This window comes from Neofelis nebulosa, chromosome 13 (assembly GCF_028018385.1).
Source record: "Neofelis nebulosa isolate mNeoNeb1 chromosome 13, mNeoNeb1.pri, whole genome shotgun sequence".
NCBI lineage: Eukaryota > Metazoa > Chordata > Mammalia > Carnivora > Felidae > Neofelis > Neofelis nebulosa.
In genome coordinates, this window is record NC_080794.1 from 61,888,624 (window position 1) to 63,042,056 (window position 1,153,433).

Sequence of the window (1,153,433 nt, forward strand, 5' to 3'; positions counted from 1 at the left end):
CTGAGCCAGGAACAACACAGAGGGATCGGAAAACGTGGGCTCCACCTGCTGCCAATCACCCGCCCAGGCCTGGCTGCCCAGAACTAAAAATACCCTGGAGGCCCCGCGGCTGGCGGGGGCTAGAGCCCAGGGAGTGAATGGATGTGTTGCCCGGAAGTCCAGTCCGTTGACCTACAAGACTCTGGGCAGAAGCTGAGGCTAAGGAGCAGTAAAAGGAGGAATCTCCCAGGGGGGGTCACTGTGAGACTCTCTTATTGACAAGTAACAGGCTTGGTCCCAGGCCCAGCCCTATGGCTTACTGGTGGTGGGATTTTCACAGCTGAGTGGCTATCTCCTCTCCCTTAAATTCGATTGCTGTGGGGGTCAAATGGGACAATTCAGTTCATCTCAATAAACTTTGACTTGATGGAGACTGCCTGCTTCCTCCTTCGTGCCTGACTGTACTCACAGCCTCAGCCAGAGCCAAGAACCTCTTGATATACAGGTCTGTGTCTGCCTCAACTCTGGGGGCCCTGGAATTTCTTATATATCTCTAAACCTAGATTCTGTCACATGGCTCAGTGCATAGCAAGCACTCACTATATGCTGGCAGATTGAGTAAGTGGGCCTGCCTCGTGCTGGTCCTTGAGCTAGACCGGGCAGTGTGTGTGTGGGCGGGGGCACAAACAAGCAGATATGATCCCTGTCCTCACGGAATTTGCAGGGTGGGGGGCGGGGAGACAATCAACCAACAGATGAGACATTGTCATCATCAGAGCAACTAACAGGTGCAGAGCAGTTACTCTGTCATCTCACTGAATCCTCTTAAAATCCCTATGGACAACACTTTCATCACCCTCCTTTACAGATGATGAAACTGGGCACAGAGAGGTTAAGTGATTTGGCCAGAACCACACAGTCCTTATCTGGAGAGGGTAGCAAGTGGTAAATTGTAGCAGACATACAGTTAGCTCTGTGCCCTGGGTACCAAGTGGGGAAGTTTGAGGATTGAAGGCTTCATGGAAGAAGTGCCTTGGCTGATTGTGGGTCTGTCTCTATCACTCTGCAAATTCACTAAGTAGAGAGGTAGGAAAGTGGGATAGTCATGAGTAAAGCTTTGGAAGCCATGGAGCACTGGATGTCAGAAGTTACCCCATCTGCCCTCCCCCAGGCCCCCAGGGCCCAGGGCATAAGCATCACCATCTGCCCACCCCTCCCAGGGTGAGGAGCTGAGAGGCTGAACAGTAGCTAAGAGGAGTCTCTTCCCCACGGGGTATTCCTCAAACCCACCCAAATAAGGGCCTGTGCTTTCCTGCCAAATGGGAAGGCCAAAATCTCCTGCAGAGAGCTGTGACCTGGGATGTTCCCAGCAGCCCGGGGGGAACCTGACGAGGGTACCCAGGGCCATGGCTGCTGGACAAGCTTTCCTCCTCGGTGGCCCTCGAGACTCGGTCTGGCCCCACCTCCTTTGACACTCAGTATGGCAGAAACTGTACAGTTTGGGAATTGCGGGACCTGAATTCTTGTTCTGACTGTCTGAACTGTGTGGCCTCAGGCAAGTCCTTTCGCCCAGTCCAGGGTACAGCCTTCTGCATCCATTTGTGCTGCCTTTGTACCCTGGCCCTCTGACATCCAAGGGCCAAACTGCTCTCCTCTCTTCCTGCATCTTGTCTGTCCCTGACTTCAGTGACTCCTGAGCAGACTGATCTTGTCGTGCCTTAGCTCAAGAATCCTCAGTGGCTCACTGTTGCCCACAGGATATGGAGAATCCACTTTTCTTCCTCCTTTTCCCTCTCCTCCTTTCCCCTTTTGACTTCATTTTTTATACTCTACCTGTCTTTAGGCCTCGCTGTATCCCAGCTCCTCTACTAATTTGCCTATGAAAGTTTACATGAACGCTTTCCAAGTAACAGGTGCTGGGAGAGTCTTAGAGCTGAAGCAGATACAGTCTGTGCCCTCGGTTGTGCACTAACCTGGTGGGAGCTGACTCACAGACATGGTGATGATGGACAGTAGACTGGGATGCAGAAGGCAGGACACATGGAAGGGCACTGACCATTTCGACACAGGACAGACTTTTCCTTTGCTGAGGGCTGTTTAACCAGGTGCAGGGCTTTTGTTCCAAGGGAAGAGGTGAGAGCTGAGATTTTGAGAAGCTTGGGGGTGGGGAAGTGAGGAGGTGGATCTAGCAGGGGTGGGCTGCCAAGAGAGAGGCTGGCCTGGGAGATGGTTCCTGGGGAGAGAGAGTGATGAGCTGGCTGCTATGGGGAGAGGAAATTTGGAGGAAGACAGAGCTGATTAAAGAGATATTTTATGAAGTTTTGCTTTGTGATATGCAATGTCACCTTCCCCCACACTGTTCCTCTGAAAGCTTCAGAAAAATTGTTACTACTTGATAACATTTGGAGTTGGGCAGGCCCACCTCAGCATTTGCAGGGCCTGGGCATGAGTCAAAGGGGGCCTCCTATCACATGTCTCAGAGTTAAAAATCAAACTAACTCCTCATTAAATAAAACATGATCTATCTTCCTGCTTTGACAAATAACACTTTTGGAAAGATCTTGAATCCAGATCTTTCTACCCCCTAGAGTTTGGTGTGGAACATATTATTATGGGAAGCATCTACCCCTGTCCCTGAGCCCCAATGTGGCCCACCCCCTTCCTCTCCCACCTCTGCTCCATCCCACACAGCAAGGGACCCTCTGCTGTGACGGGAACACGCACACACCAGGCTCTGTCCAGACCTCCACAGCCATTGCCCTTTGGCCGCCCTGAGCCACGGTGCACAGCCTAGAGGTTTGGTCTGCACTCTGGAGGAAGGGCTGCTGGAAGCAGCCTTGGCCTCTTGGACAGCGAATTTCTGGAGCATGAGTTTGGAAATGGGGTGGGGGCTCCAGTGGGCACATCCCCTTGGCCCTGGAAACTCTTCCCTGCATACCCTCACTTGGCCTGTTCCAGCAGCTAACACGGGCACAGCGCCTGGACGTGTTTCTGTTCAGGTAAATTAAAGTCATAAGTTCTGGGGGAAATGAGACGGAATGAAGACTCAGAGCTGCAGCCCTGAAGCCTCCCAGGCCCCTTCAGAATCTCACAGAAGCTGGGCTGCCCTTCTCACCCGCCTGTAATTGAACCCCTTTTTTTCCTCAGGCAACACCAGACGAGTTAAATTAAAAAACATTTCTTATTCCACGCTGTTTTCCTGGATCTTTAGAAACAATGAATACAGTCACTGCATTACTTCCCCCAGTGTCTTGTGGCAGATGAGGGCAACAGGGCCTCAGTGGGGTGGCCTGGAAACCTCGAGGCCTGCACAGCATCTCTGCTAGCCCAGGGTCTCGCCTCTCCTTAGCTTCTTTAGGAAGATCATTGACCATTTGGGGGCAGAGCCAAAACGAAGGCTAGGAGCCACTTCTAGCCCCGGATCAACCACTCGTGAATTACTTTGGAATTAACTGAGGCAGCCAGTGGGAAATATGAGTTCAGGAACAGAGCTATTGATTAAAGAGAGGTACACGTGACCTGAACAGTTTTGTATTCTCTTGCATCCGGTTTGTTGATTTAGAACTTTACAAATATTTTCAAGGTTTTTGTGAGGAATGGTCCTCTCCCTCTGGCTAGAATGTAAGATCCTTCAAGGCTGGGACTGACAGACTCCAAAGGGTTAATTTTCATGTAACCGATGTTCATCTTCCAGGAATGAGGGGAGGCAGCAAGGAGCTGTCTGGGTGGAGAATTCCCTTGACCTGGCCTGCCAGGGGAGGTGACGGTGGGAACCTGTCAGGATAGAGGTCAAGGGAAATCCCTGGATGAAGCAGGAGCTGAGCCGAGACCAGGGCCAGAGGCCTGGAGGTGAGATGGGGAGACATTGGCATCAAAGACCACACCAGAAGTGAGGATTGGGGCTGCAGGGGAGAAGGACAAGCCCCACTGGAAGACAGGGCTTATTGATGGGCCTATTCAGACAACAGTAGACAGAGCAAGAGGCTGGTCTGGCAATCTCACACTTTAGCCCAGCAGTTCTTTGTGGTCCTAGACCAGCAGCACCAGCATCTCCTGGGAACCTGTTAGAAATGCCAGTTTTCAGGCCCCACCTCAGACCGGAAACTCTGGGGATGAGGCCCCAGCATCTGTGTTTCAACCTGTCTTCCAGATAATTCTAATGCCTGTTAATATTCAAGAACCGCCTCTCTAGACTATATGCTTGGAAAATGTTTGCATTGACAGAGTCTAGAGCCCTGTGGTGAATGCCTTTTTCCTTAGAGTCACTGATGTGCCTGGTGGGCTCAGCCCTCTTGGGGTCCTCTCGTATTATGAGGACACTCCTCCACATATGATGGGCTGAGCCCTGGGGGGTCACAGTCTTCTACATCCTTTCACAGTAGGGTGGGAGGGCCATATCTTCTGTCCTATGCAGAGTTCTACAAGGACCTCTGCATCCCCAAGGAGAACATCACTGTGGTGGTGGTGGAGGGTTTCCTCATTATTGTCCTCAGGGGCCCTACCCATGTGGGCCAGGAATAGGTGGTCAGGCCAACATCTAGATTCTGGTAGGATCTTCCTGGATGACAGGAATTTCACTGTCATTTCCATACCACAAACATCTATGCCATTGTGACCATCAGCCTGAAATCTGAGATCTTCTGGGAGACCAGTTGGCCAACAGGTGTCATTGATGCCCATCAGCTCCGGGCAGGCAGAAGGGACCTAGAGCTTGTGCCAGAGGCCCCCTCCTTCCTCCTGGAGCTGGTCCTGGCTTTCATAATTCATAGTATATCTTGAGTTAGGAACAATTCTTCCTCTTAGACCAGTCTGGACACGCCAGTGGCTAAAAAAAGTTAAGAAGCTGCAAGGTTGTTAATTTGTTCACAAGGGAAACTGCCCAGAAAGGACAAGAAAAGCTTCATTTCCTAACCATTAACTGAAAATCACTTTTCTTAGGACAGCTTGACCTCTAAAGTGTGACTGAACTACCCAGGAAAAAATGTAGATAAGCTATGTCTCCTTTTAGCATTGAGTGCCAGTAAACAAAGTGGGAGAGCAGGAATATTCCACCAAGATATCAGCAGAAACTTAACTTCTTAGGGGAAATAATTTCCTCTCCTAATTACCAATTAATGAGCATAAGCTTCTGCCCACCAGCACTCTGAATTACTGTCGCTGTGGTGAGGTGGTGTGATGGGAACTTGGTGTAACGCCTCGTGCCTTTGGCAGGGATTAGTGAACCAGAGCTAATACGTGAATGCGTCTCATTCAAGTTGGGGTGTTATCTTGTACTAAATATCGGGCACGGGTCCATCATATTTGTACAGAGAACACTTTGCTAGGCTTGTTGAGGACGCAGAGAGTTAAAAACCCAGTTCCTACCCTCAATGTAAGTCACATAAGTTATGAATTATATTTATATCATTATATGAATTACATCAGCCAGTGGAATCTGTTTGTATAGACAAGATCATTCATTTATTTGTTTGCTCCACAAGTGTTTATTGAGCACCTATTATTTATGTAGCCACTTTGGGAAACCTAGAAAAGTAAACATAACCCAAATTTCCCAGGCTCTGCATGCTACTGGGGTCATACCAACAGTAAAAGTCACATTTTCTAGATTCTTGTCTCTATTATTTAGGTAGCACTTCCAGCATTTGTTCTTATTTACAGGCAGTTCTTGTCCCTGCCCCCAAACACATTCTCACCCAGTCTGCAACTAGAAATTTCCAGCAGGTGGTCAACATGTGCTCATAATAAACCAGGCTATAAACTAGGGTTAGACTGCAGCATCTTCCTTAATCTTCCACTCCAGCTTTGCACTCTCCCCACCCCGCCATTGATGTCCATTACCTGAGAACTTCTTTGAAAACTTTTCAGGTATTTGTGGCTAGTTCTCACTGGGAAAAATGCTGAGCTCCAAGCCAGAGGGGCTAGCCCTTGATGCTTCTACAGTTGACACCTTTCAAGGCCCAGAATGGTGCTACCTTCCCTCAAGAGTGAGGAGAATGCCTCCCCCCCCCACTCCCCACCACCCCTCTCCCATGTTTCTGTGCTGTGTCACCTGAACTCTGGTATGTTCCACTGGCCTATGGCCTACCTTTTCACCAGTAACACACTGTGCTGATTATTATAGCTTTATAGTAAGTCTTATATCAGAGAGTATGAGTCCTCCAACTTTGTTCTTTTTCAAAATTGCTTTGGTTTATTCTAGTTCCTCTGCCTTTCTATGTACATTTTAGAACCAGCTTGCCAATTTCTGCAAAAAAGCCTGCCAGAATTTTAATTGAAATTGCACTGAATTTATACATCAGTTTGAGAAGTGATATTTTAAGATTGCCTTCTAATACATGACCACAATATAGTTCTCTACTTTTCTTTGATTTCTTTAATTAACAATTTGTAGTTTTTGGCCTACAGATCTCGCATATGACATATGGTTGTTGGATTTATGCCTAAGTATTCCACATTTTGCTGATATTACAAATGGCACATAAATATTTTAAATTTTCAACTGATCATCACTACTATATAAAAATTAATATCATTTTAAAATTAAACCATTTTTAACACATTGACCTTGTATCCTGTGAAATTGCTAAACTCAATTCTAATACCTTATATATTCCTTGGCATTTTCTACATAGAAAAATACGTCATCTGTGAATAGAGACAGTTTTATTTCATCCTTTACAATCTGTATGCCTTTTCTTTCTTTTTCTGGTCCTATTGCATTTTGTTGGAACTCCAGTATAAAGATGAAGAGAAGGGTAAGTATGAATATTTTTGTCTTATTTCCAATCTTACGGGAAAAGCATTCAGTTTTTTACCCTTTCACCATTAAATATGATGTTACCTGTAGGTCCAATTCATCTGTGTTGTCAGAGTTACGTGTGTAGTGTTGTTCACAGTATTCTCTTATCCTTTTGATGTCTGCAGGGTGTTATAATCCTGCTTTATTCCTGCTATTGGTAATTTGTGTATTCTCTCTCTTTTTCTTTGTCTTTTTCTTGCTAGAAGATTGTCAATTTTATTGATCTTTTGAAAGAATCAACTTTTTGTTTCATTGATTTTCTTTATAGTTTTTCTGTTTTCTTTTTCTGCTCTTATCCATATTATTTCCTTCCTCTGATTTGTGTTTATTTTGTTCTTTTCCTAGGTTCTTGAGTTATATTATTGATGTGAGACTTTTCCTCTTTTCTAATGTAAGCATTAGTGCTATAAATTTTCCTCTTAGCACTGCTTTATTTCTGTCTCATGAGTTTTGTTATATTTTCATTTTTATTTAGTTCAAGGTATTTTTTTCACTTGAGAAAATGACCCATGAATCCATGAATTTTTTAGAAGTGTGTTGTTTAATTTCCAAGTATTTGGTGATTTTCCAGTTATATTTCTGTTATTGATTTCTATTTGTTTCTATTATGGTCAGATAACACTCTGTATGATTTAATTTTTTAAAAATTTGTTGAGGTCTGTTTTGTGGCCCAGGATATGGTATATCTTGGTATGTGTTCCAAGGACACTTGAAAAGAATGTGTATCCTGCTGTTATTAGGTAGAGTGTTCTATAAATGTCAATTAGATTCTGTTGGCTGATGGTGGTGTTGAATTCTATATCCTACTGATTTTCTGTCTGGTTGTTCTATCAATTGTCAAAAAAGGAATGTGGAAGTCACCAACTATAATTGTAGATTTATCTGTTTTTTTCTTTTAGGTTTTCCTTAACATATATGTAGCTCTGTTGTTTGTACATACATACTTAGGGTTGGTCTTTTTGGTGAATTGGCCCTTTTATTATTATATAATGTCCCTCTCTGTTTCTGGTCATTATCTTTGCTCTATACTGTACCTTATCTGTTATTAATATAGCTACCCCTGCTTTCTTTTGATTAATTCTTGAGTGATATCTTTTTTCCTACCCTTTCCTTCCAACTACCTATATCATTATATTTGAAATGAGTTTCTTGTAGAGAAAATAAGTTGAGTCATATTTTTAAAGCCATTCTGTCAATCTCTGCCTTTTAATTGATGTATTTATACCATTTACATTTAATGCAATTATTGATTTATCAGTGCATAAGTCTGTTGTTCTGTTCTGTTTTTTGGGGGTTTTGTTTTTGTTTTTGTTTTTGTTTTGTTTTATGTTTGATCTGGGGTTTTTTGTTTGTTTTTCCCTTTTCTGTTCCCTGCTTTCCTGTTACTACCTGAACATTTTTTTAGAACTTCATTTTGATTAATCTGTAGTGTTTTTGAAAGTATCTCTTTGTGTAGCATTTTTTAGTGTTGCTTGAGATATTACATTAAACATATCTAATTTTTAAGTCTACTGGTATTGCCATTTTCCCAGTTAGAGTGAACTGTAGAAACCTTATCTCCCTTTATGTCTCTTTGCCCTTTTCCACTTACAATACAGTTGTCTTAAATATTTCCTTTATATAAATTTACAACCATAGCAGACAGTGTTATAACTTTTGCTTCAACTGTCAAACATAATTTAGGAAACTCAAGAACAGAAGAAAATAGGTATTTACCCATCTTTTTATTTTTGTTTTTCCTTCTTCCCTCCTGATGTTTCAAATGCTTTTTTTATCATTTCCCTGTTTAGAAAATTGTTAGCTGTTCTTTTAGGATAGACCTCCTGACAACAGATTCTTAGTTTTTCTTCATCTGAGAAGGCCTTGACTAACCCCTTAATTCATGAAGAATTTTTCTTGCTGGATATAAAATTCTATCTTGACAGTTCTTTTCTTTCATTTCTTTTCTTTCTTGAAAATATGCCATTTATTTCTGGCCTCCTTAGTTTCTGATGATAAATCTACTGTCATTCAAACTATTTTTCCCTTATAAGTAAAGTCATTTTTCTTTCACTGCTTTCAAGATTTTTCTGTTTTACTTTTCAGAAGTTTGACTACGATGTGCCTCAGCATGAGTTTGTCTGGGTTTATCCCATTTGGAGTTTGTTCATTTTCTTGAATTTATAGGTTTACGCATTCTGCTAAGTTTGGAACATTACTTCTTCAAGTACTTTTTCAGTCCTGCCCTCATTTTCCTCCTCTTCTAAGATTCCAGTGACATGAATGATGTATATTAGATCTTATGTTATAGTCCTGCAGTTCCCTGAGGCTTTGTTCACTCCTCTTCTTTCTTTAATTCTATTTTCTTTATTGTTTTTCAGATTAGGTCATTTCTATTTTTCTATCCTTGAATACACTGATTCTTTCCTCTGTCCTCTCCATTTTGCTCTTGAGTTAACCCATTGAGATTTTAAATTTTGTTTATTGTATTTTTCTGTTCTAAAATTTTCTTTTGGCTTTCTTTATTTTTTCTTTCTTTCTTCTTTTCTTTTTTCTGAAACTTTTTAAACATACATATACTCAGTATAGATGCAAGTCCCAGGTCCCTATTCAACCTTCTATTATTCCACCCTACATGCGGGTGGGGATTAGATGTCTTTTTACAACCGGGTAAGGGTGGAAATCTAGACTCTCTACTTGGCTTTTGCTAGTGTGTGTGTGTTTCTCAGGTTGTGGGGGAATGATGCCACAGTTCTTTTTTTTTTTCTATGGTACTTGCTGCAGTAGAGCAGTCATTGTCTAAAAGTTTTCTGTCTAGATAGGCTTCCTGATCCTTCGGCTAGAGAGAGTAGGCTTTTGCTGGGGCCTTTGTGGTCTGTGTCTGTTGGTGCTGCCAGGTTGCTGGCTTCTTCAGTAACAAGTCTGGGATGTTTGAGACAAAACACAAAACAAAACAAAACAATAACAACAACAACAAAAAAAAAACCACAGGGAACTCACCATCATGTTGTTCCTTGGGTCCCAAGGTCCTTAGCTAGTTTGCCTTCTTCTCTCCACCTTTCACAGTCTTTTTATGTGTAGGGCATTTATTTACCACCTCTTTCTCTGATTTCTATATTGTGGAGGTTGCCTATGGGGATGTGGAATGGTGCAGAAAACGCATCTGCTATATTCTCTTGCAGTGAGTATGGAATCTTTGATCTATAGTATATTTTACTCTGTGACATACCCCTGACTATTGTGCCAAAGTTGCTCCTAATCTGATTCTAACTTTACTGGCCTCTTAGTCAACCAGACTTCTTCTAGTGTTGACTCTCCCATGACATATAACCTGCTTTTTGATGCAAGGTGGGGGTAGGCATGGACTGGATTCCATTCCCAGATACCAGCTGTGGCAGGTTGAATAGTGGCCCCAAATGCAATATGTCCAAGTCCTAACTCCCAGAATCTATGAGGGTGAAACTTATTTGGAAAAAGGGTCTTTGCAGATGCAATTAAGGACATAGAAATGAGAGCACCTTAGATTTAGGGTAGCCCCAAATCCAATGACTAATATCTTTATAAGAGAAAGGAGAGGGAGATTTGAGACACATGAACACAGGAAAGAAGTCCAGGTAAAAATGAAATTGGAGACTGAAATTATATGGCTACAAGTCAGGAAACTTCTGGAACTAAAAGAATCTGGAAGAAGCAAGGAAAGACTCTCCCCTGGAGCCTTCAGAGGGATCATGGCCTTACCAACACCTTGATGTCAGACCTCTTTTGAGAGAATGTATTTCTGTTGTTTTAAGTCACATAGTTTGTAGCAATTTGTTATGGCAACTTCAGGAAACCATAACACCAGCCACAGGTGGAAACTTTTGCTGTAAGAGGACCAAACACTGCAAAGATGGAGCAGCTGCCCCATTGCTGAGTCAATGGCTGAACTTGGCCATACCTACAGGATTTGTACCCACTCACTATGGCCTTGACCTGCATGGTGCCTACACTCAGGCTAGCTCTGGGGTGGCTTGCTTGCCCCCACCCTGCCCTGGTAGAAGACACAGGATACAGCCTTTTATCTCTCACCCCTTGGACCTTTCCTAGTAGGACCCTTTTGGGTCACATGGTTAGCTTGTGTCGCTTAGAAACAATAGACACAAACTTTGGCTAATTTAAAAAAATAACGGAATTTATTGCAAGGATACAGGAAAAGCTGAACAATCCAGGCTGGTAACAGGCTAATAGTGCAGGGGACCTGGTTATTAGCCAGAACTAAAGGGCAGTTGATTACAATTGCTGCCAGTGAAATGGTCTCAGCTCATGTCGCTCCAGTAGAAATTCAAACAGAGAAGGTCTGACTGGAGCAGATAATGCTAAGGGGCAAAAGGGTGGAGGTGGAAAGGGGGAAGTTTGGCAGTGCAACCAAGATATCAAGGAATGTGGGGGCCTAGGTCCTCTAAGGGAACATGAGGCATGAGTGATAATTAGACTGTGATTGTTCTTTTTAAGCACTTCATTTAATCAATTTACAATCGCCTATGCTGTCTCCAGGTATTGATTATGGAGTCCTGCGTCTTGGAAGTCTTAAAGTACCCTCCTGGGATGTTACCCCTGACATTGTGATTCTCATAGGCGTGTGAACAGCCTGTGCTCAAGTCGACCTTTCCATGTGGTTGCTTGAGACACTTTTTCATCTTAATTGTTTCTGAAGACAGGACAGAATAGCAGCTCCTTCTATCGCTGATCTGAATCTAAGTGGGAAGGAGATGCCCAGTTAATGGGGCATGCAGCTATTCCCAGGTGGGAAGGATGGGGTTGACTGCGCCAGATGCCCTCTCAGAGAAGACACAGCTACAGCCTAGAGATTGACCGTGAACCCTTGTGAGGATGATAATTGAAGAGAGATGACCCTGGACAGACACCAAGCCATCCCATCCACCCATATTCATCATGGCAAGCAATAGGGGCTAAGGACTGGCCTGGGGCCTCACTAAGCAGAAGGGCCTTGAGAAGGGTCTAGGCAGTGTGGAAAAGGGAAGAGGGGCTGGTCAAAAGGAAGGAGGCAGGTCGCAGTGGTTTCAACTTGGCCGCACATTAAAAAAGACTCAAGCCTCCATACTACCCCAGACCTATTGCATCAAAATCTCTGAGGTGGTGGTGGTTATGCGTATTTCTGGGCATCTGTATTTTTAGATTCCCAGGTGACCTTGCACGGTGAAGGTTGAGGATCACTGAGTTAGAGCAAGGCCCTCAATCTGAGATCCTTGGTGGGCTTTGGGGGCATCTGTGATGTTCCCCCAACTTGCATGCAAAATTGTCTATATATATGTTTTTCTAGGGACAGGAGCCCATTGCTTCCATCAGATTTGCAAAGTGGACAGTGACCCTCCAAAGGACACAAAGCACTGAAATAAAGGGGATAGGTAGCCTGTGCCAGGGACGAGAGGGGATTCAAGCTATGGTGACTCCGATACCGGTGGCCCCTTGAAGCAAATCCAGTCACAACTCTGCAAAGCTTCCCTCCCACCCTTAGCTCAGCAGCCAGGTGACCAGCCACCAGCCCTGCTGGGAACCTTCCCTGTCAGCTGCATAAAATCAGCTGCAAAAAGAAAGGAGTAAGACTTGGCAGTGGACGTGAAGTAACTAGGGACTTCCCTCAAGCTCATCTCACCCAAAACTAGGGCAGCAGGAACCAGTTCCAAACCCTGTAAGGCAGCGGTTCTCAAAGTGTGTTCCCCAGACCAGCAGCTTCAACATCACCTGGGAACTTACTAGAAATGTCGGTTATCAGGCTCCACCCCAGACCTTCTGAATCAGGAATTCTGGCTGGCCCACCATTCAGTCTCAACAAACGCCCTGCTGAATGACTCCCATGCACCCAAAGGCGAGAATACTGCCATCAGGGAGTGAGTGCCTGGTCATTTGATGATGGATGTGTTGTGGGTTAGCCCAGCGCCTGGGTGAGGCTGACCCGGCAGGGTGAAAGCCGTCAGAACCCACAGCTAAGCACCCTCAGCAGCTGCTGAAAGGTGGAAGGCTTCAGGGGCCTGTAGCTGGGTCAGAGGAAGGGCTAGCCTGTCATTTGCTGAATTAGAGAACACGGAGGCTGGGACCAGGACAGGTTTTATGTCCTGTTTCAGACATTCGGAGGCCTCTGCACAGCTAGTTCTAGCCATCAGCTACGAGGTGTCCTCTTGACTTGTGGAGAAGACACAGCAAGCTTTACATCACGCAGGGAACTTGTGAAGAAAAGAGGGGAGAAGGCACCCGAGTCCTTCAGAATCCCCTTGCTGGTCACAGTAGCGGTACCGAAGTGGCCCCAGATTAGGACATGTGCAGGCTGCTGGCTGTAGCACTACCTGGAGCAAGGGACCCGACAGGAGGGGGATGTACGAGTGTTTGGGGAGCATGAAGGCCGGAGGGGAGGCTTGCGGCAGGCGTCATCTGAGGGGGTGTCACGGAGGAGCAAGCTGTGGTGGGGTTTGAGGAGCAGGTAGTTATCCAGAGGGATACAAACTGGGTGGGAAGGCATCTCCAACAGCCTCCTGCGTGGCACTTAGCGGAGACTCCCAGCTGGTTCAAGCAGCTTGGCCACCAGCCTTGCAGGGTGACCGGGCAGGGCAGCTTCTCTTTCGGGGGGCGGGGTGAGGCTGCAGGCATATAGTGTGGGGTAGCCCTTTGGCTCTCCTGTGGGATTAACACCATTCTTTTACTTTATTTATTTATTTTTTATTTTAATTAATTAATTAACTTCTTTATTTATTTTGCAGGGGGGCAGGGAGGGACAGAGAGAGAGGGAGAGAGAATCCCAAGCAGGCTCAGAGCTATCAGCGCAGAGCCCTATGCAGGGCTTGATCTCGTGAACCATGAGATCATGACCTGAGCCGAAACCAAGAGTGGGACGCTTAACCAACTGAGCCCCCCAGGTGCCCCAACGCCCTTCTTAACAACCATCTCTCTGTCTCACGCACTCACTCACTCACACTTAATGCCGCTGCTTCCTCTAGGACCTTCACATGTCGAGGGACTCAGACTTCCCTGGGCAGTTTTCAAAAGTGATCTGAGCTGCCCAAATCATCCTTCTCAAATTCATTTGGAATTCAAAGCAAGTAGGGAAAACTGGCATTAGTTAAATATGTAATTGATGTCCATTAAGTCTGGAATATTGGTTTTAGTTCAAATTTATGACATGGTTGTATTTTTTATAGCTGCACATATATTGCATATAGGCCATTGGTTCCTTTCATGTAATAAAGTGTTCAGTACATTTATGCCCATTTTATAGGACTTGGAGCATAGCTGGAATATCATAAGTGATTATGGAGACATACAGTATTTGCTTTTATGACATTGTTGGGGGTATAAATTTGCTGTTAAGTCACCACTGATCAGACCAGTAGCCACCAATTACAACCCTGGGCCTCTGGGAAAATGTGGGCTGCTTTACAACAATACATTTTATTATGCAGTTTTCAGGTACCTGTGAGGCAAAATGGAGTCTGTTTGTACATTTACGAGTTGAGGGAGGGTTGAATGTCCCCTCCCTGCGTGTGGCCAAGCCCAGAAAAAAACCTCCATGACTTAAAACACGAGTTTGGAGATTGTGAGCCCAAGGGGGCGTGAGTGACAGATGTCTGCAGGTGAGATCGGGACCCCGGGCTTCCTCTGGCTCGTTGGTCAGCCTCCAAGAGCCCTTGACCTGACTCCTTCCACCAGCGATGAGGAGTTCGAGAATTTCTGGTCCACAATCAATAATACGGATGCTGAAGTCAGTCTGGATTCAGTGGTGAAAACTAGGCTAGACCTGGCCCTTCTTCCAGGATAGCCCTCACATCCTAGAAATCAGTTCTGCATAACTTTAGATTTCCAGAAAGATGAAGCTGGGCTCACTCTGTTTTAATCAACACCAGAGCTGGGAGAGAGTTTAGGGAACTGGGATCCAGCATCCTTCCTTGAAGTTTAAAAAAACTATAACAACAACCGAGCAACAAACAAACTGACTTTCCTGAAAACATGCCGTGTGCCAGGCCCTCACTAAGGGTTGTACAGGTGTCGCCTCATTGGACACTCAGGACAGTCCCACAACGGAGGCACTGTTATCACCCCCACTTACAGATGAGGAAAGTGAGGCCAGCAAAGTCGAGGGGCTTGTCCGTGGCCAGCCAGCCAAAAAGTGGCTCAGCCTTGAAGTACGCCTCCTGGTTCAAAGCCTAATCTCCCGACCATCTGCTCTGGAGATCTCCCTGCCATTGAGCTGGTGGGTAGAGGGTTAGATTCTGGAGGTCCAAATTTAGGGAAGTGAGGAAGAACAGAGGTACAGGGGCGGTCCAGAGAGAAAGTCCAAATTTACTCACCACTTTCGCCAGAGGGGAGTTCTCTCCTGTGGATCAGATCTGTTCCCTGGCCCTTATGTCCAAGAACTGTTCTCCCGCCATCACCCGCCACCAGACCCTGCTTAGCTGGGCAGCACAGATTTTGCACGGCTACAAAGTAACTTTTCTACCATGTTTCAAGAGAGGTTCTCTCTTCCAGCATGGCTGGGAGGTAGGCATACTCGGGGCCTAAGCCTTTATTTAGACCTGACCACCTCACAATTGAAACACCCTTGTCAAACCTGCAAGCATCAATCCCAGTAAATTGAGGTTCAGAGAAGTTAAGAAGCCTGCCGACAGGCACACAGCTAAGTCCAGGCTAAGACTCAGTTCTCCTGTGATGAAGGCCAGTCTTTCCTTGCTGATGCTCTTGTTCCCCTGCGTCCACCTGAAGCCCCCGCCTGAGGTGCTCTTGACCTTATGCACACCTGGTGTTTTGGGGAATGACCCACCATAGAATTCATCACAGGACTTCGTTTCTGTTTCGGCTCATTGGGTTTCCCTCTCTACCTTGGCAGGAGGTCAGTGGTTGCCGGGGGTTATGGTGGGGGGAGAGTAAATCTACAAAGGGGCAGCATGAGTTTTGGGGGCGATGGAACCGTCCTGCGTCCTGACTGTGGTGGATGTGAATCTATCCACGTGTTACTGTGCACCCAAAATAAAATCAAAATGGAAAAATCAAAGGATCCTTCTGTGCTGGAACACATCTAGCTCTGACTGTACCAGAAAGAGGGACTTCACAGGGAAGAAGGGGGTTCTGGGGTCCATTCTGCGGGACCCCACCTTTAGCTCTCCAAACCAGCAGGACAGCCCTGCTCCAGACCCCAGTCTGTCAGCGGGTCTGTCTATTGGTGGCACTTCCCTTGACTCTCTAAGGAGTGTCCACACCAACTGTCCACCTCCTTCCCCCATGGGGTTGGGCTGGTGGGACTGGCAGGCTCCAGGGCTCTCTCTGGGCTCCTTTGGGACTGGCCAAGAGGCTCCAAAGCCCTTTTCCCTCTGGATATTGGGAGTAGCGGATGGCTGTGGGGGACAGAGATGTGACCTCCATGTGGTTATTCCTTTGAGTTATGCTCCCTCCCTAGGGTCTCAGAGAAAGAAAGGCCACCCTCGGCTCCCATGCCCCAAATCACACACATACTCAGAACAACGTACAGTCACTCCACCTGCCACTGGGAAAAGTCCCCCCCAAATGGAATTAGCCTGAATTGGCCAACTGAGCCAGGAGCCCAGGGCACGTGGGCATGGATGCAGGGAAGAGACCCAGGGCGGTGGTGCAAATGTTGGCACTGCCCTCCGGCCCTGTCTGGGCCGGGTCGCGATTCTGAGCTGGAGTTCTGTGGATGGTCAGAGCACCAGAGGGTCATATCGGGAGGCACGGGGAGAAAGGGCCAGGGTGGTGACTTTAACCAGTTGTGGTTCCCAGAGGGGAGTTCTCTGAGCAGCAGCTCGTGGCATGAGCAGCTGGCAAGCCCTTGGCACTGAGCCGGGCCATCTCAGGCAGGACTGGGCTGCCAGCCTCAGCTGCCAGTACTTTTCCTCGCTTACTCATCAGACTCAAAAACAACTCCACCCGCTTGCGGTGAGCGCTGCCCTGCATTTTTCACCTTCGGGCTATCATTCTGAGGAAGGAATATCAGCCCGGGAGGAAAGTTTTGGCCAGGTTCAAAGCTAAGGGCTTGGGGAATGGAAAGTCCTTTGAAACCTTGCTCGGATGGTGACTGTCTGACCCAGATGTTCCCTTTTCAAAAGTATGCTTGGAGCTCAAAGCCCAGGGTGTCTTGTAGATATGGGTGTGACGGAGTCTCGGGGAAAACAGACCAACCGAAGCCCAGCCACAGCCTCACTCAGAGAAACCTCAAGCCTGAGTGTCAGGCCAGACTCCAAAGGGCAGCCTGGCTGTGGGCACTTCCTGCGGGGGCTTCTGGGGCCACCTGCAGAGGGCAAGGCCGGAGCCCATGCATCGCCCCTGGCTGGTCCTCTAGTGGGGCCAGCTCCTCTCTGAGCACGAGGCCGTCTCCTTTTCACCTTTTGCTGGGTGTCTTAGTCCCCCAGATGTGGATGATGAGGCCCAGGAGGCGACCCCAGGCAACACTGCTGTGGGGGTGGGACAGGGAGGCACGGGAGGCAGGAGGAGGGTCTAATTCTGCCGGACACAGTGGGGGCAGGCACCTCAGTGTCAGCGCACCTGGGAGCAAGGGAACTGGGAGCTCACACCCCAGCAGGCATTGCGAGGGCCGCCGATTCCTTCCCTGCTGGTACTTGGGGGGAGCAGGCTGTGGTGCTGGCGGTGGGAGGTCCGGCCACCACACCGGAGTGAGTGGTAAAGGCTGAGGGACACAGTGTGGCCGCTCCTCTGGGCTACATTTCTGCACCTGCTCTACACAGGCAGGTCTTCCCAGACTCGGCACTCCTACGGTCAAAAAGGGCCAACGCAAAGTTTTACCCGTGCCTCCCACACACTGCCACCTCTCTAGGACCTTGCCTTCCAGAGATGAGTGGGTTTGACTCGGCGAGGGCAGTATCTGGTGGAGGCGGAAGCCTTGCCCCCCCCCCTGCCCCCGCCCCCTGCCCCGGGGGCGTTTCCCAGGACAGGATTTTCCCTGGGGGTGAGGGATGCTCCTCTCTCACCCACATCTGCAGGGAGGAGTTAGTTCCTCCGGGTCTGTTCCCGCTTCCCCCAGAGGAACAAGTGTGGAGACTGAAGGGGATGAGGCCGCAAGCCAGCCTTTTCCGGTTCCTATCTCTAGGATGGGGTTGTCCAGCCCTGAGTTACTGAGGCACCACTGCCATCCGAGGCTTGGGTCTCGCCCCAAACCCAGCCACCAGGGCCCCAGCGGTTCCCTGGGCCCCTAAGCATCACATCAAAGCAAGCCTTAGCTGAGTTTTCACACTGCCCCCCTGGCCTCCTGAATTCTGCCCCTCGTGCCGTGGACCCACGGCTGACACAAAGACGGCCCCACGTGGTTGCTCAGCCCAGTGCCATTCTTGGACATTCAGCTTTGTGGTGCCCCAGCTGTGCCTCTGCAAACCACATGGTCCCTTTGCCAGCCGGTCACCGGTAGGTTCTGTGAGACAAGAAGGCAAGAGGAGGAGGGAACTGGGACTTGCTCCTTCCGGATTTGCTTCTGGTTCCTGTGAACCTCTCCCAAACGAAAGTTCTGCATCCTGGCAGCAGAAGTTAGTTCCAGTTTCTAGACTTTCTGGCACACTTCTAGAATGAACCTCCCTGTGCCTGCTCAGACACATCAGTCGGGCAACAGATATCTGGCCCCCAGCTCGTCCTGACCCAGCCCCCTTTCCACGCTCCCACATTCTGGTGACCCTGGCTGTCCCTTCGCTCCTGCCCTGGGGGCGATGGCTGCATCTGTAGTTAGTCACTCTCACTCTGTTTCCTCATCCAATACGGCTTTAACCAATTCTCTAGATTCAATCCTGTCTGCTAAAATAACTTCTGTGGTTTCTGTTTTCCCCACCAGGCACTGACTGATGCAGACCCCACAGCTGCCAAACAGACTGCATGAGGAACTTGTAATTCTATATCTGTTTTTTATCCACCAAAGGCGTGGGTGGTTGCCAATGTAGCCAGTTACCACACTGTGATGGGGCTGTTCCAGCCCAAAGCAAAAACCCTGATGCCTGGGTTGGCCTGCATAACCCGATCCTGAGCAGAGTTAGGGTTTCCCTTCTTCTTCTTCTTTTTTTAATGTTTATTTATTTCTGAGAGAGACAGAGAGAGAGAAAGCGGGGGAGGGGCAGAGAGAACGAGGAAGACACAGAATCTGAAGCAGGGTCCAGGCTCCAAGCTATCAGCACAGAACCCAATGCGGGGCTTGAACCCACAAACTGTGAGATCATGTCCTGAGCTGAAGTCAGGCACTCAACCGACTGAGCCACCCAGATGCCCCTACGGTTTCCCTTCTGTCATTAGAAGTAGTGAGCCCTCTTTGCAGGGTTCCTTGAGATCCTCGAGGTGGGGCTATGGGGAGAAGCCCATGATGGGAATGTTGGTCTGGCCTCAGGTCTCCTTATGCTTGAGACTCCTCTGCTCCCCAAATGTCTGTGACACCCCTTGGGGCTCCCGACGTCCATGGCTCCCTCACAGGATGCCACCCTCCCTTGGTGCCCACTGTTGGTCATTAAGGGCGGTACCCTCAGTGTGGTGGCATCCCCACAGGGCCCAGCCTGGGGTGAGGGGGACATGCCAGCTCACAGCACAGCTTGGGTTGAGTCTTCTCCCACTCAGTGACAACGTCACCCAGTCTCAGAGCTAGAACAGGACCTGGCGTTCCACTACTCCCACTCTGCCATTTTACTGATGGAAAAACCAAGACCTGGAGAGGCTCAGCAGCTTGTCCTAGGTCTCACAGCTTATTAGAGGCAAATTTTGGCTAAGGCCAAGTTCTCTGCCTCTGGAGAGCTACCAGCTCTTCTGAAATTTCCCCCCAAATAACTCAGTCTACAAGTCTCTGTAGGCAACTGTGGTCAGCTTGTTTCTGCCCAATACCCTTCTCTCTTAGACTTCCCGAGAAGTTAGTGTTTTCTGTCTAGTTCTCTGTTTCCTCTGATTTAGCCCTGAGTTTTCTCCAAGCTTCCCTGTCCCCTTAAGCTCTTCCATATTCTCTACTTGTGGTCTAGCTGCTCTGATTCTCTGCTGAACCTAACTGGCCTCTCTTATCCAATCTCAAAGCCTTTCTGTCCTTCTTAGCTGGGCTGGGGGCTCTCACTTTCCCATTACCAACTGACCCTTAGTTATTACTCCTGGCTGTTGGATTATGTAAGCAGTGGCTCAGTGTGGAGTATGTCCCTGTCATCATAGGCCAGTCCCTGCCCACAGGCATTCAAGTAGCTGTTTTTCACTAAAGCACTGTTCTCCAATTGCAAGGTTTTTGGGACTTTGAGGCATCACCTTTCACCATAGAGAAGCAATCGTTCTGTTGATCAACCTGGGGTGCTCCCCAAGGCATTGCACTCTGGCGAGCTTGCTAGTGTAGCACGAAGGAAAACCATCATTTCCCTTTGAGGATTGAAGCAAACGAAGTTCTTAGAAATCATATCTAAAGCCTTTACCCCCCGGGCATAGCATAATAGAGCCTCAACTTACGTTTGTGCTAGGAGACTGTTTATCCTAGTTCAGGGCTCTCAAGTCTGATTTAAATCCAAATCACGGTGGAAGCTGTTTAAAAATAAGTTCCTCCTCATCCCCCCGCCCCCCAACAACCCTAATCCCAGCTTTCAAAACAGTCCCTGGGAAGGGAGGGGGTGATCTAAGGATCTCCACATTTTAAACACTCTCTACATGATTCTAATCATCAGCTAAATTGAGAAGCACTGCCTAGATAGAGAGAACAGAGGCTGCTGCAAGGTTGTTGATAGATACTGGTAGGAAAAAAGGGTGCAGAGAAGGGTCTGAAGAGCATGGAGAATGAGGTTATGCAGTTCAGTGTTTTGAGGCTGAACATTTATCCTAGAACAGGCTGTATGGACACAGATTCTAGGTTCAGTTTTATGTATGGCAGTTCTTCTTGGCCAGGAGTATCTCTTTCGGGGTCATGTGGCCTCTGGTACACAGACAGAGAAATCAAGAGGCCTCTGGTACACAGACAGAGAAATCAAGAAATCACTCTCACATCTTCCCCTGCCAGGGACCAGGATGGCATGCCTTTGGGGGCTTCTAGGCAAAGCTTATATCTTCAATATTTCCCACCATGGCCCCACATAGTGAAAGTTATTGAATAGCATTGGTAAGTTTCCCTCTGGAAAAACCTTTAGGTTTTTATTCTTTTGTGAGTCTGATGAAAAGAAAAACACATTTTAAAAATATGAGACTGACATCCCTTTGCCTCTATCATTTCCAAAACCCTATCTATCTATATCTATACCTATACCTATATCTGTGTCTGTCTATATCTATATCTATATCATCTATATCATCTATCTGTATCTAATCTATCATCTGTCATAAAACAATTTAGCAGCTTTATAAACCAACCAATAACTGAAGGTGGTTTGCATTGGAAACCCAAGTGGCAACGTTGGATGTGCGTTCACTCTGTCTCTCCTGGGAAGGGCCCTCCCAGACCAGTAGCCATGCTCCTGCTGGGTGACCTCCCCTTAGTCTGACTTGTGATCAAGGGTCATTCCAAATAGGCCCAGTCTTATTTTCTATTCCAACAAACAGGAATCAGAACTGAGAAAATGGAACCAGTGTATGAAGTGAATACTCATGAACACTAGAGTGCATTTTCTGCCAAGTGGATGGGAGAACAGAGACAATTGCCTATAGAAGAAATAAGGAGATGCCAGAGGGGAGCAGAGATGGGAGATGGTGAGGGCCCCAGTGACCTCCCAGTTTACAACCCTATGGAGGTGTGGTGCACTCAGGCTCTTGGCTGCCATTAGATACTACCATGTTCTTGTAATGCACGCCCCCCCCCCTTTCTTTTTTTGTACATCAGCCCATGCCTATTTTCTGTTGCTTGCACCACTGGGTCCTAACTCATGAACAGGTAATAGGGTCACCAATCCAGGGATTGATAGGTTGCTAAAGCAGCATATGAACACCGTTGGAGGTAATATGCATAGTAATGGAATGCATTTGTTATTGAGACCTGCTTTATGTCAGACACAAGATAAGTATTTTCTACTCACCAACTTTAAAAAATTTTACAACCCTAGAAGGCAAGTGTTATTATCTAATTTTACAGAAAGGAGAGTTGAAGCTCAAGGAGAAGAGGTAACTTTTTCAACTCACATAATGAGTGGTAGAACTGAGATTCAAAACTATGTCTGACTAGAAAATTGAGCTTCTTTCAACTCACCATCCTGCTTTTTCATGTCATGTAAGACTGACGAGAATGCGGACACTGGCCAGCTGTTCATATTAGGTGTAGCTGGTATCTGGAGGGCAAAAGCCAGGAAGGCAGAGGCTACAGCCCAACTCATGGCATGAGGGTCCAGTGGGTCAGACAGTTTCAGGCAGAGGTTGTCCAGGACCCTGGAGAGCTCCTAAGGAGCAAGGAAAACTAAAGCCTCCTGCTTGGCAGCCCAACCCCTACCCTGAACCTCTGGATGCTGAAGGCTGTTCACTGGCATGCAGGGAGGGTTTCCTCCCTGGGATCCCAGGGATTATCTTCGATCATCCTCTGTACCCTCCTTCCCCACCATAAATTTTTCTCTGCATCAGCTTTTGGGCAAGAATGCTGACTTAGGGTGCCCAAGTCTCCATGTCCAAAGAGTTGAAAATAACTTAAAACATCTCTTTCAAGCCAGCCCACCTTTTCATAGATGAAGTGATTGACAAATGTGATCTGTTAATCATGCCAAGCTTCCTTTGGCAATGTAAGACCAAACTGGCTGCTTTGCATAATAAAAGGTTAAAATTATGAGCCATACAGAGAACAAATAAAGCTTGATCATTCAGGCTCGAAATTTGTGACTGAACATCCTTGCACTTGCCTTTCACATTCACTCCATCGTCACATGTCTGCCCTCAACTACGGCTGTTTATTTTTAATCCACGTTTCCCAAAAATAGATATTAATAATTTTCTTGCAGCTTCTCTGGCAGCACCCTTTGCATCGACCAAAGCAACAATATTTCTTCAACCATATGCATTTGGGGTTTTCTTTGACACTGTAAATGGATCTTTTGCTTGGTTTTTAAGTTGGTTTTTTGTGGGAAGCATTGGCTGGTTCCAACTTCCTTAATACGTTCTTCATGACTGCATTTGTGATGACGTTAATGAAATCGTTCTGAATATCAGTGGGCAGATAATGAGCCCAGAGGCAGTGACAAGGGTGAAGGCTCAGATGGAGGGTGGGGTGGGGTGAGTGAAGGGAAGTGGGAGCCAAGCCTTCTTTCTGGTTTTGAAAGGAAGGTAGAGATAAATTTAACACCCCTCCACACCCCCAGGGTCTGACTTATCTCTTCTCCTCCTGATTGGAGAAATTTTGGTGGGGAGTATTTCAGAGTATGATAGTTCTGCCCTCAGTGTGTGCAGGAGAATCATACCCAGGAATCTACTCTCCCCTCTCATGTTCTCCATCTGGAAAAATTAGGATATTCCTTTCCCTACTTAGAGAAAGGCCCTGGGGGTAGAGTCTCAATGCTGTTGGACGCATTTAGCTTTGGACCCCATTTATTGCTCTCCTTACATTCCCCTGTGTTGGCCTGGCACTCTATACCCTACCACCCCTTCAACACCAGAACAGCTCCCGGCCTCCTGACCCACTCTTCCTGTTCCAAGCAGATGTTGGCCTGAGCTCCTATCTCTGCCTTGGGGCCTCTGGCCATTTCCTTGTGTGGGGAGGGTGGAGGAGGCACTTAGGGTCTAGCATAGGACCCCCTCAATCTGTTCACTGAGTTTACGGGTCACCACAAGCTATCCATCCCAGGCTGAGCCAGCTGTTTAAGGAATGGAAAAAGAGAATCAAAGGCCTCAAAGGGGCCATTTTGGAAGGGTCCGAGGTAAGAGGCAGTGCTGAGCCATTGCCCCAGGCCACTGCACACCGCCATGCAGGTGATGCATCACGCAACTGTAGTGGCTCCCTTCATGACATGTACATTGCAGGTTTGTAAATGAATTATGACCTTTTCCTGGCAATCAGGTATCTTGTGCTAACAAAATCAATATATCACAACAGTTTTTTTTTTTTTTAACAACTGGAAGCAAAATGAGTTGTGCAAGAGAACTTTTGTCTGCTTTGCACAAAGATGCTGTGTAGACTGGAGTGGCCCTCTCTTTGGAAACCCCACAGATTTTGAGGTACTTTCTGCATCTCACATAGAGTAAATCTCATTCTGTCGGTTGTGCCTGGCCTGGAAACATGAGACTAAAGTGGTTTCCAAACCTTCCATTCAAGATGGGAAGAGTGAGAGCCAGAGACCAGGCTGCTCCGTTAACTGGTTGATTCTCAAACTGATCATTATAGACTGTGGTGGCTGTAAAGCCCATTGATCTTAACCTCTCAGGGGCATTGGGAGGGTGTGAAAATGATGCACACGTGCTTTGGAATCTTGGATGTGGTATTAAGAACTCTGACCTCATAATATACACAGGGCTGAAGCCAGGTCCAGTTCACTCCCCATCTTTGCAAATAGCAGTTAGTTCCATTTCATCCTTCTAGACATTCCAGAGCTGCTGGAATAACAGTCTGCTCTTCAGAAAGGCTGTTTAATAGCTGTGGCCCTGCCTGGGCCCTCTGGCTCTTCCCTCAAGAAAACAAACAGGAAGGCAATGCTGGCAGTAAACAGAGTGGACCAGGGGCCAACCAGATGGCTGGAGAGGGGCCCTGGTGCAGCCAGATGTGGCTGTTACTCTAGGCAACAGATGACCTGGCTGAGCAGCCTCGTCAGTGAGTCCCCCAGGGAGGTCACTGTGAGGCCAGGAGCCGTGGCTTCGCCTCACGGAGGGCTCAGAGAGCACCTTCCTTCTCCGGCCTTAGCTCCCCAGCTGTTCAATGGAGAGGCCACAAGAGAGGATTTCTGTGACCCTTGCCAACTCTAATAGGTGCGGTTCTGGGCAGCTCACTTCCTGACATGGCCCATAGGTGCCAGGAAAGGAGATGGTCCACATGTGGGTTTGTGTCCACCTTGGCCTGGTCCCTGGAGCCTGGAGCTCTCAGGCCACCCCAGACAGTTCTGTTGGAAGAAAACGCATTCCTGTCCCATCTGGGGGCTGCATGCCTCAGCCCAGCTCCTCAGCCCCAGCATCCAGACAGCTGGTCTCCCAGCTGGAGCACACAAAGGTGCCAGAACAGCAGAACCACTCTTGCAATTGATTTTAGAGAGAGGCTTAGAGGTTATGTGAGTTTTTTTTTTTTCCCCTGGAGAAGCTGTTCCCTGCAGCCAAATATGTCAGCTCAGGGGAGTACAAAGCTGATAAAAATAGATTTTAGCCAGGGCAGCAGAAATGGGAAGAGGGGACAAGGGCTCAAACCGTCTTCATCCCAAAAATTCAGCACAGGCCATGTGCTCCCCCCTGGGGGAAGGGACAACTGGTTCCTGGGAGGGAATCACTTCCTGCCATTTCCTATCTCCTGAAACACCGTGTGACAGCACCCGGGCCAGTGTCCTCACTCAGGGAGGGACAGCAGGGAGAAGAAGCTTATGTCAAGAGGGAGACTTCTATCATCATTTAAAAGAATGGTAACTTGGTTGTTAAGCAAATCACACCTAGCCAGGAATAATAATAGTAAGCATGGTAATAATAGCAACAGTAGCTAACATTTATTGAGTGCTGGCTATATCCTGGGGACTGCTAAATGTATTATTTCATTTACTTTTCATAGCAAAAGGATAAGATAGTCACTGTTAGCTTCATTTCCCAGTCGAGAGACTGAAACTGAAAGAGAGAAACTCGCCTAAAGCCACCCAGCTGGTCCTTAGCAATGCCAGGATTCAAACTCGGGCCTGTCCAACCATAAAACCCATGTGTTTCGCCATGAGCCAGTGTGGGAGGTAGATCTGCCTATGGGACTTGTGGATCCCAAGCAGCAAGGGATGAAAAGTTGACCGACCAGGGGCCCTGGGGAGGAGGACTCAGTGATAGGTGTTGGTGGTTCAGACAGATGTCCAGCATTCAGGACGACGTCCCTCAAGAAATAACTTGGGGTATGGGCCTGGCAGATGGGCCTTGGCTACCCAGAGTCTGGGAAGCTGGGGAAACCTTGGGCAGGTGGTCTATGTTTGGGTGCCCAGAAAGAAGACGAAGCAGGAGAACCAGCAAGCAGAGTCAGTCCTGGGGAGGCATGCCAGGAGAAAGAGACCCCACCACATACTAGGATATTCTTCTGAAGCCTTCAGAAGCTTCTACAAACCAGGTCTGCTCAATCAGCCTCTCTTGGGAGTTGGTTTTGCACAAGTTCCTTGGGAGATTCTGATTCAGATGCTCTAGGATGATACTTTGAGATACTCTAGCCCAGGAGAAGTGATGCGAACAGAGAGGCCCCAGTCTCAGAGAAAATGGTCTGCAGGGCAAGTAATCAAGTCTGGAGCTTACACACCAGGACAATGGGGGCCGGTCACCAGGATAGACACGGGGCTTCCAGGAGGAGCTTGGAGGAAATAGGTGAGTGAGGTCCTCAGATCCTTCCACGTGGGGCTGATGGGGCAAAAGTTAGGATTTGGGCTTGAAGTGATGGGGATGGGAGAGATCTTGTCATCCCTCAGCTTGAAACTTTGTAGGCATTTTCTACACCTATAAAATAAGCCCCAATTCCTTCCATGGCTCATGAGACTGAGTCCTTGGCTGTCTCACTGGCTTCATCCCCTCCAGCCTCCTTGTCCTTATCACACCATATCCACATTGCTCTTCCTCCAGTTCTCCTAACATTCTACTCCTTCCACCTCTGAGCCTCTGAACACACTGGTCCCTTTGCTGGATAAGCTTCCTTTCATTTGTGACTGTCTCCTTTTCTTTTTTCTTTTTTTTTTTTTAAGTGTTTTATTATTTATATTTGAAAGAGAGACACACACACAACATGAGTGGGGGGAAGGGCAGAGAGAGAGGGAGACACAGAATCCGAAGCAGGCTCCAGGCTCTGAGCTGTCAGCACAGAGCCCCACATGGGGCTCGAACTCACGGACTGTGAGATCATGACCCGAGCCGAAGTCGGACACTTAACCGACGGAGCCACTCAGGTGCCCCTACTGTCTCCTTTTCTGAAGGAAAATGATGGACTTTCCTTAGAAAGGCTTTGGATATCTTATGTAAGATGGATGCCGCACCCTCTACCCCCATTATTTCTCATCCCCCCTTGCTGAGCTGTCTCATGGCTCTCACCAACATTTGTGATGTCTTGCCTCTTGTCCCTCACCCTCTCCCAGTGGACTATCAGCTGTATGAGGTTGGGAGGTGTGTCAACCTTGTTTACCTGTATATCCTCAGTACCTGTTTCTTTGCTGATACCTGATTAGTATTCGGGGTAGTGGGAGATGTGGAGAAACTGTAGAGCTTAAGAAAAATCTCTCTGGAAACTTTCTACATGTTTTCCTTAACATTAATTTCATCTTTGATCACAGGAAAGTAGGGAGAAGTCACATCATCTTCTAGATTTATTGTCCAGGTATGAAAGAGATGAGGTGGGGGAGAGGATGTATGTTCTCGGTGTTTAAAAAGGTAAAATAAATAAATACAACACCCATTGACAGGTTACCCTTCTTGGAGGTTTTGCTTGAAATGCTACCTCCCTTAGGAAGCCCTTCCTGATCATCACATGCTTCAGCCAGTTAGACTCGACTGCTCTCTTCCCTGTGTTTTTGCTCACCTCTGGTATGTTTTCTGTGTTGCTTATTACATTCTGCTTGGATTGTGCTATGGTTGTGTGTGTACATCTTACGTGTTATGAGTGCATGTCTCAACTCATCAAGATGCTTTGGATTGCAAACAGCAGAAACTCAACACAAACTAGCTTAACCCATGAGGAATTTATTGACTCATATAACCAGGAATAAAGAGGTATTTGCTAGCATCAGACAAGGCTGATGGATCCAGGGCACAACTATGATGAGAACTCATCTCTCTCTGTCTCTCTCTCCACCCCCCCCCTTCTCCATCCTTCCCTCCTTTCCTATCTCTCTTTTTTTCTCCCTCCTCTCCCCTCCCCCCAATCACTGCTTCTCTTGGCTCTTCTCTCTACACAGGGACCTCACTCTCTTTCATTGAAGAATTTTATCCTTGCAGTAGGAAATAATATTGCTGTCAACTCCAGGCTTATGACATCATTGGTCACTCTCTATGGAGGATGAAACCTTTCTCTCACCGTCCTTATTGCAAATCCCATGGAAGAGTCCTGATTGGCCCTGCTTGGGTCACATGCCCAGGCAAATGGGTGGCCCTTTGACCCATCACTGTGAATGGAGAAGAAGATTGATGAGGACTTGGTTGCATGCTTGTCCTCTCAGCCAGGACACAAGCCACTGTGATTGGTGGTCTCATTGGAATCACATGATTAGAGAGGGAGAGAAGTAGTTTGCTACAGGAAAGGGGCACAGACAAGAGATGCTGGGAAGATAAAAGAAGTTTACTGACGTGTCTATAAAGGCTTCTATTTCTGAAGTGTCTATATATTAGACTTGGTGCAAGACCTTTTCTATATGTTATTTCTAATCTTTTTAATAGCCAGTTTGAGGTAGGTATTATGCAGAAATTTAAAGATGAGGAAACTAAGTTCAGAGAAGTAAAGTAACTTGCCCAAGCCACAGGATTCAGACACAGGTATGTTTTTCCCCAAGGCCCAAGCTTGACTCATGGTACTATTATTCCTAGTGATATTATCTAGGAATGAAGTGATAGATGATCTCGCATATTCCCACGTGTGAATTATATCAGTCAAGATAGGCTTGGGTAAGATACAATAACAAACAGGCTCCAAATCTCAGTGGTTTAAAACAGTTCTATTTCTTACTCAGTCAACGTGTCCATTATGGGACAATAAGAGTGCTGTGCTCATCATCGTGGCCTGGGGAGCCCAAATGATGGAATACCCACCATCTCAAATGTTGCCAGTCACTGTGCCAGAGGGAAAAGGAACTTTGGAGGGTCTAGGAACTTCTACTCCTAACTCATTGGCCAGAAGGAGGCATACAACCTTATCTAACTACAGGGGGCCTGCAAATGGAAATCTATCACGGAACCCAGAAAGAAAAAAGCTGGAAAGATTTAGAGGACAACATTAATGAATTTTTAAAAATAATTCTGGGGGCGCCTGGGTGGCTCAGTCAGTTAAGCGTCCGACTTCAGCTCAGGTCACGATCTCGCAGTCCGTGGGTTTGAGCCCCGTGTCAGGCTCTGGGCTAATGGCTCAGAGCCTGGAGCCTGCTTCTGATTCTGTGTCTCCCTCTCTCTCTGCCCCTCCCCCATTCATGCTCTGTCTCTCTCTGTCTCAAAAATAAATAAACGTTAAAAAAATTTTTTTTAAAATTCTGTAATTTTTCTGTGGTATGTAAAAGAGTGATTTTTTAAAAATGTAATAATATAATTTTATATCAGGGTATTATTAAAGGTTGTATTATAAAGTTTATTTTAATCACTCTTTAATTATATCCATAATGTTTAAAAATGAATTTGTGCATTTTCCCATTGAGTAAGTGATAAATAATGTTTAATTTGCTTTAAGTTAATTATGCAAAAAGGTGATTTGTTGACAAAACTGTAATTTCATGTTTCATTTAGAGACCAAATATATTTTAAAATGCAAGTTGTAATTATAAGTTGCAGCATAAAAAGCTGTAAGCTTTTGTTACTGAAATTTTTGTGTTTTGAAAAATCTACTTGCTGTTTTTAAATGTAAAGGGTTCACTTCCATTGCATATTGAGACTAAAGAGAAAGCTCGAAACTGCTGTCTGTAAGCGCTTTTCAAAAACACATTACAGGAGTGGATCATCATTATTCTTAATAAATAAAAAAAGCCAAATTGGCTATAATTGCCACGGTGTGTTTGCCCTTTTTAACAACGGTTTATGGAGTACTGGGAAATTTTTGAGAATTATTCTGTTTTTTATGTTCCTCATTAACTTGATATCATATTTCCATCTCAATGTTCCTTATGCTTCTTGTCTTAAACCAATGGTCCATACTGGGTGTAAATTAAGCTGATTATGACTAAACATAGAAAGAATTTAATACTGCATGATGGTGAAAACCACCAGGATGGTTCTCGGTGGTCAGCTATGTGATGAGCCAACGAGCTGGGGATTGAGTCATGGGCAAGCTTCCCTGATCTCAGCTGACTCAGGGGTGCACTCTCCTGGCATGCCTTCAGAGCACTCGTGCCATCCCATTTAAAAAAGCAAATATTTTATTTTTGACTTGGTCAAGAAATAGGAACATAATATCATTGCCTTTAAGCTCCTAGTTCCCTTACACTATCTTCATGAGTCCTTGGGCTTACAATCAACCCTTGGGAAATGCTTCGCTCCAGCTTCCACCAGACCATAGGGCTTGGGGGCCCATCCCGGAATTCAATCAGCTTTGCATGCAGCAGTCTTGAGGGGCCAGCCCGGTGTATTGCCCACAGCATAGACACTTGATATTTGTAGATCAGAAGGAGCAAAGAGAGAAAGGAGGAAAAGGTCAGTGTTCCCTTCTTAAGTATCTTCTGCATATCTCCTGCTTCCCATTTTACAAAGGGGTGGACAGCATTGCCCAGGTCTGCAGCACATCCACGTGGCCAGGGACCGAGAAGGGCTGCTGGGCAGAAGGACACAGCTGGGGCTGGAAAGAGAGGCAGACATCCCCCAGTAACCCATGTGTGAACTCCCGGGCCATGCCGTCCCCCCGCCATAAAGAGCCGAGATAATGAAGATAGAACAAGTTCAGAGAAGGGCGGCAGAAGCCATCCAGGAGACATGACTTACGGGAGGAGAGTTTAATTGGTTTAGCCTAAAAAGCCCATTACGCTCTCTGGTGGACACGGTGATGCTATAAATATCTGCAAGGTGACAACAGGAGACAGGATGGAGTCTGTCTCGCCGGCACTAATGTGAAGACCGAAGCTTGGAGGGAGTGCAGAGCCTGCTGACGGTTTGATCCCACTTTGGACTTGAAGGCTTTCTCTTGCTCAGAAAGAACCCTTTGTTCAAACGAAAGCATACATGGAATTCTGTAACATGAAACAGATTGACAGCTGGACCTCTCGAGTAGCAGTGGAGAAGGGGGCCCAGAGCCCCTCTCTGTCCCCCATCCTGGAGGCACCTCCCCAGGAACCCCACATCCCCACCCCCAGGGCTTGGCTGGGAAACCTCTATGCTGGGTATTCCGAAGACTTCTAGCTCAGGGAAAGGGCACAAGAAGAAGGGGGGATGGGATGCAACTCGAAACAGGGCTTGTTGCGGGGTGGCGGGGGGAGGTTTGAGATGAGATCCCAGCAGCTGAAACAGTCCCAGTCAAGTCCCTGGAGAACTGGGTTCATTCCATGGTGAGCCTTCCTTGCTGACAGCTGCAGCCTCAGGGGCAAGAGCTGGAGGGAACGGGGGCCTCGTGTGCCTGCCTGTGGGGTCTCGCAGGCTTGGTACAGGAGCTCAGCTATCAGGGAGAACCTCAGGGTATACAGGCAGTAGGGAGTTAGGGGTGAGGCAAAGGGTGGCATCCTCTGGGCTTAGGGATGCCCGGAGAAGGCAGAATGACAGGGATGAGGAGCTGGGCCCAGAGGGGAGGTCTGAGCTGCAATCCCAGATCCCTACGAATCTGCTGCGTGACCTAGGGGTGGTTGGGTAAGACCAGTCAGTGGAGGGGAGGGATAAGTCATGGGCTGTCAGGTCAGACAGCCAGGATGTGGGGGCCAGCTTGGAGGGCCTGGGAAAACCCCTGAACTTCTCCATGCCTTGGCATCCTAGTCTGTGAATTAGGACAGTAGTTCATATGCCTGCTGTTGAGGATTCCATCAAGTGTCCCCATGTAAAGAGCTTAGCAGAGTGCCTGGGGCATTCAAATGTTAGCTCTGCTTATTTTTATTTTGTCAATCACTTGGCTTCCAAGGTTTTTCGCAGCTCAGTGCTGAGATCAGGGTTTTCTATAGGAAAAGGAATGGGTCATGCAGAGGAGAGCAGAGAAGAGGGCAAAAACAGTGCAGTTTTGAGCATTCCAGGGTGGGCCATGGCTTCTATTACTGTATAAACCATCCATGTGCCCATTCAACACACTTTTCTGGAGCATCTATCTACCACAGGCCAGGTACTGCTAAGGGTTGGGGCTCCCATGGCTCTGGTTTGGTCCCTGTCCTTGTGGAGCTGGTGACTGAGTGGGGCAATGAGTGACTAAAACCCAAAGTGGCCTGTGCTTTGACAGGGGGACGGAGGAAGCAGAGGGGCACCGGGCAGGGGCTCCTGACCTGGCCCTGGCGAGAGGGGACAGGAAGGCTCAACAGAACATGTGAGGTTCAGGTGGAGAGGTAATGGGCACCTGGGAGCTGGAGAAGGGCAGGGAGGAGATGGGGAAGAGAAGGCAGGGCTGGGGGTGAGGATCTAGGAAGAGCAGTACACATCCAGGAGCCCCACACCCTTGGAGAGTATGAGAGGTAAGCAGAGGGGTGGGCTAAACCTTGTGGGTCATGTTAAGCTGTGCGGTTTTTATCCTGGAGGCCATGGGAGCCACGGAGGAGGTTAAGCAGGGGAACGACATGATCATTTTGGTGTTTTAGGAAGAACCTGATACTTTTTTGAGAAGGGATTGGAGGGGCAAGGCTGTGTACAGGGGGCTGTTGGAATCATCTAGATGAAAGAGTGAGCGAGAGCAGGACAGAATTGAATGATGTCTAAGGGATGATGGAGTAGCTGCAGGGGGGTGGGGAGAGGGAGAAGCCCAAGGTTCTAGCCTGGGGGGCCCATGGCATTCTTGGAGACAGAGCTTGAGGGATGAGAGAATTGGGGCGGAGGATACAGTCCTTCCTTTTATGCCCTAGATAAGATGTCTGGGCCTCTAGTATTAGCTCTGGAAGGGTCGAGGTTATGCACCCCCTCAGGGCCTAGAAGGGAGGCTGTCCCCAAAAGAATTAGCCACTGTGCTTCTGACCTGCACCCTAGCACATGTGGGCCTTAAACAACTTGATAAGGTGGGCAGAGCTATTATCATTGCCGTCATTTTACAGATTGGAAAACAGAGGCCCACAGAAGCAAGCTCATTTGCTTAAGTTCGCAGTCTGTTCCGGTCCTCAGAGTCCTTTCCAGTCCTGATCTGCTGATTCTCAGGGTGAGCAGCTCTCCCGGGAGCTGGGGCAGGAGGTCTTGCCCAGAAGGGCCCATGAGTGGCCCTTGGTTGGGGGATCCATAAGTTCTTTAAAAAACGTGTGCAGAAAAGAATGGGCAGATGGCTTTTTCTGGGGAAAAGGGTCTATGGCTTTTTTTTTTTTTTTTTTTAGTATTGTTCATGTTCAATGTTATGTTAGTTTCGGGTGAAGGGTCTTTTGCTTTTAACTGATTCTCAAAGGGGCCCATGACCCCCTAATTGCAAAGACCTAGAGATTACTGGGGAGGCAACCTGGGACCAGCTGCTTCTGTTTGCATGATCTGGGGTGAGGGCAAGGAAGTTAGCAGTCCCCAGTTGTCACCAGGTAGTAGGAACATAATCTGATGACCCGTGGTCTACAAATATGTATTAAGGTAAACTTGCAGGCCCCTGTTGGAGGCTGGGAACCCAAAGGAGAGTGATCTTTGCCTCCATTCCCCAATGTCGCTCTGTGTGCATCCCTCGGGGCAGTCGGTGACAGGGGACCTGGCACCCTCCTCCCTAGCCTTGCAGCTTGGGGAGCAAAATCCTAAAGGGACAAAAGTGGGGACATGTAGGAGACAGAAGAGGAATGAGATTAGAGCCCTGACTGATCCAGGCAGCTCCCCAAGAAGCCTTTTTCTGGGGTCTGTGCTCTGAGACTCTATGTGTGCATGTGTCTCATAGACTCTGGACTCAGTCTACTCTGGGGAAGTGGCACACGCAGGGTTCTTAGGTCACATGTGGGGCCCTAAAGCTGGAAGGAATTCCTGGAAGGGACCCTCACACTTGGAGGCACATTCTGGCAGGTCCCAGCAGTCAGGGGTTGGGGTGGGGGCAAGTTCGCTTGGGTTTCTTGGGAAAGTAACAGGGGTGAGGGAAGGGAAGAGGGTAAGGAGTGTGGTCCAGCAGCAGAGAGAGGCCCTTGTGGTGGTGGGGGGGGGGGGGGGTGGGGGCCTGCAGGCAAGTGACCCCAGTGGACTTTCTTCCAGTAAAGGTGAGAGAAGCCCCCGCCCCGGACCACATTCAAACCTCCGTCTATGCACCTGTATGTAAGACAGGCATTGGCCAGTGCCTTAGGATCAATGCAGGACTGTCTCCCCACCCCCGTGCTTCTTCTTTTTTTAAATGTTTATTTATTTTGAGGGAGACAGAGAGAGTGCAAGTGGGGGAGGGGCAGAGAGAGAGGGAGAGAGAGAATCCCAAGCAGGCTCCATGCTGTCAGAGCCTAAAGTGGGACTCGATCTCTCAAACCTTGAGATCATGACCTGAGCCAAGATCAGGAATTGGATAGTTAACCAACTGGGCCACCCTGATGCCGCCCTTTCCCCACACCTTCTTCCTCCCTGACTTCCCTATTAACGTTTCCTAATTTGCCAAAGAGGAAATGAGGCACAGAGAGGTCAATTAACACATCCAGGCTCATACGGCCAGGAAGTGGTTCAGCTGGGAATCCGACCGAAGTCTCTCTGATGTAGTCCAGTCTTCATCATGGCGTTTGCCTTCTGGAGCAGTGTTAGCCCTGCCCCCCTCCTTTCTCCCCTTCTTTCCCATTCCCCACCCCACTCCACCCCTGACTCTTTGCCAGCCTGCAGGGCTCCTAGGGCCTCCTACTGTAAGTCAGGCCTGCACGCCACAGAGGCTGCTGCACGGCACACGGCCCATTACCAGCACTCTCCTGCCCTCTTATGGCCGCCCCTGAACCAGCTTCTGCTACCAGGCTCCCTCAGACCTCGGAGTCCAGCATAGAAAAGCTGGGCCTTGGGTAGCTAACCTCCGCGGAGCTTGCCAGTGACCCTGATAAGGATATCCTGGGTCTTGACTCCTAGAGAGAGACAGAGGGCTCAAATCCACCCTCAGAGAGGGGAGCTGGCAGAGTTCTTTCTTCAAGAGACCCCCCCGGGGGTAACCCTTGGACCCTCTTTACACCGGGGAACAGAGACAGCTCCGTGTGTCATACTATGCTCAGAAACACGGCTCTCTGCTGCCTGGAAAGCAAAGCAAACACCCAGGGATGGGGAAGCACGTCTATGCTCCGGTGTCTCTGCTCAATCCTCCCAATTTCCTTCCTCGTGCTCTGTGCTCTATTTAACCCTCGGGACCCGGCCAACCCCAGATCTCTGCTCAGTCAGTCCCTTCACCTGGAAATGCTGGTTCCTGCCACCAGCACCTCCAGTCCCACCTGGGAAATCTTAACCTTCACTGTGCTCCCCAGACGTGGACACCTGTGCCCTCTGCTCCCTACTTACAAGACGCGATTAATTCGTGTTGAAATCAACCTAAAAGCCCACTACTCATACCTAGGAGTATAATTCCTCAGCTGGAGCCATGGTGTACCTGGGATTTTGCTCTTGTTTTTTTTGTTTTTTGTTTTTTTTTTTTTATCTTTACACAATCACTTTCTTTTGTCGCTACCTAATGCTTATAATAGTTATTTAGTGGCTGATGATTCATCATTTCCATTCATTGACCAGGTAGTAACTGACACCCGCCTTGAAAACAGATCATTTCTCTTTCTTTGCCTCTTTCCCTCTCCCCAGTGTGGTCTCCGAGTCTTTGTCTCCCTAATTGTGATGTGAAGATACTCTTTCACAAATCACTGGGCTGTGCGAAGACCCGATGATGTACAGCACCCGGTGCCACCTTCAGCTTGTAGTATGTGCTCAGTAAAGGTCACTTTTATTTAAAGAAGGAAGGGAACACATCCAGGTTGTAGGAGTGCTGGGCTGAAAGTCAGCAAAATCTCCAGGGATGAGGTCACCGGCGACCTGTCCCCGAAGGGTGGCACTGGCTTTGCTGCAGGATGCAGAGAGAAGAGCCTCCTCGCCTGGGGCAGCACCTGTGACACATGGGATGCCCTGGGCATGTCATGGGACTTTTCCCAAGAAATAGCATCAAAACAGCTTCTCTTTGAAAGGCAGGACACTACGCGGTTTATAAAGTCTTTTCATTTTGCTCTAGCTCATTTTATCTGTATAATAACATTCTTAGGAGATGGCATTCATGATTCCCACTTCATAGGTAAGGAAAATGAGGCTCAAAGACCTTAGCGTGCCCCAGATCACACAGCTACTAAGCGGCCAAGTGGGGACCCTGGGGCAGATGTGTCTGTCCCTCTTTGCCCGCCCCAAGCTGATGATTGCACAGCGTACGTTTAAGTGCTCTGAGCGGGAAGCCGGTTTGGTGATGAGGGTTATGAATTATTTGCTAAAACCTCAGGCCAAGTACCAGGCATTCTGCGGTTTTGAGTCAGTGTAAATGCCTTCCTTCCAGCAAAGGACCTCTGTGAGCCGGGCTACCTCAGCCGGGAACTCACGGCTGGGGCCCTGGGGTATGTCCACCTTCGTCATTTGTGGAGTCCACATTGTCAAGCCCTTTCTTGGCTTTCGTACTAATTGTCAGTTATAGGTCTGTGTTTCCCTCTGCAAGGATCTTGCCCAACCTCTTAGGCTGCCCCTGTCTCTGTAACTTACTCAGACTTTGGGAAGCCCTCATATAGAGACAGGAGGGCCCACCGTGTGCCGGGTACGTCCCTTCCATTCTCTCGGTAAATCCTCAAGGTGAGCCTAGGAAGTGATCACGTTTACATTTTCAGATGAGAAGCGGAATGTGTGCCCTGCTCGAGGCTACACGCGAGGAAAAGGAGGAGCTGGCTTGGGAACTCGTGTGGCCGATTGCTTTTCTCCGGGTATACCAGGGAAGAGTTCTCGGAAGCCAGTAACATTCTGGGCAGGAATTTAAGCTGCATTTAATTGGGGCTAAAGTAGACACTGCTCCGAGTGTTCGGGGACACTTGGGAGCATTAAAATCCGTTGCTAGAATTCCAAGGACAAAGACCTTGCAAAGCCGCTGACAAACAGCTTTAGAATTAAAGGGGCTTTAGGGGCGCCTGGGTGGCGCAGTCGGTTAAGCGTCCGACTTCAGCCAGGTCACGATCTCGCGGTCCGTGAGTTCGAGCCCCGCGTCAGGCTCTGGGCCGATGGCTCGGAGCCTGGAGCCTGTTTCCTGTTTCCGATTCTGTGTCTCCCTCTCTCTCTGCCCCTCCCCCGTTCATGCTCTGTCTCTCTCTGTCCCAAAAATAAATAAAAAATGTTGAAAAAAAAATTTTAAAAAAAAAATAAAAAAAAAAAGAATTAAAGGGGCTTTAGAATTCAATTAAATTCAACCAACTTTTATTGCTATCGCTGCAGGACAGGTGTGGTGCCAGGTGCTTTAGGGAAGCAACGATGAAGAAGGCGGGCCTTGCCTTTATGGAGTCTCGGGATGGGGCCCCGGGCATTTCTGGAAACACCGCATTGTGTGGCTCCATGCCACAGGGGTGGGAGATGGTGATGCTTGTCAAACATGTTTGGGAAGCATTGCGTTCTGGATCCTTCTCTTACAGCTCACCCCCATTAGCGTTTTCAAAGGCTTGAGAAGGAAGGACACCAGTTTAACTTTAGTCCACAGTGTCTCAAACTTATTTGACAATGCCACCCCCTCTTTCAATGCCTTATTGCCCCCGGTGGGTTGTTTATTCACATCCTTGGAATATTCCATGGAGCTCACGTTGGGACACGGTGGCCTGGGGCAACTCCATGGTGGGGCTGGGAGGCTAATGAACACATTCTCTTCTTTTAGAACAAACTAGAAGGATCTCTGTTTGGGGCTATTGGTATTTGTCACTCTTTGCTCTCCTCCAGAAGACGTGTCTGCAAATGCCTGGCTTTAGCTTTGGTTGCTTTCTTAAAGGGGTCTCTCTTGAAATTGAGGGATTACTCAGGCCTTTGAGACTTTAGCTAACGGGATCCTTTGGGTCAGCAGACGGGTGTTTGGGGAACATGAGAACGGTCACGGCTTTCATTATATATGCAAAAGCACAATTTCCAACAGGGGATTGACGCAGCCTGCATTTCAATAGGGAGAAGATACTGGAAAACAACAGAGGAGGGGCCGTTTGCCTCCAGCTTGGGGTGTGGGTTGTCAACAGGGTTCTGCTTTCATCGATACTGAGGTCACCCTGGCCCTGGCCAGACTCCAGGCATTTATTTGCAGGATGAAAATGGGTGGGCAGCTGTTTGCAGCATGTCAACATCCAAGCTTTGGCCTTATAACAGTGGCCTCTTCTCAGAGGCGACATGTAGCCGAGCTGTTTACCCAGCAGATCCAGGGCAAAGAGGTGACTTAGATCCCCAGGGCTGTAACAATATTAAATGGCCTCATGGGTGTGGTGACATTTTTTCCCTTGGTTGGGAAATAGCCTGGCACCACGATTAAGAAGATGCTCTCCGGTGTCATAAGGCTTGGCCCTGCCTTGGGCCTGTCATGTGTTCTCTCTGAGCCTTGAGTTCTTCGTCCAACAGGGATAATTCCTACTTTGGAACGTCTAGCACTTGAATTTGAAGGCTCCGAGGGTCTGCCATTACGATTAGATTGTCAAAAGGACAGACTGTATGTGAAAACATTTTATAACCAGCGTAAAGCACGGTACAAATAGAAAGGGTTAGAGCCAGACTCTACCGAAGGCTCGTGATTTGTCAGGGTCTGTTCTAAATGGGTTACGTGCATTATCTCATTTAAGCCTCAACCGTAGGAGGTTGGATACTATGATTCCCCACACTTTACAGATGAGGAAACTGAGACCCAGAGAGGTTAAGTAACTAGTTTATGGTTACATGTCATGGAACTGGGGTTCTTGCCCTGTTGTCTCTCTACAGAGCCTTGAACTTGAGTCTCTGAATCTCTGCGAGTGCAGAAGTGTTCTGTGGAGGGTGTTGGGGGCTCTGAATATTCTGAAGGAGGGCACAGGATTCTAGGGGCTCCAGAATCCTTCCTAGGGTCTTTGATGTCCGGTGCTCCAGAGTGAGGAGTAGAGAATGAGGAGGGCCCTTCTTACTCTAGTCCTTGCAGAAGACAGTGCACTATTTCTGGTGATGAGGTTGGGGTCATCCTGAAAATGCCACCCCTACCATTGTGACATTACTAGTCACAGGAACATTTATCCAGCCCTTTGCTTCATTTTACCCTCACAACTGTGAAGGAGGGAAAAGTGAACACCTCATTTTACAGCAGGAGAAACTGAGGCATAGAGAAAAATTGTGAAGTCATGCAGCCAGCAAGCTTCAGAGCAGAGGCCCTAAGGCATGACATCTGGCCCTAGGGCCTGTGCACAGAAGCACCATTCCATATAATGCTGTGTTTCAGACCCACCGGAGGCCAGAGGGGAAAGACTCAGGTCAGTCCCTAGGCCAGGCCTGGAGAGAACCAGCTAGGACCTTTACGTGTTCGTATTTTATCAATCCTCATAATTAAGGTCTTACTGTCCTGTGTTTACAGATGAAGAAATGCGAGCTTTGAATGCTGAGACTTCTCTGGGGCCACCCAGCTGGGAAGGAGCGTCAAGTCTGCCTGCTCCAAAGGCCCTCTTGTCCCTCTACATCTTGGTCATCCTTAGGAGCCCTCTGATCTCTGAGGCTCTGATTCCTGGAAAGATCCAGGTACACCAGGTCTCAGGGGGCACCCTGGGGACCAGACCTCTCACATCTACTTTATGCCTCTTTCCTCAGCAGCCAAGGCCAGGGGCAGGTGATCTACAAAGGGAAAGGTGGGGGGTGACCATGAAAGGGGAAATGTGTTGATGAGGTGACCCCAATCACCTGTCTTACACCTGTGATGGCTGCACCCACAATAGTCTCAGCAGAGAACCTTGGTTTCTCTCTCCTCTTGTCTTCTGGATTTTCACCATGCAGAGCTGTGACTAGCTCTTCCCCACCCCCTGGAATCACATGGCAGCAACACAGAAGGCACGGGGCCAGGTTCTTCAGCAGGAACCAGGCACAGATCTGAGGCCTGGCTGGAAAGGCCAGGCTGCAGGCTCTGTGCTGAGAAGAGCTGATGGGGTGGAGGTGCTGAGCCGGGGCAGAGCGGGGAAGCAGGGAGAAGGCATCCGTGTCTCCACTTGTTCCTTTCATCACTTATTCTTAAGTGCCTACTGTGTGACAGGCACTGCGGTTGGTGCTGGGAGTTAAAAACAGAGGTTTTGAGTCGGTCCGACTGGATTCCAACTCCAGCTCCATCCCTGGGCCACTTAACCTCCTTGCAAATCAGCATCCTCATGTCCAAAATGAAGACAGCAGCAGTACCCAGCTCACCGAGCTGTAATGAGGATTAGACGAGGTCATGTGCATTAAATGCTTAGAACAGTGCGTGGCACATAGTAAGAGCTGAATAAATGGTAGCTATTAGTGCTATTATTATCTCTGTCCTTGGGAGTTCACAGTCTGGTGAGACACAAGACATAAAAAAAAAAAAAAACCAAAAAACCACACACACACACACACACACACACACACACACACACACCAGATAATTTCCTAACGACTCGGCCAGGAAGTGATGCTGAGGTTCACCTAGGAGTGGTGTCAGAATTTCCTGCTCCCTGCTCTCTCTGAGATGCACTGAGTTCATGCTGTTTGCTTTGTGCCGGAGGTGGGTCCCTCCACAAGCGATCCCTCCGTCCTGAGCCCTGAGGGTGTGAGGGGTCCAGGACCGGGGCTCTCACCACCTTGCTTCAGTTTCACCTTTTGAAAGGAGAAGAAAAACTGTGTTGGGATTGGAAAGAGCTTCTGAGGCTTCTTCACAATTCCGCATTGCAGATAAGAGACAATGAGATGGAAAATCCAAATGGCCAAAATGGATATATAAGAGCAAGAAGTTTAACAGCCTGATGACAAGCAGCACATGAAATGATAATCCTCTGGCAGATGATAAGCATTTCAGAAGCAACAAAGCAGAACAGGATTGGAGGGGTGAAGTTGGGGACCGTCACTCGCCACCCTAGTGGAATTCCTCTGGGCGGGGTTCTGTCTAGACTTGGCAGAGGCTTCATCTTTCCATTGTGTTGCACCTGGAAGAATCACCCAGAGGTGGAACTCAGTTCGCAAGCATCACCTGCTTTATTATTTTCACAGTCTTAAGGACAATATTTCCCCAGGGGCAGAGGGGCTGAGACTTTCCAGTGGCCCTGGAAATCTCAGGAGCTAGCTTTAAGAAGATAAACTAAACAAATAATTTATTTTTCATTTTGGGGTAAATCGCAATCGGTATGGAAAATCTACTTCCTTCTAGAAGGTCAAGTATGCTGGTCTCAGAATGAGATGGGAGAGAAGCCAAATGCAATTCTTAGGTCTACCTGTTGGTGGGACTGTTCCTTCCCTGGGGTGGCTGCTATCGGCTCCAGGCACGATCTAGATCCTACAGTAATCTAAGCTAAGACCGAGGATAAGAGTGGGATGGGGAAGCAGAATGGGAGAAAGGGAATCCACAGAGGAGGGCTGTATGGGTGAGCTAGCATCATCCCTGCTGATAATCTTGGGTGATCTTGTCTTGGGTGTAGGGAGCTGAATTGAGGCCCTACTCTCAAAGACATGTTCATGTCTTAATTGCCAGAACTTACGAATGTGACATTATTTGGAAAAGGGTCTTTGTAGTTGTGATCAAATTAAGGATCTTGAGATGAGATCATCCTGGATTATCTGGGTGGACCCCAAACCCTGTAAGAGACAGAAGAGGAGAAGAAGAAGACAGAAGCAGGGATCGGAATCATGCAACCACAAGAACACGTGGAGCCAGCTGAAGCTGGAAGAGGCAAGGAGTCTCTCCTACAGCCTTTGGAGGGGGTCCAGCCCTGCTTGATTTTGGATGTCTGGCCTTCAGAACTACGGGAAAATAAATTTCTCTTTTAGGACCCCAAGTTTGTGTTCATTTGTTACAGAAGCCCTAGGAAACTGATGGGAGGGGTTCAGAACTAGGTGGTGAAGACATTGGAGGAAGACCGGAATCCATAAAGATTGGGGCTCTCAGAGCACAGGCTGGGGCTGTTGTGGGGAAGAAGGGAATAAAAATCAAGAGCCTCTCACCTTCCTCAGGTGGTATGTGCTCAGGCCAGGGGTGAGATCATCCTAGACTATCTGGGTGGAGCCTCTTCGGCACAACGTGGGTTGTCAGGTGGTGACTTCCTGCCTCTCCATCCTTCCAGTTACGTTTATCTGGCTTGTTCTGGTCACAAGGGAGGGATTTGCCCAGGCAACTTAAGGTTGTATAAGTACACGAGATAGCAAGGGTTCGGCCTCCGCCTCTGGCAACTCACCCTGGAACCTAGGGCTTCAGCCAGAGATCTCAGTAGCCTCAGGGCTAGGGGCTGTTGGAGTCTCTGGGGCACTGCGGACACCATAGCCCCCTGTCAAGGTGGCGGGAAGGGGCCTTCTGACCCTCATGGACTGGATTCCTGCTCACACCTGCTCAGTCTTCTCACCCCCATCCTCAAGTCCCTTCTTAAGGCTTTGGTACTTACTGCTCTTGGCCTGCTGGGCCAGCCTCCGAAGATAACAGCATGAATGAACAATACTGAGCAAATACTAAAGAGAAATTGTGCACACAGCCAATCTCAGCCTGGCAGCTTTTTTTTTTTTTTTTCCTTTGGGGACACGTGTGTTTGTGGTTGTGATATTATATTGCACACATTAATATAGTCATATTTTCTGCTAGTAAAATTGTTCCTGGCTCATATAATGGGATTAAATATATCAGTATTTCATGGTGTTCCGCAAAAAGCCCTTAACTTCCAGGTGCTCAGCCACATGGACAAGTTTGAGAACCACTGATCTATAATAAAGGGTAAAATCATCGAACACATAAGTAAGCAGGATGTTTGAAAGAAGCCATTTGTCACTAATTCATCAGTATTTGGGGAGGTGGAAACTATCACAGGTCCGGGCAAACTGATAAATGTAAGGTATTTAAAATTTTCAAAAAGTATCTCATTAGACTTCATGTCTAATAGGGTTAATATGAGACACTCCCGAAGACCTCTTTTGGCCTTCAGAGCAAAACCAGAAAATCAGCTTCATTCCATTAGCCAAACATAGCCCCATTACTCCCTGGCTGCACTTTGATTCATCTGTCTCCGCCTGTCCATGCAAAGGGACATATCACAGAGGTTGGCCTTAGGCTCCAGAGTCCATACACCCACTTCTTGGTCAGTTGCCTTGGGAAGTACCCTCTGGGGAAGGGACTATCCTGGGATCAGGACCATTGTCTCCCTGACCTAAATTACATCCTACTGAGCTATCAAATAACACCCAGAAAAGGGACCCGGGGTCCCTGCAGAGTCTCTGCAGTTATTTACAGGGAGACATTCTGCAAAGGCCTGGACGTTGCTTGGCCTCCTGCCAGAAAACATTGTTCTACCTGTGAACTCAGCAGTGAACTAGCCATAGTGGAGTGTGGCCTGCATCTTGGTCACTGGATATCCCCAAATCAGAGACAGCTGGAAGAGTTTCCAGAAGACTAAGAGGGTGAGGATTTGGGATGAGAAGACAGAGAAAGAAAAAGAATGATTAGACTGTACAAATAATAAAATTCTTTTGGGGTGCCTGGGTGGCTCAGTCGGTTAAGTATCTGACTCTTGATTTCAGCTCAGGTCACGATCTCACCGTCTGTGAGATTGAGCCCGGCCCTGCATTGGGCTCTGCACTGACAGTATGGAGGCTACTTGGGATTCTCTCTCTCCCTCTTTATCTGCCTCTCCCCTGCTCGTACTCTCTTGCTCTCTCTCTCTCTCTCAAAATAAATAAATGAACAAACATTTTTAAAAAATAATAAAATTCTTTTTCAACGTTTTTTTTTTTTTTTTTTTTTTTTTTTTTTTTGGGACAGAGAGAGACAGAGCATGAACGGGGGAGGGGCAGAGAGAGAGGGAGACACAGAATCGGAAACAGGCTCCAGGCTCCGAGCCATCAGCCCAGAGCCTGACGCGGGGCTCGAACTCACGGACCGCGAGATCGTGACCTGGCTGAAGTCGGACGCTTAACCGACTGCGCCACCCAGGCGCCCCTAAAATTCTTTTAATAATATTATCATAAGATGAGGACGAGAAAGAAGAAACTGGTTAAAAGGGAACCGGTAAGCAAGGGATATGCTTTGGACCTGGAAGAAATGACTTTAAATCAGACAAAAAAAAAAAAAACAAAAACAAAACTCCCTTGTAAAATGGAGTATCTTACAAGAAAACTTATGCAGAAAACATAGCTAGAGAAAAAAAGATTCAGCAAAATCCCTCTTTCATGGATCCACTATAGGCTCTTAAAGACAATTATGAGATTGGGGGCATGGTGTTCCTTTAAGTAATAATTAATTCAGCCCCTGCCATGTGTCAGGCTCTGTGCTAGACCCCAAGGAAACAGCATGCTGAAAATACACGCTGTCTGCTCTTTGAGGAACGAACCCTTAGGTGGGAATCCAGAAAGAAAGGTGGTAATTACGGGATTGGCTGTAATGGTGGGAAAGGTCACCATGGGATACCCAGAACCTGAGCAAGAGGCATTCCCCTAGACGGAGAAGGAGGGGACAGGGCGGACACCGCTGCAGTCACTGGTAGCTATGGAAGGAACCCTGGCTCACTGAGCCCTGGGCCTCGCACTGGGCCAAGCCCTGCCCCTTGGAGAGGAGCACTCGGGAGCACAAATGGTTTTGAAAGCGTTTTAATGACTGGTCCCATCCATAATGCAGTTGCTGCAGCCCCAGAAGCTCAGACGACGGGTAGCATGATGGAGTCTACCCTATTATAAATATTTGATCTTCTGAAACAGTATTACCGTAAATATTATTTGCTGTCCTGAAAAGCTTCAAGCTCATAGTTTTAATTTCCCACATTAGGAGTCTAATGAAGAGGATTTCAAAGTGCCCTCTCTGGGGACAGAGTTTACTGGCAGGTTCCATGCTAGGTCCCGGGGGGGGGAGGTTAAGTTGGGATCAGGTGGTGCCTGTTCTCAGAGCTGGAGATGCGTGAGCGGGAGTGAGAAGCGCAGCAGGCGTAGATGAGCAAGCCCCTGTTAGGGGCTGCCCCAGGAGACGCTCATTCTGAGGGTCCTGGGGAGAGCGGGGGGGGGCGGGGACGGCCTCCACCTGTGGTCCCCCCAGAGGCAGTCACGCATCACTGCCGGGGTCTGGAGCCAGCTCTGCTTCTGATTCGCTGGGTGGCCTCAGGCTGGATCACAGTTGCCTCACCTGCAAAGTGCAGATGAAGGCTCTACCTTTAGGGTGATTGCGCGGGAGGGGACGTGTGCTAGCGCAGTGCTCTGCGCGTAGTAAGCGCTCAGGACAGGCTGGCTCAGGACATGTGTGGGCACAGTTAGCGCCTCCAAGAGCCCCTGCTTCTGCTGCTGCTGCTGCTGCTGCTGCTGCCACTGCCGATGGACACCCCGTGACCTCAGGTTGGATCCAGCCCCCTGAGCCCGCCCCTTAAGGCCCTCTGTAAACTCACTTATCCGCTCCCCCAGGCCCCAACCAGTCAGCGTGCAGTTGCCCATCACGGTCACCTTCCACGTGGTAGCCTCATCCTTCCTGTCCTTCCCCTGCTGCTCTCCCTCAGCTTCTTTGGCCTGGCTTAACCCTTTGGGTGGTCATGCTTTAGCTGTTCTTGCCTCCTCCGGGAAAGCTCCCTGACACCCAGGCACACCGGCTACTGTCCCCCAGGCTCCCCCAGACCCTGTCCTGATGACAGGAGTTTGCCAACTGCCTGCTTGTTCACACAGCCCTGAGCACCTGGTGAGGAGGGAGGCTCGCTCTTCTTTCCATACCCAAAGCTTGGCAGAGAGCTTGGTTCATGGTGTTCAGTGACTCTTTGTTGAATGAATGAATGAATTACACAGAGATTTACAGTTTCTAAAGGACTTTCAGCCTGATGCACTATTTATTCTGCCAAAGTCCCTGGGAGCATTATAAGGCTCAGAGAGGTTAAGTGACTTGTCCAGAGTCACACAGCAAGTTTGGAACTTGAAGCAGCATGGCTATCTCTACCCTTGGCCCCAGGGCAACTCTGAGTGATTAGGGAGCATTCCAGGGCCAGGGCCATCCAAGGTTGAGTCAGGGCATCTCTTTCTGACTGGCTAAGAGTTGAGGGCTTCTACAGAAGCGTGAGTCCTGGGCCTCCTGAATTCCAGGTCACGGTGGAGTGAGGTGGGCAGAGAGGGGTTCTTCCCGGGGCTGGAAGCTACCAAAAGTCCCCAGGGTCACTGCATCACATAATAGCACCCTTGAACTTCCTAGGCATTCTCTTTCAAGTGCTTACAGCCCCACCTACAGAAGAGGAAACTGAGGCACAGAGATGTTCTGTCACCTGCTCAAGGTCATACAGCTGGTAAGTGGCAGAACTTGGCAAGGAGTCCAAGCCCTTAACTACCGCTCATTTCCCTGGGTCTTTGACACAGAGATCATGCCAGGGCCTAAAACAAATCTAGCCCCCAGGATGGCTGGTGCCGATGATTTAAAGAGCCCAACAGTGCTTAATCTTCCTGCCGGGCTCCCTCATTTTAGTAAATGTGGAGATTTAAGAGCTCATAAAACTGAGCTATAATAGTGCCCTGCCAAGAGCTCTGCACAGGGCTTTCTATCCTAGGCTGCGCCCGGCCTGGCGGTCCTCGCCTTGTCCCGAGTCACCCTGGGAGAGCTCTGCAGCTAACTTAGCAGCCAGGCTCCTCGAATCCTCAAGAGGCCCATCAGGTTGTTTATGTCCTTGCCAGGGCTAGATTGACATGCGGTGTGGCAACACTCACGGTGACTGACTGAATTCATAAATTGTTCAGGATGCTGGCAGCAGCTGCAGCAATGCTGACTGGGCATCAGGGTTCAGCCTGGTCACAAGAGCAAATGACTGTGAGTGGAGCGTCTGCACGGGGACCATCTTCCTGTGTCCATAGCAAGACAGAGGCTGCTCACGCCCGTGGAAGCAACCCTGTGGCTATCGGCAGCCCTCCTCCTAATCTGCCTCATTGGTGGCTTTCTTCAGATTGGAAGCCCTTTCTGAGATCTAGGGCTCATGACACTAACATGTACGTTCCCAGCCATGTCTCCAATGCTTAGCATGGTTCTGTCCTATAATCAATATCCTGGCAGTGTGTATAGATGGAAGGAAGGAAGGAAGGAAGGAAGGAAGGAAGGAAGGAAGGGAGGATGCAAGAGAGGATTGAAGGAAGGAAGCAAGGAAGGGGTAAATTGATTATTAAAGTGTCCCAAATTCTTCATACCTCCCTATATATGCACCTTTTGCAATGTAATTTCTCGGCTCCTCACATGCAGAGGTGGAGGTTCCCCCACCCTTACTCTGTAATTTGGGGTAGCCTTGTGACTTACTTTAGCCAGTGGAAGTGACAGTGGCCAGTTCTGCACCAAGGCCTCAAGACATCTTGGGCATTTCTGCCTTTTCTTTAGAACTCTATGGGGCGCTTGGGTGGCTCAGTTGATTAAGCGTCCGACTTCAGCTCAGGACACGATCTCACAGTCTGTGAGTTCCAACCCCATGTCAGGCTCTGTGCTGACAGCTCAGAGCCTGGAGCCGGCTTCAGATTCTGTGTCTCCCTCTCTCTCTGCCCCTCCCCTGCTCACACACACTCTCTCTCTCAAAAATAAATAAACATAAAAAAAAAAAAAAAGAACTCTGTTGAGGGGCCAAGTGAATAAGTGGGAGCTAGCTTGTTGGATGCTGAGACACACACAACCCAGTCACCCCATCACCCCAGCCTACAGTCAGCCAACCGCCAGACATGTGCATGAGGGGACTCCAGCTGACCCGCTAGCTGATTGCAGGTGCATGATGGAGCTCAGTCAAGGCCGGCCGAGCCTGGCTGTGACCTGCCCAGCTGACCCACGGTCTCATGAGCAATAATAAATGCTTGTTGCTTTGAAGCCATTTAGCCACGGACTGCTTGTGCAGTGATAGCTGACCCAATGCAGAAACCTGGGAAATGAGCCCCTTCAAGTTCAGTATGGTCCCCATTTCTCTTGTTTCTTCCCCTTTTAATCCTATACCCTCATCACTCCTGTCCCAACCTGGCTAGAACCTTCTGTTCCAGGTTTAGACTCTCTTCTTTTAAGTCTACATCTAAGAGGCTGGGCAAGCTGCTGCAGTTCAATTCAACTGACAAATTTTATGGAGGACCTGCTGTGTGAAAGACATCATTCCAACCACTATGGAGACAGAGAAAACAACCTTGGCTCTTGACTTCCATAGACATTCAATAAGAGCAACATTAACTATAGCTGATATCTTTACAGTACCTGGCAATGTTCCAAATCTTTTCACATATGTCACATATCTGAGCTTGCGATTTGGGGGTGACATGACAGGTTAGATGCAGAATTAGCTCTTACCGAGCACCTACTGCATACACAGCACCAGGATAGAGGATGGGGAAGGAGAAATAAGTGACGCAGGGTCACTGTTAAGATTCCTGCTTCACAGGGCACCTGGCTGGCTCAGTTCAGTGTCTGACTTTGGCTCAGGTCATGATCTCACGGTTTGTGGGTTTGAGCCCTGCATCAGGCTCTGTGCTGACAGCTCGGAGCCTGGAGCCAGCTTCAGATTCTATGTCTCCATCTCTCTCTGCCCCTCCCCTGCATGTGCGCTCTCTCTCTCTCTGTCAAAAATAAATAAACATTAAAAAAATTGAAAAAAAAAAGATTCCTGCTTCTCTAAGTGCTGGAGTGGTTGAGGCCATCCCCGTTATGCATGCATCCCTTCTTGGTTGAGGAAACGGAGACGCAAAGCCAAAGACTGCAAGGAACAAATGCATAAAGTTCCAATTCTATGTTAAAAAAATCAATTTTGCAAATGCAGGTTAGGGGAGCCATGACTGAGTATCAGTCTTGGTGAACAAAGACCGGACGAGGTTTAAGTTGTCAAAGCTACAGCTGAAAAGCCAATTCAAATCTTAACTTACAGAACGAATCTGAATTCCTTATGGTATCATAGTAAGGGACGTGAGAGCCACTGGGCTGGTCAGGCCACATCTAGATGGTGGCATTCCAGGCTGGGCTCTTCACTCTAAGGAGCAGATTAATGCTAGTGCACACACCCGGTGTGTGGTTGAGGGGAGTGACTAGGACGGAGAAGAGTCCAGAAGCTGGACCTGGAATACTTGAGAGAATTTAGTTTCTTTAGCCTGGAGAAGACAGGGCGAGGGAACGATGGGAGGGGAGACTCAAATATTTTAAAAACCTGTTGTGTTGAAAAGGTCTGTTCTTTTTCAATGTTGTCCAAGAGGGTGTGAGGTGAGGAGTTGTGAGAGGACAAATGTCAGTTCGACTTAAGAAATAACTGTCTAGGGGCACCTGGGTGTCTCAGTTGGTTGAACGTCCGACTTTGGCTCAGGTCATGATCTCATGGCTAGTGAGTCTGAGCTGCATGTCAGGCTCTGTGCTGACAGTCGGCTCGGAGCCTGGAGCCTGGAGCCTGGAGCCTGTTTTGGATTCTGTGTGTGTCTCTCTCTCTTTCTGCCTCTCCCTGACTCGCTCTCTGTCTCTCGCTCTCAAAAATAAATACACATTTAAAAAATTAAAAAAAAAAGCTGTCCAATATCTTGAGCTGCCCATCGACAAACAAGTTCTCTCTGTGGAGATCCACAGTATCCTTTGACTAGTGTTTGTTGGAAACGGGACTCCCGGACATGACGAGAGTTTGGGTCCAGTAACTCCTGAGGGTTCTTCCACCTCTGAGTTCCTGTGACAACTCCCCAAAAGTGGCTTCTAAGCCCCCAGCATTGGACTCTGGTGGCCGCTGAGAACACCTGAGAAATGGTCTGTGTCAAGAGAATGCACAGTAGCCTTTCTATAGGAACCTACATAAATATTTTATCTATATAAAGGCTCATATGTACATGTTGCAAAAACATTGCCTGTAATTTATATAGCTCTGTGGCATCTACAGAAATGTGACGTGTGATTTATAGTTCTTCTCCGAAGAGGTGGGGGCAAAAGCCCCTCTTTTCATTATGATGAGTGGCTGGCTTCTTCCAATTAAACGGTGCAAGAAAATATGAAGCCACCGTGTCAACCAGAGGAAGCTGGAAAGGAAGGCAGACAAGGGACAGAACTAACAAGGATAACGGTGTTGCAGCTTGGAACGAATCAGTTGGGTGAAGGGACGTGAAGGGTGCAATGTTCACTGGCTTCCAACGTGCTGCTTCGGGATGACGATGTTGTCGATGATATTAGCAATAATAGGTTAACACGTATTGAGCACTTACTACATGCCAGGGAGTAGGAGTTATAAATATTATCTCATTTAAACCTCACAACAATCCAATGTAGTAGGTGTTCTTGTTACTTCTATTTTACAGAAGAGCAATTAAAGTACAGAGAGCTTAAGTAACCTATTGAAGGTCACACAGCCAGGAAGTGAAAGAGCTTGCATCTGAACCTAGAATATCTAAGGAGAGCCTGTACTTTCAGCCTCTTCCCAGTCACATCTTGTCAGTCTCTGTAGTGCTAGTGGAGGGCCATCTGTCTGTCTTTCAGTCATCTGCAGTCCCTAGAGTGTGATGGGATGGCGTCGAGAAACATTTCAAGAGCAGTGAGCGATCCCACCACCTCAATATATTGATTCCTCCTCCGGAATGAGACAGGCAAGAAAGATGAGTTCTGCCTGGTGGCATAAATTAGCTCTGCGCCCTTGGGGTTTTGTCTCACCGCGCCGCCTCCTTGCCATTCAGGTGGCGGCCTGCCTGCAGCAGAGTTTCGACTTTAGAGCGATTCACAGCCAGCACAGGGCACATGCCGGGACAACAGCTTCCATGTGGAGCCTGGACAAATGGTAGAGCAGAGCAGAGGGCGATGCAATTTACAAGGAATCTTAGCAACCAGGCAACGGGCAATAAACCAGAAAATCGCCGAGGAAACTCGGCGGAGCATGGGCTAAACGAATTGCAGGATTTGTGAGCCAATTTACACCTGTCAGGGGAGGGGTGAGAGAGGCACTGGGCAGCTCCGAAAGCCGGAGGACCGCAAGCCCGTCACCTCTGGCAGACCTGTCGAAGGACAGTGGGGACACGTGTTCCCAGCTGAGAGACAGCTGAGTGGTGGCCTCTGGGGACGTTACTGAGTGGGTCTCAGGCCTCCCTCCCTGAGAGGAATTTCGGGTGCTTAAGATCACTGTGGAGGCACAGATGTCAGGTGCGAGGGTAAAGATATGAATGCAGTGACTGACCCTCTTTTCTCCCAGGGGTTGATAAAAGATAGATGAAGCACTCAACCACAAGTAGTGCCCTCCTTTGGTCTCCATCCCAAGGAGTTAGTCTCTTAGGAAGAAAACGTCATCTCTCAGGGGAGACACCTCATTGCAAGGTGGGAAGCGGACTTGTGGGAATTGGAAAACAAGCGAAAGGGACAGGAGCCCCTTCTCTTCAGGATGACATTGGCACATGTCTTCTCAGAAACACATTCCCATCCCAAGAGACTTCGTTGGGGAGGGGCAAATTCAACTGTCCCTGGGGCCTGTGCAGTGGGGGAGGGACAGGTTTTCATGATATAAATGTATACACCTAAACAAAAGATCTGTAAGCGTGTCTGAAGCAAGATGTGCACCTTGGGTCGTGTAGGGCCCAGAGAGGGTCTGGTTGGTGGAAGTCGGGCACATTCCTGTGTCAGCTGAATGAATTATCACACTAACAGTAATGCGCATGATGCAGAATTCGGATTAAGGGATGTGATCTCAAATTAAGTTAAAGACAAAGGCTTATCATAAGTCTTTTTTTTTTTTTTTTTAAACGTTTATTTATTTTTGAGACAGAGAGAGACAGAGCATGAACAGGGGAGGGTCAGAGAGAGGGAGACACAGAATCTGAAACAGGCTCCAGGCTCTGAGCTGTCAGCACAGAGCCCGACGCGGGGCTCGAACTCACGGACCGTGAGATCATGACCCGAGCCGAAGTCGGACGCTTAACCGACCGAGCCACCCAGGCGCCCCTCATAAGTCTTAATAAGGGGACCACCATGCTACCTTGGCAGTGTAATTCTTGCCAATGCTGCTGGGAAGTGAGGAGTGAGATCCTTCAGTGTAAAGAAATGGGCCTCAGTTTGCCCCTCTGTAACCAAAGTTCTTCAGGGCCCTATCCAGCTCTACCTCGCTGGGGTTCGATGCTTAGGGGTTGTAATGGGGGCTTAGGCACTGACTTGGAAGGGCAAGTGTGATCCTTCACACAACCACGTGGAACGCCTCCTTGAAGCTTCTGGATAGCCTCCCTGATGATCCATCTTTCCCTTGCCTCTGGCTTCTCTAGCCTCCACTCCCTAAGGCCTTGCTCCTGCTCAGCAGCACACAGCAAGAGGGTCCTGTGCAGGGCCTACACAGGTTCCTGTCACGATTCCCATGTAGGAGGCCACTTGCGGGGTGGGGGGCGGTTGGAGTTGGGGGAGGGAGCAATGGTGAGAATGGCAGCTACCCGTCCCAGGACACGGCCCCTCAGCCAGCCTTCAGGTCCCGAGCGTGGAGACGGGGAGAGCCCGGCAGGACCGAGATTGCCCTGTCTGCCGGCCTGGCTGGGATGGCACAGAGTGATTCACACAATTTAGGCAGCTGAAAGGGTGACGGCGTGATGTGGGCTCTGCAGCAGCACAGAGGTGGGTCTGAGCTCCCCCTCCATCTCCCAGGAGATTTGAGCAAGTGCATCTGCCTCCTCGTGTACCGCAGACAGGAAGCTAATGCCTGACACAGAAATCCGAGGAGTATCTGACCTAACACCTGAAGGCACTTAGTGCAGGGCCTCTGGTGTTGTTAGCACACACTCGGTAACAGTTAACGATCTTTAGTGTCGAGGACCCAAATTCCAGGGACAGAGATGCACACGTTCTACAGCTGCCTGTCCTAGAGATTCTAGCCATGGGATGAGCAGGGGGCTCGAGACTCGGGCCTCAGCTGGGGTGCTTGAGACAGGTTGGGACAGCACGTGAGAGTGAAGTCGAATTTCTGGGGCACCTGGGGATCAACCGAATGGTCTCCAGAATCAAGGCCAAAGGAGAAGGGCAAGAAAAGAACCAGATCTTCCCAGAAGGATCTGTCACAGAGTGCATCAGGCAGCTTCTGTGCATAACAAACAACGATAGCATCTCAGTGGCACACAGCAATAAGTACTTACTTTGCTCGTGGGTCTACAAGTCCCCTGGGGAAGCTCTGCTTCGGATGGACCCCAGGCTGAAGGGGCAGCAGTTTCCCAAAGATCTTCTCACAGCCACGGCAGAAGCACAGGGAGCAAGTGGAAGACTGCCAGGCCTCTTAAGGCCTTGGCTCGCGAGTGGTACCCTGTCACTCCTGCCCCTATTCTATTGGCCAAAGTGAGCCGCATGACGGGAAGGGACAAGCGTGACGTCAAACGATGGGGAAGGGCGTTCGCCCACGTGGAGGCCAGAGTAAGGGTGGATTTGCAGGGAAGGGGCAAAGCACTGTGGTCTCTAGTCTACCACCTAAAGGGTGGGCCCTGATGGGGGGGGAATTTAGGAGACAGAGAAAGCACCACGGTGACATACACCGAAGTGAGAGACACACACCAATAAGGCCCTTTGCATTTTACTTCAACAGTCGCCAAGTGGGAGGGCACGGCAGTGTCCAGGCTACCGTCCTTGCAAGGAAATAATGTACTGTCACAACAGTAAGAAGTGCACTTGACCAGAGAGGCTTCCCAGGACTTCGTACAGGAAAATGACTAAGTGACACCAATATATTATAATTTATTCCCGACATAATCCAATTCCTCTCATTCGAGCCTAATGTACCCAACTGTATCTTATAATATCTCTGAGTGCAGCTGCCTGGAAATACCAGGAAGGAACTTGGAGTTAATGAAGGGAATTATTAATTACTAAGGCAGATGTGACCTTAAAGAGATGACCTACAGGTCAAGATTCTTATTTGTTTATTTATGACCAGTGCTCCTACCAACTTCCAAAGAAATTTGAGATGACTGGAAATTAAAAATATAGGCCCTGGACAGGGGGATCAGACGTGAAATATCCAAAGTCATATGGATGAAGGGAGGAAATGATTAAACCAGAAACCTAGCAGAAGATAGTTACTGCAATTGCGCATTAAATTGAGCTAAAGTGAAAGGGGAGATATGATGAGTTATTGGATGGAAGGAAGTAGAGCCATTTGTCAGGAGAGGCAAACTTTTCCCTGACACTCAATGTGAGCACAAATTTATCACGAGAATCTCGATATAAGGACAGGGAGGCACATAATACACACTCTCTTCAAAGACCTCTGCAGGGGGCACCTGGGTGGCGCAGTCAGTTAAGCGTCCGACTTCAGCCAGGTCACGATCTCGCGGTCCGTGAGTTCGAGCCCCGCGTCAGGCTCTGGGCTGATGGCTCGGAGCCTGGAGCCTGTTTCCGATTCTGTGTCTCCCTCTCTCTCTGCCCCTCCCCCGTTCATGCTCTGTCTCTCTCTGTCCCAAAAATAAATAAAAAATGTTGAAAAAAAAAAAAAAAAAGACCTCTGCAGGAAATGCAGGAACACTCTTCAGATTTATTATACTGACCCTGGATAAAAGCTGAGGTCTTAGTGATGAGCCCTTCTAGATTTCATGTAGCCCCTGCTAGTGGCTTACAGATTGTTATAGAGGCAGGCCCAGAAGGCCAGGGTCAAGGCCAGAGGCCAAGGGCTTGAGGGAGATGTGTGGCTTCCCCCCTGGGGGTGGGCTAAGAAAGTGCTCCCCCATTGACGCTCTCTTGCCCTTGTACCCCTGAAAGCGTGAGAGACAAGCAAGGCCGTGTCCCGAGTGGGGGGAGGTGGGGAAAGCCCTGGGTAAAGGACAAAATATGACAACAGACCACAACACGGAATAAAAGCAGTATTATTTCATTTATGCGGGTAAAACATACACGCAAAGGCAAACGACTGAAAGGAAATCTGCTGGAATGTTCTTGGTGCTAACCTTTGGGCGGTGGAAACTTGGAGGATTCTTTTGTGAATAATTTGCTTTACTCCCCAAATCTTTAGGATTGAGCTTGTGTAACTTTTATAAACAGAAAAGGGAGAGGGGGGCTGGGGAGAAGGAGAAAGCTTGCTTTGTAAATCCTGATTCTGGAGGTCCTAGTGGTGGATGGGAACCACCAGCCACAGCCCACATTTGCTTCAACAGTACTCTTTCAAGCAGGTGGGCGTCTGCACTTTTAGGAAAAGCATGCTGTCCATTCCTGCTTCTACTTCTCTCACGAGCTACTAAACCTAACCCCGATTTTCCGAGTTGTGTAAACAAATCACATGCAGTAATTCTGCAATGAGGTAAAGAAAGTGATGGAAGACACTGGGAGTTTCAATCTTCTGCAAGTAAGAATGTGTTATTTCACTGGTACAACTTTTCGGGCAGGAAAACTGGCAGTACGTCGCAAAAGTTTTTAAAACGTGCATACTAGGGGCGCCCGGGTGGCTCAGTTGGTGAAGCATCTGACTCTGGATTTTGGTTCAGGTCATGATCTCATGGTTCATGAGATTGAGCCCTGTGTTGGGCTGTGGGTGCAGAGTCTGCTTGGGATTCTCTCTGCCCCTCCCCCACTTGCTCTCACTCTCTCTCTCTCTCTCTCTCTCTCAAAATAAATAGACATTTAAAAAATAAAATGTGCTTACTATTGCTATGCTAATTTCGTCTGTGGGAACTTATTCTAGTGAAATAATCATGGCTGCACGTGAAGACTGAGCTGTAAAAGTATTGCTCACAGCATTATCTATATAGTAAAATGTGGAAACAACCTAAATATTCACCATTAGAGATTTAGTTAAATACACTGCGTTCCTAAGGAACGTAGAACAACTACCACAAAGAATAGCTTGGAAAGGCTTTTAATGGCAGGGGATAATGCTTTGCAGGTTCTTGTTCAATGAAAAATGGAGGTTGTAAAAGATCAGGCACAGGACCATTCATTTTGGGGGGAAAAAAGAAAAATGTTGATATCAGTAAGATTATGGATTATTTTGCTTTCTTTTCCCTCCCCCTATTTTGGGTTTATCTATATTTACTAAAATTTCATGTATGTCTTTGGTAATGAGAAAAAAGGGGGAGAAGCACTTTAAAAAAAAAAAAATTTAATGTTTTTTTAAATTTATTTTTGAGACAGAGAGACAGAGCATGAACGGGGGAGGGTCAGAGAGAGGGAGACACAGAATCCGAAACAGGCTCCAGGCTCTGAGCTGTCAGCACAGAGCCCGACGCGGGGCTCGAACTCACGGGCCACGAGATCGTGACCTGAGCTGAAGTCGGCCGCTCAACCGACTGAGCCACCCAGGCGCCCTGAGAAGCACTTTTAAAGAGCAGTACTGTTTCATAGTTCTATATTCTGGAGGAAAACTAGAAGAATCTCCTTAGTGTCGGGATGCTCTTTAAGAAGCATATTTGGAAGAATTTCGCCACTTCAGGAGAGTAAGTGGGCTCTGAACAGAATCAGAGCATCTCTAGGCCATTTGTCTACATGGTCCTTTCCTTTCTGTCCCCCACTTGGTTTGAAGCAATTCGTGTGAGAGCCTGAAACCCCAGCGGGTCCATCCTTCTCTCCTCCCTCTCACCCCAACCGATGTGATGGTAAGGGATCAGCCACAAGATGGTTATGAGGCCCTGTCCCCACCCAGCAGCTTCTGAGCCATCCCCCTACGGTGCGTGAAAAACGATGAGAGGACAGACCAAGAGCAATTGCTGGGCCTGACATCAGGCTGGCTTTTAAAAGATGACACATTCTTTCCCAGATAAGCCAGCCTCTAAGAGACAAGGAGCCAAAGCACTGCCCTGGGTCTTGTGTATCCACTCCTTGAGATTTATCTGGCTTTTTGCTATTAAGTTCAGCCCTTTGAAGATTCATCTCAGTCCAATTTCTTATGGTGCTGCTCCTCTCCGCAGACAGGTTGCGATGGACAAACATTTTTCCTCTTGGTCTCCGTAGCTTATAAGCCATGAGGAGTGAAGGGAAATGTCTTCAAGGGAAAAGAATAAATTTGGGCATGTCAGAAGTGTTGCCTGGACTTTGTGCTGTGAGATGAAGGGATGTCTGGTTGAAATAAAGACAGGCAGAAAAAAATGTCATGCGGGTGAAGGCAAGAGATCACAGCCTACAGGAGTAGATGAAACTCCTGAGATGTAAATGAAGCTGACAGAATGCCTCCTCTCTGTGGACGTGGTTCTCGAAGCATGGCCGAGGGATGCAGGTGGGCCTTGAAGTTTTTCTGTGTTTCACAGAAAGTGAGGAGACAGGGATTTAGTGAGGGTCTTTCGAATGCAGAATGCTTGGAATATGATGTCTCCTCAAGCCTCACCGTGACCGGAGGAAGCTGCTATTCTTATCCACACGCTACAGTCAGTTGAAGAGACCAAGGTACAGAAGGGTTGAGCAACCTGCCTGAAGACATACAGCTGAGAAGTGGAGTCTGAATTCGAGCCCAGCCACGTCTGACTCCCAAGCGTGAGGTCCTTATGTCCCGCCACGCCGTCGCCTTCGGTGTCAATATTTGTAACAGGACGGAGGTAGATGAAAATATTAAGGACAATGACTTTGCTCGGCACTGATCAGCTCCAACTGTTGCAAGAGGCACTTTTTTTTTTTTTTAATTTTTACATTTTAATTTTTTTTAATATGAAATTTATTGTCAAATTGGTTTCCATACAACACCCAGTGCTCATCCCAAAAGGGGGGCACTTTTGTTTTTAATGTTGATCTATATTTGAGAGAGAGAGAAAGAGACAGAGCACAAGCAGCAGAGGGACAGAGAGAGAAAGGGAGACACAGAATCCGAAGCAGGCTCCAGAGCCCGACACGGGGCTCGAACTCACGAACCTGGGAGATCATGACCTGAGCCAAAGTCGGACACTTAACCAACTGAGTCACCTAGGCACACCACAAGAGGCACTTGTAAAATTTTAAATGCTTTCTATTTTTGGCATGAATCGGTTGTTTGCTTTTGAGTATGTAAATAAAGGGTTACTTCATACTGTCTTACCAAAGCAGGACCAGTTTCTCACTTATTCTCAGGAGAGATTTAAAAATTTATTTTAGTTTGCCTTTTGTTGTTGTTATTGTTGTCATTTTTTGCAGTGGTCAGCAGAAGAGGGGGATGTAGTCGCTTCACTGACGTGGATAATGGCTAGCACTTTTTAAGAGACTCTGCTCAGCTCAGTGAAGAACATTCCCTTCCTTTTGTGAAGAGTCTGGGGGCATGGATAGAAATTTTAGGCCGCGGTTGCTTTTTAAACACATTTTTATAATTTGCAGTACTTTCGAACTTCTAGGAACATTGCAAGAAGAGTACCAGGAATTTCCTTTAGATACCTTCTCCGTATACTTTTTATACCTGGAAGTGCATACTTCCTTTATTACGCCTTTACCCAGATTCCCCCTCTGTTAACATGTTACCCCATTACTCCACTACCTTCTCTGTCTCCATGTATCTACTCATTATCATCATTCTTTTCCTGAACTATTTGTGGACAAGTTGCAGACATGATCCCTCATCCCCCTGAGTACTTCAGCGTGTACTTCCCTAAATCAAGGACACTCTCCTCAGTAACAGCCACAAATCCTCCAAATCAGGAGCTAACTGCTGCCACAGGACCATCGGACTCATAGATCTCATCCCGAATTTGCCACTGTTCTAGCAATGGTTCCTCTTCTTGTCTGGCTTGAGACCAATCCAAGATCACACGCTGCTTCTGGTTATCACATTTATTTCCTTTCAATATGGAACAGTTCTTCAGTCTTTTCCTCTCGTTCTTGACCTTGACTGTTTATAAAGAGTTTGGATTTCTCATTGGGGTTTTCCAATGTTTCCTCGTGCCCAGACTCAAGCCATGTGTTTTAACAGGGAAAGCACAGAAATGAAGGTGGGGGCGCATCTCATCAGGGGGCTTGTGGTCAATTCTTCACATCACTGGGATGAATCCTCAGTCCTCTATCTGGTCAAGGTGGTGCCTGCCAGATTTCTCTACTGTCAACTCACCACTTCCCCCTCTGCGGTTGACAAGCAGTTTTCAATCACAAAATATGGTTGGGGAAATAGTCTAAGGTTATGCCAATATCTTATTCCTCAGGAAACCTCTACCCAGCCTTAGCATTTGTTCATGACTTTGCCAGCAACCCCTACAATCGCTGCCAAACAGTGATAATTGCCATTGTCCCCTCTACTTTTGTTTGACATCTTAAGGTAAAGAAGAGCCACCTCTTCTGATTTACTTGCTTGCTTACCTATCTCTGTCCCTCATCTCTTTCTCCCTGTCTCCGTCTCTCTCTTTCTCCCACCAAAAGTTTACACCGACACTTCCAACCACAGTCCAGGATTCTTTCTTTCTCTGTTCCCTATTTGTAAATCCCTTCTCCAACAGTGAAAATCTTAGCTCCAACCAGCCTCAATATATTTACTTTTCCACTCACTCCCCCTTATGTCTCCCATCTCCCAACGAGGCCAGCAGCCTCTGAGTTTCCAGCCTTGCCTCCACCATCTCAGCCCATAGCAGCCTCCTTGCCCTTCGGCCATGCTCCACCTGCCTGGTCCTGCTGCCTCGCAGCCCCTGCTATACTGCCACCTCCAAGGGAAGACAAAGGAAAGAAAGAGAAAGAAGAGGAAGAAGAGGAATTTGAAACTTTGATTATTTTCTTCAGGGTCTTTCGCTATAGGTTGCTTCCCACTGTGGTTAACACAATCTGGGGCTATCTTCTCTGGGAATCCGCCTCACTCAAAGGCTATGCTAAAAGAAACAGTTAGATTTTTATACCAGTGGAATCCCCTCCCCTACACTCTTCCAAGTGATTGGATGGGGGAGAGTCAAGGCATTGGTTGGCCAATAACTGGTGAGATCCTTTCCACCCAGGACTTGAGCTAAAGGTAGCAGTAACTCCAGAAGAGGTACCCAGGCCTTGTACCGAATGGCACACAGAGTCTGGCCCCAGGCAGCCACCTCAGACACCGCACACAGGTAGGTAGGCAGAGAACCAAAGCATGGAGCACAGGAACAGTCCGGCTTTTGTGGGGCCCGAAGTGTATGCAACTCTAAGAATATATTCTTTAAGAAAAAGAATATGGATATTAGTATATAACCCTGTGACCTTTAGATTCCCCTCACTCTTTCCATAACGATTTTATTTAAATTAGCCCAAGTGGCTTTCTGGTTGTTTTTTGTTTTTTGTTTTTTGTTTTTTTTTTTTTTTTTTTTTACCAGGAAGCCAACACTCTGAGTAGTAAGGCACTGACAATGAGCACACACTAGCTGTTTTTCCCTCTTTCAATTTTGAAGGCAAACTCAGTTCAACATTTTTGTCCCTGAGAAATGTTCCTCTTAACCAGACCACTGAACTGACAGATAAGGTTTGGGATTTTGCAGTAGTAAATAAAGAAGATTCAGAAGTTATAGCTTTGGCATTGCTATCCCAGATTTTTAGTCTGGTTCACAAAGATGCTTCTAAATCAAGTGTCTGAGTGTCCTTCAGGATTGCTGTTGATTCAAGATTACTGGGGATGCTTTACATCCGGTTCCAAATAGCTTCAGAGTTCAAATCAGAAGAAAGTTTTCAGACTCGCTCACTGAAGATACTTTTGCAAGTGGAAAATTAACCTCTTTTGCTGGAGGCGGTGGACTGCACGTGAGCAGAAGGAAAGTGTTAACTAGGGAAGCTCCTGAGGTTTAGCTGACTTGCCAACAGGGGCATTGGGGGTCCCTCCTGCCACTCTCACCTCCACTTCCTGGCCAACAGGAGGTGATGTCCTACAGTGGGGATCCTTTTGCCCACTCTCTTCACCCCCCATGACAATCCAAGAGTTGTAAGTGGGATTTGGGAGACCCTGTAGGAAGGATATCACAGAATTGACATTGCTGGTGTCATAAAGAAGAAGAATCACCTAATGCTAGAGTCGGGGGGGGGGGGGTGGCCAATTCCAGGCTCAAGCTCTAGTTTTCATTCACTAACTAAGCAAGGTACTTAACTTTCTTGGATACTGGGTCCCTCCTCTGTAAACATGGGTACAAAATTAACACCTAAAGCTCTTTGTAATTGGCAGAGTAATGAATGTCATTACTACAATTCAGTCACAGCTTAACAGGTGTGTATTATGTATCGGGTTCTGTTCTGAGCACTTTACTTACAGTATTTCTTTTTTTTTTTTTTTTTTTAATTTTTTTTTTTTCAACGTTTTTTATTTATTTTTGGGACAGAGAGAGACAGAGCATGAGCGGGGGAGGGTCAGAGAGAGAGGGAGACACAGAATCAGAAACAGGCTCCGAGCCATCAGCCCAGAGCCCGACGCGGGGCTCGAACTCACAGACCGCAAGATCGTGACCTGGCTGAAGTCGGACGCTTAACCGACTGCGCCACCCAGGCGCCCCTACAGTATTTCATTTAACGCTTATGTAAGTCAAATGACTCTATGACACGAGACAACTATGTGTAGTCCCATTTCACAGATGAGAAAAATGAGGCACAGAGAGGTTAGATGATTTGCCCAATGTCTTTGACTCATGAATTGTTATTTTTCTTGTAGCTGAAGGAACTGGTGCAGGGAAGAATGAAGTGACTTTCTCAAGGTCATGGCATTGTCTGATGAAGTGTTACTATTTTAGTTTTAGGGGGAAGTTAGCAGCGGGTTCTTTTCCTACTAACAGGGGAAAGCTGAGACTTGGATATTTGCAGGCTTATGAGGTGTGGGCACAACAAGCCCAAGACCCAGTGAAGAGAAGGAAAAGCTTCTTACCTCCTCCAGGCAGGATGGAGCACCGGGATATGGAGAAGAGCTGAGAGCTCTAAGATTCTGTACTTTCTCCTCTGGTATGGACAAGGAGCAGCTCTTTGCTGTGTTTAGCATCAGCAGCACTGACCATGTGGGTGGCCCGTTACCTCAGCTGCCCTGACAGGTGGCTGTGAGAGACTGTCGCTCAGGGGCCCCCAGTAACCCACCCATTTTTTTAAAAGTATGAAGTGGAATGTCAAATGCATTTTTACATTTCAAAATAGTGTCTCTTACATTCACATTGCCACTTATAGTTAAATGGCATCAGCTAGCTTTTTATTTAAGACTTACAGGCAGGCTTTAACTAATTTTGGAAACAATTTGGTGAATCCTCCCCCTCAAAGGGAAATATCTCTTATTATAAAGAGATTATAAAGAGATACGCTTAAGGGGTGTTCAGGCCCTCAAAAGGATATCTGCTTGGGGACCTTCCCAACTCAGTTATTTGGCTGTTTAGTGGCAAAGCCAGGACTAAATACTTCTTTGGACTTAAGAGATTAGGCTGTGGAGTCATTTTGACACGAGCCCAACTCCAGATCTATCGCTTATGCACTGAAGGAATTTGAGCAAACTACTCATTGTCTCTACATCTGTTTTTCCTCCTAAGGCTGTTATGAGGATTAAATGAGATAATGCATGTAAAGGCTTGGCACTGGCTATGCATGGTGCTGAAGATGACCTATTCCTGTAGTCTGATGTTCTTCCTAAGGCTCAAGAGTAAAGAACAGCATAGCCTATCTAATTCTTTTGGAGAAGTCTTACTTTTTTCCATCTTTTTTGAAGTATGACTAATGTACAATAAACTGCACATACTTCAAGGGTACAATCTGATGAACTCTGACATATGTATCTACTCATGAAATCATCACCACAATGAAGATAATGAAAATATCCATCACCCCAAGAAGTTTCCTTGTGCCCTTTTCTAATCCCTACCCTCCTCCCTCCTTGTCCCCCAACAAATGAAGATCTGCTTTCTGTAACAATAGATTAGTTTTCACTTTCTAGGATTTTTGTAAATGGAATCCTACTATACACATTTATCTATTTATTTATTTATTTATTGGTCTGCCTTCTCTTACTCAGCATAGTTATTTTGAGATTCATCCATCTTATCTGTTACTGATTTGTTTTGGGGGGATGTCCTTTTCTTCCACACATAGTGGACAAAGTATTTCCCAGTGAGAGACGCAGGTCCATGGAGTGCTTCTTTAAGGTCTCTGTTAGGGTTTCTAGGCACAGACTTGCAGTGGCCTGGGATTTCTACCACTTGCATTTGGATTACTCAGATGTTCCCGGTGTCCCAGTAGCACGCGAGTGCAGATGGTTCCGAAGCAGTAGGACTGAAAAGGCTCAAACCAGGCCACCTTTTCGCATTACACTTGCCCAGACCCCATCCCCAGGGATTCCTAGGTCTGAGGTGTGGTGTGGTTGAAAACTACTGTTCTGAAAGCAATGCCGCCAATTTCCAAAAGTCACTTGCACAGTGAACACGAAAGCGAAAGGAATTCAGGTAGCACCTAGTGGTAAGAATCACGTTTGTAAAAGAAAATGGGATGTTCTGTGGTGTCTGAAATACAGTGTGAGACATCCATGGGGCCATGATGAACGTGGCACCTACAGGTTTTCTGACCACGCGTGAAAATAAATCTGGTCCCTGGGTTTATTTCAACATCCTAAATGTAAGTGACCAGAGGGCCACCGTGTGTTGTGTGGACCAGGAAATAAACAAGGGTGGTGCCAGGACCTGCCTCCACCTCCGATTCCAGAAAACCACACTCGAGAGGGCACTGAAATCAATACCGAAAATGAGACACTCAAGTTTACCGCAAAGATCTATTTTTGCTCATTCCAAATTGCTCTGTTTCTCTAAGCAGTTATTTTTGTGGCAAAGCCAGCCTCTTCCCTGACTATGTATAGGGACAACTCAGCAACTTAAAAACAAGTGGGAAGAGAAAAGAAATCTGCAAATAGGCTCACACCCCACGGATAAATCTGGGGCAATTCAAAAGGTGGTAGGAGTTGGTGATTTTCCCAAATATCCGGCCTCTTCAAATTCTGGCCTTGGGTTGGAAACCATCAAGAACTAAATATACGTACACGCTGGAAGGTCACTTTCTAGTAAGAGCTCAGTGTTTAAAAATAGGGATTTGAAAGGAAAAGTTTCCTCTGCGATGAGCAGTGGCCATTCCCCGCGCTATCGTTTGCTCTGCTGTCCAGGGACAGTGTTTAGATGGCAGGTGAGGGGAAGCTTGGATGTATTTTTAATGCTCTCTGGTTTTCTGACCGTTGCCAGGGAGAAGGTGGACAAAAGTGGAGCACCGCAAAAGGAAGGTCACCTCAAACATTGGTTCAGTGAGTCACTGGACAATTATTTACTGGTTCTACCTCCCCAAAATACACTGCATCTGCCCACTTGGCTCTACCCCCCTTGCTGCCCTATTTGCCGAGACAGCCATTATTTTCCACCTCGTCTTAGTGGACTTCCTGTTTTTGCTCCTGGCTCCTCCAGGAGTCCATTCTCCACCCTGCAGCCAGAGAGAGCTTTTTAAAAGTGGAAAGCACACCCTTGATCAATGGAAATGCATAACAAGAGGTCTGGAAGCATACCTACCAAACTATTCATAGCAGCTATCCTAAGGGAAGGGGTGAAGGGAGAGTCTATGGTTCGAATTTTATAGAGGGAGCTGTCTTTCTTTCATAATCGTAAGAGGATCTCAAATGTTTAATTTGGTCCCTACAGTCTAGGAGCTCTTAATCTGACGTTAGATTCCCAGACCCTGAAAAATGGAGGCGCTATGCTTGTTCGTTATGGCCCCGAGGGCCAGACACTATGATCACAGAGTGGAAGTCAGTTTGGAAATGAGCATTGAGAGACAGTGTGCTAATGGGTGCAGTAGCCCAACCACCTGCTGGTCGGCCAGCATGGGGAACGATGACCAGTGCTGAGTTTTGAGCTCAGTGCCGTCTTCTGGAAATGGTGTCAGGGACTTCAGTGTCCCATGGCCCTGCAGTCCTATGACTTCGTGTGATGCCCTGAAGGCACATTTTTGTAGCCTGACTGCTAAGGGGGGTATTCTTCAGGGGCCTAGTCACCATCTGCTTTCTTTCATCTTTGTCTCCAATTTCGGTCAGTCAAGTACTACCCTAGGAGCTTTGAGTTAATCTCTGAGTTCTCGGTGCCAAGGTCTGGACAATGGTCCTTCCGTAAGGAAACAAACAAACACGTAAGATACACATGGAGCCAAATTGAGTACTAAAAGTGGAAAGGGGAAGGGACTCCTGGAAACTTGGCCAAGGAGAAGCAAACAGCGCAACTGTTCCCAACTAACCTTTGCCTTCAACCCTGGAAGCCACTTCACTGGGAGCTGCCCTCAGCCATGTGCCTGCCCGCGGCCACCTCCCTGGGCTGCCTTCTGATCACCTGGCTCGTTCCCTCAGGCACAGTGCCACTTTTTGATGTAGCTCGTTGTTTGGTTTCTGGAACAGAAGTCATACCGCTGTCCAGAGGGATGACATATCCTTCGAGATGTCATTATTCTTATTTTGGAATAAATAGAGATAGTCTGATTGGACAAGCACTTTACGGAGCCTACCTTGTTCCCTGTAGTCTCTCAGACATTTACAAATTGGTTGAACCATGTTTTTATTTTCTCCACCACCTCAAGGCTGTACCATTTTTCTTTTTAATATACAGACCATGCCTTGCACAGAGTAAGTGCTCAATAAATATTTGTTGAATTGATTTTCCTGTTCGGAGATGTGGCAGAAAGACCCTCTTGCTGTGTGTGCATAATTCTTTTGTGCGGTATCTTTGAATTCCTTTCTCATGGATACCAGTCACACCATTGCACACCAGGTCTGAGCTGAGTATTGCCCGGATCAACAAAAACAAACACAATCCGAGGCTAACTATGGATTGTGGTGACGAAGGGAGCCCAGAAGTGATAAAAAGAGAACAAGCCCAGTCCCATGTGGACAGAGGATGAATATGAGCCACAGGCTGGGGTCAAGGTCGAACGTTGAGAGCGTGCGAGATGAGGAACAGATAAAATGAATAAAGCAGGATGATGTGGCAGGTTCAAGCCCAGACAAGGAACAACAAGGGCGTCCAGGTCAGACAGCCTGGGTTTCCGTGCTGGTTCTGGGATGCACGTCACCTTGGTCAACTCAGTTAATTCCATGCACGGAGCCGTATCATCGTCGGTGGAGGGAGCCTGCGCACAGCCCCCATGAGGACTTAACGAGGGAGCTCATATAAGTGAAAACACTAGAAACTGGGAAGTGCGATTATGAGAGCAGGCAAAATTAGCAAGACTTGAAAACCTCGAACGTTTTTGAAGAATTCTTTGCGAGCATTCCTAGGCTTTCTCATTTCTCTTGCAGCTTCATCAGGGGAACCCGGTATGTCTGAGCTCGGGGAGATCTCAGGGATCATTTGACCCCCTCCCGTCATGTTGCAGAGGAGGAAGTGGCCTCACAGGGATTCAGTCACGCGTGTCTAATTAGAGAACACATCAAATGCCATGAAACCAAAGGTTGTCTGAATTGGACTCCTCGGATTTACATTTTTACTTTGTTCTTTACCCCCCTGGTTTACATTTTACTGTCATCCCACATGTCACTTTAAGGACAAATCAAGCTGCTCACGATAGAAAAAAGAGGTCTAACCGTGGAGAGTGTGGCTCAGGAGCTCACTCAGGGGCGAGCAGACGCTGTTGTCTTCCTAAGAGTGCTAATTACCTTTGAGTCTCTGCCGTGGGGCGGGCAGGGGTCGGGGGTGGGGGGCAAGCTGTTTCAGAAAGGATGACCTTCTACAGAGTCAGCAGCCCACTGCCAAGCCTGGGTGGGGGGGGGTGGGGAAGAAGATGAGGGGCTTCTGCTCCCTGGAGTCCAGCACCTGCATTCCCTCCTGCGCAAGTCAGGGTTTCCTTCGATTTTCTCTGGTTTCTTGTGCAGAGCCCCCTCCCCGCCACCCCTGTTTTATCCGATGTCTTTGAGGGAGCCGTGCACCATCTCTGTGGCAAGAGCTTCCCTGTCTGGGCCCTGGTCTAGCCGAGTCCACGCAAGCACAAGGGGTTGGTGATATATATCCATACTCGTGTGCATCTCAGAGAAGTTACACAGCAGAATGATTAAAGAAACAATCAGAGAATGAATAAAACATGTCCTGTGTAGGATTGTTGTTGTTGTTTGTTTGTTTGTTTTTAAGCCTAAAAGACTAACAATGAGAAATCTGAAGAAAGATGGGTGCACTGTGCTGGGAGTTGTCCGTGGTTAGTGGGTGCAAGGAGGAAGGAAGGGCTGAGAGTACCCGCTAAGGCGAAGGCGGAGACTCAGCCAAGGGAGCCAGAAGCACTTTTTGTCACCTCATTTAGCAGACTGCCAAATGCAGCCGCCTCCTCAATTGTTAGGAGACGTTTCATTCTGCTCCTCCCGCAGCCCCTGTGGCTCAGCCTGACCACTGCCCCCCCCCCCCCGGGGCTCCCGCTGGCCCCAAAGTCCTGGCTGTCCAACAGTGGCCGCATGACCTCCCCAGATGTCTCACCCTGCACTTCCTGACCCTGCTCTGTGATGATGCCCCCCGATCCAGGCAAGCCTCTTCCTGGCTCCCCACATCAGTGTCCTTCCTACAAAGGCTGATTATGATGGTGCGATGCAAGAGACATCTTCTAAACCACAAAAGGCATCAAATAAATATATGCATGCATGCATTTGTCAAAAACTGACATCCAGTGCTGCTAATGCCCTAAGAAGAGCTAGCTTGGGAAGCCCTTGCCAGCTGCCAGGTTGCTGCTAAAACATGCCTCAGTTTTCTCCTTTGCAAAATGGGCTTAATCCTCAAAATAGTGCACATCCTTGTTTACTTTACCAGGTTCTTGTGAGGTTCCAAAAGCATAAAGCTAGGGGAGCCTGGGTGGCTCAGTTGGTTAAGTGTCCCGCTTCAGCTCAGGTCATGATCTCACGGTTCAAGAGCTCGAGTCCTGCGAAGAGCTCTGTGCTGGGTCCTGCTTCAGATTCTGTGTCTCTATGTCTCCCCCTCTCTCTACCCCTCCCTGGCTCATGCTCTGTCTCTCTGTCTCTCTGTCTCTCTCTCAAAAATAAACAAACATTAAAAAATTTTAAAAGAAAAATCATAAAGCTGCATGAAACTTATACCAAAAAAAAAAAAAAAAAAAAAAGCCCTGTACTTGCACACAAGTTTATTTGTTCCATAATCAGCAAAGTGCCTTGCTCAAGATATGTGTTCACTAGACTGGAAAACTATAGTTTGACCATGAAGGAAAATGTTATTATTTTGTGGCATTTCCTACCTCACGTTCTTAGTTGTTGATCTGTCTCCTCTATTAGACACAAAGCTCTGGGAGAGCGGGAATTCTGACCATATCACTCAGCTGTAGTCCTGATGTCTTGGGAAGTCTGGGCACATAGATGATGCTCATGAGGTAGTTTTCGAGTGTACGAACAGCAGCTCCCTGGTCCAGAAGGAAGCGATGGAAGGAATAGCTAAAATGGGCTTAATTCCGGTGAACGTGTGCTTGTTTAATTAGAACTTGCTGCTGGTGTAGAAATAAAATATATTTTAGAAACTGGCCAGTTCATCTTAGGGGTGGAGATATGGGTAGAAACACTGGGCATGAAGAACACGTAGAGGAACCATGAATGTTGAGTAGAGAGATTTGTTCTGAATGTCGTCTAATGGGCTGACACCATTTGTGTTGCCCCAGCAGGTAGAACATGGGCCTGCAGGGAGATGGAGTTTGATTCAGTTACAAATATTTGAAAATGGGCTGGCTCAGGAGATGGTGAGTTTCTTGTCAGGGGAGGTATTCAAGAAGAGGTTGAATGAACTTATGGCATTAATGTTATAGGTGAATGAGCTGCTATGATATTAGACGAGGTAGAAGATGGTCCCCGTGGCCCCAATTAATCCCACCTGTCAGACTCTGGAGGCAAAGACCAAAATAAATAAATCATATAAAATAATAGGGAAAAGGGAAAGGGGGAAGGGGAAGGAGGGAAAGAAAGAGGGACCTCTGCCATTTTGCTTCTTTGAGAATCTCTTCCATGTCCAATCCCAAGTCCCCCCTGGGGAACCTCAGACCACCCACACCATCTCAGAGGGACCCACGGCTCACGTGCTCCTTCTCCAGCCAGACTTATGCATCTCACTGGGATGCGTGGCCTGAGTCTAGCCTTCTACTCCAGTAACCCCAGTTCTCAGCCACCCCTCTCAGCAGACCCTCCCAGGTACAGTTCTCTACCTGTTCTCCTTAGAACAGGTGTAAGCAAGACAGCTGGATATGGGGGCTTTTCATGCATGACCTCAACATACTCCCATCAAGCAGGGATTGATAGTCCTCTGTTATGAATTCATATGTTGAAGTCCTAACCCACAGTGTGGCTGTATTTGGAGATGGGGCCTATAAGGAAGTGACTGATGTTAAATGAGGTCATGGGGTGGGACCCTGATCCAACAGGATTAGTGTCCTTATAAGAAGAGACACCAGAACGTATGCACACTCTCTCTTTCTCTCTCTCTCTTCCCCTCTTGCTCCTTCTCTCTCCCTTTCTCTCTCTCTCTCTCCCTCTTTCTCTTTCTCTCTCTCTGTCTCTGTGGTGTGAGGACACAGCAGGGAGGACACAGCAGGAGCCCTCTTTGCCAGCAAGAGGGGCTCCACCAGTAAATGCATTGGCTAGAACCTCGATATTGCACTACCCATCTTCCAGAACTATGAGGAAATAAATCTCTGTTGTTTAAGCCATCTAGTCTATGATATTTTGTTATAGCAGACCAACTAGATTAATGCAGCCTTTTAGAGGTAAAGTAACTTTAAGAAGGATGGATGAATTGAAACTCTATTCTGCCACTTACCAGCTGAGGGGTCTTGGGCATAATCTTTTGTTTTCTATGAGCTTCACTGCAAAATATTGGTTATTTTTTTTTAACATTGTTATTCAATTTTTGAGACACCGAGAGAAACAGAGCATGAGCAGGGGACGGGCAGAGAGAGAGAGAGGGAGACACAGAATCCAAAGCAGGCTCCAGGCTCTGAGCTATCAGCACAGAGCCTGATGTGGGACTCAAACCCATGAACCACGAGATCATGACCTGAGCTAAAGTTGTCTGCTTAACCGACTGAGCCATCCAGACGCCCCTGTAGCCATTGGGAAACATGGATCACAACACCTGTGACAGAGGGCTATTATGAGGATTAAGTGAGAAGTCTTATGTAGGGTATCTGGGACACAGCAGAACTTTATCCTAGATGATGTTAGATTTAAAAGAAGACGCTCTTATCTTGAGACAAGAACATCTATGGTGTGATCACTCGGAAGCAAAAAACAACAGCCATAACAGAAACCACCTGTCCCCACCAGGGCTGCCTCCTCTGGACATTGAACTTGAGGTTCCCACTGTTTTATCAGTTGCCTTTTGGATTGGTGGAAGAGTGGTCCTCACCCATCAACACCAGCCTCTCCTAGGTCTCTTGACATTCACGTCCAAAAACTTCGCATGTTCTTCTCCATAGAATTTCTGGATCGCAGCTAAGTGAATCAACCCATCTGTTGGAACATTTAAGTTCTTCTGCCCTTCTGGGCCCCGCATAGGTAACAATTCCATGTGCAGAATTTCCAAGTAATGATCGTGGCCCCGGGGCCATAATTCATTCCCTGAGGCCACCCTCTTGAAGGACGGCTGGGGGTACCCCACGGAGGGGCCAACCTACCTGCTTGTCCCATGAGTGTGGGTAGTTTGCTAGATCCAATCAGAGGCAGGGAGAGATTTATAGCCTATCTCAAAACACCCTGACCAACAATATCAATTCCAGACAAACGGCAGGAGAGGGTGTGTGGTGCCGAATTACAGGCCTTGCTTCTGAACAGCAGCTGCCCTGAGTGTTCACCTTGAACACTGCTCAGCGTGCTGTCTCTTCAGAGTGTGCACATCTGGACTCGCAACTAAGCAAGAACTATACATTTTTCTTGCTGTTGAAGTATGGCTCCCCGGGGACCCAGCAGGTCTGGCCAACACAGATACTTCCCGCATCCTGACCTCAAACAAGCCCACATTCTCCAGGATAACAGAGGGAAAGCTTCCAAGTCTGCAAGCTGCTGTCAGCTAAGAATTCAGGCATCCTTGCTTCGTGCTGAGAGGAGGCTCTTAAACATATCGCTGCCTGGGCTGAGCTTAGTGGAGAAGGGAGTAGAAAATGCGATTACCATGTAACTATAAAATGTTGGAGCCATAAAAAAAGAAGGGAAAGAGGTTACGTGTAAGTAATGGCTGCGTGGATGGCCACAACAAGCCACTTCCAAAAGCACCATCTCACTAAACAGCAGTGATCTGGCTTGCCAAGTGGAAACCGCCTTAAGGCATTTCAAAATTAGTGACATTCTGCCAGCAGCCACACTAACTGACTACACAGAGAATCTGACCACACTCAACTTCCTAGAGTCTCAGACATCCTTGCATCTGACTTTAAAAAATGTGACGCATCCTGCAGGAAAAATGGTGGGGGTTGATTCATTCTCAACCACGTTGTCATGATCAGGCATGATATGTTACAACTCATTTCTTTCAGATGTAAAGAAACCACGCTGGGGGGAAGAAAGAAAAGAAACCGTATTTGAGATTTCTCTGTAATACACATCATCATCCCCCTTATATTCTGAAGTGATTGCCTGAGCAGGAGGGAAATACATTGTTAAAGGAGAAACAGAGGCCACAACAGTGACCAACTAAATGAGAGATAATCCGCTTGCTCTGTGAGGGAACTCACACAAGGGGAGAGATTCACAGAGTGGCTCCAGGGTGGAAAATGGTCCGGGGAGCTGATGTCCTAGAAAAGGAGTTTCATTGTAGATATGCTAATGGAAGAATAAAGCTTACAGCCTGGATAGGGTGGAGTAAATCTACCCCGTAAGTCCATATGTGATAAACCCATACTCTGAATCCATAAGTCCATACGTGATGAATCCATGAATCCATACTATCAAATATATGATGATGAATCCATTAGTCTGTGCAAGATGAGTCAAAAGGAATCACTTTTCACGGTTTAGGAGGGTCTTCCTTTGGGCACAGCACACTGGGATTGCTCACAGTTCACAGTCCTTTTTTGGTTTTGTCTGGTTGGAACCAGTGGGGGTGAAACACAGCATCCAGTTTCAATATCTCCATGGCAAATGAAGCTGCAGGTGGAAAGTTCTTTTACAGGATGGAGTAGGAATGAGGCAGGAACTGAGGCAAGTACCCTGGAGTCTGCTCTGAACAGCATCACAGCTGCGGTGGTGGGGAAAAGAGGGAGATTTGCAGGACTGTGTACCTGTAGCCCCTGCCTGAGCACACCTTCCAGATGCTTCAGCTCTCCTACCCCTCTCCCAAGGAGTTTTGGCCGTGACCTTCCAACCCGATGCTACATGGCTCACCCTTCTTCTGCTTCAGCCTCCGGCTCCCACCTCTGCTTGCCCTTCCTTGCTAACCCGGAGAAGACATTCTTCTTACTTAATCCTGTCCTCTTACAAATCCATTCTTTCATTTAGGGCAGACTTCTCCTTAAATTATGTTGTCTTTCTATTTTCTGCCACAAACCATCTTCCACACTAAATGTTTGCTGATGTGAACCAGAAGAGTATCAAGCTCTGGAGATGAGATCAGACAAGGCAGATGCAAGGATGATATTCTCCTCAGTCCCTATGTTCAAAGTGTCCAGACTAACCTGGTTCTCAACGGGTGTAGGCTAAAGGGGCTCCAGACCCATGCCCTGAGGTGGTACTGAAGGGTTAGCTGCGCGATGGAGACGTGAAGACCCCGACTTGAGTCCGTTCTCCCTGCTACTTACTAGCGGTGAGACCCTCAGTAAGAAACGTGTTCATGTTGTGCTTCAGCTTTCTTTATCATAATTAATAATTCAGGAGACAGTTATAGGCTCTCTCTGGGTGTATAGGGTGTTAGAGGAAGTAAAGGAGATTCTGCTTAGCATAGCACCTGCAACATGTTTAGAACCCCATTAGAAGGGAGGCTCTATTTTTCACACAGATGGGATAGCTCTGTATCTTGATTGTGATGGTGTTTACACAAACCCACACATGAGAAATGGCATCAAACCATAGACATACACTGGCCCCGTGTCAGTTTCCTGGTTTGGAGATTGTGCAATAATTACGTAAGAATTTGGGGAAACTAGGTAAAGTTTTGTGCTTTCTTTTGAAATAAAGATCTGCAAAATGAAGTTTTGTACATCCTTGTACTATTTTGCAACTTCCTTGGCAATCTATAGTTATTTCAAGATAAAAAAAAATGCCAAACCAGAAAGGTAAAGAAGAGGTGGGGTGGGAATAGCTATGAATAGAGTTTTATTAGTTATTTGTTTGTCTGTTTTATTTTTTTCCAGCTTTATTGAGGTAAAATTGGCAGATACAATTGTAAGATAACTGAAGTGTACGAAGTGATGATTTGATAGATGTATGCATTATGAAAAGATCCCCCCATGAAGTTAATTAACACATCCATCACCTCACACAGTTTCCTTTTTTTTTTTTTTCCTGGGGCGAATCAGTTTTGCAATTTAATTTCCTGAACTACCTTACTCTGTGATTCCATAGCTCTGTCTTCTGACCCTGCTTTCCTTTTCTCCTTTGGCGGTCATCACCATGACCCTTGGTTGAGGGCACGTGACTATCTCCCAGAGAGTTTTGCCCTCATCCTATCTCTGCAGGAGCTGTCTCCGAGCAATGCATCCACGGGCAGACCCCACCCCCGCCCCATGCCCACGAGACAGACACTCCATGTGTTCTGGCTTCTCAGGGAGGCCCCAGGACTGGGGGGAAAGTGATACAGAGAGAACCCTGTGCCAGGAAGGACTGTCTCGCTGTGTGAGCTGGGCACTCCTCAGTCCCACAGAGGGTGGCACAGAGGGCCCCAGAGGGTAGCAAGGGTAGATTGCAGGTATTGTCAAGACTCAATGTCTGTGTGTCCCCCACATTCATATGTTGAGACCTAATCCAGTGAAAAGATGGCCTCTTATGAACCAGGAAGTGGGCCCTCACCTGACACCAAATCTTGATCTCGAACTTCCCAGGCTCCAAGACCGTGAGAGATAAATGTTTGTGTAAGCCTCCCGCTCTATGGTAATTTCTTACAGCAGCCAGAGCCGACTAAGACAGGTGCTGTTGTTGGCTGCCACAGGCTCTGGATTGTGGGGATGGGCCAAGCTCATGACCTCAGCCCGGATGGAAATCCTGTCTCTGAAAGATGTGGTAGCTCAAGCCATGGAGTTCAGCTACAGCGAGGATGAGAAAATGTCCCGCGTCTGTTGCAGTCAAGAAGGAAAGCATCAGTTAAGAAGAAGCTAAAACCTGGGGCACCCGGGTGGCTCAGTTGGTTAAGCGTCCGACTTCAGCTCAGGACATGATCTCGCAGTTCGTGAGTTCAAGCCCCGTGTCGGGCTTTGTGCTGACAGCTCAGAGCCTGGAGCCTGCTTCGGATTCTATGTCTCCCTCTCTCTCTGCCCCTCCCCTGCTCTCTCTCTCTCTCTCTCAGCAATAAGTAAACATTAAAAAGAAAAAAAAGAAGAACTTAAAACTTTGGTAAGTTCTACAGGTGTTAAGAGCTAGGGCTAAAGTCCAGAAATTACAGGCAATCAGGAAAGATGTAGAGGCTCAGGAGGGGAGGGGAGGTAGACAGGCAGGGGCAAGGGTATCGAGGATGTTCAGGTGCAAGTCACACGTGGTATAAAGTGTTTTAAAATGTTCAGAAAGGAACACATAGACTCTATCTGTGGTAACCATAAAATGCAGGGGCTGATGCATTCTGCAGGGAAGACACCTCTAGATTTTGAGAAGGTGGGAAGGATGTGGGAGCGCTGCTTGACGAGGCCCCACTGGCAGTGGGGGGGAAGGTTGGTGGCAGACAAGCATACGGAGGGGCTCTCACCTCCATTTTTTCCTCTCATTTGTCTCCCACAAAGCAGAAGAGACCTGAAGCCTAGAGACTTAAGACAAAGAAGGGCAGATAGCACCCAGGCTTTGCAGGAGTAACAAACAGGTGACCCCAATTCTCCCCTTTCATGGTTGCTGAGCATATACAGAAACACTCACACGGTGCTTGGGTGGGCACGGAACAATGCTTTTGGACTTCAATCTGAGAAATCCACACATGTCCACAACTAGGTCTTTCCAGAGTAAGAATGTATCTTATATTCCTGGGCTCTTGCTGGTCACAACTGATGAGGCAAAAGGAGCAGGCACTTCCAAAATGCAGGCACCACAGTGGCTCACATGGGGGCCAAGCAACATCGGAGAGTCTCTGAACCTGTTTCCCCGGCTGTGAAATAGGCTTGGGGTTGCTGGGAGGGTCACCTGGGGCAGGGAGCGGGCTTTGAACTCTGGACACCTCCCACATTTTAGTTCAAATTGCTATCACAACAGATGGAGAAACAGAGGTCTGCAGCCTGGGGGCATTTTCCTGGGGGAGAAGAAAGGAGCGATGCTCCAGATGCCTGGAATTGCTGGAGAGGAGTTAAAATCGCAACAGAGGGAATAACTGAAACACACACAGGATGAGCTCTGGACAGAACAGCTTCAGGAGGCTCAGGAAGAGCCCAGGAAAGTCTTCAAAGAGCCAAGCGGAAACATGGCAAGTATGTGCATCAGGCCACGGAGGTCTGTGATTAAAGCAGAAAGGAGAGAACAAATAGTAAGAATTAACGACTTGCAGACAAGAAAGGAGGGGGAGGAAAGGCCTCTGCTCTCCCTGCAGCACTTCCTGCCTCAGGTCCCGGAGGGAGGAGGCGAATGAGGCGAGGAGCTTTGAAGGAAGAAACGGGGCAAGTCACAACCACATCCTAATGACATAATGAGAAGGTAATAAGAGCAATTTCCAGATCTGTCAGAGAATGTGGGCAGGACTGCGGCTGCAACACGATTTGGGGGTCCCCTCTAAGATGCTACTGACAGAAGGGGAAAGAAGGGATTTTCATATCAGAAAACTTGCCCAGGGACACAGGAGCCCCGGACACAGAGGAAGGACTCTGGAACTTTCTCCAGGCAACTGGTGTCTCAGCATCCAGAGGGGAGGGGAGCTGGAGAGAGAGCAAAGGCTGGCCAAGCCCACACTCACCTCCTGGGGTGAGCCTGCTAGTCACTTCCCTGCTCCATACCATGTCACATCTTCAAGAGTTTGTATTCGATGCCAGGACTGGTGTTCGAGCAGCACTACCATCAGTGGTGACAGCTGATAGAGGAAACTGAGGCGCAAGCATGTTCCCTGAAGCAGACCGGAGCCTCTAAGAGGATGGTCGTGACAGACCCTGGTCTTGTAAGCACATCAGACCTGGCTTCTGATCCCTGCTAACCACGTTTCCTCAGAAATAGACTTGACCCCTCCGTTGCCTTGCCGAGTCTCAGTTTTCCCAACTATCAAATGGGAATGACATTACCTCCCTCAGAGGGTGACGGGGAAAAGCGCCTGGGACAACAGGTGTCGTGCCCGGGATTATTCCCCAGTACTTCACTCAAGAAAGCCCTTCCTTTCCAGAGCAGGAAGGGCAACCAAGGTCCCTGGAAAGGCAGATAGAGTCTTAGTTCGCAGCTGCCCACAGACATCGATGCAGGCTCAGAAAAGTCACACGATTCCGCTTTGGCCCTCTCCTATCTTTCCAAGCCCGGGGGTGCCTTTTAGAAAGTGGGAGAGGCTAAACCTCTTAAAAGAAATACCAAGAGCCGGCAAATGGTGGGCAGTGGGGGCTTAGCCCCTGGGGTCTACCTTTTGGCTTTGTCGTTGGCCCTGTCTGCTCCTGACCGAGCCCCTGGTTTGCTCCTCTGGGGCCTGGTGGCTTCTTTCCTACTTTTAACTAGTGAAACTAGTTTCACTAGTTTCTTAGATTCTGCCTTAGACTTAACATTTGCCCACCTCTCCTGGTTGGGCCCTTCCCCTTCTGAGCTCTTTCTTCCGTAGCGTCTGGCTTTCGCAGTTCCCGAAGCCTCGGGTCTCAGACTGTCTCTCAAATGTGCAAAGTTCCCCATCTCACTTCAGCCGAGTAGACTGCACTTATTTACACGGAAGGGTGAATGAGGCTTAACTCGGGAATGTATTTGCAGCTGAGAAGTACAGGAGGGATGAGACCTGGAGGGTGGCAGGTGGTGTGAATGCACAGGCACCAGGCTTCTAGGCCAGCACACACCTTCCGTAGCAGCGTGATTGCCCCTTGTCCAGGAGGACCCCTTCCTTACCCCACAGACACATTCTTTCCAGGTTGTCCGGGGATAGAATGAAGTGCTAGCTATGGGACTCACATGGGCCCCCAGGCTTTGGCAGGCTTCACCTTTTAGCTGAGATCAAGAGTGGATTCCCTGTGGGCTGAGGCCTTGCTGGGTGTTGGACTGGGCCAAGTCCCCCTTCCACCCCTGCCACCCTGGGGCACAGACTTCTCACCTGACAAATGTGACCAAGACCTGCCAGCAATGAGCTCAGCGTTTTATTCATTCGCCTGCTTTGACATGTAGTATTGGAGCTACTGAGATCCCATTAGCTCTCCCCTGACCCTGGAGCTTTAAGTTTTCCATTGAATTCATTTTAACCAACATTTATTGGCTGTGTGCAAAGCTCTGGGCTTTCAGCATAGAAAAGAAAACGGTGAATTGGCCCCAGGGGAGCTCACGGTATAACAGGAACAAACCTGTAAGTCCAGACTTCTAGTACAGGGCTGGACATGGGGCTGGTGAGTGAGCCGCCCGCTGGAGAGGGCAGGGGCCAGGGCAGTGGGTGTGCTGCTGGTCCAGGAGAACTCCAGGGGAGGGGAGATTTGATGTGGGCCTTCTTAGGAAAGGGTCTTCTGCAGACAGAGGGGGACCTCAGGAGTAGAGGCCTGGAGGAGCGAGTGCGGGCAAAGCTTGGGGCAGGTGGTGGAGAGAAGCTGGAAAGGCAGTTGGGGCCAAGCTGGAGAGGTAGTTGGGGCCAGACCACAAAGGGCATTGGTTAATATACTTGATCCTGAAGTCCAGAAGTGTAAGCGGCATCACAGGGTTCTGTGGTCTCCCAAACTGGACATATCTGAGTGTGCATGCATTTTTTTTGAGTGGAAACTGTACATTTCATCAGAGTCTCAATGAGATGCATCACTGCTGATATAGACCCTGGGAACCCATCAGAACATTGCTTGTAATAAATATTATTTATTACAGGGGCACCTGGGTGGCTCAGTCGGTTAAGCATTCGACTTCGGCTCAGGTCATGATCTCACAGTTTGTGAGTTCGAGCCCTGCGTCGGGCTCTGTGCTGACAGCTCTGAGCCTGGAGCCTACTTTGGATTCTGTGTCTCCCTTTCTCTCTGCTCCTCCCCTGCTCACACTCTGTCTCTCTCTCCTTCAGAAATAAACATTAAATTTTTTTTAATTAAAAAATGAAAATATTATTTATTACAGAGGTTTTCCAAACATACCAAAAGTAGAGGGAACAATATAAAGGACTCAATATCCTACCTTCAACAAGGTCCAGCTCGTGGTCAGTCTAGTTTCCACTGTACCTCCCTTTTCCCCCTCCTGAATTAATTTGATGCTAATTTCAGACATCACATTGTTTTGATTATAAATATTTAGTATGTGTCTCTAAAAGATAAACACTCTCTTTTTTTAAGTTTATTTATTTTGAGAGAGAGAGAGAATCCCAAGCAGGCTCTGCACTGTGAGTATGGAGCTGATGTGGGACTTGAACCCCACAAACCATGAGATCATGACCCGAGCTGAAGTCAAGAGTCAGATCCTTAACTGACTGAGCCACCCAGACACCCCAAGACTCTTAAAAAAACCAAACACAACCACAATACTCTTAAGTCATCTAAAATGTTTAACAATATTTCTTTAATATCATCAAATATCCAGTCAGGTGTTCACATTTCTCCCCCCTTCCCTTTTTAAAATAGTTTACTTAATTCATATAAAATTTGTAGATAGCTTTTTAAAGTCCCTTTAATTCAAAGGTTCCCCTTTCACCTCTTTTTATTTCCCCTTGCAATTTTCTGTTGACGAAACCTGGTCATTTTGTCCTGTAGAGTCTTCCATAATCTGGATTTTGTGGGCTGCAGGCCAATGGTGTCATGAAACATGTGCCTTTACCCGCATGCTTCCTGTAAATTGGGAGTTAGAGCTAGAGATGTTATCAGATGTAAGTTTGATTCTTTGTTTTTTTTCCAAGACTACTTCAGGAGGTTCAGAAAGCCTGGTTGTCTCCCTTCCTGCCTTCAGTGAGATTTTAAACAGGGAAGAGAAGAGCTAGGCATTTCAGAAAGGTCTCTCTGTGGAGTGCAGCCTGGGCAGAGGTAGGAAGATTGGAGGCAGGAAGGCCAGTTAGGAGCCTCCTAAACCAGTCGCTGCCTTCCAGCCTCACAGATTATCTCCTGCAAACAAGGGGGCCTTTGTGTTTGCATTTATAAGGCCTGCTGGAGCTGCAGGCATCCCTCTAAAGCTACAGACTTGTTTTTGTGACCTGGAGGGACTTGAGAGCCACCTGAGGGCTACGAAGCAACTAAATACAGCAAAATAAATGAGCCACTTTTATGGCGATGTTTGCTTTCTCTATGTCTGCCTGAAGTTTGCTAGGTGAATTAGATTTCCAATGTGTTGCCTGTCTCAGAAACATAAAATCCCCAGGGGTTAGGAGGTGGGATGGAAATGACTGGAGCACAGGGAGAACCCCCTGCCTGTGAGGTTTGGTGTGTGTGTTTTAAAGGAGAAAAACAGCAGCTGTTTTTTAATGGCAAATGCTTAAACAGTGAAAAAGCCCAGATTGCAATATCTCATCTTCCCAAAAAGGTACAAGGAACTTAATGTTTGAGAGTGGTTTTAAATTTCTTCAGGGGCCAAAAATATTCTGTTGTCTCTATGTCCATCAGTTACTCTCAGACTCTCTTTGAAATGCAGGGGCAGGAGGTGGGGGTGGTGGGGGGGGAGGAAAGGAGGGAGGGAGGGAGAGAGGGAGAGAATCTTGTCCCACCTCCTTTTGGAACGGGAACACATAAAAGAATTCAGTAATGTAATTTTTGAATGTAACTAGGCTTATTTTCTGATAGTCTTGAGTCATAAAACCAGACATTAATTTTAGAAAACATTTGGATTCCAAGATGCAATAAAATCATATTGGATGCTGTGAAACATTTTAAAGTGTGTTTTTAAAGGAAAATACACTTTAGATAACTATTAAGGAGTTCAGCTATTCAGAATAAATTATAAAAGGCAAATAAAAATGTACTTTGATTATATTTTGAATTTTGGCACCACACCTTAGAGTTCTGCTGTTGCAACAAGAACTGTGGCTAAACAGAGCAGACCCCACAGGGCCCATCGCCCCCCATAGCCCCCACTCCCCAAATTCTGCAGCTCGATCTAGTACAAGCTAATGTTGATGGCTCCTCAGTGTTCATTTCTGAGTGTTTCAAGGAGACTGATTTTAAGAATGAACAGGTTATTGTGGAATGACCGTGTTGTGCATGGAGGGAGCAGAGAAATAGGAGAGGCCCGGCCCTGATGTGCATACCCAGGTGCTTTTTGGACAATGGTTGAGGAGGGGAAAGGAAGGACTCTGAAGTCTGATGAACCAAGGTTTTAGAACTCGACTACCACTTCCTGGGTGACCTGGGACATGTCACTTAACTTCTCTCTCCTTAGGTTTTTTTAAATCAATAAATATGTAAAATCAGCAAAAAAAAAAATCCTGTTTCTAATTCCCAGCAATAAGTGGGGACTAGAAATAATGGCTAGGAAAATTGGCTGTGTGCAAGGGACCAAGTAATTTGTTCAAGAAATGATAAATTTTATTATCAGGACATACAAGAAAGTAAATCAATAACAGAGGAATAAATAGCTATCAATTGTAGCTGAGGGAATATTTTGTAATCTTGTTCTGTTATTCAGTAAAGGTAATATAAGGGATTTCTCTGATTTATAAACATTAAAAGTCTGTAGTGTGGTAACTAGCTTCCAAGACGGTGCCCAATGATTCTCTTGGTCTTCATGACCAGAGGAGGAAATATAGCCTCTTTCTACATTGTAACCAGAACTGGCCTTTATGGCCAACAGAATATGGCGGGGGGGAAAAAAATGATAAGTCACTTCTGACATTGTCATAAAATACAATGTGTCCACATGCAAATGAATGAAGTTGGATCCTTACCTCACACCATATGCAAAAATTTACTCAAAATGAATCAAAGACCAAATGGAAGAGCTAGAACTATAAAACTCTTAAAACATACAGAAAATCTGTCCGATCTTGGATTAGGCAATGGTTTCTTAAATATGACACCAAAGCACAAAGAACAAAAGAAAAAATAGATAAATTGGATACCATCAAAATGAAAACTTTTTGTGCTTCAAGATCAAAGTCTGATCTGTTGAGATTAAGAAAATGAACACAAAACACACAGAATGGGAGAAGTTTTTATAAATTATATTTGAAAAGGATCTTGTAGGGGTGCCTGGGTGGCTCAATTGGTTAAGCGTCCAACTTCAGCTCAGGTCATAATCTCACAGTTCATGAGTTCGAGCACCACGTTGGGCTCTGTGCTGACAGCTCAGAGCCTGGAGCCTACTTCTGATTCTGTATCTCCACCTCTCTCTGCCCCTCCCCCACTCATGCTCTGTCTGTCTGTCTCTCTCTCTCTCAAAATAAATAAACTTAAAAAAAAGGATCTTGTACCTAGACTATATAAAGAGTTCTTAACAAATTCAATAATAAAAAGTCAAACAACCCAACTAAAAAAAACAAAGGATATGAATAGACATTTCTCCAAAGAAAATATACATGCAGTCAATAAACTCATGAAGAGATGCTCAACACTAGTCATGAGGAAAATGCAAACAGAGAGTTACCATATGACCAAGGAATTCCACTCTTAGACATATATCCAAGAGAAATGTAAATATATGTTGACATAAAAACCTGTACATGAATGTTCATAGCAGCATTATTCATTATAGTGAAAAAGTGGAAACAACCCAAATGTCTACCAATTGATAAATGGACACATAAAATGTGGTATATCCATACAATGAAATGTTATTCAGCAATAAAAAGGAACAAAGTACTGATGTGCTGCCACAAGGATGACCTCTGAAATGTTATGCTAAGTGACAGAAGCCAATCACAAAAGAACACATACTGCATGATTGCACTTACGTGAAATGTCCAGAATAGGCAAATCCACATGATAGAAAGTAGATTACTGGTTGTCTAGAGCTGGGGGGCTTAGGGAGAAATGGGCTTTCTTTCAGAGGTGATGAAAATGTCCTAAAATTGTTTGTGGTGATAGTTGCAAACTCAGTGAATATACAAAAAATATTCACATACCATTCACTCAAGTACTTACCAGCCAGCTTTAAAAATAAAATATTACGAAGAATATTACTCTTGTATGCATTCCCCAATGGAATTCCCCTCTCTCCTCTTGACAGTAATTCTGAATTTTATGTTAATCATTCCCTTACTTTTCTTTCCATCCATTTTTTTCTGAGATTTCTGGCTGTTTGTTTGTTTGTCTGTTTATAGTGACCAGCATGTTTGCAATGGGGAAGATTCTAGACTAGACTAACCAATTTCTCAGGTTTCTGGGTGAGAAATCTAGACAAGAAAAGTATAATCCCTGTCTCTGCCCTCCCATGACCACCCTAAGTATCAGGAATTCTCGGTGCCATGGCTGTATCTTAAAACACATGCCATTAGTCAGGGATCATCAAAGATCAAAGGGACTTTAAATATCATCTAGGTCAGAGATGGTAAATAGATCCCATTCCTGTGCTCGTGCAGACTTCACTCATCAATCATGGCATTCTTTCACACTGTCCTGTCTTGATGGGAAGCCAAAAAGTTTATTTGTTGTTAAATTATAGCCATTCCTTACAGTCTAAATTAAGCCTTTCTCCTTCAGAAATCAGTACAGAACAATTCAACTCCCACTTTTTCCTGCACTCACTGTTCTAAATATACTTTTCTGGATCTGGTTGGCATGGCTTCCAAGGGACCTTGTAAAGCCATTTGAGGGCAGGGGCCTTAGCCTGCTCTTACATTCCTCAGAGTGCCTAGCCCAACCATGAGATATGGTTGGTGCTTCATTAGTACCCACCCATTCACTAATCTGCTAAAATCATATTCAGCCAAGCCTTGAGGGGGCCTCTGATAATTCAAAAACCAAAAGTCAACTGCTCCAAGATGATGAAATTGGGGAAGCCTCCAAATCATTCACAGTAAACATGGTTCTTGTCCTAAAAACCATTTAATATGATCCTCTTGGCTCTTTACTTCCCAGGTATTTTGAATTTTCCCAGACTGTGACCTTATGGCCCAACTGTCTGCTTCTGGCCTCCTTGCCCCATCAGCACTAGCAGAACCACTGTGACTGGGATGTGTGCCCTGAACCTACCTCTGGCCAGGGCTGCCCTGTCTGCCCTGTCTGCCCTGGGCAATGACCTTGCTTGGCCCAGTCTAACTCTCCTGGGTTAGACCCTTACTGAGTTTGCCTGGCCAAATGGACATCAGGGCACTTTCCTCTCCATGGTCTATGGATTTGTCTGGATAGTGAATTTAGCTTAATTTTCAGAAAGTTTCTTTTCCAAAACTTTAATTTTTGCCATGATTTTTAGGCATCTGAGAAGCAAATCTACAAGATGCAAGACAGCTGAACAAAAATCCAAATATTAAGTCAATCATCTTGTCCAAAGAATTCCAACATGAGCTAAAGCTGTGGAACCAATAAGAGACTGACCCTAAAATACTGCACATTTGGAGGATCAATGGCAGTTTGAAGTAAATCATCTAAAGACTTCTGTCTGTGCAAGCTAAAGCTGATAGCAAGTGGTGGGGCCACCTCAATCCCCTCCCTGTGGTCTCTCCCCCTCCACTGGGCCAGCACAGAGTTGTGGCGGGGGGCTTCCAGAAGCAGCAAGAAGGCAAGCCCCCCTATGCAAGCACCCTTCAAGTTTCTGTGTTCCATCTGCTACTGTTGCACTGGCTAAAGACAGTCACGTGGCCAAGCCCAGACTGAGAAGGGGAGGGCACTTCCACGGGGACTGAAGTCAGGGAACAAACTAGCTATTTCTACCATCAACCAACCACAGGAAGGGGATTAACATTTATTAAGCACCTACTATATGTCATGGACTGTGCCAGATGCTTTACCTGTTGTCTTATTTAACCATCGTCGCTCTCTGAAGCACTGGCTCCCTCATTTAGGGAGAAGCAAGCTCACTCGGAGACACTGAATCAGTCGCCCATGCAGTTAGCAAATGTGGGAGCAGAGATGTAAACATGTGTCGCCGGGGAGCTAGGTGGAACCTACCCCTCAGAGAGAAACATAAGTTAATCACAGTGAGAACATGCTTGAGACAACACTGAGGTCCACCCAAATCAAACATCTCAATGGAGCTACCAAGTAGATCCTGCTCCTTACCTAAGAGGGCACAGTCTGTCTCTGGGCAGACATTAGTCACTAGCAATGACATCCACTGGTGCCCATGGTTCTCTATCCCTCACAACGGTAGATGAAGAGAAAAAGGAGGGATAAGGGAAGCAATGTGTTCTTTGGGACCAGTGTTCAGAGCTGATGGCCTCAGCAATGGGGGCATCAGAAGAATACCTCTTCTTTCTTGCCCTCTTCAACGTCAGGCTTTGCTCTCTGAGGACTCACTGGTCAGTCACCAAAACCTCCGCATTTTCACACACAGAATTTTAACAATTTTGAAAGTGCTAGGGTAAAGACGTGACTCGAGATGGGCCACACTCATGGCCAAATTCAGATAGTTCTCATCTGATCTAAAATCTCAGAAAGCCTATCGATGCAGGCCAATCTGTAGTGCTCACCTAGGCACACGCATCTAACCAGTAACAGATCAGAGGACAAAAGACCAGCAGGTCGGGACAAACCAGTGGAACTTCTGTCATTCCCACCTAAGAAGCTCCAGCCTTGAAGGCTGTCAGAAGCTGCGTGGGGCCAAGTCAATAGTTCATTACCATCTAAGACCAAAAAAAACTTTTAAATGCCGCTTTCAAGTTCAGTGGAAAGGAACTCAGATGGAAGAAGGCAGAGAAGAGCACAGAGCATGATGGTGGCCAGTAACCCAAACAGGCAGGGTCAAGTCCAGTATGTCCTGGGGCTTTGCCTGCACATTTCAAAAGGCTGAGTCAGGTCCTCCCTGATCTTTCAGCAGCTTGCTGACTCCCTGAAGGATAATTACCACCCAGGGACCAATGCATCCCTCTAGGTAACACAGGAGGCCTGCACACAGCCCCAGTGACCCCTCTTTCTACACACAGTGTGAGGCAGGAGACAAATGCACAACAGGAAAGGGTTGTTCGGTCCCAAACACAGCACCCGACTCGGAGCCAGCCCGACCTAGCTGGAGTTTCCGACTTCACCTGAACCCACCCTCAGTATGTTCACAAACTCAGTGCCCTCTATTATCCCCGGGAGGAAAGGGGTGGTTGTCTGGTTGGTGCCCAGGGTGCCAGCTTGTTTACTCTTCTTCATAGAGAATTATTTCTGGACCTGCCTTCTTTTTCTTGCAAAGTGTCTAGGACAAAGATCCTCTTACAGATCAAGGCAGGACTGTGGATCCTGCAATAGTTCCGTCTTCTTCCCTCAGGATAAACAGTTTACCCTCAGCTTTTATGAATTCCTTCCTTATTCTTCCTTATTTTATGAATTCCTTCCTTATTCTTTTATGAATTCTTCCTTATCTTAGGAGCTATTTTTAATGGACCCGATGTCTTACGATCTATTGACAAAAACACTATTGATAGTGTCCTGTAACTCCCTTTTAACTTACTGGTAAGTCAAAGTCTTGGCAGAGACTAGATTTGAATTCAGTTCTTGACTTTGATCCTAAGGTTCTTTCCTTTATATGATTCTACTTCCCCCAAGAGGGAGATAGAGGAGAAAGAGGGCATGGGGAGTAGAAGGAAGATGGAGGCCATCAATTCTTCTCTGGTTACAAGACACAGAGACTTAGGTGGGAAAGGTTTTCTTGGAGGGCCACCGGATGGCTCAGAATCCAGTAGGATGTAGGAGAGCAGGGCTTCAAAAAGGACAAGAACCAGAGTGATCTAGGGTCTGGGCAGGAGAAACTAATTAATAGCTTCTTTGGGGCCTTGCCCCTGGAATAAATTTGTTCTAATGATTTCCCTTTTGCTCTGCAATTGTCACAATCCCAGGAGAGAGCCTGACTGGTTGTCCTGGGACCTCATGTGTACCTGTAAGCCAGGAAGACAAGAGACCTGAGATGACACACGTGAGGGAGAGACATCTAACTCCAAATGCAATTAGCAAATGAAAAAGAAAGATGCTGAGTGCCCAAACAGCAGATGACCACTACACTAGAATGTTCCAGGTATGGGGAGCTAAGATTCTAGCCACCCCAAACCGAGTTGGGGCTGGGGCAGGCTCTGCAGTTTGACTCTAAGTCATGCCATTGGGATGGCTACCATCTCCTTCTCTCTAGCAGAGATGGGCTGGGCCCCACATACTCCACACCTGGGTGCTGGGAGGGAGCATATCTCCTTCTCTCCAAAAAGAAAAAAAAAAACTTACAAGATTCAACCACAAGGTTGAAGACCAATCAACAGCTTCTCATTGGTTGTGTAGATACACTGTCTCATAAAGACCACTTATACTGCAGGGGTCTTTATGGTCAAGCGACTTGGGCTGGAAGTCTTAGCACCATTCACCAGCTGTCAGGTGCCGAGAAAATACCCACCTATTCTTTGAGCCTCAATTTGTTCTGCTCTAAAATGGGGGAATAATATTGTGTACTCTGCGTTGTTCTCTCAAATGAGCCAAAAATTGTCAGAAGTTTGTAAGCTGTGAGCTATATCCAGATACAAGGAGGCATTGTTACAATTTTCATTGTTGTCAAGTGAGGCCAGGCTGCTTGGGATAAGCCCCCGGAAAAGCGGCTGCAAGCCATAGGACCTGAGTGGAGGTTTGAGGGTGGGGAATGGGAGTCTGGAGGATGCAATCTTTTGGACTTTCTGATCGCTCTCAACCTCAAGCGTTGGGAATAGCTGAGGCTCTGCTAGTCTCTGTCACACACCCCAAGGCCAAATGGCCTAAGGGCGGGGTTCTAGATTCCACCAGCAATTTTGCAGCTGATTAAGCTCCGTCTCCTTCACTGAGAACCCAACTGCTAAACCCTTTCTGGCAATTAGGATCCTGAGGCTGAGCATTAACAAAGGTGGGGTCCCTCCGGGCAGCCCGTCTTTGCCTTCGCAGGTTGGGATGGCACAAGGATGGGACCCGATGGAGCGCTCCCTGCCTGCCTGCGTCTTGTTGGCTGTCCTTCTTGCAGTTGCGCTCCGAGATGGGCACTTCAATCGTGGCTGCTAATAGCTCCACCTCCCCTGCCCGGGAGGATGCGAATTCCTGTCTTCACTCACATGCCCACTTCAAGCCATCTGCGTGCACTACAGGGGCTTGCCATCTGATGTCTTGATGTTCGAAACCATCCAAATCCTCCGGAACCTCACTGTTTATGCTATTTATGCTCCCGGACCATGAAAAAAAAGAAATCCCTCTCGTCTCTTTATTCTAAGTGTTAATACAGGTTCCCGGGATCTAGTCTGTCCCAGTATGGACCTGGTCTTACATCAGGCCTTCTACTAATTTCTCACTGTCTTCCTCATCCTTGTCCCTTAGTGATTATTCCAGACCTTCTCTTCCTAAAACCCTATTCCCTCTCATCTCTTTATTGCTTATTCACTTCCAGGAGGCTTGAGATTATGGACTCTTTTATTTTGTGCTGTATTGCCGGCACCTAGTACAGCGCGTGCCCCATTGCAAGAGTCAGTAACTGCTTGTGAAATGAAAGAACGCCTACACGCATGTGCCCTCCAAAGCTGCACCATGTAGCACCCCCAGCCAGAACTGAGCTTTATCAAAAGCAGCATTCAGGGGGGCACCTGGGTGGTTCAGTCAGTTGAGTGTCTGACTGTTGATTTTGGCTCAGGTCATGATCTCACAGCCATGAGATCGAGCCCCGCATCAGGCTCCATGCTGGGCACCAGCTTAAGATTCTGTCTCTCCCTCTCGCCCTGCCTCTCCCCTGCTTGTGAGCACCTGCATGCAAGCTCTCTCTCTCTCTCTCTCTCCTCTCTCAAATAAATAAATGAATCAATCAATCAAGCAAGCAAGCAAGCAATAAGTAAGAAGAGCAGCATTCTGGAAAGGGGTTTGCTAACACTTTGGGATTTGGAATCTTGTTTGCCAGAGTCACTTAGGCCATCTTCCAGTACAGATTTATAATTATAATGATATCCACTAAGGTTTTTATTGTAGAATTTCTAAAGACAAAAAGAATTGTTTGTGACTGTCTGAACCTACACTATGGAATGAGTATTATAGACAGCTTACTGTTAGGTAAACTTAAGTATAATTATATACTGTGAACTACGGATACACAGCGGGCTTCTGATATTAATTTCCAGTCACTCCTCACTAAGGATTGGTGAAAATCCTCAGCCAAGCGCGGTTAAGGAAGTGTTTCCATTTTCACCTGGTTTGGATTTATCATCTATGCACTGCTGATCCTCTTACTCAAGCTTCTAGGCTGTTCCTGCCCCACACTGGTCAGTCCTGGGAGACTCCCTTCCTTGTACCAAGATTCCTCACGTCAAGATCTGTACCTTCCGTTTGCAATTCTACACATTTCAGATTTTATTTTTTTATTTATTTATTTATTTTTTAACGCCTATTTATTTTTGGGACAGAGAGAGACAGAGCATGAACAGGGGAGGGGCAGAGAGAGAGGGAGACACAGAATCTGAAACAGGCTTCAGGCTCTGAGCCATCAGCCCAGAGCCCAACGCGGGGCTTGAACTCACGGACTGCGAGATTGTGACCTGAGCTGAAGTTGGACACTTAACCGACTGAGCCACCCAGGAGCCCCTCAGATTTTAAATTAAAAAGGTGAAAGTGGAGAGATTTGGGTCGGGTTCACAGAATATCAGCGCTAGAAGAGGCACTAAACATTATTGGGTCCTGGCATGACATAGTTTTGTATCTCAGGCACCAGGCCAATCAGTGTCATGGCCAGGCTTTGCTGGAAAGAATGTGGTGACCATTTGGTGATTTGGCCACAGGAGAGGAATGAGGAGTGATGTGACATGCCCTATATTTGCCTCCTTGCAGAAAGACAGGGATGCCACGTGAGTGAGGGGAGGGAAGGATTCAAGCTGAAAATATCACTGGTAGATTAGGAAAGTGGAGACCTGGTAGCAAAAATAATGTTTGTGACTCAATATCAACTGATATCAAAAATCGCTTTCAGTCCCACAAGGTTAGTAGCAAAGTGAAAAATAGCAGGAGTGTCTGGTCACAGGGCAAAACAGACCTAAATCCAAAAATTGGCCAAACCTCAACCCAGTTCGGCTGATCTCCAGCTCACGAGTGTTGGCAGGAGCACAGGAGGCAGGCAGTGGACAACAAGACCCCTCCTCCCTTGGGCCAGCGTTATGGGCCAGACATTTAGGAGAATCTTGGCTCTCAACCGATTTCTGCAAACTATCTCATCTTTAGCGGAAGGGAAGTTGCCATTCCATGATGGCAAATCAGACTGGATGAAGGTTCACACATACACAAGGAAACCCCAGGTAAATGAAGGTTTGTATATCTGATGCGACTATATGCACCTATTAGATATTATGATTATTGTGGATGGAAGGGTTTAGAACAACATGGGAAAATGGTTGTTATGACTTTAAGTGAAACCACAGTTTTGTAAACACAGGATGATCCCAACTAGGGAAAAAAGTGCTTCGCTGGAAAAAAAGCTCTCTTTATACCTTGCTGGAGGAAGAAAAGATTCGTGTTATATATCATATGCAGCTATGTTATTATAACTCTTGGAGTTTTCCTCTACCAGGCACCAGAATATTCATGGTATTTGTGCTCAAGAGCTGTAATCACGGATGAATTTTTCTTTGGCTAGTTTTCTTACATCATTCCTTGTTGTTTAATGTAGCAATATTAGAAAAGAAATAAAAGTCAAATAAAATAAAAACATTCATAATTCTATCCTGGATAGATAACATTTTGGTGTTTTCTTTCCAGATACTTTCATATGCAGATAGACATTTAAGTACATTTATTTTATAAAATTAGGATCATACTCTGCATCTGGTGACTATAGCTATCAGCCTCACTGGCTGGTGCCACCCCCACCCTGGGGAAGCTTACTCTCTTCTCTGGGTGGAAGTTTATGGGCACAGTAATTTGAAAACCAACCAAGTCTGCGTGTTGCATCTAAAAAAGATGTTAGGCAAAAAAGCGAGATAATGTGCAAACTTCTCAGTTTCCGAGGTGGCAGCCCTCCCCCCGTAATCTGATGAGCTCTTTGCTTTTGTCCTAGGAAAAACAGCAAAGGGCAGGATGGCTCATCAAATTTTTTGCCCTTGTCAAATGGCGTGTGAACAGGAAAATGTCAAGTGGTCACGCTGGAAGCACGTGGCCAGAACAGTGTCTTCATGGAGAAGGGAGGGGGTGCCCACCAGGGTTTCCTCACCCTCCTGGTGCCCAGATACAGGCACTGACATTATGCCACCCTCTCCGTGATTGAGATGTGTGCCCACTCAGTGGGTAGGGAGGCCCCAAGCTCTCTGATGCTGCTGTGGCAGGCAGGAAGGACACAGTAAAGAGGCTGATGAGGATGGCCTCTTCTCTTTTGTTCCCAACCAGCTGCCAGGAGAGGTGCGAGAAGGGAGATACCCAGTCCCTGGTTGCTGGGAGCCACTTCGGGGTCCTGTAATGGTTTCCTGGGCTGCTGTCACAAAATGTCACAAATTAGACAGCTTAAAACAACAGAAATGTATTCTCCCATGGAATGGAGGCTCAAAGTCTGAAATCAAGGTGCCAGCAGGGCCATGAGTGCTCAGAGGCCGCTAGGGGAGGATCCTTCCAGGCCTCTTCTGGGGTCTGGTAGCCCCAGGTGCTCCTCGGTTTGTGGCTGCCTGACTCAGAGCTCCACCTCCCTCTTGCGTCCGCAAGATGCATCTTCTCATAGCATCTTCTCATAGCACGGTCCCGTGTACGTGTGTGCGTGAGCGTGTGCATGTGTGTGTGAATTTCCCTCTTCTTATAAGGACGCCAGTCATATTGGATTAGGGCCCAACCTAGTGACCTCATCTTCACCTGATGTGTCTGCAAAGACCCTCTATCCCAGGGAGGTTGCATTTACTGATACTGGGAGTTAGAGCTTCAACACATCCTTGTGGAGGCCAACTGAATTTATCTTTTCACTATTTCAGATACATCTGGAGAGATGACCATATATGACAGACTAAGTATCTAAAAATCCTGCAATTCTGCCTTCCTTACACAGCTCAATAACATGCAGAAAATCTTTTTTGTGTGCCTTCATGACAATTATAGCTTTGGAAAAGTCATTTAACCTGTCTGGGCCTTGGTTTTCTCATTTATTAAGCAAGCTAAAGCAGTGACTTTCTTTTTCTTATTTATTTTTTTTTTATGTTTATTCATTTTTTTGAGAGAGAGCACAAGCAGGGGAGGGGCAGAGAGAGAGAGGGAGACACAGAATCCGAAGCAGGCTCCAGGCTCTGAGCTGTCAGCACAGAGCCCTATATGGCACCCAAACTCACAAACTGTGAGATCATGACCTGAGCCGAAGTCAGATGCTTAACCGGCTGAGCCACCCAGGCACCTGAAGCAGCGACTTCCAAGGTGTTGGCCAAAATATCCTGGTAGGAATTACGTGTCATTCTGATAACTTTGAACTGATCCAAGAATGCAAATCTGTTCTGTGGTTCCTACAGGTGACTCACAGACATGTTTCACGGACTTTCCTCCTCACATAGAACTAAAGGCTATTTGCCAGTAACCCACAAAAATTTGGTATTCATAAACTAAAATTAATGTTTGTACAGTTTACTAAGGACTCAAATTTGTTTTTCCTCCTCTACTTTGCATAGGAATTTCTCCAATTTTTGGAAGGATTCTTTTCGGTTGGTTTTTCAGCAGTTGTTATGAGCTGTTGTGGCTTTCAGTTGCTATTATTCATACTTTTTATTTATAAATTATTATTGATTTTGTGCCTTCATTATCCATTTTAGTCAGATGACAGGTTTTTGTTTGTCCCGAGTGGATATTTTTGGCCTATAAAATTGCCCACTATCTAGACATTGTATATAAATGAATTGCAACTCAGCAAGCCATGGCTCATATATCCGTATTGCTAAAGGAGATATGTACATAATCCCTTACAGTTGGCTGGTATGGTAGAGTGACCAGTCATCCCAATTTGCTCAGAACAGAGGGTTTTTCTGGGATGCAGAGCTTTCAGTGCTAAAACCAGGAAAATCTAGGCAGGCTGGTATGATTGTTCCCCTATTATTTAGGGACACTTCATTGGTGTCTAGCTTGTCTGTGGATTTATGCTATTCTAACAATTTTTATCTTACACTCCAGGTTAGTAGAGTAAAATTAGTAGGGTTATTTTTGAGGCCAGAGGGCATTCATTTATAATCAAGTAGAAAATGTCAGGTTCTTCTCACATAAGTAGGAAATGAGTAACGAATGTTGCATGTTCAACAAGTTCAGTACCACTGATTCATCTGGTTCCTCTGCAATTCTCATCTCCTTCCCCTGAACCCCATCCCCATAATTTACCAAATTCAGAAGAGACATGGAATAGGTCTCTATTTGTAACATCTTGTAAGGTGTTGGTGATCTTTGGCTCCGTCCAAGTGGCTATAGTCAAAAAAGTTTACGAAGCTGTGTAAAGGACTCATGATAATGCCCCTCCCTGCTGCAGCCAACACTGGGAGTCCACTTTGGCTTGGTTCAAGGTCCTAAACAAATGCAGAGAAAGAATCACAGCTTCATGAAACATTCCTAGAGGTCCTTACTGAGAATTACCTAAAGCATTGTTAATGCTCCCCTACCTTAGGAAGATTTCATCATTGATACAGTCTCCTTTGGATGGTGTCCAATACGGACTTTCTTATTTGGCTCTACTGTATCATGGGGAAAAAGAGGAAGGAGAGCTGCCATTTATTTACTGTTCCTCTTCAGCATGTCAGAACTAGGATTAGAGGCCTTTTGCTTTTGACTTAATGTAATTTAGACCTCACAACAGCTCCATGAAGTATGACTGACCCTACCTTGTATATCAGGAGGCTGTGTTGAAATTCCAGCCCACCTGCCTTCGTCTGAATGAGCTCAAACCCTGGTGTCCACACCACAGCCCACAGACTCTGCGGTCCCCCAAACCCTGGCACTCCACTCACCTGAACAGAGGTCACTGTCAAATTATGAGAGGGCCAAAGCTTTAAAAAGCCCAAGCAAGCAATCGGGAGGTTGACAACTTAAAAATAAAACCAACGGGGCGCCTGGGTGGCTCGGTCGGTTAAGCGTCCGACTTCGGCTCAGGTCATGATCTCACGGTCCGTGAGTTCGAGCCCCGCGTCGGGCTCTGTGCTGACAGCCCAGAGCCTGGAGCCTGTTTCAGATTCTGTGTCTCCCTCTCTCTGCCCCACCCCTGCTCATGCTCTGTCTCTCTCTGTCTCAAAAATAAATAAAGGTTAAAAAAAAATTTTTAAAATAAAAAAAAATAAAAAAAAAAATAAAACCAACAAGTTCTCAGCCTAGAACGGAAGCTCCTCATGGGTCCATCCGTAGACCTCATTGCCCCCAATTTACCCCAAATCCTGGGTGATCCCTCCCCCACTGCTCAGGTTGCATTTAGGTCTCTGATGAGTCATGGGGCACCGGGGCCACCATGAGCAGTGGCTGAACCATCAATGGAGGCAGGTCACATCTCATCTTTTTTTTAACTTGGAGTGCTGTTCTAACACAAACATTTTTCTGCCTTACATTCCTAGAGGAGTTGTCCTTAAAAGTGGGTAGCGACCATGTTGTGACCTAATTCCTACTCAGCCATTAGGTTTCTGCCCCCTGGCAGAGGACAGACGCTCAGCATTCCAGACGGGGTTAGTGGTGGGGCTGCTATTTATTTAACTGCTAGTCCCACTTATGTGAAATTAATTTACTCTACTATTATAACTCACCCTGCTTCCTGCCCTGGCGGGCTCCTATAATTTACACCTGACTGCGCCATTATGCTCCTGCTTCCTGGACGAAGAGTTGGGTCTTGGGGTGACTCACATTAGGGGGTCGTTTACACAGAAGGGAGGTTTTCTCATTATAGACTGAGAAGAGTTACTATAAAAGCAGTGGTGTTGGTTTTTTTTTTTTTTTTTTCCCTCTTAATAACTAGTTCCCCTTTAGGCCATCCCTTCAAGGAAGTTTGTTTACTATTATTAACCTTCTTCCCAACTCTGAATATGGGCTGCTCCAGTTCATGCAGGGTGCAGATGAGTCTCCTCCCCTGCTCCAGGGGAAAGCCAGCCGTTGGGATTTCACCTGCCCCGAACCTTGATGAAATGCAGGTCAGCTGGGGGTCATTACTTACAAGATGTTACAAACACCTTTAACAAAAAAATCAGGGGCTGCCAACTGAAGCTCCCCAAATCCGGGTCGCATAGACAGGATCTTACAGATTTCTTGTGGCAGGGGGTGAACAAGGAGGCTTTGGCACTGAGGCTGCTGGTGACAGGGCTTTCTACAGAGACCAGAAGAATCCCTGCTGGCTTCCTGCTGACACCCCCTATGCCAAGCTCCTGGCTGGGGCACACAGCCTGGTGTGATGGTCTGAAAAACTGGTTCTAGCCTCCTGGGATCAATGTTCCATTCCTGGTTCACTTCCATCTCTGAACAGGTCACGTGAGTGCTTCAGGAGAGAGCCAAGAGAAGGGGTCAGGGAAGCCCAAAACTTGCCTTGGATGGTCTCTGCCAACACTGTGAATGTGGCCACTTAAGTTAAGGGACTGGCCATTCTCCAACTTGTGTAAAATCCCCAACATCTTCTCAAACTCCATGTTGTCTGTAGAACAAAGTCTGCCCTCAGCCAGACGTGAAGGTTCCCAATATCTTGAGCCTTCAGCCCCGCCTACTTTCCATCACTGCTCTTCACAGATCCTCTTCCCAGCCAACTGTGTGTTCCCCAGCTTGTTTACATGCCTTCTCCAGTGGAAACACAGCCACTGTATCTGCCCATTCTCACCCCCCTGCCTTTGCCACACAGCACCCTGGAGGAAGCAGAATGCCCTCCTCATCCTTTTGGCTTAACAAGTCTCCTCGCCCACCAAGTGTAGGGCAATCTCGCTTCAGCTCAAGCCCCTCTGCTGGAGGAAACACTCCCTGAGCCTACCTGCTCACAGGCAGCTGTCTCTCTGTCACATTTCATTGGTGTGCTCTGTGCAGAATCACATCACTCTGGAGATGTTCATGATCCTTTATATGCGTGTTCTTTGTCTCCCCCAACTAGAGTGTAAATGCTTTGAGACTAGGGATCATTGCTTCACATTCATGTACAGTCCTATACATAAATCAGTCAACAATTAGTGGGACTTGATTACAATATAACCAGTTGTCTACTAGTTGGATCCAGAGTGTAGCTTCTTGCTTAGAACATGACTTTTGGTGTGAGAAAGACCTCAGTTCAAATCTTGACTGTGTCAACTCCCAGCTTTGTGACCTGAGGTAAGCATGTTAATGTCATTGGCTTGTGTCCTCAGTTATGAACGCAGACAGCTAGTGTAACTGACTCCTGGGTTTGTTGTGGCTTTAAGTGAAGTAATGCATGTGAAATGCATGGTTGGTGCAGTGCCTGACACATTCAGGACTCAATAAACAGCACCAGTTAGTATTTTCTGTTTTTGGGGGGACTGGTGCCCAGATGCTTCTGCTACAGCAAGATTCAACAAATTGCAAATTAATGGAGATGTTGGTTTTAGCAGAGGCATCCTAGAGAGAATGTTGAAGTGAGTTTAGAAATAAAACAAGGAGAGAAATCAGAGGCTAACTCAATTCTATTTCTACCAAGTTTTCAACAGCTCACAGATGGACTCATTTTTAGCTGATACTCCAGATAGAGCAGAGCTCTTCCCAGAGGCAGGTGAAGATTGACTGTGCCTGACTCTGAAAACCTGTACTTGTCACCTGACCTTGAACGTAACAAACAGCCCCTGAGGAAGGTAGTTCCAATTACAGTCATGGAGTCGGAGGAACTCTTTCAAGGCAGATTGATTTATTGGACCAGAAATACAGCTCAACAGCCCACACACCGATTCTGTCTTTGGCAATCTGCCCTGCCTGCTTCCTTCTCTCTTGCCCTGACATATTGATCTGTGTGTGTGAGTTGGTGTAGTTTATTGTAGAGGGGTGTGTGTGTGTGTGTGTGTGTGTGTGTGCTGTCTCAGAATGGAAGCTCTTAACTTGGGGGCCTTCTTTCTGAGGGATCTCCAAACCTGAAACTGAAGGAAATCTCGTTGCAATTCTCCATGTGGTAGCTTTAATTTCAGTCCTTTGCTTCAGGTGGGCCCAGAATGCTCCAGAATGCCTCTCATCCTGTCTGAACACTCTGCTTCTGAGTGAGGCAACATGTCATTTTGTAAGGAAGAAGGAAAACTAGTCATTGTTGTGTGCCTGTGCCATGCAAAATATCACAATCCGCATTCATCAAAAGAAACTGAGACTCAGAAGAGTAAAGAAACTTTCCCAAGTTCAAATGTCAGTAGAGTCAGGATCCAAACCCAGGTGTGTCTGACTGTTGACCTCAGTGATGGCTGAGTCCAGGCTTAGCCCCATGGGGAGACTTCCATATCACAGGATCATTTTAAATGGAAATATTTTGAAATCGAGGGCCACAACTTAAGTTTGTATCATCACTTACATTTTGTACCCAGATCTGGCTGTTTGACCTCTCTTATATTATATGCTGCTGTGTAATGAACTACCACAAACTTAAAACAACACCCATTTATTATCTCACAATTTTTATAGGTCAGAACTCCAGGCAGGTTTAGTTGGATCCTCTGCTTATGGTCTCACAGGACTGTCATCCAGGCATTGGCCAGGGCTGCACTGTCATCTGGAGACTCAACTGGGGAAGGATCCATTTCCCTGCTCACATGGCTGTTGGCAGCATTAAGTTCCTTCAGACTATAGGACTGAGAGCTTAAGGATTTTGTTGTTGTTGTCGTTAGCTGTTGGCTGGAGGCTGCTCTCAGATCCTAGAGACCACCTCAGTTACTTGCCATGTAGGGATTCCCAATGTGGTCCCTGCTTCCCCACAGCCACCAAGGGAGAGAGAGCTTCCTGCAAGATGGGCATCATTATCTTTTGTGACATAATTACATACATTCCACCACCTTTGTCATATTCTGTTGGTTAGAAGCAAGTCACAGGTCCTGCCCACACTTGGAGGGGTCGCACAAGGGCATGAACACCAGGAAGTAGGGCTCGTGGGTAGAGGCAACTTGAGGGCCTGTCCACCACATCCTTCTTGTTCTTTCCCCTCTTTTTTTCCTTTCTTACCTTCTCATCCTAGTCTAGACTCAGAGCTAGGGCTTTGCCAGTTAGTAAGAGCTTTACAGTAATGATGCCAATAAGTAATATCATTTTGTTCCAGGAAAAAAAAGCTAGTTTCCTTTTTAACTTTCTATTCAAGTATAACATACATACAGAAAACTGTAACATCCTAAGTGTAGAGCTCCATGAATTTTTTGGAGACAACATATGCATGTAACCATCACTCAAACCAAATAGCAGACTATTACCAGCACCCCAGAGCCCTCCTCAGTCTCCCTTCCAGTCCCTAACACCCCCAAAGGTGGATCTCTAACAGCACAGATTACTTTTTTCCTTGTTTTTATACATTTAATAAACGGTATCCCACAGCCTGTATCATTTTGTGTCTGTTTTTCTTGCCTCAACACAGTATTGGGGCATGTGGTTCTAGGTTGTTCATTTCTCATTGTTGAATAGGATCCCATTGTGTGGATATAGCACAGTTTACTTATTCAATCTACTGTTGATGGGCATGTAGGTAGTTTCCAGTTTGGAGGTGTTACAAATAGTGCCACTGTGAGTGGCTTAGTGTGGGTCTTTAATGAACACACATACGCAGCACTTCTGTTGGATATATACCAGGGACTGGATTGCTGGATTGGAGGGCACACATATTTTGGTGAGCTATGTTTATATATATAATCCTCCCCTCCCCTCTACGAAGAAGGCATCTCTAGCCCCTTTACGCACAGCAGCATGTGACCAGACCTACACTTCCTGCAGAGGTGCTGGAAGATCAAAGAGGAGGAAAGGCCAACTGGCACTGTGGAGAAAGTGGAGGTCTGGCTCCGGCGCTTTTTCACTATTGACAACGCTCTTTATTACTTTTTCTTAAGAGACCCATTGTTTTGGAAGATTTCTGCCTACCAAGCTACTAAGCAAATGTTGTTGGCTCAGTATCATTTAATTCATCTTCCAGTTCTCTTATTAGTCAAGGACATATCTAACCAGCTACTGAGCTGCTGATCTGACAACCTGCCTAACAGAGCTGATGTAATTTCAGATAAGGCCAAAGATAGTCCAGGTTTGGGTTCACCTCTAGTCTCCTTACAAGAACACAGGGTTTCTATTGGACTATTGAAACACTGACAACACGCTGCCCTTCATCTTTGTGATGTTAATGGCACTTTAGGGGAGGGAGATCCCCACCCTCCCACTAAGAAAATCTCAGACCCTGACCATGTCTGAAATCCTGATTTATGATCAATAAATATACATCAATGTACAAGTAATTCACAAGTCATTGAGATCCGGCCTGGTTCATCATTTTAAACAAAATGTCAAAGCCCCATCCATTTATTCTGGGCTTGTTCTTAAGCTGAGATAGGTTGGATGAAGCTAATAAGAAACATTTTCCAAACTGCCACCAAGTGGCCAGAAAGACTTCAGGCTATTGCTAACATTTGGGTGTACTTGGTTCTTTCTCATCCGTCTCTCTGTTTTCTGTTCTTCTCCATCTTTCTTTTTTTCTTTTTAATTATTTTAAAAATTTTTTAAATGTTTATTTTTGAGAGAGAGAGAGAGAGAGAGAGTCAGAGTGTGAGTGGGGGAGGGGCAGGGAGAGAGGGAGACACAGAATCTGAAGCAGGTTCCAGGCTCTGAGCTGTCAGCACAGAGCCCGACGTGGGGCCCCAACCCACGAACTGGGAGACCATGACCTGTGCTGAAGTCAGATGCTAAACCAACTGAGCCATTCAGGTGCCCCCCCACCCCCATCTCTGCCTTTCTATCTGCCAGTCTCTCTGTATCTCTGTCGGTATATGTATGATATATATGTTATACATACATCTCTTATACATATATGTAGATGTATACATACACATACATATGTATTAGGGATACCATCACATGCAATTATTATGACTCTTTTAACTAATTCTCTATTTTGGGACATATAAGCTGTTTCTGATATTTTGCCATGGCAAGTAACACTACGTGAATGTGCTTACGCCTAAACCCTTATGGGCATCTCTGATACCTTCCTTAAGGTAGGTGACAAGAGGTTGAATAACCCACCAAATGGGTTGGCTTCCAGATGCTCGTTTTTGAATCCAATTATCAAATACAAATTTATGCTGCTGCCAACAATTTATGAGAGTGTCTTCTCTGCCCACACTAGTAATTTTCTATTACAATAATTTTTCTCAATTTTATAGGTAAAACATGATAGTTTAGTTTTAATTGCATTTCATTGATTCCTGGTGAGGTTAAATATTTTTCAGATTTGCTGTCCATTTGCGTTTCTTCTCATTTGCATTTCATGTTCCTTTTTATTTCACATTACCCCACCGCCCACAGAATGCTGCCCTATGCTCCGACAAATCTCATCTCTGCTTTTACCATGGAGGTAAGTAATATCTGCGTTCCACAGAAAACCCAGCATTGTCCAATGCTTTGCAGACAGAACATGTGTGAGAAAAATGCACGTTCACTAGGCCCGCAGGTGGCTTGGCCAGCCACATCTGTCATCTCTCCGACGAGGACGCCTGAATTCCTCCCAGAGCTATAAACCTCACTTCTCACCCGGACTCCGGACACCATCACCCAGGGGCCATGAGAGCAGGAGGGGCTGGCATGTTACCTAATGACTTAACCAGGTGAGGTTCACATGCACTTCGGGTTTTTACACGATTGTGCCTCAGAGGAAGTGCTCCCTACTGCTCTGGGGAAACGGGCAACTGTAAATCAGGTAACGATACGGCACTGACTTATTTATCCTTGTAAGAGTTTTACATTCTGAAGTCAACAAGGGGCCCATCGCCAGATCCACGGCCAATTTGCAGTCATCACTTAGGGGAAGCTTGATCCCCCTTGCTCAGCCGGAGGGCATGCTGGGGGCTTGTAGGAGCCAAGGTTACCTGTAGTGCTGAGCCAGATCAATCGATCCTGTACCTCGGTCTGGGCCAAATGTTATCTTCCACAGACACAAGGCAGAGACGGGAAGTCACTAAATGGTGGGGAACTTTCCCTCTTTGTGCCAAGATGCTCTTTCTCTCCTTTCCATTTGTCCCCTGAGTTCCTTCTCCTTGAGGGAATGTTTGCCTGGACAGCAGCTGCACCCTGAGAGACGTGATGGTGACTCATTCAAGTAGAAGTAGACATGGTAAAAGAGTATGTGCTAAAAGACATGAATAGACACTCTCCAAAGAAGACATCCAGATGGCCAACTGACACATGAAAAGATGCTCAACGTCATCCATCATCAGGGAAATACAAATCAAAACCACCATGAGATACCCCCTTACACCTGTCAGAATGGCTAATATTAACAACTCAGGCAACAACAGATGTCGGCGAGGATGTGGAGAGAGAGGAACCCTTTTGCACTGCTGGTGGGAATGCAAGCTGGGGCAGCCACTCTGGAAAACAGTATGCAGGTTCCTCAGAAAACTACAAATAGACCGACCCTATGACCCAGCGATTGCATTACTAGGGACTTATCCAAGGGATACGGGTGTGCTGTTTCGAAGGGACACATGCACCCCCCTGTTTATAGCAGCACTATCAACAATAGCCAAATTATGGAAAGAGCCCAAGTGTCCATCGATGGATAAATGGATAAAGAAGATGTGGTATATGTATACAATGGAGTATCACTCGGCAATCAAAAAGAATGAAATCTTGCCATTTGCAACTACGTGGATGGAACTGGAGGGTATTAAGCTAAGTGAAATTAGTCAGAGAAAGACAAATATCATATGACTTCACTCATATGAGGACCTTAAGAGACAAAACAGATGAACATAGAGAAGGGAAGCAAAAAGAATATAAAAGCAGGGAGGGGGGTGAAACATAAGAGACTCTTAAATATGGAGAATAAACAGAGGCTTACTGGAGGGGTTGCGGGAGGGGGGATGGGCTAAATGGGTAAGGGGCACTAAGGAATCTACTCCTGAAATCATTGTTGCACTATATGCTAACTAATTTGGATGCAAATTAAAAAAAAAAAAAAAAAAAAAGAGTATGTGCTAGCTAGCAATCAAGGCCAAAGCTGAACCCAATGTTCCATAATAAATTATGGTATATCCTTAAATGAGAATATTAGGCAGCTATTAAAAATAATGTTTTCAGGGGCGCCTGGGTGGCGCAGTCGGTTAAGCGTCCAACTTCAGCCAGGTCACGATCTCGCGGTCCGTGAGTTCGAGCCCCGCGTCGGGCTCTGGGCTGATGGCTCGGAGCCTGGGGCCTGTTTCCGATTCTGTGTCTCCCTCTCTCTCTGCCCCTCCCCCGTTCATGCTCTGTCTCTCTCTGTCCCCCCCCAAAAAAAAAAAAAAATGTTTTCAGATAATTTTTATGGCTGAAAAGTGCTCATGATGTGAATTAAAAGGAAATAAAAGTGGGGCACCTGGGTGGCTCAGTCAGTTAAGCATCTAACTCTTGATTTCAGCTCAGGGCATGATCTCGTGGTTCGTGGGTTCGAGCCCCGCATCAGGCTCTGCACTGACAGCATGCAGCCTGCTTGGGATTCTGTTTCCCTCTCTGTGCCCCTCCCCTGCTTGCTCTCTATCTCTCTATCTCAAAAACAAATAAACATCAAAAAACATTTTAAGAAAATAAAGATGTAAAACCCACATATTGAATACAGAATATGATCCCTATTATCTACAAGACTATGTGGAAATACCGTAAATTTTTTTTTTTACATTTATTTACTTTTGAGAGACTGAGAGAGACAGAGCACAAGTGGGGGAGGGGCAGAGAGAGAATGAGACACAGAATCTGAAGCAGGTTCCAGACCCTGAGCTGTCAGTGCAGAGCCGCATGCGGGGCCCAAACTCACAAACCGTGAGATCATGACCTGAGCCCATGTCTGACACTTAACCGACTGAGCCACCCAGGCACCCCAAGAAAATACTGTAAATGGTAATGGCGATTTTCTCTGCAGGTAAGATTATTTTTGAGTTTTATGTTCTTACTGTATTTTTGAAATTTCCTACATTCCTACAAGCTTTTGTGACTTCTGTTCACCAAAAAATAAAAAACAAAACAATACCCCAATCATTGGTATTTTGAAACACCAAGCTGGATGTGATGTGCCCCAGGCCTCTGGGGATTTGGCAGGTTCCTATTTGTTATTCAGTTCTGCTCTCCTTATGCCCGCAGTTGGGAAGGGGCCAGTGTGCTGAGACCAGGTGAGAGGTAAACAAGGCAGCTGACTTTGCAGAAAATGAAGACGTGGTCTCACCAGAGATTTCAGCCAGCACTTGCCCTCAGCCCCACACGTTCCTTCTTCCTCACTTCCTTCCTTCTCTACCTCCCTCCCTTTCTTCCAAATGTTTTCCCCTGGGAAAAACATTTTTTGGGCCCTGGGATGAAGCACGTGGGGTTGAGGGCAAGTAAGAAACGGAAATCTCAGAACCCAGACCAGAATCAAATTTTCAACAAGCTCAGAAGTTCAGTTTGTCAACGCCGAACAGGGCGCCGTACTTAGTTTGGCGGCCGTTCTTGTGCAAAAAGCCCAGTGGACCCGAAGATCACTCTGCTCTGTCCTGGTCACACTGCTTCCAGCAGGCTGTTTTCAGTTCTAGGTGCTAAGTTAAACAAAGAACACTGAAGAGACGCCCTTCCTCAGAACACAAAGATGACAATAGGACCTTCATGGATAATATTAGCAGCTGGACCATCACCGTGCCCTGAATGTGTATGGTGTGTGCCAGATACTGGACTAAAGTATGACCTGTTGTCCTACCTGATCTTTAGAGCCAATCCTTTACAGATGAAAAATCTGAGTTGAGCGAGATTAAGTAATGAGGTGGTTATAGCTATATCTATCTATATTCGTGTCTATACCTCTGCGTCTACTAAAGCATACAAAATATATAGTAATGTATAGAAAAGACGCAAACCACTTACCTAAAACATTGTTTTTAATAACACAAAACTGGTTCACTCATGAAGACATGGGTACCAGGTTAACAAGTATCAAATGTAACCTGTACATTTCTCCTAAAATAGTGCCTTGAGCATGAGGGCTTGTCTGCCGTATCCTGGGAAACTGACCCAACGGGGACTTAACATCTCAAGGGTGGATTCTTTGTCCTGGGTCAGAGTCGGTTCAGGGTCACATGCTCTTGAGGTCTCTGAAGACGACATGGGCTGCATTGCGTCCCGCGGCTCCCATGACGCCTCCTCCTGGAAGGGAGTCTCCCGTGAACCTAAGCGGTGCTCACGACCGTCCCCAGGGAGCAGGTGGGGCCAGAGCTCGTGGGGAAGCCAGCAAGGAAGCAGAGCATGGGCACCTGCAGGGCGGTGCTGGGGATGTGAGCATCAGAACTGGGACGACTATTAAGACAGATTCTGGGCTCACCTCCAGGCTTCCTGCTCAGAGCTCTGGGCAGGGGGCCCAGTGCACAGTCCAAGCACCTGCCCCCTCAGTCTGGAAAGCCAACGCACTGGATGGAGACCCTCTGGGTGTGAAACTAAAGCGTCAGACTAAAGGTTCAAGGGGCAAGGGGTGGAAGCTCAGACCCCTCTGGGGCATGTGCACAGGGGATGGCAGCCCTGGCAAGGTCAGCGAGGCTTGGAATGGACGCAGGCAAGAATTTTTAAATTAAGAAACGTAATGTTACCAATTCTCACTGGTCTGACATCTGGAGGGGGAGTTCAGGGACACGGGTCTTTCACAACCAAAGTTGGCATTTGGAGAGCCGCCTCTGGGGCAAATTTTTAAACCTCGTTTGGAGGAGGTGGGAGCTACCCCGAGGGTGTGGCCAGCTGGCAGAGTCCCCTCCTCCCACCTGTTTCCTGTGCACTGAGAATCCCCAATATGGGGATGGCCTGTTCTCATGGGAGTTCCTTGCTCCCCTCCGTCTCTCCCTGCCCCCCTTCTCCCCCGTCAGCAAGCTTCTGCCGTCCAGCCAGCCCCCACAGCCCGCACAGGGAAGAGGGCCCACGTCACTCACCAGGGTGGGCACCGCTGCCACAGAGATACAGGCCCTGGAGAGGACAGCGGTAGCTGGAGTGCAGGGGCACGGGGCGGGCGAAGTAGAGCTGGTCCAGGGTCATGGCACAGTGGAATATGTTCTGCGGGAGGCAGGGCCACAGTCGTTGACATAGGAGTGTTAGGGTCTTTCGTGCCTTTGCAGGTTTCTTCCCCTCCCCTTCTCCAAGGAAGGTTCTCTTCCTTCCAGCATGTTTTCTTGGAAAGGGGAGGGGAGAGAGAGGACAGTTGCATGTCCTTGGGCTGGGGATGGAGTTTTCCAGAGGCATTTTTCAGGAGGAAAGAAAGGTGAGGAGCACCTTCAGAGTGTGAGAGGGAAAGAAGAGGGAGGTGTTAAGTGTTTGCCAAGGACTACAAATCCTCCTCAGTCTGTTTGAAAAATGGAGGATTTGACCTATTTTGGCAGCCGGCTCATGTTTCCTTGGCCAAGACACCCACCTGAGCCTGGGTCCCAGGGGTCCAAGCCCCAGCAGAGTCACAGGGGATGGCAGACAGGGACAGGGTACTCAGGCTTGGTCCTGCTCCCCTGGCTGGGGTCCGAGCAGCTGGGAAGGTGTGGGGGCAGGGGGAGCAAGGGGAAGGGGAAGGTCAAACTTGCAGGGCGGGTCTGGACAAGAAGATCACACCTGCTTGACGTCCCTCCTGCTAACCACGTCAGCATGTCCCAAGCTGGGCTCCTCCTCCCCTACCCCCCAAGTCTGCTCTCTTCCACCTTCCCCACCTCGGTGGGCGACATCACCTTCCCCGCCTGGGCCTCCAGGTGGACCCTTCACGTCACCTCCACCCTGACCACATTACACTGAGACTTCTCAGTTCAGCCTGCCCTATGCCTCCCATAACCATCCACTCTGTTCCCTTCCCACCGTCTGGCCTTCTGCACTCTAGATCTGGACCAGCGCTGTCCAATAAAAACATAACATGAGCCACATATGCAATTTTTATTTTCTAGGAGCCACATTAAAGTTTAAAAAGAAAATGGTGAAATGAATGTCAATAATATATTTTATTTGACCTAACAGAGCCAAAACATTATCACTTCAACATGTGACCAATACAAATATTATTAATGAGATGTGTTCCATTTTTTTTTGTCCTAAGCCTTTGCAGGCTGGTGGGTGTTTTATGTGTACAGCCCGCCTCAGTTTGGCCTCACCCACTGAAACCACCAAGAGCCACGTGAAGCTGGTGGCTGCAGTATGGACCTGGCCTCCTAACTGGTCCCTTTGCCTCCAGTCTCAACAAGGCTTTGATAAATCAGAGAGGAAAGTCCAAGGACCTGCTACCTTAAGAGGGGAGCTCCCTCTGAAGAAAGCCAGATGGGAGAGGTGGCCATGGATGTCCAGACAGGGGACATCCTGGTGACTTTCTCAGCAGGCACTGCCTCTCCTGTCTGATCTTACTCCTCCCCACTCCCTAGGTCTGACCACTTCTCTGTCCCCTCTCCACCGTGGTCTCTGCACTGTCCTCCCTTCTCGATACGGGCTGGGTGTGGAGAGACAAGATAAAACCAAGTGGGCAGGCCAGGGAGTGGGGGTGCAGGGAGAAGAATGTGATGAGGGATGCCTTATACTCACCCCTCCAGGAAGCCCAAAAATTCTCTCCAGATCAGGCGGTGTGAGGATGTCCCTGCCCACCACGGAGCCCTTAAAGCCAGGGGCGTAGGCCTCGATGCAGTCAAACACTGATTACAGAACAGCAGAGAAACGAGATGGTGTGAGCAGGAAGAAGAGGAGACGCCATGATTGTACAACTTGGCACATGTGTGAAAATTCATTAAACTACACACTTAAAATGGGTCTATTTTTATCATATGCAAATTATATCTCAATAAGCAAAAAATACACAAACAGTCCATGGGCAAGTAAATAATTCATTACAAAGGCCTCTGGGTCCACCCCACTTTCCCACCTGCTCATCCCAGCCCTAAACACAAAGTTACTTGTCTCCCGTGTATATGCAAAGCTTTCTTCACCTCCTTGCTCTGCTCAAGCTGTTTCTTCGCTTGGAATGCCCATTGCTGCCTGGCCAACTCCCATTCTTTAAAACCCAGCTCAAATGTCTCTTCCTTATCTCTCTGGCACATACCTTCCTTCTTCGACTCACAGAGTAAGTTGTATTGTAAGACTGGTTTCTCTATTCATCCCCCCAAATCCCGACTGGACTGTGAGTAACGTTAAGGACAGGAATCGTGTCTTTCAGGCTTTCTTAGCCCAGTGCCGGACCCTAGCAGGCACTCCTTGTGTTGACTTGGGTTCCCTTGGGTTCTTCTCTCCCTTTGGGGGCAGGACCTGGCATTGTTAATCCTGAATGAGCAGATAGGAGGAGAGGGGTCCAGTGGGGCTGCACGGCCACCGGTCACTCTGGAGACAGGACGGTCTGGCCCTCTTTACCTTTGTCTGCATAAGCGTTTCTCTCCTGCTCATCCCACACCTTGCCTCCAGCCAGCGTGTAGGGAGTGTACTGTGTGAAGAGCGAGACAACATGGCAGCCGGGGGGAGCCAGGGTAGGGTCCAGCGAGGAAGGGATGCAGAGCTCAATCATAGGCCTGCCACATGGGGGAGGAGAGAGGGTCAGGGGCAAAGAAGAGCAGTTGCCCTGAAGGAAGGGCTGGGAGCTTCTCTGAGGTGCCAGGGACATAACGAAGGAAGGCCCGGGGTAACCTGGTGCCAAGGTCGCTGTCTCTTCGAGGCTGTGGTGGTTGCTTGCCTGCACGGGCTCCGTGTCCCCCAGGACAGTCCAGAATGCTCCAGAGGATCTCCCAGTCCCTCACCAGCCTCCCCACCCCCCGCCCCAGGGCCTCTGGTCCCCTTTAGCCTCCTTCCCCAATGGGTGCCTGTCCCCACCTTCCTCCACTACAGCCTGGGCTCTGCCAGGCCTCTCAGGTCTCCGGGGCCCAGCGGGCAGCACAAACAAAGGAGGGAAGGGGCCAGGCCTAGGGCAGCAGGTGCTCAGGTAGCCGGACTTCATCCCCGGTCACCTTTCCCTGAGCAGGCTGGGGAAATCAGAGCTTCCGGGGCTGTGGCCAGCAGACAGAACCCTGAGCGGTTTCCCACCCCCTCCCCTGCTAACAATGCCCCGTGTCCTTGGGGCACGTTTTCCCTCTAATCTCCACATCTGACCACCTTCAGGCCACGTGAAATGGCCTTTTCCCTGCATCCCTCATTTACAACGTGTCTTCTGAACCTGGATGTCCAGTAGGCAGCTCCAGAGTAACCTGTCCAAACCCGAATGCCTAAAGCCTGCTCCTCCCCAGCCAGACACACCAGATCCCCCTTCTTCGTAAAGACAAACACCATCGTTTAGCGGCTCCTCTTTCTTGCTCACACCTGACTTTTGTCCAACAGCAGATGCTGCCAGCTTCACCTTCAAACACCCAGTATCTGGCTACTTCTTTTGCTGTTGTTGTTTTTAAAATTTTTTTAAATGTTTTATTAATTTTTGAGAGAGAGACAGAGCATGAGTGGGGGAGGGGCAGAGAAAGAGGGAGACACAGAATCCGAACCAGGCTCCAGGCTCTGAGCTGTCAGCACAGAGCCCGACGCGGGGCTCAAACCCACGAACCATGAGATCATGACCTGAGCCGAAGTTGGACACTTAACTGACTGAGCCACCCAGGTACCCCTATCTGGCTACTTCTTGTCACTTCCACCACCCCTACCCTGGTCTGGGCCACAGTCCTCTGTCTCTTGGATTCTGCAATAGTAACCAATTGCAACAGATGCCTTTTTTTCTCCAAACAGTGGCCAGAGGGGTCTTTCCAAAATGTAAGTCAGGCTGTGCACAAACTTTCCTGGAGTAAAAGCCAGGAGTAGCTTCCAGGGCCCAGCAGGATACAGCAGCCGTAGCTCTGGGACCACCCCCCCACTCCTCCCTTCACTCCCAGGTTCTCTTCCTCTGGCCTCTCTGGTCACATCCCTGTGCCTGCAACACACTACTCCATTCCTGCCCCAGGGCCTTTGCACCTGACTTGCCCTTTACCTGGGTGTTTTCCCTCAGATATTGATAAGACTTATATTCTCAATTTTTTGGGTCTCTGGTGCCACGCTACCAGAGATGCCTTTCTTTCCTGACCTTCTTATAAAGGCTAGCAAATCCTCCCTTCTTCTGACCTATTTTTCTCCATATTATCAGTGCATGTTTGTTGATTGTCTTGTCTTCCACAACAGAAGGTCAGTGACCTGAGGGCAGAGGCCATGTTGACTTTGCTTGCTACTCTGTGCCCAGGTTCCTGGACTAAGCCTGTTACAGAGTAGGGGCTCCAAAATATTTATGAATGAATAAATGGGCATTGCCTTTTACCCTTCTCTCAGGGCACTTGTCCTCTTTACCTCATGCTATAAATATTTATGTGCCTGCCTTACGATAAGCTCTGTGTCTGTTTCATGCCCCTGCCTGACCTCCAATTCCCCCAACCTGTACTCAATAGAGTCCCGCCCAGAAAAGGTTTTCAACAGGCTTTGGTGGAAGTTGACAGTATGGAGAGATACTTGCTCTTGTAAGGTCCCTGCCTGTTCCCAGAAGGATGGAGAGACAGCTGGGATGGGAGGTAGGAAATGCTTTTTAGAAGTTTTCTATGAAAGCATCTTATCAGAGACAAGAGAACATGGAGCAGGGGAATCAGGTGAGTGTGTGCCCATTGATGGGGCTGCCAAATCAGAGAAACCCCTTCTCTCCCAGAAAACATTTTCTGCAATTCTTCTCCAAGGCCAGTGCTGTTTTCTCTGCAGTCCTTTGCTCTCCTGCTAATACGTGACACTTAGCTGAACCATGTCCTACTCTTTACTCCTTACCTGCCCTGGCCCACAGGCTTCTTGTCTAGATGTACTTCCTATCCTTGGACTTAAGTATGGGTTTAGGCAGATTCTGAGACACTGTGAATGTTTAACACCAGGAGGAAGAGGCAATCCTTGCCATGTCTAGACAGACCCCTCACCCACCCCTCACCTGGCCCATGCGTGTAAGATTGTAACAGGGGACACCAAAGCCCAGCGGCCACCCACCTGTGGGAAGGCAGGCCATCCATGGCATCTTCAAAGGCCCGGTGGAGGAGGAGGGTGTCTTCACAGTTCAGGTGGATGGAGCACTGGTGATGGGGCAGTGGCTGGCCCCCGGGAGCATTGGGGGCCGCCAGGAAGTCAGGCAGCCTGTCGACAGCCACTGATGGACCAAAGAAGAGGATGAGGGCCCAAAGGCCCATGTCCTCAGACCCCAGGATCCTCCTTCTCTACCCATCACCCTGCTCACCCAAGTGATGGACTGGAAAGAAAAAGTATCAAAGAGTGTTTCACCTTCAAACTAGGGGGCAGGCTGGAGGGCAGAGAATAGAGGTGATGATGTAGGCCAGTTCTTCCCAGACTTGGAAATTTCTCACTCAGGTAATGTCAGAAGAGACAGCTCTGCAGTCTGGTGTGCCTCTTACCATTGATCTTGGTAACAGGTGACTGGGTGTCTAGTCGGGAGATCCTGTCCACGAACTCCTCAGGAAGCCATTCCTGGAAGAAGGTTCCATGAAAACGCCTGGGGATGGCTGAGGCCCCAAGGGGCTGCCTTCTTCCTTTGCTCAGGATGGTCCCTCAACCTCTACTGCCAGAAATCCTCTCCATCCTTCAGAGCTCAGCCAAAGCACCTCCTCTGTGAAGTCAGCCTGGATCCCCTCCAGCTTAACACTAATCACTTCTTCCTTTGAGCTCTGCCAGAGCAATGTATATGGCCCACACCAGCTCCTGCTTTGGATATGGCCAGTGGGCTACAGGCCCCTTTTCTCCTCTGGTCTCCAAGCTCTTGTAAATCTTGGTTATTTCAGAATTGTCTTGACAAGATGCTTTTGAACAGATGTTTGTTGAATTTTCTTAGTGGAATTACTCAGAAAAAGTGGTATCTTGTCCCCCCCCGCCTCCCCCCCAGGTAGTCCCAAGAATGGTTGGGACCTCCATACTCATATACATATTATCATATCTTCTGGTGACAGGGAAGGTGTGATCAATTGCAAAAATTTCCCCCAATCCTCACCCCTCCCTAGATACACACACCTCTGTAACATCCTCCTACTGTGATTCTGCGCTTGTGACAAGTTCATGTAAGAAAGTAGGATGCAAACAGAAGCCTGAAAAGCACCTGCATGAATGAGTTTGCTCACTTTTGTCCTCTGCCAGGCCCTGAGAACATGCCTGGACTCACATTGGAGGATGAAGGACACATGGAGCAGAGCTAATCAACCTGGTCATTCCAGCAGAAATCGTCCTGGATTAGCCCCAGCCAGCCAACCTGGGCACATAAGTGAAGCCAGCCAAGATGAACAGGACCCACTAGTTGACCCACAGCTGATGGAAGGTACATGAGCAAGCCCAGATCGGCTGAACTCAGCCAAGTTCAACTGAATTCTCTAGTTCTGTGTGCTAAATCAGTATTCTTAATATATGCCCACAAGCTGAGCATCCATATGGCCATAGATAATTGACACAGATGCTGGAATTAGCATTGGCTAGAGGGGGAATCAGGGTAGTAGGGTAACTCTGGATTAAAAGTCAGACCCGGGTTCTAGCTCCGGCTCTGCCAATCGCCAGCTGCATGGCCTAGGTCATCTCATTCCTTCGGACCTTCCTTCCCACCCGTGAGGCTTCTTCCCTGTTTGCTACCTGCCTGTTGGGTAAGGAAGAGATGGCTTCCCCCAGTGCAGATACCTGGCACTTACATCTCCCGTCCTCATGCAGTCCTGGCTCCCTTGACCAACACCCCCCATGTTGGCGGACAGCTTGCCTCCACCCTCAGGCCTTACCTGTGGTGTCAGCTTCAGGAAGGTGACCTGTGGAGATGCGTTGGACAGCACCACCTTACTCCTCACCTCCGAGCCGTCTTGCAGCACCACTCCTTGGACGCGCCCTTCGCTGCTCACCTGCACTTTGGCCACTGCCTAGAGCCCACCAGAGTGAGGCCCCAGAAACCCCCCAGGAAGAAAAATACAGTTGGATCTTGGAGGATTTCCATTGTCTGTGCTGCTCTGGGGCACTGCCAGCTTCCGCAGCCTGAAGCCACCCTGCTGGGCTCTGCAGCAAAGTGGTGAAGACTTAGCCCACTCACTCTAATGGAAAGGCTCAGCCCAAACGGGGTTAGGGGCCAGAGAATTCAAAAGGGGTGGTCCGAAGAACGGGGACCTGGTTGACAGCTGCCCAGCCATTAACAGGCTACATAAATTCAGCCCCTTGATTCCAAGCCCCACGTTGTGCCTCAGTTAAAGGAGGACCTTCTGAATATGACATTTGGTTCTATACTGAGATCCTTGCAAATAATCAGGGTAAGGGGTAGGGGGACATTCACCTTTTCAGTGAAGACACTTGCTCCATGTGCAGTGGCTGAGCTGGCGATGGCATCAGAGAGGGCACCCATGCCACCCTGGACATAGCCCCAGGCCCCTTGCATCCCCTCCAGGCCCCCCATCACGTGATGTAGCAGCACATACCTGAGGACAGACCACTGGGATTTAATCCCAGAGCTTAGGTGCAAAATAGACCTTTCTTTCTGGTGCCATTAGCCTCTCCCTCCCCCTGTGCTGCCTTTCCCAACAACCTTTGAATGGGCACTGCCTCCATGCTATCAGGTGCCGTCAACCCTGCCTCCCAAAGAACTTTCCAGTTCTTGCTCCCTGAGGCCTTTTCCCTGATCCAGGCCTCTCCTCTCATCCCTAAACTGCTGCACTGATGTTCTTCTGGTTGGACCACTTTCTCCCACCCTTTCTTTCCTGCAGGCTTGGAGCCCAATCTCAAAACCCAGCTGAGTCCTGTCACTTCTCTCCTTTGATGCCTTCACTGGCTTGGTGCTGCTCTCAGGGTCATTGCCAGTCTCTGAAAATGACCTCCGGGGCTCCAGCCTCCTCCCTCACCATGCTCCCTGTTGCGGTCCGCACTCCTGCCAAAGCAAACCCCCGCATCATCTGTGCTCAGCCCCCAGTGTCTGCACATGCTGTTCTGGCAGCTTCAAGGCCCCTTCCTCCCTCGTGTTTGTTTACCTAATTCCTCCTGTCCTGAGAGTCTCAGATTAAACATGCCTTCCTCCTGGAGACCTTCTCTGACCCTGGACAGCATTGTTTCCCTGCTTTACCCCCATCCTAACCCTCACAGAACTCCGGTATCATCATCTGCTCTGTGTCTACCCCTCCTATTAGGATTTCAGCTCCATTCACTACCTGGCCCCAGGTCCTGGCACAGGGAAGTGCTCCATCAATATTGACTGAAAGAATTAATGAAGAAACAAATTACTTAAAGGCACACTTCATAAACTGGGCAGTAGCTAGGCCTCCTGGAGACCTACAGAGAAAAGGACAGAAGGCACCAGCTGGAACATCCAAATTGGCTGGTGGATCACAGAGTTGGCCAAAGTATGGCAACCGCTGCCAACCCCCTTCTTCCATGGCCCTGGGGAATTCAGAGCTGGCTTAATGTGTGTTGAAAAACCACTTCCAAGGGTGGTTCTCATCTTTTGAGAGAAAAGCCACGTTGATGCAGCTTCTAGCTGCATCTTGTGATACACCAGAAATGGCCCAACACTTGGCAGTATCCTCTATCCCAAGACACATACACCACACACACGCACATGCACACATACAAACGTACACACACACACCCCACACACCCTCCGTTCCTGCTCCTACAAGTGGCCGTTAACTCATCCCATAGGTACAGACTTCACTGTGTCTGCCTGCCCCCTCTTGGATCAGGCTGTCAACACAGCCCCCACCTATAGTGTTCCACCCTCACCAAGGTGTGTGTGTGTGTGTGTGTGTGTGTGTGTGTGAGTGTCTTGGAACCCACGGAAAGGAACTTTGTGTGTGTGTGGGAGGGCTAATGGGACTTTGTGGGAGGAGAAGAGATAAAAAGAGAGACAGAGAAGGAGTGAAAGGGAGAGAGAGACAAAAGAAGGAGGAAGGGGGGAGGAGGAGGAGAGTGGGAAGTTGTTCATGTTAAGATATACCAGTGGGAGAGAGGTTTTTCTCGCTGAAACAGTAAGGAGTAGTGGCTAAGAAGGAGGATTTTGGAGGGTCAGACAACGTGGGCTGGAAATCAGTTCTGCAACCACTAGCTGTGTGACTTCAGGCAAGACCTGCCCCTTCTCTGAGCCACGGCTCTCAGATGTTGCTCTGAGGGTTAGATGGGAGCTTGGCTTCGTGCCCGGCTCACCCAGAGAGCTCGGTGAGCGGTAATAGCAGCTGTTAGCACTTGTGGGGGATTCACTCTGCTCTCGCTGCACCCCTCACCACCACGCCCCACACTCACCCACTCCCCGGAGTGTGGGGACTTGTCATGGCTCCAATCACAGCATCCGTTGCCAGAGTGGCTTTTAGAGGCTCGGACTCAAACCACTGATCCAGCACCTAGGACAGCAAAATGTCAGGGAGAAGGGCATAGGGACCTGGGGAGGACAGTCCCCCTCAATGTGGGGTCCAGCCTGAGGCTGGGGAGCCCCTCACCTTTGTAATTGGAGCTGTGAGGACCTGGTAATACTGGGGCAGCTGGGCTCCCAGCACACGACCTAAAAGAGAAGACCCATAACGCATAGGCTGAGATAGGCAAGAAAGAGTCAGTCCAATCCATGATATCTCTGCTCCTACCTCTTTATCTGTAAAATGGGAGTAATATTTCATATCCCAGGAGCTACTGTGAGGACTGAGTGACATATGTAAAGCATTTGCAAGTTCATAGGCACTTAATACATTTTAGCTGTTAGAATTATTTTTGGGAAAATGTTAAGTTGTACCTTATTCCCTTACTTCGAACTCTGTAAGGCCCATACCCTGGGAGGCAGCCAGCTTGGCCAGGCCATTGCTCTCAGGCTGATTCACACTACGCCGGAGGCTCACGGGGCAGAAGGGCTCTGAGGACACGGATCGTGATCTTTAGCTGTTGTAGCCCCAGTGCCTAGCTTAGTGTCTGGCACACAGCACTTGCTTAATACATTTCGTCGCATGAAGCTTCTTGGACTGGTCATCCGAGAGGCAGTGTCTACTTCTGGCATTTGTGATAGATTCTATTGGCTCTGATCGGTCCTTCACTCCTCCCCGAATCCACACACTTTGTCCATGCAACTCTGCAGCGTCTCCCGCTGGAAATCTTTCCAGTTGCACTCCTCCTTTCCTTGGGGTCACCCTTCAAAGTGAACTATTTGCATATAAGCCTTTTCTCAGGCTCTGTTTCTAGGGCGGGCTGGGCAAAAACCTTCTCCCCAGAGTACTCGGACAGCCCCTATTAATTGGTGGCAGGTGGCAGGCTGAAGAAGGTTCAGGCTTTGGTCCAATCATCGGGAAAATGGGCTCAAGTCCCCAAAGGTCACTCATCATACCCAGATGCCTGCACTTTGGACTTACCTGCCTGCAGCAGGGGTTTGAGGGTGGAGAGCGACTTGAGCCTTTGCAGCAGGGAACCCCTCTGGAAGGCCTCTGCGTCCACCGGCGCTGCATCCAGCAGAGGGTCTATGGCTAATGCCAACCGATTCATGAATGCCTCATATTTGGGGAAGGCCTGGAACAGAGAGCCCTGAGTCAAGGCCCCATTGCTTAGAATCCCACAAGGACATTGCCCCACTGCTCTGCCCTCCATGCCGCCCCCATGTGGCCTGCTGCTCCTAGCCAGGCCTCCGTGACTCCTCAGGCAAATTACTCCCAGTTCTGGGTCTGTGAGCTGATGTCAGCGCTAGGGGAGGTCGGAGAAATCCTGAGCAGTACATGAGCCAGTAGGGTGGTGGCAGGGACAAGGAGTTATGCTGGCCAAGACCAGTTGTCAGCCACAGAAAACTGGCAAGTATCCTAGGATGTGGTTTCTGTGATAAACCGTGAAACCACTTTAAAGTTTCTCTTCTCAGTCCTGTCTTCCCGTGTATTACTGGTAAAAGAAAGATCCCTTCCCCTGTATTCCAGCATGATGACTATTGTTTCCTGGCCTGCAAATCCCCTCCATCCTCTTGTCCTATCCAGAAACAGAAGCCTACTCCCCATCGCCCCACAAGCCCCCCCGAGCCGAGTCCATTTCTCTCTTTCTCTTTTTTTTCAGAATCCATTTCAACAGAGTGGTTAGGACACCCACCCTTCCTTCACTGGGTGGGTGACAGGAGCTGGGATGGAGGCCTCTGCCACCAGGGCCCTGTCTCAATCCTCAGCCCTCACCTTTTAATTTTTTGGTTCATCTATACTCATGAATATATCCATGGAATTTTAATAAGGTTACAGAAGGAAAAGTTCTGTGTGGAAGTACATTTGAGAAGTCTTGATAAAAATGACCTTAGCAGCCTTCTCTACAGTAGGCCTTTAATGTGACAACATGAAAAGATAAAACCGGAATTCGGTTTCCTTACTTTCCACCCCAGGATGTGGCCTCTGCCTCCTGTTCCTGTGGTCACTAGCACGCAAGGCCTCAGCCACTGTCCTATAGGCCTGGGGACGTGGCCTTGTCCTGAATCCTCTCTGGTGCATCTGACATGGTCAGGGTTTAGAGGAGAGGGTGGAGGCAGGCGTCCCCAGCCTACTGCACAAAAGAGAAGCACTTTGAAAAAGCAAGCTCCCCAGGTGATTCTGCTCATCGGCCAGGCTTAGAAACCATTGGCTGAAGAGAGATTCTGTGTGTCTGCAGTTCTCTTGGTTTTACTCAACCATAGAGTACAAAAAGCAACACACATGGATTGTATTAACCTAGGTTCTCCTTACTGTCCTCACTGAGACATGAGTTAATACTATGCCTCAGCTTGTGTCTAGGCTTGGTACAAAAATATGTCCATTTAAAGAATCTATATCTGCAACACCAGTCACACCAGGCCCATAAGATTATTCAATGACTCAAGGGGCACCTGGGTGGCTTAGTCAGTTAAGCATCTGACCTCAGCTCAGGTCACGATCTCACCGTTTGTGAGTTCGAGCCCTGCATTGGGATCTGTGTTCACAGCTCAGAGCCTGGAGCCTGCTTTGGATTCTGTCTCTCCCTCTCTCTCTGCCCCTCCCCTCCTCTCTCTCTCAACAATAAATAAACATTAAAAAAAAAAAAAGATTATGCAATGACTCATATACATGAAGGTACCCAACAAATTCCTTATAATGCAATCCCAAGGGAAAGCTATGCATTCTCCATCAGACCTATGTCCCTCCTTCCAGCAGACCGGCATGCCATCCTGGACAATTTCTTGCCTTGGGCTGCCTGGGGATTAATGCCAGATCGAATGAATATTACAAATCTCTTGTCCTAAATTCCTGATCCAATTCATTCTATCCATAATTGTCTCTGATCCTCCCTTCATTCCTCTTTTTTGGCTTTCATGGACTTTAATATTGATAACCACCTGGAGTTCTAGTTGTAAGCAGGAAAGATGGAAAGCACCGTAGTAGAAGTACATACCGGTGGATTCCCTTTTGAAATTCAGCCAGCAGAGACCACCTGAACAGTGGCCTCATAGGTTTGAGGGTCTCCAGTGTCCACCGGCCTTAATCACTGTCTTCCATTCCCTTCTCTCTGAAGTGCTCGGATCAGAGGCTACCACAGACTGGAGCCCTCCTAGGGCAGGTGGGGTGGCCTGTCCCAGCCCTCGTGGCCTTTGGACGACATGCTCTAGGATGACTCCGACCAGGCCCAATTCCTTTCAGGAGCCACCTCCAGGCTGGCAAGGGAGGAGGAGACCCGTTGCCAGTCCCTTTCCCTACCTGCGCATCTCTCCGCGAGAACTGGGCAATCTGCTTCTGGTTTTCCGCCATGTCTGTGCCCAGAAGAAGGGACCTGGGGACCTTGTTCCCTGTGCCCTCTTCCAGCATTGGGGTGAAAGAGTAGGGGTTCCGAAGATGAAGCCTCAGCCCGTGTTTCTACAGAACACACATAGCAAAGCAACATTTTAAGGGATCTGTGGCCTCTGCCCTTGACCCTTCTCTGATTGGGTTCGCAACAATTTAGGTCTCTGCAAACAGTTCCCCGAGGCACGTGGCACTGGTTCTTACATTTTCTAATGTAAGTGCATAAAAAGCGTGCTTGCCCAGGCACTCTTTGGCAGGCCACGCCATACCACAACATGTCATACCACACCATGCCACACTACATCACACAATCCCATACCACACTATACCACACCACACCAAGCTACCCTGTGCCAAGGACTGTACTAAGGTTTACAATGATCACCTTACAACAACTCTAAGTACATTGTCCTCACTTTACGAATACAACAACAGAGGCACAGGGCAGTGACATAACTTGTCCAAGGTCACCTTGGGAGGTGGATCTGGGTTTCAAAACCACATCTCTGTGACTCCAAAGCTCTGACTCTCAGCACTAGTCTATAACTGCCCCCACTTCAGAAATAAATAATTAAAATTTAGAAAGACACAATAAAGCAATGGTTATGTGAAAATCCATACTTACGAGGTAGATAAATTATTCACATCAAAAAATTTTATTTACTTTGCAGACTCATTTACTCCAGGGTCACTTTAAATGGAAGTTCCCTTGATGCATTTAAAATATGATTTGACTTAACAAATATTTGACTGGCAAACAGAACTTTCCAAGAGCACATCTACTTCTTCAATGGAGGTACAGATAAAACACAAGGGGCCTGAGCTGGCCCCACAAATAAGACTTACTATTCCAACTAAAGACTTCTTTTTTTCTGAAACCACTTTATTGAGGTAGGAGTGACATACCAAAAGCTGTACGTATTTAATGTGTTTAACCTGATGAATTCGGCACCTAGAGACTTCTTTCCCAGATCCTTGGCCAGCTCCCTCTCCTCTCTGACTGCTCTGTTCACATGTCACCTGAGCAGCAAGGTGTCCCTTACCAGCCCAGCACTTTCTGCCCCCTCGTCTTGCTTTATTTGTCTTTGAAGCACTTACTGCCCCCTGGCTAACTGCATACTTAGTTACCCAGTCTCCCCCAAGTGGAATGTCAGCTCTATGAGCTCAAGGGCATAGCTTCTTTTCTCAGTGCTATATCCTTAGCACCTAGATATAGTGCAATCAATACGTATTCTGTTGACTGAATAAATTGAATGCCATGTTGCAGACCAGGTACATGTCCAGAGACAGAAACAAGATCTGAGTAGAAGTTCTGGAAAACACAAGGAAACCAAAAAAGCCCTCTCCAACAATTACAGCTGACATTTCCCTAAGCCAGAGATATTCCAGATGGCGGGACTGCCATGGGGAGAGCATTCTGTGGAGGTGAGTCCAAAGGTTTGGTAGGGGTTTGGGCTGGAAGACCTCCAGAGTCCTTTCTAACACCAACATGGGGAAATGTATTTGATCCAAGCTGGAGAAAATTTCAGGTTGGTTTCTCTCAGGTTAGTCTTTCTCACCCAGGAAGCATCCTTAGTTTCTCCTTTTCCTTTCCCCTCATCCCAACAGTCACCAAGTCTCACTGGCCGAGTCTCCAGAAGTTGTCTACTTCTCTCCATCTCCACTGCCCCTCAGCCCAAGCCACCATCTTGTGAACTACCGCAGCCACCGCCTCACCCATCTCCTTGAGACCACAGCCGCTTCTACCACATTCCACACCACCCAGCAGGCGGACTGACCTTTCATGAAGTCATAGACTCCATCCCTCCACTTCTCCTGCCCATGGCACTCAGAGTAAAATGCAGTCCCTCCTTCACAGCCTACAAGGTCCTATGTCAACTGATCCGGACCCCCTCTCCCACACCCTCAGCTGCCCCTCTGCCATCACGGTCTACTTTCTTCTGCCTTGGGCCTGTCCACCTCTACTTCCCTCTGACTGGAACGTTCTCTGCTCAGGTGACCACAAGGCTGGTGACTTCTTAGCATCCACATGTCAGTTCAAATGTCACCTCCTCAGGGAAGTTTTCCTGGTTGCCAGTCCAGGCTGGACTTCTGGTCCTTCACTACCATATTGTCTTATTTTCCTTTCTTTAGGCAACACCTACCTCTACTTGAAGTTCCCTTCTTAAGGCAGAAGCCTTGCTGCCCCCATGCACCACAGTGTCCCCAAGGGCTTCTCCCAGTGCGGGACACAGGGAAGGGGCTCAGAAACGTTTACTGAATGAACGAATCAATAACCCACCCCAGATAAGGGACCCAAGAGTTATTTCAAGTAGAACTAATTGAATATGATTTTTTTTTTTTGTCTGACTCAGGACTTTCTCATCAATTGAACCTTTGCCATTCTTGATGGCTTTAATTATGTGGTGTCAGAATCAGAAGAGGGATGTTGAATCACCATTAGATTGGTTCAGATCGTGCAGTTCTCTTATAAAAACAAAGCCCTTCTTCTGATTTCCCCACAAGTGTTCTCAGCATGCATAGCACCCCGGGTGGAAATCGCTAGGAAGGGACAAGGTGTATATGAGGGACCAGAGGTAAGGGAGATCTAAAGGGTGTGGTTCCCGGGCCCCAGCATAGTCCTGCAGAATCAGCCCTCAAATCAAGGTCCCCCAGGGTCCCATCAGTTTCCCACATTGTTCTGACAGACCTGAAAGTTTAAGAGCCTTGCATCAGGTTTCCAGGGAGCAAAGTGGGAGCACACTGATCTGGTTGAGACCCGGAAGAACAGAGAGGGAGGGGAGGGAGGACAAGGGGTTGCCACTTGAATGAGGTCAAGGCTGGCCCAGGAAGAGCAGGATAAGGCAGCCCCTGGCTGATTCAGGAGAGAAGACCCCCAGGGCAGAACTCTGCCCTCCCAGCCTGGATTCCACTGCTTAATGTGGGGTGGCTATCAAAGCAAACCAGGATAGTGGATAGACCCGGGAGGCGATCCAATCTGATGTTCTTGTTGACAGCTGGGGAAACTAAGATCCAGAACGCAGGCCCCATTGAGGCCCCGAGTGGGTGGGGTAAACCATCCTCTGGCTCAAGGATGGAAGAGACGCAGTGGCACGAAAGGCTAGCCTCACACTTTAGGTGAGGGCTTAGTCTAACCGGGGACAGGCCTGTAGTGGCCAGGTCTGATAGGCAGTGGCCGGCCCGGGTCCCCGGGTCAGCTGCCTTTTCTGCGGCCTCAGTTTTCTCAGCTGCTACATGGGAGTTATAGTGCTAGCTGACAATTATTGAGTACTAACCATGCCCCAGGCACTGCACTAATGATGAGCGAACCTATTAAAACCACCACAATAGCCTCACCATGTAGGTACTATCACCATCCCCACCTTACAGATGAGAAAGACGGGGCGCTGGGAGGCAGCTGATAAAACCATCAAGCAGGGATTCAAAACTGTTAGGTCCCAGGGTGTGTGAGCTCAGCCCCGTCTTCTGCCCAGACCCCACCTGGAGAGCTCCTGCCTGTGACCTTGTCCATTGCAAACTGTAACGTGCAGGATCGCTATCAGGATGCCTGTGGCGGCACATTGGACCTCAAGAACAGGGAGAAGGAGGCAGGTAGACCTGATGCAAATTCTGTCATTTCCCAGTGTGTGAACTTAACCTCCCAGCACCTCGGTTCCCTCGTCATAAAACGGGAACACTAAAACAATTCTTGTCTCACAGGTGCAGCCCAATTGATAGAGCATTAGAGCTTGTAGCCCAGGTTGTGACGCTGGTAATTAAACTGTTCTTTATTGTTGTCTGGAAAGAGGACATTCCTAGAACGACTTCAGTTGCCCTGTTGTAGACGCCTTCCAGGTTGCCAGTGTCCTGGTCGATAAGGTGCTCCAGGCTCCGTCCGGGATTAATTCTGTGCATCACGAAGCAGGACTGTTCTGTCCCATGATTTGGGCACCACGCTCCTATTAATGCAGCCTAAGGTTAGGGGTCAAGTCATACACTCAATTCACTTGGGAGTTTCTAGTTAAAGGAACCCTATGACAGAAAACATTTTCAAATGAGTAACTTCTATAAAGAGAACACTCGTGGAAATTTCCATTCTGTCATCCTGAGTTTTCAGAAGTTACATTTTTCAAAAGGAGGGTCTACCCACAGCCCCCATCCGCAGCCACATCTGCCACTATGTATAATGCGTGCATTTGCAGGTTGCCTTCAGCACTAATCTGGTGTGGACTGCGGACCAGAGACCCTTTCCCAGGCCTTGGCTAGATTTCATCCGGTCCTGCCTGGTTGGCCGTGATTTCTCTCTCTAAGTAGGCAACAGTGGTTGAAGATCTTATTATAAATTTCAAACTTTCAATTTACAGCAAAGTTGATGCTAAAGTGCTCACAGCTTCTTGTATGGATGATACACAGGATCCTTTTCCCTGAGTAGTGGTGACCCAGGCACAAGCAGGGAGAAGCTAAGTGGGCTCCAGAAATGCGGGGACCGAGTTTACAAAAGAGGCAGTGATCTGCAAGGACAGGGGCAGAGCTGGGTCAGCCTGTGGCCCAAGGTTAAGCTGACTAAGAGGAGTCATCTAGGGGCCAGTCAGCGTTCTCAGGACCCCTCAAACAGCCCAGGAGCCAGAGGAGCTGAAAATCCCTGGGGTCCAACTTCCTGCTCAAGAGACTGAGAATAGTAACAGGATCTAAAGATTAATGAGGGAAGAAATCGGGCTCTTGTCAGAGGCCCAGGGGTTCAGGCAGGTACCCAGCGAGGGCCAGGTGACATGCCAGGAGGTGATGGGGCCGGGCAGAGCTGGAACCCCAGTCCCGTGCAAGGCACCAGCCAGTGTTGCATGCAGAAACATGGGCCTGGTGTTCACAAGGCTTGTTCTTCAAAAGATGTCCAAGTTTTATGTGAAATTTCCCATTTTTAAGGCACTGGGTAGGCTAGACAAAACCCATCTGCGGGAATGCACCAAGGAGAGCATGTGGGTAGACAAACCCTTGGATAGAAGAGAGACCCCAGGTGCAGGGAACCACGTGGGTGCAAAATAGGGAGGCTTCACCCCAGGTGGGGAAGCTGGAACCGCCCCTCCCCCACCATCAGGCCATGGGTAGAACTGGGGGGGGGTGCGGGGGGGGGGCAGTTCTACCTTCAGCTCCAGGTCGATGTAAATCTGTGGCCTCAGCAGGCTGAGGAGGTAGGATGCTCGGGAGAACTTAAACCCTGAAATGGAATCCGATAAAGACAGTCACCGGTGGTCACCACTGGTCGCCCTCTGCCACCCCCACACCACCTCTCAGGGCTCACCTGGGATGATCTCCTCAGTGACAGCTGCACCTCCAATCACTGGGCGTCTCTCAAAGACTGCCGTGTTCACCCCCAGTCTCTGCAGGTACGCCGCCTGGGGGGTACACAGGGTCTTCCCTTCATCGCTGGGGCCCACCTGCCAGCTCAGGGTCCTCGCTACAGGGCCAGCGTGCCACCCCTAGGCTCATGCTGTTCCCGCTTCTGGGGATGCCATTCCCCTTGCTTCCTCCGTAAATTCGCACTTTCCCAGATGTCTTGCAAGATGCAACACGACTGGTCCTGCCCCTCCATGTCCCAGCTGAAGGTGACCTTCCCTCCCGCATGGCCTGGGTGGCTCTGGGAAGTCACACTGCACCCTGCCCAGGCCCGCTCAGGGTGCCCATCTCCTCTAGGTGAGGGCAAGCCTCATGCCTCCTCAGAAGCACAGAGGCGGCGCGTGAGCTTGCCCAGTGAGCACCAAGCTAGAGCGCCAAACTCTACTTCCTCTTTTTGCTGGAGCGGCCTCAGCACCTAATCCATCTGGCCTGTTTCCTCCAGTGCAAACACGGGCCTGATGATGGTAACACCCCCTTGGCTTGCTTCACGCACTGATCCCTGACACACAGCATGTGCCCAAGAGAGGAAGCTACAGTTACAGCACAGCTTTATTTGGGGGGCGAGGGGACAAATATTGCAGGGATTTTATTAATTTTTCCTAGCACTTAGTGGGAAATCAATAAGTATCTGTTAAACTGAACTGGACCTGAGTCTACAGACCTGCATTGCTGGTCCTCCCACTACCATCCCTGCCAAGATAACGACAGAAACGGTGTAACTCAGAAAGCTTGTTTTTAAAAGTTTACTTGGCAATGACTCTGTGCCAGACCCTGTGAGTGCATCACCCCATTTAATCCACCTCACAACCCTAGGGGCGGGCGCTATGATTCTCCCCATTTCACAGATGAGGAAACTGAGCCCAAAGGAGGTAGCTTGCCTCAGGCTCACAGAGTAGAGGTGTTGGGAATTGAACCCAGATGGTCTGGACTCAGGATCTATACTCCTGACACATCTCAGTGTGGAAGAAAAAAAGCCACTCTGGCATTGGGAAGCCGCCTGGCCCTTGGCCGTAAACCATACTCTCCCATCACACTTGAGCAGCCTCACAGAATGACAACCTCAGACTGAGACCATGATAAATGGGACAGAACAAGCCCATCTCACAATTTTGTCTGAGTACAAACATAAAACAAGGGCTCTGGGTCACCCACAAGATACCCAACACCGCCCCCTCTCTTGGCCAAAATTAGTGGTTGCTGCTTCCTTACCAGTTATCCTCTCCTCCTACTGGTCCCTCTCCCCATAGATAAGATTTATCGAGATGCTAGTCGCAGGGGCATTCCTGCTCTGACAGTATCCAGTGTAGAGCAAACCCCTCTTTTGCCCCCCAGATCATCCAACCAGAGTTCATATCCTAGAATAGGCTCTTCTTAACCCCCTCCTCCTGAGCTGCCTCCCGCCCCCCCCCCCCACCCCAAGCCAGTCACCACCCAACTCCCTGAATGGCAGGGCTGCGTCTGGGTGGGTCTTCGGCTAGAGGGCACTGACACCAACCTCCCTTGGGCTAGGAACCTCCAATAACAAAGAGTCCCCATCTGTGAGGCTTTGTGTGGCTGGTCCTTAAGGCACGTCACTTGCTGGCTTTATGGCAACTCTGAGACTGGGCATTTTTATTCTTTTACCGTGGTTGAGATAGCCTAAATGACTTGCCTTGACCTTCACAGATAGAAAGTGGCAGAGCTGGGGGATGCGCCTGTGTTCATATTAACATGAAATCAATGTTTTAAATTACTGATCAGTTGAGTTACATAGCACTCCCTGTAAAACGTTCAAGTAAAACTAATATGTCAGGGAAAAGGATGAAGATTTCACGCAAGTCTCACGGCCCCCTCTCCCCAGCATTGTGAAGTCCTCCTGTATGGATATTCTAGAGCAGCCTCTGCTTCAGGAGGATGTACCGTGCTTGTCTTGTGAACACCTCTAGCACACACTTTAGCTTTCTAGGGTACAGGGACCAGAGTTTGAGAAGCACAGCCTCAGGATAGCCCTGACCTGGCTCAGCTTTGGACCTAGAAGCCAGTGGTGTTGGGGCAGGGCCCTGCCACCTCTGCTAGCCTGGCTTCCTCGCTGTCTCCAGGGTATACCTGGGGCTGTGTGGCTGCTGGGTACTTCAGGGTGACACATGGGAGAGACCCAGCTGTGCAGCACAGGGACTATATACACAAGGACCGCCCCCTCATCTGCAGTCAGAGGGCCCCACCCACCAGGCCTCAGCTCTCCAGGCTCTGACATGTCTCCCAGCCTATGTCAGTTACATATGCTCCCACCTCTTCATCATCTTGTTTCTGAAAGCTCCCTGACTCTCCCAAAGTCATGGGGGAAATGCACATATGTTATGGAGAGGATAGGAAAGAGAGCCTCTGATACTCTCCTTAACTACCAAAGAAATCCATTTGACAGCCACCGATCAGTGCCCTGGAGAGGAGGCTAGCCGGCCTCCCCATGTCTCCTGTGGCCCACACCCTGCCTGCTTCCTCACATTCCGGCGACAACCTCATGTCCAGGGGTCATGAAGTGGGGCAGAGGGGGAGGTACTCACAGCCACCAGCCCATTGTGTCCTGCAATGAGACAAGGGAAAGAGGAGGAGAGCAGCAGTGGTCAGCAAGCAGACAGACATATACCTGAGGAACGTGGTCACCCATCCCTGTCCCCATGCTCATGAAGATCCTGGGGACGTAGCAGAGAGTTGGATGTTGCAACAGCATCTAGCTTGATGCCATAAAACACCTGGTCTGTGGGGAGTCAGAAAACCCTGGTTCTTGACCTGGCTCGAAAAATGTCCCGTCACCCTGGCCTGGCCAGTGGCTCCACGCTGGAGTGAGGGGTGAGGAGAAATCCGCAGTCATCAGACAAAAGCTATCTCACGAAGCCTCGCATTGCTGGGCTTCCCAGCACCTGGGGATGAGCAAGGGACTGGTGAGGGAGAGTCACGGTTTCCGTGGCAGGGACAGAAGGGGAGCGTGGCTGGTATGCTGCTAGGCAGACAAGCCCTCCTTGTCTGGTGTGGAATCACCGGCCGTCCAGGTGCGTGCTGGGCATGTGGATGGCTGCTGTGCAACATGGCTTGTTCTCCCCAAGCATGGTTCACTGTAGTGCCCCGGAAGGCTTTAGTCACATGACTTTGTCTTTGTCAACCACCAACATTCCTGGGGTAAGATGGGAACAGTTCAAAATGAAGTAACTGAACACAGCTTACGGAGTGCCAGCTGATTGGGTGAACTTTGCTATTTTACATGTTTAAGTTTCTTTCCAAAGATCTTAGGAGGGCTGCCCCTGGGTTAGGAGCCCTAAACTTGACTTGGGATCCCATGTTGCACACCAGGCCCCCCTGGTAGCAAGTGCTTCTCCTGTTTCGAGAAGCTTCAGGACCACCTGAGAACCCCTCCCCAGAGTCAGCTCAGCAGGGCGAAGGCGGGGCCCTGGGACGGATTTCTCACAAGCCCCCAGGTCATTCTGATGTGGCCATCAGAGCCAAGCACAGCCGGTGGGGTGGGAGGGCCTCTTCTTCCCTCACTTTCAGGATATCGCGGAGCTGCTGATGAAGAATCCCTTGTCGGGCAGAGAACAGGCCCTGGTTGTTTTCAAGTAGTGGGGACAGGCCTTGTCTGGAACACTTGGCACACATTCCTCCTTGGTGACAGAAGGTCACTATGAGTCTTCAGGGATGTCAGTAGAAGACTATGTTCTCTGAGCACCAACCTGAACCCGGCGTTCACTCAAATAAAACGTTCAGCCATTAATTTGACAAACATCCATAAATAGGAGGCAGCAATGACCCACATGATGGATTTCTTCATGGCTGAGCTGATTTTGTTTTACATTTTCCACACAGAGACTCCCAGAATTTGAGAAGTCATTGAGCCAACTTCTCTTCCATTAAAGGAACCTCTAAAACAGAGCTTTTCAACTCCCTTTGACCATGAGCCACAGGAGGAAGTACGTTTTACACTGTGACTTGGTACATAACCCACCTAGAAATGTATTTAACAGACAAAAGCTTCATGAACAATATCAACTCATCCACGTGATAAGCATGTGAAGATCCATTTGATTATATTTCATTTGGAAAGACCAGTTAACATACTGTTTTTATATATTTTGAAAAGTTTCTTATTAAGGTTTAAAAAATATGCTGGATGGGATTCATGAATGGGTTGCAACCTGCAGTTTGAAAAGTCCTGCTCTCTAATATATACATCAAATTAAAGGCAGACTGTCCTGGGCTCAACCTGGTTTCTGCTATTTACAGAACATGGCCCTCGGAGAGTCACTCTGACCTGCCATGAGCTTTGGGCTTCTTGCAGTGTTGGAGGGAGAAAAACCAATAATATATGTAAAGCACCTGACCCTGGGCAGGCCCACAATAAATGGTAGCTATTTGTCTCTTGAGTAGTGCTGATCATAAATCTCAAAAACTGAATAAAAGCTTCCAGGCAACTCAGTCCAGTTCAGTCATCACACGTTAGCCCATAGGTGCACAAACAGACCTCAAATGACAAAGGTCAAGATCCCATCAGCCCAGGACCCTCTTTCCTCCACTAGTCCATCCCCAGTCCTGCCTGGGCCCTCCTGTGGCTTCTGGTGACCTCTCCTTCCCCTGTGAGGGGGTCTTAAGCTATAGGCTCTGATAACCTCCAGCCTGACTCCAGGGATCCATAGATAGTCAGGCACGTGGGGCTTGTGAGGGAAGCTGCTCTGGACTCGGACTTTCAAATGTGGCCTGCAGCCGCCCGCGTCAGGCCCACTCCAAATTCTGGTCAGATGTGCTGACTTCCACTGAATCCTAATCACCAGGGGCAAGGCCAGGAACTGCATTTTAACAAGCTCCTTGGGTCACTCTTAGGCATATTTAGTCAAGTGACTAATCAGGGTCATCTTCAAGGTGGCTCCCAGGTAGTGGTGTGACCTCAGGGAGCAGAGATAACCCTTCTCTCGGAAGATGGCCACTCTGTTCCTTACTTGGTCCCCAAAAGCCCTTAAATGGGGCTTCCCTTTATGCGTAGCAATTAAACAATGTCAAGCAAAAACTCACACCTGAGACTCACACACATGTGGGCAATTCACTCTGGCATCTGGTGACCTGGAGTCAACTGTCCCTGCCAGAAGGCAGGAGGGGTGTGCCGTCACCAAGGGCAGAAAGGGAGTTGGGGGGGGGGCGGTGCGCAGTGCCATTTACTGCACCCAGTTAGGTCTACAGCTGGCTTCCCCCAGCCAGGAGGTTTGTGACAGTTGTCAAACACAGCCATTGCTACAATTTAAATTATATAAACTTATGGTGAAATAAATTATAAACAAAGGTAATACATATGCAAAACTTGTCAACTTCCCTACATCATATTACTATGTGTCACAATTACCTATGCTCTTGTGGTTTTTTACCTCTGAGCAGCCGTCAGCAGGCTGCGCTGTGTCACAGTGTCACAGTGGGCTGCTGCGGCTCTTTTCCAAATTCACATGCAACTGCGTCACCGTGGTAACTTGAAGAAGGCCATGGTGGGAGTATTTGCACCATGAAAGTCAGTGAACATTACATGTCGTGGCTCCATGTATTGCTTTGTTGATGGTTAGAGTTATGAAAGCAATGGAGAAAACGCTAACAATGCAGATGAAACCCAACCATGTGCTGTGTCCCTGGCTGTCCATCGTGAAAAAGCACAAAGAATTAAGAAAGTATTCTCCCAGAACGGGAAAAACATGATCTATTTGAGCGAAGTCTCTCCCGTCATGGAACAAGTGAAGTTCAGATGTACCTTTGTTGCTTTGCTTCGCTTCTACTCTTTGAAGTCAATCAAAAGGTCAAACATTCCCTTGGGCACTAGCCTTATTTGTCAGTAGGAACCAGAAGGTTGCTAAGTGTAGCAAAAATCCCAGAAATTTGGGGAGAGCCAGTTGGCCACCTGGAATTTAGAGTATTGCAGATCTTATTTGTAAAATCGTGTGCTATGCTTCTTTCATTTCAGTATTTATACTAAACTTACGTATATGTGTTTGCACACATTTTTCCCTGGAGAGGCGACCGTTAAAAACATTAACTGGCCATGACTGCTCTTAGAACATACAAAAATGAAGAGATGTCAGGACTGGATGCAGCTTTAAAACTGTGTAACGAGGGGCGCCTGGGTGGCGCAGTCGGTTAAGCGTCCGACTTCAGCCAGGTCACGATCTCGCGGTCCTTGAGTTCGAGCCCCGCGTCAGGCTCTGGGCTGATGGCTCGGAGCCTGGAGCCTGTTTCCGATTCTGTGTCTCCCTCTCTCTCTGCCCCTCCCCCGTTCATGCTCTGTCTCTCTCTGTCCCAAAAATAAATTAAAAAAAACGTTTAGAAAAAAAAAAACAAAAACAAAAAAAACAAAAAAACTGTGTAACGAACGTCTTCTTTCAATCCTGCCATTTTCTGTCTAAGCCCAGTGGGAGAGAATGCCAGAAGAGGCCCCTAGGGAGTGTGAATGGAGGGATCTGAGCAAAGGTAACCTTCTCCCAGCCCCACGCCCTCACACAGTCACGTGTCAGAATCACTCTGTAGCCTGGGGGTCAGCGAAGTGCAGCAGATGTGCAAGAAAGACAGCAGGGGCTGTTAGCCTCTGCAGACATGCGACTCATTTCTATTTTTCCCTAACCCCCCTTTATAGAACCTTCCGGTTTCCTTGGGGGATACATGGTCTTACTGGTGAAGTGGTGGCGACCAGAAGTCAGGGCACTTGGTATGACTGGATTTCATGGGTCTGTTATCCCAAGGCTCTTTCTTTCCAATCCTTGTGTACCATACGCTTTCTAAGAATCTGGTGCCAAGGGGCTAATTTTGCAGGAGATACATGGAAACCACTGCGCTCACCTATTCTTCTCCGGTCATTCTAGAAGGGAACACCAAAGCCCAGAGAGGGCAAGAGTATGCCCCAGACCACACAGCAAGTTGATGGCAGAGCCAGCCCCACAACCTTGGTGCCTGCTCGAAGACTAAGTGGGCTTTCCACCCCCACCCCCCGACTCTGTTCTGGCCCAAACCCTGGTCATCCTGTGGACGGAGGAGAGGGAGGGGTGGGGCTTGGGAGTGCACCCCCCCCAACTCCATTCCCCCACTCCCCGGGCTCTGAGCAGGGCCGCCTTCCTGCCCCTCAGCTCCAGCACATCCTGGTTACCTGCTCCTATCACCACGGCATCGTACTCAGGCTTTAGGCGTCCTCTGACTTCCCAATGAGCTCCTCTCCAAGCAGGGCAAGAAGAGGCACCTATGACGCGGCTGAGTCCTCGGCCACTTGCAGCCATTTCTGCCCAGTACTAGGCCAGGAATTTGCTTACAATCAGCTTTCTGTGCTGCCTGGGCAGGGGGAGGGGCAGGGAGCGAACAGGAAGAGAGGAGGAGCTGCAGTCCAGCTGCCGTACTTGGCTCTGGGCCAGGACTACTTGGAGGACATGCAGCCTGCAGAGTCCACGCAGGGCAGTCTCGGGAGGTCACCCGTTCACTGGGCAGAAGTCGTGCCACCTCCAAAACGTAGAGCAGGCACTGTGCGGTTAACTCTAGGGCTCCCATGTGCGGGGGGCTGTGCCGACCACAGTCCCCAGCCTCTCACGGAAACCCTAGAACCCCCATTTTATGGACCAGGACCACTGAGGCTCAGAGAAGGGACCGGGGAGGTCATGCAGGCAGAGAGTGTGCTGGCAGGGCCCCCTCCCCAGCACTGTCCTGCTTCTCATTAAGGAGTTTAATGTCTGGGATTTGCTGGGGAACAAGTCCAGAGGACGTGCTGTGAAACTGCTCTAGGGCCACAGCCTTCCGCCTGCAGGATGGTGAGGGGCTCGACACCCACCGCAGGCCCAGGCAACCCCACAGGGTCTCCGTGACCAGAGCCTCAGTACAATGATGGCCACATCTGTCGCTGGGGTCCCCCCGAGAGCTGCGTGTTCTCTCCCAGACACTTGAGCACCCTGCACTCAACAGGCCGCCTCACAAGCTTGCAAGGGATGGGGTTTCACCTTTTTCTTTTGAAGGCCTGGTCATCTGTCTTCTGTCTTTTGGCACCTTTCCCATTTCCCCAAATCCTCAAGGATTAAAGATCACATCTGCAAAGATCTTCAGCTAACACCCTTCCTTGCTACCCTCTGGCCTGGCTTGTATCAGGTGCTCCTTTGTTCTCTGCCCATTGGCTAGCAGGCCACCGCTCTACGGTAGGAAAAAAGCACTGTAGGAATTGAGTGTCTGTACTGCTATGACATCTGTCAGTATTCTAGAAACCCACTATTAGAAATGCATCTTAAGGGGCGCCTGGGTGGCTCAGTCAGTTAAGCGTCCGACTTCGGCTCAGGTCAGGATCTCGCGGTCCGTGAGTTCAAGCCCCGCGTCGGGCTCTGGGCTGGTGGCTCAGAGCCTGGAGCCTGCTTCCGATTCTGTGTCTCCCTCTCTCTCTGCCCCTCCCCCATTCATGCTCTGTCTCTGTCTCAAAAATAAATAAAGGTTAAAAAAATTAAAAAAAAATGCATCTCAAAATTGGGAGAATTTGAGAAGGTGCATCTGAGTGGGAGAGCTTTCTGTGGAACCTTCTACTTGTGACTGAGACACCCTGACACTCCAGGTTTACACCATGTGTGAATCTCTGCTGAAATCTGATGCAGGATGTCCACCCCAGTGTTACAATATCGAAACATTCAGGGGACTGGTTAAACCAGATGGGTCACATCATGTAGCTGCTCAAAATTAAGGAAAACTATCAGGGGACAAAAGTGGATACCCTACACAGCAGTGGGCTTCTACACTTAGTTTTCCCCTTCGTGCTCTTCTGGGTCTTACACACTTGAGGTTTGAAATCTCCATTCATTAAGTCAAGATATCATGAAGGAATGCAGTCCCAGTCACCTCAGCTGACAATGTCCCTCACTGCCACCTTCTGAGGACGTTAGTGTGAGATGTCCTCCTAGCTCTTTCAGTACCTCTGTCCTCCCCCCCACACCTCCACCTCCACCAGCTATTCCCTTAACAGAAAAGAACAGTCTTCTCTGCATGAATTTCGGCTCAAGACTAGAGACCCGAAGGCCTGGCTGCTGTCAGCATGTCATACAGGGGTCCTGGGTGCCTACTTCTGCCATGGCGCTTCTCTCATCCCTGTGGCGGATGCTCCCCAGTCCCAGGGCTCTGGTGGTCTCTTGTTCTTGTGTGTCTCCTGGGGTGGGAGCTTCTAGGTTAGAGGAAAGGGACTGCACCCCCCGGGGCTGGGGTTCTCAACCCAGGGCACACAGGGGTCGGCTGGCATGTTTTCAAAAACCTATACCTGGGATCCACAGGCCCAAGTGACACAAACCTCTGAGCGGGGGCTGGGAAGGAGTCGAGACAGAGCAGGGTGCAAAGGGGCCAGACTGCTGGGCACCAAGGACAGCCCAGGAGCCCAGGCACGTTTGGCTTGAACCACCACCACCAGCATTTATTGAGCACCTGCCACGTGTCCGGCAGCCCTCACGGCCACCCTGAGAGGTAGGGGCTATCGGTGGAGGAAACCTGCCCAGGGTCATAGGGAGGAAGAGGCACAGCGTGAATCGCAGCCCAGCTAGGGCGGCACCTTTCATCTGGAGAAGGAAATGGCTTCCTGAGGGAGCTCTTTCTCCACTCCAACAGCATGAGGAGGCATCTTCAGACACCTGCAGGCACTGGGGACTTCCTGTCTCCTGAGGATAGATGGAGAGGCAGCTCTGAAAGCAGCCGTCCCAGTTCTAACCTCGCAGCCACTACTGTTTTAAGGAGACCAAGGGACCCTCTCTGGCCTCCCTCCTCCTCCAGAGACAAGGATTTGGGGGTTACTTGGAGGGGAGACTAGTGTAAGGGGTTTAAGAGACCCTGGGGACTGTGCTATCCCTAGGTGAGTGCTATATGAGGGGACCAGGATACACACAGACTGTGCCGGAGCACTGTGCCCTGGCCTAGAGCAAGGGGACGCGGGAGGTTTCCCACAGGCGCCGGGCCAGCTCGCCGGCCTGCTGCACCAGCACGTCTGTGGGGATGACCGACAGGTGGAGGGCCAGCAGCTCGTGGCACTTGACAGCCTCAGCGGGATGGCCCTTGCTATAGTAGCGCAGGAGCTTCCTGGAGGAAGACGGGGGACAGGATTCAGGTACGAGGCCGCGGCAGCCCTCCCAGAACCAGGGGCCTCTCCCAGCACGGCACAGGCACTGCCACCTCGCGAGGCCCCAGCACCTGGCTGGCAAGGCCTTCCCGCCCCTCGCTGACCTAACCACAGGAGGATCAGCCCCAGGCTGCACGGTCCACCCCATGGGGTTCCCCGTGTGGGTCTGGTGATGGCAGTGTCCAAGCTAAGGGATGCCGCAGAGCCAGCGGGGAAGCCCTAGGGCCCCAGCGCGGATGCCGGCAGATGCTGCCGAGAGTGTGGGAACCAGGAGACGGGCAGAAACCTGGGTGTGCTCTGCGCCCACCCCTCTCTCACTGAACACGGGGCTGGGCAGGAAGGAGCTTCTAGGGGGGCATTCCTGAAGGAGGAGCTGCTCCTCTATGGGGGAGTGGCACTTATCTGGGCACCCACTCTTCCCAACAGTCTTGTAAACTGGGGTCACCTGTAGTAGTCTCCTCCCAGCACGCCGATGGAGGCCGAGTCATCCGAGAGGACGGGCACTTCTATTATCTGGAGTTTGTACCCCTGAGGAGGAGAAACGTCTTGAATGGGAGGTGGAGGTACGGTGGAAAGAACATGGGCACAAGTCAGACACCATGTTCAAGGACTGGCTCAGCCCTGCTTGGTGAGTGCTTGCTGTTTGGACCTCTTTTTGCATCATTTTCTCATCTGTGCAGTAGGAATAACAGTAACCGCCCAGTGAACACTGGACGTGACGTATATAAAGTTCCGAGTGTCCTGCCTGGCCCACGTGTGGTAGCCCTCACTTCCATCAATGGGTGCACCTGCGTCAGTGGCCAGCATGGGTTCAGGAAGGCTGTCAGGAAAGCGACCCAAGGAGGTGTCATGCAGGGTCTTGAAGGGCAACACATTATCAAAAGGCCCAACTCCCTGTTTTGGAAGTGACAGAAATCTCCAGGGTAGGATGAGGAGGAGAAGGAAATTAAGACCTGCTGGGCAGCTTGTGTCCCGCTCCTGGTCATGGGGTTCCTTCCAATGCCCACGTGGGCACTGTGGGGGCCATCGTGTGGGTGAGGTGCCCTTGGCGTATTAAGTGGCTGCCCAAGACGGCACAGGTGCAGGCAGCCCCCACAGCCAGCTCTGTCCCCCACACTTCTGCTTCAGTCTGTCACTCTGTCATGCCAGCCACACACACGAAGCCCTGTCTCCCCCCAGAAACCCAGGTAAATGTTGTACACACATCCTGGGCACCGAGTGCAAAGAGGAGCCTGCAGGTCAGGAGAGCTGAGTCTGGGCTCTGGCTTCATCATTTATGATCCTGGTGGCTCTGGCCACGGAGTTTAATCTCCAGGCATCAGTGTCTCGATCTGTAAAATGGGGCCAGTGATACTCGCCCCCAACCATGGCCCATGGGAGGATGTGAGGTTGCCAGAAGAGTGGTGAGGGACCCAGTAAGCACCCTACATTCCGGAAAGCACTGGCCATCACTCTCAGGCCAGAAGGAATGGCCCCTACAGAGCTGGAACACAAAACAAAGAGAAACAGGAAAGAGAAGAGAGAGCAAGAGAGAGACACCAAGCTCCCATGACCTGTGCTTACACTGTTGAAACAGTGAGTCTAGAGAGAGAAATACGGGAATAGGAGGCCATACTGTCATCTTCACCTCGGGCAGGTTGCTTCACTGCTTTGAACCTCAGTTTATCCGCCTTTACCCTGGGAATGACAGTGTGCCATGCTTCGTTAAGAGCGGCTGTCAGCATGGAAGCACACCTGAGCAGCCCTTCTCAAGGGGCACACACCCATTTGTCCACGTGTTACCTGGACGCTGCCTTGCCTGACGGCCTGAGCTTTTCAGACGGCTGGTGGAGGGGTCACAAGGCGCACATGAGAGTGGGACCTCTGAGACCCGGGTCCCAAAGGCTGTGCTTACCTGTCAGTCTCACTAGGGACAAGAATTGATGAAGAGACAGAGGGACTGAACAGAGAGCAAAAGAAGAGTATCAGAGTCAGCAGAGAGAAGAGCCTTTCAGGATGGCCGCCCCAGGCCTGGCCACACCCACCATCTCGTTCTCAAACCACAGGAAGTAGGAGCAGCAGAAGTCCCCCTCTCGGAAGAGCAGCGTGGTGTAGCCCTTCTGCAGGTATCTGCGGGCCCGCCGGATCAGAGACCAGACCTGGGGAAACAGGGAAAGTGCTCGAAGCTGCCCTGCCCACCATAGCCTGCGGGGCCAGCCCCCTCCCCACAGTGGGGCTAGGGCTCACTCAGGCTCTTGCCTCTGGAAGAAAAGCACTCAGAGAAGGAGCTCTCGGTAGGCCAGCGGCTGCTCCTTCTCCCCCTTTTCCTTAGTGTCAGGGCGTGACCTGGGTCAGAGCAGGAGCTCAGAAATAAATTATTGGATGGATGGACTAGGACAGATTACCCCTCCAAACACTGTGACAATAAAATATACATAAAAACACGTGAGGTAACTTTACACCGAAGCCGTTAGTAAACTGATCACCAGACCCTGATCACCAGACCCCGAAAATCGCCCAAGGGCATTGTTAGCAGAACAGGAAATGAAGGCGTGGCCACCCATTCCACACCCCCCCTCCCATCCCCTCCAGGGCCCGAAACCCTGGCATAGGTTCTGTGCCAGGAAGGTGCTGGTGAACTGCTGGAACACACTGAGTACCCTGAGTCAGGCATGTCCTCTGCTTCAGGGGTGATGTCCCAACTAGGGTTCACCAAGGAGTTCAACAGAAACACAGTGACCCGGTGCTGACATGGGTTACATCCCCCGGGCGATATTCTCTTGCCTCATCCAAGGACTTCTAATGTTGCCTGTGAACTGCCCACGGGAGGGCAGCCTGGACAGCCTGGCTCCCCCATTTCCCAGGGCTGCAAAAGGCCTGATGAGCTCTCTCACCAAAAAGCTTAGCGGAAGGTGTACATGATTCACTGCAAGCCAGACCACAATGTCATGTCTAATTACATCTGCAAACGAATACATGGATTTGCTATATTTTTCAGGAAAGCAATTTGACAACAGGTATCAATAACCTTAAAAACATTCCTCCCATTTGCCTTAATAATTCCATTTCTGGGAATCCATATTGAGAAAAGAATCAGAGATGAGGACAAAGATGGACGCACAAAGGTGTGCACTGCAGAATTATTTACGACCACGAAAGCCTGGAAACAATCTAAATGCTCAACGTTGGGGAAATGGCTAAGGAAATTATGTTACGTTCACATGATGGACTACTGTGGACTTGTTAAAAATCATGTTTATAAAGAATTAATGACATGAGGAAATGCATCAGATGGAAAGTGAAGTGAAAATGTGGGTAAACACACCGCATACACAGAATATGCAATTAGAACCAAGGACAACGAGCTGCACAGAAAAACAGTGAAAAGAAATGCGGCGAGAGAACTCCAACAACTTCCAGAAAGATGGGTGAAGAGGATGGTACCAGTAAATGCTCAATGAATTGTATCATTTGTGCCATGTACTGTGCTAAACAGTCAACATGCAGCATCTCATGCATCTGGAATCTCTGCAACTCCAGGACGTCAATAGTATCACTAGCCTTTTACAGATGAGGACACAGAACCTCAGACTAAGTAATACCTCAGCCCCACAGCCAGGGAAAGGCAGAGCCGGCACAGGCCTTCTGTTGCCCTCTTTACCTTAACCATTGGCATATACTTTCTTTAGACAACTCTAATATCTGTTTATATACTATGCTACATGCTATATATATAGTATATAAACATACCTATACTAGTTTGCTATGAAACAGTCAGTTAAGGAGAATGAATACCGGACCCCCCAGGGAATGGTTCTTCAGTACAAACCACCTCCTGTTAAATCCTGTATCCAAACTGACTGACCTTGTGTCTCGTCCTCCCACGTGAGTTAATTCAGCAAATACTTACTGGGATTTATTTAAGCCAAGCACAATGTTAAGTCCTGGTCATTTCCCCCTTTGAACCCACTGCCCAGATGTGCTTATGCAGCATATTAGAAGACACCCAGGAAGGTGCCCACGTGGCCCTGAGTGCCAGGGCCCTAGAGTGACGAAGACCGGCTGCTAGCCTTAGGAAGCCACAGGCAGCTGGGGGCAGATGCTGACAGAAGAGTACGGTACGGGTTAAGGGGGGCGGGGTGCGCTTGGGGCCTCACGGGAGCCCCAAGAGTGGGGCTTCAGTCCTTCCTGAGCAGGGGGCAGGCCGCACATCTTGTCCGACAGGGGTGAAGAGTACCCGGGCCGGGCAATGCTTACCTTGGTTCTGATGAAGGCGGCCAGCGGTCCCCTGCCCAGTTCTGATGAAGTCCTTTTACTACTGCTGAGGGAAGGGGCCACCATCTGGCCGGTCGTGCGGTCCACATAGATGAAATGCACCAAGCCTGGGAAGTCTTCTAGGTAGGTGGAGGTCAGAGTTAAGGTGCTCATAAAGCCAGGGACCAGGGAAGGTGCTACTCTGTCCTCCACCTAGCATTCTAGCAAGGCTAAGCAGTGGAGTCAGGAGACCAGGCCCGCCAAGCCCTCCTCTCCCCACAGGTTGCCCTGTCAGTCAACCCCTGGTGTCCCTGTTTTCCTGGATCTCTTTACCTCTGAACTCCCCAGCGCTGAGAAATTCTATGATGCAAATAAAATGGATTCCTTGATACTAGCACACTTAACACAGGGAATTCTGGACCTAAGAGCAATAGGGTATTGTTTGTATTTTATCATTTTCATGAGGGATGAGCTTAAATCTTACATGTGGTGAGGCTGGTGTGAGAGCAGAGTTACCTAATGAATGAGCCTAGCTGACTACCCAACCCAAACACCTCGGTGTGGTTTTGTTCATCTCTCCACACATCACCTGTGAAGCTGGAAGGTTCCCACCGGAGAGGGGAACAGCCAACATGGCAGGGTGGTGGCTGGTGGCTAACGAGGGCCTCTGTCATCCCTTTCACCCGCATACCACAGGCAAGAGTCTTGGGAGATTGAAGGCCTGACACTTTAGAGACCTTAATACAGGAAAGACTCCTTATATAAAGTTCCAGGGAAAATTAGCATTTGATAAAACTAGTGTTCCAGAATAAAAGGGTCAAACAGGTCTTGCAGATGGTTTTTTAAACAGGGATGAACACATTTGGTGCAGGCCTCCTCAGAGCCTTCATGTCCCACTGTGTACTGTGACTTCTAAGGAAGACGTGGCCTCTCAAACCTCCCTGACCCCAGGACCCCTGCCCGCCTGCAACACCCGTTACCACTCCGCTGGCTGGACGTCAACATAAATGCTCTCTGAAGCTATGAAGCAACTGTGGGACAGCAGGGGTTTGTGAAGTTTCAGCCTTGGAGTGTTCCTACGGACAAGACACCCATGACAACATCTCCTATCATTTTTCTTTGAAGAAGCTGAGGCGGTGGAACGTATACACTCCTTCCAGAAAGCCAGCAGTCCTTCAGAGTGGCAGGTGGTGGGGACAGGCAGACGTGAGGGGCTTCTTGGGGCTCAGGCATCAGGATATGACACCATGGTGATGTTCCTCCTGCTCTTCACCAACAAAAAGTCCTTCCAGTCCATCAGCTTTTCTCTGCCGAGGAAGCAGGGGAGGCAGGGTGTGGTGCGGGGCCCCAGCTCCCACTCTGGTGACCCAGGCGCCACACCCACACTTACTGCATGAGTGTCTGCACCTGGTCCTGCAGCTGCTGGGGCAGATGCGGGCCTCCCCGGCCCGGGGCCGCGGTCAGGAAGCTGAGACGGTAGACGGCGCAAAGCTGCCGCTTCACCTTCCCACACGCCTGAAGCAGCCTGGACACGGAGAGAGGACAGCATGACAGCACGACGGGCCCTGGAGGGTGGGCCGTCCACAGGTATGCCGAGGACACACACCTAGGACCGCCCTTCATCCCAGGAGTCGCCCCTGCTCCTGACAGGCAACAGACTGCTGCTGAAGCACACCCTTGCCCTCAGAGGGACAGGGCAGCTCCCCAGTTTTCCGCCAATGTGGTGCCTGCGTACTTGGGTTGAAGCTTCTAGAATCTCCCCCCCGCCCCCCGCCTCTATGGTTTTTTTTTTGTTTTTTGTTTTTTTTTTTTATCGAGAAATGAGGGACGTGCGCCCTTCAGTGCTGGAGCTGGGCACGATGCTGAGCCTCTGTCCCACGTTAAGTTCTCCAGGCTCTCGCCTCCACCTGTAACTCCTCTGCTTCCCAGCCTCCCTCCAGCGTCTAGGACCGGACTCCACTGTCCTGAAGCCCCATCGGCCCTCATAAGCACCTTCCTGAGCATTCTCTGCCTCTTGGCCTGGAGGAAACCGTCCCTCTGTCCACACAACTCCCCCCATCCTCAGAGGCCCCCACTCACTCCCAGGACGATCCGGGTTCGCTCCTGGAGAAGGCCTTGCTCTTGAACTCCAGCCAGGTGCTCTGTAGGAGGACAGAAGACAGATCAGCTTCCTGATAATGTCCCCACAGTGCGGTCCAGGGGAGACTCTTGTGATGTCGAGCTCTGAGAGGGACCCACGCTCCCTGACTGCTCTGTATTTAGGCTCAGAGCACATCTGCCTTCACACAGTCAAAGCTGGCTCTCCAGCAGGTCCCCCCCAGCTCTCTGCACCCCCTAACACACCATTCTATTCACTCAGCAGGCACTTCTTTAAAGAGCAGTATCTGTGTGGCAGGCACTGGGCTCATTGCCTAGCTGGTACAGACATGTAAAGTAATACTCTCAGAGTGACAGGTGAGTGCACCAAAGAGGAGTGGACACAGGGCAGGCGCCGGGGTGCTGAGGTGGGTGAGCTCCTCAAAGGGGGACTCTGCATTCTAACCCAGTGCTGTGATGGCCCGCAGCATGGCGAGATGCTGGGCGGACTCCTCAGAGGTACCTGGGTCTGCCTGGGTCTCGGCTCTGCTCACTTGCTCGGCCTCCTCTGATCCTTCTTCTCATTTCAGACCCACGTGCACTGCAGCCACGGCGCATCTCAGGTCCTCAGACGGACCCAAGCACCACCAGCTGTGTCCCCTGGGTGGTCTATCCCTCCTGAACTTCCTCTAGGTTCCCGGCATAGCCTGTGCTGTTGCTACTGCTTACTTAGCATCGCTAGACCTCATCTCTGACCTGGGCTCTAAGCCTCCTCCCCCGCCCCGCCCAGGGTGGTAGGCTGTGTCCTGCATTTCTGTGTGACCTGATACAATGGGAGGGGTGTCACGGGCAGGTGGCCAGCCCTCACGGAGTCCTAAGGCCAGGCTCTGGTCCCACCAGCTGAGTAACCTCGGCCAAACCATCATCTAGGTGAGCTCCCGTCTCCTCTATACCATGGGAATTACAATTCGTGTTGTGCCAAACTCATGTGAAAATGCTCTGAAAATGCTGCTGTAAGTTTCTGTTATCATTTCGTACTGGGGGAAACAAGGGTTACACACCTACGGCGGGGCAGGGCCAAGGCCTAGAGGCTCCTGAAGGCCCTGCCTCCTCTCCTGGAGGCCGGCATGTCTGGGAATCAGGTCTCACCTGAATCTCTTGCCCCCCACGACTCTTGACAAACTTGTCCATCCTCTGGCGCAGGTCCCCCATGAGGGGGTGGGACCGCAGGGTGCTCCCGGCCTCCTGCCCCTCCTTCAGCTTCTTCTCCAGGAGGGAAAACCCGTCCAGCAGCTGGTACAGGACCAGGGCCAGGGGGGTGTTGGGGCACTAAGGGAAGGAGCACAGGGCAGGATGAATGGGGCAGCCTGTGGGGAAGGCGCCCAGGCTGGGGCATTGCCGAAGCAGGTGGGGGTTGCTCATGCCTTGGTCAGGAGCACCATGTTGATGCCGGGCCACAGGGGCAGGCAGTACATGGTGTGGGGCACCATAGGGCAATAGCTCTCTTTCACGCTGGCATCCAGGAAAATCCTTCTGGGGCTGGAAGGGACCGGGGAGTGAGGGACCAGGGTCTGGAGGGTGTCTTCAGCGATCTGTGGAGAAAAGAGCCATCGGTGGGGGAGCCGCCTGGCCTCTGCCTCACATACCAACCCATGGTTGCCCATTCGCTGTGCTCCCTGTGAACCATGGGGATAAATAGATCAGCTCCAAGAAATCCAGTTCTTAAAAGTCCCCGAGCTCTGTCACAGCGGCCCCAGCAGCTCCAGGGCTGCTACTGTTTGTCCCCCTGTTTCTTCTGAGCCTTGCTGCCCAGAGTCAGGTCTGGAGGGCAGGCAGGGGCCATGGGCAACAGGATCTGGGGAAGGTGGTAGAAGAGACACTGAAAAGGCAGGAAAAATGGGGGTGGGGGGAGCTCCCTCCTAAGCCTTCACTCGGACAAAAGCATTTCAATAACGCTGTTATCCTACCCACCCTCAGAGCATCTGTCGGCCAGTACCACGGAGGAAAATTGAGGCATAGATGGGCTAAATGAGCAGGACTCCAGCCTTACTAAATGAGTAAGAAAGCCTCTGGTGGGGAAAAAGCAGAAAATTGAGGAGATCAGCAGAGATGCCACAAGCCGTTGTCTATCAGGATGGCACAGCAGTCCTAGCTAGAACAGCAAAATAACTGGAGACAGCACACCAGCTGCACCGCCGCTCTAAATAAGGAGCACGGGCACGTGGCCAACTTCTTGTTTTTATTTATCTTGAGAGAGAGAGAGAGAGAGAGAGAGAATGGGGGAGGGGCAGAGAAAGAGAGGGGGGAGAAAGAGAATCCCAAGTAGGCTCCGCACTGTCAGCGCAGAGCCTGACACGGGGCTCGAACTCACAAACCATGAGATCACGACCTGAGCCGAAGTCGGATGCTTAACCGACTGAGCCACCCAGGCACCCTGGCATATGATGGACTCTTAAACAATCCTTAAAAACCAGTGCTAAGTAAATGGAAAAACTTTTAAGGAAAAAAGTGTAATGAAGTACATTAGGACTCAGATTTGGTAAATGAAAAAAAAATATATGCAGTAAGTACACATACATACATGATTGCACACATATAAAATCATAGGGAAGATTAGAAGGGAAACACCCCAAAATCATAATAGTACTTAACATCTGGGAGAGGATTCAGAGTGCTTTTTTACTCCTTTTGCATACTTTTGTATTTCCCAATTTTTCTACAGTAAGTATATTTACTATCTAATTTTAAAAAAGTATTAAAACTTAAGCTGGACTTTCACTCCCAACCAGTGTGAGGAAGGTGGAATTTCTCAGGAGCTGAGGTCACCCTTCGCCCAGCACCTGCCTGGCCCCTGCCTCTGGGATGAGCTCTGTCCACCCCACCCCCCCACCCCTGCCCCAGGAAAAACTCACCTGGATCTGGGGAGCATCGGTGGGTGGGGTGCCCCCATCCAGCCAGACAGTGCTGCCTACAGGACATAGGTAATAACATAACATGAGTAACATGAAAATGTGAATAATGGCCCAGCAGCATGTCAGGAGGGGAGGATGGGGTGGAGTACCTGGCAGGGACAAGAGCACTTAGTATGGGCCGGAGCAGCATGGCCCTGCTCAAGGGACCCCAAACCGGAAGTACAGGGTGAATTCTGCAGTCTCAGGGCTCAAGCAGCCTGGGGAAGAGAAAGCTCATCCCAGGGCCGGCTGCTGGGTCCAAGCTCCTAAGGATGGACTGGCAATGGCGCCAGGTGTGTTCCTCAGCAACCCCCCTCCCAACGTGGGCCCCTTAATCCCCTCCTCCACTCCACCCTCCAGACTCCTTCAGGTCTCTATCACAGCGCCTCTTCACCAGGAGGCGGCAGTCACATTTCCCCAGTTACTCAGTTGGCAAACTCGGAGCACCTACTATGTGTAGGGAAATGAGCTGGATTTCCTTTGCCAGCCTAGCTTACAGAAACTTACTGAACCCACTACCTATCTGAAATATTACATGTTTGTAATAACATCCTTCTCCCTTATACTTCATTGCAAATAACGGTCATCTATAATCATGTTTCTCTAGGGAAGCCTGTTTGCATGTTTTCAAACACCTGATTTACAAATGAATGAGTACAACTCAAGCCATTTGTAAGCGGTGAGTTCCAAGCACTTTGAAATGGCATTATTTACAGCTCTGAGGCATAAAAACTAACCACTGAGAAAGAGGCCAGGAGGAGGATTGTGATGAATGAGGGAAGGGAGCAGCAAGAAGAAAGGAGCTTCCATGATCACCCCAAAGCAGTGTTTCTCAATGTGCTCTGGGCTCATGGAGAGCTCAGAGAGCTGAGGGTAGCTAAGGACCCTCAGAAATGTGCAAGCCTATAGGAGGTGGTGCATGACCTCAGGGGTCCCAGGCTCCCTGGAGCCCATCCAAGGACTTAAAGTTAAGAACATCTAACCCACTGGTTTTCAACTGTGGCTGCACATGAGACCTTTTAAAAGTCTTGATGCCCAGGCCACATCCCAGACCAATTAAGTCAGAATCTCTGGCATAGGCAGGCCCAGCTTCAGCAGTTTTTAAAGATCCCTAGGTGAGCCCCCTGTGCAGCAGGGCTGAGAACCACTGTTCTAACTTAAATCTGTGCATAGTACTGGTTCCCACTCTGATGCTCACTGGCTTCTTGGGGGAAATTTCTAGAAGTATTCACACCTGGGGCCCAGTCTGTGGACTATATAGCTTAACTGGTCTGGCTGAAGCTGCCTGCATGATTCTAATGTGCAGCCAATGTTGAAAACTGGTGGCTTAAGGGTACCACACAGTAAATTCCGTTCAAAACTCAGTCCCTGAGAAGTTTCTTCTCCTGAAATCACGGCTTTTTTCTATCAGGTGAAATGAACCATATGATCCTTCCTTTTCCCCAAAGAAATTCACAGATAAATGTGAGCCCATTCAGAGGGACTGTAACAGTACAGATTTTGGCTTATCTGTTTTTTCTAAGCAATGTTGTCAATTTTTTTTTGTTAGCAACATTTTGAATATATATATATTTTTTTATTGTTTACCCACCCAAATACTCTGGAAAAAAAAGCAAAGTACAGAAATGTTTCTATTTATAATTTAAGTCATTATACTTGAAATCAAATGATTATTAATTTTAGTTACTTATTAATTGATTACAAGAAAATAAAGGCAGAGAATATACCTTATGGTAAATAAATTTTTAAATGAAATCAATTTATCACAAAAAGCTTTAGGACTCATTTGAAGGGCCATCCTTGAATCCATGCCAGAGCCAGGGGGGCAGGGGTTGGTGGACAGAGCAGGACGCACAGGAAGCATCAGGCTCTAGGAATCTCTGCACCTGCCCCTGTGCCCTCACAAGGTGATGCCAATGGGCCCCTCCCCCCTCCCCTCCTCCTCCTCCCTGGGCCTCACCTGAGCTCTGTTCTCCAGGGGAAGGAGCTGGTGTGAAGTACTCCTCAGGGAGGGAGAAGCTGTCTGTGTCCTGCGTGGGTGGGGGGGGGCGGGGAGGCAAGAGGGTGTCTTGGGCTGACAGCCAGGAGAGCCTCCCCCAGGCGGCTCAACCCCAGCCCCTCTCCCCTCCACAGGGTGGGTCCACCACACACGGTTGCTGCAGAACTCCTCCTGGTGGGGGCTGCAGAACCAGGGCTGCAGGCCTGCTGCATGGGGATGTTCTGGCTGCTCCGGGGCCTCCGTGGACAAGGCTGCCATAGTCAAGGAAGACCTAGTTAGAGCGTGTCTGACCAGCTCCTCCCCACGGAGCCCAACACCTCAGAGCACAGCCTCTAACCCTCTGCGCCCCCCCACAACAAGGCAGCCACGGGCGAGCTCACTTTCCACAGAGGTTTCAACTCTAGGTAGCCTGATCTGTCTCCAGACCGACAGAAATTACAGAAATTCCAACACACTGACAATCACACCACCACCACTGAGGATAATGGGGATGGCGGCAGGCGAAGGTGCTGGCTAGCACTTACCAGACGCCCCAGGCACTGCTGGGCTCTAGGTAAACTGTCCCCTTCACTCCTCCAAACCCTGTCCCACTGCACAGATGAGGGACACGAGGCTTAGAGTGGCAAGCACTCCAAAAATCTGCACTTTTCACCGACTAAACCGCATTCTAGAATTCCCGTTACATCTGAAAGCAGCAGAAGTCGAGCCCAACCCCAGGACCAGTACTGTGACCCTGAACTACAGCCTCCCTAGACTGCCTGCCCAGCGTGCTCCAGAGGGGGGGTTTTGGAGCTGCCCAGGGAGCTGGCCTAAGACCTGAGGGTCGTCATCCTCCACTGTGCTCTCACTGGGGTAGAGGTCCTGAACCAGGAGAATGAGGGCGAGGAGGTCGGCTGGCCGCAGGGAGCTGGCACTGTGGCTGCAGAGAGAACAGGCAGCTGTCAGCACGTGCCTGGGGCACGGGGCAGTGGCGCATGGGGCAGGGCGTCGTAGCGCGGTTCCTGACCTCAAGAAGTTTGGGAACATGTCAGCTGACCGCATCCTTCTTGGAGAAAGGCAAGGCACAAATAAAACTAACCAATTCATTAATTCTAAAAATAAAACTTGGTTGTGTTAAAGAAGAAAAACTACCAACGAGAAATCACCAGGGACCAGTAACAGCATGTCAGGAAGTTCTAAAATTCAGATTTGGAGACAGTGTTCCAGAAAGACATAATTCGGAGAAGGGAATGAGCTGAGAGGGGTCACAAACTGAAGAGTCTGGGGAGGCTTCATGGAAGAGATGGGTTTTGATGGTCTTCTTGGCTGGGGAGGTGGTGCTTTTCAGGTAGAGGAATAAGGGGCAAGGAGGAGGGGCTGGGGGGCCTCTGGGTCACTGCCTGCTGGGACCAGGGCTCACCTGGAGTAGAAAGCCAGCAGCTTGGAGTGCACGAGCAGGAAGGCATGCAGGGCCTCCTCGCTGGCCCTCTCGGGGCTGGAGTTGACAGCGTGGATGACGTGCCGCTCCAGGGCCTCTATGCACAGCTCACAGAGCTGAGGGTGAATCAGCCGCTCCACAGCCTGGCCATGGGTGAGCAGGGAAAGGAAACCACGTCACCGACCACTCTCTCCTGCTCCAGGTCCTGGCTGGTGGGTACATTCGCTCAGTCCATGCTGAGTGCATGCTCTGTGACAGACACTTGGGAACGGGGAGACTCAGACCAGCACGGTCCCTGCCTTCCTGCAGTTTATGGTCTGGTCACTAGACTCCAGTGGATGAGACAGATAATATGCAAGGAAACAGACAAGATTAAAGCCAATTCTAATAAGTGCTGTGTAGGAAACACATGGTAATGAACAGCAGAGACCTACTTGGGTAGGGTATTTAAGGAAAATGTCCCTGCAGAAGGGACCTTTAAATTGCTATCTAAGGAACAAGAAATCCTATCAGAGAGAGTGGAGGGGGAGAATGCTGCAAGCTGAGAACAGAGCATATGCAAAGGCCCTGAGGTGGAGAGAGAGTTTGGAACAGTGCCATCCAACCAATATATAAGGCAAGCCCTATGCACAATTTAATATTTCCTAGTAATCTACATTAAAAAAATAAAAAGAAACCGGTGAAATTAATATTAGTAATTTATCGTGCCATTTCAACATATAAAAGCATTATTAATGGGGCATTTGATGCTCTTTTTTTGTACTAAGTCATCAAAATCCAGTCTGTATTCTACATGTACGGCAGAACTCAATTTGGACTAGCTACCTTTCAAATGTTCAATAACCAAATGTAGCTAATGACTACTAGACAGAATTAAATGTCAAGCACTCTTGAAATGGAAAGAAGTCCCAGGGGGTCAGTCCCCAGTGAGCAAGGCCAGAGAGGCACAAGATGAGGCTGGCCTGAGATCCACGGAGGCAGATCACACAGGGCCTGGTAGGTTCAGGAAGGAGTTTGGATTTTATCTTAACTGCATTAGGCCAGCTCCTACAAGAAGTTCTTCTGGATGTCTCCGAAAGAGGTGACCATGTCATCCTTCGTGCCACCTTGGATTTTGACAGGAAACCCAATATGGCACAATCAGAATGCTTTGTTGGATGTTCAGGTATATATGTCTGGCTTATCTCCTCTCAAGGGCAGGGACTGTGTCTTTATTCATCTCTATTCCCAGGGCCTGGCACACCTCTTAGAATACAGTGGGTACTATACATTTATCAGAAGAGTGAGTAAGCGGGGCGTGAAAATGAATCCTTCAGATCTATTTTCCAGTTCACTAATTCTCTTCCTAGTTATGTCTCATCTACTATTTAACCCATCCCTTGAGATTTTTATTTTAATAATTATGTTTTCATTTCTAAAATATCTATATGGGTTCTCTTCCGGCTTTTATGTCTTTAAATATTTCACAGTTATTTTATATTCTGTACCTAATAATTCCAGGATATCAAGCTCCTTGGGATCTAAATCTACCGGTGATTGATTTTCCTCTCACTCGTGGTGGCTCATTTCCCTGTGCATCTGACTGTTAATTGTGAGCTCATATTCGTTTGCTCTTAACCTGTCCTCTAAAGCAGTGGCTTTCAAAGGGCAGTTCCTGGACCAGCATAATCGGCGTCACTGGTGAACTCGTCAGGAATGCAAATTCTAGAACCCCCACCCCCACCCCACTATGAGAAAAGGGAGGCCCAATAACCCTTATCTTGCAAGCCCTCTAGATGATTCGGATGAACACTGGAGTGTGAGAACCACCACTCTGGAGAGAGTTTGTGCTTGTCTCTACGGGGAGCCCGGGAGTCTACCGGCAGTGACCACTTGAGCTCCTCAGGTCCGGGCTTGACCAGGGAGTCTTGGGCTCAGTCCCCAGTGCTGCTGGCCTAAGTTAGTCTTCTGGTGGTGGTGTTACAACCATCTACACTCAGGCAATCTTGCCTTTAGTGCTGCTTATTTATCACTGCTTTCCACTCTAGTTTCAGCTCAGTATAACTTTTTTGGGGGGAGGGGATGGTCAGAGTTGAGGGGACCTTTAAAATTTCCACAATTTACTGTGAGCTCAGAATGACATGAAAAAGTCTGTTGTATCTAGGATCTGTTTTATTTCAGGAAACCCCATCAGGGTGTCCAACCCACCACGTGGCCACAACAAGGCACAACCTTCTAAATGCACGAGGTTGAGGGTCTGCCTATGACCTCACTCATGACGGGGATGTGTGTGTCAAAACGTGGCCTGAAAGCTACACAGCCCTCTGACCTGACACTCCTCTGGCCTGAGGACTCCCATGCCCAGTAGTCACCTCCACGGCGAAGCACTGTTCCTGCTCCCGCAGTCGGCCATAGGTCCGCAGCAGGCTCTGGAAATGCTCCCACACTTGCATGCGCCGCTCCAGGTCTGGGGGCCGCAGCCTGGGGGCAGAGCAGGAAAGACCCATGAGAAAGCTGCTTGTCCCAACCTTCAACCAAAGGGGCATAGTCCTAGAAGACAGTCAGGGCCAGGCGAGCTCACGCAACATGAACAAATGAGTGGGAGGGCCCTCTAGGTACAGAAGGGCCGAGTCCGGGCTGTGGCCGGGGCCATAGAGTGGGATGGGCACGGAATCAGGAATCCGGCACCCAAGCAAATCACTTCACTTCTCAGTTTCCTTCACACACGGACATATGACACGAAGCCAGCCTGAGAGATCCGGGAAGGTACCAGGAAGGAGCCAGGGGGAGTGTGTGACTAGCCAGTTTCACAGAGGCCAGACACACCCTGCACAGCCTCGAAAGGGTGCTTAGCAAAGGATCTACAGGGGACCACCATGAGGACTCACTCCTTCCGGATGAGCTGGCCATCCACCGTGACCAGACCAAAGTGCACTTCGAACAGGTACTTGAGCACACACAGCTTCTGCCGCAGGTCGCCCTCACCTTCCGTGTGGTCTCCGTTGATGGCAATGAACAGGCATTCTCCAAACTGCAGGCAGAGGGGACTGATGTCAGCCAGCCCCAGGGGACCCCTCCCTGTCTTGATCCCTGAGGACAGTGAGGGGAGGCTTAGGTCCCAGGGGACTTTGAGAGGGCGCAATTTCTGCCTTATGAAGGAGTCTAAAGTTCAAGATCAGGGAGAGGCATGTGGACAGCCCACAGAACTGAGGGAAGAGGAACATGGGCCCCAGGGCTACACGCTCACCAGGTGAAGGACATATAGGTAGTTGCCATTTTCTGTTGAGAAGCAGGTGTATGTATCTGAGAGCTTCTCCAGCATGGTCATGGAGGAGATGATCACTGGGGCTAGCAGGGTGCTGAGCTGGTCCTCCAGGGCGGGAAGCTGCATGAGGGGAAGGAAGTCACACTGCTCAGAGTGCCAGACCATGGGGACAAAGGCACGGAAAAGACCCAAGCCTTGTAGCAAGGCCTCTGCTGTTTAGGATCTGAATCTAGAAGGAAACACTAAGGAATTAGGCCACATCTCCACAGTGGAATGTCTGGGGCATTTAATGGGAGAACTGAATGACTCTAAGAAGTTCTCTACATAACCCAAAGTCCATGCTTTTTGTTGGCAGTAGGTCTACGTTTGGGAACATATCCTAAGGAAAGTGATCTGGGATGGGGCAAAGACACACGCATATAGACGTTCACTATGGAATCATTTACAGCAGCGAACAACTGTAAAAAGTGTAAATGCCCAGTGCCTGGGAAACAGAGAGATAACAGCCCATTTAATGGTGGAAGAATATACAGCTATGTAAACTACTGGAGTGTTTCAATGACATGGAAAATTCCTCTCCTATGATGTCATGTTAAAACAAAAAAGTGAATGGTCTGTATTTTAAAATGCATAGAAAAAACAAAGTATCGAGAAAATATTAAGAAAGGCAACGCTATCAAAGTTATTCCTCCTGGCAGAGAGAATATGAGTGATTTGCCCCCTTTTATGCTTCCATACTTTCCCTATTTCCATCACAAGCCAACCTTTACTTCTACAAGATCTTCCTTCAACCATTCTCTCTGCCTTGCAAAGAAGGAACAAAGTAAATAAACAAAACCAAAGAGAAACTGGACAAATTTGGTGACAATCTGCAACTACAACTGGCATAAAGCCAGTAGAACGGTCACCACTCAAAGCCTCCATACTGGAATGACAAGAAAGAAGAGGTGATCTTCCCTCCAGTGATCTCCGGAGACCTGAATCATGGAGAAAGCCAAGTCCCAACTCTGAGCCTGAGAAATCTGAAAGGAGAGGAGTAAGACCTGGTCTTGAAAAGAAAAATAGGCAACCGGCCAGGGGCAAAGTACAGCATTTACAACAGGGCCAAGACGCAGTACCGTGGTGGGTATTTTCTCCCAACTTCCTCAGCGCTCGGGAACTGAGCTGTGTCCAGCTGCTGCGGGAGTCTGTTAGTCAGGATTTCGCAGTGGTTTCTGCCCATCACTCAGGCCCCAGCTCAGATGGCTCCTGACCACCTCAGGCCACCCTGCCCCCACTGCTCCCCACCTCTCTGTTTAACTTCTTCAGCCCATTTATCATTACCTGCACTCATGAGTTTATTTGCCACTGGGTTCACTGTCTGCCCTCCCTCTTTGGCCCGAAGTTCCACGAGAGCAGGATCATGCTATGTTCATGGCTTCACCCCCAGAGGCTGGAGCATAGTAGGTTCTCAATGAATATTTGTTGAATGAATATCCCTCCACATAGGCAAATGGTTGTTAAATTATTCACATGCCACAATTTTCTTGGACTGTCATCAACAAATTACGTTAATAGAAAGTCACTTAAAAATCTAGATTGTGTGTACAGCAACTCATTTTTGGAGTAGCAGCTTTTTCTGCAGGTGTAGCAAAGCTAGAATTTTTTTTTTTTTGGTTGGGGAAGATGAAAATATTTGGCGTAGGCAGAGTGTAAAGGAATTACTATTACTTAGAATTATGAAGTGGTACATTATCTTTGAATGGCTTCTGAATCAACGTTTCTATTTATAGGAAATTATCCTAAGGAAATAATAAGATGTGGGATCAAATTCAAGCATAAATGTTCCCTACAGCAATAGTTTTAGCAAACTAGAAGCAATATACATGTCCAGGATGGGAAAAATGGTTAAATAAATGATACATTTATTTATACACTGAAATATAATGCTTCCATTAAGATTTATGCTTTTGAGACTATTTAACACAAAAGAATAATGCTTTTGATATAATGGCAAATGGAAAAAAACAGGAAATAAAACTGTAAATGTGGTATGATCCCAACTACATATAAAAGATAAAGACCCAAAGGAAATACATAGAAGAGCTAATAGGTCTGGTGCTAGAATTATGGGTCATTTAAAAACGATTTCTCTGTATTTCCAAATTTCCTACAATTAATTCATGTTATTCATAGAATCAGAAAAAAAATGTGTCGTATACATAGAAAATAAAACTTTAAAGACAATGTTTTCTTTACATTAGTCATTTAGGAACTGAAAAATCAGGATTTTGTTCCTTTCCAAGGTTTTTGATAAAGAGGAAGATAAACACCAGCAGATAATTTGCTTCTTTTATTTTATTTATTCATTCATCTCTATACTGTGTGCCTTTATGTCAATATTATGGCAGGTTCTAGAGATATAGAGGTCTACTGATGGTTTGCTTCGTACATTGACCTGACTGAAATAGTAAAGAACTAAAATATATAAAAATTCTTAAAAAAAACTATATGTATTGACTGCTAAAAATAAAAGAGCCTAACAAATAGACTTGCTTTTTAGCTTAAATGAAACCACTAAAATGTCATGATCTCTGATATCTTTATTCCTAAAGACTGTGACAAGAATATCGGTGATGTTGAAGTGGATTCACCCGCTGAGGTGGAACTGGCTCAACGGGTAGTTAAGCTCAGCAGAGCGAGGAGGGGGCTGGCAGGCCACCAGTCTGTGCGGCTGCAGAAATGCAAGAACGCTCTCTGCTGCTTCCCCTGCAAAGATTTTTAATACGAAATTCACCTGGAAAAAATGTCCAAGATAAATTACCCCTTTAAAACATAGAGTAGAAATTATTAGTGGAAAATGACAACTATCTCCAAGCTGTAATATTTCAGTGTTGCCCTGGATATTCATATGCAAAAAATAAACTTTAATCCATACTTGCCATCATATCCAAAAATTCAAAATGGATCATCAGACCTAACATAAAGCCTAAAATGATAAAACTTCCGGAAGAAAATACAGGGAAAACTCTGAGATCTTGGGTTGGGCAAAGATTTCTTATATATGACACCAAAAACATGATCCCTAAAAGCAAAAAAATGGATACGCTGGAGTTGTCAAATGAAAACTTGTGCTTTTTGCAAAATACTGGTTAGCGGATGCGAAGGCAACACAGAGTGGAAGAAAATATTTGCAAAACCTGTACCTAATACAGGACTTGTGTCCAAAATATGTAATACTCTCAAAACTCATTAAGAATAAGAAGAAATAACCTACCCAAGAAATAGATGGGCAAAATCTGGACCGATTTCAATTTAAGAAGATACAGATGGCAAATAAACACATGAAATGATGTCAAAATCATCAATCGTTAGGACATGAAAATTAACAGACAATGAGATTTCAATCGATACCTAGTAGAATGGTGAAAATGAAAAAGACTGACTATTGCCAAGGGTTAGCAAGGATACGGAGGAAGTGGAGCTCTCTCATACATGAGGAGTGGACTATGAAATGATACAACCCCTGTGGAAAAGTTTGCTAGTTTCTTAAAAAGTTAACATATACCTACACGATCTAGCCATTGTGCCCTAGGTATTTTACCCCTGAAAAGTGAAAGGCAATGTCCATACAAAGACCTGAACGTGAATGTTCACAGCTGCTTTATTTTTAAGAGTCAAAAACTGGACACAGTCACCATCACCAGGTACACGGATATACAAACTGTGGTGTGCTGATACAATAGACTACCTCCCGCTCAGCAACGACAAGGAATAAACTATTGATAGATACTGCAACATGGATGAATCTCAAAATTATGCTGAAAGAAGCCAGACCAAAACCAAACCAACCCTGAGAATATACTGCATGCCTATAAAATACATTTATATAAAAGCCTATAAAATACAAACTCATCTACTGTGACAGAAAGCACATTGGTGGTTGCCCAGGTTGGGGGAGGTGAGGGAGGGGACACACATTTTTGAGATGGTGAGTATGTTTATTTTATTGATTGTGATAGAATCACAAGTGTGTGTGTATCTCAAACTGTACACTTTGTATAGTAGGCCAATTATACCTTAGTATAGTTATTTAAGAAATTAATGTGTTAAACTTATGCGAAACTTTTTAAGTAGAGAAGGCAAGGGCACCAAATTTCTCCGTTGTGTGATTAAAATTCTACCTCCTCCTCCTGTTCTCATGTAGCCTAGGGGGCCCTGGTGGAGTAGGGGTGAGGTCACTAACTCGAGAGCATCAAGAGGCCAACCTCTGAGGATGAGCAGCTGGGTGTTTAGGATGCTGGGCCACACACACCACCCTGTTAGTTCCTCAGGCTGGGCCAGGAGTGGGTGGACAGGTTCACCCGCCTCCTGGTAGTTCTGTGCTGTTCTCTCCCATCCTCCCCCTGTCCTGCACTCACCTCTTCTCCCTCACTCTCCGGCTGCCCAAACTTCAGCCGCAGACTCTCTTCAAATTCCTCATCCGTCCAGTAGAAGAGGACCTCTGCACCTTCTGTGGCCACCAAAACACACTTCATCTGACAGGGAGAAGCAAGCTCAAGGTCACCTCCTGGCCCCTTCATCCACAAGCTCGGCCTGAGTAATGAAAACGATCACAATCCCAGCAGATACCTACTGAGCCGGCTCAACTACAGGGGCCTTCCTGGTGTTATTTCGTCAGACCCTCACCACAATCTGATGAGGTAGGAATCTTTAGTTATTCTCATTTTTTAGAGCAAGACCTAGCACAGCTTGGCGTGGCAGAGCCACTGGGATTTAAACCCACGCCTAAGGCTGGGGCTCTTGCTTCTGTGTTTTCCAGCCTCTCATCAAAGTGTCAGACTTACCATGGGCCTACCTGCACCAAGCGTAAGGAAGGACCCAGCTCTTGATCTGGACATAGAAGAGACAGGCAGTATCATGGCTCACGGCAGTATCTAGGCTCCCTGGCCTAGAATGCAGGGAGGCTAGTGCACCTCCCTTCAGGCAGTTCAGAGATATCCCCAAGGCAAACACATCTCCAGAAGACAAGCTTCAAAGCCCATGAGGAGTGGATTCAGGATTACATAATTTTATTAACAAGTTGCTTGTGCTCTGGGTAGAAACAGAGGCTGCCTAACCTTGTCCACTGTGCATTCTCACACATGCTTGGCTGCAGCTTTCTCAGCCTCCTCCCCCAGCGTCTCTGGCTCTTCCAAAGCACCTTCCCCACCCCCACCCCCCACACACCCTCTGTGGGGCACATTTTCATGCCTGATTATATAAAATGTGTTTCATTATTCATCAGTGGGGAGATTCTTAACCCAGAGCTTCCCACACTATGCCTTTCATTCCTGGGGCACAGCAAGACACTGACCTCTCAACCCTTGGGACAGCCTGACCACGCCTGGTGAGGCCAGAGCTCTCAGGCCAGCTGCCTACAACTGAGAAAACCCCAGGCAGGGGCTTCACATCTTCTGTGCCTCAGTGAACCACACGGGCATGATCACGCTATCTGTGTGCTAAGACGTGACAATGACTAGGGGACTCTGCTCTGACTGCCCCACGGGTGGATGTCCAATTTCCACAGGATCATAGCATCCTGAGGTCTGGGACTCCGTCACACTCTTCAGGATCCCCTATGTGCCCAGCTTAGCGGCACTTACTGAATTCCTCCCACATCTCCGGCTGCTTTATCAGCTCTGACTCAGAGCACCTGGCCTCAAGGTGGTTCCACCCCAGTGAAAGAGTGCAGCCTATTCCCATGGAACCACAAAACACAAGGCAGAGACACGGAGGGCAACTGAATATGAAGTAAAGGTTGCTGGCTAAGGGCAGGTGGGCCTGGAAGAGACTGTTCTGGGACACCCAGGTGAGGGGGACAAAGACAGGGGCTCAAGGGGCCAGCCTGATGGGAAGGGAGTGTGTGTGTTGGGCAATGGAGGGCTGCAGAATGTGTGGCCAGGAGCAGAGAGCCCCCTGTAGGCTGGGAAGGGTGTGGGGAGTCACACACTGGTCACGGATGGGTGAGGTTAAGGTGATGGAGGCCGGCTGTCCTAGTGTGGGAGGTAACGAGGGTCCACTCCTTGGCGGAGGCCAGGACAGGAAGGGGCTGACTCAAGAGGTATAGCTGGGAGTCACAGGCCTTGACGGCCCGGATGCAGGGGAGGAAGGAGAAGATAGGCTAAGGTGACATCAGGAGGAAGAGCTGGGACAGGGCTCTGCGGAGTCAGGGAAAGCTCAGTCTACTGCCCGCCTCATGCTGTGTACCTCCCATGGCCCCAAAGCAGCCCTGGGGTGGGTGCCACCTGCCAGGTCGGGCAGGATCATCTACCTTGGCAAGGAGCACAGCAGAGCCTCCAGACAGCCAGGGGTTCAGAAAGGGCTGCAGTAGGCACACTCGGTGACTAGCTTATGGAGAGCGGCAGCACAGCATCTCAGGTCCTGTAAATGCTTAAAACAGAGAGGTCATGAGGGCAAGCAGAGCCTTTCATCCGACTGCTGCCCATTTCTGGGAGGACAGGCTGGTGAAGGTCTCTCTTTGGCCCTTTGGCAGTCTGCTTAGGAGGTGCCCGGTGCCCTGTATCCCGCTCACCCCTGCCCTCCCACAATGGGGAACAGGAACCGGCCAGCACAGTCCTTTGGACATAGCAGATGCCCACAAACATTAATTCCCACCTACTGTTTCCTTCCAGGCACTCTCATTTCACGTGGGTCACTCAGAGCCATGGTGTGGTCTGCAAACCTGCCCTGAGCAGCCCCAAGGGGCTTGCTATGAGTCACTAGACACACAGCACAGCCATCCCAGGCCCACAGGGAAGCAGTCCCAGAAGGGGAGTGATATCCCAGGAGGATGAAATAAACCAATAAAAAAGGCGCCAGAGACAGGATTCTAGTTTTGGCCTGATCAAGGCACTTAACCCTCTCTGAGCCTCAAACTCCTGCTGTGAAACAGAAACCCTTGCTCTGCCTCCCTACACGGTTATAGTGAAAAGACAGAATAACCAGGCAGGAATCCCTTAGCAAACTCTTACATGGACGTGGGCTTATTTACTATTCTTATTTCCCGGCCTCCCTTTGTCAAATAACAGGGTGAACTAAACTGGTTCCAGAATCATTCACATTTTGATAAGAGGCAGGAACAATATAAAGGTATAACCGAATTAGGAAACCAAACGTTGTAAGCAAATAAGAAGCACAAAAGGGTTTTTAGGGGCTCAGCATCTTTTGCAACGGAAGTGAGACTTGCTACATCACCGGCATAATTGGCCTAAATGACATATTCCCAGAAAAAATGGAAATGCTTTTCAGTGGACATTAGGTTCTTTTTTATTCCAAAAAGCTGTTGAAAGAGAACCTTACTGGTGTCATTTTATGACTTCCCTGTTCTCTCTATCCTGCTCTAAAGAGGCAACACAGGACTCACTGAAGGCCCAGATGGCGTCGGGCCAACCTGGGGAAAACCCTCAGCCCCCATTTTCGCCACCTTCCCCAGCAAACCGCCCCTAAGGCCTCGGCGCCTGAACCCGCTCCGCTCCGTCTGGGCCCCCCTCCTTGCCCCTGCCTGGCTGGAGGGCCCAGGAGACGTGGCAGCCTTCCTGTCTGCCCCGCACTCCACACTTCATGCAGCACCTCCCAAAACCCCGCGAAGCTCACAGCTACCCTGGGAAGAAGGCCCGGCTTGGGATTCCCTCCCAACTCCGTGGCTGCAGAAACTTAGGAGAAGCAGAGGGCCCAAGGCCAGAGGGGCGGGGCCGGTGCGGCCAGGGTGGGGCCCGCCCCCACTTCCGGGAGGGCCGCGCGGGGGGCCTCGGAGGGAGCCCCGCAGCCCGCGGAGGGACCGGGAGGGCGGCGCTCGGACCACGTACCGGCTAGCCGCCCTTCACCGCCAGACCGCCGGGCTCGCCGGCGCGCTTCCGGGTGCGACCACGTGACCGCCCGCGTGACAGCCCCGCCCGGGGAGGGGCTGGACGCGAGGGCGGGCTCCCCGGACTTCGAGCCCGCCCCCGTCCGGCGTCGCCTGTGTCCGTGGGCCAGTTCGCTCCGCCTAGGGAGCGAGGGAGTTCTGGGCTCCCTCGGCCCGGGCGCCTGCTGTTCAGCGGCCACGTTCCTCTTGCGGTCGAGGAGCGCGCAGAGGCCTGCGGAATTGGGGGGGTGTCGCCCACAGCCGTCAGGGACCCTGGGCTTGCCCTTCCGCTGGCTTAAGCTCCAGGGATTCCCCACCGAGGCATTAGGGACAGGCGCATTTTAGCCCCGTTTCACACAGGACGAAAGCCTGGCCCAAGAAGAACTAACTTGCAGAGGGGCTGAGTTAGGATCAGAACCCAGTTCTCCTGGCTCCCGCAAGGTTCCTTCCCACCCTCTGGCTTTAGCTGCCTTCCGTGACTGTTTTCCGTGGCCTGAGGAGAAGACACGGCCTGCAGAAGGGCCTGGTTGTCCCCACAGTGCCAACCCTTGAATTTCTTTATAAAGGTTCTCAATCCGTTTGGGGGTGGGGTGTACAATAGGGGCTTTGTTTAGAACTAGTGTTTTCAAGATTTTCTTAAATTTGTGTAATTAGAAGGGCTGAAGTGTGGGGTTGCTGATGAAGATCATGGAAGGGAGTAAATTACTTCGGAAGTCACGCGTCAGTGCCCTGGTGCTGCCAGGGGGCTGTGGGTGCAGCCCAGCAGGGGATGAGTTGTTCGGACTGGCCGTCTGGCAGATTTGCATACACCTTGGGGAAAGGCAGGGACCAGGAAATAATGCTCCCACCACCTGCAGACAAAGGGAGCCTCGCTACTTCCGCCCCCCAACCCCCCACCTTAGGGCCCAAACCTTCCAACTGCCCGCCTGCAGCACCTACCCGCCACAGGAATGGCTCTCCGCAGTCCATGGTTGAGATCCCTCTGGCTGTGCGCTCTTCATCCTGCTACACTCCTCTTGATTCTCTCCTGTGGCAGGTTTTTCCTAAGCAGGAATTTCAGTGGTTGAATAAATTCCATCAAATGGATATGTTATTATTCACTCTAACCGCTAGTAGTTTCCATTTCCCACCAGCAATGTATGAGGGTACCAATTCTCCCCATCTGCCCCAACACTTATTGTCTGTTTTTATTTAGCCATCCTGGGGGAGGTGAAGTGACATCTCGTGATTTTGATTTGCGTTTTCCTAATGACTAACGATGTTCAGCGTCTGTTCATGTGCTCTTTGGCCATTTGTATATCTTCTTTCAAGAAAAGTCACTAATTCAATTTCTTCTCCCATTTTAAAATTAATTGTCTTTTTATTATCAAGTTGTAAGAGTTCTTTATATATTCTGGATACAAATCCTTTAGTAGATACGTGATTTGCAAAAAACTTTCCCCCATTATGTGGTTTGGTTTTTGTTTTCTTAATGGTATCACTTCTGGCACAGATGTTTTCAATTCCGATTTAATCCTGTATGCCCATTTGTAATTATGTCCGGGCTTTTGTGTCAACATAAGTTTTTATCTTACTTGGGTGAATATTTAGGAGTAGGGTGGCTGGGCTGTATGGTAAATATCTGTATGGTATGGACTGTATGGTAAAGTGCAGGCACCATTTTACATCCCCCTGGCAATGCTGAGAGTTTTCGCTGCTCTGTAGTCTCCTTAGCACTCGATATTGTCCTTTATAACTTTAGTTATTGTAGTAGGTGTGTTGTGATATCCTACTGGGGTTTGAATTTCCACTTTCCTAATAACAAGTGATGTTGAATTTCTTTTCATGTGTTTATATGCCATGTGTAAAGTGTTCAAATGATTTGCCCATTTTAAAATTGGATTGTGTTTCTTATTACTTATAAGATTTCTTTATATATTTGGATGTTAATTCTTTATCAGCTGTTTTGCTTTTTTTTTTTTTTTTTTTTTTTGCCAGTCTGTGACTTTGTCTTTCATTTTCTTTACAGTGACTTTTGAAGAACAGAAATCTTTGTGCTTTTTGTGCACTGGCTAAAACATCTTTGCCTAAACCAGAGTCACAAAGATTTCCTCCTGTTTTCTTCCAGAAGTTTCACAGCTTATTTTGCATTTAAGTCTATGACCCATTTCAAGTTGATTTTTGTAGAAAGTATGAGAGAAATGTTCAGGTTCATTTTTTTGCATATGGATATCCAATTTTTCTTGCACCATTTGTTGAAAAAAAATATCCTCTCTCCATTAAATTACTTTGACACGTTTGCCTCAAATAAATTGACTATAAATGTGTGGATCTATTTCTGGGCTCTCTATTCTGTTCAATAAATTTAGAAGGATTCAGGTCACACTAAGGATTTTATTGATTTTCTCGAAGAAACTGCTTTTGGTTTCAGCAATTTTCATTGGTTTTTCTGTTTTTTATTTCACCAATTTCCGTGCTATTTACTATATCCTTTCTTCTATTTACTTTGGATTTAATTAATTTTTTTTTTTTTTTTTTTTTTAGTTTCTTAGAACCTGACCCATTGATTTGAGACCTTTTGTCTTTTTTTCTAACAAAGGATTTGCTGCTATAAATTTCCCCCAAGGTACTGTTTTATCAGCTCCCACTTTTGATATGTTTTATTTTCATTTTCAATTAGTTCAAAATGCTGTCTAGTTTTTCATTTGATTATTTTTTTGGCCCATGGATTATTTAGAAGTGTGTTATTAATTTTCAACTATTTGATGGTTTTCTGGGTATCTTTCTGTTATTGGTTTCTATTTCAATTCCATTTGGTCAGAGAATATGCTTTGTATGACTTGACTCCTTTTCAATTTATTTATGGCCTAGGATATGGTAAATCTTGGTGAATGTTCCTGGTGTACTAGAAAAGAATATGTAGGTATTTTTCTTTTGTTGGGTTGAGTGATCTATAAATGTCAGGTCAAGTTGGTTGAGAGCAACATTTAAGTCTTCTGTCTTCTTAATGATTTTCTGCGTACTTTATCAAATATTGAGATAATGGTATTGAATTCTCTAAGTGTAATTATGGATTTGTCTCTTTCCCCTCCCAGTCTTGCCAGCTTTTGCCTCATATATGTTGAAGCTCTGTTATTTGATACATAAACATTTATGATTGTTATGTTCTCTTAACGAATTAGCCCCTGTATCATTAGGAAATTACCTTTTAATCTTTGACACTATCCACTGCACTAAATCTACTTTGTTTGAGAATGGTATGGTCACTTCAGCTTTATTCTGATTAGTGCTCACATGGCCTGTGGCAGAGTTCAGGACATGCTCCCCCAAAATACACCGCTTTGGTATATTGATGATTGTGAGCTAAAAGCACGCTGACTTTCCTTTTCTTTCTGCAAGCAAGAGATGAAACTCCCATGGGAAAGAGGCCCTCCCTATCCCAGGAGGAAAGGAGCTTTCTTCTCACCAAAGAGGGAAAGTCTAGGCAAAGAGAAATCTGTGCAAAGAGACCTGGTTAAACTAACTCTTACCTTTCTTTAGTCTCCCCATAGAGTTTAGTTACTTTCCCACAATTGCCAATCTTTCTTCAACGTAGTATATACACACTGAGGCCTAGCCAGTTCTTTGGGTCTTCATTTTTCTTGTGGGGGCTCCCACGTTCATGTTAAAAATCACTAAATAAAATCTCTGTGCTTGTCTCCTATTTCTCTGTTTTATGGCAGCCTCAGCCAGAAACCCTGAGAGGTAGAGCAGACATTCTACCTCCCCTGCATATGTGATCTTCTATCCTTTACTTTTAACCTACTCATGTTTTCATATGTAAAGCACAATTTTTTTTGCAGGCAGTATATAGTTGGGTCTTATTTTTTACCCAGAATGACAATCTGTGCCATGCTGAATTGTCAGCTTGTATGTTAAGAACAACTCACATATAATGTGATTATTACTATGGTTTAAAGTCTATCAATCATTATCTTGCTATTTGTTTTGTATTTGTCCTATCTTTTCTTTGTTCCTTTTTTCCTCCTTGTATGCCTTTAAGAACATTTATCAAGTACTTTTATGATTCCATTTTTTCTCCTTTATTGGCTTCAGGACCAGGACTGGGGTGAGGAGAACGACATGCTCACCTTGAGTGCAGAATTTAAAGGGATGGAAAAGGTTTGGTAATCAATTTAATACTGTTTCAATTAGTGGTTTTAAAAGTCAAAACTAAGGGCATCTGGGGGGCTCAGTCAGTTAAGCGTCCAACTCTTGGTTTTGGCTCAGGTCGTGATCCCGTGATTTGTGAGATGGAGCCCTGTGTCGGGCTCTGTGCTGACTTGGTGTGAAGCCTGCTTGGGATTCTCCCTCTCCCTCTTTCTCTGCCCCTCCCTGTGTGTGCTCTCTCTCTCTCAAATAGAATAGATTTGTGTTTAAATCTATCATCTTACTGTTTTCTATTTGTCCCCCCTGTTCTTTGTTTTCTTTTATTTCTTGCTTTCTTTTAAATCAACTATCTTTAAAATTTTTTTTACTGTTTGTTTTTGAGAGAGGGAGAGAGAAAGAGAACAAGAGAACATGAGCGGGGGAAGAGAAGAGAGGGAGGGGGTGACACAGGATCTGAAGCAGACTCCAGGCTCTCAGCTGTCAGCACAGAGCCCGACATGGGGCTCGAACTCACAAACCATGAGATCGTGACCTGAGCCAAAATCTGACATTCAACTGACTGAGCCACCCAGGTTCCCATAAATCAACTATTTTTTAATTTTGATTCCACTCTCCCTCCTTCCCTCATTCACTTAGAAATAATACACTCTTTTAATATTCTTTTAGTGGTTACCCTAGAGGTTAAAACATGCTTCCTTAACTTATGAAAGTTTAATATAAATTACCTCTTCCTTGAAAATGAAAGGATGCTAGAATACTTTCCCTTTGCCTGCTTTTAAAATGTATGCTATTGTAATGCATTTTTAATTTTCTATTTTAAATCTCATGAGACATTATTATTATTATTTTATATTTATTTAGATTTCCCCACATATTTGCCACTAATGTTGTTAGCAGAGGGCAGAGCATCCAGTACTAGATGCATCCTAACTGGATAGCGGTGGAACAACACAGATCGTTTTCTGCTAAAATTCAGCCAAGTACTAGGAGTAGCAAGACCTAAGGGAATGGAAAGAGGCAAAAGAAAGCTTCTTTAGGTCATTCTGAAGTATTAAAAAAAATCCTTCGAATTTAGGTATCCTCACACATGGTCTGTAACACTCACTTGATGACGCTCAATTAGAGGGACCCAACGTCATTGATAAATTTTCTGGTTTCCTACTGTCCATCAAAGTTTTGTGCTCCTTTTTCATGAATGTCTTAGTCTGTTGAGGCTGTTATAACAAAAATACCATAGACTGCTTGGCTTATAAACAACAGAAATTTATTCCTCACAGTTCTGGAGGTTGGGAAGTCCAAGATCAAGGTTCCAGCTGCTTCAGCGTCTGCTGAGAGCCCACTTTCGATGTGTCCCCAAGTCGTGGAAGAGGCGAAAGAGCCCTCTGGGGTTTCTCTTATAATCCCACTCATGAAGGCTCATCCCTCACAACCTGATCTCCTCCCAAAGGCCACACCTCCAAATACCATCACATTGGGAATCTATCACATAGGGTAAGGTTTCAACATACCAATCTTGGGGGGGATCAAAGACATTCCATTTATAGCAACAAAATATAATTGTTGTTGAGAAGTGACTGTCCAGTCAGGGACTTTATTTCTGAAACTCCAGCATCTAGATGGGATCGTGTAATTGACTTATGGCTAATGGAATTGAGTGGAAGGAATTTATGCTAACTCTAGGTTAGGTCCCCCAAACTACTCCCATGTGATTCTACACACTCTCCTTGTCTTCCCGCTGCATGTTGACGCCCATAGCAATGTTGGAGGCCAAGTGCTAAAATGGCACACAGCCTACCAGTCTGGATCCCTGACGGACTATGTGCATGGAACCACTACTTACCCCACTACCACCAATTGACCTTTACACGATCTGTTAGCAAGAAATAAACGTCGTTTATGTTAAACCACTGAGATTCTGGGGTTTATCTGTTATGGCAGTTAACAGTTACTTCAAACATCATCAATGACATCTAACTTGAAAAATAAAACTTAATTTCCACTTAGAGTACTTGAAGCAGGGCTTGTGGGGAAGAGGGAAGCGGGAGAGAGCAGCACATCATGAAATCAACGATACCCATCATGTGTTAGTTCATTGGGTCAAAATGTAGTGTGGACAACAGTGGGCCCCTCTCCCCACAGAACACCCTGAGAACAGAAAGTTAGAGTATTCACATTTTATTACTTACAGAGTGTTACCTCAAAATAGAAACTACCTCATGGACCCAAATTCTCTGCAATCGCCAAGCTCATATAAACCTTAATATAATCTGTTTTTTGGAAGCAAATATTAACACCTGTTAAAATCCCCTGCAGAGAAGAAATTTTTCCTGGGAGATGTTCCTGCACTTTCTTTGCCAACTTTTAGATGAATAAAACTTAGGTTTCTTTTTGCTTCTTCCAAAAATATAATTTATTACATAACATTTACAACTTGAAAAAAATCCTAAAATATTTTCATGAATAATAATTAGAAAAGTTCATGATGTGGGCTGTAAAGAAGGGCCTCCTTTTCTCTGCTGGGAGCATAGGACATGGGATTTATTCATGAGCCAGTCATTTGGAACTTGGTCAGCTCCTGGCAAATGCCCCAGGGCTCCCAGGCAGGGGTGGGGCTCTCTGGTGTTTGGAAGGAAGTGGGTATGAAAGCAGTTGGTTTCTTGTATTTTAGCTTTCTTGTTTTAGAGTGGTCTTTGCAAGTTCTACCCTTAAGGCAATAGTTAATGGGTTTATTATCTAGTCTGGGAAGAAAAGAAACTTCCAAATCTCTCAGTAGTTGGGGCAGGAGGAGCAATGATCTCAGAGGCAGTGCATGTGTGGGTGCTGACTGGCTCTGCCACTCACCTCCAGGACTTAGAAATATCAGGAATCATCACCTGTGGTGGGTGGTGGTGGTAAGACTGGTCCTTTATTCTACAGAAAAACACATTCCATTTACAGCACAGGCTGCTCACGGCCCTACTCACTACTCATCAGAACTGCGAGTTGGCTTTCCCATACTTGCCACCAGCTGTTCTGGGCGAAGGCACTGCTAGGGTTCTCTGTAGACACACACAGGCCGGTAGGAAAGCTAGCTGTGGGCAATTTGGAGGTGAGAAAAAGGTGGCCACCACCAGTCCAATTAGAGAGAGCACAATGCAGTGAGAGCAGGCTTTGGAGTTCAATAGATGTGGGTTCGATATCTGATTCTGACTCTGCTTATCTAGATGGCCTTGGACAAATCACTTCTCTGGTCTTCCCCAGTCACCACCCGGGACTGGGCCCGGGAAGGTAGTTACAGAAGCATCTGTCCCTGTTAGTGGAACTCAGAAGCAGTGATTATAGAACTCCAGTTGTTTGGGCTTTATAAAAACTGTTTATCTGTGAGTGCCCCTTACTGTCTTATTTGCAATTCTGGCACATCCCAAGAAAAGATTGCAAACAATTCTACAATCAAGATTTAATTCCCTCTCAGTACAGCAGATTTCCCTGCGCTCCGGGTTGGGTGTCCGTGGCAGAGGGAAGGCCGTGGAACTGGAGAGAAGTTAGGTGAAAAGCAATGAGCAGTGTCCAGGCTGGGGCAGGGGCACTGAGGTTGGAGAGAAGGGATAGTGGAGGAGCCTTGCTACATAAATGTTTATGTATTCTTCCCTTGCCTTCTCCAAGCCAGATGTCTATTATTTTTGGCTGCTCTCTTGATGCTTCACATTTTTAAAGTCCTCTTCTGTCCTGGTGTTTTTACTGCCAGCGGTATCCACCTGGTTCACCTTTGCTTCTGCTGGATTTAAACACTGCCCTCTTGTTTTCTGAAATAAAACCATTCTCAGTGGATTTCCAAGGGGAATCCAGCAGCCGCATCCCTCTCAGACACAGGGGCCTGGAGTGCAAGGGCAGGGCACACCTGCAGAGGCTGGGCATGGCCTGGAGCACTGGGCAGCTCAGCAGGTCACAACCCTGCGGGGTCCTTCCCACTCCCACCTCAGGAGGCCTCAGCAACTCCTAGTGCTAAAGGCCAGCGGAGGCCTTTCAGATGGAATCCACCAATGACCTCTGCCATTCTGGAGGGTACATGGCTTGGACCCATCTGCCCCGGGGACTGGACAACTACTGGGGAAGGGCTGGGGCTACGAAGGCGAGTGGACCATTAGGAATTGCGGTTCTGGGAGTCCTGGGCCTTACTTAGTCTCATTGTAGCTCAGTTCTGGGATTTTCAAGCGTTTCTCCGGCCAAAGATAAGCTAATATCCCACAGTTGCAGCTTTTTCAGGGTAGTAGAAGAATTGAGACTCTTTCTTCAAATAACAATGAGAATTTGTTCTGAGCCTTTGTGATAAGAAAGGAGAAAGAAAATCATTCCTAGAGGCAGGAAGAGCAGAAAATCGTTTCAACAAAAGGCACAGACTTCTCATTATACTTTTATTATGCTTTCAAATAAGCATTTATGCAAGGCCATTCTTCAGTTTAAAGTAAAGTGGTTCTAAAGTCTTAGATGATCTCGGCCATGTCTTGTTTTAGGAGGAAAAGTCTGATCTGGAAGGCTGGTGGCTGAACTCTCTTGTTCCAGGGCCCAGCCTGGCAAGCCTGCTCCCCTAATGTGCACTGTGATGCTGAGTTTTGCCACGGGCTGTTTTTTTTTTTTTTTTTTTTTTGGGGGGGGGGGGGAGTGTGATCGGGGAATCCCTTATAAGAAGTGATCCCTACTGATTTAGTAATTATCTTCCACTCCAAAATGAAAAAGCCAGGACAGATGCCCTGTACCGAAATCCGTGCAGAATGTGATGTTATTGTGAGTTTCTCAGTATCCTTTGAATAATGCAAATACTTCTTCCATGAGACAGTTGCAAAGTTAGAATTGCAGGACCCCAAAGATACATTTCAGTGATTCCCTTATCCCTTTATTAACTAAAAAAAAAAACAAAAACAAAAACAAAAAAACCCCAAAAAACCCAAAAAAACCCAACAAACAAAACTTAAACCTCTTGGGAGCATTTAATACACAGAGAAAGATAAAAGAAGCAGAAACTGCCTGTATTCTGCAAGCTTAGAAGCTTAGTGAAGAACCAGCACTATTTACACAGAGTGTGCTTGCACAGAGCTCTGGAGGTTTGCTGCAGTGAATTAGCAGGACCTGTGGAAAGGTAAGGGAGTGAGGCTGTGAGGCGGGCGACCCCTGGGCCTGCTGGTTAAATGAACAGGCTCTGGATTATTCTGAGCTCAGCAACCCACTCCCCTGGGTGGCCCCAGGTAGGCTGTGAACCTCTCTGTGCTCACAGGAAGGTGGGGGTGAAACTGGTGACTCCTTCAGGGGGCTACTATGTTCGTAAAGCAAACTAGCCAGGCCCGGGCCCAGGTCCGCAGAGACAGCCACTTACTCGTGTCATCAGCAAGGGCTTGCAGCTATGCCTGTACGGCACATAGAAGAGGTTTTGATATCTGCACACATTTTTTAAAGCTTGGAGAAACAACTTATTTGTCTCTTTTCCTCTCTCTTCCTCACTTGGGCTGTCCTCTGACTCTGCTTTCCCTGCTTTCTATCCCGGGTCTTGGCACTTCTCTCTCCTCCCCTTGCAGAGCTGAGCCTTCGGCAGAAGGTGCCTGCTTCCCGAGAAGAGGAGGCCCCCGTCGCTTCCAGGCAGAGCACACCCACTGACCGGGTCCAGCCCAGTCCTTGGCACCCCCTTGTGCTGGCGGTGGCACCAACCTCCTGTGTTGTCGTCCTTCCACACCTGCTGACAAACACCTCAAAACCGAGTCCACTCTCTGCCTCGTGCATAGAATGTGCCCGTGGGCTTCCCTCTCCCAAATGCCCGCTTCTCCCAGCTGAGTCTCCTGGACTTCCTCCCTTGTGTAATCTTCCTCCCAAGTCTCACCTCAGACCTGGCCCTGTCCTAGGACCTTTGGGCATCTTAGTCATCGCCTGGCCCCTGGCCTCAGCAACCCTGACCCTCCACTCCTCTCCTACCCTCTCTCAACAGCAGAAACCGGACTGCTCTCTTAATTGGAACCCTCTGACTTTGTCAAATATCTCCTCCTTTGAAAAAGCGCCATTCATGTCCTTTATCCTGAGAAAGAAAATCAAACCCGCAAAAAGACAGTCATTTCAGTGGCAGCTTATTTGAGTCTTACCCCTTGAATCATACAGAAGGTCTTTATCATGAACTTTAAATCAGTCTGCTTCCCCCTCCCCAACCCAGGGGCTTCCCACCCACCACCCCACAGTTCCCCACCAGACCTCCACCTCCAGATTCCCCCTTGCCCCAGGTGGTGAGCCGAAAACTTTGTTCTGTGCTCACACTGGCTGGTCCGGGATAGCACAGACCTGGTCATCTTTCATGACCAGATTAGATTTCTGCCCAGTAAATGCCATTGAGAGGCACACAGCTACTTAGGAAGAGGCAGAAAGGTTAGATCCAATGACTTTTGATTTATACAGTTTTTTATGGTTTTGGTCAAACAAACCATGAATGGCTTGCTCTACAAGCTCTTAAGATTCTCTCAGATTTGATGCAGGTCTAATTACTTGCTTGTTCAGTTGGGGTGTGCGTGCATGTGTGCATGCGTCTATGGTGGTTCAGCGTGCTTTCTCTTCGTACTAAAACTCTCTCCCTCCCAGACACATGACGGATGATGATTGCTTTTTGTGGTGCCTAATACATTGCTCTCCACTCCATGAATATTGTTACCTGACTCCCATTCCGACCCAAGGGGAATCTGGATTCACAGAGGAGTAGAACCCTTTTACAAAATCTGGAGCATGATTGCAATTTTACTTTGGAAGCACCCGTTTCCCAGAGGAATAGCGAGTGATGGATGCCACTGTCAGAAGCCCAGATGCGCACACTCATACATCAGCCAGGAAATGACATAAACAGCTCGCCCAGCAGGCCGGCGCTGACCCACCCACTTGTTCCCCTGTGGGAAGAGAGGTGGTAGGAAACCCAGGGCAACAGAAGGGAACAGCCAAGGAAAGGAGTTGGGAGAGGGCTGGGCTCTTTCAGGCCCACCTGGTTATTTCTTTCCTCATCTTCTGCGGAGGGCAGCCATCACAGGCTCAGAGCCATAGTTCTATTGCTATGTGACCAGGATCATGGAGAGTTGTTTCCTTGGTCCTGGGAGCGTGCCGTCAGCTTGTTTTCGTGGTACGTGTACGTGGATACATACAGGTCTACACACAAACCTTCCTCCTTACACAGGTACGGGTGATGTCTACATTTTCCTTCGGGGCGGATGTGGACTACCTAGGCTAAGCTCATGCTATGGCATTTGTCTCTTTGCAGAGCAAGTCTGTGCTGATTCCAGCAGGATTGGGCAGCAGAGACTGTTTTGTTGCTAAGAAGATGTCTGAAAAATAAGGACACTATTAGGGCAGGAGAGTGGAAAGCAGTTCAGCAGGCCTGCTGGTAGCTTGTGACTGTGAGGGTGGTTTATCGGTAGCGGCAGGCCAAAGCGTTGACATTCTTGACCACATAAAAGCCCATGGTGACTGGAGGGATGACCAATGTCCGGCCGGCCCGCAGGGGGCGGGGCTTCAGTTCTGGGAGGGTCCCATCATCCACCATCACTAAGGGCTGGCCGTTCAGCTGCACTGACCTGCAGTGAAGAAAAATAGCATGGGCTTGTCATTCATCATCCCAGCAGAGCCTGTCTGATACTTGCCCAGCCGTCACTTACTGACACTTGCTGTGCCCAAGTGCTCACCTGGGCGTTTTACTTCTAAAAACTCATTAAAAAATTCCAGCAATGCTCTGAGAAAGAAATTGCCATTATCCCATTTTACCTCGAGTGGCTAAATGACTTGTCCAAGGTCACACAGCATGTAGTGCTGGGAGCCAGGATTTGAACACAGGAAGTCTAGTTCCAGAGACGCAGCATTTAGACAAATGAGAAGTCCATGATGCAGAAGCTGAAAAGTGTCTTAGGCCTATTTTTAAAATCATAATAGCAAATCTGTTTGACTTTATACCTAAAGAATTTTTTCCTGTGGAATGATCCGAAGGCTTATGATGGTCTCAGAAATCTCCTATTTAACTGCTATCTTTAATTTATTTGAGAGATTAGAGAATTAACATCATGTCACTTGACTAGGGTTGTTCTGAAGGAGGACAGAGACATTTAGAGACTCCTTTTTCTAGTCTGAGTTTTCTTATCAAATATTTAACAGATGTTTCTGTTTTAGCAGCACAATGGAGTAGGTGATAAAGTATGCATTCTTTAAAATTTGAGTTCACCCATCCCGCTTGCTTTTATTCTTCCTGTGCACCAGCCACCTCCAATCCTGGAAAGAGGGCCACATACGGAGCACACTTAGGAGAAAGGGAAATAACTCATCACCCATCCTTGGCCTGTGGTACAGAATGCAGAGAACTTCCCAGCTGTTCCTGACCCAGAATGACTCGTACGGCTATGTACCCAGATGGAAGCTCAGTTTTCTGGGTCAGAAGAAAAGGCTAGAGCCAGGCCACCAGCTGGAAATAAGGCTGTGAGTCACCCTCAGAAAATCAACATTGCATAGTGATGGCTATTTTGGGGCCTTGCCCAATCTCCGACGTGATAACATTGCAGTGATATAATCTGAGCTGTAAAGAGAATGAAATGTTAGAAACTGATATAAAGGTCTTTGTTTCATGTTCCTTGTGTGCTATGAATGACAGGTTTAGAGAGAGATAAGCAGACCTCTCCCCAACAGAGCAGTGAACTCCCAGAGAGGACTGTGTTGTGAATTGCTCCCAGCGGAGAGCGAGGCAGGGAGGTTGGTCCTGATCTGTCCCGCATGGGTAAGTTTGGGCCTGGTCCAGATCTGACAGAGGAACAGCCACCCTCCTCTTGTCGGTATGACTGAGGAATGAAAGAGGGAGCAGGGGACTGGAGAGCCAGGCCTGCCTCTGGAAAAGTGTAGAAGTAGGAGAACCGAGATCTGGTAAGTGTTGACCTCATCAAATCTGCAAGGAGCTTTTGATCCAAATGTGAGTGACCCTCTCTGGTGAAGACAGCCTGTCTACTCATCTACTCATTGGAGTGGGATGCAGGATGAGGAGAAGGGGCCCAGTTACAAAAAAAAAAAAAAAAAAAAAAAAAAGCCAGAACAGGTCTTCACAGTATATTCTCATTATTTTATTTCAGGTGGTGTGAATATCCAACAACCAGACATATGCACCATCAAATAAAAGTTCAATAATGTAATTAATCTTTCCAATGAATACTCAATTGATATCCCTGCTCTACTTGAAAACCTTCAGTGGTCCCTCTTACATATGGAGTTGGGGGCCAGCCCCTCCTGCTAAGGAATTTAACTTTGTGTGATCCCAGAGCACTGGTATCTCTGGGTTCTGGAAAGTGCAACACAGTGTGATAAGCAAGCTAGCCTTTGAATTTCTATATTGCTATCCTGGAACAGGCCCCATTCTGATTCCTTACTGGTTATTTCAAAAGCTAACCCGAGTATGGGTGGAACCAGGGAGCATGGTTGAGATTCTGGATTGATCTCTAATTCCAGGATCCCCATCACTGACTTGCTAGACGGTCTGGCAAATCTCTTCACCTCCCTTCCTGACGTTTTCTCATTTCTGCAACTGCTATAGGCTGCAGGGCCAGAGACATGAAATACAAAGTATGAAGGTGCTTTGAGAGCATAACGAACCCGTAAGTGGGAGATGGTGTTTTGTTATTAATTCTTTTTGCTGTAGTTACGGGACACTTACTGGTCCTTGTACTTGACTGCTTTTGGGAGTGACAAGTTCATGGCTCCTCTTAAAGCCCTCTTTTCCCTTAGCTCCCATGGGACACCTCTCTCTCTCTCTCTCTCTCTCTCTCCCTCACGCACTCTCTTGATCCTTCATTTCTGCATGTGGTTGCCTTTTGAGGGGGGACTACTGGCTTCTACCTGTCTCTCGGATGCTGGTGCTTTGTCCTTGGATCTCTTATTCTCCCACACTGCACACTCCCACTGAGTGCGCTTACTTGCACCCAGGACTTTGATTGTTATCCACATCAATGCTTCCAAACCGGACCTAAAGCCTTCTAACTAGTGTATCTCCCCTTGGCTGTCCCACAGGAACTTCAAAGTCTCTACGTCCAAACTCAAAATCTTCTCCTCAAACCCTGTCCTTTTCTCTGCCTTTTTTGTATTGGTAACACCATCTATCCAATTACCTAAGCCAGAAAGCTGGGCATCTGGGACTTCGCCCCCAATTCTCTGTCAGGGGCACTGAGTCCAATCAATTCTACCTTTTAATATTTTTCATATCTGCTTTCTCTCCCTGCACTGCTACTATTCTAGTTCAGAACTTGCCACGTAACCCATCTCTTTGCCCCCGGCCTCGCCTTCCTCCTGCTGCCTGCCACAGTGCTGACAGAGCAATCAACTGCTGTCACTGCTTTAACCTCTCCGGCATCTCCCCATCCCTTCTGCTTTCACATGGACAACGAGGCCTAGCTCTGGCTAGCTCTTCAGTCTCAGATCCTGCCAGCACCCCCTACTCCCCTGTTAACTGTGGCTCACTGACCTCAGGGGGTGGGTATGGGCTGAGTTGGCAGTTATAATCATGAATAAAGATTGTTTCACAATGAAAAGATAGTTGAGTCTTGCACATAAACGAAATACATATTTCTCAAATGAAAATGCAAGTAGACACATTTGGGTGTGTAAGTTCCCACTTACAATTGGGAATAAAGTACACAACTTCATTTGAAAGTATAGTAAATATTTTGCAAATGTAAATATCAGTACATTTGGGATTAATAAGACACAAGTTCATTTAAAATTGTTATAAAATTCCTAACAGACTTTTTGTTGGGAGGAGGGGGACATGATGTGCTTTTTTCAAGCAAGAGATTTAAAAGGACACTAACTATAATGGGGCAGGGCCATGACATGTGCCGACATCACAGAGGAACCCTAGTCCTTTGCAAGGCCTACGTCCTCACCTGGAGTGACTGAATTCAACACCCTGCAGTCCCACGTATGCAGTGCCCCTTCCTCCTGGAGCACAGCCCACCCTCCTCCCCTGTTAGACTAACCACACTGGGTCCTTGCAGAACTCCTCACGTGCTGTCCCCCCTGGGGAACCTTCTCTGACCCCTGGGCTGGGCACAAGCCCCAACTCTGGACTTTTGTGTATCCCAAACTTCTCAATAACCATCTCACTGAACTGTAGTGTCTTACTCTCTCCTTCACTGGGCTGTGAGCTTGGTTAGGAAAGGGATCACGTCTTTCACCCCTAAATCCTTGGTGCCTAACAAGGTGGTTGGCATAGAGGGACGAAATATTTTGGGACAAGTGAATGAGCTCTGAGGCTCTTTTGCATTACTTCTGATCTTCTGGGGTGGAGTTTCTCCAGCTTGAGAGAGGCTCCCTGGAGGTTCGTGGAGTGTCTTCACAGATTTCATTAACCTACCAATTACTCTCACTCTCAGTGGTTCTGGAGATGTTAGATAAGACCTGAATTATCGCTGATTCTCAGTCATTCACCAGATAACTTATCCCAACCTGACATGAGGCCATTGATCATGGATAGTATTTTTTATCCTTAAAAAAGATCTATATGACCATCTCTTAGCTAAGCCAACATGAGTTAATTTCCTGAGACCCTGAGTCCCCATACATCCTCATCTATAAAGTCCCTCCATTATAAAGAGAGACCATGTGCTTTACCACCTCTATTCTATTTTTCCTGCTTACATTTTTCTTTTAATAATTATCCTGTTACCCAATGAAGTCACATTATGCTAAATATTACAATAATCTTTCATTTTTGTGAAAAATTTGTAAGTTTAAAAACAATCCCATTGATGATGAAAGTCACTGATTAGTACACAATGTCTATGTAAAAGGCATTTTGTTATGATTTCCTTTGACTATTGCATTTAGTCCTTCCAATGACTAACTAAGGCGGGGGTTAGTATCCCTATATTATCCATGAGGAAATCAACGCTTAGAGGTGCCTCAACTAAGTTACACAGCCAGTAAGTGGTAGGAGTGAGATTTGCAATGCTCCCTCGAGATTGCTAAAGAGCCCTGTGAAGTACATGGGGCAGTTATTATTATTATTATTATTGTAACTTTATTATTGAGGTGAGGTCAGAGAGGTTAAGTGGTCTGGGCAAGGTCACATAGCTAATAGGTGGCTAAGCTAGGTCTCAAATTCAGTCCTCTGACACCTCTCTCTACTATTTCGTGTGGTGCTCCAATTCCAGATGGCACTCACCAAGATCATGTTTCTTTATTTCAAAACCTTTCCTTATCATATTTCCATCATATTTTGGGACCTCCTTTACTGCTCATGACTTTTCAAACCAAATGCTAAATGATCCAGCCTATGTTGAATTATTTTTCTTAATTCCCTAGCTGCTGAAGGCATTTAAATTATCCAAATATTAGGACAACTGCATTTTATCACCATCTGTTTTTACAAAGTCTGAGTTACTTTTCAATTCCTAAATTTGTTTTCTTTATTTTGCATGTTATTTGAAATGGGATTCAATGTGTCAGTGTGGAGTCAAGCCCTCTGCTCTCCAGGTCTCTATGGGAGCCCCTTGCCCAGGTCACCCTCCTTCCCCCCACCACCTGTCTACAGTTTCTGGTCATCATGTCTTGCCCTGTTTCTTGCTGGCCCTGGATACAGAAGCAAGCTTTCAACTATTCTGAGGTCCCAGAGAAGCAGGTCTAGTGAGCATACCCCTTGCCAGTCTTGAAGATATATGAAGATTGCTAGACTCTGGCCTGGCCCTGGCTGACCTTTTGTGGGGGCAGAGGCTGGGGGAGCCTGTGTATTATTGGGAGCAGACTTGGGAGCTGTGTATGCTTCTGGCAGGTATACTTGGGACCTTGAGTGGGAGGTGAAGGGACTTAGAGATAATCGTTCTGCCTCAGCTACTTTGAGGGAGTGATTTGTCTTCTCTTCTCTCCATGTGTAAGACAGACTAGATGAAACCTAAGGTTCCTCCAGTCTTTTTTTTAGGTGGTTGTCCAGAGCCTAACATCTAGCTTGAGGCAGTGTTTAATGTCAAACTCAGAATGATCCTGCACAAATAGAACTATGATCATGACATTCACCTACCTAGGGTTCAGTAGCTCCCTGCTGATCTTAAAACACTGTCCAACGCCTTTACAAGACCCCGTAAGCAAAGCCTTTTACCCACTTCTCCAGCCCCTTAGAGAGGCTCGCCCTAGTCCCTGCCCTTTCCAGCTCCCCACTCCCACCACCTCCTCTCATTCCATGCTGCAACTTCTCCAAACAAATCTCTGATCTCAGAATTTGTGGACATGTTGTTCCTGCTGCCTGGAGCCTTCTACTCCCTCCCACTTCCATCTTCCTTTTCCTGGCTAACTCCTCCCATCTGTCCCTCAGGTCAGGTGCTGCTCCAAAGTGCTACCCCATACTTCTTGGGTCTCTGCCCTCATCACAGGGTACTGGCATTGCTGACTGCTTATCAGTCCACTAGACAGAAGACCATGTGTCTGTCCTGTTCATCCCTGCACTTTTCCTATACCAACTTACATAGCAGGTACTCAATAGAAGGATTGGATATAAATATGCCGGCAGACGAACCTAGAAAGAAAAGATACTGGACTGGAGGGCCAGAGACCGGAGTCTTGCAGACTTGCAGACTTGCGGAATGAAAGGCACAGGCCTGAACATGTGAACAGTCCCTTCTGGTCTCAGTTTCTGGATCGTTAAGCCATGAGAGAGGGGGAAGGCGGGAAAGAAGGAGTGGCGGCCAGGGGAGAAGGAGGAAGGAGGGAGAGGAAGGAGAATGTGTAAGAATCCGAGTGTGTGTTGGAGAGTGGGCACCAGCTCTGCTTGCTCCTTACTACCCTCCCACCTCCAAGCCGGACTCTCGTTACAGAGTACTCCCCTGGGCGCCACTAGAGGGCACTCTTGCTCCACACAACAGTGCCGGAGAGCCGACTCTGCAGTGGCTCCGGGGAAGCCAGAGCCTGAGCGTAGCCGCGACAGCCGGCACTCCGTCCCCGCAGGGCCCCGAGCGTTTGGCCTCCCGGAGGAAGAAACCACAGGCTCAATCACATCCCAACAAAAACTTCGTTGCGGTCCACTTGGCAAGGGGCCCACCCGAATGTGGCCAATATTAAGGAATCATGCGCATCCGGGCTTCGATTCCCGCCGGGGTGCGGGCTTCTCCGCCAGTGTGCAGGGAGGGGGTCCGCGCAGGTGCGGGGCTGGCGGCGCCCGCGCGACCCGGCGCCCCACTCTCCCGGCCGGGTTCCCGGCGCCCCGGCCTCCCCGCCCGCCGCGCACCTGTGTGCGCTTTACGGGCCCCCGAGGCCCAGCTGCCCCCGCCTCGCGGCCCCCTCGCTGAGTTAGGAAGCTGGTATGCGCAGCTGCCCTGCCCTTCTCCGGGTCAGGGGCAGGTTAGAGCCTGGAAGTTCGAGGACAGAGGGGCCTTGCTCCTCTCTCCCCTGCTCCAGGCGCGGCTGTGCATCTGGGGTAGCTTAGAAAGGAAGTTCCTTTGAAGTGGCCATGAGTGATCGCTACCCCGCTGATGAGGGCTGCTCAGGAGTGCCGCAGGCTGGTGTCACCCCATCTCACTTGCCCGCTGGAGCAAAGGCTGAAGGATGCTCATTACCCTCTCTGGGGGGTGCTCCTGCCTCAGGGGTTCTAGGGAGGATTACTTTCAAGTGTGCCCTGAAGCTTTCCTCCTGCTTGCTTTTTGCCTTGCCTGGAATGTGGTAGAATCTGTCAAAAAGTCCACTCTTCCCTCCAACCGCCATTGGATGTGGCCTCCTTCATGGCGCCTTATTTGATAGTCCCAGCTGGAAGAGAGGCCCGTTATCTGCGGCTCCCTCTTTAGCACGCGTCCTTCTCAGCTTTGTTTTATCTGTGTGCTGGAGTCATTTTGCATGCTAGACCCAACTGTTCTCATCCTACTGTTCAGTAGCATGTGGTTTGGTGCCTTCTTGCTTCTGAGAGTCATTCTAATTAATGTTTGTTGAGTTCCACCCAGTCAACCTAAGGAATTCTCCTGACTGGACACTCCAATCTCTTTCTCTAGTGTTAGTTACAGGAGACTGTAAGAGAGAGAGCAAATGGAGACGAAGACTTCCTGTTTCCCTCATGCCCCCAAAAGCCCACATCATATAATGAAGTTCCTGGCCACTGAGGCGTTTTGAGGTTGGTATGATCATTTGCCCTTCATTCTGTTCTTTGAGGGGTCTACTGAAACAGTGAGGAGTTTTGATCTGGCTTCTTTCTGTATCACTGAGCAAACACTGGGACTTCTTTACGCAAGCAGAGCTAGGGGATTTTATAGGTGAGTTGTTAGAGATATAGGCTTTTCCTGTTTGCAGTCAGGTTTGGGGGTCATGATTTGATCTGTGTTCTATCCAAGTCTGTGTAATAATGGTCCAGGCCATAATGGGATTCTACCACGTGCTTCTAATGGCTTAAAATAACTTAGCACATTTGGCAGACAAGATGAGAGACCAGCTAAGGAACCTGGATTTATACTGATATTGTTAATTCCCAACAGATGAGCAAATCATCTGGGGGCACTTTGGGAAGAAAATCTGACTCTGTGACCATCTCAAAGCTCCATGTCATAGGCATATCACACTCAAACCACAGGACACAATAGGAACCAGCTATAAAAACTATGGGGAGACTTTAATATGTGGTTAACTTGGTTCCCTTCCTGTTGTAAAGAATCAGTGCCATGATCTCTGACGTTCATGAGTGGTGTGTAAGGGGCATTATTCACATCCCTACTGTTCTCTGCAATGTACAAATTCAATTATAGCAGGCGTAGTCCTAACCTTACCCATGAAGACAGAAAGCCCAGAAACATGCAAATGCATGGTCAGACACACCATAATTAATACATTATACAAGGAGAGAGATGAGGAAAATCACACTTCTCGGACTGGATTTTGAGGTCTTCTGCGTTCTGGCTCTATTATATTTTTGTGGCCCTTCCCCTCACCCTACAAAGTATTCCAGTCATGTAAGATGATTTGCTATCACCCACCCCTTTCAAATAAAATGGGCCTTGAACTTTTATACTTCTGAATCTTTAGTAAGTTCATCCCACTGTCTGGAATCTCCTTCTGTCTAGCGTTTCCTAGATGTATGGCTCATCCTTCCAGCTCCTGCTTAATGGGCCTCAGCCTTGAGGACTTCCCAGATTGCCAGGTCAGAATTCATCTCTCCCTTCCTTACACTCCCCTCTGCTATATTTACCCTCTTGTAGTCTGCCTTATCTTCTTGTCTCAGTCTCCTCTGTGGCAAGAGACCAGGTTCCCCGAACCCTAGCTGTGTAGAGCTGGAAGAGGCAGTGTGGGGGTGAGAAGTGTACCCTTTACGGGCAGTCTGCAGGTGAGATGAAGAGAGTCAGGAGGGCAGGTGTGTGCATGTGTAGTTGTGTGTGCACGCACATGCACATGTGCACAGATGGGTTTTCCGTATGTAAAAGTATGAGATCAAGTCCATAAGCCACACCCTGAATTAGTTCCATCATTCTAAAGTCACAGCTCCCTGGATACCTATTCAAATATGTTAAATCAAGGGGATAAATATCTCAGTTTTATGGGATTTTGATAAAGTGTTCCCTGTAATATCAGGTGCACTGGTGCACCCTCAAAAGTGAAAAATAGGACATTCCAGGTGTCACAGGCTCTGTTCCAGGGCCCACAGATGTCAAAATGCAAAGTGTGTGGTGACTCTGAATCATTCTTGCAAAGATGAGCAGAGAAGAGGTAGTCTGCCAAGTGACCATTGGTGTTTCCGCAGCTGGTCCATAGTTCGGTGCTCCAAGTGCCTATTCTGGAATGAGCCACATGTTCCTGATGCTTGGCAGCCAAAGAAATCCTGATTCAGGGCCCAGGCCCTGCCACAGGGATGAGCTAGATTAAGACTTTTCAGTTTCCTATGTCTCGTCTGTCCCCCAAACCACAGCCTCTGGAGGGTGGGGAGAAGGGAGAAGACAAGGGCCATTTCTTCTCAGTCCAGCGGAACTGCCTTCATATTCTGCTTCCTTGCCCCTCAGTTTAGAATCGACTGCTTGGAAATGTGAGCTTTAGCCTAAGGTGCTCATTTACCAGTGTTTCATCTGGGTTATCTGGAACAGAATGGAAATCTCTGCCTGCAGCCAGAGTCCCCAAGTGAGCGAAGGTGGGGAGGGGAGACCACAGCCTTGATGGGCAGCTGTGCAGAGATCCCAGCTGCTGGGAGTGGGCTGCAAGAAAATGTATTCTGGAGCCGAGGGCAAATGAAAAACTCTCAGAAAATAACCCCGAGCGCAAAGTGAAAACCCTGAATTCCTAAACATCTTGGTTTAAGATGTCAAGTCACTGTAAAGTATAAAAGCATTTTATAATCCTCTAATCTGCACAGTGATCTGTACATTACTAATCTGGGAGTTAAAACAAAACAAACAATAAAACCTTTGGGGAACCGTACACATCCTTCTACTTAGTCATAGACAACTCCCGGGGGCTCATGGCATGTTCACACCTTTGGCAAAATGGCTTAGTGCCTAAATGAAGAATAGAATCTGGGTGAAATCAAAGATGCAAATCAGCTGGGATTTTGCTCCAGTATTTTTCTAGAGGGACAGTGGTTCTCGACCTTGGCCACATATTTGAATCACATGGAGAGCTTTAAAAACTACTAGTGCCTGGGTCCCAGGCCAGAGATTTTGGTTTAATTGGTCTGGGGTGTGGCTTGGGCATTGGGGTTTTTAAAGCTCTCAGGTGATTCTAAGTGCAGCCACAGCTGAGCACCAGGGGTAGAAGGAAGAGTGGGGATATGTTTGCAGCTGGGGGTGGAGGGGAATCACACAGCTTTCTAACCATTACGCTCTGAGTTTATTGTGAATAAAAAGAGCTTTTCTCACTGTTTTGGAGTACCGTGTCAACAGGCCCTGGTTTTTTATCCTAAAAGTCAGATGTGAACTTTTCAAAGGCAATTTCTTTTTAACAGTCTGAAGTGAGCATTTTTGCTATTTCAAAAGAACTGCTTCATTTCATGTTTCCCTCTAGTGTGTGCTACAGGGGAAACTAGTGTGCACACTAGTGAGATGAACATGTTCCTCAAAACACAGCACAGAAGTGTGCACGTCGCACTTTACGAGAGGAATTAAGAACCGAATCAGATGAAGCATTTGCACAGATAATGAACTCTGCGTTTAACACTGAAAAAGAAAAACATTGTGCTTTTCTTGAAGGGTAAGTTCTCAAAGGCATTTAGGTTTCTTTCAGGTCCTGGGCTGTGGCACAGAGAGTTCCCTACAGACAAAAGGTGGTTCAAGCTCTCTCCAGGCAAGAGGAAAGGGGGGATTAAGTATATTATTCAGTTCTTTCACCATATTTTCCAAATTATGTCTATAATTATTTACTTAGATAATGCTATATACCTTGGTTATGGGTACTATCTCTTTTTGAACCACAGGACACCCTGAAATGAGCACATGGGTTAAAAGAATCCAAATTCTCTAAGTTTCAATGAGTAGTAAGCTTACATTAACTAAATATTTGTAAGGCTCATTTCTCTATATAGTTACTTCTCTTTATTTTTTTCTACAGACTGACTCAGAGCCTTACATGTAATATTTTTATAAATATACATACTCATATATATATTTGTATTTCTACTTGTACAGTGTCCATTTCAGACTTTCTGAACTGAAACACTAACTTGAACATTGCTGGTTAGACTGGGTACCACCTTCCTGTTCGCTCAAGGCCAGCTCCTAAATCTCTCCAATCCCAGGCACCTTTCTTGCTCCAGCCTCTGCTGCTTATCTCTCCTCCTAAGGGGCTCTGAGTGCCCTTTTAAAAGGGCTAAAGATGATATGGTTGTGTCTGCAGAGCCGGGCCTTTTCCTCCAGGTAAAAGAGGGCTCCATTCTAATGCTTGCATTTAAAAAAGGGATCGTCTTTTTTTCTGACTCTTTAAAACCAGCACCTGTGTGGGTTGATAGCTTTCCTCACACACTTTCAGCTTGAACAGCACTATTGATGGTTCTTACCTCTTATAGAACATCAAAACAAATTCCAAAGGCATTAAAAAAGTACATATAAAAAATGAAACAAAAAAAGAAACTAGAAGAAAGATACATATTCATCTGATTCTAGGAACATAAATACATAGACATATAAATGGAAAGGAAGAAACCACAAAGCAAAAGATATATAGATTTAACTATATAAAAAGGGAATACTTCTGTATGTCAAGATAATATCCTAAAACTGAAATAGTTGGAAAGACAGCAAATAAAGTACTGGGGAAAATATTTAACATATGTGATAGTTAGCAAAGGGAAAACTGCCTTATGTTAGAAAAAACTTACAAATAATTAACAAACAGATAATAACCCAAATGAAAAATAAGCAAAAGACATAGAAAATTAATAAAAGAAAAACTAAGAGACATGAAAAACTTTCAAGCTTACTAATAATACTCAAAGATACAAATGAAGATGAGAATATATTTTTCATTATGAAGTTGGCAACAATTTAAAAATAATACTGTTCTGTGTTGGTGAGGTATATCCGAAATAACAAAATGCTCACATTTCCTACTCCTTCTCAGACCTCCACAACTAAGCTTGTCTGAGGTAAGAACATTGAAGAGCTAATTACAGGAGATAAGGTTCTATAGCTCAGTGGGTTCTAAGGTGAGCAGTGTGGAAACCAGGTCATTTGAGGAATTGTTGAAAGAGTTGAGTGTTTGCTTGGAGGCTAGAACTCTACAGGGAAACCTTGAAAAACCGTTATGAAGAAGGTATAGATTTACTCTGCTTAATTTTTCCAAAGCAAGGGTAGAAATGGGAAGAAAACACCCTCTGGCCACATACAAGGAGGATCTTTCCTACAATCAGAACTGTCTAGTCCCAGAGTGGGCTGACTCATGACATGAGCAGTCTCAATAAACAGAAGCTGACGGGTTTTCTGTCAGGGACGTTATAGAGGAAACTTCTTGATCTCAAAGAGTATTTCCAAATTTTTCCTCTATAAAGTCATCTTTTAATAACTGCAGAACTTTCATAGAGTGGTTTATTTTAAGAAGAAACTAATTTAAATGATCCCAGGCAAGTGGAGATAATGGAAACCTGCAGGGAGTACATCTGGTTGAACAGAGTTCAAAAACTCCAGGTACCAACTAACAGCAACAGTATAGAAATTCAACACTTAGATGTCTCAAGTCCGCTGAGGTAAGTGGAATGAATAATGGCCCTTTGGTCCCAGAAAGCAGGTCTTCAGGTTTTGTTTCTGAGTGTGTGGGTGAAGTCTTGGTATAGAATTCTTAGGGTTAAGACTTTTCCCAAAGCTCCTTTTACCAGATCTGTCCATATCCAAAAATAGATGTGGCACTTCTAGTCATCATTAGAGAGAGATTGTGATAGGTCAGGTGGTAGCTAGTTCAACCCTCACACTCGCCAAGCTCTGAATCTGGAGATGAAGTATCGTAATGTGGTCTGTTCCAACAGGGACATGAAGATATTTTTAAAAGTCTCAGCACCTGGGAGTCAACTTGAGTATTTTCAGAACTATTCTGTTTGGCTAACATCAAATGACACCCTTCTAAAGGCAAGCAGTTAGATGCCAATGTTTTTCTTTGATATAGGATTTAATGAGGGTGAAATCAAAGCAAAAGTCATATCCCGAAGAGATGGAAAAAATAAGCAGTATGTAGAAAAAGAAAAAAAAAAGATGTTAATTTCTTTACAGAATAGGCAATAAGATTCTGGGTTCATAGGAGCGTTAAGTTTCTTTCAGCTAAAATCACGGCAGCTGAAGGAGAGGCTCATGCAGATAGGAAATTTAAACATTTAATATGGAACCTACTAGCCCCAAAGCAGAAATACTCTACACCTCTCTCATGTGCCACCCATGCTTCCTGTTAGTTGTTTGTTTCTAGTAAGAGAGATGAACTCCTTTAGGACGGGGACCTCAAAATCTCCTTCCCCCTCCCCCAAACACCCCATATTAAATAGTTCTTGAAGGCTATCGATGATGTAGGCTGGCATTAGGAAGATCAGGAGATATTCTGAGAGAGAGAATTTGCATTGAACTTTATGTTCAGACTTTTCCCCCTGATTTGTCTACTTGGGATTCCTGAGGCAGGTTAGACTGCTGAAGGGGAACAAGTTATGTCTGGAACAAAGTAGGATCTCAATAAAAGGTGATGAATGGACGAAGATATATGTGAAGCCTCACATGTCAGCATCTTTCCCTCAGAGATGTACTTCTGGGCTTGTGTTCCATTAGGTGAAGTGGAGCTAGCTAGAGGTGCCTATGTGTATGGGGTCAGAATATAGTAAGTCAAGACTAATTTTTATAGGCCCCAAATTAAGGCAATTTATAGTTACTGCTGGCATTTAATAATCCTTTTGTTTGATAAGAGCATAGAAGAAGCAAGGGAATTCCCCAATTTGGCTGAGAAAAAAAAATAGCTTTATCAAAATTCTATGACTGGGGGAGGGGCACCTGGGTAGCTCAGTTGGTTAGGAGTTCAATTCCTGATTTCAGCTCAGGTCATGATCTCACAATTCATGGGTTTAAGCCCCAAATTGGGTTCTGTGTTGATGGCACAGAGCCTGCTTGGGATTCTATCCCTCTCTCTCTCTCCCTCTCTCTCTCTGCCCCTCCCCAGCCCTCTCTCCCTCTCTCTCTCAAGAAAATCCAATGAAATTTGAATTAAAAAATATTCTATGACTAGGAAAAAGTATCTTAGAAGCAGCTCAGAGAAAAATTTTCAAGAAGGCTCTGAAATTAGGACTTGTGAAGAAAAGTTGACAGAACTGGGATGAATTAGCCTAGGAGAGAGAATATTGTTGAGTAACCTGATACTCTTCGCATCCATTCTGTGAAGATCCTACGATGAAATGAAACCAAACAGTATTGTGACAGGGTTATCTGTACTGAGTATTTGTCAGTATGTCATTACAATTTTATATTGCTGGACTGTTGGGGTAGCACAGAATTGAGGAAGGTGCACTGGATTTGGGGCCAGGAAAATGGGGTGCTAGATACTTTCTAGCTCTATCACTTAATAGTTGTGTGACTCTCTCTCTCTCTCTCTCTCTTTTTTTAAATGTTTATTTAGTTTTGTGAGAGACTGCAAGCAGGCAGGACTCGAACTCAGTAGCCAAGCCATGAGATCATGACCCGAGCCCATGTTGGACACTTAACTAACTGAGCCACCCAGGTGCCCCAATAGTTGTGTGACTCTTGAATAAGTCACTTAATGCTCTAAGACTTGTTTTCTTCAACTCTAAAGTACGAGGGAGGCAGGAATTGTTCAATTTTCTTCATGGGGCTCTTCAGAATGTCAAATGACATAATGGCTATTAAAACCATTTATTTTTATCTATAAAGTCCAAGCTACAGTAGGCCACAGTATTCTTATAAAATTAAGTGTTCAGACAGGACTGAAATTGTGGGCACTCCTTCCCCAGAGGTCTTCAAACCTAGAGCATCCTCTAGTCTAGTTGGCTTTGCCACAGACTATCTATCTAAGGGTATGGAGAATGAACCAGATCACTTCAAAATGTCGTTCTTCCCAAGATTCTTTACATCTACTGATTCCCTTATGTTTCTGTGTTGGAATACAATACTCAATGTGATGAAAGTTGCTTCTTTCTTTTCTAATTTTTGGATAGTTTCCCCTTCAAATTGGAATTGAACAAGATACATAGGGCAGGGCACTGGGATGTGACCAAACACCTGTTCTTGGTTTGACTTTTCCCTAAAAACATCAGTCCTGCTTTTTGATATAAGTTGACTTCTTTGGCCCAACTTCATGTTGCTTCCCTGTTTGTTGAAAGACATTAGCGATATTTATGTCTTGGGTAGAAATAATTCTCTAGAGGACAATGTTTACTGCTTTGTGTGCACATGGGGCACTGGGCAGATTCTCTCCTTTGTGGGTGACAGAGATGCCCCAAAGGTGCTCTCTGACTTATCCAGAATGGGAACTAATATTGTTTTGGGTGTAAATGGTCAGTCTTTCTCTCAGAAAGGTGAGAAACCAGGGAACAGGACAGAGGATGGACTTGCAGCTGGAGATTTTCTGGAGAAAATATTACTGCCACTCCCTCTTATAGCACAGGCTCTTTGTGTGGCCTTTTAGTGGCCTGAGGAAGCTACTTGGCTGGTGACCATGGAGACAACAGGCTCCAAAAGTGAAGTGGGAGTGGGGGAAGGAGAATGGAAGAGAATAATTGAATTTTAGAGTTCAATGGGAAGCAGAACTCTTTTAGCTCAACCTCCCACTGAGTGAGAATCTTGGAGCACCTCTGAGATGGCCATGGCCGCTCACTCTCTGAGTAATAGGCTACCTCCTAAGAAACCCTGTCCTCAGTCAGACCAGGCAAGCCTTTGGAAAATGAGCTCTTTTTGTGGTGAAGTCTTTCTCTTTTAAATTGTACTCCTGGTTTGCTGTCATTTTAGAGGATTCTAGGCTAAATCTGTTTTCCTTCACTTAATCCCTGAAATATCTGAAGAAAGTCCTCATGACTTACCTTATTTTTCTTCTCTGAATTAAATCTCCCTATTTCCTTCAGCCATCTTTAAAGCATATGTATTCCAGACACAGAATACCCTTCTCTTGTACACACTTCAGTTTTCTAAGTTTCCCTTCTCCTATCCTATGGGGTAGAGGGCACCCACCTTTTGTCTGATTCTGAGAATGAGAACTATCTCTCACCTAAAGACTTCAGACTAACTATCTCTCACCTAAAGACTTTGAGTAGCAGGTCCTATGATTGGTTTACTCACTGAAATGAGAAACAGGAACCCTCATTTATGGACTTGGATGCCTAGACTATGCCTGATTGTGGCCCTAAGGGTGCTTCCAGTACCTGACAGTACTTGACCCCCAAGATCATGTGGAAATATCTTTTCAGAGATTTCAAATATACCCAGTCTGATGGCAGCTCCAAGAGAATGAGAATAACCCCATGTTTTCAACCAATCATAAAAGTTTGCTGGCATTTCTCTACTCCTGAAACCCCAGGCCAAAAAGTCTAACTGGCTTATATGGCACACTGACTTGCTCCATATCCTCTTTCTGGTTCCTCCAGACAAGAGCAATCACAGGTTCCTCTGCTCCCAGAGCCTTCCATCCTCTTCTGAGCTAATATGGCTCCAGGCTGCAACAAGGAATTAGCAGACACAGAACACAGAATCTGGCCCTAGAGGCTTATAAAACAGAGAAGGAGACACCAAAGGCTGAAATCACTTCCTTGCATTTCCTTTCATCCTCTCCTGCAGAGTATGCTTCACCAAAACCACACCCTTCCTGTGAGACCCCTATCTCAGAACCACTGAAGGCTCTTGCACTTATTTGTAGTTATGGAGCAGAGCACTGGGGGCACTGAGTGTGCACCTGGTAGCCCCTACTGGCAGCTAACAGTTCAGGATGGCACAGCACGGGGTCAGAGCCACTGAGGTCTAGAATGGGAGAGGTGCCAAATTAGCAGTAGTTTACAGGAGAGAAACAGGCTTAGAGCATTAAGTGAAGGGCTCAAATTTTCACAGGGAAGTAGTGGCAGGATTAGGTCTGGAATCCAGTTCTCTTAACTCCCAGTCCAAAACTCTCTTTAATATGATATATGTAAAATCGTATGTGCATGTATTTATGCCTATATACATACGCATGTGCATGGGTGTGTGAAATTTTCATTTGTAGAAGGTTTCATTTCACCCACATGCTCTAATTTGATTCTCACAATAACCCCCATCTGACAGGTAAGGGAGCCGAGGTTTGCCCAGTTAAATGGTAGCAACTGGATTCATATCCAGGCCTTCTGAGTCCAGTTCCCTCTTCTTTCAATTGCATGGATGGCATTGTTATTTGATCTCAGTGGGCATTACCAAATCCCTCTTCAGGACTCCTGTGGAATGAAATTCTCTTTTTCTCTATTCCTCTGACATTCTCAACAAAGCCGTAACACAACTCATCAAGGTGGTGACAAGGTGGGGCACAAGACGGCATAATTGGAATGTATGTGATATCAGTAGCCAGTGGGAGTTGCTTCAATCACTCTTAAGGATGGAAACAAGCAGAAGGGCCAAGGTGTGGCCAGGTTCATAATCCTGGAGGTAGGGACTTAGGGTGGGGTAAACAGGGTTGGAGGCTTGTGCCCTCGGTTGGTGGGGGAACAAGCTCATAAACTGATCCTACCCTCTGACTACCATCTCCTCCTGTTTCATGGATTTCCATTTGTACCATTCTTATCATAATCTTAACAAGTGTTTTAGCAACATATTATCTTAAAAACTGAGAAGACTCTGCTTTGGAAGAGCATCTTAGAGATGTCAGAAAGAGAGCAATTTTTTTCCCTCTTCCTCCCCAACGAACTAGAGTCCTGAGTTGAGGAAAAGGAACACAATGGGCATTTACTGCACACTTATTATGTGTCAGAAACTTTACATAGATTACCTTATTTACTCCTCTCCACATGAGATGAAGAAACTGAGACTTGCAGATTATGTAACTTGTGCAAGGACACACAGCCAGCAAATGGCCTGTTGGACTAAAGCATTTGGCCAGTTCCTTCCACGCAGTACACATGACTTTCCAACGCTGGGCAGGCTCAGTTCCTAGTCTCACTGGCTCCACTGGACCCTGAATATCACAATCACTGCTGAGGTGTCAGCCCTTCTGCCAGAAATAACTTTGCAGGTCATTAGTGAGTGGCAGTGGGAGACTTGAACATATTCATGGTCCTCAGAAAATCAGACCCAGGGTGAGAATTTGTGAGCTGGAAGGGACCCTACCAAATATACAGCAACACTTGAATTTTGCAGATTAGAACACTGAGGCCAAGGGATTAGGATTAGAGGATCTGCCCAGGTCAATAATTATTTAGTGAAGCTGGGACCAGAACTGGTTCTCCTGCCTGAGATGAAGGCCAGGAATTCAGCACACTGGTCATGAACTACTGGGAAATAGAAAGAGAGTGGATAAAATACTCAAGAGAATCTCCTAATACAGGTAGGATTGAGAGGAAAGAAAAGTAGATGCAATGTACGTGTAGCCAAAGAAAAGAGCCAGTATGTGAACCAAGACTGAAAATACAGATCTAGGGTGGCCTGAAGAGACTCAATAAGTGACTTCCCAGATTGTGTTTTGTTCCCATTGCACATACAGTTGGAAGCCAAATGCAAGCCACCAAGGTTGCAGTGAAACAGCGAACAATTATAGCGCAAATAGTTGTGGGCAGCTGTGGGAGTGCAAGCCACCTGCTCCAAGTTTACAGCTTTGTTAAACTTGGTAAACATTAAAAATGCAATAGGAATGCTCCCAGTCTGTACAGCATCCCATACCCTGCCTGGGAGGCCTTACTCGGGGAGCTGAAGTGGCCTTGCCTGTGACCAGGCTCTTCTCACTGTGGCCTAGAGCTGTTTTCTCTTGGCAGAGGTCAGTGTTGTCAATAGTCGCTGGCAGAGACGGAGGGAGGTAGGGAGTATCACAGAATCATATATTTATAGAGTTTGAAGGGACCGCAGAGCCCTCAAAATATAATTTCTCTTCAAACATTCAAATAAGGAAACTGAGATCCAAGAGGTGATGGATCTAAAGTTATACATTTAGGGGCAGAACAGACTCTTGAACTCTGAACTTTCAACCCTTTGTCCAGTGCTCCTCCTTCTAATGCCATGAGGTTTGTAGATGCTGACAAATAAGGAGTTATAGCATTACAGAATGTTACAGATGAAAGGGGCATGGTTTTCAACTATCAGAGTTTTTGGTTGTCACATGACTAGGGGATGCTATTGGCATTTAGTGGGTAGGGACCAAGGATGCTAATAAGTAGCTTGAAATGAGATTATCCTTCATAATGAATTGTCTTGCCCAGATACCAAAAATGCCCTTGTTAAGAAATATTGTGTTTACCATTTGACTCCACGGTTGAGGAATCTAAGCCTAGAGACAGGGAGGGGTTTGAGTCAGCAGTCCCCTGATTCCATTCCACTGAGCCCCCAAATGAATTAGCAACACCAAAGGGGCAATTCTAGCTCCTTCCCCTCCCAGCTCCTGCTGCACTTGTTCTGAAGCTATTTCCGGGTTTGCACTTACTTGGACTTCAGGCCCTCCTGTCCATAGGGCTGTAGTAGATACTGGTGCACGAGCTTGTCCCTGAGGGTCCCGGCCAGTTTGATTTTCTTTCTTGATCGGTGCAGGTTGATGATAAAAAGTGTAATGGACCCTCGAACATAGTTGTGGCTGAGAAGGAGAGAGAGGGGGAGAAAGGGAGAGAGAGAGAGAGAGAGAGAGAGAGAGAGAGAGGAAAGATGGAAATAAAGTTGTCAGTTAGTTACTGCTAAATAATTTATAGACTGCACCAAACAGGACTGCCTCAGGAAAGGCCACTTATTTTATAGTTCTTGGTCACCTACACCTTCAAAGACAGGAAGGCCTTGTTATTGTGGCTTCCTGCAAAGAAGATACCTGCTTCCCACCAAACTCTTTTTGTTTTCATTTAAATGTATTAAAATGATTTTAGAAAACAAAATATCTTTTTTCTGAATATGAAAATAAAACACGCCGATTGCAGAAAAAAAGGAAAAAATACAAAGACATACAAAGAAGAAAAAGAAAATTATCCTATAATCCAAATATCTTGAGATATGATAACATTTTGGTAAACATCCTTCCAGTATTTTTTGTTTTATTAATTCAATATTAATTCAAATATTTACAGAGTACTTTCACACATACATATACATTTCTCAGTTTTCATTTAATTGGGACCATATTGTTTCTTCACTTTGTGAACATCTTAAACATATTCCCATGTTATTATGTTATTGTATTTCCTTCTATACTTATAGAAGAATGCTAAATTCTTCAATCATAGTAATGTAACATAATTTGTTTAGTTAACCCCCTACATTTGGGGACTTACATTGTTTTCAAATTTTTGCCATTTCAAATTACATATTCCATTATATAAACTTTTGCATATCACCATTATTTCGGATACAATCCTGGAAGTTGGGCACGTTAGGTCAAGGGGAATGCACATTGTATGGTTCTTAACCAAATCTCTGCTTCATTTCCAGTGATGCCCCTCCCTGTGGGAAGATTTTTTGTCCCTGCTCTGTTGAACCCTAGAGATTACACAATTGGCTTTGGCCAATAAAATGTGCTGTTAAAATCTTTGGGCATAAGCTTTAAGAGGCAGCCTGTGTTTTGCCATGTGTTCTTGCTGTGTCACAAGACCATCGATGTTCATGACAGAGGTGACTCTATTGACCTGCATCCTGGAATGAGGAGGATGTGGAGCAGAGCTACAGCTGAGCCAAGGCAGACAAGTAGCATGAATGAGAAATACACTTCCTTATGGAAAGCCGTGGAGATTTGTGGGTCCTCCATTATCATAGCATCACCTCACTCATCCTGAGTGATACACACATTTTGCTAATATTGATGTTAATTCTCTAGAAAGCTTATACCAATTTGCTCTGTGCAGCTATCTATAAGTGCACCCATTTCCTCATACCCTTAAGAATAATGGATATTAACATTTTAAAATACCTTTCTCGGGCGCCTGGGTGGCTCAGTCGGTTAAGTGTCTGACTTCGGCTCAGGTCATGATCTCACAGTTTGAGTGAGTTTGAGCCCTACATTGGGCTCTGCTGACAGCTCAGAGCCTGGAGTCTGCTTTGGATTCTGTCTCCCTCTCTCTCTCTGCTCCCCCTACCCCCCAAAGTGAATGAACATTAAACATAAAATAAAATAAAATAAAATAAAATAAAATAAAATAAAATAAAATAAAATAAAACACATTTCTCAACCTGAGAGGTGATGGTGGGATTTCAATGTTGTATTAATTTGTATTTTTAAAACATTCGTGCAGAGGTGCAGTATTATTTTCATTTGCCTGCTTGCCATTTCATCTCTCGTGTGAACTGACTATTCATGTCCTTTGCTCATTTTCTATTGATTTATAAAAAACTATTTACTAAAGATGGTGATCCTTTGTCTGCATGTATGTTGCAAAATTTTCCCCAGGTTTCTTTGGCCAATTCAGTTTGTTTATATTTTATTTTGATGTATAGAAGTTAAAAACTTGGGGCACATGGGTGGCTCAGTCAGTTAAGTATCCTATTCTTGATTTCAGCTCAGGTCATGATCCCAGGGTTGTGGGATGGAGCCCTGCGTCAGGGTCCACACTGAGCATGGAGCCTGTTTAGGATCATCTCTCTCTCTCTCCCTCTCACCCTCCCGCACTTGTATGTGCTAGCTCTCAAAAAAAAAAAAAAAAAAAGTTAAAAACTGTTAGGTGGTCAAATTTATCGATCTTTTTGATTTCTGCTTTTGCTGTTTACCTAGACCAAGATTATAAAACTACTCACATTTTGGAATCCTTTTAAACCAGCACAGGATGTTCAGAAGCCTGGAAGAACTGTATGCCTACATGCAAGAGCCTTCCAGCATGTATCAACAAAACTATAATGATTTCCTTCTTTCTTGTAGGAAAAAAGACTTTGTTTCTAAGGGGTCCCCTAGGGCCCCATCTGGATGGGTTAATGAGAGGAAACAGAAGAAATGACCCAGTCCTGCCTTCAAAGGAGGATTTCAGAGAAACTCTAAGTCAACTTTGCCCAGAGGAAAATATCATTCCTTGCAGAAACAGCATCCCTTAGCCTCTGGGTCACTCACCTCTGCTTCTAAAGGTGCTAATGAAGAGTTGAGTGACTAAGGGCAGGTCAACATGATAACTTGGGTTGCTTTTGTTTTGTTTTGTTTTGTTTTTTAATAATACAGTTACCAGGGCTCATGCTGGAGATGTTGATTCCATCCATTTGTGATGGGGGCTAGGATATATACATATATATTTAGGATATTTGGCAGATGAGTTGGGTTTGGAAACCACATGCTCAGAGTAATCCATTAAGTTTATTTATGAGAATAATTCCCAAAGTATATTTCACTGACTGTGTGTCAGATGGTTCTTCTTGCGTCTGTAGGAGGGCACATTATGTGTTCAAGGCTTTCTGGACGCCTGCACTGATATTCTGATAGATTGTTAAATGACTTCTCTCTGGCTCCTCCTCCTCTGGTCCTTCTTCTCAATATTCTGAATCATGTGAAGTAACTTTTAGAGCCAACTGAGTAGGTCAGAAGAGAATGCCCATTTACTGAGCAAACTTGTGTCACTAGAGCTCAGAAGAGAGATGCTGCTAGCCTGCGTCAGCGTTACCATCGTTAAAAGAACACCAACTATATTCCATTGGTGGGTGGGCTTTAGGTTTAGCTTAGCTGAGGAAACTGAGGCAAACACCATTAATTACAGGTACTCTGGGCTTCAGAGTGTGAGCAAAAGTAGGCATGGATGGGTACCAATTTTGCCAGGCTGTGGTAAGCTCTTTTGCTAACTACCAGCAGATAACTTTCTCAAAGGCTAGCAGTGGAGGAGGGAAAGCTGTGTGCTTGCATTTACAAGTTTCTCCTCTGCAGAGCTGGGGCAGAATGAGCCCTGGGAGACTGCAGAGGAGAAGGGTGGGATGTGGGGAAGTGGTGGGTGGGAGGGAGACCTGAAATCACAGCATAGCTGCAGGGAAAGCTGTCTTTTCAAGCTGCTTGGCAATGGTCTGATTTCCATTTACATAGTTCCCCTGGGGGAGACAAACCTGTACTGAAAGCCAGCTCACAGACCAATGTGCAGAGGCTCTCACAGAATGCACAGAGCCTCCTCAGGTAGGAACTGGCATTGAAGACTACCTCAGCTGTCCCTTTTTCTGCCTGGCTGATGGGCAAAGGCATTAGGCAGAGGTCTTCTGGCTGCGAAGCCACATTCTTGGGTGGAGACTGCAGCACCAACCTGAGAGTACTGTGTCAAGAATACAGATTCCTGAAGAATATGTATTCTCTGCCCACAGAAAAGTAAGCTTGGAGGAGTATCTGTTCCCTAAGAAGATGGGGTCTGACAGAAAGCATGGCTGACAGGCAGTTGATCGCCTTCTGATGTCAAGTCCAGGTGACTTTTGGTTCTCTTAGCAAATGTCCCTCTCTTTCTGGTGGAACATCTATTTTACTCCAAGTCTCATTGTGGTGAGATGTTTTCACCAGCAGACAATCCATGCATCTGGAGTGCATCTTTTTGGCTGTTCTTTTGCTGCCTGACATCTCTGTGATGCCATGGGGGTAGGAGGAAGTGAGTCAGGGAAGGGAGGCTCAAATTGGAGTATCCTGGATATAAGAGGTAGGGGACATCATATGGAGAGGTGCATCTTGACGTCCAGATAAAAAACAGTCACCGTTCTAGAAATGCCTCCAGTGAAGCTGAGAGACAGAGGAAAGGGAAGAGAAGACGGTGCTTTGGAATCCATGGTCCATTTCCAGTGAAAGTCCATGTGTTTGAAAACTGGGTTGGTCCATTGTCTCCAAATCTAACTCAAAGTTTTTGGGTTCGGTAAAAGTCAGGCCATGTTTTGCCAAACATTTTTTCCCCTAATTTCAAAGCCCCTGTGTATTTTAAGGGAAATTTAATCCACATGTTTCTGATTCATTTACACTTAACTCATCAAAATATTGTTTTGTAAGAGCTATTTGATGTCCAAGAAGCCTCAGGAACCTTTTTTATGAGTCTTTAAAAAAATTCTTCTAAAAAACAGGAAGTCGTGTTTTGCCAATAATAAACAAACTTGAACCCCAAAAGGCTCAATTTTGCTTCAATATCCACCAGGTTCCAATTGGTTCTGAACTTGGCTAAGGACCTCAACTCCTCCCCAGAAACATACATTGTTTCAGCAGAATGGTTTATAAAAACAAGGTTTCCCAGTCAAAACTTATTTGTTCTCTGAACAAGAAGACCTAAGGCGAGAACTGCCACGCTGCCAGGCTCCTCATCTGTTAATTCTAGGAAAGAAGGCAGGAAAGCACCTGCTCGTGTTGGTATGCACACCTAACTTTTTATCCTAAATCGAGCCTAAAACACAACACTCTCCTAGGTCAAAACCAAACCACAATGCAAAAGTCTGCCAGGAAGGGCAAGGAGGTATTCAATTAGAGGTTGCATAACTGTCCATCAAGGAGGCTGTAAAAGGAATTTCTGTTGTATAAGACACCAGACCAAAAGATCTCTAAGGGTTCTTCCCAAATGTAAAATTGTTTGTATTATTAGTGTTGTTAGTTGTGTATAGTACAAATATCTGGCAAGATGCGTGGCATGTGGCAAGTGTTCAACATACACTGGAGTGTAGGAGTTGTTTGAATAGACACTCTCTTTGGGTCGTTCTGCTGATAAGTTTATACTTTCTCACCCAATCCCTGTTTTGGCCAAGGATATATATTTTCAGAGTACTGGTCAAGATTGAATAGTGGGAAGCCAACATGCCCACTCTGTGACCTTGACCTCATTGGCTATGAATAAACTAAGTGAATCAGTAGTGTTTCCTCATGACTGTTGTGGAAGATGAGAGGGCACATACAGGGCACATGGCTTCCCAGGGAGAAGGAGCAGAGACACTTGTCCTATCCCTGTGCTTACCTGTCTGGGGCATTGAACATTCACAGACATGGAAGAGACCTGCAACTTCAGTGAGCTCAGTGCGTCCATCGTGGGCTTACTTTTCTAATAGGAACAAAAAGGTCTTCACCCCTATTATTATTGTTAAGGCCATCTGTGCAATAGATTAGTCAAGTCTTGTCTTTCTTTGTTAATGGAGAAGAGGGATGATACTGACAGCAGCACAGCAGCACTGTTTCCCCAGCGAGGTTCGAAGTGAGTTCCCATAGAAAGTAGAGGTGCACTGGTGATGTAGGGACAGTATTAGATCCATATGATTAGAGTAACTTGTTTGAGGTCTCATGCTAGTGAATGGTAGAATAATTAACCACTCTACCACACCACCTCCTTCAGGATGCTGTGCTGATATCAAAGGGGAAGAGAGACTAGAACTGGAAATCCTCAGTGATGTCTTGATGCCCTATGTCTGCATTCATTCATTCATTCATTCATCAAACATTCACTGAGATTTTCTTCATGCCAGTCACCATATTAGCCACTAAGAATAAATAGAACAATGAATGAGACACTGGCCCTGAGTTCACGGTATATTTGGAATATTCGTGATAACTTCCCACAAGAATGTCAAAGAATGTCAGGATGAGCACTGAGATGGGACTACGTGAGGAGCCCTCTGTGAGGACACCCAAATTCTGCTAAGCCCATGACTACTGACATTTTCCCCCTGGTTCCTCAGACCCATTGTAAACAGGGCACAATTGATGCTCTTCCCAACAGAGACAAAAGGTGCCAAGGGTAATTTTTCTCTCTTGAAGCTGGGGCCCGCCTTTTGAGTGATTTCCTCAGGGCCAGGGTGGAGACACGGAATACAATGTTTCCTTGTGTGGTGATCAGATAACTCCAGCCAAAGCCATAAAGTAGTCACTCTCTGTCAGGTATTGGATTGAGCTTCCTGTTGAGCAAAAGGGACGTTGAAAGCCTCTGGCCTCTGCCCAAACCAGCCTCCTCTCATCCACAATAGGCACTTGTATCTATAGACAAGACAACTGGCCCCTGGCCCTGCTATGTTCAGAGTGATTCTTTGAAAAACCTTATCATGATAAATTAATTGGCTTGGCTCTTCTCTCATCAAGGAAGGGGAAGGAGCGTCTATTGTAATCTGACCACTGGAGCTCTTTGTGCTATCCACTGCCCATGATCAGCGCCTGATAGGCCCACTGGAATGAAGGTCTGGCTGGAGGTGCTTGCTTCCTCCTCCCCCTCCCCCACCCCCAGGGTTTCTCTGCATTAAGAGAAAGAGTTCTCTTTTTCCAAGCTGCCTACTCTGCTCCTTACATAGGATCCTAGTGATGTAAGAAAGCCATATTTGGTCAGATGGGTTTGGCCTTAGGCTCAGTGTTCAATTTTTACCTTATGATCTTCATGTTTTAAAATATTTTAGCTGCAAAAATTTATTTATCTAATGATAATTCTTTTTTTGTTTGTTTACGGACAACTGTAGTGACAACCAGTGCTTCAGATCAAAAAGAGAAGGATTACCACACTGATTGTTCTGAGTCTAGCCCTGTAAAAAAAAGGAAGACTAGATTTTATTAACCTCTTAACATTTAAAGTAGCTGGAAAGATTTCTGAAATTCTGAAAATGGTTCTAAAGCTGGCATGACTACCTTTGGGCACTTCCGGCTTGGGACACACTGGTCTAGGGCTAGCTTCCTAGTGGTATAGCTCTCCAGCATGCACCTTAGAAATGTAGACTTATTTCCTCAAGCTCTGCCGGTGGATCAGAGGAAAAAAATTTTATATCTCTAGCCTTGGTTCAGGCATAGGTACACAAAAAATGCCTCATGGGCATTACATCAACTGACACAGAGAAAATGCTCAATAAAAATTTGTTGGATGAAGAAGTAAATGAACAAATGGCATGTATTTTTATGAACTTTTTGTGCATAAATCCTCTGAGAGTGAGAAAACGGTTTTACTTGGAAAAAAGCTCTTTATCAGAGATCATATGAAACCCGCAAAAAGCAGGAATAACGATTCCAGAAGCAGTTTACAGTAAGTCTTACAGGGGTCCCCAAATGTTATGGAATTTTAAGAGGGGCCCAAAGCCTGAAGCCCCTTGTGAGTGGCTTTCTGTGACATCTTCCTGAAGACTTACTTGTGGTGGTTTGTGCAGTGAGCATAAATCCTTAGTTTGTCCCGGATCACTCGGCCTGGCCGTGGCTTCCGTTGGAGCCCAGCCACATGCACAGCCAAGACCTTGGGGCCAATCAGGCGCTTGTAAAGGAGAGAGAGCCAGTAGTCCTGAGAAGAACAGAGAGATGGAGAGTCAGAGAAAGATACAAGTTGAGTGTCCTGAGTAAACATACCAATACCAGAAACCACTTCTTACCAGGGGTACAGTGAACCACAACTAATGAGACCCTAATCCTGTAAGCATGTCAACCCAATGAAGTGCTCACCTTGGGTTGATAATGAAATGGGCATTGTCTCAAGTGGCCTTTTCAAATGACCAAATGGGGTAAGTGGGGTGGACTCGGACCAGCCTACAAAACAAATGAATCAAAGTTTTTCACATATGAAATAATAACCTGGTATGGCCTTCCATTTTTAACTTTCTTTTCCTATGACTTTACTTTCATAATGGCCTATGACCTGTATTTAACTGTAGAATAGAAGATTTCCAATCTTTAGAATTGTCATCAATATGAGAATCCAAAATGTCATCCTCCAAATATTGTCACTAAAGGCGATTAGTGTGGTGAGGGGAGATGAAGGTCCTCCAGGCAAAAGACCAGGGTTCTGGATTCCAGCGTCAGAAACACCAACAGAAGAATGTTTGCAAACCATGGTGCTAATCCTTGGTCATTCTCAATAGTTCTAAAATAAAAAGAATAATTCTAAGATAAAAGAATGTGATGCTTTTAACCATTCCAGCATCCATTTGTAACTGATTAATAAATACTCAATCTGTGGCCCACACGTATATTTGAACTTACAAATGCCTATTCACTGCTGCCTTAATTTCTATGGCACTTGCTATTATCATATTTTGTTTTTACTCTTGATACAAGATATATTTTGTATTTTGTACTTGTTTTGTATTTGCTCTTATATCCAATTATGGGGCAATGACTTCAGTGTTCATAACTCGTCATGCAAAAAAGGGGTTCCTAATTTGTTTAGGGGCTTCCTCGCCCCTCTCTCCCCCTACCAGTTCTGGAATTCCATAATCATGCCATTCAGTGCATTCACGCTACTCAAGGCCTTAAAGACATCACGCGTCTTTTCTCAGCCTTCATCTTTCCAGGCAGAAACCTTTTAATGATCTTCTCTTTTTTTCCCCCTCTAGTGTGGTCAACTATAATGTCAGCTGCCTAAAAATGTCTGTTGAAGTGCATAAATAAGGATAAAGTCTCAAAGCCCCTTTGCCACCAGAATAGCTCTAAATCTGCCCTGAGTAGTGAGCTCTAAGCCTTGTCCAACCATCTACCTTAATTCATACTAACTGTCCTCAGAATGGCTGTTAATTATGGCATCTTAATATTTAAAATGCCAAGTATTTTATCATTGTCAATCATATAAATGAAAAAAATCGCAGTTCAATTTGCTCCTATTTGACTATCATTTCTGTATTTTTGATTTGAAGTAAACTTCATGAAGTGATAGTCACCCAATTTCCAATGGGATATCCACTTTTTTCACATTGATTTATAATATATCTTTTAATATTATTAGTAAGAATCTTTGGAATGTATATGGAACGAATATTCCACCCAAATTTGTAGTTTACTTTTTATCACTTTTTATGATTTTTTTTGACATGGCCAATTTAAAAAAAAATTATAGGAAAATATATCAATCTTTTGATTTCTTTCACTTCTTTTAGAAAGCCCTTCCTCACACAAGGATCAGAATAATCTTCATTGATATTTCTTCTAGTTCTTTTTATAATTATTTAAAAATTTAACCTCTTTTTTTTTTTTTTTTTAATTTTTTTTTTTTTTTCAACGTTTTTTATTTATTTTTTTTTGGGACAGAGAGAGACAGAGCATGAACGGGGGAGGGGCAGAGAGAGAGGGAGACACAGAATCGGAAGCAGGCTCCAGGCTCTGAGCCATCGGCCCAGAGCCTGACGCGGGGCTCGAACTCACGGACCGCGAGATCGTGACCTGGCTGAAGTCGGACGCTTAACCGACTGCGCCACCCAGGCGCCCCTAAAAATTTAACCTCTTAATTCATTGAAAAATATTTTGCTGTATGGTACTAATTATTTTCTAAATTAGTCTACAACTAGTTGTAGCATCATAAAGTTGATAACCTATTCCTAAACCCATCTTTCTCACATACCAACTTTTACATATATGTAAAAATATATAGATATATAATATATGCATTATAATTTGTAATATAATATATTATCCATTTTACATCATTTTCATTATTATAGTTTACATTTCAGTATCTAGAGTTTCAAGTTCATTTCATTCATAATTTTTCTTTCTTCATTCAAACTTTTTTTAATTAGTCATATCCACTTATTTTTCCAAATAAACTTTGAAACCATTTTTTGTAGCATTTGTTGTTACAGAGAAATTTGAGGCTAGTGTGAATTTTATTCTATGTTTATCTAGCCAGTTTATTTTCTTTCTTTTATATTCTGCCAGGATGCTTACAGAAGTCATGTTTTATTCTTGATATCTGAACTTTTACCAGGACTATGTCAATATGGATTTCTGCCTTAATTTGCTGATATTTGGGGAGTACTTTTGTTCAGGAAGACTAAGGCCTTTTTTTAACCTGTAAGAATTTTCTTTAAGTATAGCTTCGAATTCTTTTTCCCTCTGTTTGCTCCAATCTTTGGTTTAGGAATCTGGTAGCCTTCCATCCTCAGTCCTGCACTTCTATCATCTGCTTTCTCACTGGTTTTCATTTTTGCTTTCACTCTGCAAGAGGACATCTCAGGTTTGTCTTCTACATTTTCCCCAGGATCATTTCTGTCATCTGCCAAGTGCAACCAGTATTTTAATTGTTATTACAATTTTACTTTCCTTGTAGTCTTGTCTCATTTAGCTTACCTGACTGGCACTCATTTAAACAATTTTTCCCATTTGATGTGTGCTATGTATGTGTTTTCCATCAATTCATCAAATCGTTTCCAACAATTTTTCACGTACATAAAACTTACATGAGAGTTCGGAAGCATATGAGAACCCACCACCCACCTGAAAAACTACCATAATACCCACATGATGGCATCTAGTTATGTGATTCTTCCCTTTTCCATTTTTGTGTTTTTCATTCTCTTGCTTCATATTTTAATTTTATCCATATAATTGCTCCAAAGCAATATATTATTTAATTTATTAGCTTTATAAAAGTGGCATCATGCTGTATATAATTTTGTGTGACATACTTTTTCACTTAACATTATGCTTCTAAGATTTATCCAGGTTGTTATATGTTCATTTTCAGTATTTGTTCATTTTCAATATTGTATGATACCTTACTGTGTGAACATACTACAGTTTATTTATCCATTCTTCTGCTGATGGATATTTGGGTTGTGTCCAGATTTTTGCTGTTATGAACATCGTGGCTTTGAATATTCTTATTCCTGTTTCCCAAGACATAAGAGAAGAAATCTGGAGCAGTATTGCTCCAATCGTGATTGGAAACCAGCAGCAGCCCCAGCACCCAGGTGCTTCTCAGAAATACACATTCACAGGCTCTATCCCAGACCTATTGAATCAGAGTCTCCAGGGGGTGGGGCCCCCAAACTGTGGGGCTCTGCAGGTGATTCTGACATTTATTAAAGTGAGAGAAGCATTGTTCTAGAGTACAGACCTAAGAATGGAATTGCTGTGTCATACACAAGTACACAAATATTCAACTTTACAGGTTAATTGCCAAACTGCTTTACAAAATGACTTCAATTATTCCAACTTACACTTCATCCAGCAGTGTCTGTAGGAGTTCCCCTTGACCCATATCCTTGCCAACACCTGTTATTTTCTGACTTAATTTTTGCATAAAAATCTAGTTCTTTTTGTGTGTTGTTTAAGAAGTCTTTCCTCATGTCTGGTTCATAGATATTTTATATTTTCTTTTATAACTTTTGAAGGTTTTTTTCTTAATCATTAAATATTTAATCAATCTGGAATTGATCTATGGGTATGGTGTGTTAGGTAGGTATCTAATTTCATATTTTTCCATGTGGGTAGTCAGTTATATCAGCATCATTTATTAAATTGTGTCTTCTTTCTTTCATGATGTGCAATGTCCTCTGTGTTATATATCAAACTTCCATATATTCATGGGTTTGTTTTGGGGCTTTCAATTCCATCCCTCTTTGCTGTCCTGTATCACTGCCACACTGTTTTAATTACCATTGTTTGATATATGTCTTGAAATCTGGTAGAGCAACCCCTCCTATCTTACTCTTCAGGAATGGTTTTGCTAATCTTGGGCCTTTGCTCAGCCACAGACATTTCAGAATCAGATTGTTAAATATCTAAACAAAATCTGCTGGGACTTTGGAATTTCATTGAATTTACAGCTCAAATGAGAAGAGTTTACATTTTTATAATATTAAATCTTCTTATCCATAAATACAAAAGGCAGCGAAACATAAACTCCTTCTAGTTATGGAATTTTTTTTCTTTCTTTGTTTCTTTTTTGTTTCGTTCTTTCTTTCAAAGTTCACAGTCATGTAATTTTTTTTTTCTATTAAGAAAGTGTCTTAGATCTTCCACAATGAAAACAAATCTTGAAAGGAGAAGAAAACATGGAAATGTTTTCAGTTCAGAGACTGAAATCAGGAAACATTTTATTTTTAGGAGTTTTCTGTTAACCATTTTGTAGTAAGCATAGCAATAAGGAGAATCTGGTGTTAAGCCCCAAACTTGCCCTGTTGGCAGATTCACTGATTTTCCATTTCTAGAGAAAGCACTTTCAAAGGGCTTCTATATTCCTTTTCTCCCTTTTTTCTCTGCTTTTGGTATTCTGTGAAAACTATTTGCGATCATCTCTTCATTTCCATTTCCAAAACTGTACATGGGTAGACAAAAGCCTTCATTTCCTCACCTCCCATCCCATCCCACCCAGCCCCCAGAATTCAAGGATAGTGTGCTCGGGTAAAGCATGTGATCTAGGCAATAGCTGTGTGTTTCTCAGATGCTGGAGGCAAATGTCTGCTTTTTTTTTTTTTTAAACCTCTTTACATTTAGCTCATACATATATTTTAAGCACACACACATTTGTAATAACATTGTGTATATAGGTGTATAAGCAATAGATTGATAAACACGAAACTTAGGATAATGGTCATGTCGGGTGGGGCAGGAGGAATCAGAGGAATGGCATAATGGGAGAATGCAGAGGCTGATAGTAGTGTCTTAGCATGAGACTGGGTGGTGGAATCAAGGTGCTGATTATATTGTTTTGCTTTAAAATTAACGTAGGACTGATCATCTTTTAAAAGTGCCAAGTAAGATATTAAAGAGATAATACAGGAACATTATGGATGCATTTGCTTACCAGAGCTCCCTTCTGAAGGTGACCTTGTTAATCCACCCATAGGCTGGCATCTCTTTGAATTGTCTTGCCCATAGAGAGATGGCTTCATGGTGATAGTGTTCCTAATCCACCACCTCTTCCCTCAGGGTAATGGAGGTTTGCGTTGGTGCCAGTTGATGGCAGGTTAAAAGCCAAGATGAATGTGAAAATTTCCCCTTTACTTAGTTCCATGTGCCATTTTCAGACTCCTCTCTCACTTTGATCTTCTCTCACTTCCCTGTGTATCCTACCTCTTTTTAAAACTCCACATTTCCTGTGTCTCTGTGTTTATGTCTCCCTCACGTACACCAGCTCTCAGCAGGATCAAACTATATTTCCTACCTGCCTCCCTTCAATAGTCCCTCCCTCCTTCTCTTTCTTTTATTTTACTATGAATATGTGCCATTTACATAATCACAAATAAAACTAACCAAATGAAATGATTCCTGAATATCTCTTAAGGAAATGACATGAAAAGGCAGAAAAAATTACCTTTATGCATAGCCAGGAAAAAATAAAGAATGCACATACATATCTAACAACAACAATAACAACAAAAAGACATTATATGAAAGAAAGGTGGAATATAAACATAACTTTTCGGACAATAAGTCATCAAGAAGAAAGACTAATATAATTTTTTATGTCAATAATAAAAAAACATCCAAAGCAAGGAGTGCATCGCAATTTTCATGAGACAAAGAGAGACACAGACAGACATTCTTTAAGTGTATCAGACATAAGAAGAGGTGGAAGAAAAATAGTGTCCATTTATTAGCTGGAGAGGGAAAACTAATAACAGGTGACACTAAAAAGACAGAGGTTTTAAATCTTTTCTTTTTCTTTACTATTTGTCAAAAAGTCAATTGTTGTCTGAAAGCCAGACAGTGCAGTATATGGAGTGAGTTGAACCAAAACAAATGGGAAAAGAGAAACAAACTGACAGTATTTTGCAGAATTTACTGGATTAATCACTGAACTGTGTGTTCTCTGAGGTCTAAGACTACTTACCCTTTCCTTGCAGGAGGTGCTAGAATTAAATTATGGAATGTGCACTATGTTTAAGACTCCATGCCAGGCATTAGTGGCATGGAGATATACAGTAGTGAATAAGACAAACACAGTTCTTGCTATTATGAAGCTTGTATCTAGCAAGAAGAAGTCCTTAAGCCAATGAGTTAGGCAATTAATTAATTTCAATAGTGCTAATGGTAGTGGAGGAATCTATGAGCCTAATATAATAGAACTTGTGATGCCCTGGTGGGGTGGTGAGGAAAGAAGTCTCTCATGGAGTGAGAGACTTCATCTAAGATTTGAGGGAAAGAGGGGAGGGGCTTGAGAGTGTTTTGGTCAAGAGAAAGAGGTTATGCAAAGTCTCTGAGATGGGGAGGGGTTTGGAATGTTTGAGAATCAGAAAGCAAACCAATTCAGCTTGGAGCTCAGCATTGACTACAAGATGAGGACAGCAGAGCCAGTTCTTGTAGATCTCAGGATTCTAGATTTTGTCTTAAAACAAATGGGAAACCATTGTAGAATTTTAACAGAAAAAGTGACATTATTCAATTTACATTTAGCAAGTTGACCCTCACAGCTGTGCAGAAAATGGATTGTAGAAAACCATTTAGGAGGTTAGTTTAGAAGAAAAATGATCGTTTGATTAAGGTGAGGAAGTTAGAAAGAAGAAGAGGGATTTGAGAAATATTTAAGAGATGAAATTGATTGTGTGTGGTGATTGATTGGATACAGAGAATGAGCATGAAACTGGATTTGGAGCTTTTTAAATGCTCAAATCCTTAATTCTAGAGGATGGGATGGCTATGGCAGGACAACAAGAGCAGTACATCCCTTCTACCCTCACCCCACCTCCTCCTAACCCAAACCCAGCACGCAAAAGCTTAGTGACATTGAGTTCTGCCAGGGATACACAAAGAATATACCTGAAAGAAAATCAACAGAGCGATAGTGATACCTAACAAATGTGCACTGGTTAAATATTTCCTAACGCATCCTTGAAATTTAGTTCTGAAGTTTCTTTTTATCACTTTTAATGCATACAAGTCCAATGCACATTTTTGAAATGTTCTGTCTTTATTCACTTACTTTACTCACTATTTCTCACATTTACTATTTCCACTAACCTAAAGCTGGGTAAGGGGACCTTTGCTTTAGAAAGCCAAGGTCTGGTCCTCCTTCAGCAGTACCCTTCTCCATGGGGCAAGAAGTCCACAGAGCCAAGGGCCCATGCCTCTTTCTAAACCACATTCTGAGTCCCTGTGACCCTAGAATTCTCTGTTCAGATAGTCCCTAGCTTGCAGTCAGGACTTGCATTGACCTCAGCCAGGAGACTGGCTTCCTAAGAGTGGACTGTAGTTGGGAAGTGTGCACCCTAGCCTGAAAAGGAGGTAAGGGGCAGCTGGTTATGGAGGTCTGATCGGGTCTTGGGCTTGTAGACTGGGTTATTTACACTGCATGACCATGACAACTTTGATGATACACTAGGGGTGGGAGGGGGTGCTGGTTTGTGGCCCTAGGTGCTGACCAATCAAGTGAGAGCTAAGAATACATTCTTTACTTCTACAAGCATTTTCTGAGCACATATTAGTGGCATGCAATGTATTCTGTTGAGTCTGGGTGATACAAAGATGAACAAGACATCTTCCCATCCTCAAGGAACTTAGTGGTCAAGATACATATAAACAATTCTTTGTAAAATGAGGCTGACTAAAGTAAACTTTACATGAGCAGAAACCACTGTAATACTTTGGTAGTTCAGAAGAGGAAATAATTATTTACAACCAGGAGATTCAAGGAAAGCTTCACAGAGAAACAAAAGTGGTGAAATAATTTGCTTAGAGTTGAAAGATACATATTCAAATCCTGGACAGTAATTTATTCTCTCTAAACCTCAATTTCCTTGTAGGGGTTTAATGAGATAATATATCTGGCAACATCTGTCATAGTGCCTGGTAAATGAAGTATTTAATACATGTCGCTTTTTCTTCTCTTCATTCCTTGAAAGATTGTTTTTCTAGCCTCATGAAAATAGTTATATTCCAGTAGGTACATAGTTATATTGCAACTTGCCCAGAAAACATAAACATAACTTGTATGTATGTGGGGGGAGGGGTTGGCTGTGTGTATTTGAGGGGTGTGAGCATGTGTGTGTATGCATGTGTGCGTGTGTTGGGAGATTAAAGAAGGTTGGAAGGAACCTCATTCAGATCAAGGCTTACCTTTGCATCCCCAGTGCCAGTGAACATAGATATTGGTACTCAATAAATGTTTGATTGAATGAATGATCAAATTAAAGTTCACTTCCTGAAGCTGATGTGGGGGACTTCCAAGGCAGAATGGGAATGAAATGATAACTTTGCAAGGTTCAAAAGGCCATGGATTTCCTGGGCACTGACAGGCCATGCTGCAGCTGCCTAAACTTGTTTAATCTCAGTATTTTCTTCTTGTGGGAGGTATATATGCCCTGAAGTGTGACAAAAAATGACAAATATTTTTCCTTCATGGAGCCTCTTGTCTGACTTCCAAAGTCACAAAAACCTAGTTAAGTCCTAGTGGGCACAAATGCTATACCAATAGCCACCTTAATCTAGATATCTGACCTTAGAGAGCCATGAAGAAATGAAGTGGAACATCACCGTGGATGTTTGCATTAGACATGGCGGCATGCCAGAGCTCGCATGTAAGGGAAAGAACCCTGCTGCTCCAACTTCCTCCACAGAGAGGGAGCTGTAGGGAAGATCCAGAAAGTTTCCATGTGACTAAAGCATCTTTGGAAATACTAAAAGCTACAATTTTCCCTGCTGCTCTCCCTAGAGGGAATGAAATCCCCTCCAATCAATTTTTTTACCACCTTACTCACAACTATCAAATGGCTAGAGACCAGTGGCTAAAACTGTGATTTTAACTTGAATTGGCCCCTTACCACCCTGCTTTTATCTACCTGGCCCTTTGTGCTCAAGGACATTGATGTTTTTCTACCTCCCACCTCAGACAGGGCCTTCCGGTTTCTCTAATTACCTCCCAACCCCATCCCACACACCCCTCCCCAGCATGGGCGATCACTAGCTCACACACATACACTTTGTTAACTCTTAACTCAGATGTTAGCTTTAGGGTCACTTTCCCAGGGAAGACTTCCTGGACCACCCCCATCCCCTGCCTAGGCTGAGCCACATTTCTGTGTTATATGTTCTCATAGAACCACAGAAATAGTTTCTCTTAGGACACTTGATTCAGTTTGTATTTACACATTTATGGACGGGATTTTCTGATTCATATGTCTCTTCTCTTCTAGACTATGACTTCCATGATGGTGGGACTGTGTTTTCTTACAGTTGTGTCCCCAAGCCTAACACAGCACCTAGAACATAAAAATGCTCAATGAAGAGGTAGAACTAGAAGAGCCTAGAAGTAACCCTCTTCCCCTGGGTCTGGCTCCTTGCCCCTTGCTCCTCTTACTCAGTCTTATCTACAGCCGGACTTTAATCTACTTTGAAACAAATTACAGAGTTTGTCTGTACTCAGCCCCATCAATCCTACACCTAAGCGAGGGTGGGAGGAAGCACTGGCTGAGCTGGGGCTCTGCGGTGCAGTCAGTGGCAGCAGGGAGGAACTTCTAGCCCATTACAATGGGTATGATGCCCAAACCAGAGAAATGGGTGGAATCGAGACCCAGGAAACCTTCAAACCAGAAATGCAGCCCAGATGGTCATCACTCAAGGGACACCAGAAGTACTGGGGTATGAAATCAGAATTCTGGGGCGCCTGGGTGGCGCAGTCGGTTGAGCATCCGACTTCAGCCAGGTCACGATCTCACGGTCCGTGAGTTCGAGCCCCGCGTCAGGCTCTGGGCTGATGGCTCGGAGCCTGAAGCCTGTTTCCGGTTCTGTGGCTCCCTCTCTCTGCCCCTCCCCCGTTCATGCTCTGTCTCTCTCTGTCCCAAAAATAAATAAAAAACGTTGAAAAAAAAAATGAAATCAGAATTCTAGGAATACTTCAGGTGCAAGCAATCATAAGCTTGCACAAAGAATTATAAAGGTCTGTATTGAATCTGCTCACTGAGATAACTAGGTGATGTTGTCTGGCTTCAAAAAGCCAGACATTTTGAAGTTTGCTGTAAAAAGAAGCCAAATTATATGCTTTCAGTGAGAGATATTTTTGGCAAAATATGCATTTAAACTGTTCTTATTTCAACAACTTTGATAGTCAGATCATGAAAGTCCAGCATGTTATTGAAACATTTCCTAGTGTTTAATATTAAACATGAATTGCCAAATGGTGTGGCCACTGTGGAAAGCAGTTGGGCAGTTCCTCAAAAGCTTAAAAGTTAAACATAGAATTACCTCAACACAGCAATTTTATTCCTAGGTATACACCCCCAAGGAACTGAAATCAAAGACTTGGATAGATACTTGTAAGTGAAAGTTCATTATAGCATTGTTCACAATAGCCAAAAGGTGAAAACAACCCAAGCGTCCATTCACAGATGAATTAGATGTGATATATCCACACAATGGAATCTTATTCAGTCATAAAAAGGAATGAAGGTCTGACACATGCCACAATGTGGATGTACCTTGGGAACATGGTGCTAAGTGAAACAAGCCAGACACAGAGGACAAATATTGTATGATCCCACTTACATGAAATATCTCGAGTAAATAAATTCAGAGATACAGAAAGTAGAATAGAGGTTACCAAAGGCTGGTGGAGGAGGTGAGAATGGGGAGTTAATGCTTAATGGGTACAGATTTCTATCCAGAGTGATGAAAATTTTGTGGAAATAGCAGAGATGGTGGCACAATATTGTGAATTGACAATGAACTACATACTTAAAAATGGTTAAATTAGCAAATTTTATGTTCTCTATATTTTACCAGAATGAAAAAAAAATTAATTGCCAGAAATAACCTTTCTTTTTTTTTTTTTTTAATTTTTTTTAACGTTTATTTATTTTTGAGACAGAGAGAGACAGAGCATGAACGGGGAGGGGCAGAGAGAGAGGGAGACACAGAACCGGAAGCAGGCTCCAGGCTCTGAGCCATCAGCCCAGAGCCCGATGTGGGGCTCGAACTCACAGACCGCAAGATCGTGACCTGAGCTGAAGTCGGCGCTTTACCGACTGAGCCACCCAGGCGCCCCCAGAAATAACCTTTCTTGAGAATATGAGGTAATGTGCATCCGAGTCTCAAATTGCTGCATACCCTTTGACCCAACAATTCCACTTTTCCCAAAGAAATAATCATAATATGTGCAAAGATTTGTCTGTAAGATGGTTGCAGTAGCCATTGTTGGTTTTGCGCCCTAAATTCCTCCCCTTCTTATTACAGCATCTGGATTTCTACTGGGAAATGATTCGGCCATAATTGTTTCTCCTTGAGGAAACTAAGTGATCTTATTACGCCAGTTGGACTTTCTCTCCAGGGAAGTCTGGCAACTGAATGGTATGGCCAAACATGCCACTTATTCTATGGAGTGTCATTTGTGCTGCCACCTGGGTTCCATGTTGTCCTGGATTCCATCCCTTCTAAGCTGTGTGCTTCAGCTTTTCATCTACCCCATTTCTTCTCTGCTTAAGTTCCCTAGATTTCTTCCTTCCCTCTTTTTCCTATGGCCAAAGACTCTTAACTGGTTCAATGATCATCACAGCATTATGTTTAATGGGGAAAAAAGCTGAAAACAATTAAAAGTTCAATAAATAAATTACTGAAAAAAATTATAATAGATCGAACTATGGATATTTTGCAGTCCCTAAAAATTATATTTTAGAAGAATAATTAATGATGTCAAAAGATGTTCATTATAGTGTATAGAAAAAGAGCAGTCTCAACACTTCCACACAACATCCCATGTTCATCACAAGTACCCTCCTTAATCCCCATCACCTTTTCAACCCATCCCCCTACCTCTGGTAACCATCAGTTTATTCTCTATGGTTGAGAGTCTGTTTCTTGGTTTTTCATCTCTTCCCTCCTCCATGTTTGTTTTGTTTCTTAAATTCCACATATGAGTGAAATTATATGGTATTTGTCTTTCTCTGATTGACTTATTTCACTTAGCATAATACTGTCTAGCTCCATCCATGCCATTGCAAAAGGCAAGATTTCATTCTTTTTTATGGCTGAATAATATTCGTGTGTGTGTGTGTGTGTGTGTGTGTGTGTGCGTGTGTGCATGTGCGCGTGTGTGTACACTCTACATTTTCTTTATCCATTCATCAGTTGATGGACATTTGGGCTCTTTCAATAATTTAGCTAATGTTGATAATACTGTTATAAACACCAGGGTGAATGTATCCCTTCAAACTGGTATTTTTCTATCCTTTGGGTAAATACCCAGTAGTGTAATTGCTGGATCATGGGTAGTTCTATTTTTAACTTTCTGAGGAACCTTCATACTGTTTTCCAGAGCGACTGCACCAGTTTGTATTCCCATCAACAGTGTAAGAAGGTTCCCCTTTCTCCACATCCCTGTCAACACCTGTTGTTTCCTATGTTGTTAATTTGAGCCATTCTGACTTGTGTGAGTGGTGATATATCTCACTGTAGTTTTTTTGTTTGTTTTGTTTTTGTTTTTGAGACAGAGAGAGCATGCAAGCGGGGGAGGAGGAGACAGGAGAGAGAGAATCCCAAGCAGGATCTATGCTGTCATCACAGAGCCCAATGCAGGGCTCAATCCCACAAACCATGACATCATGACCTGAGCCAAAATCAAGGGTCAGATGCTTAACCGCCTGAGATACCTAGGCACCCCTCTCACTGTAGTTTTGATGGTATTGGTATTCCCCTGATGATGAGTGATGTTGAACATCTTTTCATGTGTCTGTTGGCCATCTGGATGTATGTAAGTGGTGAATCACTAAACTCTACACCTGAAACTAATATTATACTGTATGTTAACCAACTGGAATTTAAATAAAAACTTGAAAAAAAAGAGCAGACACTAACATAGGGCAATCCCATTTTTGAGGGGAATTGTCTCTGTGGAGTTAAACTTGAAGGATACACACCTAAATGAAAACAAAACCTATCTCTGAGTAATGCTATCTTCTTTCATCCAATTCCTTGAAAGGCCCATTCTCCTACACCTCTGGGCCTTTAGAAACACTGTTCACTGGAGTACTCCTTCCTCTTAGGCCCTGCCTGGCTAACCCTTTCACATTCTTTGGGTTTTTGTCTAAATTTCCTCTTAGAAGCCTCTCTGAAGCCCCGAGTCCAGGTTAGGTTCTCTCTTGTATGTGATCCTGTGAACGCTGCAGTTCCTCTTTATAGCAGTTTTCCCAATGTATGCTAATTGCCTAATGACTTGTATGTATTGTCCACTGGACCCTTCGGTGAGATCAGGGTTCATGTTTTTCACCACAAGGTCCATGATTTCTTGAGTGCTTACTATGTGTCTCACATGTAGTATCTCACTGAATTTGCCAATGAATCCTCTGAGGAAGCACTATTATTTTTCCTTTTCACAGGTGAGGGTCTGAGGCTTAGAGATATACAGCAGTGCACCTAAGGGTTGGAGCGGTAGCTTCAGCACTAGCACGGTGTCTGGGTGTTTAGTAAGTGCTTCATAAATATTTGTTGAATGAATGAATGAATGTACTAAAATTATGTGGGTAGAACTCACTATTGCAGCTCTCTGAATATATAATTTAAAAATGTTATTATAATTAAAAGTGCCAGCCTGATCAAACGGGTAAGTTGTCAGTGTGCAGCCAAAGGGGGAAAGCATCTTATCTTACTGATTAGTGAATTCACAGTGAAGCGTCCTTAAAAATTCAGAGCCATTGCTGCATGGAGATAAAAATCAGTCCCATCTTTTCTCCTCCTCTGAAAGCTTCGATGAGAATTAGTGAACAGCAGCCACGCTTCACTGGCTAAGTTAGGTGCAGGGCAAGGCAAGAAGTAAACACGTTCCTCCTCACCTGAAGTGCCCACCAAGATGCCCTGTGCTCCTCTTGCTGCACTTAGAAGCTCAGAGCAGAGCTTGAACGCAGATGTGAAGGGCATTTTCCAGACCTTCTCACGGTGAGAAAAGGTCTGGAATATGAAGAACTAAGCTGGGACAAATTTTATAATCAATTGAGCACTGCATGAAGAGGAAAGGAGCAGGCTGTCAAAAATCTCAATTTAGGTTGGGATCCAGCAAACAGAAAACTGATAAGAACTCTCTCTGATTTTCAGTAGGATTTGTTAAATTTCACTGGGTTCTCCTTGATTTTCTGAGAGATTCTATGAAATATATATATATATATATATATATATATATATATATATATATATATTTGACTCTACCTTTGGTTCCTGCTAATATTTGGTCTTTGACCCCAGTTCCTGACACAGAGCTTCTAAATCCCTTGTAATTTCTTGGGTGATAGGAGCATCTTTTGTTCTAATGAAGCTACTTTTATTGGGGTCCTGGGTGGGGGCTGGTCACTGGAAATACAAAGCTTGATTAGAAACTTGACACTTTCCGCATCCCCTTTTCCATTCTCTAGAGAGGGGAGAGGGGCTGGAAATTGAATTAACAATTTATCATACCTATATGATGTAGCCTCCCTAAAAATCACCAAAGTACAGGGTTTGGAGAGCTTCTGGGTTGGTGAACACATCCATGTGCCAGGAGGGTGGTGTACCCCAGTTCTACAGGGACAGAGTTCCTATGCTCAGGACTCTTCTGAACCTCACCCTATGTATCTCTTCACCTGGTTGTTCATCTCTATCCTTTATCATATTCTTTATTACACAATAAACCGGTGAACCTAAGAGAGTGTTTCCATGAGTTCTGTGAGCTGTTTTAGCAAACTGAGGAGACAGTCACGGGAACCCTGACTTATAGCAGGTTGCTGGTCAGAAGTACAAGGGACAACCTGGGATTTAAAACTGGCATCTGAAGTGGCGAAGTCTTGTGAGACGGAGCCTTGGTGGGACCTGATGCTATTCCAAGTAGACAGTGTCGGAATGAAATTGAGCTGTAGGATACCTAGTTGGTATCAGATAATTGGTTGGTATGGGGGAACGCCCCTCTCCCACATCTGGAAGTGTGGTGAGTGTGGCAGAATATGAGAGTAAAGGAAAAAACAGTGAGTCTTTTAAGACAGATTCCTGGTCCTAGGAAGTTACTTTTTATCCATGATGCAGTGGAATATACTAGGAATAATCCCTTATCTAGGATCCCAGGGACCTGGAGAAATCATACCATTTCCCTGACCCTAAAACAGAGCAGGATTCCAGCCTGAGCACTACAGGTATTTTGGGCCCGATAATTCTCTTGGGACAGGCTGTCCTATGTAGTGTAGGATATTCAGCAGCATCCCTAGCCTGCAACTACCGGATGCCAGTAGCACACCCTTCAACCAGTTGTGGCAAACAAAAATGCCTCCAGATATTGCCCAGTCTCCTTTCAGGGTTCAAATCACCTTCCCTCATTTGGCAAACCACTGACCTAGACTACGGCCAGTGGAAAACACTGGTGCAGCCCCAGATTTCATAGGCTATCTCATAAATATATTGTGGACACATTCATGCTTCTTGTTTATGTATGTGGTGTGGAATCAAGAGGCATCCCATTAACCTTGCACTTTATCTATGATGGTGGTATGTAAGAATGTCTAATATCTTGTTAATGATCATTTAAGAACTTTCCTTCCATTCACCCCAGTCAAATGATGTTTCCAAGCATGGAAACCTGTGCTACAATCTTTGCCTTTGAAAAAGAGCTGGCTCCCTGAACCACTTTTGGATTCCTGGACCCTCGGATATGCTCTTATCAGAGGGAGAAAAGCCTAGGCTTTGGAGTCAGGCACCCTGGACTGGAACTCCAGGTAAAACTCATCTATCTGTGTTCACTGTAAGTCACTCAACTGCTCTAAGCTGCAGGTTCCTCAACCATGGAAACATTCCTTGCTTGATCACAGTGAAAATTCAGGAGGAGATGAGCCTGGGGCAGTGCCTGGCCCAGTCCTGGCAGGCAGAACCAGTTTCTTCTCATAAGTGTTTTCTTCTCTTGGTCTTGGATTACGACCCAGAAAATAGGAGTAAGAGAAAGCTTCTGTCTCAGTGTCTAGTGCCCCAGAATATTCCCTCAGCTCTTCTCAAAGCACAGTGAGGGCAGGTGGTGAAGTCATGCTGGGATAATCAGGGAAGGCTCTTGTCCTGGATTGGTCAGAAGCAAATTGTGAGGCAGTAAGTGAAGACTGGGCTTGAGTGGGTGGGCTTTATCAGGAAGAGTGTCCCCACAGGGTGAGAGGGCTGTGGGTACAGAAGTTTAATTTCACTCAGGATGCTTCTCTGGCTTCATTTTGCAAGATATACTGTGGGTGGCAGTAACTGAAGTCAGATTGGGGTTCTAATTCAACTTTACTACTTCCTAGGTGAGATTACTACCTTGGGCAAGTTACTTGTTCTTCAAACCTTAGGATCATCATCTATAAAATAGGATAATACTTGCACCTACCTCATAAGGATGTTGTAAGGATTAATAAGACTAATGCATGAAAAGAATTTTGGTCTTTTGGATCAGCCCAGTGCCTGGTGAGTGGTGGACAGTGAAAAATACTAGCTGATGTTACTATTAATAATCATCTTCTGTAAATACCTATTATATCTATTATATCAAATATATTCTAGAAAGGATGAATGATGGGGAAAACAAGGCCCAAGGTGGATAAGACAGAACTCAAATAAGCAACCGATCAAATGAGAACAAGTAGAGGATAAGGTATATATGGGAGAAAATGCAGGAACAAGATAGAAAGAAAAAGTGGGTAAAAAAGACAAAGGTTAAAAGGAGCAGCACTTTTATGTAAAAGCTATGGGTGCGTTACCTGTGTGCACCAGAGTCAGGCCAGAGACAAGGTCCTGCCTTCACTAGAAATGAATGAATAGGTAATAGAAGGACTTTTGTTTAGATATCATCATCATCACCATCAGTCAATATTTACCGAGCGCCTGTGATACACTGGACAAACAGGAACAATGAAGACACACTTTCACACCTTGAAGAGCTCATAGTTTACCTGGTCTCTAAATAAACTTTTTGAGCTAACTCTGAGGTCCCACTTCTCCTTCCTTAATTGCCTCATCCTTTGGGTGTTGGTAGGCAGAGGGATGCAAGCCCCTGTGGCCTGGGGCAGATCCTCTCTCTCCCCAAACTTGCCCTCTTTTACCACCAACACTTTTCTGTACCCAACATACTTGTACAGGTCAAGAAGTTAAGTGCATTTTAGTGCTTATAGAACAGCTTTATAAGAATACACTGCCTTCTAGGCAGGCTACAGAAGCTGAGCCAGTGGAGAGATTTCTGGAAGGGCATTTGGAGAAAAGTTGGTTTGTTTCTTTGTGCAGAGTGGCATAATGCTAGCACCTTTCTGACTACAAAGAGAAGAATCAAGTCTGTGAAGTCAGCCACAGACTTAACCACAGCTTTCACAGGCCAACGGCAGGGTCAACCAGCCCCAGAGGAGACATTTTTTTTGACAGCCACTCTGACAAGCTCAGGGGATTCAGAACACAAAAGTGAAGGTGGTCTCCACCCAGACAGCTCCAGGAAAGCCCGTGCAGGAACAGTGCATTGTCCACAAGCTATTTTGCAGCTGCTTCAATTAAAGACTTAAACTATATCTGAGTAGCAGCAACATCCATGAGAGCCAAATTGGATTTCTCCTTGGAAAACAAGCTACAGACCACATCTTTATTGTGCAGACACTCATTAACAAATATGTAAAAAAATACCAGTCAGAGAAAGATGTTTTCCTGCTTTGGAGACTTTTTAAAAAACATTTAATTCAATCTGGCACGCATGGCTGCAGCTGAAATGGCTACAATGTGTAACTGGTGGGAAAGCATGGCCGAAGCAGTTCTGTCTATCAATCCACTGTCTACAGGACAAATATGCCCAGAACTCCACTGGTGTGAGAAGGGGCTAGCTCTCCTTACTTTTTCTGAATGCTGGAGAAGGGTTTTCTATGCTTGAGGCACTTCTGAGTTCAGGGTCTTTCCTGAGAAAAGAAATGCTGGCTGCAGACAACTAGGTTGGTCCCTCCATGTCTCCCTTTGCTCCTGAGCAGCAGTTAAATTGCTGGGCAGACCACAGCTTTTAGACCCTCAGAACATCTATGGAGAAATTTAAGAACTGATTTTCAGGAAATTGTCCCAAATAACCTCACATTTTACTTTTTTAAGTGTAGAATATGAATATGTTGTCTGTGCTTTTATGGGGTCCATTAAGGTTGTCTGGACTCCAGATCCTGCTCTACAAGACCCACACTCAAGTGGATCCAAACATCCCAATAAAGTGAGATTCAAGGTTCAGGGTAAGATCCATCTTTTAAGAAGAAACTGTATATCTAATGGTTTTTAGGATATTTCCATTGATATCAGACTTCATGTGATTTTATTTATTTTTTATTTTTTTATTAAAAAAAATTTTTTTTAACGTTTATTTATTTTTGAGACAGGGAGAGACAGAGCATGAACGGGGGAGGGTCAGAGAGAGAGGGAGACACAGAATCTGAAACAGGCTCCAGGCTCTGAGCTGTCAGCACAGAGCCCGACGCGGGGCTCTAACTCACAGAGTGCGAGATCGTGACCTGAGCCGAAGTCGGCCGCTTAACCGACTGAGCCACCCAGGCGCCCCAAGACTTCATGTGATTTTAAAAGTATAGTTAACTTTACAGTCACCAAAGTGCATTTACTGCATCCCAAAGTCAGGGCATATGTGTAGAAATATGAATAGATAGAGTCAAGCTGGGGAGGGACAGAGAATCTTTCTGTACTCCATATCTTATAATGGAAGCTGGTAGGTACTTTGCTATTTGTGAAAAGCAGTGTTGTGAGGCAGTTCCAGGTTGTGAGAAAATAGATCTTATGGAATAAAACCCACCTCCACCGAGGAATCTAGAGAAGAGGAGACAGAGGCAGTAGAGAGAAAAGGTAGGAGACCTGCATCTATCCTGTACCTTGAGTATAGTTCTCATTATGGTGACCATTTTTGTTGACATCAAGTAAAGTGGAGGATTGATAATTAGCTGGCAAACCCATGTTGCCAAGTTGGATCATTCTCAACAGAAAATATACTAGAAATAAAATCAACTAAAGTGGTCATCCATACAGCAGTCTGGCTCAATTTTTCCTATCTGGATGTTTTTCTATGACCAGGGTCAAGAAGCAGTACTCTTGGTTGGACACAGTACAGAACCACTGGAAAAGATTTTTATCTCTATTACCTTATCCTTACTATTCAGGGAGTTACTGAGGGTTAGCGACAGGAACACTTTGGAACAGGTACTTTACCAATATATATTACTATTAATAAGTGCAAATGGGAAAGCACACTACCAACTCAGTAACTATTTGATATTTTCATATTTATATTTGATATTTGATACTTTCAAACACAACTCTCACATACTGGAAATCAATCATTATAAACCTGAAGACCTTCATTTATGGGGTTTTATAGACTTTGAATAAAGAAATATTAGTTGACGGAGAAGCTGGAAAGAATAGCAACCTTGGCACAGAAACCTAGTAAGAAATAGAATATGGACTTTCTGAAATGTGCAAAAATTTCAAAGTTCAAAGGCAAGTCCAATTCCAGAAAATTGCCAGCTGGAAAACAGCTTATTGAACCCTGAATGAAGACATTATTATAAATCTCATTACATAATTTGATAATTCTGACATTTGCAAAAGCACACTGACTTAAGTCTTGAATTGCACAAAGTCAAATTCTCCACACAAAACAAGCTGGATGGAAAATTTTATTCTGTTTTTCTCTGATTACTATACCTTAGTTTTAAGTGACAGCAGTTGTTTTAAAAGTATAAGTGGGACACATAAAATGCATTTAAAAGTTTCCCTTATGATTAGGAATTAAAATCTGTGTCATATAGGTTCACTATCTGGTCTCTCCCTTCTACCTCAGTGAAGTTTCTGTGTCAACTATAATGAAAAAATTGGCAGAACTCCCTCCTCTCTTCTCTACCCCCTTAGCCAAAGATATAAACAAAAATTCCGGGTGTTACTGATAGAGACTGAACCAGAAATCCAATAGGCTAGGGGCCTTTCATAACATAGTTAGGGATTTCTTCTGGCAGAGTCAAGGTCCTGTTCCTCCTGCCTTCTCCCAACTACCCAATCCTATTACCCCTTCTCAGTCCCAGGGTCAGCTTCATGGGCATGCAATCCATGCAACTGCACAAGACCCCATGTTCAGAAGGGCCTTGTGCTCAAAACAGCCCCGTGTTTGGCTTCATGCTCTACCATTGCCATCTTGAAATTCTTAGTTTTGTCTTTGAAATTTGTGTTTTGTGAGCAAAGCCTAATGAGGCAATGGAGCATGCACATGAGCAGAGGAGAAATGCACAATATTTGTGTCTGTAGTTCTTTGCTGCCCAAGTGACATAAAGTGTTTACAATGCCCAATGAGCACAGAATTTGGGTAGATCATGATATGTGGGAGCTCATTGAGTCTGGAAATGAGTGCAAGGTGAGTGTGTGTTTTATGCAATGTGTCCATTGTTCTGAAAGAACAAAATACATGTGCATGTACAAGTTATGAAATACAAATTGTACAATTTTGATAGTTTTCTTGCAATTTAAATGCTCTTACATTGGCACTTAAGTCTCACATACACAATAGAAAGATAAATGGCAAAACTCATGTTAATTATTTAAAATTTTAATTGTTCTTTACTTAGAAAAACTTAAATAGCAAATAAAAGATACTGTAATTCAGAAGAGAGACTGGCAGAAAGGAAAAAAGCTTTATATTTTAGTATGTTTAATGGCACTTTTTTGGTTGAGTTTCCATATTTTCTTTTTGCGTGGGTTCCTGCAAATTAGGCAGGTGGCATGATCAGTCCTCACTTTTCTTAACAACTCTGCAGCACTGCAATATCCCCTTCTTATGTATTTCAAATAACAGGGTAGGAATCCAAGAACCAGAGAGAGACTGGTGGGCTACCTGTGGGAAAACATGGAGGTGGGCTGGGCTGAGGAGCATTTAAACTCAGAAGGACAAGACTGGTAGAAAGATTCTTCAACATTTTACCTCCATAAAAGAATTTCTGAATTTGGCAGCACAAGGGAAGTGGTGTTTGGCATCTTTCAATACTGACCATAAATAATGTTTCAACATAAAATTTTTGATGTAACTCTTCTGTAGATTGGATGCTTTCGTGGGTGCAAGGCAAAATTACATGCAGAATTGTCTAAGAATGCGTTGTCTACGATGTAATTTCCAACATTACACATCCCTTAATCACCCCACAGAATAGGAATATGATGATTGTCATCATACCTCAGGCAAAAAGTCCATAGCCCCAGAAGCTAGAGTTTCTGCTCTTTCTAGCCTTCTAGTATGTTAGATGTGGAAACTTAAGGGCCTGGGTGTAGGTGTAGGTATAGCAGAGGACGGGGTATATCAAGGGAAATCTCAGCCCTGTGAGTACAATGATTAGAACTAAAGTCTAGATAGAATCTTTATCTTTCATGAGTTTGTATTCACATGGGTGACAAGGAAAATTCTTATAATAAAACTATATCTTTGGTGGGGCTGTGAAATAGTAATGTGTATAAGTCATTTATACAAATGTTCTTTCTCTCACAGCATAATAACAGTCACATTATTAGATGTATCAGATCAACTCTGCTGTAAATTTTATTTTGATTACAACACTAACTCCAATATTAAATTAAACTCTATAGCATAAAGTTTAGCACTAGTCATGGGGAACCAGTCTCATTCCAAAATCACATTTCCTTGGTTCAGATTTCAGTGCCTGTGTTCATGCAGAATGGCCATCTGCTCATGACTTCAAAAATAAATACAGAGAACATTGTTTCTAAAGGACCTGGGGGCTAAAATATAGAACATGGTCATCATTAAGTTTACAGATGACACTAATGGGAAGAAGGGTGGGTTGGGAATTCCAAATAGGAATAAATGCAGGGTAGAGGCCTGGAGAGAAAATCTTAACCATAAAATTGAATGATGGTGAAGGCCTGCCTTCATGTGGTCATGTCTAGATTAGGATCAGGGCTCATTGGGGTTGGGGGAGGTGAAGGTGGTACAAATTTCTGTGGCCTAGCATTCTGGAAGAGGGCCCAGTATGTGCTAATATTAATTCAAGGCCCTTGCAAAGATGTTCAGCCAGTCCACCCTTTCTTGGGGAGGGATGGAAACATGTTTTTAGGAGAGCTCAAACCCATTCTGGGGTTTGTACGGTGTTGATGTGATTGAGGATACTGCTATCTTGGAGTTTGTATAAAAGGAGGCAGAAGGTTAAAAAATATTGTTCCTCTGTTATCCTTCCTCCCTCCCATCTGATCCATTCACATGGCCTTTCATTTCTACCTCTTACTGTATTTCTCATCTCTCCCCATCTGTGCTCTTCACTGCCACTGCCAATGCCCTTGTCTGAGCCATCACAGTTTCTCATTGGTCCACAGTAGCATCTCTCTAGGCTCTCTGCCCCAGCTCTGGACTCCCTGCTATCTGTTCTCCACAGAACAGTTCAAGTCACCCTCCTAAAACTTACGTCGGGTCATAGCAGTTCCCTTCAGTGGCTGCTCATTGCTCTTAGACTAAAACCCGAGCTCCTCATGGTGGTCCTCATGCTTTGCATGATCTGGCTTCTGCTTAGCTCTCCAGCTGCCTTTACATCCCTCTTCTCCTACCTCACTACCCTACTTAGCTTTCTTCTCCGCTCCATGAATCCTCCAGACTGCTCCCTTCTAGGGCCCTTGCATGAAAGTGTTCCCCCCAACTCTTCTTGAGGCCACCTCATTCTCATCCTTCAGGTCTCTGCTTAAGTTCCTCTGCGGGGATCTATCTTTGTCACTTCATCTGAAATAGTCCCTTCACCAGATTTCTCCAAACCTTTATTGCATTTCTCACAATCTGTAGTAATTATTTTATTTATCTGGTTACTTGTTATTTGTCTCTCCCCAAGATAGACTCTGAGCTTCTTGAGAGCAAGAAGCCATATCTGTTTCCATGATAGCCATATTGCCAGAACCTAGCACAGTGTTAGCACAAAGCTGGCACTCAATAAGAATGTGTGAATAACTAACCCATCTCCTGCCACAAGGCCACTGCAGTGCCCAGCATATTTTAAAACTGGACCTCTGAATCCTATGGTCGTTCCTGGGGAAGGTATCTGCAGCTACACAGCTGATGAACGTACCTGGACAGTAAAATAAACCATATTTTCAACCTCCCGAGTTGCTTAGCAGAGGCCCTTCAGGGGTGGGACAGGTGGATATAGTGCCTGGTCAGGTGATCTCTGAACCCTCTATTGCAGCAATGGCAACTTTGGCAAAAACATTTTTTTCTTTTGTGGGCTTTCCACCTACATTTCTATGCCTTGGGGAATGCCTCTAAATTTAGCATCACCTACATTCTCATTAAGGTGGGTTCAACATCAGCCTTCTAGATGGCCCAATGATGATGAGAGGCAAGGGTAACAATAAAATGGTTCCTCCTCCCTGACAGCCTCACAGCAGGCATTCCTCTGTTCAGCCCAGAGCCACTCATCACTCTCCAGTGTTTGTCTTCCCCCAGCCAGCTTTTAGTTCATTTGACTGGCTTTGATTCAACACACTTAAGTTTTGAAAGCTGAGCTTTATGAGATAGAATTCTAGATGCATTCTCTGAGTCATGTCATTTTACCAAAAAAAGCATATGATGTGAATTTTAGAGGACATTTCCGGAGGCAGAGCTGGAATTCAAAAAAAAAAAAAAAAAGTCAGAGAGCAAGAGGATGGACGGTCCTCTGATCAACACTTGTTCTCCAGGCCACATGGTGATTCCATCAGTGGAGCTAAGTGTGTGCCGATCAACCTGTGAGAGTCAGTGGAGGACAGACACCCAATTAGTTATAATAACCTTTGACTGGTAAGTGAAAGGAGAGAACTATGGAAAATGTGGACACCCAGAAAGAATTTTGGGACCAAACCACTGGGAATTTCCCATCTGACGTGTCAGCCGGAAGTTTAGTCCCTCTGAGCAATGTGTTGTGCATTCTTTAGGATTTGGGGAGCCAAGTGATTGGGATGCAACAGCCCCAAATGAGCTTCACAGTTACTGTGAATGAAAAAGGAAGGCCATATAATTTTAGAAGAAAAAGCCATATAAATTTGACAGCTCCACCCCACTAATAGCAAATCCCAACCATCTCTAGCCAGACCACTCTGTTTCCCTGATAGAGACTTGCACAGCGGGAAGACATTATGAAAAACCAGTGGGAACAACCGCAAACCGCTTATGGTACACTCCGGGCTCAATCATGATGTTTTTAGGTCCACGCAGGACAGGGTAGGTCGCCTTCCATTTTCAAAGACACACACACACACACACACACACACACACACACACACACACACACCATTTACTCAACCAACACACATGTAATAACAACCTCATACATACAAGATAAATTATGCAAGTAAGTTTTTCGTTTTTCTCCTTAAATTGCACTATACTTTTCTGCCTGTTTTGAAACTTCTGAGTTATTATCCAGTTAGTGCTTTCGTTTTTGTGTTGTTGAGATAGACTAACAAGGCTAAAAAGAGTGGTTTTTAATATACTGATTGGTAGTGATATCTGTCAACATTTAAAATACATATACCCTTGGGGCACCTGGGTGGCTTCTTTGGTTAAACATCCAACTTCGGCTCAGGTCATTATCTCATGCTCATGGGTTCCAGCCCTCTGTGGGCCTTTGGGCTGACAGTTTGGAGCCTGGAGCCTGGAGCCTGGAGCCTGATTTGGATTCTGCGCCTACCTGTCTCTCTGCCCCTCCCCTGCCTGCGCTCTGTCTCTCTCAAAAATAAACATTAAAAAAAATTAAAAGTAAATAAAATGCACGTACCCTTTGACTTAGTAATTTTATTTCTAGGTATTTTTACTACAGACTTACACTACACAAAGACATCCTTATACACCCATCTTCTCCATTTTTGCACCCAAGCAGCTGAATGGCTGAATATAGCTGTAGGAAAGCACACACTCAGGCAGACGGTTTCTCTTTTAATATGATCCCTTGTCTCACTGTGCTCTCAGTGCTACCAGTAATCCTATGACGTTTCTCTAGTGTCTTTGTCAAGCTTGCTTTTCTATTCTCTGAGATGACTAATTTGTACATTTCTTTTCTGCTCAAATCCTCTTCTCCACTCACTTTCCTTCCTCTCAGATAATCATGTTGCCTTATGTTTCAAATAATACAAGGAAACATGATGTGCGAGCTCGTTTTCTTCCCATCGTCCAATCCATGCAGGGTTGCCTGTGTATCTTACTCCCTTCCTGAAAAAGTCGGAAGTGCTGTTTCTCCTAAAGAAGGTTAGCCTCTGTCTATCATCTCAAAACCACCTTCTCTTCTGGGTCATCAATCCTCATACTCTCACCTTTAAATATGATGACAAATTTGTATTTTCAGTCCAAACATCTTTTGAGCTCCAGTCTTATGATTCATCTGCATACTTGATACTCCACTTGGATGTCTCCGAAGCATCTCAAACTTAACATGTTCAAAGAGGACCCTTGATTCATCCTTCCCTGCAAACTTATTCTTCCCCTACTCTTCCTCACACAGTGAGGAAGCACCACTCATTAGTTGTCCAGGACTCTCTTCTTTGATTCCAACATCCACTCCTGTTGTTCATGGCAGTTCTATCATTTCACTTACCATTATATTTAAATATATGTTGAATCTGTCTATCTCAATAGCCACTACTTAGCCCAAACCGCCATCATCACCTTCCCTGTACTACTGAAATAGTTTCCTTCCTGGCCTGACCCCATCTCATTACAATCTATTCTCCAGAGTATCTGAGTGGGCTTATCTATCTCTATCTCTATCTCTATCTCTATCTCTATCTCTATCTCTATCATTTATATCTATATTGGTATCTATTTATCCATATCTATATCCATATCTAATCACATTGCTCCTCTGAATAAAGTTCTTCAGTGGTTTCCCATAACATTTCAGATAAAACCCAAACTTCTTACCATAGCTTACAAGATATTTTATGACTGGTCTCTGTCTACCTCTCCAATGTTGATTCATGCCACTCTCTCATCCATCACCTTTTAGCCACAGCCTCTTTTCAATTCCTTGAAAATGCCAAGTTCTTTTCTATCTAGGGCTTTCCAAATGCTGTTCCACATGCCTGAAATGCTCTACCATCTCCGGGTTCCAATTTAAATATCAATTTCTCAAAAAGTCCTTCAGGTAAGTGTTCCCAGTTAACTTTACATCAGCACACTTCATTTTCCTCATAGCACTTATCACAGTTTGTGATTATCTATTTACTTCTTCATTTATTCTATATATTTCAGCTACTAAGATTGTAAGTTTCACCAGGCAGGGAATATTTCAGATATGTATGCCTAGTCCTTCCGACAGTATGTCACACATAGAAATCAATAAATACTGATGAATATTTGAGTAAATGAATAAATGAATACAAGAATGTCAGTTACGGCATTGTTGTAATAGCAAAAAAACATAGACGTTAATGTTTATTAATAAGTGAAAGGTTATATAAATGATGGCATGTCCTTAAAATACTGAGAAGTAGAACTATTTGCACAGAGACAGAAAACTGTCCAAGATATATTAAGTAAAATTAAAAAAAGCAAACTGTAGAACACGGTATTTAAAAAGGCTTATGTTGGGGTGCCTGGGTGGCTTAGTCAGTTAAGCATCCAATTCTTGATTTCAGCTCAGGTCATGATCTCATGATTGTGAGATCGAGCCCCAAGTCAGGCTCCAGGCTGAACTTGGAGGCTGCTTAAGGTTCTCTCCCTCCCTCTCCCTCTGCCCCTCTTCCACTTGTGCATACACAAGCTTTCTCTCTCTCACTCTCCCTCTCAATGCAACAATAATAAGGCTTATGCCACACATAAATATTTTATTGCACATGCATGAAAAGTTCCTGAAATTAATATGAGAAACTGTGAACAGCTGATACTTCTGTTTAGAGAGAATCCTTTCTGTCCCCACATACAGCTTGAACTTCTTACCATAATTATGTGTTACTTTTATAATTCAAAAAACTTCTTAAAATTAAAATACAAACATATATTAATTAACAACAAAATCTTAACTTTGTATTGTGTTTCTGCTCCAAGAGGTACTAGGTCCTGTTTGCTAGAAGCTACTGGGGTAAAGGACACATGTGTAAGTAGCCCTTTTCATTGATTAAAAAGGCAGAGGCCTGCTCTGCCTTTTTCCAAAAAAATGAACTTGAGGTGGCTACAAATAACTGCATTGAATGTGACAGTTTAAAAAGGTAGATTTGTAACTAGATCAGGAAGGACCTTGTATGGAGAGAAAGTAGTCTGCATTTAACTGGAAGAGAACTAGAGGGTCACAGAAGAATTCGTGCTTTAAAAAGTTCAATCTGGCCAGCTAGAAAGATTAATCTTCCAGAGTAAATTTAATCCCTTTGTAACATTTTATAACTTAAAAACCACAAATCAAACAACACTCCTATTGTTCCTCTGCTAACAGTGAGGAACAGAGAGTTGCCTTTAGTTATGAAGTGCTTAGAGGGTTAGAATCATCCCTGATGCCTCTGACACAGAGCTCCTTGATCCTCACCAATTGCCAGGGCTTTGTCTAATGCAAAGAACCTGCAGACCACATTGGTGCCCACTGGCTCCTTTTGGCTTCTTCTGGCTGCCTCATTTGTATTTATAGACAGACATAATGGAGGGTGTGTGCAGATGGGATAGGGTGAGGGTAGGGTAGGTGGTCTTTCCCACCCAAAGGTGGTAAGCCCTGTCAGACTTACTTCTGTTCCCTCCAACTGAGGGAAGTGAGGGTGTATAAAGTACATAAAGAACCACCTGAAGGAATCACCCAGATTCCTGTGCCTCACCCCCCAGAGATTCTGATTCAGCAAGATTGGGGTGGGCCTGAGAATTTGCATTTTCTTTTTTTTTCCCCTGAGAGAGAGAAGAGAGAGAGAGAGAGAGAGAGAGAGAGCATGCACAAGTTGGGGAGAGGGGCAGAGGGAGAGAGAGAAAGAATCCCAAATAGGCTCAAGCTTGATCCCATGACCCTGGGATCATGACCCCAGCAGAAACCAAGAATCAGATGCTCAACAGCTCAACTGACTGAGCCACCCAGGGGCCCGGAGAATTTGCATTTCTCACAAGTTCCCAGGTGATGCAGATGGTCTGGGGACTCTACTTTGAGAATCACTACTTTAGTGGAGTAACCTTGATCCTCCTTTCCCCATGCATGGGGATTCTGAGGCAAGTGTCATGAGGTCATACAGGAGAGCACACATCCGTTTTGTTAGTGCTCAATCCAAAGCCTTGCCTTTGCCATCTGACCAGTTTCCAATGACTTTTGCTTTAGACAGGCAGCAAATAGCCCTTTGGAATGTCTCTACTCTGCCTCTGCCTGCCTCCAGGGTTCCAGCCGCCCACCCTGCAGTGCGTACACAGCATTCCATACATAACCTCTAGCAGGACTTTGGAGTGTCGGGTGTGGGAGAGGATGCATCCCTGTGTTCTCACCCACCATCAGCATCGTGCTGCCACTCAGCCTCCCAGGGAAGGTGGCCTCCTGGAGCAGAGTGGGGAGTGAGCAGACAGACTGTTCAGTGAGCATGTCGTCGTAGGAAGGGTTCTGGGCCCCGTGGAGAAGGACCTGATATGTTAGTCACCCATTCCTCTCTATTATGTCATTTTCCCCCAACTCAACACTTTTCTTCTTTCCTTTCTTCCCCAACATTAACTGAATGTATGCTCTGTGCCAGGCACTGTACTGTGGACTTTGGAGACAACAAATGTAGAAAACACTCTAGACCCCATGGAAGAGACAGACATCTTAGTGGTTACGATCGAAGATCAAAAGCATTTAGTGCTAAAATGCAAATGTGTGGAAGTACAGGGAGCCCAGAAATAAGAACAGTTACTCCTGACTGAAGAAATTAGAGACTCCAAACAGCGGATGCCATTCTAGCTTCCCCTCTCCCAGAAGGAGAATGGGAAGAGCAAGAAGTCTATGCTTTCAGAACAGAAACTATTAGGACCTCTCCAGAGTTGAGTGCCCTTCTGTGTGATGGGAGTTGGGTGAGGAAGAGATGGGGAAGCGGGGTATTTCTAAGCTTTTACTTAGTGCCATCAAGAACATGGGGGTTTTCCAAGTGCAGCTCTGCCCTCGGGGTATTTGTCAACTTCCTGAGTTTCCAGCTGCTGCCATGATCTGTTTTACTCTGGGCCTAACAACCTCAGTGCAGATGCAGCCTGAATTACTGATTTAATTACTGATTACTAAGTAATATTAATAGTTTAAAACCCCAAAGAGGGTCCTTTTAGGGAAAGATATCCAGTTGTTCAAATGTAGGACAACAAATTCAATCTTATACATCTCATTTTCAAATATGTATCAACACTTCAGAAAGTTGGCCCCCCCCCCTTTTTTTTTTACCTATAGCCTGTGACATAGGAAATGGAGCAGTGATTTTTCTGGATACCTTATCGAAAATGCAACACTGAAAGCCTTCTACTGACTTTGAAATTCTAGTCTACTGTCTGACTCCTAATTATGTAATCCTTAGCAGGTTACTTCATCTCTGTGCCTCAATTTTCCTCACTCATAAAAGGGAATCATAATACCTAAACTCATAGGGTTGTTGTGAAAATAAATTAATTAATATTTGTAAGCACCCAATAACTACTAGTTGTTGTTTTTTTTTCTAGTGACACACTAAGCTAAGCAACTATATTTTTAGGTGAATACACCCAAAAGGCTCTCACATTTCCACTTTCAAAAATATCTTTAATTCAGAATTCTGTCTGGATTTCATAAGGGCCATGTGCAATGTTTGCCCCTTCGACATGGAAGGTCCCTAATTAAATTTTATGGCTGAGCAGTTCTTCAGATATTTGAGAGCTTAGGGGATGAAAACTCTCTTCTTTTGTCTATGTTGAAAGTTTCTAGTATATCTTCAATACTTCCTGGAAATTGTTTATGAGCTACAAAGTTATAAAGAGTAGAGAAGGCACATCAGATCCTAGGGGACAGTTTACAATGCAAATAACCAACACAGAAGCCTTGAACCACCTCTGCCTCTAAAGGGAATAGGTAATGGTTAAGTTCACAGACTCCTGGGTTACATGGGTCTGGATCCTGCCTCTGCTTTATGTTCCTGGGCATGTATGTACCTTAACCACTCTTTGCCTCACTTTACTTACCTGAAAAAATGGAGGTGATAAGAATATGTACTTCAAGAGGTTGTTAAGAGGATCAAATAATATATTTTGGGTAAAGCATTGTTAGTATAGTGCCTGGCACATAACAAGCACTCAATAATATTAGGTCTTGTAGCATAAGGGAAAGATCAGATTGGAAGTTGAAGTAATAGATTTTTAGTTGAGGTGTGCCACTAATAATCTTTATATCAGACAACGTCTTGAGGCCTTAGTTCCCACACTTTTTTTTAAAATAAAATAAAGAATCAGGAGAAGTTGATCTCAAAAGATTCTTCCCAAGTCTAGGCAGCTGACTTTAGCTGATCATCTTACCTTTGAGAGGGTGGAACAATAGCCTTCTCACTCTCTGGGATTTAGAGAACAGACTGCAGACCCTGGAAAAGCTTCCCTTTGTCTCTTTTGACTGGTTATTGCTGTTGGTGTTACTGCTTCTCATGGAGGAGGGCTGACCTGGCTCTTTCTTTTCCAGGGGTCTGCATCTATTTCCATTTCTGCAAGATGCTCTGGACTTACTCTGATCCCTTGGCATCTTGATATTCACTGAGGACCTAGGACCAGGAAAGCCCCTTCTTGGAGCCTCAATATTCTCAGTTATAGAAAGTGGATGATCTCTAAAGTGCCTTCTAGTTTCGATGTTCTATGAGTCTATAGATCTCAGCCGGTACCTTTTTCCAATGAGTGTTTGGCTGAGACTGTTACAAAGCTGGATGCATTCATGGGCAGTGTGGGCAACAGAGATTGCAGCCAATGGGCTAGACTGCAAATAAGGCAGCTGTGATATCAAGTATCACAGTAATTTGAGGCTTAAACAGCACAAAGTAGAATTTTATAGAAGAAGATAGGTTTGGGGAGGTATTTAGGGGAATCACAATTGGACATTCTAAAGATATAATAATGCCTTAATACAAAATTTCCTGGCTTTCTTTTGAGTCACTGGAACACAGTGTTTATGTTTCATAATGTTAATCACATGCAATTCTTCTAAATCTGGGACCTAATGGATGCAAAAATTGGTCCAAATGTCAATTTTAAACATATGTTTTTTATATTGAATAGACCTGTATGGTTCCAAACAACAGTTAACTCTTTGATGAAATTAGGGTCTGATTTTTCAGAGGTGGCTCTGATTGGTATTCAAGATGGGGAGAAATCCTTAGATCACTCTAGCAACCAGGTCAGCAGAGGAAGTGAAAAGGCCTTTCCTGAAGCAAAGCATGAAGGCCTGGGATAGCTCAGTGAATATTCCTCACTCTGGGGAATGGAGGGAGTTAGGAAGCTGTCCGGCAGACTTTGGTAGGCTCTGGAAATGTCAAAATTGGACAGAAAAACGAAAGCCAATAGAACCCTTTTGTGAGGACTTTAAATGCAGATGGAGAACATACTGATTTTGTTGGTCATTAATAGTCATCCTGAATTTCAAAATGACCATTTTCATTTTTTTCTAATGATGTGAAACAGTTTTACTTGGTCCTCAGAGAGCAATTAACCAGACTCTTTGTTGGTGTCCAACAACTGTGATTGTTGTTTTGTCTGAAGAAAAGGAGGCTGGGGGATGACTTAGCTTTTCAGGACAAGAAGAAATTCATAGTTTAAAAATCACAGAAATATGGGTTAGACATAAGGCTTTAAATGCCAGGACATCACAATTGGAAGAACTGGTAAAAATCATGATACTGAGGGGCATGAGTGGCATCTGCTCTGAAGATCTGACAGGTACCACCTGTTTCTTCCTACTGAGAGACTGAGGACAGTTTGATCCTTAAAGCTGGACACCAACTCGGTCACCTGGTGCTTCAAATAACACTGCCATGACTCACAACCATTTGGATATTTAAATTGGAATTGCCTTTTGAGCCAGTAAAAGTCATGGAAGAAATCCACTCCACAGACATAATCGGGACTTTTTTCACCCCAAGTTAAATTTCTCAGTTAAATTATCCACTCTATTAATTTGTCTTGGCTCCAAGTAACATTTGGCTATATCAAAAAATCCAACCCACCACTACAGGATAAAGATTAGCCATGGATAAGGCACCAAAGAATGTGCCACAAACTCAGGAAGCAACTCCTAAAGAGATGTTTCACAGATATTTTCAGCAAAGGCAGTATCAGTAAAAGAACTGTAGAGCCTTCTGAAATGGCTCTTTCTGAAGAGACCTTCTTTCATTTGGATATATTAGTTCTGGCATGTTTGTTAAAAATTTAACAGGTTATCCCCTTGCTTACTTCATATGTGAGGTACTTCCCTGTCTCCCATCCCATCCCATTAGATGTTAGGAGTACAAGTGTAATGGTTTATTGAAAGGGCTCAATTCAGTGAAGTACCCACAGAAAACAATTTTACACTATTGTTTTTAATCACTGCCTTTCAGACCCACTTTCTTACTCCTGAATGTCATCTCCAAGTTTATTTCTTAGCTTTTGAATATTAGTAAATAATTTGATTTTCAGGTATTAAAAAGTCCAGCCCAATATTATATCAAAATTTTCATCTTTCATCCAATTTGATTCATATATGACCAGTTTAGGTTTGATATAAATCAGAAAACTGCAGTGGAAGGAGGGGATACATAGGTTTTTTTGTTTGTTTAATCCTCTTCTTTATCAATTCCTGAAGACTAGAGGGGAAGAAGAAAGGTAAGATGGAGGCAAAAATGCCTTATTGACTGGTGACTAGTGTCATTGCAATCTCCCTCTGAGGGAGATGCCCAAATCATGGACCCTTCTCCTGTAAGACATTTTTGTGGCTTCTTCTAATATTTTCCTGCTGGGACTCTCCATATTATGCTATTCTCTTATGCAGACAATAGACTTTACGGTTGACTACTTAGAACTCCTCTAAGTTTCTACCCTGATAATATGTCTCTTTATTATGTGTGATTCTTTTAAGACAACTGGTTATCTTTTGTGGTATCTACTTTAGGCCAGCTCTCTCACCTCATTCAATTGTTAAGGACAACGGCAGCTGGTCTCTTCATTAGACCTTTCCAGGCAAGAACCAGACACTGGACTCCATGCCTGTCAAGCTACAGGGGACACATGTCAAGTCCTCCTAAGAATTCTCCTTATACTCTTCCTAGAACACTTCTAGGTCTGAGGACCTCACTTACTTGGCTTGGGGTAGAGAGAAAGAACCTTCTTCCCATCCCTACTCCCAGACACAGACAGTATCTTCTCTCATTAGCCTTCTAGTCCCTCTTCTATGTCAACATGACATGGGCAATAGATCCCATCTGGTTTGCATCAAGAACTGGTTTGGGCTACCCTGTAGGAGATCTTGCATGAGTGATCTAGCTCTAACTTCTCTTTAAGATGTGTGGCACTTTATACCCATTGACCTTAGCTTTGGGGGCCTCAGTTGAAATGGACAGCAGGAAAGTTCCATTTGTTACAAAACAAAGGCTCAATGAGAATCAAAGCCAAGGGAATGCTGAAAGGACAGTCTCAGTTTACCATTAGAAAAATCATTTCAGACATAACTATTTCTTTGGCTTTATTTTGGGTGAGTAGAGAACCCAAATAAAACTGCTAAAGAAGCAAATCCAGTAGAAACCGGTGAGGTGATGCTGGAAAGAGAGTGTTTCTGATGTGAATAGCAAATACTACTGTCCTTCCTACTGAATTACTATGGCAGAATTAAGTGGAGACAGAACTGGTTATCAGAGACTGGGAAGAAAGGGACAGGTCAGGGTTAGCAGTAAAACATCAAGAAGTGAGGTCAATGGCATAAGAGGCCAGAGACAGGTCTGTTGAGTCAAGGCCAAGAAAAATAGAGATCAGAGTCAGGTAAGGGAAGGGATGAATTAGTATTCTGAATCAATAGATTAGTGCCAGTGAATTAGCCCATTATAAGAAAGGAGACCATCTAAGGCTTTAAGTACCTAAAAACATATTCAGTCTTTCCTACATGCAAACACACATGCCACAAGTGCTTCTTGGGTGCTTAGTCTGTACCAGGTACTGTGGGAGGCACTGGGATTGCAATGAACACAATAGTGTTTATCCAGAGATGAAAAAGAAATAAACCACATGTAAAGAACTAAAAGAAATTCAATTTGGCAGGAGATAGGGCTGGAGATGTGGGTAGAGACCAAATCATGTGGGACTCTGTGCACCATTTTAATGACTCTGAATTTTATTCCAGAGGCAATATATTAAAGGTTTTCTGTTTGTTTTGTGTTGTTTTGTTTTAGCAGATGTTAACAGGCATTGTGTTTTAGAAAATCACTTTGGCTGCAGTATAGAAAATACATTGAGGAGAGGTGAAGCTGAAGGACAGAGACAAATTAAGGAGACTTAGGGAGTGAGGTGAAAGGATGTCAAGGTTTCTAGATCAGGCAATTGGGTGGATGGTGGTGCCATTCATTTAAATATGGCATAAGAGAACTTTCAAATTTATGGCACAAGAGTAGACGGGTAGGAGAATGGAGTGTTGAGTTTACATTTACACATGCCTGTGAAGCATTCAATCAGATCAAAGTCAGGATAGAGAAATTGGCTAGATATATGTATTTATGAAAGACCAATGAATAGATGGTAATTGAAGCTGTATGGATAAATAAGCTTACATAGGGTATATTTAGAATAAGAAAAGAAGAACCCTAGGGAATACTGATATAGGATGGGTAGAGGAAGAAGAGCTTGCAAAGACAAATGAAGTATAGCCAAAAAGGTAGGCAGGGAGCCAGGAGGAATGGTATCTCAATGTCAAGCACCTATGAGCTTCCTCCTCCCATTGGGCTTTCTACATCTTTCTGTGGATCCTGACAGTCATGAACCTTTCTGAAGCTTGGTTTACCTAATATTGCCAGCAGATTTTGGAATGTATTTACTATTTTACATTACTTTCTTGTAGCAGCTGAGAGCAAATAAGGCAGATTATTAATTCTCTGGGTCTCTGTAATGTCCCCCAGTATATCTCATTAAGAAGGCTCAGGTCAACGGTTGAGAACTTTGGCTGAACACTGGAATCATCTGGGGAGCATTAAAATATACTGATAAATGGGTCTTACCCTCCAAAACTCTGATTTAATTGGTCTAGAATGTTGCCTGGGAATAGGAATATTTAAAAGCTCCCCAGGTGATCTTAAATGTGTAGCCAAGATTGAGAACAATTGACCTTAATTAAGATGGCTTCTGATCTTGCATTAGTGTTTCCTAATAAGGGACATATATTTATCTCTAGAGAACTGCTTTGTTTAGCTTAATAGAAGAAGTGAAAAGCTTGAGCAGGCTCTTAAGGAATGCAAGTAAATGGAATAAGCATGCCTATTTGTGGGGATAGTGAAAACATTGATGGGTCCACAGCAGATGATTTCTTACACACTGCCAATTACTGTACTTTGACATTGTCTACATTGTCCACAGTTGACCAATGACATAGACTGACTCTGTGGTAGCAGCACCAAACAGAGAAACAGAATACTGTTGTCCAGAATTAATGACTCGTTCTATGGAGAAAGAAATTGGTGACTGCTTAATATTAGGCTCAGGAAAGTGGTGGAGAGATTGAAATCTGTTTCTGGTCCTCTCTTGTCAAACTATTTTATCAGCAAATCAACTGCACAATATTTAACAGTCTGGTAAGTGAAGGCATGATGCCTACCCTTCCTTAAAAGGCATGTTAAGAAAGCTGTTTGTGTGATCCTATTTTTAACATCTTACTCATGTTATTAGAAGAGTGTAGCGGCATTCTACTTCAGCAACTTTTCCACCCACCTTTTTCTTGTCACCTCTGTATCTCTTTTCTTTGTTCATGGCTCTCTCCACCCCCATACCTCACATCTTCACTCTTTCCTTCCACTTCCTTCTCTTTCCTTCTCTGTCTCCCACCCATCTGCCTCCTTCAGTTTCTTTACACTCCAACACACTTGTAGTAAATAAAAGCAACTAAATCAGTTCCCCTTAAGATGCTTTTTTTAAATGTTTTTATTTGAGAGAGAGAACATGCCAGCATGAGGGGAGGCACAGAGAGAGAGAGAGAGAGAGAGAGAGAGAGAATCCTAAGCAGGCTTCTTGCTGTTAGCTCAAAGCCAGACATGGGGCCCGATCTCATGAACCGTGAGATCATGACTTGAGCTGTAATCAAGAGTTAGACGTTTTGGGGCGCCTGGGTGGCGCAGTCGGTTAAGCGTCCGACTTCAGCCAGGTCACGATCTCGCGGTCCGTGAGTTCGAGCCCCGCGTCAGGCTCTGGGCTGATGGCTCGGAGCCTGGAGCCTGTTTCCGATTCTGTGTCTCCCTCTCTCTCTGCCCCTCCCCCGTTCATGCTCTGTCTCTCTCTGTCCCAAAAATAAATAAAAAACGTTGAAAAAAAAAATTAAAAAAAAAAAAAAAAAAAAAGAGTTAGACGTTTAACCAACTGAGTCACCGCGGTGCCCCAAGGTGTTCTTGATGAAAAAGTAAAAAGAAATTATTTATTAATTCTTGAACCTTGAATACATATCCTTTAAAAATTTATTTAAAATATTTTTAAATTTCTATTTATTTTTGAGGGGAGGGAAGGGCAGAGAGAGAGGAATAGAGAATCTGAAGTAGGTTCCATGCAGTCAGTGCAAAGCCTGACGTGGAGATCAAACCCATAAACCTGGGAGATCACAGACACTCAACTGACTGAGCCACCCAGGTGCCCCTTTAATTGATTTATTTTAATGTTTATTTATTGAGAGAGAGAGAGAGAGAGAGAGAGCAAGTGGGGGAAGGGTAGAGAGAAGGAGAGAGAAATCCCAAGCAGGCTTTGAGCCATCAGTGCAAAGCCTTACACAGGGGCTCGAACTCACAAACCATGAGATCATGACCTGAGCCAAAATCAAGTCAGATGCTTAACCAACTGAGCCACCCAGGCACCCCACCCTCAAATACATATCTTTTTAATATTCCATGTGACAAAATGGTAAGCAGGCATAAAACACTTCCAGTGTATATTGAATTGCAACGATTATCTCAAGAAGCACTGTTGTGATTGAGTTATGAGCTAAACTAACTGCTTTTTTCATAGAATGTAACTGTTGTTTCAGTGAACAACTAACAGACAAGCCATGATTATTCAGAGTTGGATACTTGGCAGACATTTTCTCCAAAATGGAGTAAGTCTATCACTTCAAGGAAAATGACAGCATTTGTTGCCATTAATAAAAATTTAAACTTTTGAGGGGCGCCTGGGTGGCGCAGTCAGTTAAGCGTCCGACTTCAGCCAGGTCACGATCTCGCGGTCTGTGAGTTCGAGCCCCGCGTCAGGCTCTGGGCTGATGGCTCGGAGCCTGGAGCCTGTTTCCGATTCTGTGTCTCCCTCTCTCTCTGCCCCTCCCCCGTTCATGCTCTGTCTCTCTCTGTCCCCCCCCCCCCAAAAAAAAAGTAAACTTTTGAGCGAAAAATTAGAATTTTGGAAAACTTGTATCTACCTCTGTGAGCCTAAAAGCTTCTCAATAATAAATGACTTTTCTCATGAGATTGCTAGTGATATATCAACAAGGTGATTTTTAAATATTGTATAATGAAATTATATGACATTTGGAAGATTCATATAGCTCAATGAACCAGAATTTTCCAGATCAATGAATGATGTTACAAAATCATGCATGAGTAACAGACCCATTCAAACTGTAAGACAGATCCTAGATTTTAATGTAACAGAATATGAAAAGTTCATTGGTAGAGTTTTGGATTCCACATTGCAAATTAACTTCTACTAATTGAGTTTTGGTATAGTAATCACAGGAATATCTGAATTATCTGAAAGGGCTATTAAATACCCTTCTCTTTTCCAACTATATGTCTGTATAAGTACAGATATTCTTCATATAGTTCAACCAAAACAACATATTGCAACAAATTGAATGCAGGAGTAGATGAAAATTCAGCTGTCTTCTTTTAACCAGACACAAGAAGATTTACAAAAATAGGAAAATCAACGCCACTCCTCTCACTAACTACTTTTTTGTCTTGGAAAATAAAACTATTTTCATAAGAAGTGTTATTTATGTTAACATATAATAGGATTTATTGTTATTTTTGAATGAATTAATACATACATATTTAAAATTTTTTCTCAGTTTCAATTTCTATAAGGCAAATATTATAGATATAACCCAAACATCTTTGTGTTCTTCAATAATTTTTAAGAGTGTACCGGGGATCTGAGGCCGAAAAGTTTGAGACCTGCTGGTCTAATATGACAAGATATGGGAGGACAGGGAATGTGTCTGTTTTACTTCACATATCACATTCAGCCCTTTTGGCCTCATACAGTATTATGTATGAACTTTATGATGGAATGGGGGGAAAACACTGACAAGTCAATCAGGCAATTTATTCATTCTTTTTTTCAATAAATGTTCACTGTTCTAGGCACTAAGAATACAGTAGTGAAGAAAACAGATGAAATCCCTTTCCTGTGCAGCTTTCATTCTAGGGTTTCTGGGTTTTAGTCCTAACCCTGTACCTAATTCATTGTGTAACTTAGGCAAATATTTGTATCTTCTTAGGGCTTAGTTTCCCATATATGAAATGGAGAATATGGAAAAGAGTGATGTCTAAGGGCTCCCTGAAATCTACAACTTTGACTGGGCTTCCTCATCATCCCCTAATTCCTTCCTCATCCAATAGGTCTCATTTAAGTCCCACTTCTTTGGGGCACTTGGGTGGCCCAGTCAGTTGAGTGTCGGACTCCTGATTTCAGTTCAGGTCATGATTTTTGTGGAATTGAGCCCCATACTAGGCTCTGTGCTGAGCACGGACCCTGCTTGAGATTCTCTCTCTCTCTCTCTCTCTCTCTCTCTCTCTCTCTCTCTCTGCCTCTACCCCTCTCCCCCACTTGGTCTCTCTCTCAATCTCAAAAAAAAAAATAAGTAAAAAAAAAAAAAAAGAGTGCCACCTCTTCAAGGAGATTTTCCCTGACCCTTAGATTGCCACCCCTTATAATACCTGGTTGTACTCTACTCTCCCCTTTTTAGATCACTCATCAGACTGGTAATTGCTTGTTCAGTATCTGTCTCACCTATAAGAACTGTGTCTGCCTTTTTACCACATACATGGAACAGAGCAGGTACAAAATAGATATTTGCAGAGATGCCACTCTAAAATTTTACCTTTCTCTCTAATACTTTCTATCTTATTCGATTTTTAAAAAATCTCTGATCTTATCTTTATGAAACATATTATATATATTACTTAGTTATTATGTTTATTATCTATGGTAGGGGTGGGGGTCTATAACAATGAAAATTCCATGAGAGCTGGGATAGTCTCTTTTGTTCACTGTGTATCTCTAGTAAATTAAAGAGTATGTGGAATATAGGAACAAGTAAATAATCTTTGTTAAAATAATGAAACCATGTGTTAGTTGAATAAGCCATCAATGGTAGAGCACATACATCAAACCATTTTTTTAGTAGTGGGGTTGGATTTGGATTTATGCATATATATTGTCTCCTAGTTTTTCTTGTGTCTAAAAATACACATTTGTGTGAATTTTGAATAAGGTCATGAGCAAGGTCTGTGATCTGTAAAGCAGTGTGACATAAACTGGCCCATGTGGTAAAGAGCTTGTGACCTTGACCATTACTGGACCATGGAGATGTAATGGGCTAAATGCAATTATGGTTGGCTTGGCCACTCTCTAAAATAATTTACAAGTGTGTCTTAAACACATTTTTGAGCAAATCAAGAGCATATGAAGAGAGCAAAAGAAGCATTTAAAAAAATAGACCATATGAATAGAGAACAGAGTCCAAAGGATCTTGGAGCAGTAAACCGAAGATATAAAACATAAACTCCTTCAAAAGCACATAAATAACTTAAATAGATAATGTTTGCTCTCTGAAAATATAGTTTGCAAGACAGAGGGAAAGTTAAACAGCAAGAAAATTAAGTAAACAAAAACAACTAAACCATAGCACATTAAGACTTATAATCCAGTTAGAAACAGCAAGTTTGAAAGCATAGCCATTCCAAATGCATCCACTATGATATAATTGGATATTAGATATAAAAAGGAAATATCAGGATAATTGAATTTAAGGTTGTATAGATTTGAGGACTATAATATAAACTGTATCAAATTATAAAGGAGAAGCAAGAACAATGTGAAGAGGAATAGCCATTCTCTTAGAAATAATTCTTACTTAGGATTCAGATGACTCAATAGAGAATTTTTCATTAATTCCCTTTTTATAATTTTTAAAACAGGGTTTTAATGTAATGATTTAATATGAAATAAATGTTTAGAGTCATTGTAGTTGGAAAAATTAGTTTTTTACTTTTCAATTATAATTTAAAAAGCTTTAACATTAGGATGTCTTTATACTGCCACATTAGGGTTTAATTATTAAAGTTTGATTTTTCAAAGTTGAACCCTACTTCCCTGAAATGTGATGCATATGTCAAATTCTGAACCACACAGAAGCATTATATTTACTGAAACACTGCCATTGTCTCCACAAATCACTTAAATAAAAACTGAAGTGAGGATATTGAACATGACTTGTCCATGTACAAGAATTCATTTAAATTCAGAATTATTTGAATTAGATATAATTTCCAAAAAGTTGGGCAAGAGGTCTTTCTCCACTACAATAATTCACTTTAAAGACATATTGTGCACTGAGGAGAATCCAGGCACTGGAAATAGAGACATGTGCAACACATAGTACTTGCCATCCAAAGATGATGGCCTGACAGGAGGACAAAAAAATGCCCACAAATAACTGTGATATAATGAAAGTTATAGATTTCATAAGAAGATAAAACATTAAGACCACAGAGAAGAAGGATGTAAATATCTAATAGCTCTTAGAAAACTCTGACTGTAATTTTGAATCTCTTAGTGAATGAATGTCAACAAAAAATATAATGTTGACAATGAATGGACAAATTCTCTTCCCCAATATCTTCCTGCATAATTTCAGAGATTCAGAGATGGATACTTACTATTTTTAACCTTCAGAGCAAGAGCTCCTCTGAATACTGGCATAGTCATTCCGTTGTAGGAATCCCATTTAGTACACTGAGAAGCTGAGACATTAGGTCCATTCTCCCACCCTTAATTCTATAGTCAAGTACTTCAGCATCTGGATACATGTTGGAAGGGTCAAGAAAAATAAGCACAGTAATCCTACCATAATGTTCATATTTCTCTCACTGTGGCAGGTAAGAAGGATATGGATATTTTGATTCATCTCTTTCTAGATCTCTATTGAATTTCTTACAGTAGATTCTGTTCCCATAGAGCCCCTCAACCTCACCATCTTTTGCCTACTTACAGCAGAAAACCTCAAATTCTATTTTACTACAAAGTTTTAGGCTATCTGACACAGGGATCCTAAACTTTCATTTTAGCAATCTCACCATCTTTATTATTTTACAGTATACTGGTTTAGAGTGGAGATTCTGGAATCAATAATTGAATTCTTGGGGTTAAATCTTGCTCTATACCACTTACTGGCATTGAGACCTCGGACAAGTTGTTTAAAACTCTGAGCCTCATTTTTTTTTTTTCCATTGGTAAAATGAGGAAAACAATAGTTTTACCTTACAGAGTTTTTGATAAGATCAATTACATATAAACTATTTAGAATAGTTCCTGAAACTTAACAAAAGTCCAAAGCAATGATACTGTTATTATTATCCCTTCAATGCAGAGAATGAAGTTCCCTACTTGTTAAGGATACCCCTTTCCTTTGGCCTCCTTCAAAGGAGGACTCTCTAATGATCTGCCTCTTACATCTTGACTTCCTTCCATTAAGTCAATTCCCTCACTACTTCAGAATCCCATTTTGAAAATCTATGTCCTCATTCCTGCTACAGGACTCTAGCTTTCCCTCACAGCACAGACAAACTTCCTAAAAAATATCTGCAACTCCTGCTTTCTTTTAAAGTCACCTATCCACTAGTTTCCATCTAATCAGATGCAAGTGTGCTTTCTCATCACCAGTGAAGTTCTCCTTAGTGAATATGAGGGTTTTATTTAAGTCACTCTTCTCCACCTCTGCATTTAACAAGTAGCAATTTAACATCAACAACTTGCTCCTTCCTGAAACTCTCTTCTTTGCCTTCTGTGACCCTCGAGGGTTTGAACTCTTCCTACTCGACTGAGCCTTCTTTTCTTTCTCTCTTAGATGTGGATTTTTCTCCAGTTGTCCTTAGCTTGCTTCTACCAGATCTCTTCCTCAGAACACCATCCATTCCCACAGTTCAGCTCATCATCTGACTCCCAAATCAGTAACCCTGGCTTGATATCTGCCCAATTCTACATACTAGTGTAGTCTGTGGTATTTTGTTACAGCAGCCAGAGCTAAGACAGTGATTCCTCCTGCCATCTCCCTTTTAAAACCTTATTTCTCTCTCACCTTCCATCCCCACTCAGTTGACAAATACTATAGATTCAAGTCCTGTGATTTGCAGTCTCTCATGCCCATCTTTTCTAGTTCTGCTGCTTACTAGCTCTATGACCTTGGGCAAGTTACTTAATCTCTGTGTATAATGGAAATAATAATAATAATAATAATAATAATTATTATTATTATTGTTATTATTATTATAGGGCTTTTATGAACTTAATACAAAACACTAAGAACACCTCCTAGCACATGAAAGGTAGTACATAAGTGTAAAATAAATGAATGAAATAAAGTTGGACATAAAGGTCTGCATTTAAGGGAGAAATTCTGGCAGGAGATGAAGATTTATGAGTTATCCCAGAGGCAGTGATTGAAGTCATGTGAATAATCAAAGAAAGTACATAGTGTATAAAACCAGAAGGACCCCTGCGTGGTGGGCTTCTTTTATTTCAATCTGTCAAAATTTTTCAATTACCACATTTCATCAGTTCTAAGATGGCTTTTTTTCATATTTTTAACATCTCTGGAAAAAGGATGTCTCCTACAATCAATGGCATACCATAGTTTACTCTCAGAGTTCTTTTTTTCTTAGTGATTCTGATTTCAGAATCACTAATAGCTTAGTGAAACAGTTTCTTAGTGAAACTGATTTCACCTCTCGTCTCTGGATCTTCAGATCACATGAAGTCATCAGCCTTCCTTCTTTTCCAAGGCTATAGGCTGCTGAAGCCTCTCCAATGTCACAATGAGAAAGAGGAATTTAATTGTCTCTATACTTAGAAATCACTTAGATTTCTAAGTGATATCACTTAGTGATAAATAATGGTGTGTCATTCAATTGACAGCATCTTAGACTTAATGAGATATAAGAAGTGTGGACCATTTCTTTGAACCACCAAGACACCCTAGATGAGCTTTCCTTATAATATATATTTTATCCTGCCTGTACAGTGATGTCTATTAACTACTAGATTGCAAGGTCCCCAAGGGGTCAAGAAAGGACCTGATTCTCCTTTTTGTTTCTCTAGGACACACTAAATGGTTCTGCCTGCAGTAAACCATCAGTAAAAATTTCTTGAATTAAATTGGATTCCAAAGAAGGATATCAATTATTTTTAGAATTTCTGATATTTAGCCTCATTATTGCAATTAGCCTCATCATTGTTCCCACCCCATTGTTAACTTGACATGCATACACACACTTGTTTTCAGATCACTCTCAGTACACCTGATTCAGGGCATCTGTCACATGAATTCCACAGGTAGTTGATTATATGAACTATTTCAAGAAAATATATTCCCGGCATTCTGGGAGAGAATACTGAAAAGACAGTACCAGAAATCTTTCACAAAGTTCTCTGTGAGAACAGAGAATGATGTTCACACACATTAATTAATCAATTGAAGTAGATGCTTATTCTTTCTGAGTGATCTCAACTTGTATTATCTGTTCTTTCTACCTGTTAATGAAGCTTTATTCCTTTCCCTGTTGACATGTGGGACTTTGGGTGGCCCTTACCTGTGTTTTCAGTCTCCCAGGATCCTCAGGGACCAACTATATGCTTGGACATGCACCTTTATTAAAGTAAATGTCTCATCTCTTGCCCAAGCCTATACTTTGCACACAGCATACCTCAAGCCTTGGCAATGGCCAGGTAAATTCTCTTGGTTTTCCCCAGATAATGTTTCTATCACCCTTCTCTTCACTACTTCTGGCCTTGGCATCCCATTGCTCAAGCCCTGATTTTACCTCTCGTCTCTGGATCTTCAGATTACATGAAGTCATCAGCCTTCCTTCTTTTCCAAGGCTATAGGCTGCTGAAGCCTCTCCAATGTCACAATGAGAAAGAGGAATTTAATTGTCTCTATCAATGATTGCTATTCTGTTTCTCTCTTTTCTCTGTATGGCTCTTCCTATGCTGGTTGAGGAGTTGCTTTTCATCCTCTTTGAGATTCCTTTATTGCATGTGGCCAGCCAACTGTGTCTGTCTTGCTGGTACTCTGGCCCTTGTTTCTTTTTACAGTATAATCTGGTACCATGATCTGTTTCATTAGTCTCCCTCCTTAGAACTCACTGAGGATTCAGGGAAATTTGAGTACTCTTGGTGTTCAATATAGGCATGTCATGGTCACTATGGGAATATGTGATTCCTCAGTCCCATTTACCTTTTTTCATCACCTAGGGAGTAAAGTTCAACTTTCTTGGTACTGCTTCCAATGCCTGTCGAGACTCAGGCTCATCTGTCCTTAAAGTCTTACCTCTCAGAACATCCTACACACTGCCTCTTCTACCTAGGCCTCCAGCCAGATCAGACTATTTACCATTATCCAAATTCACCACATATTCAGGCAGCTCTCAATCTTGTTCCTGCTGTTTATTTGAGCCTAGAATTTTCTTCCTTTTTTCTCCAGTGTTTTTTATTGTGGTAAAATACATATAACATAAAACTCATTATCTTAACCATTTTTTAAATGTAGAGTTCAGTAATACCAAGTACATTCAAATTGATGCGCTATCATCACCATTATCTATTTGTGAAATGGAACACTTTTTATTTTGCAAAATGGAAACTCTATACCCATTAGACAATGACCCCCCACTTACTCCTCCCCCAGTCCCTGGCAGCCACTATCTACTGTCTGTCTCTGTGATTTTGTCTTCTTGAAGTACTCCATATGAATGGATTCATACAGTATTTGTCTTTTTAGAACTGGCTTATTTCACTTAGCAGAATGTTCTCAAAATCCATGCTGCTGCATGTGTCAGAATTTCCTTCCCTTTTATGGCTGAATAATAGTCCATGGAATGCATATATCACATTTTGTTTATCCATTCATTTGTCGTTGCACACTTGGGTTGCCTCCACATTTTAGCTTTTGGGAATAATGCTATAAACATAGGTGTACAAACAGGTGTGTCTCTTTGAGGTCCTCTCCCTCGTTTTGCACATTGAAATCCTACTCATTCATCCAAACGTAACTCAAGTAGCACCTACTTCATGAAATCTCTCAGACTCTACCTGGAAATAATTGCTTGTTTCTCTGTTCTTCCACCATTCTTTTCTTGTATTACTGTATCTACACTTACTTTATTGTGTCTTGAATACTTATTTATACTTAAACATCTAATTCCTCATAAAATTACAAGTTCACTGTGGTCTGGGACCCCATCATCTTACTTCAGTATTCCTTACATCACTCCCTACAATGCTTTGTAATGCTTATTAAGTAAATGACTACATAGAGACAGAGTTTATTTACAAATATACATGTGTCATAACGATTAATAGTAGCCAGAAGGCAATGTTGAGTTGAATACCTAGAAACTCTTCCAATTTTGAAATCTGTCAAATTAACTAGGAAACCTTGTCAGTTGCGAAAGAAAGTGCACTGGTCTGGAAATGAAGAGACTTGGTTTTGTTTTGGCGCTGCCTTGTGGGGGCCATGTCTCTTCTCTGGCTTAGTTTCCTCAGAGTTGAGATGAGAGGGTTTCCCTAGAACAGAATTCCCAAACCTTGATTTTTGCAATGTCTGTCCAACCCTATACTTTATTTGCTTAATAATTTTCTTTAAATTAGCCCAGGCATAACATTACCACCAAATTTAGCCTCATCCTAAATAAGGATATCTGTGAAATTGTGGTTTCGTTGCATTAGCTATAATTCTTTCTAACATAAATTAAAATAAAAATAACTATCAAAGTAAAAAGAAAATCTCTGTATCATTAAAATAACTTCCTATGCCAGTAGTGGCCCATGGACCAAGTTTTGGGAGGTGCTGGCCTAGACTCTCCCAGAGATCCCTTCCAGCAAAATAGCTGTCTTCTCTTGGGAAGCCATGCCCCTTCTGAGCCATTTAGCAAAATGCATTCAATGAATCTTTAACTGGGAATGATCCAGCATTAGCCCCAGGGAAAGAAATGTAACTTAATAAGCCTTCTAGCACCTCTAATGCCTGGGATTCCACCCTCTTTATGCTTCCCTTCTGAGTGGTGCTGTTTGCACATTCTGCCTTTTCTGTAGCCTCTGCTTTCCTGCAGGGCCTTGTCTGGGTTTGCCTGACCAGATCTCCCCTCTGAGGGCTGTTTATGTTTGCATACTCGGCTTGTCCTGTGGATTTGTCTAACTAAATTCCCCTTTGAGGGCTGTATATTTTGGCACAGTCTGGCTCTCTAAGGGATTCTTTTGTCCATTAACACCTCTTGTCTTGCAGTTATACCAAAGTCTCTGCTGCTCTTGCCTCAAGCAACGAAGTCCATACTACTCTATTCTTAACAATTCTTCTGTGTATTTCCATTTATTTTCTATACTTTCTACAATGGCCATGTATAATGTTTATAATAAAGAACTATAAATTTTAGTTTTTTAAAATGTGAAGGGGGGGGAATGTGAAAGGGGACATCTGGTTGCAGATGATGTAATAAAGGAATTTTAACTTTATTCTCCTCCTTCAAAGCCCACTGACAAAAACAAAAAGAATGAAAAGCAGCATCAGGAAGAAGGTCCATTACCAATGAAACAAGGAAACAACTAAATATACCGTAATTAGCACCATACACCATAATTAGCATCCTTACCAAATGTTAGGCTTGTTTGTTTTAGGCAGAATAAAGTCAGTCTTAAAAGCATATCCTGGTTGGCACTAAGAAATCTAAGGGCATAGGGGGGCCACCAGAGAAATGGAGAGTGTTCCTAGTAGAAACTTAGCTCCACACTACAGAAAAGATTGAGTTGAACAAGAAGCCAGGTGGACTTCCCACTTTTATTGTTTATCACATACACTTCTGGCAACACACACTGGTGTTGATAAAAGGAAGGGTGAGCTCACCAGATAGTAACAGACAGTCTAAGGAAATTTACTGTAAGCTACACTGACCCTTGGAACACAGAGAACAGAGGAAGGAGTGTATATGCTTCCAGAGCAAAAGGAATATGAAGTTGGTGGAAGGAAATATATACAAAAAAATCCCAATAGAAACAGTACATCACAGCCATAAACATAGTTATTTAGCAAATAGATGGCCCTAATCAAAGATGAATAATAATCAGAATAGGAGAAACAAAATTATAATTGTTTGCTGACAGTATTGTTGTGTATGTATAAAATCCACAAGCGTCTACAAACTATTAGAATTAAGTGAATTTGTTATTAGCAAGATCATTGGTTATAAGGTCAACATACAATATCACTTTGATTGCTATATACTGGCAACGACTACATAGAAACTAAAACCTTAAAAAAGATATAACTTCAACAAATATCAAATGCCTAGGAATATATCTAATAAAAACTGTGTAAGACCTAACTTCTACCTTGAAAACTATGAAACATTAACTGAGAAATCTAAATAAATGAAGAGGCTTAGCATATTCATGGAATGGAAAATTCACTGTTGTAAAGATGTTATTTCTCTCTAGTTAAAGTATGGATTTAATGCAAACTCTATAAAAATTTCAGGAAGTTCTTTTGCAGAAATTAACAATTTGGTTCTAAAATTCATGTGGAAATGCAAAAGACCCCCCAAATCCAATGTAATCTTGAAGAAAAAGACAAAACTGGAAGATATGATGATTTATTATAAAGCTGTAATAATTAAGACACTGAGGTTTTGGTGCAAGAATAGACAAACTAACAAATGAAATGCAATCCAGTATCCAGAAACAGACCCTCACATATACGAAAACCCGGTTTATGACATTGAAGAGCATTGGGGAAAGGATGATCTTTTTCAATAAATGGTGTTGTGACAACTGGATATCCACATAGAAAAATGTTTATTGACCATACCTTATCCCATACAATAAAGCAATTCCAGATGGACTGCAGAGCTAAATATGAAAGATGAAAACAATAAAGTTTTTAGAGAAAACAAAGGAGAACATCTTTGTGACAGTGGAGTATGCAAATATTAAAACACAAAGAATGCTGATTATAAAGAGAAAATTGATAAATTAGATAATTAAGGACTTGTGTTTACCAAAAGGCACCATTTAAAGGAGTGAAAAGTCAGGTGACTGAGTAGGAGAAGATATTCATAGTAATGTATAAGTCAAAGGATTCATATCCAGAACATATAAAGAAAAGGATAGACAACTCAGTAGAAAAATGAGCAAATAATTTGAACAGTCACCTCATAAAAGAGTCTATCTAAATAGCCAATGAACAAAGGAAAAGGTGCTCAGTTTTGTTATTTGTCAGGACAATATAAATCAAAACAACAATGCAATACCACTACACATCCACAAGAATGGCTAAAATGAAAAAAAAATCAGTGTAGATAAGGTTGTGGAGATTTTCATATACTGCTGGTGGGAATGCAAATCTGTATAGACACTTTGGCAGTATCTATCAAAGCTGAACATACACATATTTTATGACTCTGCTACTTTGTTCATAGGTATATGTAGTAATAATGGGCACATATGTTCACCAAAAGACACCAACTAGCAGTATTGTGTGTTATAGTTAAAACACTGAAAACTAAATGTCCTCTAGCAGTAGAATAAACACATAAATTGTGTGTATTCACACAGTGGGATACTATACAGCAGTGAGAATGAACAATCCCATAACTATACCCAACAATATGGATGTTTTTCACAAATACAATGTAGATTGAAAAAACCTAGATGTACAAAAAATTTAGTACTACATGATTGCATTTATATAGAGTATAACAGTGGTAAAATTATTCTATGATATTAGAAGTCAAGAGTGGTTACTAAGGACAGTAAGGACTGGAAGGGAGCAGATGGGGGTGCCTCTGAATTGCTGGTAACATTCTGATACTTGGGCAGAGTACTGGTTACAGGAATGTGTTCAGTTTGTGAAAATCCAATAGGATATGTGTACATTTATGCATATATATTACCTTTCAATAAAGTTTTTAATTCTTTTTAACGTTTATTCATTTTTTGAGACAGAGAGAGACAGAGCATGAACGGGGGAGGGTCAGAGAGCGGGAGACACAGAATCTGAAACAGGCTCCAGGCTCTGAGCTGTCAGCACGGAGCCCGACGCGGGGCTCGAACTCACGGACCGCGAGATCATGACCTGAGCCGAAGTTGGCCGCTTAACCGACTGAGCCACCCAGGCGCCCCTCAATAAAGTTTTTAAACCCCTAATTCGTTTGTAGTATTTCACAAAGGGGAAATTTCACCAAAAAATGCATCTTTCTGGCTTCTTCTGAAAATGTTTCGAGACCTGTCCATGGTGCCTCACCTCTAAGAATCCACTCTCATCAGATAGGGCATGCATTATTCCTCACTCATTGATGCCCTATGGCTAGCCCCTATAGGCATCTGAGTTCATTCCTAGGAATAAAATCTGCTCTATTGGTTCTTTATCTCAAGTCTGAGTCCCTAGGGTAGAGCTTACTCTTTGCCCTGTATATTCCCTTCCTCTCTGCCTGCTCTTGCACCCCACCACCAATCCCCGCTCCTGTCTGTACCACACTCAGCACATCTCCAGTCATCTCTCCGTGAAACCTTCTCTCCTAGCTGCACTGGCACTTACCTGAGTATGCTTCACAAAGGGCTTCACTTTATAGGTAGTACAGACTATTGAAAGGTTTTGAAGAATGGAGTGCAGAGCTGGAAACATCCCATTTCATCTGTGCTCACCTCACACACTGTCTCAATCCCTTAGCAAATCTCCCCACCTCAAGCCCTACTTACGATTACTGTCAATTACATCCCCAAATCTCCTTCCCTCAACCACCACAGCAGTCTAGGTACTGGGGGTGTTGCCACAACCTACTTCTTTCTCCCTGTTCCTTTGTTGGTGAGCCTGCAGTCCCCTTGAAGTGTGACTAGATCTGGTTGGGATAAAGAACAGCTAGAGAACGGAGCAGAGCCACACAGGACTGGCCTTTCCCCTGAGATGCACCTCACAGATGGTCCTGGGCCCTGCCCTCCCTTTGGGGTGTCCTGATAAACCCTGAGCAGCCTGAGACCAAGGCCTGGTCCTGTCCCCATGCAGGCCCCAGCTTCTTCTTTGCCTCTTGGGCCTTTTCTTCTTCACTGAGTACATTTTCTTGGTCCACCTCAGGAGGACTTTGCTTCCCTGAGATCCCTCCTACTGCAGTTCCTTCACAGTTGAACTGACATTTACAGTGTACAAAACACTTGATTCTATCAGATCCTCACAGATACCCTTCGAGAGAAAGCCTGAAAAGGCAGTAATTAGGTCTTCTGACTTCAAATCCACTGGTCCTTTTTTATATATAATACTCAAAAATATTTGTAGTATGAACAAATGATTCAATATACATATCAATCTCTCTTGAGGATTAAATTTCTTATTTTTTTTTTACTCTATTTCTTTTCATTATTTGGATGATTTGATTTTAAAAGAGGCTTGATATGGAACATCTAACTTTAAGAAGATAGTCTTTCCTGCTCCAACTTTCATATAAGTGGTTTCTTGGGCCGTAGCTTTAAAACAAATTACTTAAAAAAAAAAAAAAAAAAAAAAAAAACATGTGTGGGTCTCCTGGGTGGCTCAGTTGGTTAAGTGTTCGACTTTGGCTCAGGTCATGATCTCACAGTTTGTGAGTTTAAGCCTTGCATCAGGCACTGTGCTGACAGCTTGGAGCCTGGAACCTGCTTCTGATTCTGTGTCTCCCTCTCTCTCTGCCCCTTCCCCCATTCTCTCTCTCTCTTTCTCTCTTTCTCTCTCTCTCTCTCTCTCTCTCTCAAAAATAAACATTAAAAAAATAAATAAGTAAATAAAAAGATACATGTGTTCCTCAAAAGTTTACACAGAGTTACTATATGACCCAGCAATTTCACTCTTAGGTATATACCTAAGAGAAATGAAAACACATGCACACAAAAACTTGTGCATGAATATTCATGATAGCTAAAAAATGGACACAACTCAGATCAACTGATGAGTGGATAAATACAATGTGATATATTCATATAATAGAATATTATTTGGCAATAAAAAGAAATAAAGTACTTATACATGTGACAAAAGACTGTATGTTACATGATTAAATTTATATGAAATGCCCATAATAGGTAATTCAACTGAGACAGAAGATCAATGGTTATTTAGGGCTGGAGGGGTTGGGACAAACAGGGTGTGACTGCTAATGATTGTGGGTTTCTCTTTTGGGTGATGAAAATGTTCTAAAAGCAATTCTAGTGATGATGGTAGCACAGTTCTGTGAAGGTACTGAAAACCGTTGGATTATGCACTTTAACTGGGTGAAGTGTGTGGCATGTAAATTAAATCCCAATAAAACTCTTATAAAAAGATACATGTTCATTAAGCAACATTTAGAAACTAAATACACCCAGAAGAAACAAATTACCCATTATTCTACTACCCAGAGCTAACCACTGCTGACATTTTTGCTGACATTTCTGTGTGTACACACACACACACACACACACACAGCTAGGATCATTTTCTTTTTTTTTTTTTTTATAAATTTTTTTTTCAACGTTTTTTTATTTATTTTTGGGACAGAGAGAGACAGAGCATGAACGGGGGAGGGGCAGAGAGAGAGGGAGACACAGAATCGGAAACAGGCTCCAGGCTCCGAGCCATCAGCCCAGAGCCTGACGCGGGGCTCGAACTCACGGACCGCGAGATCGTGACCTGGCTGAAGTCGGACGCTTAACCGACTGCGCCACCCAGGCGCCCCACATTTTCTATATTTAAGTTTGTAGCCTGTTTGGCCTACGAGTGATGGCAGGCATTTTCCGCAGATACTACCAGGGGTTCCCAGTCAGACAGGATTCCAGAGTCAGAATCTTGCTGTTACAGTGAGTTCTGGGAAAACTCTTTAACCTCTCCGAGCCCTCACTTTCCTTAACTGTGAAACGATAAGTACCTTCCCTGGATGTCATAAGGATTACATGTAAAGTTCTATAAGTACTATTTTTTTCTTCACTCCTTCCTCAGTGAGGACCAGTTTGTTTCCCTCAGTCTCAAGGCAGTCTGCTCTCACCAGTAGCCTGCTCAGAAAAAACTAACCAGTGCTACTGTGATCATCCCCACCATTTACACTAACGTGTTCTCTCTTCCCAGGGAGCATGCAGCAGAGTGGAGAACACGGGCTCTGGATCCAAACCACTCAGGACAAACTGCGATTCTGCCATTAACTTGAGCAAGTTCCTTAACTCTCTGTGTCTCAGTTTTCTCATCTGTATATATGTATAATAGTACTTTCATAGGGGCTTTTTTGAGGATAAAATGTGTTAGTGTTTATACAGCACCTGTCACATTGTTAACATTATTACAATATTCTCACCCAAGTCGTAGACTACATTCTTATTTTAGACTTTTAGTTGTTCTGGATTTAGCTTGCAAACCTATGGTATCTCTTTTTTACAATCTGAGGCAGAATGTTACTGGCTCTAGGCTCATAATGGTTGCTCAACCACATCCACTAGCCCACAGCACAAAGCAATTCTTATTTGGCAAATTGAGTAGTTAAGAATGTTGTTTCCACTAATTTTACTATCTACGTACCTCCTAGAGTCAGGGCAAGGCAGTTTAGTTAAACTGAACCAAGCAAAGCACTTTAGGGATTTATAAATGAGTACTTATTTGCAGTTGTTCTAAATAATCCCAGCCAAATGGGCATGCTTTAAATATTTCCAAAGAAGAGATTTCACAAACTCTCTTAGTAACCTGTCTTAATGCTTTGAACCCATATTGAAAGTCTTCTGAAAATCTAATGTCTGGAGCAACTCAACAGTTTATTATCCAAACAGATATCTTTAAGAATATTAATAATTACCAAAAAAAAAAAAGAATAGTAATAGTTACCACAGAAACAAAGTGGGGCAAGCCTGGGCAAAGTGGTGGGATGTATAGTTACCCTACAAATGGCAATTAGTTACGAGTGCTGTTATGAGTGCTGCCCACAGAGTTTTACTTAGTACTCAGTGGAAGAGAACTGGTTCTCATGGTTTATGTAACAACCTTATATTCTTAAACTTTTACTTTTTTTGTCAATGTGTGGAATATAAAAAAAGGAGAAGTCCAAGCAGGCAAAACTTGAAGTTTTTTCCTTGCCTTCTTTCCATTCAATACTTATAGAGTACTTAATATATAACAGGCACTCTTTTGAGTGCTCTATGTTTATAATTTTATTTAATCTTCACAAAAAACTTTTAACACTATCCTTTTTTTGCTGATGAAGAAATGGGTCACAGGGGTACCTTGCCCAAGGGTATATAGCTGGACCTGCCCCTCATAGGAGTCCAGAGGCTGGACTTTTAACCAAGACATTCAGTTCCAGGCCTTCTGCAAGACTCTGGCAGGTCACAACCTTTTGCTTCAGTGCCCTTCCCTGACTGGCTCTGCCAGTCCACTGGGTAGATTCAGTTTTCTGCTTCCTGAGCTGGGACACAGAAAGCTCTGAAAGCTCTTCTGTGGAAGAGGGGTGGCAGGCCCTGTGGCTCCAGAGGGAAGAGGAAAATGGAAAGAAATGTGGGTGAGAATTATAGAAGGTCAAATTCAGCCCAGTAAAAGAGATATTTCCCCTCATTACAATCATCTTACACTAGACTTAGCTGCCCAAGTAAGTAGTGAGTTCTACATGACAACATGGATTCAAACAGGGGTAGGTGGTTTGCTTCTTGGGGAGGTCCCATGGGGATCTGCCATTTACAAACATCTCTTGGGGAGCTTGTGAAATGTAGATTCTCAGGTCATGTCCAAAAAATGTTGATTCCCAGGAATCTGCATTTTTAACAATTTCCTTGCTGACTCTGACACAGGTATCCCACATACCACTGCTGTAAATGGATTCCTGTTTGGAGTGTGCGGCAAGATGAGGTAGAAGGCAGGGGCGAAGGGATAGAGAAAAGGGCTGACACACATCCCTTCTGAGCTGAACCATATGGTTTGGGTGAACTTTACTCTTTTAGTCTCTCTAATATTAATCTTCTTTTTGGATGTTTATCCTTGGTTTCCTGACAGAGAATGCTTGAGTGACATATGAGGTGAGAGATCTGGGGTGTAATAATACCATGTCATGGAAACACTCATAAAGCCATGACCCTATGGCATATGAATTCTACGTGGGGTTTGCACAGGTATTAAATGTTCTGTGGTTGGCTTTTGGAAGCCTGTTCTATCCTGACACCAGGATTTCTAAGCTGGCCTGGAGGGAAGCAGGCCTGCAGCTTCCTGGTGTTTGGAGCAGATGGGAAAGAGTCTGAAATATTCCTTGTCATCACCTCCAGCTGACAGACCACAGGCAAAGGAGGCAACAGGGAGAAGTCAGACCAGTTGATCTGGGAGAAAAGAGAAGTCAATGGTGATGCCTTGTGAATGTTTCCTTCTTCGTGCTCCTCTCCAAGTGGATGGTGTGTGTGTGTGTGTGTGTGTGTGTGTGTGTGTACGTGTGCGTGCGTTTGCATGTGTGTATACCAATTGTGTAGCACTTGTCTCTGGTTGGAGACAGTAATAAATCAGGGGCTACAAAACCACCACTATCCACCTCCTGCAGGCCCTGTCAAAGAAACAGGCCTTCTCGAGAATAGCTGAACCTGCAGGATCCCCAGTACTGTGGCCCCACCGCATGGGATGAAAATCACACATCTGGGATCTAGCATGCCAGATGTGCAAAGGGCTAAAACAGAAAAGACACTGCTGGGAAGACTACATCGCTTTCAAAAACATTAGTGAAGGCTTCAAAAATTTTTATAACCTTAGTCACCACAGTGCTTTTATCAGACTTAAGTAGTAGATTTTCTTATATCTTGGTTCTTTGTCCTGGAGGGTCAGGAGGGATTCAGAAGGATGTTGAACCCACTGAGGCAGTGGCAGTAAAGATCTAGAAGCTAAACGAGTACTAGTTGGAGTCCTAGGTTTGGAATCATTTCTAGTAGCTATCAGGCATATGATCCTGAGCAAGTTACTTTTGAGAGGTTACATTTGTTTATCTCCAAATGTGAAGGGATAGTCATATCTACTTCATTAGGGCTGGTATGGGGATTAAGTTATCTCTGTGAGACAACACAGAGAAAGTCTCTAACTCGGGATCTGGCACTTAGCAGCCTCATGGTAGAAAGAGGGAATGAGCATTCCCAGCTGCTCCAAGGAGGATGGAGAGAAAAAGGGAAACTATTTCTTGTTCAGTCATGCCCCAGAAGGTCTGTGGGGGTAGAGCAGTTGCATGATTGTCCTGTGAGGTTCTCACATTCCTGGGGTTGCTGGGAGAAGTGCTGCCTTGTTATCTGCTCTACGACACTGACTCTGGTTGGCTTCTCCTTCCCTTGGGCCCAACTCCCACCTTTCTATCCCTTGAGGTTCTCACATGCATCCTTCCTTTCTGGGATCCAGGACCTTTCCTCTCATCTCCATCCCCACAGCCTAGTCACAGCAGGGTGTTTTTCCATACAGCAGCAGGGACATGGCACTCAGATTAATGAGAGCCATTCCAGGTTTCTACCAGCTAGGAAAAGACAGACAACTCCTGACAACCGGAGCCTCCATTCTCATTGTGTTTGTGAGTTTTAAATTAAAAATAGGTCAGACTATTGCTAATGGGTATGGATGGGATTTCTTTTAGGGATAATAAAAATGTTTCAAAATTAGACAGTGGTGATGGTTGCACAACTCTGTGAATACATTAAAAACCACTGAATGGTACACTTTAAAAGGGTGAATTTTATGGTATGTGAATTATATCTCAATAAAGCTAATATAAACAAAATAAGTCAGAATATCTATAGTTAGCTTTACATTCTTCTGTCCTTCTCTGGTTTTAATTGAAATGTAAATTATAATTTAATTATAAATTTAAATTACACAAATTACAAAACATAAATTTAATTCAACTATAAAGAGCCATAACATAGCACATAGCATTTTGAACCAAGATTAAATACTACCTCTATTTCTGTAGATCTATGTTCCTTCTCACTGTCTCTCTCTTCTTCCTCAAGTACCATTGTATCAATCAAAATTCAATTTATCTTTCCAGATTTATCCCATGAAGACTTTTCTGGTCTCCACTGGCAAGTCTCCTCTCTCTAACCACTTATCAAAACTGCGTTTCATTATACCTGTCTGTTTTGCATGGGACCGGGTTTTAAGGTGTGGAGATGAGGGGGTGAAGGCAGATACTAATAGGACCACCGTGGGGGATTCATCCACCTAGGAGTCTTTCCCATTCATCTCTTCCAGGATAGCTTCCTAGTCTCTGACTCAGACCAGGGCTGATGCCCAGAAGACCTTCCTGCCTCCTGGATCCCCCTACTCCACTGACCCCCAAAGAGCTGTGTAAGAGAAACTTCCCGATACACCATTTCTGTTCACTTTCCTCTCCTAATTAAGAACCCAGCATGATCCCAATTGCTTACTGAGTCCACCTAAGTACGGAGAGGCCTTCTCTGGACCCGCTGTTTTATATCTCACTGGCCACTTCTCAACATGTTCATTTGCTGTCTCTGGCAAAAAGAATCCTCTCCCTAATCTACTCTTTCCTTGTCTCTGACCTCCTCTCAAAGCCAGAGATGAACATTCCTTATCCTTGAAGGAAGTCTTCTTCTAAGCAGCTTTATTCCACACTTACCTGATCTTTCCTTGTTCAGCTTATGGTCCATGATTTTGCCCTTACTGGTAATACCTACATGGCATGACTTCTGCTGTTATGGCCTAAGCACATAGTTTGATACACTCACTGTACCCAGTACCTACTCAAATGAATGTCTGCTAATTTGAATTTTCCTCTTTAAGAAGAACCTCCTGGCTGCTTCAGAGTCCTGCCTCTAAACCATGAGGAAGTTTGTTTTGTTTTTAATAATAAACTTTAATTAACTAATTAATAAACTCTTAGTTGTCTTTGTGGTAGGCACTGTGGGAACTCTTTCCTCCCCTCCCCCACCCCCGCTTTTTTTTGGACCTGGTCATTAGAATAGGAAAACCAGCAGTTAGTGGTGACCTGGTAGTTGGATTCATTGTTTTGTCTGCTCAGCCTGCATTTACCAATTCTCTTAACTTTTCATGTAATGTAGAGCCATCAGATGGTTACCATAGAAGCAGCCCTTTGTACAATGTGACCTTGTGACCACAGATGGGGGGGGGGGTGTTCGGGGTAGACCACTAACGAGGATAGGTCAACTGGAGCCCCTTCTTTCAAACTGCACCTTTTATCTTCTGACTCTAAGTTTGAGGCTTGAAATAAATCCTGTCCAGTTTTAAAAATACTATTCCTTCCTAGATTCTGTTTTCAACTGTATAGTGTTAATTATTGTATGTTTAAAGTTCTTAGTGCTGTACAGTGTAAAATATCAAGAGTATAAATCTAATGAAATATGCTTGAATATGTTGTAGCCTTGCTGAAGACAGTGGGACTGTACAACTTTCTTTTTAAAATATAATTCAGGCAAATAAAGGCATTAAGTTATACTAATGCAATGGAAGATTTATTATCTAAACTTGGAAAAGTCAGGAAATTCCAGAGTTAGATTCCAGGAGAGATATTTCTAGAAAAGAAAGTAGAAAAGACCTAATGCATGTCTGTGCTTGGTTCATTTGCTGCCTGGTACAATAATCCTGTGGATTAAGCATGGGGGTCATGTTGCACAGACTCAAGCCATGTACCTTGCACAAAGGAGACTAATATTTAATGAATGATCGTTGAATAGGTTTCCAAGGGGTAAAATAATTTCATATTTTTAAAAAAATTTATCTTGAGGTAACTAGTAAAAGTACATTATCTCTGTTACAAAGAGAGAAATGGAGGAAGAGAAAAATGAGATAACTGACTTGTGTCTCCTAACATGTCCACAGTAGACCTAGGGCTGAATTCAAGATTTACTTACTCCAGATTGGATTCCAATTTTGAAGTTACAATATTCATGGACTACTGACTTATTTCACGAGATGAAGAGATTGACAACCGAACTGAGCACAAAGATGCCTCCAAACTAAGTTCCATAACATCTCCCACAAAATAATTACTAGGCAAGGGAGGGTGTTCAGGTGTACCTGTTTAAGTATTCACTTCAGGCACTGGTAGTTAGGCCAGGCTAATTTTCACAGCTGTCCATCTCATGAGGACTTTGGTCTGTCTACTCTGGACTCCAAGTCCTAGAGTTCTAACCCAGAAGAAGAGAATTCCTTTATTTCTTTTCTGTTCTTACCTGGCCTTACTTCTAATTTCAAAACAAACTGCTTTCCATATATCCCCTTCCACTGAGGCAAGATGCTATAGTTTATTTATTTATTTATTTATTTATTTATTTATTTATTTATCAAGGGAGAGCATCTGTATGTTCCAGAGGTCAATTTTATTTGTTTCTATGAACATATAACTATATCTCAATGTGCCTCTTTCTGCTTCAGCCACTACTCTAATTTGCCCTCCTTCTTAATCTGATCCACACACACTTATGTGCATTACGGATGACTGGGGTTGGGTTTCTTCCTTCTGAAGGTGCTTTGCTAACTATTGTACCTGTCATTTTCATCCTGCCAACTGCATCCTCCCCATCTACATATCTCTGTTTTCTTTTTTTTTTAATTTTTTTAACGTTTATTTATTTTTGAGACAGAGAGAGACACAGCATGAGTGGGGGAGCGTCAGAGAGAGGGAGACACAGAATCTGAAACAGTCTCCAGGCTCTGCACTATCAGCACAGAGCCCGACGCAGGGCTCGAACTTATGGACTGTGAGATCATGACCTGAGCCGAAGTCGGACGCTTAACCGACTGAGCCACCCAGGCACCCCTGTATTTCTGTTTTCTTAAGAATGAATTCACCTTCCATGACTAACGTAATCCATAAGCAGCCTTCATGCTGATTCCACAGATTTTAATTTCCTAACATTTCCCTGTAGACTCTTCCTAACATCCTCTTTAAAAAGAAAAATCCCCTTCTTGTAGTTAGTCAGAGGCTCTACAAGGCCTCCTGTGTGAACCCCCCACAGGGAGCTCAGACCCCTTAGGTGGTACATGGCCACACTCAGGAAAGACCTACATAGATAAAGTAAAACAGAGAATTCTAAGAATGCATTTCTACCAACATGCACTAGGAGCCAACCGTGTGATAAGCACCCTCCATACAGTGGCAAACAAGACAGAGACTGAGTAAGGGCTTTGACCTCAAAGAGCCCTCAGGTCCTTAGTATGATATTCAAGGCTAAAACACATAGAAGATAGCATGATGTAGTAGAGAGGGCAATGACTTTGGGGCAGCAGATCTGCATGACCTTGGGGCAGTTACTTGAGTTTAAGGTCATGGTTCAAACTTAAAAAAAATTTTTTTTTAATGTTTGTTTAGTTTTGAGAGAGAGATAGAAAGAGCACAAGAGAGTGGGGCATGGGCAGTGAGAGAGGGACAGAGGATCTGAAGTGGGTTCTGTGATGACAGCAGTGAGCCTGATGAGCGACTCAAAGTCACAAACCATGAGATCATAGCATGAACTGAAACTGGACACTTAACCAACTGAGCCACCCAGGTGCTCCAGACCTAAAAATATCTCAACTGCTGAAGAGAATAGGCTTGTCACAGAGTATACTTCCTGTATAAGGAGATAAGGAACTGAAGTTAAAAACCACCAGCATTATTAGATAGTCCTGGTGGCTGCCTCTAATATAATTAGTCCTGATGAAGCATATCTAATGCGATTACTACTATATTTATTTTTCTTTTATACAGCTTTGAGATATAGTTCATGTACCATACAATGCATCAATTAATGTGTAAAATGTAACGGCTTTTAGTATATTCACAGTGTTGTGCATCCATTACCACAATCAATTTTAGAATATTTTTTAAAAAATGTTTATTTATTTATTTTTGAGAGAGAGAAAGAGTGCGTGCAAGCAGGGGAGAGGCAGAGAGAGAGAAGGAGAGAGAGTGAGATCATGACTGAGCTGAAACCAAGAGTCAGATGCTTAACCAACTGAGCCAACTAGGTGTCCCAATTTTAGAATTTTTTAAAAACCCTGTGCCCCTCAGCCATCACTCCTCAACACTCTCCCCCATCCCTGTCCCCAGCCTGAGAAACCACTAATCTACTTTCTGTCTCTATAGATTTGCCTGTTAGGGATATTTCATATAAATGGAATCATACAATATGTGGTCCTTTGTGACTGGCTTCTTTCATTTAGCACTACTATATTCCTGAAGACAGAGGTATTCCTAATGTTTGTCAAAAGGGGAGTTGCTAAATAAAGCAGAGTGCAGCTATGCTGTGGACTACTGTGGCATTTAAAAAAAAATTAGGTAAATCTACATATGTTAATAAAGGTCTCTAATATGTACATACAAATATAAAGTCTGGAAGAATGCACATCAAAATGATAAAAGTACAGACCTCAGGGAGGGGGAGAGAAGAATATGACTGAGGATGGAATACAAAGAAGACTCTCCTTATTTGGAATATGTTAATTTTTTTCAAGGATAATTTATTCATGTATTATTTAAAATTAAAAATTAATTAAAAGGAGAACATAAGACTTAGGGTTTCTGGTTCCACATGTAAGGAACTGGGAAGTAGCCACTCTGTCCTAACAGTAAGTAAGAACTGAACAGACTGAAATATCAACAACTCTTCTTGGATCCATAAGGGAGGGGAGGACCCAGTGCAAACACCTACCCCCAAGATTAGTAGCGGGTGAATATGGGTCATCACTGCTAACAAGAGCAGAGATTTGGGAGCAGAATCCATTGTGGGAACAAGTGTCCTATTGGGAAACCTGAACTATAATTGACTCTGAGAGTTAAAAACCCCAGGGGGACACAGTCATAGAGGCGCCCCACAATACTGTCAGAGTTACCTCCTGGAGCCCGATTAGGTTCCCAAGGCAAATATCAGAGAAAAATATCCTTGGGCTTCTGGCAGGGGAAGGGGAGAAGGAACCATTTTAAAATACAACAAAGCACTGTTCTTTTTTTTTATGTTTATTTATTTGAGAGAGAGACAGAGAGAGAGAGAGGGAGAATGAATGAGGGAGGGGCTGAGAGAGGGAGAGAGAGGATCTGAAGCAGGCTCCTCACCAACAGCAGAGAGCACAATGTGGGGCTTGAACTCAGGAACCATGAAATCATGACCTGAGCCAAAGTTGAAGGCTCAACCAACTGAGCCACCCGGGTGCCCCCAAGCACTGTTCTTAATAAGACCCGCCCTCAGAGAAAACTAGTTAACTACAGCCTAACCTGCTGGGGTTTTATCAGAGCCTAACTGACCCAGGGAAGGAAAATACCCAAGTCCAGCCCACTCTAGCCATCCTGTCTCACTTAAGGGAGTTAGAAAAAAAGAGAGAAAAACATTTGTTAGATTCACAGTCTGGAGGCACAGGCTCAAAGAAAGACAGAGACCTAATCATAGGACTATGAATGTTGCCCCTCCCCCACACCTCGCCACCACCTTACTAAAGATCTATTTATAGCAGTTCTTTTTACCCAGCATATCATGGCCAGCTCGCAAGAAAAACTTACAAGGCACACCAAAAGTAAAATAAGCACAATTTGAAGAGACAGAGCAAGCATCAGAACCACACATGGCAGGGATATTGAAATTATCAAGCTGGAAATTTAAAACAACTACGATTAACATACAGAAGTCTCTAACGGATAAAGTAGCCAGCATTCAAGAACAAATAGACATATAAGCAGAGCAATGGAAATCTTAGGAAAGAACCAAAAAGAAATGCTATAGATAAAAACCACTGTAATAGAAATGAAGAACATCTATGCTGGGCTTATTAGTAGACTGAACACAGCTGAGGAAAAAAACCAAACCAAACCTCTGAGCTAGAGGACATATCAATAGTATCTGTAGAGGCCACTTTTAGGCAACAGGCTTGAGAAATGGAAACCTAAGTAAGGTAAAAGGGACCACCATGTCCACTGGGCCGAATGCAAACAGGCCCATCAGGCCACCCATCTCAAAATACCCATAAGACTTAGCTGACCAATGGGCTACTTACAACTGGGCACAGGTACCAAAAAAGGAAAATTCCACATGTTCCCATACCTCATTACTTCCCCCTCCCTAACTACAGCCCCCACCACCCCTTTGCTGATAGGGGTGGCAGGCAGTCTCCCCTTTGCTGTCCTGCCTGCTGGCAGGCAGTCTCCCCTTTGCTGTCCTGACTGCTGCTCCCTTGCAGTGTATCCAATAAACTTCTATCTCCTTTGTTCTGCCTTGGGTGAATTTTTTTTACCTCCACCAGATAGGTCACCCCAAAGAATCCTTGAAAAACAGAAACCAAAGAGAACAAAGACTGAAAAATAAAACATCAGAAATGAGAGAGAGAGGGAGAGAAGCAGGCTTTCCTTGGAAAGCCCCAAGAGGGAAGCTGGTCAGGAAGTCCTAGGTACCCTGAGAGCTCCCAGAGAACTTGGAACTGTTCAGATATCACAGACCCATCCAATTGACCCAATGTGCAGGTAACTCCTTGGATAAAATTTAGGCCCAGAGCAAAGCCCAGGGGAGAATGATCCCCTCTGTGTACTGGTGTCAGAAACAAGGTCTTCTTCAACCATAGGATAATCCCAAATTGTGCTCAGTTTCCTACTAATTTAAAGGAAAGTGGGAGACTGGGGACTGTGAGCACTGAGCGAGACTGTCAGGATCCAGGAAATAAAAGGGAGCCAGGAACTACATTATCCAGGATGGTTACACAAAGAGCAAGATTCAATTTCTAGAAACTTGGGAACTACCCTAACCTCAGTAGTCTCCATGGAGATTAGGGTCTACAAGGAGATTAGTGAAGTAGCTCTTAAAACAAAAGAGAAAAATGGAACTTTCTCTTTTTTTCTGATCTCTTTCTTTTTAATTTTTTACTATTTCCTGGGAGAACAGGGAAGAGAAGTTGGGCAGCTACCTCTGCAGCCATTGTAGAGGAGTATCCCTAAGAGAACAGGCTTGCACAGCCTTGAAAAGGAAAAGGCATCAGATAGGGTCCTGGGTTTAAGCAGCTAATTATGGATTATGAGAAGAATTTAGAATTTAGTCGTTTTCAATAGACTATGTTGTTGCTTAAGATCCAAGCATAACTGAATTTGCATATATAATAATAACCTTGGGAGGCATGTCTGCTATCTACCTATCCAGGGATAGAAGCCAGGTCACCACACAGCTGTGGAGGTTCATGGTAGATCTTAGGTAAAGAGAGAACTGGACTGTCACAAAAACAGAGATAAAGTAGAACTCATCTATTTTAACAGATGCCCAAATAGGCAAAGTCACTTGCCTGAAGCCCAATGGTGAATTTGTAGTGGCAAGAGTCAGAGAAACATTGATGATAAAATAATTAACATTTATTAAGTGCTTATTATGTGTCAAGAATTATGCTAAGCATTTCATATTATTTCAATAAATCCTGACAACAGCTTTATGATGCAGTTGCTACCATCATCCCCATTTTACAGATAAAGAAACAGTAGCTCAGAGAGATTAATTTGCTTAATGTCATACAGCTAGTAAGAGACTAGAACTACATCTCATGTTTTCTGACTCTAATCTAATATTATTGCCATGATGCCAATTCCTGACTTTCTTGGCTTAGGCCTCCTACAACCACTGAAATCTTTAATTCCCTACAGCTTCCTAATTGAAGACAGGCTTCTTAATCTTTTCTTGTTATTATTAATAGTATATTTGAGCTAAGTTCATCTAATAAAGGCAAGAGATTATTTTAGTAAATAATTATCTGCTAGACTTTTGTTCATCCTGTGTGAACCACCAGTTAATATTTTCATATGATGATTTTATAACCTAGGAGTTTATTGTCACTGTTTAAAAATTGAAACTGACTCCTGAGCTTCTAAGTGGAGCAAAAACCCTGCTTCACTTTTTACTGGAAGATATATATGTAAAGGGCAATAATGAGTTCAGAAATAATTTGAATATTATATACTAAGCTACAAAGTGACCAACTTACGATCACAGAGTAGGTTAAAATAATCAAAGGAGTCATAGAAGAGCACAAATCACCAGGGAAACAATAAAAATTCTGGCATCTGAGAAGGTGGATTACATTTACCAAAGGGAATAGTGTAGGCTGGGGGGAGGAGGAGGGGGAGGTATGAGTCTTTGAAGACCACTCACCCACAGAACAAGTCAACTGAAGACCACAGAGATATAAAAAGCAACTCAAACTCAATTTGGTTTAATATTTTTTTTCGTGAGGAACATGAAATGCTTAACTCATCTGCTTTTTCAATTATGAACAGGAAACATAAAACTATAGTCAATAAATACACCAAAAATTGTAATAAAAACTACTCCAGACCCATGTCACAGCCAGTGAAAGAGGAAAAGGAGAAGCAGAGAGGGAGAGAGTGAAGGGGAGAGAAACGAAGACACTCAGCAGGGTGTCTCTGTCAGGCTGCTCCCTCTCACAGAGTGCCCTCCTCAGGACTACCCTATTTCTTTGTTTTCTTTCTGCCTACACTGCCCAGGCATTCCCTTTGCTCCCCCTTGCTCTTCTTCTTCCCTGCCCCCCCCGCCCCCCGCCATTCCCAGCCCCCCTACACCACTCTGAGGAAACTTGGAGAAGATTATCAATGACCCTTTCTCTCAAGCAGCCCTTGTTCTCTATGGCCTTTCTCTGGAACTTTCCATTGCTAACAGCCTTCCTTTCTTTCTTCCTCTTTTTAAAAAATGACCAAAGTACCAACTCTTGGTATCAGCTCAGTTCACAATTTTGTGGTTGTGAGATCGAGCCCATTCTTATATGTATGCATACAAAGTCCAAATTCATGAATTTACTTTCTATATGGCATACTTTCACCAAGGATAATTTAGAATTACAGAATTTTTCACATGGGGAAAAAAAATGCTCATTTGAGAAATGTCTCAGAATGAAAAGCTTGTAAATATCAAATTTTCTGACTGCCATGAAGAAGCATCCAAAAGAAATTTAAATTCCAAAATCATTTCCTTAAGAGATTCCTTGGCCAAGGAAAAGGAAGCATGTAAAACACTTAAAACTTTCTTTAGATGACCCCACAGCTCACAACTTGAAACAAATGGTCCTCATCTCATTTTTCCTCTTCTCCCATCCTATTATCTTCCATGTCCCTCTGCTTCTCTCTCTTCTTCACCCTCTCCCCTTCTCTCCTGGCTGGCCAGACACCCTCAAAGCTCAAGTTCCCCTTAAAGTAAAACCCCTTTCAGAACAGGGAACACCCCTGGCTTTTGATTTCTGGTCTGGATCTGAGCTTAGAGAAGTCATTGAAAAAAAGCTTTCCAAAAGATAGACTGAAATTTGCAGAGGAATTTAAAACAGTTTTAGTTGTGTATAATCCAGGGCTCCAGGTCTATACCATGCGTTCATATGTTAGTGGGAAAAAACTCAGAGGCAAAAACTCAGATGGAGAAAGCAGAATGGGAAGACCCTGAAGATGACTTAAAAGACCCAGAATTGTACAGGGAGCTCCAATTCGGTCTTATAAGTAAAGAAAGGATGAGTCCATCTGAGACCTCAAAGATAAGCTCTTTAACAATTTCAGACAACATTCAGGAGTGGATCCTGAAGCAGAGGTGACTCCACCTCTCTCCTCACTTTTTGTGAATGGCTTTTAACCAGAAATAGCAGATTTAGTATGCAAGCAAAATCTGAAATGGGAATGAGTCTTATTACCAGACCATTTATCCTCACTGTACATTTTTAAAGAATCTCAGAACTAAAATAGAATAAAATTTGCTACAGTAGTGGTCTCCATTACTGTGGTAGGCAATACAGTCAGTTTTGCCATATCAATAGATTATTTTTCTGTTTTTCTTCCATAGTAACAGGTTATTATTCCATTTTGTAAAATAAGGTCATTAATCTTCCTGTCTTTCCCTCCCCCTCTTCTCTCACCTTCCACCTTCCAATTTCTATCAACTGTACCTTTACTTTTATAATTTTCCAAGGCTTTGATAATATTTATGGTCTATTCTATAACTGTCATTATTTTACATTATTTGTCTAAAGGTGTATTCTAAATATTGAAAACCACCACTGAAAGTCATATGAACTTTTAGTTTGCTCATATTTGGATCACGACTTTCTTGTTTAATTCTCCATCCCCCCCACCCCCCACTCTTCCTCTCCACCTCGGAGTATCTGAAAAGCCTTTCTGTTATTCTTGAGCTCTGTTGCTTTATCATGTTTCAATTTCCCCTAGAATCTCCAGCATACTGACTGCTTCATCAAATTGCCATTGTCTCCCAGAAACCCTCCTCTGGGAGCCCTCCATCTTCCTGGACTCCAGCTCTGTAGATTTGCTACCCAGCTGGTCCTTTGTAGACTTTCATGTCTGAAAATTTCTCTATTTAGTCCTCATATTTGAGTCAAAGTTAGATGAAGTACAGATTTCTGAGTTAAAAACTACCTTTTCTTAGTATTTGAAGGCATTGCTCTGTTGAATTTTGGCCTCACATGTTGTTGATGAGAAATTTGATGCCATCTAAGCCTTGTTCTCTTTTCTCTCTGGAAGGCTTTAGTATTTTCTCCTTATTCTTGGTTTTATGAAATTTTACACTGATGTGTATAGATGTAGATAATTTTTCTTTCATTCTGCTCAGAATTATCTAAGCCTTTAAAATATCAAGACTTTTACTTTCCTTCTATTCTGGGACATATTCATGTCTGGATATTTTCTTATATTACTTCTTAACCACTTCCTCTTCTCCCCTCCATTTGCCTTGTTCTCTCTTACTGGAACCCTACTAGTGACACTGGGGCCTTCTAGTCCTCTCCACATCATAAGTCTTATCTCATTTTTGCTGTCTCTTTGTTCTTCCTGCTCCATACACAGGGACTTTTCTCTACTTCACTTTCTATTATTGCTGCTATTGTTGTTGTTGTTGTTGTTGTTGTTGTTATTTTGGAAATCATATTTTTAACTTCCAAGAGATCTTTATTTTTTAACTGTTCCCCTTTTCAATATATAATATAACCTGCTCTTCCAATTTTTGAGTATAATACACTAGAGGCCCTCTTAGCTGGCTTCCATCAACCAATTTACTGGATTAATGGAAGCTTTCCAATCCCTCTGAGAAGCACAATAACTCGCGGCATACTCATGGCTAGTAGGCCACTCACAGGTTTGCCCACATTCCTACTTCCATCAGAGGAGTTGAATACCTATCAAGAAGAGTTGTGTTCCCCCCCACCCCCAATTTATTAATGCCAATGGTGGTTGATTCTCATATATACATATATATGATTTATGATGTAAACTAATAATATGAAGAGAGTTGTTATTTCTATGAAAGCTAAGTTGAATGTTTTGAAAAGACTTGGTATAGGAGAGGCCCACCAAAAAGAAAATTGCTGCCAATTTAGGTGTAGACAAAAACAGGGGAAAATATACACAAATATACAAAGATTCTAGTCCCAGATTTTTCTCAAGTATCTTTAATATCTAGATATGCTTTAAAAAAGATATTGGAAAAAGTCAGAAGGAGTTATGTACATTTTGGATGAACAACTTTCATATTCTTTTTTTCAGTCATATAAATACTGAGACTACAAAATGAGGGGCAAACTTTGACCTGCCATTTTGCAGAAGAAAACCCCAAAATATTTTAAGACTTAAACACTTTTAATCCCTAAAATTCCAAATATATGTACTATATGGCTTTTAAAAATATCTTGAGTTTGGGGTGCCTGGATGGGTCAATTGGTTGAGTATCTGACTCCTGATTTTGGCTCAGGTCATGGTCCCAGGGTTGTGGGGCATTGGGCTCCGTGCTAACAGCATGAAGTCTACTTAAGATTCTCTCTCTCTCTTCCTGGGTGCCTGGGTGGCTCAGTTGGTTAAGCGTCCAACTTTGGATCAGGTCATGATCTCACAGTTCGTGGGTTCGAGACCCATGTTGGGCTCTGTGCTGAGGGCTCAGAGCCTGTTTCAGATTCTGTGTCTCCCTCTCTCTCTGCCCCTCCCCTGCTCACATTCTGTCTCTGTCTCAAAAATAAATAAACTTTAAAAAAAAGATTCTCTCTCTCTCCCTTTATCCTCCTCCCCAGCCTGCACTCCCTCTCTCTCCTCTCTCTCAAAAAAAAAAAAAAAAAAAGATCTTGAGTTCAGCCTTAGTACTCAAATAGATACTTCATGTTATTTTGGTTCTATAACATTTCCACTCATACAAATAAAGAATTAATTTATAGAGCTACAAATATGATGCCATAAAATGATACACTATCTATTAAGTTCAAGTGGTTAAAAAAAAAAAAAAGCTGAATAAACTGTGTGAAAGTAAGCCAGTGAAGCATTAGTGAAACCAGAACAGAAGGGTTACACCTCTGACTCCTGGAACTGAGGTGGCTCTGCTACAACCTGAATGAGACAGAACTGGAATTGAAGTCAGAAGAACCAATTCCAGAATCATTTTAGCCATGTGGCTTTAGGAAAGTCAAAACCCTTCTGAAACTTAGTTTCTTCATGTGAAAAATGGGGACGAATATCAAATGCTTATATGTCTGAAAGGATTTTTGAGAGTGAGAAAAAAACTTATTTAAAAGGTTTAATTTTGAAATATTAGAGATTCTTAGGAAGTTGCAAAGATAGTACAGAGATCTCCTGTACCCTTTCCCAGTTTCCTCTAAAGATTCCATCTTAACGTAACTACAGTGTAATATAAGAACAAGGAGTCTTTCACCACAAAGGTCTGCCTTATGCTACCACTTTATAATCATACTCACCCCTTCGCTTCCCTCCTCCATTCTCTAATCCCTGGCAACAAATCTGTTCTCCATCTCTATAATTTCATTAATTCAAGAATATTACACAAATGAATCATACATTATTTTAACTTTTTATTTATTTTTGGGACAGAGAGAGACAGAGCATGAACGGGGGAGGGGCAGAGAGAGAGGGAGACACAGAATCGGAAACAGGCTCCAGGCTCCGAGCCATCAGCCCAGAGCCTGACGCGGGGCTCGAACTCACGGACCGTGAGATCGTGACCTGGCTGAAGTCGGACGCTTAACCGACTGCGCCACCCAGGCGCCCCTATTTTAACTTTTGATATTGGCTTTTTTCACCAAGCATACTGCCTTTGAAATCCATCCAAGTTGTTGTATGTGTCCACAGTTCACTTTTTATTGCTAAGTAGTATTCCATGGTTTAGATGTACCACAGTTTAACCATTCACCTACTGAGAGGGATTTTGGTTGTTAACAGACTGTTAACTATTACTAATAAAGCTGCTATGAACAATAGCGTATATGATTTTATGTGAACACAAGTTTTCATTTCTCTGGGATAAGTGCCCAGGAATATAATTGCTGGGTTATATGGTAACTGTGTATTTAGTTTTTAAGAAACTAAAACTCTTTTCCAGAGTGGCTGTACCATTCCACAGCAATGTGTGACAGATCAAGTTTCTCTGCATCCTCATGAGCCGTATAAAGCACTTGAAACTGTAAAAAATAGACAAATCAGAGGTAGGTTGTTATTATTCCCAGCACCACATAAATGCCCATTCTTTCTCTCCAAAGCTCCTGAAACTTCTGTGTATGGGCCCATTCTTCTAGGCTGACCAACAGGAAAAACAGAAAGACAGGAGACTGTGTGGGTATGTTGAAGCCAGGTGGATAATGAGACAATATGTCCTGCTGAGTAGAGTCAGGAAGTGGGAGGAAGAGAAGAGGGTCCAAGTCAAATCTTGACTGATAGTCTGACAGGCAGGGTTACCTTAAATCATTCATGTTAGATTCCATTTACAGCTCTCAGACTCCCAGCCATGATGAAAGCATTATAATCTCAGGAGGGGGCAGAATAGCTAGACAAACTCTTTTTTTTCCCCTCCATTAGATGTGAATAGGAAGGCCTGAAGAAAGGAAATTAGGTGACATTTCCCATTATAGTGTATCCTACTTAAATTAACCCAATACAAGCCTAGAAGTAAAATATTCATCATGGTGAATCCACATACTAGGCTATTTTAGCATACTAGGTCATAGGGATTTATAGGTTAAAAAGTATCAGATTAATCTAGAAAATAAAATGTTAATAATAATTACAGGGACTCAATGGCCGGGGACTAGAATCATCTGGAAACACTTTTACTCACATATCTGGTGGCTGATGTTGGCTGTTGGTTGGGACCTCAGATGGGCTATTGGTTAGAGCATTTACGTGTGGCCTCTCTGTGTCTCTGTGTTGGTTAGTTTGGGCTTCTTCACAGCATGGAGGTGGGGATATAAGAGTAAGTGTCCTGAGAGAACATGGCAGAGAACATCTATTTTAATGACTAGTCTTAGAAATGATATAGCGTGCCCTCCATTGTACTCTATTTGTGGAGGCCATCAGAGTAGCATGCCCAGATTCAAGAAGAGTGAACACAGAGCCCTCCTCTCTAAGAGGGGAATGTCAAAGTCATAACGGAGGAAGAATGTGTGGGATGGGAGATATGGCTGTGGTAGTTTGGAAAACAATTAGGTGTGAGCATACTTCCAGGTTTCGGGTTGAGTGAATGTTCATTGCTCTAAGTACATATGGGAGCAGCTCTCCTTTTCTCAACTGTCTAACTTTGCTATGGTTGGGAATCTCAGGGACTAGGCAAGGTAGGCTTTGTATGTGCCCAATGGTGCTTCAACCAATGAGACTGAGTATGCCCCTCACCCTAACATGGCTTTCTGAGGAGAAAGAGGTGTGGGGGGGGGGAGGCGGGGGGGGGGGGGAGCGGGCTACTGGCTTCCCTAACTCTGCTCTCAAGGGAATCAACCAGGGTAAGCAGGTTTTACAAACCAAGTTATGGACTGTCAGAATTAACAAGACCCCTCAAACCTGAAAGATGGAAGTGGGGAAAAGTTATAAAGTACTGCTTGTCCAAAACCTGCTCTTGTGCAGAGCCAAGCAGGAAAAAAAAAGGAGATTTTTAGAGTTAGTATTCAAATGGGTGCTGAACCTACTTAAGTGAACTTGACAACCAGTTCTAAAAAGCAACTCATGATTTGTAAGTTGTCAATAATCCTGGAATTTCCCATTCATTGAATGTTGTACATATGAAGTGCTCAATAAAATGTTGGGAATAAATGAGTTTTAAATTACTTCAATTTAAACTTGAGGAACATGAGAAGAAAAAAGTAAATCAAGTCTTGGACTCTGACCGTAGAATGTCTATCCTCTGCTCCATCTTGCTTCCCATGCCACCTGTGTGAATAACTACTTGGAGAAATCCTGAAGCCCTTCAAACTCAGTTTGATGTCACCTCCTGTAGAGAGTTTCTTTCTGACCAGATAGAGCTAATTACCCCTTCCCTGCAGCTCTCTGTGCATTTTTACCATACTAACCACACTCAATTATACCAGTTGCTTATATGTCTGTCTTTGCCACCAAACTGAGACATCTTTGAGGGCAGAAATGATAACCTACTTATCTTTGTAATCTACTACTGAGCACAGTGTCTGGAATATAAAAGAAACCGAGTGAATGAAGAATGGTGGCAGAGGCTGGGGAGGGGAGTGAAGAGGGCAGAAAGGCAGACAGGCAGGAAGGAAAGAATATGGATGGACAGGGTGATGGGATATTTCATTTTTTCAAATGAACTTTAGATCTCTGACATATGAGGAAATTGTATAAGATATCTCTAGAATTCCTAATGAATCAGATTATACAGCCAGTTGGTCTTGTTTTCCTTGTATATATTTCTCTTATATGTCATACCACCTTTCTGTTGAAAAAGAGTGAACTCACACAATATGCCATTACGAGTTGTAGTTTCAAATGCTCTCATAGAGTATTGTTATAATTATTTCCTTGTTATTATTCCTCTTTTTGTGTCCTATTTTTTTAATGTTTATTTTTGAGGGGAGGGGAGGGGCAGAGAGAGAGGGAGACAGAGGATCTGAAGCAGGTTCTGTGCTGACAGTGCAGATGCGGGGCTTGAATCTACAAACTGTGAGATCACGACCCGAGACAAAGTTGAACGCTTAACCAACTGAGCCACCCAGGCGCCCCTCATGTCCTATTTTTTAAATTTTTTTTTTTTTCAACATTTTTTATTTATTTTTGGGACAGAGAGAGACAGAGCATGAACGGGGGAGGGGCAGAGAGAGAGGGAGACACAGAATCGGAAACAGGCTCCAGGCTCCGAGCCATCGGCCCAGAGCCTGACGCGGGGCTCGAACTCACGGACCGCGAGATCGTGACCTGGCTGAAGTCGGACGCTTAACCGACTGCGCCACCCAGGCGCCCCTCCTATTTTTTATATTAAAAGATTTTCAGCACTTAAAAACAAAATGTGTGTTAGATGCCCCAAGAGCTCAACATCTGGCTGAATAGTTTATAAAAGTTAGTGTTTTCTTCTCAACAAACAAAACCAATTTTTACCTTGAGAAATCCATTTTAACTTATTACAACTTAGTGTGGACTTTAGAGCCTCCATGAGCTCAGAGATTTAATAAAAATTAACCTTTTAATTCCAGTGCTAGGATTATATAACAGACTTATAGAAAATTTAGATTTAAATGACAGAATTTTTTTTTTTTGCTCTTAAGTTGACCTATTTTATTCACAGTAACTATAGTTGTTAGATTATATACATAATCATTTACCATGGATGCAGTTTAACCTACACAGACTTTTGTGACTTAGCCTCAGTGGTGTTCCACGTGTAGGGAGGTAGGGGCAGGCTGTCTTGCATGCAAGCATCAAGCGGGGGGGGGGGGGGGGGGGGTTTGTGCATTACATGTAGAGATTTAAAAAACAATAATAAAACCAACTAAAAGTCAGTCTGCTTTTTATTATCACCACGTGCCAACAATTCTAAATATTGCCAGTGATAAAATACTCCTCCCTTAAAAAGTCTTTTGTGGGTCTGACTTTGAAACAACCACAGTGGTTACTGGTAAGTTTTAATAATATATGTGTAAGCTTCAAATTAGCACATTTTCATAATGTATCTTTTAGGAAACACTATATTCTATGTGGAAGTTAATTCTGAGAACTCCCAGTTATTCAGTGGGTCCCCTACACACATGGAGTTGGCTACACATGTTCCTTTGGAGAACAAGTTTGTAACAATTCAAACTGCTCAGAACTGTGTGAGCTCTCTTCCAGCCTGCACTTCACATCTCCAACCCCAGTGGTACTGAATATCCCTACATTTAAACCACAGGCTCTAAATAAACAGTGATTGCTCCATGACCTTAAAGATGATAAAATAGAACTAGAGTTATTTCAATTCTGTCATTTTATGGGACCACTTGGAGATTTTGTGTTTAAAATTTAAACACTAAAACAGAATACCAGCTATGAGGTGTACTCTTCTTGTTCGACAACACAAATTTTAGCTCACACCAAATTTTTTTTTTTACTGAATTTGAACACTCTCTTTAAATAGAAACATCTTTAAAAGAGAAATGTATTCACTGTGAAATTGTCAACTGTTTTAATACTAAACAAGGAGTCAAAAGAAGATGCTATTACTGATTATGACTACAAAAAACTGTCATGTTGAAGAATGGGAATGTTAAAAAAAGTGATCCCCTTCTGGGTGCCAAATGCACTGAGCGTGCACGCCCCCACATGACTTGGCCTATGTTAGGGTATGCCCAGGCAGGCACTCCTCTTTCAAGGCCATGTTCCTTCCCAGCACCCATATCTCATTCTTCACCAAACAAAACTTCCTTTTCTGGAATTTTGCTCTCAGCAATCGGTTCTATTTTATCAGCAATGTATTCTTTTATAGTACAACTCTTAGCAAAGAGAATATTTGCATTTTATGGGAAACTTTTTTTAAAAACAACTTTATTGAAATCTAGTTTACATAGCACACAAGTCACCCATTTAAAGTGTACAACCGAATGGTTTTTAGTATGCTCATAGAGCTGTGCAACTATCACCACAATCAATTTTTGAACATTTTCAGCACCCCTAAAAGGAACCCCCATAACTATTAATAGTTACTCCTCATTCCTCCCACTCACCCCCTCCCTGCCACCAGCCAGCCCCAGGCAATCACTAATCTACTTTCTGTTTCTCTATATTTGTCTATTTGGGACATTTCATATAAATGAAATCATATGACATGTGGTCTTTTGTGACCGGTTTCTTCCACTTAGCTTCATGTTTTCAAGTGTCATCCATGTCATAGCATGTACAATGATTTGTTCCCTTTATTGCCAGATAATATTCCACTGCATGGATATATCGGATTTTATTTACCCATTCATCAGTTGGTGGACATTTGGGCTGTTTCCCCTTTTTAGCTATGGTGAATAATACTGCTGTGAACATCCATGTGCAGCTTTTGTGTGGAGATATGTTTTTAATTCTCTTGGGTGTATATCCAGGAGGGGAAATGCTGGGGGCCTATGGTAACTCTATGTTTAACATTTTCAAAAACTGCTTTCTAAAGTGGCTGCACCATTTTACATTCCCACCAGCAATGTATAAGGGTTCCAATTTCTCCACATTTTAACAGAAGCCTTTGAAGGCAGAGAGAGGAAAGGGAGTATGGAGGGAATGAACCCTTGCTGAACATGAGGCTATGCAAAATCTATTAACTCCAAAACTTGGACAATTTTCACTGTGCTACCCTAAAGACCAAAAGCCTTTACTGGAATGAATGAATCTTCAGCTGTGTAAGGGCAGAAATAAGGAGCTAGGTGGTTGGTGGTATGAACCAAATCTATACCTACATAGCTCATTGTCCATGGTAATCTGACTTAACTATTCCACTGTCTTCATCAATATAACTTTACTGCTTCAGGAAATCCTTGCCCAAGAGTGATAGATACAGAAATAATTTAATGGTATATTTCAGGAACTTCCTGTAAGACCCGTCAACCCTTTGATAGATAACAGCAAAAAGCAGTTTAGAACCCAAGACTCCTTTGAATCCCTCACCTCAAAATCGTCACCTGGCTGTCCACCAAAAGTAATCTATTTTACCATGATTCTTACCCAATCCTAGCCAAGCTCACACAATGTATACAAAGACTGTTTAAGTAGTGTTTTCTTTACTGGCAAAACAAACATTTTTTTCTTATCAACCAACAGTTGCTTTGAAGATACTCTGGAAAGTTAGCATCTAACAGTGGATGTTTGTGAAAGGGAAGCCAGCAGCCCCAAGTACTTAAGTAGACAGGTGTCTTGTCATCCTACCTAAAAGTTCAGACCTGAAAAAGGATGAGTAGTAAAATGCTCCTGTGTTACCAAGGAGATTGAAAAAACAAAAAGTCACAGAATATTGTGGTAGTAAAATGAGAAACACAAAGACAGAAAACAAAATTTAAATATTCTGTAAGAATACAAATTCTTTTAGAGTTTTCTTATATTCTAATGACTCAGTCACTCAAGAAAACCCCTGTCGTTTGGTCTGTTGCTACCAGATGGTGATAGTGTGACAAAGCCATGACTAGAATGCCTTAAGTCACATGGTTGCCCTGAATCTTGGGTTGCTCCATGGAAAGTTATCATCAGCAAGAAAGGTGCCAAATTATACCACAAGAACTACTTTTGTTTTAAAAATTGTTCTAAAGTAGTTTCTTTGAGAGAGAACGATTGCCTGATGTTTATTTGATGCGGAATGTTTTATACTATAGGTATATTCTTGTAAAGTGATGATTTGTTAATGATTAAATGAAGGGGCAGAAGCTGTCTCCACCCTGGGAAAAAGACATACCTCTGCCTTAAGCTTTATTTCTCCTTTTCTTCCCTCAGCCTAAGGCCGCTCAGTGACACAGCACATAGGACAATCATTACTTATGGCTTTTGGTATATTCCACTATCCACACCTCACCCAAGGTGTTTCAGGTAAATCATAAGAGGGCCTCAATTCTCTTTTCCTGCCTCCCCTGTCTAAAAGATCCTCCCTCTTTTCTGTACAAATCACAAGTGAAAGAGAGAAATAAAGCAAAAGAGGGCAGTGTGCTCTAGGGAGCATAATGGTCTCTTAGGCTTTGCTTTCTGCTTAAGAAGGTTTAACTGTCACCAAACTCCTTTTGTTTCATCCTTCTTAGATACTATTTAACTTACATAGTTGGAAATGAGTATAACTTACTTGGCATATAAGTTTTCACCTATTTTTCTTACTATTATTTTACTTGGAATAACTTGAGGTAGAGGATTGGAAAAAGTCAGAAATTTTCCTAAAAATACATTTCTCAAAGGAGACAACATATCTCAATATGGGGGCATATTTTTCAAACTAAACATAGTTTCATTCTCCCACTTCCCTTCTGAGAAACTTGTGATTAGGGCTCATTTGCTTAAAAGGCCTTTGTAAGGGAAGAAAAACAATTTTCCTCTACCCTCTTAGACTCTGTGTCTGAGGCCTGTGAATTAGACTGACAAAAGACAGATTACCAGGAGAAAAGGCACACACGTTTTATTTGATGTTAATATTTTAATTTTTACTGCATAGAGGTGTTCATAGAATATAAGTGTAGACCCAAAGAAGCAGTGAGGCTTATGGGTTATTTGCCATTTTAACAAAGGGTGATATGTGATACATTTGTGGATAAGTGGCAAGACTAAAGGAAAAGGATATTGGGCTTCTAGGAGTGGTAAATCGTGGGGAGGTAAATATATAGGGGAACCAGCATACTTGATAGAAGATAAGGGTTATCTTAGTAAGGTTTGTTTGTGCCAACCCATCTTGGTGCTGACTTACTGTCACTTGGGATAGCCATAGGTTTTCTTCCTCCTGGTATGGAAGAGGGGAAGGGGAAGACCTTCATAAAGGGAAATTTATGTCCTGCTTTTAGGCCAATGAAGTGGGGGGAGGGGCAGATAGTTCTTTCCTGTTTATTGCTTCTGACGCCCCCAACAAGTAGCATATTTTGGGGTGGCATATTCTGATTCCCTTCATCCTCATCTCTTACCTACTTCCATAGAATAAAGCTTTTCTAATTTTTAGTCAAGGTTATGGCAGCTTCCTACAAAAAAGGGGAGTTCACAATAAATAACAAAAAAGACAAGAATGCTATTTACTACCAGCCACATCTCTATTATGGAATCATGAGGTAAAGGATTCCTGTGGAATAATAACATTGCCAGTTCCATGCCTCAATATTCATCATAAATCCCTTAGCTCCCCAAACTGTTCATTGTTTCCAAATGCATCATATTTTGACATGCTTCTCATTTTAGGAGCCCCTTCCTCTCTTTGGAGTGCTCTTTTCCCTTCACATCCAGTAGCTATTTCCCATCGTCACCATTTATCTAGAGAAATCCTGGTCAGTAAGGTATAGAGCCTGAGGCCCAAATATCATGCCACTATCACTTGGTCATCATGTACTAAGGAACATCCTAAGTTCCAACATACTAAGGAACATCCCCTTAGTATGTTCCCAATATCTAAAAAAGACTTTTTAAAATATTTTTTTAATGTTTGTTTATTTTTGAGAGAGAGAGAGAGAGAGAGAGAGAGAGAGAGAGAGAAAGCAGAGGAGAGGCAGAGAGAGAGGGAGACACAGAATCTGAAGCAGGCTCCAGGCCCTGAGCTGACAGCACAGAGCCTGACGCGGGGCTCAAACCCATGAAGTGTGAGATCATGACCTGAGCTGAAGTCAGCTGCTTAGTCGACTGACCCACCCAGACACTCTAAAAAAGTCTTACTTTTTAACTTAAATAATTGTATACATTGGAAACTTCATATAAAGTTGTGTAAGTTTTTAGAAAGCATCATTTTCTATAATTAGAAAGTAATCATAAAAATAAGTACTACGAAAAAATGCATTAGTAAATTCTAGCTAGAAATACTAAACGCTCTGAGCCTGAGGCTCTTTGTAAAATGGGAGATTGGTAAGATTAGACAGGGGTATGGACATATTCCATCAAACTGGAACCTTCTCTTAGACTTAAATAGAACAATGACATGAGAATAATTCCCCCACTGTGGGATTCAATGTTATACCAGTTTTTCCTAATCTTGGTCACAGAACACCTAGATTCTTCTCCCTCATCTTAGTGGGTGTTATGTAAACTGGTTTTCTGTCCCTAGTTAAAATTCATGTGTTGAATCCTAATCTCCAAAGGTGATAGTATTTGGAGGTCGGGCCTTTGGGAGTTAATTTGGTCGTGAAAGTAGAGCCCTTATGAATGGGATCAGTGCCCTTATAAAAGAGACCTCAGAGAAACCTCTCTTCCCTTCTTTTATGTGAGGACACACAGAAAAGGCAGCCTTCTATGAACCAGGAAGCAGACCTCATGAGATACCAAATCTGCTAGTACCTTGAACGTGGACTTCACAGCCTCCAGATCTGTGAGAAATTAACGAATATTGTTTTAAACTAGCCAGTCTATGGTGTCTTTTTTTATATGGTATTTTTATTCAGCCTGATGGATAAAGACAGTGGGATATTTTGAGGATTTGAAATAAAGTGTATCTAGAGTGGCTAGCACACAATAGGTCTAAGTGAACAGTAGCTCATATTAATATTATTGTTATAACCATTATCATTATCAGCCTTCAAGGTATAAATAAAATGTTATTCCCTCTGCAGAAATGCCTTTCTTCCCTGAAATTTCACAACATTCTGAACATGCTATCATTTTGATAGGATAATTTGTTTATATCTGTCTTACTTATTGTTTGGTGAATTCTTCAAAGGCAGGGCCTCTTCTTAACCCAGCCAAGCAGATATTGAGTGAAAGTCTACTATGTTCAATGCTTTTTGAACCATATCATTATGTCACAAAAAATTTGCAGATTTGGTTATGGACAGACAGAATACTCAAGGTGGGTTATGGCCACATCATTAGGACAGTTGCTCAGAAAACAGATTTGCACATGCTGAACAGAGCAACTGGTATATTCTTCCACTTTGTAAATTAAGAGACACTTAAGGCCAGAGAATTTTCCACTATGGCCCTAGCATGTCCTTGTCTCCCACAGCTGTTCTCCACTCTTAATAAAATCAAATTGCCCAAACAATGGCTGCTAACTCATACATACAATTCCTCCCTCTTCTGAGAACTGTCTTGATCCAACTATTCCCGAAACCAGCTGAACTTCGGCTAACCCCTTCTGCTAAAGCCCTATTAAAAACTTCTGCCTTGTTTTCCCAAGTTAGAACACTCCTTCAGAACCTTTTCTTGCCTGGCATTTTTGAATAAAGGCTTATGCTAACGTGCTCTGGTTGACTTTCTTTACTACAGAAGGCAGTAAACTATAATGAGAATGGTATTTTAAAATCTTAAACCAATGTATTTAAATTTTTTATGATAAAGTATTTCACTGAAACAGAAGAATACATGAAATAACCAATTTAGTTTTTATTTTCTGTAACCACTTTTAGCTTTATTCTCTGTAAATCTTGTTGCCCTTCAGCTCCTTTTATATTAAATCAAGGACATGCAAGCTTCTTTAGAAGGTCATAAACCACTTAAGAACAGAAGGGTCAGTGCTCAGCTTTGAGTTTCAAATTCGCCTAAAAAAACCTCAGTGAGGCAAAGTCTTGGAAAACAGATTTTGTTAAGTAGACCCCCACCGCCCCCACCAAATTCTTAAAGCTTTTCTTAACTAGCGAAAGCTCAGCAATGTGAACATAAGGTTTCACTGGAGGCCTTACTATGGAGAAGATCGAGGATATGACTTAGAGAAAGTTTTGAGGGGATGAGACCAGGTTTAGGAAGTTGTCTGGATCACAGAAAAGGGACCTAGTCCATCCTGAGTTCTCAGGCCAGGAAGAAGGGGAGACTGACAGAAGAGCATACATGTGTTCCACTTGGAAACTCGGGGTTCCAGGATGGGGGTAACCTTACACATCAACACAGATGGCAGCTACAGTGGTACAGAAATGGTGGCTTGGTGTGATTCTGCAAAGGGAGGGCCTGAGTCAGTGCTTCCTATCTGCCATGGCCTCCACTTGGCTACAGGGGATCTGCAAGTTCCCATGGGCTCTGTGAACCACACAGAACTGCTGAGGGGACCAGTGTTCTAGAATAATCTTGGTGATAGTACAAGGAAGTCCCAGAGTATGGGAAGCTGAGCATGCAGCAATAGGAATGCCAATGCTCAACAGCTGCTGCCAGCATGAAGCCAAGGAGGCCTGGCAGCACCCACTACACCTCAGTAAATACCAGGTAGTGTGTCAAGTAATTAGGGAGTGATGACTGAAGGTCACTGAGTAACCCAATGACAGCACAGGAACCATGTAGCCCATCCCCATTACCAGCATATAATGTCAGCACCCCTTTGTACCCAGATGGCATCTTAGAGGAAGAAAAGAAGGAGAAAGAGATTAAAACTCTGAAAAGTCTGTGAAATTACCAGGAAGAAAAGACTGAACTACCTTTAACTGGCAAGTTGATTTCTGTTGTTTTGTTACGTACAGTTAGGGGCCAGGAGTGATCAATTAGTGAAAGAAAGTTTGTTTGTTTTTTTTTTAATTATCTGAGTTGTAGAGTATAAATTCAAGCCCTCTTGTTAAAATAGCACAGTGGTTAAGACAAAGTGACCAGGGTCAGGCTTGGGCTTCAAATCCTGACTCATCACTTTTAGCAGGAGTAGGCAATTTTTTTCCTTTTGGTTTCTAGACAGTGGTACATCTCTGTGCCTGACGAGAAATCAATGCTTGGTAAAAGAAATCTAAACTCTCTTGAGTGTGACAGCCTTTCAGATGTCACAAGACAACCACACATCACCTGCAAGTCTGCCCTTCTTTCTCCTAGTTTCCCCAGGAATTTCCCCCATGGTCATACCATCTGATTCACGGTCCCCTCACTGTTCAGATTGCTCTCCCTAGAAGCATTCACAAGTTGTCTATGTTCCCTTCACACCACACTCATTCCATGCTGGTGCACATCACTGCTTCACATGACTTCTCCTTTATCCTCAGTTTTGATTGTAATGGTTCTTTCCATTCCTCTTGAATCCTCATCTTTGACTCAAACCCTTTATGGAATTACTGCAGAATTTAGCCTGTCAGGAAAAAGACTTGTGGCAGCTGTGACTCAACTACCCATATGTTCACAGTTTTCCCTGACTTGTCTCCATTTAAACAAAGAGATGAGCTGAATTAGAAGGTCAGCTGTAGGGTCCAAGTCCCCTGATCACTACTTCTCTATAAAGCAAGAGTAGAAAAATAAGAGAGAAGGCAGGGCTGTCTGCATGCCTAACACCAAAACCCAAAGACTTTCCTCTTTCTTCTAATCAAAAAAGATAACTTTCCATTCTATCCATTCCCCATTAAGAAGAAAGAAGCAACCATGCTGCTAATGGGAATCTCTGGTTATACTTCCAGGGGTCACATCATTTACATACTATACTGTTTAAATATCGCTCCCTATTTTTTCACTTTTGAAACTCTCTTTGCAGTTAGTTAAAATCTGTACCCCAGGATTAGATACTCCCAGAACTAGATGCCAACTTCATTCTGATATAAATATTCCTTTACCAGGGAACATGATACTTATGACAAAGTAGTTCCTAAAATTAGTACAATGTTAGAGAGTGAGTCCTAGAGCTAGAATGCCTGGATGTGAATTCCAGCCCTCCACTTGCTAACCAGGATGCAAGTCACTTAATCCCTCTGTACCTGTTTCTATCTTTAGAAAAGGGCAATGAGGGGCGCCTGGGTGGCTCATTCGGTTAAGTGTCTGACTCTTGGTTTCGGCTCAGGTCATGATCTCATGGTTCATGAGTTTGAGCCCCCCTACCCCGCACTGGGCTCCACGCTGATGGTGCGGAGGCTGCTTGGGATTCTCTCTCTCCCTCTCTCTTTGCCCCTCCTCCTCCACTCTTTCATGCATGTGTGCTCTCTCTCTCTCTCTCTCAAAATAAATAAACTTTAAAAAAATTAAAAAGGGTAATAATAAAGTCACCTCAGTATTGTTGTGAGCATTAAATGAAGTAATAAAGTGCTTAGATCATCTCATCAATCCAATCACAAAGGAATTTGAATGATGCAAACAGACTTTCGACCAGCTATAGTAATCTTCTTTCCTATAAAGTTGGACCAGTAAGCTACTAAGTTATTTAGATACAGAAGAATACTGAATCAGAAGAACCAGACTTGACTTCCTGACATTGCCACTGGCTAGCAAATTATTTGTCATTTCTGTTCTTCATTTCTTCATCTGTAAACATGAGATAGTAATATTACCTGATAGCTACTGAGAAGATTATAGGACAATTTACATGGAGCATGATGTAAATAGCAAAGCATTATACAAATGTAAAAGATTGTTATCATCATTAATCATTATTATTTGTTTCACATCTCATTGGACACCTACAGACTTCTATAAGACATCCTGCCTCCTAGAAAGCAATAGGTTACTTTCCTCAACTCTTTTCTAGACTCAAAGGAAACCTCTTTGCATTTCCTTGACATTAGAGCATTTGGTATTTACTTCAATGTACTTGTAAAACACTGCATGGCCCAACTGCCACGGTCAGAACTCGCCTATAATGACTGTGCTTTAGTTTTGTCTGTTCGAATGTCTGATCTCTTCAAGAAGTGGGTTTTTAAAAAAAATTTTTTTTTGATGTTTATTTATTTTTGAGAGAGAGAAAGACAGAGTGCAAGTGGGGGAGGGGCAGAGAGAGAGAGAGGGAGATACAGAATCCTAAGCAGGCTCCAGGCTCTGAGCTGTCAGCACAGAGCCCCATGCGGGGCTTAAACTGACAAGCCAAGAGATCCTGACCTGAGCTGAAGTCGGACGCTTAACTGACTGAGCCACGCAGGCGCTCCAAGAAGTGTTTTAAAATGGCAAGGAAGAGGGGCACCTTGGTGGCTCACTCAGCTAAGCGTCTGACTTCAGCCCAGGTCATGATCTCACAGTTCCTCAGTTTGAGCCCTGCATCATGGACTCTCTGCTGTCAGTCCAGAGCCCGCTTTGGATTCTCCCCCAGCTACCCCTCCCTTGAATGTGTGGTCTCTCTCTCAAAAATAAATACACATTAATAAAAGAGTAAATAAAATAAAATGGCAAGGAAGAATAAATGCTTCTAGGAAGGTCTCCTGTAGATGAATGGTCCAAAATGCATTTATGACTTCACATGAAGATTATGTCTTTTTCTAGGAAAGGAACTTGAGCTTCAATTTCTTTTGCTTTGGATCTCAGACTCCATCTTGCCTCTGGACTCTATGCTCAAAGACCACAGTCTTATCTGTGGTCACTTATTTCCTGGAGTTATCTGCAAAAGTTATAGTCTAATTTTAGTCAAACCTTTTTCACCAGTAAGTCTTGATATCAGAAGCAAAGGCTTCGTCTACATTCTCTGGGAAATGAGCACCATCTCATATTTCACAGTCCAGGACTGTTGCATCCTCAGGAATAAGAACGACCTGCTTTGTATCACATGAGCCATGCCAACTAGAAATCACCTAGAATATCTAGTCTCCATAGCTTTATTAGGTTCTCACTCAAACAAAATCTCTCTGTTTCTGATTATTTTGCCCCAGATGTACCTGGAGCATACTTTCAAGCTGAATCTCATTTTCTTATTTCCTGTCCATATTTCCAACTTCCCCAGACCCCCTGGATAATTTATCTATTGCGCTAATATTTGCAGTTAAAGAAGTATAGACCTGCTCCTTCTTCGTCTTTGGGCTCAGGAAATATCTCCAATCATTTTTCAATCATTTCTGGTCCATGGAGAGCCAAAACATGCCTTTTCTGGGGAAATTTAATCCACATGTTTATGGTTAATTTATATGTAAGTCATTAAATTGGTGTTTCTAAGACATTTCATTTGGCAAGCTACCTCTCTTTCACTCTTTGAATCCCCTCTCAAGTCTTACTAGAGTTGGTATGGAACCACCACTTCCAGGTGCTTCTCAGAGTTGAAAGAGCCCAGAATATATCTGAGATGCCATTCTGTTCATATTGTAGTTAATACACAGCTGCCTGAATGGTTGGTGTCTTACAGTGTAGAGAATGATTAAAGAATTTATAATCAGTGTCTCTTTAGGCAGCAGCTGTAACTGTGCTTCAGAGTGGGGCATGGCTTCTAACCACTTATTCACCCCAAATTCAAGCTCTTTTCAATGTAATTCAGCCAATTTAATAATCTTTCCTTATGTATCTATTATGTGCCAGGCACAAAAATTGGTAATATTCTTTGCCTTCAGTTTGGGTCACTTTCTAAAAGAAGAGACTGACTTATATATTTATAACTATGATAGATAGCATTGTATAGTGACAACCAAGTGTGACATAATCAAAGTGCTGCAAGAGAACTGGAGTGGGAGATTCCTATTGGGGACATCAGAAAAGGCGGCAATGGAAATGGGCTTTGGAGCAGAGTATGGGGTATGCTGAAGGCCACAATGAATAGGTGATTCTAGCAGCAGACATGTAATCTGGGAGTAAGTGGGTGGAAACAGGACTATAAAAGTAGGGCAAATCCAAATTATGGGGAGCCCTGAATGCCATGCTTAGGAATTCAGGGCACTATGTAGGCAATAAGGATTCAACAAAGGTTTTTGAAGAAGGTGGATGACATGACCATGACTCTGACTAACACTGTGGAAGACATACTGGAAGTAGGAGAAGGTACAAGCAGGAGAAACATGACGAGGCCATCATGATGATCCAGACAAGAGCTAAAGAGGTGCCAAATGATGACAGAGACTAACAACAGTGGATGGCTTAGCTTTGAGACACATTCCTGAGATAGATTACAAAGGGCTTAGAGATGAACACAATATGAAAATTAGATGGGCTGTGAGTGATCTCCAGGTAAATAACCAAAACTCTATGGACCCCTATTTCATCAACAGTAATTTAAAGATAGTATTTCCAGTTGTTTTAAGGACTAAGAAACATGTTATGAAACGACCTCGTTCCTCTCATACAGTAGGCTCTCACTTCATGGTAACTCAGAAGATGAAAATGATAATGAAGTGTATGAACTAGGATTTCTGGAACAATTCAACACCCATGCTACTGGGTCTCTGAACCTTTTGTGTATTCTATGCACAGGTCTTTAACATACATGCTGTCTATAAACATCTAGTTATTGGCTCATTTTAAAGGCAACCAGTCATTACTGAGATGTGTGGTAGTTAAAGTGATCATTAGCAAAAAGGCCATGTTTCCTAAAGGGAAGCTGAACTGCTAAGTAATAATCAGAAACACCTTTAAGACCAGCTGTGGGTAATTAGCACATTTGCACCAGTGATTCCCTACTCTGGTTTGAGACAACCCAATTCAGCAGACAATTTTTGAGTGTTTATTAGGTACTGATGGTGTATTGGATGCTATTGGAGGTAGAAGGATCAGTATACTCTCAAGGAACTTATATTTTAGGAAGGGAAATATGACAAGTTTGTAAAAGACTATAAGCATTTGTAGATAACAGCATGCCTACTAAATGCATAAAGGGATACGGATACAATGAGATTTAGGAGCAGGAGAGAAAACATTCACTTAGAAGAATTAAAGAAAAGCTTCCAGAGTTGATCAGTGAGATGGACCTTCAAAGAAAGCTGTACTTTTTTGCTGGATGGAGATGTTGGGGAAGGCAACTATGGGCGATAGAATTCTAATCATGCACTCACACATGCATTCCCTCTCTCATTCAACAAACCTTTACTGAGTGCCAACTACATTTAAGGAAGACAGAGATTACTAAAATAAGGTCTGTGCACGCAACATTTCACAGTCTCTTTCAACTCCCATCATGGGAGAGGAGAAGAAAGAGATGAACAGGTGAATTACAATATAATATGCTCATTATTTTATTTATTAAAAAAAATTTCTTTTAATGAGAGAGACTACCAGTGGGGGTTGGGTGGGGCAGAGAGAGAGGGAGACACAGAATCTGAAGCAGGCTCCAGGCTCTGAACTGTCAGCACAGAGCTCAATGTAGGCCTCAAACTCATGAACTGCGAGATCATGACCTGAGCTGAAGTTCAACACTTAACTGACTGAGCCACCCAGGTGCCCCTGGTCATTATTTTATAAAGGTCTTGCTGGTATCAACTTTAATTAAATGCCATATATATTAGGGTTTTCTAGATAAACAGAACCAATAACCAATAGAAAGTATATGTGTGTCTGTCTTTCTATCAAAAGCTTGATTTTAGGTAATTGGCTCACCTGATTGTGGAATATGGCAAGTCCAAAATCTATAGGGTAGGCCAGTAGGCTGAAGACCCAGGGAAGAGCTATGTTGAAATTAGAGTCTGAAGAATTATATCTTGCTCAGAGGAGTTCACTTGTGTTTCTATTAAAGCCTTCAACTGATTGGATGAGGCCCACCCACATTATGGAAGATAATACACTTCACTCAAAGTCTACTGATTTAAATGTTATCTCATCTAAAAAGCACCTCTACTGAAATATCTAGAATAATGTTTGGATAAATATTTGGATACCACGGCCTAGCCAACTTGATATACAATATCAATCATCATACTGTATGAGACAAATGGAACAAATTTGGTCCCAGTCTCTATCAATCAGATTAATCAGAGTGGCTGATAAAGTAGCACCCTCAAGTGTAAATTTGAGTTCAGCCAAGAACATGTAAAGCCAAGAAGTGGATTATTGGGAGACGCAGTTGGCCACCAGCCCCAATTACTGCTGCATGCTCTCAGTGAGTGTGCTACATTGCCAAGTTTATGTCTTCTGACAAAGAGCAGCTAATATAGCTACTCACACACCAACTAAATGGGTCAAAGTGACCACAGACAAATAGTCCCCTCTTTTGCATAGACATTTCTGCAAAGAAAAGTCATAAATGGCCACTAAGCACATGAAAAGATGCTCAACATCAGTAGTCATTAAAGAAATGCAAATCAAAACCATAATATACCACTTCACATCCACTAGGATTCTTCAAAGTCAGTGTTGTGTAATCAAAAGACAGACAATAATAAGTGTTGGTGAGGATATGGAGAAACTAGAACCATCATACACTGCTGGTGGGAATAAAAAATGGTGAAGTCACTTTGGAAAACAGTTTGGCAATTCCTCAAAAAGTTAATGCATGACTCAGCAATTCCACTCCAAGGTATATACCCAAGAGAAATGAAAACATGCCACATAAAAACAGTGCACTAAGGTTTAATAGCAGTATTTTTCACAACGGCCAAAAGTAGAAACAGCTCTAGTGTCTATCAACTGATAAATAGACAATAAATTGTGGTGTATCCACACAGTGAAATATTATTCAGCAACTGAAGGGAATAAGGTATTGATACATATTATAATATGGATGAACTTTAAAAACATCATGCTAAGTGAAAGAAGCCAGTCACAAAAAAACCGTATATTGTGTGATTCCATTTACATGAAATATCTAGAACAGGCAAATCCACAGAGATAGAAAGTAGAGTCGTGGTTGCCAGGGGCTGGAGGTAAAGAATGAGGGGTGACTGCTAATAGGTATGGGGTTTCCATTTCAGGTAATATTTGAAAACAGACAGTAGTGATGGTTGCACTACTCCATGAATTCACTAAAAACCATTGAACTGTACACTTTTAAAGAGAATTTTATGGTAAGTGAATTTTATCTCAAAAAGCTGTTGTTTAAAAAAAAAAACCCTAAATTAATGTAAATGCAAAGATTTGCTTACTGGTGGGAAGCTATTCTCTCCCTTAGTGCTCCAATCCTTCCCTTCCCTTCTATCCCAACTCTAGCTGTTTTAAGAAGAAAAATGACTAGAGGTGGGACTGAGGTTTCCCTGTCTCCATGGGGACTGAGAGGCATGTGTATACATTCAAGTATGTGAGAAACTTCAGGGAGGAAGGAACTCAAACTCTCATGACTCTGTTAGATACAAGTTCCCAAGTCACTATCCTATTCATTTTGTTGGGGAGGAGGGCTCTTGAATTCAACTAATAAGATTTGGGCAAGGTTCCCAGTAGGGAAAATAAATCTAAAGTGACCTTGTGGGTAAGGCTCATGGGACCAATTCAATGTCCTGTTGTGGCTTCCAACATACATTCCCTACTGAATATATATTGGCATTGATGTTTTGCATGCTTGTGCCATGAATGCTCATAATGTCCACAGGGGATTGTCCTGATTGAGGAGAGTTACATGTGGAGAAGTAGTGGGACATTTAGTGGGAATATTCACATGTAGTAGGACATGTAAATCATTCCCCAACCCACCTACTAATTCCATTTTGAGTGGTCCCAGGAGGTGAAAGGGAAATCCCAAACTTGATGAAGATCTAAAAGGTAGCATGGATAATTAGAGACGTAATATCTCTCAATACTATAGCCCTGTGTGTACAGAGGAATAGGACCTGGAAATTTATGGCAGATAATCACCAACTGAGTCCAGTTGTTACCCCTACAGCCCCAGCTGTTCCAGACATTGTAACCATACCTGAATCCCACTGCAGGGACTGATGGCACTTTGTATGCTGTCATGGATACCACCAACACCTTCTTTCCTATTCCATTTGGCCAGAAGGCAAGGGTCTGGATCAATTCATATTCATGGCAAAGCCTCCAATACATTTGCAGTAATTCCCAGGAGGTAAGATTAACGAAGGGGCATTAATGATCTTTTGTCCTTCAGAGCCATCTTGGAATCTTCCTCAAGAACACAAATGCAGGGTGCCTGGGTGACTCGGTTGGTTAAGCATCTGACTCTTGATTTTGGCTCAGCTCATGATCTCGTAGTTCACGGGATCGAGCCCCATGACAGGCTCTGTGCTGATGGTACAGAGCCTGCTTCAGATTCTCTCTTTCCCTCTCTCTGCCCCTCCCTTGCTCGTGCTCTAAGTAAATAAATAAACATTAAAAAAAATAAGAACACAAATGTCCCAACGTGGCTCTCCCAAACAATTTACTTGACTCCTGGATCTGGATCTGCTATCCATCATCAAATGGCTAAACATTAGAGGATGGTCCAGCTCCTGCACTACTCATGGTTCTAGGGTTTTAAAGGTTCTAAAGTGGTCCCACTATCAAGGAGGTAGACACATACATATATAATAATGGGGCAAAACGGTAACTGCCTTAAGAGAGGTAGACCCTCTATATTACTCTTTCTTTTTTTAATGTTTATTTATTTTTGAGAAAGAGAGAGAGACAGAGAGAGACAGAGCATGAACAGGGGAGGGGCAGAGAGAGACACACACAGAATCCAAAGCAGGCTCCAGGCTCTGAGCTATCAGCACAGAGCCCGACACAGGGCTCAAACTCGCAAACCATGAGATCATGACCTGAACCGAAGTCAGACGCTCAACCGACTGAGCCACAAGGTACACTATATTGCTCTTTTAATACATTCAATATAGGCAGTGAAACCAACTTGCTGCTGCATGAAATTGAAATTTTGTTCCTTTCTTTTTTTTTATTTCATTATTCAGTAAAAATGGAAATCTACAAGAGTCAGCCACTGTTAAATCCCAGGTTTTATCTCCTGGATCATTTTATTTTACCTTGAAGCCAGCCTTTCTGCTTCCTCATTGCCATTTCTATCTGCCTTGCCTGCTAGCAGATAGAATTAACCTGAATTCTTGACTTAACAAAGCTGTGGCAGAACCACAGGGATAAAATGAAATAGTAGTGAAGAGTCACAGAATTCAGAACCACTGGCTCTACCTTGCTGTGTTCCCTTGGGTAAGCTGCTGGACCTCTCTGGGCCTCATTTTTCTTCTCTGCCAAGCAGGATGGGTATATCCTACCTGCCTTATCAGGGAGTTGGGAAGGCCACATGAATTAATAGACGGAAATAAGCTGTGGAAACTTATAGTGGGCCTTAAATAATAAAGTCAAAGAAGCCAAAGAAGAAAACTATTATTATACAGGTTTATGGAATATGAAATGATGTTTTAAAGGGTTTTGAAGATTCTAAAACAATCTACATGTGCCAACTAACATAATTGTAACTAAAATTTTTCATGTTACTTACAATTTGTAAATAGTAATTTATAATTTGTAAACCTACTTTTGGGGATGGCTGTTTCCCACATGTTCCCATCTTTCCAAAGATGTAAGAATTTCATCCAGTTGCAAGGAATAAGTTTCATATATGTTTAGAATAGGTAATAATGATCACATTATTATGTACTTACTAAGTGTCAGGCACTATTGTTAAGCCCATGAGGCACAGACCATTAGTATCCCCATCATACAGATGATGGAAGATGAAGAATCTGCAAAACATGATGCAGAAAGTAGACAGAAGAGTTGGCATTCACATCCAGATCTGTCTGAATCCAGAGCCCCATCTCTTAAGCACCAAGATCTACTGTCTCCCAGTGTGCACACAACACCTGACAGTAAAAGCCTGCCTCCCATATTTCCATCACTGAGCACTGCACTGCAGCCCCTGGAATCCCAGTCACTAAGCATCTTGAGAGTTCAGTAAGGACTGCCTATGAGTGGGAATTATGGGGGATATAAATACAGGAGAGTAGGAGAGGTGGCTTCTGTTTTCAAGAAGCTGACACAGAGGAAATTCAATGTAACCAAACAACTCTAATAACAAAAGAAAATGATAACTGCTATAACAGGGCTACAAGAGTCTTAAGAAAAGAGGGATCCCTTCCTGAATGATTTAAAAGTGAAATAGTGCTATTTTATTTTAAAGGTTTTAATAATATAAGTTCACCTGGGAGGTCTGTATGAAGATACAGGTATGGAAATCTCGAAGACGAATCAGAAAACATCAGAGCTAAAGGGGGACCTCAGATGGTCACATTCAACAACCACTTTTGAGATGGACCCAGAGCACCCAGTGCCCCAGGATGAATGAGTTGGTGGCAGAACCTGATATCAGATCTAGGACTCCTGCTTTTCCTTCTGTCCTAAGACACTCCTTCCTTTCTAGCACCACAGGGCAAGGAGCTTTCTTAGGAGCAAGTATTCTTTGGGTAACTAATATTACAAATGTCCACTCCTGACATGTTGCACAGGCCTTCCCCAATTATCCCTTCTAGTCTTTTCCCTCCAGCCGGTACTAATGTCTCCTACCCAGAGATCTGGCTCTGGAGATACTGAGTGAACAAGACAGACCTTCACATACATCACCTATCAGCTACCTCTCCAAGGTTCTATGTGTTATCTCTCCAAACAGATTGCAAACATGGAGAGAAAGAACATGTCTTTATTCTTTATGTCCCAGAGCAACTGAAACAGTGCTTTGCTTTAGTGTATGTTACAACACCCTAAGCATGAGGACATAAAAAATTATCACTGAAGTTTTTAAACAGACACCAAAATAGAATAGTATGATGAAATCCTAAATGTTCACTGCCAGCTTCTGCAAGTATCATTATTCCACCATTCTCATTTCAAAGCCTGTTGAGAGGTGACTTGGGCTGTATGTGGAGATGGCCAGGTCGGTGGCAGAGAAATACAGTAGGCATGAGGCTTAATTGAGGATCCCAGATGTAGGGGCACCACCATGATTCTCACAGAGACTGGAAGCAAAATGGTTTGCCAAGTGCAGAGTAGGAACCAGGTATAGGGGGAGCCCGAGATAAACTGAACCAGGCAGTTCACTGGCTGTCTCTGTGCCTGGCTACGGGTGGACCAGGATTCAGGGTGGCCTTAGAGGCACTTCATGACCTCTGACGTGCCGCTGAGCCTCTCCCCGCCAGCAGCCTTTGCAGATTCTACTACCTCTGAGAGAATGCTGCGCTCTTTACCTGCTCCCCCAATGGCCGGCTGCCTGCTCCGGTTTTCTATATCCTCTCTCCCCATTATTCTTCAATTGAGCAGCCTGCTTGCTTCCTACACACCATTCTGAACTTTGTAATTAATTATTTGCTATTTTACTTGTTTTAGTCTCCACTACTAGACTGTAATCTCCAACAAGGGCAGGGTCTCGCCTTTCTCCTTCATCTCTATGTCCTCAGAAACTAGAACAGTGTCTGGCAAATAATAGTCAATGAATATTTATCAAATGAATTTGTGATAGACAGTATTAAAATTTTGTTAATATCTTGATAGGTGAAGCAAAAGTTAAGTACAAAAGAGAAAAGGGGAAGATAATTGCTATTTAATCAGGGTAAATAGAAACTTCTAACCCAGTGGTTCTCAAATCTGGCTGCATGTTAGAATCACTTGGGGAGCTTTAAAAAATACCAACACCTGGTATCCTCTACAGACCAAGTGAATCAGAATCCCTGGTGGTGGTGCCTAAGCACAGGTATTTTTTAAAAGCCCCCTAGGCGACTGTAATGTGCGTAGGCTGGAGATTCACCGTTCTAATGAAGAGAGGCTATAAGGATTTTGACGTCAAGACAAGAACAGTGAATTCTGGAGGAGAAGACAGGCCTGCTCAAGTTAAGTTTAAAGTGAGTCAAAATGATGTGTTCTATTTAGTCCTTTCAATGCTTAAAACCAAATCAGAGATAGATAATAGTTGAAAGTGAGGTAGCTAATGACAGATTTTTAAAAATTTACAGTGTATATTTAAATAGGTATTAAAAACAAAATTCCTGTGTATTTATTCTATCTCTATTTTAAAAGACTCCTGCTTTTCAAAAGTGAATTACTGGGACCTTATGAAGATAAAAAGCTTCTGCACAGCAAAGGAAACAACCAACAAAACTAAAAGGCAACCAACGGAATGGGAAAAGATATTTGCAAATGACACATCGGACAAAGGGCTAGTATCCAAAATCTATAAAGAGCTCATCAAACTCCACACCCGAAAAACAAATAACCCAGTGAAGAAATGGGCAGAAAACATGAATAGACACTTCTCTAAAGAAGACATCCGGATGGCCAACAGGCACATGAAAAGATGTTCAACGTCGCTCCTTATCAGGGAAATACAAATCAAAACCACACTCAGATACCACCTCACGCCAGTCAGAGTGGCCAAAATGAAGAAATCAGGAGACTATAGACGCTGGAGAGGATGTGGAGAAACAGGAACCCTCTTGCACTGTTGGTGGGAATGCAAATTGGTGCAGCCGCTCTGGAAAGCAGTGTGGAGGTTCCTCAGAAAATTAAAAATAGACCTACCCTATGACCCAGCAATAACACTGCTAGGAATTTATCCAAGGGATACAGGAGTACTGATGCATAGGGGCACTTGTACCCCAATGTTTATAGCAGCACTCTCAACAATAGCCAAATTATGGAAAGAGCCTAAATGTCCATCAACTGATGAATGGATAAAGAAATTGTGGTTCATATACACAATGGAATACTACGTGGCAATGAGAAAAAATGAAATATGGCCTTTTGTAGCAACGTGGATGGAACTGGAGAGTGTGATGCTAAGTGAAATAAGCCATACAGAGAAAGACAGATACCATATGGTTTCACTCTTATGTGGATCCTGAGAAACGTAACAGAAACCCATGGGGGAGGGGAAGGAAAGAAAAAAAAAAAAAGAGGTTAGAGTGGGAGAGAGCCAAAGCATAAGAGACTGTTAAAAACTGAGAACAAACTGAGGGTTGATGGGGGGTGGGAGGGAGGGCAGGGTGGGGGATGGGTATTGAGGAGGGCACCTTTTGGGATGAGCACTGGGTGTTGTATGGAAACCAATTTGACAGTAAATTTCATATATTAAAAAATTAAAAAAAAAAAAGACTCCTGCTTTTATTTACACAACAACAAAAACACAATTGAGTTTAGAAAGAACGTAATGTATTCTCTTTGGCTTTCAGGTCACTTCTATCAGAGTCCTGTTGGTTCCTAAATGTCATAACCAGACCTCATTGTGCCTGTAGGTTTTCAATAGAATGCTTAAGAAATAACCTTAAGTTTGTCAAACTGTGGCGGTCGCAAACAATCTTTCCAACCCATCAAAGAGCATTCTATTTTTTCTCCCTTTTCTCTTCCCCCCTCCCTCCATTCCTCTCTTTCTTGTCAGATTATTTTTAAACAATGTCCTCCTCAGTGTTTTAGGTGAACTGATGAGGTTAGGTGAGGTGCGGCTTCTCTCATTTCCAGAGCTTGCCTTGCTCCTCCATCATGTGAAGGCCGCTCTGAGGATGGCACCCGCTCCTGAGCTCAAATGCCGTGCGGCTATAATTGCTTCTTCTCCCTAATTTATTTAGGTTGCCGCACGCCTTCCCGTAGCTGAAATCCCTCAGAACTGCAATCTGGGAGCAATATAAATGGTTGATGGCAGTGAGAGATTTTCAATTGTTGCTTCTCGGTGATTCATGTAATGTGCTGTCATTAGCACTTTGATGTGACATATCATGGTTGCCAGGGCTTATTGGGCCATTTATAAATACCAAATGAAGGTGTTAGAGTTGGTATTGCAGTGTGGTTACTGCCTTCATTGCCTTCACTGGGAAAGGCTGGCAGCGTCTTCTCGGGAGGAAAATAAATTGTAATTTTTAGTTTGCCTTTAACCATTTGCAGTCAATCCCTCTCAAGGGCAAGAATCACGCTTCCTTTTTTGTTTCTCTAGTTTTCCTGTAATTTAATTTTTGCAAAAATATCTACTTTTCATATGATAGTTACCATTACTTTAGTTGATTTCCAGATTATCTGTACAAATAGTCAAATGAATACTATCTCACTACAGCTAAGTCACGTCATTAATGATAATTATCACTATGACTTACAGAATTTTACACTCACAAAGTGACTTTATAAACAAGAACAGCAGCTGACACTTATTGAGTACTTACTATGTGGTAAAAGACACACAGGCATTGGCTTGTCCCATCCTCTCCAGCAATGCTATGAGACAGACACTTCTGTTGCCCCCATTTTACAAGGGGAGATTGATGTTTTTTTGAGGGTTACTAAGCTAGTAAATGGTGAGGCTGGGTTTGAAACTCAGGTCAGCCTGATTCCAAAGCCAATAGTTTTAAGTACTGCTTTCAAATACTCTCCACTCCCCACCCCAGCATAGTTAGGCCCCCTTTCTAGAGCCGGAAACACGGTGCTGCACACCGCGCCCGTGCCTTCTGACTTCACACGCAGAGCTCTTTCTCCAGCCCGAGGCAGCCTGCATCAGGCTGAGCTGGTGTAAGTGCTCAGGTGTGTTGTTCACATCCCATGTGCACCGCTCAGGTTGAGAACTAAGCAAAGGATGAGGGCTGGTAGTTCAAAATCAGAGGGGCTTCCATTTAAAGCAGTTGAGGCAGAAGAGCTGCCAGCCCGGTCTGATGGGGCAACCACAAGCTCTGAGCTGAGAGGCCAGGGTTTAGAGGCACAGAGGAAGAAAGAAGCAAGTCACACCTGCTGGGCATGCAGCCCAGGAGCTATGGCCACTGACATGAGCCAGCCTGGATCTCAGTGATTGATGGCGCAGCGGTGGAAGCCCTTCTCTCAGCGGCTGCAGGGCCCCACAAAGAAAGGCTGCTCATGGAGAAGTCTTTGTCAGGGCCTCTAATGAGAGGATTGGGTTTCACATCACAGCTACCCCTAAACAGGTACATTCTGCTTCTTTCATCTTCCTGATGGCTCCCACGGGAAAGAAAAGAAAAAGAAAGGCAGCTACACCAAGAAACAGGTCACAGGCTGGTTTGGCTAGGGTTTGTACCTCCCCCGCCCCACCACCTCCAGGGCTGTAGCTTTGAAATTCTTTAATTTTCACACACCCTGTGTGGCCACTGGACAGCAATGGGAAAAGCTTTCCTAAGAAATTTTTCATAATCCATCTGCCACGACTCTGGGAAATTGATGCCCTATCCCTTTGCACATGCTATTGCCTCTGTTTGGAAGATCCTCCCCAGACCCCAAGCTCTTCTTCCTATGGCTAACATGTCCTTCTCCTTCAAGATCCAGCTCAGGCATTGTCTCCTCCAGAAAGCCTTCCTTGATGTCCCATTCCTGCCCTCCACCCAGGCTGGCTTCTGTTCCTCTTCTGTCCTGCTAAAGTACATCTGCCACAGTTCCTGCTGACTCCTCTGTCCTCCATCCACACTCTAAGCTCCTTGATGGCCAGGACAGTGTCCCCAGGGCCCATCACTGCATCTAGCATACAGCATAAGTGTAATGAGTGTTTATGAATAAATGAATCATGAATAATAAATGAATTAGGCTGGGATAATATTTGCTTAATTATTTAAAGACTTAATTCTTTCAAAACACGATTCTTTTCTTTAAAAAATAGCCTTGGGGTGCCTGGGTGGTGCAGTCAGTTAAGTGCCGACTTTGGCTCAGGTCATGATCTCATGGTTGGTGAGTTTGAGCCCTGCGTCAGGCTCTGTGCTGACAGCTCAGAGCCTGGAGCCTGCTTCGGATTCTGTGTCTCCCTCTCTCTCTCTCTCTGCCCCTCCCCTGCTTGCACTCTGTCTCTCTCTCTTTCTCAAAAATAAATAAACATTAAACAAATTTTTTTAAATACTAAAAATAAAAAAAAATGCCTTAGGGATGTCTGGGTAGCTCAGTCAGTTGAGCATCTGACTCTTAATTTCAGTTCAGGTCATGATCCCAGGGTCATGGGATCGAGCCCCACATTGGGCTCCACACTGAGTGTGGAGCCTGCTTAAGATTCTCTCTCTCTCGGGGCACCTGGGTGGCTCAATTGGTTGAATGTTTGACTTTAGCTCAGGTCATGATTTCGTGGTTCGTGAGTCTGAGCCCACATAAGGCTTGCTGCTATTAGCGTGGAGCCTGCTTCAGATCCTCTGTCCCCCTTTCTGCCCCTCCCCTGTTTGCATTCTCTCTCTCCCACAAAAAGAAATAAACATTTAAAAAAAGATTCTCTCTCTCTCTCTCTGTGCCCCTCTCCCCTTCATGTGCTTTCTATTTCTAAAATAAAAATTAAAAAAAAATTTTTTTAAGCCTTTATTTTTTTTCAGATTAAAAAAGCAATAATGCTGACTATAGCAATTTTACATATAAAAGAAATCCACAAAGGAGAAAATTAAAACTGTCTATAATCCCACTACCCAAACAAAACCACTTTTAGATATATGAAGAGATTCCAGTAATTTTCTATGTGTATAAATATATATGAAATCAGAATCCTATAATCAGAATCCTATTGTCCTATCTAATTTTCTCAAGGAACATAACAGTATCTTTTGGAGCTAGATAGAAAAGACATTTTTTATTGCAATTTAAGTGATGAAAAAACTGGTACCAAAGATACACAGCTAATTAATGGCAGAGTTAAGAACAGTACCTATGAATCCTGTCATGGTCCCAGGCTCCTGCTGCTCCCCATGGGGCCTCCTATGTAAGTGGTGTTGTTCTTACAAGAAGAAATTGTGCATTAATCCAGCATCAATGGAACATGGGTTTGTAACTGGACATTCTCAGGAAAGAGACAGACTGAAGCTAATCCTGCGTCTGTGTCGTAGCTGTGCAGTGCATCAGGGGCACTGTCTTACATGTTCAAGGAAAACAAGGATGGAGCACTTAGGACCTCATCCCTGTGACAGGCTAACCAGCAGAGTTAGGCAGGCACCATTAAGATTCAGAATCTCCTTCCAGTAACCAAATGACACCTGAAGGCTTGGCTTGGAGCATGTTGCTGTGGGAACCAGAGCCATAGGCTCAATCCCACCATAAACTAGTGAGTAATATTCCAGTCTATGACCACTGACTATATCCTAGTATACAGAACGATGTATACAGTAAGTGCTCAGTAAATGTGCATTGGGTTGAACTGAATATTATTATTCAGGAGTGACAATCAGCAAAAAGAAGGTGACAGCAAATATAATTATCACCAGCACTACACCCAGTAGAGAAAACACAGTCCAGTGGGAACTAACTTTCTGTTTTATTCTAGAAGACTAAACTGTAATCCCCCAAACACAAACACACGCCAGACTGTTAGCTCTGCAGATGAGGGAACCATATCTTATTTATCTCTGTGTCCCCAGAATACCTAGCACAGAGCCAGACACATTTGAAGTGTCAATGTTTTTTGAATTGAATTATATTTGCTCGGCTGGCGTGGGAGTTAAAAAGATGTTGACTAGTAATTCACCATTCCCTTCCCTGGAAGCTCTGTAAATCAAGCTCTTAAAAAAAGCACAAGCTAAATTCCAAAACCCTCTCGTAGGAGAAATGCCCACGGCTGGTGGGGTCTGGACTATGTCCACCAAATGTGCAGATCTCTTCTGCACAAACATCACTTACTCCCAAGGGAGCCCCTGACTGGCTGACTGGCTGTGGAGACTCACACATTCCCTCTTTCCCAATGGCAGGCAGGTCAGGGGAAAGGGGTGGGAGTTGGTGATGAAGCACTGCTGAACTAAATGTTCTCCTCTTCCCAGGAGAGGGAAAATCTCCAACAGTAGGAGTGTTGGCACTTTTCTAGAGGAACAACCATAAAGAACATGGGATGTAGCTGGAAATGATCTTTTGTGAAGACAAGTTTCTTTTTTAAAGGGCCACCCTCATCTTCTCTCTTACCTTAGACTGGAGCAGCACTATTGGAATGGCTTTGTCAGAGCTGCTAGAATCCTACAAGCTGGGATCAAAGTTGACTGGGCAGGTGGAGGCGTAAAATGGGATATGGGCTAAGCAGCCATTAGGCCAAGATCCTCACTTTTTTCTAAGTTTATCTAAGAGCAGCAACAAAACCCAAACAAAAACAAAACAGTATTTGCTAATAAGGTCTTTTCCTTAAATGCACTGAGCTGGGTTTGAAGAAACTGGAATGGAGAATACTGGTTTTTCTGGAAGACAATCAAAACACAACTCATGAATCCCCTAAGCTTTCAACAAACTCTCTCGAAGATTTAATCACAACGTAAAATGCACAAGTTTTTACTGGCAATGTTCGGTCATCAACTGCACAACTCTCTGAAGTGGCAACCAGTATGACTCCCAGGTCTGTCTCCATTACCCATTCCAGAGCCTGCTGGCAAGGTCTGTTTGACTGGTGCCCTGGTCTAGCCTAGGAAATTTTTTCCAGGGTCAAGTTCTCCCAGCTATCAAGTTCTCAACTTATAAGGTACAGAATTTATTAGCAAAAAGAAAGATAAAAAGAAAGCCTGAAGCCTGCTACCTTAAGTGCTTTTACACTTTATCAGAGTGTGGTGTTTCTAGGAATACAGCTGCCCAGCTCACTTGAGCGGTTGTGCTGAATCAGTGGGACTTACTTTAGCTTGCCATGAACTCATGTGAGCTCTGCTGCCACCACCTATCAAGTGAGGTCTCTTGTGCTGGGCTTGTAAAGGAAGTCCCCTGCAACAACACTCATTTGGGGAGAACCAAAGCCATGAGGACTTGCACCTTTAACCTACACACAGCCAGCAAAGGTGCACAGAGAACTGATATGGAATCCAGGTTTGTCCAACTCTGGAAATCAAGCCTGTCTAGTCACCCGAAGACCATCATTTTTTAGCTTAAGGTTTTCTTCTCTCCAGTTCCTTAAGATGCCCATTTCCATCTCCAGACCCAAATGAAGCAAGTATTGGCCGCAGACCACAGGACAGACACCAAAGAGTACCTCAAGGAAGAGAGAAGACAATCAGATGTAGAACTAACTACAAAACTCTGAGAGCTCCAGCTCCTTGTACTTGTCTGACCTTGGACAAGCCACTTAATATCTTCACAGAGCCTTAGTTTCTCTTCAGCAAAATAAATATAAATAGTTCTACTTCTCTCACCAGCTTCTCTTCAGAGCAATTACGACCAAGTGCAATTACCTTGTTTATATGTTTATTTATTTTCCATTTTTCACTATGCTTCATTAGCTTATAAGCTCCAAGGGTTCAGGAACCTTGTCTGTTTGGCTCATCAAAGAGGCCCTCTGCCAGGAATAATTATTAGCATGTAGTACATGATCAGGAGGAGTGAATGAAATCTGAATGAGGAAGGGAGGGGATAAAGGCAAGAAGGGAGGACAGAGAAGAGGGAGGACAGCGTATATGGAGCATTGTTGAGGTACCATATATGAAAGTGGTCTGTACATTATTATTACAACTACAAATAACAGCTGATGCATTAATTGTACTAGATCTTTTAAAAATATAAGCTAGGTTGTATTGCTTCCCTGCATAAAACCCTCCAGTGGCTTTTCATACTACATACAATAAAGTCAAACTCCTGTTAACTGACAAAGCCCTATGTGATCTATGTGGCCTCATGTCCAACCAGTCTCCCCCTTCTCTGTCAGGCCCCCATCACTCTGGTGTCCTTGTGTTTCTTCAAACATGCCCAGTCCATTCCTGCCTTGGAGCCTTTGTGCTAGCCCCTTCCCCTACCTGAAAGTTCCTCTACAAAATCCGCATGGCTGGTTCCTTGTCATTGGGCTCTTGCCTTAAATGTCACCTTCTCAGAGAAGCCTTCCTATACACGCATTCCAAAAGAGCCCATACTGTCTTCTTGTTCTAGTACTCTATTATTTGTTTATTCATTTATTTATTATTAATCTCCTCCCCAGTGCCTGATGGGTCAATAAATATTTATTTTTGTATGACATTATATTTGTTTAATGCTGACACCTCATAGAGACTTTTCTAGTTATTATTTTGTTTTATCTCTACAAGTTTATGAGCTCAAATAAACAAACTGAAAATTCCCTCTGCACTGTACATTAGCTTGCCCCCCCACCCTGCCCCCAAACACACACACTTTCAGAGAGGTATCCCGGCCTGCGAACAAAAGCGACAGTGCTAATCAGTTTTAATACTTGTGATTTGACTGGAGTTATGTACAATCAGTGATATAATCATTACCAGGTACTCTAATCTAGAGGGACTCTTTGGAGACATGAAAATGGTACTGTTGGGTGCCACACTGGTCTCTGTTCTGGGTTTGGAGGCCTCCTGGCTCAGGGCAGGGGTGAGAGTGAGAGGAATACAGGGTAGAAATAGGCAGAAGGAAGTAAACGGCAGACACTCACTGATTCCACTTGGGTTTGCTTAGTGTGAACCCAAGGGCAGCACTAATTCTGTTGGAAGAGCACTGGATAGGGTGCAGGGATGGGTTCTAGAGCTGGTTCTATATCCCCTTCCCCTCCTCCTACCTGGACTATCAGCTCCTCTGTTTTTGTTTTTTTCATTTGTTTTTCATTTATTTATTTTTGAGAGAGCTTGAGAGAGAGCGTGAGCACAAAGTGGGGAGGGGCAAAGAGAGAGGGAGACGCAGAATCCGAAGCAGGCTCCAGGCTCTGAGCTGTCAGCACTGAGCCTGACATAGGGCTTGAACTCAAGAACCTTGAGATCATGACCTGAGCCGAAGTCGGCTGCTTAACTGATTGAGCCACCCAGTGCCCCTCAGTTCCTCTGTTACCGGAGATGTGACCGGATCTCCTCAAAGGGGAACCCCAGCTCTCATAGTCTGTGAGCTAATGAGAGGAGTCTGACCTTTCTCCATGACCACGATGTCTGTGAAAAGGATAATCCATGTAATATTTCTGATGAGTGCAGCTTTCTGGACTAAGTGGGATCTCTCTGATTGCTCAATACAGGAATGAACCAAACTAAGTTCTCTGCTCCTGCCATTCTTCTTTAGCCTTCCTTTTCCCAGAGAAGCTGGTGTTCTGGGCAAATCCCCTCGTTATCACATAGGGATCAACACCTAACTGTAAGTGCACTTAAGCCACTCCCAAGAGATGGGTTCATACTGCATCTGATCATGGCCAACGCGCTCCCATCTGCTTTCAACATGTTGCATCTGACGTTAACTAATGTCTCCTATTAGCATTAAAAGAAAACAATCTGGAAAAATTCACTCTCAAGCAGAGTTCAAACAGGCTACAAGTAGATGTGGAATCTCAACTGCACAAGGTTTGTTTAAATAATAGTAGTAACAAATATATAAATATATAAAAATTCATATACATATATAAATGTATATATGTATATACATACAGGCATATTACATAGGTGTGTATATATAGATGTGTGTAGTGAAGCCAAAAGTCTGTGAAATGGGTCAAGAGAACAACGACATGAATGCTTTTGTCCAATTTATGAAATTAACAGGTAACAGAGGGAGGAGAAAAATTCTCCCATTGTGGAACAAGGTGTAGTCAAAACAACTGAATCACATGGAAAAGGAGTTAGGAATCTTTATCTCACACTTACTGGTAATGGGTTGAAATTCTGGTCCACAAGGTGATTGTATCCATGGTCAAAAAATGAGTGTCGTATCACAACGTCAATACCCTGATTGGCCAGCATTCCTAAAGTGTTCAACCATCTAAAAATCAGGAAAAAATGCTACATCAATACATCTTAAAAGTGCCATATAACAAGCTTTGTCGGGATTGGCTAACACACATGCATATACACCAACACCCACCATGAAATTTACCTAGTACTTTAAAGGAGAAGATTATTTTAAGCAGTGAGTACATAGCTGGAAGACACTTTAGAGATTTTCAAATCCAGCCTCTTCATTTTATAGGAAAAGAAGCAGAGATCCAGAGGAGGAAAATAAATTGCCCTTGGCCATAGAATATTTTGTTGCTAATGACTTACTCCTATAAAGAAGTAAAATTAAAAAAAAAAATGAACTAACTAAAATGAATACCCTAGCCACTTGTAAGCCTAATTATCATCCCTCCACCCCCTGGCCATGGGACACAATCACAGGAGCATGCACACCATATTCTCTGTCACTCAAACTCCTCTGCTTGTACCCTATCACCATACATGTACCTTTCCTGGGACTCTAACATACTCTTATGACCTATCGGTTCAAGAAGGGGTCAGCCATTTGCATCCCTCATATATCACTGTCAACAGTCAATAAAATAATAATTTTCCTTGGCACTATAATTAACCATGCAGAGATTCAAGTATGCTACCATTACACATATCACAATTAAGGACCTGCATTGTTCACACATTATCACATATTCCACTATGCCAAATACCCACTTTCCAGGGCATGCTATCCTTCAAAAGTACTTCCCTCTTGGTTCTTCCAACACCCACTGCTAACTCTGCCTTTATTATTTATTCATTCAATTTGTTCACTCATTCACTTATTCATTTAATTTTCTTCTGTATTCCAAATTCTGAAACTTATGGAAATTTCTAATTGTAAGAATATATGTAAGATAAATGTGACTGGGAGCTTCAGTCTTCCAGTGTAAAAGATAAGGCATTTCACAATCTTTCCTGAGCATGCGTATGAGCCTATAATCTGTACCTCTTCTCCCCTCTGCTCTCACCCTAAATTCCATTCCCTGACTCTAAAACTATTCTTGGCTGCCCCAAACGAGCATACTTTGACATACTCACCTGAGTCTCCATACATGTTTTAACTTCTGCTTAGAATTCCCTTCCTCTCCTCCTCTAACCCACCTTATCTGGCAAATTTCTTCCCATCTGTTAACATGTCTCCAAGTCAAGTGCCATCTCCTTCCAAACCCTGCTGGTACAGAACGGTAGTACCTTTTTCCTCTGTACCTTCCCAGAACTCTTATTTATACCCTCTGCCTGCCCACGATAATTTCTTTCTTTCTTCTCTGCTGTCTTCCAGTTGGTTATGAGCTAACTGAGAACAGACACAATGGTTTAGCTTTGTACCCAAAACACTCATCTCAGTTCCTAGTGTAATGTGGGTGCTTCACACTCTGTTAAGTTGACATTGATCTGGACAAAATTAGATTGGAGGAACTTTGAGAATCAGCATTCAGCATACTAGGGACAAATTATGCATAGCTATGATTTCCCAAATTTGAAACCATATGGAACGCCAAACCAGTGACTTATAGAATTAAGCTTTTTCTTTACTAGAATAAAGCACATTGCTAATTTTTATGTTATGAATGAATATTATTAGCATTTTAAAATCTGTTTCACATTGACAATTATTTTATTCTCATAGAAACTAAGAAATATTTACTGATAACTAGAGTTATAAAAACAAAACAAAGAAAAATGCAAAAACAAAAGTTTTAAATCAAAAAGAAAATCCAACAATTATATAATAGAACTGTTATTGTTGTTGTTGTTGTTGTTGTTGTTGTTGTTCAGACTGGGACACTGTGACCCGGGAACTGAAATTACTTTGGGAATATCACATGGCTAAGCTATTTGCCTTTATTATTTTTATTAATTTACCAACCCCATTTGGTTTTTCCTTTAGCCACTGAGACACATATTAATGTCCTGGGGTAGAACTATCACGTGAATTCTGGACTGATGCCTCCTAAGTCAGTGCTCTTTCCACTAATGTAGCACAAATACAATAGGATTTATATCTAACAAGTATTTACCTATAAAAACAAGTATGTCTAATTCACCCTTCTATCCCTATGGTTGCTGAATGAAGAAATGAAATGATAAGTAAACACATAATCACATCTAGCCGCAGCTGGATATCAATGTATTTTGGAATTTAAAATATTCCATTTGTTCATTCATTCATTATTCATTCAACAACATTAATTAATCGGCTGTAAATGCCAGACCCTGTTCTCAGCATTGAGGATAGATACGAAAATGCTTGTGTGACCATGTAAGTCATTTGTAAAGCACTGGGTATGTAAATACCTGTATTCATTTATACAAATGTATAAATTCCTACTTGTGACCTCTGCAGACCCTATAACAGTGATCTGCAAAAAATATATACTCAACAAATGAATGCTGACTAGTAAATCTGGCTTGTCTTTGTTGTTGATGTTGTTTTCCTAGTATGGGCAGTTTCTGAAGGAACTCTAAAGTGAGAGAGAAGAATATACATCCTCCTTTCCAAACCCATATCCTCTATGCACGTTCTGGTCTGGAGCATTCAAAAGGACTATAGCCAGAACCTCTCCTTCCCCGTACTCTTCAGAGTGGAATGGTTTGTACTTAAGTTGTCTTCCTCTTCCTCTTGTAAATACTAAGCACTCTGACAGGGGAAATAAATGGTGTTCCAAGTCTCCCTTTCATGCACAAGTATAGAAAAGTGGCAAGATGACTGGTATATCCCACCAAGGATACTACTGCGGCCATTATTTTCCATTCCACAAAAGTTTATTGAATATCTACTGGGTGGCAGACACTACTGGGTGCTAGAGACACAGTAGTGTGCCAAGGGTATATCTGTGGTGCATCAGAGAATCATAAAGCCCTAACTGGGAAAACTACCCTTGAATACTTGGCAGCAGAGAATTCTGCTTCATGCATAAACATTCAAGTGTCCTGGCAAGCTCTCAGTTATGCCATATATGAAAAAAGCCTGAAAGGTGCCTTTTTCCAAGGAATCTTGCTAGTTTTCTGGAGCTTCTTAGAATGCTTCAATTCCCCCCTCCCCTCCAGGAAACAATTTATGTCCCTTGGAGAACTAGACTCGAAGGACACTTGGCTGGGTGCTGCCAGCAGAGATGAGAGCAAATGGGTGATAAAGAGGTAAGAGAGAACCAGGAGCCAAGTGAGCTAGTTTTCATTTGATTTGTGTCAACCACATACTGAATACCTGAACTACAACCTAACCCTGAACAACTCTGTTGATCTGGATTTATTGCAAAGTGACCACAGAGATCTATGGATATTTGGCTGGTGCTCAGATATCTTTCCAGTTCCCCTCCCCCCCCTCCGAAGGGCTGTGGTGTTTCTCATTTCACATCATTCCCTAAAGGGAAGAATGCTCAGGAAAACGGTTACAACTGGGCTGCTTGCTGGCCCTGCAGCAAAGTCTGTCTATGATGGCTGCGCAAAAGCCATTCCTCTGCTGATTCTCAGAGGCCCCTCCCTGCCGTACTAATGGCCACTGGCTTCTCATCCTTACCCCACGGCTCACAGTGAAACCTGGTGGGAAGCATATTATTGAAAGAAGACTCTCAGAATCACTGTATCAAATGCTGATTCATTCCATTTCATTCATTTGAACCATGCTCACTGAACAACTGCTCTGTGCCACTCAATGGTAGGTGCTGAGAACTCAAGAATCGAAGACACAAGGTATCATCATATATTTTACTGACTCATTATCTTCATCTGCATGTGCCAGGATTCCATCTGCAAAGACAATCTGCTTGACTGGCTTGATTTGTCTTTTATAAATGTATTAAAATGAGCCTTAATGGAGGGAAACTACGAGTGTATAATTAGGAACAGCTGTTAGTAGTGAAACACAAAGCTCAGAGCTTTGTGAGCTCACTTCTTAGGAGGACCTTGCTCAGACAAAAAAACAAAAAAACAAAAAACAAAAAAACAAAAAAAAACAGGGCCACAGGACTAGAATGGAACAGGAACAGGGCATTTGGTTAGTCTGTGATCCTGAGGGGTCTGTCCCTGCCACATGATGCTGGCAGGCCAGTCAGAGCCCTTTATGCTTCTGGTGTTAAGTCGTTCAGATAACTGCAGTAGCCTTCAAATCCACTTTCCCATCTCCTGCCTCTCCAAACTCTTGTGCATACTATTCTCAGAGCCAACATTTAAAAACACAGGTCAGATGGTATCTCTTCCTTCCTCCAAAACCTTCAATGGCTTGCCACAGAGTATAGAACAAGGCTTCATTTCCTCTGCCTGGCTTTCAAGGCCTTCCATGCTTGATGGAAAACTCCTCCCTTGTCTCAACCCTCACTACATCCCTGCAGCTACTGAGGCTTTCTTCACATGAATCATTTCCCCTCCCCTGTGCCTTTGCCGGAAATGTTCCTTCTGCCTAGCATGCTCTCCTCCACTATCACCACCATTCTCCACCTATAGAAATTAGAGTAATCTTTCTATGTCCCACTCAAATGCCACTTTGTCCATGAAGCCCTTCCTGATCCTCCCAGGGACAGAAACTACCGGTTCCTTTGCATGACTACCACTGCTTTTGAAGCAGAAAGGAAGATGGTCTGAGGTAGTGGCAAAGAGGCTTGACTCTGAAGCAGATTGGCTGGGCTTGAGTCAAAGCTCTCACATCTATCTCTTTGGGCTGTTGTAAAATAATAGTAACTGTATCACTGGTTGTTAAATTATTAGATATAGAGAGAGCGCTTCAGAAAGCATGTAACACATATAGTTAAAATTATTATTATTTATTATTATTATGGCACTAATCTCCCACACCTTTTCTTAGCTCCTCTTTCTGTTCCTCCAATCTTACTCTTACCTATTTCCTAGGACTATGGTGAAAAATGGATGAGAAATTGTATGTTGTCTGCACTGTGTTTTGAACTATAGACATTAAATAAAGGTCATATGACTATTATGGTCACTACTACTGCTACTGTTACTACTATCTTTGCTCTGATGCTTGTGCTTGACGTCTTAGGATCCAGGGAAGTCACTTATCACTGTTTGTTGAATGGGTTAAACCCATTCACAAAGGAACAGATAAAGAACTTTCAATAGGAAATGAACCTCCCCCTCCAACAGGCAGAATAACACACTTTCTTTCCTCAAAGTCCCTGGGAATGAAATTGCATGTGTTACTCACAAGAATCCTGCAGCATAGGAATCTGATAGATTGTTTGTGCCTCCAGCTGAGGTGGTCACCACACCTTCAAGCCAAATCTTCTTTCCTGGGGTGTATGTATTAACCACCTGTTCACATAACAGAAGCAGAAGGGGATATGAGATTTTTAAAAGTTACTCCCAAGTGAGAAGGAACACACATTCCCTTAAGGGAGTTCTGTTGATACCTTGCTCCCAGATGGTCATGATCTGTGCTTTTTTCATGATGACTCACCCCATGCAATGAGCTGACGCACGTGCATGCGCGCGCGTGCGCGCACGCACACACACACACACACACACACACACACACACACATTAACACTGACACATGTCTACTCAAAGAAATGATCATTTTTTCCCTAAGTAAACCCAAGTGAAAATGTGACAGTAGGACAAGTGCATTTTCTAGGACACAAGTTGAATGCAACATCAGTCGCTGGAAAGTATAAATCATATGATATCTATTAACAAGTATTGAGAAGGAAATTTTCTTTTTTTAAAGTTTTTTTTTCATGTTTATTCATTTTTGAGAGAGAGAGAGACAGACAGAGCATGAGTGGGGGAGGGGCAGAGAGAGAGACACAGAATCTGAAGCAGGTTCCAGGCTCTGAGCTGTCAGCAGAGAGTCAGATGTGGGGCTTGAATCCACAAACCGTGAGATCATGACCTGAGCAGAAGTTGGACGCTTAACCGACTGAGCTACCCAGGTGCCCCTTGAAGGAAATTTTCTTAATACTCTGGTATGGCACATGCCAGGATGAGTCTACTATCCATGCATTAGAAGTCATGAATCATGAAGGCAGAGGTCAATGTTTGTGAGAAGTATTTTATAATCACCAAGGCATGTATATATATTACAACCATATTTTAGAGAATAACTGCAGTGAATGTAAAAAAAAAAATCACTGATCCAGGGGTGAAAGATCCTACCTAGGGAACTTTCTAAGCAGAAGAACAGCATCTTGTTAAAAGGTGGCCCTCTGAAGTTTTAAAATGGCCCAGTCTCTGGTCCACAAGTTGGAAGCTGGCCATACTACCCACATTAAGGCCCAGATCCCCTAGATAGCAATATGGCAGTATTTAGGAATCATGTACTTTGGGTGCCCCTAAAGACAGAGGCTGAGACAAAGGCTTATCTATAGGTAATTCATTGGGGGAAGTCATAACAGGGAACAGGAATGAGGAACTGCAGGGCTGAATTAGGGAAAAGGGAAAACCAATACCAGGATGGGTTTCCAAACTGGCAACCAGTGTTGGCAACTTACACTCAATTCCACAGGGAACTTGGTAAGAGTCTTAAGAACTATATGTCTCAGAACTTTCTCCCAAGGGAATTCAAGAGGAAGCATACTTATCCTTTGGCTCCTAACCTCCAAAAGGTCAAGAGTAGCCTTGGGACTGTAACCTCTGCTCTTCCCGATTACCCCATTTAATTGTGTAGGCATAAGTGTTGAGCAGGTTCCCTGAGTTCTGCATCTCTGTCTTAGAGAAGTCCCAGAGCAGGAAATAAGAAGCAAGGTTGTACCGTATCACGACAGCACTAAGCTGGTTACAGCTGTGGATCTGCCCAGCTCAAATCCCTGCAGCAATAGTCAGCATAGGAGGTAGGATGGGGATGCCATTTATGCACAAGGGGAGCTGGATAAAGACAACAGTGTATTTAGATCCAATGGGCCACCAATTTTTCTTTTAGACATGCAAACCAAAGGAATTCTTCCTCAGGCCTCTAAGGAGTCAAGTACTAGGATGTTTACTATGTCATTGTTTGACACAGGGTTCCATTGCAGGAGGAATGGAAAAGTAAAAGATGGTTGATACATACCATAAGACATTATGCAGCAGTTAGAACAATAGAGTCAATGTAAATCTAGCAACGTAAATTAGCTTTAAAGATTTAGTGGTGAGTTAACAAAATACCAACAGAATGAAATTCAGGTCACAATATTACTTATGTACTCAGTTACATCCAATAAGATGAAATAGTTTATAAAGATACATGTCTCTTAAGGACCTGTATCAAACACAGAAGGAAGTCATGTTTAAGAGGGAGGTGAATGTGAGCACAGATTAGAGATTGAGGTGAAAATCAAAACAAATGCAGGGCTTTTGCATGAACTGATGATAATAGTTTGCTGTGGTTGAGGAGCATGATTTTAATTTAATTCCCTTTACCTCAGATCCCAAAAAAGAAAAAAAATAATATGAGACAGAGCATAAATGCCAGAACTTTCCTTTTCCAAAACCCATAGGCAGACATCAGCAAACAATCATATTCCTCCTGTCATCTCTCCCTAGGCATAACGCTTGTCCTCTCCCCTCATCTACTAGAGTGTTTGCATTATTTGAGACCTACTTTAGAATAAGAGTTGGCAAAGTGCTTGAACTTTTCAGGAATAAAGTTGTAAAAATTTTTCACCAATTTGATGTAGAAGTAAAGATTATGGGGCGCCTGGGTTGGTTAAGCGTCCGACTTCGGCTCAGGTAGTGATCTCATGGTCTGTCTGTGAGTTTGAGCCCCGCATCAGGCTGTGTGCTGACAGCTCAGAGCCTGGAGTTTGCTTCGGATTCTGTGTCTCCACCCCCCCTCTCTCCCCCTCCCTGGCTTATGCTCTGTCTCTCTCTGTCTTTCAAAAATAAATAAATGTTAAAAATTTTTTTAAAAAAGAAGTAAGGATTGTGATCAAAAATGAAAGAAAGATCCTGAGAATTAATAGTGGAGGTCAAATTGGAGGGTTATTAAAAATTGAGTAAGAATTCCCCCTTGTACCCAGAAAGACAAGAATCACTGAGGACACCACAAGGTAGTTCTCTCTCCCTTCTCGATACTGCTCACCATGCCCAACCCAAAGGGAACTGGAAATAGTATAAATAAGAAAACAAGAAATATACCTTAGATGATCAAACGACAGAGCCATATGGTGAAACTGGACTGCATTGATGGTTCCCCTCAAAATGTATTGCTACAAAAACTGTGTTCTTGATAAACTTTGTGCTTCCTTTATAGCTAACAAGAGCTAACAAATATATTTGTATTTTTCTTTGTTGCCTTTGGCTTCCAACATATTCAGAGTTTAACTTTTGTTCAAAGATAGATATTAAGGGGCACCTGGTTGGCTCAGGTGGTTAAGCATCCAACTCGTGATTTTGGCTCAGGTCATGATCTCATGGTTGATGAGATCGAGCCCCACATTGGGCTCTGTACTCAGATAGCATGGAGTCTGTTTGGGATTCTCTCTCTCTCTCTCTCTCTCCCTCTCCCTCTATCCCTCCCCTACCTGCTCTCGCTCTCTCTCTCAAAATAAATAAACATTAAAAAAATAAACATATAAAAAAAGACATTAAAATAAGGCAGTTAGAGGAAAGGGATTAAACAAAACAAAAAAGTAAAACTACAACATGATGAACTTAATTTTTTTTTTTTAGAGAGAGAGCTAGAGCATGAACAAAGGAAAGGGAGAGAGGGAGAGAGAGACAGAGAGACAGAGAAAGAGAGAGAGAGAGAGAGAGAGAGAGAGAGAGAGAGAGAGAATCTTAAGCAGCCTCCATGCTCAGCACAAAGCTTGATTCGGGGCTCGATCTCATGATCCTGGGATCATGACCTGAGCTGAAATGAAGAGTCAGATGCTCAACTGACTGAGCCACCCAGGTGTGCCAACATAATGAACCTTGAAATAATTAAGCTGAGTGAAAGAAGCCAGACACAAAAGGCCACATAGTGTCTGATTCTGTTACATGAAATGTCCAAAATAGGTAAGTCTGTAGAGACAGAAAGTAGATTAGTTGTTTCCTAGGGCTGGAGAATGGAGGGAGAAATGGAGAGGGGGTGGGTAATGACTACAAATAGATATGTGGTTTCTTTAGGGGGTGATGAACATGTTCTAAAATTAAATAGATGGTTTCACAATTCTGTGAATACCTTAAGAACTACAGAATTGCACACTTTTAAAGGGTATGCACAATTTCATGGCATGTGAATTTTATCTTAATAAAATAAAACTCTGTGTGTGTGTGTGTGTGTGTGTGTGTGTGTGTGTTGGTGTCATCAGCAAAAGGAGAGATAGAGTCTAACAGGCAGATAACTACTGTGGAAACAGTAAAGTACCCTGGAAGTTCTGGGTTCTACCACCCACTAGCTGTAAGATTTTTGGCTTATTATTATCTTGAACTTTCTTCATCAACATGTAAGCCATGAATTCGGAGTAGATGAAATCTAAGTTCCTTCTAAATAAAAAATGTTAAAATGTATTAGTATTTTATAATATTATTGCCAGTTCCCTTGGCTCCTATCCCTCAACAGTCAAGAGTATCTTTGATTATGTAAGTGAAAATTACATAAACAACAAATATGGGAGACAGAGCGGTAGAAAAAGCCACCAGAGTAGATGAAATTACCTAAGGGAAATATCTAAAAGTGGGACTAGAAAAGGGCTAAGGGTTTCCATCCCAAAACACTAAGGCATTACCAAATACATTTATTCATTCACTCTAACCAATACTTATTGAGCACCTTCTATATGCCAAACAGATTCTAGGGGCAGGAATACAGCAATGAGTGAAACAGGACAAGGCTCTGTTCTCTTTGGCTTACATTTTAGTCAAGGGGAAAAGACTAACAATGAATGAGTAAATAAAAAAAATAAATTTAGAAATAATAAGAGCTAGGAAGAAAATTAAAGAGAGTAATCTGATAGCAAGTAACGTGGCAGGATGTGTGGGGCGGCGGGGGTGGGGGTGGTGGACACTTCAGATAATACTCAGGTCACCCCCCTGGAAAGATGGTATCTGAGCTTAGAGCTGAGTGACAAGGGAACCAGCCCCTTCATGGATTGGTAGGAACAGCACAGGAAAAGGACAAGATATGGAAACAGGACTGCTGTTTGTAGAACCAAGAGAAGACCATCTGGAGTATAGTGAGTAGGGGAATGTGGAATATGTGGCATTTGAGAAACAAAACAAGCAAAGGATAAAAAAGAGAGAGAGTGACAAAGCAAAAAACAGACTCTTAACTATAGAGAACAAACTGATGGTTACTGGCAGGGGTGGGGAATAGGGGAAATAGGGTTTGGAATTTAAGAGTACACTTATCATGATGAAAATAAAATAAAATAAAATAAAATAAAATAAAATAAAATAAAATAAAATAAAACAAAAAAAGAGAAGAAAGTATGGATGTTTCTCATTCTGAGTGTGATGGAAAGCTATTTGAGGGATTTAAACAAGAAAGGGATATGAAGTGATTTATGCCAAGATCACTGTAGCTGTGACGAAATCATATACACATTTATAATGAAAACTGTGAAAAGATAAATATGTTAAAGTTCCATTATTTCTCTCTTTTTAAAGTTTATTTATTTATTTAGAGAGAGAGCATGTGTGTGCATGAGAGTGGGGGAGGGACAGAGAGAGAGGGAGAGTGAGAATCCCAGGCAGGCTCTGCATGAGATGTAAGATCAAGACCTGAGCTGAAGTTGGCCACTTAACCAACTGAGCCACCCAGGCGCCCCAAGTTCTGTTATTTCTGTGGCTACTCTAGCTTCAATTTCCTCATCCATGAGCTGGAATAATACTTGACAGAGTTGTCAGTGATCCTGATTACTAGTCAAAGGATAAATAACAGTAGGCCAATCACAGGAAGATCCTGAGAATTAGCAGGAAGTGACAGCAGGTGTAGCAGATGAACATTTATGTGTGCCCATCTAAGGTGATGCATGAATTCAAATGAACTCATGCTAAAGAGAATTAGAATTTGGTGGTAAGATTCTGAACTATCATTTATGATCTAACAAAGGAATCCAGGAATCTATGGGCTACTTCTTAGGAACCCTGAACTATCAGTTCTTGTTCTTTATTATATTTACTAAAGGTCCCTCACTGTGAGGGCAGGGATCCTATAGTGTTTACTTTTGTATTTACTTCCTAGGAGAGTGCCTGGCACAGAGTAAGTGCTTAACTGGAGACTGTGGTGCTCTCGTCACATGAAGAAGTCAATATAATTACAAACCTGCCCATGCACAAGCTCACAGGAGACTCTCACTCTTTAAAGAAGTTATATGACCTAAGACAGGGCAACTAAACTGGTCAAAGAATTGGAAGCAGTACCCTGAATGCAAAAACCACCTTAGAGATCAGGAAAAATAAAAGCATGCCATGAAAACCTACAATAGCACTAAAGATCTAGATAAGAGCAACACATGTCTATTTGCTAAAGCTCAGGATATGAGGCCTGAGGTCTGCCCCTTGAATTCTGAAAGATGGAAATTTCAGAGAAGGAAAGGGAATTATGCCTTTGCTTACCAGGTAATTTATATATGGAATCCAACACCCCCAGAAATGGTAAAGGCAAATCACCATCCAATGATATTTGGAGACCAGAAGTATTTTATGATGTGTTAAGTTTATCATAATGTTCTGATATTGAAGGTAAAGAGACAACCATATTCCTACCACCTATTCTGTGAGCTCATCTGTCATAAATACTTAGTTGGAAGGTAGCATGCCCAACAAAGAGCAGCAAATTTGTACAAAATAGTTATATTCCAAAAGGAGTTCAAAGTCTAGATCTTTAAAGTTTATTTATTTATTTTGAGAGACAGCAAGCAAGCTCATGGGAGGGGCAGAGAGAGAGGGAGAGAGAGAGAATCCTAAGCACGTGGGGCTCGAACTCACAAACCAACCGTGAGATCATGACCTGAGCCGAAAACGAGAGTCGGACACATAACTGACTGAGCCACCAAGATGCCCCCAAAGTCTAGCTCTTTTAAATGAGGACTTGATTCAGGAAAATGGTTGGATTTATAAAATATTGTGTACATAAGACTCTGCAGGGATACAGACACTGTATAAATAGAAGTTCATCTGAATTCTAACTTGCAGGGAGATTTGGAAGGAAACAATTTAAAAATTGCTATTGTTGGTGAGGTAGCACTAAGTAGTGGTTAGGTGCATGGACTTTGCACCCAGATTCCCTGTGTTTGAATCCTGATTCTGTGGTTTACTGACTGGTGTGATCTCTCTGTGCTTTACTTTCCTCAGATGTAAAACCAGAATAATAATAAGATCCATCTCAGAGCATTTTACGATATTTAAATGACCTAATATTTATAAAGCACTTGGAAAGGTGTGTCTGTCTTATTGGTAAGCTCTTCTTTTTAATGTTTATTTATTTTTGAGAGAGGAGGGGGAAGGGGCAGAGAGAAAGGGAGACAAAGGATCCAAAGCGGGCTCTGTGCTGATAGCAGAAAGCCCAATGCAGTCCCGAGATCATGACCTGAGTGGAGGTCAGACACTTGACCAACTGAGCCACCCAGTCACCCCTGTTGGTAAGGTCTTAAAGTTAACCTGTTAACCTAGACCACCCTCCTGTGTAAAGCTCACGAGTTGGGCTTGGATCAATCTAACATTGGAGTTGTTTGCTTTTCTTTTGGACATGTTTTAGGAGGTAGGTAATAGACCAGATGTATGCTAACTAGAAAGGAAAGATCTGCTTAAAATTTAAAAGGCACATGGATTATTCACATTAACATAATTAGCATTCATAGTTTACTTATGAACTCTTAGCATAGGGGTAATTCCTGTCCTTGTCTAGAGAAGCCATATGAACAAAAAACACAGTGAGCTAGAACTCTTATATACAACCTAAACCAGCATTATGAAATGTTCTGCAGGGGAGAGATTCCTAGAAAGTATTAATACTAAAAGTTCTGGGAGTAGTTGGCACAAATCAACAAGGATTTTCTGAGCATTTACCGTTTGGGACATGGTGAGAGGTTTGATGAATTGTGTGTCTACCATGAGCAAAGAAGACCATCATGGTGACATGTGGGGAAGGTACTGAGGCTGGGTGCTGGTTAGGACTGGGGAAGAAATCAGCATGGGGAAAAGAGGAGAGAAAAAAAATCAGGACAAGCAGATGGAACCAGCTGCAAAATTCCCTTAGAAAGTGAAACTCTAAGAAACCGAGGGCTATAGTTCAACACTGTGGTTTTCTGAGTAAATATGATTCTCCCTGTGCTGGAAGAGAGAAAATTGCAGGACTGGAAAGAACAAGGGTACAGTTCCTGGTGAGAAATGATGTGCCAATGAAGGTCATTTTAAGGAACACATTGTCTGGGGAGGGGGAAGAAGTACAAGTGTTGGGATTACTGGAGTGAGGTTAGAGAAGGGCTGGGTGGCTGGCTCTCTTTTAAGGGTTCTGTGGTCCTAAATAGACTTCAGCCCTTGGGCCCAAGTAGACAAGGGAGCCATGAGGCACCCACATAACAGCTCAGCAAGTGGTCAGTGGCTGCTCAGACTCCTTGGGCCTGCTGGGGGCAGGTTGATATGAAGGGAAGCCTCCAACTCCCTTCCCTCCCATCTCAGGGGTTGAGGACATCAGGACTGTTCCATGTGGCTATGTTGAGAGAGCAGGGGTGAGAGAGAAAACAAAATGAGGAAAACCGTACTGGTTTTATTTTACTTTTTAAAGTTTTATTTTCCCTGCCACTTTGAATTAAAAAAAAAAAAAGAGGAAAATAGGAAAATAATCATTTATGTGGCATGTTTTCAAACTTGGGCTTCCTTTTCCTGTTTCTCCAAAACTGTGATCTAAGTCTTTAAAAAAGACTCCTGAGAGCCTGGTTTCAGCCACTGGCTGTGCAAGAGATGGTGGCCCTGTAGCAGCAGACATGTTGTTTATGGTTATCCAAACCCAACACCTTCCTTAATGAGAAAGGAAGCAATAAAACAGGAATAGTGGACAGGCCAGCTGGGCTAATCAGCCCTGGCAGGAGGCCCAACCTCCAAAAGAACCTGGAGTCCATTAATTCCAGCATCTCATCTACTTGGAAATCAACCTACCCCAGGACTTCAGGAAGAGCAGTAGCTCTTTGAGTAACCAGAACTGGTCCCTAATCACTGGTTAGAAGGAGCCAAATAGCTTCAGGAAGCTTCTTAAACCTCACCTATGCACAAAGCACTTCTTGGGGTGCCCCAGCCTCTTTGTTCCCTATTGTATTTACTAGAGGTCCAGGTGAAAGTTCAGTAACATTCTGCATTTCTGTCCATCCTTCTTGTGTATTTTGGCCATTACCAGCAGAAGAACTCAATCATGTGTTCACAGAGGTCTATGTTGTTAACTGGTATATGTGCTATGATAATATTGAAAGCGATCTAGGGAATGATTTACTTAAAAATAAAAAGAATGGTTTCAAAGTTGCCCCAATTACATTCTTTTCATTCACCAAAAGTATGAAATGTTTCTCCAACTCGGAAAAAAGCTAAGGAGCCAGTAACTACACACAACCCCTAGTCTGTTTTATCTATTTGTCTATTGGAGTACGTTAGATATGGTACAATGATTATGAGAACCACCGGCCCACAGGATACATGCCAACTGCTTCATTTACCTTGGTATCTTAGACCCTTCATAACTACCCCTTAGCTGTCTCTTCTCCCCTTCCTCCCCACAAGACCTATGGTTCACCACAGAGTGGACTTACATTTTCCAACTATAGGACCTTCTTTTAGGTTTTTACTAATTGCCTCCTCTCCTACCCACTCCTCCTCCATGTTGTCTAATTTTTTTTTTTTCTGGCTTATTTCAAATCTTACTTCCACTGTGAAACTTTCCTCAAACCTTTAGAAAATTAATTCATCTCTCCTTTGGGCTCCAAAGTTCTTCAAACCTATCTCTGACCTTGACCTTTTTAAACTGAATTATAATCTTCTGTTTGCCTGTCTTTCAACTATACTGGAAATACTTGAGAAAGCCACATTTTTTCCTTTTCTGTATGCCTTATAGAAGTATCTAAGTACCTGGCATGTCGCTTGACAGGTACTTTGCTTATTAAGTACATTAAATAATAAGATAATGAAATAACTTATTTGTTAATATACGAGGGAGATAATATTTTACTATTGAAAAGGCCAAGTTTCAGTGGAGATAACTAATAACCTCAAAACCATAAGAGCAAACACCAAATCCTCACAGTTCCACTTCAGGGTTCCATCTACTTTCTAATTGAATTTCCCTATTTGAGGAGACCTGGAAGCTTCTGGGTGACTAAAATGCCTCCATATTTAATATGTCCTTCTTAGGTTAGACAAGCTAGGCTATTCTGAGCTCAGCCATTCTAATATCTCATCACATTCTTCCTGATTTATTTCTTTTGTCTAATGTACTTCCTGTCAGTTTCATTAATTTTTTTTCTGTATAATTGCTTTCTATCGTCTCCCTGTTCCGGAGTGCCATATTTACCCATTTTCTTTTGGTATCAGATCAATTTTTAATTTGTGGCTTCTGTTTATGCGTCATTTTTAGGATTTAAAATTAAATTCTCTGTTCTTGTTATCTCCAACCACAGAAAAGCAAATGTATATAATTGCAACAAAATATAAAATTAAAATAAGAGAATACACAATGAAGATAAAGTCACAGGGGAGCCAAGGAAATTATTAGTATATGCAAGAAAATAAGGAAGAATATTTCAGAGTCCCAAAGCAGAGTCTACGATCAAGAATAAGCACTAGAAGAGGGAGAGACTGGACAGCAGCTGCTCACACAAGAATGACTCTTCCTCCCTTCCCCAGTTATTTTCCATGAGTAACCAATCCCTAGGCTTACTGGACAGTCTACCCACTGACGAGGCAGGCTTTATCATCCTCAGAAGTAATTTTCTCTCATTCAAGACAAACCATATAATCCCCCCTTCCATGTGGAAAATTGGAAGGTCACCTCAAGGTGCCTATTCCTCCTGAAGAAGCTTTTTACCCCAAACCACAATTTGTCCCCAGGGCCATTCCTCCAAGTGTCTATGGGCAGCATATACCTTTGCATTGTGATTGCCTTGCACATAACCAGAACTCACTATGCATTGACCAAAAGCCTGTGCACATGGGATGTAAGAATGAAGTCCAGTGAATAAATGCAAATCACTCCCTCAAAAGCCCAGTCCTCTTCCACTACCTAATACTGTGGTAATATTAGACATGACCTAACATTGGGGTATATAACTTTCACTGGACTCTAACTTCTGGGACACCTATGCCAGATTATATCAACTGATTGTGGCATTGAATTGATGTTCTTTCATCAGGACATTCAGTGCTATTTAAAAGTCTTCCTAATCCTGGGTGGTTAGGAATACAAATATTATATTGGCTACAAAATAAATGGCTAACAAGTATGGTAGATGCAGAAGAGTGGATTGGGGGCGCCTGGATGGCTCAGTCGGTTAAGCATCCAACTTCAGCTCAGGTCATAGATGGACCTCTCAGGACCCTGTGGGGATCACCTACCATTCCTTTGCCTAGAGCCATTTTCATACTGAAGGGTGGGAAAGGGGGAACCAAGACCAAAGTCTGTACCTCAGTCAACTAAGCCCTAGGAGGATGTGACCCTCGTGTCACATCCATTTCCCCCACACCCTTCCTTCACCACACCAGATCCTTGCCATTGTTTACAAAATCTCTCACTTTCAAATTGTGAAAACACTAGCTGCATGCACTGATAATAGCAAATCAGATTCATAGTCTAGATGCCCGGTCGGGAGCTCTCTAAACTTGACTTTACAAGCGGATTATTTTTATCTTGCACCTTTACAAAGTAGATTCCAGAGTAAATAAAAACGTGATTCTAAAAATGTTAGAAGACAATATAAGCTAAAATGAAATAATTTCACATTAGAGAAGGCTGTTTAAAATAAGACACAGGGACCCCTGGGTAGCTCAGTCAGTTAGGCATCAGACTTTGGCTCAGGTCATGACCTCGCAGTTTCTAGGTTCAAGTCCCACATTGGGCTCTGTGCTGACAGCTTGGAGCCTGGAGCCTTATTTGGATTCTGTGTCTCCCTCTCTCTCTGCCCCTCCCCTGCTTGCACTTTGTCCCTGTCCCACATTGGGCTCTGTGCTGACAGCTCAGAGCCTGGAGCCTGTTTCAGATTCTGTGTCTCCCTCTTTCTCTGACCCTCCCCTGTTCATGCTCTCTCTCTGTCTCAAAAATAAGTAAATGTTAAAAAAAAATTAAAACAACAACAACAACAACAACAACAACAACAACAAAAGAAGAGTGGATTGGATAAGAGTGTAGGCTCTGGAGTTAGGTGGGCCTGGCCTTGAATTCTAATTTTACTACTAATGGCTTTGAGTAAGTGACTGGTTTCTTCAATGGGTTAGTAATATACGATGCACTCAATAAATGGCATTTGTATCCTCAAAAGTAATATGGTTACTGTATTTCTGTAAGTTAATGATGCATTTTTCACATTTTAATGGTTTTGAAATCAGAACGTTTTTTATAATCAATCTCAAAAGAAACTTGTGAGCTGAAATTTGCCAGCTGTTTATCCTATCTCCTATCTCTCCTCCACTCCCTGGCTATATTAAATTATGGTACATTTTATAATTATTTGTGTTTAAGAGTCAAGGAGATATGGTTCATAAGATGACAACAACTAAAGCTTTGGAGCTCTTTTGTGGTAAACATACCTTTCCAGCTAGATTCCCCTATTTATTATTAGTGTCTTCTATATGAAAGAGAAGAGCCAAAGATTCCCTTGGGTCATACTGTCCCATTTGTAAATACACAGCCAAGTGGCATCACAGAAACTAATTTACTGGGAAGTTCATGAAGCTCGAACTTCCAGCTTCCCACTCTCACAGGCCTCTGCTGGTATCCTGGGAAGGGGGCCCTAGTACTGTGTTCATGTGGTCAGATATATTTCTAAAACATGCAATTTTGTTTTGTTTTCTTTTTCTTAAAGAGTTTCCTGTTGTATGAATTTCAGCCCCCATAAAACTTAAGACACTCAGGGATGTCTTCCAAGATATTCATGTGGCACCATTTGTATTTGGGGTACTCTGACTCTCTTGAGTATATCCTTGGCCTGTGTTTCTCCTCCCTGCCTATGCAAATCTGCTCTTGGGAAAGGACCTTCTGTTTGATATTAACACCTTAGTGTGACTTTGAGCCAGTGTAGTTTACCTCTTCTCAGGTTATTTACATTTTGCATCCTCTTCCTAATGTGTAGAATGAGAGGTTATTTTTTTCTTCTCTCTTTTTAAAACATTTTTAACAATGCTTATTTATTTTGGGGAGGTGGAGAGCACAAGCAGGGCAGGGGCAGAGAGAAGGAAACAGAGGATCCAAAGCAGACTCTGCGCTGACAGCAATGAGCCTGATGATGGGGCTCGAACTCGTGAACTGTGAGATCATGACCTGAGCCGAAGTTGGACACTCAACTGACTGAGCCACCCAGGTGCCCCTGAAAGGTTATTTTTTTCAAATGAAATATCTGGCATTAGTAATCAGACTGAAATGTTATTTTGAACAACAAAGAGACTTTTCCTTCACCTCTCAACACATACCCAGAAGAAACTCTCCTACTATGCCTACATGTAAGCACAGCCCATTTATTGCTGTCTGAATCAATTTCTATCTAGTCAACACTATGCTGCATAGTTAGGAGCAGATTAGATTCTTCTGCGTGTGAACAGCTGAGATAGCAGATCCAAATGTGAATGAGACAGAGACACTACTTTACTTCTTGTACACTTCTTCCACTGTTTTACTCTGCTCGCTTACCTTCTCCTTCCTGCCTATTTCCCTTCCACTAACATTTATTAAGCACCTGCCACGTGATAGGCATTATGGTAAACAGGCAATGGCACACTGAAATGAACATTTAACAAATAAATGAGTGAATCAAACACTGACTTTTGTGGTAATACTACTGTTCTTACCCTAGTAATGTCATTTTCATTTTCTACTTCTCTTCACAAAAGGTTAACACTACTGTTGTCCTCATTTTTCCTTTAGTTGTGCTTCTAGTTATTGTATCATACTCAAGAATAACTGTTATTTTTTAATCCCCTTCCCCTTTCATATACTAAGAGGCTCAAATAAGTGGGTAAACCAGAAGGTTGGCTAAGAGCAAAAGCTTCCTTTTTATGTATTAATTACTTCAAAAGGATTAAATATTCTTCTGCCTCACCTACTTCCTTGATCCTGCAACTCACATATATTGGAAAAAGTAAAGACACTTCAAAAGAGTTCATCTTCATTAAATACTGTAAGCAATCATAAGCAATGATGATATTAACAAAAGAACGATAATGGTCATACTATGAACCATATAAACCATTCTCTCCACCATATATATTAACACTGGTAGTCCTCTGATCAGACTCTCAGAACTAAATAAATTAGAAGGTGCCTGTCCTTTAGATATTAGCCTAAATGTCACTTTCTCTAGAAGGACTGCCCTTCTTTTATACACTAAGATAAGTGTTTCCCACCATGGGTGCCCATAGTACCCTACACATCTCTGTTATAAGAGTCATCACATCTTATTATCATTGCTTGCTTCATTAACTATTTTTCCACTAGACCACAAGGTCTAGACCACATGTAAGTCTTTCTCACCATTTAATCCTCAGGGGCCTGGAAAATACTAAGAATGTTATAAACAGTTGATAAATAAAGGAAAGAAAGGAAGGAAGAAGGAAGGAATTTTTCAAATATTAGGGAAGCAAATTGTCCAGTTTATTTAGTATTCAAAATGCAATCATATGGACAGTACTTTTGGAAATACTTCCCTTATGACTGGGATTTCACCAACTCCTTCCTGTGCTTATTGAATTGCTGAAAATAATATCAAAAAGTGTTATTTCCTCTTCTGATTCCTCCAGGAGATGAAGACACAAATCATAGGGTCCAAGTGACTTAAGCCAAAGTGGTTCTTCTTGGTTCTTATGTCATTGTTTTGGAGTCAGCCCAGGTATCCACACTATACCATCTGCACTGTATCTGAAACATCTCTTACTTTCCCATCTGACTCTTGCTTACATTGTTAGATTCTCAACTCTTTCCCCCTGACTCATCTCCCAAAGTACAGATGATTATCCTTATTCTAATAGAAGGGAGAGAATGTGTAGATCATCCAAAGGAGTGGCTTGTCCAAACACTGTCTCTTTTGGCTTTCAAATACATAATGTAGATTTTCATATAACCAGAATTTGCCCACTGCTCAGAAAACAGAGAATTCTTCTGTAAATGGCAGTCCAAATTTGAAAACCACAGCTGTTTTTAGCAATTGAGTCACTGCCTTTCAGATGCCAAAAATATCACCTACCATACTCCCCAGGGTTCAAAGAAAGAGGAAAGAAGAAAAAAAGCAAAGAACAAGTTGAGGATGAAGGTAGCAGGAAGCTTCTCCAGTCATATGAATTATTATTAAAAATAACTACAATAGTGCTCGCTTCAGCAGCACATACACTAAAATTGGAACAATACAAAGAAGATTAGCATGGCCCCTGAGCAAAGGTGACACACAAATTCATGAAGCGTTCCATATTTTTATGGAATAAAAATAAAAACAAAATAAAATAAAGACATAAAAAACTACAACAACTGAAACAACAATAGTAATAGCAATAAGATTAGCATTCATTAGCAATCAACAAAATAGGGCCGAATGTAATGTGACTTTCCTAATCTCCATGAAAGGGAAAGATGAGAGTATTCTTAGCACCATCATTTTACAGATGTATAAACAAAGTTAGAAAAGTTAAGTGAATAACCCAACCCATGGTTACACAGCTAAGCCTGAACTCCAAATCAAGCATTAGACTTCAAATCCTGTATTCTGTCTCTTATTCAAACAGTCTCATCACTGATTTATCTAACCACTCCTTCATGAATTGATTTTGGTAGGAAATCTGCCCGTTTCCCATCACTGTAGGCCTAAGGGGGATCATTAGAATTTCTGTGAGCTTCTCAAAATAGAGTAGAAACAAAGATTATACTTTTAGATTTTAGATGAGGGTTCTAGGTATATATGCATTAAAATCTTACTTGGCCCCTCTATAAACTGGTTTTGGAAGTTTGAAGAAAAAAGTTTGGCCAGTCTGTGCCGGTGTGCATCTTGGACTCTAATTCCCCAGACCCCCCTCCCACCCACAGGGGACTTCAGGAACAGATAAAGCAACTTTTTAACTGGCAAAACTTGGTGACCCTTTTCTAGTCTCCCAGTCCCCATCTCCCCAGAGCAGACCAGTACCTAGCACATCCTGGGCTGTGGTGAGAGAGACTCGCATCTTGGAGGCCCTAGCCACTGGGTCCAGGCTGTGCAGCCAAGGGAATGTCTACCCCATAAATCAAATCTTGGGGAATCTGTGATCCAGCAACACCTCCAGCAGATACCCATTTAAGGCAATATCTGGTGAGAGCTTGTAAAAGAAAAGTTGGAAAAAGAAACTAGACAGGGAAATGATGGAAGGGCTACTAAATGATACAGGGCAGATGAAACTGTGGCAGACAGTATTTTCCAAAGATGACTGGAAAAATAATTCTGGTTTTAAATGCTCTTCTAGAATCTTGCTATTCTCCCATCAAGAAGAGTTTATTTCCTCTCTCCTCAAATCTCCATTGGTCTTGATGACTGTCTCAATGAATAGACTATGGTTGAAGTGAAGCCCTGTGACTTCTGGGGGTAGGTTACAAAAGGTAGTACAGCTTCCACCTGGCTCTCTCTCTTGGGCATCTGACTTTTGAACCTTGGAAGGAAACCCAGGCTACATAGACAGTTCATATGTAGGTATTCCAGTTATCAACCCAACAAAGGTACTAGCCAACAGCTGGCATCAACTGCAGTACATGCAAGTGAACAAGCCTTGTGATTCCAGTCCCCGGCCTTTGAGTCACCCTAGCCTTCAGGTCTTTCAGCTGAAGCTTCAGACATCATGAGCCAAAGACAAGCCATCCTTATAGTGCCCTGTGGGGATTCTTGACCCAAAGAATCCATAGACACAGTAAACCATTGTTTTATGCTACTAAGTTTTGGGGTAATTTGTTGCACAGCACATCATAACCAGAACCCTAACCTAGGTCCTGAGGGGACCTCTGGCATGTTCTATCTGCAACAGCCAAAAGTGAAATCAGGTTCTACTGCTAATTCTAGCCAACCCCTGCCAGGCACCTTCTTTATACAGGTCATTTCTCTTAGAGGCTCCACTGTTTCTCCTTGCAACTGCACCTGGCCCTCCCAGCGAAGTCCATTAGACATGCTATGAGAGGTCTGAATCTCAGTTGTGCACAGGGTTTGAGCTCTTTTCTTTAAGTTCCTTTGGCCCTGCCTGGACACATCAGAAGATGAGCTTAGCCACTTATTTCAGTCTTTGAACCTTCTGTGGTGGGTAAGAAGTATGCGGTGGTGGAGAGTAATGGGTAGTGGGGAGAAAGGGAAGAACCTAACTCCCAACACCTTTGTCTTAGTTCTGACCTAGAGTTAACTGTTCTACTTAAATAATTACAAGAGCACAGTTAGAACCTTCACTCTCAGTGCCATGATACCGCTGAATCATTTTACTTCCAATGACAGCCTTTTGATCAGGTCATTACATTTATATCAGAAAAGTCAAAAATTTAGGCACTTGTCTATCACGTATACTGTTGTAACACAAACATTTAGAATCATGCCTAGAACATGGTACACACTCAATAAATATCTATTGGATGGAAGAATAAACGAATGAATGAATGAATGAATGAATGAAAGACATTCCTCCCTCCTTTTAGAGAATAATATATAATATTAGATTAGCATAAAGTGCTTAGTAGACTGCAGTGTTCAATGGGGTATTTGACTGCCTTAAGTAATGTTTTGCAACCTGCTCAAAGCAGCTGTTAAACCTTAAAACTCTGAGTTCCTTGAAGGCAGAGACCATGTCTTATTCCATTTTGTATCCCCAGCACCTGGCACTTTGCCTGGCACTAGCTAAGTGTTCAGTAAATATTAAATATTTAAATATTAAAACCTAAATGAATGTCAAACAGAGACTGGCAGAGACATTTCAAATTATTTAGTTCTCTTAGGCTTTGCTTGGTAGGAGGCAGTGACAGAGAAAGATACTGGCTAGTGCACCTGATCCCCAGAGGGATAGACTGGGGTATAGGAGTCCAGAAGGCCTGAGGCTTCCTAGCTGCTAAAACATTTTGAGAACAAGAGGACTGAAAAAGCTTTTGTAATCTGAACAGGACATTGATTTGAATACCAAAAAAAAGCATATAGACTACCACTGTACCAATCAAAAGTGCTTTTCTATGATTACTCCAAGTATAATTTTATTTCACAGATAATTTTATACATGAGTCATTCATTCATTTGTCCATTCATTTATTCATTCATCCCATATTAATGGGGGTTTACCCACTGCTATTTTTCTGCAAAGATTTGTTTAATTTGCTCAAGATGTAGTTGAATGTTCAAAAGGTCCTCATTACCTGGAAAAATGACCTGACTAGGCAACAAAAGATGTGATATCATTTTGTAGAGGCAGATGAAAATTGCAGACAGAACATCTTCACAGTTCAGAATTAACTAATCCAGTGTATTTCAAAATGTTATCTGCATTGCATAGAATTACTTGACAGATGACTACTAAGAAAGAGGTATCTAAGATCCACTCCAGACACACTAAATCAGAACATCAGGAGTGAGACTGTAAACCTTCTGAGCAACTCTGGTGATTTTGACTGCACTCAAGTGTAAGAACTGTTGACCAAAGGTGCCTTGCTATTAGGACCTACATGCCATTACTTAATATAATACAGCTTCTCCCACATTTCTACAAAAGTAAGGTGTTACTTGGCTATTCTAAGACACCTAGGAATAATGTATATATGGCTGAGATATTTAACACTATTTAGAACCAATAAATATGGCCAATGCCCCAGACAAGAATTTCACTGAATGAACATAATCATTCTCTCTTTAAAGTAGGCCCAAATAGGCCCCTGCAAAAAGAAAATAACAAAGCAAATCTAGCCTTCCCTTAAGAAACTCACAATTTAGAAGCAAGCTATTACAAAATAGTTGTTATTAAAATAGAGAAGCTTTTAAACCTTGAAATGGCACATTCAAACTGTTCTCAATTTTAAAAACAATAAACAACAATCATCAGCTGTGAAAGGGAGATCTGGACTATACTATTTTTCTACCCTGGTTCCCACAGTGCTAACATCTAGCTGGGACCCCAGGACCTTTTCCTTGCTTTACTCCCAAACTCACTCCTTCTTCCCAGGAGACTTTTACTCACTTTCTGAATTTTCCTAATCTGGTCAGAGAGTGTGTCTAACAGGCGAGTTTTCAGGAAGTCCATCACCTTGACCACCCGGCCATCAATGTAGCAACTGGAATAAAAATAAAATAAGAATCAGGTAAAATCTTGAACAGGAGACTACAAATACACTTCTCTAACCAGAGGTCTCTGTTGCCTGAGGAAACAGCCCAGAGTTCACTTGGGCTTTCACATCCTAAAAAGTTTTTACCCTGGTGTTTTTCAAACAAGTAATCTCCTTTTTATTTTCTTCATTTCTACCTCCATTTGTGGAGTCATTTTTTTCCAACCTCTGTCACATGAACCTGCATTGCTTGCTCTGTAGGAGTGGACAGGAATCCATAATACAAATTAAGTAATGGAGGAAATGCTTACTCTTTTTTCCCCCAGGAAGAGTAATTTAACATCCATCCCATACCACCCCTGTCCCCACCTTAAAGTAGTAAAGGTATGTGACAGGTTTAGAAAGAATATTCAAACATTTTTTATAGGTTTCCACACCTTTAAATAAGAAAACAAATACTAACCACAAAAATCTGATACAGTGTAGTGAGTGGGTCTGAAAGGTTTCATCGTCAGTTCACTTTGTAGTCAACCCTCTCCTACCAACCAGCTCCAGAATAAATGAATGGATGAATGAATGAAGAAATAAATCAGACAGATGACTTAGTCTTCCAGCCCTCTCCTAAAATAGTAGTAACAAGTTCGGCATTCACTGTGGGTTTTATCAGGTTGTGTTAGTTGTACTGATAGTATGTTGTGAACATTTGACCAAAACAGATTGATCCAGCTTTGTGAGGCCCCTCTTTGTGAATCCTTACTCTGAAGACTAAGCTAAGACTGGCCCAGGTTTAGGTGATCTTTATTATCTTAAACTTTCCCCACCCCCATTTTTACAAAATTCCAAATTAAATCAACTGAATTAAAATAAATGCTTATGACTCCTGGGTGCCTTTTCCATCCCACTTAGGTCTCCCCAGCTGATGGCTAAGGATAGATCATCTCATTTTTAATAAGACATCAACCTATCAGTATATATTATAGAACTATGTGAAAATTACTTTTAATTTTAAATTCCCATACCAATGCATGATGTATTAGAATGTTTTAAAAAATTTGTTTAATTGTAAAGCAGGTGCTTTAGTTGAAGTGAGGGTGAGATGTGAGTTCCACCTACTCAGCCTTCCCCTGGGCCTCCTTTACCACCTCAGACATTTCCATGAAATCCAACATTTAAACCATTGGTATGTTGGAAAAAGTATGGGTTTTGGACCCAGAAATATCTGAGTTCAAATTCCAAATCAGCTATTTACTACCTGTGTGAACTTGGGCAAGATATTGGCCTCTACATGCCTCAGTTTTCTTATTCTTAAAAGAGGTAACATATCAGGGCACCTGGGTGGCTCAGTTGGTTAGGCATCTGACTTGGGCTCAGGTCATGATCTCATGGTTCGTGGGTTTGAGCCCTGCATCGGGCTTTGTGCTGACAGCTCAGAGCCTGGAGCCTGCTTGCTTCAGATTCTGTTCTCCCTCTCTCTCTGCCCCTCCCCTGCCCATGCTCTGTCTCTCTCTCTCACTCTCCAAAATAAATAAACATTAAAAAAAAAAAGAGGTAACATATTTACTTCTCAGTATTAATCAATGATTAAGCAGTTAAACCTAAAGTGTATGGCATATAGTAGGCACTCAACAACTCTTAGTTCTTTTTTAATTTCATTTTCAGCTGCAAAGATGGGGTCATAAACAACAGGGGACTGATGGTTAAATTATGTATGAATACAGAATCCTAAAAGTAAAATTACTATGTCAAAGTACATGATTTTGAAAATTTGGTGGTTACTTTCATTAGTGAATAAAACAAAACAATGACATGACCTTTCACTTCATTCTTGGTATAGATACTAGACTCAGATCCAATAAACATTTATTGTGTACAACACACAGTGCTGGGTATGGCCATGTTCATTACCTATAACCCCAACCTCTTCCTATCAGTACTTAACTATAAGCATTACTGATTTTTTTTTAAAGTGTGATTAGATAGCTTGCCACATGGAAACTAGGTATATTAAAACATAGTAATATTTTTTAAATATTTATTTATTTATTTTGAGAGGTAGCATAAGCAGGGGAGGGGCAGAGAGAAGGAGAGAATCCCAAGCATGCTCTGCGCTGTCAGCACAGATCCCTACACAGGGTTCCATCTCCTGACCTGTGAGATTGTGACCTGAGCAGAAATCAAGATTCAGATGCTTAACTGACTAAGCTACCAAGGTGCCCCAAAACATAGTAATATTAAAATTAAAAATAATTCATGCAATATTAATCTAATACACACCGAAGGACATGAATACTTGTTACTATATTATATGATTACTAGGCACATGATACACAGGCACTGTAATTAGTGTTCTTTTATGTTTTAATCAAATATATTATTGTCCCCTCTTTTCTCTCTGTTAATCTTCAGTAACTATTTTAAACATCATAATTTATAAGTTTTGCTGGCAACACATATAGTTTAATGCTTATTGAAATAAAAATATCAGATGCACTTTTTCAATGTGTCGGATTCCCATGAATGCCCTCCTTACCCAACCTAGTCATTAGTTGAGGGGCCTCCCATTCCTCCACTCCTTCTTTTTGTCTCTTTTCTCAAGTACTCAGAACTTGGAACCTAGAAAACTCTGGCTCAGTTTCAGCTTTGTCACCTACCACCTATATTAGGTTTCCCTTTCTTTGAAGTTGGTTAAAAAGAATCCCAAACCCACAGTTTTCAGGGTATACTGTACCAATTAAATCAGGAAAAATGCTGGGCATAGATCCTGGCACATAAAAGGTATTCAATAACCAAATGTACCCTCCAGGTTACTGGAGGCAGCGACCTAGACTGGAAAGCCATGAGATGAGGTGAGCAGGGGAATATCTGTCTGAAGGAGAGCATGATTTGGAATGAGGGAAGTACGGAACAGCAAAAACAGACTCTGGATTTCTGGTAGGTGGGAGGCAAAGGAAGGGATGGTAAGAGCTGTGTTTCCATTGCAAAAATTTCGAGTTTGAGAAGACCTTAATGGCCATGTGGCTTAAAGCATGTAAACTTGCTACAGTATCCCTGAGAAGTGATTATCTAGGACAGAGAACCCACTCTCATATACTACTACTACTTTTCCACTGTACTACAGCTTGAATCCATGAAAGGCTCTTCTAATATAAGTTTAAAATTTGCTCCTTCTTACTGTCCACTCAATGGCTGTTTTCTTGGACCAAGAAATAGTCCAATTTCTCCTTCATGTGACATGTGGGGAAGCAATTCCAATAAAAACTTTGGCTTAAGCTTTTTAGAGCCATTTTGGCCCCACTTTTAACCTAACAAGCTGGATTCAATCATTCTCAGTTGGTCTCAGGCTATTTCTGTGGACTATGAATTAGACTGGAGAGGGGAGAGCTCCAGGCAGGAAAGCAGTGTGACAAGGTTATCTTATCTCAGTACCGCAGGCAAGAATCTGGGTCACAGAAAGAAGTAAAAGTGAGAGGCTGTGAAGGAAAAACTAATAAAAGAAGGCTTCTATAGAGTGTAAGAGAAAGAGGAAGGGAATCAGTGATGACCAGGAGCTTGTGAGAGAGAATATTTTGGAGAACACTGATGCCAAAAACATGTAGGTTTTAGGTTTGTCAAGGGGATGGATGATGTTGTTTGAGATATCAAGGATTCAGAGAACATCAAAGAGGAAATACACAATAGGCCAGTGGAGATAGGAGGAGGAGGTAGAGATAAAAGTTGAGATAGGAAAAGACCTGGGTCTTCTGACTATGAGTAATGGAGGAAGTCATGGCTGCAGATGAGTTCTCCAAGAAGATAAGAGAAGTTAACCGAGAGGTCAGAGACCCTCTAAAATGCTTATGGCCCTGGGCACTGCCTCTATCTACATTTGGCTCAGCTAAGAGTCCTTTCTTTTCCCACTTTGACCACCACATTGTCTTTTTAATATCTTCAGTCTGAGTCAAATTTACATTTGGATGTCAAAGGAATCCCCATATAATACTGGAGTTCCAGCAACATTCATGTGCTGCCTTAAATACACATATATATTGTACTATTTCCATGGTACTTTGAACTATGGTCTCCATGATTTAGTGTCACTTTTAAGAGAGGGGCCAATTTAACCATTGATGTGAGTCTGACAAACCGTAAGCCTTTGTCTTGGGTATGCTTGGATAATTAGCTTGCTGCATTTACCCTTCATAAATGCAATGCTTCTAAGAAAACATTCAGTGTCCATAATCTGTGGTTATTTGAAAAATTCCTGCCCATTAACAGAGCTTCTGTTCTCTGATAGTGATTGCCTATGGTAAGAGCCTACTATATCACATGAAGGAGGTAGCGTAGCCTGACATAACCATTTGGTAAGACTAAATCATTAAAAGTGATGAAGATGGTGATTTCTCACCAAGACTGGATAAAAGGAAATGGGACTGGATTCCACCTGACTGTCAAGTGACCTGAGGGCTACTCTTTCTGCTTTCCTTTGTCTTTCTCATTGGGAAGATAAAGATGATTCTTAGCTATTAAGCAGTCTCTCCAAAGAGTTAATTAATTTAGTAATGGTTACAAAAGTGTCAGAAGACCAAATAAATCAGAGAAGAAAGTAACGATTGAGAGAAAGCAAATTCATTAATTAGAGGTGCTTTGGCATCTCCCACATAAACCCTGGCAGAATAGTTGGTTCTACAAACACTTAGATGGACACTTTTAGGTAAATCATATTCTTCCTCCAAGCGCTCTTGAAATTTCAGCATCTCTTAGGATCAAACCACAAGTGGCTGAGTTGTTCAACTAAAAGCTGAAGCCAAGAGAGTCTGCGTAGAAATAACATTTCTGGGAACTATTACAAATGCAATGAGGTTGAAACCTTTGTGTGTGGACAAATAGCCTGTCTGGCTCAATACCAGCAACCATTATTCCTCCCTCTGCTGGCCTCTAGATTGGCAGGTCATATCAAGCACACATCTGGGGAGGTGGGAAACATGGCAGAATATACAAAGTAACTCTTACCAATTCCTTCACCAACTCTCAGGCCCCCCTTAATGTTTATGTCTAGTTTACTACCTTTCATCTTATTTAAAACTTTGCCCTTTATTTATTATAAAAGAAATAAGTGTTCATTACCGGCAAATTAGAAGATGCACGTAAATAAAATTAAAATATGAAAACGAAAAATCACCATTAAGCCCAACACCTAGAGAAACCCATTAACATTTTGCTGTATAGCCTTTCAGAGATTTTCATAGTAAATGCACATAAAATTTCCCATAATTAGTTATTTAAAAAACTTATTCCAGATCCTATTCTACTAGTGTATAAATTTAAAACTGTCCCAGCCATGCCCATCCCACAAGGATACTGACAGAAACATTAGTGACTCCAGGTCAAATCATCTTATTCTTACTTTAATTTTAATTCCATTTTGGCCATCTGGGATCCTCTGCCAGGGGCAGGTCTCATCTCCTTTCTACCTCTGCCTGCCAGGTTTTTACCCTGATCCCCCTTCTCCCCCTTCCCCAGGACCCTAGATTTAGTCTTTAGGATTGTACTGCAATTAGCTACTTATGCCCATTAGCCTCTTAAAACATTTAATGAGGAGAATTTGTTGGCTCCAGGGGCAGCTGGTTTTGTTTACCTGGCTCTTTACTTTAAAAGGAAAAACCTTTGCCCCTTATTATCTGACCCCTTCTTTTATTTCAGGTAATTGCATTAGTGCTGGCTTCCCAATGCTCAGGAATTTCCGGACCTATTTTGCTGCCTGCTGCTTTCAGGGAGGAGGGGCAGTCTGCTCTGAATTCTAACACCCAGCCTGCTGAGTGGGCAGGTAATTCCATAAAACTGGGGCCTTCCCCACTGAAGGGGGAGAAACTTGGATAATCATTAGAACAACGCTGTTGACCTATAAAACCTATTCTGACACCTTGAAGCCAAACACTGGAGAGGCTGACTTGAGTCACTCTAAGGCTTTATAAATTGTATTTGCCCCTCCTCCAAAGGCCCTCATCCTGGGCTCCTGCTGAGCACATTGTTCTTCACACTTGCCTTTAGGTTTTCTTTCTGAGGCTACCTTATCCTTGATCTTCTTTGCAATTGGGTCAACCTTCTTATCTTGTGTTCTGAACAACTTTGGGCAGGTAAAGCCTGGATGAAATGAAAACTGTTACAAATAAAAAAAAGATCCTACAGAATATAGATATTTCCTTAGCTTTCTTTTTTAAAATTAATTAATTTTTTTCAAACTTTAATAGTTTATTAAGTTTATTAAGACACACAGATAAGTAAATACAACTTGTATACAAATGTCCCACTCATGAAACAACCAAACCCTTAGCGAACATTATGCAGAGTATAAATCCGCATTCTAATAATTTTCTGTAAAGTTTATATGTTTTTGTATTACTCTCCATGTGTCCATTTGTAATTTGCTTCCTTTTTTTATTTTTATTTTATTTTTTTAAATTTTATTTTTTTAATTTACATCCAAATTAGTTAGCATATAGTGCAACAATGATTTCAGGAGTAGATTCCTTAATGCCCCTTGCCCATTTAGCCCATCTCACCTCCCACAACCCCTCGTTTCTTTAGCTTTCTTAAACTAGTTCATATAAATCCATTCAGGAGTCACCAAGCTGACGAAAAGTTTCAGGAATTATAAAGTTTTGTACTCTGGAAAAATGTTATCATTGAAAAACGGTACAAGTAAAGGTCAAGGTTGCAGAAAATCCCACAGACACATAATGGGTACTCAAAAACTATATTTAATAAAAGCATGAGTGCCTGAATAAACTAATCCACAATGAGCCAAAAGTGTGGCCCTGAGGCACAATTACTGCCAAGGGCCCCATTTATTTGACCTTTTCTTTCTCCTAATTCCTTGCACACTTTGGGTCCTGAGTCTTGAGCCCAGGTCATTCTCCCCAGTGGACCAGGTGTATGTAGAGACACACAATGTCTTGGCAGAGGCTCAAACAGCTGACCTTTGATACTAGCGATGTTGAGGTGAGCTGTGTGGGAGGCAAGGAAGGAGAAGGAAAGCTATCTGCAGCTCCAGCCATCAGAGTGGGCTCTGAGGAGAGCACCTCTGGGACTTTTCGGAATAGTAGCAGATGATGGTAGCAAAAGTGTGGGCAGGAGCAGATCCATGTGTTTGAGTTCTGAAACTTAAACAATTTGTGGGACCATCTTTAAGAAAAAGAAATCAGGAGTACAAAATTAGGTACAAAAGTAAATATTCATTTAGGGTGACAAAATACATCACAACAACCCCCCAGAAACTTAGAGAATCAAACTCTTTTCTTTCTGAGAGCTTTTTCAGCAATTTATCAGAAATGCTTACATAGTACTACTTCCTGATAGCAAACTGCTCTACCCCTTTCCACCTAGAACATTCTACAACTTTCAGCATCTCCTGCACTCTGGGGAGCCAAGACAAGTGAGGGGCTCAAAGCTTCAGTCATTAGCTTCATGGCCAATTAACTGTGGGGCATCAATAGTAAGAATGTCAAGTTCTAAGTTACTAGAACCTAACCATCTATATGCAATACTTTTGAAACTCAGTGTTTATTTATTGGGAACTGCCTATATGGTTACCTCATTCTTTCCCTGTCATCTTTTCATATAATTGTCAATATCTGTAGCAGAATAGCACAACTAACTTAACTATAATTAAGTTAGTGCCTTACTAACTAGGAGAACATAGAAGAAAGAGGAAGGAAGGAGCCTTATATGTATTAAGTTACTTCTTATTTACTAGATATTTTACATAATGGGTCTCATTTAACGTCATGAACACTCCTTGTTTTGCAGGTTACAAACTGTGGCTCACAGAGATAAAGTAGGAAACCCGAGATCTTGTATGTACTAAGCAAAAGATAGCAAGCACGCCTCCTTCTCTGTTCTGCCCATGTGGAGCTAGAGAGTACTGTGTTTACTTCATCTGTCCTGTAATCCAGTACAATTGCTTTCCAACTGCCTTTAGTCTTGCCTACTTTAACAATACCGACCAATTGAACAAAACTGAGCTAAACTCAAATTTCTCTAGAAAACAAAACATTACAACAAAATAAAAAGAAAACCAAAACAACAAAAGCAAACACCTGGGGAGATAAGTAAAGGAATGGAGGTGGTATAGATTTACTCTGCAAAAATGTTTTTCAAAGTCTTTTAATAACTGTTATATGAAGAAAAGTGGTTCCATGGTCAAACAGGTTTAAGAAATGTTGGGTTAGGGGCGCCTGGGTGGCTCAGTCGTTTAAGCATCCAACATCAACTCAAATTATGATCTCACAGCTTTGTGAGGTCTGTGCTGACAGCTCAGAGCCTGGAGCCTGCTTCAGATTCTGTGTCTCCCTCTCTGCCCCTCTCCTGCTCTCTCTCTCTCCCTCTCTCTCTCTCTCTCTCTCAAAAATAAACATTTTAAAAAATTAAAGAAAAAAAGAAAGCCTGGGGTTAAAATCAAGAACTACTTCCTATTCAATCCATAATGGAATAACTGGTGTAAGAATTACCATTCTGTCACAGACAACTCAAAATCCAAGACAAAATATATAAAACAACCGTTTGAAGGACTTAGAGAGCAACCACTCAGGCTGTGATCTTTGACAGAGGGGTAGGCACATGAAGTGAGCTCCACATGCACCAGAGCTTGTGCCCCTGGATGGGGTGGAGAAAGCTTACTGACCACCAAAATTTGGTGCTCTCCTGTAGTGCAGAGCTGTTTGCTAAGAAGCAGCTGCTCAGCCAGAACCTATTATTTCTCTGCCACTGTCAAAGGAAAGGGGCTTAAAAGACTAATCAGCCCAAAGCAAAGTGAACAGAAGTAATATATCACTTCTGGGCTGAACTTGATGGAGATGTGTATCACTTCTGAGCAGAAATTAACATGTCTTCCATATAGCCTCTTTCCCCACTGCCAGAGGAATGGAAAGTCTCCAAGGAGAAGTCATGAGATGGAAAAAGCATGGGTCCTGGAATGACCACATATAAAGCCATCTATCAGGTATATCAGGATTGGATATGACATTAATGAAAAACAAACTGTTTAGACCACTGAAATTTGGGGGTTTATTTATTAAAGCAATTAGTGTTCTATTTACTAGTGCATAGGTATTTGTTACAACAAAACTTCATTTCACCAATCTTTTTGATCAGCAGTTCATAATAAAGAGGCATCCTTTGGAAAGAAATGGTCCCTGGTATGAAAATAAAAAGAATAACCTAGAGAATCCTAGTTAATTTTAGTTTGAATCAACTGGGTGACTGTCAACAGGGGGTTGAATTCTTATGCCATGAGACTAGTAGTTGATGAGGGGAGAGATCATCTTTCTTCTTCTACATCTAGGCAAGGTGAATATCTGTCCAGGATGAAAACAGTGACCAAGGCAATTACTGCTGACCAAGGAGGACATGGAATCTGCACTTTGGAAGGCAGGCCAATTACTAAAGGCCACATATCAGTAGGTGGCAGTCTTTTAACTCTACATTCAGAATTCTCTAGTAGGTTTCCGTGGAAAACCTGAGTTTTCACTCTGAGGGACAATGATAGTTTGAGGTAGATTTATTTAGGCATTCTCACTCTGAAGAAAATCACATATTCTAATCTGCATACCTCACATATGCAGAAACCCAGAGGTTCACCCCTACCTTTCATGAGGCTGCTTATGTACAGATACCCAATGTTCACAAATGTGCACATGCACATACACACGCACCCACACATGTACACACACACACACACACACACACACAGAAACTGCTTCTGTAACTACACCTGCCAACATCCTATATATTTTAGTTCCTGCATTTAACTTTTATTCCCAGCAAATTCAGTGTCATAGAGCTATACCTCCTTGAAGTATATTCACCATGTAGAATATTACACCTAGAGAAAATCTTACATCAATATATCTCTTTTCATGACAATTGCCACTTATTCATTTAAAAAGAAAGGCTGGCTCTCACCATATAAAACCTTTGAAGACACTATTTACCATGAACATACGTCTGTGTACACACATGCATATGTGTATATATGTGTTAAGAGAGACTAAGAGGTTGACATGGAGAGACATACTCATCTTTTAGATTTCAAGACTGTGGTAAACATAAAATCAGTTTCTGTGTTGCATAGAAAATGTTACTTGAGCCCCCAAGGAAACCATTTCTGGCAGGATATTTTAAATTTCAGTATTGCATTATTGTGTGATTTAATTTCAGTATCACTAATATTTAAAAATAAAATTGTAATTTTCCTTTAAATACTTTATTTTCAATTGCTGTATTCTTTTGATTCATAATATTTATTTTTTGAATTTCTTTATTTCAAGTTTTAATTTAAATTCTAGTTAGTTAAGGGGTGCCTGAGTGGCTCAGTCAGTTCAGCATCCGACTTCAGTTCAGGTCATGATCTCAAGGTTCATGGGTTCAAGCCCCACATCAGGCTCTGTGCTGACAGCTTAGACTCTTCAGATTCAGATTCTGTGTCTCAGATTTTGTGTCTTCCTCTCTCTTTCCCCCTCCCCTGCTTATGCTTTCTCTCTCTAAAAAAATTAAATAAATAAATACATAAATAAATTCTAGTTAGTTAATATATACAGTAAAATTGGTTTCAGGAGTAGGATTTAGTGATTCATCACTTACATATAACATCCAGTGCTCATCCCAACAAGTGCCCTCCTCCTTAATGCCCATCACCCATTTAGCCCATCCCCCCACCCACCTTCCCCTCCTCCAGCAATGCTCAATTTGTTCTCTGTAGTTAAGAGTCTCTTATGGTTTACTAATTTTTAAACAAAACAATGATTCTGTAATAAAAATACATACTCATTTTAAAACTTTAACATGATAACAAAAAGTACAAAGAAGTTTAATAATCATACCATACCCCAATGCACCACTTTTATCAACATTCAGAGAAAATCACTGCAGACAGCTTTGTATGTGTGTGTATATATATATTATGTATATATATACATAATATATATATTCATATATATTCATAATAAAACACTGATATCAACAATTTTAGAGCAATGTTATCATGTTATATATTCTGTTTTCTTAACAAAATAGATAAAATTTAATGGTATTTGAGTGTAATAGAAGAGAAAGAAGTTAAAGTATATAAGTAATAATGAATATTGGATACTAGTCCCTTCAAATGTTTTTATGAAAAATTTAAAAAGAGAAGGGTATTACTCCTATGTCTCTCCAACACTGACAACCACATCAGCCAGTGTTACAATTATTGACAACTACATCAGTCAGTGTTAAAATTTTTGCTTCAACCATCAAACATAATTTAGGAAACTCAAGAGGAGAAATAAAGTCTACTGCATGTATTCAACTTTTACCTTTCTGTTTTTCAATTTTCCTACTTGATGCTCTAAGTTTCCATATTTTTTTTAACATTTATTTATTTTTGAGACAGAGAGAGACACAGCACGAATGGGGGAGGGTCAGAGAGAGGGAGACACAGAATCTGAAACAGGCTCCAGGCTCTGAGCTGTCAGCACAGAGCCCGACGCGGGGCTTGAACTCACGGACCACGAGATCATGACCTGAGCCGAAGTCGGCCACTTAACTGACTGAGCCACCCAGGCGCCCCTAAGTTTCCATATTTTATTAATTCTTTTCTTTTTAGAAAATTTACTTTAGCCATTCTTTTAGGTAGGTCTTCTGTCAACAAACTCTCTTATTTTTTCCTTCATCTGAAAATGTCTTGATTTCCCTTTTATTCCTGAAGGATCTTTTTGCTGGATAGAGATTGCTAGATAGACAAGTTTTGACACAAATGTTAGATCTTTTGTTTTGGTCCTACAGATCCTTGAGACTCTGCTCATTATTTTATCTTATTTTTTTCTAGTCTCTGTTCTATTGTTCAGATTGGGTAATTTCTATTATTCTTTCTTCAAGTTCACTGGTTTTTAAAAATCTATCTCTTTATTTCTGCTGTTGAACACATCCACTGAGTTTTTATTTCATTTTCTGTATTTTCACATCCATTTGGTTATTCTTCATACCTTTTATTTCTTTGTTGAGACTTCCTACTTCTTTTCTGAGTCTATTTTTTCATTTGCTTCAAGAGTTTTTGTAATTGTTCATTGAAATAGTCTTATGATGGCTGATTTTTTTTATTATTAAATTTTTTTAAGGTTTTTTTTTGAGAGAGAGAGACAGAGCATGAGTGGGGGAGGGACAGAGAGAGAGGGAGACACAGAATCTGAAGTAGGTTCCAGGCTCTGAGCTGTTAGCACAGAGCCTGACACAGGGCTGGAACCCATAAACCCTGAGATCATGACCTGAGCTGAAGTCATACACTTAACTGACTGAGCCACCCAGGCACCACTATGATGGCCGATTTAAAATCCTTAGATAATTTGAACATTTCTGTTATCTCAATGTTTGCATCTATTAATTATTTTTTCTCATTCAAGTTGATATTTTTCTGGTTTTTGGTAGAGAAATGATTAAAAAAAATTTTTTTTAATGTTTATTTATTTTTGAGAGACAGAGAGAGAGAGAGAGAGAGCACAAGCAGAGGAGGGACAGAGAGAGAGGGAGACACAGAATCTAAAGCAGGCTCCAGGCTCTGAGCTAACTTGTATACATCATATATGCAGGACTTTTAAACCTCAAGATCAGGATCTGAGTTGAAGTCAGATGCTCAACTGGGTGAGACACCCAGGTTCCCTGACAAGTGATTTTTTACATGATATCTGGACATTTTGGGAATTGTGTTATAAGACTCTGCATCTTATTTAACTCTTCTGTTTTGGTTGGCCTCCTCAGACACCACTCTGGCAGGGTAAGAAGGGAACACTGCCTCATCACTGTCATGTATGGTTGGAAGTCCAGGTTCCCCACCTGACCCTCACTGACACTCAGGAGATAGGGGAACTCAAGTTCCAACTCCCCACTAGACATCTGATATACTACTGATATACTACCCTAAGTTCAAGGGGTAGGAGTGCCTCATTACTGCTCCTCACATGGCCTCCACTGACACAAATGGTGGAGTAGCCTCACTACTGCTGGATAGTGGTGAAAGTCCTGAGTCTCCAGTAGGTATCTTCTGACAGAATCCCAGAGGGGAGGGGAAGAGATGTGTCATTCCTGACAAGTGGAGGTAGGAGTCCAGGTTCCCTATTTTGTTTCCACTAACACTGAGTGGGATGGTAGAGAGGGTCTTCATTATAAACTAGCAGAAGTGAAAATCCCAGCACTCCTCATTAGGCCTTCACTGATGGCACCCCAGTGGGGTTTTTGAGATGCTTATTCATAGTCTGGTCAGGGTGAAAGTCTCAGCATTTTGTTTGACCTTTGCTGGCAGGGGTTGGGGTGGGGACAGTACCATGGTTTTTCTGTGGGGTTTGACTAGAGTACAGTGGTTATTGTCTAAAATTTTTCTATTTTGCTAGGCTGTTCCTTTCCTGGACCTCTGGATAGGGAGAGCTGGCCTTTGTTGGAGCATGTTTTGTTTGTATCTGTTGGTGCTTCTCGGTTGCCAGCTCCTCTAGAACCAGGTCTGGGATCTATGCAGAAAAAAAAAACACCACACACACAAAAAGACCCCAAACCAAGGAGTTCACCACTGTGCTGTTCCCTGATTCCTAGGCTACCTTATTCTTTCCATCTTTCAGAATTTTTTATGTCTACAAACAATAGCTAGAGCTTTAGTATTACCTAAATAGAGGAATAAGCAAAAGTATGTATACTCCATCTTTTCTGGAAGCTAAAATTTCTATAATTTATTTTTAACTATAATACCAGAAATTTTAATTTTTAATCTTAATCCTTAAATATAAAAATAGTTATATTTATTTTATATTTACAACCAATCCCTTTTACCACCATTTACTCATCATGATTCCATTTTTGTTTGGCTACTTCATCTTCAAGTAGAAGATTTTCAACAAAGTCTTGTGCATAACTAACTTTTTCCTAAGTTTCTATATGCTTGAAAACTTCATTCTGCTGCCTCTATAATGAAAGGTAAGTTTGGTGTATATAATTGGCTGTTATGAGTCTTCCATAATAAATAAGACACCTTAAATATCAAATTTTCAATTGGTTATAACTAGAAGATAGCTAGTTCTGATTGTTTAGGAGAAATACTTAGACATTACTCTCCTAGAAACAATAATACACCCTCTTCCATTTTAGCTGAATGTCCCCTTCCAATCAAATAGGGAAATTCATGATAAGGATGCTGATGATGACAGTATAAAACTAATAGTTACTGAATGCTTAGTACGTGTCATGCATCATATATATTTATAATACACAATATTATGAGATTATTTGTTCAATAAACACTTGTGGAACTCATGCTATATGCTAGCTATATTCTGGAGTCTAGGTAGAATCTATTCGTGTTCATGTTTTACATATGGAAAAATGAGTCTCAGAGAAGTTGAATATCTTGTTAGTAAATGGCACAGACCAATATTTGAAGTTAGATATGTATCATGTTTAATCACAACATATACTTGCTTTCTAGCTGAATAAATATGATAAATCACATCAGTACCATGAAATAAAATTCAAATCCTTGGGCTAGTACTCAGAATGTATAATTACATGATTTGTACCTGACATATGATTTGATTAGATTTATTTAGCAAGTAGGAATTTTAATGTCATAATTTCAAGGTAAAATGTCACATACCTCTCAACAAAGAAATGATTCCTTACCATCCTTCCCTTCAAAAACCTTCAAAAAATTGAAATTTTTATCATACCCTAAAATGTCCTGTTTTTTTTCTCCTTCAAATATCTTACAAATTCACTGTCATCATTAAACCATAAAACAGGCTGAGAATCAGGGAAAGCATTAGCAGGTTGTCTTCTCTGTGATTAAAGGAGCTTTTGTTTGAACATGAAGAAAAAACAAACTGACTACAAAGATTTTTAGGTAGAAGAACAGCCCCCCCCTTTAAAGAATTCTCTTTATTTAATTTAATTAATTAATTAATTTACTTATTTATTTATTTAATATATGAAATTTACTGTCAAATTGGTTTCCATACAACACCCAGTGCTCATCCCAAAAGGTGCCCTCCTCAATACCCATCACCCACCCCACCCTCCCTCCCACCCCCCATCAACCCTCAGTTTGTTCTCAGTTTTTAACAGTCTCTTATGCTTTGGCTCTCTCCCACTCTAACCTCTTTTTTTTTTTTTTTTTTCCTTCCCCTCCCCCATGAATTCTCTTTATTTTAAAGACTTAACCAAAATTTAATCAAGACAGAAATAAAAAGCAAGAAATTCTGTTTCTTTTTTTCTTTGAGAGGGAAGATGATAGCTTGATTTCTAAATTAAGAGCAAAATAGTAAAACTTCACTTAACATTCTGGTTACATGCTGGGCAATTAGAGTAGAAGGAACTATGTAAAGACGAGAAGAATAGGAAAATGGGACGGGGGCATCTCCCTTTCAGGGATCTTTTGGTTTCCCCAAAACTCAAATTGCCATCCTGGCCTCTGTACTTTATCTCTGCACAGCCCACCAAACCTCACCATTCAACAACTAGCCCCCAAAACACTTTTCCAGACATCTCTGTCTTTAAATTGGTGTCTTTTACTTCATACTTAAAGTAATCATTGCTATAGTTGGGATTAAGATTTACTATATGAGTATTTTCTATTCCTTGAATATTTTTTTTTGTTTTTTATTTTATTTTATTTTTGGTCTCCTCTTTTCCTGGTTTTAATGTAACATTGTATATCATTACATTTTATCTCCTCTCTTAGCATGCAATATACTTCTAAAAATTTAAGTAGTTGCTCTAGAGTTTCCAATATATGTTTTAATCTAAATGTACCTTAAAAATAAAAATATAACATTTTACATGTACTGTAAGTAACTTAAAACATTATCCTCAATTTTTCCCTCTTGCCTCTTTTGGTACTACTGTCATTCATTTCACTTACCCATATACTAAAATTATCTAATACATTGTTACTATTATTACTTTAAACAGATATCTTTTAGATCAATTAAAAGTAAGAAAAATACAAGATTTATTTTACCTTCATTTATGCCTTCTTTGACAATTTTTCTTTATGTAGATTTGAATTCTTGACCTATACTATATTTCTTCTCCCTAAAACACTTCTTTCATTCTTTCTTGTAGGGCAAATCTGCTGGTGATTAATTCCCTCAGTTTTTGTTTGTCTGAGAAAGCCTTTATTTCCCCTTCACATTTCAAAGATGATTTTGCTGGATATAGAACCCTATGTGGGTGAGTTTTTTTCTTTTGACTTTAATTATTTCACACAATTCTCTTCATGCTTGCATGGTTTCCTACTGAGACTTCGTATCTTTGTTCATATTGCTTCATATCACTGTACTTCATATCCTTGTCCTCTATAGGTAAAGTGTAGTTTTCCCCTGGCTTTCTTTGATGTTTTCTCTTTTTCTTTGGCTTCCTGCAGTTTGAATATGATATTCCTAGGTGTAGGTTTCTTGGTATTTATTGGATTTGATATTCTCTGAGCTTCCTGGATCTATGGTTTTGTCTTTTGTTAATTTTGGAAATTTTTCACCTATTATTACTTCAGTATTTCAATTACCTCAAGCCGTTATTATTTCATTATTCTTCTGTTATCTCTTTCTTTTTCTCCTTCTTCAGGTATTACAATTATGTGTATGTCATACTGTCCCACAGTTCTTACATGTTCTGGTTTTTTTTTTTTTTTCCATTCTTCATTACAGTTTGGGAAATTTCTATTGGCCTTTCCTTAAACTCACTTATTCTTTAGCCATGTCCAGTCTACTGATGAACACCTTAAAGACATTCTTCATTTCTGTTACAGTGCTTTTGATTTCCAATATTTACTTTTGATTCTTTTGTATAATTTCCATCTCTCTGCTTATATTATCCATCAATTTTGCATGTTGCATACTTTTTGTATTAGAACCCTTAACATATGAATCATAGTTATTTTAAAATTCCTGTCTAATAATTCCAGCTCATATCTGGGTCTAGTTATGATGCTTGTTTTATTTGTTAAGACTATGTTTTTTCCTTGCCCTTTGGTATGCTTTGTAATTTTCTGGTAAAGGTCAACATGCTGAAATGGGTAATAGGAACTGAGATAAACAGATCTTTAGTGTGAGGATTTGCACTGTAAGTTGGACTATGTTTCATATTTGCTATAGCTGTAGGTACCAGAGGCTTTGAATTCCTCTAATGTCCTTGTTTATTGTCCTCTCTTGACTTCAGGCTTCCCTAATTACTTCTCAGAGAGTCTGTATCTTTCAGCCTTTTCAGCTATAATTCACTGTTATACTGGAACCCTATTTGTGAGGTGGTTGACTACAGAGGAAAGAAAGTATTCTCTAACTTTATAAGTAAATCTTAGTCTTTTAGTGGGTCTATATCTCTGGGCAATAAACTTCACAATTTTTTCCAGTGGAATAGCTTTTTACCTCTAGGGGAGACAGAAAGGCTAAAAGGGGCTACAGTGAAAGGGATTCCTCCCCCAGTTGGGATAAGGTTCTGTTTATGTTTTTCCCCTTGGAGAGCTGGCTTTTGTTATAGAGAGAATGTTCTGGTCCTATTTCATAATGATTAATCTTACCCTCCCCCTACCAGAACTACTAGAAAATTCTGGATTCCACAAAAGGTATGTGTGTGTGTTGGGGGGGGGGGGTGTGGCGGGGGGGAGGTGCTGAGACTATAGCCTCCACTCTCAAGCTAGTCTACACTAAGTCTCTAAGAATTCATCAAAATTACCACTAAAGTGTTCCTACAGGTTTGTGGCTTCAGCATTTTCTGTTCCAGGTAAGCAAATTTTGGTGATTCCCTGGATTCACCTAGTTTTTCAGATTTTCAGGGTGGTGGTTTGCCCTACAATCTTAATTCTCTGATGGGTCCAAGAAAAGTCATTCATTTTCGAATTGTTCAGCTTTTTCTTGTTGAATGAAAATAAAAACTTCTAAGCTCTTTCCATGCTGGGGCTAAAACCAGAAGTCCACTAAAAATATTCTTATTTTATAGGCCAGCACTGATCTTTTGGCAGTACTAGCATTAACGGTGGTGTTGAGAAACAGCCTTCCCTCTACCTTGTATTGTGAATCAGTGTATTAATGTGATCAATTAGTCATGTCTGCCATGGGAATGAAGCCACATATTTGCCATTTTGATCAAAATTATTTCTAAGTCCCTTTCCAGATTCAAGGATCAACGACTCCTCTTTGACAAAGAGTGGAGTAACACTGGGGTCCCCTCAATATGTATGAGAATCCTATTTCAGTGAATATTAATGCAATTGTATTTTCATACAATATTGTCCAAAAAATGTATACAGGGATATATCCAACATATGAGCAAATCAAAAGAAAATGACTTGCCCAAAGGTCTCATGTAAGTTTTCTATTTGGGTTTGATTTTTCACACTCTCATTTATGGATGAGATTGAGAAATTACTGTTGTTTTGCATTGCCTCAGTCCCTATGCTATGGTTTTTCCTTAATGTGGGTTTTGCATCCATGCCTTTGAAAGAATAGGATAGACAAAAAGTGTCTAGTGTGTGTGTGTAAAACAGTATCCATATCACCACATGATAGACTTTTTATAAGGACCTACCAGAAAAATTTATCTCAAGGCTTAGTAACAGGAAAATGATGTTCCTCATGAAAAATTAGTTTAGTTTTTGACTTATGACTACTATGTTTTGTTTTCTACTTTGCTTTGGTTACCTACTTAGAAGCACAGAACCAAATTTGTAGCCTATCACTAACAAGAGAATAAAACCAGCTGATACATATTTTAGAATGTTAATCTTTCCCACTGATTTATTATTCTTCTAAATTTTCTATTTATTCTTATTTCCTCAATTATTTATTTTTTCATTTTTCTATTTAGACAGAAAAGTGACCAGAAGACTGAAAGAAGCTGTGAGAAAAGAAAAGACACTCAATAATTTATAAACTATGTATTTAGTCCTCTATATATACAAAGCAAAGCAAAGCCCCTTAGTCTTATTTTCTGCTTTATTTCTTTTCTCCAAAATCCATCTTTAATTTTATCAAATAATTCAGGAAGTCCTATTCTCCTAGCAACTTTAAAAGCACTCTATTCTTTGTCAGGTCAAATGTTTTATTTGATATAATATAGTTTGAGGTTGAATCATGAATCTATTAACCTTTAGTTTGTTGTAAATGGATTTCCCCTTCTAAGAATTTTTAGACATTTTTATGTTTTCCTGGGGCTAGAGCTGGCTCTCATAAGTGGTCCCAAGAGTTGGTAGGAATTGAATTAATATAATCAGATCTTTCCAGAACATTGTTTCTCCAAAGATCACAGAATACTTCACAGGTAAGTGAACTTAAGGGATCTTTCTGAATGAGAACAGGGCAGTTTTGTTTTCTCCTTTCACAATGTAGAAGGCAGTCCAGAGATTCACTGCAGGACATTCTGTCAGGGTGTGTGTGGAGTGTTGCAGGAGGGGAGAGGGTTAGACGTTGATAGAGAAGTGGAGGCTGATTTAGGATTATGGGGAGATTGACAGGCCTACATAGTACATGAAGGCCTATAGCTTTGCCAAGGGGCCTGCAAATTTTTTCTGTAAAAAGGTAGGTAATAAGTGTTTTAGGCCTTGGGGCTATCTGGTTTTTGTTGCCACTTCTCAACTCTTATTTGGTAATGCAAAAGCAGCTATAGACAATTCATAACTTGATAGGCATAAGTGTGTTCCAATAAAACTTTACTGATGGACACTAGGATCTGAATTTCATAGAATGTTCACATCACAAAGTATTCTTCTTCTTCTTCTGATTTTTTAAAAGTATTTATAAATGCAAATAGCACTTTGTAAGGCTCACTGGCTATACAAAAACCCATGATGGGCTGGATTTGTCCTGCAGGTCATAGGCTGCTAGTCCCTGCCACCCCAAACAATTAAAATTCTCTAACACTAGAAAACTACCAGTTATCCTCTTGGACTAAACATTATCAGCCAGGTTTCCCACAGTTGATTTACAATCACCATTAGTAGGGTTAACATACCAAGCTCTGGTACCTATCTGTAATGATTTTCATACATAAGTATATGAATCATCATCACACAAAGTATGCTAAATGTAGATTCTGTGACCCTGGGCAAAGCCCCTGAATCTACATTTTAACCATCATCCCAGGTAATATGATTTGTGAGTAGATCCAAACTTTGCAAATCAGTGGAGCATGATAAATTATTAGATACTTTGCCTATATAAAACAAACAAAAGCCCACCTGGTCCCTAGTGACAAACAGCAAGTGTTCAAAGTAAGATCAAGCAGCAAAGAAGGTGCTCAAAATACACTTGGCCTTCCAACACTCATTTCCAGTAGCTGTATAACCCCCCATATTTCTTTATTTCACTCTTCCTGCTCTAAATAGCTTTCTTTTCTGTGAACTCTTCTAATCTACTGTGTGCACTATAATTTATAGTAATATAAAGTATTGAATCTAGAAACAATTCAAGGCGATATCACTCACTGTAATCTAAACTGACTTCATAAAAATGTAATTTGGACTTCTAAGTAATTGCACATGACTGAGTGTATGCTAGGAATCCCTGCTCTGATCTTAAATATGTAAAGATGCTGTACAAATAAAACAAAGACTATTAGCTAAACTTGAAATGAAAGGAAAATCCCAAATAGTAGCAGTAAATAAGGACTCAAAATCAGAATGGTAATTGAATAGAATCAAGAGAACCTGGATCAGGCATTGGCCACAGGGGCAGGAACTGGGGGCCACATCTTATACCAGAAATCTCAGAGGGTTGCTCCATACCTGAAACAGGGAATTTTGTGAAGCACTTGTTCATGTCTTCTGCTTTTTTTTAAGATCAAATTCACTCTCTTTTCTTATTGACTAGGAGGAATGTCTTATATATTCTCCATGCAAACCTTTTGTTATATTTACATGGCCAATAACGTCTCTCAGTTTGTGACCTGTCTTTCCACTCTTGTATGGCGTCTTTCTTTTTTTTAATTTAATGAACATTGTTGACTGATATGAAGTCCAGTTATTCAATCTTTTTTCCTGGGTTAATGATTTTTATGTCCTACTTAAGACATCTTTGCCTACTTCAAGGTCATGAGCATATACTATTTTCTTCTGAAGTGTTATTGTTTTATCCTTCACATGTAGGCCTGTGATCTCTCTTGAATTAATATTTTCTGTTCATGGTGTGAGGTATGGATCAAGCAAAAATATTAAAAGCAGCCAAATAAAAAATAGACTTTACCTCCAAAAAAGTGATCATATTACCACATTTGACTTACCAATAAAAACTATAGAAACTAGAAGATAATAAAATGACTTTTGTTTCAATAACAATACTATTGACAATAGACATAAATTGGAAGCAGTCCAAATATTCATGAATGGATGAATTGTGTAAACAAAATGTGGTATACCTGTTTGATGGAATAAGTTCTGATACATGACACAACATGGATGAACTTTGAAAACATTATGTTAAGTAATGTAAAAATGTAAGTAAAAACTTAATTTTACTTTCTAGCAGTATAACTATTATTTATTCAGGTGTGATTTTCTTTGTATGAATGAATCCTTATTGTAACTTAATAAGCTTCTTTTCTAAATGTTTTTCAATCGAGGCAAAATTGCATAACATAAAATTAGCTATTTTACAGTTTATAATTCGTTGGCATTTAGTACATTCATAATGTTGTGCAACCATCATTGCTATTTAGTTCCAAAACATTTTCACCCCAATAGGAAACCCCATATGCATTAAACAGTCACTTCCCATTCCCCCCTCTCCCCGGCCCCTAGAAACCACTAATCTTTCTGTCCCCAGGGGTTTGCCTATTCTTGGCATTCCATATAAATGGAGCCATACAATATGTGATCCATTGTGATTGGCTCCTTTTACTCAGCATAATGTTTTCAAAGTTCATCCATGTTGTGTCATGTATCAGGTACTTATTCCATCAAACAGGTATACCACATTTGGTTTACACAATTCATCCATTCATGCCCATTTGGACTACTTCCACCTTACGGCTATTGTCAATAGTGTTGCTATAAACATTTCCATACAAGTATTTGTTTTTAAGAACACTTGTTTACAGTTTGAAGAATACCTGTTTTAAATTCATTGCGGTATATAACTAGGAATGGAACTGCTGAGTCATAGGGTAATTCTATGGTTAACTTTTTGAAGATGTGAGCTTCTTGAATTTGTGACATTTTCTTGGTCATTGTCTTCAAAACTTGCTTCTGTTATATTCTCTCCTCTTTTTCTGATACTCTAATTCTAGGTATAGTAAAAGTTGACTGTATCCCTCCTGTTCCATGCACTCATTTTTCACCATTCTTTTTTTCCCCCTGTGCTTCATTTTGGTTATATTTCCTATTAATCTGGCCACAAGTTCATTAATCGTATGGTTTTGGTTTTTGTTTTTGCTATAACCTGTCTGCTGGTAAACACCTCTAGAGGGTTCTTAATTTCAGATATGTTTGCACTTCTAGACCGTGCATTAGATTTTTGTAAAACAGATTTCAGTTCTCTTTTAAAATTCTCTACTTTTCATCTTTCATTCACATTTTCCTGAACATACTGATCAGAGTTATTTAAAGTTCCTTGTCTGGTAACTTAAATTCCAAGCTCACCTGAGTGTGTACATACAATTTAGTTCTATTTTTTAGCACGCCTATAATTTTCAAATGGATCTTGGATGTTACAAATGAAAAAATTTTAAGGGTATGGATGATTTTCCATTCTCCAAAGACAGTTATGTTTTCTTCTGGAAAGGATATAGAATACCAGCAGATTACCTTGATTCTGTTGAAGCTTGGTTTAAGGCTTTATTTAGTAGGTTTGGTATATTTCACATTTGCCTTACTCTATGACACTGTTCTTACCTCTAAGGCATAGTCATTACTTCTTTTTTTTTAAATTTTTTAAATGTTTACTTATTTTTGAAGGAGAGGGAGACAGAGTGTGAGCAGGGGAGGAGCAGAGAGAGAGAGAGACAGAATTGGAAGCAGGCTCCAGGCTCTGAGCTGTCAGCACAGAGCCTGATGCAGGGCTCAAACTCACAGAGCATGAGATCACGACCTGAGTCGAAGTTGGACGCTTAACCAACTGAACCACCCAGGCACCCCGGCATAGTCATTACTTCTAAGGTATAAGCCTTGTAGAGCCACAGCTAAAAATGAGGGGACTTTATCAAAGCCTCTACACATTGACAGGACTTGAGTTCCAATTGGTTTCTTTATCACCCTGTGGTTGCTGAAATCTTTGTGCAGCATGTTAGCCTCTCAGGTGTTGGTTTTTGCTTGGTTTCTAGGGGTACATGTATACTTGTACATGCAGCTAAAGAAGTGGCCCATGACTTGTGGAAATTTTGTCACATTTTTTGGCTCCTTCTCTGTGTTTTGCTCTTCTCTGGAATTTTGCCCTTTAATACCCAGCCACTCCAATGGCCCCAAATTCTAACTCTGAATTCCCAGCCTAATAAGAATGCTTAACTTAATTCCCAGCCTAATAAGTTGCTGCTTAAACTCTATTTCCCTAGGCTGTAATATGGAAATATTTTTAGGAAAAATTCTAGGGGGTTCACTTCATGAATATTCCTTCTTTTAAGGATACCAGCCCCTCAAGTCTCCCTGTGTTGGTTATAGTCCAGTGCCTTCAAAAGATTATTTTATTATTTGATCAACTTTTAGAGTTGTTTTTAGTAGGAGGGTCAGTCCAATACAAACTACTTCATCATGGCCAGATTAGAAGCTCTCAATAAACAAGTTAACAAAATACTTAAAGAAAAAATAATCCCTATATTAAATACATTTCTGCAAAGGATAGACAAAAAAGGAAAACTACTCAAACCATTTTAGAATGCTAGAACCCTGATTCTGAAGGCAGTAAACAACAGTAAAAGAAAACAAAATTACAGAATCATTTAGCTTATGAATATGGAAACAAAAATTTTAAATAAAATATTAACACACAGAGGGGATGCCTAGGTAACTCAGTTGGTTAAGTGTCCAACTCTTGGTTTCAGCTCAGGTCATGATCTCATGGTTCATGGGTTAGAGCCCCATGTCGGGTTCTGTGCTGACAGATCGGAGCCTGCTTGGGATTCTCTCTCCCTCTCTCTCTCTCTCTGTCCCTCCCCTGGTCACACGTTCTCTCTCTTAATATAAATAAATAAGCATTAAAAAAATATATAAACACAGAGAATACAGCAATGTATTAAAAAAACACTCCAGTAGGGGCGCCTGGGTGGCTCAGTCGGTTGAGCGTCCGACTTCGGCTCGGGTCACAATCTCGCGGTCCGTGAGTTCGAGCCCCACGTCAGGCTCTGGGCTGATGGCTCAGAGCCTGGAGCCTGCTTCCGATTCTGTGTCTCCCTCTCTCTCTGCCCCTCCCCCGTTCATGCTCTGTCTCTCTCTGTCTCAAAAATAAATAAATGTTAAAAAAAAATTAATAAAAAAAAAACACTCCAGTATAGATAGGGTTCATCCTATAAATAAAAGCATAGTTCAATATCAAAAACTGTCCATACAATATACTATCTTAACATATTAAGGGAGTAAAACCACAGGATCATCTTGATAGATACAGAAAATAAATTGGACATACAGAGAAATGAGGGAGGGGCCAAGATGGTGGAGCAGTATGGAAATTCTCTGCTTCTCTCATCCCTGAAATGCAGCTAGATCAGCACCAAACCATTTTGCACACCTAGAAAATTGATCTGAGGACTAACACAATAATATGCATCACTTGAGCCACAGAACTCTGCAGGTATGCAGATCAGAGAGGTGAACTGGGGAAGAGAGAAGCCATGGAGGGTGGGGAGCTGTTTTTGCTTGCAGAGAGAAGACAGAGACAGTGGGGAGTGTACAGGAAAAGCACTCCCCCTGAAAGCAGCTGGAGAGAAAGAAAGAGTGGAAACATGTGCAAGGAACTGAACAAGAAAGGGAGAAAGGAGAAAGGAGAAAGGAGAAAGTTTCATTACCATTAGGACTCTATAAACAGAGGAGTGCAGAGTCAGAAACTCCGCAGCTCAATACCTGGTGGTGCTCTGATGGGAAGCGGGAAGGGCAAATCCCCAGGAGCAGAGAGGAAGGTCTGAGTGGTCCTTGGGCCACACCGGGAGAGGCGGTTCCCCTACCGGGAGGACATGTGTTAGAGCCCATGCAGCCTACCCATAGGCAAAGGTCCCAGGGGACCCCAAATTACAGCCACTTTTGCTGGTGTTGGAACAAAGACGTCAGGGGGTGGTGAAGCCTGGCTCCAGATGTGTGTTGTGACTTACCATAATCCCTGAAATGCTGCTGCTACATGATCATGGGAAATTTTTCAGAGGTGGGCTACCACCCAGGTGCAGTCTTTTGGTCTCTGCAGTGGCATGGTGGCATAAATGTTCTGGGGGGCGGGCCGGCACCTGGCCATTGCTTGCTGAGACCCTCTCCCAGAGGGTCGGAGTGGGTTCAAGCCACAGGGCCCTCAGAAATGAGGGGTTTGGAAACAGCCCCATTTGAGATAAAATTTGGGAAGGAGGTGCCCACATGGCAGACTGATGACTTGGTTGTGGACAGTGTAGAAGCAGGGAGTGGATGGAAGCTGGAGACAAAGAGGGTGCTTGGTTGCTGGTGTCATGAGCACAGTGTTGTGATGCTAGAGACTAGGAAGCTATGTGATGCCATTTTCACCTCTCCTGCAGATGTGCCTACACTGGTAGGCATGCCACATGGTAGCTGAACCACCCCAGTAAGCTAAGCAGCTCCACCTAGTGGAGAACAGAGTCATTACACCAAGTCCTGTCCAAGGCACAAACCAAGCCCTAGAGGACGACCACAAGTCTCTCCCACTGCTTAGTGTATGGACTATAAAGTGCTTCACAGTTTGACTTCTAGGGGAAACTGGATGTAATTTTGTTCAGATTTCATTCTGTTCGATGGTTCATTTATTCATGTTTTTTCTTTTCTTATTCTTGGATACAGAAAGATTAAAAAATTTATTTTTATTTTGTTTGTATAAAAAAGATTTTTTTTTACTTTTGTCTACTATATTTTTGTAAAGTTTTTAGTATATTTTACATACTTCATTTTATTTTATTCTATTTTATTGTATACATTTAAAAATATTCGAATGTTTTCCTTATCTTTTCTTTTCTTTTCTTTTCTTTTCTTTTCTTTTCTTTTCTTTTCTTTTCTTTTCTTTCCCTTTCTTCTCTCTTCTATCAAGCTTCTTTCAACAACCAGACCAAAACACACCTAGGATCTAGCTTCATTTGTTTTTTTGTGTGTTGTTTTTAATTTTTTTAATTTAATTTTTTTACTTTATTAATTCTTTTACTTCCCCCAAAGTGATGAAATGAAGGAATTCACCACAAAAGAAAGAACAGGAAGAAATGACAGCTAGGGACTTAATCAACACAGATATAAACAAGATGTTTGAACCAGAATTTAGAATCACAATAATAAGAATACTAGCTGGGGTTGAAAAAAGCATGGAATCTCTTTCTGTGTAGATAAAAAAAGTAAAATCTGGTCAGGATGAAATTAAAAATGTTATAACTGAGGTGCAATCTCAAATGGTACCATGGCAGCAAGGATGGATGAAGCAGAGCAGCAAATTAGGGATACAGAGGACAAACTTACGGAGAATGATGAAACAGAAAAAAAAAAAAAACAGACGGAAACTAAGGCAAAAGAGCATGATATAAGAATTAGAGAACTCAACTCATTGAAAGGGAACAACATTCAAATCAAAGGGGTCCCAGAATATGAAGAAAGAGAAAAAGGGGTAGAAGGTTTATGGGAGCAAATCATAGTAGAAATTTTGTAACCTGGGGAAAGACACAGGCACCAAAATCCAGGAAGCACATATAACTCCCATTAGATTCAACAAAAACCGACCATCAATGGGACATATGATAGTCAAATTCAAAAAGTACATAGACAAGGAAAAAATTATGAAAGCAGCAAGGGAAAAAAAGTACTTAACCTATAAGGGAAGACTGATCAGGTTCACAACAGATCTATCCACAGAGACTTGGCAGGCCAGAAAGGAGTGGCAGGATATATTCAACATGCTGAATTGGAAAAATATGCAGCCAAGAATTCTTTATCCAGCAAGGCTGTCACTCAAAATAGAAGGAGAGATAGAGTTTCTCAGACAAAGAAAAACTAAAGGAGTTTGTAACCACTAAACCAGCCTTGCAAGAAATTGTAAGGGGGACTCTATGAAGGGAGAAAAGATGAAACAAAGCAAAAAATACCAAAGACAACAAAGACTAGAAAGGACCAGAGAACACCACCAGAAACTGCAACTCTACAGGCAACACAATGGTAGTAAGTTCATATCTTTCAGTACTCACTCTAAATGTCAATGGGCTAAACGCTCCAATCAAAAGACATAAGCAAACAGAATGGATAATAAAATATCTTATCTATCTATATGCTTTTACAAGAGACCCATTTTAGACATAGACACCTTCAGATTGACAGTAAAGGGATGGAGAAAAATCTATCATGCTGATGGTCAACAAAAGAAAGCCAGAGTAGACATACTTATATGAGACAATTCAGATTTTAAAATAAAGACTGTAACAAGAGATAAAGGGCTTTATATCATAATTCTACTACTATATATCAAACTTGGCTATCCACCAAGAAGATATAACAGTTGTCAACATTTATGCCCCCAACATAAAAGAACCCAAATATATAAATCAATTAATCACAAACAAAGAAACTCATTGACAATAATAACATAATAGTAGGGGAATTCAACACCCCACTTACAACAATGGACAGATCATCTAAGCAGAAAATGAACAAGGAAACAACAGCTTTGAATGACACACTGGACGGGATGGACTTAACAGATATATTCAGAACATTTTATCCTAAAGCAGAGGAATACACATTCTTCTCAAGTGCACATGGAATGTTCTCCAGAAGATATCACATACAGGGACACAAATCAGCCCCCAACAAATACAAAAAGATCTAGATCATACTGTGCATATTTTCAGACCACAACAATGTAACTCGAAATCAACCACAAAAAATTTTTGGAAGGACAACAAATACTTGGAGATTAAAGAACATCCTACTGAAGAATGAATGGGTTAACCAAGAAGTTAAAGAGGAAATTAAAAAGTACATAGAAGTCAATGAAAATGATAACACCATGGCCTGAAACCTCTGGGATGCAGCAAGGTGGTCATAAGAGGGAAGTACATAGCAATCCAGGCCTTCCTAGAAAAGGAAGAAAGGTCTCAGATAACCTAAACTTACACTTTAAGAGCTGGAAAAAGAACAACAAAAAACCCCAAACCAGCAGAAGATGGGAAAAAATAAAGATTAAGGCAGAAATCAATGCTATTGAAACAAAACAAAACAAAACAAAACAGAACAAAAAAGCAGTAGAACAAATCAATGAAACCAGGAGCTTGTTCTTTGAAATAATTAACAAAATTGATAACTCCCTAGCCAGTTTGACCAAAAAGAAAAAGACCCAAATAAATAAAATCAAGAATGAAAGAGGAGAGATCACAACCAACACTGCAGAAATACAAACAATAATAAGAGAATATTATGAGCAATTATATGCCAATAAATTGAGCAATCTGCAAGAAATGGACAAATTCCTAGAAACATATAAACTACCAAAACTTAAACAGGAACAAATGGAAAATTTGAACAGACCCATAACCAGTAAAGAAATTGAATTAGTAATCAAAAATCTCCCAAAAGCCATAAGTCCAGGGCTGGATGGCTTTCCAGGGGAAGTCTATCAAACATTTAAAGAATAGTTAATACCTATTCTTTTGAAGCTGTTCCAAAAAACAGAAATGGAAGAAAAACTTCTGAACTCATTCTATGAGGCCAACATTACCTTGATTCCAAAACCAAAGACCCCAATAAAAAGGAGAACTATAGACCAATTTCCCTGATGAACATGGATGCAAAAATCCTCAACAAGATATTAGCCAACTGGATCCAACAATAAAAAGATTTATAAATGGGACTTATACCTGGGATTCAGGCTGGTTCAATATCCACAAATCAATCAATGTGATACATCACATTAATAAAAGAAAGGACAAGAACCTCATGATCCTCTCAATAGTTGCAGAGAAAGCATTTGACAAAATACAGCATCCTTTCTTGATAAAAAACCCTCAAGAAAGTAGGGATAGAAAGATCATACCTCAAGTTCATAAAAACCATATATGAGAGACCCATCACTAATATCATCCTCAATGGGGAAATACTGAGAGCTTTCCCCCTAAGGTCAGGAACACGACAGGGATGTCCACTCTTGTCACTGTTGTTCAACATAGTACTGGAAGTCCTAGCCTCGGCAATCAGAAAACACAAAGGAATAAAAGGCATCCAAGTCTCCAAGGAGGAAGTCAAACTTTCACTCTTCACAGACAACATGATACTCTATGTGGAAAATCCAAAAGATTCCACACAAAAACTGCTAGAACTGATCCATTTAAATCCAACTGCAGGATTTAAAATCAATGCATAGAAACTGGTTGCATTTCTATACACCAATAATGATGCAACAGAAAGAGAAATCAAGGAATTGATCTCATTTACAATTGCACCAAAAACCATAAAATACCTAGGAATAAACCTAACCAGGTGAAAAATCTATACAGTGGAAACTATAGAAAGCTTATAAAAGAAATCAAAGTGCGCACACACACACACACACACACAAAAGGAAAAATATTCCATGCTCATGGATTGGAAGAACAAATATTGTGAAAATGTCTAATACCCAAATCAATATACATATTCAATGCAATCCCTATTAAAATAACACCATCATTCTTCACACAGAGCACATAATCCTAAAATTTGTATGGAATCACAAAAGACCCCAAAGAGCCAAAGCAATCATGAAAAGAAAACCAAAGCTGGAGGCATCACACTCCCAGACTTCAAGATGTATTACAAAGCTGTAGTCATCAAGACAGTATAGTACTGGCACAAAAACAGACACTCAGATCAATGGAACAGAATAGAGAATCCAGAAATGGACCCACAAATATATGCCCAACTAATCTTTGAGAAAGCAGGAAAGACTATCCAATGGAATAAAGACAGTCTCTTCAGAAAATAGTGTTGGGAAAACTGGACAGCAACATGCAGAAAAATGAACCTGGACCGCTTTCTTACACCACACACAAAAATAAACTCAAAATAGATAAAAGACATAAATGTAAATCAGGAGGCCATCAAAATCCTAGAGGAGAAAGAAGGCAAAAACCTCTTTGACCTTGACCGCAGCAACTTCTTACTCAACATGTCTCCAGAGGCAAGAGAAACAAAACCAAAAATGAACTATTGGGACCTCATAAACATAAAAACCTTCTGCACGGGGAAGGAAACAATCAACAAAACTGAAAGGTAACCAACAGAATGGGAGAAGATATTTGCAGATGACAAATCAGATAAAGGGTTAGTATCCTAGATATATAAAGAACTTATCGAACTCAACACCCATGAAACAAATAATCCAGTGAAGAATTGGGCAAAAGACATGAACAGACACTTCTCCAAAGAAGACATCTAGATGGCTAACAGACACATGAAAAAATGCTTAACACCACTCATCATTAGGGAAATATGTATGAAAACCACAATGAGATACCACCTCACAATAGTCAGAATGGCTAACATTCATAACTCAGGCAACAACAGATGTTGGTGAGGATGTGAAGAAAGGGGAACTCTTTTGCACTACTGGTGGGAATGCAAACTGGTGCAGCCACTCTGGAAAACAATATGGAGGTTCCTCAAAAGATTAAAATTGAGGGGCACCTGGGTGGCTCAGTCGGTTAAGCGTCCGACTTCGGCTCAGGTCACCATCTCGCGGTCCGCGGGTTCGAGCCCCGCGTCGGGCTCTGGGCTGATGGCTCAGAGCCTGGAGCCTGCTTCCGATTCTGTGTTTCCCTCTCTCTCTGCCCCTCCCCCGTTCATGCTGTGTCTCTCTCTGTCTGAAAAATAAATAAACGTTAAAAAAAAAAAATTAAAAAAAAAAAAGATTAAAATTGAGCTACCCTACAACCCAACAACTGCACTACTATGTATTTAGCCAAAGTATATAGGTGTACTGTTTCAAAAGGACACATGTACCCCAATGTTTATAGCAGCACTATCAACTATAGCCCAAGTATGGAAAGAGCCCGAATGTCCATTGACAGATGAATGGATAAAGAAGATGTGTGTGTGTGTGTGTGTGTGTGTGTGTACAATGGAGTATTACTCAGCATTCAAAAATAATGAAATATTGCCATTTGCAATGATGTGGATAGAAGTAGAGGGTATTATGCTAAGCGAAATTTGTCAGTCAGAGAAAGACAATATATGACTTCACTCATATGTGGAATTTAAGATACAAAACTGATGAATGTAGGGAAAGGGAAGCCAAAATAATATAAAAATAGGGAGGGGGATGAAACATAACAGACTCTTAAATATAGAGAACAAACTCAGGGTTGCTGGAGGGGTTGTGGGTGATGGGATGGGCTAAATGGGTAAGGGGCATTGAGGAAGACACATGTTAGGAAGAGCACTGGGTGTTATACATTGGGGATGAATCGCTGGACTGTACTCCTGAAATCAGTATTGCACTATATTCTAACTAACTTGGATGTAAATTAAAAAATAAAAATAAATAATAATTAAAAAATTAAAACAGGAGCATCTCGGTGGCTTAGTCAGTTAAGAATCTGACTTCAGCTCAGATTGTGATCTCAAGTCTGGTGGGATCGAGCCCTGCGTTGAGCTCTGTGCTGACAGCTCAGAGCCTGGAGACTGCTTTGGATTCTGTGTCTCCCACTCTCTCTGCCCCCTCCCCTGCTCACATTCTGTCTCTCTCTCCTTCAAAAATAAACAAACATTTGAAAAATTAAAACAAAAGAAAATAAAAGATAAAAACAAAACAGAACAAAAGTTATACACAAAGGTTTATAGCAGCCTATTCATAATCACCAAAAACTGGAAGAAACCAAGATGTCTTTCCATAAATGAATGGATAACCAAACTGTGGTACATCCATATAGTGGAATAGGAATAGTATTCAGTGACAAAAAGAAATGAGCAACCAAGCCAAGAAAAGGCATGGAAGAATCTTAAATGCATATTGTCAAGTGAAAGAAGCCAGTCTGAAATGGCTACATACTGTGTGACTCCAAGTACATGACATTTCTGGAAAAGGCAAAAAACAGAAGCAGTTAAAAGAACAACAACTGCCAGAGATTCAGTGGGAGGGAGTGGAGGAATGCACACGTGGAACCTGGAGGATTATTACGGCATTAAAACTGTTCCATATGAAACTGTAATGGTGGATCTGTGTCTTTACGCATTTGTCAAAACCCATAGAACTTTATAAAGAGTGAGTTTTATTTTAAATTATGGACTGCAGTTAAGAATAATGTGTCAATATTGATTCATTAACCATAAAAAAAAAGTGCCACACTAATGCAAGATGTTAATAGAGGAAACTCTGTGTGGGGAGTAGTAAGTGGGAATGGGCAGGGTATAGGGAATTCCATGTACTGTGAGCAATTGCTCTGTAAATCTAAAAATGTACTTAAAAAATCTATTAACTATTTTCTTAAAAATTCAATTGGGGATCAAAAAAAAAAGTGGAAGAAAATTTGCAATTTCCATTACTTGAAAAAAAAATAAATAAAACCACTCTAATAATGGACCCGGATGTTAAATCTTCTGAGCCTGATAAAGACCGTCTACCAAAAATCCAGAGAAAACATACTTTATGATGAAAATTAAGTCATTCCCATTCAAGTGAAGAACAGACAAGGATGCCTTCTACCGTCCTTACCATTTAACACTGTATTGAAGGGTCTATTAACTAGTTCAAAAAATAAAAATTAAAAAGAAAAGCACACGGCTATTGGAAAGAAAAAAACAAATGTATCATTATTTGCAATAGAAAATCTAAAAGACATCATTGAAAAATTTTGGTAACTAGTGATAAAATTTATCACAGTAGCTACTTAAAAGACGAACATATGAAATCTACAGTGTTCTCAAATACTAAATACAACTAATTAGAAAATGTATTAAAAAGATGACATTCACAACACTAGCAAACCTGTAAGATCTTTGGTAATTAATCTATCCAAATGCACAGAAACTAGATGGAGAAAATTATGAAATCAGATTTTTAATTCATATTCATAAATAAAAATATATTCAAGATGGAATTAGACCTAAGCATTAAAAAAACTTTAAAAATCTAAGGAAAAAATAAATCGTTATGATCTTATGATAGGAAATGGTTTTCGTTATACTGTACAGAAAAGAAAATAAATGAAATAAATGTATATGGAATAATACACATAGCTCTTAAAAACATGTTGAGCAAAGAAAGCAATTTGCAGAATAAGCAGGCTTTTTACTTCATATTTATATAATTATATATAATTTTCAATGATATAATTTATGTACATCTTTAGAGCACATAAAGCAAAACAATAGATACTTTAGAGATTCTCCTGGCTTTAGTAAAAATATAAAAATAAATATAGTCTGGCAGCATGCAATCTAAAGTTACATAAGTGGTTATCCCTGGGAATTCATGAGACTAATTAGCAGAACAGGTTGACTTCAATTTCATATCTGTGATGTTTCGTTTTATATAAAAATATCATAAGTGAAACTTTAAAACACTTTAATACTTATTAATTATGAGTATGGATACAGTAATTTTTCATATAATCATTTCTGCTGCTATTTCAGACTTATAAAATAAGACAGTCAGAGGATCCTATGAATGGCTCTTTAATTTATAATAAACCACCCTCTCATCTTAGAAAAAGAGTCAATAAAAAGTCTCCTTGGAACAAACTTCTACACAAAAATTTTAAAGATAAAGAAAACAAACAAACAAAACCCAGGCCAAAGTGAAATAGAAATTTTATAAGGAAATGGGTTCTTTTCTAAGGGTGGAATGGAGAGCTGACAATAGACGCCAACTGTTAGCATTTTCCTCCCTGGGAGCTAGATGTGGCCAACTCCACTGAGTACTTGTGAGGCATTATGGGCTAAGAACAGGGAAGTTATGAGTTCAATTAAAATTTGGTGGCAGAGTCTTTAAAATTAATTTGTTCTGCCTGCTACTAATTTCATTCTTGGCTACTAGACTGGTTATTTATTTGTTTGTCTCAATGAAAAGAGGAAGTGCTGCTCGTGGGGCAGATCGAATTGAAGTACACATGAGGGGCAAAGAATGGTCATGTATTAATGAACAAGACAGAGCTGATCCTGCAGAGGTTCTCAGCACTATTTTCTCACTGCAAATTTATTTTTTAAATTTGATGACAATTTGAGTGAAGAACTGCACAAATGTCTAGGGTTTCTGTTTTCTTTTTTCCAGTTTTGCTGGGTAGTTTTCTCACTTTAGAACTGGAAAGAACTACATGGTCCTAAGGACCTTCTCATTTACAGACTTGGAAATTGAGACCCAGAGAGGGTAAATCATTGGTCCAAGGTCATACAACTCATTACTGGGCTTCCTTCCAACCCCTCTGAAAATAATTCCATGTTCTAATTCTAAAATTATTCCACCCCTATTAAAAAGGCAGCTTTTAAAAGTCACCCTTTACACACCATAGCCTCTCTTGGCCACAGGAAAGACCTTGGCAGTGGGGTGGCAAGTGAACTCATTTGAACAGGGGAGGTAATTCCTGGCATCAGCAGTGTCTCTGGGCTTCAGCTTCCCCATAATATCTCTTATACACTCAGATTCCAGAGCTTGAAGAAGACGTGGCCACTTTCTGCTTCCTTTATGAGGGATGGTGATGCAGTCACCAGGAACAGTGGTGCTTTACTGTCATGTTAATAGATGTACCTGTAGTAGTTTACTCTCCACAACAAATCTCTCATTTCCATATATATGGAACCCATTGTGTTTGCCAAGCACATTTCATCTATAGTCTCATTTGAACCTAAAAACTTTCATGATACAAGTAAGTCAGGCCCTATTATCCCAAGTTTCCAGAGGAGAAGGTTGAAATGCAAGGAAGGAGTGCACTGAATTGGCACCAGAGACCAGGGCTCATGTTGGCATGCCCACCTTGAATTTTGGCTGCTAGCCATTCCCTGGGTCCTCTTTGCCCTGATACAGCCTTCCTCCCAGGTTGTATTGGGTCTGGGAGACACAGAATAACCAGTACTGGTACTGCCTTGGGAATCATAAGCCTGTGTGAAAGGGAGGGGAGCATAATTATCTTTTTCAAAGGATGCATAAGGAAAGTCACTGGAGGTAGCATGATAAAACTTGAATAATGGAAGACTCAAGGGGTTCTGGTCTAGGAGGACAACATATGGACCAGTGGTTTTCACATCCCTGCTTCACTATAATCACTTGAAGTTGCTTTTCATTTATTCAAGTTTTGTTTAAATAGGTACTAGATTCACAGGGTTCAGAAATCAAAAGGAACAAAGGGTGTATGGTGAAAAGCCTCCCTCCCACTTCTATATCCTAGTGACCCAAATCTCTCCCTAGGAGGCAAAAAAAATGTTATCAATAATGTTAAGTAAAACATATATTTACTTCTTCTCTACGCACACATTTTTACACAAAAGATAGTATTCTAGATACATTGTTGTTAGCTTTCTTTTTCTCACCTAAATAATACATTTTGGGAATTGTATCATATTAGTATACAAAAAACGTCCTCTTTCTTTTTTAAGCTATATGGTATATAATACCATGCATATACCATGATTTTCATTTAACCAATTCCTTCCTAATAAACCATTAAGTTCTTTTCAATCTTTTGCTATTACAAACAAAGCTGCAATAAATAGCCTTGTGCAATGGATTCCTAAGAGAACTAAGTTTTGTTCTAAGCTCTAATACTATGCAGCCATGTGGCCTTGAGCAATCAGTTAGTATTTTGACCTTTTAGAAATGGAAAAAATCGTAATGACCATTTGGTCTAGCATTTTCTTTTTTTTAATGTTTATTTATTTATTTATTTAGAGAGACAGAGTGTGAGTAGGGGAGGAGCAGAGAGAGAGGGAGACACAGAATCTGAAGCAGGCTCCAGGCTCTGAGCTGTCAGCACAGAGCCTGATGCGGGACTCGAACTCACGAACCAGGAGATCATGACCTGAGCTGAAGTAGGACAGTTACCGACTGAGCCACTCAGGCACCCCAGTCTAGCATTTTCCCAAAGTATATGCATGGAACACTAGTCTCAAAGGGTGTACACCCTGCAACTTGATAGTCCAAACTAGATTCTGAGAAGACCATAATGAACAAAAAGTAATTAATCCAGGCTTTCACAAACTTGTTTAATAATGGGGTGACTTTTTTCAGATATTGATGGTTAATTTTATGTGTTAACTTGTTGAGTATTTTTGGATGAGATTAATGTTTAAATTGGTATACTCTGAGTAAGTAGAGTGTCTTCTATAATGTAGGTGGGCCTCATCCCATCAGTTGAAGGCCTGAGTAGAAAAAAAGATAGGCTTTCCCAAGTAAGAGAGAACAAGAGGAAGTCCAGCAGATGGCTTTGGACCTCATCTGCATCATCAGCATCTAACACATGCTTGAACAGCTTGTTTTAAACACTAATCTCTCTAGGAAGATAATACAAACTTGTAAAATAAATTTTAAAAGATTCAAAGAACTCCAAAGAAAAGATTGAAGAGACTAAGGTATGATGAGTTGTCAAATAAATTGCCCCATGCTAACTACAGGAGGTTAGGGACAGATGAAGGTCATTTGAAATTTACAGAGGATGTGAGAATTAATATTGGTCACAAAGGATGAGCAGATGCAATGGCAGAGGTGTGAATGTTAGACATTCTAAGAGTCAAGAAAACATAAGGCATGTTCCGGGCACATTGGAAACCAGTTTGACTAGGCCACCAGTCTTCACCAATAATCCTTTCATTCTCTCATTCAATTTGTTATTGAGGATCTACTATGTACCAGAGACCATTCTAGGTACTGGGGATATACCAGTGAGTAAGACGAATTAATGCCTCTGTTCTCACGGAACTTACATTCTAGAAGGGGGGAAAAAATAAATAAATGTGTCAGAGTGGGGATAAATGTTATGAAGAAAAAAATAAAGCAGGATAAAGGAGTTACAAGGAGTATTGGCCTGGGGGAAAATTGCTCTTTTGCAAAGTAGCCAGGGAAGGCCACTTTGGTCAGCAGACATTGGAGCAGAGTCCTGAAAGAAATGAGAGTCGTGCAGATTTCTGGGGGAAGAGTATTGTACACAAAGGGAAAAGCAAATGCAAACACCAAAGATGAGAACGTGACTGTCATATTCAAGGAACAGTAAGCAAGGGAGGAGGACTGCACAGGGGGTAGGAGGGTAGTAGTAGGAGAGCCAGTTAACTTGGGCCTATAGGTCAACTTAAGGGCCTTAGTTCTAAGTCAGATGAAGAGACACTGAAGGATTTTGAGCAGAGAAATGGTAGGATACCTCTAGCTGCTTATTGAAAATAAGCTATAGGAAGAACAAGGAGATCTTGCAATAGTCTGGGGAAAAATAAAAATTGTTTTGAATTTTGGTAGTAGTAGTGGAAATGGTTAGAAGGGTTTGGAATCAAGATATATTTTGAAAGTAGAACTAAGAGGATTTGGTAATGGATTGAATGATGGTAGTGTAGGACAAAGTGTTCTGTATAAGGAGGGAAAAATCCTGGGTTCTGGTCTGTCTTATTACTATTTGGTCCCATGACTTTGAGTAGCCCACATAACCTCTTTGGGCCTTACTTACCCCACTTGTAAAATGGGGTCATTAATTTCTTGCCTGGGGTTAGGGGCATCAAAATTAGCACTCCATTATTTACTCCTTTGTATTTCTTGCTATAGTTTCGTGTAAAGAACTGTATGTTCCCTACTACATTGTAAATTTCTTAGAAGATGGGACCTTGTCTAATACCCCTCTATATCATCCAGTGTTAATCAACTGATTGAGAATAAACAATCTTCAAATAATATAGTACTGCCCACTACTTCTTTTATTTTTCTGTGAATCTTTAAATTTAGTCCTTAAGAACAAGCTCCAGTTTCAAAAAGCAAGAAAGGAAAGGGAAAGAGGAAGTTACAAATCAATAGTTACTACGTTGAGGGAGGTAGATTAGTTAAGAAAGGCTTACTAAAGAAGTTGAAAGTGTGACATGGGAACTTAACTTTAAAGGAGAGCTAATGGGAATGCAAGCTGGTGCAGCCACTCTGGAAAACAGTATGGAGGTTCCTCAAAAAACTAAAAATAGAACTACCCTACGATTCAGCAATTGCACTACTAGGCATTTATCCACGGGATACAAGTGTGCTGTTTCAAAGGGACACATGCACCCCCATGTTTATAGCAGCACTATCAACAATAGCCAAAGTGTGGAAAGAGCCCAAATATCTATCGATGGATGACTGGATAAAGAAAATGTGGTATATATATACACAATGGAGTATTACTTGGCAACCCAAAAGAATGAAATCTTGCCATTTGCAACTACGTTGCAATGGACCTGGAGGCTACCATGCTAAGTGAAATTAGTCAGAGAAAGACAAAAATCGTAAGACTTCACTCATATGAGGACTTTAAGAGACAAAACAGATGAACATAAGGGAAGGGAAACAAAAATAATATAAAAACAGGGAGGGGGACAAAACAGAAGAGACTCATAAATATGGAGAACAAACTGAGGGTTACTGGAGGGGTTGTGGGAGGTGGGATGGGCTAAATGGGTAAGGGGAACTAAGGAATCTACTCCTGAAATCATTGTTGTACTATATGCTAACTAATTTGGATGTAAATTTAAAAAAATAAAAAATAAAATTAAAACAATAAAAATAAATAAATAAAGGAGAGCTAAGATTTTGTAAGATAGAGAAGGGAAAGAAAGGCATCCCAGGGAGAAGAAATAGCACTATATGAACATGCATGCTGTGGAAAAAGAACCATTGCCCCAAATGGAGCACAACGTGCCCCAGGGTAGTAAGTAAGGTAGAAGAACAGAGAGGGGCAGATCTGAAAAGTTAAGTGGCATTTAGATTATGATAAACTCTGTATGTTGTTCTAAAGTGTTAACATTACCAAGGAGAAAATGGGAAGTTATCTTTAGACTGTGATCACCATGACAGCAAGTTCTTCTGCCTATTTTGTTCTCTATTGTATTCTTAGTGTCTATCACATGTCTGGCACATAGTAGGTGTTCATTAAATAGACACCAAGTGAATCACTGTTTTTAAACATAAGAATGACATAACCAGATAGTATTTTAGAAAAATAACTGGTGGGCACCCGGAAGGCACAGTCGGTTAAGCATCTGACGTTGGCTCAGGTCATGATCTCACAGTTCAGGTGTTCAAGTCCCACATCTGGTGAGCTCAAGCCCTGCTTCTGGTGAGCCTTGCCTCTATCTCTCTCTCTCCCTCTTTCTTTCTCTCTCTCTCTCTCTCTCCCCCTCATGGGATTCTCTCCACCCCCACCCCCACTCCCACCTCTGCTCCTTTGCTCACTTGTGCCCTCTCTCTCTCTCTCTCTCAAAACATCTCTCTCTCTCTCTCTCTCAAAACAAACAAACAAACAAACAAACAAACAAACAAACAAACAAAACAACCGGCAACTGATGGGAAGGGCCTGGGAAGTGAGATAGAAAAGGGGCAGGGAGAAAAGAGGCAGCTAGTTAGTAGATTATTGACAGTCTAGGTGAGAGTCAGTAGGCCAGGTATACAATGTTCTTAAATATAATCAATAGGAACTTTGTTGAATGAATTTAAATAATTGAATGCTAATAACAACTACATTTTCTTAAAAAATATTAGTATGCAGGGGTGTTTGATAAATATTTGTAAGTTTAATGTAGGAAAGCCGTTAATTCTACATCATCTAATCTGCTTTGTTGGCTGAGTGATCAATCAATATGCAATGACTATGATACTAAAACTGCTGTAACTGATTCATTTACTTTGGAGAATAATATTCTCTACAATGTATGCAAAATAGTTAATCCTTTCTTGCAGTGATGCCTGGTTTACATAATTCTTTTTTTATATTTTGAGAGAGAGAGTGTGAGTAGGGGAGAGGCAGAGGGAGAAGGAGAGAGAGAATCCTAAGCAGGCTCCATGCCCAGCCTGGAGCTTGAGGTAGGGCTCGATGGATCTCAGGACTGTGAGATCATAACTCCAGCCAAAATCAAGAGTGGATACTTAACTGACTGAGCCACCCAGGTGCCCCTACAAAATTCTTTAGGACATGATATCAGAGTCATAAAATTGCAAAAGGTGAGAATGCAAAGGGATTATTTGTGAAAATATTAAGGATGTAGAGGAAATCCTTAAAATAAAAAAGAATTTTCAATGGGACTAGAGAGCGAGTAAGAAAGAGAGTCCAGGTTGAGGAAGAGTAAGAGCTGAGGAATAAAAATTAACAAGAATATGAGAAAAGATAGGAGACAAGACAAAGAAAGTGAGAGAGGTCAGGGTTGAGAGACATTCAGAGAGGACTCAAGTAGAACTAAATATTGGTCTTACATAAAAAAGGACATTCAAGTAACAGGATACTGGGGATGCAAACAAACAATCAGACCGAGGTAGCTTTAAGTCCTGAGACTTGCCTTCCTCATTGTTAAAAAGGGGAAAACAGTACCAACATTCCATGGTGGTTGTGAGGATTAAGTGAGATGATAAACACGAAGTACAAGGCACATAATAAAGTATGTGACACATATAGCTATTAAGTTCATCAGGAAGAAAGCAAAGGGCTGTTTCTGCAAGTAAAAACAACTTAGGAAAGGTTAACCTGAAGTAATAGTCAGAAAGGGGAATGTGCTTGAAATTTTGGAAGCAGAACAGAATCACACTAAATCATGCTATTAACTTCTTATTCCTTCATGCCCCTTGCTGTACCAGGTTGGATAGATATTTGATAATAATCCCAACAAAGTCAAGCATTTTAATAAAAATTTTAAAACAGAACAACAACAACAAAAGGCTAAAAATGGTTATAAGAAATTAGGGCTGCCTACCTAACTTGTGGAGTCTAGTGCAAAATGAAAATGCAAGATCTTTTGTTTAAGAATTTCAAAGGTGACACAGAGCATTAAACCAAATGCAAGGCTGTTCTGAGCACAGAGCCCTCAGTGACTGCATAGGTCACAAAGCCATGAAGCCAGCCCTGCAAGGGATAAACCATGCTGGTAAAGTTTATGTCTAAGACTCTAAAAGTAGTCAGGTGGTAAAGTTTATGTCTAAGGCTCTAAAAGTACAAGCCTGGGGCCCTTGGCAATGAGAATATTCAAGAAGTGTGTCAATTAACTGTGAAGGTTCTGGGGTCTTGAGATACATGGCATAGAGGCACTAGTCACAGTGCCAGCTGGCCCTGAAATGCTGGTTGATGGCCAACTGACATTAGAAGAGTTGGCACTAACTGCTTTTGGGACCTGCATGAAATATAATCATTTCCTGCCTCCTTGATTTTTCACATTTTAGTTAATTAAGTTACCACTTGAGGACATAAAGTAAGCCAGCGATTTAATTTTTAAAAAACCATTCTAGGACACGTAAAACTTTCATTCTGGACCACCTGAGGTGGGTACATTTCCAGCTAATATGAAGGAGGTGGCATTTCTCCCCAAATCCAACATCTCCTAATGTGGATACTAAAGGCAGGCTTAGCCATGGGAAAACTGGTCACATTTTAAGGGGTAAGTTTGTTTTTAGCATTCCCACTTTTCATCTCCCTTTAACTGTCCTCCTAGTGGATGCTAACAAAAATAAAAGCCCTTTTAGAAAATGCACCGTAAATAGTTTCAACAGTTTAAATCTACCAGAGACAAAAGATAAAGACAGCAAGCACACTTGGGCATTGTTATTTCCCTACTGTTTTCATTTTCCTATCTTTTTCCTGTTCCTGTTCTTCTGCTCTTTTATCTTCTACTTCACCTCCTTATTTACTTCAATCCAATGTAAATGTAATACCTGATTACAAAGTACCTCATTGTGTCACCACAAAATTGATTAGACAGTGAACCAATCTTGTTTCCAATCCATTTACAGATGCTTATTTCACCTCTTTGGGTGGAATATGAAAAAGCAGCATCATTATTATAGTGACATTTGGCAATTACTTGTCTTGCTTCTACTTAGAATTGTATCTAAAACTAAAATGGAACCTAGAGGTGACTCTGCTTAAGCACCTAATTTCACAGACTAAAAACAACTTCAGAGATAGACCTTTCCAGGGTAAACCCAGGCACAGGTGGAGAGCACGACTGGCATACAAACCAGTAAACTGTACCACAGGACTAAACAGAAAGAGCACAGAGCTGTCAACTAGCAGGTACTCAATAAGTATGTGTCCGACTGAGTGAAGAAATACAAGAAGACATGAAATTCTAGAAACCTAGGTTCTAATAAATGCTCTGCTAGTAACTAAATATACTAAATGGTTATATAATTAATGATAAATATAAATTATAAAGTAGTAGAGATGTATTATAATAAATTATAAGCAAAGTTATAATTATAATAAAGATAACACAGATAAAATAATTATATATGAAGATAATAAAAGCATTGATTATAGGTAAAGATAAACTGATTAAATGCTTTAACCTTTTACAACCTCTTTTTCATCATCTACAAAATAAAATAATATTGTTTTGACCAAAAGCAGAGTTCCAAGAACAATACTCTTAATACATGTGCTATACATAATTTTTATTAATTATATAACAATCTAACTTTGGTAAGACTGTTGAAAAGTTTAAAGGTATTGTATTTGAAGTTATTCTTTTCTGGAGATCCTGAAAACACTGTGGCCTTGAAATTTCGTGTTTTATCCTCAGGGGCGAATTGTGATATAGAACAGACGTGAACTGTCTCCCCATGTCTCCCCATACCACTTTGTTAAAGGTGTGCTTCAGGAGTAAAGCATGTGTTTTACAGTGTGATCGGGGAAGGTCTCTGAAAAACAACCCTGTATTATCATTGTGACACTTTTCTCCCAGTTGAGACAGATTCACATTCAACATTTGTCAAATGTCCTCCATTTACAATGGTCTGTATTTGATGTTAGGTTGAACCACACGAAATTGCCCTTCTTGTGGGTCAAGAACAGTCAACGTTGGCAATTTTATATGGCTCAACCTAATACTTTAACGTGTTATCTCCCTTTTCTCTTACAATTATGCTACAAGGTATATGATGTTACCCTCATTTTACAGATGAAGAAGTGAAGGCTCAGAAAAATTAAATTGATTTGCCTAAGGCTCTACAACTTGTTAATAGCAGATTATAGGTAGAAACCTAAGATCTCTGGATTTCAAGTAGGATGGTATTTCTTCTGTACTACAAAACAATACAACAATTTAAAAGACAGTGATTCAACAATGAAATAAAATTGGGTAGGGCATTGAGAAGACTGAGTGGGTTGAGAAGCTCTAAGAGTTCCAAAGAAGTTGAGAAGTAAAGAAGTGAAATAAAATAACAATTTCCTACAAAAATATATCAATTCCCTTCCTCCTGAAGACAATGCAATTGTAACTTCAATAACGTGTGTGCCTTGGGCAGAAAGCACAGGAGACAAGCAACAGCTACCACATGACTTGAGGGTTCCAGGAGGCAGTAAATGATTATAACCTGAGTAAAGGGAGGTAGAGACAGCACTGAGGGGAGAGAAGAGGAAGTGATGAGACTGGGAGGGAGTCAAGAGGATTTTCCTTTCTGTCTGCTAAACTCACTCACAGTGTAGCTCTTGGAAAACTGAAGTTGAGTACAGAAGCAAGTGAGCAAAAAGCAACTGTTAATTGAACAGATTCTGAAAAATGAGGTTGTGCCGGATTAATCAGCATCTTTTTGCAATCTGTCCACTAAATCTGATATTTGGGCTGTGCATTGTTTTCTGTTAATTAAAATTCTTAGTACAACTGCAGGAAAAATGCTTTGTTCTTACAGATATTCCCAGGAGTGTTGGAAGGAGAATGTGCCAGCTAAAAATATCCCATGAATCTGAGGGAGAAATTCATAAAACTGTATGGATCACGATCTTTGACAAACATTTCGGTGCCTTTTGTTCTCTCACACCCAAACTCTGGTCCAGGAAAAATAAAATAAGATAAAATAAAATGTCTTCAGATAGTCATATGTGTCTTCCATGTGTCTTCTCTATTTCTCTCTCATGATTTAGTGAACACTAATCGCATACAAAACACTATGTGAAGCAATGGAGGAGGGACTAAGAAAGAACCACAACCCTTTTCTGTCTCTTGTTACACAAGAATAAGTTAATTTACATTATGATTGTTGGACCTTTATGTGTTCTACTTCAAAAGCATTTTAAATGAGGACTTGGGGGCATGAGTTAGTAGTGTGGTGTGAGGGCAGGAGGAAGAGATGTCCAAACCTAGTTCTTAACATAGGGTCTTTGGATTCCTTATGAGGTCCAAGGATGGGCTTCAAGGAATCCATAAAAGCCTTGAAATCTTGTCTAAAACTGTGTGTGTATTTCGGCGTATACACATGCATTTTTCTAAGAAAATCGATAGTTTTCATCAGAATTATAAAAGGATTGATTACCTTAAAAGGTACCCTATACCCAAAGAAACAGCACTAGAGATTTGGCTCCTGTGATAAGTGGATAAGGATCTGGGAAATCTCCTTAGATTTAGAGGTCCTTCCTGAGATTTTGAGTTCCACCAGCCCATAGACTGCTCCCTCACTAGGTTGGTTTTCTTAAGCAAAGGAAGATTGCTGCTGCTGGTGATACCACTGATTTTGCCCTGTCTGGAGTAGAGGCTTTATGCTCTCCTTATGGCAAAACTCTGCTCTTCGTGAAATAAAAACGTCCCCTGTACCACTGGGAAATCACCCATCTCTTCACTCTGGGCATGCCAGATATCCAGAAGGGCATTTTCCAAACCCAGCTGGCCAACTTCCTCTTCACCCCCCTCCTAGTCTGTTAGGCTAACCCCAAGGTTTACAAAATTACCCACACAGAACAGGAAATGCAAATGTTAAACTGCTCATAACGTTTGGCCATATTTTTCATGTGATTCACATTAAAGCATCTTATGTAAAAGTTGAACAAGCATTGAAAAAAGTATACTAATTACAATGTAAGTGAATTGTTAAGAATTATAGAAAATTTGAATTCCTTGACTTCTATAGGCCAAGTTTGGAACTTTAACATAAGTGTTTGTTGGTGGTGGTGCTTTTGTTACTCTTTGTTTCCTTTTATTTACATGAAATGAAGTGGGAATAGAGAGGGGAACAAAGGAAAAATGACAGGAAACAGCCATCCACCTCCGCACCAAAATACCAGCAGAAAACCACAGTTATGCTGCCATCTAACAGTATATTCTGTTTAAGAAACTCCCTGATCCCAGAAACAGCCATGTAACTCTAGACTATAATGAAATTACATCCTGCACATGCTCAAAACCATCCTCCATAGCTTCTAATGACATAAATTTTGTTGTTGTTGTTCTTTGCTTTCTTGAACTCTCAGAGGAGATTTTGTTTTAGAAAAGAGCCTATGGCTTTCAGAGAAGGTGGTGATGGTGATGATGATGGACACAGACATGGTAATATAAGTTTATCAGGACCTCTAGTTTCAGCTGCCATTAATTGGGAGCTGGGACAGGAGTGCCTGACCATTTCTTATCAAAGAGAGGAGAAATCAGCCACTTTTCTTAAGGAGAACAAATGTCTGTCAGGGTAAATGATTCACGCAGAACACTCAGCCCTTTCCAGTGTGACAGTAGCTAGGCTCACTCTCAATCTGTCATCAAGGGACTGGTCATTTCTAAATCTCTTAAGAGAAAAGATTAAGATGCTCTTGGAATCACATACGTGCATTCAATTCTACTTTGCAAACCTTCAAATGGTGAGTATTCCTTGTTTAATTTTTCCAAGAAAAAGGTTAAATACTAAATAATGATAGTAACATAATAACTTTTGTACGGATATCAAGTTTCAAAAGTATTGCTCACAAAGATCATCTGAGATGAGAATGTAGAATATATTACCAGAAATTGAAAATTGGAGATGTCTTCAAATATTTCTATAATATTTGATTATGCTATTCAGGTAGGGTTTGCCCTTGGAAATCAGAGTTTTGATGGTGGTAAATATAACAATGGTTCTATGAGATTCTGGGATCCAGCCACTTGTGAGGTTATCATGTTCTGTAATCCTAGAATCCAAACTCCCAAAGGAGTATAATCAACACTCCATGTAAGCTGAGGAATACAATCAAACAGACGTGCTTACTGCACAAAGTAACCCTGAAAGTCAAACATCCACATTGAGGTAATACAGCTCTCAAAGGGATCAAATGACACCAGAGACAAATGTATCAAGTTGTTGTGGCAACTGATCCAAAGTGTGGTCCAGCTGTTCCCAGTCTGTTTTCCCAACATCAGAGGCTATTCACTCAAGGCAAACCATAAAAATACCTCCTTGCTCATAAAAAAAGACATTCTCTGACTTCTACGCCAGATTGTTCATCTCCTCAGGCCATGGTCTGCCTTTCCCCATTCTTCTGTTCATCAGTGTAGGATCTGGGGAGAAGCCTGCCAACAATTACACTTGGGTTCCCTAATTCAACTGAAAGGCAGGTTACCTCAGAAGAGCAGAGGAACATGTGATTCATCCACCCACAGCCACACACAAACTCAGTTCTCATCTTTTAGGCCCACTGCTTTGGACCAGGTGTTTATACACATCCTGTTGGGGCAAATGCTTTCAAAGTACGTTCAAGGGGAAGCTGATCTATTTCTTTTTTTCTCTATAAAGTAGATTACAAAATACACCTATTAAAAAGAACTGGTGAGGGAAATAGTATAGTGATAGAGTAAGCACTCTTCTCTGTGAACAGACCTCAGTTAAATCCTGGATCATCACTTATTAGCTGTGAGTACTTAGAAAAGATACCTGCTCTCATTTTGCCTTGTCAGGGCAATACTTCTGAGACCATAATGTGCATATGAAACACCTGGGGACCTTATAAGAATGCAGATTCTGACTTAGTAACTGGCCTGTGTTGAGGCCCAAGAGTCTGCATTTCTAACAACTCCCAGGAGATGCTAATGCTGCTGATCTGGACCACACTTTGAGTAGCAAGGTAGTCAGGTCTTTCAGGGATTTAATTTTATATAAAACAGCTAAAACAACGTTTGGCAGATGGAAGGCTTTCAGTTAGTGCTCTTCCCTTTTATTTTCATCATGCTCACCCCACACAATATATCACACAGAACACTATGTATATAGAGCTTCAATTTCTCCAAGGATTTGCAGTTTGAGACAGCCAAAATGGGATTCTAATAACATAAAATCTTTCATTCTTTTTTTTCTAAAATGAAAAGAGACATGGAAAGGAAAAATGGTTCGGCTGGCTGGAAATATTGGAAAGTCCTCCCTAGAAGGTGGCTGTACTTTTGACTGTAGTAACCTTTCTGATAATAAACAATGAAGGAAAGATAAAAGAACTGGAGACATGGGAACAGTGGTCACATCTCCCATTTAGCTTCAAAAAATTTTAATATAACACAGTTTAAAGCTTTTTCATGCCTGCTGCCAAGGAAGGAACTTATTCAGAGACAATAAATATATATTTTTTTACCTCAAAGTAGTATGTATAAAAGTCAAGAGTATGTGTGGAAGAAAACCAGTTTCAAAAAGGCACCATTCCATTCATGTGCTATGTAGATGAATCATTTTGAAAGATTCTGCAACATATTGAACATTTAGAAATGTGACTTCCATAAAAAAATTGAGCAATCATATGATCGAAAGTTACTAAACACTCCTGATTGTAAGTATTATGCTAAACGCTTTACATGCGTCATCGCATTTATCCTCAGAGCAATCTTCCATGGTGGGTAATTATAGAACATCTAAGACCCACTCACACCTTGGAGATCTTGATCTAGCTGTCCCTTCCACCTGGAACACACTTCCTTAGGGTGTCTGCTTAGCTGACTCCCTCACTTCTTTCATATCTTTGCTCAAATGTCACATTCTTGAAGATCACTCTATTTAATACTGTGGTTTGCTCTCCACCCGCCCCCCCCCCCCCCAGCACTTCCTTTATTCATTTAAACCCTATTTAAGACTCAGTGCAGCTAAGGGTCTTGGACATGATAAAAAAGTGTTAGAGCCCGAATTTAAAACCAGACTGTCTGACTCCAGACTAGCCAAAAACTTGTTTAACAGAGGAATAAAGAAAGTAAGCGTGAGGAAGCTGGCATCCACACTTTTCCATTTCCCATGAAGTTGCCAACTAGCATTTCCCCAGGGTGGGCTCCAGGGTGATTGAGACAAGGACGATTGGGACCTGGCACAAAGATAGAAGGGGTGATCCTGGGATTTCAAGCCTCGTAAGTCTCTAAAAGCAGCCCATTTAATGCCCATACATTTAACAGATGCCCTTGATGTAATGCACATAATGTGCCTGGGCAGCTTTAACGAATGACAGATGTTATTAGCTATGCACAAGGCCCTGGACCAGTGTTTTTCAAACTTTTCCTCCTTAGGCAAAGGAGATACCTGTGGAAACCTGGAGATAATGCCATGCCTTTTTTGGGGTTTTGCATATGTGTGTACACTCCAAATGAGAAAGGAGTAGTCCAAATCAACAGTAGCCATGTAAGCCAGTTACCCTGGGAATGGCTGAGGTAAAGAGAGCCACTAATGGTGGCTACATAGCCTTCCAGAATTAGGTTGAGAGAAAAGCTACAAATATCCCTTTGGCTGATGATAAGGAACCTACTACCTGTGTCATAGGTATGATGCCTAATTTACAAAAGAAGTCATTAAGGCTAATGAGGTTCTGACCAACTTGCTTAAGTTCACACAAACAGTAGGTACTAAGGATTTGAATGCAGTCTGCTAGGCAGCAAAATCTGTGCTCTGGATCACTTCTGTAAAGAACTTTACATAAAGTTTGCCCCCAGAAAATGCTCAAGTAAAATTAAATACACACACATGCACACACGCACACACACACACAAACACACCACACACATGCAGCTGTGTATATATAGTCTTCCTAACACAAAGAGCTTTTTGAATTTTCAATTCACTTTAGAAAGTTCTCTTTCTCTCTCTTCCTTTTTCTCTAATTTTGTTTGCAGCCCAGTTCCATATGTCATTTATGGCTTTCTTCCCTGCTTATCCTTTCCTTTTTAAATCCTCTACAGCAGATATTTGTCTAGCACAGCTCTCTCGGGCCCACAAGGATTTTCTTCCAATTGTCATCCTTACTTCCTCCACCAGGAGCGCCTCTCCCATTCTCCCTCCTCTTCTGGAAGAAAGAGAAAAAGCATGGTTTCCAAAGTGATCACTAGAAGGATAAACTCTTTGCTAACTAGACTCCTACTAAGCTCCCCAGGGGGCAGGATCTTGTCTCTCCTTTCTCCCTAGTGTATCCATAGTATCTAGCACAGTGCCTGAACCTGGTAGGTGCTCAATAAATATGTTTTGAATGGATTAATCAATAAAACACAACAGGATTATTCCACAGAACCACCCAGTTTCCTCCTTTGGCTGAAAAGACCATAAGCCAAAGCCTTGGAGCATCTGCAGAATGCTATAAAAATGTTCAGTAATAGAATATGTGCTAAGCATCTGTATATAGTGGACACTTTCAAAAGCACAGAGAGATGGAGAAGGTTCACAGAAAGACAGAAGGGGAAGGAAGAAGGGAACTCACATTTGTAAGAGCTCAACCTATTGAGTGTACTGTGCAAAGTGCTTTTCGTGCATGCCTCACCTAGCCTTCTCAATAGTTCTGTGAGGTAGGCATTAGCTCCACTTAATAGATGGGAAAACTGAAGGATCCCTCTGAAGGATTTACTTCTTCCTCAAGGCCACAAACCTACTAAGGGTCAGAGGGATTTTGTCCAGGACTGTTTGACTTCAAAGCCCTTGTTCTTTCTAACAAACCATAATGCACAGCTCCATAGGTTATTTGCTTCCAAAATAGTGTTTTAAATAAGTTTTAACACTCTTAAAACACTCTTATGATTCACTTACATTGTTAAATCTTGCTTCTATATTTTTTCTAAATAGGGTCCACATTTCATTAGCACTCTTTTCTCTAAAATTGAGTATTGATATGATGGATTCCTTCAATTTTTCCTTTTAAACAGAATCTCTGCTTAACAAGTCATTCTAATGTCCCATTACCCGTGAATTTCCAATAGATGCTATTCTCAGAGTCATTTTGCTCACATTTACTTATATTGTAGGCAAATCTATAGTTGCACTTGCAATGACTTTTTTTAATGTTCATTTTTATGCTTTTAAATGTAGCTAAAAATCTAAATTATAGAATTGATCTCTTGAAATTGATCTCTTTAAGCCTACAGCTGTAGTAGACTCACCATATTTCGTTTTTCTGCAACAGCAGAAGTGAGGAATGATATATATAAGTGCAGACTAAGACCAACAAGAGAAAAGTGCTGACTTCTCTATAAGAGAAAAACTTATTGAAAATTAGATGACTTAAAGTTTTAACTCTGACTACAAGGGGCAGGGATTTTCTGAAGGCCAATTCCCAGGTTAATTTTTCTTACATCTTTTCTCCCATCCACATGTCAGAAAAGAAGCTTCTGAAGAAAGTTTTATGCCAAAAACCCTGGTAATAAATGCATTCTTAGAGATCAGATCTAGGCAGTCAATCTTGATGGCAGTGGCTTCCAGCTTTAGAGTGTGACCAGCATCACCCAGAGGGCATATTAGGGCACAATGCTGGGTCCCGGCCAGTGGCTCTGGGATGACGTTTGAGAATTTGCATTTCTAACAAGTTCCCAAGTGCTGCTGCTGCTGCCGGTCTAGAAGCACACACTGTGTGCTCTCTGCAGTTTAAGTGCCCAGGGGCTACTCATGCTCAATTAGAAAGCTCCAGGGCAGTAGTTCCTAACCCTTACTAAATGTCAGAACCAACTGATGAGCTTCTTAAAAGTACTGATGTCTGGGAAATGCAGCCATAGAATTTTATCCTGTTGGTCTCTGCTATTGCTCACACAGTGAGAACACCTGGGCTTGCCTAACTTGACAAATACTAAAAATGGATTTCATATCTTTTCAGAAATTAATTTTCAAATTTTATCTAAGAATAATCTGAAAGGTTACTTACTTATAAAATGGGAATATTATTTTTTCCCAAGATGACTGTGAGAATGAAACAAGATAAAATATATAAAATATCCCAAAATAGTGTGTGGACCATTACAGGCATACCACATTATTTAGTAGTGTTTTCCCTTCATGGTTCAGCACACTTTTCATGACTGCCAATAAAAGGTTCACTTAAAAAACAATCTGAGAGAAACAAAAGAGCAGACAGCAGAATTTCAGGTTAAATATGGTGGTTTAAAAACAGGCATTTCCTGGGGCACCTGGGTGGCTCAGTCAGTTAAGTGTCTGACTCAGCTCAGGTCATGATCTCGTGGCTTGTGAGTTCAAGACTCATGACGGGCTCTGTGCTGCAGCTCAGAGGCTGGAGCCTGCTTCAGCTTCTGTGTCTCCCTCTCTCTCTGCCCCTCACTTGCTCACATTCTGTGTCTCTAAAATGAATAAATGAATAAATGTTAAAAAATTAAAAACAACAACAACAGGTATTTACTGAATTCTCTCCCAAAACCCCACTAAAACAATGGCAATGCGACCAAAAACAAAAGAAGAAAGAAAACCAAAAGGACATTCACCTACATGATCTCAAAGAACAGGACAGAAAAAGATCACAATAAAGATGTTATTAGAAAACAGAAGGAAGAGGAGGCTGAATTCCCTATCAGTCCCCAGAGCTGGAAGCACAAGGTGTCATCAGGAATAGAAGGGATAGGTGAACTGAAACAGGGCAATTGAAAAACAACTAGATTGTCAGATCCCTACCCTTATGCTACATCAGTGGTTGTTCAAATGTGGTCCAGGGACTCTTGGGAAGCCCCAGGGCCCTTTCGGGGGGGGGGGGGGTCCATGAAATCAAAACTATTTTCATAATTACACAATTATTTGCCATGTTCACTATCATTTTCCCACAAGTGTATAGTGGGGTTTTCCACAGTTCATATGATGTGACAGTGTCACTGCTTTGGTGATTAATGAAACATATAACTCATATTTTCTTGTTTTCTATTCTAGACTTTTCTAAGGGATATTTTTGGTGTATAAGTACATACGCTTTCAAAAGTTAACTCAGTTTGTTCTCAATACTTCTGTATTCTTTATAATCTATTTTCTATTATACCTTCTGTAACCTGTGTAACCCCATCATCATTCAATAAGTTATTTATAAATTCTAATGTTTTTCTTATGATTATGGAAATAAAAACACTTTGTTGTCTTGTGTTGCAATAACATTTTAAAATTATTTTGAAGACTTCTCTAAATTTTAAATTTATAAAAAGCATCTTAAAGAGTAGGTAATCATACTGCATGTGGTGCACCACATAGCTGAGGGACTGACAGAGTCTGTACAATCGACATTACTGAATGCCTGCTGAATGAAGCCGGTAAGTTAGTGAAAGAAATCACCCTAGTGCCACTTCTCAACAATTCAGGAATTTGTTAAATTAAAGATCTAGCTGCAAAGGTGAAGACAAAGTTAATATCTCAGAATATTAATGTCTGTATAAGCCTAAAGATGAAGCTTTTTTTCTTGTATCCATCTAATGTCAACACCAACTAATCATTGATAAAGATCTTTCATGGGAATGACACTAAAATATACTTGGTGTATTGGCGCTACATATAGATAGATGAAATATAGAAAGCGTTAGATAACTTATTTGGTTCTCATTTGTATTGGAAAAACTATGTTGACATTTGAACTGATGGTACAAAAGCAACAGTGGACAAAAGTACACAATCAAGTCAGGAGCAGCAGACTGCTGGGGACTACTGTCACATACTTGCAATAAAACAAAAATGGCAATTTCACTTAATAATTTCTGTGATCAAGTAATAAAACTAATAACTTTATTAAATTTTAACCTGAGTACACATTTAAAAAAATATTCTATATGAATAAATAGAAATAAACATAAAAGACTTCACCTCAACAGCAACTGAGTTGCAAACTGAACTGGTCATGTTTTTCATAGGACAATTTTTTTATTAAAAGAATGACAGGCAAATTTTAGTTGTTCAGACTTGGGTATTTAGAAGAGATTTTTTTTCAAAAATGAACAAAACAAGCATGTCACTTCAATGAAAACAATCAGAACTTGCTGCTGATTATAAATTTTGAGCTGTTAGGTGAAAATGAGAATTTTAGAATATTTGTACCTGCTATCATGAGCTTGTCAGCTTCCCAAACCTTAACAAGGCTTTTCTGATTAGGTCAGTGGTGATATTAATGAATGTGCTTTTTTTTTTTTTTTTTTTTTTTTGAGGTTTCATAATGAAATGTGTTAGCATTTGGGAGATCTGTATAACACATAACTCAGTAAAGCAATATTTTCCAAATGATCAATGCATGATGTTACAGCATCATGCATGGGTAAAAGATATATTCAAAACATAAGACCAACATACTTTTATACATCGGAGTCTGAAAAGTTCACTGATATGGCTTCATATTTCACACTACAACTAACCTTTAGGAAACTATCACTTAACTGAATTTTGGTGTAGTATCTAGAAAAATAGCCATAATAATCTGAAAAAGGTTACTCAAGTAATCCTCCCTTTCCTAGATATGTATCTCTGGGAGGGAAAATTTTCTTCATAATCTTTTTTTTAAAATTTTCTTGAAATGTTTATTTATTTTTGAGAGAGAGACAGAGAGTGAGTGGGGAGGGGCAGAGACAGAAGGAAACACACAATCTGAAGCAGGCTCCGGGCTCTGAGCTGTCAGCACAGAGCCTGATGTGGGGCCCGAACTCATTAACCGCAAGATCATGACCTGAGCTGAAGTTCGATGCTTAACTGACTGAGCCACCCAGGCACACTAAAATTTTCTTCATATTCTTAAACTCAAACAACATATTGCCATAGAACATATAAGAAGACATGTCTGCACATCTTCAATTAAGCTAGGTATTAAAGAGATCTGCATGAATATAAAATAATGCCAATCTCCTCACTTAATTTTTTTTGTTTTTGAGAAAATATAGTTATTTTATAAAATACATTTTTTATGGTAAAATGTAATGGGTTTATTATTTTAAAATAAACATTTAAAAAATTTCTGTTTCAATTCTAATATAGTAAATATCTATAAATATGATTTTCCTAAAAATTATTTTGGGCACTCAATGTTTTTCAAGAGTGAAAGGGTTCTGAGACAAAAATGTTGGAGGACCACTGCCCCCTACAAAGTTAAGAAACTGCTGCATTTCCGATAAAGCAGCGCATCAGCCGTTAAGCCAGAGTCGGAGACACCATGCACAGTTGAGGTGGGGTCAACCATACTGCAAACAAGAGGAGTAAAAAGCCTACATAGTAAACAATAAGATATCTAGTCCCCTTCCTCAAATGTGAGAATACCTGCTGACTTATATTTCTGAGATGAGAGAAGGGAGAATTCTTCTCTGGAAAAACTAAATTACATAAGAGAAAAAACCAACAGATATAGACAGTTAAGAGTACCCTAATATAACAACCCAGCCAGATCACCCTACATAGACCCCCATTATTAAGAAGAAATATCCATAAACAAAAATGTCCAATCAGCTTTACATGCCTCTTTCTTAAATATGAGTAGAGATCCAAGAATCATTTGACATTTGAGGAAAATCTTTAATGTGAAAGACAAAAACCAAAATAAAGAAATGGCAGAAGGAGAGAAGAACATAGAGGAAACAATTTAATACAGAAATCATAAAAAAAAATATTGGAGAAAGAAAGAAACAAAAGAAGGAAGGAAAGGAGGGAGGGATGAAGGTGGGGAGGGAAGGAATAGAAAAGAAGAAAAGGAGCAAAATAAACAAACACCTAAAGTTGATATCCTCAGAGAGAAAACAGAAGATAACTGCATCCAGAAATAAGTAAATAAGTAAAGGAGAGGTCATTAATAGGAAGGCTTGAGGAACAAAAAGAGCTTTTGGAAATTAGATATATGATAACAGAAATGAAAATTTCAACAGAAAATTTAGATGATTAAGTAGATTTATCAGAAAACAGAAGAAAAAGAAAGGAGAGAAAATATATAACAATTAGAGTACTATTTGAGGAGTCCTGATATCTGACTAGCAGAAGTTCCAGAAAGAGAAAGCACAAAAAATAAAATGAAGAAAATTATCAAAGAAAAAAAGATCAAGAAAATTTCCCAAACTGAAGGGTATGAATTTCAGATTGAGAGGATCTACATCTAGTGAACAGAATATAAAGACAGTTGCATAAAGGATCACTGGGGACAAGGAAAAGATCTTAAATGTACCAAGAGAGAGAGAAAAAAAAAAAAACAAGGCAAATAAAAGAACTGGAGATTAAAAAGGCATCGGATTTCTCAACAGTTACAGGAAAAACTAGAATAAAATGGAATTAAAGCATCAAAATCTGAGGGAAATCTGTATGCATCCAAAATATAAATCAAACTCTAATACAAGGTCTCAACATGTTTACCCCTCATTTATCTTTTCTCAGGAAGTTCCTAGAAAAAAAAAATGTTCCACCAAAATGAGGGAGTAAACCTCAAAAAAAGGCATGGATCCAATAAATAAAGAGAGTCAAAAGGAATCCCTACAATGATGGTGAAGGGAGATCCCAGGACAACAGCTGTGCAGGAAGCACTGAGATCAACCCAGTCCAGATGGGATCAGAGGAGGGATGGCTTCAGGACAGCAGGACAAGGACAAGATGAAACTGATGGCTACCTGGGGTGTCTGGATAGAGAGAGAGAGAGAGAGAGAGAGAGAGAGAGAGAGAGAGAGAGAGAGGAGGTTTACCCCTCTGGTACAGAGTTTAGGGATGAATTAGGGATAGATTAATAGGAAACTAGGTGAATGAAAAAGAGACAGTTATTAGCTCCAGGGAAAACAGGAAGTTGTGAAAGAAAGAAAGAAAATAACCATAGCACACTACATTCTCTGCTGTGAGTCATATTTACATAGTAATAAAAATGTGAATGCTGAACTCTGATCTAACCAATACTTCGATATAAAATATTGGAAGATGGGGAAAGTAAAGTATTTCAGCATATGAAGAGCTAGAGAGGTATGAGAGCTAAATTCTCATATTCCATAGTAGGAAGTTTATAGATAATATTTGAACTGGAAAAAAAATCAAGACATAGCAGCATCAGACTGTTGTTTAGAAATATGGAAACAAATAGAAGTGGCTAAAATTGTGACATTTGTTTCTGGAGAGGTGAATATGGGGGTGAGAAGGGTGGAGCTGGGTACTGATGGTTTCTATTATAAACAAAAATGCAATATGTGCTTATTACAGAAAAATAGAAAAGTAAAAATGGGAATAAAAGAGTCTCAATACTCCCTACATCTAAAGATAAACACTATTAACCTACTAGTGCCTTTTGAGTTTATGTGAATTTTTATATATTATTGAAGTATGATTTGTATATTTTATATTTTACTTTATTCACTTAACAAAAGCATTTTCCCAATTCTTATGTTTTCCACATAAATATTTTCACAGCAATTTATTATATTATATAATAGATACCATTATTTAGTGTAACAATTTAGGCTTTTCCACAATATTTTATTATAAAAAATTTCTAACAGAGACAGGTAGAAATATATAGTGTATATAGTGTGTGTGTGTGTGTGTGTGTGTGTGTGTGTGTGTGTGTGTATATATATATATATATATATATATATATATATATATAAAATGTATAGTGAAAACCGTAGGTCTACCACCTAGGTTCTACAATTAACATTTTACTACACTTTCTCTATATCACATTTATCAATCTATCACTCTATCCATTCATTGATCCATTTTATGTTTTTAAGCATTTCAAAGTAAGTTGTAGACAACACTTTATCAGGCATATTGTTAACTAGAGTTAACATCTGTTTATAGTTCTTTTTCTTAAGTAAATTTTACATATATAATGATATGCACAAATCTTAAGAATGCCATTTGATGAATTTTAACAAATGCACATTCCTATGTACCCAAATCCCCTATCAAGATTACAATCATCCCAAAAAAATTCCTCATGTGCCCTTCCCTCTCAATCCATATCCCTACCCTCTACAACCTATAAAAGCAATGTTCTAATTTTTAAAACTTCATATAATTGCAATATAGAAATGTTCTTTTTAATATAAGTCTTTTTCCACTTAGCATAATGACTCTGAGATTCATCCATGTTGTGGAGTATATCATTAGTTTGTTCTTTGACCTTGCTGAGGCACATTCCTTTGTATGAATACACAACAGCTTGTTTAATCTATTCTGTTGCTGATGGACACCTGGTTGTTTCTAGTTTTTGCCTGCTATGAACATTCTTTATTTTTTTAATGTTTATTTATTTATTTTGAGAGAGAGAGTGAGAGAAAGAGAGAGAGAGAGAAAGAGAGGGAGAGCTGTGGGGGGGGGGGCAGAGAGAGAGGAAGATAGAGGATCTGAAGCAGGCTCTGCTCTGACAGCAGAGGGCCCAATGTGGGGCTAATTCCATTACCTAAGTTATCTCAGGGTTTCTATTTATTGCTCATTCTTTGGCCATGGGTCACATTTTTCTGTTTCTTTGCATATCTAGTAATTGTTTAATTGTATACTGTGAAGTGTGGATGATATTTTATAGAAACAGAAGAGTGTTTGTTTTGGATCTAGCAGGAAGTTGGATGAACGGCTGATCATCCAACTTGTGGCAGCTTCAGTTTATGCTTTGTTAGGGTGAATCTGTTTTGGCTATACATTAGAATTAGGGAAAATCCTTTGTCCCAGGACAAGACTTTCCTCATGAGGCATAACTCCTAATTTTCACTGGAAAGCACAAGGTGTTTATCAAGTCTCTCTAAATCTGTGAAATTCAAGTTCCAAGCTGTCCCTCATGTGACAGACTGCAGCTGAAATCACTCTTCAACTTTTTCAGGTTTCCAGAGTCTCCCTTGAATATGCACATTTCATGGATCAGGCAAAGATCTGAAGGAAGTTTATGTGCATATTTGGTGTTTTGCCCATAGCTCCTTCTTTCTGAGATTTCTACCTTCTGATTCCTTCTGAGATCTCAAACCAATATAATCATGTATTTTGTTTGAGTTTTAGCCACAACATACTGCATGGATTCTTAAGTAACCACAGATCTCACTAGTATCATTCACTTCTTTCAAGGATTGAATAACTTTTTCCAGTTTTTGCTGCCTTTTGGTCGCTCTCCAGTGTGTGTGTGTGTGTGTGTGTGTGTGTGTACGCGTGCGTGTGTGTGTATTATTTATTTATTATTTATTTGGTCCAGATTTAGCACTGATAACTGATACAAACTACTGCACTACTTCTGTAGTTGGAGCTTCATCCCAGTAACTCTTGCTGGGTTGGGCAGGACCAATCATTAAGTCATGTATCTTCTACTCAAAATCCAAGAGCATGAACTTTCAAATCAAAACAGGCTAACTATATAGACCTATTTATTTATTACTTCGGACTCAGGGTTCTTGTTCAAGCTCCAAGCTCAATATTCCAGTACTGAATTGATTCTTTTGGCTACCTATATATCGATATATATTGGCAAATTCTATGTTCTTTTAATTTTTTCTGATAATGACTCTTGATTTCTTTACATTATTAAGAAATTCACCTCGACATTTCTCAGGGTTAGAGAAACATGGTATTTGGCTTTAATTTTCATTGAATTCTCCTGGCCAGGATTTCCTGGAATTGTTCCATGACTACTCCAAGTCTTGATTGAAAACTATGGCTGGAAGGGATAAATGGTGGATTCCAGGTGCTACTGGTTGTCCCCAGATGAGTGCTAGTCCTGGAGCCAAAAGAAACACAACCCCTTGCCTGCTTTGGGGGGTATTTTTAGAGTAGTTGCAAACACATGACATTTATCTTGAGAAGTGGCCAGTATTTTAAAAATAGCTAATAAACAAAATATATTTATAAAAATTTTATTTCTCCACTATAAACAAAATACTGTGCTCACTTCATTCCATTTGTGCTATGGAAAGTGTTTGAATATGGAAGAAAAACTTTTTCCAATCCTCCTTGTCAGTCATAGTAACTGAGTAAGCGTTACATTCTTACCCAATAGTTTTCATACACTGATCTCTTAATTTCTCCTCATAAACACTGCAAATTCTTCAAGCTCCAGCCTTTACACTACATTATCCAGATAGCCTTTGATTAAAGACAGTGAAGAGAATTTGAATTGCCCAGTAGAATGTAATGTTTTCAGTAAAAAAAGCATTGTTGTGTAATCAAAGTAGTAACAGTTAAGAGAATAGCCCTTGGAGTGAGACAGACTCAACTTTAAGTTCACAATCTGCCATTTACTGTGTAATGTTTGGATTTTCTACAACTTCCTTTAAGTTATGTAAGAGATAAAAGTATCCCCAAACTCATTTGGTTGCTGTGAAGATCAGTTATGGTAAGGCATAAAAGGTTTACAACAGTTCCTGCCACATTATGATCATCACTATTGTTATCTTCTCTCAGTAAAGGCCCAATAAACAATAGACTAAATAAGAATTTTGGAACTAAATGATATTCTGGTGGAACAGAAAAACACACAAATTACAATAATAAATTAAGAGAAAAATATAAGTTGTATAAAGTACCATGGAAAAAAAAGAGCTAAGAAAGAAAATTAAACACAATCTGTTTCAGATAGGATCATCAGGGAAGGCCTCTCAAAGAAGATAACATGTCAGTTGAGTATTTAGAGATGAGAAGGAGCTAGCCACATAAACAAATAGGACAACAGCATTCTAGGCAGAGACAATAGCACATACAAAGATCCTGAGGAAGACATGCATGTGAACCTTCTAAAAAATGAAAGACCATTATCGTGTTGGGACAGAATTAGTAAGGTTAGGGTGGTACTAGAGGTCAAACTACTAGAAGCAGCAGAGGTCAAACACAAGGCACCTTCCTTATAGGACAGAGTAGAGAGTTTGGCCTTTTGTCTAAGTGCAAAGGGAAGCCACTGAGGGGTTTTAAACATGGGGAAGACAAGATCCTTAGACCTACTCAATCCATGACTCACAAAACAAACTGAAGGAGGATAAAAATTTCTGGAAACCTTTAGAACTTGATGTTTAGAGAAACTAAGTACAAATGGCTAATAAAATATTTTCCATTATGATTGAAGTTATTGATTGCTAACAGTCAAAAATCCTTTTGGGATAATTAATGAAGATTTCATCCACTGTTCTTGCTTTCACAACTGTCATGCATCCCAAAGGATACTGTGACCACTTAAAACAGAGGAAGTAAATGTGTTAGGCAGGTAGGTTTAGAGTCACTGAGAAAGGTGGTCATAGTTGACAGCTATGAGGGCCCAGAATAGGAGCACATGTCTGAGCCGTGGGGACTACATTAGATGAGAGATGACCTGGAAGATGCTGTGGGATAGAATTCTTACAAAAAGGAAGGGCAAGATTCCAGTAAAAAATTGGTGAGACATTGTGAGATACTGACATGCCAGCACAAATACCATAAGGAAACTTAAAATTAATTTATGTATCTGATAATTATCTTTACAAATCAAGATACCCTTAAGGTAACAGGTCTTTCCCACTGTAAGCTTCTTCCTGGAATACTGGGGTTTATCTTCTCTTGAGGCTGTTTCATTCCCTTCATATTCCATTTTTTAAAATTGCTTCATGTTAGTAACACTCTAGGCACTATTTAACACCACTGCCATTACCATAATGAAGTGTTGTTATTTTTCACATGATATGTTGACTATTGAACACTACTTCCTCTCTTAAGGAAATTTATTCTCAAGGAAAAGCTCAGATGAGTGGTGGCATGCTCAGATTCCCATTACCTGTTCACTGATGACATATTAATTTAAAAGTGTCCATAATAGCTGAGCTTTTAGTGTTTTTTAAAAAAAATTTGCAACAACAAAACAAAATTATATTCCCATGAGATAGTATGCATCATAAGAACAGCTTTGGAGTTAGTTTTAACTTTTTCTCTTGGAGGATAGAGAGTGGCTTATTAGATGTCAGGTATAAACTTCGTAACAACTTATTATCTCTCATTTCACAGTAGCTGATAATAAGTAAGAGCAAAAATGGTGAATACCTACTGTTGCCAGGTAACTGCATCCACTGTGCTTCCTGCCACCTTCATGAATCTATAAGGAACAGAAAGAACAAATAAAATAAGCTGAGACATAGATCAGGCCAATCTTTGGGCTGAGAGTCCACAGCCACAATTATGGCCTATCTGGAGTTACTACAAGTTAAAGTATACAGAAGGTGAAGGTAAGGGTACTTTCAGCTCTCCACATGTCCTTTACCATCTAGAAATCAAGACCCCAGTACAGCATGCTCTCTATGTCTGTCTTCCCAAGCCCTTGCCTGATGGCTTCCACATCACTTTCCCGATGAACAAAATTTCTCTCTCCCATTTTCTATTCTCTGAAGACTCTGAAATCTGCTAGGAAACAAATAAACAGTAACATTTCCCAGAATGATACCACAATAGATAGATGCCTTTGAAAAACCTTAGTCCTCTCCTTCTGAAGAGAGCATGGCAAAACCCAATTTAGTTATGTAAGTATAAAGCACTATCAAATACACCCCAGGGATGGCTTCCATGCCTATCTGAGTGTAGAAAACTGAATACCACACAGAGAAATCTTTTTCTTTTTAGTGTTTCAAGTTTTTATTTAAATTCTAGTTAGTTAACATACGGCGTTATGTTAGTTTCAGGAGTAGAATTTAGTGATTCATCACTTACATACAACACAGAGACATCTAACTATTTCTGAAGCAGTGAAGTAGAGGACTGAGTGTCATCTGACATTTGCTCAGCTCAAAAGGGAAACCAGACCTGTTTCCTCACAAAACACACAGCAAAGCCTTGCTTTATTAATCACCCAGCCTTCTATGCTTCTACCAAAACCAAAGAACTGGGAAGAAGCATACAAGGCCCCACAGATGCCACAAGGTGTCATAAACTTCAAGTCTGTGAATGACCCAACTACCTACTTGTCTCCATTATCTCCATCCACATGTTCTGAGGCCATCTGCTGTCAAAGCCATTGTTACTATTTGAGACAGTTACACCCAGATACAGGAAATCAAAAGGAGTTTCTTAGTTCTTCAAGATATTCCTTTCAACCCTGAGACCCTGGAGGGGAGCTCTTCTTCAGACAGAAGCACTCTTCCATCAGTACATCATAACCAAAGAACTCTTTCGCTAAGAAGGGAGACAGTGTTTTGTCAAGAAGGTCCTATCCCACCCTATCCCACCCTATCCCAGCACAATCTGGCAGGGAGACACATGGCAAAGGGGTTGCCATGTGCTGCCCAAACAGAGGCTCTGCTTTGTCATGATGGTGGAAGAGTACTTAATCTTTGCAGGACTGAAAGAGAGAGAGAGAGGATGCCAGTACTGCTGTTTAGCATTGCAGTGAACTTTATAAAAGATGACAAAGAAGGAGAGGGAGATGGGGTCGATAGGAGAAAGAGTATGGGAGAGGAGGGGAAGGGGAGGAGGTGGCAGCTTGGTTCTTGTCTGTACGGCTTTGTCTGTTTTCTCCAGTACCATTTAGTAGTCCAGGAGCAAGAATATGGGAAATGGAACATAGCCGTGATCAAGGAATGGAATTGGTTTGATGTGTAAGACCAAAATGTAAATGGAGATTGAAGGGAATGAGTACCTACTTAGTACCAGCCATTCACATGTGTTATTTCTTATAATTCTCAAAACTCTTTTGCTTGGGAAGACGGTTATTATTGATTCCATTATACGAATTACTAACTTCTCTCCTGGCTGGAGAAAGAGTGTCTCCAGACATCCCAAACAGCCCATTTTTATGGAGTTATGCCACCCCTCTTAGTAGCACTTCTTGGGAAGCAGGGCATGACGAAGCAAAGCAATAAATACAAGCTGGAAAATTTTGAAAATAGAAATATTTTATGTAAAATTGTCTTAATTTACATATAAAATAACCATAATAAAAATAACACTAACATTTATAGTGATTTATCATTATAAGATGTTTTTTAGCTTCTTGTAGATATAATTTCACATAGCCTCAAAACCACCTGGTACGTGGTGAATATTTCTGATTTATGGTGCAGAAGGCTGAATCTGGTAGAGGTTATGTGACTTGCTCAAATTCATAGAGCTAGTGTGGACTAAACCCAGGTTCTCTGACTCCAAGCCCTACCCTCTTTCAAGGATTCTATGCTGCCTCCAAGCTGTTTTCACTGAGGCCAAGAAGTACAGTAGAACTCTAAGATGCAAATAATAATAATAATAATAATAATAATAATAATAAGTTGAATTCTTGCCTTGAGAAAATACTAGCAATTTGCCTTCTTTGCTTGTTGGCTTCCTCTCAGACTTGAGCATTTCATGCCTATTTGTAAGAGAATATGATGAAGCAGGTATCAAAAGTGACTGACCAGGGGCCTCTGCCATACTACAACCACCCTAAAGCCAAGAAGAAAGACCCAGAGACCATCAGCTATCAGAGTTTCTGTTGCTGTACTACTCGTACAAACTAATTGCTGTGGGACAGCAAGTCAAGGGAGCAGTTAGCTCTACCTTCTGTGGTGTTATAAGAGAGATAAACATTGAGAAAAGCTTTACACTGCACATGATACTGAATATGGCATTGAAAGAAGGGTAGGATTTTGCCATGAAGAGCAGGCCAGACATAAGAACAGCCTGAGCAAAGCAAGGTAGAAGCAAGGTGGTGTGTTCTCAGGAGTCCAACATGACTGGATGTTAGAGGACAGGTAAGGGAATGACAGGAAGTCAGGCTGGTCAGGTCACTAGCTGCTAGCCTATGATGCTAACAAGTCTGGTCTCTCCCCCTTAACAACTAGGTACAAGTTCAGCTCCTATTTATCTTTGTAGGACTAGTACCCAACATAATATTGCAAAATACAGCTGGCTCTTTCTTCACATATATTTGTTGGATTTATCCTGTGTCTAAACAAATGAGGGAGTATCAGGATCAGATTTGAGTTTCAGGAAGATCACTCTGGCTATGGTAAATGTGAAAGGTACTACTGTGGACAAACAGGAAGGAGATGACTGCAGAGAGATGGGAGGCTTGGAATGTAAGAATGAAAAAAGACCCACCGAGTAACACTGATGGAGCACTCAAGAAGTTGATGGGCAACCCAGGAACAGACTTTTGATGCTGATGTTGGTGAATATATTCCAATTCTCTTGAAAATGCCTCAAAGAACTGGAAGTAAATAGTCACTGATGATAACAGCTATGCATTCACAAGAAAATTAGGAGGAAAAAAATATCATCAGTGCCCTGCTTGGCTAAAAGGGTCTGGGCTGGGTAGGCAATATGGAAGACACCTGGGGTGCCTGGGTGATCAGTGGGTTAAGTGTCCAACTTTGCCTCAGGGCTTGATTTCCTGGCTCTGAAGTTCCAGCCCACATCGGGCTTTGTGCTGACAGCTCAGAGCCTGGAGCCTGCTTCAGATTCTGTGTCTCCCTCTCTCTCTGCCCCTCACCCACTTGCACTCTGTTTCTCTCTCTCTCAAAAAAAAAAATTAAAAAATTAAAAAATAAGAACTCATCTAATTTGGTGTCTTAAAAGTTGGAAACTTGTTCTTCATGATACTATAATCTGGGGATCCTCATATGTATTGGATAGTTTGTTCTGCTGTAGGTTGATAATTAAGTCCTTAAGTAACTTTCCATTATTAAAAGTAGCAGTATAAAAAGAGTGGGAAAACTAGAGTCAGGAACATTCAAAGTAAGGCTAATATTCTCCCCCCACAACCTACCCCATATTCCTGAAAGAAAATCTATAAAATCTATAATTAAATATAAAATATATTGGACCCTTATATAGAATATTATAGTTTACAGAGAAATATTTTTAAATTGAATAAAGGAAAAGACCTACCATGATCCTGGATAGGAAAATCAATTATCCTTCCTAAACTAATTTATGGGTTTAATGAAATTCTAATAAAAAAACCCAGCAGATATTTTTGAAACTTTGAAAAATCATTCTAACATTCATCTCGAGGAAGCCAAGAATATTCTTAAAAAATGGAATAATGAGGGGACATTTATTTGATCTACCATATAATAAAATATACCATAAACTCCACAATTATTAAAACATTCCTAGGAATTAGAAAGGAGATCTTAGGAACTAATAAAGAGATTAGGAATTAGTAAGGAGACCTATGGAACAGAACAATTTTTTTTAAGTTATACATACGAATTTATTACATGGAAAAGAATTTTAGTATATGAAAAACTGAAGCATTTTTTTAATGATGCTATGTGATTTGTGGCTATTTGGGGGAAAAAATTAAAGTCAGATCCTCACTTAAGATCATATTTTGTATAAGAAATCAAAATAGTAAAATATGGTTTAGTTTCATTATATTTAGAGAATATTTCAATTACAATGTAATATTTAGAAACAAACGATATTATTATCTTTAGTAGTATATTGAAGCAATAGAAAAGCTGTTTTAGCTAACTTTGAGGAAATGCCATTATTAAATATGTATTCACATGAAAATTGCTATAAACTACGTTCTTCCTTTTTCCCTCCTAGCCAAATGATGAAACCAACTTCAAACATATGGAAGCATTTCTACACTTATTCTGAGGAGCAAAAATCTAATTCACAAATAATGTCAAACAAAATATGCATTTCCCAATACTACTAAGATGACCAAGCATACCCTTATTTTTTGAGAAGTATAAAAAACTTATCTCAAATGAGGGAAATGTTCTGTTTTCAGAAGTCTTTGATATATATTTTTAAAACTAAAATACAAAAAACAACCACAGAAATAACACATAAAGGAAATTAATTAGACAAAACCCCAAGGAATAGACATTACTGAGTCTGGGGGCTTCCCCCCACCCCCATGCTCCTTCCCTGAAAATTAGGGCTCTCTGTAACTACCCTATATCTGTATCATTTCTATACTTTGTTTTTATATCTATATTGGCACTGTGGAAGGTAACAAGTCCAAAAAGATCATCATTTTCTTTGTTCAAATTTAACACTGATGGATTCTTCTGCTCTCTAGTTCTGCGTGTTTCTCAGAAACTAGCCCAAACCACATAAATGAGTGACTTCAACACAGCTGCAGAATGCTCAGCAATGGTAATATTAGAGGTGGAATAACATGCACACAGACTAGTGCTGTCAGGAGTGAAATACCACTGGGAAAGTGAAATTCCGTTTAGTGTCTGGTATTATCCAAGGATTTTCAGCCATCTACTTCCATTCTAATCCCTAGATTTAGGTCTATGAATGTATAAGTAAAAGATGACCCAGGATGTGAATAACAAAAGGGGAAGATCTCGGTTTTCCAAAGTTGGATGTCTCCACACCTGAATTATGAAGACAGAAATCCTGGATGATTATCTCAGAGAACAAGAGATGTCTGCCCTCATGCTGACACCTAGTTGTGCAAAGGATAAGAGAGGGAAAGGGCAAAGACTTATATCAAAGGAAATTGGCCAGTGCCAGGCAGACCTTTCAGTATTGGGAGGATCTTTCCCATTGGAGCCAATCTGCTGCTATGGAAAAGAACAAAATATCCCCTTTCATTGTGAGAGTTCCTTTCCTCCCCCAAGAGATCCCAAATCTGGGAGAATTTCTTTCCTTTGTTATCCACCTGCACATATGACGTATCTGAAATATTGTTGAGCCTTCTCTCCCAGGGCATATCACAGCTCTCTCTTATAATAAGGCACATCTTTACTCATGGTCTTTGGGGTTTGATTTCTACTTTTGGACCACAGAATGCAACCCTAAAAACTGGATTCTGAATTTTGCTCCCAGGAAGGAGGATAAATCCTTCACAGGGAACTGGATGTCTAAAATAGGTACGAACTTCAATATGACTGTGGCAGTCTGATCTTTTTTCCCTTGTCCACAAAGAGAACTTTGGTTATGTAACTAGCATGAATAAGATATGACAGCCATTCTGCACAAAGCCTAGGAAAAACCTGTGAGAAAATTATTCATCTTGAGTTATAGCAAACCAGGCATCTTCTATTTGGTCCAAAGCCACTTACTTTTCCATGGCTAATTATATATTGAGCTATATATACTAGGCACTGCATAGAACAAATGATATATTAATACATCTCTTTCTCTTTCTGTTTCTTTCTCTTTCCCTCCCTCCCTCCTTCTTCCTCTTTCTCCCTCACTTCCCTTTTTCTCCCCACTCCTATTTATATATAATATTACATGGGCAGTAAGCTGATAAATAGCATGGCTATATGTTCATTGACTTTAATAACTAGTGCAATTCTCTATTTAGGCTTCCCTTCTGGCTTACAATTCCTTCAATTTGATAGATTTATAGAGCTTTTAATATACAGGAACTTGAGATGGATGAGATTCTTCAACCAATCTTTCTTGCCAATAAAAGTCACATCCAAGAGGTTTAATTTAAGGGCAAACTTGAATGAAAAAAAGGAAAAAAAAAAGTTGGCTATCATTTATTGATTAACAGGCATTTGGTAAGTGGTTTACATAATGTACAGCCTTGTAAGTTCTGTATTATCACTTTAATTTTATAGATGAGGAAACTGTGCTCCAGATCACCCAGGTAATAAGTTGCAGAGCTGAGATTCAAACCTAGTTCTGAGTCTAAAGCCCTTGTTTTAACCATGTAGAGATAGCAAACTTGTGATGTGTATAGTGCTGCCCCCTTTTTCTGAGCCCATGGAAGATATTGGTAATAGATCTCAATACTGTCTCACTAATCTGACAATTGACCTAAGAATCCTTCTCAAGACATGTTGCCAGGCACTCTTACCTGGAACTGGCCCCCAGGATGAAGCCTATTTGCTGCTAATGGGGAGTTAAAAGGAGGGAGGCTATAGGACCATGTTTGGAACAAAATGGAGGCAGATGTGAGATAATAATATATAAGGGCAAAATAAGTTTGCTTGATTAAAATGAAGGCAACTGGCAGTGGACTGGGGGATGATGAGAGAAGATACTGAAACAGATCTGGAAGGCTATGGTTGGAGCTGGAAGGTGCTGGTTAGGGGAGTGTTATTACAGACACATCTTGACTGTCTAAAATGTTGCTAAGGAAGTCATAAAGGCTTGGATTCAAGCAAAGAAGGCCTGATATGATTTGCCCTGGCTGTGGAGCCTGGTGGGAAGAAGGAAAAATGCATCAAGATGTCATGATAAATTTCACATGTAAAACTAAACTTTCCAAAAGCTCAAGCCTTGGTATGAAGCTGAGTCCAGAAGAGTGAACAGTGTTGAACTAAGGTGGGAAAGGATTCTATTTTTTCTAGTATGCTAGATCATGTGGCTCTATTAAAAAATGAAGATTCAAGAAAAAAGTACCATAGAGTAGAAAGACCACAGGCCTAAGGAGTCAGACAGGTATCTGATTTAAGACTTGGCTGCATAGCTTATGAGCCATGTGGCCTTGGGCATGTTGTTTAATCTCCCTAAACCATTTCAAATGGAAGGTAACAGCACCTATTTCTCAAAGGCCTTGTGAAGATTAACAAGATAATATGAAGGAACAAGGGTACTGCCCGGTATACTGTTGACACTCAATAAATGTGAGTTTGGTAAATAATTTAACATCTGTGCACCTCCATTCCTTTATCTGTAAAACAAAGATATTAAAACTCATTCTCCTATACTAAAAGGTAGTGATTCTCATGGTTTGGTGTGCAAAGGATGCCTTGGAGTTGCTGTTCAAAATCCTATCTAGGTCCCATCACCCAACATTCTGGTTTGGTAGGTATGCACTGGACCTTAAGAAACATGCAGCATTTTAAAGAAACTCTCTAGGTGCTTCTAATGCAGCAGGACCATAGGGCATACCTTTGACAAATTCTGATCTTAGTAGCACCTGTTAGGGTAGGCCATTCTTGGAAGAGAAAGTAGAGTTCTAAGGGACAGTAGAAGAAGAAAAAAATGAGAAAAGAAATGGAAAAAAAGGAAGTGAAGAAGAATATTTTCCAAGACCATCTGTGTCAAATCTAAGTCTATGTCCCAGGACTCTAGCCTCCTTCTTCAATGTTTTTTCTAATCCCCATCTGACTTCTCTGACTCTGGAGGAAGAGAAAAACATCCTTCATCATAATGGCAATAATTGATAGCCTTGGGCTTAGGGAAGGAATTGGGTTGTTTCTCTAATCAGGAAAGAAGTCCTTTCCAGAAAAAAAAATAAAAGAAAGAAAGTTTAGTAGTAGTAGTCGCTAACACAATGCTTAGCTAGGGAGCAGACCCTTGCAGTAGCCAATGCTTCCTTGTTAATGAGTACTGAACAGCTGCTGGGGGCCTTTCCTCTCTAGAGGCAGAGATGGAAACTCTCTTCTTAGGAACTAAGAGGAATAAATTGTTCTCTCCTCTTGTAGTTTGGTCAAGTCCTATAACTCTTTCACAGTTGAAATAAAACAGAACAATTATTAGGAATAACATTATAATAATTACCCTGTACACCAAATTGTCCCCAGCTGTGCATCTTCTCACTCCAAATGAGAATGTGGTGGTTTCTATGCAGGAGGTGGAGCTGTGATCACCCTCATTATCCTGACATGTTTTTGTAACTAATCTTTCTCGTTTCCATCTCAACTCAATTCTCTAAACTTCTAGGAAAGCTACATAAAGTTATATGCAAATAAAACAGGAAAAAAACCCACCTTTCCATCCTTGAAATATACTTATTCTTAACAATTATGGCTGATATTCCTTTTGGTGTCAATTGTGCCAAGAACTTTAAATTCATTATTTCATTTAACTCTGCAATAAACCTAAGAAATAGGCTCAGTAGATTGAGCGTCTGACTCTTGGTTTTGGCTCAGGTCATGATTCCAGGGTCATGGAATCAAGTCCCACATCGGGCTCTGCACAGAGCATGGAGCCTGCTTAAGATCCCCCCTCTCTCTCTCCCTCTGTCCTCTCCCCCACTTTCTCTCTCTCTCTCTCAAATAAATTAAAAAAAAAAAAACAAAAACAAAAACAAAATAAAGAATAGGTAATTTAATTAGTCCCATTTTATAGAGGAGAAGATTGAGGTTTTTATAGACCTTAAACAATTCCTCAAGATGACCTAATGAGTCACTAACCTGGGTGTCATCTAGTTACAAAGTGCATGCTCTTCACCATCCTGCTATTTTTTCCCTAATCCTACTCACCATAGTAGAAAACAGACTGTTGTTTCAATGTCTTTATGGAGAAAGGGACCCATGAAGTAAAAAACATGCATACAGCTCACAAAAGTCATAATGGGACCCCAGTAATATGAACACAGAGTGGTTTTCATCTTTACCTATAGAGCCTTCATTACTATCTATGCTTGAAGTGTTAAGTGGAGTCCATAAATCAGCATTAGGCTTAGTAGAAGAATTTGACACAACTCAAGATAGAAATTCTGGACATAAAAAGGCAATTTTTCTGTTTCTGGTTTGTAGACCATTGAGCATATAGCATAGATCATGTGGTCTGCTGTGATGGAGAAGGCCATTATTTGCTGCCTAATTCTCTTCTGCTTTTATCCTTGTTGCCCACATTAGAATGCTTTCCACAGCTCTTTGGGCTGCCATGGGAGCTAAAGGACCTGTCTAGCTTTCTTTTCTAGCATAGATTCAGGTTAGAATATTCCACTAGCTACTCTGTAGATGTTAGGATAACTGCCATTTTCATTTATTCAACAAATTGGAGCACCTGCTATGCATTAGGCTTTTTGCCAGCACTACATACACATTGGTAAATGCAACAGACATACTTCCCATCCTCATAATGGGAGTTTGTAATCTTTACCAACAAATAAACATAAAATAAATATGTAGTTTTAAACTATGATAAATGCCATAAAGAAAACCAACAGAGTATGCTGATAGAGAATTACTTAGCTAAATTACACAAGAAAGGTCTTTGATAGATGAGGAGAAACCAGCCATGTGGCAAGCAGAGAGAACACCCTAGAAAGAAAAGCACTTGTGAAAGCCCTCAAATAAAGAGAAGCTTAGCGCATACAAAGCCAGTGAGGCTTGAGTGAAGTAAGAAAAAGGGAAAGATGGAGAAAATAAGAATGAAGAGCTAGGAAGCAGCCAGAATGTTCATTATAGAGCCTTGTCAGATGTGATAAGGACATTAAATTTTATTCTAAGAGCAATGACAAGTCATTAAAGAGTCTTTAGCAAGAGACTTACATTATGTGAATTATATGTTTGTAAAAGATTTTCTGACAACTGAGTGGTGAATAGATTGGAGAGGAAAAAAATGGAAGCAAGTACACTGATAACTCGACTATTAAAGTGGTCCACGTTCTGAATTCTCCAAATAGTAATTCTTTTGTTATTGTCTGCTCTACTGCCATCCCTCACCTAAATCAGGGTTCACTTTCCCAGTCAGTGTAGTCCAAATACGTTAGTGTACACGAGTCTCTCAAGATGGTCTCTTAAAATAAGACTCTGATCAAATAAGTTTAAGAAATTTTGCGTACTACTGCTAGGAATTTACCCAAGGGATACAGGAGTACTGATGCATAGGGGCACTTGTACCCTAATGTTTACAGCAGCACTCTCAACAATAGCCAAATTATGGAAAGAGCCTAAATGTCCATCAACTGATGAATGGATAAAGAAATTGTGGTTTATATACACAATGGAGTACTATGTGGCAATGAGAAAGAATGAAATATGGCCCTTTGTAGCAACATGGATGGAACTGGAGAGTGTTATGCTAAGTGAAATAAGCCATACAAAGACAGATACCATATGGTTTCACTCTCATGTGGATCCTGAGAAACTTAACAGAAACCCATGGGGGAGGGGAAGGAAAAAAAAAAAGAGGTTAGAGTGGAAGAGAGCCAAAGCATAAGAGACTCTTAAAAACTGAGAACAAACTGAGGGTTGATGGGGGGTGGGAGGAAGGGGAGGGTGGGTGATGGGTATTGAGGAGGGCATCTTTTGGGATGAGCGCTGGGTGTTGTATGGAAACCAATTTGACAGTAAATTTCATATATTGAAAAAAAATCATTAAAAAAAAAACCTAGGGTATATGTCTTCTGGATAATTCATGGAATTTGTAGATTCAATTGTGGTTAGTGGAGATTTCTGAAATTTCTACATCCATTGACAAAAATTCTTCCTGAATCTAAAAAAAAAAAAAAAAAAAAAAGAAATTTTGCATGCTAAATCCCCTTCTTGGAGATTCAGGATGTAAACTAATGTATTAAAGGTGTTGGGAAGTGTATACACAAAAATATATTTGTGTATCCCAGTATTTCTCAAACTTACTTGGGCATGGAATGTTTTATTACCCCCTCCCCCAACATAATGTTAATATCCTACAAAAAGTGATATTCACCAGAACATATTTAAGGAAATGCTACCTTAAATCCTTCTAACCAAGAGTTAACTCATTGTTCTTGGTTTACTGAGACCCCATTTCTCCACCTCCTTGTTTATTATTTCAGTGGTTTACACAATATTTTCTGACTCCACATATATTATCTGAGATATCAGCCCTTGTATGATTTATTTCTTCTCTCCACTTCCACCATCTATTTTCTGTCACTTGTTCCTTTACTTTTACATTATAAAAGTTATAAAATTTTCCTTCTTTTCTGTAACCACAATTTTCTTCTTTGTTTCTGTATCTGGATCTTCTATAAGACAGCTTGAGTATCCTGAAATGATCCTATAAACAGTAATATTTTATCTCAAATTTTCCATCTCTGTCTAATGCTCTGCATATGGGAGATTTCTTGATTTTATCCTCCACTTCTTTAAAAGAATTCTTTTTAAAAGCTTTTTGAAGATATGATTCAATAGAAATTTATTTAAGTGTATTCTTTAAGTATACAACTCAATAAGTTATATTTATAGAATTATACATAATCTAATTCTAGAATATTTAATTCCAAAAAGAAACTCCATACTTATGAGTAGTCACTCTCCATTTTCCCACAAGCTCCACCAGCCCTACCCAACCACTAATCTATTTTTATAACTATAGATTGCCTATTCTGGTCATTCCATATAAAGGAAATCATACAATGTAGGGCCTTTTGTGACTGGCATCTTTCGGTTAGCAATGTCTTCAAGGTTTATCCATGTTGTGACATATATTGGTATTTCATTTCTTTCTATTGTCCAATAATATTCCAGTGTAGAGATATGCCACTTTTCATTTATGCATTCATCAGTTATGGGTATTTTGTTTTTTTATGCCTTTTGGCTATTATGAATAATGCCACTATGAATATTTGTATACATGTTTTTATGAACACACATTTTGTTTCTCTTGGGTATATACCTAGGAGTGGAATTGCTGAATCATAATGGTAACTCTGTGTTTAAACTTTTGAGTAATTGCCAGACTGTTTTCTGAAGCAGTTACACCATATTACATTCCTACCAGCAGTGTATGAGGGTTCCAGTTTCTCCACATCTCCAATTTGTATTCTTTTTCTTTTCTTCAGTAATTATTCTTGTATGTCTTTTTAATCTTGGCCATCCCAGGGGATTTGAAGTGTTATCTCATTGTGATTTTGATTTGTATTTCCCTAAATGACTAATGATGTTAAGCATCCACTCATGTGCTTACTGGCCATCTGTATATCTTCATTGGAGAAATGTCTGTCCAAGTCCCTTTTGCTCATCTTTAAAATAGGCTATTTGTCTTTTTATTGCTAATTTGTAAGAGTACTTTATATAAATCTTGGATACAGGTCACTTATCGGTTATGTGAGTTGCAAATATTTTCTCCCATTCTGTGTGTTTACATTTTTGATAGTGTCATTTGATGCACAAAACTTAATTTTGATGAGGTCTAATTAATCAATGTTTTCTTTTATCACTTATCTTTTTAGTGTTGTACCCAAGAAATCATTGTCTAACCTTTATTGGACTTAATTTCAGCAATTATGTTTAGTTTCAAAAGATATCTTTTTGTTCTGATGGTACTTTTTTCAGAGAAATGTGTTTTTACTCTTTAAGTACAATAGCTTCCTATATCTTTATGAGGATACTAATTAGAGGTTTTTATTTTTTAAATTCTGGTCTTGAATTATGATTCTTCCTGGGTTTGTTTGTTTGCTTATTTGTTTATTGGGTTTTCTCCTTCATGCTACTGGTTTCACTTGTAAATTTCTTTAATGTTTATTTAGTTTTGGGAGACATAGAGAGAGACAGCACAAACAGGGGAGGGGCAGAGGAGAGAGAGGGTGACACAGAATCTGAAGCAGGTTCCAGGTTCTGGGCTGTCAGCACAGAGCCCGACACAGGGCTCGAACTCACAAGCTGTGAGATCATGACCTGAGCCAAAGTTGGACACTTAACTGAATGAGCCACCCAGACGCCCCTCTACTGGTTTTGTTCTCATGTCTTGTGGTCTTTGGCTATCTATTCATATTTAAAAGTTGGGGACTAAGTAAATTCTTCTGGTAGCATGAACAGATTTTTCTCAGCTGTTGAATATTTGGGCTTTTTAGGTAAGTCTCTCCTTTCACTGGGATCTCTATTTTATGGGCAGAACTTGTTCACCAACACATTTCACTTTAGAGGGGGAGTACAGTAGGGCATAGACAGCTTTTGGGCTAGGTTATCCCATAGTGCTTTATCTTAGTGTTTTACTATGCAGGAATATCTCTATCTTAGCAATACTAGCTCATCCCTCGGTTATCCTTTCAATTTCTTTGGTGAAGGGATTTGCTTGGAGATGATAGATTGAGTTGTCTTTGCTCTATATTGGCAGGTTAGGGGACTTAAAATAATGGAAGGGAGGGATGAACTGTAAGTGTAGTTCCACTGCAGACAGAATTTAATATAAACCCCTTGGCTTGGTCCCCTTTTCTCACTCCAAACCCTCCTGACTCTCAGCCTTCTGCTAGATGGATTGGCTATCTTTTCCCAGAGCCCATGTTGTCTGGGTTGCCACTTCCTCATTCTGCTTAATCTGTCAACAGGCTTCCATCTGTTTACTGTCTTATAGAAATCTATCAAAAATCTCTCATCAGCTTCTGATTCCTTTTTTGTGTGTTTGTTATTACGAACTTTTTTTTTAAATCAATTTTTAATAGGAGTTGGGATGGTGGTTCCAGAAGGAAATGCAGCTTGTCCTCAGATCACTATCCTGAACGTGAAGCACACCCAATAATTTTAAAGCCATCTTTTATTTCTCTAGAGATAGTATTTCATGAATATGAATGTGTGTTCCTCTTGGTATAACTTCCTTTTGAAAGGCTCCCTTTTCTGCATGTGATGGCCCTTGAAAGAGATGTTAACTTCCAAAAGGATGAATTCATCCTTTATCAATTCTCTCATCCCTACCTTGCTGAGATACCCATCAATAAATCATGTCTACCTTAACTTCTCTCCATCTCTTCGGCCATTACCTTAACCCAATCTACCATGGTCTTGTAGTGAAACAGTCTTCATGCTGAGCTCTTCTGATCGCTTACTTTTGTACCTTGAAATCTATTTGGCACAAAGAATACAGTAGATGTCACTGCTCTTACAAAAACTCTGTAATGGGGCACCTGGATGGCTCAGTTGGTTAAGCATCTGACTTTGGAACAGGTCATGATCTTGTGGCTTGTGGGCTCGTGCCCCATGTCAGGCTCTGTGCTGACAGCTCGGACCCTGGAGCCTGCTTTGGATTCTGTGTCTCCCTCTCTTTCTACCCCTCCCCCGCTCATGCTCTGTCTCACTCTGTCTCTCAAAAATAAATAAAAACGTCAAAAAATTTTTTAAAAAACCTCTGTAGTGATTTTTCATTGCTCATAGAATAAAATATACAACTTCTTTTCCATGGTATACACAGCCCAGTAATGTTCTGGTCCTGGCCTATCTACCATTCTTCTTTTTCTCACTATACTGTCCATCTTTCTATTCCTCAAATGTCTTATCCTTATTTCTGATTCAGGTCATTGAAAAACATGACCTAGAACCTCTATTTAGAACTTTCTTCCCTCTACTCTGAACATTTGGCTCCCATTCATTCTTTTGTTCTTGGTTTAAATAAATTATTCTTCAGATAAGTCTTTTCTGATCACCTTGTCTAAACAGACCCTCAACCCCAGTCATCTTGATCATTTCCTTCACAGAATTACACATATTTTGTAATAATTCATTTTCTTATTTACTGTGGCTCTCTTGCTAAGCTCCAAGAAGGTAAGAAACACTTTGACTTTTTTCTTCAATATATACTCAGCACTTAAGCAAGGATCAAATACAAAGTAGGTGTTCAATATATGTTGAGGAGGAAATCTAGTAGTCATCTCACTAGGATTTAAAAGCCTCAAAAAGAGCCTCAATAAACACTATTTCACTGAATATCTGCTTTTCTTCACACTGCCACATTAACCAAAAATAGATTAGATCCTTACTCTGTAGCAGTTACAGCAACAAACTCCAACTTTGTTAAAACTTTGTAAGTTAAAAGAGCTGGGAAATTAAAACATTAGAAAGCCTAGATGAAAATTAGATAGTAACTTTATCCTAAATGAATAAGGGAATAAATAGCAAAGGCTATCAACAAGAAAGTAGACAAGAACAATTATAATAAAAATAAACTTCTGAAAAAACAAAAACATGTTTCAAAGTAACAAGAAAAGCAATAGATTCAGATAAAATTATCATTATATAGATGTTGCATACAAGTTTACAAAAGAGAAACAGGAAACTGATATAACCCTAAAGAACAATTCTTACATTTTAGATACAAATCACTGACTAAAAAAAGGCCAGTTCACCAATAAGGAAATGGAAATAATAAAACAAGCATTTTACAAACTATTTCTCATATTCCAGGCAATATGTTAGTCCCTGAAGAAACATGAGACTTCATGTTTCTATTGCTGTCCTAGTGAAGTTATATCCTGAGAAGATATTCCTGTTTAGTCCTGTAACTACCTAAGAAAAAAAGCTTAAAACTGGTTCTGTAAAGCTAAAGTTAATGATTATGATTTATATAAATCACCATAATTTATTTAAATTACTATACAATGATTTACAATGCTTCACAATCACATTTATGCATACTGCTTTTAGATCAATGAATTTAGAACCAGCTGTTGAATAAGTTAGCATTCATTCAATAAGCATTTATAAGACACCTACTGTATTCATAGGTTCTGAGGCTAAATGAGTAAAATATAGACCATGTCCTGATCCTAGTCCACAGTCTATTAGGGAAGGCAGATATATAAATAAATAATTTATCATCAATTTGATAAGTGCTAGAGAAAAAAAATTAAAAATGCTATTATAAAGACAGAGGCGGTGGTAAGAAATTCTGCCTGAGGATGTCAGAGAAGACCTATTGGAAAGAAGAAAAATGAGAGTAGAGAGTGATATTCCAAAGAAAATTACACAAACTAAAAAGGGGCATAGGTATACTTTGATGTAGTTAAGGGCAGATTGTGCACAGGGGGTATAGCTGATTCCTAGCTGCGAAGTGAGGCAGACACTAGACCCTACAGGCCAGGGGTGCATGTGAAAGTGTTTGGATTTCAAGCAAGAGTGATTTGACCACATGCTGTATTAAAGAAGAGAAAACTACTCAGAAGAAATATGTGGAGAAATAATTAGAGTCTGAGACTACATATAGAAAAACCATTTAATAAGAGAAAGAATGATAAGGTTTAAAATAAAAATGAAAAGAAGCTGGGATGTGAGTGATACTAAGAAGTCAGAAAACAGAACTTAATAACTAACTAATGGAGTATGTGAACAAAATAGAGGAATGAATGTAAAATGGCCTCCTGGTCCGCACCTCGGGCAAATGGTTATGGTGTCATTAACCAAACGTGGGATAGCAGGAAAGGAGACAACCTAAGAATTTGGAAAATGTTCAGTTCTTTTCATAGTCAACAGAATTCTAATTTAAACAGCCATGTGGCATAGTCTTGCATTAATTAAAATAGAGTAAATTAATAAAAATGACTATAGTCATTGCTGTGGGGTATTGGGGGAAAAGATATACTAATACACTGCTGCCCTACAACTTGGTGAAGTCATTCTGAAAAGAAATTTGGCAACAAATATGAAAGCCATAAAAATTATCATATACTTTGACCCAGAAACACAACTTTTTGGAATATAGCCCAAGGATATAATTCAAAAGAAATAAAAAACCTATTTGTATAAAGATGTTTATAGCTGTGCTATATATTACAGACAAAAACTGGAAACAACCCAAATGCCCAGCAGTGAGGGAATGTTTAAGCAGACTTTGGTACATTAATGCAATGGAATATTTCATTGCTATTAAGAATGACAAATATGAAAACTATGTAGAAATAATAAAAGGGCAACATAAAGCAATGAATAAAAAATGCAGAACTCAAAATGATGCATATAGAATGATCATAACTATGTAAAACGATATCGGTATAACCAGGAGGATTGGAAAAGAGCTGGTAATTTAGAGTGCTGACATTTTTGTTATTGTTGGTTGAGTTGCTGGGAATGTTTATGTGTTTCAAGTTATAATTCACTGTATATTTATTACATACACATTAATAAAGATAAATTTCCATTTTTTCTGGCATATAAAATTTTTAAAAGTTCTTATCAGTACCTTTCCTTTTCCCTAAATGACTTTCTCTATTCTCTGGAGTCCTATTAGTTTTGGGATGTATGGGGAAGTAGACTCCATATTCCATGACCTCCTAACTCAGTTAAATCCCTGCCTTTATAGTCATTCATAGCACCATGTTCCTCTCCTTGTTATTGTCTTAATTTTAAGATCAGCTAATTAATCTCCATGTCTCCCTTACCATACTGTATACTCCATGAAGGCAGAGAAAGTATCTGTTTTTGTGTATGATTACATTTGTAGTTCTGAACATAACACCCAGAACATAGCAGTTACTCAAGGAACGTTTGCAGGATGAGTGAATTGACCCTGTAGGCCATGTTAGTGAAAAGGCATTTCAGTACCATGAAATACATTGATGAAATCATTACGGAAAAAGGACAATCCAAAAGAATAACTACATGGATTAAAATGATAGTTACACACCTTGCTTTATTATATATTATGAACTATGAATAAAGTTCTATACATGTGATTCTTATTCCTCAATTGTAATACATAAAATGAAATCAACCTATTTCCATCACAATCCCTCCCCCCCCCACACACACAGAGTAATTTTAAAGTTCAGTGAAAGTATGCAAAAGGAAACCAAGAGCTGAATTTGTGGGTAGGAGCCAAAATCATGAAATTGTTGTGTAAGAAAAAGGGGAAGTTGCTCTTGAGAGACAAGGGGAAAAAAGAGAAGGATGGGGAAAGGAGAGCTGAAGTAAGGACTTAGGGATTCTTTGTAAAAAGGAAAGTGCCTAAAATTAAATTTCAGGTTATTAATGTTGTTACACTGTAAATCTGTATGCTTTCCCAAACCTTCAATAATGTCTGCTATGTTAATTACCTTAGATCAAGACTAGGGCACCACAAAAGGAGGAGACAGAGTTCTAAGAGCCATTAAGTCACAAGGGCCATCTTGGAGGTTAGCCAAAGGTTTCTCTCCTCAGATAATCTCTCTTTGTATTCATATGGCATTTATCTTCTAACCTCATTTAGAATGTGCACTTCACTGGAAAATGTCTTACTCATCTTTGAATTCTCAGGAGTAACCATATTCATCCCAGAGTATGACAGGATGGCACATAACAGGTGGGTCTTGGTGCATACTCTGTGTTCTGGGGGAACTTCTGACTCTCCCCACTTCATGGTTCCCACCCTTCTTGCTTAAGTCACATCTCCACTTTGGGTCTTGGATTCAACATACAGCCTTCCTCTTCTTCAGCCTTCCTCATACCATTCTCTCAGACATTCCCTTTGACCCTATATAACTGGACCTAACCTGCATGGGTTCAATTGGGCCAGGCCCACCAGCAAGACTGGGCATAGTGCCTCATCCATAACCAATGCTTAAAATGATTATTAGATTCAGTCAAAGTAATCACATGGTAGCAATTCTCTAGAATACCTACTAATGAGTCTATCAGTTAAGTAGTGCTTGAATCTACAAGTAGTAATAGTGATTCTCAAATTTTTAATCCAGCTCCAACGGCCAGGGTTATGTTAAGGTTTACTTTCTATAAGAGGTCACAAGAATACAGTAATAGTATTTTGAATTTTTAAAAATATAAAATGCTATCAAATGCTTTAATATTAAACGTGTTTTTTAAAACAATGTAATCCCTTCCAACCTGCCCAAGAGATTGTGATACCCTTCCCCAGTCCCACCACCTCCTGCTGACTGTGGAAGGCCTGGAGAGATGAGAAGTTCTTCCGCTGTTTGATGGAGAATCATTAATTTAGAGTTGGGGAAGTCACCATGGAAAAAGTCTCTCCAACTTTCTTAAGACTACAAGTAACCAGGAAAAATACAAATACATTAATTCATTACACTTATGAATAGTGTCATATGAACTGCTAAAAAATATGACCTACCCATCTAGGAGGGCGATGACGTTCTTCCTGGGCCGCCCAATATTAGGGCCATACAAGCTGGCTCTGGAGTAAATCCGGATGGGCTGCAACAGGCTCTTCAGCTGGATGTAATCCTTTCCCAACTGGCTGCCATTTACTGCCCGGCCATGCATGGTTCGATAGTTATTTGGCTCTAGATTAAAAGCAGACATGCAAGTCAGAGTTGAGAAGGGTAAGGCTCTGCCAACCCTTTCCTGTCCACATATCTCTCTGCTTTTTTCTTAACAATGTGAATAAAATACCCAAAAAGAGGGTGTGAACTAGTTTAACTCGAGGAACCATCATAACAAAAAGTCAAGTGCTATTTTACCATTCTCCTCATTTTCAAATGAATCTTTCAAAAGATCTCCTACTCCACAAAAGAGAGACCATACTGATTTTGGGTGATACTTTATAATGAATTATAATGAATAATACTGGGTTGAATATTGTCTCCCAAAGTTCATGTCCACCTGTAACTTCAGAACGTGACCTTATTTGGAAATAGGGTCTTTGAAGATGTAGTTAAGATGAGGCCATATGGGATCAGGGTATACCCTAAATCAAGCGACTGGTGTCTTTATAAAAGGAAGGAGCGGGAGGTTCAGGTACACAGACATACTGGGAAGAGGGCCATGTGTCGACAGAGACAAAGACTAGAGGGATGATGTTATGCCAAAGATCGCTGGTAGCTACCAGAAGCTAAGAGCAAGGCATAGAGTAGATTCTCCCATAGAGCCTCCAGAAGGAATCAGCCCTGGCAATGCTCTGATTTTGGGCTTCTGGTTCCTTGAACTGTGAGAGACTAAATTTCTGCTGTTTTACACCACTGAGTTTGTGGTAATTTGTCATGACAGGCTTAGGAAACTGATATAAATGGTAAGAAAGCAAGGCTTTATAAAGATGGTCATTGTACCAAAAAGAAAAATCTTGGGGTGTCTGGGGGGCTCAGTCAGTTAAGCATCCGACAGTATGGAGGTTCCTCAAAAAGTTAAAAGTAGAACTACCCTATGACCCATCAGTTGCACTACTAGGTATTTATTCAAGGGATACAGGTATGCTTTTTTGAAGGGAAACATGCACTCCAATGTTGATAGCAACACTATCAACAATAGCCACAGTATGGAAAGAGCCCAAATGTCCATCAATGGATGAATGGTTAAAGAATATGTGGCATATATATACAATGGAGTATCACTCGGCAATCAAAAAGAATGAAATCTTGCCATTTGCAACTATGTGGATGGAACTAGAGGGTATTATGCTGAGCAAAATTAGTCAGAGAAAGACAAACATCATATGACTTCACTCATATGAGGACTTTAAGATACAAAACAGATGAAAATAAGGGAAGGAAGGGAAGCAAAAACAGGGAGGGCAACAAAACAGACTCTTAAATATGGAGAACAAACAGAGGGCTACTGGAGGGGATGTGGGAGGGGGGTATGCTAAATGGTTAAGGGCATTAAGGAATCTTACTCCTGAAATCATTGTTGCACTATATGCTAAATTGGATGTAAATTAAAAATAATAAATTAAATAAAATGGTAAAAAATAAAGGCAGTACAGGATAAACAGAGGAACAAAAAATGAAATAAATGGAAAACAGCAAGATGGCAGATATAAATTCAACAATATTAACAATTACATTAAATGTAAATGGATTGAACACTCCAATTAAAAGCAGAAACTGTCAGGATGAATAAGAAAACTAAGATCCAACTAAACAGAAATACTTTAAAGTAAAAGATACAAATAGGTTGAAAGTAAAAGGAGGAAAAAAGATATACCATGCAAACAGTAACCATAAGAGAGCTGGAATGACAATACTAATATCAGACAAAATAGACTTTAAGACAACAGTGTTACTAGACATAATGTGGGGCATTTTATAATGATAAAGTGTTAATTTATCAGGAAGATATAACAATTATAAACATATACATACCAAAAACAGAACACCAAAATACATGAAACAAAATTAAATAGAAAAATAGAAAATCCAACAATAATAGGAGACTTCAATATGGTATTCTTAGTTATCAGTAGAACAACTAGGCAGAAAATTAGCATTGATATAGGAAACTTAAATAACACTATCAGCCAACTTGACCTTATTGATATCCTTAGAACACTCCACTCAACAGTAGGATACCCATTCTTTTTTTTAGTGTATATAGAACATCCTTCATAATAGACCATATGGTAAGCCATCAAACAAGTCTCATATATTTAAAAGGATTAAATCATATAATGTATGTGCCCTTCTCACAACAGAATTAAACTAGAATTCAACAACAGAAAGAAATTTGAGACATCTATAAATATTTGGAAGTTAAATAATCCATGAGTCAAAGAAGAAAGTGGAATTAGAAAATATTTTTAATGAAATGAAAATAAAAAATATAGTATGTAAAAGCACATGGGATGACACCAAATGCACAATCCATGAAAGAAATAATTGATTAATTAGACTTGATTAAAATTAAAAGTATTTGCTCTGCAAAAGACACTTTTATGAGAATGAGAAGACAAGCCACAAATTGGGAGAAAATACTTGCAAAAGACACATCTAATAAAGGACTGTTATCTAAAATATACAAAGAACTCTTAAAAATTAGCAAAAAAGAAACAAATGACCCAATTTAAAAATGGGACATAGACTTCAACAGACACCTCACCAAAGGAGATATACAAACGGCAAATAAAAAATGTGAAAAGATAAAAACAATATGAAAAGATGCTCCACATATGTCATCAGGGAAATGCAAATTAAAACAACAATTAAATACAACTCTATACTATTAGAATGACCAAAAATTGTTAACACTGACAGCACCAAAAACTATGTAGAATGTGAAGCAACAGGAATGCTCAGTCATTGCTGGCAGAAATGACAATTGATATGGTCATTTTGGAAGAGTTTGGTGGTTTCTTATAAAACAAAACATACTCTTACTATATGATGCAGCAATTGTGCTCCCTGTTATTTGCCCAAAAGAGCTGAAAATTTATGTTTTTACTTTTGGCTATGCATGGATTTATGGCAGCTGTATTCATGCTGTATTCATGCTACAACTTGGAGGCACTGAAGATTTTCTTCCATAGGTGAATGGATACATAAAATGTGGTACCTCTACACAATGGAATATTATTTAGTACTAAACAGAAATGAGGTAGCAAGCCATGGAAGAACCTTAAATGCATAACATTAAGTGAAATAAGCCAACCTGAAAAGGCTACATAGTGTATAATTCCAACTATATGACATTCTAGGAGAAACAAAATTAGGGAGAGAGTAAAAAGATCAGTGGTTGACAAAGGTTGAGGACAGGAGGAAGGGATATATAGATGGACCATAGAGGATTTTTAGGGCAGTAAAAATATTTTGTATGACACAATAGTGCTGGATATGTAATTGAACATTTGCCCAAATCCATAGTATGTTCATACTAAAGTAAACCATAATGTAAACTATAGACTCAGGATGATTATGATGTATCACTGTGGGTTCACCAATTGTAAAAAGTGAACCACTCTGGTGGGGGATGTTGATAGTGGGGTAGGCTATGCATATGTGGAAGCAGGGAATATAAGGGAAATCTCTACTTTCTTTTCAATTTTGCTGTGAACCTAAAGCTGCTCTAAAAAAAAGGTGTTTTAAAAAAAAAATAGAGAGCCACAATGAGATATTAGGGATGCACAGACAGAGAGAAGGCCATATGAGAACACAGAAGTTGCCCATCTGCAAACAAAGAAGAGAAGCCTCAAAAGAAACCAGGTCTGCTGATACCTAGATTCTGGACTTTGGGCTTCTAGAACAGTAAGAAAATAAATTCTTGTTGTTTAGGAGATAAAAAGACTCCTATATTAGAAAAAAAGAAATATCTCAAATTAGTAATCTAAGCTTCTATCTTACGAAAGCAGGAAAAGAAGATACAACTAAACCTGAAACAAGAAGAAGGACTGAAATAATAAAAATTAGAGTGGAAATCAATGACATAAAAAAATAGAGAAAATCAATAAAAGCAAAGGTTGGTTTTTTGAAAAGATCAACAAAACTGACATACCTTTAGTTGGACTGATCAAGAAAAAAGAGAGAAGTCACAGAGTATCAAAATTAGGAATGAAAGAAGGGACACCACTAAGGACCTCACAGTAATTAAAAGGATAAGGGACTACTATGAACAACTTTATGCCATTAAATGACTTAGATAAAATAAAAAACTTCTGATAAAGATGCAAATTACTAAAACCAATTCAAAAAGAAATAGAAAATATGAATAGGCCTATAACAACAGACGACACTGGATAAGTCATTATAAATATTTCCACAAAGAAAGCTCAGATGGATTAATTGGTAAATTCTATCAAATATTTGAAGAAAAAATAATACCAATCCTTCACAAACTCTTCCAGAATATGGAGGAAGAGGGAACACTTCTCAGCTCATTTTATGAGGCCATTATTCTCCTCATACCAAAATCAAACAAAGACATCACAAGAAAAGAAAATTACAGATGAATATCCCTCATAAATATAGACCAAGAAATCCCCAACAAAAGAGTTACAAAGTGAACCCAGCAATATATAAGAAGTATTATAATACCGTGGATAAATAGGATATACATCAGGAATGCAAGATTGATTTAATATCAAAAACCCAACTAAAGAAGGGGTGCCTGGGTGGCTCAGTCAGTTAAGCGTCTAACCAGCTCAGGTCATGATCTAGCAGTTTGTGGGTTCAAGCCCCATATCAGGCTCTGTGCTGACAGCTCAAAGCCTGGAGCCTGCTTTGGATTCTGTGTCTCCCTCTCTCCCTGCCTCTATCCCACTAGTGTGCGCTCTCTCTCCCTCTCTCTCTCTCTCTCTCCCTCAAAAAAAAAAAAAAAAAAAAAAAAAAAAAAAAAAATATATATATATATATATATATATATATATATATATGTATATATTAAAAAAAACTTAAAAAAACCCAACTAATGTAAAATATCATATTAATAGAAAACCAAAAACACATTATCATCTCAATAGGTGCAAAAAAAGAGGCATTTGACAAAATCCAACACTCATTCCTGATAAATATTATCAACAACTATGAGTAGAAAGGGAATTCTGCAATCTTACAAACAGTATGATAAAATACTGAAAGCTTAATGGCAAAACATCATGCTTAATGCTGAAATATTTAACGTTTACCCCTAAGACTGTGAACAAGCAGGAATGTGTACTCTTGCCACTTATATTCAACATTTGTATTAGAGGTTCTAGCCAGTGCAGTCAGCTAAGGAAAGAAATAAAAAGCATCACAATTGTATAGAAAGAAGTAAAACTGTCTGTATCCTGAGACAACATATGCTGCACGTAGAAAATCCTAAATGACTCACACATGTGGGAGAAAAAATACAAGATCTAAGAAATAAATTCAGCAAAGTTGGAGGATAAAAGATCAATATATAAAATCAATCATATTTCTAAATACTAGCCATGTACAATACATAAATGAAATTAAGAAAATAATTCCATTCACAATTGCATGGGAAAAAAATAAAATACCTAAGATTAAATTTAACAAAAAGAGTGCAAAACTTGAACACTAAGAACTACAAAACATTACTGAAATTAAAAATTGAATAAATGGGGAGATAATTTATGTTCATGGACAGGAAGACTCAGTATTGTTAAGATGGCAATTCTCCCCCAAATGATCTACAGATTCAATGTTACCTCTATTAAAATTCCAGCAGGCTTTATTGAGAAAATTAAAAAACTGATCCTAAAATTCGTGTGGAAATACAAACACCTAGGATGGTCAAAACAATTTTTAAAAAAGAACAAAGTTGGATGATTTATACTTCCCAATTTCAAAACTCATTACAACACTATTGTAATCAAGACAATGTAGTCCTAGTATAGGGACAGACATACTTATCAGTGGAACAGAATTAGGAGTCCAGAAATAAATCCATTTTTGGTTGATTTTTGGCAACAGTGTTATGAGAATTCAATAGGGAAAGGATAATCTTTTAAATAATGCTGGACAACTTGATATTCACATGCAAAAAGATGAATTTAGACTCTAACTTCATGCTATACTCAAAAATTAATTTGTTATATTAACTTGTAGCTCAAATGTAAGAGCAAAAGCTATAAAACTTTTGGAAGAAAACAAACAAAAAAACACTTTGTGATTTTGGGTTAAGCAAAGAAATGATACCAAAAGTATGACCCATAAAATTAAAAATTGATAAATTGAACTTTATCAAAATTCAAAACGTCTACACTTCAAAGGATGCCATAAAGAAAATGCAAAGATAAGCTATAGACTGGGGAAAACATTTGCAAATCATATATTTGACAAAGAACTCATATCCAGAATATACTTAAAACTTTTACAACTCAATAATAAGGTAACTCAGTTAAAAGGGCAAAAGATTTGCGTAGACATTTCACCAAAGAAGATGTAAGAATAGCTGATAAGCACATGAAAAGCCATTCAATATCATTTGTCATTAGGGAAGTGCTAATTACGGCCATATTAAGATACTACTTCAAACTCACTAGAAAGGTTATAATCAGAGACAGACATTAACAAGTGTTTCCAAAGATGTAGAAAACCTAGAACCCTTATACATTGTTAGAGAAGAAAAATAATTTGGCAGTTGTTAAAAAACAAAAATAAACAAATTTACCATATGATTAGTAACTATTCCCCTCCCAGGTATCTTCCTAAGATAAGTAAAAGCATATATCCACACAAAGGCTTGTATGTGAATGTTTATGGCAGCATTATTTATCAAAGCCCCAAAGTGGAAACAATCCAGATGTCCATCATCTGGTAAATGGAAAAGCAAAATGTGATATATAGTCACACACTGGAATACTATTCAGCAATAAAAAGGAATGAACTACTTTTACATGCTACAGCATGGATAAATTTGAAAAACATGCTATGTGCAAGAAGTCAGATGCAAAAGACTATTATATGATCCAGTTATATGAAATGTCCATAAATGACAAATCTATAGATGAGAAACAGATTAGAGTTTTCTGAGACTGGGCATGGTTACAGGAATTGATGGCAAATGGGCATGAGGGATCTTTCTGGAGTGATGGAAATGTTCTAAAATTGGTTTCAGAGATGGTTGTAGGAGTATATACATTTGTTAATTGAATTGCAAATTGAAGAGGAAGGAAGGGGGAGAAGGAGAGTGAGAGTGGGGGAAGGAGAAAGGGTAGGAGGAGACAGGAGGGACTGAACAGAGGGGTGCATTAATTAATTGTTATAAAAACAATAGGGTCAAGTTGAGCATTTCAGTTTGAATTGCTATAGGACAAAAATATTGTGTGAGAGAAGATAATGATGAACTGTTTTCAAATCCTTTTTATTATCTATCTCCTCTACTAGAATGTAGGCAGGGATATCTATCTGGTATTTACTATTATATCTCTCAAAACTAGTATAGTGTAGTATAATATGCCTTTGGCACATACTAGGCAGTCAATAACTATTTGTTGAAGGAAAGTTGAAGGAAGTGAAGAAAGCCAAGAAGTTTTAATACCACTAAAGAAAAATAACCAGAGGGTAGTAGAAAGTACCTCCCTTTCTGTTAGAAGTCCCAAGTTCCTGACATAGATTTAGTACTTCCTGCTGTCTTTAGCAATTCTCTTTACCTTTTTCAACATATTTCCTCACCTGCATGATATGTCCTTTATTAGGCACTTCATTTAGGACTTTAAGGTCCAAATAGAAGAGTATTTGGATATGCTATGTAAACTAAATACTATCAACTATAAGATGACAATATTGTTGATAATTACAAATGTAAACTCCCTAAGGAAGTAACTCTAGGCTTTTGTTACTAACCAGTGGCAGAAAATATGCATCATATGCCCTTTAAAATAAAAAAGACTAACAGTATTTTTCCCTTGTTTTTGGTAACAGCAATGTTGAGATATAATTTATACCTATACAATCATCACATTAATGTATATAACTCAATGGTTTTAAGTATGTTTACACAGCTGTGTAATCATCACAATAAATTTTAGAACATTTTTATCATCTCACTCCCCTAGCCCTTGGCAACCACTAATCTACTTTCTGTTTCTTTACATTTACCTATTTTGGGCATTTTATATAAATATGTGACTGGGTTTTTTCATTTAGCACAATCTTTTCAAGGTTCATCTATGTTGTAGTGGGTGTCAGTACTTCATTCCTTTTTGATGGCTAGATAATATTCCATCATATGGCTATACCAGATTTTATTTACCCATTCATCAGTTGATAGACATTTGGGTTGTTCCCACTTCTTGGCTATTATGAATAATGCTACTATAAATACTTGTGTATAAGTTTTTCTGTGGGCTTATGTTTTCATTTCTCTTAAATATATACTCAGGAGTAGAACTGCTAGGTCATATAGCAACACCACGTTTAACTTTTTGAGGAATTGCCAGACTGTTTTCCAAAGTGGCTACACCATTTTACATCCCCACCAGCAGTATATGAGGGTTCCAATTTCTCCACATTCTTGCCAATAGTTGTTACTATAATCTTTTTTTAAAATTATTATTATTGGCATCCTAGTGGGTGTGAAGTACTCTATCATTGTGGTTTTGATTTGGTTTTCCCTGATGGCTAATGTGGTTGAGTATCTTTTCACGTGTTTTTCAGACTTTTATATTTTTTCTTTGGAGAGATGTCTATTCAGATCCTTTGGCCAATAGTATTCTTTTACCAGATTCTTGTGGTGTCCTTAATATGAAGTGAAACATCCCAAGTGTTTTCTGGGCCAGTATGCTAGAGATGGTCTAACTGAGGCTATGTCCTGGGCCAACTTACTTTTTATCTTGTCAATTCAGAGGACATGACAGCTTTACTTACCATTACCCAGTTCCCAAGATATGTTGTACTTTTTGCTGGCACTGTACTTCAACAGACTCAGGGCACTAGAACTGTTCCAGGAGTTATTTGGATTACGACGCAGTGCATTTAGAGCAAATATCAGGTGAAGTCCAGAACAATCAGCAAAGTTATAAAGTTTGTCTAGAGACCTGGCTGGGAAGAAGCAGAATAAGGCTTGTAACTTTAAAATCAACATTCCAACAAAAGGAAATTATTAGCTACTACAAAAAGGCTTTCTATGAGCTTCCTGCTAATTAATTCCTGCTAGGAATTATGCAGAGAGGCTTCAGAAGGATTATATTACCTTTTGGTTCAGAGTACATTTTGAAGTGATTTAGAAAGTAGCACACACAATTCTAGACATAGGTTGCAAATTAGCAACCAAGTCTAGTCCACAGTATGTTATTGTTAACAACAACAACAAAAAATAGATTGCTAACATTTAAAAATGGGATGGTATTACAAAGTAGCTAGATTTCTAGCTTCTCTTGAAAAATCAGAGGATCTGACACTGCTGGGTCTGTATTCCTTTATGAAATGATAGGAATAGTGTTGGGAGGCAAGGCCAGGAAAGATGACTGGCTGGTAAGTCTGGGAAAATTGCTCAGCCTAGCAGCACTTCAAAAAAATCCACTCAATTCCACATTTCTAATATTTCTGAGAATGGAAACACCATTAGGGTAAATATATTCATTGTTGGTTTGATCCCTGATACCATCAGTTCTACTCACATGTCCCATACCCACCCCATTCCTTCATATCTATTGCCACTATTTTGGTTCTCGCTCTCAGTTTCACTTGTATGAATTATCACAACAATATCTGTATTTGCCTATCTACTTCCAGATTCATCCTTCTTCCAATTTCTTTCATCAGTTTCACTCACCCTTCAAACCTTAGTGGATTTTTTTAGGGGCTCCTGGGTGGCTCAATCAGTTAAACACCCAACTCTTGATTTTGTCCAGGTCATGATCTCACAGTTCATGGGATCAAGCCCTGCACTGAGCTCTGTGCTGACAGTGTGGAGTCTGCTTGGGATCCTCTCTCTCTCTACCCTTCCCATGCTCTCTATCTCAAAATAAATAAACTTTAAAAAAAAAAAAAAACCTTAGGTGATTTTTAAGACTTTCTTCTTCTTTACTTCAAGGACTCTATGACTCAACCATAATTTTCTCTCCGCTTCAAGCCTCTCTACTGTTATCAATGAATTCTTTGTTGGTGTCAGCCAGTTCCGTTTATCACAGAATCCCCTGCTGCATTAGGCTTTGCTCTAATTATTCTCATTTAGCATACCTTTTTTCCTCTTCCTAACATACCCAGATCTTACTTGTCCTTTTAGACAGTGTTTTGCAAGGTATGGATGATATGACTTTAAGTGATAAACAGATTGAAAAAAAATTAGGTTAATAATTATGTACAAGGATTCGCCTTACTCTATCTAGTATTCACTATCCCAGTCCCTAGAGCAGAGTTTCTCAAATGGGGTTCTGTGGAACACTAGAGGGTTCTACAAAAGATGATGCAGAGTGACCAAAGTGCCCCATTAGCAATTGTTATAAGACCTTAAGTCTTGTAAAGCAGAACCATGATCATTTGGTTGAATCCATTATCAGTTTTTGAAGTGGGGAAGGGGGAGCGGGTTGTCATTTTTATTTTCTTACATATATGGGAAAGTAGTTTTTAAGAAGCACCAAGAACAAGGACAGAAACTGTCTCATTTTAGTTAAAAATAAAATCCATGGGAATTTATCTCACATTTAACCCAGAGTCTAGTAGTTTGCAACAACAAAAAGCATAGGTTCACATTAAAGAAATAATTATTTCTTTAATAGACTTAATTTAATAAACAATTATTTCTTAATAATAAACTAAATCATTTCTTTTTAGCTCCAAAACAGCAATTAAAATTAAAATGCATTTATAAGCCTATTAAAGTGATCATGAGGGGCGCCTGGGTGGCTTAGTCAGTTAAGCGTCCAACTTCAGCTCAGGTCATGGTCTCCCACTTCGTGAGTTCAAGCCCCATATCAAGCTCTATGCTGACAGCTTAGAGCCTGGGGCCTGCTTCAGATTCTGTGTCTCCATCTCTGTTCTTCCCCCACTTATGCTCTGTCTCTCTCAAAAATAAACATTTAAAAAAAATTTTAAGTGATCATGAAACCAACAGATGTGTTTACTAATTTTACAATTATCTTATGTGACCATAACTATGCCACTCATTAAGAAAATGGCTTCTTTCGCAACAGAAAGACAAATAAAGAAACTGATCCCATTCACAATTGCACCAAGAAGCATAAAATATCTAGGAATAAATCTAACCAAAGATGTAAAAGATCTGTATGCTGAAAACTATAGAAAGCTTATGCAGGTAATTGAAGAAGATATAAAGAAATGGAAAGACATTCCCTGCTCATGGATTGGAAGAATAAATATTGTCAAAATGTCAATACTACCCAAAGCTATCTACACATTCAATGCAATCCCAATCAAAATTGCACCAGCATTCTTCTTGAAACTAGAACAAGCAATCCTAAAATTCATATGGAACCACAAAAGGCCCCGAATAGCCAAAGTAATTTTGAAGAAGAAGACCAAAGTAGGAGGCATCACAATCCCAGACTTTAGCCTCTACTACAAAGCTGTCATCATCAAGACAGCATGGTATTGGCATAAAAACAGACACATAGACCAATGGAATAGAATAGAAACCCCAGAACTAGACCCACAAACGTATGGCCAACTCATCTTTGACAAAGCAGGAAAGAACATCCAATGGAAAAAAGACAGTCTCTTTAACAAATGGTGCTGGGAGAACTGGACAGCAACATGCAGACGGTTGAAACTAGACCACTTTCTCACACCATTCACAAAAATAAACTCAAAATGGATAAAGGACCTGAATGTGAGACAGGAAACCATCAAAACCTTAGAGGAGAAAGCAGGAAAAGACCTCTCTGACCTCAGCCGTAGCAATCTCTTACTCGGCACATCCCCAAAGGCAAGGGAATTAAAAGCAAAAGTGAATTACTGGGACCTTATGAAGATAAAAAGCTTCTGCACAGCAAAGGAAACAACCAACAAAACTAAAAGGCAACCAACGGAATCGGAAAAGATATTTGCAAATGACACATCGGACAAAGGGCTAGTATCCAATATCTATAAAGAGCTCATCAAACTCCACACCCGAAAAACAAATAACCCAGTGAAGAAATGGGCAGAAAACATGAATAGACACTTCTCTAAAGAAGACATCCGGATGGCCAACAGGCACATGAAAAGATGTTCAATGTCGTTCCTTATCAGGGAAATACAAATCAAAACCACACTCAGATACCACCTCACGCCAGTCAGAGTGGCCAAAATGAAGAAATCAGGAGACTATAGATGCTGGAGAGGATGTGGAGAAACAGGAACCCTCTTGCACTGTTGGTGGGAATGCAAATTGGTGCAGCCGCTCTGGAAAGCAGTGTGGAGGTTCCTCAGAAAATTAAAAATAGACCTACCCTATGACCCAGCAATAGCACTGCTAGGAATTTATCCAAGGGATACAGGAGTACTGATGCATAGGGGCACTTGTACCCCAATGTTTATAGCAGCACTCTCAACAATAGCCAAATTATGGAAAGAGCCTAAATGTCCATCAATTGATGAATGGATAAAGAAATTGTGGTTTATATACACAATGGAATACTATGTGGCAATGAGAAAAAATGAAATATGGCCTTTTGTAGCAACGTGGATGGAACTGGAGAGTGTGATGCTAAGTGAAATAAGCCATACAGAGAAAGACAGATACCATATGGTTTCACTCTTATGTGGATCCTGAGAAACTTAACAGGAACCCATGGGGGAGGGGAAGGAAAAAAAAAAAAAGAGGTTAGAGTGGGAGAGAGCCAAAGCATAAGAGACTGTTAAAAACTGAGAACAAACTGAGGGTTGATGGGGGGTGGGAGGGAGGGCAGGGTGGGTGATGGGTATTGAGGAGGGCACCTTTTGGGATGAGCATTGGGTGTTGTATGGAAACCAATTTGACAGTAAATTTCATATATTAAAAAATAAAATTAAAAAAAAAAAGAAAAAAAAGAAAATGGCTTCTTTCAAAGTCTTATATAAAATTGTGTCTTAGGCTATAATGTTATTCATATTGCTTTGACATATAGTTTTATTAACTTTACTATTCAACATTGCTAATTTATTTTCATATTAAGAACATTAATTAAATTCATAAACTTTATTTAAGTAAGCCTAACAAGTCTACCTTTAGTAAAATTTTATCCCATTTTGGCTTAATCCAGTTATTTAACAAAAACATATTACGTTTGCCTTATAAATTTGCAAATTCATGACAAGGAAAGAAAGGGACAGGATAATTTCAGGAAAGAAAGTTAACTATTTGTTTTTCCTTTTTTCTCTTCAAGAAAGGTTTTCTAAAAAGTAATTTTTAGTACAAATCTATCCTTATACTTACCATGTACCACATACCATACCCCCCCCCCCACCATATTGAATAGCATACTCAATAGTAGGATAGAAATTTGTGGTAAGACTTCCAGCCCTACTTGGCTAAGGTAAAAAGAAAAATCAAGTAGAAATTTTAAAAAGGAAAAACTGAAGTATCTTCTATCTATACCACTGACCTACATTGGAGTTGGTATGCTTTTTGGGGCAGGGAAACCTACAAAAGAATAGGCTAAGAAGTTGGCTAAACAGATTCTCAGGAAAATACCGCTATCTATTTAAATGAGCATTGGCAATTATTATTGGATAATAATTTCTACAACTAAATGATCTCACTGACATACAATGAGATTTAGATATCTTTATCCAAAGGAACCCTAAAACTTGAGAATTTATTCAAGTGTTCCTCTGGTATAAAAAGTTTGAGAAAGCACTTCTAGAATTAAAGAATGCATAGAAAAACAAGTCATCTGAACACCAAAATATTCACTGTTGAATTGAGAATTGACTTAAACATTCTTCCCACTTGGCAAAATCCTATCTAATCAAATCAGTGTTTTTAATTTCTCCAATATAATGCAAAGCCATTATAAATCTAGTGGAGAACCAAGTTACAAGTCTGAGAAAAGAGGCAGGATTTCATGAAATCAATGAAAATAATGTCTGATTACTGGTCAAATCGCATGCAAATCCATCAACAAATAAGGATTCAGAAGAATTAGGTCAGTGAACTGAACAAGAGAAAATTCACAAGGATAACACAATAGACTGCTCAAAAATAATTTGAATATTAAAAGATGGAGAGGTCTATTTTGGAGTCTTTTTAATATTTATTCTCATGTCAGAAAAAAATTATTTTCTCAGAAAAATACTCAATATTTAATTAAATAATGTTCTGTTCATTGAAACTGTTCATAGTTACAATAACAGCTTACAATTTATTACATTTATTTTCATAATTTTTAGTGTCATTTATAAATCAAACTTTTGCATCAAAATTGAATATGAATGGCTAATATTCTTTTTAGGTAACCTGATTCCCTTTAAGCGGCATTTTTCTGGAATTAATTACCTTTACATAATGAGGATTTCCTATGCTGTTTTCATGAATATTAGAAAAACAAATATATATCAAACACAAAAGCACATCCAACCTATGATTTCATTGATCTGATGGTTTAAGACAAGGCAAAGGTATTTACCCAAAAGAAGATGTGAATATAGAAAAAGTGTGGAGAAATAAAAATATAGATGGTTTGTTAATATGGCAAAAATTGGGAATTAGAGTGCCAGAAGTTTGGGAAATATTTCCTTAAGGATAAGTTTGAGTCCCACCTCCTCATGAAGCCATTCCTGAACACATCAATTTCCCTATACTGACCTTGACCTCTAAACAGGTGCTACACAATTTGTTAGCATCTGAGTGCCTTGTGACATCTATGGCATTATCTTACCTTGGGATTTACCACTTGATTTAGTCACTTTTCCAGAGTGAATGGCATATTTTCCCAGATAACCTGTTAAATTCCTTAAGTATAGTTCTGTATCTCATTGTATCCTTCATAGCAACTATCTGAGAGCAATTTTCTGCCTTAAAATCATGCTGAAGTATTCTTACAAGCCAAATCTGTCTGTTGCATATAAGTGCATATACGTGGTCTAGTAAGAAATTGAAAGGACCAGGGGCACCTGTTTGGCTCAGTCAGTTAAGCATCTGACTCTTGATATTGGCTCAGGTCATGATCTTATGGTTTGTGAGTTCGAGGCCCACGTCTAGCTCTGTGCCAACACTGTGGAGCCTGCTTGGGATTCCCTCTCTCTCTCTCTCTCTCTCTCTCTTTCTCTGCGCCACTCCCCCAGTCGTGTTCATTCTCTCTCAAAAATTAATTAATTAATTAATTTTAAAAAAGTAAACAGAAATTGAAAGGGACCAAAGAAAGATCTAATAATTATTATTGTTAGCTCAGGATATGTACTCTAGAGTTTATTAGAAGATTACATATATTTTAAAAAAGAATATTACATATATTTGAATACAGAGCATTTAGTAGATGCTCAGCCAATGTAATCTTCCTTGGAATATCTGGTGTCAGGTTCCATCCAAGCAGATACTTAAGTATGACTTTCTACTCTCTCCACCAGAGGGTGCCAATGCCTCTATGCCTTCTAGCCAGGCTCCCTGGCATCTTATATAAATAGAATTCTAAGCAGCCTTGTCTGGCAGGCAACTGAAAATAAGGAGCTGGGGCTTGGGTTGAAAAGGAGAATAGGCTTGGGAGTCATCTATATGGTGCTGATAGTTGATGCTGTGAAAGTTCTTGAGGCTTCTAAAGAACAAAAAGGCTGAGGATGAAACCTTAAGAAATGTCTGCATATAAAGATCAGGAAAAAGGGCAGAGAAGTAGAACACAGAAATGTCATCTTAAGGAACCCCAAAGAAGACATTTTTAAGGAGATGTTAGTTAGTGACAGTACATAATGATGAGAAATTAAGAAGAAAACAAACTCAGACAAAAAGTCATTACAGTTAAACAGTGAGGTTAGAAACTAGATTTAGGTTGGGGTGTAAACTTAAAGAATGAGTGGTAAAGAACAAGGAACAATCCTGGTACATTCAACTTATTTTTTGAGGTTCTGCGGCAATAATAGAGAGGAAGAAAACCAAAAAAGTTACTAGAGAAGCACCAAAGTTAAAACCCCAAGATTCAAGATCTCATTTTATCAAAAAGCCATTTCTTCAATAAGGCTAATCACGGCTTTATATTATAAACAGATAAGCTCAATGAATTCATACTAAGATATGAATGATGGTCCTTTTCCTTAGTTTCTCAGGACTTGGTACTTTAAAAACCAAGTAGACAGAAGACAATCCAACAGACAAAAAAAATAAGATTTTCATTAATCTAAGCAGCTGGAGGCTGAAGTTTCTAGTAGGATTTACTCATCTGTTCAATAAATATTGACTGAACACCTACTTTAGGCACCAACTTGAAGGTTATAGTGATGAACCAAACAGAAAACATGGGTCTGAGCCCCATGGAGTTTATGTTTAGTGTGGTTGCCATGGGGTTCAATGGGGTAGGTAAAGCAGGGTAGGGGATTGTAGAACCAATGGAGGTGGTATGTGTGTGTGTGTGTGTGTGTGTGTGTGTGTGTATACATATAAATAAAATATATATATATAAAATATATAAATAATAAATATAAAATACATATATAAATATATATATACATATATACATATATATATATATATATATATATATATATATATATATATATATATAAATATATTTTTTGGAGGTGGTATATTTTAAATAAGCCTCACTGATAAGGGAACATTTAAGCAAGGGCCATATGGAAGTAAGAGAGTAAGTCAAGTGAACATACAGGCAAAAGGTCCAAGACAGGTATGCGACTGATGAATGTGAAGAACAGCAAAGAGCCCAGTGTGATTTCCCCAGAAAGAATGGCAGTAGAAGGCCAGATTATGCAGGGCCTTAAAGGCCATTGTAAATAAAGACTTTGCCTTTTACCCTGAATGACAAGAAAACAATGATGGGTTGTGTTTTTTGTTTTTTTTGGTGTTTTGGTTTGGTTTGGTTTGGTTTTTTTGAAGAGAGAGAGAGAGAGCTGGGGAGGGGCAGAGGGAGAAAGAATCCTAAGCAGGCTCCACCCCAGCACAGAGCCTTACAAGGGGCTCTATCTCACCATCCTGAGATCACGACCTGAGCTGAACTCAAATGTCAGAGGCTTAACTGACTGAGACACCCAGGTGCCCCTGATGGTTTTGAATATGATCCAAATCACATTTTAAAAGCACCAAAATAGCTGTTGAGCTAAAAAGAGACTAGAGGGGAGGAGAGGGCAAAGGTGAAAGCGAAGAAAGTAGTTAGAAATCTATAATAATAATTCAGGCAAGGGATAACACTGGCTTGGATCAGGGTGGTAGCAGTAGAGTGGTTAAAGTGGCTGGGTTCCTGGGATATTTTAAAGGTAGAGCTGATAACATTTGCTGAAGGGTTAGATGTAAGGTATGAAGAAAAAAAGGAGTTAAGGAAAACTCCAAACTTTTTGACATGAGAAACAGATAGATAAACTTGACATTGAAGAAGAAAGTGTGGGAGATTGGGAGAAGGAAGGATGGGGTAGGAAAAAGTTAATCAATCAACTCCTATTATAGCAAGAGTCAACTATGCCATCCTTGTTCAACTCTGCCCGCACCCTCTTGAGGCATACTGGACCATTTTCCAAAGAGAAAGTATCATGTCTTCCTTTTAGCATCCATTTAAATGTCTGATATATGATAAGCCTTAATAAATATCTAACTTATACAGGTGTTATTTAGGCCCATTCAATGCCACTTATGATCTGCCTTGTACCATAAATACTCAATCTCAGTTATCAGTATTCACTGTAGCAAGTTCCCTCTAGATTATGTCTACTGCTCCATGCTGTTTAAATGCACTCACATAATATACCAATTGCTTTAAAGTTCAATTTGGAGTGAATAATATGGGGGAGGCATAGGAGAGTATCCACCAGAAGCTGGAAGAACAGAGGAATTTCTAATGGAAGCCAGAAAGAAATATGAGAGTAAAAATCAGAGTGAGGTGAACTCTTTACCAACTCTGTCTCTTGTAATTCAGAGAGAAACCATCAGTTAATGGGGAAATATTTGAGTAGTGAGTACAACCAATAAAAAGGGGAACATTTTAATTGTAGCTATTAAGAGAGAACAGTTTGAAAATTGCCTGGGAGAAAAACAGAGCCATTTCACAAAGAATGAAGACATCTTTAAGCTAAGAGCTAATTTTAATATGAATAGAAATATCTCCAGTTTAGTCAGGGCAATGAAACCTTAACTAGGTTATAAAGAAATCAGCCTATATATCTATAATTTGACTGAAGCTGTTGAAGAAGAATGAGATTTGGGAAATATCTGTGAATAAAAATTACAACAGTCTCAAAAGACTGTGATAGAGACTAATTATTGCATTAATCAACTTAACTAAATTTAAAAGTAAAACTAAATGCCACCGAATATAATGGGATCTCTGGATCCCATCAGAAGTCCATCTAAAGTATGACAGGAAAAGAACAAAAGAGACACTGACATTAGTAAAGAGGCCAGGATTGTTTTTAAGAAATATGCCCTTAAGTAAATGATTTTAAAAGATGCAAATACTATCTCTAGAGGACAATTTAGAAATATCTATCAAAATTTAAATGTGCGTTCCTTTAGACCAAGCCATCCCACTGCTAGGCATTATAAACATATATAATAATTTCCCAAAGGTATACAGAGATTATCACTGCATTTTCTTTTTAATAGCCAGTAACTGAAAACAATCCAAATGTCTATGAAATGGGGACTGTTCAATAACTTATAAAGAATCTATTGTACAGAAAGAGATTCCAAATAAGGAAAAGGAGCGGGCTAGACTAAACCATGTGTTGAATTGGACTATAGGTATCAGTATAACTTACAGTTTTTAGTATATGTATATATGGATAGATACAGATATATAAATGTGTATATGGGTGAGATACACACACACACACACACACACACACACACACACACACACACACACTTCTCCTGTCCTCTGAGCAAGCCTGGAAGCAATAACATTCCGGTATCAATGAGCACACTTAGCACCCAGATCTTGGTTTCTAAATACCATTCTCTCATAAAAGAAACCAGTGTTCCTTAAATAAATGGCTAATACCAGAGCTAGATCAGAGAAGATATAAGATAAGCCTAGGGGGGTGCCTGAGTGCCTCAGTTGGCTACGGCTCTGGTCATAATCTCACAGTTCTTGAGTTCAAGCCCCACATCAGGCCCTCTGCTGTCAGTGTGGAGTCTCCTTCAGATCCTCTATTTCCTTCTCTCTCTCTCTCTGCCCCTCCCTCACTCATGCTCGCTCCCTTTCTCTCTCTCTCAAAAATAAACATTAAAAAAGATAAGCCTAGAGTATTTTGTGGTACCAGAAATTAAAGGAGTGCTCAAAAAGTGATGGAGGCATGTAAAAAGGTCATAAGAGCCAATATGAATGAGTCCCCAGTGACCAAAGTTGAGAAAATTTAAACAACAAAATGAATAATGATAGCACTGGATTATAACCTTCAGAATAAAAACAAGACCCCAAAGTCATATTGTATAAATAAATGACTAAATAAATAAAAGGGAGAGAAGGAACAGCTCTTCCTTACAGAATACCACTTAATAAATGTAAAAGAATGGACATAGAAAACTGCCATTACGCAACACCTCAGTAGTAACTATTGCAATCAAGGACTATTGATGGATGCTAAAATTAGTATGTTAGAGTATGATGACAAAAAAGACTTGGATTGTCTCAAAGTATCTTCCCTAACATAAAAGATGAAAATAATAACTTTACAGAGGAGAAACATGACAGACACCATCTTACCCTTGTGATCAAAATTAACCTTAGCAGATATATTGACACAAAGTACACTGATACAAAGTCCTGGGAAGGGTAGAGTATCACTTTAGTGATATTTTGATAAAAAATGTAAAACCTGAGATTAATCATTAGAAAACATCAGACAAACTCAATTTAAGGGACACTCTATAAAATATATGGCGTGGATTCTTCAAAAGTGAAAAAAAAAAGACTAAGGAAAAATCATCCCAAATTGAAAGACAGGATAGCTAAATGCAATGTAGTGTCCTAAATGGAATTCTAGAACAGAAAAAAGTATAATAGTGGGAAAATTGGCCAAATTTGAAAAAGATCTATAGATTAATTAATAGTACTATATCAATGTTAATTTCCTTATTTCTATAATTATACTATAGTTATGTCAAATGTTAACGCTAGGGGAAGCTGGATGAAGAGCATATTAAAATTCTACAAACATATGAATTGTGATTTCATAAAATTTGATGAACTTTTTCATAAGGCTAAAAATAATTCAATATATGTTAAAAAAGAACAAAGCAGATCTGTATACATACACATGAAAAACATCAAAATGTATTTTTGTTTTAAAAAGTTAAAAAGATGGGGTGCCTGGGTGGCTCAGTCAGTTAAGCACCTGACTCTGGCCCAGGTCATGATCTCATGGTTTGTGAGTTTGAGCCCTGTGTCAGGCTCTGTGTTGACAGCACAGAGCCTGGAGTCTGCTTCAGATTCTGTGTCTCCCTCTCTCTGCTCCCTGCCTGTTCTCTCTCACACACAAGTAAATAAACGTTAAAATTTTTAAACAAAAAGTGAAAAAGAAAAAAAAGCAACGACCAGAATGGTATAATATGATCTCTTCTAAGTGATATACTCACGTACATATATACACAAATACACAACCCTATATGTATATACAATTAGGTATATAAATAACCATTTTGTTGTAAGGAAACAAAACTTAAAAACTCGTAATTTGGGAGGAAAGGAAGTGAAGGTAAGAGGGGGAGTGAGACTTTTATTTTTCAGTTTTCAACAAGTCTGCATTTCCATACAAACAAGGATTATCTAGGCAAGAAATTATGGCCCTTTTCTCAATTTCTTTTCTATACCTCTCTATATTAAAATAAAGGAATAAAAGAAAATTTGAAAGTATTTAATCTGTACTATTTACCATATAACTTAAGGATCTGCTTTTGTGAAAAAAATTAAGTCTTCAGGGGTATTGCTTAAATTTTCTAAATCAGTTATATTCTTTTGCATATAATCCCCAGTATTCTATGAGTCTGGTTCACATGCTTTCTGGAATGAAAAGATTTCTCACTCACTGCTAGCAAACAATACAACCTAGCATTTTGTTGTTGTGAAACAAAGAACATGTAGATTATTTTTATCTAGGTTTATGAGAGTTTAGCTAAGAATCACATCACTTTTTCTATGAAGGACCACATAGTAAATATTTTACATTTGTGAGCCACATATCATCTCTGTCACATATTCTTTTTTTTTCTAAATAGCAATTTAAAAATATAAAAGTCATTCTTAGCTCATACTGGGTTCTGAACCTGAGGGGCATGCACAATTTACTGTAGAATTCCAGACAGCATTCCACCTCTACACTGGATAAATAACATATGTTCATACGTATATTTAATGGTATTTCTTGAATAGCTATAGATACTTTTAGGATTAACACAAAACAAATTATTTTAAAAAGCATTACTGAATTCATATAAACCTCCTGTCCCTATTAATTTTCTTCATCAGTGGACACCAAAATTGTAACTGGTCTTATGTGGAGTGTTCATTAAATGTCTTAATATTAAAAAGGACTTCTCACACAAAGACTCAGAAAGTGTAACTTCCACCTACTCCCTTAAGGGAATTACTTAAGGTTGCAAATCATTCAAACAAGAGAAGAAGCCATGAGATCCAGAAAGAGTAGATCAAATTCAGGGAGTAATAATGAAAAGTCTACGAATGAGACTTATAAAGAATACCTAGAGGGGAATGACTTTACAGTGAATGAAAAGAATAGAAAAAATGTCTAAATGTGATAAAGATATATTTTATAAGGGAAAAAAAGCAATTTAAAAACTGAGAACAAAAAAATCTGAATAAGAAATTTAAGTTCAAATATGAAATTATCTAAAATGTGATATGGTCTTAAGCAGTTAAAGGAGTATAAAGGAAAAAAAAGATTATTTGACCTTGATGATAGGGAAATTCTTTGAGTGGCCCAGGAGTTGTGACATTAGAGTATAAAATAGAAAATGCCAATCTACCATAGGTTTTGTCCCAGCAAAAAAAGACTTTTATGTCAAAATTATGTAGCTCCTCTTTATTGCTTTTCAATATTTGGATACTTTCTATAGCAAAGTGTAGAGAATCGGTAAGGATTGCAGAACAAAATGGGAATAACACCAATGATAAAGTAAAAGTAAATGTGTTACTGAAAATGGAAGATTCCTTTAAGGGGAAGTAAATGAAAGAGCTGCAGTATTAATATCTTTATCTTACGTAACAGGGTATCAAGAAACACAAAAGTTGACAGAACAAAAAGTAGAAGTTAAAATATGTCATTTAAAGTTACAGAACTGGACAGCAACATGCAGAAGAATAAAACTGGACCACTTTCTTAAACCATACATAAAGATAAATTCAAAATGGATGAAAGACCCAAATGTGAGACAAGAAAACATCAAAAATCCTAGAGGAGAAAAAAGGCAACAACCTCTTTGATCTCAGCCACAGCAACTTTTTACTTCACATGTCTCTGAAAGCAAGGGAAATAAAAGCAAAAATGAACGTTGGGACCTCATCAAGATAAAAAGTTTCTGCACAGCAAAGGAAACAATCAACAAAACTAAAAGGCAACCAATGGAATGGGAGAAGATATTTGCAAATGATGTATCAGATAAAGGGTTAGTATCCAAAATCTATAAATAATTTACCAAACTCAACACCTGAAAAACAAATAATCCAGTGAAGAAATGGGAAGAAGACATGAATAGACAATTTTCAAAAGAAGACATCCGGATGGCTAAGAGACACATGAAAAGATGCTCAACATCGCTCATCATCAGGGCAATACAAATCAAAATCACATTGAGATACCACCTCACACCAGTCAGAGTGGCAAAATTAACAACTCAGGAAACAGATGTTGGTGAGGATGCAGAGAAAGGGGAACCCTCTTGCACTGTTGGTGGGAATGCAAACTAGTGCAGCCACTGTGGAAAACAGTGTGGATGTTCCTCAAAAAATTAAAAATAGAATTACCCTATGACCCAGCAATAGCACTACTAGGAATTTATCCAAAGAATACAGGAGTGCTGATTTGTAGAGGCACATGTTCCCTGATGTTTACAGCAGCACTAACAACAATAGCCAAATTATGGAAAGAGCCCAAATGTCCATCAACTGATGAGTGGATAAAGAAGATGTCATATATAGATGTGTGTATACATATATACAAAAAGTTGTGTGTGTATGTATGTGTGTATATACACATACATGTACACATACACACACACACAATGGAATACTACTCAGCGATGGAAAAGAATAAAATCTTTCCATTTGCAACAATGTGGATGGAACTTAAGGGTATTATGCTAAGTGAAATAAGTCAGCCAGAGAAAAACAGATATTATATGTTTTCACTCACATGTGAAATTTGAGAAACTTAACATAAGACCATAGGGGAAGGGAAGGAAAAATAAGTTATAAACAGAGAAGAAGGCAAACCATAAGAGACTCTTAAGTACAGAGAACAAACTAACAGTTGATGGAGGTGGGGGTTGGGGGGGGGCAGGGGAAAATGGATGATGGGCACTGAGGAGGGCACTTGCTGGGATAAGCACTGGGTGTTGTAATATAAGTCATGAATCATGGGAATCTACTCCTAAAACCAAAACTACATTTTATGTAAGCTAACTTGACAATAAACTTTTAAAAATAAATAAATGAATGAATAAAGTTACAATGATAATAAATATTCTAAAATATTTATATATTTAAATATATTTATTAATATTTTAGTGGTTTATATAATTGATTAATATGAATAAAATATATATTCTTTATCAAATATATTTTTATCACAAAGCTATCAAATGCTGGGAAGAAAAGAGAAGGGAAGAGAACATTGTTAAGTTAGCCAAATCTTCATGTTTCTCAGCAGAGTCAATGGAGCCAAAGTTATTAAATAAATAAAAGGAGGTATGAGCATTTTATTTGACCACAAAGTGATAAATATGGAAAGATTGGAAAACAGTAGAAAATTCCATAATATCATAAGCTAATTCTTTGAAAGACTAATAAAATAGTAAAATCTCTATCAAGTTTGATGAGAAAGAGAGAAAGAAAAAGTGGAGAAAAGACATAGAACAACAATTTTAGCAAAGAAAAAGGAAATATAACTGTTGTTGAAGTATTTTCACATGATAGTAATATATGTAAATAGCATTATGTGACTGCAGTTGAGATGCAGTAATCTTACACATTAGCAATAACCAATTTGAAAAGTACAAAAGAAAAAAATTACCATTCATGATAACATATTATGGATATATTAGAATATATAAATATAAATACAGTAAAACCTTGATGTGCAAGCATAATTCATTCCAGAAACATGCTTGTAATCCAAAGCAGTTGTATATCAAAGCAAATTTCCCTATAAGAAATAATGCAAACTCAGATGATTTGTTACACAACCCAAAAATATTCACATAAAACTGATTACAATACTGTAATATAATGCAAAATAATAAAGAAAATACAAAATATAAATAAAAATAAACAAATTAGCCTGCACTTTTACCTTTGAAAACCTTCACGACTGCTGTGAGGGAGATAAGAGAGAAGAGGGCTATTGTAGGGACAACTTTCACTATCACTAACAGAACCACTGTTGTATATTGGCTCAATGGAATTTTTTTCTTTTAGTGTAACTTTAACAAGAAACCTATCCAATGACATTTGCTTTTGCCTCCTTTTGATAATTTCACGGAAATGTGACATTGCATTGTCATTAAACAGATTCATCGCTGCACTGCTACAGTCTTATTTGGGTGGTGCTTTTTTACAAAATTTTGCACTGTTTTCCACATGTTATACATGTCCTTAATCTCATATGAAGTGAGGAATTCCTCCACCCTTTTCTCCTCCTTCTCTGCAGACAAGATGCAGACATAGACTTCTTATAAAATCTTGCAATTTCTACTCTCATACCCCATTCAAACTTCTCAATGATTTCCTTCTTAACTTCCACCATAATTATCTCCTTACCACCTTTCTTTGCACCTTTTTCTGCATGGGGACCATTGTATATGCTCACACAGATGTTGACTAAAGTACAGTATTAATAAACTCTTGTCATATACAGTATTTAACTGGTAACTGGTAATAGGGCAGCAGAGGAAAGGGTCTGTATCTGCAGGCAGCCTGGCCTAGAATGAAGCAAAGCATTCCTAAGCTTATTCTTGTATAGAAAAGCAAAGGACTGTTCATAGGTGCTTTGAAGTGACAAAAAATACACTACTGCCAATTGTGGCTACCTTCCAATGTTCTGAAAACCACTGATTTCTGCCAAACAAGGTGGCCTGACTATCTCAGCATGGGAGATGATCACCCACAATCCCACAGTGAGAGAGAGAAAGAGAGAGAGAAGCACTGGCTCAGTTATAATCATGTGATACTTGGCATCATGTACTACTCATATCTTAAGACATCATTCATCTATCAAGTCAAAATTTATTAGAAATGTTTGTTCATCTTGCAGAATTCTCGCAGAACAACTTACAATCCAAGGTTTTACTGTATCTATGAAATAACAAGGCATATGTCCAACAAAAATGTGTATTACCCTTATGGAGAAAATTACAAACCTTGTTGGTAAAAGAAGGTTTGAATAAATAGAAATTATGCCTTATTTGGGGGTAAGAAGTCTTGGTATTTTTTAAAATGCCAATTCTCCCTATATTAATATATGAGTATAATGTAATTACAATAAAGTTCCACCAGAGATTATCACATAATTTGACAAAGTAATCTTAAAGTTAATATTTAAGAGTAAAGAGCAAAGAATTTCATAGAATGGGGAGCCCGGTGATGTTAGTTAATCATTGCATCTATTTTATTCTCTGCTGACATTTGCCAATTCTGGACTAAGTTGAAGAATAAAAGTTCTAACATATGAGTAATTGAGTCTTATATGAGTGGAAAAAGAGAATAAGGGGCAATAAATATTTGAAGAAATAATAGCCATGAATTTTCCAAACTTGACAAAAGAAATCAATTCAAAGATTTAAAAGCTCAGGAAACTGTGAATAGGAAAAATGCAAAGGATATCTAGAAATATCATGGCCACAATGCTAACACTCAAAGCCAAGAGAACAACTTAAAAGCAATCACAGTGAAGGAAAGGCATATTACTTTCATGATATCAACAATGAGACTGACAGCTCACTTTTCAATCAAAACTATGTAAGTCAACTGACAATGAACAGCACCTTTAAAGTTTACAAAGTGCAAACTTTCAATATGGAATCATTTACCCAGAAGAAAATACCCTCAAAAAATGAAAACAAGACTTCTAAGCTTCCATCCATGTCAATCAAGATGCCAACTACAGCATATTTCTCACACTGATTATAACTACGATCTCTGAGTAGAATACAAAGACAACCACCTAAGTACTCTGAAAAGTAAACATGAGCAAAAAGCCTGTAAACTGAACTTAAAATCTGGACAATGATCTGTAATGAGGGCAAGTTGCATGGTCTTATTTTCCTTCTTTATCTTCAAGCTTTGACTGAGAAAAGCCACAAGTGGCAGAACTGTGCCATGGGTGTTGAAAGCAAAAATTATCAGAAACAAAACATTACCTCTAGCCATGAAACCAGGAAAAGAGGTTCCTGCATGCAAGACAATTTGTAGAGAAATACCCACTTCCTTTAACCTTTTCCTTATTTCCCTTTTCTCTCCAAGTCCCACCAGTAGGCTGACTAGTTGGAAAATTTTATGGTTGTGATGGTGATGACACAGGCACCTAAAACCCTGAGAAAAGATTCATCTGTCTGAATAGAAATATTGTAAAAATGGGCTCCCACTGCCCAAATAATGTGGAGGAATTCCCTGGTATTTTTTCACCTTCTTCTTTCTCACCAATTTGCCTGCAAGGTGGCCCCAGTCTCACAGAACTGCATGAAAACACAGGGGAATTAACCAGAAAATTAATAAGAGAAAGATGTCTGGAAAATTCTCCTAAATACTTGGAAATTATACCACACTATAAAAAACTTTTAGGGAAATTAATGAACACACTGAACAGAGTAAAAATGGAACTAGAATATATCAAAATTTGTGGGATACAACCAAAACTGTGCTTAAAGAGAAAACTGTGAGCTTTAATTGCTTCATGTAAAGTGAAGAAAGGTTTTACATCATTAATATGAGCTAACAAAAAGAAAAGCAAACAGAATCCAAAGCTAATAGGAAGAAAAAGATAATAATGAATAGAAATGAATAAATTGAAAAAACTAGATAAAATCAAATAAAAAACTAGTTCTTTGAAAAAATCAATAAAATTGACAAAACTCTCAAAAACTGACCAATAACACTATGGAGAAAGACACAAATTACCAATTTCAAGAATTAAAGACAAGAATTAATATAAACCATATAAACATTAAAAGGAAAATAAGATATTATGAACAACTTGTAAATTCAAGCATTTACATAAAATGGAACCATGCTTTGAAATACAGAAACTACCAAAATTCACTCAGTAAAAGAATATTATAGGAATAGTCATACATCTAGCATTACATTCTAAAGAAACTGAATTCATAGTTTAAGACTTTCCAATAAAGAACACAGGCTCAGATGGTTTCACTGGTGAAACCAATTCTACATCAGTGAACACTTAAGGAAAAAATACCAGCTCAACACAATGTCTACCAGAAAACAGAAGAGAACAGTTTTCAACTAATTTTAATAGACCATTATCACCCTGATGCCAAAAAACCAAAGAAATTACAAGAAATAAAAAATACGTACTAATATCTCTTATGAAAACATTTTTAAAATCCCCAAGAAAATATTAACAAATTAAATTCCAAATGTAAATATATATAAAAAATAACATGATCAAATGGAGTTTATCCCAGTAATGGAAGCCTGATTTAATGTTCAAAATTCAATCAATGTAATTCACAAAATCAACAGGCTAAAGAAGAAAAATTACATTCATTTCAGTAGATGAAGATAAAGCATTTAACAAATTCAACCTCCGTTTATGATTAAAAACTCTTAGAAAACTATGAATAGAAGAGTTCTTCCTTGATAAAGGGCATCTGCAAAAAAATTTCCAACTCTTAGAGCAAGTTGGAGCTTTTCATTATTCAGCTTTTCTTTTTTTTTTTTTTTTTTTTTTTTTAAATTTTTTTTTTCAACGTTTTTTATTTATTTTTGGGACAGAGAGAGACAGAGCATGAACGGGGGAGGGGCAGAGAGAGAGGGAGACACAGAATCGGAAACAGGCTCCAGGCTCCGAGCCATCAGCCCAGAGCCTGACGCGGGGCTCGAACTCACGGACCGTGAGATCGTGACCTGGCTGAAGTCGGACGCTTAACCGACTGCGCCACCCAGGCGCCCCCAGCTTTTCATTGCTTAGTATATTATTAGCTGTGGGCCTTGTTAGGCAAGAAAAAAAAAAGCCATCTAAATTAGAAAGGAAGAAGTAAAATTTTCTGTGTTTACAAATGGCATGACCTTAAACATAGAAATCCTAAGTAAGGGCTCTACAAAAAAAAAATTTATAACTAATGCCAAATTCAGTAAAGTCTCAGAATACAAAATCAACATACAAAATTCATTTGCATCTCTATACAATAACAACAATCTGTCCAAAAAAATAAATTAAGAAGACAATTCCATTTAGACTAGCATAAAAAGCAATAAAATACTTAGGAATAAATTTAACCAGGTGAAATACTTGTGCACTGAAAACTACAAAACAATGATGAAATAAATGTCAAAAGATACAAATAAATGGAAGGACATTCTATGTTCTTGAACCAGAAGGATTAATATTGTTAAAATATCCATACTTCACCAAATGTTCTATAGATACAATGCAATCTCCACTCCAATCCCAGTGGAACTTTTTACAGAAATACAAAAACAATCCTAAAATTAATTTGAAACCACAAAAGACTTCAAATAGCCAAAGCAATTTTGAGAAAGAACAAAGCTGGAGGTACCACATTCCATATTTCAAAACATATTACAAAGCGACAGTAATTAAAACACTATGATACTGGCATAAAAGCAGACATAGAGACCAATAGAACAGAAAAGACTGCCCAGAAATAGGACCATAAACATATATTCAACTGATCTTCAACAAGTGTGTCAAGAATATGCAGTGGGGAAAAGATAGCCCATTCAATAAATTATATTGGGGAAAGTTGGATATCCATATGCAAAAGATTAAAACTGGACAGGGCAAAAATGGCAGCATAGGAGGACGCAGGGCTCACCTTGTCCTGCTGATCGCTTAGACTCCACCCACATCAGCCTAAATAACCCAGAAAACTGCGGAAGACTAGCAGAATGGACTCTCCGGAGCCAAGGGCAGACAAGAGGTCCATGGAGGAGGGTAGGAAGGGCAGAGAGGCGGTGCATGCTACACGGACTGGTGGGAGGGAGCCGGGCGGTGGAGGGGCAGCCTGCATGGCAAGGCAGATCCCTTGAAGTCTGGCTTGCAAAAGTGGAGGGGCCGGACTCCATGAGTTCTGACAGCCAGCAGGACTTAACATCTGGAATGTTATAAGTCAACAGCTCTGCTCAGAGAGCAGGAGGGTGAGAGGACACCAGGAGGGAGAGGTGTTGAGCCCCAGAAGACAGAGCTCAGCTCAGCAGGGAACAAAGGCGCTGGCAAGCGCCATCTCCCTCTCCCATCCACCAGCCAAAATCCCAAAGGGAACCAGTTCCTATCACCGAACTTGCTTGCACAGGGCAAATGCCCAATGCTGTGCTTCTGTGGATCCATGCCTTGGAGGGGCTTGCCTCCCTCCCGATGCTGCAGGGCCCCTCCTGCAGGGGATCACCACTGGCAAAGCTAGCTAAGCCTACCCCTCCCACCCCTGTGCACCTTATGGATCCACCCTGTCTAACAGACCCTTGGCCAGATCCCATCGAAGCAGCACCACAAGCCTGGCAGTGTTCAAGCAGCCCAGACAGGGGCCACACTACTCCACAGTGAATCCTGCCCCCGGAAGAGGGGAAGATAAGGTACATACCAGTCTGACTGTGGTGTGGCCCCAGCGGTGGGCTGAGGGCAGACATCTGGTCCGACTGCGGCGCCTCCCACCAACACAAGTTTCTCCAGACACCACAGGGGAAGTGCCCTGCAGGTTGGAGCTACCACAGGGACTAATTAAAATGATGAAATGGAAGAATTCTTCTCAAAAGAAACTCCAGGAAGTAGTGACGGCTATCGAATGATCAAAATCAATTTAAGCAATATAAGGGAACAAGAATTTAGAGTAATAGTCATAAGATTAATCGCTGGGCTTGAAAAAAGCATAGAGGACAGCAGAGAATCCATTGCTACAGAGATCAAGGGACTAAAAAATAGTCATGAGGAATTTAAAAATGCTATAAATGAGGTACAAAATAAAATGGAGGTGGCCATAGCATGGATTGAAGAGGCAGAGGAGAGAATAGGTGAATTAGAATATAAAATTATGGAAAAAGAGGAAGCTGAGAAAAAGATAAAAAAATCCAGGAGTATGAGGGGAGAATTAGAGAACTAAGTGATGTAATCAAATGGAACAATATCCGTATCATAAGAATTCCAGAAGAAGAAGAGAGAGAGAAAGGGGCTGAAGGTGTACTTGAGCAAATCATAGCTGAGAACTTCCCTGATCTGGGGAAGGAAACAGGCATTAAAATCCAAGAGGTACAGAGAACTCCCTTCAGATGTAACTTGAACTGATCTTCTGCACATCATATAGTGAAACTGGCAAAATACAAGGATAAAGAGAGAATTCTGAAAGCAGCTAGGGATAAACAGGCCCTAACATACAAAGGAAGACACATAAGGGTAGTAGCAGACCTATCTATTGAAACTTGGCAGGCCAGAAAGGAATGGAAGGAAATCTTCAATTTATGAACAGAAAAAATATGCGGCCAAGAATCCTTTTTCCAGCAAGTCTGTCATTCAGAATAGAAGGAGAGATAAAGGTTTTCCCAAACAAACAAAAACTGAAAGAATTTACACCACTAAACCAGCCCTACCAGATATCCTAAGGAAGACTCTGTGGGTGAAATGTTACAAGGACCACAAAGTACCAGAGACATCACTACAAGCATGAAACCTACAGATATCACAATGACTCTAAACCCTTATCTTTCAATAATAACACTGAATGTAAATGGACTAAATGCTCCAACCAAAAGACAGAGGGTATCAGAATGGATAAAAACCAAGACCCATCTATTTTCTGTCTACAAGAGACTCATTTTAGACCTGAGGACACCTTCAGATTGAAAGTGGGGATGGAGAGCTATCTATCATGCTACTGGAAGTCAAAAGAAAGCTGGAGTAGCCATACTTATCTCAGATAAACTAGACTTTAAATTAAAGCCTGTAACAAGAGATGAAGAAGGGCATTATATAATAATTACAGGGTCTATCCATCAGGAAGAGCTAACAATTATAAATGTCTATGCACTGAATATGGGATCCCCAAATATATAAAACAATCACAGACATAAACAACCTTATTGATAAGAATGTGGTAATTGCAGGGGACTTTAATACTCCACTTACAACAATGGATAGATCATCCAGACACAGAATCAATAAAGAAACAAAGGCCCTGAATAATACATTTGACCAGATGGACTTGACAGATATATTTAGAACTCTGCATCCCAAAGCAACAGAATATACCTTCTTCTCAAGTGCACATGGAACATCCTGTAAGACAGATCACATACTGGGTCACAAAACAGCCCTTAATAAGTATAAAAGAACTGAGATCATACCATGCACACTTTCAAACCACAATGCTATGAAACTTGAGATCAACCACAGGAAAAAGTCTGGAAAACCTCCAAAAGCACGGAGGTTAAAGAACACCTACTAAAGAATGAATGGATCAACCAGGCAATTAGAGAAGAAATTTAAAAATATATGTAGACAAATGAAAATGAAAATACAACAATCCAAATGCTTTGGGATGCAGCAAAGGCAGTCCTGAGAGGAAAATACATTGCAATCCAGGCGTATCTCAAGAAACAAGAAAAATCCCAAATACAAAATCTAACATCATACCTAAAGGAAATAGAAGCAGAACAGCAAAGACACCCAAAACCCAGCAGAAGAAGAGAAATAATAAAGATCAGAGCAAAAATAAACAATATAGAATCTAAAAACATAGTAGAGCAGATCAATGAAACCAAGAGTTGGTTTTTTGAAAAAATAAACAAAATTGATAAACCTCTAGCCAGGCTTCTCAAAAAAAGAAAAGGGAGATGACCCAAATAGATAAAATCATGAGTGAAAATGGAATTATTACAACCAATCCCTCAGAAATACAAGCAATTATCAGGGAATACTATGAAAAATTATATGCCAACAAACTGGACAACCTGGAAGAAATAGAAAAATTCCTAAGCACCCACACACTCCAAAACTCAAACAGGAAGAAATAGAAAATTTGAACAGACCCATAACTAGTGAAGAAACTTAATCAGTTATCAAAAATCTCACAACAAATAAGAGTCCAGGACCAGATGGCATCCCTGTGGAATTCTACCAGGCATTTAAAGCAGAGATAATACCTATCCTTCTCAAGCTGTTGCAAAAAATAGAAAGGGAAGGAAAACTTCCAGACTCATTCTGTGAAGCCAGCATTACTTTGATTCCCAAACCAGACAGAGACCCAGCAAAAAAAGGAGAACTACAGGCCAATGTCCCTGATGAATATGGATGCAAAATTCTCAACAAGATACTAGCAAATCAAATTCAACAGCATACAAAAAGAATTATTCACCATGATCAAGCAGGATTCATTCCTGGGCTGCAGGGCTGGTTCAATATTCACACATCAATCAATATGATACATCACATGAATAAAAGAAAGATAACAACCATATGATCCTGTCAATCAATGCAGAAAAAGAATTTGACAAAATTCAGCATTCTTTCTAATAAAACCCCCCGAGAAAGCCAGGATAGAAGGAACATACTTAAAGATCATAAAAGCCATTTATGAAAAGCCCACAGCTAATATCATTCTCAATGGGGAAAAACTGAGAGTTTCCCCCTAAGATCAGGGATGTCCACTCTCACCACTGTTGTTTAACATAGTGTTGGAAGTTCTAGCATCAGCAATCAGACAACAAAAGGTAATCAAAGGCATCAAAATTGGCAAAGATGAAGTCAAGCTTTTACTTTTTTCAGATGACATGATACTATACATGGAAAACCCGATAGACTCCACCAAAAGTCTGCTAGAACTCACACATGAATTCAGCAAAGTCGCAGGATACAAAATCAATGCACAGAAATCAGTTGCATTCTTATAAACAAATAATGAAGCAACAGAAAGACAAATAAAGAAACTGATCCCATTCACAATTGCACCAAGAAGCATAACATACCTAGGAATAAATCTAACCAAAGATGTACAAGATCTGTATGCTGAAAACTATAGAAAGCTTATGAAGGAAATTGAAGATGATACAAAGAAATGGAAAAACATTCCATGTTCATGGATTGGAAGAACAAATATTGTAACATCTCAATACTACCCAAAACAATCTACACATTCAATGCAATCCCAATCAAAATTGCATCGGCATTCTTCTCAAAGCTAGAACAAGCAATCCTAAAATTTGTATGGAACCACAAAAGACCCCGAATAGCCAAAGTAATACTGAAGAAGACCAAAGTGGGGGGCATCACAATCCCAGACTTAAGCCTCTACTACAAAGCTGTAATCATCAAGACAGCATGGTATTGGCACAAAAACAGACACATAGACCAATGGAATAGAATACAGACTCCAGAATTGGACCCGCAAAAGTATGGCCAACTCATCTTTGACAAAGCAGGAAAGAATATCCAATGGAAAAAAGACAGTCTCTTTAACAAATGGTGCTGGGAGAACTGGACAGCAACATGCAGAAGAATGAAACTGATAGACCTGTGAATTGATGGCGGCGTAGGAGGACGCTGGGCTCACCGCGCGTCCTGCTGATCACTTAGATTCCACCTACACCTGCCTAAAGAACCCAGAAAACCGCCAGAGGATTAGCAGAACGGAGTCTCTGGAGCCAAGCGCAGACGAGAGGCCCACGGAAGAGGGTAGGAAGGGCGGCGAGGCGGTGCGCGCTCCACGGACTGGCGGGAGGGAGCCGGGGCGGAGGGGCGGCTCGCCGGCCAAGCAGAGCCCCCGAGTCGGGCTGGCAAAAGCAGAGGGGCCGGACGGACTGTGTTCCGACAGCAAGCGCGACTTAGTGTCTGGGAGGTCAGAAGTTAACAGCTCTGCTCAGAAAGCGGGAAGGCTGGAGGACAAAGGGAGGGAGAGCTGCTGAGCCCCCGGACGGCAGAGCTCAGCTTGGCGGGGAACAAAGGCGCTCGCCAGCGCCATCTCCCCCGCCCATCCCCCAGCCAAAATCCCAAAGAGAACCAGTTCCTGCCAGGGAACTTGCTCGCTCCGCGCAAACACCCAACTCTGTGCTTCTGCGGAGCCAAACCTCCGGCAGCGGATCTGACTCCCTCCCGCTGCCACAGGGCCCCTCCTGAAGTGGATCACCTAAGGAGAAGCGAGCTAAGCCTGCCCCTCCCGCCCCCGTGCACCTTGCCTACCCACCCCAGCTAATACGCCAGCTCCCCAGCACCACAAGCCTGGCAGTGTGCAAGTAGACCAGACGGGCCACACCACCCCACAGTGAATCCCGCCCCTAGGAGAGGGGAAGAGAAGGCACACACCAGTCTGACTGTGGCCCCAGCGGTGGGCTGGGGGCAGACATCAGGTCGGACTGCGGCCCCGCCCACCAACTCCAGTTATACACCACAGCACGGGGGAAGTGCCCTGCAGGTCCTCACCACTCCAGGGACTGTCCAAAATGACCAAACGGAAGAATTCCCCTCAGAAGAATCTCCAGGAAATAACAACAGCTAATGAACTGATCAAAAAGGATTTAAATAATATAACAGAAAGTGAATTTAGAATAATAGTCATAAAATTAATCGCTGGGCTTGAAAACAGTATACAGGACAGCAGAGAATCTCTTGCTACAGAGATCAAGGGACTAAGGAACAGTCACGAGGAGCTGAAAAACGCTTTAAACGAAATGCAAAACAAAATGGAAACCACGACGGCTCGGATTGAAGAGGCAGAGGAGAGAATAGGTGAACTAGAAGATAAAGTTATGGAGAAAGAGGAAGCTGAAAGAAAGAGAGATAAAAAAATCCAGGAGTATGAGGGGAAAATTAGAGAACTAAGTGATACACTAAAAAGAAATAATATACGCATAATTGGTATCCCAGAGGAGGAAGAGAGAGGGAAAGGTGCTGAAGGGGTACTTGAAGAAATTATAGCTGAGAACTTCCCTGAACTGGGGAAGGAAAAAGGCATTGAAATCCAAGAGGCACAGAGAACTCCCTTCAGACGTAACTTGAATCGATCTTCTGCACGACATATCATAGTGAAACTGGCAAAATACAAGGATAAAGAGAAAATTCTGAAAGCAGCAAGGGATAAACGTGCCCTCACATATAAAGGGAGACCTATAAGACTCGTGACTGATCTCTCCTTTGAAACTTGGCAGGCCAGAAAGGCTTGGCACGATATCTTCAGTGTGCTAAACAGAAAAAATATGCAGCCGAGAATCCTTTATCCAGCAAGTCTGTCATTTAGAATAGAAGGAGAGATAAAGGTCTTCCCAAACAAACAAAAACTGAAGGAATTTGTCACCACGAAACCAGCCCTACAAGAGATCCTAAGGGGGATCCTGTGAGACAAAGTACCAGAGACATCACTACAAGCATAAAACATACAGACATCACAATGACTCTAAACCCGTATCTTTCTATAATAACACTGAATGTAAATGGATTAAATGCGCCAACCAAAAGACATAGGGTATCAGAATGGATAAAAAAACAAGACCCATCTATTTGCTGTCTACAAGAGACTCATTTTAGATCTGAGGACACCTTTAGATTGAGAGTGAGGGGATGGAGAACTATTTATCATGCTACTGGAAGCCAAAAGAAAGCTGGAGTAGCCATACTTATATCAGACAAACTAGACTTTAAATTAAAGGCTGTAACAAGAGATGAACAAGGGCATTATATAATAATTACAGGGTCTATCCATCAGGAAGAGCTAACAATTATAAATGTCTATGCGCCAAATACCGGAGCCCCCAGATATATAAAACAGTTACTCATAAACATAAGCAACCTTATTGATAAGAATGTGGTCATTGCAGGGGACTTTAACACACCACTTACAGAAATGGATAGATCATCTAGACACACAGTCAATAAAGAAACAAGGGCCCTGAATGATACATTGGATCAGATGGACTTGACAGATATATTTAGAACTCTGCATCCCAAAGCAACAGAATATACTTTCTTCTCGAGTGCACATGGAACATTCTCCAAGATAGATCATATACTGGGTCACAAAACAGCCCTTCATAAGTTTACAAGAATTGAAATTATACCATGCATACTTTCAGACCACAATGCTATGAAGCTTGAAATCAACCACAGGAAAAAGTCTGGAAAACCTCCAAAAGCATGGAGGTTAAAGAACACCCTACTAACGAATGAGTGGGTCAACCAGGCAATTAGAGAAGAAATTAAAAAATATATGGAAACAAACGAAAATGAAAATACAACAATCCAAACGCTTTGGGACGCAGCGAAGGCAGTCCTGAGAGGGAAATACATTGCAATCCAGGCCTATCTCAAGAAACAAGAAAAATCCCAAATACAAAATCTAACAGCACACCTAAAGGAAATAGAAGCAGAACAGCAAAGGCAGCCTAAACCCAGCAGAAGAAGAGAAATCATAAAGATCAGAGCAAAAATAAACAATATAGAATCTAAAAAAACGGTAGAGCAGATCAACAAAACCAAGAGTTGGTTTTTTGAAAAAATAAACAAAATTGACAAACCTCTAGCCAGGCTTCTCAAAAAGAAAAGGGAGATGACCCACATAGATAAAATCATGAATGAAAATGGAATGATTACAACCAATCCCTCAGAGATACAAACAATTATCAGGGAATACTATGAAAAATTATATGCCAACAAATTGGACAACCTTGAAGAAATGGACAAATTCCTAAACACCCACACTCTTCCAAAACTCAATCAGGAGGAAATAGAAAGCTTGAACAGACCCATAACCAGCGAAGAAATTGAATCGGTTATCAAAAATCTCGCAACAAATAAGAGTCCAGGACCAGATGGCTTCCCAGGGGAGTTCTACCAGACGTTTAAAGCAGAGATAATACCTATCCTTCTCAAGCTATTCCAAGAAATAGAAAGGGAAGGAAAACTTCCAGACTCATTCTATGAAGCCAGTATTACTTTGATTCCTAAACCAGACAGAGACCCAGTAAAAAAAGAGAACTACAGGCCAATATCCCTGATGAATATGGATGCAAAAATTCTCAATAAGATACTAGCAAATCGAATTCAACAGCATATAAAAAGAATTATTCACCATGATCAAGTGGGATTCATTCCTGGGATGCAGGGCTGGTTCAACATTCGCAAATCGATCAACGTGATACATCACATTAACAAAAAAAAAGAGAAGAACCATATGATCCTGTCAATCGATGCAGAAAAGGCCTTTGACAAAATCCAGCACCCTTTCTTAATAAAAACCCTGGAGAAAGTCGGGATAGAAGGAACATACTTAAAGATCATAAAAGCCATTTATGAAAAGCCCACAGCTAACATCATCCTCAATGGGGAAAAACTGAGAGCTTTTTCCCTGAGATCAGGAACACGACAGGGATGCCCACTCTCACCGCTGCTGTTTAATATAGTGCTGGAAGTTCTAGCATCAGCAATCAGACAACAAAAGGAAATCAAAGGCATCCAAATTGGCAAAGATGAAGTCAAGCTTTCGCTTTTTGCAGATGACATGATATTATACATGGAAAATCCGATAGACTCCACCAAAAGTCTGCTAGAACTGATACATGAATTCAGCAAAGTTGCCGGATACAAAATCAATGTACAGAAATCAGTTGCATTCTTATACACTAACAATGAAGCAACAGAAAGACAAGTAAAGAAACTGATCCCATTCACAATTGCACCAAGAAGCATAAAATACCTAGGAATAAATCTAACCAAAGATGTAAAAGATCTGTATGCTGAAAACTATAGAAAGCTTATGCAGGTAATTGAAGAAGATATAAAGAAATGGAAAGACATTCCCTGCTCATGGATTGGAAGAATAAATATTGTCAAAATGTCAATACTACCCAAAGCTATCTACACATTCAATGCAATCCCAATCAAAATTGCACCAGCATTCTTCTCGAAACTAGAACAAGCAATCCTAAAATTCATATGGAACCACAAAAGGCCCCGAATAGCCAAAGTAATTTTGAAGAAGAAGACCAAAGCAGGAGGCATCACAATCCCAGACTTTAGCCTCTACTACAAAGCTGTCATCATCAAGACAGCATGGTATTGGCATAAAAACAGACACATAGACCAATGGAATAGAATAGAAACCCCAGAACTAGACCCACAAACGTATGGCCAACTCATTTTTGACAAAGCAGGAAAGAACATCCAATGGAAAAAAGACAGTCTCTTTAACAAATGGTGCTGGGAGAACTGGACAGCAACATGCAGAAGGTTGAAACTAGACCACTTTCTCACACCATTCACAAAAATAAACTCAAAATGGATAAAGGACCTGAATGTGAGACAGGAAACCATCAAAACCTTAGAGGAGAAAGCAGGAAAAGACCTCTCTGACCTCAGCCGTAGCAATCTCTTACTCGGCACATCCCCAAAGGCAAGGGAATTAAAAGCAAAAGTGAATTACTGGGACCTTATGAAGATAAAAAGCTTCTGCACAGCAAAGGAAACAACCAACAAAACTAAAAGGCAACCAACGGAATGGGAAAAGATATTTGCAAATGACACATCGGACAAAGGGCTAGTATCCAAAATCTATAAAGAGCTCATCAAACTCCACACCCGAAAAACAAATAACCCAGTGAAGAAATGGGCAGAAAACATGAATAGACACTTCTCTAAAGAAGACATCCGGATGGCCAACAGGCACATGAAAAGATGTTCAACGTCGCTCCTCATCAGGGAAATACAAATCAAAACCACACTCAGATACCACCTCACGCCAGTCAGAGTGGCCAAAATGAAGAAATCAGGAGACTATAGATGCTGGAGAGGATGTGGAGAGACGGGAACCCTCTTGCACTGTTGGTGGGAATGCAAATTGGTGCAGCCGCTCTGGAAAGCAGTGTGGAGGTTCCTCAGAAAATTAAAAATAGACCTACCCTATGACCCAGCAATAGCACTGCTAGGAATTTATCCAAGGGATACAGGAGTACTGATGCATAGGGGCACTTGTACCCCAATGTTTATAGCAGCACTCTCAACAATCGCCAAATTATGGAAAGAGCCTAAATGTCCATCAACTGATGAATGGATAAAGAAATTGTGGTTTATATACACAATGGAATACTACGTGGCAATGAGAAAGAATGAAATACGGCCTTTTGTAGCAACGTGGACGGAACTGGAGAGTGTGATGCTAAGTGAAATAAGCCATACAGAGAAAGACAGATACCATATGGTTTCACTCTTATGTGGATCCTGAGAAACGTAACAGAAACCCATGGGGGAGGGGAAGGGAAAAAAAAAAAAAAAAAAGAGGTTAGAGTGGGAGAGAGCCAAAGCATAAGAGACTGTTAAAAACTGAGAACAAACTGAGGGTTGATGGGGGGTGGGAGGGAGGGCAGGGTGGGTGATGGGTATTGAGGAGGGCACCTTTTGGGATGAGCACTGGGTGTTGTATGGAAACCGATTTGACAGTAAATTTCATATATTAAAAAATAAATAAATAAATAAAAATAAATAAATAAATTAAAAAAAAAAAAAAGAAGAAGAATGAAACTAGACCACTTTCTTACGCCATTCACAAAAATAAACTCAAAAAAGATGAAGGACCTGAATGTGAGACAGGAAACCATGAAAACCCTAGAAGAGAAAGCAGGAAAAAACTTCTTTGACCTCAGCTGCAGTAATTTCTTACTTGAAACATCTCCAAAGGCAAGGGAATTAAAAGCAAAAGTGAACTATTGGGACCTTTGGGACCTCATGAAGATAAAAAGCTTCTGCACTGCAAAGGAAACAATCAACAAAACTAAAAGGCAACTGACAGAATGGGAAAAGATATTTGCAAATGACATATCGGACAAAAGGCTAGTATCCAAAATCTATAAAGATCTCACCAAACTCCACACCCAAAAAACAAATAATCCAGTGAAGAAATGGGCAGATGACATGAATAGACACTTCTCTAAAGAAGATATCCAGATGGCCAACAGGCACATGAAAAGATGCTCAATATCACTCCTCATCAGAGAAATACAAATCAAAACCACACTCAGATATCACCTCACGTCAGTCAGAGTGGCTAAAATGAACAAATCAGGAAACTATAGATGCTGGAGAGGATGTGGAGAAATGGGAACCCTCTTGCACTGTTGGTGGGAATGCAAAATGGCGCAGCTGCTCGGGAAAACAGTGTGGAGGTTCCTCAAAAGATTTAAAATAGATCTACCCTATGACCCAGCAATAGCACTGATAGGAATTTACCCAAGGGATACAGGAGTACTGATGCATAGGGGCACTTGTACCCCAATGTTTATAGCAGCACCTTCAACAATAGCCAAATTATGGAAAGAGCCTAAATGTCCATCAACTGATGAATGGATAAAGAAATTGTGGTTTATATATATAATGGAATACTACTTGGCAATGAGAAAGAATGAAATATGGCCTTTTGTAGCAATGTGGATGGAACTGGAGAGTGTTATGCTAAGTGAAATAAGTCATACAGAGAAAGACAGGTACCATATGTTTTCACTCTTATGTGCATCCAGAGAAACTTAACAGAAGACCATGAGGGAGGGGAAGGGGAAAAAAGTTACAGAGAGGGAAGGAGGAAAACCATAAGAGACTCTTAAAAACTGAGAATAAACTGAGGGTTGACGGGGGGTGGGAGGGAGGGGAGGTGGGTGATGGGCATTGAGGAGGGCACCTGTTAGGATGAGCACTGGGTGTTGTATGGAAACCAATTTGACAATAAATTTCACATTTAAAAAAAGGGACTAAAACTGGACCTTTGTTTCACACTATACATAAAAATAAACTCAAAATGAATTGAAGACTTAAATGTAAAACCTGAAACCATAATACTCTTAGAAAAAAAACATAGGAAAAATGTTTCTAGATATTGGATAGGGCAATGATTTCCTGGATATGGCATCAAAAAAGCACAGGCAACAAAAGCAAAACTAGACAAATTAGAGTAGATCAAACTAAAAAGCTTCTGCACAGCAAAAAAAAAAAAACAAAACAAAAAAAACCACAATTAACAAAATGAAAAACCAACCTACAATGGGAAAAATATTTTCCGACCATATATCATATAAGAGGTTAATATCCAAAATATATTTGGCAATGTTATAACTCAACAGAAACAAACCACAAATAACTCAATTTAAAAATGGGCGAAGGACCTGAATACACATTTCTCCAAAGAAGACATACAAATGGCCAATAGGGATATGAAGATGTGTACAACATCACTAGTCATCAGGGAAATGCAAATCAAAACGACAATAAGCTGTCACCTCACACCTGTTAGGATACCATTGTCAAAAAAACAAAGGAGAAGAAGTGTTGGCAAGGACGTGGAGAAAAGGGAATGCTTGTACACTTTTGGTGGGAATGTAAATTAGTGCAGTCACTATGGAAAACAATATGGAGGTCCCTTAAAAATTAAAAATAGAATTACCAGGGCACCTGGGTGGCTCAGTCGGTTAAACATTCAAGTCTTGATTTCAGCTCAGGTCACAAACTCACAGTTCATGGGTTCAAGCCCTGCATCAGGCTCCACACTAACAGTGCAGAGCCTGCTTGGGATTCTCTCTCTGTCTCTCCCCCACTTGTGCGCACATGTGTGTTCATGCTCTCTCTCACTCAAAAATAAACAAGTAAACTTAAAAAAACACTTTAAAAAATAGAATTACCATTTGATCTAGAAATTTCACTTTTGGATACATATCCAAAGGAATTGAAATCTGGGTCTCAAAGAGACATCTGCACTTTCACCTTCATTACAGCATTATGCACAATAGCCAAGATATGGAAACAAACCTAAATATCCATCAATAGTTAAATGGATAAAGTAAATGTGGCATATAGATACAATGGAATATTACTCAGCCTTTAAAAAGAAGGAAATTCTGCCATTGTAAGGCTGAAAAATACTCCATTGTATGCTTGCACCACATTTTCTTTTTGCTGTCATTCAGGAAGCATTTTATTGTTGCTCCAAGGTTAGGAATTTTCACTGACAGAGAATCAACACTTTCAGGAAATTTCCCATAAAGCCCTGCTTAGCTTCTGAATCTTGGTTTTCACAGATGTATCAGCATATTTCTCTCCAGTACAATCAGTGCACCCATGATTGACAGTTCAGTCTTAACTTCCAATTTCGGCCTTTACTTAGGAAGGTCTTCAGTACTGTTTTTAATTCATAGAGTGGATTCATCTAAAGGAGGTGCAGTGGTAACTGTGCAAGGGACTTCTCCAGGGTGGATGCTCATCACGGTTGACAAGGCAGAAATGACTCCAGGGATAGTGTTCAAGTGACCATTTTCAACAAGCAAATTGACCAGGTTAGATGTGAGGAGATAGAACCTCTCTTTTGCTTTCATGTCATTTAGGCTTTTCACTTTCACTGAACACTTTATGCAGGGATTCATAACAGAAGCAGTCATTTTGGGTTCTTTCAAGATTGTGCTCTCAACAATTCCTTATCTACTTTATTCTGTTTAGATGCTGAATAAATAGCGGTGGCATACAGACCTTCGATACCATATATCTGAAACGGTTGCCTCACAAGTTTGGCAAACAGCCTGACCACAGATGTACTATACTAAAGTATGGCACCTGCAGGGAGAGCCCAGAAAGTGCTGGGGTGGCCATTTTCTCTGGGCAGCTGTAGATCCATGTACCACCTTTTCTTTACCCATTTAACTGTTAATGGATATTTAGGTTGCTAGAATAGATTAATCTGGTGGACATTATGCTAAATGAAATAGTCCAGACATAGAAAGAAAAAGCCTATATGATCTCACTTATATGTGCCATCTAAAACAGTCAAACAAGGGCACCTGGGTGACTCAGTCAGTTAAGCGTTGGACCTTGGCTCAAGTCATGATCTCATGGTTCATGTTGGGCTCTGTGCTAACAGCTCAGAGCCTGGAGCCTGCTTCAGATTTTGTGTCTTCCTCTTTCTGTCCCTCCCCTGCTCTCTCTCTCTCTCTCTCTCAAAAATAAACATTAAAAACATTTTTTAAATAAAAAATAAAATAGTCAAACAGAAACAGAGAGTACAATGGTGGTTGTGAGGGGTTGGGGGAGATAAATGGGGAAGTGTTCATCAAAGAGTACAAAGTTTCAGTTATGCAAAATAAATAAGTTCTGGAGACCCACTGTATGATACAGGGCCACTGATTAACAATACTGTATACTTAAAATTTTGCTAAGAGGGGATATATTATTTTAAGTGCTCTTACCACTAAAAGACAAACAAACAACACCTCTTTCCAAAGTCAAGGGGGTGGAGAAAACTTTTTGAAATAATAAATAAGATTATGGCGCTAATAGTGATGATAGTTTCATGGGTATATACTTATCTCTAAACACATAAAGTTGTATATATCAAATATCTACAGCTTTTTATATGTCATTAAAACCTCAATAGAGTGGCTTAATAAAATTCACCTACTAATTTCATATTTAATGAGGAAAGAACGAATGCTATGTTGTTTGCAGTAACAATAAATAAGAAACAACTTAAATGTCCATCAGTAAGAACTGGTAAGTAATTTAAAGAAAACGAACTAGAGATACATGTATTAGGAGAGAGAAATCTCAAAAACATAAGCAGAATAAAAAAAGGCAAGTTGCAGAATGATATAGATTGTCAAAATATAAAAATAACATCATACATTCACTATGGAAATACATTGCAGCATTATATAACATACTATGTATATACGTGTGCATGTCTCTCTACATGTATATAGGTAGATATATATACATACATATATATATATATATATATATATACACACACACATCTATGTGTATCATGTATGTAGTATAAGTAAAATAAAAATGTGGACAAATGTAAGTTAAAAATTCAGTGCTTAGTGGTTACCTATGTGTTGAGATGTAGGACAGTGGGATTGGAAAGGAACACTCAGGTGGCTTTAACTATATGAGATGTTTTCTCTTAGAAAAAATAAAGATCTGAAGCAAATATGTCCATATGTAAAGACTTCTCAATCTTAACAAGGATAGTTATTGGTGAGTAGGTGGTATTTATTTCATTATTCTCTATACACTTTTTGTGTAGTTTGTTTTTTTCCTAATAAAATTACTAAAAAAATGTTTAACATACTTATTTTAATGAAAAAGGTTGCCTCTGGAGAGGGGCTAAGATAAGTGGCAGCAGAAAGGTAAGGAGAAGGAGACTATTGCTTTTCATCATAAGCAACTCTGCACTATTTGATTTGTAACCTTGTTGATTTACAACTATAATAAAAAGATTTTTTTTTAATTTTAGACAGAGGGAGAGAGAGAATGCATGCTAGCCAGAAAGGGGCAGAGAGGGGAAGAGAGAATTCCAAGCAGGCTCCATTTTCATTGCAGAACCCAAAGTGAAGCTTGATCCCATGGCCGTGAGATCATGACCTGGGCTAAAATCAAGAGTCAGATGCTTAACTGGCTGAGCCACCCAGGTGCCTCTAACAAAAAGATTTTTATTTGTTTTAATGAAAGATGGTCTTTTACTGGAAGAGTTTAAGACCACTTTATAGATTATAAACTCTTGGAGGCCTTGATCTTACTTGTCCTTGTGTTCTTGAGTCTAGCTGTAGTGCCCAGCACCTAGAGTGTAGTCAGTACATATTTATTGTTTGCTGTATTTTATTTCTTAAAGATTATAGTCCATTTTTATCTCTCTGTTTTCTAATCACTGGTAACAAATTTACTCCTTAGTTACACCATTTAACTCTGTGGTACTTCAGATTCCTTATTTTTCAAGTGTAAATAATAATATCTGTCTTGCCTGCTTCCCAAGCCTATTTTAAATTTCAAACAAGAAAACAGATATCAATTTTCTTGAAAATTATAAAGTATATTTGAATTGAAAAAAAATGTATATCACTGAAAGACTGGGAAGAATTCCCAAGAAATCATACCATCACATTAATATCCACAGTCCAACCTCTTCCATAACATGTCAGTAACCATAAAAAAAAAATCTTACTTCCATATATGTGTCTTGAAGCCTCTAAATATGGTGTGTTCTGGTGGGGTGGAGGTGGAGGTGGCAGTTATGATTCTGGTTAGGGACATTATGAAAATTGGCTTCTTTAGTCATGAAAAAATATTTTCTTAGGAAGATATTTCTTAAGATGCCATGATGACACACTAACCAGTTTTTTGGCAAAGGTCCCATTGAGCCAGTGGTAAATCTTACTATATGGCAGTAAGAAGTACAACACTTCTTACTTGACTTAAAACCATTTTGGCTCTAGGGCAGACTCAGCTGTCCCATGAGGGAGGGGTGGGGATGCTAAATAATTCAGGGAAAAGTAATGATTATACAGAGATATGGGGCATCTCTCCAAATATTGTGATTCTAATGGGGAACAATAAAGAACTGATCCAGAGAAGGAGGGAGAGGGTTAATGGAAAAGGTCACTAAATACTTGTTGGCACTGATTTAGTCACTTGGGTATTGAGTGTAATCAATGGTGAGACATGGTCCTTGCTTTCAAGGAATTTATAGGCTGTGGATAGACATGGATACAACCAGCAGATTATCAACATGGAATAGAATAATGAGACAGAAACATATGCACTAGTCATGTTGGTCACATACAAAAGCCACACTTTTATATTGCATTAGTTTCCTTTTCGATGTAAAGGTGGAACGTTGTTGCTAAGAATCTTTGTCCAGAAATGGCATGGATAGACAAATTGCTTTGCCAAGGCCACTGAAAGAGTGATAGTGCACACACTCGGTGATCTATATCTCATGTGCCTAGGGGAAGCCCAAATGCGCCTCTCATGGCTACAGGGAGTTGTCAGTTTATAATTTTATTGTGTTCCAAAGACTCATTTATCAGTAAGCTGTGGGAAATCTGGCATATATATTCACACAGAAACAAAACCACAAATGGGGGTCATTTTTTAGACAGGCCAGGAAAGGTTGTACAAACCCATTCTAATTAAAAAAATTGTAATAATAATGGTATGGTAGAGTCTGATTCCTATGTGTACAATATATGTGTGTGTTTGTATATTTTGAATTTGAATTGGAGATGCCCGGATCCTCTTTCTCTGGATACAGCCCCTCAGACAATTTCATCTGCTAGTATTGAACATGAAGATTCACTGATCTTAAGCAATGACTCTGTGTGAGTGTGTATGTGTGTGCCATGAAATATGCCACTCAGAAATCCTTCTACATGGAGTATAACCAATTATCTGCTCCAGCTGCTGCCCTTCTGCATTCACAACTGTGTTCATGCTGAGCCTCTATTTCCCATGAGCTGTTTTTCCCAGACAGTGACTAAACATGGTGATCAAAGGTACTAAAGTGTGCCCATTCCAGCAAGTTGCAGGACTCCTACAAACAAATTTGGCTTGAGGATTTCCTATCAGCATGACAGAATCATTTTTTTTTGGAACTGTGCTATAGTCTAAGACTCTGTATGCCCTATTCTTTCTTTCCTCTCTCCACAGACATCAAGGCTCTCTTCCCCTTTTAAAACTACCCATGCTTCCAATCCCTGGCATATATAATCCTATCTTTGTGTCTGCTTCTTGACATACTCAAACTACTGCAAATGAGAATGAGAAAGGTCCAAGTAAGATGGGGAATTGGGACTGGCTCACTCACCACCTTGTAGGAAAGAAGAATACCATCCTGAATGTGGTATGTGGGTGTTAAAGATTTCACTGGTGATGACATGAGACAAGAGGCACCTTTGTTTATAAAGGCACACTTATATCCTGTGGTAGAAGAGCAGACAAAGCTAAATAGAAAACTGAAGGTCAGATCCTCACAGGGCTTCACAGAGACATTTGAATGCTTAATTGAGATAGGTCTGTTATCACATCAGGACTCAGAATGGAAAAATACAGTACCCTGAAATATGGGTTAGGGATATCTGGATTGATGCCCAGATGTTGGAGCTGAATATGCCCCTGAGGCCCCAGAGCTTACAAGGTGGTCCCCTCTTCGCCAGTAAGAGGTTGCACTTGCTCTGTGTTGCAGAACAGTGCAGAAGACTTTCCCTTTAAGACAGCAGTTTTCCTCCTCAGAAATGCCCCATCTTCTCTCCTGGCTGAAAGGCTGATGCCTGGACTGAAGCCCAGCACTACCCAGTTAAGGAAATTAAGATACTCCACAGTCCAGGAGTTGAGAGAATTAGCTAGCATGTATCAACGGGAACCAGGGCTATATTCCTGGGATTAAATTTTGAGGATGCCTGATCAAGAGGGCCAGAATTTAAGACTGGATAATCAAGAATTCATTGACTCAGGGATGTTTGCTTGGAACATGGAATTTAACACCCCAGCAAGGATTCGAGAATGGTGCAAATTCACTGCTGAGATAACATTTAGAAGCCTAGAAAGAGTAATGGCTATGTTGAGCAGAGTAGAAGTGCCTGAGTTGCCCTGGCAGATAGTAGAAGGAAGAATAAAAGAGACTGAGGAAAGAGGTCATGCTAGAATGGATATATTAATAAGACTGGAACACCCACTAGAGGAGTAGGGTGCATAGAAGAAGCCAAATGACACCATTCCACCAAGGCCATTTGAAATGTGTGGTGGAAAAAAAGAAAGAAAGAAATGTGCTGGTGAGAGGGGTACAGCATCACTAATAAGTTCAGTGGTGACTATTAGCCACAGGTCAGGTTTGGGTTTGTCATTAGGCATGAAGTTGGGATGATGGGGGTCAAAGGATTAGAGCTCAAGTGGCGGTACTTCAACTGTAAAAACCCAAAAAGTTACAATTATTATGATGGCCAGCAAGGTTAGAGGGGCAGCCAAGAGGATCTAACCAGCAGGGAATTGTGAAGATGGTTAATAAAGCATGACATGCTCATCCCTAATATGGGCAGCCAACAAGAGTATTATTTAAATATCTACAATTACAAAAAGACAAAAATGGATGAGCAGGAAGTTGAGGATGATTTCCCCACTGAAAAGTTCCTAACCCCTTGTTAGTTGTTGGTTCTGAGTCAATTTTTAGATCCAGAATCTGCTGACTGAAGACATGGCCAGATCTTTAGGAGTAACACTGTAGCATCAGGTAATGATTCTCCTTCCCGCCCCCCCCACAAAAAAGTACCTATAGTCATTTACTCAGATAACTGTACACTGAAGAAAAGAAAGCACCCACACATTCTGAGGAATATTTAGTACAGGGCTGAGTGGACAGTGATACCTGGAGACTCAAGGTGTCAACATGGCCCTCATATTAGATGGAGATTATTAAGGTCAGGTAATAAATGGAGTCCTAGAATTGTGCCTAATGAAAATTAGATGTCTATTATTGATTGATTGATTTGATTTACTATAGGAAGGAGTATGGAAAATAAAGAGAAAGGTTCTAGCCCTTGGACATGGCTACAGAAAGTGATCTTCCATGTGTAAATTCTAGAAGCAAAAATATCATTAGCAAAAAGTGCTGAGTATGAGGTTGGAACTCTGAATAGAAATTTATTAGACACTAGAGGCTTCTAGGAAAAATGAAAATTGCAAGGACAGCCCTTCCATTAGGCTGCAGTAAGCTAATGAGAACAGCAAAGAATTATGACTGATTAAGGAAGATCTATTTCTGCTTCTTGTTGAGGCCCTTAACTTCCATTTTGCTGCTTTCTATTTAAAAGCTTACTTTTGGTGGCCTGTTCTTGAGATCCTAGCCAGAAGTATAAGAACCTTCACCCAAAGTCAAGGCTATTCTTTATGTAAGAAGTATTAAATTCAGTAGACACGGAAAGAATCTGTTCCTTTACAGTTTAATTATTTTTCTACTATAATATTATTTCCATATATTTTCTCTGGGTTTTTAAAAAATGAGGCTTTAGGATTTTAATACTTTGCAACTCAGAACCTGTAGGTTCATTGAGATACCAAAACTACCAATGCATCAATGAGCACACCATTAATAGACAATAAGAGACCCAATTTTTAGATTAGCTCTCTTTTTCTAAACCAGTCCACAGGGGTAGAGAGAACTTACTTTTGCACAGTGTTTAAGAACAACTATCCCAATTATTCTGGTCCTGACACTCTTAGGATACACAGTTAATGACCTCCCTTTGTAATTTCTAATTCCCTGCTCTAAACTCTACTCTGTTTATGAAAATTTCAGATAAGATAATCCTCATAAGACTTTAAACACCTCCTTTGGAAAAAGCTACTTTGGCAACATGCATCGAAAGCTTTAAAAATGCATATACCCTTTGACTCAAAAACTCTATTTCTAAATATTTTCTCTGAGGGATTTACAGAACTGAATTCCAAGTGCATAAGAATGTTCATCACAGCTTTGTTTAATGGCTGAGGGAAAGAGAGAGTGAGATTGGCTAAATTTCCATAATAGGGGAAATGAGTAAATAAATCCTTATCACTGATTCAATAAATGCACTATAGAAAAATGTGTTTTGACATAGCAAAATATTCATATTTCTAAGTAAAAAATAAGTTGCAAAAGAATAAATACAATACTTTTGTTTAAAAAAATCACTAAATAAATATTTATGTGCTTTTAAAGATTTCTGCCTTTGGGTGGGAGGGGCCAAGATGGTGGAACAGCATGGAAGTTTTCTGTTTCTCTCATCCCTGAAATCCAGCTAGATCAACATCAAACCATCTCGCACACCTAGAAAACTGATCTGAGGACTAACACAACAATCTACATAACTTGACCCACAGAACTCAGCAGGTACACAGCATGGAGAGGTGATCAGGATGGCGGAGAGAAGCCACAGAGGGTAGACAGCTGTGTTTGCTTGTGGAGAGAGAACAGAGATGGGGGAGAATACAGGAAAAGCACTCGCTCCAAAAGCAGCTGGAGAGAAAGAGAAAGAGTGGAAACACCCATAAGAGACTAAATGAGAAAGGGAGAAAGGAGAAAGGAGAGAGTTTCAATGCCATTAGGACTCTATAAACAGGGGAGTGCAGAGTCAGAAACTCTGCAGCTCGACACCTGATGGAGCTCTGGTGGGAAGCGCAAATCCCCAGGAGCAGACAGTGATGTCTGAGGGGTCCTCAGATCACAGGGGAAGAGGCATTCCACTGCTAAGAGGACATTTGGTAGATTTTGTGCAGCCTCCCCACAGGCAAAGGTCCCAGCAGACCCTGGAGAACAGCCGTATTTGCTGGTGTTGGAACAAGGACGTTAGGGGGCAGTGAAGTCTGGTGCCAGATGTGTGTTGTGATTTACCATAATCCCTGAAACGCTGCTGCTACAGGATCATAGGAACCTTTTCTGGGGTGGCTGGCACCTGGCTGCAGTCTTTAGGCATCTGCAGCAGCATGGTCCCTCGAATATTCCTGCGGGCAGGCAGGCACTGGCCATTGCTCCACGAGACCCTCCCCGATGGGGGTTGAAGTGGGTCAAAGCCACAAGGCTCCCAGAAGTAAGGGGTTTGGAAACACAGCCCCATCTGAGATAAAATTCAAGAGTGAGGTGCCACCTGGCAGGCTGATGGCTTGGTTGTGGACAGCATAGAAACAGGGAGTGGATGGAAGCCAAGACAAAGGAGGGGTGCTTGACTGCTGGTGGGGAGAGCAAAGAGCTCTGACACTAGAGACTGGGTAGCTGAGTGAGGCCATTTTCACCTCTCCCGCACATGCACATATACATGTATATATGCTACAATGATCCACCCCAGTAAACTAAGCAGCACCATCTAGTGGAGAATGGAGCTGTTACACCAAGCCCTGTACAACTACACCCACCATGCTCTAGAGGAACACAAGTCTCTCCACCTACTTGGTTTATAGACTATAAAGTGCTTCACAGTTTGACTTCTAGGGGAAACTGGATATAATTCCAACTGTATTTCATTGTGCTCACTGGTCCATTTATTCAATTTATTTCTTTTTCATTTCTTTTCTTATTCTTGAATACAGAAAGAAAAAATTTATTTTTTATTTTCCATTTTTATAAAAAGATTTTTAATTTTTTTCTACTATATTTTTTATTTTTGTAATTTTTAAATTCTATTTTATTTTCATCATTTCATTTTATTCTATTTTACTGTATTCATTTTTTTTTCTTTTTTTTTTTTTTTTCCAACGTTTTTTTTTTTTTTTTTTTTTTTTATTTATTTTTGGGACAGAGAGAGACAGAGCATGAACGGGGGAGGGGCAGAGAGAGAGGGAGACACAGAATCGGAAGCAGGCTCCAGGCTCTGAGCCATCAGCCCAGAGCCCGACGCGGGGCTCGAACTCACGGACCGCGAGATCGTGACCTGGCTGAAGTCGGACGCTTAACCGACTGCGCCACCCAGGCGCCCCTGTATTCATTTTTTTAATTTTCAAATGTTTTTCCTACTTTTTTCCTTTTTTTTTTCTTTCCTTTTTTTCTCTATTCTACCAAGCTTCTTTCAACAACCAAACCAAAACACACCTAGGATCTATTTTCCTTTATTTGATTTCTTTGTGTTGTTTTTAATTTTTTAATTTAATTTTTTATTTTATTAATTCTTTTTCTTCCTCCAAAGTGATGAAATGAAGGAATTCACGCCAAAGGAATGAACAGGAAGAAATGACAGTCAGGGATGTAATCAACACAGACACAAGCAAGATGTCTGAAACAAAATTTAGAATCACAATAATAAGAATACTAGCTGGGATTGAAAAAAGCATAGAATCCCTTTCTGTGGAGATAAAAGAAGTAAAATCTAGTCAGGAAAAAATTAAAAAATGCTATAATTGAGATGCAGTCTCAAATGGATGCCACAACGGCAAAGATGGATGAAGCAGAGCAGTGAATCAGCAATATAGAGGACAACTTTATGGAGAATAATGAAACAGAAAAAAAGAGGGAAACTAAAGCAAAAAAGCATGACATAAGATTAGAGAACTTAGTGACTCATTAAAAAGGAACAACATCTGAATCATAGGGCTCCCAGAAGATGAAGAAAGAGAAAAAGAGGTAGAAGGTTTATGGGAGCAAATCATAGCAGAAAACTTTCATAAACTGGGGAAAGACAAACATCAAAATCCAGGAAACATATAGAACCCATTAGATTCAACAAAAACGGATTATCAACAAGGCATATCATAGTTAAATTCACAAAATACACAGATAAGGAAAGAGTCATGAAAGCAGCAAGGGAAAAAAAGTCCTTAACCTACAAGTGAAGAAAGATCAGGTTTGCAGCAGACCTATTCTCAGAAACTTGGCAGCACAGAAAGGAGTGGCAGGATATATTCAATGTGCTGAGTCAGAAAAATACGCAGCCAAGAATTCTTTATCCCACAAGACTGACATTCAAAATAGAAGGAAAGACAAAGAGTTTCCTAGACAAACAAAAACTAAAGGAGTTTGTGACCATTAAACAAGCCCTGCAAGAAATTTTAAGAGGGACTCTTTGAGGGGAGAAAAGATGAAATGAAACAAAAAACACCAAAGCAACAAAGACGAGTAAGGACAAGAGAACACTACCAGAAATTCCAACTCTACAGGCAACACAATGGCAATAAGTTCATATCTTTCAGTACTCACTCTAAATGTCAGTGGACTAAATGCTCCAATCAAAAGACACAGGGAAACAGAATGGATATGGATCCATCTATATGCTGTTTACAAGAGACCCATTTTAGACCTAAAGAAACCTTCAGATTGAAAGTAAGGGGATGGAGAAAAATCTATCATACTAATAGTTGCCACAGGAAAGCTGGACTAGCCATACTTATGAGACACTCTAGATTTGAAAAAAAAAAAAAGACTATAACAAGAGATGAAGTAGGGCATTATATCATAATTAAGGGGTCTATCCACTAAGAAGACCTAACAATTGTCAACATTTATGCCCCCTACATGAGAGCCCCAGATATATAAATTGATTAATCACAAACATAAAGAAACTCATTGACAATAATACCATAATAGTAGGGGACTTCAACACCCCACTTACAACAATGGACAGATCATCTAAGGCAGAAAATCAACAAGGAAACTGGCTTTGAATGGCACACTGGACAGGATGGACTTAGATATATTCAAAACATTGCATCCTGAAGCAGCAGAATACACATTCTTCTCCAGTACATATGGAATGTTCTCCAGAATAGATCACATAATGGGACACAAGTAAGCCCTCAACAAGTACAAAAAGATTGAGATCATACCATGCATATTTTCAGACTACAACACTATCTATAACTTGAAATCAACCACAAGAAAAAATTTGGAAGGACAATAAATACTTGGAGATTAAAGAACAGCCTACTAAAGAATGACTAAGTTAACCACAAAATTAAAGAGGAAATTAAAAAGTACATGGAAGACAATGAAAATGATAACACCACAGCCCAAAATCTCTGGGATACAGCAAGGTGGTCATAAGAGGGAAGTATATAACAATCCAGGCCTTCCTAAAGAACGAAAAAAGATCTCAGGTAACCTTACACCTTAAAGAGCTGGGAAAAGAATAGCAAATAAAACCCAAAGTCACTGGAAGATGGAAAATAATAAATATTAGAGCAGAAATCAATGCTATTGAAATAAACAAAACAGAAATCAATGCTATTGAAATAAACAAAACAGTAGAATAAATCAATGAAACCAGGAGTTGGTTCTTTGAAAGAATTAACAAAATCGATAAACCCTTAGCCAGTTTAATCAAAAAGAAAAGTGAAAGGGCCCAAATAAATAAAATCAAGAATGAAAGAGGAGAGATCACAACACTGCAGAAATACAAAAATTAGTAAGAGAATATTATGAGTAATTATATGCCAATAAATTGGGCAATCTGGAAGAAATGGACAAATTCCTAGAAACATATAAATTACCAAAATTGAAATAAGAAGAAATAGAAAATTTGAACAGATCCATAACCAGTAAAGAAATTGAATCAGTAATCAAAAATCTCCCAAAAAACAAGAGTCCAGGGCTGGATGGCTTTCCAGGGGAAGTCTACCAAACATTTAAAGAAGAGTTAACACCTTTTCTTTTTAAGATGTTCCAAAAAATAGAAATGGAAGGAAAACTTCTGAACTCATTCTATAAGGCCAGCATTACCTAGATTCCAAAACCAAAGACCCCATTAAAAAGAAGAACTGCAGACCAATTTCCCTGATGAACATGGAGTCAAAAATTCTCAACAAGATATTAGCAAACCAAATCTGACAATACATTAAAAGAATTATTCACCACAATCAAATGGGATTTATATCTGGGATGCATGGCCAGTTAAGTATCTGCAAAACAATCAATGTGATACATCACACCAATAAAAGAAAGGACAAGAACCACATGACCCTCTCAATAGATGCAGAGAAAGCATTTGACAAAATACAGCATCCTTTCTTGATAAAAACCCTCAAGAAGGTAGGATAGAAGGATCATACCTCAAGATCATAAGAGCCATATATGAAGGACCCACTGCTAATATCATCCTCAATGGGGAAAAACTGAGAGCTTTTCCCCTAAGGTCAGGAACACAACAGGGTTATCCACTCGTGTCATTGTTGTTCAACATAGTACTGGAAGTCCTAGCCTCGGCAATCAGAAAACACAAAGGAATAAAAGGCATCCAAATCAGCAAGGAGGAAGCCAAACTTTCACTCTTCACAGACAACATGATACTCTATGTGGAAAACCCAAAAGATTCTACCAAAAAACTGCTAGAACTGATACATGAATTCAGTAAAGTCACAGGATGTAAAAATCAATGCACAGAAATGGGTTGCATTTCCATACACCAATAATGAAGCAACACAAAGAGAAATCAAGTAATTAATTCCATTTACAATTGCACCCAAAACCATAAAATCTTGAGAAATAAACCTAGCCAAAGAAGTGAAAAATCTATACACTGGGCACTATAGAAAGCTTATGAAAGAAATTGAAGAAGACACAAAAAAATTGGAAAAATATTCCATGCTCCTGATTGGAAGAACAAATATTGTTAAAATGTCAATACTACCTAGAGCAATCTACATATTCAATGCAATCCATATCAAAATAACACCAGCATTCTTCACACAGATAGAACACACAATCCTAAAATTTGTATGGAACCACAAAAACCCTGAATAGCCAAAGCAATCCTGAAAAAGAAAACCAAAGCTGCAGGCATCACACTCCCAGACTTCAAGATGTATTACAAAGCTGTAATCATCAAGACAGTATGGGATTGGAACAAAAACAGACACATAAATCAATGGAACAGAATAGAGAACCCAGAAATGGACCCACAAACGTATGGCCAACTAATCTTTGACAAAGCAGGAAAGAATATCCAATGGAATGGAATAAAGACAGTCTCTTCAGCAAATGGTGTTGGGAAACCTGGATAGCAACATGCAGAAAAATGAACCTGGACCACGTTCTTACACCATACACAAAAAGAAACTCAAAATGGATGAAAGACCTAAATTTAAGACAAGAAGCCATCAAAATCCTAGAGGAGTAAGCAGGCAAAAACTGCTTTGACCTCAGCCACAGCAACTTCTTACTCAACATGTCTCCAGGGGCAAGGGAAACAAAAGCAAAATTGAATATTTGGGACTTCATCAAGATAAAAAAGCTTCTGCACAGCAAACGAGACAAGCAGCAAAACTAAAAGGCAACTGACAGAATGGGAGAAAATATTTGCAAATGACATATCAGATAAAGGGTTAGTATCCAAAATCTAAAGAACTTATCAAACTCAACACCCATAAAACAAATAATCCAGTGAAGAACTGGACAAAAGACATGAACAGACACTTTTCCAAAGAAGATGTCTAGATGGCTAACAGACACATGAAAAAAATGCTTAACATCACTCATCATTAGGGAAATACAAATCAAACCACAATGATATGCCACTTCACACCTGTCAGAATGGCTAAAATTAACAACTCAGGCAACAACAGATGTTGGTGAGGATGCGGAGAAAGAGGATCTCTTCTGCACTGCTGGTAGGAATGCAAACTGTTGCAGCCACTCCAGAAAACAGTATGGGTGTTCCTCAAAAAATTAAAAATAGAACTACCTACAACTCAGCAATTGCACTAGTAGGCATTTATCCAAGGGATACAGGTGTGCTGTTTCAAAGGGGCACATGCATCCCCATATTTATAGCAGCGCTATCGACAATAGCCAAAGTATGGAAAGAGCCCAAATGTCCATTAATAGATGAACGGATAAATAAGATATATATGTATACAATGGAGTATTACTCAGCAATCAAAATTAATGAAATCTTGCCATTTGCAACAAGGTGGATGGACCTAGAGGGTATTATGTTAAGTGAAATTAGAGACAGAGAAAGGCAAATATCATATGATTTCACTTTTATGTGGAATTTAAGATACAAAACAGATGACATAAGGGAAGGGAAGCAAAAATAATGTAAAAACAGGGAGGAGGACAAACATAGGAGACTCTTAAATATAGAGAACAAACAGAGGGTTGCTGGAGGCATTGTGGGTGGGGGATGGGCTTAATGGGCAGGGGCAGTAAGGAAAATAGTTGTTGGGATGAGCATTGGGTGTTATACATAGGGGATGAATCACTGGAGTCTACTTCTGAAATCATTATTGTACTATATGCTAACTAACTTGGATGTAAATTAAAAAAAAAAAAAAAGTAAAAAGTCAATATTAGTAATTTACCCTAATACCCTAATAAACAAACATACTGAATTTAAAAGATGTTTGAATGAATTTTCTCTTTTTTAAAAAATTAATGTGTTTGAACAGAAAAAAATGAAGTTTTCTGCTTTTACTGTAATTCTGAACTTTCTTATTCTAGCTTTAATGGAGATCTTTTAGATTAAAATTAGTATCAAGAAATTTTAATTATCTTTTGGGTAAACATATACACACACACACATATATTTTAATATTTTTTACATCTGTGTGTGTGTACACACTATATGTATTTGTGCACATATAAAACTATAGTGTATTTTAATAAAGACATTAAAAACCAGAATAGAAAATAATATGATTGAACATTAATGTCCTGATCAACTTGTACAGTTCTCCTTGGCAAGGATAATGTAATATTTAAGAGAGGAATTACTATCTGCTCTATATTTTCCTATCTGCCCTGCAATGTTAGTGATTCAAGAAAGCAGAAGCTAGAGAGTCACAACTATTAAACCAACAACACCAACAACCACCAAAACAAAATGCTATATGTTCTAAATGATTGTGTGGGGTGTTTGGGTGGCTCAGTCTGTTAAGCATTGAACTTTGGCTCAGGTCATGATCTCGTGTTCATGGGTTCGAGACCCGCGTCAAAGCTCTGTGCTAATAGCTCAGAGCCTGGAGCCTGCTTCAGATTCTGTGTCTCCCTCTCTCTCTGCCCCTCCTCCGCTCTGTTTCAGTCTCTCAAAAATAAATAAACATTTTAAAAAATTGTAAATGATTGCGTCAGCTCTCTCTTGCTTTCTTGGCACTTGACTTTACTATTGATGCATGTTAGTGTGTGGGAGAAACCTCCTCAGTCAGCCGTACCATCAGATCAGAACTCTCAAGAGGTTCCCATTCATCAGAACCTCCACTAACCCATTAACTGCATCTTCCTTTCTTTAGTCATCATGGCTCTGGTTGGTGAGGTGTGGGTCTGGTCAGGGGAAAACAGCAGGGCAGATGCTACAGTTTTAAGTGAAATCAGGTGTTGCCTTCCCTGAAGTGAGATCTGGAAAGTGTCAGTCCTTAAGTAACAGGTATTGGCAGCTGGATAGTCTGCCTTCCCCACCAGGCTCAGCATTCCCTTTCCTTGCAAAAAGTATTTAGGCTTTCCCTTTTCCTCTTACATTGCCTTGATCTCCTTGGTCTCCTCTGTAGAGATAATCAAATAAAAATTTCCACTTTGTAGATCTTCATCAGATATGATTTGAGGTGTGTTAGGATTGAGAAGATTTTGAAGATAGAATACCACAAGTGTCAAAACACTCCCTAATGTTACTGGTGACCTAGAGTCTTACTTGTGGAGGAAGTATAAAAGATTTCCTGGCAGAATGGGAAAGAATGATTGGGTCCTGGCTCTTTTCTCCATGTGCTAAGAACTACAGGCAGAAACTCAGCACACAAGTCTGATAAAGTCAAAGCATTAAATGGAGCTAAGAGAATATTCTTTGGGTTTCATTTCTTTTTAATTCTGCTAGGTTAGCCTGGAACCATTTCATCACAGAATTACAATCCAGATTGCATAAACACACATGTGCACATGCACAGCTGATGTATGATCATCTTTACTGTGTTTGGTTAATTTGCATAATGTACCTCAGCACATTCTAGGATTGAACCAAGTAACAGTGGGGAAGGTCTGGTAGTGCCATCTTAAATAGGATGTGGCTCCTCTAGGGGATATAGCCCCACACTTACTCAAGGGTACCTTGATGAAATATGGATTGCTAGGAGTATGGGGTCAGTGCCAGTGATTCGCTACTCCAGTTGGGGCAAATGAAATCTGTGATAAGGACCAACGACTCTAAATTTACTTGATGACTAAAGAGCAAATCAATGAAACAACCTCAGAACTTAAAATACTGGGGCGCCTGGGTGGCTCAGTTGGTTGGGCGTCCAACTTTGGCTCAGGTCATGATCTTGCTGTTCAGAATTCGAGACCCATGTCGGGCTCTGTGCTGACAGCTCAGAGCCTGGAACCTGTTTCGGATTCTGTCTCCCTAACTCTCTATATCCCTCCCCCACTCATGCTGGCTCTCTCTCTCTTTCTCTCTCTCTCAAAAATAAATACACATTAAAAAAAAATTTTAAAAATACTGAGAAGACTAAGCAAGAACTCTAGGGAAAGAGCATTGGACTAGGAGCTCTGGCCAAATCTTAACTACGAATGCTTCATCACCCCCCTCCTCACTATTCACCTAATACTCCCTCTAGGCAATCTGATCCATCCCTATGGCTTTACCCCTACCTATATGCTAATATTCTAGACCCAAATTTAAATCTGTGGTGCAGGGTTCATCTTCTGAACTCCAGCCAGACTGGTCATATCAATTATCTCTATCTGAATGATCCACAGGTGTTTCAAATGGTACTTGTGAAAAATATACTCACCACCCATCCCAATAAATATATTTTTTTATATTCTCTGAATTGATGAATGATATAGTCATTTATTAGTAATGTTGAAAATTATCCCATGTTCCTTCCTCTCTATCACCTACCACAACCAAAGTTAGTCATCAAGTCCATCTTCTAAACCTTTCTCAGATTTTCCCTTCCTTAGTCCCCACTTCTACCCTAATTCAGGCCACCATATCATTCACCCAAAAAACTGAGAACACAGACTCCCCTTTAGCACCCTTCAATCCTGTCTCCATACTACCGCCCAGAAAGCTTTCTACAAAGGAGATCTACACATCATCTGTGTAGCAGTCTTGCCAAACATATTTAAACAGAATTTAACCATAAGGAAACAATCAGGTAAATTCAGATTTAAGTGCATTCTATAAGAAAACTGGCTCAGACTCTTCAAAAATGTCAATGTCACAAGACAAAAATAGAATTGAAGGAACTGTTCTAGATTAAGGAAGACTAAAGAAGAAAACTAAATGTAAACATGATCCTTCTTTGCATCCAGGATTGATGGAGAAGGGTGGGAATAGTTACTGTGGACATTATTAGGATAATTAGGGAAAACTAGAATATTAGCTATGTATTAGATGATACTGAATCAATAAATGTTGAGTTTCATAGGTTTTGTAACGTATTGTGTTTATGCAGGAGAAAGTTCTTATTCCTAGGAGATGCATGCTAAGGTATTTAGTGATGAAATATGATGTCTGCAGTTTACTACAAAAATGATTCAGCAAAAATTACATAGGTAGATGGACAGGTGACAGAAAGAAAGCAAATGTAGTAAATGTAAACAACTGATGGATCTAATATTTCAACGTTCCTTCTGGTTTTAAATTTTCAAAATAAAAATTGTAAGGGGAAAAAAAAGAGACAGAAAGCAACCAATCACCACTGCTAAACAGTTCTTCAAGTAGATATATTCCATGTTACAAAAACAACTTGAATTTCTTAGAGATTAAAAAAAAATGGTAGAGAGGTCATTAAGGTTGAATTATGAAAGCCAATTACTTTGATCCCAAGCACCTTGGCAGGCTTAATTCCTAATTAAGCACCATATTGCAAGTTAACACAAGACTTAAAAGCTATATATGGAAGTGGCTAGGTAGTTCAACAGACAAATTAAATTTAAGCCAGCCATTTTCTTTCACATAAAAGAATATGAAAACAATAACAAGCAGATTTTCATTGAATCCTCATAATAACCAAATGACATCTTTGGCTTCATTTTAGCAATGAGAAAAAATAAGGGAAAACCTAACTGAATTATGTCCCAGAGTTTTTATAGCAGTCAGACCAATAAAGTGCATTATTATGTGATACTGGAAGTCTGCAAAGAGTAAACTTATTAACCTTTTAAAAATGGGATGGCTGAAGCTTTGTGTACTAATAACATTATTAATTTGTTATTTGTCCTCTATATTATAGTTTTCCTCTGCCTCACAATAAAATAAAACATTTTTTAAAAACTCTATGTCAAGCCTCAATAAAATCCTTGCTGCATTAGGAAAACAACCTGAAAATTCCTTATGAAGATCCCTATCCTTTCTCTTCCCTGGTCATATCCCCTTTTTATTCCTTATGCTATAGCTACATTTAACTTCTTGTACTTCCTTGAGGCATAGGTTCTCTCAGTGCTACCAGGATTTCTTGATGGGTGGTCTGAATCAAGAGAAATGTGATGTAGCCCTTTATGCCATAGGCATGCCTAATACAAGAATATTAGACACAAAACATCAAAGGCCAAATCTATACACACAGGGAGTCAGGTCATCAGGATTCTGTTTCCAGGATGACTACTAGGGAAAGTCCCTTATCCTCACTGATCCTCAGTTTGCTCATCTATAAAAGGCAGTTTGTTAAATCAGGTGATGTCCAATGTCCATCTGCTCTCTGCCCTCCCTGTCCATGAATCTAAGAAGTTGCCTCCAGAAATCACAAGAGAATTGTGTGATATATTCTGGTATAGAAGAGGTTTTTCTCTTAAGAGAAATCATCTCAAAGAAGTTTTAAAAGTCAAATAAAGTATAAAGTTCCAAGTCAAAGTCAAGTTTAATGGACTTCACTGATGTTATAACAAAAACCCAAAATGTGTCATCTTTGAGATTTATATCAAATTACATATGAAAATCTAAATAATATGGTGAAACAGATGTTAAGTGAGAGATAAATTTTAAGTTGCAGTATCTCAATTTTGGTTACTGGGAAGAAAATGGATTCAGGGGGCAGTGATTAAATGCACAGATATGAATGTAGCCCATGAGGGAGAAAAATTCACTTCTTAGTGTCTCATTTTCCCTTGCCTATTAGATGCAGAGATAAATCATGAAAAGCTCTGAGGAAGATCAGTGCCTGAAATCACTAACACAGGAATATCTTAAAATTATTCAATCTCTCCCTCTTTCTCTCTTGTAAAAGACTCAGAGTTCCTTCCACACATTGAAACTGACACTTGGGTGGGCTAGAATCATTTGTAATAAAGCTAGAGGAAGGATCACTCCCATATCATTCAACTCATTCAATATGGGCAGTGGGAACACAAATGCGGGAAGGGTACTGCTTTCCACAGTTCCAGTCTTTTATTGAGTGGAAAACTTCAGTAAAGTAGTAACACTACTAGTAGTACTTCTAGTAGTAATACTAGAAAAACATTTATCTTGAAGTTCAAACCATTGGAGTTAACTTAGAAAGTTTTACTAACAAGCGGACCTGAATTGTTTGTTATGTAAAGAATGCAGGTGTTATTTTGATAGAGATTGCATTGAATGTGTAGACTGCTTTGGCTAGTATCGACATTTTAACAGTATTTGTTCTTCCTATCTATACGCATGGAATTTTTTTCCATTTCTTTGTGTCTTCTTCAAATTATTTCATAAACTTTCTATAGTTTCCAGTGTACAGATCTTTCACTTATTTGGTTAGGTTTATTCCTTGGTATTTTATGGTTTTGGGTGCAGTTGTAAAAGGATCTATTCCTTGATTTCTCTTTCTGTGGCTTCATTCTTGGTATATAGAAAGGCCACCAAATTTTGTACATTGATTTTATATCCTGCGACTTTTGCTGAATTCACGTATCAGTTCTAGAAGTTTTTTTGGTGGAGTTTTTTTGGTTTTCCACATAGGGTATCATGTCCTCTGCGAAGAGTGAAAGTTTGACTTCTTTCTTGCCAATTTGGATGACTTTTATTTCTTTTTGTTGTCTGATTGCTAGGGCTAGAACTTACTATGTTGAACAACAGTGGTAAGAGTAGACATCCCTGCGTGTTCCTGACCTTAGTGGGAAAGTTCTCAGTTTTTCCCCATTAAGGATGATATTTGCTGTGGGTCTTTTGTATATGGCCATTATGATTTTGACATATGATGCTTCTATTCCTACTTTCTTGAGGGTTTTTTTTATTAAGAAAAGATGCTGTATTTTGTCAAATGCTTTCTCTGCATCTATTGAGAGGATCATGTGGCTCTTATCCTTTCTTTTATTAATGTGGTGTATCATGTTGATTGATTTGCAGATATTGAACAACCCCTACAGCCCAGGAATAAATCCTATTTGGTCATGTGAATAATTCTTTTAATGTATTGTCGGATTTGGTTTGCTAATATCTTGTTGAGAATTTTTGCATCCATGTTCATCAGGGAAATTGGTCTGTAGTTCTTCTTTTTAGTGGGGTCTTTGTCTGGTTTTTGGAATCAAGGTAATGTTGGCCTCACAGAATGAGTTCAGAAGTTTTCCTTCCATTTCCATTTTTTGGAACATCTTAAAAAGAAAAGGTGTTAACTCTTCTCTAAATGTTTGGTAGACTTCCCTGGAAAGTCATCCAGCCCTGGACTCTTGCATGTTGGGAGATTTTTGATTACTAATTCAATTTCTTTACTAGTTATGGGTCTGCTTAAATTTTCTATTTCTTCCTGTTTCAGTTTTGGTAGTTTATATGTTTCTAGGAATTTGTCCATTTCTTCCAGATTGCCCATTTATTGGCATATAATTGCTCATAATATTCTCTTATTATTGTTTATATTTCTGCAGTGCTGGTTGTGATTTCTCCACTTTTTAAAAAAATTTTTAAATGTTTTATTATTTATTTTTGAAAGAGAGACAGAATGTGAGTGGGGGAGGGGCAGAGAGAGGGAGACAAAGAATCCAAAGCAGGCTCCAGGCTCTGAGCCGTCAGCACAGAGCCAGATGCAGGGCTCAAATTCACAAGCTGTGAGATCATGACCTGAGCCAAAGTCAGATGCCTAACTGACTGAGCCACCCAGGCGCCCCTGATTTCTCCTCTTTCATTCGTGATTTTATTTTTTGGGTCCTTTCTTTTTTCTTTTTGATAAATATGACTAGAGGTTTATCAATTTTGTTAATTCTTTCAAAGAACCAGCTCCTGGTTTCTTGATCTGTTCTACTGTTTGTTTGTTTGTTTGTTTGTTTGTTTGTTTTGATATCATTAATTTCTACTCTAATCTTTATTATTCCCCTTCTTCTGCTGGTTTTGGGCTTTCTTTGCTGTTCTTTTTCCAGATCCTTTAGGTATAAGGTTAGGTTGTATATTTGGGACATTTCTTCCTTCTTTAGGTAGGCCTGGATTGCTATACACTTCCCTCTTATGGCTGCTTTTGCTGCATCCCAGAGGTTTTGGACTGTCATGTTTTCATTTTCATTGGCTTCCATGTACTTTAAAAGTTCCTCCTTAATTTATTGGTTAACCCATTCATTATTTAGTGGATATTCTTTAAACTCCAAGTATTCCACATTTTTTCTTGTGATTGATTTCAAGTTTCATAATGTTGTGGTCTGAAAATATGCATGGTATGATATGAAACTTTTGTACTTGTTGAGGGCTGATTTGTGACTCAGTATGTGATCTATTCTGGAGAATGTTCCATGTGCACTCGAGAAGAATGTGCATTCTGTTGCTTTAGGATTAAATGTTCTGAACATACCTGTTAAATTCATCCCATCCAGTGTGTCATTCAAAGCCATTGTTTCCTTCCTGATTTTCTGCTTAGATGATCTGTCCATTATTGTAAGTAGAGTGTTAAAGTCCCCTACTATTTTGTTATTATTATCAATGCGTTTCTTTCTAAAAATTTGTATAGAAACAGAAAAGACCCGAATAGCCAGAGTAATGTTGAGAAAGAAAACCAAAGCTGGAGGCATCACAATTCTATACTTCAAGTTGTATTGCAAAGCTGTAATCATCAAGATAATATGGTACTGGCACAAAAACAGACACATAGATCAATGGAACAGAACAGAGAACCCAGAAATGGACCCACAAATGTATAGTCAATTAATCTTTAACCCAGCAGGAAAGAATATCCAATGGAAAAAAGATAGTCTCTTCAGAAAATGATGTCAGGAAAACTAGACAGCAACATGCAGAAGAATGAAGCTGGACCACTTTCTTACACCACACATAAAAATAAATTCAAATTGGATGAAAGGCCTAAATGTAAGACAGGGAACCATCAAAATACTAGAGGAGAAAAGAGGCAACAACCTCTTTGACCATGGCTTCATCAACTTCTTACTTGACATGTCATTGGATGTACAAGGGAAACAAAAGCAAAAACAAAAACAAAAGTCCCTATTGGGACCTCATCAAGATAAAAGTCTTCTGCACAGCAAAGGAAACAATAAAAGTAAAAAGCAACTGATGGAGTGGGAGAAGATATTTGCAAACGACATATTGGATAAAGGGTTAGTTAGTATCCAAAATGTATAAAGAGCCTATCAAACTGAACACCCAAAAAACAAATAATCCAGTGAAGAACTGGGCAAAAGACATGAACAGGCACCTTTCCAAAGAAGACATCCAGATTGCTAACAGACACATGAAAAGATGCTCAACATCACTCATCATCAGGGAAATACAAATCAAAACCACAATGAGATACCACCTCACACCTGTCAGAATGGCTAAAATTAACAACTCAGGCAACAACAGATGTTGGTGAGGATGCGGAGAAAGAGTATCTCTTCTGCACTGCTGGTGGGAATGCAAACTGGTGCAGCCACTCTGGAAAACAGTACGGAGGTTCAAAAAATTGAAAATAGAGCTACGCTTCAACCTAGCAATTTCACTACTAGGTATTTATCCAAAGGATACAAAAATGATGATTTGGAGGTGCCTGCGTGGCTCAGTTGGTTAAGCGTCTGACTTTGGCTCAGGTCATGATCTCATGGTTCATGGGTTTGAGGCCCACATTGGACTCTGTGCTGACAGCTCAGAGCCTGAAGCCTGCTTTGGATTCTGTGTCTTCCTCTCTCTCTGCCCCTCCCCTGCTCATGGTCTGTCTGTCTGTCTGTCTGTCTGTCTCTCTCTCAAAAATAAATAAACATTAAAAAAATTTAAATGCTGATTTGAAGGGGAACATGCACCCCAATATTTATAGCAGCACTATCAACAATATCCAAATTATGGAAAGAGCCCAAATGTCCATCAACTGGTGAATGGATAAAGAAGATGTGGTGTATATACATATACATATTTATGTATATACACACAATGGAATATATTACTCAGCGATCAAAAAGAATGAAATCTTGCCATTTGCAACAATGTGGATGGAACTAGAATGTATTATGCCAAGTGAAATAGTCAGAGAGGGATAAATATCATATGATTTCATTCATATGTGAAATTTAAGAAACAAAACAGATGAACACTGGGAAAGAGAAGGAAAAATAAGGTAAAAAGAGAGGGGGAGGCAAACCATAAGAGACTCTTAAATACAGAGAACAAACTGATAGTTGCTGGATGGGTGCTGGGTGGGGGGATGGGCTAAATGGGTGATAGGCATTAAGGAGGGTACTTGTTGGGATTAGTACTGGGTGTTATATGTAAGTGATGAATCACTAAATTCTACTCCTGAAACCATTATTACACTATATTTTAACTAACTTGGATTTAAATAAAATAAAATAAAATAAAATAAAAAATAAGCTGACATAAAAGGGTAAGAGTTGCTTGATTTGGAAGAGACTTACTAGACAGCCAAACATTAGCTGCAAGCATAGGTGACTTCCCATAAGGCATTTTTTTCCTCCTTTAAGTTGGAACTCTCTGAGAAATTTTTTTAATTACATAAAATTAAAATTGTTTCCTTTAGAAGAACAAAAATAAGGAAGAGAAGGAGAGGGAAAGAGAGAAATAGTAAGATGCCGAAAGGCAGATTTATACAAGAGGTTCTGAGAACTATTTACAAGGTACTCAGGAAACAGGTGATACCTTCTTATAAATTAGAGGCAGATAATTTAAGAGCTAAAGGAAGCTTGCAAAATGCTAATACAGGTAATGAAACCATAGTCAAGCACAAAGCATAGAAAATCTCTAATTCACAGAAAAATAGGTGTTTATCAATTAGTGCTGATGATTAAATTTTTATTGGAAAGTATTTCATTTGTACTGAATTTTTTTCAATCTTGCATTTTGTTATAACTTTTGAGATGTGCAAATAATAGTAACTGGTGGGAAAATCATGGATATATGGTTACAATTGGGTTTCTCATATAAATAAAAAATATTTTTAAATAAAGCATACATCAACACAATTTTGCTTTAGAACTTTCACCCAGCTGTGACATGGAAGACGGATTGGGGACTGGAGAGTGGGTTAGGTCTAGGGATAAAAATAGAATATAGTACATTGTTGCAATACTATAGAGCAGAGTTAGACTTTTGATTGTTTAGATAGAGAAAATGAAAGAAAAAACCACAAGATAAATGCATGTTTTCAACAGGAAAAGAATTGTGAGTAAAAATACATTTGGAACAGATCTTGAAATAGAGAAAAAATTCTGGAAAAAATCCTGCAAGTCTATTCAAATGTCACTTTTTCAGTGAAGCCTTCTATAGCAGGAAACGAAAATGGCATGATCACCACATCATTTCCCTTTTCTAGGCAGACAGGAAGGCATTTCCTACTTCCCTTATAGTTAAGGGTAGTAACACATGACTTAGTTTTGCAAATGAGAATGTAAGCAGGAGTGATGTGTTACTTTCAGGTCAAGGCACCTATTGTCTATTGATCTACCTCTATCTGTCTCTATCCCTATAAGCTGTATGTCAATGGGGTAGCATCAAAATATGGAGGAAGCCTGGAATCCTGAATTGTTGGATGGAGTAATGAATCACCTATCAGACTTCATCTGAACAAAAACTAAACTTTTGTTGGGCTAACCCACTGATATTTAGATTTATTACTACAGTACAGCATAGGCTATTTTGGTTAATATACCTCCCCTTGCTACCATATCTAAAATTTCCTATCCCCCTCTCCACAGAAAAACCCGACATACACATACACACTTCCCATCCTTCTTTCTTTCTTTTAGAACTTGTCACTCTATAATTTATAATGCTTTTTATATATTTATCTTATTTATTATCTCTCTTCCCCAGTAGAATGTCCTCCATGAGGGCTGGGTATGTATATGTGTGTTTGCTTCATTGTTGTATCCCCAGTGATACAGTGCTTGGAACATGGTAGGCACTCAAGAGATATTTGTTGGATGGATGAATAGAAAGTCAAGTTTAGTTCTGTCTGAAAAACAGTCAGACTTTCAAGTAGAGAGGTAATAAGATGCAGCTGTGAATTCAAGTATGAAAGACCTATCCATAGACACATACTTGGGAAAAGTCAACATAGTTGGAGGGCTCATAGCAGAAGACACAGAAATGAGTTCCTTCAGAGATAAATGTTGCAGGTGGGGTTTTTCAAGAGCAGAAGCTGAGACAAAGTCTGGATGTTTATTAAGGATCAATACTTTTGAAAGAAAAGGAAGTAAGTGGATTGGATAGAGGAAGAAGTTAAACTGCAGTGCAAGCTGGAAATGCCTCAGCCAACCTGATGGGGAGCTCTGAGGCAAATATTGGCTGTCAGAGTTGTCCTGCATCAGACCAAAATGGTTGGGCTTTATACCCCCACTTCATTTAGTCACTAATGTGAGGCTGTCCTGAGAAGCGCTGACCTTGAGTAAGGAGAATCCTAAAGGAGTTGACAGCTAGAGGCTGTCTGCTGGCATCACTTCCCAAATCTACGTGACAAGTACTTCTCTGAAGGGAAATCTGAGCAATATATCTCCATATAATACCACAAATGAGAAAAGAAGAGAAGGCTAATAGGATTGCCAGATTTATCAAATACAAATACAAATAATGCTATTTCATTAATAGAAACCTGTCCCGTGTAGTATTGGGGGCATACTTATGCTAACAAATTATTTGTTGTCTATTTGAAATTCAAATTTTAACAGGGTGTCCTGTTTTTATCTGGCAACTCTAAACTAAAGACTGAGTCTTAGAGTAAAGCCAAAATTGTCAGGAGAGAAGTAGGTAGAATTGTCATGAAGAGATAAGGGGAAGTCACAGAATGATTCAAGAGCCAAAATGAAGTAATAGTAATGAGATATAAGGAAGGGGGTGATTTTTAAAATAATAGGATGATGATAGAGAACCTTGAAAAGTAGAGAATATAGATAAAGGAAGATAAAGACTGAAAATTACTTCAGTGACTTAGAGACTAGGGATAATAAATCTTCACAAAAGAATGTACTCCAGTGTCAAATGACACAGAAAAGCAGAACACAGCTAAAATATCTGAGGGGCAGTGGGATGGGTGGTACCGTGGACTGTGAGGTACGTCAAATTGTATGTGGCAGGGCATGCCTTGCCACAAGATGGCACTCATAGTTCCTTTTTTTCTGAGTTTCTATCAAAGATTCTGCAAATTTTTTATTGTCATAGAACAAAGAGAATATCTTATGCTTCACAACTTCACATATAACTTATGTTTCATGTTCTACCATTTTCCCACAGCTTGTCATTGTTTTCCCTTTAGAATATGAAGACATAATGAGTATCGGAATTCATTGGCGGGAGCTGGGGGGGCAGGCATTAGAACTTGGAGGAGGGAGCAAATGTAATGCTATCACAGATATTCAGTACAAAGCCTTAACAGAAGGCTGTTGGATTTGGTAATCAGATAACGACTGAACTTCAAGAAAACTAAAACTGTTAGAAATGGAAACCAGACTGCCTGGTGTTGAGGACTGACAGTGTGCTGTGAGAGTAGACAGACTATGTGTTGAGCACATCTGCTTTGAAAGACAGAAGGGAAACCAGGGATTTTTTTCCTTATAAGAAACTCCTTCTCAAACATGGGTTTGTTTGCCTTATTCATACGTTTCAATTATTTTACCAAAGCACTTGTTAAATGGCAGTTGGCCTCATACCACATCTCTACAGCACAAATGCATTTGTGTTGCAGAGATACTTCTACTTAACTAAACAATTCCATTAGTCCCCCAATATTATACCACTTATTTCTTTTCAAAATAATTTCATACCTATTTCTCATCTTATATTGCTCATAGAGTGAATATTTGAATAGAGGCCTAGACAGATCACAAGCTTTGCCTCACATGTCACAGAAAGACAGAAACAGAGCCATGGACCAGTTTTCTGATGCCTAATTCCATACCCATTCATGTGATTTCTAGTTCAAGTTTTCCACTTATCTAATTTTATTTTTTCTGGAATGCATAAAATGAGAATGGCTCTTTGAAATTCCCCTGTTTTGACTATTTTCCATCCATCTTAGATAGGTAATAGTTAAAACTTACCTGCCTCCAGAATAGTATGGGAAAAAATATGCTCATTATCGTCTATGCGTTTTACAAAGCTGAGTATGACACTGAGCTGAACCTAAAAGAAGAACTTATAAATTAATGTACCATTGAAGAGATAAAAACCCTGTGCCTATTTTGGGTGTATAAGGACTTCTGCAAAAAAAAAAAAAAGAACAAACAAACAGTTCAACCACACAATTCAAAACAGTAAGTGCAATCATTAGCCATTTGTTTTATCTTTTTTTTCATCATCAAGGTAAAAAACATGATCAGTGTCTCTATTTGTGTGAAAATCTGTGTTGATCCCTTTAAGCATAAAGAAGAATGACATGAACACAGTCTTAGCTTTGTTTCTCCTATTTACCTCCTCCACCCCAAACAGAGAAAAGCGTAGAAGGGCTTCTATAGCTAATTCATCAATAACTCCGTATAAGTCAAACAAAAGAAAACTTCAAACTTGTTTTGTGGCTAGGCCTCCATGGGGGAAACAGCCTTTTTACTGAATTGCAAAGAATAAAGGGTATTTTTGAACTCACAAGTGTCTGAAAATATCATGTCTGCAAAGTGTGGTTGGCATTTTTATGTATTTAAAAGAGTCTAATGAAGCCCAGCTCCTTTCAAATTCTGACAAAAAATCAAGAATGGGAAATGGTTCCTGCCACCTGGGGGTCAGAGTGGTGGTTACTGTTCCAACCAACTGTACAAAGGAGACCTGTCATTTATAGATAACTCGAAAGTCTTGCATTAGCAAGAACACCATGAAGACTGGCCCTTACCCAAAGAATTTACTCAGAGAGACATTTAATATGGAGTAAATACAGCCTCACAGAGAAGAGCTTTGAAGCAGGGCTTTGAAAAGGTCGAAAGAAGACGAAATGAGGAATGTTGTTACTTAGTGCCTTTATTAAACAAATGCTTGACTTAGCTCTTCTCCAGCACGTCTCAAAATGTGGCAAAGTAATAATGACATGCCCACTTCACACAAAAAAATAACTGGAACGTAAAATCTTTCATTAGGATGGGCCCTCAGGCCCAGGGTGTTCTCAAAGTATGTGAAGGCCTTATTTCCACCAGCCTGGAGTCCCCTCCTCTCTCTGGGACATATCAACAGGCTTCACGAATACCCCAGGATAGTCTGGATTTCAGACATTCTCCCCTGTCATACCAATTAAGTTTGGAAACTATTCTCCCTAATCTTTACATCATGTCCTAGCTCCTCAGGCCTCTGCTATAGGTAGAAAGTAACCAATCACTACTATCATTATAGCAGATAGCACTTTAGGTGTTAACTCTTTTGGAGTCTTGGACACTTTTTAGTATAAAATCAACTGGGCTAGCGGTGTTAAATAAATTTGTAGTTATACAAAATTTCACTCCGTACAATTGGTTTCTTGTTCTTCTGCTATTCATCTCTGGTCTTTGTACATAAAAATGCATTCATCCATTTGACAAATATTACTGAGCACCTGCTATGTGTCAGGTATCATTATAGACAATGGGTTTATAGCAAGCTAAGATAGACTAATGCCCTGCTTTCATGGACCTATATTCTAAATAGGTAGAAAAAGAACAATGGGAGTAAGGGAGATGACAGGTAGTAAACAAGATAAATTCAGATAGTGGGAAGTTCTATGAAGACAATAAATCAGGTTAATGTAATTGAGACTGGGTGGATAACGACTTTCGTGTGAGTAGTCAGAGACTCTGCCTTGAGGAGAGGTCAGGCAGTATCACATTTGGGCCAGGGCCAACCATACACAGATCTGGAAAAAGAATGTTACAGGCAGAGAAAATGGCAAGTATAAAAGTTTTGAGGCAGAACAAGCTTGAAAATTTTGAGGAAAAAAAGAGAGACAAGGACGTTGAACCCTAATGAAAGGTAGTGGGAGGTAGCTCATGAGTTATAAGAGATCCAAGAGGCAGACTGGGACTGCTAAATCATGAAGTTATACATGGAAGACCTCAAACACTGTGAAGTGCTTTTTTTGTTTAAACTCCTAAATGTTTTAGTGTGTTTTTCCTAAGATCAATGACAATTGTGAAAGTACAATTATCAAAATGAAGAAAATTTCACTAACATATCCAATAACTATCAAAATCAGAATATAACATTGATTTAATATTATCTAATTTATAGACTTTACTTAAATTTTGCTAATGGTCCCCAAAATGTTCTTTGTAGAAATTTTATACATCCAACCCAAGATCACATATTTCATTTAATTTTCATGCCTCTTTAGTCTCCTTTAATCTGGAACTGTTCCTCATTCTTTCTTTGCCTTTCATGCCATTGATATTTTAAAGAAGTACCAGCCATTTGTTTCATAGTATGTCCTTAAATTTAGGTTTGTCTGATGTTTCCTTGAGATTAGATTCAGGTTATGCAGGTGATGAAGTTTTATCCTTTTTAATGTAGTATATCAGGAGGTACACAACATCAGTTTGTTCCATTACTAATATGCAATGGAGATAGGATAAAAAAATGTATTTTTGCTAGGGAAAGATCAATGTATATTCATGTTTTAGATGGCAGCAAAAATACAATGTCAACTCTAAAAACAGAAGTATAATGTTGACAAATTCTGACTTAAATGCAAATACAAGAAGGCTTTCCCGCTTGCTCAAATCCTGAATATAGGGCTTTAGGAAAACCTCAGAAGTCACTACATTAAAGAAGAAAGATGGGAAACAGAATGTGAATTATTAATAAGGAAAAAGATATATTAACAAACTTCCAACAAATAAAAACTTCCAACAAATATAAATGTATATAGTTTAAATGAAACAAACTAAATATTTAGGTAAATAAATAAGTGGCTCTTACATAATAAGCAATGTGAAAAGGAGTTGCTGAGCACATATGAAACTGAAATGAGTGCACACCCAGTGGCAACTGCAAGGGTCTCCACTATAATGGAGCCTCCCTTCGAGCATCATGTAGCGTAGTGTATTTATTTTGCCATAAATACTAGCTAAAAACAGACAAACAAGAAAGGTGTGGTTTGAAATTTTGTCACTAGGAATGATGGAGAAGAAAAAGACCAGCAAATCTAAAGCCTGTACAGAAAACAGAAGGAATGAGAGTGGGTAGGGATTAAGCAAGAAGTTCTATAACATGAATTTAATGAGATCACTGGATCATGAGGGCATGGAGTATGGTCGTTCTCCGGTTTTAGTTTTCTCCATCAATGTATATCTTAAAATATGGTATCCAGAAATCAAACCCTCTATGTGACCTAGCACATACAACAAGACTGCTACTTCCCTTTTTATTTTTATGCCTCTATTTGTGCCAAAGTTACCATCAAACCTAATCTGTAGAATTTTAGAGATGAAGAAGAAACAAGACTGTCATTCAGTTCAGTTCTCTTAGTTTTCAAATGAGGAAAAAATTAAGTGATTAAAGTTCATTGACTTTCCAAAAGCTACCCAACATTGACACTACTAGAGAGCAAACAGTTCAGGTTGGGAGCCTCAGAAGGCTGGTAAAGAAGTCATTAAAATATCACTATGGATACAACACCACTGATTTTTCAAGTAAGTAGACTGTCATGTGACTGTGGTGTAACATGTAGTTTGTATCCCCAACTCTCATGCCTCAGAAAAGATGTTGCATAACATAACAAATTAGATTTGCCCTTAAAGAATCTTAATTTCAAAAAGCTTTTGTTTATCAAAAATTTCAAACGTATACAAAGTAAATAGAATATAATGAATCCCCATGTACCTGTAACCTAGCTTTAATATTTTCAAAATCCTGCCATTTTTTTTCTTTATTGGAGTAAAATATATACGGCATAAAAATTACCATTTTAACCATTTTTAGGTGTACAGTTCGGTGGCACTCAGTACATTCCCATTTGTATCTGCCATTCTTATATTAGCTAAATCTCCACCCACTCCCCACCTATCCACTCCATGATTATGAGAATCTCATTTTTTTAAATCAGATACCTAATACGTCAATTTCCATCCAAATTCACATGTGACTTTTTTGCTCTCTCTCCTCAGTGCCCTCTTCATGAGTGTCATAACCTCTCTGTCAAAGTTGCTGTGAAGTTTAAAGAAAGCACTGTAACATCACATAAGAGGCACTTAGTAACTGTTAGTTCATTCACCCACCTATTCGTATGATATGACTGTTCCCAAAGAAGCTGTGCTGATAACACAATGGATTCCATTTCACTGCTGTGATGACTCTCAATTTTATTTGTATTTTCTTAACATTTCTTCATTGTTCCTTGTACCTTATTTAGGTGGGACCTATAAACCTAGTTAAGTTTTTAATATGATAATGGTCTTTGTAGAAAAGTAATGAAGTTCTCTATACCTTAGTGATAATATTTAATTATAATAGTAATAAAACAAGCTCCAGTAGCCTAAGTGAGGAGTTTCTCAACTTATTACAGCCACTTATTCAAGTATATTGATGGGCAAATCGAAAACACCCTTGACTTCCCTTTAATGAATGAGTTAGTGTGGAGGACATAGACAAGGGCTGACTCTCCTCTCCAGGGTTACTGCTCTGACTAGACTCCTTGGACTCTGGAAGATTCTTCTTAGCTTCACTTTATCCTTCTGTATACTAAATGCAGAGATATTTTAAGACCTATTCCTCAGTTTTGACTTCTTTTACAAACTCTAGTAGATAATTCATTTGTGTGGCTTCAGTCCACATCTCTATGGGAGGTGTTCTAAAATCAACATCTTTAGTCAACAGTTCTCTGACCCTAAGAATCTTATGAACGCATCAACAGACCCCCAAACTGTTTTTCCCCTCACAGAAATCCTCTGTTTATATTGATGGGGCCATCAGCCTCTTGGTCATCCTATCTAAAACTAGAGCCTCATCCTTCACTTTTTAAATCCCTCATCCCCTATACCCAATTCAACTCCAAAGAAGAGTGATTCTTCCTCAGAAGTATCTCTTTTATTTGCTCCACACTCTTCCCAACTCCACTAATAGGGGACATTGCAATTTCACAAGCTAATTAATGCAACAGCTCATGTGGTCAATCAAATACAATTTCTAGCATATAATGTTTAGTCAAGAAATCAGAATTCTGAACTGTTCTAGAAATTAAGTGAGAATCAAGAACCCCTTCAACTAACACTTGGGGAAGCTTAAAAAGACATAAGTCCTTTTTCTGAGCCAGAAAACACAAAGTCCTCTTTATTAGTAAAGCATGTTATATATAACTAGGTCTGAATAATGCAAACATCTGATAATCTTCAGAGAAATCACACCAACAAAATCTGAGAGCAATCTGGGCCCTCTCAAATACAGCTCACATATCCCTAATTTTACAGTCTCTAGATAAAAAACTATATTCCCATTATTACATTTAGAGAGACCTTCAAAGGTGCCATAAAGTTCCAGTCTTGATAATCTTCAATTAGTGTCCTAGCTACATGGCTCTGAAGTTCCAGTTTACCAGCTTAACTTGAAAGATAGAGTTTATCTTAACTGAGAACATTTATCTCTAATGACTGATTTCCATTCCAAGCCTCCAGCTCTACAAAACAGCTAACTTCCAGATTTTTGTTTTCTGCTTAGTTTTTCTTTTGCAATGTAGTATAATCCAGATATCTACCTTCCCAGGTGACTCTTCTATCAGAGAATATCCCAATTGACACTCACGCTGCTGCTCTAGGGTTCCAAGTTTTGATAATATGCATGCACAGATACATTTACAAATGTATCTACTATGGTTGCATTTATTTAGTAAAATCTTAGACATAACTTTAGTATCTATTCATAAGTGAATAGGAGAGTGGGTGAGTGTATAGAGAAAATTGCCATGAGTTGTTACTTGCTAAAACTGAATGATGGGTTCATTGTACAATCCTTGGGTACAAACCAATGGGTTTTTTGCATATGTTTAAAATTTTTTCCATAAATTTTAAAAATTAAGTTACATATCTACCATGAATATAATACAACACTAGAAACAATTAACATTGATTGATTTGTACTCACAGAAATATGTATATGATATCTGGGAAAATATCATGGTGATATTGATATTGAGTGAAAAAGATCAAGTTAATAAACAATAAGTACAATATGGCTCCATTTTGAGGTTTTGAAAGCTCTCTGTGCATTTATGAGTATATATGTTCACATATCCAGAGACCCATCATACTGGCGGCTAACCCTAGGAATTAGATGGGATAGAAGTAGACGATCATGTCTTACTCTATATATTGCAGTAAGGTTTGAATTTTTACCAGCATCTGTGAATGTAAAAAATAAAGAAAATAATAATATTAATAATATTAATATCTAAAATCTTTAGTGCTAAGGGGACTTTGAAGCTTATATTCTTGGGGGTATTGACTACTAAGAAAGGTATACGACTATACTTCAAAGCATGCTACATATTAAGGGTAAAATCCATTTATCTGACCTACTCTCTCAAGGCATTGACTTTAATTAAGTGGTTTTCCTACCAGCCTTATCTGGGACTGCCTTCTGTTACTTCCTGGCAAGCTTTTACTTAATTCTTTGATCTTTCCTTGTTATAGGCAGAACAGATGGAGGAAAACCATAAAAGATTTTTCTTTCCCTTTAGTTGGGTCCAAATTCATAATTTTCTTCAAAATCATGATCGAAGTCAGTTTGTGTTTCCATGGCAGCCAGTAGCTACTAACTTTCAGCTTGGCCCAAAGATACTCCTACTACTTCCTTATTTTTACCAAGAGATCTGTACCTCTCCTTGATTTTATACCCACTAATTCTTGTAACCTTCAAGTACTATTTTCTCTGCCTTTCACTACCTCTGCACATGTCTGGGTCCTGTGTCTTCCTCTACCATAGCACTTGTCGTAGTATACTGAAATTGGTTACTAATCTGCCTCCCCTGTAAGACTATAAGATAGTCTTATAGGCTGCAATCGGGGGTGGATCCAGATTTTGCACGATCTGAAACAAGTACAACACAGGGAGCTTCTTTCAAGAATATAAATTATAAATACAAAATTATGTATAAATGTATATTTATTTAGAATGAAAATATTATTTAAGATGTATTGAATTATTGACACTTTAGAGATTAAGATCTCTCTCTCTTATGAAACTTCTTTAGACAATTTGCTAGAAAAGCTTACATAGAAGAAACACATCTGGTTGCAACCTGATTTCCTGTCCCATTACAAGTATTCACAAGGGCCTTTGCAACTGATGCATCTCAGAGTCTAAACTTCATTAGCTTCGCCTTAAACCTATGTCTGGCTTCCTCATTGCTGAATTCTCAGCAATCAGCCTAGTGACTTATACATACTGGCCTTCAAAATATAGTTGTGACACATGAAAAGCAGGGATGGATGGATTAATCCTCCTTTTGCCAAATCCCTGATACAAACCCTTCAATGGCTTGTCATTACTCCTAAAAAAGACTACTAATCTAGCTCTTGCTTTCCTCTTCAATAGCCTCTTGCACTCCTCTCTTCTTCATAAACCCAGCTATATTAGCCTTCTCTCACTGCCTATGGCTAGGTCCCTCTGTCTAAACCACTCATCTTATCTCCTACCTCAGTTCAAGCGCTACTCTGTTAAGGAAGACTTCCAGCCTAGGTTAAATCCCCAGTTATCTCATTCATGGTATTCTCTACTTTTATAAAACACTTTTCATTTTTAAAATTATATAGTTGTATAAAAAGCATTTTAATATCTATTTTGCTACTGGAATGAAAACTTTATGAAGACAGAAGTCACAGTGTTTGTTTATTCATTTTTCCCCCAGTTTACCACAATGCTGTGTACATAGTAGGTGTTCAAAAAATATTTGTAGAATTAATGAAGCAATGAATGAGAATGAGAATGAATGCCTAAGAGGATACAATTCTTAGTGTGTGTGTGTGTATATGTATATATATATATATATACATGTATATATACATATATATATATATGCTTTCATGTGTCACAACTATATTTTGAAGGCCAATATATATACATATATATATATATATATATATATATATATATATATATGGAAATGTAATGTCTAAGTTCAAAAATATCCACTAGCCAAAGGGAACAAGGAAAATTTTGTAATAATAGCTAATATTATTGTTTGCTGCATGCTAGGTTTTGCAGTAAACTCTTTAAATGTAGTTGTCTCATTTGATCCTCAGAACAACCTTACAAGCAAGTAGATACTAGAATCAGCTTATTAATTTCCACAAAAATCCTGCTGGATTTTGATTGGTATTCCCTTCATTCTACAGATCACTCTAGACATCAGATTGACATCTTAACAACAATGAATATTGTAAACCATGAACACAGCAAGTATCTCAATTTATTCAGGTATTTATTCAGGTATTCTTTGATCTATTTTATCACTGGTTTGAAGTTTTTAGCATGCAGATCTTACATATATTATATTAGAGTTATACCTAATTGTTACATGGTTTGGGGGCGCTGCTGTAAATAATACTATTTTTATTTTTTAAAATTTCAATTTCCAATTGTTCATTGTTGGGATATAGAAATACAGTTTTTTAAATTTTTTTTTTCAACGTTTTTTATTTTTATTTTTGGGACAGAGAGAGACAGAGCATGAACGGGGGAGGGGCAGAGAGAGAGGGAGACACAGAATCGGAAACAGGCTCCAGGCTCCGAGCCATCAGCCCAGAGCCTGACGCGGGGCTCGAACTCACGGACCGGACCGCGAGATCGTGACCTGGCTGAAGTCGGACGCTTAACCGACTGCGCCACCCAGGCGCCCCATAGAAATACAGTTTTTTAAATTAACCTTGTATTCTGTAACCTTGTTAAACACACTTATCATTTCCAGTGATATTTTTGTGGATTCTTTGGAACTTTATGTACAATCATGTTCTGTGTGAACACAGACAATTTTACTTATTCCTTTTCAATCTGGATGCCTTTTATTTGTTCCTTATTTACTGTTCTATTGAATAGAAGTAGTTAAAATGAACATATTTGCTTTGTTCTTTATGTAAGGGGAAAACATTTAGTCTTCCATGGCTAACCATGGAAATTCTCTTGTATCCCTAGTTTGCCAAAGTTTTCATCATTAATGATATTGAATTTTGTTGAATGATTTTTCTGCATCTGTTGAGATAATCTCATAGTCTTCCTTTCTTTTTTTAATTTTGAATTTCTAGTAAACAAACAGTATTGTGTTAGTTTCAGGGGTACAATATAGTGATTCAACAATTCTATACATTACTCAGTGCTCATCATGATAAATGAATGTACTCTTAATCCCCTTCACCTATTTCACCCATCTCCCCAACCACATCCCCTCTGGTAACCATCAGTTTGTTCTCTCTAGTTAAGAGTCTGTTTCTTGGTTTGCTTCTTTTGTTCTTTGTTCGTTTGTTTTGCTTCTTAAATTCCACATACGGGTAACATCATATGGTATTTGTCTTTCTCTAGATGACATATTTCAATTAGCACTAGACTCTCTAGCTCCATCTAGTTTTTGCAAATGAAAAGATTTCATTCTTTTTATGGACGAATAATATTCCATTGTGTATATCCACCATATCTTCTTTATCCATTCCTATGTCGATGAACACTTGGGCTGCTTCCATAATTTGGACAGTGTAAAGAATGCTGCAATAAATATAAGTGTGCATATATCTTTCTGAATTAGTGTTTTCTTTTGGGGGGAGGTAAATACCCAGCAGTGGAAATTACTGAATCATGTGGTAATTCTATGTATAATTTTTTAAGGAACCTCCACACTGTATTCCTCAGTGGCTGCACCAGCTTGCATTCCCACCAACAGTGCACAAATGTGCCTTTTTCTCTGCATCCTTGCCAACACTTGTTGTTTCTCATGTTTTTGATTTTAGCCATTCTGACAGGTGTAAGGTGATATGTCATTGTGGTTTTGATTTGCATTTCCCTGATGATGAGTGACATTGAGCATCTTTTCATATTCTATTAACCATCTGTATGTCTTCTCTGCAGAAATATCTGTTCATGTCTTGTGCTACTTTTTAATTGGATTTTTTGTTTTTTGTTTTTGTTTTTGGTGTTGAGTTGAATAAATTCTCTATATGTTTTGGATATTAACCCTTTATCAAATATGTTATTTGCAAATATCTTATCGCATTCCACAAGTTGCATTATAGTTTAGTTGATTGTTTCCCTTGCTGTGAAGAAGCTTTTTATTTTGATGTAGTCTTAATAGTTTACTTTTGTTTTTATTTTCTTTGCCTTAGGAGACATATCTACAAAAATGTTGCTACAGCCAAAGTCAGAGAAGTTATGGCCTAAGCTCCCTTCTAGGATTTTTATGCCATTAGGCTTCATACTTAGGTCCTTAATCCATTTTGAGTATATTTTTGTATATGGTATAAGAAAGTGGTTTAGTTTCATTCTTTTGCGAGTAGCTGTCCACCTTTTCCAACATCATTTGTTGAAGAGACCTTCTTTTTCCCATTGGATATTCTTTCCTGCTTTGTCGAAGACAACTGACCATATAATTGTGAGTTTATTTCTGGACTCTCTTTTCTCTTCCAATGATATATGTGTCTATTTTGGTGCCAGGACCACACTGTTTTGATTACTACAGCTTTATAGTATATCTTGAAATCTGTAATTGTGATACCTCCAGTTTCATTCTTTTTCAAGGTTGCTTTGGCTATTCAGGGTCTTCTGTGGTTCCAAATAAATTTTAGCATTATTTGTCCTAGTTCTGTATAATATACAATTGGTATTTTGATAGGGATTGCATTAAATCTGTAGGTTGCTTTAAGTAGTGTGGCCATTTAACAATATTTGTTGTCCAATCCATGAACAAGGAAATATCTTTCCATTTGTATGTGTTGTCTTCAGTTTCTTTCATCAATGTTTTATAGTTTTCAGAGTAGAGGCCTTTTACTTCCTTAATTAAGTTTATTTCCGGGTATTTTATTCTTTTTGTTACAATTGTAAATAGGATTATTTAATTAATTTCTCTATCTGCCTTTTCATGAGTAGTGTATAGAAATGTAGTGAATTTCTGTACATTGACTATGTATCCTGTGACCTTACTAAATTCATATATCAGTTCTAGTAGTTTTTTGGTGGAGTTTTTTGGGTTTTCTCCATATAGTCATCTGCAAATAGTGAAAGTTTGACTTCTTCCTTACCAATTTGGATATCTTTTATTCCTATTTAATAAAAATAGTGAGAGTGGACATCCTTGTCTTGTTTCTGATCTTAGGAGAAAAGCTCTCAGTTTTTTACCATTGAGTATGGTGTTAGGTATGGGTTTTTCATATATGGCCTTCATTATGCTGAGGCATGTTCACTCTAAACCTACTCTGTTGAGGGTTTTTATCACGAATAGGTGTTTTACTTTGCCAAATGCTTTTTCTGCATCTATTTAAATGATCATATGATATTCATCCTTTCTCTTATTGATGTGATGTATTACATTGATTTGTGAATATTGAACCACCCTTGCCATCCCAGGAATAAATCCCACTTGATTGTGGTGAGTGATTTTTTAAATGTATTGTTGGATTTGGTTTGCTAATTTTTAAAATAAAGTTTATTTATTTGTTTATTTGTTTGTTTGTTTGTTTTGAGAGAAATAGAGAGAGAAAGCAAAAGCAGGGGCACGGAGAGGGAGAGAGAGAATCCCAAGCAGGCTCCACACAGTACAGAGCCAGACATGTGGCTCAAACCCAAGAACCATGTAATGATGATCTGAGCCAAAAACAAGAATTGGGCACTTAACTGACGGAGCCACTCAGGTGCCCCAGTTTGTTAATATTTTGTTGAGGATTTTGGCATATGTTCATCAGAGATATTGGCCTGTAGTTCTCTTTTGTTGTAGTGTCTTTATCTGGTTTTGGTAACAGGGTAATGCTGGTCTCATAGAATGCATTTGGAATCTTTTCTTCCTCTTTTATATTTTGAAATACTTTGAGAAGAATAAGTATTAATTCTTTAAATGTTTGTCAGTATTCACCTGTGAAGCCATCTGCTCTAGAGCTTTTGTTTATTGGGAGTTTTTTGATTACTGATTCGATTTCATTGGTTTCATTCAATTTCATTGAATCAGTCTGTTCAAAATTTCAATTCTTTCCTGATTAAACTTTGGGTAGTTATATGTTTCTAGGAATTTATCCATTTTTTTCTAGGTTGTCCAATTAGCAGCATATAATTTTTTCATAATATTCTCTTATAATCCTTTATATTTCTCTGGTGTTGGTAGTTTTTTCTCTTCTTTCATTTCTGATTTCATTTGTTAATGAGTCCTCTCTCTCTCTTTTTATGACTCTGACTAAAAGCTGATCAATTTTGTTCATCTTTTCAATGAACCAGATCCTGGTTTCACTGATCTGTTTATCTGTTTTATGTGTGTGTGTATGTATATGTATATATACATGTTTCTAATTCCTTTATTTCTTCTCTAATCTTTATTATTTCCTTCCTTCTACTGGTTTTGTGTGTGTGTGTGTGTGTGTGTGTGTATTTTTTCTAGCTCCTTTAAGTATAAGGTTTTTTTTATTTGAAATTTTTCTTGCTTCTTGAGGTAGGCCTGTATTTCTGTAAATTTCCCTTTTAGAACTGCTTTTGCTGCATCCTAAAGATTTGGGGCCACTGTGTTTTAATTTTCATTTGTCTCCATGTATTTCTTCATTTCCTCTTTGATTTCTTGGTTGACTCACTCATTGTGTATTAGCATGTTATTTAACCTCCATGTATTTGTGTTTTTTCTAGATTTTTTCTTGTGATCAATTTCTAGTTTCCTAGCATTGTGGTCAGAAAAGATGCATGGTATGACTTTGATCTTTTTGAATTTGTTGAGACTTGTTTTGTGGCCTTATATGTGATCTGTTCTAGAGAATGTTCTGTGTGTACTTGAGAAGAATGTGTATTCTGCTGTTCAGAGACAGAATGTTTTGAATATATCTGTTAAATCCATTTGGTCCAATATGTCATTCAAAGCCACTGCTTCCTTGTTCATTTTCTGTCTGTATGACCTAACCATCATAATTGGAGTGTTGAAGTTCACTACTATCATTTTATTATCACTGAATACTTTCTTTATGTTGGTTATTAACTGTTTTATGTATTTGGGCGCTACCATGTTGAGTGCATAAACAGTTACAATAGTTATATTTTCTTGTTGGATTGTCCCCTTAATGATTATATAGTGTCCTTCTTTGCCTCTTGTTAAAGTCATTGTTTTAGTCTGTTTTGTCCAATATAAGTATTGCTTTCCTATCACTTCCAATTCGATGATAAATGTTTCTCCCTCCCCTGACTTTCAATTGCATGTGTCTTTAGGTTTCAAGTGAGTACCTTCTAAGCAGGATATAGATACATATTGGTTTTTGTTTGTTTGTTTTTTTAATCTATTCCATCACTCTATGTTTTTAATTGGAGCATTTAGCCCATTTACATTAAAAGTAATTATTGATAGGTATGTACATATTGCCACTTTGTTACTTGTTTTATGGCCATGTTTTGTAACTCTGCTCTGTTCTATTCTTCCTTGCTCTCTTCTCTCATGATAAACTGGCTTTCTTTAGTGACAGATTTGGATCCCTTTCTCTTTATGTTTTGTGTATCTATTGCTGGTTTTTCATTTGTGGTTACCATTAGGTTTGTATATAACATCTTATGCATATAGCAGGCTATATTAAGTTCACAGTTGCCTAACTTTGAACCCATTCTTCACTCTTCTCCACCTATGTTCTAGGTATATGGTGTCATACTTTACATCCTTTTATTTTGTGAAGCTCGTGAGTGATTTTTATACCTATACTTATTTTTACTGCTTTTGAGTTTCTGACTTTTCTTACTAATACTTATAGTCTTCCCTTTCCTCTCAGAGACTCCCTTTAACATTCCTTGTAGGCTGTTGTAGTGGTCATGAATTCCTTTAACTTTTGTTTGTCTGGGAAACTTTTCGTTTTTCCTCTATTCCTAATATTTGCCATTTTAATTACCATGTGTCTTAGTGTGGACCTCCCTAGGTTGATTTTGTTGGGAGCTCTCTGTACCTCCTGGACCTGGATTTCTGTTTCATTCTCTAGATTTGGGAAGTCTTCAGCTGTTATTTCTTCAAATAAATTTTCTGTCCCCTTTTCTCCTCCTTCTGGGATCCCTAGAATGTGAATCTTACACTTGATGGTGTCACTCAGTTCCCTAAGTCTATTTTCATTTTTTACTTTTCTCTCTTGTTCACCTTGATGACTATCCATTACTTTGTCCTCCAGGTCCCTAACCCATTCTTCTGCTTCCTCTGGTCTACTACTTATTCCATCTAGTGTATTTTTAATTTCATTTATGGAGATCTTCATCTCTGATTTGTTCTTTTTTATGTTTTCCATCTCTTTGTTAAGGATCTCACTGATGTCCTCCACTGTTGAGAAAAGGCCATTGAGTATCTTAATGATCTTTACTTTAAATTCTCTATCAGGCATATTATTACCTCCAATTTCATTTGGGTCTCTTGTTGTGATTTTGTCCTTTTCTTTTATGTGGGATATATTCCTCTGCCTCCTCATTTTGTCTAATTCTCTGTGTCTCTTTCTATGAATCAGGAAAATCAGCTACATCTCCTGCTTTTGAAAGTAGTGGCCTTATGAAGAAAAGGTCCTGTAGTGCCTTGCAGTGCAGTGTCCCCTGTTCACTGGAACCTGGCTCTTCACGGATGTCTCCTATGTGTGCTGCATGCACCCTGCTATTGTGGTTGAGCCACGTTTGCCTTCAGTTCAGTAATCTTCTATGGCTCTCTGCCTGTTGTGGGAATGTTTTGTTCTATGTGTTGTTAGTGGGCCAATATGGGGCTGTCTTGAGCTTATTTTGAGTCAGATCTGGTGTCTGCCAGAGATGCAGCAGAACTGATCTGCAGCAGAACATAACGGTGGGCTGTGCAGTGCCATAAGGAGAGGTCTTGTTGCTGCTGGGTTGAAGGGGGTGGATCTACAAAAATATGTTGCTGTATTAGCAAAGTTTGCATGGGTCTGCTGTGGGAAGGGACCTGGAGCTGAAGCCTGACTGGAGGGTGGGAATGTCCACAGGAGAACATGTGGGTTGGATGCACTGCTAGCAAGTTCAGTGTCATGTGTTGTCACAGTGTAATTTCCTCAGGTGTCTGTGTGTTTATGTTAGGGGGTGGGGGAGGGAAATGGTGCCCACCAGCTCCTTTGTTCCTGGAGAAGTCTCCCAAAGATCCCTGCTCCTCCAACACATGCTCTGGGATTAGTAAACAAATCTCCCTCCTGTATACCCCAGGTATTTATCAAACTGTGGCTTCTATACTGTATCTTTGTAGGCTTGTTTGTTGTGCTATGTCTTTAAGGGCAGTGACTCAGTTTCCTCTCAGCCTCCCTGCTCTCTCATGATCCTGCTGATTTTTAAAGTATCTTTGTAGGCTTGTTAGTTGTGTTATGTCTTTAAGGGCAGTGACTCAGTTTCCTCTCAGCCTCTCTGCTCTCTCATGATCCTGCTGATTTTTAAAGTTCCAGGCTTTAAACCCTGCTTTTTTAAAGAACTCACAGAATAAGGGTGCCTGGGTGGCTCAGTCAGTTAAGCGTCCATCTTTTGCTCAGGTCATGATCTTGCAGTTTGTGGGTTTGAGCCCCGTGTCAGGCTCTGGAGCCTAGAGCCTGCTTCAGATTCTGTGTTTCCCTCTCTCCCTATGCTACTCCCCTACCTCCTCTCTCTCTCTCTCTCTCTCTCTCTCTCTCTCTCTCTCTCTCTCACACACACACACACACACACACACACACACACACACAATAAATAAATAAACATTAAAAAAACCCCTCACGAAATAGCCCCCCTGGTTTTCAAAGCCATTTGTCATGGGGATTTGTCTTCCCTATGTGGGCTCCCTGGTGTGAAAGTCTCTTTCTCTCCCTGCTTCAAGGCCATAGCTTCTTCCTTCCCTTGGACAATCCCACAGGTCCATTTAGCTCCTGACCACATCTCTGCCCTTCTTACCCCATTTGATGTGTCTTGTTGCCTATATTTAGCTGTGGAGAGTTTCTTGTACCAGTCTTGTACCAGGTGGTTACCTGGGTTATTCACACTGATGTGGTTATTATCTAGTCACATGTACGGGACAAGGTGAACTTAGGGTCCTCCTATTCTGTTGTCTTCCCCAGTGGTCTTTCTTATTTAGTCTGAGGAATACTTTTGAATGTAAAACCAGTTTGCATTATCAGGATAAATACCACTTGATCTTTTTTATATATTGTTAGCTTCAATTTGCCAATATTTTGTTAAAGATTTCTGATTCTATGTTTACGAAGGATATTGGTCTGTACTTTTATTTTCTTATCATGGCTGTTCTTTGATTTTTGTATTGGGGTAACACTAGCCTTATGAAATGAGTTGAGAAATAGTTCCTCCTCTTTTATTTTACTGAAGAGTTGGTATATAATTGGTATTATTTCTTACTTATATGTTTGGTAAAATTTGCCAATGAAACGATATGGGCCCACAATTTTCTTTGTTGAAAGCTTTTTAAAAATTCAATTTCTTTCTTAATAAATGCAATGCTATTCAGATTATTTCTTCTTGACTGAATATTGGTAGTTCAGGTCTTTTAAAGACTTGGTCTATTTCATCTAAGTTCTTGAATTTGGGGGCATAAAATTTGTGACTTATTTCTTTTTATTTCCCCTTGATCATTCTGGCTAGAGATTTGTCAATTTTATTAATCTCAAAGAACCTGGTTTTGTTTCATTAATTTTCTCTATAGTTATTCTGTGTACAATTTCACTGATGTCTGTTCTTATCTTCACTACTTCTATCATTTTGCTTGCTTTGGTTTTAATTTTTTCTTCGTTTTATAGTCCCATAATGTTGAAGCTTAGATCATTTAATGCCAGAAATTTCTCTCAAAGCACTGCTTTAGCTGCATCCCACAAATTTAAATATAATGTATTACCATATGTATTCTATGTAAAATATTTTAAAATTTCCTTTAGAACTTCTTCTTTGACCTGTGGGTTGTTTAGATATGTGTGGTTTAATTTGCAAATATTTGAGGAAATTCTAAATATTTGAGAAATTTTCCAGATATATTTGTTATTAGTTTCTAGGTTTATACCATTCTAGTCAGAGGACATATTTTGTTTGATTTCAGTCCTTTTAAATTTATTAAGATTTGGCCTGAATTTATGGCTAGAATATGGTCTATCTTGCTGAATGTTTCTGTGCACATGAAAAGAGTGGATTTTGTTGGATTGAATATTCTATAAGTGTTAATCAAATAAAGCTGGGTGACAGTGTTTTCAGGTCTTCCATACCCTTATGATTTTCTGTTCATTTACTGTATCAATTATTGTGAAAGGAGTATTGAAGTCACTAAGTAGAAATGTCAATTTGTCTATTTCTCCTTTCAATATCTCATTTTGTTTCACATATTTTGAATCTCTGTTTTGCATACACATTTAGATTGTTATGTCTTTTTGATAAATCAACCTCTTTATTATTACACAGTATTTTTCTTTACCTATGGCAATATTCCTTAATCCAAAATCTACTATGTCTCATTTTTTTTAAGTTTATTTATTTATTTTGAGAGAGACAGAGACAGCACAAGAGGGAGAGGGGAGAGAGAGAGGGAGACAGAGAACCCTAAACAGCCTCCACACTGTCAGCATGGACCCTGATGAGGGGCTCAAATTCACAAAACCATGAGATCATACCAATAGTCAGGTGCTTAACTGACTGAGCCACTCCAGGCACCCCAACTTTGTCTCATTTTAATAAAGATATTCTAGGTTTCATTTTGTTAGTGTGGTTCTTTCTCATATACCCATCCAGCACTAGCCAAGGAAATTGCTAAATTAACATGAGAGAGGTTTCAATCACAGGACAATCTTCTTATGGTTAACTCTTGCTCCATCTTCAATCCACAAGGAATATTGTTCAGGGAGGATTATGAATGGATCAAGAGTTATTCATAGGAAAATGGGAAAGACAGGAATAAAGGACTTCTCCAGAATTATCAAACTTTGCTATGCATAGGCATCACCCATGAATAACTGTTAAAAATAGAGACTTCTGGGGGTGGTTGGCTATCTCAGTTGGTAGAGCGTGTGACTCTTGATCTCAGGGTTGAGATTCAAGTCCTGTGTTGGTGTACAGATTACTTTAAAGAATTAAAAAAATCTTTTTTAAGAAGTACAGATTTCTGAGGCTCACCCTCAGAAATTCTGGTGGTAGTAATGAGGAATCTGCTATTTTAACAAGTCACCCCATAGGTGAATTTGATGCAGGTATTCCATACGAACTGTATTGATAAATACTAATCTATTCTGTGTTCTTTAAAGAAGGATTGTCCAGAAAAACAAATGTCATACAATGCACAAATGTAATTTAAATTTTTTGGTAGACCCAGTAAAAAAAGTAAAAAAGAAAGAACAGATGAAGTTCATTTTAATTATACATTTTCTTTAGTCCAATATGTACAAAATATCATTTTGACATATGGTATTGGCCACATTTAAAGCACTCAATAGCCACACATGGCTAGTGGCTACTGTATGCAACAGCACAGATTTAAAGCAATGTTTCTGAACATCTTTGGTTATGATAGTCACCTCAAATTTTCTCTCCTTTCTTTTTTTTTCTTTAAATACTTACTAAATACATAGTTGATAACCTTCTCCCTTTAAGTAACAAAACTTTCATTATTAATAGGTTCTATTAGCATAGACATAAAAAAATCCAAAAAATCTGTAGATAAAGTTTTAGAATGAATAAGTGCACTAAGCAGGGCTACTAGATATATATGTCAACATATAAAAATAAATTTCTACATTCCATCAACAAATAATGAGAAAATAAAATTAGAAAAACATGAGACTATTTCAAATAGCATAAGCATATGAAACCAGATTGCTTTGAATAAATTTGAATAAATTTAAAGATGTACAAGACATCTACACAGAAAACTACAAAATACTGCTAAAAATAAAAGATAAATTAATCAATGGATATATCATGTTCATTTGCTGGAAAACTTAATTCTCCCCAACTGATTTATAGATTGAATGCTTTCTCAGTCAAATCATGAGCAGGCTTTTTGTAGAAAATTATTAGCTACCGCTAAAATTCATATGGTTATGTGAAGGCCAAGAATTGCCAAGGCACCCATAAAAAAAAAGTTGTAGAATCTATTCTAGTAGATATCAAGATTCATAAATCTATAATAATTAAGAGTGTGTGATAGTGGCATAAGTATAGGCAGAACAGAGCCCAGGAACATACCTAAATATATCTGGATACTTGCTTTTTGATAAAGGTTACACTACAGACAAGCAGGGAAAGAATGATCTTTTAAAAAAATGGTGGTTCGTCAGCCAGTTTTGCAAATAGAAAAAAAATTAACCTACCCCCCTTTCTCACCTCATATACAAAATAATCAATTCAATGGAATTGCAGGTCTAAATGTAAAGGGTAAAACAAACACAGTAACACAGAAGAATATATTCTTTACATGGGGTAGGCAATAATTTCCTGAAGAGAAAAACACTACCAGAAAGGTAAAATATTGATAAATAGAACTACAACAAAATTAAGAACTTTTTATCAAAAGATACCACTAAGCCAGTGAACAGAACACAGAATAGGTGAAGATGTTTGTAATACATATAATGAACAGAAAGGATTGTATTCAGAATATATAAAGACCAAATACCTATTCAATAAGAAAAAGACAGGTAATAGGAAACAAGTACACTTCATAAAGGAAGATAACCAAAAGTTAATAAACATTTGAAAAGGTACTTAATTTCATTAGTCATGAGGAAAATGCAGTGAGGTAACACTGTACCCACAAGAATGGCTAAAATGAAAAAGACTGTTGATACTAAGTGTTGATGAGAATATAGACCACTGGAACAGCTAAAGGGTTTGTAAACTGGATAACCATTTTGGGAAACTGTTGGACAATGTATAAAGCCTAATATTCTGTGACCTATCAATTTCACTCCTAGGCATATATCCAATAGAAATGTGAACATATGTTCACTAAAATCTAAAAATGTGTAGAAGTACTATTATTAATAGCCCCAAACTGGGAAAATCCAAATGTTCATCAACAATAGACATTAAATAAACTTGGTATATTGAAATATTAGAATACTATATAGCAATAATAATGAACAAACTATAGCTATATGGAACACAAATCTCACAAAAATATTATTGAGTGAAAGAAGCCAACATAAAAAAATATATACTCTATTTCCATATATATTAAGTTCAAACAATGCAAAACTAATTTATAGTGTTTGAAGTCAAAACAGTGGTTATCTTCAAAAAGATTAAGGTTAGTAAGACAGAGTGGTCAAGGCAAGACCTTGTCAATACTAGTAAGCCTCTGCTTCCTGATCTGGATGGCTATTACACAGTTGTGCTCACTGTAAAAATGCATCTTGCTATTCACTAATGCCATGTGCACTTTTCTGCATGTATGTTTTTATGCAAAAAAATTTTATTTAAAATAAATCAGAATACTCATTTTTCCTTCATTTTTCTTTCATGTGGTACTTGAAGATTTTGTATGTGTGCTAACATCTCTTATCATCACAGACAGCCAACTAGGTTAACAAAGTGCCATTTCATTTACCTTCTTTAAAATGAAGGAGTTAATCTTTAGATGATTTCAGATGCCCACCTCTTTTCTTTTTTTTTTTTCAAACGTTTTTTATTTATTTTTGGGACAGAAAGAGACAGAGCATGAACGGGGGAGGGGCAGAGAGAGAGGGAGACACAGAATCGGAAACAGGCTCCAGGCTCCGAGCCATCAGCCCAGAGCCTGACGCGGGGCTCGAACTCACGGACCGCGAGATCGTGACCTGGCTGAAGTCGGACGCTTAACCGACTGCGCCACCCAGGCGCCCCTGCCCACCTCTTTTCTAATCTTTTATGATTCTATAAACTGGGAGAAATATTTAATCACATTCTCATTCTCATACTACTATTTTATTCCCTTAAGCTATTCAGTTCAAATATTTGAAGACCAAATTAAGCGATGGAAATTGCCTTGAATATCAAAACCACTTCATGAGTGGGCTTTGTTTTCAGGAAAACCCTTGAGGCAGCATTAGCTTTTGCTATTTTTACTCTTAAAATCCTTTTAATATCTAACCCTATAGCTCTTAAAGTATGCACTGAATTTGTTTGCTGATATCTCTATCTTGCTTAGTAGTCTGTATACTCCTTAACGGTAGGAATTCCCTCCATCCTTCCCTCCCTTTCATTCAGCATCATGCCTTCCTCTACTTAATGGGCAAAAGACACCTATGATTCAGAAACAAAAGGCTTCAGTCTGAAAACAGTAGGTTCCACGGCAGAACCCTAAGCCTCAGGCGTTACACCTCCTGGGAAGAAAAAGAATTTACAAGAATTACACTTGACATGTCCTGAATCTGACCTTATAGTAAAAATGCTCATGTAGATACAAGCAACCTTTGTTAACAAAATTTCTAACATAATGAGAATTTTTGCTTCACTTTAACCAAGAAGTTAAAAAAAATGAACATCCAGCTTGTGTGTGGGAAAAAGACTTGATGGTTTAAAATATTCTTTAACTTAACATCCCTTGGTTAAAAGCAATCACAAACATTTCAGCCCTAGAGAGCATGATTCTCCCCCTCAGAATCAATGGGAAAGCAGGGCCATGCATTTTCAATAGTGGACATGAAATTCAATTTGATTCACAATAGTCCATGCAGATTTTTCCCAAGTTATTTTTATATTAAGGCATGCTTGAAAAATTTCAACCCAGATTTGGGTTTAAGTTTCCCAGACTTAGTAAGTAATTGTGGCAGTAATGAGTTCTTATGTCTTAATTTGGTCTGCTCCAGATGTTAACATCTAGATTGTTTGTTTTTCATTCTCCACCCCTCTGCATTTCCTTATAAAACACCACATTTTTAAATGTTCTGATTTTTCATATGGGAGAGTGAATGCAAGAAAGCAGGAAGTAGGGTGGATAGGAAGTTTATGGTCTCACCTGCTATGCCAATTTGACCAGTTTGTCTGTTGGTGAGAAGCTGCAGAAGGACCAGTTTTACCTTCACAGAAGTCATACTGGCCTTTCTATAATTGCAGGGTGGTGTCATCCTAAGGAACATGCATTCAGGACTGCTGGTGTACTTCCCCCAGGGCAAATACTGTATTGGTGGTCCTCTTTGAGTGGGAAATAACATCTCTGTGGCAGTTGGTTATGCTATACCACAACTCAACTTACTCGCCTCCCCTTAAAGGAGGGGAACCAGGGAAATAAGTCCCCCTCCTATAAACTAGCATAACTGAATAACAGGAAAAACTTGGCTTATATATCTAAGCTAATAAAGTAATGTACTGATAGAGTATATTAATAAGAACCTGCATTTTAGACCCAGCTGGTGAGCAGCTGGATGGCAGCTGGAGATCTGGGATTGTTCTTCAACAGATAAGGGAGACCTTGCTCAAGGGCAGTGGTTCTCAAATTTTAGTGTGCATGGGAATCACTAGAGTGCTTGCTAAAAATGCAGATTCCATAGTCACAGGCCTAAGAATTCTGAGCCAGAAGAACTGGGATATAGCCCAGAAATCTGCCTTTTTAATAAGCAGCCTCAGGTGATTCTGATACAGGTGGTGGGAAAACACATTTTGAGAAATACTGTTCCTCAGAGCTGCTAATACCATCATTCAAGATCTTTAGCAGCTGAAAAAGATAAATAGGCTTTCAACCAATCTTTCCACTTGGTTTCTGACAACCGAGTCCAATCCACAGCTGGTAAAGAGGTTGGATAATGACCAGAGATGGTTTGACCCCTCGGGATAGAATGCTTAAAGTGGTTTGGGGACCTCTGTTTCTCCCCCACCAATAAGGGGATTGGATGGCGGCCACAGACTGAGCTGGAAATCCAGCTGGCACAAAACTTGGAAGACAATCCTCAGTGAGGTCTGGGTTCAATATCTAACTGCTAAAGAGCTTGGCTGTCAGCCTTGTAGTGTGTAGTCAATCTCCAATTGATATAATGCTTTGATAACATATGAGCAGCATGGGTTAAATCCAGAAACTGTAAAGTACTTAGATAAAAGTCCTAAGACCTAAAGTTTGGTCCCCAAATGGCATGGATCTTGGACAATATTTGGGAATGAATTTAATCCTCAAATGCTAAGAGTTCTGGATGTCAGGAATGAGGTCTGGGTTCAATCTCTTGTCATTAAAAAGCTTGGAAGACCAGCTTGGGGTCTGGTTTCAATCGTCAGATGGTAAAGAGTTCAAATGACAACAATGGTTTCTAGGTTCAAGTGAAAGCTGACAAACAGCTTGAAATAAACTGTAAGATCTGGGTTCAATCTTGAAATGTTAAGGGTTTAGATAATTGTCATGAGGAATGAGTTCAGCTCGGAGGATTCTAAAGTATAGGTGAGGTAGCTAAGAATCTGCACCAGATGATTAGAGACAACTTGTGGTCATGATCCATGTGGGAAAGGATTTAGACAGTGGCTACTCTTTTCAAATTATGAGATAGAGAGGGTGCCCAGATTCCATTGATCCAGGGCTACACATTTAGCTAAAGAAGCAAGAAGCTTGAATTCCAGCCATGGGGTAAGAAAATGTGTATACAAGTACCAGATCATGGGATAATTTTTCAAAAGAATATTATGGGACTTCTCCATGTCCATAACTATGGAGATACAGGCACCAGGCCTGGGAATGTGATTCTTGAAATAATGGAGCTCTTTTGCCAGGACTTTTGCTGACAGAACGACTGTTTTATATAGCTAGGAGAGCAGATGTCTGAAAAGCATTGAAATCTACGATGTGTGTTTCTAAGTGGGATGACAGCTGGCACCACTGCATAAAATCTTGTTCCTACTTTTACAGTTTCACTAATACTCTTCTTTCTGATTATTCTGATTTATCAACAAACAGCAGTTTCTGGAAACTTTTAAAAGCATACTCAAATAGTCAAGGGGCAGACAGCTCTCCAAACACCTCATGAGGCTCTTAGAGACAAAAATGGAAATGATTCATTAGGGAAGAAGCAAAAATAAAGCCATGACTACCAACTAGTTTTCTTCCTGGATCTTTATTCCTTGACTTGACAATTCAAGGTGATTTTTAAAAAGATGGCTTCATTAGGGAACTGGTTTTGAGCATGGATATATCTGCCAAAACCTTCTGTGCTTCTTGAATCTGAGTATGTTCTGAAAGAATACCTTTTAAGGAATAACCATGCTTCAGAATTCTGGAACATATTAGGCATTTGTTTTAAGACACTGCTATTGAAATAATATTAATAGGTAACATTTTTTGAGCAATTATTATACATCAGGTACTGTATGAAATATTTTACATGCACTAACTTACTTAATACCTAACATAACCCTATAAAGTAGGTCTTGTTATTATCCTCATTTTATAGATAAGGAAACTAAGACATAGATGTTAAGCAAGTTACCTAATGTTGCAGAGGCATTAAGACTACATTTCCCAGCATTCCTTGCAATTAATTTGCAATCACATGATTAAATTCAGCCAATGAGAAATGTGAGTAAGAGTGATACATACCACTTTGGGGCCTAGACTTTAAATTGTGTGTGTGTGTGTGTGTGTGTGTGTGTGTGTGTGTGTGTGTGTGTTTAATTTGTTTATTTGAGAGAGCACTCACATGAGCAGGGGAAGGGTAGAGAGAGGGGCATAGAGAGAATCCCAAACAGGCTGCGCACCGTCAGCACGGATCCCAACACAGGGCTCAAACTCCCAACATGAGATCGTGACTTGAGCAGAAATCAAGAGTCCATAGCTTAACGGAATGCACCACCCAGGAGCCCCTGGGCCTAGAGTTTTAAAGCATCTGGTACAATCCTCAGATTTTTTATAACCCTGCCACAGTAAGCTTAGGTGATGATACAATGATACTGGATGATATAATAAGATGAAAGAGGGCTGTTAACATGCTTCAATCAAACTTTAAGCAAGAAATAAAATTTAATCATGTGAAAGTATTTCCACAAATCTAAGATCTTACTGATAATTTTAGTACCACTAAGTAAAAAAAAAAAAAGTTGCCAAATAAATAATGTTGCCAAATTATAAGATATCCCCCTTATTTCACAGATGTTGATTATGAAAAAAGGACAAGACAGCTTCCTCACTACCAGGACTCAACTGGCAATTTCAAGAGGTTCCAACTAGTTAAAGAGGGAGCAATATAAGCTTCAAAAAGGATAATAATTGCAATTGATTGGAACACACACACACACACACACACACACACACACATACATTTTAATGTTATTTATTTATTTTGAGAGAGAGATAGAGAAAGAGCAAGTGGAAGAGGGGCAGAGGGAGACAGGGAAAGAGAATCCCAAGCAGGCTCCACACTGGCAGCTTGAAGTCTGATGAGGGGCTCGAACCCACAAACTGTGAGATCATGACCTGAGTCAAAATCAAGAGTCAGATGCTTAATCAACTGAGTCACCCAGGCACGCCACACAAAATATATTTAAGTCCATTAACCCATAGTGATATTTTAAAATTCAACCGGTCACCTTTGGAGGATGACAGAGAACCAATAGTTATCTTGAAAAATGGTAAATAAGGGAAAAGAATCACTTATCCCACTTTCCCTACATTAACTATTCCACTGAGAAACCAGTAGATGTGAGGAACAAATTTTTATGAAAGTATTCAAACCGATACATTAAAAATAAATGATAGAATATCACCATTTTGCAACCTCCAATGATTTAATCCATTTGGTCCCTGACCTCAATAGCTGCTGTCACCATAAGGAGGGGCAACCATACATCATGTTGCTCTTAATGAAAAAACTCAAAACTACCTATAGACTTGTCCAGAGACTTGAAGTGTGGTCTAAAGATCCTGAAACCCTTTCAGGGGATTTGTGAGGTCCTTACACTTCCAACTACATATCTTTGTGAGGCCAGGTTTTCTTCATACACTTCAAATGAAACAACATAATGCAACAGATTGCATGCAAAAGCAGATCTGATAATCCAGCTGTCTTCTATTAAGCCAGACATTAAAGGGATTTGCAAAAAAAATGTAAAACAATGTCATTCTTCTCACAAGACATTTTCATTCTGTAGAATATAGTTATTTATGATTTAAAAATGCTATTTATGTTAACATGAAATGGGTTTATTACTGTTATTTTTTAAATGGATTGTTACATAAATATTTTAAATCTCAGTTTTAATTTTGAATATGGAAAATATTGATAAATATGAATCTACATAAAAAAATCTTTTGTGGAGATCTCCAAAAAATTTTAATGAAAGGATCCTGAAATTAAAATGTTGAGAACTGTTAATTTTGCCAAAGATATTGAACCTGAGTCTGATCAAGCCTCTGGATCCAGCTGTAAATTTTCAGGAAATACAGAGGACAGAGAAACATGTTGCACTGCAACATAATTATGCCATCAGCACAATTCAGGCTGTGGGAAACTCTACAGGTCAAATACCCTGGATTCTTCCACAGACAAAATATAAGGAACTGAAAAGGACAAAGGGAGAACTTATTAAAAGAGACTTCAAAACATGAATATTTTTATAAATGGGCAAGACTATATAGTGTTTAGGGATATACACTTGGGTGATAAAAGTATAAAGAAATATAAGGAAGTGATTCTTAGAGTAATTACTTTGGAGGGAGGGAATCAAGTGGGGTGGGGCACACTGATTCAGGGGGCTAAAAATGTTTTACTTCTTGACCTTGGTCATTGTTATAAAGGTGTCCACCATATAATAACTCATCAAGCCCTAAAGAGTTCATAGTTTTTTCTTTAAATGTTTATTTATTTTTGACACACACACATACAGGGAGAGAGAGAGAGAGAGAGAGAGAGAGAGAGAGAGAGAGAGAGAGAACAAGAGAGTCAGGGAGGGGCAGAGAGAGAAAGATAGAGACAGAGACAGACGGAGGATCTGAAATGGGCTCTGTGTTGACAGGAGAGAGACCTACATGCAGCTTCAACTCACAACCTGTGAGATTATGACCTGAAATGAAGTCAGATGCCTAACCAACTGAGTCACCCTGGGTTCCCATGCCCTAAAGAGTTCATCGTAAAATCAATAAGACAGGGCAAGTTCCTGGGCTACTCAATCCTTGCCCGGACAGAAATGAGTGCAGAGCCTGTCTGCTTAACCATTATGCTACTAATAGATGTGTTACAACTTGAAAATACCAACCTTGAACCCCATATTTGAAAGAAGATGGGATACTAGCTCTTTGCTTCTCCAGTTCTTGTACTCTAGTCATGGGTTCTCACACCCTTTCTTTGGAATCTAAAGCCACTTTTGGAAATTAAGTAACATTTCACCTGTTTAGTCAGTAACCTAAGTTATAAAGCAATCTCTGCCTCCTTCAGACCCTTCAAGTATCCCATGCAAATCTCTAGCACAGTACCTGGAATTTTTTGCTACCTTTATCCACTTTTAATCTTGCAGTAGGCTGGCACAGAAGAGGTTCTCAGGAAATCAGTTACATAATTATCTGACAAATTTTAAAGAGGTTTCTGATAAAAACTCACAGATTAATGAGCCAGATGCATAGAAATCCATGCCATTTATTCTGTTCCTCCAACACTCACTTAGACCTTATCTATTCTTACTTCATGCACTTCTCTTAAATACTTGTCTGATTTATAAGCTTATAGTATGTTAGAACTGACAAATAGAAATGGAGAGGGATGACTATATCAATTCGGCAAATGTGTATTGTGTATTATGTGCAATACTCTGTTAAATAATGGAAGATAAAAGTAAATAAGAGGGGAGACAGAGAAACAACTCAAAATAATAATTTTTGAATACTAGATAATAAAAACATACCTAACATTTAAAAAGGGAGGGAGGGAAGGAGAAAAGGAGGAAGGGATGGGGTGGTGGAGGGAAGGAAGGAAGGGAGGAAGTGGCAAAGAAACAAAAAACAGACACTCTATGAGAATTTTTTTTCAATATAGTATATGTATCATTCAGAGTTCAACCAGAAGAAGCAGAACCAGTAGAAGATAAAGAGGTTTATTACAAGGTTTATGCAACTGTGGGGTCTGGCCAGCATGTCTGAAATGCATACCACAGGACATAGTAATCACTGGGCACAGACTAAAGCTGCTGTCCATAAGCAGAATTTCCTCTTCCCTCAGAAGTCCCAACCCTGCTTTTTAAGGCGTTTTAACTGATTGCATCAGGCCCACCCAGAGTCTTAGGATAATTTCCTTTAAATAAAGTCAACTGACTATAAACTTAATCACATCTACTAAGTATCTTTACAGCAATACTTACATTAGCATTTGATTGAATAGCTGGGGACTTAATTAGCCTTGCCAAATACATCAAAATACCATCACGGCATAATATTCGTGCATAATCATGGCATAATACACGGCATCATAGTATTAATGAATACTCAGACTTAGCAACATTAAGAAATTTATGCTTTATTTTCAATCAGTGGTGACTCAAGAATTTTTGTGTGGGAGAGGCTTAGGGGCAGTAAGCTGGTTAGAATGGGAGCTTTGAGAGCATTTGTACCCTATACAAGGTAGAGAAATGCAACTGTCTATTTATTTCAGTGAATGGGGCAGGTACCAGAAAATGATGGGAGATGCTAAGGCTGCTATTCAATCCTACCTACTGGACACTACTACTATTTCCTTGGCACTACTGTTTCCTATTTTTCTATGCATAGGAATAAAAAAAGATAAAATTCAGAACAAATACCAAAATCAGGACATGAGAGAGAAGAAACTGGATCTAGGAGGTGTACAAAGAAAGCTTAAAGTGTAGGTAAGGTTTTGTTAAAAAAGAAAAAAAAAGATCTGAAGAAAATTTGAAAAAAATACTAATATATGACAAATATGAGTAGCAGATACATGGATATTAATTGTATAATTCTCTACATTATTTTGTATGTTTGAACTATTTCATAATTTTTAAAAAGGAATCAGGAAAATATATTACCTACTTCAGACAAGTTCCTCTCAAAAATAGTTGAAATTATCCCTAAAACTGTAAGTTGGAAGTATTTTTTCTCTCTCATGTCCCATAGTAGTTTGTACCTGTAACCTCTGGTTCAAATCCTGCTGTAATTGACTTTCACTTCACACCTAGGTTTAAATCCCAGCTCTGTAGCTTACTAGTTCGATGACCACAGACAAATGACTATTCCTTGAGCCTCAGTCTTCTAATCTGTAAAGTAGAGACAATTGTATCTCACACCCTTTCACTGTAAAGATTAACTACATTAAAATATAACAATAATGTACATATAGCCTGACACATAAGAACTTAATGTATTGTATTATTTCTGCCTACCTTGTAATATCCTTATCTTTTTACATTTTCATCATCTCTTTTAGAAAGGGATCCAGGCCTGATTCATTTTTATAGTCCTCACAGCACCTAGCATAGTGAAAGGTATTCAAATGAATATAAAAGAATGTGGGAAGTGCCCATTCCCCTAGTTTATCCATGCTACTGGCTTCCTAAGCCCTCAGCTGACCTCCTGTGACACAGAGCTCTCCTGACAACACACACAGAGGCACATCTGTGGATCCCCTATATAGTCTACCTGGATAGAGGAGTTTAGAAATTTATGATCTACTTTAAATTTAAAATTCATAAACCATCTAGAGAGTTAATATAAAACTGTAATAGATCAGTTCTAGAAATAGGCCAGTGAAAAATATGCAATTCATATTTTACTATAGCATGTCTTTACTAATGTAGGTAATGAGCCATATAAAGAACACTCACTTCATTCATCTAGGCATAATTAAAAGACAGAAACTTTATAAATTAAAGGCCAGACCACGCAACATTAAGACTGAAAATGCAGAAGTTAAGAGAGATAATTTGAATGCAGAAGTTAAGAGAGATAGTTTTCTCATGTTATTGATGTCTGGTGACTCAACTCACATAATTCTGCTATTGCATTTGATATCAGCTTTAAGGCTCTTACAGATTCAAATCCCTCCAAAACCTCACCAGTAGTCTGCTCTTGAAAGATAAGATGGAGATTAGAAAACAAATGAATTATAAAAAGGTAAATAATAACTTTGTAATCAAATTCAAATTCATCACTCATCCATTAAGTATAATAGAACATCTACAGTGTTTAATACTCCATACATAGTTCTAGGAGGTAGATTTAAAGATGAAGTGATCTGGAACCCAGTCCTCTAGATCCTTACAATTAAGTAGGAGAGCTAACATATACATAAATGATTATAATAAAATGATAAAATGTATACAGTTAAGTGACCCAAACAAAGTATTAATCAAAGTACAGTTTGGGTTCAAAAAAGGGTGAATTCACTTTCTGTTGTAGGAAGAGGTGATAGTAAAAATGTCTAAGAGTGACATTTAAGATCATCTTTGAGAAGCAGAAATGAAAGGAATTACATTTTAAAATATTTTACAAAGCCTCTTAATCCCCTCTTATCTATTTCACCCATCCGTCCACTCACCTACCCTCTGGCAACCACCAATTTGTTCTCTGTATTTAAGAGTCTGTTTTTTGGTTTGTTTGTCTCTTTGTTTGTTCATTTGTTTTGCTTTTTAGATTCCACATATAAGTGAAATCATGTGGCATTTGTCTCTGTCTGACTTATTTCATACCCTCTAGGTCCATCCATCTTGTTGCAAATGGCAAGATCTCATTCCTTTTTATGGTTGAGTAACATTTCAACATACACACAAATACACATACACATACACACACACGCTACATCTTTATTCCATTCATCTATCAATGGACACTTGGGTTGTTTCCATAGCTTGGCTATTATAAGTAATGTTGCTATAAGAGTGCACAAGTGGCACCTACATGGCTTAGTCAGTTAAGCATCCGACTTTGGCTCAAGTCATGATCTCACGGTTCATGGGTTCGAGCCCCGCATCAGGCTCTGTGCTGACAGGTCAGAGCCTGGAGCCTGCTTCAGATTGTGTCTCCCTCTCTCTCTGCTCCTCCCCCACTTGCACTCTATCTGTCTTCTTCAAAAGTAAATGAACATTAAACGTTAAAAAAAAAGTGCATGAACTTCCACTTATAAAATAAACAACCCATGGAGATGAGAAGTACAACATAGAGAATATGGTCAATAGTATTGTAATAGTATTGCATGGTGACAGATGGTGACCACACTTATCATGGTCAATACTGAGTAATGTATAGAATTGTTCAATCAATATGTTGTATACCTGAAATTAATATAACATTATATACAATTATACTTCAATAAAAAATTAGTCACCCTGAAAAAATATTTTATAAAGCATTTTAAAAATATACACTTGCATTTAAAGATATATTATTGGGGCACCCAACTGGCTCAGTCGGTTAAGTGTCTGACTTTGGCTCAGGTCATGATCTCACAGTTCATGAGTTCAAGCTCCGTGTTGGGCTTTGTGCTGACAGGATGGATCCTGGAGCCTGCTTCAGATTCTGTGTCTCCCCCTCTCTCTTACCCTCCCCAGCTCATGCTCTCTCTCTCTCCCTCTCTCTCAAAAATTAGTAAACATTAAAAATTTTGAAAAAACATATATATTCTTTTTTAAAACTTTATTTATTTACTTAAGTTTATTTGTTTTGAGAGAGAAAGAGAGCAAGAACAAGAGCAGGGGAAGTGTAGAGACAGAGAGAATCTGAAGCACGCTCCGCACTATCAGTGCAGAGCCCAAAGTGGGGCTTAAACCCATGAACCGTGAGATCACGACCTGAGCCAAAATCAAGAGTCGGGCGCTCAACCAACTGAGCCACCTAGGCATTCCAAGATACATACTTTTAAAAAATTTTATTTGTTTTGAGAGAAAGAGAGAGCATGTGTATGCACTCACAAGTTGGAGTGGGGCAGAGAGAAAGGGAGAGCCAAGCAGGCTCCACATGCTGTTAGCACAAAGCCTGACACAGGGCTTAATCTCAAGAACTGTGAGATCATGACCTGAGCTGACATCAAGAGTTGGTCACTTAACCAACTGAGCCACCCAGGTACCCTGATATATATTTGTATTTAAAGTTTAGAACAATCTTCAGTTCAATTTCTTTTTCTTTTTCTTTCTTTCTTTCTTTCTTTCTTTCTTTCTTTCTTTCTTTCTTTCTTTCTTTCTTTCTTTCTTTCTTTCTTTCTCTCTCTCTCTCTCTCTCTCTCTCTCTCTCTCTCTCTCTCTCTCTCTCTTCTTTCTTTCTTTCTTTCTTTCTTCAAATAAAGACACCGGGGCTTGGAAAAATTCAGTGACTTGTCCAACATCGTACAGATGGTGAACTTAAACTCAAGTTGTCTTATTTTCATGTCCATTGTTCACTCCAGTAAGCAAATTATCCTTTAATTAAGAAAACCTCCTAACTGTTAGGATAGGGTAGGAAGTAATTTCTGAGGAAAAGTGAATTAAATGCTCAGCTGGGCTGGATTATACAATGGGTAAAGGAGAAGTGAAGGAAATATGATTGAAAATAGGCAGAGAAAGATGGCAGATCTAGAAGAAAGAGATACTGAGCTTGCACTGTATCCTGAGATGTGCAGAGGTGTGCCATTAAGTATGAGGGAGAATAAATCTGACAGCACAGTGAAGATGGATGGGGGAGGTGACAGGCTAGAAGCAGGGGAGAGAAGTTGGGAGCTATTTTAATATTGTAGGAGAAAGATAATTAGGAGTTGGGCTAGGGTGATGACACTGGGAACAGAGAAGAGGAGATACAGAGAGAGACAGTACAGGGCTTGAAAACATTGGATTTGGAAAGAGACAAAAGAAAAAGTAACCTCCACAGATGATTCCAAATTTTCAGGTCTGAGTGACTCAGAGGAAGATAGTGTCATCAACTAAAACATGAAATGAAGAAGAAAAAAATGTTTGGAAAGAAGGTAATAATTAATATTTTAGTCATACTGAGATGAGACCGTAAATAAGAATGGTAAAAGAAATTAGCATGTTTAGCCTAGAACTAAGAAAATGAAAGGAAATCATGATATCCATGTTTACTTAAAGGTCTGTCACCATTAAGAAAAAAGATTTTTATAATCTACAGTACACATCATTGGGTTCATCATAATTATTAATTCATGGCACACTTAAATTATTTAGTTAACTAATGAACACATAACTCAACACTCAACACAAGAAGTATTTTACTGATAGTAACACACATTTATTTGCCTATATGCTCCTTTTTTATCCCTTCCCTCCACCTCTTTGACAGTAGTTATTCTCAGGTAACTACCTTTGTTTATGTTTTTGTTTGTTTTTGATTTTGTTTATGATTCCCTTAGCTTTTTTTAAGAATATAAGTTGATCAGACATATATTCCTAAAAAGGATATTTCTTATTTTTAGTTATAGTTAGCTTCATAAAAAAGATATCATGACTTTTTACACTCATGCTTTAAGTAATCTCCTGTAACTTACATTTTTCACTCATAGTGTTGCTAAGGTTAATCCTTACTTTTGTGTAGCTACAATGCATCTGTGAAATCATATTCAGTCTTGCCCCCAGAATTGTATTTGTGAGTAAAAAGGGTGCTGCAATCACTCCTCCTGAGAATATTCTCCATAATGATTCCTTTTTAAATAATTCTCATGTAATATGCTAACCTGAGAGCTGTTAAGGACATGGCAAAATGTATATTTCTTCTCCAGTAGAATGAAAATTCATGAGCTTTGCCAGGGATTAGTCTTCCTTATTCACTGCTGTATCTGCTTGCCTGGCTTATAATAGACACTTAAGAAATAAATAATGAGTAAATAATGTACTCATGTGCATTGACGTAATGGGAAGTAGTATATGGAAACAGTGGCATAGGACAGAGTAGGTCATCAGAAGATACTCTCTCTTTTTATGTGCTTACCCAGCAGCAACAACCCAGTGCACACTCCAAGTCCACCATAGCTATCATCTCTGCCTCCATGAATTTACTCTTATAAGGGACAGTATTCAGTTGGATGAGCTGGTTCTGGTTGAATTTGTCAAACTATTTGCTTCATTATTTTATAGTCATATAAATGACTTGAAGTTGGAGTCACTGAGATTTAATATCCTTTCTAACATAAAATTTTATATTGGACCATAAAGGAAATGGTTGATACTGGGAAGAATACAATACAGAACACAAGACATTCTCCGTATGACAGAAGTGAAGTGAAACAATTCAAAAGTTATTTGTATCTGGCTTTAGTATTTGGGCACTTACGTTTGAGTATGGAGACATTTTTAAACCATATAAAATGTTGATAATTAAATTAAACCATAACATAAAGACTGATGGAAAAAGAAGTGAAAATTTCTTCAAATTCACTAACTTAATTTCCTGCTAAGAGATATTCCCATCCCTACTCTGTTGAAAGTAAACATAACATCCTCTCTCATGAAAAACTAGAGTTCTACAAGAAACCTACAAATAATAAACTTCCTTTCTCTCCAAACATCTCCATCCGTGTACTATTCCTTCCCCAGGTTGGAGAAAGGATATTCAAATGTCTTGGTTATAAAGCCTCTGTATGATGACTTTACTGCCTGGTGAGGAAAGGTAAAAAAAAAAAATCCTGAGTCTTCTGATTCAATTGTAGATACATATATTTCTTCTATTTTTAGAAAATATTATTACCTCAATTCTAATTCCGGTTAAAGATGAATTCTCTTTCATTCCTAGGATGGTAGTTTCATTGGAAGACAGAAATTCCTTGGTGCTTGAAAGGAATTACCAAGGCAGGGTCTCATTTAAATTAGGTATTAATTGACCTGGTTCTAAGTTATGTGACCTTAGGCAAGTCACTTTACCTCTCTGGGCCCAAGTTTCCTCATCTGTAAACTGGAAGTTGACTATAGGATTTCTGAGGTTTTCTTCCAACTCCGATATTCTCTGGGTTCATAAGTATGAAAGAAGGGGAGAGGAGCTTCCTCAGAAGGCATTTGCAAGATTAAAACCTCCACTAAAAACAATGGAGGGTATATGGAGTGGTCAGTCTATAGACTGCAAGAATCTTCATTTAGAACTCCTTGTTTTGGGGTTTGGGGCTATGCTTGAGTTTATGATATGAAGATTTCATTTTCTTATATGGTTTTGATAGTTATTTAAATGATGGTAGTACATCCAACAATAATTTCCTTAGAACTAGATAGGAGATTGAAGAATTTAGATCTTTAGCAAGTTTTGACCTATGCACAGAAAGCTTCAGAGACAAAGACAGAGATACATTAATGAAATGAAAAAGCACTATGGAATAGCAGTAATCATAGATTCAACACACGTGAACCCAGTTCATATCAGGATTATCATTCAGCCATGTGACCTTGGGAAAGTCACTTACCTTCTGTGAACTTCAGCATTTACTTTTAATTAATAGCTACCACATATAAAATATATACTATGTACGAGGCATTATATAGGTTTACATTACATATATATTTCTAATATTTAATCTTTACAACAAATCCTGAAAAGTAGGTATTGCTATTCCCATGGTACAGATGAGAAATCTGAAATTTAGATTGTTGACATTACTTGAGAACCCCAAAATTCTTATTCTGGCCTTCTGACTGAAAACCCCAACTTTCTTCCAGTGCATTTCTCCATGAGAAAATTATATCAAATAAAGAATACTTACTTCTTTTATATGGAAGGTAAGGCAGTTGTTAAATGTCATTAAGATTCTAATTTCCTGGCTGAAAACATTGCCAAGTGTGACACAAATGAAATGGAGGTAACTCCTAAAGTTGTACCTGGGAGGGAAGAGGTGATAAGGGATGGCTAGGAATAAGGGAGCAGCTTTGGAGCTAGGTGGGGATGAAGAAGACTGGAGAAAGGGAAATAGAAAGTAATCTGCCAAACTAAGTTAGGAGCATGGGATCAAGGGAGGAGAGCTTATTACTTTACTCCTCTTGGTCCACTCAAGCCAATGCTACAGTGTTGGAGATTAGGTGAGTAAACTTAAGATGACTTTCAGTGTCAGTTTCTCAACTCCTTTTACTGTTTCTAACAGGTGGTTGGTGGCAATGGTGGCATCCCTGATAGTGTCTATCTCCTGTGTAAATGTCTCTCTTCAGAGTACCATCACATTTATTTACCAAATCACAAAGTTTTTGGTTAAAAGACTGACATGTGAGCATAAAGAAATGGACAAATTTTCTTGAGAAGATCAAAATCTCTAAAGGCCACTCTGAAGGAGACATTCTAAAAGTGTTATGAGCAATGGCAGCATTTTATGTTTTCCATGGTGACCACTTTGAGGAACAATCCTCACTTGGATGCATAAATCCTGTTTTTGGTCCAGTTGCTTGTTTTGTTTCTGAGTGAGCCTCATTATATTCCAGTCACACCTGGTGTGTGTCTCTGATGTGGCTGTGAGCAGGCTGAACAAGGGACTTCCCGTCTACTCTCTAGAGTGTCCTGGCCAGTGCACAGGTGTGTCATGGACTAACATACGGCTGGGAACTGGGTCATTTGCAGGCTGAAGGCAGCTGGAGTCTTTAGAGTACAAGCTCCTACTGATTGTCTTGGGATTGCTCAGCAAAGGAATCACAGCTTGCAATTTCCAGTAGTTGGGTTTCCCAATCAAGTGGAATTCTTTTCCATTTCAAGTACTTCCCCTTTGAACAGATGTAGAAAAAGGGGCCTTGGGCCTGGCATGTGGTATGAGATTTTTGTTTCCTATCAGGCTAGAATTTATTCACCATCAGATGAGTTTTTGTCATGGCTGATTCTGCAGAGAAATATATTATCGTAAACTCACTGATAGAAAAATTTTATTTTGTCTATATACAGCTTAAGAAGAAAATAGCTGGGTAAAAAGCTTATACTAGCTTTTGAGAATTTTAAAAAGGAACAAATAGCAGTGGAAATTTTTGATAGCTATATAATGCCTTGCCTGCCTTCCTCCTAGGATCACTATACAGATATATTTATCTGAAAAATGCTTTTATAAACAAAATGTTCTGTTTAGATCTAACATATACTTTCTTGACTAGGAAGAAAATTAAACCTAATGACTTTATTGACCATGTTCACATATGAATTATTTTTAAGTTCTCTTTGGATAGTTATATTAAGAAATATTGAATTAAAACTCCCACCCCTTTTTGGGGCACCTAGGTGACTCAGTTGGTTAAGCATCCAACTTCAGCTCAGGTCACGATCTTGCAGTTCACGGGTTTAAGCCTTGTGTCAGGCTCTGTGCTAACAGCTCAGAGCTGAAACCTGCTTTGGATTCTGTGTCTCCTTCTCTCTCTGCCCCTCCCCTGCTCACGCTCTGTCTCTCTCTCTCAAATATAAATCAAAAGATTTTTTAAAAATTAAAAAAAAAACGAAAAACCTCCAACCCCTTTCAAGTAGAACATTCTTTAGCATTAGTTAGAAATTTAAAAGCATAACTGCTATTTTATTTTCAGATTTCATGTTTTGGATTTTTGAAATAGAAAACATAAAGCAGTTGATATGGCAGTTGCTATATTACCTAGAAATGATGGCTTAAAATTAATAGGAAATAATTTTTAAAAATTTAAGAATTCAAGGAGCAGAGACTAGAAAATAAAGGTGCAAGGGTATTACTGTCCAGTTAACTAGCTACTACAGGCCAGAAATTGTGTTATACTCACACTTGAACATGCCAATTCTAACCAACTCCTATATCTCTTACATGGCAAATAAATGTAGATGAGGTCTGAAATACCTGCAAAGTTCGTTCTTAACCTTTTTATTTATTTTATGTATTTAAATTTTTTTACTGTTTATTTATTTATTTTTATTATTTTTTAAAAATATAATTTATTGTCAAGTTAGCTAACATACAGTGTATACAATGTGTTCTTTGCTTCAGGAGTAGATTCCCATGATTCATCACTTACATACAATACCCAGTGCTCATCCTAACAAGTGCCCTCCTTAACCACCATCACCCATTTCCCCTCTCCCCAGTCCCCCCCATCAACCCTCAGTGTGTTCTCTGTATGTAAGAGTCTCTTATGGTTTGACTTCCTCTCTGTTTTTAAACACATGTCCTACTAACCAAGCGCTTTTTGAGTCTTAGTTTCTGTAATTTTATTTATGAGAATGATGTGGGTTTTTTTTGTTTTTCAAATATAGCATTACAATATTGAATATACCTTTTCAGACTACTTTTATGACACTCACATTCTAAAGCGTCCCATAGGCTCCCCCAAGTCACCAAGAATAAGTAATGTGTACCTATGTTTTCATATAGGAGACAAAGGTATTAGAGCCCAGGGTGGTTACATGATTTAAACAAGAAAAGTCAAACAACTAGGATCAAAGTCTACTGGATCTTTTAGCTCTGCTATGCTACTTTCTACAGTTAGTTATATATTTCTTTTTCATCATCACCTGGGTTTTGAAGTTCAGATGAAAAGGAACCTGGAAAGACAGCACATGGCTGTATGTGAGTATGCTGAGCATGGAGACCTCTCTTGCTATTTATCGCCTACACACATTTTTTTCCTTGTTGTCTAGGGCACCCAGGAATGGGATAGCATCCGTCAGAGATATCTCTGGAATAACTGATCTACAATTCAAACATCTTCATCATGAAGGAAAAAACTTCTGGCAAAACCTAAAAAATCAATAAGTTATTGAAACCCAAGCTGACAAACAGATTTTTAAAAAGCAAATAAACAAATGCTTTTTATAAATGAACTTCCGGGGCGCCTGGGTGGCTCAGTCGGTTAAGCGTCCGACTTCGGCTCAGGCCATGATCTCACAGTTTGTGGGTTCGAGCCCCGCGTCGGGCTTTGTGCTGACAGCCTGGAGCCTGCTTCAGATTTTGTGTCCCCCTCTCCCTCTGCCCCTCCCTTGCTCTCGCTCTGACTCTCTCTGACTTTCAATAATAAATAAACATTAAAAAAATTTTTTTTTAATAAAAATGAACTTCCCTAAGGTAGCTTCCAAACTGCTGTAATGACACATTGTTTTCAATGACAGGGTTTGCAGTGATGAATGCAAGAGATGAATTCCATAATGTCCTGTGCAAGTCAGAGAGTGTGTACCTACAGAACAACCTAGAGAAGTTTCAAGAAAGTATAAAATACAAGGATGAATACTGATGGCTGAAGGTAGCGCAGGCATATCCTTAACAATATGACACAGTTACCTCTTCAATTCACCATCCCCCTTCAGATTCAATAACAACATTTGATAGGAAATACAAACTCTAAATTATTAAGCGGTTTCCCAGAGCTATGTGAATGTGGAATTAAGAGTGGAATCTATGTTCCCTGGCCTTTCAGTCACACATCAGTCATACTGTCTCCCAAAATGCATTTGTTAACTCCTTTACTACTACTACAACTACTACTACTACTACTTCTTCTTCTTCTTCTTCTTCTTCTTCTTCTTCTTCTTCTTCTTCTTCTTCTTCTTTTGAGAGGGAGAGAGAGTGAGCAGGGGAGGGTCAGAGGGAGTGGGAGACAGAGGATCTGAAGCAGGCTCTGCACTGATAGCAGTGAGCCCTATGCAGGGCTCAAACTCAGGAACCGAACCATGAGATCATGACTTGAGCCAAAGTCAGACACTTAACTGCCTGAGTCACCCAGGCACTCTGGTAACTCCTTTACTTCTAATCACAATAACGGCTACCTTTTATTGAACACTTGTTACATGTCAGGTCCTCACTGAGTGCTTCATACTATCTCATACAATACTTACAACACCCTAGGATGCATTTATTATTCCCATTTCATAGCTAAGGGAATTAAAGCAAAGAGAGGCTACACAGCTAATAAATGGTTGAGCTGAGATTAAACCCAAATTTGCCTACACACTAAAGCCTGTGGTTTTAACTAATACTCCAGTTACTGCTATTGGATTTCACTTTATATGCCCATTTCCCTGGACTGGGAATACATTCTTGGATTCTTAGGCAAAGTATGACCTCAACTAGAAAAAGAATTGTGATCATTTATTGATATATGCTGTAAGTAGGGGCTGATAAGTGGCAGCAGTAACATACATATCAGGTATGTGCCAATGCTGCCTAGGTAATGCTTCCTCTATGAAGTATTACTCTCTCTACATATGGTATGTGATCTACTCTGTAGACCAGCTTATGTCATGTCTATGTGACCATATTTTGCCAGACTAATATCAGAATACTTGGTTTGTCAACTTAAACAGAGTTTCCTTAATTAGTATTTTATCAGAATTACCAGGCTATATGATTACTGTATTATTTGAGGGAAACAGGGACCAGCCTTGCTTTCTCTATATAAATGTGACAGCTCAACTAGGGTATGAGAACAACAGGAACCAGCACATCAATTTTTTAAATGTTAATAAACCTTCATGCACTAGCTAGATGTTTTCTGTGCATATCATTTACAAAATAATTATGGTGAAAAAACAGTCCTAAAAAGATTAAGACTAAGATGAAGCAGACTTGTCCACAGCTAAAGGAGTTAATTCAGGATTTGAAAAACTAAAAAGGAAAATAGATTTAGCAAGACGTAAGCAAAGGGATTAAAAACTAAGAAAGGGAAAAAAAGAGTAGTAAGGTTAAAAAAAAAAGAGAATCAGATCAAAGCTGGAAATTCATTAAAGCCATATCTTACCCTAAAGAAAGGATTACTTACTCACTGCTTATATTCTGACAATTTTTATCGTTGTACCAAAGCAGATGGGTCAGAATTAGTCTTGTGGACACAAACAATAGAACGTACATTTCACAGGCCATGGAAATGGGTGAGAGTGCTCAAGTCCTGAGACAATGGCAGGAAAGTCAGGCTGTTAGCACTCCTTTCCCTCCAACACATTCCTTTAGATTCCTTTAGCTGCAACACAGTCTTACCTTAGATGAGAAAGTTCAAATGCACTGAGAATTTTTCCTGTATCTTCTCCCCTTCTTCTCAACTCTATGTTCCCTTCTGTCCTTCCCTTTGCTGCCTTTCCCTCTTCTCTTTACTTTCTCCTTCCTCTTACAAGACATTGTTGAGGTCCTGCTATATTCCAAGAACCCTGGGTTTATACAAGCAGATCAAATTCACTCTTTGCCATTCCAAGGCTCAAAGTCCATTGGGGAAGAGGAAAAATAACCCATTATAATTTCACAGCACTTTACAAAGCACTTTCTCAGACATGGCAGGAATTACTATCTCCCTTTTACAAATGAAGAAGTGAAGTCCAAACAGGTTAAGTGAATTGTTCAATATCAAACCTCTAGTATAGAATATGGGTGATAAAGGCAGAAAAGGAATGAATGAGTGAAAAGAAATTGAAGGATATCCTCTTTCCCTTCCGGATAATTAAGTTCCACCACAGGCTGCATAATTAATATGCATATACTTTGACATATGTGTATACATATACATACACACATATAAACAAATGTTTGTAAAGGATAATGCTAGAAATATGTGAAAGCATTCTGCATCTTGCAAAAGGCTAAGCAAGTATAAATTGACACCATCATTACACAGAATCAGAGTAAATAGGCAAAAATTAAGCTAAGATTTGAAATATCTGCCAACCATTCTTCTGTTTCCAAAATACAATACATTTCTAGGTTCAGGAAACCTAGCTGGGCTGACGGGTTCTAAAAAATAATGAGTGAATGAATGAATGAAGGAATGAACTAGGTCTTCCAAGGTAGGAAAGTACTGTATTCATCAGTAGGAAGTTAAGGAACAGATTTACCACAGGCTCTGGAAATGAAAGTCAAGGTTTTAATATAACCATAGGATCTTCTAAAGGGAGAAAAAAATTGGGAACTAGAAAAGTGGGCAGACTCATTCTTCTTTCTAAATATACGGATAAATATAAAGCTATGATAATTCACTATAAGTTGGCTTAAAAGTAATAAGAAAATTGAATTCAAAAACATTTGTTCTTATTTGATATATGAAAAAGTGAATTCAAATATACCAATAACATCCCTTTTGTAAGAAGGGCTAGTTTAATAGAATCTAACGATAGAGAAGTTTCCTGATAGAAAAGGCCTCTCTGTACTTCACAAATCATCCCATATGGAGTGCACATTCTACATCTATTCAACATTGTTCAATAGTTTTCCCAAGCCCTTACATAAATGACAAATACAGCTTAGAAGTAATGAGGACAGAATTAATAAAAAGAGTCCTAGCAACTTTAGAAGAAGTAATTACCTGAAATAAATTGGTAGACTCCAATATTTACTGGAATCCAGGTATTATGTTAAATGAGTTAGAATTATTACCTTAATCCTTCTAGTAAGCCTGAAAAATGGATATTATCATTGTCTTTTTTTTTTTTTTAGGTAAGAAAGCTCAGAAAGGTTGAATAACTTTCTGAAATAAAACCAGGTGGATACTGCTTTTCCCTCATCTTGTCTTCCAAGAGAGCTGAAAGAAGTAGATACTGACTTAGAGCAGGTGAACCAGAAAGGTAGACTAGAAATGACTCTAAAATTTAGGATTTGTTATAAATCCATGTCAAACTGAGTTGGCAAAGTGATGAAAACTAAATATCTGAAGGTTGTATAGTCTACATTTTGAGATTGTTTTACATACTAGTAACCTGACTTAAACAGCCAACTATGCATGGTGAGTAGAGCTAAATTTGGAAGGGAAAAGGTACCTCAGGAGAGATATCCATGTGATCTGGACCTTATATAATCTTTGGAAGTGAAACCCTAAAAGGTCTTTTTTTTTAAGTGGGCTCCACACCCAGCACGGAGACTAACATGGGGCTTGAACTCACTACCCTCAGATCAAGACCTGAGCTGAGATCAAGAGTCAGACACTTGTGCAATTATAAAACAAATAAGTTATGGAGGCAAAAATTACAGTGTAGGGGATACAGTCAATAATATTGCAATACCATATGGTGACAGATGGTGACTACACTTACCATGGTGAGCACTGAGTAATGTATAGACTTGTCAAATCAGTATGTTGTACAACTGAAAGTAATACAACATTGTATTCTATACTTCAGTAAAATTTTTAAAGGGGCAAAATACAATAAAATGACAACTGAAAGGTTCATGCTTGACGAAAAAAGTAAATATATGAAAAGCAAAAAAAAAAAAAAAAAAAAAAAAGAGTCAGACACTTAACCAACTGAACCACCCAGGCATCCCTAAACCTCAAAAGGTCTTGATGACAGAGGCAGAGCATTACCTAAGACTTAGGGAGCCTTACTGAACAGAGCAAGCTTTGAATTTTAGTGATGCTGTAGTTGCTACTGTTTTCCTCTGGAATGTCTCAATGCCCACCCCCTCCTTCCACCTGTCCTTAAACTCCTGCTGCAGAGATTTTTACAAAGTGGAAAGGTTTTTACATTTTTGTCAGCACAAAGCCAGAAAAGTATTCCTCAAGAAAATATGTCCCATAACCAACTCATGCCTCTCTTGTAGCATCCTTCCAGATCCTTCTGTTCTTCTTTCTGAAAAGAGCAAGTATCTCTCATATGAAACAACACTTTCTCTGTAGTTTCTCCTTGGCTTTTCACCACTTGGGTCTTTCCCAGATTCTTCTTCACATTTTGAAGGGTTCTTTCTTTAAAAAGTTCTCTAATCCTACATTCGTCTCCTTTAAAGCCTAGCTAGAATGTTGGCTTCTTTTTTTTTTTTTTAATTTTTTTTTAACGTTTATCTATTTTTGAGACAGAGAGAGACAGAGCATGAATGGGGGAGGGTCAGAGAGAGGGAGACACAGAATCCGAAACAGGCTCCAGGCTCTGAGCTGTCAGCACAGAGCCCGACGCGGGGCTCAAACTCACGGACCGCGAGACCATGCCCTGAGCCGAAGTCGGCCGCTCAACCGACTGAGCCACCCAAGCGCCCCTAGGTTGGCTTCTTGAGGTCATTAAGACAAAGACTAAACTAGTTTTTATTTTAATTGTGCTCACTTCTACTTCCAAGAGAGTTTCTATATGGGATCAGACCAATTATTTCTGGAGTCTTCTTCTCTACAACCAAATGTTCTAAGTAATCAGAATGACCTAGTCAAAGCCAGTTTGTTGAGGCTTCTCTCTTTCCTTGTCTTCTAAGAGAACTGTGAGAAATAGATGCTGTGATTAGGAAGTAAACCAGGAAATGGAGACTAAAAATGACTCTAAAAATTTAGGGTGTATCCTGAATCCACCATGTCAACAAGACTGGCGTCCAGCTACAGTAGCCCCCGTTTTCATTTACATTGAAAGAACTAATCCTCTTTAGATGAAGACTTCACAAACCTTATAACCCTGTATCTTTTCTAACAACCTACAAACTCAAAGAAGAAGCCAAAGAAAAGAAATTGGGGAAAGTAAGATGAGCTTTTCTACCCACCTGCCACTGGAGAGCTGCTGACTTCCTTGAACAAGAGCTGAGAAGTTTCTTATATGCATATAACATTCATTGGATCACTTATTTACTTATTTACAGTTTCAAAGCCCTCTGCTGGGTTATATGTTGTCTGGCTGAGCTCAAAAAAAGAAGTTTTAAAATGTAAATTAAATACAAATGGCAAAAGCCACGTATCTGAATAATTACAATGAAAGTCACAGAGACATTTTCATAAATATCTTTGTCATTAATCTTCTCTGAAAAAAATTCTTATGCAATAGGCAATTTATGGAAGGCTGAGCCATTTTATTCTCATAGCTAAATGAGAAGGAATAGCAACTTTCCCTAAAAGTTCTGAGCATTTGTGGAAGGCTTTTAAAGAAAACAGACAAAGCAGAGGGGCTTTCCTTCTTTTATTTGTCATAAAGCCAAGTAATACATTGGAGCAAGTTGTTCCATTCTTCTACAGAGAAGCAAGGTGCTTCAGCAAACAAAACTCCCTGAGGTTTGAGTTCTAACTCAAGCTTTCCCAATGTTACTGCCATTGGTGTTAACATTAGACAGAAAGAAAGCAGAACTTCTGATCTCTCTCTCTCTCTCTCTCTCTCTCTCTCTCTCTCTCTCTCTTTTTGTCTCATCTTATTAACTTTTCTTTCTTCCTCTCCTCTACACATATATCATTAGAAAAAATGTCTTGGCTTGGTGAGATGGCATGGTTTAGAGTAAAATGGCCAGGAAGTAGTAAAACTGCAGTCTCCCTCATGAACCTCACCTACCCATAGTAATCTTCCTCAACACAAACTATTTCATACATTTGGAACTTGAATGTATATATAAAAGAATCCAAACAAAATCCAGAGCAGAATCCAGAGCAATTAGAAAGAGGCAGTTTATGATGCTAAGCCAGAAGACATGGTCCAACTCTACTTCTTACTAACTGCAGGACTCTGAGCCACTCAAGTATCTGCTCTGAGCTTCAGTTACTTTATCTGTAAAATGGGACCAAAGGTCCTATCTCACACATGAGATACATGCAATTATTTTGTAAACTGTAAAGTGCTACACAAGTTAAAGGGAATAATTTTATCTTCTTCATTTTCCCTCTGGTCTTTTCTATAGTTCTAGGTTGGCTAATCAGAAGAATCCAGACAATAAGGATGACTTGTGTATCTTAATAGTTTTTTAAAGTATATTAAGAAAAGTGATCCGGACTAATATAACAAGAAAAAGTTTCCCCCTTTCCTTTACCTTGAGAATTAAAAATTAAAGGCAAAAATGAGAATTTGAAAGTAACGTTTTCCTGAGTGTCCTCTGCTCTTTCTCTTAATTTCCTCTAGACTGCTTTCCTTCTATTGCACATTTCATGCACACTTTACATCATAATGACTATTTTATGAGTTGATGATTCTTTTATGAGAAATGGTTTACTGTGTAATCAAGCAGAGAGAGAATTGTCTCAAGGTTCACTTACAAGAAATCCAACTATGAATTCCTAAATGTACTACTCACACAGAGAAGATTGAAGTATGGTTTTTTTTGTTTTTAAAATGTATTATGAGTCATTAATGTCAGGATTTCTTTGCTTTTCAAGGCCAACTTATGACATTTCAACTTCCCATTCAGGGAATGAAATAACTCTAAAGACCCAATAGTCTAGTGATCTATAATTAAGGGTAAATTCCTTTAACTGGAATTTAGCAAACATGTATGAACCTACTGCTATGCATAGGCAGCATGATAGGGGGAAACAAATATGTGTAATAGATATTACTGCTGCTTTCAAGAAACTAAAATTCTAGTAAGTAGAAAAAGAGAAAGACATATAACATATATGGAGTATACTGAGAAACATGAAAACCAGGACTGATGGGAACTGAAGAAGGAGGGACCATTCACTAGTAGTGAAGGACAAGACAAACAAACTTTTTATATTTGTTTTATAGGAAGTTATTCTAAACCACTGAGCTCCTTATATATAATATTCACCTATAATAACCAATAAAAATAACAAAAGAAGAGAAATTAATCTATTCAACATCTTTAAAAGTTCTGGTGTCAACCCACTGGACTTTTGATGTCTTCTTAGAATACAGAAAGCTTCACTCCCATCATAATGACAAGAAAAAAGCAGATAACCTATAAAATTATTTCTTGAACTCATCACAGACACTTCAGAAATATCAGGACCACCAACTAATCTCAATTTTAAGCAAAGACATGCACTTCCTAGCAGAGATGGACTGCCTACACTTGTTTACCTGGGGCAGAACGTGGGTGTAGGAGATGCCAGACACCATACAAGCTGGTAAGAACTCAATTAAAAAGTTCAACAAATTGGGGGCCCCTGGGTTGCTCAGTCTGTTAAGCAATTGACTTCACCTCAGGTCATGATCTCATGGCTCCTGAGTTCAAGCCCCACATCTGGCTCTGTGCTAACAGCTCAGAGCCTGGAGCCTGCTTTGGATTCTGTGTCTCCCTCTCTCTATCCCTCTCCAGCTCACGCTCTGCCTCTCTCTCTCTTTCTCTCTCATTCTCTCTCTCCCTCGAAAATAAATAACATTAAAAAAAGAAAGAAAGAAAAAAGTTCAACAAATTGAAAAACACAGAGTGTAGACTAGCATGAGAGTATAGAACCCCTGGGAGTCTGAGATACACAAGAATTTTTGTATCCACTTTCAGCCTCTTCTTTCTGAATCTCATTGAGTATATTTATACTGCTTGGGCAGGATGGTAGAGAAGAAGATAGGGCAGGAGACCAAGGAGAGCTGTCCTTCGTGGTTTAAGCCTGGAAGGGATGGGGTGAGGGTAGGAGAGGATAATAACAGTCATTCCAGGAAAGACACAGAGCCCTGTCCTGGTTTTTCTCCTTCTAAGGTACAAAAGCTCTAAGCTGCGAGGGGACTGGAAGCACAACCTATCATTATCAGGGCACAGTTGAAAACCCATTGCAATTGACGGAGAGGAACAGAAGAGGGAAAAAACTCACTACCACTAGGCAGGAAATAGTCCTGGGCCCCAGACAGAGAGAATAACTTATAAGAAAGCCCCACTTCTAAGACTCAGGTACACAGTGCCTAAGACTAAGGCCAAACCAGGACAATATAGAATAATTCTCTTGCCCCTTGCCTTTCCCAAAAAGCCAGCAATACATAGTCATCCTACATGTACCTATCCATTGTCTCCAGCTGCATCAGAAACATTGTAATAGGTACTACTTTAGTTATTCCCAAAGGCAACTCCCTATTCAAGCAAGACTGTGATCAGCTGCAGTCTGGCCGAGATGCAGTAACTCAGTGGGTAGTCTAGCTTTTCCATAATACAGATAATGTTCCCTTCCCTTCCATCACTTCTTCACACTCAGCTTATCCTCAGTTGACTCTTACCTTTAGGCCCATGTCCGTCAAGTCTTGATTACAAAATATAATTAGTAGAGTCACTCAGAGATGTCATCACTCAGGAGATATCAGACCAAATGTGTACAGTCAGCTCCCTTTCTGGGACTTAGAACTAATTTATCCTCTTACTCTTGGACCTTCCATCCACCTAACTATGTTGGTCAGCCCTTCTTATTTATCCCACAATTGCCTATTTCACTTACAGTCTCCTATGAGTACCTTACTTGCACAAAGAGGAGTTCACATCTGTAGTTTGTAGCCAGAAAAATATGTAATAAAAGAAATAAAACACTTTTATTGCTGTATAAGCTAGATAATAGCTCACTACAATGTGGAGACAATTCAGCCCTCCAAATGCTACTTGGAGTAGGAACAGTATTATCTTTTTGGAGCAACAAATATCTCTTTATTGTTTGAGAACACTGAACACCATAAATTTTTAAATCATTCCACAAAGTATATTAATACAAGTATAATATTTATAATCATAAAGATGAGGTTTTGAAATACAGAATAGTAAACACACACACACACCCCTAAATCAAGTTCCAAAGACATGAAAAATTTTACAACAATCAACCTTAATGGAGTTGGGCCTTACACTAGAAAGAGAATTATATTAATGATCAGAAGCAAATATGAGAGTTAAATGCATATAAATTTTATTTTAAAAGTATTTTTTAATTCAAGTATAATTAACATACAGTGTTATATTAGTTTCAGGTATACAATATAATGATTCAACAATTCTATACATAACTCAATGCTCATCATGATAAGTATACTCTTAATCCCCTTCGCATATTTCATTCATTCCCCTACCCACCTCTCCTCTGACAACCACCAATTTGTTCTCTATATTTAAGAGCCTGGTTTTCTTGTGTGTTTTTTGTTTTGTTTTGTTTTGTTTTGTTTTGTTTTGTTTTGTTTTGTTTGTTTTTTTAGATAGAGAGAGAGAGAGAGCTAGGGAGAGGGGCAAAGGGACAGAGAGAGAGAATCTTAAGTAGGCTCTATGTTCAGCACAGAGCCCAACATGGGGCTCAATCCTACAACCCAGCATCATGACCTGAGCCAAAATCAAGAATTGGACACTCAACCGACTGAGCCACCTAGGTACCCCATGGGTCTGGTTTTTGTTTGTTTCCTTTTTCCTTTGTTTTCTCTCTTAAATTCCACATATGAATGAAATTAAATGGTATTTGTTTTTCTCTGACTGACTTGTTTCACTTAGCATTATACTCTCTAGATCCATCCATGTTGTTCAAATGGCTAGATTTCATTCATTTTATGGCTAATTTTGTATACACACACAAATATACCACATCTTCTTTATTTGTTCATCTATTTTTTTTTAATTTTTTAATGTTTACATTATTTTTTGAGAGAGAGAGAGAGAGACAGAGCATAAGTGGGGGAGGGCCTGAGAGAGAGGGAGTCACAGAATCCGAAGCAGGTTCCAGGCTCTGAGCTGTCAGCACAGAGCCTGATGCGGGGCTCGAATCCCTGAACTGTGAGATCATGACCTGAGCTGAAATCGGATACTCAACCAGCTGAGCCACCCAGGTGCCCCCATGTATCTTTTTGAACTAGTGTTTTCATTTTGGGGGGCTAAATACCTAGTAGGAGAATTATTGGGTCATATGGTAGGTAATTCTATTTTTAATTTTTTAAGGTACTTCCAAACTGTTTTCCAGTCACTGCACAACTTACATTCCCATTAACAGTGTAAAAGTGTTCCTTTATCTCCACATCCTTGCCAACACTTGTTATTTCTTATGCTTTTTATTTTAGCCATTATGACAGATGTTGATATCTCACTATTGTTTTGATTTGCATTTCCCTGATGATTAGTGATGTTGAGCATCTTTTTATTTGTCTCTTGCTCATCTGTAGGTCATTTTTGGAAAAATTTATATTCATGTCACCTGCCCATTTTTTAATTGCATATTTTTTTGTGTTGAGTTTTATAAGTGGTTTATATATTTTGGATATTAACCCCTTATTTGATATATCAATTGCAAATATCTTCTCCCATCCAGTAGTTGTCTTCTTATTTGCTCATGATTTCCTTCAATGTGCAAAAGCTTTTTATTTTTGTGTAGTCCCAATAGTTTCATTTTGCATTTTTATTTGTTTCCCTTGCCTCAGGAGACAATCTACAAAAATTATTCTACAGCTGATGTCAAAGAGATTACTGCCTATGTTTTCTTATAGGAATTTTATGGTTTCAAGTCTCACATTTAGGTTTTTAATCTGTTTTGAATTTATTTGTGTATGGTGTAAAAGAGTGGTTCACTTTCATCCTTTTGCATGTAGCTCTCCACTTTTCCCAACACCATTTGTTGAAAAAGTTGTCTTTTTCCCATTGTATATTCTTGCCTCCTTTGTTGTAGATTAATTGGCCATAAAACCATGGGTTTATTTCTGGACTCTCTTCTCTTCCATTGATCTATGTGTCTATTTTGGTGCCCGCACCACACCGTTTTGATTCCTACAGCTTTGTAGTGTATCTTGAAATCTGGGATTGTGATATCTCTTTTTGTTCTTCTTTTTCAAGATTGCTTGGACTATTCAGGGTCTTTTGTGGTTCCATAGAAATTTTAGCATTATTTGTCCTAGTTCTATGAAAGATACTGTTGGTATTTTGATAGGGATTGCATTAAGTCTGTAGGTTGCCTTAAGTAGTATGGCCATTTAACAATATTTGTTGTTCCAATCCATAAGCAAGGAATATCTTTTCATTTGTTTGTGTTGTCTTCAATTTCTTTCAACAGTGTTTTATAGTTTTCAGAGTACAGGTCTTTTGCTTCCTTAATTAAGTTTATTTCTAGTTATCTTATTCTTTTTTGTTACAGCTGCAAATGGGATAGTTTAATAAATTTCTTGATCTGCTCGTTCATGAGTAGTGTATAGAAATGCAATGAATTTCTGTACATTGATTATGTATCCTGTGACCTTACTGAATTGATAAATCAGTTCTAGTAGTTTTTTTGGTGCAGTCTTTTCGGTTTTCTCCATACAGTATCATGTCATCTGCAAATGTGAAAGTTTGACTTCTTCCTTACCAATTTGGATGCCGTTTATTTCTTCTTTTTGTCTCATTGCTATGGCTAGGACTTTGGGCACTATGTTGGATACAAGTAGTGAGAAGGAACATCCTTATCTTGTTCCTGATCTTAGGAAGAAAGCTCTCATTTTTTCACCATTGAGTATGATGTTAGCTGTGGGTTTTTCATATATGGCCTTTATTGTGTTGAGGTATGTTCTCTCTAAACCTACTTTCTTGAGAGTTTATATTGTGAATGGATGTTGTCTATTGTCAAAAGCTTTTTCTGCATCTATTGATATGATCACATGGTTTTTATCCTTCCTTTTATTGATGTAATGTGTCATGCTGATTGATTTGCAAATATTGAACCACCCTTGCATCCATGGAATATACCCCACTTGATTGTGGTGAATGATTTTTTAAATGTATTGTTGGATTTGGTTTGCTAATATTTTGTTGAGGATTTTTACATCTATGTTCATCAGAGATATTGGCCTGTAGTTCTCTTTTATTGTGTCATCTTTATCTGATTTTGGTCTCAGGGTAATGCTGGTCTCAAAGAATGAATATGGAATCTTTCCTTCTTCTATTTTTTGGATAGTTTGAGAAGAATAGTTAATAACCCTTCTTTAAATATTTGGTCCTGGACTTTTGTTTGTTGGGAATTTTTTAAATTACTAATTCCATTTCATTGCTCATGATTGGTCTCGTCAAATTTTCTGTTTCTTCCTGATTCAGTTTTGGGAGGTCATATGTTTCTAGGAATTAATCCGTTTCTTCTAGGTTGTCCAATTTGTTGGCATATACTTTTTCATAATATTCTCTTATAATCTTTTGTATTTCTGTGGTGTCAATTATTTCTCCTCTCTCAGTTCTGTTTTTATTTATTTGAGTCCTTTTTTCTTCTTATGAATCTGGCTAAATTTTGATGATCTTTTCAAAAAACCAGTTTCTGGTTTCATTGATGTTTTCTATGTTTTGTTTTGTTTTTTAGTCTCTATTTCATTTATTTCTTCTCTAATCTTTATTATTTCCTTCTTTCTACTGGCTTTGGGCTTCATTTGTTCTTTTTTGAGCTGTTTAGGTGTAAGGTTAGGTTGTTTCAGATTTTTCTTGCTTCTTTAGGTAGACCTGTGTTGTTACATTCTTCCTTCTTAAAACAGCTTTTGCTGTATCCTAAAGATTTTGGACTATTCTGTTTCCATTTTTATTTGTCTCCATGTATTTTTTGATTTCCTCTTTGATTTCTTGCTTGACCCATTCACTGTTTAGTAGCATGTTATTTAACCTCCATGTATTTTTGTTCTTTCCAGATGTTTTCTTGTGATTGATTTCTAGCTTTATGCCGTTGTACTCTAAAAAGATGCATGATATGATTTCAATCTGTCTGAGTTTGTTGAGACTTGTTTTGTGGCCTAATATGTGATCTATTATGGAGAATGTTAAATGTGTACTTGAAAAAAATGTGCATTTCACTGTTTTAGGATGCAATGTTCCCTGAGTATATCTGTTAGATCCACCTGGTCCAAGCCAGTTTCCTTGCTGGTTTTCTGTCCAGATGACCTATCCATTGATGTTGTAAGGTAATACAGTACCCTATTATTACTGCATTATCAGTTTCTTCCTTTATGTCTGTTAGTAGTTGCATTATGTATTATTTTGGCGTTCCCATGCTGGGTGCATAAATATTTACAATTGTTATATTTTCTTGGTGGATTGTTCCCTTTATTGTTATGTAATGTCCTTCTTTGTTTCTTGTTATAGTCTTTGTTTTAAAGCCATTTTTTTCTGATTAAGTATTGCTACCTCAGTTTTCTTTTTATTTCCATTTACATGGTAAATGTTTTTCCATCCCTTCACTTTCAACCTGCATGTGTCTTTAGGCCTGAAGTGAGTCTCTTACAGACAGCATATATGGATGGATCTTGCTTTTTTATCCTTTCAGTCATCCTCTGTATTTTTATTAGAGAATTTAGCCCATTTATATTCAAAGTATTTATTGATAGGTTTGTAACTACTGTCATTTTGTCATTTCTTTATAGTTATTTCTGTAGTTCTTCTCTGTTCCTTTTATTCTCTTGCTCTATTTCCTTATGATTTGATGGCTTTCTTTAGTGATATGCTTGGATTCCTTTCTCTTTATTTTCTGCATATCTATTATCGGTTTTTGATTTGTGGTTACCATTAGATTTATATATAACATTATATGCATATAACAGTCTAAAGTTGATGGTCACTTAAGTTTGAAACCTAGAATGGGTTCAAAGCCCTAAATTTTTACTCTTCCTTACTACATTTTATCTATATCATGTCATTCTCCCTCCACATCCTAATAAAGAAGTATTAATAATGAAGTTACTATGAGATCCAATCTAACACAGTTTGGATCATTTACCATTTTTAAGCATTATTGGAAACAGGAAATGCAGAGTGAAAACCTTACATTTGCAGAGTATAGAAAATTTTTGAGATTTTAATATATCAAAGAAATGAAGAGAAAATATAATTTGACCTCACAAAACATTATGAGAAGGCAAAAAAGTGGAGACTGAATTTTTAAATAGTTTTATAAAGGAAAAATATGGGTGTTAGAGGCAAATAATAATAACTATAAATTAATAGTCATAAATATCAATAGTTATCAGGTATCATACATTTTCTCATTTAATCTTTAATAATCCTTCAAAATAGCTATTATTCCTATTTTACAGACAAGCTAATTAAGGCTCACAAAATTTAAGTAGCTTGCCCAACACTACAACAGTGGTTGCTGAATGTCTACATGAATGAATCTGTCTAAATCATTAGCATCACTATCTCTGGAGACTGAAACTTGGTTTTTCATATATAAGTCAAGAATTGACTCCAAAATTGTATTCTTCCACTCAAGACCTTAACTGTCTAGAACAGAGCTAAGTGCTGGCAATTACCAGACTATGAGAAGAAGAACAACAACAAAACCCTGAAGCGTGATTATTAAGTTTTGATTCCTTGCCAACTTTAAAGATCTGTGACATTTTTAGGTCAATTAATAGAAAACCAAATTTTATCATAGGAATTTCATTTCTGTACTTGATAGGTTGACGTCTATGGTTTTAAAGCCACAACCTCCATTAATACATTATTAGGAAGTTAGAGAAAAGTAAGATGGAGAAGGAACAGTGGTCCATACCAGACACTGAAAGCTGGAGATGGAGAGTTGTTGAAAAGGCCTCTTTGAAATTGTGTGGAAGGATGCCAAACTCCATGTTACTAGTATATGTGAAGTGGTATTACAAATTATTTGTAAGAAGAATGAATTCCTGAGAAATTTGTTCATAATGTTGTTTGTGAATTAAATTAACCAGCACGGGGGCTCCAAAAGAACATAGAAGTTACATAGCCCTGACCTTACCAATAGGCTGTATTACAAAAGTTAGTTTCAAAGTTAATTGTATAAGAATGCAGAAATCCTTTCACCAAGGAAACAATATTCCAAATCTCGAATCAGCATTATGGCCTGCAAGCCAAATACAGACCACAACCCATTTATGTAGGGCCCACAAGCTGAAAAAAGCTTTTGCATTCTTAAATGGTTGAAAAAAATCAAAAGATGACTAGTATTTCATGACACATAAATGTTACATGTAATTCAAGTTTCACTGACCATATATAAAGTTTTATTAGAATATGACTCAATCATATGTTTATGCATTGTCAAAGGCTGCTTTCACATATAACAGCAGAGTTGTGACACAGACCCTATGTCTCACAAAACCCAAAACACTGCATTCACACACTATATGTCCCTTTGCAGAAAAAATATGCTGGTCCTCATGATAAATTATTATTACATTCCCAAGCTGTCTTACAAAAAGTGATACTATTCAAAATATGATTGTGCTATGGTGTTAACAACCAAGTCTATGTCTGGTGACATTCCAGCTACGTAGGCACTGAATATCAGAGCAAACTTTTCAAAGTCCTACTTTCCTACCTTTGCTTATACCATTCAGGCAACTTGTAATATCCTTCCCCCAACAAAAAAATAAATAAATAAAAATAGCTAACATTTATGAGTTAGCAAATTGAGCACTTTTTAGTTGTTTTAAGTACTGCACATGCACTGCTTTATTTAATCCTCACAATAACTCAATAAAATAATTACTATTAATATGCCCATTTACAAATGGGGAAATTGAGATCACAAGAAGTTAAATACTGGCTCCAAGTGATAGTTCTAACAAGTGTGAGAGCCAGGATATAAACCCTGGCAATCTATTACAATCTTGAATATTGTGCTATTATCCACAAACCATGGGATATATCCCTTTTACAACTTTCAACATTTAAGACTTAATTCAAATGCCAGCTTCTTCATGAAGGCTTTCTCCCGGATTCCCTATGCCCACAAGTTCAAAATAACTACATTAATTATCTTATCAGCCCTCTGCACATGTATAAAAGTATTCCTTACTCTGTTTTCTAATTTATATGTCCCCATCCTTCGTCCCAAAGGCACAAACAAAACAAAATGTAGATTTTAGGCTCACTGAGGGCAGGGAACTATAGTTCTCTATATCATACATAGTATGTACTTTATAAATGCATTCTAATTGAGTAGATTAAGGTAGAAGCAGTTGGCTTCTGATATTAAATAAAATATGCTAATGAAGAAAATTCCTCAGTTGGTAAATATATTAAAATATCTTCATTACGAAAGATAGAAAGCTTGGTTTAATTTGCTGTTCAAAGTGAGTCATAATCAAGAAATTCTTCTCTGACCCACATAACCATCTCAAGCAGGCCTTAAATACAGCCAAATACAGCATAGGGGGAATTGTGTGGGGGAGCTTGAAGAAGTTCTTTTCATCGTAAGATCTAACCAGAAAAAAAAGAAGCCCCAACATTCATCTTTCTTTGGGGCTAAGACAGTGCTTTTTCAATCTTTTTTATTCACTCAATATTTTATTTACTGAAATCCTACACAGAAATGCAAATTATAAAACAGACAAAACTAAAATTTGTGATTGAAGCAGTGGCAGTTGGAGAGGTAAGGGACCCCTGGAGTACCACCACAGAGCATATAGGACACAGAGCACAATTTGGCTTAGAAACCATATTGAAGTAAATGTTAACTCATTCATGCATTTTCATACATTGGTACTGTACTTATATTACTAGCTCATCAATTATACCTAGAACAAAATAGGGCCTCAAAGCAATCATCATTCAATATCTGCCCTGTTGACATAATGTGAAGATAAATTTTGATGGATATGAGGTCAAGAAAAGGTCATGAGGAATCCAGGAGAAGATAGGCATAAGAGGTCAACCATATCAGAGAATCACTGGACAACCAAAAGATAATTACCCTGGCACTATTAAGAGAGGGATGCGGAAAAAAAGGACTCAGAGGGCCACATCTCAGGATTGCAGCAGGTTGACCCTAGAGCCACCATTGGTAAAGAATGTGGCTACTGTTACTTATGACTCCAAGATGCCTCATGATTTAAATATCATCTATGGGGCAGGGGGTGAACATTTAAAAGATAAGTTTCTAGTGTTCTAAAGAATAACGAGTTGTCCAATATGATATCAAGGTAGAAACCCATGCTTATGATGAAAAAAATTAATTATGTATTCCTAATTAAATAGTGGTTGGTAGACATGTCAAGAAAGTGTTCCATATGAATCCATAACAGGGGTAATGGCTGGGTTGGAACCAAGGCTCAGACAGCTATAACACTGTGTGGAGCTAGGTGAGATCTTTAGCATTCTGGAACCAGAGCCCCAAGGGTACTGGAGATCAGGTTGACAGCATAGAAGCCCATGAGAAGAGGCAGCAAGCTGACCTCCAGAGAGAGAAAAATAGGGAGAAATGGAATCAAGGAGCTTTATCCATGATTTTCAAATTGTTAAATACCTGAAGGTCTCATAATTCCAAATTTCAATTCTTGGAAATTTAAAAAAATCTCTAGTTTGGGATTCAGAAAGTCTGCTTTGAAGTCCTGTTACTTCCACTTACTAGATGTGTGACTTGTTAATTTACCCCTCAGATTTGTCTGGTTGGGTTAATAATATTTGTCCCATTTCATGGTGTTTCTTAACCTCATATTAAAATGTGGATGATAAATTTGAAAATATGCAACTTAATGCTATTAACTGCTATTTAATGCTATTATCAGATCATCAGTTTAGAATTTACAGTTATTCTTGCCTATGCCTCTGGAATAATGATTGTGGAAAGATATGTTAGGGTTTGCAAAATAGAGCAGAATCCCTAGAGAAAATTTTGAACAAAACACTTACATTGTGCATGAAGTCCCCAAAGGGTACAGCAAGCAATAGACAACTATCAAGGAAGCCTAATTAGAATTCTTGGGACAAGAGGTGGAAATAATATTGTTTATAAGTGGAAAGGAAAATCCTGATTCCCTCAGGAATGAAACATGTGACAGCAATTGAAAAGAGAAGGAAAAGAAAGAATCTTTGTTGACTACTGGTTCCCACAAAAAGACACAGGCAATGAGACCCAAGCTTGGGGGAAAAATATGGGGAAAAAAATAACATGGTAGTTAGGATCTAGGAAATTCCAATACTCAAATCATTGACATTATTTCTGAGAGATCTTGACAGTAATTGCAATGGCTAAGAAACAGGAATAAACCTGGTTAAACACACACAAACACACACAGACACACACACACACACACACACACACACACACACACACACACACAAATGTTAGAGCTCCACGTCAGGCTCTGTGCTGGAGCCTGGAGCCTGCTTTTGATTCTGTGTCTCCCTCTCTCTCTGCCCCTCCCCTGCTCACACACTCTCTCTCTCTCTCTCAAAAATAAATAAACATTAAAAAAAAAGAATCAATTAGTTGAGAAAATACATAATGAAGAAAGATGCTATGAACTCAAAGCTTTTAAATGAATTTTAGTTTTTATTCATCATAATAAATATATATTTGTTTTTTTAATAAATATATATTTGATATATACAATTAATAAATACATATACATAATTGGGAAGTTATATATATGATAAAAAACATAAAATTTATTTGGCCTACAGGTAATAATTGGTATGTAAATGGACTAAAAAACCTCTTCTAATTCTGAGGTTCCCAAAACAGTATTCCACATGTTTTTAGATTTATAACATTAACCTTACACAGAAAATGCATTCTGGGATGTAATCAATCAACCAAACCAAACTAATGATAATGGTTAAATATTAGACTGAAGCAGTGATTCTCAACTTTTTCTCCTTATCATCTCCCCCAGGAATCCTTTAAGACATTTAGTTTATTTAATCACCCTCCTCCTCCATGAAATTTTAATACCACACATATACTGTATATGTTTTATTACTGTAGCCCTTTAGAGGGACATAAACCATTATAATGTCTAAAGTTTTTTTTGTACACTTTCCCCTAAAAACTAAGGTTTAAATTGCCCCATATTGAGAATGTACAGACTAAGGAATTATCTTATTTAATCCTTATACTGAGATGGGTATTATTATTATTCCCATTTTTACAGATAAAGACAGTGAGCTTATGAGAGGCTAAATAAACTTATCCAATTTGTCAGACTCATTTAGCCTACATGAGGACTGTGTGAAAACACCATATATGGCACATTTCCCAGGCCAGACAATAGGATACCCACAAATACAGGTTGCTCTTAAAAAATAGCAGTGTCAAAGCCATGTATTCTGCATCCAGAAAAGCTGCTACATAAATTTCCAGGTTTTCTTGCTCTGATATTCTTATTTGACTAAGCCTGGAAAATGTTGGCTTGGTATTAGAGTAATTTTTTGAGCAGTACTGATTAAGTGTACATTATTTAACAATACCTTTAAGTGTTTTGAAATTTTCATTTCCTAATAATCCAATAAATTTTTAAAAATACGGTTCTCAGATCATTTCTTCCTTTAACAACTTAGAGGATAAGTGAGAACAGGCTTTACCACTAGGTAATTTTACAAGCAGCAATGATATTTAATTAGGTCAAATTAATTTTTTTATTATTATTATTTCATAAATTGTTACCAAAACAGTTTGTGACCATTGTCACATGAGAAGAGATGCATAAAATGCTGGTGTTAAAAAGGTTCATAGAAGGAAATCTCAACTGAATCCCAACAATCATTTGGGGAGGAATTAAGACTTGAATTAAAGCTGAGAACTTTCTCTTCTCAACTAGAAGAATTAATTTAATCTAGGTGGCCACAAAAAGAAAATAAAATTAAATATTTAAAAAACAGATGGTATGTTGACTAATTCCTAAGATATTTCTAGATTAGTAAGTCACTAAATGTATTTGGAAATTAAAATAAATTAAAATTAATTACATTAATTTTTAAGAAAAATGTGATAGACTTCTGTTCCAGCCAAGATGAAGTACAAGAACCAGACTTAATACATGAAATGATGATTTTCAAGACACTGGATATCAGACAACAAAGGATAGTGAACCCTGAGAGATGAGAAACAAATAAGGTGGGCACTATAATTTCCCCTTTTTCTGCCTTGAGAGGATTTATAGGCTATGCCACAGGGAAGAAGACTCCTTGATTTGAAGAGATGAAAATGAGAATTTGGGGAGGCCAAGGCACCTAGTTCAGAGTATCAAAGAGTAGAGACATGCAGAAAGACCTAACCCTGGACATCTGGAGAAAGTCCTCCTCCAGTACTCAGCTAAGTACAGAGCAGCATATAGGTATGAAAAAACTACCTGCGGCCATGGAAGAAACCACACAAAAATTATAGGGAATAGTGCCTGATGCTCACTAAGACTGAGAATAATGCTAATTTCTACCAGCCAGAGTGGAAAGATTCATAATTTATAGCAAATTGGATAAAGTGTGCAGATAAGTGTCAAGTGCCTCAGTTATGGAGAATATTAGCTCTAGACTGAGCATTGCTCCAACCAAATCATAAAAGCAAGCCATGAAAGGGTCAAACTATTTCCATGTAACTTAACTCTATCCCGAACCAAAGATCAAAACAATGTATGAGAATGTAAAAATATACAGAACCTGACAAGGTAAGATTCACAATATCTGGTATTCAATTCAAGATACCCTGGTATGCAAAGAGGCAAGAAAACATGACCCAAAACAAGTAAAATAATCAGTTAATCAAAATCAAACCAAAACTGAAAGGTATATTAGAATTGGCAATAACTTTAAAACCATTACTGTTAATTGTAGTCTGTATGTTTAGAGAACAAACTGAGGGCTGATGGGGGGTGGGAGGGAGGGGAGGGTGGGTGATGGGTATTGAGGAGGGCACCTGTTGGGATGAGCACTGGGTGTTGTATGGAAACCAATTTGACAATAAATTTCATATATTAAAAAAAAAAAAAGAAAGAAAATTAAGTAGGGACATGGAAGATACAAAAAAGACCCAAAGCAAATTTCTAAAGATAAAACCTACAACATGTGAGATTAAAAGTACACTGGATGGTATTAACAGTTGACTAGACAATTCAGGAAAAAATATTAATGAACTGAAGGAGTAGTACTGAAAACTATCCAAAATAAAACACAAAGAGAAAAAAAGGATCCAAAAAAATGGGAAGATAATCAGTGAGATGCAGAACAATTTTAAGAAGCCTAATACACAGATAATGTCAATCAAAGAAGCAACAGAGAGAAGGTATAAAGTCATGTGAAAACACTGTGGATGAAAACTTTCCATATTTGATGAAAACTACAGAAGCACAGATCCAAGAATCTCAAAGAACCCCAAGCATACGAAACATAAAAAAAACTACATCAAAGCACATCATAATCAAATTGCTCAAAACTAATAATAAGACAAATACCATATGATTTCACTCATGTGAAATTTAAGAAACAAAACAAATGAGCAAAGGGGAAAAAAAGACAGGGCAGAGGGATGAACCAAGAAACAGGTTCTTAACTATAGGGAACAAACTGATGGTTACCAAAGGGGAGGTGGGTAGGGGATGGGTTATATAGGTGATGGGGATTAAGGAGGGCACTTGTGTTGTGTGGAGGTGCTTGCTTAATCACTATATTACACACCTGAAACTAATATTACACTGCATTTTAACTGGAATTTGGTTTTTTAAGAGTTTATTTTTAAGTAATCTCTACACCCAATGTAAGGCTTGAACTCACAACCCTGAGATCAAGAGTCACACGTTCCACCAACTAAGTCAGCCAGGTGCCCCAACTAACTAGAATTTATGTATGTATGTATGAATGTATGTATGTATGTATGTATGTATGTATTTGAGGGACCCTGTGTGAGTGGGGGAGAGGGGCAGAGGGAGGGGGAGAGAGAGAGAATCTTAAGCAGGCTCCATGCTCAGTACAGCCCCAATGCAGGGCTTGATCCCACGAGTCAGGGATCATGACCTGAGCTGATATCAAGAGTTGGATGCTCAACTGACTGAGCTACCCAGGTGCCCCCAACTAACTGTAATTTAAATAAAACCTTTAAAAAAATAAAAATCAAAAAAAGAGAAAATGTTAAAAGCAACCAGAAGAAATAAAATACATGTTACACATAGAGGAGCAAAGATAAGTAAGACTTCAGGTTTTTTACTGGAAACAATGCAAGTGAAAAGAAAGGAGCAGCATCTTTAAAGTGCTCAAAAAAATAATTTAGAAAACCCCAAAACTCTGTCAATATAGAATTGTATAGCTGGCAAAAACAGATTTCAAAAGATAAAATTGAAATAAAGACCTTTGCAGATACATGAAAGATCAAATGAAAATCTGGATGTATACAAAAGAATATAGAGTACTATATTGGAAGCATATATCATATTTTTAATGACTTAAATATCTTTGAAAGATAATTTGCTATTAAAGCAAAAATAATAGCACTGTATTGTGGAGTTTATAACATAAAAAAGTAAAATACATGACAACAGTGTTACAAAGGCTGAGAGGGGACAAATGGATGTAAAGTATTGTATTTCTTAACGCTACACATGAAGTGGTATAATATCACTTGAAGGTATTCTATGAGAAGTTAAAGATGTATGCTTTAAACCTTAAAAGTAATCACTAAGATGACAAAAACAGAATTATAGCTAATAAGCCAACAAAGAGAACAAAATGGAATAATAAAAAAGTCAATTAATGCAAAAGAAGTTAGTGAAAAATGGCAAAGCAAAAATGGGAGACATAGAAAACAAATAAAATGGCAGACTCAAACCTAAATATATCAGTAATCAATATAAATTCTCTACATACCCTGATGTCACCTTCACTACTCCTAAGATGTCAATTCTACTAATGTTTCTAAGATCATGTAAACTGTACTGGTCCCTGTCTTCAACACATTACCCTAAATCCCCAAGAGTCCATAGTTACTAATGAGGAGGATTTAATAGTAGGTACACTTTGTATGGTAGTCTTGATCCTACTACTAATTAGTACATACTTTGGGGCAAGTCACCTCTTTGGACCCAAGTTTACACATCCATGAAATGAAAGGGCAAGTTAGCAAAGTCACTTAGAGTTCTAATTTCCTCTGATTCCATTATCCCAAGCAAGGAGCCTGCCATCCACCCAACTGCCTCTGGTAAACCTGAGTCATGGGTCACTAGAAGTTGACCATTTATTTGGAAAACTGAAAAGTCTCCATCACTCCTCTCTCAGAGGGTATAGTCTTGTATAAGTGTTGTCTCCAAAACCCTAACTCCTGTAAAATAAAGTCAGTCCTAACTTAGTGCTTAAAGGCCAGATTCAGAGATGGGAAAGTTTACTGAATTAATTTGTATGTTGAAATGTGTCACTAAAATGAATATAAAAGATAGTGATTTTTTGCATCAGCAGAAATAGGACATTACAGTATGGTAAAACAAAACTCAGGGAAGCTCATTTCTTTTCATAGAATATAGCAGGAAAATATAGTTACAAGAACATTAGATTTGAAATAATAAAAACTGAATTTGAGGCACAAGTCTATTACTAACTAGCTGCAGTCCTATAAACCCAGTTGACTCCCTGTTTTCTCATCTGCATATTGGGAAAAATAACATCTGTGATATTCATTTCACAGGAGCTCCAAGACACTTCAGTGAGGCAATGTATGAGAAGCTTTGCAAAGTGAAAAACTCTATACAAATGTAGGAACTCACAACTAATAACACATGAAATACTTTATTCCCTGTGAAAGTATACACTGTCCCTAGGAAACAAGATTAAGGATGCAAATGAATAAAACCACAATGAATAAGAGAAACCAGGTACCAAATGAATGCACTTGACAAAAGAAATGGATTAAATCTAGGAAGAGGTGTTGAATATTAAGGGTTGATGAGCAATGATTACAATATATTAGGCTGGCAGGATTGAGTCACTGTTGTAACACTTAGTCCTTCTGTATAGAATTCTAAGAAAGAGAAATATGGAAGCATGGGAAAGAGAAATACAAAATCAATGTGCAGAAATCAGTTGCATTCTTATACACAAATAATGAAGCAACAGAAAAAGAAATCAAGAAATTGATCCCATTTAGAATTGCACCAAGGACCATAAAATACTTAGGAATAAACCTAACCAAAGATGTAAAAGATCTGGATGCTGAAAACTATAGAAAACTTATGAAATAAATTGAAAAAGACACAAAGAAATGGAAAAACGTTCCATGCTCATGGACTGGAAGAACAAGTATTGTTAAAATGTTAATACTAGCCAAAGCAATCTACACATTCAATGCAATCGCAATCAAAATTGCACCAGCATTCTTCTCAAAGCTAGAACAAACAATCCTAAAATTTGTATGGAACCACAAAAGACCCCAAAAAGCCAAAGTAATATTGAAAAAGAAAATCAAAGCCGAAGGCATCACAATGCCGGACTTTAGCCTCTACTACAAAGCTGTAATCATCAAGACAGTATGGTATTGGCACAAAAACAAACACATAGACCAATGGAATAGGATGGAGAACCCAAAATTGGACCCAAAAATGTATGGCTAACTAATCTTTGACAAAGCAGGAAAGAGTATCCAATGGAAAAGAGATAGTCTCTTCAGCAAATGGTGCTGGGAAAACTGGACAGCAACATGCAGAAGAATGAAACTGGACCACTTTCTTACACCACACACAAAAATAAACTCAAAATGGATGAATGGCCTAAATGTGAGACAGGAAACCATCAAAACACTAGAGGAGAAAACAGGGAACAACCTCTTTGACCTCAGCCACAGCAATTTCTTGCTCGACATTTCTCTGAAGCAAAAATGAACTATTGGGACCTCATCAAGATAAAAAGCTTCTACACTGCAACAGAAACAATCAACAAAACTAAAAGGCAACTGATGGAATGGGAGAAGATATTTGCAAATGACGTATCAGATAAAGGGTTAGTATCCAAAATCTATAAAGAACCTACCAAACTCAACACCCGAAAAACGAATAATCCAGTGAAGAAATGGGCAGAAGACATGAATTAGACACTTTTCCAAAGAAGACATCCAGATGGCCAACAGACACATGAAAAAATGTTCAACATCACTCATCATCAGGGAAATACAAATCAAAACCACACTGAGATACCACCTCACACCAGTCAGAGTGGCTAAAATTAACAACTCAGGAAACAACAGATGTTAGCAAGGATGTGGAGAAACTGGAACCCTCTTACACTGTTGGTGGGAATGCAAACTGGTGCAACCACTCTGGAAAACAGTATGGAGGTTCGCCAAAAAATTAAAAATAGAACTACCCTATGACCCAGCAATAGCACTACTAGGAATTTATCCAAAGGATATAGGAGTGCTGATTCATAGGGACACATGTACCCAAATGTTTACAGCAGTGCTTTTAACAATAGCCAAATCATGGAAAGACCCAAAATATCCATCAATTGATGGATGGATAAAGAAGGTGTGGTTTATATATACAATGGAATACTACTTGGCAATGAGAAAGAATGAAATCCTGCCATTTGCAACAACATGGATGAAATGGGGGTGGGGGAGGGTTATTATGCTAAGTGAAATAAGTCAGTCAGAGAAAGACAGATATTATCTTTTCACTCATATGTGAAACTTGAGAAACTTAACAGAAGACCATGGGGGAAGGGAAGGGGAAAAAATCGTTTCAGAGAGGGAGGCAAACCATAAGAGACTCTGAAATACAGAGAACAAACTGAGGATTGATGGGGTGGACAGGGAATAGGAGAAAATGGGTGATGGGCATTGAGGAAGTCACTTGTTGGAATGAGCACTGGGTGTTGTATGTAAGTGATGAATCACAGGAATCTACCCCTGAAACCAAGAGCACTCTGTATACACTATACGTTAGCTAACAACATTAGCTAACAACATTTGTTGACAACAAATTATATTTAAAAAAACAATTATTGTAGTGCATAAAAGGAAAGAGAAATACTTAAAAATGTAAAAGAGCTATAAACAAATTGTAGATAAGATGAAAAATACTTTGCAGATAAACGCAGACATACTTACTTGGAAAAACAGCATAGAACTGATAGAAAGTCCTCCATGTTATATTGTTCTTAGTAAATGATATTAAAAGGAAAGGGCCATCACAATGAACTTATTTATTTATTAAGAGAAAGTAGGATTGAATCAGTTCAAAATCCTGCTACATCTTGTAAGATCAATAAAAGTGATTATTGCCTTTCTGGGAAAGAAGGAAAATTACAGAATAAGGTCATATATACAATATACACAAGTGCCACAAAATAAACTAATAAACTAATATCTATGTGTCAGGAACTCTGCTGGGTACTTTACAAACATTAAGTCAGTTAAGCTCTACCTCTGAGTTTAAGTTCCATGAGGAGACTTTATCTATTTTGTTGACATCTATTTCCCCAGTATATAAAAGGTACTCAGAAAATCTTTTTTGCCCACATTTAATTTTTATTTATTTATTTTTAAAGATTTTATTTTTTAAGTGATCTCTACACCCAATGTGGGGCTCAAACTCACAACCTGAGAGCAAGAGTTGCATGTTGTATGGACTGAACCATCCAGGTGCCCCTTTATTTTGCTTTTTTTTTTTTTTTTTTTTTTCAACGTTTTTAATTTATTTTTGGGACAGAGAGAGACAGAGCATGAACGGGGGAGGGGCAGAGAGAGAGGGAGACACAGAATCGGAAACAGGCTCCAGGCTCCGAGCCATCAGCCCAGAGCCTGACGCGGGGCTCGAACTCACGGACCGCGAGATCGTGACCTGGCTGAAGTCGGACGCTTAACCGACTGCGCCACCCAGGCGCCCCTTATTTTGCTTTTTTAAATGCTTCACAATAAAATATTTATCTCATTTATTTTATTTCATTATTTCTGTTTGCTGCTGTTATTTTATTTACTGAAAGAGAGAGGGAACTTTTGTGGCCTTTTTCTTTCTTTCTTTTTCTCTGTAGGCTGCCTTAAGATTTATAAATTTGGAATATTTAAGCAAGCTTAAAGGGAAAAAGGGCTTTCACAAAATCACTTGTGGGGGGAAAAGGCAAGGTTGCGTTGTTAATCATGCCTTATGGTGGGTGATCAACTTCACGTATAGTTACACCTTACTCTTAATGAAGTACTCTAAGACGGGACTACCAAAATTTAATTAAAACCTTAAGTACAATTAATTAAGAAAATATTTTTTTGAATGAATGAGAGTTATGTGTGGAAGATATCAAACACGTAATTTATACTTTTTGGATCTCAGCATCCTCATCTGGGAAATGGCAGGATAAATTAACTACAATATAGGACCAAATAACTATATATAATGTTCTAAGTGGTATTGTCCTTGTTAGGAAAAGATGCCCCAAGTCCTTGTCAACCATTTGATCACTGAACAAGATCTGTACTTTACCACTGCCATCTTTTTTCATGGTGTTCCCTTGAAACTAGTCCCCCATCTGTCCTAATCTAATGGCATACTTGTGAAAGATCATCCCAAATATCACCTCCTTCAAATATCACATTCTTAATGTTTCCATCTCAAATATTACCTCCCATATGTGAGTTTTTCACATGTCTACTAATCATTTGGTATCTCTTTTCCAAATCTTGCATGACATTTTATTCAAGATGGGAAAGTATTACATAATAACTAAAAGATGAAGCTGAAATTCGTTGTCTAGATCCAAATTCTGGCTTTATACCAGCTGTGTAACCCTGGACAAAGCACTTAACATCTCTTTTTATTAATTTCTCTTTTATAAGATGGGTATATCTGCTCCAAGGAATTTTGTAATGATTGAAAAAGAAAATATAACATAAGATGCTTCACCAAGTGCCTGGTATATAGTGTGCATTCAGAAAATGTAATGATTGAAAAAGAAAATATAACATAAGATGCTTCACCAAGTGCCTGGTATATAGTGTGCATTCAGAAAATGAAGTAGATTACTGTTTCTCTTTTAACACTCAAAGAGAGAAGAGATAAAAACAAGTATTTGTTATCCCTCCTAACAGACGGGGCTCATTCATCTTTCAATCACCTTCAGTCATGGCATAGTGCCACGTATACAATAAGGGTTCCATTTTCTTTAGTTATTGAATGAAACAATTCCATTTTTTAAAAAGTATCTAAAAGAAAAGTGCCCTAACTCCAAGAGGTAAATTAGTATGTAACAGGACAACTAAAAAACTGCTTGGAACTTAAACCATAGCATTCATCCTAGACAAAGCAATAACTCCTACCCACAACCTATTTCTCCTCTCTTTACCACTCCTGCATACCTGCAATCATCCTAAAAAAACATCCCCTATAAAATATACAAAAAGTAGAGAAGGGTGAGATAGCTATAGCAATTGATGCCCTTATCTCTCAATGCAATGTTCTCCTTGTAATGGAACTTGTTTCCTTTAAAAGTACAGAAAATTCTTGGCCACTACAAATATTTCTTCTGCCCTGTTTTCCCCTTTTCTCGGTCCAAATTCTAATTATAGGTATGTTAGATTGTTTAACATATCTCACAGCTCTCAAATGCTCTTCTCTATATTTTTTCCCTTTTTTCTTTGTTTTAACTTTAATCCCAATATAGTTAACATACAATGTTATATTAGTTTCAGGAGTACAATATAGTGATTCAACAATTCTATACATTCTTCAGTGCTCATCATGGTAATGTTACTCTAAATCCTCTTCACATATTAAACTCATCCCCCCACCAACCTCCCCTTTGGTAATCATCATTTTGTTCTCTATAGTTAAGAGTCTAGTTTTTGGTTTTCTCTTCTTTACTTTGTTCATTTATTTTGTTTCTTAAATTCCATATATGAATGAAATCATATGGTATCTATCTTTCTCTGATGGACTTGTTTCACTTAACATTATACTCTATAGATCTGTCAATTTTACTGCAAATGTTAAGATTTCATTCTTTTTAATGGCTCAGTCATATTTCATTGTGTATATACAATATACCACTTCTTCTTTATGCATTCATCAATCAATGGACACTTGGGCTGCTTCCATATCTTGGCTATTGTAAATAATGTTGCAATAAACTTAGGGGTGCATATATCTTTCCAAATTAGTGGTTTTGTATTCTTTGGGTAAATACCCAGTAGTGAAATTACTGGACCACATGGTAGTTCCATTTTTAATTTTTTGAGGAACTTGCATACTGTTTGCACAGTGACAGCACCAGCTTGTATTCCCACCAACAGGGCACAAGGGTGACTTTTTCTCTGCATCCTTGCCAACACCTGCTGTTTCTTGTATTTCTGAGGTTAGCCATTCTGACAGGTGTAAGTTAATATCTCATTGTGGTTTTGACTTGCATTTCCCTGATGATTAGTGATGTTGAGCATCTTTTCAGATGTCTGTTGACAATCTGTAGGTCTTCTTTGGAGAAATGTCTATTCATGTCTTATGCCCATTCTTTAATTGATTTGGCTTTTCAGTGTTGAGTTGTGTAAGTTCTTTATATATTTGGATTCAAACCCTTTATCAGATATGTCAAAGGCAAATATGTTTTCCCATTCAATAAGTTGTCTTTTAGTTTTGTTGATGGTTCCTTGGCTATGCAGATACTTTTTATTTTGATGTAGTCCTAATAGTTTATTTTGGATTTTGCTTCTTTTGCCTCAGGAGACACATCTAGAAAAATGTTGCTATGGCCAATGTGAGAGAAGTTGCTGTCTGCTCTCTTCTAGAATTTTTATGGTTTCATGTCTCACATTTAGGTCTTTTGTCCATTTTTAGTTTATTTTTGTGTATGGTATAGGAAAGTGGTTTAGTTTCTTTTTTCTTTTTTGCATATACCTGTCCACTTTTCCCAACACCATTTATTGAACAGACTTTTTCCCGTTGCATATTCTTGCCTCCTTTGTCAAAGAATGATTGACCATATAATCTTGAGTTTATTTCTGGGCTCTCTATTCTCTTCCACTGATCTATGTGTCTATTTTTGTACCAGTACCACATTGTTTTGATTACTACAACGTTGTAGTATATCTTGAAATCTGGGATTGTGATACCTTCAGTTTTGTTGTTTTCAAGATTGCTTTGGCTATTCAGGGCCTTTTGTGGTTCCATACAAATTTTAGCATCATTTGTTCTAGTTCTGAGAAAAATATTATTGGTATTTTGATAGGGATTGCATTAAATCTATAGGTTGCTTGGGGTAGCATTGCCATTTACATAATATTTATTCTTCCATTCCTGAGCATAAAATATCATTCCATTTATTTGTGTCATTCAATTTATTTCATCAATGTTTTATAGTTGTCAGAGTATAGATCTTTCACCTCCTTGATTAAATTTATACTAGATACTTTATTCTTTTTGGTGCATTTGTAAATGGGATTGTTTCTTTCTCTTTCTGCTACTTCATTATTAGTGTATGAAAATGCAAGGGATAGCTATAAATTGATTTTGTATTCTTCAACCTTATTAAATTCATGTATCAGTTCTACTAGTTTTTTGGTGGAGTCTTTAGGATTTTCTCCATATACTATCATGTCATCTGCAAATATTGAAAGTCTGACTTCCTTACTAATTTGGATGTTTATTTCTTTTTCTTATCTGATTGCTGTGGCTAGGACTCCAGTACTATGTTGAAGAAAAGTGGTAAGAGTGAACATCCTTCTCATGTTCCTGACATCGGGGGAAAAACTCTCAGTTTTTCCACATGGAGTATGATATTAGCTGTGGGATTTTCATATATGGACTTTATTATGTTGAGGTATGCTCCCTCTAAACCTACTTTGTTGAGGAATTTTATCATGAATGGATGTAATACTTTGTCAAATACTATTTCAGCATCTACTGAAATGATAGCATGCTTTTTATCCTTTCTCTTATTGATGAGATGTATCACATTGATTGATTTGCAATTATTAAACCATCCCTGCATCCCAGGAATAAATCCCACTCGATTGTGGTGAATGATTTTTGTAACATATTGCTGTGTTTGTTTTGCTAATATTTTGTTGAGGATTTGTTTCTATGTTCATCAGAGATATTGGCCTATAGTTCTCCTTTTTGTAGTCTATCTGGTTTTGGTATCAGAGTAATGCTAGCTTCATAGAATGAATTTGGAACGTTTTTTCCCCTATTCTATTTTTTGGGTTAGTTTGAGAATAACAGGTTAACTCTTCTTTAAATGTTTCGTAGAACTCACCTGTCAGCCAGCCATCTGATCCTGAACTTTTGTTTCTTGGGAGATTTTTGCTTACTGATTCAATTTCCTTCCTGGTGATTGGTCTGTTCAAATTTTCCGTTTTCCTACTTCAGTTTTGGAAGGTTATATGTTTATTGGAATTTATCCATTTCTTCTAGGTTGTCCAATCTGTTGACTATACCTTTTCATAATATCCTCTTATTTGCATTTCTGTGGTGTCTGCAGTTATTTCTCCTTTTTCATTTCTGATTTTGTTTATGTGAGGCCTCTCTCTTTTGTTTTTGTTACTTTGTTACTTTTTTTTGATAAGTCTGACTAACGGTTTCTCAATTTTCTTTATCTTTTCAAGGAACCACATGCTAGTTTTATTGATCAGTTCTATTTTCTGTATGTTTGCTTCTATATTAATGTCTGCTCTAATCTTTAGTATTATCTTCCTTCTGCTGGCTTTAGACTTTGCTTCTTTGTTCTTTTCCTAGCTCCTTTAGATGAAAGTTTAGATTGTTTACTTGAGATATATCTTCCTTCTTGAGGTAGACCTGTATTGTTACAAACCTCCCTCTTAGAACCACTTTTGCTGCATCCCAAAGGTTTTGGACCTTTGCGTTTTCATTTTCATTTGTCTCCATGTATTTTTTTAATTGCCTCTTTGATTTCTTGGTTGACCCACCCATTATGTACTAGCAATGTATTTGTGTGTTTTCCAGATTTGTTCTTGTGGTCAATTTCGAGTTTCATAGCATTGTGGTAAAAAAAAGAAAAAAGAAAGATGCATGATATGACTTCTATCTTCTGGAATTTGTTGAGGCCTCTTTTGTGGCCCAATATGTGACCTATTGTAGAGAATGTTCCACAGGCACTTGAGAAAATTGTGTATTCTGCTATTTTAGGGTGTAATGTAATGAATATATCTGTTGAATCCATCTGATCTAATGTGTCATTCAAAGCTACTATTTCCTTGTTAATTTTCTGTTTGTATGACCTATACATTGGTGTAAGTGGGGTGTTCGAGTACTCTACTATTATTGTGCTACTATCAATTACTTCCTTTATGTTTGTTATAAATTGTTTTATATATTTGGGTGCTATCATGTTGGGTGCATAAATATTTACAATCATTATATCTTCTTGGATTGTCCCCTTAATGATTATATAGTGTCCTTCTTTGTCTTGTTACAATTATTTCAAAGTCTATTTTGTATAAGTATTGGTCTCCTAGCTTTCCTTTCACTTCCAGTTACATAATAAATGTTTGTCCATTTCCTCACTTTCTTTCCTTTATTTTTTTTTGTTACATTTTTATTTACATTTCAGTTAGTTAACATGCAGTGCAATAGAAGTTTCAGGTGTACAATATAGTGTTTCAACACTTCCATACAACATCCCCTCACTTTCAATCTGCACAAGTCTTTAGGTCTTAAGTGAGTCTCTCGTAGGCAGCATATAGATGAGTCTTATTTTTTTATCCACTCCATCATCCTATGTCCTGTAATTGGAGCATTTAGTCCATTTACATTGTAACTAATTATCGATAGGTATGTATTTATTGCCACATTGTTACTTGTTTTATGGTTGTTTTTGTAGTTCTGCTCTGTTCTATTCTTCCCTTGCTCTCTTCTCTCATGATAAGTTGGCTTTCTTTAGTGATATACTTGGATTCCTTTATGTTTTGTATATCTATTATTGGTTTTTGATTTGTGGTTACCATTGGGTTTGAATATAACATCTTACACGTATAGCAGGCTATATCAAGTTGATGGTTGCTTAAGTTTGAATCCATTTTTTACTCCCCTCCCCCCATGTTCTAGTTATATGGTATCATACTTTACATTTTTAAATTTTGAGTCACTTGAGTGATTTTTATAAATATAATTATTTTTACTGCTTTTGTGTTCCCTACTTTCCTTACTCCTACTTACGGTCTTTCCTTTCCACTCAGAGACTCCCCTTCAACATTTCTTGTAAGGCTGGTTTAGTGGCCATGAATTCCTTTAACTTTTATTTCCCGATAAACTTTTCATTTTTCCTTCTATTCTGAATGCTAGCCTTGCTTGACAGTGCATTCTTGGCAGCAGTTTTTCCTTTCAACACTTTGAATGTATTATGGCACTCCCTTTTGGCCTGCTAAGTTTCTGCTGAAAAATCATGTGATAGCCTTATGGGGTTTCCCTTGTGTGTAACTTTTTTCTTTTCTCTTGCTGCTTTAAAACTTCTCTTTATCACTACTTTTTGACATTTTAATTACCATGTGTCTTAGTGCAGACCTCCTTGGGTTGATTTTGTTGGGGGCTCTCTGTACATCCTGGACCTGGATTTCTGTTTATTTCTCCAGATTTGGGAAGTTTTCAGTTGTTATTTCTTTAAATAAATTTTCTGCCCCCTTCTTCTCCTCCTTTTGGGATCCCTAGAATTTGAATCTTATTATCCTTGATGGTGTCACTCAGTTCCCTAAGTTTTTATTTTATTTTTTATTTTTCTCTCCTGTTCATCTTAATGGTTTTCCATTACTCTGTCCTCCAGTTCCCCTAACCATTCTTGTGCTTCTTCTCATCTACTACTTATTCCATCTAGTGTATTTTTAATTTCATTTATTGAGTTCTTCATCTCTGATTTGCTCTTTTTTATGTTTTCCATCTCTTTGTTAAGGATCTCACTGATGTCCTCCACTCTTGAGAAAAGGCCATTGAGTATCTTAATGATCTTTACTTTAAATTCTCTATCAGGCATATTATTACCTGCAATTTCATTTAGGCTCTTGCTGTGATTTTGTCCTTTTCTTTTATGTGGGATATATTCCTCTGTCTCCTCATTTTGTCTAATTCTCTGTGTCTCTTTCTATGCATCAGGAAAATCAGCTACATCTCCTGCTCTTGAAAGTAGTGGCCTTGGGGGGAGTTCCGGAAGATGGCGGCATAGGAGGACGCTGGGCTCACCGCGCGTCCTGCTGATCACTTAGATTCCACCTACACCTGCCTAAAGAACCCAGAAAACCGCCAGAGGATTAGCAGAACGGAGTCTCCGGAGCCAAGCGCAGACGAGAGGCCCACGGAAGAGGGTAGGAAGGGCGGCGAGGCGGTGCGCGCTCCACGGACTGGCGGGAGGGAGCCGGGGCGGAGGGGCGGCTCGCCAGCCAAGCAGAGCCCCCGAGTTGGGCTGGCAAAAGCGGAGGGGCCGGACGGACTGTGTTCCGACAGCAAGCGCGACTTAGCGTCTGGGAGGTCAGAAGTTAACAGCTCTGCTCAGAAAGCGGGAAGGCTGGAGGACAAAGGGAGGGAGAGCTGCTGAGCCCCCGGACGGCAGAGCTCAGCTTGGCGGGGAACAAAGGCGCTCGCCAGCGCCATCTCCCCTGCCCATCCCCCAGCCAAAATCCCAAAGAGAACCAATTCCTGCCAGGGAACTTGCTCGCTCCGCGCAAACACCCAACTCTGTGCTTCTGCGGAGCCAAACCTCCGGCAGCGGATCTGACTCCCTCCTGCTGCCACAGGGCCCCTCCTGAAGTGGATCACCTAAGGAGAAGCGAGCTAAGCCTGCCCCTCCTGCCCCCGTGCACCTTGCCTACCCACCCCAGCTAATACGCCAGCTCCCCAGCACCACAAGCCTGGCAGTGTGCAAGTAGACCAGACGGGCCACACCACCCCACAGTGAATCCCGCCCCTAGGAGAGGGGAAGAGAAGGCACACACCAGTCTGACCGTGGCCCCAGCGGTGGGCTGGGGGCAGACATCAGGTCGGACTGCGGCCCCGCCCACCAACTCCAGTTATACACCACAGCACGGGGGAAGTGCCCTGCGGGTCCTCACCACTCCAGGGACTGTCCAAAATGACCAAACGGAAGAATTCCCCTCAGAAGAATCTCCAGGAAATAACAACAGCTAATGAACTGATCAAAAAGGATTTAAATAATATAACAGAAAGTGAATTTAGAATAATAGTCATAAAATTAATCGCTGGGCTTGAAAACAGTATACAGGACAGCAGAGAATCTCTTGCTACAGAGATCAAGGGACTAAGGAACAGTCACGAGGAGCTGAAAAACGCTTTAAACGAAATGCAAAACAAAATGGAAACCACGACGGCTCGGATTGAAGAGGCAGAGGAGAGAACAGGTGAACTAGAAGATAAAGTTATGGAGAAAGAGGAAGCTGAAAGAAAGAGAGATTAAAAAATCCAGGAGTATGAGGGGAAAATTAGAGAACTAAGTGATACACTAAAAAGAAATAATATACGCATAATTGGTATCCCAGAGGAGGAAGAGAGAGGGAAAGGTGCTGAAGGGGTACTTGAAGAAATTATAGCTGAGAACTTCCCTGAACTGGGGAAGGAAAAAGGCATTGAAATCCAAGAGGCACAGAGAACTCCCTTCAGACGTAACTTGAATCGATCTTCTGCACGACATATCATAGTGAAACTGGCAAAATACAAGGATAAAGAGAAAATTCTGAAAGCAGCAAGGGATAAACGTGCCCTCACATATAAAGGGAGACCTATAAGACTCGTGACTGATCTCTCCTTTGAAACTTGGCAGGCCAGAAAGGCTTGGCACGATATCTTCAGTGTGCTAAACAGAAAAAATATGCAGCCGAGAATCCTTTATCCAGCAAGTCTGTCATTTAGAATAGAAGGAGAGATAAAGGTCTTCCCAAACAAACAAAAACTGAAGGAATTTGTCACCACGAAACCAGCCCTACAAGAGATCCTAAGGGGGATCCTGTGAGACAAAGTACCAGAGACATCACTACAAGCATAAAACATACAGACATCACAATGACTCTAAACCCGTATCTTTCTATAATAACACTGAATGTAAATGGATTAAATGCGCCAACCAAAAGACATAGGGTATCAGAATGGATAAAAAAACAAGACCCATCTATTTGCTGTCTACAAGAGACTCATTTTAGATCTGAGGACACCTTTAGATTGAGAGTGAGGGGATGGAGAACTATTTATCATGCTACTGGAAGCCAAAAGAAAGCTGGAGTAGCCATACTTATATCAGACAAACTAGACTTTAAATTAAAGGCTGTAACAAGAGATGAACAAGGGCATTATATAATAATTACAGGGTCTATCCATCAGGAAGAGCTAACAATTATAAATGTCTATGCGCCAAATACCGGAGCCCCCAGATATATAAAACAGTTACTCATAAACATAAGCAACCTTATTGATAAGAATGTGGTCATTGCAGGGGACTTTAACACACCACTTACAGAAATGGATAGATCATCTAGACACACAGTCAATAAAGAAACAAGGGCCCTGAATGATACATTGGATCAGATGGACTTGACAGATATATTTAGAACTCTGCATCCCAAAGCAACAGAATATACTTTCTTCTCGAGTGCACATGGAACATTCTCCAAGATAGATCATATACTGGGTCACAAAACAGCCCTTCATAAGTTTACAAGAATTGAAATTATACCATGCATACTTTCAGACCACAATGCTATGAAGCTTGAAATCAACCACAGGAAAAAGTCTGGAAAACCTCCAAAAGCATGGAGGTTAAAGAACACCCTACTAACGAATGAGTGGGTCAACCAGGCAATTAGAGAAGAAATTAAAAAATATATGGAAACAAACGAAAATGAAAATACAACAATCCAAACGCTTTGGGACGCAGCGAAGGCAGTCCTGAGAGGGAAATACATTGCAATCCAGGCCTATCTCAAGAAACAAGAAAAATCCCAAATACAAAATCTAACAGCACACCTAAAGGAAATAGAAGCAGAACAGCAAAGGCAGCCTAAACCCAGCAGAAGAAGAGAAATCATAAAGATCAGAGCAAAAATAAACAATATAGAATCTAAAAAAACTGTAGAGCAGATCAACGAAACCAAAAGTTGTTTTTTTGAAAAAATAAACAAAATTGACAAACCTCTAGCCAGGCTTCTCAAAAAGAAAAGGGAGATGACCCAAATAGATAAAATCATGAATGAAAATGGAATGATTACAACCAATCCCTCAGAGATACAAACAATTATCAGGGAATACTATGAAAAATTATATGCCAACAAATTGGACAACCTTGAAGAAATGGACAAATTCCTAAACACCCACACTCTTCCAAAACTCAATCAGGAGGAAATAGAAAGCTTGAACAGACCCATAACCAGCGAAGAAATTGAATCGGTTATCAAAAATCTCGCAACAAATAAGAGTCCAGGACCAGATGGCTTCCCAGGGGAGTTCTACCAGACGTTTAAAGCAGAGATAATACCTATCCTTCTCAAGCTATTCCAAGAAATAGAAAGGGAAGGAAAACTTCCAGACTCATTCTATGAAGCCAGTATTACTTTGATTCCTAAACCAGACAGAGACCCAGTAAAAAAAGAGAACTACAGGCCAATATCCCTGATGAATATGGATGCAAAAATTCTCAATAAGATACTAGCAAATCGAATTCAACAGCATATAAAAAGAATTATTCACCATGATCAAGTGGGATTCATTCCTGGGATGCAGGGCTGGTTCAACATTCGCAAATCGATCAACGTGATACATCACATTAACAAAAAAAAAGAGAAGAACCATATGATCCTGTCAATCGATGCAGAAAAGGCCTTTGACAAAATCCAGCACCCTTTCTTAATAAAAACCCTGGAGAAAGTCGGGATAGAAGGAACATACTTAAAGATCATAAAAGCCATTTATGAAAAGCCCACAGCTAACATCATCCTCAATGGGGAAAAACTGAGAGCTTTTTCCCTGAGATCAGGAACACGACAGGGATGCCCACTCTCACCGCTGCTGTTTAATATAGTGCTGGAAGTTCTAGCATCAGCAATCAGACAACAAAAGGAAATCAAAGGCATCCAAATTGGCAAAGATGAAGTCAAGCTTTCGCTTTTTGCAGACGACATGATATTATACATGGAAAATCCGATAGACTCCACCAAAAGTCTGCTAGAACTGATACATGAATTCAGCAAAGTTGCCGGATACAAAATCAATGTACAGAAATCAGTGGCATTCTTATACACTAACAATGAAGCAACAGAAAGACAAATAAAGAAACTGATCCCATTCACAATTGCACCAAGAAGCATAAAACACCTAGGAATAAATCTAACCAAAGATGTAAAAGATCTGTATGCTGAAAACTATAGAAAGCTTATGCAGGTAATTGAAGAAGATATAAAGAAATGGAAAGACATTCCCTGCTCATGGATTGGAAGAATAAATATTGTCAAAATGTCAATACTACCCAAAGCTATCTACACATTCAATGCAATCCCAATCAAAATTGCACCAGCATTCTTCTCAAAACTAGAACAAGCAATCCTAAAATTCATATGGAACCACAAAAGGCCCCGAATAGCCAAAGTAATTTTGAAGAAGAAGACCAAAGCAGGAGGCATCACAATCCCAGACTTTAGCCTCTACTACAAAGCTGTCATCATCAAGACAGCATGGTATTGGCATAAAAACAGACACATAGACCAATGGAATCGAATAGAAACCCCAGAACTAGACCCACAAACGTATGGCCAACTCATTTTTGACAAAGCAGGAAAGAACATCCAATGGAAAAAAGACAGTCTCTTTAACAAATGGTGCTGGGAGAACTGGACAGCAACATGCAGAAGGTTGAAACTAGACCACTTTCTCACACCATTCACAAAAATAAACTCAAAATGGATAAAGGACCTGAATGTGAGACAGGAAACCATCAAAACCTTAGAGGAGAAAGCAGGAAAAGACCTCTCTGACCTCAGCCGTAGCAATCTCTTACTCGGCACATCCCCAAAGGCAAGGGAATTAAAAGCAAAAGTGAATTACTGGGACCTTATGAAGATAAAAAGCTTCTGCACAGCAAAGGAAACAACCAACAAAACTAAAAGGCAACCAACGGAATCGGAAAAGATATTTGCAAATGACACATCGGACAAAGGGCTAGTATCCAAAATCTATAAAGAGCTCATCAAACTCCACACCCGAAAAACAAATAACCCAGTGAAGAAATGGGCAGAAAACATGAATAGACACTTCTCTAAAGAAGACATCCGGATGGCCAACAGGCACATGAAAAGATGTTCAACGTCGCTCCTCATCAGGGAAATACAAATCAAAACCACACTCAGATACCACCTCACGCCAGTCAGAGTGGCCAAAATGAAGAAATCAGGAGACTATAGATGCTGGAGAGGATGTGGAGAAATGGGAACCCTCTTGCACTGTTGGTGGGAATGCAAATTGGTGCAGCCGCTCTGGAAAGCAGTGTGGAGGTTCCTCAGAAAATTAAAAATAGACCTACCCTATGACCCAGCAATAGCACTGCTAGGAATTTATCCAAGGGATACAGGAGTACTGATGCATAGGGGCACTTGTACCCCAATGTTTATAGCAGCACTCTCAACAATCGCCAAATTATGGAAAGAGCCTAAATGTCCATCAACTGATGAATGGATAAAGAAATTGTGGTTTATATACACAATGGAATACTACGTGGCAATGAGAAAGAATGAAATATGGCCTTTTGTAGCAACGTGGATGGAACTGGAGAGTGTGATGCTAAGTGAAATAAGCCATACAGAGAAAGACAGATACCATATGGTTTCACTCTTATGTGGATCCTGAGAAACGTAACAGAAACCCATGGGGGAGGGGAAGGGAAAAAAAAAAAAAAAAAGAGGTTAGAGTGGGAGAGAGCCAAAGCATAAGAGACTGTTAAAAACTGAGAACAAACTGAGGGTTGATGGGGGGTGGGAGGGAGGGGAGGGTGGGTGATGGGTATTGAGGAGGGCACCTTTTGGGATGAGCACTGGGTGTTGTATGGAAACCAATTTGACAGTAAATTTCATATATTAAAAAATAAATAAATAAATAAATAAATAAAATAAAATAAATAAATAAATAAATAAATAAATAAATAAATAAAACAGAAAGTAGTGGCCTTATGAAGAAAAGGTCCTGTTGTGCCTTGCAGTGCAGTGTCCCCTGTTTGCTGGAACCTGGCTCTTCAGAGGTGTCTCCTATGTGTGCTACATGCACCCTGCTATTGTGGCTGAGCCAGTTTTGCCTTTAGTTCAGTCATCTGCTATGGCTCTCTGCCTGTTGTGGGAATGTTTTGTTCTATGTGTTGTTAGTGGGCTAGTTTGGGGCTGTCTTGAGCTTATGTTGAGTCAGATCTGGTGTTTGCCAGAGATGCACCAGAACTGATATGTAGGAGAACAAAGGGTGGGCTGCGCAGTGCCATCAGGAGAGACCTTGCTGCCGCCAGACTGAAGTGGGTGGATCCACAGAAACATGTTGCTACTGTAGCAAGGTTTTCATGGGTCTACTATGGGAAAGGACCTGGAGCTGAGGCCTGGCTGGAGGGGTACTGTCCACAGGAGAACACATGGGTGAGGGGTACTGTTAGCAAGTTCAGTGTCAAGTGTTGGCACAGCGTTGATTCCCTCAGGTGTCTGTGTGTTTATGCTGGGGTTGGGGGAGGGAAATGGTGCCCACCAGCTCCTTTGTTTCTGGAGAAGTTTCCCAATGATCCCTGCCTCTTTACCGTAAGTTCTGAAATGAGTAAACAAATCTCCCTCCTGTATACCCATGGCGTTTTTCAAACTGCTGCTTCTATGCTGTATCTCTGTAGGGATGTTGGGACTCAGTTTCCTCTCAGCCTCCCTGCTCTCTCATGAGCTTGCTGGTTTTTAAAGTTCCAGGTCTTAAGTCCTGCTGATTTTAAGAACTCACAAAATAGGCCCCTCTGGTTTTCAAAACCAAATGTTATAGGGATTCATCTTCCCCATGTGGGCTCCCTGGTGTGAAAGTCTGTTTCTCTTCCCTCTCAATCCTCACAGCATCCTTTCCTCCTGCAACAGTTTCACAGGTCCATTTAGCTCTTGACCATGTCTCTACCCTTCCTACTCTCTTCCATGTAGGGCCCTTCTCTACATTTAGCTATGGAGAGTTTTTTCTGCCAGTCTTCAGGTCATTTTCTGGGTTATTGACACTGATGTTGCTGTTCTCTAGTGCTTCCATGGGATAACATGAACTTAGTGTCCTATTCTGCCATCTTCCTGCTCTGCTCTATTTTTAGTTTTAAAAAATTCTCTTTTCAATAAACTGAGGGTTGATGGGGGGTGGGAGGGAGGGGAGGGTGGGTGATGGATATTGAGGAGGGCACCTGTTGGGATGAGCACTGGGTATTGTATGGAAACCAATTTGACAATAAATTTCATAGTAAAAAAAAAAATTAAAAAATAAAAATAAAAAATTCCTTTTCAGTTAGGGTAGTTTCTAATGATATACCTTTAAGTTCACTAATTCATTTATTGCCTGTGAGAGGAACCCATCAAAGGCATTCTTTGTCTCTCTTACCATGTTATTTTTTTCAAATTTCTAGTATTTCCATTTAACTCTTTGTTTTCATTTCTATCTCTTCTAAAATTCCCCATCTGTTTCATACTTCCCACCATTTCCAAGCAAGACTTAAACATTTTATTATAGTTACTTTAAATTCCCAGTCTCATAGTTCAAACATCTGAGTCATCTCTGAATCTGGTTCTGTTAACTCATTTCTCTCTTAACAAAGAGTTGTTTGGTCCTTGCTTGTGTGTATGTCTTGTATTTGACTGAATTCCAGACACTATGTATAGAACTTTAGAGACTAAAGTATACAGTATTTATGCTTGAAAATGTGCATATCTTTCTTTGCTAGGTTATTGAAATGCGGGGGAGAGGAGGGGTGTGTGAATCAACCTAGTAAGGAACTCAGTTGAGTTAGGGTTTTGTGATGGTGGTGGTTACTCTCCAGGTGACACCAGATTCAAATCACTCCAGCTTTACCTTGTGCTTAGGGTTGGGCTGATATGCTAGAGAATTTTTCTTAATGTTCTTGCTCCACCTATGAGTTTAATTTTTCCTTGTGCTCTTATGCCTTACAGAGAGTCTCTGTTAACTCTCTAAAGTCAGCTTTCCCTTACCCCATCCCCACCTCCAACAATATATTGATATTGCTTATTATTCAGTGCAGCAGCAGCCCTGGTGATAGGAGGCTGAGAGTAGGATTCTCTGTTGTCCTCATTCTTAGGCAAGCCCTGTGTTCTTGGGTCTTGAAAGCAGGGATTTCTTAGTGATCCTTCCTTCCCCAGTTGGTTTGGGCCCAACATAGTTTTCTTTCTTTACACCAGGGAATAGAAATATTTTTCTTTTTCTCTTTTGCCAGGTATAAATATCCTACGCCTGTTGCTGCCCTTCTCTCAATGACTTATGGTTCTGTTTCTTAGGGGAAAAGGGTCCAAATGGGAATTTTTACCTTTCCTGCAGTGGCAGCCACTCCCCTCCTTCAGTCTCTTCATTACAGCCAGTGTTTCTTGTGAGAACTCAAGAGGTCTACGGAGAAGAGGTGGCAATTGGGTCTGAACTCTCCATGTGTCTGAAGTTCCCACAGGTTCTCACTTTCATGTTAAGCCATATTCAGTACTTAATTATTTGTTAAAAATTTCACCTGAATTCACCTTACCCATTTGATGATGGCCCCATCTTCTTCCTGTGCTCTGCTACATATAAGCCGTGCTTTCTTAGTGGCACCTGCCTTTCCTCAGATTCAAGCTAGATGGTTTCCTTGCAACCTCAGCTCACTGATAGGTTCAATAAAAGTTACAACATTTTATATTATCTTGTTGTTGTTGTTAGGATAGGATTGATTTTCCTTCTAGCTTTCTACAACACAGGTGCCACATCACTGCCTCCACACCTTTATTTGAAAGATGGGGTTCATCAGTGTTTCACTGCATTTGAACAAGAAGGAACCAGTATGTACATTTGTATGGGCTCCCATTTATATGGCTGTTTGATCAACTGAATCCGCATGCTTGTTATAAGAATGTAATTCCTGTGTTATTCTCTCTGCAAGTATATATGTGCTGATCTTCTATCTGAGACTAGAACCCATCATGTGAAACACAGGGTGGGAAACCTCAAATCCCTTTTTTACCTCTCGAAAAGATATTCCAGCAAAGAATCCCAGTATGACTACTGGAAACATACATTTATGAGCAGCATGTAGGTACAGTGCCATTGCACTTTGAATTATTAAAATCTGAAAAAAGTTTGATGTAAAAATAGAAATAAAGCCTCAGTTTATGTGCAGATTTTGAAAAAAAAAAAGTCAAGAAATTTCAAAGTTAGCAGAGCAAATGAATTGTAAACAGTTTAAAATTTGCCTCATAGTGGTGACATGTGAGCTGGTAAACAGACCAGTCACTGATATAGGTAAGGTAAGAACTATACTGTTCATTTACATTAATTTTGGGCAAGATGTTTTGGTAACTATTGTGCAGTTATTTTAATAGTGACCATCTCTGCAATTTAAAATAATTTTTATTTATAACAATGCTATTCTGTCAATTTACTCAGTAGTGGAACTCATGCTTAACAGTATAATTAAGAAAATTAGATCTTATAAAATGGCATACAGAATGCTTGAGAACCACCACAGTATGTCACACTGCTAATTTAGGAAAATACAGTTTCTCCTGAGTTACTTCTACTATATTGAGATAAGATTAGGAGAATGAAAAGCATCATTGAAGCCAAAAATTTTCTTCATATTTATTTCTATGGGAAGCTATGTCATTAATTATATCGTTTTAAATATACAAAAACTTCAGGAAGCTATCCCTGTCATAATTTGTTATGACAAGTACATTTTTGTGATAGGTCATGCCATTTAAGCATAGCAAGACACATCTTCTCAAAGAAATTGATATTTCTTCTCTAACCAATGTATTCAGCAGAAACAAAAGGTTTAAATATCATTACACTGGCTGGTCCCTTGACCTCTCTCCTGAAATATAAAGTGTAAGGTGGCGCTTTTGTTGCAACCAAGTATTTTTTTTTGTCTTTGACATCCTCTGACTTTCAGCTGACAGCCTCTGTTATACACATATGTAAGAGACTGCAATAGTGTTAAGGTCATATGAAATCAACCCAGGAGGACATGAATATGTGACCCTGTCAACAAATTTTACAGTTCATCACATCAAAGAACATTTTGCTGGGCAAAAATTCCATGAGAATTTGTAACTTTCTATGGACATATTTTAGCATATTTTATTGTTAACAAAGTATTCTTTTAAAGTGAAGCAGGTAGTAGAAACTTTAAAAGCTATTTTGGGGGTGCTTGGGTGGCTCAGTAGGTTGAGGATTCAACTTCAGCTCAGGTCATAATCTCACAGTTCATGAGTTTGAGCCCCGCGTTGGGCTCTGTGCTAACAGCTTGGAGCCTAGAGCCTGCTTCAGATTCTGTGTCTCCCTCTCTCTCTCTGTCCCTCGCTCGCACTGTCTCTCTCTCTCTCTCAAAAATAAATAAACATTAAAAAAAATTTTTTTAACTTTAAATGCTATTTTTATTATGAGTTTTTAATTTTAATTATCAACTTTAAAATAAAAACTTTGTCACAAAATCCAATGAAGAAGATAAATGAGCAGAAAAGATAGATTCTTGTGTACCACCTAGAAAGATAGATAATCATACTTTGTTTTGCATACTTGTTCTCTTAGATGCCCAGGTATAGATAGGGCTGTTAAACAAAAAAAAAGAAGAACAACAGTGTAAATTCTGGATGCACCAAATTACTATTATTTTTAAAATAAGCAAATAATAATCCTTAAATTTTTCATACTTCATATACAGAATCACAAACTATCAGAGACAAGTTGAAAGTCTTTAAAGACTATCCAGCTTAACACTACCCATTTCTCATAATGTAGGAGGAAACGTAGCTCCAGAGTGAGAGAAGGAGGTAAGTTAGTGACTTAAACAAATTGAAATTCAATGAATTATATTTATACCTCACTGTCATTAATAACCCATGTCTAAGTTATCTGTTGCCCACATCTGGAATATTATGGAATGGAGTATAGCTGATTCAGAGCATGGCTCTTATTAGCTAGCTAGCTCTAAAAAATGTCTAGCCATTTTAAACATCAGAAATCTCTGCTTTATTAATGCCACTAGGCATGGAAGTTATACAGAAGATTCCAGTATCATATGGAGAATCAGGTTAGCTTGAGAGAGGATTGAAACTTTAAGGATCCTTTCAGCCAAAAAATTCTATAATCCTATGAAAATGTAAATTGTTCTAAAAGTAGATACTCATTCTCAGTTAATAAAAATTTAACCTAGGTATTTTCTTGGATACATTCTGTCTTTGAGAACTTTTGACTGTTAAAAAGGATTTCTTTAATTGTGCCAAAACTTATATCCTTTTGATCTCTTTACCCACTATCCCTACCAAGGGTACTACATTTTGAAAACACATAAAATGTACCTTATCTCTCTATTCCATATAATAACTCTTTAGAGTTAGGAAGATGGTGAATACATGGTTTCTCCTCTCCAGGCAAAGCAGCTCTAATTCTTTAGGCATTGCTTATATGACATGTTCAGGAGGAGGTGAATCATAGTGGTAAGGAATACATTCTTTGGTGTCATACCCCAAATGTTCAAACCTCACAGCCACAACCTGTTGACTATGTGATATTTGGATACTTAATACCATTGCTGTATCTCAGTTTCCTTCAACTGTGAAAGATAAATAGGAATCGTACTGTCATAAAGATTAAAATAAATTCTGTGTCAAGAACTAGGGTAGACTGGATAATCATTGTTCCTAAATTTTATACCCTTTCTCCCTGTGTTAGAAGTATACATTCATGCTCTTTTCCATGTATGCAGAGACTACCACTGTGGGTGGAACATACTTCCTTGTCCCAGTGATAATGGGTTTAGCCAAATGATTTGCTTTAGCCAATGTAACATAAGTGATACCATCAGAACCTTAAACATGATTGCATGTTTTGCTTGGTTTCTTGTGCTGTGATGATCTTCCATATGAAGAATATATGCCCAGGGAGTCCCTGGTCCTAAGAAAATAAAATATACACAACAGACTTGAACCCAACCTGCAATCTGAACCTAAGCCTCATCTATCTCAGCCAAGTCCAGTAGAGCCACAGCTGGTTCATAGACTTTTAAGGGAGAAAAAAAGTTTTTAGTGTAAGCCATTGAGACTTTGAGGTTGTCTGTTACAATATGGATCAAGTATTGCCACAATAATGCTGCATAACAAGTCACATAAAAACTCAATAGAGTACAATAATAAGCATTTATTTTAGCTCAGTTGTCTGTAGGTTGACTGGAGTTCATGCTGGTCTTGGCTGTGACTCCAAAATCTGCAGATTGAGTCTGAGTCTTTTCCAAATATATCCTATCTTCCTCAGACCAGCACCTACCCAAGACATGTTCATCTCATGATAAGAAGCAGGAATGTAAAGAAGGCAAACCCAACAAAGAAAACACATGCAAAAAAGCTGGGCTTTTGCCTGTCACATCTACTAGCTAATCATTGGTCATAGAAAATCAAGTGCCCATGTTCAAAGTCAAGAGGAGGGGAAGCAAATTTATTCTTCTAATGGATTTGGGGAGAGGGAGGAATGAATATTTATGAAACAATAATCTAACCTACCACAGTTATGTAGCAAAAACTAATATAAGCTCTTAACAGAATGTCGGATATATAGAAACTGGTAAACAGATGTTAGTTATCACAATTAAACATTATCACAATGATTCAGATTCCATTTTTGCTACTATCCTACAAATGCAATTTGTTATTGTCCCCCTCAAAAATAAGATGTTGATGCAGAAAGCAACAGCTTATATATGGTCTTACAGAAGAGATTATCATAGTTCTCATCCTAGGTACTTTTCTTATTTTATGCCAGCCTAATCATTAACATTTTGGTAGCCCATCACTTTCACCTTAAATCCTGTTTCTCTTTTATTCAGACTGATGCTCAAATATCTTTTCCCATTAAGTGATAAATCATTTGGCTATATGTATATTTAAGTCCATCTTGCTATATCTAATTTAGTTGAAGCCTATTCAGATATATTTGGTTCCTCATTTTATCACATTCATGGCATACATATACTCTCTATTTTTATCCAAGTCATCGAGAGAAATGTTATACTGACAACACAAGACAGACTGACTCAACTGGATTGTATCTACCCAGGGAAGCTGTGGAATCCCTACCCATAAAAACAGAGCTGACAGCTTCTTGCAAGAGTAGACCTCCTGAAAACACTAGCAATTCTATGACTTCATCATTCTTTCTGTGTTCTTCCTGAGCAGCTGCTCACAGCCTGTGCTGAGGCCATGAGACTGTGGGGAGAGAAGGGTGGAGGCCCAAATCTGGAAGCAAACAAAACTATGTTTCTGGGCAGGAACTAATGGGTCCTACAAGCTGTCCTCGAATAAAGGAGAAACACTATGGAATAGAGTAGCAACAACAGCAGGGTACAAATCCTTTCCTGGCATTGTAGACTTTCTAATGACAGTAAAGAAGATTGACCACTTAGGACTGGCAAGGCAATCTTAGGAATATCTGAAGTGGCAAACTCTAAGAATAGAAAATACTTCTCACAATTCACAAGATAGGGGCTTTTATTCATATTGATTTTACTTTGCTATTTTTAAAAAGTGATACTTGAACGTGAAAAAAATTTCAATGGTACAAAAGGATATATGGTGAAAAAATAAGTCTACCTGTTACCTCCAGCCAACTCTTAGTCACCAAATGTTACTCAAGTTCTATAAAAGCTCTGCAGACTTATTTCCATGGAATTACAGGTATATTGATAATAGACAAATAGATAGATAGATAGATTGATTTAATAATCAACAGGAAGCACTGCATATAGAGTTATTTAATTTTGAATATTCACTTTGTATCTGGTAAAAGCAGAACATGTGAGTTATACATATGAAGCTCCTGAGGTTCACAAAGGTTAACTGACTTGCCAAGATCATAAGACCGTAAGATCTGAAAAGCCAGGCCTGGAATAAGACCTGAGCCTAAAAGGTATTGAGTTTGTACAAAGGAAAAATACTCACCACATTATATAGGGAAGACTTTCCAAATCTGACAGTAGGCTGTAGACATGTGTAGGGGCGAAAAAGAGTTACTTAGTTGTGACTGTGACCCAAATCCATGCCCTACAACCTTAGCCACACCATAACAGCTCAAAGCAACTGAAGATTGAGGTTATTTATTTATTTATTTATTTATTTATTTATTTTTTTGCACTTTGTGAGTTGGGGATCTGGTATTTCTCAAAACCCTAAAATATTCTAACTGAAAACTGTCCTAAGAAAAAGGAAATGTTTCTATTTGAAATCCTTAATTAAAACCACATTCATAATTCTAAGTATTTAAAGAGAAAGTTAAAGAAGAAATTTACTTTTGCACATCACAGAGATTATAATAAACACAGAACCTTTGCCAAAAGACATGCCTCCAGCTGCACTGAAGAAACATCAGAGTAGACCAGCACTGCAGCTTCAGCAAGAGAAAGACTGAAGGCAAAATCATGCACAGAAAGGCAAACAACCGTAATGTAAAACTCATGTTCCCTGTTGGAATAGAATAATAGAAACACACACACACACACACACACACACACACACACACACACACACACAGCGCTACAATTGTTCCCCACTATTAACTCAAAAATTGTCAGCTGTAAGTCTATTTTCTTGAGGTCCACCAAGGCCACAGATGTTTGCTTCATAAAGCCACTGCCAATTTGGGGACAAGCTCAATCAACTTGTGCCTGAAAATGATTCACATGGGTCTTTACACTGCAGAGCTCATTACTTCAGGGATTTCCCAGAGCTCTACATTCCTGGCTGCCTGAATCAATAAGGGAATGCATATTTATTTTGCCAGGATACACATCATGGTAGAACAAAAAAAAAAAATTTTAAATTCCTGTAATGCCTAAGAAATCTATTGCCTCAAATGTAGAAAGATATACCTGTCAGAGATAAAAGTGGGTCCTTACCAGTCACAGGTTGGAACAGAAAAAATTCTTCATGATTTCTCTATTTAAAATGTTCAGGGTGCATGTACTAAGTATAAAAGTGCATACCAGAAGCTAGGAAGAAGTAGAAGTACTCCAAAGGAAATTAAAGACAAAGAACACAGGTATGTGTGGAACACCTTAAAGCAACTACTAAGCATACAGAGAAGTAAACAAAAACAAAAACAAAAACAAACAGAAGGTGCTCAGGTACATCATGGGGGATGGGCTACTTTTACCAACATCCATGACTTCTGTTACTATCTACATGCAGAAGCTTCCCAAATCTTGCTAGCACCTGAACTCTAGATCTGTGTATTCACTGCCTTGACAATTCCACATGGATATTCCATAGGCATCTCGGATGCAGTATGTCCAAAGATAAACTTATCTTGCCCTTCAGAATTGTCTCTTTAGTAAAGGACATCATTCTCCCAATTGCTAAGACAGAAACAGGGGAAGTCATCCCTCACTCTCTCTCTCCTTTCCTCTCTCCCAGACAGCTGTCTCACTTGTCTACTTCTTTCCTTCCCACTGTCATACTGTAATCAGTCTCCTTAACCATTCACTGGGGCATCTGCTTTAGCCTCTTAATTGATCTTCCTGCCACTTGCCTATTCTAATTCATTCTTGACTTAAAGCAGGATAATCTTTTAATAATATAAAACTGATCCCATTTCTTTTTTGCTTAAAAAAACATCAGCGGTTTCCCACTATTGCTGGGATAAAGAATCATTCTTAAAATGGTCCATAGTCCTCTGCATTCTCTGATCCCTGCATCATTCTCCAGCATCATCCTAGCTTCTTACCTGTCAATTCCCTCTATTTCCATTATAATCAAACTAAATGTTTAAACTCTTAGGCATACTAGCACCTCTCTCACTTCTCAATCATCGAACTTTCTCTCTTTTCAGTCTGGAATATTTCATCACCCCTAACCACCTTGACTTGCTTATCTCTTATTCATCCACCAGGAAATAAAGTCCATGAGAGCAAGTTACCTACCTTGTTCAGCTTGCCACCTTAACAGCTAGAACAATGCATACACATGGTAGATGCTCAATAAATATTTGTTGAATGAATAAATTAATTTTTTAGGTCTTGGAATAAATATCACTTCCTCAAGAAGACCTTTTATTCTTCCCAGAGGAAAAAAAGAAAAAAGATCCCCTTACTAAACAATCCTGTAGCATGATGGACTGTCACCTAGAAAGTACTTCCAGGCAATAAGTTGGAGACATTTGTTTCCTTTTTCTCAGTGATCACAGTCTTTCCTGTGCTGCCTATTGTCTAAGATCTGAAACCTATCTATATTTTGTCCAGATTTCTAGTTGTTTAAATCAAGAGCATAATTCTGGTGCCTGAATATTTCATCTGGGCTAGAAGTGGAGATTCTGGGTCAATTTTAAAGTTTAGAACTCAAACACTTTGCTTTGCAATTATTATTATTATCATTCTCTGTGGTTTAGATTCTATTTCACCTCTGAAACTAGCTTTCTTCCCTTGATACCTTCTTAAGTCTGGATGTTAATTTCCATTAGATTAGGACTTTACTTCTGAACCACCAGGGCCCAGAGCAACATGTGGAACATGAACATTGGGGAACACTGAATAAATTAAAAGTTGAATGAAAATTACTCCCCCAAACACCCTCACTCTTTGCATATCCACCTTGGCAAATCACAATCCTACCAATAACTGGTATATTGGTTTTGAAAGTGAAAAAAATGCGCATTTAATTTTTAACTATTTCAATTCTTTCTCAAGTTTACTTTTCATAATGATAAATGCTACTTATTTATCACATTTCTTACTTATGAAAAACAACTAGCATTTGTTTTCAGTTATGGTTTGCCAGGCACTACACCAATTGATTTAATCATGTCATCAAAGTTATGAGATGGTGTCTATTATTATTCCCATTTAACCAATGAGAAAATGAGGCACAAAAAGATTAAGTGAAGTGTCAAGATAACACAGCTGGAACACAATGAAGCCAGAATCTGAACACAGACAATTTGAACATTTTATCACTACTTAAACTGCCTCCTAGTACTTTCTACTTCTAAGCAGAATTATAGATGGTTTATAATAAAAGATACTACAAAATATTTTATTAAAATAAAAATTTTAAATAAAAGTCATAGTGATAGGAAGCATGTAGTTCCTTAAAATCTAGACTAATCTATGTTTCTGTAAAAGAACATCAATTTTAGTTCCAAGTCTCCCATCACTAAAAAGAAAAAGGAAACTCAATGAGTATGCAAAATAAATTTTATTTTATAATAAAAGGAAGGATGCTAATTCATCTTCTAAGGGATTTTATATAGTATATTCTTATGTAATAGATATTTCACAATGAAATAATGTTTGGGGGAATGGTTTTATAAAATATTCAATTGCATTCCCTATAATAAAGCCATGTCCAATTAACTCCAGAGGTATAACTACAACAACAAAACCTCAATGAAAGCATATATTCAGAATAATAAGTATTGAGATTCAGATAAATATTCATCTGTTGGTTTTATCTGATCTGAGAACAGACTTGGAATTCATAGAAAGGGAGAGAGAGAGAGAGAGAGAGAGAGAGAGCAAGAGCATGTCCTTTGGCCCATTTTCTTCAAATTTTAATGATCTCAGCTAAGATTGTGGCAACAGTTTCAGGACAAAGCTCTCTATTAAGAGCCTGCAGTAAAGATATTCTATGGCTGTTGCTTGCAAAAAAATTCCATATGTTTTGAATATTAATGTACAGCTGGTAAAGTTGCCATCTTATTATAAAAACAACCAGAAAAATCAACCCCTAGTCTGTTTAGAGATGGGCTACAAGGTGGCTGAAAATAGGCTCAACATTTCCCTCAAAAAGTAAAAAAGAAAAAATGAATTTTAGCCAAGGAAATTCTATTAGTCTATGTACCAGTTATCTATAATCATTCAATACTCAACAAATACCTATGGAGTTCTTGTTAAGTGTCAGGCTGTATGTTACATCCACTGGTCACAAAGTAGTTCCATGTAACATTTTATTTGGGAGGAAATGCCTCTCGGTGGCTCTACTAGACTGGTTAACTCACTTATAGCTAATACCCTAGCATACTACTTTCCAAAGTTTATTCATCCACCTTCATGATTTTAGCTATAGTCTCTTACTACTTACTCTAGTATTTACTTAATATTTTCTCTATATTCATCAATTTTTTACTTCTCAAATTTTGTTTTAACATAAAATTAATTTCCTACTATAATGGAAAACTATTATCACTTGCAAAAACTAAATACAATAGCTAACATTCATTGAGTATTTTCTAGCTAGAGCTTGGGATTATTTTAAGTGCTTTACATGTATTCACTCTTTTGATCTTCACATGAACCCCATGAAGTAAGCACCTTCACTATATATATATATATATATATATATATATATATATATATATATATATTTGAGAGCAAAGAGACACAGAGAAGTTAAGTAGCACACCCAAGACCTCACAGCCAGTAGGTAGCAGACCTGGTATTTTTAAACCAGGCCAAGTAACTACAATAATAACTAACTAGTATAATAAACTGCTCTAGAAACACAGATACAAACAGAAAACAAAACAATGCTGTTCAAATATAATTATGTGATTGCTAGGAAAATGGTAGAGTAGGAGGACCCTATGCTCACCTTGTCCCATGGATACAACTAGATAACACTCACATCCATGTAAATAACCCAGAAAATGACCAAAGCCTGGCAGAACAAACACCACAACCAAATGTAGAGAAGAGGCCACAGGGAAGTGTAGGAAGGGCAGGAATGCAGTGAGGAGCTAAACAGAATGTGCAACTATCCCTGGGTGGGAGGGACCTGCAAGTGTTGAGAAGAGAGAGAAACAGACTGTCACACTGGGAAGCCCACATAGGAAAGAATAATTCTCATAACATTTGGCTTTGAAAACCAGAGGGGCAAAATTTCAAGAGTTCTTACAACCAGTGGGACTTAAAGCCTAGAATTTTAAAACTCAAGCAGATTTGGCTCTGGGAGAGATGGGAGGGTGAGAGGAAACTAAGTCTCCACCCTTAAAGAGACAGCACAAAAAACAGCCTGCAGAGATACAGCATAAAAAAAGCAGTTTGAAAAATGCCTGGGGTATATGGAAAGGAGAGTTATCTACTAATTTCAGAGTGTGTCCCAGAGGAACAGAGGTCACCTTCACCATCACCAGGAGATAGTGGGTACAATTTTCCTTCCTCATCTCCCAGTATAAACACAGGGCCACCTGCAGGAAACAGTGTAGTGCCAACATTTACTACCTAACTTACACTGTGCCCCAACACTCCCACTGCATTCTCAACTGCTACCCCCCCGCCCCCCCCCCCCCACACACACACACTGGCTTCTGTGGATTTGTCCCTTCCAGACAGGTCCTCAGTCCTGGCACTGCAGGGTCCCTACCACAGAGGACCTGATACACACAAACCCTGCTAACACCACTGCCTCACCTACCCCATGCACGCTGCAGATCTGCTCCCTCCAAATACTCTCTTGGCCAGAGCCCATTCAAACCTGGGCCACAAGCTGACAGTATGCAAACAGCCCAAACAAGGGCTAACTTTTCTCCAAAGTGAGTCCTGCTCTGAGAAGAGGGAAAGATAACCACATACACCAGTCAGACTGCAACCCAGGAGTAGGTTGGAGGCAGGCAGTTGCAGGCAGTTGGTCTGATTGCAGGCCCAACCTACCAACAAAGGCTACTCAGGGGACAACACAGAAAGCACCCTGCAATTTGGTGCTACAGCATCTCTGGACAACACCTCCAATGACTCAACTCAAGCCCAAGGCAGTCCCAGACTGTCCATTAACCACACAGGGACCAAACACTGCCAACAACAGCAAGAGAGCCACAGCAGATGACTAGGCTGAAGGCAAAAGTGGCTTAGCCACAACAGCAGACTGCACACAACACACATAGGAGGCACCACTGAAGCACCAGGTTCTGGTAAACAGGAGACATTGCACTGTAGGGCACTATAGGACCCCTTCTACATAAGGTCACTACTTTCAAGAGCAGGAGACACAGCTGACTTCCTAACACAGAGAAATAGACAGAGAGTTAGACAAAATGAGGAGACAGAAGGATATGACACAAATTAAAGAACAGGAGAAAATCACAGGAAGAGATCTAAGCAAAACAGAAATAAGTAATACGGCTGATAGACAATAAAAGTAATCGTTCATAAAGATACTCAGTGAACTTGAGAAAAGAAATGAGGATATCAGTGAGACCCTTAACAAAGAGATAAAAAAAAACTAATGAGAGAGGAAGAACACAATAAACAAAATTAAAACTACACTAGATGGAATAAATAGCAAACCAGAGGAAGCAGAAGAATAAATCAGCAACCTGGGGAAAGAGTAATGGAAAGTAATCAAGCTGAGTGGGTGAGAGAAAAAAAAAATATGCAAACTGAGAAGAGACACAGGTATCTCAGCAACCCAATCAAACATTCACATTATAGGGATCCCACAAGGAGAAGAGAGAGAAAATGAGGCAGAAATTCTATTTGAAGAAATAATAGCAAAGAGACAGGAAGATAGCAGTGGAGTAGGGGGACCCTAGGCTCATCTCATACCATGAATACAACTAGGTAACTATCAAGTCATCCTAAATACCCCAGAAATTGACCTGAAGACTTACAGAACAAGCTCCACACCTAAAGGGACAGAAGAGACAACACTGAAGAAGGTAGGAAGTATGGAGATGTGGTTGGGAGAAACAGATCCTGGCTGCTGAGGATGGAAGGGAGCCATGGTCATGGAGAAGTGTGAGAGAGAGAGAGGAACAAAGAGGGACACACAACAAATATGTTTTCTCATATGGAAAATGAGAGGAGCTGAATATCATGAGTTCTTACAACCAGCAGGGCTTATAGTCTGGAGTTTTAAAGGTCAGCAGGCATGGCTGGGACAGAGCCTGGAAGGCATTGCGCTACTCTTGAAGACAAGGCAAGAAAACAGCATGGGGGCATCCAGCAAGGGAAGAATAATCTGAAGAGTCCCTAGGGTACACAGTGGGGAGATCATTTGCTCTTCTCAGAGCATGCCCCTGAGAGACAGCATTCAGAGAGAGACCTCTCCAGGAACAAAGAAGCTGACTGGCACCATTTGCTCCCAAGCTCCTCAGCACAAACACAGAGACAACTGTAGGAAGCAGCACAGCACAGACACTGGCTGCTTAACTTACTTACATTAAGCCCCTCCCCCTGCACTCTGGTGGAACCGCCCTTCTCAGTCATGCCTACCTCAGTCCCAGCATGATGGGCCCCGCTACCAGAAGACAAGCACAAACCCCTGCTCATACCATATCTCCCAAACATAGGATTTTGCAGAGCCTCAAGTTTTGGTGGAGGTGGTGACAGGTTTTCTTTCACAAGAAGACAACAGCACACCTAGTTAAAACTCACCATATTCAGGCCAGGGACCAAACACTGCCCACAGCAGGCAAGGAGAGCTTCTGCAGATGACGGACTTGAAGGGTAGACCAGCCAGAACACACCAGCAGAGTGTACACTGCACACACCAAAGACACTTCCTAAACCACAAGGCTCTGGGCACTACATGACCTCTTCTTCATACGGCCATTACTTTCAGGAGCAGCAGACATAACTGTATTTTCTAACACAGAGAAGCATGCAGAGGCTTAGACAAAATGAGAAGACAGAGGAATTTCTCACAAATGAAAGAAGAAGATAAGGCCACAATCAGAGTCTAAGCCAAATAGATAGAAGTAACATGTCTGATGGACAATTTAAAACAACAATCATAAGGATACTCACTGGACTTGAGAAAAGCATGGAAAATATCAGTGATACCTTTACTGCAAAGACAAAAGAGTTGAAAAAGAATCAAAAAGAGATGAAGAGTGCAATAAATGAGATTAGAAACAAACTTGATACAATGAACAGCTGGCTGGAAGAAGCAGAGGAATGAATTAATTACCTAGAAAACAAAGTAATGGAAAGCAATGAAGCTTAACAAAAGAGAGAAAGAAGAATTATGCAAAATGAGAAGAGACTCATTTGGTGACTCCACCAAATGTAATAAAGTTCATATTATACGAGTCCCAGGAGAGACAAAAGTAGGCAAAAAATTTATTTGAAGAAATAATAGCTGAAAACTTCCATAATCTGGGGAAGGAAACAGATATCCAGATCTAGGAGGTACATCAAATCAACAAAATCCCATCAAATCAACAAAAGTAGCCCCACACCAAGACACAGTATAATTAATTTGCAAAATATAGTGATAAAACAATCTTAAAAGTAGCGGCTACAAAAGAAGTTAGCCACTTACAAAAGAAAACCCATACTTCTTCAACAGAAATTTTGCAAGTCAGAAAGGAGTGGCATTATACATTCAAAATGCTGAATGGGAAAAATCTGCAGCCAAGAATACTCTATCCAGCAAGGCTATCATTCAGAATAGAAGAGAGATAAAGAGTTTCCCATGCAAACAAAAACTAAAGGAGTTCATGACCCCTGAACCAGCTCTGCAAGAAATATTGAAAGGAACGCTTTGAATGGAAAGGCGAGACTGAAAGTGATAGTATGAAGGTATGAAACACAAAAGAAGTAAAAATGAATAATTCTGTAAAAAAATCAGTCAAGGAGCTCACAGAAACAGGATATAAAATACAAAAACATATACCTAAAACATGGGGAGGAGAGGAGAAAAGAATGGTTTCAAATTTAATTGACCATCAACTTAATATAGATTGCTATATGGAGAAGAAGTTTTATAAAAACTTAATGGTAACCACAAATCAAAAACCACTAATAGGGGCACCTGGGTGGCTCAGGTGGTTAAGCAACCAACTCTTCATTTTGGCTCAGGTCATGATCTCATGGTCATGAGATCAAGCCCCATGTCAGGCTCTATGCTGAGCATGGAGCCTGCTTGGGATTGTCTCTCTCCCTTTCTCTCTGCCCCTCCCCCCGCCACAAATAAATGAATAAACTTTTTTAAAAAACCACTAATAAACATGCAAAGAAGGAAGAGAAAGAAATCCAAATATATAACTAAGGAAAACCAGCAAACCATGAAAGAGACAATAAAAAATCAGAGAAAATGTCCAGAAATAACCACAAAACAAGTAATAAAATACCAATGAGTACATATCTATCAATAATTGCTTGGCATATAAATGATCTAAATGCTCCAATAAAAAGACACAGGGTATCAGAATGGATAAAAAAACAAGACCTTATATGCTGACTATGAAAGAATAGTTTAAAGACACATGCATATTGAGAGTGAGGGGATAGAGAAACATTTATCATATGAACGGATGTTGAAAGAAAACTGGACTAGCAACACTTATGTTGGATAAACTAGACTTTAAGATAGACTGTAACGGGGCGCCTGGGTGGCTCAGTCGGTTGAGCGTCCGACTTCAGCTCAGGTCACAATCTTGCGGTCCGTGAGTTCGAGCCCCGCGTCAGGCTCTGGGATGGCCCAGAGCCTGGAGCCTGCTTCTGATTCTGTGTCTCCCTCTCTCTCTGCCCCTCCCCCGTTCATGCTCTGTCTCTCTCTCTCAAAGATAAATAAATGTTAAAAAAAAAAATTTTTTTTTTAAAAAAAAGATAGACTCTAACAAGATAAAGAAGGACCCTATATAATAATAAAGGAAACAATCCAACAAGAAGATATAACAATTGTAAATATTTATTAATCCAATATGAAGCACCCAAATACTTAAAATGGTTAATAATAAACATAAAGGAAGTAATCAATAGTAATGCAATAATAGTAGAGGACTTTAATACCCCATTTATATCAATGGATAGATCATACAAACAAAATCAACAAAGAAACAGTGGCTTTAAATGACATATTGGATCAGATGGATTTAACAGATATGTTCAGAACATTTCATCCTAAAACAGCAGAATACACATTCTTTTCAAGTGCACATGGGACATTCTCCAGAACAGATCACATATTAGTCCACAAAGGAAGACTCAACAAATTCAAGAAGATTGAAGTCATACGAGGCATCTTTTCTGACCACAATGCTATGAAACTAGAAGTAAACCACAAGGAAAAATCTGGAAAAATCACAAATACATGGAGGTTAAATAACATGCTAGTACACAATAAATGAGTTAACCAGGAAATAAACAAATGAAAGAATACATGCAAACAAATGAAAATTAAAAAAAAAAAATGGTCCAAAAGTTTTGGGATGCAGCAAAAGCAACTCTAAGAGGGAAGTTTGTATCAATACAGGCCTAACTCCAGAAGGAAGAAAAATCTCAAATAAACAAAGTAAACTCACACTTCTAAAGGACCTAGAAAAAGAACAACAAACAAAGCCTAAAGGCAGCAGAAGGAAGGAAACAATAAAGATTAGAGCAGAAGTGACTGAAAAACAAAACAAAACAAACAAACAAAAACAGTGGAACAGATCGATGAAACCTGGAGCTGGTTCTTTGAAAAGATGAACAAAACTGATATACCTCTAGCCAGACTTACCAAGAAAAAAAGAGAAAGGATTCAAGCAAATAAATCACAAATGAGAGAGGAGAAATAACAACAAACACCTCAGAAATAGAAACAATCACGAGAATATTATGAAAAATTATGCCAACAAATTGGACAACCTAGAAGAAATAGATAAATTTCTAGAAACATATAACCTCCCAAAATTGAAGCACGAAGGTTTCCTGTCTCACATTCAGGTCCTTTATCCATTTTGAGTTTATTTTTGTGAATGGTGTAGGAAAGTGGTCTAGTTTCATCCTTCTGCATGTTTCTGTCCAGTTCTCCCAGCACCATTTGTTAAAGAGACTGTCTTTTTCTCCATTGGATATTCTTTCCTGCTTTGTCAAAGATTAGTTGGCCATACTTTTGTGGGTCTAATTCTTGGGTTTCTATTCTATTCCATTGGTCTATGTGTCTGTTTTTGTGCCAATACCATGCTGTCTTGATGATAACAGCTTTGTAGTAGAGGCTGAAGTCTGGGATTGTGATGCCTTCTGCTTTGGTCTTCTTCTTCAGTATTACTTTGGCTATTCGGGGCCTTTTGTGGTTCCATACAAATTTTAGGATTGCTTGTTCTAGCTTCGAGAAGAATGCTGGTGCAATTTTGATTGGGATTGCACTGAATGTCTAGATAGCTTTGGGTAGTATTGACATTTTAACAATATTTATTCTTCCAATCCATGAGCATGGAATGTTTTTCCATTTCTTTATATCTTCTTCAATTTCCTTCATAAGTTTTCTATAGTTCTCAGCATACAGATCTTTTACATCTTTGGTTAGGTTTATTCCTAGGTATTTTATACTTCTTGGTGCAATTGTGAATGGGATCAGTTTCTTATTTGTCTTTCTGTTGCTTCAATTATTTGTGTATAAGAATGCAACTGATTTCTGTGCATTGATTTTGTATCCTGCGACTTGGCTGAATTCATGTATCAGTTCTAGCAGACTTTTGGTGGAATCTATTGGGTTTTCCATGTATAGTATCATGTCATCTGCAAAATGTGAAAGCTTGACTTCATCATTGCCAATTTTGATGCCTTTGATTTCCTTTTATTTGATTGCTGATGCTAGCACTTCCAACACTATGTTAAACAACAGCAGTGCGAGTGGACATCCCTGTCGTGTTCCTGATCTCAGGGAGAAAGCTCTCAGTTTTTCCCCATTGAGGATGATATTAGCTGTGAGCTTTTCATAAATGGCTGTTACGATGTTTAAGTATGTTCCTTCTATCCCAACTTTCTTGAGGGTTTTTATTAAGAAAGAATGCTGAATTTTGTCAAATGCTTTTTCTGCATCGATTGACAGGATCATATGGTTGTTATCTTTTCTTTTATTCATGTGATGTATCACATTGATTGATTTGCAAATGTTGAACCAGCACTGCAGCCCAGGAATGAATCCCACTTGACTATGGTGTATAATTCTTTTTATATGCTGTTGAATTCGATTTGCTAGCATCTTATTGAGAATTTTTGCATCCATATTCATCAGGGATATTGGCCTGTAGTTCTCTTTTTTTGCTGGGTCTCTGTCTGGTTTAGGAATCAAAGTAATGCTGGCTTCATAGAATGGGTCTGGAAGTTTTCCCTCCCTTTCTATTTTTGGAACAGCTTGAGAAGGATAGGTATTATCTCTGCTTTAAATGCCTGGTAGAATTCCCCAGGGATGCCATCTGGTCCTGGACTCTTATTTGTTGCGAGATTTTTGATAACTGATTCAATTTATTCACTGGTTATCGGTCTGTTCAAGTTTTCTATTTCTTCCTGTTTGAGTTTTGGAAGTGTGTGGGTGCTTAGGGATTTGTCCATTTCTTCCAGGTTGTCCAGTTTGTTGGCATATAATTTTTCATAGTATTCCCTGATAATTGTTTGTATTTCTGAGGGATTGGTTGTAATAATTCCATTTTCATTCATGACTTTATCTATTTGGGTCATCTCCCCTTTTCTTTTTGAGAAGCCTGGCTAGAGGTTTATCAATTTTGTTTATTTTCTCAAGAAACCAACTCTTGGTTTCTTTGATCTGCTCTACTGTTTTTTTAGATTCTATATTGTTTATTTCTGCTCTGATCTTTATTATTTCTCTTCTTCTGCTGGGTTTGGGGTGTCTTTGCTGTTCTGCTTCTATTTCCTTTAGGTGTGCTGTTAGATTTTGTATTTGGGATTTTTCTTGTTTCTTAAGATAGGACTGGATTGCAATGTATTTTCCTCTGAGGACTGCCTTCGCTGCATCCCAAAGCGTTTGGATTGTTGTATTTTCATTTTCGTTTGTTTCCATATATTTTTAAATTTCTTCTCTAATTGCCTGGTTTACCCATTCATTCTTTAGTAGGGTGTTCTTTAACTTCCATGCTTTTGGAGGTTTTCCAGACTTTTCCTGTGGTTGATTTCAAGCTTCATAGCATTGTGGTCTGAAAGTATGCATGGTATGATCTCAATTCTTTTATACTTATGAAGGGCTGTTTTGTGACCCAGTATGTGAACCATCAAAACCCTAGAGCAGAAATCAGGAAAAAAACTCTCTGACCTCAGCCATAGCAATTTCTTACTCAACACATCCCCAAAGGCAAGAGAATTAAAAGCAAAAATGAACTATTGGGACCTCATGAAGATAAAAAGCTTCTGCACTGCAAAGGAATCAGTCAAAAAAACTAAAAGGCAACCAATGGAATAGGAAAAAGATATTTCAAATGACATATCAGACAAAAGGCTAGTATCCAAAATCTATAAAGAACTCACCAAACTCCACACTCGAAAAACAAATAATCCATTGAAGAAATGGGCAGAAAACATGAATAGACACTTCTCTAAAGAAGACATCCAGATGGCCAACAGGCACATGAAAAGATGCTCAATGTCCCTCCTCATCAGGGAAATACAAATCAAAACCACACTCAGATAACACATCACGCCAGCCAGAGTGGCTAAAATGAACAAATCATGAGACTTGCTGGAGAGGATATGGAGAAATGGGAACCCTTTTGCACTATTGGTGGGAATGCAAACTGGTGTAGCTGCCTGGAAAACAGTGTGGAGGTTCCTCAAAAAATTAAAAATAGATCTACCCTATGACCCAGCAATAGCACTGCTAGGAATTTACCCAAGGGATACAGGAGTGCTGATGCATAGGGGCACTTGTACCCTAATTTTATAGCAGCACTCTCAACGATAGCCAAATTATGGAAAGAACCTAAATGTCCATCAACTGATGAATGGATAAAGAAATTGTGGTTTATATACACAATGGAGTACTATGTGGTAATGAGAAAGAATGAAATATGGCCTTTTGTAGCAATGTGGATGGAACTGGAGAGTGTTATGCTAAGTGAAATAAGTCATGCAGAGAAAGACATATATCATGTTTTCACTCTTATGTGGATCCTGAGAAACTTAACAGAAGACCATGGGGGAGGGGAAGAAAAAAAAAAGAGGTTAGAGAGGGAGGGACCCAAAACATAAGAGACTCTTAAAAACTGAGAACAAACTGAGGGTTGATGGTGGGGGTGGAAGGGAGGGGAGGGTGGGTGATGGGTATTGAGAAGGGAACCTGTTGGGATGAGCACTGGATGTTGTATGAAAACAAATTTGACAATAAATTTCATATTAAAAAAGAAAACTAGAAAGAAAGAAAAAAGCCACGTGGTTGGGAGCTGGGACGGTACCCAAATATGACAGCATTGGCTAACGTGTGATTACCTCTGTGTCAAAGGTGATGGCTAGTGCTGAGGTGCTACCATTATGCTGCTACAGCTTCCTAGGAAATTTGTGATATTTTAGGATTATTTGGACAACAAAGCATAACTCCCCACTCCTTTAAGTGTGAGCTGGACATAGTGACTTCTTTTCAAAACAATATGAAGAGGGGGAAAAAGAGTAACTCTAGAATAGAGAAACTCGACAGACTATCTCAGCTGTATAATTAAAGTTAACATTAAAGGTGGTAAGTCATGTTAAAAAAAATTTTAAGCATGAAGAAATAGAAAATTTGAACAGTGATTACCAGCAAGGAAACTGAATCAGTAATCAAAAAACTCCCAACAAACAAAAGTCCAGGATCAGATGGCTTCACAGGTGAATTCTACCAAACGTTTAAAGAAGAATTAATAGCCATTCTTCTCAAACTATTCCCAAATATAGAAAAGGAAGGAAAACTTCCAAATTCATTCTATGAGGCCAGCATTAGCCAGATACTAAAAACAGATAAATACACCACAAAAAAAGAGAACTAAAGGCCAATATCTCTAATGAACATAAATGTAAGAATCCTCAACAAATTACTAGCAAACCAGATCCAACAATACATAACAAAAATCATTCACCACAATCAAGTAGGATTTATTCCTGGGATGCAGAGGTAGTTCAATATTCACAAATCAATCAACTTGATACATCTCATTACTAAGAGAAAGGATAAGAACCATATGATCATTTCAACAGGTGTAGAGCAAGCACTTGTTGACAAAGGACAACATCAATTTGTGATAAAAACCCTCAACAAAGTAGGTTTAGAGGAAACATGGCTCAACATAATAAAGGGCATATATAAAAAAACCCACAGCTAACATCATTCTAAATAAGGAAAAACTGAGAGCCTTTTTCTTAAGGTCAGGAACAAGACAGGGATATCTACTCTCACAACTTTTATCCAACATAATACTGGAATCAATAGCCAAAGTAATCAGAGAACAAAAATAAGAGGCATCCAAATCAGTAAGGAAGAAGTGAAACTTTCACTATTTGCAGATGACATGATACTGTATAGAGAAAACTCTAAAGACCCCACCAAAAACTTCTAGAAGTGATACACAAATTCATTAAAGTCACAGTATACAAAATTAATCTACAGAAATGTGTTGCATTTCTATACACCAATAATGAAGCAGTAGAAAGAGAGATTAAGAATCAATTCCATTTACAACTGCTCCAAAAACAAGATACCTAGGAATAAACCTAACCAAAGAGGTGAAAGATCTTACTCTAAAAACTATAAAACACTGATTAAAGAATTTGAAAGTGAAACAAAGAAGTGGAAAGACATTCCATGCTCACAGATTGGAAGAACAAATATTGTTAAAATGTCTGTGCTACACAAAGCAATCTACATATTTAATGCAATCTCTATCAAAATACCAACACCATTTTTCACAGAACTAGAACAAACAATCCTAAAATTTATATGGAACCACAAAAGACACTGAATAGGCAAAGAAATCTTGAAAAAGAAATGGAAAGTTGTAGGTATCAAATTCTGGACTTCAAGTTATATTACAAAGCTACAGTAATTAAAACAGTATGGTACTGGCAAAAAAAAAAATAGACACATAGATCAACAGAACTGAATAGGAAATTCAGAAATGAACTCACGATTATATGGCTGACCTTTGACAAAGTAGGAAAGAATATCCAATCGGGAAAAGACAGCTTGTTCAACAAATGGTGTTGGGAAAACTGAACACAACATGCTAAAGAATGAAACTGGACCACTGTGTTATACTATTCACAAATCTAAATTGAAAACGGATTAAAGACCTAAATGTGAGACCTGAAACCATAAAAATCCTAGAAGAGAACACAGGTTGTCACTTCTCTGACATCAGCTGTAGCAACTTTTTTCTATATATGTCCCCTAAGGTAAAGGAAACAAAAGCAAAAATAAACTATTGGGAGTACATCAAAATAAAAAGTTTCTGCACAGCAAAGGAAACAATCAACAAAACTAAAAGGCAACCTACAGAATGAGAGAAGACATTTGCAAGTGACGTATCTGGTAAAGTGTTAGTATACAAAATATATAAAGAACTTATACAGCTTAAACCTCAAAAAAAACAAATAATCCAATTAAATAATGGGAAGAAGACATGAACAGACATTTCTCCAAAGAAGACATACAGATGACCAACAGACACCTGCAAAGATGCTTGATATCACTTATTATCAGGGAAATGTAAATCAAAACTACAAAGAAATATCACCTCACACCTATCAGAATGGCAAAAATTAACAACACAAGAACAACAAGTGTTGGCGAGGATGTGGAGAAAAGGGAACCTTGTTGCAGTTTTGGTGACAATGTAGCCACTGGTGCAGCTACTGTGGAAAACCATATGGAGGTTCCTCAAAAAGTTAAAAACAGAACTACCCTCTGATCCATCAATCTCACTACTGGGTATTTACCCAAAGAATACAATTAGTGATAGATGCACCCCTGTATTTATAGAAGCATTATTTACAATAACCAAGATATGGAAGCAGCCCAAGTGTCCACTGATTGACGGATGGATAAAGAAGATGTGGTGTATATATAGAATTGAATATTATTCAACCATTAAAAAGGATGAAATCTTGCCATTTGCAAGGACATGAATAGAGCTAGAGTACAGGGCTAAGTGAAATAAGTCAGTCAGAGAAAGAAAAATACCATATGACTTAACTCCTATGTGAAACTTCTGAAACAAAACAAACAGGCAAGGAAAAAGAGTTAGAGAGACAAACTAAACAGACTCTTAACTATAGAGAATGAACTGGTTACCAGAGAGGAGGTGGGAAGGAGGATGGGTTAAATGGGTGATGGATATTAAGAAGGGCACTGGTTGTGATGAGCACTGGGTGTTGTATGTAAGTGATGAATCACTAAATTCTACACCTGAAACTAATATTACGCTGTATGTTAACTAAATGGAATTTAAATAAAATTTGAAACTAAACATAAATACATACATACATACAAAAATACACCACCTCTTTATAATTAAAATGAAAAAATATTAAAACTGGAAATACCATATGATCTAGTAATTCCACTTCTGGGTATGTACCCAAACAAAACAAAAACACTAATCTGAAAAGATATATGCACCCTTGTATTTATTGAGACATTATTTACAATAGCCAAGACAAATTTCCATTGATAGATAAATGTATAAAAGGATGTGGCATACATACACAATAAAATATTACTCAGCAATAAAAAATAATGAAATCTTGCCATTTGCAACAGCATGGATGGACCTAGTGGGTATTATGCTAAGAAAAATAAGTCAAACAGAGAAAGATAAATAGCATGTGATTTCACTTATATGTGGAATCTAAAAACAAAACAAATGAACAAACAAACAAAAAACAGAAACAGACTCATAAATACAGAAAACAAAGTGGTGGCTGCCAGAGGGGAAAGAGGTGGGTTGACAGGTGAAATAGGTGAAGGGGATTAAAAGACACAACGTCCCTTTCTAAAATAAGTCACAGGGATAAAAAGTACAGCATAGGGAATAGAATCAATAATATTATAATACCTCTGTATAGTGACAGATGCTAACTACACTTACATGGTAAGCAGTTTGTAATGTATATAATTGTTCAGTCACCATGTTCAGTACACCAGAAACTGATATAATATGTGTATATATGTATATAATATATAGGACATAATATAACATGCCAACTATAATTAAAAAAGAAAATAAAAATGGTTAAAATGGGAAAAAATTTAAAGACTATTATATAACAGAATTATAACTTTGAAACATTTGCTATTAAATGCCATTAAATTATGAATAACATGATATATTATTAAATTATTCCAACATGCCTAAGAATCGAAGTTATTTTAACTAAAAAGAACATAGGCTTTTTATTTTAAGACCAAGACCTAGTAATACCAATACTTCTGTGAATACAAAGAGAAAAAGTATCTGGTTCTATATAGCCCTGATGTGGGAGGGTAAAAACCTCATTTGGGTGTAGTTCCTAACTGCTTACCATGTAACTATGCTGGGATGTAGCCAAAAGAATTATGTCTCACCTGCCCTTGACCACTAGTGGGGACATACAGATTAGAATTACATTTTCATGAGTCCCAAAGAATATACCAGGTATATACTCAAAATCCCATTAATTGAGCATTTATGTTTTGCATACACTTTCTCATGACACTACTGCTGAGTAGGTGGAATTACTCCCATCATACGAATATGGAAACTGAGGTTGGAAGCAATGAGATCATTTTCTTAAGGCCACGAACTCAAGTGGCAGGGCCAGGATGTATACTTAGATCATATCGGACTCTAAAGCCTGTATTTTTTCCACTGCTCTACCCTTCTAAGAGGGTTTCTCTGGGACACTGTAGCGTTAGCCCTGGCTGCTGCTGAACTGGTATTCTGAAAGCCAGCTCCTAATTTTCATGGCTGTGCATTCTTCTGACAATGAGGGTATCTTATCTACTTTGGCTGCCATTTAAGTTATATACCCAAGGGCACGTGGGTGGTTCAGACAGTTAAGCATCCAACTCCTGATTTGGGCTCAGGTCATGATCTCACCGTTCATGAATTCGAGCCCTGAGTCAGGCTCTGTGCTGACGCATGGAGCCTGCCTGGGATTCTGTCTCCCTCTCTCTCTGCCCCTCCCCACCTGCTCTTTATCTCTCTCTCAAAATAAATAAAAATACAAACTTTAAAAAATAAAAAATTCACAATTAACCATTTATTCACCAGATAACTCATTTCTGATAGCCTTGTAGATAATATAATACCTATTCTTAGCTCTACACTTCAGACATGCCCCTCCTAATAAAATGTCAGTTATAAGAGGAGATGCCTGGGTGGCTCAGTCAGTTAAGCATCCGACTCTAGATTTTGGTGCAAGTCATAATCTCACAGTTCATGAGATAGAGCCCCACATCAGACTCCATGCTCACAGCATGGAGCCTACTTGAGATTCTTGCTCTCTTTCTCTGCTCCTCCCCAGCTCTCTCGCTCACTCTCTCTCTCTCTCTCTCTCTCTCAAAGTAAATAAACTTTTAAAAAAATGTCAGTTGCAAGAATTATTTTTTCCAAATCGAGTTAAAATTTAAATTATAGCATCAAAAAACAAAAACAAAAATGAAAACATACTCCTGATAAACATCCATTCTCTCTTCTCCCTGTCTTGAAGTGCCAACTCAAGTTGCCTCAGGTTGTTGCTTTTATATGCTATTGATTTTCTACTGTGATCACTGAATGACTGAGTTAGACAGTACCCCCTCAATACACTAAAGAAAACTGAGGCCCAGAGGATATGATTTGCCCAAGATCACACAAGTATTGAGTAAATGGCATATTTATTCCAAATCTGCTACCACTGGTTCTCCTTGGGCACTGCCTTCTGAGCCTGTGGCACATTATTTTAAACAAACACTTGCTGTTGTAAATCTAAAGCAATTTGGAGTGAAGTTAGTAAAAAAAGTGTGACTAAACTACCAATTACATTTGGTGTAGAAAAACCAATCTTAATTACATTACAGTGAAATTGATTTTCTTCTGATGAGACCTTAAAATAACTGTCTGAAAGCTAATTTCCGTGGACAAAACTGTTTAGCTTGATAACAGCATCATTGTAGTGTGTGTCTGATCTCTAAGAAGTACTTTAAAGGGATTAAAACTCATTTGGACATTAGTGTTCTAGTATGTTTGTTTTTAAATGTCTTGCATGTATCATTTTAGTTTGTTATCTAACAAAATTTATAATAAAGCAATGAACAAGAATAATAAATAATAAGAATAACCAGACATTGCACTTACTACATGTTGTCTCATTTAATACTTCCAACAGGAATTCCTCCACAGCACCTAGTACTTTGGACAGAATTCTGTTGTAGCCTATTTCTGTGTATCTTTCTTTTTCCAGTGAATTTTTTCCAAAATATGTTAATTTTAAGCCACTCCTATGAGAAAATTAGATGTAACAACAATATAGATGTATAAACAATATAGATGTTCATTCTTTTATCTGTTGAAAATGATAAGAAAGCTTCTTTTGGGGAAAGCACAGAACTTAATTGAAATAAATATTTTACATTTAGGGTTTGGAGTAAGACTGCACAAGTAATAAAAGAAGACCATGCCTCCTAAGCAACAAAGATCCTGTTAAGGGCCTTTGCTTTTTTTGAGCCCTGTGATGGATTTAGATACATAAATTTGCAGTTAGGAGATAGAATTGACTTCAAAAACTTTACATAATAAAGTGATAAGGAACTAAGAATTCTCAAGGATACTCTGGTAAAGAAAGGAGCCAAGGAAGCTGAGGTATTCATGGAAAAAAAAATAAGAGAAGAAAATCCTTGATGGTAGCAAACCTAAGGAGAAGTTTTAAAGAATAGTGATATCTAATAGGGATTCTGAAGATATTGGTTATAAAATAAGTGATAGAAACTCTTTCCTCTGCTCCTTCAGAAAATCTTCTTAAGAATCTACATTGTTTACTGGTACTTTAGAGCAACTAAATTAAGGGGAGGTGGTGAGGAGATTCTAATAGATGCTAAAATCTACATCCACAACTTCAAAGAGAGCAAATGATGAATAGCTAATTTGGGGATACTCCAGGAAAAAAAAGGGATGGTGTTGGGAATTTTAAAAAGTAAAAATGTTTGCAGAACAGGAGGAGAAATGTTGCCAGGCTGTCTTGAAGTACATAAAGGAACCTATAGAAAGTAAATCCAGCGCTTAGAACCGTACGCTTAATTTGTTAGGAAAAAATAAGCTATATATGTAGAACCAGGGCTCAAAAAACATACTTTGGCATGGACAGAGCTAAGGCCTAGGAGAATTGGGAAATGTCAAATCATTTCTGCAGCGCATGTTAAATTAAGGCTATCTGTAGTTTTTGTTTTTGTGTTTCCATTCAAAATGTCCAAATTATTTTAACCTCTGGGACTATGGTGACACCTGGAGACAGAGCATACAACCTGAAAGGTGTTGAAAGTTTAAACGAAAGAATAGCTATAGAAAACTAAACATCCTCTTCATACCCATAGTATCTGAAAAAAAAAAAAAAGCATAACCAGTTTATGAGTTTCTTGTTAAAACTTTAGGATGAAAAGAATCTGAAGTTTCTTGTGAGGCAGGCATCAATATAAGATAAACAAAATAAAGAACTTTATAAAGATGTTTATAGTAGAGTTCTTAGTCCTCCTAAGACTATTTTTGCCATGAGTTCTTATATTACTCATTCATAAATCTCCTGGCACATGGTTTTTTAAAAATAAGACTAGAGAATAAATATTGTAAATATTCATATATTCTGTGTATATGCTATATTTGAACTATATACATAGATACATTCAAAACACATAAGGTAAACCCACAGTTACTTGGATTAAAGTCATGCCAATCTAATATAGTAGAATTTATTTGATAAAGATTTATTGATTTCACATATGCCAAACCCCACATAAGTTTACAGAGGATTTACTATATATAATGCCTTAACACCATGGCAACACAATTTTTGGCAGAGGGAGTTAAAGGTCCACCAGGGCACAGAAGAGATGCATGCTAATCACTTGAATACAAAGTTTACTAAGAGTACTATAGGGAAAGCTCCTACAGAATTAGGAAGATTCGAAGGAAGATAAAAGAATTCCTTAGAAGGGATAGTGAGGTTCACCCGTTCAACAGAGTTAAAGAACTTGAGTTCCTAACCTGTTGAGGCTTAGTGCTAGATACTGGAATGGCCTGATGAGTAAACTTATCAGTGGATAAGAAATGGAGATTAGGAAAAGGAAAAGGGTTGAAAGGATCAGAAAAGCATAAGAAAAGATGAATGTATTTAATGTAGAGCCAGCCAGGTATGGCTCCTGAAGTACTTTCTTAATTCAGCAGGGAATGAGAATAAACCAGAAAGGGTTTTTTTTAATGTTTATTTAATTATTTTGAGAGGGAGAGAGAGAGAGCACAAGCAGGGGAGGGGCAGAGAGGGAGAGGTAGAATACCAAGCAGGCTCCACACTGTCAGTGCAGAGCCCAAAATGGGGCTCAAACTCACAAACCATGAGATCATAAACCATTTCAACCTGAGCCAAAATCAAGAGTTGGGCCACCCAGGCACCCCAGAATGTTTTTTTGTTTTTTTAATTTTGTTTGGTTTTTTGTTTTGTTTTGTTTTGTTTTGTTTTAAGCAGGGGAGTGATAGGATTAATCATGAATTTGGAAGATACAATAATATAACTAACTGTTTAAAAACAGTTTCCAAATTATGGGCCTCATTTGCAAGTAGTCATATCCATATAAAGACAATATGGTCAGATCCTTTTCAATCTTCTGCTTTCTGAAGAAGGCAAAGCAGAGTCTTATGGTTTTGGTTCCTCTATAAATTTATACAGATACCACAAAGAAATGCTTCAGTGCTGACAGTCAAAACAGCCACAAATTTGAAATGATTAAGATTCAAACAATGAGTTTTCCTGTATCACAAAATCTACACAATCACCTCTAATTAATGTCCTCTAGAATATAAATATACAGTATAAGTTATTTTTTTCAGGTCAAATCTGGGAATCATAATATCAGCTTAATGACTGCATAAATTCCAGGGATGAATCTCAGTTTACCTCAATTTCTTTGTCATTAGCCCCCTTTATTTCTTCAGTGGGGGAAAAAATTGATACTATCTACTAGCTCTGTTGTTGTGTGAAATAACTAAATAACATTTGTAAAGAGGTCTAAGACATGGAAAGTGCTAAGTTTAATTATTTATTATTAGTGTCTCCTCCCCATGCAGATGTTTCTGGTTTGAAAAATGTGAACCATGTGGACAACACAGGATCAGCAAGTCTAGTTAATGAGATGCAAGAACAGACAGAGAGGCATTATGAAAGTCACGGGGTCAGCAAAGAAAGCATCCAAGGTGTGGCAGGAGTTTAAAAGTAAAACAGGATTAATCCAAGAAATATTCATGGGGACAAGCTTTGAAGAAAAACAATTTGGCAGACAAGAAACTAACAGAAAAAGTATAAATGGAGGAGGGGCAGAAATTATGCAATCTTGAAGAAATAAAGAGAGAACCTACCAAGAAGAAAGTAAGAGAAGCTGCATGGAGGAGAGACAAAAAATAAGTATTTGTCAAATTTGGTGCAGATGCATCCTTCAGAAAACAGGAAATATGAGTCTTGGTGAAAGCAACATGACATAGGAAAATATAATTAAAGCGATTTTGAGATGGAAATATGAACACACGAAAAGACCAGATGCAAAAATTAATAGAGATAAACCTTTAAATACACACCCACACACCAGGATAAGTTCTAATGAAAACCCAGCAGGACACTGTAATTGGCCCTGAAGGAAATTTAGTAAATAGTCTTCTTTCTGTTATCTCTACTGTTATTTTCCTTTGAAATATGTTGGTAGAGTCTAATCACTTACATCCTCATACTTATGGAAATTGTCTCATAATACCCTTGGTCATTATTCAGAAATCACCTTTGCTAAAGTCAGAAAAGGATAAATTATTTTTTTCTATGTATTAAAAAATGATACTTATAATTGACTATTCCAATTTTGGTACTAGGAAATTAAGGAAAAATATCAATGAGCTTCAATGAGAAAAAAAAAAACCATAGTGGAATCACATAGATACTATCTCACCTCTTAATTATCTGTTGTGAACTTGAGAAAGTCAGTTAGCTTCTCTGAGCTTCAGTTTTCTCATCTGTAAAATGGGAATGATAATATCCTTGGTTTGGTGATTACATAAGTGAAGGTATGTTAAACACAAATCTGGCACATATTAAGTGTTCAATTACCCTCTCCTTTTCTCCTCCTCCTCAAACTTGATGGCATAAACATGAAGACACATAAAATTCACTTATATACAGAAAAAAAAATTCTCTACAGTCTGCAGGCCTTAGTAAATCTTTTGTTAACTATCAACAAGGCATTTCTCCAACAAAAACAAGGGATTGTGGGAAGCCAATTAAATTTGACACTTCTCTCAATGTGGAATTGCTTAAAAGATATGTAAAAACTAGTAATTTGGAGCCATATCCTCAGAATTCGTACTCTCACCAGTGATACCAGTGTCAGATCAATCACTTTCCCTTCCAAAACAACATGGATTTTTGTTTTAGATTTTGTTTCTCTTGTCTCTTCCCCATTAAGTGGAAATAAAGTTGTTTCAGTCTTACAGACTGGATTTATTTTAAACTTTTATTTTGGGGCTTACACTGCAAAATTTGTATTTGGTATCTGGGGGCAAGGACCAAGTGAGAACAAGAAAAAGAACAGAGAAGAAAAGACACAAACAGCTGGATGGCAGCAAAGTATACTACAAAGGGCATGGGTCCAGGAAATTGGTGATCCCAGGTTGGTCTTGGACAATTACTTCACTCCTCTGAACTTCAATTTATTAGTCAGTAAAATTATATTCCAGGAGTTTCTTTCCTCCCAGCTCCAAAATTCTGTAACCATAACTATGGGGTAACCTTTTGCTTTTATTAAATTAACAAAACTGAGTGGAGAGTGGTGCAGGGGAGACAGGAAGGCATAACCCTCTAAGATTCTGTCCTCTCATTAACAGCTTGGATGGACAGGGCAAGGTGGAGAACTACTACAAATGAACATAACTCTTTAGAAAATCAATTTAGTAAAATACATCCAGAACTTGAGACTCCACAAAGTGAGATTCACACAGTGGTTCCAAGTTGCAGCCTCTAATTTTTAGAGTGTCAGGGTTCCAGTGCCCATTTAGTTAAGTTGTTTACCACAGTTATCTTGTCTGTACGATAAAGATACTAATGTAGCTATTGAAGGAGTTATTTTGAAGATTAAATTAAATTCAGGTAAAGGCTGGTTCCACTCACAACCTGGCACACGGCAAGTACCAAAGACATATAAGCTATTTTTTTTTTAATTTTTTTTAAACGTTTTATTTATTTTTGAGACAGAGAGAGACAGAGCATGAACGGGGGAGGGGCAGAGAGAGAGGGAGACACAGAATCGGAAGCAGGCTCGCGGACTCACGGACTGCGAGATCGTGACCTGAGCTGAAGTCGGCCGCCCAACCGACTGAGCCACCCAGGCGCCCCTAAGCTATTATTTTTTTATTATGTTTTGACCCAGTAATTTAATTCCTGGGGATTTATCCTTAAGAAATAATCGTAAAGAAGAAACAAGGTATTTGTGGTATCACTGACAATAGTAGGAAAAAAATTGCAAACAATCTGAATGTTCAACAATTGAAAAGTGGTAAGAAAATGAGAAAAAATTAAGAAGCTGTTGAAATTATTATTATCAGGGGTAGATAATATTATGAGAAAATATGTATGGCATGATGTTAAGTGAAGAAAGCATGATTCAAATTTCTTACACATTATTATTTTAACTCTATAAAAATATATATGTATATGTGTATATAAAAGCTGGAAAAGAATACACAAAGATGAAATGAGTTGATGTATCTGGATAAGTTGAGTTACCATGTTACTTTTCTTTTTAAAAACTTCTTTCAATATTAGTGTGGTATGGTTACAAAATGCATTTCAAAAATTAACTCAGTAGATAAAAACAAACAAATGAAACAAAAGAAAAACCTTCTAGGTAAAGAATAACATTAACAAATGACACTTCTGGCTCACTGGGGTTGTAAAAGGGATATCAAGCTCAGGGCATCCTAATAGCTAGGGAGAACTTTACACATCTCTAAGCTGTGTGCATAGGGTGATTAGAGGGTATGCTTTTGACATGGCTGTTTTACTGACAGGACTAAATTTTAAACTCTTCTGGTCACTCCATCAAAGTACTTACTACAAATATCAGTTGAACTCAGAAAATAACAACAAAAACAACAACAAAGAACCATATCCAAATCAGCAGTAAGAGTGAACAAAATACCATTTGAACAATAGGTCATCAAAACTTCAAAATGATCCCATAAGCATGGAAGGGTTAGGATACAGATGTGCTGTTTCAAAGGGGCATATGCACCCCAATGTTTATAGCAGCACTATCAGCAATAGCCAAAGTATGGAAAGAGCCCAAATGTCCATCAATGGATGAATGGATAAAGAAGATACAAATACACATACACATACACATATACATATACATATACATATACACATACATATACATATACAATGGAGTATTACTTGGCAATCAAAAAGAATGAAATCTTGCCATTTGCAACTATGTGGATGGAACTAGAGGGTATTATGCTAAGTGAAATTAGTCAGTCAAAGAAAGACAAATATCATATGACTTCACTCATATGAGGACTTTAAGACACAGAACAGATGAACACAAGGGAAGGGAAGCAAAAATCATATAAAAACAGGGAGGAGGACAAAACATATGAGATTCTTAAATATGGAGAATAAACAGAGGGTTACTGGAGGGGTTGTGGGAGTGGGGATGGGCTAAATGGGTAAGGGGCATTAAGGAATCTACCCCTGAAATCATTGTTGCACTATATGCTAACTAACTTGGATGTAAATAAAAAAAATAAATAAAACTTGGTATCTCCAAAAAAAAAAAAAAAGAATAAACTTAAACTAAATAGCAGAACCTGGGTGACTCAGTCAGTTCTCAGATCATGATCTCATAATTCATGAAATAGAGCTCCACATTGGGCTCTGCACTGACAGTGCAGAGCTTGCTTGGGATTCTCTCTCTCCCTTTCTCCCTCTGCTCCTAATAAACATTAAAAAAACCTTTTTGGAAAAACAAAAAAATAAACTAAATAAATTATTAAAACCATATAGAATCAGTGCAGCTGAAAGCCCATACATGTGGAACATTTATTTCTAACTGATGGATGAAATTTAAGTAATGGAATTAACAGTTGTATTCTTAAATCAAGAGTGTGGGGGAATTATTTATGCTTCTAGCATGTGGTCATGAATCTTTCAAACACAAAACTAGGTGTGGGGAACATAAAAAAAAAATATGAGCTAACGGTTGAAAAAATATTCTTGTCAAAATTAAGTGAAAGGAAAACAAAAAAGTAAAACTTAAGTAAAATAAATGTTATCAAAAATAAAAGGGCCCTCGGGATTAGGTACCTGGTATCTGTGACATTATCCAAATCTTCAACTGCCAAAGGTCAAGACCTAGTTATAACAAACAAGGCCCCATCATGATTCTAAAGATTCTAAATGGGCTTTGGAATAAATTTGGACTAAAAATTCTTTAATATTACACTGACACCACCAAGTCCATCTTCCTAATTCAGCAAATATTTATTAAGTGCTTATAATGTACAAAGCATGAAACTAGGTATAGGAAATCAACCAGAAATGAGCAAATACGAACCTTTCTCTCCTGAGCTCCCAATTTGTGAACTCTCAGACATTTCTTGAGCAGTCCTTTACAGATCTCTTTTGGAACAAATAAGATATTCACAACTGGGCCAGTGCCTTTTCTGCTGAATTGAGTTTCAGTCCCAACTTCCAAAACCACAAACTAATTCATCAACCAGTTAACTCTGTCTGACAACTAAAATAAATTGCCTTATGACAAGTCTCTTGTTTCCCCTGAATGATTTTAATTATCCCTGTAGCCAAGAATTGTGACTAACTTCTGTGACAGAAGTGAGAAGTACATTGTTGAAAAAGCCATTAACTCTGTTTTATTTTTGGTGTTAAACCTTTGTAGAGCTGTCCTCGTTCCTGAAACAGGGAGGAAGGGGATAGCTAACTTGCGTACTTACAGATGCCATACACTAGTCTAAGTGCTTTATATAAACAATACTATGAAGTAGCTATAATTATCACCATCATTTTTAGAATGAGGTTTAAAAGGATAAGTAACTGGTACACATTCATAAAGCTAATAAAGATAGCCCTTTCGCCTAAAGATGAAAGAGTATGCATTCCAGGCAAACATCTGCATTCATAGAATCAAACTAAAAGAAAGCCATAAGCTAGGACAACAAATAATAAAAGAAAATGCTTGAACTCTATTTCTAGTCAGACAGCAAATCAGATACCCTGAACATTACTTGACATGCATAAAAAATTAAATTCTGAATAAAATATAAAAATATCTCAAAAATGCTTTTTAAAATATCTTAAAAATGCTTTTATTAAGAAAATAAAAGAAATCAAAGGAGGAAATTAGAGAATCCAGAGAGAAAAACAAGCACTGAAGGCAGAAGCCCTGGTAACATCCACCAATGCCTAGAGATTTTGAGTACTAGTTTTATGATAATATTGAGTACAAGGACAAAAGAAAAAGTCCAGGGGCACCTGGGTGGCTCAGTCGGTTAAGCATCTGACTCTTAGTTTCAGCTCAGGTCATGATTTCATGGTTTGTGAGTTCAAGCCCTGCGTCAGGTTCTGTGCTGACAGTGTGGAGCCTGCTTGGGATTCTCTCTCTGTCTTACTCCCCCCTTTCTCGCTCTCTCTCTCTCAAAATAAATAAATAAATAAATAAATAAATAAATAAATAAATAAATATTTTTTTTAAAGAAAAAGTCCAGAGTTTCTCAATGCATGGAGTCAGATAGAAGATCCCTCCATAAAACTGGGGTCTCCAAGGGTTCTACCACAGGAAAAAAAAAAAAGATAAACTAGAAAAAAAGTTAAAACATAAAACAGCAACAACAACAAAAAAAATTCATAAAAGGTGACAGCTGAGAAAACTGCATTTCTTAATCTTGACAAGATGGATAGAGGAAAAAAATATTTTCTGGAAACACATGCCACAAATTAACTTTCACATAAATATGTAATAACGTAAACTCACATTAGTGGTATGGTTGAAAAAAACCTCAGTCTTACAATTTATTTTAAAGTGGTCATGAATTGCTGGTGCCCAAAGGTACCTGGTAAAACCACATCTAAATAATCTTTGAAGGAAAAGGTCTTCAGGTCAGGACTGAAAGAACCTCCCCTAATAATAACAATGGAAAACCAGGCATGGGCAATAAGAAGCAAAAACAAAAGACATTGGAATCAGACTCAAAAAGATTTCAGATATTAAAATTATCAGGTACGGAATAAGACAAAATTATGTTTTCTATCTTTAAAGATATAATATAGGATATTTTTAAAACTGAAATAATGAGGCAAATTTGAAAAAGAATCAAGTAAAACTTCTAGAAATTAAAAATGTTACCATTTAAATAGAAATTAATGGAAAAAAAACAATAATAAGGCAAAAGAATAAGGCAAAAAATAATGAAATATATAAAGACAAAGCTAAAGAAATTTACCTACAAAGATGAATAGAAAGTCAAAGGTATAGAAAATCTAAAAAAGAAGTTAAAAGACAACGAGCTTTAAATGAGAAGGCTAACATGAGTATAAAGTGACTCCAGAGGAAATAATGAACAGCAAGGATGACAAGCAATATTTAAAAGACTGTAAAATTTTCAGGATGATGAAAACTTGAATTTTCAGATTGAAGAATAACAACAGTACCAAAAAAGATAAACAAAATCTACACTAAGACACATCATAGCAAAACATCAAAGACAAAGAGATGATCTTAAAAAAGTAGCCAGAGAGAAAAGAAAGATGGTATACATAGGAACAACAATGAAATTGATGTTTGACTTCTCAAAAATAACAAGTGAAGGGGGCACCTGGGTGGCTCAGTGGGTTAAGCGTCCAACTTTGGCTCAGGTCATGATCTCACCAGTTTCTATGATCACCCTGTAAGAAACTCTTGTAACCACAGAGTTCGCATAGTTAAAAACTGGATGCAGAATCCAATCCTGTGTTTTTTAATTAACTTACCTCACCAGACCTCTGTGTAAAATTTAACACATTGAAAAAGTTTAGGAAAATTCAGAAAATTCTAAGTATCCAGATATTCTAAACCCCACTCTGCCTACATTGTCAACAGAACCTCCACCTCCATGTTTGAGATGGCTAGTCCTGACATGCTTAAAGACTCACATGTTGTGTCTCTTCTAAAGTAGTTCCCTTATAAGGGGATAACAGTTTTTCTCAGACTCCATCTAAATATTTCTTGTTGCTTGCTATTCTGTGGAGTAGATCCCAGCATATTTCCTGGTGGCAAACTGCAACATCAAACCCAAGCGAAGGCTTGAACACCAAAAATGATTGCTAACTGTATATTTGTGAAAATTATATAGGGGAAAATATTGTGAGGGTGATAGATCAGGAAGAAAGAAAGATACTTTCAGATTAGCTAATTTGTGGCTATAGGTGAATTTATCAGAGATTCTGTATTCAATGTAATAGGCTGTGCAGCTTAGACTAGTTCTAACCATAAGTTTGGTTGTCTAAATTCAGGAAAAATGATGATGGAAGAAAAGCACTGTTTGGATGCTTTAAGTGGCTCAAAGAGACTAGCATTAAATTACATGTATTAGAAGGAGAAAAAGGTCTAAAATCAATAACCTAAGCTTCTACCTTAAGAAATTATAGGAAGAAGAATAATTCAAACCTTAAGCAACATAAAAAAATGATAAAAAGTTGGGGCACCTGGGTGGCTCAGTCGGTTAAGTGTCCAACTTCAGCTCAGGTCATGATCTTGTGGTTCATGAGTTCAAGCCCCGTATCAGGCTCTGTGCTGACAGCCCAGAGCCTGGAGCCTGCTTTGGAATCTGTGTCTCCCTTTCTCTCTGCCACTCCCCCACTAACACTTATACTCTCACACTCTCTCTCTCTCTCTCTCTCTCTCTCTCAAAAATAAATAAACATTAAAAAAAGTTAAAGAAAATAATAGAGCAAAAATCAATGAAATTGAAATTAGGAAAATAAAAGGGAAAAACAGTGAAACTAAAAGCTGGTTCTTTGAAAAGACCAATAAATTAATAAACCTTTAACCATGTTAACTAGGGAAAAAAAAGAGAAGATATAAAATACCAATAGCAGAAATCCAAGAAGGAGGGATCACTAGTAATCCAATGTACACTAAAAGAGTAACAGAAAAATAATACCAGGTAAAACTCTACACCCACAAATTTGATAATGTAAATGAAATAGGCCAATTACTTGAAAGACACAAACTATCAAAACTCACACAAAGAAAGATAGACAATCTGAATAGGCCAATATATGTTAAAGAACTTGAATTGATTATTAATGACTTTTTTAAAAACAAAGCATCAGAATCACATGGTTTCACTGCTAAATTTACCAAACATTTAGAAAGAAATAATACCAATTCTCCAATCTCTCCCAGAAAACAGTAGAAAAGACTTCCTAGCTCATTCTGTGTAGCCACCGTACTTTAATATCAAAACTAGATAAAGACATTACCAAAAAGAAAAACTACCAATCAATATCTCTCATAAATATAGATGTAATACTCCTCAACAAAATATTAGCCAATGGATGCAACATTGCATATAAAGAAATATACACCATGACCAAGTGATATTTATCCCAAGTAAGCAGGGCTAATTCAACATTTGAAAATCAATGTAATCCACCGAGTCAACAGGCTAAAAAAGAAAAAGAAAGTAACCTGATCATATTAATTTATGCAGCAAAATCATATGGAAAAAAATCTAGCATTCATTCACAATAAAAATATCTCTTAGCAAAGTAGGAAAAGAGGGAAACTTTCTCAACTTGATAAAGAAGATCATAAAAAAAAACCCTAGAGCTTGTATTATAGTTAATAGTGTGAAACTGGATGCTTTCCTCCTAAGATCAAGAATAAGGCAAGGATATCCTTTCTTACCACACATTCAACTTTATACTGGAGGTCTAAACAAGTGTATCAGAACAAGAAAAGGCAATAGAAGTGACTCAGATTGGAAATGAAAAACTAAAACTGTCTTTGTAGTTGAGATAATTATCTGTATTTAAAAAATCCCAAAGAATCAACAATCAACAACAAAATCCTGGAAATAACAGGTGAAAATAGCAAGGTGACAAAATATAATGTTAATATACAAACTCAATTGTTTTCCAATATGCCAACAAAGAATAATTGAAAATTAAATTTTAAACATTTTCATGTATTTATTTATTTTGTTTATTTATTTTTGAAAGAGAGAGAGAGAGAGTGCATGAGAGGGGAGGGGCAGAGAGAGAGGAAGACAAAGGATCCAAAGTCCCCAGTGTGGGGCTCGAACTCATGAACCATGAGATCATGACCTGAGCTGAAGTTGACGCTTAACCGACTGAGCCACCAACGCACCCCTAAAATTTCATATATAATAAGGCCCCCCAAATTAAATGCTTAGGTATAAATCTAACAACATAGGTACAGTATCTTCATGATGAAAAAGACAAAACTCTGAAGAAAGAAATCAAAGCAGATAAAAATACAGGGATATTCTGTGTTCATGAATTGGAAGAGTCTACATTGTTAAGATGTAAATTCTTCCCAATTTCATCTACAGATTCCCAATAAAATTTCCACCAGCTATTTTGTAGGTGTCAACAAACTGATTCCAAAGCTTATCTGGAAAGGCAAAAGATCTAAAATAGCCAACATAATACTTAAGAAGAATAATACTGGAAGTCTCACACTATCTGATTTAAATACTACAGTAAAGTTACATAAAGCTACAGTAATCCAGACCAATAAAGCTACTATAATCAAGACAGCACGTGAGTGGCAGAAGAATAGGCAAATACACCAATGAAACAGACTAGACAGCATGGATCTAAGACGCACACAAATATAGTCAACTGATCTATAGTAAGCTGCAAAAGGGCAATTTAATAAGAACAGATAGTCTTTTCAACAAATAATGCTGAAACAAATGCACATCCATGTGCCATAAAAAAGTGAACCTAGATACAGACCTTACACCTTTCACAAAGAAGTGGATCATATATACAACTTCAGAAAAAAATATAAGAGAAAATGTATGAGGCCTTGGGTTTGGCAATGAGTTTTAGATATAACACCAAAAGCATGATCCATGAAAGAAAAAATTGATAGCAGACTTTATTAAAATTAAAACTTCTGCTCAGCAAGAGATCATTAAGAGAATGAAAAGATAAGCCACAGAGTGGAAGATTTGCAAAACACATACTTGATAAAGTACCTGATAAATGACTTGCATCCAAATATACAAAGAACCCTTAAAACTCAACAATAAGAAAAAAAAACCAACCTGATTTAAAAATGAACAAAATATATAAGCAGACACCTCATAAATCAATCAATAAACAGATACCTTATCAAAAAATATACAAATGTAAATAAGCTTATGAAAATATGCTCAACATCCATTTGTTATTAGGTTATTGCAAATGGAATATACAATGACAGTATCACTTTGAAAGATAGTTTGGCAGCTGTCTTATAATGCTAAACATAATCTTACCATACAATCCATCAACCAGACTCATAGATATTTACCCAACTGATTTGAGCATTTCTGTCCACAAAAATCCCTGCATATGAATGTTTATAGCAGCTTAGTTAATTAATAATTGTCCTAATTGCCAAAAACTGGAAGCAACCAAGATGTCCTTCAACAAGTGAAAGTGTAAACAAATGTGGTGCATTCATACAATGGAATGTTATTCAGTGAAAAAAAGAAATAGGTTATCAAGCCACAAAAAAACAAACATAGATGCATCTTAAATGCATATTGCTAACTGAAAGATGCCAGTCTGAAAGGCTGTGTACTATACGATTCCAAATATATGACATTTAGGAAAAGGAAAACCTATCAAGATTGTAAAAAGATCAGTGGTTGCTAAGGGCTCAGGAAAACGGAAGGAGAGTTGAATAGGTGCAGCACAGGTGGTTTTTTTAGGGTGATGAAACTGCTCTGTATGATACTAAAATGGTGGATGCATGACACTGTCTATTTAACAAAACCCATAGAACCTAGCACAAATGTTAGAAAATTTCATGCATATTTTAGAAAATTATTTATGAGGTCAGAAGATCCAGGAATGGAATGCAGAATGTGAGAATATAATCTAACTGTATTACAAATGTCTGAAATAACTTCACCGAAGGGATTAGGAGAAAAGATGTTCATCTAAGTAACTTCAAAACTGAGTGGAGTCTATAAGATTGAAGGTAAAAGAGACTATACATACACACTATAGCATAGTTGATCAAGCTGTTCCCATGGGGATATGGCCTAGCAATTCTAATACCACTATACGCATATACTGGGATTGAACATTATAAGTAAATGGATGGAGGATGGTGTGACACAGATTTCTCACTGTCAGCATGGAAATTTACAGATAAACAAGGAGAAAAGACTAGAACAATCCATGTGGTAACAGAGTTGGAGACATCGGTATGAACTTATGTTTATCGTAATGTAAATAAAGGTGTATCATATAAACATATTTATAGACATGTGTATATGCATACATATACGTATATTTCCTGATATCTTGGTGAGAAGTCCTAGAAGCAACACACTCCAGTAGGAACAAATGGCACCTGGCACCCAGATCTTGGTGTCTACAATCATTCTCCAATAAAAGGAATAACAGCTTCTTAGAGAAATAAATGATTCCAGGCTGGAGAAGGAAATATGCAAGATGAGCCTGGAGTATTTTGTAGTGCCAGAATACAAGGAAGTGCTGCACACATACACACAAGCTCGTGCGCGTGCACACACACACACACACACACTGATAGTGATGGTCAAAGGATACAAAAGCCAACCAAAAGAGCTCCCATTAGCCAAAGCTGAAAAATTTGAGCAATGAAATAAAGTAATATTGGATTATAAGTCAAAGCATAAAATAAGTATCCAACATTCCATCCCATGCTGATATAAATAAATGACTGGATAAATAAATGAATGGGGAGAAGAGACAGATCTCCCATTCAGAATTCCAAATAATTTACATAGATAGTCTATCCTCCAGGAATATCTATATTACTGACTTGTTATTCCTTAAATGTAGGTTGTGAATAATAACTTCCTTCCATAGAGTACAATTTGGTGTCAGGGGGGCAGATGTAGTAATTCTATAGTGGAGAAGCTGGACAAATACCACCTCAGCCAGGTGATCAAGATCAAACACAGTGGGAGGTCATGTTGATAATATATACCTTTGATATTATTGATGAAAATGACATTTTACCTCTGTGGTCTTCTTGCCAAATACAAATAACCCCAGTCTAATCATGAGAAAAATATCAAACATATCCAAATGAGGGACATTCTATAAAATACCTGATCACTGTTAAGTCCATCAAAACAAGATAAATCTGAGAAACCTATAGCCAAGAGCCAAAGCAAACATGACAACTAAATGTTAATATGGTAATCCTGGACAAGATTCTGGAACAGAAACAGGACATTAAGTAAAAATAAGAAAATCTGAATAAAGTATGAACTTTATATAATAATGATTTATCAATATTGGTTTATTAATTGTAACAGGTGTACCATACTGCAATGAAAGGAATAAACATGGAGAGAAGGCTAGAATGATCCTTGTGGATGATGATGATGATGATGATGATGACGATTGTACTATTAATAAGAAAAAGTAGGTGCAAATGGGAACTGTCAATACTACTTTGCAATTTTTCTATAATTCTAAGTCTGCACTAAAATTTAAAAAAATATTTTTAAGTGTTCAGATCATGAAAGACAAAGAAAGGTTGAGATTTTACATAGTAGAGGAAATGAAGATAAATTAATAATTACATATAATATTAGATCCTGGATAAGATCCTGGAACAGAAAACTAAAGTTACTGGAAATATTGGTGACATTTAAATTCTACAAATGTTAATTTCCTGGTTGTTATCATTGTACCATGGTTATGCAAGATGTTAACATTAGGGTAAGTTGTTGGATAAGGGCTATTCAAAATTCTCTGTATTATTTTTGCAGCATTATTTGTAAGTCTAAAATTTGATCAAAATAAAAGGAAAAGGAAAATCAGTTGGGCATATTTATGTGAGTCTATTTCTGGGTTATCTATTATGTCCCATTTATTTATGTGTCTATCATTCTGTCAATAACACACATTCTTGAGTACTAATAGTAATATAATAAACCTTGAATTTGTGTAGGCTATTCCCCTCATTTTATTCCTCTTTTCAGAATTGTTTTGGCCATTCTAGATCCTTTACCTTTCCATAGAACTTTTAGAAAATAACCTTGTCTATATCTACAAAAAAATCTTGCTGAGATTTTTATAGCAAATGTATTAAATCTTTGTGTGAACAATAACATAATATCTGGGAAACTGCCAAAAACATATGAAAATTAAACAACACATTTCTAAATAATTCATGGATAAAAGAAGAAAAGACAAGAAAAATTAGAAAACTTTTTTTTTTACTGAATGAAAAAGAAAACAGAACATACCAAAATCTGTGGAACACAGGTAAAGCAGTTCTTAAGAGAAATTGATAGCTTTAAATGCTTTCATCAGAAAAAGAAATGTTTCAATGATATAAGGTTCTATCTTAAAATGCCAAAAAGAAAAAAGTAAATTAAACTATAAGTAGATAGAAAGGCAGAAATCAAAATAGGAGCAGAAATAAATGAAATTTTTAAAAAGATTTTAAAAATAGAAAACTAGGGTGTCTGGAGTGGGGAAGATGGTGGCGTAGGAGGACGCTGGGCTCACCGCGCATCCTGCTGATCACTTACATTCCACCTACACCTGCCTAACTAACCCAGAACACCACCAGAAGACTAGCAGAACAGAGTCTCTAGAGCCAAGCGCAGACAAGAGGCCCAAGGAAGAGGGTAGGAAGGGTGGAGAGGCGGTGCGCGCTCCACGGACTGGCGGGAGGGAGCCGGGGCGGAGGGGCGGCTTGCCAGCCAAGCAGAGCCCCCGAGGCTGGCTGGCAAAAGCGGAGGGGCCGGACGGACTGTGTTCCCACAGCAAGCGCGACTTAGCATCTGGGAGGTCAGAAGTTAACAGCTCTGCTCAGAAAGCGGGAAGGCTGGAGGACAAAGGGAGGGAGAGCTGCTGAGCCCCCGGACAACAGAGCTCAGTTTGGGGGGGAACAAAGGCGCTCACCAGAGCCATCTCCCTCGCCCATCCCGCAGCCAAAATCCCAAAGAGAACCAGTTCCTGCCAGAGAACTTGCTCGCTCTGCACAAACAACCAACTCTGTGCTCCTGCAGAGCCAAACCTCCGGCAGCGGATCTGACTCCCTCCCGCTGCCACAGGGCCCCTCCTGAAGTGGATCACCTAAGGAGAAGCGAGCTAAGCCTGCCCCTCCCGCCCCCGTGCACCTTGCCTACCCACCCCAGCTAATACGCCAGATCCCCAGCACCACAAGCCTGGCAGTGTGCAAGTAGCCCAGACGGGCCACGCCACCCCACAGTGAATCCCGCCCCTAGGAGAGGGGAAGAGAAGGCACACACCAGTCTGACTGTGGCCCCAGCGGTGGGCTGGGGGCAGACATCAGGTCGGACTGCGGCCCGCCCACCAACTCCAGTTATACACCACAGCACAGGGGAAGTGCCCTGCAGGTCCTCACCACTCCAGGGACTATCCAAAATGACCAAACGGAAGAATTCCCCTCAGAAGAATCTCCAGGAAATAACAACAGCTAATGAACTGATCAAAAAGGATTTAAATAATATAACAGAAAGTGAATTTAGAATAATAGTCATAAAATTAATCGCTGGGCTTGAAAACAGTATACAGGACAGCAGAGAATCTCTTGCCACAGAGATCAAGGGACTAAGGAACAGTCACGAGGAGCTGAAAAGTGCTTTAAACGAAATGCAAAACAAAATGGAAATGACGACAGCTCGGATTGAAGAGGCAGAGGAGAGAATAGGTGAATTAGAAGATAAAGTTATGGAAAAACAGGAAGCTGAGAGAAAGAGAGATAAAAAAATCCAGGAGTATGAGGGAAAAATTAGAGAACTAAGTGATACACTAAAAAGAAATAATATACGCATAATTGGTATCCCAGAGGAGGAAGAGAGAGGGAAAGGTGCTGAAGGGGTACTTGAAGAAATTATAGCTGAGAACTTCCCTGAACTGGGGAAGGAAAAAGGCATTGAAATCCAAGAGGCACAGAGAACTCCCTTCAGACATAACGAATCGATCTTCTGCACGACATATCATAGTGAAACTGGCAAAATACAAGGATAAAGAGAAAATTCTGAAAGCAGCAAGGGATAAACGTGCCCTCACATATAAAGGGAGACCTATAAGACTCGTGACTGATCTCTCCTTTGAAACTTGGCAGGCCAGAAAGGCTTGGCACGGTATCTTCAGTGTGCTAAACAGAAAAAATATGCAGCCGAGAATCCTTTATCCAGCAAGTCTGTCATTTAGAATAGAAGGAGAGATAAAGGTCTTCCAAACAAACAAAAACTGAAGGAATTTGTCACCACTAAACCAGCCCTACAAGAGATCCTAAGGGGGATCCTGTGAGACAAAGTACCAGAGACACCACTACAAGCATAAAACATACAGACATCACAATGATTCTAAACCCGTATCTTTCTATAATAACACTGAATGTAAATGGATTAAATGTGCCAACCAAAAGACATAGGGTATCAGAATGGATAAAAAAACAAGACCCATCTATTTGCTGTCTACAGGAGACTCATTTTAGATCTGAGGACACCTTCAGATTGAGAGTGAGGGGATGGAGAGCTATCTATCATGCTACTGGAAGTCAAAAGAAAGCTGGAGTAGCCATACTTATCTCAGATAAACTAGACTTTAAATTAAAGGCTGTAACAAGAGATGAAGAAGGGCATTATATAATAATTACAGGGTCTATCCATCAGGAAGAGCTAACAATTATAAATGTCTATGCGCCGAATACCGGAGCCCCCAGATATATAAAACAATTACTCACAAACATAAGCAACCTTATTGATAAGAATGTGGTCATTGGAGGGGACTTTAACACCCCACTTACAGAAATGGATAGATCATCTAGACACACAGTCAATAAAGAAACAAGGGCGCTGAATGACACATTGGATCAGATGGACTTGACAGATATATTTAGAACTCTGCATCCCAAAGCAACAGAATATACTTTCTTCTCGAGTGCACATGGAACATTCTCCAAGATAGATCATATACTGGGTCACAAAACAGCCCTTCATAAGTATACAAGAATTGAAATTATATCATGCATACTTTCAGACCACAATGCTATGAAGCTTGAAATCAACCACAGGAAAAAGTCTGGAAAACCTCCAAAAGCATGGAGGTTAAAGAATACCCTACTAACGAATGAGTGGGTCAACCAGGCAATTAGAGAAGAAATTAAAAAATATATGGAAACAAACGAAAATGAAAATACAACAATCCAAACGCTTTGGGACACAGCGAAGGCAGTCCTGAGAGGAAAATACATCGCAATCCAGGCCTATCTCAAGAAACAAGAAAAATCCCAAATACAAAATCTAACAGCACACCTAAAGGAAATAGAAGCAGAACAGCAAAGGCAGCTTAAACCCAGCAGAAGAAGAGAAATAATAAAGATCAGAGCAGAAATAAACAATATAGAATGTAAAAAAAAACTGTAGAGCAGATCAATGAAACCAAGAGTTGGTTTTTTGAAAAAATAAACAAAATTGACAAATCTCTAGCCAGGCTTCTCAAAAAGAAAAGGGAGATGACCCAAATAGATAAAATCATGAATGAAAATGGAATTATTACAACCAATCCCTCAGAGATACAAACAATTATCAGGGAATACTATGAAAAATTATATGCCAACAAATTGGACAACCTGGAAGAAATGGACAAATTCCTAAACACCCACACTCTTCCAAAACTCAATCAGGAGGAAATAGAAAGCTTGAACAGACCCATAACCAGCGAAGAAATTGAATCAGTTATCAAAAATCTCCCAACAAATAAGAGTCCAGGACCAGATGGCTTCCCAGGGGAGTTCTACCAGGCATTTAAAGCAGAGATAATACCTATCCTTCTCAAGCTATTCCAAGAAATAGAAAGGGAAGGAAAACTTCCAGACTCATTCTATGAAGCCAGTATTACTTTGATTCCTAAACCAGACAGAGACCCAGTAAAAAAAGAGGACTACATGCCAATATCCCTCATGAATATGGATGCAAAAATTCTCAATAAGATACTAGCAAATCGAATTCAACAGCATATAAAAAGGATTATTCACCATGATCAAGTGGGATTCATTCCTGGGATGCAGGGCTGGTTCAACATTCGCAAATCGATCAACGTGATACATCACATTAATAAAAGAAAAGATAAGAACCATATGATCCTGTCAATCGATGCAGAAAAGGCCTTTGACAAAATCCAGCACCCTTTCTTAATAAAAACCCTGGAGAAAGTCGGGATAGAAGGAACATACTTAAAGATCATAAAAGCCATTTATGAAAAGCCCACAGCTAACATTATCCTCAATGGGGAAAAACTGAGAGCTTTTTCCCTGAGATCAGGAACACGACAGGGATGCCCACTCTCACCGCTGTTGTTTAACATAGTGTTGGAAGTTCTAGCATTAGCAGTCAGACAACAAAAGGAAATCAAAGGCATCAAAACTGGCAAAGATGAAGTCAAGCTTTCGCTTTTTGCAGACGACATGATATTAAAAATCCGATAGACTCCACCAAAAGTCTGCTAGAACTGACATATGAATTCAGCAAAGTTGCAGGATACAAAATCAATGTACAGAAATCAGTTGCATTCTTATATACTAACAATGAAGCAACAGAAAGACAAATAAAGAAACTGATCCCATTCACAATTGCACCAAGAAGCATAAAATATCTAGGAATAAATCTAACCAAAGATGTAAAAGATCTGTATGCTGAAAACTACAGAAAGCTTATGAAGGAAATTGAAGAAGATATAAAGAAATGGAAAGACATTCCCTGCTCATGGATTGGAAGAATAAATATTGTCAAAATGTCAATACTACCCAAAGCTATCTACACATTCAATGCAATCCCAATCAAAATTGCACCAGCATTCTTCTCGAAACTAAAACAAGCAATTCTAAAATTCATATGGAAACACAAAAGGCCCCGAATAGCCAATGTAATTTTGAAGAAGAAGACCAAAGCAGGAGGCATCACAATCCCAGACTTTAGCCTCTACTACAAAGCTGTAATTATCAAGACAGCATGGTATTGGCACAAAAACAGACACATAGACCAATGGAATAGAATAGAAACCCCAGAACTAGTCCCACAAACGTATGGCCAACTAATCTTTGACAAAGCAGGAAAGAACATCCAATGGAAAAAAGACAGTCTCTTTAACAAATGGTGCTGGGAGAACTGGGCAGCAACATGCAGAAGGTTGAAACTAGACCACTTTCTCACACCATTCACAAAAATAAACTCAAAATGGATAAAGGACCTGAATGTGAGACAGGAAAGCATCAAAACCCTAGAGGAGAAAGCAGGAAAAGACCTCTCTGACCTCAGCCGTAACAATCTCTTACTCAACACATCCCCAAAGGCAAGGGAATTAAAAGCAAAAATGAATTACTGGGACCTTATGAAGATTAAAAGCTTCTGCACAGCAAAGGAAACAACCAACAAAACTAAAAGGCAACTAACGGAATGGGAAAAGATATTTGCAAATGACATATCGGACAAAGGGCTAGTATCCAAAATCTATAAAGAGCTCACCAAACTCCACACCCAAAAAACAAATAACCCAGTGAAGAAATGGGCAGAAAACATGAATAGACACTTCTCTAAAGAAGACATCCGGATGGCCAACAGGCACATGAAAAGATGCTCAACGTCGCTCCTTATCAGGGAAATACAAATCAAAACCACACTCAGATATCACCTCACGCCAGTCAGAGTGGCCAAATTGAACAAATCAGGAGACTATAGATGCTGGAGAGGATGTGGAGAAATGGGAACCTTCTTTCACTGTTGGTGGGAATGCAAACTGGTGCAGCCACTCTGGAAAACAGTGTGGAGGTTCCTCAGAAAATTAAAAATAGACCTACCCTATGACCCAGCAATAGCACTGCTAGGAATTTACCCAAGGGATACAGGAGTGCTGATGCATAGGGGCACTTGTACCCCAATGTTTATAGCAGCACTCTCAACAATAGCCAAATTGTGGAAAGAGCCTAAATGTCCATCAACTGATGAATGGATAAAGAAATTGTGGTTTATATACACAAAGGAGTACTACGTGGCAATGAGAAAGAACGAAATATGGCCCTTTGTAGCAACGTGGATGGAACTGGAGAGTGTGATGCTAAGTGAAATAAGCCATACAGAGAAAGACAGATACCATATGGTTTCACTCTTATGTGGATCCTGAGAAACTTAACAGGAACCCATGGGTGAGGAGAAGGAAAAAAAAAAAGAGGTTAGAGTGGGAGAGAGCCAAAGCATAAGAGACTGTTAAAAACTGAGAACAAACTGAGGGTTGATGGGGGGTGGGAGGGAGGGGAGGGTGGGTGATGGGTATTGAGGAGGGCACCTTTTGGGATGAGCACTGGGTGTTGTATGGAAACCAATTTGACAATAAATTTCATATATTGGAAAAAAAAAAGAGAAAACTAGGGTGTCTGGATGTCTCAGTCAATTATGCATCCAACTCTTGTTTTGGGCTCAGGTCATGATCTCATGGTTTGTGCTCACATGCACAAGTGCTCTCTGTCACTCTAAAAGTAAATAAATAACCTTAAAATTATAAAAATAGAAAAAAGTAAGTAAACCAAAATCTGGTTCATTGAAAATATGAATAAATAAAACAAATTAGACTTATCTTGAAAAAGAAAGAAAACATGTTATCAATATCAGGCACCAAAAAAGGAATCATCCCTAAAGATCTTAGAAATATGAAAAAAGGTAATAAGGGAACATTATGAACAATTATATGCCAATCAATTTGATAATTTAGGTTAAATGAAAGATTCCTTGAAAAACAAGTTGTCAAAAATGACTAATGAAGAAACTGAAAACCTGCATAGCTTGATATCCATTAAAGACTGATATATAACTTCAAACTTTCCAAAAGGAAAATTCCAGTAATATATAAAATAATAATACATCATGACCAAATGAGGTTTGTTCCAGGAGTACAAGGTTATTACAACATTTGAAAAATTAATGTAATTAACCATATGAACAGACCTTAAAGAAAAACTATAAAATAAACTTAATATATGAAAAAACATGACAAAATTTAACACCCATTTCTGATAAACACTCTCAACAAAATAGGAATAGAAGATAATTCTTAGTTGGATAAAAGTTGTTGATAAGCAATCTAGAGCTATTATCATACTTAATGGTAAAAGTGTGAATGCTTTCCTTATAGGATTCAGAACAAGAAAAGGCTGCCCATTCTCACAACTTTATTCAACTTAGACAGAAGATCCTAGCCAGTGCAATAAACCAAGAAAGAAAAGAAATAGAAGGCATTCAAATCGGAAAAGATGGAACAAAACTTTTTTCTCAGATGACAAAATTGTTTACATAGAAAAACCAATTAAATCTACACAAAAGCTACTAGGTTGTAAGATATGAGGTAAATACAAAATAATAAATACATTTCTAGATACTAGCAATGTAAAATCAGAAATTAAATTTTTTTAAATACCACTTATAATACTATCAAAATATTGAACCATTTAGGAATAAACACTAACAAAAGAAGTGAAAGATTTGTACACTGAAAACTGTAAAACTTTACTGAGCATTATTAAAGACCTAAATAACTAGAGAATATACCATGTTTATAGGTTGGAAGACTTAATATTATATTATTATGATACAAATTCTCCAAAAAATTATCAATAAATTCAATGCAATTCCAATCAAAATACCAACAGGCTTCTGTTGTTGTTGTTTTTTTTTTAATAGAAATGAGGAAATACAAAGGACCTAGAATACTTAAACAATATTTTTACATTTATTTATTTATTTATTTTGAGAGAGAGAAACACAGAAAGAGCAAGCTGGGAAGGGGCAGAGAGAGAGGGGGAGAGAATTCCAAGTAGGCTCTGTGCTGTCAGCACAGAGCCCAATTTGGGGCCCAAATTCACCAACCATGAAATGGTGACCTGAGGCTGAAACCAAGAGTCAGAGGCTTAACCAACTGAGCCACTCAGGTGTTCCTAAACAATTTTTTGAAAAAACATAGGGGAGATGGTGGTGGGCGGGGGGGGGGGGGGGGGGGGGCGGGGGGTGAAATAGGCGAAGGGGATTAAATAAAGAGTGCACTTGTGATGAGTACTAGATGATATATGAAATTATAGAATCACTATGTTGTACACCTGAAACTAATATATAACACTGTATGTTAACTATACTAAAATTAAAACTAAAATAAATTAAATTAAAAAAAGAAAACAAAAGAATAAAGTAGAAGACTAATACCTCCTGATTTCAAGACTTATAAAGCTAAATGTAATCAAGAAGGTATGGCATTGATATAAAAATCAAAAAATGGATAAATGGAACATAATACAGAGCCCAGAAATAAAATAAGACATATATGGAAAACTGATTTCAACAAAAGTGTAAAGGCAATTCAGTGGAGAAAAGAAAATTGTCTCAACAAATTTTGCTTAAACATAGGTCCATGTGCAAACCAATAAACTTCTATCCATATTCTCTACCCATAAAAAAACATCAGTTTAACATGGATCATACATCTAAATGTAAAATCTAAAACTATAAAACTTGTACAAGAAAGCACAGGACAAAAACCGTGTCTTGGGTTAAGCAAACTTTGTGGACCATGTGGTTTTTGTTCTGACTATTCAACCCTGCTGTTGTAGCTGAAATCAGTCATAGATAATACGTAAACAAGTAGTCATAGCTGTGTTTGAAAAAAAACTTCATTGGCAGGACCAGACAAGAGGCCAGATTTGGCCCATGGGCCCTAGAGAGAAGACCAGAAACACAGTCTATAAAAAAAAAAAAAAAAAAAAAGATAAATTAGACTTCATCAAAATTTTTAAATTTTGCTTGTTAAAAGACACCATCAAGATAATGAAATGACGAGACACAAAGGGAGAAAAATATTTGCAAACCATTTAACTGATAGAGGACTTCTATCTAGACTACATAAAGAATTCTCAAATTTCAGTAATAAGAAAACAAACAACCAAACTTTAAACTTCAAGCTTTAAAAAATTGGATAAACACTCCACCAAAGAAGATATACGGATGGAAAATAAGCACATGAAAAAATGCTCAACATCACTAGTCATTAGGAAGATAAAATTAAAACTATAATGAAGTACTCTTATTAGAATGGCTAAAAATAAAAGACTGCTTATACCAAGTTTTGGAGAATACGTGAAGGAATGGGGAACTCTCATACACAGCTGGTGGGAATGTAAAGTGGTATAATCATTTACAAACATTTTAGTAGTTTCTTAAGAAGTTAAGCATATACTAACCATGTGATTCATCCATTCCACTCCTAGGTATCACCCAAAAGAAATAAAAGCATATGAACAAATAAAGACTTGTCTAAAAATATTCATAGCACTTTTATTTATAATAGTCAAAAATTAGAAACGATCAAAATGTCCATCAATAGATTAGTGGATAAACAAGATGTGGTATAGCCATACAATGAAATACCACTAGCAATAAAAAGGTATATTACCACATGGATGCATATCAAAATAATTATGCTGAGTAACAGATGCCAAACAAAAACAGAGTACAAACTATGATATTCCATTTATATGCAATTCTAGAAAATTCAAACTAATCTATAGTAATTAAAAGCAGATCAATTTTGCCCAGGGACAGAGTGAAGGTCAAGAAGGAAAGAGGGAAGAACTTCAAAAAGGCACAAGAAAATTTTGGGGATATTAGATATATCCCAATATGTTCTTTATTTTGTTTGTGGTGATGGTTTCACAGGTATCAAAGGATATCAAAACTTACCAACTTGAATACTTTAATTAGGTACAGTTATTGTATGTCAATTTATCCCAACAAAGCTATTATAAAAAACACACAAAATGAGATACTACTAAATATTCATCAAAATGGATAAAATTTTAAAATTTATAATACTAAATGCTAGTGAAGATGCAGAACATCTGGAACTCTCATACATTGCTTATGGGAATGTAAAATGGTGAAAACGGTGTGGCAGTTTCATACATTTACCATACACCCCTAGGTATGTACTGAAGAGAAATAAAAGCACATGTCCAAAAAAATGTTATATGTCAATTATACCTCAATAAAAAAATAAATTAAAAAGTCCATGCAAAAATGTATACATAAATATTCACAGCAGTTTTACTCATTATAGCCAAAAATGAGAAACAACCCTAATGTCCATCAACAAGTGTATAAATAAATTGTGGTATATTCATACAATAGAACAGTACTTTAGCAATAAAAGGAATGAGCTACTGATACAGGTAACAACATGAATGAATCTCAGAAACACTATGCAGAGTGAAAAAAGTCAAACCCAACATACAGTATGATCTTATTTATATGAAACTCTAGAAAAGACCACATTGGTCTATGATGAGATCATTAGATTAGTGTCTGCTTGAAGATGGGGATATAGAGGGCATTAACTAGGGAGGAGCACAAGGGTACTTTGGAGGCTTATTGAAATGTTTTATATATTGATTTTAGTGGTGGTTACATGGTTGTATAAATTAGTCAAAAATTTACAATTATAACAGGAACATTTTATTGTATGTTAATTTTACCTCAATACAGTTACTTGGTGTGGGGGGGGGGTGGATTTCCTCCAAGTGATTCCAGTATTGGGGAAATCTCTGCACAAATCTAATGTCCAACTGTATGCAAATATCTTCTCTACGACAGTCACCTATTCTTGCCTGAATATTTCTCATGTCTGAAGTTTATAGTTACATAAGTCTGCCTTGTCCACTTCTCAACAGTTTTGTCAGAAAAACTTCCCATGCTGAGTCTAAATATATTTCCCTCTAATGACCATATTTGGCCCAAGTTTTGCCCTCTGCAGTTGCCTTAATATAATCTTTCTTGACAGCCCTTGAATATTCAAAAATACCTATCTTGGAGACTGTACAGCAGAATTATTGTAACATGGGCTCTGAGATCTGACAGGTCTGGTATTTAATTCTGGCCATATATATCATTTATGAGTGATCTTGAGCAAGTTACTAACCTCTCTAGGCTGTTTCCTCCTGTTAAATATTCGTAATAACAGCACTATGAGGATTATGAGGATTAAGGAGATAATGCATGTAAAGCACTTCATAAAATACCTGGTGTATGGTATATCCTCAGTTATTACAAGCTTTCCTTATCTTTCTTACCCAGGCTAATCAACACCAGGTACCTCAATCTCTAAGACTTTAATTCCACAGCACTTAACATCGAAGTTGCTTAAAAATGCTATAATTTGTTAATGTAATCACAACCCACACAGTTAACAATTATTTCTTTCAGCACTCAAGATGCCTCAGGATCTGAATCCACAATCACAAAATGCTGACTTAAGAGGTATTACTTATGTGAGACATACCATAGGGTGAGAGGATTAGAAAAGACAGAGATTTGGAATAAAGTTTTAGTGGAAGCAGTACTTGAATATGATTTTGCAAACTAAAAAGTATATGAATAAAGGTGCATTTGACTGAAGTGAGAAATTAACTTGTGATTTTGCTAGACTTTCCAGTGTTTATTTTGTCCCATGAAGTGCTCTGAAAAGGAACTTTATTACTTCACGTATAAAGTCCTGCCTCCTTTAAACCTAAGTACAATAAGCATGAGATTGCAGCCTAACATCATTGCCATGTTAGGGGCCTGCCAGTGGATCATAACAACCTCAATACCTAAGGTTGGGATGACAATGTGAGTCAGAGTATGCTAAGTTGATATTCTACTCTTTCTTTGATTTTGAACAACTTATTTCCCCTCTCTGGACATTCATTTTTCTATTTGTAAGCTGGGAAAGATTAGTCTAATGACTTCCAAAGGTCCCTTCTAACTTAAAACCTGTAACCTCGGTTATACATGTGTATGCATTTGTTAAAACTCATTGAATATATACTTATTATTTCTGCATTTAATTCTATGTAAATTTTGTGTGAAATGAAAAAATCCCATATACAAATAATAAACTTTCGTTAATGATATTCATGCTAAAACATTTAGGGTTGAAGTATACAGATTTCTGCAACTTATGTTAAAATGCACTACAAAGATGAATAGAGAAAGGGAAGAAGAGAGGGATGAAGAGAGAGAGATGATAAAATGTACAAAAATGTTAATGACAGAATCTACATGGTGATGTATGAAATTTTCTAATAAATGTTGAAAATAAACAGCAGTTAAGAAACTTTTTAAATACCAGGAAAAATACTCTATAGTCTTGATTCCTCTTACATATTTATACTCTATAAACCCCTCGCACATGGCAAGGTTCTCTTTCCTAATCTTTTCTGCTTAGTTTCTTAGTCCCTTATATAAGAAAACAAGGCTAATAAAAGATGATAATAACACGTGTTAGCAAGGATATGAAGAAGCTGAAACTCTCACACACTGCTGGTGGCAATGTAAAATGGTGAAGCATGTTTGGAAAACAGTCTTGTAGTCCCTCAAATGGTTAAACACAGAGTAACCACATGATCTGACAGTTCTACTCCTACATATATACCTAGGAGACATGCAAATATGTCTTATAAAAACTTGAACACAATGTGCATAATAGCATTATTCATAATAGCCAAAAGGTGAAAACAACCTATAAATATTCATCAACTGATGAATGGATAAACAAATGTGATAAATTCATATAATAGAATATTATTCATCCATCATAAGGAAGTTTTTTTTAACATTTATTTATTTATTTTGAGGGAGAAAAGGCAGAGAGAGAGGAAGTGAGAAAATCCCCAAGCAGGCTCCATGCCCAGCACAGAGCCTGACATGAGGCTCAATCTCACAACTGGATCAGGTCAGATCATGACCTGAGCCAAAATCAAGGGTCAGATGCCCAACCAACTGAGCCACCCAGGTGCCCCAAGAATGTTTTGATACATGCTACAGTATGGATAAAATTTGAATACCTTATGCTTGGTGAACAAAAACAGTTGCAAAAAACCATATATTGTATGATTCCATTTACATGAAATGTCCAGAATAAATAAATCTATAGAGACAGAAAAGGTTAGTGGTACCCTAGGGCTAGAAGAAATGAGGGTTTAGAGAATGATGGCTAATGAATGCAGATTTTCTTTTTGGAGTAGTGAAAATGTTCTAAAATTGATTATGGGGATAGATGCAAACGCACCATTTGTCAATATACCTGAAGTCACTGAACAGTATAGTTTAAACGGGTGAATTATATGGCATAAAACTGTTTAAATAAACTGTTTAAAAAATAAAAAATCAAGTCAAAGAATTTATCTAGTCTGCCTCTACCCTATACCTCTTTAACATTATGATGGAGAAGTGGCCTCACTGACTCTTTCTCTTGTTTTTTGCTTTAAAGGCACTTAAAATTTTCTTATATGTTCCTGGAAAACTCCTCAGATTTTCCTTTGGGGTTTTATTTCACCTTTGTTCTTGGGCTACAATAATTTGTGAGGCTTTTCTTGACAAATTCACTTGACAAATATATAGAGTAATTCTTTTGTGTCAGACATTCTGTTAAGCACCTAAGATAAAAAGTAAAAAGGGACCAGGTGCCTGCCCTCAAAAAGTTTACACTCTAGTAAAGGAAAAAAATACATAAATACATAATTAAGATATAAATCAATACATACCACAAGTGAACCATGTAAAAGTGCTAAGAACACACTTTTGCCATTAGACTTCGAGTCAGAAACCCTCAATTAAATGAAGTAGGTTTAACAAGTTTGTGATTTTAACAAGACATTTAATTACCCTGAGTCCCATTTTTTAATTATGCAATGAAGAAAATGCCACCCCCTTCACAAGGTTACTATAATAACTCAATACAAACATGATATGTATATGTTTTGTATTGAATTGTGTTTTGTAACTATTATGTGTTTTGTAAACTATATATTATGTTACACTGTGACATGTCAATATTTTAGAAATCATTGTTTCATCTAACTTTCTTTGTAAATTACTGGAGATAAAGTACATAATGTACTCTGGGATCTGAGAAAAATAATAAATACAATATTTTCCCTGTAACTGAGAGTAACAGATGGAATTTTAATAGTTTCTGGAAGAAAGGAAATAGCTTAAAACATAATGATTTCAAGACTGACTGGGGAGATGGAGAGTAATGTGGAAGAAGGGTTATAGCATGGTTGGAAAAGACAAAGGCCAACTGGATAGTAAGCTTGAACAGAACATAGGTGTGATAGAAAACACAGCTTTAAAGGCAGGGCTTTGAAAGTAAAGAGGAATTTTAGTGAGAACTATGAGCTTGCATTACCCATATTAATAACATGCATTTTCTTTTAAAAAGGTGAAAATGAAGTTATCTCAGTGAGTACGATATCCTCTCCTAGGATAACTTAAACACAAAGTTCTACTGCAATTCAAATCTCTCACAAATGAGGGCTAAAGCAGCTACATACACAGACATAAGAACAATGTGTTTTCTGTTGATTTAATATTTGTTTATCTTTACAATGGTGGCTTCTGGTAAAAACTGTGGATTCTCTGCATATGTTCTACCCCTCCCTTATCTTTAAAAAAACACCAAGGAAAATATAAGATAACAAAAAAGTTAATCAATAAATCTACATAAAGTGAAGAAAATTTTAAAAATGGTAAAAGTAAACTGTCTCTCCAGATTATATTACGTAAATGACTTAAATTATAATCTCAAATAATACTGTAATAAAATGGAGTTAATAGTACTACTTGACATTTAATATTTCAATGTCCCAACTCTCACATACCTATATTTCAATCTTAATGACATATAAATGTAAGATATTTTCAAAAAATTTTTAACATTAATACATTATTGGCAGTTCTCACTTATCTGGACATGATAAGAGATAGGAGGGAAATAGAGACCACAAATAACATAAAGTATACTACTATCATTACTCCAAGTACTTATTTTTTTTAATGTTTATTTGAGAGAGAGAGAGAGAGAGCACGTGCGCACAAGCGGGGGAGAGGCAGAGAGAGAAGGCAACAGAGGATCAGAAGCGGTCTATGTGCTGACAGCAGACAGCAGACAGCCCATTGTGGGGCTTGAACTCACCAGCCGTGAGATCATGACCTGAGCTGACATCAGATGCTTAACCAACTGAGCCACCCAGATGCCCCTCCAAGTACTTCTGATGGGAGCCTAGAACTGATAGGTAAGAATGAAAAGAAAAGGGAAAAACAAACAAACAAACAAACAAAACTAAGCTAAACTTAGGAAAAGGGAGACATTTTATTTAAATAACCTAGAGAAACACTTAAATGTTCAGGCCAGGCTATACATATGGAAGCAGCAACTATCACCCAGGGCATTTTGGTAGCCTTTCTTCCAAGATCAGCATTAAGAACAATTGGTTAGGGGCGCCTGGGTGGCTCAGTCGGTTAAGCGGCTCAGGTCACGATCTCGCGGTTCGTGAGTTCGAGCCCCGCGTCGGGCTCTGTGCTGACAGCTTAGAGCCTGGAGCCTGTTTCGGATTCTGTGTCTCCCTCTCTCTCTGACCCTCCCCCGTTCATGCTCTGTCTCTCTCTGTCTCAAAAATAAATAAACATTTAAAAAAAAAAAAAAAAAGAACAATTGGTTATAAAGAGTTTCTTAGAGTTGGCTATAAATAGCACTAACATGCACTATTCAACAAAGACTGGTTGACTAGGTTGAGAGTTACTGGCCCTGGGTTTAACAGCCCTTTGCTATGATCAGATGCACTCTATAACTGTATAGGCTAGACCAGAAGGACACAAACTAAGGACAGAATTGGAAATTAAAAGAATGATATTCAACAGAGACAATGGAAGACAATGACCTTCAGGTTCATGGGAAACAACTCCATTAAACAAGCTATTGTGGATGTTGTGTAGCACCTACCAAATGCTCCTTCAGGACTGAAGGACTTACTTCCCCAGCTGCTGACAGTGCTTGCTGCTGGCTGACAACTCTCAGCCAAATGCCCTCTCCAGGAATTGTCCTTGGCTATAAAGAGCCACATCTTCCAAGGTCACGCAGCCTGCATTCAATGACTAGTTGATGTGGGAGTCTGAAAGTTCTAACCCTCTTGCCTCAACTGTGAAAGGCAATCCCAACTCCAGAGTTTGGTGGGGTTTGCTGAGCCCTTCTTTAGCATGCATCGCAGACCAACTACTCCCTCCAATTCTGCCTCCTCCCTTACCCCAGAAAGTATAGATCCTGAGACCATTCCCCAGAAAGCATTCCTCCATGCTAATCTCTGTCTCAGAATATGCCTCTGGGAAAGCCAACCAGCAAGCCAAGGAGATACTGAACCACTGCTGTGAAGTTTCACTGTCAAGAAACTATGATAACAGCAGTACCATTTGTCTCTAGGCAACCCAGGACACTAAGCAGTTGATCAGGTTCTTTCTTAGTTATGGTGTTCAATTCAATATTCAACAACTGAACAGGCTACATAAAATGTGGAGAGGAGTCAGAGATGTGAAAGGAACATTGGAGGAAAGAGCAAGGAATTGGAATTATTTATTTCACAGACAAGTGAAAGAGAGAAAACCAACAGTATAAGAAGAGAAAGTAAATTTTTAGAATAAAGGATATAGGTTAGACATAAAGACATTTTGCCAATAATTAAAAGTGCTGGAATATTAGAACAACTTGCTAATGCAGGTAATTTATTCACTTAGTACCATTAATAATTTGAGTTTATTCTACATTAGGAGCTATGCCAAGTATATTTAAGTTTTTAATTCTCATAACAATGCTATGAGGAAGTACTATTATTATTCCCATTTTAAGATAAAGAAAGTAAGGCTTACAAAAATAAAGTAACCTGTCTAGAATTACGCAGCTAAGAATAATGAAGGAGTCAAACCCAGGTCTTTCTGACTCTAAAATTCATGCTCTGAATTACTGCCTCTTTGTTTATATATATTGTGTACTGTATTAGAATCTGAGAAGATGCTTAATTTTCATCAATCCAGAGGGAAGAATGACTATTTGATGTAGATTTTGACCAATCATAGAATATTTGGGGGCCTCTGTGGCTATCTGTGTTAAGCAGACATAATGATGCCTTTTTTGCCTAATGGCATTCAGAAAAACAAATGATGGCCTGATGCCCCTCTTACCAAGAAAATCTAGGATTCTATACTTTTGGTTGAATAGAATAAAAATTTTCAGAATGTTACAAGCTTTTGAGAAACTAAACAGTATTATTCACTTACAGGAACTGCTCTAAGTGAGTGATTTAGAAAAAATTGAGGACAGAAATAGTGTTAGCAAGCCCAGTAAAAGACAAGTCTTAAGCTTCCGGAGAATAAAGATCAAGAGAGTAGGAATTCTGTAAACAGAGTAAATTAGGCTTGGACAATGGAATGTGAAAGTTCCCAGGAAGGAAGATACCTTGAGATAAAGATGAACATTGAAAGGTTGGTAGAATCAGGATAGATGTGAGGTAATACAGCTGGCAGGTCATTCAAGCAAGACAGAATAACATGATCGGGATCAAAAATAAGTATGGCATATCTGAGGAAGGTAAGTCTTTGAAGAGACTTATGAGTTATAAGAGAATAACTTTCATCCATATGTAATAACTTGATACCATCTTTTTATGATGGCTGGGGAATAGCACAGACCAGTGCTCTTTGCAAAGGTTTTCAAGGCACCAGTGCAAATCTTCCATTTGCCAGGGTACACACCGGGAAGATTAACAGGCCACTGTATTGCTATTTTTTACAATGAAATATCTTATGCACTGACAAATTAGGATATCCACAATGTATTGTTAAGTTGGAGAAAACTATAGATACATATTTATATGTGCATGTATATGTGTGTGTATATAAAAAGTTTGGTTTCATCTAGCAGTTTTTAAGATACACACACATGCATACATATATTCCACAGTGCATTAAACATTTCTCATACACATGAACTACTTATATAATTAAAAAAAAAATTTTTTAAACCAAACGTTAGAATGTCAAGACAAGATCTTAAAGATCATATGATTTCACTTCCCTTTCTAAGTAAGGATACAAATAGAGGAAGGTTAGTCTGGGACTAGAACCCAAGATTCTACCGCCAAGAGCTAGTATTCATCCCATTATGCCATATACCTCATTGCCTCTGTGAGGGGTTTTTCCACAGACTCATCTGCCAGAGATAATCTAGATCAAGGGTCAGCAAACTTTTTTCTGTAAAAAGCCAGATAGTAAATATTTTTGACCATCTGTATCTGTCACATATTCTTCTTCTTTTTCCCATCCCTTTAAAAATATAAAAACTGGGGCACCTGGGCGGCTCAGTCAGTTGAGCATCCAACTTTGGCTCAGGTGGTGATCTCGTGGTTCATGAGTTCGAGTCCCACGTTGGGCTCTGTGCTGACAGCTCAGAGCCTGGAGCCTGCTTCGGATTCTGTGCCTCCCTCCCTCTCTGCCCCTTCCCCACTTGTGCTTTCTCTCTCTTTCTCTCTCAAAATAAATAAAAAACAATTTTTTAATGTAAAAACTGTTTGTAGCTCTCAGGACAATGAAACTGGTCAAGAGGCCAGATTTGGTCCACAGACTGATCTAGATAAAGTAGAAGGAAAAAAGACCAAAGGTAAGGAGACCTATTCGAAGGCTATTACTACAGTCGGGAGTCAGCTTATAGAGACCCCAATCAGGGTGGCAGGAGTAAAACTGAGAGCAGAGCTGATGAGACTGGATATGGGAAAGAAGTTAAATGGCAATTGTGTTCAAACGTTCCCAAGTTTCTCCATCAGTCCAGCCTGAGTTTTAAATGGCAAGCAAGGCAAATAATTAATATGTAAAATTTTGAGGGAGAATTGGATTTGTGTTTTGATATACATTCATAGCTGAGGTCTCAGGGCAATGTAGCCAATACATTCAGAAAAGGAAGGTACAACATTCTCCCTTGTTTTTAATGCTGGTACATTGTTTGAATGTTTGTAAACTAAAATGAATTCTTTCTGATTCTTAACTGAAAAAATTAAAAGAAAAAAAAGATGTAAAAGTAAAGAAGCAAGCTCTCAACCTTAAAGGATTTACAAAGGTGCTTCAGATTTCTTTTTTGGGTGCTTCACAACAGTCACTGTAATTGCTCTGACACTGCCTGGCCTAGAACTGCACATTATTCCATATTAACATACCACAAGTGCAACAGGGAAAACAGTATAAACAGGAGGCACCATGGGACAGTAGAGACACTTTGATGGGAGACAGACTTCAGTTTAAATTCTGATCCTACTATTTACTAACTAACACTTATGATCTTGGAATAGTTACATGAAAGTCACTTTCCTTATCTAATCAATCTAGATAATAATACCTGCTTTAAAGAGTTGCTGGGAGAATTACATGAGCTTCAGTACGAGAGTAAAAAACAGTGTCTGGGGTGCCTGGGTGGCTTAGTCGGTTAAGCATCCGACTTCGGCTCAGGTCATGATCTCGTGGCCTGTGAGTTCAAGCCCCATGTAGGGCTCTGTGCAGACAGCTCAGAGCCTGGAGCCTGCTTCGGATTCTGTGTCTCCCTCTCTCTCTGCCCCTCCCCACTCATGCTCTGTCTCTCTCTCTGTCAAAAATAAATAAACATTAAAAAATTATTTTAAAAAGTTGGAAGTAAAAAAATAGTGTTTGACATATGGTAGGTGTTCAACAAATAATAACTTCCTTTCCTTCCCTGTATCCCTAACGACCATTCAGTGTTTATTGAAAATCTCACCACTGTAGTGAATTTGACAGAGATCACCCTGTTTTGTGAATAAAAAAATTACTTAAGGGGCACCTGGGTGGCTTACTTGGTTAAGCATCCAACTCTTGATTTCGGCTCAGGTCAGGATTTCGTGGTTCATGAGATCAGGCCCCACACAATCTCCCTGACAGCTCCAAGCCTGCTTGGGATTCTGTCTCTCCCTCTCTCTGTCCCTCCCTCACTCTCTCTTCCAAAATAAATAAATAAATAAACATTTTTTTTAATTACTTAAAAAGTGCTTAGGAAACTCAATACCAAACACAAAGGAAAGCAAAATGTATTCAAGATACCAAAGTTAAAGCGTTAAGACTTATAGTTGACTGATAGTTCAAGTCTCTTCACACAATAATAATAAAAATAGATGATATTTACTGAGCAGTTATTCTGTGCTAGGCACTATTTTTAAGATCTTTGCTTGCACTAAGTTGTTAAACATTCACAACAATCACATAAAGTGGGTAAATGAGGAAACCAAAGCCCAAAGAGATTGGGCAAGACATGAATCAATAAAGAACCATGCAGGTCACTCTCATACTGTGCCAGTGCCACATTTTGTAAAAACAATATGTTGTTATACATCAAGAGCTCCCCAAATACTGAAAGTTACAATATTTAATGACATTGAAAAGTTCCTAAGATGCTAGGAAATAAATACTAGATGTAAGACATATATGCAAAATAATTGCTTTTTTATTTAATATTCAGTGTATTTATATAAAGAGATTAAAAGGAAATGTATCTAAGCATGCTATCTTAGTCCATTTAGGCTACTATAACAAAAATCCTATGAACTTGATGGCTTATATACAACAGCAATTTAGTTCTCACAGTTTTGGAAGCTGGAAGTCCAAGATCAGGATGCCAACATGGTCAAGTTCTGTGAAGGCCCTCTTCTGTGTTGCAGACTACCAGCTTCTTTTAGTGTCCTCACATGGTGGAAGGAACAATAGATCCCTCCAGGGTCTCTTTTAAAAGGGCAATAATCCCATTAATGGGGGCAGAGCCTTCATGATCCAATCACTTCCCAAAGGCCCCACCTCCTAATTCTATCACATTTGGCATTCGGTTTTCATCACAGGAATCTGGGGGAGGACATATTCATACCACAGCAAACATTACCATGGATTACTTCTAAGAGATAAGATTGTGGGTAATATGCCATAAACAATGCTATTATCCTCTGAGCCATTTTATTTTCCTCCTGGCACAAAAAAGACAAATTTTCTGCCCTAAACACCATCTCCCTTGTAGCTATGTGGTTCCCTTAACCATGTAACTGAGTTCAGGCAATGAAACCTGGGTGGGAGGGATAAATGTCAATTCCAGCCCTAAATCTATATGTGATCTTACACACTTTCTTTTCCCTCCTGTCAATCATCTGTGACACCAAGGTGACTTTGAAGCCACAAAATGATGTAGCCACAAAGAACCTTCCTGGGTCCTTGATCCTTTGAGGAGAGTCATGTAGAAGAGGCCTAATTCATTTTCTCTGAGACAGAAATTAACTACTAATGTGTTAAACAATTGACATTTCAGGGTTAATTTGTTACATCAGTAACTGATAAAGGTAACTTTTGTAATACTTTTTATTCTTTTCCTATATTTTCCAATATTCCAGTAAGGAGCATAGAATACTGCCACAATCAGAAAAAAAAAAAAAGAAAAGAAAAGTTGTATTTTGAAATGCATGCTTTTTAACTCAATAATTTCACTTTGGGGAATTTAGCCTAAGTCAATGAACTGAAATGTAAAATGCAAATGTAAAAATTTACACACAAATGTGTTTACTGAAAGGTTACTTATAAAATTTTTTAAAGCAACAAAATAACAATTTAAATGCCATTCGTAAAGGAATAGTTTAGTAAATTATATCCATGTGACAGAATATTAGGCAACCATTAAGATGATTTTAATGAAGAATTTTAATAACATGAGCAAACATCTATATTGATACAATGGGACTACAAGGGAGACCATCTACTTACCTTCCCAGGGATTAAGGAAAGAAGATGACAGTTGTGGGAGGGAAATAGCAGTCATGGTGACCAAATAGGAGCTGGGGCCGTGAGATGGGGCTGTTTTGTTAGGTTAAGTTTTCCCTGGCCAGATAGATACATGGTGTTCAGTATAGCATTATATCCAAGGAGGATTCTGAGTGGCCAGAAAAAAAAAGTTTCAACTAAAAGGGATAAAGAGACCAGTGCTAAAAGTTTGAAAAATCAGCAAAATAACATATGGGGGCTGATTGGGGAGGGACTCAGGGAGTGCCCATAATGTTCTCTGCTCCTTTGCTAGTTATAAGTTTCATGCAAAACTATTTGTTAGACTGTACATATACGTTTTAGGCACTTTTTAGTTTGTATGCTATATTTAATAACAAAATATGTATATTTTTAAAAATCCAGCAGCATTATCTTCCTAGATGAGACGGAAGACTTTAGAAGCAGGAAGGGACAATGTTCAATGTAGGCCCAAAGAACAATTTATCACTCAATGTCAGTGTACTGCTTTGGAGCTCGCAAAGCGCTTCTACAAAGCATATCACATTTAAGAATCAGAATGACCCACAACAGAGACCTTGAACCCAGGTCAGCTGATCATACCCAATGATCTTTCCAGTAGACCAAATTCTATTGATAATAGTAGAAGAACTGGTTTAGAGGGGAAAGAGGTCTATAACAAATGTTGCTCTAGTCTCTGGATTGTATTTCTTTAAGACATGATAAGGTTCCTAGCTTTCTAGGAGCAGCATGTTAATTAGTGCTCCTTGCCAGACTGTTTGCTAAGAGCTACAGGAAACAGTACAAAGAGAGACTTGGCTTCTGCTCTTAAGGAGTTCACAGGCTTGGGAGGGAAAAAAAGGAGCACAAACAAGGATTTTTACATGTGCAATATAAGTACAGAGGTCAGAATGACTAATTCTGCCTGGAAAAGCTAGGAGAGACCTCACAAAGGACATAACACTGGGGAAGGGCCTTGGAAGATGAATAGGAGTTCACAGACTAAGAAGTGACAGGCAGAGAGTGTGTTCTAGGCAATTGAAATAGCACAGAAATGTTAAAGAGTAGCAACATTCAGATAATGCCAACTAGTTTGAAGCACAAGCAGCTGAAACATAAGGAACTGGGAGGGAGACAGGGAGTGAGTGGAAGAATAGTCAGAGATGAAGTAGGGACCCAGGGATCAGGTTAAGACAAACTAAAAGGTTTATATTTCATTGTTTAGGTAATTGAGGGCACATTGATGTTTCTATACTTTAATATTAATATAGTAGTATTGCAAAAAAGGAATTGCCCTTGGCTATAAAGAGCCACATCTTCCAAGGTCACGCAGCCTGCATTCAATGACTAGTTGATGTGGGAGTCTGAAAGTTCTAACTCTCTTGCCTCAACTGTGAAAGGCAATCCCAACTCCAGAGTTTGGGTGGGACATAGACATGAGAGGGAGGTAGAGGCAGGAAAACTAGGAGGCTGTTGCAAATAGAGAAGGCAGTGGATGAAGTAGTTTTGGAGCCAGATGGATCTGGGCTTCAAACCTGGTTTTATCATGTTCAGATTGTTTGACCTTGAGAAATTACATAATCTCTCCAAACTTCTGTTTCCTGTTCTGTAAAATACAGATAACAATACCTACATTTGCAGAATTGTTATTGTAAGAATTAAATACAAAAATCTGTCTACTATAGCATATGGTTACATATTATGTAATAAATGATAGTGACAAATACAGTGATAGTGCAGTGGTATTGAGGATAAGAAGACAGATCACCATCAACAGGATTAGGGGACTGACTGGACACGAAATCTGTGGAAGATGCAAGGAGAGAGAAAAGTCCTGTATTTAGCAGCTACTTTGTTCTCAGTGATAAACATGTCTAATACCAACCCACTGAACTGCTAACATCTACATCAGCTAGACACCATGTCTAGTAGAACAGAATCATCAGCAATGCCATTAGTGTGAGTTTAGGTATTTCTTTTTTCTTATATCGCTTTCTACTTCATTGGCTAACATTAAGATTATTCAAAGATTTCAGACATTTCAAAGAAATATATTAGAGAATTATATTAAGTAACTTATATCCATGGTAGAGTTATAATCTAATTAGCAACAATATCAGCTATGAAATGCTAAAAGCATCCCTTCTGTGTATAGTGAAACCTTGAGAAGTCCTGCAACCAAACTGAAATTACCAAAGTCACTGAAAGGGCAGGCCTACGCCGGCCGACTCCATCTTGTTCTGTGTCCTTCACCTTGACCACGCCTCCTCCCCTTGAGCAACCTCCCGCTCACCTGCCTAACAGGACTCGGACCCTTCCCCAGCCAATCGGCTGAGGCCACAGCCATTACCTCACCAATTGCCCCTAGGCCCCAGTAAAACCTTTGTCCTTTTGAAACTCGCTCCCTCTCCCCGGTATCTCACCGCTGCGCCGGTGCAGGTAGGGGATTGAGCTCGAGCTAGCTCGAATAAAGGCTCTTTTGCTTTTACATCGTACTCGGCTCCCTGGCGGTCTTTGGGGATCACGAATTCTGGACATAACATCACTGTCCCTGAAACTGCAGTACTATACACATTGGAAGTCAATCACCAACTTAAATTATGTATCCACTCTAATGGGAAAACTGTTGAGATGAACTGCAGGACAAAATCATTTGTAATCTATCTTCATGTAGCAAAGTAAACTGTGTATAAATCTCTATAACCCCTTCTGGCATCTTCAGTTTGTGCACGGTAGAGGTGAAGTACAGACCAAAAAATACTTGGAAAAAGAACTTGCCACAGACAAGACTGAAATATTCCTGGCTTTTGGTTTCCTTCTGAAATATCAGAAAACACCAGCCTAAAGACTCTTCATTTGTGAGAAAAAATGGTCTAAAATAGTTTCCCAAACAAAAAGCCCAAATACCATTGATAGAGCCCAGGGATGTGGCTCACTGAGTACTCACCATGGCTTGGAAATACCTGACTCACAGCAAATTAAATGAAATTAAAGCTCTCAATGAAAGCATCTGAGATGGATCTTCAAAAAATTTTAATAGATTTCTTGTAAGAGAAGTATTTAACAATGTAAAAGGATAGGACGGTTCCTTAATAAAAGCAAGCAAGTACCATATTAAATGACATACAGAGCATCCAATCAACAAACAATTGAGGGGAGGAATAAAGCAAACAGATTATTTTCCCCTTTCTCATAAGATCAATGAGGTAAATGAAATTTTAGTAGCTGAACTTGGAGGATTTCAGCATTGTGAGACCTGCTGCTATTTCTTCAACAAAAATAAGAGGGCAAACAGAACAAAAAACACTATGAATTTCTCAAATCCATACAATTTAGTATCAGTTGGGGCATTTATTTTCCTGCAAGGAGCTATAAAATAAAAATCAAGATAGCTCCAATATGTTGACTAAAGGCCAAATAGCAAACATTTTAAACCCAGGACAGCCATACTTAGTAACTTGCTATAACATCAGATGTATTTCTGACACAGTATCTTCTTACATACAAAATAATGTTCAATAAGAAAAGCTGCTCAGGTCCTATGGAAAAACACCCTGGTAGAAACTAAAAAATCTGAAATGTGGCAGCACTAAGATATCTGCCCTCTACACTCAAGAATGAAGGGAGAAGAGCTTAGAAAATGGACATCCATCTGTCACCATGACACCCACCTGAAGCCAATTTAATCACATTCCAGATATCCTGCTAGCTAAACATTGGAAGGCAGTATGAGGTAGACATTGCCCCAAGGCCTGGCCCCTACACCAAAGATCAGTGTAAGGAAAAAACACAATTTCCCAAGGTTAAAGCAATGTTCAAAAGCATATACACAGTGTAATCTCATCAATATAAAAAGTAATATGCACTTAAAAAATTTGAAGCTAATGTTAAATTATTCATTGCTTTTGTCTTTAATGGTAAGATTATTTTTCTTCTATGTACTTCTATTTGTCTTTATAAACTGATATAATTTTTACATTTTCTATTTATTTTTCTGAATTTTCCATATTTTTTTACAATGAGGAAGTACTAGTTTTACAGTAAGAAAATAGATGTTAAAATAATAACAGAAAAATGAGGGGCACCTGGATGGCTCAGTCAGTTGAGCACCCTACTCTTGGTTTCGGCTCAGGTCATGATCTCACGGTTTGTGGGTTTGAGCCCTGCATCAGGCTCTGTGCTGACAGTATGGAGCCTGTTTGGGATTCTCTCTTTCTCCCTCTCTCTGCCCCTCCTTTGTCCATGCTGTCTCTGTCTCTCTCAAAATAAATACATAAACTTAAAAAAAAAGATGAAGAAAAATGAGAGAGAGAAACTTAAGTTCTTAGAAGATAATTCTAGATTCTTCTTTAGAATGTCATCATCTACTCTGGAAGTTAGCATAATCAAAAGTCTGTGATTGTGCTTCGAAAACATAATCAACAGCTTAAGACTTCACACACCTGTCTTTACTGTTTCTGTGTTTGCTTTTTCCTCTGTGCAAACTTGACAAAATGCTGACAATAATCTTATTCCATGAAAAGTGTGTGAGAAGAGAAAGAAAGAGAGCAATTTGCACTTGGGAGAAGTGTTTGAAAGAGTGACTGAAACTTTCAGATAAATATACACGGGTCCAAATGCATTTAAAACCCTAAATGAGATGCGACTGAGGCTGCCCTGACCAACAGGGAGAAGAGTATGGAAGGATGACAATGGACAGGAGAGAGCAGAGCACAAAAGAAATGACAGCGGGAAATATACTAACTTTGTATGTGTGGGGCTTTTTTTTTTTCCACATAGGATTCACAACATTCCTCAGAAAATTCAATTTAGTTGCCCTGTTCTAGCTTGCTAACCAGAACCAATTTAATTTTAAATCTACACGCAGAGCCAAGGGGGACGAAATACTTTGCAATTACTTCTAGCTCCCTGTTGGAAGGCAGAATAAGATTTAACCAGTTCTGCTCTGGCTGCGATAACCACCCAGGTTTGTCAGAGGCCTAAATGGTGTCCTTTGGTTGAGGATTAAAAAATAGAAAACTCTGTACCACAATTATTTGCTTTGTTTAACAACTTAATGGGAGGGAATTTTTAAGAATGTGACAAATTGCTTTTGATTTATCTGCACAGGGCATGAAATACTGGTGCAAGAGAGCAATTTGTTACACAGACAATGTCTACTCCTTGCTATAAATCTGTCCACTGTCACACTCTATTTGACATCCAGTTAGGTGAGTTTTGAAGAACTAGTTTATTACTGCATTTAACAAAGAGCAGGAAACTGATATATGACTCTCTTGTTGCTTCTCAGCTACCAGGAACATATTTCTCAGATATCAGTCTATGCAAGCATTTCTTGGTTTAATGCTCTGTTGTGACAGATAGGTAAACAAGCTGATAAAATCAAATGCTTTCAAAAAAAGGAAAAGTTATCATATTCATGTATGCCCCTGGCTTGTCACAAAACTTCAAACAGTTTCTGGTTCTGCTTACCATCTGCACAGATTTATTCCAAATAACATAACAAAGTTTGTTTCTTGATTTCTTTCAACATAAATAGAACCATTAAGTTTTGGGGTATTTATATTCTGGGAGATAATCAGATCATCTATTCTGATCAGCCTTAACACATAAATAGGACTGGCCTCTGTGTCTACGCAGAGCTCAGCCCTGGTCTTCTCCTTAGTTAGCCCTTTCCACATTAGCACTGCTGGGAGGAGCTCTAGAGCATCTGTCCTCAGAAAGGTTCCTTGCCATGCCTCCTACTGGGAGGAAATGAGGCTGCTATAGGCCTGACTGGAGTTTCCCTTGGGCTATATTGTGGTCTGTCTTTATTAAAAGCAAAATAAAAGCCTTACATAGGGACTTGGCAACTATTCCAGATTGTGCCAGGTTTTTCAATTCTTGTTTTTTTGGTGGGGGAAGTAGGGAAGGAGGAAGCCATTTATAAATGTCACATAAGTACAGATCCACCCAAGACTATTTTATCATTGTCAGTTTAAATGCAGACACCCTCCCCACCACCACTAGTTGCTGGAAAACTGGAGGAACTTGAAGAAGAATCACTAGTATGTGTGTATGTATAAATGTTTATTTATTTATTTTGAGAGAGAGAGCATAGCAGTGGAGGGGGAGAGAGAAAGGGAGAGAGACAATCCCAAGCAGGTTCTGTGCTGTCAGTGGAAAGCCTGATGCAGGGCTTGATCTCATGAACTGGGAGATCATGACCTGAGCCGAAATCAAGAGTCAGTCGCTTAACCAACTGAGCCACCCAGGAGCCCCTCACTAGCATTTTTAATAGAAACAATTCTTGTAGGCAAAATAAGGACTAAACTACAAATGTTCTATCTATGTACATTAGCTGTTCAATAAATATGATGATAATTCAGAATTTTATTTTGTGTGTCATCATCTAATTTAGAAGTTGATATCATCATATTCCTAGATTGAGTGTAAAAAACTCAGCAATATAAATTACATAGGCAATCTTCGGGTGAGTAGGTGGGAATGGGAATGGAATAGATGATTCTGAAATCAATCCTGGAATTCGGCTATTGTAAAGCACAGTTTCCTGCTTTCAAATCCTACCTCCACCACTTCTCAGAGCATCCAATTCTTCATCTTTAAAATGAAAATAATATTTAAATGAATGAATGAATGAACAAATAAATAAATAGAATGAAAATAATATTTGCTTCCTCAGAGAGCTGTTTTGAGGATTAAGTCCCCTAGTTTGATACCTGAATGAGCATCAGACATAAGCATATGCAACATTTTCCTCATGGATTGTTTTTACTTACCACTGTAAACTTAGAGATAAATGAATGAGTGAATAAAGAAATGAAGAAAGGAAGGAAAATAAACATCAAGCAATACTTGTAAAGGAGGGTTTCTGGTAGGCATCTAGCAAAGAACTTTCATTTCCTTTTTTGTTAGTCTTTCTGACTAATAAAGAAACTCAATTTTGGTTCAGTTCACCAACATTTATTGAGCGCCTCTCATGGGCCAACCACTGTGCTAGGTGCAAGTGATATAAAGAAAAATAAGACACAACCTGGACCCTTGAGGAAAAGGTGCAAATAATTATAACACAAAACATGCAGCTTGCAATTACAGACTGGTAGGAGACTCAAAAGAAATACAAAAGATGAAGTGATCAATTCTGAACAGAAATCAGGAAACACGTCAAAAAGAATGTGACACCTGACCAGATTTTGAGTAGCAGCAGTGTGTCAAGTGGACACAAAAGAGTACAGCAGACAAAGAAGGCAGGCATATAATTGGTTCCACAGTACTGGAATAGAAAGCACATGGGGGAGAACAGAAGGAGATGGGCTAGCGAGGTGGGCAGGGATAAGTTTTGAATTGCCTCACTTGCCCTGCTAGGCAGCTTGGACTCTTTTTTTTCTCTAGTAATGCTTGGAAGCTATTAAAGCTTTCTAAACAGGTCAGATTCGTGTTTTGTACCTATACAGAAGGTGACCTAAACAGTGACAAGACAGAGGCAGAGAGAATAGATAGAAAGCTACTAAAATAACTCAAGGAAGTGAGGATGAAAGAATTGAAGTAATAATAACAGGGAATAGAGACAAAGAACAAATTTTAAATACATTCAAGAGAAAAAATTAATAATCATTTCAGATTAATCAATATTTATGGAAAATGAAAGTGGAGACTATACACCAGAGTGTTATTTCTACTCACATCAAAATAGACATTTAACACATTTAGAAAAATTATTAGATACCAAAATGGCAAATCTTTAAGAGATTCCAGGAAAAAAAAAAGCCCAGACAGCTGTATATGGTGTCCAGGAGGGAAGGGACAAAGAGATTTTTATAAACAATGCACTTTGATGCCAGGGGATTTACTTTTAGGAGAAAATACCACTGATGTGTAAAGTTTTCTTCTTGGTTCACTTGACACATTAAGTTTTAGGAAAGTACTCCAGTTTGGCAAGGGAATATGTAACTGTGGCAGACATGGAGATACCCCAGTCAGCTCTCCCTTCAAGAGAACCCACTGTTAGAAGCATAGATGTCTGACAGCCTCCAGCTGCTGTACCTTTAGATCCACTGCAACATTCACGCTGAGCCCATGCTACCCTCCCCACCCCCACCCTCTGAGCCTTGTGCTGCTCCCAGGCAGTAACTGAGCACAGAAAGTGCAGGGGAGCTGGGCTATTCCCCCAACACAGGATTTCTCTAATGGGCAACTTTTGCCTGGACACTCCTCCCCATCAGCCTGGCCAAGACTTTCTCAGAACTGCATTGTGATCTGAAGCTCTTCCTACCCAATTCTCTTCCCCTCTCCTGCTGCCTTCACAAGTGTCAGACCTGCATCTCCATCTGAAGGCACTTCCTGTCTACTCCTGCTCCTTTCCCTTTTATTCTTCATGGGGTTTCTCTAAATAAAATTCGTGCATGCCTAATTCTTTTCTTGGTCTCTACTTCTCAGGGGTCTTCTGACACAGAACTATAAGTAAGTTTATGAAGAGTAAGAGTTACCAGGCAATGTGAAGCCCTCCTCAGAGAAGCTCACACCTCAGCCACCTCTGGGAGACAGAGATGTAGCTGGTCCTCAGGATTTTTCAGAAATTATACAACGGCCCAGTGTTTAACAGCCCTCATAGTCAGACGTTTTATTCCTAATGACATACACATCTCCCTTGGGTCATATGTTCCATTCTAACTTCCAGAACATCTTTTACTAACATTTCATATAATTGAGTTAAATTAGATTAAACTTCCCATAAAAACTGGATTGAACTAAAAATAGTAAAACCTCTATCCATAAGAATTTTGTTTTGAACCAAGTGAATTCTCAACCTAAATAATCATAATCTTCTCTTTGAGCCCCAGGGGCACCAGCCATGCAGGCAGACAACAGTCTTCTCTGGAGTACAATGTTCATCCACTTCTCAGGAGAATTTGCCTTTCCTGCTGCAAGCAGCTTCAGCCAGCTGCCAGGAGAATATTTGGATGACATTTCCTCAAAGTCAACACGCAAGAATTCTAGTTAAGGCACACAGTCTGGCATTATAGTTAAGTGCACAGGCTCTGTACTCCTACACACTTGGGTCTAAAATCCTGGCTCCAATGGGTGCTCAAACCAGGTGACCTTAGGCAAGTTTTTTTTTACCCTCTCTAATCCTCAACTCCAGAAGATTAGGATCATTTGTAAACTGATTATGATAAGAGTACGTATGTCTTGTACATTTCTTGTGAGGAATAAATGGGCCAAGGCAGAGAGAGTGTTTAACACAATTCCTGGCACATACCAAGTCCTCAGTATCTGGAAATCACTATTATTTATGCCATTGCTGTTAGTGGGAACATCTGCTCTGGTTGTGGACAGAGTTGCTCTCTATGTTGGAGAAGTCAGTGACCATATAAAGTGATCTGGCCTCTTTTTTGAGTAGAAAGCTGAGAGGCTATGTATGTGGCCACACATTGAGTCTCAGCCTTCACTCACAGCAGCTAAGGGGAAGCTGGCCTCTCTCTGAACAAGGGGCAGACAGCTGGAGAGGGCCAAAAGAGGGATTACCAGAAGATTACGATGGTCAAGGAAAAGCTGAAATAACTATTTTAACAGACAATTTGTGCTCCAATTACCATCTAAACATTCATGGTAAATAAGGATCCATAAAAACACATCTGTAAAACCCCAACTTTAGTGACTGGGGCTTTGCATGGTTCATTAGCACATACTCCTTGGCCCAACTGTGACATCACTTATCAGCACAGACCTTTGCTTTTCAAAGCCCATTCCCCAGCAGTTGGAGCCAGTGTCCTGAAATGAGGGTAGACACAAACCTCCTCCTATCTGTGCAGGAGAACCTTATTAAGGGAATATTTTCCATTATTCTCCTTATACCTTATGCTCCATATACCTTAATGCTCTTCTTTTAAAGGGTTGGTAGCTATTAATTAGTAGGTGACAACTTGTGGGGAATGACTTGTGTAGTGGATTCAGGTGATCAGCTGTAAGGAAAGAGCTAAACCTACAACCTCTCTGGCATGCCCAGAGAGTCTGTGAGCTACCCTAATATCTTTTAGTAAATTCTTTTTATGCTTAAACTAGCTATAGTGAGTTCTGTAGTTTCAAGTAGGAATCCAAACTGATGAAAAAATTAAAGTGATGTCCTATTCAGATTTTTAGATTATGCAGACAAGGGTTCAAGTCCCAGTTCTACCATTTATTTACTGGCCTTGTTACTCTGAACAAGCCACCCAGTCTCTCTGAATCCCCATTTCCTCATCTGTATATGTAGGAACAATAATAGTATCTTCCTTGTAAGGGTAGTTGAGAATTAATAGAGATAATGTGTGTCACGTTCTTTTCACTGCACTTGGTACATAGTACATACTGATATAAAGTGCTCAACTATTATGATTATCAACAATGAAAAGACAGGGTATTCTGTTTACTTCTTTGTAATCCGTCTTCACTCCTTAGTGAAGGGTGGGGTGTCTAAAAGCCTAGCATATTGAAGTTAGGCTACAAAAGGCCATCAGTCTAAGTAAAATAGGTATGTCTGCCTTTGCTTTGGAGGTGTTCCAATCTGAAATATGGGATAAATGGCAACAAAGGGAGAAGATTCTCACAATCATTGGGTACAAACATGACAGCAACATGAAATTGACACACTATGAGAAGGTGGCAAAGAAAAAAATGGAAAGAGAAAGTACAAATAAAAGAATTCTAAGTTCCTATCTAAATCATATTCTGTGAAATGAAAAGAAAAATAAAGGGAACAAAAGTGATTTGCCCCCTCCTCAGGGCTCTCAGTACATGTATCTATGACTGACAAAGAGCAAGAATATGTTTCTGTGATGGAATATGCCTGCACAACCACAAAGTTATATGGGTAGTCCTACTTGTTATATTTCAAATAAAATTCTAGGAAGAAAAGTGAGAGAGTTCCATCTATACAATAAAAAACAAGGTTTTTAAGAACAGAATTAAGGAATTTATTCCATGTTTATGTGTTAAGTACCAGATATACAGAAGCAAATAAGACATAGACTTAGTCTTTAAGAGTCTCATATCCTAGACACAGACAACATACCAGCAGTTAATTATAAGTCCTTCAATCACACTACTGATTACACTGGCTGCTCCTTCTAGCTGAATGGTTTTGCTCCTAGACAGGCATGTAGTTAACTTCTCAACCTGTTCACATGTCACTGTCACTGTCTCAATGAAGCATACTCTGACCACTCTAAAATCATGCCCCCTCCATGCAAATCTAGAATTCCCATTTCCCCTTATCCTGTCCTACTTTTTTTTCCCATCGCATTAATTAATTTTAATTAAACTCTTTATTAGGATAATTGTTGACTTGCATACAGCTATAAGAAATAATACAGAGTCATCTCATGTACCTGTACCCAGTTTCCTCCAAAAGCAATATCTTTCAAAATTATAGTACATTATCATAACTAGAATATTGCCATTGATAGAGTCAAGATACAGACCATTTCCATCATCACAAGGATTCTTTATTTACTCCTTTATTTAGCCATATCCACCTCCCTTCTCCACCAACCCCTCATCTTGCAACTTAACCCCTGGCAACCACTAATCTGTTCTCCATTGCTATAATTTTATAACCTCAAGAATGTTACATAAATAAAATATATAATAAATAATCTTTGTTATTAGCTTTTTTTCATTCAGAATAATTCCCTGGATATTCATCCAACTTGTATGTATTAATAGTCCATTCATTTCCATTGCTGAGAAGCATTCTATGGTTTGGAGGCACCAGTTTGTTCAACCATTAACCCACTGAAGGATATTTAGGTTGCTTCAAGTTTGGGGTAATTACAAATAAGCCTCCATGAATTATCATATACAGGCTTTTGTGTGAACATGTTTTCATTTTTCTAGAATAATGTTTCATTTTTCTAGTACAATTGCTAGGGCAAGTGTTGGTAGCATATTTAGTTTAGTTTAGTTTAGTTTACTTTTGTTTGTTTTTTTTTAAGAAACTGCCAGAGTGTTTTCCAGAGTGGCTGTGCCACTTTATATTCTCATCAGTAACATTAGTTTCTTTGCATCCTCACCAGAATTGCCACCAGTGCTATCACTATTTTTAATTTTAGCCAGTCTGATAGGTCTGTAGTGACATCTCCTGGTTTTAATTTGCATTTCCCTACTGGCTAATGGTATTGAACAGCTTTTCATGTGGTTATTTGCACCTATGTACCTTCTTTAGTGAAGTATCCATTCCTATCTTTTGTTAGTTTTCTAACTGGACTATTAGGTTTTTTACTGTTGAGTTTTGACAGTTCTTTATATATTCTAGATACTAGTCCTTTGTCAGATATGTGATTTTTAAATATTTTCCCTAGTCCATAGCTTGTCTTTTTGTCTTCTATTAGGGCTCTCACAGAGCAAAATTGTAATTTCTACAAACTCCAATTTATGACTTTTTATTTTTATGGATCATGCTTTTGGTGCCAAGTCTAAGAATTCTTGGCCTAGTCTCATATCCTGAAGATTTTCTCCTATTTTTTTAAGATTGTAGTTTTGGGGGGAGGGAGCCAAGATGACAGAACAGCATGGAAGTTTTTTGTGTGTCTCGCATCCATGAAATACAGCCAGACCAACAGTAAACCATCCTGCACACCTAGAAAACTGATCTGAGGATTAACACAACAATCTGCACAAACTGAACCACAGAATTCAGCAGGTACATGGCGTGGAGAGGTGAACTTGAGGACAGAGAAGCCGCGGAGGGCAAAGAAGTGCTTTTGCAGGCGGAGAGAGGATGGAGAAGGTGGGGAGAATACAGGAAAAGCACCCCTCCCCAAAATCAGCTGGAGAGAAAGTGGAAATTGGAAACAGCCGCAGTGACTGAACTAAAGAGGGAGGAGGGAGAAAGGAGAGGGTTTAAATTCCATGAAGACTGTAAATAGGGGGAGCGCAGAGTCTGCAATTCTGCAGCTCAATACCTGGTGGTGCTCTGGTGGGAAGGGCGAATCCCCAGGAGCAGAGTCTAGTCCAGGAGGTTCTCGGGCCACACGGGGAGAAGTGGTTCCACTGTTGGAAGGACATTTGGCAGAGGCTGTGAGGCAACCTGGGCCCAGCAGACCCCAGAGAATGGCCATATTTGCTGGTGCTGGAACAAGGTCATTAAGGGTGAAGACTGGTGCCAGATGTGTGTTGTGATTTTCCATAATCCCTGAAACGCTGCTGCTACACTATCTTGTGAACTTTTTCTGGGGTGGGCTGGCACCTGGCCCCAGTCTCTGGGCATCAGCAGCAGCACGGTCCCATGAACTTTCCTGGGTGCGGCCGGCACCCAGCCATTGCTCTGTGAAACCCTCTGCAGAGGGGCGGAATGGGTCAAAGCCACAGTCCCTCAGAAGTAAGGGGCCAGGGAAAATAGCCACATCTGAGACAAAACTTTGGAGAGAGGTACTACCTGGGAGTTGGTCACGGACAGTAAAAGTGGGGATTGGACGAAAGCTGAAGACAAAGGACAGGTGAGCGATTGCTGATAGGCGAGAACAGAGTTCCGTTATGAGACTGGGTAGCTGAGTGACTCCACTTTCACCGCTTCTGTGTGTGCGGATAAGCACCTACAAGCGACACAACAACCCACCCCAGTAGGCTAGCAGCGCCATCTAGTGGAGAACGGAGCTGTTACACTAAGCCCTGCCCAACTGGGCCAAACTCGCTCTTGAAGAACAGAAGTCTCACCTCCTACTTGGTTTATGGGCTATAAAGAGCTTCATAGTCTGATTTCTAGGGGAAAATGAAGTAATTTCAGACGTATTTCAGTCTGTTAGCAGGTCCATCTATATTCAATTTTCTTTCTTTTTTTCTTTTTTCTCTTTTTCATTTCTTTTTCTTGAATACAGAAGGAGAAAAAATTCATTTTTATTTTCAATTTTTATTAAAAATATTTTTCTTGGAGCGCCTGGGTGGCTCAGTCAGTTAAGTGTTCAACTTCAGCCCAGGTCATGGTCTCACGGTTTGTGAGTTCAAACCCTGCATCAGGCTCTGTGCTGACAGCTCGGAACCAGGAGCCTGCTTCGGATTCTGTGTCTCCCTCTCTCTCTCTGCCCTTCTCTAGCTCACGCTCGCTGTCTCTCTGTGTCAAAAATAAATAAACTTTAAAAAAAATCTTTAAATAAAAAAAATATTTTTTTCTTTAATTTTCTTTACTATATTTTTTACTTGTGTGTAATTTTTTTTCAAATTCTGTTTTACATCCATCATTTTATTTTAGTCTACTTAAGCATATTCATTTTTTCAAATTCTCAAATGGTTTCCTTTTTTCTCTTTTGTCTTTTTTGTTTCTTTTTTTTTCTTGAATACAGAAAGAGAAAAATTCATTTTTATTTTTAATTTTTATTAAAAATATTTTTCTTTAATTTTTTACTATATTTTTTACTTTTGTGTAAATTGTTTTCAAATTCTAGTTTACATCCATCATTTCATTTTAGTCTACTTCAGTGTATTCATTTTTTCAATTTTCAAATGATTTTTTTTTCTTTCCCCTTTTTTCTATAATCTATCAAGCCACTTTCAACACCCAGACCAAAACATACCTAGGATCTAGCATCATTTATTCGATTTTTTGTGGTTTTGTTTTTAATTTTTTAATTTTAATATTTTTTAATAATTTTAATTTTTTTAATTTTTTATAATTTTAATTTTAATTTTTTATAATTTATATTTTTAACTTTAATTTTTCTACCTCATTAATTCCTTTTCTCCCTTCAAAATGACAAAACGAAGGAATTCCCCCAAAAGAAAAAAGCAGGAAGAAATGACAGTCAGGGACTGAACCAACACAGATACAAGCAAGATGTCTGAACCAGAATTTAGAATCACGATAATAAGAACACTAGCTGGGGGCGCCTGGGTGGCGCAGTCGGTTAAGCGTCCGACTTCAGCCAGGTCACGATCTCGCGGTCCGTGAGTTCGAGCCCCGTGTCGGGCTCTGGGCTGATGGCTCAGAGCCTGGAGCCTGTTTCCGATTCTGTGTCTCCCTCTCTCTCTGCCCCTCCCCCGTTCATGCTCTGTCTCTCTCTGTCCCCAAAATAAATAAAAAAAAAAAAAAAAAAAAACGTTGAAAAAAGAAAAGAACACTAGCTGGAGTCGAAAACAGAATAGAATCCCTTTCTGCGGAGATAAAAGAAGTAAAAACTAGTCAGGATGAAATAAAAAATGCTGTAACTGAGCTGCAATCACAAATGGCTGCCACGGTAGCAAGGATGGATGAGGCAGAGCACAGAATCAGCGATATAGAGGACAAACTTATGGAGAATAACAAAGCAGAAAAATGAGGGAGATTAAGGCAAAAGAGCATGATTTAAGAATTAGAGAAATCAGTGACTCATTAAAAAGGAACAACATCAGAATCATAGGGGTCCCAAAAGAGGAAGAGAGAGAAATAGGGGTAGAAGGGTTATGTGAGCAAATCATAGCAGAAAACTTTCCTAACCTGGGGAAAGACACAGACATCAAAATCCAGGAAGCACAGAGGACTCCCATTAGATTCAACAAAAAGGCATATCATAGTCAATTTCACAAAAATACTCAGGCAAGGAGAGAATCATGAAAGCAGGAAGGGAAAAAAAGTCCTTAACCTACAAGGGAAGACAGATCAGGTTTGCAGCAGACCTACCCACAAAAACTTGGCAGGCCAGAAAGGAGTGGCAGGATATATTCAATGTGATGAATCAGAAAAAATATCCAGCCAAGAATTCTTTATCCAGCAAGGCTGTCATTCAAAATAGAAGTAGAGATAAAAAGTTTCCCAGACAAACAAAAATTAAAGGAGTTTGTGACCACTAAACCAGCCCTGCAAGAAATATTAAGGGGGACTCTCTGAGGGGAAAAAAGATGAATACATACATACATATGTACGTACATACATACATACATACATACCAAAAGCAACAAAGATTAGAAAGGACCAGAGAACACCACCAGAAACTCCAACTCTACAAGCAACATAATGGCAATAAATTCATATCTTTCAGTACTCTAAACGTCAATGGACTCAATGCTCCAATTAAAAGACATAGTGTAACAGAATGATAAGAAAACAAGATCCATCTATATGCTGTTTACAAGAGACCCACTTTAGACCTGAAGACACCTTCAGATTGAAAGCAAGGGGATGGAGAACCATCTATCATGCTAATGGTCAACAAAAGAAAGCCAGAGTAGCCATACTTAAGTCAGACAATCTAGACTTTAAAATAAAGACTGTATCAAGAGATGCAGAAGGGCATTATATCATAATCAAGGGATCTATCCACAAAGACCTAACAATTGTAAACATTTATGCACCAAATGTGAAAGCACCCAAATATATAAATCAATTAATCACAAACATAAAGAAACTCGTCAATAGTAATACCATAATAGTAGGAGACTTCAACACCCCACTCACAGCAATGCACAGATCATCTAATCAAGAAAAATCAACAAGGAAACAATGGCTTTGAGTGACACATTGGACCAGATGGACTTAACAGATATATTCAGAACATTTCATCCTAAAGCAGCAGAATATACATTCTTCTCCAGTGCACATGGAACGTTCTCCAGAATAGACTATATACTGGGACACAAATCAGCCCTCAGCAAGTACAAAAAGATCAAGATCATACCGTGCATATTTTCAGACTACAATGCTATGAAACTCAAAATCAACCACAAGAAAAAATTTGGAAAGGTAACAAATACTTGGAGACTGAAGAACATCCTACTAAAGAAAGAATGGGCTAAACAAGAAGTTAAAGAGGAAATTAAAAGGTATATGGAAGCCAATGAAATGATAATACCACAACCCCAAACCTCTGGGATGCAGCAAAGGCAGTCATAAGAGGAAAGTATATAGCAATCCAGGCCTTTCTAAAGAAGGAAGAAAGATCTCAGATACACAACCTAACCTTACACATTGAAGAGCTGGAAAAAGAACACCAAATAAAACCCAAAACCAGCAGAAGGCAGGAAATAATAAAGATTAGAACAGAAATTAATGCTATCGAGACCCCCCCCACAAAAAAAAAAACCAGTAGAACAGATCAATGAAACCAGAAGCTGGTTCTTTGAAAGAATTAACAAAATTGATAAACCACTAGCCAGTTTGATCAAAAAGAAAAAGGAAAGGACCCAAATAAATAAAATCAAGAATGAAACAGGAGAGATCACAACCAACACAGCAGAAATAAAAACAATAATAAGAGACTATTACGAGCAATTATATGCCAATAGAAATGGGCAATCTGGAAGAAATGGACAAATACCTAGAAACATATACACTACCAAAACTGAAACAGGAAGAAACAGAAAATTTGAACAGACCTATAACCAGTAAGGAAATTGAATTAGTAATCAAAAATCTGCCAAAAAACAAGAGTCCAGGGCCAGATGGCTTTCCAGGGGAATTCTACCAAACATTTAAGGAAGAGTTAACACCTATTCTCTTGAAGCTGTTCCAAAAAATAGAAATGGAAGGAAAACTTCCAAACTCTGGTTTTGGAATCAAAACCAGACAGAGACCCCACTAAAAAGAAGAACTATAGATGAATTTCCCTGATTAACATGGATGCAAAAATCCTCAACAAGATATTAGCCAACTGGATCCAACAATATATTAAAAAAATTATTCACCATGACCAAGTGGGATTTATACCTGGGATGTTGGGCTGGTTCAATATCCGCAAAACAATTAACGTGATTCATCACATCAATAAAAGAAAGGACAAGGAACCTTTGATGTTGTCATATGAACATATGATCATGTCATGATGAACCATATGATCCTCTCAATAGACGCAGAGAAAGCATTTGACAAAATACAGCATCCTTTCTTGATAAAAACCCTCAGGAAAGTAGGGACAGACGGATTATACCTTGAGATCATAAAAGCCATATATGAACGACCCAACGCTAATATCTTCAATGGGGAAAAACTGACAGCTTTCCCCCTAAGGTCAGGAACAAGACAGGGATGTCCACTCTCACCACTGTTATTCAGCACAGTATTGGAAGTCTTAGCCTCTGCAATCAGACAACACAAAGAAATAAAAGGCATCCAAATCAGCCAGGAGGAGGTCAAACTTTCACTCTTCGCAGATGACATGATACTCCATGTGGAAAACCCAAAAGATTCCACCAAAAAACTGCTAGAATTGATGCATGAATTCAGCAAAGTTGCAGGATATAAAATCAATGCACAGAAATCAGTTGCATTCCTATACACCAACAAGGAAGCAACAGAAAGAAATATCAAGTAATCGATCCCATTTACAGTTGCACCAAAACCATAAAATACCTAGGAATAAATCTAACCAAAGAGGTGAAAAATCTATACAATGAAAACTATAGAAAGCTTATGAAAGAAATTGAAGAAGACACAAAAAATGGAAAAAGATTCCATGCTCCTGGATAGGAAGAAAAAAATATTGTTAAAATGTCGATAATACCCAAAGGAATCTACATATTCAATGCAATCCCTATCAAAATAACACCAGCATTCTTCACAGAGCTAGAACAAATAATCCTAACATTTGTATGGAACCACAAAAGACCCCAAATAGCCAAAGCAATCTTGAAAAAGAAAACCAAAGCAGGAGGTATCACAATCCCAGACTTCAAGCTATACTACAAAGCTATAACCATCAAGATAGTATGGTACTGGCACAAGAACAGACACTCAGATCAATGGAACAGAAGAGAGAATGCAGAAATGGATCCACAAACATATAGCCAACTAATCTTTGACAAAGCAGGAAAGAATATCCAATGGAATAAAGACAGTCTCTTCAGCAAGTGGTGCTGGGAAAACTAAACAGCAACACGCAGAAGAATGAACCTGGACCACCTTCTTACACCATACACAAAAATAAACTCAAAATGGATGAAAGACCTAAATGTAAGACGGAAAGCCATCAAAATCCTCTAGGGGAAAGCAGACAAAAACCTCTTTGATCTTGGCCGCAGCAACCTGTTACTCAACACGTCTCCAGAGGCAAGGGAAATAAAAGCAAAAATGAACTACTGGGACTTCATCAAAATAAAAAGCTTCTGCACAGCGAAGGAAACAATCAGCCAAACTAAAAGGCAACCGACAGAATGGGAGAAGATATGTGCAAAGACATATCAGATCAAGGGTTAGTATCCAAAATCTATAAAGAACTTACCAAACTCAACACCCAAAAACAAATAATCCAGTGAAGAAATGGGCAAAAGACATGAATAGACATTTCTCCAAAGAAGACATCCAGATAGCCATCCGACACATGAAAAAATGCTCCCCATCACTCATCATCAGGGAAATACAAATCGAAACCAGAGTGAGATACCACCTCACACCTATCAGAATGGCTAACATGAACAACTCGGGCAACGACAGATGTTGGCAAGGATGCGGAGAAAGAGGATCTCTTTTGCATTGTTGGTGGGAATGTAATCTGGTATAGCCACTCTGGAAAACAGTAGGGAGGTTCCTCAAAAAGCTAAAAATATAACTACCCTAGGACACAGCAATTGCACTACTAGCCATTTATCCAAGGGATACAGGTGTGCTGTTTCAAAGGGACACATGCACCCCCATGTTTATAGCAGCACTATCAACAATAGCCAAAGTATGGAAAGAGCCCAAATGTCCATCGGTGGATGAATGGATAAAGAAGATGTGGTATATATGTACAATGGAGTATTACTCAGCAATCAAAAAGAATGAAATCTTGCCATTTGCAACTATGTGGATGGAACTGGAGGGTATTATGCTAAGTGAAATTAGTCAGACAAAGACAAAAATCATATGACATCACTCATATGAGGACTTTAAGAGACAAACAGATGAACATAAGGGAAGGGAAATAAAAATAATATAAAAACAGAGAGGGGGATAAAACATAAGAGACTCATAAATATGGAGAACAGAGGGCTACTGGAGGGGTTGTGGGAGGGGGGATGGGCTAAATGGGTAAGGAGTATTAAGGAATCTACTCCTGAAATCATTGTTGCACTATATGCTAACTAATTTGGATGTAAATTTAAAAATTTTAAATTAATTAATTTTAATTAATTAATTAGTTAATTAATTTTAAATTAAAATTTAAATTAAATTTAAAAATATAAAATTAAAAAAATAAAAGACAAAAAAATTTTTTTAAAAGATTGTAGTTTTGGGGTGCCTGGGTGGTCAGTCAAACATCTGACTCTTGATCTCAGCTCAGGTCTTGATCTCAAAGTCATGAGTTCAAGCCTCATGTTGAGCTCCACACTGAGCGTGAAGCCTAGTTAAAAAATAACAAACAAATAAATAAAGTTCAGAGTTTTACATTATTTTTAAGTCTAGAATCCATTTTGAGTTACTATTTGTATTAGATGTGAAATATAGGTTTTCATTTTTTGTAAATTCCTGAAGATTCTACATAGGCAAGCATATTATCTGCAAACAGAGACAGTTTTGTTCTTTCTGTTCTGTATGCCTTTATTTCATTCTCTTATTTTATTGCAGCAGCTAGAACTTTCAGCATTATCTTCAACAAGAGTTTTGAGAACAGACACCCTTGTCTTCTTCCCAGTCTTCAGGGGAAAGTATTTAGTTTTTCACCATTAAGCAGAATGTTCGTTGTAGGATTTACATGTGTTTTCCCAATTTCAGGAAGTCCCCCTCTATTCCTATTAGTTTGAGTTTTTAACACAAATGGATGTTGAATTTTGTCAAATACTTTTTATGCATCAGTTGATATGTATCATATTTCTTCTTTAGTGTGTTAATATGGTGGATTACATTGATTGCTTTTTGAATATTGACCCAGCTTTCACATTCTTGGAATAAAACCCACTTGGTCATGGTGTATAATTCTTCTTACATATTGCTGAATTCTCATTGCTAAATTTGCTAGTTTGTTAAGGATTTTTGCATCTACATTAAGGAAGAATGTTATTCTTTAGTCTTCTTTATATGTACTGTTTTTCTAGTTTCAATATCAAGGCAATACTGAATGAACTGAAATGAATAAAATGAATTGGGAAATGGTCCCTTTTATTTTCTGAAGAAATTGCAAAAAATTCCTGTTACTTCAATAAGAATTCTACAGTGAAACCATCTGAGTCTGGAAATTTCTTTCCTGAAAGTTTTAAAATTATGAATTCAATTTTCATAGTACACAACTATGCAGATGCTATTTCACATTGGGTAAATTGTGGTAGCTTGTGTTTTTTGAGGAAATAGTCCATTACTTTAAGTTGCCAAATTAATGCATGTAGAGTTGTTTGTAGTATTCCCTTATTATACTTTTGATGTCTGCATGGGCTCAGTAATAGCCTATTTCATTCCTGATATTGGTGATTTGTGTTTCTCTCTTTTTCTGTTTTACTAGCCTATCAATTTTATTGCTCTTTTCAAAGAATCAGCATTTTGTTTCATTGATTTTTTTCTATTCCTTTTCCGTTTTCAATTTCATTGATTTCTGCTCTTTATTATTTACTTACTTCTCCCAACTTTTGGTTTATTTTGCTTTTCTTTTATGTTCTTAATTGGGAGCTTAGATTATTGACTGAAGACTTTCCTTCTTTTCTAATGTGCGCATTTAGTGCTACAGGTTTCCCTCTCAGCACTGCTTTAACTGTGTCCCATACATTTTGAAATGTTGTATTTTCATTCAGTTCAATGGATTTTTCAAATCTCTCTTGAGACTTCCTCTCTGGCCTATGAATTGGTTAGTGTTTTGTGTATTGTTTAGTTTCCAAGTGTTTAGAGAATTTCCTGCTATCTTTTTGTTATTGATCTTCATCTTGTTTCTCTTGTGGTTGGATAACACACTGTATAAGGTTTCAATTATTTTTAATTTGTTGAGTTTGTCTTGTGAGCCAGGATATAGTCTATCTTAGCATATGTTCTGTGGGCACTTGAAAAGAATGTGTATTCTGCTGTTGTTGGGTGGAATGTTCTATAAAGGATTAGATCCTCTTGATTAATGGCATTGTTGAGTTCTTTCTACACCCTGCTAATTTTCTGTACAGTCAATACATCAATTGTTGAGAGAAAGGTTTTGAAGTCTCCAACTATAACTGTGGAGTTATCTATTTCTCTTTTCAGTTCTATCAGGTTTTTGTGCTTAATATATTTGCAATTATATATTATTTCGTGCATACACACTGAGGATTGCTGTTTTCTTGGTGTTTTGACCCTTTTATCGCTATGCAATGTCTCTCTCTCTGTGCTTCTGGTAATTTTCTTTCTTTGAAGTCTATTTTATCTGATTTTTCTCAGCTTTACTGAGGTAGAATTGACAAAATTGTAAGTATTTAAAGTACACAATATGATGATCTGATATATATATAAACAGTGAAGGGATCACCCATTAAGTTAATTAACACATCCATCAGCTGACATGTTATCTGATATTAGTATAGCTACTCCTGCTTTCCTTTGATTAATGATTGTGTAGTAGACTTTTCCCCATCCTTTTACTTTCAATCTACCTATGTCATTATATTTTAAATAAGTTTTCTGAGGACAGCGTAGAAAAGTCACAGTGTTTTTAAATTCTTACTTATTTTTTTAAGTTTATTTTTATCTGGGGGAGTTGGGGTTGGGCAGAGAGACAGGGAGAGAATGAATCCTAAGCAGGCCCAATGGTGCTATTAGCGCAAAGCCTGATGCAAGGCTCAATCTCACAAACCCGTGAGACCATGACCTGAGCAGAAATCAAGAGTCAGACACTTAATCTACTGGGCCACGCAGGCATCCAAAAGTCACAATTTTGAATCCACTTATCCAATCTCTGTCTTTTAATAAGTATGTTTATTGATATGTTAGGGCTTAAGTCTTCCATTTTATTTTTTGTTTTCCATTTTTCTGTTTTTCTTTCTCTATTTTCTTCTGACCCTGTTAGGAGTTACTTAAGGATTTTTTTAGAATTCCATTTGATCTTAAGTGTTTTTGACTCTCTCTCTTTTTTATTTATTTATATGTTTTTTTTTATTTTTTTTTAACGTTTATTTATTTTTGAGACAGAGAGAGACAGAGCATGAATGGGGGAGGGGCAGAGAGAGAGGGAGACACAGAATCGGAAGCAGGCTCCAGGCTCTGAGCCATCAGCCCAGAGCCCGACGCGGGGCTCGAACTCACGGACCGTGAGATTGTGACCTGAGCTGAAGTCAGACGCCCAACCGACTGAGCCACCCAGGCACCCCTCTCTCTCTTTTTTAAAATGTTTATTTATTTTCGAGAGAGAGGGAGACAGAGTGCAAGTGGGGGAGGGGCAGAGAGAGAGGAAGACAGGATCTGAAGGGTCGGAGCTGTCAACACAGAACCCAATGCAGGGCTCAAACCCACGAACCATGAGATCATGACCTGAGCGAAGTTGGATGCTTAACTGACTGAGCCATCCAGGTGCCCCTTGACTTTGTCTCTTTGTATAGCACTTTTTGTATAGCTCTTTTAGTGGTTGCTCTAGGTATTACCTTATATATACATAAGTATTAGTGTTGTCATTTTACCAGGTCAAGAGAAAAATAAAAACCTTACCTCACTTTACATCCCTTTACCATCCCCCATTTATAATTTTATGTTTATTTATTTTTGGGAAAGAGAGAGACAGAGCACGAGTAGGGGAGGGGCAAAGATAGAGGGAGACACAGAATCTGAAGCAGGCTCCAGGCTCTGAACTGTCAGCACAGAGCCTGATGCGGGGCTTGAACTTGTGAGCTGTGAGATCACGACCTGAGCTGAAGTCAGGCACTTAACCAACTGAGCCACCCAGGTACTCACCCCCCATTTATAATTTTAAAAAATATTTCATCTACCTAACATTAGAACCACATCAGAAAGTGCTATAAATTTTGTTTCAACTGTCAAACATAATCTAGAAACTCAAGAGAAGAAAAGTCTATTGTATTTACATGTATTTTTGTTTATGATATTCTCATTTCCTAGTATTCCAAGTTCCTTCTTTTGTTGTTTCCTTTCTAATTAGAGAAAATTTTTTTTAATATATGAAATTTATTGTCAAATTGGTTTCCATACAACACCCAATGCTCATCCCAAAAGGTGCCCTCCTCGATACCCATCACCCACCCTCCCCTCCCTCCCACCCCCCATCACCCCTCAGTTTGTTCTCAGTTTTTAAGAGTCTCTTATGCTTTGGCTCTCTCCCACTCTAACCTCTTTTTTTTTCCTTCCCCTCCCCCATGGGTTTCTGTTAAGTTTCTCAGGATCCACATAAGAGTGAAAACATATGGTATCTGTCTTTAGAGAACTTTTTTTAAGCCATTCTTTTAGGATAGGTTTGCTGGTGACAAATTCTATTTATTTTTCTTGATCTGCGTGTGTCTTGTTTTCTCCCTTAATCCTGAAGTATATTTTCACTGGATATAGATTTCTGGATTGACATTTCTTTTCTTTCAGAACTTGAAAAATACTGTGCCACTTCCTTCTGGTCTCCTTGTTTTCTGATGAGAAATATGCTATCATTTGTAATGCTTTTCCTATAGGTAAGAAATATGCTATCATTTGAAATGCTTTTCCCTATAGGTGTCTCTTTAGAGGCTTTCAAATTTTGTTTTTAGTTTTCGGAAGTTTAATTATGATGTGCCTTGATGTGTATTTCTTTGGGCTAGTCTTATGTGGGGTTCACTTATCTTCTTGAATTTGTAGGTTTACATCTCTTGCCAAGTTTTCAGCCATTATATCTTCAAGTGCTTTATCAGCCCCCTTTTCCTCTCCTTCCAGGACTCTAATGACAAAATTATTAGCTCATTTGTTACAATACCACAAGTCCCTGGGGCTCTGCTCTTTTTTTAAGTTTTTTTTTTTCCTTTTGCTCAAATTGAATATTTCAAATAAAATATTGAATATTTTATTTCAACTATATTCCTAATTGCTCATTGAAGCATTTCTCTCATAGTTACTTTAAAATCTTTGTCAGATAATTCTAACATCTCTTTTTATCTCAGTATTGGCATCTATAAAGGACTGAATTGTCTGTGTCCCTCAAAATTCATATCATGAAATGTTAACTCCCAATGTGATGATATGAGGAGGTGAGGTTTTTAGAAGGTAATTAGGTTATGAGGGCAGAGACCTCATGAATGGGATTAGTGTCTTCATAAAAAATTGACTAAGATAGCAGTGTATTATCTTTTTTCATTCAATTTAAGAAATGGTTCTTGCTATGACAAATAATCTCCAAATGAAACCTAGGCAGTTTTATATTATGTTATGAGACTCTGAGTCTTCTTTAAACCTTTATTTAACTAGTTTTTTTGTTTTTTTGGACACCACTTTGATAGAAGTGAGGGCACTGCGTTATTACTACCAGGTGGAAGTAAAAGTACAGGTTACCCAATCAGCCTCCACTGACACCCAAGGGGAGCTCTTTGTCACCGCTGGGTGGGGGTGTGAGTTCCAGCTCTCTAGTCTCTATTGACATCACAGTGGAAAAGGAAAGGGGCACCTCATTAACAGTCACAAGGAATGACAGCCCAGGTTCACTACTTGAACTTATCTGACATTGCTTTGACAAGAGTGCTGGAGAACAGCATTAGAGCTTTACAAGAGTAGAGAATCTCCACTCAGCCTTTGTTAACATGGTAAGGAGGGACACAATTTTTTGTGTCCTGTTTAGCTGGAGTAGAGTAGTTATTGTCTAAAAGTTTTCTGTCTTACTAGGTTGCTCCTTTACTGATCTTTTGGCTAGAGAGAATTGGTTTTGTTGGGGCTTTTTTGTGTGCATGCATCAGCATTTTTAGGTTGCTGGCTTCTTCAATGTCAAGTCTGGGACATATGAAGCAAATGAAAACCCCAGAAATTCATCACTATGTCATTGCTTGGGTCCTGATCTGCCTTCTTCTCCTACCTTTCTTTTTATATTTATTATATATATTAAGGGTTTTAATTGTATTTAACAAGAATACTAGCGGAAAATACATCTACTCCATCTTCCTGAAAGTGGGATTAGGCTACATTACCGTTTTAAAATACTATACCTATTCAGGGATAATGTTTATTATTTATTATCTGTCTTCCCCTGCTAGAAAGCAAACCTCAAAACATCAGGGTTTTTTCCTGGAAGTAGTAGCTTGTTGAATGAATTTATAAAAATTTATAAAATTTATAAAAAATGAGTGCTCTCAGAAAAGAAATAATAGAAGAACTGTGATTTTTAAAACTAGTTTTCTGCCAGTGGGAGGAGGTTTAAAGGTGAATAGGAGGAATGAAGAAAAGACTAAATAAGAATTAAAGGTAGGAAAAAAAGAATTAAATGTAGAAAACAAAATTATAATATGACTAGAGAGTACTGAAACATATAGAGCACATACAGCTGAACTGAGAGAAAAAATATAGTATAATAGAGCTAAGATTACCCACTCATGGAAACAGATTCTGATTTAGTGAACCTCATGATTAGCAAACACTGCCTGAAGTATGAGAAAAAGGAGGCATACTTCACATTAGCTTTTTAGGTAGTGGGAAAAGTTTGATCTGTTTAATTGTCATCAACCTATTTCCCTAAATACCTTCTAATCTTAATGCCTTCCCTCCTAACCATCCACTTCCCAGCACTGACAACAAAACATTCACATGTCTTTAAGGCACCTTTAAATCTGACATATGCTTCTTCCACCAAGCTCACCAAGGTGAAGGATGAAAAAGGCAGTTATTAGGACACATTAAATGAAAGCTATAATACAACTCCTCCCTTAAGCATCCTTATTCTTTACAGGACAATGAACCCCTGCCCCCAAACTCTAAAAACAAAAACAAAAAATAAACAAACAACAACAAGAACAAAAAACCCACCAAACCAAACAAAAAGCCAACTGCACAAAGCTTTTATTTATCTACTAACATCAAATCCCACATTTCCTCCACAAACCCACCCCTTCTTTTAGCCCTCCTTGGACCCTGATGCAGCCATCAACATCCCGCCACATTCCTATTAATACCCTTGGTACACTGAATGTGCCCTCATAAACAAACACAACAGACACAAAGTTCCAGACACATACACCATTATCATCATGCCAGGCAAAGGAACAGAGAAATTGGAAGCTTCAATAACAGTGACTACCTCAGATCCTATAATCTTCCATTTTCCTGCTGTTTATGACCTACAGCAAAGAAAGGCTTTCTTTTGACCAGGGTTGTAGTACTAGCTCTATCTTGGCTAAAATAAAATTTAAAAATTCTAGACTTTCAGATTCCTTGCCTATAAAATAGAAAAAGGAGTGAGGAAGTGAACAAAATTATATCCAAGATCTCCTCTGGCCCTACTGATCCAAATACTACATACTAAAAGTTTCCTCATTCCGGAAAAAGGGAGGAAAAGCCCAGCTTTGTGAAGAAGTATGCATGTTGAATGGTTCCTGAAGACGCAGGTAGTTGTCAGCAGAATTTCTAAGAACTGAAAGTTGACAGACTACAGATAAGAGGCTTGCTCTGAAGTGACCCAGAATTGTTTAATGTTCTTAGTGGGAAAAAATAAGACTGTATATTCATATTTGCTTTTATTTGCATAAAGAAAGCCTAGAACAGGTTGGCAAGCTACTGCCAGTGGGCAAAATCAGCCTACTTTAATACAACCCACAAGCTAAGAATGATTTTGACATTTTTTAATGGCTGAAATAATCAAAAGAATAACAATATTCATAACACAAAATTTTTTAATTCAAATTTCAACGTCTAAAAGTTTTATTGACACCAAGCCATCCTCTCTTGTTAACTATTGTCCATGAGCACTTCATGCCACAACAGAATTAAGCAGTTGCAACTAAGACTATATGGTCTATAAAGCCTAAAATATTTACTATGTGACCCTTTGTAAGATAATTTTCCAACTTCTGCTCTAAATTAATATACAAGAAATTTTTAAAATGGTTACCTATGAGAAGGGGAAAAGATAAGGGCAATATATTTTTATACTTTATTTTTGGACTACATAAATGTGTTCCCCCTTTAAGATAACTTTTAAATAAATTTAATTGTTTCTGGATCTCCTTGCCAAAAAGTACTTTGTATTCTTGTACAGCCAGCCTCCAAGATTGACCCTAGTGGTCCCCACCTCTTGGTATGCACACTCTTGTATAGTCCCTTCCTTTACTGTACCAGGAAGATCTGTGTGACAAATAACATGTGGCAGATGGTACGTCATTTCCAAGATTGGGTTATATAAGGCAATGGTTTTTCTCTCCCTCTCCCTCTTTTTCTTTCTCTCCTCCCTGTCTCTTAGCTCACTAGCTCTGGGTGAAATCAGCTGCTATATCATGAGGACACTCAGGCAACCTGTGGAAAGGTCCAGCCTCTGACTAACAGCCAGTGAGGAACTGAGGCCTACCCAAAACCATGTGAATGAGTTTGTGAATGGATTCTCACCATGTTGAGCCTTGAGATGAGACTGCAGTCTCAGACAATACCTTGACTGAAACTTCATGAGAGACCTTAAATCAAAACCACCCAGCTAAGAAGCTCCCACATTCCTTACCCATAGAAACTGAGATGATAACTGTTTGCAGCTTAAGGCACTTAGCTTTGGGGTAGTCTGTTACACAGAAATAGATAACTTATAAAACCATTATCCTTGGCTTTTTAAGAGAAAAAAGAAATAACTGGGATAGCATTAAGGGCCAAAATCTCAGATTGGGAGAAGTAAGGGGTGCAGGGAAGATGCAAAGAGGCCAAACCAGTACAAAAACAAGTATACAGATCCGTTTGGAAGGCAAAAAGTGAAGGCAGGGAATATGCTCAGAAATGAATGACAGAAGTCCATTTATAACAAGTGCTCAGGTGGAAAATGTATTAAGGGATTTGTCTATAAAACAGGTGAAGCAGGGAGCAAGAGAGTAGAAAGGAGACAGGGGAAAAGATTTGCTGGACTAGGATCCAAGAGACCAGCATTTCCTAAACCAATTGTGTTCCTAATTAACTATGGAATCTTCGACAAGTCTCTTGGTGTCTCTGGGGATCCCATTTCCTTATCTGAAAAAAAGATTTGGATAGGATGTTTATAAACTCTATCATTGGAGTATCTTCTTTGCACAATGTTGCAGGCAATAGCACTGCCCTGGGTGAAGTACAATCTATTCTGTTTCAGTGGTCTGGAGGGACAGAAGTACGAGCAGGGCATCTTCTCTGCTTGTAAGGCAACCCATTCATGCATTTGCATTTACCACTTATTCAGTAATTGTTTACTGAGTATTTCCTCTGTTCCAGGCATAGTGCACTCAGCTTTAAGGGTAAGAATGGATTTAAAAGGTCAGTGAGACATAACACCATTCCTCAGGAAACCCATAATACACTCATTTTGCCTGGCCTGACACTATCACAATACCTGCCTTTGGGCTTAAGTAGAAAGTTTCCTCTTTCCTTCATCTATCCCTAAAATCTCTAGTTAGCTTCAAGTTTCTTCATCCCTGACCTTTTTAAGCTTGTACATCTATTCTTTTGTCTTCTCCACAGTACTGACTTTGGAAAGGAAAGGGCACCTGGAGAACCAAGGACCTTCCTGTGCACTATTAATTTTAATAACCAGGAGACCATTATTTCCCTTTTTATGGACATTACACATCTATTAATGGAGCCTAAGATTGCTTAGATTGTTTTGCTGTCACACCACAATGGTTGCTCAATCAACTGCAAATTCACTTAGGTGCAAATTCATCATTTTAGTTACAAGATGTATGACATGGAAGCCTTTGTAAATTGATTAGCTGAAATCAATATACTCTTTGTGTATGGAATTCTCTCATATATCAATCCACTAACTCCTCCCAAAAAGGAAACAAATTTATTTTGGCAGGCCTTCTTCTTAGTGGCTCTTACTAATCACTATTTCTTCTAAATGTTTACAAAGCACAAGCTTAATAATTCACTACGTTGTTTTCACAGATATGGGAACATATAAATCACTCTCTTTAAAAAATGACCTTTGGCTCACATTTGATCTTCCGATTGCTTTCCCTACTTATCACATTTGTAGATGACACAGAAAGATTCTCTCATTGCTTTCTTTCTTTCTTTATGCTTTCTTTAGTCTCCCTCTTTCTTTACCCTCTTTATCCTCTAAAACTATCAATCAAACAAGTTCCTTACTGTCTTTGGCAGACACTAGCTTCCAGCAGCCATCAAGATAGTTAAGTTCTCACAATTACTATAATTTGCTCTATTAAGCTCTGTAATCTGTATTAGGAAAGTATTATCCATATCCTCTCTCCAGTCAGACAATCTGTACACAGTCATCGGATAATCAAATAATTTTTATTTGAAAAGAACTTTAGGAATCCTCTAGAAACTGAGGCTAAGGAAAGTAAAGGGTTTGTTTAAGGTCACAGAACTGGGCAGATAAAAAGTCAAAGTTCTTGACACCAAAGGTATCTTATATTGTAACACAATATCTCTCTTTCTCACACACACACAATTTCAAGTGCACATAACTTCACTTCTCCTTTTATCCTCAGCCAAATGCTCTTCCCATATTCAAGTGTGCCTATTTCACAAAACCCATTCTTTGACACATTCACTCATGCAACAAGTATTTGTTGAACACTTGCCAAACAGTATTACTATTGCCTATTTGTGAACAACTTTATGTTAGTACAACTTATCTTTAATCCAGTACACTCCTAAGAATCTACAATGTCAAAATCCGTGAGTCAAAAATAAATTATATTCAACTGTGAAATCCAACCAATAAATAGGAAGTACAGCATAAACTATGATCCATCAACATAATGGAATAGTATGTAGCCATTATGTCATCATTCTGATTGCTACCTCGAAAGATGTGGAATATTTATTACATAATATTAAAAGCAAGATAGAAAGCATAGGTAAATACAACTATAAGTCTGTAGATGTTTGGGTGATGTGGAAGAGGCCTGGAAGAGAATATACAAAAATCCATAAAGTAAATAGGATTGTGGGTAATTATTTTCCCTCCTCAAAGTTTCCCTTTAATCTCATATTGATTTTTTTAATGTCAAACCTTTTTTAGAGGAAACTTAATTATATCTAAAGGGAAAGAATTAGATAATACTAGTCTCTTGTTTTGCATTTATAGTCTACACTGTAATATTTCATTTTGCCCAATTCTCCAAACTGGCTGGCGATGAAGCTAGAGTAGAGACAAGAGTCTCTATTTTGCAAATATACAGATGAGACTATGCCTTTTACATTCATAGGGAAAAACAAGAACAAAAGCATAAACCAGGTACTTTAGAAGGATTTTTGTTTCTAACTCTCAGATCATCCTCCAAAACCTGGTATAACACTCCACACACACATTGTAACCAGGTAGTTTTCTTGAGGATTGCCAAACTTGGCCTCTGCCTTTTCCCACAACCAACATAAACCAAGATGGATCAATCAGTCTTTCCTTGGCATTTATTAAAATGGAACTTGGGAAAGAAATCCAGTTCCTTTCTGGTGGCAAAGGTGTCTCGAGATGTAAGAAATAGGACCTGGTGGTGAGCAAGCTTCCAGCCAAGTGAAAGAAGCTGGTCTAAGAAAATGAAGCTGACCAGAGACTAACAGAGTTTATACATGGAAAGAGACAGTTCTCCTAACATTGCAATCTCTGCCTCAACGGTGCTCCTTTCTGAAGTTAACTGAATTGATGAATTTCTACTTTCTTTGGCTGCCTAAATTTGTCTGAGTTGGGTTTATGTCACTTGAAATAAAAAAGTCATTTCTAATATAGCAGATGTTATTATTCCCAATTTATACATAGGAAACCGAAGTTTCAGAAAAATTAAATAGTATTACAAAATGAGTAATCACAAATCTTTTCCATAAAAACAAATTGCATCCCTGGAAAGAAAAAAGCAGCTAAATGAAAAAGGCATAAAAAAGGGAAAACACAAAACAGGCAGAAGCATAGCAAATGGGAAAAAATGTGTAAAAATACCAGTAAAAAAATATATATATATACATTTAAATATATCTGTGCATATATATATATATATATATATATATATATATATATACACACACATACATACACACACACACACACACACACACATATAGTAACATCATTTATGTCTAGTTGAAACTAAGAAAAGATAAAGTGTTTCTATACTAAGGACGCAAAACTTTTGAGAACAGCTGATTCCATCCTAGAGCTTGCTTCCTTTATTCTTTTTTATGTACAGTGTATCCAGAAGCTTAAGGCTCTTGCTGCCTCAAGGTCTCTCATATGGGCCTTTCCATAGAAGATATAAAACATGGCAGTTTGCTTCTAAACAAGCAAGAAAGAAGGCAAATGAGAATGCCAAAAAGAAAGTCTTAGCAAGATTAAAGTCATGGTCTTTTGCAACCTAGCTCTGAAGTGACATACCATATTTTCCCATATTCTATTCTTTACAAGTCACTTGGTCCTGCCCACACAGAGTGATTAGCCAAGGGCATGAATACTAGGAGATGGTAAGACATTTCAAAACTGGCCATTCTTGCTACCTCAAATGGTGATGTTTCTTATAATGGATAAAGTCTTAGGTTCATTGAAAAACAGTAGGAAGGGGGAGCCTGGGTGGCTCAGTCGGTTAAGCATCTGACTTCCCCTCAGGTCATGATCTCGTGGTCCATGAGTTTGAGCCCCGTGTCAGGCTCTGTGTTGACAGCTCAGAGCCTGGAGCCTACTATTCTGTGCCTCCCTCTCTCTCTGCTACCTCCCTGATCATGCTCTGTCTCTCTCTGTCTCTCAAAAATAAATAAATGTTAAAAAATTAAAAAAAAAAAGAAATACAGTAAGAAGTACGGTAAATATTTGTTGAACAATTAAAATGAATGAAAAAGATAAAATGTTACTGTCCTTTTTCACAGAATCAATTATAATTTTCCTCCTACGTTATCAATATTTCTAAATGTTTCTGACCATCTCTGTGGTTGTACCAACTTCCCTAAAATTGACATTCTTGTTTTGTCAGTGCAACACTGATGTGCTCACTCAATAAACAAATCAACATTTCCATCTCAACTCATTCAAGAAGATGAGCAATTCAAAAGATACGTGGTGGGGAGGTGAAGGAAAAAAATAGGGAGAAAGCCAAACCATAAGAGACTCTTAAAAACTGAGAATAAACTGAGGGTTGATGGGGGGTGGGAAGGAGGGGAGGGTGGGAGATGGGCATTGATGACGGCACCTGTTGGGATGAGCACTGGGTGTTGTATGGAAACAAATTTGACAGTAAATTTCATATTAAAAAAAAGAGAAATTCAATAAAAAAAGAGATACATGATGAGCTAACAATATGCCAAAACCACACAGCAGCATGGCAATTTTTAGCACATTAAGAAGTGGCAAGACTTTTTCCCCTTTACTTGCTCTAACTATTGGCATCGCTGTTCACACACACACTGATTGCTGCAATAACTCTATCTGGACAACGGCATAACTACAGAAACACTGCAGCGCTGGCTCTAACAGAGCAGAGAAGCAGAGTTTTTATCCTACCCAGTACCACTAAGATATGCTGATCATTCTTACAGAGCTGGTTTTTTGTTTTTTTTTTTTTTCTGAGAAAATATACTGTCTTTGTAAAGAAATGACAAAGTCACCGTATGTAATACGTGGAGCCTCTGGACAAGATGTTCTTCCAAGAAAGTCTCCTTCCTTTGCATGCAAGCAAAGGGTCTGCTTTGGAGAAGCACCAGGGAAGTGACAAAAAAAAATAATACATGAGGTATAATATTTGGCCATATTGTGCACAGGGCTAGAAGGAAAGATGCAAAAAAGCATAGTGTAGCTGACTTCAAAAGGCTTAAGAAGACAGATAAACTGAGTGTGCAGCAAAACATGACAGTAGCTTTATTAAGAAAATAGGAATTTTGAAGATGTTTTAAAAGACTTGCTATCTATGAGGGTCTCTTAATTTCATAGGAATCCTGTATGCTGTTTTTCATCCTTATAAGCTCCCCGCGGGCAAGAACAGAGCATTATTCCTCTGTGTGTTTCCAAGTATAGTGTCCTATACCGGAGGTGATTAGTAAATAAATAATAACAAAGTTAACATTTATTGATGACTTAGATAACCAAATTCTCTCAGATAACCAAGTTTAATATAGTTTACCCAACTAAATCTCCACAACACTTTAAATAGCTATTATCATAACCCCATCTTACAGATGAGGCAATGAAGACTTGGAGAAATAAAGTGACTTGCCCAAGTTGATGTAGCTGTAATCTGTGGAGCCAAGACTCAAGCCCAGATAGCTGATTCCAAAGCCTTAACCACTCTTAATTCTATACTTAATGGTTGCTAACCTGAATCATTGTTCTTAATTATAGAGGGGGATGATGAGTGACCTCTTCTGGATTCTGTTTTACAGGATTTTGTTTCTCATGTGTCACGGACATAAAGAACAACTTACTGTCAGAGGTAGCCTGCCTTTCACAAATGAGGTACTAAGCAGATCACCTCTCGTTCCCATTCCCACCATATACCATATGTGTACAAAGAAGGTGATCAAGAAAGCAGAGGGCCACTGAGGAAAGATTCCTTGCTTAAAAGGCTTAGTGTGTGTGTGTGTGTGTGCGCGTGTGTGTTTGGCAAAATGTGACAAGACTGGGGATGGGGGGAGTGGGGAAGGAGAGAGAGACTGGCTGCAACAAACCTTACTTTAAATGGTAAATCCTGAGGCACCTGGGTGGCTCCGTTGGTTAAGCACCTGACTCTTGCTACCAGCTCAGGTCATGACCTCAGGGTTGTGAGAGTGAGCCCTGTGTCAGGCTCCACATGTTGAGCCTGCTTGGAATTCTCTCTTTCCCTCTCTCTCTGCTCCTCCCCTACTCGCATGCTCACTCACGTGCTCTCTCTCTCAAAATAAATAAATAAACATAAAAAAAGTAAAATAAATGATAAATCCTTCCTCCTCCAACTTAAAGTTATTAGTTAGTCACAACTTTGAATTACTTTGATCAGTTTGTTTTAGAAATAAAAGAATTCCTGCTGCTCTGGCCAAAGAAAATGACTAGTAACTGAGGACAAAGGCTCTGATGATAAAGTAGTTGTATTTACCAACTCAGACTGCTATAACAAAATACCATAGAGTAGGTACCTTACACAACAAAAATTTATTTTCTCATAGTGCTGGAGGCTGGAATTCCAAGACGAGGAAGCCAGCATGGTCAGGTTCTGGTGAGAGCTCTCTTCCTGGCTTGCAGACAGCCTCCTTCTTGCTGTTCCTCACATGGCCTTTCCTCAGTGCTTGTGTGTAAACGAGCTCTCTTAGCTCTTCATTTTCATAAGGCTACCTATTCTATAGGATTAGGACCCCATCCTTATGATCTCATTTAACCTTAATTACCTCCTAAAAGCCCTATCACCAAATACAATCATACTGGTGGTTAGAACTTCACATACAAATTTGGGGGAGACAATTCTGTCCATAGCAGTAGTGGTAATAAGTTCTGAGAAAGAAGATTCACTAATAACACCCAACCCACACTTTCTCTTCTCCCTCTTCTGCCAGAGCTCCAAATAAGTCCAAGGGACTGTTATATAGTTGAAAAAAGATGCTCCCAAAAGGTATAGTTACATACTGGTCAAAAAGATGCCTGGTGGGCATTGGGGTTGCTTCTTATGCAAGAGAGCTAATCTTCCTTCTGGTAGCAGGATTGACCTGGCAGTTCTGAGATATCCAATAAAAGTCTTCATTTGTAAGATATCAGCAGGAATTAGAATTCATCTGATGCTCTCCTTGGGGGAGAGGGGCCATGGGATAGTTGCCTTTCTATGTGACTGGAACCTTGCTGACTTGGCCTCATAGCCACATGGATATGTCTAATCCAGTTCTGCCACCATGATTAGCAATGCTTTGGCCTTGTAAGTGCCAGCTTATACCTTACCATGCTTCTGTCCAACACAGCAGGGACCTGGGAAGACAGCCATTTCAGTGTTCACACTGCCTGAGCCTGGTCCCTTCTCCCCACCCCCAACCCAGGTCAATGCACTGTGATATTCTATATTAACCACTCAGCTCTGCTTAAGACTTCTGGGCCCACTTGGTTAGAGCAAAAGAACACCAGTCCACAGTGAGGTAGCGGAAAGGATCGACTATTTTGTAATTTAAGAAATTGGGGGGATAGATAAGACTTATCTGCATGATACTTATTCACATGGTTTTTGCCAGGATTAAAAATGTAATATTAGCCAAGTGGTGACTATAACATCAAATGTATAATAAGCACTCACTAAGTAGTAGTCATTATTATTAAAAAGAATCATGAAGATAGAGGAAAAGAGCCCTAAGAGCTTGCAGAAGTGCAGGAAAATGCGAAGGCCTAAGAATCTCCACTGAGAGCCCTAGTGTCACCAAACATATCACTAAAACTCTTCTTGATTAAACATTCATTTTAGTAAGATACCAAAGCTTCTTCAAAAATGACAACACTAATAGCATTAGGTAGAACACAGTGAGCTTTAAGTTTTAAAAGTCACCAATTGGTTGAAATTACTTTCTGACATTTCTGAAGGTTCTTTATTTCCTATGCTTTTATTTTTCTACAAAAGAAAGGAAATCTTCAGATTGATTTCAGTGTAGATATTTTCCTATGGTCTTTATAACTTTGGTGTAGAAAGCCTACTGATGTCTCTGAAGAAATGTAATGAAGGAGACTGCTTCTTTCATTTTGAAATGTGAGATAAAGTACGGCATTGTTGGTGCCCACACAGAAGTGACAGACTATACTTCTACTAAATATACCATTTGCTAAGCATCTCTAAGTGTGAGCCTTGTGTGAATGCTGAGGAGACTGAGTTAAAGGAGTCCTAAGGGGATAACTGTGCTCTCCAACTCTGTCCTTGACACAATATCTTCTTGCATTCTCTCCACATTTCCTTCTACTCTCATAATCCTCCTCCAATATTTGCTCCAACAAAACCCTGAAACCTCTTACCCTTCACAATCTACCCTCACCCTTTCAGGTGTGGAGATTTCATTCTCATGTCTGTGAGCACAATATATTTTATCATTTCTTCTCACAGATTCCCAAAACACATTAATACCATTTGGTTCTGGATTGTTCCTCATTTTCCTCCCTTAAAACATTAGAAATATTTTGGAGTTAACAAATATTCCTTGGTTCTCCACTACTTGCAAAGTAGGCTAAGTATTTTCTCATAACAAGAGTGGTTGTCTTTGAATCACTTTTAGGGAAATCTCATGTGCTTTTCTGAATGGAGTCAAAAGAGATGACAAGCTGAACACCAGTTATCAATGTTCAGTCACTGGAATACTGGGAACACAGCTCTACAAAGCATCAACTTTGTCCCATTTAGCACATTAGTGAGAAATAAATGAAATTAAAATCTTTTATTCTATTTAAAGCAGCAGTATAAGTTTGAAGTATTACATAAACCCAAGCATTTTCTACCTTCTTTCTTTCTTTTTTATTTTTTTAATGTTTTTATTTATTTTTGAGACAGAGAGAGACAGAGCATGAGCATGGGAGGGGCAGAGAGAAAGGGAGACACAGAATCTGAAGCAGGCTCCAGGCTCTGAGCTCAGCACAGAGCCCGACCCGGGGCTTGAACTCATGGACTGTGAGATAATGACCTGAGCTGAAGTCGGAGATTTAACCAACTGAGCTACCCAGGTGCCCCTTCTTTCTTTCTTTTTTAAAGTTTATTTATTTATTTTGAGAAAGAGAGAGGGAGGGAGGGGCATAGAGAGGAAGGGAGAAAGAAAATCCCAAGGAGGCTCTGCAGTATTAGAGGGGCTCTGCCCCCATGAGATGTGGGCTCTGCCCCCATGAGATGTGGGGCTCAATCTCATGAACTGTGATATCATGATCTGAGCTGAAATCCAGAGTCCAATGCTTAACCAACTGAGCCATCCAGGTGCCCCTACCCATTTCTTTCTAATGTATGTATACTTTAGGTTATATTGTAGTAAACTAAAAATAATTCAAATTTGATTGTTTTAGGTACTTAGAGAGGATAATAGATGTCCCCCTCAAAACAAAATTAGAAATGATGGTTAAATTGAATATTAAAACTCAATGGATCAAAATATCAATGATATATAAAACTCTAAGACTAGAAAGACCTATTTAAATACATAACCATATCCAAAGAAAGAAGTTGTGATCAGAAGAAGATTGATTAGCTATAGGAGCAGAATCACAGAAGGAAATACTGATATAAGTAGGGGGAATTTTAGCCTACAGAACAATTTCAACAATTTCAATAATTTTCAATAATTTTTATTGAGTACCTACTAGACATCATTTTGGATCTAAAGACACCATAGTGAACAGGGAAGCTAAAGCCCATCTCCCAGACCTTACATTCTAGATGGAAGGGACAAACAATAAAGAAAGAAAGGAGAAATTCCAATTGTTAAAAAGTTCCATTAAGAAGACAAACCAGAGAATAATGTTATGATAAAGCATAGTGTGTGTAGTCAGGGGAGGGATATTTAAATTGGTTTGGTATAGGTTTGGATGAATATACAAAAGATAGTAGTGGCTTAAATGAGATGAAGTTTCTTTTTCTCCCACTTAAAAGAGGCCTGTAAGTACACAACCCTGGGTTATTTGAGAAATTCATCAGAGACTCAGGCTTTCCAGATCTCTGCTGTACCATCCTTAGTAAATGCCCTTTTTCCCCGTGACCCAAAATGACTGCTAGAGCCCAGTCACTGTATTTGATATTCCAGGAAACAAGATGGAAAGGGGGAGAAAGAAGGACATATCTTTTTCCTTTTAGGTACCATTTTCAAAGCACCACATTACACTTTACATTTCATTGGCCAGAACTTAAAGGACAGCATCCAGCTGTAAGAGAGGCTGGGTAATAGAGCCCTTTGGCTGTGTGGCAATGTGCCTAACAAGGGGAGAAAGGGAGAGAAGATATTGGAAAGCAAAGATCTTTCTTACTGAAGGTGGTCTGGAAAGGCCTCTCTGAGGAGCTAACATGGCCTGAAGCCTCAATGATGAGAAGGAGACAGCCATGAAAAGATGTGGAGGTAGAACATTTCAATCAGAGAAATGGACAAGAGCAAAATCCCCAAAGTGAGAATGAACTCTGCATATCTCTGGAATCAAAGAAAGCTAGGGCACTGAAAAAACTGAGGGAAAGGATGCTACAACATGAAGTCAGGAGATTAGCATGTTAGACCTTATGATGGTCACAGTGATGAATTCAAATTGGGGTATTTTCAGTCCCCTTAAAAGGGTCATCCTCATTGTGATAAGGATGAATATGAGACCATCAAACATGTGATTAGCCCAAGACATGTGATTTATCTACGCTCCATTGTGGTGCCTACAGGCCTGCTGAGCAGTGTTCTCATTTTACATACTCCATCAGTAAAGTGGCTTCTGGTTCTTGAGTCCCACTCTCCTCCCCCGACTTCCTTGGCAACTTTTCTCAGTTGTTGCATTGGAAGGCTTGGGCTTTAAGAAGACCGTGGAAGCATGTCATGAACAGAAATACAATTCAAGGTAGTTAAATCCTGAATTCCCTCAAAATAAACAATCAGCCAAGTAAGATAAGATTTCACTCCCAGCATCCAAGAAAAATACTCAGAAAAGACTCTCTTAACCTTTGTTTGCAATAAAATAAACAGCTCAACAGTTTCCCTTCTGTTTCTCCCACATTTCATATTGGGGTTTGTGGGAAGTGTTCACATCTGCAGAGAGAAGAAAGGGAGCAGCTGGACAGGCTGTCTCATCTTCCAGCATTTGTTCTCTATAAGCTTTGACAATTGGAGTCACAGAACTTTAAGAAAGTTTAGCTGTTTAAAGATGGATCTAGATTCCCAAAAGATCAGTAGAGTTGTTAATAAAATAATGCCCTTATAGGCGAGTATCTTAGAGGTCTTTCATTGTCTCCACAAATGTCACTCACTCACACACTCAAATACACATACACACTCACACACATACACACATACTTGTATACATTTAAATACATATACAATAACTAAACCAGGCCAATTAATTTGCATATAACATATTTTTAATGCATTTGTAGAACCTAGCTGGGCATTCTAGAGAACAAGTTAAAGTCAAGGATTAGTCAAACAAACAAATAGAATTTAAAAAAAAACATACAAGGAAAATGAGGTCACACAGAGAACCATGAAACAAAAAAGAAGGTGATGCAATAGGAACAGTCAAACTTCAATTAAATGACTGAAAATTACATGATTATTATTCATACGCTCTACTATTGAACATTTACTATAGTCTAGGCAATGTGCTAAACACTTAAATTACCTTATCTCATTTAAAATAATGATGTCAAGAGACAGGTACTGTTATTACACATATTTATAGTTAAGGAAACTGAGTGCAGAGACATTAAATATCTTGCCAAGTCTGAGAATTAGTAAGTGATGTGGCTGGACTCAAACCAGATCTGAGTCTTAGGCTTCTCATGCTTATGTGATACTCATATGCCATAGGGGTTAGGAAGAAGGGAGGAAAATGTAAAATTTAGCTACATTAATATTAAAATTTTATAATATTTCCACTGGATTATATTCCTATCACAGCTCACCTGAAGTATCATGTCAAATTTAGGACCAAAACTTAAAGACACCGACTTGAAGAGTTAGGAGGTACTGGCTCCCACTACTTCTAGCTATGTGACCTATGAGAACCTCAGGTTCTCCATGGCAAAGTGAGAAAAATATCTACTTTACAGAGTTGATGTGAAGACTGAAGATAATGTGTATGAAGGGAAAAATACAGTGTCTGGCATACAGCAAACAGAAAAGGCACTAAAAATATGGCAGCCAATATATTTATGACTATTATTCTGAGAGGATGACAACTAGGGTATTGATCATGCTTTCTGAACATTAGTATGAGATGTGAATTCACACTTTCTAAGGGAGTGGTTTCATAACTGCTTTGCATTCTGCTACAAATTACAATTCATACCAAGTTTAAGGTTGAGCTCTTCTGAGGCAAACAAGATAAATCTTTTAAATCTAGTAATTTCACACTCCCCAGAGAATTAAGAGGGACTCTCTCCAGTCTCTTGTCAAAATTATCTCTGAAAAAACAGTCAGTGGGAAAGGAGTCCCAGTGGCTGCTGATATGTTGCCAAGTCCAACACCCGTATCTCTTCAAAGGTCTAGCCCATAACGAAATATCACTTTGTCTTGACTGACAGCATTTATCTTGGATTTCAAAGTATCAAAGCACTGTTGGTGCCCAAGATGTTTTGTTAAATGATACTAATGTGTTCAATGATCTACATTTGAAAGTCTGTATTTCTGAAGCTGATAAACTCCCCCAAACCCTACTAGTGAAGACCATTTTCAGTATATAAATGCCATCTGCATTCAAAAAACACCCATTATTCACATCCTGCAGAAGCATTCATAGCCTAAAGCCCACTCACAGAGGATAGGGGGTGGAGGCCCTCCTGTAGATGGAGACAACTAAGAAGTCCTTAGAAACACAGGAAAACTACCATCCAGCTCATCCTTACCTCTAGAGCCTAAATGAGTTCTGGGGCAGAAAAACAGAACTGTAAAATAGAAGCCAGTCTTCCTCCTTCTCTTACTACTGTCACCATAGAAACCAGTATGTTTCTGTGCACAGTTTTTCCACGGGACTATCCTTGCCTCAGATTCTACCAGCCAAAAGTCCCAGACACCAATTCTTCCATGAAATCTGCTTCTTTTCTACTAAGACCATATCTATCAGACCTAAAATCTGGACTGTTGAATCAGCAAAGTATTTCCAAAGAAGTGAGACTGGTATCATGAGTGGTTAAGAGAAGTCATTAAATAGCATTGAATCACAGGGTGAGAAAGCCATTCCATTTTCAATTCTTTTTCTGATTTTCTGATTTATTAAGAAGTCCCAGTGCCATGCTATAGTGTCATTAGCATGTCTCCAACACTTGTTAAGTTTTTTTTTTTTTTAAGGACTTGGTTTCAGTGCCAAGGAACAGGCAACACTACCTACATAGAATTTAATAACCCTATTTTGTTTATACTGTCTTTATTTTTAGTTACTGTCTTTTTATGGCAAGAGAACTAGTTTTCCATTTATAGTAGTAAGATAAAGTTTACTTTCTTAATTCATTTATTTGAATTATTTAAGTTAAAAAGATGAATCAACTATAAAAACTGGTATGCAGATAAGGGGAAAAGTATGTAGGTGGGTTGAAAATGATTAACTGTGGAAGATACTAGTTACTATGTAATTGGAAAACAGATTTAAAAATGTATCCCTCTACTACCCTAGGGGAAAACTAATCTCTCCCTCATCTGTGGTCCCACAGCTCTGTTTGTACCTGTAATACAGCATGAATTCATCTTCTTTGAATTATAGTTAGCTATGTACATTTCTCATTATCCCTAATGGAGTTAGCTCCTGGAAATCCTGTCCATTTTTTATAGATCCCCTCTCTGTTACACAGAGTACATTCTCTGTGAATGTTTGTTGAGTTGGGAACCTAATTCACCTTGGTCCCAGCTGTAGAGTATTGGGAGTCACTTTAAGCATCCTCAGGAGCAACAAAACATGAGATTTCTCTACAGCACACAATCTTCACTACTTGCATTAAAGATCAGTCAATAAACAATCAAGACAGACTTACTAAACTTCCATCATGTTAAAGCCCTTTTGGATATGCATAAATAACAGATACTTTTATAATTTTTTGATGATTATAAAAGTTACATATGCTAACTGTAGATAATTTAGATGATGCAAAAAGCAAAGACAAAGAGGTATATAAATACACATAAACAAACCACAATTCCCACATCTGCACATATCTACTATTAACACTTTAGAATGTTTTCTTCCAGCCTCTTTGCTGGTTTGTTTTCAGCACTGAGAATGCATTTGTGTATTAAATTGTGTCTCCGCCTTTCATCTTATTCACCTGCATATTCACTCTTGGGCCAGTTTGTGTTTTACTTGTTTTCTATGTACCAGCAACACGAATGACTAAATATGTAGAAACATCAAGAAATACTGAAGTATGGGTATAAATGACCCTTCTAGACTTTTGCCGAGTAGAGGCATTCCATAACTTAACAGGAAACATAAGGAGTTTCAAAAAAGATGTGTTAAAATGTTTCTTTAGATGGAGAACAGCAATGATGGCAGTTTCCAATTAAGGATTAGTCACAGAACCGTGGACTGTGCAGGCTGGAAAAAGGCTTAAGAAATGCCTTTATAGACTAGGAACCAAAGGTCAAAATAAAGTTAATGACCTAGTAAAGAACACTCATTAGGAACAGCAGGCTCTATTATCTAGCCTCAATGCCAGATGGAGATAAAATATTTTACATTATAATGTAAGTCAATGGGAAACACAGGTGAATGTTCACACAACCTAAGAAGAGCATATCTATTGTTAAATGAGGAGCACCTGCATAGCTCAATCCACGCAAAAAGTTTTTCCTCACCCCAGTGCCCAACCAAGGACACAGCCCTCAATTATTGTTTTGGTAATGATGTGGATTAGTCTCTCTGTCAACAGACTCTCCTACTTCTCACCTATCCTCCGCATGACCACCAGAATAATCTTTATAAATTTATATATAAATTTTATATAAATAATTATACATAAATTTATATATAAATATAAAATAATAATTCATAAATACTATTTTCATCATGTAATTCCCCTTATCATGCTATCTTTAATAGGCACTGTTGGCTAAAAAACGAAGTTCAGATTTCACATTTAGGTCCTCTGAAACCTATTTCCGCCAAAGATTCTTATTTTGGGACTGTTTGTAAGAAATTGCACAGGAAAGTAGAAAAGAGTACTAGACTCTGATTCAGGAGATAAGGGGCTAAAATACCAGTTTTTGCTGCTTGCTAATCAGGTGATCCAGGGAAAGTTATTTAACCTCCATGAATCTGTTTCCTTACCTATAATATAAAGATAAGTAATATTTCTTTTCATATAGTTGGGGTAAATAAATATTAAGTAAAAGCAAAATTAACATGCTTGACACATGGTAGGTATTCAGTTGAAGTCAGCTGAATATGAGTATCAGGTTTCTTCTACCATTAAAATTCAAGGCTTCCCTTCCCCAATCGGTCTCTCCACTCCAATCCAACTCCCATATTTACTTCTCCCAAACAAGAAATTCTGCTGGGCTGACAGCTTGCTCAGAGCCTGGAGCCTGTTCTGGATTCTGTCTCCCTTTCTCTCTGCCCCTCCACCGCTCACACTCTGTCTCTGTCTCTCTCAAAAATAAACACTAAAAAATAAAAAATTAAAAATTAAAAAAAACAAGAAAATTCTTCCATTTTCTAGTGCCCCTCCTCTACATCTACACAGATATCACCATCCTTCAAGTTCTCTTCAAAACCTACCCTACTGTGTAAAGTCTATAACAAAACCTTAGTTAAAAATGGACACTGTTCCTTCTAAGCACTCAACTCTCTTAACTTATCCTTGCCTTGTATCATGAACTTTTCATGTATTCAGAATGTATCATCCTAGCAGTATTACATGTCCTTGAGGGCTACTCTTCTGCACTGTTCCTCTTTATATCTCTCATTCATTCAATGAGAGGTAGCAATATGAAAGCTACCAAGGTGACAAAAAAAGGAGGCTGTTAAATGGTGGTGCTTTTTTAAATTACAGTTATTCTACCAACCAATGGTAAGGCTCCCTCAATCTACTTCGTCCCTAACCCTCCCCACTCCAACTCAGTTGACTTTTTTTTTCTTTCTAACTTGCTGATACAGGTTTGATTTCAATCACTTAAAGTAGAGCAATGTTTTGATCTCAGTCACTAATGACAAGGGACTAATCTTTAGAAGAGCAGAGAGGAGGCTTTGTTTGCATGTGGACAAACAACAGATTTTATACTGCCTCTCTCTATCTCACTGGTCTTGGTATATTTTACTTTCTGATAGTGCCTATTTTATGAACAGTCATTAAATCTAATCTTGACATTACTCTGTTACCCATAAATGTTTTACAAATTGAAATCATCTTCTACCTTAAATTTTCTATTGGGGTTACGTGTAGACCTCCTTCGAGGCTGGAGTTCAGATCATGCAGATCATGCATCTTCTGGGCTATGAAAAAAAAGTTAGGGTTTTATGAAAGGGAGTGTATGATCTGGTTTACATTCTAAGATTATCTCTGCCATATGAGCCATGCTTTAGAGGAGAGAGCAGTCAGGAGAAGGTAAAAGACTCCAAAATGTTTTCTTCTGCATTTTAAGCTTCAATTTCCAATAAGCTCAAAAGATGATATGAATACAACACACACATGAGGAGGTCATATTTTCTTCTCTCCACTTAAAGCTAGTGGAAGTCTTCCTTCTACAGGTTTTCCCTTATCTAAGCCTTGAGCTACTGAAATGTGAACTGTCTCCAAACCATCTAAATTTGAAACTTCCCTATGTTTTGTCTCAACACAAATACAGGCTCTTTCTGGGAAAGTCTGAGGAGAGCTCATGAGATATTTGTGTGTTTTATTTAGTTTTTCAAGTGGAAAAACAATAGACATTTCCCTGTTTAAAAGAAAAAACAAATCTGTTGACTTACATACAAATAACTCAAACCAGCTGACCTTTAAAATGTCAAACTTCACATGTGGTCAAGCTTCAGACAGACTCTAAGCTAAGTTTGGAAAAAAAATAATTTCAATAATGAACTGGTAAAGCAAGTAAAGTAAAATATTTGGATGATGATTCAGTTGAGTAACCACTAGTGACCCCAAACTGCCACTTGTTACGGATAGATGCCTTGTAAGATTTTAACTTGGGAGAGTTCAGAAATGACCCAATTATGGTGGGTGTCTTTCCAAACTGACCAGGGGCTAGAAGCAAGAGGAGAGGGAGTATCTGATCCACTCAAGATTGAAATGCTTAGGCCTTAGAGAATACTGGAAACAAGTCTATCATACACATGACTCATTTACTCCTGGATTAAATAATGAATTTTTTAGATCAAGGACTGACTAAAATCTTTATAGGACTGAAAACTTAGTCCTACACATCTCTCACCATGTAATTAAAAATAAAAACAATTATTAACCTGTAGAGGAAAAAAAGTATAAGGAAGCCCAACGAATTTCTAGTTTTCTCCTTTGTGGCCACTTTTATGCCTTTTTAAAAAAGATATTTTTCTGGTGAACTTTTTTTTGTTAGCACCCTAAGCATATGCATAGTTTTCCTTTTGGGTAATCAGCACTGTCTGGATCCCCATAGCTATGTTGTTTGGGTTTCTGATCATCAATATTCCCTGACTTCTATAAAGTTACTACACATCTTCCTTGACTTACAATGGTGTTATGTCCCAATAAACCCATCGTAAGTCAAAAATATCCTAAGTCAAAAAATCATTTACACCTAACCTGCCAAATACCCTAGCTTAGCCTAGCTGACCTTAAATGTGTTCAGAACACTTATAATACTTTATAGTTGGGCAAAATCATCTAACCTGAAACCTATTTTATAATAAAGTATTGAATACTTGATGTAATTTATTGAATACTCAAAGTGAAAAACAGCATGGTTGTATAGGTGCAGAATGGTTATAAGTATATGGATTGTTAGCCTCCACCCCCTGCACCTGCCCCCCACCCCACCCAGATCCCATGCCTGACCAGGAGCTGTGGCTCATTGCTGCTGCTGCCAAGCATCAGTAGACAGTACTATATATTGCTAGCCCAGGAAGACATCAAAATTTAAAAAACAAAGTACAGTTTCAACTGAATGTATATCACTCTCACACCATGGTAAAGTTGAAAAATTATAAGTCAAGCCATCTTAAGTCAGGGACCATCTATTATAGAGACTCTTATGAAAGTACATGTTTACATAAATCAAAGTCACTTTATATTACCAGATAATTAAGTGGCTATCTACAATAAAAAGGGGGTGGGGGTAATATGACTTCCCAATGAGATTCCTATTGGGTCTTCTCATTTGTCACATAACAAACTAATTACTCAAGGCTGAACATAATGTATATGTTTATTCACCAGGAAAAATTTATCTTGGCTGACAGAAAACTACATAAAGCCAAGTTTACATAAGCCAAGTCTTAACAAACCAAGGCTTTTTATATGAACCTTTCCTTTTTCCATTTGCTCTTCAGCATTAGAAAGGAAATGTCCACTGCTCATTCCTACTTCAGATAGTTAGTAGTTGCACTTGTCTGAGGCCCAATAACAACTATTTTTGCCCAGACTCCCCTTATTCTACAGGAAAAGAAAAATGCCACAAGAAGTCTCAAGGTGGCAAATGAACAAGTCTGTACTTTAACCTTCTCTTCTTTATGTGTCTGGTTTTGTCTTTCTAGGTAGGTAAGTGTTCATGTTGGTCCTTCCTTGAGGTTAACTAAAAAGCAGCATGATGAGGGTTCTAGAAGTTATCCTTGATTGAAGACAAAATGTATTATGGCATTAAGCCATTCACATCTCCATACTGTCTTTAGTTCCTAACCATTGATCCAAGAATTTGCACTAGTCTGACCTTAGAGGCCCCTTGCAACTCTAACATTTTATAATTACAGACACTTCTCTAGCTCAATGAAGGCAACGATAAAGTTAAATTAGTGGAAAATTAATGATTTGGCAACTCTGTTCAATCAAGTGCGTTGATACTAAAAAGCACATTAACTTAAGTAATGCATCCTTTTCTCTTATCTTTGCATCCCTTGAACCAGGGCAGTGCTTAACACAAAAAACTGGCCTAAAACAGACTTTTTAATTGCCCCAAGTATCTGAAACCACCTTGCAAATTTCTTGAGTGAAAGAGGATTATTTCAGGATCAGAATGTATAAAGGCAAATGGTGATCAAACAACATGTCACATTTGTGAAAGAAAAGAAGCTTCTTATAGCATGGAGCTCAGCGTGCTTAAAGAGAGAGATGAAGCAAAAAGATGTAGTCAGGAACCAAAGTATGTGTATGTTACATTTTTAAAAGTCATTTTCCCCTCCCATAAAAGCTTAAATGGAGCCAATAAAGAATTTGACCATGGGAGTAATCAAATTTGTATTTTATATAGATGTCTCTAATTAAATTACAATCATTTGTGATATGGTGCACAGAGCCACCAAAACGGAAGCTATATTTACTTCCCTGATTCAAAGCAGTTTAAACCTTGGAGATAACAACTAAGGAACACAGGGTTACTGAGAAATAATTAGTTGTATTTTTTCTATTTATTTCAGTCATTATATAATATAAATGTACTTGGCACTTACCACTCCATGTCAGGCACCAGTTACAAAGACTAACAACAACAATAACATCAACAACAAATTTCATTCTTTCAAACAATGTGAATCTGTAGAGGAATTATAGATAATTTTTATTTTTAATATCTGTTATTATTTCATTTCTGTTATTGTCCTAACACTGTTTTGTGTTGTTTTGCTTGCAATCTCAGGTGCAGAGGGTAGAAATAATTATACTCAGTTCTTGACATATCATCATTGTCAATTTTTGCAAAGCCCTTCTCTTATTGCATTTATTTTTTTATTTCTCTTTATACTCATACCACATTCAAGTCCTCCTATCCTTAAGACAGACAATGACTTAAATGTGTGTAACATATTTTTCTTTGCATGTGCTTTTATAAATGTACATTATTTTGTGAACATTTGTATTTTTAATTCATATAAATGGTATTGTACTATTTATTGCTGTTTTCTTTTGCAATGCTTTTATGATCCATCCATATTGCTATGTATAACAACAAACTGGTTGTTAATTGTTGCATAATACTTGTTGTGTAATCACCACATTTTATCTATGCATTCTGCCAGTAATGAACATCCAGACTACCCTAACTCCCTCACCACAAGTAAAACTCAACAAATACCCTGTACATGTCCCTTTATAAACCCACATGAGAATTTCCTTGGAGTAAAAAAACATGAGTGGAATTTCAAAGTCAGAGAGTAAGGATACTCTTTATTTGTTCTGCAGAATGTCTGTACTAGCCTATAATCTCACCAGTAGTACATGAAGGTCCCCATATCCCTTGTGGTTGTCAACACTTGGCTTTATCAAACTTTCTAACTTTGCTGGTCTAACAGGTAGAAGGTAGTATCCCATTGCTTTTACAACGTGTGTCTTCAAAATTATTAATGATTTTGAGCACAGTTTCCCTAGATTTTAGGGTTTTCCCCAAAATAAATTTTCTGTTCCTATCCTTCACCTATTTTTCTTTTCTTGTTGATTCCAGGAGCTCCATATATAACCAAGATATTAATCTCTTATTGGTTATACACATTGCCTATATATTCTCTTATTCTGTCATCTGCCTTTAACTTTGGCCCTGGAGGTTTCATTGCATTAAAAACCCTTAATTTTAATTTACCACTGTTTGCCTTATGGTTTGTGCCTTAAAATTTTGTCAAGAAGTCACTTATTGAGCCCTTGGATCACACATATATTCCCTTCTATTTTCTTCTATTAACTTCATGGACTACCGTTCACATATAGGTCCACTGATTTATGGTGCCACCTTATCATACATAAGTAACACACACAAATGGATTGTTCTTTGAGATCTCTATTCTGCCCCACTGGGCTGTTTATTTGGCATTGCATCATCATTTATGCAATAAATAAAGCAACTTTGCTACTGTCTTTCCTTCTTCCTCTCCCCTCTCACTTAGCTCAACTCCCTATCAACTCCCATCCTAAAAAGCTTAAGATTGCCACCAGAAGGAAGACAATAATCCTAGTGTTATTTTTATATCAAGTCCTACCCCTATCAACATAGCAGAAAGCATTTTAGTTCCTAGAAATGTAGTTTCATTTGATGCAGTTATCTCTCAATGTATTTATAAGATATATATTTTGGGGGACAACTCCATGTGGGCATGTTCCTTATTTACAGATCAAAAACACTTTTGATAAAGATGACTTTTTTACTTTTTAACATTTATTTATTTTTGAGAGAGAGAGAGTATGGGGGGGGGGGGGGCGGCAGAGAGAGAGAGAGAGAGAGGGAGACATAGAGTCCTTAGCAGGCTCCAGATTCTGAGTTGTCAGCACAGAGCCCGAGGCTCAAACTCGTGAACCACAAGATCATGACCTGAGCCGAAGTTGGACACTCAGCCAACTGAGCCACCCAGGCACCCAAGATTTGTATATATTTTTTAATGCTTATTTTTTGAGAGAGGAAGAGAGAGGGAGACAGAGACAGAGACAGAGCGTGAGTGGGGCAGGAGCAGAGATAGAGGGAGACACAGAATCTGAAGCACGCTCCAGGCTCTGAGCTGTCAGCACAGAGCCCAACATGGGGCTTGAACTCATGAACTGGGAGATCATGACCTGTGCCAAAGTCAGACAGTTAGCCAACTAAGCCACCCAGGCACCCCTACATGATCTTTTGTTAAGATGATAAATTATATATTTGGATTCCTGAGTCATGTAATAGTAACATCATCATGTTGAACTGTGTGTGTATTCTTCTAGATTTTACTAAGCAACCCAAAATCTTCTGTGAATGTTTTTTTCTTACAAGAACTGCAGAGGCTTCCACTGTAGAATATAATTTTGCAATGATATGTACAAATCAAGTGGGAATAATAAACTACACTAATGAACTATAAATTTAGGGTTAATTGTATCTTCCATCAATCAGAGGTTGTGGTAACCCTTACCAAGAAAACTCTTAACAAAGTAGTAACACAAAAAATGACAGTGTTTGTAATTTTCTGTTTGAGCTGTATAAGCATGATTGCCAGTATGTCAAAATTACCTGAATAAATAAGCCATCTTCTGTCTAGGTGAACTACAAGTCACAACTTTGCCACAAAGAAAGAAAAATCTTTCATAAAAAGCTGTTACCCAAGTAAAAGTGTTAAGCTGATACACTAATTTCAAAATATCCCTCCAATATATTGCTATCTAAGAATACTCAAAGAATTTCCTGCCCACAAACATCTTTGTCTCTGAAGGTAACTTCTCACATCTAATAAAGTGCTGTCTCCAAAGTAAAATACCCAAGTCCACAAAACATAAAACAGCACCTGCGATGTAAATATATTACTTCTGAACTAGATGGTTTTGATGATCACATCTTAGTGGTATCAAAAGGTAAATCCCAAATTTGCTTTAGTAAACATGAACAACTTATAAGAACAAGAATATAGCATTTTTTCACTTGGCTAATATGCTCATTTTTGTCGTTGGAATTTTCCAAAAGTATATTTGGGTAATGTTTTAAATTTGTCTGTATTTTGCAAATTGCCTTTTTTCTACCTGTCTGTATTCTGCAAATTGCCTATAATGAGCAAAATGGGCAAAAGCAAAATAATTCATTTAATAAAAAAAAAACTATACTCATCCTTATCATGCACGATATCCCCACTACCAACCCCACCACACACATACACAGTAACAAAAGAGAAGTTCAAAATATAGGGGAGCTTGAGTGAGTAAAGAGAATAATCTGTAATGCTAAATAAAATACAGGTTTCTCCTGCTAGCTGAAAGTCTGGCATTCCTGTGAAACCTTTTGTAAGTCAGAATGGCATAAAGTGAAGAAATGATTACCATTTTGTAAAAGGGAAAATCCCCTTTTTTAGGTTTGCAAAAGCAGGTATTAATGTAGGTCTTCATGAAACAGACTTCATGATTTTGGTCTCTCATCCCTCACCCAGAACTCAACTATGTTAGTCCTATATTTTCCAGATTTTCCCTAAATGAAATTTCTATATTCCCCTCAAGGAAAGGAACCATGTCTTATATTTCTCCTGTATCCCCAATAAAGCCAAGTATAACAATAGTTAAGAGTAGTTAATATACATCAACTAATTAAAGACTTACTATGTGTAAGGCACTGTTCTAAATGCCTTTTGTGTATTAATTCATTTAATCCTTAAAATAACCCAATGTGGTAGTACTATTTTAATTCTTATTTTACAGGCAAGACTTACCCAAAGCCACATGACTGGAAATGATGGAGATAGGGTGAGGGAGTTGTAGCCAAGTAATTTAAAATATAGATTCTGTATTCCATTATTTTCTATGATGGGGGTTGGGGGGGAGGGAGGGATGAATGTATATTAAATTTCTCAGTAAGAACTTAGCATGGGTGGCTAGAAAGATATTCAGAACTTAATATGCTTTAAAAAGACAATCCTTAAGCATGGCTAAGCTGTGTTTTGTAGATACTGCCATCCCTCTGTTTATGGTTGGCAACACAATCATTCCTCACACTTGAAGTAAGCAACTGTTTGTACTTTCATAAAAATGGAGTTGACAGTGATTACTATCTGTAGTAGGCTAAAAAATGGTCCCTCAAAATATCCATCATGTCAAATCCATGGAACTTATGAATGTCACTTTATTTTTTTAAAAGGGTCTTTGCAGATTGAATTAAAGAACAAAGATGAGATCCTCTTGGAGTATCTGTGAGGGCCCTAACACCAATGTCAAGTGTCCTTATAAGAGATACACAGAGAACAGATAGAAAAGAAGGAGGCAATGTGACCAGAGGCAGAGATTGAAGTCATGGATCCAGAAGCCAAGCAATGTCTGGAACTACCAGAAGCTCGAAGAGGCAAGGAACAGAGACTCCTCAAGAGCCTTCAAAGAAGCAGGCCCTTGACAACAACTTGATTTTGAACTTTTAGCCTCCAGAACCATGAGGAAATAAACTGCTATTGTTTATGCCACCACGTTTATAGTAGTTTGTTATTGGAGCCAAAAGAAGCTACTATACTATCCATCTCTTACCTGTAATAGACACACATTCCCGGAACAGAAAGTGTGTTTTATGTATCTCTACAGTCTTCACTCTTTCAGTCTAGTGTAGTGCCTAAGAAGCATGGTTATAACGCCAATAATATTTGTAAATAAGAATGGAAATAGGAAACAGGAGGGCTGATTTACTACATAAAAATTGTGACCTTGGTAATTAATCTATTCACTCAATAATCATACACTGGAGACTTACTATTGTGCCAGGCAGTGAGCTGGGTAACCAGAAGTCTTCTATGAAATTAAGCTAACAAACATGATCTCTGCCCATATGTCATTCTGAATGACATATTACATTATCTTATAATTAATACATTAACAGTGTAAGAAGAAGATTTATTGTAAATTCACAGGAGGGAAAGCTAACCCAACTTAAAGGTGGTAGAGTCTGTAAGGAAGTCACTTAACCTCTCTGAGACTTCATTATAAAACATAAAATAAATAGCAGAGGTGAGATAAATACCTTATGCCTTAGAGAACTGTTGTGTTCTCATTTAAAATAGGCTCTTTGTAATAATGCATGTTTCATAAAATGCTTATATGTACCTAGCATTGTGGTAGGTATTTAAAAAATTTTTTTGAGTACAGTTGACACACAATGTTACAGTAGTTTCAGGTGTACAATGTAAGTAATTCAACAAGTTTATACATTATGTTATTTTCACAAGTGAAGCTACCATCTGTCCCCATACATCACTATTACAGTATCACTGACCATATTCCTCATGCTGTTGTGCTATGATTTTATACAAATTATCTCATTTAATTCTCACAACACAATAATTATTTTATCTATATAAATGATGTATTAATTATTTATAATAGATGTGAAATGCAGGTTTCTTAAATTTTCATATTTGTGAATATATATTTCAAATATTTACAGCATATATGAAATAATATATTATTATTTCACCAATTTTATAAAAAGAGAAACACGGGGCGCCTGGGTGGCTCAGTCGGTTGAGCGACCGACTTTGGCTCAGGCCATGATCTTCCGGTTCATGGGTTCAGGCCCCACGTCGGGCTCTGTGCTGACAGCTCAGAGCCTGGAGCCTGCTTAGGATTCTGTGTCTCCCTCCCTCTCTGCCACCCCCCCCCCGCCCCCACACTCTGTCTCTCCTTCAAAAATAAATAAACATTAAAAAAAATTTAAAAAAAGAGAAATAGATTTAGGGACAATAAATATCCTGCTCCAATCTACACAGCTAGTAAAAGGTAGAGCCACCCTTTGAACCAGGCTTAAAAGCCTCAGGTTGTAAGCACTACATCATACCTATTACATGAATGTTAAAAATTGAAAATACTGCTAGATAAAGCATTCGGTAAGTATTTGTTAAATAAACATGTACCTCTGAGCAGGTGTAAAAGATAAAGGAGACACTATACAGTCTCAAAGAAGTCATCTTCCATCAGCAGGCCCTCAAAAGACAAACAAAAAAGAGGTGTAGGGTGGTACCAACAAAAGTGGCAAAAATAACCTGGCATCCGGTGCTATTTTACCAAAGTTGCACTTTAACCACTGACTTGTTCTGTGATTTGAAAATAATCATTTTATTTACTTTGGCTTCTAATAGTAACCTGATAATAAATTCAAAGTCTTCCTTTATAAGTCTACTCTGAGAAATAGACAGTAATAGAGTATGTGGTAACTTTTATGATGTTACCTGCTCTTCTTAATTCATTCAAACATTTTAAAAGTCCTAAAAATTGAATGTAGAGATGTCTGTGACTTTTAATAAATCCAATTACAACTGACTCTTATTTTTGCCAATTCTGTATGTACAAATTTGTCCACTTGCTAAAAAATGTATTTGTATCCCTAAAGTCGATACTCATGTTGCTCTTGTGGTCATTGGCAAACAAGTGCAAAACCACAAAAAAATGGATGTCCGACTCCCATGTTCCCAATGGAAGCCAGACAAGATGATGTCTTCTTGTTTCAGCTTTTAAACTGTAAGCAAGTATACTTTTCCTAGCCTATTTGATGCTACATTTTCACATTATTGTGCCTTTTATTGATGATTTTACCATTTAAGATGGCTCCCAAGCATAGTGCTTAAGTGCTCTTTATTGTTCCGAAGTGCAAGAACTCTGTGATGTGCCTTTCAGAGGAAATAGGTGTAGTAGATGAGCTTCCTTCAGGCATGAGTTCTGGTGCTGCTGGCCTTGAGTTCAGTGATAGTGAATCAATAACAGAGTACCTCCAGAAAAGGGACCCACTCCAAATAGAGCTAAAATAATATCTATTGTATGTGGCAAAGCTATGGAAAAAATGGAAAAGCAGCTAAATTTGTGGATTCATGATATGATCAGTTAAAAAGAAAAGAAAAAAGAAAAGAAAAAAGGAAAGGAAAGGAAAGGAAAGGAAAGGAAAGGAAAGGAAAGGAAAGGAAAGGAAAGGAAAGGAAAGGAAAGAAAGCATAGAAGACAGCATCATTGTGAGGCTGAAAGCCAAAGAAATTTGCAGTCACATTACCCAGGGTCAGGAAGATGTTACATCCTTCTCAGCTAGTAGAACATAACTACTACAGTAGTTTATTAAAAAGAGAAACAAATATAAAGAAAGAAATCCTTTTTTATTGATACACTTTTCAAACATCATCTCTATTTTCCAAAAGAATACTGAAGCAACAAAAGGAGAAATGTCTACAGAAGGAATTTACAAGGCAAAGAAAAAAAGGGAAAGCCACACTGGATTGCCCTCGGAATAAAGAAAGTTATTCTAAACTTGAAGAAAGAGGCAAGATACTCATTTTTGCATGGCTTAATTAAAATGTAACACATTCCATATCAGGTGAATACCACAGACAGGTAATTATTACTACAAGTGTCTTCATTTTGATAGTTCTCCATACGAAACCAACTCAGCCTACTGAAAGGTTGGGCATTTACAGTCAGAGATCTTGGTTCAAATATCTGTTATATTCTGACCTATATGCCTATGGACAACTCAACACTTCTTAGCCTCACCTCTAAAAAGAGGAAATAGTATCACATAGCTTGCTTGAAAAATTAAATGAGATAATCAATGGTAAGCAGTCAACACATCATAAAGATTTAGTAATGTCAGTAGATCATTGTTATTATTTTTTATTCCTCTGTTAAAATGATGGATATTGGAAATTCCATACAGCTGAACCCAACATTATTGTACAGCCCAATGTCTAGTATTAAATAAACAGTGAAGACAATATTTCTGTCTAGTAACTATATATTTTGGCTGACAAGTCAAAATGTTTTTCCCCTATGGTTTAATCTCTGCTATGGTTTGACTACGAATTTGGGGTAGGATATTATAATTAGAACCTCTCCAAATTCTGACAATTTCAGTAGCTATCTCTCATGAAATCATTAGCCAAGATAGTATTATGTTTATTTTAGGTGGCAACTTTCCAATGTACTAAGTATATGAAATATTGAGAAATTGTCCAACCATCGGACAATTGAAAGATCTTGTGTGCAATCAAATCCACATTTATACAACCTGGTTTTGCATAACATATTACTTGTCAAATAATCAGATTCTCACACTGCCTAAGCTACTCCCTGTTTTCCTCAACAATTTAACTCTTTCATGCTCACCATCTGCCCTCTCATCCCCAAATTACTACCTTTGTGTATTTCTTTTTTTTTTTTTCAACGTTGTTTTTTTTTTTTTTTATTTATTTTTGGGACAGAGAGAGACAGAGCATGAACGGGGGAGGGGCAGAGAGAGAGGGAGACACAGAATCGGAAACAGGCTCCAGGCTCCGAGCCATCAGCCCAGAGCCTGACGCGGGGCTCGAACTCACGGACCGCGAGATCGTGACCTGGCTGAAGTCGGACGCTTAACCGACTGCGCCACCCAGGCGCCCCTCCTTGTGTATTTCTTAATCCCTATTCCCAAAGTTCCTATCCAGTGTTCCTCTTCCTAGATGTCTGAATCAGTGTGATGTAAATGGGAAGAACATGAACTTGGGAAACAAAATACTGAGTTTAACTCTGGCTTTACCACATGCTACCAAGTCCCTTAACATTCTCATCCAGAAAATGAGGCTTATACCCTCACAGGGTTAGTGTGAGAGTCATTGAAATAACATATATGAAAGGATAGCATAGTATTCAATTTACTGATGGGTTCAAGAAATGTTCATTCCTCTGGTTCCATGAGGAGATACAAACAGTCTTTAGGTAAAAGAACTCTCGACTACGGAAAGTTTAAAAGTCCATTTCCAATACTGACATCTTTAAAAAAAATTTTTTTTAACGTTTATTTATTTTGAGGGTGCCTGGGTGGCTCAGTCAGTTGAGCTTCCTACTTCAGCTCAGGTCATGATCTCGTGGTTAGTGAGTTCGATCCCTGCGTCGGGCTTTGTGCTGACAGCTTGGAGCCTGGAGCCTGCTCCAGATTCTCTATCTCCCTCTCTCTCTGTCCCTCCCCTGCTCATGCTCTGTCTCTCTCCCTCTCAAAAATAAATAAACATTAAAAAAAATTTTAAGAGACAGAGAGAGTGCAAGTGGGGAAGAGGCAGAGAGAGAAGAAGACTGCAAGATCATGGGGCTCGAACTCACAAACTGCAAGATCATGACCTGAGCTGAAGTTGGACACTTAACCGACTGAGCCACCCAAGCACCCCTGACATCTCTTTTAATTTCTTGTCCACTATTGTCACCTGCATAGTGGCTATTTCTACCCCTATATCCTTCTCCCCTCCCAACTAATATATCTAAAACCAGTTTGTCTTCTTGAATATCGTGTGTCTACCACTATTATTGTTTCTTCCTTACTGCTCTTTTTAAAAAGCCAATCCTATCCTTGCATTCACACATTCTTTTCTATTTTCCCTAATGTCTCCTTAACTAATACATGAATCCTAGATTAAATAACATCTTCCTCACTGGCCTCATTAATTTTGTACTTATCTGAAATCACTGCTTCTAAATTATAAATGCAAGAAAATGCCTCTTCTGTTTTTCCCCTCAAAAATTAGGTTTTGTTTCATCTTGATCAATATACATTTCAAAATATTTTTCAAGAAAAAGGTGCGGCCCCCATTAGCAATTCAGGTAACGAGATAAAAGGTCACCTGTCATAAAAAAAAAAAAAGAAAAGAAAATTCCCATTGATCTGAATAATGTCATCTAAAGCTCTCTTTCAACTGATATGGAATGCGCCCACAAAAATGCTCTCTTGTAAAGAACCTGGGGCAGTGAGGAGAGATGGATGTAAAGTTGCCAAGTTACAAGATATTTAAGTTAACCAGAAAACAACAATAAAAACAGATGAAAGAGCTGAGACCTGGGTGGGGCAGCTGGGATGCCCTATGGAGAAAGTTTTCTCAGTGAACTCAATAGATTCCCAGCACTTTTAACACACACATACAGGCAAATAAATTCCTGGCTCGGTTTTTAGGGTAGTCATTGAACACCTGATATTTAAAAGCAAAGGAAATAAATCTTATTAATTCCCAAAAAGAAGGAATAAAAGAAAGTCAAGAATCAGGGAGAAAGAGTGTTTAAGCATCTAAAAACAGCTGTGGCCAATGTCAGAGTTGCCAATAACCAATCAGTCAAAGGCCAAGACAAAATCATGGTAAAGGAAATTCACTATGCATTCCAGGTAATATTATAATCCTAATAAAAAATAAATTAGGAATAGGTAACTTGTAGTTACAATTCTATTCCATTCCATTTTAATCCAAAATATCTTTCACTTTTTTTACCTTTAATTCAACCAATACTGTTATATTTTAATAGTTAATTATTTAAGGGCAAAAAACTCTAAGTCTAGAGTCTGGATTATGTGGCTAACTACTTGAATTACTTGCTGTAAAGAAACCATGAAGAACAGTTGCCAAAAAACTTGAGTTGGGAACCACTCTGTTGGGTAACCTTGAGGTAAGTCACTCAAACTCTTTGAGACTTGTTTCCACTCAACAAATAGTATTCCTACAACCAATATTTACTGGCTCCTACTGGGTACCAGATAATATGTTAAACAATGGTTCTTGTCATAAAAGCACTTATAGGAACATGGTAGTTTAGAAAACATGTCAAATGTGTCTTTCAGCTCAAAATTTAATTAAAATCTGTTCATCTATATTCTAAAATAAAGCAAGGTTCTGGGGCCCTAGCAACAGGGACACTGAAGAGATTATAAGCTTCCATGGATATGCTTAAAAGATTCTGTTCTGGTGATAGGAAAGATACTCTATTCTTCTAAAACATGCAATCACTTCACATTATCTACACATACATATAAAACACCTTAGCTTGTTCTTCAGAACTTTTCACAATATACCCCAACATAACTTTCTAAATTCTTTCCTACCGTTTCTCAACTCAAATCCAATGCCCCAGTCATACTATCTCTACAATTGATCATCCATATTCCCTCCTCTACTTTTTTCTCATACCATTTGCTAACACGGAATGACTTTCCTAGCCTTTATCTATCAAATGTATATCCATTTTTCAAATGTCTATTTCATTCACCCATTCACTCAAAATTTAGCATCTACAACACGTAGGCTCTGAGAATACAACACAGAGCAAAACACAGTCCCTTATATTCAAATGGGAAATGGCAGACACTAAAGGGATAAACAAAAAAATATAAAATATAGAGAGAAATAAGGCAGAAGAAGGGAGCTAGAGAGTGTTGAGGTCAGAGTGAGGACTGGTGTTCTACGTAAATAGCCAGGAGATGTCTCCCTGACATTTGAACAAAGACTGGAAGGAAGTGAGAGACAAGTCACACAGTCATCTGAGGGAAGAAATTTATAAGCAGAAAAATAGCTAATGCAAAAACCTTTACATAAAAGCATACTCTACATTTTCGAGGAAGAGCAAGGAGGTCAGTGAGGGTGACAAATGGGAGGGTAAGACAAAGGTGAGAGAGGGAGCAAGCAGTAGCCACGGTGGGCTGGGTGGCAGATGGCAGACCACAGGGCCTTCTAGGCCACTATAAGAACTGTGGCTCTGAGAAACAGGAAGCCAGTGGCAAGTTTTGAGCAGAGGAGTTGCAGGCTCTGACTTAGGTTTACAAGGATCCATGTTTTTATGCCAGTGAAAGTAAAGGATAAAAGAGGGAGACAGAAGTATTGTACATTTTGAGAGAAGAGAAAGTGGGGAGAAAAGGAGAATAAATAGACAAGAAAAACAGTAAGACTGCTGACCACGACTAAGGCCTATTTCAAGTGACTGAAATCACGAAATTAAAGTGAGCCTGGTTAGGAAGGTGGCATATTTTTCTCTAGCCACATAAAACTGCTTGAGAGCAGTTCTGAAGCAGGCATGAACTGCTTCAGAACTAAAGCTGCACCCAGACAACTCCACTCTCTCCAAAACTCTCCCTGACCATTCAGGTTTCAACCTCTAATTTCATCGGTTCTACAAATATTTCTCTAAGGACATACAGCACTGACTTCTTTCCACTCATGTATAAAGAAACCAACTGCATCTTTTATCAATTGCTTCGTTTAACTTTATCTTGCCTCCCCAACCAGATTTTAACTTTCTTAAAGACAGAGATAATATATTAGTGCATATTCCTAAATACAGGATAGACTCATACGTAAAGGAAGGTTACTTTTTAAAAATAAATGTGAAAAATGGCAAAAATATATTTTACTACATAAAATTGTTTAGTGTTCCCTTGTGCTTTAGAGAACTAGAATAGTCCCTTTCCCCTTTAGCTTTCCACCTTCCTTAGAACTATTCTATAATTTAAATAGTTGTTTTTTCATAGTAACTGGTTTCTTTTTTTTTAAATACAACTTCTTCAGTAATAACTCTCTAAAAGGGCCAAAATAAGACATTTTAAAATATAAAATGTTAATGTATTCCAGAACACAGGCATGAGATTATGTTGCTGCCAATCATTTACTGAGGAGATCTAAGGGGAAGCTGAGGCAATGATGGTTTTATTTCCAAGCCGCAGCCCAGCTCTGTGTTGAATCACTGAAGCAAAGTAAGATATAATTCAATTAATTCATTTTCATTGAGTACCTAATATGGAAAAATACTGTGCTAGATCTGTGGAGGACATAATGAAGAATAAGAAAAGCCCTGCAGTTGAAAAACTTATTATACAAGAAAGGACTCACAAGGAAGAGTAGAACAATGTGTGTAAAGGAGAGCCAAAGTGCTAAAGGGAAGGAATAACATCCCTCTTCCTTACAGGTATTCTCAATGGTGATAGCCAAGTGTGGAGTAAATTAAAATGTGATGTAGGAGTCAAAAAATCTTCATACTATCTTGGTTAAAATCCTGGTTATCCTTCTTTAGAGCTGTTTGACTTTGGACAAATTATTTAACTTCTCGGAGCCTTAGTTTACAACAGGGATAATAGTTGAATTAGGAATTGCTATAGTTAACCAATATCCAGTTTTCTAGTTCTGGGTATACAGGAGGATTAGACATTCTTGTGCTCTCTTTGATCTCTCTGACCTCAAGATTTGCCTCAAGATTTGCCATCCAGTTATTCAGCAGTAAAAATTTAGGCTATAAGACTGCTTAACTCTGAAATTTGTGCTAAAATAGAAGAAATTGCAAGGAACACAAAGCAGAGACTAACTGCCTGGAAATGCTGGGTAAGGCTTCACAAAAGACCCACCTTTTGAGCTGAGTCTTAAAGGATGAGGAGAGCCAGAGAGGGCTGCATATACAATCACATAAAAATACAATAGTCATATTCTGGAAAAGACAAGTTGTTCAGACATATAGAATGTCCTATAATTTTACAGTGGGATTTGTTAAAATTGAACATAGTTGTCCTCTTGGACATCAAAGCTTTGGAATGACCCTGTCCCCTCTCTGTCACAGGCTAGCTCCCTTAAAAAACTCATATAACTGCGATTCATTAAACCTTGCAACCTTTCTTCTGAATATATTTCTATTTTTATTCTTCACTACCTCTTCAGTTAATAAGTCCCATAAGTTATATAAAAGAGTTCTTCCTATTATTATATTCATGCTTCCATCAATGGAAGAAGTTTTAATGATGGCCCCCTTATGCTACAGTCCTGGGATACAGTGACTAAGAACCATTCTCATTTTGTCTATACTCTGGGTACTTAGACATTTTGGTTATGCTCCCTCTCAGCTTCATATGTCAGTTCTTCCTTTATAAAAAGGGTCTCAGTTTTGTTCGGGACCTGACAGCTATGTATCAGGGGAAGCTGATTCCTTCCCAACGTTAGGTAAGTAGATCTTGACTACTTAATCATAGTAATTCCAATTTCTTCACCAGTGATTGGTTTGGGAATAGCCATTGAAATAAAAATGGAAGTCTAATGGGGGGATTCTGGGAAAGATTTCTTCACTTTTCAAAGATACACCCTGTATATTTATTCCTGAATATATTGATCACCACCACCTCTCCCTCTCTTCTGTTATTTTAGTTGACCTTTCTAATTCTATCACTTCGAAGTTTGGTGAACAAAACAATTACACATGGTACTCTGGGCACCTGTTTTGCCCAAGGATAAAATAGTGTTTTCCAGAAAGTTATCAATATGCACCTTTTGCCACAGCAACCCCATCATGAAACAGTATTCCATAGCTCTTAATTTCTATGCTTATGGCCACATATACTGATATTTACTGATTTTCTTTGTTTCTGTCAGAATGCTGCAGAAATTAAGCCTGCAAGCTCTGGGGTCAGACTACTTGGATTAAAACTCTGAATTCACTGTTTCTAGCCATAATTTGAACAAATTTTTAACTTCTTTAACGTTGGGTTCCTCACAGTTAAATGTGGAGATTAATAATCCTACCTCGTAAGATTGTTTTGAAAATAAAATAAGGTAACACCTACGAAGCAGTAGACAAAGAGTCCACTACATAGTTGGCACCCAGCAAGTATTAGCAATTACTATTGCTATTATTATTGTTAGGCTCATTTCTGATATATCCCCCTTCTGGTTTATATTTCAATATCTGGACAAACTTAATTCAACCTATCTCTTTGAAGAGTCATTATATGTTCTTCTTTTCAGATTAATTTTAAAATTATTATGTTCTGGGGCACCTGGTTGGCTCAGTTGGTTGGGCATCCAACTTCAGCTCAGGTCATGATCTCGCAGTTTTTGAGTTCGAGCCCCACATCAGGCTCCGTACTGACAGCTCAGAGCCTGGAGCCTGCTTCACATTCTGTGTCTCCCTCTCTCTCTCTCTGCCCCTCCCCTGCTTGTTCTCTCTCTCTCTCTCTCTCTCTCTCTCTCTCTCAAAAATAAACATTAAACAGAAATAAATTAAAAAATAAAATAAAATTATGTTCTTTTCAGATTAATTTTAAAATTATTAAATCTGAGTCCTCTTTTGGATCCATGGAAACTCTAATATTAATACTTCCCTTTAAGATAAATATTCATTTCTACTAATCAAAAGACACCACAAAGAAAACAGACAAGCCACAGACTGAAAAAAAATATTTGCAACACATGTATTGAACAATGGACCCATATCCAGAACAAATAAGGAGTTCCTAAAAACATCAGTGATAAAAAGTCAAATAATCCCTCTACCAAAGAAAAACCAGGCAGAACACTTTGACAGACACTGCACAGAATAAAACCTACAAATGGTCAATGACAAATGCTTATCACTGGTCACCAGGAAAGTACATATTAAAACCATAATAATATTAATTGCAATACTGTATCCCAGACTGGATCCTGGAACCAAAAAAAAGGGGGGGGGGGACATTAGTGGAAAACTAAGGAAATCCAAGTAAAAACTGTGAATTATAAAAACTGTGAATTAGTTAATAGTATTGTAACATTGACAATCTCTTATTTTGATCAATGTACCAGGGTATATAAGATGTTAACATTTAAGGAAATTAGGTGAAGGGTTTCTAAGAACCTTCAAATCCAAACTTTCATACATTTCAAAACTTCTATAAATCCAAAATTATTTGAAAATAAGTTGAGAAAAATTAGATGTTTCTCCATACCCACTAGAATTGGTAAAATGAAAAAGAATTAAAGTTGGAGAGGATGTGAGACAATTTCTCATATATTATTGGTGGGAGTGTAAGGTGGTAGATAGAACCACTTTGAAAAATAGTGTGGCAGTTTGTTAAAATATTAAACATATATCTATCTACCCTATGACTCAGGAATTCCACTCCTATATATTTATATGAGAAAAAGGAAAATGTATGTCTAAAAAAAGCCTTGCACACAAACGTTCATATTAACTTTATTCATAACAACCAAAGACTGGCAACAACCCAGATGTCCATCAACAGGATAATAGATAAAGAAGCTGTGGTATATTCACATAATGGAATAGTACTCAGCAACAAAAAAGAGGGCAAATTACTGATATAAAAAACAACACGAGTAAATCTCAAAAACGCTGCGCTAAGTGAAAGAAGCCAGACACAAAAATGTACATGCTGCATAATTCTACTGCTATGAAATCCAAGAATAGTCAGATTCAATCTGCAGTGATAGAAATAAGACCACTGGTTATTTGAGGGTGCGGCAGGATAAGGACAGCCTGGAGGGGCATAAGGAAGCTTTCTGGGGGTGATGGAAATATACTGGGTACTGACAGAGATGGGGTTACACAAGGGTATGCATTTGTGAAAACTGATAAAACTGTTATTGTAAGATCTCTGTACTTTATTCTACGTAAATTATACCTCAATAAAACAATTTTTAAAATAACCTAAGTATGCATTATTCCTTCTTTTTGTTCCTTGTTCTTAAATAAAGTCCCCACTTCACTCAAAACAGACTCTTCCCGGGGCGCCTGGGTGGCGCAGTCGGTTAAGCGTCCGACTTCGGCCAGGTCACGATCTCGCGGTCCGTGAGTTCGAGCCCCGCGTCGGGCTCAGGGCCGATGGCTCCGAGCCTGGAGCCTGTTTCCGATTCTGTGTCTCCCTCTCTATGCCCCTCCCCCGTTCATGCTCTGTCTCTCTCTGTCCCAAAAATAAATTAAAAAAAAAAAACAAAAAAACAAAAAAACAGACTCTTCCCACTCCTAAATCAGTGCAACAACTACATTTCAAGGCTTTTGATTAGAAATCTTGTTATAGATTTTTGAAAATCTAATTGGATCATATCTACTAGTTCCCCTCAAAATAGCCAGCAACTTAACAATCAGAAGACTGAGGAAGTATAGTACTTCTAACCTTTGTATTTTATACTTTGGCACATTTTTCACACACAATTTAAGAATATACAAATAGCCTTCTTATCTGAAGGAATCCTAAGTGTTTTACAAACCTTCAAAACAGATTTTTAAACTATCTAATATTTTATAGGAGGAACATTTCATGCACACTAAAGTGCAGCGACATCTGGCCTGCAACATGGCAGCTGTTTAACAGCCATGACACCTCACAAAAGTTTAGGACAGGAAGCAAAGAATTCTACAGCCAACTGAGGCGAAGACGAAGAAGGCTGCAGAAGCAGGAGGCTGCAATGGCTTGGGCTGGAGCACAGCCAGCACGATGTGGTTAACACCTCTGTCATAATGAAAAGCACAAGTGTCATTAGTGGTCAGAGCCTCATCTCACAGAGGGCACGTTCCACAGCACAGTACCTTTCTTTTCCTTCCATCAGGAGCACTGGTTTATTTCTAATACAACAGGAAAAACGTTTCCACTAGCTATGCCCAAACCATTCCATTTTGAGGTCTCCTTTCCAGGTACAATGTTGCACATGAGCTTAGCTGTGCAGAAATTTTACAAAGTCTTTATCCTGTATCTAAGGTAAGGCCAACATTTAGTTTGATGTATTTCATCACAAGCAAATAGAACAGAGAAAGCTGTGATGTGTGTTATGGGAGTACAGACAAACACATTGCCATCTCTCTTCTCTTCTTTTAGGAACTTTTTGAAAACTTTTGTTTTGCCAAATCAAAGGAGAAATTTTTGAGTGTTTTTCTTCCCCCTGTGATAGCCTTCAAGTATCTACCCAGTGGAAAGCTCGGTTAGTTTTTGTTTAGCCTAGAGGAGAATTCTAGATGCAGAAGAGAGGAAAGACCACAGATCTCTTCACGTGCTTTTGGCCAGTACTATCCTATGAATGCTTCTTGTAAGAAGGGTATGAACACGCCTGTAAATAATCATCACACCTTGGCCTCAGTTCCTTGGAAACACAGATCCTCCTTCATTTAACTCCAAATAGTTCTGGATTCTAGACTCAAATCATTTTTTCCATACACAACTGAACCAAATCACTCAGCCTTCCAGCAACTCCCCATCACTTCTCAGGATTACGTATAAGGATTTGTGCTTTTAATTTCAACGCTTCCTGCTTGATAATCATGCACTCACTATTTGAAAGGCCAGTTGAAGATAACCCAGTGCCCAGAGTTCCATCCTACAATAAGAGGTCCACTCATGCAAAAAGTACATTCTTTCCTTTTACAATCAATATAAGGCTATAGCAACAACTCCTGGATACCAGAGGATACAAAAGGGATTCCAACTTGTAAATTAATTCATCATTATCAAAGAACAAGGAAAGAACTTGTCCTTGAACTTTCCTGCTTCCATTCTACCCAAACAGCAAGGCAGGTCAAAGATAGAATTAACTGAGATAGAAGTAACTGAGGCTAGAATTAGATCTATTATTGCTTGAATCTGAGTATCACAGGTGTATGTGGGAGGTGGGGGTGGGGACAGTGTGGAGGATATGTGGGATAGTGGGGGGGGATGACTGAGGTTGGGGGAAAAGGAGAGACATAGTTACAGTTAAATTCTGTACCATCAGTGGAAACAATATACAAGTCAATATTCACTGTTCCCATGCTATGCCCAAAGTACTCTGCAAGTAGTGGACAGAGGGAGAGGGAGAGGGAGAGAGACAGAGAGAGAAGAGATAGATTACAAAGATACAGCTCACCATAGTGGGCAGTAAATACACAGAGGGAAAAATGACTTGTGCAAACAATGGTATAGCAATTTGGTTTGGAGACTGAGATGCAACAAACATTTGTAGACAATGATTAGGTGCCACATCTATGCCTGGAGAGTCTGCATATCTTTCTTTAATCTTCTTAACATCCTTGTAAACAGAACAGTATACTCTATCTTTTATACATAAGGAAAAGAAGGTTGGGCAGACAAAGTGACTTGTTCAAAGTCACCCAGATGATGACTAGCAGAGGTAAATCCTCTGTGTTCAAATCTCTTGGTTCTCCATCTATATATCATGCTGCCTTTTCATGCTGCCACTCTGTACTGATATAATATCATTGGAAATGAAATGTGAGCTAGGATTTGAAAGATGTGCACATTTCACCGAGGAATGGAATGGGGAGGGCATTTCAGGTAAGCAGACTCTGACTGCCATGATTTGCAAGAGGCAAAGCCCAAATAAAAGGTACTTTAGAGGGTTAAAAGAAGCTTGCTTTGGAAAAAGAGGATTATATAGAAAAGAAGAGGGAACTGACACTCCAAAGACAAGCCTGGGCCAAATCATGGAAGGATTGTACCATTAATCTTAAGAGTTTTGCCTTATCCTCTTTATAGTGGGGAGCCACTATAGTTTATTGAATGACATTATGGGATTCACTTTTTTTTTTTTAAGAAATGTCATCTGGCATGGGGTATAATAGATAGATTAGCAGAGAAAGAATAAAGCAGAGATAGTCATTGTAACAGTGTAAATGTGGAGTGGTAAACTAAGATAGAAGGGACAGGAAGAGAAATATGAAAACAATTTTTAGCACATGGTGGACAGTAATAGGTAAATATTTACAGAAAGACAGCAGGAAAAAAAAGCAGTGCAAGGAGAAAGTCATGAACACTTGTTAACTCACTGCTATGGAAAACAAGAGAAAAGGTGTATTAAATGTCACTCTAAGATAAGGCCCAGACAACCCTAACAATGGTAGTATTATTAGTATAAATAAGAAATTTAGGAGATAGGAACCAAATTTAAGAAAGAAAAATGACAGGTTAAAATACACTGAATTTGAGATTTCAAGACACCACAGGAAAATGTCTGGTGGAGAGAGAAAAGGCTTCAGATTTAGATTTGACCATCTTCTGCATTGAGGTGGAACCAAAGTAGGAAACAAAATCACCAAGGAAAATTTCATAGAATGACAAAAGCTAAAGACTAAGAACTAGACTTAAACACACACACACACACACACACACACACACACACACGTGTACATACACACATTCAGAGGTGCAAAACAGTATCAAATGTTGCACACAGATCAAGGAAACTAAGGCTTGGAAAAAAAACAACTGGATTTGGCAATTAGGAGGTCATGGTGATCTTCAAGAGTTCTGGTTCAGGCAAGAAATCAGAGAAAAGGATAGATTTCAGACAACTAATGAGAGTATGGACTAAAAGTAGAGGCTATGAGACAGACAACACATTTGAAAAAATTGGCAGTGAACAAAGAAAGAAATAGGACTTTATATTATGTGCTAATCTTAAGGTACCTGAGAGAACTTTAACTTTCTCAGTCCATTATTTTAATTTTTATTTTTATAATAAAATTATATTATGAAGTACCACTATGCTAGAATATGAATCAGGCCATACTACAGGTCAAATCCTGTCCCCTGTGTGCATGGTGTTATATAGGATATCAGTCTCAATACACCAGAGAAAGAATATGAGCATTATCCTTGTCCACTCTACTCTTATCTGTGTTATTACAAGGTTGAACTATAATTTGAATTTATAACATTAATGTTGCTTCATTGGGACTTTAATACTCTTATTATTTGAAATAAATCACCCTATTTCTCTAATCACCCTCTATTGACAACTTTACTAATTTGGTGAGATGATGATGTTGGACTGTGAAAACCATATTGAAATAAGATTTATGTTTAAGTCCAGATGTTTAGACATATTAAACCACTGTGGAGACGGAGGATTTATTTTCTCTCACTATAGGTCGGAGCATATGGCTTAGAGAACACTTAAGAGAAGTGGGCTAATGCACTCATATTTCACTACTGGAACCTTTGGTTCGAATTTGAGTAAATTTACCAATGAAGTAAGTTTGATGGCCTTATACAAAACTCTAGTCGACATTCTTCACATCAAGGTCTCCACCTATCTACTTCCATGGGAAGATCTAGTGCTATCAATAAGGATTTTATCAATACACAGCCATTTAAACAACTCAGACCTTGGTTATATGAATTCCAAATTAGTAAAAGTAATAAAGACACAATAGACCAGATCTTTACATCTTCCCTTTCAATGGAAAAACTGCTACCAGAATAGGCACTCTGCAGCTGGTCAAGTACCTGGGCAAGGAAGCAGTCATAGCTGAAGGAACATAACCACCCAAATCTCTGAATATTTAGCAAAGGCTTGTTGATGATACAATTGGTGATTTATACTTCCGAATGAAGATCATATTCTAGGTCACAATCTAGGGTCTAGATCATGAAAAAAATGACATAAAGTTAAATCTGAAAATCCTGGAAATTATATTCCATTAAGTTTCAGCTATAATTCATTACTGGAAAACATAGAGAATGGTCCAAATCAAGAGTTAGCAAACCTTTTTCTAGTCAATAAATATTTTAGGCTTTGCAGGTCATGTGGTCTTTGCAGCAGTGATTTAATTCTGCCTTTGTAGTATAAAAGTAGCCATAGGGAATATGTTAAAGAATGAGTGTGGCCATGTTCCAATAAAACTTTATTTACAACAACAGGTAGGAAAAGGAAGTGCTCAAAAACAACAACAACAAAATTCAGTGATGGAGTATTCAGAGGCATATAGGAGCCAACTGAAAGAACTCCCAATGGTCAAGCTAGAAAGAACAATTTGAGCAGTGAAACAGATAAAGTAATACTGGATTAGAAACAAAAGAATAAAATAAATATTAAGTCCATACTGTTATTAATGACTGAATAACTGAATGACTAAATAAATAAATAAATAAATGGAAGAGAAGAGGCAAATCCCTCATGCAGAAGAATACTCCATTCTCAAAAAGATGGATCATCTAAGTATGGGCTGTGCCTAAGGACTTCCTTCCAAAAGTACAGTTTGAAAAGGGGGGAAATAAAGAGTAACTTTATTGTGGAGAAATCTGACAAACACTACCTCAGCCAGGTGATCGAAGCTGACATCAACAGTGATAGGTCATGTTAATAATACATACTGTTGATATGATATAGTGAGAATGGCCCTCTACCTCTGTGGTTTTATTCCCAAAACCTATAACACCGGTCTAATGATGAGAAAAACATCAGGCAACTCCCAATAGAAAGACATTCTATAAAGTACCTGATTAGCACTCCTCAAAACTTGTCAAGGTCATAAAAAACAAAGGGAACTCTGAGAAACTGCCATAACCAAGAGGAATCTAAAAACGGCATGACAACTAAAAGTAATATGGTATCTTGGATGGTATCTTGAACAGAAAAAGAACATATGTAAAAACTAAAGAAATTTAAATAGAGTATGGAATTTTTTAGTTAATTTACAATAATCATTATAGTTATTATAATTATAATAATAATAGATAGCAGGCCAGATTTGGCCAGGACTAGCCTAGGTTAATTGCTGTGTTCACTATAGGTCATGGTGGTCTCCCATAGCACAAAAGAAAACGTAGAAATAGATGACAAAATAAGAGCAGGGTCTTTAGATACTACACAGACTAGCCCTTATTTTACAGCAGAGAAAACAGGAGCAGAGAGGTTAAGCATTTTACACAAGGCCAACCAGCCAGTGTGTGGTAGAACTAAAGCTGGGATTTGGGGGTCTAATTTTCTGGCTGATGCTCTTTATGCTACACTAACTCCTACCCCTCTCCCTTTCCCTGTATACACAACTCCAGGTCACTACAGAAACAAAGAAGCACTTTGGCAATTCATCTGACTTAGGCCCTCCAAAGAAGAAAATCCTACTATGCTTCCTGTTTTCTTCCCAGATGTTTCCCCTAAATTCCTGCAACTGAAAGCTAGAGCTTATGAAGCACCAGGACCCAGAAAGACTGACTCCTCACCGCTTTCCATCTCCTGATCTTGTTTACATGTGTTTGTCTGCAAAAGTTTTAATGGAATAAGAGAAAACGAGCGCTTGAATTTCCCAGTAAAATCTGTGCCGCAGCATGAGTCATTGTTTTCTTTTTTTACACTAGCCAGGGGAAAGCCTTCTGGTTTTAATAACTAATACTGCTGAGTTCAATAAAAAGCACTTAATTTAATTTAATCCAAACCTTGATCAATGCCAGCTTCCCCTGGAATTTTATCTTTGTTTTAATTTGAGTCTCCATGTTCAGAAAAATGAGAGGCCAAGAGGAAAGGAACAGAAGTCAATTAGCTTGTAGGCTTGTTTCTAGGCAAAGGACATGAAAATATAAGATTGACAGGTAAACTCCAAGACTCTAATATTTCTGCCCTGCTAGACAAACTTTTCCTGGCAGAATTAATGTTTTCTTTAGTCCTGAATAAAGAAACTTAACAATTCACAGCCCCATTTGGAAAATGTTTTTTAAATAAAATATCCCAAAGCCAATTAGTATCAGATTTCTATGCTAGAAGTATATTGCCTTTAATGTGTTAATAATCGAGAGATATGCTACTGTAAAATTAGATACAGAAAGCCTCTTGAGTCAGTCTGCTTGAATACTAAAGCAGCAAGACTCAGTGCTTGGGGGACTGTAACAGATATGGCAACTGAAATGGAAATAGAATGAAGCAATCTTGAAGACAGTTTGATAAGCTTTTCTTAAATGGTCCCTTTATTATTGCAATAAAATTCAGTCCTATATCTGAAAACATGCATCATTTTAGAAGAATTGCTACTGATACCACTTCCTTAACTTATACCTGGAAGCTCTAGCCCTGTCAAATATGAATCAAAAACTTTTTTCAAGGGTTGGGGGAATTGTGAAAATTTCCACTTTGGTTCAATTATGCAGTTTTTCAGTGTAAATGCTTTTAGAGATGTTCTGAAGGATCTTAAAAGAGTTCCAAGCACCAGGGCCAGCTTTCAGCCTCCCTCCAGAACATGGTTACTAGCAGCCACATATCCTTGCTACCATCCTGAAGTACTGATTATACAGTGAAACACAGGGACAATGCAGTCAGTCTCTTGTAGGATTCCGAACTTCAGTTCTGTAGCACCTGGGTACTCCACTGGGGTTTCATGTCCAAGCCTGATCCAACTACAATTCACAGACTACAGAATGCTAACCCTGTGAGGAGATCTGGAGAGCATCTAAGCCAGTGATTCACATATGTATGGATTTCATGGACCAGTAACATTTCAAAAAAATAATTAATGAGGGCACCAAAACAGTGTTGTTCATTTTCTCATAGTCATTTGCTTTAGCAAAATGAAGACATTTAACATGGCAACTACCATCAATTACGAGTACTGTTTCATAATGTTATAGACATTTAAATAACAGAAATGTGGGAAAGACATAAGCTGGAACTCAAAAATTAAATAGATGCAGCCTCATTAAAACTCACATTTTTCTTATTTTGTCATTTCATCCTAAGTTGCTAAAAACTTCATCAAAGACTGACATTCATCTATAGACCATTGTTTGGGAAACAACCATTTAGACCAGCCCTTTTACTTTATTGATGAGAACAGTGACTTTCTGAGAAACAAAGAGACTTGCTCAAAGAAATCAAAATGACTGATGGCAAAACTTAGACATGGACCCAGATGTCTAAATTCTGAGTATGTTGCCTTTCCATTCATAGCAGATCACTGCATTTACTCAACATTTTCTAATCTCTGAATACAGGCTTATGGAAAGTTAAAAAAGAGACCTCTCCTTAAGTCAGTGTGGAATAGGGAGGTAGATAGAAGCTTGGAGAAATGATATATAATACCTCTAATTTAGAAAAGAATGCAATGTGCAGGGAGATGCAAGTTGCTATGACAGTTCAAAAAAATAGGAAGAGCCACTTATAGTTCAGGACTTTCTGATATCTTTATAGAAAAGGACACATTTGAGTTGGACCTTAATTTTAAAAGGCAGTAAAGATATTCATAGTCAAGTGAATGGTGTAAGTAAAACTTGGTAGAAAAGTAACTTAAGGTTCTATGATGGAATATTGAATATTTGATTTTGAACAAAGCTTAAGAGTAGATAGGCAAGAGAAAGAAAGATTGTTTGGACATTTCAGTAGATACTGAATGTCAGTCTAAGAAGTTTATACCACTATATCTCCAACTTTACTGTGCATAGGAATCCCCTGAGAAGTTACTAGAACAGATAGTTTTGGGACCAGAGATTCTGATCACAAAGGTCTGGGTGGGGCCCAGGAATTCATTTCCAATAATCTCCTAGGTAATGTTGATGCTGCCTATCTGTGGATCACACTGTGAGTAGCACTGTGACATTTAGACATAAGTGGAAGACAGTCATGGTCGATTGAAATTTTTTGAGCAGTGGAGTGATACACTCTTATTGTCTATTCATTCACTTATTTTGGACAGAAAAAAAATTACCCAAAGATTAATTCTTAATGACAGACCTTTAGATCCTCTCTGTTGAGTGCTGAATCATATAGGAACACATAGGGACATATAGGGACACATGTGCCCAATGTTTATAGCAGTGCTTTCAACAATAGCCAAATTATGGAAAGAGCCTAAATGTCCATCAACTGATGAATGGATAAAGGTATAGTTTATATATATAATGGAATACTATTTGGCAATGAGAAAGAATGAAATCATGCCATTTGCAGCAATGTGGATGGAACTGGAAGGTGTTATGCTAAGTGAAATAAGTCAGTTGAGAAAGACAGATATCATATGTTTCCGCTCATATGTGGATCTTGAGAAACTTAACAGAAGACCATGGGAGAAGGGAAGGGGAGAAAAAAAAGTTACAAACAGAGAAGAAGGGAGGCAAACCATAAGAGACTCTTAAATACAGAAAACAAACTGAGGGCTGATGGGGGGTGGGAGAGAGAGGAAAATGGGTGATGGGGATTGAGTAGGGCACTTGTTGGAATGAGCACTGGGTGTTGTATGTAAGCAATGAACCACGGGAATCTACTCCAAAAACCAAGAGCACACTTTACACACATAGATGTATGTTAGCCAATTTGACAACAAATTAATTTTAAAAAATAATAGGTACTAAATATACATTAATAATGTTTGTATCTCCAAAAGACTAATCCATGCTCATAGTGATTTTAGAAAAAAATATAAAAGTCTAGAAGAAAACATTGAAGGAATAAAGAAAATATACAAATAAAAAAAATAGAATCCTCTCTTTTGTGACCACAGCTGATCTCCCATAAAGAAATAATTCAGGGCGCCTGGGTGGCTCAGTCGGTTAGGCATCCAACTTCGGCTCAGGTCATGACCTCACAGCTCATGAGTTCAAGCCCCACATCGGGCTCTGTGCTAACAGCTCAGAGCCTGGAGCCTGCTTCTCATTCTATGTCTCCCTCTCTCTCTGCCCCTCCCCTGCTTGTGCTCTGTCTCTGTCTCTCAAAAATGAATAAATGTAAAAAAAAAATTTTTTTAAAAAAAGAAAGAATTCAAAACGGAGTGAGATTTGGGGGGGAATGAAATTCTTTACTCTGCTTATAGAGGACATCAAATGATACTTGTCAATACTGAAAGTAACAAACAAAAACATAAAGCAACCATCATTTTGGAAGGCCAAAAGACTAGGAAGGAAAGTAAATGTGTTCATTAGCTACCACTTTGAAAATCGGTAAGCACAAAACATTAAAAAAAGTAAATATAAAACATACTTTTGAAGAAAAGTAACTACAGAATCAGTCTGTTTAGGAATCTTCATCTTCCCTTAGAAGCAGGAATAATGTTAACAATATACCCTCCAAGCTTGGGGAATAAAGCCAACTTATGAATTGCCGACTTGTGAAAGAATTAGATTTGACTTTTCTGATTCCATAGATCAGGCCTACCACCAATGGGCAGAAATTTTAAAGGATGCAAGATATTGCTAAAGATAGGAACTTTTCTTCAAAGGCATAGCTTTCTAAGTCTGTTCAAAGATGGCTGGACCATCTCATGGTATGAGGAGCTGCCCTATCCTGGAAGTGCTTTAAGCAAAACCTGGTTAACAATTTGGCAAGTTCCCTTTTACAAAGGGAAATTAAGCAGGGCTTTGATAGATTGGCCTAGATGAGGCCTAGACCTCTAAGAAGCGATCCAACTCTAGGAATCTAGGATTCTTTTCTCATCCCAACCCCTACCAGCCAAGAATCAGCAAAAAATTAGTCTAATATTTCAAAATAAACAGAAAACTTCCATGAGGATGAATGGCTAACTGCACAATTTCAGAATACTGACAACTCAACAATCATCACTTGTGTTTGGATGAGCTACTACTAGGGTTTAAAATCTGGACTCTTAATGTAAAATGCTCTTCCTTCAATAGAATGTTACTTTTCATTAGACTGGAATCTTTAAAGCATTTTGATATATGCTTTTAGTACACATTTTTAAGTACCTACTTCATGCCAGGTACTGTGCTTAGGTCTTGTCCTAAAACAAGCATACCCAGATTTTATGTGGAATGAAGCCTCTTTAACTGTAGAGTCTTCCTCCCTAGCAGAGGATGAGTTAGTTCTAGTGAGGAGGAAAAGTAGATGGAATAGGCGCCTACATAATCACTTCCCTTCTTTGAACTTCAGTTTCCCTATGTGTGAAATAAGTGGTTTGACCAGATGATCTCTGAGGTCTCCTCTGGCTCTGAAAATTTAAGACCTACTAGACCAACAGATGAGAGAATGTGAGCAACCTATGGCTGGGTTTTCAAGGCTGCCTAGAAACGGAGGTTGCAATCACAAGCAGCCCAAAGTACTTACAATGGTCCTAACCCTGAAGTTATAGGGAAAGATTTAACATGCCTCCAAGCCTCATGGGCAATTCACTCCCTTAGAGCTGTTGGACAACCTTTGGCTAATAAAGATTAAACAAATAAATATAAAAAATGGTTCTATCCAGCATCCTGAGAGGCCAATTTGCTGTTAATGGTAGTGTTTAGGCCCTAAAAGGGTATTAACTTACAGAGTAGTTAAGTCTCCAAACACAGACCAGAGCTTTAAAAGATGTACAGGTGCCAAAATTAAGGGCCAAATTACCAATCTGTTTTAAATGATGGTCTGGGAATGCTCAGTATGACAAGGAAAATGTATGACAAATAATATCTTCAATACAAAGAAAAAGTTGCTTAAATTTATTAGAGGAAATGTGCTGCCTCTTGGGACTTCTTTTTTTGCCCACTCCCCAAAGAGGTGATTTTTCAAAATCTACTTGAAGACACAGCTAATGCAAAATGACCCTTTAAGCACAAAATAAGCTCATTTTTAACTGAAACAGTTTCCATGTCAGCATTTGCCAAAACCTTTGAGAACTTAAAAATCTCAAGGAAATGCAGATTCCATTAGTATCAAAACTAGGTACTTCCATGACATGCTAAATGCCTTCTTTACTCAACATGTGCAAAAGCTTTAGACCAGCGTAAAGCTGGCTGCCTCTTTCTACTCACCGGTAAGTTTAAAGAATTGCACTGGCAGCCCTGCTGGATGACAGCAGAATGACTTCCTGTCAAGTAACCTCCACCCTCCAAGGTGACAGGAAATGGGTTTAAACACTGGTAATATCACTAATCAAGTTGAGAGAGCACATGTTCCCAGCCGGCAATTGGGAAGTTTGGTTGCAATGTGTTAGCTGCTTGCTGGGCCATGTGATTCAGCATAATGACAGATGAAAGGAAAGGTCAGATTTACTAAGTGTTGAAGAGGTGTCATCAAGAGTTGCATATTACTTCAAGATGTCCCTGTATCAGAGGCATCTCACATATAGGAGTCAATTTTTCCTACAGAATTCTTCAGTTTCCCAATTACTTTATGGAAGTTCCCAAATTTATTTCAACACATGAAAAATTGTGGACTTTCTCTTATTCCTGATTCAGACCAAATAGTCCAAGGTAATAATCTTATCTTTATATGATCCTACATTGGTCTTTAAGAACAGACATACATACAGTCTCAAGCTTTGCCAAATTCACTCTTCTCAAGTTTAAATAGCCATATTTTCCTCAAAAGTTCTTTCCAGTGCCTCCAGTATCTTGATGCTTCAGGAACTGAAATATAATGGCATCTGTACTCCTCAAGAAACCATTATTCAGTTTCACATTAAGGAGGGCATGAGGAAATAGAATTTTCCCTTTATTTATAGGACAGGAAGGGACCTTTAGGGATCCTCTCTCAGAGCCTATTCATATTATAAAATCATTTCTTCAGTAATAATCATTTTTGGGGCACCTGGGTGGCTCAGTCGGTTAAGCAACTGACTTCAGCTCAGGTCATGATCTCACCATTTGTGGGTTTGAGCCCTGTGTTGGGTTCTGTGCTGACAACTCAAAGCCTGGAGCCTGCTTCTGACTCTGTGTCTTCGTCTCTCTCTGCTCCAGCCCCCCTCCCCTGCTTGCAATCTGCCTCTCTCTCTCTCAAAAATAAACATTAAAAAAATTTTTAAATACATAATCATTTTTGAGCACTTACTGTAATTTAGGAATTGTGCTATTGTTACAATAACTAATAGAACTAGACATGGTCCCTGATCTTTTGGAAGCACTTAATTATATAATAAAACATTAAATAATTATCCAAATAAATGTATAACTCATAAATTAAATATTCATTATTGTTAAATAAGTTATTATGAAGTTAATGTATAGTTATTAACTGGGGCAGAATAAACAGACATGGAAAGGACAGGTGACTTCCTAAGGTCCTGAAGGGAGTCTTTTGTAAAATGCCAGTGTCCTAGCTTCCAGTACAGTTCTCTTTCACTCTGTACCCCAGTGCATTTCAGGGTGCTTCCCCTGGACTGAAAGATGACCTGACATTCTGTTTCCAAGGCAGTCTTATACCAGCTTCTCTAGAGAAGGATATTCCAAGCCTTTTACCTCCTACCACAACCATACAATGTTTTGCTTTTTGCTGAGGCATACCTGGAAGGGCAGGATAGATGTATGTTTATGCTTTAAGGGGCATAGGTGAGGATGGGTGCCTACAGGTGACATCATGATGGAGGTATCCTAAGCTTTTGTAAAGAACACATAAGACCACACCAGTAAAGGGGCGCCTGGGTGGCGCAGTCGGTTGAGCGTCCGACTTCAGCCAGGTCACAATCTCGTGGTCTGCGAGTTTGAGCCCCGCGTCAGGCTCTGGGCTGATGGCTCAGAGCTTGGAGCCTGTTTCCGATTCTGTGTCTCCCTCTCTCTCTGCCCCTCCCCCGTTCATGCTCTGTCTCTCTCTGTCCCAAAAATAAATTAAAAAAAAAAAAAAAAAAAAAGACTACACCAGTAAAAGTAGAAGATGGCAGTGTCCACATAGCTTAGCTTTAGGGATAATCTACCCTCAAAGAAAAGGAGGTAGGTGAAAGGTGACATTCTAAGTGATTTTCTAGAATAACCACCAACTTCTGTCTTAAATACTGGCTGAAAAGGGTGACTCAGTTCAGCTTAAGGAATAGTGAACATAGCCTGGACATGACATGGCAAACTAGAACAACCAACTATGGCATAGGAGTGTGCTACTTGGCTAGGAGAGCGCAGCCAAAGTCCTCTGAAGCATCATCTCAAAAGTCAGAGTAGCAGGACTGGGTAGTCCAACTCCTCCTCCCCTAGAGAAGGAAAAAAGGACACAGAATAAAGAACTCTTAGCTATCCGATCCCTCCATTAAGAGCTTTACAATTTCTTGTAAACTATAAAACTTTCTCCCATAAATATAACTCCTCTCACAGCTTAGATTTCTGTCTCCAGAAGAGAAAAGCAAGCTGTCCCCAACACTCAATTTACAAACTATGTGTCTAATCAATATTTGCTCAATGCACAAATGGTGTAGACAGTGGATTTTCGAACATTAATAAATAATAAGAATTTAGCGAGTACTTAGTTTGTGATAGATACTGTGTTAAGGCTGCAAATGCATTATCTTACTTAATCCGAATAAACCTATAAGATAGCTAATATTATTATTCCCATTTCACAGATGATAAAAAAAGAAAGCTTAAAGTTACTCAGCTAACAAAGGGCAAGAGCCAGGATTTAAACATAGGTCTGGCGCATTTCAAAATCCATGTTCCTGATCACCATATTTATTGCCTCCTTGAAGGTCAAGGCAGGGCAAGATGTAGGGCATCTCACTACAGAGTCCTACTTTCAATCAATCAGGGCATTTTCAGAAGCAAACAAAAGAAAAACAATATCTTACATAAGAAGTCTTGAAGTGGGGTGTTTTTAGGTTTTATTAATTCAGTGGCTCAGTGATTATCTTTAATGATGCAAATCCTCTCCAATTTCGGCCCTGCTGACCTTAGAGTATAGGTTTTTGTCCTCACACCTGCCTGTTCTTTAATGGTGGCAAAATGACTGCAGCAGCCGCAGGCATTGCTTCCTCACACAGTTGTGTCTAAAGGCAGAAAACGGACTGTTTTTCTCAGAAACCTTTCCCAGAGCCTGCCAGTAGCCTTCCATTTATATTGCATTGGCCATTACCAAGTCAATCGCTGGTCAAGAGATTAGAATTACCATGATTTATTAAAAGTAATTCAGATCTACCTACAGAAGGTTGGGAAGGAATCAGTTTCCCCTGAGGCATATAGCTGCCTATCCCTGAACAAAAGTGAGGCCCTTTTAGAAAGGAAGAAGGGCAGGAATGGCTTTTAGGTGGGAAACTGATAGTAACTGCCACATACCCAAACCAAATCATAAGTGAAACTAGAAGCTGTATCAACTGAGGCATTTTCTAACCACTGCCAAATACTAGCTGGCAAATGCTTTCAAATCTAGTTATGTTAAAGGCAAAGTAGTAATCAATTCCAATCTTCTAGGCTTTTGGAATGAGAGAAAATTATAGAAGCAACCAAAATAATCAGTTTTCCATCCGATGTCAAAAAAAAAAAAAAAAAACTAGTTTCCTTCTTAGTGTAGAATCTAGATTTTAGAAAAAGAAAAGGATGTAGAAGCCATTCTTCCGATATCCCCATCCTTTAACAGAAGACAAAGAAATACGTCATGCATCGAGGGCCCAAAATGGCTCCTGAGGATTAACTATATTTCAGAATTTCTTCTGTATTAAATCAAATGGAAATCATTCCCATCTATTCATTCCTAGAAAATGTTAACCTGGGATTGCCATATCATGTATTCGGCCTTTCATTTAGGAATGATAAACTCTTCTTAAAATAATAAGTGGTTCTGAAATAACATACATGTTTTCATGAATTTGAACTTGCTATGTAAATAGAAAGGTTTGCTCAAAATTCTGATTCTACCCTAAGGGCATGACTTACATGGTAGAAATCAGTGTAATGGGCCCCAAACTATTTGGATTTGTGACAAACCTTTTTCAGTGTTCTCAGAGCTTGTGGCTAATAGATTAGATAAGTGTTCAGAAATTTTCACTCACTCTCCTTCACCTCCATGGGTCAAGTGTACTTCCCTACCTCTTGGCCCTAGGTTTGGTTGGCCATGTGATTTTCTGTGGCCAACTGAATGAGACTGAAATGACAGTGACTTGAACATAGGCCTTAAGAGCTCTTGCATGTTTCCACCTGCTATCTTCTATTTTGCTATCACATTAAAAACATGTTCAGCTTAGCTCACTAGTCCAAAGAGCAGAGATGCCTAGGACAAGCCCAACCTAGATCAGCTAACCTACGGGAAGCTGACTCTCAGACTTAAAAACTATAATAAATATTTGCTATTTAAAGCCACTGAATTTTGGAGTCATTTGTAACATAACAATAACAAACCAATACAGTGCTCAAAGTGTAACCATCTCCAGCAGAGAGAGCATGTGAATAAACAAATTGGAAAGTCTCCCAAAATAAGATCCCCTAACATTTTATCCTAATCATTTTCTATTACCAACAACACTCAGGAAACAGGAATGATTTCTGGTATTTTTCTTCTTTAGATCATGACTCTGAAAGAATGTATTCCTTCCTCATCAATTCCTTTCGTACCTCTTATCCAAAACTGGTCATCTGCATTGCATATCCATTTGCTTATTCAAGCAAGCTCCTGAAGAATATGGGCTTTGTCTTACATGAATATATCAAGATTAACAAAGTTACATAAGACATTGTTTTACATGTAAGAGGTGCTAAATAAACATCTATTTATTAAATTCTGATTATTTTTATGGGGCGCCTGGGTGGCTCAGTTGGTTAGGCGACTGACTTCAGCTCAGGTCATGATCTCACAGTTTGTGAGTTCAAGCCCCGTGTTGGGCTCTGTGCTGACAGCTCAGAGCCTGAAGCCTGCTTCACATTCTGTGTCTTCCCCTCTCTCTACCCCTCCCCTGCTCATGCTCTGTCTCTCAATAACAAATAAATGTTAAAAAATTTTAAAATAATTCTGATTCTATTTAATTACAATGTCTGATGATCTAGAATAAATTTTTTGCAAAAACAAAATTTCCTTACCTAACGCAGCCTGATAAGATGAATGCACAGATAAGACTTCTATAGGCTATCACTTTCTTTCCTTTTTTTAAGTAGACTTTATGCCCAGCATGGAGCCCAAGGTGGAGGTTGAACTCACAACCCTGAGATCGACCTGAGCTGAGATCAAGAGTTGGATGCTTAACCAGCTGAGCCACCCAAAAGTGTCTACTTCCTTTCCTAGGGCCACTCTTCTTTCCTTCCACTCCCACCCCTAAGTCCAGAGAATGCTTTATCTCATTGTTTCATGATTACTTAGATGTAGAGATATTTCCTCTCTTATTCTTCTAAGACCTGTCCTTTAATTCGGATCAGACTACACAGCTGGTCTTCCTAATGTCCATTCATGGAAATTTTCCCATATGAGTCTTTCTTTCCCCCAAATCTTTCCTGTCTACCTAAAAGCGTTCTGTGCCTGTCTTCCCACCACTTCCAAGTGTTCTCTAACAGATTTTAAACTACTAGTGTATGTAATCTTTGCCTTCATCATGATGATTTATTCATATTAATAGCTAATATGTACCAATTGTTTAGTCTACATCAGGTCTGACATTAACTGATTTGTAATGCATGATCTTTTTTCATCCTCAAGACAAGTTTTTTGAGAAAGACACTATCATTATCTCTATTTTATAGATGAGAAAACATCAACTGAAAATAACACAGCCAAGGATTACATAGAGTGAAAATCACTATCAAATCATCCATACCTATAAGTTCACATTCCACAGCAGCCTTTTTCTCTCTATCTGTACCCGACATAGTACATATCATAGTGGACACACAATGGCCTGCCCATTACCTCTACACATCCTATCCTGAAGGTCTCACTCCATGAGCCCCAAGGTGTCTGGCTCTGTATTGTTTTCTCTCAGCAACAGTAGTAGTCTTCAAATCAACATTTATTTTCCAATTGCTTTGTAATCCCAGAAGCATTTTAGGGATAGGGTCAAGTGTTTACCTTGAACTTCAAAAGTTCTAGAAGACTTAGGAATGACCTTATCCTTCAAGGAAAAGTAGAGAAAACTCAGTTGGAAAAGGATCATCTCTTGCTGATTTTGGTAGCATTAAGTGATTTTTAGCCAAGCAAAAAATTCAGAAGGTTAGCATTACATGCAATGAAATGTAAGTAGTTTTTTTCCCTCATGAAATAAGGATATTGCAACTTAAAAAAAAAAAGGATAATGCCACTTACATCACTGAGGTGTTATAAGAATCAATGAGACTGCATATGGTAAAATCTTTTTCAAGGTTCAGAATATTCATAGAAGTGTTAATTAGTTAGTAAGATTCTATGAATACACAACTTTACTCTTCCAATTAATTAAAGTTGACCCATGAGCAATGCAGGTTAAGTGCACTGACCCTTCCTCCCACCATTGCACTGTCAAAATTATGTGTGTAACTTTTGACTTCTTAAAAACTTAACTACTAATCACTTACTATTGATCCAGAAGCCTTACCAATAATATAAAGTCAATTAACACATATTTTATATTTTATTTATTATGTACTACATTCTTACAATAAAGTAAGCTAGAGAAAAGAAAATGTTATTAAAATCATAAGGAAAATATATTTACAGTCCTGTATTGTATTTATCCAGAAAAATCCATGTATAAGTGGACTCACACAGCTCAAATCCATGTTGTACAAGGGTCAAACTTACAATCTTCTGAATACTTTTTTCTTTCTAGGATTCTTCTAGAGTCCTAACACTTGCCTGGGCTCTCTCTTTTACATTACTCACAAATTTACAATGTCCTAGAGGCAGCACTTACTTACAAAGCCTTTCTATGATCATTTTATGAACACAAATACAAGCACACATGACATCAACTAAAACAAACCACAGAGCACATCCCAAAGATATCACATCACACATTCAGACCATAAGCATACAATTTCCTAGAACTATATAAGGATTCCAGAATCTCCACATCCTTGCAAACACTTGTTATTTTCCATTTTGAAAATTATTATTATGGCCATCCTAGTGAGCATGAAGTAGAATCTCTTTGGGGTTTTATTTGAATTTTCCTAATGACTAATGATATTGAGCATCTTTTCATATGTTTGGGGTTTTTTTTTGGGGGGGGGGGAGTTGGGGGGATTGGCTTACTTGCAGTAGACCAAGTTTATAAATAACTGGTAGTTTTGTGATTTCAAGATTCAAGATCTTAAACAAATTTTTTAAATATCTGTCCCTCTCACACTCTCTCCCTTGAGATTAGATTGTAGTTTCTCAGCTGTAATGGTAAGGTCAGACATTTGAGAACTTCCCTCAGTACTCTGACTTTCCTTGATGTATGGCCAGAAAGGGGCTATACAAAAACAAAGAAGGAGCTTCAAGGCATCAAGATTCCAGAGATCCAAAAAAGGTAAACAGAAGATTTGGTAGGGAAGAATGGTAGGAATAGGGAGAAATTTGGAGTCTATAAACTAAGATGAGTGTGTAAGATTAAATCTCATTAGAGTCTATCTCTTTTAAGTTTCTATATAGCTTTATTGAAGCCTAATATATAATAAACAATATACATATATATATTTAAAATACACAATTTGATAAATTTTATAATATGTACATACATAGGAAATGACCACTACAATCAAGATAATGAGCATATCCATCACCCCTGAAAGTTTTCTTATGTCCCTTGGTAAACCTACTTTCTTGTACCCAGGCAACCATTCATCTGATTGCTGTAAATTGGTCTACCTTTTGTACAATTTTACATAAATACAATAATTTTAAATGTAACTTTCCTAAATAATGTACCTATTGACTTTTTGCTCCATGTATTTTGAAGTTCTATTGTTAGGTGCCTACAAATCTAGGACTGTTATGTTCTCTTGATGAACTGATCCTTTTACCATTAAGTAATATCTTTCTCTGTCCTTGGTAATCTTTTCTCCGAACTCCATTTTGTCTAATACTAATGTAACTTCTCCAACTTTCTTTTTATTAGTGTTTTTACAATATAACTACCTTCATCCTTTTATATTTTTTTATTGTGGTAAAATACACAGAACATAAATTTACCATTTCTGCTGCTCTTCTTTCATTTCTGGTCTTTCCAATTTTCTTCTGCCTGAAGAACTTATTTTAGAAATTCCTTTAGAAGAGGTTTCCTAGAAATGAATTCTTCTAGTTTTTTTCTGAGAACACCATTCTTTCACCTTAGTTCTGAAGGATATTTTCACCTGATAAAAAATTTGCAGTTAGCAGTTCTTTTATAATGCTGTCCCACTTCTTTCTGGCCACCATGGTTTCTGATAAGAAATCTTCAATTATTTAAATTGTAGATCTCCTGTAAAGAATACATAATTTTTCTCTGACTGCTTTGAAGTTTTTTTCTTTGCTTTTCATTTTCAGCAGATAACGCATCCAATGTAGCTTCCTTGAATTTATACTATTTAAAATTCTCTAAGCTTCTTGAATCTGCAGGATTATGTCTTTCAAAAATTCTGATACATCTCAGACATTATTTCTTTAAATATTTTTTGGAACTGTACTTCTCTTCCTTTCCCTCTGAGATTCAGATGAAACAAATGTTAGATATTTTGGTATTGACTGTCCGATCCCTGAGGATCTGTTAAATCATTTTTTTCAAATTTTGGTCTCTCTTTTGTTCAGATTAGATAATTTCTCTTGATCTATCTACATATTCACCGACACTTTCATCTGCCATCTCACTCTGCTACTAAGCCACTAAAATGAGTTTATTTCACTGATTATATTTGTCAGTTCTAAAATTTCCATTTGTTTCTGCTTTATATTTTCTATTTCTTTACTGTGACAGTCTATGTTTCCCTTTGCTTCCATTTGTTGTGTGTCCACCTTTACTTGTTGTAGCATTATCATAATATTACTTTAGTGTCTTTGATAAATAATGCCAACTTCCGTGTTGTCTTGTCATCTGCATCTATTACTTTTTCCAGTGCAAGTTGAGATTTTCCTGGTTATTTCTACACCATGTAATTTTGGATATATCCTAGGCATTTTGAATTATATGACGTTAAGTCTCTGGGTCTCTTGTTAAAAACTGAGAACAAACTGAGGGTTGATGGGGGGTGGGAGGGAGGGGAGGGTGGGAGGTGGGTATTGAGGAGGGCACCTTTTGGGATGAGCACTGGGTGTTGTATGGAAACCAAGTTGACAATAAATTTCATATATTAAAAAAAAAAAAAGTCTCTGGGTCTTGTTCAGTCCTATGGAAAATGTCGATATTTTTGTTTTAGTAATCAATCAACCCAAATGAGTTTAAGGCCACAAGTCCAAACCAGTCTTCCTTGGGTAAGGATTTCAATGAAAATTCTGTTCTTAAAGACTTTACAGTGTTATTTCAATATATTCTACATTTGTGCTTTCCCCAGTAGCCAGTATAAAACTGGATCAGTGGTCTAGCTCTTAGTTCAGTTCTCAAAGTTTTTAATATGGTATGTAGGATCAGATTCATGCATGCCCATCTCAGGGATGAGCCTTGATACACACATAAAAAACTCAGTCACTCCCCTGAATTCCTCTCTCTTTGAATCATTTTTATTCTTTTGATGCCTGCTTTTTAGTTTTGTTAAGCAAGACCAGAGAAACCTTTGACCTAACACTTATTTTACCCCACCAATGAGGTAATACTGCTCAATACCAGAGTAATTTATCCAATGCCCCATTAAATGTGAGATTTTTCACTATGGCTGGTAAGAATATGAGCTATTACCAGACCTCGGTAACCCCATAGATTATTCCCCCTTCTTCTTTTAGGCAGACATTCCCTGGCCTTTGACAGTTTCAATTCACACATATGCTGGTCAGTAGTCAGCTAAAAACTCACTGGGGACCCTCTGAATATCTCTGAGGCTCTCTCTCTATGCACAGATGTGAACTCTGGCCACCTTGGCTTTCCTGGACTCCCCACTCAATCTCATCTCAGGAAAACCAGTGGACTTAGCCTTGGTTTCCTGCTGCTTCCAGTGAAGTCCAAAACTCTCTGAAAACAGTATAATGGCATAACTGTAGAACTTAACACATTTGTTTCCTTTTCTTAGAGATCACTGTCCTGAGTTGCCTGTGCTATGTTTTCAAAACTTTTATTTTGCCTAGTATTGGAGATGTTTTCAGGTAGGAAGTTAAATCTAGTCCCTATTACTCCTTCTTGGTCAGAAGCAGGGGTCCTCAGTCTCTTTTGATGGCAAGCTCCAAGTTCTGACCATGCAGAGCAATGATTTGTATATGAAGATCAAGAATGACAGTGAATTGAGAATCTGGACAATATGGGTTCTTAAGTGCTATATAACAGCAAAAATAAGGTGAAGTCACAAAGGAAGGTAGAGGTAAGTCCATTATGGCAGCTGAGGTCAGCAAAGATTTGGGAAAAATGGAAAGATAAGAAAGCATGGACTTTCAATGATAAAATATAGATTAATGACCTGGAAAATGTCCCCACTACAATGATTGCACTATGAGGGCAGGGACTCTGTCTTAGTCACTGATGTCTGGGCCAGACACCCTTCTAGGTATCTATAAATGATATACATTTATGTTGAATGAGTATTTGCTGAATTAATACAGTCAAAGCTGACCTTTTGTTCTCTCCTCTTGAATAAATGAAAATGGGGGAATGAGAGTTATGTACAGAAGACCTATCTGGTTTCACTTGAAAGCTAGTTTTTGCTTAATTTGAGCAGCTGAAGGGAGAAATAAGAACGTGTTCAACAAGAAAGAATTTGCCTACAATAGAACAAGAAACCTTGGAAGAATCTTCATCCTTCCCCCTCTTGGCCTCGCAAGGCTTAAGAGAGAATAATAATTTCTTGAGTGTTCTTCAATTAAGAGATGAGCTCAGAAATAGTCAAATTTTCCCCTTCTTTGTTCTAAAGTCACATTACCAAGGAGACTAATATACTATTTACTCTTAAGTAGTCTATTTCTTTGAAATTTCCATTATCAAATACATGAAACCTGTGTGTTAGGAATAAAAACACATTAATACAAAATAAAAGACACACATATAAACATTGATACCAAGTTGCCATAAGCTGGTTTTAAAATGTGAAGAATTTTCTGTGTGGGTGGATCTATGTCAATGGTCCTAGTTTTTCTACTCTAACAGTTATTTCATATAACTTCATGCAATATCTCCTGAGAATCTAAATTTCTATACTAGGTCCTAAAGAAATGAAAAAAATAATTCATAAAGTCCTTATCTCAAGGAGTATATATTTCATACTACACAGCAATGTGAATTAACCTCTCTCTGACAGACAAATTCCTTCCAATTCAGAGGAAATAAAAGGAGACTTCATGGAAGGAGACAGAACTTGAGCTGGGGTTTGTAAAATGCGTGAATTTTCTGTAGGCTAGGATGGAGGAAGGATGGGAGAAAGTTCTAAGTAGAGTGAGGTATGGAATGGAAAAGATACAGCCAGTTGAGGAATCAGAAGACAACAAATTTTTATAATACTTTGTTTTTTATAGGTTAATATATAGGAGGTAAAACAGGGAAGGCTGTGCAAGCCCTCAAATACAAGGATAAAGAGTTTGCAGTTAAGTTAGTAGGTCCATCTCTAAGGTAAAGGCGACTATCAGCAATGAAAAGGGAATAGACTCAGCACTTTTTAGACTTATAGAGAATGCCAGAAGTTCAAATATGGCAAGCTATTAGTCTGTAATTTTTGTTCCCGGGATTTCCACTACCTTATTAAGTATGAGAGCAATCACAACATTCACAAAATATGCACGAATCAACCTAGGCTCTTAGCCTTAGTTTGAATGTCTGCATCAGTCACACCACATATATCTGGCTCAAATATAAGCACAATAATCTTAATCTCCACTTGTCACTTCATAAATAAGACATTTTAAAGGTGTTTTTTATAGATACTGCTGAATGTTTGGAGCACATCATAAGAAAGTGAGAAACAGCTGTTGTATCTAGATTCAACAGACACATATTTGCACATAGGGCAATGTTTAGAAAATGTCTTCAACCTGTTCTCTTCTTGAGATCATGAGGTCCCCCTTCTGTTCACCCACTGCTTGAGAAAAGAGGTGGAGAGAAAAAAAACATCAGCACATAAGAAACTGAAGATCTACAAAATCAGAAAAACACACCACTATTCAAGCATTAAAATCAATAATCTTCTAGTTGAAAGGGAATAAAAAGTGTAAACCTTCCAATTATAAAATAAATAAGACATGGGGATACAATATACAGCATTGAGAATATAGTTAATAATGAATAGCAACTTTGTATGATGACAGGTGGTAGCTAGATTTATTCTGATTATTTCATACATACAAATGTTGAATCACTATGCTGTACACCTGAAACTAATATAATACTCTTTGTAAACTATACTTCAATAAAAAGTAAATAATATTCAAAGTGAATATCATGGAACCCCAAGGATTCCATTTAAGTACCTCAGGATCCATACATACTCCCTTCCCCATCTCTTCTAAATTCATGTTTATCTGTTTTAATATTTATTTATGCCTCTGCTTTTTAAAATTTTTAAAAATTCTTATAATAGATAAACACTTTTTGATGTAGAAGAATATTATATAATTTAATTTTTCTAGTGCTACTGTCACAAATTACCACAAATTAAATGGCTTAAACAATACAAATTTATTACTGGAACTAAGAAGTATGCAATAGGTCTCAGTGAGCTAAAATGAAGGTGTTGGCAGGGCTGCAATCCTTTCTAGAAGGCTCTAGAAAAGAATCTATTTCCTTGCCTTTTCCAGTATCTGGAGACTATTCACATTCCTTGGCTCATTACCCCTTTCCTCTACCATTATATCAAACAACAGGTTGACTGCTTCTCATATCACATCTAATCTCTCTGACTTACTCTTCTGCTTTGGTCTTCCATTTTTATGGATCCCTGTAATTACATCGAGTCCACCCAGGTAATTCAGAATAATTATCTCATTAGCAACTTTAATTCCACCTACAACCTAAATTCCCCTTTGCCATATAAGGTGATATATGCACAGTTCAAAGTAACTCAACAATAAAATAAGCAATCCAATTAGAAAATGAACACAAGACATAAAGGATATATGGATGGCAAATAAGCACAGGAAAAGATGTTCAACATCACTTGTCATTAGAGAAATGCAAATGAAGACCATGGTGATATCACTGCATACCAGTTAGAACAACTAAAATGAAAGTAGTGACAATGCTATAGGCTGGCAAGAATGCAATGAAAAATTACTGGTAAGAATATAAAATGGTACAATTACTCTGAAAAGTAGTTTGGCAGTTTCTTAAAAAATTACATATACACTCACCATACCACCCAGTAATCACACTCCTGGGTATTTGTCCCAGAAAGAAAACTATCCACAGAAAAATCTGCACACAACCGTTCATACATTAGTTGCAACAGCCCCAACCTGGAAATGACCCAAGTGTGCTCTAATAGATGAATAATGAACCAAACTGTGGTACATAATACACATTGGGGGTGGAGGGCAAAGGAGTAAGTGTGACTATAAAGAGGTAACACAAGGAGATTTGGGAGTGATTAGTTATATAACTTGATTGTGGTGACAGTTACACAAATCTACCCATGTGATAAAATGACATTGAACTTTACACACACTTCACACCAACGTTGATTTCCTGGTTTTGATGTTGTACTATAGTTATTTATGCAAGATGTAGCTAATATGGGAAACTAGATGAAGGATACCCAGACCTCTCTGTACTATCTTTGTTACTACCTGCATACCATTAATCACTAAAATGTTCTCAAATAAAAAGTTTTTAAAAATCCAATCATATTAGGGGCGCCTGGGTGGCGCAGTCGGTTAAGCGTCCGACTTCAGCCAGGTCACGATCTCGCGGTCCGTGAGTTCGAGCCCCGCGTCAGGCTCTGGGCTGATGGCTCGGAGCCTGGAGCCTGTTTCCGATTCTGTGTCTCCCTCTCTCTCTGACCCTCCCCCGTTCATGCTCTGTCTCTCTCTGTCCCAAAAAAAAAAAAAAAAAAAAAATCCAATCATATTATAAATTCAATACCGTCTACCAACTGCTTCCCTCATTCATTCAATTACTTTTCTATGTTACAAAAAGGATAAGAGGATGTTAGACTTGAAAAGAAATCAACTAATCTAGAAGTTACAAAGTGGATATGGCCAACAGACTTGCTTTAATTGGTATTAACAGCATTAATTTTTTTTTTTAATTTCAAAGTCTTTGGAGGAATATTATGAGCTTTAGTTCAGCAGTTTCCACTCCTTTATAACCCTATACTCTGTGCTCCATTCATTTAAATTCCTGTCTAATCTTTAAAGGCATTTGAGTTTGCCACTCTGACTAATCTTTTAAAATAGCTTGAAGCAGGGGTCTGACGTAGCAAATCAAATATTCAAAGCACAAGCTTCTGATTCCCACTAGCACTTTACCTCTTCTTTAGAGTTATTTCACTCCTATTTGATCATGCTCTTGTTCTAACAGAGTAAATATCTAGATCTATGTTTTACTTCCTTTCTTGCCTGTCTCTAATAAGACACCAATCACGTCGAACCTCTGTTGTAATGGGAATACTTGCCTTTTCCAATTCACAGGATTATTGGAATAATCAAGATGATAATGCATGTAAAATCTACACAAATGAAGGATATTAAATATATATATTTGTAATTTCCCCTCTGAAGCAGGAGGTAGGTACTCTGCACTTTGATACTGTGTTTGGCCTTTCCAAGTATAGCTTCAGCAAGATCATCACATTGCAATACAATGGGTTATGAAAGATCGAAACTAGGGACATTAGCAGAGAGAAAAAGAACAAGTTAGTGGAAGTGAGTTCTGGGAGTCTTAGAATTAAACAACAGAAAAGAAGAGTTAATGCTAAGAGTGGAAGGAAGAAAAGGAAAGGAAGGAAGTTGGCTCTTTGATCCAATAGTCTTATTTCTGACCTAGCTAAACTAAAATAATGAGAGTCAGGGTTGTACTTTTTATGCTTTTAATTATATCTTGAATATATTTACATATCCTTAATTACTCTCCAAAAATGATTTTCAAGTGTAAGTGTATACCTCCATCTGTTAAAACCCACATACTAGATATAACTGCTGTTAACTATAAAATACATATTTTTCCATAATATTTTCTGATTATACAAGAAAATTATGGATTATATGCAGGCACATATGCACATATATACCTTACCATGCATATTTTTTTGTAAAAACTGCATCATGCTATACAGATGTTCTTCAAATTTATGTTTTCACTAAAAAATATGTTACAGGCATCTTTCTGTACCAGTACACATAGTTCTATTGCATTTCGTTTAATAGCTGTATGTATTTTAACTGAATAGATGTACCAAATCTATTTAATCATTCTCCTGCTAATGCATATATAGTTACACTCAGCATTTTGCTTTTTTAATACACTACAAAGAAAATATACGTTAACATATTCATGGAATTATTTCCATAAGATATGGTCCCAGATTTAAGGTTGCTAGAATGGGCCTCTTAATTTTTAAACCAATATATATTCCCACCAGCAGTATGCATATTTCACATATTTCCCCAACATTTTATCTTCTCTATTTTATGTCCGTTTTATTCCATCTGTTGTTAATCTTTTTGTTTTGTTTTGTTTTGTTTTGTTTTGTTTTGTTTTGTTTTTGAGAGACAGAGAGAGAGATGGAGTATGAGCAGGACAGGGGCAGAAAGAGAGGGAGACACAGAATCCGAAGCAGGCTCCAGGCTCTGAGCTGTCAGCAAAGAGCCCAACGTGAGGCTCAAACCCACAAACCGAGAGATCATGACCTGAGCCGAAGCTGTACACTCAACTGACTGAGCCACCCAGGCACCCCTGCTGTTAATCTTTTAACTATGTATATAGTATTTTGTAAAACACAAGAGTATCCTGATGTAATCAAATCTACCACTCATTTCTTTTATCATGAAGTTTTAAATAATGTGTTTACACCCAAAATTGTAACAATATTATTCCACATTTCCTTAACATTTCTATAGTTGGAAAAAGTTATATTTAGACTTTTAATTCATCAGGAATTAATTTTTGTATGTGGTATAGAATAGAAAAAATCTAAATGTATTTTCTTAAAGTTGCATAGCCAACTATTCAGCACAATTTATTAAATCTATTTTTCCTCATTGATCTGAAATGTCACAACCTTGGGGCGCCTGGGTGGCTCAGTGGGTTAAGTGTCCAACTTCAACTCATGCCATGATGTCACAGTTTGTGAGTTTTGAGTTCTGTGTCAGGCTCTGTGCTGACAGTGCGGAGCCTGGAACCTGCTTTGGATTCTGCTTATCTCTCTCTCTGTCCCTTCCCCAGTCATGTTCTGTCCCTCCCTCTCAAAAATAAACATAATTTTAAAAATAAAATGAAATGCCACTTTTTTATATACTAAATTTCCATATATATATATATATATATATATATATATATATATATTTACTTTCTTTTTCTTTTTTTAAGTTTATTTATTTTGACAGGGGAGGGGAAGAAAGAGAGGGGCAGAGAGAATCCCAAGCAGGTTCCACACCATCAGCACAGAGCCCAATGTGGGGTTCAATCCCACAAACCAGGAGATCACGACCTGAGCTGAAAGCAAGAGTTAGATATTTAACTGACTGAGCCACCCAGGCGCCCCTATTTTACTTTTTCTTCTAGACTCATTCTTTTTTGGCATTGATCTTTTCATCTATCTCAATTTTATAAAAACATTAGCAAAAAAACCCAAAAAACAAAAAACATTAGCAATATATTTATTTCCCAAAATTTCTTGTATACTCACATATTTACTATTATAAATGAACTTAAAACCTCAAGTTGTCAAATTTCATCCTCCCACAACCCTTTTAGATTCAGATTATAATTGTATTACTCATGTGGGACAAACATATATTTATTATGTGTCTCCTACTATTATGAAAGATAAAATAACACAACATTTGGGAAGAAATAACATTCAGTTCTCCTCTCCAGGAATATGGCATACCTTGCTATTTATTCAGATCAAGTTTATGAACTTCAGTAAAACTTTACTGTTTTTCAAATTTAGATTTTGTCTTTCTGATTAAATTTATTTCAATTTTAGACCAAATTAATTTTTAAATGCTTATACCTAGATATATTCCAGTTTGAAATTAAAACAATAAAGATAAATCCTTTAAATCATTCAAGGAAGAAAAAAATTGTATGTAAAGGAACAAAAGTTCTATTTCACTTCTATACCAAATGCAAAACAACCATGTATTATAGAATTAATTAAGAGGAAATGATTACGACCACAACTTTTTATACCAAGCCAAGTTATCATTCAGATGTAAAGAAAACAAAAAGATTTTCTCAGATATTTATGGGCTCACACCATAATTGACTCAATTGTCCACCTTTAGAAATATCTTATGGAGGGGCGCCTGGGTGGCTCAGTCAGTTGAGCGTCCAACTTCAGCTCAGGTCATGATCTCACAGCTCATGAATTAGAGCCCTATGTCGGGCTCTGTGCTGACAGCTCAGAGCCTGGAGTCTGCTTCGGATTCTGTGTCTCTCTCTCACTGTGCCCCTCCATCGCTCATGCTCTCTCTCTCTCTCTCTCTCTCGATCAAGAATAAATAAAACATTAAAAAAAATTTTAAGAAATATGTTGTAGACATATACCTACAGACTGACAGAAGAATGAAACAAATTTGTAATATGGGTCAAGAATCTTAAAATATCAAGACAAGTGCAGTTACCCACAATAGTGGGTTAAAACATCAGCAAATACTCTCCCCAAAGAGCAGTTTTAGCAGGTGCAGGTAACTGACTAGGTAGAAACTGAACAGAACAAGTCTGGAAATGAAAGACATAAGCTCATCATACAACCTTGGCAACAGGCATGCACAGAGGATACCAGAGAGTGAAGGCAGACTTGTGAACTGGATAAACTTTGAATATACTCTTCCACATACTAATTCACCAACAGAAGGTAAAAACCTTATGAGCTTGACGGAACTTGGGCACAGTATCTTCTGAATCTACAAGTGACCACTAACTTACTCAGGCACAAGGCAACCCCTTGGAAGCCAAAATTTTAAAAATAAAAATAAGGGGCACCTGGGTGTCTCAGTTGGTAAAGCATCCAACTCTCAGTTTCAGCTCAGGTCATGATCTCACAGTTTCATGAGCTCGAGCCCCACATCGGGCTCTGTGCTGACAGTGGAGAACCTGTTTGGGATTCTCTCTCTCTCTCTCTCTCTCTCTCTCTCTCTCTCTCCCTCTCTCTCTGTCCCTCCCCAGCTCATGCTGTCTCTCTCTCTCTCTCAAAATAAATAAATATAAACTTTAAAAAAATTATAAATAAATAAATAATAAAAATAAGAACAAAAAACTAAGCCGGGATATCTATAGCTGAACACCACAGAGAAGACACATTCTTCTGTGTAAGTACAAGCAAGTTGCTAAAAACAAACAATAAAAAAAAGCAAAAAAGAAAAAACAGAACCTGTTCATTGGGGGAAACGTTCAGAGTCCAGAGCTGCTACAATATATTATCTAAAATGTTCAGCTTTTGGGGGCGCCTGGGTGGCGCAGTTGGTTAAGCGTCCGACTTCAGCCAGGTCACGATCTCGCGGTCCGTGAGTTCGAGCCCCGCGTCAGGCTCTGGGCTGATGGCTCGGAGCCTGGAGCCTGTTTCCGATTCTGTGTCTCCCTCTCTCTCTGCCCCTCCCCCGTTCATGCTCTGTTTCTCTCTGTCCCAAAAATAAATTAAAAATGTTGACAAAAAATAAAATAAAATAAAATAAAATAAAATAAAATAAAATAAAATAAAATAAAATAAAATGTTCAGCTTTTATAGACATCAAAACAGTATGGTGCTGGCACAAAAACAGATACTTGGATCAACAGAGCAGAATAGAGAGCCCAAAAATAATCCCACACTTATATGATCAATTCATCTATGACAAAGGAGGCAAGAAAAACAATGGGGAAAAGACCATCTCTTCACCAAATGGTATTGGGAAAACTGGACAGCTACATGCAAAGAATGAAATGAAACCACTTTCTTACAGTTTTATATACAAACCCGAACTCCAAATTGATTAGACACCTAAATGTTAGTCCTTAAACCATAAAACTACTAGAGGAAACACAGGCAGTAATTTCTTTGACATCAGCCTTCACAACATTTTTCTAGGCATGTCTCCTTAGGTAAGGAAAACAAAAGCAAAATTAAATTATTGGAACTACACCAAAATAAAAAGCTTTTGCACAGCTAAGGAAGCCATCAACAAAACAAACAGGCAACCTACCAAATGGGAGAATATATTTGCAAATTATATATACAGTAGGGGTTAATATCCAAAATAAATAAAGAACTTATAAAACTCAACACCAAAAAGCCCAAATAATCCAATTAAAAATGGGCAAAGGACATGAATAGACATGTTTTCAAAGAAGACATACAGATGACCTACTGACACATGAAAAGAGGCTCAACATCTGTAATCATCAGGGAAATGCAAATCAAAACAACAATGAGATATCACCTCATACTTGTCAGAATGGCTAAAATCAAAAACACAAAAAACAACTGTTGGTAAGGATATGGAGAAAAAGAAACCCTCATGCACTGCTGGTAGGAAAGCAAATTAGTGCAGCCACTGTGAAAAACATTATGGAGTTTCCTCAAAAAATATTAAAATAGAAATATCATATGATCCAGTAATTTCACTACTAGCTATTTACCCCAAGAAAACAAAAACACTCATTCAAAAAACATACGTAGCCCTGTGTTTGTTTACTGTAGCATTATTTACAATATCCAAGATACAGGCAACCCAAGTATCCATTGCTAGATAAATGGATAAAGAAGAGGTGGTATATAGATATTGTATATATATACAATGGAATATGACTCAGCCATAAAAAAATGAAATTTCACATTTGCAACAATATGGATGGACCTAGGGGGTATAATGCTATGTGAAATAAGTCATTCAGAGAAAGACAAATACCATATGATTTCATTCATATATGGTATATAAGAAATAAAAAAAAATGAACAAAGGAAAAAAGAGACAAACAAAAAATAACTCTTAAACACAGAGGACAAACCAGTGGTTGCCAGAGATGTGGGTGATGTGATGGGTGAAATGAATAAAGAAGATTAAGAATATACTTACCTGAATGAGCACTGAGTCATAAATATAATTGTTGAATCACTATATTGTACACCTAAAACTAATATAACATTGTATGTTAATTATATTGCATTAAAAAAAGTCTCACTTTCAAACCAATAAATAAAGAAAGAGCCCAGATTTCAAAGGCAACAACAATAAACTATAGAGTATGCAAAGAAACACTCAGGGAAAAGAAAGGAGATAAAAGAGACTAACTGGGTGAGTTTAGACGTGAGGCTTAGCAGTCAAAGACTTCAAAGCAACTGTTACAAATATATTCATGGGTGCCTGGGTGGCTCAGTCAGTTAAGCATCCAACTTAGGCTCAGGTCATGATCTCGCAATCCATGAGTTTGAGCCCCATGTCGGGGAGCTTGCTTAGAATTCTATGTCTCCCTCTCTCTGCCTCTCCCCACTTGTGTGTACTCTCTCTCTCAAAAATAAACATCAAAACATTTTTGTAAATATGTTCAAAAACTTTAAAAAATAGCCTTTCAGGAAGTTCAAGAGAAATATGAAGATAACCATGAGAAAGAAACAGAAATTTTAAAAAATTAAATGGAAATACTAAAGTTGAAAAGTTTAACTAGAATGAAAAATTCATTAAGTGGGCTCAATATGAAACTGAAGATGGCAAAAGAATCAGTGAACTAGAAGACAGATCACTAGAAACAATACAATATGAAGGAGAAAGGCAGACAAAAACAAAGGAAAGTGAGCAAAATTTCAGAGACATGGGGTTGCCTGAGTATCTCAGTCAGTTAAGTGTTCACTCTTGATTTTGGCTCAGGCCTAATCTCATGGTTTGTGAGATGGAGCCTTGTGTCGGGCTCTGCGCTAATAGAGTGGAGCCTGCTTGGGGTTCTCTCTCCCATTCTCTCTACCCCTCCCCTGCTCGTGTGCTTGTGCTCACTTGCTCTCTCTTTCTCTAAATAAATAAATAAATAAATAAATAAATAAATAAATAAATAAATATTTTTTGAAAACTTCAGATACCTGTAAGACAGAAAAGGTATTTGAAGAAACAAGAGCTGAAAATGGCCTCAGGATGATGAAATACATTAATATAAATGTCAAAAGGGTCAAGAATCCCCAAGTAGGATAAACATAAAGAAATCCAAACACAGACACATCATAATCCAACTTCAAAAGGCAAAAGCAAAAATAAATTTTTGAAACTATCAAGGGAAAAAATATCCATCATAAACAGAAGAATAAGAATACCATTAAAAGTTGACTTCTAATTAGAAACAGTGGAAGACAGAACACAGTAGAATGACATATTCAAAATGCTGTAGAGAAAGACTATCAACCAAAGATTCTATATCCATCAAAACTATACTATAAATGTGAAGGTGAAATAAAGATAAACTCTGATAAACCAGCACAAAAGAAAAAAAAATGGATTAAAAGGGTTTCATCAAATAAAAACTTAGGCTCTTCAAAAGATGTCTTTAAAAAAATGTTTTTACCTAGCTACAGCTTAGAAGAAGCAGTTTTTACAAATCACTTATCTGATAAAGGACTTATACTCAGAATATATTTTTAAAAATTTGCACAACTTAATAATAAGATAAAAACTCAATTAAAAAACAGGTAGAGGATCTGCATAGACACTTCACCATATACAAATGGTTAATAAGCACATGAAAAAATGTGCAGCATCATCAGTCATTAGGGAAATGTAAACTACCACAATGAGATACCGCTTTATACCCATTAGAATGTCAATAATTAGAGACTGACAATACCAAGTGTTTGCAATGATGTGGGGAAACTAGAAGTCTCACACATTGCTGATGAAAATGTGAAATGGTAGTTACTTTGGCAAAATTTGGTAATTTCTTAAAAAGTTAAACATACAATTAAATGCTTATGCAATTCTACTCCCAGGTATCCACACAACAGAAATTAAAGCATATGCCCATACAAAGATCTGAGAACAAACATTTATAGTGATTTTACTCATAACTGCAAAAAACTAGAAACAAATCAAATGTGCATCAAGAGATGAATGGATAAGCAAATTGTAGAATATTCATGTAACAGAATACAACCCAGCAATAAAAGTAACGAAATGCAGATACATCCAACAAGATAGAGGAATCTCAAAAAGCATTATGCTAAGTGAAAGAAGTCATTTTATTACTGCATTCATATGACATTCTAGAAAAGGGAAAACTTAAGGAACAGATATCAAATGAAAGGCAACTAAAGACTGGGGTAGGGAGACTGACTGCAAAGGGGCATAAGAGAGCTTTTCAGAATGATAGAAATCTCTATCCTGATGGTGGTTGTGGTTCCATGACTATATTCTACAGTCATTTGTTAAAATCATTTTTTACTGCATGTAAGTTATATCTTAAAAAACTTGACTTTATGAAATTTTAAAATACATATACCTTTGACCTAGACATCCCACTATGAGAAGTCTACTCTACAGAAATAAATCTACTCTAAGAAATGAGTCTATTCACATATCTTTAGCATGGTTTATAGTGTCGAATTTTTTAAAAATAATACAAATAATAATTATTGATGATTTCTATTACAAATATTTTGACAGGGTCGCCTGGGTGGCTCAGTCTGTTAAGCATCCAACTTTGGCTCAGGCCATGATCTTCCGGTTCATGGGTTCAGGCCCCACGTCGGGCTCTGTGCTGACAGCTCAGAGCCTGGAGCCTGCTTCGGATTCTGTCTCTCTCTCTCTCTCTGCCCCTCCCCCGTGTCCACTCTGTGTCTCTCTCTCTCTCTCTCTCTCTCTCTCTCTCTCTCTCTCTCTCTCTCTCCCTCCTTCTCTCAAAAGTAAATCAACATAAATATATATATATATACATATATATATATATATATATATATGTAGACAATATTTTCAACAGCAAACATTAAAAACCAATCCAGCTCACAATTAGCTATTACTTTAAAATCTATATGACTAAATTTCCTTACTGTAAAAAAATATACATTTTTGCTATTCTATTTTTTAAAGTTTTACTTAAATTCCAGTTAATTAATATACAGTGTAATATTGGTTTCAGGTGTACAATTCAGTGATTCAACATTTACATACAACATCCAATGCTCATCACAAGGGCACTCCTTAATCCTCATCACCTATTTAACCTATCCCCCCCATGCATCTCCCCTCTCATAACCATCAGTTTGTTCTCTATAAACCAGTTTGTTTCTTGGTTTGCCTCTCTTTTTCCCCTATGAAAGTTTGTTTCTTATATTCGACATGAGTGAAATTATATGGTATCTTTCTCTGACTTATGTCACTTAGCATAATACTCTCTAGCTCCATCCATGTCACTGTAAATGGCAATATTTCATTCTTTTTATGGCTGAGTAATATTCCATTGTATATATACATCAAATCTTTTTTTTTTATTTTAGAGAGGGTGGGGAAGAGGGATAAAGAGAGAGGGAGGGAGGGAGGGAGGGAGGAGAGAGAGAGAGAGAGAGAGAGAGAGAGAGAGAGAGAGAGAGAGAATCTTAAGCATGCTCCATGCTCAGCATGAACCTGGACATGGGGCTCAATCCCACAGCCCTGGGATCATGACCTGAGCCTGAGTTGAAATCAAGAGTTGGACACTCAGTTGGCTGAGCCACCCAGGTGCCCCTACACCACATCTTCTTTATCCACTTATCAGTCAATGGACATGTATGCTCTTTCCATAATTCGGCTATTATAGATAATGCTGCTATAAACATTGCGATGCATGTATCCCTTCGAATAAGTATTTTTGTATTCTTTGGGTAAATACCTAGTGTGCAATTTTCAAATAGTAAGGTAGTTCTTTTTTTTAACTTTTTGAGGAACCTCCATACTGTTTTCCAGAGTGGTTGTACCAGTTTGCATTCCCACCAAGAGTGTTAAGAGGATTCCCCTTTCCCCACATCCTTGCCAACACCTGTTGTCTCTTGTGTTGTTAATTTTAGCCATTCTGACCGGTATGAGGTGATAATCCCCTAGTTTTGATTTGCATTTCCCTGATGATGAATGATGATGATTGAGCATCTTTTCATATATCTTTTAGCCATCTGTATGTCTTCTTCGGAAAAATGTCTATTAATGTATTCCACCCATTAAAAAAAATTTTCTTAACGTTTATTTTTCAGAGAGAGAAACAGACAGAGTGCAAGTGGGGTAGGGGCAGAGAGAGAGAGGGAGACACAGAATCCAAAGCAGGCTCCGGGCTCTGAGTTGTCAGCACAGAACCTGATGTGGGGCTCGAACTCACAAACCGTGAGATCATGACTTGAGCCAAAGTCAGACACTTAACCAACTGAGCCACCCAGGCGCCCCTCTTCTGCCCATTTTTAATTGGACTATTTATTTTGGGGGTGTTGAATTTTATAGACATATCACTTGTAAATGTCTTCTTTTTTCCATAGGTTGCGTTAGTTTTGTTGATGGTTTCCTTTGTTGTGCAGAAGATTTTTATTTTGATGAAGTCCCAATAGTTTAATTTTGCTCATTTCCCTTTCCTCAGGAGGCATATCTTGTAAGAAGTTCCTGCCATTTAACATCTTCTAAGTCTAAACTTGTTATAAAGCTAACATTTTGAGCTAGACACCAAAGTGCCCATTCTACTTAAATTAATCTCATCTAATCTTAACAACCTTTTGTAGTAGTTACTACTATTATCCTCATTTTACAGATAAGGAAACGGATTCTAAAGAAGTTAAGTAAGTTACCCATGCTCTCTGAAGGTGAGAGTGCTTTTACAGATATTTCAAAGCATCGCACACACCCCCAAATGCTGGCAGTCTATCACATTCATTTCCCTCAACTTGAAGGACTGCATTTTATTTTGGCAGTCATTTATTTCTTCCTTGGGCTCCAAGTATACAATAGGGTCCACCTTGCTGAGGTCTGTTTGCCCTTCTAGCAACTTCTATTGAACGGGATCTAAGACATCTCCTATACTGGTCCTTGTATATATGACCCCACATGTGACTCACTAGAAACATCCATGAATTCTTTCCCCCAAGTACTCTGAGAAGTACAAGCCCATTCCAAAACAGTAGCAATTCTCCTTTGTCCCACCATGAAAGCAACTAAGCCATCTCTCTTTCATCCTCTAGATCTCCTGGAAAGAAGTCAGCTCACTTCATTCTTCCATACCAGTGACAGGAAATCCATATCAAGTGCTTCAGGTAGCCCTCTCTCTTAACCTTAGGTGAAGAGGGAAGCATTCTTCACCCTACTCTTGGGAGATAGGTGGGAAGAAAAAGATTCAGAGTACCACTTTCTCCAATAAAGCTTCCTTTAAAAATCCTCCTTAGAGGCGCCTGGATGGTTCAGTCAGTTAAGCATCCCACTTGAGCTCAGGTCATGATCTCGCAGTTTGTGGGTTCCAGCCCTGCATCGGGCTCTGTGCTGACAGCTTGGAGCCTGGAGCTAGCTTCAGATTCTGTGCCTTCCTCTCTCTCTGCCCCTCTCCCGCTCACTGTCTGTCTGTCTCTCTCTCAAAAATAAACATTAAAAAAAATCCTCCTCAAATACCTAACAATACATAATTTAATACCCTCCTTATAGATGAGGAGTCTTTAAGATTATGTGAGCAGTTTCCAGGTTTATCCTTCTGCACCTTGGACTGATACTTTGCTTTGGTATGCAACATCTATTGTATATTGATGCCTTAGTAGAAACTTCTAATTTAATGTGTTGCTATAATTCCATACTCTGAAATGTAAAATGTGTAGCCCAATCTCCATATAATTCCAAGAGTCCACAGGCCAGGGCCTCTACTCAACAATCAGATTATGAAGCAACTATAAGAAAGAGGCTGAGAACTCTAGTTCCCAGGATATTTGTCTCTTTCTTTAAATATATTCACTCATTTCCAAAATGCTAGCTGACCAGAGATAACTTGGTAATTAGTCAGAAATGAGGCAGAATCCTACAGTCGACATTTGGAAGTTATGTGCCCTGAGTCTTTGTTGGTAGCATTCTGTATTCTCCTTACCATTTCTTGCTTTTTTTTTTTTTTTTTTTTTTTGAGACAGAGAGTGCAAGAGCAGCGGCGGGGGGGGGGGGGGGGGGGGGGGCGGTGGGGAGAGGGAGAGAGAGAGAGAATCTTAAGCAAGGTCCACACTCAGCATGGAATCTGATGCAGGGCTCGATTCCATCCCCTGGGATCATGACCTGAGGCAAAATCGAGAGTTAGACACTCAACTGACTGAGCCATCCAGGCACCCGTCCTTACCATTTCTGATGAGAACCTTCCAGAACACCAAGCTCTTTGAGAACTCTTTGTTCTATTCCTACTTCTCATTTCCCAGAACATATTCCATTGTACTTAATCTCTGATGATTCAAAACAAAAATTTTGAAACTATTTAACTTTCTATCACTGGTCATCTGGCAAAGATTTAATAGTAATAAATTTTCTTCAAATCCTTGAAACAATTGGTTTGAAAATGCTTGGCATTAGTTCATAAAATTTGGAATCTCATGGAAATGATTCTCCTGAAAATTCCAACTGCTTATTTATTTTTTAATGGTAATTTTATAATTTATTTGATGACACATTTCTGTGATGAATTAAGCAAATACATGCAGCAGCATGCTGAGAGAAAATTGGGAAGGACTGCTTCCAAACAGAGCAACCCATTATCATGATGTAGACTCTTCATTTAAAAACAAATGAAATTTGGAGGGAAGATGGCATCATAGGAGGACGCTGGGCTCACCGCGCGTCATGCTGATCACTTAGATTCCAGCTACACCTGCCTAAAGAACCCAGAAAGCCGCCAGAGGATTAGCAGAACGGAGTCTCCGGAGCCAAGCACAGACGAGAGGCCCACGGAAGAGGGTAGGAAGGGCGGCGAGGCGGTGCGCGCTCCACGGACTGGCGGGAGGGAGCTGGGGCGGAGGGGCGGCTCGCCGGCCAAGCAGAGCCCCCAAGGCTGGCTGGCAAAAGCGGAGGGGCCGGACGGACTGTGTTCCCACAGCAAGCGTGACTTAGCGTCTGGGAGGTCATAAGTGAACAGCTCTGCTCAGAAAGCGGGAAGGCTGGAGGACAAAGGGAGGGAGAGCTGCTGAGCCCCCGGAAGACAGAGCTCAGTTTGGCGGGGAACAAAGGCGCTCACCAGAGCCATCTCCCTCGCCCATCCCCCAGCCAAAATCCCAAAGAGAACCAGTTCCTGCCAGGGAACTTGCTCGCTCCGCACAAACACCCAACTCTGTGCTCCTGCAGAGCCAAACCTCCGGCAGCAGATCTGACTCCCTCCCGCTGCCACAGGGCCCTTCCTGAAGTGGATCACCTAAGGAGAAGCGAGCTAAGCCTGCCCCTCCTGCCCCCGTGCACCTTGCCTACCCACCCCAGCTAATACGCCAGATCCCCAGCACCACAAGCCTGGCAGTGTGCAAGTAGCCCAGACGGGCCACGCCACCCCACAGTGAATCCCGCCCCTAGGAGAGGGGAAGAGAAGGCACACACCAGTCTGACTGTGGCCCCAGCGGTGGGCTGGGGGCAGACATCAGGTCGGACTGCGGCCCCGCCCACCAACTCCAGTTATACACCACAGCACAGGGGAAGTGCCCTGCAGGTCCTCACCACTCCAGGGACTATCCAAAATGACCAAACAGAAGAATTCCCCTCAGAAGAATCTCCAGGAAATAACAACAGCTAATGAACTGATCAAAAAGGATTTAAATAATATAACAGAAAGTGAATTTAGAATAATAGTCATAAAATTAATCGCTGGGCTTGAAAACAGTATACAGGACAGCAGAGAATCTCTTGCCACAGAGATCAAGGGACTAAGGAACAGTCACGAGGAGCTGAAAAGTGCTTTAAACGAAATGCAAAACAAAATGGAAATGACGACAGCTCGGATTGAAGAGGCAGAGGAGAGAATAGGTGAATTAGAAGATAAAGTTATGGAAAAAGAGGAAGCTGAGAGAAAGAGAGATAAAAAAATCCAGGAGTATGAGGGAAAAATTAGAGAACTAAGTGATACACTAAAAAGAAATAATATACGCATAATTGGTATCCCAGAGGAGGAAGAGAGAGGGAAAGGTGCTGAAGGGGTACTTGAAGAAATTATAGCTGAGAACTTCCCTGAACTGGGGAAGGAAAAAGGCATTGAAATCCAAGAGGCACAGAGAACTCCCTTCAGACATAACGAATCGATCTTCTGCACGACATATCATAGTGAAACTGGCAAAATACAAGGATAAAGAGAAAATTCTGAAAGCAGCAAGGGATAAACGTGCCCTCACATATAAAGGGAGACCTATAAGACTCGTGACTGATCTCTCCTTTGAAACTTGGCAGGCCAGAAAGCCTTGGAACGATATCTTCAGTGTGCTAAACAGAAAAAATATGCAGCCGAGAATCCTTTATCCAGCAAGTCTGTCATTTAGAATAGAAGGAGAGATAAAGGTCTTCCAAACAAACAAAAACTGAAGGAATTTGTCACCACTAAACCAGCCCTACAAGAGATCCTAAGGGGGATCCTGTGAGACAAAGTACCAGAGACACCACTACAAGCATAAAACATACAGACATCACAATGATTCTAAACCCGTATCTTTCTATAATAACACTGAATGTAAATGGATTAAATGCGCCAACCAAAAGACATAGGGTATCAGAATGGATAAAAAAACAAGACCCATCTATTTGCTGTCTACAAGAGACTCATTTTAGATCTGAGGACACCTTTAGATTGAGAGTGAGGGGATGGAGAACTATTTATCATGCTACTGGAAGCCAAAAGAAAGCTGGAGTAGCCATACTTATATCAGACAAACTAGACTTTAAATTAAAGGCTGTAACAAGAGATGAACAAGGGCATTATATAATAATTACAGGGTCTATCCATCAGGAAGAGCTAACAATTATAAATGTCTATGCGCCGAATACCGGAGCCCCCAGATATATAAAACAATTACTCACAAACATAAGCAACCTTATTGATAAGAATGTGGTTGGGGCGCCTGGGTGGCGCAGTCGGTTAAGCGTCCGACTTCAGCCAGGTCACGATCTCACGGTCCGTGAGTTCGAGCCCCGCGTCAGGCTCTGGGCTGATGGCTCAGAGCCTGGAGCCTGTTTCAGATTCTGTGTCTCCCTCTCTCTCTGTCCCTCCCCCGTTCATGCTCTGTCTCTCTCTGTCCCAAAAATAAATAAACGTTGAAAAAAAAATTTAAAAAAAAAAAAAAAAAAAAAAGAATGTGGTCATTGCAGGGGACTTTAACACCCCACTTACAGAAATGGATAGATCATCTAGACACACAGTCAATAAAGAAACAAGGGCCCTGAATGATACATTGGATCAGATGGACTTGACAGATATATTTAGAACTCTGCATCCCAAAGCAACAGAATATACTTTCTTCTCGAGTGCACATGGAACATTCTCCAAGATAGATCATATACTGGGTCACAAAACAGCCCTTCATAAGTTTACAAGAATTGAAATTATACCATGCATACTTTCAGACCACAATGCTATGAAGCTTGAAATCAACCACAGGAAAAAGTCTGGAAAACCTCCAAAAGCATGGAGGTTAAAGAACACCCTACTAACGAATGAGTGGGTCAACCAGGCAATTAGAGAAGAAATTAAAAAATATATGGAAACAAACGAAAATGAAAATACAACAATCCAAACGCTTTGGGACACAGCGAAGGCAGTCCTGAGAGGAAAATACATCACAATCCAGGCCTATCTCAAGAAACAAGAAAAATCCCAAATACAAAATCTAACAGCACACCTAAAGGAAATAGAAGCAGAACAGCAAAGGCAGCCTAAACCCAACAGAAGAAGAGAAATAATAAAGATCAGAGCAGAAATAAACAATATAGAATCTAAAAAAAACGGTAGAGCAGATCAACGAAACCAAGAGTTGGTTTTTTGAAAAAATAAACAAAATTGACAAACCTGTAGCCAGGCTTCTCAAAAAGAAAAGGGAGATGACCCAAACAGATAAAATCATGAATGAAAATGGAATTATTACAACCAATCCCTCAGAGATACAAACAATTATCAGGGAATACTATGAAAAATTATATGCCAACAAATTGGACAACCTGGAAGAAATGGACAAATTCCTAAACACCCACACTCTTCCAAAACTCAATCAGGAGGAAATAGAAAGCTTGAACAGACCCATAACCAGTGAAGAAATTGAATCGGTTATCAAAAATCTCCCAACAAATAAGAGTCCAGGACCAGATGGCTTCCCAGGGGAGTTCTACCAGACGTTTAAAGCAGAGATAATACCTATCCTTCTCAAGCTATTCCAAGAAATAGAAAGGGAAGGAAAACTTCCAGACTCATTCTATGAAGCCAGTATTACTTTGATTCCTAAACCAGACAGAGACCCAGTAAAAAAAGAGAACTACAGGCCAATATCTCTGATGAATATGGATGCAAAAATTCTCAATAAGATACTAGCAAATCGAATTCAACAGCATATAAAAAGAATTATTCACCATGATCAAGTGGGATTCATTCCTGGGCTGCAGGGCTGGTTCAACATTCGCAAATCGATCAACGTGATACATCACATTAACAAAAAAAAAGAGAAGAACCATATGATCCTGTCAATCGATGCAGAAAAGGCCTTTGACAAAATCCAGCACCCTTTCTTAATAAAAACCCTTGACAAAGTCGGGATAGAAGGAACATACTTAAAGATCATAAAAGCCATTTATGAAAAGCCCACAGCTAACATCATCCTCAACAGGGAAAAACTGAGAGCTTTTTCCCTGAGATCAGGAACACGACAGGGATGCCCACTCTCACCGCTGTTGTTTAACATAGTGCTGGAAGTTCTAGCATCAGCAATCAGACAACAAAAGGAAATCAAAGGCATCAAAATTGGCAAAGATGAAGTCAAGCTTTCGCTTTTTGCAGATGACATGATATTATACATGGAAAATCCGATAGACTCCACCAAAAGTCTGCTAGAACTGATACATGAATTCAGCAAAGTTGCAGGATACAAAATCAATGTACAGAAATCAGTTGCATTCTTATACACTAACAATGAAGCAACAGAAAGACAAATAAAGAAACTGATCCCATTCACAATTGCACCAAGAAGCATAAAATACCTAGGAATAATTTTAACCAAAGATGTAAAATATCTGTATGCTGAAAACTATAGAAAGCTTATGCAGGTAATTGAAGAAGATATAAAGAAATGGAAAGACATTCCCTGCTCATGGATTGGAAGAATAAATATTGTCAAAATGTCAATACTACCCAAAGCTATCTACACATTCAATGCAATCCCAATCAAAATTGCACCAGCATTCTTCTCGAAACTAGAACAAGCAATCCTAAAATTCATATGGAACCACAAAAGGCCCCGAATAGCCAAAGTAATTTTGAAGAAGAAGACCAAAGCAGGAGGCATCACAATCCCAGACTTTAGCCTCTACTACAAAGCTGTAATTATCAAGACAGCATGGTATTGGCATAAAAATAGACACATAGACCAATGGAATAGAATAGAAACCCCAGAACTAAACCCACAAACGTATGGCCTACTCATCTTTGACAAAGCAGGAAAGAACATCCAATGGAAAAAAGACAGTCTCTTTAACAAATGGTGCTGGGAGAACTGGACAGCAACATGCAGAAGGTTGAAACTAGACCACTTTCTCACACCATTCACAAAAATAAACTCAAAATGGATAAAGGACCTGAATGTGAGACAGGAAACCATCAAAACCTTAGAGGAGAAAGCAGGAAAAGACCTCTCTGACCTCAGCCGTAACAATCTCTTACTCCACACATCCCCAAAGGCAAGGGAATTAAAAGCAAAAGTGAATTACTGGGACCTTATGAAGATAAAAAGCTTCTGCACAGCGAAGGAAACAACCAACAAAACTAAAAGGCAACCAACGGAATGGGAAAAGATATTTGCAAATGACATATCGGACAAAGGGCTAGTATCCAAAATCTATAAAGAGCTCACCAAACTCCACACCCGAAAAACAAATAACCCAGTGAAGAAATGGGCAGAAAACATGAATAGACACTTCTCTAAAGAAGACATCCGGATGGCCAACAGGCACATGAAAAGATGTTCAACGTCGCTCCTTATCAGGGAAATACAAATCAAAACCACACTCAGATACCACCTCACGCCAGTCAGAGTGGCCAAAATGAAGAAATCAGGAGACTATAGACGCTGGAGAGGATGTGGAGAAACAGGAACCCTCTTGCACTGTTGGTGGGAATGCAAATTGGTGCAGCCGCTCTGGAAAGCAGTGTGGAGGTTCCTCAGAAAATTAAAAATAGACCTACCCTATGACCCAGCAATAGCACTTCTAGGAATTTATCCAAGGGATACAGGAGTACTGACGCATAGGGGCACTTGTACCCCAATGTTTATAGCAGCACTCTCAACAATAGCCAAATTATGGAAAGAGCCTAAATGTCCATCAACTGATGAATGGATAAAGAAATTGTGGTTTATATACACAATGGAATACTACGTGGCAATGAGAAAAAATGAAATATGGCCTTTTGTAGCAACGTGGATGGAACTGGAGAGTGTGATGCTAAGTGAAATAAGCCATACAGAGAAAGACAGATACCATATGGTTTCACTCTTACGTGGATCCTGAGAAACATAACAGAAACCCATGGGGGAGGAGAAGGAAAAAAAAAAAAAAAAAGAGGTTAGAGTGGGAGAGAGCCAAAGCATAAGAGACTGTTAAAAACAGAGAACAAACTGAGGGTTGATGGGGGGTGGGAGGGAGGGCAGGGTGGGTGATGGGTATTGAGGAGGGCACCTTTTGGGATGAGCACTGGGTGTTGTATGGAAACCAATTTGACAGTAAATTTCATATATTAAAAAAAATAATAAAGTTAAAAAACAGAAAAAAAAATAAAAAATAAATAAAAAATAAAAATAAAAACAAATGAAATTTCAATTTCTCCACAAACTCTGAAGCCTTAAAAATTTCCAGAGCTCTTGATAAACCATCTTCTCCTGTTCTGTACCTGGTAAGACAGCTGCTCCTTTGTTGTAGTTGCGACTCCATTGTAAAATTCAAGTGAAATCTATCATTTTTGAAGAGAGCAAGAGAGCAAGTCTTAGGCTTCTCAAATGTCTTTACTGGTTGAATATTTAGAAAGGTCAGGACACCAACCAATGTTAGAATATGTAGAACTATTTTATTTAACTTTCTACCCAATATATAAAATAAGCTTTCTCAGCTTCATGATTATTTCAGTTTTCTCTAATAATGTAGTTGTTGTCAAACACTTCTGAGATCATCCAAAGAGTACATTTTTCAAACTTGAATTAGTAGCCTTTCTTCCAGAATTGTGTTTTGAAGATACATAGAGAGCACTAGAGAAGTCTGATTTGAGAAATGGATGTCAAATTGACCCTTAACAAAATCTGTGAAGTAGGATTTAAAGTAAGATGGAAAACAGGAGATGAGAGCTTTTTATTCCACTGGGAGGCTGGCAAACCATTTCTAAGAGAGAGGGCTCCGAGTCTTACTCAGGGACAAGAACATTAATGGATTTTGAGTTATATTTTCCTAGAATCATTGAGATTCTATTTTTATTTTTTTAATGTTTACTTATTTTTGAAAGAGAGAGAGGGTGTGAGCAGAGAGAGGGAGACACAGAATCTGAAGCAGGCTCCAGGCTCTGAGCTGTCAGCACAGAGCCCAATGCAGTGCTCAAACCCATGAACCATGAGATCATTGCCTGAAGCGATGTCGGACACCCAACTGACTGAGCGACTCAGGCACCCCTAGAATCATTGAAATTTTAATGGTGAATAGGCTCATTTATTTATTTTTCTGATATTTGTTAAAAGGTTTGTTTTAGGTGTCATCTGACAGCAGCTTTCACATTATTACTATTTTTTGGATATCAGATTTCTTTGGGTTAGACTTGGGTATGTTCCAAATTAGATGATCCATACGGAATAAAGCACAAGGTATATCTTGGTTTGCCCTGTGACCTCACTTCTCTGGCGAATCTAAAAAGAGTTGATTTTTCCATTTCTTCAGTTTTTTATTTCTTGTTACAGTGGAGATGTCTAAAGCTACTTACATGCCAGACCAGAAATCAGAAGTCATGATGTTTATTTTTAATTCTAATTGTTGGCAAAATTCCTCTCTACAAAATAGGGATGAATAATAACTCCCTACATGCACACAGGTTTTTATAATTATGCCAGATAACATACGTGAAAGCCCCTAGCATGGTGGCTACTTCAGGGACTTAACCATTTGTTGAGTCTTAATTTGTTGACAGAGAACCACTCCAAATTACAAGGAGGTTGTTTTATAAATATCCATATATAGGCTGAATGTTTAGAACTTAATAATGTTTAGAACTTTTTTTCCAAAAAGTCTATTCTTACTTAACCCATAGTATAGTAACAGTATTTCACCAAAAACCCCTACAAAGAGAGTTATAATTCTGAGATCACTGAGGACCTGAGAACAGCACAGGGAAGAACAAGAAAATGGAGGAAGAAAATGGAGGAAGAAAATGGAGGAAGAAAATGGAAGAAAATGGTTGTAAAAGTAACAACACATCTTAACCATGTGCCATCATTCCCACTTCCTAAATCATTCTCCCCCTGACAAGCTTGTGACATCCTCCACGTCTCCTAATTCGCAAATGTTATTTCAATAACACTAATGGTACTTCTCCAAAGTTCAAGATAGAGAACTGATATACTTGAAATAGGTATTTCTAGTGAAAGAGCTTCCTGAGTCTTTTGATGTCCTGGGAGCAGAGTGGGGTACAAAGACATGAAGGAAACACGTGCACACACCTGTTTCAAAGATCAAAATTACATTGCTCTAGGGGAAATGAGGGTCTAATCTCAAAATGTACTTTCTCTGAGAATTCATTCTCTCTCAGTCATGCCCTCAACTATATATTGGTGGGGTCCATTTCATGAATAGATTTGCCAACTTCTGACTTATATCTTTATCATTATGATGATGATGATGATGATGATGATGATTTAAATTCAAGTTAGTTACATACAGTGGAGTATGTATGTATGTAAGTGCTCTCCTTAATGTTCATCACCCATTTAGCCCATCCACCTCCATCCCCTCCAGCAACCCTGTTTGTTCTCTGTATTTAAGAGTCTCTTATGGTTTGCCTCCCTCTCTGTTTTTATCTTATTTTTCCTTAACTTCCCCTATGTTCATCTGTTTTGTTTCTTAAATTCCACATAGGAGTGAAATCATATGAATTTGTCTTTCTCTGACTGACTTATTTCACTTGGCATAATACACTCTAGTTACATCCATGTTGTTGCAAATGGCAAGATTTCGTTCTTTTTTATTGCCATGTAACATTCCTGTGTGTGTCTGTGTGTGTGTATACCACATCTTTGTAACCCACTCATCAGTCAATGGACATTTGAGCTCTTTCTATAATTTCAACAAACAAATCTGACTTATACCTGGTAGAGAGATGCTACCAGGTTAAAAAAGAAGAATCCAGTCTTGGAAAGCCAAAGTCACAATCATTGCATGACTCTGCCAAGGGCCACTCATTCTATTCAACATTCATTCACATTTCTCCAGGTCTGGGCTTGGTACAGAGGATGCAATGGTAAACATGGTTCTTGCCTTAGAAGCTCATGGTCTAAGCTAAAGAGCAATATCCTGAGGAAAATTTTATATATGGTCTCATTTATATCTTGGCCTACACTTGAACCAATCACTGCGGTAACTTGTTACCACATTTCCACCCTTGAGGTGAGAAAGATGAGGTGTGGATCAGAATGACAGACAAAGAACACAAGTATGAAGACTGAGTGTTCCACGTAAATGACCTTACAGTTTCCCAAAGGAAAAGTAGGATGGTAAAAGAAATACTATAATCAGAAAGAATAAAATAGAATATGTTGGGTAATATACCAGAAACCCTTTCACATGAATTGTACAAATCAGAAAAAAAGACATACGAATTCTATGTGAGGTTTCACAAAGCCACTTATCTGGGAAACTCATCAGGAAAATTATCATTCCCCATTTACTACAACCAAACAAAGGGTAAACAAACATACTCTTCACGGGAATCTTGTTAAAACAACAACCACCACCACCTGGTGATACAGGTTGCTCAGTGATCTGTACTAACAGATCCTCATTTGGCTACTAGTGAGATACAGTGTGCCAATCACTTCCCAGGCCAGTCACAGAAGAGCCATGTAGGCTTGCCACCATGACAAAGTGTCTATTAGCACAACTGTTTTTTTTAATGAAACATTGTTCTTATTACTCATGCAACATTGATTCAGTCCAGAGACAGAAAATGAAAGAGCCATATAGAATAATTTACCCAATAATGTATTCAGGGCACTCCCTAGTCTGTGCAGAATGGTGCAGAAACCCTCAGGGCACAAGGTTAGGGCTGGCAAAGAGTCTTGAAATTGAGAAAGGAAATCCAAGAGAGTAAAAAGCCACAGAAGAGGGAACTCTCAAAACTATGAATAAATTCTGAGACTAAAATTATAATTTAGGTGTAAAACCTAAGTATAAACTGACCACTGAACTGTGAGACTCCAAAAAGTCTGTGGAAAAGCAATAGCTGGAAAGCTGAAAAGGCTGAGCAAAGGTATCAGCCTCTGCCCAGTTCAGGGAGAAAGTGTTTTGAGCTTGAATTCTGCTAAGTTAGAGAAGCTTGATAAACATCTGGACTCTCCAGTAAAACTGCAGGAAAGAGTAATGCCAAAGAGTAAAGACTATGTCTCACCCTAAGACTAAAAGAAAAACTAAAACAAACCTGCTCTATCAAAGTGTAAAATGAAGCCTACATTAGTTCCAGGTGACCAAAAAATAACTGAACTGTTTGAATTTTTTTTAATGTTTTTATTTATTTTTGAAGGTGAGAGAGGGACAAAGCATGAGCAGGAGAGGAGCAGAGAGAGAGGGAGACACAGAATCCAAAGCAGGCTCCAGGCTCTGAGCTGTCAGTACAGAGCCCGACGTGGCGCTCAAACTCACAAACCACGAGATCATGAGCTGAAGTCGGACGCTTAACTGACTGTGCCACCCAGGCGCCCCTGAACTTTTTTTAAAAAAGCATTTTCAAAGAAAGAGAACGTCCAGATTCTCTACAGTATCAAACATAATGTCCAGACACAATTGAAACTTACTAGACACGGAAACAGAAAAATGTGACCCATAATTAAAAGAAAAAGTAGTCAACAAAAACTCCAAAATAATGCAGATGTTGGAATTAGCAGACTTTCGGGGCGCCTGGGTGGCTCAGTCGGTTAAGCGTCCGACTTCAGCCAGGTCACGATCTCGCGGTCCGTGAGTTCGAGCCCCGCGTCCAGCTCTGGGCTGATGGCTCGGAGCCTGGAGCCTGTTTCCGACTCTGTGTCTCCCTCTCTCTCTATCCCTCCCCCGTTCATGCTCTGTCTCTCTCTGTCCCAAAAATAAATAAAAAAAAAAAAAAAAAAAACGTTGGGAATTAGCAGACTTTCAAAATTTTACTTACTTTACTTACTTATTTATTTATTTACAGTATAGTCAACATACAGCATTATATTTGTTTCAGGTGTATAATATAGTTATTTAACAATTCTATACAATACTCATTGTACTCTTAATCCCCTTCACCTATTTCATGCATTCCCCACCCACCTACCCTCTGGCAACCACCTGTTTGTTCTCTATGTTTAAGAGCCTATATTTTATTTGTCTCTCTTTTTCTTGTTTTGTTTCTTAAATTCCACATATGAATGAAATTATATGGTATTTGTCTTTCTCTGGCTGACATACCACTTACCATTATACCCTCTAGATCTATCCTTGCTATTGCAAATGACAAGATTTCATTTTTTATGGCTGTGTAATGTTCCATTATATATATATATATATATATATATATATATATATATATATATGTATATGTATATATATATATATATACACATATATATATGTAAATATTCCATATATATGTATACACACACACACACACACCACATCATCTTTATCCATTCATCTATCAATGGACACTTGGGTAGCTTCCATATCTTGGCTATAGCAAATAATGCTACAATAAACATACAGGTGCATGTATGTTTTTACATTAGTGTTCTCATACTCTTTGGGTAAAGACCCAGTAGTGGAATTACTGGATCATATGATAATTCTATTTTTAAGTTTTTGAGGAACCTCTATACTGTTTGCAGACAAGTACTTTATTTTTTTTTTATTTTAATTATTTTAGAGAGAAAGCATGCATGCAAGTGGGGGAGAGGAGTAGATGGGGGGGGAGAGAGAGAGAGAGAGAGAGAGAGAGAGAGAGAGAGAACCTCATACAGGCTCTATGCTCACTCACCGTGGAGCCTGATATGGATGGAGCTCAATCCCATGACCATGGGATCATGACTTGAGCTGAAACTAAGAGTTGGACACGCAACTGACTGAGTCGTCCAGGCACCCTACAAATAAATACTTTAAAGTTGCTATTATAAATATAATCAAGTCTAGAGGAAAAGATGGTCATAATGGATGATAAGATGGAACATCTAAGCAGAAAAATAGAAACTATGAAAAAGAACCAAACAAAAACTCTAGAAATGAACACTGCAATACCTGAAATAAAAAATTCAATAGATAGGCTTAGCAAAAGATTAAAGCCATTCCCTCTCTCCCTGAGAAAATCACAAGTTTGGAAAGTTCTTTGGCTGAAGAGAAATGACATTAGATGAAACTTCATACATACAAAGAGAAATAAAGGGAAGTGGACGTGGTAAATACGTAATCTTAACAGATGATATTTTGCATATTATATTAATTTCTTGAAAAAAACCTGATTGTATATAGTTAACACTACTAAACTATAAACTTAAAAACAACTAAGATGATAAATTTTGTATGTTTTTACCACAATAAAAAATGACTCACTATTTAATGAAAAACATATGATATTGTATCATGTGGATTATAATATTCATAGATATAAAATATATAAAACAATATCACAAAGGATGGGGGGTCTAAGTAGAATTATAGTGTTATAAAAATTTTTATTGGAAATAGTACTATTTTAACTCTAAGTAGAATGTGGCAAGTTAAAGATCAATATTTACTGCAATCTTTAGTGATCTTTAGTACAACTTCTTAAAAATAATATGTAAGTTATATCCAGAAAGTCATTAAAATAATTAAGACAAAACATTAAAAAATTTTATTAACCCAAAAGAAAACATGAAAGGAGAAAAAAAGGAGAGGGAAAAAGGCAGGACAAATAGAAAGCAAATAGCAAAATGGTAGACTTGGATTTCCACTTCCAACTATGTTGAAGTAACTGGTACTAAATCAGCCCTCCTGAAATAAATAACTACAAATCTGAACAAACCATGTGAGGCAACTTTTTCAGGCACATGACTGTAATCCTTGAGAAAAAGGAAACTCATGAGTTGAATCCCATGATCACCCAGCTCCCTAATGATACAATTTCCCAACTACAAAGAAGAGAGCTAGGGCCTGAGTTAGTTGAGGTGATCCCACTGATCTGAGAAGGCAGAAATCAGAGTTCAGCTTGGCTGAAGTAGCTGTAATCTATGAGGCAAGACAACAGAGAAAAGGTGGCTGTACAGAGAAGGCTACAGGAGTGAGTCCTTGTGGGAGGTCCTGTATAAGTACCTGAGGACTATATATGGCTATATATGTTCAGAGTTAAGACCATGAAAGTTTACCAGGTAGCAGTTATGATAGAGTTGAGAGGAAAACAGAGATATTAGAGAATAAGCACTGCTAGAGGAAAGAGCATAGTTCTTGGCCCTTTCAGAGTGGAGAGATCCTGTTAATACTTTGATAAATCCGAGGCATTCAGCTGAGACAGTAGAAGGTCATACCATAAGAGTAAGGACCAAGCTTTAGTGTAAGACCTACTCTATATCCACCCTAACAAAGTATGAAATCGAGTTTTAATAATATCCACAAGGGAGATGGAGTTTGAAAGTTAAGTCCTGACAAGCTAGAGGAGCTTGAGAAACATCCTGGACTTTCCACAGATCTGAAGAAAGCAGAAAACAAAGTCTACAAAAGCTTAAGGTGACCAGCCAATAACTGCCTATTAAAATAAAAATCAATACCATTCAGAGAAAGAGAACAAAATACAGACACTCTACACTATTTTTAATCACAATATCAATATTCATTTAAAAAATCACCATAGTCAAAAATAAATAAACAACCAAAAATTAAAATAAGTTAATAGAAACTAGATCAGAAATGGCCCAGATGTTGGATTTAGCAAAAGACTCTAATGCACCTATTAGCACCTATTAGCAAAGACTTTAAAGCACCTATTATAAACACATAGAGAATTAAAAGACAATATAGTTTTAATGACTAATAACACATAAGGCACCTTAGTGGAGAAATGGAGAGAGGAAGAGACAGAGAGACAGAAAACGAGATACCAAGAAGAAATTTTAGAATGGAAATAAAAAATTCACTACAAGGGCTTAAGGGAAAACTGGAAAAGAGAAATAAACTTAAAGGCATGTTTTTTAAATCCAGTTTAAAGAAGAGAAGAAAGAAATTACTGAAAAAAATTAATAGAGCCTTCAGGATCTTTAGGACAGTATGAAATGATCTAACATATAACTGAGTCCTAGAGATTGGGGCAGATAAAATATTTGAAGAGAATAGCCCAAAACTTGACAATTTTAATGGAAAGTATTAACTGTAAGTCTAAAAACCAGGAGGTTGAAAACTTACAAAGTGAATTCTCTGAAGGGAAAACTAAAATTAGAAATAAAAAGTGAGATATCTAGAAAATCTCCTATTATTGGGAAATTAAATCTTTTCTAAACAGCCAATGGTCAAGGAAAAATCACTAGAGAAATTAAAAATACTTCAAATTAAAAAATTACTTAGCAAGATTTGTGGAACACAAACCAAATAATGCTTAAAGGAGGAATGTAGTTTTAAATTCACACATTAGAAAAAATAGAAAGATTTAATACCAATTATCTAAGTTCCTACCTTAAGAATCTAGAAAAAGAGGAGCAAATTAAATCCAAAGTAAGTCATAAGAAAGGAATAATAAAGATCAGAGTATATATCAGCAAATAGAGAAAATTAACAAAAATTTTATAAATAAACGTTAAAAAAATTTTTTTTTAAATAAAACTCCATGTCCACCTGGGTTCACTAGAAATTTCTATCAACGTTATAAATAAATTAATTAATTAATTAATTAATAATAAAAATAAATAAATAATAAATAAATAAATAAACGTTAAAATAAATAAACATTAAAAAAAATTTTTTTAAATAAAACTCCATGTCCACCTGGGTTCACTAGAAATTTCTATCAACCTTTAAGGAAGACTTAATATCAATGTTACACAAACTCGGAAAATAAAAGGGAAAAGAATGTTTCCACTTTATTTTTATAACCGAGCTTAACCCTGACACCAAAATCTGACAAGGACATTACAAAAAAAGATACCTACAGACCAATATGCCAAAGACTCAACTGTATTAATTAAGGGGAAAAGACAGTGTTTTCAACAAATGTTGCCAGAATAAATGAATAAACATATGAAAAAAATAAATATTAATATTCCTTGACACAATTATTTTTTTTCCTTGACACAATTAATTAATGTGAAATGGACCACAGACCTCAATGTAAAAGCAAAACCATAAAATGTCTAGAAGAAAACATGAAAGAAAATTTTTGTGTCCTTGAGAGTTAACAAAGATTTCTTAGATAGAACACCAAGAACACTGACCATAAAAATTTTTTTTGATAAACTGGACTTACCATATTTAAAACTTTCTGCTCTGTAAAACTGACTAAAAGTTAGAAGTTCACTAACAGGAGAAAATGTAAACAGATTGTGGGATAGTCATACAATGAAAAACAACTCAGAATTTTTTAATTTTATTCATTATTTATTTTTTGAAATGGATCAGTTATTTCATTAAGTTCTTGGTAAGAAATTCAGAACACCAATTTGTGAGGATAAATTCCATTTGTGAGAGAAAACACAGAGCGGAAGTGGCTCTGAGGCTGAGAAACAGCTTTGATTTTTGGCAGAATTTGTGAATCCACAGCTTTCTGGTCAACCTTGCACTGCTCTGTAATCTCATATTTCTCCTTCTCTGTGTCAAAGATCTCACCTTCCTGGTGTCTGGGTTTGCATAGCTTCTTATTCTTGAAGTAAGCATCAGTGAGATGTTTTGGGATTTTTGCACTACTGATATCAATTTTCATGTAGGTGGCAACGACAAATTGGTGTGTTCTATGCAGAGGAACTCAACTAAGGGACATAGAGATCTGGTCACAAATAGCAAGCCACTGTTCAGTTGCTTCAGGAAAATCACCCTCTTGCCTCTGTGGCACCCAGTGAGGATGATCAAAATGGTCCCAGAAATGATGCTATCTCACAGTTTTCTCACATGCTGAAAGGTCTTTTGCTTGGCTCAACAGCTTTTGAGGCACATCTTCAGTAGGAAAATACCTAGACATTCTGCAAAGTTTAACCACTCAAGTATCACCATTCTTGTCACCACCAGCTAGTTTTTTGACTATAGCAAGAACCTTCTCCTGTTTCTTTTCAACCCTGGATTTAGCTGCTGAATACTTCCTCTTGTACATGGCCTTTTTGGAATATATAGCTGATGGGGAGTATTCACCAATTCCTCTGACTACGTCAGAGTTTCAGCTAGAATGGGGCCTCCCCTTCTTGGGCATTTTAGCCCTGAGATTACTCTTCTTAACCTTGCACCAGGATCAGCTTTCTTGGCTTCAAGTTTCTTCTCCTTACTACCAGGCTTCTTGGCTTTTTCATCCACCATCTTGCAAGATGGGAAAGAATAAAAAAATTTTTTTAATGAACTACTGATAACACATACCTAAGATGAGCACTGGAATCATTATGCTAAACTTAAAAAGGTAGACACAAAACAATATATATGAAGTTTAAGAACAGGCAAAATAATCTATGGTGATAGAAATCTGAACAGTAGTTGCCTTGCAAGATGTGATGGACCAGAAAGGGACCTATTGTAAGGGACTTTCTGGATGATGGAAATGTTCTAGATCATGTTTAAGGTGATGGTTACATAGATGCATACTTTTATCAAAAGCAATCAAACTGTACACTTCAGATATTTGCAATTTTATGACATATAAATTTTATTCACATTTTAAAGTAACAATATGGGGGGGAGGAATTTTAGTTCCTACCAAAAGGCACCTAGATTTCAAAAGGCACCAAGTAAAATATAACTCAAATGACCCATACACCTTACATGAATCCAATTACAGACTCTTAACACAGCTAAAATGAAAGGTTTCAAAGTTTACTCACCTAATATTCTACAGATTAGAAAAGGCATACTCACTACAAAAAGACACAACAAGAACAGCAGGTAGCAACAGCATGGAGTGTCATCTGTTACCTGCTTCTTCACCTCCCCATAGTGTTCAACTTCTAAGGAAAATCCACCTGAACCCTCTGGAGACCAAAAGATGCCTATAAGCTTTCAGGCCTTGCCACCATAAGCTAGAAATAACTCCAGACAAAACTTATCATCAAAACAATAGCCAGGGCCAACCCAAAAGCAATCAGTTCTTTGGTAGCCCTATCAAGGTCATTCAAGTCAGTGAGACTAACCTCTCTCAACATTAACCCAGGATTCTAATCAAGCTGACATGGAGATGAACTTATTTTGTCCAGCTGGCTACAAAAACACATGCATGAAATCTTTCTTGCTCACCCTCATACTAGCCTTTCCCTCTCCTCTTCCTGTTTCTTTTCTTTTTCACACATGCACAAACAGTCACGTCGTCATATGAGACAAGTGAACACTGAATCTTATGGGTAAAAAAACAGATGTTTTCCAATTATCCTTCACAAAACCATATTTTATATCGGGTTCTTCTATGGATTTATAGCCAATGAAGAGATGTTACTACATTAGCTCATGGAGGGGGATGATAAAAACTGGAAAGGAAGAGTCAGACAAGGCAAAGAGAAGCTATCCAGAAGGCTGCAATTGGAGAAGCATGACAAATGGGCAGCACAGTTTTAGAGGGTTCCGGCAGAAAGGCAGATTGCCTGACTGGGAGAGATTCTCCACAGCTGGAGCATCGCACACACCATCTGGAATTTTTTAAATCTGCTTTCCCCAGGTGATCTGATTCTCAGAGTGCCAGTGGAGATGAGAAAAGAAGTAATTGTATAGCTCAGAACAGCTCCAAATGCTCCCCAAATTAGTTAATGAAATCTTGTTTGAATCAGTTTCAGCTTCTCCTCCAAATTGAGCCTCTAGTTTTGTGTTGTTGTTTCCTCAAAAAAAAAAAAAATTGAATGGTAGGAGTTTAACCCCTAAAGGTTTTCTGTACAGTGGAACAAAACAAGATTCCCAGCACAATGGGCAAAAATGGTGCTCCAACTGTCAGATCTGGCCCAAATTTCTCAATACAGGCCAACAAAGCTTCATTTTCAGTCTCACTCCTCTTGACTGGTCTTAGCACTACTTTTAGCTGTTGCCAAATGGAGAGCATACATACTGAGGTCCCCAGTTTTCTTCCCCAGATGGTCTAAACTTCAGAATTAAAATAAAGGAAAATGCAATTTTAAAAATTAAGAGCAACCACAAACTAAACTGTCATAAAAATGAAAGACCTTCATTTTCTTTTTCTCACGATATATATGTCCCTGTGAATGTGGAGGTGGGGAACAGTGGGGGAGTATATGCAAGAGAAAAAGTGATAGAGCTTACTGGGGAATAGGAGGGGTCAGGGAAGGAATAAAAAAGTAGCAGGAAAGGAATTCTGCCTCTATCCTCTATCCTCATTTCTGTCTCCAGTTGACTTTTTTTTTTTTTTTTTTTTGGTCTCTTATCTTGTACCAAAAGTATAAAGCAAACTTTTTCTACAAATGGCCAGATAGCAACTTGGCAACTATTTTATTTTAGGCTTTATGGGCCATGCAGGTTGGGTCACAAATACTCAACTCTGTCATTCTAGCAAAAAAAAAACAACCATAGACAATATATAAATGAACGAACATGGCTTTGTTCCAATTATTGGATAATGAAATTTAGATTTCAAATACATCTCATATGTCATGAAATATTATTATTGTGGTTTTTAAGAACATTTAAAATGTAAAAACCATTCTTTGCTCAAAAATCATGCTCAAAAACAGCAGGCCATATTTGGCCCATGGGCCACAGTTTGCCAATCCCTGTATAATACCAATGAACAACACCTCTAATAAAGGTTCAGTTCCAGAACTATACAATAACCACAGCAGGAGTCTCACATAATTCCTTACTCAGGAAAAACTCAGAGTAGAGTTTTTCAAACTTGAAGTATTCCATTATACCATGAGGAACTGTGGCAAACTTTTCATTCTCAGGATCACAGACGTCTAGAGGTCTAAATACATGTGTGTTAAAATAAATTCCTTCCCACTTTTAAACTTACAAAATTGTCCTACTTTATCTATTCTTTTTATGGATCTTCTTCACTCTTGTTGGCAAGAAAGGGTAGACTCTTGATGACCATAAACATTTTCAAGTATCTACTAGTACTTTGGTGATGATATAAATTAATATAGACAGCAGTACATTTCTTTTCTCTTTCTACCCCTGCCTTTTTTTAAAATGAAAACACTAATATGTCCACCAAACAAATTAGCATCTCTATGTTAGCAGACTATTTGCTGGGAACAACAAACTCATATGTCATTTTCAAAGATGAAAAAGAACTGGGTGCAAAAAGCAAGACCAGCTTATTACTTGTAAGTTTGGGCACGGAACTTTTCACAAGAGTTTTCACTAAAGGGACCATTCCTACACAAAGGTACCAAGCCAGGAGCTGGTGCTACAGATATGGTCCTGCCCTCAAAAAACTTACAGTCTAGTTGTAGAGACATAAGAGGCCCAAAGAAGAGTAATATAATAACCACAAACACTTTAAATAGTTTAATATATATTAAAATGTACAGCAATATAGAATCCCACACAGATATACTAAAAATGAAAGCTTAGAGAAATTGTATGAGAAAAATTCCAACTCAAAAACATGTTGGAAAAATTTTTCCTGCCTAGCAAAAACAAAATTAGAAAAATACCCCAAAATAATAAAGTGTATGTCCCTTACCTACTCCCCCCCCAAAAAAACCTATGGATAATAAATAAGGATCATCTTAAGAGAAAAAGAAGACTTACTACAACTACAGTAAAGCATAAGAAATAGAGCACAAAAGATATACTAAAATGATAATATGGACATAAATGTCCTTGTGGCATATATTAGGAGATATATTCTTATGTTTAAAGTCAACAGTGAATTTAGAAGTTTGAGCTAGTAGTGTTAAAATTCTACAGAAAATGCAAACATGTGGTAGAAATGCAAACTGGTATAGCCACTGTGGAAAACAGTATGGAGGTTTCTCAAAAAGTTAAAAATAGAACTACCCGACGATCCAGTACTTGCACTATTATTTACCCCCAAAATACAAAAACACTAATTCAAAGGGATACATGCATTTCTACTTTTACAGCAGTATTATTTACAATAGCCAAATTATGGAAACAGCCCAAGTGTTCACTGATACATAAATGGATAAAGAAGATGTGGTATTATATATAGTGGAATATTGCTCAACTATTAAAAAAATGAAATCTTGCCATTTGCAACAACATGGACAAATTAAAGAGTTTCATGCTATGCTAAATAAGTCAGTCAGAGAAAGACAAATACCATATGATTTCACTCATACATGGAATTTAAGAAAGAAAACAAATGAGCAAAGGGGAAAAAAGAGGGACAGACAAACCAAGAAACAGACTCTTTTTTTTCAATATTCACTGTTTATTTTGTTAGAAGTATTTATAGTGGATCTCACTTAATTTAATAGACGTTGAAACACCTACTTATTTTGTGAGATCCTTTGGTTATAAATTTGTAATCCTCCTTGTGGTGGTTGTGTGTGAAAAAGACTCTTAACTATAGAGAACAAACTGATGGTTACCAGAGAGGAAGTGAGAGAGAGATGGGTGAAATAGGTGATGGGGATTAAAGAGTACACTTATCATGAAAAAAATAAAATAGAATAAAATAAATAAAATAAAATAAAATAAAATAAAATAAAATAAAATAAAATAAAATGAATGGATGTACAAACCATGTTGAAATATATGTAGAGAAGCAAATAAAGATGTTTCTGAAAGTGGGGGAAAAAAAAGAAAGAAAGAAAATGCCAACATGGGCAACAGCGAAGAACTCAAGGAAACTAAGTATCTGGTGACAGGTACACATGACAAATAATCCAGGAACTCAGAGAAGGCTGAGGACTGGAGCAGTGATTTACAGAATACAGTTACACAGAGAGCCCTTCAGAAAAGAAACCCAGATGTTGAGAGGAAGAGGTGGCACACCACAGACGGTGATGATGGAAGTGAACTTGGGCAGGAAAGAAAGCTGCCTGCCCCACAGCAAAAGGAGTCAATCCATTGGAAAATAATGCAAAACAAACAAACAAAATAACGCCAGACCCAGACAGCAGGGGAAAACCAAACCTCAAGATAATCTAACATCTCTTCTATATAATCTACCTGTGACAATAATCAATGAGCATTTGAATCATAAAGTTATTTTGAGATTATCTAATCCTATGCATTAGTTTTATAGATAAATCTTCAACCCAGAAGGGAACTATCTTACACAAGGTCACATAATGAGTTGGTGACAGGTATAGACTTAGTCTGGACTCCCAGATAGTCCAATATGCTGTCCATTGCACTACACTGCCTCCATACCAAGTCCTCAAGTGAGGTGTCCATTCTGTTACTCTCTCAGGACTTTCTTGCAAGTTGCTTTCAGTATTTGAACTTACAACTGTAGGCCTGTAAATTCAATGCTTAGGAGAATAAAAGTAACTGGGTTTTATTGTTGTTTGTTTTTTATCATTATAGCCTTTCCATTACTGATTATATAGCCTTGAGCAAGTTACTTTACCCTCTAAACTTCAGGTTTTACATCTAGAAGATAATAGTGCCTCACACAAAGGACTATGGTAAAGATTAAGTAATATTTTACATATAAAGCATGTAGTATATGTCCCACAATATAATAAACAAGTGTTTGCTACTGTTAAAGAAAATATTCTCTCTCTCTCTTATTTATGCCCATGAGAAGCACCACAGCCTAGTGGTTAGGACAGTAAAGAGCATAGACTCTGGATGCCCCTGCTATACCACTTCCTAACTGTGTGAGCTTGGGCAAATTACTTAAACTCTGTGTCTCACATTCCCTATCTTTAAATAGGGTTGTTGTAAGGATTAAGTGGGATATTGTATGCAAACAATATCTTAAAAAAATAGAAATGCTTTAATAGGAGCATTTGTTAATTGAAATTTTTAACCTATAGAAACTTGCATCTGCTGAGAAGTACAAGAGAAAATTTTGGCTTTTCCCCATGGTTAGGTATGAGATAGTGACAATATATGCTTATAATAAGCTTGTGGTGGTTTTGGAGGGGGAGAGGAGAATGGGCCACCGAAATCCCTATCAGGATGTTTTCTGTGCATAATTAAACTGCCTGTAACTTGTTCTTTCCAGTCAAAGAGAAGAATGAAATGTACCACCCTTCCAACCTACCCCTACTTTCTCACAGATATTTGGTATGTAGTAGCTGAATTTTCTCATTAAACATTTTGAGGGCATTTTTATTTTTACTTTTTTATGTTTATTTATTTTTGAGAGAGACAGACAGACAGACAGAATGTGAGTGGGAGAAGGGCAAAGAGAGAGAGACACACACACACACAGAATCCAAAGCAGGCTCAGGCTCTGAGCTGTCAGCAAAGAGTCTGATGCGGGGCTCAAATTCATGAACCGTGAGATCATGACCTGAGCTGAAGTCAGATACTTAACCAACTGAGCCACTCAGGTGCCCCTTGAGGGAATTTTTAAATAAAGTTTTTTCTGCTGCATTTTCCCCAACTCTCCATGTCTCTGTTATCCACAGGTACAAAGGCCTAGGAGCCCAGTATCAGCACGATGGCCTTCAACTAAAGCCAAAATCCTAAATCTGGAACTGGGGGATCCACTGAGATTACAGCCAGTAATCTGTCCATAGGCATAGCCAATGGTCAGAGCCAGCAGTCATGAAGTAAGCAAAATTAATATCCAAGACCTAAGCCAAGAGCCATAAAACAAAGTTGGCAGGGAGAGGCGAGGAAGGGAAATGGGTGTCAAAGCTAAGCCAAAGGAGTTACAAACACCTCATATTACCAGAACCACCTAGAGTCCATTGCAAACTGTTACTGCTGCTTTAGGCACAGTCTCCTTAAAGACCACTGACCAATGGCTGAGCCATAAGGAACAGTCAGTTTGGAAGGGAACATCTTAGTTCTGTGACTCCTTCGTCAATTCTCCTATTTTCTAGTTTCCCTTATCATGGTGTGCTGTTTCTAGCAATGTAGGCTTAGATGTGAATCTCTTCCTTCTTGGGCCAGTAATTTAAGCTCTGTGAACCTCAGCTAGCTCATCTGCACAACGATAATAGTAAGTTTTATCTTCATAGATTTGGTTTAAAGATTGCATGAGAATACATGTGAAAATCTTGAAGATTTGACAAAATACAAGTGAAGCTTTTGTAAGACACACTATAAACAAAAAGATAAATGTTAATATCCCTAATAATTCAAAAACTTCTACAAATCAGGATGAAAAATATAAATAACACACACAGAAAAAATGGCAAGGAATTAAAAGGTAATTCACAGAAAATATACAATTTGCTCAACCACACTGGGGATCAGGGCACTGCAAACTAAAGAGGGAGGTACCACTTTTCAGCTTGGCAAGAATTAAAGGGACTAATAATACCCATGTTGGCAAGGATATGGGCAAAAGGATACTCCTATAACACAGTTGGAGGAAATAGAAAGCTTTTAGGTAGGCAATTTGCCTGTAACATTTAAAACGTGACTTTTTATTCCATCGATTCTACTGCTAGTAAACTATCAATCAGAAATACTATCATAAATTCATAAAAATATATGTACGGGATATGCATTAAAATAACTAAGTTGCATATATATGTGTGCCTATATATAGATATTTTATATTTATACTGGCCAAAAAGAAAACCACAGGTCCAAAATGGCATCAGTTAGGCTGTCATAAAACCACAGCTTAATACCTAATCTAGTTGCAGTTTCAACATCCTCCAGAAATTTGTCTTTTTTTAATTTTTTAAAAATATTTATTTTTGAGAGACAGAAACAGAGCATGAGCAGGGGAAGGGCAGAGAGAGAGGGAGACACAGAATCCAAAGCAAGCTCCAGGCTCTGAGCTGTCAGTACAGAGCCCAATGTGGGGCTCGACCCACGAACTCTAAGATCATGACCTGAGCCAAAGTCAGACACTTAACCGACTGAGCCACCCAGGCACCTCCCCCCCCCAACCGAAATGTAAGTCTTAACAGGTCAGTCAGAATTTTTCTGATCAGTGCCAATGAGGTTATTTGACCACCTACTTTCCCCTCTAAGGGAAAGTGACCTTGCCTGGAACAATCCTTTTCATTTGCTAATAACTTTCTTACCCCACCCTCATTTCTATAAAAATTTTTCATTTTGTGCAATTCTTGGAGCTCCCCTCTACTTGCTAGATGGGATGCTGCCAATTCTTGAATCATTTAATAAAACCAATTAGATCTTCAAATTTACTCACCTGAATTTTGTTTTTTAACATAATGTTGCTATAAATGTTACATATACACACATAAATATGTTTATATGTGAAGAGAAAAGGTCTGGAAGCTTATACAGCTATTAATGGTATCAATTCCAGGGAAGTGGAGTTGGAGAACATGGGGAGGAGGGGCCTTATATTTTATACACATTTATAATGTATTAAATATGTACATAGCATAGAATTTTCTCCAATAGAATGAAATTCTTTCATAATTTTAAAGAAAAAAAAAGAAAATGTTTTGCAGATTATAAAGCAAAGCACAGTTGTTATTTTTCTTTTTTTTAAATTTTTTTTAATTACATTTATTTATTTTTGAGAGACAGAGTGAGACAGAGTGCAAGCAGGGGAGGGGCAGAGAGAAGGAGACCACAGAATCCAAAGCAGGCTCCAGGCTCTGAGCAAGCATTCAGCACAGAGCCCAACGTGGGGCTCGAACCCACGAGCCATGATATCATGACTTGAGCTGAAGTCAAACACTTAACCAACTGAGCCACCCAGGTGTCCCAGGGTATTATTTTTCTTAAATATACCTTATCAACCAAAAGAAATTTAGGATGACATACAGATGTGAAGTGTTATTCTTTATTACCAGAATTTCTTACTTAAAATTATTTTTAAGTCAAGAAAAAAAACAATTGTGTCAAGTCTTCCATATACATAAAAAATACAGTAATTCTAGGTTTAAGGTATAGAATCATAGCTCTAGAAAATTTCCTTGTAAACTTTATCAAGTCTAGTGACCCTTTTTAACTGTTATTCTCATGCTTAAAGCATATTATAGACATTAATACTATTCTTAAGACATGACACCATCTCTACCTACTTGTCCTCTGAGGTAATTACCCCAAACTAAAATTTCCTTCTTTTTATATCTTCCCCTTTTCTCAGTTTATTAAATCATTCTAAATTTGAACATATTTCTCTCAGGTACAACAAGATCACCAGCTCAATTTTGTGAGATAAGCAAATTAGACACAATTGCTTTCCATTTCATCATTCAAGGTAACATAAAAATGTTACAAGTTCATCAAAAAACAAGAATTCCAGGGGCGCCTGGGTGGCGCAGTCGGTTAAGCGTCCGACTTCAGCCAGGTCACGATCTCGCGGTCTGTGAGTTCGAGCCCCGCGTCGGGCTCTGGGGCCGATGGCTCGGAGCCTGGAGCCTGTTTCCGATTCTGTGTCTCCCTCTCTCTCTGCCCCTCCCCCGTTCATGCTCTGTCTCTCTCTGTCCCAAAAATAAATAAAAAACGTTGGAAAAAAAAAAAAATTTAAAAAAAAAAAAAAAAAACAAGAATTCCAATAAACCATGTTAAGTTCAGAGGCAAATAGAGCTTTTTTTTTTTTTTTTTTTTTTTTTTTTGCCCTTTTCTGTTCCTGGTTCTCCTTTAGTACTGCCTCCCAAATTATCCCAAGCACCCTCCCAACAAAGCCTGCTTTCTGGAAAGGATCTGAAAAGTAAATTCATGAGTAAAAAACATACAAATAAATAAAGTTATAACTGTTAAATTTCAGAAATTGATTTTTAAAATTACACATGAGTACCCAATATTGCCAGGTTCTATATATCATGTGAACCAAATTGATGGGCCCTACCCTCAGAAAACACAGAAGAACAGATAAATAAACAAGTAGTTAGACTAAAGTGTGGTTTGCTATGATAGAGTTAAGACACAGTGTTATAAGAGGGAAGGTCTAACCAAGTGCAAAGGGTCAGAGAATTCTAGAAGAAATATCTAAGCCAAGGAGTAAAGAGTGAACATCAACTAGACAAAGGTACATGGGAAGAAGAATGAAGGCATGAAGAATGCCTTCCTGACATTTCTGAAATCACATCACCCCAATTCATCCAAAATATATGTCTGACTCTGATGAGCAGTAAAGTGGGAACAAAATTCAAACCTTCTAACTTCCAGTTCCTTTCATCATTTGGAATACTCTATCCCTCTCATCCTCTCCTCTCTTCAGCTTCAAGTGGTCATGGAAAACAACTGAACTGGTAAAAAGAGAAGTCACAGAAGATCACAAATGCAGAGCACAAAGAGAATAGGTATAGGCAGGCAGCTGGGGAAGTGATTTTGTAAGACTTTCTCTGAAGGACAAATGTTTGGGACAAAACAAAATTCCCAGCAACGGTGTATATGCCCCTAAAGACTGTAGTTTTGACAGGGCAATAAATATTCAACCCAATGTCCAAACAGAACAAATATCTGGATAGTCTGTGCCAAACCAAGATTAAAAACTTCTGAAATAAAGGGGCACCCGGGTGGCTCAGTTGGTTAAGCATCTGACTTCAGCTCAGGTCATGATCTCGTGGTCCACGAGTTCGAGCCCCATGTCAGGCTCTGTGCTGACAGCTCAGAGCCTGGAGCCTGCTTCAGATTCTGTGTTTCCCTTTCACTCTGCCCCTCCTCTGTTCATTCTCTCTCTCTCTCTCTCTCTCTCTCTCTCTCTCTCTCTCTCTCTCTCTCTCTCTCTCTCTCTCTCAAAAATAAACATTAAAAAAATTTTTAAAAAAACTTCTGAAATAAAAAATAGCCAGTAATAAATTTATCCATTTTCAGCTAAGCAATATTTAGAGGGGAATTTATAACCTCAAATGTCTCTGCTAGAAAAAAAATCTCAAATCAATAACCCGAGCTCCCACCTTTAGAACCTAGGAAGCGAAGAGTAAACTCAATTCACAGCAAAGAGAGGAAAGGAAATAATAAATATTACACTGTAAATCAATTAAGTAGAAGATAAAAATGCAGTAGAAAAAAATAAATAAAACCAAAAAATGCTTCTCAGAAAAGGTTAAAAAATTTTTTTCCAAACTTTTAGCAAGTCCCACTAAGGAAAAAGATGAGAAGACAGAGCACCAAAATCAGGAATGTAAAAGGGCACATAACCACTGAATCTACAGAAATTAAAAGATTATAAAGGAGTATTATGAACAATTTTATGTCAATAAATTAAATAATGTAGATGAAATGAACAAATTCCTAGAAAGACACAAATGACGAAAATTGCCTTAGAAAGAAATAGAAAATTTGAATGAACCTATAATGAGTAAAGACACTAAATTAGTAATTTAAAATCTTTGCTCAAAGACAAAACCAGATCCAGATGACTCTACTGGTGAATTCTGTTAAGCACGTAAGAAGAAATAACACCAATCCTTCATGAACTCTTCCAGAAAACGGAGGAGGGAATACTTCCCAACTCATAGGACGTCAGTGTTCCTCCAAGAGTGCTTTCTAAACTTGCTCTGAACAAAACCTAGGATCACAGAACTCAGTTAATGCTGATATCTTCAGGTTCCAGATGGATTCATAAGGCCAGATAGGAAGCTGGAAATGTCCAAATACATGTTAAGAAAGCTCTAGAACCAACCTGGACTTCAAAAGTCCTTTAAAAATGTAAGACTATCTCATGGAAAAATTGAGAATAGCTCCCTTAAAAAGCCATAAACGGGGCACCTTGGTGGCTCAGTTAGTTAAGAGTCTGACTCTTGATTTCAGCTCAGGTGATGATCTCACGGTTCCTGAGTTCAAGCCCCACATTGGGCTCTATGCTGAAATTGCAGAGTCTGCTTGGGATTCTCTCTCTCTCTCTCTCTCTCTCTCTCTCTCTCTCTCTCTTTCACTCTCCCTCTCTCTCTCAAAAATAGATAGATAGATAGATAGATAGATAGATAGATAGATAGATAAACATTTTTTTAAGCCATAAAGGACCTTTTCCCCTATTTCTGCCCAAAGAAGTTAGTAACAAATATTCTGGCTTGCAGGGAAATACTAGGACCAAGTCATGGGAGCTAGGTGTCTCAGTTCTCAAATAACTTTGTAGTTTTTGGACATCCTTATTGGTTTAGGTGATATCTCATATTTGAAGTTACTACATCTATGGAAAACAAGTGATTTTCCAGTTTAAAAAAAAACTTATATTTAAGACTATATTGCAAAAAAACAAAAACAAAAACAAAAAAAAACCCTTTTTATTCCCTCTCTTCTTCCTTCTTATATACTTAATTACATGCATACCATAGTTATATCCATATAGTACCAATACTCAACTTCACAGTTACAAGTGACACTGAAAAGTGATTAGCTAAATCAGCATGAAATGGCAATGATGTATATGATAGCCATATAGAATTTTTACTTAGTACTCAGTGCTGTCATGTATCATCTCACCTAATGTTTACATTGTCCATGTTTATTCTCATCTAAAGAGGGTTATATAGCTACTGCAACTACTATAACTGTAACAGCCTCTTATCTGATAAACTGAAAAAAAACTATGCCTACTTAGACAAATCAGATTGGGATATTAATAAAACTGGGATAGAGGTAGAGAAACAGAGTCTACATATCTAGGTATTGAGATTTGGGGGAAAGAACAGAGCAAGGTTTTTCAGGACTGTTGCCCAGAGCAATTTAGAGAGAGATGTTTAAAGACTTTTTTTTAAGTTTATTTATTTGTTTTGAGAGAGGGCACAAGTTGGGGAGAAACGGAGAGAGAGAGGGAGAGAGAGAATTGCAAGCTGTCAGCACACAGCCCAGCAGAGGGCTCAAACTCATGAGCCATGAGATCATGACTTGAGCCGAAATCAAGAGTCAGATGCTTGGGGCAACTGGGTGGCTCAGTTGATTAAGCATCCACCTTTGGCTCAAGGTAATGATCTCACCGCTTGTGAGTTCAAGCCCTGCATCAGACTGTGCGCTGACAGCTCAGCACAGAGCCTGGAACTTGCTTCAGATTCTGTGTCTCCCTCTGTAGGCCCCTTCCCCGTTCATGCTCTCTCTCTCTCTCTCTCTCTCTCTCAAAAGTAAATAAAAAAAAAAAAAAAAAAAGAGTTGGACGCTTAACCAACTGAGCCACCCAGGCACCTCTAAAGACTTTTTTTTTAAGTTTTTCTGTGTGTGAATAATGTAACAACACCAAAAGCATGACCCATAAAAGAAAAAAAATGATAAACTGTATTTCATCAAAATTAAGAATTTCTGCTCTTTGAAAGACACTGTTGGGAGAATGAAAAGACAAGCCACAGACCAGGAGAAACTATTTGTAAATCACATATCTGATAACACTTTTATCTAGAATATATGAAAAACTCTCAAAGCTCAATTACAAATGAACAAAGCAATTTTTTAAATGGGCGAAATATTACTTCTCCAAAGATCATTTACTATTGACAAATAAGCACATGAAGTGATGCTAATATCATTTTTCATCAGGGAAATGAAAATTAAAACCATAATTAGATACTACTGTCTTTCTATTAAAATGGCTAAAATTACAAAGACTGATCATACCAAGTATTGACAAAGATGTAAAGCTACTAAAACTTCCATACAATACTAATGGAAAGTAAAATGATTACAACCACTATAAAAAAACCAGTTTGGTAGTTTCTTAAAAAGTTAAACATTCACTTGCTAGAGAATTAAATGATATATCCATACAAAGATTTGCACAAGAATATAAATTGTGGTTGTATTAGTGATAGTTAAAAACTGAAAAAAACAAAAACAAAAACAAAAGATGTCCATCAACAGGTCAATGGATAACCAAATTGTGGTATAGTGATACAACAATTATTCAGCAATAAAAAGGAATAAATTATTGACATGTGCAACAACATGGATGAATCTCAAAATAATTATGCTGATTAAAAGAAGCCAACAAAAAACAATACATATTGTATGATTCCATTTGTATAAAAAAATTTTTAATGCAATCTGATGTATAATGACAGAAAATAGGTCAGTGGTAGCCTAATGACAGGCGAGCCAGAGTGAAGCAGAAAGAACGTATTACAAAGGGACATGAGGAAACATTTGGGGTATACAGATGCATTCATTATTTTGATTGTGGTGATGATTTCACCTAGATTTGAACCCAGATCTGTCTGTCTTCAAAGCCCATATTCTTTACACTGTTCTAATCTACGGGAAAAGTGGTTCTTTACACTGTTCTAATCTATGGTATGGACATGACATTGTAATTATCTTTTAAAAAGAAAAAGATAATTTCATATTATAAAATTATTTCATTTGGGTTTTAAGTTTTTAGTCTAATGTTCCTTGTGGAAAACTACTTTAATATGCACCAGTTTGAACTATATTGGCAAAAAACAGTAATAATAATACTTATAAAATGCTTTCATTGCTTCTTACTTTTCTAGCAAACAATATAAACCAGGTCTATAGCATTTGGGAAATAATGGCTTTGAGGACAAATACTATGATGCATTTCCTTCTTAAAGCCACAGATTCTGTCAGGGTCAGGGTATCTTTGGCATTGACTATGGACAGCCTGGGACCAAGTGCTCTTAGTTATATGAGAAAGTAATGTTTAGAGTTCATCAAATTGTTTTGCTTGGCGTTATCCTGACACTGCTCAATCATTTTGTAAATCCGAGTGATGCCAAGTCTACATGTTTCTGATTTAGTTCCACTTAGCAAATCAAAGTGCTGCTTTATGAATGCTGTTTGAGATTTAAGGCAATACCCAACTGGTATCCTTTGAAATAAGGAGACTGAGTCAGAAGCCATCATTCAAGTGGCAGATGGGTTAAAGATGCTTTATACAAACCAGCTCTATCAGTTTCCACTGAAGTTTATGCTCTTGCCAAATGCATTCTCTTAGAATATACAATGAGATTTTTTTTTCACATTTATAGGCCAAAATTCCTCTTTCAGCCACATCTTGCTTCAGTTTATTTGGAATAAGTTTCTATCTCTTTTATATAATGCTGATTATGGGATATTTGAAGTCATGTTGCTTGAATGCTAGAAGAGTCAAGAAATGTAGCAGAGCTGATAGGGAAATGACGTACAGAGAACATGAGACCAGGGCTAGTAGAAGTGCTCACATTCAAAGGCAAATAGATGAGAATTAAGTAGAAAGAAATAACAATGTGTATAAGCACAGATCTTTCTTCAAAATGAAGGTGGTGCTGAGATGGAGTGAATGGAGATAATCTAGGTGTCTGGAATTTTTAAATATTGCCATATATTCACATAGCTAAATAGAGAGACTGGTGCTAATCCCACTTTCTCTCTTCCTCTCTCTTAGTTTCTCACCCACTTTCATGATTCTACAACTCTCTAAATGTTTTGTTCTATTCAACAATAAGAACAAGTGTGGTGCAATGAGAGTTTAAAAAAGAGAGAAAGAAGGAAGAGGAGGAGGAGAAGGAAGAGGAGAAAGGGAGATGAGAAAGTACTAGATGGGAAGAAATAAGAATGAAGAGGAAAGAAAAAGAAGAGTATGGAAATACCGGAGTACCTTTATCACTAAAGCAGTTTTAAAAAGATTTTTGACACTCTTCCCATCAATAAGTTGGCTCTATGTCCTCTCCCCTTAAATCACAGTAGTCTTTTGGCTGCTTCTACCAGTACAGTATGGCAGAAGTGATACTATGTGATACCCAAGATTAGGTCATTAAAGGCCAAACAGCTTCCATCTGGTTCTTTTGGAATATTTGTACTCTGAAAGGTCCCTCTAAGTACTCTACTGCTTGGTACCCAACCACCACAAGAGGCCATATGTAGGCGCTCTATTCAACAGGCCCAGTTGAGTTCAACTTTTAAGTTATCCTATCCCAGGCATCAGAAATGTAAGTGAAGAAGCCAGGACCAGCTTTGTAGGCACACAATGTATACAATCACACAGGGCCCACACTCAGAAGAGGAGCCTTATCCTTGGTTTAATCTCTATTGTTGCCATCTTACAATTCTTAATAATTTTATCTTTGAACTTGTGTTCTATAAGTGAAGTCTAATGGAACATGAGTGTGAGCAGAGGAGATGCACACAATATGCGTATCTGCCACAGTTCCTTGTTGTTCCATTAGCATATAGCTTTCATGATGCTCACTACACAGCTTCTATAACACGCTTACCTTACATTCAAAGCCCTGTGCTCATAAGACCTCTGTGCTTAGTTTAAATGTCACTATCTTAAATTCTAAATGATTGTATCTTTTAACTTGTATTCATTAAGTCAAGTCCATGGGACAATGCAGCATACACACATGAACAGAGGCAATATGCACAAAATGCATATCCCTGCCCTACCCCACCCTGACACCTCTTTCATGGACAGCCTTTGTGATCTCTACAAGCACAGAATTCTGATGGATCCACAATATGTGTAAGTTTAGGGAGACCAAAGTGAGTCCAGAATAAGCATGTTTTACGTCTATGATTGAGTAAGCAGAGGCACTAACAGCCTTCAGAAGACACACTTTTCATTCAAACTAGAACTTGCTTTGAATGCAGGAAAAATGCAGTGGCATCCTAAGAAACTGGAACAGCCAAGGAAACCTATCATACCCTCTTACTCACATTCCTTCCCCATATTATCCAACTACTTACAATGTAAATGAGGACGTAAAAAGAAAGGGAAAGACAGAACAACCCATAGTTCTTTTTCCTTTTGATTCTTCCTTATTCATCAGTAAGCCAAAGGTAGAGAATGTTGGTAGAATGTGTGCATTATCGAAGAGTGAAGTAAAAACTGTTGAAGTGGACTGCACATCATTTCTACTGTCATGGTAAGATCAAAATACATACGCATGTGTGAGCCACAAAATACAAATCATGAAATTTCTGTGGTTCTGCATACAAGTCAAATACTCTTACATTCGCATTTAAAATTCACATTGTACAATGTAAAGATGAATAATGGTCCACCTCCTCCCACTACTGCTTCAATCTCTTTACAACATCATCTATCACTTTGCCTAGATCCAAAATGGGGAACTCACAAACTCTCTAAGTCTTAGGTTCCTTATCTGTAAAATAGGGATATTGAGACTTCACAGGATGGTTTGAAGATTAAAAATAATGTCTTTAAAGCCCTTACTTAGTACACTATCTGGACATATTAGTTATTCAGTAAGTAGTACTAGAGTACTATTCTACTGTGAAAAATAATGATGACGATGACACACTTTTCTAAAACTAATTCATTTTTAGACATTTTTAGACAGCTTTAGTTCACTGTGTGAACTAAAACATGTCTCTTTTCAAATTATACCAGTCCTATTCCATGAGGTCCTAGGCTCTACAGGCCATGGTTAATCCTTCCTCCACAGCTCTTTAGATGAAAGACAATGACAGGGTCTGTCATTTTGAGAACTAAAGAGTTGCTGCACAGCCTACTCAATGTCTTTGCTAAGGCTGAACTCTCCAGTTAAACCCCTGAATATTGCACAGTTGGCTGATATTGCTCCCTCAGAAATTCACAGGTATTCTGTGTTATACTCTGTGTTATACCTAAGCAGGTAACTTGATATCACCCACCTTACATAGCCAGTCTCAGCCACATTCTCAGGCCATATGAACTTCAACTGAAAGCTTTGGGGGGTGAGAAATTCTTGACCAGACTTTTGGTTCCAGGAGGGCAGAGATTTTGTCACCTTTGTTTACTGCTAAATTTCTGGGTTCATACTAGATACACATTATTTGTTGAATGAATGAAAAAACAAATTCACAGGGAGCATAAGCACCATTAGGTATGTCATTACTTCCACCCTATTTTGTAGGAACCTCAAAGTTCATATTTGCCCAGGTCCTAAACTAAGGCCTTAACATGCAAGATACAAAAATATCTGAATGTCAAAAATTACATTATGTCATTTGGTAGCAAAAAGCAAACAAAACAAACAAACAAAAAACTCTAATATGTAATTGCTATCTATAAAAACACATAAAAAGAAGAGAATAACAGAGAGACAATTTTATCCTCCAGCACTGAGCATGCCTTTAATTAGAGATCTCTAATTTACAGCTCTACAACTAAAACAAGAGTTAGAAAAGTGAGAAGACGTGTAGAAAAATAAAGTTTTGGAAATAGTCACTATATCGAAAATCAAAAGAAACCAGGTACATTTCATCCAGAGAAGCTGAGCCTTCAAGAATTTAAAGGAATACTACATTAATAATGGTGAATGGCTGTTCTGTTTCCATTGTAACAGAACAAAAGGAACCACCTTCAGTTATAGGAGATCTTTATACTGAAAATCCAAATTCATATCTCAAGGGATAAGAAACACTGGCAAAGACTGCCAAAAAGAGATATGAATTCTTCAAGTCTACAGACTTTGATGAAAAAAAGTATCCATCTTTCTAAGATTATTTAAGTGGATTTCTGCTCAAAAGGAAAGTGTGAACTTTCCTTGAGATAACCTCAAGATCATTATTTCCAAAAACTTTTGAAGCAGAAGCAACTGTGAAAAATAGGACATTTCCAAGTACCTAAGGTAAATAACATGTCTAGGAAAAAACTTTTTTAATCCTCCATTTCACTTTTTCTAAGATATCTTACATTTAAATAGTATTTCACAATTTACAGTGGACTTTCATGTTTTTCACCTCTAGTTTTATTATGACATGATACCCCAGATCGCCTGCCTAAGCTTGAAGGTTAAAGGGGATGAGAACAGATCAGAAGTCTTAGATTTAAATAAACTTAGAACAGAAACTCACAAAGGCCTCATATATGATGGACAGTGTAGGTTCACAGAGTAAAAGACAAACAGAAGGACAAGACTGCGAAGACAGATCCAGGGCACAGAGACTACTAACCAGCAGTCAAGGTCTTTTCTTCCTCAGGCCAGACAACACTATTCTAGGGTGCACTGTAGGTACTCCAGAGGGCAGTGGAGAGTTCTCCATCCTTTCCAACCGTCCGGGCATTCATTTCTGCGTGGAAAGAGGTGTTTGTTGGGAGGGACCCTCTTCCTCCAACAAATACGTTTTTGGTGTCAATAATGGATAAGAAGATGTCTTTAAGGAAAAAGAACAAATGGCAAAGACATGAGAATTTTGCAAAAAGCTGAAAATGCCTGTGAGCTAGAAGGCATTATTCTTTTGCAAGTCTAAATAAATTAAAGGCCTGCAAAATTGTATGGGAATGTGCAAAAGGCTTTTTTTTTTTAAGTAACTGCTCAAGATTTTCTCCCAAGAGTCATTTCAGGCCTAGTCACCCCATTTTCAATCTGAAACAGAAGGTACAGCTATTGGAAAAAGTCTGCTGTTCACAGCCAGGTCAGAAAGTCCGAGGTTTGTTTGGCTTGTGCCCTTTGCAGAGAGGACCATAAAACTCCATTCCTCCCCATCCTGAAATAAATGCTAGGCAGAATAATGTTCCCAGAATGTCAACAGAATGCCACAGAGAAACATTTGCTTTTCTTGGTAACCAGTGCATTTAAGGGCACTGAAGTCCATATTTTCAATTCCAGAGAACTAAGGGCAAAGACAATGATTTCAGGCTTTTTTCCTCCTAAAGAAAATGCTTGAGAAAATTAAGATGTAAAATGGTTTCTTTTCTAGCAAATATGTATTGACCCCTTCCACTAAGAAACCACTTGGTGCACATTAGCTCCCAGGTAGGTCAAAAGCCCTCACAGAAGGATCCAAATTTTCTCAGGGCATGGGTTTCCCCTTATACTCAGAGAGTTATTTTTAAAGTTAGATATTTCTGCAAACAAGCCAACTCTGAGTCTCCCTGGGGAACCATTTTTGCTGGGCAGGTTGGCTCCACTGGTTAGAAATTGATTTTAAGGAGGCAAATGATTTGAATTGTATTCCTTAAGGGACAATATTCTAAAAAGCAGAAACAAAAGCAAAAATAAGAAAACCTGGTGAGACCAGAGATTGCACCTCTTATAAATTTATGCTAGCAAAATCAGTGTGATTATATCTGAAGAAGTTAACAGAGTAGGAGCTGAAAAACAAGTCAATGAACCAATTGGTCCCTTAGTCAGTGCTGCCCAACACACAGAAGGTACATAAAAAGTAACAAACTGAGCAGTGAAAAAGATCAGCATTGCTTATTTTGTAGTTCTCCCTCTCCTGGTCTATATCCTTCACACCTCCAGCTCAAAGTATATCTTGACCACCAACTATTCTACCTCTAGCACTGCTTATTCTCCTCTCCTCTACCACCCCCTCACTTGGCCTGCAAAGCAAGCCAAATGCAAGAATCTGTAAGTATATCCAGAATGTATGCTAGTGTGCCTCACTGCCCAGCAGCAGCAAAGAAAAATCCAAGAGGAGGTTTCTCTTGCTAAGTTCAGCCATGAATGCTCAATATTAAATCATGAAAGAGGAAGGAAACCTGGAGTTTATACAGATCAACTCCTATTTTCAAAATAAGGAATGTGAGGTCCAGTGATATGGAGTAATTTGTCCAAGTCCGTGTTCTGGGGCTAATGCAGAGACCCAAGATTACTTCCCAGCACCTCAGCTGGCCAGGCCAGGACTAGTTGTCTACCTCATTTCTAAGCAACAGGAAACTACAATAAAAAGATAGGATCTGAACACTGGTTTTTTCTTCATGTGTCTCTTTTTCTCACCCAACGATTTTCACATTATCGTTTTCCACCTTGAATTCCTTCTAAGATATTGGTAATACTGGTACACAAATCTATTTATTCAATATTAAAACTTTCCTAAATGAGCAAGAAGCGATATTTATTAAAAACATTGATAGGAAATGAAAAATAAAAACTGGATATAAGAGGCTTAGAGATAATATCTGTGAAGCTATTTTTATGAAGAGAAATGACTGGAATTTTATCCTGATACGGACTGAGATTAGACAAGAACACTAAGAAATGAGAAGTGCTTTCAGAGCAAAATCCCAATTTCTCAGTTTGGCATTCAAGGGCCAAAGGTTGCTCCCAACTTTTTTTTATCTCCGCTACTACTACTCACAGCATTCTATGTTCTAACCATACCAGACATCTCATCACTCCTCAGTATCCATAGCAAGCACTCATCTAATTCCTTTTTTAGGCTTATTGCTCTGTCTCGAATACTGTCATTGTCCCACCCACACCTCTGTCACCAGGCAAAACCACACTCAAAGTGCACCACAAATGATCAGGGCTACTTGAGGCCTTTCCAAAACAGCACACAAATGTGAACTTTTTCTCTCCCAGTTTATTCCTTCCCAGAATGTTGTCTATTTCAGAACTTACACACTCCGTCTTCGTGCACAGTGTAGTACGTCTGCTTCTATCAGCAGAGGCTGAGTACCTGAATAGCTGGGAATCAGTTTCCAGCCCAGAGTGCCAGCCCTCAGACTAGCCCAAAGAAGCCACACAATGTTTCTTTCATTGAACTGCAGATTTAGAAAGAAGGAAGTATTATTAATCAGCATGAAATAATCCACATATGGTAATACACAAGAGTACTTTAATCGAAAGAGTTTAAATGATGACTTCTGTATATATTTGAATTGGATTTCTTACAGCAAATTAATTGTCCTTATCTCATCTTTCACTCAAAGAACAAATGTTTTCCACATCTTGAGACTTTGTCACAAAATGAAGACTCTTTTCTATTTACTACTACACAAAAAAAAGAGAACCATTTCTCTCCTTCTGAGGATTGACAAGAGTTCAAACTCCATCCAACTCCCAAATAAGATCATGCAAAGAATCATTTTCCAATTTGTTGAATCCAAAAGACTCCCAGCAATTCCCAAACTCTAGACATCTTCATTGAGAAAAACACAGCCACCTATGGATGAAATGTATGTATCACTAGTTTGGAGAATGTTTGGTTTTCTCTGTATTATTCCAAGTCTAAAATTGCAGAATGAGAATGATTTTGGAAGGTTAGGGTTTAGAATTTTATTTTCACTGCATTTAAAAGCATATAACAGGCAAAGGATGAAAACTAGAGCCATGCACTGGTATTTGAAAAATCGTGTGTACTCTTAAAAACACATTTGCAAATCATAAATGTTTGTAAACTTAAACAATAATGGACAGGGGCCATATTTTGCATCCCTGTGCCATCTTAATCCATCAGTGTTGACATTACTGCAGAAAAACTTCCCTTTCATGGTTAGTAGTCTGTCCCTCTCAGCAGATCTATGATACTTTCTGGCGTCCCACACAGGGAATTATTTAATTTAATTTCTAAGGGCCAGATCCTGCCCTTGGATACATGTGAGTTGTAAGTATTGACGTCAATGGAAATTCTGGGTGTGCATCTGAGGGCAGACCATGGTCCTCTGCATATTCCTAACGTGACTGCTGAAATTCTCTTTGCTAAGATTGGTCTGATTTTGGCTCCCTTTCTCTTAAATGTGCACACAATACCAGAAGTGATGCATGAAGGCTGTGAACAAATGAAGAACTTCAGAGCCGGGTTGGATCCTGTGTGGCCTTCTGACCTAAGGAAAGAACTAGATTTTAAGTCCTCTTTGTTTCACGGTCTGTTATTGCCCTGATGATCAGCCCAGAGCAAGATTTTTCATTTCCAGATCCATCTCCTGGTTAAAGAGAAAATAAGGCTTAGATTCTAATTAATGCTAATAATTTTTAAAACAGTTGTTAAGAGTATTAGAATGAAAGCTGCACTCAATTCCAAAGTAATCTGTCTTTAGCCACTAAATTATGGTATCTTTTACTTGTTGTTTTTCACTGAATTAAACTGTAAACCTAATAATTCCAGGACATCTTTGAACTTGTATACAAATAAAGACAAACTAGTAAAGTAGCAATCTGGAACCACCTGGAAACCTGAGACTCATCCCATACTCATCACTCTTATCTGATCTCCACTCCATCTTGTCCACATACACAAAATCACGCTTACACACTTAGTCACCAACACCTTTCAATTCTATCTCCTTAATAACTCGAGCCTCTCCCTTCTTCAGCTCCACTATCCTTAGCCCTGATCATTTTTTTCCCCAGACAACTGTAATAGTCTCATTGTTCTGGTCTCCTGTTCCCCTAATCTTGAACACTATCCATTTTCCACACGGGTGGTAGAATAATTCCTCCAAATGCCTAATATAAGAATGATACTCTCATTAATAAAATCCCGTGGCTTTCCATTAGGTTCAGGCAATACCTAACAGTCCATTATCTGAACTCTCAACAAACTGCAAATTCAGCAATCTAGATCTTTCCACCAACCCATCCATCAAGTTCAATAAGATTTAGAAACTCAGAATTAAGCTCTGAATTCTTCACAATTTTTTAAGACCCTGAGTGATAATAAACATGCTATTTTGTAGAATTGGGTGCCACGCATAATTAAAAAACTGAAAATATACACAACAGATTTCAGTTTTAAAAATTATGAAGGGAGGAGCATCTGGGTCGCTCAGTCGGTTAAGTGTCCAACTCTTGATTTCAGCTCAGGTCATGATCTCACGGCTCGTGGGTTTGAGCCCCGTGTCAGGCTCTGTGCTGACAGATGGAGCCTACATGGGATTCTCTCTCTTCTCCTCTCTGTGCCTCTCCCCTGCCTGCAGGTACACACTCTCTCTCTCTCAAAAGTAAATAAACATTTTTTTTAAAAATTACTGAGGAAAAAACATATCTTTTATCCCAAAGGAATGTTTTTGTGATTGCATAGGCCTTGAATTAACTCATATCTAAGGACTAGGAGTTCACATCAAGAACTGATTATCAAAGTTTAACTGAACTTTGGCATTTATTATCAAAATCAACTTGCAAATAATTTCTTCTAAAAATTCTTCAGGTGGACACCTCAATCCCAAATCCCATTCTTTTTTTTTTTTAATGTTTTATTTATTTTTGAGGGAGAGAGAAAGAGAGAGACAGAGCATGAGTGGGGGAGTGGCAGAGAGAAAGGGGGACATAGAATCTGAAGCAGGCTCCAGGCTCCAAGCTGTCAGCACAGAGCCAACACGGGTCTCAAACTCACAAGCTGTGAGATCATGACCAGAGCCAAAGTCAGACACTTTGCCCCTAAATCCCAAACCCCATTTCTGGTAACTGGTTTCAAAACTGCAGCTCAACAGAATATTTATTAAATACTTACTTCGCAGGCACTGGATTTTCAAAGAGGGATATAACATTTTCCCTGCCCTCCAAAATTATTTTATCACAGTAATGGTCTTGTATGGCATTTCTTAACCAGATTATTAAAATCCAACTCAGAATGCTGTGATGCCTTCTGATTATTTTAGAATCATTATTCTAACTTGAAAAATTCCCAAGACCATAAATCATCTGTCCCCTCCTACCCCTTGCTTCCCAAACCTCCCTTCTCAATAATTCTCTGAACATACCTACACTACACTCCCCTTGCTCATACTTCTCTGGCCACACTGGGCTCCTGGTGTCCCTGAACACAGCAGTCAAGCTCATGGCTCAGGGTCATTGCCCATGATACTCCATCAGCCTGAAACACTCTTCCTCTATTACTTGTATGACTTGTTCCCCAACTACTTTAAATCTTTCCCAAATGTCACTTTCCCAGTGAGTTCTTCCCTCACACGCCTACTTAAAATGGAATACCTATCCTGACACTCCTAGCTCCCATTTCTTTTCTTTTTCTCCACAGCACTTATCACCATTTAACAAAGTACATATTTTATTCATTTATTTTTTTCTTCCTTCTGAAGTGATCATTGTTATATTATGTAGCAATTAAAACAGTGCCTGATACCTACTAAATTCCAAGTAAATATATTCTGAATGAATGACAGAACTTGTTCAAGAAGTACCTGGAGCATTTGGGAAGTTCTACTGCAACAAGACTTCCCCAAAGCAGTAAATCATTATCAGAATAGTCTCCTTTCACATAAATTTAAATACCTATAAATGTTAAATAAAATTTCAGTATATATGCTTAAATGAGAAATACATAAACCAATAAATATGTGACTAGGATGAGAAAAAATATTTCAAAGAACTTAATGTGGTGATCTAATATGTAAAAATATTAATAAATTTTCTAAAAACCATTCTGTCATCTGTACATCATTACTGTATCTTATTCCATTATTATTATGATAGTTTTATATAGGTTGTAGTTCAATATTTTCAAAGTGTGATCAAAGATCTATCTGCATCAAAAACATCTGAGGTGCCTATTGGTAAAAATGGAATTTCCTGCCTCCACTTAAGAGCTCTGGGGCTGTGGCCTATAAATCTGCATTTTTCTAACAAGTTCCCAGGGGATCTTTATTCTTACTTATGTTTGAGAACTAATGCTTTAGGCCCTCAGTCTGCAAAACCCACTGCAGCCCTCTCTGTCTTAGCCTCCCTCCCACAGGACTCTCCCTGAGTCCAGATAATCTTTCAATTTAAACACATGGATGTTACCTTAACTAAGGATTCAAGAAAAACTTTTCTTCTTTTGATGGTAATAAGCCTTCAGAGATGTTATTTACAGACCAACATCACTAACAGTGATAAAAATATTACCTTTAAATTATTAGACCTTGGCAGCCTCTTATAATAATATCCCATAAAATCAGAAAATGAAATAGAAATTCTAAAGTATCCTAACCTTCTTTTATATACTCCAAGAGGCACAGAGCTACAACTAAACTTATTAAGCACCTACTGTGTAGCACAGAAAATCACATTCACTACACCTCATTTAACCTGAAACTTGTGAAATGAGGGCAGATAACATAGTTATTTGTCCAGAGCCACTTAGCTGGTACTTGCAGAACAAAAACTGAACCCATGACTCCAGACTCTAAGTCCATGATTATTTCTAGAATATTCACAGCTTCATCAATCTATAAATGAGTTCTTTAAAGTCACAGCCACTACTTCCTGTGATTTTGGCCTAATTCTCTGTTTCCTTAAAAAGTAGAGTTGTTCTGATTAAGAAAAAAAAAAAAAATGAAGGACACGAAGTTTCCTACACACGTTCCTTTTGGTATTCTGTGCTCCATTCCCTACTGTGGGGTTTCTTGACAGCTCTGCCAGCATATTCATCTGCCCCAGCTGCTTTTAATTTACCCTTTTATGGGGGCACGAATGTCACTATTATGTCCCTAATTCAAATGTTCTTGATGCTGCAGTTCTGCCATATCATTTTTTTTTTTCTGGTCTCTTTACCATATTCTCTTTCAATAAAGGAAATGTTACTTTGTCCATTAACTTAAAACAAAATTCACTGTGGGTTTTTAATTCTCTGAGCTTTCCTTTTAAATGTTCTTCAATCTAATTCAAAAGCTGCTTTCATTCTTGTTACATGCATGAGCTCAAATGCTAAGAATCCTGAGGTTTCCAAACAAACCCATTTAAACAGTTTTTGAAAGTATATTCTTCAGATTATCCCAGTCTCAAGACATGTACAGAAAGTGGGAGGTGGGAGAGAAAGGGTTACTGGTCAAATAAAACCACGTTCTATATCTACCTCATTGAAATTCATATGTATATCAGCATATTAAAAGCTCTGATATTAAAAGCTTTCAGTGAAAAAATGGTTTTACTCAGTATGTCCCAAACCGGCTTAACCATGCAACTTTTTCCCCCAACTACACATTCCACAGAATTTACTATATGGTAAACATTAGAAGACCCAATAAATATGTAATGCCTATTGTATAAGAAGTTCTCCTTAAGTGGTAGCTATTATTGTTGTAATCATTAATAAGCAGGTCAATAAATGTCATGACTTAGCTAATCCATCACTCTTAAGATAGGACTGTGGTCCTAATTTGTTCAGCCCAAAGTACCTCCACTGACCCTTAGAAATAACATCAATTTACTATTTTCAATAAAAAATTCAGAGGAAAAATATTCAGAAAATTCTCAGGAACCTGAGCAACAATAGTTCTGAAATGCTACAACTTCAGGATACCTGAAAACATAATTAGTAATAGTTTGGGGAGAGTGTAGTGTGAGAGAAGGAGTCCAACTGAGTTTGGAGTCAAACATTTAAAACCAGCCTGGACCTTTAGCTTGTGGCATAGTTTCTTAAGATGTAAACTGAGGATATCACCAACAATTTTTGCTAAGTTGTTGTAAGAATTAGAAATAGCATACCTAGGACATAGCAGGCACTAAGAAGAAAGATTCACTGCTTTTGTAGTTCCAATTAGACTTGTTGACTTCTGAGAAGCTTAAATTATATAATATAGGTTTGGCCAAGCAAACTCACTTCATTCTCCAAAATAAACACTTCTTAAAAAGCGTAGCCCACTCCACATTTCAAGAATTCCTCTCACAGCTGTGTTAACTAGCTAGCTATCATAATTGTTAAAGCTTTTGCATATTTTCCTGAAAAAAACTAGTAACAACTTTCAAAATTTCTTTACTTTTTTAATAAATTATACATTCTCATAATTTAAGAAGTAAAACATCATAAAAAGGCATATAAAGTTTCCCTCTCAACCTCTTTTCATCCCACGCCCCTGCCTGAGTCTATCCCTAGATCATTGCTTTTGTTTGTTTTCCTCTTGAATTTCTTTATGCAAATACATGCTATTATCAATGTGTATAGATATATTTTTTTTACTTTTTTGAATTTTTTGAGTTAAGTGTTCAGTGCATTACCATTTTTTCATTCTTTCTTGACTGAGATAATTAGTTAAGTCTCCAAACTTTCTTTAGCCTTTCCCATAGTTTCTGGCATCTAGTATTTTCATTACCATTGTTTTTAACAAGTTTTTTACTTTAGATAGTTTGTATTTTCTACTTGATTCAGGAATTGTTTAAGAAAGATTTCTTGAGTTTTTGGGTTTTTTTGTTGTTTTATTTTTTATTTCCAGGTTGGGTCAGAGTTTCATTGTTATTCTTTTACTAATTTCTAGTTTTATTGGGTTATATACTATTTATTTTTCAGGGACTGAATTGAGATTTTCTTTGTGAACTTTTTTACAGTCAAGTTCAGAGAATGTTCCATATGGCATTTAAAATGATGGTATATTCCCTATTTCAAAGCAAAAGTATATCTGCATATTTATATACATATACATTTCTATATTTACACATATTTTTGGTGTCTACTTGATCTATGTTGAACTGAGGTGAAGCAGTGAATACTAATGTTTCTAATTATTTTCCTTTTATCTCTTAAATCTCTTGTTCTTTTATCTCTAAAATTTCCCCTTTAGGAAAACTGTTTGGGGTTATTTGGTACATAGATATTCACAGCTGTTATTGCATTTTGTATCTATTAGCATGGTAAAGTTTGCTTTGTCTTACTTAATGCTTTTTAGCCCAACATTCACTTTGCCTGATATTTCTTCTACTGTGACTCCTACTTTTTTTTTATATTTTCCTAGTATACTTTTTTAAGCAGCTTTAATTCACATACAATTCACCCATTTAAATTGTATAATTCAATGTCTTTAGAATATTCACAGAATTATGCAAACATCACCACGTTCAATTTTAGGACATTGTCATCACCTCAAACAGAAACTCTGTACTCATTAGCAGTAATTCCCCATTGCTTCCCAAGCTTCCAGCCCTAAATGACCATTAATCTATTTCTTTCTGTCTCTACTGATTTGACTATATGGGAACTTTTTATATAAATGGAACCATACAATAATGTGGCATTTGTGACTAGGTTAGCATAATGTTTTCAAGATTGATCCATGTTGTAGCATTGACCTAATTGTTTTATTCACTTGTCCTTTTTGAAAATTTGAGTTGTTTTTTGCTTTTTGGCTATTATGACTAATGCTGCTATGAATATTTGTGTACTAGTTTTTGTGTGGACACCCTAATACATGTTTTGCATGCTTTTATTTTCAATCTTTCTGAATCACATTTTAAAGTACTTTTCTTGGGGGGTTTGAGTGGTTCAGTCAGTTAAACATCCGACTTCGGCTCAGGTCATGATCTCCTGGTGAGTTTGAGCCCTGCGTCGGGCTCTGTGCTAACAGCTCAGATCCTGGAGCCTGCTTCTGATTCTGTGTCTCCCTCCCTCTCTCTCTCTCTCTGCCCCTATCCCACTCATGCCTCTGTCTCTTTCTCTCTCAAAAGGAAATAAACACTAAAAAAAATTTTTTAAGTACTTTTCTTGTATACCACATAGTATGGTTTTGCATTAACCTAAAGATTTTTTTTTAAACTGGGTGAGTAAAGTCCATACAAAAAACATAAAGAAAATTAAAATCATCCATAGTGTATAACTCAAATATAAACAGTATTTTTTATATATCTTCTTCAGATCTTCACAAAATTATGTATATGTCCCTTTTTGAAACAAAATTGAAATCATCCAGCAGTTGGTTTTGTAATATGGTGAGGTTTTTTCTTAATTTCAATATTAAAAAGCCAATTTAATAGCTGCATAACATTCCACTGAACATACAGTAGTACATAATTTAAAAATGTGTTCTTTTATCCAGCATTCTACTATATTTTGTCAACAATGAAAATAATACTAGAGCTACAATTTACGGAGCCGAGTGTTCTTAATATGTGGTCTCCTTCTGCTGTATTAATTCATCCTTCTATATGGTATAGGTTTTACACACATCTTAGTATATCTCTTCTGAGTTGACTGATGAAATATTTACAACTGGGACAACTGGGAACAATCCATACTTTGGGACACTGAAATATATTCCAGGAATTGTGTTCTCTCTGAACAACTGTAAAAATTGGAATAGGGTTTCCTGGGTGGCTCAGTCAGTTAAACGTTTGACTCTTGATTTCGGCTCAGGTCATGATCTCACAGTTCATGGGACTGAGCCCCATGTGTGGCTCTGTGCTGACAACATGGAGCCTGCTGAGGATTCTCTCTCTCCTTCCCACTCTCTCTGCCCCTCTCCCAACTTGCACACATGCTCTTTTTATCTCTCAAAAATAAATATTTTTTAAAAATAAAAACTAAAAATTGGAATAAATGTTTTTTCTTCTCCACAGAGGGAAAAAAAGCATCCTTTTGATTAAAGAACATCTACATCTCCTGAATCCCTATAAAGCTAATAATAAGCAAAGCCTCTTTTACATTGTAAGGGGCATCTGGTTATTTCAGTAATATTAGAAAATTCTATGTCTTTTTTAAGTTTGAGAGAGAGCAGGGGAGGAGCAGCCAGAGAGGGAGAGAATCCCAAGCAGGCTCCACGCTGTCAGCAGAGAGCCCACACAGGACTCAAATTCACAAACCGTGAGATCATGACCTGAGCTGAAACCAAGAGTTGGACGCTCAACTGACTGAGCCACCCAGGCACCCCAGAAAATTCCATATCTTTAATATGTTTTTAGGCTTCTCTAAGAGATCTGGAAATAACTGGCTCATCCTAATTAGTTCTATAGTTTTCTTTTCACAATACACTCTTGCATTCTCTTCTCACAATCTATCTCCATTAACAAAATCAAAACAAGGTCAAACATTTTTATTTTGCTACAAGGTTACAAACTTCTTTTTACAGTTGCATAGTACATAGTTGTTAAGTACTGTTGCAATAATAATATTTTCTTAAATAATTTATTGTCAAGTTAGCTAACATACAGTGTATATATTGTGCTCTTGGTTTTGGGGGTTGATTCCCGTGATTCATCACTTACATACAATACCCAGTGCTCATTCCAACAACTGCCCTCCTCAATGCCCATCACCGATTTTCTCCTCTTCCCTGCCTCCCCCCATCAATCCTCAGTTTGTTCTCTGTATTTAAGAGTCTGTTATGGTTTGCCTCCCTCTCTGTTTGAAACTATTTTTCCCCTTTCCTTCCCCCATGGTCTTCTGTTAAGTTTCTCAAGTTCCACATATGAGTGAAAACATATGATAGCTGTGTTTCTCTGACTCACTTATTTCACTTAGCATAATACCCTCCAGTTCCATCCATGTTGTTGCAAATGGCAGGATTCCACTCTTTCTCACTGCCAAGTAGTACTCCACTGTATATATAAACCACATCTTTACCCATTCATCAGTTGATGGACATTTGGGCTCTTTCCATAATTTGGCTATTGTTAAAGCACTGCTATAAACATTGGGGTACATGTGCCTCTATGAATCAGTAATCTTTATAAACTATTTCCTTAAACACAATATAGCTAACACATAGGGATATCCCTTTATTATAGTACTCCCTCACAATAGGATTTTGCAATTTGCAAAGTACTTCTATGTACATTATTTCACTTAATCTAAAAACAACCCTATGAGCTAGTTAGACAGAAATCATTATTCCCATTTTACAGATTTAAACAAAATGGGTTCACAGGAATTAAGGGGCATGTCCTAAATCAAAACATGAATAAGTAGAGGAACTAGAAATTAGTGCCAGGTCTTCTGTCTTCCAAAAATGCAGATAGGAAAAGTCACTGTCTCCTTATGGAGTTGTCAAGATTCTGAAGTAGGGGTGGGAGACTTCTACAGCTATAACTTATTGTTGGTGACTTTATTCCTCCCACTGAGCCTGTCTTTCTTTCCCATCTTTTCCATTTTCAAATCTTATCCAATCTTTTTTTTTTTTAACGTTTATTTATTTTGAGAGAAAAAGCACACAGGCATGCCAGGGAGGGGTCAAGGGAGAGGGAGAGAGAATCCCAAGCAGGCTCTGCACTGTCAGCACAGAGCCAGATGTGGGGCTCTATCTCATGAACCATGAGATCATGACCTGAGCCAATATCAAAAGTCGGACACTTAACCGAGTGAGACACCCAGGCACCCCGAATCTGATTCAATCTTATCCCTTCATCATTAAATACTGATGCAAGATACAAGTGAGTGAAAAATACGCACTTCATATTTTTAAAGAGCTTTTATACTTAGCAAATATGCTGGATTTCAATTCCAGTGCTTTTTATCTTTCCTTTCACAGAGCTTGAATCTCTTATGATTTCCTTAACACAACATAACAAAATATATACTAGATGAGTGCTTCTTACATGCCCCTTTTATTCTTAATTCCACCTTATTGCCTGAATCATTAAAGAATGCAAAACATACCTCTCACACTGCTATTGAAGTTCGTAGAAAACCTTAGGTTTTAAAAAGTTTAAAATAGCCAACAACTCCACTTACCACATTTAGAAACCTATTCTGAAATCTCTGTTAAAAAAATCTTAGAATCCACTTCAATTATGATTATCACTTTACTGATACAGATTTTTAAAGGGTTTAGGGGCAATTTACATACAGGTTAATGACATCTTATCAATAATATTTCACAAACCATTTTTTAAAACCTGCATCAGCTGACTAAGGTGCTAGGGTTCTCATGAACTGCTGCTTTAAGAACAATTCTGATTTTAATGTAAGAGAAAACAGTGTGAATTTAAAAATTAAAAAATTAAAAAATAGGAGCGCTTGGGTAGCTCAGTTGGTTGAGTGTCTGAATTCAGCTCAGGTCATGATCTCACAGCTTGTGAGTTCAGGCCCCATGTTGGGCTCTGTGCTGACAGCTCAGAGCCTGGAGCCTGCTTCCAATCCTGTGTCTCAGTCTCTCTCTGCCCCTCCCCCACTTGTGGTCGCTCTCTCTTTCTCTCTCTCAAAAGTAAATAAACATGTTTTAAAATCAAAATTAAAATATTAATTTTATATTATTTATAATACTTATAATATATTGTAATTATATTCATTATATTATATATTATTACAAAATATATTGTACATTATATTATAATTATTATAAAAATATTATGTATAATATTCATATACTGTAATATATATGTTATTATATATTATAGTTATTATAAAATAAATATTTATAATATTAATTATTATTATATTGTTTAAACCCCTATTATTTTTTCCAAGTTTTAATTATATCATACTTACAATAGCTGCCACTTACTTGAGGGCTTACAATAAACTGGGCACTGTGCTAAGCTCTAAACATACATATTACTCAATCCTCACAACAATCCTATGAAATAGATACTATTATCATACCCACTTTATAGCTGAGGCTTAAAGAAGTTATTTTCCAAAGTCCTACTATTGACGTTAAAGTCCGAATTCTAGTCTTGCTGGCCTGACTCCTAAATTTAAGAAATTACTACTCTCCACTAATTTTTTGAACATGCTTCATATACTTTCCTCTGACATTAATCTAATAGTCTAGGCATCTTTTGTGTTTTTTTTTAATTTTTTTAACGTTTACTTATTGTTCAGAGAGAGACAGAGTACAAGAGGGGGGAGGGGCAAAGAGAGAGGGAGACACAGAACCTGAAGCAGGCTCCAGGCTCTGAGCTGTCAGCACAGAGCCCGACGCAGGGCTGGAACTCACAAACTGCGAGATCATGACCTGGGCGGAAGTCGGACGCTCAACTAACTGAGCCACCCAGCAGCCCCTAGGCATCTTTTGAAACACACTTTTGAATTTTCCCTTAAACAGATCCATTAGTTCTGAAAGGCTAACTATACCATTATAAATTAATCAGTATCTACTATGACGATGTAATTTTTTTTTAACTTCTGTCATTGGTTTTCCAGCCTTTTATCGCTTCTCAGCTAATTCAGAAAATGAGTTAGTTTTCTCTCCACAGACTCCTATCCCAAAAAAACTATGTCTCCTGTACCTTAACCAACACTAACAATTTAATTTCACATTTGCTGTTAACTTTGCAGCTTTAAATATTTTTATACTGGCATTTATTCTTAGATCAATATTTAACACTTTAACACTGGAAATCAAGAACATCCATTCAACTTCTTTTTCTTCATAGCACCTAGCATTGTGCCTTATATACATTTGATTTTCAGTTAATAAAGGATTGATTGACAAAAGACGACTCAATATCCCAAGAGTATATTATTGGAATTTTCATGAAACTTGTGTATGAACATTCAACATGTATCTCTCAGGGACTTGCACACTGAACATATTAGGTTTTCTTGGAATGAAGAAGGGGAACAAAGTGAACACTAAGTATCTCCTGGACTCATCTTTCTAAGAGGGTGCCCACTAGCTTTTTGCAAATATTAATATTCCACAGAGAAGCAAGATAAGACTAGACTGTAAGGAGACCTTCTTAGAAGCTTAAATGTTTTGCTTTTTCAAAGAGGACATAAAAAAAATTTATCCAACTCCTGTAAAAGAACATTCCTCTCTAAATGAAGAAATTATAAATAACTGAAGTAGACAATGATACTGCCTATTTCTTCTTTAAGAGACAGTTCAGAGCTACTGAAGAGTTAAAAGAAGATACTGTCATCTTAACAGCTGAGAACAAAGAAATACAGAGACACAAAACTAGGCAGTTGGAGAACACACTTGTGCTGAGAGAATCTTAAGAGTCTGTTAAAAGGTTTATTGTGTTCAGAGAAATTACCAAGAAAGTACTAAGCAGGTATTTCATAACTTTACACTAATGGAATAAACTGAAAAGAGGGAACACTGAAAATGATCTGCAGCAACCCACAAGTAAGAAAAAGAGAAGACATTGTTTACAGAAAAGAATATCAGTTTATTTTAGTAATACAGTAACACACAGCATACCATCCTATTTAGAAATCTGTTTCTTTTCATTTCTCTCTACATAGCATTTCATGGCTAATTTATATTATCACTTAGGTAAACAATTATATTAAAAATATAAGCATATAACAGAGGAATATTGTTTCTCTCTGTTGTCCATGCCTAAAATCTAATCGTTACCCTAAAAAGAGACCATATTAGCAACTACCACCAAGCCACTAAAAATGAATATTGGGATTTATCCTGTATCCTTAATGCTCTTAGCATGAAAGGTTTCTTAAACTGGATACTCCTGTAACTGACAGTTTTACTACAGGAATTTGGAAGTCTCAGTAGTCCTCAAAGAGTTAAATGATATATCACATTTTCAATAAAATTAAGCTGCATCTTATTCATTTTACATTTCATATTCTTCTTTCTACTTCCCTATTCCTCAGACCAAGTTACTCCAGGTCCCCACATCTGAGAGTAGAGCACTTATTCTCTCCTTGTATTATCATAGATCTGCCTGTCAGTCACACCCACAGACAGCAGGTTGTTCTGGGAGCTGAAACACTGATGTATTCACCTCCACAATGTGAGTGCCTACCCCTGCATAAGACAAAGTGGCCCCTCAATAAAATTTTTGGACTACATATATAAATTAATTAACTATAGAATTCTTTTTCAGTTGGACAGAAGATATTACATTTCCATGAGAGAAAGCATTTTGCAGGGTAGAAGGAGTGGCAATAAACTCATGAATCCAAAGCTGAGATTTCAGTCTCATCTAGGCAGCTGTGTGTCCTTGAACAAGCAGCCTCAGTTTATTTACCTGTAATGTGGCAGCGCTGAACTTGATTCCTAATGACACTCCTGCTATAAATTTATTTTTAATTTGGAACATTTTTTATCTGGTTAGCTTTTTATGAGTTTCTGGGAATTCTTGCCTAGAGTACTAAATGCTGAAATGGCAACTTCAGCCAGGCAAATGAGTTATTCCCAACTGGTACAGGGTAGAATGGATTATTTCCCAGCCAAAAATGGGATGACTCCAAGAATGGAATGATAATGCTAAACAGGAAGCTCTTGCGTTATATGGGGATAGCTCTTTACTACCTCTTCTTATGAGAAAAAAAAAAAAAATGGAACAAAATGGCAGCATTCAATACCCCCCAGACACTCCAGAATGTGTTTTGGCTGCATAACGAATGTGGACACTGTTCTTCCATTAGCCTCTTCTACAAAGAGATTGAAAAAGACATGCAGAAAAATTTTCCATACATTAGACTGGATATTGCCAGTATGTGGAAAAAAAAAAGAAGAAGAAGAAGGACTCATCACAGATAGAACAATTAAGTTGGAAGAAATAAAAGTACTAAACCTCACTGTTGAATAGAAGACTGGCTGTGTGAGGTTCACAAAAATCATATTCTGTAAATCTACTCATATGGAGATTCAAGAAATAAAGGCCTGGAGAGAGTGATGTGATGGAGACAGGAACATAAATAAACAATCTTTAAGGAAAAGACCAATTTATTCTCCAAAAAATCATTTGCTAGCAAATAAGTCATAGGCAAACATCTCTTATCTCTTAAACATCGTATGTAGAATTATCTAACTCATAGACACAAGAATGTTAATTTGGGGGTTTCTCCTCCTAAGAGAATATCATCATGAAGCTATTTTAGAAGAAAAAGGCATACTCCTTAGCATTAGTTGCCTGTACTGTTTTCTGCTTTAGCACATAGTCTTCTTCTGAACAGGCCCACTTCAAAAGGAGATTGCATTTTGAGCTCCCTGTTGGCTCTTCAGCCCAGAGCTCTCTCTGAAGAGAAAGGGGCAGCTGCCACAGAACAGATATGGAAACTACTCCTCACTGTGTGTGCAGAGCTCCACCCTTAGGTATACCATGTCCTCCTTGCCTTAGGAACATAGGATAATGAGTATCCTCCTCCCTTCTAACAGGTATGATTTCAACACACTGGAAATGTAAGATTTATGAGGAAGACTCATCTATATGAAGATGTATAGAATCCTATTTTCACAAATATTTTCAGAATATACAGAAATTGGCAATTAAAAATAAGGCTTTAGGGGCGCCTGGGTGGCGCAGTCGGTTAAGCGTCCGACTTCAGCCAGGTCACGATCTCGCGGTCCGTGAGTTCGAGCCCCGCGTCGGGCTCTGGGCTGATGGCTCGGAGCCTGGAGCCTGTTTCCGATTCTGTGTCTCCCTCTCTCTGTGCCCCTCCCCCGTTCATGCTCTGTCTCTCTCTGTCCCAAAAATAAATAAAAAACGTTGAAAAAAAAAATAAGGCTTTAATGGATCAAATGAACATTTTTATTTAAGTTCTTGTGATAGAAGAAAAATGATCTTTTTATTCCATCTTTTATTAATGGATTAGAAAACACAAAAATTCTATTGAAATTACCCAAAAGATTCATAAAAGCATCATTCAAATCTTCATTATTAGTCATTTTTCCTTTCATAAACCAGAAATTTCTGAAAAGTTTTTAAAATACGAGTAAGTTCACTTGTGAAATGCATACCACAACATATATGGAGAGAGAGAGAGAAGATAATTTTTCAATGAATCAAACATAAATTATATTATTCCAAATTAAAAATTGAGATTCATAGGATTTCTAGACCTACTTAGTCATTCTCTGTCTTTTGAAGAATAAAAGTTCTTAATTTTAAGGAGTTGCAACTTTTCCACTTTTTATTTCATAAATCATGCTGTTGACCAAAGCTAAGGTCACCTAGATTTTCTTCTATGTTATCTTCTAGAAGTGTTATAATGTTTTTCACTTGTATCTATGATTCATTCTGAGTTAATTTCTGTGAAAGGTAAAGGGTCTGTTTCTAGATTCTTTTTTTTAATGTGGATGTCTAGCTGTTCCAGCAGCATGTGTTGAAAAAACTAACCTTTCTCCATTGAATTATCTTTCCTCTTCTGTCAAAGACCGAATCAGATATTCGTATGGGTCTATTTCTGAGCTCTCTATTCCATCCCACAATCTATTTGTCTATTCTTTCACCAATACCACATTATCTTGATTATGGTAGCTTTACAGCAAGTCTTGAAGTTGTGTAGTATCAGTCCTCTGACTTTGTTCCTCCTCAGCATTGTGTTGGCTATTCTCAATCTTTGTCTTTCCATATAGACTTCTATGTGTAATTTTGAGTTCATAATTTTGTATCCTTTGTCTTAAAGATGGAAAATGAAATTCTGTATGATACAAATCCCAAAAAACCAGAACCCGCCTTCATGTGACAGTTCAAGCCACAAGTGTGAATTAAAACCTGGAGAAGAAAGCAGAGTGAGGCTCTGATGTATATCCTCAGAGAAGCAAAAGAGAGGTAAGGGGAAAAAAACAAGAAGAAGAAAGAAAGACTGAGATCTTCCAAGTTGCTCAACAACTCTAATTCCAAACCACATCTACAGGCACATGCATAAAATATCTCTAATTCTAGTGTACAAAAAGGTTATGTTACTTACCTTTAAACTAATTTTTTTATTTGAAGGCACCAAAGTGTGCCAACAAATCTGAAGAAAACCGTTCCTGTGCTTTTCCCTTTTAGTTTGTCAAACAGTCCTTAATTTCTGAAACAAATGCTAACGAGAATTTTTATGTTAAGAGTAAAAACTTAGAGATCGTTACCACCACTTCCTTCATGAAGACCTCTCTGATTCCCCTAGGCCAACTCAGACTATTCCTCTAATACAGCCCTAATAACACTGAGCTACAATTGTTTTCATGTTTGTCTCCTTATTGGGCTGTACTTTCAGGGAGGGCAGGAATCAAATCAAGTCTTATCTACATATCCCAGCAGACACCACAGTACTAGCATATGATAGATGCTCAGATATGGGTTGAATGAATATTGACAAAAGGCAGGTACGATGATTCCAAATTTATAAATGAGGAAGCTGAAGCTTGCCCCAGGATACATGTGAAGCAAAAGGCAAAGTTGAAATCCAGGTCTCTTAACTCTAAGAACCTCCCTAATATATTGGCAACTGGGTGTTGAGCATCAGTCAGTTGAGCGTCCAATTTCGGTTGAGGTCATGATCTCACAGTTTGTGACTTTGGGCACCACTTCAGACTCTGTGCTGATAGCTCAGAACCTGGAGCTTGCTCTGGACTCTGTGTCTCCCTCTGTCTCTGCCCCTCCCCGACTTGTTCTGTCTCTCTGTCTCTCAAAAATAAATAAACATTAAAAAAAATTAAAGGGGGGGCGCCTGGGTGGCGCAGTCGGTTAAGCGTCCGACTTCAGCCAGGTCACGATCTCGTGGTCCGTGAGTTCGAGCCCCGCATCAGGCTCTGGGCTGATGGCTCGGAGCCTGGAGCCTGTTTCCGATTCTGTGTCTCCCTCTCTCTCTGCCCCTCCCCCGTTCATGCTCTGTCTCTCTCTGTCCCAAAAATAAATAAAAAACGTTGAAAAAAAAAATTTAAAAAAAAAAAAATTTAAGGGGCACCTGAGTGGCTCAGTTGGTTAAGCAACCAACTTCAGCTCAGGTCATGATCTTGTAGTCTGTGAGTTCAAGCCCCGCAACAGACTCTGTGCTGTCATGACAGCTCAGAGCCTGGAGCCTGCTTCAGATTCAGTGTCTCCCTCTCTCTCTGCCCCTCCCCCAATTGGGCCCTGTCTTTCTCTCTCTCTCTCAAAAAGTAAACATTAAAAAAATTTTTTTTAATTTAAATAAATAAAAACCTCCCTAATATATTAACCATCAATCACTGTAACAATAATATATTCTACAACATAAACCACCTGAGAATCACAAACCACCTGGCTATTTCAAATGAACAAAATGTAATTTTTCCCTGCTGCATAGTACAATTTATCACTTCATATTCTCACCATACCTTCACTTACCCAGATTATGTGTGAAGCTTTATCTGCAGATCTGTAAATTTTCTTCATACTAAGGAAAGAAACAGGTAATCTATAACAGCTGAAGTCATTACATTCAAAGGATATAAGCCAAAGACTAAAGAAATTGTAGGATGGTTGAACTTCTCTTTAGAACCCCAACAGAGACTAGAGTTGCTCTAGGGAAAAAGTGTGTCAAGGTGTTCATGTGCCATGCCCTCATAATCTCTATAAATAAATTCTACTTCCTCCAAAGCCTAGGCCCTTACACACACACACTCACACACACACACACACACACACACACACACACACACACCCCAGATATGTGAAAAACTTTAGTCCTGACAACAATCATAACACTTAAGGACTTGCTTCTTTTGAAATCTATTTAGCTCTTTTTCACTTTCCATTGTGATAGTATCTGAGACATGAGCTTGTTTATAAAAGATTCCCTCTCTAGGGACAATCTCTCTGTTGATAATAACATAATAATTATAATAACAACATAGCTAATATTCATCGAGTATATGGCTTTGTATTAAGCACTTTATAATATTGGTTAATCTAAACCTCACAGACCATGTTAAGGTGCTATTTTCTCTTGGAGCACCTGGGTGGCTCAGTCTGTTAAGCAACCAACTCTTGATTTCAGCTCAAGTCATGATCTCACGGTTCGTGGGTTTGAGCCCCGTGTCGTGTGACAGCATGTACCCTGTTTGGGATTCTCTCCTCCTCTCTCTCTGCCCCTCCCCTGCTCACGGGGGCTCTCTAAATAAATAAATAAATAAATAAATAAATAAATAAATGTTTTTCAAAAAAGATATTAAAATGGTAATGACATTAAGTAGTTTGGACAAGGTCCACACAACTAGTACATTGTCGGCACAGGATCAAAACATGGGTCTGTTTAACCCCAAAGTTCCTGCTCACATCTACCCTCTTATGATGCTTTGAGGGACAAAGAACTTCATGGGTTGGTGGTCTCAAATTTGACTGCACATCAGTAAAACGTTTTTAACATAATCATCCATATATATTACAAATACTAATATATACTATATAATTACATATATGTAATACATATATATATTACGCATGCACCTACTACAATTATATTTTGGTTACAGTATAAAACATAGGTCACAATAGAAACTTTTCATTAATCATTAGCTAAAAATTAAAGAAGCAATATTTTACAGTTCTGCTTTATTTTCATGGTGGTTCAAAAACCTTTTCACTCCTATTTTTAAAATAGTATTAATAATAATATCTGGATACTATCAAACTTTCAATAAGACACATTATTAAAAATAATGTGTAAATTCACAATATTTATAGCAGCGCTATCGACAATAGCCAAAGTATGGAAAGAGCCCAAATGTCCATTGAAAGATGAACGGATAAAGAAGATACACACACACACACACACACACACACACACACACACAATGGAGTATTACTCAGCAATCAAAAAGAATGAAATCTTGCCATTTGCAACTACGTAGATGGAACTGGAGGGTACTATGCTAAGCAAAATTAGTCAGAGAAAGACAAATATCATATGACTTCACTCATATTAGCAATTTAAGATACAAAACAGATGAACATAAGGGAAGGGAAGCAAAAATAATATAAATACAGGGAGGGGAACAAAACATAAAGGACTCTTAAATTCAGAGAACAAACAGAGAGTTCCTGGAGGGTTTGTGGGAGGAGGGATGGTCTAAATGGGTAAGGGGCATTAAGGAATCTACTCCTGAAATTGTTATTGTACCATATGCTAACTAACTTAGATGTAAATTAAACAATAAATAAGTTTTTAAAAAGAAAAGAAAAAAATATGTAAATTTAATTTTCAAATAGTCTTCTTGATAATTCAGAAATTTTTGGACAATTTCTTGCCATATTATTTTTACCACATTATCTAGCTGACAAAGATTGTATGTAAGCATTGAATCACTAAATTGTACACCTGAAACTAACATCACACAGTATGTTAACTAAGTGGAATATAAATAAAAACTTTAAAAAAATCATCAGCTTTGCAATTTTCTTTTTGTTACTTTGTGCTGGCATTACTAGAACTATATTTAATCCAATTTCTTTTCCAAAATCTCTTTACTTTTTTTTAATTTTTTTAACGTTTATTTATTTTTTTGAGACAGAAAGAGACAGAGCATGAACAGGGGAGGAGCAGAGAGAGAGGGAGACACAGAATCCGAAACAGACTCCAGGCTCTGAGCTGTCAGCACAGAGCCCGACACAGGGCTCGAACTCACGGACCGTGAGATCATGACCTGAGCCGAAGTCGGACGCTTAACCGACCAAGCCACCCAGGCGCCCCTCAAAAATCTCTTTAAATCCACTTAACTGGGCACATGTGAGCCGCAATATGTTGAAATACACTGAAAATAAACTAACAGATGATGTATATTATCAATTCTTCCCAATTATGAAAATTCTCACTCCATTCTCAGAATAAATAAAATATGTACAAAACTAATAATTGTCTGACAAGATGGCTGTGTAATTAATTATTAGCAAAACTCCCCCTCTCAATGGGGTTTTATGTGCACATGTGCCTATACACCCTCTCCCAAACCCTTGGAGATCACTGACCTAAACATTCTAAAATCCGCCATTGGGTCCAACCAGACCTACACAGAGCTATCAGCATTTAATTCACTAATCCAAAAAATTGTTATTATTCAATTGTTTGATGTGATGACATCAAATTGATATAAAATGTTTGATGTGATGCCATCAATCTAAATAAAGGAACCTATGAGAAACTGCTTTCATAGTGAGAGAACAAGAAAATTAAAGTTAAAATGAATTCAAAGGATGGGGCACCTGGGTGGCTCAGTCAGTTGAGTGACTCTTGGTTTCAGCTCAGGTCATGATCTCACAGTTTCAAGGGTTCATGCCCCACATCAGGCTCTGTGCTGACAGCATGGATCCTGCTTGGGATTCTCTCTCTACCCTCCATGAGCGCTGTCTCTGTCTCTCTCAAAAAATAAACTAAAAAGAATTCTTTTAAAAAATGAATTCAGAGGATTCCTTCCCATATCATCTTTTACAGACTATGGATGAAAAGACAGAAATAATCTCCTAACACAAATACTCCTGAAAACAAGGAGGTTAATTCTGTGATTCATACAAAGCTTCCATCAACTTGGGAGAGAAAACAATCAATGCTCCCAAATCTAATTTTGAGAGAAGCAGAACATGAGCACTTTTTAAAAGATATCCAGGGGTACCTGGGTGGCTCAGTCGACTGGTTGAGTGTCCGACTTCGCTCAGGTCATGATCTCACAGCTTGTGAGTTCAAGCCCTGTGTCGGGCTCTGTGCTGACAGCTTGGAGCCTGGAGCCTGCTTCAGATTCTGTGCCTCCCTCTCTCTCTGCCCCAACCCACTTGCATTCTGTCTCTGTCTCTCTCAAAAATAAATAAACATTAAAATTTTTTTTTAAATAAAAATAAATAAAAATAAAAGATATCCTTTAGCATTTATATTGTCAATACAATGATTTTAATGTGTAAAATGTAGTTTTTATAATTATATCCTTTTTTCTTATGTTACATATTTTCTGATATTTATTGAAGTGTAATTTTATGTCTGTCAAATGTAATAATAAGAAATTGAGTTCATAAAAAAATTTTTTTTCACTTACGTGATGGTTCAACAGAGGACTTGCAAGCAACTTAATATATCTTTGTATTTAAAACCATAAAGCAGCTGCAGAAAAGGGGAACTTCTAGTTATGTGCTATTTATTTAACCTCATGACTATGCATTTGTGTATGGTCATTGACTTTCATGCAGACATTTCATTATGCTGATAACAGCATTAGGCTCATTCTAATTTATGTTCTGCTCAGCATCAGAGCTTCATTTTGGGGTAATCAGGAAATTCTAATACCAAGTAATGTTCATCTAGTTAGTGTCATACTTCAAGGAACTCAAAATGCTTGACCAAAAAATTATGAACGCTTCCCACAATTTTCAGGCCTTTCTTTTCTAGGAGACTGAGTGACTCTTTGTGCTTTATTTTACTGATGCTTATACACACCCTAGATAACTGAAAAATTCAAGGTTCAGAGTAGTAGGGAGATTTATCATGAAGTTACCACAAGTTAGCAGAGCTCAAAATTGTTTCTGATTGGTTTTATCTTACCATACTGTGTCAATGGACATTTTAAAAACAGACAAATTTCAGTACCAGAAAAGAAACTCAGCTACCCAAGAGATATATATGCATTTGAAAGCATAGTAAATTAATCATAACAATAAATCTGACAAATATTGGATACTTATACACCAGGCACTGTACTAAAGCATTATGTACACAATCTCATTTAATCCTCAAATAATTCTCTGAGGTAGGTAAAATATAAACACCATTTTATGCTTGAGGAAACCAAAGCTAAAGACAGAATAAAAACTTGTCCAAGATAAGAAAGCTGGTAAGCTGCTGTTCTAGAGTCAAATTCAGACTGTCTGATTCCAAAGTTTGCGTGCTGAGCCAACATACTAGTGGACTTAAAAGCTACCCAATTACTTGCACATTTCTGCACCAAGAGACACTACAGCTCCTTCATTAATAAAAAGATGAAGCAGATTCATTTATGAAATATTTTCACACTCATATTACTATTCAAACACAAGATAAGGACACTATTCCTCTAGTTTTCACACACTCTGAGACAATGATTTCCAAAAGTAACTCAAAAAAAAAAAAAAAAGCAAAAAAGCAATGCACATATTACTACCAACCTATTAATGATGGGAACATTTATGCTTAGAACATACTAATGGTCAGGGCACCTGGGAGGCTTAATCTATTAAGCATCTGACTCTTGATTTTGGCTAAGGTCATGCTCTCATGGTTCCTAAGTATGGAGCCCCATATGCGGCTCCACACTGGAAGGATGGATGGAACCTGCTTGGGATTCTCTCTCTCTCTTCTCCCCTCCCTACCCTTCCCCCTCTCAAAATAAATAAATAAACTTAGAAAAAAAGAAAGAGAGGGACGCCTGGGTGGCTCAGTCAGTTAAACGTCTGACTTCAGCTCAGGTCATGATTTCACAATTCATGAGTGTGAGCACCGCACTGGGCTCTGTGCTGACAGCTCAGAGCCTGGAGCCTGCTTTGGATTCTGTGTGTCTCTCTTTCTCCGCCCCTCCCCGCCTCATGCTTGCTGTCTCTCTCTCTCAAAAATACATAAACACTTTTTAAAAATTAAAAAAAAAGAACATACTAATGGTTGATAACACAGCTGGAAAAATCTCAGCTAAGAGAGGCCTTCCCTGACTGTCATATCTAAAGTAGTCTATGCTCCAAACCTGCCAACCTCATCACTGTCACAGTGGCAGCCAGTAGTTTGACTGCTAAGAGATAATGCAGATAAAAATTGCCCTGGGAGATATGGAAGACCAGAGCTAGACTCGTTAAGTGGAAAAAAAAAAACAAATTAAAAAAAACTCTGCTAACCTGACACCCAGAGACATAAATTGATGAGAGGTGGCAAGGGACAAGTGGTAAGAGGGGCTACAGGGCACCTAGAATTCGGGCAGGCCATGTGGCCCAGAGGCTGGATATACAACACCCTAAATATCACCAAAAGCAGAACCAAACACTACCATAAAAGCTGGTTCTGAGCTAGGAAAACCAAGGGCAATAGAGACAAGATCCAAACTGCTAGCCTGCCAGAGGTGAGCACAAAGGAAGTGAAATACAGAAAAGAAAAACAAAATTTAAAGACTATGCACAACAAAAATAAATTTTAATGCATTTTTTGCAATATACATGACAAAGGATTACTAACACTAATATATAAAAAGGATCTAATAAGGATCCTTTAAAAAGGATTTAATAAGAAATTGACCAATAACCCAATAAAAATGTAGGGTAGAGAAATGAAAAATTCATAGAAGAAATAAAAATGACAAAGAATATTAAAAAACTGTTAACATCATTAGTAATTGTGAACTATAATTAGAAACAACCACACCATCTCAATTATTATCTATTATACTAACACATATAAAAAGATGGAAAATAATCATCCTTAGCAAAAGACAGTATGAATGAGTTTTCTCTCATTCATTGTTAGTATAAGTATAAAGTGACATGACCTTCCTAAAAGTCCATTTACTATTTTTAAAAAGTCCATTTACTAAATGTACCAAAATTTTAAATGTGCATTCCTTTGACATAGCACTCACACTTGTAGGAATTGTACAAAGAAATATATGTAGGGGCTCAGTCAGTTGAGAGTCCAACTTCGGCTCAGGTCATGATCTCACGGCTTGTGAGTTTGAGCCCCGCATCGGGGTCTGTGCTGACAGCTCAGAGCCTGGAGCCTGCTTCATATTCTGGGTCTCCCTCCCTCTCTCTGCCCCTCCTCTGCTCATGCTGTCTCTCTCTCTCTGTCTCTCAAAAATAAATAAACATTAAAAAAAATAAAAAGAAATCTATGTAATGATGTTCATCACAACATTGTTTAAAATCATGAAAAATTAAAGACAACCATGATGTCTACCAACAGAAGATCAGTTAAATAATTACAATATACTCATAAATGCAATTTTAACGTAGCCATTAAAAAGAATATGAGCCTATATTCTTTGATATAGAAAGATGTTCTTTGATATAGAAAGATGTTCACAAAACATTAGGAGAAAGAATGTTACAAAATAACAGGCATGTAGGGGCGCCTGGGTGGCTTGGTCGGTTAAGCGTCCGACTTCGGCTCAGGTCATGATCTCACAGTCCATGAGTTCGAGCCCCGCGTCGGGCTCTGTGCTGACCGCTCAGAGCCTGGAGCCTGTTTCAGATTCTGTGTCTCCCTCTCTCTTTGCCCCTCCCCTGTTCATGCTCTGTCTCTGTCTCAAAAATAAATAAACGTTAAAAAAAAAAAAAAAAAAAGCAAAATAACAGGCATGTATTATATTACTTCATTTGTATAAAAAGATATGTGTGTGTTTACTAACGTTTATAACTTAGGTATACATGTGTGTGTGGATAGAGGGATGTCTAGAATAATATTGATAAAAATTATTTTTATCTATATTATAATAATAAATATGAATAAAGTTCTCATTTGGAAAGATATACTTTGACTTTAAAGTATTTCGTAGATAAATATTCAGATATTTACATATATGAAATAATGAAGTCATTTCATTGAAATCATGTGAAAAGCAACCATCACCACTATTTTTTTAATATTGCTTGTGAGGTTTTTAGAAATTTAAAGGAAAATACTTAGTAAAAAATCTAGAAAAGAGACAAAAATCTACCTTTGTTTCTGATAAACAGCTTATTTCTACCCTGGAAATAAGTTATAAAGAGAAAGAAGTTCACTCTCAACATCAGCAAAAGTATAAAGTATTAAAGAACAAGTTAAACAAAAAAAGCACAGGAAAAAAATTATGAAATGTTTCAAATGACATAAAACAAGAACTGAACAAGCAAAGAGATATATCCCATAATCTTAAGTGGAAAACTTAATATCAGAAAAGTATCAATCCCCTCCAAATCAGGTTATAAACTGAATTCAATTCCAATCAGAATACAGTGATGAGTATCTTGAACTAGAAGAAATGAAAAACTCCCTTCAAAAATTATACGAGAATAGCTATGAAAACCTTGAAGGGAAAAATGGAAGAGTGGTTAACAAACCTTACCAGATATCAAAACAGTACAGCACTGGCACAGAAATAAACAGAAAAAGTGACAGAAAAGAGAGTTCACAAATAAATACACATATATGTAGGAGTATAACATATAACATATATGATGTTTCAGTTCAGTGGCAAAAGAATATTTTTAAAACAGTGCATTCATAGCTTGTAAGAAAATAATGTGATATACTTACATCACACTAATATAAACATAAATTCCAGTTATAGTAAGAGATTAAAGCTCTAAATTAAAAACAGAGTAAAAAAATAAATGATATTCAAGGAGGAAAATGGTTTGCAATACATTTGACAAAGGATTAACGTTCCTAATTCACAAAGAGTACTTACAAAGTGATCAACACCAAAAATTAAAAAAAAGGTCAAAGAACATGAATATGTAACTCACAAAACAAAATGCAAGTCAACAATAAATATGTGAAAATAATACTCTCTCTGGCTATCACCAGAAAACTGCAAAAATGAGATAATATTTCTTACCTGTTAGGCTGAGAAAGCTGGAAAAGAGCACTGATAGCCAGTGCTCATGAGAATGCTAGGAAATAACTGCTCTCTTACTGCTAGTGGGAATGGAAACTGCTATAATCTCTTCTGAAAATTATCTGGCAAGGTTCATCACAATTTTAAATGCAAACCATAAAAAATTCATACATTGGACTTCATCAAAATTAAGACTCTGCTCTCTAAAAGAAACTACTAATAAGACAGTCACGGAAAAAAAAATATTTTCAAATTGTATATCTGAAAAAGGACTTACAGCCCAAAATATATATAGAACTTTCAAAACCCAATAGTAAGAAAATAACTCACTATTTTTTTCAATGGGCAAAAGGCTTAAACAGACACTTTACCAAAGGAGATATATAGATGGCAAATAAACACATAAGAGATGCTCAATACCATTAGCCATAAGGTAAACTGCAATTAAAACCATGAGATGCTACTACGTACTCATTAGAGTAGCTAAAATTTAAAAGACATACAATACTAATTGTTGGCAAAAATATGGGTGAACGAGAAGTCTCACATACTACTAGAATGCAAGACAGTTTCAGCCACTTTGGAAAACAATCTGACAGCTTCTTTTAAGTTACATAGACACCATGAAATAAAGCATTCCCACTCTTAGGTACCTACCTAAAAGAAAAGAAAAAAATATGTCAACACAAAGAGCTAAGAACAAATGTTTATAGTGGCTTTATTCATAATCACCAAAAGCTAGAAACAAACCAAATGTCCAACAACAGAGGAGTGGATAAATGAGTTGTAGCATATTCACAACATGAAATATCTATCACTCAGCAATAAAAGGAATGAAATGCTGATATATGCAAGAAGTGAATGAATCTCAAAAAAAATATGCTCGGTGAAAGAAATAAGACACACAACCATTTTATTATTCCATTTATATGACATTTAGGAACAAATACCAGATCACATACAGCTAAGGACTGGGGGTAGGGGGTGGGAGGAAACTGCAAAGGGAGACAAGAGAACCCCTAGAGTGAGGGAAATCTTATCATGAGATGGTGGTGGCTATATGACTCTATGATATATACATTTGTCAAAATTTACTTTTTCTTCATATAAATTATACCACAAAAAACTTGATTCTATAAAATTTTAAAATACATACCTTTTGACCCAGACACCCCACTTTGAGGAATCTATTCTACAGAAATAAATGTGTCAACATGTATATAAATTAATGTACATTGATAGAGAAATGGTTAAATAAAGTGTGTTGTATTCAATGCTATAGAATACAATGCAAATAATTTTAAATTTTTTTAATATTTATTCATTTCTGAGAGAGAGAGATACGGCGTGAGCAGGGGAGGGGCAGAGAGAGGAAGAGACACAGAATCTGACAGCACAGAGCCCGATTTGGGGCTCAAACTCAGGAACCGCAAGATCACACCTGATCCAAAGCCAGACACTTAACCAACCAAGCCACCCAGATGCCCCCAATGCAAATAATTTTAAAAGAACCGGAAATAATATGAGCTAATATTATGATTTGTGGGAACTGAAAAACAGTTCTCGTTCCACTGATTTGAGCCCTGATTTGCTCAACTAAATTTAGAAGAATGGGCCACAACAGGGAAGTACAAGCCTCTTTTGCTCAATTCATCTACCACAGTAACACAGTAAAGCTGACCATAGGATCCCAATCCACTTTGGAATCTAATGACTGAGAGGGTGTATAAAACAAAAAGTAGCCGCAATTAACATGACAAGAGTCCTCATAAAAGAATCCTGGAAAGCATCTTAGGTAATGCCATCCTTTTATAAGGGCTTTGGTTCAGGCTGCCTAGTTACAGAGGGTTGACTATGACTTCACAGCATAAATAAATTTTGTTTTAATTTGACCCCATTTCAAGATCACTCACTATGTTCTATATATTGTGCAGAATGCTGTAAAAATATGATATTCCTTATCCTTCAGAAGCTTATGTTCTAAACAAAATCCTAGAAAATACATTGCCCCTTAAAGCTGACTTTTTCATTTGATTATAGGAATCCACCACAAAATTTCAATTTATACCTCAAAAAGTATGGGGGTGGAGCAAGGTGAGGGGAAATGAATACTGAATCTGAACCCTATTAAAGTTATTAATTAGATGTCAAAATTATCCCAAGTCAATTCATTTATCATATAAACAGCAAGACATTTTCAACGAACTTATAGAACATTATTACATTAAGAGTCATGAGAACACAAAGAAATGGAAGAATAATCCCTTTTCTTTCTTAAATGCTCCCGGACAAACTGGATGCTACAGGACAAGATAAGATACATCCACATGTTGTTGAGTCAGTGTGAAAAGTGCAGGATGCAACTCATCACCATTTAAAACAGTTCTATCACTGATGTTCTACTGGTATTACTCCATCACCTTCCTAAAACCTTGGAGTTCACTGCAAAAACCCACTATATTAGGGAAGGCTAACATTATTTCCATTGCTATGTAAATCATTCACATGAAAACATAAAGACATATTTAATATCATGCAAAAATACACTCCACTTTTCTAAAAATGTGATATAAGGAGGAACACTTCAATAAGATATACACATTAAAGAATTGTTACTAGTTTCTGTTAACTGAGCTGTCACTAAGTCCTAGAGGGTTGTTTCCTTTTACTGAACAAAAAGGTCAGAAGACCTTCAAAGCTAGAATATAATCTGCTCTCATCTGAGGGGTGGCTGTTTAAGAGAGAAGATGAGCTGGAATGCAGAAAATGAAGGCATGCCTCTCACCTCAACGCTAACAGTCACATCAGCTAAAGATGGAACATCTAAGAATGGGGGCTTGCTTGTGAGGTGGAGGGCAACAACTATCATTTTTAACCATGCTTTTAACCATCTGATGTTTCAATCGCTTTATTATTTTTTTCCTATACTATGATCTTAGTCAACCAATTTTAAAATAAAGAATATACCACTAACTGACCAGAAAACTATTATGATACACTGCTACTCATATACATGAAATTCTGTAAATAATTGAGAAGGGTTGAGGGGATGGCAGAGTCATGAAGAAAATGATCTCTTTCTAAGATTTTGGAGGCCTAGTTTCCTCATCTTGTTCCACATAAATACTTTCATTGCAGACATTTCAAATATTATGCCAGAGTTGCACAAAATAAGTGGAACATCACCAAGCAGAAATCCTAGAGTAGGTGTTCTGAACATGTTGGTAAAGAGAGTCACTTCATTTGAGAGGTCTCTGCCCCTTCAACCTCACCCTCCTTACCAATATACATTCATCACTGAAAAGGGAAATATTTACAAAAGTTAGTTTAGTTATGTTTAAATATTATGTTTAGCTGTCTGGAGACCATGTTCTCAAAATTTATACAAGAAATCAAGGATTAAACTTCATAACAATTAGGAAACCACACTGTGTAAAATCAAAGACTTAGTTAAAGGACATTAAAATAGTTTTACCACTGGTGCTAAATTGAAATGGCTACAGCTCTTCCCAACACCTGGAACCAAAACCTTTTGAACTTTCATGTAAACAAACTGGGGCACACCAAATGCTCTGTCTGTAGCAAGGTACCACCTCTGTACAAGCATTTGGGTGAAAAATGTAGAAAATGCCTGAGGACTCTTTGAAGCAGCTTGGGAGAAATAAGAGCAGGAAAGAGGCTCTTCTCTAGGGTAAGTTTGTTTAGTGGAAAGTAAGCAAGTTGTCAGGGTAAAAGTTGACAATGTTGATTCCAACAGTTTGAACTGCGAATAAACATTCAAAGGGATTATGTTACTGAGAATTAGAAAAGATTCCATTGAACTCAATAGAACACTTGTGTTTTCAAAGATAATATGCCTTCAAGCCACACTCTGAATCCACAGTTTAGGGTTAGAATTACCTTAAGCCCTTTTTATGCCACATTAAAGAACACAAGATCTGACCTCTTTAATATAGATCTAAAATTAACATAAGGGTGGAATAAAAATATTTCTAATACCTGAATTGGAAAATATTAATATATGTACATCTGTATGCCTGAGACAGAATGAAGAAATTTGGATAAAAATCTATGTTCTTTCCAAATATCTAAACTTAAACCAACCATCTTAGGGAAACCAACTTAGGGAAATAATACATTGGCTATAAATCACTTTTAAGTTTTCCCTCCTTAATAACTTATCAAAGAGCAAAAAACAAGGCCTATAATTATGAAATCTATAATCCTCTTCTCTGCTCACCAAAGCACATTTAAATCTGGCTTTCACCTCATGCTGTTGGGTTTTCCACCAGGTACAAGAAGAAAAGTTGGAAGAGACTTGTGCTTTTTCAGAAGTTAAACAATTTGGTTGCCACTCAGCAATTCCTGGTGAAATGCCAGGAAGCCTATAAAAAAAAATTAAAATTGTCCTAACTTGGAGTTTACAAAAATAAGTGTGAGATATTCATAGCCTGTCAGACATTCCATCTTTTGAATATTAAATATTGATAAACACGGGAAACACACACACTTGTGATTTGTTAAACTTTATTTGGAGCAATATAATGCAGGAATGCCTTGCATGCCCTCAAGAAAATGGAAGTAACTTAGACCGCTCTTCTTACTCCATCTCAAGTACTCCATTATTCTCACATTAGAGTCTGCTATTAGAATCTTCTCCAAAACTTGACGAAAGCAAGCAACTCACATGCTCTGTACCAGCAAAGCTTGCAGGCAGCCTTGCAAAAAGCTTTTTCTCCTTTGAGCTCTCACACAAATTCACTTCCCTCCTTGAACCAAGGATGTAAGGGAGTATGGCTGTCTCATAGCCTCTTTGCTCTTAAAACGAAAATCAAATTCTCCAGATACTTTCAAACTCCACCAGGAATAGAACATTCTCAGCTCAGCCTGTGGATCATTATCTCTTTTACATTTCATCTTTATGTTCACTGGGTTCACAGAAAGGGCATACACAGAAAGAGGAAAATAGCTGCTTCTTAGACACCAAATTTAGTAATTCTCTCAAATCCACTGGCACACATCTAAAAAGTCATATTTTTATAAGGCTTCATTAGGTTTTCATTGGTTCTGTCTTTTGAGAACACACATGCTGAGTTGCCTATAACTTCAAGCCAAAATACATCTGCAAACTACAAGAAATTTTTTATAGGAAGACAAAAGTAATCACAATTTAAAAAGGGATATAGTGGATGGAGACAGACAGATACGGGCTCATCTAGATCCCACTTTAGTGTCTACCAAACATCAAGTTGTTAACTAATGGAGGCCATCAATCTATAATGCTTAAGATTCCAAACGACTCCAATAGCCTTACCTGTTAATATGAGATTACTGTAAGTATTAGAGAATTGCTCCTTTAGAAGAACAAGATGCATTTGAGCTGCCTTCTCCCGCTGGAGCTCCAGCATAACATCAGGGTGCTGAGCAATCTTGCAGCCTTTCTGTTTATCCAAGGCAACATCACTTCGAACAATGTCTACAAAAAGAAATAAAGGCAGGCAGCAAAAACAAAACAAAACAAAACAAATAACCATATACACATCAACGTCTTGTTTCACCCAAAATGACAGAATTTATAAACTACCATATTTCATCAGAATGAAGAGATTCGGAAGTAATAAACCTGAAGAGTCTCCAACTTCATGATACATCCTGTAGGTTTCTCTAGTCATTTCCAAATCCTCTGCAATTTCCATTTTCTTATCTCACTCTGACCTCATTTAAGATGCTCACACCTCCATTCTCCTCTAAGCTCACCTCCAGGACTTATTTACTTCCTGGGGCCTTTTCTTAACATCTTTTACCATTCTCCATGGAAAAAAATAATACAACTTTGTCTGAAAACTAGTGACTATGATTATTTCCTCTACTTCATGCTGTAGGACCAGGTGATAGCTCCTGTATATATATTCAGGATATGTGACCTGCTTTCAAATTTACCAGCCAGCCTATTCAGCTCACATTAGGGCTACCTTTCTCTCCTTAGCTGCTCAGGATTTCTGCTGCTATTTTTCATGTGCCTCTAGCTGCATTCTGACTCATTAATAACTCTTTTTTTAATTTTCAATGTTTTTATTTCATTTTTGAGAGAAAGAGAGAGGGAGAGAGAGAGAGATGGCACACGAGCAGGGGAGGGGCAGAGAGAATGGAAGACACAGAATCTGAAGCAGGCTCCAGGTTCCGAGCTCTAAGCATAGAGCCCGATGCAGGGCTCAAACTCATGAACTGTGAGATCATGACTCTCCTGAGCCGAAGTCAGATGCTTAACTGACTGAGCCACCCAGGCGCCCCAATAACTCTTTTTTTTTTTTTCCAACGTTTTTTATTTATTTTTGGGACAGAGAGAAACAGAGCATGAACGGGGGAGGGGCAGAGAGAGAGGGAGACACAGAATCGGAAACAGGCTCCAGGCTCCGAGCCATCAGCCCAGAGCCTGACGCGGGGCTCGAACTCGGACCGCGAGATCGTGACCTGGCTGAAGTCGGACGCTTAACCGACTGCGCCACCCAGGCGCCCCCCAATAACTCTTTAAATCTAGAAGTATTTTGTAAGTCAGTGAAGGAAACAAGAGTAGGACTAGAGTCACTTTGCAGATCTGCTTCTTTCCCAATTATTTTCCCATTGGTGACAGGCTGCTTTTTATACTTCAATATGATTTTTACTCAAAGCCCAAGTATTCTCCAGAAAATAGTCACCCTCAAAAACAGTCACCTAGAACATTTCCCAATTAGCAGGGAGCTTTGATACCCTAAAGTTATTTGTTTATTTTTGTAAATTAAAATATAATTCAGCTTATTATCATATAAACAAATAATTATCAGCAGCAATCTGGATAACAGCTCTAGAAACTTCCAAGTTTTACATAGCAAATTGAAAGATTTTAGGGGAAAATGCTAAGAAAAAAAATGTTCTGCCACTGTTAACACCAATGGCTTTGGAAAGAAAAAACTAATGCCCATGTTAATGGTAGCAAACTAACGCCCATGTTAATGGTAGCAATAGAAAAGATTTTAAACAATGCTCAAAGAGAAAATAAGAGTATGTGGCATCAAAGGTGAGACATCATTGTAGACAAATAATCTTCAAACCCATCAACAGAGCCCTATAATAGAGAAGCCCAGATATAAATACAAGCCCATGATGAGGAGAGTCAGGATGTGTAGTACACAAAGATTAGCCAGATGTGGGAATGGCTCTCACTTAACCTTGGATGAAAACAGGAGAGCTGGTTGGGAACAATGCAATCTATTCCTAAACATATTTATGACACTTTCTAGACTATAGGTAAAAACTGAACTCATTTAACATTCAAGTAACTACTCTCATAGATTTTCTGAGGCTTGAATACAAAATTAGAATAAATTAATTCAAGACATACTCTAGTTTTTAAGACCACCAATAGAAAGCAAGAGGAAACATATTAATTACACTGTACCATTGAATCCTTCCAATAATCCTATGAAAGTATGTGGTAGATATTGTTGACCAGCTGACCCAAACCGTAAACCCAATCCCTTCTTTGCTTCCTTCTACTGCAAAGACTAAAACACAAAAATAAACAATTTCCCAGCTTTCCTTGAAGCAAGGGGTGACATGTAACATAGTTCTGGCCAATGAGCTGCAGGCAGACATCCTTAGAGGGACTTAACTTTAGTGACAAAACCTCACTAAGAGAAAACCAGGATTTTTGTCCTTCAACCTATTAGCCTTTCCCATTCTTTGTGTCTAAAACATAGATATGAAGCCCAGAGTTAAAGTAGCTATTTTGTGGCAATGAGTCAAGAAGTAAGAGAGCAAAGGACTACACACTAAGGATGGTGAACTGAAAGATCAGAAGATTTTAATGAGCTACGACAGCTACCATACTTGTCCCAGACTGCACATCTTTTGATTTCTTGTTATATGAAATATTAGTTTCTTATTTTTAAAATCCTTACTTGTTTTTGAAATCCTAAATGATAAAGAATAATATTATTGTCCCTACTGTGTATATGTAGATTCCTGAGATCCACAAAGCTTAAGTGACTTGCTCAAGTTCACATTGCGTGGTCAGTCCCCAAATCCAGGAATTTTCAAAGTCAAGTCCAGTGACCTTTCCAAAAGTTACTCTTATATAGAAACTCATAAATTTAATAGTAAATTACAGTAAATAATAAAAGTGAGGAACTGAAGAGAAAAACCTAATTATACTGTAACAGCAGCATACCATAGGCGGTCTATCCAGAAAAGAAATATGTATGATACTTTCCCAGAAAACATTACAAAACTTGTACCAAAACATACTATATAGAGTGAAGAGAAGTTTCAGTTATTCAGATATCTTCTAATAGGAGTCTAATACAAAAGTAGAATACCTACCAAACTCTCTATTTCCTATGGAATAAATGTATTGCTCAGAAGGCAGAGAAAGCAATAATTATAACTAATAGCCTCAATATCATTCCAACCAGAACCTTAAAATACAGTGATCACACTGTCTTAACAACAGTAAGAAGAGAAACCCATGGGCATGGCCAAACATGTCTGAGACTTCAGAAGTGTACACAACAACAATGTTTGGGGAAAATATAGATATGCTGTATACATTCTTTATTCACTCCTGATTTATTTGAAATTGTATCAAAGACTAAATAAATACACAAAAAGAATACTTATCAAATATGTACGTGGCCACATATATCTGGAGGAAGAGCTAATATCATAGATGACAGATTCAAACTTCAAAAATATCTTGGCAACCTAGAACTTAGGCTGAAATCTCCAAGACACAGACAAGAACACAAAGTCCTGCATTTATAGTGAAAAGTAATTACATAAGAGGGAAAGTCCAGGCCAGACACAAGCTCAAATATTTAAGATCTTATTAAGTTTTGTACATTTTAGTTGAACACAAGCTTTATGTAAGTCAGTGACATGCTGCCATATACAATATTGCTGCCCAAAAGATTAAGGCAATTCTTAGATCAAATTAATAGAACCAGCATATCCAGAATACAAGGAGTAACATAGCCACCCAGAATTCCATGCCAGCCAAGGGCAGCAAAGTAAAGAGCTGGAGTTAAAGCAGACCTTGGTTCAAATTCTGGGTTGGTGATCACTTATTAGCTGCAGAAGTGACAGACAACAATGCCTCTGTAAGCCTCTATTTCTTCATACTGTTATTGTAAAGAGTCATTAAAGATTTAGCACTATGCATGCCACATAATAAGAACTATATAAAGGGTAGCTATTACTATTTTTATTATTATAATACTCTACTTGTAGCATTATATGTTTTTTCACCTGTAATAGTTTCATAGGATACTAATCATCTAGAGTCCACCCAAAGAAAAGTGCCAAAATTGGAAATTATTTTATTTTTTAAAAATAACTGAAAAAAGGGGCACCTAGGTGGTTCAGTCGGTTAAGTGTCTGACTTCAGCTCAGGTCATGATCTCACAGTTTGTGGGTTTGAGCCCTGCATCCGGCTCTGTACTGACAGCTCAAAGCCTGGAGCCTACTTCAGATTCTATGTCTCCCTCACTCTCTGTCTGTCTGTCTCTCTCTCTCTCTCTCTCTCTCTCAAAAATAAAAAGAACCTTTTTTTTAAAATAGCTGAAAAAACAGTATTGAGCCCAGCAAAGAAAACATTAAAGAAGACTTGCTTCATATAGAAGAGAAAACTGAATTATTCTATATAAATCCAGAAAGCCAAACATAATGGGAGCAACCAAAAAACAAACTTTAGCTTCACATGAGAGAACTGTAACAACAGAAGCTATCATACAAGGAAAGGAGCTACTTGAAGACAGAAGAAATCTCAGTGGCAGCACAAGATTAAAAGTGTAAGTGAAAATAATTTATTTTAAAAAGGCAAAACAACAATTCTCATAGGAAAAAATAAAATTACAGATTGGCTATATCTAAAATTTTCAGTTTCCAATAAAAAATTATGAGTCATGGAAAAAAACAGGAAAGTGTGACTCGTACTTAAAAATAAAAACAAAAGCAGTCAATTAGAGCTAACTCTATACTGCCCCAGCAGATGAAGACTTCAAAAAACAGATTATAAATACATTTTAAAAATTCAAAGAAACCATGTTTAAATTAGAAAAACCTAACAAAGACTCAATGAATAGGAGGATGAAACAGATACTTTTATTTTTTAAAAAAAAAGGAATAAATGGATATTCTAGAGTTGAAAAGTACAAAAACTGAAATGAAAAATGCACTAGGATGGGCTTTAACAGCAGATCTGAAAGGGCAAGAGAAAGAATCAGAATGTGAAAACAGATAAATAGAAATAACAAGAAAAACAGAGAGAAGATGACCAAGGAAAAATAAACAAAGCCTCAGAGTATTATGGAATAAAATGAAGCAATCCAACAGAAAGGAGAAAGGAAGAAAATTATTTCAAAAAATAATGATCAAAAAATTCCCAAATTTGATGAAAATCATTTATCCACAGATCCAAGAAGTACAACAAAAAGAATCATTACAAAGAAATCTACACCTAGACACATCATAGTATAACTCTTGAAACTGCAAGATAAAAGAAAATCTTAAAAACAAAAGGGAAAAAACTCATCTCAAAAAAAGAACTAGCAATACAATTAACGGTTGACTCCTAATCTGAAACAATAGAAGCCAGAAAGCAGTGGAAGACCATATTCTAAGTGCTGAAAGAAAAAAACATTCTTATAACAAAGAATTCTAAATCCAGCAAAACCATCATTCAAAAAATGAAAGCAAAATAGACACTTCCATATTTAAAAAAAAAACAACACTGGGTCTTTACTAGCAAATCTGCAATATAAGATATATTAAAGGAAGTCTTTCAGACTGAAAGGAAATGATACCAGCTAACTCAAATACACACAAAGAAATAAAATACATTAGAAATGGTATAGGAGAGGGGCGCCTGTGTGGCTCAGTTGGTTAGGCATCTGACTTTGGCTCACATCGTGATCTCACAGCTTGTGGGTTCAAGCCTGTATCAGGCTCTGTGCTGACAGCTCAGAGCCTAGAGCCTGCTTTGGATTCTGTGTCTCTCTCTCACTCTGCCCCTCCCCTGTTCATTCTCTCTCTCTATCCCGCTCTCTCTCTCTCAAGAATAAATAAACATTAAAATTAAAAAAAAACAAATGGTACAGGGGTGCTTGGGTGGCTCAGTGGTTAAGTGTCTGACTTTGGCTCAGGTAATGATCTCGCAGTTCATAAGTTCAAGCCCTATATCAGGCTCTGTTCTGACAGCTCAGAGCCTGAAGTCTGCTTCGAATTCTGTGTCTCCCTCTTTCTCTTGCCCCTCCCCCACTCGTGCTCTGTCTCTCTCTCTCTCTTCTCTCTCAAAATAAACATTAAAAAATGATTTTTTAAAAAGAAATGGTATATATGTTGGTAAATATAATAGAACTTTTATACTCTTAATTTCTTTAAAATACATAAGATTATATACAGAAAACAAGGTTATAGTTATAACATATGGTTATAATATATAAAAATTGACATTATAGAGGGAATAGGAAAATATGGCATATTGATGCAAGTTGCTATAATTTGCCAAAATTAGGTTAGTATTAAGTTGAATTGGACTGTGATAAGCTAAGATATAATTCCTGGGCAGCCACTAAGAAAATAACAGAAAATTATACAGTGTAAAAATCAACAGAGAAATTAAATAAGTAATCTAAAAATGATATTTTTAAAAATCTAGAAAATTGGTTTAACAGAAAAAAGGCAGTAAAGGTAAGAAATATAGAAAATATCAAAATAGCAGACATAGATCCAACTATACCAATAACTGTATTAAATGTAAATGGACTAAACACTCTAATCAAAAGCTACAGATGTTCAGATTGAGTTTAAAGAAGCAAGATCCACTGCTGGTGGGAATGCAAACTGGTGCAGCCACTCCGGAAAACAGTATGGAAGTTCCTCAAAAAATTAAAAATAGAACTACCCTACGACCCACAATTGTACTACTAGGTATTCACACATGGGATACAGGGATGCTGTTTCGAAGGGACACATGCACCTCAATGTTTACAGCAGCACTATCAATAATAGCCAAAGTATGGAAAGAGCCTAAAGGTCCACTGATGGATGAATGGATAAAGAAGATGTGGTATATATATATACAATGTAGTAATACTCGACAATCAAAAAGAATGAAATCTTGCCATTTGCAACTACATGGATGGAACTAGAGGTATTATGCTAAGTGAAATTAGAGAAAAACAAATATCATATGACTTAACTCATATGAGGACTTTAAGAGACAAAACAGATGAACATAAGGGAAGGGAAGCAAAAATAATATAAAAACAGGGAGGGAAACAAAACATAAGAGACTCTTAAATATGGAGAACAAACAGAGGGTTACTGGAGGGGTTGTAGGAGGGGGGATGGGATAAATGGGTAAGGGACATTAAGGAATCTACTCCTGAAATCATTGTTTCACTATATGCTACCTAATTTGGATGTAAATTTTAAAAAATAAAAAATTAAATTAAAAAGAAAGAAAGAAAGAAAGAAAGAAGCAAGATCCAAATATATGCTGTTGAAGAGACACATTTTATTAAAAAAATTTTTTTAACGTTTTATTTATTTTTGAGACAGGGAGAGACAGAGCATGAACAGGGGAGGGGCAGAGAGAGGGAGACACAGAATCCGAAACAGGCTCCAGGCTCTGAGCTGTCAGCACAGAGCCCGACGCGGGGCTCAAACTCACGGACCGCAAGATCATGACCTGAGCCAAAGTCGGCCGCCCAACCGACTGAGCCACCCAGGCGCCCCGAAGAGACACATTTTAGATTTAAAGACAAATATAGGTTGTGGCACCCATTGTGTTGTTATTTAATCATGTTTGTTGTTGTTGTTGTTTGGGTTTTTTTGTTTTGTTTTGTTTTTGCTGTGGAGAGAAAGAAAGAAAAATAGTTTCCTTTTTCTTCAATAACTGCTCTCCTTCTGGACTGGGAGGGTAAAAACTTGGTTCCTTTCTCATTCCCTGTAGTCAAAGAATCTGTGGCTCAGATTCACAAAGATGCAGATTTTGACTGTAGGTTGCCCTAATCTGCGTTTCCCATTCTTTCACACTACTTAACACAATGGATAAGTACTTCTAGACAACACTCCCTAAGAATGGGGAAAAAAAGACAACCCACTTAACTTTATTTTTCTTTTCTTTTAATTTTTATTTATTCATTTTGAGAGAGAGAGAGAGAGCATAAGCAGGGAAGGGGTAGAGAGAGGGAGAAAGAGAATCCCAAGCGGACTCCATGCTGTCAGCACAGAGTCCCATGCAGGGCTCCATCTCATGAACCATGAGATCATGACCTGAACTAAAATCAAGAGTCAGATACTTAACTAACTGAGCCACCCAGGTGCCCCTGAACTTTTTTTTTTCTTAAGCTCTCGGTAATCTGCTTTTTTTTTTTAAGTATAATTGACATATAATTAACATATAACATATCAGTTTCAGGTGTACAACATAATGATTCAACACTTGTATATGTTGTCAAAGAGCACCACAATAAGTCTGATTAATATCCATTACCATATATAGTCACAATTTTTTTCTTGTAATGAGAGCTTTTAAGATTTACTCTTTTTTTTGGGGCGCCTGGGTGGCGCAGTCGGTTAAGCGTCCGACTTCAGCCAGGTCACGATCTCGCGGTCTGTGAGTTCGAGCCCCGCGTCAGGCTCTGGGCTGATGGCTCGGAGCCTGGAGCCTGTTTCCAATTCTGTGTGTCTCCCTCTCTCTCTGCCCCTTCCCCGTTCATGCTCTGTCTCTCTCTGTCCCAAAAAAAATAAATAAAAACCGTTTAAAAAAAATAAAAAAATAAAAAAAGATTTACTCTTTTTTTTAATGTTTATTTTTGAGAGAGAGAAACACACAGACTGTGAGTGGGGTTGGATCAGAGAGAGAGGGATACACAGAATCCGAAGCAGGCTCCAGGCTCCAAGCTGTCAGCACAAGCTATCACAAATGGGGCCTGACCTCACAAACTGTGAGATCATGACCTGAGCCAAAGTTGGCTGCTTAACCGAATGAGCCACGTAGGCATCCCTAAGATTTACTCTTTTAGCAACTTTCAAATATGCAATACAGTATTATTAACTATGGTCACCATGCTATACATTACATTGCCATGACCTATTTTTTTTATAATTGGAAGCCTGTACCTTTTGATTTCCTTCACCCATTTTACCACACCCCCACTTGCTGCCTCTGGCAACCACCAATCTGCTCTATGTATCTATGAGCTTGTGTATTGTGTTTTGTTTCCAATTCCACATATAAGTGAGATCATATGGTATTTGTCTTTATCTGACATATTTCACTTAGCATGATAGCCTCAAGGTCCAGGCATATTATCACAAATGGCAAAATTTCATTGTTTTCTATTCCATATTGTGTGTATGTATGTATGTGTGTGTTTCACAATTTCTTTATCCATTCATCCACTGATGGACACTTAGGTTGTTTCCATATTGTGGCTATTATAAATAATGCTGTAATGAACATGGGGGTGCATATATTTTTTATTTCAAGTTACAGTTTTCATTTTCTTCACATAAATACCCAGAAGGGGAACCTGCTAGATCATATGTAGTTCTATTTTTAATTTTTTTGAGGAACTTCTATACTACTTTCTGTAGTAGCTGCACCAATTTACATTCTCACCAACAGTGTATGACAGTTCCCTTTTCTCCACATCCTCATTGACATTTGTTATTTCTTATCTTTTTGATAATAGCCATTCAAACAGGTGTGACAAAAAGATATTGCATTGTGGTTTGGGTCTGCATTTCCCTGATGATTAGTGATGCTGAGAATCTTTTCATGTGCCAATTGGTCATGTTTTCTTTGGAAAACCATCTAGATCTTTTGCCCATTTTTTAATCAGATTGTTGTTGGCTATTGAGTTGTAAACATTCTTTCTATATCTTGGATATTAACCCTTATCAGATACATTTGCAAGTATTTTCTCTCATTCAGTAGGTTGCCTTTTCATTTTGTTGGTGATTTCCTTTGCTGCACAAGACAAATTTGTAAATAGTAAATGTAATAAATATTGGGGTGCCTGGGTGGCCTAGTTGGTTAAGTGTCTGACTTTGGCTCAGGTCATGATCTCACAGCTTGTGAGTTCAAGTCCCACATCACGCTCTGTGCTGACAGCTCAGAGCCTGGAGCCTGCCTCAGATTCTGTGTCTCCCTCTATCTCTCGGCCCCTCCCCTGCTTGCTCTGTCTCTCTCTCGCTCGCTCTCAAAAGTATATAAAAACATTAAATTTTTTTACTTTTAAGATAGTAAATATTACCAGAGAGACAGATAGAGTGATAAAATAGAGACAGATCATAGTGATAAAAGGGTCAATATATCAGGAAGATACAACTATAAATGTATATGCACCGAACCAGTAAGTTTCAAAATACATAAAATACAATCTGACTAAATTGAATGGGAAATTCAATGATTATAGTTCAAGACTTCAATACCTCACTCTATATTTGCTGGAACTAGATAGAAAATCAGCAAGGGTCAATATACCTTACTGACATTTATAGGACATACCAAATAAAAGCAGGATACACATATTTTCTAAGCACACATGAAACATAATCAGAATAACCTTATGCTAGGTCATAAAATAAGTCTTATAAATTTGAAAGGATTTATGTCATATAAAGTATGTTTTCTGACAACACTGGAATCAAATTAGAAATCCATAACAGAAAGACCTCTAGAAAATACCCAAATATTAAGAAACTAAACAATATGTTTCTAAATAACCTATGGATCAAAGAAATCACAGGGAAATTAGAAAATATTTTGAACTGAATGAAAATGGGAACACATGATATCAAAATTTATGGAACAGAGTCTAAATAGTACTTAGAAAAGAAAACTATAGTTTTATATACAATGTATTAGAAAAGAAAAGAGCACCAGGGTGGCTCAGTTAGTTAAGTGTCTGACTCTTGATTTTGGCTCAGGTCATAATCTCACAGTTTGTGAGTTTAAGCTCCAGCATTGGGCTCTGCGTTGATAGTATGGAACCTGCTTAGGATTCTCTCTCTCCCTCTCTCTCTCTGCCCCTCTCCGGCACTCGCTTTCTCTCTAGATAGATAGATAGATAGACAGATAGATATTAAAAGAAAAAAGATCTCAAATCAATAATCTAAGTTCCCACCTAGAAACTAGAAAAATAAGAAAAAATTAAACACAAGCAAGCAGAAAGATGAAAGTAAAGGCTTCTATTGATTTCTATTCTGATAGAAATCGATGAAATAGGAGTGCCTGGGTGGCTCAGTTGGTTGAGCATCTGGCTCTTGATTTCAGTTCAGGTCATGATCCCAGGGTTGTGGGATCAAGCCCCACGTCATGCTAAGCATGGAACCTGCTTAAGATTCTCTCTCTCCCCGTCTCTGTCCCCTTCCTGCTCACATGCTCTCTCTCTCTTCCTCTAAAATAAAAAATAAGGAAAGAAATACAGAAATCATGAAATAAAAAATGGGAACAACAGCAAAAATCAATGAAACAAAATAGTGCTTCATTGAACAGATGAACAAAATTGAGAATTTTTAAGATGGAATGGCAAAATAAGAAAACACAAATTACCAAAAATAGGGGAGGAAAGGCAATCCCAATTGTTATATACTGTATGATTCCACTTACACAACATTTTCAAAATGACAAAATTATAGTGTTAGGGATAGATCACAAACAAGTAGCATGAGGTTGTTGCTTTCGGGTGGTACAACAGTTTTGTATTCTGATTGTTATATTGGTTACACAAATTCATATATGTAGTAAAATTTCATAGAATTATACACACAGAGGAGAAATGAATACATGTAAAAACTGGCAAAATACGAATAAGGCCTACAGTTTAGTTAACTTCCTGTACTATTTTCACAAGTTTTTATGCATCTAAAATTATTTCAAAATAAAGTTTAGATTCCCGGGGGATCTTTTGGAAGATGGCGGCGTAGGAGGACGTTGGGCTCACCGCGCATCCTGTTGATCACTTAGATTCCACCTACACCTGCCTAACTAACCCAGAAAACCACCAGAAGACTAGCAGAACAGTCTCTGGAGCCAAGCGCAGACGAGAGGCCCACGGAAGGGGGTAGGAAGGGCGGTGAGGCGGTGCGCGCTCCACGGACTGGCAGGAGGGAGCCGGGGCGGAGGGGCGGCCCGCCGGCCAAAATAAAGTTTAAAAAGAACTTAGACCTTTACATCATACACACACACAAAATTAACTCAAAATGGATCACAGACCTAAATATAAGAACTAAACCTATAAATTTTATAGACTATATAGGAAAATGTCTTTGTTTCCTTAAGTTAGGTAAATATTTCTCAGTTATAACACCAAAAGTACAATTCACAATGGAAAAAAATAATGAACGGAACTTTACCAAAAGTAAAAGATTCTGCTTTTTAAAACATCATTAAGAAAATAAAAGGCTAAGACATAGACTGAAAGAAAATATTTGATAATCATATATATGATAAAATATATAAAGAAAATGTTTCCAACTTAATAAAAAGACTAACAACCCAAGTTAAAAATGGGCAAAACATCTGAAAATATATTTCACCAAAGAAGATACACAAATGACTAATAAGCACATGAAAAGATGCTCAAATCATTAGTCATTTGGAAAATGCAAAATAAAATTGCAATGAGGTGCTAATCCCTAGCAGAACTATAATCCAAAAGATTGGCCATAACAAGTGTTAGCAATTGTGTAAAGAAATAGGAGCCCTTATACATTGCTAGTGGGAATGTAAAATGGTACAGCCATTTCTGCAAACACTTTAGCAGTTTCTTAAAAAGATAAACATAAACGTACTTACGTCCCAACAAATCTACCCCTAGAAACCTACCCAAAACAAATAAAGGAGTATGTTCACACAAAGACTTGCACATGAATATTTATAGTGGCATTGTGCACAACAGTCAAAACTAGAGACAACCCAAATGTCCATATACCAGTAAACTGATAAACAAAATGTGGTAGATCCATACAATCAAATACTATTCAGCAATAAAAAGACACAAACTATTGATAAATGCTAGGCCTGGAAAGCCTCAACAACATAAACTAAGTGAAAAAAGCCAGACACAAAAAGACTATGTATTGAATGATTCCATTTCTGTAAAATTTCTAGAAAAAGCTAATCAGATAGAGACAGAAAGCTATCAGTGGTTCCCTGAGGCTTGTATGAAAGCAAAGATTGACTGCAAACAGGCATGTGAATGTTCTAATACTAGATTGTGATGATGGTTGCACAACTCTATATACATTTCAGAGAAATAATGATATACTTACATGAGTGAACCTTATCATATGCAAATTATAGCTCAAAAAAAGCTGTTAAAAAGTTACAAAAATAATATACCCATGTCCACAGCAGCATTATTCACAATAGCCAAAAGGTAAAAGCAGCCCAAGAGTCCTTCCACAGATAAATAGATAAATGAAATGTGGTATACACATATAATGGAATATTGTTCAGCCTTAAAAGGAAGGAAATCCTGATACATGCTACAACATGGATGAACCTTAAGGATATTATGCTAAGTGAAATAAGCCAGTCACAAAAAAAGAAATACTGAATAATTCCATTTGTATGAGGTATCTAGGGTGGTCAAATTTACAGACACAAGAAAGTAGACACAGCCAAGGGCTGGGAGAACAAAAGGAGTTGTTGTTTAATGGCTACAAAGTTTGTTTTACACAATGAAAAAAGTTCTGAAGATGGATGATAGTGATGGTTGCACAACCATGTGAATGTTCTTAAAACCATTTAATCACACACTTAAATATGGTTAAGAGGGTAAATTTTATTATGTGCATTTTAATACAATTAGACATTTTCTAAAGTAATAAAAATGACCAGAAATATAGGGCTTTTCAAAAATCAAAACAAGAATCACCTTAGAACTTTGGTACTGCAATGCCATTGTTACAGTCTACATTCAGTTTTCTCTGTAGATTACATGAGATCAGACAGCACAACTTTGATATAATTTTGTATGCTGCTATTGAATTGCCAGATCCAGAAGTAAAAGGTGCAGTCCTGAGAGAATGCTTTGGCTATTCTCACACTAATGGATCAAACATGAGACTAGAGCCACTCCCTTCCCTCCTGGCTTCCACGTAGCCACTACAATAGCAGCAGGAAAAGAAAGATCCTGACTATTCTGCAAACCCTTGAAAGAGGTTGACAGATGCTAGAAGAGCCTCTGTGCTGAGAGCCTTTATAAACCCCAAGTCAAAGTACTCATTGCCTACACTCTTTTCCTTCCAAATGGCTAGTCCTTTCATTTCCTTGATTTAGTCAGCCTAATCTTCTAGTCTCTGATCTCATCTTTATTCCTCTTTCTTTCTCCCTGTCCCTTCAAGGCACCAAATTAATCCACTTCAGTTTTAAAATGTCTCTTAGAGTTGTCCCCTTCTTTTCAATTCTAATTAGCACTATGTACCTCATATGAGGTAACTCAAACAGTGCAAGCCAGCATCCACAAATCCATCCACAGATCTCCAAGCCATTCAGCATATCACTTCCAGAAAAATAAAAACCCTTCATTGTTACTTTGTTTTAATTGTAAAATGTTTTAAACAGAGGAATGTACAATGTTCCCTCACACCTACGTACCCTCACTCAGCTCTATCTTTGCATAACATTTTACCGTATTTTCTTCAGACTTGTTTAAAGAAAACAGTTCAGAAATACACGAAATCTTCTGCTTATCTGTCTGCAATAATATTCTCCTTCCTCTTGCCACCTTCAGAAAGATAATTACCAACCTAAATCCTGGAAGTAATATACTTACGCAGCTGTATATGTATGTGTATTTATGTATATATGTTTGTGTGTATGGTTTCCTTATATACATAAAAAAGTTATTAGTTTACATTTTTTAAAACCAAGGGACAATTATCAAAAGTAAGAAACTAACACTGGCACAAATACGATTAACTAAACTACAGACTTTATTATATTTCACCAGTTTATTAGTACCCTTTTGGATTCCAGAACCTGATCCAAGATCCAAGAACATGTTGCATTAGTTTCCATGTCTCCTTAATATCCTCTGAACTGAGTGACAGTCTCTGTCTTTCCTTGTCTTTCATGATTTTATCGCTTTCAACAGTTACTCATCAGGTTCAAATAAACTGTCCTTCAGTTTGGGTTGGCTAAAGATTTTATGTTGGAATAAATTATGGATTTGGGACAAGGATACCAGAGAGGTATTCTTAGGTCTTGTTGATGATGAGGTTAACCTTGATCACTTGGTTAAGGTGGTCTGACAGGTTTCTTCACCATTAAGTTACTATTTTGTCTTTGTAATTAATGAATATGTTATAGGAGAAACTTTGAGGCCACGCAATACTGCACATTTCTGTAAACTTCTGCCCACTAAGTTTAGCATTCATTAGTGGATCTTGTCTATGTCAATTATTCATCTGATATTCCAGTGGTGATTTTCTATTTTTCTCATTCCTTCTACATTTATTAATTCTGTAAGGAAGAGCTGTCCCTTCTCCATTTATTTATTTATTGATTGTTTATATTAGTATGGACTTACAAGTATTTTATGAAGTCATCATATTTGTCTATTTTGTTGCAAAAATTGTTCCAGCTTTAGCTATTTGGAGTTCTTTCAGGTCAGGTTTTGAGTCCTTTGATATACCCCCATAATTTTTTAAATTCTTCCTTACTTTCTAACACCACAAATGTTCCATGAACATCTTGTATTTTCCTTGCCCCAATCCTGGAATCACAGACTTCTCCAAGGAGCCCAGGTTCCATTTGATTGAGAATGATATTTTAAAATGCAGATCATGTGCTCACTGCTAGGAAGTGTGTATGTACATACTAACTGCTGTATACAGATATATCTATATTTACTGTATCTATCTACCTATTAAAAGGGAAAAACACCACATTAGTTCATATTGATGTCTCCAATTCCAATTCAGGACCAAAGGGTTCATTCTAGCATTCCCATTTCCTCATTTGTAATTTCTTTTTTCTAACAGTGAGAAACTTGCTTGTCCTCAATTAAAATATATTTATTTCCTTGTTTAACAGTAGTATACATGCAGTTTCAGAATTGCTAATCTATACGTCTATGAGAAATAAATGTACCAAGTACAATGTTTTTTGTTTTTCCATTCTTTTTCCATTAGCCTTACAGAACCCAGTCAAAATAAAGCTACTTAGGTCATATCCTTTCTTCTCTGAGCCTTCAATGTGGTGCTGTCAGTCACTGTAATACAGTTACATTCATTTCTAAATCTACATTCCATCAGTGGTTTCCCCAACATCCTGGTTGACTTTTTTTTTAATTTGAAGACTATAAAATTCACTCTATGGTGTGACAGGTTCTGTGAGTTTTGACAACTGCATAGAATTGAGTATGCACTAGGACCATATTACCATACAAAAGGTTGATCACCAAAGAAATCCCCTCATGCTAACCCTTATCAATCTCTTCCTCGATTCTCACCCTGGCAAATACTGATGTTTTTTGGTTCGTTTTTGTCCCTATAACTTTGTCTTTTTCAAAATGTCATATCAACGGAGTCATACACCATGTAGTCTTCAGAATATGACTTCATTCACTTAACAAAATGCATTTAAGATTCATCCAATAGTCCATTCCTTTTTATTGCTGAATATTATTATAGTGGATGAATGTACCACAATTAGGTTCCCCATTCATCCACTGAAGGAAATCTGGGTCGTTCCCAGTTTTGGTCAATGAATAAATCTTCTATAAACATTCACATTCAGGTTTTTCTGTGAACATATATTTTCAGTTGGCTTGGGTAAATTTCCAGCAGCGAGACTGCAGAGTCATATGGTAAGTATATGTTTGGCATAGTAAGAGACAGCCAAACTCTTTCCCAGAGTGATTATACAAATTTGCATTCTCACCAGCAATGTATGAGATTTCTGGTTGCTCCACATGCTCAACAGCACTTGGTATTGTCACTTTTGTTTGTCTGTTAGATATTCTAATTGATTTGTATTGGCGTGGTTTTAATTTTCATTTCCCAATTACAATGATACTGAACATATTTTCACATACTTATTTTCCATCCAAATATCTTCTTTGGTAAAGTGTATGTTCATATATTTTGTCCATTTTTAAAATTTTTTAAAGTTCATTTATTTATTTTGAGAGAGAGAGAGAGAGCACATGAGCATAGGAGAGGCAGAAAGAGAGAGGAAGAGAGAGAGAATCCCAAGCAGGCTCCAGACTGTCAATGTGGAGCCTGATGTGGGACTCAAACCTATGAACTGCAAGATTGTGACCTGAGCCAAAACCAAGAGTCGGACGCTTAGCTGACTGAGCCACCCAGGCGCCCCTTTTTTGCCCATTTTTAAATTCGATTTCTAATTTTTTTTTAATTATAAGATTTCTTTGCAAGTTCTGAATACAAATCCTTTATCATATTTGTAATTTTAAAATTTTGCTCCCAGTCTGTGGCTTCACTTTTTCATTCTCTTTGTAGGGTCTTTCACCCACCAAGCAAAAGATATTAATTTTGGTAAGTTAAATTTACCAACTTTTTATGAATCATATTTTGATATATCTAAAAACATTTTGCCAATTATAAGGCCATACAGATTTCTCCTACCTTTTCTTCTAGAAGTTTTATAAGTTTCATGTCTTATATTTAGGTATATATGATCAATTTTTAGTTAATTTTTGTAGAATATGAGGTATGTATTAAGGTTCATCTTTTCACATAGGAACTTCTAATCATTCCAGGACCATTTGTTTGAAAACTTCTATTCTGCATTGAATTGCCCTTGCACCTTTGTCAAAAATCAGTTGACAATACTGTTGTGCATCTTTTTCTAAGCTCTCTATTCTATTCCACTGACCTATGTATTTTTCCTTTACCAATACCATACTCTCTTGATTGCTGTAGCTTATAGTAATTATTGAAATCAGGCAATGTGAGTCTTCCAACTTTGTTCTTTTTCAAGATTGTTTTGCCTACTCTAGTTCCTGTGTATGCATGTATGTATATATATGTGGTGTGTGTATTTAATTATTTACATTTTTTTTTAATTTTTTTAATGTTTGTTTATTTTTGAGAGAATGTGTGAGTGGGGGAGGGGCAGAGAGGTAGGGAAAGACAAAGGATCCGAAGCGGGCTCCATGGTGACAGCAGCAAGCCCAATGTGGGGCTCAAATTCACAAACTGTGAGATCATGACCTGAGTCAAAGTCAGACACTCAATCAAATGAGCCACCCAGGCACCCCATATTCATATATTTTAATAGAGATACATCTATAGAAAAGTTTTTCTGTGATTCTGATTAGGTAGGACTGAATTGAATCTATACCTCACATATTAGGGAGAAGTGATGTCTTAACAATATTGAGTCCTCTAATCTATAAACATATCTCTCTCTCTTCATTTATTGGACTTCTTTCACCACTGTTCTATAGTTCTCAGCATAAATATTCTGCATATATTTTGTTATATTTATAATGTTTGATGCTATTATAAATGGTACTTTTGGTAAATTTCCAATTCCAATGATCATTATAAGTGCATATATAGAAACATGATTCACTTTTGTATATTAACATGGTATCCTGCAGGCTTGGTAAATTCAATATTAGTTCTAAGGACCTTTCTACATTCTTTGGAACTTTTTAATGTATATTACCATGTTATCAGCAAATAGAGACCATTTTATGCCTACCTTCCTAGTCGGTATGCCCTTCATTTCTTTGTCTTGCCTTACCATGCTGGCTAGGATTTCAAGTATAATGAGGAATAACAGTGGTGACAATGAATATCCTGCCTTCTTCTCAATCTTAGATAGATAGTATTAGTTTTTTTATCATTTAGAATAATGTTACAGTAGTATTTTTACAGATTCTTTTTATCTGGTTAGGGAAGTTCCTTACTCTTACTAGTTTGGCAAAAGCTTTTATCATGAATAGATGTTAAATTTTATCAAATGTTTTCTCTGCATCTTTGGAGATGATCACCCTGAAGTTACACACAACACACACACACACACACACACACACACACACACACAGAGTCTTTAAGAGTTTTAAGTGCACTGATTTATTAATTTGGAGACAATTTCAAGATATTTAGTCTTCTTTTTTTTTTAATGTTTATTTATTTTTGAGACAGAGAGAGACAGAGCATGAACGGGGGAGGAGCAGAGAGAGAGAGGGAGACACAGAATCCGAAGCAGGCTCCAGGCTCTGAGCTGTCAGCACAGAGCCTGATGCAGGGCTCGAACTCACGGACCACGAGATCATGACCCGAGCTGAAGTCGGACGCTTAACCGACTGAGCCACCCAGGCGTCCCTGCTCTTCTTATCCATGACATTATGCATTTCCAGGGGGTCTTCTTTTACATTTTTCAATAAAATTTTACAATGTTCTGTATTAAAATGTGGTGCAACCCACAACTCTATCATCAACTAATCTTCAACATCCAATGGAAAAAAGACAGTCTCTTCAACAAATGGTGTTGGCAAAACTGAATGGCAACATGCAGAAAAATGAAACTGGACCGCTTTCTTACACCATACACAAAAATAAATTCAGATGGATGAAAGACCTAAATATGGGACAGGAAACAATCAAAGTCTTAGAGGAAAACACAGGCAGCAACCTCTTTGACCTCGGCCAGAGCAACTTCTTACTAGACACAACACCAAAGCAAGGGAAACAAAAGCATACATAAACTATTGGGATTTCATCAAGATAAAAAGCTTCTGCACAGCTAAGGAAACAATCAACAAAACTAAAAGGCAGCCTACAGAGTGTGAGAAGATATTTTCAAACAATATATCTTATAAAGGGTTAGTATCCAGAATCTATAAAGAACTTATCAAACTCAACACCTCCCCCCCCAAAAAAAATAACCCAGCTAAAAAACAGAAAGAAGACATGAATAGACACTTTTCCCAAAAAAAAAACACATCCAGATGGCTAAAAGACACATGAAAATATGCTCAACATCACTCATTATCAGGGAAATACAAATCAAAACCATGATGAGATATTACCTCATACCTGTCAGAATGGCTAAAATTAACAACACAAGAAAGAACGGGTGTTGGTGAAGATGCAGAGAAAGGGGAACGCTCTTGCCCTGTTGGTAAGAATGCAAACTGGTGCAGCCACTCTGGAGAACTAAAGAGTGGCTTTAGTTTCTCAAGAAACTAAAAATAGAACTACCCTATGATCCAGCAATTGCACTATTAGGTATTTACCCAAAGGTTACAAAAATACAGATTCAAAAGGGTACATGCACTCCAACGTTTACAACAACATTATCAACAATAGCCAAACTACAGAGAGAGCCCAAATGTCCACTGACTGATGAATGGATAAAGAAAATGTGGTAACGGAATATTACTTAACCATTAAAAAGAACGAAATCTTATCATTTGGAATGACATGGGTGGAGCTAGAATGTATAATGCTAAGTGAAATAAGTCAATCAGAGAAAGATGAATACCATATGATATCACTCATATGTGGTATTTAATAAACCAAACAGATGAATATATAGCAAGGGAGGGAGAGACAAAAGAGAGAAACAAACCACAAGATACTCTTAATGATAGAGAACAAACTATGGGTTGACAGAGGGAGGTGGGTAGGAGATGGGCTAGATGGATAATGGGTACTACGGAGGGTACTTGTTGTGACAAGCACTGGGTATTGTATGTAAGTCATGAATCACTGAATTCTACTCCTGAAACCAATATTGCACTGTATGTTAACTAAGATTTAAATTTAAAAAAAGGAAGAAAAATATATAAATAAGTAAATAAACAAGATATAATGAAGCAAAATAAATAAACAAAAATAAAAAGTGGTGCAACATTTCTTAGATTTACTCAAAGATATTATGGTTTTACTAATTTTATAAATATCTATTTTATAATATGTTCTAAATTTTTGTCCCTAGTTTATAAAAATGTAACCTGTTTTGCTATACAGAGCTTGAATCCAGCAGTCTCAGCAAACTGGCAAACTCTCTTACTTTTTTCTAACCATTTGTGAATAGATGTTCATGAATCCACTCTGTAAAGAATCATACATCTGCCAATAAAAACAAATTTTTTTCTTCCTTAATTCTTATATATATTATTTATTTACTGTTTTGTTGAAGTATAATTGACATTCAACATTGTATTAGTTTCAGGTGTACAACATAATGATTCAATATTTGTGTACACTGCCAACATGATCAGCACAGTAAGTCTAGTCATCATCTGTCACCACACAAAGTAACCAAATCTTTAATTTACTTTTCTCATGTATTAGAAGACATTGGCTTCTTGCATTTCTGCTTCTCTTACAATCAGAGACACTAGCTGCCTTTGTTCCAGATTATCTTTTCAAAGATGTTTGTATACTCAACAGTCTTAGAAGACAAAGATAGTGCCTCCTTCCAGAACAAAGGGCAGGCATGCTTAGTGCCCAATATAATAAAGATAGCATCTCTTTCCAGAATAAATGGCAGGCCTGTTTACTTCTCATCATAAAAGATTCAGTTTCCCTAATCTCAGGGTTTTTCTTGTTATACAACCCACTGTGTGTACATGTATCACCTAGCATTCTTTTTTTAAATATTTTTTTAAATATATGAAATTTATTGTCAAATTGGTTTCCATACAACACCCAGTGCTCATCCCAAAAGATGCCCTCTTCAATACCCATCACCCACCCTCCCCTCCCTCCCACCCCCTATCAACCCCTCAGTTTGTCCTCATTTTTTTTTTTATAAATTTTTTTTCAACGTTTTTTATTTATTTTTGGGACAGAGAGAGAGCATGAATGGGGGAGGGGCAGAGAGAGAGGGAGACACAGAATCGGAAACAGGCTCCAGGCTCCGAGCCATCAGCCCAGAGCCTGACGTGGGGCTCGAACTCACGGACCACGAGATCGTGACCTGGCTGAAGTCGGACGCTTAACCGACTGCGCCACCCAGGCGCCCCTGTCCTCATTTTTTAAGAGTCTCTTATGCTTTGGCTCTCTCCCACTCTAAACTCTTTTTTTTTTCCTTCCCCTCCCCCATGGGTTCCTGTTAAGTTTCTCAGGATCCACATAAGAGTGAAAACATAGGGTATCTGTCTTTCTCTGTATGGCTTATTTCACTTAGCATAACACTCTCCAGTTCCGTCCACGTTGCTACAAAGGGCCATATTTCATTCTTTCTCATTGCCACGTAGTACTCCATTGTGTATATAAACCACAATTTCTTTATCCATTCATCAGTTGATGGATATTTAGGCTCTTTCCACAATTTGGCTATTGTTGAGAGTGCTGCTATAAACATTGGGGTACAAGTGCCCCTATGTATCAGTACTCCTGTATCCCTTGGGTAAATTCCTATCAGTGCTATTGCTGGGTCATAGGGTAGGTCTATTTTTAATTTTCTGAGGAACCTGCACACTGTTTTCCAGAGTGGCTGCACCAATTTGCATTCCCACCAACAGTGCAAGAGGGTTCCTGTTTCTCCACATCCTCTCCAGCATCTATAGTCTCCAGATTTGTTCATTTTGGCCACTGACTGGCATGAGGTGATATCTGAGTGTGGTTTTGATTTGTATTTCCCTGATGAGAGGCGACATTGAGCATCTTTTAACGTTTATTCATTTTTTGATAGAGAGAGACAGAGTGTGAGTGGGGGAGGGGCAGAGAGAAAGGGAGACCCAGAATCCGAAACAGGCTCCAGGCTCTGAACTGACAGCACAGAGCCTGATGCAGGGCTCGAATTCACGGACCGTGAGATCATGACCTGAGCTGAAGTCAGATGCCCAACCAACTGAGCCACCCAGGCACCCCTCACCTAGCATTCTTATTATTATCTTTTGGGAACTGAGATTCAAGAAAACAGTACAAAAAAATTTACTGACATTCTGTCCACTGCTATCGCCGCAAGGCTACCTTGTTAGCTTGCAAGTAGGGTAAAACCACAGACCCTCACAGTTCTTGACATAACTGCACCAGGGAGAACCTGCAGTGCAAAGGTGACTTATGGGCATTGTTGGCTTCTTCCTTATTTTAGAGGGAATGCTTCTAACATTTCACCATTAAGCATAAAAATGGATTTAGATTCTTAGTGGATACTCCTTTTTAGGTTACGGGGAGTGGTTAGAAAAATTCCTAACCCATTAATTTGGGAAACTGTTGCCTTAGTGGCCTAAAAGAGTCGATACAGCTTTCAAAAAGTGGCTCTCCTTAGAATTTAAAAATAGGAAAGGAATTTTTAGGAGGGAGCTACTGGAATTTCAGGTAAGACAGTTTCTTATTATGTCCTGCTCTGCAGGACATCTGACATTCTTGGCCCCTACCAACCAGATAAAACAGTCGCATCCCTAGTCTCAAGGGCTGAAAACCTTCCAATTTCTTCAAACGTCTTCCAGAGCAGGGGTTGACAGATTTTTTCTATAAAAAGCCAAACAGTAAATATTTTAGGTTTTGTGGGCCATCCTGCCTCCTGTTGCAACTAAACTTTGCTGTCAAATGCAAAAGCAGCCAGAGACAATACATAAATAAATGGGCAAGGCCCTGTTCCAATAAAAAACACATGGTAGCAAGATTTGGCCTGCAGGCTGTACTTTTCTGACTCCTGGTCTAGAGGGATGGGTAGAGAGTAAAACATTTTCAAATTTTACAGATAAGGAAACTGATATGAAGGATGAAGCGATTTGGCCAGCATCTTGATTGCACAGCATTTTGTACAGAGCGAAGATTAGAACCTAGACCTCCTAACCATTGGTGCTCTTCCCACTACATCACCCAGCAGAATCAATGACACGCTGGCATAATTTGCCTCAGTAAGTATTTTTATCCATTTCTACCAAATGTACGTAAATATATATATGAATACTTGGCGGATGTCCATGAATATTCAAGTCCCTGCTCCAGCGCCCTCCTCTGTGGTCTGCAGTATATCTCTAGTCTTGCATCATTCTCAGATGAAGACACCATTGTTCCATCTCAAGTATGCTCATGAAAACATGCAACGCAACTGGGTTGTACACTGAACTCATAAGCAGAGACTTTCCAAAACAACTCACCATAAATCATTCATCTACTAAATATTTCTAAGGCCATCCTCACAGTATTGACCACAGCCCTGATGTTTCATCTGCAAACCAGGACTCACACCCAATCAATGCGAAGTCTAATTTCAAGTGAGAGTCCCTACAGAACTAGATCCAATACTAATGTATACAAAGTATCAAAATGTATCACATCTACTCCTTTTCTGTCATCTGCAATTGCTGAGATTCCATCCACAGAGATATTTTATTTGGTCTGATTCTTTTTTTAAGCTTTTATTTTAATTCCAGTTAGTTAATATACTGTGTTATATTAATTTCTGACCTCACTGGTTCTTTACAAAAGGGCTAAATAGTCTTATAGAAGGACTATGTAATCATAAATAGCTGTTAGCAGTGATACACACAGCTTGAAGTAAATAAGACTTAAGTTTTTAGAAGAGGAATGGACACAGACAATGACAGCTACATAACCAGCTTTGGCCAAAACCAAAACTTTTGCTGGTTTACTCAGTACACCTGAGTATTTTTACCCACACTTGGTGTAATTCACACATTGGGTAGGATACTGGGACTACATGAACTGAAATTCTTTCAACTCTAACATTCAGTTAGCCTGCATCCAAAAAGAAGACAGAATATTACATCCTGGTGAAACTCTCATAGAAGACGACCTCAACCATGAAGAACAAACAGAATTTAGATGTGAAAAGAGAAGACAGAAGTGCATGAAGAGATCAGTGTAGCTCTGCACCACTGGGCTACTCTCTTCCTCTTCACATCTAAACTGAAGCTCAAGAAGCCCCTAAAGAGACAACCTTCTAAGAAATGGTTTAGAATTTACTGCATCAAAGCAGCAGTCATGAATGCCAATTAGAACCAATGGCCTAGGATATTTGGTCACTGAGAAGCAATAATCCTAAATGGCAGTTTCTGATGGAATTTGATATATTCAAATCTTTTGAAGCTAGATAAATGACCAGGCAAAGAGAAGAGCCAACAATTATAGTTAATACATGCTTTTTAATGAAGAAGAGAAGAAATATTTAGGCATGGATTAGAGGTCAGTAGCACTTGCCTTTATTCTGTGCCTGAAAAAAACTAATTTAGCTTCTTGGAGAGTTGACTTCTCCCCATGATATGGGTAGACTGGCACAGACTATCTTTGGCTTATAGCCATTTAGATATAAGTTCTCCAAAGGTCAATGTGTAATACAAAGTTGATAAATGTCAAAGTCAACCAGAAAACAAAACGGAATTCTAAAGAAATTAAAACAAAGATTTTGACATCTGAACTTGTGATAAGAATTTGTCAAGCATCATCAGTTCTTTGCCTAACTTGGAAGCAAACCAAATTTCCTCATGTGGACGGCTTTGGAGCCTCCTAGTGGCAGCCTCAGGGGACCTACAGAACTAAGAGTTCTGGAAAGGACCAGGCATTCAAGAGACAGTGTTAGCTAGTATGCTGCTGATCAATTCAAACAAACTCATCAGCTCCTACAATGTTCTCAATACACTGTACTGGACACTAGGAATGCAAAGATGAATAAATGTTGGTTCCTACCCTCATGGAGCTCACAACCTATTATGCAAACAAGTAAGAACAGAAATAACTCTGAAACAATGAAGTGAACACTTATAATCTGCCTATATAGGGAGGGCAGATGAAGTCGAGCGTGTGTACTAAAGGAGGATGACTTCTCAGCCAAGTCTTTATTAAAGGATAAGTATGACTATCTGATAGAGAATCCAAGTAACATAATTTTCATGTCTTTGCTAATTTGGCTTCCTGTCTGAAATATTCCCTTTTCCACACATTATACTTAGAATACTAAGACTAGAGTACAGTAGAGTGGGAAGAAACTTGAAAAAACTGGCTAAAAGCAAACTTATCGGTGCCTTTATGGTTTGAGCTTTATCTTCCAGGCTCTGAAGAGATGTCAGAGCATCTGAATAAGAGATGTGACTACTAAATATTATTCAGAAATAACTCTGATGGCAATAGGAGATTTATATTAGGAGAGCTGGGGAGAAGAGAGACTCATTAATCTATCATAATAGTTCAGGAGAGGGATAAGAAGGGATGGCAGCACAGCGGCAGCAAGAAAGAGAACTCCAGAGTTAAGGACAACTATTATACCTAATAGCCAAATGAATATGGGAAACTAGGCTTATAAAAGAAATAAAAAATAGTCCAAAGTGTTCTTCAAGAGACAAATTAGACAGTGATGCCATTAATCAAGGTAGGGAACACAGGAAAAATCAAGAGGATGAGTAATACAGGGGGACTTCAGTAAATTTTATTTGGAGAACAAATTAGATCTGGGATTTATTTAAGAAACACTAGAAAATACCTGCAAAACTCATAACTCTGAACAAATTATATTATAACCATCTCAGAATAACCACAAGAGTTATAACCACTATTAAAATATTGTTGTTACCTCTTAGTGGTGTATGAAAAAGAACAATTACTTCCATTTTCATAAATAATATCCTGAAATTGCTCCAACTGTGGAAAACTCTCATTATACAGCAAAAAAATTTTTAACAAAGGTGAACATCTCATTCCCCTTATTTTTGTCCCCTTGGCTTATCCAAAAATACCCATCCTCCAAGGAATACTTTTAGCTCCATCTTTACCATAAAGCCTTATCTTATTCTTTCAGAACACATATCAATTAGGTTAATATATCTGGACTTCCACGGATAATATTCTACTATATTGTACCTTATGATTTGCTAGATTTTTAAGGAGATTTAGTTGTGCTTCTCCAACTCTATGTAAGTCCCTTGAGGAGTGAGGCATAGCCCTACTTCTGCTTTCAACCAGAGGCCAACTAATCACATTTCAACTAATCACTCATTTCACCTCCCTTATATTTTACAAATGATAAAATGGGGCCCAGACAAATTAAATAACTTGAGCCAGGGATTCACATGTACTTTGTGGTAGATCTCAGACTAAACCCAGGTACCAAGAGTTCCAGTTCTGTAACATGTCTATGCTTTCGGATACCCCAGAAGTATCTGGCGAGCTATTTGTGCTATTACACTTCCTTTCCCATGGGGCAGTTTTGCATCTTAATAGGATATTCAAATACCAAAAGATCCAAATCAGTGATTATTTAATGGTAAAATTATAAGCACCCTGAAAAGCAATTAAGGAAGATATTTGGGGACAGGATTCAGGGAAATTTAAAATCATATCACAAATCTCAGCATCCAGCCATGATGGAATAATAGGAATCAGGTTAACCTTCCTACATTAAATAACTTTAAAAAGGACCGAGATACGCAAAATAATGGCTTCAGACACAGGAAAACAGAAAGTTCAGGACACTGATCCTTGAAACAGGGAAAACAAAGTGAGCCCTGTGATGCCATACCATCTTACAACCTAGAGAGGGCTTTCAGACTGTAGTACAGGAGGGGGGACCCAAACAGAACTCAGCAGTCTTGCTGACTTGAAGAGACAGAGTTCAGAGTTAAGAGAGGTCAAGGCAACTAGATTTTACAGAACAGAATACAGAGAGGACAGAGCTACACGAAAAGCTCCAGAGACCTACAGTGAAGTCACCTGACAGTGTTAGGTAATGACGAGCCATATGTGAGAAAACTACCAAGGCAAGGAATCGAACTTCTGGGAAAAAGTAAGTGGAACACAGAACCAGGAACAGTTCATGTTCATGTCTGGCCAGCCAGACTAAAAAGACCTCAAAACAAACAAGACATCAAGTAAAAAGGGTGTGGATATAGAAAGGTATTGCCTTAGAAAGGTACTGTCTCAATAGAGAGGCTAAATTAGCCACAGACTGAAGACTGTTTCTGAGCTTAAAATAAAGCCTAGAAAAAATCACACTGATTCCAGAGAACTTAAATTCACCACCCAAAAAGACAAAAAATAGTTAAAGGAACGCAGAATATCCAGCATCCAAAAATATAAAATTCAAAATGTCTGACATCCAATTAAAAATTTAGAAACTGAATTTCTAAAAACAAAAAATGTAATAAATGAAAACAAAATTATACTTGATCAAATTAACATCACTTGGACACTGCAGAAGAAAATTTTAATGGAATTAAATACATAGCAGTAGGAACTATTCGAAATGACAGATATAGAGAGGAAAAAAAGACTGAAAAGAAACAGAGCATCACTGAGCCATCAGACAATACTAAGCAGCCTAAGACATGAATAATTGTTGCCAAAAAGGAGCAGGAGAAGAACAGAAAAAAATACTTGAAAATATAATGGTCAACACTTCTGAATGAGACGAAAACTACAACTTAGACAAACTCAAGAAGAGGAAATAGGAAGAACACTACACCAAAGCACATCATATTCAATCTGCTGAAAACCAAAGATGAAGAGAAAAAAATAGTAAATATATATATACACATACATATATACATATATACATTATACATATATGTATAATATGTGTGTATGTATATATGTACGTGTGTGTGTATATATATATATATATATGTGTGTGTGTGTGTGTGTGTATATGTATATTTATAATCTCCAAATGAAAGCACATTTTTTGTCAGAAACAATGCAAGCAAGCAAGAGAGGACTGGCCAAATAGAGATTACCTAAAGAAAATGCAGAAAGAAAAAAGAGTGGGAAAAAAAAAAAACAGAACAGAGGACCCAAGAGCAGAGGAGAAATATCAAATGATTTATGCATAACTGGAATTCTGGAAGGCAAAGGAAGGGACAACAGAGATAAACTAATAATGGCTAAGAATTTTCCAAAATTAGTGACAGACAACAAACCATGACCAGATCCAATAAACTCAGATAAATTACATGGTAAATACCAACAACAACGAAGGGTGAACATGCGCGCACGCACGCACGCACACACACACACACACATACACACACACACCCCTAGGCATATCAAAGTCAAAATGCTGAAAACCAAAGATAAAATCTTGAAAGCAGTCAGAGAAAAAAAGATACACTGCCTACAAAGGAACAAGAATAAGAATTACAGCAAGCTTCTCATCAGAAAGCATAGAAGAAAATAGAGTAGCATCTTAAAGTGGTAAATGGAAAAAAAAAAAAAAAAAGGTCAACCCAGAATTCTACAGTATGCAAAAATATCCTTCAAAACTAAAGGAGAAATACTTTCTCAGACAAACAAATTCATTGTTGGCATACATACTCCTTAAGAAAGGTTAAAGAAAGTCTTCAGGCAAAAAGAATATGAGACAAGTCAGAAACTTGGATGTAAAAAACACACTGAACCGAGTCAGAAATGGAATAAGTGAAGGCAAAACAAAATCTTTTTCTTATTTTTACTTTAAGAGATAGTTGAATTATTCAAGCAAATACAGGAGTAATGAATTTTGTGTTTAGCATATGCTAAAATTAAATTATGATTTGATGGCATGAGGAATTGGATAAGTACGATACACTCCACATGAAACAATAATATTAATTAAAAGCAGATTCTGATCATTTAAAATGTATTTTGAAAACCCTAGAATACAAAAGCACAAAATGTTTTTATTTTTTTAATATTTTATTAATTTTATAATTATAATTATAATATAATTATATTAATATATAAATAAATAATAAAATATAATATAAATATAATTATATTAATATTTATAATTTTTAATTTTATTCTAAGAGAGAAACAGAGTGGGTGGGGGAGGGGCAGAGAGAGAGGGAGACACAGAATCCAAAGCAGGTTCCAGGCTCTGAACTCTAAGCACAGAGCTCAATGAGGGGCTTGAACTCATGAACCACTGAGATCATGAGTTCATGAGATCATGGCCAAAGTTGGACGCTTAACCGACTGAGCCACCCAGGCACCTCCAAAATGTTTTTTTAAAGATGAGTTGGACTTCATCAAAATTCAAAACTTTCTTTTATGCATAGCACACTATCATGTAGTAAGCACTCAATAAATGTTGCTTACTATCAATTCCTTAAGTGGTTAAGCATACACTAACCACACAATCCAGCCATTCCACTCTCAGGCATGTAGCTGAAAGAAATAAAAACATGTCCATGCAAAGATAGGAATTTTCAAAGCAGTTTTATTCATAATATCCAACAACTAGAAAGAACTCAATTTCCGTCAGGTGGTAAGTGGTTAAGCAAATTATAGTATATTCATTCAATGGAAACTATTTACCAGTACAAAGAAACTACCAATACATGCAACAACACAGACAAATCTCCAAAGTGTTGTACTAAGTGAAAGAAGCCCAATGATATAAGGTTATCTACTGCATGATTTCAGTGTTCTACCCACTCACAAGGTAATTCCTCACCTAAATTTAATTGAGAGAACTATTAACACACTTAAAATACCAGCAAATAGTACGATATATTGGAAAACAGCACAAATATTACCTCCCTAGTGCTTTGGAACTTCAGGTAAGAAAAAGGTATTAATATAGTCACTGCAATAAGAGAAAGACTGGGAGTGAAGGAATGCAGCACACAAACAGAACTTGAAAGGCAGGGTAAATCCAGGATAAGAAAAAGAGTCTTTGGACAAATGAAATAATTTGCTTAAATATTTTTAGAACATCAAAATAGAAATTCATTTGTAGAGATGAGAAGCTATCCTTGGAAAAAGCCCCTGAATTCCTTATGGATTCATATGGACTAGTCTGTGCTCACTGTCTCCCAATCCTGAGAACTGGAAATTCCACACTTCTTTCTCTCTGCAAGAGTCCTATTCGCCCACATGACTTTCCCCCCTTGTAACACAACAAGAGACATTTAATTAACTTTGCTGCCACATGCAGCTGGCACCAAAGCAAACCAAGCTGTGGGGTGGCTGACCCAGAATTACTGATGAATGTTCAAAGTAAACATATTTTCAGCCAATCTGGAATGGTATATTTCTAAGAGGACAAAGAACTCTTAAAATTAATTAACTCATCTGGACAAACTGTCCATCCAATGGGAGTTTTTCAGTAATGAGTATCAGACCACAGATCTTCCTGAAGCTGAGCTTGTTTATCATCCAACACGGCCATTTCTGCCAGGTCTCATGGATAGTTTCATGAGTTTTATTTTCACTGGCTTCTGGCTTCTTATATTTATATAAACATATATAATGTTTCTTTGTTTCTTTTTCAAGAAAGCAAAACATGCATGAGAGCAAGTTGAAATGGAAGATACCACATTTTCCCAAAAGGCAGAGACACCTACCTTTCGCACCTTTTCTACATGTCAGAGTAGACACCTGAGGAGAAAAGGACCCCATGATTGGGAGGAGAGGAGAAGCCCTCATTAAAAAGCATGAACTCACTCAAGTGGTTTTGTCACTGTGTGGAAATTCTAAGTGCTCTCTGCTGCAAAGTTTGATGATTGCATAGTGGGGACTATATACAAAACGACATCAGACCCCCATGAAGACTGCAGCTTAACCCTAAATTGGGAAGTATCAAAGTTAGTATACTGAAAGAACTTAACTGCATCGTACAATTCCATGTCAAGCATGGCTTTTTGTATTGCTTTTGTCTGTTTGTTTATATTTGCTTATGTAGCACATAATCTTCTGAATGAGCTCTAACTGTGGCTCTGAAGGGAATAGTGCATCTCATGTGGGTCCTTTTTGAGATAGAAGGAGACCCCTGAAATATCCTAGAATGTCTTGCCTTATTCTGAATTAATCGACCACACCACCTGATGGGGAGTTCTTACTGTCCTGTTAGTCACAGGGGACCGAAGAGAGAATCTGGCCAGCTTAGGAAGCAGAGTCCCTTCAACCTTCTGAGAACTAGCCTAGACAGATGCTTCTGTTACCTTACATGAATCTCCCTCACTGCTTGCCTCCCTATGGAGTTTTTCTAACTCAATTCAGTATAGAGTCTTTCCTGCCTCATATCAACTTTATGGGGCAATCATTTAATGACTCATCTAAATGAAGAGAATAGGTATAATTTGTTAAGTATCTACTATGCACTGGGCACTGTAATACTTTACACATCACGTCATTTAACATGTCATATCATGACATGTATATACTGTTACTTCATTCCATGAAATACAATGTGGCAGTATGGAGGGATAACTAAAAGTACAGGTTCTAGAATCAGACCACCTGAGTTAGATTTTTTTTTAATTTCACCACCTATAAGCTAAATAACCTTGGAGAAGTTACATAACATTTTTGTTCCTTAGTTGCCACATCTGTAGAGAGAATGAGAGAACGAACCTATTTCACATAATTTCTGTGAAGATTAAGTGAAGCCCTCAATAAATGTTAGCCATTCATTATTTCTGTTTGACAGATATAAAAACTAAAACCTATTTTTGACGTGGTGTCTGTAGTACACCTGGAAAATGTTTTTTCTCAACTTTATTGATGTATAATTGACAAATAAAATTGTGTATATTTAAAGTAAAATAATAAAATTAAAAATTAAATTAATTAATTTAATTAAATGACTTGTCCAAGATCATACAGCTAGAGTTCAAATGTAGGTCTGCTTGACTCTAAAGCCAATGTCTTTAACTGCTATATCACACTGATGCCAAAAAACAAAAACAAGAACCAAAAAAACCTCAGACCCAGGGTTTCTCAAAGCATGCTTTGTGGAGCACTGATCTCATGAAATACAAACTTTATCCCTCTTTTGGAGATTTACACAGCATGTTAGTATATTAAAAGCTCCTAAAAAATTAATTTGCTTTAACCTAATGCTTCATAAACATATTTGATAAATTTTATTTCATAGACATTCAGGATCATCAGGACAACCTTTGCTAAAAACTTAAAGAGTTAACCCATCACAAATAAAATATGGGTAATGTTGGCAAGAATTATTTTAAATGTCCTGACTTCTACAATTAGCATGTACCAAGTGTAGACTAACTGTATTGTAAGAAAGAGCAAAAGTGTAACTTGTTTACAGAAAAAGCAACCTATAAAGTTCAAGTTTTTTTTTTTTTTTTTTTTAATTTTTTTTTTTTTTTTTTTTTTAATTTTTGGGACAGAGAGAGGCAGAGCATGAACGGGAGAGGGGCAGAGAGAGAGGGAGACACAGAATCGGAAACAGGCTCCAGGCTCCGAGCCATCAGCCCAGAGCCTGACGCGGGGCTCGAACTCACGGACCGCGAGATCGTGACCTGGCTGAAGTCGGACGCTTAACCGACTGCGCCACCCAGGCGCCCCATAAAGTTCAAGTTTTAAGAACAGAGGCCTAGAGTATGCACAGAATTACAATTATGCGAAGAGGTAGCAACAGGAGAGAGGACTCAGAAGAAATTAAAGCTGCTGACATCTTGCTCTTGGACTTCTCGCCTCCAGAACTATGAGAAATAAATTTCTCTTGGATAACCACTCAGTCTGTGGTACTGTTATAGCAGCCTGAGTAAACCAATACAGTACCTATTTGAAAGAACAAATTATTCTGTATTATCTACTTTTATGTAACATGAGTGCTATTTAAATGAAACAATAGGAACAATTAACAGTGGCAATCAGTAAAAATTAAAAGTAGGACTAATCAAATAATATGGTGGAGAAAATATAATAGTCATTAGTATGTTTCTTCTGTTAAAATAAATTCAGCAACTTATTTTATCTTTTTTTAACTCTATTGGAATTTAAATTTTACAGGCTATATTTTATATTCTTAACATATATAAAGGTAACTAAGATTTTTTTAAAAGAACAAAAAAAGTGGGATTAAACAAATATTACCAGTATTTAGAAAAAAAAAAAAAAGAACAGAGGCCCAGAAATAATAAATTATTTGTCCAACACAACAGAGCCAGAAATAGAACCCAGTCTTCTGAATCTTAGTCTAACACCCTGTCTTCTATTCTAGTGATCTATGAGGAGAAAATAAGGTAACAGCTGTGTAACTTATTAATATGTTATAATTTCCATTTTGGGGATATGCAATATTAGTATTATAACTAATACAATAATATAAACATATAAGTTATAAATAAATACATTCACCAACAAAATTTGTGGGTGTGCTGAAAACTTTTTACTAACAGAAATGCACTGTCAAAAAGTTGGCAGTCCACTATTTCGATCTCTACACCCAAAAAATGACATGCTGCTATGACAGAACGAGAGAAGACGGAGTAGAATATCGACAACATTCCCTGGCAGTGTCTTTCAGATATAACTCTCCTTTTAAAGACAAAGAGAGGAAAAAGAAATTCTCATGGACTACCCCCAAAATTAAATTATTTTCATCATGTTATGTAAATATGTAATTTAAAAAATCACCCTTTACCTATAGTTCTTAAGCAACTACAAAAAACAAATTTACAAACCAAATAGAAACCACCAAAAAAATCCATAAAATTTAAATTGCCACAGCAATTTAACATGATGGATGGTGTCACTTTATTGAGATGCCAAATCAAGATTCATGACCTGATTACAGCTAAGATTTATGGCACAAGTTATGCCTCTTATAGAAAATATGGGAATAAAAATGCTTAGCTTATAGAGTTATGATAAGTTAATGAGCTAAAACCTGTAAAGTGCACATTATCTGGGACATAATAAGCACCCCAAAACATTAACTGTTATCATAATCAGTATCATCATCATCATCATTATCTCAAACCTGGTGTAGGCCCTATGGATCATTCAATTCCCCTATGACTTTTTTCTATGGGATCTAATTTTAAATGTTTGCTCCTAGAGCCCTCTCTGACATGATTTTGAGCTAATCACATCACTTATGTATTAAGTTTGCCTCTGCTCTTTCCCAATAAATCTGAGACAATTAAGGTAGTATGTCTTGGCACCAACACAATCCTAAAAACCAATAAATACAGATAGTAAAATCCTATGGCAGAAGTGTTCATCCAGATGAATTAGAATGTAGCCAGATCAATGTATCTATTAAGTTATCATTAAGATGAGACATAAACATTTTAAATTCTAGTAAAGAATTCCTGGACACCTGAGAGGACACTGACAGGCACACACAATTCTCCAAGAGTCCTCAGATTCCAGTTAAGAGAAATCCTGTCCTATACACATATAAGGAGAGATGAAAATTATAGTCTGGCTAAGGATGACTTTGTTTTTTATGGTTCCTTGTTAACACCAGAATTTGTCCATCTCTCCAGGTAAACATTAACATTCTATTTCACATGCATTAGGTGCCTATCCGTCTTTCATACAAGAAGAGTTCCTTAAAAGCAAGCATAGTGTTATTCATCTCTGAATCATCAGCATTAGCAAACTTCCTTTCCTCTAACTCTTGGAAAAACACTCTACTAACTTTAATAGGTTACAATAGAAAACGTACCAAATATAGAGTTCAAAGTACCAAGTTCAAGTTCCAGCTCTGACCCATTTAGTAGCTGTGTGAACTTGAACAAGTTATGTAATTTATAAGTCTATTTTTTCTTTTTTATGGAAAACAGTAAGAGTGCCCCCTCAACATGGTTGTCTGAGGATTAAATGACATCTATATGCCACGTCCTTAGTAAACAATAATATACCAGATAAATATAATATAGAATCACTACTGTAAAACATGAATCTGCCTAAGGTGAAGTAGATAAAGAGGATGTATCCTTTTCATAAACTCAAAACTACCTGGGCATAACACTACTGAACTGTACACTTAAAAGTGGTTAAGATTGAGGGACACCCAGGTGGCTCAGTGGGTTAAGTGTCTGACTCTTGATTTCAGCTAAGGTCATGATCTCAAGGTCATGAGATCAAGCCCCCACGTTAGGCTCAATGCTGAGCATGGAGACTGCTTAAGATTCTCTCCTTCCCTCTCCCTCCACCCCTCCCCACCTTCACTTACTCTCTCTCTCTCTCTCTCTCTCTCTCTCTCTCTCAAAAAAAATTGTTTTTAAAAAGTGGTTAAGATGGTAATTTTCTCCCAAGGTCACAATAACTTTTGCTAGCTATAGAGATATGTTTCTGGAATAAGAAAAAACAATCAAAACTATAACAAAGACCTGGTTTCAAATCTTACTAACCATATCATCTCACAATTCTGTTTCTGAATCTCAGATGCCTCCTCATTAAAAGGTAAGTAGTAATAACTTCCCTTCAGGGTTCTGTAACTATTTAAATAAAACAAACTGTAATAAACATTTAGCATAGTGTCTGGCACAGAGTAAAAGTTAAAAAAAAAAAAATTAGTCTCCAGGGCACATGGCTAGCTCAGTCAGAAGAGCAGGCAACTCTTGATCTCAAGGTCGTGAATTTGAGCCCCACGTTGGATATAGAGATTACTTAAATAAAACTTAAAAGAAAAATGATAATGTTATTTTAAAAATCAGTTTCCATCAGTTTAAATTCCTTAGTCTCCTCATAATTAGTAAATCTATCCATTAATCATGTGGTTCTTCACCATTTTAAAAGCACAAGGTATTAGAGAAATTAAAGACATGGACTCCAGAGCTTACAATTAAGTTAAGATGCCAAAAATAGTCACAGAGTACACTTTAAAACCCTCTATATTTATATAATAAACTTTGGGATTTTATACTATTGTTATGTAGAAATCTTTTTTTATTGTGGTAAGAACACGAGACCAACCCTCTTAAAATTTTAAGTGTACAATATAATATTGTTATAGATGTTACACAATGTTGTACAGTAGAACTCTAGAACTTAGTCATCTTGCATAACTTTAGACCCACTGAACGGCAACTCCCTAAGCCTCCTTCCCCTTAGTCCTTGGCAACCACATTCTTCTCTGCTTCTATGTGTTTGACTATTTTAGATACCTTATATAAGTGGAATCATACAGTGTCTCTTACTCTGTCACTGGCTTATTTCACTTAGTACAATGTTCTCAAGATTCAAACATGTTATCACATATAGCAGGATTTCTCTCTTTTTTTAAGGGTGAATAGTATTTCATTCTATGTACATACCACATTTTCTTTATCCATTCATCCATCAATGGACATTTAGGTTGTTTTCATATCTTGGTTATTGTGAATAATGCTACAATGAACATATAGGAATGAAGTATCTTTGAGACTTGATTTCAATTTGTTTGGATAAATACCCAGAAATGATATTGCTGGATCATATGGTATTTGTTTTTAATTTTTTGAGGAACTTCTATATGTTTTTCCATAGTAGCTACACCATTTTACATCCCACCAACGGTGTACAAGGGTTCTAATTTCTCAACATCCTTACGAACATTTGTTATCTTTTGTTTCTCTGATAATAGCCATTTTAAAGGGTATAAGGTGATACCTCATTGTGGTTTTGATTTGCATTTCCCTGATTATTAGTAACGTCGAGCATCTTTTCATATACTTGATTAGCCATTTGTATATCTTCTGGCCATTTGTATGTCTTCTGCGGAAAAATATCTATTCAAGTCATCTGCCCAGTTTTTAATCAGGTTTTTTTTCCAGTTTATTTATTCATTTTGAGAGAGAGAGAGAGCAGGGGAGAGGCACACAGAGACAGAGAGAGAGAGAATCCCAAGCAGGCTCTGCACTGCCAGCACAGAGCCTAATACAGGGCTAAACCCCACAAACTATGAGATCATGACCGAGCTGAAATCAAGAGTTGACACTTAACCGACTGAGCCACCCAGGTATCCATTTCTGGTTTTGTGTTTGCTTTTACTATTGAGTTGAAGTAGTTCCTTATATATTTTGGATAGTAACCCCTCATCAGATATACATTTTGCAAATATTTTCTCCCATTCTGTAAGATGCATCTTGACTTTGTTGTTTCCTTTGCTATGCAGAAACTTTAAGTTTGATGTGGTCCCACTTGTCTTTTTTTTTTTTCCTTTCGTTGCCTATGTTTTGGTGTCACAGCCAAGAAATCACTGTCAAGACCGATGTTATGATGCATCCCCCTATGTTTTCTTCTAGGAGTTTTTACAGTTTCAGGTCTTATATTTTTTTTAATTTTTTTAACGTTTATTTATTTTTGAGACAGAGAGAGACAGAGCATGAACAGGAGAGGGTCAGAGAGAGAGGGAGACACAGAATCTGAAACAGGCTCCAGGCTCTGAGCTGTCAGCACAGAGCCCGACGCGGGGCTCGAACTCACGGACCGTGAGATCATGACCTGAGCCGAAGTCGGACGCTTAACCGACCAAGCCACCCAGGCGCTCCTCAGGTCTTATATTTAAGTCTCAAACCCACTTTGAGTTGATTTTTGTGTTTGGTGTAAGATAAGGATCCAATTTTGTCCTTTTGCATCTAGATAGTGGATATCCAGTTTTCCCAACACCATTTATTGAAGAGACTGCCCTTACCTCATCTTGTATTCTTGGCATGCTTGTTGAAGATCACTTTACTATATATGCTTGGATTTATTTCCAGATCCTCTATACTGCTCCACTGGTCTATGTGTCTGTCTTTATGGCAGTACCACATTGTTTTCATTACTGTAGCTTTTTAATATATTTTTATTTTAATTCCAGTATAGTTAACATGCAGTGTTACATTAGTTTCAGGTGTGTGCAATACAGGGATTCAACATTTCCATATTATTACTCAGTGCTCATCACAAGTGCCCTCCTTAATCCCCATCCCTGTTTCACCTGTCCTCCCACCTACCTCCTCTGAAGTCCTACCAGCCATCATTTCTGACCACAATGCTATGAAACTAGAAATCAACCACAAGAAAAAATCTGGAAAGACCACAAGTACAAGAAGGTTAAATAACATGCTACTAAACAATGAATGGGTCAACCAAGAAATCAAAAAACTCAAAAAGTACATGGAAACAAACAAAAATGAAAACACAACAGTACAAAACCTTTGACATACAGCACGAGTAGTTCTAAAAGGAAATTGTATAGCAATACGGGCCTACCTCAAGAAGCAAGAAAAATCTCAAACAACCTAACCTTACACCTAAAAGAGCTAGAAAAAGAACAAGTAAAACCTGAAACCAGAAGAAAGAAGGAAATAATAAAAATTAGAGCAGAAATAAATGATACAGAAACTAAAAAATGAACAGATCAATGAAACAAGAAGCTGGCTCTTTGAAAGATCAACAAAGGTGATAAGCCTGTAGCCAGACACATTAAAAAAAAGAAAGACAGAGGGCCCAAAACCACAAATGATTTTGTAGGAAAAAATAACAACCAACACCAGAGAAATACAAATTGTAAGAGCTATCATGAAAAACTATACGCAACAAATGAGACAATCTAGGAGAAATGTAATATTTTAAGTCAGGAAGTGTGATACTTCCAGTTTTGTTTTTCTTTCTGTCTATTCAGGGTCCCTTGTGGTTCCAAATGAACTTTAGGACTGTTTTATCTATTTCAGTATAGAAATAGATGTCAAAGTACCATTGGGATTTAATAGGGATTACATTCAATCTTCAAATCACTTGGGGTAATATGGAAATTTTAACAAAATTAACTCGTTCAATCCATGAACACAGGATGTCTTCCCATTTACCTGTGTCTTCTTTAATTTATTTCATCAATGCTGAGTAGCTTTCAGTGTTTCACCTTTTTAGTTAACTTTGTTCCTAAGTATTTTATTCTCTTTGATGCTATTGTAAATGGGATTGTTTTCTTGTTCATTGTTAGTGTACAGGAACACAACTGGTTTTTGTATGTTGATTTTGTATCTTGAAACTTTACATTCATATAGTCATATATTAGTTGTAAGATAGTAAATTTTATGTTATGTGTTTTTTACCACAATTAAAAAACAATCCTACCGGAGCAGATAATGACTCATTACTATTAGTCACTGACTTATTAAAATGTGTTCAGTGTGTAGCAAAGTAATAGGCACCTAGAACACTGTATCCAACATTCTGTAAATAATTCCTTGCCTCTAGAATCAGATTTTCTTTAGGAGTTACAAAAGTATTACACTGCTTACTTTTACTCTAATACTGATGCTCCCTACATAACTGCTGGAGGTACTTGGAAATATTTTACTAGACATAATAGAGCTTTGAGGTCAAAGTGATCTGAATTCCTGTCCTAGCTCTGCCACTTACTAGCTGTATAATCTTTAACAAGTTATTTAATATCTCTGAGCCTGAATTTCCTCATCTGTGCACTAATAAAAATGTTACCTCCACCCCATAACATGGTTATGAAAATTAAGTAAAATAGGAGGCATCATGTGGGTACGACATCTGACTCATACTAAGTATTTAACAAAAGTCATCAGTAATAAATAGCACAGATGGTAACAATGACAACAGTGATGATCATGATGATGATGAAGTAGAAGAAATGTCCCATTCACTCACTCACCTAGTCCCTATTTACAAGCAAGAGCATATAACTGTAGCAAAACAGGGCAGGTTTAACAGTGCAGATTACCTACAGGAAAAAAAATTCTCCCCTATATGTTAACTAGATCCATACTTATCTATCATATAAATATGTCACAAATACTGAGAAAGGCTAAAATACAAAAGTGTTTTCTGCCCATGTACTAATATGTGGAAAACATTTTTTAACCCCTCTCCAACTATCCAATTTGGCTTTATTTGCCTTTGGGTATAAGAATCAGGCTAAGTAAATACATAAATAAGTAAGTAAGTAAATCAATCAATAAATAGTAGGAAAGGGGATTATTTCCAGTTGAACTCACAGAGCCAAAAACCTGCTCTGCACTCACTAAATTTTTAAAAATTAAGTTTGACTCATCCTAATGCTATTAATCCCGCAGTGTATAGCATAGTTTGATCCCAGTGAATCTCAAAAATAAAAAGCAAAAAACTCTCCCTTTCATGTTAGAACTGGGGCACAAATTAATTGCAAAGGATACTATCCATATCAAATCAATTTCCCTGTCCTGTCGATTTTTCCTTTGTAATGACTCCCTGTTTGTTTCTTTCCCACTGCTGCTTCATTAATGTAATCTGTTCTCATCTCACTCTTGGTTATCTTTACCAGCCTCTCATTGGTCCCTCTGCAGCTAACAACCTATCACTGTTTTTATTCTGTGCTGTGAGGAACCATGAGATAAATCTCCCTAAAAGATTACACATAATTTTCCTAGTTGAAATCCTTCCTTGATTCTCTGTTGTCTAAAGGATAAAATCCAACTCCTGAACTCTCAAGTTTACTATAAAATTGTCTTCCACAATCTAATCCCAAACCCCAATCCAACTTCACTTCTCAAGGAAAGCCTTTTACAACTGGTTCCCAAATGGCCTTGGAAATGGGACTGGCCCAATGGCACATGATCGTTAACCTTTAGTTCATCGTGTCCCAAACATTAATTATTTTTGGAACAAATAAACAAAAGATAAAGAGCATCCCTTCATTTCTAAATACTATGACTAAAAACACTAGTAAAGGGATCAAGGGTTAATACTCATAAAACAAAACCTACCCTATATTTTTTCATTCCCAAGTAAATTTTACTTCTCAGTAAAACTGCTCACATTTATTTCCAGAGTCCTTCCAACTTCCAATAAACCAAGACTGTCAGAAGATGAGCATGACACTGTTCTCCATGGTGGTAACTCATCAGCCTACCAAAGTGATTACGTTTCACAATGCTCACTTCCCCCTTACCACAGCCCCCTCCTGTACTAGTAGAGCAAATGAGATCACTGGGGGAGCAAGCCAGGAACTGCAAGCAGTGTAGAAAATCAGTTGCTAGGCTGGGAACTGAATCCAGGAATTCTAGTCCTCTTCATATCCAATGACTAAAAGTTGTCCATTTAGCTTTTGTCTGTAAAATTTTTAATTGTTCCTTGTAATTTTTTTTCCTTTTGAGTAAACAAGCTAGCTCTAAGACAGCAAGACTCTCAAGATGTAAGAGCTCCTTCTTCACATGCAAGCTGCAGTTTCACAAGACCTCTATTTTCTACATGTGAGTATCTTAATACATTAGACTTGTAGATTCTGTTTAGACTCCAGGACTCTTCTGGTCAATGGGGATTGCAAATGCAGATCCAGAAACAACTCCTAGAAAGACAACACCTTCAAGTTACATGAATTAAAGACTTGTTCTCCATTTTAATGGATTCCAGACCACCACAACCTAACCCATTCATTATTTTTTCAACAAATATTATTGAGCATATACTATGTTCAGGTTCACTAAAATACACTGATTTTTAAAATACCACCATACATTCAATAACAGACATGCAAAAGACAGAGATCTACTCTAAGATGAAGTGTGGAGTGAGTCCTTAGGCATCATTACTTTATAGTCAGAGGATCATTAGTCTCTATCTTTTAAATGTTGTAAAAGTGTGTTAAAACAAGAATTCAAGGGGCGCCTGGATGGCGCAGTCGGTTGGGCGTCCGACTTCAGCCAGGTCACGATCTCGCGGTCCGTGAGTTCGAGCCCCGCGTCAGGCTCTGGGCTGATGGCTCGGAGCCTGGAGCCTGTTTCCGATTCTGTGTCTCCCTCTCTCTCTGCCCCTCCCCCGTTCATGCTCTGTCTCTCTCTGTCCTAAAAATAAATAAAAAAACGTTTAAAAAAAAAAAAAAAAAAAAAAAAACAAGAATTCAATACACATAAATAAATGTTGTGACCATCCACTCTTTACTCATCACTGAACTGGATATTATGAGATTCTAAAATGGATTGGGAGCAACCATGTATCGGAAAAACATAGATTTTCTGACTCTGTCAAATTCTAGTTGTAGACTTGGACAAGTTACTAAATCTCCCTGAACTCAGTTTCCTCCTATTTAAACGGTGGTATCTGGAAAATCTGCCTAGTCAGGTTGCTGTGATGATTCAATGAGATGTAAAATAAAGTGCCTTGCAGAGGGTAGGTGCTCAGGAACTGTTTATTCTCTTCCTTTCAAAGAAATTAGGGCACTAACCCTCATTAAGACGTTACCATTTTCATAGAAGGCCTAGAACAGTAAGACCAACAGTAAGACCAAATGGAAAGTGAGAAATACCAAAGGCAAAAGCATTGCATCAAAAAGCCTTCGTTATACTCATGAACTAAAAGAAACATTCTTTTAGCAATAAACAAAATGTGACATATCCATACAGTGGGATAGTATTTGACAATAAAAACAAATGAGGTACCAATATAGCTACAATAAGCATAAACCTTGAAAACATTATGCTAAGTTAAAGAAATCAGTCCCAAAGAACCACATATTGTACAATTCCGTTCATGAATAGGCAAAACCCATAGAGACAGAAGGTATATTAGGGGTTGCCTTGATTAGGGGAGGGGAGAATCCAGGGGGAGATAACTAAGCAGTGCAAGGTTTCCTTCTGGAGTGATGAAAATGTTCTAAAATTGACTGTAGTGATGGTTGCACAACCTGTGAATATACTATAAGCCATTAAAGTATATACTTTAAATGTGAGCCATACTGAATGTAAATTATATCTCAAGGAAACTTTTTTTAAAAGATTAAATGAGATAATGCTTACAGCGCCTTGGAAGAGCTCAATAAATGTAGATTGCTGATGTACTGACACTATTTCCAGAAGAAAATACATTCAACCTCCATTTTTTTCATGTAGGCTATTGATGAGAATCACCTGGACCCTTAACATCAAAATTATAAAACCACTCTGTAATACAGAAAAAAAACTTAAGAAATCTTGGCAATGGTCTTAACAACCTACACTCTTATAAACATTTACAACAATCAGAAATAACAGAAAATCTGTCTGGTGACACCTGTGAAGCTGTCCCCAAGTACTTCAGGTAAAGCTTACTGCCTATTCCTCTGTAATTTGTCTGTTCATGTTTCTACACATCACTATCTATTGCATATGTCACTTTTTCCTACTAAGTGTAAGTTCTATTAGAGCAAGGACTATATCCTTGAATGAGCATTTAACAAAAATTCAAGGATTTCTTGTAATTTCTCATCTATCTAAACCTCTGTTTCAGCCTCCTTAAAAAAGAGGAAAGGGTTTTAAAAGCTAAGCAACTTAGCAATTACACCCCATATTCCTACCTCACAGATGAAAATGCCTCAACAGCTAGTTTTGTCACAGACATGAAGTTCCAAGGACAGGAAAGTCCTCAAGGACAGGAAAATAATCTGAAACAGGCTATTTAGCCCTGGGAAAACATTGAAAAGTTTATATAATCAGCCCATGATCTCTGTCACCATCACTAAAGTAAAATGGATGAGAAGCCCCTCCCAGTTCCTCATTAGGCTGCTGCCTTTCAGTGAACAGTTTCCCCTTCTGGCGACCATAGGTACCAATATTAGTAACTAGTAGCAAAGCTTTGCTACTCCAAGTATGGTCCCCAAACTAGCAGCATAGGAAAGACCTAGGAGCTTCTTAGAAATGCAGAATCTCATTTTTAACTAGATCCAGGTGATTTACATGCATATAAGAATTTAGGCATCACTACGATAGAGCTGGTTATGCCTGGGCTTTAGAGTCAGACTGTGTAGATTTGAACTCCACAACAGACCAGCTTGGGTACCTTAGGCAAATCACTTCACCCAAAGGTTCTTGCTACAGCGTGCACTTTAGAAGCACCTGCAGAGATTTTTAAAAATCACAATGCCTCAGCCCAACCCCAAGGGCCCAATATTTTTTTGAAGCTTTCTTGGCAAATTCTAATGTGCAGCCAGAATTGAGAACCACTGACTAATATCTCTAGGCTTCTATCAAATGGGACAGTTAAGAGTACCTGCTTTATGGGGTTGTGAAGAAAAAATACTGATCACCTTTGAAAAGCTTTTGGCCCAGTACTTGGAATGTGTAAGTACTCAATAATTGGTAGTTATTATCATCATACCTGGAAACTGGAAAAAATAGCTGTCCTGGAGAATGAATTAAAACAAAACAAACAAACAAAAAAAAAACAACAGGCTCAAATGTACTAGTCTGGCCCCACCCTATGGGCAGGTACCTGCCAAACTCATGAGGCACCAAAGAAAGGACACAATCAAAGAATGCATTATCCCCAGGATGAGTTTTTCCTTAGCAGCAAACTGTTGATTGAAGCTTCAAGGAAACTACAGTGTGTCAGGTAAGGGATAAACCTTCTCTGCAAGGTGTCAGAAAAGGCCAGCACCCTTACTTGGAATGTACCGATGGGGCTGGGGGGGGGGGGGGGGAAGGACTATTTCAGCAGTTCTGTAACACAGGAAATCCCCCTTACCACACCTTCCTGATTTACACTGATTCTTGATACACACCACATGTGTCCTCAACTCTTTTCCCCTCCCCCCCCAAGTTTTCAATCATTCTGTTCCACATTTAGGTGATGAAAACTTAAAACCTGTGGTTATACCTTCTACGAGAAATTTCATTTTGAAAGCTTGCTAAATTTCAGCTTTACTGCCATGAGGAAACAGAAGAAACAAAAGACCTCAGTCATCTACTAACACAAAAACCCCTAGTGAAGACATTTAATAAGTGTAAGTTTTCTGCTGCAAGTTGTTGAAACTCCTGACCTTTGGACGGGGGTGCCATTCATTTGCTTCTACAAATGGTCTATGAAACAATACCATTTATTTTTGTAATAGTTTTAGGTTACATGTTTAGTTTCACCTATGGATTTTAACTTGGCTAAGCCTGGCCTGTAGTTCCTTTTGAATTTATATCTCACTGGAATTAACCTGAGTCTACTCTTCCAAAGGGATTCATAATGGCCTGGCAAATAATTCCACAATCTGGTTTTTCAACAATTGCAAGGAAATAAACACCCAGATGAAAACGGAATACCTATCAAGGCACTGAGAGACACGTAAAGATTTATCTCAAAGGCGATTACAAAGATTTTTTTAAACTGTGCATGGTTTAGTGACTATTATCACCAAAAAGCTCATGCTCTATTTCCAGCTCTCTGCCTACTCACAGGGGGCCTGCTCATAGTAAATGAAACAGACTCCTCCTCCCTTTCACTGGGTGCACTGTGATAGCTAATGAATGTCGGCTTTTAAATTCTTTGTTGGAAGTCTCCTCAGAGATACTGGCATCCCACAGAGTGCTCTCAAAAGTCCCCTGGTCCTATTCTCTGGGCTAGTTCTAACCTCACCCTGGGTTTGGACCTCGGTCTCAAGGGAGTCTAAGATTCAGGTGGCATCTCAGAGAATGGCATTCTGTGGCCTGTTCAGGGGTTAATGAAAACCAGTTCAAAAAGATGCAAGAATCCAAACTGCAAGAATCTAAACTGGACTCCAGCACACCTTCAAGCAAACACACCCTCTCACAACAGCCACAGACCCATTCCAGCCTCCCATACAACTTGTTTCAGAGTGTCCCAACCACTGCAGAATACAAGCACCCACCTGGTTCACTGTAGTGGAGTAAAGGGACCATCATTAGCTACGGTGCCTCATTTAACAGCATCCGGCTGGAAGGCAGAGGTGCTGCATTCTAATCCCAGCCCTGCCACTTAAAAACCATGTTACTTTGAACAACTTCCTTGAGTCTGTTTCTCATTTATAAAATGAAAATGACAAAATCTAAAATAAACTTACCATACACAGTCCCTGTAAGGATCAGGAATGTTTTTATAATCCTTAAAGAACATTACAAATGTAAAGTGTAATCATTTTTCTCCTGCAAACAACTGAGTAGGGAGCAATTCAAAAATGGCTACCTTCTGCCTTTTTTAGTTTGTTTCCAACAAAACATCATGCCAGGTCTTCATAAGTCTCACTTCTTTGGCTGACTGATATTCAAATCCACAGAGCAGCTTTAATGACATGAGTGACATTCAAAGAGAATCAAGAAATCCTCACCTAGGATTTCTTTCAAATCACACAGTGATATAACATTTGAACAAAAACTCAAAATATTTTGCATGTCACTTTCCATCTGTATCCAAAACTTTACAAAGCACTTATTTCACTAAAGGAAACCATACTTTGATGCACAGAATTAGTTTTGCTGTGGCTGTTTTCTTGACATTTACTCAAAGAATGTATTATAGCTAAAAGGATTAAAATGGATAAGGGTGTTTAAAAAGATGTTAGAGGAAAATAAATAATTTAAATCAAATTCAAATATGAAGAAAGAAATATGATACTGCAGCACTGCTCTGTTACAAACTATAGTCAAATAGCAAACAGAAGCTCTTGCAAAAATGTACCAATGAAAGAATTAAAGAGAATGGTTAAATTACAGCTCATGCACACGTGGATTATGTACTCACTAAAAAAGAAACCATGGTTACTGACTAAAAGGTTTTCTATATAAGCAAGTTATACAATATGATCATAATTATATATATAAAAGTTTATATACATCTGTATACATAGAAAAAGGTCTGAAAAGATACATGCCAGACCATTAAAAGTGATTATATCTAGGGTGCCTGAGTGGCTCATTTGGTTAAGTGTCCAACTTCAGCTCAGATCATGATCTCAGTTTGTGAGTTTGAGCCCCACGTCAGGCTCTGTGCTGACAGCTCAGAGCCTGGAGCCTGCTTCGGATTCTGTGTCCCCCTCTTTCTCTGCTTTTCTCCCACTCATGCTCTGTCTCTCTCTCTCCTTCAAAAATAAATAAACATTAAAAAAATTTTTTTAAGTGACCATATCTCTAGAGTGGGACTGGGGGTCATTTAGTATGTGTACCATCAAATTGATATTAGTGAGTATATATTAGATTGGTAATAAAATAAATAAAGGCATAAACTTTTAAAAGTAAAAATATGAATAAAGAAGTTAAGCATTAACCAGAAATATCCTATAATATTTTTATAAAGCAAAAACAATGAACATAAGAGAGCTTATTCCCTTTAATATATTAAGCTACCAAATAAATGGCAGATAAGTCAACAAGTATTTGCTGAAGAGCTACTATGTAAAAGGCACTCCACTAGATGTTATAGAAACAAAAGAAATGATACAATGACCACTCTCGCAGTGATCTAAAATCTAAGGGTAGAGCATGGCAAAGGAGTGATTTTTAGATAATAAAAGCCTCAGAAAGTCAGGCTTGATGAATGTTTCATGAGGGAATAAATTAATCAAATCACTTTGAGCTGAGTACTGAAGAATTCATAGAGGAGGAGGACAAATTTGAGCAGAGATTTGCAAGGTAGGAAGAATTCAGAAAGTGGTAGAAAGTGGGCAAACAGATGATAGAGTGGGGAATCCAAGGGTTAGAAATGAAGGCAGAGAGAGAGGCTGACTCTCGAGGGCCTTGGAAAACTAGAGGAGAGTGAGAACTTGAGTGAGCAGACAAGAGATGTCTCTAAAGTTTTCTAGCTGGGCAATTAAAGGGGGACAGTGGAGCTTCAGAAAGATTAATCAGGCAGCAGGACAGAGAGAGGACAGAGACAGGGAACTGAAAGAGAAGTGACAGAATGAGGTGACAAGTGACCAAACCAGATGGAAACTGCCACAAAGGAAATATACTTTTCATATAGCCCCATTCTCAAACTTTCAAATCAGACTCAAGCTAATATAAATCCCGAGGAAAGGCCTTGGAAGCTTTCTTGGTAGAAGAACAAGGAACATGGTGCTGTTAGGCTATAATAAGGAGAGTGACAATGACCAACTTCAGACTGAGAATGTCCTGGGTCCAACAACAGCTCTGCCACTTAACAGCAGAGTTACTTAAATCACACCTGAGACTTTTTGTAGAATTATAAACCTCTTTGTTCCTTGGTTTCTTCATTTTAAGTGACTATAAAAGTGTTCTCCACTTGAATTTAACACAATCTCAATTCAAAGAGAAAGACACAGAGGGAGGTATAAAGGGTTTTCTTGAAACTTTACCCTTCTCCATTCCCTTACTCTTCACAGGGTTTCACTGGGCCTAGAACTTAAAGCAGAGTATAGTTCCATTTATAAATAAAAAAATAAATAATAATAATTCTAAAACTGCCCAACAGTTTGACTGTAACCTTCCAACAACTTTTTCAAATATACTTATTTTTCTGCTTTTTATCCTGCCATTTCCCTTATGTCAATAACACTATCCATTTCTATTATTCTCTTCAATGCATCCATTTCAAAAAATACCTCCTTCCCAGAGAAATTAGTAAGTTCTATTCCACATTAGCTCAGTTGTTGTTCTATTACTTCAATATGTCATAAAGTGTGACAACCATCTCTTTCAATTGTTCATGTGTCTATGATTACATTCTTTTGTTGTTTTACCTAACAACTATTTTGTGTTCTAACCCACAAGACTTTCAATTATTCTCATGGGAAGGCCTATGGCACACATATTTTTAATGACTGACAATGTTTAACATAGGGCTTTTGAGTGCCAGACAGATGAATGGATGAATGAATAAAACAATGAATGAGTCAAAGACGGGACCCCTCTCCTACCTAAGCAGGGTAAAGAGAAGACAGGACTAGGTTCTAATTATGGCTCTACCAACTACTCATCTTTATGACCTTGAGCAAATCACATCTTTTCTGAGTCTCAGGTTCTTTGTACCCACACACAAGGCTTCTCATCAGATTGATTTAAGAACTAAACGAAGTAACATATGTAAAGCACAGTTAAGAGTGCAACAAACAGTATCTATTATTGGCATTATTATTATATATCCTCAAGGCCAGGTCAAGAGCCCTCCTCCTAAGGCACCTGTCCTGACTACTCTAGCTCTCACTTAACCTCCTCTCAACTCTTGTAGTCCTTACAGCTTGTCCTACATCATTTAACATTTGACTGTATCCTATCTAGTTCTCGTTGTTATTATTTCTTGTATGTCTTATGTGTCTGAAAAGATATTTAAGCCTGCAGGTTTAATAACTGATGTCACCCAACTCATTCACTGGGTGGTCTTTGGCAAGTTACCCACTCTGTGCCTCGTTCCCCCATCTGTCAAGTGGGAAAAAACAGTGCTTTCCTCATGGGATTGATAAGAGAATTAAATTTGTTAATGCATGTAAATTCCTTAAAATAATATTTGGCACATAATATGCACTCAATAACATTAAGTAATATTATTAATATATCATTACTATCATTAAGCTACAGAAAAATATCCACTCTTATTTCAGAGTATGCCACAACTCTGGGCAATTTACCTTTTTTCAGCTTTCCAATCTCACCTTCGATACTTCAAGGCATTTTTGCCTTTCCAGGGCAAATGAGAATAAGACACTGGTTTAATCCCCAACAATACAAACATCCTCAATACAAATATATACATATAGCTATGTACTCCATCTTTCCTATATGCAGCTTACATTTTTTACTCTTTATTCTTTGCCATAAAAAGCAAAACACATGTATTAAGGTTTGTAAATAATATAAACACTTTGTTTGACTTAAAGTGTCTGTTCCATGCAGTGGGTTGATAGTTATCTCTATATGGATTTTTATGTGTGTCAATACCAGTGTGTTTTGACTGTAAATTCTTAGAGACAAAAATGATGTCTGCTTAAGTTAATCAAACGTCAATTCTGGGGCACTTGGACTAAATGAGATTCAGAGAAGAATTTCAGAAAAATTCAGAAAATGAGGAGGGATGAATGGGGATTGGCTTAACAGAAGGCTTAATAAGAGAAAAGACAGGCAGAGCTTTGAAGGACAAGTAAAATTTTCAATTCAAGAGGGAAGAGGAATGTTCAAGGTGGAGGATATATAAGCAAAGTGGAGGGACTAAGCAAAGATTAATCTGACTGAAGTAGAGAGATAATACTGAGACCACTCTGAAATTCTACAAATATACAAGACCATAGTTTTCTTTCCCAATATAAAACAGGAAAATTACAGACATAGTAAAAATACTGGGGGGAGTATTTCTTCGTAGAAACCGTCAGGGGCTGGCCCGAGGTGGGGGAGAGGAGGAGCCGAGGACGTGGTCTGCTGTGCAAAGTCTGGCTCGGACCAATCTTCCCCGGCCCGGCTGCAACGTGCCCAGCCTCCAGACCTGGCAGGGGGCCGAGTGCAAACCCTGCATGTGGCCTTGAAGCATCCAGGTTTCGGGGGGAGGGACGATTGGCCACCCCAGCCCACCGATTCAGTAAGCACCTTCCAGGCAAGCCCACCTGAGACTGCAGTTCATGCTTTATTCCTCTTGGTAGCCCCAATATCTAGCACTAAGCTTGGCACAGAGTTGATTATATTAAAACGTTATTAAATTAAGCAAAATTACAGTTTTTCACTATACTAAATTGAAGAAAACTGACAGAACTGAACCTCACTCAACCAAATCATGAAACCAAAGGACAGCGGAGTTCAACAAGGTACCTATACCTTCTTACACCAACCACTAATCTAGAAATATGTATTTACCCTGACTACATCACTATCCACAGATGAGTGCAAGAAATAAAACACACCAAATTCTCTCATGCTAGTATCCCCCCTCCCTCTCTCTCTCTCTCTCACACACATACACACACACACACACACACACACACACACACACCTTTCGGTGTTCCCAATCCACTGCCTTATAGACTGAGATAGCTGAAAACTTGATTAAGGCACTACAAAGCACCGAAGTTAATCCATTTTGATGAAGGATTCACAGAAGAGGCTCCTGATTCTAGGAACCCGGACCATGTGACTGGCAGCCTGATCAGACCCAGGGAATCATGAAAGAAATGTCTCTTCTTCTATGAAGTACTCATCCCATCAGGAGGGCTTGGGAAAACAGGAGAGACAATTTAAACTCATTTGGCAAGAGAAATGATATTTCGTATTGGCAACAGTAGCACAATTGTGTTGTTCAGGAACACATAACTGTCTGCATTACCTTTGATCCCAATGACCAGGTGATAAATTATACAAATGTGGCTGTGACTGTAAGGTTTATTTACTGGACTTTCTGATTCCCTGAAATTAACCAAGCTACCTTTACTTGTAACAGATCCCAGAGTTTCCTAATCTCTACCACTTTCAGCACTCTACAGATGGCCACAATGATTAAGTTGTGGCTAAATGAGAGGATGACTACATCTTTGTGAGACGCCATATTCAAATTCACAGTGAGCTTCAGCTAGCACTCGGGACTTGGGTACCAAATTTTTAAACATTACAGAAAATGCATCCATTTTGTTTCTAAAAGGCAGAATAAAACATATATAAAACTTCAGGTGATTTCTGACACCCTTTAATAAAATATTAAATTGAATCAAATCCTTCTAAAGTTGCTGGCAGACAAATCATGAAATACCAAATGAAGAAGTTGGAAGTTTTTCTTCAGCCTAAAAATCTCCAGCAACTGCTTTTGGCTGCGACTGCTAAAGTGACAAGAGATCAGTAGTGTGTAATTTGACATTAATGCCTCGGCCCCATTCATCTTCTCAGCCTCAGTGTCAAAGAGGAACTAGATGCCTGCTCAATGAGTAAATTCATGAATGAATGAATATTATAAAATATTAGCCTGTTATTATTCTATAAGAAGGATAATGTAAAACTTATCAAGCAAGTTCCAAAGCCTTTTCTTTTATATACCCTAAATTTAAATTTTAAGTTGTGCAATTTTAAATTCAATCATGATTCATAACTCAAACTTCACCAAGTACAATTATAAAACACTTTAGCTAGAGTATGTGAACATGTGTAGTAATTTTAAAAAGAGGGCAAGGGTCACTGCCCATGTTGAAAACATGTCCTTCTCCTCTTCAATGGAATAAGAGAACTTATAACAGCCTCTACTTTTCTATAGGAACAATACTATTTTGCTATGCCTAAAACTCAAGATTCTCGTAATCTAATCTAGACTGACCCAACCAACTTTTTCCCTCAAACATGTACTTCCTTGTTCTTCTTCTTCAATTACATATTTTGGAGCTAACAAAAATACATTAGAACTTCTTAAAACTTAATTTAGACATAATTCTAATAATATGAGCTTTTCTTAGAATCATTTCTAAGATGTACTTTATTTTTTATATTTTTTAAATACAAACATTTCTGAATTAACAAAAAAATGTGCAAATAGGCTTCTATAGAAAAATGACATATGGGGCACTCGGGTGGCTCAGTTGAGTGTCCAACTTCGGCTCAGGTCATGATCTCACGGTTCGTGAGTTTGAGCCCTGTGTCGGGCTCTGTGCTAACAGCTCAGAGCCTGGAGCCTGCTTCAGATTCTGTGTCTCCCTCTCTCTCTGCCCCTTCCCTGCTCATGCTCTGTCCCTCACTCTCTCTCTCTCTCTCAAAAAGAAATAAACATTAAAAAAATTTTTTTTTAAAGAAAAATGACATAGTTGTAGCAACATGAACTAAGATAATTCCTAACATGTACCTTCTGTGCAGCCAGGATGGTCTCCTTACTACGCAAACACATATTTAGACTTTGCCTCATGCTCTTTCCCTTCAGTTAAATGTCCTCTCTTCTTGTCTCTACCTGCCTAAACCTATCTTTCACAAGGCCCAACCTAACTCCTATTGAAATCTGGCCCATATTCATCTCTACTTTTCCTGTTACACTTGGCAAACTATTATATCTCACTTAGTACTTCTTTCCATATTGTCTCTGAGTTACTCTTAAGTTTTATCAGTATAAACATTATCTCACTAATTAAGTTATTAGTTCATTGACAGTGGGGACAGTGTCTTTTGAAGGGTATAGGTCAGTTATTTTGTAGAATGTCTTTCAGTTTGTTTTCACTAGTGTTTTTCATAATTACAGATTATTAGAAATTCTTGCAAAGAATATCATAAAGGTGATGTGCCTTCTCATCATATCTTATCAGGGAATACATGATTATCAACATGACTTATCTGTTTATATTAAGCTTGATCACTTTGTTGAAATGATGTCTGTCCACTTCTCTACTGTCAAGTTAGTTTTTTCCTTTTTACAGACCCTCTTCTTCAGAAGCAAATCATCAAATCCAGCATACACTTACAGGGACAAAAGTTACGTTCTACCTCCTAGACAAAGAAGATTTTGTGGACACAAACTAAAACCACCACAACAACTCATTAATATATATTATGGGAGACATGCTTTGAAGTTATGCAAATATCCAGTTTTATGTTAAGGTCTCACCTACTTATTTTAACACTGATTAGTAGATCTTGCCTATAGCAATTATTACTGTCGTGTCCTAATGGTGATTTGGGACACTATCTCAATATTCTTCCATTCTTTGCCCAGCATGAAACTAAACAGAGTAGATAATCAATAAATACCTGTTAAATGTAATTGAATTTCAAGAAACCTTTCTGTGAAATAAAATGAGATGGTAAAAGGTAGGGAAGTTCGAAGCAAATATGTATTTTGGCAGTTGTGCTATTCTTAGGTCTTATGTCTTGATTGATGGAAAGGAAATAGAAAGAAAAAGAATTAACGACCTCACCTCTAAAACTGGGAAAACTTTCAGGAGAAAGACGAACAATAATAATAGTCATATAGTGCCTTAGAGTGTATAAAGTGCACTCACATTCATCATTTAGAATTTGAGAAGGTCTCTGAAGAGAAAATCTTCAAGATGAGGGAGATTAAAAAAAACAACTTTCAAAGTTTGTGAAAAAGAACTATTAAATCAGGAATTGGAAAATCAGGCATAAAACTATATAAGACGCTAACAAGGAAAAGCTAAAGTCAAGGCAAAGAAGAAACAGATACAATATAAAAACAGTATAGGTCCAGTGCAAGGCTTTAAACCAGGTGGTAAGGTTGATTTAATGCATAGCATGAAACCAAGATGACTTAGACTACTTAAGAGTACATGGTTAAAATAATGAAGAATGTCATTAAAATAAGTATTAAGAATGGACTTATAAGATTGTGCATTGAAAGTAAAAAAGGAATAGAATCTTCATATACTGATTCACTCATTTCTTCATTAATCACCTCCATTTTCCTAGGGCTTTAACAGTGCTCTTAACCCAATATATATCCAAAAATATTTGCCGAAGCTCTATATAATGCTAGACATTTCAAAATAGACAATAATTAGATATGGTCCCTTCCTATAAAGATGTGAATTCTAATTGAAAAGGTAAAGCATTTAATAGAAAGGAAAACTTTTCATATACATGTGAAAAGTTAAAGAGCAAAACAAGGCAGAAGGAACCAAAAAGAACAACATAAAGAGTAAAAGCTACAATGGTCCACAGAAAGAAGAGATCACTACACAATGACATGCTCAGGAAAGGCCTTGGGAAAATAAGGGACATTTGCAATGGGCCTTCAGGAATTGGGTAGGGGGTGAGACTTGAACAGAGCCAAGAGAAAGGCATTCGAAGCAGAGATATCTGGCTGAACAAAGATATAGGGTTGAAATAATGAGGGTGCTTTAAGGAGACAATGAAAATCAAGGACTGTAATAAAAAGTATATGAAAACACAGGATCCAAAATGTAAGCTGAAGTTGAAATGTGAAAGGCTCTGAATGTAAAGTTGAGGAGTTTGAACATTTTCTGAAAGCAATCCAAAAATAATCAGAAATTCTGAGAAGAGTGATATAATATGTATGATATTTTAGATATTAAGCTGGCTTTTGATGTGCATAAAAAATGGTGTGTACAAAAGGTAAGGAAAAAGGTAAGATTCCAAGGTATAAAAAAACAATCCTATTTTTATTTCTTCCATCATCACCATGTTTGTATGAAATTCAAGCTGCCTAAGCATAGAGTAGATAACTGTATTAAAAGAGTAACCAGAGACCATCCCAAAGTGATACGTAAACAATAGTTTTAGAAAGTTAGAGAAAATGCAGTGGCATTAAAGTGCTTAAAAGTATTTGGAAAATAGAAGCCACTTGACTTAACTGCCCTATTAATTCAGGGGGAAACAACAACAAATCACAGCAAGGTGGTTATATGAATACATTAACTATAAAAGTGTATTTTACCCAAGTACTATTGGTTCATTTTACTCTTAGCATATAACAAAACTAAAGATTAGTCTCTTGTCTCATTACCATAAAAAAAGTAAGCCACCCTGTTCTCTACCTGGGTCCCTTAAAAACAATTCTCCCTATATTCACTTAATCCTTTTTACCAATTCCCCAATTCTATCTCCTTTCTTCTGTATAAATTTCTGTCTCATCAAATCTTATTCACTCCTTAATCCCACCTTAAAATATTAAATGTTATAAATATTCTGAAATTGCCCTTAATAAAAGTAAGATCCTTAGTCTTTATATAGTGCTTTGTAACTGACACAATATTTTACACACATTACTTCTTAAAAGCCTCACAGAAGCAATGCACAGCAGGTATTATCATCATCCATATGCTACAGAGAAGCAGCAAGCCCAGGGCCACACCATCAAAAGTGATAGAGTGAGGCCTGCAATATAGGCTTTCTAAATCCAAATTCCATATTCTCTTAACTATAGCATTCAATTTCATAATTTGCCAGTAGGGTATCTTATTACTCAAAATGTATGTCATTACTCTGTATCATGTTTAAGTCAATACATCTTTTTTTTAATAAGGTGCTTATGCCCAAGTGCCTATTACAGGGCCATTTGCTAAGAAGACCTAATTATTTTTAAGATGTTCATGATGAGATAATTATCACTGGATAAAGAGTGACAACTAAAGTATAATGTTTGCAAAATTACTAAGACTATACCGAAAACATTTTTGCCTTAAATTCTGTAATGCAACATGCAACAACAAAGACGATATGGGTGATTTAAGGATATCTGAGCATCAAAGGGCAGAAATAGGGCACTCCTACTCTCTTTAACTCTGCTAAGGTCTCAAATACTGACATAGTTCAGAGCATCTTATTACTGGAGAGACATAAATCAAAAGGAGTTCAGCTAGGAGCAATAAAACAGATTAGCGTCTGGAAGTACTGACTTTAAAGAAAGTTTTAAAGGAATTAAATCCAGGTAGTCTAGATAAAAAACAGCTATCAGGAAACCTTTTTTTTTTTTTTTGAAGCTGACACTCACACCAAAGACAAATTAGTTTGAAGACAGAGGTCTTAAAAATGCAAAAAAAAGAAAAAAAAAGAAAAAAAAAGAAGAAAGAAAGAAAAAGAAATAGTCATAAATATTTAGAGAATACTGTATTTAAAAAAAAAATTCAGGATAAATATGCTGGCAAAAACCTACGGGACAGAAGAACTCTTTCCCATAAGTGTGATAAAAACTACATTCCTAGAGATATTTAATACCAGGTTGGACAAAACAAGAAAAGGATTCCATATGGAATGATCCTGTACTGGCCCCTGAAATGGTGGGAAGATTGAAGATGACCTCTTAGATCTTTTCGATTTCTGATTTTTTCTAAATGCTATGAAGTTTTATGGGGCACGGCTTTCTGCCAATTTCCTTTCTCCCCATGATGCCCACTTTCTCCTTTCACAAAGGGAAACAAATTGTATCCTTCATTTTAAGCAGATCTCATGTTCTCAATGAATTGGTAATATAATCCTAGGTACATGTTTGGGAGAAAAAGGCCAATTCCTATAATTTATAATGGTCAGTGGTTCTTGGGGCTCTTCTACATTTTTCCACAAACCAAAGAAGTAGTTCACACGGATTCAAACCAGAGCTGTTTCATCAGGAAAACCAGTAATACTCTCCCTTCTCATGTCTGAGCACAGAGTTGACAGTGACCCTGGAAGCTATAAGGCCCTGGGTCAAGTTACCATCAGAGGTGCTGTTCAGGATTAGCTTTTACCTTTCAGCATTTTATGCTAAGTGACAGCAAAATCTATTGCAATCCACATTTTTATGGTAATGACATTTACCTTTGAAAAGATGTCACCTTAAACTCCTATACACTTTGGCAAATGTTATGAGTAAGTCCTATTCTTGCTTTAAACTCAAGAAGTCTCAGCTTTGCTCTTTCTCCATTCTGACACTTAAAAAAAAAAAAAAAGTTTCTCAGCCACTCTTGAAATATATCTCTCCAGAATTCCCATTCAGTGAAACCCCAGAATATACAACGACATTTCCTTGTTTTGCTGATTTACAAGGACAAGATGTAACAAAATCCAGGGAGCTCTAAGAACCTGTCCTTGAGCCCTTTAAAAATAAAACTGAGGCTCACTTATGAGAAAGGACAGCAGAGAAGAGATAACCCTCCAAGAATGGGCACCAATACCTCTTTTATACAATCTAAACAGCCTCATAGCTGAGGACCCACCAGTTCCCATCTTGACTATTTGAAAGACTTATGTCCCTCTCTCCGCAAAGAAAGTTCATATATATTAATACTATACCCTCTAAACAAAACTTTAAAATGCCATTTTCATTTCTTCCTGGTAAAAATGAGACTGTTCAAACCTAAAAAGATTGGTCTCTCACACTGTAATATGATTTGGAGTTTTCAAAGCCCTTCCAACACTTAACTACTCGATCCTGGCAAGAAAGAAGGCTGGCATTTACACAATCTCATTTTAAAACAGAAAAAAAAAAAAATGCGACTCTGACATCAGGCAGTCTGAAGGAGAACCCACTGTGGAGATTTTCAAACATCCCCTAACAAAGGTCCAATCTAAAAGGTATTATCCACAAAACTTTAGAGTGGGTTTCAAAAGAGGCTGAATCACCCATATCCTCATCTCAGGAAAGCAAGAAATAAGAAAAAAACAGAAAGCACTTTTTTCTAGAGTTTTAGGAATCAAACGTGACCCTGATCCTTTAGTAGCCTATGAACTTGTCTGAATTTTCTCAAAAAACCCGCTAATCTCCCCACAGGACCAGCCTGCTAATTGTTCTGGCCACCACGTCTCGGCCCTGGAGCGCAGCCGCCCAGCGAAAGGCCGGCAGCCTGGACCAGGACAACTTGTGACCCCCTCTGCGGAATCGCGTCAGAAGCGCCACACTCCAGTGTCCCCTAGCCCGCAGCTACCAGCTTTTCAGAGGAGCTGCTACCAGGCTCTCCTCCAAGCCGGCTACCCACCCACCTTCTCTCCCCCCCCCCCCCCCCCCCCAGCAAGAGTTCGCTCCTATTCCTCAAACGTCCCCCATCCCGCTAGACTGGAAGTAAGTTGTTTCTCACCATCCTCATAGTTTTTGAGATAGTAATCCGGGCCGGGGCCCCCGCGGCTTTTCGCCGGGTTCCTCAGGTTCTGGAACTGCAGGAAGTCGGTCCTTTTGCCCCCGAAGCGCAGAAAGGCGGGCGAAAGTCCCCGAGCCAGGGTCACCAGGCGCTTGGAGCTGCAGGGGTACAGAAAGAGAGAGAAAAGGATCCGGGGTGAGAGGCGACCCGGAGCGGAGCGCCGACCACGGCTCTCTCCCCACTCTCCGAGAGCGACCCGGCCGAGGCTACGGGCCGTGTCAGCCCCAGCCCGCCACCCGCGCGGGCCCCGGCGTCTCGCGTGCGCCTGGCTCCCCGGGCTACGCCTCCTGCGCCCAGCCGGCCGCGGTCCCCTCCCTCAGACAACCCGACGCCGCTCGCCAAAGGTACTTCTTCCCAGTCGGTTAGTCTGTTTGTTAATGCAGTGCGTGTGGGGGGCCGAGGGGGGGGCACTTCTGCTGAGAACACGGGGCTTAGGCGCAGTCGCCCAGCTTCTGCCACTGCCGGGAAAGCGCTCCTGGCGGAGACGCGCAGCGCGTGGACTGCAGAGCTCCGACTTTTGCCAAACTTACAGGCTGGAAGCCGGAATCTGCATCCCCTGCCCCAGGGGCACTGCAACCTCAGTGGAGAAGGTGAAACAGGCCTCCTTTCTTTCAGAGCAGGTACCTGAGGTCAGGTTGGTTCTTTTTTTAATGCTAAAGTTGATCTTCCTTTAATACTACTGTCGTGTAACAACTGCATCCATCTCCCTAACACTGGGCGAGAGATTGCCGGGGTAAATCCCTGCTTTTCTGAGAACTTTCCCCATCCGGGCTTTGCACGGTAAAAGCAATGTCTCTTTGGGCCCTGAAATAATTCAGCCGGCTCTCAGGAGGGGTAACATCCTCCTCTCCACTCTACTTCAACTCCATCTTTTTCGTGGCGCCCTTTGGAAGCCAACTCTTGGAAAAGTGAAGTTTGCCGAAATGTGGACCTGCTCGTCTGAGGGCACTCGAAGAGCATCAGAACACCAGCATTTACGTTTATTTAGGTTCAGGATTTCCATAAGTAAGCAGTTTTAAAAGCCAACCGCTACTTCAGGAAGGGGTGACGAAGGAGCGGTGCAAGTGCTCTTAGCACCAAAGAATTTGAATCTGGATCTGTAAGTTATTTTTAACGCTTTGCTGGCTCAGGTCCTGAAAATCCAAATCCAAATGGAGAAATTACAGAGGATCATAACGGAGGTGGGTATGAGAGAAAAAAGCTGGGGACTCCAATTTCGGAGAGTTCCTGAAAGCCGCGCACTGCCGCACCGAGAAGCCCGGTGGCCGGGAACGTCTGGCGGAGGACTCCAAGACTGAGTTCTGGGACAGGCGCCGTCTGGGCGTCGCGCGGGCCCGCGACAGGCAGAGGCCTCGGCACGAGTGCGGCCCCGCGGAAAAGGCATTTCCAACCACCGTCCGTCCGGAAGCCTGTACAGCTAATGCAAATGCGCCCCGCCACGGCTTCTTCCCCGAAAAGCTTCCTACCAGAATCCTTTCTGCAGCAAGCATTTAACAAGATGGTTTAAAAAGAAAGGAAGGTAGGAAAAAGAAGCCTGGGGGCGTCCGCGCAGCTGGAGTAGTGCAGTGCAGGTGGGGCGTGTATTTCGGAAAACCCCGTCGCCCCCCACCAACACACGAGCTTAGAGACGCGCTCCGTTGCAAGGGCCCGAGGAGGACGCCGGGCGGCGCGGAGCTCTTCCCGCCTTCCCAGCGGAGGCGCGGGCATAAACAAACGACCGCAGCGGCAGCAACACCAGCCGTTGGTCCTACTGCAACGCTCGCTCCACGTGGAAGGAGTGCTCCACGTGGAAGGAGTGCTCCACGTGGCGCCTCCCGCTACCTGCCGCGTCCGCTGACCCGGCCGAGGCCCCGGCGGTCCCGCACAACCGAATGGCGAGAGCGCGCCAGCACCAAAGCGGATTTCGAAAGGAGTGAAAGATACTCACGAAAGACGCGCGGCGGACGCGGCCTCCCGGCAGAAGAGTGGGACTGGGAGAGCGCTCAGGGCTCTTCGGGGGAGCCCACAGCTGAGGCTCCCATTCGGAGGGAATTTTTAATAACTCAACACTTGGATTCGACATTGCAGACGATTTATTTATTTTTTGCACTGCAACTGTCCCTGATTAGTTGCCTAACTGCTACACAGTAACAACCCAGGGAGAGAGTGAGCCCAATTAGATTCCAAGCCCTTGAATAAGAGGGGAGTCCATGGTACAAACCACGCGGTTCGGTAATCCGCTGGTGCCAGGTTCAGACCTCTGAAACATCCCCGGAGTATTTCTAGGACCCTTTCCGCTCTGCTTATATACCCTATCACTGGAGCGAGAATTTTTTTTTCTTTAAAGAAAAACCAAACTATGCAGTTACCGCAGGAGATTTAAGGAGGAGGGACTGGGGGGCCATTCGGTCTATAAAAAAGCCTCTTACAAAGTCCTGAAGTCTGGAGAGGACAGCGGAGTATATAAAAGAAAACTTAAAATATCCGATCTAACTTGCCCACCGCTCAAGCCTCTGCCTAAATTCGTTTTCTGTCTGGGAGTGGGAGAGAACGGACAAATCGATCTTTTCGTGGAAAATTCCACTTTCGTGCTATCCCCCGCTTGAACACTCACAGACACAGGCACACACACTCTCTCACACACGCACCCATTCCTCTCGGGTCTTTGTTGCTCGAGACCTTTTCTTCACTTTTGTAACTGCCCTGAACCTCTTGTTTCTTTTTCAGAAGGAGACAGGGAGGCTAATTGTGGGTATATGTAAGCACAACATTTTTTCAGTCATAACTGATAAGTTTCTGAAATGCCTTCTGCATTGCAAACATGTGCATCTTAATAGAAAACATTGCTTTTCTCAATCACCAGTTAAAGCCTCACAGCAAATATTCCAGGAGAAGGAAAACCTCTTTTCTTCTCTTTGTGAGATGCGCTTGGCTTATTTTCTTCTTCTTCTTCCCCCTTTGGAATGGGGGATGGGGGGTGTTACTTAAAAAAAAAAAAAAAAATGATCCATGGAAGCCCCTGCCTTACCTTAAGAAATCGAGCCAGCCATCATGAATGATGGACGGATCCAGCTGCAGAGAGAGGAAGTTCTCATTGACTGTCCTGACTGGGTTCTTGGTGCTCACATCAAGTAGAATCAGGGTCTTTTCCTTCAAACCTGGAGCTCTGTCTACAGGCAAGGGTCTCCTGTCTCCAGCTTGGGAGGAAAGGGAGAGATGGAGCAACAGAGCCAAGAAGAGAGCCACGGGGGCTAGGCACGAGGGGGGGCGGGAGTTGCTAGAGGGCATGGCTTCAGGGAAGGCACAGAGCACCCTCATTAAATCCCTCTGATTTAAACCTCTCTTCCTACAGGGTCTCACTGGTGACTAATTGTCCTTATCTAAAGTGTGTGTCTGTCTGCCTCCCCCCCCCCGTTTTTTTTCCTTTCCTTTTTTCCCCCCTCTCTTGCTCTCTTTCTCTCTCTCTCTCTTTTTTTTTCAGTGTTTTGGTGCTGGTGGAGCGAACTCACGCCCCTAGCCAGCCTTCTCAGCGACTCGTGCCAAGAGTACTCGTTCACCAGCACCGCCCCTTTAAGAGATTTCAACTGCAGACATTTTTTAACTTTTTAAAGGTAAGGGGGTGGAGGGGGGAGGCGGGAAGGAGGAGTAAGGGGTGGCGTTGTACCCTCCTGATTTAACCCTCTAGGGTCAGGAAGCGGAGAGATGGATCGAAACTGTGTGGTTGTAACGTTTTGGGTACGGGGCGGGACGTCTTGGTTTTACTTCCCTCCGAGGGAGGCTCTGGGGAGGGCGGTTCTAGCTTCCATCCCGACAGGAAAGCCCCAGCGCCAGCCCTGGGCGCGCTGGAGTAAAGATTGCGCACTCGCCGTTCGCCTGTTTCTCCGGACAGCATTTCATCCGCGCTGGGCCCTTTCCTTTTGGTTGAGGCAGCCACAGCTAGAGTGGTTAAGTTGCAAAGGGGGTCCTGCGGTAGCGATGGTGATTCCTGCCAGAGCATAGAGTGCACTTCATGGACACAAGTATGGACCTCTGCGACGTGCTGGGCAGCCACACAGAAGCATCCTCTGACCTCGTTAGTAAAAACAGTGGCCAGAAGGAATACAAAGAATGACCAGGTCAAAGGGCTTATCCGCCGGTAGGGGCAAAGGGCCCAGGCTGCGCATGGCTCCGTTCTGACTGCAGCCAAGGAGAAAGTGTCTTGGGGACTTCAATATACGCTGACTTAGTTCAAGTCAAAGCCACTTGGTCGGTGCTTGGATATTATGGGCGGGGCTTCGCCCATCTGAGCCAAGGCTTGGCCACTCCGCTGCACAAGCCCATTTAGACTTGCCCTTCCAGTCCCTCCAGTCCCTCGACCACGGGCATCCCTCCTGCATGGAAGTGCGCCTTTATGGTGTGGGAAAGGAACAGAGTAACACAGCAGGGTTTTCAAACTCGGCCAGGAGTCACAGTCAGTGTCCGACCAGACATAGTCCCTGGATGCTCCAGAACAGCCAGGAGCCTCATGGTACACCACCGGCCCTAGCTCACAGACCCTGACCCACACCTCTCAGGCAGAGCCACGGGTCCCATACCCAAGCACAGGGTGAAAAGGCCCAGTTGGCTGTAGTGACATGGTTGGGCCCCACTTTCAACTTCTTTCTGGAACAAAATGGGCCTTCTACTTGGTAGATGAAGATCACTATTCTACCCACAATGGGTATTCATTAGCATCCCAGGGCCTCCAGACATCAAACAGGCAAAATTCTAAAATGCAGATTCCCCAAATGTGGATGTGCAAATGGCAGTCTCAGAGACCACAAAAACTGAAATGGCAACCTGTCTCCCCTTCTTTCCCCCCAGACAGGATTCAGGAATCTGAAAAGGGCTGGAATATATGACCTTCAGCTGAGGTTCCCTGAGGAGATTCTTTCAAACCAAGCAACAAAGAAATACAGAGGTTAGGTTGGGTTAAACTGGGAAGTGCCATGAAGACCTCATAGAAGTAGACCGGCATAAAATAAGGCCAAAGGAGAAAGAAAATCCAAGGCATATTATTTAAAGATGATTTTAAAAACCAAGATGTTACACTGAACTATTACAAGTAGGCTTCGGCCCTTAAGGCCTGCCTGCTTCTTTTGGTTCCTGAAAATTTCTAACACAACTAAATCCTTTAAAATATGTATGGTTTTGGGGCGCCTTGGTGGCTCAGTCAGTTGAGTGTCCGACTTTGGCTCAGGTCGTGATCTCACAGTTGATGGCTTCAAGTCCCATGTCTGGCTCTATGCTGACAGCTCAGAGCCTGGAGCCTGCTTCAGATTCTGTGTCTCTCTATCTCTGCCCCTCCCCTGATCATGCTCTGTCTCTGTCTCAAAAATAAAATAAACATTAAAAAAAATTTTTTAAAGATATGTATGTGTTTCTTGTGTGTGGGTGTATGGTATGGTGTAAGTTCCAGTAAAAATTATTGTAATTTTAAGATGTGTACTGAGTACCTCCTTAAGATGGTGACGGCCTGGAGCAGATTTTATCTTTGTATCTCAAGACCCAGACATTTAGCAGGCACTCAATAAATGTCTATGAAATAAATTAATGGTAAATCAAATCATGCTCAACACACTAAAATCATGTACTGCTTTCAGGAAGAAATAAATAAGAAAATAATATGACTTTTACTTGTCACAGTACCTTTGTTTTAGGTTTCTGTTCAGTAATTTGTTTTCCCAGTTATTAGTATTTTCTGGTCAACTCCTTTAGGAAATACTTATCTTACAAATTCAGAAGCCATTAGTTTATTTGCTATACTCAGAATTAAAACCAATTCTTTATGTTTAACAAGGAGTCAGATTTTCCAAGGGCCAAAACACACCCTGGCTTACAAGTGAATGTACTTTTAGAAACCACATTCATTGGGACCAGAGGACAACCACATAAATGAAACAGATCACTCACCTACTAGATGTGTATAATTAACGTACCTTTCAAAAATATGTACTCTTGGGGCTCAGGATGAACTTGGGATCAATGAGAAACTGCTTAATTATTAACTTTATCCATGATTTTTGCTTACTTACCCAACTATTCTATAATTGTTTGGTGTCCTAGTTACTTTAACCACTATTTAACGTTCTCATCAGAACCTATATGTAGTACAAAAATCAAAACCAACAAAACTGTGATTTTTAAAAAAAAATTCCTGATGAAAACCGTCTTCTTTAGCCACTGAAATTCTAGTCATATACAGCCTCAGGACATCAAGGCAAAGAAAGCAATTCAATAACATTTAAGGAGTTCCAGATAGCCCTGGTTGACTCCAAGATGACCTGATTGTTTGGTCCTTTGGTCTAGTGTGGATAAAGATCTTCACAGGGCTACACTTTCCAAAAAGCCTCCCTTCCCCATATCATGGTTTTTGTCTTACTTCCCATCTAATCCTAAATTATATGCTGTAAGTAGCTCCTCATTAATCTGTATATTAGATTGGTTTCTACATTAGTTTCTAGGTGCTGAGTGGCAACCACCTGTACCTCTGTTCTGTCTTAAATTGTAATTTCCTAGGGGACAAGAATTGGGCCTCAGTATAAAATATGAATTATTGTGAACTAGATGCATCTCCTTGGAAATGCTCTTCCTGATGTTACTGAATGGTCCTCATAGATAAATTCCTTTGATATCTAGGAGTCTAGGTTCCCAAACCTTTAAAAAAATCTTCAAGATTAATTTGTTCAGTGATTTCTAGACTGTTTCAAAATAAATATTAGTGGAGAAGAATTGACATATATTTGCCAACTTTTTATTTTGTCTAGCAAGAACCTTAAAAAATCTATCAACTATTTATCACTATTACTTCCCAAAAGAAAAAAAAAAATTTAACAGCCAAAAAAAAAGTTGAAATGGTATTTCAAAAATAAAAAGCAAGTGTTTAAACTGAATAAATTTGGGGGCGCCTGGGTGGCTCAGTCGGTTAAGCCTCCGACTTCGGCTCAGGTCACAATCTCGCGGTCCGCGGGTTCGAGCCCCGCGTCGGGCTCTGGGCTGATAGCTCAGAGCCTGGAGCCTGCTTCCGATTCTGTGTTTCCCTCTCTCTCTGCCCCTCCCCCGTTCATGCTGTGTCTCTCTCTGTCTGAAAAATAAATAAACGTTAAAAAAAAAAAAAATTAAAAAAATAAATAAATAAAATAAATAAACTGAATAAATTTAGCTTCATGAAAAATCACTACAGTATTTTTGTCATTTCATCTCAGACCAATAGAGATATGCCAGTGACCAATATGGTACCAGGACTAATGACTGGGACTAATGCTATACCCTGTGTTTATGGCCAAATTCTACTTTATAGTATACAGTATTGCTGCAAGATGTGCATGCTTTTTAATGATGGTCATCTTTACTACAGTAATTTCCACCCATTTTTCCTATGCTTTTTTCAGCCTCTCACAAACTCACTGACTCTAAATGCCACCTCCCTTTCTATTAAATATTCAGAGCTATAGTTATGTCTATACTCATTTTCCCCTTCTGGAAGAACTATACCTAGATTTCAAATAACGAAAAAATTCTTGCCACAGTAACTGCAACTGAGAAGCACTCTGAAGTTATAGCAGCCAATCTGCTGTCTCATCATTGCCTGTAGACTTGTTCATGATGACTTATTTATTCAGCTCTTGTGGTCACACCAGGGTACCCAGAATTATACACATGCTATCTTAATCTTCTCAAAAAACTCTGAGAGGCAGATATAATTCATTATTATACATAGTTTACATATGAGAAAATTGACTCAGAGATATTAAGCAACTTCTCATGACGCTGCCAGTAAGTGGTAGCAAGAATTGAAACCTAGGGCTACCTGACTTCAAAGCCTATGTCTGTGTTCCTAACCAACACATTCTACTGTAAGTGGCTAAAATGTTGCATACCCTTTAACAACTTGTTAATGTACGGTGGAAAAAACCTTGGACTAGGAGTTGGAAGACCTGAGTTTAAGTCCTGACTTTGCCAGACCCTAGCTTTTGTGACCTTGAGTAAAATTTTTAACTGTTGTGTCAGCTGCCTACCCTGTAAAACTAATGTAATACCCTAGAGTAAGTAGCAAATAAGGTTATATATGGAGAAAATGTTTTATGAATTCCAAAATATTATACAATTGTGCTATCGGTTTCTTGTTATCTCTTACTCCCTTTCCCCCATACTTGCCACAAATACATCCCCTTAATTGATGACTGAGGCAAGAATTAAGATATATATAAAGAACTTAGTGATAAAGTTGAAACAAAAGGTCAACTCTAATAATGATGTCAATAAATGCAGAAATAAAACAAGTACATACCACACAGTTTAACCACGCAGACACTTCTGCCTGTGACTAGCATCTGAAAAAGGAAAAAAAAGAAGTTTTACATGCCTTCTTCGTTTTTTCACCAGGACAGAAGAAAGCAAAGGAGTGGACAAAGGACAGTGCTAGGGAATAACAAAAGCTGTCTCTGTCATGCTTAGAGGAACAAGGGATAACAATACTTTCTCCACATGGAAAGTTGAAAAGGAATTTCAACACTATGATTGCTCTACCTCATTATATACATAAACTCATAACCATAAATGTAAATGACTCTAAAGAGTTCAGTTCAAAATCCCTTAGCATGTTTGGGGGTAGGGATGACAGTTATTTGAGGAACTGCTATAGGTGGAAAACCAAGTAACAGAAAAATAGATTAAGTTTATTCATGTCCTTAGTCACATTCACATGATGGTAAAACAACCATCCTAGGCCATTTTGCCTTTTGTACATTCAGATTAGTCCTGAAAAGCATCATGTTTTACTGGAAATTGCATGGGCTTTGGAGTTCAATGGACTTTGATTAAACCCAGTTTACAATTTACTCTCTGCTCTCACATGAGAGTAAATTGTGAACTGGGTTTCACAATTTATTGTAAACAAGTTGAACAAGTCATTTACTCTTGCTGAGCCCCAATTTTCCCATCTACAAAATATACTTCCCTCCACGTGTGCTCTGAGAATTAAATGAGGTAAATGTCTTTAGTTGTTGGCATATAGTTACTATTCAACTGTCATTTTCACTGGTTGGGTTTCATGGTAGAGATAAATATAATCTGCATATATAAGGTGGGAAGAAATTTATATACTGAAACCAAAGGTTTTGAAATAATTAATAACTTATAGGTATACCTTCTATTTTATGCTTATAGCACAAATAGGACAAGCTTTATCCTCATAACTCAGGTAAGGAAATACAGAGTCAAAAGGTTAAAAATGCTGTTTCTTGAAGAATCTGAGGTGAAAGCCAGTTCTACTGACTGATAATTAGACTATGCTTTTGGCATGTTTGTTACTGAAAATACCCGAGAACTTTACATATAATGTCCCAGGACAAAAATTGGGATTGCCTTTCACATATTCTGTGACTTCACTAACTATAAGTTGTTTATACATACCTTCAAACAACTATAATTTGCCTGCAGTTTCCACTATACCACTTTCCTAGTCAGACAATTCTAAGAATTAATGCAAAAGATAATTTCTAAGAAGCTGAAATATATAAATCTTATTTATTTATCTCAATATATCTCCTATTTTAGTATCTACATTGAGAAGTGGAAACGGTAATAAGACATTTGCATGGAACACAGGTGTGCTTGTTGACCCCCCAAAGAGCAACTAACCACGATTGCATTTTCTTCTGTTCCCTAGGCTAATGGCACACTTTGACCTTTTTAAATACCCTAATGTGTTTAGTTCATAATGAGAGTTAAACAAATATTGGCAATAGAAAGCCTACCACAGGTTCAGTCTACTCATCAATTAGCAAAATCAGTTGATAGACTATTTATATATACAACTGAATATTTTACCTCTGCCCATATTAACATCTAGATCCCTAACTCTTTGAAGTAGTTTTGTTGCCATATAAGCAATCCAAGTTCTTCCTTGGTTCAAAATCAATTATGCTAAACCTTACCAACATTAACTCTCACCAAATTTTCTGATTCTTCTAGTTCTTTTGGTCACCTAGAGACAATGATGTGCTGTAACTTTTAGAAAGTATGCTTCATTTCCATCAGACATTTAAATGTTACATTTCTGTCTTGATTTTCTGAAGCCTAACCAACACAGTACTGTGTTTAAATACTTTTATGTTTTTCCTTTTGAGGAAGAAATAAAAATAATTTGATAGTCTAGGGTCAATGACATTCATCTGTGGCTGCACACTAAAATCACCTAGGAGCTTTTTAAAAATAATCATGCCTGGGTGCATTCACAGATATTCTGATAACTGATTTGGTGTGGGGCCTCAGCATATCCTGGATCCATTGCTATACAACTCTATTTGGTTTCTAGTTTCAGCAAGCAAATTAATTAATTAATCTTAGGGAGAGAGGGGCAGAGGGAGAGGGAGAGAGAGGATCCCAAGCAGGCTCCATGCCCACCACAAGCATATGGGTCTCAATCTCATGACCCTGAGATCATGACCTAAGCTGAAATCTAGAGTTGGACGCCTAACCTACTGAGTCACCCAGGTGCCCCGAGAGAACAAATTTAGATGGCAAGGGATATCATGTTATTTCAATCTATTTGATTCTTAGGTTTCAGGTAATAAGGAGCAAGAGTTATCTCAAAAAAATTATCAGAATCTACTCTGTTCCAAGTTCAGACAATGAAAGTCAGATAGTGAGAGACCATCCTCAAAGGAGGAAAATTATGCAAGTAAACACCATTTATCCTATTAGCTTTAATAGATTCTCAAATAATTGTTCCTTTATGCGAGAAATGTTTTCCCTTAAAAAAATGTTTTCCCTTTACACCATCAGATTGGCAAAATGTAAATACTGGATAACACTAATTGTGGATGTGGGGAGATTTTGCAAGGAGAATGCAACCTTCTTGCACCCCAATGAGAGTTCAAATGGGTTGGGCCATTCTAAAGAGTGATCTGGCAATATTTAATGAAATTACATATGTATATTCCCTAAGACCCAGCAATCCCACGATGGGCACAAATTACCCAACCACCTCACAAAAGACTCACAAAGGACTTGAACGAGGGTGGTCAGTAAAGCACTGATTTTAATACAGAGGAATTAGAGGCACCTAGATGTCCATCACAAGGGAAACGGACAGGTGAAATGATGAGGGCAGCAGTTATAAACAATGAACTGAATGTACACACAAGAACATGGATGGGCTTTAAAAAGAATGATAAGAACAAAAAACCCAGGATATAATAGCATAATAACATTAGTACAAATTAAACACACACACAAATATATGTTACAAGGATACAAAAATATCAAAGGACATACATCAAACACATTTGATGCCTATAAGGTAATCATTCAAAGGAACAAAATAAAACAAAAGGCTTTGCATGGACCAATGTTAAACACTTTCCTGCATTCAAGGTAATACTTAACCAATTTTCTGGGGAATGAAAGGGAGAAATATTGAGTGCTGACTATAGGCTAGGTAGTGTGTCTTTCCCCCACCTTTGGGGTCCAAAGAATATCCTTGCCCTTGGAAATCTCACAGTCTAGCTGGGAAAATCAACAGGTTAACAAAAATCCATTTGATAAGTGCTACGGTAGAATTTGGTGAAAACTGCTGTGGTGAAAACTGCCATATATATATATGTCTGTTACTTGATACATATGTAATTTTCGTCACAATGATGATAAATATATCATACTTTAATGAGTTGGTCTTTTTTTTTTTTTTTTTTTTTTCTTATTTTTAACCTGTCTTCTAGGTTTTCTCCTATATTTCTGCTTTGGTAATGGCGAAGGGTTGCCAGTAGTAGAAATGTTGGAGTGCCATCTGCTGGTGGAAATGTTTTAAATTCCCCATCTATCTCCCAATCCATTTTCAAAAAACAAAACTATCACATATATCATAGGATATCTGGGCTTGAAGGAAACTTAGAGATCATCTATCTCAGGTGCCTGGCTTTAGAGAGGGGCAAATATCTCCTTACAAGATCGCATCTAACTTAAGGGAAATGCATACATATGTACAAACTCTCACACAACCTCATCTGTCACCACTGCAACAGCTTCACAGAACTCTATGGTAAAGACTCACGAAGCTAAACTATCTAAAATTTCCCAGATAAACATATAAAAGAGGGGTCCATAGACATGTTTAGATATTCATACGAGCTCATTTCCCAGGAGAACAATCTTCAGAAGGCAGCTTACTTCAGTGCTAAACAAGCGATCTTAGCTTTACTATTTATTAAGAGGCTGTAAGAAAGTTCGTTAACTTCCCTGAATCTCAATCTCTTTATATGTAAAATAGGAATAGTGATCTAATTTACAGAGTTACCATAATAATTTGTGGGAGTACATGTAAAAATAAAATGCCTAGCAAAGTCACAGAAATATTTAATGGCTAAATAAGCCTCTAATACTAATTTAAACATGCTTTCTTAATCCATCCTCAATGATGTTAGCTCTTCCTCTGATTTATATTTGATATTTATATTTAATATAAATAATTTGCCAGCTCTAAGAAATTCCATACAATTAATTCCCATAAAAATGTAAACGGAAGGCAAAATGTGTTTTAATAGTTCATTGTACATCTGGTCAGATCATACTTCTGCTCTAAGGCCTTTCTATTCAAAGTGTGGTCCACAGATCCAGCAGCGTCAACATAACAAATGCAGAATCTCAGGCTCCCTCCCAATCTACATTTTAACAATTCTTCAAGTGATTACAATTCTGATTTAAAGTCTGAGAAGCATTACTTTAGGGGACAGCAGATAGAACCTGAGCTCCATTATTTCAGAAGAGGTTTCCAGAACTAGCTGCTCTGCTCCTCTTGGCTAAATTTATCTATGTCTTAGTAATTAAGTACTGAAATGTTTTCAGTTCCTTAAAACTACTCTTTGCATAACACATAGCACTTAACATCACAACCCATGGAAAGAAGGGAGAAAGGAAAATGCAATATTACTGTGTCATTAAAATGATATTCCAAAGCCAAAGAAGATAGAAATTGACAGGGTAAATACTACAAGGAATGAAGTTGCAGGGTTTCTGTTACTGATGATGAAAAAGCAATTGTAAAATATGGAACAGATCAGTCCGAAACATCATGCAAATTAATGTCCACAGATGTGTCTATGCATCTTTGTGAGAGTAATGATAGATGAAGCAGCAATGTCAAATCTAGCAACAGCCAGCATCAGCTAGGGAAACAACTCCCAGTTGCTGGGAAGTCTGGAAGTTCAGGTGATGGAAAAGCATTAACTTCATGAATACAAAATTGGGCATGGCCGACCTGAGCTTTTAATCAGATTCTCTTAAAAACAAGTACTGTGTTACTCTGTCCTGTGAAGACAAAGCAGTTATCAAATATTTATTTAGTATCCACTCTGTGCAAGGCATGATGGAATCAAAACAAAGTCACACTATCAAAGGGAAAGAATAGGCACACAGTAGCATGCACAGAGGTAAACAGGCAAAAACTGTTTTTGCCAGATGAAGATTTAATATGAAAGACTCAATATGAAAATAAAGCTGATGTCAATGTAATCCCTTCATCATTTCAAGTCTGAAATCCATCTACCCACCCATGTAGATAAATAATAATATATAAAATAAGTAACTTTCTTGAGCACTTATTAAGTACCAGGAACTGTGCAAAGTGTTTTAATGCATTATCTCATTTCATCTTTACAATAAAACTAATAGGCAGGTTCTCCTAGCCTTATTTTAAGAGGGAAAAAACTGAAGTTTAGAGAGAGTAAACTGCTGGAAGTAACTAGTAAGACGTAGCTGGGGGATTCAAATCTAGGTCTGTCATTCCAGAAGCTAAACTTTTTTTTTTCCTAGAGAGCGAGAAAGAGCACACAAGCAAGTGGGGAAGAGGGGGGGAGAGAGAGAGAGAGAGAGAGAGAGAGAGAGAGAGAGAGAGAGAGAGAGAGAGAGAATCTCAAGCAGGCTCCACACCCAGCATGGAGCCCAATGTGGAGCTTGATCCCACAACCCTGGTTAATTACTCAGATATTCTAAACCAGTCTATGTCACATATAAGTAGGGTAGGACCATATATTTAGAGTTAATAAACACTTAAATCAATATAGTTTATCTTTTAACTTTCTCTCCTCAATCTAAATGGCACCCCCCCCTTCTGTATCACGGAGGATACAGTCTGAAGAAAACATATTTTATTTTTCAGCAATATTGATCATTTGATTTTCTCTACAGAGTTTGAATTTGCTATACAATGTATAGTAATGTATAAAAACTAAATCTATGCCCATAATTATGTGTACGTTTACTGAGCATATTCTGAATAGAGAGTAAGGCATACAGAATATGGCTCCCAAAGCCACAGAAATCCCTTAATTCATTTTTTTTTTTTTTAATTTATTTTTGGGACAGAGAGAGACAGAGCATGAACAGGGGAGGGGCAGAAAGAGAGGGAGACACACAGAATCGGAAACAGGCTCCAGGCTCCGAGCCATCAGCCCAGAGCCTGACGCGGGGCTCAAACTCACGGACCGCGAGATCGTGACCTGGCTGAAGTCGGACGCTTAACCGACTGCGCCACCCAGGCGCCCCAGAAATCCCTTAATTCATATGCACACGTTCTGATTTATGTTCATTCATTCTCCCTCTTTCTCTCTCACACATGCACGCGCGGACATACACACACGGCAAAGAGTAGCAGGCATATTTAAAAACAGTACAGACAACCAGGAAGATTTTGTATAATCCAACTTGTGGGTAGGTTCAAGGATCCATGGGAAGTCTGAAGGGCCTGAAGCACTCTGGGCCCTGTGAACTCAAAAAACCGACTACCCAAAACTCCCTTCCATAAACAAACCCCATAATAAGGAGAAACGTTTGGGAAAAGAATCTACATGGTACAGCATATAGATAATTGAGGTAAAGGAAAAAGAAAACTCAGATAAAATTAGAGGAAGGGGAACAAAACCAGGATATCTCCAAAAGCAATAGGCCATACTTTTTAACCCTACACACACACACACACACACACACACACACACACACACAGGAGCTCTATGGCTATGAAGCTAGAAAAGCTCTCCTAATCCACCTCTCCTTTCTAAAAGTTCAGGCAAACTAATTATGCATAAAAATGAGCAAAAAAAAAAAAAGAATCACAATCAACATCATGCAAAAATATTGTAAGAAAAAAGAGAACAAAGGTTGAATAACCTCTTTAGAAATAATAAAATTATTCCAGAAAAGACATGCCCATAAAAACTACAACCTAATATTTCAAATCACAGTGAAGAGAATTAAGAAAATGGTAGAAGATATAGAAGAAAAGCATATATCACAAACAGAAAAACTCTATAAAATGGAATGACAGAACTCAGGAAAGAATCAAAAATAAAAGAAAAACATCATTTTATAAATAAAGAACAAGAGAAATGAAAGGATAAATAAATATAAAAGATACTGCCTTAAGGAGGGAGGTGGATTGAGAGATGGGTGAAACAGATAAAGGGGATTAAAAGTACACTTATCATAGAGGTGCCTGGGTGGCTCAGTCAGTTAAGTGTCTGACTTTGGCTCAGGTCACGATCTCATGTTTCATGAGTTCAAGCCCCACATTGGGCTCTCTGCTGACAGCTCAGAGCCTGGAGCCTGCTTCAAATTCTGTGTCTCCCTCTCTCTGTTCCTCTTCTGCTCACACTCAGTTCGTCTCTCTCCTTCTCTCTCACTTTCTCTCTCAAAATAAACATTAAAAAAAATTTTAAGTAGACTTATCTTTATGAACACTGAGAAATGTATAGAATTGTTGAATTATTACACTGTACACCTGAAACTAATACAACTCTATGTTAATTATACTTCAGTAAAAAAATGTTTAAGGAAACATTCAATTTTAAAAGATAATGAGATAAAAAAAGAGAAAAAGATAAAAAATTTTTAAAAGAATTTCAGAGAAAGTGACAAACACAGAAATAGATACAGGGAGAAAAGATCTAACAAATGTATAATAGGAGATCCTGAAGAAGAAAACCAAAGCAGAACAAAATAAACATGAAAAACCATTATTCAATAAAACTTGCCTGGAAAAAAAAAACTACATATTGAAAGGACACCATGCATCAAGAATGATCAATACCTAGACACACTCTAGTAAAATACTTGATAAAAAAGTAAAGAAAATATCTTGGCTCAATAAAGCTAGGAGAAAAAAAGATAATACTCTTTGGTCATAGGTAAAAAGATCAAATTACTAATAAGGGAAAGGAAATCAATTTTATTGTCAATTTTCAACAGCAACTCTTTATGCTGGGAGATAATAACGGTATAGGTAAGATCTTCAAGGATAGAAAATAGTAGCCAAAGATTCTATATCAAGCCAAACTGACTTTTAAGTGATGCACAGAAAAACTGTTAGGGACACATAAGAACTCAAGGAATATTGTTCTCCTGAGGCCTTCCAGAGAAATCTATTAAAGATTTAGATTTTAGTTATCTAAATCTATTTAGATAACTCAAACAACTGGAGAGAAATCTACGTTAAGAACTATATTAACAATATATTTATGTATAGAACTAAGACTAAATGATAGCTGTACGGGAGAGAATATAGCAGGCAATGGCTATACGGTCTAACAATGTAGATTCAGTAAAACCATCCAAAACATGGGAAATGATGAAAAAAGTAGAATAACTTTGCTGATTAACTGGAAGTAAAAGTTATTACTTCTAATCAGATGCTGGGGGAGAAGAAATGGGGAAGGGAAGAAGTTATCTGGCTAATTTTAATACTGATTCACACAGAAAGCTGACAGACAAAAATCAAAGTACAAGTGGACTAAGATATTATGTGGAGATATTAAACTTATAATTAGCTTGTTTTACTGATCTGACTTGGAACCATATAGATATGTTAATTAATTATAAACGAAAAAATTTCTAAAGCAGCCCTTAAAAATTTAATATAAAAGGAAACAAATCAACCTGAATGTATACCCATGTGGGGGAATAATTATACACAGAGGAACCATTTTAAGTGACTTCAAAGCCTGGTAATTTATACATCTCTAATAGTAATAATTTTTGGTGGTAGTGTTGGTATTATTATTCTTAGATGGTTCTATGTGTAATGTGAAATAAAGCAAATTAACTTTTATGTAATATTCTATTTTATACTATCGTATCTAGCATTCTTGAGAACCAACCAGAGCTCTCAGCATTGAAGGAAAGAAAACTGGAATAACAGGTAAATAAGATGAGTTTAAGTTAAAATCCTATAGTAGCAAATTTGAATTGGAAGTATACTAAGAATTCAAAATGTATTTTATCCTTAAAAAAATCATATTTCCTGGTTCCACCCACTAGAAGTGGGTAGAAACATAGCCTAGAAACAATGACCAACCTAGCAGCAATGAGCACCCTTAATGCACAAATTTCTCTACCATGCAGAATCACAGACCCTTGGGAAAAGAACACTGCAAAAAGAGAAACGATCATATGTGATGTGCCTCCTGATGGAAGAACATAGCATCATCCATGAAGAAGTCTTGAAGGGAGAAAAAAGAACCTGGATCTCAAATGCAACTACCAGTTTACAGGAAATTACAAAGAGCAAAGGAATACATTAAACATCAAGGAAATGCAAACAGGAAAATCCAAACATGGAGAAGTTCTCAGGACAAATGATCTATTTTCTTCCACAAAAAAAAAAAAAAAAAAAAAAAACCTGCAAGGGGTAAGAGGACCTCTTTAGATTAAGAGAGACTGAAAAAATATAGCACCTAATGACAACATGATTCAAATAAAATGAAAAAAATTCAGAGTATTTATCAGACAATTGGAAATTTGGTTATATAATGATATTAAGGACTCGATGTTAATTCTTTTATGTGATATGATTCTATAAGTGATATAACTACATAGTTATAGTTATGTTTTTTAAAAAAAATTTTTTTTAGTTTATTTTTGAGAGAGAGAGACAGAGACAGAGCATGAGCAGGGGAGGGGCAGAAAGAGGGAGACACAGAATCCAAAGCAGGTTCCAGGCTCTGGGCTATCAGCACAGAGCCCCCACATGCAGGGCTCAAACTCACGAGCCGTGAGATCATGACCTGAGCCAAAGTCAGACACAACCGACTGAGCCACCCAGGTGCCCCAATAGTTATGTTTTTTAAAAATGACCTTCTCTTTTAGAGATATGTGATGAAATATTTATGAAAATGTCCTCAAGCCCTGAGCCTGGGTGGAGAAGCCCTAGAAGAGCAAATGCTTACAAGTAAGATTAAATAATAACTATAACAAGGTGATATCAGGGGTAATCAGTTAGGGTTTGAATCATCTGATCACCTGTATCTGGTTTTAAAAGAATAATTAAAATTCCCTTTAACATCAATTCTAACCTTCACTGCTAGGCTCCCATACCCCCATATTCATACCCCAACTTGCCCTTCATTCTTTCCTTAAACTCTTCCCATTATGAAAGTTCCCTTTAAGCAAAAACTAGAGCATCAAAGATGAAACAGAACTCAGGTTGTCATGGTAATGTTTAAAAAGCAAGAAAAAGTCCTCAGTTAATGATGCATCCTAAAGTATTTATAAGTGGAATTACATGTTGGGATTTGCTTTAAAATACTCTATAAAAAAGCAGAGAGAGGGAAGATAGCTGAAAAAAAGTTCTCAAAATGTTGTAATTATTGTATCTAGATGCTAATACATGGGGTTCATTATATAATCCTATTTATATATAGTCTTTTAGGAACTCTCCACGATAAAGGGGCTTTTTTTAAGTTAAAAAATATATATAGGGGCGCCTGGGTGGCGCAGTCGGTTAAGCGTCCGACTTCAGCCAGGTCACGATCTCGCGGTCCGTGAGTTCGAGCCCCGCGTCAGGCTCTGGGCTGATGGCTCGGAGCCTGGAGCCTGCTTCCGGTTCTGTGTCTCCCCCTCTCTCTGCCCCTCCCCCGTTCATGCTCTGTCTCTCTCTGTCCCAAAAATAAATAAAAAACGTTGAAAAAAAAAATTTTTTTTTTTAAAAATATATATATATGGCCTGAGAATGCTCCTTCTCCCTCTGTCTTTAGCCCAAATGTAATGACTGTAAAGCAAGTTAAAGATATATGTTTAACAAATTATAGACAAGGAAAACAGAACCTAAGAAAATAGTGCTCTAAATCTAGGCACTAAAATCTGGAAGAATCAGATGCAAGACATAAAGCCACCTCTAAGAAAAGGACTGATTTCCAAGAGAAACAAAGGATGTAAGTCTTCTCTCCTGAAGTCACATGATATAGATCTTTAGCAGGGCACATATAAAATGGGCAACAGGACAGATAGGGGGATGGATGGATGGATGAATGGATGGATGGATGGATGAATGGATGGATGGATGGATGGATGGATGGATGGATGGACAAACAGGGGGACTCATAGATAAATAAAGGATCCAGTAACTGATGGACCCTCTTAAAAAAATGAATGGTAGGGGCGCCTGGGTGGCGCAGTCGGTTAAGCGTCCGACTTCAGCCAGGTCACGATCTCGCGGTCCCTGAGTTCGAGCCCCGCGTCAGGCTCTGGGCTGATGGCTCGGAGCCTGGAGCCTGTTTCCGATTCTGTGTCTCCCTCTCTCTCTGCCCCTCCCCCGTTCATGCTCTGTCTCTCTCTGTCCCAAAAATAAATAAAAAATGTTGAAAAAAAAAAAATTTAAAAAATAAAAATAAAAAAAAAAAAATGAATGGTACAGAGAAAGGGAGTGGCCATTAGCAATGGTGACAAAAAAGGAAGCCATGACACCCTGGCTAGTGAGGATATGTGCACGATCTCTGATACCAGGAACATGATTTCTAAAATCCAATCTGAAGCAAGCCCATATAGAAAATAAAGGCTCTTAAATATGGAGAACAAACAGAGGGTTACTGGAGGGGTTGTGGGAGGGGGGATGGGCTAAATGGGTAAGGGGCATTAAGGAATCCACTCCTGAAATCATTGTTGCACTATATGCTAAGTTGGATGTAAATTTAAAAAAAAAAAAGAAAATTTAGATTAAAATATCATTTTCACACCTCAAAAAAAAGATATATCCACATCCTAATCCCCAGAATTTATAACTATTACCTTATATGGTAAAAGACTGAATGCTGCCTTATTTGAAAAAAAGATCTTTGCAGATATAATTAAGTTACTTAAATTACAGGGCCTGAAATGAGGATGTGATTCAGGATTATCTGGATGGACCCTAAATCCAAGGACAAGTATCCTTATAAGAAACAGAAGACAGAGACACAGAGGAAAAGACCACACAAAAACATAGGCAGAGATTGGAATTCTGTAGCCACACACCAAGAAATACCTGGATCCACCTTCAGAAAGGAAAGATTCTCCCCTAGAGACTTCAGAAGAAGCACAGACCTGGGGTGCCTGAGTGGCTCAGTCGGTTGGGCGACAGACTTTGGCTCAGGTCATGATCTCGTAGTTTGTGAGTTTGAGCCCCACCTTGGGCTCTGTGCTGACAGCTCAGAGCCTGGAGCCTGCTTCAGATTCTGTGTCTCCCTCTCTCTCTGCCCCTCTCCTGCTCACATTCTGTCTCTCTCTGTCTCTCAATAACAAATAAATATTAAAAAAAAAAAAAAAGAAGAAGAAGAAGAAGAAGCACAGACCTCATGACACTTGATTTTGGATTTATGGCCTCCAGAACCATGAGAGAATAAATTTCTATTATTTAAAAGAAAGAAAGAAAGAAAGAACAAAAGAAAGAAAGAAAGAAAGAAAGAAAGAAAGAAAGAAAGAAAGAAAGAAAGAAAGAAAGAAAGAAAGAAAGAAAAGAAAAGAAAAGAAAGAAAAGAAAGGCAAATAAATCACTAACCAATTTGGGGTCTTGTATACAACTTCTCTGATACCATTCATATAAATAAGGAATAGCTAAATGTCTGTTAACAGTGTGAGGCAAGAAGTCCAAGGAGACAGAACAGAAACTAAGAACCTGGAGCTCCCAAACTATAATCTATCAATCAATGGACACAGAGACAAAAAGGGGCCTTTTAGCTCCTGCATCAGAATTGCCTTAGCAAGAGATAACATCTCTGGGGCAGCTCAATGTTTTCAGAGCTTCCCATTCTGTCTGAGATCACTTCTCAGGAGGCTAAATGCAGTTTAATGACATTCTCTAACAGGGATGGTACAACAGCTGTTTGAAAAACATTTTTTTTTCTCAATTTCCAGAGAGAAAACTGGAGAAAGTCCTTATGGAATATAAAGTCAAACCACACAACCCTCAGCTGGGAAACAGACTTCATAGAATCTCACTTACATGGATATAACTTTTTAAACTAGAACAAAATTCTGCAAGAGTACTCACTTCTGGTCTACTTCTCATTCAAAAAATAAATCATTTAATTATTAGAACTGCAGGGACCTTAGAAATAATTTAATTCAGTCCTTCATTTTCACAGATGTGGAAACTTAGGCTCTTGCAGGGCCAGAGGGGAAAAGTCATATAGCAAGTCGGTGACTGAGTTAGATCTAGAATCCAGTTCTTCTAAAACCCAGTATTATGGCTCTTGGAGAACTGGACTACCTTTGAGCTCAACTTCTAATTTTTCCTATCAGGATAAAGACAAGCTAAGGTGAAATCTTTAAAGTTTATCTTACTGTTTGCAGTGAACTCTCTTTGTTATCATTTCCCCTCAGTGTATCCTGTTCTCTCTATAAATGGTCATGTAGATGCCATGAGCCAAGGGGAACTTTCTGGATACCTATGCCTTAGTACCCTAAGGGTAGGTGACCATATAATTTATCATCCAACCTGGGATACTTCTGAGACCTACAGAGTTATTACTAATAAGTACACAATGACCAAGATATAAACTGGACTCCCCAGGACAACTGGAACATATGGTCACCCTACTGAAGTGTTATCTGCTTTGCTTGTCTAGGCCATAAAGGATCCAGAGTCAGCCCTCTACCTTCCTTCCTTATTTAATCCTGACTCATCTTACTGAATACTCCTTCCTCCCCACCTTCATTTCCCCACCTCCATTCCTAGGAGTCCTAGGAGTCCCCATCCTGGGGATATATAAAGCCCATTCACTTTGAATCATCCCTTTTTCCAGCTATAGTATCCTCTTCTTCATCCCCTCTTCCCCCCAAAAAGATGACTATAGTATAGCCCCTTGGATAGCCAACATCATCCCAGGCACTAGCCCAACCAGGTTCCTCAGGCCAGAATATCGAGGACATGGGACTATAAGAGAACCCTTCTAATGGGAGTGAAGGGAAGAGTCTGTTATAGGAGAGTATTTACGTGTATGTGTGTGATGTGAAATCCTGGTAATGATAATAATGATTAAAAGTGCATGGTATCATTGGGGCGCCTGGGTGGCTCAGTCAGTTAAGCATCTGACTTTGGTTCAGGTCATGATCTCACGGTTTGTGAGTTCGAGCCCCGCATCAGGCTCTGTGCTGACAGCTTGGAGCCTGCTTCGGACTCTGTTTCTTCCTCTCTCTCTGCCCCCCACCAGCGTGCTCTCTCTCTCTCTCTCTCTCTCTCTCTCAAAAATAAACAGTAAAGAGAACAAACTGAGGGTTGATGGGGGGTGGGAGGGAGGGCAGGGTGGGTGATGGGTATTGAGGAGGGCACCTTTTGGGATGAGCACTGGGTGTTGTATGGAAACCAATTTGACAGTAAATTTCATATATTAAAAAATAAATAAATAAATAAATAAATAAAATAATAAAAAAAAAAAATAAACAGTAAAAAGAAAATTTTTTTAAAAGTGCATGGTATCATGAACATATATATATATGAAAAAAACAGCAAACTGAGATACTAAAAATTTGATTTTATTATAATCTTTTGTGATGACAGTTTTTATCTCCAAAACAATAGCATCTAATTCATCTTATTATCACACTTAGTACTTTGCCTACAATAAGTGCCCAATAAATGTTAGTTGCAAAATGAATAAAACTAAGTTTGTGCTATTTTATCACATATATATAACAATATTACTACTTATAATAATAATTATAGTAGCTTCATTGACTAACACCTATAATGAACCAGACACTGTGCTGTGCTTCATATACATTTTCTCTACTAATGCCTACTTTCTCCACAACCCAAGAACTGTTCTATGTATCAATAAATGTCTTTATTTCATTAGCATATAAAACCCTACAGAAAAGTATTAAAATTTCATAGTTGGGTACTTGCTTAGTATGATTATCCAGTCATACTTTTTAAAGGAATTTTGCTTCCGGCCCAGGGTTTTTCACTACATATTAATCCCTTTAATATGTATCAGTCTCAAAGAGCGTATTAGCCCCTTCTCCTGTGCTCTCACCTGGGCATTCATAGCCTCATCCAAATTATATCTAATGCTCTTTTATGTATTCTAGAGTTTTTTTTTAAAAATCTGTGTTTCTTTTTAATCTGTGCTTAGAGTCTTGAAAATCCCATAACCGGCAAGGAATATAACTATTAGTAACAGCAGACAAGAAACAATATTGAGTTCTATTCTCTGCAGGGGTTATTAAATCAGTGACAGTGACACATGTACACAGAGAGGCAACTTCATTCTTTTCAACCCACAGGGGTACCATTTAGTTCAAGGGAAGTGCCCTAGTACAACAAATCAAATGCCAGCAAATGACACGGGTACTGAAAAGAATACTGTAATATAAAAATATCATCCTACTATAACAGTGGGAAGTATTTATAACTTTAAAATAAAGCAAAACAATAATGACTGCAACCACCTGCATTATTTTCAGATTACGTGTTAGGAACAGAAATACTAAAACACCCAAGTAATAACCTTTAAGTTACCCAAAGTCACAACCTTTAAGTTACCAGTCAAATTCTGAAAGCATGAGACAAAGAGTAGAAAATGGATAGTGACTGTCATCTGGTAGGATTTTTATCTAATTACACAGAAAATATTTAAAGCAAACATGGTAGAAAACTGCTGGGACTAAATTTATTCTCCATTCAAACCAAGATATTCCCCAGGGAGTGGAAAGAGAAATAGTATATAATTCCATGTTATGGAATTATAAAGTACACACACATTACAGACACTCAGGGCTTAGAAAGTAACTTGAATTAAAAAATAAGAAGAATATGTTGTGACCAAGAGAAAAACAATTTTACTAGGATCCTGCAAGAAAGCAAACCCCAACTTTACACCAGTGAAATGTTTCTATACTTCTCTTCAGATAATCTGCTGGTCTACTTTTAAAATCAGGGGTGCACTAATCCAAACCTGCAAATATTAGGATTCGTTTTTCTTATTCCTACAGAGACAAAACCTACCTCTATGGGATGTCTTAATAAATATGTTTCCATTTACCTATTGTTGACCCAAAAAACTAAATCAAGGAAAAGGGTACTTAGCAAATAGCACAATAAACATTCAGAACAAATAATGTGCATACTAGACAGCATTCAGTACCATATAAATTAATTACAGAAAATAATTAGAACACTAAGAATCAAAGATATTAAAAATCAAACCATTTCATTTTGTCCCTCTAATAGAGTAAAATAAAATATTAATACCCAGGATATAACTAATTTTTGCCAAATCTATGACAAGTGAATACTTTCATCTATTTCTAGTGGAATAATAAAATGATATAACCTTTCTAGGGAACAATTTGGCAATATATATCAAATGCCTTAAAAATATTGTTATTTATTAAGGTAATATTTCCAGTTAGGAAGTCATGCTAAGGAAATAATTAGAATGATACACAAGAAGCTGTGTACAAATATTAGTGCAGAGCATTATTTAAAGTTGGTAAGAACCTAAATGTCTAACACTGTGTATAAACTGTTGTTCAAGTAACATTTTCTCTCATTAATATAAAACTGCTAACACCCTAGCCCCCTAACACTAACCCTTAACTCCAATCTTAATCTCTAACCTCTCATCCTAATCATAAACCCTAGTCCAAGCCCTAACCTTATCCCCTAACCTTAAATTGAAGCCTCTGGAGAGTTCTCTAAACTTACTAGGCACATACCCTCATCCTGGCCCAAATCCTAAACCCTAACCTTGGCCATAAACATTCACCCTAAATATAAGAAGCAAACAATAAATAAATGTTTAACAATAAAAGTACAGTTAAATAACTCATGGTGCAATGTAATATTAGAGTCTATCCTCACAAAGTGTTCTGCCCAGGCAGGCCATATCTGGAGGGACAAGGATAAGTTAGAGAGCTTCTGAGGAGAGAATTCAGGTGGTAGACACCTAAATACAACACCTTTAAAAGTCAGTCAAAGAAAGGCCCTAAGGGACTTCTTTGCTGGAAAAGGACTACAAAAGAGAGGCTTCAGATATTGAAAGGATAGAAAAGTGGTCTCCAAACTTTTTGACTTTTGACTTTTAATAGATCAAACATATATTATTAACTTATTAATTATATATTATATATATTTACTATGACACACTAAAAATACACACAAATATAAATCAAAAACATAGATCATCTCATTCATTCCCTTGAGACACTTGCATCCCACTTTGAGAAAAATCAAAAAGAAGCTGAAGTACTTTGTTGTGTTTTGCTATAGAGAGCAAAGACCAAAAGGTAAAAAGCATAGGAAAATACAATTTGGGCTCAATCTAAGAAAAATCTACCAAGGACAGCTGTTCAACAAAAATGGAATGGATGCCATATGTGGTAATAAGTTAAGCCTCACTGGATGAAACCATGAAAAGACAGAATAATGGAAGGGGGTTGATTATTCATCAAGTGAGATCTCTATAAGCCCTTCCACCACTGACGGTACTCTAGACACCACCCTGCCCTCCATGTTTGTAAGAAGGCATTTAATAGAAATCCTTAGCATTTGTGCACCCTGGTAGTTTTTGGAATAGTTAGCTGACTCTTAATAGTAGAAATGCCATATGCACAAGATAATATAAATTCTTGAATTCCTAATAAGGGGATGAAAACTTCAAGATGTCTATTACATAATGCAATTTAATATGTGTACACCTCACTTTATGAAAAACTAATATGTAAAACTCAAAACTTATTAGGGACAGTAAAACCATAACACCTTGACAATGAATATATGTAAAGCAATATGTATCTCAGAAAACAAAGTTTGAAAGGTATACTTGGCTATTTCTGGGTTTACTTTTCTTTTATTTTTCTCAATGTTTTATTTTTGAGAAAGAGAGAGAGTACAAGTGGTGAAGGGGCAGAGAGAGGAAGACACAGGATCCGAAGCAGGCTCCAGGCTCTGAGCTGTCAGCACAGAGCCCGAAATGGGGCTCAAACTCATGAACCATGAGATCATGACCTGAGCCAGAAGTTGGACAGTTACCAACTGAGCCACTCAGGCGCCCCTCTGGGTTTACTTTACTAAATTTCCAAAACATTCTATAATAAACACATGTTACTTATGTAATCAGAAAAAAACATTACTTGAAGAAATAGAATTTAAACTACAAGGTTAAAGAGGGTAATTAGGAACTTCCAAAATGCAAATTTTATTAACATTATCATTATTACTTTATATAAGTTCAAATAAAAAGTCTAGCAGAAATAGTGCTGTCAATGCCAATAACAACTGATGTTTAATAAGTAACTTAGTATTATGGTTGTTTCCAAATGTATAAGTTAGTTGAAAATGCCACTACATTAGTAAAAATTATGAAAGTCAGTAACCCTCACTTATACCCCTTTGGGAGGTAAAGCCCTCAACAGAAAATAAAAGGCAATTACAAAATAAAATTGATGCATTCCTTTTCATCCACCTCTAAAATAAAATTAATAAATAAATAAATAACTTTGTATTATTTCTTATACTTACTACTTTCAGTATATCAAAATCTGTGAGGAAAAAAGATTAGAGGTCATTTTATTTAAAAAGAGAGAGAGACATTACCAAAGATTACACCATGAGATTATTTTAAATGCTTCAGAATGCATTTAAAGGTTTTGGAATCTGACAGATTTAAATTCAAATCCCAGTTTTGCCATAAACTAGCTGTTTGAGAGTGTGCTCGTTACTTAAACTCTCTGATCTCTAGTTTCTTCACTTATAAATGGCTTCACTTCACTTATAAATGGCAATGGTAAGGAGGACGAGAAAGTGAAGGAGGGTTACAACTATCTTCATGGGACTGTTTTAAGAAACTATCCAAGTAAAATGCTTAACAAAATTACTGGCACATAGTAGATGTTAGCCACAAAAATATTAATTTTTTTGTTGTTGTTGAGAGAGAGAGAAAAAGAGACAGGATCCAAAGCAGGCTTCACACTGACAGCAGAGGGCCCGATGCAGGAGTCGAACTCATGAACTGTGAGATCATGACCTGAGCTGAAGGCAGATGCTTAACCAACTGAACCACCCAGGTACCCCAGCCACAAAAAAAAAGTTAAAAAACAATTGCTCCAATTATCCATCTGTTACATACCTGTAAGTATACTTTAAGGATACTTTGTAGAATTAATTTTCAGTTGAGAACCTCTTGTAACTGACTATAAGACAACTAGTGTTTCTCAAACTTTAATAGGCATACAAATCACCTGGGGATCTTGTTAAACTACAGATTCTGATACAATAGGTCTATAAGTGCCTAAGATGATGCAGTTCTTACAAATTACCAAGTGATGCTGATGGTGCTGGTCCACCCACTATAATTTAAATAGTAAGACAATGGATTATATTAAACTTACAAAGCTATTCCCCCAGTTATTAAAAAGTTAGCAGGCGGATCAGCAGTACTGATCTAGTATAGTAAATGTAGAATGGTTCTTGAAGTCTGTTTTAACTAGGAACTGCATTCAGCTACTTCTGACATGTGGGTGTTCTCTCTCTCTTTCATTAAACATAAGGTCTGAAGGTAGGCAGTCCAGGACTGTTACAGTAGCACCACATTATCATTAGGGTCTCAGACCCCTATTTTTCTACTCCACTATCCTTAGCATTGGCATGTAGCTTCCATTCTCAAGGTTCCTTCATGTTCACAGAACAGGTGCTGGAATCCATGTGATAACATCTAATTTCTAGACAGGAACAAGGAAGATGAGAAGAGGAGCCCAGCTGAGTCATTCCTGGAAGGCTCATCCAACCATTTCCCATTTATTTCTCATGGCCACTCCTAGCTGAAAAGAAGATTGATAAATAGTCTTTTGCTGCCTCAAATAAAATTGGGATTCTGTTTATATGAAAGAGGAGAGGATGAATATTGAGTAGGCAAATTGGCATTCACCACCAGAGAATTCAACAAATCCAGGTTTAAATCCCAGATCTACCACACTAAGTCTGCGATCTTAGGCAAATTACTTGCACTTTCTGACCTTCTATATCTTCATCAGTAAAAATTAGTATAAAAATAACTACTTCATAAAGTTGGTACGGAGATTAAATGAGTTAAAGTATGGGGGTGCCTGGGTAGCTCAGTCAGTTGAGAGTCCAACTCTTGATTTCAGCTGAGGTCATGATCCCAAGGTAGTGGGATCAAGCCCCACATCAGGCTCCACACTGAGCATGGAGCCTGCTTAAGATTCTTTTTTCTTCTCTCTCTCTCTCTCTCTCTCTCTCTCTCCCCGCCCCCCGCCCCTCTCCCCTGTTCATGTTCTCTCTCGCTCTCTAAAATAAAAATAAAAATAATAATAAATGAGTTAAAGTATGTAAGTAAAAGTAGCTGTTACACAGAAGTGTTAAATAAATGAAAGATTCAAATTATCTCTTTACTGAAAGTACCAAGTGTCTATTCTGCAGTGGAGGACACGAGTAGTAGTGAAATGTTTAAAAGGAGTTAAATTCTAGACACATATTTCCCTTTTTAAAAATGCCTGTTTTGGGACACCTGGGGGGTTCAGACAGTTAAGCATCCAACTCTTGATTTCAGCTCAGGTCATGATCTTACCATCATTAGATCAAGCCAAGCAACCAGCTCTGCGCTGGGCATAGAGCCTGCTTGAGATTCTCTCTCTCCCTTTCTCTCTGCCTATCCCCAACTTGCACTCTCTCATGCACTATTTCTCTCTCAAAATAAATATTCTTTTAAATTCCTGTTTTGATTCTAGACTTCAAAATGCCAAAGGTAACTGATTACATCATCAAAATCACAATTTGTAAAAAACATTATTTCCCTCCTAGTCACTGAACTCACAAACTCCCTGGATCTTCATTTATCTTCAGAAAAAAAAGAAGTCTCATTTCCAAAACCCTGTTGTTCTTTTTCGATAGATGACAGAAGCAATTAGGAAGAAGGAAAAAATGGCTTTTTTCATGAAAAGTTTGTATTGTTCTTTACTGATACCACAGAAAGTGATGGCATGTAAATGAGCTATCTCAGAGAAATGCTACAAGCAAATTACATACAGAAAGTCAGGATGAAGCTGGATTTTTAGACCAAGAACATCCTCTCTGATAAAGAACATGTTGGCACTGGAAAAACAGAGGTGAAAGAATTACAGTTTTCAATAAAAATTGAGGCTTTTATTCTTTACTGAAGGAGGAGTCCACTTAGGTAAAAGAGATTCCTAAATTGTAAATAAAACCCAGGTTCCAATGTCCTATACTGTAACTAAAAGACTAACTTTCCTTTGTCAAATACTATAGTTCATCAGAATACTCAATAAACCAATTTTTGAGTGATAGATTTTGGCAAGTTCTAAATTCAATGCATGAAGGAACTTCATAAGTAAATACGAATGCCCAATGTACACAAGACAGAAGCATTTAATAACTTCCATCTTTGTCCCATATGGGCCTTCCCAGGACTCCTTTCATTATGGAAAATCAAGCTATGACAAACAAAACCCATGGGAGACATAAAATGTCTTCCTCTCACCTCAGAGACTGGCAAGTCACCAGGGGAGGCAGACTATATAAATTCTGTATTTGCATATCGCTGTCAGGAACTCCACTGAGTAAATACAACATACGTGACTTTCTTGAAAAATCCCATACTCTACATATGAAAATTCACATTGCCACATATTTTTAAATTGATGTCAGAGGAGACCCAGAGGTCCTCTAAGCAGCATATCCTTTAGAGACTGCTTCCAGCAACCTAAAAATGAGGCAGACTGGGGTTATGCACAGAGCCTGTGACTACAAGTCCAGGAGAATTGGATTCTTGACTAGTTTTGCCATTAATTGTTGAATGACCCTGACAAGTCTCTTCAGCTTTCTAGATCAGAAGTTCTTCAAAGTCCCTTTTAATTCCTTGATAAGCAAGAAACAGATTGTGTAAGACCCTGTAGGTCATGGTAAAGAGTATGGACTTTATTCTCCATGTACCAGAAAGTCATTGAAGGATTTTTAACAGAAGAATTACAAAATCCTATACACATTTTTAATAAGTTTATGATGGCTGTGGTGTGGAGAGAGGATCGTAGTGAGACAAGAATGCAAGCAAGGAGATGAGTGGGACACATGATAAATTACTGGGCCTGGACTAAAGTAGTAGCAGTAAAGATGCCAAGAAGTGAACTGAAATGAGATCTATTTTGAAAGTAGAGCCAAGAATACTGGTTGATGGAGTGAGGAAACAAGAGAATAACACTACTTAACCTCATAAGGTTGTTATAAGGATTAATATTTTAAATGGCTTAACATTGTGCTTATCTTTGCTCAACAAACAGTGGCTGCTATTATTATTTTATTTTATATCTCTACAGAGCCAAGCATTGTAATTTGTAAATATTAAGTATCTAATAAATTGTTGCTTAAAAAATGAACACATGGGGCGCCTGAGTGGCTCAGTTGGTTAAGCTTCCGACTTCAGCTCAGGTCATGATCTCACAGTTCACAGGTTCGAGCCCCATGTCAGGCTCTATGCTCACAGCTTGGAGCCTAAAGCCTGCTTTGGATTCTGTGTCTCCCTCTCTCTCTCTCTCTGCCCCTCCCCTGCTCTCTCACTCTCTCTCTCTCTCAAAATAAATAAATATTAAAAAAAAATTTTTTTTTAAATGAACACTTAAATGACTTCACCTTTTTCAAGAATGATCTACTTTCCTTGAAGACTATTTAATATGTGATAACCTAGCTCTCTCATCTTGGTACCAAATCATATAATGTGCATGCATTCAAAAAGTACATTTAACTATTAAGTATTAAAACCATGATTTCATTTCCTCCAAAATTTGAAGCCTGTGGAGGAACTAAGGAATCAAAAGCATGTATGATACACAGCAAACAAATAGCTAAATGGCAGAAGTAGGCCCTTCTTTAAATGTGAATGGACTAAACTTTTCCATTAAGAGGCAGAGACTGGCAGAATGGATTTTTTTAAATGACCCATTTCAATATTGTCCATTACAGACTAATTTTATTTTATTTTTTTCCTTTTTATTAATTTAGAGAAAGAGAGCGTGCATGAGTTGGGGAAGAGGAGCAGAGAGAGAGACAGACAGACAGAGACAGAGACAGAGACAGAGAATCTTAAGCACACTGAGCATGGAGCCCAACATGGGGCTTGATCCCACCCTAGGATCATGACCTGAGCCGAAATCAAGAGTCAGACACTCAAATCGCTTCTCGGCCTTTTGGCTAAGGTCAAGTGAAGAGTCAGACACTCAAGTGACTGAGCCACTCAGGCACCCCAACAGACTCATTTTAGATACAAAGATATAAATGGTTGAAATAAAGGATGGAAACTATATTCCATGCAAATAGTAACCAAAAGGAAACAGAAGTAGCTCTACCACTATTAGACAAAAATATACTTTAAACCAAAATATATTACAAAAGACAAAAAATACACTATATATTAATAAAAGGTTCAATACAGCAAGAAGATATAACAATTATAAACTTACATGCACCTAATGACAGACCATCAAAATATATAAAGTGAAAACTATAGAACTGAAGGGAGAAATAAACAGTTTTATAATAACAGTTGCAAACTTTAATACTCCACTCACAATAATGGATAGAACAATCGTACAAAAGTAAAGAAACAGGGGACTTAAATAATACAAAACCAACAACAACAGACACACACATGACACTCCACCAAACAACAGCATACACATTCTTCTAAGTACATATAGAACATTTCTAGGATAAACTATCTGTTAGGCCACATTTCAATAGATTAAAAAATATAAATGTAATACAAAGTTTCTTCTCTAACCACAAAAGGATGACATCAGAAATCAATAACATAAAGAAAACTGCAAAAATCACTTATTGTTGGAAATTAACAAACTATTAAACAACTGATGGAAGAAAGAAGAAATCGCAAGGGAAAATAGAAAATATTTAGAAATGAATGAAAATGAAAACACATTTTACCAAAACTTAGGGAATACAGCAAAAGCAGTGCAAGGATGGAAATTTATAGCTACAAATGTTAACATTAAAAACAAGAAAGGTGGCACTGGAACAAAAATAGACACATAGATAAAAAATACAGAACAGAGATCCCAGAAATAAACTCACACTTATATGGTCAATTAAACTTCGACAAAGGAGGCAAGAATATGCAATGAGAAAAAGTCTGTTCAACAAATGGTGTTGGGAAAACTGGACAGCTATATGCAAAAGAATGAAACTGGACCACTTTCTTACACCAGACACAAAAATAAACTCAAAATGCATTAAAGTGAGACCTTAATGTGAGACCTAAATGTGAGGCCTGAAACCATAAAATCTTAGAAGAAATCACAGGCAGTAATTTGTCTGACATTGGCCATGGCAACATTTTTTTAGATATGTCTCCTAAGGTAAGGGAAACAAAAGTAAAAATAAACTATTGGGACTACATCAAAATAAAAAGTTTCTGCATAGCAAAGGAATCCATCAGCACAACTAAAAGACCACCTACTGAATGGGAGAAGATATTGGCAAATGACATATCTGATAAATGATTAATATCCAAAATATATGAAGAATTTATACAACTCAACACCAAAAAAACAAATAATCCAATTAAAAATGGGCGGAAGACATGAACAGATAGTTCTCCAAAGAAGACATACAAATGGCCAACAGACATGAAAACACGCTCAACATCAGTACTGATCAGGAGAATGCAAATCAGATCCACAATGACATATCACCTCACATCTTCCAGAATGACTAGAATCAAAAACACAAGAAACAACAAATGTTAGCAAGGACATGGAGAAAAAGGAACCCTTGTGGCAGACAAAAAAGGAACTCCTGTGCATTGTTGGTGGGAATGTAAACTGGTGTGGCCACTGTGGAAAACAGTATAGAGATTCCTCAAAAAATTAAAAATAGAACCACCATATTATCCAGTAATTCCACTATAGGGTATTTACCCAAAGAACAGGAAAACACTAATTCAAAAAGATATATGCACACCTATGTTTACTGCAGCATTTATATATTCAAATTATGGAAGTAGCCCAAGTCCATCAATAGATGAATGGATAAAGAAGATGTGGCACGCACACACACACACACGCACCCACATCCAATGGAATATTATTCAGCCATAAAAAAGAATGAAATCTTGCCATTTGCAACAACGTGAATGAATCTAGGAGTATAATGCTAAGTTAAATAAGTCAATCAGAGAAATACAAATAGCATATGATTTCATTCATATGAATGAATGTGCTTTACATATGGAATATAAAAAACAAAGCAAATGAACAAAGAAAAGAGACAAGAAAGAAAGAAAGAGAGAGAGAAAGAAAGAAAGGAAGAGACTCAACTATTATAGAGAAAAAACTGATGGTTATCAAAGGGGAGGTGGGTGGGGCAATGGCTGAAAGAGGTGAAGGGGATTTAGAGTAAAGTTACCACAATTAGCACTGAGTAATGTATTCAACTGTTGAGTCACTATATTGTACACCTGAAACTAATATAACACTGTATGTTAATTATGCTAGAATTAAAAAAATTAAAACACAAATACAAAAAACAAGAAAGATCTCAAATCAACAACCTAACTTTACAACTTAAGGAAATAGAAAAAGAAGAAACTAAACTTAAAGCTACCAGAAAGAAAGACATTATAAAGGTTAGAGCAGATATAAATGAAACAGAGAACAGAAAAACAATAGAAAATATGAATGCAACAAAAAGTTAATTAGAAAAAAGAGATAAGAATGAAAGTGGGGACATTATTCTACAGAAATAATAAAGATTATAAAAGAGTACTATGAGCAACTGTGTGCCAAAAAATTGAATAACTTAGATGAAATGGCCAAATTCCTAGAAACACAAAACCTACCAAGACTAAATTACAAAGAAAAAGACAATCTAAATAGACCTATAACTAATTGAACTAATAAGAAAAAAAATCTTCAAAAAAATAAAAAGCCCTGGAACTGATAGTTTCACTGGATTCCACCAAACATTTAAAAAAAGAACTAATAATCATTCTCAAGCTTTCCCAAAAAATTAAAAAAGAGGGAACACATTCTAACTCACTTGAAGTTATCATGATCTGATACCAAAGCCAGACAAAGATATTACAAGAAAACTACAGACTAATATCCCGTATGAATAGTTATGTCAAAATCCTCAACAAAATACTAGCAAACAGAATTCAACAGCATATCAAAAAGATTATACACCATTACCAAATGGTATTTTTTTTCCTGGAATGCAAGGATAGCTCAACATATGAAAATCAATGTAATATGATCAATGAAATGATGGCGAAAAAACAAAGAATTATCCCAATTGAAGCAGAAAAAGCATTTGAAAAATTCAATACCTTTTCATGATAAAAAAAAAAAGTCAACAAAATAAAAATAGAAGGAAGCTACCTTCACATAATAAAAAGCCATAGATGAAAAACCCACAGCAAGCGTAATACTCAATAGTGAAAGACTGAAAGCTTTTCCTCTAAAATTAGGAAAAAGTCAAGGAGGCTCACCTTCACCACTTCTATTCAACATAATAATACAAGTTCTGGCCAAAGTTATTAGGCAAGAAAAAGAAATAAAAGGCATCCAAATTGGAAAAGAAGAAGTAAAATTATCGCTGCTTACAGATAACATGATCTTATATGTAGAAAATCCTAAAAACTCCACAAAAAAAATGTTAGAACTAATAAATTAATCCAGCAAACTAGCAGGATACAAAGTCAACACAGAAAAATTAGTTGCATCTCCAAACACAAACAATGAACGATCTGGAAAGGAAATTACAAAAACAATTACATTTACAAGAGCATCAAAAAGAATAAAATACTTAGGAATTAACTTAACCAAGGAGGTGAAAGTCTTGTACAACAAAAATTACAAAACACTGCTAAGAGATATTAAGGAAGACATGATAGAAACACATCCCATTTTCCCATGAATTGGAATACTTAATATTGTTAAAATGTGAATGTTCCCCAAAGCAATCAACAGATTCAATGAAATCTCTATCAAAAATACCAATGACGTTTTTTGCAAAACTAGACAACCTCATTCATAAATTTTTTTGGAATCTCAAAGGACCCCAAATAGCCAAACAATATTGAAAAAGAACAAATCTGGAGGATTCACATTTCCCGATTCCAAAACCTACTATAAAACTACAGTAATCATAACAGTGTTGTACTGGCATAGACAGATATATAAACCAAGGGAATAGAATAGACGGCCCAGAAATAAACCCTCACATGTAAGGTCAAATGATTTTTGACAATGGTGCCAAGACCATTCAATAGTGAAAGGGTCTAATAGTGAAAGGGTCTTTTCGTCTAATGGTGCTGGGAAAGCTGAACATCCACATGTAAAAGAATGAAGTTGGACATTTACCTAACACCATATACAAAAATTAACTTAAAATGGATCAAGGACCTAAATGCAAGACCTAAAACAAAACTCTTAAAAGAAAATATAGGATGAAAGCTTCCCAACACTAGATTTGGCAATAATTTCTTGTCTATGACAAGGCATAGCCAACCAAAGAAAAACAGACAAATTGAACTTCATGAAAATTTTAAAAATTTGTACATCAAGAGGCATTATCCACAGAGTAAAAGGGCAACTCACACAGTGGGAGAAAATATTTGCAAATCACATGCAGATCTTCCTTGACTTACAATGCGGTTATGTCCTGATAAACCAATCATAAATTGAAAATGTCATAACTCAAAAATGCATTTAATACACCTCAACCTGCCACACATCATACCTTAGCCACCCTTCCTTAAACATGCTCAGAACACTTACATTAGCCTACAACTGGTAAAAATAATCTAATACAAAATCTATTTTATAATGAAGTGTTAACCATTTCATGTAATTTATTGAATACTATATACTGAAAGTGAAAAACAGAATGGTTATATGGGTACAGAATGGTTTTAAGTGTATCAGTTGTTTACCCTTATGACTGCATGGCTGACTGGAAGCTATAGTTCACTGTCAATGCCCAGCATCATGACAGAGTGTCACACGACATATCACTAGCCTGGGAAAAGATCCAAATTCAAAATTTAAAATATGGGTTCTCCTGAAAGTGTACAATTTTCACACTATAATAAAGTCCAAAAGTCATAAGTCAAACAATCATAAGTAGGGGATTATCTGTATCTAATAAGGGATTAATATCTAGAATATATAGACAATATCTAAAACTCAACAACAAAAAAAACAACCCAATTCAAAAATGGGCAAAGGAGTTGAACAAACATTTCTCCAAAGAAGATATACATATGGCCAATAAGCACATGAAAATATGCTCAGCATCACTAGTCATTAGAGAAATACAAATCAAAAGTATAGTAAGATAGATATTGCCTCATAACCATTAGAAGAACTAATATCAAAAACCAGGAAACAAGTGTTGGTGAAGATGTAGAGAAATTGGAACTCTTTTGCACTATTGGAGGGAATTTTAAATGGCACAGGGAATTTAAAATGGTACAGTTATGGAAAACAATTATGGAGTTTTGTCAAAAACTTAAAAATAGAATGGTCATATGACCCAACAATTCCACTTCTGGGTATACATACAAAATAATCAAAAGCAGGATCTCAAAGAGATATTTGTACACCCATGTTCATAGCAGCATCATTCACAATAGCTAAAATATGGGAGCAATCCTAGTGTCCATTGGTGAATGGCTAAGTAAAATGTGGTCTATATACACAATGGAAAATTATTGAACCTTAAAAAGGAGGAAATTCTATAGTATCTTTCAACATGGATGAATATTGAGGACATTATGCTAAATGAAATAAGTCAGTCACAAAAGGACAAATATTGTATAAAGTACTAAAAGAAGTCAAAATCATCAAGACAGAAAGTTGAATGGTGGTTTCCAGGTGCAGGGAGAGGGGATAATGGGGAGTTATTGTCTAAGAGGTATAGAGTTTCAGATTTACAAGATTAAAAAGTTATGGGCACGATGGTGGTGATGGCTATACAATAGGGTGAATGTATTTAATACCACTGAACTGTACACTTAAAAATAGTTAAGATGGTAAATTTTATGTTATGTATATTTTAACACAATAAAAAAATAAGGAAAAGCAATTGGTGAACAACCAAAAATAATTAGAGCTAAAGCGAATCCCTGAGGAACTCCTTTCTTATCAGTATTCTGCTTCCAGAGGAAGAAAGAATAACAAGTAGGATTAAAGAGTAAGAGACTTTACAATGTTGATGTTAGACTAATAGACACAAAGTCACAAAGGGTGAGTGAACAAATAAAGGTCCCATCCTGAATTCACAATGGTCTGATCTTCATTTGTTTCTCATTTCTTCCCTCTCTTGTTAACGGTTAGAGAATTACTAAATGTTAGTGCCAAAAGGAACTCTAGAAATTATCCTATCTCCTTGGTTTTTTCAAATGAAGACCTGAGATTCTGAGAAGAGATTTCCCCCCAATTACATTCTTAGTAAGAACTAGGAATGGCACCATCATCCAGATCTTCAGACTCTCCGTGGCTTTGTGCTCACATTCTCTCTCTTTTCTCTCTTGTTCTCACTCCCATTCACTTATTTTGTTGTAATAGATAATGGCCTGTAGAGAGTTCCAATCTGCCAAGTAAAACACACTGTAGTGAGCCCCACTGAGAAAGGCCTGTGCAGGTGTCTGGGCAGAGAGAGAGGAAAGCTAGATCTTCCTCCCAGCCATTGGCAGGCTCCATTCCCCTCCAGTAAACTTTAATTGAAATTTGCAAAGATGAAAAAATAGCAAGAAACAAGAGGGAACCAACTAAATGGCTTTTGAGGGAATAAATAAAAGCTTGTCAGAACCACATACCATGTTGGTTTAAAGATGCCCAAGAATTTAGACAGACAGGGAGAGAGGAAAGAGAGAAGAAAGGAGAGAAAAGGAAAGGGAATAGCCAGACATATCACACTGGAAATGTTTGAAAACCAGCTGGGAACTGGCTAATAACAGAGGAAGTAAACATCTGGGACGTTTCCATCAGAAAGCATTATTGTGTTCATTCATCTAATAAACATGTTCCAAATGCCTACTATGCGTGTAACACTCTACTAAGCCTATGGGGAGGTACTCAAAACATTAAAATGCAGTGGTGAATCGTCAGAAGGTTTTAATCTAGTTGGAAGGGAAGACATGATTAAACAAGCATTCAAGGAGTGTTTATCATGTGCTTGGCGCAGTGCTAGATGCTAGGCATTACAGAGATGAAAGAGGCATTTCCACACTCAGAATTTGCATTCTAAAGTAGTTTTGCCCAACAGAAGTATAACGAGGGCCACAAATATGAGTCACATATGTAATTTTAAATTCTCTAGTAGTCCTACTAAAAAAAGGTAAAAAGAAAAAGGTAAAATTAATTTTACTATATTTCATAGAGCTCAATATATCTAAAATATCACTTAAACATATAATTAATACAAAATTAATGAGATATTTTATGTTTCATAATTTTTATACTAAGTCTGAAATCCAATGTTTATTTTACACTTATAGCACATCTTGATTCAATCTAGGCATATTTCAAGTGCTCAAAAGCAACATGTGGCTAGTAGCTACCTTATCGGAGAGTAGGGCTCTAGAGCAATACTTCTCAAACTTCTTTCATAAACCTAAATATCTCACACACCTCTTAAGTTTCTGATATATATCCGTCTGCTCCCACCTCACTCTAACCCCTTGTTCAAGGAGAAATTCCTTCTCCATTTTCACCTCTCCTTTTCTATCCCCACTCACTTGGTAATCTCTGCTTTGCCAGCTAGCACAGGGGGCCAGAAGTTCCATGCTTTTCCAAGGTACATGTGACCCACTATCTGTAAAGTATAATAAGCAGCTACCTGAAATGCAGCTACCGGTCTCCCTACCCCACCACCACACACACATACCACGCCTATTTGAGAATCACCATTAAATCTAAAGGGCACACAGATATAAAATAGTGTCATTATACGAAGCAAATAGGAAAAAAAGCAAACGTGAATTCAGCAAAGTCATAGGATACAAAATCAATGTACAGAAATTGGTTGCATTTCTATACACCAACAATGAAGCAGCAGAAAGAGATATCAAGGAATTGATCCCATTTACAATTGCACCTGAACCATAAGATACCTAGGAATAAACCTAACCAAAGAGGTAAAAGACCTATATGCTGAAAACTATAGAACATTTATGCAAGAAATTGAAGACACAAAGAAATGGGAAAATATTCCATGCTCATGGGTTGGAAGAATAAATCGTTACAATGTCTATACTACCCAAAGCAATCTACACATTTTTTGAAATCGCTATCAAAATATCATCCTTCACACCAGCATCAGCATCCTTCACAGAGGTAGAACAAACAATCCTAAAATTAGTATGGAATGAGAAAAGACCCAAAGTAGCCAAAGTAGTGTTGAAAAAGAAAACCAAAGCTGGAGGCATCATAATTCCGGACTTTAAACTGTATTACAAAGCTGAAATTATCAAGACAGCATAGTACTGGCACAAAAACAGACACATAGATCAATGGAACAGATAGAGAACCCAGAAATGTATCCAACCCAAAATATGTGGCCAACTAATCTTCAACAAAGCAAGAAAGAGTTATCTAATGGGAAAAGGACAGTCTCTTCAGCAAACGGTGTTAGGAAAACTGGACAGAGACATGCAGAAGAATGAAACTGGGCCACTTTCTTACACCAGACACAAAAAAATTAAAAATGGATGAAAGACCTAAATGTGAGACAGGAAACCATCTAAATCCTAGAGGAGAATACAGACAGCAACCTCTTTGACCTCAGCCATAGCAACTTCTTACTAGACACATCTCCAGAGGTAAAGAAAACAAAAGCAAAAATGAACTATTGGGACTTCATCAAGATAAAAAGCTTCTGAACAGCAAAGGAGACAATCAACAAAACTGAAAGGCAACCAACAGAATGGGAGAAGATATCTGCAAATGACATATCAGATAAAGGACTAGTATCCAAAATCTTATAAAGAACTTACCAAACTCAACACCCAAAAAATAAATAATCCAGTGAAGAAATGGGCAGAAGACACGAAGAGACATTTCTCCAAAGAAGAGATCCAGATGGCTAACAAACACATGAAAAGATGCTCAACATCACTCACCATCAGGGAAATACAAATCAAAACCACAATGAGATATCACCTCACACCTGTCAAAATGGCTAAAATTAACAATCCAGGAAACAAAAGATGTTGGCAAGAATGCAGAGAAAGGGGAATCTTTATGCACTGTTGGTGGGAATGCAAACTGGTGCAGCCACTCTAGAAAATGGTATGGAGGTTCCTTAAAAAGTTAAAAACAGAACTACCCTACAACCCAGCAATTATACTACTAGGTATTTATCCAAAGGATCCAAAAATGCTGATTTGAAGGGGCACATACACTCCAGTGTTTATAGCAGTGCTATCAACTATAGCCAAACTATGGAAAGACTCCAAATTTCCATTGACTGATGAATGGATAAAGATTTGGTATATTTATACAATGGAATACTACTAGGCAATGAAAAAGAATGACGTTTTGCCATTTGCAACAAAATGAATGGAACTGGAGGGTATTATGCTAAGTGAAATAAATCAGTCAGAGAAAGACAGGTATCATATGATTTCACTCACATGTGGAATTTGAGAAACTCAACAGATGAACATAGGGGAAGCAAAGGAAAAATAAGACAAAAACAGAGAGGGAGGCAAACCATGGAGACTCTTAAATACAAAGAACAAACTGAGGGTTGCTGGAAGGGAGATAAGTGTGGAGATGGGCTAAATGGGTGATGGGCATTAAGGAGGGGCACTTGTTGGGTTGAGCGCTGGGTGTTATATGTAAGTGATGAATCACTAAATTCTATTCCTGAAACCAATACTACGCCATATGTTAACTAACTTGAATTTAAATGAAATCTTGGGGAAAAAAATAAAAAATAAAAACCATATGTTTAAGGGAAAACATAATAAAATAAGACAGTTTAAATCTATGGAAGATCTTCTCAACAAGTAGTTTCTGGGAACAGAACTCTAATAATCCTGCTTGAGTCAGTCTATTCAAACTCATAAATGACTGACAGCAGATAAAACTCATAAATAACTGACAGCAGATCAAACCATGATCTAAAAGAGTGCAAGGGGTGCCTGGGTGGTTCAGTCGTTTAAGTGTCTGACTCTTGATCTCAGTTCAAATCTTGATCTCAGGGGCATGAGTTCAAGTCTATGTTGGGCTCTGCACTGGGGATGAAGCCTACTTAAAAAAAAAAATTAAGTAGTGAGAAATGCATTAAAAACACTGGACCACAGAATGGCAGAATAAGAAAAACTGTAATGAAATTAAATCTGTTCACAATAGGGTCTCATATATTCCAGACTCCACCAGACCATTTGAGCCCACTAAAGACACAAAGAAAAGCCCATCATCGTCCCTTACACAGTCCCTTACTTTCTCTGAGCTGTTTTTCACTGGTAAAATGCCAGACTGACCTCACAAGATGAGTATAAAGAAAGTGCACATGACATGAAAATGCTTTATAAGTGTTGGTGATCTGACTATAAAGACTGCTATTGTTCCTTTCTTTGATCTCCAAGGTGAAAGAGTAAAACTGGAAAAAAAAAAAAGGAGTATAGAGGGGAGGTTTATAACATCAAAGTTCCTAATAATTTCATAGCTTTACCTATGGCCATCCCGGATAATATTTAAGGATTAGAAGATAAACATGGGTGTCTGAAGACACAGAGAAGTCCAGTTTAGAATTCAACTTTCACAGGTACCACATTCTACTTCATAACTTCAAGGACTGTGAAAACATTTTTCACTTTCTCAACATCCTCCCTGACAGAGCACAGTAAAGAACCTTAGCAAATCTTTGCTCTCCTTTATCCTGGTGTCCCACCAAAGTTCATTTCTCCACTGAGAAGTTTGTTTAAAATAATGCTATCCTAGGCTGATGGAATTAAAACCCAAAGCTTAATCCAGATCCGATTTAAAATACTCTGCTTCCAAGAAGCTAACACCTAAATTTATATGGGGTAATAAGGATTTTCAAAAAGGTGGGTCAATTGAGAACAGCAGATAGGAAGTATGGTATGAGCACATGCAAACTGCAGGACATCAAAAAGCATGGTATACAGTTTCCAAGGGCTCATGACTACCTGGAAAGTCTGAGGTATAGGCCAGGTACCATCTGCTAGCTAAAGTGGGAAATTACAAGAAAATATCCAAAATATTTACCCTCAACCCTGCCTGATTAACTGGTTATCATCTTAGGTTATCTTTAGGTTATCTTAATCTTTAGGTTATCATCTTAGACAACACTACTTAGAAAGTGTTCTCTGACTCCCCAAATCTAATTTCTTTAACCCTGGCTCAGGTAGCCCTTACTCCCCTAAACATGTCACAACACTTATCACACTGCCTGTTTAATCACTTTCTAGTTTACAGGCCTTCAAAGGTTACTCACATAGCCCTCCAAAAGACTTTATAAAAATATGGATGTCTCAACACTTATGTTTTCATGTAGAATGGAGTAGTCTGAAGCATGTAAATGTTACTACTTAACAACTAAAACTTGGATAATTTTTTTAAAATGACATATTTAAAAGTATCATATTTAAAAGTATTTAAAAGTAAAAAGCTGATAAGGCAACAAGGAATATCAAGATCAAAATTCCAGAGAGCAAAGAACCATTCAGAGGTGATCTAAAGGTCTATGAAGTTTGGGGAGGCATTTCCCATTTTGGGGCACAGACTAATGGCTGAAATCTGAAATTGGGCCAAATACAGGAATATAGGGCAAAGAAATGAGCAAAATTATTGACAGCTGCTTGGGCTGAGGTGATAAAAATGAAGATTTGAGAAATGCAAATACAAGGCCAGTTTCTTCTTCAAGGTATTTTCTGAATTCTGAATTCAGCCAAAACATTCAAAAAGCACAGTGCAATTTCCTACACCACCCATGCTCTCAATGAAAAGCTATGAAGGACTATGTCTTAGGAACAAAGAAAACAAATGTAGGCTAGATCTGACCAAGACTGCAAACCAGTCTTGACCTAAATAAGTTCACAACTGGATTAAGTTGATAAGACACCCATTCTATCTTCTTAGAATCTGACCTCTCTAATGAATGATACTGTCACTCTGAAACCTCTAAAGTTGTTGGTGTGTTGGTGTGTGTGTGTGTGTGTGTGTGTGTGTGTGTGAGCTGTAGGTGTATTTTTTAATTAAAACATCTGACATTTAAACAAAAATTACTAAGAATATGAAAACAGAACCACTTGACTGATAACCAATAAAAGCAGATATGAGAGCACACAAGGACTTTAAATGATTGATATATGAAAGAAAATTAGGTTAATTGTGGACAAAAGAGATGAAAGAGATAAAAAATTTCAACAAAGAAGTAGAATTTATATAAAAATCAAATGGACATTCTAAAATGGAAAATAAAAATCTGAAAATAAGATACATGAAATTAAGAACTCAACAGATGTGTTTAAAAATAGATTGAGCTATCAGAAGACAGGAAATGAACTCAAAGGGAAATCAATAGAAAATATCCAAACTGGAGCACAAACAAACAGACTGCTGGTGATGGTAGAGGAGAGAGAGAATGTGAAGAGAAAGAGAACAAACAGAGCGCAGGGACATGTGGGGCACAGCCAAAAGATCTAACATACATGTAGAGTTCCAAAAGAAGGAGAGAAAAAGCAATATCTGAAGAGATAATGATGGAGGATTTTCTAAAATTGATCAAATATCCACTGGAATAAAACATTTGACTCTGGGGCTGTTTTCAGGCCCTACCCCTCCCTTTTACCTTCTTGCTAGTCAGTAAGAGTGACAAGTCTTATGGGCGAGTCAGTAAGAGTTCTCCTTTGGCACTGGCAGGAAGTTCAAATCACACAAGCCCTGGCCCATGTGTAACTACTCTCACCCCATCCCTGCCTTATTTCAACAATAAAAGCTAAAGCCAGTGTCTCTTCATTCTCTCACGCCATTCTGGGACCTGCCTGCTCTGCTCTCTTCCAGAAAGCCTCATTATGAAAATAATAAATCGTTTTCTATCCTCATATTCATGCACATAAAACCAGTCTCAACCTCTGAATGAAATTTTTGGTGGAGAGGGTTGACCCTGACCCCTAAAGGGTACTCATAACAAAATTGGTGTTGTGAGGAGGATGTTAAGATGATGACCACTGACGCTGGAGGCGGCGGGGGGGGGGGGGGGGGGGGGGGGATTGGGGCAGCTTTCTTCTCTTGCTTTAGCTCTGCTGTTTGCTAGTGAACATGAACTTCAAGCTGCTGCCTGCTAGAGAACTTGCACTTAGAGTTCCGTTGTGCTGTTTTATACTGCATTTTCTGATGCCTACTAAGCTTCTATTTGATATTTAACTGACTTAAGTTGAGAGTTTCAATAATTGACATCTAGAAACAGGAATATGGGAGTAGGTCCCTCCTTAAAGTACCCCAGGATCATATGTCTTGACCAGGACCTATCACTGTGTCTCACACTGAATTGTATCTCAATTCTAGCATAAGCCATCATGAATACTAGACTCAGGAAAATGACTCTTACCCTATTGCCAATGGTTGTGTATCTCAAACAACTGTTAGTCACTACTCTATAGAACACTCAGAGGAAAAAAAAAAACGATATACTGTGCAATACATAGCTGGCATCATCACTTGTGTGAAAAAGTCATAATTACCATGTAGCATGCTAAGGTCAACTCTCCTAAGAGCACCAGCACCCTATGCCTTAAATATCTCTGGTGCCAGAGTCTGCTGGTGCCAGCTGCGCCTCTGTTTCCCACCCCCCCCAAAAAATCCTGACCCTCAGATTTATGGAGAAAACACTCATAGGACCCCCATGGCACAGCCAAGGAGTTAATTCTAACTTGAGTTAAGCCCAGTATCCTTCAACCAACCAAACCACCATTGCCATGGGGTAGGCCCCTAATCCTGATGGTTACAGATTTGAGAATCTCCTGAAAAATAAAGTTACAAAGACAAGCTTAGTAAAGATAACTCCCACATCAGCAATATATCTGGCAAACCACACATACATGGTTACAGAGGGCAGAAACAAAATTCTGGAACAGAAGTTCACACTTCAATCCAAGTGAAAATTCAAAATTTGCTAAAAACAACAAAAAGAAAAACAGAGTGCCAATTGATGGAGTGTCTGGGTGGCTCAGTCAGTTAAGCCTCCAACTTCAGCTCAGGTAATGATCTCACAGTTCATGAATCCAGCCCTGCGTCAGGCTCTGTGCTGACAGCACAAAGCCTAGACCTGCTTCAAGTTCTGTGTCTCCCTCTCTCTCTCTCTCTCTCTCTCTCTCTCTGCCCTTCCCCCACTTACACTCTATCTCTCTGTCTCTGTCTCTCTCTCTCAAAAAAATAAACATTTAAAAAAAAGAGTGCCAATTGGCTTTTGTGCCTCTATAACACAGGTTCTGAATTAACATTAACATTTGCTGAAATATACCAATTGGCAAATCTGTGTGGTATAATTGATACTGAGGCTCAAATTACACTTAAACCTGCCAATCCCACTAACTTTAAATGGGATACTCCTAGGGGACTTATTAAAAATAAAATAGAAGACAAAAAGACAAACAAGTATGCCTTCCTTCCTGATACTGCCAAAAGCTATTAATCCTCTCAGCACCTACAGTGTTAAAAAAGCTTAACATTTTTTAGGCCTTTGGAGGTTCTAGAAGCAACATATTTCTCACTAACAAATTTTACTTAAGCCTACTTACGCTATTGATCACACACTGGCTCACTTAAATAGAGCTCCCTCCAACAAAAGGCTCTAGAATCTGTCCAAATTCCAGTATAACAGAGCCTGTACTGTAGTGGTGTATTAGTTTTCTACTGCTGCTGTAACAAATTACCACAAACTTGGTGGCTTAAAATAACACAAATCTATTATCTTAGAATTCTGTAAGTCAGAAACTCAACACAGCTCTCACTAGGCTAAAACAAGCGGTAAGTATAGCTACATTTCTTTCTGGAGGCGCTGAGAAGTATTCATTTACTTATCTTTTGCAGCTTCTGGAAGCTGCCTACATTCCTTAGCCCATGGAACCTTTCTCTGTATTCAAAATCAGCAATATTGCACCTCTTTGACCATTCTTCCACAATCAAGTCTCCCCTGAGGCAGAGGACAGTCAAAAAGGTCCTCTACTTTTAAGGAGTCTTGTGATTAGACTGAACCTTGCCAGATAACCCAAGATAATCTCCCTATATCAATTAAGTCTCTAACTTAATTATACCTGCAAAGTCCCTTTTGCCATGTAAAGTATTTCAGAGATTAGAACATGGACATCTTTGGAGCCATTATTCTGCCTACCACAAAAATGCTTTAGCAACCTCCTCTCATAGATCTTAGAGCCCAGGACCAATCATGATAGCCATAAACTGTCCGTGAGTTTTCAATGCAAGAAACTGCTCTCCTCAACCCCACACTACACACTATTAGGCAATTATTGGCTCATTGCTGGGCTCTTCTGGAAACAGAGACTCTCACAGACCCTAACCTAGTTACTCCCCATACCCAGCTGCTCATTATGCCATTGGTCATGGAAGTAGCACCCACAAATTCAGCATGACCAGTGAGGCCCCCTTGCTAAAATGGAAATAGTACCTACAAGTTAGAAACAAATCTGAGCCCTGTGGCATACCCCATTTGCTGGAGTTGGTAGCCTCTCCTGTTCTAAGTCCCTTGACAATGCCGCATTGCTGGAAAAGGTCACTTATCTCCCAGATGTCTGGGGAGCCCCTTGGGATCAAACGAGTGAACAGCGAAGAGAGCTCATATACTTTACAGACAGCAGACCACCATCACACATGATGGAATTTAATGGACAACTACTGCTTTTCATCCCTTAATAGCACATCACTAATAAAAAGGATACAACCCAAAGGTCAGCAAACTTGGCCAAACTTCAGGCAATGTTATCACTGGATGCCCTAGTCACAATTTGCCCCTTTTACCCATTTTTACAGACTCTTGGTCACTGCAAATGGTACAAGAAAACAATTTCTTATCCAAGAGTGCCCCATTTGAGGTAAAGAACTCTCAGAATCTCATGCCTTACTGATACCCAAAATATGTATCAAAATTGCTCATTATCTCTTCACATCCTAATGCCACACTGCAAGACACACTACAAGGTCTCACTAAGACACTTTTTATTCCCTTTGGTGTTCCAAACATTATTTACAGTGACTAGGACACACAATTCAATTCTCAAAATACACAATACTGAGCTCTTGAACTCAAGAACTGTAACTCCCTTACCAGCCACAGGCTGCAGGGCTCAAAAAAATGCCACACAGCTTAAACAAGTTCAAATTCAATCAAATGAAACATGGAACATCTCAGTTGTCAAATATCAGAGTTGAATTATAATAAAGAGTCTGACTCCAATTTTTGACATTTGACTACTAATGGCTTTCAAACCCCATATCTGAGAAAGCTGATAACAATGTAGATGAACTCCTTCCTTTGGTACAGATGGAAATTTAAAATACACAAGCCCGGGCCCACATATTAAAAAACCTTACTCTAGCTCAACCCCTAACCACAATAAAAGCCAAAGCCAGTCACCTCTCCTGGTTCTTACAAGTCATTTTTGGACCTATTGGGAGCCTAGCCCTGCTCTCCCTAAAAAGCCTCCTAGATCCCAATTAAAATCCTAGCCAGTTTTTTTTTTAATATATAATAAACAAACTGATTCTAAAATGTATAAGAAAATGCAAAGGACCAACAACAGCCAAGGCAATCTTGAAAAAAATAAAATAAAATGATTGAATTACCAGAAAACAAGGCCCATTATAAAAGCTCCTGGTGGGGCGCCTGGGTGGCGCAGTCGGTTAAGCGTCCGACTTCAGCCAGGTCACGATCTCGCGGTCCGTGAGTTCGAGCCCCGCGTCGGGCTCTGGGCTGATGGCTCGGAGCCTGGAGCCTGTTTCCGATTCTGTGTCTCCCTCTCTCTCTGCCCCTCCCCCGTTCATGCTCTGTCTCTCTCTGTCCCAAAAATAAATAAAAAACGTTGAAAAAAAAAAATTAAAAAAAAAAAAAAAAAAAAAAAGCTCCTGGTGGCTCAGTCAGTTAAGCGGCCAACTTCAGCTCAGGTCTCATGGTTTGTGAGTCTGAGCTCCACATCGGGCTCTGTGCTGACAGCTCAGAGCCTGGAGTCTGCTTCAGATTCTGTGTCTCCCTCTCTCTCTGCCCTTCCCCCACTTGTGTTCATTCTCTCTCTCTCTCTCAAAAAAAAAAATTTTTTTTTAATTTTTTTTTAAAAACTCTAAGAATTAAGACATTGGTGCAAGAATAAACAAAAACTAATATAACAATACATGCTACAATGTGGATAAAAGCAGAAAACATTTGCTAAGTGAAAGAAGCCAATCACAAAAAGTAACAGTCTATAATTCAATTTAGGGGCGCCTGGGTAGCTCTTGATTTCAGCTCAGATCATGATCTCATGGTTCATGGGATTGAGCCCCATGCTTGGGATATTCTCTCTCTATCTCTCTCTCTCTCTCTATCTCTTTTTCTCTCTCAAAATAAATAATTAAACTTTATTTTAAAAAAAGGAAAAGTGAATTGGATATCCATATAGAAATAAAAATAACCTTGACCTCTAACACCTAAAAATCAATTCCAGATGGATTATAGACCTAATTGTGAAAAGTCAAACAATAAAGCTTTCAAGAAAAAGAACACAGGAAAACATCTTCATAATCTTCGTGTAGACCAAGATTTCTTAAATAAGACACAAAAGTGTTAACCATAAAGAAAAAAATGGTAAACTGGATTATTTTTATTCTTATTAGGAATAAGAACTTGTGCTTATTAACAGACATCATTAAGAGTGCAATGACACAAAAAGAAGATATAACAAACTCTTACAAATAAAAAACAAAAACTCAACTTTAAAATAAACAAAAAGCAACATATAAAAAAAGGCTATCGACACATGGAAATCAATGTAATAAATCATATACACATAATAAAGGAGAGTAACCACATGACAATCTCAGTAAATACAGAGAAAACATATAACAAATTCCAACACTCTTGCATAATTAAAGCACTCAACAAACTAGAAATAAAAGGGGATTTCCTCACCATGATAAAGGGCATCTACATAAAACCCACCGCTAACATAATATTTAATGGAGACAGTCTGAAAGTTTTCTCCCTAAACCAGAAACAAGACAAAAATATCTCTTCTCATCACTTCTATTCAACATTTTACTGGAGGTTTTAACCTACACAGAGCAATTACGAAAGAAAAAGAATTTAAAAGCATCCAGATTGGAAAAGAAATAAAATGATCTCTATTCATGATGACATTATCACACACACATACACACACACACACACACACACACACACACACACACAGAGGAAATCCTAAGAAATCCACCAAAAACAATTAGAACTAACAAACAATTTCAGTAATGTTGCAGGATACAAGATCGGCACATAAAAATAAATTGTGTTTCTATACACTTACAATGAGCCGCTAAAAATGAAATTAAGAAAACAATTCCATCTACAGTAGCATTAACAAGAATAATATGCCTAGGAATAAATTAACAAAAGAAGTACAAAATTTGTACACTGAAAACTATAAAACATTATTGACGGAAACTGTAGAAGTCCTAAATAAATGGAAGAACATCACCTGTTCCACCATCTGTGGATTGAAAAACTTCATACTGTTAAGCTGGCAATACTCTCCAAATTGATCTACAGATTCAACACAACCTATACCAAAATCCCAGCTGTCTTTTTCTCAAAACTTGTTTTCAGTACCCAGACTGGCCAAAACAACCTTGAAAAAGAACAAAGTTGGAAGACTAATGCTTCCAGACATCAAAATTTAATGCAAAGCTACAATAATAAAGTGTAATACTGGTGTAAGGACAGATACAGACCAACAAAACAGACTGAGAATCCAAAAATAAACCCTTACATATATAGTCAGCTGATTTTCAACAATGGCGCCAAGACCATTCAATGGGGAAAAGTCTCTTAAATAAATGTTGGGACAACTGGATATCCACATGCAAAAGAGTGAAGTTGGGCCCTTACCTGATGCCCTATACAAAAATTATCTCAAAAAGGATCAAATACCTAAATGTAAGAATTGAAACTATAAAAGTCATAGGAGAAAACATTGGTAGAAACCTTCATAACTTTGAATTAGGCAATGGTTTCTTAGACATGACACTAAAAGCCCAAGTGACAAAAGAAAAATTAGATAAATCAGTTTTCATCAAAATAAAATACCTGTGCTTCAAAGAACACCACCAAGAAAGTGACAAGACAGGGGCTCCTGGGTGGCTCAGTCCGTTAAGCATCCAACTTCAGCTCAGATCATGATCCCACAGTTCACAAGCTCCAGCTCTGCATCGGGCTCTGTGCTTCCAGCTCAGAGCCTGGAGCCTGCATTGGATTGTGTGTGTGTGTGTGTGTGTGTGTGTGCGCGCGCGCGCGCATGCCCCTCCCCTGCTGTACTTTGTCTCCCAAAAATAAATTAAAAAAAAAAAAAAATTAAAAAAAGAGTATGGGAGAAAATATTGCAAATCACATATCAGATAAGGACTTGTATCTAGAATGTATAAAGAAATCTGACAATAAAAAGATGGACAAGGGTGCTTGGGTGGCTCAGTCAGTTAAGCAGCCGACTTCAGCTCAGGTCATGATCTCACTGTTCGTGAGTTTGAGTCCTGTGTTGGGCTCTGTGCTGACAGCTCAGATCCAAATGGGATTCTGTGTCTCCCTCTCTCTCTGCCCCTTCCCTGCTCACATGCTCTGTCTGTCTCTCTCTCTCTGAAAAATACATAAACATTTAAAAAATTGTTTTAAAGATGGGCAATTCAAATAAAAAGTGGCCAGAGAATTTAAACAGACATTTCTCCAAGGAATATATACAATTGGCTAATAAGCCAAAAAGAAAAAATGCCCAACATCATTAGTCACTAAGGAAACATAAATCAAAATCTCAGTGAAACACCATTTCCCACCCACTAGGGTGGCCATAATGAAAAAAGACAGACAATAACAAACGATAGTGAGGATATGAAGAAATTGGAACCCTTATATATTCCTGGTAGGATTGTAGAATGATTCACCTGCTTTGGGAAACAGTCTGGCAGTCCCCTCAAAATGTTAAACATAAAGCTACCATATGATCCAGCAATTCTACTCCTAGGTATATATATACCCAAGAGAATTAAAAGCATACATCCACACAAAAACTTATACATGAATGTTAATACCAGCATTATTCATAATAGCCAAACTGGAATCAATCCAAATGCCCAATCCACTGACAAATGGGTAAACAAAATGGAATGTTAGCTGGCCATAAAAAGGAATGAAGAAGTGACATGTTACAACATGGATGAACTTTGAGAACATTATCTTAAGTGAAAGAAGCCAGACACAAAAGAACACATATTCTATGATTCCACCTATATGAAATGTTAAGAAAAGGCAGATCTATAGAGACAGAAAGTAGATTAGTGGTTGCCAGAGGCTAGAAGCAGAAGGAATGGAGAGTAATTGTTAATGGGTATGGTTTGTTTTTTTGGTGTTGGGGGGGTGATAAAATGTTATGAAATTAGGTAGTGGTGACGGTTACACAACTCTGTGAATACACTAATGACACAGAACTGTTACTTTAATTTTTTTAAATTTTATTTTCGAGAGAGAAAGTGCAAGCAGGGGAGAGGGACAGAAAGAGAATCTTAAAAAGACTCCATGCCCAGTGTGAAGCCCGACAATGGGCTCAATCTCACAACCCTGGGATCATAACCTGAGCCAAAATCAAAGTCAGCAAACCAACTGAGCCACCCAGGTGCCCCTGAATTCTTATTTTAAAAGGATGAATTTTATGGTATATGGATTATATCTCAAATTGTTATTTTTAAAATGAGCAAAGTACTTTAAAAGGCATTTCACCAAAGAGTACATTTAAATGGGCAACACCTGAAAAGATGCTCAACTTCAGCCATCAAGGATATGTGATTTAAAACCACAATGAAATATTACTACACATTGATTGGAATGGCTAAAATGAAAAGAACAGAAAATACCCAGTGTTGGTAAGGATACAGAGTAAGGATCAGTATTTTGTAACCTATTTTTGTAAATAAAGTTTTTTTGGAAAGCAGCCATGCTTATTCTTTTATGTATTGCCTGCAGCTTTTTTCATGCTACAATGACAGAGCTGAGTATTTGTCACAAGTCCATATGGCCTATAAACCCTAAAATATTTACTAGCTGACTCTTTCATACCTGGCCCCAAACCTTGATGCAGAGCAACCAGAACACTCTTACATTTCTACTGGGAGTGTAAATCAGTGCAATCACTCTGGAAAACTGTTTGGCATTATCTACTAAAATTAAACATTTGCATATATTATATACCCTATGTATTCATTTTCTGTTGCTGCTGTTACAAATTATCATACCCTTGATTGTTTAAAACAGAAATTAATTCTCTCACAGTTCTGGAGGCCAGAAGTCCAAAATCAAGGTATCACCTACTGTGACCCTAAGACTCAAAGTATTAAAAAATTTATTTTTAATGACACTGTCATTACAATTACTAGTGGTACCCAATTGAGCAAAACAGCATAAACAAAATTTATACAGCTATTAAGCTTAAGAAAATTTTTACTGGCATGATATATCTTAGATGGGCTTTTGCTTTATAAATCTAAGCACTTACTGATAGTCAATGTACAAAATCAATTACCTTCCTTTTTTAAATTTATTTTTAAATATGAGCTCTGAGAAAGCTTGTTCACATAAATAATAGGAATAGTAATCATTTTCTTATGACAACATCACATAACTCTTTGATCTCCTCTAGAGTTATATGCCAAATCCCAGTGATCTCTTATTAAAAATTACTTTTAATTACCTATCAATTAACAAGTATAGAAGGTGCTCCTTCAATTGTGTTTTAAGAAAGAACTGGAATGGCACAAAAACAGATACATAGACCAATGGAATAGAATAGAAACTCCAGAACTAGACCCACAAACATATGGCCAACTAATCTTTGACAAAGCAGGAAAGAATATCCAATGGAAAAAAGACAGTCTCTTTAACAAATGGTGCTGGGAGAACTGGGCAGCAACATGCAGAAGAATGAAACTAGACCACTTTCTTACACCATTCACAAAAATAAACTCAAAATGGATAAAGGACCTGAATGTGAGACAGGAAACCATCAAAACCCTAGAGGAGAAAGCAGGAAAAGACCTCTCTGACCTCAGCCGTAGCAATCTCTTACTCCACACATCCCCAAAGTCAAGGGAATTAAAAGCAAAAATGAATTACTGGGACCTTATGAAGATAAAAAGCTTCTGCACAGCAAAGGAAACAACCAACAAAACTAAAAGGCAACCAACGGAATGGGAAAAGATATTTGCAAATGACATATCGGACAAAGGGCTAGTATCCAAAATCTATAAAGAGCTCACCAAACTCCACACCCGAAAAACAAATAACCCAGTGAAGAAATGGGCAGAAAACATGAATAGACACTTCTCTAAAGAAGACATCCGGATGGCCAACAGGCACATGAAAAGATGCTCAACGTCGCTCCTTGTCAGGGAAATACAAATCAAAACCACACTCAGATATCACCTCACGCCAGTCAGAGTGGCCAAAATGAACAAATCAGGAGACTATAGATGCTGGAGAGGATGTGGAGAAACGGGAACCCTCTTGCACTGTTGGTGGGAATGCAAATTGGTGCAGCCACTCTGGAAAACAGTGTGCAGGTTCCTCAGAAAATTAAAAATAGACCTACCCTATGACCCAGCAATAGCACTGATAGGAATTTACCCAAGGGATACAGGAGTACTGATGCATAGAGGCACTTGTACCCCAATGTTTATAGCAGCACTCTCAACAATAGCCAAATTGTGGAAAGAACCTAAATGTCCATCAACTGATGAATGGATGAAGAAATTGTGGCTTATATACACAATGGAGTACTACATGGCAATGAGAAAGAACGAAATATGGCCCTTTGTAGCAACGTGGATGGAACTGGAGAGTGTGATGCTAAGTGAAATAAGCCATACAGAGAAAGACAGATACCCTATGTTTTCACTTTTATGTGGATCCTGAGAAACTTAACAGAAACCCATGGGGGAGGGGAAGGAAAAAAAAAAAAAAAGAGGTTAGAGTGGGAGATAGCCAAAGCATAAGAGACTCTTAAAAACTGAGAACAAACTGAAGGTTGATGGGGTTGGGAGGGAGGGAAGGGTGGGTGATGGGTATTGAGGAGGGCACCTTTTGGGATGAGCACTGGGTGTTGTATGGAAACCATTTTGACAATAAATTTCATATATTAAAAAAAAAAAAAAAAAGAAAGAACTGGAAACCACCTAAATTGTAAAAGTACAATGGTTTGGGTCATTCATTTCCTAAAGATCAGCACCAATTTTCCTTCTATGCACTATAGTAAGATTAGGAATGGATGAGAAATATGCAAAGGAAACCAATTATATTGAATTATATTTATCAAAATTTTTTTTAAATTAGTGGCATAGTATTAAATGTTTCAATGTTAATGCAATGAATAAAAGGTCAGGTTGCCAGTCAAATAACTCATATAACTTCACTGTAATAAGCAAAAATATTTCTCAGTACCCACAATGTGAAGGACAACATCTGTGATTTCTATGGTCACATGTACAAGTACCGTTACTACCATGGGATTTCTACTAATGACATAGTCACAGGCACTGCTAATACTTCTGTGGTTTACAATTTCATAATTGATGAAAATGCAAAAGTTGATTTAGATAGATGTTAAACAAAATAAAGATGTGATTTTCTTTTCATCCTAGTTCACGAATCACCAAAATTCTAGGGCTAACGCCTGGGAAAATGTAAGTGATGGAAGTGGGAGCGATGAGGCAACCAAGCAAGGGAAGGAGTGACAAGTGAGGAGGGGGAAGAGAAGGAGGGCAAGCAAGAAAAATATATACCTAAATCTCTGGACTCAGGCTAAGCAAATAAGCTTGGATATTCACTCCCAGTGCTATAGTTATTTCTCTGGTGATTTCATATCAACATCGTAAGACAGAATTAGGTTGTTCAGTGGAGTCCTACCTACTCACCTCTTCCTCAGTTCCACAGTCACCCAAATGCAGCAACTTTAAGTCCAAATACAACCAGTATTTTCTGCGGTCTTCCTTTAAGGTGACTATAAATCTGATCCGGTTAAAGCCACACCCCAAATCTTGTGCTTTCAGTCCCCACCCGCCTTATTAACGGGGACTCCATATGTTGTCGGGATACACGCTTCTCTCCTAGTCCCTCTAGAGTCCTCTAAAGCGGGTGGTGCTCACCTGTCCACTGGTCACCACCTGCCGCTCCCTGACCTCGGGTCCCTTGGCCGCGTCCGGGGGTCAGGTCCGTCAGCCTCTTGCGTCCACCGGCCCTGGGGCTCTTCTCCACTGTTGGCCTCCTGGGTCCCTCTGGTTTGGAAAGCAGAGCTTTCCCGCGCTTGCCAATCCTGATTTCCAGCTTAATGCCCGCCCCTCCGCCCTCGCGGGGCACACGACGACCTCCACCGAGGGCTGACCCGCTCTTCTTCCCTGGAAGGGATTTTTCCTGTCAGGGACTCCAGTCAGGCGGCCACCATTCTTCCGCAGGCTCTGTCGGGTCCAGTCCGGTGTCCTCGGCCCCACGAAAGACAAGCGCAGAGGTGAACACGTGTTGGGAGGTCACTGCACATTCGAAGACCTAAGAAAAGTTCCCGAACTTTCTATGACCCCGAGGAAGCTGCCAACAGGATCATTCAGGGCTGCGGAGGAGGTATTGCGGGCGCTTCTTCGTTGGTGACAAGGTATCGCGATGTTACGGGCCGGGGCCGTGAGGTGGGTTCTGGCTGAGAAGTAGCCGTCCTCCCGGGGCTCACAGACGCCCCCTAGGGAAGGTGTGGCCGCACCTAGCCAAAATACCTTTACAGCGGCAAAAAAGGCCGTTGAGGGGAAGCACTAGGAGCAAAGCGGTGCGGCTTCCACCCACCCCAGGCCTCCGTTTGTCTCTGTCTCACCTGAGCATCTCTGCTGCCTTTGAGTTCTTTCCAGGTTGTGCTTTGATTCACCCCCACAAGAGAGCCTAACAGGAAAATAACTCTAGTATTACCTTACCGACCTCCAGTGTTAAGCATATAAAAATGTCCACAATAAGAGAATACCCTTTAAAGGAATTGTAAACCTTCTGTTCATTATACAAGTATGTTCCCAGTGCCTACTATGTGGTAGGCCTTGGGGATGTAATGACCCATAAGATAATCACAGTCCTTGAAATCACAGAAACTAAATTCTTGTCAAGGAAGTAAATACACTAGCCATTATAATATAATGAACAAATTGTATGTCAAGGGAAGAAAGGGGATTTAAAGGAATGTAAGGCAGGGACTTCTGACCCAGACTTAGGGAATTATGTAAAGCTGTATGTAAGATAGGGAAACTTCTCAGCTGAGATCTGAAGGGTAAATAAAGGAGGAGTTTTCCAAGTCAAGAAAAGTAGAGAAAATTCCAAGCAGAGGCAACAGAATGTAGCAAAATATAAAGATAAGAAAATTCGTTCATGGGAGATGATAAAAGAGGTTCATTATGGTTGACTGTTGGGACAATGCAAGGAAACAATTAGGAATATTGGTCCTGGGAAGTCAGTTATCTGGGTTCAAATTCCAGTTCTGTCACTTAGCACTACTGAGAAGTAGAATGATGAAACAAAGAGAAAGCTGTCCACAGAGGACTTTGATAAGCCATGTTAAAGGCTCTGTATTTTATCCTAAAACCAATAGAGAACCATTGGAGGCAGGGGTTGATGTAATCATATTTCTGTTTTATACATACATACATACATCTCTTCCCAAACAAAAGCTGAAAGAATTTATCACTACTAGACTTTCCTTACAAGAACTGGAGGGAGAACTCCATAAAAAGAAGGGAGTTCTTCAAGCTGAAGCAAAAATATACTAATTAGTAACCAGAAAACATATGAAAGCTTGAAATTCATGGTAAAGGTAAATATATAGTCAAATTTACAATACTCTAATGCTGGAATGATGGTGTAAAAATTGCTTTGTATTCTAGTGTAAAGACGAAAAGACTAAAGTGTTAAAAATAACTATAGCTGAATATTCTTGTAGTGGATATCCAACATAAAAAGTTGTATTGTGACATTTACAATACAATATGTGTGTGGGAGGACAAGTAAATATGTAGAGCTTTTTTATGCAATTTATCTTAAGATGATGGATTAAAATAGACCATTATAAGATGTATTATGAAAGTCTCATAGTAAGCACAAAGCAAAACCTACAGTAGCTAGACTAAATATAAAGAGAAAAGAATCAAAGCATACTACTACAAAAAAAAAAAATTACCAATCACAAAGGAAAACAGCAAAGGAGGAAGAAAGGAACAGGTGGACTACAAAACAAACAGGAAGCAACTGACAAAATGGCAATAGTAAATCTTTATGTAGCAGTAATTTTTCCAAATGTAAATGGATTAAATTCTCCAATCAAAAGACACAGAAAGAGGCTGAATGGATTAAACAAACAGACCAAACTATATGCTGCCTACAAAAGACTCACTTTAACTTTAAGGACAAACATAGGCTGAAGGTGAAGTAGTGGAAAAAGATATGCCATGGAATTTAAGAAAGAAAACAGAAGAACATATGGGAAAGGGGGGAATAGAAGAGAGAGACACAAACTACAAGAGACTCTTAATGATAGAGAACAAACTGAGGGTTGATGGAGGGAGGTTGGTAGGAGATGGGCTAGATGGGTCATGGGTATTTAGAAGGGCACTTGTTGTGATGAGCTCTGGGGTTGTATGTCACTGATGAATCACTGAATTCTACTTCTGATACGAATATTGCACTGTATATTAACTAATGAAAATAATTTTTTAAAAATCAAAAAAAGAAAAAGATATGCCATGCAAACAGAAACTAAAAGAGAAAAGGGGCGGCTATACAAAAGCTGGAGAGGGGATGGAGGAATTGAAGTAAGGTGATAAAAAGGTATAAATTTCCAGTTACAAGATAAATACTAGGGATGTAATGTACAGCATGATGACTACAGTCAATACTGTTATATAACATATATAAAAGTTGTTAAGAGAGCATATCCTAAGAGATCTCATCACAAGGAAAAAAATTCTTTTTTTTCTTTTCCTCCCTACTTTTTTAAATTTCTCTTTTTATTGTGTCTATATGAGATGATGGATGTGAACTAAGCTTACTGCAGTCATCATTTCACAATATATGTAAATCAAACCATTATTCTGTTATACCCTACACTTACAGTGATGTATGTCAATTATATCTGAGATAGAATTTATTTATTTAATAATATTTCAAATATATTTTTCATGGAAATATAAAAACAATCAACAAATTCATATGGAACCACAAAATACCCATATAACCAAACTATCTTGAAAAAAAACAAAGCTGAAGTCATCACACTCCCTGATTTCAAAGAACATTACAAAGATACAGTAATTAAAACAGTAAGGTACTAGCATAAACAAAGGCACATGCACAAATGGAACAGGATGGAGAGTCCAGAAATAAACCTACACATCGACAGTCAACTATTCTTTGACAAGAACACACAATGGGAAAAGGATAGTGTCTTCAATAAATGGTGTTGGAAAAACTGCACAGCCACATGCAAAAGAATGAAACTTACCCCCTATCTTACACCACTTAGCAAAACACAAGCAAACAAAAAACAAAACAAAAAAACCTCAAAGTGGATTAAAGGCTTAAATGTAAGACCTGAAACCTTAAATTTCCTAGAAGAAAATGTATTGGGATAGCTTCTTGATACTGGTATTAGCAATGATTTTTTGGGATGTGATACCAAAAGCATATGCAACAAAAGCTAAAATAAACAAGTGAAACAATCTCAAACTGAGAAGTTTCTGTACAGCAAAGGAAATTATAAAATTAAAAGGCAACCTACATAACGAGAGAAAATATTTATAAACTATATATCTGATAAAGGGTTAATATTCAAAATATATAAGGAACTTGGGGCGCCTGGGTGGCGCAGTCGGTTAAGCGTCCGACTTCAGCCAGGTCACAATCTCGCGGTCCGTGAGTTCGAGCCCCGCGTCAGGCTCTGGGCTGATGGCTCGGAGCCTGGAGCCTGTTTCCGATTCTGTGTCTCCCTCTCTCTCTGCCCCTCCCCCGTTCATGCTCTGTCTCTCTCTGTCCCAAAAATAAATAAAAAACGTTGAAAAAAAAATTTCAAAATATATAAGGAACTCATACAACTCAATAGCAGAAAAACTATCCAATTTTTAAATGGGCAAAGAATCTGAATGAACATTTTTCCAAAGAAGATGTACAAATGGACAATAGATACATGAGAAGTTGCTCAGCATCACTAATCATTAGGAAAATGAAAATCAAAACCACAAGACATCACCTCATACCTGTTAGGATGGCAATTATCAAAAAGAGAAGAGGTAACAAGTGTCAGTGAAGATGTAGAGAAAGGGAACCCTTATGCACTGTTGGTGGAATAGTCATTATAGAAAGTGGTATGGTGGCACCTGGGTGGACCAGTCAGTTAAGCCTCCAACTTCAGCTCATGACAGGATCTCATGGTTCCTGAGTTTAAGCCCTGTGTTGAGCTCTGTGCTGACAGCTCAGAGTCTGGAACCTGCTTCAGATTCTGTGTCTCCCTCTCTCTCTGCCCTTCTACTGCTCATGTTCTCTCTCTCTCAAAAATAAACAAACATTAAATAAATAAATAAATAAATAAATAAATAAATAAATAAAATTTTTTTTAAAAAGTAAATGGTATGAAGACTCCTCAAAAAAAAAAAAAAAAAAAAAAGAGCAAGAGAGGGAATGACTGTATGATCCAGCAATCCTACTTTCAGATATTTATCTGAAGAGAACAAAAAAATTTATTTGAAAAGATATATGCACCCCTATGCTCATTGCAGCATTATTCATAATAGCCAATTTATGGAAACAACCTGAGTGTCCAGGTAAACGGATAAAGAAAATGTGATATACACACACACAATGGATTCCACCTTTTTTATTATTCCACCTTTAAAAAACAAGGAACGAAACCCTTCCATTTGCAACAGCATGGATGAACCTGGAATACATTATGCTAAGTGAAATAAGCCAGATGGAGAAAGACAAATACTGTATGATCTCACTTATATGTGAAATTAAAAAAAAAAAAAAAGTCAATCTCATAGAAACAGAATAGAACTGGGACTTCCAGGGATTAGGAAAAGGGAGGAATGGGGAGACGTAGATCAAACTTTCAGTTATAAAATGAATGAGTTCTGAGTATCTAACGTACAACATGGTCTCTATAGTTAATAATACAGTATGTTATACTTGAAATTTGCTGAGAATAAATTTTCAGTGTTCTCATTGCACACACACAAAAAGAGTTAACTGTGTGAGATGACAGATATGCTAATTAACTTGTTCCTGGTCATCATTCCACAATGTATATGTATATCAAACCATCACATTGTACATTTAAATATATACAATTTTATCTGTCAGTCTTATCTTAACAGTAAGAAAACGAGATTTTAAAAAGACTTAAATAGGTCCCTCACCACAGAAAATACACAGTTGACAAACAAGCATATGAAAAGATGCTCCACATCATATATGTTTAGGGAAATGCAGATTAAAGCTACAAAGAGACACTACCACATACCTATCAGAATGACCAAAATCCAAAACACTGACAGCACCAAATGCTAGAAAGGATGTGTAGCAACAGGAAATCTCATCCATTGCTGGGTGGGGAGGTTAAGTGGTACTGCCACCTCAGAAGACAGTTTTGGTAGTTCTTACAAAGCTTACCCCTTATCATATGACCCAACAATTGCTCTTCTTAGTGTTTACTAGGTTGTCCTAATAGGGGGGAAAGATGATAAACGAGTAAGTAAAGAAATATAATTACAGATTGAGATAGTGCTATAAACTGGATGGTGGTGTGGGGACGGAGACTTTAGATAACATGTTAATGAAAGGAAGAAAGATGAGAAGGAATCAATAATGCAAGAAGCTGGAGGAATGAACAGCAAATGCAAAGAACATGATCTTGGAAAGTTCTAGAAACAGCAAGGACGCCAGTGTGGCTGAAGATTGGTAAGCTCAAGGGAGAGTGGTAGAAGCCAAGATTTAGGCAAACGTCATATTCAGCAGAACAATGTGGGCCCTGTTAAAAAGTTAGGTTTATTCTAAATGCCATGGGAATCCACTGAAGGGTTTTCATCAAGAGAGTAATAATCAGATCTATGTTTTGAGAGGACCCTTTCTAGACCTCTGTGAAATGCATAACCCAAGAGCAACCTGCCCAGCCAACAAAATTTTAGCACAGCCCAGGAACTTAAATGTCACCGAAAGTCATCTCCAAATTTCCTCCCTGCTCCAATGATCAACGGTTCTATGCTGAAATTACAGTGAAAAGAACTTCTGATTTCTCAGCAACACAATTTAAGTATAGAGTTTCATTATTCCTCTTTCCCTCTGTGACGTTGTGTCATGTCAAATAAATGCTTTTAATTGTTCCTGTCTCTTGCCTCCAAATTCCCAAATGCTAACCAACAATTTTCCACTAATGAAGTGTCCAAAACTAAAAACAGCATCCCAGGTGCTATCTCACCAGGGCCAAACAGAAAGAAGCATTATCTCCCTGCTTTGTAACAAGAGGCCAGTGTCATATTTTTCTCACAATATTATACAACAGACATATATCTAATTTGCCATTTAGCATCACCCTTGGGCCTATTACAGCCATTACTACTTTCCAGGTGTTGCCCTCCCCATGAAAAATTTTCTTTCCAATTACTTCTCCCCAGATGCCTCTACCTGAAATTTTTCCAAGTTGAGTGTCATTCTCTTTGCCATATTGCTAATGTTTTACATAATTTCTTTGGCTTTCCTGGTGTTTGCAGCATATCCGCTTTTAGGGTCATCTGCAAATTTCATTAACATGTTTGTGGACAGGATGTAGCTAGAAGGAATTGTTGAGGGATCCATCTTCTGTTCCTTTATTAGTCAGGAACTACTTCTAGAAATGGAGAAGGACCCCCTTCATCAAAAGTAGAAATCACTTCTGTTCTTGTCTTATACACACACACAGGTCACCTGCGTACACACAGACATACACACACACACATACACACACTTAAAATTGTTCTCAAGTCTCTAAACTTCTTATAAAAATAACTTTTTGCCAAGGTATAGAACAATACCTCTGTATTGGGGTCCCTAACATGAGGATCATGGACATGATGCTGCTGAGGTTCCCATGAACCCTCTATAACTGTAATCACAACATATTCACATTATTGTGTCTTTGAGTACATGTGCAGTTTTCTAGGGAAAAGGCCCATAGCTTTCATTAAAAATTCACAGGAATGCGTAAATCCAAAAGAGATTAAGAACCACTTCTTTGTATCACTTTTTCTCCAGAAGTGAGCCAACAGATCAGCTGTGTTGGAATCACATGAGATGCTTGTTAAAATGCAGATTCTTGATCCACAGAATCAAAATGGAAATAGGAGGGGTGCCTGGGTGGGTGGTTCAGTTGGTTGGGCATCTGACTTTGGCTCAGGTCATGATCTCCCAGTTTGTGGGTTCGAGCCCCGCATCAGGCTCTGTGCTGACAGCTTAGAGCCTGGAGCCTGCTTCGGATTCTGTATCTCCCTCTCTCTCTCTCTCTGTCCCTCCCCCACTCGTGCTCTGTCTCTCTCTGTCTCTCAAAAATAAATAAATGTAAAAAAAATAAAAAATTCAAAATGGAAATAGGAATGTGCATTTTTATTAAATATAAATAATTTTGAATCAAAAATGGATGTTAATAGTACTAAATTTAAAAGATCAAAAGGAAAAAGTCTCTCTCCTGTCCATTTCCCAGCTAACCAGTTTCTCTTGAGAGAGGCAACCACTGTTACCAGTTTCCTATGTATTCTTCTAGAATCTGTTTAAACAAAAACAAACCTCCCAGGTGATTTTTACGATTATTATGCCAAATAAAATTAGAGAAACATTGCTCTATAAAAAATTATGTTTTCAGGGGCACCTGGGTGGTTCAGTCGGTTAAGCATCCCACTTGGGCTCAGGTCATGATCTTGCAGTCCGTGAGTTCGAGCTCCACGTCAGGTTCTGTGCTGACAGCTCAGGGCCTGGAGCCTGCTTCTGATTCTATGTCTCCCTCTCTCTCTCTGCCCCTTCCCCACTCATGCTCTGTCTATGTCTCTCTCTCAAAAATGAATAAATGTTAAAAAAAATTTTAAATAAAAAAAATATGTTTTCCTGCATTAAAGACTGTCTCAATGAGATTGATTTTTTCCCTACCCATCTGAGAACATATTATCCTGAAAAACAATACTCAGGCTGATCACATCTGAGAAACATTCCATCTTCCCCATTTCTTCTCAGTAAAGAAAACATCTTCAATCTTCTTTTCTGCTTACCTAGAGTTTCCCTCTGTTTCCAGATCTTTGTGACCCACTCTAGTACCCCACACTGAATTACCTGATTTCAGTGTTAAATAAATTGATTAGCTGATGATCATGTGGGGTTGACCTTCTGACTGCCCAGATACTGGAGATTAATCATTTCCAAAAAAAAACCCTTGACCTTTTTTTTTTTGGGGGGGGGGGGGGGCGGGGGGAGCCCTCCCTTCCCTAGGCAAAAGCTTTTCTTATTAACAATAGAAATGCCTGTATCTCAGAAATGCTGTGCACACAAGTCTGGACATTAACAAATCCAGACTGCCTTACCCCTGCTATACTGGGAAGCTACATATTATGCTTCTGTCTGAGTAGGGTCCACAGCTTTAAGCAGAGTAAAGCTGGGTTAGTGTTTTCAGATACAAACCAAGGTTGAATGTATGTCCTACAAAAGAGCGGATATACTTTAAATGAAAACCCAAAACTTTAGCCCCATTCCACCCAAGTTCACACCCAAAAGCTAACAAATATATGAAGAGATGCTCAAAATTGTTAGGAAGCAAAGACATTCATATTTTTAAAATGAGGTAGCACTCCACACCCATCATCTTGGCCACATTTGAAGAGTGAATAATACTAAGTTTTAGCTAGGAGGTAGGAAAACAGGAAACTACAGACACTATCGGTGGAGGATAATCTAGCTATACTGAGTGAAATTAAGTGTATATATACACTGTGACCCAACAGTGCCACAGCAGTGACATCCCAGAGGAATCTCCTATATGTCCAGTAGTGAATGGCCATGGTTTTCACTGTGGTTTTGTGCATGGTAGTGGGAAGTTGATAGTAATCTAAGTGTCCACCACCAAGGGAATGGCTATCCACTGTGGAAGACACCCAGCATTTAGGAACATTAAACCAGGCATACATTCAGCAACATGGACAGATTTTACAAATATAGTGTTGAGTGAAAATGTAGGAAACACAAGTTCCATAGCACATTTAATGAAAATGAAAAGCACATACACAGACAAATGTATATCAGCAGATGCTAGACCCTGGGGCAAGAGAAGGAGAGTGATTGCTAACAGGTACAGGATATCTTTTGGGGGTGATGAAAACATTCTGGAATTAGATAGTGATGGTAGTTGCAGAACTTCATGAACATGCTAAAAAACACTGACTTGTTTGGTTTAAAAGGGTGAATTTTATGATATGTTAATCATATCTCAATAAAAAACACCAAAAAACACCAATATTATATATTTCACAAGGATACATATGTTTAAGGACATATCAAAATATTGGAGTAGCTACCTAAAGGGGGAGGTATTGGGATTGGGGATTAGGATGAAGTAAAGAAGGACTCTTTACAGCCCATGAACTGAGGCAAGTGATTAACTCAATCCTCTGGGCCTATGGTAAAACCAACAAATCAACAACAACCACAATAACAAAAGAGGTTGAGGAGAGGGTAGTAAAAAGGAAAAAACATGCTTATAAATACTTTTATTGAAGGAAATATGCTATAATAATAAATGAAAAGAAAAGGACTATTATAATTATAGGAACACTATAAGTGCCAGGTGTATAAAACAATGTACGTAAACAGGCAAAAATGTGACACGTAGAAATACTATGTGCAGAGTAAAATAGTGTAGTATAGGGCTTATGCCACTGGTTGTATAATCTTGGCTACTAAAATACTTAATCTGTCTGTAGCTTAATTTCTTCACATAAAGTGGAAATGATAATAATACCTACTTCCAAAGGTTCTTTTGAGAATTAAAGGAGTTTATTCATGCCTGATATATAAACCTTATGTAAGGGTTCCCTGGTATTACTGTTTTCCTGGTTTTTTAACCTGTAGACTCCAGACTCAGACTGTGTATCCAATTGGACCCCACTACCCATTAATGACATGACTTTCACAGTTACCCATTCAGAGCCTCAGTTTTTTTTTTTATCTATTCTGAGGATTAAAAAGGATAATGTACTTAGCATATAATAGGCTCTCAATAAATGTTAATATCATTAGGAATGGTATTAATACATTGTAATATTTTTAAAGTAGTACAAAAAGGGATAGAAGGTACAAAATATATTTTTCTTCCTCATGTATAAATTCTTCCATTTTCATTAAATTCTATTTTGGGGTTTAATCTTTACAAACCTTCCTCTTTAAATGAATTCCCAGATTATATACTTACATGGCACTTTGACCATCTCCTTCATAGGAGTAATTAATTAATTAATTAGGGAGGTAAGCAATTTCTGGTTCATGTCTGTCACCTTCAGTAGAATCTTAGCTCCATGATGGCAACCATGGTATCTGTCTATGCACAGTATCTAACACAGGGCTTGGTACTTTGTTGACTAACAAAAATTTACTGAATGAATGAACAAGTAATGAAATAACAAAAAGCATTTTAACATGAACATTCTGAAATAGCATAGTCATGAGATTAAAAGCAAGTATCATTTCCTCCATCTCTCTGGAAAGTGAGGAATTTCTTATAAACTATGAAGTGCCCATTTTATAAGCTAGGAAGATAGTCAACATTCAGATTCCATGGAGCTATTTTTGACAGATCTTCCTTACCAGAATCATACTGCCTAAACCTGTCTCCAGGTGTCCTTTTAGTTATAGTAGAGCTCTGGAAACCCAGTACTTTTCCAGACTCTCCTGTTCAGTAAAGGAAAAGTACTCAGTCTTTCTAGATTATCTTCACCCAGTGTGCATTAGCCCTTACTCACTGACTCATGAAAGGGTAGGGGCCTTAAAACTGTCTTTCATTTCACAGATGAGGAAATGGGCCCAGAAGAGTGGATTCACCTTCCTACACCTAACACTTGTGAGTAATAGAGCTGATGCCACTGGAAATAGTTTCATTCTTACAGTTCTCTCTCTCCCAATATAATAGATACAGATATAGTAATAGTATCATTCATTAAAAATTATGTTTATGAAAGAATTTTTTATTGTATTCAGGAAAATGCTCTTGTTATATTAAGTGACAGAAGCAGAGTAGAATTGTATGTATAATATGCATTCAATTATAAAATATACAAACATACTAGGGCGTGTGTGTGTGTATGTGTGTGTATATTTCTGTTATCTATGTAGAAAATAAAAAAGGAAATGTGCCAAAATATTAACAATGCCTACCTTTGGATGGTGAGGTTATAGTTTATTTTTATTAATGCTCTTCTGAATTAAAATTTTATTTTCAATGAGCATGTCATACTTTATAATCAGAAATTTAGGTTTTTAAATTCCTGATCTAATTTTTGAAAGGTTTTATTCTGGTACTGGTAAACACTGAGAGGTGAGGGAGCATCAATCTAGAGTCCAAAGAAGTTTTACCCAGTCATTTAACCTGATCTGTAAAATGGGTAGAATTATATCTACTTCACAGGACTATTGGTGTGTGTGAGTGTGTGTATGGAATAATAAATATGAAATTCCTTTGTAGCACTAAAACTTGATAAAGCTGTTAAGTGGTATTATAATGATGGCAAAGTCCTATGGCTTAAATGAGGTGGGAGGACCCTTAGGATAGCAGGTACCTCTGTGCTGAGGAACTTAGGTTGGGAGAAGAGAGAGATCTAAGTGTCAGGAGAAAAATGAGAGCAGTTCTTGCCAATACTTAAGAGAAACGATCACATGCTTGACCCCTCTTCTCCCTTTCCCTTATACTTCCCATACATGCTTCAATGTTCTCTCTTCAGATTAAATCTTCCTTCTGTCTCTTAAGCAGCCCATGCAAAAGGCAGCTTGTGGTATACAGGATCTAGTGCATTTTGAGGCAATGGCAGGTTTGTTTTCCAGTCCCTACATCCTATTTCACATTCTCTGTCCAGTCCCAAACTGGGAAGGGGCTACGTCCACTCTGGATAAGAGTTTGTAATGAAAACAAGGTAACTTTTAGTCAGAACCATTTGTATTGAGCTTTACCCTTTGTAAATCTTTCTGAATATCTTTGGGGTCTCACAGATCCTAGGGAAAATAAAATTTACATACAGCAATGATTTTTAAATGAGTCGAAGGTACCAAAAGTAGTATGTCAAATTACTGTTACTTTTACATATTAAAAAGTGATATAGGGGCACCTGGGTGGCTCAGTCATTTGAGTGACTTGATTTCAGCTCAGTTCATGATCCCAGAGTCGTGAGATCGTGCCCCATGTCAGGGTCTGTGCTGAGCTTGGAGCCTGCTTAAGATTCTCTCTCCCTCTCTCTCTTTCTCTCTCTCTCCTTCTGCCCCTCTCCCCCACATGTACTCTCTCTCAAATTAAAATTAATTAATTAATAGTAATACAGATCTATGATAAATTTGCCCAAGAAAAATGAAAACATGTTCATACAAAACCCTGTACACAAACATTGATAGTTGCTTTATTCATAATTGCCAAAAACTATAAATAACTCAAATGTTCTTTAACTGGTAAATGGATAAACAAACTGTGGTGCATCCATGTAATAGCGTATTACCCAACCATAAAAAGAAATGAACTACTGATAAGCACAACAACATGGATGATTCTCAAATGTGCTATGCTAAATAAGGGAAGCCAGATCCAAAAGGCTTTAATTGTATTATTCCACTTATGTGACATTCTGGAAAAGGAAAACTACAGGGGGAGAACAAATCATTGGTTGCCAAAGGATGGGATTGAGGGAGGGGTTCCACAAAGAGAGGCTCAGAGTGAATACTGGAAGATGATGGCACTATTCTTTCTTAAATGTTTACTTATTTATTTTTGAGAGGCAGGGGACAGAGAGAGAGGGAGACAGAAAATTCCAGGACAGGGTTCCAACTCACCAACTGTGAGATCATGACCTGAGCCGAAATCAAGTGTCAGAGGCTTAACAGACTGAGCCACCCAGGGGCCCCAAGATGGCACTATTCTTGAGTATGATACATGAATATGTATTTGTCAAAACTCAGAACAGCACATCAAAAAGTGAATTTTACTATATAAATTTTAAAAATAAATTTATAAAAGTAAAAATAAAGTAACAGGCCCTAGTAAATTCAAACAATGCAAAGAATTCAGTTAAAAAAAAAAAAAAGTCTCCCTCCCAGGGCTTTACGGTGATAGAGAAAATTCTGCATTTTGATTTGCAGTGATGGCTATGTAAATCTACACACGTGATAAAATAAGATAGAACTATACATATACATTACACCAATGGCAATTTCCTGCTTTTGGTATTATACTATAGTTAAGGTGTAACCACTGGGGAAAACAGGATGAAGATTACTAGGATCTCTGTATTTTCTTTGCAACTTCCTGTTTATATATATTTGGAAGTATCTCTCAACCAAACTTCCACTCTAGTCCTGCTCCCCAGAAGTTAACACTTAGAAATTTCTTATGTATTTTCTGCATATAATATTTTATATGTGTATATATGCACATATAAATTTAACTTTTTTTGAGAGAGAGCATGAGTTGGGGAGAGGGAAAGAAAGAGAGAGAGAGAGAGAGAGAGAGAGAGAGAGAGAGAGAGAGAGAGAGACTCTCAAGCAGGCTCCACGTTCAGCACTCAGCCCAAAACCTGGATCAATCCCACCACCCTGGGATCATGACCTGAGCCAAAATCAAGTGTGGGACGCTCCACCGACTGAGCAACCCAGGCGCCCCTAAATTTAACTTGTAATACAAACTAGCATGTTATACATATTGTTTTGCATCTCGCTATTTTTCAACGATTACTTTGGGGATACTTCCATATCACAAACACATGGATCCACGTCATTCTTTTTTCCTGCTGCATAGTATTCCATCACATAGTAGTGTCACAATTTATTTCAACAGCTTCTTATGGATGGACATTTGGATCTTAACAAGGAGTTGAATTTACGTAATCTGGAAATTTTTTAAACATAGAAGGTCAGCCGGAGTTGAGACCAAACGCACAATTTTTACAGATTCAAAACTTATCTCCCTAATATCTTTTGACCAGAAGGGGGAACGCAAGAGGCAGGAGAAGAAGCGAAACGCTAGGAAATATCCCTGGCCAATCGGGAAGCACTGGGGCAGACAGAGAATTACTGCCGGGTAGGAGTTCGGAGGGGCGCCCTACTGCTGGAGCAGGAGGCCGTGCTCCAAGATAAGCTTTCCTTAGACTGCAGCTCAGATATACCGAAGTGCGTCGGGAGTTATGCATGGTGCAGTGATGCGTGGCCATCTCTCGCCTCCCGCGGGGACCCCGGGCGGGGGCATAGTCTGAACCCCGACCACCTCCAGCCCACATACGCAGGGGGCGTACACGTGGTGACCTGCCCGCGCCCGGGTTCTCGGCTCCGGCTCCTCCTCCAGATCTCGCTCCGTTCTCTGCAGTATCACGTGCAACCACGCCGGGTGCAGGATGGCGGCTGCGGCAACAGCGGTGGGTGTCAGGCTCCGGGACTGCTGCAGCCGAGGCGCTGTGCTCCTGCTCTTCTTCTCCCTGTCCCCTCAGCCCCCGGCTGCCGCCGCTTGGCTGCTGGGCCTGCGGCCCGAGGATACCGCTGGAGGCCGCGTGTCCCTGGAGGGGGGCACCCTGCGCGCGGCGGAAGGCACCAGCTTCCTCCTGCGCGTCTATTTCCAGCCCGGGCCCGCTGCGCCCGCGGCGCCGATGCCCGCACCTACCCTTTCCCCGGGAGAGAACGGCACCGGCGACTGGGCTCCGCGGCTCGTGTTTATCGAGGAGCCCCCGGGAGCGAGCGGCGTGGCGCCCAGCGCTGTCCCCACGCGCCCGCCGGGGCCGCAGCGCTGCCGCGAGCAGAGCGACTGGGCGTCGGATGTGGAGGTCCTAGGGCCCCTGCGACCCGGAGGCGTGGCGGGCTCGGCTTTAGTCCAGGTGCGGGTGCGGGAGCTGCGTAAGGGCGAGGCAGAGCGGGGCGGTGCAGGCGGTGGCGGGAAGCTCTTCTCGCTGTGCGCCTGGGATGGGCGCGCCTGGCACCACCACGGCGCCGCCGGCGGCTTCCTGCTGCGCGTCCGCCCTCGGCTGTACGGCCCCGGCGGGGACCTGCTGCCCCCCGCGTGGCTGCGAGCGCTCGGGGCGCTCCTGCTGCTCGCCCTGTCTGCCCTCTTCAGCGGCCTTCGCCTGAGCCTGCTCTCGCTGGACCCGGTGGAGTTACGGGTGCTGCGGAATAGCGGCTCCGCCGCAGAGCAGGAACAGGCGCGCCGCGTGCAGGCCGTGCGCGGCAGGGGGACCCATCTGCTCTGCACCCTGCTCCTGGGCCAAGCCGGAGCCAACGCTGCCCTGGCTGGCTGGCTGTACGCCTCGCTGCCGCCGGGCGTCGGGGGCACCGGGGAAGATTACAGCGAGGCAGGGATCCACTTCCCGTGGCTGCCGGCGCTCGTGTGCACCGGAGCCGTGTTTCTGGGCGCCGAGATCTGCCCCTACTCGGTGTGTTCGCGCCACGGGCTGGCCATCGCCTCGCACAGCGTGTGCCTGACTCGGCTCCTGATGGCGGCCGCCTTCCCCGTGTGCTACCCGTTGGGCCGTCTACTGGACTGGGCGCTGCGTCAGGAGATCAGCACCTTCTACACTCGGGAGAAGCTGCTGGAGACGCTACGGGCCGCGGACCCATACAGCGACCTGGTGAAGGAGGAGCTCAACATCATCCAGGGCGCCTTGGAGCTACGCACCAAGGTGGTAGAAGAGGTGCTGACCCCCCTCGGGGACTGCTTCATGCTGCGCTCTGACGCGGTGCTAGACTTTGCCACGGTCTCGGAGATCCTGCGCAGCGGCTACACTCGCATCCCCGTGTATGAGGGCGATCAGCGGCACAACATTGTGGACATTCTGTTTGTCAAGGACTTGGCCTTCGTGGACCCCGACGACTGCACGCCGCTCCTCACCGTCACCCGCTTCTACAACCGGCCTCTTCACTGCGTCTTCAATGATACTCGGCTGGACACCGTGCTGGAGGAGTTTAAGAAGGGTGAGCAGTGGTCTATCTCCTCTCTCAACTGCTTCCCCCTTCAAAAGTAATACCCTTTCATAAACATGTGAAGTTTCAGGTAGAGTTGCAAAGCAACTCTCCTATGGTAGCAAAAACCCAAGGAAGGCCTGACCCACCTCATGGCAGCTATTTTCGTTTCACTTCTCCCTACCTTCCTTGCAGCTGACTGAGCCCCAGCCTCTAACATTTTACTTGGCTCTTAAGATGCCCCATATTCCTCATTCATTCCCTCTCAGTATTTTTCAGGATCTAACAATTGGCAGGTATTATTGTGCAGATTGGACTCGGGATAGTCCTTGGAGGTCTTTGGGTAGCTCCCACCCAATACAGGAGGAACCTTCACAGCCTCCCATAGCTAGCAGCCTTCCTTTTAAACTCTTCCCAGGGCTGGAAACTCACAATCTCCAGAGCAAACTAACTGTTGTTGGACAGCTCCAGCTACTGATAATGCCCTTCTTACATGGAACAGAAAGCTATGTCTTAGGAACTGCTCTCTGGGTCCTAGTTGTGCCCTTTGAATCACACAGACAGCTTAGTTTTTGGGTTTTTTTTTTTTTTTTGTCTTATTTAACTTTCTATCAGCTGTTCATTTGATATATGTCAGGTAACCAGGTTGGAGATTAAAGGTTGACTAAGATGGTGAGGTCCTTGTACTTCTGGGAATTGGGGTCCCATGTGATAGGGTAAATGTAGGTGTAAGGAAATATTCTGGTAAAGGGAACCACCAGAAAATTTGCATATGTAAATGAATGGGGTTTCCTTCAGAGCAGTCACCACCCTCCCAGTGTCATGTGTTTAACATGCATGTCTGGGGTTTGTCTTTAGAAACTGTCTTCTGGAGTTGAGTACGATTCACTCAAGAAAAATCAGCTTGGATTCTTTAGGGTTTTCTTGGAATTGCACAGTTTGACTGGTTCTCCTAGTTAACCAGAAAGACACTTGATTGTTTTTGAAAATCAAATCTACCTTCAAGAGTCACCATTGAGTTCAGAAGACTATCTCACAGACCCTGAAAACAATTCCAGAAATGAGTTGAGAACAGTGACATGGTTAGAATAAGTGTAGAACCTTCTAGAATGACCATTTTGAAGGAGGCTTTCATCTGTACATATGAATTAGCATGTTTATTAAAAACAAAACAAAAAAATCAATCCCCTGACTTTAGAATCAAGCTTCAAATGTAGCTTCCTTATGGCTAGCAGGAATCCCATTTGTCACATCTTGACACATCTTTCTGTTTATCAAAAATTCAATCTCATTACTTTATCATTTGCACTCTTTAGAACTTTCATTCAGAGAGAAATCTTGGATCTTCCTCCTGCCACAATTTTTTTAGAGAAGTAAAATTGTCTTCAGTATCCAAGTGTAGCCTGAAAACCAGGGGAAAGTTGAAAACTGACTTTCTATCCAAGCTGTAAACTTTGTGTTGGTATCATGAGAAGGGAAGGAAAATGTATATACATTATAGCTGTTTTAGCCCAATCTGGCCTGCTCTTTCCCCCCTTCTGTCTCCCCTAAGTCCCTGTATGACTTGTTCCCACTGTAACCTAAGGTTCATCCATCCACTCTTAGAATTAGTCTTACATTTTGTAAGACTCCTGCAGAAGGGAGTCTTGGATCTGGGCATAAAAACTGTAAAAATCCGTATATTAATTTGTAAGGACTGCCATAAAAAATACCATAAACTGAGTGGCCTAAATTATGTAAATTTATTTCCTTATAGTTTTGGAAGCTGGAAGTCCAAGATCAAGATGTTGGCAGGTTTGGTTTCTCCCGAGGACTCTCTTTTTGGCTTGCAGAGGGCTGGCTTCTCTCGGTGTCCTTTCATGGTCTTCCTTCAGTGTGTGTGAGCTCATTCTTAGAATCTCTACGGTTCTAATAATTTCTTCTTATAAAGACACCAGTCAGATTGGATTAAGGCCCAGCCTATCAGCCTGATTATAACTTATCTATCCCTTACATGTGATAGTTAGGACAGAGTGCAGTTAAGATAGTGTCTCATTGTCATGTGCTATTGGAGGACATTTTTCAGGAAACTATAAACTCATTCATTCATTCACTATTTATTGAGCTTCTGCATTATAGGCAATAATGCGAGACAACAACACTGCCCTTAGAAAGTTAACAGTCTACAAAGGGGTAGTGTCAGAGTAAGGACAGTCTTCAGAAGCAGGAATTGTGTCTCACTAACCTTTGGATCCCTAGCACCTTGCACAGTGCCTTGCACAAGGTAGGCTGCTCAAAAAAGTCAATATTGATCTGAAATGAGTCCTGCTGAAGAATTTTGAAATCTGGTCTGAAAAAGGCTTGTCAGTGTTGTATCATTAGTTTGTAATTAGGCAGATCACTAAAGAGAAGCAGGGAATTATGGTGAACACGATTTGGAAATGTTGGGGCTCAGAGCCGACAGCCAGGAAAGAATTCTTGAGACATCTTTGGTGCAAAAAGGTGCTTTTATTAAAGCCGGGGACAGGACTGTGGGCCCAAAGAGCTGCACTGGGGTCATAAAAAATGGCCGATTATATACTTTTAAGTTGGGAGGGAGTTTGGGATAACACAAGCCTCAAGGTATTTTTGGAAACAAGGTTTCCAGGACCCTGAGGGAGGCTAGCTGTTAATAGGAAAAGGTCATTTATTACTGTTTAGTAAATCCTCAGTCATGAGACCCTTCCAGTTACAGCAGTGGGCCATTTGCCTAGAGGATGTTTGCTAACATATCTTGGTGGGTAGAGAGTAAGGAAGTTTCCAAAGGAATTTTTATGTGTTAAAGTAGATTTACAACATCCTGGGGGGATCAGGATAATGTTAAGCTAAGATTGCCTTTTGCCCTTAGCAAAGTGTCATCATCAAGGCAGCTGAACTCCCAGAGGAAGGTCACTCTACCTGTTTCAAGGACTTGTCAATGGGTTGTAGGTAGTAAGGAAATTTAATTTTTTTCTTTCGCCTTTGTTTCCCACATCAAACGCCATGCCAAGAAAGAGATTTCCACATCCCTTCAGAGCATTTCTCCTTCCTCAAAGTGCGGTCCAAAAACTAACAACATGGGCCTTACCTGGGAACGTGTTAGAAATGCAGAACTTCATACATCATTCTAAATCCACTGAGTGAAAATCTGCATTTTAACAATCCCCCAGGCGACTCATGTACATTAAAGTCTGAGAAGCACTGCCTTCAGAGAACCCTTATTAACAGTGATTGGTAGACTTACTTAGAATAAATACCAGAAATAAGCATCAAGCTGAGTGTTCTCTGGCTTCATGCCATGTAACACAGTGGTCATTTTCCAAAAACATTATGTTTGCACCATAGGTTAGTAAAGGAAAAGAGTTGAACGACTTCTCCTTACCTTTAAAAATAACTTAAAAAAATTTTTTTTTCAACGTTTTTTATTTATTTTTGGGACAGAGAGACATAGCATGAATGGGGGAGGGGCAGAGAGAGAGGGAGACACAGAATCGGAAGCAGGCTCCAGGCTCTGAGCCATCAGCACAGAGCCTGACGCGGGGCTCGAACTCGCGGACCGCAAGATCGTGACCTGGCTGAAGTCGGACGCTTAACCGACTGCGCCACCCAGGCGCCCCTAAAAATAACTTTTAAAGTAAGTCATAAAAGCCCTTCTGTTTCCCTCACTTCTTTGCATCTCAAGTAACTTAACTACCTAAACAAACCCATTAGGAGGTAGGGGAGGAAAATGACAAATAGGAACAACAATTACCATTAACTGAGCGACTTGCTCTGCATGGCACCCTGCCAAGCCCTTTACACACTTAGAACAACCCTCCTGGGTAGATATTATCAACTCCATTTTACAGATGAAGAAACTAAAGCTCAGACCCCTTACATGACTTACTCAACTTTCCACAGTTGATAACTGAATTGTGATTTGAACTAGATCTGTGGACACCAGAATCTGTTCTTTTCCCCACTACACCAGTCTTAATCCATCCCCCATCCCAGAACTCCTGCCACCCGCAGGATTCAAAGCTGGCCTTTCACCTCTGACTTGCTGCCCATGTCTGATTTACCTCTAGTTTTCAAAGGTTAGAAATGGAGCTTTTATAATTACAATACTTGCTAACATATATATTGCATTTTACAAAACATTTCTACCCATCTTAACTGATCCTTAAAATAACTCTGCAGTTACAGGTGAGGCCCATAAGACCCAGAAAGGTTACTTGGCCTACCTAGGACCTTCACTGAGCTAGTATTCCAAGGCCCAGATTCAAATCCAGGTCATGTGACTCAAAGCTCTTGTCCATGTGGGATTTCACCTCTATACTTCTTATGAGCTCCAGGTCTTTAGAAGTGGGGAAAAGGAGAAAGGTCTTTCTAGCTAGCGTGGTAGTTTTACAAAAGGTAACAGTATTTCTCCCCAACTGGACTGTGAGTTCCTTAAGGGCAGAGAATGAATCTTACTTTACATTCTCAGGACAAACACAGTGGCAACCGTGGCAAAGGGATGAGTAGGTATTTGTTGAATGAATGGTTTTAAGTAGCTAATTTCTACTATATTTTTATGTTTGAGTGAGGTGAACCCAAAGTATAGAATAATTAGTGTTGTTCCATTGACCACAACCAACCTTTCCTCTTCATCTTCCCAGATTCTCTACCCCAGTCAGTGGCACTGCTCCTCCAGTCTCCCAGGCTAAAAACCCCCCTTTTACCCTTCACCCTCATGCTACTAACCACTGTCTTACTCTGCTTCAGCTGCCATAACAAAATACCATGGACTAGTTGGCTTAAACAACAGGAATTTATTTTCTCAGAGTTTTGGAGACCAGAAGTCCAAGATCAAGGTTCCACCTGATTTTTTTTCTGGTGAGGGCTCATTTCCTGGCTTGTAGAGGGCCAGCTTCTCTCTATATCTCTACATGGCCTTTCCTTGGTGCATGTATACAGAGAGAGCCAGTTCTTGTCTCTCTTCCTCTTATAAAGATACCAATCCTGCTGGTTTAGGGCCCCATCCATATGATCTTATTTAACCTTAATTATCTCCTCTGAGGCCCCATCTGAGTGGGTAGGGGGTGTTAGTACTTCAACATATGAATTTGGGTGGTGGGGAGAGAGACATATTCAGTCCATAACAATCACCAAAGTCTGCCAAAAATTGGCCAAGATTGCATCTAAAATATTTCTTGTCTATATATAATATAGTCCACTATTTCTTTCGCTTAGGTGAGTCATTGAGTTTATTCAAGAAATAGTTACTGTGTACCGTTTAGGCACAGTGGAGGACATACAGTTCCTGTCTGCACAGAGCTTTCATCCAAAGTGAGAGACTGAAGTTAAGCACATGAGGTAGTGATGAAGAGCATAAGCTTTGGTGCCAGACTGCCTGAGGTTTGGGACAGTTACTTAATTACCTATTCTGTTAGCTGTCAAATGAGGATAATAATGGCATTTACTCATAGAGTTGTTTGAAATAGTAATACAGTATTGCTTTATAATGCATATTTAGTAATTGTCATTGTAAGTGTTAGCTAAGATTCTTAAATACAAACACAAACCTGTTACTCCTCTGTGCAAATGCCTCCTAAAAAATTTTGTGTCTTCCAATTTTTGTCTCCCTCAGATCCGTCCTCTGCAGTGCCACCAAAATAATCTCTGGTGACGTCATCCCCTTCTTAAAACCCTGCTGCACTCCCCACTGCCTGCAGCATAAAGTCTAAGCTGTGCTCTCCTGACCTCCTCCTGCCCTCCCCTCCAGGCCCATCCCTCACCACTCCTGCCACAGCTTTGTGCTCCAGCAACTGAATTTCATGGCCCCACTGCTGTCACTTGCCTTTGTCTCTTTCCTCACAATATGCATTGCCTGATTAATCCCTATTCCAGCTCCTCCTTTAACACTCAGCACAGGGTCCACATCCTCTGGAAAGCTTCTCCCGTAAACCCCAGTTTGAGCCAAGTTAATTGTCCCATATCTCTCTTATTGAACTAACAAGTTGTATTATTGGTTTTTTGCTTATTAATGTTGCTCACCCCCAAGATGAGCAAAGACTATCTTATCTGTCTTTGTAGCTGTAGTACCTAACAATGGATAGGAAACATGCTAAGTTTTCAGTAAATGTTTGTTGAATGAATGAATAACTGAAGGAGTTAAACTTTAATATAATAGAAAGGCTCTGCAGAGCTCTAGTAAATGAATCATTAATGATCTCCAGCCAATCATTTTGGACGATGCAGGACAAAGGCAAATTTTAAGTCTTAGAAGAAATGTGCTGCATGTATGTTTCCTCCACATTTTTAGGTAAATCTATATTGTAATAATTATTTATCCTTTTTCATGTTCAAAGCACTATGCTCAGAGTTGGATGTATGAGACATAGTCCCTGCTCCCAAAGAGCCGACAGCCTGAAAGAATAGTGTTCTCCTTTGGAAAGGTAGGAGGCAGGTTGGACTCCCCTTTCCTCCAACTTTAACAACGTTACAATTTACAAGTCATGGACCTATGTGGATAAGACAGACCTGTGTATAAATCATTACAATAAAAGTGATAGAATAGAAATATAAAAATTCAATGAGAACATGGAGAAGAGAATGACTATGGTTAGGTTATAAAATTTTTATAAAATTTTACTTTTATAAAAATTTTACTTAAGTTTATAAGTTTCTATACTACATGTTCGTTACAGAAAACTGAAAATTTTAGAAAGCATGAAAATCACCTGAAGGTAGTCATCCCACTATCCTGAAATAATAACTCCTAATATTTTGTCATGTTAAAAGTGTAGCACCCGGGGCGCCTGGGTGGCTCAGTCTGTTGAGCAACCGGCTTCAGCTCAGGTCGTGACCTCGTGGTTCCTGAGTTCGAGCCCTGCGTCGGGCTCTGTGCTGACAGCTCAGAGCCTGGAGCCTGCTTCAGATTCTGTGTCCCCCTCTCTGCCCCACCCCTGCTTGTGCTCTGTCTCTCTCTGTCTTTCAAAAATGAATAACATTAAAAAAAAATTTTTTTAAGTGTAGCACCCAAACTAACAACCTTAATTCTTAAAAAGACAATGAAGAGGAAAACCCATGATCTTGCCTTCTTCCACTAATAAAATATCCTGTTCTAATCCTAAAAGTGATTTTTTATATGATTATATTATTTTCACTGTAGCCTCCTTGGGAGTAAGTCCTATAATTTGGGAAGACAAATTTATGAAATAGATCCTTAAAGATTTGTTGAACTTAATTTCTAAAGTTCACTACTCTGCTCATCGGATTGTTATTAGGAGAAAATCAACCCTATGCAGAAAACAGGGAGAAGGAATAAAGCTTTGTTCTGAAGTCAGAGGCCTCTAGGTGCAATTGCTGTAATATTTAACAGTTAGACAATTTCGCTCTGCTGGGTTAGTAACACCATCTTCCTAAACGAAAGATGGCACAGTACGCATTCTGTTGGGTTATTCTATCTATGGACTAATGTGGCTGTAAAGCGGCTTATTGCAGTTTTCATACTCAGTCTTTGTTCATTTGTTGATTCATTCTTTCATTTATTCAGTAAATATTGAACTGCTTTGGACCAGGCACTGTACTAGGCCTTGGGAATACAATGGTGAACAAGACAGACACTGTGGAGCTGAAAGGTATCCTCTTCAAGCTTTGGTTCTACCGCATGTGATCTGGTGTTCAAAAGACATCCAGCCAGCTAGTAAGTGCTGCTGGCATAGATATGCCATGTAACATTTTCACTGAGGAATAATCTGGTTGGAAAGTCAGTGTTTTGCTTTATCACTCCCAATTCAGGTGTGATATTTTAGCAGGAAGAATAATCCTTCAGGGCACCTCGGTGGTTCAGTTGGTTAAGGGCCTGACTCTTGGTTTTGGCTCAGGTCATGATCTCATGGTTCCTGGGATCAAGCCGGCATCGGGCTCTGTGCTGACAGTGTGGAGCCTGCTTGGGATTCTGTCTCTCCCTTTCTCTCTCTCTGCCCCTCCCCCAGTTATACATGTGCTGTCTCTCTCTCTCTCAAAATAAATAAATAAACTTTAAAAAAGTTTTAAAAAAGAATAATTATCGCATTGTTTTATTCTATAAAAAGCTGCTAAAACATTAGCGCTACATATTTTGTCTTTCATAAAAGAAAATAAAAAATTCTTTTCACTCAAAGTTATATTTTGCTGATATAATTAAGTGTAATATGTTTAAAAATGTGTTAGACATTGCTAGATAGTAATTAGTGAAATTTAGAATGTTTACCTTCTAAACAATAATTAGAGCAAGCAGTAAACAAAGCATAGTCCATCATGTAGAGGGAGGCAGAAGAAAAAGGAACAAGAAAAAGTAGGAATAGTTAAATATACAAAGTGTTAAATTGTTGATTTATATTTCTTTCTTTAAAAATTTTTATTATGATTGTTGTAATATGGTTCTGAAATAATTTTTTTTTTCTCAGCCTGGCAAAAGAAATACCAGGTAACAGTAGAATTTAGCTGTAAGGGGCACTGAAAAACCTGACAGAGAATCTAATTCATGCATTCATTTTTAGATTTAGTTATCTTTTCCAGAATATAACAGCCTTCATTGTCAGACTTTTTATCTAATCTAAATCCCACAGGCTGCAGTTAAATTCCATTTCCTTGTTTTATCATCCTTGTTGAGTCCTCTCTTATCTGAAGAGTATAGTAGCTCACCTCAATTCCATTTTTTAACAGTCAAATACATTTGGTTGTGTTTCTGGAGCCCTTAAAGCATTTGGGTATCACGGTGGGGGGTGGGGGGTCTGTAAATGTACTTTCTTCAACTGGTTTGCCTCTAGGCCCACATTTGGGGACCCTTGGACCTTCCATAACAACTCTTCAATTCCCTTTTTATTTTCTGCTGTCTGTTCCTTTCCAAATTGGGATTCTTCTCAATTCATTCTTTCCTCTCTTTCTCCCTTCCCTCCTTCCCCTCTTTCTCCCTTCCTTCTTTCCTTCTTTCCTTCCTTCCTTCCTTTTTTCCTTCCTTCCTTCCTTCCATATGACATCATTCTATATCAGGCCTCCTGCCCTCCTGGCACTTGCCATGCAGTTGGAAAATATACACTAACCAGTAACTGATTACAAGTGGTAACAAGTAATTTGAAGAAAGAATAGAGCCATGAGAGCATATAATAGGGGCTCTGACCTGGTCTTGTGGCTAAGGATAGACTCCTCCCTATCCCCAAGTGATATTTGAGCTGAATCCTAAGAGGGTGGCAAGAAGAAGTTCACTAGAGGAAGAGCTTTCCAGGAGAAGGGAGCAGACGTGCAAAGGATCCAAGGAAAGGGGGCCAGTGTGGGTGCCATGTGGGTTCCTGAGCCATTTAATATCCATTAGGGAAAGTGCCACCTTCCCAGCCAACCTTCCCTCTACCCCTCAGGATTGTGTAGACAGTTGAGTTCACAAATATTCACTGAGTGCCTGGCTGCCAGGGCTCTGGGAGATGGCTATGGATATGAATATGGGAAAGAGCCTGGCCTCCAGGAGCGTGAAAGTAGGAAGAGCCTTGAAGGAAATGATATCAAACAGCCTGGCAGACAGGCAAGGGCATCCAGACCTCTGTGGGGGAAGGGAGAAGGCAGAAATTCCCTGGGAGGATCTGGGAAAACTCTGAGGAAGTCAATGGAGAGGGATTCTGGTAAGCATTTATGAAGGGAAAAGGCATTCCAGCTGAGGCAGGAGCTTGAACTAGAAAAATAAAAGCAGAAAGGGAGCCAACCCTGTATTTGAATGCTGGTAAAGCAATGATCTTAATGCTGCTTTTCTCCCAGCAAAGTGGGGAACTAGGCAGAATGGGATATTCATCAAACATAATTTCTGTTCTCTCCAAAGGCCAAAACTGTATATTTTAACCATTTTTGGTGGTGATATTTCTAAAATGTTTTATGCCCATTCCTGCCTTCCTTAGGAAAGGATCCTAAATATAACTTAATCTTTTCTTGATGACGCAGGATCATGGTCATGAGAATGTAGTTATTTTATGCTGTATTATAAAGCAGTCCACTGTCTACTTTTTCTCTTTTTCTCTGTCCTCTGGCTCTGGCTATCAGCTGCTATTTCTCTCTGAGTCAGCCTCAAGCAAATCCATCCCCCAACCTCACCCATCACAAAACCACTCTTTCTGTGTCTATTTCAGAGCTTCTGTTTAACTGAGAAATCAAGTAAATACACGTGTTGGGAATTATGTGTCTGGTGTATAGTAAGCTTCAATAAGTATTTGTTGAATAAATGACTAATTAGGCCTTGACTGGGAGCCTCTACTAGGCATGAGGTTGGTGTATGGACCTGGGGTAGATCCTTCTGGGCAGGTTCAAAGCTGTGCAAAGTCATATCTCCAGATAATGGGTTGTTACACTGCTATTTTTGAGTGTTGCTTAGCAAGCCAAACTGCCAACCAGCTTAGATCCTAGTGACTAACGACTATGTTTTCATGCCCTGGTGATGCTGGTTACCATGGTGTTCTACACTGTTGGCTTTTTTATAATTGCCTTTTAGTGGCTCGAGAAAATTTTTTTGTGATAAGTGTATTGATTATTCTATTTTAGATGAAGTAAGACTAAGATAATTACTACAAAGTACAGCCTTTTTATTTTAATAAACTAGGGAAAGGAACTGTTTTGTTTTTCCAAATCAAGGTGGTTGCTACAAGGCTGGTAGGTAAGGTAACATTTTTGTGCTTCTCTTCCTGATTTGATAGAAAGTGATTTGATTTGATTCTGTAGATTTTTTAAAAAAATCTATCATGTGTCAAAGCATCTTTTTCTCATCTTACTCCAATAGAATTCTTCAATATTAAGATATAAACGTTAGATAAACATTAGGAGTTCACAACGCTTTGTAAACACAAGACACTGTAACTATTGGCACTATTAGAATTCCCGTGTTATCATATATTATCACAAAGAAGCATCCTGTAAAACCAAACTGTTTTTGTAGCCCCAGGACTGTTTAGACTAGTGGAAGTAGAGAATTTTAGAGCCAAAAAAGGCACCTTGGAGGTCACCTGCTCTCATCCTTTAATTTTAAGGTGGAGGAAACTGAGGCCCAGAAAAGACAAATAATACAAATAGTGATGATAATCCCTTATAGTTAGTCTTTACATTTGCAAAGATCTTTCCAAAACAGTAACTCATTTTGTACCCACCATGCAAGTGAAGTCAATAGAATTTTTTCCCTTTTTGTGTATGAGGCACCTGGGATCTGGAGACAGGAGTGTCCTGCTCAGTGTTAGTGACTGAGGCAGAATCAGAAGCCACATCTATGACTTAACTACCTCAGACCACGGAGCCACAGACATAGATTCCTAAACACCTGGGCTTAGATCCTGGCTTCTATGTTTCCTGGCTGTGTGACTAGGGAAGGTCACTCTACGACTCTGAATGAGGCTTATCTCCCTTCTTAAAATGGGAATGATGATACTATATTGTAAGTTTACTGCAAAGGCTGAAGATAATGCCTGTACCACATTCAAGACACTCCACCATTTGCCTTCTACCTCCCTGATCTAATTACATGAATTGTATCTACTTAGTCATTTAGTGTAACAAGTGCTTTCTCTGATCCAATCCATGTAAATGTGACTGTACATAATGAACAGAAGTGAGAGCTGCTTAGAGACAAGTCACTATTTCTCTAAGTCTCCATTTTCTCATCCATATAGTAGTAGTAACAATCCCTATTTGGCAGAGATACTATAAAGATTAGGGTTTAATAGGTATGGCAGTTACCACTAGGGCAAAAACTGGAAAATGGGGTGTGCTCTTGGGAGTCAGCTTGATTTAGATCAGAAACAGTGGAGGAGAATGTTGGAGTAGCTGTAGACTGTCTTTACCTGGAATGAGAACCTTCAAAAGGGTGGGTTTTAAGGTTACCTCTGGAGTCTGGCTTACTTCGAATAGAACCCCTGAGAGCCACATCTCTCTCCTCCCTAGGACCAGCCTAGTTGAGTCATAGCCCCTGGGCTGGCCCAGAACTGTATGATCTCTAGGCAACTTAGGCAGGCCTATTTGCCTTTCAGTGTCTTTCTTCATGTCTGAGGTTGGTTCATGGCCTGAGAATGTCACCATTAGTCAAAGCTTAGCCAGGTCACTTAGGGTCATCATGGTGATTTTTAAGCTAAGGACTCTGGTTATGTTTAGCCTGAACCTGGAGAAAGACAAACTGGCCCCATAGGCTGCCTCCAAGATAGGCTCTGGGTCTGAGAGGCTTGAAGTTCAAGTATCCAGTCTCATTTACTTGTCTTGAAGCTTTTCACAAACCCCAGCTAGGTGAGTCCTGTTCACTTCCCTGAGCTCAATATTGGCTCTGCCACTTATTAGCTGACTATCCTTGGACCAGTTATTTTCTGAATGGGGAATAAACACAATCCATTTTGATAGAGTAGTGCGAAAGAAGGCAAGGTATATACCAAAAACGAAAAAACCAAAAAAACAAAAAAACCTCACACATGGAGGCCATTAATGGCAGCAAGAAGACTTCAGGAATAATCCTCCCTGGTAACTTGTACATGTTACTGAAGCGGGGAGTAAGCTCATAAATGCTTTGTGGGGGCAGTCAATCTTGTTTTGGTGGATAGAATGGATTGGAACTGGAGAAACCACAAGGAGGATCGGTTAGGAAATTAATGCAGTTGTCCAGGATCCAATGCAGAGGTGGAAACTAAGGACTGTGCACTTGCAATTGTAATGGAGAAAATCTCTTAGACTTCATTACCTTCAGGATGCTCCTTCTCAGCCTCCTTTACTGATTCCTCCTACATCACATTCACTGAGCAGGGCCTTCTCATATCAGATACTCAAATATTTGCTGCATGAATGTTGCATCTGTGACCTCTAAATGTTAGAACACCTCAGCTCAGAAATGGATCTTTGTCTAGTCTCACTTCCATGACTATTTCATTCATTCTCCCAAAGATATCATAAGTTCCAGATTTATGGTTCCAGCTACTAGTTGACATTCCACTTAGAGGTCTGAAAGGCATCCCAAACTTAAACTGTTCAAAACTGAGCTCCTGCTGCCTCTTCCAAGCTGACTCCTTGCACAATATTCCCAAACTCTGGAAATTGCAGTTCCATTCTTGTCATTCAGGCCCAAACTTCTCTTTCACTGTTGCTCCACATCCAGTGCCTCATGTAGGCTCTGCTTTCAGCATATCTGGAGAATCTGCTTACATCTCACCACCTCCTCTACTGCCTCCCAGCCAAGCCACCACCCATCTCTCACTTGGTTGACGGCCAGAACTTCCTATGATGTGTCTCTGCTTCTACCCCCACCCACTTTGTGTCCATTCTTAACACAACAGCTAAAAAGAGTCTTATAAACAAAAGTCAGGGCTCCTGGGTGGCTCAGTCGGTTGTGCATCTGACTCTTGATTTTGGCTCAGATCATGATCCCAGAGTCATGGGATTGAGCCCTGTGTCAAGCTCCACACTGATCATGGAGTCTGTTTAAGATTCTGTCTCTACCCCTCCCACCTCCGCCCCCCTCCCCTCTCCTGCGCATGTATGCACATACAGATGCATGCTCTCTCTCTCTCTAAAAAAAACAACATAAGTCAGATCATATCACTCTTTTGTCAAAAAACAAAAACACACCAACACGGAACTCTACAATGACTATGTCACTTGAAGAGCCAAGTCCTTACAAAGGCCGTCCAGGCTTTATCACAGGTGTACCTACCCTATCCCTTACCTCCCTGACCTTGGCTCCTACTACTGTCCTTTCCCACATTCAGCAGCCACCCCACTGACATCTTTGCCATTCCTTAAGCACATCAGTTGTACTTCCATTTACTACAGGCCTTTGCTTTTTGTTCTACTGCAAAGGTATCCCCCAGATATCCACAGGGCTCCCCACCTCACCACCTTCAGATCTTTACTGAAGTACTACCTTCTTGGGGAGTTAATCCCTGCCCTCTGCTACCTAAAATTGTAACACCTATACACTTCCCCATTGCTCTTCCCTGCTTTGCTTTTCATCTTAGTGCTGTGATACTGACTTTACGTAACACTATTTATCTGCCTTATTATCTCTCACCCCCAATTACTAAAATGTAAGCTACAGAAGGAAAATGATTTTGTTAGTTGTGTTCATTGCTGCATTTCTAGTGCCTAGAATAATGATTGGTACATAGTAGTAGTCATTTATCAACAATACTTATTGGTAAAATGAAGGAAGAAAAGGTGAATTGCAAGAATGTGGGGATTTTTTTTCCTAATAGGAAACAAAGAAAAAGAAGGTAAAAAATGACTCCTCAGTTATGACCCTGGGTAACTAGAAGGTTAATGGTACCATTTACTATAGTGAAGCGGCAGGAAGATCGGGGATAATGGCTCTTGAAGATCACGTGTTCCTGTTGAGATAAGCGATTTTGACAAGACAAGGAGAGAGCTCAGGCAAATGTGTAAAGCAGGATAGGAGTTCAAAATAGACACTGATGTTAAGATATAAATTTAGTCCTCAGGAAAGAGGTGGTGGTGATATTTAAGGTGATGGGCTCTGCTGGGATCTGTAATCAGGAAGAGAGAGGAACAGAAGATCAAGGACCAGAGCAAAGGCTCTTGACTGCAAATGCCCAGTAGAGTCACCTGAAGAAGTTTGAAACATAACGTCCCAAGGCCTGCACTGTACCCTAGGCCAGTTAGATCAGGACTTCTGTGAGTGGCACCCAGGTAATCAATAGGTTTTAAAGCTCCCCAGGTGGCTCCTACATGCAGCCAGGGTTGAGATTCACTGAGCTAGAGACTTTGACATGTATTTATCTTTAGATGAAGATAAAGGAATCCTCAGTGGAAACAGAAAAATGTCAGCCATAAAGTTGGGAAGCAACCAGGGTCTTAACCAATTCTTCTCATACTTCAATGTATGAGAGCCCATAAGAATTATCTGGAGGTCTGAGGACATGCAGACCCTGACTCAGACCGCTGAGCTGGAGGCTGAATGGCTGCCTCCAAGGGCTTCTCAGCAATGCCAGTGCTGCTGGTCCAAGGGCCACACTTTGAGTGGCAAGTGTCAGAAGCAGAGCTTCTCAACCTTCAGTGTGCATGAGACTCACCGGGGATATCACTGAAATGGCTGTCTGGACGCCACCTCACCACCTGAATCCTGATTCTGTAAGTCAGTGGTAGGACCTGAGAACCTGCATTTTGAAGAAGTGCCCAGGTGATGGTCAGTGCTGCTGCTTCAAGGAACACGCTTCAAGTTCAATGTAACCCCAAGGTAGAATGATATACCAAGACCAAGGTAAGAAAAAAGAGTCAGTACTGTCTACTAAATGAATGAAAGATGCTGCAGTGACACCAGGGAGGATAAAAATGTAGCAAATGTCAGTGTGTTTTACAAGGTGAAGGTCATAAGTGAGGCAGGAACCATGAAAGCATAAAATGATTTCTGCTTTCCTTTGTTCTCTATTTCGAAGCAATTATGCTTTTGTCCTAGCTTCTATATTTTATCTTGGGAACAGTTACCTTACCAAAGTGTTGTAGCTATTTTTAAAAGAGAGAGGAAGCAAATCAATTCTTCGCTTTTTTTTTTTCAAGGCGTATGCTAACAGGGGCCTTAGGCGCTCTTCTCTGTGATGTGCCGAAACCATCTAGAGACTATATCTATTAAAGACCCTTGGAGAATGTTTCAGCTTCTTCAAATACTGAAATATAGTTGTGATGTTGCTGCCACTTGCTAACTTTCTGTCTCTTTAAAGCAAGGTTTCCAACCTCAGCACGATCGATATTCTTTATTGTAGGGCTGTCCTGGGCATTGCAGGATGTTTAGCTGCATCCCTGCCCTCTACTTTAAAAGCAATGCCTGAGAGGCACCTGGGTGGCTCAGTCGGTTAAGCATCCAGCTTCCATTCAGGACATGATCTTACAGTTCGTGGGTTTGAGCCCCATATTGGGCTCAGTGCTGACAGCTTAGAGCCTGGAGCCTGCTTCAGATTCTGTGTCTCCCTCTCTCTCTGCCCCTCTCTGCCCCTCCCCCACTCACACTCTGTCTCTCTCTCTCTCTCTCTCTCTCTCTCTCAAAAATAAATAAACATTAAAAAAAAATTTAAAGCAATGCCTGAAAACCTAGTTGCCCTTCTAAGAAATCTGACGTGTGGTTTGGGTATGTTGATGCAGTTGGTGTTGAGATAGACTACTACCAGCAACCTGTACTAGCACTCACCCTTTGGATTTGGGGGACAACAGAAATGACTAATTTGATTTTCAGTAGTGGGAAATTTTATTGACCCGGGATACATCAGAAGCCTAATAGATAGTGCAGCACCTCAAGCTTGTTTCAGAGGTGATCGATACAAAAACTATGAGAAACCCATTTTCAAACTCAGCATTAAACAGCCAACACATACTCCCTGCCCAATGTCAGCAAAATACCATAACCACCACATCGTATGAGAGAGAGCACTCATCAGCTGGCTACTACAACTACCCTTTGTTCCAGGCAGTTCTTTTCTGTCTTTTAGTAAGTTCTTAGCATCTGGTGACTTAAACCAGGTACACCAAAGAGACTAGGATTTTACTAGACATCTCAGTGCTTATTTTTTTTCCTCATTAGTAAGTCATCAGGCAAAGAACCAGAGTGCCATGGAGCCTAACCATAAACCAGTGGTTTACAAACTTCAGCCTGCATCAGAATCAGCTGTAAAGTTTGTTAAAATCACAGATCACTGGGCACAACCCCTGAGACTCTGATTTACTAGGTGTGGGGTGGGTGTTGAGAATTTGCATTCCTTTTTTTTTTTTAATTTTTTTTTTTAACGTTTATTTATTTTTGAGACAGAGAGAGACAGAGCATGAACAGGGGAGGGCAGAGAGAGAGGGAGACACGGAATCTGAAACAGGCTCCAGGCTCTGAGCTGTCAGCACAGAGCCTGACGCGGGGCTCGAACTCACGGACCGTGAGATCATGACCTGAGCCGAAGTCAGACGCTTAACTGACCAAGCCACCCAGGCGCCCCGAGAATTTGCATTTCTAACTCGGTTCTCAAGTGATGCTGATCCTGCTGGTCCAGGGAGCACACTTTGAGAACCGACTATTAGTTCTCAGCCTTGACTGAACATTAACATCACCTAAGGAACATTTTAAATTATTGATGGCATGGCCCCACCCCAAACTGTTGAAACCAGAATCTCAGAGTGTGAGATCCAGTCTTTAGAATGTATTTATAGCTTCTCAGATGATTTAGGTTTTTTTTTATTTTGGAGAGAGAGTGCAAGTGGAGGAGAGAGGCAGAGGGAGCCCCTCCACACTAAGCCTGGAGCCCGATACCTGAGTCAAAGTCAAGAGTCAGAGACTCAACCAACTGAGCCACCCAGGTGTCTCTTCTCAGATGATTCTCATGTACAGCTAGCATTGGGAAGCACTGAACTAGTGACGTGTACTCCAAAGCATTGGGCTTGGAGGGTCTCTCCAGATAGCCCTGTTTAAGATCCCAGAAAGTTATGACTGACCCCTTATGTTTCATTGAGGATAGAGTTCCAAACAAAACCATCCTAACGCTGTGGTCCAATCAAGGCTCAGGCCATAGACATGTATTCTCTAGTTTGTGTTTCATCAGGATGTGGACAGCATTGAAACTAGAGGCTGTAAATCCAAAGCTGGGAGAAAGTAGCCAGGCTGGAGGGAAACAAACCAAGGCTTAAGGAGCTCACAGCTGCTAGAAGCTAGGAAAGGTATGTTGGCAAGTCAAACCATCAGGACAGAGCTGGGGATTCTGCTGAGGCTGGACACTAGGAACATGTTAGGGATTCAAGCCAGAGGCCAGATACTCTATAGTTACCAGTCCAGGAGTAGAACACCAGTAATCTGAATAAAATATACTCTTTTTAAAAAATATTTATTATTTATCTTTTTAAATATATTCTTTACAACAGAGGCAAATGTAGCCTTAAGTTTTAGAAAAGTGCATTGCATAAAATCCACTGTGTCTATATCTTTCAACTCAGCTCACAGATTTCCCATCTGTTGGTGTTCAGTGCTGCAATAATACGGTCCAGGGACACGGACCTCATAATACCTCATAAAGCAGTAGCATTCATGAGTTTTCCATTTAAAACATTACCTTACCTTTTGCCTCATTATATCTTAATGATATCTTTGTTCTTAGATTTCCTTCCTCTCAGCTGTGACAAGCCCTCATCCCTGCTCAGCTTTTCCACAGCCACCGAAATTTATAAGGTGGTGCCCTCTTCCCCATTCCTATTCCCCTGATGGCCTTGCCTGTGCCCACTTTTGGTCTTTGCCATGTCCTAGAGCACAAAATGACAGCAAGTACTCTAAACTAGCATTTTACCAGCAGCATCACCACCTGTGTCCAAACCAGTGTTGCCCTTATATTTTGGCCTATTCTCTTTTTGTGAAACAGTTCCTATTTTTACTCACCCACTGACTTCCTGTTCATTCAAGCACTGGTTCTTTCTTTTCCAATTCGCTTTAATAAGAGCTTTATTGAGGGGCATCTGGGTGGCTCAGTTGGTTAAGCATCTGACTTTGGCTCAAGTCATGATCTCACGGTTCGTGAGTTTGAGCCACGCATCGGGCTCTCTGGAGCTGTCAGCACAGAGCCCGCTTTGGATCCTCTGTCCCACTCTCTCTCTGCCCCTCCCCCACTCGGTCTCTCTCTCTTATCTCTCTCAAAATAAATAAACATTAAAAAATTAAGAGCTTTATTGAGATAAAATTCACATACCATAAAATCCACCCTTTTAAGGTATACAATTCAGTGGACCATCAGTTGTGCAACCATCACTGTATACTTCTAGAACGTTTCATCACCCTAAAAGAAACCCCACAGTTTCTCCCCACCTCCTTCTTCCCCTATCTCCTGGACATTACTAGTCGACTTCCTTTCTCTATGGATTTAACCTATTCATAGGATATTTCATATAAATGGGATCATACAAGGTGTGGCTCCCTTGGGTCTAGCTTCTTTCATTCAGCATAATGTTTTCAAAGTTTGTCCATGTTGTAGCATGTATCAGTACTGCGTTCCCTTTTTATGGCCAGATAATATTCTATTGTCTGGATATACCACATTATTTACCCATTTAGCAGTTGATGCACGTTTGGGTTGTTTCAACCGCTTAGCTATTAGGAATAATAGGAACCTTTGTGTACATATTTTTGTGAGGACGTATGTTTGCAGTTTACTTGGGTGGTGTATGCTTAAGATTGGAATTGCTGAATCATATGATAATTTATGTTTAATATTTTGAGAAACTGCCAAGCTGTTTTCCAAAGCAGGTGATTCTTTTACAATCCCACCAGCAGTGTCTAAGGGTTCCAGTTTATCCGCATCCACATTTGCTGTTATCTTTTTTATTCTAACCATTCTGGTGGGTGTGAAGTCTTGTCTCCTTAGGGTTTTGATTTGCATTTCCCTAATGATGAAGATGCTGAGCATCCTTTCATGTGCTTATTGGCCAGTTGTATATCTTCCTCAGGTAACTATCTAATTACATCCTTTGCCCCCTTTTTAATTGAGTTGTGTTTTTATGTGTCGTACACTTTATATATTCTGGATACAAGCTCTCTATCAGATATATGATTTGCTGGTAGTCATTAAATACATCCTAAAAGTATTCTAAAGTCCAGCTTATCTATTTTTTTCTTGTTTTCTTGTATTTATGGTGTCTTATCTAAATAACATTTTCTATTCCAAGGTCACAAAGATTTACTCCTATGTTTTCTTCTGAGAGTTTTGTAGTTTACACTGTTACATTTAGGCATTTGATCCATTTTGAGTTAACTTTTGAGTCATAATGTGAGGTAGGCATCCAACTTCATTCTTCTGCATATGGATATCCATTTGTCACCTGCTAGTTACGGAGTTCTTACGCTGTGCCAGGTGCTATTCTTCGATTCTGGGGAAATGGAGATTAAGTAGAACATAGCTGTTGCCCTTCAGAAAGCTTATCATCATAGTAGGGGGAATCACTTGTAGAGAACAACAGCATGGTGAAATTATGTCTCACCCCTAGAGTGGATATAGCAGATGGTAGCTGCTATAATAATAATAATAGCTATTATTGTTGTTAGTATAAATGTCAAAAGAGAGATTTATACAAAGTACTATGGCAGGAGGAGGTGACTACATTTTCCATGTTTCAAGATTGGCTTCACTGGTAGCCACCCCCAACCCTTCCGGGGCCCAGGAAACAGGAGTACAGGGAGATAGGTCTCTTAAAGGGCAACCTTTTTGAGAGAGAGTGGACCTCAGGTATGTGTGTTATGGACATAGCTGGTGTCTTGAATAGAGGTTATGTGAACAAGGCTATGTGATTTCTGATTCCTTTTCAGTCTCTTCCCAAGAAAGAATGACTTCCTTCATTTGTGTGTAGATCTCTATAGGTATTTGAGGGAATCAGAAAGGCCAATTGTGAATTACAAAGTATTTCTAATCAAGTACATAAGAGTTTTGTCTTGAATATTACATAATTAGGACTTAAAATCTCTATTCCCTGGCAATCACATGGTGTGTCCTCAAATCAGCATTATAAAGTGTAGACCAGTGGCTGATTTTCAGATGGAAGTTATGGTACTCTTTGTGAAACATCATAAAATGTTAATTTATTTAATCCCATTATATGAACTAATCTCTTAGCAGCCAGAAGTATGGCTGTATGGCTGCATTATATATATTTTGCGCTCCACAGTATAAAAATTATACAGTTTTACAGAAAATAGTTTTAAGAAATCACTTTTCCGAGTTCTTCATTATACTAGCCATTTGTTCTGTCATCTGTTAGCACGTGTTAGCAGAAAAGTGAGAACAGGTGCCATAAGTTTAAGAACAATGTGTTGAGGAAAAAAATCCTTTAAATTGATCACATTCTAACAATTAACATAAGCTAATTTAAGCTATAAAATGCAGTTGCAGTTGTTTCAAAGAAGGATAATTTTAGAACCACTGATGTAGAGTTTAAATTTTAATTTAAATACATTGTATTTTATTTAGAAAATAAAGGTTTTAGTGTCTGGTTTTAATATCATCTATTGTATCAACTATGGATTTTCATTCAGTCTCAGTTCCATTCATCAGGCATTTATTTGCCTGCCTGTTATATGGAAGATACCCTGTCTTGGTGTACATCCTGAAGGATCTTATGGCCTGAGGAAGAAACATGGTCCAGTAGAGAACACATACATTGCTAGTTATGAGAAGCAGCAAACTGACAAATGCTCTAACAGAATTATCAAGGGCTTCAAAAACAGGCCAGGAGAGATGCGTTCAGATTCAGAATGGGGCAGATCTTTCTTGAGGACTTTCTTGAGGAGCTGGCCCCTGAGCTGGATCTTGAAGGGCCAGTGGAGACAGAATGGGAGGAGACCATGTGCACGAAGACTTTGAAAATACACATAGAGTTGAGAGAGTGAAGTTAACATGGTGCACCTGGAGTATAGAATGAGTAGGGAATGTAGCAGGGCATTTTGCTGTCTTGATAATACCAAACCAATGAGTCTGGATTTGATTCTGTGCATATTAAGGAGGTTTGGAGGGTTTTTGAGCAGGGTAGTGGCATGATCAGACCAGTTTGGGGATAGTTGAAGGATAGGTTGAAGGTGGAGAAGAAATTAAAGACCATTCTTGAGCGATACAAAACCCATCTCATAATTAAAAACCCCAAAAGGTAGCTATCTTGTGATTTGAGGTATCTGATACAGAAGTTCATGTGTTTAGATTTCAATGGTTAATTATGCCTCCAGCGAACTGACTACTCCTCTTATCTGATATTTTTAGCATTGGCCAAGCTTATAAAGGATAACACTGATAAAGCATGAACTTCCTTTTTTTTTTTTTTTTTTTTTTGGCAAGAGTATCTTCTAAGTCAGTACCCTAGATTTTCTCCTTAAATGTCTCTTAGCCAAGGAAAAGAACCACCCAGGTTTGCATTTTAAAAACAGGACCAGGAAATGTGTTTATCAGCAGATAAAAACAAACCAAGGTGAGGCAGTATTGCAGGACTGTTAGGTAAGACTCAGTCCTTGGGTTAGGACTAAATCCAGTTACCTGGGTTTGCAGTCCAGCTCTGCCACTTATAGGCTGTGTAACTTTAGGCATGTCACTTAACCAATCTGTGCCTCAGTTCTTTCATCTATAAAATGGAGATAGTGATAGTACTTGTCTCAGGGATTGTTAGGAGGATCAGATGAATCAGTACACACAAAGTGCTCCAAATAGTGCCTGACACATAATTAGAGCTCCATACGTGTTGACTCTTATTATTCATTGTTGGGCAATAAAAATTAACTTCCTGTGACACATTATAGTTTCCAGAGCACTTTCACACACCCACTAAGTCACCCGAGCTCCGTGATCACCTTATGGCTACTGGTTATCCTAGCTGCCATGACTGCTAACAAACCACCCTGAAACTTAGAAACGTAAAACAACAACCATTTTATTAAGCTCACAGGTTCTCTGAGTTGGGAATTTGGACAAGATACAGCAGGACTTGCTCACTTCGGCGTCACAGTGTCTGTACCTGCAGCTGGAGAAAACTCTCAAATGGCTGGCAGGGGTGGGGGTGGGGGTGGGGAAGCCCAGCAGCTGGGGCTGGATCAGCTGGGATGGCAGATCCACTGGACACAGCTTCGCTCACCTATCTGGCACTTTTGGTGGGATGACTGGAAGACCAGGCTCAGCTCGAACAGTCACCTAAGCGTCCACATGTGCCCTCTCCACCATGGTGGCCTCAGCCTTCTTAGACCATTTCTGCAGCAGAAGCCATGTGCCTTTTATGACCTAGCCTCAGAGGTCACATTGCAGACATGTGCCTGTCCTCTGTTGGTTGACTCAGTCACAGGCCCACCCAGATTCAAGGGAAGGAGACAGAGACCACACCTTTCGTTAAGAGATGTATCAAAGAATTTGGGATCATGTTTTAAAATCACCATACTGGTAGGGCGCCTGGGTGGCCCAGGTGGTTAAGCGTCTGACTCCAGCTATGGTCATGATCTCACATGTGAGATTGAGCCTCACATTGGGTTCTGCACTGACAGTATGGAGCCTTCTTCGGATCTTCTGTCTCCTTCTCTCTCTCTGCCCCTCCCCTGCTTGTGCTTTTCCTCTGTGTCAAAAATAAATAAACATTTTTTTTAAAAATCACTGTACTGGTATTATTCCCTAATTCTAGATGAGAAAATTAAGACTCAGCAGAGGTTAAATGATTTGCCTAGGGTCAGTTGCACATACAGTAACCAGAATAGTTAGGGAGAAGGGATAGGGGAAGTTTGGAGGAGGAGAAGGGCTTCAAACCCAATTCTTTTGATTCCAAATTTTCGTTCTTTCAATTAGATTATTCATCCTTAGATGAACTTAGATACACTTACCAATACACTTAGATACACTTAGATACACTTACTAATCTGTGAAAGTTCAAAGAAAAAAAAGGTAACTGCCTTTATGTATATTAGGTAACTTTCCTAAAAAAGAGACAGATCCAAAAGTACAAGGCTTGCATTTATAAGAGCTTGTATACAAACTTCATATTTCAAGGAGGTCCTAAGATGAGTTCAGTCCCAAGATTGGTCACAGAGCAACTTTGTGTAATTTCTCATCAGGAAAGATTTCTAAAAATGTACCAGAGCTTAACTGGGACTTCATTTGTTCTCTAGGAAAATCTCACCTGGCCATTGTCCAGCGGGTGAATAATGAGGGAGAAGGGGACCCCTTCTATGAGGTGATGGGCATTGTCACTCTGGAGGACATCATAGAGGAGATCATTAAGTCGGAGATCCTGGATGAAACTGACCTCTACAGTAAGTGCATGGCCTTGGCTGTTGTCTAAGGTCATCCTATTTCTTCTGAGACTGTCAGAGCTGGCTTAGTTTGATATAGGCTGTGAGAGGGTGTCAGGACAAGCCTATCATTGCTGTGTGTCATCCCCCAAATGCCAGGTGCTGGCATGGCAAGATACCCTGGCTTGAATCACCCTGAGTCACTGAGAACATGCTAGCTAGATGTTTATCAGGAGAGAGCCTTCAGGAACCGAGCCAAGATTAAGAAGGGGACCTCCTGGCCTTTGGATGGAAAAAGAACTAGAGGAAACCAAGTGTGCCTCAGGTGGCCACTCTGCCCTTGTTTTTGTCCCCAGTGTTGTTTTGTTTTGTCTCTTCATCCACCTAGACGCAGAACCTAGCACTCCCTGGAACTGTTCCCACAGTCGGCTCACACCGCAGCGTCAGCATGCGTGGAGACTGCCATGAGATTGCCCACACACAACCTAAGCCAAAACCTTAAATACCCCTTCTTCGATACTGCTCTTCTCCCTCATGCTTTTTCAGCCCTACAGCCTGGTTTCTCATTCTCCCTTCCCATCCCCAGCACCCTCCCTATCTCCTTTCTCCTCACCCTCCCACCCCCTGAGCCCTGAGGAACAATATGGACTCTATGTAGACAGTGACACTGCTTTTGGTTACTGAGCCTTGTCAAAGCTTTGGTTGCAAACACTACAAAGGCTTGTTGTGTCTGTGGGATGGGAGTGTTATCTAAATCTGTGGGAATCCCTAGGCCAGGAAGTATTTCCTCCTCCAAATTTCACTTCATGGGACAGCAGTCCCTTTTTCTTGCCTTGGATAGCCCATTCCATCCAGACCCCTGCCCTTATTTGCTAGAAGCAGCCATTCAGAAACTAGCTCCCAGTAGAAAAAGCTTTCATGCTGTAAGGCAGTGAGTGGTGCAGAAAGATTACCTTCCCTTTAGACTTAGAAGAGATCAAAGTTAAAAGGTGGACCAGGCCTTGACAAAACATAGCAAGAGTGTCACAGTATCTGGTTTTATTGTGATACCATGGCCAGGCCCAACTTCTTCCAATAGGGATTAACCTCTACACCCCCCACCCCCATTCCCTTCTCCCTTCACCTCTGCCCACCACTCTTGATTAAAAATTCCCAAGTGTCTCAGGAGATATATTGAAGAAGGCATTCACACTAAAGTGTTAGTGGCTAATAGTAATGATAGTAGTCTAAATGAGTACATTCCTTCCTCCAGCATTTAACAACCTCAGCATTTAACAACTTTAATGCTCCCAATACTCACTGTTAAAATAATGGGAACAAAGAGGAAGATCAGATGAATGATTCTCCAGTGATGAAATGTTAAGTGGCATTCTGATGGAGAAGGGAGAGGGGATAGTTACGCAAGCATGTCATATAAATCCGAAGGTTGCTCACCAGTGAGAACAAAAGAATCGATCCGATACATGTATTTGCTGCTCTCTTGCTAAGCAATCCTCTATCTAAAGGAGAAGGCGAGGGTTTTCCTGCCCTTATAAATAAGCTTCTGGCATGATTCCTTAAAGCTGTGAGAAGGCCAAGGAACCGGGAATACGGTGTTTCTACTCACTTGACCCTGACCCACAGGACAGCCGGGTCTGCTTCTTGCCACTGTTGCTACCCAAGCAAAAGGAGCATTCAAGCAGCAGCCCAGAGTCCAAGATAGGCCCATGAGACAGCAGCACGATAGGAGGGCACTTTCTGACTTCTAAAAGGAAACCCAAACAGTGGGGCTGAAGTGAGCTCCAAAAGGAGAAGGACAATACCAGGGAGCCAGATTCTGGGGCCCTGGTTCTTTTCCTTGGAGTTCATTCCCTTTAATTTACACTGCATCCACTCAGCCTGCACTGAAAGTTCCCTGCAGCCCTTTTTGTCTCCAGGCCAAGTTTGGAGAAAACCCAAAATCCCTTTCTCTGCCCCCCCCTTAGCGCTATGAAATAGGTGAGACAGTTCAAAATTTTACCCAAAACCTAAGGGAAAGCAAAAGACACATGACCAAAGAAAACATTCTCCCTACCCCTAAAAAAATATCTTTTAACACAAGTTTTAAAAAATAAGGGAGAGGGGCGCCTGGGTGGCGCAGTCGGTTAAGCGTCCGACTTCAGCCAGGTCACGATCTCGCGGTCCGTGAGTTCGAGCCCCGCGTCAGGCTCTGGGCTGATGGCTCGGAGCCTGGAGCCTGTTTCCGATTCTGTGTCTCCCTCTCTCTCTGCCCCTCCCCCGTTCATGCTCTGTCTCTCTCTGTCCCAAAAATAAATAAAAAGCGTTGAAAAAAAAATTTAAAAAAAAAAAAAAAATAAGGGAGAAAAAATTAAATTGGAAAAAGCAGATATTCTCAATCAATATCACAGACTGTCTAGGGTCCCTCTAGGTCGTCTGAGAGCCCTGCCTAGAGAACCCCCTTTGTAAGTTATAGGGCTCTCCCCATTCCTTCTCCTTTCTTCTTCCCTTGATTTTTTCTCAAGTCTCTCCTAGGGGAGAGGCTAGGGTTGGAGCAGCAGAACTGTCAGTGGGAAGAGGTGACCACCTATGTCCTTTGGGTGACATGCCTCGGGTGCTCAGAGCATGGTTTAAATCAGCAGGAAGAGACCTGGTGAGCCCAGCTCTGGGGACAAGAGAAGGGCAGAGGCAGAAACCTCCTGGGCTCTGCCAATCCCCTTTATGCTGAGAATGCTAGTCCCTCATGTATGAATGCCATTTTGTAATCATTTCACAGGTAGGTTCTGATTGGAGTCTCATAATAACTGCATGGCACGCGTAGAAGTGTTATTGCTGATTATTAACCTCATTGTATTGATTAAAACACACACACTCTGATGCTTAGAGAGGTTACACAGCTTGTAAGGAAGGGAGCTGGCACTAGAGCCCCAGCCTTGGGGGTGCCAGGCCAACCTGTCCCCTTTTCCACTCTATACCACCTAAGTGTAAATAATACTGAGACATGGCAGCGTCTGTCTCCCACCTTCAATCAACATCCTTCTGCTTCCTGGGAAAGAAGTTGTGATGTCACCTACAGTTGACACTTTGCAGAAATTCATGTGATCCCAAAGGATCTATTTGTCCCATGTGACTCTGGGGAAACTTCCAAAAATCACCAGCGATTCTGAGATAGTCGCCATCTGTCTCCTGTGATCCTACAGCCGACAATCGGAAAAAGCAGAGGGTCCCACACCGGGAGAGGAAGCGGCATGACTTCTCCTTGTTTAAGCTTTCCGACTCGGAGATGAGGGTGAAGATCTCCCCACAGCTTCTGCTGGCCACGCACCGCTTCATGGCCACAGGTATGACTCTGCCCACCTGTGTCTCCTCCCCAGGCAAGTAAAGCAGAATCTAGAAGGTGAAACCCACATACCAATCATTCTTAACCTAACCAGTGTGCAGCACAGACTGAGAACCACTGTCCCAGGGGATGGGGTGCCTTAGGTAGGGCCACAGGATGCCACGTACTTTTCTTTTTCAGCCCCAGGCCTGATCTTGGGTGGAAGTGAGTACAACTCAACTCTGCTTTTCTCTCCTTTACTCTAGAAAAGAGCTAAAGGAACCACTGCTGCTCTTTTCCCTTCCTCCACCTGCTTCCTGGCAGGAGCCGAGCTCCATCCTGTTGAAGCTGGGGTGCCCCCAAGGATCTTCCTGTTGAAGAGGGAAAGGCCCTGCGCCACCTAGCCACAAAGCCTGGGGTCCCATAACCTCCTAGGACCAGATAGGCTTGTGACCTTCAAATTCTTAAAATACAGAAGTCAATTGTGAATCTTGAAATCTCTAGAAAGAAAAAAAAAGTGAGAGGATCCAAATACAAATTTCTCCTTCTTGTAAAGCAGCTAAAATGTGTCTCTGATCCAGGCCTAATTAGGGTGCTGACTTAGAATGATCACACCCATGACTAAGTTCTGTTGTCAGTTAATCCAACATAGATTTATTGAGAATATAATGAGTGCTAATACTGTTCTGGGTGCCAACAAGTAGAAAAGTTTAAATTGGAGCTTCTTTAAAGTAGTTTTCAACATGTTTTCTGGTTCTGAATACAGATTTCACTACTGCCTGCCTGTTTTCCATCACATCACATCACATCCCATATAATATTTGGGGTACAACAGTGCTTCACATTTTTGATAACTTACCCAGTAATTAACTCTCTGTATTATTAACTTGGAATTTCATTTCTTTGTTTTTAAATTTTTTGTTTATTTATTTTTGAGAGAGAGAGAGAGAGAGAGAGCGCACAGGTTGGGGAGGGGCAGAGAGAGAAAGAGAGAGAGAGAGAGAGGGAGACATAGAATCCAAAGCAGGCTCCAGGCTCTGAGCTGTCAGCCCAGATCCCCACACGGGGCTCAAACCCAGGAACTGTGAGATGGTGACCTGAGCAGAAGTCGGACACTTAACTGACTGAGCCACCCAGGCGCCCTGGAATTTCATTTCACTCAACAAATACATGTCCTACAAATAAGCCAGATTGAATTTTCTATATTTCATTTGATCACAGCATTAAAGCCTTTGTTGTTCACATGGCTTACTTATCTGTGCTCTTTTTATCATTACTCTTTCTTCTTAAACCACTTTATTGAGGTATGATTGACATATAAAAAGTGGTTCATATTTAACACAAACAACTTGAGTTTGGAGATAAGTATACACCTGTGAAACTATTACCACAGTCTATGCCATAAACATATCTACTACCTCCAAAAGTTTCCTCCCACCCTCTTTATTTATTATTATTTTTTATATGTTAGCATCAGATCCTATGCTTTTAGCACAATTTTAAGTATACAGTATAGTATTGCTAATTATAGGCACTAAGCTATGCAGGAGATCTCTAGGACTTATTCATCCTGCATAAAAAATTTTGCACCCTGGGGGTGCCTGGGTGGCGCAGTCGGTTAAGCGTCCGACTTCAGCCAGGTCACGATCTCGCGGTCCGTGAGTTCGAGCCCCGCGTCAGGCTCTGGGCTGACGGCTCGGAGCCTGGAGCCTGCTTCCGATTCTGTGTCTCCCTCTCTCTCTGCCCCTCCCCCGTTCATGCTCTGTCTCTCTCTGTCCCAAAAATAAAATAAAAAATGTTGAAAAAAAAATTTAAAAAAAAAAAAAAAAAATTTTTGCACCCTTTGACCAATACTTCCCCCAAGTCGCCCTCCCACTAGGCCTGGGCAACCATGCTGTTACTCTCTGCTTCTGTGAGTTTGACTATTTTAGATTCATCATGTAAGTGGTATCATACATAGTTGTCTTTATGTGTCTGGCTTATTTCATTTAGCATAATGCCGTCCAGGTTCAACCATGTTGTTGCAAATGGCGAAATTGCCTTCTTTTTTAAATCCACGTACAACTGTAAATAAAATCAAGAAAAAAATAAGTAGCAAAACTGACATTTCCAAAATGGTGACCTGGTTCTCCAGTGTGCCAGCACAGAGATACACTCCCCAGAGGGCATGGCGAAAACCTGAGGCACACACTCAGGTTTAAGAACCACCCTCACCCCTTCCACCTGAGAGAATCACAAGAGCCCTGCCAGCTTGGTGCCCAGGAACATGAATGGAGGTGGCCCTAGATACATGCCCTGGTTTTGCCCATCCTGATTCCTCCACCTGCGATTCTTCCTCCCTCCCTATCTCCCCTAGAGGTGGAACCCTTTAAATCTCTGTACCTTTCGGAGAAGATCCTGCTCCGGCTCCTGAAACATCCCAATGTGATCCAGGAGCTAAAGTTTGACGAGAAGAACAAGAAGGCCCCAGAACACTACCTCTACCAGCGCAACCGCCCCGTGGACTACTTTGTGCTGCTTCTCCAGGTGAGTGGGAAATTTGGAGACCCTCTCAGGGCAGGACAAGGGCATCTCCAGGCTGGAGAGGAATGGCTGTGCCTCCCCAGTGCCAGGTTCGAAGACTGAGCTTGCTGCTTCAGGGCAAGGCCAGTTGGGGAGGACGTTTGTTCATGACCCACAGAAGGGGCCAAGTATGATTGGCTGGTGTCCTGGGAGTGGTGGGATCTTGATGGCATTTAGTCTAACCAGTCAGCAGTGTCGATGGTGGGGTGGGGTGGGTACTTTTCCAGCAGAGGGGTTCTGTGGCTGAACTTCCAAAACCATTGTCCTATAGAATCCCAAATGCCTCCTTGTCTGCTTAGAAATCCCCAGAAATGGAACTGTCCATTGCCCCCCCCCCGCAAACTGTAGATGATTCTTGTTTAAAGCCCTTCCCTCTGTCACACCGAAATCTCACCATATCGGACTCCCACCCACTCCTTGCTCCACTCCCTGGAGGCATTGTGGAACACATCCATTCTCTCTGCCACACGTCAGCCTTTGCACTCTCTCAGATCTTCTCCTCCTTAATAGGACCAGGAAGGGAACTGAAGACCAGATGAAAGAGGTGCGGCATCTTCCTGGTGCTCACATAGGTACCATCGCTTTCTGCCCGAGTGCCTGAATAGGCCTGGCGTAAATACACGTCCTGTGTGGTTCCAGCTTGTGACGCTGCTGGCTCTCTGGCCAGGCTCCACCCTTAGTGCTATCACTGTTTCCCATCTCTCCTCAACAGAATCTTATGGACCCTAAATACAGTGATTGCCTTAAAATCTTAATTAAACTCAATCGACTTAGACATGGCCTCTCTTTGTTACAGTCCACCTACGGCCTGTCTGCTCTGACCCTGTGATGGGCCTCACATGCATCCTTCCAAATAACCTCAATAACATGACCTCCCTTCTCCAAAAGTAGAGATTTTCACTGCTGGAAATCAAGGAGGGTCTTGTTAAATTGTTGATATAACATAATGAACTCATATAATCTATTTTATGCTTAATGTAAACTTAACCATTTTCAAATAAAAGCTGGAGGGAGTAAAATGTAGTGGCAAGAGTATTGCTTCAGAAATTGGAAAGATCTGGCTTTAAGATTCCAGTATTGCCACTTCCTAACTAACCTTGACCAAGTCATTTAATCTCTCTGAGACTCTAATTGATTCTTCCATAAACTGGGGATAAAAGCAGTATGGGCCTCATAAGGTTGTGGGACTGGGTGAACAAGAATCTATGCGTGTGCATAACACTGTACTGGGCCCATAGACACACACTACATGCTACCCATTAGCTGTCATTATCACTGGTAACAAACAAGCTCCACACAGAATCAGATTTTGTCTCAACCAGACTTAGACATGGTCTACTCAGACCCCACTAAACCATTGGGTCAGTTTACAGAGCCCAGGGCTAGCTGGTGCCTGGCCATTCATCATGAAAAGGCCATCATAGCATGCAAAGAGAGCTTGGTTATTCAGGACTGGATGCTCCTTTATGGACTAAGCAGTTAATTTACTGCAAAGGGCTACTGAGGTTGGAGGCACTATTTTTGAAATGAGTCTGGACAGACTTCACATCTCCCTGGGATAAGAACGTAAGTCCACTTGTTATCCAGACAAAAGTGCTTAGGGTCATAGTCAGTAATAGGAGTGGAGGTGCTCGTACATGTACACCCTTAGCACAGTTCCTTCTTTCTCCAGGGTAAAGTAGAAGTGGAGGTTGGTAAGGAAGGCCTTCGCTTCGAGAATGGAGCCTTCACCTACTATGGTGTCCCAGCCATCATGACCACTGCTTGCTCAGGTATTCCTGTTCCCAAGTCTCAGGTTATTGGGGAAGCAATGGAATATTATAGGAAAGAACATCTGGGTTCAAGTCCGGACTCCTCTTAGGGACCCTGAACAAGCCATTTAACTTCCTAGGCTTTAGTTGCCCCCTCTGTAAAATGGGTGTAAGAGTCACTTTTTATTAAGAGAGTTTGTTTGTAGAAGTACATGGTAGACTGTAACATTATCAAGTGTTAGGAGTGGATAGTGGATATTTTTCCATCCGAAAAGACAAGTTTCTTTTGCTTTTTACACTTCCATCTGATCGCCTGGTTTTTGCAGGGTTAATTGGTACTGGGGGTGGGGTGGAAGAGGGGGCATTCCCATAAGAAGGTGTGTTTTCTGAACTGCCTCTGAAACACACTGCATCCTTCTGTCCTTAGATAACGATGTGCGGAAGGTTGGAAGTCTGGCTGGATCCTCTGTCTTTCGTATGTATCTCTCAAACCCCTCCCTCATCTGCCCCCATCGTAGTCCTGCCTCAGCCCACTCTGGGGACCTGGACTGAGCACTTTGAGCCTGGGCTGGGGCTAACACAAATGTTGGCAGCCTGTTTGTAATGCTCTGCCAAGAACACTGCCTCCTGCCAGGTACCCACAGACCACAGGTGCTTAGTTTCTGCGTTTGCAATGTTTTCTGCTGCTTCTCTGCTCATGGGCAAGTGATGAGTGACGGGGAGCAAAGTATGGGGGGGGAGGGGGTGGGGTGGGACACCATGTGTTGTCACATGCTGGGGAATGAAGGCAGGTGTTTGGCGTGCTCTGGTGGAGGTTCAGCCTTTCCTTCTCTGCTGTGATATAATTCACCCACTGGCCTTTATTTGAAAACCCTAGTAAGTCATTGCTGTGTCTGTGGGGTCAGTAGGAAGTGACAGCAAGATCTTAGGATGTAAGTCCCAGGCTGGTACAATATGTTGCTTATCTACATCTCTTTCCTTGTCACCACATCTTAGCTGGTAGAGAGCTGGCTGCCAGCTGGCTGTGCATGTGAATGGTGGGGGCTGGCCCAGGGCTGATGGCTGGTCTGTTCTGCCCCTTCTGTGCTCTACCTTCTTGCTGTTTCATGTGTGTAGTTATTGCCCTTGCGTTTAGAAGGCATGGCATTTATTGGAATGTAAGTGTGATCCAGAAAGAATTATTTGTCTAGATTGCCTATTAATTCACTGGTCTGAATTTTGCATTGCTTTCAGCTGTTGGTGTTTACAAAGGGGGCTATTTTAATGCCAAATGGGGTGTTTTCTCTTATTACAAAAGATACTTTACAAAGTGCACTATATCAGTATTTATCAGAGGGTTCCAAAGTTTGATATCACAATCCCTGGGATATGAAAGGTAGATACCATTTTAACACAGAGATACTGAAGAATTGCTCCAAATTACCCAGTGAGTTGATGACACCCAGATACATTCCAGTGTCCAAACTAGTTCACATAGCACAATGAAATACACATTTGAGACCCATCATGTTCCAGAATGCAACTTCTGTGTGGAAAGATTGGAACACTTTACAGTGTAATTCACAACCTAGCCCAGCAGGAGGCTGAAATGAAGTTGAAGTACCTGCCCATACCTAAGACATAGCCCAACATGAGCTGAAGATCTGTAAAATGTAAGATTATATGCTTATATAAGCCAACAAATCTCAAGTTTGATGAAGGAAGCTCATCATCTTAGAACAAGAACTCTGGATGGGTGAGGGATGGGCTAGAGGACCAGGTAAATCTTGGTTCTTTAAAGATTTCCATCCATCATATTAAGGATTGCTCAAAGTGGAGTAATTCCTAGGATTCTAAATGTTACTTACCTCTGTTGGCCTTGTTCTGGCTCTTTCAGAAGACCAAAGGAGGTGGAAACAAAGAGCTACATGAGACTTCCCAGCCCACCTAATTTGAATGGCTTTTCTTAAAAAATACATGTGTGTGTGTATATATATATATATACACACACACATATATATATTAGAAGTAGTAGAAAGATGTTATCTGGTTTCCTCCCTCCCTTTCTTCCTGTCTCTAGTTCTTTCTATCAAAATCCTTCCATTTTATAAGTGAGACAGGAGTAAACTTGCAACACTGACCTCTCCTTCAAAACTGGTTAACTAAAAAGTAGCATTAAACTCTTTCCCTCACCTCACTTCTGAGCATCTTTATAAATCTTCAGAAGGAAAAAGAAATCGAATTAGCAGTATGGGTATGGAAATATTTTCTGTTGTCCACCCCCCCCAAGCCCTCCCCAGTGTGAAATATCTGCCAGGGCCTCCACACCTCACAGTTGTCCCAGATGCGTCCTCAGCCCAGGGATCCAGCTACCTGGCATCTTTCACTGGCCAAGAACGTCAACCTGAAATCAAAGGAGAGCTTAAGACAGTAAATTCTTATAAGGTCTTGGTCTAGCAAACTACCTCTGTCCTCAAAGCCAGCCTGTAGCTTTATTAGCCTTTGAAGGAGATAAATGGGATGACAGATTTGCCAGAGCACTGGTCCTGGGACCTATGCCTTGGAAATGAACTTGAGGTTATGAGTAAGTCCCCCTGGTTTTCCTGTGTAGGGCAAAGGGAACACAGCCAGCACTGTCTCGTCTATCTTGGGTCTGATTGCCAAGAACCCAGGAGGACCACAGTGAGCCTAGAACTCTGAAGAAACCAGGCTTGAGCTCAGGGTAGAGGGAACGGCTGCCCACAGGGTGAGGTAGGCAGGGATAGACTGTCTCCTACCTGTTTGGTGGAGTATACATTTAATTTGCAGCCCAGGAAGCTCTAGGATGCTTCTTGAGACTATGGAGTTTTTTATTCCAGTATGTCTTACTACATTAGGAGCCAATATTCTTCGACATCTGGTGTTAGAGTAAATGATTATCAGGTAGGTATAAAGCTCTCCCACTCCCCTGCGTATATGGGTAATTTCAGTAAAATCATCTGGTGCAGCAGATAAGGCTACAGAAGTTGCATGTTTCGGTGTGCTGTTACCTGCAGACTGATTTCATTTAGTCCCCAAGGAAGGGGGCTCTCAGAATAATCGTGTAAGAACACGGAAGACAGATTCCCAGACAGAAACACCCCTCGACCTAGCAATGCACCATTCTTCCCCAGTGCTGTGACCACCGAGGAGCTCCTAGGAGCCTGAGGCAGGAGGATTCCGCTTCCTTAAGGCCGCCCCTTGTAGGAGCGTGCACTTTGCTTTTAGCCTTCCCACAGGTCTGGCAGTTGGGAGAGCCTGGTGCTGATGCGGTGCTGGACTCCCAGTGCATTTGCTGGCTCAGAGAGAATGCCGCATACACACAGTCCCTGCCAGGACACTGCCTGTTCTTGACAGGTCTCATTCCCTCTAAGATTACTGCACATCTTTTCAGAAGACTTTCAACAAACTCTGTTTTATGTTCCTCCTTCTGGAGAGTGACTTTGTGAGAGGATGCAATTTCCCTGTTTTCAGAAGCGAAGAAATGTAACGTTGTGAAGATTCAAGAACAGCATGACTTACACACTTTGCTCTTTGTCTTTCTTTTATGTTTATCTTCCCTTTTGCATCTCACAAATCCTTGGCCCTTGACTCTTTAGTGCCTGTCTCTGTGTCTCGTACCTTCGCCTTCAGCAGAGGGGACTCTCTGGCGGGCTCCCCAGGTAAACATGCATGGGTGTTTCGGGTGTCCGTAGATCCTGTAGGGTTCGCAGGAGGCCTTTGGTCTCCGTCACCATCCTGTGAGAGAACTAGTCTCTCCCAGCAGGCACGGCCATGACTAAGGCATAGCACGCCACACAGGTAACACTCATTTGCACATACAGCCCAGGGATTGCTGGTTCAATGGTGACACTTGGGTTCAGCTCCCCGGGATGTCTTTGTGTGTGTACAGGGAGAAATGATGGGCTGAGAGATGGTGTGAGCTTTCCTGTCATTTGTCTGACTGCAAAATGGAAGATGAGGAGTGCAGCAGGAGAGAAATAGAGACAATGGAATACTGTTCTTTATTACTACCTGTTTTTCCTCCACCTTTTGTTCTATGTGGTCTCTGCCTTTAGCTAACCCATCCTCCTCCTCCTCCTCATAATGTTACCCAGTAGTGACCATATTCTCTCTGGCCTTACTCATACAAAGAATATGTGTAAAACTTTCAAAACAACTTTTCATTAGGTTTAACCTCTGTTGTTAATTAAATAAAAGATGCTGGGTTTCTTTTTAACTGGGTCAAGCAGCTCCTCACAGAACTATATAGTAACTCAAGGACTGAGTAGAATGTAATACATCTAAATAAGCAATTAAGTGTTTGTATTGTTTTCATCTCGAGAGGTTGCTCTCTTAGGCTCATGGAGTAAGTAATGACAAAACCAAGAATTTACTTGTTAAAAGTTAGAATGTGAAAACACAGTCCAGTTCCCTGTATCCTCCACATCTGCTCCCTTATCCCAATGCTACAGTATGATTCTGAGGCCTTACCATAACCTCAGTCATCAAGAATCCAGTTATGTTTTGCTATCTGTACAGTAGACCCTCAACTTTCAAAAAGGCTATGCCCTGACACCCCAAGCCCCCAAGTTTGCAATTTCAGAAATATTTATGTTGACTCCTGCTTTCTCCCAAATCACATTTTTCCCATCAAAAATCATCTGGTTCCCATGTTTATCTGTACAAGACAAGTCAGTCACCTTCTCAGATTTCACCAAGGTTTCCTCTCTCACTTAATGGTGATCTTCCACCAAGAAATAAAATTTTTCTCACTTTGTGAGAGCTCATGCCTTCATGATGACCATAGGCCAGCTCAGTCGATGTGGGATGCCGGGCTGGTGCCTTCACCAGCTAACTGGTCTGCTTCTGCCTGCCGGCACAATTAGAAATGACCACATCATGGACCTTCAAGATCCTTCACACTCAGGGAGTCTCAGCAAATGAAGAGTGTGTTATGAAGTTTCAGCCGAAACGGAAGATGCACATTTTTCAACCAAATAGGATCAAAGCAAGGTTGTAGTCTCCTTTTAAATAACCCTCAGTTAACCAGACAAGCCAGTTCATTTTAACTTTCCGGTTAAAGGAAGGTTCACTCTAGTTCATTGATATTTATTATGAAAAACTTGATGGTAACCCAGTTGTCAGACCAAGATGAGGGTGATTCGTTCCTGCTGTGTGACACACACCCCCTCAGGAGCTGTTGCTACTTCTAATGCAACCCTCGTTCGCGCCATCTGCCCCTGAGAGCTCTTTTAACCATCCCGCCTCATTTTCCATGACTGGCTGTTCAACCCAAAGGAAACTGGCAGGCCACACAGCATGGCCAGCTTCTTCCAACCTTCGGTTTACCTCTGCAGAGTGGAGCAGTGACAGTGCAGGAAGAGGAAAGAAAAGTCATGGGTGCCTTGCTTCTCCTTTGATTCTTTCCTCCTCACCTCCTTTCATCCAGTCCCCTTTTGCCTGGCCCCATACTTGATTTATGATCCAGATACAGTTATTTACATATATTACGTCTTACCCCCATCTTACACAGAGGAGTTGAGAAATCGTGGAAATCAATAGGGCCTTTAAGTTTAAAAAGAACTCTGTCATTTTATTTGATCCCCACAACCACCGTAGGAGATGCGAAGGAATTATTGTTGGAAAACAACAGATAAGGAAACAGGCTCCGAAAACTTTAAGCCATCGATCAGTATCACAGGTATGGTGACGAGGTGGAAGGGTGAGGACTGGAATCCAAATCTCTCTCTATTTTTTAATTTTACGTTTATTTTTTTCAAATTTTTCCAATTGTTTTTTATTCTTAACCAAAGTTTCCAATTGGAAAGAATAAGTCACAGGAATCAAAGGCAGAGCATACTCACATGCAGTCAGTGATAGTGTGATAGTGATGTAATGAGACAGATGGTGGCTACCCTTGTGAACACAGCATCAGATATAAACTTGTCATCAGATATAAACTGAGTTGTACACCTGAAACCAGTATAACCGTGTGTCAGCTATACTCAAAAAAAGAAAAAAGTTTCCAGTTTTATTGAGACATAATTGACATACAACATTGTGTAAGTTTAAGATGTATGTGATATGTACGGGTATGTATTGCAAAATTCTTTCTTATTTTAAATCCCAGTGTAGTTAATGCACAGTGCTATATTAGTTTCAGGCGTACGATATGGTGACACGTGGCATTTAAGAAACAACAAATGAGCAAAGGGAAAAGAGACAAATCAAGAAACAGACTCTTAACTATAGAGAACAGTTCAGCTGATGGTTAACAGAGGGGAAGGGGTGAAGGAAAGAGGGAAATAGGTGATGGGGATCAAGGAATGCACTTGTCTTGATGAGCACCCGGTGATGTATGGAATCCAAGTCTTCTAGGTCCCGCTCTCTTATTGTCTGGACCTGGCTGCCCCTCTGAACATGGGCATTTTGTGCCGCCTAGAGGGCTGTGACTTATTAGCAATTTGAAAGCTGTTGTGCTAATGAATTATGGTGCTCACAGTGGATGGAGGCCACCAGTCCCTGTGCCAAATATTGCCACCATTGTCCATAGCAGTTTCTTTCTATTTGAACTTTAGGTTTGAAATAAGGAGAGCGGAGTGGTTTTGTGCATTGCTTCTAGTGCGTGATGTAGTTAGCCAGCTTTGCAGGTGCTTTCATTTAAAGAGTAAACTTCTGATCAACCCACTGAGAGTACACGGCTCCATTGCAGTTACCATTCCCTCTCCCCAGAGTCATCCATTTTTTCTTTCCCCAGGGGAGATGATTTTGAGTTTCCCATGACAATCCTTCCAAATCCACAAAAGCACAGAGGCAGGAGAGAGGTCAGAAGCAAGGAGTCTTTTTCAGTGTTCAACTGACCATCTGAAATGCGCTTTGAGATCAATGGGGACAGTTTCCTCCCAGAATATATAGGGAGTCTCTAAAAATAATCCTTTTACTTTGTGAAATGTGGTAAGTGGAAATATTCCTTTGGTTTGGCTTTTGTGTAGTAAACATTTGGGAACCATTAAAGCTCCATGTAATGTGAGCGAGTTCATCTGGGCTCCTAACTCGGGCTGATTTGCAGAGTTCACATTATAGCTCTGACAGAGAGCTTTTGGCATTTGGTTGTCTGATGTTGAATATTACCCCAGAATGATGAATTTTAATATTCCTAGTTTGTACTATTCTAGGTCTATGTAATTAAGCTCCCCATCCAGTCTGGGGAACACAGATGGCCCATGGCACAGTGACCATGACCAAAGAGGGCTGTTCCCCCTTGCCCCTCACTGATGCTCCAAAAGATAGAAGCAGGAAGCCACTGAAGCCTACTTTCCCCTTGGATTCCCAGACTGAAAAGGGAAGTGGGGTATTCTTCTGTATCATGGGTTCTGCTCCGGGTACAGGTGTCATGAGTGAGGCAAGTGTCCCAGAGCTGTGTATAGAGTCATGGGGCCCCATCTATCGGTGCAGAGGAGATTCCATCCAGCCCCAATTACAGTGTAAAGTCCTCTTCTGCCCCCTCTCCAACCCCACACCCGATTTTACCCCAGGGCCTTCTCCACCCAACCTCAATAACTCTAGCTTACTATCTAGGACAGATATCCCTTGTAGACTTACCATGAAAGGGCTGTAGGAATGAGGTCTATCACACTTCTCCCCAGCACTTAGGAGTCTAGAGCAGAAAACCCTGCTCCCCACCGCCCAGTCTCTCCAGGGCCAGCTCGAGGGTGTAATATAATAGCAACAGTGAACAAGGGATATGTTGGCTGTTCCCTCCTGTTGAGGGATTCTGTGGTCAGTTTTATGATCACTGTTTGATCAGTCCCCTCTTAGACCTCTCTGACTGTAGTTAGGATTTTCCTCTTTACTCCCCCAACTGGGCCCCTGCTCTTAGGAAATGCCAAGGGGAATTATATACAACTTGAACTAGTTTGCCATGCTGCTGGGACACTCGTCTGTTACTGATTTCTTCTCTTTTTTTTTTATTAAAAGCATTTCCATTCCCCTTGCTCAGAAACCTCTGAGTGTATGTGCACAATTACCAAGATGCCGAGTCATCAGCGTCCTACCTATTGAGGAATGTCAGGCTCTAGGACACGAAAACATTGATCTTGCACAACACTCAGATGAGCTGGGACTTTCTTTGTCATGAAATGAGGGCTCTTTTCCTTTTAAAAATTGCTTTTATAGGCCTGATCCTTGTAAGACAGTTGTATCTTTTGGTGTTGGGAATCCTTTGGGATTTTGAATAAACCTTCAATAGCATTGTTCTGACTTTAAAAAACAAAACAAAACATGTTTCTCCTCCTAGCCCAACTGCGATCTTGCTTGCATGTGACGTGTGGTCCCGGTGAGTGACAGCAGAGTGGCAGTGAGGACAAGAGCCCTGGGGGGAACGGGGATATAGTGGTGGCCCCTGTGTCCAACAGCGTGCATGTGGTTCAGGCAGAGCCTTCTATGGATGGAAGTGGTCTAGTACATAGATGGGCCTGTGTTTCTCTGCCATCCTTCTGGAATGTGCCTGGGATTGTGATATAAGGGATGAGGCTGTGGAACAGCAAATGTGGGGTATGTCAAGCCTGTGTCCCACCAGGCAAAGTGGATGGTTATCGGGGAGAGATGGTTATTTCTCAGGGAAGCTGCATGCACAGCCCTGCTCACACTCTGTCCCCTTGTTCCAAATGGACTTGAGGTAAGGTAGGGTAGGGTACTTGACCACCAGGTCAGGGTAGGGTTTTCCACACTCCACGCACACGACAAAGAAGCCCCCCTCCTACAGGACTGCTGGCCCTGCTTTTCCACAGCAGCTCCCCTGAGGAAGCACCATCGACTTACTTAGCAGCCACCACCCCAGAAAAGCCACAGAGGGTCTGGCCACACCAGAACCCATCAGCTTGTTTTCAAGAGGCCAGAATGAGAAATGAAATGCATATTTTTCTGCCCAATCACCTGGGTGCTTTGCTCTGTTCTTTGTGGCACCACCACTGTCCTTCTCAGTCCTTGGTCACTGTGGAGGGGGGGGTCTGGCCTGCCATCAGCCAGTGGATAGGTAGGGCCCTAGAGACCTGAGTCCAGGATTCCTGGTTTTACATGCTTTTATTAAACAGACAAAGTGCTCATTTTCCCTGTGACCTCTTCCTCGAGTTACTGAGCCAAAGCCTGAGGCCTCTTGGTACCCTGGATTCTCACTGCCCACTCTCTGACTCTCTCCAGCTACAGTTTTGGAGTGTCCTTCTATCCACCCCTAGCTTCTTGGAGAAGTCAACTTCCCCAGAATGGCTTTAAGTTGCAAAGGAAAGGCTTTCTAATCCAGGATGATTTGAGAGCTCTGAAATCTTTTTTTAAACAAAATTTAGATTCTAAATAAAACCTCTTCAGTGGACCCTTAGGTGCTGATTCATTTATTCTGTACATTTTTATTGAGCACCTACTCTAGGCCAGGCACAGTGCTAGGTACTGGGTGTACAACAATGACCAGAAAAGACCAGGTCTTTGCCTTTATGGAATTTAGCACTGAACTGAGTAGACGTAACAAGTACAAACACATAATGAATTAAAATGTGTGAAAAGTACTTTGAAGGAATGAACAAGGGACAGTGATAGAAGAAAACGGGAAACCTCAGTTCAGCCAAAGTCTTCAGAGAAGTTGGCTTTCAGCTGAGACCTAATGACTGAGAGCCAAGCAGTGGGGGTGGGGGTGAAAGGGGCAGGGTGGGCAGTAGAAATGCCATCCTCCGAGGTGGTGAGGGAAGGGGAACACTTGCATGGTTGAGAGGAGCAGAGCAAGCAGGGGAGGGGAAGAGAGTTCCCAAGATGAGACCAGACAGGAAATCGGGAGTCAGGTCATGGGGGACATTAGGGATGAAGCAAGGAATTTAGATTTTATTCAGACTAAATAAAAGAAAGCTTATTTAATGTGCTTCTGGCAGCTGAGGTGATCATAAGCTTATAAGCGGAGAGATGGGACTGTAGTCCAGGTAAATGGGACTTGAGTGGGGACAGACATAGATGCCCAAGGGCTTATTATGTCAGAAGTAGTAGAGGTGAGAGGGCCTGGTGTGGGACTGGGGAGCGGCAGGAGTCAAGGGCTCCCCCCAGGTTCCTGGTATAAGTGACAGAATATATGTAAAGGGCACTTACTGAGAAGGGGAGGCTGGAAATAAAATCCTCAATTCTATAATCCTATCAAGGCAGCGATTGTTATGGCTCTAATGAGAAAAAATGATTCAGCCTATTGTTATTTTACCCTTTGCACTAGTTTGCCAGACAACAATAACAGCTTGCAGCTAAACAGACCATCAACCCTCAAGGACTCAGCTCCAAATACATGCTAATCAATTATCTTGATTGATGGCACCATTATCTCAGGAGACAGAATTAAATTCCCGAGGTCCTGCCCTAGAAGAACAAGGAGCAGAATCTCTGAGGAAGCGGACTCTGCATTTGAGCCCCTGAACTAAATCTGTGTCAGGAGAGGCTGACGGCACACCCTCCCCTTTCTGGGAAGAAATGCAGAGTGGCATTTGTTGGGAAGCAGAGGGGTGGAGGGGGCTTGACAGTCTCTCCTTCAGGTTTATTCTGCGGTTGAGATTCTGCTAGGGTCACCACAAGACCCTCTCTTCCATTGATCTGGGGAAGATAGTTCATACAATCCATTTTGAAACCAAGTGATGTGGTCTTAATGGAACTTTCCCTAGGAATGTTTCTTGAAAGTGGTTAAAAAAAACAAAAAAGCAAAACAAAACAAAACAAAACTGACTCTGAACATTGAGATGCCTTTGACAGAAGTCCTGGGGGTTATTCCAGTATTCTGTTCCCCCACCCCCACTTAGGCCTAGATGGAATCCTGCCCTAGACACACTTTAGAGGACCCCCGTTTAGTCCTTCTTAGTCCCAGCCCTCCATGTAGGTGAGGAGTTCATAGGACCAAAGAGATGTGCCCACTGAGAGCCCTTGTTCTTCCTTCGGGACCACATTTCAGATACAGAATCCTGAAATTCCTCACCTAAACCTCCCGGTGGGGGCGGGGGGGGGGCGGATAAGGAGGCTGGGAAGCCCCTAGGGTAGGGGCCATTTGTCTCCATACAACCCTGTTTTATGTTTTATATTTTAGCAGAAAACTCTAAGGAGTTGGAGTTGGCCTTCCAGGTTTTGTTATGTTATATTATGTTACGTTACGTTACGTTACGTTACGTTACGTTACGTTATATTATGAAGGTATAGTTGTCAAGGACAAGGATAGAACAGATTTTAACAGTTTATTCATGTGATTTGAATAGGTACCCATGTGATTGAATAGGTCTGTGGGTCTCCGTTTGTCCAGTGTCCTGCCAGTGTTTAGGGCAGACCTGAGTTATCCCTGCCAAAATGGCTCACCGTGGCAAGGGTTGGTTCTATGTGCTGTCAAACCCAAGGCCTTTGCCTTTGTAAAATAAGGTTCGTGAACAGAGTTTATATCCTGATAGAGGATCTCATGCTTTGGAGTAGCTAACCACGCTCACAGCTCGGTCCTCATCTCCAGCACTTAACCCAAAGACCAGAACTGAGAAAGGCTGTGGACCCCTCTGCCCCAGCCCCTCCCTGGTGGACGTTGTGGGGAGCAGGAGGAGCCTGCGCAGAGTGGAGCCGTGAGTTCCTGTAACAAACTGAGCATCTGGGCTCTGACGGGAAGGGTGAGGGCCTGGTTCTACCACCGCCTAGAAGTCCTGTGGGCCCTTAGTAAACAACACCTCTCTCTCTCTCTCTCTTTCTCTCTCTCTCTCTCCCCCTCCCTCTCCCCATTGCTCTTTCTGTTCTCCTGTCTTTTCTCCCCACCCGCCTTTCCTTGCCTTTTCTCCCTCACCTCTCCCTCACTGTCTGCAGTAAACCGGTCCCCTTCTCGCTGCAGCGGGTTGAACCGCTCTGAGTCTCCAAACCGCGAGCGCAGTGACTTTGGGGGGAGCAACACCCAGCTGTGCAGCAGCAGCAACAACCTCTACACTCCCGACTACTCAGTGCACATCCTCAGCGATGTGCAATTTGTGAAGGTAACTGTCCCGGGAGGGCCATCCCCGGCTTGCCAGCCGGCTGGGGAAGCAGGACAGGATGTGCAATCCAATGCGCCAAGATAACGCTGGGTGCTAATTGTTCCCTGGCTTTACAAGGGCCCTGTTTTCGGTTAGCTTGATTACTAATTTGTCACTCTTTTAAGATCTCCTGATCCCCATTTTTTGTGTGGGGAAACTGAGGCATAAACCAGTGCGGAATTAGGTTGCCTGAGACAAGTTGCCAGTGAACTGTTTCTTTTGAACCCCCTGCCATTGCCACCAGGTTGATTTGTTTTTCCGAGATAAATTTGCAGGTGATTAATAAACCAAGTATATGGAAGAAACCATGCTGTGATTTTCCATAAGATAGTATATTTTTATGTCTTTCTGTTTCAAGTCTAAAATGCAGTTTGGCACGTATGTTAAGCAAAAACCCTTTGTGTAACCATTACACCCTTAGCAATCACTGAGCTCAGTGGAGCTCGGAACATCCATCACTTTGCACATGCAGGAGAGAGAGGCCACAGTGCTCATTGCCTTGTAGTTAAAGGGCAGGGGAGGCCATTGCTTCATACCTCACATTAAGATTGGTATTGCACAGAACCCTTCTAAAATGTCCTCCTTCTCGTGCTTTGATAGGTTTTATTTGCTAGCATTCTGCAAACTGTTACATGCCTGGAGTGAGCCCCATTTATCCAAGTCCAACAAAACACCCAATGAGTTGAGTTGGTATATCTTGTCCAGTCGCAGGCTGGATTATGAGAGATATATTTATCACAAAGGAGGGAGGAGGTTCTCTCCTTCTGTCCAGAACACAAGCTCTGATAATTTGAGAGCAGTGTGCACTGCCTGGCTTTCTGTGTTCCAGAACTCTGCAGATACCCTGAGGTGAAGATAGAAACATAAAGATAGAAAGTTACCAAAGGGAGGGGCTGAGCCTGGAAGGTGGGGTGGGATAATAACTGTTTGTGGGGTGCTCTGTGCATGCGCTTTGGGACTCCTTTGTCTGAATGATCCAGGTGGTCTGATCACCACCCTGTCAGGTAGGTACTACTGTCATAACCATTTTAGACATGAAGACATTGGAGCTTGAGGAGTCTAAGGTCATATGGCTGGTGAGTGGCAGAACCAAGCTTTGGAATTCAGTCTCTCTGTCTCCAGAGTCCAAACCCTCAAAACCCCAGTCTTTAGGAAGAGTTGTGGGAAATCAGAGTTGAAGGAGCCCCAGGAAGAAATAACTTGTGGCAACTAACCCAGCAATACTCATGGGTGTGTGTGACTGGGGACACTTAACAAATCTAATGTGACACTAAAGTTAAACCTCAGAAAACTGAAGTCCATGATTCTCCTCCCTGCCTCCTTGTCCTGAAGCCCTCTCATTGCAGGCCTTCCTCAGAAGTGGAGGTAGGAAAAAAATGAGAACAGAGAAACTCTTCTGGGCTAGCTCTTCCTGGTTTGTAGTACTGCTCACATGGTTTGTGGAAAAAGAACTTGAAAGTCACAATATGAGTAAGCGGTTCAACAAATATTGACTGAATACCTACTCTGTGCTTGATATTGACACGATACTATGGTGAACAAGACCATAAGCTCCTGCCTTCCTAGAGTTTCTGTGCTAGGAGGGGGACAGAGAGAATAAACAAGTAACCGCATCATGAAGAACCTAATTTCAGGTAGTGATAAAGGCTAGGAAGGTAACAAACAAGGTAGCGGGATAAACAGTGATTGGGCAGAGCTGGCAAGGGGTTTCCTTTAGGAATGGTTATCAGAGCAGACTGACAAAACAACATTTTTTCTGGGACCTGAAAGGGGAGGGGAGGAGAATGTTCAAGAGAGAAACCACGGAGGCAGGAAAGAGCTCGGTGGTCCGTGGATCTGAGTGCTGGTACGCAGCGTGCAAAGACAGAGGCCGGCATGAAATGACAGTGGACGGTCAGCAGCAATGTTGTCTGGCATCTTTAAGCCAGAGGAAGGCACTTCATTCTATAAGTGCACTGGGAATTTTCAATTAAGTTTGTTTCTTAGGTCTTCACATTTGTCTTAGTTCAGGCTGCCATAACAAATAGTCATAGACTGGGTGGCTTAAACAACAAACACTTCTTTCCCACAGTCCTGGAGGCTGGAAGTCCAAGTTCAAGGAACCAGCAGATCCAGTGTCTGGTGAGAGCCCACATTCTGGTCTGCAGATAACCATCTTCTCCTTGTATCCTTACATGGGGGAAGAGACAGAGACAGGAAGCAAGCTGTCTTCCTATTAGGACACTAATTCCGTTCGCGTGCGCTCCACCCTCAGGACCTAACTTCTTCCAAAGGCGCCCCCTCCACATGTCATCTCGCTGGGGGTTAAGATTTCAGCATAGGAATTTGGGGCGGGGAGCGACATAGACTTTCAGTGCCTAATGTTATATATATCCTAAGTTTAGGAAATCAATATGAAGATTTTGCTTGCTGGTTTGGGGAGGAGAATGAATGAGAATTTGAGGCATCCTATTTAATGACAACTGGTGAGCCCAGAGTTTTCTGGAACATGTCTAGGTGTGCCTGGATTGGGGAGCACTTTCAGGGGATGAATTGGACAGCTCCACAAAGAGGAATGTGTTAAGATGAATACCTGGAATGGAGTTTGTAAGGATTTTCTTGAAACTTACAGATGAGCTCATGGATATCCATGCCTAGAACATAAGGAAAGGGGACATTCTACAGCTAATGAGGAACATAAAAGGGAAGTGTCTTTCCTGATGTTGAGAACCCCAAACCCGAGGTCAGTTCTCAGGTGCAGGTGTCATCCTTTTGGTCAGGCCAGAGGACTTTGCTGTGACCCAGGGCGGCTAAGTGGCACAGAACATGGTCCCTTTTCCCACCTCGACATGTTGACATTGAGAAGACTAAATGTCAAAAGTAGAAGTTGAGGGGAGGTTAGAAACCAATTAAAGTATTATTCAGAAACCTCCTTCAAATCCTTGCCGCAGTCTCTTAAAAACTTCAATTGTAACAATTCTATAGAAGGGAACTTTGGGAGTTCAAGCTCTTGTTTGAACGTGCACTTGTTTGTTTTATTTTGGTACTGGTTTTCTCTTTAAAAAAAAAAAATATATATATGTGTGTGTGTGTGTGTGTGTGTGTGTGTGTATGTATATATAAGTTAAGTTGATGCCTTAGACTAAAGTTGAAAATTCCCTTCTGCTGATGTAATAGACTTGTTAGGGCTACCCTTTTATTCCCCTCACCCACCTGCCCCCCTACCTTTTTAACAGAGGGGGAGCTTTTGAGGAAGCTAAAGACTGTCGAAGAGAGGTGTCCTCACGGCCCAGGCTCCTGTGATTGGCTGCATGGAGAGCTTGCAAGGGGTTTTCATGTCCAACAAAAGTTCCAGAACATTATTAAGTCCGGAAGTAATTTGACTTTAAGATAAGCTTCAAAATTAGAAAGTTGTATCTAACGATTATCTGGGAGAGATATTAAAGCCACTATTAGTCATAGTTAGTAAATTATGAATGAAGGTACCAAAGAATCCTTATAAATTTTTTAACAATGCTTTTGGTAAATATCATCATTAAACTAAGACTATTTGGCAGATGTCTTATAGTCTAGATTGTGTAACCGTGACCAAAATGCCCCATCACCATCTGGTGGCAGAATCCCTAAATTGCAAGATGGTGTTGTGAGAGATGAACTTCATTAAATGATAGGAGTCATCACACTGGTTGAAGGTTAACTTCTGGACACGTTGGCTGCCAACTCAAAATGTCCAAAAGTGTACAGTTACTTCGGTTAGTTTCAAGATAAACAGGTCTCCATTCCTTTGTAATTTAGAGGATGCTTGAGTTCCTAACTGGCTACCGTGTAAGAGAAGACAATTTGAACTCAAGCTGCACTAAGAAATGCCTGTATCTACAGTAATAAAGAGAGAATAAAAACATGTTGGCTTTTGAGCAGTGGTTTGACTTCCTCAATGAGCCAATCAGTAGGTTGAGCATTAACGAGGGATCTAGACACCAGTGGCTATACTAAGAAATGTAAAACATATCCTCTGCCTAATGAGTTTAAAATCTAGTAAGAGAGAAGAAATGTAGGTTAAGCAATAGTGACCAAAGCAGGGTAGTATCTAATTGATTAAGAGTTTGTGTGACACCTATTTTAAGCACTGTATTGCTGCAAATGGACCAGACCTTTAAGAATTAGGAAAGAACAGGAGGAGGGATACCAATAAACAGGCGTATGGAAGATGAGTAAGCACAGTGCATTCAAGGGAGTGTGAAGAGAGAAGCTGGGCTGGCCCAGTGGTTCTGCGTGCGCGAGCAGTGGGAGCACCATTGGGCACAAGGCCGGATTATCAGAACTGGGCAGAGAGATTCAGGTTGATCTGGTAGACCTCTGCTGCCCAACACAGTAGCCAGTAGCCACATGGGGCTGCCAAACACACTGAATGTGGTTCGTCCAAATTAATGTGCCGTGCATGTAAAGTACACGTTGGATTCCAAGGACTTAGTACAAACACAGAATGCAAAATTCCTCATTAATACTTTTATATTGATTCCATGTTGAAGTGAAATTGTTTTGGATATGTTGGGTTAAACGAAACACTATTGAAATTAATTCCCTCTATTTGTTTTTACTTATTTTTAATGTGACAAGAGAGTTTTCAATTACTTATGCAACTCATTATATTTCTATTGGACAGTACTGTTTTAGATAGTAAGAAATTCTCGGATGGTTGAACAAGAGAAGCAAGGTGATGAAAAGTGATGCTTGAATCAAAAATATGAAAAAATAGTAACAATAAAAGAACTGAATTAAAAAAAAATAGTAATGCTTGAATCTAGAAAATGCAGCTGGTGAGAGGTTGTTTCCTGAACACATTTTCTAGAGTGGTGCCTTATCAACAATTTCTCTCAAGGTGACAGATTGACATGTCAGTAGTTTATGATTATGGGTTTTTAAAATATATATATTTAAAAAGAGGAAGCATTGTGAAAACAAGGCTGTGAGACTTAGGGAGAAGGTAACTAGTGGGTAGTACCTTTCCTTCTATACAACCATCCACCAACAGTATAGGCCCGCCCCCAACCTCTGCCCCTACCCCTGTACTGGGCAACCACCCTGCTCCCCCTACGCAGAACCATGCTTCTTCCCTCTAATGTTAGGTCCTGGCCGTAGCTGTCTGAATCTTCCCTCTAACATCATTGACAAGTGGTTATTTAAAATCCGTGTGAATGCCTCCATGACACGGAACTCAGTACCTTATAAGGAAGGAGTACATTTACTCAGGATTGTTACCAGATGTAATGCTTTATTCCCAGCTCATTCTTTTCTCCAGAACAATGCTTAAAGAGGGTTAGAGTTCCCGGATCCTTGCTCCCAGGTTCCTGAAGGGACATATCACTTTTTCTTAAGAACAAAGAGAGAATGGTACAGCTCACTGTGCATGTGGCCTGGACAGAACCTGTCCAGAAATAAACTAAATACAGCACTTTGCAACACTCCTGAGAGGCTTCTAGCTTGGGCAGAACAGCTAATGTCCCAACTGAGCCCATAAATCCATCTCACAGTCAAACAAGAACACACCCCCTTCCTTCTCCCTTCCTCCTGTCTTCCCTTCACTCATCACCTCTGCGTCTCCGTCTTCCTTTTGTCATTGTCCCTACTTGGAATCTCCTTCCTTCCCCTACTTTGTCTTTCACTTTATTTTCTTAGTTACGGATTTACTTCCCTAAGACCTCATCCTGCCTTGACAACACCTCCACTCACTCCTACTCTGGGGGCAGAGGGACCATTGCTCCTGCCCCTTCCCCACCTCATGATGTGCCATGCACAGTTTAGATGAAATGAGATGATGATAGATTTGATGCCTTTCTTCGAAATGTATGCCCATTATAGAGTTAACTTGTGAGAGATCAATGTGGACGTGTTTTAAACAGTCATTTCTAACAGTTGGATGGCAGGTTCAGTGGCGTTATCTCATTATCACTGGGCCTCTGTTACAGGCCAGCTTGAAAGTGGCAACACTGGGACTAAACTAGAAGCCAAATCTAAACTAACTAGTTAACCCAAAAAGAGTAATATCAAGTACTCTGGTGAGCTTATCGAGTCGTTTAGGAAATGTTTCTGTCCTTTAAGCCAGAAGAACCTGCAAGACTCTAAAGAAAGCTCCACCTTTGGGAAGCCCATGGACACATTAGAGAATTGGGTTTGATGGTGACACTGGTTCCAGTTGTGTGCCAGCTGGTTTTCGGTCATCAGATGCCTATAGACCCCAAGCTACAAAGCAGTTATTGGGACACCTCCTCTAAAGGATTGTGAAAGACAGCCTAGTGCAGCCAGGCACACCCACTCACAGTGCAGAGCCCAGGCTGAGATCGTTGTCCCTGAAGAGCAAGACTAAAGGCCTTTAAACTACAATATCCAGGCTACAGGGGCACCATTGTTAGGCTCTGGAGTTTCTCCCTCTGAAAACTTGGAGCTTCATAGTCTCACTTCCCCTGCCACCTCCCTGGCTCCCATGAGTGAATAGCACTTTCCCAGGCAAAAACCCATACAGTGGGGACAGTGCCCTGGCTAGGACTCTGAAAGCTTGCTAACTGTCAAACTTGAGGCAATCCCTCAACATTTCTGGACCTCATTTTCTTATTTGTAAAATGGGGATCAAAAGAGCCCTCATGCCTACCCAACACAGTCACTATGAAGAGCAAAGGGGTAACACATACCCAAGTGCTCTGTAAGCCATAATATACCCTATGGATGGAAGGTTCCACCCTCCTATCCCAACCTCTACCTGCAAGAGCAAGCTCTTATGGGTTAGTAACACTAGCACTAGACCTCCCACCCACATCCTAAAACCTAATATCAGTTCCATCTCTTTTATGAAATTGATAGCACTTCCAGTAATATATATGATTTCCAAAAATGATATATAATACTTTAAATAAGAAATTTAAAAGAAATTGCAAACCAATTCAGTGAAAAAGCAATAAGGCATGAGTTTGTTACCGTAAGTAAATAATAAATTTATCTGTGAGCTTCCTGGTCATAAAAGCAAAGAGGGCAAACGTAGTGGACATTTGTGTTCTCATCAAGTATATCATTTTTCTAGAGAAAGGAACTTTTTCCTGGGAGTAATTTCTTGAAGTATTTATCAAATGGATTACTATAGGACTATGGAAGACATCAGAAAAAAATAGTACATATTGGCCTCATCTGCAAGTTTTGCCAGTTTATGTTCTTCATATGGAGCTTTTTTTTTAGTTCAGCCCTGTATGCAAGCTGGGGGTCCACTATGAAAATCAAATATCAGTGAAGGCAACTATTAAGGGGAGTGTAGATAATAATTGGTTACAGGGGCATTTCCAAGAGTCCAGAGCATTGGACTCACCCGTGGTGTGAATTGGGATCACCTGGGGAGCTTTAAATAATCCAGATGTCTGTGCCCCACTCTCAGAGATTTGGATATAATTGCTTAAGGGTGTTGCCTGGGTATCAGGATATCTTAAAGCTTCCCAAGTGATTCAAATGTGCTGCCAAGGTTGAGAACCACTGTCCCGGGAGGCATGAATAATTAGTGTGTCACTTTGATCCTTTCTCTGAAACACTGCAAGTCCCTGAACCATCAGTATGGGCAGCATCACAGTCAATTGATGGTGAAATCTCTAATACACGCCTGATGTTCTGTGATTGACTCAAGGTAAGGTTTTAGTCTGAGGGTAGGCTCCAGAGTTGACATCTCTTGGGGAAATTTTGGAACCTGATTTCTCACTTCCCAACAAAGGGGGCTGTAAAAGTCTACAGTAACATTGAATCTATTGAAGACTTTAGGCAAATGCTAAGTTGAGACCCCCATCGTTGCATGCCATAAAGCAGAGAACATGCCATTTGGGCCTGAAAAATATCAAAGCCAGTTAACACTTTGCCACTTTATCCATCTGAATCCTTTAAAGGATTCAAAACCTGAGTAGGAGGACTGTGTTTGATTTTAACTAGGTCTTAAGTCAGTGGTGCTCAGAGTGCAGTCTCCAAACCAGCTGCATCAGCATCACCTGAGCACTCGTTAGACCTGCAAACTCTCAGGCCCTACTCCAGACCTAGCAAATTAGAAACTCGGAGAATGGGGCCCAGCGATCTTGTTTTTAACGAGACCTCTGGGTAATTCCGATGCTGAAGTTTGAGAATAACAGTTTTAAACTATCAAGAGAACTATCTTCGTCCCCTCTAATGGGCAGTAGTATAGCTAGAAGCTTGGGATCTCTGCATGTGGGTCTCCCATACAAAATGCAAAAAGACATACATTCTTAATTGGTGTTTTGTGAATAGATTAGTTGTGCTTGGAATTTGCTCGATCCTCATGCGAGACATCCTGAAGTTTGTTAGAGAAGAAAAGATTGATAATGTCCAACAAAGTAATGAGTTCCCAACTTGAGGGGAAATAGAAGATTTCTCTTTATGATGAGAAAACATTGCCTGAATGGTTGTCGAGGCTACATATTTTGGTGAAGATTATAACCTAACATTCAGGATGAGTGCTAAATTTTTAAGCATTTTGGGGTAATTAGAGGACCATAGGATCTAGAAAATGTAGAAAGAACATCAAAGGATAATAAAGCAGAATAAAATACTCAATAAAAGTGACCAGAGCAACAGCCTGTACAGAAAGGAAAGGAGAAACATAGGTGTATGAGGAAAGCAGAAGTGGGATGAGCCAGAAGTGATGGAGAGTCACCCCCCTGAGAATGTGAGTACTGAGCTGTCTAGGATTGACTCCAGGACTTCAGTTTGAGCATCACCCACAGCCCCCAGGGAGGCCAGGCATCCAAGCCACCAGGGAAGGGAGGGTCTAGAGGGCAGGTGCTGGAGAGTGGGCAGTTGACAAGGGGCCACTGTTAAAAGAGCCCTTGCCAGATACCAAACCAGCTTCAAGCCGCCTCCGTTCCAACGTGGAAATCTTAACCATTCCCTCTCCTCTTACCAGCCACACAGCCTTACTGTTCCAACATGTAATACCAATCCTGCCCCGAAAGGAAAGGGAAGGAACATGAACAGTGTGTGGTTTTGCCTGTTCTCTAGCTAAATGCAGTGAAGAAGGGAGGAAAACATTTGAGGTGACCATAGTGCTTGAGAAGACATGGTGTGGCACTATGTGCCATTGTCACTTTTCACCCCGTGCCATTCATGGACTCATGGTAGCACATTTCTATCCTGGGTGGCACAAAAACTAGCTAGTTTTTACTGGACACAAGGATGCGAGGCATGAGTCTGCAACATACACCCAGAGAACAGAGATGACAGATAAACCTTTCTGTTTTCCAGAAAAGACATTTGATCCATGTTGTTTCCTTCCTGGAATTATGGGAATTCCCTTCTGGTCTGGCTAAGCCTGATTCTCCAGATGCTTTTACTTGTGGGTGAGGCTTGACACATCAGGAAAGTCGCTAGGAAGACTCCCATGATCTCATGAAGGAGCTTGGAGAACTCTGCTGTGGACTTTTCCCACATAGGAGCATGATCCCACATCCGGTGGCGGGCCAAGTCCAAATGAGAAATGGCTGTGCGCTCTCAGGCCTCAGCATCCAGCTTCCTGACAGCAGGACGTGGAGCAGCAAAGCTTCCCTCACTACACTCCCTGTGGACCCTTAGGAAGAGGTCCCTTGACAATAGTGGAAGCACGTATTTAAAACTTCTCTGTGGGCAAGTACTCTGCTGCCTGAAGGTGCCCTCCAACCTCCTCCGAGGCTCAGGAGAAGGCTTGGCTCCTCCAGGGGCACCGTGGAAGTCCAGAGCCAATAAAAATGACAGTGGGGACTCATTGTCCCTCAACTGGTACAGCTTGGGAAAGGACCCGGTTCATGGATCCTCGCCCACAGAGGTCAGGGGTTCCAATGCACCCTAGTAGGGCTGCTTCTGAGCTCGGAGAGGCTGACCACATCCAAGGAGGGCTCTGTCCAGCCCCTCTTGAGCTTCCTCCCCTCTCTGCCTCTTCTTTCTAGATCACTCGGCAGCAGTACCAGAATGCACTCACTGCCTGCCACATGGACAGCTCACCCCAGTCCCCCGACATGGAGGCCTTTGCTGACGGAGACTCCACCAAAGCCCCTACGACCCAGGGTACACCCCAGACCCCCAAGGATGACCCTGCCATCACCCTCCTGAGCAACAGAAACAGCCTGCCGTGTAAGTCCGTTGGGTGGATGGGCTGGGCTGCCGCGGGGTGAGGGCAGCCCCACCTTCCTCCTTCAACCCTGCCCAGGGCTGCCATCCTGTAGCAGTTGGAGACACAGGTCTTCTCCAGAGCAGATGGGCACACGCTTGCTATCCTCCCCAGGCAGCCGCTCAGATGGGCTGAGAAGCCCCGGCGAGGTCGTGTACCTGAGGATGGAGGAGATGGCCTTCACCCAGGAAGAAATGACGGACCTCGAGGAACAGAGCACACAGCAGCTCTCACTGTCTTCTGCAGCTATTCCTACGACAGCAGGTCGGGCAGGGAAATTGGGGTCATCACCGTCGGGCACTGGGATGGCCCCGGGGGAAAATCAAGGAGGGACCCCAGCCCCCATGTAATATTACCACCTCCTCACACAGTGAGCGAGGGAAGGGAAACTCACACTTTTCTAAGTGCCAACCCCTCACCAGGCCTGTCGATCCATTCCCCCAGGAAGACCATGTGTAGGGTGGTGTTAGGAGCTAGGTTTCCATCTGGATTCAGATCTTGGCTCCTTCATTTAGGAGCTATGCGATTTTCAGCAAGTTACTTTAACCTAAGATGCTGTTTCCTTGTCTTAACAGATAAGTTTCTTCCTTGTGTTAATAGATGTAAACCGTGGTGGCTAGGTCATGAAGTAGCTTGGGGCATAAATGAAATAGCTTATACAGAGGGTGTATCGCAGTGCGTGGTACCATGCTCTGTATTAGGTAGTTCTTAGAGACCTGCCTTACAGATGAGGAACCTGAAGTCAGCCAGCACTCTTACTGGCAGCACTCTTCCCCTCTTTTGGGCCAGAGGAGGTAATCTGTGGAACTTGTCCTGAGTTCTGAGAGCATATCATCACCGAGTCTCTCAACGCTTCTGTCTTGGCAGTGGTGTTGCTCTGAGCTCCCAATGTCCCACCTGTCCTGAGATCCTCCTGTCCTTGCCCCACTGAGATCTACTTCCCCAGGCCTTCAGCAGTGCCCGTGCCCCCACACCTGCCCTCCCAGACCTGCCCCAGTCCATAGTCTGAGACCCCTTGAGTCCAGAGCAATGACCCAACAAGTGCTCATCAATTTTTGCAGTCAGTACAATAACATATTTGAACTTGTGGCTAACTCAGAATATCTGGGACATACATAAACACCATGCAAGGACCGGAATTTAGAACTGGTGTTCTTTTTCTCCCTCACACACTGAATTCAGTAGCTAAATCATGTAGCAAGAAATTGTATCAAAGGAGTAAGAATGGAGAAAATAGTCTTTGGAGTTCATCTAGTCCATCCTCCTTGTATGACACAGGGACCTTGCATGCGGACCCTGAGGCCCCGAGAAAAGACTTGTCTGGTCTATATACTGCACTAAAAGCAGGATCAGCCTCATAGCTTTGCGTGCAGTGCTGTTTCCACCACCCCACTCTGCCTCCCAGGTCAGGTTCTTACCTCACTGGCATAAAGGGCCTGGGCCTCTTCCTGGCTTTGAGATTCTGTGCCTCTCTAAATCCCCACTGGGTTCGGTGGGAAAGATAACAGACGTGTGCTTAATTGTTACTGAGTCCTGTGATTTCCCAGGGTCTGAGTAAGTATCCCCACCTCAAGGTCCTCAAATGTGCTTTCTGTCTGGCAAAGATACTGAACAGAGAACATCTTGTCCTCTTCATCTCTCTCCTGCCAAATAACGTTTGTATTGTTAGATTCTCGCTCCTGGTCTCTTTGTTCCTTTTGTGGCACTAAACTGCCCTTTGCTAACTAATGAGAGCCAACAGCTTCCTGGACATCCCCTCCTGTTACAGCCACCGCTGCCTTGGCTCTGGTTTTGAACTTTCACCTGCTGAGGAACATCACTCAGAATCACCCTTCCTACATCCCTGGGTGTGTAGGTTGGGAAGACTTGAGTTCTTTCTTCTTTCCTTTCTCTCAGCATCAGATAGTGAATGTTGTAATATCAACCTGGACACAGAGACCAGCCCCTGCAGTAGCGACTTTGAGGAAACCGTGGGCAAGAAGCTGCTGAGAACCTTGAGTGAGTAGCTCTTCACCTAGATGAAAGCCTCCCACCAGCTAGTTAGTAGAAAAATTATGTTAGGATATTACCCCTGGAGGAAGAGCCATTGACTCCTTGTGGGAACCTAATGAGGTATAATCATGGAAATCTGTAACAGGGCTTGGGCCAGTACTGTGCCCTTGATAATGGGGAGCGGGGGGATGCATCCCATTCAGTTGGCTGTCATCTAGGACAGGAGTCTGCAAGCCATGGCCATGGCCAAATCCTGGCCTCCCTCTCCTGCCTGTACTTGTAAATAAAGACTTACTGGATCGTAGACCCATTTGTTATCTATGGCCACAATAGCAGAGTTGGGCAGTTGCAACAGGGACTAAATGGCCTGAAAAACCTGTAAGATTTACTGTCTGGTCCTTTAAAGAAAGAATTTGTGTCCTGGAGACTCAGTAGAAAGGAAAGCAGTATCTTTCATGGAAGGAAGTCAATAGCAGAAAAATACTCCTCCCTAAAAACAACAGAGCTGGGAACACATTGCCCTTCCATCCTTGAGGACAATTGTATGATTACCCCACCTGCCCCAATGCAGAAAGAAGGTTGTTTCCAAGCTACAGAACGTAGGTGTGTGGGAATGGCCCCCAGCTACACCCACCAAAACCCTGGCTCATGGAACACCAAAGGCTGTGAGACCAGCCTTCTCACAGGAGGTGTCTGCCAGGCAGTTGGGCCTGGTTCTGAGGAGATGGAAAGACCTGGTTCTGAGGCATTACCTGCGCTTTACTCAATCCTCTCGGGAAATCTCCATTCCACTGGCACTAGCCTGGCTTTTTGGAGATGTCTTCCCAGGTAGATGTAAATATGCTGATATCAACACCAGGATGCAATGCAGATTACTTTCTGCAAAACTTGCAAGGGCTTTGCCACCATTTCCGCATCTGTTTTGGAGAGAGTCCATATCAAGGAATGTCCTCCCAGCCAGAGATTGATCCTTACAAATTGTTTTTCAGGTGGTCGAAAAAGGAAGAGGTCACCTAACGGAGAGAGAGCCTCTGAGGAGAACTCCAATTTAATGCCTCTGATCACATGACAGGGCAGACAGTGTTTGCTGGGTGTATGAGATTCAAGAGCTTTGAGGGAGAACCCACCCTCCCATCTTCTGTGTCTCCCGAGGCCTCCCACAGGTGACAGAGCATTCTGCTTTCCTTACCACCTCTTCACCCCTAGCAGTCAGTTTGGCAGATTTCCCCTTGTTGCCTCCAGTTTGACTCAGAGCCTTGCTGTGCCCATCATGGATGGAGGGGCCTCCGGTGGAACATGCTAGAAATGATCTTCTCCACGGCACAGTCTGGGACTGGAGAAGAAATGACCCCAAGCTGACAATGCCACTCTGGGACCCGACTCCCTTTTTGTTCTTTGGGATCCCCCCATGCCATATTTCATGCTTAGCTTAGCTCAGAAGGCGCCACCGACAGACAGGCATATAGGCGGCTGGAGCAGCAGGTATGAAGGTCAGTTCAGGAGATACACCAAGAGTTTCTCCAGGACTTTAGAGCTGTGGGACTCGGCAACGGTGGCATGTGATGTTACAGAACAGAAAACTGTCGGTGACCAGTTTCCTGTTAGATAAGGATTCTAGCAGCCTGGGAAGTGTGTCTCAGCTGGAATGGAAAGACAATGAGATGGAACATCAAGTCACCGTCTTGCCCAGGGACACATCTTTTTGGCTCCCTATCAGCAGTTATCAATCCATCAATAAATCTGCTCTGGAAGAGAAGGAGCAGAGAACAGAGACCCAGTTGGGAGCCAGAGATGGAATTTCAGGTTTTAAGTTCAAATCAAAGCAAACAAACAAAAACTTATGTAGAAAAATTCTAAGCTGTTAAAGCAAGTATAGCCATGACAAACCAAAGAGTGCCCAGGTCAGCCAAGAAGGATGCAAGCTCTCATGGGACTTCAATGTGCATTAAACAGGAACATTGAAGAATCACTGTCCTTTTTCATCTGTTCCCCCCACTCCACCCCTTACTCCTCCCCAGCAGGTCAGCTAAGTGTACTTCACTCCAAGAATTTACTAGATCTCTTTTCACCCGGATGATGGGGCATAGTCAATTCCAAGTATGGCCACTAGATGGCGAAATAACTCCACATTCCTAGTTCAAGAATAAAATCACTAATCACACAGATCACTAACCACACAGCCAACCAACCTTTGGGAAAATGTAGAAATAAGTGAAGGTTGTCTTTGGGACACCTGTCTCCCTTTCTGTCTCCCATTCCCTGAGTTCCCTCAATCAGGGATCCAGGGATCCAGTGATCCCATGGTGCCTGCTCAATCTCCAAACCTTCCCCTGGGGTATACTATCCAGGCTTACCCCCTCTTTCCCCCCAAACTGTCACTCCCACACCCCCATACCCATTCAATCAGTAATCACACGGAGAGGGAGGGAGACTGATAATTCATTCCTCTGGGTTATTTGCATCTCAAAAGAAAATGCTTACCCATAGGAATCTTTAACTCAGGGGTTCTTAATTTAGGGGTCAGTCACCCCAGGGGTTCCATTACTGGACTTCAGAGGGTCTATGAAGCCCGTAAGACTGTCAGAATTTAGTGTATGTGTTCTTATGTGTGTTTTCCAGAGGGCTAAAGCTTTCATGAGATTCTCAAATGTCTCAGACCCACAGAGAGTTAAAAACCACTATTTGAACTCAGTGGAACTTTCAGCCCAAAGTTTCTGCAATGCAGAGTGAAGTGAACAGTGGGCAGTTCGAGACAGATACAAGTGGTCTTCTCTAGTGTCTAGCAAATCAATGGGGAAAGCTAGGACCTGCCAAGAAGTGGAAGTCTTCAGAGATCCTTGGCACAACCTAGGGTATTATACCACACCCCCACACGTTTGTCCCCGCTTCCCCACCAAACTAGAGCAGATGTTGCAGACAAGAGGGCCACAGCATTTGGAAGTAAAGATTTTCCCACTGGAGATGCTCTTTCCAGCAGTGTATGCCTGACTTCTCACCCCTTGCTCAGTTCTGCCTGAGGCCCAGCAGTGCATGACTCCTAGGTGATTCCACAGCTGCCACCTACTCCCAACACCTACTCTTGCCTAATAGGAACTGGCAAAGTGTCAGCCCTCAGTGCTGGGCACCTCAAACCCAAACCGGTGAACACTGAGTTTCAACAAGAACTGTCATTGTGCAATTTTCCTGCCCAGCTGGCCACTGGCCCAAGGGGGCCTGCCTGGCTAGTCTTCCTGTCATTATTGCTTAGGCCATGGGGCTCAGGCCACTGCTGTTGCATACACCCATCCCTTAGCAAATTCCCAAAGGAGCCTGTCACCACTCCCCTCCCTATTCCCCACTCTATTCCCCAAGATTTCCTTCAGGTTAAAAAAGTTAAAAAAAAAAAAAAAAAAAAAAAAAAAAAAAAAAAAAGGATTTTAAAATAAAGCATTCATGAAGGCTTAATTGTAAATAATTTTTAAATAAAATGAAAATGCTTTTCCTGGAATGTTTTTCTTGCCCCTGAAATAGCTCAGTTCTCAAGCGGTTTCACATTTGAGATGCTGGTTGGGTCAGAGCACACATGGAATGGTCTCACCTGAGGCCCACCTGCCTCAAGAGGCAAGACTCTCAAGGCCAGGTGCAAAGCTGTACTTAAGGTTACAGGAAAGCGTGGGTGCTCTACTTTGGAGGCCAGATGGGTAAGATTTTGCTGGAACAAATGCCAGCAATGGAAAGTAAAACCCAAATGAGAAGCCCAAGTGTGAATGAGGACAGGACGTACAGAGCAGATAATGAGAAGGGGCTGGCATTTGTTGAACCCACGTGATGGGTGAGGCACTGGGCTGGGCACCTTCCAACTTCAAGGTCTTGGGGGCCAGACCCGGGAAAGCCCCTGAAACAATGTGTTGGTCCACACCGGCTCCCTTCTGCAGACCCTCTGGAGAGGAACCAAAGTGGCACAAATCCAGTGTTTTCCAACCAAAGGCTGAGAAAAGGAACAGGGGAGAGCTAGGCATATTGATCAATTTTCAACCAACTAACACAAGGAGGGAGCAGCCAGACAGGTAAGAGGGTGTGTTTGGGCATTTAACATCTTTGTGGAAGGAAGGTTGGGATTTGACACTTAGGTCAGTTAGTGGCCTATGGACAATTTGAGACTCTCCAGTCTGTTAACCCTACTAGCAATAATAAATGAAAACACCAGCTATTTTGGTGAAGTCTTTATGTGCCAGGTATTGTGCTAGGTATACATTTACTCATTTCTGTCTCAAAACCCCCCTGTGAAGGTTTTAGTCTGTGAAACAGGCTCTGAGCCATCAAGTGGCTTGCTCAAGGTTACGCAGCCAGGAAGTGGCAGGCCCTGGAGGTAAGTGTCCTCCTCGTGAGCAAAGGAAACGGAAAAAAAAAAAACAGTCCTACCTCTGAACTTCGCAGGGCACACCTGCAGAAGAGGCCCTGAGAAGCCCTACCACAAAATCTATGGAACTCACTAAGCCCAGCTTTTGCCAAACTTTAACACAAAACCCTTTTTCGGGTGAGCATGGGGACAATGGAACACACTGAGAGAAACACTAGCCTATATGCCAGGGTAGAATGAGAGCCAAATTCCCATTGATTGTGGCTTTCTTTTATGCAAAATATATTTCAGCATTTTGGTAGGGACGTTCTGGTTTAAAGAAGTGTTTTTAACTAGTTTTTGTACTAGTGTCTTCCCCCAAGAGAAAAATTGAATTTAAATTCTCCCTAACAAGAGAAATGAAGTACTAAGAACTAAGACTTTGTGGGGTAGGACTGTGCTTTGGAGGGCCACACACCATTTTACTCTCAGACTTCTTTTGCTCCCTTGAGGGACTGTACCCTGTTGAGAATTCCTGGATTAAAGCTGTGCTTAGAGAAGATGACAGAAGAGTGACAGCAGGTAGGATTACTGATCCCGGTTTTGTGTCTTCCCTTACAAATGACCAGCATCTTTAAATAGGAAGAACAAACACTGATGGAAAGGAAAATAGGACAGGAGGTAATGAAGAAATGAGTGTGAGGTCATCTCTTCAAATCTGTCCACACCCACCAGACCCAATCACACAGTGTTCTCTGAACGACTGCCTGGGATCTAGCTGGATCCTGAAGGATCTGGAAACCGTATCCTGTACAGAAACACTGAAAAATGGGGGGAGGGAGGAGTTTCATGGAAAAGCAAAAACAAGGAATAACTGCTACTTTCAACTATTTGAAAGGTCCATCCTAAATGCCAATAGACGTGGTGTCTATTGTCTAAAGGAGGGGAGGAGGGGACAGGGAAGCAGGACAGACAAATCAAATTCTGGATCAAGGTAAAGGTCTTTTTAATTAAGGTGCTTACCAGTAGAATGGGATGCTTCATCAAGTACTGGACGAATCCATCTCCCACCCAGTCCAGTTGCAAATGAGGAGTCAGGGATGATACAGAAGAGACTTCCACACTGGGGGAGACAGACTGGAGCTGATAAGACCCCAATCATAGCCCAGGACTGTAGAACTTTAGAACAATTCAAAGGTATCCCAGAAAAGGTTAGATCCTGTTATAATAAGAGTTATCTTTCAATATTTAAAAACTCCAAGTAGTAGCCCTCTTATTTTAAAACTCAAAGTCTACAAAACTGTCATTTGGAGAGTCACTTGGACTCTCTGGAAAATGTGAACTGTATTTATGTGGCTCTCATTGTTTCAACAGACCAAGAGGTACCCCACCTGCAGTGGGAGGGGCTGTGTTCTAGAATCACCCTGAGTGATGCCAACCCTTCCACGAATCCATGAAGTCCAGTTTCTTAAGTACAGAAGAAGACAGCTGGCCTTTGAAAGACAAGCCCACCAAACTACCAGAGATGTGGTAGGTGAGGTCACTAAGGGGAGGCATACTTCAAGAATGCAGTTTAGGGGCGCCTGGGTGGCGCAGTCGGTTAAGCGTCCGACTTCAGCCAGGTCACGATCTCGCGGTCCGTGAGTTCGAGCCCCGCGTCGGGCTCTGGGCTGATGGCTCGGAGCCTGGAGCCTGTTTCCGATTCTGTGTCTCCCTCTCTCTGTGCCCCTCCCCCGTTCATGCTCTGTCTCTCTCTGTCCCAAAAATAAATAAAAAACGTTGAAAAAAAAAAATTAAAAAAAAAAAAAAAAAAAAAAGAATGCAGTTTAGTTTTTTTCTTTAGCAACTAGCAAATCCCTCTAGAGCATTCATTTTAAACTATGAGTTACAACCCATTAGTGGATCACAAAATCAATTCCATGGGTCTCAATCAACTTTTATTTCTTTAGTTAGAACACAATAGAATGGAAAACATCAGAACGCACTGCTCCCAGCAAGGGTAAATACTGTTTTCTTAAACTTCTGTGTCAGTTGTGTGTGTGTGTGTGTGTGTGTGTGTGTGTGTGTGTGTGTAAGAGAGAGGTAAATCTATTTCTTACCTTGATCACCCTAGAGAACTAGAGCTTAGGGCTAGGGACACAACCATGCAGAAAGAGCAGGAGACAGACACTCTGAGTAGAGATGACGAGTTTTAATGACACAGCCAACACTCACAATCACAGCTGGCTCTTCAGACAACTTGATCTTTGGGACAAGACTTTGTGCAGAGTCAAGTGATACACAGAAGCACATGAGCAACAGAGGCAACATTCTGGCTTCTAGTGAGGGGGCAAGATATCTACGTGTCATGATCAAAGTACCTTTTTATTCTTCGTAAATTAAAACCTTAATATGCTCTGGCATCCTAAGGGGCTCTAATCCCTGGCCCCCATTTCTTTACAAGGGACATTCTCTTCACGTGGGGCTGCCTCACCAGAGCAGCCTTCCAGCCCTCTGTAGTCTCTATCCATGACACGTACAGCTAGGCTTGCACAGGCAGGGAACACACGTGACAGGACTGCTTTGGTGGTGCTGGTTGGGAGGTGTTTCTTCACTGGATTTTGGTGACTGCTTCATGAATGGAGGTGGCCACATAATCTAGATTTTTAGTAGTTAAGCCACACATGTTGATCCGACCACTTGGCAGCAGATAGATGTGCTTTTCGTTAACCAGATATTCAACCTGCTTGGCTGTTGAAAACCAGAAGAGATATAATGAGAGTAGTAGGAACCCTCTCAGCCATTGAGGGTCAAAGATTCCACAACAGTTTCAGGTTTCCTTCTTTCCCCCAACACAGAGAAGCAAAATAAAAGGAGCTATTTTGTCCAATTAAAACAGGGAAGTATGCTGAATTGATTCTGGAAACCACTTATTAGCTAACTTTCTAACCCCCAGGAAGTTTAATACAGCTCCTCCTGATAGGAATTTTCACCTGGGACTACCTCCCGACCGAAGCTTGCGTGTTACATTCACCAGAACAACCTATTAAAACAACCCTCAGACTTAAGAACATCCCATTGATATGAAATGCTGGTATGAAGTGCTTCTTCTTCCTTAACCTGTACCCCAGCACACAGCAGCTAACTCCCTTTAACATTTCCTTTTCACAGCACATTGTACAGACCCCGTGCTAGAGGGACTGGGCAAATGCTGTGTGCATGAACCAACAGGCTGAAAAACTGGTAAGACGCTTGTGATCTGGCACTTCTCAGGTCCCCTGTTCAAACACACAGGAGGGCTTTCCCGCATTTGTAGAAATGCTTGTGTAGGAAATAGGAAGGAACGGCCTATTCTTCCCTTATGCCACAATCTCTAGAGATTTCTGGTTCATTGCAAAGCCAAGAGACAATTTTATTTGATTTTTCCCTAAATAAATAGCACCCTTAATTAGCACCATTAATTTGAGGGAATGGGATAATTGTTATGGACTGAATATTCATGTCCCTCCAAAACTCATATGTTGAAACCCTAACCCCTAATGTGATAGAATTAGGAGCTGGGGCCTCTGTCAGATAATGAGGTTTGGATGATGCCATGAGGGTAGAGTCCCTGTGTTGGCAGGTATGCCCTTAGAAGAGACAAGCTGGTGCAAGCATGCATGCACACTCTCTCTCTTCCCTTCAGCCCCACACAGCAAGAAGGCAGCCATCTGCAAACTAGGAAGAGAGCCCCCACCATAACTGACCATGCTGGCGTCCCGATCTCAAGCTGCCTGGCCTCCAGCACTGTGAGAAATAAATAAATAGCCTATGCTATTCTGTTATAGCAGCCCCAATGAAGATAGTGATAAAATCATAATAATCACAGGAGCAAACACTATGTGCCAGGCAGTATTCTAAGCACCTTATATTAACTCAGTCAATCTTGATAACCTTATCATTCCCATTGTATAGGTGGTACACAGGGAAGTTAAAAGACTTTCCCAAGGTCATATAGCTAGTCAGTGGTAGAGCTGGGATGTTAAGGCAGGCCATGTAACTCCCGAGTCTGAGCTCTTAGCCAGGACGCTGAGTTGCCTCTGTATGGAAATGGAAAATCTGGACCCTGTAGTCAGTGCTACTCTGGACCCCTGCAAACAAAGTGACCTTCAGAAGTAGCCTTGACCAGGGGCGCCTGGTCAGTTAAGTGTCTGATTTCAGCTCGGGTCATGATCTCACGGTTTGTGGGTTCGAGCCCTGCGTTGGGCTCTGTGCTGACAGCTCAGAGCCTGGAGCCTGGTTCAGATTCAGTGTCTCCCGTTCTCTGCCCCTTCCCCACTCGTACTCTGTCTCTCTCAAGAATAAACGTTAAAAAAAAAAAAAAAGAAGTAGCCTTGACCAGCTTTGACTGTGTGAATTACAGTCACCCAAGGAGATAAAGACTAACCTCAACCACCCACAGAGCCACAGGCACACCACCACCTGTAAAGATGTAGTTATAGGGCTCCAACCTTGGGTTTTTTGTTTGTCTATTTATAAGATTTTATTTTTGAGTAATCTCTACATTCAATGTTGGGCTTAAACTCACAACCCCAAGATCAAGAGTTGCACTCTCTTGGGGCACCTGAGTGGCTCAGTCAGTTGGGCATCTGACTTCAGTTCAAGTCATGATCTCACGGTTCGTGAGTTCGAGCCCCACATCAGGCTCTCTGCTGATAGCTCAGAGCCTGGAGCCTGCTTCAGATTCTGTGTCTGCCCCTCCCCTGCTCACACTCTGTCTCTCTCTCTCCTTCAAAAATAAATAAACATTAAAAAAAAAAAAAACTTAAAAGAGGTGCACACTCGACCAACTGAGCCAGCCAGGCACCCCAACCCTGTTTTCTTTTTTTTAAATAAAGATGAAACCTCTCCACTTTTGTCAGGAAAGGAAGCATCATAACTGAGAAACTAAAGTTATGAACTCTTTCCCTAGAAAAAAGCCAATACACACATACACAATGTTTAAAATATCATTTCAGGGGCTTCAGAGATCTCCTAGAGTACACCACAAATGGCAGGCTGCAATCCCCTGTTCTGATGGACAGAATATCATAAAGGAGGCACTGTGGCATGAGCCCTGTAGAACCCAGGTGGTGGTATATGTGGTTCACTGTCACAATTCCTCCAACTGTTCTGTTTTAAAAGTTTTCCTTAATAAAATGTTGGGAGGGGAAAAAAATGTTTTTAAACAGAGTAAGTAGTGCCAAGTGCTAAAAATATGACTTACGTGTTATGAGCACCCATCTATTCTCACTGTTTTCTAATTCATAACAAAACAAATTTCCTACCCTGGAGAGTGGGGTAATCTATACATCTTATGGGGAGACACACCCACCTTCTGAGCCTTTAGAATACTGCTACTAAATACCACTTCCATTATACCAATATTTTTTAAAATTGCAAAGGATAATTTTACTAAGTGAACTAATGCCCCATTCCAGAATCAGGAGGACACCTATGGCGAACTAAGACATCCCTTTACTTTTTGCGTAGTCTCATTCTCCCGCAAAGTATTTCCGGGGGTCTACCATATACAGTACCATCTTTCTTGTTTATATTTCCTTTGGCTTTTTCTGAGCCCATTTCACACAGGCACTCTGAAGGCCCTGGTTTACAGTGCTTCCTAGCACCTCTGATGTTCCACTCGCTACCCAAGTCAGGCATACAACTGTCCCCAGAGCCACTCAGACACAAGCTCCACACACAGTGGGCAGCCACATCTGTACCATATGACCCGTGGCTTGGCTGGCAGGGGTTCCGTAATCACACATTAAATGAATGAATCCTCTATCATCAGAAGGGACAGCCAATGGCTGATAGGCCCTACCGACCGCTGACCAAGATCACACACGGCTGCCCGCTAGACTTCCAATCGGCTCTCAACTCCAGCTACCAACCCAAGTTCTTATTTGTGAAATGGAGAGAGAACTTTGTAACCTCTTTTTTGAGGGCAATGCTTGGAGACTAGGAAAGACTTGTTAAGAAATCAGGTCCCTGAATAATCATGTATGATATTTATACTTAGGATTAAAGAAAAACCAGAAGGTACCCAAGCATTTATGAGAGACCTTTCATAAAGCAAGTCTCCAAGCTATAAATCCTGTTACTTCCCAGTCCACAAAAATGAAACTAACTTAGTTATGGCTCTACAGATGAGTGGGACACACTGAGAAAACCTAACTTGTTCTGGCCCACAGTTTTATGGCTGACCAAACAGGTAAAGGGGCCAAACCCAACACTGAGAGGAGGGAGCATTCCAGGTAGCTGGGTGGACACTTACGGTTCAAGCCGGTGAAGCTGAACATTCCAATTTGCTCAGTGATGTGGTTCCAGGTTCCTGGAGTCTTGAGGGCTTCTAAGCGTGTCCTGAGTTCAGATCTCATGGTCAGAATCCGGTCAGCCATTGTCTTCACATTACCTGTCCTGAGTGGACAGCAGTATAAATATCAGTCCAGACAAGACAGATGGCACACAGAAACACATAAGTTTAAAAAATATAATTTAATCTATAAACTGCAGATGAGATCACGACCTGGCTATGACAGTACGTGGAGGCCTAGATGGGTAGATAAACCCACAGATAAAGACCACAGAGAGACTTACCAGGCAGAAGGAAATAACTGAGCTTCTGATGGGAGTTTAGCACTAGTCGTGGGTATACTGGCTGTGATACCACTCATGTTTTAACCCAGAATTCACCTAGGGACTGACCCAGACAGGCTAATGTATTTTATCAGGCCTAATTAAGTAGACTGTAGATAGCTACCACATAAAAATTGTTTCAAAATAAGGCAAAATATATGCAAACTAGATACGAATGAAGAGTCCCCAAGTTGTCCCACTAACTTGCAGTTGGATATTCTAGACTATCAGGAATTCCTTCCTGTGTTTCCCAACTTTTAGGGGGGAAGCCTGGGTGGTGGGAGAATGGAGAAAACGCCCCATTCACTGAGTGCTTCCTCCTATGTTCCTGGTTCTGTGTTATTCACGTGTGTTGTATTACGCTCATGTGAGCAGGTGCCAGCCTTATTCTACAGAAATATCTGCGACTCAAAGAGTTCAAAGTAATTTTGTCCTGCCTCTGCCAAAATAAAAGGAAGAGCCAGTTAAATGTGATGGGACAATTACTGTCCTATGTTCCCACAACTCACCCATCAGGCTTTGCGCCCCTTACCATTCTTTAAAGAGCTCAGGGTTAGAGAGGGTACAGGCCACGATTCGCGCTCCCTGAGCAGGGGGATTGGACCAAGTAATTCGCACTATCTTCTCCATCTGGGAAAGGACCCGCAGGATGCTGTCAGGTTCTTTTGCAACCACGGTCAGATTGCCCACTCGCTCATCTAAAGGGAGGGATGAGAGTCAGCTTGGGAGCTGTGATGGGGTGGGGTGGGGCGGGACAGGGCTGTAACTCAGGAGAGCACTCACTGTAGAGCCCGAAGTTCTTGGAAAAGGACTGAGCACAGAAGAGCTCAAATCCTTCAGACACAAAATAGCGAACAGCCCAGGCGTCTTTCTCAAGGTCTCCAGATGCAAAGCCCTGATAGGCTGAGTCAAAGAAGGGGAACAGAAACCGGCGCTGTGAGGAAGGAAAGTGAGTCAGGCCAGGAGATCCTTCTGGAAACAACCTCAGACACCAGCCTTCCTTCCCCAGCTGGTGCCTGCACAAAATTTCTAACACTACCCATTTCTCCTATCTCTCCCCTTTCTGCATTCAACCGCCACTTACACCTGTTCCTCTGTTCAGCTAAATACCAGTATGCAGTTGGATATTCTAGACTATCAAGCTAACAATAAGTCTAACAATTTCAGTGAACCTTACTCTTTTAAAGTACACTCTCCTAGAGTATCATGATGCTGCTTTGCCAAACAGGGCTTATTTGTGAGGCGTGGACGTAGTGTCCCATGTTGGTGGAGGATTCTTTCCTCAGAATTCCTGGTGTGATAAGCTTAGTCAGCTTGGTCTCCCCAGGGGTCCCTGACAACCCCAGCCCTCATCTACTGGGCACTGAAGACAAAGCAGACCGTGTAGTCCCTACTCTCACCCCTCCAACCTCCTCAAAGAACTCCCCACAACTGAATTTGCCCCTTCTACTATGCTTATTGTCTGAGAGGACACCACTTCTATGCCCCCAATTGTCCACACCAGAGGCCAGGGTGCATCCTCCACTCCTACCCCAGCAGCTCATCCCTCACATCCAATCACATCCCGATTCCCATCACCCCCATCTCCTGGGGGCTTGAGAATCCTTTCAGGTCTGCCCCTGCCACTGACTTCATTCAGATCCCCAACAGCTCCCATCTGGATCATGACAACAGCCTCCTAACTGCTCTCTCAGCCTGACTAACCTTGCCTCCCTTGGATCCACTCCCTGCTATGTAGCCTGAAGACAACGCAAATCTGCTCACAACACAGCATGACATAAATGTTCTCCAGTGGCTCCCCACTGCCCTCCAAATAAAGTCCAATGGCTCAGCACAGGATCTTGCCCCCATTTACCTTTAACTCACTTGCAACCCCTTAGAACTCTTGCTGTACTGAGACTTATTCTCAGTTCCTTAAATGGGCCATGACTTCTACCTTGGGCTTTGACCACACTCCTCCCTCTGTAGGGAACATTCCTTCCCTGCCAGCCCCCACCTGTCCTCATCCTTCAAGTCTCAACATGGCTTCTTCTGCCACTACTGCCCTCCACACACACACACACACACACACACACACACACACACCCCAAAGTCTGGGCTACGTGCCTCTACATAACCCCATCAACACTGCTGTCCCACAGTATTTGGCTGTCTGCCCAAACAGGCTGTATGCTCTTTGAGAGCAGAGATGGTCTCTGCTGTGCTCACTATTATATCCTCCAGATGCCTGCTGCGTAGCAGTTTCTCAATGAGTATTCTTTAAACACATTAATGAAGAATATATACCCTTTGAGATAGAAATTCCAATCTAGAAAGTCATCCCAAAGAAATAATAACAAGGAGTCTTATACACAACTGTTCAGAACAAGAAACCTGAGATCTAAATGTCCGTGAATTGATTTAATCAATCCCTAATGGCACGTAGCCATGCATGGAAAATGGCGCTATAAAACATTCCATGGCACGTAAAGGAATCCAGATGAAAGACAAAGTATGTTACAAAACAGCATAAAGAAAATGACCCCATCTTTGTGAAATAAATATATTTACATGTGTAACATATTAACAATGGCTTTCTTTGGGCAATAGGATTTACAGTTAATATTTATCTTCTTCTTTGGGCTTTTCTCCATTTTCCAAACTCTTCTGTGAACAGATATTGCTTTTGAATACATAAAATAGTAATACATACTATGTTTCAAGAGATGCTCTGGAAAGGCAGTTACCTTCATAACGGCGGCGATCTGCTTCCACTGCTCCGGAGTTGGGTCGGTCCCAGTTGGGTTGTGTGCACAGGCATGAAGGACAAAGATGGAGAACTCGGGGGCATTCTGAGGGGAAGGAAGCTATGTCAGCTGCCACACTAGCAGGAATATGGTGGGGGTGCTGTCAGAGTCAGTGGCACACTGGGCAAGGGGCAGCATATTTCTTCCTTATGTGCTAACTCAGAAACCACCATCTGGTTTGGGTAGGATGTTTCAGACTCTCTCCCTTATCAACTGATCCAAAGACCTTTCCCTGCTCCTCCTGACACCATGGGGGTCTGTTTACTTTTCATCTAATCGCCCACCTCCAGATCATTCAGGAAACCCTGGAGATCAAGTCCTCTCTTCGCTGCATCCCAATAGTGATAGGACCGAATGTCTTTAAATCCAGCGGCAGAAAATACACCATTATGATTCTCTGTAAACAAAGAGGTAAAAAGTTAAATGGTTTACAAACACAGAAGGTTAATTGGAAAGCACACAAGTCAGCTTCCAGGGCCCTCACAGGTTCAACATTCCCTGGGCAACATCGAGGTAAGGAGTTAAGACTTAGAAGAATGAGGGGCGCCTGGGTGGCTCAGTCAGTTTAAGCCTCCCACTTTAGCTCAGGTCATCATCTCACAGTTCGTGGGTTCGAGCCCCCCGCCTCGGGCTCTGTGCTGATAGCTCAGAGCCTGGAGCCTGCTTTGGATTCTGTGTCTCCCTTTCTCTCTGCCCCTCACCTGCTTGTACTTTTTCTCTCTCTCTCTCAAAAATAAACAAACATTAAAAAAAAAGACTTAGAAAAATGATTGTAACCAAGAACAAGTTCAACTGGTCAGTCATGCTAAATTTATATCCTACACCACAATGGGACTTCCTGTGTCTACATTTTATACCTCCTCTGGGAAATTTCAACATATGCCAAAACACAAGTCTACCAAGAAACCTGAGAATGAGTATTGCTATTCTGAACTGGAGCATCAGGTTACTCATGTACTGCCATAATCCACTGCTCGAGCCATCCACAAATGTCAGGTGATCCAGGCTGGGTTACATCTTCTGCATAAGTGGTGACATTCATGAGGGTAATCCCCCCGGGCTCCTCTGTTTCTCCTCTCGCTACAGCTAAAGGACTCACCCCAGGTTGGTGAGGACACATAGACGGGCGTGTCCTTGTTGTTTGTTCCATTGTACCATCGTGCTAGGAACTCAGCTCCGATTCGAAGTGCACCTGTCCCCCCCAAAGACTGGACACCTCCCACCTGAAAGAGAAGCAAGGTCACTGGTTGATAATAGTGAAGTCAGATGATTATTAGGAAACAACGAGCACTTGTTATTAGTACCAAGGAGCACTTACTTTGTGCCTGCTCTGTGCTAAGCCCTTTAAATGTATTATCTTATCAAAACCTCACAACTACATTTGCCCATGTTTACAAATGAGGAAACTGAGGCTACAGGAAGTGAAGCACTTTGCTCGGTTACCAGCCTCTCAAGACAACTTTCCTTAACTTCCTTGCATCTTAAAATGACCCCACATGGGCAATAATAGAGTCCTATGTTGTCCCATTTACAAAATACCTTCACACACATTCTTGTTCAATCCTTGCACAACTCTATGAAGTAAGCTATAGATCCCCAACTCATACATGAGGAAATTGATGCAGAGAAGGGGTCTCCCAAAGGGCTGTGCGGCTGTGAGAGGCAGAGCTGGAAATGATTCCAGGCCTTCCTGCTTCAGATCTAGTCACCTGCCCTGCTTCTGCTGTTCTGCCTACATGCCTTCCGTTCCGCCCTCTCACAATTCTTAGTAGGCTTTGGCATGACTCAGTAGAGTAATGTCATAAATTGCTCAATGTGTCTAAAGGATTAAGGAGAAAGAAAAAGATCACCTGAGAAAATCTATCTAAATAAAAGGAAGGGCACAGCAATCTAACAACACTGGCAACCTCTGGGGAGGGGCCTGGGACGGGGGGAATAGTGATCAAGGGGACTTTGTTTGGCCTAATGTGTAAGTGATTTCCTAAAAAAAGGAGAACATGTTCATGTATTATTTGCAAAATTTTAAAATAATTTTTAAAATATATTTAGATGTCTGGGATTTGCTGTACAATAACTTACCTTTGGCACAGGGGTGGGAGGGTATACAAAATTGACCAAATACAGACCATTGTTGAAGCTCGGTGATGGATACATGGGGTTTTTTCATCACACTGCATTATCTATTTATGTAAATATTTGGAATTTTCCACAATAGAAAGGTTAAAAAAATCTCCCTAGACAAAGTAGAAAAGCTCCTAAAATCTTTTTTAAAACAATAACAAAACTTTGATGCTAAAAGATAACAAAGGAAAAAAAACAGAAAAAAGGGAGACCAAACTCATTCATGAACACTGATACTCACTTTCCAGATAAACATTAATGAACAGCATGAACCCAACAGTACACTAAAAAATACCCCCTTTCTCAAGTGACAGTCATCCCACGAATGCAAGATTGTTAACAGATATAAAATGTGTCATGCCACTAAGGTACAGAAAACCCAAATGATCTTCATGACAGATAAGAAAATCATAGACATCCCTGATTTTGATGCTCAGTAAAACAGGAAATAATGGATACTTCTCGAAAGTAACAGGAAAAATTCATTCAGCCATGATGAATAAGTCAGCTTTTTGATGAACAATGAGTCATTAGCAGAAATCCTCTTTGAGCCAGGAACGAGGCAGTGATACCAATTATCACCACTTGTTATTATTCCCCAGTGTTCTATTTGCATTCAGAGGTCTGAGCATCTGTGAAAGAATACGGTCTGAAATGTGAAACAGAAGCCAAGTGGACGTTCAAGCAAACGGGGAAGTGAGCGTGGTTGTGCGCTGTAGGAAAGCAAGGGCAGTGGACTGGGTGAAAACGGTCAGTGCCGGTCAGATGGGGCACACCAACTTCTCTGTTCTCCACAGTGATCCCCACTGAGCACCAGACCCCTCCCATTACTTTATAAAGGTTTTGCGGGCTGCCTGGGTGGCTAAGTCAGTTAGACAGTTAGTCAGTGATGTTAAGCCATATGTGCATTTATTTTTCATGGACTTGGCATGAGCTAAGTGGAATGTCAACTTTATTCATTACCTCACATTTCAAACACCTAGGCAATTCTGGAATGTTGACACTTTCTACACAGATGAGCAAGGCTTCCCTTGAACCTGGTTTTAAGTTATCATGGGTATGTGACGGGTGTACGTGGACATCAGTGAAAATGTTCTCAGGTGTAATTTTTTATTTCCTTTCTCTCCCACTCCAAGATGCAAATTCATTAACTAAAAGAAGTCAAAAAGCCAGTAGATTAGATTGAAAACATGTTCGGAAGAGATACATCCACTTCACTAACGTGACCTAATCCTTTTATGTAACACTTGACATCAAATTCTCAAGAAATTATCATTCCCTAAAAGCACACTGAATACTGGACGGCTTCAGTGAAACACAAACTGTATCAGCAATTAAAAGAAAGAAATTGGGGGCAAATCAATAATGTATCAATTTGGTCATTCTGTGAACTGAATTTTGGCAAACTGTTCTAAAGTCCAGGGAAACCCTACATTTGGGATGAAGGAAACAAGTGCGAAGTTCAAAACGAACAGGCGACCAACCCTGGCGGCTAAACTGGGGTGTCCAGAACTAGAAAAATCCAGTAACATGTGGTGTGAATGATGCCAGTAGGTAATCTGTGATCTTGATTTAGCTACATGGCCTGAAGAAATCCCTGCCAGACTCGACAACATTTGCCTAAGATCACAGTTTGCTGATGTAATGAGGAGCAGGAAAGCTGAGCAGAAGCTGCTTGCAACCAAGGCCATGATGCATGAACCTGGGCACTGCTAGCAGTTCACACAGGTCTCTGGCACAGGGTGCTAAGGATGGGCAAACTGGATGAAGAAGACAACGGTGACAAGATAAGCCACAGTGAAAGCCTAAGCCTCCTAGAGGTGACAGTCAAAGCGAGAAACTGGGATAGCATCACATGGCCTACGAGCCCTCCTACCGATGGTGGCTTGGGAATTCCCAAAGCTGAAACGTTACAGTGCTAGAGATGAAAACTGGACATATGGTACAAGGTCTGAAAATAGAAAGCAGTAAGAGGCAGTGACGAGTGTAGAAAATAGGTCTCCTCAAAATGGCTGATGGACCTGGTAACATTGAATCTTGAGAAGAAAAATCTAGGGGAAGACATGATTATTATTTGTTTTCTGGTTTACTCATTCACGCCTCATTTCCTTCAAGTTCTGGCTGAAATGCCATTTCTATTTCTATCATGACCACCCCAGTGAAAACCAATTCTACCCCCACTCCACCCTCAGCTCTCCTAATGTGCCTCTCCTACTCTCTTTTTACAACATTTATTTTCTTTTAACATACTCTATCATGTTCTTATTTATTATGTTTATAGTTCCTTCTCCCCACATAACAGTAAGCCAGGGCAGAATATTTTGGGTCTTTTGGTCACCGCTGTGCTCCAGCTTCTAGAACAGTGCCCACCCTTAATAGTGACCACTCATCTGTTGACTGAATGAATGAGGGAATTCAAACATCTGAGAATCGCTGATGTGTCAGACTGGGAGCTAAATGCTGAAAATTTACAAGATAAATTAGCAAGCCATCATCCCTGCCCTGAGGGAAGTCATGGTCTTGTGGGAGACAGACTTATAAAATTATACATTATAGTAAGCATAATAAGTACGATTATTCCTGAGCTGTGAACAAAGTCCTGTGATAACTCAGCTCTGCCCGAGAAAGCTAAGGACTCAGCATGGAAGTGACCCTTGGCAAGGCCTTGCAGGACTTACAGGTCTGTGGAATGGCAGGGACCCCAAGGGGAATGGGCGGGGGGTGGGGTGTGGGGGGGCTGTGAGTCACTGGAGAACAGGATGAAATATGCCACATGCCAAGTTCAAAGTCTGGATTTGCCCTGTAGATAATGGAAGGGTGTGTGTTTGTGTGTGTGTGTGTGTGTGTGTGTGTGTGTGTGTGTGGCAGGGAGCAGGTGACATGATTATCAGCTTTTTTTGCTAAGGAAGATCATCCTAGCTGCACTGTGCAGAATGTAATAGGATGGGGAAGGGACTAGAGACAAGAGGCTATTATAAGAATCCAAATGAGAGAACAGTGGGCTGAACTTGGGGATGGTGAAGACGTCCAGGGAGAAAGGACAGACTCAGAGCTCAGAACCAGCCAGTACCTATGGTGATGCAGATGCCAAGAGAGCATCCCAAACCATCCTCCACACCACTCAAAAAAAAAAAAGCCTTCAAATATTTATGGACTGCCATCTAAATTTGTTCTCTGATCAAAAACACAACACAGGATGAACCAGACAAAGAGGGAGGGCCATGTTCCACACGTCTTACAGAATGAAATCAAAACGGGAGCACTGGGCAGAGAAACAAGCATCCACCCGACACAGTTATTAAGTGTACAAGAAATGTACAGTCTCAGAGGAAGAAGGTCCCCAACACAGAAACTCGGTTTCCCTTTGTCAAAAACAGAATTCCATCCATCTATCAACAGCGTCTCACAAGATAACCGCCAGCTGCCAAAGTCCTCCACTCTCAAACTTCATCAGGACTCTCCTCAACGTTCCAGTGTCAGTCACCAAAATCCCTCATGACTTGCCTGATCACTGACCTGAGTTCCAGGACGTTCACTCAGAGCCTCCCTGCCACCTGATACACAAAAGACTGTGCCTGTGTCCAGCCCTCAATTTTCACCCTGCCATTCTGCATATGGAGGCAACTGGGTAACTGCAGGTGGAGAATAAATCAGATGATTCCAAGAATTGGTCCATTCCGTGCACAAAGGCTGCACTACAACACCGGCCCAGGGGAGCAGTAGAGCAGCTGGTTTAAACTGCACAATACCTAACTGGACTATTGCAAAAACCTGAGCCCTTCCCCATGCAGCCAGGTTTATCTTCTTCAAACACTCTGATTGGGTAACTTCTCTGTTCAAACCTTCAGATGATTTCCCCTGCCCAGGGTGCCAAATCAGCCTGCCCGATCTATGTGACATGTTCCCAGCTCCAATCAGGTAGGTGTCTCTACAACCTAGACCCACTTACCTCCTATCTCTGTCCCTGCATTCCTTCTACTCCAAAAAAAGGACCCTTCCTTTTTCCTTCCTCTCTACTTTGAGGTTCCCAACCCTGGTTGTACTTTGGAATCAGCTGGGGAGCTTTTAAAACTATGCCCAAGCAGGGAAGGGAGTTAGGGGTGGGTGGGACAGGGAGTGAAAGGGCAGGGAAGGGTGGTACCCTCTAAGATTCTGACTTAACTGGTCTGGACTGGGGTCCGCCCACCTATATGTATGTAAAATTCCCTAGGTGATGCTAACGTATAGCCAGTGTCCTGGCCTCATTCCCCAAAGTTCAGCTCACATCCCAATTCCATCCATACCACCATCCCTGTCCTCTGAGTCCCTACAACACCGAGAATCTCTACCAAACCACTTCCAGCCACATACAGCCTATTTCGCTATATCTGCTTCCAAATATGTTCTTCCATATATCTCCAGCTATAAACAGAATACCTACTAGGAAGCACTTAAATGGGAGAAGAGGAAGTCAAGGCTAGAAGAATTAAAGAACATTAGAACTGGCAGGAACTTCAGAAAGCATCTAGACTAGTGGCTCTTGAACTTTTGGGGACACAGACTCCTTTTGAAAGTCCAATAAAAGAAGGGCGCCTGGCTGGCTCGGCTGGTCCGCCAGCTGGTCCACCATCATGCCACTCTTGATGTTGGGGGTTGTGAGTTCAAGCCCCACATTGGGCATAGCATAGATATTCCTTAAAAACCTTAAAAAAAAATCCAATAAAAGCTAAAACCTTCTCCTCAGAAATACACGTACACACAGAATTCTGCATAAAATTTCAGGGGGTCAGAGACCTCTTAAATGATCCCCTCTATGTAAGGGCTCCTAATGGGATCATGAACCACAAACTAGTCTTTCGTAACATGTAGATGAGATGCCGGGGTCAGAGGGGTAAATGACTTGCCCATGGCCAAAGGGGCAGATTTGTGTCCAGACCCTGATCGCTTCATCAGTTCATTAAATTCCCTGACTGCTTCAAACCCAGCAGCTAAAATCTGATCATCTATGGCATAAAACAAAACAATCAAAGAAGCCATGCTTGATATACAGCCACACCGCTTGCACTACCAGTCAGGAGACAGTTCAACAGACATAACACCTGACACTTTTAACCAAACTGAGTTTTCAACCTCCTCTCCCCTGCGTAGCATCTAAAGAAAATACGGTCTACCCCTAATGACACAGGTTTGAAATGCATGGGTCCACATATACCTGGATTTTTTAAAATAAATACAGTACCGTGTTGTAAATGCATTTTCTCTTCCTTATGATTTTTTTAAGTTTACTTATTTATTTTGAGAGAGAAAGAGAGAGCACAAGTGCATGTGCAAGTCGGGGAGGGGCAGAGAGAGACAGAGAATCCCAAGCAGGCTCTGCACTGTCAGCACAGAGCCGGACTCCAGGCTCAAACTCACAAACTGTGAGATTGTGACCTTAGCCGAAGTCAGAGGCTTAACTGACTGAGCCACCCAGGTGCCCCCTTATGATTTTCTTAGTAACATTTTCTTTTCTCTAGCTTACTTTGTTGTAAGAATACAGTATAGAATACATACAACATACATGAATTGACTTTATGTTATCCATAAGGCTTCTAGTAGACTGTTAAGTTTTGGGGGAGTCAAAAGTTATACAAGGATTGTCGACTCAGTGTGGCATGGAGTCAGCACCCTTAACCCCGACACTGTTCAAGGGTCAACTGTACACCCTCACCCAAAACTCACCCGCTTCTCCTGGAGAGCTGGGCTGTTATCCCCAAGGGCAAGGCGGGATGCACATGTCCGGAACTCCGCCAGGCCCAGGATCGGCAGGTACTCGTGGTTTAGGCTATTGTCGTTAGCAATCTTCTGCTCCACTTTCCTCACGACTGGCAAAACCCAGGGCTGGCAGTCATCTGTGCGATAAGCTGGAAGACAGGGAAGAGTTAGTAACAGAGGAGGAGTCAGGTTTCATCCAAGAAAGAGCTAGCCCTGCAAACAGGGAGCACTCCACCATCTTTCAACCAAACAGAACTGTGAGGGAAATTAAAGGTCATTCGCTGACTGCCTGCCTGCTTTGGGCCAGCCACTGGACTATATGCTGGGCAGGCAGGACAGACATAGTTCCTACCCTTATGGAAGTTAGAGCCCTTAAACGCATGACCTCTAAAAGACAGAATGCTGAAACACAACTGGGGCGTCAGAGAGCCTGAGAGAAAGAGTGCACGTGAAAGCACTCTGCACACTAAGCTACACCATACAGATGCTGTGTCGATACGACTGGCGCACTGAGGTCTGTATAGCCATGGGCCCCGAATCTCCCTCCTTCTGCATCTCCCCAAGAGATTTCCAGAAAGTGCAAGGTGCTACTTCACACGAATGCTGCACCTTCTAACATAAAATGTGGAGAGGGGCACGAATGCTGCACCTTCTAACATAAAATGTGGAGAGGGGCACGAATGCTGCACCTTCTAACATAAAATGTGGAGAGGGGCATGGCAGAAGGCCCACCTCCTCCTCTTGTCCTGTAAGAACAGAAACGGGACAAGTGGCAAGCAAATGCCCCGGGGCTGAAGATTCCAGCAAATGGTTACACAATCACTCAACAACCTATTTGATATTTGCACACGTTTTTGTCCTCTCTCCGCCCGCACTGGCCATTTTCACTGCCCCTCCTACTTCATGTTTCACACGTTTATTGATCTAAATGTATCTATTTCATAATATTTACAGTCTTGCCTACAGCAAATTTCTAAGCACCTCTACACTAAAAGTATTTTTAGTCCAGTTATCCTATCGCTGACTTTTTCCCCACTACTAACGTATGATTATCTTAGGATTATAGCTTTAGAGGGCAGCTGCTGTGGCTTGCACCCAAGCCAACAATCTGCGCAGATTCCTGACAGGGGTCATTTGACTTTGCTGGAATGTTTATGTCTCCAACAGACCCACACTTTGGAAGTGATTTTGGAACTGAAAATTTTATTTTATTTTTTTAAATGTTTATTTTATTTATTTTGAGGGGGGAGGGGCAGAGAGAGAGAGACAGAGAGAGACAGAGAGAGACAGAGAGAGAGAGAGAGAGAGAGAGAGAGAATCTCAAGCAGGCTCCACGCTCAGCACAGACCCCTACATGGTGCTCAATCGCACAACCATGAGATCGTGACCTGAGCCAAAATCAAGAGTTGGACACTAAACCAACTGGTTTAGCCTGGAGCCACCCAGGCACCCTTAAACTGAAATATTCAGAGTAATTCTGATTGTTTTATCTTGCTCATTTCTGTCCAACATTAATCCCTGACTTTTTTTTTAAATCACTTTTTAGAAAGGTTATTGATATTATTTACTGAACAATACATGTTGACTGTAGAAATTTTCTAAAAACCCAGAAAGCAAATGATAAACATTATGATTAATATATAATCCTGGCACTCAGAGATAGAGTATGGACATTTTGGTGTACAACCCTCTTAAGCTTTATTTTACATTAGTATATTCTTTTATAAAACATGCATCACACTGTATATAAAATTTTCAACATGCTTTTTTCCACTTAACAAATATGAGTATTTTCACTGTCATTAACTATTCTTATAATAGGTAATATATTCACATGTCTCCAACCCATCCTTATCCTCCATCTACCTAGTTCCAACTCCTCACCCCCCCCAATAAATAACAGCTGCATTCTTTTGTATCCTTCCAGAATTTCCCTATAAAACTGCAAGCAAGTACAGCTTATGTTCCCTCTTGTTATAGAAAAGGTAACATACAACATACTATACACTGTTTTGTTCCTTGCTTTTTCTACTTAAAGATCTTTTCTTTTTCTGTTTGTACACAAAATGTCTTTGTTCTTTTTTACAGCTGCATAACTGATGAATGTCCCATAATTTGTTTTGCCAGCGTCTTGCTGATGGACATTTGAGTTGTTTCCAATCTTTGGCTATTACAAAACAGTACTTCAATGAACAACCTCATACATATGTCATCATACATGTATGCAAATATATCTGTAGGATGCAGGTTGAAAATGGAAGAAGTGGATAAGAAGTATGTGTATCTGTAGTTTTGACAGATATACCCAAACTAACCTCCACAGGGATTTTTATCAGTTAACACAGCCTCCACCAGAGTAAATTTTTGCCAGTGTAAGGATACAAATGGTACCTCAGAGTAGTTTTAATTTGCATTTCTCTTATTATAAATGCAATTGGGCATTTTTCATATTTATGATCCATTTACAACACAATTTGTAACACAATGGCTAGACAACATTCCTTTCCATGATTGATTTATTAAATATTTGTGTTGCTTTTGATTATTTGATATTATAAGTACTGTGATAAATGTTCTTGTGTCTTCACACATGTTCATGAGTGTTTCCTTAGAAAAATGTTTCTAGATGTAAAATTACAGGTCAAAAGCTATACAACAAATAAGTCAAGACTTTATAAGATCATTTTGATTTGGGGTTGGTCTTCTATCAACTAACTCTACCCTCTAGGAATGTGTCATTTGCAGATCTGATAAGCACGTCAAACTGGTAATAAGAATGAAGACAGAGCTCAGACTGACACAGCCACTAACCAACCAATAGTCTCTGGATAGGAGGCTGTAACACTGTCACAATGCTCATGTACTATCCTCTGACCCACTAAATTCCCACCAAACAAGTTAAAAAGACTATTTTTATCAGGTGGGATTTGGTCTGGGTTTTTTTTAATTCCTTTTTTTAAATGTTTATTTATTTTGAGAGGGAGAGAGAGAAAGAGTTCGAGTGAGCACGAGCGGGGTAGGGGCAGAGAGACAGAGAGGAAGAGAGAATCCCAAGCAAGCTCCATGCTCTCAGCACAAAGCCCAGCAATGGGTTCAATCTTACAAATGGTGAGATCATGACCTGAGCCGAAATCAAGAGTCTGATGCTTAACTGACCGAGGCACCCAGGTGGTCTGGTTTTTTAATTTTTTTTTAATGTTTATTTATTTTTGGAAGAGAGAGAGAGACAGAGCATGAATGGGGGAGTGGCAGAGAGAGAGGGAGACACAGAATCCGAAGCAGGCTCCAGGCTCTGAGCTGTCAGCACAGAGCCCAATGTGGGGCTCGAACTCATGAACAGTGAGATTATGATCTGAACCAAAGTCAGACGCTTAACCACTGAGCCACCCAGGTGCCCCTGGTTTTTTAAAGAGATGTCAAAATAACCACTTTTAAGTTAAGAGTTGTCCCTGAAGGGAATCACGCTATCTATAATCACAATGCTACCACTGTCCATCTTATTCTTGGAATTCTTCTTTTGGAATTAGAGAAATCTCATTATTTTGAATATCCTCAATTGGTGCCAAATCTTTGTCCTTTGAAAGAAAATCTGATTGCTGGAAATGATACTTGTAGCAACAGCAAACACATCTTTGACTACGCACACAGAGGGGATGCTATTTAGATGTACAAGAGTGTGGGTATTCATAGAAAAACTAGTTCTATTATGCTTCACATCTGTGTTGGGATGCTATATATCTATTACATAATTAGGCCATATATATTACATTTATGATAATAATGTTATTTGTAAACCACATATTATAAATAAAATGGGGGGGGGGGGTGCCTGGCTGGCTCAGTCAGTGGAGCATGTGATTCTTGATCTCAGAGTTGTGAGTTCAAGCCCCATGTTGAGTGTAGAGATTACTTAAAAATAAAATCCTTTAAAAAATAACAGTTAAATAAATAAATAAATAAAATAGGAAGATGAAAAGTTGCGGTACTGCTGTTCTTACCCATACTGCATATTCTGTACTACTCTAAAAAATCCTGTACATGACTGGAGGCACGGAGGCATCTATATTGGGACAAAAGAGAAACTAGCCAACTGATACCTCCCCTCCCTTCTTCACCACCCAGTTTCTCCCAGGTTCAGTTCCAGATTTATTTCCAATGCCTTGCCTAACTGTCCTAATGAAGCAGAACAGCAGACTGCTCTTGTGATTAGAGCAATGAAGTCAAACATGATTAACAACTATGATTCCTGCTTTCCAGGGGATTTTTATTCCTACTTGTTGGAGCCAGGAGTTTCTCACTCATTCTTTCATTCACTCATTCATTACTCATTACTGAATCTACCAAGAACAAGGCACTGGCTACAGGTAGCTACACAGAAATAGGTAGGATACTATTTGCCCTCGAGGAAACAGAACAAGGAGCCCTTAATTCTCCTGTAAGGAGTCAGGAAAGATTTCACAGAGAATGAAGTCTGAAAGTCGAATACAAGTTTAAAAGGTAGACAAGGAAAGGGCATTCCAGTGTAGAGGCAGAAAAGTTTTCCCTTCCACCCTTTTAGGTTCTTTGGCTGGTCTAATTGACATAAGACAGGTTAACAAAAATAAATAAAAAACGTTGAAAAAAAAATTTTTTAAAAAAGGGGCGCCTGGGTGGCGCAGTCGGTTAAGCGTCCGACTTCAGCCAGGTCACGATCTCGCGGTCCGTGAGTTCGAGCCCCGCGTCAGGCTCTGGGCTGATGGCTCGGAGCCTGGAGCCTGTTTCCGATTCTGTGTCTCCCTCTGTCTCTGCCCCTCCCCCGTTCATGCTCTGTCTCTCTCTGTCCCAAAAATAAATAAAAAACGTTGAAAACAAAATTAAAAAAAAAAAAAAGACAGGTTAACAGGAGAAAAAAGTTTAATAACCTGTACCTCCTGTATACATGGGAGTTACTCAGTTTTCCCTGTATATCAACTGAGTAACTCCTCAAAATGGCCAAAGCCATCACATTAAATATCACCTTCAGCTAGAGACAAAAAGGGTGGGGAGTCAGTTATGGGAGATGATCAGTAAAAGCACAGTGAACAAGAGTAAGATTGTTACGTAGACTTAAGCCCAGTCCTCTCCACTGGTAAGTTTCTAGATATTTAGAGTCATCTGAGAGGCACTCTTACAAATGGATATTTCCCCTATAAATGTCTCTTACTAAAGGGCAACTTCTACATGGTTTTCAGAGCTTCTCCTCTATCTGCAGTTTCTTAAAAATAACCATCTTAATGGGGCGCCTGGGTGGCTCAGTCGGTTGAGCGGCCGACTTCGGCTCAGGTCACGATCTCACGGTCCGTGAGTTCGAGCCCCGCGTCGGGCTCTGGGCTGACTGCTCGGAGCCTGGAGCCTGTTTCAGATCCTGTGTCTCCCTCTCTCTGACCCTCCCTCGTTCATGCTCTGTCTCTCTCTGTCTCAAAAATAAATAAATGTTAAAAAAAAAAAAAAAAAAAAAAATTAAAAAAAAAAAAATAACCATCTTAAGCCATACTTCAGTGTGGCAAATTTTGCTCCCCTTCACCAGACTGCGGGAACACCTGTGCAGGGTCCAAGAGGCCTGGAGACCTAAGGTTTCTGAGGACGTGCATTTTCATGGCTCGAACATTAAGATCCAAGGAGGAATAGCAAGGAGGGGCTAAAAAAGTCTTTGGAGTCTCTTCTGAGTCTCTCCTAAGGAACGTCGTTTCAATGGGGAAGCCACTGGAAGCATTTAAACAGGGTGATGTTGACAGCTGTACATCAAGGATCTTTTGAGTGACACTGTAGAAAATAAACTGGAAAGGAGAACACAGGCAGTTAAATCAGGAGGCTACTGCAATAATCCAGAAAGGGAAAAATGACATCTTGAATTAAGGTAGTGATGGCAAGGATAAAGAAAAGAGGAGACAGTCGTAAGATTTATGAGATAGATAGATAATACAGAACCCAGTGACCAAATAAACTGACATGGGTTCAAGGGAAGGATGGCAAATGACTCAAAAGTCTCTCTAGTCTGGATAAAGACTGGTGGTGATGGGGGGCAGGGAGGGTCAACCAAAATATAAAACATAAGCAGAAAAAAAAAAGAAAAGATTGAAGGGAAGGTAAAAATGACCAGTTGTGTTCCAAACATGCTGAATTTGGTGTGTCTAGCAAACTGTATTAAGTATGGGTCTGGCATTCAGGGAAGAGGTTCTGGATAGAAAGAAAGACTTCACAATTAATAGACATCGACGGTACCTGAGCCACAGTAATAACAAGGACTTACTGAATGCTTAGTACACACAAGGCACTGTCCTAAATGCTTCACCTTTTTTTTTTTTAACCCCTGTTTAATTCCTATAAACAACTCACAAAATAGATATTATGATCTAGAAACTGAGACCAGAAAAGTTGAATAATTTGCCCAAGATCAAAGAATTGTAAGAGCTAGGCTGTCATACTATATTACGCTCATGGATCCATGTACTTTTTTTAAGGACAAGAGATGTCTAGGGAAAGCCCGAAGCAAGCAGGCCCCAGAGCACTGTGTGAGGGGCCTTTGCCAGCAGGCTTCCCAGCCCCAGGCACCCCTCTTTTAGAGGAGGCACCCAAGTTTCAGGGCAGTGCAACAGTGCTGCTTTCCAGAAGAAAGGAAGAACATGGAGAATGCAATGATCAGACCGCCCCCCTCCTCTCCTCTGAACATCACCACTTCCCTCACCCACCGCTACCCAAGAGCCCGGGCACATATGCACACCTCTTAAAGCCCTTCTCCATCTAGGCTCCTGGGAAGAGGGCCAGCGAGTACTCAGAAACACCTAATACAGCACATCTATCCAACTGTTTTATGTGAAGATGCTAGAAATCCACATTAAAAACAGCAACAGACCTTAAAATAAGAGCAGTTTATCTGGAACAAAAGAAATCTAAGTTTATGTGATAAACAGACTGAATGAAGCCTATGAAGAAATGTCTTGCTTCAGCTACATTGGGATGGACCTGTGTCTCTTGTGCCCTTAAAGCCACTTGTCTGAAACTTTGACAAGCACTAAAATGATCAACTCAGAGCATATCATACTTACATGTGATGCTCTGCTTTAACTAAAAGGAAATTATGGAAACAGCAAGAAGAATATCTCTGGAGAAACTATCAGCAAGTAGGAACTAGGTAGTAAAATTATAGTTGTAGTTTATTTTAAACACATCCAACATCACTAGAACTTGAGCTGGTTAATTCCCACTGAGCTTTATCATAACATGGCGGGGGGGGGGGGGGAAGTACCTTCCCCAAAGTCAGTGATTAATTACATTTCCTTCACAAAAGATATACTTGGTGATGTGTATAACTACAGACAGGACATACAAAAGATGAAGGAGACCCTCACCTGAGCCCCTGCCATCCACACAAAAAAACAAAACAACAACAACAAAAACTGGTCAAGGTGATCATAAAAAGAAAAATAATATTTATATCACACTTTTCACTTATATATCACATTTCATACATAATTATTCATTTCATCCTCAGTCAACTGATGAGGCCAGTAACATCATTATCTTACATATAATATGTTAGTGAATCTTAGAGTACAATTTTAGAGAGAGGTCATTCCATCCTGCTCCTCATTTAACAGACTGAGTCCTAGGATGTTTAACTAGCCTTCCCAAGGTCACGTCACTAAACTGCAGGGCTGACCTGTATGCAAAGCACCTGCCACTACAGTGCACTGGCAGCCTCTGGACCATCTGAAGGACCCAAAATAGAGGACAGTTCCCTTACCAATGGCCATATGACTTGGGGCAAACTGCTTCATCCATCTCAGCTTCAACTTCCTTATGTCTGAAACAACCCTCAGAGTCGTTGTAAGCATTAAATGCAGGGGCGCCTGGGTGGCTCAGTCGGTTAAGCTTCAGACTCTTGATCAAGAGTTTGAGCCCCACATCAGGCTCTGCTCTGACAGTGCAGAGCCTGCTTGGGATTCTCTCTCTCTCCCCGTGTCTCTGCCCCTCCCCAACTTGAGCACGCTCTCTCGCTCTCTCTCAAAAATAAATAAATAAACTTTTAAAAAAGATTAAATGCATAAATCATTTGTTCATGGTAAGGAGGTAAAGTTCCTGGGTTCCTGGAAACCACGAAAAAGGCACTGTCACGGGTGACGTGACCACCTGAACTACAAACCATACTTCTGAGCCAATCATTTCTGGCCTGGGCTGGCAGGGCACTTTTTCTCTGCATGAGCAGTTTATTTCTTAAGGGATGTCAGAAATGATTTCATTTTGCAGTTCTTAAGCTGAAAAATTTATTCAACATCTTCTATGCAACCTAAGAGCTGCCAAAACAATAATAGTAACAAAAGTAACAGAAATGCCAAAACGACTAATACTTACATAACTCCTACTTATTTGCCAGCCACTATTCTAAGTACTTTAAATGTATTTAACTCTCACAAAAATTCTGTAAGATAGTTTAAAGGTAACTGAGTCAAAAAATTTTAAAAGATGTATTTAAATCAACATCAACGTATATATATCTGGCCCTAAATAAGTACTTGGAGGCTTTAAATTGGATTTAAATTAAGAGCTTGAATACTGCCCGATTCCAATTCAATTCAAGGCATTCTTTCAATATTTCTTCCACTCAGCTGCCTGTTGAAAACATCGCTTTCTCTCCATGAGTTAAACTACATACTATTTACTTTTTAAAAAATGCTTTATTACGGGAAATTTCAAACATATACAGAAGTTGCAAGAATAAAATGATGGATGTTCCATTTACCCATTACCTAGCTTCAACAAATCATACTTTTTAATGGCTTTTTTCTCACTCCTCTCCCATGCTCCTTGGTAAAGACTTTTTTTTAACAGGTCCTATGTACACTCACTGTGGGAAGCCTGATTCTGAACCTCCTTCTCGCCACCCTTGATTTTCTCTTTCCAAAATTTCTAGTCCGCTAAGTGTGTTCCTTAGCACAGAACATCATACTCATTTTCTTCAACGTGGCTGGCCTCTGTATGTGGTCGAGTGTCTGTGGGGCTTCAAACGTTCAAATGACAGTGACAGAAACAACAAATTCACCAAAGGTTGGAGTTATTCTAAGGCACTCTGGTCTAAACCCTTTTCTTGCAGAAGGGAAAACGAGGCCCATGTTCTGAGCTGTCAAAGGTCCAAGAAATACAAACAAGAAATGAGGACAAGAATGTGGGAAAAGCGAGCTCCTACCTCCACACTCTTTCCACTCCTTCCCACCATCTCTACCCATTCCTACCACATCTGTGAAGGCCAGAATATTCTTCCCAGATCCTCCCAGGCAGCATTAACCTGTCTCAGAAGTATTCTAAATTTCTATTATATCACATCTTGACTTTAACATCCTTGAGGCCAAAACCAACCCTCAGTCTCCTCTCCTCGCCCCCACAAGGCTTGGTAAAGTACTGATTGTTACCTGGTAGTCACTCAAATATTTATTGACCCAGACCAGAGCTCCCTAAGGCTTAGAGTTCTCCCTCATCCATTCCCCAGCAGCCAGAACTTCGAGCCTATCAGGCTTCCTAGCTTCCTCCCTCTCCTTCCAATCTCTGGGCGTCCCATTTACTAACAGGAGAAAGGATGCGGTATAAAGAACATAGAATGAGGAATCGTAAAAACTGGGTTTGTGTCCTGGCTGCTAGACCTGTACTGTGGACCTTGGGCACATCTCCTTTTCCCAGAGACTCCATATGCTCATCTGTAAAACGGGCAGGTTGAAAAAGCTTCGCAGATCTTGCCTTCTCTCCGGGGCTCCCCTCTGAGGCCATGCTGGGCCTCAGCCTGTCCCACTCCCCGCGGCGCGGATTAGGTCCGCTCCACTCCCCAGGATGCTCCTACTCCCTAAGCACAGCATCTTTACCTCCCACTCCCAGGTTGACCTTGCGGGGGTCCGGATCCTCCCGGAAATCGGCAGTGAGCTTAAAGACAAGGACGGGCTGCGCCTGCGGAACCTCGGCGAACACAGAAGGAGGCGCCATTGCAGAAGAACTGGAGAGAACAGAGAGTTTCCAGTCTACGTCCAGAGCCACCGGTCCGGTCTAGCCCGGGCGACTGGAGACTTTCACCTTCACCCAGCCGGCGGGGGCGGGCCCGCGGCCTCCAATGGCCTAGCTGCGTCCAGAACTTGGCAACGCGGTGAACCAATCGCGAGCTTCTGACGCAGCAGGGACGGGAGGGAGGGTATGCTATTAGCCAATCCAAGAAAAGAATCTTATCGGAGGCCAGCGATGATGCAACCAATGCACTGCACGCCAGCTAAGATGGGGGCGGGGGCTAGGATTGATTGGCAGAGCGGACTCCTATGGTTGAGGACGATATTCCTTGGGTCTCAGGTGCTGAGGGGAGGAGCCGAGCAGCCCGGGTGCGCTGGAAGTCGCCTCCGTGACCTTCGAGGGCCAAGAGAGGAGCTAGGAGGCCGGCGAGAGTCCCGGAGGACCGGCCTTCCCCATGAAGCAGGCGTTCTCGCTGCCAGGCCCGACAGCGTTCACGTACCTGACCGCGGCTGGCAGCCAAATCCCCGGCGTCTGCGCTCGGGAACGAGAGTCCTTGGCCAGGACGTGCAGCTCCGGAGCCCTCGCGGGCGACCTTGACCTTCCAGGTCGGCTGTTCCCCCTGAGGGAAATGTGGGTGGGCCTCCTGCCTGAGTGTCAAGCAAGGGACAGCCTGCTAAAAGTGGAGGAGTGACCAGGAATTCCCTTCGCAGCTCTTTTTTGAGGTTTTTGCTCCCCTTTCCTTACAGAGGAGGCCTGGTCTTCAAGGTCCTTCAGGATCTGGGCACAGCGTCCCTCTCCAGCTTTCCTCCCACGCACGCACTCAACCAGATCCCGCTGTCAGCAGCTGGCTGGTACCCCAACTGCCTCTTCTTTTAGTCGGGCTGTACCTCCCCACCTCCCGTCTTCACCTGGTGATCTTCAAGACCCAAAGTAAATGCCTCCTTCATGAAGACTTTACTTAATCCTCATTCTGGTCAAAATCCGTCTCTCATTTCCTGTGCTTCTGTACCTTGTTGACAATATTACCATTTCAGAAAATGCCCTAGTTAAGAACCGAGCTCTAGAGCCAGACCACATAGGTTTAGATTCTGACTGTCATTTACTGACTTGGGCAGGTTTAGGCAAGTTACTTAACCTCTCTGTTCCTGCTCTGTAAAGTGGAGATAATAGTATTGTCCTCAGGGTTGTTGTGGGAATTATATGAGTTAATACATATAAAGTGTTTGGCTGCATATAGGAAGTACTCCCTAAATGTTAGCTATTGTTGTCATTGCACATCTGCCACACCCCGTGTAGATGGTAAGCTTCTTTGGGCTAGAGATCATACTCTATATAGTATCCCCCAGTTTTTTGCACTTAGTAAGTGTTCAATAAATGGTGGAAGGAAGAATCCATTCCCTTGGTATTACAGAAGAAAACAATACCTCAGCCTCTGTTCACTGGATAATACGACAAATCTCAAAATGAATTTTCCATTCAAAGTAATGAACACAAGCCAAGAAATCTCTGTGCAACACCAGCCAACCTTTGTATTGCCTGCTTTTTTCCAGAAGCTTTGCCTCTGCTTTTAAAGGTAAACTGCCCGTAGTGTTTCATTAACAATGCTTCCCTCTAAGATTCCAAGTTCAACACCAAAGGTGAAATGACAATGAACTTTTAGTGGTGCCAAAAGCAGAGGCAAAGGGCAACTGCCAAGACCGGTGTCCTATAGCCCAACCTCCGCAGAGTTTGAAAAGCATGAGTTTCACAGCATTGGCCAACAATATCATGGTCATTTCTTACGTCATTCCCTGGAGGAAAAAAACAACCCATGGCCACCTAAACATCAACTTAGCTAAGTCCAAATAAATATTTATTGGCAATCTAAGCAGCTCCATAACCAAGTCAACGCTTATAGGGGCAAAGAAAGTGGCATATGCAGTTTTTCTTCATGTCTTCATAATATCTGTTCCAAATTTTGGAAAGGAGCAAACAGTTAACTGGTGTAGCAAGGAGGGGAACTACATATTATGTGGGATCCAAGTCTCAAACTTTTTCCTTGGCAATCTTAGGTTCTGTTAGATTATGTTCAGTATCCTTCTGTCTTGAGTCCTGCAGCCTACCCCTCTACACAAAATGCCGATCTTGAAATAAACAAAATGCTTTCCAGGCCATTGCTAATTTTAACACTTTGACTTGGAATTGAGCAACACTGCCTCCCTGCTGAATGGATAGATCAAGCAAAAGACTCTTTAGAGGCGAACATCGCCCAGACAAGCAGGCAGCCAGGTAAAGTGAGTGTCCAGGGAGAAGGCAATAGGGTCAAAAGAAAGAAGGACTAGTATTCTTCCTGCCTTATGAGTTTGCTATGACGTCTATTCAAGCATCTTCACTACCATCTTCCTTCTGGATGCTTTCCTCTTCCTTTTTTTCTTCAAAAGAATTGGGAGGGAGGAACTTGGAACCCACACATCTGGGTTGCAATTATTCATCTGGAATAAATTTCTTTCGAATATACTCTCTGGGAAATCTGAAGCCTTCAGGGCTGAGCAGCGTGCCCCATAGCGTAATAGGCCAGGCTGGGTCAGCCATGGCCATTCCATGAACCTCTAAGCAAGTCCGCACTTGCTTGTTGTACTCAATCTTGCCCCTGATACCCAGGAGGTCTAAACTTAGGAACAAATCAGATAAGGGAGGAGTTTTTCACACTTTGGACTTCAAGTGCAAAGTGCTTTGGAATAGCTACATTTAGGTGTATGCTGTTACTAAGGGTAGGATGTTATTCAGAAGCTGACTTGTGTGCTGAACAAGCATTTCTTTAAGAACCAAAGCTGCAAGAGGAGATCTGTTCAAGTATCACTGTGTGGCAGGGACACCTGGGTGGCTCTCCATTAAGCGTCCAACTTCGGCTCAGGTCATGATCTCACGGTTTGTGAGTTCGATCGCAGCATCAGGCTCTGCACTGGCAGTGTGGAGTCTGCTTGGGATTCTCTTTCCCTTTCTCTCTTTGCCCCTCCCCATCTTGTGCGCTCGCGTTCTCTCTCTCTCAGTCTCTCTCTCTCTCTCTCTGTCTCTCTCTCTCTCAAAATAAATAAACTTGAAAAAAAGCCACTGTGTGGCTAAATAGTGGGCAATAAGATAAGCTTAGAGACCCTAAGGCTGTGCTGTTCTCTCACAGTATTGAGTTCACTGTTGTTAAGGAAAGTGATTGCTTATCAACCTCTTTCTTCAAATTAGCTGGCTTGTTTCCTGGGCATGACTTAGTGGAACTATCATCTACTTTTGCTTCTCATCCCTCATTTCTCTCCTCCCTCCCATATGTATGACTCGTCTCCGCACCAGCATACAAGGATTGGACCAAGTGAAGTTCTGTTGTTGCTTCCTAATTCATAGAAGGGTATGTCCAGTAAGGCCTGAGGGTCTAATATTAGCATCTGAACCAGGCACCTCCATGAGCAGAACTTTTTTTAAAGCTGCTGAGATTTGTATAACAGAGACATCAATAGGATGACAACTATTGATGATTTTATCCACTTGGTGAACATAATTAAGTTCCAGGCCACAATGTAGAAATTGTTGTGCTATATAGTTTTTGTACTTAAGAAGCAGTATAGCGTATGGTTAAAAGCATGGCCTCTGGAACTAGATTTCCTCTGTATGCCTCAGTTTCCTCATTTGTAACATGGAGATAATAATAGTTCTACCTCACAAGGTGAAGATTAGATGATTTAATGTAATTAAATGAATTTAAAACACTGACATGTGCAAGACACTCAGTTAAGTACTCAGTATGTTCGCTCTCACCATCATCATCGTCACAGATGTTGTTTACAAGCACTTGTCTGTGAGATTTGAATGAGGAGCTGCATAGTAGAACAGTGCATAGGCTTTGCACCCACAATCAAAATCTAATTTTGCCTCTTAATAGTTTTGAAACTTGGGAGTAAATCTCTTAACATAGCTGAGTGTAAATTGGGACAAAAAGATTTTTGCTTAGTGTTGACACACACACACTTTTAACACAGTTGTATAAGTTGTTGTTGTTGTTGTTATATAGTTATACTTTGGTCCCTGTGTAGCTCTAGGGTAATGGTTAGGCTAATTCTGAAATCTCTCTGCCCTGGCCTCTTGCAGACATACACTCTGAAATTTTTTAAAGATGGAAAAGAAAGCAGAGAACACAAGTTTTTAAATATTTAGAGTCCTCCAAAAAGTCTCTGTAGATATCTGTAAAATCTCAAAGCAACTTAAAGGTAACAAGACAGCATACTTAATATTTAATTAAAATATAACAATGTTAATAATAACTCTTTGTGTTTCCATATTATCTCTTTCTGAAGAATACAAAGTGTCTTAGAAACACTGTTCCACTATTCCCTCTACATTTCAAGGTGACTATTGTCTCCTGTCAAAAAACACAAAGGAAATTGATAGACTTAGCAAAAAGGAAATGGATAGACTTAGCAAAAAGCAAATGAAGACACTTCAAATAACAGAAGAGTGGGAAGACTGTAGACCTTAAGTCATAAGAAAATTTCCTCTTCTTGTCCTGTTTCTCCCTAAATGCATGACAAATACAGCCTCTTACTTCTAGAGAAGGTCTTAAGCTTCCCTCTCCCTAACCCCTCACCCAGGTTGGGATATCCTTTTTTTTAATTTTTGTTTTTTTAGCATTTATTCATTTTTGAAAGAGAGCATGAGCAGGGGAGGGGCAAAGAGAGAGGGAGACACAGGATCCGAAGCAAGCCCCAGACTCTGAGCTGTCAGCACAGAGCCCGACGCAGGGCTTGAACCCACAAGACCAAGAGATCATGACCTGAGCTGAAGTTGGACGCCCAACCGACTGAGCCACCTAGGAACCCCTCCTTTTCTTTTTTAAATTGGGTCATGTTCAAACGTCCTATGCTTGATACAAGATGAAGGTAGGTGAAGAGATAATGAAGGAAACATTAAATGGGCTTTCCAAGAACATATTTCTTTTTAAACAATTCCTAAAGAGATAGTCAAAAGCAGTGTAATGTACTGTCCTAATCTATTCCACGCAGCTAGTGAGGTATATAGAAGCGTATTGCTGACATTTCAACATCCAGCAGTAGAGGGCAGCACTGCCCTTCTTTTGCAAAAGGCTGAGTGCTCATAAGAAGGAAAATAAAAGACACTCTTGACTACAGTGTCTGTGTGTTTACTTTTACCTAATACTTTAGAGGAAAAAAAAATTAGAGTCTTTTTCTTATTGTTTAGGTGGTTAGGTATAAAGAACGTCAGAGCCTGTATTGCCTTGAAGTAACTGGTGAAAAACATAGAGTATGCTCAGGATATGGGTTCTGCCTAGGAAAGATAAACAGTAGCTTGACCCTGTGCAATCAGATAGGGTTATTGTATGAACAGACCTAATTCTCCTGCACTTTCTGGATAGAAATCAATCTACTGAACTAGCAGGATGTGGTTTTAAAAATGTGTGTAACTCATATGGGCTTAGCCCTGAAACTGCTTTTGAATCCTAATTCACTGACTTTATTCTGCTGTCTGAGTTAGCTTTCCTCTCTGTCACACTTGGATCAGATCAGACCTACCTCAGTTATACCACTTGTATTATGACCTTAAAGAATGATGTCAGACATGATGGTAAGGAATGTCTTTCATGAGACTGTAGCTGTCTAAGGGACTATGTATATCTGGCGGGGAAACAGAAAGCTTGTATGCTGGTCCTCATTCTATTGGACTATGATTTGAGTTTCTCTATCCTGTAAGTAGCAAGAAAAAAAAACTTATTTTGTACTAAAAGTTACTTCACGCTCCTTGGCAGGATGACAGAGGAGAGAATAATCTTTAATTTCAGCAAATATATAACCATAGTGTCCATAGCACACTTGGATTCTGCTCTAACCCTCAAAACGTTTGTGGCAGCAAATCTTCAGTGCCAATTTAAATAAATTCTGCCAGGAGTAAGAGCTGGAAGACGGGGTCTAGTTCCCAGCTCCCTGTGTGAATTTGGAAAAATTACAACCTCTGAGCCTTTGTTTCCTCATCTGTTAAACAGAGATAATGTCTTCTAGATCTAGCAGTAGAAGGGTCAATTTAGAAACTACACATTAGAGCCCTTTGAAAGGCATTTAAGTACCTAACGAATATTTCTATAACTGTAGCCCAAAGAGATTCCTGCCTTTTCTAAAAATAAGACTGTGTGTCTTTTCTCCTCCTGTGGTATCATTATATTACCTGAGATGGTTCATCTTCATGGGTACTTAACTTTCTCCTCCAACTCAATTGCTTGTTAGTTCCTTGAGAACTGAAACTATCAACTATACTTCCTGGTATCCTCTATAAGAATATATTTAGTACATAATAGGTACTCAAATAAGTGTTGGTTGATGAAAAACAAAAACTAAAAGGCAGAATTGACTTTTTATTTAATTGTGGTAAAAAGAAAACACATAACATTTACTATCTCAACCATTTTAAAATGTATGTATAGTACAGTGGTGTTAACTGTGTGCACATTGTTGAGCAACAGATTTCTCGAACTTTTTCATCCAGAATTCTTCAAGACGATCTTCCACATCTCATGGTGTCCAAAGTGCTTCTTTATCGATTGACTGGACAAAAACAGGAAACTGATATAGGACTATGGCCCTGTGGCTAGGGATGTGTGGAACAAGGAAAGCAAAAGATGTCCTCTCTTTTTAATCTTTCCTGCCCTCATAGAGATTCTGTCCCAGTGGCTCTCTAGCCCAGAGATGAGTCATTTTCTATAAACTTGGGAACATATGCCAGAAAGGGCAGTGCCTCTATAAAGTGCATTCACAAGTCATTTTCATCTAACATATAATTAAACATTTATATGAAGGAAACTATTACATTAAAATATAAACACTTGCCAATTGATTTTCAGAATCTTGACTTCTATTAATTACTGAAAATAAAGTACTATTTTAAATCATTAATGGTAGCACAGTAGCATTTTTATTTAGCTAGTATGGGTGAGGACTGGCATATTGAGGGAAACTGTCCTCCCCAAAGACCCTGCTTTGGCTATAGATATGTGTGCTTCTAGGACTCTTTCAGGGTAGCATGTGCTTTTAGAAACTGCATCTTTTCAAGCACAGAGCTTCATCTAAAGTAACTTAATTATCTTGTCACATTCATTTAAGATAAAAAAAATTTGGCTTTTTCTTTTGTACCAAGTGAAAACAAAAATAAACTAGATGGATTTAAGATTTAAATATTTTAGGGATGCCTGGGTGGATCAGTCAGCTAAGCGTCCAACTTTGGCTCAGGTCATGATCTCACAGTTCATGGGTTCTGCATCATGCTCTGTGCTGACAGCTCAGAGCCTGGAGCCTGTTTCAGATTCAGAGCTCACACTCTGTCTCTGTCTCCGTCTCTCTTAAAAATAAACATTAAAATTTTTTTAAAAAGATTTAAATATTTTAAACTACTAGCAAAATATGGAAACTAAAGGAGATTTTTATTTTTTTAAGTTTATTTTTGCGAGAGAGACAGAGCGAGTGGGGTGGGGGCAGAGAGAGAGAGAATCCCAAGCAGGCTCTGTGCTGACAGCAAGGAGCCCAACGCAGGTCTCAAACCCACGACTGTGATACCGTGACCTGAGATGAAACCAAGAGTTGGACGCTTAACTGATTGAGCCACCCAAGTGCCCCAGAAAATAAAGGAGATTTTTAAAAACAGAATTAGAGTAGAAGAGACTTTCCCAATCATGACACAATCTCAGAAGCCATAAATTAAAACAAAACTGACTTTGTATGGTGATGGACACCATAAACAGAAATATGATGACTTGGAAAAAATATTTGGAGCATGCTTATCAGTCATATCTATTATATGCTCAGAGCTTCATTGTACCAATAGAAAAATGAATTAAGGATATAAAAAATGAATCAAGAAAGAATAAATAAAAATGGCAAACAAACATAACCCAAATCATCCTTATTATTAAATTGAAACCATACCAATTTACCCATTTTTGTCCACCAGACTGACAAAAATTTTTACATATTGATAAATGACATTGTTGAGAGTACAGGAGAGAAGGCACTTTCATGCACTATTGGTAAGGATGTTGATTCATGAAAGTTTTTCTTGGCAATATTGGTGAAAATTAAAATAGGCATACCATTTTACCAAGCAATTTCTTCTCTAGGGATCTATCCTAAAGACACTTATACAAGTTTGACAAGATAGGTAGGTACAGAGGTGTATACAGCTGTGCATTGCAGTGTTGCTTTAATAGAAAAATAGTGAACAGTGACACTTTCCAACAAATGTATCATTTTATAATATAAAAAATCAAGTTTTTATTGAAAAAAATAACATATTTGAAAGAGATTTCACAAGAATACAGAGACGTTAATGGAGTTAGAATGTATTATGCTAAGTGAAATAAGTCAATCACAGAGACAAATATATGATTTCAGTCATGTGGAATTTGAGAAACAAAACCTGAACATATGGGAAGAGGAAGGAAAAAGAGAAGAACGAGAAACAAATCACAAGAGACTCTTAACCAAAGAGAACAAACTGTGGGTTGACAGAGGGAGGTAAGTGGGAGATGGGTGATGGGTATTAAGGAGGGTACTTGTGACGAGCACTGGGTGTTGTATATAAGTCATGAGACACTGAATTCTACTTCTGAAACCATTTCACTGTATGTTATCTAGCTAAAGTATAAAAATAAATGAATTTTTTTAATGTTTATTTATTCTTGAGAGAGAAACAGACAGAGCATGAGCAGGGGAGGGGCAGAGCGAGAGAGGGACACAGAATCCAAAGCTCACTCTCTGTCTCTCTCTCTCCTTCAGAAATAAAGCTCACGAGCTGTGAGACCATGACCTGAGCTGAAGTCGGACGCTTAGCCAACTGAGCCACCCAGGTGCCCCTAAATAAATTATTTTTTTAAAAAGATAGTCTCTAACAATAAATAAGTAGAACCGGAAAAAAATAGTTCTCCAAAGCACGACAGATATAGTCAGTTAAAACTTCAGAAGTTAGGAGAAACTACTTTTAATAAAGAATAATGTGGTGGTTTAGAGCTAACCTGGAAATCAAGAGAACTATTAAAAATCACTTGTTGATAAAATAGTGATTTTTAAAAATGTAAATCCCGGACTCTGTATCCCAGGATGTAAATAAAACAGTTCCCGACAATAAATATTGGCTGAATGAATGAATGAGAATAATACTTCCATGAGGGTTGTCATAAGACTTGATGCAAGATTGCCTAAGGATCAGTGCTTGATACAAAACAAGTGTTTAGTAGGTACTAGTTCACTACTTTCCTGGAGGCCAGTTTGAGCTTCATACCTGCCTGGCACATTACAGGGGGTTGTTTATTTAAAACCGTGCATATAGTGCTTACTATATGCCAGGTACTGTCCTAAGTGCTTTACAAACACTAACACTAACAAACACTAACAAATTGCAGTAACAGCTGAAGTAGCTAGTCTTATTATCCCACTTAACAGGTGAGGCAATTGAAGCAAAAAGCATTTGAGCAATTTGCCCAAGCTAGCACAGCTAGACAATGGTGGGGATGTGAATACAGACAGTCTAGCTTCAGGGCCCCTGCTCCACTGTGCCATGTTGCCAGTCACGTGATAAAAATCTATCCAATGAAAGAATTAATTAGATGTTATGCTTATTAGAAATTACATTGTGCTTTTATTCTAGAGAATATGTTATGTTAAATCATACCTGAAAATTAATCCTGCAGTATCCCTTTGAGGTAGAGCATATATTTTAAATGTTTAAAATGTATTACTGGGGCACCTGGGTGACTCAATTGGTTAGGCATCTGATTCTTGATTTTACTCAGGTCATGATCTCATGGTTGGTGAGATTGAGCCCTGCATTGGGCTCTGCGCTGACAGCATGGAACCCACTTGGGATTCTCTCTCTCCCTCTCTATCTCTGCCCCTCCCCCACTAGCTCTCACATGTGCTCCCTCTCTCTCTCTCAAAACAAATAAAACTAAGATAAAATTTAATTTAATTTAATTTAATTTAATTTAAAAATGTATTATTAGTTCTTGAATTGTGTTTTAAAAGACCACAGGCAGTCCTTGTTCCTTCGATGAAGTCACTATATTTGTTTTCTGACATCATAAACTTTCCATACAACAGTTCCAAGTTCTAAACAGAAAGACATCTGCTCTAGAAATGGAAGAGGCATAAGGGCTTACAGAGAAGAATGACATAACAAGATCAAAATTATTTAGAGGGGAAAGATTGTGTGAGTTTTAATCTTCCATGTGGCTAACACAATGGACCTATAGACTTCTTGAGAGTTTTGGTTTTTTTTTAGTTTTAACCCTAATTTAACTTCAAATCATAACATAATACTACCTTTTCTTTTTCATGATTTATTCATTCATGCATTTAATTCATTCAGTTAATAATTATTGACCATCTACTATCCGTCAGGCATTGCACTAGGTGTTAAGGATAACATGGTGAACAAAAAGGCTAAGTCCTTGTCCTCATGGCTTCTCTAATCTGATGGAGAAGACACATAATAACACTGCATAAATGAAATTATGAACATCACAGCCTTGGTAAGTGCTATGTAGCTTAGTGGAAAAGGGACATGAAAGTATATAATAGGGGGAATGAATGTAGTTGAGGCTGATTCTTCCCCTCTCAGAACATTCCCTCCAGCATGGGTAGAATCCATCTTCTAATTCCTGCCCCAGCAGCACCTCTTAGATCCTACAACTTGCACATATTAAGCTTACATTTCTGGAATCCGTCTAGGCAGCCAAGGTATTCAAGAAAAAATGGCCCATTAAAAATAATATCTTTAATTTATTATTTTCTTATTGCTTCTAGTTCTTTTTTTCCAAAAGACAAAAACACCAAAACATCAATTGAAAAATCTAATTTCCATTAGTAACATATATATATATATATATATATATATATATATATATATATATACACACATACACACACACACACACACACATATATGTTTTAATTTAAAGATCTAATTGGTTTTATTAAATGATTTACAAATGTGCCCCTGTTTAGGGCTTGGGATTCTAGGGTGTAGGAGAAGGGATCCTTTGCCCTCCATCCTTGCCCACCCTGCATTCCTTCTCCTTACACTCTTTTCTTTGTTGTGTCATGTGTTCAATGTTTTGATGACACCCCATGTCTGCTATTGGATTGGGTTCCCCATTGTATTCAGCTCATTACCTTTTATCTAGGTGTTTACTAATCAGAGTGTGGTCCTGGACCAATGGCATCAGCATCACCTAGCTGGATGCTTTGTTAGAAATGCAAAATCTCAGCTCCCCACCCCCAGGCCTACTAAGTCAGCATTTGCACATTGAGAAGATCCTCAGATTTTTTTCTGAGCACATTAAAATTGAGGAGCATCATTTTACCCCCATCAGCTTCCAGGAATGTAAAATGGACAAGGTCATTCCTGCCCAGCCCACCTTGCTCACAGCTTTGAATTGAAGATGCTCTGAGATTTAAAACAATAATAACAAAAGACATTTTCAGGAGATAAAAATGCAATACAACTATTAAACATCAAATTTAATATTATTTATTTTCACCTAGATAACTTGATTTACTAAAGCTGTTTTCAGAGGTAAACAAAGATTACTCCTATTTGACTGACTCTGTTTCTGTAATAATTGGTTGTTCTATCTTAAAATACCCTAGAGTTCTGTTTTATTTTGTTTAATGTATAGGTCAACAATTCTTTCATCCTTACTGCACGTGAGAATTTTCAGATTTTTTTCTGACAATCCAAATCCCGAGTCCTACTCCCAAAGATTCTGATTCAGTGGGTCTAGAGTGCCGCTTGGGCTTATGTAATTTGTTTTAAGTGTTTATTTATTTATTTGTTTATTTATTTTGTCTCTGAGCTGACAGCAGAGAGCCCAATGTGGGGCTCAAACCCACGAACTGTGAGATCATGACCTGAGCCGAAGTCAGACGCTTAGCCAAATGAGCCACCCAGGTGCCCTAACTTTTTAAAGTTCCCTAGGTAAATCTAATGTATTGGTAGGGTTAAGAATCATTGATGGAAATAAATAAGAGATGAGGAGAGTTAGATATAGGGTATAATAAACACATGTAAAAATAGCTGTAGTTCTGTTTTCAGGAATCCATTCTACCAGAATATGTATACAAAGATGTATGTGCACAAAGGCTCATTGCAGCATTATTTGTAAGAGCAAACATGTTGGAAACAATTTTAGTGTCCGCCAATCAGTGAATGATCACATAAGCAGGCCACATCCATATAATGCAATACTGTGCCAACGAATAAAGCAAATGAGGAAGACTTATATCTACTGCCATGAGAATATCTCCAAGGTATGGATTGTTAAATTCTTTAAAGTTACCTAACAATATGTGATGTATGATCTCATTTATCTGAAAAGATAAGTGTGCATATATACATCCATGGGTATGTAAATGTTTAGAAAGATCACTGAGGGATACTTACCAAACTGTTGACAGTGGTTACCTCTGGGAAGAAGAATGGGCGGGTAAGGGGCTTTTCGCTGTGTAAGCTTCCAAATATTTTACAAGAATGTATCCATGCGCTACTTGTGTAAGTATTCAAAATACATTCCAGGGCTGCTGGCTGTCATACCATTTGTAATCCTGGATAATAGGCTATTTAAACTAATTATTATTTTAATATTATAATCTTGAATGCATAATTTTATAACAAATATTATAGTGGCTGACAAAAATAAAACATATCTATAATACCTACACAAAACAAAAACTGCTAGGGCACCTGGCATTTTTGTTATTCAACCTGTCACTTCTCGACTCCGGGATTACTGGAATTATGTTGTTCTGACGTCTCTAGATACCATCCAATCCAATGATATACTTGGCATTGACACTAACAACCTCCCTAGTTCCTTGGATAACTCACCCATGTAAGTAGATCCTACTTCTAGAAGAGTCTCTATATTAGCACTATGTAAATTCTCCCTTGTCCAGCTCTAGAAGTCACTAAGGACAGAAGGGCCCTACAACTGAGCCTTGCTGAGAGCCAGGTCTCCTCCATTTTAGGTAGTTGCAAAAAGCATGCCGATTAAGCCTTTGTAGGAGGGATGTGCATCCTGTCTAGGGAAAAATTCTCAAGAGTCGGCTGGGATAGCTCTTCCTCTTTGAAATGGTGAGTAAGCACTGCAAGTGTATAATGAGAGAAATTACTTATGAATCTGTCCCTCTCAGCCCCAGGCCACTTTCTCTGAGAAAGACTCAAGGATCTTACCCTAATAGCATTGGAATAAAGTCAGTGCAGAGGCAGACTGACACAGAGCAAGGCTTCCAGCCCACAGGGGGGCCCTGCTGACAGCTCGTTAGAAACTGTCTCTCTCCTGAACCCCCTTTCATTTCTTCAAGTTACAAATCCTGACAGACTTTGATGGGAAAAGCAAGGCGGTAAGATCCCCTGTGGCAACCAAGTCCCTGCTCATCTATCTGTGTTTGACAGATAAGGAGAGTAGATGTCATCTACAAAACGTTTTGCTCACCTGAGCCAAGTGAGCCAGGACGGCCGTGCCGCCCTTTGCAGGGCCCTCCCTCAAGAGTGATCCAGACAAGACCCACCGACCACAACTGAGATTTCTCTCAAAAGAAAATCATTGTAACCAGACAGCTCCTGGAAACTGAATGCCCACTCTAGTCCTCAGAGAAGTGCATAACACTTAATAACTCCAAGGAAGTTATGCTTTGATTAGCAAAAACCTTTTCCGAGTTACACCCTCTTGGTCTTTGAGGGCTGGTGACCAGTTAAGATCTGAGAAGTCTGTCTGAGATTCTGAGCAGAGTGTCTGGGCCTCCAACTTTGCCAAATTACTGGGAAAGGGAGTGTGATAAAAGGAAACGAAACGCCACCGTGCTCCAGACTTCAGAGACTGAACACGCTGGTATCTCAAGGTCTCTTCAACCATCTGTCAGTGGCTCTCCCACTTTAACATGCCTTGGAAAAATCTGTGACGTTCATTTAAAATGCAGATCTTGATTCAGTAGGTCTGGAGTGAGTGGGTCCAAGGAATCTGCATTTTAACAAACTCTCTAGGTGATTCTGGATGCAGGTGATCCTGGGGCCCCACTTTGAGAAGCACTGCTGCTCCCTGTTGCTACCTGCACCAGCACCTCCAGCAAGGGCTCCTAACGGTGTTCCCAGCACTTTTTGGGGGGAGTTCCTCTCCCCCTTGGCCAACAGGCCCAGAGCCGGTTCTCAGCAGCCGTTTCAATTGGAAGTGGAGCCAGCTGTCTCCAGGATTCTTCTTCAGGTAACAGTAGTCCTCAGAGGCCACTCCCTGCAGAGAGACATCTCCCAGAGACCAGCCATTCAGAGCCCCTAGAAGGCAACTCCCAACAAAGACTTGAAACAAAGAGCCCCCTGCTCTTATGCCACAAGGCATAAGGGTTGATTTTAACCAGTTGATTTTTATTAGATCACAGGTTCTTAAACTTCAGCGTGCATCAGAATTACCAGGGCAGCTTGGTTCAAGTCCATGGACCCAGGCCCCATCCCAGAACCACCCACAGGATAGAGCTGATTGATCAGTAGTTTAACGAGCTACCAGTAGATGCAGATACTCACCAGAGTTTGAGAACCATCATTTAGAACAAAGGCCTCGTAAAACTCCAACCATTGTACTGCAAAACTTGAGATCCGAAACATTATTACCACTGAACACAATTGGTTTTCCTTCCTCACTCTCTTAATGTCCCTAATAATTTTCTATCCAAGAAGTCAAATACTTTCCAAGAGGAAAGTAGCTGCTAGACATTCTGACTTGCTAAGTGCCAATATGCTGCGGTTTGAGAAAATCTATACTCAAAAATCTAAACTTTTAAAACTAATTAGAGATTATTTTTATCATTACAAAAAATACAGTAATAATAACTTTTATTAAGTTCTTATTATGTGCCACGTACTGCTCTAAGTATTTCTAAGTGTTAAAATAACCAGTACTTATTGAGCACTTGCTTTGTAACAAAAAACATTATTTCATTTAGTCTGTCATTTCACCTAAGTATTTTTAAAAAAATTTTTTTTAATGTTTGTTTATTTTTGAGAGAGAGAGAGACAGAGACAGAGCATCAGCAGGGGAGGGGCAGAGAGAGAGGGAGACACAGAATCCGAAGCAAGGTCCAGGCTCTGAGCTGTTAGCACAGAGCCCAATGTGGGGCTCGAACTCATGAACTGTGAGATAGCGACCTGAGCTAAAGTTGGATGCTCAACCGACAAAGCCACACAGGTGCCCCACACCTAAGCATTTTAGATGGAGTGACAGATGAGGAAACTGAGACACATACAAACTAATTTACTTGCCAAACATTGCACAACTGTTAAGCAGTAGGGCTATGTTTGAATCCAGAGACCAATTCTCAACCATTATTTCACCTTGCTGATATTATCATAGCAATCGTAACAGTGCTTTATTCAACAAGTATCTATCGTAATGCTATTGAGTGCCAGGATTGGGGGTTATATATTATATTCTAAGTATACAGTGACAAACAAGACAAACACAGCCCTTGCTTTCACTGTGTGCATGATCTGTTGAACAATCTGAATGTGTCAACAAGTTATTCAGTGCAGCATGAGGAGTGCGGTACCAGGAAATCACTGGGTTGGGTGATAAGACACAGCCTAGACCAGGAGGATTAAGGAGGGTTTCTCGCAAAAAGTGAGGCATGAGTGAAGATCTAAAGAATGATGAATTAGCCAAGAGAAGAGGAGAGAGGAGAGCTGGGGCTGAGGAGACAGTAGTTATAAAGGCCCAGGGTTAAGAGAACACATACTACGGTGAGTCTAGGAAATGAAAAGTGATTGGTACAATTGGAGCAGGGAGGGAAGAGGGCAATGTGTGAACAGTGAGACTGGAGAGAGAAACCAGAACTAGATTTTGAGGTGCCATGTAATGCATGTTAAAGGATGTTAGTGTGTGGGAAATGGAGATCCATTGAAAGGTGTCAGTCAGAGCACATAGCTGAAGGGTGAGGTGTGGCCTGATTTGTTGATGTGCGTGTCACAGGGAGATACTATCACCCAGGGAAGGGGGAAGACCAGGGCTTTGGGACCACCAACATTCCAGGGCTGGAAAGAGGAGGAAGAGCCCCCAGAAGAGACTCAGGAGATGTAAGAGGAAGACAATGAGAAGTGACTCAATTTACCCAAGATCACAAAGCTAGTAAGTGGCAAACTCAGAATTCAAAATGTCTCTATCTTTCTAAAGCCATGTTCTTGACCCCTACATCTCTTAACTATTGTTTTCCCTTACTACCTAAAATTATGGTTGATATAAAAACTTTATTTAGGGGCACCTGGGTGGCTCAGTCAGTTGAGAGTACAACTCGATTTCAGCTGAGGTCATGATCTCACAGTAGTGGGATGGAGCCCCTCTGGGTGCAGAGCCTGCTTGCGATTCTCTCTCTCCCTCTCTCTCTGCCTCTCCCCCACTTGCACTCTCGTGCTCTCTCTCTCTCAAAAAAAAAATCCTAAAAAAATTTTATTTGTACATATTTTTCCAGTAGCTCATTCATTTAAAAACAAAACAAAACAAAAACTTGTCAAGGAATCAGTTCAGTGGATCCTTGAATTGCATTCAGGAAGCAAACTCATGAAACAGGCTTCTAGCTGCCCCCTCGTCTCTCTGCTGTGTGCCCCGCCATATCTTTGGCTTGGATATGCTTTTGTTCTGCTTAAGAATGTCTTCTAGGGCATAGCCATGTACAGCCTGTGGGCAAATGCTTAGGTTTTCTCTTCAGAGGTCCTTCCATGTGCTATCAGGGCACCGGTACAAATCCAGGAACCACTCTGAGTATCTATAATTCTCCAGGGGGCAAACCAAACATAGTAATAATCTAGTTCTCTACAACATGTGTGTCTTCTCCAAAAGACAGATTAATGAAAACTCTGGCTGCTTTTGTTAACTGTTTATTATTTTACTAAAGCAATAGATGCTCATGCTAAGAAAACTATATATATATATATATATATATATATATATATATAAATAATGTACAAGAGCTCAGAAGTTATAAAAATCCTTTTTTTAAGGAAAGAATTTGAAAGATATTTTAATGGTGTCACTTAATTAATTTATTTATTTATTTTTTAATTTTTTTTGTCAACGTTTTTTATTTATTTTTGGGACAGAGAGAGACAGAGCATGAACGGGGGAGGGGCAGAGAGAGAGGGAGACACAGAATCGGAAGCAGGCTCCAGGCTCCGAGCCATCAGCCCAGAGCCCGACCCGGGGCTCGAACTCACAGACCGCGAGATCGTGACCTGGCTGAAGTCGGACGCTTAACCGACTGCGCCACCCAGGCGCCCCTGGTGTCACTTAATTTAACAAACATTCTTCTGTGTCTATTACATGCAAAACACGGTAGTAACCACTGGGATAGGCCAGGGGCACAAGGAAAGCTAAATAACACAATTCAGTATGGCAGTGGAAGGAAGAGCTTCATCTGTGGGTCATGTGTAATATCTTTTTTTTTTAGCTTAACAAAAAAAATTTTATTGGCTCATGTAACTGGACAATTAATTGGAATGCTGGCTTTAGACATGCTTCAGCTCAAGGAGTATGGTCTCAGGGCTTAAGTTTTCTCTTCATCTTAACACTGCTTTTCTTTCTGTTGGCTTTGCTCTGGGGCAGTCTTTCCTCACATGGCATCCTTAGGTTTGTTTCATCTTCATAATTAGCAATCCTAGAGAAGAGAGCTGGTACCTTCCCCCACCCACACACACTTCCACCTAGATCAGTCCTGGGGTCATGCTCAAGTCTTTGGTTCAGTCCTGTTCTGTTGCATTTTCAGGGGTTCTTATGAATTTTGGATATTAAACCCTTTACAGAAATATTTTTCCCCCTTTCTCTTTATTTATTTGTTTTTTCTTAATTTACATAAAAGTTAGTTATCATATAGTATTCAGGAGTAGATTCCTTAATGCCCCTTACCCATTTAGCCCATCCCCCCTCCCACAACCCCTCCAGTAACCCTCTGTTTGTTCTCCATATTTAAGAGTCTCTTATGTTTTGTCCCCCTCCCTGTTTTTATATGATTTTTGCTTCCTTTCCCTTATGTTCATCTGTTTTGTCTCAAAGTCCTCATATGAGTGGAGTCATATGATATTTGTCTTTCTCTGACTAATTTCGCTTAGCATAATACCTACCCTCTAGTTTCATCCACATAGTTGCAAATGGCAAGATTTCATTCTTTTTGATTGCCAACTAATACTCTGTTGTATATATATACCACATCTTCTTAATCCATTTATCCATCAATGGACATTTGGGCTCTTTCCATACTTTGGCTATTGTTGATAGTGCTGCTATACACACTGGGACACATGTGCCCCTTCAAAACAGCATACCTGTATCCCTTGGATAAATACCTAGTAGTGCAATTACTGGGTTATAGGGTTTTTCTATTTTTAGTTTTTGGAGGAACCTCCATACTGTTTTCCAGAGTGGCTGTACCAGTTTGCAGTCCCACAAGCAGTGCAAAAGAGATCCTCTTTCTCTGCATCCTCACCAACATCTGTCATTGCCTGAGTTGTTAACGTTAGCCATTCTGACAGGTGTGAGGTGGTATCTTATTGTGGTTTTGATTTGTGTTTCCCTGATGATGAGTGATGTTGAGCATTTTTTCATGGCCATCTGGATTCTTCTTTGGAGAAGTGTCTATTCATGTCTTTTGCCCATTTCTTCATTGGATTCTTTGTGTTTTGGTTGTTGAGTTCAATAAGTTCTTTATAGATTTTGGATACTAACCCTTTATCTGATATGTCGTTTGCAAATATCTTCTCCTATTCCATCGGTTGCCTCTTAGTTTTGCTGATTGTTTCCTTCACTGTGCAGAAGCTTTTTATTTTGATGAGGTCCCAATAGTTCATTTTTGCTTTTGTGTCGATTGCCTCTGGAGACGTGTTGAGTAAGAAGTTGCGGGGGCCGAGGTAAAAGAGGTTTTTGCCTGCTTTCTCCTCGAGGATTTTGATGGCTTCCTGTCTTACATTTAGGTCTTTCATCCATTTTGAGTTTCTTTTTGTGTATGGTGTAAGAAAGTGGTCCAGGTTCATTCTTCTGCATGTCACTGTCCAGTTCTCCCAGCACCACTTGCTGAAAAGACTGTCTTTATTCCATTGGATATTCTTTCCTGCTTTGTCAAAGATTAGTTGGCCATATGTTTGTGGGTCCATTTCTGGGTTCTCTATTCTGTTCCATTGATCTGAGTGTCTGGTTTTGTGCTAGTACCATACTGTCATGATGATTACAGTTTGTAATGCAGCTTAAAATCTGAGATTGTGTGGGGCGGCTGGGTGGCTCAGTCGGTTAAGCGTCTGACTTCTGCTCAGGTCACGATCTTGCAGTCCGTGAGTTCGAGCCCCGCGTCGGGCTCTGGGCTGATGGCTCAGAGCCTGGAGCCTGCTTCTGATTCTGTGTCTCTCTCTCTCTCTCTGCCCCTCCCCCGTTCATGCTCTGTCTCTCTCTGTCTCAAAAATAAATTAAAAAAAAAAAAAAAGAAAAGAAAAGAAAATCTGAGATTGTGATGCCTCCAGCTTTGGTTTTCTTTTTCAATATTGTTTTGGGTATTTGGGGTCTTTTCTGGTTCTATACAAATTTTAGGAGTGTTTGTTCTCTGTGAAGAATGCTAGTGTTATTTTGATAGGTATTGCATTGAATATGTAAATTGCTTTGGGTAGTATTGACATTTTAGCAATATTTATTTTTCCTATCCAGGAGCATGGAATCTTTTTCCATTTTTTTGTGTGTGTGTGTGTGTGTGTGTGTGTCTTCTTAAATTTCTTTCATAAGCTTTCTATAGTTTTCAGTGTATAGATTTTTCACCTCTTTGGTTAGATTTATTCCTAGGTATTTTATGGTTTTTGGTGCAATTGTAAATGGGATCGATTCCTTGATTCCTCTTTCTGTTACTTCATTATTGGTGTATAGGAATGCAATCGATTTCTGTGCATTGATTTTATATCCTGTGACTTTGCTGAATTCATGGATCAGTTCTAGAAGTTTTTTGGTGGAATTTTTTGGGTTTTCCATATAGACTATCACGTCATCTGTGAAGAGTGAAAGTTTGACCTCCTCCTGGCTGATTTGGATGCCTTTTATTTATTTGTGTTGTCTGATTGCTGAGGCTAAGATTTCCAACACTATGTTGAATAACAGTGGTGAGAGTGAATATCCCTGTCTTGTTTCCCGTTAGGGGGAAAACTCTCAGTTTTTTCCCATTGAGGATGATATTAGCGTTGGGTCTTTCATATATGGCTTTTATGATCTTGAGGTATGATCCTTCTATCCCTGCTTTCTTGAGGGTTTTTTATCAGGAAAGGGTGCTGTATTTTGTCAATAGATGCTTTCTCTGCATCTATTGAGAGGATCATGTGGTTCTTGTCCTTTTATTGATGTGATGAATCACATTTTGCAGATACTGAACCAGCCCTGCATCCCAGGTATAAATCCCACTTGGTCCTGGTGAATAATTTTTTTAATGCATTATTGGATCCAGTTGGCTAATATCTTGTTGAGGATTTTTGCTTCTATGTTCATTAGGGAAATTGGTCTATAGTTCTCCTTTTTAGTGGGGTTTTGGAATCAAGGTAATGCTGGCTTCATAGAAAGAGTTTGGAACAGCTTCAAGACAATTTCTATTTTTGGAACAGCTTCAAGAGAATAGGTGTTAACTCTTCTTTAAATGTTTGATAGAATTCCTCTGGAAAGCCATTTGGCCCTGGACTCTTGTTTTTGGGGAGATTTTTGATTACTACTATGTTGCCTGTAGAGTTAGAGTTTCTAGTGGTGTTCTCTGGTCCTTTCTTGTCTTTGTTGCTTTTTTTTCTTCATCTTTTCTCCCCTCAGAGACTCCCCCTTAAAATTTCTTGCAGGGTGGTTTAGTAGTCATGAACTCCTTTAATTTTTGTTTGTCTAGGAAACTTTTTACCTCTCCTTCTATTTTGAGTGACAGCCTTGCTGGATAAAGAATTCCTGGCTGCATATTTTTCTGATTCAGCACATGGAATATATCCTGCCACTCCTTTCTGGCCTGACAAGTTTCCGTGGATAGGTCTGCAGCAAACCTGACCTGTCTTCCCTTGTAGGTTAAGGACTTTTTTCCCTTGATGCTTTCATGATTCTTTCCTTGCCTGAGTGTTTTGTGAATTTGACTATGATATGCCTTATTGATGGCCGGTTTTTGTTGAATCTAATGGGAGTCCTCTGTGCTTCCTGTATTTTTATGTCTGTGTCTTCCCCCAGGTTAGGAAAGTTTTCCCCTATGATTTGCTCACATAACACTTCTACCCCTTTCCCTCTGTCTTCATCTTCTGGGACCCCTATGATTCTGATATTGTTCCTTTTTAATGAGTCACTGATTTCTCTAATTCTTAAATCATGATCTTTTGCCTTAGTCTCCCTCTTCTTTTCTGCTTCATTATTCTCCACAAGTTTCTCCCCTATATTGCTGAATCACTGCTCTGCCTCATCCATTCTTGCTGCCGTGGCATCATTTCAAGATTGCAGCTCAGTTATAGCATTTTTTATTCCATCCTGACTAGATTTTACTTCTTTTATCTCCATAGAAAGGGATTCTAATCTATTTTCAACCCCAAATAGTATTCCTATTATCGTGACTCTAAATTCTGGTTCAGACATCTTGCTCGTATCTGTATTGGTTAAGTCCGTGGCTGTCATTTCTTCCTGCTCTTTCTTTTGGGGTGAATTCCTTCATTTTGCCATTTTGAAGGAAGAAAAGGAATGAATAAAGTAAAAAAAAAATTAAATTAAAAAATTAAAAACAACACACACACAAAATTTAAATAAATGACGTTAGATCCTAGGTGTGCTTTGGTCTGGTTGTTGAAAGGAGCTTGATAGATTAGAGAAAAAAGGAAAAAAGAAAAAAAGAAAAAGAAAAAAAAAGGAAAACATTTGAAAATTTTAAAAAATGAATACAATGGGGCGCCTGGGTGGCGCAGTCGGTTAAGCGTCCGACTTCAGCCAGGTCACGATCTCGCGGTCTGTGAGTTCGAGCCCTGCGTCAGGCTCTGGGCTGATGGCTCGGAGCCTGGAGCCTGTTTCCGATTCTGTGTCTCCCTCTCTCTCTGCCGCTCCCCCGTTCATGCTCTGTCTCTCTCTGTCCCAAAAATAAATAAAAAACGTTGAAAAAATTTAAAAAACAAACAAACAAAAATGAATACAATGAAATAGAATAATATGAAATGTTGGAAGTAAAATAGAGTTTGAAAGATTTACAAGAAAGTAAAAAATATAGTAGAAAAAAATTAAAGAAAAATATTTTTGGGAGAGAACCAAAGCATAAGAGACTCTTAAAAACTGAGAACAAACCGAGGGTTGATGGGGGGTGGGAAGGAGGGGAGGGTGGGTGATGGGTATTGAAGAGGGCATCTTTTGGATAAGCACTGGGTGTTGTATGGAAACCAATTTGACAATAAATTTCATATATTAAAAAAAGAAAAATATTTTTAATAAAAATTGAAAATAAAAATGATTTTTTTCTCTTTCTGTGCTTAAGAAAAAAAAAAGAAATGAAATGGAAAAAAAAGAGAGAAAATTGAATAGATGGACCAGCGAACAGACTGAAATACGATTGAAATTACATTGTTTTCCCCGAGAAGTCAAACTGTGAAGCACTTTATAGTCCACAAACTAAGCAGGCAGAGAGAGTTGTGTTCATGAAGAGCGAGGTTGACCCAGCTGGGCGCGGCTTAGTGTGATGATTCCGTTCTCCACTAGATGGCGCTGCTTATCTTACTGGGGTGGTTTTGTTGTGGCGCTTGTAGGTGTCTATGCGCATGCGCCCGAGGGATGAAAATGGCGACACCCAGCTACCCAGTCTCTAGTATCTCTGTCCTCCCCGATCGGTGATCATACACCTGTCTTTTGTCTCCGGCTTCCAGTCACTCCCCACTTTTACACTCTCCGCGACCAAGCCATCAGGTTGCCAGGCAGCACCTCCCTCCTGAGTTTTATCTCAGATGCGGCTATGTTTCCCGACCCCTTACTTCTGAGGGACCACGGCTTTGAAACACTCAGACCTTCTGGGGGAGGGTCTCACCGAGCAAAGGCCAGGTGCAGGCTGCACTCAGGAACATTTACGGGACCATGCTGCTGCCGACGCCCAGAGACTAAGGCTGGGTGCCAGCCCGCCCCAGAAAAAGTTCATGTGATTGTGTAGCAGCAGCATTTCAGGGATTATGGAAAATCACAACACACATCTGGCACCAGTCTTCACCCTTAACGACCTTCTTCCAGCACCAGCGAATGCGGCCATTCTCTGGGGTCTGCTGGGACCGGGTGGCCACACAGCTTCTACCAAATGTCCTTCCAGCAGGGGAACCTTGTCTCCCATGTGGCCCAAAGACCTCCGGACTTCACTCTGCTCCTGGGGATTCACCCTTCTCACCAGAGCACTGCCAGGTATTGAGCTGTGGTGTTTTGGACTCTGGACTCCCCCTATTTATAGAGTCTTCATGGAACTTAAACCCTCTGCTTTCTCTTTTCTCCCTTTTTTGTTCAGTCCCCGCGGCTGTTTCCACTTTTCCACTTTCTCTCCAGCTGCTTTTGGGGGGTGCTTTTCCCATACTCTCTCCTCCGTCTCCGTCCTCTGTCCGCAAGCAAAAACAGCTTCCTGCCCTCCGCCGCTTCTCTCTTCGTCAGTTCACCTCTCCTTGCCACATACCTGCTGAGTTCTGTGGTTCAGGTTGTGCAGATTGTTGTGTTAATCCTCAAATCAGTTTTCTAGGTGTGCAGGATGGTTTAGTGTTGATCTGGCTGTATTTCACGGACATGAGATGCAAAAAAGACTTCCATGCTGTTCTGCCATCTTGGCCTCTCCCCAGAAGTTATAAAAATTCTTAAATTCCCCTGACTGTCTCTCTCCTCCACTCCATTGCCTATGACCCCATCCCCAGAAATACCATTGTCAACAGTTTGGTATATATTTCTATGTGCATTTTTCTACACATATATAAACATAGTTCTTAAATGAAAAGGATCATATTATCTGCATTGTTCTGAGATCTGCTTCTTAAAGCAAGTAGTAGTGGCCATCTCTTCATGTCAGTGTATGTAGCTTCACCTACTTTTACTCCTCCCACATGCCGGCCCACCATATGAAGGTGCCACTATTTCTTTGCGGTCCTCCATTGATGGCCATTTGTATTGTTTCAGTAGGGGGCAGTTTGGTGCTTTTATTCTATAGAACATGAGGGCCCCAAAGAATGTTGTTTGGCCTCAGCTTTGGATTGAGCATTTTTCTGAGTTTGCCATTGTTTGCCCTTATGTTTCCTCCCTTTTTGAGCTTGGTGGATGCTTCTCTCCTGATGTTCCCTCTAATCCGACAACTACTCCATGTAAGGTATGTTTGTTGCCTTAAGGATCTCCTTACAGAGTCTAGGACTCTTTGGAGGAGGTAGGTTCAGCAAATAAACAAACTATTGTTCTAACTTTACATTCTTATTCTAGAGGAATTTAGAGACACTGGAAGTTCTCGTGTTATCTGGGAATCAGCTTTAAAACCTCCTTGTGTTTTAACTGTGCTTTGCATTTCCCTTTAAAGAGCACTCTAGACAGAGATGAACTGAATATATTTAAATTGAAGGTATATCCTATAACTTCAAAGAGCTTATGTCTCCTACAGTCTATTGGGAGGCAAAATTAGCTGGGGAAACAATTAGAGACCAGTTGAGTGTTAATTATGTGTTACAAGCCCCTGGGCACCAGAAGTTCAGGGAAGACAGAGCTGGGGCAGTTTTCTGCTTCCAAGGGAAAAGCACTTGAGCTGGATTAGGAGGCAGGAGGTGACATTCAGAGAAGTCTAGGCAAGTGGAAGGCTTTTCAAGTACCTGGTAACTTTTCATACCTTTTTTTTTTTAATTTTTTTTTTTAGTTTTTGTTTAGGATTTGCCTACCCACATGAGAACATTAGCTTGATGAGGGCAGGGACCGTGCCTTGTTCATTACTGAACACCCAGTTCCTGCAACAGTGCCTAGCACATAGTGGCTGGCCAAGGGGTACAGGAAAAAATGAATGAAAGAGCAAATGGCCATAGCGTGTGTGCAGAGCCATAAGAAGACTGGCCTATTTGGAAAGAAGGATGTCTCCTTGAGGACTGGGGGGCTCTCCAACAGATGAGCAGAGGAGCACCTACAAGGGCCTGCAGGAGATTCAAACCATGTGGCGAGTGAACCTAGCTGAACAAGGTATGGAAGCCACTGACAACTGCAAAGTAGACCCTGTAGAGATTGCGATAGGGGACTTGAATTTGAAATTAAACTAAAGCACAGACAAATAAAATTGTTCCCCACTGTGCTTGGTCAGCCAACAGTTATACTTAAAAAAGAAAAAGGAGGGTCGCCTGGGTGGTTCAGTTGGTTAAGCATCCGACTCTTGATTTCAGCTCTGGCCATGATCTCACGTTTCATGGGATTGAGCACCATGTTGGATTCTGTGCTGACAGCACAGAGCATGCTTGGAATTCTCTCTCCTGTCTCTCTGCCCCTCTTCCCACTCACACATGCATTCGCTCTCTCTCTCTCTCTCTCTCTCAAAATAAATAAATAAATAAACATTTTTTAAAAAAGGAAAAAAGATTTGTTCAGTCTTTGTTAAGAACCCAGTAAAATGTTAATGTGATCACAATACTTTTATTAATACTTTTTAAGCAAATATGCTCATCTCATATTGAACCAGTTATTGGCCACAACATGTTTTGCTTTGTTGTTGTTGTTGTTTTTACATAAACTATTGTTTTCTAGGTCTTTCCATCTCATACTTGTACAGTTGATTATTGGACCTAATGCAGTGCGTCACATTCTTGGCACATCCTATCTTATTGATTTCAGACCATCTTTCACCTTATGGAATTCACTTTAAACCTTGATCCTATCATCAATCACAGTTATTCCTCTTAGCTGGGTGTAATCCATATAGTGATCTGCAATCCCCCAAGCATTTGGATGCCTCACCATAATTTGGAGAGCTCAAAGTGGCCAGGAAGCATTTACTGGCTGACACACCATCAGCCAAGTGTAAGAAAGAAATGATGAGGGTGGAGTTGGGAAGGAGTAACTGCTGGAATTCCAGACTGAAGCCACACCAGCCCCTCCCGTTTAAGCAACTCAGAAAGGTTTCTTCTAGGAACCAGCATTTAGAGGTAAAAGGGGGAGAAATAGTTTGACATGTTTTGAAGCCGGCAGAATTTGAAGCCAAATTTTGGGGGTGAGAAAAGGATGAGCCCCTCACTCCCTGGTGGGCAGATGTCAACTTGACTTAGAATCGGGCTGTTTTGAATATTCCTCGCCTCTAGCTGTCAGGAATAGATCCTCAGGTGCCTGGGTGGCTCAGTGGGTTAAGGCTCAATTTCAGCTGGGGTCACGATCTCATGGTTCATGGATTTGAACCCCAAATCGGGCTCTGTGCTGACAGCTCAGAGCCTGGACCCTGCTTTGGATTCTGTGCCTCCCCCGCTCTCTCATGCGCTCTCTCTCTCCCTCTCTCTCTCTCAAAAATAAATAAACACTAAAAACATTTTTTAATAAAAAAAAAAAAATAGACCCCATTTTGGTGTTGTAGGACGCTTCTCCCCACTTAGCCACTTTCCGGGTTTTTCACTAGAATTCTGAATCGCTGAGTCTCCTATGTACCTCTCCCTGCACTCTGCCTCTGCTGTAAAAATCAATTACAATTGGCTTATAGCTCCAGTTATGGGTACATGTTCCATCTGCTCCCAGCCTGCACACCCTCCCACTGCACCACTGCCCACTCCTCCGCCTCCCCCACTGAACCCCCTCCCCATTAACACAATCTTCCCAAGCAGCTCAGGAACACAGATGTTTTCACCCCTCGCTCCAGCACAGGGGCATTTTCCCAGTGTCTCTGTGTGTACGCTCCAGGCACCGTCTCTCTGGGGAGGGAGAGAGTAAATGTTTTCATTCCAAACCCTCAGGGTCAGGTCTTGTTTGTCTAAACTGTGTTTGTTGCTGTAATTATCAGATTAGCTGATCTCTGGCAGCAAGTTGGGGGCCAGGGGAGGGGGAGTATTAACCCTTTGTAGGATGGTTGCTGTGCTCCATCCTGGGAATCCCTTCGGGGGCAGCTGTCATTTCTCTTCTAACCTGGAAGATTTGGCTAGAATTCTTTTTGCCAGCCTAATAAGCCTCAGTAATAGTCTCTGAGTTAGTCCAGTCATCCAATGGGCTCCACTGCTTGGATCCAAAAGGCATTTAGCAGAGACACAGGGTTGAAAGGACATCTCTCCCGGGATCTGCTGGGAAAAAAGAAAGGGAGCTTAAGGAGGATCCGGATAAGTAACTCAACAAAGGGTATGGGTATCTCTCAGTCCCAATAAGGAAGCCAGGAGTGTGCACTGTATGGCTTCAGCTTGTCCACCCACCACCACTCCCTTAGCATAAATGCAGTGAGACTATCCAGCCCCATTTAGGCTTGTTTGGGATTTTCTGTTGTTCAAAAAAATATCAAGATCATTTTTCACCACTGCTATTTAAACAACAACAACAACAACTCAGTTGTCTCACCTTGTTCAGCCATTCCCAAGCCTTAGTCATAAGACTCAAAAGGCTGGTCATGTCAAGGTTTTCTCATCTGCCCTTGCCTCCCACCCTCAGCACCACTGAACTTCTCTCTTGTCTCCAAAGATGCCATAAGCACAGAGATTGCTCTCTCCTCTCAACTCCAGGAGGAACAACTTCTTTGCATTTTCATGATCTATTTTACAAATGAATAAATCTTATCTCTTCAAACGAGTGTATCCTTGAGTCCCCCGTGTTGGTCACCTGGTAAAGGACCTAAACATATAAATAGCTTAGTAAATACCTGTTGATAGCATTTTTCTAAATGTTTTTGCCATTTCTCACCCCTCAGTTCCTTTCTGTTTTGTGTTTGACTTTTTTTTGTTAGTTTGATTGTTTATTTCTGGAATGGTCCTCCAATTTTTACTCGTCAACTTAGTTTCCCCTCTTCACTCCAAACACACACACACACACACAAACAGGGAAGCTAACATTTACTGAGTGTCTATATACCTAGCACTATGCAAACTTATTCCATGTGCTTTCCAAATATCTTGTTTGACACTCAGGTTGGCTTGTGAGAGAAGTGCTATTACACAGAAGGAAGTCGAAGTTCAAAGGACTAAATCACACACACACACACACTTCCACAACTGTAAGTGGTAGAATGAAGATTCAGCCCCAGGTATCTGTGACCCTAAAATGCACACAAACCCCATCTTTCTAGCTAGGAAGTGGAGAAAAGTTCGTACAACTGAGGAAAACACACTTTTGCCCAAAACCTAACTAAAAACCAACCAATCTCTCAAGTACTTTTTCCCAACAAATACAACTATAATTATATCTATATTAAAAATAAAAGAAGGGGTGCCTAGATGACTCGGTTGAGTGTCCAACTCTTGACTTCAGCTCAGATCATGATCCCAGGGTCGTGGGATCAAACCCCAGGTCGGGTTCCACGCTGAATGTGGAGCCTGCTTAAAATTCTCTTTTCCTCTGTTCCTCTCCCCCAATTGCATTCTATCTCTAAAAATAATAATAATAATAATAATAATAATAATAATAAATAAAAGTAAATAATAAAAAACAAGAGAAACTTAAACCCAACAAACATTCTGAATAATATTCTGTACAATAAAATCATTTGGGAATTACCTTAGCATTAGCTATAAATTGAATTTGATTTATCTGTCCATGTCCGTACTGTTTATAAAGTTGTCATCATTTGAAGGCAAGTATGATTTTAAAATAACTGATGCACCAAACTCATATTGAGAAAAAGGCAGCTGCTGACATAGAATATTCCTGTGTTCTGAGAGGACAAAATCTTTCCTCTTTATGAATATTGCCAGACCTAGTTCCAAATGTGGATTGGAAACAGATAGAGCTTCTTGGGAAGAAATGTTCACAGTCAGAGTTGGGCAGGAGTTTCATACTGTGCCCCTGGGTTGTACCAGAAGCAAAATTTAGATGGATTTCCATCAAAGCAAACAGGGAGGCAGCTTGCTTTTCTCCCTCCAGAGAGATGTTCTGTTCAACACGTAACCAGAAAAGATACTATCCATCTCCTTTTCTACCCAAAGGTCTCCTCTCCATGACACCTGCCCTCCCACTGTTTCTTATATCCTTTACTACAGGCCACCAAAGGAAAAAGATCCAACAGATCTTGAATTAGTCAACCAAACTGTGTTTGGCAATTGTTCTGATAAGAGTCAATGGCAATGAAGTTGAAATGATTGTTTTGTTCCAAAACCAGAAATCTCACTTTAACCTGGAGAGAAACTCACTTGGCTACATTAGAAAAGTTTTTAAGTATACTGGGAAATGAAAGGACAGATGATACAAGTGCTGAAAGGGGATTCAAAGAAGGGCTTATTTTAAAAGATAAGAAGGTAGGAAAAATAGAAGGGTGATTTGGGCACCTTTATGGCTGAGTACTAGCCACAGGTAAAGCAGAATGAGGCAGAGTATTCCAGAAAAAGAATCTCAGGTTCCCTACATACCTTCCTTGATCCTGGCTCTAAATAGTGAGCTTGTTATTAAAACACTTGAGGTCCCATTCTACCACTATAGCTGGGTGACCTAAGGTAAGGCAGATAACCTCTCTGGGATTTATCGGCAAAGCTGGGGATTGGACCAGATGACATTTAGGTTCCTTCTCTTGTTGATGTGTCATTATATTCAAACCCCTTTAGGGAAGGAAATAGGAAAGTTATTTAGAGAAATCATATTTTCTTGATTTAACATATACAAATGGCTAGAATAATGCCTTGTGCCTAGTAAGTCTACAGAAGTGTTAGACATTATTATGCCTGATGATGAGGCTGACGAGGACGGATCCCTGCACGACAAACACATTTTTATCTCTACATCTGTAAATTTCAGGAAGACAAACAATCCAGTATTCTGATAATTTTAGAGCCCTTTCTCTTGCAAAGAACTTGATTGGAGGGGAATGACCTGTAGCTGCTGAGAATTGAGAATAACTGTCATTCATGGACGGATAGTTTGCTAAGCAAACCACCACCATGACCAAACATGAGAATGTTTTCTTTGAAAATTCAGCTTTCTTACTTGGCCATGAAATGGACTGGGCTGCCTTGGGAAATAGTGAGTGTCCCCTTCCCTGGATTCAGGGATGCAGACATCAGGGGACAGGGTAGACTACATTGACTTTGAAAGAACTTTCTGCCAAAGTCTCCATAATTCCAAAGCAAAGTGTACCAAATATTACAAAGTGTCCCAATGCCTGTAGGCTGCAGAGTAGCTGAGGCTGGGTTTCCACCAGAATATCTCATCCCATAAAAGCATAACATCAGTGGCATAACATTGGCTGGAACATCTTGCATCTTAAACAATGAAGCTGTGTCTTCTAAGCCTTTAGTTGAAATGTAATTCATGGAGAGCAGTACTGAGCAGTATCCTAGCTCATTCTCTCTTTTCAATGCTGAGACTGAGAATTAAAAACACTAAAGGAATAACAGAGCTGCACAATAAGAGAAGGGCCAGAACCCAGAGCTCTGGATTTTTCCTAGATCTTCCTCTCCATGAAGGGATGGAGTTATCTTGGGCTGAGGATGAATAAAAACTCATATGTGGCATTAGAGCAAGATGGATGGCAAGTAAGACAGAAAAGGAAATAAGCAACCAGAACAGAAGGGCAAAAGGGCAGGAGATAGAGAGTTGGAGAGGCAGAGGGAGAGAAAATAAGGAAGTGAAGGGACTTTTCTTAAAAAAAAAAAAGTTTATGCTCAGAATAAAAGAGATGTAGAGAGACATTTCAAAAGGAAAAAGATTGCAAAGAAAGATGGAAAGATGCATCAAGTACTAAGAAATTTAAGTGGGAGAGGATAGGGAGAAGAGACCTCCTGTCTACTCCCCGAGGATCTCAGCCTATCCAGCATGACACCAATCAGTTGTTAACATTGTAATTAGGAGCAAAGCTTCTGTCCAGCCACTTTATATCCTTTACCCCTGCCTCTCTCTGGAGGGCTCCCTCCCTCCTTCCACTTCTCTCCATTTCCTTCTTGACATCACTGTTATCACTCTTTGTTGACTGTGAGGTGGTTGGTCTGGAGAACCTTCAATGCCTTCCAACCCTCTGAGTCAAAAACTATTTTTGCTTTCATATTTCTTTCTTCTTTCTATCTATGCTATCTCTTTTATTGGGATCTGGGGTTCAGGGAATAAAGTGAAGACAAGCAATGGGAGTGGGGAAAACTCACATGACAGCTTAACTGTATGGCTATTCCTCAGCCATCTATTTTTTCTGGTTGAAAAAACCCTGGAAGAGTTGATTCCAGAGAGCTTGCTTGTTATCAGGTATTAGTCACCACTAGAGGCAGAAGCCATGTTTCAGGAAAGCTAAATGTTATTTTTTTTTTTTTTAATTTTTTTTTCAACGTTTTTTTATTTATTTTTGGGACAGAGAGAGACAGAGCACGAACGGGGGAGGGGCAGAGAGAGAGGGAGACACAGAATCGGAAACAGGCTCCAGGCTCCGAGCTATCAGCCCAGAGCCTGACGCGGGGCTCGAACTCACAGACCGCGAGATCGTGACCTGGCTGAAGTCGGACGCTTAACCGACTGCGCCACCCAGGCGCCCCGCTAAATGTTATTTTATTAGCAACAACAACAATGATCAACTAAGTAATTTAATAGTACTTAAAGATAAAACCATAGAACCTGCCCTTGCAGGGCTCACAAACCAAAAGTGATAGCCCTAGGTCTCTCCAGTGCAATAATAATCATCACTGCCTGGTATGGAGCACCAAGGTGCTGGGGACAATGCTGAGCTTGTGACATTCATCAAGTTCTTTAATCCTCGTAACCCCAGTGAGGCAGATACTGTTGTCATCCCCACTTTATGGATGAGGAAGTAGAAGCCTAAAGATTAAGTGATTCACCAAGATTCTTCAACCTGTGACAGATTGGGATTCAAATATGCTTGGAGGCACTTTACTAGACTTCCTCCGAGAGTCCCCTTTCTGCAACAACCAGAATCCATTTAGTGACTCAAGATTGGCTGCAAGAGGAGTGAGGTCTCCAGATTCATCTCACTTCTATTTCAACACTTATTTCAAGGATTCATGCTTGAGAGCCACTCCCAAGAGCCCTTTCTTCCTGTGTCACCTGTGATCTAACCTGCTTCAACCTGTCTGTTCCCTCACCTGTCTGAACCTGCAGATGCCCACACTGAGGGATCTGTGGCCCAGGTTCCTCTCTCTCTTCCCCCCTCTCCACCAATCTACCCACAACCCTAACTACATCAAGCCTTCCCAGCTATGGTGGTGTTACCCCCAACTAACTGCACATGCCTCTGACCTTTGAGGTTCCTATTTGCTGCCTGTCCTCTTCATAAATCTAATGAATGATTGAATCAAGGAACATAAACCTCCTTCAAGACATGAGATTCTGGGGCACCTGGGTGGCTCAGTTGGTTAAGTGGCCAACTTCAGCTCAGGTCATTATCTCATGGTTTGTGAGTTCAAGCCCCATGTTGGGATCTGTGCTGACAGCTCAGAGCCTGCAGTCTGCTTCAGATTCTGTGCCTCCCTCTCTCTCTGCCCCTTCTCCATTCACACTCTGTCTCTCTCTTTGTCTCTCAAAAATAATAAACAGTTAAAAAAAATTAAAAATAAGTTAATGAAAAATATTTAAAAGACACAAAGTCCTGCTCTCTAGAATCTTGTCCTTCAATCCAAGGCATGGTGTCTTTTTTATAAGTACTTTCTGCCCATAGCAGCAATCCAATAAAAACCTTCACCTGGGGTCTGTGCTAATTTGGAATTTAAAATCACTAGCTTTGAGAGATTATACAAAGCATTCATGTAACCAGGATTTGGGGATAGAAGAGGACATAAATATTTTTATATAACAACTATTAATACAGTTATTATAAGTCACATTGTCAGTTTTTACTTTCTCTAACACTTTTTTTTTAGCTCAGTTTGAGGATTACAATTGCCTGAAGACTATAAAGTAATATTAATATTAAATATTATAATTCAGACTTTTATTTTTTTTAGACCAATTTTCCCCATGCCTCCAATCCTCTGCCCCCTCCCCACCTGCCCCACTTCCTCTAGGCATCCCCAATGGTATAACCTATATGAATAGGGCCAGGTATCCTATGAATACTCTGTAAATATTAACCAACTGACTGTCTAAATGAATTCATCTATTTGCTTCTGATATAAATGCTTTTTCTGTCTCTCAAATTCAAATCATTTCCTCTCCTTTCACTAACATGGGCATTCATGCATTCAATTCAAACAGCTATTTACTTAGGGCTGTTAAGGACTCCACAAATGCGCAGCTTGGTAATGGTGCAAGACAGTATAAGAACAAGTCCTCATACTAGGGCCACTGCAATAGGGAAATGGAAAGAATGTGAGCCCTGACCACAACAGACCTGCGTTCAAAGGCTGCCTCATTGGTGCAGTTGGAGTACTGACACCTAATGCATAGGGTCATTGATAAAAGTGAACACTTTGGGATGTTGTTGAGTGCTGTGTGCATTTACCTCTTCAATCCTCTCAGATACCCAACATAAGAGGGAAATGGGACACAGAGGGGTGGGATGATTTGCCCAGCCTGAGATCTCACCACTAGTGGTGGATGCTGCTGGAAATCTGAACACACTCTTAACTATTCCTTGCAACGCCTTGTTTGTGGGTATGTCTTCACATCCCATGCTCTTCTCACACTAATGCTCAATATGTTAGTTTCCTTTACCAGCTCCCCTCCAAGAGAGGGCAGTAGGTTCCAGGTATCATGTCACTTTGATGTTGGAGAGATGTGAGGGTTCTGGCTCTAGGAGCAATGGTCCATTTGGCCCCCAGACCCACTGTTGGCCCAGGAAGGATGAAGGAGTCAAAATTCGTCTTCTTTCCCCTTGAGGAGATCTGGAGGGCAGATGGGGAATAGAGCTGCAGCCAGATCAATCCTCAGCCACTCTGGAAGGACTGCAGTTCAATTATGAAAAAGATCCCCCTTCTGTCTTTCCTGGTTGCAATTTGATTTGGTTTCATCTTACATTCACAGTAAATGTGCCTTTACTTTTGATATGTTCTCTCCTTGCTTCTGCTCAAAACAGGGAAGATGGGAATTTGTCTCCACCCAGGCTGGCTCAAGGAGAGGATCGAAGTGTCCATTGGGTTAGGTGTGGTGATGGCTGCTGGAGAATTGGGGTGAGAGCAAGACCTGGGCAGCTGGACAGGGGAGACAGAAGGGGTGAGTCCGAAAGCTCTGATGACCCATCTCTACAGCAGAGGACTCTACTGCCACCTCTCACTAGCAGGCTTTTTCAATCCCCACAAAGGGATTTGGCGCTCCAAGGGGTCGGAAATAGAGATATCCTAATGCCTTGGAGTAGAAGGAAAAGACAGGGTGCAGGCAGTGTAGTACAGAAAGAAAGACATTACAAAGCTTTGGAGCCAAAGACACCACCTGAGAGATTTGAATAAGTTACCTAACTCCCTCTGAGTGTCCCCGTGTATAATGGTGGTGATATACAGACCTCTTAGGGAAGCTGGGTAACCCAGTGAAATTATGTTCATAAAGGGCCTGGCAGAGGAAGTAACCCTTGAGAAAGCACCCAGGGAGGGGGGCATGGAACATTCAGGCTACAGCCCCAATAAGTGGTAGAATTTGGCTTTTGCTAAATCCTACCCAAAATGTGGTTAGGCTAAAATTAACTAAAGTTAGCTTATTTGGGAAAGAAAAAAGAAAAAAAAGCTGCAAAAGAACTCCACTGTCACGGAGGGTAAAAATGGAAAGGCACATTTTAGGGGAAGAAAAAAAAAAAACAAAAAACATTGTAAATCTAGAAAGAAATATAGAGTACCTCAATAGAAAGTCTAAATTTAACCATTAAAAAAAAAAAAAAAAAGTCCAGATGCCTGAGGTGGGAAAAAATTTTGCTGGCCATTCAAGTAAAATGTTTATAATGGAAATAGAAAAGAGGCTATTAAAGAATGATGGCGGGCGTCTGGGTGGCTCAGTCAGTTAAGCACCCAACTTCACCTCAGGTCATGATCTCACGGTTCATGGGTTCAAGCCCTGTGTCGGGCTCTGTGTTGACAGCTCAGAGCCTGCAGCCTGCTTTGGATTCTGTGTCTCCCTCTCTCTGCCCCTCCGCCGCTCATACAATGTGTGTGTCTCTCTCAAAAATAAACATTAAAAAAAAGAAAAAAAAAGAATGATGGTGACAGTAAGGTAAAAGAAAGCGAAGCCCACATATGACTCCTGACTTTTTTTTTTAACTGTGGCAAAATACATATAACATAAAACTTGCCACCTTAACCATTTTTAAGTATACAGTTCAGCAGTAGTTATTGTTGTGAAACCGTTACTACCACACATCTCCAAACCTCTTCCATCTTGCAAAACTGAAACTCTGTCCCCACTAAACAGTAGCTCCCCATCTGTCTTCCTCCAGTCTCTGACAACCAGTGTTCTACTTTCTGTCTCTATGAATGTGACCACTCCAGATACCTCATAGGTGGAATCGCACAGTATTTTTCCTTTTGTGACTGGCTTATTACACTTAGTATCATGAATTCCCAACATACATATATTTATTTTATTATTATATTAATGATATATAAATATCTATTTATATTCATATTTATATTTTCATATATATATTCTGAAATCATTTGCAAAGTGATTTAAATAAAAACTCAGATCCTAGAAAGCTGACATGATATGATGCCAATTTCTGTGTGGAAGAAATATAAATATGGCTCTTCCCAGACCTGGAGAAAGGAGTGGATGCAAATGAAGTGTGAACCCAGTGAAACCCCAAATGCAGTCTTCAGGACCAGAGATCTCCATCCCTTTCTTGAATTCTTTTGTGTTGCCACAAGATAAGAGTCCAGAGGGGTGTTGACCTTAATATTCATAGCCTTTCTCTTCATGTTTTCTGTAGGGTCCATCCCATTATTACCCTTCCCAGGATCTTCACTCTAGCTCATAATAAACAGGCAGATAGTCAGTTAGACAGATCATACTTAGAACTTGCCATGTACCAGCTCCAGTCAACAGTTTAAGTGGAGAGTTGTTAAGAGGAACTTGTAGTGGACACCATAGTCACCTCCCAGATTGGCTCCTTTCTCTCCTAGATTATGAAGCAGCTGTGGAATTCAGAATCTTCCTTCAGCTCTTGGAGTGAACTTTGGTTTAAGTGAATCAGTAAAGTCCATCACACTGGCCACAGTGACTGGTTTGGGAATCACTCCATACCATAATTCTGGTTAATGAGACATGTTCACAGAGGTGAACCAGGAAGCCCAAAGTTTCAGACATCCCACATTGAGAGAATAAACAGTGTTAGTATGAAGGCAACACTATGGACATCAAAGTCCTTGATGATATGGTTCACCTAATTCTGGATCTGTATCACCTAATCCTGGGGCTCACCCTAATTTCCCTCCAGTTATCTGGGCCAACAAATGCCTCTTATTGTTTAAGCCTCTTGAGTTGGATCTTCTATTATTTACAATTGAAATCATCCTAACTGATCACTATAGACTGAATTGTGTTCCCTCCAAATTCATTTATTGAATCCCTAACCCCAATGTGATGGTATTTGAAGATGAGGTCTTTGGGAGAAAATTAGGTTCAGACAAGGCCATGAGGGCAGAGCCTCCACGATGAAATTAGTGTGCTTATAAGAAGATACAGCAGAGAGCCTTTCTCTCTCTCTCTGCCCTGTAAGGACATAGCAGGAAGGCAGCTGTCTGTAATCCAGGGATAGACCCTCACCAGAGCCTGACCATGGCAGCCCCAGGCCTCTGAGATGAATTACAAGCAAGCTACCTTTGGGGGTCTCTGAGAATGGCAACATCACTTATGTAAATAAAAATGACAAAGAAGAGCAAGGAGGAGGAGGGAAAAAGAGGTGAGAGGTAGTGTGGTGAAGGATAATCCATTTCCCTTGTTACCACCAGAAGGGAACAGTGAAAGCATCATCCGAAGTCTGGGAAAGGGCCACAATGGGTCCACATAGAGCCAATAGCTTCAAAATCTTGTATTTTTATCATAAAAAATTTGCAAATTCTGTGTTCTACTTCATAATGTGCCTTTACACTTTTTATATCAAGATATGAGAAAATCTTGAGAAGTGCCATTTCATCCCAAATCTTTGAAATAATCGCCTGGCCCTACCCTGCCTATCCTGGCCCATTATACCCCAATGTGAGTAACACAAATGCATCAGAAAGAGCGTTGACCTCGAAATGTTCAAATCTGAGTTCTTTTTCCAATTCCATCCTTTCCTAGCCATGTGACTTTGCAAAACCACTCGCCTTCTTTAATCTTCTCTTGCCTCATGAATAAAAAGAGAACATGACATCTTTTCTGCATTTCTCACAGGGCTGGCAAGCTCCAAGGAATTAATGTGAGAGAAAGGACTTGGGAGACCAGGAAACTCTGATTGCCATGGCCCTGCTGGGTGGTACCAGTATTATTCCAAGACCATTTTGGAAGTTTCCCCAGCCTAGACTAACCCATTCTTGAACTAACCTTTCCTGTTTATTTCCATACCTGTTTATCCAATCCTTGCACCTATGTTAGGAAGAGGAGTACAGAAAGCAAAAAGAATGATAAAGGGCTATTTATAATCAGCTGCCAATGGAGATAAAAGTCATCTTATTCTCTGTGACTTGGCATGCCTTAGTTCCCCCCATTTCTACATCTTCCACCCTTATTATGGAATCTCAAGTATCCCTGTTCAGAGGAATTCTGAGCCTGTATCCCCTGCACTTGCCTTATGAACAAATCACCTAAGACATGGGGTAGAGCAGGAAAGACAAGCTGGTTTCATCTTCAGCACCAGCTCTGATTCACTGGTTGCTTGAAACACTGTATTAAGAAGTAACAACAACAACAACAACAACAACAACAACAACAACAAAGTCATTCAATGGGAAAGTTTGTAGAGATGGATTAGAGACGCCTGCGACAGGCACAGAAAGTGAGAACAGGAACACATGTGCTGTCACTGGCCACCCCTGGTTTAGAGGCCTAAGATGAGTCAACTCTTAAGTATGCACCAAATATTGAAAGCTGGAAGGTTTCCAGAAAAATCTCAAATGCAAGATTTTCACCCTTGGGGTCTTAGATTGGTGGGGTATTTATAAAATCAGTAATAATGGCTTATGTCTTATTTGTAATAGTATGAAGGGCCAACTCCTTGCCTCTGATGGGGTTGACTAGGTTAACTAAATGCCAAGTTTCTTTTCTATTGGATAGAATAGTATCAACTGTATTCACTGACCCTAGGTGTATCACACTAGTCACTGTAACTTACATTTTTGAAATTACAGAAATTTTTGGAATATCATTGGCCAACCAGACAGTCCAGCATGGAACTCATGAATAACTGTGGAATTGAATAGAGCAAAGACCTAAGATAAATGACTGGCTTCAAAGAACAATCCTAAAAAAAAAAAAAAAAAAAAAAAGTCACAGTGATTAAGAGGTTGGGAATCACTGTTCTAATGAAATCTGATGTTAAATTTACTGAGAACTCTAGAGGCTTTCAATTTGGATGACTCTATGAGTTTATTTCAAAATGCCTACTTCTATCTTAGCATGTGTTACGTGAGATTTTTTTTTAATAGCAAATAGCTTTCATTAAATAAGTAAATATCTTTTTGTTGGGGAATTCTAAAGGATTCAGCACTGTGTACATGCACTGCACTTAAGCTTTTAGGAATTTATTTTACCACTTTGGTACTTTCAGTTTGTTTGAAAGCAGGCTCTCTTGGGTGAAAGGCTCAGCTGGCATTTAAAAGCTGTCAGTTTCTTTAGGCAACTAGACTTCCTGGCTGAGTAGAGAATGTTTGTTTAGTTTTGGTCACATCCTATTGTGCTACAAGAAGCTACATGACATCAATAAGAGAAGTAGTAATTTTTGGATTTTCTTATTCTATGTATTATTTTTTTTCTAGGTTTTTTTAGGAGCCACCATTTATTTCTATATTCTGAGTTTCCCTTGCTAATGAATTCTTGCATTTTAAGTACCAACCATTGAACAAGGGGCTGCAAGATGGGTAACAATGCCAGAGAGAACCCTCCATAGAGAGTGACACGCTGGGGGCTGGGGTGGCCTGAACAGGAGTTGAGCATGGAGGAGATTACAGGCCCCTGGGTCTCTCCTAAAAGCAGTGGGGATGTGGTTCTAGTCCCAGGGGGCCTCTCTACTGGTACTTCCTGTTCCACTCTTTCTTTTCCTCATTCTCTTAAATTTTCCCCTTCTCTCTCTACATCCTGTTCTCCTTTCCTTTCCCCTTTGTGTTTCTGTTCTGTCCCTTTTTTCTCATTTTCCTTCCATTCTCCTGCTTCCTCGTTTTCTTCATTGTCTCGTCCCCCATCCCCTCTTTCTTGTCCCATCTCCCATTCTCTGCCCTTTGTGTGAAAACTATTTTCCACTTACAGCATCAGTCTGTGGTTCCTAAAGGATGTTCCACCAAGTGCTAGATTCATGAGATGTACTGTGGAAAATAAAAAAGATGCAAGGTGGGTCTGGATCTGTGCTTAAATAAGCTCAGGAACCAGGAACCATTGTATACAACCACCCCTCCACGCTTGGAGCTTCCGCATCCCTCATTAGCATTTTACAGGCGAAATCCTGTTATGAAAAAATAGGTCTAGCCTGATTTATACCAACGTTCCCCAAACCTCCTTGACCTCAGTGTCTTTTCCCTCCAAATAAATGAAATTCATTGAGAATGCATTTTGGGAATCCTCTCATGGTAGAGCCTCTTGTCTTGACTCACCCTGGAACTTCAGAGAACTGACTTCATCCAGTATTGCTTGATGTTAAAGAGTCTTCTCACCTGTCTGAGCCTTCCTCAAGGCCATCACAGCCAGTCCTTTTCTTTTTTTTTTTTTTTTTTTATTTTTTTAAATTTTTTTTTTTCAACGTTTTTTATTTATTTTTGGGACAGAGAGAGACAGAGCATGAACGGGGAAGGGGCAGAGAGAGAGGGAGACACAGAATCGGAAACAGGCTCCAGGCTCTGAGCCATCAGCCCAGAGCCTGACGCGGGGCTCGAACTCACAGACCGCGAGATCGTGACCTGGCTGAAGTCGGACGCTTAACCGACTGCGCCACCCAGGCGCCCCTCAGCCAGTCCTTTTCTGTCTGTCCCCTTCACTGCCCAACATTGCAGCCACCCACAAGGACCCACCTCCTAGACTTAAAAAGTTCCATACAGGGGCGCCTGGGTGGCGCAGTCGGTTAAGCGTCCGACTTCAGCCAGGTCACGATCTCGCGGTCCGTGAGTTCGAGTCCCGCGTCAGGCTCTGGGCTGATGGCTCGGAGCCTGGAGCCTGTTTCCGATTCTGTGTCTCCCTCTCTCTCTGCCCCTCCCCCGTTCATGCTATGTCTCTCTCTGTCCCAAAAATAAAAATTTAAAAAAAAAAACGTTGAAAAAAAAAAAAAGTTCCATACAGTTCACCTCTCATGTTAAATATTTAAGGCTGATCAGTTTTTGTTTTTTGGTTTCTTTGCCGAACAAATTGTCAAAGATTATTTTTAGGGGCGCCTGGGTGGCGCAGTCGGTTAAGCGTCCGACTTCAGCCAGGTCACGATCTCGCGGTCCGTGAGTTCGAGCCCCGCGTCAGGCTCTGGGCTGATGGCTCGGAGCCTGGAGCCTGTTTCCGGTTCTGTGTCTCCCTCTCTCTCTGCCCCTCCCCCGTTCATGCTATGTCTCTCTCTGTCCCAAAAATAAATAAAAAACGTTGAAAAAAAATTAAAAAAAAAAAAGATTATTTTTAAAGAATAATATGCAGGGGTACCTGGGTGGCCCAGTCGGTTAAGCATCTGACTTCAGCTCAGTTCATGATCTCTTGGTTTGTGAGCTCGAGCCCCAGGTTGGGCTCTGTGCTGACAGCTCAGAGCATGGAACCTGCTTTAGATTCTGTGTCTCCCTTTCTTTCTGCCTCTCCCCTGCTCGCACTCTGTCTCTCTCTCTCCGTCTCTCAAAAATAAATAAACATTAAAAAAAAGAAGAAGAATATGCAGCATGACAACAAGCAGGGGAAGGTTTGGAGTTCCTGCTAGTTGGCACTGTAAGTTGGTATAATCATTCCAGAGGGGAAATTTGACAGTATGTACCCAAAGTCTCAAAATGCTACTTTGGGGACTTTATCCTAAGAAAATAATTAAGGATGTAAGCAAAGATTTAGGCAAGGATTTGTTTACTGGAGTTTGTTTGTATTGCAAAAACTTGGAAACAAGCTTAATATACAACAGCGGGAGTCTGGTTGAGCATCCTGTGGCATATGCAAACGGTGGGGCGTTGTGCAGTCCTTACAAGTAGAGTTTTAGGGGACTATGAAATAGAAGCCCCAAATTAATTGTGTGTAAAAATTACACACACACACACACACACACACACACACACACACACACAATGTGAGCCCATTTTTTGTGAAATCAACATTCATGAGTGGGATATATACATATAAAAATGTAAGAGTATTCACCAAAATTTAGCAGTAATTATCTCTTCGTGGATAGTGGGATTTCAGCAGCCTCTTATTGATCTGTGCCTTCTGATTTTTATATAAAGAACATGTGCTTTCTGTTTATTGGAAGGAAACAGTAAGTGAGAAAAATGAACAAAAATAGTTAGTGATCCTATGCAAGCTTTGCTATAATTTAAAGTCCCAGCTGACTCCAAATAGGGTCCTGTCAACACCAACTGGGTCTTTTCTGTCTCCTGGGGTGGGGGGAAAGGCTCCATGAAGAAGGTCAAAGACAATGTCAACCTTCTTTCTGCTCTCTGAGGAAATCTGGATACAAGAGCCGGTTTCTATGTTGTGTGATGCTGCAACTTACAGGGAAAAAAAAAAGATCAACACATCCCACCATCTATTTATTTAATATTAAAAATAATATTTCACTGAGTTTGGCTGGCGTCAGCTTGAGCAGTTACTCATACAGGAATTCAAACAAAAGCAGCATTGGCCCTAAGCCAGTGGGCTGGTGCTGGGTGGTCCACGTCCGTTCTTAGCTCGGAGGAGCTCCTAGTAGCTTTCAGACCTGCTTCGGGTTGGGAAGATGATGTATTCATTTATTTATTAGAAATGTTTTAACAGGAAATGCTAATAGTTTGTGTTTGGGGAGAATCGCCCAGGACAGCTGGAGGCACCCAGCAGACATGGCAGGGAAGGAGACTGCTGCTTTTAGTCTTGGAGTCAGATCAGAGCTATTGTAAGAGTCTACACTGCAGCCCAGCACACCAAATTAGCCCAAAAGATCCTGGTTGCTTTGCTTTAGGACAGAAGAGGAAGGAGCAGAGCCATTCTTTCAGATGCCATGTTTCCCTTCTCTATTGCCATTTGTTTCCTAGAAACCCAAAGATGTGTTTTTGATGTGGCTGTGAACACAGATGTTGGCTCTACTGGGAATGAACAGGCCCTGTGTACATAAGCCTCCAGGTGGGAGTGTGTGAGCTGAGGTGTAAGAAAGCACATGTGTAACTTGAACCCACTTTTAGTGTGGCTGTGGACTGGTGGAGTCATGTGTGAGTTCAGGGGTTATATGGGCACATCCTTTCTGTGTATGAGGATGGGTGAAAGACAAGTGTTTGCAGGGTATCTCGGGCGTGTCCTCAAACTCCAGAGTGCATTCCAACGTTGGATCACATTCATGGGGACTTCTGAAGCGCCCAGAGAGAAAAGGAGAGGGGAGTATAAATCAAGCTCAAATATATGTGTAGGAGAGGAATATGAGCAGGTTTGAGTCTTTTTAAAAATCTCTTCCCGCTGTTTTGGAAGAGGGTAGAACTTTACTCATGGGGGAAGGGTGTGATTACAGAGCCGTGAGGAACAGGGTCCAATGTGTAACCCAGTCTAGCCCGACAAAAAGGCTGTTCCTGTGTTTCCAGATAACAATGGAGGTGAAGCCTGACCCTGGAAACCAGTCAAGATTCCCAGAGATAAACCCTCGGGCAGCAAGAACACTGTCAATGAAAAGAAACTGACCTTTTGCCTTCTGGAGTCACAGAATTCCCACAAATGCTATGGCCTCATCAGCTCTGGCAGGCTCACCACCACAGCCCCAGACTTTGACGCCAATTCATAAACAGCACAGAGGGTGCTGCTGGGAGCTCTGAGGAGGGGGCTGTACTAGAAGTCAGGCAGCTCCACCTCCGGCACCTCAGAAAAGAGCATGTCCCCTACTTAGATTTTCTTCTGGAGGTTTATCTTCCCTCCAGGCTCACAAAATGATGAGAGAGCTCCTTAAAGGGTTTTCCTCTGCCCTGTGTGGTCTGGTCTGCAGAAGGTACCTCAGGTGAGTCTTTTACCTGACAGAACTATAGGTGTTCTCAGTCTGAACTGAGAGCCTTCCAAAGGAATGCACAGTTGTGGAACAAGGGACAGAAAGTCTCAGGACAGGGGCAGTAGAGAACTGGAGCTGAAAGTGACGAGGAGACAGGAGAGAACATGAGGGAGATGAATTTGTGTCTATGACAGTAAGAGGAAAGCACGAGGTTGGAAATTAAGTTTCTTGTTTAAGGTCACAAAATTAATCTCTTTTAGCCTCAGGTTCCTCAGAAAAAATGGGAATATTAGAGTTTCTGGTTTTTAAATCCAAAAAAACAGGATTTTATTCCTGTATAACTGCTTTCCTGCCCAACCTTAAAATGCATCAAGCATCACATAAGCCTCTAGAACAATGGTTTTAGCCATGTTGGCTGCCCAGGAACTGTTTGGGAAGCTGCCGACAATGTTAGTGCATGAATCCCACCTCCAGAGAGTCTGATGGAATTGGTCTGGGTGAGGCCCAGGGTTTCTCCGGGTTTCTCTCTCCTTTTCTAAAGAATCCTCTTGCCAACTCCTACCCTGACTGACATGTAAGTGTTTCCTAAAGTTCTGTTTTTTGTTCTCATCTTTCTCTTTATTTCCTCCATATATCCCTTCTCATTCACTTTTACTTCTTTAACTATCACATTTTGGGAGATGATGCCCAAATCTAAGTCCCTGATCTTTCTTTTCTTTCTTTTCCTATCTCCACCCGGAGCGATGTTGAAGCTCCAGTACGTGCCCAGTTCTAAACTCAACATGTTGCCCCAGTGCTATTTCATCCCTTGGCTTCCCCATTTCTGTGATGATATGCCTTTCACTGTCCTACCACCAAGGCTCGAAACTTTAGTGTTCTCTTTGTGTGATGATTTTTTAAATGTATTGACACAAGAATGTTAATACATAACTTCTCTGCCCTGGCATAAACCTCTCTGCCATCTACCCATGAAGAGAATATTATCTTTGATGGCTTTGCTAAGCTTCCCTGTAAGGAGAGTTCTGCCTTTCTCAGGATGGCCCCTAGGCCTCATGACTCAAAATTGGGAGAGTGGATAAACAGAGACAAGACAGAAAGAAAGGACGAGGAGAATAGAAGACAGAGTCTCATGAGCTGACACTGTTGAGTGTTTCAGGACAGGAGAAATGGAAAGTGAAGGGTTAAGAGAATGAGACACTCCAGAGCTAATGAAATGTAAGAATTACTGAGAAGACAAAAGTGATGTTTAAGAATTGTTCTTAAAGCTTATGAATGGTATGCTTTTTAATGTTCTCAGAGAATGGCAAGCAAAATTCTTGGTTAGTTTTAAAACAATTTTGTTTGCTAGGCTTTTTTCAGATGATAGTTGCTTTGAGACTGGGTCATGTGGATGTCCAGCTTGTACCTGGGTTATACACGACACCCCCTTCCTCCCCACTTGTCATATCTAAACGGTTGCCAAACCTTGTAAATTTTTTTCCCTTGTAGGCTTACCACTCTTCAACTGCCCAGCAACACCATACGTGCCAGCTCGACTTCCTCATATCTCAAACATTTTTTCCTTTGGACTTCAGCTCATTCTGTTTCCTGCACCCAGAATCACTGCCCATTCCCATTGTTTTAAGTTCTTTCCATGCTTCAAAGCCCAGCTCAGATTCTACCTTCTCAAGGAGACCTTCCCTCTCAATGCTCCATAGTCTACATTCCTTCCTGCTCTTGCATACATCATTCTGAAATCAACAATAATAATGATGATGATACCAACAGCTAACATTATACTGAGCTTATTATGTGCAGACACCATTGTAAATGCTTTGCACATATGATTTCATTTCATTCTTACAAAAACCCTATGAGATAGTACGGTAGGAACTGAGACAGGATGGGTAAGTGACTTTTCCCACTTAAAAAACCTATCATTGATTCAGATAGGATCTGAATCCCTACAGTCTGCATCATTGCTATAGAGCACTGACACTTTAACACTTCAGTACATGCCTGAAATGTCCTTGTCATTCCTCTATGTCTACAGGCATAGACGTTTTCATTTGTTACTATTTTGCGTTTTGCACCTCCCCCCATTCAACACTGTCAGATGAGTGCTTGTGCTTCACTATCGTCAGATTTACATAGTTACTTAGCAATTCCCACTGGCATCCAAATAGAAGACATCAGCATGTGCATGATCAAGACTTTGACTTACAGAGATCCACTTTAGGTTGAAGTCTTAAGGGACACTTAATCTAAGAGCAGGGAGCCTATGTTTATAAATCTTACCTTTGAGTTTCATCTTCTTCCTCATAATGTCTTTGACGTGTCAGCTGTAAAGCAAACCACAGAATGGCCATACTTGAGTGAGGCAAAGATTTAATGCTGCTGCTCTAGTTCAAGTGGCTGTACCTAGAACTACAGTTGTGTTTTGCCAGTCATTGTGAAGTACACACACAGTGATTTAATGCAGCTTGGTTTATATTCAGAGGCAGCTCTATTCTAACATCTTGGAGTGAGCAATGGGATTGCTATGAGAGCAGAGGGCAATTCACTTGGTCAGGAATCGTTTTCAGGTGAAGAAAACGAAAGTTTTAGTTGAGAAATACAAATATCAATTCTTTTTAATTATTTTAAACATATAAAGAACTTTCAGAATAAAAGCTTTCTTTGAAACTTAAATACAGACATCCCATTCCAGAAGTCCCAAGATCGAGGACTGGTTTCCCCCATCTGAAACAACCAAAAAAGTTGACAGAATAGCTGAAATGCAGTTTGAAAGGCACTATATATTAAGTGAGAGGATAGTGATCCCTGAAAGATGCGAAACAAATGAAGTAAGCACCACCGTTGCCTCAACTTACTGCCTTAAGGGAGTTTCCAGGTCCCAGTGCAAAGAGGGGGACCCAGGCAGAGCCAGGCAAACTCAGTCACTTGAGATTACAAAGCTAAGAGTCTGAGGAGATCAGGGCTGCTAGCAGAGTATAAGAAAGGAGAGAATGGCAGACAGAGAGGAAGTTCTGGAGGTTTGCAGAGGGTTCCCACTTGAGGATTCAGCTGAGGACTGACCAGCACATACATGTAAGGAAAATATCTGAGGCCAGAGAAAGAACCATCCAAAAAGATTACAGGTAACTGATTGGCACTCACACAGGGGTGAGAATAGGATCTGTTCTCACCAGTTGGACTTGAAAACCTCAAGATTCATGTATGGCTGGGGGGTGGGGGTGGCTGGGGGGGGTAGGGGTGGAGGGGTGGAAGAGGCATAGAGTATCTAGAAGGGTATTGCCTCAGTAGTAAGGATTAATTAGTCCTAGACTGAACACTGCTCCAGTCCTGATTAACAAATCTTTAAAACAAGACCCAAAGGATCAAACTATTTCCAAGTGATTTAACCAAATCTTAGAACAAAGATCCAGAATATTTATAGGAATACAGAAATATTCAGCACTCAACAAAATAAAATTCAAATGCCTAGAATTCAATAAAAATTACTAGCCATGCAAAAAAAGCAGGAAAGTACAATCCACAGTGAGAAGATGAAACAATCAATTAAAACCGATACAAAACAGATATAGATGTTAGATTTAGCAGAGAAGGATATTAAAACAGTTATAACTGTGTTACCCATGTTTCAAAAATTAAATAAAGACATGAAAGATATATTTATTTAAAAAAACCAAGTACCATTTGTTTTATTTTTAATTATATGCTTATAAAGAGCATGTTTTTAATTTTTTTCGATGTTTATTTATTTTTGAGAGACAGATACAGAGCGTGGGTGGGGGAAGGGCAGAGAGAGAGGGGAAACACACAATCTGAAGCAAGCTCCAGGCTCCCAGCTGTCAGCACAGAGCCTGACACGGAGCTCGAACCCACAAACTGTGAAATCATGACCTGAGCCAAAGTCAGATGCTTGACTGACTGAGCCACCCAGGCGCCCCAGAACATGTTTTTAAAATAGACTACAGGGATGAACAATATTTTACTTTTTCCAAAAATATTTTGGCATTATGTTAATAGACTCCTTGTTTATTATCTTTTTGCTTTATAATCTATTTTGTGTTTTGCTGTGGATTTTTTATTGTGGTAAAAAATGCATAACATAAAATTTACCATGTTAACAATTTCTAAGTGTACAGTTCAGCAGTGTTAAATATATTCACATTGTTTTAGAACCAAGATCCAGAACTTTTTCATCTTGCAAAACTAAAACTCTATACTGATTAAACAACAACTCCCCATTTCTCCCTCCCTCCTGTTCCTGGCAACCACTATTCTACTTTATGTTTCTTTAAATCTGACTACTCAAGATACCTCATATAAGTGAAACCAAATAGTATTTGTCTCTTTGTGATTTTACTTAGCATAAGTTCTACAAGTTTCATCCATGTTGTAGCATGTGTCAAAATTTCCTTCCTTTTTAAGGTTGAATAATATTCCACTTATGTATTTACTACATTTTGTTTATCCATTCATCCATTGATAGACACGTGGGTTTCTTCCACCTCTTGGCTATTATGAATAGTGCTGCCATGAACATGGGTGTGCAAACATCTCTTTGAGGTCCTGCTCTCAATTCTTTTGGATATATACCCAAAAGTGCAATTGCTATATCACATGCTAAATCTATTTTTAATTTTTTGAAGAACTTTCTTACTATTTTCCATAATGGTTGCACCATTTTACATTCCCACCAAGAGCACATAAGTGTTTCAGTTTCTCCAGATCTTTACCAACACTTATTTTCTATTGTTGCATTTTTATAATATGTATCCCAATGGGTATGAGGTGATATTTCATTGTGGTTTTGATTCACAATGATTAATAGTGGTGGGCATTTTTCATATGCTTATTGGCTATTTGTATATCATCTCCGGAGAAATGTTCATTTAAATCCTTTGACCACTCTTTGATTGGGTTATTTAGTTCTTTGTTGTTGAGTTGTAGGAGGAACATATATTTTGAAAAGAAAAAGATCCAAATCACATTTGTAGACATGTAAACAGCAATGTGTGAGATGAAAAAATACACTATATGAGCTTAATGGCATGTTAGACATGAGAAAAAAGATTAGGGACCTTGAAGATACAGCAATAGAACTATACAAAATAAAACAGAAAGAAATATGGTAATTAAAAAAAATACAGAGGGGCACCTGGGTGGCTCAGTCAGTTAAGCGTCCAACTTTGGTTCAGGTCATGATTTTGCAGTTCGTGAGTTTGAGTCCTGGGTCAAGCTCTCTGCTGACAGCTCGGAGCCTGAAGCCTGCTTCAGATTCTGTGTCTCCCTCTCTCTCTGCCCCTCCCCTGCTCATACTCTCTCTCTCTCTCTCTCTCTTTCTCTCAAAAATAAACATTAAAAAAATTTTTTTATATAAAAAAAACAGGGTGCCTGGGTGGCTCAGTCAAGCATCTGCCTTCGGGTCATGATCTCACAGTTCATGAGTTGGAGCCCTTCATCGGGCTCTGTGCTGACAGCCCAGAGCCTGGAGCCTGTTTCGGATTCTGTGTCTCCCTCTCTCTCGCTTGCTCTCGCTCTCTGCCCCTCCCCCACTTGCACTCTGTCTCTGCCTCTCTCAAAAACAAATAAACATTAAAAAACATTTTTTTAAAAAAGTAGCAGTGATCTCTTGAACAACTTCAAGGAGTCTAAAATACATGTCATTAGAATTGTCTAAGGAAAGGAGAGAGGGAGAGATGAAAATATGTTTAATAAATAATGGCAAAAAAAAAATTCCAAACATTAGGAAAACTTATGGATCCAAGAAGCTCAGTGAACTCTTAGCACAAGACACATGAAAAACTATACCAAGGCACATCATAAACAAGTTGCTCAAAAGCAATGATGAAGAGAATATATTATAAGTAGCCAGAAAAAGAGAAAAAGGACACTGCTGTACAGAGGAACAAAGACAGGTCAACGGTAGATTTCTCTTTGGAAATAATGTAAACAAAGAGACAATGGAGCAACATCATTAAAGTATTAAAAAATACTGTCAACCAAGAATTTCATCTCTGGTGAAAATATCCTTCTAAAATAAAAGCTGAAAGAATTGCCAGCAGATCCATACTAAGAGAATTATTAAAGAAAGTCCTTCAGATAGAGGAAAAATGATAACAGATGGAAGTACAGATCTATACAATGTAATAAAGAAAGCTGAAAATGGTTAACTCGTGGCTAATTATATAAATTTTCTTTTTATTATTTAAGACTTTTTGAAAGCTAATTAATTGAATTTCTAAACAAAAATAATAATATAGTACAGGTTTATAACATACATAAAATTAAATATATGGCAACAATAGCACAAAGGTTAGGTGGGGAGAAATGAAAGTATACTATTGTAAGGATCTTATACCATTTGTGAAGTGGTATAATATCATTTTAAGGTACACTTTGATGTATTAGAGATGTATATTGTAAACCCTAAAGCAAATGCTAAACTAAAACATAATTATAGGTAATGAGTCAACAAAGACAAAATAGAGTCATTTAAAAATTTACTTAATCCCAAAGAAGGTGGAAAAAAAGGAAAGAGGTACAAAGAGCAGATGAAACAAATAGAAAACACATAGCAAGATGGTAGACTTAAACTTAACCATGTAAATAACAACAGTCTAAATAGCTCAATTAAAAATCACAGATTGTTAGATTGGATATTTTTAAAGCAAGACCCAATTATATGTTCTATAAAAAATGCAGTTCAAGGGGCGCCTGGGTGGCGCAGTCGGTTAAGCGTCCGACTTCAGCCAGGTCACGATCTCGCGGTCCGTGAGTTCGAGCCCCGCGTCAGGCTCTGGGCTGATGGCTCAGAGCCTGGAGCCTGTTTCCGCTTCTGTGCCTCCCTCTCTCTCTGTCCCTCCCCCGTTCATGCTCTGTCTCTCTCTGTCCCAAAAATAAAATAAAAAACGTTGAAAAAAAAAAAAAAAAAAATTAAAAAAAAAAAAAAATGCAGTTCAAAACTAAACTAAATAGATTAAAAATAAAAAGATAGGAAAAGATACACCATACTAACACTTGGCAAAAGAAATCTGGACTGGTTATGTTAATTTAAGATAGGATAGATTTCAGAGCAAAGAACATTACTGGATAAAAGTGTCGAGTCATCAAAAGAATATAACAAGCCTAAATATTGATATACCTAATAACAGAGCTTCAAAACATATGAAGCAAACACTGATAGAACTGTAAGAAGAAATGGACAAAACTAAATTATAATTTGACATTTAAGTACTCCTTTCTCACCATTGATTTTATCAATTCTATCAAAAGTAGAAAGAAAATCAGGATAGAGAAGAGTTAAACAATGTTATCAATCAACTTGACCTAATTGACATTTGTAGAACATTCCACCCAACAGCAGCAGAATCCACATTCTTGTCATGTGTAAATAGAGCATTCACCAAAATAAATCATACACTTAGTTACAAACCAGTCTAAATAAAGTCAAAAGAACTCAAATTATACAAAGTATATTCTCTGACCACAATGAATTATGATATAAATAAAAACCAAAAGATCTCTGGAAAATCCCCAAGTATTTAGAAATTAAATGACAACTTGTAAATAACCCATGAATCAAAGGGGAAATCAAAACGGGTATTAAAAAATATTTTTAGGGGCGCCTGGGTGGCTCAGTCCGTTGAGCGGCCGACTTCGGCTCAGGTCATGATCTCGAGGTCCGTGAGTTCGAGCCCCGCGTCGGGCTCTGTGCTGACAGCTCAGAGCCTGGAGCCTGTTTCAGATTCTGTGTCTCCCTCTCTCTGACCCTCCCCCGTTCATGCTTTGTCTCTCTCTGTCTCAAAAATAAATAAACGTTAAAATTTTTTTTAAATAAAAAATAAATAAATAAAAAATATTTTTAACTGGAAGAAAATGAAAACTTAGTTTGAAAAAGTTGCTTCTAAAATTCATTTGGAAATACAAAGAAATGAAGAAGAACAAAAGAAGTGGGAGGACTGACATTACTTTATTGTAAAGCTACAGTAATTAAGACAATGAGAGTAAAACATTTAGATCAATGAAACGGAATACAGTCCAGACATAGACCCACACATTTATAGACAACTGATTTTCAACAAAGGGAAGGCAATTCAGTAGATTGTCTTTTCAACATAGGATCATGAAAAAATAAAATATCTACATATAAAAAATGAATTATGGATTTAAATGTAAGGCCTAAAACCATAACATTTCTAGAAGAAAACCTAGGAGAAAATCTTTGTGACCCTGGGTTAGGTAAAGATGTCTTAGATACAACCCCAAAAACACATTCTATTAAAAAATACATTGATAAGTTGGACATCATCAAAATTGAAAACTTCTACTCTTTGAAAGACATTGCTGAGAGAATGAAAAGACAATCCATGGATGACTGGAAGGAAATACTTATAAATTACAAATATGGTAAAGGACTTATATCCAGAATAAAGAACTCTCAAAACTTAATAAGAAAAGCACTCGTTGATAAGCAATTAACTCACCCAATAAGGAAAGAGCAAAAGATTTGAACACACACTTCACCAAAGAGTACATATGGATGGCAATAAGTATATGGAAATATGGTGAACTTTATTAATCATTAAGGAAATGCAAATTAAAATCACAACAAAATACCACCATGCACCTATCAGAATGGCTAAAGTTAAAATACAGACCATACCAAGGGCTGGTGAAGATGTGAAGGAACTAGAACTCTCATCCACTGTTGGTAGAAGTGTAAAATGGTCCAACAACTATCGAAAATAGTTTGGCAGTTTCTTAAAAATTGCACATATAATTCACACGATCTAGCAATTCCACTCCAAAGTATTTACCCAAAAGAAGAGAAAGAATATGTATCTGTACAAAGATTTATACATGAATGGTCATAGCAACCTTATTTGTAAGCAGCCAAAAAGTTGTCTCTGAGCCAGCAGCATGAACATCACCAGGAACTTGTTAGAAATGAAAATTCTCCTACCCTACCCTAGACCTACCGAATGAAGTGGTTTATGGGTTTACCAGTTTCCCTTTGGACTGTGAGTTGTCCCTACAATCTGAGATTAGAAAGCAGTTGGATAATTCTGATGCAGACTAAAGTGTGAGAACCACAAGTCCCACCACAACCCCTTTCCCAGATGATGCTGGTATACCACACTTTGAGAACAACTACTTCCAAACAATCTCAAACTTGAATGAGCGTATGCTCACTGGGGGAACTTGCGTAACTACAGATTCTCATTCAGTAGGTTTGGGAGTGTTGGAGCTTGAAATTGTGCATTTCTAATAAGCTTCCGGGTGGTACTGATTCTGGGAATTATGGTGAAGACAATTCTTGGAAACATCCTTATATTTTTTATTCATTTTTGAAAGAGAGAGCATGAGTGGGGGAGGGGCAGAGAGATGGGGATAGAGGATCCAAAGCAGTCTCTACCCTGACAGCAGTGAGCCCAATGTGGGGCTCGAACTGACAAACTGTGAGATCATGCTGAGCCAAAGTCAAATGCTCAACCAACTGAGCCACTCAGGTGCCCCAGAAACATCCTAACTTCTTAAAAGCAGAGCAAATTAGCTACCTCAGTTCTCCCAGAGAAAATCCATCGAGTGATAAGATGGAATCTTCTGCTCTAGTACTTAAACAGTTTTGCAAGGAAACTAAAGCCCTTCCCTCTCCAGCAGAAAGAGACTCTTTTCTGGAATGTTCCCTTATTCTCTTGTAGCCTAGATTCCTACACTCCTTTAGAGCCTAGCCCAGGGTTTCCAACATTAGATTCTTCTATGGAGCTTTAAAAAAATACTGATGCTTGGGCCCCACTTGAAAGACTCTGCTTTAATTAGTCTGATGTGGGGTATAGGTATCAGTATTTTTAAAGCTCTCTGGTGATCTTTCTGTGAACCAGAGCTTATAATCTCAGACTAGCCTCATGTGTACTCCCAGATGGCCCCTGCCCCCTCTAATATCCATTCAACAAATATTGATAAGCCATCTTCTATTTCCCATACTCTGTGATAATGTGCTGGTGATACAGAGATGAGTAAGCCAGGTCCCTGTTCTCATGAAGCTCATATTCTAGCAGAAGAGTCAGAGAAGCCTATATACATTTTCATTACATAGGATAACTGCTACAACAGAGATATTCCTTTAAGTAAATAGGTATTTATTGAGAATTTAGAAGTTTTAGGCACCAGGAATGTTACAATAAGCAAGACAGACACAATCCCAACTTCATGATATTCATGTTCAATGAAAACCCCAAACCACAAGGGACACAGAAAAGGGGTCCCTAATCCAAATTGAGAATGATCAGAAAAGTTCCCCCAAAGGTCCTGAAGCTTCCACTGCATTTTAAAACCTTATATCATTCAGGCCCAAGAAGAAGGGAGAGTACTCAAGGCAGAAAAAGCCACAGGGAAAAGGCATGGAGGTATGAAGGAGCATGGCACATTCAGAGAACTGGCAATCCCAGGCCAAGGGGCTTCCCATAGCCCAACCCATGGCATTTGTCTAACAGCTTCTCCCTGGCCTCCACCTCCATGCTTAAGGCAGCCTTTCCCCCTTACACTTAATAACACTCTTCATTGTTCAGTAAGACATGCACAATTTTCTTCCAGTCCGTTCTGTCAACTCAGAACTCCACAATTCTGCCACTCCTTACCAGAGAGTTGGAAGAGCTCTTCAGGTGAAGAACCCTCCTCCTCTCTTCTTCAAGACCCAAGACCACTGTCCAGACACACCCGATTTCACTTTTCTGCTACCACCAGGTGGAGCCCTTGCATTCAATTCTTCTGCTATTGTCAGACACACCCATTTTAGATTCCCAACTAATTTCCTCTTCACTGAATTTCCTCCCCACAACCCCAGGACTGGAAGTGTAATCATCTTTAATCTGAGGAAGAGGATCACAGGAAGCGTGCTCAATACACAAACCAAGTTGAGCTGTTCAGTTTGCGCCTTTCCCTTAATTCAGGCGACTCAGGGGTTCATTCTTAGCTCTCCCCTTGCTTCACCAGCTTCCGTTAAAGTCCATTGTGCTCCTACCTAAAAGACTTCCCCCTACGTGAGTTGGGTGTTCCCCATCCCCTGGTGAAGATTTCTTTCCACCCAGACAGTGCGTGCACAAAGAATTGTCCTCTGGGTAATTTGACATCCGGATATGAAAGAGGGTACATTTTTTAGGAAAAAAGTCAAGATCCAACTTGCCAGCCCCCGTTCCTACTCTCTAAGGCTGATGCTGAGATGCAACCTGCTCACTCCTTCATGGAATAACCATGATAACCTGTTTAACCATCACAACAATTGTGGCAATTATACCCCCAACCATCTCCCCTCACCACCCAGGTCCTCTCCATTTTTCCAGTCATGCTTAACACCTAGGCTGGAAAGTAAGACCCCAATAGAAAGGTAGGGAGGACTTGTTATCAACATTCCTGAGATCAGGAGCCATGCCTAAGCCATGTTGGTGTCCCACGTAGCACCTAGTACAGTGCCTTAACTAATCCAGGCAGTTTATAACAGACACAGATATAGCAAAAAATGTCTGATAAATTCCAGTCTATTTGGAGAATGGAAGCTATACCAGGACAAGGCCAATCACAGGATTTACCCAAAAGTCCACAGAGATATTCACTACTTCTCTATTTATTTCTGCTTACTATATATGGGTTTAGAAGATGGTTCAATTGCTCTGTCAGACAACGTTTATTGAGCATATACTGCCTACTGGTGCCGTGATACTATGACTGGATGAAAATTCTCATACATAGGACTTATCCTTCCAATGACATAAATAACATTTCTAATGAGCTCTTCCTTAGCATGATTGCCCACTTGGAGATCACCACAACTGCCCTGCAGTTAAAGATTAAAGATAGCTATCCTTTTTTTTTTTTTTTTTTTTTTGCTACTTCTGTTGTGATGTAGAGTCTGATTCCTATTTCCTCAAATCTGGCTGGCCTGAGTGACTTGCTTGACCAATAGAATGATATGGAAGTGATATTCTGGGACTTTCAAGATTAAATCTTAAGAACCCTTGCAACTCCCACGGGCACTTGGGTGGTTCAGTCGGTTAAGCATCTGACTCTTGATTTCAGCTCAGGCATGATCCCAGGGTGGTGAGGTTGAGCCCCGCATCGGACTCCACACAGAGCATCAAGCCTTCCTGATATTCTCTCTCCCTCTGCCCCTCTCCCCTACTCAAGATCTCTCTCTCTCTCAAATAAAAAAAAATTTTTTTTTGAAAGAAGCCTTGCAACTTCCACCCAGACCTCTTGGAACAATTGTTCTGGAACTAGCCAGACATCATATAAAAATCTGATTACCCTGAGACTGCCTTGTGCTAAAAAGTTGGAGCTACCCACTTGGAGTGACCATGTGTAGAAAGAGATGCCTTACAAACCCAGCTTCACATAAGTGAAGAAACCTTCAGATGGCTCTAGCCTCAGCTGCCATTTGATGGCAACTAAAAGAATCCATATGAGAACTACCAACGGAACTCATTGATAATAATAAATTATTTGTTCTTAGATGCTACATCAAAAACAACTATGGTTAAGTGAGATGTTATCATTGGGGGAAGCTGGGTGAAGGGTACACAGGAATTCTTTGCACAATTTTGCAATTTTGAGTCCTAAAGTATTACTTTTTAAGTCGTTAAAAACTAAAACGCTAGTCCACATGATCTGGAAAAGGTCAATTTCAAAAGAACTAAAGACAGCCGAAGGTTTTCTCTGAGCCATGTCCCAGATGCTGATAATACTAGCACTGGCTATAGCCAACAGGTGTGTGTAACTACATCCCTAAGTACATTTGCTGGCTTTAAAAGCTCAGGAGAAGGCTCTGACCACCACCCCCACCCTCCCAATGCCTCCCAGTGACTCAGCCTCAATCCTAGTGCCTCACTCATCACATTTGGCTCTCCTACCAGGGTAACACCCAGTTCTTCCTTTTGTCTAGTGAGGAAAGAGACTGCTTTAGCTCTTCATTTTTCAAAGACTGACATAACGATATGAACAGGCATGAAATGTCACTCAGCCAAAGGAGAGAGATTTTCTCTGCTAGTGTTTTTTAAAGACCTCTTTTCTTTGGTTCAAAAAAAAAATCTTATACAAACAAGTGAAATCATGTCCTCATTCTGCTATGCTTTAGAGATATCCCCCCATCTCTAGCTCTTCAGGGAGACCACGCCCCTCACAGATGGCATCTCTGAAGAAGAAACCCCAGCCCCACTCCCCAGAGACAGATCCCATCACAGATGAAATATGGAAAGAGAACTTCCACTTCTGGTGCTTTGTAGACTCACGGCTCATGAAAAGTGGAAGCAGTCATTTTGGGTTGGGAGCAATTGGACTATAGGAAGAAAGATGTATATTTGACAAGATCGATAGAATAATCTACAAATAGTTACTAGAGTGTCTAACTTTTCTCAACTCTGAACCAGGTACCTTTGGGGTATAGAAGTGTGAGAGAGAGCCAAAAGATTGTAGTGGAAAAGCTTTGGACCTTCCAGGATCTGAGCTGACATTCCAGTTTTGCCACTTGCAGTATGGTCTTGGGATGGTTTTTCATTCTCTCCGAAGGGTCAAGAAAGTTCTCCTTACCAACCTCAGGGGCTGGTGAAAATCACAAGTTAGTGCAGTGCTTTGTCAACCACTGGGCCAGTGAGGGCTATTATTATCCCATGCCATTGTGTACTAGGAGGTCAGAGAAGGAAGAGGGAACTGGGCAGGAGCTGTCAGGGAGGACTTTGATGGAGGACATTGGTCTAAAGTGGACCTTGGAGGAAGGAAAGGATTGGGAAGCAGAAAAGGCATTCCTCCCTAGGGGAACTGAGGGAGGGATTTGTATCCTGTGGGGGAGGGATGAAAGTAAGGAAACTTGACTTAACCTGTGAGAGGGGTTTTAATTGAGGAACCATATGGAAAATAAGTTAAAGGAGATAAGGGAGCCTCTGATTATGAAGAATCTAGAAAAACAAAGAGATAAGAAGCGGTAAAGAAATGAGGTGAAGGATGCTCACCAGTTTCTTACCTGCCTGTACCACAGAATATATCCAATACTTCAGTATTCTGAAATATTTACTGCTCTGATCTATACTGCAAAACCTCCTTAGTGAACTATGTCGGACAGTGATAATTATGGCAATAATGATAATATAATCAAACAGTGACATTGATGGATGCTATATGTAGGGAAGAGACACTTCAAAATTTATTTTTTAAGCTCTCAAAATCAAAATGACGTTGATCTAGTTGGACGTCTTCTAAAAGATGCAACAATACAGCTTCCTAATTAGAAAGTTCTAGGAAAGGAAAACCTGTACTTCTCTTTTCTTTCATACACTGACCTACTCCAGTATTAAATTGGCACACTGAGAAGAAAAGGCAGCACATGTCACTACACATCCTTCACCAAGATTCTATGGGGTTAGAATCCCACAATTCCAGTCTGTCATATTCCCTGACCGTGGGGGCATCTTGCAACTATTTGTAGATGGAGGTATCCTAAGGTAGTAAATAAATATCATGAATCATGAAGAGATCTCTCCCCCCACATCTCTCTCCCATTCTCTCTCTCTCTCTCACTTGGTACAGTTGTTCCTAATGTTTCTTTGGAATCTTACTGCTTAGTACTTTTGGGGATCCCCTTTTATCCTAAGCTTTAACCTAAGTTTTTTCCTCATATAGAGGAAATAATTAGGTAGAGGAGCCTGATTGAATGCTAGAGAAATACAGGGCATGCCGCTTGAAAGAGTAAATTCAGCCATATTATTTATTAGTGGATACCTTGGGACTTGAAGTCTAAGACCGTCTTGCTGTGTTTTGTTTTTTTTATTCCTGTTACCTAGCAAATAAGTGTTTGTTGAATGAATAAATGAGGACATTTAATAAAATCTAATGGTAATAGTAACAATGTTTAATGAAAATAAAAAGAGTGATGAACTTTTGGAATCAATGCAAAAAGCAAATGAAAATGATCGGTGAGGAAATCTTGTGCACCCAGTGTAAGTATAGTCACATCATCATCAGGAGCAAGTGTACATTAACTTCCCACCATGCAAAAATAACTATGCTATCTTCTTAGTCTAGAGAGCAAAGAATAGCCATAATTCCTGTCCTGAGGGAGCTTACAAATTAATGGAGAAAACAATACACGAGCTTACTCAATAGAATTATTTGAAAACAGTTATCTACAGACTGGCGTGAGAAAGATGGCATGTCAGAAATTATGCTGGCAGGTTGGAGACTAGGTGGGGCTACTCAGGAAAATGAAATTCCTTATCATCAACTACTAATCACTGAGACTGATTCTCCCTGATCTTGGGAAGAAGAAGTTCAGACTGAAAATTAGTTTGCAATTGAGAAGAAATGAAGTTGAAGTGAAAATGAAGATCAATAATGAGGGTGGAGGCTAAGAAGGAAGTAGAAGCTGAGACTGAGGAATGACTAGGGCGTAGTCACCTCTACCTTCTGGGATATTTTTATAAAAGGGATGGTGAATGGATTTCCTTCTAGTACTTGAGTGCATTGAGCATATCACTCATCCTGTGATAAAAAAAAAACTTTGTCCCCTCCCCCCGACCTAATCTACAACCTCCCATATTCTATGACCTTGAATGTGGTAATATACATAAAACATCTCTCGCAATGCCTGGCACATAGTAGGTACTCAGCAAATTGTGGCTGCCTTCCTCATATATTTGTCTGATGAATGCTTTTATGATAGCTCTACAGGTTTTCTTTTCTGTCTTTGTCTTTGTTAATTGTCCATGACTGTTGGTCCTTGTTCCAACTCTGCCGATGATTCACCATATGACCTTGGGCAAATCTCATGTTCTCTCCGAGCAATAAAATGGGGATAATGTCTGCCCAATATATCCCCAGGCTGGTTAGGAGGATAGTGCATGTGAAAGTACCATGAAATGCATCAAGTGCCCAGCAAATCTAAGGTATTAGGACTAAGCCCTATTTGTATCACTCCCTAAAATAGTATGTCCATCACCCAGAGGTTGAGGTAAGGCTGGAGAAGACTGAGTTACTTAGGTGAACTAATTATTGCACACACACTCTGGGATGACTTCATCAGCTCTGTGGTGCTTCCATGGGGGAGATTTGCACACCAAGGATGTTTAACAGATCCCTTTAAATAAAATTTAAGTAAAATTAACCTGCAGTTACAATTTGAAGTTAAAAAAGCAGAGGGGATCAAATGGTTCACAAGTATTTATCAAGTAATCACAGACACCATTGTAAATAATCATATTATTATAAAAATGAACATAACCTCTCACTTCCAGGAGTTTGGAGGTGATCCCAAGTTGGTATAAAAGACAAGGCCACCAGTTTTTAGCGCACATGCACACAGACACCCATAGTCAGAGACACAGAAAGGGTCATGCTTATTTTCAGTTTGAAAACTGATTCAAGACCTCAGGAAAATATTCTGTCAAATACCTCAAGGGGCTGGGGGAATAGACTGCGATAGACATAGAATTCAGTTTCTGTTCTTTACTCCCAAGCATGCTGAGAAAAAATTAATGGAGTTGATTTTTCCATGGGATAGTTACAGTCTGTTCATTTTGTTTTGTTTAACACCTTTATGCCACAAATTCATAGGGAATGGATACCGGCAACTCAGGTCCTTTCTGCTGGTTCTCATAAAAGTGAGCATCTCTCGGTGGAGCAGATTGGTACTTCACCGAATCCAGGTACCTTCCTCTTTGGCTTCCTTCTCTTTCTGAGCATTTTCCTTCACACGCCTCAGGAAGCTATCTCAGCACATGGAGTGCTTAATATGCTCAGCACATACATTAATTGTCTTGGCAAGAATCATGCCCTTAATTTGTTTGTTTATGATGATGCCAACAGCAAGCTGGGTAACACTGTAGGCTCTTCCAGTTTTGTCATGGTAACATTTGTGGGACGAGTGCCCATTCCCTGGATGTTGACAATATCACCTTTCTTGTAGATTCCCACGTATGTGACCCAAGAAACAACTCCATGCTTCCTTAAAAGCCTTAAGAACATATCACTGGTTCCTATCCTCTTTCCCTTTGTGTTGGTCGTTGTGGCAAATTACTGGAAGATGGTGGTTCTGGCCAAAAAAAAAAAAAAAAAAAAAGCAGATAAGGTTTCTACTTAGCTCATATGGTGAAAAAAAATCACATATGATTAAAAAACTATGCTTGAAAAGTCCTTAAATCAGCCATCAGGTAGAACAGCTGTGCCCGTACTTACACGCTTCTCTAAAGACATAGTTGGCCTCACCGGTTGAGGTATCTTTAAACCCCAGGATCACACTCACTGCACCACAGTGCTCACCTATGACAGGCACCTGGCAAATGAGACCACAGGCTCCAAGAGCAGACTCACCGCCCGGCCTCACTTCCTCCAGGGCAGAATCATCCACACCAGCTAGCTGTTGCATTTTTAGTCCCAGCCCTCTACTCTGGCAGATCCTATCTGCCTCTTTGCAGACAGGCAAGCCTGTTTCCAAAAAATCCCTTTGTAACAAATTGACATTATGGACATAGAGTCTACAAACAATAAAATACATCCATCTTAAGTACACAGTTTGATGAACTTGACAAATGTATACACTTATGTGACCACTGCCATATTAAAAGGATAGAACATTGCCATCACCCCAGAAAGCTCTGTCGTGCCCTTTGTAGTGAATCCCCACCGCTGACACTAGGCAACTATTGATACACTTCTCCTTTCTACAATTTTCTAGAATTTCATATAAATGGAATCATACAATATGTACTCTTCTTGAAAATGACCCATTTAAACAAGAGTTTAAGTCTTTCATAGAAATATAATAATTGGGGCACTCCTGGGTGGCTCAGTTGGTTGAGCATCCAACTTTGGCTCAGATCATGATCTCACACATCAAGTGAGCTTGAGCCCTGCATCAGGTAAGCTCAGGCCCTGCTCTAGGCTCCACACTCTCTCTCCCTCTCTCTCATCCTCTTTCTCTCTCTCTGCACTTTGGGGGATTCTCTCTCTCTCTCTCTCTCTCTCTCTCTCTCTCTTTCCCCCCCCTGCTCACTCGCACTCTCTCATTCTCAAAAATAAACACATTAGATTAAAATTAAAAAATAAAAGAAATACAATAATTGTTATAGGTGGTGAAGCCTTTGAATGTAACTTAAAGGGAAAAGGAACAAAGTCTGGAAATAAATGAGGGAATCTGCTCTATAAATATGGGCTGAATCCTTTAAGATATGGAATCAACTAATAATTAAACTCAGGGGACCTCAATAAGACCAACTTCAGAAGAAGGATGGTTTGGGATGGACTTTGGGGAAGATGAAGGCAGATGAAAAACATTTGGAAGGATGTGGAGGAAGAAAGGAGGTAAAGTAGAAAATGCCTGGAAATCAGTGTCAGACCTTATTTTCAGTCCTGATTTTGTCACTAAGAAGCCACACGACTTTAGGCAGTCCAAGTGCCCACTCCATTATCCTGATGTCCTTGTCTGTATAATAAAGGCATCAGACTACAGACATGATTTCTGAGTAGCTACATTATTCGATGTAAGTTTCATGAAGGCAGGGACTTTGTCTTTTACTGCGGTGACCCCAGCACCTAGCAAAATACTAGAACTTGATAAATATTTTTTGAATGAATGAATAATCTCAGGTCTTTTCTAGCTCTGACATGCCACTTTGGGCAGAATTGCCTGATACGGTGTTTGTTCCTCAGCCCCTGCCAGCCCCTGATAGCAACTGGGTCCCAGTCTTGGCCCAAACTACCTCTTTGCCACACAACCCATGTACATGCAAAACCTAAAGATTAATCCTGCCCATCCATTAAAAGCCATTGCGACAAACACTTCCCATTTACTCAAAGGGGAAAATGGCCTCCAGCCTCTCAGGAGAGCCGATGGTAGAGGACAAAATGAGGAAAGATCTGACCCTATAATTTCTAGCAGTAAAATTCTTGACTTATGAGTCTTCTAATGGAGTACACTTGGTGGACAAATGAGGCTGAAAGGTCAGGTGTGAGACCTTCCAGAGTTAAGATGATTGTAAGCATAGTTTTCTTTGGCTTAACAGCTTTCATTCTAAAAGTTCAGTGGCCTCTGTCACAGGGCAAACTGCCTTATCCCAAAGGTTGTAAACTCAAGTGCCTTCAGCGACTGGATGATTACTCGCTGAAGGGGGCTGGGAATGTGCCAATACAGAATGTGAGAATTAAGAGTGGTGACCTGGACAGGGCATGCTCAAACTTAAAAAAAAAAAAATTCCAATTCAATTTTTTATATGGTGTTTGGCAAAAATATTTCTTCCAGTGGACACCTGGGTGGTTCAGTCAGTTAAGCACTGGATTGTTGACACTCTTCAGGTCATGATCTCACAGTTTGTGGGTTCGAGCCCCATGTCGAGCTCCATGGTGATAGTGAGGAGCCTGCTTGGGATTCTCTCTCTCCTCTCTCTCTGCTCCTCCCCAGCTCTCTCTCTCTCTCTCTCTCTCTCTCTCTCTCTCTCAAAATAAATAAACTTTAAAAAGTATTTATTTATTTTGAGAGAGACAAAGACAGTGCCAGCAGGGAGGGACAGAGAGAGAGAGAGAGAGAGAGAGAATCCCAAACAGGATCTGTGCTGCCAGCACAGAGCCAGATGTGGGGCTCGAACCCACGAAACTGTGAGATCATGACCTGAGCCGAAACCAAGAGTCAGATGCTCAACCAACTGAGCTACCCAGGTCCCCCTCAAAATAAATAAATAAACATTTAAAAAAAAGACTTTAAAAAATATATTGCTTCCACAATTAGGCCTCTGGGTTGCCAATTTGCAGTCCAGGTGTTACCTCATGATTATACTCATAATAGAGTTGAATGAACACTTCTTGAAGTACTAAACTGTAGTGATAGACCAGGATTTTACTGGGCTGAAAAATATGATGGACTGAGTCCCTTTTATCATCTCTTCTCTCCACCTTGCTTCCCAGTAAAGTGCCTGTTCCAATGTTGGCTCTTTATTCATTTCCACACTTTCAGCCTGGCTGTCTTGAAGCAAACCTGGCTTCAGTGGGTTCAAACCCCTCCAGGTCTCATCTGCCATGCTCTCTCACATCCTCCCTCCCTCCTCAGCAGGGCAGAAGCTGGGCCATTTTATTCTCCATTCCTTCATCCCTTCCATGATTCTTGACCCCAGCATCCCATCTCTCTCTTCTGTAACATTCCAAGTTCATGCTTCTCTTTCTACTAGAAAAACTACCCAGTAGACCTATTCACATAGATATTAATGACTCAGTATCTTACTCCTCTAAGAATGTTTAATTTCAAAGGGGGCATTGGGGCAATATCAAATGCAAAGGAATATTCCCAGGCAATAAAGAAAAAAAAAAAAACCTAATATTTGGCCAGTTGACCTTCCAGGTGACCCTCAGATCACATTACCACTTTCACCTCAACAGTGGAGTAAAGACCATGAAGAGTCAAGTAAACCTTCTGTGAGGAAGTATGAAGAGCAAAGCTGAATTGGCAGAAGGTTTAGTAGCTCTTTGCTTAGGTTCACATTCCCGTTTTGCTTCTAATACTAGAAGATCTTGGGCAAATTACTTAACCTATCTATGCCACAGTTTCCCCATCTCTAAGATGGCGATAATAACAGCACCTACCTCATAGGTTGCTGTGAGAGTTAAAAGAGTTAATACATCCAAAGTCCAAGAAAGCTTGTACATATTAAGAATCCAATGACCATTAGCTATTATTGTCTGCAAATTGGGAGCAGTACATACTTTATAGATTTGGAGAATTAGAAGGGAACCTGCATTAAGACAGGTAACATCATACTTAGCACACAGTAAATGCTCCATAAATTCCTATGGTTGTTACAAGTTGTGATAGGCTGAATTATGGCCATCAAAAATATCCAGGGCCTAATCTCTGAAACCTGTGAATGTTACTTTATATGACAAAAGAGACTTTGTAGGATCTTGAAATGGGGAGATTATTCTGGATTACCCAGATGGGCCTTCAATGTAATCACAAGTGTCCTGTAAGAACCCAATTCAAAAATGAGGAAAGGACTTGAATAGACATTTTCCCAAAGAAGATATTTAAATGGCCCATAAGCACCTTGCTCAATAGCATTGATCATTTATGGAAATGCAAATCAAAACTGCAGCGGTGAGATACCACCTCACTCACACCCATCAAAACAATAGAAAGAAACAAGTGTTGGCAAGGATGTGGGAAAAAGGAATCTCTTGTACACTGTTGGTGAGAATGTAAAATGGTATAGCTGCTATGGAAAACAGTCTGATTGTTCCTCAAAAAAAAAAAATAAGAACAGAGGGGTGCCTGGGTGGCTCAGTTGGTTAAGTGATCGACCCTTGCTTTCAGCTCAGGTCATGATCTCGGAATCGTGGGATCTGCGCTCGCCATGGAGCCTGCTTACGATTCTCTCCCTCTCCCTCTGCCTGTCCCCTGCTTGCGTGTGTACTCTCTCTCATTCAAAAATTAATTAATTAATTAATTAATTTAAGTAAAATAGCATCACCATATGATCCAAGCCAACTTCTATATATATACTCAAAAGAACTGAAAGCAGAGTGTCAAAGAGATACCTGCACACCCATGTTCACAGCAGCGTCATTCACAGTAACTAAAACGTGGAAGCAACCCAAGTGTCCATTGACAGATGAATGGATAAGCCAAATGTGGTTTACACATACAATGGAATATTATTCAGCCTTTAAAGGAAGGAAATTTTAACACATACTATAACACGGATGAACCTTGAGGACATTACGCGGAGTGAAATAAGCCAGTCACAGAACGATAAATACCGTATGATTCTCCTTCCATAAGATACTTGGAGTAGTTGAATTCATACAGACAGAAAGTAGAATGGTGGTTGCCAGGGGCTGGGAGAAGCAGGAAATGGAGAGTTCGTGTTTAATGAGTATGGAGTTTTATGAGATGAAAAGAGATATAGAGATGGATGGTGGTGATGGTTTCACAGCATTATAAATGTATTTAATCCCACTGAACTCTACACTTAAAAATGATTAAGATGGCAAACTATATTATGTGTATTTTACCACGACAAAAAAAATGAGGGAAAAAAAGGAGGCAGAGGGAGATTTGACCACGGAGCAAAGGCAAAGGCAAGCAGATGGAGAGAGAGAGAAGATGCCATACCTGCTGGCTTTGAGGATGGAGAAAGGGGCTGCGAGCCAAGAAAGGCCTCCCACCCAGCACCAGAGCTGCAAGACACAAGGACTGGGTTATCCTCTGGGGCCTCCAGAAGGCACCAGCCCTCCTGGAATTTTGGTTTTAGCTCCATAAGACTCAGTTCAGACTTCTGGTTTCCAGAAATCTAAAAGAATACATTTCTATTGTTTAAAGCCACTAACTTTGTAGTTTGTTAAGTAGCTATAGGAAATTAATACAGAGTGCTTATTTTATCCTGAGTCTTTTCTATAGCCTAGCATGATCTTCAGGGAAGTCAGAGGGATACAAATCCATAGAGATAAACAGAAATATTAGCACTCTTTAAGGGAAACTCATTCTCATACCTCTCTTGACCACTGGGGGTATCCCATTAAACTTTCTTTTGCCCTGGGTTTGGAAGGAGGGAAAGGAGCTAATAATCTATTTGTAGCAGTATGAGAGTCAACAGCCAAAATTATCATTTTTGTAGTTAAGAAAAAAAAACCAATAGAGTTTGTTACTTCTTTTTTAAATGCATCAGCAGGGCCAGTAGAGAAGGTCTGGAAAATGACAGCTAAGATTAGCTTCCAACCTCCCCACTGAGACCTTGAGTGGCTGTCAGCTCTGCAGGGAACAGCAGCAAACCCTCACGCAAATGGCCTATAAAAAAGGCCTTGTCAGAGGCACCTTGACCTGCCAGGGTTTCTGTGGTACTCGGATTCCCAGTGGCCCTCCCAGGGTTACGCTCCCTCGCATGATGTATTTCCCCTGCCTTTTTTAGAGCTGCATTATGCTTGCTTCAGGAAACAGCCTCTTCCTTCTCATAAACACAGCCTTGGGTTCCTGACCAAGCACCCTGCCACTCCACAGCTCCTTGTCCATCCATCACACTTTGCTGTCACCCTGGCCGCGATTGTGGAGAACTGGTCTAATTCCAGAGGTGAGCCCAGGGTGGGGAGAAGGAAGGGGAAAGCCCTGGGAGCAGCTAAGGGTCACACACACCCCAGTTCCAGCCTGTTGATGACTTCCCTGGAAGCTGACTAGCCGGCACAGTGAGCAAGCCTTTCCGATGACACAGTGGGTATGATGGAAAATTCTTGATAAGGTCACCACCAGAGCCTGGCTTGGCGTCTCTACTCCCTCAGCTGTGTGTGCAGTGCCCAGGCATAGGACAAAACAGAAACCTTATGGAGAGACTGGGGAGACACAGTGGAAAGCCCTGGCTCCTTGTCAAGTGGAAATGGCTAAGCGTGGGATTTGAAGGGTCAACATGCCCCCCCCCCCCACCAAATACATGCTCCATTGGCTCTGGCAGTGTGTGTGGAATTCCCACCAAGGGCTTAAAAAGTGCTTACATTTATTAAGTGCTTATTATCTGCCAGACCGTATTCTCAGTGCCTCATTTCATTTCACCACCACCCTTTAAGTGGGTACCATTATTGCCTCATTTTACAGGGGAAATCAGGGCTCAGAAATGTTAAGTAAGTTGCCAAAGGTCACAGAGCTGGTAAGTCATGGAACTGAGATTCAAGCCGGTATAGCCCAGTGTCCACACTTTCCAACATTTTGCCATCCTGCTCTTCAGGGGCAGTTAAACATTGAAGTCAGGACTTCTCCCTACCATGGTTTCACCCCTGGAGTTGGGCCAGTTCTCTGCAATCACAGCCAAGGGCAGTGAGGGCACCCCTAGAGTGCTGAAAATGTTCTATATCAGGATGTAGATAGTGGCTACCCAGGCACATCCTGCACAAAAATTCATTAAGTTGTACACTTGTATGCACTGTCCTATGGGAATGTCATACCTTATTTAAACACACACACACACACACACACACACACACACACACATTATCTTTCTCTCCTCTCTCTCCTATCTCTTCTCTTTCTCTTCTTTCCCTCTCTTCTCCCTCTCCCTATTTCCCTCTCTCATTCCCTCCCTTTCATTATTACCAGGACTATGGTAGTATAAATATTTTGAAGCATACAAACTATGTAGGACATAGGGGGTGAGGGGCAAAGAACTTTGTTTTATAACCTCTTGCCAGTACTTTTATTTAGGAGGAAGGTAGTTTAAATGAACAACGATAGCAGATTTGAATGTAATATGTACTTGCAAGAGAACAGAAGCTGAGACTTGGCACTGGAGGGAGACAGAAAGGAGTGTCCCACTACTTTGTCCTGGTTTGAGCCAGTGACCCCTTATGTATCCAGAGGAGCATAAGGTGATGGAGTGATACATGTTTATTTTATCCATACTTCAACCCATTCACAACCCTTTAACCTGATGCTTCCTTTCCCTAAACTACTCAACTCAGTAATGAACGCTCAGCTCTCAACACATCCTATGACCTTTCTCAGTTCTCATCCTCCTCCACCATCCTATAACCTTTGATCTGTTCATAAGCCCTGCCTTCCTTGGTGGGACTCTTCATCAGACTTTGGTGACATTACACCATCTCGCTATCATTCTCTTCTTTGATGCTTCTTCTCTGTCTCCTTCATTTGTTGTTGGTTTTCTCCTTCCTTCTCCTGATGACCCTATATTTGACCTCATCCTTGCCACTCTCCTCTTCTCACTCTCCACTGTCTCTATCCATCTCCTGCCATGACCTCTACCTACCATTATCTCTACTTCAGTGATTCCTAACTTTACAGGCTAATAGTTTCCTTTCCTGACCTGCAACCCTGAATCTCCAAATGACCACTCGACACCTTTATCTAGATGTTTTCCAAAGATAATATGTCAAAGTCAACGGTACTGTCATCCTTTCTCCAAAATCAACTCCAAACACAAATTCTTCCTTTCATCCAAGCTCAAGCCTTGGCATCTTCTCTGATGCCTCTTCCTCTTCCCCAGCATCCAGTAAATCCCCAAAACCATTTAGCTGTCCCTTTGCATAATCTCCCCAAACTGCTTCCTCCCCTAAGAACCTCATGCGTTTGCCCCCCACTCCAGATGGAACAGGGAGAAACTGATCTTTGGAAAGGTGGTTCTTTCCCCAAATATCTTCCTCCAGAGCCCAGAATCCCACACTACCGACTCATCACTGTGTGTAAAGCCATCACTCCTCTTAGGGTCCTTTTTTAAGATACAAAACTCCTGGGGGGGAGAACATTTGATTTTGAAGTAAAAAGATGAGTTTGAATTCCTGTGCATTAGTGTGTAGCCTCTAGCAAGTTCTCAACTTCATGGAACCTTGGTTTTATGGTCTATGAAATAAGAAGATTAAGGTTTTCCCTAGGTACTTTGCAGAGAATGTTCCCTTGAGAAAAAATCTTACAGGCTTTTCATTATTTATTGTTTCTTTTTAGGTTCCCAGCCACTTTGTGTGAATGGTTTTGTAGGATCCCTAGAAAAAGGACAAAAGTGCTGTGTACCTCAGGACAATGAGCTTGCTTGTGTCTACCATTTTGCTTCAGGGAAGCCCTATAATTCTGTTGTGTAGATTATAGATAAATAATGTAACATCACGTAATTACACATATAACATCACATAATTATTTATATATATATATGTATGTATGTGTGTGTGTGTGTGTATATATATATATACACACACATACACACACACAAACATATAAAACCACCTAGAATAATAACAGATTAAGGAGAGAACTGAGGAAGAATGGTTTTACTAAAATCTAGAAAAACGAGGGTCCCTGGGTGGCTCAGTTGGTTGAACCATTGACTCTTGATTTTGGCTCAGGTCATGATCTCATGGTTCATGGGATCAAGCCCCATGTCAGGCTCTGTACTGACAGCGCAGAGCCTGTTTGGGATTCTCTCTTTCCCTCTCTATCTGTCCCTCCCCTGCACGCACACACTCTCTCTCAAAGTAAATAAACACTTTTTAAAAATCAGAAAAACATATATAGGGTAAAATTTCATAATGGCCAAGAAGTATGTTTAAATACTTAGCAAAGAAAAAGAAACAAATGGAGTGAAATGGGAAAATGTTAATAATTTGTAAACCTAGGCAGTGTGTATGTGTATGTTCATTATGATATTCTACTTTTACATGTTTCAAATTTTTATTAAAAAGTGTTAATGTGTTGGGGCACCCAGGAGGCTCAGTTGGTTAAGTGTCCGACTTCAGCGCAGGTCATGATCTCATGGTTAGTGAGTTCGAGCCCCACATCGGGCTCTGTGCTGTCAGCATGGAGCCTGGAGCCTGCTTCAGATTCTGTGTCTCCCTGTCTCTCTGCTCCTCCCCTACTCACACTCTGTCTCTGTCTCTGTCTCTCTCTCAAAAATAAACATTTAAAAAATTTTTAATTGTTAATGCAGTAAAGACAGAGAAGGAAGTAATAATACAGAAAGAGTTCATCATATGATACTAACTTTAAAAAGTGAGTTAAGAAACAGAGTGTATGTTACCATATTTATTCCAAAAAAAAAAGAAAAAGAAGATAAAGGAGTATAAATTATAACATTGGCAGTAAATTTCCCCCAAGATTGTAGCTTGGTTGTTGCTGGGTGAGATTATGATTATTTCTTTTAATTGTCTAATTTTGTTTTTCCGTACTTTGCAAATTGTATTTAGCGATCATTTATTCTTTGTATAATTATACTGTGGAAAACATTATTTAAAAATAAACAAATAAAGGGGCACCTGGGTGGCTCAGTCAGTTGTGTCCACCTCTTGATTTAGGCTTAGGTCATGATCTCCCAGTTCATGGGATCAAGCCCCACATGGAGCTCTGCACTGACAGCACAGACCCTGGTTGAGATTCTCTCTCCCCGTCTCTCTCTGCCCTTCCCCCACTCGCACGAGTGTGCTCTCTCTCAAAAATAAATAAATAAACATTTTTAAAAAATAAAAAATAATTGGGGAACCTGGCTGGCTCAGATAGTAGAGCATGTGACTCTTGATCTCAATATTGTGAGTTCGAGCCCCATGCTGGGCATAGCATTTACTTTAAAAAAGAAAAAAATAATGAAAGAAAAAAAGAAAGAAAGAAAGAAAGAAAGAAAGAAAGAAAGAAAGAAAGAAAGAAAGCCGGTCTTCTTTTTTTTTTTTTAAGGTGGAATAACATTCCATTGTATGTATATACTATATTATCTTTATCCATTCGTAACTGCTGATAGACATTTGGGATGTTTCCATATTTTGGCTGTTGTGAACAAAGCAAAGTAGCCATTTTCATATATTTGGTTAGAGTTATTTTTACCTTTTTAATGTATAATTTGGCAATTAAAATTCTAAATGTTTATAGCCTATTTTAAAAAATAAAAAAAAAACAGAAATTTAAAAGAAGGTGAGGAAAAGACCAGCAAATAAAACCTTCAAAAGAAAAAGTAGAGATGAAATATTCCTCCTCAATAATGAGTTGACAGAAAGCACTATGGTTTATTCACACAATGGAATACTATGTTAAACTGTAGAATGCTACCACCTGTGCAACAGGCAAAAAGGAAGAAAAAAGAATGTGTATGTACACAAAATATTTCTGAAAGATACTTTTTTTTTTAATGTTTATTTATTTTCGAGACAGAGAGAGACAGAGCATGAATGGGGGAGGGTCAGAGAGAGGGAGACACAGAATCTGAAACAGGCTCCAGGCTCTGAGCTGTCAGCACAGAGCCCGACGCGGGGCTCGAACTCACGGACCTCGAGATCATGACCTGAGCCGAAGTCGGCCGCCCAACCGACTAAGCCACCCAGGCGCCCCAAGATACTTTTTTTTTTTTAAAGGTACATTTTAAAAGCATGTAGCACTGGGTGCTGCTAGACAAGGACACTAGGAGCTGGGACACACTGCAAAAGAAGAGACTCATACATCTTGAAATTTGAAAAATGTGAATTTAATACCCGTTCATAATATAATGAAACAGAGAGAGAGGGAGAGAGAGAGAGAGAGAGAGAGAGAGAATGTGGCACCAAGTCAGTACATTACCAGGTAAGGGAAATTATTAAAGAAAGAACAACCACAATAGCATCAAAAATAATTTTAGAAGCTTCTGATTCCTATTTTTTACTATGATTTTACCAATGGAGGCTACTGGGAATAACAACACTCTGTACTGACTTACTGTATGGCATGGGTTTTAATGATGGGTTTGGAAATTGGGGTTCTAGCTTTGAATTGTCCCTGGTGAGGCAACAGGAGGTAAGATGTTCCTCCACCATTTTTTCTTGTAATCGCACTATCATCTGCTCCTCCAGGACCAAGTCCTTCCCAAATGTTCAGAACTTTACCGCAGAGGCAAAACCTAATGAGGCAACTTGTGTACAGCTTGCTTTGATGCCCTGATCACCTCTGAAATCCCTCAAGATCCAGACTTCTGGGAGTTCTCTCTTCCCCTGGGAGATGTGTGCTCAAGGATCCAAGCTATCCATGCATTAGGTCAAGCAAACATGGCTCAGAGAATGTTTACTGGATCAAATACAGGGTGACTGGCTCAGCACATGTCAGGCTTGAATTAGTTCTAAAGTGACTTCCAATTTTGACCTTCTGCTGTTATGGTAATCTAGGAGTCTCTTCATTACACCCAGGTGATTAAAGAGTTAGCTGAACATTTAGGATGTAGATAATTTTAATTTTAATTGATTTTTTTGCATCCTTTTTTCATGTCTGACTCCTTTCTGAAATGAAAATTAGATGTCAAATACAGAATTTAACCTCCCACCATAGTACTACCTTTGTTTGTGCTTTAGTTTTTTGTTTTTTGTTTTTTTTTTTTACCTCCCAATTGGAAGAGTAGGGACAGATAACAGAATCAAGAAAACTGAATCCCAAGCTAGCAGTGGAGGAAGATGAGAACCAATCCAGTTTATACCACAGAATCCCTCAAAATCTCAGAACGGGCAGCATTAGGTAGGACACTGGAAGATTCTTCCCTGAGAATTTGACCAGCCCAAGAGGAAATACCTCAAGATTTTTACACGGGACCTCTGTAACAGACAGCTCACCCAGATCACTGCGATGGTGAAGCTCACTGTCCAAAACTCCACTCCTCTCAGAAGCTCCGATCAGCATCTTAGGTGCCCATTCCTAATCACCACCATTTAAGCATGACCAGACATCTGAGGAAAGCCATTGTTGTGAAATGCAAAGACCAAAACATAAACCAAAGAGCCAAACAAACAAACCTAAAGCAGAAAAAAAAAATGTAACTTGGTAGAAACAGCAGTTATGCAGACAAAAGAAAACAAAACAAAACAAGATTATCAATATTACCTTCAGAGAAATAAGAAAATAGATTGCAATCATGAAATAAGAATGGATGTGTGTTTCAACAAAGAATATTCAGAGGACAAAATTAAAAGGAACTCTTGAGAATTAAAAGCATAAATAAAAGCAATGATGAAAAGCCAAGCTATTTCAAGAAAATTCACAGAAATGTAAACTGGTGCAGCCACTCAGGAAAACAGTGTGGAGTTCCTCAAAAAATTAAAAATAGAATTACCCTACAGCCCAGCAACAGAGCTACTAGGAATTCATCCAAAGGGTACAGGAGTGCTGATCATAGGGGTACCCGTACCCCAATGTCTATATCAGTGCTATCAACAATAGGCAAATCATGGAAAAAGCCCAAATGTCCATCAACTGATGAAAAGATAAAGATGTGGTATATATATATATATATATATATATATATATATATATATATATATATGATGGAATACTACTTGGCAATGAAAAAAATGAAATCTTGCCATTTGCAACAATGTGAATGGAACTGGAGAGTCTTATACTAAGTGAAATAAGTCAGTCATAGCAAGACAGATATCATATGTTTTCACTCATATATGGAATTTGAGAAACTTAACAGAGGACCATGGGGCAAAGGAAAGGAAAAAATAGTTACAGAGAGGGAGGCAAACCATAAAAGACTCTTAAATACAGATAACAAACTGAGGATTGATGGGAGTGGGGGGGAAATGGGTGATGGGAATTGAGGATGGCACTTGTTGGGATGAGCACTGGGTGTTGAATGTAAGTGAGGAATCATGGGAATCTACTCCCGAAGCCAAGAGCACACTCTATGGTAGCTAACTTGACAATAAATTACATATATTAAAAAAAGTCCCAGAAAGTTGAGCAAAAAGTCAGAGATTAAAAAGAGGAATGAAAAGAAAAATAAAATAGAGGATCAATCCGAAAGTCTCAATATTCAAATAATAGGGGCGCCTGGGTGGCGCAGTCGGTTAAGCGTCCGACTTCAGCCAGGTCACGATCTCGCGGTCCGTGAGTTCGAGCCCCGCATCGGGCTCTGGGCTGATGGCTCGGAGCCTGGAGCCTGTTTCCGATTCTGTGTCTCCCTCTCTCTCTGCCCCTCCCCCGTTCATGCTCTGTCTCTCTCTGTCCCAAAAAAAAAAAAAAAAAAAAAAAAAAAGTTGAAAAAAAAAAGAAATAAAAAAAAATATATTCAAATAACATACGAGGAAAAAATGGAGAAGATAATAATCAGTAAAATAATCCAAGAAAATTTCCCAAACCAAAGGACACAAATTGATATACTTAAAGGGTCTACCAACTGCTTAACACAATAGATAAAGACAGACCCACATTAGGCACATTATTGTGGAATTTCACAACACTGGGTGAAAAGAAAAGTTTCTATAAGGTTCCAGAGAGAAAATACAGGTGACTAAGATGAGAACTTCTCAACACTAACAAGGAAATTAGAAGACAATGAAGCATTGTTTTCCAAATTCTGAAGAAAAAATATTTTCCAAAAAGAATTCTAGTTTCAGATAGAAACTAGTTGCAGATAGAAACAGTTTGAGCAATGAATCAAATATGAATGTAAGAGTCATTTTAAGATATTCAATGTCTTAAATTGTTGACTTCTTTCCTTGTACCCTTTTTTCAAAAGCTCTTTGAAACAGGGCTCCTACAAAATAAAGCAGTAACATGGGATAAAGTAAACCAGTAAGTCAACCTAGGACAGGGGTGAATGGAATGTCTAAGAGGTCCCCAATTGTTGGAGATCCCAAGAGAACGGTTTTCCCCCAATGAAGAAGGAATCCTAGTTCAGGCTGAGCAATGAGATCCAAGGACCAGACATTCTTAGCACAGGCCTCGCCAGGATTTCCTCTGCCGTTATATCATCTTTTTAACCTGAGGAGAGAGCACCCAGGTAAGCCTGGTCCAGATTCTGCACTGGTCATGTGTGGATCAAATCTTAGTTCTCTCTTCCATGCTAGCCAAACGCGCCAACAGAAGACATTCGTTTCACCCCATGGACGTCTTCTGGGATCCAGAGCATTAGAAAGAAACTGTTGGTGCTTAGAAGCAAAACATACAGAGCACGTTTATCTACTGGACATCCTCTCCCTATCTCATACTACAGCCCTTAGATTCCCTGGTTCCAGAGTCCTTAGAGTTCAGGACTCCTTTGTGGTCTTGCCCACTGACTTCTTCCAGGTGGTTCAGGTAAACTTTTAAGAGAGCTATAGGAGGGGGCACATGGGTGATTCAGTCAGTTAAGCATCCAACTCTGGCTCAAGTGATGATCTCAGGGTTCACGAGTTTGAGCCCTACATTGAGTCCTGCACTGTGTGTACATGCTCATTCTCTCTCTCTCTCTCTCTCTCTCTCTCTCTCTCTCTCTCTCTCTCTCAAAAATAAGAAAGCCATAGGAGGACTATGACCCAGAGACTGTTCACCTTCCCTCCTGGGAGCCTTCATAAATAGTGGCAACGTTGTCCTTTTCTCACACAGCTAGATTTGTTAGACACTTGGTTTTTCCCCCAAATTAAGCAACATTGTGTTTAGGGATACACACATAGGCTGAATAACTCTAAAGAAATAGTTAATACTATCCAAGGGGAAAGGAAGGCATACATTTGGGGATGAGCACACAGGAGACTTTGTGACACCTATAATTTTTTTGGTGGTGAGCTCATAAATTTTTATATTATTATTAATACATGTGTGTTTTGCACACTCCTTTCTGGGTACTTAGTACACATACACACTAATAACTATATAGAAGGGGAGGGGAAATCCATAATTCCAACACCTAGATTCAATAAATATTAACATTTTTAAGTATTTCCCATCATCTTTTTTTCTGTGCATTTTACATCATTGAGATCATTTTGTGAATACATTTTTGATACACGCCTTTTTTGAGAGGCTGTATAATACAAGCATCTCACGTTATTAAGTTCTTTGTATATTTATCACTTTAGGAACTATTATAATAGTATATCGAAACTCTGCCCTGTTTCAAAAACCATAGCTCTTGGGAATGACATGCTCGTAATCTTTGCACTGGTGAAAGCTTGTACCCTGAAAGCTTGTACCCTGAAAAGGTTGGCAGGATAACCCAGACTGTCCTCCTACCACCAAATCACCTCGTCAAAACCCACCTTCTTCAAGGCCCTGCTCAAATCTCTCCATCCTCCAGGGAAACCTCCTTCTTTAACCTTCCAGGCTACCTGTTATCTATTCTACCTCTTTCTGTAGCTATCTGTGTTCATTTCTTCTCTCTCTTTGTACACTATAAATTATTGGGACAGAGGCATGCCTCCAGAGAGCCTGTAAAATATTAAGGGCTCCATAAATAATAAGTGAATAAATTTGAAATACTATTTTTTTATTCTTTGCGTTAATATCCTGCATTACCAATAGGATTCGTCTATATAATTAAGTCACTTATGGGCTTTTCACCCAAATTGAAGGTTCTCAAATGGAAACACATTCTGTTTACCCATAATTGCCACATTCAGAAATTGTGAACATGACCACCCCCACTGTCTCTAATATTAAATTTGCTATTTGCTTTGAGGGCTGGATTAAGGAATGTTCGAGCTCTAAAGGAAACAATTCATGTTTATTGAAAGCCTGGTATGTGCCAGGCACACCAGCCTAAGTGGTTTGTATACAGTTTTGCAATTTAATTCTCACAGCAACACCATGAGATAAAAGCTATTCAGTTTCCTCATTTTACACCTGAAGAAACTGAGTCCCTTGTACAAGGTCCACTAGGTTGTACATTGGAGGAATTAGGACTCCAACCCAGACTTCACACTCCTCACTTCTGGGCAAAGCTGTCTCCTCAGAAATAAAAGTATAAAATCTAAATCTTGCTCTTCAACTCTCAATTCCATATTGCAAAGTGAGCTCTCCATCAAATGGCTAACACTTGTAATCATACCTTTATATTGATTGATAAAAAGAACAGTAGACAACGTTTAAAAGAGAAATAAGAAGGAAATCCACGATCTTACCACCTAACAAATACTATCATTTTGGAGTACTCTTTCCAGCCTTTTTTCCATATATGCACCTCTAAAAAGGGGGGGAAATCCTCAGACAGTTGCATATAGGCTTTTAAGCAGAGGAGTCTGTTTAATGGTAAAGACAAGAGTGGCACCAAAGACAAACATCAGCTCTCCTGCAGCTTTGCCTGGGGTTCATCTTGTATCACATGGAAACCTGGAAATATGACACAGATAAAGCGTAATTAACAAGGAGTTGATTTCCTGCACACTCAAAAGTAGCCCGCATGTAGCACAGTACTCCTGAAGGAGAAGAGGGGTAGAAGCACTGGTTTGTGCTTTGAGTATCATACGTTATGTCTACAGCCGCTGAATGTGTAGCAAAAGTAAACTATGATCTACTAGAAAATGTTGAATGTTAGATGCATTCTTAATTCTTTGAGAAATTTGTTTTGAGTAGGGTTGACACACAATGTTATATTAATTTCAGGTGATTAGATCACAACACAGTGATTCAATTTCTGTATATGTTATGCTATGCTCGGGACACACGTCACCATACAACACTATTACAATAGCATTGACTATATTCCCTTTGCTACACCTTTTATTTCCATGACTTATTCATTCCATAACTGGAAGCCTGTATCTCCCACTCTCCTCACTCGTTTTGCCCATACCTCACCCCCCCTTCCCTCTAGCAATCATCAGTTTGTTCTCTGTATTTATAGGTTTGATTCTGCTTTTTGTTTATTTGTTTATTTTGTTTTTTTATGTTCCACATATAAGTGAAATCATATGGCATTTGTCTTTCTTAGTATGACTTATTTCACTTAGCATAATACCCTCTAGATTCATTCATGTTGTCACAAATGGAATGATCTCATCCTTTTATATGACTGCATAATATTCCTCTGTGTGTGTGTGTGTGTGTGTGTGTGTGTGTGTGTGACATCTTTTTATGTGCATTTGTCTACTGATAGACACTTAGGTTGCTCCCATATCTTGGCTATTGTAAATAATGCTGTAATAAACATAGGGGTGCATATATCTGTGTGAATTAGTGTTTTTGTTCTCTTGGAGTAAATACCCAGTAGTGGAATTATTGGATTCTACAATATTTATATTTTTAATTTTTTGAGGAACCTCCATACTATTTTCCACAATGGCTGTACCAGTTTACATTCTTGACCAAAAGTGCACAAGGGTTCTTTTTTTCTTCACATCCTCACCTCACCAACACTTGTTATGTCTTGTCTTTTTGATGCATTCTTAATTCTTCATCTTTCAGTTACAGAAAAAGTCCATTTTTCTGTAAAAGACACCAGGCAAATGTTTCTTGCCCCCCTCTTTCTCCCCTCCCCCACCCCCTGCACCTGCTCTGTCTCTCTCTCTCCCTCCCTCTCTGATAGGCAGACTAATGGTCTCTAAAGATGCCCACACCCTAATCCTTGGAGCCTGCGAATATGTACCTCACATGGCAACTTTGCACTGTGATTAAGGGTACATACCTTGATATGGGGAGATTGTCTTGGATTATCCAGGTGAACCCAGCCTAATCACATGAAACCTTAATAGGAGTGAGACCTTACCAAGTGTGGTCAGAGTGAGACTTGACTAAGGAAGAAGGGTCAGGAGAGAACCGGTGAGGTGGCAGCTGAGGAGGACATAACCTGTCATTGCTGGCTTTGAAGATGGAGGAAAGAGGCTATTAACCAATAAATGGGGGTAGCCTCTAGAATCTGGAAAAGACAAGGAAATTGATTCTCCCCCAGAACATCTAGAAGAGCTAACACTGATGTTAGCCTGGGGGAGACCCATGTCAAATTTCTAATCTATAGAACTGTAAGGTAATACATTTGTGTTGTTTTAAATCCTTAAGTTTGTGGTAATTTGTTACAGAAACAATAGAAAATGAATTCAATTTTCCCTCTGCCCTCTCTCCCTCTTCCTCTTTTTCCCTCTGTTAATTGTGTCCTAATTGACTAGTGTGTGTGACAGCATTATGCTTGATTCGCCAGTCCTTTGTATATCCTTGAATTCCTCAAAGACCACCCTTCCTGGCACAGTCACTACAGCAACTTTCCTGCGCTTCAACCTCCAGATTCTCAAGTGCACTCATCTCAAAAAGAAAGTCAGTAAAGAGACAGCAACTCTAGGTGTTACTCTTTGTACTGGATAAAAGGATTGATGACAGAAAATTTGTCTGTCTTATTTATTGCTGAATGCCCAGCATTTAGAGCAGCATTAGTACACAGGAGTAACTCAATAAACATTTCTTGCTTGACTGCTTGATTGATGAATTTAATTTAGAAACTTGTATCTTTTTCCCAAGCCACGTGCGGGAACCATTTGCTACTACTGACTCTCTGAGTATCATCATGACCCATCTTCCTCCAGGGAGAGGGGTGAATGCAATGGGCCAACTAGGGTGAAACTGAGGTTGAAATTGACCCAGAAGTAGCTCTGCTTGGTCAATGAGGATTTTGTGTAAGTATAGCTGATGCTGTGCCTGATGACAGATATACAAAGCTTCCTTAATCATTCATTCTACCAAAGTTAAGAGTCTACTGTTTGCAGTACTCTGCTACATTCTAAGGACACAAAGATAAATAGGACACAGTCACTGCCATCTCAGTGCTAACAACCTGGGAATGGCTGTTGACTGCTTTACAATATGATGGATACTCTTTTTTTTTTTATTTTTTTTTATTTTTAAGTAATCTCTACACCCAACATGGGGCTCAAACTCACAACCCTGAAATCAAGGGTCACACATTCCACCAACTGAGCCAGCCAGGCGTCCCTGATGGATACTCTTTCACACACAATGATCTCATTTAACTCTTAGAAGAATGATCCAGAGAAATGGGTATTATGAGCCTCATTTAATGGATGAGGAAACTCAGCCTGCAAAGTTAGATAACTTCTACAAATGGCAAGTAAGTGGTCCATGCCAGGCTTGGAATCCAGGTCTGTCTGGCTCCAAAAGCATATAATAAACTATTCACATTGTAGAGTGGCTTACAGTTTACAAAGCACCTTTAGCATACATTATCTGACTACTTCCAACAAGTTTCTGAAATAGGCATTGTTCTACTCATTTTAGCAGAGAAAACTCATATTCAACTTATTTGCCCAAGTCAGAAATTTTCTAAGTGACAGAACAAAACTGAACCCAAATCTTCTGACTCTAGACCCTATTCCCTTTCCACTCTTTCCTGTTTTTATTAAACTCTAAATTCTGCACACAGACCCACCTGCTATCTCTGAGAGTGTGATGTGAGACCCTGATGAAGACATGTGTGAGAATACAGAGTGAGGCAAACAGTACTGTTACTGTTGAAACTCGCGCCAGGTGAAAATTGGTTAGGCAGAGTTGTGTTCACTCTTGCACTGTCTGTTATAATCACTTGCTTGATCTGGGGCCAGCAATGTCATAACTATCCTCAAGTGTCATGTTTGGGTATATCTTGCACATTTCTTACATTCAGAGCCACTTGGTTCAACATTTTGACATTATACCGGTGCTCATCAAACCTCATGGTCTAACTAGTCACCTTTTACAATAGAAAAGACAGTTCCCCAACCAATCACTATACTGCAAGCTTTTCCTCCCTTCCAGTAAGACCTCTTTTGTCTCTGGTGGCTGCAGACCTGGGTCAAAAGAGGTTTGCTGCTTATCAGGGTTACTTAAGATTGGTGGTGATAAGAGCAGGTGTCTGTGAAAATCTCTTAAGGATAGTAGTCATCTATTTACTCATTTATGTATCTTTTATAGTTACCTGGGACCAGGCCTGGTCTGTAGCATTCATTGAGTGAGTGAATGAATGAAACCTCCAAATATGCTAACGTGGTAAGACACTGTAAAGGAGCTCAGAACTCAGGAGCACTGGAAGCAAAAAGGAAGCCAGTGAAGAGAGCTGATGGAGAAGTTTACATAGGGCCACAGGGATGTGGTTTGCCGCTGACCATGTGTTGTGCCCTGAACTCAACACCAGCAGTAGTGAGGACTAAACTTGGCCTTTCAGTAGAGTGGACTAGTAGACCTACTTCTGCCACTAGCAATGTGGCCTTTGGCAAGTTTCTATTCTGATGTGGAATACAGGGGACCATTTAATATCTGGATTTTTTCCAGAGCCTCTGCCATCACGTTGGAACCCTTCACCAAAATGTCCTATTCCAGCTTCTTTCCCTGGTGTCCTCCTGTGCCCCAGCTTGATGTACCCCCTAAGTTGATGAGCACCACCTCAAAGTTGTCTCCATGGAAGAGCTTCCACCCAGAATCCCCACTTTGCTGTCCCACCCCTCATCATGGGACCTTCCTCTCACCATCCGAGCAGCCAACCAAAGTGAGACCCTGATGCAGCTCTTCTCATACTTTGCATGAAAACAGTCCTCTGATTATTAAGTTTAAAACACACTTTTCTGGGTCTACCCAGATCTCAGGAGGGGCCCCAGAATTTTCTAACACCCCTAGAAGATTCTGTTGCAGGTGATCCAAAGACCACTTCTTGAGATTAAGTGGTTTAAACTTTGACCCTAGACCAGTGGTTCTTACACTGGCAGTTTATTGATTCCCAAGGGACCTGAGGATTGCACTCAGGAGATCCACGAACTTGAAGGGGGAAAAATACATCTTTATGTTTTATTAGTTCTTTTTTTAATGTTAATTTATTTTTGAAAGAGAGAGATAGACACAGAGACAGAGAGCGAGCAGGAGAGGGACAGAGAGAGAGGGGACACAGAATCTGAAGCAGGCTCCAGGTTCTGAGCTGTCAGCACAGAGTCCCATGCAGGGCTCGAACTCACAAACTGCAAGATCATGACCTGAGCCAAAGTCAGACGCTTACCCGACTGAGCCACCCAAGCACCCCTATGTTTTATTAGCTCTAACTGTAATTTAGCATTTCCTTTACTTTTGAACGTAGGCAACAAACTCAGTAGTATCAGTAGTACCTGTGACTTTGTCACCAATAGAAATCCTTAATATTGTCCGCACGTTACTGCTGCTGCAGACCTTGAAGGCAATTTGTATTTATCACTACTTTGAAATTATGGTTGTTTTAGACCTGCCACTAGCTTTTGTTATTTAATCAATTAATAAAGAAGCACAGGGGTGACTGGGTGGCTTAACTGGTTAAGCAGTTAAGCGTCAGACTATTGATTTTGGCTCAGGTCATGATCTCAGGGTTGTGAGATCCAGCACCACATCAGGTTCCGCACTGGGAGTGGAGCTTGTTTGAAATTCTCTCTCTCTCTCTCTCTCTCTCTCTCTCTCTCTCTCTCTCTCTCTGCCCCTCCTCTGCTTGCTCTCTTTCTCTCTCTCTCTCTCAAAAAAAAATGCACATATAATACTATACCACTAGTTTTTTAATGAATTTATTTATTTTGAGAGAGACAGAGAGAGAGAGCACCAGCAGGGGAGGGGCAGACAGAGAGGGAGAGATAGAATACCAAGTGGGTTCTGTACTATCAGCACAGAGCCGGACATGGGGCTCAATGTCACAAACCATGAGATCATGACCTGAGCTGAAATCAAGAGTCCGGCACTTAACCAACTGAGCTATCCAGGTGCCCAATATACCACCATTAAAAAAAAAAAAAAAGATTCTGGTAACTGTATTTTAATATTATTGTGTGTATTTCATTTTATGCATTTAAAATATTATTCTGGGGGGGGGGGTCTCATAGGCTTCACCAGACCAACTTTTGTCAAAGTTGTCAAAGAGGTCCTTGGCACAGAAAGAGAAATGGTTAAAAGCTCCTTTAGATAGAGCTAGTTATGCCAAAGACCAAAAACAATTTCTGGCACCTTCTGCTCCCTGCTTTTCCTCATTGCCCTTTCTTCCCAAAAGCCAACTCATTAGCCAGGTGGAGGATCTCACAAGAATTACTGAGCTGCCTCCCGGCATGGACTGTGTCCTGAAAATGACCTTGGCAAAGATTAGGAGAGTCTGGGTTCTACTGAAGCTTCCCTTGGCCTGGAGAATTTGTCCCTTTGTTTTCTCAGTCAACCAGAGCTACCTCTCCTAGTTCAAAGTCCTCTGTTTTGTCAGTATAAATATTGACCTGAGTGGGTAAGAAAATCATAATCATACCCTCGATGAACAGAAACTTCCTGGAACAGGTTACTAGACAGTCACCAGAAAGAGAAACTGAGGCAGAGAGCAAGGACTGTCTACTCTGCTGTGTGCCAGCACCATCATCCTTACTTGATTTCCTATACAGACTGGCCCAAGAGTGAATAAGGAGGGCATTCCCTTTTGGAAAGAGAAGCAAAAGCAAGACCATACAAACTGGCAAAATGACTGCCAGGTGACAGGGTGTTTGGGCAGTGCCCACCAGTTATAACTCTCCTGTGCTTTATAGACTCCTAAGTAGCTGGTGAAAGCACTATCCGGTTTACAAATGAGAAAGGAGCCTGAAACACAAGCATCCTGTCCCCTGGCACCATCCACACTGGTTGCTCTCTAGGAGCTCCTGGGGAGCTGCGGAGTTTATCCATGCATCCACAGCCAGAAAGGAATCAGCATTCCTGGATTTGTGACTTACAGGAAATTAATGACTGGGTTAGACACGACCTGGGGACTCCCTATCCTTGAAATCCTAACACCCAGGGAGGGATTCCTAGGTTGGGGGAATGCCCTACCTTCTGGCTTTGTCCAAGACTGGGATTTCTTAGGAGGTTGGGGTGCCAATCAGCGACCATAAATCTTGGAGAACCTTTACCGTTTTACAAGGGAGTTCGTGGGGGCTGCTCTTCTCCTTCTCACAGTCTATTTACAACGCCAAAACCTCCGTGTTAATGGACCTGGGATAATGGTGTTTACTTTACCGCGATAAAGCGCTCAGCTCCCTGGGGGAGCGGCTGTAAAATGTCCTGGAGGTAGAGGTGAAGGGGGGCGCCATAAAAGCGGGCGCTGGAAGGGGAAGAGGCACCGGCTTCTTTTCCAGGCGGGCCCTCGCCCTCCACCCCTAGGCCCGGCTGAGCAGCCCAGGCCTCGCGGGTGAGGACGGTTCCCACATAAATCACCAGCGCCAGAGTCTCGGGAAAAGGCGCATTTTTCATTGCTGGCTGCAGGGCAACTCCCGACAGCGAACGAGAAACAGAAGTTCTCTTTAGATAAACCGTTTACCGGAGCGCGCGTCCTGGCAGCGCGGCCCACAGAGCACAGGGCAACGGGGTCCTGGCGCTGCGCCCCCACCAGCGGAGTACCTTGCAGAGGCCCCCAAGAAACCCAGATCCTCCGGACGGAGGAGAAAAAGTGAGAGCCAAGCGAGAAGGGAAAGGAGAACCTCAGGGTCTGGGGAGACTGTCTGGGGAGACTGGAGAAGCAGCGCACCGGAAGACGCTACGGAGTCCAAAGACCTGAGAGGTCAACTCGTCATTTACCCAGATCTGTGTGACCTGAGCTCCAAGAATCCTCAGTTATAAAACGTATATAAAAAGTACTACCTTCGTAGTCTATGTTCACTGTTAAGAAATTATATCAAAAGCAATTTGTAAAGCCTGTAAAGCCAAAATTATCAAATGGCCATGAGCGGGCCTGGGGGATTTTGAGAAGCCCCTGAAATGGCTGCACGAGCCCAGGAGCATTCTCCCGAGGAGAGGGTCCATGGCTTACATCAGGTCCCAAACAGGTGCTCCAACCCCCAAATGTTGAGAACTGGCGCACTAGTTCTGTGGCTGGATTGAATGTTAGGGTTCTAACCCCCACACTAGCTGTGAGGCCTTGCCCAAATTACCTAAACTGCCTGTTTCCTCCTCTGTAAAATGAGATCATAATTCCCCGGATTGTTGGGGACGGTACAAATCTTTGGCATGGTGTCTGACGCATAGTAAATGCTAACTAAATGCTAGATATTTTTACGCGTCAGCCCTAGTCCTGTAGCAAAGACATTTGGCTCTAAAGCCAGGAACTCCAGGCTTAGTCTTTTCAAGCTGAAGGTTGCCAGATCCCCCAAACCTTCACTGGCCCTCGGAGCATGCCCCTTGCCCGCTTTGCGATGGCGACCTTTCCACTGCGCTTGGTGGGGGCGCAGGCCTCGGTTTGCCCCCAGAGTGTTCATTAGACATGGGGGTGCCCACCTAGGACTCAGTTTGGGGAGCTGTGCGCTTGCTGGGCGGCCCCCTTTGAAGGCAGCTCTAACCCTGCCGGCCGCCAGGCGCCCAGGGCTCAGCCATAATCCGGATTTGGAGGCCAGAGCACTAAGCTGGCTGCCACCGACAGGAGGGAATCAAAGCGGCCGCTGTCCTGGTAGCTCCAAGTCTTGTTTACTTGTTGACGTGTGCGCACCCAAGCGGGACGACCTCGAGTTTTGAGTAGCCTTGAAAGAAGAGAGGTCCCCCCGCCCCCCACACATACAACCCAGGAGCAGGCACCTCCAGCCTCCACCTCACCGGAGGCCGAAGCTTCCTATCGCTAGCAGACACGTTTCCTTCCCTCCTAAGGTCAGAGGTCGAGCCCCGTAGAGGCCTGGTGCCTCTTCCCTCGAGGCCCACCCCGCTCTGCGGCCGGAGCGCCTTTCCAGCCTCGCCTTCTAACCCCCCTCCCGGCTCGCCATCCATTAGTGTAATCCGCTGTCCAAACACTGCGGCCGGGACGGCCAGACGTTGGTGTAAACAGACCCGGGGGGACAATTCTAACGATATAAATAAAATAACCATTAATAGCGAAAATTGTTCGATGAGCAGGAGGCGGAACACCCGGGATTCCAGTCTCGCTTGGGTTTGTGTACACAGCGTGGACACCACGCATCTGTCAGGTAAACCGGAGGTCCTTGTCCCCGCTGAAATCTAAATCCAGCGCAGGTGAGGTCCCCGCAGGCGCGTCAAGGGCCACCCGGCTCCTGACACGCACAGGCCTGGACATGCACACGGCTCGGGACAGACGCTCACGCCCAGAACGCCATGTCGCCAGGGGCTCGAGTTAACGTCACCGCCTGAGCCCGGCCCCAAACACAGCGCGAAGGGAGTCAACCCGGCTCTTCTCCAAAATTTCGCGCGCCTAAGTGTCCAGCCCCCGGGTGCCACCAGGCTCCCCACCTTGCCCCATCGAGACCTCGGTGCGCTCAGGGGCACAGAGCTCACACCTAGAAACAGGAAAAATCAACCTCCACTAGTCCCGGGGTCAACAAAAACTAACATTTAGCGAGCTGGGCACCGCGCTAAGTGCTTCACAAAGGCGATCTCTAATCCTCTATGAAGTAGGTACTTCTAGTACTCCCAGGTCTACAGACCAGGAAAGCAGGGCTCAGCATTAATGAGTTCACCCAGGGACAGAGTGGAGACAGGATTTGAACCCACCACTCTCCGCCAGGAAGCGCACGGTGCACACCCGAAGTGCAGGCACTGGCTCAGATTAGGACGTGCCTGGCTCCAGCGAGTCCCTGGCCCCGCAGGGCTGTGGTGATTTTCCAGTGGGAAGTTCCTACTTCTGTGGAGGGCGTGGGCAGAGTGGCCTGGGATGTCGGGACAAAGAAGGAGGGGAGACGCCTAAAGAAGCCCTTGGCCTGTTCTGGGAGCCCAGGAGCTGGTGGTTCAAAGCACTCCCAGAGGCCTCAGCGGCCCTGCTCTGGCTTCGGAGCTGCAGACACTGGACGCCCGGGCCAAGCCAGGAGGAGCTGCTCCCAGACCCACGTTGTGGGGGAAGATCTGCTCAAAGGAAGTTCTCCTTGAGGTCAGGTGGCCATGGAGTCCAGGTTCCTGGAGTTGGGCTGGAGTAAGGCGTTCTCTCCAGCCCACCCAGGCCTTGGAGTCTTGCCATGGCATCTAGCACACAGGCCTGGAAGTCTCACATCCACCTCTTACTTGCTCTGTGACCTTGGACAAGTCATTTTATTTTTGTGGGCCTCGATATCCATGACTCTAAAATGAGGGGGAGAAAGCAATAATGTCTGTACCATGGGGATCTCGTAACAATAGGGAAGAGATGATGCATGTGGAATGCGTTGTTCACCGGCAGAAGGTTTATTATCAAGATTAATATTAACTTCATGGCATGTGCCCAGAAGGCAGAACAGAGGGCAAGCAGGCCCTCTTCTTTGTGAAGAGAAAGCGAAAAAGGACAGAGATGGGGAGAAAGGAAGCAGCTATGAAGGCATGCTGATAGGGAGAAGAGGAGAGGGGGCTACACGAAGCTCAGCCCTACCGCCAAAGCATGTTTATCTTCAAGGCAGCTTCAAGGAAATCCCAGAGCCTGTGGACTACTGCCTAGGCCTTGGAAAATTTGTGGTGGGGATGAGCTATCCAGTACCCAGCAGGAATTCACAAAATGCTCAGCCTGGTAACACTGGGGCTGGCCAGGGAAGGGAGAGGAACAAAGACAGAGAGCTCAGTGTGGAAGGCAAGGAACTTAACCTTGGGCGAGTTAGTCGCCTTACCTTCTCCAAAGCCTCAGTTTCCTCCTCTATATAGGGGTTACACTAATAGGGCTCTAGATAAGACCTGTTGCAGGAAGCAGAAACAATAACAACGGTGGACACTTAGAAGAGTTTACAATAGGCCTGGTACCATTCTCCGATTTTCATACCCAGGACTCTCCCAAGCCCACCAAGGCAGCTTGCCCACAGTCTGACTGTTTCTGTTTGAGTTGGTGAGTGGGGAGGCTCTTGGTCACTGAGCCTTATGGTGTGCTTGTAGGAAAGCCCTGAATGGTAGGCAGTGTTATCCACACGCCCAATGGGAGGATTATTGTTGTGACTGTTATCAGCAGTATTATTTCTATGATTACCGCTGCTCCTTCCAAATCCTGAGAGGCAGTAATCATTAACTCCTCTTTACAGAAAAGGAAACAGGCTCAGAGAGGATAAGGGATTTGCCTGAAGTCACACAGCAGATCTGCGACAGAGCGAAGAGATTAGAAACCATGCGATTTCGAAGACCAGATGTTCTCCCACACCAGAAGAGAAACGGAGAGGCGTGCAGGGCAGTGGGCTGAGGCAGGGTAGGAGAGGGACACCCACCCCCCACTGGGGTAGGTCCAGGGCAGCTGATTTATTTACATTCCAGCGTGGACACCAATTGGCCAGATCTTTATCTAAACATGATAACAATGACATGAGTCTTTGGGGATTTGTTTACTGTTGCTAAAAAATGATGCATTTGTGGGAGCGGGAAGCTCAGGCTGGGTGTGGGATTTGTTTGCTGTGGCTCCAGAGGGTGGGGAGTGGGTAGGGGGGAAGCCAAGAAGAGGCTGTTGGTGCTTCCAAGAGTATATCCTAAAACTCCAATGATTAAGAGAACTGGTCTCCTTGTTTGGGGACAAAAAACCACATACACACACACACACACACACACACACACACACACACTTTGATAGTTTAATAATGCTCTCCCCCCCCACACACACCCCAAGTAAGGAAAAGGAGTGCCTGGGAGTCCAACTCCCTGATCTCTGCTCAGTGGAGGAGAGGTTCAGAGCTTCCCTCCTTGAGTTTAACAATCACCCCTTGAGTCCACCTTCACAACATTTACTACGTCCCTCTCTAAGCTCAGAGGTCTGTAAGCACTTTCCTTCCATCATTTCTTTAATCCTACAGCAGGCTTATAAAGTCCAAACCACTTTTGTGGGTGAGAAAGCTGCCACCTACCGAGGCTGAGGGACAGCTCAAGGTTACACAAGACTACAAAAGTGGCCGAACTGGGCTCCAAACCTCTGCTGGACTCTAAGGTCACTGCTTTGGCCCAAGAGACAGGAGGTGTGATCCTGATTTAGAGAAAGCCACATCTCCCCCCATGCCCCAAACCCAGCCTTCTCCACTCTGTGGGCTCTCCCTGCGGAAGAAGGTGTCACACCTGCTACCTCTTACACTTGCATGCTTGTGACGTTTGCGTGCATCCATTCACATTCACACTTACTGGATTACTGGTTGTGAGTGCTGTGAACATTCATCTGTGCCCACATCTGTGTTCACTCAGTGCAGGGGTGGGGGGCACAAACATACACCAGGCCACTCATCTACTATCCTAATGGGGGAGGAGCATGTAAAGTTTTTAAAAGTCTAAATTACAGAATAATTTCAATGTGGTTTTATTACTTTCAAGAACACACACAGTGATTACAACCCTAGTAATAAAACCTATCCCCTCTTCTCTGACTGCAGCTTAAATAGGTCCCTGTGGAACCACTTTGTACTAGACTAATTGTAGTGATCCCATAAATTGCCTGTATGGAAATAGTGCATCTCATAGTCATGGAAGCTGGTTTTATTCTTGGACCATATAAACATTTCTCTCCAAACCTCATGTCACTACCAGCAATCACATTATTGTGAGGAAAAAAGGAGGGAGAGGGATTCAGAATGAGTGTTGGCCCAGCCCCCGTTTTGACCACACTCTCTGAAAGAGCAGAGCCCTAATGTGGAGTCTACACTTATGGGCACAGTCCTGAAAGCCTTCTTCCCCATGCCTTTGCACATGTGCACGCACTGATGTGTTCACACAGGAAAACACCTTCCTTTTCATTCAAGGAGAAAGAGAAGTCCATAGAAACGTATATATCAGGCCTGTGTCCATCTGTTGGAAACCCGTATTTATCAGAGTGATACAGCTGTCATCAACCTCAGAAACATGGTGGTTGCAGATGGAATGGGAAAGGGTAGAGGTCGCTGGCTGCTTTCCATGCAGCATGGGAGCCTGACTCACAGGGGAGAGCGCCCCAGACCCCGTCTCCTCTCTGGAGGCCAGTGACTCAGTGGCCCCACTGGCCCCATACCCAGTAGCTGGGGGAGGGTAAGAGAGTATAGGTGGGCCCAGAACAGCTACAGAATGCTCAGTCCTTGTAACTGCTGGCTAGGATGAGCCAGGATCCTACTCTCTTCTCCCAGATTTGGCCCCTGCATTTTAAGGCAGTCCCTGAAACACTTCCCAGCTGGGGTGATCTCAAGGCCCCGAATCTAAAGTGGGGCTGGCAGGAAAGAAACAGAAAGAAAGATCAGTTCAGCTGGATCTTGCTCATGTGGGGTGGGGAAGGGGGTAGTCCTGATCTGGGAGCCCCCATCTGTGCTCTCAAGGGATGCCTGGGGCCCAGGCCTTATGGTCGCCTTCAGCTCTGCTGTGATCCTCTCCAGACTGCCACAATAGTAGGAAACGGAGGCTCCACAGGATCTGCCTGGAGCGGGGATTTCCACAGGGAGGGTGGCCAAGCCTGCCACCTGGAGCCCCACACACCCACCAGGGCCCTCAGCAGAGATTGCTGGGGGTTGGGGGACTGGGGGGTGGGAGAGGTCCTACAAGCTGAAGCAGGGTGCAGAGTAGTGTCCCTATCACAAACTCCAAAGTGCTTGGGCATCATTAGGAGCAGCTCCTGAAATAAGAGTAGTACAAGATAGAATGGGGGAGATGGTCCGGGACTCAGAAGTGAGGCCGTGATCCACTGGTTTAACTCCGCCCTATGCAGCCTCAAACACCTGCAGGGGCCACGACAAAAATGCAGGAGAGCTTCTGAGTGGAGAGGGGGGCCAGGGTGTGGTGAGATAAGATAAGGGGAAAAGGAAGAGAGAGTGAAAAAATAAGGAAGAAATGGAACAGGTAGGGAGGAGTGGAGACCCAGTGAGAAAGGAGACCCATGACAGGAGGAGGTGAGGAAGAAAGGGGGAGTGAGGAAAGGAAGGGGTGGAGATGTAGATGGTCCCAGTGCAAGAGGAAGGAGCAGAAAGGGGGAAAGGGGTGGCTGCAAGGGGTAAGAGGCCGCCAGGGAAGTTCTGGGGTCCCAGACTCGGAGGCTCTGCCAAGACTGGATGCCGGGAGCCAAGAGAGGTAAGAAGGTAATTCTCTCCCATTGGCGGGAGTGCTGAGACCTTGAGAGAAGTTCCAGAACCTTTGGCAAGTTCAAGGACGGAGGCCCAGCGTACGTCTCCCGCGGACCTGCTCGGTCCGGGCTCTTGGCCGGCGGCTGGGGAGCAGCGCGCCAGGGACAAAGCCCAGCACTCCCGGCCCCGTCCCGCGCGGACACAGTGCGCCGACTTGGCGACGCGGCGCCCACGCTGGCAGGGCGGAGTCAGGCCTGGCAGCCTTACATTCCCCGCAGCCTCGGTGCCGCCCAAATCTTGACCTCCGACCTGACACACCGGCGTCTCTAAGGGCGAGACTTCGAAACCCAGGGACCCAGAGATGTGGACCTGGGCCTGGCTCCTCAGGCGAGTCAAGCCTTCCGTCCATGTGGCTGTACGCCCTCGCGCACCTCGGTCCTTTCCAGGTCGGGTCCTTGATCGGTTCCGAGCAAGGCCAGCTGCCCACCCCCCAACATTCCTGCTGAGTCAGACAAGCTGAGACTGTCGCCAGAGTAGTGGGAATTGGTGGGTACCCCCAGAGCTTCAGGAAACCAAGGGCAGGTGGGCGGCTAGGCCAGCAGACCCGGATGCCCACTGACGGAGCAAAGGTTCCCCCTGGATCTTGGCCATTGCTTTCCCCGTGCGGACCAAAGACCAGGAACGCCAGGCTGGACGCAGCGAGTGCAGGATAAGACGCTACTGAAGCGACAAGACTGTGGCAAACTTTTCTTTCCAAAAGAAAAACGTCTTTTTCGTTCTCAAACGGTTTGAAGTTATTCGCTTCAACGTGACCCCCAGTGAGACTTGGGAAAAGATTTCTACGTTCTAGGAAGCTGGAGTCCCGTGGCTTGTGGTTGAGAGCAGATAGGGTTGGAAAGATCGCGCTAGAAAGGGTTAGGAAGAACCTCTGCTTCTTGGAACGTGATAACCACATCCACCCCCCCACCCCCCCGCCCTTCCACACTCAGTGCTCAGAGATCCGCACGAGCAGGCAGGCGCTCTGGTTTAACAGAATTAATCTGCCAAAGACTGCAGCCGCTCTTCTGAAGTTAGATTATATTTTAAAAGGTCTATAGACATTGAAATTTCGCTAAAGGAAGTTAAACTCACACTCTCTCTCTCTCTCTCTCTCTCTCTCACACACACACACACACACACACACAAATAATAAAACGTAAGGAATGCCTCCAGAATTCCAATTTAATCCCCAAGTTAAAATTGCTCACTGCACTTCCAAATAGCACATGCAAATAGCATAAATAAATGTCTGTATAGGCATCCTTTATGTAGGTATTTTGTTTTTTAAAATATTGAATTTTCATTCAACAAAGTTGGCTTTTTTCCTTGTGTTTTATCAGCAGAACAGAACCGCTTTTGTTGACAAAAGCTGTATTTACATTGTATTTACATTATTTAAAAACTTTTTGGAGTGGGGCAGATACACATAAGATAGATGTGGAAGGTCCTCTCCCTGAGAAATCGAAACTCACATACTCAGTAAGGGCCTGCAATTTACGAAGAACTACTTGGATTATTGAACTTGGACTGATTTTCTCCCGGGGAAGGGAAGTGGTGGGTTGCTTAGAAAACTCCATTCCAAACACATTCTGGGGAAATCTGGCATTTATACAAACACATGAGAAAAAAAAAAAACTAAAATGCTCAAAACTCCATTTTAAAATCTTACAAAATTACAGAAACTTGGGGAAAATTCCTCTCAAGGGATTAGATCAGTTTAATGCTTTCTGGGACTCACCTATGTAGGTGGCATTTCTTTAAAAGTGGAAAAAGTATTTACTCTTCTCACAAAACACGAGTGCCTCTAGATTGCTCAAAAAAAGAAAGAACGAAAAGGATAGCTTTCTAACATCCTTCAACCAAAACACATACTTACATGCCACCATCAACAACGAAAACAAAATAACAGGAATATATTTAGTGCTACAGGAAAAGAAGAAATGCCTTTCTTCTTTCTCTTTCTTTCTTTTTTTCTTTCTTTCCTTCTTTCTTTCATAAGTCAAGGAAAATGAAATTTCTGGGAAAGCAGTAAAAAATGAAACAGTAAATTTAAAAAAACCTACCTGAAATGTTATATAGTTTTGACTAGCTGTGTACATCATGGGATTGTTTCTCATGCTTTAATAGAGCTTCTGACTGTGGTGCTACATTTAGAGTAGAAAGCCGTGATAACTTTAAACTTTTTTGTGACTGTGGTTACATTAAATGGTTATTTGAATAGCTGAAAGGAAATAACATAAGCAGTGGCATATATAATTAAAATGATTGGTTATCTGCCTGTATTTCTATGTATATTAATTAAGCAATTTTTGTGTAGAGAATAGTAACTTTTGGGAACACTTTACAGTTTCAAAGAATCATCACATTTTAATTTGATAATATATTTATTGTGATGGCTAGCATATGGCTTTTCTCCAGAAAACGAATAATATTATACATCGCTTATGCGTCTATACAGCCCTTCCCCTTCATTGAATTTGCCATCATTTTACTATGAGGAGGAGGGAGATATTCAAAAATGTGTAATGTGACAAAAGCCGAGGGTAAGTAGGCAGACACATTCGATTAAAACAACATCAAATGTGTCCTTGGTTGCAGCTATATTTACTTTATCTGACAGTAATTAGCTAAACTGACTGGAACGAACTCCAGGATTTCAAAGATCCTCTTTTCAGACCAGAGAACGCAAATGCCCCAGAATGCGATCGTAACTAAATACCCGCGTTGGACCCAGATTCCACATTCTGATAAGCAACTCCCAAGAACCCACCGCTGCGGTAATGTAACTTAGTGTAACTACTGCCTGGCGTTTTCTTCCAGGACACCAGCTCGAAGCGGGCGGCTCACACGCTCACAGTCGCCCAGGCTGCGGGCGCAGGAAAGGCAGGCTGCCTAGACGGGATTGGCCTGGTGGGGATCCCTGGTACGTAGGTCAGCTGCAGGGGAACCAGACCGACCAAAGGGAGCCTGAACAACCAGGAGAGCAGAGCTGGAAACATCCTAAATGCAAGCCGAGGTTTAAGGCCAAAACCAGCTCTAGGTAGCGGGTAGAAGTCTTCCTCCCGCCAGCTAGATCAGCCCTGAGCCGATTAGAGAGGAGAAGAGAAAGGGGGGGACAGGGCACCAAAACCACTGGCTAGGCCCCTTCCCCTGGACTGCCCACGCTCTGGATCCTCACCCGCCTCCAGCCGGGCAGAACTGAAGTATGTCCCTGGGCGGCCGGGACAGGAACAAAGCGGTCAGAAGCTGCAGGAGAGAACCACTCAGGCCTAGCACAAGGGCACCTGGCCGGAGAGGGGTGGCAGTGGCTTTGGGGGAGAGCCGACCGCGTGGACCTGCGAGTGGGGAGGAGACAGCCTTCTTCGTGCTCAGTGAGGGAGCAACCGGGTGGCCTCCGGGCAGCCGCAGCAGCGGGCGTATGGACTTGTTCCCAGCACCCCCGGCCGTGGGTTCTAAGATGGGGGTTCTTAGGAATGGACTTAGGGAAGGCCTAAGAACGAAGTGCTGCAGAGAAGCAAGAGAAGGTAGGAAGGAGAAATGCAACGGGTAGCTTTCTTCTTCTTCTTTCTTTCTTTCTCTCTTTTTTTCTTTCTTTCTTTTCCTGACTCAAAATCACTCAAACAAAACAAAACCAACGCTCAAAGAGGCGGAAAAATTTGGGAACCAGAAATATTGTCGGAGATGGTCTAGCTCCGGGGAATGGGAGTGGAGGAGTGGGGCTGGAGCGCAGCTTCCTTCTTTTAGGCTTGACTGCCAACGCGACGCACACCCTCAAGGACCCCCACCCCACAGTGCCGCGCACTCACCCCCACCTCTCTCTCTTGATCTTTGCGCCCGAGCGGTTGCGATCCGCAGCAATACCAGGTGCATTCTTCTCCCTGCAGCCCTGGCCTGGTTTGGAGAAGCCGGCCCCGCCTGGGACGTCAATAGTCTCAATTCTGAGAAGAGAGGCACCGGCAAGGCTCTTCCCACAGAGGGTCTCCCCCACGACCCGCGGGCCGCCGCCACCCTAAGTACTCCCGGGTGCACGTGGCCCGCGCCGCATCCCAGCTCTCCGGGCGGCCCCAGGGGCTGACTCCCCGCACCATTTCCGCTGGCTGCCGAACAGCCCCGCCTCTCTCCCCTCCCGCCTTTCTCTTCTTGGCCTTGGGCACCCACAACTCCCAACGCAGCGGGACCCGCAGGACAGCTCTCCACGGCTCGCCCCAACTCTAGCCGTGTGTGCCGCGCCCGGGGGCGTTGTCCACAGTCCCTGCACCTTCCACCCGCCCCTTCCAGCTAAGACCGGTCTCCCACCATCTTGGCGGAGAAAAAAAAAAAAAAATGCTTGGGGCGGCCAGGGCCGGATATGGGGCGCCTCGGTTGGGCTGGAACCGGTCTCTGTTTTTTCCAAGGCCAGTGCTGAGCCAGGTCTTTCTGTGGGCCTCACAGTAGCTCCCGCTGCTCCTCACTGGGCGAGGCGTGGTGGCTGGCGAGCGCCAATTGTGCAGAAGATGATCCCCACCGGCGCGGAGTTTCCAGACCTTCAGGGGACCCCACAGATTCGCCCAGAAAACAACCAGGGCCACACGAGGGCGCCAGAAGGCGTATGGGTTGGAGAAATTAGAAAGCCGCCTCCGAGGGTAAGGGCCTAGATCCAAGTTCCCGGTTTGAATATGCAGAAAAGAAGGCCTCCATGGCTGGGTCACAGATACTGCTCTCAAGATCGTAAGAAGCCACCCAGTGTGTGCAGCAATCCAGCCACGCCATCACCAATGCAGTCAACAAACACTGCTTGATCTCTGATGCAGAATAGTGGTAGTTGAGGTGTACCGAGCACTTAATATGTGTGGGGCCCTGCACTAAACTCCTGGCATGTTTTGTCTTTTATCCCTGGCAACAACCTCTGAATAAGTATTACTACCTCCTCTTTGTAGGCAAAGACACTGAGGCTTAGAAACGCCCAAGGCCACTGACTACGTCAGGATTGGAACCAAGAGCCGTCAGACAACCAAGTTTACTAACAACTCCATCCTCCTGTCTCTCACATACCTGCTTCGCGCGGCAGCTGCAAGGGCTACAAGGGCAAATACAACGGAGACCTTTCCTTCGGGGGCTCATAGTTTACCCAGGGCCACCAGGCCGGCAATATATACTACTGGGTGAGAAGTGATAAGTGACACGAACGTCCTTTACTAACACGCGCTGCGAGTTCAGATGCGGGAGGGATGACTTCCGGCTAGGCGATCAGGGAGCTCTTCCTCGGAGAGGTAGTATTTGAGCAGAGCCTTGGAGAACAGCTTTCCATTCATGGAAACAAGGGCAAGGAAGACGTTCCAAGTGGAGGGAACAGCTTAAGCAAAGTCAACAAGTCGGGAACAGACACGTTGCCCATCCATAGATATACAAAACAATCCGTCTTCTTGGGAATCCTGTGGCCGGCATTTACGGGCCAGGAAGTTTTCTTGCCCCATAGCAGCTGGGAAAAGCCACGCTCCTGGGCCATTCTTCCTGGCAGTTGGCTCATGGACAGGAAGCCTCCCAGAACTGGCCCCGGCCGGGAAGGTACAGCCAGGCGGGGCGGGAATCGGTAGTTCGGGCACCCGGGGCATTGCAGCCTTACCCACAACGACTTGGACTTCACGACTCTATACTAGTCCTTTATTTCTGGTAGCGCCACAGCACCCCACACAGTGGATGCGGGGGGCGTGGTCCACATGAGCCGGAGCCAATGGGGAGGGAGGCCGAGGCGAGAGCCCCGCCCCCGACGTGACGCACGACCCCCGGACACAGGCTTCGCAGCCCCGGCTCCAGTCCCTGCAGTGGCTGTAACAAAACCCAGACCCCCAGGTCCGGGCCAATGGAGGCGATTTAGACTGGAGCGGGACCGCGTCTGTCAAAAACCCGACTCGGCAGCAGCGGCAGAGTCCAGAAGGAGAGCTGGAGCCGCTGCACTACTTCCCCGCCCCCGCCGGGATTTATTGAGTATTTGGACTGGACAATTAAGTGGCCCTGATGATGTTACCAAGCCCGGTCACCTCCACCCCTTTCTCAGTCAAAGACATTTTGAATCTGGAGCAGCAGCAGCAACAGCACTTCCACGGCGCGCACTTGCAGGCGGACTTGGAGCACCACTTCCACTCCGCACCGTGCATGCTGGCCGCCACCGAGGGGACTCAATTTTCTGACGGAGGGGAAGAAGACGAGGAAGAAGAGGGCGACAAACTGTCCTATTTGAACTCACTAGCCACAGCCGATGGCCACGGGGGCTCGGGGCTCTGTCCCCAGAGCTACGTCCACACAGTCCTGCGAGACTCGTGTAGCGGGCCTAAGGAACATGAAGAGGAGCCCGAGGTCGTGAGGGACCGGAGCCAAAGTGAGTAGAGGGGGAAAGAAAAGCCCCCGCACATCTGGAGCAATGGCGGAGCGCCCGCAAACAGCCCACAAACCTTGTCAGCAGTGCTTCCCGCCCCTTTAACCTTTGGCTGGGGTCATGCCTCGCCCTGGTCAACGACAGCTCCACAAAGCGCAGGTGCCTGCGAGCGAGCCGGGTCAGAGGGAGAAGGACGAGGTGACCCCGACAACTACGCCTCTCGCCTCCCGGAGAGGAGAGGCGATGCAAGCCCCCAAGGGAAGGAAGGGAAAGTAATTGCTGCCCTGAGGCCGATAAGCAACACGGGTTCAGTAGTCAGGATCCAGCAGCTAGAGAGACAGCTTGAGCCTCTTCCTCTTTTCCCCCTAGCATGAGACGAGTTCTTTGAGGCCGGGACAGAGGTCCCCTCTTCTCCAAAAAAGATGATCCAAGCAGGTTGTGTTGGCAGGGCGCAGGAACTTTGGCAGAGACCAGCCAAGTGATTTCCTCACTTCTCTGCTTGGAGTTCAGTGTCCTGGACCCCAAGGCACCGGGCAGAGAGGGAAGGGACAGTCCGGGCGAGTGCGTGGGAACCCAGTGCATTTCCGTGTGCAGTATGTTCACACGGGAGAGTTTTTTGAAAATTCATAAGGTTATGCTTTGTGTCCCAGGCTGTGGGGCTGCAGGGTGAGTGAAAAACGCGCCGAACGTAGTCCTAGATCCCAGCTGCTCACATCTGATGGGAGGTGAATTGGGTAGGGAAGACAGGATAACTGAATATAGCTTCCAAGGAAGTGTCTGCTTCTGAGGGGAGAGAATCAAAGAACGTCTTTCCCAAGAGGAGGTCTGATGTGGCAGCAGCCAAGGCCTATACTCCTGACAGTTCCCCTGGGCCTAAAATCCACATAATACAGTCTAAATCAGTTAATCAAATTTCTTCTTTTCTCTCAAAGGTAACACAGTCATCGTCACGCAGACATTTAGCCGGGGGCATGTTGTCTTTTAAAAGAAAAAAAAAAGTTCCTAGGCAATACAGGAGCGTTACACTCAAGCATTTTCTAACAGAAAGATTTTTCAGGCAACTCACACCAGCCCCCAAATACCAACATGCTTCACACCTTTGACTATCCTTTACATAGTGGAAGGCTAACAAGCTTGCAAATACTCTATAGTTATGATATAGTTGCAAGCTTTCATCCTGAAAACAGTCATTAGCACGCCGAGCCGCACATTTAATACAGAGTAATCTCTTTCTCGCTGATGCTCAAGTTCTAAATAAAGGCGAACTACCCCTCCCCATGGAACGTGCCTCCACCCTCTAAGGGCGTTCTGAGGGTGCTTGGGATGTGGCGGGGTCCCATGGCGCCAGCAGCCACAAACTTTCCAGAAAGTCCAGGCATTTACTACCGCACGCACCGCGCTGCCGCCCAAAGGGCCACAGTGCGCTGGGATAGGAACCGCGGTTAGGCTGGGAACTGCTAAGGGACGCTGTTGTTTTGCTTCTTCCGCAGAAAGCTGCCAGCTGAAGAAGCCTCTGGAGGTGGCCGCGGATTGTAAGGCGGCGGAGGAGACCGAGAGACCCAAGCCACGCAGTCGCCGGAAGCCCCGGGTCCTCTTCTCGCAAGCCCAGGTCTTCGAGCTGGAACGCAGGTTCAAGCAGCAGAGGTACTTGTCGGCGCCCGAGCGCGAGCACCTCGCCAGCAGCTTGAAGCTCACGTCCACGCAGGTGAAGATCTGGTTCCAGAACCGCAGGTACAAGTGCAAGAGACAGCGGCAGGACAAGTCTCTGGAGCTGGGCGCGCACGCACCCCCGCCGCCACCGCGCCGCGTGGCAGTGCCTGTGCTGGTGCGGGACGGCAAGCCGTGCGTCACGCCGGGCGCGCAAGCCTACGGCGCGCCCTACAGCGTGGGTGCGGGCGCCTACTCCTACAACAGCTTCCCCGCCTATGGCTATGGGAACTCGGCCGCCGCCGCCGCCGCCGCCGCTGCCGCCGCCGCCGCCGCGGCGGCCTACAGCGGCAGCTACGGCTGTGCGTACCCGGCAGGCGGCGGCGGCGGCGGCGGCGGCGGCGGGGCCTCCGCGGCGGCCGCGGCCATGCAGCCCGCCTGCAGCGCTGCCGGAGGCGGCCCCTTTGTGAACGTGAGCAACCTAGGCGGCTTTGGCGGCGGTGGCGGCGCGCAGCCGTTGCACCAGGGTGCGGCGACCGGGGCTGCTTGCGCGCAGGGCACCTTGCAGGGCATCCGGGCCTGGTAGGCACGCGGCTGGTCACGCGGCAGTCGCCACACTGCAGCCTGGCACCGCGGGACTGAAGCGCGAGAAAGGTTGGACCTTAGGGCCAGGTCCCCTCGTTAAAAAAAAAAAAAAAAAAAAAAAAAGCCACACAAAACAACAACAACAACAAAGGACACGTCTCGATCCCCAGGGCCCCGGAGCACAGCTCGCGCGAAGCCTGGGGAAGGGGGATGAGGGGCGAGGAGGATGCCCGAGACCGGTCGCGGAGACTGTCTCTGAGGCAGAAACTCCGGCTGGGTGCCGGGGAGGACAATGGCCCCGACTCTGGCCCCGAAGTGAGTGCGAGAGGCTGGGACTCTGGCTTCCGTTTGGTTCTCCCAAACCAAGAATGCCTTCTTTCCCCTTGGCCTTCCCGCGGCTTCCGCGAAATGTCGGCAGAAAACCCAAGGACAAAAAAAAAAAAAAAAAAAAAAAAAAAAAAAGGCATGAAGGAGAGAAAAATGGGTGTCGTGGCTTGAGAAATCCCCAAGCCTTACCCACCCCTCTGCCCCTTTTGCGGCCCGGAGCGCCACACCACAGTCAATTTTCCTTTTTCCCAACCGCCTGCCTTCCGCAGCAGATACCTCGGCCGGGATCTCCGGATTGTCAGGGGGTAGAACTCTGCGAGATAAACAAGCGAGGCATGATCAAACATTAGGGGGTCTGAACAAATCCGGGAGCTGGTGGCCCACCGGAGGTGTTACCAGGTTTCCTTTCTGTTTCATATTCTGTATTCAGCACATATAATATATCTATAACTATATCCACACGCCGTGTACACACCCGCTGCCATACACTACAGGAGTCAATAAACAAGGTGCAATATTTCCAAACCGTTGGTTGCAGACTTTGTTTCGCTTCCCAAAGTGGAGAGGGATCCTTTAAACGGGGGGAGAAGGATAGGCAATGAAAAGGTGCATAAGGGAAAGCAATCTTTCCTGGGCGATCGCAGGCCTGGCCTCTCCTGGGCCAGCCCCTGGGCTGCAAGTCTGTGTCCTCTTGGTTTTATTCATTAATTTCTCTTTTCTCTTGTGGGAGGACAGGTCGGAGACTCAGGGCCTTTTGAGGTCCCGGCTTTGTAATCCCCACAAGTTTTACCCAAATGCTTGGGCTAGTGTTTGGGCCTGCGTTAGACCAAGACTTAGACTCTGCCCCACCTCGAAGGTCGCCAGGGAAAAGGAAACCTCGCCCCCTGGCCCAGCTGTAGGCGGCGGGAAGGCGGTTCCTTCAGCGGCCGCCGCCGGGGCCTCTAGCGCGCCCAGGGGCGCTGCGCCCCGCCGCGGCCGAGTTCTCCCCCTCGGCCGCCCTCCTTTCTCCCCCGGCGGCCGCGGCTTTATCCGGCTCCTTGTCACTTGCGGAGAATGCCTGTGCGAGGTCTGTGCTGCCACACGGCCGATTGTGAGCGTGCCAAGGCGGGTGAATGGGGAGGCCTCAGAGCGCCGCGCCATTGTGGGGCCGGGCCTCGCTGAAAGACGGCTCCGGGCCGGGAAGGTGCGGAAAGAATGGCTTTTTATTGGAGTCCCGAACAAAAGGTGTGGTAGGAAGGCGAAGTCCCCTGCGCGAACAAAAACCCCAGCGCGTCGGGATTGACGTCCCCCCCGAGCTCCCCATTGCTTCTCAGAGCGGGGGCTTTGTGTAGCAGTCTGCTCAACAGAGGGACGGAGAAATGCGCGGGGGTTTTGTTCCCCACTTTTTGTGCGCTGGGGGAGGGAGCGGCAAGGGGGGACGGGGGCTGGGCGGGCAGCAGGGAGGGGCGCACTGATTAGGCCGGCCGGCCGCGGCGCGGAGACGTTCAGCGGGAGTCGGCGGCCTGAATGCAGGGTCATTATTGCTACAAGTTTAGCAATTTCGCCCTTACAGGAGGGGGCGGGGGCTGCTTGGCTGCTGCGGGGCCGCCGGATTGGGGAATCTGCAGAGACCTGGTGGAGGAAGAAAAAGGAGGGGAGAAAAGGAGGGAAAGGAGGGAGGCAGGCAAGGGAATCCTCCAAAACTCGCTGACCGCCCAGGATGAGGCTCGGACAAGTCCAAAGAGGCCTAGCGGGAGGCTGGAAAGGCGGCGCCTGGGGGCGAAGACCCTCCCTCCCTTCACCTCTTCCGAGGCAGAAAAACCCTGGAGTCGAGCGTGAGTTATAGTGCACCAGTTTGGCGGTCCCTCACCTCCTTGCCGCCAGTTCCCTCCTCTCCTACGCCTCCCTGGAGTTAGGGCAACTCCTCCCACCACCCCTGTAGCCGCCGGGACGCCCCCAACCCCCTTCCTAGGGAGCCCTCTCTTATGAAGCTGTTACATTCCCATGAGTTGCTTAGGGTAAAGGCTGGGGAGGGAATTCTCACTTCCTAACACGTTTCTCGCTACCTGTAGCCTGGAACCACTGACCCATCCATCCATCCAACAGTATTTACTGAGCACCTGTTAATACGTGTTCACTTGCACTGTTCTGAATGCTGGGGATGGTGAAAAAAAAAATACAATGTCTGCAGGCCTGTGGAGTTTTTAATTTAATTTAATTTTATATTTGTGGAGTTTATTTTACAGAGTGTGCATGGGGGGGATGGAGTTAGACAACAAACAAGTAAATGGAAAAATAGTAGATAAATTCTTAAAAAGGAAATAAAACCAAATGCTGAAGGGAGTGGGTTTTTTTGGAGTAGATGATCAGAGCAAGCCAAGTTGAGATTACATTTAAGTTAATACCTGAATGACAAAAGGGAAGCCAGTCTTAGTAGTGCTTTGCCATTGTAACCTCCACCTCTCTGCACTCGCCCTCCTGGTGGTAAGGAATGGAATGACCTTCCACCCTGTCTTTCTGGTGAACTCTTGCTCCTCCTTCAAGGCCAAGCTTCTTTCCTGAACCACCCAAGTGGGGGTAATCACTCCCTCATATATGCCACCAGAGTCTTAGGTACTTTCCAATATCACAACATAGTGTCCTGCAAAGAGTTATTTGTTTCTCTCCTTCCTCATGAGGTCCTAGTGAGGTCATGGGGGACCAGGTTGACATCTTTTTCCTCCGGGACAAATAACACAGTAAGTAGGGGATCAGGGGGCCAGTGTCCTTAAGCACCACCTTCCCCAGCACATGCAGTGGCCCCAGTGATGTGGAGCTGCGACCTTGAGTCCTGGCTGCAAGGGAAATGATGAGCTGGACTCTTGACCCACCTGGGCAGGGCCAAGACACCTGAAATTGCCTGCAGAGGACACACAACCCATGCAGATCCCAGAGATATGTCCTGCCTTTGTACCCTGCAATGCTGCCTGGGGACCCAGCTTCCTGCAAGAGATTCTCACCCCTCACCCTACAGTTTAAACCATAGGAAAGGAAGCTGAGAACTTGGTGATGACCTGACACACCAGGGCACAAAGTTTAGGGCATGGGAGGGACACGGAGATAGGGAAGAGAGCGAGGACTCAGGCAGAGAGGGGTGGAAAGCCGAGATGTGTGTGATGAATCTGGGACCTGCATCTGGGACCCAATCCGCTTCTCTAATATTTGCTAGGCGAAGGGTATGGTAGGTGATCAAGATGCCGCCCTGCACTCTAGGCGTGTTCACTTCCCAGGCTGGATGTCATCGCCTGCGCTCTAGGAACCCAAGGCTCCAGGACCAGTTGCCCTCACTCCGCGGGGGGTTTCCTAGGTTAGCAGCTCCTTTTTCTCCCACCTAGTCTGTATCCTGCAGGCCATGGCCTCTAGATGCTCCCAGCGCCAGATCCCCACCTTCCTTGCCCGGTTTCCTCCTGGCCTGAGTTAATCTTCCTCCACTCTGCATCCTCCCTGTTTGGAAAAGAGGCGTGTGACTGTGGTAGAGGAAACAGAGTTGGTTCTATGGATTGGCTTCCACAAAGATTGCGTGTCTCGAGATACTTAAGTCAGACTGAACCACCTCCCTCCCTACTCCCTACTCTTCTCCAGAGCCTGAAGTCCCCGCGTATAAATAGCTCCCATCTCTTCGCTGAAGGATTTCCTTACTGCTAGTTGCTAGGGTTCTAGGGCCCTGGCCATCAAAGGGTGACAACCCTTGACCAACACAGCTACCTCCCTCTGAGCTCCCTCTCCCTCTGCAGGGAAAAGACATATCCTCTCCCAGCCCAAATTGCTGCTTCTTTCAATTGTTTTGTGAGACTCTGAGCAGGTGAAGTGAGTCATCCCTTGGGGTTCTGGTTTCTGAGCTCTAAGGCAGAGAAGGATAGATCATATGATTTTAGAAGTCACTTCTGGCTCAAACTCTCCTTACTTCCCTGAATGTACGGATAATCCCTCCCTACCCATGACTGGTACCACACTGGGCTCAAGAAGCGGGTAGGTACTACTGGTGAGAGAGTTGGAATAGGTTAAGGCCAGCAACTTTTTTTCTGCAAAGACTCATCTTGAAGGGGTGTAAGAGCTAGGCTCCGGAGCCAGGTTTTCTCCATTCTTTTTTTTTAAATTTTTTTTTTCAACGTTTTTTATTTATTTTTTTGGGACAGAGAGAGACAGAGCATGAACGGGGAAGGGGCAGAGAGAGAGGGAGACACACAGAATTGGAAACAGGCTCCAGGCTCCGAGCCATCAGCCCAGAGCCTGACGCGGGGCTCGAACTCACAGACCGCGAGATCGTGACCTGGCTGAAGTCGGACGCTTAACCGACTGCGCCACCCAGGCGCCCCTTTTCCTTTTTTTTTTTTTTTTAAAATTTTTTTTTTCAACGTTTTTTATTTATTTTTTTTGGGACAGAGAGAGACAGAGCATGAACGGGGAAGGGGCAGAGAGAGAGGGAGACACACAGAATTGGAAACAGGCTCCAGGCTCCGAGCCATCAGCCCAGAGCCTGACGCGGGGCTCGAACTCACAGACCGCGAGAAGGTTTTCTCCATTCTAATCTCAGTACCACCACAACCAGTCGTAGGGACTTGAATAAGTTAAGAGCACTCTGAACCTTAGATTCCCCCCCCCCCCCCCATAAAGTGGGTATACTTGTAACACTTCTCTCCTAGGTTTTTCTTTTACCGAAGCACAACACACAAATAAGTGTGCAATCAAATGAATGTTTATATATGTAAACACTTATGTGCCAATCACCTTGGCTTTGAAAATTAAATGAAGTGATCCTTGTAAAAGCAACTTAGCACAGTGTCTGGTATGCATCAACGGCGTAGGCCAGGCCGGCGCTAGCTGTTGTGCATGCTTAGAAGCCCAGGACTCTGTTCTGCCTTTGTGGCATTCGCAGGTCCTCAGGGGGAGCGCGGCAGGCGGGAGGATTTGCCACCCCAGCACCGCAGGCGCGCGTCACCACGGGCAGGCGGAGCCCGGCGGGGCCTGCAGGGCTTGGAGAGCTTCGAAGAGGCTTGGACCTTGGCTGGGTTTGGGGAATTTGGCTGAAGGGGAAGGTGAAAGGAGGTTGCGGCCAAGCGGCTACCCCCCTCTAGCTCCTCAGTGCGTGGCAGGAAGAGTCGGGAGGGGAAACCCGGCTCCTCTAAGCAGGGCAGGGCTTCCCCCGGGGTCCCGCGCCCCGCTGTTCCCGGGCGCCGCCAGCAGGACGCGGGGCCGCGCCACCCCGCAAGGGTGGGGCAGTGTGGGCGGGCGCTTCCCGGGAGAAAGGCGCGTGCGGGGCCCGGGTTGGTTCGGGGCCTCTCTCGCAGCCTCCGCCTCCGGCGTTTAGGGCTCAGGGCCCCGCAGCGGACTTCCCGGGCGCCTTCTCCCGACTCGAGGGCCCGAGCGCTGGGAGGCCGGCGGATTCTCCGCCACCGGAGTTCAGCGCTCGCCCGCGGCGGGTCCGGGCGCGAAGGGGAAGGATCCTCCGACCGGCGGCGGGCAGCGCAGGTGCCGCGGGGCCGGGCGCCGCCTCCCGGACCGGCCTGGCGCGGGAGCGCACCCGCGAGCCCCGGGAGAGCCTGGCCGCCCCTCGCGGTGACCGCCCAAGCCTGCGCAGCCGGCCGTCCCGACCATGCGCCCTGGGCGCCCAGGTAGGATACCCCGGGGAGGGTGCGGCGGATCCAGAAGGCCTCGGGAGGGAGTCCGGGGAGGTCTGTGCGGGAGGGGGCACTGAGCCCAAAGCCACATTTGCTTTGCGGACAGGACGCGCTTTTTTTTTTTTTTTTTTTTTTTTAACCCAGACTGTCGGTAACATTAATAACAGCAAAGTTTTCTGACAAGGCGTTTAGAAAAATGTATGCAAGTATGAAACGCGTGCAGAAAAGACGTGTTACCGCTCCCTGACTCTTCACGAGGCGAACATTGCCAAGAGACGATTCCCGGGATGAAACAACAGAACGTTACGGGTCCCCACCCCCTCCTCCTTCCGCCTGGGTCCCCACAGACTCCTTTCTTGGCACTATCCCCACCGCCAAGGGCAACCACTGTTGTGGCTTCTAACAGTATAGATTAGTTGTGCCTGATATGGAACATTCTATAAACGAAATCCTGTAGTATGTAGTCTTACGTGCCTGGCTTCTTTCGTTCGTGAGATGTATCTATCTTGCTGAGTGCACTTGTAGATCTTGGAGTATCCCATTGTATGAATACACTAGAAATAATTTATACTTTCTGCTGCTGATAAGCCTTTGGGTGGTTTCTGGTGTTTGTTGTGAATAGCGCTACTACAGACATTCTCGAACAGGATCCAATAGAACTTTCTGCAGAACTGTCTGCACAGGGGCGCCTGGGTGGCGCAGTCGGTTAAGCGTCCGGCTTCAGCCAGGTCACGATCTCACGGTCCGTGAGTTCGAGCCCCGCGTCAGGCTCTGGGCTGATGGCTCAGAGCCTGGAGCCTGTTTCCGATTCTGTGTCTCCCTCTCTCTGTCCCTCCCCCGTTCATGCTCTGTCTCTCTCTGCCCCAAAAATAAATAAACGTTGAGAACTGTCTGCACAGACATTCTCCAACAGCATCTAATAGAACTTTGTGAACATGGAAATGTTCTCAATCTGTGCTGTCCAGTAGGATAGCCACAAGTCACATTTGGCTCTTGAGCACTTGAAATGTGGTTGGCTGAGGAATTAGATTCCTAAATAGTTTCATTAAAATTGTAATTAATTTAAATATAAAGAGCCATATGTATTGGACAGCGCGATTCTAGTATGTCCTTTGATGACTGTGGTAAATGTTTCCATTCAGTATATACCTAGGAGTGCAAACGTTTTGTCATAGGGAAAGAATACCAGCTTTCAGATTGTACCAAGCAGTTTTCTAAGGTTGGCAGCATCTATTTTCTCTCCCACGGGCAGTAGCACCACATGCTCCTCAATTGTTAATTTTTTCATTTTAGCCATTGTGCTGAGCATGTAGTTAAAAGGGGGCTTTTGTTCACTTTCAAGTAAGATTATGAAAATTCCCACTTCCCCATAGTAAAGGTGATGATGATGATTGGAGGGGTTCTTGTGGACTGAGAGTTGTTATAAGGGTCTTAAATTTACCCTTTACACCACCCCACCCTTGCCAGCAGACTTCCCACACAATCAGTCTTCTCCCCTAGAAACCGGACCAGGGTTAGCAGGGCATTACGAAGGGGCCATGTGTTTGGAGGTGATCCATTTCCCATAATTCTTTGTTACGTTATGCTTTCTTAAAATCAGTGCCCCTCTTCCTTTACTGTTATTTATTGGAATATCCCACCAGAAGAGATGATGAGATTGTTAGGCAGGCTACAGCCATGGCAGAGAAGCCAGGTTTTATGCTGGCTCAGTTTTAGTTTGCAACTTGGCTCTGCCTCGTATAAAATGGCATTAACAACCTTTGGGTGTGCTACCTCACCGGTTTGCTGAGAAGCAAAGTAAGTCCTGAGGAGCCAGCGAGAAACTGCCTACTATGTGTCAGTGTGTGTGTGTGTGTGTGTGTGTGTGTGTGTGTGTGTGTGTATGACTTTCTAATCCTCAGAATAACCATGTGAGTTAGGTATTCCTTGTTTACACATGCAGAAACTGAGGCTGAGAGACATTGAACCACTCTTCTCTAGGCCACTCGGCTGGTAAGCAGCAGTAACCCCAATAGGACTTTCTGCCTGTGCCACTGAGACCATTTCTGATGTTTTTTATCTCCCTTCCCTGGATAAACAGAGCCCTGGCTGGTGCAGATCTTGAAATTCTGAATCAAATTAGATGTTCTCTGTGAAGACTCCCTTTGGACAGAACCAAATTGATCATTAACCACTTGTCTGTTGCTAGTTAAGCAGAGGAAGTGTTTGTTATGTTGTAATAACAGTGGAATTCACTTTGTGTGACACACAAATTCTTGGAAAGTTGTGTACAAAGAGCCTTTTGCTTGTGGGGAGGGAGAAAAATTGAATACATTTTTAAGTTTATTCCTGGAATTTGTTGCCTAAAAGTATCCCAAAATGAATTATTTTGTAAAGTGAAGGATCCTTTTGAAATATGAATAATAACACAGGGTTTTCACATAATAAACAAGAGCCACTCAAAACTATGTATAAGATTCATCAACATTTTGCATGTACTTCTTATTAAGAAGGGCTCTCATGAAAGTTTCACCTGGACCATCTTGACATCTCGAGTTCTCTGAGAGGTCTACAGATTAGTCCTCTATCCAGATGAGAGAAGTAACTAGAAACCCAGTACCCCCAGTGGCTACTGGTGGATTCAGGCTTAGTTTGGGTGGGATTTACAGTCCCTGATCATGCAGTGAGCCTCTAAAAAAGGGGCTCAAGAGTCAAATGGGTTATTGGATTAGATGACCTTTAAGCTTTGAGATTCTTTCAGCCATGAGATTCTTTAAATTTGTTACATACCTATAGATCCAGCATAGATTTCTGCTGTCCTGGTAGGAAGGGCCTTAGAAATTGCCAGAGTCCATCTCTTTTCTGATGCTGAATCCTGATGTGATCCTGGGCACGTAACTGTCCTTGTCTCCTGGACAGCACCCATGGGGGAACCACTCGCCTCTCTACTCCCTATGTGTGAGGGAGTTCTGCCTTCTGTTCACGTGAAATCCTTCTCCTGCAGCTTCCCTCAGCTGCTCCTCCAATTCCCACAGATGTCCGCTCCTTCTGCGTGTCAGTTCTTCAAATATGTGAAGCCAGCCATTGACTTTGCTTCTTTCTCCGGGTGAAATAGCCTCAGTTTCTTTGACTATTCTCTGCCTCCTGGCCATTCTTCAGTGGATGGTCTCTAGCTCTCCCATTTCTTCTGTGCTGGGCTATTCTGGTGTATTCCTCAAGGTGGTCCCCTCCTCCTAAGCCTTTGAACACTTAAATCTTCACCTTCCCCTACTCTTCTGAGAAGGCTGAGGCCCACTGGGAGGCTGTCCTGCATGGGTGCCACTCTCCTCAATTTATGTTTTTATTCATCTTCAGAGGAATAAGCATCTGTTCTTTTTTTTTAATTTTATTTTTTAAATTTACATCCAACTTAGCATATAGTGCAACAATGATTTCAGGATAGATTCCTTAATGCCCCTTACCTATTTAGCCCATCCCCCCTCCCACAACCCCTCCAGTAACCCTCAGTTTGTTCTCCATATTTATGAGTGTCTTATGCTTTGTCCCCCTCCCTGTTTTTGTATTATTTTTGTTTCCCTTCCCTTATGTTCATCTGTTTGTCTCTTAAAGTCCTTATATGAGTGAAGTTGTATGATATTTGTCTTTCTCTGACTATTTTCTCTTAGCAAAATACCGTCCAGTTCCATACATGTAGTTGCAAATGGCAAGATTTCATTCTTTTTGATTGCCGACTAATACTCCATTGTATGTGTATACCACATCTTCTTTATCCATTCACCCATCAATGGACATTTGGGCTCTTTCCGTACTTTGGCTATTGTTGATAGTGCTGCTGTAAACATGGGGGTGCGTGTGCCCCTTTGAAACAGCACACCTGTATCCCTTGGATAAATGCCTAGTAGTGCAATTGCTGGGTCATAGGGTAGTTCTATTTTTAGTTCTTTGAGGAACCTCCATCCTGTTTTCCAGAGTGGCTGCCCCAGCTTGCATTCCCACCAACAGTGCAAAAGAGATCCTCTTTCTCCACATCCTCGCCAACATCTGTTGTTGCCTGAGTTGTTAATGTGAGCCATTCTGACAGGTGTAAGGGGGTATCTCATGGTGGTTTTGAATTGTATTTCCCTGATGAGCATCCATTCTTTATAAAGTAACACTACCCCTTAAAGCTTTGATATATTTTCTTTCCTACTTCTAGAAACAATGCTTCTTCTTCTGAGTTCTCAGGGCTCCCCTCCCCCACCTTACAATTCAGTATTCTCCGTCTTCTTTCCTTTCACCCTGAAACATGTTGCAATCTTGCCATATTGTCTTCTCTTGACACTGGTGCCCCTTCCTCAAATATCTTTCCTCCCCATTTTGGGTCAGATTTGTGAATACATGTCTTCACCATCTCCTTCCCTTTCCTTCAGCCTGCATGATGCTCACCTCCCATGTGGGGGGTACTGATGCTCAGTTGGAAGTTACCTTTGTGGTCAACTGGTTCAACTCTTTCCCTGATACCTGATTACCTTTTCTAGCACTCTCGAGGACTTAAGTCCTGTCATTTCCTCCTTAACTATCTAAGACTCATTCTTTGAGATCAAATGACTTCTCCTCAGGTTTGTGCTTTATTACCTCTCTTTAGTGTTTTGCATAGTGACTTTTTTTCTGGAAAGTCTGATTGTGGTTTTGACACCCTGTGCTATCCTGATTGCTTTTTTTCCCCATTGAGTAGTCATTCTTCTTCCTTCTCTAGCTCCACTTAATGGAACCTTCCAAGTCTCTTCTACACTCTTGCTGTCCTAAAGCTTGTCAGCACATCCAGCGTCAATGATCACTTTTATACTTAGGAGCCCCGAATTTACAGCTTTAGCTTGGTCTCCCTCTGATGTTCTATTTTCACATGCTTTGGGAATAATTCTACTTGTACCTGTGCCATTGTCATCTCCAGTTTATTACCATGTCCCCAGACTATTCACATCTCAACTTCTGCCAATGGCATCACCTTTACTTTTTCTCGTCTCTTTGGTTGGAATCAGTCAACGAGTGATTTCCCTAAACATCTTCACGTAGAGCCGAAGGAGCGGGAGAACCTAATACATTTCAGGCACTGGGCTCTGCATATCCTGACCCATTTAATATGGTAACCAGCATGCAAAGTAAGTACCATGGTCTCCATTTTATGGGTTAAGAAATCAAAAGTTGAGAGTATAAATGCCTTGCTCAAGGACTTTCCAAGTTCTTAAAAAAAAAAACACAGTTTATTTATTTTTGAGAGGGGTGGGAGGAGCAGAGAGAGAGGGACAGAAGATCCAAAGTGGGCCGTGTGCTGACAGCAGACAGCCTAATATGGGGCTTCAGCTCACGAATCATAATATCATGACCTGAGCCAGTCAGACACTTAACAACTGGGCCACCCAGGTGTCCCAAGGACTTGCCCAGTTCTTAAGTGACAGACTCCAGGGTTCAAATCAAAGTCTGATTCTAAAGCCTAAATACTACAACAGCCTCCTAATTTGTCAACATGGCGTGGCGGATTGCTGATAAAACTCATCCTCACACTAGCATCAGATTCTTTTTCTTCACATGCCTCTTAATTAAAGGTCCCTTTGTTTTCTCGATCATGCTGTGTCTCCTCATTGCGTGTAGGATCAAATGTACTCTCAAGATGACTGGTGAGCCTTCATTACCATGCCTAATCAACCAAACGTCTCATTATTTTTAGATGATGTATACAGTCTTCTTACTGTCCCTCTTCCCAACCCATTTATCTGCCGTGCTCATTCTTGGGGAATCTCTGAGCTCTCACCCTTCTTAATCCCAAGTCCACTGTCTCCTGACTATAAAGTCTTTTCCAGTTCCCACATCTCATAGCAATTACGTATCACATTCTCTTAACATAGATTAAATGGTTTCTGCTGCAAAACTTAGTTTTGATGATTCAAGTAGTTTTATTTATTGTCTCATTATCTCCATCCTCAGTGATAAAGTAAGCTCTCTGAGGACACTTGGGTGGCTCAGTTGGTTAAGTGTCAGATGCTTGGTTTCAGCTCAGGTCATGATCTCACGTTTGTGGGATGGAGCCCTCCATGGGGCTCTGTGCTGACAGCAGGGAGCCTGCTTGGGATTCTCTCTCTCCCTTTTTCTCTACCCTTCCACCCCACTCTCAAAATAAATAAACTTAAAAAAAAATAAACTAAGCTCCCTGAGGATAAGGATCATATCTTACGCTTTTTTTTTTGTATTGCCTACAGAAGTACATATAAATGAAATAAATAAATATAAATGAAATTTAGGAGAAAATGCTTAGAAAGTTTTAAAGGGTAATATAAGTTAAGTATATACTTCTTTAAAATACTAGCATCACAGACATTGGCAAAATTTATTACCTAATTGATACTGGGTGCATGTTCAGCAAACCGCATAAACTTGAGGGACTCAATAAATAAAAGCCAGACCCAGAGTACCTTCTCTTCCTCCTCCTACTTAATCTTTAACAACTCTTTCCTGCCCTCTCATCATGAACGTATAAGAGGAGAGGCACCTAGACAATGGCGTATTACTCAGCCATCAAAAAGAATGAAATTTGCCATTTGCAACAACACGGATGGACTAGAATGTGTCATGCTAAGTGAAACAAGTCAGTCAGAGAAAGACAAATATCCTATGATTTCATTCATTCGTGGAATTTAAGAAACAATACAGATGAACATAGGGGAAGGGAAGCAAAAATAAGATAAAAACAGAGAGGGGGGCAAAGCATAAGAGACACTTAAATACAGAGAGCAAACTGAGGGTTGCTGGAGGGGAGGTTGGTGGGGGGATGGGCTAAAAGGGTGATGGGCATTAAGGAGGGCACTTGTTGGGATGAGCACTGGGTATTACATATAAGTGATGAATCACTAAATTCTGCTCCTGAAACCAAAACTACACTGTATGTTAACTAACTGGGTTTAAATTTAAAAAAAAAAAAAAAAAAAAAAAAAAAAGAGGGAGAGACACCTACGTTGTTCACTAGATCATTGGCTTCAAGGACAAGGAGCACTTGTCTTGTCTGTTCAGTTTTTTTTTTTTTTCAGCACCTTAGTACAGCGCCCAGAACATGCTGGATGTTTGGTACACATTTGACAAAACAATGAACTGGAGATATGACTAGGAGCAGATGCTGGCATTGTCCCACGTTTCCACTTCCCTTGGGATTCTCTTTCTGCTTCCCATGTGAAATGAGAAAATGTCAGAGCTCGAAGGATATCAGCCCAACCTCCCCATTTTAAGGATGAGAAAATGATCCCAGAGGGGAGAATGTCTTACAGTGTCCCAGGTCACCCCTCCTCTTTGTGGCCTTCTGACAGTGTCCAATCCAGCGTTCCCCCCACTGTATTTCACGGACTCCCTTTTTTCAATGTTCTGTCCCCACAGCCATCCCAGCCCTTTTTCCTCTCTGGCTGGTTTCCTTCCCCACATCCCCTCTCCCAGCTCTGCACTCTGCATACCCCCAATTTGTGTTTAATGCTGTACAACAGTGTCTCTTGGGAATGTAAACAAAAAATACCTCCGAGGTTGTGAGCACACACACTTTAATAACGTGTGACTGCTTGGGAGGAGCACAACCTCCTGCAGGAAGTTACAGTTTGGAATCTCTTCAGGGGCTCTCTCTAGGGCTCAAAAATCTTTTCAGAATTCCTGGGAGTCTAGAAACATAGTGGGATTTTTATTATAATGGTCCATAGTCCAGCTGCCCAAGTGCCAGTGTCTAGACTAGACAGTCTAGAAGGCTCATGGCAATTCTGCAACCCCAAGTCATAGTAGGTCCATTTTACAGATGAGTAAACTGAGGTTCAGTTTAACTTGCTTAAGGTTACTCAGCTAGTATCAGAGCAGAGGATTGAATGGATTTATTTGCCTTCTCCAGAAACACCGGCTTTGAGACACACCGGGTAAGTGTTGGCTGCTTCATTTGGATACCCACCGGCTCCTCCACAACTGCTCTTGGTGAAGTCTCTCCTCTAAGAACTGCCTCCCTACCCTGGCTCTCGCTGTGATTCCCCTCTGTTTAGCAGCTTGATCCCATGATGCAGTGCACTGCCTGCGCCCTCTAGTGGTCACAGGGAAATGCACAGCCCTTTCAGGCACTCCAAGGACCTGTCTGCAGGATCTGGTGTTGGCTAGGGACCCAAGGCCTTGTGGAATCAGGCTTCAGAGGTGCATAAGTCTCCCAGGCTTCCCTGGACTGAGAAAAGAGCTGGATTCTCTGGGTCCTCCACCCCTTCTAGTCCTTTAAGCAAGACCCACCCATGCTTGACAGTGACCAAAATTAGAGTAGGAGAGGGACTTGGCATCAGCCCCAAATTCCTCTTCAGAGAGTCAGCAAGAGCATCTGACTCAGAGTCTATAAAACTGATGTCTATTCTTAGCATCCACGGTTCTTTGTTCATTGATGCTCCTATGCCTGGTATTGTGCTAAGTTCCCAGATGTACTTATCTTGTGTGCTGTTGAGTAGGTCTCGGTCTCTCTGAGCAACAGTGGCCATGTGACAGTGGGAAACATCTGCCTCATCTCCCCCACAGGAATGTGATGAGGATCAAGCCATAGAGCAAACATAAAATGGGGGTGAAGGTTGAGGCAGTCCACCCTCCTCTCCCACTGCCATCTTGGTGGTATTGGAGCCCATGTGCATATCCAGCCTCCAGAGCAGCTCACAGTCTCTCAGAATTTTTTCAGATAAATAACAGATTTGCTCTGAATGGATTCAGGGTCACACGGGACCATTGAAGCCTTTGGGCAAATTGGAAAAAGCCATTGCTTCCTCCAAGTGTACGTGGCTTTGCCAGGTGCTTGGCCTGGTTGGTAGATATGGGTGTCTCTTAGACTGAGCACCCTTGTTCAGTGAACAACCCACACAACCAAACCTGTAGGTACCACAGACATCTACAAATCCCTGTACTCCCCGAGTAACACGGCACTGAATGGACATGCTGGCCACCTTTACAGGACATCCAGACAATCACTGTTTCAGGAAAAATTAAGCAATAACTAAGTGACTTGGCCTCTGTCAAGCTCTCTCCAGCTCTCTTACTGGGTTTATTGACATCCTCAGGCACTGGTACAGAGGTTGTTCTTGTCACTGCCCCTATAGCCTGGAGAATTCGTCCCTTAACTGACTGAAATTCCCATAGAGGATTTAATTCTTAAGTTACTAGAAGCTAGACTTAACTAGCTAGCTTAACTAACTAGGCTTAACTAGCTAGCTTCATGACTAGATGAAAACTTGGCTTGCGGACAGTGATGAGTTAGAGACTTACCCTTGTGGGCAAGCAAGAACAAGTAACCCCATGGTGACATGGCAGCCCTGGTGAGCAGCAGGCCTATCATGGGCATTTTAGAATGTATTCTTCTCTCTCTCCTTCCACCTTCCTCTTCCCTCCTCTCCCCATCTCTCCTCTTCCTCTGCCCATCTGCCTCTCTCCCTCTCTGCCTCTTCCTCTCTAAACCTCTGCAGGTCGTTCAGCCTTCCCCTCTCTCCCTTTCCCTTCCTCTTTCTTCCCTCACTTCCCCTTTTATCCACTAACTGACTTATAATATGGAACTAAAGAGTACTCCATAGCCTTATGTATTCTATTATTTGTATTTAAAAATGGGACAACTTGAACCAGTCATAATTCTCTCATAGAAATAGCAACTGTGTTAAATTGTATATAAACCATAGTACTTTTTCTGTGCATCAGTGATCTCTGATAAAGAAAAGCTCCTTCCAGGGGTGCCTGGGTGGCTCAGTTGGTTGAGCGTCTGACTTCAACTCAGGTCATGATCTCACAGTCCGTGAGTTCAAGTCCCGCATCGGGCTCTGTGCTCACAGCCCTCTCTCTCTGCCCCTCCCCTGCTCATGCTCTGTCTCTCTCTGTCTCAAAAATAAATAAAAACATTTAAAAAAAATTAAAAAAAAAGAAAAGCTTCCCCCTAACACACATACACACACACACACACACACACACACACACACACACACACACACAGAGTTCCTACAATACCAGGGAGGGAGGGTGGGAAGGAAGCCAGCAAGGAGGCACTCATCTGATTAGCATCAAGGGGAAATCCTCAGACCAGCAGCAGGGAAGGTTTCGGATTGTAGAGTGTTGAAGGTGGATCCTCTACTCCACACTCCTTGCTTTGTTTCCAGGCTCTCCCTCCCCCACCTCGAGTTTTCTGGAGAAGGCGAATAGATCGTGTCAATGCCCCCCAGACAGAAAATGGAGAGCCAGAGAAGTTACACGATTTCTCCAAAGTCACACTAGCCAGTTCATGGGAAAACCTTGAGTAGAACCTATTTGTTGAACACAAGTATATAACACAGGGAATATAATGTGAGGATGCTATAGGAGCTCCAAGGATTCTAAGAGCTTAATAAGACACAGTTACCACTTAAATGGAATTATGAGCTCCAGGGAGAAGAGAGATCATTAAACCAACACTCACTTACCAGGTGGACAAAATCAGATTCAACCCCAAAGTCTATAGATTACATGTCAAATTCACATTCACACACAATATGTCACTCTAATGGAGGGATCAGAGATATGGGCTGTGGACACAGAAAATGATCTGTTTTCCTTTCAGCACTCAGCACACACCCAGCGCTTTCCTTGCTGACATGTTAGACAACAGCTCCTGTTACTGTCCGCCCTTCTGCCTCCTCTAAGTACCTTCTGCAATAAGCCATGTGCCTCCTCTTCCCCCGGTAGGCTATGACATGCAATTAGCAGGCTATATTGCTGACTGGCTTTGAGTTTATTAAGTCCTGAATTTCCAGAGCACTTAGTTCTCTTTCTTTTTCCAACGGCACCAATCACTTTCTGTACAGTCAAAACGAATTTTATGGAGTATTTACTGCAGCCAAGCGCTGTGCTGGGCGCTAGGAATACAGGTATAATAAGGCAGGTGCCTTCTCTCCAGTGGGTTATAGTGTCATGGAGGGTGGGGAGAGTGCATTCATACAGGACATTTCCCTCCCTCTAGGTGGGAAGTGATAACCTGTGTGCTGCACAGGATGCTGTTAGCCCAAGCAGGAGGGATCAGGACTAGGAGGAGATGAGCCAAGTTTTGAGGCATGAATAGGAGTTAGTCAGTGTAAGTGAAGTAAAACTATTTCTGTGGAAGGAGAAGTGGGAAGTTGGTAGGAGAGGGGGTTAAGAGAGAGCTGGAGACAAGTGATGCTCACTTGTATCACTATGAAGTTTTCCCTCTCTCTGTGTTCCAGAGACATAAGTAGACATGCACAGGTTTTGTTTTGACTCTAGGAACAGTTTCCTTTAGCTTTAAAACTTACGTTGGAATAGTAAGGGAAACTGTGCAGAGGAGACGGGTACAGGGGAACTCTGTACAGTCTGTTCAGTTTTTCTGCAAATCTAAAGATGTTCTAAAAACTAAAGTCTATTAAATTTTGGGGGGGGCCACAGGGGAGGGACAGAGAGAGTGAGAGAGAAATCCTAAGCAGGCTCCACGCCCACCTGGAGCCCGACATGGGGTTCGATCCCATGAGGTCGTGAGGTCATGACCTGAGCTGAAATCACTCGTCAGACGCTTAACCAACTGAGCCACCCAGGTGCCCCTAAAGTCTATTAATGTTTTACAAACCCCATGTTAGATTACTTACTTTGTTTGGGAGGGCCAGGACAGCTGGACAGTGTTACCTTCATCGTCACCAAAAACATGGAACTCCATGTTCCATGGAGGTCTGACAAGGAGGCTTGCTTCTTTCCTACCCCTGTTTCTCCCTAGTCCTTTCCCACCTCTGCCAAGGGCACCGCCCTCCCCTGCTCAGGCCACCTGATTTGATCATCCTTTGTCCCTCCGTCTCCCTCACCCCACATCTAGGCCATCACCAAGGTCTATAGATTGTGCTGTAAGCTCTCTCTGCAGTCATCCCGCTTGCTCATGTCCTTCTTCTCTGGAACGAGCCACCATCCTCTTTCTCCCAGTCTGGCTTCTTCAGTGGCCTCTTAAGGACACATCCCACCTGCAGTCTGCTCAAGCTGCCCTAATGAAAGTACCACAGATCTGTGGCTTAAACAATAAAAATGGGGGGCGCCTGGGTGGCGCAGTCGGTTAAGCGTCCGACTTCAGCCAGGTCACGATCTCGCGGTCCGGTCCGTGAGTTCGAGCCCCGCGTCAGGCTCTGGGCTGATGGCTCGGAGCCTGGAGCCCGTTTCCGATTCTGTGTCTCCCTCTCTCTCTGCCCCTCCCCCGTTCATGCTCTGTCTCTCTCTGTCCCAAAAATAAAAATAAAAAACGTTAAAAAAAAAAAAAAACAATAAAAATGTATTTTCTCACAATTCCAGAGGATGGAAGTCTAAGATCATAGCATTGGCAGGAGTGGCTTCTTCTGAGGCCTCCCTCCCTGTGTAGAAGACCGTCTTCTCCCCGTGTCTTCACATGGTCTTCCCTCCCATGCATGTGTATCTGTGACCTAATTGCCTCTTCTGATAAGGATACCAGTCACAGTGGCATAGAGCCCACCCTGAGGAACTGACTTTAACTTAATAAAGCTCTTTCAGGGGTGCCTGGGTGGCTCAGTTGGTTGAGCGGCCGACTTCGGCTCAGGTCATGATGTCACGGTCCGTGAGTTCGAGCCCCTTGTTGGGCTCTGTGCTGACCACTCGGAGCCTGGAGCCTGTTTCAGATTCTGTGTCTCCCTCTCTCTCTGACCCTCCCCTGTTCATGCTCTGTCTCTGTCTCAAAAATAAATAAACGTTAAAAATTTTTTTTTTAAAATAAAGCTCTTTCAGACCTCTCTCTCCAAATAAAGTCACATTCTGAGGTATTGGGGATTAGCACTTCAACATATGAATTTGAGGGGGGGATGCAAATCAGCACATAACACTACTTCTATCCCTGTGTCCCTCTGGCCATTCTTCAAGCAGCCACCAGAGTCATCTTCCGAAAATGTAAGTCAGACCGAGTTACGTACTGCTTAAAAGCCTTCAGTGGCTTTCCAGTGTACTTGGAGTGAAACCCAAACCCTTCCCCATAGCCTACAAGGCACGATCTGCCCCTGCAACCTCCCCAAATTCTCTGTGCATCTGCCCCTAGCTCATCACTGTACAGCCACACGACCTTCCTTCAGTTTCTAAAACCCAGTATGCTCTTTTACACTCTGCCCACTCTTGACTGCCTCCTACTCAGCCTTCAGTTTTCAGAGATGCCTTCCCTGCATGCCTGGTCTCCAGTAGGTGCCCACTGTGATTCTGTCTTCTAGCCCTCAGTTCCTTCACTGGGTAGCTCTTTATCACAATTTGATGTTATATTGTGTTCTTGTGTGTTTCTTTTGTTTGTCCCTGCTACTCGTTTGCAAGCTTCCTGAGGACGAAGACCATTTCTGTTTTATTCATGCCTATATACTCGTTCCTAGCATAGTGCCACAGAGAGTGCCCATCAAGCATCCACTGAAAGAGTGACAGAATGCATGGGGAGCTTAGACTTTATTCCGCAGGCATGGGAAGCTGCCAAAGGATTTCTAGCAGGGAAACAACATGGTCAGATGCACATTTTATAGAGATCACTCTGGCTACAGTGAGGAGGGGGTGGGTTGTGGGGCTGACCCTGGAGTCAGGGAAACTAGTGGAGGCGGGGAGGGGACTACTGCAGTGGTCCAAGTGAGGAATGATGAGCTAGGATCATGGAAATGGGACAGAAAAGGAGATTGCACATGTACAGTGTGACAGTTTATCGGGTGTAAGAGGTGAAGGAAGGCGGGGAGACTCCAGGGTGACTCCCGGTTCTTGGACTAGGGGAGAAGGTGAATGGGAGTATGTTTCATGAAGACTGGAGAGGCTGATTGAGAGTGTGTGTGGGGGGGTGGCGGTAAATTAGGAGGACACTTAATCTCCCTATTGTAGGGCTGGCTCCCTTAAAGACCAAAAGCGTGTCGACGTTCCCATTTAAAAATGCCTTGCACTGGGGCGCCTGGGTGGCGCAGTCGGTTAAGCGTCCGACTTCAGCCAGGTCACGATCTCGCGGTCCGTGAGTTCGAGCCCCGCGTCAGGCTCTGGGCTGATGGCTCGGAGCCTGGAGCCTGTTTCCGATTCTGTGTCTCCCTCTCTCTCTGCCCCTCCCCCGTTCATGCTCTGTCTCTCTCTGTCCCAAAAATAAATAAAAAATGTTAAAAATGCCTTGCACATAGTAGGCTCTCAGTAATCCCAGTTGGGCACAATACATACAGGCCCTTAGTCACATGCACAGTGTCAGTTGTGGAGACACTCACACCTGCCCACAAGCCCTTACACCCTGGGGATGTTGGATCTCTGAATTCCCATGTCACTCAGATCCTCCAGCCCTGCTCTGCCTGTTCCATTCCTGATGGCCACTCAGCCTTTGCTTGTTTTCAGCCCTGATAGAAACAAAGCAAGCCCAAAATACACCAGCCAACTGGCAAGTGATGAGTGATTAGCTGCCTGGCTCTAAAAGGCTGGAATGAGGCAGCCTTTCAGTGCTAAGTGCAGTAACCCTAGCCGTTGGCTTGCTGTAATTCTAGATGGAGGTGGTCTGGGATTGGGTGTGGACAGGGCAGCAAGAGCAGACCATCGAGGTCCCAAGTCAGGCAGCAGGAAGAGAGTGCATCTTCTGCAGTCAATAGAAAGTATGAAATTAACACTCAAATGGAGATAAAGGAAATGTGCTAGATTATGTGACAGGTTGGGCGGTTCTTTTTACTATGGGAAGGCTCTCTGCCAGGCTTGGTGGATATACTTAATCTCTTTCTTGCTCCTCATCTAAGGTAAGGACCATGTTTATAGCAGAAAGATTCCTATTTCTTATTTCTTCACTTTATTTCTGCCAAATATACTATAGCCCCCTGACTTGAACCTCAGTTTCCTCTTTGATGAAATGGGAGTCCTGGCCAACATCTCAAAGGGTTGTTTTGAGAATCTAAATGAGCTAAAGGATTGAAAGGGATGACTAGCGTATAGGAGGCGTTCCATAACTTAGGTGGTTAGTTCCTACTAAAACAAGTCTCTATTTTAGAGGTATCGGGGCACTGGAGAAATGTAGTCAGCTCCCGGATGTCTGTGGTCTATAATGTGATTAGTATATATGTGCTCATTTTAAACTGTGCTCCAGAGAAGGTCGGTGCCTTAATCAAGAATATTCAGGACAGGAGTGCTTAGCTAGTTTTTGATCAAATGTTCACTGCTACTGTAAGGACATCAGCCATTAATATCTCCCATTAGTTAGTACCAGAGCATTGTAATTAGGTCAATAAGTGTATTAGATAGGTATCCACAGGGAGGAAAATGTGACTTGTTAATAAACCCAGTTAGAAATGAGTTTTCATCATTAAAATCAGTGGTATGGAACATATGCACATTGACAAAGATAGTTTACAGTCACTCCCCACCTTGCACGGTAGGAAAAAAGAATTTTCTGAGCCCTGTACATTTCAGCTTTCTGGATGGTACCTGAGGCTACATTCTGACATGGTCCTGTGTCCAGCTATGATGTCAAAGGATTTAATTTGCCTGAAGCCTTAGCGTTAACTTAATTCTGCTTCTAGATCATGGGGTTTCCTAGAACAAACCATGAGAGGTCTGGTTAGAGCTCCTGGAAGGAAAGAGCTATGATTATCTCTCAGGACAGATTTTGTGTCTACTTGCTGATAAAAGTATGTCTAATAAATGCCCAAGATGTGGTGGAATTTGATCTAAAACTTGTGTGAAGTTGTGGGGTGAGCAGCTAGCTGTCAAGATCCCATAATGTCTACCAAAAACAACCTAATAATTTGTTCACAATTAAATGTGTTTAGGTCAGTTTGCAGCAGTTCCTGTTAATATATATTTGGGCTTAGGATTTTATTTACCTTATTTAAGCCTCAGAGCAAAGTCGTGAGGTAAAAAGTAAAAAAATCCAGTCCAGGGATCTTAATGTATTGCCCAAGGTCACATAACTAATGAGTAATGGATTAGGATTTGAATCTAGGACCAGCTGAACCCAGACACCTGGCACTTAATCACTACACGGGACTTCCCAGTAGTATTTGAGGGTTTGAGCTTGAACCACTTTTCTCCTCAAACAGGGTCAGTCTGTAGTCTGGCTCTGCTAACGGCTATGCTTTCCTCATCTCAGTGCCCACCTGCTAAGAAACAGCCACCTTTAACTAAGAGGGAGCTGCCTCACAGTGATGTCTCTGTCATAAATTCTGGCAACAGCCCCCTCCTGACCCTCTCTTTCACAGCTTCTTTTTTTCCGGTTTTCCTCCCTCATCCTTCATATACACTCCTACAATGTCAGCATTGGATCGTCGAGTCCCCTGCTGGGAGAATGCATGAGTACACCAGGTCCCGGCGCTCGTTCAGCCTTGCTTGAATGCAGCCGACATCGGGCAGTCGAGCCATGTTCAGAAGGCCCCAGTCCCTCGGGAGTCTTTCTTCTTGTTGACCAGACTGTGCCTTCTTGTCACTCCATCCACTGGTCCTGACTGCCCACTGGAGTCACTGAGAAGCCCAGTCCCTGTGTCACGTGAGAACCCTTAAGCTACATTAGGATACGTTCATGTGTCACTAAGTGTGTTCTCTTGGAAGGACCTAGGGATGTCAGATACCTTGAGATATAATGTGGGATCTTTCCAGATACTGCAGGTCACCCCACTAGAAGCTTTGGAACCTGAGAGACTTTGGCTTTATTGGAATTTGTTCTGTCCTCTGGGCAAAGAGGTACTCCCTGACCAACTTTCCAGAGTCAAAAGGGGAAGCTGCTAAGACCCTCTCCCCTTTACTATTATTTTTTTTAAGTTTATTTATTTATTTTAAGAGTGGGGAAGGGGCATAGACAGAGGGAGAGAGAGAGTCCCAAGCAGGCTCTGTGCAGGGCTCAAACTCACAGACCGTGAGATCATGACCTGAGCCAAAGTTGGATGCTTAACCAACTGAGCCACCCAGACACCCCACTGTTATTTTCAATTAAGCTATAACCTATACAGTTATTTACAGAACTCTTTTTTGCCTTTTAAAAATTTTTTGTTGAGGTTTTATTTACCATAAAATTCACTATTTTAAATGTACAATTCAGTATGTACAATTTTTAGTATATTCCCAGAGGTATGCAACCGTTGCTACTGTCTAATTCCAGAACATTTTCATCACACCCCCCCAAAAGAAACCCATACCCATTTGCAGTGACTACCATTCCCTGTCCCCCCAGCTCCTGCAAACACTAATCTACTTTCTGTTTCTATGGATTTGCCTATTACGGAATCATGCAATATGCCGTCTTATGTGACTGACTTCCTTTACTTTGTATATTGTTTTCAAAGTTCATTAATATTGTAGCGTGAATCAGAATTTACTTCCTTTTTTATGGCCAAATGATATTCCATTCTATGGATATGCCACATTTTGTTTATCCATTCATCAGTTGGTAGACATTTGGGCTGTTTCCACTTTGGGGCTGTTATGAGTAATGTTGCTGTGAACATTTGTGAACAAACTTTTGTGTGAACATGTTTTCAGGTCTCTCATGTCTGTCTGGGAGTGGGATGGTCCTTGCACAGCTAGCTCTTTTTTAAAATTAATTTATTTAAATTCAAGTTGGTTTGGGGCGCCTGAGTGGCTCAGTCCGTTAAGTGTCCAACTTTGGCTCAGGTCGTGATCTCACGGTTCAGGAGTTCGAGCCCCACGTCAGGCTCTGTGCTGACAGCTCGGAGCCTGGAGCCTGCTTTGGATTCTGTGTCTTCCCTCTCTCTCTGCTTGTCCCTCGCTCATTCTCTCTCTCTCTCTCTCTCTCTCTCTCTCTCTCTCTCAAAAGTAAATAAACACTAAAAAAAATAAAAAAAATAAATTCAAGGTGGTTAGCATACGGTGTAGTGTTGGTTTCAGGAGTAGAACTTAGTGATTCATCACTTACATATAATATCCAGTGGTCATCGCAACAAGTGCCCTCCTTAATTCCCATCACCCATTTGGCCCATCCCCCCCCACCCCCCTCCAGCAACCCTCAGTTTGTTGTCTGTATTTAAGAATTTCTTATTGGTTGCCCCATCTCTGTTTTTATTTTATTTTTATTTTTATTTTATTTTATTTTATTTTATTTTTGCTTCCCTATGTGCATCTGTTTTGTATCTTAAATTCCACATATGAGTGAAATCATATTTGTCTTTCTCTGACTGATTTATTTTGCTTAGCATAATAGACTCTAGTTCCATCCATGTTGTTGTGAATGGGAAGATTTCATTCTTTTTCATCACCAGGTGGTATTCCATTGTACATATACCACATTTTCTTTATCCACTCATGAATCAATGGACATTTAGGCTCTTTCTGTAATTTGGCCATTGTTGACAGCACTGCTGTGAACATTGGGCTGCATGTACCCCTTCGAATCAGCATTTTTGTATCCTTTGGATAAATACCTAGTAGTACAATTGCTGAGTCGTAGGGTAGTTCTTTTCTTTCTTTCTTTTTTTTTTTTAATGTTTTTATTTTATTTTTGAGAGAAAGATAGAGTATGAGAATGGGGAGGGGCAGAGAGAGGGAGACACAGAATCTGAAGCAGTCTCCAGGCTCTGAGCTGTCAGCACAGAGCCTGACAATGGGGCTCGAACTCACGAGCTATGAGATCATGACGTGAGCCGAAGTCGGACTCTTAACCGACTGAGCCACCCAGGTGCCCCCTGTAGGGTAGTTCTCTTTTTAACTTTTTGAGAAACCTCCATACTGTTTTTCCAGAATGGCTGCACCAGTTTGCATTCCCACCAATAGTGTAAGAGGGTTCCCTTTCTCCACATTCTCACCAACATCTATCTGTTATTGCCTGAGTTGTTAATTTTAGCCATTCTGACAGGTGTGAGGTGGTACCTCATTGTGGCGGCACAGCTAGCTCTTCAAGCCCTTTTTTTTTTTTTTTCAACGTTTTTTATTTATTTTTGGGACAGAGAGAGACAGAGCATGAGCAGGGGAGGGGCAGAGAGAGAGGGAGACACAGAATCGGAAACAGGCTCCAGGCTCCGAGCCATCAGCCCAGAGCCCGACGCGGGGCTCGAACTCACAGACCGCAAGATCGTGACCTGGCTGAAGTCGGACGCTTAACCGACTGCGCCACCCAGGCGCCCCTCTTCAAGCCCTTTTTACATACAAAGGTTTCAGCCTGGCTTGGGACTTAGGCGAGCAGTCAGGAATCTATCTCACCAAAGACGGGTGGTGGGATCCAAGTTCTGGAAAGCCCAGCCAGAATCCCACCAGCAGGGGAAGTGGTGGCAGGGAGGTTTCTTTTGACATTGATTGTAAGATAACCCCTGATTTAAAAATATTAAACTGTTTTAAGGAGAGATTATCAGACTTGGGGAGATGAATTATAGCCTTAAATTTAAAGGTTACCCGCAGAGTCCAACCTAGCATTTTCATAGAGGAGGAAAAGAAGGGGTCGCTCCATAGTTTTGACAACAGCCAGAGGCAAACCCTTACTGCTGAGGCTGCAGAGGGAAGTGTTGTGGACACAGAAGTGGCCTTCAGGACTGGGCCGAGGTCCATCTGTTGAGCTTCTCTGACATGGCCTCTAGGGACACCCAGTGGAGGAAGTTACTCTGTGCTACTACATCAGACACTAACGGTTAGGGGTCTGCTCCTCAATTCTCCATACCACGGTGTCACAGGGCTGCAGGTGGCAGAGCCCAGACAGAGAACTCTGGCCTCTGAGTCCAACTCTGTTCCCTCCACCATGCCACAAATCACTTCGCCTTCCTGGGTCTTGGTTTCCTGATCTGTGCAGTCAGGAGAGGGATCCCTTCCCTGCCTGACTCACTTGGTTGTTATCAGGACCAAACCAAATAAGGAACTGAGGATGAACACACTGTTTAAAATGGAGAATACGTGGTGGGTGATGATTTATTATGGGCCTGGATACATTTAAACTCATTCATCTATTGGTGCCACAGACATGAACAAGTACCTAGTTAAAGTTTAACCTCAGCTACCTCTTAAGGTAACTACCACTACATTTTTATTACCCATTGTACACTTTCGTTTGTCATAATCGCTCTGACTTGAAAAGACGTTCCTTCAGGCTTCCTCCTAATACTCATGCCTTCCTGGAACTTTGGTTTTTCCAGTAGTCACCTTCTCAGGACTGTTTCAACTCATCTGTGCTTCACTGAGGTCTCAAGGTCAGAACCTCATGCAACACGCACCGTAGTCTGCTATAGATCAACAGAACACTCTCCAGTTTACTTCTAATGGTTTTTCCAACAATGCCCAGCAGGCGCCTTCTAAGATAGGAAGGATTCTTTCAACCTGCAGTAAAGATTTAAGAGGTAACTTCCTCAAAGCACTCACTTAATGTTGTCTTTCCACCACCATATAGCAGGTTTACAAATGAGGTACACATCACTCCTTGATGTTCTAATGGCTTTGTAATTATGTAAGTGGCAAGAAAAGAAACTTGAAAAGTTAAAGGCACAACCCAAATGTCCATCAGTGGGTGAATAGATACACAAAAGGGTAGTATATACATACGATGGAATATTATTCCCACCTTAAAAAGGAATGAAATGCTGATATACACTATAACATAAGCGAACCTTGAAGGCATTATGCTAAGTGAAATAAGTTAGTCACGGAAAGAGCAGTGCTGTATAGCCTAACTTATACATGGTACTAAGAATAGGCACGTTCATAGAGAAAGAAAATAGAAATAATGGTTACCAAAAGCTGAGAGGAGGAGAAGATAGACATTTATTGTTTAATGGGTACAGAGTTAAAGTTAGGATGATGAAAAGTTGTATAGATGGTGATCGTTGCACAACAGTGTGAATGTACTTCATGCCATTGAATTGTACACTCAAAATGGCTGGATTAGTAAACACTAGATTTTATCTTATATCATAAATTATTCGTTCAACTGGTTGGTGGACATTTGGGTATTTGGCTTCTTTCCAGTGTTTGACTATTATGAATAAACCCACTACAAAAAAGTTTAAGGCAGCCTTCAGAAAGAATGTTGTGATATGTTAAGGGCATAGTAGGGTATAAAAAACTGTCATGTTCTTTCTACTGTCTTTCCGTGCTACCATAATGATGTGCATGAACGTCCTGGCCAATGCTCTGCTCTCAAAGACATCAGTGCTGCTAAGAGAGGCAAACACCAGGCTCTTACTAGACTGTACTCCAAAGGCATTTCTAACTGATGCTGAAGTGTGCTTACATTGGTCGGTGTGAAACCATTAATGATCACAGAGCTGGGGGGATTGTCGTGAATCTATAGTTAGGTTAAACCAGTGTGGAGTGATCAACCCCAGATTTGGTATGCAATTCAGTGATGTAGAAAAATGACAGAACAATCTGCTCTCATCCCATCAGTTTGGTTTCATTGTGCTAAGGACCTCAGATGGCATCACAGACCAAGAGGAAGCAACACTAAAACCCACAGGACAGAAAATCCTGGGATTCCTTTATAAGGATGTAATACATCCATACCAATACAATGCCTTAATGAACAACAAGAACAACAAAAGACTATTATTTCTCTACTGCTATATATATGCATGGTAAAAAGTCTTAGGTAGTCATCACCAAAATGCAAATAGTGAATAGCTCTGCGTGGTGGGATTATGAATAATTTTCCTTTTCTTTTATTTTCTTACTTGTATCTTTGAATTTTTCTACAAATTATTTTATTATTTGTGTGGTACAAAAATTACATAAGATTGTTTTCTAGTCTGTATCTCTGCTTCCCCTTTGCCATGGTAGAGAACTCAAATAAGGAGATATGAATTTTCCTTCTACTGATCTTACAGTTTCTTTTCCATTATGTTCTTGTGTGCTTCTATGTTGAGAGGAGCTGTGGCTCAAGAGTGGAGCCCATGCCCTTGGAAGAGTCACTTAATCTCCCCGAGCCTCTGTTCCCTTATCCTTTACATGGGAAGAGTAATAATAATAACAACAATCATAAGACCTACCTTTCGCTGCTGTACACAGGAGCGCGGTAGGATATGGAAGCACTCAAAATGCAGCTGATGTCAGTCACTCTCCACCATAGAAAGCACTGCCAACATCCAGATTACCACTGGAAGTAGGGTTGAGGGGAATATTTTCAAAATCGTCCCCATTCCAGCCAACCATAATGAATTAAGTTAAAACTGTTACTTGCACCACCTTTCATTCCTCACCTTCGCCTGCAAACCCTGAATGACTCGAGTGTCCTAGAGAACAACCACTAGGGGGCACAGTTTAATCACTGGACAGCCTCGTCCAACTTGTTAACCTGTGCATTTTTCATCCCAAAATTAGGTTGAGTATGAACCTAAGTATTAAGGAAGCTTTCAGGTGGAGCAAAAGCCAAGATCACAGGCTCATCGTTCCACCATTTTATGGATTTCTTCTCCCCTGCCTCCTTTCGTCCTATCATAAATGGCCTCAGTTTCCCTCGTCTGTGGTGTCTCACTATACTTACTCAGCCACATGTTGCCAGAAAGGAACTTTTTTCCCCTTCGTGGACTGGATGGCTGAATGTAATATGTTATTTCCGAGCACTGCTCGAGGCTGCTGTGGAACACTCTTTGGTTTGAAGGACTTCTTTTCTTTGCTTTGAAAACAGCCAGCTCAGCATGGCTACCACAGAAACCACCTCCCTGTTTTTCTTCAACCCTCCAACTTCTTAGCCAGTGGTTTCACACCATTCCTTTAAAAGGTGTTATTTTTTTTTTTTCATTTGGGAATTGGTCAAGCTTTCCTGATCAATCTACTATTGATGATGACATTTGTAGCCAAATCCCTTCTTTGCTTCTCAGATTTAGAAGGCTCACTGCCCCTTCCCTTTCTGCTGCTAAGATTTCTAAAGACTGTTTAGCAATTCTCAGATTTCGGTAGGATTAGGGATCATGTGGACGATCATGTTTTAAAAAGTACAGATTCCACCACTTCACACCCCTGAGGATGGCTAGTATCACATTAAAAAAAAACAACAACAACAACAAAACAAGCCAGAAAATAGCAAGTGTTGGGGCACCTGGGGGGCTCAGTCAGTTAAGTGTCTGAATTCAGCTCAGGTCACCATCTCACAGTTCATGAATTTGAGCCCCACCTCGGGCTCTGTGCTGGCAGCTCAGAGCCTAGAGCCTGATTTGGATTCTGTGTCTCCCTCTCTCTCTCTGCCCCTGCCCTGCTCATGCTATTTGTTTCACCCTGTCTCTCAAAAAATAAGTAAACATTAAAATTTTTTTTTAATTAAAAAACAGAGGGTTTGGAGAAATTAGAACCCTTGTGCCTTGTTGGGAATGTAAAATGGCGCAGCTGCTGATGAAAAGAGTTATGATTCCTTAAAAAATTAAACATAGAATTACCATTTAGTCCAGCAAGTCCACTTCTGGGTTTACATCCCAAAGAATTGAAAGCAGGATCTTGAAGAGATATTTGCACACCCATGTTCATAACAGCATCATTCACAATAGCCAAAAGGTGGAGTCAGCCCAAGTGTCCATCACTAGATGAACTGATATGCAAACTGTGGTATATCCATACAGGGGAATATTATTCCACCCTAAAAAGGAATGAAATTATGACACATGCTACAACATAGATGAACCTTGAGGACATTATGCCATATGATAATAAGGCAGATGCAAAAGGACAAATATTGTTTGATTCCAATCACATGAGATATCTAGAATAGGTAAATTCATAGAGACAGAAAGTAGAATGGTGGTTATAAGGGGCTGGGGGAGAGGGCAATGGGGAGCTGCTTAATGGGTACAGAGTTTTAGTTTGGGATGATGAAAAGGTTCTGGAGATGGATGGTGGTGATAGTTAAGTACATTCACAATAGTGTGAGTTCGCATTATTGTGAATGTACTTAATGCCACTGACCTGTACACTTGGAAATGACTAAAATGGTAAGTTTTTATGTTATGTTTATGTTAGTACAATGAAAAACTGTCTTTAAAAAAGTTTTAGGAGCTCCTAGGTAGGTCAGTCGGTTTAGTGTCCAACTTTGGCTCAGGTCATGATCTTACAGTCTGTGAGTTCGAGCCCTGTGTCAGGCTCTGTGCTGACAGCTCAGAGTTCGGAGCCTGCTTCAGATTCTGTCTCTCTCTCTCTCTGCCATACCCCCTCCTCACTGATTCTCTCTCTCTCAAAAATAAACATTTAAAAATTTTTTTAAAAGTTTTAAAGCGCAGCATTTCACACTACTGATTCCATGGGTGTGGACTGAAGCCCAGGAATCTGCCTTTTTAAAGTCCCTGGGGGTTTTGATGCAGGTGACCTTGGAGAAACATTGGCTTCTGTACCTCGGGCTGTGTTCATGCTTCCCCAAAGCCCAGCATGAGGATCATCCACCACTGGGCTTTAAAGTACAGACTGCCACTTACTCGTGGTGAGAAGCCACTGGATCTCTCTGTGCTTCAGATTTTTCATCTTAAAAATGGGACCAATAATCCTACCTACCTTAGAGGGTCTTTGTAAAAAAAAAAAATGGAAGAGTTGATATATATGCAAAGTAATTTTTTAAATGGTTCTAACACTTAATGGCAGGATCTACTTTTTACATGACTGTGAATATTCTCAAGGGCCAGGAAGCAGTTGCAACTTCATTAGTGAGTTTAATTAATGAAGCAGGGTTAGGAGTTAGAGTCATCTATGCTTCTGTGGAGGGTTTAGTGGTAAGGATCTTATCCCCTGAGAAGCAACGAACATTCTGTAAGGTGAGGGAGGGGGTTGTGATACATCTTACAAAGTGCTAGTGGGTTTATTTTAAATTATTCACATGCATTAAAAAAATCTCCTGGGGACACCAGGGTGGTTCAGTCGGTTAAGAATCCAACTTCACCTCGGGTCATGATCTCATAGTTTGTGGGTTCAAGCCCCACATCAGGCTATTGTGGTGATGGTGCAGAGCCTGCTTGGGATTCTCTCTCTCTCTCTCTCTCTCTCTCTCTCTCTCTCTCTCTCTCTCTCTGCCCTTGTCTGCCTTGTGCTCTCTCTCTCTCTCTCAAAATAAGTAATAAAATAAACTTAAAAAAATCTCCTGGAAGCATTCATACTGTGTTAACAGAGGAGTAAGATTTGTGGCAGAAGGGTGAAGGGGAACTTTCACTTGTCACCCAATTTCCTTCCGGGTTGTTGTGTTTATTTTATACTGTAGAGCCCTGTATTACTTTTGTACTTAGGGAGAAAAAGGGTTTTTTTTAAAAATGTTTATTTATTTTGAGAGAGAGAGAGAGAGAGCAAGCAGAGGAGGGTCAGAAAGAGAGGGAGAGAGAGAAACTCGACATGGGGCTCGATCTCATGAACCATGAGATCATGACCTGAGTCAAAATCAAGAGTGGGTTGCTCAACTGACTGAGCCACCCAGGTGCCCCGAGAAAAAGGGTATTTTTAGTTAGTGTTGTGGGTGTGAAGTGTGGCTGCCCTTGCCCATTCCAAACAGGACTGGCAGTAAAAACACAAATACCCACTCAACATAATACGCTTACATAATAATATGGATGATGATACCTTCTAATTAGCAATTTGCAAAGCATGTTCACATCCATTCTTTCATTGGACCCGTGGCATGGTTTGGTGAAGTGGGTAATATCGCACCCATTTTACAGCTGAGACACGAAATGCGTGGTAGATGCACTTCTCGGTTGCCCAAGCTCCGGTTTCCTCCCTCCTTATCCTTTGAGTTTTGTCCTTGCTTCACTTTGCTTTAGTGCTTCTGGCACTTATTCTAGTCCTACACAAAAATATATTTGAAATCCATTCACTTGTGGATAACATCCTTCACTGCAACCGCCCAGATTGAAAAGACTGTTTCAACTTGAGATGGGCAGACATGGCAACACTGGCCAGGTAGGAGCTAAGGCTGTGGTGTGTGTTTGCCTCAGAGGTTGTCATAACAGAATTCCTAGAAGCAAAATACCTCGCTCCTCCGTGTTTTAACAGAACCACCATCTTGTTTGGTCTGCTCGGCAGGCAGAAACGACATGAGGTTTTTAACGTGCAGACCTTTCTTTCCCAAAATGCTGAATCGTCAGGTAGCCTTTGAAGAGTTACAGATGGCATTTCCGGTTCGGTTCGGGCAGAGCGAACCTCAGCTTTTGAGAGTAGGTATTCCTGCTGACAAACGTGTGGCTCTCAGTGGTCAGGAAAATACTGAGGATTCTGGTTGTTGGCATTGAAGTTGCAAAGATTTATTTGGACACTGATTGCTTAACGATGGGCATTAGTGGCCGCACAAAGATGAAAATGTCTTTGAGTTGCCTCAGATAGCACTTGTAAACCAAGGATCTCTCCAGGACTGGCTAAATAATTTGCACAGCCCAGTTAAGATGAAAGTGAAGAGCTCCTTGCTCAAAAATTATTAAAAATTTCAAGATGGCAACATCAGAGCATTAAACCAAGTTCAGGGCCCTTTGCAAGTGCACAGGTTGTACCTCTGTGAAGACAGGCCTGGAGCTGTCTTACATTTAAAAAGTGTTTACTTATTTATAGCTAAGACATTAAAATATAAGATTTAGGGGCACCTGGGTAGCTCAGTCGGTTAAGCCTCCAACTCTCCATCTTGGCTCAAGTCATGATCTTATGGTTCATGAGATCGAGCCCCGCATTGGGCTCTGTGCTAACAGCTGGGAGCCTGCTTGGGATTCTCTGTCTCCCTCTCTCTCTGCCCCCCCCCCCCCACTTGCGTGCACTCTCTCTCTCTCAGAATAAGTAAATAAATACTAAAAAAAATAAATATTATAAAATTTAAAAGATAAAAAAAGTAAGTCTTTAGGGAAGGCCAATCTCTCCTGGTCATTTCTTGTGTGTCTTTCCAGTGATTTCATTCATTTGCAAACATACATATACACAATGTATTATCTGCCCTCCTTCAAGACACATTCATACAAACAGTAGCATTCTTTACACAATTTTCTGAATTTTTTGTTTTCTTAATAATACATCTTATAGATGATTCCTTATCACCACATAGTTCTTTTCCATGGTTGCCTAATGTTCCACCCTGTATATGTAACACAATTATTTAACCAGTTCCTTTTGGTGGATGTAGAAGTTGCTCTCAGTAACCAAAAATGCTGTAACAAAAATCTTTGCAGGTCATTTCTTTACAAATGTGAGTGTTTCGGTGGAATTGTCAAATCAAAGGTATGGTATGGTTTATTTTCAACTGTGATGATCTTGCTAATCGCCCCTTAAAGAGATTGTACCAAGATATACCCTCAGCAATACAGAATTACCAGATTTTTGGATCTTCGCCAGTCCCATGGGTGGGACACAGTATGTTATAGCCTTGATTTTCATTTCTCTTATTATTAGTGAAACTGAATATATTTTCAAATGATTGGGAGTCCATCTATTCCATGAACTGTTTGTCCTTGTCATTTCTCTATTGTTCATTAATTTTTTCTTTTTTTTTTTTTAAAGTTTATTTGTTTATTTTGAGAAAGGAGAGCAAGCGGGGGAGGGACAGAGAGAGTTGGAGAGAGAATCCCAAGCAGGCTCTGCAATGTCAGCACAGAGCCCAACGTGGAGCTCGGACCATGAACTGTGAGATCATGGCTGAGCTGAAATCAAGAGTCAGACACTTAACTGACTGACCCCGCAAAGTACCCCCATTAATTTTTTTTTCTTATGATTTGTTCAAATGGCTTTATCCGTTGAAGAAAATCGTTCTTGGTTTGTGATGCATTGAAAATATTTCCCTTGGTTGGTTTTATCTTTTTGACTTTGTTTTGCCATGCAGAATATTTTTTAAATGTAGTTGAATTTGTCAATTTTTCTGTTATGGCTTCTGAATTTTGTATCATACTCAGAACACCTTTACTCCCATACTTCCTACAAGTATTCCTTTGATTTCTTCATTCCTTCACTTAAACATTTACTCCATTTGAAATTTACTTCAGTATGAAGTGTGAAATAAGGATCCAGCTTTATTTTGTTTCCAGATGGCTACCTAATTGTCTCATTTCTGAACATTTTATTTCATTTACAAGAATTGGGGTTTTTTTGTTTTTGTTTTTTGTCTTTTGTTTTTTTTTAGAGAGAGAGAGGGAGGGAGAGAGAGAGAGAAAAGTGGGGCTCACCTGGAGCTCGTGTTTTTACCTGAAGCAGGGCTCGTGCTCATCCAAAGGGGGCTGGTGAAGTGGGACTCGTGCTCACTTGATGTGGGACCAACTGTGAGATCATGACCTTAGCCAAAGTCAGATGCTTAATGACTGAGCCACCCAGGCACCCTTTTTACAAGAATTGTTCAGTATAATGTGTTAAAAAAATTTTTTTATAAACCTTTTCCTAGTTTGAGGAATGGTCATAGAGAGATGTGGCTTGTCTAGATCCTCCTAATTCAACATAATAATCCCTAAAAGGCTAATATATGTTTACTTTCATAAGTATTTGAAGGAACACAATCATTATGATGGTTAAGAGCATGGGTTTGGGCATCAGATAGACCAGGGTTTCAATCCCAGTTCCATACTTACTTAGCTGTGTGACCTTAGCTGAGTTACTTGCCTTAGCTGATCCTCAATTTCCTCATTTGTAAAACAGAAATAAATATAGTAGCTGTCTCATTGAGTTGGTTGAGACATAAATGAATGTAAAATGTTTAGAACAGTGCCTGACACAGTAAATTGTTGTTACTGTTTACCCATAGGGTGACTGTTTCTCTGGTTTTATCACTGAAAGTCCCAAGTCTTGGAAGATCCCTTAGTCCTGAGAAAACTGCAATGTTTGGTCACCCTTAACCTATTGCCATGTGTAGTGTGTGATTTTTTTTTCCTCCATCAAAACCACACTACTCAGTACCTACATTGATAAGCTCAACTTTTATAGATATATCACAATATGCAATTTTTTTTTTCATATACATAAAATCCATGCTCTTATCTCATTCCAGTTGATTTCCCCCCTGCCAGGGCTTGTAGACATTCTTTGTCCATCAGAGCCTAATCTAGGATTTCCTCTGGTTTCCACCTGATCCAAGATCAAAGAACCCCCCCTCCCACTGCCAAGAAGGGGAAGGTGTAAGGAGAGGAGAAGTGGGGGTGGTGGTCATAATAGAGCTAGACAGAAACACAAGGTAGGATGACTCCAGGACATTGGAGACTGGGAACGCTTTGCTTCTAGAATAAAGAAGCACAGAACAGGCTCCCCAGGTGTGACTTGCTTCTAAGCACCACACTGGAAAAAATGGGATCCTGGCATACACAGTTCATTCAGTAAGTGCTGATTGAAAAAAACACTGTATTCTGGGTTTCTTCGACTCTCCCTAGAGAGTAAAGTGGTAGAAACTAACAGATAGATATCTGTTATTTCAGCTTTGCCTGCATCCATTCACCCTTCTTCTGGTGACTGTTCTTAATTTTGCATTGGGGAATCACCCCTCCGAATTGAACAAAGTCTAGCCAGTGAAGGCACGCCCTCTCCCCTGGCCAAAGAATGAGCAAGTAACCCAAGTTCTGCTCTCAGATGATGCTCTCTCCCTTGAATTTGAATCTTGAGCTAAGTGATGTAAAGATTGAAAATAGAGAAGATCCACATCAAAGGTATATCCTAAAGAAGGAGTTGGCAAACTATATGCATGGACCAAACTGGCTCTCTAGAAAGTTTCATAAAGTTTTATTGGGACGCAGGCAAAATAATTTATTTGTTGTCTATGACTTTCATGCTACAGTGACAAGATTGAGTAGGTATGATACAGACTGTCTCACAAAGCCTAAAATATTCACTACTTAGACCTTTGCAGAAAACGTTTGCTAATCTCTGCCCTAAAGTTGTTTCCCATTAATTCCTGCTACCTAAATCCCATGGGCTGTTCTGATTCCTGTGCATTCCAAACCCTTATTCTTCAGGTTTTCTTGGATTCTATGAGCTACTTCATAGTTTTCAAAGAAATTTTTTTGTCTTCTTCTTCTTCTTTTTACTTAAGTTGGAGAGAGTTGGTTTCTGATGCTTACAACCAATGAAGACAAGCATTCTGGCATTTAAATTAATTATAAAAATCATTTAGAGAAATGAATATTTGATCAAATTTTTCTATCTGGCTAAATGTGACCATTTAGTGTAGCACTGGTGGGGTGGGACCACATCTCTGTGGAGCAGCACAGGTGTGGCAATGAAAGCAAGTAGCATAAGAATATAATGAGTAGAAATAAGAGTGGTATTTAAAAAAAATAAAATAGAGTATTTATTTTAAAAATCCCCATTGCTTTGATTTGTTTTAGCCACAATATTTTAAGTATTTTAAATCTTCAAATAATATTAAAGAAAAGCATACGATTTTCATGTTTAGCTAAGGAGAACACAAGTTTATTGCTACATAACAGAAATAATAATCACTGAATCGTGGCATCATGGAATGAACATTGGGTTAGGAATCCGGAATTCTAGGTCCACATCCTGCCTCTGGGATAACAGTACTCTGTACATGAACATCACTCTGAGACCCATAAGTTGCCACACAATTACAATATGTTATAATTATTAGTGGAAGGAAAAGAAAGTACAATTGCAGATCATTTCTGAAACCCGGTGCCGGTGATTTCAAAAATGAATCCAGTGCTGATGCTTGTGTGAAGGAAGGAGACTGATCCTCTGGATTTGCAGAGTCCTGGAACATACCTTCGGTGATGAAAAACATCTCTTTGGATTAGGCAGCCTCCAATAAGTAGGCAGATTATCCAGCTTCCTTCGTTCAGAAGTGACTGGACTTGTTTGACGACTTCTTAACTGTCAGGAAGGAAGAGGGAGGGATGTACGTGTTAAATCTAGTGCAAATATGAAGCGTGTCGAGTTGGAAGACGAGCTTCTTTCTGTGTATGTGCAGAGGATGACCAGGGAGGGGAAGTGGCTGGGGGCTGGGCTGATGGCTAGAGATGAGAGAAACCCCTAAACTAATTCTGAATGATTGCATAGTCAGGGGAGCGGGAGCAGCTGGTGGTATGGGTACAACGGATAGAAAAAAAAAAAAAATGAAAAGGGAAAGATTTGGAAATAATTTCTTCCCTTCACCTTTCCTAGGCTACTAAACATAGAAATTCTGTGGAGCAGATATCCATTGAGGTAGAACCTACTATTCCTTGTAGAATTCAGGACATCTTTATTTTTTGCCAACATAAAATGAAATGCAGCATTTCCTTCGATTACAGAATGTACACAACAGACCAGCTATATTGGTGAAGCTGAGACTTGTCACTGATAGAAATCACAGATGTTTTCAAATCACATTATTGTGTTGTAGATCTCATGAAATGTTTGTGCCCATCGTTACTTTGAAATTACGATAGAAATTAGACTCACCGATTAGACTTCCTTAATACACAAAGAAGTATTTTATTGATATATTACATATTTTTATTTTGATAATTGTATTTCAGTATAATTGGTTTCTTTGGCAATCCTATATATTTTATTTTGTACATTGGAAAGTATTATTCTGAGAAGGGGTCCTGAGTCTTCACCTGATTGTTAAGGGCTCTGTCCCTGGAGCTGTGTTCTAGATAGTCCACTGTAGAATAGCCCAACACCTTCCACCACCCCCAAGCCCTCCACCCCTTGATACAAGTGTTTAAGGAAGCTCTGTAGAAACATGGACAAATGTTTCAGACAACATGCTAACGGAGTATTTCAGCATGGCTATATCTAGGAAAAAATACTTGCTCTGGTTCTTGTAAGCAGACAAGAACTAGAAAATAATTGCCAAAAATGAAAGTCACTGTGTTCACTTTTAAAGTATGGTTACATTATCTTTTCAATACTATTTGTAAAAAGTGTGTGATTTCTTTTTTACATAAGTAATATATCTTCATGGTTGAAAAATTATCAAATGTAGATGAGTAAAAAGAAAAAATGTTCAATCTTCCTTAACCAGTTTTTATTTTTATTTTTATTTTCTAATAGCATTTATTTTTATTTTTTTATTTTTTAATATATGAAATTTACTGTCAAATTGGTTTCCATACAACACCCAGTGCTCATCCCAAAAGGTGCCCTCCTCAATACCCATCACCCACCCTGCCCTCCCTCCCACCCCCCACTTAACCAGTTTTTAAAAAGCATGTTGCATTCTATGTAGCATTAAAAAAAAAGGATATGGGGCACCTGCATGGCTCAGTCAGTTGAGCATCTAACTCTTGATTTCAGCTCAGGTTCGGTTCTCACAGTTCGGTTCATGGATTTGAGCCCTGCATCAGGGTCTGTGCTGACAGTATGGAGCCTGCTTGGGATTCTCTCTCACTTCTCTCTCTGTCATTCTCGCTCGCTTTCTCTCTCAAAAATAAGTAAATAGATAAACTTTAAAAAATTAAAAGATTATATAGAGCTATGTATTCTGACATGGCAAGATTTCTATCATATATTAAGTGGGAAAAAGTAGTACGTAAAACAGAATCCCACTTTTTTTTTTTAGATATCTATATGAAAATGCCTCAGAGGGCACACATCCAACAAGCATTGGTGTTAACAGTTTGCGATTATATGTTAATATTAGTCAACACAAATTTTCTTAAAGGAAAGGAAATCCTTCAAGGACAAGCACATTAGCAGCTTCAGGGCATCCCAGGTATGTCCTGTGGCAGCCTATAGAGGTGGCTCTCACAGCAGATGGCTGGTGCCTTGGTGAGGCCCGCAGTACCCCCCACGGCGCCACCTGGGCCTGGACCTCAGCTTAGAGGCTGGAAGCCCCAGAAAATATAAACAGTTTAAGCTTGCCTCAGTTATACCCACAATCAAGTTGGGTCTTCCGGAAGTTGCCCTCCCCACCTCGCTTCCAGGTTACTTTGAGTGGATTTTGGTGTTCACAGATTTTCCTGGGACGTTTTTGTTTTTTAAGAATTTATGTTTTTAGAGCTGTTTTAGGTTCACAGCAAAATTAAGAGGAAAGTGCAAAGATTTCCCACATGCCTCGTGCCCTTACACATGCATAGCCTGCCCTTTTAGTGACATCCCTGTTACTGTTGATGCATACGTATTGACACATCATACTCACCCAGGGCCCATAGTTTAGGGACAAGCTATAATGACACATATCTACCATTATAGTATCAGGCAGATTATTCTTACTGTCCTAAAAATACCTGTGCTCCACCCATTCACACCTCCCCCCATCTTGGGACATTTTAAAGATGGAAACTCTCATTCCTAAAAACTGGATCCAGTTCCTTTTCATTGTCAGAGTGTGACTGTCAGTTCATTAAACTGAACACACATCCTTTCCCCATCCTAGGGTCCAGGATCCTCCATACCCCAGGGAACTGAGTCCCACTGACAAAGGTGTGAATTGAGTTGTACCTGAGTTGGGCCCTGTAGATATGGGTGTGGCCTTTTAGGCAGTAACCACTCTGAGCTTAATCCACCGAGGCTCCAGGCAGGGACTGGTGACACTGAGGAGATCTTGTCCCTGGACAGCTGGGATCAGGCTCTCTGGCCTGCACTAGGACCTGACTTCAGACACTGGGCCTGAATGAGCGCAGAGTCTGCAGCAGCACTGAGGTGCTGGGCTGAGTGTGGTCTCTGGCAGGCTCGTTGGGGCTTGAAAGGGCTGCAGAAGCTGCTAGTTCCCTCTCTCAGCTGGACCTCGCTATAGGCCCATGAGGGCTTGAGGCTGTGCTGTTTTCATTCCTGGCCATGATTCTGAGACAATGACCTTCTCGTCAGCAACAGTATTTCTTTAGTGTGGAGAGACATGCTGTTGACAAGAATGTTTCAGGAAAGCCTTCCCTTCCACCTCTGACCTTCCACACAAAGGATACTGTCTACCTGGTCCCACTGCACCCTTGGGGTATACCCAGGCCGTTGTCACCATGTTGTCCTGCTTGTCCTATTATTTCCTTAATATTTTGCTTTCAATGTGCTCCCCTTGCTCTTAAATAAATTAATTTTGTTAGGAACTATGTCGGAACTATCTGTGAAATTGCAGGTTTAATGAGCTGCATTTTTCCCAATATACATTAAAATAAATACACAAGTTTTAAACATTTTAAAAGTTTTCCCATGGATCATCTAAAACCACTCTCCCTGTGTGCCCCCCGCCCCCCGCCCCCCGCAGTGGTATCCGATCTCTGTCACAAGAAACCCCGGCAAGTCTGTAAACTCTTCAGGAGATACTCCTGGGTCATCCGTGTTGTCACTGTAGGCTTCTTTCTCTAAAACCACTCAGTCTGCACATGCGGGCAGGTGTGGCAGGGAGAGGCAGGTCTGTTCCACTTGAGGCCCCACCCAGGGAGTGGTGAGTTCCACGGCAAGGTGCCCTCTTCCACTCAAAGTGGCATTTCCTTCCTCTCTGGTAGAGAGGACCCATTCTTTTATAGATCATTGATGAAAACAGGGTGAGGATTCTTAATCAGTTTGCCACCCTGAGGAATGATGACCAGACAAAGTCTGAAAAAAGGGGGCATTAAAGACAGATCGAAGTTGGTGGCAGCTATGGAAAGAGAATGGGCTTGCCTGTCTGTCTAATTGAAGGACAGACATGTGCCTCTTTTCACAAAGGTAATTGATGGGGTCACCTGGGTGGCTCACTCGGTTAAATGGCCGACTTCGGCTCAGGTTATGATCTCTCAGTTCATGAGTTTGAGCCCCGCGTTGGGCTCTGTGCTGACAGCTCAAAGCCTGGAGCCTGCTTCAGATTCTGTGTCTCCCTCTCTCTCTGCCCCTCCCCCACTTATGCTCTGTCTCTCTGTCTCTCAAAAATAAAATAAACATTAAAAACATTTGTTAAGGGGCGCCTGGGTGGCTCAGTCGGTTAAGCATCCGACTTTGGTTCAGGTCACGATCTCGCGGTCCGTGAGTTTGAGCCCCGCGTCGGGCTCTGGGCTGATGGCTCAGAGCCTGGAGCCTGCTTCCGATTCTGTGTCTCCCTCTCTCTCTGCCCCTCCCCCGTTCATGCTCTGTCTCTGTCTCAAAAATAAATAAAACGTTAAAAAAAATTTTTTTTAAATAAAAACATTTGTTAAAAAAATAAAATAAAATAATCAAAGGTAATTGATGGATAAACATTTGCCTCTTTTCCACAGAGAATTGGAGGCATAGAGTAGATGTGAAAACCTGAGGGCTGTGCGGGTCCTAGCTCCATCAGTTACTAGCTGTGTAGCCTTGGGCAAATGCCCTCATCTTCCTGAACCTCAGTAACTCCAGTAGAACAGGATTGATGATGTTTAGTCACATTTGTTTTATCTGCTATCCAGGCTGTGGCAAGGATTAAATGAGCAAAGGAAAGCATGACTGATCCGAAAGCTCTAAGGCAGGGTTCTCAACTCGGGATTCATTTTGGAATAACCTGGCGGAGGGCGGGGAGGGTGGTTAAAACAACAACAACAAAACCAATGCTGTAAGACCCAAACCCAGGGGCGCCTGGGTGGCTCAGTCAGTTAAGTGTCTGACTTCGGCCCAGGTCATGATCTCACAGTTCATGAGTTTGAGCCCCGCGTCAGACTTTGTGCTGATAGCTTGGAGCCTGGAGCCTTCTTCGGATTCTGTCTCTCCCTCTCTCTCTCTCTCTCTCTCTCTCTCTCTCTGCCCCTCCCCAGCTCATGCTCGCACTCTGTCTCTGTCAAAAATAAACTTAAAAAAAAAAAAAAAGACCCAAACCCAGAGATTCTGACTTAACTGGTCTGGAGTGGGCCCTGGGCCTCTGTATCCATTGATTGAGAACCACTTCCCTAGAGCCCTGTCATCTGATAGAGTAGCCACTGGCCACATGTGGTTATTTAAACTTAAATTAGTTAGAATTAAGTAAAATTTAAAATTCAATTCCTTAGTCACACTAGCCACATTTCAAGTACTCAGTACCGCTGGCTACCATGTTGGATGGTGCAGAGATAGAATATTTCTGTCATCACAGAGAATTCTGTTGTCTCTGAAAGTGTAGCCTGTGGACTAGCAGCATCGGCGTCTCTGGGAGCTTGTTAGAAATGCAGAATCTCAGGCCAGTGCCCAACCTACTGAATCAGAATCTGGATTTTAACAGAATTGAACACAATCTCGAGGGTTGGTTTTTTTACGTTTATTTATTTTTAAGAGAGACACAGAGACAGAGTGTGAGTGGGGGAGGGGCAGAGAGAGAGGTAGACACAGAATCCGAAGCAGGCTCTAGGCTCTGAGCTGTCAGCATAGAGCCTGACATGGGGCTCGAACTCATGAACCGTGAGATCATGACCTGAGCTGAAGTAGGACACTTAATGGACTCAGCCCCCCCGGTGCCCCCAAATCTCTAGGGTTTTCTTCAAGTTTGTGAAGCACTGCTCTAAAGCATACATTCCACTAATTTATTCTCTCCACCAATGTTTATTAAATGCATGCCATGTGCCAGGTACTTTCGGGTGATGGAGAGCAATCAGGGAAAAACACAGCAATGTCTGCCATTCCAGCTGGAGGAAATGGTCATTGCACAAGAAAACCAATAGACACACTCATTCCAGAGTGACAAAAGTAATACAGGAGAATGTGCCAGAGAGGCACTGTGGGGGCGGGGCTGCTACTTTCAATTGAGAAGGAGGGTCAGAGAGCGCCTCGGAAGGAGGAGGCATTTGAGTGGAGACCGAGTGGCAAAGAGCTGGCCAAGGGAAGATGTGGGGGTGGGGTGTTCTGGACAGAGATAACAGCAAGTACAAATGCCTTGAAAGTGGGTTGCCAGATTTAGCAAATGAAAATACAAAATGCTCACTTAAACTTCTGCTAAACCATGAATAATTTTTAGTATAATTATGTCTGAAATACTGCATGGTACATACTTCTACTAAAGAAAGTATAGGTGGTTTACCTAAAATTCAAATATAACTGAACATCCTGTGTTTTATGGAGACCTTACCTGACAGAGGACCAAAGAGGGAGCAGAGGTGGAGGGACACAAGGAAGAACAACTGACTGGGGCAGTCAGCGGGGGGCAGGGTGCCATGAGCGGGGGTGGGAGAAATAGCAGGGCCCAAATCTTGGGCTCCACAAAGGCGAGTTTTAAAAACCAATGGTCACCCAAGGACTGTACTGACCACTACTGTTTCTTCCCCTCGATGAAGTCATTGGCTTTACCTTCCTGCAACCCTATGGTTTCTGGGAAGGCTTCTTGGAAGGTGAACAATTGTCCAGGCTGTTACGCCTGGGTGGTGCTTGGGGAGACTTCGGACCACTGGTTGACCTGCCTGAGCATAGCGTGCAGTATATATTGTTTGGTCTGAGCTTTTAAGTGCTCTTTCCCTGTTTGTTTGTTTAATTCCTGTGCTTTTGTATGTGACCCCCTATAAATCTCCCTCTCCTTAAGGACCATGTTTGACAACTTCATTTCCCCCTAACTGGAGACATTTCCCCTGCTAAGGGTCAAAAAGACTAATTACCCTAAACGGTGTATTGGAGACACCCTCGAGCCACATATGACCCAGAGGTGCCTGATCTCAGTCAAATGAATAGAAGAATTCAGTGAGAGCAGACTTGATCACAGAAGCAGTGACGTCCTCAAAGCCCAACTGTCTCTTGTTGGAAAATAAACTCCTGACCCCTTCAACAACAAATGTGTGGAAGCTCATAGGAAAAGAGACCATAAAGGATATTCTATTCACATGCTTTAGTTTACATGTGAGGAAACTGAGGCTCTGGGAGGATCATGATTTGCTGAAGGACTCCAAATTGATGATGGGGCTGGGATCCAAGCTCATAGCATCCTAAGTCTCTGTCCAGTGCTCCTTCCACCCGAGTTGGGCTTGATGTGGGGGTGGTGTAGGGGAAGATGGGAAGGGGAGTCATCTCATATAGTGCTTCAACTCTTGTAAAGCACTTCTCTACATGATCTCATTAGAGGCGGGTACAATTTCTATTTTGCCAGCGAGGAAGCTAGAGCTCAGAGAGGTTAAGTGACTTGTCCAGGATCATACAGCTGTTAAGTGAGAGAACCTAGAATAAAATCCAGATTCAGGCCCCTTGGTCTGTTTCCACTATAACCTGGGGAAAAAAAAAACAACAGGCAATAAGAGAGTAAGTAGCACCTTGGCCATCAGTATTATCAGAGATCAGGGGCAGGCAGGTGTGAGGGAAAGGTGGCTTGAGAAATCAGAAAGAAGATTGCTCTCAGGGGGCTGTGTTGGGCTTTGCATGCATAATCCCCTTCAATGGTCACATCAAATTTACACTTGAGGAACTGAGGCTTGGAGAGGTTGGGTGTCCACTCTGCTGGGTAGTAGCAGAGCTGGGACTTCAAATCTGTCTGATTTTGAGAGCCTCAGCAGGTCCCCACTGGGGTTTTTTGGGGTCAGTGAAAGCAGGATGAAACTGGGCATGAGGGAGGCACAGAAAACATGCAAGAAAAAAAGGCCAAGAAGGCTTAGAGGGACAATGAATGATACTGGGGAGTGGGGGGGTTAGTGGAGCCTCTTCCACCCTCTCCACTGGCTCTCGCCTCTACTCTGCATGCGAATATTGTCCCAGAAGCATTAGCCAAATCCCCTTTTCCTTTTAAAGTTTGTAGATTTGCTTGGGGGCTGAACTGGGGCTCTACCTGCATTGCTAGTCAGTTCCACCTTTGGAACTGCCGTGTTCTGGCCCCCTGGCTTCTGGGGCCACACCCAAAGGGCCCCCTTCCCTCTGAGCTCCCCCCCTCCCCTTCCAAAGACCACCAGCATTAGGCAGGAAACAGAGCTGGATCATCTTGTTTTCAAGCAAGAACTTGCCCCATCTTCTCCTGCCTCCCTCCCCCAACCTCCCAGCCTCTAATTTTGTTTCCAAAATAGTTGTGAGATTTTTCTCCAACTGAGGGTCCCTGGTTGACTACTAGCAGGGAAATTCCTACCAAGGCTCCCTTGTCTTTTCTAGTCAACTGTCTTCCTTGCCTGTTGATAGAGGGCAGCATCATGGACGGTCTTCTCATTCGCCCCAGCACTTAAAATTCAGTCCTGATGAGTAGTAGGTTCACATTAAGTCTTTCTGCCCTGAATTGACAGTGCAAGGGAGTAAGAGGCGGAATTATTCTGTGGGGCTGTCATCACTAATGTTTCCCTTGTTTAGACATCTTTTGTAGCTGAGGAATCTTTCAAGCCTGCAGTCTGGGACATTCCTCAGAAGCCTCCCCATTAGGCAAGTCACTGGATGACCCTCTTGTCCTTTGGGGGAATGCTGGGAGTCGGCACATCTGTTCCAGGGGCTCAGGGCTGACACATGGTCGGTGGAGCCTGCTGCCCACCAGCCAGCTGCCACTCTGCTCCTTCTCATCACCCTTGGAAAGTGTCTGCCATCCTCAAAAAGGGAATGAAAATTTAAGCCCAAGGGAATATAAAAAGGCAGTCAGAAAATGTAATTAATATTTACTCCCAGTAGTAAAAGGCCAACATTTGGGGCATGTGGATGGGGAGTACATGGGGATTCTTCATAGTGTTTTTGCAACATATCTGTTGATATCTGAAAATATTTCAAAATAAAATGTTTTTTAGATAAACAAAATATGTTTTGCAAACTGATTGGGTAAGTAAGCAACAACATGAGGAACAGCGTGGAGCAGATAGAGGCAGGAAGTGAAGTGGTTAAGATGAGGGCTTTGGGGTCAGGGACAGTGGGGGTTGCTTGTTGCTTTCCCATGTTAAGAGCTGTCATACCTTGAACAGGTTACTTAACCCTCTTCAAGTTCCAGTCTTTTTTCATCTGGAAAATGAGGATGTGAATGTTGACTTCTGTGGAATACAGGGAGATTAAATGAGATAATACATGTATAGTAGTTAGGATGATGCCCGAGGCTTAGTAAGGGGTTACTATATGGTAGGAAGAGGACAAAAAGAGACACAAAGTACAAAGTCTTTGCCTTATCCTATCGCAATGATTTCTCAGTCTCTGCCTTTTGAGGCCCTAGACCCTACACCGGAGACCCACCACATTGTTGTACCGAGCCCCTGGCGTTGACTGGCAGTTGCCTGCCTGTGTAATGAAGTAGGGCCTCCTACAAAATGCTTCCTGACATTCCCAACTGGTCATCTTAAAGGGCCAGAGGGAGGGTGCTTATGGATCCTTCTTCGCTTGTGACTTTGGGGCCACCGTCATTCATTTATTCGTTCATTCATTCTTTCACTCATTCACCAAAACTTCCCTGGGTAAGGGTAGAGGGAAGCATGGACCAGGCACTGAGGTTGGTACAGGGATATAGCACAGAGCAAAACTGACCTTGTCCTTGACCTCCAGCTGCCTAAATTCTAGGAACTAGCCTTTCCCTGTGGTTTTCTCTGGCTCTCCTCCTCGGCAACACCCAGGCTTAGTCATTCGTCCAGAATGCAAAAGCCCCTTTACTGCAGCATGCAGACAACTCAGGCTCACAAAGCCACAGAAGGCAGTGCACAAAGACAAGATGTTGACACTTACTGGGCCTGATCATTCTTCAGCTGTGCTCGTTGAGTGTAATTCGTCCTTGGGAGAAACTAAGGGTAGCCCCTGGTACACGGCTGAAACTGCCTTACCTGCAAATACTGAAACCCTGAACTGGCCCCTCCACCCACCCTGCTTCCATGTCCACTGTATTTTTTTAAACTAGTCTCGGCCCTAGGCTCTCTCTTCCTTCTCTGTCAGCATTCCCTATCAGTATGAAACTCTTTTGCCAAATAGCTTTCCTTTTGTAATCAAATATGCTCCCCGCCCCCACCATCCAGCCCTGCCCTCACCTTGCCTTCCCAACCAGAGCCAGGATACTCGTCCAACTCCAAGGGTTCATGCTTCCTAGTGTCATGGATACCAATTAATCACAAAATTAGTGTTAGCAAACCTGCCCAGCCTCTGTATCTGGCAGTCTTTCCATTCATTTGTTTTACAGGAACACTGGAGTAACAATACAAACTGAAGGAGAAAGAATTTCATCTCTCTTACCCTCCTTCACATTCACAACTGGTAGCTAACCTCTCATTCGTGGGAACTATTTACCTTGCATGTACTCAAAAATATGTTGCTATTGTTTCCCTTTTGTACATCATTTCGATATTATTTATTGAGAACTGCTGTGTTTTACAACCTATGGAGAAAATCTTATATACCCTTCACAAATAATACCTACAATATGCTAAAAAATATAACTAAACACATAACTAGAGGAAGGACTCCAGAGAGTTCTATATGGGGAGGTTATAAGACTCAGTCTTGTAAAGGTGAACTCTGTGTGTGTGTGTTTGGCCAAGCAAAAAAAAAAAAAAAAAAGATATTTACCAATTATTTTGTTATATTTTATATCATGAAAAATAAGTCTCCATGAAACCCAAAAAGGAAAAAAAAAAAAAAAGCCCATCCAGGTTGTGGACTCAGACACAGTCCAGGTTTATTCTCCTTTCCACCATGTACTTGCTCATAGAATCGGTGTAAAAATTAAAAGAGATAATAGATATAAATTTTTTACGACAGCGTTTCAATAAATAGTAGCACAGACTGCTACCTGTGTGCCCCCATACCTATTCTCTTTCTTTTAGTAACATAACCTTGATTTTCATCTGAACATACAGACTTCTTTGCAGGTAGGTGCAGCCATGTGACTAGACCAATGAGTTCTGAGCAGAAGCATTGCATGGGACTTCCCAGGAAGTCTCCCTACATAGAGGAGATGCCCTTCATCATCCTTCTGCCTATTACTGGTCTAGACTCTGGACGTGATGGCTTGTGCCCCAACTGCTATTTTGGAGCATGAGGAGGGGCGTCGCACTCCAAGGTTAGGATTGCAGAGAGCTAAAGAGCTTGGGTCCTTGATGAGTAAGGAGCTGCCATTCCAGCTCTGGACTTCCTGAGGATTTCTTTTCATAAAGTAGAAATTAATTTTTCTCATATTTAAACCATTATTTTTTAGGTCTTAGTTTCTCTAAGTGAAGCTAATCCTAACTAATATACTGTAATTATTATTGTCATCACCATTTTATTAGCACCAGCCCACAACCCTGCTCCCTCACAGATTCCTTTTTTAGGCCATTAGAAACAGCCTAAATGTTATCCATAGCACGACAAATTTTGCCTTGGTTCTGATCTCTGTTGCCAGATCCATTCATGCCTTTAATGTGGGGGCCGCTGCGTCATCCTGGCCCCGTTGACACACATGCATGGTATCCCCACTGCTCTCCCTCCTCTGCTTCCCCTTCTTTGTGCATTCCTGACTCTAGGTCTTTCCCCACTTTCCATGGCTCTTCTTGAAGAATTCTCAACTGACTGGGTGGGACTAAAGTACCCTGAAAGCAGAGGAGGATTTGGACTC

The 1,153,433-nt window shown here is 40.5% G+C and overlaps 6 protein-coding genes, 5 long non-coding RNA genes, 1 other non-coding gene and 2 pseudogenes across 34 annotated transcripts; 7 read left to right on the plus strand and 7 right to left on the minus strand.

The window, feature by feature from the left end:
• Positions 1-102,694: 102,694 nt before the first annotated feature.
• PYROXD2 (pyridine nucleotide-disulphide oxidoreductase domain 2) lies at positions 102,695-130,255 on the minus strand. 9 transcript variants are annotated; one of them, XM_058697421.1, is made up of 16 exons: positions 129,880-130,247; positions 124,450-124,469; positions 121,815-121,908; positions 121,657-121,730; positions 116,456-116,611; positions 114,140-114,293; positions 113,246-113,307; positions 113,052-113,149; positions 111,100-111,241; positions 110,561-110,695; positions 109,205-109,277; positions 108,786-108,942; positions 106,176-106,330; positions 105,360-105,466; positions 103,748-103,983; positions 102,695-102,977 (listed from the first exon to the last, which is right to left on the minus strand). In XM_058697421.1, the coding sequence occupies exons 1-16, from the start codon at positions 129,932-129,934 to the stop codon at positions 102,890-102,892; spliced, it is 1,806 nt and encodes a 601-aa protein (XP_058553404.1). In that variant the 5' UTR covers positions 129,935-130,247; the 3' UTR covers positions 102,695-102,889. The 9 variants fall into 9 exon arrangements, 6 of the variants coding, with proteins under 6 accessions (XP_058553404.1, XP_058553402.1, XP_058553405.1 ...); XM_058697419.1 differs by having other exon boundaries at positions 129,045-130,246; XM_058697422.1 differs by having other exon boundaries at positions 103,748-103,868; positions 129,045-130,228.
• Positions 120,291-121,626, minus strand: LOC131493192 (uncharacterized). Its single transcript, XR_009252508.1, has 2 exons — positions 120,907-121,626; positions 120,291-120,477 (listed from the first exon to the last, which is right to left on the minus strand). It is a non-coding gene; the product is annotated as an uncharacterized LOC131493192 (long non-coding RNA).
• Positions 130,256-131,238: 983 nt separating the features above from the next.
• On the minus strand, positions 131,239-155,857 carry HPS1 (HPS1 biogenesis of lysosomal organelles complex 3 subunit 1). 12 transcript variants are annotated; one of them, XM_058697414.1, is made up of 20 exons: positions 155,761-155,857; positions 154,227-154,345; positions 152,335-152,451; positions 147,917-148,054; positions 147,558-147,700; positions 147,042-147,150; positions 144,673-144,833; positions 144,090-144,192; positions 143,426-143,524; positions 143,235-143,304; positions 141,236-141,291; positions 139,748-139,915; positions 139,473-139,652; positions 138,327-138,388; positions 137,638-137,772; positions 137,489-137,554; positions 136,251-136,395; positions 134,039-134,152; positions 132,460-132,542; positions 131,239-131,974 (listed from the first exon to the last, which is right to left on the minus strand). In XM_058697414.1, exons 3-20 carry the CDS (start codon positions 152,449-152,451, stop codon positions 131,812-131,814), a joined length of 2,112 nt encoding a protein of 703 aa, XP_058553397.1. In that variant the 5' UTR covers positions 154,227-154,345; positions 155,761-155,857; the 3' UTR covers positions 131,239-131,811. The 12 variants fall into 12 exon arrangements, with proteins under 12 accessions (XP_058553397.1, XP_058553390.1, XP_058553398.1 ...); XM_058697407.1 differs by having other exon boundaries at positions 152,335-152,509; XM_058697415.1 differs by having other exon boundaries at positions 154,227-154,336; positions 155,761-155,844.
• Positions 155,858-162,085: 6,228 nt separating this feature from the next.
• Positions 162,086-850,796, minus strand: HPSE2 (heparanase 2 (inactive)). 3 transcript variants are annotated; one of them, XM_058697425.1, is made up of 12 exons: positions 850,445-850,785; positions 847,378-847,535; positions 788,896-789,057; positions 411,081-411,254; positions 402,173-402,344; positions 382,836-382,883; positions 321,581-321,674; positions 302,490-302,596; positions 297,206-297,320; positions 194,498-194,643; positions 186,942-187,088; positions 162,086-167,491 (listed from the first exon to the last, which is right to left on the minus strand). In XM_058697425.1, exons 1-12 carry the CDS (start codon positions 850,732-850,734, stop codon positions 167,326-167,328), a joined length of 1,779 nt encoding a protein of 592 aa, XP_058553408.1. In that variant the 5' UTR covers positions 850,735-850,785; the 3' UTR covers positions 162,086-167,325. The 3 variants fall into 3 exon arrangements, with proteins under 3 accessions (XP_058553408.1, XP_058553409.1, XP_058553410.1); XM_058697426.1 differs by lacking the exon at positions 194,498-194,643 and having other exon boundaries at positions 167,303-167,491; positions 850,445-850,792; XM_058697427.1 differs by lacking the exons at positions 162,086-167,491; positions 186,942-187,088; positions 194,498-194,643 and adding an exon at positions 218,516-218,754 and having other exon boundaries at positions 850,445-850,796.
• LOC131494212 (U6 spliceosomal RNA) lies at positions 317,736-317,842 on the plus strand. The gene has a single exon (XR_009253259.1). It is a non-coding gene; the product is annotated as a U6 spliceosomal RNA (small nuclear RNA).
• LOC131493198 (uncharacterized) lies at positions 339,305-365,800 on the plus strand. The gene is made up of 2 exons (XR_009252510.1): positions 339,305-339,431; positions 365,606-365,800. It is a non-coding gene; the product is annotated as an uncharacterized LOC131493198 (long non-coding RNA).
• LOC131493648 (ATP synthase subunit O, mitochondrial-like) lies at positions 444,699-445,316 on the minus strand (annotated as a pseudogene).
• On the plus strand, positions 642,854-670,003 carry LOC131493197 (uncharacterized). Its single transcript, XR_009252509.1, has 3 exons — positions 642,854-642,995; positions 651,730-651,802; positions 669,688-670,003. It is a non-coding gene; the product is annotated as an uncharacterized LOC131493197 (long non-coding RNA).
• LOC131493199 (uncharacterized) lies at positions 682,652-688,144 on the plus strand. Its single transcript, XR_009252511.1, has 2 exons — positions 682,652-682,800; positions 687,868-688,144. It is a non-coding gene; the product is annotated as an uncharacterized LOC131493199 (long non-coding RNA).
• On the minus strand, positions 735,550-736,483 carry LOC131493194 (large ribosomal subunit protein eL6-like; annotated as a pseudogene).
• Positions 850,797-917,336: 66,540 nt separating the features above from the next.
• On the plus strand, positions 917,337-976,680 carry CNNM1 (cyclin and CBS domain divalent metal cation transport mediator 1). Of its 2 annotated transcripts, XM_058697428.1 has the most exons (12): positions 917,337-919,225; positions 942,807-942,950; positions 946,106-946,246; positions 948,581-948,750; positions 950,459-950,558; positions 950,965-951,012; positions 954,134-954,196; positions 962,364-962,527; positions 972,502-972,685; positions 972,837-972,986; positions 974,619-974,720; positions 975,704-976,680. In XM_058697428.1, the coding sequence occupies exons 1-12, from the start codon at positions 917,662-917,664 to the stop codon at positions 975,781-975,783; spliced, it is 2,910 nt and encodes a 969-aa protein (XP_058553411.1). In that variant the 5' UTR covers positions 917,337-917,661; the 3' UTR covers positions 975,784-976,680. The 2 variants fall into 2 exon arrangements, with proteins under 2 accessions (XP_058553411.1, XP_058553412.1); XM_058697429.1 differs by lacking the exon at positions 954,134-954,196 and having other exon boundaries at positions 917,338-919,225.
• Positions 976,681-981,208: 4,528 nt separating this feature from the next.
• On the minus strand, positions 981,209-1,006,402 carry GOT1 (glutamic-oxaloacetic transaminase 1). Its single transcript, XM_058697430.1, has 9 exons — positions 1,006,181-1,006,402; positions 996,279-996,460; positions 989,557-989,680; positions 988,742-988,854; positions 988,398-988,502; positions 986,455-986,605; positions 986,204-986,369; positions 985,310-985,452; positions 981,209-981,762 (listed from the first exon to the last, which is right to left on the minus strand). Exons 1-9 carry the CDS (start codon positions 1,006,296-1,006,298, stop codon positions 981,623-981,625), a joined length of 1,242 nt encoding a protein of 413 aa, XP_058553413.1. The 5' UTR covers positions 1,006,299-1,006,402; the 3' UTR covers positions 981,209-981,622.
• A 22,347-nt stretch (positions 1,006,403-1,028,749) lies between these two features.
• On the plus strand, positions 1,028,750-1,031,887 carry LOC131493204 (uncharacterized). Its single transcript, XR_009252514.1, has 2 exons — positions 1,028,750-1,029,762; positions 1,031,234-1,031,887. It is a non-coding gene; the product is annotated as an uncharacterized LOC131493204 (long non-coding RNA).
• Positions 1,031,888-1,102,133: 70,246 nt separating this feature from the next.
• Positions 1,102,134-1,106,237, plus strand: NKX2-3 (NK2 homeobox 3). Its single transcript, XM_058697431.1, has 2 exons — positions 1,102,134-1,103,141; positions 1,104,629-1,106,237. Exons 1-2 carry the CDS (start codon positions 1,102,781-1,102,783, stop codon positions 1,105,369-1,105,371), a joined length of 1,104 nt encoding a protein of 367 aa, XP_058553414.1. The 5' UTR covers positions 1,102,134-1,102,780; the 3' UTR covers positions 1,105,372-1,106,237.
• Positions 1,106,238-1,153,433: the final 47,196 nt, after the last annotated feature.

What these genes read in the sequence shown, in the direction of transcription:
- CNNM1 (XM_058697428.1), top strand. Translation starts at nt 917,662, where the DNA reads ATGGCGGCTGCGGCAACAGCGGTGGGTGTCAGGCTCCGGGACTGCTGC. An exon ending in CAACAGAAACAGCCTGCCGT is followed by an intron (nt 972,686 to 972,836) that starts GTAAGTCCGTTG and finishes TATCCTCCCCAG; the next exon opens with GCAGCCGCTCAGATGGGCTG. An exon ending in GAAGCTGCTGAGAACCTTGA is followed by an intron (nt 974,721 to 975,703) that starts GTGAGTAGCTCT and finishes ATTGTTTTTCAG; the next exon opens with GTGGTCGAAAAAGGAAGAGG.
- GOT1 (XM_058697430.1), bottom strand. Translation starts at nt 1,006,298, where the DNA reads ATGGCGCCTCCTTCTGTGTTCGCCGAGGTTCCGCAGGCGCAGCCCGTC. An exon ending in TGTGTCCTCACCAACCTGGG is followed by an intron (nt 988,855 to 989,556) that starts GTGAGTCCTTTA and finishes CTTTGTTTACAG; the next exon opens with AGAATCATAATGGTGTATTT. An exon ending in CCTGAGCTCTTTAAAGAATG is followed by an intron (nt 985,453 to 986,203) that starts GTAAGGGGCGCA and finishes CTGTCCACTCAG; the next exon opens with GACAGGTAATGTGAAGACAA.
- HPS1 (XM_058697407.1), bottom strand. Translation starts at nt 152,496, where the DNA reads ATGAAGGGGCCAGGAGGTGACCTTGAGCTTGCTTCTCCCTGTCAGATG. An exon ending in GGAGGAGTTCTGCAGCAACC is followed by an intron (nt 143,305 to 143,425) that starts GTGTGTGGTGGA and finishes CCACCCACGCAG; the next exon opens with GACACAGACAGCTTCTCCCT. An exon ending in AGGAACATCACCATGGTGTC is followed by an intron (nt 136,396 to 137,488) that starts ATATCCTGATGC and finishes TCTGACCTCCAC; the next exon opens with CTACCTAGAAGACTTCCCAG.
- HPSE2 (XM_058697425.1), bottom strand. Translation starts at nt 850,734, where the DNA reads ATGAGGGTGCTCTGTGCCTTCCCTGAAGCCATGCCCTCTAGCAACTCC. An exon ending in TCTCAAAAACTATGAGGATG is followed by an intron (nt 789,058 to 847,377) that starts GTGAGAAACAAC and finishes TTCTTTTTGTAG; the next exon opens with ACATTGTTCGAAGTGATGTT. An exon ending in ATCTTGGGAACTGGGTAATG is followed by an intron (nt 402,345 to 411,080) that starts GTAAGTAAAGCT and finishes CTTTTAATCTAG; the next exon opens with AGCCAAATAACTATCGAACC.
- PYROXD2 (XM_058697419.1), bottom strand. Translation starts at nt 129,171, where the DNA reads ATGGCTGCAAGTGGCCGAGGACTCAGCCGCGTCATAGGTGCCTCTTCT. An exon ending in GACACAATGGGCTGGTGGCT is followed by an intron (nt 121,909 to 124,449) that starts GTGAGTACCTCC and finishes TGTACCCCCCAG; the next exon opens with GCGGCGTACCTGCAGAGACT. An exon ending in ACCTGTTACCAAGATCAATG is followed by an intron (nt 108,943 to 109,204) that starts GTAAGAGGCACA and finishes TTGGTCCATCAG; the next exon opens with TGGCTGTCGACAGGCTGCCT.
- NKX2-3 (XM_058697431.1), top strand. Translation starts at nt 1,102,781, where the DNA reads ATGATGTTACCAAGCCCGGTCACCTCCACCCCTTTCTCAGTCAAAGAC. An exon ending in CGTGAGGGACCGGAGCCAAA is followed by an intron (nt 1,103,142 to 1,104,628) that starts GTGAGTAGAGGG and finishes CTTCTTCCGCAG; the next exon opens with AAAGCTGCCAGCTGAAGAAG.